Here is a 1,122,522-nt window from a genome sequence, read left to right on the forward strand (position 1 = left end):
TTTTGTTGTTTGTATTGTCTGTAATAGTTTGCCGGGTTTCTCCGATTTTTGTCCTTTTTTGTACATATAATTTTTTGAGATTTTTAAAGTCATTTAGTTCCATGTTGTACACTGTATATTTACTGGAACTCTGTCGTATCAATTGTTGCCAGTCCCAAGGAGTTGATATAGTAAATAGCTTGCTTTGTTTCCTTTTCCTTTCAATAACGCCGTGGACAGCATCAGCTTCCATGTGTGTGTGTGTGTGTGTGTGTCCCTTTAATAGAAATTTTTGATTGATTACTTTCACCTGTTGGTATTTGTGTAAAATCCAGAAAAAACTAACAATAACACTAATATTTTTATTTTGTCCGTAGCACTCCACAAAATTATTTCATTAATAGTCCTATTAGGAATTACTTCATCAGCCCACTTCATTATACAGGAGGCTATTTCACATCCTCCATGTCATGCTTTAGTTTCATCCCACATAACACAACTTGCTGAACCATCAGAAGAATCATGAATTGTATAGTTGAAGGTCCATAACTTTTGTTTATAAAAACTTAGAGTACTGGTGCAAAAGGGTGTCGGGAGACACTTTTGAAGATCACCAGTAAGAACTTTAAAGTATTTGTTACTTTTTGAAGCTACTGTGTCAATGTTTTTCACAGAATATCGATTTTCTACTTCTATGAGATGATTTTCGTGATTCACTTTCTATTTTGTCTCTGTCTTCTTGAGAAGTAACACTTTTCAACTGAGCTGTAAATAATCGCAAGTGTCAGTTTCAGGAGGTTTAAATGATAGGTTAAATTTTTTATTGAAAACATCTGCATACAACCAATACTCAGCATTTGTTCTATATTATTTTCTTTGCAGTATTCCAAATACAATCTGGGCATTTGAGCAATAGAAAGTCCTGGTTCTAGAAACCTTTTTCTCGTTCGTTCTCTATAATAATTGCTTTCGTATGCTTGCATACCAAGTCAATAACTTCTTGCAGAGTCTTATTTCCTGGACTGTTTTTCCCTCGAAAGTCAGGTTCCACAATACCCCCTTCTTTTCTTTTATTATGTGCGTTTATTACAAATCTATTTGAAATACAAAGTGTATTCAAAAACATTACTTTACAAACTTTAATTTTTTCATCATTTATCACAAAATTGTAAATGAAAGTATTAGTTTTTGGTTTACTGCCATCTCTCTCCCGTGATCTTGCTATAAGTTTTCTTTCTAGAAGCTACAAACTGTCATTTAGCACTGACATCTTTACTCTCATCCCAGTATTAATTAAATATAACCATCCTCATATTTTCAGTTATTTTCTCATAGCACTTAAATTTACAAGCATATGGTGGTTTCAGAGTTCTTGCTGAGATTTTCCTGCCTTTCTTGTTAACATATGCTTTACTAGCTGCGTGCGGATTCTTTCGCTTATTATCCAACCATTCCTGTGTGTTCCTTTGGCGTTTCCTTCCTATCGTTGAATTTTTGTCTTGTTTAAAACATTCCTTCTAGTGACGCTGATTATGACTTCATCATCACCTTCTGAATCTTCTTCCTGTAGCTCATGTGTTTTGTCTTGGTCTGTGTCATCTGCTTTCCTGCTGCTCAAGTACAAGTCATTGTTTAGTAGGGTTGCCTCAGAAATTTGCTGACAAGGTGCTAAAATATCATTGTCTGTAGAACAGCAGGCTTGATTGTAGCTGACATTATTACTTAAGTCAGGCAGAAATGAATTATGTTTGTCTGGAATAGAGGTCTCCAGTACACAGCAATCACTATTTTCTGCCCCTTCAACTGTAATTGAAAAAACCTCAAACTGTAACTGCATTGTATACTACTAAATAAAATAATGTTATTGTACAAAAATAAATAGTTAAGGGTGAGAACAAAAAATTTTGGAAAAAAGTTCAGGATTTTACTTAACAATATTTTGTTTACATTTCACTAGAGAAATACAAATAAATACAGTACAAAAATTAAATCAACACGTAGCAATAATTGCAATCAAAAACGTGTAAATTGTATAAGGCTTTCAATGAAATAAAAACACGTGCACACCTCACACACGGAGATAAAACACATGGATCCTAATTTGTGTTCATTCAAGTAAAAACAATCTTTATTTTTTCTAATATGCTGCTACCCTATTTCGTATAAGCAAGATTTTAAAACCTTAGGTAAAAAAACAATTTTGATAATTACAAATAAAAGTATATTAATTAATTATACAAATAATTTACATTGTATAATTTCATCTTGGTTACTGTGGAACTTGCAGAAAAACAAAATTTTAAACCATAATAAAAATAATAAAATTACTGGTTAGAAAATTAAAAAAAAAAAAATGTTAACTGTAAATTAATGTTATAAAAATCAATAAATTATTTGATCATAGGTCCATTTAAAGAGAAATATTAGTTGCCCAACTTTTTTGCTATCTGACCCTCAAAGAGTCTCTATATTTTAATTTATTAAGTGGTTTCTAATACAATGATTTTTTTTTATACTCGCTCATTTAAAAATTTGCACTTACCTTGGTTTATTTTATTGTTTTGCGTCAATACAAGATTCAGCATAATTTTTCCGCTTGATGTTTTAACGATTTCTTCATTAGAACTCATTTTTGATTATAATAATATTATAATAACCATAAATTAAAAACAAAATGATTATAAACTGTCAATCCACTTACTTATTACGTTAAAAAATATTAAATACACATCACAAAACCTTTTAAAATATTAATTTTTATAAAGCCAAAAGAATCACTAGAATAAACCCGATAACTACACAATAACATTACACTGATTACTACTCGATACTGGAATAAAAATGAAACAAGACAAGAGTTTTGATGGTCATGTTACAACAGGTCTGCATGCAATAGTGAGTCAGAGATTTTATTATGCACAGCGGAAAAAGGCATTATCTGGATATGGTGTTTATAAAAATAATTGAAGTTTAGAAGAGAAGAGCACATCTTAACATGGTGCTTGTATACACGTAAAAGTACAGAAAGAAACAGTTACATGTCCACATAGTGCCTTTGTCTTCTGTGTTATGATGTGACTTAGTGCTTTTAAAAATGGCTAAATTGCTTATTGTTAAACTTGGGAAATAGTGCTTTATTCCATTAAAAAGAGCGGAAATTTTTAAGTAAGATGGTGTCAAAACCTCAATTTTAAAAAATTTGGACATAGTGCCCTTTACTTCCGGGCTACATATATATATATATATATATATATATATATATAATGCATGAATACATCAATGTTAACATCTCTAGTATAGGTATCAGAAGTACTTTTGTAAATTACATTTTATTTATCTTCATCTCCTTCTTGAGATTCTCTAACTTTCCACTCTGTAATACACTCTTGACATTCCAGGTTTCTATGCACAATCAGCCTTAAGTTCTTTTGTTATTCTTCCTCAAAATCAAATGAGAACTATTTTAACTCCGGAACACTTAATAGAAGAAGCAAGCATATTGCAAGGAATTATCACTACGATTTTTAATACAATAGTCTTCCACTGCCTTCTGTATTCTAATATCATTGACTTTCTTAATAAAGTCTTTTGCTTTTGGGGGCAGTTTCCTACCCCTAGGGCAATAGAGTAGTCTTTACCCACCATTGCTAATCTGCTCTCTGAGGAGGTCATTGGCAATTATAATGGGTAGGAACTTCATATACTGGGAGTAATTCAGTGTCTTCATTTGTTAACTGCTATGTATTCTAGCTGTTGTAAGTATATACAATCATTGCTTCCTCTCTACCACAGGGAGGTGAATATCAGGATTTTCTCATCATTGAATCTTGATCTTAAAAGCATTTCCTAGATTGTCTAGTACTTTTAGGTAGGAGTTAATAAATACTTAATTATCCATAATTAATATTATTTTAATTGATGATAACTTGACCTAATTTTAATTTCAAAAGTAGAGCTTATCATGTTATTGCCAGTCATTTGCTTATCGAACAAAAATTCTTGAACTGAAAGGACTGGCTTTACATACACAAAAATATATTTTTAAAGAAAAAATTATTCTGTAATAAATGAAATATTAAAATTCCTTTGCTCTTTCCCCATGTTCATTGTAAAGTCACTTCAAAATTCCTGGTCACCCATTCTCATTGAATCTGTAAGCAATTCAAAAACGAACCCAAACAATTAATAAGAAATAACATGAAAATCTGAGACATAAAAAGAAAATCTGCAATCAGATATTTACATGACAGTAAACACTTACTGTTAGGAAATTCTACAGATTCATAGTTAGAAAAAGTGAACAATAATATTAACTTGGTAAGGTAGTCATGAGTTTGTGCAAATTTTTAGTAGTCAGTGTTAGAAATAAAATAAATGGAAAGAAAGTCTTTAAGAAGATAAAGTAGAAAACTTTATCTTCTTAAAGATAAAGTAAATGTAAAGATTTTAAACGTCTGATCAACAAATTTTGTAGATATCTTAATTAAAGATCCTCTCAAAGCAAAAATAATATAGTTTGCTTCTTTAGTGCATCAAATTTCTACCTTTTTCAATATAATTTGTTTATGCCTGTGAAGAAATTACTTAACATGAATGAAATTAATATTTTGACTCTGCCTGTTTTTCATTATTCAAGTTAACTTTATTCGATTAGTGAGACAAGTAGCTATGGTAATCTCTTAACATAGCTATTTGGTTTCATTACATCAGTAATACACAACTGGTGAAACACATTATTTTGAAAAATCTGGTCGTAACTCTGACCGTAGACCCAGATAATACAATTCTCCAATGACCAAGTTAGTTGGAATTCAAGAAACTTTGTTCCGGCATCGATTCCCGGCGTGGACAGGTACTTTTTCACCTACTTCGTCCATCTCATTTTCCACGTTATAATAAGCGTAAAGCATGCCTTTGGTCACAATAATAAAATTCAAACTTCTTATTTTTGATAACTGTAATTTTTGCAAAATATACGCTTTCCATAACCAAAATCTAATCTAGTTCGAACAAAACGCGGTGAGAACGTGAAAACTGATCAGTATTGAGTAAGCCAACAGATCGCGTTGAAAGTTGTTTTATTTTTTGGTCAAATGTAGATCCATATTTTATAGAATATGGTTATTCCAGTTCGTCTATTATGAATGAAGCAATTCTATTTTCTGTTGTAACAGCTAGAACTTATTTTATTTTTTATTGACATGTAAGTTTTTTTTAGAACTATTTAAATGTGGGCATCAGAGAGGTCTTCCGAGTTCATGAGTTTCGTATAGTAAGCGAAGGAAAATGGCGACTGAGAAAGAAGCTTCTTGTCAGTCTTGTGCAGCTGACCCAAATTTTGCTGTTATCTGTTCGTTTTTGGAAAGATTTGCTGTACAGTGTGGTATACCTCATCCAACGTTTGCAGAACTACAAGAAATGATAGAAGATACGGAAGAAGGTAAGTTTTAAAAAATAATTAAAAATAGTTTTGTTTGACACTGGTCGACATTATTTTGGATTATGGCGCAGAAGTTATAATATTATGTATATTATTGTTTATGGTCCATTTTTGGGCAGTTAAGCTACACTTCTATGGAACTTATTATCTGAAATTACCTGTACCTTAAATTTTCTTTCTGAAATGGTGATTCAGTTCTTAAATCTCGTTGGATTGTACTGAGCTCCCCTCCGCTACTGTAATTAATTTCTTATTACAAAGGTTATCATTTTTTAACACTTAGTGTTAAATTTTCTTCTTTCAGCGATTCTACTGGTTTATTGGATCCCTATGTTTATTTATTTGAATGCCTCTTAGTATAAACCTAAACTTATTTATTTTTCATGTTAATATATTAAAACAGAATTAATGGTTTTAATTGTGTACATAGCATATTTGTTCTAACCTCGATTTTTATAATCTTTATTATTGTTTTTTATGACAGAGTTTTATGTAAACAAATCAACATTCTTCTGTAATTTTTATAATAGTTTATTAATCTGTTGTTAAAAAAACCTTCTGTCCTTTGTTTGAAGTGATGCTTTAATATAAATCATTTAATCTTTTATTATTAAATGAGTTTTATTTCAATATCAAAGTTTTAATTTTTTCCTTCATATGTTTCATTTTTCACTATCATTTGAGAACAGTGTTGTTGATCTACATCTATTGTAATGTTTTACCAATATTACTTCATAATTATTATATTATTGGCAATTTCTGTCCGAACTTATTTGTGTAGGAAATTTATTATTTTTTTTTAGCTCTATTGCATTCTGCTTCCTGTATAATTTTATAAATGTTTATATTTTTTCACTCATTCCTGATATTTGTGGGTATAGTCACACTTACATTGGTTATTCCAATGTTAAATCAAAAGAGAAACATTTTATCAAAATAAAACTAGATTCTACATACCTGGCCAATAATTTACCCAAAGAAATGAAAGACATACCTTTAGTTATATGTTCTTGCAAAAGCTATTCGATATAAACTGCTTAGATTCAGAGAAGAATCATTAAAAAGGACCTGATCAAATGAGGTGGATTTATATATTTTTTGTAGTTTGTCACATGACTAGTGTGATAAATTTCAACATTCATTTTTGTTGTGCACTGATACTTAATTATACTTATAATTTCAAACATTTTTTTATTTCCTAAATCTTTAGTTATCTGCTTTACATATTTTAAGTAGAGTACATCTTTTACACTTTTCATTATTAAAACTGGGTGTGTTAATATATATTCTACATACTTCTATTGAACCTTGTTAGTCGCTTTATTTTTAAAATTTTCTATATCACCACTTTTCAAAAGGCTTTGTTCTTTGCCTTTCTTAATTTATGTTATCTAGACATTTCTGCTGTACAGTGTTACTCTCCATACAAATATATTTTAACATTTCTTTCTATAGCTAAACTGTATGAACAGTGGTATATTTATTTCCTCCATTAAGGCTATTCTTCCTTGAGCTAACATGCTTTTAGTATTGCTTAGAATGTTTCATTGTAATTTTACTGTTTGAATTACAAAGGAAGTTAGAAATAGCAGTGTAATAATAAAATTCCTTTCACATATTAAGATTTATTTCAACTCGTGCTCCCTCTAGGGATCATTTGTCCCTGGAATTGAGGACGCATCCTCTCTTTGGGATCTTTATAATTGGTGAGAGAAAGCTTGTAATTATCTGAGAATCAGATAACCATACCATAGGTTTCAATTTCTTTACCATTAACATTACCACCTTGAGTGGTTGTCTTTGGAGAGACTAGATAAAGGAACAGTTCTTGAAAACCCTTTCAGTAATAGTTGAGATTGCCAACTGAATTGATTGATATGACCTCAACACAGAAACAAAAATTTACAGTGGTAGGGTTTGAATAATATGCAGTGAAAGTAATGAAAATTATAGCTATAATCTTGTAGGAATTTCTTGTTTAATCCCTGTCTTATTGAAAAATATGATTGCAATAATTGTAATATCCTTCGTAAGACGGTCAGCTTTCTCCATTATAAGTAGATTCTAAATATGAAATATATTTGATAACTTATGGTTCTACATGCAGACACTTTTTAAATGTAATTTAACCATTGTAATTGTTTATTGAAGAAACTACCAGGAATTTTTTTTTTATTACTTCTGTTGGCCATTAAGAAAAACATTCTTTAATTTTTATTAAATTTTACCATATTTTGTTTAACAAAAGCATGCAGCAAACCAAAACATAATAGTATGATTATTCTAATTTAATTTAGCAAGTCCATCGGAGAAAAAACAGTTCTCTTTACTTTTTGCTTAAAAAGTGAAGTAAAAATAGCTTGTAATAAAAAAAATGAGAAAGTTGTGATAAAATGATATATTTCTCTTAAAAATAAAAATTTAAAGAAAGTATGTTACCGCTGTATTAAAATTTCTTCAGTACCAATAAACTACTTTCTGTTGAACTATTGTCATCATTTCCCAAATTTCTGCAATAATATTTTTACACAAACTGCCTGCTTGTTTCCCCCATGCTTTTTTTCTTCATTAATTACATGTTGAATGCAATTTTTTCAGGCATTTGCATGTACTTCTTTACACCTAATATCATTTATTCTTTTTCCTGTTTAGTCTGAAGTCCTGTTTAGTTCTTTTTCTGTTTCCTCTGAAGTATTATCTAAACGGTAACTACCGTTTAGATAATACTTCAGAGGATGAATGAGAATGATATTATGAGTGTAGTCTTGTACATTCTCAGTTCCACCATACCTGAGATGTGTGGTTAATTGAAACCCAACCACCAAAGAACACCGGTATCCACGATCTAGTATTCAAGTCCGTGTAAAAATAGCTGGCTTTACTAGGACTTGAACGCTGGAACTCTCGACTTCCAAATCAGGTGATTTGGGAAGATGCGTTCACCACTAGACCAACCCGGTGGGTTACACCTAATATCAATAATTTTTTTACATCACTTAACATAATGTTGTGTTATTATTCCCAATGTAGCCTTTGACTTGTGCCCATATCAGTTCTATCAGGTTAAAATTGCAGTGATATGGAGGAAGATGCAACACAACAAATTTTTTTGATTTTACGATTTCATCTATGTGATAATGAATATATTTTATATAGATTTTACTATTTTTAAAAGTTCTACTTTTGACATGTCTTGGTGTATGCAATTTTAATCATTCAGTAATTTTTGGGTTGTAGCATTTCAAATCTTTTCATTTCTCAGGCAATGATGCAGCGCATTATCTGTTACTGTGATGGATCCTTCGGTTACAGTTTCAACAATTTTTTTAAATCACTGCATATAATTGTTACCATTCATTTCATGTGATAACTAACTTGGTAAGCTCATGTGATAACTCTTGGTAAGATCTGGAATACCCATAAACCATCATTCAAAAACCCATTTCCACTTTCAAAATGTACTACTATTAATCATTTACCTTTTCCAGCCAGGGTTTTCACCTCGGTTTGCAAACCATTCGTAAAAGCGTCTTTTGTGCTTCTTATTTCTTTATCCACCCATACATTTATTTACCTGTACATGCCCCTATGATAAGTTTCATCTAGATAATAAATTGTCTTGCTCTTCTCATGAAATCATGTAATTTCTCTTAAATATATTCCCTACATCATGAAATGATATTTTCGCATTCAATCAATAAAGAATTATTTTTTCTGAACATAAAACGAAGATGCATTGATTTTAAAATACAATATAATGTACTTCTAGAAAAATTTGGTAGTTCAGAATTGGTATTTACGGCATTTAATATTTTGTTCAAGTTAGGACACTTGTTATTGAAGTAAAATGAATTAACTTTTTTTTCTTAGCATTTTTAGTAAAATTGTCCAACTTTTCATAATTTTCACATGCTTTTGAGTCTTTTTAGAGCTAACATGTTTACCATCAATTTTGTGTTTCTTCATTTTATTAAAAATTGTTCTTTCACTAACAATTGGTGGATTACTTGCTTTCCAAGCATTGACTCTAACTCCAGTTTCAGGGTTATCTTGTTTTAAGGTTATATATACATTGCTGATTATTAATTTTTTTTTTAAGCTACTTTAAGAGTTTTCCCGGTTTATGTTTTATAACAGAATCACTCGCTGTTTGGCACTAAAACACAGTATAAATTGAAATAACACTAAATAAAACTTTTATAAAAATGAAGTATAAAACTGTATCATGCCATACAGAAACACAGTATTTTATAATTGAAATACTTTCTTTCGCTGAACTGAATATTTTTGTGAAGGATTACAAAAATGATGTTATCCCTACTAAACATCAAACAAAGACTCAACAAAATTTTTTATTGCTTATCATCAGCATGTCATGGAGCCAGACAAGTGATAGCTTACAGTTTATTATTATATGCGTAAAGCAATAATTGCACTTACATGTGGGAGTGACAGAATGACTTGGCCTAAACTACTAAGATATTACTTATATGTGCTGAATCCACATTTATTTCTGCTGCACCATATTCTAGGACAGACCTTAGTTATTTTTTATCATAAAACATCATTGATTCAAACAATATAGTTATGCTTACAGCATTTTCTTTGTAAATTTTCAATTAATTAGCCATTTTTTTTTACATCACGTTGTTCAAAAATTTCATCAAATTCTGACCACCAAAGAGAACTTTGTAAGATGTTCTTTTTGATAATGAAATTTTAAGAAATTCAAGTGTGAACATGAAAATTATGAATTTTCAAACTTTTTAGTCAATTGCCTACAAAGTTATTTAAAATGTTTGTTTAGTTAAAGTTTCATTTTGTTCATTTTCTTGTTTTTATTAATCATTTAGTCCCACCTCCTAAAAATACTATCAGAAAAACTATCGATTTACAGAAATTTTAATTTTTTAACCACATCCTGTAAATACTATACAAAATAAAAATTACAGACCTGGTACTATCAGTCTACTTAGTAACAGCCATAAACATAAACAAACTTGGCATTATGGCATTTTGGCTTGCCAATGAATAAAAGAAGAATTTTTATGTAAGTTGGTAACTGCTGAGGTGTGCAAAGTATATACTCGCACAAAACTATTTTCCAGATAAGGGTCAATCCATTTGAAGTGTCCCAAAAAAATTGCTGGTTGCTTGACCAATTCAAAAAAAAAAAGAAACTTACCCACTTGTTTCCTACATGTTTCAGGACCTTAAAACTATTTTTTTTAATTTTTAGTAGTTTACCTGTGATGGCCATTTTTGTTACGATGCGCACACCTATTTTGTGATTGTTATGGTTTACGGAAAAAGTCGTAACTAAAAAACTATTGGCCCTGGAAGGTTGAAACAAAAACAATTACTCATTTTTTTTCAAGCTAAAAAATTGGTCCAGGGATTTATTTACCTATCTCTCTTCTTTCTGTGAGAAAATTATCAATAAAGTTGAATGTGAAAAACAGTGAAATTTCACTATTGGTATTTTTTTTCAAGAGGCAGGGATGTCATACACAGTTTGAATTATTTTTTTATATGTAGGTATATGTTAGTACTTTTACCATAAATAATGTTTATGTTGATATATCCTAAATTTTTATGAATTTTTGAAAATAATTTTTTTTTTAAATTCAAATTTTGACATAACTCTGATGGGGCTGGTGATAAAAATCTCAAATTTACACAACTTGCAGTGTTTTTGTAGATGTTTATGGTAAATATAAAAATTCCTTGTATATTGTACTAATAAAAAAGGGTACTTAACGTATTAACGCCACCGCAGCTACAGCTTTATTTAAAAATGAAGTAGCAAACTTAACCTACGCTCGCTTCGTCCGCTAACCTTGACTAATTAACAGGAATGTTTTGGTTATTTAAATAATAAATAATTGCAAAAATTACTGAATTTATTAAATAAATACTCAAAAAATTACGGTGTTAATTAGTCAAGGTTAGCGATAGCGAGCGTAGATTAAGTTTGTTTAAATTATATTTATAAAATTAATAAATATAAATAACCATTTACTAAATAAATAGACTAATAAAGAGACTGTTCATTTTCCACTGAAATCCAATTGACTACTTTGTTTTTAAATAAAGCTGTAGCTGCGGTGGTGTTAATACGTAAGTACCTGAAAAGTTATACCTCTCAAAAATCATGAAAAACCTGTTAAAGGCGATACCATTTTGACTTGCTAAATAAATGCTCCAAGTGGTCTCTTTTCTTTGTGCGTTACATATTTTATATAATTTTTATATTTAGTTCCTGTGTTGAAGTTAAGTTTTCAATATTTGTTAAGTATTTTTTTAAAAATTATTAATGATAGGTTGTAATTTAATGATAACTTAACCAATACCAGTAACCTAATACAATTTTGTTTCAAGAATGTTTGAAAAACTTACCCAAACAGATATTTCAATGAATAGCCTACATCTTTTTTCAAGAATTCAATTTTATTTTTATATTGGCTTGTTTTTGTAAACACTATCAAAGAAAAAATAAATTTTAATTATTCTTCATTGAAATAGCCTGTTTTTGTAGCAGTGAAAGTTTATTATTTTTCAGATACCTTATTTATTTTAAATTTTAATGCTGATAGCCTTTGATCCGTGCTTAATTTTTTTCAATTTTGATGGAGGTGATACACCCAAAATGCTACAAGCAGCATCATCCAATTGTTCAATATTGTGATGTGAGGCAATGTATTCCTCTTGGTCTTCGCATTCATATGTTCTTTGTTCTGTTGAGAAAAAATACTTCTGAAACATTTAACACAAAGAGACTTTCCAGGAACTAAATTTAAATTTGGAAAAATGTGTTCTTAAGAGCTTGCTAAAATGTTAGTTGTCTTAAGTTTTTCTTAACCGTTTTTTATGAAAAGGGTCACAACAGAACTGTCCATATAGGTAACTGAATTTTGACAAAAACCTTTTTTCATGATATTTACAAACACTAGCAACACCTGAATTAACGCTTAAAAAAAATAAGTTGTTGGTTTTCATCACTAAATTCACAAATTTTTTATGAGTTCTTTGGCACTATACCATACACTGTTTTATGACACTCTTCATTCACATAAATTCCTATGGAACATTGTGCTTCCATTGTTTTATGTGAAATTACTTGAAAATTATGTAAAAATTTAACTGATTTAAAATTTGCAAATGTAATATTAAGTAAAACTTATTTATTTTTAAACGCTTTCAAAAACAGGATGAAATTTGAGACACTCAGTAAAGATGTAAACAGGTCACTGACTAATATCAGACTGACCAATCTGCAACTGCAAAGCTAAATGATGCAATATGCATAAAAGAGCATGTTGCAACATGAATTTTCCTGATAATTGGAAGTGACTTGTAAAAAGCACCTGTAAAATAACATGAACATGCGGTTGAATGGTTCAAACAAGTTTATTTCAACTATAGTAATAAGTATAAAAATATTAAAGTGCCAAGAAGACAAGAAACCCTCTTGGAGTACTTATTTAATGAGCCAAAATGGTATCGCTTTTAACAGGTTTTTCATGATTTTTGAGATGTTATAACTTTTTTATTAGTTCTATTTGACATAAACATCTTAAAAAAAAAAACTGGCACAACACTAAGTTGAGCCAGTTTGAAATTTTTATCACTAGCCCCTTTTATCAGAGTTGTTTGAAGCCAAAATTTGAATTTTTTTTTTAAGTTTTTAAAAATTCATAAAATTTTAGGGGTAAGTGTATCACTATTAATATTATTTGGTAAGAGTACTAACATATACCTACATATAAAACAATAATTCAAACTATGTATGACATCCCTGCCTCTGAAAAAAATTACCAAAAATGAAATATCACCGTTTTTCATGTTCAACTTTATTGGTAATTTTCTCATAGAAAGAAGAGAGGTAGGTAAATAAACTACGGACCAATTTTTTAGCTTGAAAAAATATGATTTAATCACTCTTTGTTTCAATCTTCCAGGATCAATAGCTTTTTAGTTATGATTTTTTCCTTGAAGTCTTACAGTCAAAAAAATAGGTGTGAACACTGTAACAAAAATGGCCGCCACAGGCAAACTGCTTAAATAAAAAGTAAAAAAAAAAAAAAAAAAATAGTTTTAAGGTCCTGAGACACGTAGGGACAGTGGGTAAGTTTCAATTTTTTTTTTTAATTTGTATAGCAACCACCCTTGGGTCACTTCAAATGGATCAACCCATAACTATTGTATTAGCATGGTTATAAATCAAATATTTGTCACAAGATGTTCATAAACTTTGTCTAGGATGTCTGTCAATAAGAAGAATATATGAATACAACTGTGGGATTCAATATTTAAAAATCCTTTAAAATTCATTTATTTTATGAGGTGGCCACCATCAACTTCCTGAAGAGCATTCAGTCTTTTAGATTGTAAAACATATTCATAAAGTTTTGCGTATCTCATTTCATATTTATATTATTAAGAACAGTTGTGAGATGCATAAAGATGTCTTGAGAATGGCAATGGCCAGTTATAACCATCAGAAACTCAACAGCTGCAAAGAGCTTAGTTGCATGCAGATCAGAACATCTATTTGGCCATTCAGAATTTCAAGTAGAGTTAATTCCACAGTTCCACAATACACTTTTGTTTTGCATTTGGTTTATAGATGTGAAGAAACATCTGTCAATCAGTTAGTGATACAAAAGAAGGTAATATTATATTCCTAATGAGAATATTTCAGGTATGATGATTCTTTCCTCCAAACCCTTGGAAAACTCTATAGTGTTTAGCAATAAAACTTAGTTTGTAGTAAAAATGGGGATTAACATATCACTAAAATATATGATTATAAAATGAATTAAAATATCATTTAAATATTAATAGTCATGACACTTGTTTAGGTACATAATTTTTCCTGTAGAAAGTGGTTCTGTGCTACAGTTGTCCAAGTTTACTTAAAATAATTTAAAGACCAGTACCTAAATAATTCTTTGAAAATAAATCAAATTAATTATTGTGAAAAAAATTCCTTGACTTCCAAGTAATTCAGCCTCTTGATTAATACAAAAGGGTTAAATTAAATTGAACTAGTTAATCACAGAACAGAAATAAGAATGAAAGAAATAAATAAAGAATTTAATGTACCAGCCAAATAAAATATGAGAAAAAAATATTTTTCTGACATTATAAAGTCAGTTTTTGAAAATCCTTAAGCACATAAAAGAAATTATTTCTGTTTTATGAGAAGAAATTATTTCAGTGTTATGAGAAAAGATAAGAATTATTTTGCAGTGTTCTGTTGGAATTAAGATACTATGGAATTAATCACTTATATAAGATAAAATTGGATTTTACATGATTTTGAGGTTTGTACAATTATCACATTCATGAGTGGTAAATATATTATAAAAATTATAGTATTAGATAATTCCATGTATGTGTCAGTTACAGTAATGACATAGCTACGTCAGAATGTTTGACTTAATTCCTTTCATTTTTATTTGTAAAAAATGACTAATAGAGTATTGGATGTAGTGGCGATTATAATTAACTGTGTGGAAGTATTCATGTTCTATAAACACATGAATTGATGCATTCTTAATATTTTTCAAACTTAAGAGAATTATTTCTGTATGTAAACTAACCATCATCAAAATTATTTGTTCAGAAAAAAGTAATCTTTGGTTATCTTCCCTTCTCAGATTAATTTGATTAAAATAATAATTTATAAAATGTGTGTTTTCTTAATAAAGAGTGTTGTTTTGTAATCTTGACAGTAGTTTATGATTACCCAGTTACACTATTTTTCTATGTCAAATTTTCCAAAATTCTGTATGCTTTTTTCAAAATAAAAACGTTAATTAAAACTTTAAATTTTATTAATTTGGTAGTTAATTAACCAGGCTTGCATTTTCAGTATATTTCTCACATTATTATTTTTTTTTTTAATTGAATATTGTGACTTATGAATTATGTATAAACTGTTCATGTTATTTGTATGAAAACCAATATTTAAAGGATGTGTTAAGAATTAAGATATAAGTACCATTAATTTATAAAAAGCATGTTTAAAGAGAAAATGAAAAATTATTGGTTAATTGATTGTTGCAAATTTAATAAAGAGGTTTCATCTTTTATTTGTTTCTCATTGGTTGTGTTTCTCCCTCCAAAAGGCTAACTTGTGAAATTATTAGCTCAGAATGTATTGTACATCTAATATTTATACAGTCTTAAGGAAAAATGTATACTGCAATGCAATGATTGGTTTTCAACTAATATGATTATTTGATTCTCTTGCCATAATTTTTTTTCTTCAAAATCAATCATTAGAAGAATGAAAATTAGCAAATATTTATCAGTACACTAGTGATTTAAACTATTTCACTGCTGCCTTTTTTATTTTTTTTTAGCAAAAAACAAAATCACTTTTTCTCCGTAACTGATTAAATTTTAGTAATACAACTTTTTTGTAGTAGTTATTCTTTTATATTGCTCTGAAATAAGTGAAAATTAAAAACTTATTCAATCCAGATTTGAATATGAATCAATCTTAATCTGCTCATCCCAAGAGTATGTTGGATGGAAAACAACGCAACAGAAAAAGCATTGCTGTCAATTGTAATGTGATTCTCCTAGATTTTTGTTCATGATATTTTGAGATCTCTGAGTCACTGCTTAAGTCTTAACTAAAAAATTCTGTACATATGTATAAACTTCTTTGTACATATTGAAATCTATTTGGTTTCGTAACCTAGGACCAAATTTATCTGCGAACATAAAATTTGGGTAGTGTCTTATCTGTTAAAGTGATTCATTCTTTTTTTTAAGTTTTGGAAAAAAAATTTTATTTATACATGTTTACTTTTTTTTATTCAGAAAATATTACAAAATAATGTTCTCTTGAAACATCATGCCTAAAAAAATTTAAGTTTTGATAAATTTTTTAACTTTTGATAGTTTGATTTGAATTTTCTTGAAGTTACTTTTTTATATAAATGAAACACTAATATTGTGGTAACAATATGCACCTCTTGTAGAAACCCAAATTTAAAAAAAAATTTTTTTCTTGTTGAAATACCTAAAATGTTTTCATTTGTGATGTTTATAACTGTGTTGTGTAATACCATATGACAGAGTACCTTAGTTCTTGATGGAATTTATGCTATTTTTTCTTGCTTATTACTGCTTTAATGAATCATTGTAGAGGTATGGTTCATGTATACCACTGAGTTTAAGAATGCTAGATGCAGTTAATTTTATTGGATGTTGTTGAAACTTGTGGTGCTGTCAGAGAAACAACTATATATAAAATCATTTTCATTTTCATTTTTCAGTATTTATAATATTTTACAGTTTTATTTTAAATTAAAATATGCTTCTGTGATTTAATTATTTTTCTTTACTGTGAGACAATTATATCACTTTTAAAATGCAGCTGCTTTTGCATGCTTTTTGAAATTAATATTGTTTGTAAGCAAAAATGTGTTCTTATTTTTGTAATACAGTAAAGTTAGGCAGCATAAAATAACTATTTTTGTTAGGTTTTTATGATTGCTAAGTGTGTTCAAGCACATTCTTTTGAATTAATTTTTCTTTCTTATAATTGCTACGTTTAACAAATTTTGATAACGTATGTTCACATTAAATTAATTGATTTTATATGAGTTTTATTCTTAATCTCTGCTTAAAAACCATCCCATAATGTAAAATAGTTTATTTATCATCGATAATTTTATTCTTTCTATGTGATTGGATGCTAAATATTGAAATGAATCTCACATAAGTAGATAAATGAACTAGTAGAAAGGGATAGCTTTAATTATTCTTGAAAAATAAAATAAAAAATTATGCAAGTTCCTAAGCAAAAGTTTAGTTATGTGGGGTGGTTGAAATATAATGCACACTGGAACGTAATGGGAGAACAAAATGTTGCACATAGCAACAGGTACTGCTATTATGTAGTTTCATTCCTCTACCATTAAGATTTCAAAAAGTTTTTTCGCTGTATTTTCCATCAATTACCATTGTAATTGACCAACATGCTGTGATTGTATTAACAGCAGAGAAAAAGTGACCGTTAATAACATTCATCGTTGTCTAAAAGCCGTTTATGCAAATGTTGTTTGAAGTACTGAAGGCAGTAAAATTTTGTGCATCAGAAGCTGATAACATGAATATTGAAGATTAACCTCGCAGTGGTAGATATGTCTCTGTGATTGATTATAAGCACCAAAAGGAGGTCTTTCTACAAATTTTGGTGCCTCTTAAACACATGCTAAAATATCATAGGTGATATCATATGTGAGCTGTGTTTGACAATCCATAGAGCCGGTAATTCTGCAGCAGAATGCCTGGCCACCCAGATCACATGCAACTGCTGAGGCTCTTGTAAAGTTGAAATTTGAACCTATATCACAGCTTCCATATTCACTAGATTTAGTGCCCAATGATTTTCTGAAAAAAAAGAAAAGTTTATTAAAGATATTCATTTCACCTTGGATGATGAAGTGAAGGATACAATGAGGTCATAGATCAAAGGAAATATCGTTAGCATTCTCCATTGGCAGAATAATAAAACTGGTTCGCTGTTAGAAGAAATGTATAGCTGTATGTAGTGATTACATAGAAAAATTAATGAACGTTTGTAAGTAAAGTATAAATATAAGTTATTTAAATAAGTTTTGTAAATAAAACACTTTTATGCCGTATTTGTTTCATTTGAATATTTTTTATTTGCGAGTTATAAACAATTATTCATTACATTTCAGCCTCCCTTTATAGTATCAAAACTATAGATTTGAATATCAAAATTCAGTGGAAATACTTGTTTATTATGAGAGGCATTCAGCTCAATCCAGGACTATTAATGTTTAATAAATGTAGAACACAATTTATGACAGTGAAACATACTTCTATTTCTTAATCCCCTACTACATTTATACATTAATCCCAGTGTTTCACTCGTGCCTGGATACCCGCTGTGTAGAAAGATTTGTGGTCACATTGAAATCAAGATAGGACTGGTTGCTTCACCTCATTGTTGTTGTTGTTGAAATGCTGGCATTCCAGGAACAATTTCAAGGGCCTGAGCAGGTGAAGATCGCTGGGATCAAGGTCCGGACTACCAAGATCTTGTAGTGTGCATGTTGTACTATGAGCTGTATGCAGTCATGCATTGGCCTGCAGAAACAGAATGCTTTTAGTGATTGCACCAGGCTGTTTTTTGCACTGAGCATTGTGTACATCTTGAAGAACTTTGCAGTAGTACTTACTGTTAATATTGACTCCACAAGGTAGAAAATATACATGAATGATGCCATTTTTATCCTAAAAAAAACTGAGGACAACTTTGGTGGCTCTGAACCACCTTGACTAGGATTGTCGCTCATTGAGTGCAGTCTTCTTTAAAACATTTGCTCCACTCAGTTGTTTTACTACGACTCGACTAAGAGTCTCATCACTGTACTGTGTGAGGAATCACAAGTAAATCTCATCAGATTTTACACCTTCCTTCACGTGAAGTTTCATTACAATGAGCTGTTCTACATATCCATTCACTACATTGGACGGCATGTTCTGTATGACTGACTGTTGTTGTTGTTTAATGTTGCTTCATGCCAGTGTGCCATGTGGTAATAGCTGACATTTGTACCTTATGTGTATAACCAACAGAATGCTTGGATTGACATGAACGTCCCTCGTGTTTATATTGTTTAGTAAAGAAATAAATTATGTTTTTATTCTTCCAAATTTAATTCATTGAAAATATGTTCTTTACTGAGCATTCAAACAGTGTGACTGACTTGAGTGTGTGTGGGGGCACACAAACACACACTGTGTTGAATGTTTACAAATCTCTGTAATTTAATTTTCAGTGAAAACTTTATAAGCAATATTTAATCTTGTAGCATTATTCATTTGGAAAATTTTGAATAATTTTTTTAATTTTACTATCTTTGTAAAATTTTCAACAGGATTATTATAAAATTAAGTTATTTCTTTAAATATTGTATTATATACAATATGTGACATTAGTGTCTCGCACAAAATGGCTGAAGAAAGCAACTAAAACTTCTCTCATATATCCAAACCATAGATTGCCGCCATTGTTGTATTGTAACTATTAACATAAAGTAAAGTTATCTTACGTATGCATGCACAGCATTACTAAATTAAATACAGTAAATGATTTCCAAAGCAGCCATACATATTTATTTTACAAATAAAACAATCCTTTAATTTTTATTCTTCATTGAAATAAGAAAGATATTCTCAAAAAATCTACTTGTTTATATTAAACATGTCATCATTATTATTTTGGTAAAAAACTTTTCTTTTTTCCAAAGGTAATAAAAAGGATTAATTTTGAGAGAATGAGAAATTTAAAAATTTTTACTTGAACCAGAAGCTTTCATACAAGACTTTATCAACAGTAAATTTCTAATTATTGCTGTAATTTATACTTTTTTCAAAATTAATTTATAATCACTAAAATAAGATTATTTAAGGTATATTGTGTGTGAAAGCATTTTGTTAAACAACATAGTTTTGCAAATTAAATATTTCTATCAATGTTAATTGTTTATTGCCAATTTTGTTCATTAAAAATTAAGTAAATTCTTAATAGATAAATAAAATATTATTGAATTTATGTTAATAATTTTGTTTTATTTGTCTAAATCTGTGATTTCTACAGAAATAATTATTTTTGTTCATTTCTTTAACTGCAATATTATCTGAGTTTCAGAACAATTTAATTCCTTCTTGTACTGACACAACCCGTCTGCCAATTATTTGTCAGATACTTGGTAAATAATTTTGGCAGTAAGTCAGTCAGTCATCTTTTCAGCTAATAATTCTCTCTTAAATTATTGCACTCATTTATAAGTTTTCCTTTGATATTTTTCTCAGAGTAGTTCAATAGAATTTAAATCAGGCTGGTAAGGAGACAATGGACTGAGTAAAGTGTGAGCCTTTGCATGAATTATTTCATCAATAGAAAGTATTTTAACATTACAACAACTGGGGCTTTGTCAGTTTCACATCTACCTTTTATCATGCTTCACAAACCAGACAGTTACCTTTTTTCAGGCGACATGTTATAGATGTTTATTCAACAATCAACAAACTGAGATTTTTTAGAGGCTGACAATCGCTTAAATATTAATATGTCATTACAAAAACAGCATCTTCTCTGTAGTGAGAATAATGAGTTTATTTTCTTTTCCTTCTGTCTCTGTTGCCAGTCTCTTGATATATAGCCATAAAATCTCTTCTGAGAATTGTCGGCATGTACAAATGAGATGTGATGACACATAAGTTTTGTCAAGGTATAGATAGGTAACCTTTTTTTTTTTGCTTGATGAATCAATTTACCACAGAAGCTTTGAAAAGCTTGGACATAGGAATATGGAAAAGGAATTTTGTAGCATATGAAAAATGCCATGTCTGATCAGTATTCAAACCCAGGACCCTTGGGTGAAAGACTGAGATGCTACCACTCTGCCATGGATATTGGCAAATTTAGCTCATCAGTAGTAATGAAAGAGTAATTAAATGATTTAGTAACTATTAAATTATGTAGATTTATTTGATCTGTAATCAATTCCAACAAGTTATTTAGTTTTACCAACATATCCGTGTTGCAGATATTTGTAGGTGATATATTAAAATTAAGTAGTTCAGAACTCATTTGATAATAAAAGTTTTCCTGGTTTATTATTAATACATAAACCATGAACAATTACTGTGAAACATTCTCAGAAAAAGTAGATGTATAAAGTAGACATCTCATCTTTTTTTATTAAATTTCTCACTCCTTCATTAGCTTAACAGTTTTATTGATAACCAAATCAGAGAAAAGATAACTGATTTGTAGTTATTAGACTTAAAGCTGCATTAGTGCAGTGTAGAGCCTTAAAAGCATCGGATAAGTGTCTTAGTTTATAGATGTTTTTTTTTATATTCCTGGCCTTATTATTGCTTCTCAAAATGAGAAAGACCCAGTCCAATTTCAAATGCTTTATGTTTCTCTATTTAGAATTAGCTTGACAGATAATCTGTCTGATATCTGAGCTAAGATGTGCTATGCTATTCATCCCAAAATAATTTAGTGCATGAATCTCAGAATCTGAGCCCTGACTATTGGAGAGAAGTATTTTAATACTAATAAGTTTTCCAAAGGTATCAAGTTTTCTCCTAACATCAACTACTGCCTGCATCGTTGCTATGTTATTGATTACTGACAATGCTTTTCATATAACATGGAAAATTTGGTGTTGATGTTGGAAACAATTTACTGGTTTAAAACTGCAAATTTTTACATTACAATTTACTTCAGTATTAACATGATTATGATTTGAAAAACAGTTTACAAAAGTTTTTTAATAAAATCTTAACCTAGATTGTCATTTCAGTGGTTAAATGTTCATTATCATTAGATACTGTAGAAAAAGTTTAAATAAAAAAAATAGTAAATAAATAAATAAATAAAAATTAACTATAAAAAATATTAATTGACAAATAAATAGTACTAAAAGACGCTATTAAACAACTGCTCTTGATAGGGACAATCCCAATATAAAGTATAAATTTAGGTTAAAAACATCTAAACCATATAAACTCTAAATTCAGACTCTGGAACATATTCAATTAAACATCAATTGAAGCCTTAGATATTGAGTGTTTTATTTGATTTATTTTTTCCTTAAGTAGCTTAAAACCTGCCTCAAGTTCATCTACCTTTCTCAAATATTGTTATTTGTTTCATTCAACATCCTAACAATGATCTATGTACACATGGACTAAGATTTTTATTCTTTGATAATATATGGTTCATTTACCAGTAAAACTAGAAATCAGTAAGAGCATCCATAGAAACATAATTATTTATTCAATCTAAATCTAAATATGCTTGATAACCTAAATGAATGGACCTGACAATCTTCTTATCTGGAAAATCTGTTAATGTTGTCAATTTATGTTCAGTAGTAGCTTATTAGTAGGTTTTTTAAAGGAAAAGATGAGAAAGACTCCAGATTTATATAATCATCATTGCCTTTCTTACAATGCAAAGCTGAAAATTTATATTTAGATCAAAGTCAGCATTTGACCCCAAGATCTGTTTGGAAATGTCCTCTCTATACACAGACAAGAGTTAATGAGTGGACAAGAATTAAGAGTAAAGAGATTGAGCAGGGAAAGAGAAAGGTATGACCCACTGCACCATAACTTGAAATTTTGGGTATGTGTTTGTGTTAATAAGCATGTGATTTACTTAGATTATTACTAATAATTAAATTAGACAAGTCTTCAAAGCAGTTTAGTTTTACACTTTCTTTTTAAATAAAATCATGATATGTCCTTGAATACCTGGGGATTACAGTGATAATGATTTTAAAATTCATAATTAAAAAGTATTTACTATCCAATAACAAAAAATAATCCTGCTTTAAGGAATACACAATTTTAAAATGCGTGTGTGTGTGTGTGTGTATGAATCTGTGAATAAGAAAAAATAATTACACAAAGTATTATTATTAAAATTAATTTAGATATCGGTTAAGATAATAAAAAATGCAAGCTATTAAACAAAATAAAAATTATTATATTTATATATATATATATATATACATATAAATACACAATATAATTATTAAATACTTTTAGTGCAACTCCTAAAAATGTTTATGAATTTATACAATGCAGCATAAATTTGCAAATAGGAATTGTATTGTCAATATTTATTTTTATCTAACAGATTCATTTGTCTTGAATAAATTGCCTTGTAGGGATGATTATTTGAAAACTTGTAAGTGATAATAAATGTAATCAGTTTTAAAATAAGAAGCTAGAAAATTAAATTTCATAGCAAGAAATTAATTATCTTAATAAAAAAAGAAGTATTAATTAAGTAAGTATAATCCTTCAATAATAATGCTACTTGCGTATTCTTAAGCTATAATAAAAAGTAATGTTATTAAAAATTAATAACAACTTGTTTAATTTTTAAGATGCAGTATGGAATCACATCAAGTTTAAATCAGTGAAATAACAAATACTTCTGGGCAGCTGTAAAGTGAAAATGCCCTACAATTAATCATGAATAATTGATTAAATAAACTTAGAAAAACTTTAGTATACTTAATTTTAAGTAAGACGTACTTTCTTTAAGCATGCCACTGAACAATGCACACAGTATAAAATACTACAAAAAGACATTTAGTGATATGAAATATTTGACAGTTACAATCCATTTAGTCATGTGACCCCCTCAAGAATCATTGTCAAGTTTAAAAATTGTTTTAAATTTCAGAATTTAGGATAATGCTTTTTATTATATTTGTTACATTACTTGTTTATTTTAATTTTTTAATTAACTTCTTTTTTTATTGTACTCCTTATATAAGATATTTGTTTGGATTTTTTATAGTGCCCCAAGCCCTTATAGACTTGCATGTGAAATTATTAAGGAAAGCTCGTAAGTCATTTTCGACAGAAAAATGGGAGAGGACTCTGATAAGATTCAGCCATTCTTATTCGCCACAGGATGCTTGGGAATTAGAGAGATTTGGATATAAAAAGGCTCGTGTTGAAGTTAAACTTCGTCTGCTTAAGGTAAGATGATAATTTGTCTTTTTTCCAGAATGATCATAATTAATGCTATTTTGGTATTTTTGTTACAAAAAATTAGTTTAAATTTAAAAAAAAACCATTTGAAGCTTAATCATGATTTTTACTTTACATTGTTTGAACAGTAATTCTCAGAAACAAAGAAAAGATTTCTTGCCTCTGTTTTTCCTGAAAATGTAGAGCCTAAAAATAATGAGAGGGTAAAATACCTGTAGAAGGACAGTGAAACAAAATGAACATTCCCATCTAAAGGAATTGCTCAAAGGCTCATACAAGATAGTGGGCACCACTCTCATCCACACTTCCTGGGTAGTTTGTGGTAGTTTTATAGAGATATTTACATTTTCCTGATCTCTCATTTGATTGAGATCCCATAAATAAATTTATTGTGTAACTAACTGGTAATTACTGATTTTTCAAATTCAAAATTCTATAAAGTTGGGTAAGGTTGTTCCAGTTTACAAAAAATGGAGAAAGGAAAGAATTCAGTTGCTTGATCCATCACCCTTTTCTTATTTTCTCGTCAATTGTTTTAATAAAAGATTTACTTATGTAATTTCACAGCCTTACAGCATACAAAATATATTTCAGTAACAGAAAACAATTGCAGAATTAATGTGCTTTAATAGAATTTGTTTTGATCCAGTGCTAGTTGAGTATACAGTTTCATACCTGCTCTGGGCCATTTCTTTTTGACCATTATTTATTTATGACTTTCTGTGAAAACTTACTATTTACTCTTCAACTGAAGTTGGTATTAATATGGATGATACTAACTTATTCAGTATTCACTCCTGTTTATTGAACTTAAAAAAAATACAAACTGGAGGGTTTTTGGACTAAATCAGGTTTTTATAATTTTATTTGTATCCAGTTTTTAAGTTAGTAAAATTTTCAAAATGTATGTAGTAAATCATATATAATTATTTTTGTACTTTAGAACTATATTCATACTTATCTTTTATAAAATTTTGTAGCTCTAATTTTAGTTTTTGTAGAATTGTATAATGTATTTTGTTTTGATTTTCATTTCATGTTAAAAAAATGTAGCTTTTAAAACAGTCATCTGAATTGTTTTTAGAGAATGTCAAAGAGACTATTGCAAGGTGTTATTTATTTTATTTCAAATAATGATCATCTTCATGATTTGTATATTTATACATTACTCAACATTAAAGGCAATTTAGAAAAATAAAAAGATGAGATGATGGGTACAGTATTAGATATAGAGTGTGCTATTGAACACCCACCACAAGAAGGATTAATGTTGATAAGAGAGTTTAGTTTAATAACAGATTAATTAATTAATTAATAGAAAATTTTACAAAACCTTTGCAGCTGAAAGAAGTCGCATAATGGTATGTTATATTGAGGCTATAGGTTGATCTTTAATCTATTTTATTCATGTCCTTAGATGTTATAATAGATGTTGTCATTTTAAATATGAGTTTTTAAAATTATATTTTGAGTTATATTCATTAATATGTAATAATTTTATAATTATTCTCCTAATGTGGTGAAGTACTGTTTCAGGTATAAAAACAATACTTGAAATAAACAATACTAATCTTTAATAAAGACTATCTTCTAATAAGAAGATTGCCTTATTTCTTTGTTGAGATTTTTGTATGACTGATAGTAATACGTATATTAATATAATATTTATACTAGCTAAAGATCTGATACTTGCTTTATGTATACAATTACTTCTAATGATTTGTGCAGTAAAACATCAATTTTAATTATTACGTACCTTTTAGTATCTATGTGCATTTTTGGAATTCTTTAGCAGATTTTATGTATGGTTGTTGCTAATTTAGAGTTATACTGATTACAGATGCTTCTAGATGCCCAGTTTGATCTTAATGTAAAATTCAAGACTGACATTAATAAGCTGAGTGCTGAAGAACTTCGTGGAGAACCTTTAGGTCGAGACAAAATGGGTCATAACTATTGGTGCCAGTTTGACCCAACAGCAAACATTCGTGTTTATAAAGAGGATCAGGATGAAGAAACGTGGGAGTTGGTAGCTAAGTACGTTTTTGTATTAAGTAAGATATTGATTTTGTCATTGTTTTATGAATTTGATTTGTCAGTTTTGAAAATATAAAAAATAAAACCATTGCAATTTAGTATTAGTAGGAGGAAGAATGAAATATATGGTTCCAAAATTATGAGAGAATTTATTAAAAATATATGCCTAAAAGTTAGTAACATATTTATTATACAGCAGTCACCCTGTTAACCAACTTAGTTGGGACTAACAGGCACTTAAGCAAAAAGTCAGTTAATCTAAAGCATATTTTTCTGAATAAGAGATAACTGTAGGTGATATTTTTTGTACAGTACTAATCAATATTTGTTCTAATATTGTAACAATACATTTTTAATGAAGGCCCTATATCAGATATACTTTTGTATATAATTAACCCTATTAAAACTAAAATAATTGCATGGGTAAAGTATGATGTAGGATGTACAGCACTAATTTTCAAATCTGTACTGTACTCCATTATATATATATACACACTACATTAAATAAAAAAACAAGAACTATAGATCGATACTTTACTGTAACGTAATACATTTAAACAATTTAATCAATTACTTTTGTTTTAAATAATTTGTTATTTTTGTTTGCTTGACCGCTGCAACACTTTGCTTTGATGCATAGTCTCTCCATTTTTTCATTTGTAGAAAGTTGTAATGCATGTCATTAGTGTGTTCAATGTAGTGCATCGCCATGTCAAAAACCTTTTTGCTTCAGTATGCTGTAATTTTGTATCGTCATCAGCTACATCAATCTTCTTCATTTTGCTCATTAGTTTGATTCTCTCTTGCTATAAGTACAGTAATTGATAATAATATGATTATCATTCGTAATTTAATTTTCTAATAGCTCATCACTACATATCCATTCGTATCTAATCTGTGCTTTCTGTGTCTAGCTCCCTCAAATCATTTAAAAATTCCACATTTCCAATATTTAAAGGATCTGGATTTTGAATCTCATCTGTATTGCCGCTGCTATATGCACCAAAAGGTTTTGGTAGATGTTTCCAATACTTGCTTATTGTCGTGGATGGTACATTGTAAATTACATCTCTAATTGTAATTTTTTAAATTAAATTAGGCAAAGTTACATTAGCTTTTTCTTTTTCTTCTAGAATTGTAGATAAAATTTCTTCTGGTACAGCCTCTTTAATAATTGCATAACCCCTTGTTGATCCATAGGTTGGATCAAGGGTATTACATTAGGTGGTAGAAACTGAGCCGTAATGTTTTCTTCTAAAAGCTCGTCAGAAGGTGGATGCAAAGCATTGTCTAGGAATAGCTCAGCTTTTTAAGGTAAATTTAATTTTCTTAGTTGTCATTTTACTTTAGGAACGAATTCGTGATGAAAACATTCACTCATCTGTGCATTTTCTTTGCTGTGTAATACACTGGTAATGTCTTTTTATTTATGTTTTTCAGCATTCTTGGATTTTTAGACTTCTTACTAGAAAAAGTGGAAGTTTATGAGTCTTACAGCAGAAGCATGAGTCTTACGGAAGTTTACTGTAGACAGCTATCTGATCTTTTAATTTTTTTATCCGGAACAGTGTGTTCATCCCAAATTGCCAGTGTTTTATTTGGCAGCGACTTATATACGAGTCCCATCTCATTGATATTATACAGTTGTTCCAAACTAAGTTTTCTTCATCGATGATTTTTTTTATGAAGCTGATAAATTTTTCTGCTGTGGCGTGGTCTGCAGATAATTTTTTACCAGATATACATAAGGTATGGATGGACTCCTTGGTGCTTTTCCAATGATGTAACCATCCTTCACTTGCTGTAAAGGAGTTGTTAGTAGTGCTGCTGCCAGAACCATTTACTGAAGCAATTTTCAGAATAATGACATTTTTAACAGAGGTCTGCTTGTAGTTGCTCCTCGTTATCTTTCTTGAAGAAATCGCATCCACAGTGCCTCATCTAGTAAATGTAATGCTGGATTTTTTTTTAAGGTACACCTTGACTGAAGAGCCACCTGGCTGCCTTGCTTCATACAATATGCTTTGATCTGTGAACGTTTTTTTTTTTCAATCTTTAACTGTTGTTTCACCAACATCTAAATGTAATGTTACTGATTTTACAAATTGACCTTTATCTAATTGTTTTGATGCTTTTAGTTTAGTTTCAATTGAAACTGCCACAAGTTTTCTTTTGCAACTCATAACTGTAAGTACAGGTAAAAAGTTAACTTTATGTAATTTTAAAGGTTACTTAAAACTAAGAAATTTGCAGCTATTGGTACGTAAGAAACTCTTACGCTATACTGAATAGACAAAAATAAAACGGAATCTTTATTACAGTACTGTACTGAATTTAAACTACAATTTAATGTACGCGAACAAAATATTCTATGCAAAATATGTCCATTACTTGAAAGGCAGTTATTTTTCACAATGCTACAATATGTACGTACTGAAAATAAAATAATATTTCATTCTGTAGACACCACTTTATATCACACTATTCAAAATGCAACCGATGTGATGATTTTAGAAGTCATCACTTCAAGATTATAACGCAGTTGTGACATCATCATACTGTTTAATGTATTGATGTTGTGAAATTAATGTGAGAGATAACAGAGTAAATTATTTGTTTATATTTAGGCTAGCAGAGGAAATGTATGTCAGACACAGTGTCATACAGTATTGTACAAAGTCTACGTGTGTACCATATTTTACATTTCATAAATAGGTTTCCTTTACATGCAGGCCTAATTATTATTGCCCATGACTAATACAGTACTATACTGTATAGGGCCTAATTACATTAAATTATATAAAATAAGTTGAAAAATTGATTTTATAAAAAATTTGAGATCGTTTAATCTAATCATTAATTTAAGAGTTGGTTAATTGGTAATTTTAGGGGGTTTGGCAACTAACCCCAAGAGTTGGTTAAATAGGGGACAGATAATAGGGAAATTATTGTATTAAGTTATTTATTCAAATAAATCTAAAATTTGTTACTTTGGACCACAAAACTGTTTTGCAAATATTTTGCTAGCATTTCCCTCCAATGTAGTCATACTCATATATACTTCCAATATCATACTCATTTTGAACCATACACTTGATTGTGGATGATTAAACAACTTATTGAAATTAGAAGTGTTTGATATTTGTAATTTTTATTTGTTAAGAGTTCTATTGTCAGACTATGTGTTTATTACATTAATTTCTAATTTTGTTTATGAGAAACTGTTAAAGAAGGACAAAATTTACACTTTCTCTGTCTTGATATTAGTTTGGTAAATTAGTTAGTAAATATTTTTAAACTAGTGTTAAAAGAAAAAGAAAAGATTTATGGAATTTTGAATTGTTTTTAATAATAGACTTTTATTTTCGGAATAGTGGATATCATTGTGCCTGGTGTTCTAAAATAATTTTAGTATCTTTCTGTTACTTTTAAATTGAGGGACAAAACTTTTTATTTATAATCTCTAAAAATCCATAAATATTTGTGCATAAACAATTTTCAGTTCAAGTTCTTTAACTTGAACTGGATGATGGTCTCATTTGATTGAAAATCTGATAGAAAATATGCAGTGGTAAAGTACTTGCATGTATGAAGTCTTACTCTGTGGTAGTATAACATTATCACAGAATAAAAGTGTGATTGTTGTTTAACTACTTGGCTTCAACTTAAGAGATAGCGGAGTTCATTAGAATTTCATCAGTAAGAGGTGACGAAGTCAATGAACTATGTTTATAGTTCTAAACATGATCTAACGTAACAGTGAAATGAAAATGGGGGGGGGGGGAAATAGGCATGAAAACATTATATTTCAGTTCAGTTAGATTAGTAATAAAGAATGCTTTCAAAAAATACATCAACTTTTGTTAGACAACATTTTCTTTTCCATTTGATGAATTGTGGGTCTCGATTATATCATTTTCATTTTTTTAATGTACCTTTATGAACCATGCTGCTAGATGCAGTGCTTGATAGAACTAAGTAACATACAAAAACTTGATAATGTACTTGAAATAAAATTTAAAAGAAACTGTACTATTGCTTATTTTAATACTAAATGCTGCTATATATAAATGAAAGTACTGAAGAGGAAACATTTTTTTTAATTCCCATCATTTCTTTAAAAAAGAATAAAAGTATTAATGTACAAGAAATTATACTAGTTTATTAAAAAAGGAATAAATAAAACAGAAATAAATTCAATTGGTGAAATCGAATTTAACAATAAAAATCGAGGGTTACAGTTACAAAGTAATAAGTGCAATATTACATCACGGATCTTTGATTTGTAAAGGTCATTATACTAGTTTTATTAAAAAAGGGAAAATATAGTATGAAGTGAATGATATGACTATCAACAAAAAAAATTGGTTGTGAAATTCAATTTGTTTATTCTAAGGCAATAAATTTTAATAATAAATCCATAAGATAACAATCAGTAATTCATAAAAAATGAAAGAATAATCTAAAAAGCTCAATGATATCCAAAAAAATTACAATGAAATTGTAAACTGTATGGTAAGAGTCGCAGATATCATTTCTTCCGCTCAAAAAACAAAAATTGTGTAATATAAATAAAACTGATTTTAACAAAAAGATACTCTTTTCAGAAAAGGCACGACACTACATTTCTATTATCAAAATCTGTTATTAATTTAGAATTTTCTTTAAAAAAAAATACATGTTAAATATACGTAATATACAATAAATAATTAACAATTTTTAAGCGTTCCATATAATAAGCAAAAAAAATGAATAATTCGTATCACGTTTATAGAAATAATACAATTCTTATGATTTTTTATTGTTTAATAAATGAAATTGGGCCGGTTTTGTTAAAAACAGTTTTATTTATATTGCAAAAATGTTTGTTTTTTGAGCGGAAGAAATGATATCTGCGAGACTCTTACCATACAGTATACCATTTCATTGTAATTATTTTGGATAAATAATTAATCTCATTGTATGGCAACTGGAATTTGAAATATATAACTTTGTTTTTAGTCCATATGAATTTTGCTTGTTCACTTTGGTTTTTATGAATTCTGTTGTTTTCTTTGAAGGTTGTCTGTTTTCTTGAAATTCTTCAAAAAGTGAAAGTGAATTTGAAAGATTTCTTCCATTCATTTCATTCCACCCATTCTGACAAAATATTTCTGAAGATGTATTGACTTACAAGTTTTTGAAAAATATTTTTAAGCTATTGTATGAGAACAGAAAAGGAACTTTTTATTTTTATCTGTTGTTTATCTGTTACTACTGACTGTATTTTTTTTATAGTTATAAGATTATTACATCAAATAAGAGACAGCTGATCATACAGAATTGCCTCTGTATGTTCCTTAAGTTCTCTTTACATTTTTTCGTAAATATTAGTAGACTGTCAGATTTGCTAATTACTTAAAAATAAACTATCTTGTAAATTGATGATCAATAAAAAGTATTTTCTGTTATTTAAAAACATTTAATTTAAATTAATCTCATGGTTTGGAGTTTATTACAATACATTTGATTATAAAATTAGTATAATTTTTTGTTTGGTAAATAAAATCTAATCACAAGGAAGTATTAATGACTAAATCATTAGTAAAAAAAAACTTCAGTTCTTGGAAGAGACTGTGGTTTTTTCTTCATTTGAAAAATTTAAATGCTCAACATTATAAAATTGAGTATTTAACAATCATTTATCTGTAAGAGATAAATAAATTAATTAAACTATTGTTATTTTGTTGAGGATTTTTTTTTTTAATATTCTGTTTGACCATAAGATTTGGTGTGTATTTTATACACAGGATATTTGGCAAGTACAGACTAAGAGGCCAGAAAATATTTTAAAAAGCACTATACATTAAAATTGAGTTATGATACTTTTATTGTATGTTTTATTTGTACTTTAATAACCATCACAGACTTGAATACATTTGGTGGGGCTGGGAACAAGTTTCTTAATTTTGATGTAAAGACTCTTACTACACATTAAATTTAGTCAGTCATCAGTACACCTTAAATCTCATCATCGTGAAAAATTTTTCAATGAATTTCTTTGAACAAGGATGATTTCTTGATTTATTTTGTATAAATCAAAGGGTAGGGTGAAACTTCTCTGAAGGTCTGTTATAATTTCTCAGATGTGAGGTGTATTTAGGTAGATACTATAGTACAATAGGCAAATTATTCATGACAATATACTATTACTATACTAATTTATGGTATACAATTTTTTTTTTTTATCTCCGATGCAGTAGGTTTTTTCATGTTTCACCTTTTTGTAGCATATATATCGTGAAAAAACAAGTTGAATTTTTGCTGCAGTTTTTTCTTGTGTATAGGAATCAATCGACTGAATGAACTTCAGTCATAGGGTTTAGAATTGATGCAGCCACTTTAAACACATATTATAACAACAACAACATTGGCCTGGTAAAATCGCATGCCATGCATATTTTGTTAGACATGGCATTGTTGCCAAATTAGAAAAAATTTCCCTTTTGTAACTAAATTCCCAGTTATGTTATACAACTTAAAGTACCTTCTGACTTCCAGATAGGTTCATTACATGCTTAATTGCTAATAGGTTTATTAATGGGTTCAGTCTCGTCATATATTCTAGCATTTTATCATTATTACCATTACATAAATTTTCTGTTTTTAGATAGTCTTGATATTTTCATTTTGTATAATTGCTGTTATTATTATGTTTTAGGGATAGAGAACAATTGGTTGGTCTTATAACACAACTCTCTTCTGGTGAAAATATAGACGGGTTGGAGGATTTATTAAATGAAGATAGTAATAGCCAAGATGTTGAAAAACCTGTTTTAGACACCGGTCAGCAGGATGAAGATAAAGAGCAGGAAAATAAATGTGATGTTACTAGTAAGCCACCTGAAGAAAGTGTGAGTGTACAAAAAACTGATTTAATGAATGGTGAAAGTGCTATAATGAATGGTCATAGTTGTGAAGCAGATCAAGGTATTAAAGATGAATCTGTTAAAGAAAAAGCCGATAATGAAACTCATGTTGAAAATGTAAATGATACTGATGAAATACAAAATTCTATTTCTGATTCATCAGTAGATTTAAAGAATACATCTAAAAATGAAAATATATGTTCAGAAACTGAAGTCAAAGATGAATCTGCAGCCAGTAAAGATAAGGACATAAAACAAATCTCAAATATTGAAAGTGTAAATCGAAGTGGTTTATCAGATCAGAGCTTACCAAAACTTGAAAGTGGAATAAGTGATTTAAAAGCTTTAAATACATCTCAAGAGGAAAGTTTACGTAAGATAAATGTTAAAAATACTAGTACAATTAAACTAACAAAATCAAATCCAAACACTTGTACAGATGAAGAATTCATCTGTGCCAAGTCCTTAAAAATAGAAGAAAAAGTTGAAATCTCCATAAAACCTGGTAATAAAACTGCATCTAAGGAAAGTAAGCATCCCACAGAATTAAAGGATACAGCTAGTGTACTGCTAAAGGATACATGTCAGATACTTCCGTCTAGTAAAAATGGAACTGCGTTCCAGAGTGATACGATTAGTTCCTTTCCAAAAAGTGATTCTAATAAAAGTAAGTTAGATGCCAAGCTTGTTTTAAAAGATAGTCTGAAAGAAAAATCGATTTTAAAAGAATCTTCAGATATAAAATTTGCTTTAAAAGATAGTGTTAAAGAAAAATTAGCGTCACAAGAACATGCAAATTTATCAATTCCAAAAGATAATGTTAAAGAAAAATCAGGTTTAAAAGAAAATTTAAGTGTAAAGCTTACAATAAGAGATAATGTTAAAGAAAAATCACTTCTAAAAGATTGTTTAGACTCGAAGGCTCTTTTAAAAGAACGTGTAGAAGATGTAAAACCTGTGAAAGATCATTTGAATTCAAAAGCTATCCCAAAAGATTATGCTAGCATAAGATCAGTTCCAGGTGATTCTTCCTCAGATGTAAAGACTCTTTCAAAAGACCATTTAGATTTGAAGCCTGCACTTAATTTATCAATAAATAACAGTGAGTTATTAGTTGGTAGCATAAAAGATTATGCACAGAGTCGGATGAAAACTATTTTGCAAAGACCTATTAATCAGATGAATGCAAAATGTGTTGATCTTAGTAGCAAAAGAGCTGAAAGAAATGTAATAGATGTGACAGAGGAAATCAAACAGAGAGGAGCTCTGTTAAAATCAAATACTGGCGTTTACAGAGGAAAAGGAGATGGAAAAAGTGTTCCTGGTTCAAAACTGGATGAAATATTTAAACTAAAAAGAAACCTCAATCCTATTATTAATCATCCTGAATCACAGCCACTTCCTGCTCATTTTGTTGGTACAAGCAAGAGTCAGTTACTAGAAAAAATGAGAATTTCAATGAGTGAATCTCTCACATTGGCAGGGTTTTCTGAATCAGGTAAATTTACTCAACCTAAATCTCAGGGTTGTAAGCCTGCTTCTAAAGATGCTGAAGACCTATCATTAAATAAACTAAAAAGAGGAGTGCCTGAAGATCTTTCATTTCATGCTTCAAAGAAACAACATCTGGAAAAGGAATTAAAAGAACCTGTAGTTAGTGAAGCTATAGAAGAACCAGTTATGCTTGTGAAAGGAGAAGGATCTGGTAAGGAGTGTGATACGGGAAATCCAGGGAAAGATAATGATAACTTAGAAAGCAATGTTAAGAAAGATGATTCTCTAACTACTGTTGGTCATTCAAAATCTGATACTGCCAATGAATCTACTGACCAAGTAAATAAAACAATAAAAGATAATAATCATAGCAGTGATGACCTAAATGTAAATTCTGATAGGAGTTCACAAGACTCTGTGTCAGGAAATATATCTGATAAACAAAAAGAGACAAAGATTGATCTAAAAGAAAATAAAACGTGTTCTATCATTTCATTAGATAATAGTGAAAGTTTTTCAAGTTCAACACAAACCAGTAAACTTGAAAATGAACCAGCAGAATTATCAAAAACTACTGAAAAGAAAATACCAAAATTATGGAGCATAGATACGATTTGTTCATCTGGTAAAAATGCTTCTACACTTCCGGATGTTGAAGCTCATCAGGCAGATAATAATGCTGTTCAAGAATTTGCTGGTAAATCTCTTGATTCAAACAAAAGTATAAAGTCAGATGATTGTGACTTAATAGTTGCTGTCTCAGAATTTGTTGATAAAGAGAACACTATACTAGTGTCTGAAAAAAGTAATGATATTTTGAAAGATGACTTTCCAAAATCAGATGATAATTCATCAGTACCTAATACAGCTTCAAGAACAGATTCCAATGTTAATGTGGATAAAGAAAATCAATCTCAAAATAAAGAGAAGAAAGAAAGGGTAAGGGAAGATAAGGAAAAAATTAGTGATAAAGGTGAAAAAACAATAGCTTTGAAAAATTATGCTGAAGGTGATGTTTCTTCTATCTCACATGCATCCTGTACTTCAAAAGATAATATTAAAGAACCTCAATTGAAAGGATTTTTTTTTGGACCAGGATGTGTGCAAATGAGCAACTTAGTTGATTTAAATAAAACCACATCAGAAGGTGATAGTGGTATAAATAAGGATTCTAAAAAAACTATTGGTAAAAATGAGGATTCCAAAAAATGTAGTGGCAAAAATGAGGATTCCAAAAAATATAGTAGTAAAAATGAGGATTTCAAAAAATGTCCACAGGACTTAAACATTCTTTCTAAGAGTACTAGTGATAGCATAGAAGATAAACATAGGAAAAAAATATTAGTTCATGGTGATTTAGGCACTAAACCTGAGCTCAAAAAAACTAAAGTTTTCACAGATTCTATTGTTAAAACTAATTTTGAAGCATCAAAACTTATTGGCACTAATAATAAGTGTGACAAAGAAATTGAGAAAAAGAATTTAGATAGTTCTGATAAAAAAACTGATGCCAAATCTGAAAATACAGCTCTCTTATCACAACTACATTATAATAATGTTTCCAGAAGCCTTAATAAAGGAGAAGTAGACAAGATCAGCAGTAAGTTGTCCAGCAACAGTAATAAAAAAACTGAGACATTACATCACAGTGCAAATAATGCAAGTTCTAGTTCTACTTTACTTTCTAAACCAGTTCCAAAAGAAAGTGAGTTAACAACATTAAATTGTATGTCTAGTGATCCTGTGAGCCAACCATCTAACTTAGTTATTAAAACTGAAATATCAGCTACTACAGATTCTAAAATGTCTGTAGTGCAAAATATTTCAAAAATTGTTTCCCCAAGTAAAAATGAAAGTTCCTATTCTTCATGTAATATAAAACCTGAAGAACCAAAGCAAGTGAAAAAGAATACATTGAGTGGAGAAAAACAAGAGAATGTGACTAAAACTGCAGAGGAGATTCAATCGGAAGTTTCAGATTTTGATTCAAAACCAAATGAAGCATCACGTAGTGACAAAGATTCTTCTAAGGAAAAAATAGATCGTAACGGGAAAAATGAAAAAAATAAAAGCAAGCGCCACGGTGAATTAGATTCTGATTCTGTTAAAGAGATTGGAACTGATCTAAACCAGTCTTTGGAAAAGAAAAATGAAAATTCACTTGATTTAGTAAAAGAAATTAGTAACGTATCAGTTTCAGAGAATTCAGAAAAAAATATAAATATGTCTACCTGTGCAGAATCAGTTGTCAGTGGTCTTACAGGCAAACATGTAAATAAAGCAGATGGTAAAAATTCTTGTTCATTACAGCCAAAATGTAAGGTAGGAAGTTCAGAAAATCTTCCAAAATCCAATAAGCAGGATGAAACTTCTAAACCATCAAAAGTAGTCAAACCTGACAGTGTAGTTTCTGATGTTAAGAAATCAGTCGTAGAGACTTTAAAAAAGACAATAACAGAGCTTAAATCACCTGTTGTAAATAGTGAAGAAAAAAATCAACAGAAAGATAATGAAAAGAAACCTCTGAAAATTAAAAGTGATTATGTTAAAGAATCTGAGAAGGTTATTGAAGATTCATCTTCACAAGAACACAAAGATGCAGAACAAAGCATCTCTAACAAAGAAAAATCTGAAAATTGTGGAACAAAGATAGCAGGTAAAAAAGATTTACCTGAACATGTTTCTTCATTAGAAAGTAAGAACCCAAATTCAGATAATTCAGTCAGCCAAAGTAAAGAAATTTTAAATTCTGGCAGTAAGGTATGTGAATTAGATGATAAATCAAGTAATGAAAGTAAAAGTGATATCTCTCATAAAACAGCTACACAAAATTGTCCTACTACTACAGAAAAAAAGCTAGGAAGTAGTAAATTACGTTCTCGATTGGAGACTAGTGAGAAGGATTCTCAAGGGAAAACAAAATCTTCAGGTATAAAAAGTACAACACAAGGATCCACCAGCAGTGATACTGAAAAAAACACACTGATTGGAAAAGTCATAATAAAAGATATCTCAGAAATATTAAAACCTAATCTCCCTGATAATGTAAAAAAAGATGAAAAGATCTGTGTTAAAACAGATGCTGTAGATAAAGAAGTAAACATTAAAGCAGTTGACAATAATGTTAAACCAGTTTCTAAAATATCTCTGAAACCTCTTTCACAAATTCTTAAACCAGAATTAATAGCAGCACAAGCAAGTATGATGGGGTCACAGAAAATTGGAAAAAAGGCTGTTAAAGTCATTTCTGATGTTAAGACTGCAAATTTGTGCAGTACACCAGCAAATAATTCTAATGATTTGAATAAAAGTAGTAGTGTTGGTGGTGAAATTATTCCAAATAAATTACGGAAAACTGATCAATTACAGTCAGAAAAAGAACCAATAATTGAATTAGTTTCCAGTGAGTCTGCTAATAAGAGGGTTAGAAAACCTACTCAGAAGAAATTGGTGAAAGAGAAACCTGATAATAAAAATTCTGTTAAACAAGACAGTAGTAAAGTAGAGGCTGAAAAATTGAAATTAGAAACCATAAAGGAAGCAAACGTTGATACTAATAACCTGACTCAAAAGAAAGATTCTAGGGAAGAATTAGTAAAAGTAGGTCGTAATAAACAAATCTTGGGCAAAGTAGAAACTGAGCAGTTTAAATTAGAAACAGAATTAAACATTTTGGCTGTGAGACAAGAGTTGAAAAAACGTAACTCCACTAACATTGAAGTAGTGGATGAAATAGTTTGTGATGTAGAAAAACCGACTTTAAGAAATACTAGATCGAGGCAAAGAAGTACAGCTAATACAGTAAAAGTGAACGAAAAAGGGAAAAAAAAGGACACAAAGTTGAAAGAAGATTTATTAGATGATGATGTTCAAATTATTCCTGAGAAGGATCCTTTAGCCCTTACAGATGATGAAATTACAGAGTCGCTAAACACAGGAAATGATCCATCAAAAAAAGATGAACAAAAAAATCTTTCATCATTTTCTCTTGAAACAGTATCTACTGAAGAACGGGTAAATTTATTAAATAAAGAGACAAAAGGAAAAAATGCCCAAAAAGGAGATGTCATGATTGGAAGCCGTAAACGCCGAAGTAGTAGACGTCTTGCTAGTAAAGAAACTGATGATGATTTGGGCCCTGATAAGGTTAAGGAAGAAGATCTTGAAGAAGTAGAAGAAGAAGAAGCTGGTGGAAAAAGAAGGAAAGTAAAAGGTAGGAGTTCAGCAGTAATTTTAATTTTAATTTATAACTTTATTTTTTTACTGAATTAAAAATAAACTGCATTGTCACAGCAGTATTACTAATTACTTAACCAATAGCCAATAGTTTTAGAATTTTATGTTCTATTACTATGATTTATATTGTATGAAGCTGGCTTTAAATGATTTTATCTAATAATCTTTTACTGGGGTTCTGGTCAAAGTATTTACTGTTCAGTTGATTACTTCCACTCACCCAGATTAAATAATAGTTACCATTGAAAAGACAGCCATAGTAAAACATTAATAATACAAATATCATCCTAACTTTGATATTAATACACTTCATTTCTCCCAACTAGTTACAGCTTGGATTGACCAGTATACAAAAAAAAAAGATAAGTGATGCTTGGAAAGTAATTGTTACACATAATTACAAACAACTAAAACTTTACATGTTTAAATTCATATTTATAAAAATCTGAAAACAGTAGAATAAAATACTTGAATATATTGGGTTTGTAAATTTCAAAGTAATAACTATGTAGTAGCAGTGGTTACTGGAGTTATTTTTTGAGATGAGTGAAAATGTGTGCATTTAAAGGTATTATATCATAGAAAAGTATGTAGTTGTTATAAATTTTACATGGTAATCGCTAGTAAATAAGCAGATATTATATGAATCATAATATAAATGAAGGCCTAAATTTTATGTTCAAATATGATGGAGGTTACTGCTTAAACTGTTTGTATACAGTATTACACAAACCTTTGTTCTCTACTTGTCAGTAATATAATAGACTTTCAGTAATGCCATTGAGTGACAATAAAGTTTGAGATAAGAATGAGGATTGTGTTAGATCTATGTACAGTTTTTTCTAAGTTATTAGTTATCTATACTGTAAAAAATTTAGTGAATTTTGAAAAATCTAAATTACCTAATACGAGGGTTATTTTTTTTTCAAGGTCTGATCGGTCACAAAATTAAAACCTCAGTGAAAATAAAAAATTTTTTATTTGTAACAAGTACTTACATAGTTATGCTATTTCTCTACATAGTGCCACTCCCATTTAGACATTTATCGTAGCGTGGTACCAACTTTCCAATACTCTCGTCATAGAATGGAGCCACTTGTGTTTTCAGCCATGTTTCTACACTCGATGTCTGTGCCAAAATGTTGTCCTCCTAGCCAGCATTTCATGTGAGCAAAGAGGTGAAAATCAAATGGAGCCAAGTCCGGGCTATATGATGGGTGATCAAACACTTCCCAACGAAAACGCTGCAGGAGCTTCTTTGTTTCACTGCAGTGTGTGGCCAAGCATTGTCATGGAGAAAGACAGTGCCTGTTGACATTCCTCTCTCAGAGTCATGCAGTATGAGGCTGCAGTGATGGTCGTGCCACGTTCCATGGATTCCACCAAGAGAACTCCATTCCGGTCCCAGAACACAGTAGCCATACACTTTCTGTTGGACAAGGTTCGCTTGAACTTCTTTAGTTTACTGGGAGAATTAAAATGCAACCTCTGTTTGGATTGTTCTTTTGTTTTTTCAGTTTTGAAATGGACCCATGTCTCATCCCCTGTGACAGTTTTGTTCAAAAAATCTTCTCCTTCATTGTGGTAGTGCTGGAGAAATGTTAGGGAGCCATCCATTCTCATTGTTTTGTGATGGTCAGACAGCTTCTTGGGACCCCATCTTGCACATACTGAAGTGTCGCACTCACAATGGTGTAGAGAACTGACTTTGAAATTTCAGGAAACTAAGCACTCGAAACAGAAATTGTGAACCGACGATTTTCTCGAATTGCCTCATCCACTCGTTCAACGAGATCATCGGTTGACACTTGCTTCTTTCCCTGACCACCTGCATCATGAACATCTGTACATCCTGCTTTAAAGTTCCTGCACCATTGTCGCACTTTGCTGTCACTCATTGAAGTTTCACTGTACACATTACTTATTCATCTAATGAATTTCAGCTGCATTACACCCCTCAGACTGAAAAAATCTAATTACCGCACGCACTTCACACTTGGCGGGAGATGCTATTGTTGTAGACATGTTTACGTGCTAGCTGCGTGTTCAGAACTAAACGAAATGATGCGGCGTGATTGAAGGCCATACTAGAGACGCTGTGTAACACATATGCGCAAAGGTTCATCCGATTTTTGCGCGGGTTTTTATTTCGCAATCGATCAGACCTTGAAAAAAAAATAACCCTCATATAATAATGATAAAAGAAAAAGCATGTTGCAATATGAGATACAGTAATTATAATAGTCAAAAATGAGCAATTATCTGTGGACCAGCTGAAAAAAATATACATTGTGTTAAAAAAAGGTTATGTGAAAGCCATGGGGAACGAGCAAATAAAACCTACAAGATTATGAAAAGGATTTTCTTGAAATAAGTCTTCAAGGATATCTGAAGGATTGTTTTCAAGAGGATATGAGCTCAAAAAATTTATGGAAACTTCTTTTCAGAAAAATACCCCACAGAATCCAAATGCTGATGCCCAAAAAATTGGGAGAATTTCTGTCACAACATGTAGGTCTAATTAAAAATGTTATTTTATTAGGATTTTTTTGATTTTACTTTTCCTTAATAAAAAATAAAATTTACGTACTACTTATGCTTAACATATTATGTTAAGCGTTGAGAATCAATCTCACTTGGTAAATATATAGTTGCTGACCAGTAAGTTCTCTATAAACTGAAATTAGACATGTGGTTTTTATTTTGCTATTGACCATCCATGTTTACATTATGCTTTTATATTTCAAAATCTATTCATTTTTCAGTATGATGTTCATTACATTTTGAATGTTTCAACAACAATTCATATCCTTTTGTATTTATTGCACAAATACTTAGATGCTTTATGCTTTTGCACATGTGCTTTATTGCACTGATTCATATGCTTTTGTATTTCAAAATTTTTTGCTTTTCAGGTAAGATGTTCATTACATTTGGAGTGTTCTCTATATACAACACCAATTCATATCCCTGCTGATATTTTCAAGCCCTTTTCATATTTTTTTTTAACACAGTAGTGGCTGGTATTCATTTTCAAAACCATAGTTGCTATCATTGTTATTTGGATGATTTCTTTTTCTTTTACGTTAATTGAATAGCGTGCTTAGTCGCATCTTCATTGGTCATCATAGCTATTTTACTTTGCAGTTCAATCGCTTTTTTGCTAATTATGTGGCCGTCACCATCCATGTAACATTTGTGTTCTTTACTCACACTCGTCACTTTTTATTAAAGAATTCTTGATTATTTTTTTGTCATTTTGTTAAAATATGAATTTGTTTTAAAAGAGCATTAGTTAAAGTGATTTTGGTTTTTGGATATGGTAGGCTCATATCATATCACAATGATTGAATAACTTCCAAATAAAATTTTTTCATGAACGTTTTTGCATCAGCTCCTTTTGAATACAATATTTTATATATAGGGTAATTCATGTAGTATTACTGGCTCTTTTTGACATCATTGTACCAATGAAAATAATGAAAAATGTTCATATAAGCATGGGTCTGGAAACTCTCTGTTAGTGAGTTATGGCTAGCTAAGATTTCGCCCTGATTCCTGAGCAAAGAGTGAAATAAAACCATACTGAAATTGTAGGAGTCGAAGTTAAGGGTGATCTTTTCTTATGGGCTTCAACTTTACAAATTGAATACAACACTTCCAAAACCCATCCTCTAGTATTCATAATATCTGACATACAACAGAAAAATCTGTTTCTAAAAACATATTTTTTACATTTGTGGTACAAAAAATTTGTTAAATGATTAATAAATGGGTAAAATTTATTATCAAAACTTGTATAGAATTTAATTTTGAGAAAATTGATGTAAAATATCCCAATAAAACGCAGACATAGGTTTGAGAAATTTGATTTTATTACTAACATTATCATATGAAAACAAAAGGATTACATGTACAAAGCATGTTTGCTTTCCTGCAAAGTGCAAAGATACAAAAAATAGTGTTGAATTAAAGGTAGAAATAAAATTAAAAAACCAGTACTAATGTTATTTGGCCAAAGTTTATATATCTTTCTTGAATTCACTCAAATTGAGCATTTGAAAAATTATGATTTCATAATTTGCTAACAGAGAAATAAGCTGACTAAAAACAGTGCATTTTTATGTTGTCATCAGTGCGTTGCATCTTCTATTTTTCTGCTGTGAATTGTTGCCAGTGCAGTTTAGTTTAATTTTGTGTGTGTGTGTTTTTTGTTTTAATTAATGTCATACTGCAGCTATACCTTTGTTATTTACAACTGAGGAATAAAATGACTTTGTATTTATCTTGGGAGGGGTGATGAAATGCAACTGTTGCTACAGATATTAACAAAGACATTTTCCTTACCGCAAAGTTCCAAATCCTAAAGCAAATAACAATTAGTGGAACATTCCATATACTATGAGAAACAGGTGACTTCCCAGCATTAGTACTCACCGTGACTGTTCTGCTCATGATGCCAATATTGATGAAACCATTATGAAAAGGCTACTCAACACAGTCTGGTTGTTTAGTCATAATATTTTCCCTAGTAGCGATTCGGAGTTTCTCAGCCTGTGTTGTGGAGGACATTTTGTAACAAGGTGTTGTATCCTTATCATAAACAAGTAAAAATCTTCAACTGAGTGATCCTCCTCTTAATTTGCAGTGTTGCAAACAGTTTGAATATGAATCGCCGATTGTATACGTTCATTTTATTTACTGTTAAGGGTCAGGTTACTCAGGATGGCATCAATAACCTTTACAATAGACACAGTTGGGCAGAAGTCAATCTACACATGACAGTAGAACAATACCAATTTAGCATCAATGTGTGGTGTGGTTTAGTTTATGATCAGCTAATTGGACCATTCATTTTCCCATGAAAATTACAAGGAATAATAATCAAGTTTACAAGGAATAACTTAAGGAACAATTGTCATTATTATTAGATGTTCCTCTAGCATCAAAATACTGCAAGTACTTTCAGCATGAAAGTACTTTCACACGGGGAGGCACGGGTATTCCTCCTCGTGTCTCACGCACTGTATCAGCATACTTGAATGAGCAATTTCCAGGATGATGGATTGGCTGTGGTAGCTGTTTTACGGATTTGAATACTAGATCGTGGATACCAGTGTTCTCTGGTGGTTGGGTTTCAATTAACCACACATCTCAGAAATGGTCAACCTGGCACTGTACAAGACTATACTTCAGTTACACTCATACATATCACCCTCTGAAGTACCTGATGGTGATTCCTGGAGGCTAAACAAGAAAAAGTAAGATTCCACCACACAAATTAAGGAAAGAATTGCAGAGAGCAACACTAATAATCTGAAAGCATGCAGACAGATTATTGAAAATTTACTGTAAATTTTATTAAATGTATCAATTACATTTTTATCTTGTTAACATTGAAACAATTGTTTGTTAACTGCATTTCCTGTTGTTGATAACATTTAAAAGTTTTCATATGGTAGTTAGTAAAATCAAATTTCTTGTATTTGTTTTTTATTGGGCTATTTTTCACAGATTTTCTCAATTAAAATTCTCTACAAGTTTGACACAAACTTTATTAAACTTTAAAAATTATTTATTTTAACATAATACAAGTGTGAGCTTGTGCTGGATTCCCAACCATAATGGAATATCATCAGGCAATGAATGAGCTTAAGTGGATGAAGTTTATTATTGATGGCACCATTCCAATCACTTAGCCACTCATCACGAAATACACTCTTCAGAAAACATACAAGTTCATTCGATCAGTACAGTACTTATTTATTTTGTTTCATTATATTACAGTACTGTACTGTAGATATTTTATTTTAAACACCTGCTTTTTATTATACTCTAATTTTCAATTTTGTACTATACCACTACCAAAAAAAAAAACCCCAATTACTACAGACTAATACTGTACTGTAACATAATAAATTTAAACAATTCAATCAATTACTTTTATTTTAAATGATTTGTGTTTTGTTTTTGTTTTTGTTTCTTTGGCTGCTACAACACTTTGCTTTGATGTGTAGTCTTTTTCATTTATAGAATGTTGTAATGAATGCTGTTAGGTTGTTTAATGTAACGCATAGTCGTGTCAAAAACCTTTTTTGCTTCCATGCACTGTGTTTTTGCATTGTGTTTGGTTACATCACATTCTTATTCTTCATGTGCCTCATTAGCTTGATTTTCTCTTGTTATAACTTCAGTATTATCATCATCTTTCATAATTTCTTTTTCTAATAGCTCGTCACTGCATATCCATTCATACATGTCATTTGTATTTAATAACGCTGTGCTTTTTATTTTTAGCTCCCTCAAATCATTAAAAATTCTGAGTTTCATTATCTTCATTATTTGGATTTTGCATCCCATTCGCATCGCTACTGGTAGCAGTAGCGATGCGAATTTGTGACACATGTAGATGTGTCACAAATTTCTGGTAGATTCCAGCCTTATTTATTGTCATGGATGATATTTCACTCCGTGCCACAACTACTTTGTAAATTATATCTCTAAGTGTAATTTTTGTAATTAAATTAGGCAAATTTACATAAACATCTTTTTCTTCAAATTGAAGATAAAAGAAATGCCTCTTCAATAATTCTATAACTAGCTGAGGAAACGTACATGGTGCTACCATACAGTAGTGAATAAAATTTACATATGTACTGTATTTTAAATTTGATAAAAATTTTTCCTTTTCATGTGGGCCTAATTATTATTGTATGAAACTAATACAGTACTGTACTGTATAGGTCCTAATTACATTAAATCATACAAAATTAAATTATAAAAAATAAGTTGGAAAATTGTTTTATAAAATTTAGAGGGTCATTTAACCCAAAGAGTTGGTTAAATAATAATTTTAGGGGGTTCAGCAGTTAATCCAGGAAGTTGGTTAAACAGGGAACGGATAACGGAGGGACTACTGCATTACTTTAGTATATTTTTTAGGTTAATTTTTTATTATATGAATATCATGTTCAGGTGCTAAGGATGGAGTCAAGTTGTATGTTTCATGGTGGTTACATGTGCTGTGTTTCACTCTACATTTGTTATGTTTTTTGGTTGGTTTTTTGGCTGTATTTGTTTTATTTGTGGATAAGGATCTGTTGGTGGAAGATTTTTCGATATGCTTGTGAAGTTCAGTGAATTTTGGTTGATGGACTGCTGTGTTATTTTGATTTTTGTATTTTTGCTATTAAAATCATACAAGTTGGACGGATTTAACCTCAAAGACTTCAAGAGAAATTCTAAGTCTTTTGTGTGTTCAGACAGGTGACGGACGTCACTGTCAATACTGTAAACAAGAACTATGAATATTTTTCATCTGCCGTAGTGGAAATATTCTAAGACCTCAGCTGCTTTCTAAGGAGGAAACCTCAGATTTTTCTGTCCATACCCTGATTTCCCTTTTCCTGTCAATCCTGCCCATATATTTCCAAACCCTTCTGGATCTGCACCGATCCGAACCTACTCCATCTTCTAACCCCATAACACCCAACCTCCCCAAAATCCAATTCCGGATTTGGGTTCATACATTTCACCTATCCTCTTGACACCCCCTGCCACCCCCTATTGTGCTTGTGGGGGCTTAAATTAAGTGTTTTTTTGGCATAGAATCCAAATTTGCATAGTTTGATGTATATTTAATTGGTGAATAAGTGAGAAAAATGGAGGAATAGGGTTTTAGGCCCAGGAAAAGCCTTTCTAGGTTGCCGGTTGGAGGGAGACGAAACCTCCACTGAAAAAGGAGGAAGGAGGACCATTTGTAGTGCAGAAACTAGGAGCTGCACGAGTGCTGATGAAGTCGCTGAAGCGGATAGGGTTGTTAAACCAGATACTGAAGCGGCATCGGGAGGAGAAAGTTGAGTTGAAGCAGGCAATGGCAGCAGGGATGTATGCGTATGAGTAGTTGATTGACGAGGTGAGGCTGCAGATCATGGGGTTGGTAAACTTGTTGAAAGCTAGCATGAATACTAAGATTAAAATTAAGAGTGCTCACTGTGACTCTGAAGTGATGAAACTCATGGAGGAGCTCAAGAAAGGTGGTTATTATTCGTGTGGATCAGCAGGACCGATTTGGGAAGTAAAGGAGGTGGTTTTGCAAACCGTGGAAAGTTGGCTGAAAGAGGAAAGGGGAAAGAGGTGTGAATGAGAAGAGCATTCCGGAGTTAGTATTAAAGAGGTGGCTGGCAGATGTGTTTGCTAAATGTGATGAACTGAGAGGATCAGTATTTGGAAAGCCCAAGGAGGAGATTGTGGTGATCTTCGATGTGGCTAGTGATGGAAAGATGAGCTATGGGAAGAAGGTGTTGGAGAAGGCAGTGACTGTTAAGAAATTGCTAAGGCAAGGAAAGGTGCAAAGAGGTCAGCTGGTGGTGGACAAGGGTCAGTTAAAGGTATTATTAGGTGATGTGAAAAAGAAGTTGGGGCATGTTACACTGTGGTGTTGAGTCGTTGGAGGGAGTCAAGCCTATGGTGGAGGATATGTATAAAGGCCTGAAGCAGTTGCAGGAACTGCAGGTCACATCTATATATGGGGCGTTAGTGAATCGGGTAGGCTGGTCCCTTAGGAAGTTATTAGAGTATATGAACTGGAGGAGAGATAGCAGCACTGTTTATTTGGATGAGGGGCAGCCGAGGCGTACTGATCTGAGCGGGCAGCAGCATTGTGGTGAAGGGTTGGGGACAATTGTTCTAAAGTTATAGGGGACTTCGTATGCAGAGCTGTTGAGGAAGGTCAAGACAGAGGTGCAGCACCTCTGCATTGGTTTCTCCTGAGGAGATTAGGGTCTTTAAGGAAGAAAAAGACAAGAGTCCTGGCTATCAGGTGGTCAGCTGTGAACGACATAGTTGAGCGCGGTGCAGATCATCTGATACGTTAGAGGTGATGGCAGAAAGGATCCAGTCCCAGCTGTTGGGTGGTCAGTCACGAAAGGCATAGCTGGGTGCAGTGCGGACTATCTGATATTTGAGGCGAGCGGCACCCTCCCAAAGGCTGAGGAGTGCAACAATGCAGGGCTGGTCTTGGGAGGTAAGTGCTAATGATGACCCTTTCCTTTTGCACCCAGGAATAAAACAAACTTTAAAAAATAAGGAATATCTACTATGCTCAACATTTATTCTTACTTTTATATACTTTCTTTAATCTATTATTTTAACTTTTATATTTTATCAACTTTGTCTGTGGTATTGGTTTTGAGTTTTATTTTGCCTTCTTGGCTTGTTTTAGTAAATTTTTATAATATGATTAATATTATGTTTACACCTTGTATAGTTTATTATTTCAGAGTTATTTTACCCTTTTACTAATAACGCCCAGGCATTTTTCGCCCACAAACAAAAAAAAATTTATTCTTACTTTTTAAGCAAGTGTAATAGTCTGCTTGTAACTGTAGTTACAAACAAAAGCTAAAGCACTTTGATAGTTAGCTATTTTCTAAATTTTTATTTAGACAAATTAGTATCGATTACAAATTTGGCTAGTATGAGCAATTGCTATTCTTTATTCACAAACACTGGTAGATGGAGGAATTCTGTACAAGATATTTGCAAAGATATCACTGTGAGCCTGTTTGGTTAGAAACAAAAAGAATGATGATCAATATTTTAATTTGATAAAATCATATGAGGTACATTGAACTACCATGATGGTTGTCATAGTTATTATGTACCATCCTTGTCAAACCATGCTGAAGGGTTAATGAGAAATATTTTCCCAAATGGTAGGTACTCCCTTGGCTTTTCTTTTGTACTAAATATTTAATTGTCAGAAGTTATATTTTTGATTTTCTGTTTCTACAGATGATATTCCATAAGTAGATTACAGCAAGCAATTAATTTGGTTATTGTTTTTAACTTTTTTCTTAATTTGAGTAAATTCTGCAATATTTTATTGCAGAATTCAGAATTCTATATTAAAATTTTTGCCATTAAAAATATCCAATACTTAAAACTAAAATACAATATGAACAAGCAATTTTCTCTATATTATTATTCTTTATTTAATATTATTGTGAATTGGTACATTTTTACTTTTAATTTTTTTGTAGGTAAACGAGTACCAGATATAAATTTACGACGTAGTGTTGAAGCTAAACGTGGACGTAAGTCTTCAACCAGTGAAGATGAAGGACCAGTACCTGATACTTTCGAAGGAGCATTTGCAAATTTTGTGTCCAAGAAAAGTCGAACAGCTCCTGTAGCAACATCAGCACTAACTTCCACAGCAACTCGTGCTGCAAAAAGAGTTCGACCTAATAGAGGAAATCAGAAACATAAGAATGAAGTAGAAAATGAAAAAAAAAATGATACCGAGATGGAAGCACTGACAGAAGATAAAGAAGTAAAGAAAGAGGCAGAAGAAAAAGATGAAGGAAAAGAAGAACCAAAGGCAAAAAAGAAGACTGTCAGAGCAAGTAAGTGCTCTGCAATAAAAACCAGTAAGTAATCATCTAAATGATAATTGCCATGTGGGATAGGAATGCGCCACATTCGCATACCAGTGTATGTTTGTTTTTATAGTAGCAATTCTTTTATTTGTTATTAAATTGTATGGGTTACAGATCAGATTTCTTTTTTCTTCTATGATGTGGTTTTTTTGTATGTTTCTCTAATTTGTAGTATGAAATTGCATTGTCAGTTTTTTTCAGTTTATATTATTCTGCTAATATTGGTAGTATTGAAGAATTCGCTAAATCCTAGTGACATGTATTTTTTCATCCAATGATACTCCAGTTATATTAAAAGAAAAAACCTCTTAAGATTTTTCTTATAGATTCCACAAATGCATCACACTAGTACCATGTGATAAAAAATATGTTACTGATTATGTTCTGGTGATTGATTGGTATCTCTGCCTTTTCCAAATGCTGTGAACAGTTCAAACTATCAAAAATAAATACGCTGAATACATAAGTAAACATATTCTTTATCAGTTACAGTTATAGTTTGAAGAAGAAAGTACAGACATGTTTTTCTGAAACTAACATTTACATTAAGTAGAAAGAAAGCATAATTCTTTAAATTGCTATGTTTATGTATTGAAAAGAGATTCATTTAACTTAAAAAGAGAGTTCATGTAAGAGTTGTTCATATGTAGGTTAAAATGTAGTTAATAAAATTTTGTTTTAAACTGTTTGTTCCTCCATAAATAAGAAAAAAAAAATAGGAAATAACTAATTCTTTACTTGATCACTTATTTGCTTTTATAAATAAAGTAACATTAAAATATTAATCTTATTGTATGTTAAATGGAATAATTATTAAGGAAAAACAATTTTTTAAAAATTCAAGTAAAATGAATCATTTACATTCTCAACATCATTATTTTTTTTTTTTAATTTCTGTAATGACGGTTAGTTCACACCATTATTGACTACAGAGTAGCTACTTTTAGATAGATTACATAAGAAAGCTATTCTAATGGGTATCATGATTCAACTTTGGGAAAATTTTGACATACCTTTGCGTTACACATCCCCCAAACCTCAAAAACACTATCAGTTCAAAAGTTTACAAATAATATATTTAACTTTCTTGTGGACACGATAACTGCCATAATTTTGCACCAATCACTTTCAAATTGTTACGTAAACTATAATTACCCAAAGTCTCGGTTGAGTTTGTTAATGGGCAAAATCAGACCATGGGATTGGAATGGGAGGCTTTTTCAAAAAACATAATATCGCTGTAACTTTTTTATTAAGTAAATATCAAATTTGTTTAAAGTTCCTACTATTCTTTGGATAAGGGCCTAAAGCTTATCTAAGTAAAGTTTTTTGATATCACCGACCATTGGCCAAAGGGGTGGAAAAAATGGGGTTTCAGAGACAAAAAAACTCATCCTTCCCTTAATAGGCACAGTATCAAATTGGTTTAAAGTGGTCGTTAGTCCTCTAAACATTACCTAAAACTTTTGTCTTAAACAATTTTTGATATGACCAATCCTTACGGCAAGGGATGACTAAAATGTTGCTGGAATTATAAGAAGATCACCTTGTCGTATGCCAAATATGTGAAACTTTTTTTCACATGCAACCGTTGTCGTATTGAGTAAATTTGAAGTTTTTCTTAACTTTAAAGTAGAAATATTTTTTATCTCCTGCTTAGCACTGGTGAAATCTACCTCTGCCTTCCAGCCTGCTGAAAGCGACTTTTTTACATTCAAAATTATTTTAAGATTACTTAAGGTAATTTAAATCTATTGCAATTGGTTTTATTTTCAAATTATATTCACTCGCCAATAAAGTTTTGGTCTTGCTAATAAGCACATAAGTCTGAGATACAGATTTCAGTTCGTGTCATTGGGGACCTTACAACTGCTGATGATACCAACACTTATTGCTAGTGTATCTGGTAGTAACTTATTTGAAAACTGTTGCTATTTTAAAAATTCTGACTACATAAACTATACCTACATGTTTTGTTTCACGGGTAATAATCTATGATGAATGAAGGACCTCTATTCATCTAATGTTATCTTTTGTAATTTCACAAACATGGAAATAGTATAATCACCACCTGCATTAGTAGTGTTATTTGTAGTTGAATTTTCTTTATTGAATGCCATAATATAACTTCTTAACATCTTCATTTCTAGAAACTTCAGACACATACTTTCCGTATTCAATTTACTAGATGTTATGTACTATTTGAAACTTTGTAAAAGTATTTTAGCTTTGGTATGATGATAGATGCGTTTTTATATATGGATATTAAATACACTTTTCTTCTACTTCTAGGTGATATCTGATTAAATAGATAGTAGAAGATAATACAACCATTAAAATACTTCACTTATCGTAAGTGTTTTACTACACGAATATGGTCTTTATAATGATCAATTTGCTCCAGCAGGTAATTGATAGGCAGCTGATGTGATTTTTATTCCTCTTGACATAAAAAGAATTTTACACATTATGAAGATAATGTGTAAATCATTAGACTAAACAGGTGCCTTCTGTTGCTAATAAAAGCTATGATTGCCTTAGTTACCAGATTATCTCTGTTACTATTCTCTTTAGTAAATGCTTTTCTACATGTATGAGGTGTGGCTATTAAATAACAAGACTAATGCTGTAAAATATTTTATTTTAAATTTATACATATTTAGTTATTATTATCCCCTTCAATATATACCCCTCCTTTATCCCTACAATGCTCCATGTGAATTTTCCATTGTTCGAAACACTGCTGGAAGTCTTCTTCTATGAACTCTTTCATGACACATGCCGCATTTTCTTTCACAGCTTCAGTGGTCTGAAATCTTGTTCCTTTTAATGCAAATTTGACCTTGGGGGACAGATAAAAATTACGTTGTGCCAGGTCAGGCGAATAGAGTGGATGGTCTAACACTAGGATGTTATACTTGGTTAGAAATGTCTTGACAGACAATGCAGTATGAGCCAGTGCAGTGTCCTGATGAAGAACCATTATTTGTTCTTTCACAATTTGGATTGTTTTTTTCTTATTTTTTGTTTGTTTTTTTTTTGAGTTGAGCAAGGACCTCAAGATAGTAATGTTGATTATTAGTTTGACCTTCAGGAACACATTGAAGCTACACAATTCCATGAATATAAAAAAAAAACAATCGCCATCGCTTTGAATTTTGATTTGCTCATTCAAGCTTTTCTCAGCCATCTTGGAAACACTTAAACTACCCAAAAACCTGTGCAGGTGATAAAACATTCATTGCCATATACGTTTTTTAATAAAAGATAAGTTTCAGTAGCGGTTTTTTCAAGTTTCTTATGAAATTTCACAACAATTCTTTGCTCTAATAAAACACTTATAATTTTTTCGGCAAAACAAAAAAACAGATGTTATCCAAACGAAGACCATGGCCAGACTGATACTTCTACTGAAACTGGAGTGACAGCAATCGAAAAAGAAGGCTTCATACTACACAGCTGTCGGTCATATGAATTAGGCGCATGCACAGTTCTATAGTAGCATTAATCTTATTAGCCACACCTCGTATGATTATTTCAAAAAACTGTATCTTGTGTAAAACATGGCCTGAGCTCCAAAGTTGTGGTGATAACAGTTTAAGTAATATTTTGCTTCAAACAGTAATGATATTTAAATTATTTGGATGACAGTATTCTATTATGAATAGTGGTGGTGTAAGTTGTACGAATCTGTTGGCACAGATTTACTTGTACAATAATATACAGTTTGAAATAAAGTATTTAATTCTTCCCACCCTTATCTATCATCATCTTTTCCACCTAAAGTTGACATTGAATATAAATTAATGAGAATTATTCATTTATTTATATAAGAAATAAAATAATCTTATGGTTCATTATTGTCATTCATTTCATCAGACAATTACTCATAGCAAGAGTTAAAGTAAATATTTGCATGAATAAGGTGAAATTATCTATGATGCTGAGGCTAGCAAAGAGGTTGTGAGTGTCCTTGCAAGGTGAGAAGTAAAGAGCAGAGTACATCAAAACCACATCTTCATGTGCTAGTTAAGTTTGTATGTGGTATAGAAATAGTCATTAATGTTTGTGATGGTATGGGAATGCTCTCCACAGCACAGCCATTGAAGTTTCATTTAGTGTCTTGCTAAACCACATAGTTCATTAAATTTATTACATGGGGCTAATGATGTGGAATTACTACATATTCCTAATCTGGTGTAATTGAAGGAAGAAAAGAAGATATTCTGCAAGTTTATATTCACTTAGAATAGTGATGTTTAGGCAGTCATACTTCAAATATTCTTCAAAATCTTTCTTCAGGCAAATAATTCTGTAAAAGGTTTTAAACTGATTAGACTAATTCCCTTACAACTTCTCAAGAAAGATACTGCCAATCTTAAATTGTCATTTCAACTCAAATGTCTGTGTGCTTTAATTCTGTTGAAATAGTGTTCTGTGAATCCCATCTTAAACCTGACTGAATCAAATTGATAGCAATTATCATAGCTGTGATAATGAGGACAAGCAAAAATGGAGGAAAAATTAAACATTATATCCTCCCCATCCCCCTTATTCTAGAAAAATATTTAAAATCTCATCAGTTCATCTTAAAAGCTTTTTTTTTATGTCTGAGGTAGGGAAATATTTAACAGACACCATCCGCAGAGATGGTAGTGTCAGGCTCTCACCAACTAAAACCCCTTTCAACAACACATGAAGACCAGACCTGCTATAAGCATCACACAGTCTCTGAGGATATTCCATTTTATTCAACAATTGATCAGTGCATCACTATTTGTGATTTTGATGATATTTGGTATATGATAACTACCCACTTGTAGTGGCCAAAAAATATTTTTTTCTTGAGTAATAGACTACTTTCTAACTCACCAACAGGTAAAAATAGCAATTTTCTTCACTTTTTCCATTAGCTGCAGCATTCTTATTTTACATTGTACAGAAGATCAAAAAGGGCTTTTTAGGAAACTGTAAAGAATAACAAAATTCATTTTGTTACATGACTAAATCTTGTAATGTTTACTGAAGTTACATTTACAAATTGTTTTTTTTTCCAAATTTTGAGCCAAAAATAATTAATGAAGGGTAACAGACCTGTTTTTTACCTTTTGTACTTATAAAAAAAATAGACTATTACTGAGCATCCTTCATTAAAAAAATGACCCCCATTACAGCAGTAAGTACTTTTTATATACTTTAAAACCACATACAATTTATTTTGTTACTCAAAGGGGTTGACGAGTAATGCAGCCAACAAAACGGCTAAAAACACGCTCCTTCTAACCCTAAACAACATGTTCAAAAATACTGATTTTATGTATTTTTTTAGATTATAAAAATTACAACTAAACCCATTAGAATGATTAAATTGTTAATTAATAAATAGTCAATTACAAAATGATAAACAATTCAAATACATAACCAAGTTGTTCAATACACTTTTACAGTATTTTACTCCTGCTAATGGAAGTTATGAATAAATCTTGCATTTTTGATAACAAATTTAACTAACATAACTTAGTGCTGCTGCCTTTATTTTATTGAGTAGAAGTGACAAGTCCTCATTCATTTCTGGTGCAATGTTGTACCCTCTTCCAGTATATAGAAAAAGCTAGGAAGGCATGAGATTCTTAAAAATATTTTCAAGTTGAACCCATGTTTGATTATCATCCCTTAATGATTTCTTGAATCTACCAGGACCGTGCAGATGGAAAAAGTGTATTCGTCGATATTCCTCTTCATTTTCGTGATTTCAATGTCTTCGCCTAACCACCACTTCGCAGCAGACATAATTCGGACATTTTGGCTTTGGAAAACCTATAAAACAATTAGAAACACTAATGTCCTTATGTACCAATACTAATGTAAATGTTTCTGATTCAGAGGTCGCCCGGACTTTCAGAATATATTTCTGACTTGTTGGAACATAACTGTGTAAAGTTCTTGTTTCTGGGAATGTTGTGATTACCTGATAACTAGAACTGAGGTATTCTTCAGTCTCTTGAACATCTTTATTAGAGCAGAAAATAAATGTTATATTTTTAATAATTGTACATTTCAGAAGGTGTAACAATTTGACTGTCCTTTGAAGGTCTGCTTTAGTCACAGTCCTTTTTACAGTTCCACCAATACCATTACACAGTCCCTTTCCGTGGAATTAGACAAAAAATTACATTCAGCTGAGATTTCTAAATCTTCTTGATGGTTGCACAAATTTATGAAATTTTTTTTAGTTTTTATACTGAGGGCTGAGGAGCCATCAGAAAAATAAAAAAATTGTTAACATGCTTTTGGAAGCAAAAGAACAATTAGTATTGTGCTTCAAGTACTCACTAATCACACAGTAGCTTTGACTTTGTAATTTTCCTTCTTTTTTAAAATATATGAGAAATCGATGTACTGTGGCATAAGTTTTTGACCAGTGATATGACTGGACTTTTGAGAGAGTATCCAATTACATTCACTCTCCAATAAGTTTTCTTTTTAATGTTGAGGAATTAGCTTGTTTCTTTGCAACAATTTGATGCCTTTTTAGATTATTTAAATTTTCAGTAAGTTTATCCAAGTACTCTTAAAATGGAAGAATTTGAGTAGTACACAACGGTCAACAGAAACCTACTGTTTGAAGATAATTTCAGAATCAAAATCATCCCAGCTCTTTTGCAGTAATTTGAGCACTTCATTAGTGCTTGGACATTTTTCACAGTGTGACAGCATATACAGCATGCATGTTTCATTTTCTATATCACATACCATTGAAAAGAGAATTTTATAATCAAATTTCATTTTTAGGGCAGATAACATGAGTTTTACATTTTGGTGGATGACACACACACCACACAGAGGGAGTACCTGACCCAACAATCAGAACACAAAATTTAGGTCTTAAATCAGCAAATTTTGAAAAACTAATTTTTAAATTATGTTTTTCTTTGAAGGCTGTGTATAATTCTTTTAAGTTATATTTCTTTTAAGATAAGCATGTTTTGAATATTAATTTTCTTCCCGTCAGTTTGTCTTACAGAGGATGCACAATCCTTCTTGCCTGGCATCATTCGGCTGTGTTCATCATTTTGGTAAAAATCTTGGACACATTTATTAACATTTCCATCAGTTACATGACGTGAGTTTCTTTTTGCCGATTTGTAGCAAAATTTCACTTGTTTTAACTAATTGTTTGGATTGACGGGCTAAATATACTGACCAACACTAAATTACTGACCAACTAAATTCATTTTAAATTTTTTGAATGCTCCAGCTACTTGGTAATAAACTTAAAATATTAATTTCCTGGGTTGATGTAACTGTTTTCATTTTATCCTTTATTTTAGTGATTAATTCTTCGTATTCCCTACCTAAATCAGTATAATTTTGTGGTACTAAACTGGTTTCCTGTAGAAATATTTAAATCAAAGGAATCATTTAATGTACTGGTAACTGACTCGACTATTTTTGTAACTGTATTTTTTTAAAATTGGTTCCTTTGCACTCCTCGATAATTTTAACAGGGGAAATGCCAAGTGCTGAACAAGCTTTGTTCATTGACTTGACTATAACACATTAAGGCTCAACTATATCTTAACATTCCGGTTTGCTTTCTGTATCATCTTGTGGTTTTTTTTTGTATTTTGTTTAAGCATTTTATATACAGTGCTCTGCCTGGAATTAATTTTAAATTTGGATTGCTTGTTGAAAGTATCAAAGATATTTCTTAAAGAAATTTCTTAACCAGTTTAGTGTGACAGCTAAATGGGTCAAAGCAACTTTTCCCATTAATATGAAAATATTTATCCAAATATTTGGTTTTGTGAAAAGTACAGATATTTTTTTTATTTTAGTACATCCACTTCTGAAAGATATCAATGTTATTTGCTGCTCAGTAAACTCTAAAATATCGTGCAATACTGAAGATTTATTGTAAGTCAATTGTGATATACTGCTTCAGTCTAAATGCCAATTGAACACTCCTTAATCCATTTTTATAAAATGCAAGGATTCTTACAATAACAATACAGTTAGTATAAATTGTAAAACTACCAATTCCATCTCATTTTATCTTATCCCAGTTTCTCTACAGCTAAAAAAGAAGATTCTCCAATTAATAAAATTAAAAATAAAAGATATCACATAAAAAATAAGTTCACTGCTAATAAATTTTCTTTATAAACAAGTGTGCATTACCTCTACTACTAACACTAGCAACAAAACAACATACAACATTAAAATCAAAACAGTAACTGAGCCTTCTACAATGCTTATATTCAGGATTATGCAAACATTCATGTCCAAGGAACGGAGTTTTTAGCGGTTTTGATGGCCTCATTACTCATCAACCCTTTGAGTAACAGAATAAATTTTTTGCGGTTTAAAGTACATTTTTTGTCTTTAGTCATTTGACTGGTTTGATGCAGCTCTCCAAGATTCCCTATTTAGTGCCAGCTGTTTCATTTTGGTATACCCCCTACATCCTACATCCCTAACAATTTGTTTTACATATTCCAAATGTTGCCTGCCTGCACAAGTTTTCGTTTCTACTTGCCCCTCCAATATTAAAACGACTATTCCAGGATTAATATGTAGCGTATAAGTCTGTCTCTTCTTCTATATTTTCCCAAATGCTTTTTTCTTCATCAATTTGCCACACACCTCATTTGTCACTTTACCCACCCATCTGATTTTTAACATTCTCTTATAGCACCACATTTCAAAAGCTTCTAATCTTTTCTTAGGTACTCCAATTGTTCAAGGTTTACTTCCATATGAAGCCACACTCCAAACATATACTTTCAAAAATATTTTCCTGACGTTTAAATTTTTTTTTGATGTAAACAAATTATATTTCTGACTGAAGGCTCATTTCGCCTGTGCTGTTATTTCGGCATTTTATATCACTCTTGCTTCATTCATCTTTAGTAATTCTTCCCAAATAACAAAATTCTTCTAATAATCTTTTCACCTCCTATTTTCACAATCAGTGGTCCATCTTTGTTATTTCTACTACATTTCATTACTTTTTGTTTTGTTCATGTTTATTTTCATGCGGTAGTTATTGCGTAGGACTTCATCCATGCCATTCATTGTTTCTTCTAAATCCTTTTTACTCTCAGCTAGAATTAGTATATCATCAGCAAATCGTAACATCTTTATCTTTTCACCTTGTACTGTTACTCCAATTTAAGTTGTTCTTTAACATCATTAACTGCTAGTTCCATGTAAAGATTAAAAAGTAACGGGGATAGGGAACATCCTTGTCAGATTCCCTTTCTTATTACGGCATTTTTTCTTTGTTCTTCAATTATTACTCAACAGTAATAATGTTAGTTACTCAACAGTAGTAATGCTGTTTGGTTCCTGTAAATGTTAGCAATTGTTCTTCTATCTCTATACTTGAACCCTAATTTTTTTTTTAAATGCATTTTAATCCAGTCTACGTTATTGAATGTCTTTTCTAGGTCTATATATGCCAAGTATGTTGGTTTATTTTCTCTAATCTTCCTTCTACTTAATGTACATAAAAAGTACTTACAGCTATAAAACTTAAGATTTTTGCTACCTGTCCAACATGTGGTTTTGGGCCCCAAAAATTGGACATTTTCAAAATCTTACGATTTGGCGGCCATTTTTTTTAATGAAGGACACTCAGTAACAGTCCATTTTTTTTTATAAGTACTATAGTTAAAAGGTAAAACAAAGGCCTGTTGCTCTTCATTATTTATTTTGGGCCCAAAGTTTGTTTTGTAAACTTAACTTCAGTAAACATTACAAAATTTGGTTATGTAACAAAATGAATTTTGAGTACACTAAGATGAAGTTCCATCTTTACTATTTCCAAAAATCCCATTTTGACCCTCTGTATGATGTAAAATAAAAATGCTACAGCTCATGGAAAAAGTGATGAAAATGGCTGTTTTTACCTGTTAAGGTAGAAAAGTCTATTACTCAAGAAAAAATTTTTTTTAAATATAAAAAAAATATTAGCTATGACAGAGAATGTTGCCAATAATGAAAATGTATGTTGTATTTTTATACTATCAAAATTGTTTGAAACATTTTTATACTTGAGCAGTTGTTTCTATAATATTCTTATGTGATCTGCCTAAAGAATATTAGTATCTGGTAAAGTTAGTTCCTTTTAGACCTAAAGTAACAGAAATATATTGCTTCAGTTTTCAATCTAAAATAATTTTAATTTATTCCATAACTCCCATAGAAAACTTTAGCAAATTCTTATTGGTTTGGTATCTATCTATTGTTTTTCTGTATTGATGTGACAGGTAATTTTAAAAGTAAGTTTCCAGTACCGTGAATAACTGTATGATTTGTAATCCAGTGAAGGTTGCAATTATGAGGGAAGTATAACTATAAGGAAATTTCAATCTCCGACATGCTGCCCTTAAGTTTTGTAAATTGAACTCTTTTCACAGTAATTAATATTTGGTGTTTTAAGTCCTTGATCCCAAGTTTAATATTTTCTTTTATGACATTAGCACAAGACTCTTCAGGTTACAGTTTAGTGTTTATGAAAAAATTTGTAAAGTATAATACTTATTTTTATGAACCTAGATAACTATTGTAAAAAATATTGAAAAAAAAAATCTGTTGTGTAAATTAACACTACTTTTTAAGTTTTCAAATCCCTCCTATTTATTAAAAAACTAAAGGTATTTTTATCTTTTAGTTCTATATTATTTATCTATAAAAAGTTGATGCTCTCAAATTTTCCATTTTCACATAAAATAGCCTAAAAGTATAATTCAATTTTTTCTTAATGCATTCCGTGAAATATAGGCATTTCTAACTCAGAAAAAAAGTAAAACAGTTAGAGAATATTCGTCTTGTTTTGAAGTAGAGCAAGTGCTGCATCTACTTGCAGCATAGTTTTTTATTTTTTTCTGCAATACATTATGGAAGGGATTGCATAGTGAATTAAACATTTTTGTGTACTTAAATTATTTTGTCGTTTGAACTGTAATGAAACACTTCATTACAAAGTGTTTAACATCTGCTTATATTTAATTGCATTTACATTTGGTAGAAATAAATTTTTTTTAAAAATAGCAGTTTACTGGAATCTGCCACACTGTATTCAGATATACATGCAGCTGTTTTAATGTTCAATGAACTACGTGCAATATTATACCAACATTTAGAATCTAAATTGTGAATAATATATATAAAATTTGATTTTAGTAATAACTACCCTCTTCAAAACTATTTAAAATTCTATTTGGAATTTAATAAGTATGTAAAATTTAAGTGCAGCAGGGAAGGCTCAGTTTTATCACATAGGCACCACATATAATTTGGGTTTTTGTACAACCTCTGGGTACAAAACAACCTACGGATACCCAAGATTGAGTTGACATTCCACTAAACCTCAGTGTAGAAGTAGCTGCCACAAATGGAACCAGAGCGAAATGACTGGCAACTCCTATTGTAGTTCCCATTCAAGAATTATTAATGTAGGAAAAAGAAAGCTGTAGGGAGAAGAGGAGGAAGATCAACAGAGGGATTTTACATGATATGCTTTATTTTAAAAAAAGAAAAGAAAATATATTGGGTTTATCACAAAGTTCTACTAGGACTTTCATAACATATTCTACTTGTGAAAATAATGGAAAAAGTTCATATAAACATATATCTTGAAACGCTTAGTTTGTGAGTTACAGCTAGTGAAAGATTTTGCTCTGATTTCAGCTCTCCTGGTGAAAAAAGTCATACTGAAATTTTTAGGATGTTAATTAAGGGGTATAATTAGTGATTTCTTATGGCTTTTCACCAGAAAAACTGAATAAAATAGGTCCCAGAATCATATCTGCAGTAGTTATTGAGAAATCTGGGATGGAAACCAAAAAATTATGGTATAATTTTAAACATAAAAATCCCAGTTTATAAACATAAAAAAATAGGGTTTTTATCCCACTTTATTGGTTCTCACCCTAGATTTCTGAAAGACTACTAAAGATACGATTCTGGGATCTAATTTACTTGATTTGAATATTATTGAGAACTACATTCTGCATTTTTTTTTGACAACAGATAGTTCAATTATAATTTTCACTACCTTCAGTATTATAATTTTTTTGTAAGTTGTCACATCAACTGAATGTTAAGTGTTGATTGATTGATCCAGACATCATGTTGTGGTTATACTGTTTTGTTTCCATTTATTTTATTGAAACACTTTATTTTTTATATTAACTTTATTTTATTTACAAACATTTATTATAAATCAATGTATTTGAATAAATATTGCAGAAAAAGATATTTTAAAAACAAGATTTTAGTTTTATTGCAAAAAGAATTTTGTAAGGGCAGTAATATTTTTACTTTAACTAGCTGCATTGCTGCTGCATAGCATACCTATAAAGAGAGAGTACAGTAATCAGTTAAAAGTTTGGTGGATATTAGGGTTTTTGTAAATATCGATATTTCAAGACTCCCTTAGTCGTAAAAATATCAAAAAAATTTATAGTAATTTCTGGAAGATGTTTACATATTTTTGGCTGTACTTTGACTAATATCTCTGGATTTGCTTAACGTAAATTCTTTGAAGATTGTTTAGAAAATGTTAATGGTATGGGATGGCATTAAATTTTGGAGATAAAATTAAAAAAAGGGGAGGAATCGTTTTCACTATTTTGAATTTTTTGTTGTTTTTTTTTTTTTATAGTGGTTATAGAAAATTGAGCTTTAGTATGATGAAAGTACTTAAGTAATTTAAATTTCCAGTTTTAAGTCGATCATATGATGGATTACAGGGATATTCAACATTATTTCTAAACAATTTTTGCCTCATATTTCAAAAACACATTGACCAAATTTGGCACAAATATTTGGCTACATGATCCCAGCTTTGGCCTTTACCCTGATTTTTTACCACATGATGTACCCATTTTTATTTTATTATAATTATTTTAGACTGATTAATATCATTGCACCAATCGGGCCAACTTTGACTAAGTAAATAATTACTCAAATAAATAAACTTTAAGCACCAAAAAAATAAGGTGACTGAATGGGACCCATAATTAAAATATACATTTTTAAATTTTAATTTTCAAGATTGAAAAAGCCAACTGGTTTTAAATCTTATCCAATGGTAAAAAATCTTCTCTGTATTAATTTAGATGACATAGAACATTTTTTAACAGTTAAACCATAGAAGGTAAAAGAAATGCATGGGCCTGATATCCTGGGGCTTTTTAAAGTATTTTTAAAAGATTGTCATGCATTTCTTATTTAATAAATGTTGACATTCTATACATCGTTTTAAAGAAAATAAAATTTAGTTTACTGTCTTCTTTTTTTTACTCGTTCATGGTTTAGGCTTGATTAGTATGGGCCGGCACCCATTGATGTCTCAGTCTGCTTACATCTCTTCTTCCATCTGGCTTATAATACCATGAACATAGTGGCAACGTATGTTGAGACATTCATAAAAAAGAGGAGGAATAGTTATCACCATTTTGAATTTTTGATTTTTGTATAGTGTTTGTAGAAAATTGAGTTTTAGTATGACAAAAGTAAAATAAATTTCCAACATACGATCCATTTAAAACCATTAACAAATATGATTCTTCCTTGTACAACCCTTCACACTTTACAGGAACCTCATCTCCGCTGCTTGTATATGGGAATCATCCGATTTGCTTTTGGCCCACACTTCACTGTCATACATAAGTAAAGGAATGGCCATTGTTTTATAAAATCTAATTTGGGTATCCTTCCTGGCTTGACTTTCAGAGTGACATATCGATCCACAAATTGTTAATTATTATAATAAGTATAAATATAAAATAAATATTAAATATTGTAAAACATATCTACTTTAGTAAAAAATTACAAAGTCCGAAAAGTGAAGAAATATTTCCAGAAAAAAATAATGTAATAATTTATATTGTTCTAAACATTACTGGATTTTGAGTTTAAAAAAATTAAATTTATGATATTTTATTTACAAGATAATGCATAAAATACAGTTTATTTTGATATATATTATGATATACTTATTGAACTTGCCAAAAATTTCAGAAAGTTTTGAAAGTGAATAAAACTTTACACAAAAAATAAGGCTACACTTTACAAGTCCAATCATAACTTTATTTTTGATAGTTTGAAATATTTACATTATTTACACAAGTCACATTATTTGAATATTTTTACAGGTCAGTATTTATTTCATAGTAATACACTTATAAAAAATGTTATACTTCAGTTGCATCTAACTATAATTCTCTTTGACAACTATTGACTCTGTTAGTAAGTCGTGAATTAATTTCACTGTTTTCGGATTGTAAATGTCATTATTGTTAAATATAACAATTACTAACTTACTAATGCAATAAAAAAACTGCTAATCTAGTTTCACTCACAACAAAAATAACAGTAATTCAATAACACAGGGAGAAAACAGTGACAGACAAAACCACGTGCAGAACATAATTAATCTCTTACCCCAAGAAGAGATTCCTGACATGCATTTGTTCTATTTAATGTTTTCAAAAATATTCAATAGATATCAGTGTAAAACAAATGTATTCTTCAGAAATAACTAAGGAATGATTCCAGGAGCAGTCATAATGAGCAAATTTGGATTGATAATTTTTAATGGGATTAAATATGATAGCCTGTGCTAACCATAGGCTCATACACAAGTAAAGAAACTCTAGTTCGTGCTGTACACAGGCTGAGGGTTCAAAGTGATAAAAAAAACCTGTCTCCTGGGACCTGACTTAAAAAATGTTCACAATTTTTTTATAATTTTTGATTTTTTATTTATTTTTCTAGCTGTGGCTGATTGTTTGTCTGAATGTTATGAATTAACTTCAGGAAAGGGAGTCAAATGGGATCTAAATTGTTTTACTGATCATTTTGGCTTTTTTTTTCAAATAATACGCTAATAAATATTTCATAATTAACCCACAGTGTTGGTCTATTGGTGAACTCGTCATCACAAATCAGCTGATTTTGAACTCATGAGTTCTAAGGTTCATCATCCTAGTAAAGGCAGTTACTTTTATATGGATTTGAATCCTCTGTCATGGATAGCAGTGTACTTTGGTGGCTGGGTCTCAATTAACCATCCATCTCAGGGGTGGTCGACCTGAGACTGTGCAAGACTACACTTTGTTTACATTCATATATATCATCCTCATTCATCCTCTGAAGTAATACCTTGCAGTGGTTTGGAAGACTAAACAGGAAAAAAGAAAAAGAAATATTTCATAATTAGGTTATTAATATTTAAAAATTCTATAGCATATTTGAAATAGAAGTTTATCAAGGGCAAAGTCAAGAAAGTTGTATAATCGTTAGCCAGCCTTTTTTTTGTATTGTTATTTTCTACACACCTTTCTAAACAAAATGATAACTAAGAGGCTCGGTTGATAAATTTTGCACATATATTCGTAGCATGGAAATGAAAAGAGATATTGGAATGAAATAAAAAATGAATAAAACTACAATATCTTAGCTACAAAATTCAGTATTTATTTTTCAGTTAGTCCCCATTTACACTGATGCGCTTTCTCCAATGTATGACAAGTTTTTTCATTCCATCATTGAAAATTTCTGGAAGTCTTTCTCTGATCCAAGTGGCCACAGCTTCCTTCACCTCATCGTTGGTGGTGTAATGATTACTTTTGAGATCCCTCTTGAGATGAGGGAAGAAGTGGAAGTCGCACAGAGCCCCATCAGAGAGTTTGTGCTATATCCATCATGCACAAATTTTACGATAACCTAACTGCTCGATAATATGGCCTACTCATTCTTTAGATATGTCTATTTGAGAATAGCGATGCATTGCTGAGTGATTCGCCGGTCACATTGAAGCAAATCGACCACCTCCTTTTGATGTTTCTTGTCAATCACAGAAACTGATCGTCTGCTGCGAGGTGTGTCCTCAATTGTTGCTTTACCAGCTTCACATTCACAAAATTTCAGCACCCACCTATTCACAGTACATTTGTCAACAATTTCACTACCATAAACCACTTCTAAATGAGGAAAAATATTTGTAGGATTCACATTTTCTGTTATTAAAAATTTGATCAGTGCACACTGTTTTAACTGTGTTGACATATTGGCCGTACTAGATTCCATTTTAACTGCTTCTGAAAACAAACCGGTAAATGAATTTCAGTGCATTATCACAGGCTTGTAGAGGTGGATTTTAGCTATCATGTGCTGTAACAGCCAACTCGATAGTTCCTTTTGTCTCCATGTAGCATGCTGGTGTGCCAAATTTATCACCAAGTCTCATAATATGATGCAGCTATTTTAAAATGTAAGTAATGCATACAAAGTGAATTTAAAAAGTCTGCCACAACAGAAAAAATGATTACCAGTTCTAGGGTTAAGACTGATGTGCTCACATAGAGAGTATCATATAGTACCTTTGATACCAGAATAGATGAAAAATTTTTGGCTACAACTAAAACAAAAAATGTCCAACCTGAAATACAAATTGAAATACAAATATTTCAGTATTTCTACAGAAAATTAAGACAACTTTCTGAGGACTTCCATGAAAATTAAAATCACTTTACACCAGTGACTGTTAGTGCTGCTTTTAGAACCAGTAATCCTCTATAGTACCAGTCCAGCAGTTGAGAATAAAGAGGGGTGAGGTTACAATGAACCTGTAGAAAGTGTCAGAAGTCTGGTAGTTGATAAATTTTACAAAGAACATCATCTGTAGTGATGCTTACTGTATTTCCATCTGGTGTTGATAGTCACGTAGAATGTTTACTTCTAACTAGACTACATTTGTTGTGTAAATTGAATGTTATGCATGCTATATCTAATTTATGAAATTATGATATCCTACTTTGGTAGTGGTAACAAAAGCCTCGCTCAATACACTGCTTATACATTTTAGTGTAAATTTACACAACAGAAATTATTTTATTTTTTTTAGCAAGATAATGGACTCTTTTGACCCACCAATCATTCTCTTTTTTGTATAAATATAACATTTGTTGGGGTTTCTGAGTTTTTTTTACAATTAGCTGGCATTTAAGATAAAAATGATATAAAACTTATGTGTAACAAATAAATATTTACATAATTATAACCGAAAAGAAGAAAAGTGATATAAATAAATGAAAAGAAAATTTTAGATGGTCAGTTTTTGAAAAATTCTTAATAAAGACTTCATCTGATGAAATTCATTTGTTTGCCTCACCCAAAAGATCCTATCTTACCCTTTGATTTTTTGTTTTGAATTTATAAAAAAAAAATAAGTAAAAATAAGCTAATAAATTGAGTATTTAAATAAAAAATTTTTTTAATTACTTAATTTACTTTCTATTAGGTATGTATATTTTGGTACTAAACAAGACAATGATACTACTGTATATAGTTGTAAGTAAAAAATATTAAAATTACATTAATTTTTTTTTTAAAGAAATTATTAACTTAAATATACAAAACCCTGTAAAAAGTTTTTATAAAAAATATATATATATATATTATTATTATTATTATTATTATTAAAACCTGCACGTGTATATAAATGCAAAGTGATGATATATTGCACCTAAGTGAGACCAGAAACCTATTGACTTATGATAAAAGGCATAAATCAAAAAAATTAGGACGGATGCCTTGACAAGTTATTAAGATAAAGATATTAATAACTAAACTTTATCATTAGAGATTATGACAATTTGTAAATTTGTCACTATTGTTCCAGATATATATATGATATTTAACGATATATATATATATATATATTTATATATATTAGATGGGGCTTATAGTTTGACTATTTCATGGTACAAAGAAAAAATATATGTTTAAATGTAAAATTATAATTAACTTTTGATATTATTAGGACATCACAGAATTACTCCACCATTGTATAGCTTAGTGAAGGAATTTAGGCAGTAAAAGGTAATCTTGTAAGAGCCGATTTTGCATACTAAAACTTAATAATTTATCTGATGTTTGAAGTAAAAGTTATGATTTGTTTGTATAACGAAATATGTTTTGGCTAAGAATAAAAAAGAATATAATGCAAATAATTACAAGAAAAATTAGCCTTTTAAAAAAATAAAAATGTTTTATTTAGCTGGCCGATTTTGAAAGAAATGCTTAGAAGACTCAGGACATTCATGCTTAGGCCTGAAATCTCATAATCAGAGTAAAGTATAGGTATTGTTTCTCCAAGAAATGCTCTTTAAGGTAAAATAATAAAAAATAATTTCATCAAAAATTAAAAATAAAGAATAGAATTTAAATAAGCTAATAAATTGAATAAATATTTTATGATAAAGGCATATTATATTATATTTTTATTTTCTTTATGATGTTAATCATTATGAAAATCCTACAGATTCATGCAGGAAATCTGCTTCTTTACTGTCAGCTGTACAGAAGCTACCAACAAATCAGTATTGTTTCAATGTGCAATAATATAAGAAAAAAATGTATATATTAAAATTATATAATATCATGTAACAGTCTATTTTAAATTTTAGCATGAATGTCCTGTAAACATTTCTGTAATTAAACCATTTAAGTAAAAAATGTAAGCCGTACATGTACAGTTGAAAAGCAACAAATACAATTATGATAATTATGAAAAATAGTCTTAGTGTTTTTTTTTGTTTTTTTAACTTTTGTTAAAAAAGGCTTCCAAAATGACCACTGATAATGCTGGTAAGCAAGCAAATTTAATAATATAATTACAAAAACATTAAAAAAAATCGAGTTATGAAGTTATCCAATTCTAAAATATCATTTTTAAGGTTAAATATAATGATGTTAATTAAATGAATAGTTATACTTTTTTAAATTAGAAGCATATAACCATTGCTAATTTTATAATAAAATATAATCTTCATATTTGTGTGCAAGTTATGACGTGTATAAAAGCTAAAATGTTCAAAACTTTTGTATTCAATGTCAGTCAAAACATCTAAAGAGTTACAGTTGTAATTTTTTATTAAAAATTGTCCAAACAAAATAATGGTTTCAAATATTTGAAAATGAAATATATCAAAACAATTTTTTTATTAATATACATAGTTTTATTTTTTGGGCATCGTGTATAATATTTTGCCGTTTTAGAACAGTAAATTTTTGAAAGAACTTTTATTGACATGTATTTCACAATTTGTTATTGCACAGCTTATAATTCACCATTTCAGAAAGTAATTTTTTAAAAGAACTTTTATTGACATATCAGATTGCACAGCTTATATACAGGAATCAGCATTACATGATAAGGCTGATATGGAAGGGTTAACTTTAAATCTCTGAATATGATAATGTTCCTTAAAGTTGTATTACTTTAAAATTAATATTTTTGTATTATAATTTGTTTTTGAACTTTAAATCATTTTTTTCTGTTTGTTTTTAATTGAACAACTAATACTCTGATAATTTCATTTAATTCTCATCATTAATAATATGCAGTTAGTAATTTCTTTCAAAAATCGTTTAGTTAATTCTTGAATTGTTACTGTCTTTCTGTTAAAATGTTTATTCTTCATGTAAGGTATAAGTTATTATTTTCTGACCATTTTTAAATTTAGCTTTCTTAGTCTTAGTTGCTATCTTTTTACAATTCCTATCTAATATAATGGGTTTTATGATTGGGTAATGTTGATGTGATTTTGTAATTAATTCAGTATTGTGACTCTTTTCTTCACTTTGCTCTATCGTCTGAATGTATTGTTAGTAGTGTATGTTTGGTTTTTGTCATGATTTTCACAATTAATTTAATGTAATTCTTTATGAATTTTTATTATGTATTTACATTAACCCAGTAAGAATATTCTAGAAAAACATCGTTAAAAACTAAACTAATAAGCTACGGCATCAACAAAAGTAGTTGACTGCAGTAAGATGTTGAGGCTTATTTAAATTGAAGGATTGTAAAGCAAAAAGAAGTAGTTAATGAGTCATGCAAATCACTGCTCATCATTTTGTGATAAAAATGTATTTTAAATGTAACAATTAATAAAATAAATGTTTGCTCTTACCGGTTTAGTAAGTCAGAGGAAGTGTTCAAAATTTCATCATTCTGCAGTTGTTGTTTTTGTCAATGTTTGATGAGTTATAGATTTTTCCTATAAATTTTTTTTTCTGCTTTATAAGATGAGCTGAGTTTGCAGTAGACTGCTTGAGGTGGTTCATACCATTTTAATTTGATAAACATGATGACCATACAACTGTTAGAATTTAATCCATTGAGAAATTTGATTCAGGTTATTTCTAACTTAAAAATCATAATGAGGATTAGCGTTATATTGTTGTTAAACATGGGTTGTTTTATAGCTTGGGAAGAATATCATATAATATCTCAAGTTATGATTCGCTGTTACACTTCTACTGAAGAAATAGTATCATCTTTTTTTTTAGTGTTGAACATGATTTTCGGGTAAATATTAAATTCTTTCTCTATAATTACTAGAAGGTAGAATTTTACTGGAATTGAACTGAACAATTAATAATTATATCATCTTATTACTACTGACTACAAAACCAAATTTTCCTACCTGTTATAGAATGTTACAGAATTTAAATCTCCAGATAAAATTGACTTTTACTCATTTCATCATTTTTATTTCAAATATTTTCTCATTTTCATCAAATATTTTATTTTATAATATTGAAATAGAATGTTTTTATTTTAATATAAAATATTATAATTTTTTTTTCTTTTATAGTTATAAACATACATATCCATAAACAAACTCGCATAATTGTACTGTGAAGTGATGAAAATGCTGAGAGCAGTTTTTTTGAGTAGGATTTTTTATAAAATTTTGGACTTTAAAAAAAGCCCTACTTGAAATTGACAAAGCATAAGAAATGTAATTCTTGTACACTTTTCTGTTAAATTAAGCGGTCGACTTTATTGAGAAAATTGTTAAATATGTTTTTACTGATCTTGTTCTTTTTCTAACATTATGGCTAACTTTTCCATTTGGTGATTGCTCAAAAGTTTGTGCATTTATCAGTTAAGACTGAATTTTAAGATTATCTAAGTCAGGTTGTTATATGATCTTTTTCTTAGTTTAAAAAAAAAATTTAATATTTTTAAAGATGTTTTCAAGAATGTATAAAATAATTGAATGAGTATGGAGCATAGCCATGGTATGATCTGGACCCATTCAAGATTATTTCATTATATTAGGTCAAATTTCTACTGTAATTGTTAGAATAAATGAATTATAATTGTCAAGACATAAATTGAGTTTATTACATGAAAAATAACTTTTTATTACTGCTAAGCTTTTTATCATTGAATTGTTTCTAGTAATTAAAACATAAGCAATCAGTAGTAATTAAAACGTCACATTATTTTAGTTATTCAAACAAACAAAATTAAAATTATCACGGTTTTTTATTTATTATATCACAGTTTCCACTATTACAGTATACTTTATGAAACGACACTTGACAAAATTCTTGAAATGAAAAGCACATTATTAATCAAAATATCTAAAGTTTTAATCTTAAAAGTTATGCTCTTTACATCAACATCTGGCTGCACTATATTCATATTTAAGAAAATAATACATTTTTAAGAGTTCTTGATTTTGATTTTATTTTTTTTATTTATAATTTTACATTTAACCCTAAAACTGGTGGTCATTTATTTCTTAAATGGCAGGTTGCTTTTCTGTTGCTTGTTTTAAATTTTTTTTACTTTAACTTTTTAAAAACTTGATGAAATTACATACATGTGTTATTTTGGAAGGGCTGTAAAATTTCCAAAACTGAAAAATATTGCTCCACACAACAAGTTTTAACTTTTCCTCAATGTGTTGATGTATAGTTGTAAAATGTTGCAAAAATGAAAATGTATAAAAGCAGAATTTTTTATGTTGCATTTTTATGTACTTGGGGTTTAGAATAAATGAAAATAAACAATTACATATTAACTCTAATTTGAGGAAAGAGACTCAACAATCTGCTGAATTTTAGCTCCTATGATGATTCATGTAAATATAACATTGAAAATTGTCAACTCATGAAAGAAAGAACAGAATGTAACTTCTCAATCGAAGTGGGAATTTATTATTAAAATATTTGTTATTGTAAGCGACTATTTAGCTGTCTTTTTTTTTTTAGATTGCCAAATAAGAGACAAAATTAGTTTTCTGAAAACCATGTGCCAGTTATTTGTAAGGTTAAAAAGTTACTACTTGAGTTTTCAAAATTAGTCACAAACATATGTTTATATGAATATAAAAATCTAATATTTATTATACTGGCCCAAATTTTTTTTTATATCCTACCCTACTAAAGGGCATTTGTGAGTATGTGTGTGTCCCTGTCCCTTGGCTTACCACTGGAATGTACCTATCACTACCGGAAAAGCCCAATACATTAGTATCAATTTCTAGAGTTAAATTTCTAATTTAACTTTGTTATATCAATTTTCATCTTTCAAAAAAAAAAAAAAAATTTTACATAAAATGTAAAAAATTTTTACATAAAATGTAAAAAAATTTTACATCTTATGTAAAAAATTTTTACATAAGAAGTAATCAATTTTGGGTACCTAATAATCCCATCCCGAGACGCCGCCCATCAGGACTACCCACCCAGAGGGCGTGCCTGTGGTACGCCTCTGCAGCTAGTTATCTTATAAAGAAGCCTTTAATATTAGTTACATACAGAAATAAGAAGGTGTAAATGACCTAAAAATGTTATTATTTTTTTTTACATTTTTTTTTTGTAAATGAACAAAAACAAAGAACACATACAGGCGGCACTACACACAACAAATCAACCTTTGTAAGCCTATTAAAAAGAGGACACATGTAAATACTAACTTTAATTAGAATATCCAGATTTTATAACTAGCACATGAAAGTGAAAATCCCAGTAAGCTTAAACATATCAAATTTTTAGACTGAATTTGATAACAACATATTAAACAAATCAAACTGTTCAATAATTTTTCAGCTACTTTTAATGGGATTTCCTAAGTATTTTGAGATGGGTACCATTAGTAACAAGGCCACCAGTAATTCCACTGAAGAAGTTGTACATAATTTTCTTTTAAAAGATTGTTCAGAAAATATTTTCACTTAAGAAAATATTTCTTGTGAGTCATTTTTTAATATTTTTAAAACCATTAAAAATTTACATACAATAGCTTCTATGGTGAATTAGTTCATCAAGCAAAAAAAAAATTGTATATTATTGTTAAATTAATTACATTCTAATAAGTAGGACAGTTTTTAAGTTATGCTTTAAAATTGAAACACTTTATACATATACACACACACACAGATATTAATAAACAGTTCAGTCAGCCAACTTTTGAATTTAAATTTTCATAACTAATCCACTTGACTTGTCTAACTCCATAATTTTACTTTCATTCTCAAGTGAAATGGAAGGAAAAGATCTTTTCCTTTGTAAAGGCTCAGGGCAGTAAACAAGAAGTAAACACCCACCCTGTCCATAGTTATTCTTGTATTTGGAGATCTTTCCTGGGATCAGAACTGAACTTTACCAGTAAACAATTTTTGGAGCTTATTAACTAGGTGTACAGTGAAACAAATTGCTATTCCTCAGTCACTAAAGCTCTACCAGGGATCAGCATCAGGATACCCTAAGGGAAACCTAAGAGTTTAATTGTTTTCCAACCGGAAGGTTAAATACTTTCATATAACTAAGGGATGTGATTTTTTTTATATTAGTTCATTTAAAATTTTTGATTACAATATAGTAATCTATTAACCTGTAAATAAATTACACTTAAATGTGTAATAATAATTAATAGATTTAAAGTAGAACGTAAGTTTAAAATATTCCATGTAAAATAACATAAAACTGGCTGTGTGTTGTTCTCCAATAGATTATCATTAGGTTATGGGATAGTTCTGTTTCATTGCACATATTCAGAGCTTAATAACATATTTGTGCTTTATCAGTTGAAATAGTTGTAAAACTTTTATTTTTGACCATGATGGATTTTCTTATTTTGTTTTATTCTTAATATATATTAACAATAATCTTATTAATTAAATTAGTTTATCTAGATTATTGTCTTTGGTGTTTTAATCTAGTAACCCATGTCAATATGTTTTTTTTTATTTGCATACAGCAGTTTTTTTTAAATATAGCATACAGAATCAGATTTTTTTAATATAGCTTACTGATTCAAAAATGTATCAGTTGAGTTACAGAAATCATTATAAATTTTATCAGTTATATAAACAGTGAATTTACTTTATTTTTTAAATTTGTAAATTACTTTATATAATAATAATTTTCAGGTCGTTTGGAAATTGAACTGGGTATAGACCCAAAAACCTTAGTAAATAATGATGATGATACTGCTGCGACTGAAGGTCGATCGGTTAGAGCTTCACGAAGGATTGCTCAGATTAAAATCAGAGAACAAGCTGAACGAAGACAAATTGAGGATGCTCTCAGGGATGATGGAAAGAAAAAAAAAGACAAAAGCAAAGATAAAAAATCTTCAAATTTTTCTTCTCCCGTATGTTTAACTAATTATTCAGTTATATTATTTTATATATGTTATTGTAAATTTTGTCTTACTGTAAGTTATTTGACACTTAAGTGTATTGTTAGTCAGTGTTTTTGTTCGTATTTTAACATTAAGTAATTTAGTTTTCTAATTCTTTTTAATGTATGATTAATATCAATTTATAAAGAATTATTTTACATTTAACTCTTAGACCTTGAATTTTTCCATGTTCTGTTTTCCTATTTACATTTAAAATTATTTTTCATAACCCACAATTTATTGTTAAGATATTTGTATTGTTGTAACTTCTAACCTTATCATTTTCTTCTTGATGAAAATCTCATTTTTAGCAGTATATATTTTATGGTATTGAATATATTGCCCATAATATTGAGGCAACTATCCTCAATGGTATCCCTGAATACCATTCTGACCCCTCTAGGAGAAGACGTCCACCTTGTTTTGATCTGTTGCTAGCCCTGATGGGCTTTACTAGAGGCCATCTTTTTCACCTGTTAATCTGATTAAATATCACGGCCTACAGATTGGCCTCTAGCAGACATTAAGCAACTTAACTTGAGCTACTGTTGTCTTCATATTAGGCTTCTTCCAATCTTGCTTACTTTAATTTGTAGCCCTCTCAACAACTGACTGACCATTTTGTAGAAGCGCGCCTTTCTCTTAACACCAAAGGACACAAAAACATTTAATTTATTCATTTGAGTTTACCAGCAAAATCCAAATACTATTCTCATACCCCTTAAACAAGTGTTGATCATGACAACAATTTTGTTGTGTAAATGCCCAAACCCATCTCTTAATTTGTCAGAGACAATCAAGAAATCATTGTCTTTTTGAGACAATCAATGAAATTCCAACAAAAAGCATACACTAACTCTTTCTGATCTGGTCTATTTTGGGAAAGAGATCAGTGCCTTCACCTTCCCACACTGCAGTTCCATCACAGGAGTTATTAACACACCCTACCTCTATCCCAAAAAACAAATAGCTCAACTAACTGGGACTTGATGCCAAAATACCTATGTTGGTGAAGTAAGCACCTAAGCGAGCTCCTAGCTTTCTGTATTGCTTCTCTTATTTGAGCATCAAACCACTTCAGCCACCCTCTGCAAGGAGAATTCAGCAACTATATTCCACTCCCTTACCAATTAACCAATTACCAGTTTACCAATTAACTTACAAATAGAAATTAAAATTAATTCTTGCAAGTTCTCTTGACTATTTTCATACGTTCAGCCTCATACTTTATACATACATACAGGACATGGTGTTTATTGTCAACAACTCTACATCCCAGACATAGACCTGAGACAATCAATCTAAACCTAGCCAATTTATCCCTAAAAGCACCATGTCCAGAAAGAAACCGAGAAATGTGCTGATTGGGGGAAAACCCACCTAACAACTTGTAAGCCTTTTATGGCTGAGAAAATACTACGCTTGTGACTGCTGTTAGACAATGCTTCCTACCTGACCTGCAGTGAATGGAAATTTAATTTTATCCTCTATTTCCTGCATGCACCAGAAGGTGAGTTGACCTATATTTTGACATCATAGTATAATTGGTGCAAGGATATCAATAGGCTTAACTAACACTTGCAATAACAAGGACTGCCTTGCAAGAGACAGTTCTATAGCCACCAATCACTGTCAGTAACAGGAGACACTGGGCTCTCAATAGAATATTCCTATAAAATTTATTTCCCAGTCGGTGAGTCCAGATAAGTGCAGCCTACAGCATTATAAACTCACAAACATCTTTGTAAAGATCATGCATGTTTCTAAAATTTAATTCCCAATCAGGATGGACTACTCTATGAATACCAAAGAAAGCATCACACATCTTCGCAAATGACTGAACGTAATACAACTGTGAGCTTCTGCTGGATCCCCAGCCATATTGGAATTTCAGGCAATGAGTGTGCTGATGAGCGTCAAAAGAAGCTTTTTTTCCAACCTCCTTTCACCAATCACATTGTTTTGAATAATCTTGTCTGTTTTCTGAAGAAGGTGGTTCATGATGAGTGGCAAAGTGAATGGAATGCTAATAAACTTTGTCCAGTTAAGAATATTGTGTCATCATGGAGCTCCTCATGCAGAAATAACTGTTGAGAGGAGGTTATTATATGCTGTTTGTGAATAGGTGAAGTGTCAGTTTTTAATATTTATTTACATATAATATAAATATTGTGTACAGGTGCTAATAATGACACTTTGTTGTGGACTCAGAAAAAAAGAGAATCGCACATCTACTCGCTGACATATTGAAAGTGCTTCTTGAACCAAAGATTCTCATCAAGGAAAACACCTAGATACTTCTGAAGCGGAACATGTCTAATTGGGTTATCTGCCATCGATACACAAGTTCGTCATGTATCATCCACTCAACCCTTGAATAACATCATAGTAGTTTTTCTCAGCTAAACACAATCTTATGGTGTTGACTTTATAACTGGATTATTATCATTGGTTTAGCTGGACTGCTCTAAACTCAGTCTTGTTCCTCAAATCTTCTTTAACCAGAAAAGCCCATCATCTGTATAAGCAATGACGCGACATCCACTGGGTAATCTCAGCTGCATTAAAAATTCAAATTCAATAATCCAGAGCAAAAGTCTAGCACACTGCTGTGTGAACAATCTTTGGATAGTGTCTTTTTTATCTCTAAGCCGCCATCATGAAGAATGGCATCTTGATTGCTAAAATAGCTAAATAGTACATTTAGCTCATTTTTGTGTGCAGTCATTCTTCTGAAGCTAAACAGGGCAGAAGGCCACCACAAATTAATAAATGCCCCAGATATATCCAAAAAGGCACCTGGAACATATTGAGACTCGCTAGAGGAAACAGTGTCCGTAACCTTAGAACAGTGTCCTCTGAGCTCCTGCCTGGGCAAAAACGATATTGATCATCCATTAATAATTTCCTTGAATTAAGCCTCCATTAGTATAAAGATATAGAACCTTTTTGAAAACCTTTCCGATAATTGGTAGGAGCGTTTGAGATCTCTAAGAAGAGCTCACATTGGTGTCCTTGCCTCTACCTTTAAATAGGAGTTAAAGAACATCTTTTTTCCAACAAGCAGGCAAGTAACCAGCAAACAGCATCCTATTAAAGTTCCTAGTCAAAGTACCAACACAAATTCTGACAGAACAGATAAGGAACTCCACTGTGATTCTATCAAAACTCTGGGATTTATTTCTACCAAAATACAGATCACTTGATGTACCTCAGCCACTGTAATCTCCAAAGACAAAAGATCAGAGTGGAAATTAGCAACCACTTCTTGAACTTACACATGATATAAGGTTTCATTGATGTTGACATCATTCAACAATCCATCATTAATAGAATCTTTAAGATTTGAGCTTTATCAGAAACTACACCTTTGTAGGTTAAGAGAGCCAAACAGAAGAATATCTTTCTTATGCTTATGTCCTAGCACTCTATGCACAATACCCCATGACTGCGTACCACATTCTCATAGACTACATATGTTATGGCGTCGTAAATTTAATCTACCCAGAAACATCCATGGTATCTTGTACAATGATAATGAAATTTTGAACCGAATGTTTCTGTTCTTGCATAGTACTAGGTTACTGCAAAAAATTTAATACTGTCATATATATTTTTTATGCTAGAAGAGTTTTTGATAATTTTTTTCCCCCTTATTTTCAATTTTGATTTTTTTGGTTCTATGTCTTTAATTTTATTATCCAAGTAGGGAGTTTTTTGCACTCCCTATCAGAATTAGTTAAGTTTTATATAGTTTCCATTTTTTATTATTTTAGCTTTTGTATTTTAAAGACTCTGTCTGCGATATTAGTTTTGAGTTTTATTTCACTTTTTTAACTTTTGTTTTAAATTTTGTAATATATAATTTATATTAGTTTTATTATTTTAGTGTTATTTTACCTTTTTATTAAAGAAAATTCCGGGCGATGATAACAGGCATTTTTCGCCCCCAAACAAAAAAAAAAAAAAATACCCCATGTGTCTTCCTTGCTCCCTAACAAAAGAACACCAAGAATTTCTTTTAGATGTTCTGACTTAATGAAAATATTCAGACCTCTACCCATGGTAGTCAGCTACTAATATCACTTGCCGATCAGGATCACTCTCACTTGAGTAGCTTGTCTGAGATGGTTCACGGATTGCTTCAACACAGACAACTCCCTAGTCCACTAAGCAGCAATTTTCTCTCGACCTGGACTGCAGGGAATTGAATTCTCAGTGGCATCAATAAAAGCTAGAGAAAACTTCTCTGCTAGGTTCTCCAGTTGAATGTCATCCAGACCTCGGTCTAAGACAAGGAGTTTAGCAGAAAGAATGTTAACAAACTTATTAGACCAGTCCACCTTTCTGTGCAGGAAGCAACTCTGCTGAACAGGAACATTACACCTGCAAATATCACACAACTCAGTCAATCTAAAAAAACAATTTGTCGATGATCGCTAGAGCAATCATCAACCATAGACAAAGTATGAATCTTGCAGTAACATTCCTTCCAATAGTAATATTTTTATATTCATTCCACCAAACAACCTACCATTCCAGCATATGAAATTAATTAAAGAACCAGAACATTAAAAAGTTACAGAACATGTTTAGATGATTTGATAGTGTATGACTCCTACGCTATAAAATAAAGTATGATGTACTTAAATCTAGTTTAGATAAAGAAAACTAGAACAACTTATGCAGTAATAGCACTGACACTATAGATACATTAGTGACAAATTTTATTAATAAACTTACTGACTACTTAAATAAACAAAACAGATTATTAAAATATCACATAAAAATAATCCACCAAAACAATGGTTCACTCCGAGCATGGTAGCTGCTATGTAAAAACGAGATAAAATGTGCCGTAAATTATTAAAACAACCTTTTAATACAAAACTAAAAAATTACTATAAGAAATATAGGAACACATTAAACAATATAATAAAGAAAGCAAAAATTGATTATTTTAATAAGTTCCAACTGAATAAAAAGAATATTAAGACATCATGGGAATATATTAATGAAATATTAGATATGGAAAAAGAAATTACACTACTGAAAATTGAACCTAATAAATTAAATAACCACTGTACAAATGTAGAAGAAAATTATGCAAATGCGACACTAAAAAATACAAATAACTTAAATCTGCCTCTTTCATTAACCCCATATTCTGGTAATAGCCTGTTTCTTAATCCAAAAAATATTACTGAAATATTAAATGTAATAAAAAATTTCAAAAATAATTTATCACCTGGAATCTACAGCTTTAATGCTTCTTGCTTAAAAGAAATAACTACATAGTAAAACCACTTGAACACATAATAAATATACATTTTATTGAAAGATATTTCCCTACTAAATTTAAAATAGCCCAAATAATTGCAATACATAAATCAGGAGATAACAACCCAGCAAATTAACAGATCTATAAGTCTGTTAAGTAACTTCTCCAAAATAATTGAAAAAATATTAAAAAACCGAATAATAATGTTTCTTGATAAAAACAATTTTATTCATAAAAATCAGTGCAGTTTTCAGTCTGGAAAATCAACAAAAGATGCAGTTTTACACTTAATTAGAATAATTAACAACAATTTTAATAAAAGCAATAAGACAATAGCAATATTCCTCGATTTAGCTAAGGCATTTGACACAATTCCTCACAAAATTTTAATACATAAACCAAATAACTGTGGTACGATGAGGACCAGTAAAAGAACTATTTGAAAACTACCTTAAGGGTAGAAGTCATATTCTGTCTTTAAGTATAATGTCAATATAAAATCCACAAACTTTGGACTACCACAAAGTACTGTCGCCAATACTTTTTCTAATATATGTCAACGATCTTTTAAAACTAAACCTTCCTTACGGTACCATAGTATCTTTCGCTAATGACACTGCTTTGGTTTTTTCAGGCGACACCCCATTTGATTTCTGGCACCCCGTCATGAATTTCAACTAAAACTACATACATGTTCAGTTAATAATAGCGAATCGATAAACAGTAACTGCCGTTGTCGGTCAATAGATGAAGTCAAATCAATAAAATATCTCTGAATAATATTGGACGATCATATGAAGTGGAATGTCCATGTATAGTATTTAACATCAAGACTAAATAAAATACCTTATTCATACTTTATACATAATAAACTAAATTAAAGATTTTGAAATAATAAGTATATATTTTGCATATGCTCATTCACTTTTTCAAAATGTAATCAAGATACGCAGAGGAACATATGATACCCATCTTAATAAAATATTTATGCTCCAGAATTATTTAATTAGAGCAACTCTTGGTAGACCAAGATTATATCACAGTACATGCTTATTTGAAGAATTTAAAGTACCTACTTTGAAGCAAATATATGTCAAGAAAGTAATTCTACATACAAAAAAAATATATAAATGATTTTGAATTTAAAAATTCATCGTACAATACTCGTTCAGCAGGAACAACAAATATTCTTTTCAAAATTAACTGTTTGCAAACATCAATTTTCATATTATTCCAGTAAAATTCGTAACAGAGTTCCCAATCATTTTAACATCCAAATAATAAATTGTAATCTAATCAAAGAAATAGTTGAATGGGTGAAACACAATATATATTTTAAATTAACAAATTGAAATACAAAAATAATCCATACTAATAACAATAAATTTAAGATTATAATAAATACAACAAAATAAATTAATATATAATTTTTCAATTTCAGTTTTTTATTTTTATGTATCATGTTACAAAAATCATATATTTTTGTTTAGTTAAATATTGTATTTTTAATTAGTTCTTTTATTAATCATCCTGTTATGATACTCGCAGCTAGTGCTCAAGGTTTCTTTTCCTATGTTCATCAAGGATAAATGTTTTGAATAAAATTGTATATGTAATTTTCAAGTGACAATAAATAAATGTTGCACAATGAAAACTTCCAATAATCCACCACCACCGTCCATGATCCCACTGGGCTAAAAGAAGCAGTTTGGCATTCACATCAGCATCTAACACTACAGGACAGTTACCAACAAGACCAAGAATTCTACCTCATCTTTCCAAGTGATTCTTGATAGGGTCGCTGTATTGAAAATATGAACTGATAAAGAAATTAAGACCACTGACAATGAACTTGAGAACAATATGGTGAATATCAAAACCTGCTATAAGACACAGTCTATCAACTTCCTACAAAGAACCGTGATCTTACTGTAAGATCTAGTATAAAACTTTTGTCAAACACTAAAACCTGGCACCCGTAACCACGTATGGATGTTGCAGAAGAACAATTTCAAGTCTCCTATCAACTTCACCTAATTCAACCTGGGCAATTATGAAATCAATTGAAATACATCTCAATGGCCCTTAAATAACAATCACAGTCCTTACTATCAATAGAGCACCTACAATCCTTTTGCAATCTTCTGTAATTTGGGATATTCCTCATGCTTGTCTCCTCATCATCATAGTGTACTTAGAGTGAAGCATGTTGATAAAATTGTGCCCTACATCCAATTCTAAACACTTATAGTGTTTAGACCCCTAAACATCAATGTACTCCTTGACTCTACAAGAAGAAAACAACAAGCAACCTGCTCTGTAACAAATTTGCTGAAGACACCAGGCCCAACCTCAAAAACTGTGATATTTTTGAGCATCATTTCTTCCAGTCTTAAACAAAAACCTACATTCAGACTTGAATCTTGCCTCATCCATGTTGGTGTTTTGCTTTCTGATGACAAACATAATCTCCTTCTTGAACAATCTATGATATAAACAATGACATGAAGCCTTCTTTTTCATTTCTGATCTACCTTGACTTCCCTCTTTTACTAGCCAGAGACTGAAATTACTCTCTGTGATCTCTTTAATGTTGCTGGTTTTCAAGTTAGAGCTTTTGCCTGAAAGGGTAACCTGAAAGTCTTCTCTAATCTCTTTGTTTGTCTTTGTAGAGCCCTTCTCCCTATTCAAAAATATAACCTCAGGCTGTTTACAGGCCAAGCTGGCTTTCCGTTTATCTTTTAACACCTCTGCATAGCATTTCTTCTCTACCTGCACAGAGACAGAAACAGTTTCCTTAATCACGACTTCCTTAATTTCAGCAGGCCTTGAGGCAAGAGTCTCAAACCCATTGTCTAAAGCAGAAAGTGCCACCTTAAACTCAATGAGTCATTGGAATCACTCTCTTATGCACCCCTGCAGAGGTGTGTAAGGGATTCTCAAGACCCCCTATCAACTGTTCATACTTCTCAAATAATACCACTCATGGGACAGAGCTACCAGTCCTGGCTCCTGCCTTCAAGAAATCACTTTTTAAATTGTCTTTAGGTCCCCAAGTGGACGTCTTGACTAGTTAGGCTTTCCTCAATGGAGGAAGCAGAAAGATCATCCATCCTCCTCTTAATAACCTCTTCAGTTCAATCTCACTTGGGTTTTCTCCTAATCTCTATATTCTATGAATGACATCTTTGCCTAGCTATTTCTAGATTGGCTATCAGAGAAATTGTTTTATCTACCTTCTCGCTCATTGAATACCACTAAAATTTGCAATTTAAAAATTTATTTATATTTTGTAATATCTTGTTTTGCATGACTTTCTTTACAAGAAGTTGTAGCTAATTATAATATATGTGTCTCAGGCAAACCTAATCAAACATGTTTATTTATTAGGCTATCCGTAATATTTAAATTAAATAAATATTTGTACAGAGTTCATTATGTGATAAAATGTGTTGATTTTTTTATTTATAAATAAGTACCAATGAACTTAACAAAATATAAATGTACAAGTAAATTACATTTTATATAAACTTAACTCAAATTAGTTATTCATAAAATTACAGTTCAAACAACTACTTTTGTATACAGGTGTTTCAAAAGAAGCATGTATAAAAAACAATGTAACTTCCTCCCCTAATTTTATTAAAAGAAAAAATTCTCTTCATTATGTATATATAAAGGATGAGCCTTTCAAAATATGAATAGAAACTTAAGAGCTTCAATTTTACTGATTCCTACAATATTATAGCTTAAGTATATTCAAAGTTATTTAACAAAGATGTAATGTATGTTAAAGAATGTTCTGATTAATGTAATGAATTAAGTAAAACAAATATTGTTAGAAAGCCTGGATGATAGAAGCACAGTCATATAATTTCAGTTTTTTAAGGTCAGCAACAAAAAATCATTTTTCTGTACATACATATGGTAAATTACTAATATTTGTTTTCAACTCGATTGTATTTAACAGCAAATGGTCAATAGTTAATTAGTTGTGCAGGTTATATAAAACCAATCCTCAATTCACAATTTAAAATGCTATGCTTATCTTTGAAATATGCACAACTCTTGAGTAAATAACAATAACAAATGATTGTTATTGTTGAGAGTTACAACTACCTCTAAGACCCTAACCTAGATGATTTTTTTAAAGAATTCATTTGGATTTTATTGTATTTTATGAAATGAATTTCGATTAGGTAAAAAATTTTTTATTTTTTAATTTTGTTTTTCTTTAGAATTAAAAGTATAATTGGATGTTGTTTCAGGCAAAATCAAAGGATACCAGTAAAAGTAAGGATACAAAAAGCAAAAGTAAAAAACAAAAGGTAAGAAATTTGATTATTTTAGTTTTGATATTCAATCTTTTTTTACTGATGAATGTCAGAGGTTAAAAGTACTCATTTACAATTCAGCTAATTCTGGATCTGTTTCTGTTACACTTTTGCTTGTTGTGATTCCGTGAGTGTTAATAAAGCATTGCTTGCATTTGCCCAACTTTTATTGGTTAATGTTATCCATTCAAATTATGTTTAATTTCTTGCCATCAATAGAGAGCTTGGTAAAATGAGTGACAATGAACAATATTAACAGTGATTTGATTTTCTAGTACGTATTAAATCCATGGTTCATATATTCGTTTTATATTGTGTTCCCAAATACTATCTTTTGTAGCATTATGTAGTTATATTACTAGGAGTAATCGTGAGCGGAATTGATAACCCAGGTGTGTTAAGTAAAGAAATTCTTTAATATATAGTTGTTTTGATAATTACAGAAGTTCTACTTTATACTGCATTTTCAAACTTCTCTCAGTAATAAATCAGTGAACATGATAATTCAATAGTAGAAATGTCAACTGACAGAGATAGTTTCAGATTAATTGCTTAAGGCTTGTAATTGATACATCCTTTTGATATTCAATTGTGTTATTTTAGTTGTTATAAATGCTTGAGAACTGTATTAATTAAAATGCTATCATTTATGATTGGTATTAATTAAATATATCACCATTACAAATGATGTTAATGATGTTAATTGAGTTATGTTTTATTTATTATTTTGTATGTCTGTTTTAATTTTGTCTATTTTTTATATTTAATGAAAATTGTTATTCATTATAAATCATTTTTTATATATAAATTGTAGTATTGCAATTCTTTATTTTATTAATAATTTTTTTATGTTTAGGATATTGTTACCTGTAATGTAATAGTGATATTGTTAATGTAATGTAGTATTGTATTGTCAATTATACAGTTTCTATTACATTAACAATAATGTGCACACATTAACATAATCAATATAAACAACAACATTGTTTACTGTCATAAACAATGTTGTTGTCTAAATATAATAAAATAAACCTTTCAGAAACATTTACCATAAGAAATCATGAAGTATAATAAACAATAAAAAAATATAACAAATGAAAAAATTTTGACTAAATTCCTTTTTTTTACAGTATTTGTATTGCATAGAAAAGTTGAAAATGAAATAATGATTAAATATACTAATGTTATTAAAAATGTCTTTATTGACACAGAGTAAAACACCAGAGGTAGTGCGGCCAATAGAAGTTCCTGTGGTAGAAGAAAAAACCTCAAAGAAAAAAAAGAAGAAACGAAAGAAAGCACCGTCAAGAGCATTTGATGGAAGAAATCCTTGGGCTTCAACATCTGAATCCAGGTAAGTTTTTTTTGTTTTTCTTAATTATACATTTCAACTTATTAATAGATACTTACCAAGTGACCTTTAACTTTTTAGTACAAAATTATGGTACCTTAAATTAAGTAATAGAAATAAATGTAGTTTCTAAAATGTAACTTCTATTTTGAGTCCTGTGTAAAGCAGCTGATTGTTTAAAATTTAAATCCTTTTTATAATTTTTTTTTTTTTCATTAAAAATGTTTTTATAAACATGACAAATTCAAAATATCAGTTTAACTATTGTTACATGAGAACTTATTTACTGACTCATAAGATAACTAAAATATTTTTAGGTATGATTTACTATCTTTAAAATACTATCATATCAGGAGCATTCTCTGAGAATGGTCCTTCAGAGAATGCTCCCTCCTGACGGGAGGGGATCATGAGGGATTTTTTATAAATATGTAATAAAACTATTGATTTTGTAAAAAAAGAAAAAAGTTTACTGATGTTTCCAGCTTACAAAATTACCAATTACCTGTAATTTTTTTGTTTGTTTTTTTTTTCTCTTGCTCTCCTCGTCTGAAAAAGTCCTATTCTCACAATTTGCTTTTAATAAATAATCCTCTTAAGGAGAAAAAAAATCACTTCAATTTTTTTGCAGTTTGTCTTTTTCTGTTTTATTGTATTTTAAAAATTGATTGAGTTAGAATCAAATTTGCTAGAAATCAATCATTTGTTTTGATGTAAAAAATTTTTATATTTACAATAAAGTCTATAAAATTAAGGCTGAGAGCAAAAGTGTGAAAAGTTCTTCACAGGAATTACAAACTTTAACATCACTTTCAGTAATATTTATTGGCATTTAAATATTATAAACAAAGATCTAATTATGTTAGGGGAAAATAATCAAATTTTCACATTTTGAAAACTTGTCAGTGTTACAAATCAAAAATAATGAATATAAATTCTTTTCTGAAAGAAATGCCCAATAACTGTGGAAATATGAAAAAGAATGAATAAATTTTGAATACAATGTATCTCAGAGAAATATTAAACAATATGTTTAATTTTAATTATTAAAAGACTACATTATATTCATATATGTTTCCAAAATAATAATTTCATTATCTACCTACAGATTTTTAATAACAGCAGAACAGTTCATTTTTAGTATATATATATATATAAAAGTTATGTGGATTTGTCCCAAAAGTAAGTGTATTGATTTTTTATTTAATTATTTACTGGGTTTACCTGAACTTCGAAGTATGACCCTTAGGAAGTTAAACAGCAGTTCCAGTGTTTCTTCCAGTGTTCATACCAATACTGGAAGTCATTTTCCTTAAGTGTGTGTATATCATTGGTTACAGTTTTTTTTATGTTTTCCATCGTCCCGAAATGATGACCCTTCAACTAAGAGAAGAAGTAGAAATTGCACGGAGCTAGATCTGGGCTGTAGGGAGGCTGTGGAAGTCGGGGAATGTTTTTCTTCATCAGAAATTCTCAAATCAAAAGTGAAGTGTAAGCTGGCGCATTATCGTGGTACAGCACTCAATCATGTGCAATGTCCAATCGGACTTGTTGGAACCGTTTTCAAAGTCTTTCCAAGACATCTTTGTAAAAAGTGCGCTATTAATTGTCTGTCCTGGAGGTACAAAATCTTTGTGCACAATGCCACAGCTGTCAAAAAAAACAATCATTGTTTTCACTTTTGACCTGTTCATGCGTGCTTTCTTTGGACAAGAACTTTTTGTGTGCTATTCTGAACTTTCCATTTAGTCTCGGATTGTGTGCCATTTTGAACTTTGACGTTTAGTCTCAGGATCATATTTGATCACTCATGATTCATCACCTGTTATTACTTTATCCAAAAAATTTTGCTCAATTTCAAGTCTTTCCAGTAAATCCTGAAAAATTTCCACACTGTTCACATTTTGCTCCACAGACAAGTTTTTCGATATGAGTTTTGAACAATTTTTTTGCATCTGCAAATGATTTTTTAAAATTCTATGAACTGTGCTTTTATCCAATCTTGTTTTTTTTTGCATTCATCCTGACTCTCAATCGGTGGTCTTTCACCATCACAGCTCGCACCACTTCCACATTTTCATTGTTTTTTGACAAAGTTGGTCTTTTAGAACATATCTTCAACATTTTCTTGGCCCTCTTTGAAAGCTTTGTGCCACGTAAAAACCATAGTATTCGATAGAGTTGTATCTCCATAAGCTTTGATTAATAAATCAAATGTTTCTGTGGCAGACTTGTTGAGTTTCACACAAAATTTGATAGTGTAACATTGTTCAATATTTTCCTCCATTGCAAACATAACAAGGTTATAAAACACGACTGTACACAAACAGCAGTAGCGCACTACTGACTCAACTAATCCAGTTGAAACAAATATGCACATGCAACCAAGGTCACTGCAACAATTTTCTTAATCTTTGATATTGAAGTCTACCTACATGCTGTTATATATCAAAGATGTTTTACATTACCTGTTCATCCATAGGAAAATCAGTACACTTACTTTTGGAACAAATCTCGTATATATCTATATATTTATTTATAAATCCTTTACGAAGAATCAGATCTCTCTGTAAAAGTAATTAACAAGCTAGTAACTAATCGAGCAGCTAGTGATAAAAATTAGTTTTAATAAAGTAATTATATTCTGCTACGATGGAATTGCTAACCTATTTGTCTACACTAGATCACTAAAACATAACAATATGTAATAATTTTTTTACAAAACCACTTTTGACTTGTAATTTAGACAATTATAACATCCTTAGTGTGAATATATATAAAGAAATTGCTGCAAATGCACTTTGCATTAATTTGCAAAGGTAAGCTACACACATTTTTTCTACATTAAGCATATTTTTTTTGTAATTGTGTGAGTTTTTCATTTGAGGCAGGTATTCAAGTTTTTAAGATTTAACAAAATTCTGCTGATCTTAATAGTGAAGTGGTAATCTCTTGGCCTTTCAAGCAGAAGGGTCCCAGGTGTGAATCATGGTCAGGCTTGACAATTTTTCATACACTCCAAAACCATTTCATATTCCCACACTTGAACCTCTTGCTTATAAATATAATTGGAAGGTAATCATGCAACTAGAATGTACTAATATTATTGCATTTTAAAATTGACATTATGTAATCTGAATTAGTACATTCAGTACATTATTACAGAGATTATTTATTGTTGAAATAATAAAATAAAATATATACTGAATAAAATTTCTTATATTTTCAGTTGTGAAATTTTTATAAAAATAAAAATTTGTTAGTTTGAAATTCAAAATTTTGTTGTAATTCGATCTAATAATATACATGCTCATTATATAGAAATAAAACCAAATCTAAATAAAAGAAATTATATAAGTTTTAATTCTACGGATAAATAATTATTGACTAAAATGAGTACGTTTAAAGATATTCTTCAAAAAAAGTAGCTTTATTTCAGAAAAAAGCAAAATTTGTGTATTTTCTAAACTTACACCTAATAATCCCTTCTGTGTCTGTTCATGTTTTTATGAAAAAGACATTAATTTTTTCTTTTGTGCTAAAAATTATAATTATCAATATGAACAATGTTCAAATAAATTTACACTGGGGCATTGCATTACCAGATTTTGACTGATAGTTTATATACACACCATAGTTGTTCCAAACACAACTTATCTTGAAGCATCTTCTGTGTTATTTTATAAAGTACAGTACAGTTTTTCTCCTTTATTATGGAAACTTTCAGATACCAAATAATCATACCAATCTGTTAACTGTTGTTGTAATCTGTTGTTTTTCTTCAAAAACATTGTCATTCATTTTTTAATTCTTCCAGGATTCTTACAAAGTGCAACCATAACCCAAGGCGAGAACTATTGTGCCGAAGAGTGAATGGCTCTACATACTGAGTGGGCATCTGGGTGAACCCAGTTGTATTTAGCTCTAGCTCCAGTATGTGTGCACTCTGCTAGAATGGTCCATTATATTGCCTGTACTCATGGGATCAAAATTTCAAGTCCACAAATTAATTATATGATGGTTGGTGGGCCATCTGAAAAAAACCACCAGTATTTGTTTAGTCAAAAGGCCTCGGTCAGCTTTGTTTGACAAGGATAAAAGTCCTGCAGAAGAGAATTGTAAAGTATTAGACATAAAATATAAAAATATATTTTTTTTTGTTCTTCGGAATAATCAGGAAGGTGCTCTCTTCATAAGGTTTCGCCATTCCTGGCCAGTAAAGTAGTAGTAACTGGTTCAAGCAGTTCCCCCAAGAACATAAGAAAGCTGGGAGATAAAGCACAAATAGAGACTTTCAGTGATGAGCAGTGGGTCGCTCTTATATCTTAACAAATATGGGCAGTATAAGTATAAGTGCGGTATGTTATAAAACTTTGAATACTAGCCGAGGAGTAATTTTTGCCAGGATCTTCTTGAGATGAACGTTAATGAAATTACTGAAGAGCTTCATCCCCAAGGTGAGGTGAAAAGAATAATTAAGTGTCAGAGTGGATGGAAGGACCTACTCCTTCTCTTGTTTTAACCTTCAACCTTCCCACATCACCACAGAGAAAATTAAATTAAGATACGTAGGTTAGAGTACGAGTGTTCATCCCTAACCCACGGCAGTATTCCAATGTGAAAGGTAAGGCCATACCACAACTTTTTGCCCGAACATTATAATATGTGCTAGATGTGCAAAAGAAGCCCACAAGGACACTGACTATCAGGAGGAAGAAAAATGTGCAAACTGTGGGGGATCACATTCAGTTCAATCTCAAGATTGCCAAAGTTTTAAAGAAGAGAAAGCAATCCTAAAAATCTGTATTGAGCAAAAGCTTTCTTTCCCAGCTGCTCAAAGAGAATATAAAAAAACGCTTAGTAATAAAACAAGTAAAGCTCTTATAAATGCCGACAACAAATAGTGTGGACCTGCAGTTAGCTGAAGAAGCTTGTTCAGGTGTTGTCTGATCAGGTTGCTTCACTTACTGCAACTATTTCTGAGTTAACGAAAACAAATAAGAAGTTTGTAATTACAGCTAGTGAAACTAACACTAGTGGGATCCCCCTGAAAGTTCCTGTCCCTAAAGTTTTACCTTTGTGAACAGGGCTAAATACAGCTGGTGGTAAGCCATCAAATAAGTCCCTGTTAAAGGAACCCACACAATCACCTCCTCTGGGATGCTGTCTGCAATTTCTCATTTTTCAAAATCTCTGTCAAATCTTCTCCCCCAAATCCCATCGCCGTCATTAATAGTAGGAGACTTCAATTCTCATCATATTTCCTGAGGCTCATCTTTCTGCTCTTCTTGGGGAAATGGTAAACAGAGTGAGACAAGACTTGGGCTTTTGTCTGTTGAATGATGGGTCATACACATTCATGTCCTTATCGTCTGGTACATTGTCAAACATCAACCTCTCCTTATGTTCACTGAATTTACTCCCTCGTCTTAATTGGTGTACTTGTGACAGACAACCTTCACGGCAGTGACCACAGGCCAATTATTATAACCATTGGTGTTAACTGCAAGGTGAATAAAAGGCTGCAGAGATGGATTGTGTTGAAAAGGCGCAGATTGGAACATTACCTGTTCCTTCCCATCGCAATATGATGATAGTGCAGATGCCCTTGACAAACTTACCTCTTTTACATCTCTGATACTTGACAATGCTAATAGATATATCCCACAAACATTGGGAAACCCAGGATGTCTTTCCATTCCTTAATGATGATTGCCAAAATGCTATTAGTAATCGATAACAGGCGCTGCACAAATTTAACCGCAGGTCTACAAATGAACATTTAGATTAATACCGTAAGGCTAGAAGTATGTCATCAAGTATTCTTGAACGTTAGGAGGAAGTCATGGAGGAAATATGTGGACACCATCTCACACACTACTTCCATGTCTGCTGTGTGGAAAAAGATCTATACAATCTGCAAATCACCAAAACAATCCATTCTTGTACTTATTCATGAAGGAGAAGTCCTTACATCACCTTCTGCAGTGGCAAGTAACTTGGCAGATTGTTTCTGTTTGATGTCCCTCACCTCATCTTACAAATTACAGATGAAAGTACTATCATTAAACGTTAGTGAGTCGGTTGGTAAATTAAATGCTCAATTTTCATTCAGCGGATTGTCACACATACTTAAAAAAACTCACGTGATACCTCCCCTGGACCTGACAACATTTGCCTCAGTATGCTCTTGCACTTTCCAGATTCAGCACTACAACACCTATCATGTATTTATAATGGTCTATTCTCCTCATAATTTTTCTTTTTGGTCTGGTCAGAACCCATTGTCATACCAGTGCTGAAGCCTGGCAAAGACAAAGCAAGCTATCACCTTATCTCTTTGACAAGTGTTTTGTGCAAAGTAATGGAGAGAAGGATGAACCACAGGCTTACATGGTACTTAGAAGATATGATCTTTTATCTTCAGAGCAGTCTGGTTTCCAACAAGGATGATCTTCCATTGACCATTTAGTGACGTTGGAAACAGCTATTCAAAACGCTTTCTTACTAGGCCAGCACCTCGTCGCTATCCTCTTTGATATCAGAAAGGCATTCAACTCGATCTGGTGATGTGGTATTCTAAACACCCTCAAAGAATGAGGACTCAAGGGCAACACGCTTGCTTTTATCAGAGGTTTCTTGAATGACCAAAATTTCCGTGATTCTCTATCGAGTAGTGTCATCTTAGAGAAGAGTATCTCAAGGAAGTGTTTTAAGTGCCACCTTATTTTCTGTAGCTGTCGCCAGTATTATTAAATGTGCGCAGCCACCTGTTTCATGTTCGTTACTTGTTGATGATTTTACTGTATATATTACATCCCATTCAACAGCCACAGCAGAGACTACTACAAAACACTATACCTCACCTTGAAGCTTGGTCCAGGATTACTGGCTTTACCGTTTCACCTGAGAAAACAAAATGTGTATTCTTTTTTCAGCTGCAGTACCGTTCCATTCCGCAAGTTTTTTCTCAATGGAGAACTTATTCCTATCTTTTCTGATGTCAAGTTTTTAGGTTTATTTTTTTATAGCCACCTTACTTGAGTCAAACATGTCAGAGAATTAAAGACAAAATGTTCCACACTTTCAGATATGCTGCGAGTCCTTAGCAACACCAATTGGGGAGCCAAATGGTCTTATATGATATGCTTTTATTATTCCTTAGTTTGTTCCTGTTTAGATTGTGGTTGTGTCACCTACTCTTCAGCTTGTCATATCGTACTTAAAATGCTGGATGCTGTACATAATGCTTTCCTTCAACTTGCCTACAGGTGCATTTAGCTCAAGCTCTGCCGTAAGCTTAATTGGTGACTGCAGTAGCCATTATTTTGGGGTAGACAGAACCAGCTTTTAGCATCTTCTTTTGCCCATCTCAAAGGACAGCCAAATCCTCTTTTGACTCAGTTCTTGGGAATCCTAATTTAGGAAGATATGAGGACCATCCCCATTGTATTGCACCTGTAGGTGTTCATACCTGACATCTGCTGCACCTTATAAATGTTGACACACTTTCTATTTTTCCAACGTATCCGTGCTCATATCCTGAATCAATCTTATAAATTTATGTGGGGAATCAACCTTATAAATTTTATGTTTAACCTTACAATATACAATAAAGAATCAACACCAGATGCATTAGTATAGACTGATGGATCGAAACAGAACAATACCATTGGTTGCGCTTTTGTTGTCGATGATAGAACTTATATGTTTGGTCTACCTGGTATCATGAGTACGTTTACTGCTGAACTTTACGCTATAAATAAGGCTGTGAATATCATTAACCCTAAATACTGAAATATCCTTATTTGTAGTGACTCATTTAGTGCACTCTAAGCTTTATAAGATTTTTACTCTAGCCATCCTTTGGTCACTAAAATATATAACGCAATCACTCAGTTGAACCATCGCAACATACAAGTGAGTTTCTGTTGGATTCCTAGCCACATGGGAATTACAGGTAATGAATGTGCAGATTCTGCTGCTAAAGATGCATATAATCAACCTCCTTTCACCAGTTGTGTAGCTGCTTCTGACTTTATTGATTGTATAAAACAGTCTCTTTGAGCAAAGGGCAAGGTGACTGGATGGCTACCACACATTATCTGACATATTAGTCCCCCCCCATACACATTATCTGTTTCCTCACTTATACATTATCTGTCTCCTTACTTCCTCTTGTTATATTTAAATTGTGTTGTACATGGCAAATTTATAACTGTTTATCTCCCTTCTATTCTCTTGTTATCCTAAAAATATAGTTAAAGCATATCTAAACATTTATAAAACAAGCTTTTCAAATATATGACATACAGAAATAAATTCAAAACATTCAGTTACATCTTGGTGAAACATAGACACAATAATCAGACCAATTTACTCAGCACATTTAATATCTCTTCATCCCTTTATATTTCCTGTATTTTCCTCCAAAAGTTACAGATAACATACTATGTTTTACGATGTACAAGCCATAGCATTCTGAAAAGTGAAATATTCATTGGTTTAACTAATAGTAGAAGTAGAAGAAACAAAACCAGGGTAGATTGTACTTTTTTACTTAAATAAATGCTTACTAATTTGCTGAGATATTCTATTACTGATACTTAATTTTATTTGATACTATTTTATTCTTCAGATTACCAAAGGATTAATAAGTACACGCCTATTAATATGTAATTCTAGTTTGAAACAAATTTCTTTCTTTGCTTTTTCACAGTTCTTTTTTTTTTTTGATTCTATGAGTAGTTAATAGAAAAAACAAATAGCTTAATAATTTGCTTTGCTTAATAGGCATTCATTCTTGCAACATAATTGCTAATTAATGCATGGAGTATGCGGTTTTATTTTATTTTTTACAATCAGTGGTACAGAAACAAAAATTCCAGTGCTCTTATGAACATTTTCAGTTCTGTTGAAAACAAATAGTTATTTGGAAAACTTAAAATACTTGTAAAAATTTCAGAACTAGTTAAGTAAAATTTCTTGTTACAGTATTTTTTTAGGTTAAAATTGTTTCAATATTATTAGTATACAATATATCTGATATTTTGTGAATGTAAATTTGAATTAGGATAAACTGAACATTTTATATACACACTTTTAAACAGCATTACAAGCTACAAAAATTAAAGTACAGTTTTGAATTATAAAAGAGATCTCAATCCTTTTCAAAAAGGTTATAAATTTATGTATTTATTTTTTTAGTTCAAATGGATGATTACTGATTGGGAGGTGATGGAAACTATATAATGTTTATTACTGAATTAGCCCATTGATGACATAACTTCAGCTAATCTATTTTTTTTTTAGCTTACTTAAGCTGTCTGTATTTAAAAAGTAGCATGATAATCTTTATTATCATGAGCAGGGTTTTTTGCTATATCTGCTACATGAAGAAGTTTCAGAAGCAGTAAGAAATGGGTTCTTTGAAACATATGAAACTGAGAGGTTAACTCTGACAATTATTCCAATAAGCCTGTATCATAATTTTTTTTTATCAGACCCATATTTTAATTATCACATGAAGAGCTTTGTTTGCTGATTTGTTTGCCATATTCCATTTCTTTGTTTAAAGCCTATTTTGTGACTTTATTTTTTTATATAATTGTGCACGTAATGATGAATTTAGTTAGTTATTCTTAGTTAGAAAGAGCAAATTAAAAATAATCCACAGATATATGCCCTTGGAGGCAGTGCTTAGGTGCCGAATTTAAAAGAAAATTAAATGACAGCAGTATCCTCTGGGTGGCTAACTAAACTACATTCACATGTTTTATTACCACATTCTTAAATCATACATATCACTCATTTTCAAAGTGTGAATTTGCAGATTCACTTACGCCATTTCAAATGAAAAGAAAGCAAATGCTTATGTAAACTAGCTCATACAGTACAGATTAAATCATGAACTACAGTTGGAGAGGCTTTCTAAATCTTTGTTTCTGTAATTGAATAGTAGTTGTAATGGTAAAAAAATAGTTATACTTAGAAGCTAGAAAGTTTATTAATGCTTACTTGAAGTAAAGTTTGAGTAATACAAAAAATTTTGCAATTAAAGTGAAGAGTCCAACTCCTTAGACAGGATCTTGTGCATTGGCTCAATCACCTTCGTCCCAGTAAAAGGATTTAATCTTGACTATTTTACAAAGAGCTTCTCTAGAAACAAACTTCCCAAATTTGTGATGGTGACTCACTGGTTTTTTTTTATATCAACCTTTTGCAAATAATTTGTGTAATATAATAGAATATCTGGATCGCTCTTCAGTATTGATGTTTTTTCAACTAATCTGAACCATTTCCTACATTTTTTTCATTCATTACATTAACATCACACAGTAACCAATTCTCTCTGAATTTTAGCCAGTCACATTTTTAAAATTCAAACAAAAAAGCCAGTAATATCACGAGTATCGCATTGAATATTTTATTTATTTAAAAACTTTACAACTCGCATATAAATGTCCAGAGAGAGATACAGATACAGCAAGCACTGGCAGCAAAAAATTGTGCAACTGTGAATTACACAGATGTTCAACTGAAGACGAGACTGAATAGTTGTTACTTTGAAGATAGCTTTCATAGTTTTTATATTGCATTGTGAACAACTCAGAAGCAATTTATAAGTTAATAAAATCAAAAACTTATACAATTTTTTTTTTGTTAGGTGAAGAAAAAAAAATGTTGATATTAGTTAGCTACCAGCTGAAATTTATCATCAGTCTTTATTTTAACTGTAAAATTTGAAGTGTCTAACACTAGGTTTCTATTGTTGTTACAGTTCTTCTAATGAAGAGGAAGAGGAAGAAGAGCACTATGATATTGAAGAAGAAGAAGAAGAACTAATTCTAAAATCAGATCATGAATTTTCTCCTGAGTCTGATTTAGAAAAGGATGGAGAGGAAATACTACCCCTTCGACGAGCACGTACTGCCCAGAAAGGTAAAGAGTCCATCATATGTTATTGCTAATTCATTCAATTTTTCTTTGATGGATGATCAATTTTCAACTTCACCATCTAATGTGATGGAAGAATAACATGAAGTTATTGAAGTAATAGATCAATACTTCTGGTGAATCAGTCATATTTGTAAGCTCATGAATTTGTGCAGTTTATCAGCACAAATATTATTGTTTTATTATATTTTGTGTTGGGCCACAGGTTTCAAACTGTTAGTTCTTCCTCTCCTATAGCCAGTATTCTCTTCACACCAGTCACTAGATTTTAAAAAAAATGTATTTTGCTGTCAGTATCCTATGCTCAATAACGATCTCACAGTGTTAGGCTGTAATTGATACAGTTATACTGTATTTTACAATAAGTAATCTATAATTATTTCTCTTTGCCCAAATTCTAAATTAAAATGAATACTGGAAGTAAACAAAGTCTTTGAGGGGAAATAAAAGCTCTAAGTAGGTTATGTGTAGGCATCTCCACTAGACCAAAAAAAAACCACCAGGCTAAAAGGGAATTTGAAGTAAGTAATCATCGTACAAGATTTTTTTTTTTTTTTTTAATAAATTTACTTTTTCATTCAACTGAGCTCTTGGTGAATGTTAACAATTTAGATTTTATGTCATGTCAGTGACTCCCAATTATAGTTTTTATTTATTTTTTTATAAGAATATTGATTATTCTTTTAAGTAAATTGTTCAGTTTATTTGATCTCCTATTTAGCCACCCTTTGGTAGATCTTACTCTTGTACTTAGCCATTAGGATTCTTAAAAAGTATGTATATATAATCTTTTTCCCCCATTTTAACTATCATTTAAACCCATCTATATATTTTAGGTCTACATATCTAATAAACATAATATATCATAATAACATCATAATCACATAACATCATATCATCATAACACATATCAAATAATATAACATAAATAACATATCTAATAAATAATCCGATCAATACTAATTTTGCTTCTGGGTAATGTCCTTGAAGTTTTTCTATAAGATCTTAAGCATCCTTCAATGTATCTGTATTTCTTACATTATTTGCCCCACAGGAATTCATACCTGTGGCAATTCCTGTTTAATTCTGGCAACTCACAGATAGGCAATTGTGGTATTATAATTCCTAGACAGTAACCCACCAGGTTGGTCTAGTGGTGAATGCATCTTTGCAAATCAGCTGATTTCAAAGTCAAGAGTTCCAATGTTCAAATCCTAGTAAAGGCAGTTACTTTTGTACAGATTTGAATACTAGATCATGGATACCATTGTTCTTTGGTGATTAGGTTTCAATTAACAGTACAGAAATTATCGACCTGAGACTGTACAAAACTACACTTCATTTACACTCATACATATCATCCTCTGAAGTAATCCCTGACACTGATTCCCAGAGGCTAAAGCAGAGGGAAAAAATTCCCAGACAGCATTTTTTATGTTTGTTGTTGTTTCATCTCTTACATACATAGCACACTAAGCATTCTCCCAACTCTTTACATAAGCTTTATTATCTACTCTATTTTCATGAGCTCCTCCTTACAGCCCTATCTCCATTTGTTCCATCATCTTTATGCCTGTAATATTCTTAATTCATCGAAAATGAATTTACTACATCAACTCCATTAGATGTGTCATCCCTTGATTCATGATAATTGTTGAGGCTTGTAGAGATAACTACGCATTCATCATCTTTTTTTTTTACTTCTTTGTGTAGTGCATGCTTTAATGTTATTTTCTCTTTTACCTCTATCTAATTCTGCATTAACTGTTTCAACCTTTCCAAAACCATTTAATCACTATCAATCACCTTATTCTTCTCCTGTAATTTAATGCTCATTTGTGTAATTAATTCAGTTTCCTTTGTTAACTGTTTATTTTTCTCCATCAGAGACTAATGCATTATCCTCCTCTTTTTTCTCTTTTTACCTACAATAGAACATACATCTCTGTTTTTTAAAACTTCAGATCTCTGTTTGCATACTGCTTTTTTACAATAAACTTTATAATTCATAATTAAGAGTGTGCTCTTACCCTTACTAATTATTTTATTTTTTATTGTGTTTATAATTTTTTTTTTGAATGTTTAATAACCTGTAAGTTGCTAGTATCCTAAATTCTCAATTTTCTCGGAATTATAGTAATTACAGTAGTCTAAGAACTAACTATTTACAGTTTTATAAATGATTAAAACATATGCATTATTAAAAATCTGTTATTACAATCTCTCTTGATTGTTACAAATACACAATCAACACCAATAGTCATCAAAGTACTTGGTATTTTTAAATTGGATGTACAAAAGTATCTATGATGGCAACTTTTTCTGTTATCTGGTGCTGCAGCTCTCGTCTACTTTTCCTGAAAGCAAATTACTTTTTTTTTTTAAGGTAGAATGCATATTAAAAAGAATAAATATCATTATATTTTTAATTTTGTTTATTTAGGGTTAAGGAGGAAGAAGGTGTAAACTCTATTATATTTTTAATTCTTTATTTTGAAGGTAAAATTAATAATTTTGAAAAGTTTGAATATTACAATTCTTTAGTTTTCTTGTAACTGGGGTCTGAAATGGTACAGTCTTGTGAGAGGTAAGTGGGCTTGACCCTGACCTTCTATGTTATATTGTGATTTGTAAATTTCTTCTCTGAATCTAGAATGCATCTTGAAATAGAGAATATTGAACAATGAAGCATTTAAATTTTTTAGGGGGGTAAATCAAAGAAGTCTGTAGGAATTACAAAATTTTCAAATCTTTTCAACCCTGAGATGGCATGCTTCTCGTCCCACAGAATCCAATTCCAAAATTTCATAGATGTGTGATGAACATTTTCCTTACATCCAAATTAAATTTTTTATCTCTGTTTTATTAATCTATGAGGCATATTCATAAAGTAAGGGCTGTTGGCTTATATTTAAATATTAGTGGATCTGAACCCAGTTTCACGCATGCAGGGCCATCTATTGGTTATTTACAAAGCACTGCAGTTGTTTTGATTCACTAGTCATTTGCCTGCAGTGAATGCACATCGCAATGTCCGCAACAATCGTTTCTCCCACTAGTTGTGAAGTGTGTGCTGTGATTTGATTTTTATGTGCAAAAGGATCTTCAACTGCTGAAATTAATTGTACCTAGTGTATGGACCTACAGTAATGAGTGAAGGAAAGGTTAGACAATAGTGTCGAGACTTTAAAAATGGCTGCACAAATGTGCATGACAAGAGTGGAGTGGCAGGCCCAGTATTCAGACCAACAGAATTGTTGAACAAGTGAATCGAAAACTGTGATGTGATTGGTGATTGACGATTAGCGCTCTGACTGATGAATTTTTGCATGTTAGATGCACCTCTATCTACACGATTGTCACAGAAAATCTCGGATATCAGAAATTGTGTGCAAGGTAGGTAATGAAAATGACAAAAAGAGCAAAGAATGTGCAGTGGCGAGCCGTTTTGGACCGCCGTCAACACGATTGAGATGATTTGTTTTCCCACATTGTTATGGACGATGAGACGTGGATATCCTACACCAAAACATAATTTAAACAACAGTCAATGCAGTGGCCTCATTCAAGTTCCCCAAAAAAGTTTAAGCAATCTCCTTACTTGAGTCGAAAAAATGTTGGCTACCGTCTTTTGGGATGAAAAGGGTATCATTTTGGTTTATTTCATGGAACGTGGATCAATAATTACAGCTGATGTGTACTGCGAAATGATCATCAAACTGAACATACGATCCAAAATAATGACACGGGAAACTGTTGACCAGTGTAATTCTCCTTCATGACAACACGCGTCCTCACACCGCTGCCTTAACCAAGAAGATTCAAGATTTTTGTTGGGAACTTTTTGACCACCCTCCATATAGTCCCGACCTTGCACCTAGTGAGTACTTCTTTTTGCATTTGAAAAATTGTCTTGATGGACAATGGTTTGAAAACGACAAGGAACTCAAGACTGCTATTTTCAACCGGTTCAATTCCCAGGTGGTGAAATTCTATGCTGAAGTGTTAAAGAAACTGGTGCAGCATTACAAAAGGTGCTTAGAACTGAATTGCGATTATGTGGAAAAGTGAAGGAGATATGTAGTAAACTAAAACTAAGTAAAAAATATTTTCTCATGAGTTAATTACCTTGAAGGGTTGCCAAAGGAGTAAAATTGTAGCAGTATATGATGGTGATAAAATTAATACATAGCCTGTGATACTCAAGGAGGAAGCTTTAAAGCAGTATTAGAATATGTCATATCAGTTCAGTATGCTTCACTTAATCTTGGACAAACAACAAATTCTCTGTTATTAATAATAAATATAATTAACATCCATATTTTGCTTATCCATTCCATTCCTTTGTGGAATTCAATGCCTAGAAGAAAAGGCATTTTTCAGAACACACAAAATTATACTCATAATTATTTAAATAATTCAGGACCATTGAAAAAAAAAACTTTTCCAATAGCCATTACCTACATTCTATCTTTTTTTCCTTTTTTTAAAATTAGGATGTAAACGTACTGAATTGAAATTAGGCTATCAAAATCATATGAAAAACACATTTAAAAAAAGTCACTGAATAAAGTGGAACTTCATTAATTTAAACTCCAGAAGTTTGAATTTTCTGTTACTTTGTAGTTACTGTTCTCTTGTGCTGAAATACGTAAAGAGAAAGTACTGTTAATTCAAACTTTTTCTTCTTTTTTTAAGTGAAATTTTTATAAAGGATTCTCCTGAGATATTGTATCTTTTTATCATACACAATTCTTTTTATTTGAATCTGTCTTTCAATAGGTTTTAACTGAATGTTGAACATCATCCCAGTTTTTTTCAGTCCTGAGCATCTTTCTATTAAAATCCTTTTTTCATCTGTATCTAATTACCTTTTGTAATTTTGTATGTTTGTCACTGTTATCTTGTTTTACATTTTAACTAGATGCATAACATTCAATTCGTTGTAATATTTTTTATTCAGGTTGCAAATAATAAATACAAGGAATTTCAATCAATGAGGTTTAAAAAACCGAAAAGTAGTTATTATATATGGAAAGCAAACACAAAACACATTGTTCAAGAAGTAAAATATTTATTAACTGTATAAAAATTGTTTTAAAAAGAGATTATCATATTTTAAAAGCCTTTACATTTTTCAATATCCTTAGATACTCTAGGCAATTTATTATAACAACATTTAATCCCTGCATAATAAGCACCCTTTCCAGAAAGCATCTGATGGCATTTGAGACATCAAATTGAACTGATGCAACAGGGAACAAAGTCACTGCATCTACAGCCCTTGGGGGTGTAGGGAAAGGGCTACAGGGAAAAACATTTTACTTTTTCCTTTGTTTTTTTTGGTGCTTGTAATGAACACTTATATAGTTGTACCTTGGTCACTCATGAACATTCATAATTTTTATATTATATTTTAATTCATATTCCATGAACCAAACGTTCTGTTAAACTATTTTTAATCTTACTTTTATTTTGTCCTTTTCATCTTAGATTACAGTTATAACAAATGATATAACTTTTTTATGATCAGCCTTTTACTTTCTTTTTTATGATGAGCCTTTGGCAAATTTCTTATCAGGCTTGTTTCTAATTTGGATCAAAATTCTTGATACCCACCTCACACATACTTTGCAGAACCCAAGGTACTTTGTGACAATGGAATGGCCACTTCCATGATCAATATTCACTTCCCAAACAATTTCAGCAACCATAAGGTGCCAGTTGTCTTCAATGAGGTCACTCGATTGAATGTTGTCACCTGCCACACTTGTCCTTGAATGCTTAATGTGATTCATTTTCTACAGCTTCACACCATTCTTAAAATTTTCTCTGATATGAGCAGGAGGTATGACCATATTCAGGTATTCAGGAGGTATGAATTGCAAATGCCTAGGTAACTGGAGCTTCCATCCCCTTCCCACATCATCACTGTCAATATCCCTCTATGCCAATCGACTGATGTTCAAGCCATGAAAGCAAACGTCCATTTTGTATTTGACTGACCCTCTCTTTTCACATGACTACTACACACAGTATAGTCATGACTTGCTTTGAATTATTGTTTTTTTTTTTTTATTTTCAGATGAGAAAGATGAAGGTCTTGAGGAAGAAGGTCCAGATTATCCTTGCCAAAAGTGTAGCAAGTCAGATCATCCTGAATGGATTCTGTTGTGCGATAAGTGCGATAATGGGTGGCATGCATCATGTCTTCGTCCTAGCCTAATGTTAATTCCTGAGGGAGACTGGTTTTGTCCTCCTTGCCAGCATGTAAGTTCAGATATTTAATAAAATATTATAAAGTACATTCTATATAGAATTGAAGTAATAGGACTTTAGTAACAGAATGTTAATACTATGATCAGTTATGATCAATAATTGAGACCAAATCACCTACTGATCAGATTATTGCTCACAACAAAACACCTGCCTGGCTAAATTTTGTTTTCAGAGCCTTCCATTGTTTGAAATGATTTTATGGATTTTTGTTCAAGATGTGCTGAACTTTCATCCTCTGTTATCCACTTTTATACTCTTAACATTGTCTTGCCTTAATCTACATCAGTTTTACGTTGTACAATTCACTTGGTTTGTGCATCCAAACAACAAATTACTGGAAATGAACTGAAAAACTAAATGTGGACAGTTCATTATTAATGTGCTTCATTCATTAGCCAAGTATTGATTATGATCAGTTATTTATTTGTTATATAAGTTGGATAAATTAAAAGAAATTTGTGATAATTATGAATTAATGTATAAGAATAATAGAAATTTTCTTGTAGTAGTCCTTCTTTTAGTTTTACACAAAAACTGAACTGTTTGTGTATTATTTTTTTGCCAGAATTGTATTATTATATTTCTATTTAATCTACATTACTTAGGTGTTGCTGGTACAGAAACTTCAAGAATCATTAAAGCATTATGACAAAGAAACAAAACGACGTACAAATGAAGAACTTAGACGCAAAAGGCTTGCATATGTTGGCATAAGCTTAGATAATGTTCTTCCAATTGGCTCACAAGAAAAGCACCAAAAAAAGATTGGCTCATCTTCTGAAGAGTCATCTTCTGATGAAGGAAGTTCAGATGTAGATAGCGATCAGTCAGAAGAGCCAGTTTACCAGTTACGTCAACGAAGACAGACTCTTTTCAGTTACCGATTCAATGAATATGATGATCTTATTAATTCTGCTATTCAGGTAAAAACAAAACAGTATTTTCCTATCTGTAGTTAAGAATTCTATCCTGGTTTTTTTTTATAATTTACTTATCTAATTTTATTTCACGTATTTATACTAGTTAGGGATGTGAGCCACTTTTTTTTATTTGCTTTCTGAACGCTGTGCTGATAACTATGTGTTGCTGCTGTAGTCACCAGTATCTGATTGTCAGTGACAATAGTGATAGTCAGTTGGCACAATTATCGAGTCATTGATGCAAGAAAGCTTCTGAGAGAAGCTTCAGATTTGAAATGTTCAAATTTGTGGCCAGTGCAGCTTTAAAGAGTACTTTCTTTTTTCCTGTTTAGCCTCCGGTAACTACCGTTTAGATAATTCTTCAGAGGATGAATGAGGATGATATGTATGAGTGTAAATGAAGTGTAGTCTTATACATTCCCAGTTTGACCATTCCTGAGATGTGTGGTTAATTGAAACCCAACCACCAAAGAACACCGGTATCCACGATCTAGTATTCAAATCCGTGTAAAAATAACTGGCTTTACTAGGACTTGAACGCTGGAACTCTCAACTTCCAAATCAACCGATTTGGGAAGACGCGTTCACCACTAGACCAACCCGGTGGTCCTTTAAAGAGTACTGAGGAATGTGTTCTTGATAAGATGGAACTCACAGCCTGACAGTACATTATCACATTCTTTTTTATTCGTGTTAATACAGTTCCTTTTTAATGTTGTAAATCAGTCAGTCTTGAGTATTTTTAAAGGTTTCTGCTGCCTCCAAGTCTTTTGAGGTCCTGTTGTCTAATCACTGCTATTTTAAAACATTATAAAAACACTCAAAAAAGTTCATGTAGTTCTGTCTTGTGCAATTATAAGTATGTTTTTTTAAGGAGTCCAAGCACTTCTTATGTGGCATGGTCATTCTAACCCAGAGTTAAAAAATGTTAGTGTTTTTAGTCATAACTGATTCTAAACATAGAAGCAGCCACAATTATCTACTTAGTTCATGAATACATTGATTTTCAGATTAGATTTTTCTCACTCTGGTGCATTAAGAGAAGTAAATTATGCACATTTTACAGATTATGCAATCACAGTAACACAAGGATTAAGAGATTAAAATATCAACAATGGGGCTTGTCTGCAAGCAGAAAAACTTTTTTGTAAGGGAGATTTTTTTAGATTAGTTTCTTTGCCACTGGCATTTAGGTGCATCAGTTGGACTTTTATCAGGCAAAAGCTTACTATAAACTACATTATTGGTAATCCCTGTACTAGTCTATTTCATTGGGTTTATAACCTTCTTTTAAAAAGAGGTTCCAACCCCCTTAGAATACATGCACTACAGAGTGTATAGAATAGTTTGTGTAAGGAAACTGCCTTTACACAAAGATATTTTTTTAAAAAATCTTTGTGAATTTGTATCTAGTTTTTCGTTTAAGTATATGACTGATTAACTCTCAATAGTGGTTGCCTGGGATTTTTTAAAGTGTAACAACTTAAAGAGCTTCTTACAAATGAATCTTCTTAATGGTTGGATAATTTTATTAAACTGGCATTTGATGTTTGCTTGCTCTAGATGTAGAAACTTATGACCACAACGTGTTGTATCTGTTGGCTTAAAGGAATACTTGCTTCACATTAGCAAAAAGAAAGTTCTCTGGAAGAATGCTTTAGCATTGAATGTTTTGGTTTTCTTGGTAAGATTCCTGTGTAATGACTTGCTGATATCCAAACATGAGTCACTTGCAAGTCACCTTCCTGATTTACAGGGGTAATTTCAAGGTGGAGTCTTATCATCCTGTTTGGGTAATTGTCTGCTGTTACCTTCTTTGAGGATAATGACCAAATGACCATTGTAAGATATGTAATGATGAAAGTTTAAACAATATCTTACATTTAAGTCCAACTGTTAGTTCAGTTGGTTAACATATTACGGTAAAAATATAATAAAAAGTCATCAACCATGTGAACCCTTTTAAAGTCAAGAAATTGATAAGAGTCTTTGTCTCATCCAGAAGGTTCTGAGTTCAAATCTCAGTCAGGCTTGTCATTTTTCACATGCCATAAAATTTTTTCATCTATTATTAAGTGCCTGATAAATGTGATTTATTTATAATAGTTAAAATGTTAGTAATTAGGCATGAGCCTGTTCTGACTAGAACAATAAATAAGTTAACAGTACATGGATCCAAAATGCCAAAATTAGTTTCTTCTAGATAACCCAAGATGTTGCAGTAAAACATGAATCAAATGATATGATAGTATGTTTGGTAAATGAGGTAATGGTCTGAATAAATGATGCTTAATACAAATGAGGTAAATGGGATGTTATTGAATTTAAATTTTTGCATAGAAGTAGAATATATTATAAAATTAACACAACACAAGATTAAAAATAATTCTTTTGGAATGAGACTAATGTAGTAGCATATTGTTGCACATACTGTCAATCAGTCTAGCATGGATGTTCATATAATCCAATTTAGAGCTTGGACAGATAACATCCATTTACATTACACAGCATCTACAGTTTGCAATTATACAAAATATTCATTGGTCGGTCCATGATCATATATTTAAAATATAACAGCAGACAAGCATCCCAATGAGCAAGATTATATTGTCTGCAATAGAGAAAAAATTTATATCATTGCCTAAATCCAACAGCCAACTTTAATTTTAATTTCAATGAAGATTTAAATTTTTTCTGAAGGTCATATAATCAGTTCTATCACAATGGATAACCGAGAGAGGTTATGGATGAGAGATGCTGGTTAACAATTCACATAGATAAAATCTGTTGTTTGACCAATCCCAATTCAGAGTTTTACAAAATATTTAAGAATAGCTATATTATTAACTTTGTGGGCTTTAGATTATTTCGTATAAGACATTTTTTCATAGTATATCCTGAATCAGAAAGAAAAAAAATTAGGTAAGAAGAAAAGGTTTCTAAAGAAGAAATTAAGATAAGGTGAGACCTTTTGCTACAATAAAAATATTTTCTAGGGATAGGTTTTTTATTGTTTTTATTTTTATTAGTTTATGGGAAAGCTCATTTACATCCACATATCTGCTGCAGGAAATGTTTTGGTATTTTAAAGTTAAATTACATGATTTTTGTTGGATTTAATGGGTCTGAAGTATAGAAATCTAATTTTTTTTTCTTTGTTGCCTTTGTTAATATTGAATTGGCCTGTTACATATTTATTTTGTTAGGATGAACTGGATGCCAAAGGCATGACAAAAAAGATCATTGTTCCTGCTGAAACTATAAGTGAAAAACCTATTTCTGATCCTTCGGTGAATGCTCCAGATAATGCTATTGGTGAAACAACAGTAAGTCAATAATTTTTTTTTTTCAGGAGGAAAGGGGAGATAATTTGGGAATTGATTCTAGAGCATTAAATAATATATACAAACATATATCCAAAAAACTCTTTGTTATCAAGTAACAGCTAGTGAAAAGTTTTATCCACATTGCAGTTCCCCTGGTGAAATGTCATATTGAAAATTTTAAGACGTTATATAAGAGTTGAATCACATGTGTTTACTTTTTGCTAGTATACCTTGCATTTCATCCATCCCTTAAACAGTAATCTAAGGAAGAAAGGTCTGGTGATCAAGGTGGTCAGTTTACCAGCCCTTTACATGTAATCCATTTACCAGTAAATTTTTCATCCAAGAATTATCTTACTTAATTTATGAAATGTGTTGGTGCTCCATAAGTTGATAGTACATTTCAATTTATTTTGCCAATGGGGAATTTTTCAAGCGCTGTAAGAAATTAATTGTTTAAAAATTCCAGATAATTTCTACCTTATGACACGTTCTATTATGAGAGTTCCTATTAATTGGTTGTCAATCATGCTAGATCAAACGTTCACTAAAAATATTTGCTGGAAATTTGATTACAAAATACAGGATTATTTGATTATAGAATGTGGGTTTTCTTCAGATTACCAATGTGATTTCCATATGTTTATGTCAGTATGGGTCAAAGAAGTAGCTTGATTTGAAAATACTATCAACGGAATTAACTGGTAATTATTATTAACGTATGGCAAAACTGCAATCGTCTGGCATGGTCACTAAGCTGGAGGCTGTTGAACTTTCTGAGCATGATTAGGACACAGTCCATGAGCATGTAATGTTCTCCATACTGTACTTTGTGGAATATTAAGTCGTATAGAAATTCTTCAGGGGCTCATTGTAAGATAAGCTTTACCACCTGAAGAATATTTTTTCTTTCACCACCATACACTGTTCATATTCAGGTAAAACATGACTGCTGGGAATTGTGTACCATTCTGCAAAGGTTATTAAAATTTCTACAGAATAATTTACATTTCGAACTACACATCCAGGACACCTACATCGGTATTCTTTCACTGCAGCTAGAACTCTTCCATTGCAAAAGCTGTACATAAAAATCATATCAGCATATTCTGCCCTAGACATTTATATTATCTGAAAATTCTTTCAAGTTAAATAATTTCAAAAAGGAATGTCACTTTTTTAAATTCAGATTGAATTGGAAAAATGTAGGTACAGTTTAGAGTTCAGCAAATACAAAAACATTGCATACCTTGATTTCCAAAAATAATTAAACACATTCAAAATGATGTAAGGCAACTAGACTGCCAGACATGACGTTAATTATTAATACATAACCACAATTTTATGACAAGAATGAGTAATCAAATTAAATTTGTAGCATTCCAAATTAATTTTGAAGCTTACAGTTATTGTTGCTAACCTAATTTTTCAAACATCTAAATATATTATACTAAAAACATCTGTCTAATTTTTACAAATTCATAACATTTTTCTTTTGGTTTTGTTCTGCTTTGTGTTAATAATAAAAATGATTTTTTTATGTTTTTCATAGACTTTACTACATTAATTTTCTCAGAATTAAATTTTCTACAAGTTTAGATAATAAAATTTACACATTTATTATTCATTTAACAAAGTTATTTTACTTCAAACCTAAAAAAGGTTTTTCTTCACAAAATATTTCCATTTTATGTTGGAGATCGTGAAACTATGGAGATACAGTTCTGGGACCTATTGTATTTGATTTTTCAGATCAAAAAACTTAAGAAACCATCAAGTTTACCCCTTGTATAATGTCTTAAAAATTTCAGTATGACCTCATTCCACCAGGGGAATTGAAATGCGGGCAAAATATTTCACTAGCTGTACCTCAATTACGAAGCATATTTAGATGTATGTTTGTTTGAATATTTTTCCTGAATCACCTATGTGTGTTTATATAATGTATATATACATATATATAAACACACTGAAACTAAATTATGGAATTTTCATACATGATAATTTACATAGCCAGAATTGAGATGTGCATTTGATTAAGAAACAGATCTCAAAAGTTATATACTCTATTATACAGGTGAGCAACATAAAACTGAACCCAAACGTAACTGCTGCAGAATTGGTAGGTTATATTGGAATGAAATTTTATGAATGATTACGGATAAATTAAATAAGAAATGCATAAAACGTAATGTTACCTTTATTTACCTTATTTTTACAAAATATGTTCAAAATGACCACCCTGAGCATTGATGCACTTTTGTACTTGAGTGTTCATCTTTAGATCATCATCATCAACATTGTGATGATTAGATGCATAAACTCTCTCCTTTAAGTAGTCCCAAAGGAAAAAATCACAAGTAGACAACTCTGGGGAACATGGAGGCACCGTCCTCTGCTGACGGCTTGTTCATTTGTGAAAGCTGCATGAAAGTGATTTTGTGAAACATTATATATGTGACATGTTCCTCCATCCTGTTGGAAGAAGCTGTACTGTTTTTCATTAACAATTAATTGTGCATAATATTTTCAAAAATTGTGAGGTAGACTTGTGTATTGACAGTCCAGTCAAAAAGTATTGATCGCACTATACAATTACCAGAAACAGCACACCAAACAGCAATTTTCTCGTTGTGAAGTAGACACTTGAATATCTCGTGAGGATTCCTCGCCATCCAATACCTGACATTCTGTGAATTAACATCACCAGATAAATGAAATGAATGTCGTCTGACATGAAATACGACATCGGGCCTCTCTGTCCACCAACAATGTTTTCAAGAAGCCAGTTGCAATAATCAAATTGTTTCTGTTTGTCTGTCTCCTTCAGTAGCACAATTGTAATGCAGTATGGTTTCAATTTTAATTCATGAAGAATTTTATGACAAGATGTGTATTTAACACCAGATTGTTGGGATAACTTGCATATTGATTTTTTGGACTGGCAGTAATTCTTCCAGTATTGCCAATGGCCTATGAAGTACTAATGGAAGGATGCCTATTTTGGTTTGCATTTGAAACCGAACCTGTTGTATGCCATTTTTTTTTAACTAAATTGTGTGTGCTACTCTTTGTTGGGATACAAATTTTTCTATGCATCTTGATGTGAGTTCAAATGATCCAGAACAAATATAGGCCTCAACTATAGCTATCCTCTCCTGGAATGAATAAGGCCTTTTTTTTCTTACCCCTGTATTGGAAGCATCGCTTGATGCAGGATGTGTCCTTTTACTGAAACGACCCTTCTCACCTACCAGGATGGCAGGTCGGGTCACCGGTTGGCTTTTTTTATTCTCCTTCTCCACTCTAATGGGGGTATACCATTTCTGGCTTCCGCCACTGGTTTCAAGTCTTTCTCATCACTCTCCATCAGTCACTGGGGGGTCCTCACAGCTTAGGGGATTCAGAGTCCCCTTACTTCCTCACCGCTGCCCATCCAAGCAAGTCTGAATGAACAGCTACTCCATAAGGGGCTGTCTTTCACCCCCTTGCCTCTTTATCTTTATATTTGAGTACCCCAGTGACGTACTTGGAAATAGCCTCAAATTTCTGCTTTCCAGAAAGCATGCTTGCAATCAGATTATCCACAGTAACAGTGCTCGTTATGCTTTCACACCTCTCCCCTGTCCATCTTGGGCAGGAAAAATTCACATGCTCCGGGATATCAAGCTGTTCGCAATTTGGGCAGCTTTCATCATCAGCACATCTTCTCCCAAATGATCTAACCAAATGCCTAGGTATTTGATTTTAGCCTCCGATCACACAGGATGACCTTCCACATGAATTGGTATCTCTCTGATTATCTGTCTTCCAGTCATAAGAATAAACCATGTTTTTTTCATGAGATAACGTCAACCCATTATCCATCATTCAGTTTTCAATCATGTCAATGGCCATGTTCGCTCATGTAGCCACATCCTCTTCGCGCTTCACTGACACCATGAGGGCAAGGTCATCGGTGAAGGCAATGAGAGCAATCCCACCAAGATAGTCTAGCCTTAATACCCCATCATAGACCAGATACCAAAGAAGGGGACCCAGGACAGAGCCCTGGGGCACCCCAGTACATGGTTCTATATCTAGTCTGTCTCCCATCCACACAATATATTAGCTCCCTATCCTCAAGATACTTTTGCACCATTCTTCTTAAATAATTTGCAACCCCTGTTTCTCAGAGCACTCGAAAAACTGCCTCTCACCAGAGAGAACTAAACGTGTTTTTGACATCCAGCAAAATAACCACAGCCACTTCCCTGGTAAACCAAGTGCCTGTTACTGCTTCATCTATTATTCTCATCACCTCGCCTGCTGCCTCAGTGGTGGATCTGCCTTTTCAAAAGCCATATTGGTGCATGCTCAACCTCCTTCTCTATGTCCAGTCTAAGCCTGGCCTTCAGCATCCGCTCAAGAAGCTTGCAAATATTATTTATGAGACTGATCAGTCTACATCTATCTGGGGAAACCTCAGCTTCAGGTTTTTTTTAATAAATACCACCCTCATTTCTTTCCAAGATGTGGGTACATATTCATCAAGCAGCAGCCCATTTATGACTCTAAGTATCCCCTTTGGTACTTTTTCAACTAGTATTCACACAATCTCAGCTGGTATACCATCTGGTCCTGGGCTTTTTCTTATCTTCATCTTTCTGCCTGCCTTCATAAGGTCACACATGAACAATTCCATGTCATCCGCCGCTATCTCCTCTCAAGGGGATCATCACATTATAGGAAATGCAAGGCCATAGCCTCCCTCTCCTGACACTCCATCAGTGCCAGAAGTCTCCTTCTGAGTCCTCTGGTGACCAGTCGAAATCCTCTTCCCCATGGTTCATGGTCGATACTCTCACATAAACTCTTCCAACACATCTTTTTAGCGCTTTCAGTGGCTGCTTTATATATCCTAGCTGTGATATAATTGAGCTGAGCATTATCTCTATCAGGGGCATTTCTCTTTGCCAAGCATTGATATGTCCTTGTTATTCATGCTTGCTTTTGAAGCAAGCATCCAATCCTAGCACATTCACCCTGTCACTAAGGTGTTACCCTCGTCAGCTGCTTACCTCCCCAGAGAATTCAGGACTTTTATCATTGAAGTCCCCTGCAATTAATATGTTCTTCTACTAGCATTTTTCTCAGAGTCACCTCTTCCCCTTCTGTAGTTGAGTAAACAACGGTTTAAGTTCTTCTGTTAATAGAGGGATTATCTATTCCCATCACCATTGTATCTTCTTTCATTACCATATCTGGTTAGATGATGTTTCTTATCATGGAATCTGCCTAGTACCCCTCCTCTCTTGGGTATCAGCAAGATCACGAAGGTATCCAATATCTCCTTGTGTCTCGGTTAGATCATCCACTATCTGAATACCTTCTGTTAACTGAGCTGGCCATTTCCACATCAACAACTCAATTTAACACCTTCCTCATCAGTTAGTTGTTCATTCAACAATTTCCTGATCTCAAACTTATTTCCTTCAGTTTTGGTTGCCTGCGTTATCGTTGAGAGAGGCCGCGAGACTTCTACTAATTCCTTAAATCCATTATAGATTTTAAGGTCTTTCTCATGCTGACCTATATAATTAAGTAGACCCGAACCCATATTCTGCTTCAATCAACTTAATCAACAAAGTCCTAGCTGATTTGTTCACTCTTCCATACCCCCCAGTAATGGTTCTTCTACTTCTGGGAACTTGGGCCTAGGCTGTTTTTTCCTGTGCTTAGAATCCATTTTCTTAGATTTAGTCATCGGGATCATCTCCAAAGTAAATGACATCATTATCTCCATGCTGGGAAGCAATTTTTGTCTCTCCTCTTCTCAGGTTGATCCAATCTTGCTCAGACTGTCAGTACCTTGTAAGGGGACAAAATTCAATTGATTTGACACCTCGCACACTAATTTTTTGTTTAAATTAACCAGAATTTAAAATTAAACAATTTTTTGTTTAATTAACCAGAAGGAATTGATTGGGGAAGGAAAGGATGAGTAAAAAAAAATGTACAGGAAGTTTTAAAGAAAGTTTCCCTTTATATTCTACACAGAACTTAGAAAAAATTTACCCACCTGTGAAATGAGAAATTTTTCTGTCATGTCTGTTATGATGCACTATCTTGTATTTTCTTGTCTAATGACTTAATAAATTTTCACTTAGAATTATAACTGTACAACTGTCTGTACAATAACTTACAGCAAAAACTCAACAAAAAAAAACTGCACAATCCGTTATCCAAAAAGTCTAAAAATTCACATGCATGTTCAGAAATCACCACCCAACAAATCCTTTGCATGTAAATGAAAAAATAGCCAAGAAAACCAATCAAAAAACCGCAGAGCACAAAAACAATAGGTGTGCACCAATTGAGTTCTCCAACTCGACTGAATAAGGCATTTTACAGAAACACATGTGCACTCACAATACTGCACTGCAACAAAACATATACTGTCCTGACATGTAACTACCTGACAAATGACAGCAACAATCAGTGGTAACATATATATCCACTAGTTGCGTTAGTTGTGCGAGAGTCTTTCATAAATAGTGCTGAATAGCAGCTTCATTATGGGTTCGGTTTTATGTTGCTCACCCTGCATGTTATATATAACTGTTATTATATTTAATTGGTATTCTCATTAGTAAATTAAATACATTGTAAGAGCATGCATGATTTTTGTGGCATCTATGTTAGATGCCATCAAAAATATGTCAAGTACAACACTTGTTGTACTTGACATAAATAAAACTCTCTTCTGAAATTAGCACAGCCATTTCATGTCAGACTTACAAAGGGAAGTGTTAAGTATAAGAGGTTCTTACTTCTTCTCTGTGTCAGATATACTGTTGTACATTTGCATGTCAAGCCTACAAAAATCCAGATGTGAATGCTCTGCAACCACTCTGCTCACTGTAAGAATTGGCTGTATGAAGAATATTATAACCATTAAAGAAAGTAACTATAAGACTAATGCCTCTTGTACCTCATATGATGTACATGCATCACAGTCTAATCATAAGAAAGACTAAGACAGATAGTGTTAAGCAACAAATTAATTATTCTCTTTCTGTCAAGAAATCCATTACATTGTTAACTTAGTAGAGAAAATTGTAACTACATGTTATTAATTAGTAGACATGATAGATAATCACAAGTTTAATGGGACCTTATTAACTTCTGCTTTCATTTTATGTAATATATATACTTTAAATAATAAAAATTAATAAATAAATAAGCTGATTTTGCTTCTTTGTTTAACATATAGGCACATAATGGTTTCATTATTGTCAGTACTATTTTTGTGCATTTATTTTATACATAGATATGAATTTTAATAATTTCTTCTTTTTTTTAACTCGTTAAACAATTTATCTTGTAATTCTTTATTCTGTGGTGCTGCTTGCTTGGATCAGATTTTACCATGGCAGTTACTGCAGCAGTTGCTTTTTCTGTCTGGAGTTGCATACCTATCAATTCTTGATGTGATGTACATAATTTATTATTAATCAGAATAAAAAAAATGTATTTCTTTTATTTTGCTCCTTTTCTAGATTTTTTTGTTATATTTTTAATGTTGATTATTTAATTATATATATATATATATATAAAGTTGTAGCAGGGGATGGAATGACATGGTAAAAGGATAGGAAGGAAGGCAAAATAGTTGGAAAGTATAGATCAGAAAAATGAAGAAGGAATTAGACTTTCAGAAATTTGTAAAAGTGTAAACTAGTAATTTCCAGCAATACACTTTTAAAAATCAAGAAAATAGATATGAGATGAGGTCAGGAACTAGGAGAGATACCTTTCCTGAACTACCCTAATGCTCAGATTTTCCTTTTTCACTATCAACCTCTTCTCCATGGCCTTAATCCTTCTTCCCCATTATTGTTCTGAGGGTCCTGAAAAGCCTCTAGATTGACTTGGCCTTTTCTTATCTGATGACTTGACAAGTCTAATGGCAAAAATGCCTTTTGAACAAAGTTGGACCTCCTATCCCTCCTCTGGAGAGAAAGGAATTCTCTTCAAGAGTAAAAAAATGTTTCAGTTAAAAAATTGCTGTTATGTTTTTATAAAATATTTCTTTTCATCAAATACAAATGGCATATGCTAATTTATCCATTAACTTTGACCCTACAGAGTATGGCTTATATTCAAATGGGTTCTATAACTTCTACAAATGTACTTGTTCCATCTATTTTTAATAAAATAAAACAAAAATCATTACCAGGATTGAAATTGAATATGGTTGCAATTTAACTATGGTGAAGTGTAGGTTAAAGTTTAAAAAACTAAAGGAAAGCTAGGACAAAATGATCAGATACAATCAAACTAAACGGAAATGTTGAGAACATGACATTTGAACAATCAGGTTCACACCCAGAAGTTACCACGAATATAGTCAAAAACAAAAGATAAAATTTTACAACAAATAATTATGTGGTAAATAATAAATATAAGGAAAATTAAGGTAGAGGAAGAAACTTGTTTGAAAAATAACAATTGGGTTGTATAGCTTGAATAACGAGAAAAATATTAGAACTGTTGAGAAAAAATATTAGAACAAAGCATGATAAAGGCAGTTAAAATGTATCAAAATATAAGAATTAATTATTAAACAGAGCAAAATGGTAAAGGAAAACTGGTTGAAGGAATGATATATTAATTCAGAAAATAAAATGCTACTGCTATAGAAAACAAATGCAGCTTTTAGAAAAATGAAGAGAAAATTTTGGGGAACCTAAACCAGAATGTATTATCAAAGTTCCATATAAAAGACCAGTGTTCAAGAGAGAAGAAGGATCTGATAAATAGCATGTACACAAGAAAAAATTATTTATACATGAAGAAAATTAGCCCTGTTTAAGTGCTAAAGAAGGTTAAAGAGATTTATAATTTCAGAGAAGACTATTCTTTGATCAGAATTAATGGTATATCACTTGAATTACTGTGCTCTCTGGGATTAGTAGGGCTCTACACATTACCATTGAAAATGTATGAGACTTATGAACTACCTTAGATCTCACTGCAAAAACAAATAAATGAAAACTATTGCATTATAAGATCTCATGCTTCCAGATCACAAAATAGAATAACAGATACAGAGGTTGAAGGTGTGCTAGATGAATACCAGTTTGATTTCAGAAAAAGCATGTGAATGTGATAAGAAGCAATTTTAGTCCTAAAATTAATTTTAGAAATCAGGTTGGTAATGAATGAATCACACAAAGGGTATTTATTTTATCTTTAAAAAGGACTTGATAATGTAGAAATAAGGAAAATGGTTTTTAGAAAAACATAATTGAAAGATAGAAAAAGGGAAAGTTATTTGTTTTTTATGTAAGATCATGTCTAAAATAAGTTAAGAGTAAAAAGAATATAGATTTAGTGTTAGGGTTGAGACTAAAATAAAGATACTGAAATGTAACATAAGAATAATAAGAAGTAAAATATAACTACATAATTATTTATATTAATTATTATGTAGAAAACAAAAACCTCATCTTACAGAATCTTAAAATACTAAAGATGGACGCAGTAAAGAAGATATTGAAAGCTGAGTTGTACAAATTAAAAGTCCAATAAAGAGATACAATACAATAAAGAAATATGGTAAAAATTCCGGAATAAAAAAAAAGTTGTATGGAGTAAAGTGCTTTATGGAAGTTAACATGGATCTATTGGGAGGCCAAAAAAGTAAGAGTCTTTAAAATATTAAATACAAAATTGTTGAAAATTAAACTAAGAAGTCAGAGACTGGTATAGATTGAAAAGATACAGAAGTGCTTTGTAACAACCCAAACAACTAAAAAAAACCCTAATCTTTCCTATGGGGTACCATTAAAATTGTTCTCACAAAACCAGTTAAACATTACCCATTTTCTGCAGAACAAGAAAATCTAATTTAGTTTTAATTCGTTAAATCTCCTCCATGATCCTTGCTACATTATTTGTGTAACTATTATCATCCAAGAGATTTTGAAGAAATGTATTGGAACTTGTTTTTCAGTTTTTTTTTTTAGCGAGAGCAAATTATTTTATACATTAGTTCCTCATTTCTTAAAACAGATTTTTTGTTAGGCGTGGATGAGTGATAATTTTTACTTTCTTTCATATTTTCATGATATTCCTATATTGTTGTATTCAAATAATTCTTCATTTTTTCTATTCTTAAAAAAGGATAAGGCAAAGATGTTTGACAACCATCTGTTGCTTAAATATTTGTTTCTTATCTCAATATGAAACATTTGGTTTGGTATTCTTAATCCTAAATTATAGTACATTTTTTTCTTTCAAACATTCTGGCAGCCAAACTGCCTAAATCTAGATGATGTTTTTATCATCTACCTTATCTTGTATTTTTGACTAAATCTTGTTATTTTCCCCATGTAATCCTGAAATCCTTCAATCACTTTTTTCAAACATGAAAAAAATATCTGTTAGGGTGTATCGATAAAAGAACAGGAAATGTATAGCAGCACACTCACATAAAAATAAACCAAGTAATACATTACATTAATATTCATAAACAAAAACAGAAAGTAGCCATTGTAGCCATAACAAAAACAAACATATTAATACACAAAAACTTTATCACCAAACAAACTCAATACCTCTCTTGCTTAAATAAGATAAACTGATTACCCAATGATCTACTTGATCAAACTGGATCCAGTTTTAAACAAAAATAAATCAACACGTAATAGCCCTTCATAGCAACATACTAAAACGTTCCCTAACCTCACAGACACAAATAACAAATCCACCAACATTGACAACTATATGATACTCTATGCATACGTGTAAAAGTATAACATCTTAACACACTCGAACATTGTAAAATAGAAACAAAACTTTGAGCTCCTTAATTTGCATCTACTTAAATAAAAATAAAAAAGAGTTACCAACAGTAACATCTGACACCAGTGTGAAAGTAGCAATATCAGACACAAAGATGACTAAGAGCATTTTATTTTATTATACAAAAGTTGAAATTTATATTACAGAAATGTAAATAAATTAATTTAGGATAGAAATTATGAGTAAGAAATTCAGTAGCATAAAAATTCTACAGTTTGGTTTTCCATCATTAAATACCCATAAAGCTATCTAAAATAGTCATAAAATAATCTTAGATTTAGATTTTTTTTTCTTAATGTTTTCTCCTACTTTAATGTTGTGTATGTTTACCACAGTTCAGGAAAATTATTGATTTATTAATGGCTAAATAAAAATAATATAATAATGACTAATAATATATAATAAGATTTCCCAGTTCTTATGTTTTGTGAGATGTGGATGTGAATAGGAACAGTTCAATCAAAGAAAATATGTTGTTTTGTAAATCAATACCAGGTCATACAATAGGACAGTGTCTTTTTGATGTTTTTTATGAAACTATTAAAAACTGTAACATAGATTGGACAAAATATATTGTAGTATGTATTGATTGTGAAGATGCAATAACAGGAAAGAACAATGGATTTCTGAAAAAAAATTAAAAGATCGTTTTATACCAAAGGCGGAATGGACATACTGCTTCCTTCACAGACATGCTTTTGTCAAAAATAATATGCCAGAAAATCTCAAACAAATTTTTTGTAAAGCTGTAAAAATTATTAATTTTATTAAAAGTCTACCATTACAGAATAGGCTCTTCACTAAATTATGCTATGAAATGGGTGAAAAATCTCTTCTTTTTCATATTGAAGTCAGATGGTTATCGCAGAGAAAAGTGTTACCAGGTTATTGGACTTGTGAGATGAAGTAATAATATTTTTCCAGGATAAACCACACCATTCTGAATGTTTTTACAAAATAATGAGTGTATGTTGCTGTTGGCTTACTTAGCTGATGTATTTATGTATTTTTGTATTTAAAAGACTTGAATGTGAATTTACAAGGATGTGATAAAAACATTTTATTAATTGTAGACAAAATTCATGCTTTCATTAAGAAGTTTGATATCTGGATTATTTGCCTTCAAAGCAAACATTTTTATGTTTCCACTCACTTTCCGATTATAATCAGAAAATTTGGATGAAGAATACACTATTATTCACCACAGGTGGGATAGTACAAAGATACATTTGCATGAGCTAAAAATTCAGTTGGCAGAGGGTTTCCCAGAAAATTAAAATGATTTCTAGAAAAGATAGGTACTGAATCCATTTAGTGAAATGTTATTGCAGCTGCTAAGTTACCATTGAGATTCATGACTAGCTCATCGAAATATCTACTAATAAAACATTACAACTATAATTCACATCTGAAGATTTAGATACTTTTTAGCTTCCTTGTCAAAGTGAGTATAGAAATTTAGTTACAGAGCATTAAAAATATTAATCCCTTTCGCCACATCATACGTCTGCGAAAAGGATTTTTGTATTTTTTTTTTGTCTTCCGTCATTGACTGGTTTTGTTGCAGCTCTCCAAGATTCCCTATCTAGTGCTAGTCGTTTCATTTCGGTATACCACCTACATCCCTAACAATTTGTTTTACATATTCCAAATGTTGCCTTCCTACACAATTTTTTCCTTCTACCCGACCCTCCAATATTAAAGCGTCTATTCCAGGATGCCTTAATATGTGGCCTATAACTCTGTCTCTTCTTTTAGTTACATTTTTCCAAATGCTTCTTTCTTCATCTAATTGCTGCAACACCTCTTCATTTGTCACTTTATCCACCCATTTGATTTTCAACATTCTCCTATAGCACCACATTTCAAAAGCTTCTAATCTTTTTTTCTCAGATACTCCAATCATCCAAGTTTCACTTACATATAAAGCGACACTCCAAACATATACTTTCAAAAATCTTTTCCTTACATTTAAATTAATTTTTGATGTAAACAAATTATATTTCTGACTGAAGGCTCATTTCGCTTGTGCTATTCAGCATTTTATGTCGCTCCTGCTTCGTCCATCTTTAGTAATTCTACTTCCCAAATAACAAAATTCTTCTACCTCCATAATCTTTTCTCCTCCTATTTTCACATTCGGTGGTCCATCTTTGTTATTTCTACTACATTTCATTACCTTCGTTTTGTTCTTGTTTATTTTCATGCAGTAGTTCTTGCGTAGAACTTCATCCATGCCATTCATTATTTCTTCTAAATCCTTTTTACTCTCAGCCAGAATTACTATATCATCAGTAAAAATCGTAGCTTCTTTATCTTTTCACCTTGTACTGTTACTCCGAACCTAAATTGTTCTTTAACATCATTAACTGCTAGTTCTTTGTAAAGGATAAAAAGTAACAGTGATAGGGAACATCCTTGTCAGACTCCCTTTCTTATTACAGCTTCTTTCTTATGTTCTTCAGTTATTACTGTTGCTGTTTGGTTCCCTATAAAATTGCTTCCCTTGTCCCTATACTTTTCCTGAAACCAAATTGGTCCTCTCCTAACACTTCTTCCACTCTCTTCTCAATTCTTCTGTACAGAATTCTTTTAAGATTTTTGAGGCATGACTAGTAATAAACTAATTGTTCTGTATTCTTCACATTTATCTGCTCCTGCTTTCTTTGGTATCATGACTATAACACTTTTTTTTAAGTTTGACTGAACTTCCCCTTTTTCATAAATATTACACACCAGTGTGTATATAATCTAGCAATCGCTTCCTCACCTGCACTGCGCAGTAATTCTACAGGTATTCCGTCTATTCCAGGAGCCTTTCTGCCATTCAAATCTTTTAATGCTCTCTTAATTCAGATCTCAGTATTTTTTCACCGATTTCCTACTCTTTAACTTCCTCTTCTTCCTCTATAACACCATTTTATAATTCATTTCCTCCGTATAACTCTTCAATATATTCCACCTACCTATCAACTTTACCTTTCGTATTATAAATCAGTGTACCATCTTTATTTAACACATTATTGGATTTTAATTTATGTACCCCAAAATTTTCCTTAACTTTCCTGTATGTTCCGTCTATTTTACCAATGTTCATTTCTCTTTCCACTTCTGAACACTTTTCTTTAATCCACTCTTCTTTCACTAGTTTGCACTTCCTGTTTATAGTATTTCTTAATTGTCAATAGTTCCTTTTACTTTCTTCACCACTAGCACTCTTATATTTTCTATGTTCATCCATTAGCTGCAATATATCGTCTGAAACCCAAGGTTTTCTACCAGTTCTCTTTGTTCCACCTAAGTTTGCTTCTGCTGATTTAAGAATTTCCTTTTTAACATTTTCCCATTATTCTTCTACATTTTCTACCGTCTTTTTTACTCAGATCTCTTGCGATGCCCTTCTCAAAAATCTTCTTTACCTTCTTCTTCCTCAAGCTTCTCTAAATTCCACCAATTCATCTGACACCTTTTCTTCAGACTTTTTATTGCAGCTGCTAAGTTACCATCGAGATTCATGACGAGCACATCGAAATATCTACCAATAAAACATTACAGCTATAATTCACATCTGAAGATGTAGATACATTTTGGCTTGCTTGTCAAAGTGAATATGGAAATTTAGTGACAGAGCATTGAAAATATTAATCCCTTTTGCCACATCATACGTCTGTGAAAAGAATTTTTTGTCTATGTTGTGCTAAAAACAGAATATAGGAACTATCACTTGAAAGCAATTTGCTTTTGGTGTTTTTACATAGATCCACATAAGGAGAAACTCTTAAATGAAAAACAAATGCAACCATCACATTAATTTTTTTTTTTTTTTACATATGTACTTATAAATGTAATATTTGTAATAAATGAATTTTTTCTCATAAAATGATTTCATTATGTTACGTGTAAAGTAGTTATTGTTTACATTAGAGTTGTAGGCTAATTTCACGACCTCCAGGTTGAGAAACGCTGTTCTACACGAACTAATGAACCATGCTTATAACCTAATGACAACCTAATGATTTTACAACTCATAGAATATCTAAGGGAATAGCACCCTTGGTAGGTGGAGGTAAGGTAGCTTAAAATTCCAGTGACCAAAATCACATTTAATTTACCTTTTGTAAATATAAAGTTAGCAACATTTGGGTATACATAATGTTTATAGAAGTCAATTTCACTGAAAAAAATGAAAAATAATTAAAAAAAATTTTTTTTTTAGGATATTAAACCAAATGGTGATGTGACAAAAAATGAAAGAGATGAAAAGGAGACTGCTATAAAAGATGATAAAGCTAAACTTGAAAATGGTGAAAAAGAGGTAGAAGTTAGAGAAGATGTAGAGGATGATGATTACGATGAAGAAGAGGAAGTTCCACGAGTTGTACCTAAAGGTCACAATACATTATCTGGTGGTCGCAAGAAACAACGGCGCCTCAATAGCCTTGATGTCAGTAGTGAAGATGATGATGGTTCAGATGAAGATTTTAAAGGCTCCAGGTATTAAATGCCAAAACTTGGATGACAAAAAACTTAATTTAAGATATATTTCAAATTTAATTATAAATATGTAGTGGTTAGTTTTAAGAAATGTATTATTTTTAGCTTCTAAGGCAAAAGTTTAACACAGTCACTTATTGCTGTTAATTCTCAGTTTATTAGTTTACTCAACTTGAATTATTCAGTTTTACTTTTTGGCTTATTTTTAAAATATACATTAACATTTCAATTTTTTTTTATTTCATTTACTTTAACAATCAGATCATTAACATTATTTTTCTTGCATAATTTTACGCCACAACTTTTTTTTCAGAACACTTATATTCCACATTTTATAAGATAAGATAAATTAATCTTTTTATAGTCCATCTGATCTTTTTTTCGTTATTGTAATTGGTCTTCAGCATTATTGCTTTTTAAGTCCAATTTTCTGAATATTTGGTTACAAAAATGCTGGATTAAGATTATTCACATCATATTCAGCTTAAGTGTAACTTTTATTTTATTTTGATGTATTACCTACCAACACATACCTCAATTTAGGCTTTATGTTTCAGTCTCAAATTAACAATTCCTGAGATCTTGTCATTTATTGAACTCCAATAACCAAAGTACACTGGTAATACAGGAAATTAAATTCAGTTATAAAGTACATTTATAATTCACAAAATATTACAAATAAATAATAAAAATAAATTAATGCAGCTTATCTGTGTAGTCCTTTCAGGGCTATTTCAACTTTCTTTAATCTGTCATCACTGGGGAAACAATTATAATAGTTTTTTATTTTGTATTTATTTTAAGAGTCCCTCATTGCAGCTTGTAGTCTTCATAATACAGGTTTTGCTTAGTCTAACTGCAAGCATAACCTCAGAATAGTTTCATGCCAGTGATTTGATTAAAATGAGAGTCAATAAATTAACTAGTGTAGACTGAAATAAAAAAAATCATATTTTATTAATTCGACTTCACTTGTGTGTAAGAGTAATTTCGGTTCACTATGCTGTAGGTTTTCAAAAGCAGTTGAATAAATAAATGAATACAATTCTACAAAGGGTCTCCTTCTGCAGTTTTAATCCTAATAATGTATTAATAAATTTTTAATAATAGTGTTTGCAAAAATTTGGAGTCAACAGCTGACATTTAAAACTGAATGTGTTAAGTGGTTCAATTCTTTTTTCATATAATATGCACATGACATATTTTTTAAAAGGTAAACATTTCCTTTTTTTTATTTATTTTTAAGTTTTATTTGCACATTTATATAAAACCCCATTACTGTAGCAAAGAAATATAACATGTCAGTGAATAATTTTGATATTTTGAAAGTATGAATAATGTTAGCGGAATATTAAGAAATTCAATTTAATTAAAGATACCTGTTTGAATATAATTATTTAAAATTACTGTTTATTAGTAATGTGGTTATTTTCAGAAGGTAAAAGCAAAACACTGTTAAAGGAATTCAAACTAATTCTAAATTCATTTTATGTTTTCACTTTCAAGAGGTGGAGGAATCCCATTTACAGGCATCAAGGCAGTGTTGGGCTCGCTAACTGGTTCCGCAAAATGTTATTAAGTGCATATGTGTTCCTGTGTACAACCAACTAAACCTCCACTCCTGGCTAACCACCCCTCCTGGAAACCAGTTATATAGCATTACTTCAGGAAGGGGAAATACCCACACACACAATCAGTCTCCACAAGCACAACAGGAAACACTCAAACAAGCACGCACTCACCACAATACGAAACACAAAAGTCACACACAGACAACAAATTAACTCAAAAAATCAACAATCATGCACACAAACACCAAACATGCCAACATATCAAGGAACAACCAAAACACACACACACATCATACAGACAAAACTCACAGAATGCAATAAAGCTATAAGAAACGCCCAACAATACTGTCAAAACACAGTACTTACCAAACAAATACTATCTTTCTCCAATGTAACAGTGAGAGACACCATCAGGCACCATAAACAGAGTGTCTACAGCTTCGTCGCACCAAGGCAACCTCCAGATGCTCAGGAGATCCCCAAGGTGCTCAGCTATGAGCCGTCTGACCCGGCACCCTTCGACTTCAACTTCCCTTACAAGACTTCTCTGCAGCATATAGTTTCGCCATCACCTTCCTAGTAAAATCTTCCACAGCTCTCCAGCTCTCTTCACCTTTTAACAATATTATTCCGTGTGAACATATGGTCATGACCCAGTGTGTCTTAACATTTCCAAACGATCCTGTTTAAAACGCGAGTACCAAAAATATAAATGCTGTGGAGTTTTTTCTTTCCTCGCAAATGTCCAAGTGGTCCAAGTTAAACCTTAGAGATATGATCTATAGCCACCATGACCCACCAGGAACTGTGTAAAACTGTATCCCAGTGAGCCATGCACCCTCTTACACCACCCCTTCAAATCACCAATGAGGCGATGTGTCCACCGAACACTCACACTTTAGTCCTATCTCTCTTGCCACAATTCCATGAGCTCACCTGTTATTGTCTTAATTGCCAATTTCCTGTCTATAGGCTGCAAATCCCACAACTCGCTTATTCTCTTCCGTTGCAGCAATACAAAGTATATCGGCATATGTAAGGCCAGCACTTCTGCCGCCACTAACAATACCATTCTATACACTGATATAGCCTGTAAATAGCACCTCCTGTGGAGGGACTCCAGTTTCCTTCTGTATTTACAGTATCTAGCTACTCCTGATCACAACTCGTCTCCATACAGGAGAGAGGAAAACAATTCCAACCAGCAATCTCCTTCTCTATTGCTGAGGTCCATCTCTATTTGGCAGAAGGCCTGCAATCAGTCGCAGCACCCTATCAGCCTTACAACTTGCCTCAATGGCATGAATTCCAAAACAGAGTTGAATCTATACAAACTCCAAGATACTTAACTGCAGGTCTCGTAGCAATCTTCTTACCCTCTAGCATAAGTGTCAAAGTAGGCCTTGTTTTAGCAGCGGTGATTACCACTGCCTCAGTTTTATCCAGTGCTAAGTCCAGCCCGGCATTCTCCATCCATGCCTTAATCGCCAAATAAGAGTCATGTATTTTAGTGACAGTCTCCCTCCAGGTGAGGGCATCAATCACCATTACCAGGTCATCAGCATATCCCCTCCGCCATCTTGCTCACTCCAGCCACAGCATCCAGAGTGGACCTGTCCCTGCGAAAGCCAGATTGGCCCGCAGAGAGCCCACCCGCCCCTTCTACCACCACCAAAATCCACTGCTGGATCATTCATTCCAAAACCTTGGCTAACGAACTGATCATGACAAGCAGCTGGTAAGAAAAGGAAAGTACCAGGTTCCTCCCAAGCTTGCGGACCAGTACCAGCTGCTGCTTATTCCATCCTGTTTGAAAAATGCCATCAGAAAGGCACATAATAAAAATTTCCAAAAATATATCCCAGTCTACCCAAGCTGCCACCTTAACTACTAAATTTGGCAGCCAGTCTGAACCCGACGCCTTGTCCACTGGCTTTCGGGTAGTCGCCGCAATAAGCTCATTAGCAATGAAGGGGGGGAGGTTCCATTTCTTCCATAAAATCAGCCCCTAATTCTTCTCTGTGAGGTAAAACCTATCTATTATATACCACACTCCTTGTTACAGGGACTTTGGGTCTCAGTGTTCTCCTAACAAGCACCCTGTATGGTCTCCCATGGATCTGAGTCTACCTCTGATATCAACTGTTTCCATGCTTTAGCTTTTGACTCATGAATAAGTCCTGCGAGCCCTTTCCTGCACTTCCTGTATTGCGTCACATATGACTTGAAGGGTATGGATGTACTCCCTGGTCATCCGCCACCTCGCTCTGTGACATTCCTGCCTTTTCTTGGCGATTTCCTGGATCCACCAGTAAGTGGGTGGGTGTCCTGATCTACTATACTTCCACAGCAAACCCGCACAAGCCTCTTTTAAACATCCTGCCAGGCGAGTAGCCTTTACCTAAGCCGTCACAGTCCCACGCACACCACTTAGATCAAGGACCTCTGCAAAAGCCTGCTGGTCTAGGTCCCTAACACTCCAACTCTAGAACACTGGCAGCGCACCTCCATTATAGCCAGTGCAAGATATTGTCATCAATACAGCCTGGTGATTACTTCCCATGAATTCTTCAGAAATTTGCGCAGCCAACCTTGGCATAGTGAAATACTGGCCGCACTATGCAGCCAGTATTGCCCCTCCTGAAGGTGTAGGCCGTTTCCTGATTGAGGCAAACCATATCATGTGCCACAACAATGTCCACCAGAATTCTGCCAAGCATGTCTGTCCTTGATGACTCCCAGGTTGTCAATCACCAACAAAAAGTGCTGGCCGATGAATGTGTAGATCTCTGGAAATATTAACCAGTAAATCCTTGTAGCTCTCAATATTCATGTTGGGTGAGAGGTAGCACGAAAGAGGTACACTTCGCCCACTCTCACCTCACGTAACCAGTGCCCCTATGAACATCTTGTATATGAAAAAATTCTCCTGGTCATAGTGCCGCTCCACCATCTTCAGACACAATCCAGTCTGCTCCAAGGCGAGGGATGTTCGGCTCAGAGACAATTGCTATATCCACACCCACCCCCAAGACATGGATGGTCACTAAGTTCCATGCCAATCCAGAATGAATCACTTTAAAGTTGTATAACTCTCATTATTGGGTTAGGGACTGCTTGACCATCCTCCGGCTCATCTTATTGTTCTCCTTAACATGCACAGTGCTGATATCTTTTTTTGTTACTTTAGGGCACCACCAGTTCGGTGTCCCTCTACACCATAGTAACTGCACAATGTCCTTCTCTGCCACAATTGAAGCAAGTGCCCACTCAATTCTCACCCCTGCAATTTTTTGGCGAGGTGCTCCATTTTCAGACAACAAAAGCATTATTACACCATACCAAACCGTATCCTGCCCTTTTGTACTATGGAAGCAGTACATGTTGTTGGAAGGCAACATATTGCCACTCCTGTATCTCCGTAGCCCGATCTATTCATGACCCTCAGGTTGTTCGACAACACCTGACTAGAGGCCGCAGACAGTCCCTGTATAATCTCTTCAGGGAGTATATCATGTTCCAAGTCTCTTATATAGAGAGCAACAGTCCTAGTTTTCATGAGGACACTACCTTCGTTAATTGCCATGGAAATAGCCTGTCTGAAGGCTCCAGAGGTATCTTTTTCCTCCTTCATTCTGATCTCCATTTTATCCCCAGCCTTCTTAATGGATAAGATTTCAGTAGTTGCAGGGAACACCATCTCCAACCGATCATCTTAAGCACGGTAGTCTCCGTCTTATGCATCTACGGTGCTGGCTCATCACCACTCCATGCAGGAGGGAGCTTACCCTTTGTTGCAATGAGGTGGTACCTGTGCCCAGTCCCCTCCCCTTGCACTCCAAAATTTTGCGCAAATAAATAGTCGTGTCTTAACCATATAATTACGTCTGCAGTGTTCCTATGTTACTACCACTGTTAACTCGTACTTTCTCAATGTGTCAATCAACACCTGAGCCAACTCAACACCGTCATCAGAGTCCAACGTATACCATGTGGAATCTGTTGGCAATCAGTCGATCATCATTTCCACCATTGCCAATCAGTCCAGCCTCAACTGTGGCCAGTATAACAGTCCCTGCTTTTTTGCCAAGCCTATTCAGGTGCCAGGCCACTTGTGGGTACCTGGCAGCTAGTGTCTGCAGCACCTTACCCTCCTTCATGGCATGCATATCAAAGACTGCCATCGTATTAATGGCCCTCACACTGCTGTCTGGTATTCCAACTTGTGTATTATAGAATACCTTCTTTGGCCAGTTCTTTTTTATCAGTTTCACTACCTGAGAAGTAGGCACCCCATTGTCCAAGGCATTCGCAATCAGGCAACCAGTAGCAACCACTGTCTGAATGGCAGCCTCAGATGTCTGCCTCTTAACAAGAACAAAGAGCAGCATTCTTAGCCAAATTACCCAACTTTTTCACTGCAATGTAAAGATCTGCCTCAGTGTCCCTTATCATCCTCTTGACGTAACAGGGTTAGGGGAAAGATTAAACCTTGACCAAAGCTTCTGCAGTAGCTGCACCGGTGGTAACCTGCATGGCCAGAGCCCATTGTCCTCCTGCCGTGATGTAGATGGCTCGATAGTAGTTTCCAGCGCTTTCTCTAGAGTTTTCTTCTTTATGGTTGGCTGGACTGGGATTATTTCACTTGATCTGTGATGTAAACCTCATCCTGCGTCCAACGATACCCCACAAGCTAACTTTAAGGTGGGTGAGGGTCAGGAAAATGTATGACCCCAAATCCAACCCCAGATTTGGAGGGATAAAAAAATTCAGGAAGGTCTGGATCAGTGGGAATCCAGAAGGGGATAGGATAAGTAAGGAATGGTGTAGAAATACAGAGGAAGAAATTTTCCCCTTATAAACCAGCGTGGTATTTAGAATAAAATAAATGCTCACTCACTGGTAGAATATTTTCAATATTCTAAGTCGTTTACGACCTAGAATATGACGTAATGATCTAGTTCAAACTTGTCTAATGACAGAAAAATCTGAACTACACTTGTAGCTTATAAATGCCTACACTACAGTGTCTATTATAGAGAGAAACACACACTAGAAAAAACAAAATTATAGTTGAATCTGTAGTCAAAAACTCTTCTTTTTTTAAGTTGTAGTTAAAGGTGTTTTATTTAATTATGTCTTATACTTTTTTCCTTTACTAATTATGAAAAGTATTAAGAAAGAACAATAACAATATTAATGAATATGTAGTTTAATAGTATAAACAGTTTGTAAGTTTTTTTACTGATGTTTCCACTTTGAAACTATTTTATGAATTTTAGAGAATTATTATTATTATTACTTTATTCATTATAAATCTATCATTGATTAGTGATGAAGAAGAAGAGGAAGAAGAAAATTATGATTATACTGATGATTCAGAAGGAGGAAGACATTTCAGGCCTGTACGTCGATCTTCTCGTGCAAGAATTGCTAGATTTGACAGTGAATTCAGTGAGTATCATCTTTGTTATTTATCTAGTTTACTAATATATTTATGCATAAAACTTGCATGTTTAAAATTTAAATAGTTTTCTTAAAATTTTCCTTATAGCATTCCCTATAATTTGAAGTTTATGCAGTTAATATGTTCACTGCAGCGGATAAAATAGGAAATTTAACCATCTTGCCGTACAGGCAACTTTGATGCTATATAGTAATTACCTACTATGCGTTACAGCACATATTGACCCATCCTGAGGTTTTGTAACTGTGCTTGTAGTTTTTATTCGTGCACAAATTTACGGATTTACTCTATATGCTGAACTGTTTTTTCTTTGGATTTTTGGTCAGTATACATTTGTGCCTGAGCGCATATCACATTGTTTTTTAATCTTTCATTTTCTTTATTTCCTTTTCATGTATTTTTATCACAAGTTGTTCAATAAATTATTCAATAAAACATTCATAATATTACTTAATCTTATAAATACTGGTTTTTATTTATGAATTAGATTTAATCACTTAATCCATTACACATTGATTTGATTTGTCGTCATCTTATTATTCCTAAATGAAATATATGTTGAAATAGTTTTCTTTAAAAAGACATCCATTCAAATGTATATTTTAATGTAAACACTGGACGAAACATAAAATTTATTTCCAGATAATTGGTTATAAATCGCTTCACATAAAATGTTTATACGCTTGCTTATAAATATCATTCAAATTATTAAATAATTAATAAATTGTTTTATTTTTTACTTGATTAATTACTTTTCAACATAATGTTATTTGTGATGATGTAAAGCTTTTTTTAAAATTCATAAATATCAAATGCTATTTTATCATTTATATAGTCTGAAATTATTAATTTTATTTTTCATCTTTATTAAATTATTACTATAAATTAATTATATACCATTATAAATTACAATAAAAAAAATTTTATAGAAAATTTATCATATTTTAATAAAAGAAATGCTACTGGTACGGAACAATCCAGCAAAATTACCTCTAAGAATATTACGAATAGACTCTAAATAAGAATATGTATAAAAGAACTGTTTCAACTAGAGTTGGTTCACATTTTTATAGACTATAAAATTTATAGTCTATAAAAATGATTTTATAGACTATAAAATCATTTAAAAAGATATATTTAGTTAATAAATTATTCATCACATATGGCACATTAAGTGCCGTAACGCATAGCTGTCTAGTATAGAATGGCAACAATGAAACCCATACAGCACAAGAGTTAAGTTAAATAACTTACCGTTCAGTACTGTACTGGAATTACTCAAATGACTAGCACACAGAAACTTCCTATTATGGTACATATGTACCATACCACAGCGAATATGGTAACTAAATATTTTCCATCATAGAAAAACCATGAAGAGCTGCTGACCATTCTCTTGTACATGTACTGTAGAATGTTGAAAAGTAGAATATACTTAAATTATGGTTTAACTAAACTAAGTTTATGAGTAAAATGCTTAATTTTTTTATTTATATATTATTAATCATATTAATATAAATGAGGACAAATTTGGGGGAGGGTGATTGAACAGAGAATTACATCATTACTATGCAGCCAGTAACACGTAGGAAAAGTAAGCTTTGCTACAGTGTTTTTTACATCAATTTAGTAGTTCGTGAGATTGCAAAAAACAAACTTCATGTCTACATAATGGTAGACAAAGGTTTGAACACCAACCGTAATCAATTTCTTTCTTATTCTTCTAAACAATCACAATTTCTTAACCATATAATCACTTGTTTAGTTATTGGTGAGAACTAATCTTACTCTCTAATTTATACTCTCCTTTCAGTCACATGATATCTTATTATATTGTCAACTGCTGTTATACATCCATTTCTTTTGCTGCTTTTCATTGTTTGTTACAGATATCAGCATCATTTGTAATGCAGTACTTTTTAGCATTGTCTTTTGATTTAAAGGAAACTTTTACAATCAGTCTTATAGAACATACTGGTTTACTTTTGTTTACAGTTTTAGGGTTCAGTTTCATTAATAGATATACTACTTTAAATTTTCATCCGATTTTCTTTTTTCTCTGAGTAAACATGTAAACAAAAATATGTAAAATTGTTTTATAACACTAAAGTGCTGATACGCATTGTAAGCGGAATAAAAGAAGCTAATGTTGTAATCAAATTCAGTATTCCTGCTAATAGTGCCTTACCCAAAATATTAATAAAAAAAGTAAGAAAATTAAGTTAATCAGAAAAGTGTGTGAATGCTGAAAAATCTTGAATTGACCATTGCATGTTAATTTCCACTTACTGTATTACTTTAAATTTTAGATGTTATAGTTTCAGAAACCAATTTTGAAAAAAGAAATCGGGAAAATCCAATTTTGATGAAAACAATCAATATTGATTTATTTAAAAATATAGTATTTCAATAAATTGCTTATAATGACATGATTAGGAACACAAACAGATCTAAGTAAAAACAATTAAATTAACAGATTAGTTTTTTTATGAACAGCACATAAAAAATTTAAAGTATAAATTTTATAGAAAACAATTAACTTTATTTACATTGTGGCGCAACAGCTGGTTTTGTTAAAAAATGTTTATTACACCTGGAGATTATGTTCTGCTTATCACATGTTCAATCTGACCACAATCACATCTAGCAACTTCAACACGAACATCTGTGTTGTTAATAACTCAGTGACACATATCCTCGGTTATCTCATTGCACGCCTCAATGATCAGCACTCACAGTTCCATCACTGTATGAGGATGTTCAGAAATCCTTCCTTTAGAAATTTTCAAAGAAAATAATCACACAGATTCAAATTAGGACTGTTCAGGGGCCAGTTCTGACCATTCACAAAACAATTAGGAAATCAGTTTCAAATGGCATTGTATAAAAAGTTTCATGCAGAAAGTCTAAACAACATTAGTTGTGTGTGATCTGGCTCCATCCTGCATGAACCACTCGTTTTCTAATTGAAACCCTTTTGCAAGAAGCTGAGGAAGAAAATTACTACGCAGCATGTTCAGATAACGTTCACTGTTCAAAAAAGAATGACCCTATTACCCCATGACTTGAGATAGCGACCCATAAAATAATTCTTGGAGCATGATGCACCTTTTCATGAAATACATGTCGATTTTTGGCAGCCCAAAAACACACATTTTGTTTATTTACAACTCTGTCTAGGTGAAAATGTGCCTCATCTGAAAACCAAATATTGTTCAACAATATGTTTTGGTTCACAGCCCATTCAGCAAATGCCATTCTTTGATGTTTATTGTCAACCATTAATTTAGGTAACATTGTTATTTTATATAGATACAAATGCAAATCGATTTTCAAAATCCACTGCACAAATCGCCTACAAATCCCAAGTTGTGCTGCTGCTTTTCTTGTTGATTTGCTCAAGCTCCTCAGCAACTCTGCTCTGACAGCTTCTACATTCTGGAGAACAAACATTTGCAGACTGTGCTTACTCTCAAATACTGAACCATCAGTATTAAATTTTTCATAGTCTATGTATTTTTTTAAATGAGGGCGACCACCAAGTTTGAAAATGTGCACGAAACCATCTTTGTGTTAGTGCCACACTTTTTGTTTCATTAAAAAACAACAGTCTTTATGCTCTGTTCAACAGTGAGTTTTTCTTTATCAGCCATCTTGGAATGATATACAAACAGCGCACTTGGAAAGACAAGAACCTAATATTCATGAACTGCTGCCACTTCTGCCAACATATAACACATTAATGATTAATTTGTTTTGACAATTATTGTCAAAACAAATGTTGAATCATTTCATGGACCGGCCTGTATAAAAAAATTGTTTAAATTTACTTTTTATAAATTTTTTTAATTTTAATTGGATTCATCTTAAAGTATAATCAGATCTACTCTTGTTTCTAGAAGATCATCTATGTTATTATCTTCTGAAAATAATTCACCAATTACATTTGTATCATTTTACAGATGTCATGACAAGAAGGTTAACTTCTTCAATACAGGATCAATTTTTTTTTAAATATGATTTTTTGTTTAGTATTGTAGAATTTTCAGTTTTATGCCAGTTGTAGCCAATTTTATTTTTATTTTGTTGTTAAGTGTCAGTGCAAAATTGATTTACTGTACTGTTTTTGTGTACATCTTTAAATATATATATATATATATATATATATATATATATATATATATATACAGAATGATCATAATTATTCTGCCACTACTGCTTGTACTATTACTGTATGATGATTATTCCTTTCATAATGTAATTTCTATTGCAAATTTACAAACCTACCAGACTGTTGTTGCTTGGTACACTGAACATTCATTAATTCTACTATAAGCAGTTCATTTCCTTAATAACTGAATTATTACCCCAAAACAGAATTTTTCTTTTAATCACTTATTACCATTATGCTTATTTATTCATAATCAGTAGTTTTGATGTGTACTTAGCTTTCACATTTAATATTTACTGTGTTATTTATTTACTCATAAAAAATGCATCAATTTCAAATGTATTACCACTCCAGTATGGTAGAGTATGTTTTGGTATAAGTTAGTAACAAACTTTCTGTGCTCATTATATGTTTTTAAAGTGGGGGGATGACTCATATCCGTCCCAAAGATTGCCAAGAAATGCTACAAATTTACATTTTGAAGTATGTTAGCATCATGGAAGAATAATACTTAGATAACAACTACTTATGGTTTTTCAACAACTTTTAATATAATTTAAATCTTCATACAAGGTTTTAGAATAATAAAACCTCTACAACAAATTATATTAATATTCATTATTTCATAATGGTTTAAACTGCTTCAGTATTATTACTTTCTTTTAAATTTAGTTGATTTTTTGTATATGTATATGTGTATAAATTAAAAACTTTCACCAATATAAGAAATGATTATAATAATAATTATTAATAATAGTAATTGTGATTTTTCTACCTGGACAGTTACGAAGACTTATCTCACAAGTTAGTATGATGTCTGTCTTCATTACCACAGCCACAGTACAGACCTTCTCATAAAAGAACTTGAACATTTATATTCGATATTGGATTGTTTTTATTCTTTTTCTTTTAATATTTTTAAATATATATCACTGACATATTTTAATTAGTTAATTTTTATTATAAATATTGTATTAAAATGTTATTAATAAACTTTTTTAATTGATTATAATTAAATTTCTGTAGAATTTTGTCAGTAGTTAAAATCTCAAGTAATTGAAAAAATCTATGATCAAAATTTTCTGGTTTCTAAAAATACTTATCTCTTTATAATACCCTATTAATGGTGGGAAATATACCCAGCTCACTTCTAGAATATCCACTTAACAAACTGTGACCATTCATTGTTCCTTCACATCTACCGTCATTACTTAGAGCACAATTAAACATTAACATATATTTTTAAATGTATGGTCATCCCACCTACAAAAGTTTAAAAAGTTATTTTAATTATTGTTATTTAATTTCAGGAAGCATTTTTTGGTTAAAAAAAATGTCAACATTAATGCATTGGTCAGTTTTAACACTATCATCAGCTAAAAAGTTCAATAATCTCTCTAGAATACATTCTTCCCCCTCATATCAGTAGTTACTACTATTTGAAACACTCTATGTGTTTTGTAGTAACAAAATTTATAGTTCCGCTGTAAATTAATGTCAGTGCTCACTTTGCTTGCTCTTCCCATCTACCGAGGACCATTGCTGGACCACCACAGTGTTTGTTATTTTCATGATTGTGAGAATAATAGTGATAAATAACAAAAGCTCTCTTTCCTCTGTTTCCCTTGTTCTTGATACAGTAGCTCCTGCTTTAGATGAACATATCCCTTTTGGTTTTCCTTGCCATTACCTTAGAATACCCTATATCTTAGGAAGGGGTCAATGTAAAGAGTTGAAAATCTCTTTGATAACACAAATATATCCTGAAAGATTGAAAAAAAAAATCGGTCAGTTGGCTCTCGTGTGATGCTATTGCAAATGGACAGAATCACTTCAAATTTTCACATTTATATATCAGATTTTAAACTGTTTTAATTGACAACATCTATGACATATACTCCATCAGCAGTAAATTAAATAATCCAGCTATTTTTTTCTCTACATTTTGGTACTGTGTCACAGAAATAAATCAATCTTTTGTTCTGATTGTTACATTACATAGTAATATGTTACTACATGGTTTATATCAAGAATAGGTTGATATGTTATTTAGAAAATATTTTTTAAACTTATATTAAATAATGTAATGTAAGTTTTGTACTAATAACAACAGATGATATGTATTTTCAGATACATTTTTTGTAAAATTTCATTTTTTTTAAGAAATGTGTTATATATATTTTTTTTTCCTTTTTTAATAAATATTTCAACATTGGCTTCGGTGCTAAACATGTAAGTGACACCTAATGAAAGATCTTTTTTTAGTGATAGACTATATCGCATTAATTTAGAACTTAGTATCAAAGTTTTTCTCATACTAAGCACATAAAATTATTCACTTTTCAACATTATAAATTATATTTTTATTTACATTTGTTTTTCTGATGTAATTAAGACATTGCAAACTCCCTTACCTTCATGTATACTACTCATGTATTAAAAAGGATATTTTTGTGTTACTTTCCAATTGTCAGCTAAGTACTGTCTGTCTAGGTACAGCCATTTGTTTTCAATGTAAAATGCTTCTTTGTTGCAGTAATACTCTCTGCTTATAACAGAATTTTACTCAAATTAATCATTATTTTTCTTGTTAATAACAAATGGCTACTTTAAATAATAAACTAGAAAAAAGTGGGCCTATAGCCTACCGCGAAAATGGTACATGTTTTATGTTTGATTACATGTGATTTTGTTAAATGTTTTTGCCAACTGTAACTGAACAACATTTATGAATTTAGCATAACAACAATAAAAACTTTTACAACAAAAAGCTTCAAAATCCTAAACATTTTTAGCTATTTCTTGAGTTGTGATCTTTTAACACAGCTCTAAACCCAGTGTTTTCCTTTTTTATCCCCAAAACATAAATATTTATTTAAATAAATCATTCGTATAAAGAAGTATAAATCGTTTGAACAAATGAATTATTCGAGAAGTATAAATCATTCATGCACTGCGTGCAGCTGCCTGGTGCACCACGTGGTTCGCTCTGTGCCAGTAGCAGCTAAAATAAAAATGTGAGCACATACATCAAACAAATAACCCACACACCATCCTTTTTTATGGGAAAGATGTGTGTTTATTTATTGTTAATATATACAAATATCATTTAGAAGCAATAATTTTCATTATACTGAGACATTATTTGCTCTGGTCACCTGCCAGAATGGTAAAAAAAAATTAAATGAAATAATAATTAAATTCATATAAAATTCACTCATATATAACTGTGACTACCCATTCCATAACCTCCATTTAGCCATTTATTAATTAAAATTCATCCAATAAAATTTTTTTAAGACGGTTATCTCATTTTTCTCAGAATAGAGGCTTTTTATACAATATGAATAATGTCCTCTTATTAGACATCACACAAGGACCACATGTACAACACTCGTATATAAGATGTCTTAAATATACAAATACTTCCTTGTCTGGGACCTACTATTGATAGCAAAGGTAGAACTACATTCAAACATCAATAAAATCCCTACAGGAGACTTGTAGACACCCAGTTAATAGTTACTCATCAGGCTAGTGTAAGGTAACAGTTTGACACAATCCCTATGGTACCTATTTAAGGAATAAAGAATAAATAAAGGAAGAGGATAGAGGAAATGTTCAACTTATTGAAAACTAAATAAAAAGCTATATATTGCTGGTCTGTACAAAAGGTCATATACTTCAACAAGAAAAGTAAGTGTTTAGAAAGTCACACTTTCTGAACACAATAAGTCACATACTTAATGTACTTACATTTATTAATTTATAAATTAATAAATGTTTATAGATTATTAATTAACAGAACTTATAATATATATTATAAATAGAATACATTAAAAAAAAAAATACATCATGACATTCTTTTCTTATATGGTATTTATTAGTTAGCAAACATATTACACACTTTGGGTTGTCTTATTATTGTCATCCTTTATTATTATCTTTTATGACCTCATAGGATCACTTTAATCAGTCCATTATCCAAGCCTCTTCGATGGAACTGTTTCGGCCTTACGGTCCTCCTAGTACTTTTTCATATTGTCCCATCTTTGTGCCCTTTCTAATGTTAAAAATGTTTGTGTTGTGAGCTTTTTTTTTATGAGTGTGAAGTAAGTGTTTTTGTTCTTGATTTTCTTGTTTAATCTCATCTTATCTGTATTGTCTTCTGGTGTAAGGCCAATTTCCTTCAGATCCTCTCTTATTTTTCTGATCTATCTGCATCCTTTGTGTTTTTCAAGTTGAGATTATACAGCACCAGCTGTTTCAAAAGTTTTGAATCTTGCATCCTCATATGTCCAAAGAATCCTAGACTCCTCTTATGCATGGTATTAGTGATGGGTTTTAACTCTTTTGTACAGAACTTTGTTGGACACAATCTACCATTGCTCGTCTTTCTGGTACTTTTTATTGATACAGGTTCTTCCAGTTCTTGTTTTGATTTTCTGGAGACTGTCTGTCTTTGATCGTTTGTTCAGGTGGAAGAGTGTTTCTGCTGCATAAGTGACTTCTGGTTTTATAAATATGTTGTAGTGTCTTATTTTTGCGTTTATTCATAGGAATTTTTTATTGTAAGTGTGCCAGGTTAATTTTAGAGCTTTAGCTAGTTTGTTTCTTCTTATTTGGATCAAGGATTTTCTGTTTGGCTTGTTTGTTATTATTTTTCCGAGGTATTTAAATTGGGTTACTATTTTGATTTTATTGCCGTTTATGTTTACTTCTTTTAATCTCATTGGTTTTTGGGGCATAATTTCTGTCTTTTCGAAAGATATTCTTAGGCCAATTTTATTTGCAATGTTTTGAAGTTCTAATATCTGTGATTTAGCTTTGTTGAGGTTGTTTGCTAGCAGTGCCAAGTTGTCGACAAAACCAAGACAATTTGTTTTTATTTTTCAGGTTATTTTTACCTTTAGGGGCATTTTTTGAGCCATTCTCCCATTACCATTTCTAGAGCGCAGTTGAATAATAGCGGTGAGAACCCATCGCCTTGACGCAGTCTTGTTTAATCTCAAATGGTTCTGAGAGCTCGCCTCTGAATTTTACTTTCAACTTAGCGTTTGTGAGGGTCAGTTTTATCACGTTTATTAATTTGGTATGTAATCCAAGATGCCTTAGAATTTTTAGTAGGGATTCTCTATGGGTACGGTCATAAGCTTTCTTGAAATCTATAGATGTTATCACCATTTCTCTGTTTCTTTTCCTGTTGTAATTCATTATTAGCTTGAGACTCATGAGCTGGTCTGGACAGCTCCTCCAGGGTCTGAAGCCTTCCTGGTATTCTCGTTCTTTCTCAAGTTGTGAACTAATCCTGTTGAGGATGGTTCTTAAAAGAATTTGTATATTATTGACTTCCTTTATAAATAAATAAACATTTTATCGTTTTATTGTACTCAATGTATAATGCATTATTTAGATCACATCAGGAATGTCTAGATTTGCACAGAAAAATAGGGACTACCAGAATTTGCCTGGAAGCATCACAAAATACACATTTGTGAAATAAAAGATAATTGTAATTTAGTCAATATTAAATGTTTAAAATATAAGCAGTGAAATAATAAAATAAATATGTAAAGGTAAAAAGTATAAATAATAACTACAAGATAAATCGCAGTTTAGAAGGCATTAATAAAAATTATTTGATCAAATTTTTATATTACAATGAATTGAGATTAAGAAAATGCAGGCTTCATTTAACTGTTTTACTTTGTATCATTCTGAAATCCATTGACAATGTAAAGTTTTTTCTAGTAAAGAAAACTTTTTTAGTTGTATTTTAAATGAACTGGTAAGAAGATTTTTTTTAATGGTTCAGCATTTTATTAAAAATTAAAATAGAAATGTAATAAGTCCCTTTCTAATAACCCGAAATACTGTGTTGGGTTATAAGAATTGTTCTCTTGTCTGGTTAGATAGAAATAGTTTTATTGACATTTTTTGAAGAATAAGTGTATGCTTCTTTTCATAAAGATTGCACATTCATAAATAAGTTAACATTTTTAATTATTGGCTACATGGTTTATACGTATATCTGCCAATGAATGGTCTGTCTAGCTATTCATTTTTTGACCTGAAAACTTGTTCCAACTTTTTGAGGAAGCCCAAAAGACTGACATGCTTCATATGGTAATATACGAGGGTTATTTTTTTTCAAGGTCCGATTGGTCACGAAATTAAAACCACAGTGAAAATAACAATTTTTTTTTTAACAAGTAGTTACATAGTTACGCTATTTCTCTACATAGTCGCCACTCTGATTTAGACATTTGTCATAGCGTGATACTAACTTTCCAATAACCTCATCATAGGACAGAGCTGCCTGTGTTTTCAGCCATGTTTCTACGCTGGTCTGCAGCTCGATGTCTGTGCCAAAATGTTGTCCTCCTAGCCAATGTTTCATGTGAACGAAGAGGTGAAAATCGAATGGAGCCAAGTCCGGGCTGTATGGTGGGTGATCAAACACTTCCCAACGAAAACGCTGCAGGAGCTTCTTCTTTACAGCTGCAGTATGCGGCCGAGCATTGTCATGGAGAAAGACAATGCCTGATGACAACATTCCTCTCCGCTTATTCTGAATTGCCCTTCGTAGACGTTGAAGAGTAACGCAGTATGAGGCTGCAGTGATGGTCGTGTCACGTTCCATGAATTCCACCAAGAGAACTCCATTCTGGTCCCAGAACACACTAGCCATACACTTTCTGTAGCCTTTGAGAAGGTTCGCTTGTTGGTTTACTGGGAGAATGAGAATGCATCCACTGTTTGGATTGTTCTTTTGTTTCTTCAGTTTCGAAATGGACCTATGTCTCGTCCCTGTGACAATTTTGTTCAAAAAATCCTCTCCTTCATTGTTGTAGCGCCGGAGAAACGTTAGGGAGGTGTCCATTCTCATTGTTTTGTGATGCTCAGACAGCATCTTGGGAACCCATCTCGCACACAGTTTGCGGTACTGAAATGTCTCACTCACAATGGTGTAGAGAGCTGACCTTGAAATTTCAGGAAACAAATCACTCAGTACAGAAATTATGAACCGACGATTTTCTCAAATTGCCTCATCCATTCGCTAAATGAGATCATCGGTTGACACTTGCTTCTTTCCCTGCACCATTGTCGCACTTTTCTGTCACTCATTGAAGTTTCACCGTACACATTACTTATTCATCGATGAATTTCAGCTACATTACACCCCTCAACCTGAAGAAATCCAATTACCACATGCACTTCACACTTGGCGGGAGATGCTATTGTTGTAGACATGTTTACATGCAAGCTGCATGTTCAGAACTAAACAAAGTGACGCAGCGTGATTGGAGGCCATACTAGAGACGCTGCGCAACACATATGCGCAAAGGTTCATCCGATTTTATTTCGCGACCGATTGAACCTTCAAAAAAAATAACCCTCATATGTAATAAGTATAATAAATATTTAATGTTGCCAAGTTTAGTATTTTATTAAGATGCTAAAAAACCAAACAGCCTGTTGTTGATAATGTTAAATATTGTTTTGTAGATGAACTTAGTTCGATTATCTCAAGAAAATTTTATCATCAAATAAAACACCCAGAAATTTTCACTTAATGGTCAACAGGAAATACTATCATACTATGATCATTAATAGGAATTCTATCCAATTGATCAGCACTGTTACATCTTTTCAGAAACACATTGGAATGTTTTATCCTTATTTAAAAGTTAAATGATTACAAAGCATCCAGTGAATAATTATTTTTTTAATGTTAATGTTGAATGTTCAAGTTATTTTAATAACTGTAGAGATACAGTTGTGTCATCTGTACAAAGAGTAACTGTGAATTATTCAAGATTTTGACATAATTCATTAGTAAATAATAAGAAAAGCAGAAGACGAAGGACACATCCTATGATACTATGCATTCTACTTATCAAAGTAAGGACCTACATCTTAATCGTATATTAATAAAAGGTGAAATTTTAACAGTCATTTGCAGTTGGTAAGATTTGAGTTGAACCATTTCTGAGCAGCTGCTATAATACCATAGCTGTAAGTATTTTCATCTGTAAAAAATGTGAAATTAAATTGAATGCTTTATTGAACCATCAAAAATTGAATCTATGCTATTTAAAATATTTTCCAAGAAGTGGGAAATTACTGTCAGTAGGCAATTTTTTACTGAAAGTTTGTCTTCGTCAAATTTATGCAGGATAAACACTTTCAGATAATGCAATGAGGAATGCATTAATTAGGCTTACCATATTTTTTTGGATCCAACCCAGAAGATATTTTAGAAATTACTTAAAAGTTTACTGAAACTTTATTTATTCTGTTGTATTTTTCACTAGACATTACTTTTTTCAGAAATGGTTTGTTTGTTTTAATTACATCATAAAATTCATAACAAGAAGGTTCTGGATTAATTTTAACATTTAGTAGGTGTTTAACAGTAGATACTGAGAGTATATCCCTTTCTGCAGACCAAATATTTCCCATAATTGAAAAAACTCTCTCAACTAGAGCAGATGTCCCTGGCAAAGACATCTCAAACTCAACCATTTTAGAAATATTGCAACATGAAATAACAGTCTTTTGAAACGCCTTAAAAATTGCTTTCCGGTTCTCTTCAGTAGTATCTGATACTTTTCTCAGAACGTGAACCACAACCTACCCTTTGGTTTTGAATTACTTGGTTCAACAATGTACATTTATCAAATAGGTATCAGTGTTTATGGAATCTTTTATAATTTCATTAACAACTTGTACATTCTCTTCTAAATCAGATCAGGCATTTTCAGTTTGTAAATTTATCCATTGAAACTTATAACTTTATCAAAACTGGTTCTCCACAACTCTTCAGTATTGGATACTAGAATTATAAAAATTGTCTATGCTTGAGAAGAATTTTTTTCCTGAATATCATTATTTTCTTTTATTGTATAGCAATTCTTTGGCAGAAAATTGCATAAATTTTTGGGTTTTTCTTTCCTGAAGTGAAAATATATATAAATTTTTATAACAATAACTTCTATATCCAGGTGTAGAGAATCACATACTGTTTGTACTGAATTATGTACAGTATGGGCTGAACAACTAATTCCTAAAATAGGTGTATCTAATCACTTTGAACTTTTCTGAACACATTTTCATTCCCCTTTATCTTCACATCTATAAAATTATTGTTATCAGCAGTATAATAAACCAACTTTCCTTAAAGTTAGTCTTTTTTCACACACTGCAAAAGATACTGAGTCAAAATTTAAAACTTGAATTACCTCCTCCAGACTGAAATATCTTACAATAATCGGAACAAGTTTTATTTCACTTCTGTTTGAGCTATCCATTGTTACTGTTACATAATTAATGTTTTCCAAAGAACGCAACACATTATCAAATATAAATGGCGAAATAGCGTTAACAATAATTGCCTCGGTTTTGGTTCTAGCAGATAAAAATTTTGGGCCATATAACTTTTTAACCAGTTTAGATGTGCTGTCTGATGTTTTGAAACAGTTTGTGTCTAGCAGTGTGGTATGAAATTGTAGCTTCTTTAGCAGCACACTAGATCACTGTTATTGTTACTCCCATCTTTGGCTTTAAAAAAACTTTTATGTTTGCTGAAACAGTAGCATTAATAAATAGCACTCTTATATAGCACTCATATCGCCCTTTCCTTTATGTGCAACAGAAAATTCTCCAGTCCATAGTGTACAATAAACACATTCATTGATACTGTTGTTGCACAATTTCAAAAATTTGTATTCCTGTTGCAGGTTAACATTAAACACACATTTTCTCTTGACCATTGCTAAACGATGAGACAAAAAACGAATATAGATAAAATGATAAAAACATGTAGATGAGTTACTTCACACATGAAAACAACATAATCACATTGCCCCTGTGCCTCTATTATGTTGCCAAATGACTAAGTAAAAAGTTGTGATGAGACTAATAGCCATACCTCTGTCAAAATTGACGTCAGTGCTTGCTCCAAGGTCAGCTGAGAGATGTACAGCTGTAAGGGAATATTTAAAAATTGCTTTGCTAACCAAATTTAAAAGCAACTCATCATGTGTGTGCATATGGCTTGTGAGAGCCAGATTTGAATCGAAAGGAACAATTTAACATCATATCAATAAGCTCTTATTATAACCATTCACTGCCCTTTGGGATGGCATCAAACACTTAAAGTCTCAAACCTCTGAAGGATATCAGTCTTAAGACACTTGTATGGTTCAACCTACCAATCTTCATTGCAACACAGAGGAGCTGTGCTGACAGTTTATTGATCCATTTGTACCACCGATGATGATAACATGGTCCTCCAGATTAAAATCGATAGATAGTGTTGAGCCTCATTAAATATAAAAATCAGAGGATTCTCTAGTTTTATGTTACTCACATGGTAGCCCATTCCCAAATAATGTTGCATAAGGCTGGTCTAATCCCAAGGAAGAGTTGTATGGTGCAGTAGCTCTTTGTCATTTTTGTTTCCTTGTTTTAATGAGAGTAAAGCCATTGGCTGTCATGTTTCCTCCCTTAATTTAGAATCAACCAATAGAAGATTTACTCACAGTCAAATAGCTGAAATTTCCATCAATTTGTCAACAATTAAAAAAACTCCCACAAGATGGTTGAACTGAACATTCTCAAGCAACCTATGGAGATTTCTATTGTCCAGGTATAACATGTTAACAAATATCTTGAGAAAATTTATCTTCTCTCTCAGTCTCACATTTGCAGTTTATCATGTGACCAAAGCCTTCGTCCTTCTTTTCTTAATGTCAGGAAACAGAGATCAGAACATTTCTCTCTTAGCCCAGAAACCTTAAAGTTAATTTGCAAATACACCGAGTGTATTTTGCACTAAATTTAAGTATCAAACACTTCGTATTAGTCATCTCAAAAATAAGTTTTTTCTTTCTCTTTTCTTTTTTTTTAATAAAATTGCAAAGATGTGATTGATGTCACATTATTTTAGTTGAAATCGATTCATTTGATGAATCTAATTGTTTGCAGAATACACAACTGTGAACTTCTGAAATCCCTTACACAAATGGAGATAAGGTTTTTTTTTTATATATACGTATATATTATGCATCTACGTCTATATACGTATATATTTAAATATCTTAGAAAAATCAGTTAATTTTGTTTTCCTGTAAAATTAGGTTAAAGTGAAAGTACAGTCAATAGATTCAGTAGGAAGTAACCAGAAATGAAAGAAATATTTTCCATAAATAATTCTTATAATACAGTTCTCTTTTCGTAAATATTTTTTATAGTATGATACTCATCCATAAATCTGCTAATTCAGAAACATTGAAAGGGTTAATATGTGTTATGTTTACAAAAAAAAGCTCTTTTATTCATAAATGCGAAGAATAAGGCTAAGAGTTCATTTACATAACATCAGGTAAATGTAAGGTCACATGGGCCATAATTAGAAATGAGATTAAAACTTCTCCACAAACTCTGAATTAATCAGTTTCTGAAACTGAATTCAGTAAACTATTTTGTTAAATATGAAGCAAAACTGAAACATTTAGTTTCAAAATAGCAGAAAATTTTGTTCATATGAAAATTAAATTCTCATGGACTTATTGTAAAGAAATTAATACTGATCTGACTAAAGAATAGTTCTTAGAGTGAAGTTATTTTGCAGTTGTAATTACTACAATATGAGTAATAATTTTTGAAAAATATTATTGATATAATTGCTATCTTGTTGATTAATTTGGTCACATTTCTGTTCCTAGTGTTGTTTTCCACCCACCTTATATAATAAAATAACTACAGTATTTAAATAAAAAAATAAATCTGCAGTTGAAGTTACCATTCCTTATCTGTTGTTTCTGTTCTATATAAGGTTTTTGAAACCGTTGTAAAGATCAGGTTTACTCTTACTTTCAAATAATTGCCCTAGTCTATGAATAACAGTTTGGGTTCCTAAAGGACAGAAGTACAGTTAAAGGCATGCAAACCTTAATGCATCAAATTATGGATGCATTTGAAAATTTAAAATATGTTTGTATCAGTCAGTGTGATCTGAGTTAAGCATTTGACATGGTCTCACAGTGGATTGATTTTAAATAAACTGAAACATTAACATGTTTTTAGTAATGACAACAGTTTTAGTAATCTATTATCATGACTAATTATGTGGAGTGTTTCAATGGCCAAGATCAGGTTTAAAGAGGTACAATGTGATGTTTTCTCCCCATGGAGGAAATCCTTGGATTTTTTTTTATTTCCAACATTAATTAATGATCTGAAATTTAATTTATCATCTAAAGCAGTAATATAAGCTGCTGAAACAATTTCAATTGATATTTCATCACTACTACCAACTGGCTTTCTTTCCAAACAACTAGTGTTAATAAAACAAAAGTTATTCACATTTAGATATTTGTAACCATTTACACATTATTCATCTGAAAATCAAAAGCTTCTAAGAAATAAACTAAAAATTTAAGTTTCTTTCCCAATATGTTTGGAATATAGGGGAAACAGGCCAAACTGGAGTTAAAAATCTGTGGGAGTCTAAAATACACTCTTATGTAGATATGCAGTGCAAATTTAAATATGTTTATGTAAAAATTTGTTGCTATATAACTAAAAGTGAACAAAGGTGACGCTAACAACATTTACCAATAACAACTGGCACTTGAGAGCGAACAATATTTACCACTCTTGTTGTCACAGCATGAATTTTTTCATGATACAGAACCTTAAAATGTATTCCACTGTGAATTAGAATTATGTATTCCTGAGTGAATTAGAATAGTCTATTTAGGCATATAAAAATTAAAGCTTTGGAAGGATTCTTCATCAGTAAGGATTATATTTTTATTACCAAAGAAAACTGTAAGTTGTTTATCAGTATTATCTGCTTTAAGATCTTTACTTCAGTTTCCTAGAATTATGCCTGTTATTCTCAAAATTTGTTTATATGAAATCTGTTCAGAACATAACTGAACTTTATTTTTTCAAAGGTTCTTGTTCTCCAAGGGGGAATTAAGAAAATAATCTCCCTATCTTAATAATTAAGGAATTAAGGTGAGATAATCTTCCTTCCCCTTGGGGAAGGGAGATTATTGTTTTCATCCCCTATCCACACACTTTTCCCAACTGTGTTTCTTTATGAAGCAGTTCTAGATACCTTTATTTAAAATGGCCTTTAAAGTCAGTGACAAATTTAGAGTCTGAGACAAATAGTCTCAAAATGGTGTCTTTCATCATTGATTTTAATTGCAGAAATAAGAAAAATCGCAAAGAGGACAGGCGAGTAGTAGACAGAGGGAGGAAGTCATCTGATTTTTAGCTCAAAACTGACGAATTGACAAAGCTGAGTGTGTGGGCACATTATCATGGTGAATGAACCAGAGTTGCCTCAACACAACTCTGGTCTCTTTTCCTAGATTTTTTTCACGTAATCGTTGTATAATGCCTTGATAGTATGCAGGGTTCACTTTCACAATGAAGCAAGAATTCAAAGTGTACAATTCTATTAAAATCAAAAACAAAAAACAGAGACAATCATTTTGACATTGGTTCAAGGCTGGCTTGCTTTCTTGGGAGGAGAGATCCTTTGCCAATCCATTGTGATGATTGAACTTTTGTTTCAGTGTTTCTAGCCATAAATCCAGCTATCATCTCCTGTTATGATCTTTTGCATGAATGTTTCATCATCATTGGCTTGTTCAAGAAGTTGCTGAAAAACTTCCACTCGATGTTCTTTCTCCTGTTCGGTCATCAAAGAGGAACGAACTTTGCTGCAACTTGATACATGTTCAATTTTTCAGTCAAAATGTTTCAGTCATGGCATGATCCAATTGAGATGCTAACCCCTTCTACAAGTTTTCTAACAGTCAATCTGCAATTTGCGTCCACCAAATCGTTGATTTTCTAAACTTGGGTGTCATCAGTTGATGCCTAATGCCTTTCTGGTTGAGGGTCAACTTCAATTGACTGACAACCACTTTTAAATTGTGAAAATCAATTGTAACATTGTATACCATCCAGAGCATCATTTCTGTATGCTTGTCTCTAAAGTTAAAACATTTCTGTGGAAGTTTTACCCAGTTTCACGCAGAATTTTACGTTTTATTGTTGCTCCCAAAAATTACTACTAACACTTAAACATGTTGCACTCAAATAACAGTAACATGAAAACTAAACGAGATATCAACAATACAAGAACATGTGGTTACAGATGAGGTTATGTGGACCAGTCCTGCCAACCGCACATCACTAAATATCTCCGTTGGCATGTAATTAAAAATGCTCAATTATTTTCTAAACAGACCTTGTATATGATAATGTAATTGATAACTAATACTAACGTGTTTGGAATTTCAGATAAATTCCAATGTTCCCTCAAAACACTAGAAATAAACTCAATCCTAGATCAATAAAAAATAATGAAAATAACTACATATTGGAGTTCAAATCTTATAATAAACTATCCAGAAGGATCCAGAGTTTAAAATTGCCCTCTTTTAGAAGAATGATATAGACTGCGTAATATCTAAAACCTTATATGTTTCTTACTTGTTCTTCCTGTATCTGAGCTTCCACGAATAAAATTATTTTTTTTTTTTTTTTTACAATTTTAAAAATAATGGATACTGATGATAATTGATAGAAACTTAATAAATTAACAATTTTTGCTAATAGACAGTTGTTCACAACTACTAAATATCCAGTCAGTTCACCCTGACTGGTCCAGAAATTATTTTATTTGCAGAATATTTTGTAGTAATGTTGATTTACAAATTCTAGTTAATACAAATGTATTACCTTCTGTTTGCCTTATTAATGTATGTTGAATAGTTGTAGGTGTAAAAAATAAAATTATATCTGCCGTTATTGGATTTCTTTTCTTTACAGTTAATGATGACAGTGAGGAAAGTGATGGACCTCGCAGAAAGAAGACACGTAGAGTTTGGCAAGAATCTGACAGTGAAGAAATCGATAAGACATGGGGAAGACGTAAGAAAAAGTACGAGATTATTTTTATGAAACATTTTATGGTGTTTTTAGTATGTAGTAAGTTTAGTTTCTTAAAAATTTTATCTATACATCTAGGTAATTCAAGTATGCAGATGTAGAATATTAATGTTACTTATGTTCTGATTCGAGCTACTTACTCCAAAAATATTGTTTTATGAAAGTGGTTTATTCCATAAACTAAATATTTGTTAATTTGATTTCTGTGAGTTTTTTTGTTTACTCTTTATCTTTAAACTTAATTAATATTTTACATTGCTTATTATTTCTTTGTAATAAAAGTAATTGTATTTGCTAAAGAAGGTTAGATACAGAAATAAGTAATCTTTATTTTGTCGAGCATTTTCAATTCCTTTAATAATTTTTTGTCATAAATTTTTTCTATATTGTTTTTTTTTTCACTTATTTATTTTTGTTGGTTATTCTAATATTTGTCTTCCTCTTTCAATATTTACTTCCACTAAACTCCCTTCTAGTACCAAAATAACTAACCCTTCATCACTTAGGATATGGCAAAGAATATAGTTCTACAATCTTTTTATAAGATTCTGCATTAACTTCTATTCATACTTCATAAATTGTTTTGTGTTTTAAATTTTATCAGTTCATCTCCAGTAATACAGGCTTTATAGTTATAGTTGATATCCATGGGGGACCATCCCAACCCCATAGGGGAAGACCCTCCCATCTTGTGACACTTCCGGTCACCACACCACCACCCACCCATAGCCATGATGGGCTTTAACGGGAGTTATCTTTCGCCCTCCAACGTTTTGCATCTCATAGTAATAAGCCAGGCCTTGTTGGGATGCCATTGATGTAAATGCCTCGGTAGACATTTACATCTGTGATTTTTAAACTCAGCTTTCGCCTTCGCTGTAGGCCTCGTCCAGACATCTTGAATGTCCTACATCGTTACTCTGAACTAGCTAACCAAGCTCGCAGAAGCACAAACCCCACGCCTAGTTCTACTTTTATTGATCCAATTTCTAGTAAGTGTCTCAAAATTCGTGGAAAATTAACAACATACCACCAAAAATGTTGTTCCCAACAACGAAATTTTAGTCCTGGTTCCCTTAGTGAACTCTACTTCAGTTCATACCCCCTGACTTTAGGTTAATTTACGGACTCTGGTCTGGTCTACAAAGGAGAGGCAGACAGACCTCCTATTCCCACTTAGCTCCATCACAGAATCCCGTGTGACATTTACTTTTCTTCAACCATCGTCGAGATGCCACTACACCTCACGGCTGCATGGCATCCATGCCCATGACAGTGCAGTCGCTGTTCTGCCGATTGCTAACGTTCAAATAATCACCATAATTTTTATCTAACCATGGCTCGATGCCAATATCCCTACCTCCGCCCAATCAACTGCCCAGGCGGTCCCCAGCCACTCAAGGTACTACTCTACTATACCCCTTCAGCTATCCTGCTCAGGACGAGGAATCGAAGAAAGCCAGCCACAGTAGACCATTCTCTGCAAATCTTCCAGTTGACACGCAGATCAAAGAAGGAGTCCAATCTCTCAAGTTCCCTAACTACTCCGATACGTTCAGCCTTGTACTGGGGACAAACATAAAGGACATGGTCCACAGTGTCATCGACCCTACAGTCCGGACACAAGCTGGAGTCAACCAAACTAAACCTAACCAAACTATTCCTAAAGGCACCATGTTCCGAAAGGAATTGCGTTGTTTACTGATTGAGGGAAACCCAACTAATTGCTCACAGCTCCTTAACATTTGGAAAGATACCATGCATGTATCGACCAGTAGTAGAATCGTTCCACCTAGCTTGCCAAGAGTCAAAACCTTGGTTTTCTCTTCAATTTCTTGCATATGCCCAGAAGTAAGAAGGCCTTCCTTCTTAGAAATGTACCGCTTGCTACGTTCCGTAGCTAGAATGTCAATGGATTTAATGCCAGTGATCACAGAGGCTGCCTCTTTCGAGACAGTTCTGTACTCACCAACAACAGCTAACAGTAGAAGACACTGGGCTTGCAAAAGAATGTTCATATAACATTGGAATTCCAAATGATGAGGCCAGACAGGCGCAGCGTACAACATTATGGCCTCACAGACACCTTTGTAAAGAATATGCATGATCGATAATTCAACTCCTAATCGGGATGGATGACTCTATGGACACCAAAGAAGGCATCAATGGCCTTCTTTGCAACAAACTGGAGGTACTCCTTGAATTGAAGCCTCTCATCAAGGATAACACCCAGATACTTCTGAACAGTAACATACCTAATCGGAAGGCCGTCCATCACAACCCGCGGGTGACAGGTCATGGCTAGACGACCTTTCAGAAGAATCATAGTTGTTTTCTCCGCACAGAAAACCATCTTATGCTGAAGACTTACAACCTGAGAACCTTACATGTCTGTGTCGCTTTGAGTTCTATTTCGGTATGCGAGTCGCCCTCAACCAGCAGCAACCCATTGTCGGCATAAGCCAAGATGCGGGCCACTGGGCATCTACAACCACATGAGAGTCAAACTCAACGACCCAGATGAGTGGACCTAAAACACCACCTTGCGGGCAACCTTTTGACAGGGTCTTTCCTGCTTCCGAGCTGCTGTCATGAGGAACGTTGGTTCTGTCATTGAAGTAGCTCGAGAGAGTTCTAATCTCATTTAGCATGCACTCATGCTGCTGAAGTTGAAACAATGCAGAGAGCCACCACAAGCTATTGAAGGCCCCAGATATGTCCAAAAAGATGCCAAACATATTTGTCCCCTCTGGACAAAGCCAGATCCATTACCCTAAGAATTGCATCCTCTTTGCCCTTGCCGGGATGAAAACCATACTGGTCGTCCATCAGCATATGGTTAGAAGTCAACCTACAATTAATGCAGAATTACAAGACCTTGTCGAAAACCTTACCTACTACAGGCAAGAGTGTCAGAGGACAGTAAGAAGAACTTTAGAGTGGGATCCTCGTCACCGAAACGACAACATTTGAAACATCGCTGCACATCAAGGTATTCATTCCTTGACACAACAGGATGTAAAATCCAGGAAATTTACCCTCCGATAAGAATTTTTGGAAAAGACCAGCACCTAATTCAAAAACCCTGTGATATCTAGCGGCATCATGCTTTCCTGTTTTAAGACTAGCCTACACTCCTTTTTGAACGTAGCCTTGTCCAAATCAATGTTCTGCTCCCTCATTACAGTCAGAACCTCCTCATCGGAGAGACCACAGTCAGTGTCATAGACTATTACACGGGGCCTACGACCTCGCTTGGGATCTACCTTGACCCCAAGGTAGAGCTTCTGCATTGCAGGAGAGTCCTTGATGACCTGGACCGTCTCCTTGTTGTCGGCAACCACAACTAGATCCTTGCTGGTCTGTTTTAATATCCCTTATATGCAGGCTCTTCCAGCTGTCATGAAGGGCAGCCTGGTAATCCTTTTTCAAGTCAGAACTTGGGTTAGTCAATCTCTCTGCCTTGTTGACAAACAAGACCTCCGGTTTTTTGGCCTGGCTGGCCTCTCTTTGGCTGCGAACGACCTCAGCATAGCGCCTGGGCTTTGCTGGAGCAGGAGCTGGTCTCTGAACCACTTTGACCTCCTTGGTCTTGGAGGCCAAAGTCTCATAGCCATCTGCCACAGCGGAGAAGGCCTCTTGAATTTTTAGCAAACGAGGAAGAATTGTCTTCCTCGCACCTGAGCTGACACTGCTGGGTAAGACCAGGAAATCAATGAGGTAGTCCAGATCGCCCTGAACTTCCTTGGCCAGTGCAGAACTACCAGGTCTACCCACCACTTTCTTAAATGTCTCTACTACAGGGTTTGACTTACCTCGGGCAGGTGTCCCTGTATCCATCTCCGAAGCCTCATCCTCCGACAAGGTCATAGGAACGGGCTCCGGCTTTCTCTTCTGCCTGGACTTCCTGACTTCTACAAATTTTAGCCGGAGATTACGTAGCCTGTCTGGAAAAAATGGGACGCTCGCTGTCTTCTTCCTACTTGAAAAGCTGGGCAAGCCCACTGGCATGACTACTACCCACAGCGAGCTTCGGGCAGCTGAGGACCTTCTGTATTCCCCTGTCACTCTTTGTACCTCTTGGCCGCTACTGGATCGATTCGAAAACCACAGATTATGGCTCTCGTTCTGAAAAGAACGCAAGCAGGACTAGGGAGTATTCCCTTGCTCGTTACAGGGACTTACGACCAGGGGTCGTTGCCACCTTTCAGCCGCAATGAGGCAGGTACACATCTATAAATCAGTACTTTGATACCTTCGCAAAAAGTGGAAATTATGAGTCATAAAATCAGTGCTAACTGTGATAACAGCATAGATCTAAAAAAGCCCGACACTGCTGGAGGGTACACACACAACCAGACAGCCCGAAAATAAATGAAACTAGACAACAGCTCACAGACCTCTGGACGCACAAAATGGAGAACAGAGGTATCCGTGGGGGATGAGTATCAATTGATATATTTCACTGTACCATGAACAAAACATAATCATTTGTTTCCCATTTTGAAGTTACAGTAAATAAACCTGTAGTTGCCTAGTCCCTTAGCTGTAGTTGCCTTTTGAGTATTTAGAAACACCTATCAGGAAATGATTGATTATCACAGTACTTTCAATAACCATTATTTAAATTAAATATCTTTGCATACTTCAATTGTAAAATAGTAAAGCATTATTATTCTACTGCAACCGATTATTTTCTTTCATTTTTAAATATACAAATAACTATAAAAATCTCAGATGCATGGTTTTAAGAAAAGTTTTATTCATGTTTATTTAATTTTATACTGAATGTTAACATAGTAAAACTGAAAGTAGTAAAATAATGTAATCACCTACTAAAGTAATAAATTAGATGTTCTTTTGTTTAAATATTCATTGTGGAATTGAATATAAAATACTTACCTTGTAGCATCCTTAGCAGTTAAACAGAGAATTGTTAAATGTAGAGTAAGATCAAGTACTATTATCATTTAACTTGTTTTACTGAAGGTGTTCAATATTAATTTCATTAAAAATACAATATAATTTTTTTTTATGATTTTATAAAATTATGTCAAAAATCACTGCTTTTTCAGATCAAAATATCTTTATACACTAATAGACACAAAAAATAGATTTTGAATTTGTCAAGTAAATTTACTAATTAATAAAATTAAATTTGAAATATTTATTTCACAATTTACATTATTTATAAAATGGATTACAGGTTGTTGCAACTTCTCTCTAAACTGAAGAAGAACATTTTTAAGAAATTCATTCTATCCACAGTCCATCTTTCTTAATATTAGTTTTCCTATTTTATACCTTATAACTAATTATTATGCTCTGAAAAACTCAACAGAAACTGCTACTGAAAATGATAGTATTCACACATTCATGCTATCCCTCCTTTCAGACTCTGTATTAAAACATTTGCAGATGCTTGAAGCAACCTTTCTGAACTTTCCAAAACTCTGGACTACAAGTCGAAGTCTTTGTATTAAAGTCCATAAATACAAATTCGTTGCATATAGTTACTGCCCTGTATCTCATATCTCTTATGAGTGTTTTATGTTAGCTAATAGAACGATGAACCACAGACTGGTGTGTTATGTTGAGAATTCTTTTACTGTACCAGAGCTTTGTGGATTCCAACAAAATAATTCTTCCAGTTACTACCTACTTTCAAAATAGCTATACAGAATATTTTTATATTTAATGTCACTACACTTTTCTGTCATGTTTTCTTCTGTTTTATATTACCAGTGCTCTTTCAAGAGAGCACTGAGTCTGTTCAAGACTACATATTTACCAGTTAATTTACATTAACATTGCAAGACATCTGCCGCTATGTCAGACCTGGCAAGCCAGTAGCAGTAATTGTATTTCCATATACACATACACCCAGACCCGGCAGTAGGTAGAAAACTGGTTGGAGAAAAAAAACAATAGTCAAAATTCCGCAAACTTTTTTCAGTTGATTTTATTTATATCAATATTTTATAAATATGTTAAAATTGTGTTGTTTGTTTATTGCCAGTTAATAAAAAGATAAATTAATACCAAATGTAAAGTGTGGTATTCAGCTATAATTTTTCAGACTGTATGGCAGTTTTCTCAGAAACTACTAGAGTTATAGTTGCAGAGCTAATTTTCTTTTTTTGTTAGAAAATAAACGCAGTTATCTCCCATAATTTGATGGCTCAATATTATTTCCATAGAGCTTTATTTACCATTTGAATATAAATAAGGGGAAAGATTTTCATTAGCCATAACTAAAACAAGCATTTCAGGACTGTGTTAAGAAATTTCTTTTTTTATTTCACCAATAAAACATATCCTGAAATTATTATTATTTCTTCATGAGAATGCTGTGTACGTGTACTGGGTGCATAAAAAAGATATTCTAATATGGATTGATTTTTTTTTTTTTTTTGTTTTTTTTTTAGTATAAAAATTTATTTCTTCAGTACGGATTGAGATATTTTGATAAAATTTGGCATAATTTTTTAAACTAATATTATTTATATGATAATTAATATAGAAATTATTGTGGATTTGTAAATTTCAGAACAGCTCATATAATTTTTCCCTTTACATTATTAGCTTAAAAACTACTAGCATTAGGATGTAGCTTAATTGCTAAAATGTTAAGTGTTTCACTGTGAACAAAATGACCCTTGATTTTACAAATTCAAGCCAAGTTATAATGAAAAAAATGTTAATGTGAATCTCTTCTAATAATTATAAAATAAATTTTGTCAATTTTTATCTTCATTACATATTAAAATTAGTCAATACCACAAAAAATAATTGATTTTGCTCAAATATCTTGTAACCAGAAATATTTTAGAAAAGCACAAAATAAATTTAACTATTTAAAAACAAAATTACTGGTTAATTATGTAAAAATGCATGTATTTTAAGTGCCATAATTGTGAACAGTTGTAGGCAACTTGATAAAACTTACAATCATTCCCAGAAATAATGGTGAGTTGTCTACTGCAAATCTCTTGGATTTTCTCTACATCAAACGCAAGGCAAGTTTTTTCAAAAGTACTCACAATATTTGCAAAAACGTGTTATATTCTGTTTATTGTTTCCATATTTATTTATTTTGTAGACATACCACTTTTTAAAAAATATACCAGATTCAATTAAAATATCTCAATCCATTCTGGATACATAAATTTCTTTAAAAAAATTTGAAATATCAGATATTCTTATAAAAAAGTATTTACAATGTTTATGAAAACTTCTCTTATACTGGTCTTTAGAAACACACTACCAAAATATTTGATAACATTTTCTTCTACACCAGGTATAATAAATTACATTCTTATTGGCTAGGATTTTTCAAACTGACTATATATTTCTGGGTTGTTTTTTTTTCCTAGAAAATCATGGGTGTCATCTTCATCAAGGTCTCGATCTAGAAGAAGTAAAAAGAAGAAAAAGAAGCATGGAAAAGCTCGTTCTAGAATTCTTGATTCTGATGAAGAGACTATCAAAATCCCTAGAAGGAAGAAACCTAAGGTAAATCAAACATGTAAATAAATATATCAGTGAAAAACATTTTTTGCAGAATTTGGTCAAGCATTGTTTTGCAGAAACAAAATCCCACTCAACGGCTTCCTACATCTTTTTAACTAAAAAAAAGCTTATCAAAGTGAAAGTTGTAAGAGTTTCACTATATGTATCGGCATTTATAGTACTTCCATATTCAAGGAACTCAATAAGCATTATTCCTCTGTTGTCCCAAAGAAAACATCAGTCTTAAGCTTCCTGCCTGAAAGTTCTCTTGCTTAAACTTCTTGAACCTCTGAAATGATAAATATTCTGACGCATCGATTGCTGCTTTGTTTCAGTATTAGTGTACAATATCCAAGTTTCATCTCCGGTCACAATTGGTGTAAGCAGTTCATCCCCTTAATTTTGTTAGCAATATTTGAGCTGTGGCAAAATTTTTTCCTTATCTCTACCAGACATTTGTGGCACCCACTTGCCACAAAATTTTCTGTGAGCAGTTTTCTCATTAAAATTTCATAAATCACTGAACATAAAACATTAGGAAATTTATTTTGTAGTTGTGAAACTATAAATCGTATGTTTTTATAAATATTTAATTTACTTCTAACAAATCATTTGTGATCACAGATGAGCAACCTCTCATTCTTTGTCATGAACATTTGTCTTGCCTTCTTGAAATAAATGACATCCTTTTTGAACTTTACCTTCACAGATAACATTTGATTCATGAATATTACGAATTTCTTCATGTATCCCAAAAACAGATTTTTTTAACTAATTACATCTTGAACCTCACACTTTATGGGACAATATATTTTATCATTCAGAGCGAGTAATATATTTTAGTGTATAGAAAAGGAAAGGAAACAAAGTGGTAGAATGACAATGTAAGGATAGCAGTTGAAAAAAAGGAGATAGCATGGAAGATATGGAGACAAAGCCAAGGGATAAATTTAGAGAAGCTAAAAGGAATGTAAGAAAGTTATAAGCAGAAAGAAGAGGAAATGTTGAAAGAGTTCACAAAAGAGCTAGAACTCACAAGTGAGTAAGAAAATGCTTTTTGGTGTCATTAAAAGTAAAAAAAAAAGGGAGAGAAGATATAAAGTTTACACAAAAATCTAGAACTGTGATAGTAAAGGAATATGAAATACTTTGTATAGATGGAGAGAATATTTTAGTGAACTCATTAAACTAAATTGATTGGGAGGAAAAGGACAGGACAGTGATAAGGAAAGTGGGAGCAGAAGAGGAGTGTTACATAACAATGAAGGAGGTAGAGGATGCTTTAAAGAATGAAAGGAGGTAAACCACCAAGAATTAATGACATATGTACTGAGATGAGGAATGCTGCAGGAGTTAGTAGTTTACAGGTGCTGTACAGACTGTTCAAAAATATGTAGAAATTGAAGGTAATTCCAGAAGACTGGCTGGGAATAATAATACGCATTTTTAAAAAAGGGGGCAAGATGTTTTGTAGTAATTACAGATGTATTACACTACTTCCAGATGTGGCAAAACTGTTTGAAAGGGTATTGAAAATCTGCATCAGAAAGAAGATGGAGAGGCTGTAGGAAGAGAAACAGATGGGATTATAATAAGAAATTAGTAATAGTGTTTCTAGACATAGTAAAGGCATATGATAGCATGGATAGGGAAGTTGTGTGGCAAGTGCTAGAAGAAAGAAATGTGAATAAAGCAGACATCCAAATGGTTAAAGTTGTGTGTGAGAGGAGGAGTCAGAGTTGTATCAGGACAAGGCTGGAGAGGTCAGATTGGTTTGAGATAGAGAATGGGTTGAGACAAGGAAGTGTGATGTCTCTAATTTTGTTTTTAATAACTATGGATGGAATCTTCAAGAAAGTTCATAAGGAAGTAGCAGAAGGAACGGCCAACTTTTTATTTGTTTATAATGTTATTATGTAGAGGGTGCAATAAATGAATAGAGTGAAGAAATGCGAAATGCAGTTTAGTGTTGAGAAGAGTGAAGTGATTGTGCAAAACAGAAAAAAGGAAAATCCATTGGACATAACTATGAATGATAGAGAAATAGAAAGAGTATAAAAGTTTACTTATCCAGGAACAGTTTTTTTCTGAGGATAGGAGAATGGTTAAAGAAATAAATACAAGAGTACAGAAGGCAAGTGGATTTTATCAAAGTGTAAGAAGTCTGGTTGGGAACAAGGAGGTACCTTTGCAGTGTAAGAGAATTACATAGCCTACTTTGTGCCAGTTACGTTACCTATGTGACAGAAACCTAGACAGGTGGCAAAAAGATCCTCCATCTTTTGGAAGATTAAAACTCATGTGGTTTGGGCATATTAAAGGATGGATGAAGAAAGATTACCAAACAGGATGCTGCATGCAGAGGAAACAAGTAGAAGGCCAATAGGTAGACCAAGAATGAAATGGATAAAAGTAGTGATAGAGATGCGCAAGAGAGGGGATGTGGTGACTGTAATGGAAGAGAGGTGGTTCATGGCTCAAGGCAAGTGGAGAAATTTTGTAGCAGGCCTAACCAGAGGAAACTTGGATTAACAGGAACTGAAAATGTTGATGATATTTTAGCATTCATTTCAGTTAGATTATGCACGGCAATTAAGACCAATATGATTAAACCGATTGTTTCTAACAGATGGTATAAATAAATTGCTGTGTAACGATATCTATTTCTAAATTATAGATTGGTGGAAAAGTTAAAACACCCCTTACTTTAAAAGCACGCTTTATATTTATACACTCCTAAGAGAAGATGAAGATATCATGAGAGTTCTGAAAATGTAATATTTAATAACTTGGATCAGTCTTTCATTAAAAAATGAATAATATTTATATATTAAAGTTAATTTGTTTTGTTCAACCATAGCAATTTTCCTTCACTACCTGTAATTCAGGTTTTTGTCTGTAAGCCATTACCAGCAAAATTGTATTTTGTACTCTTACGGCTCTTCATCATTTTTAAGTTATGGTAGTTGAAGTATTGTTTTTATTTCTTGCAGTTATTATGTGATAACATCGAGGTTACATATTTGAAATAAAAAGAAATTATAAATTTTGTTACTTGTTCTTCAGGATCATCTGTGATAATACATTAAAAAAAAAAATTGTAACTAATGTTTTGGTTATTAATAATTGTTATAAACACTATTACTGTCTGTTTTATTAAAGATTGATGTATTTGTGTATATTTATTTCAGATTAAGTATGGCCTTGATGAGCCAGCCGATGATTTACCTTCTAGAAGGACACGAGGCAGAAAGATTAACTATCAGGAAGTGATGGGCTCAGACACAGAGGAGGTAACTTCTCTTTTATCTCAGAAGGTATATATTTATACATATTGTTTCACGAAAATCAAAAATGGTTTATCCAGTTAAAGCCCAAACTTTCAATAAATTTTTTTTTGCCATCTTAAAGAAATCTTGTTTTCTTTGTAGAGCTTTTATCAATAACAATCAGTGGAGATTTTATCTAACTGGTTCCTCTTTTCTGTCATTAACAGCTCTTCAATATGTTTTCTGTCATCATATGTGTGATATAGAATCATACATATGATGTATTCTGTATATTGATGGATCGCTTTTGAGTACACATGACTTTTTATATTGTGACATATAAATTATCTATTTATAATTTATGACATATACATATTGACATATATTATATATTGTCTATATTGTGTATATTACATATTGTCTTTCTAATTTAATTGTTTTCACCATTCAGTTATATAAAAATAGTAAATTCAGATTGTGTGAATTATAAGAGCAATTCATAAGTATATTAAACTATATAAATACTGGTTCTTAGTATGAATTTTTATTAATTTTTCCAGGAAATTTTAAATACAACGACCAGGAGAATTATCAGTGATGATGAGGATGAATTTAAAGTGGAAGAGGAAATTAAAGAAAAAGAAAAGAATTCTGATAGTGAATCTGGTAATTTCTTTACATTTTCATTCATAGTTTTATATAACTAATTAATTGTCTTCGTGTTTAATTTTTCTTTAGAGCATGTCAAAAAATATTCAGGCTTCCTTTCTCTGTAACTTAAGCTTCTTAATAAATGCCAAGTTGTATACATTGTTTTTCTTTCTGGGTATGTCCTACATCTACATTTTGGTTATGGCACCTAACATACATACAAATATTTTCCTTTATCTCTTCTGTTGAAAAACTTTCTTTTTTGCTTTTACTTTGGATTTTACTTTTTTCCAGAAGCCAAAGTTCTGTTTCCATATCAGATAAGAGTACAGTAAGGAGGTATGAAGGAGCACAATGTATTATCAAGGAATCCAAAATTTGATGACTCACTTGGCTGATGGTTGTTAAGCAAAAGTTAATTCAAAGTAATGTGAGCGTTATTTTCTTCACTTTTCCTCATTTGTTTAGTATCTATGCATTATTCATATTAATCTATGAAGCCAAAACTGTGCTTTAACAAAAAAAAAGTTAAAACATTAAGTTTAGTATGATATTTTATATATCTTTATTGTAGGCTCTTTTAAATGATAGCTTTGAAAAATGGCACATACAAAAATGGCTTTGAAAAACAGCACATTGAAAAGTGGAAAGTTTAAGTTTTGTTTCTAGATCCTAACTGTATCCTCTTGTTTTATTTTTATTATGTCTCTTTTAAATTTAAGATTATTAAGTTTTTTTTTTGCAATTGTTTGATTAATTTATGTACTTCTGATTCTATTGTGCTATGTATTTGTTCTTCATTCAATTGTGCAGACTTCATTAATAACTGATGATTTTTCTATTATTTAACCTCAAAAGATAGTTCAAATTCTTAAAGTGGATTTCTGATTCATCATTTGTTTTCCAGACTGTCAAACTATGTGAAGTCATTACACATATTTATTCATCATAGGCATTCTCAGTTGTAATTCAAATGTTTTCTGAACATGAGTTCAGAAAATGAGTCAACTTCTAAGAATAAGTGAAAGATTCTTCATACTGTATTTTCTGAAGCACTTAACAGCTTTTGCAAGACAGTCCTCTGTATAATATTCAGAAATTTAATTTAAGTCAGTTTGTATCGGGTTACTATGGATCATGTGAACAAATTAACATATTTAATGCCATTAAATGGAATTAAGGAAATTTAGTAGAAACAAAATGTGTAAAAATTACAAACTGTATACTTTGATGAGCTATCTTTGTTATTCTATTAAATAACAGACATCATATTAATCGGTAGTGGGTTTTATATACCGGCTGGTCCATTTAAATTGAACATTTATATCTCAAAAACTACACATTTTAGGAAAAAATATTTCATATTGAAGTTTTTCCATTTCAAGGGGGAAATACATTCACAACCTATGTTGTCCTTGATAAGGTTAAACTAAGGTAATTTCAAGATCAACTTAATTTATTTTTAAATAGGAACCTGTATTTTTTATTGCAAAATCTAATTCTTTGCAACAAAAATAAAATTTAATTTCAGACATTTTTCTAAAATTGATAGTTTTTTAGCTATTCATCTTCTAAAATGCTGATTTGTGTTGATTGTGGTGAGTCATCACTTTGGGATAGGCAGGACCTGCTTCAAACATCTTACTCTGCCCATCGAGTCCGTAGAGACTCAACCCAAAAATTTTAATTATGACCTCACCATATATAATAAAACATTTACAGCACCTCTTGTCTTTCAGGAAACATTTTACCATTTTCTATCTGAGAAAAACCCAGACGCAGTTTAGTTTTTACAGTAGTATACACAGATTGGTCTAAACAGAATGATACCTTTGGATGTGTTTTTTTTTTGTAAATGACAGAACTTATGTATTCTGTCATAGGTCTACCGGGAATTACAAATGTCTACAGTGGTGAACTGTATGCCATCAATATGGCTTTGAATATAATTAAATCAAAACATTGTCACATTCTTATCTGTAGTGATTCGTGTAGTGCTCTCTATGCTTTAAAGGATTTGTATTCTGGACTTCTTATCATCACCAAAATTCATAATACAATTGCTAAATTGAATTGTCACAACATACGAGTAAATTTCTGCTGGATCCATAGTCATGTGAGAATCGTAGAAAATGAATGTTGAGATTCCGCTGCTAAAGACGTGTGTTACCAACCATTTCACCACTCTAGTTACAACCACTGATTTTATTAATTGCATTAAGTATACATTTCAAGGAAGGTCGAAAGTTGACTGGGCTGCTACAGAGGATAATGAACTCTGACACATCAAAAATACAGTGTTACCATGGGACTCATACCGGAAAATTTTCCAAGAGGAAGTGGTCCTGTGTCAACTGCAATTAGGACATATCAGAGCTACTCACAGATACCTGATGTCACCAGAAAACACAGGTATGATGCACACAATGCGTCTGCTGCTTGACAGTGCACCATATCCTTGTGGACTGCGTACATTATGCGGCTTTACATCGCAAATTTAAATTACCGCAAGACAGTGCATCCTAGAAAATGATAAGAATGTAATAGACCAGTTATTATTGTTATTTCAAAGAAGAATCAATATACTTAACATTTAATGATCATCAATCATAAATTTTATTTTGTTATTCATGTTACTTATTTTATCCTAATGGTTATGTTTCTTTTATTATTTTAGTTTAATCGTATTGCTATCTTAGTATTAATCTTATTTTATTAATATTTTAATATCTGAGAAGGGGCTGTTTGTTTGTTCTTTTTTGTTACCCGGGCAATGATAACACAAAAGCATTTATCACCCCCCTCCCCAAAAAACCTACTTTCTTAGGAATTTCAGATCTGGCTAACAGCTATTTTAAAGAATTGTTTATTGCCTCCAGCTCTCCATCAAAATGAGTTTGATGTCCTATAGATAAATAAAAACTGAAAAGAGAACCATAGGCACCAACTCCAACACATCCTTCATCCTACATCAAAGAGCCATCAGTATAAATATGCACCATTATTGCTCAGAATAATGACCTTGTATAAACTTTTGCGTGATGACCTTCAGTAGTACCACCATCAGTATCAGATTTCCTAATCGCTCACGTAGTCTAACCTAGTTTCAATGTTGAATGTACATATTGGGTATTCTGGAAGTTTGAGATTTTTTATCCTGCAAGGGGAAACAAACTCCTGACGGCAGCAGCTCACATTCTTGCAGCAAAAGAAGTTTAATATAAATTTTTTTTGTTATGTTTAGCATTGATAAAGAGCATCCTCCATTGCTTCCCAGCCAATGTTTTAAATATGTTTATATTACTTTCCTATATCTATTATATGAAAAGATGTCTAAAGAAGTTAGGACTTTCTTAGACGTCTTTTCAACATGTTTCTTCCCCACAATCTTTGTATCCAGAAACAGACCAAGGTACTTGGGATCGCTGCACTTCTGCAATTGCTCACCCTCATACATCAAATTAATCTCTGTAAGAGAGTGCTTAAGAGCATACATTGTAAAACGTCTGCTCTGTCATGCTATTTTCATAGGACCAGTTTGCTAGAGTGGCAACGGCTGTATTAATTTTGGTAGATAGTTTATGTTTTTGCTTTTTAGTAATGAAATCAACATAACAAGGTCATCTGCATAAAGTGCTGTCCTGATCCCCTCTATTTTCTGTTGGGCCTTTGGCAAGTCATTGATCATGATTTTGAAAATGACCATGCTCAGTACATCTCTGAGGAACACGAACATTTTGTTTACTAAAACCTGATAATATACCATTGACCCTCATAGCACAGAACCATTGGTTGATGAACAAGTAAAGCCACCATAACATATTCCCCCCAATAATACAGTTGCACAGCTTTTTGTACAACTTCATTCTCTAGATAGAGTCATATTTATTTATTCATTATTACTCCTCTCCATGTTTTTCACGTAATTTCATAGTTACATTATATTTTCATACAAAAAAATTCTTATATCAACCTAATTTTGTTAATTGTACTTAAAAACTAGTAACATTAAACGATCTAATATACCTAGTTCTGACACAGTTTGTTGTTACAGTTTTTTTTTAAAGGTGTAGAGAAATTAGGTACTCACAAAAAAACCTGTATGGGAGTAACCATACAGGTATTTAATTGTATTAAATGAATAAAAAAAGATATATATATATATATATATATATATATATATATATATAAAGGCACTGTGTCTGCCTATGACAAAAGCAAATGAAATAAATAATACTCATACTTATTACTTACTATAAGAATTAACATCCAACCTATGCCAATAAACCTTGACTATCAGAATTGCATTAAAATAGAAGTTTCTAGTATTTTATCACTCCAAAATACCAAACAAAATTACTTATAACAATTTTTCTAAAATTTTCTTACATTTTGAAAAAATCTTAATTAATGATATTTCAAACAAGCATCAAATATTGTTGTGGATTAAGTATGTGGACGATATATTGGTCTTACACAATTCATCTAACTACAAGCGACAAACATATGATTTATTTTAAATGTAGTTAATAACTATAAAAATGACTTAAAATTCACATTTGAAATGAAAATTAACAGGAAAATACACTTTTTGGACATTGAAGTTGAAATAAATGGATACAGCATTATAGAGACAGCCATTTATAGGAAACCAACCATAAATCACACCACTATACACAAAGAATCTAATCATCTGTGGTCACAAAAAATTGGCACTTATAAGAATTTAATATTTATATTGTTGCAATACAAAACAATAACCAGATAAACCCAAAAACAAGATAAATACGATAATACAAACAGCAGTTTCCAATGGCTTTGATAATTGAATTGTCAAAAGAATTTATAAAAAACAAACAACCAAACATCAAAATAGTTTTACAACTTTATAGCAGAATAATAATAAAGAACTTACTAATAATTATTTCATACTATTCACATATATGAATAAAATTATAGAATTAAATTATTGATGTTTGTGGTAAAGATAAATGTAAGAAAACATAAACCTAATAACCACATTTTAAAATATGGAAGGGATGATAATAATACTACTGGAGAAAATTTAAGTGAATATATACGATTAAATGTAATGATTGTAATGGTATGTGTATTGGTAAAACCAATAAATCTTTCAAAAAAAGGTTTGCAGGGCATTATAATGCATATAAGAACAAGAAGAGACATTTCTAATATAGTTAACCATTCTGCTACAACTATACTAGAAAAATACTACATTTATAAATTCAAACAAATACATAGAATGATCAACATTTTCCAATATGAAAATATTTATATTTTCATTTGTTCATTTAATCATAACATCAGCAATGGCAAGTAATATTAGTGCTAATTGAATGTAATGTAAAATAACTTGAGCACTAATATAAGATTTACTAATGAGGAAAAATATCAAAAGTTTATGTATACACGTTAAACATAGTAATAACAGTACGGTTTTAAACATAAGCAGAGATGACTTTTTTCTTCATAAACAATCGTTATCAGCACAGCACTGGCTTAACGGAACATAACAGTATTCAACATTGAAGGCACTGACATTTCACAAACCATTTCACTTGATTGATGATAAAAGGTAAAAGCATTTGCAATAAAAAATGCCAATCGAGTGGAATTTGACACTGTTGTTAAACAAAATACATATTAATTATTAAAACAGTTATAAAGAATAACTGATAATACAGTAAAATTGCTGCCTTGCGCACAATTTTCTATAAATACCATAGCAAGTTGAATAAAAACAAAGATAAGCAACGAGTTGGACCACAACATATCCATACACTTTGAGTTCCGACTTGATACATATGGTCCTTTGAAATCCACAGAAACTACAGAGAGTTCTTAATTTCCTGGCTAAATTGTAAAAGGTGTTTCATGGTTGATCAATATTTCTGACCATTAATGACGGACAGCTTACATGATTCTCAACTTCCATCCAAGAAAGGTATAAATTTGGAAACTTCAGCTGGACTTGTCCCTATAGTTTAGAATCCCCAGAACTTGGAAAAGCTATTCTTTCTTTATGTAATCACCTTTTGACTCATTACTGCTGCCTTATGCACCCACACAATCACAACCCGCATCAGTTTGGTTCTTTCTGCCTTTTTCATTCCTTCCTCTCTTTCAATCCTGAGTCGACAAAGACTACATCCAGAAGGGCTTGTAATTATAGACCTTACCCTTGGGTACATGCTGTGCAGCCACCTTCAGTATAAGGTAGCATAGTCTCTGGTCTTTATTATCAACAGATGTGATGAAATCTAAGTTGTATGTTGCTAGCTTTTCTTCCAGGTCTGTCTTATATTTTTAACAGTGCTTTCTTGAAATTCCAGCTACACTTCTATCTCTGAGAGGTCCCTTTCTCCCATCAAACTACTCATGTAACCAGCCACCTTCAGTATAAGGTAGCATAGTCTCTGGTCTTTATTATCAACAGATGTGATGAAATCTAAGTTGTATGTTGCTAGCTTTTCTTCCAGGTCTGTCTTATATTTTTAACAGTGCTTTCTTGAAATTCCAGCTACACTTCTATCTCTGAGAGGTCCCTTTCTCCCATCAAACTACTCATGTAACTAACATGCGATGGCCACAATCCACTCCTCCAATGATTTTTCTTTCTGCTCTGCAATGGACATCAACAGAGACAGAGTTAAATCCAGATTTGTTGTTGATCCATTGTATTGTAAGTACATAGGTGTATAAGAGGCATATAGGAGCCATATGCAGTTTGTTGACAAGTCTTGGAATTGCCTTGCCAACTCTAGTGCCTTATTGTCTTTGTATCCAATGTCAGGAAAATGTGCATTGAAATCACTTACAATTAAAGTTTTATCATCTTATCTACATTTATGAAATTGGTATTTGGCATATTGTTTGGTGAATAATACTATCCATACATTCAAAAATATGTTTCTTTAACCACAAGTCCAGTAATCATTTCACAAAAATCAATAACATCTGTACTTTTATAATTTTAAATTCATTCACCAATCCTCGTCATACTCCAACTAGGATACCACTGGCAACCTGACAAAATTTTGGGAAGATCTTCATCTGGTAATTATGAAGATAAAATATTTTAATAATCTTCTGTAATGTTAACTTCTAGGTTTATAAATACAAAACGTCTTCCGCCTGTAATTCTTCCTTCTTAAAATGGGACATTCCACCTGCATTTCACTGAAATACCTTAAACATATCAAATCCTATGCTATTCAGTCTTATTGTAGCCTCCTCTCAGATAACTGAATGGGGACTGCTTACGTCCTGATTGATTACCATAAAGATCTATCATCATTACCTAAGTAAGCCATTTAGCATTATCCAGGGTTCACCACAAGGAGGCGCTTACACTACACCTTGTCCATACATATACATATACACACACACAGAGAGTTTGATGTACTTGTGATTTAGGAACCAAGGATACTATTTCAGGAGGTGATTCCAAAGCAACGAATAATTTAATTTAATATAATTTCATGTAGACATTTGTACAGAAAAATGCTTTGTTCTTCAGTTACTGATAAAATATTTTGATGTAATTTCTGCTCCAAGGAAACGATGAGGCTTTACTGAAATTTGTAGGATGTAAATTATTGCAAATTTTTATAATTTTTCTATTTTTAATCACTAAAATTTATAGGAATTTTTTTTTTTATTCTAAGAAAATTAACAAAGTTAACATGAAACAAATATAAGTTAGAGAAATTTGACTTATTAAACAAAACAGTGTCTTGGTTAAAAACAAAACTTGTGTAAAAATTTACATTTCTAAATCAAATAACCAATCAGTTGAAGCTGAGGAAGCAAATAATTTTTCAAGCACGTTAAAATATGAAGTACTAATATGTAGAGTATTCTCTTTCAAAAAGTATGGTCCTGTCGGATGCATTTCAAATAATCTATATGTTATATCATAGACAAAGACTTTGTAGTTAACTTTGCCCTGTATTACAATGATCTAACTTGAAAGGACCAATACCTAGTTTTCTGTCAATACACCACACACTGACTAAAACTGTGCTGAAAATTTCTATCCAAGGTAGCATGTGGACTCCCAACCCTGTAGGAGGAAGACACCCACCTTGTGACGTTACTGGTCTCCACACCACCCCCTCCATTCCAAGCCCTGAGGGGCTTTACCGGAGGTCGTCGTTAGACCCTCAAATTGATTACATTTCAGTCATCAGCCAGGCCTCGGTCGGGATACTAGTGATGTAAATGCCTTGGCAGACATTTTCATCAGTAAAATACATATGAAATTTCACCTTCACATAGGCCTCAAATGAACTTCTTCACATCCAACCTAACATGATTCCCTCAAACTAACTGACTGAAACCGTGGAAGCGCGAACCCTGCTCCTAGTAAAGATTTCACAACACCGTTTGTGACTGTAAATGCCTCAGGAAACGAACGAGTTTAAAGTTAAATCAGTACTACACTCATACCAATCAAAATTATGTTTTACGCAACATAGAAATTCAGACCTACACCCAATTAAGTCGACTAATTTAGGTCACCTAATGAGCGGAACGCAACCTCATTCCGGTCTCCGCAGGAGCCAGGGACAAATCCTGCACCCCCACCTGGTTCCATCATGGTGTCTTGCATGGCATTACTAAGTCATGATCAGGACCACCACTAGCGGAGGGAAGCCACACCCCCGGCCCGGCAGGTTAACATACCCTGGTGGAGTGGCCACCTCTACCAGCGGGAGCCCCAAAGTGAATTACATACAATACTACCAGTATGACCATGGCACAATGCCAACACACCTACCTCAACCAATCCAATGTCTAAGCCGGAACCTTAGCCACCCGAAATCCTGCCACAGTCTATTGTCTTCTTACCAGTGATGAGAATTTTGAATGTTGTTGATACGTTCATCACAGGTATCCATAAACAGTAGTTGTGAAGTTATGTAGCAGTTCCCAAAACTACAGTTGTGGCATTATCTTTTGGCCGAAGTGCTGCTTTTTTGTACATGTATTGGATAATATCCATGAAAATAAAATTTGTATGCTAGTTTGTGGAATCTTATTTAGAAATTTCTCACAAAATTGTTCTGGGACTGTGTTCAACTGTTTAAAGAATGTTTTCAATTTTATCTCCACATTTAGTTAGAGATATAGTGCTAGGAAGAGTTCTGCTCATGAAAATTCTTAAAAATCCTAATCGATACCTTAATCAGGAGCTGTGTGTTTAATTTAAAAACTACTAAAAAAGAATCGTAGTCCTTATAAGTTCAGACTAATTTTAAATATAATTAACTTCTTAAAGACAGATGAAATTAAAGTTTTAAACGTAATTCAAACAACCTTATGTTGACAAACACATAGCATTATTATTTATGGACAATGAATCACTTTCAAATTAGATTTCTATTCATTTATTCAGCGATGCCAAAATTTTGGTCAAAGTAGTAAAATTTAAATGAGACTGTCGCAGTATCAACTGTTTTGTAAATAAATATACAGCTGAGTTTTTTCTATATTAACTTTATTTACATTTTGTTTTTAATAGCCAAATTTTGTAACTTGTGTTTATTTTCTAATTGCTGTATTCCTTTTTATTTACTTACAAGTAATTTAAAATAGTCCATTTTGAACAGACTTATAAATGTAAGCAAATAAGATATTGAAGCAAATTGTAACAGAAGGAAATCTTCAAAAACCATATAAAATTGGTTATCAAAAATCTAAGATTAGTTGGCTAGTTTGATTATTAAACATTTATCATCAATAAACAATGAAGAAATACATCCCATGGTATAGGAAAGTAAGTAAACAAATTAAATAAATAAATAAAGATAGGAGAAATAATATTAATTGATAAATAAATAGTATTTTTAGAATGAGAATAAAAAATACAAACTTATAATATTATGAAATCCCTATAAAAAAGCTTAAATTTGGCTTAAAAATGTCTAAACTATTCAAATTTTTAACTGAGATTCCGTAAAATAACAACAGTTGCAGTTGTTTGTACTTTTTTTAGTATTTTTGAAAAAACTGTTCAAAGTATTTGTGGTGTAATGTTTTATAGTACTGTCCTTTTTTTATTTATTAGTTGTTCATTTAATTTATTGACTTATTTTCGTACGTATAATATTTTATATTTTTAAAATGGCCATGTAGTTTTAGATTTTTGGTAAAAAATATTGATACAGTTTTTGAGCATTTTTTTGTTTTCCAATTGATTTTATTTTCCACTTCAATTTTCATAAAAGGGTTACTAGAAATACAGTACTGGGACACATTTAATTAATTTTACAGGATACAAAACCACAAAGAAACCGTCACATTTACCTCATAGTTTAAGTTCAAGAACTTAAACTTCTTTATCCTTTGAGCTGAGATCTTTTTTTGTTTTTTTTTACCTTTGCAGTAGAACATGTTCTACTGTATTTCATTGTTACTTACCAGTGTATTCTTACTATATCAGATTAATTTTTCTATATGGTTTTATCTGTCTTGGCATAAAAATACATATATTAAAGAGTTTATGATTCTTGTCCTCCCCATTCTTCTTTTCAGCACAAACTACTGCCCTTTATTCCATATCGATCTTGTGAATAAGAAAATTCTAACCTTACCTATTTTATTGTGATAGATGTATTTTAAGTTAAGATCATTACATTTTACAGATGATCTTGTTTCATTTTTAAAATAGGTTGATTTTTGCCAGTAGAAAGTTAAGCTTCATTTTATTAATTATTTATAATTAAACAGCCAATCAGCAAATATTTTGTTAAATTTATTTTTATTTATGCCGTGAACTGAAGATTCTGCTCATTAGTAGAAGCCAAATAGTTCTTAACTGTTGGATTTTTCCTGAAATTTTTGAATTAGCATTTGTATTTGTAAAACTTAAAATCCTAATAATAATTATTAAATAAATAAGAAAGAAAGCAAGTAACTGGATAGTGAAATATTGACAAAAATAAGCCTCTAAGTGATGTGTTATTACTATTTATTAATTTATAAATTTTTAAGAAAAATGTAAATGTTTCATATAAAATTAAGATATACATACATCCTTTTTTTTACATTTTGTGAGTGTATTTATAATTATTAAACATTAAACCATTCAGCGTATTGTATATTCAAAGTTTTTCTGTTAATGTCCAGTGGGGAATGTGTATTTTAACCCATTACACAATCATCTTTTGGAATCAAACTAATATTGAAAATATTGAATGGTTAAGTATCCATGTTACTTGTAATATGGAGAGCTGTTAGCTTTTTAGAGGGAGTAAATAGTCTGAATTTTTTACTTCACATAACTCCATACTATGTTGGTGGTGGCATTTGTTTACGTAGTGAAATTTATTTCTTTGTAATTAATGATAAGAATTGTATTTTGATAAGTTCTTAGTATTGATACATGCTTTTGATTGCAGGTCCTGAAGTTGAGATTGCTCAGAATGAAAGTGGTGTTGATGATGTTGGTAATGATACAGAAAAGCAGGCTGCTGATGGCATTGGACAAGAGGAAGTAGATGAAGACGTTGAGGAGGAAGAAGAGGATGATGATGATGATGATGATAATGATGATGAGGAAAAGGAGGATGATGAAGATGATGATGAAGAGGAAGAGGAGGAAGATAGGGATGAAAACTGTGAAAGTAAATTGGGTGATGAAAACGAAGAGAGTGGTGCTGAAGAAAATTCTAATATTTCAAACAAAGTAAGCTCCTCACTTGCAGCTGATAAAATTGAAAAAAATGATCTGAAGTACAAAGTTAATAATGATGTAATTGTTCCTACTAATGTAAATAAAATACTAGAAACCAAAATTTCTAAAAATGAAAATGAGGCTCAGAGTTTATCAGATGGACAAGAGCAGATGGAAAGTATTATCACTACTATACTTGATAAAAAAGAAAGTGAAGTCGCACCTAGAGAACTACCTTCTCTTAAAATGAGGATTAGTAATCAGTCTGTTGTTCCAATAAATTCAAATAACGATTCAAACAATGTAAAACCTCCCCCAAAGCCTCTTTTGTCTACAGAAAGTAATACGTCTTCAACTGTTTCTGTAGATCTACGTCAGAAATTACAGTTGGCTCTTTCAAAAAAACTGAAAAGAACACAAGATTCTGAATCAAAATCTCAAGCATCTGAAGGTGTCAGTGATGATGAATTAGAAGATTCCAGTGAAGAGTTACTAGATGAAGAAGAACTGGATGAATTAGAAGAGGAAGAAGAAGCAGAGGAGGAAGATGATGAGGTATTAGAAGAGGGAGAAGTCCCTAAAAAGGTTGTTAATCGGTTACAAAGCATTCAAGCCATGCAGAAAAAAATAGAAGAGGATATGTGTCTTATTCAGAAAGAGGTGAATGAAGCAAAGGAAAAGGTTGATAACGTGAGACCGACTGTCACTTCAGAACCTGAAAAGACTATGGGGATTAGAGTTGTTTCTCCATTGAAACTTATGGCAAATCCTCCTACTTCTATAAATCAACCACCATATGCACGAATGCCAGTAGGTGTCCCTCAACAGCAGACATCTCAGCCTGTTGACATTACCACAGAATCTACTCAACCAACGCCACCACCTAAAAGGCGAGGTAGAGGTCGGGGCAAGAAACAACTTGCACAGGAGAAAGCTGCTCAAGAAAAGTTGGCTGCAGAAAGGTTAGCTCAAGAACAGCAACAATTGGTCTCTGGTGGTAGTGTAATTAGAGGCATGCTTCAATCAGGACAACCTCCTCATTCATTCACTTCTGTTCCTAGGCATTATTCTAATCAGCTTCAACCTCGAAGTGATGCTGGAAGAGGAGTGCAATTTCCGTCAATCCCCAGAGGACGACTGCCTTTTCCTGTCCAGCATTTTAATCCTAATCCATCCCATCGCTTAGGTAGACCACCTCAGCAATTGTTTCATTCATCTCATCATCCTTTAGATCCCTCCCCTTCAGGGGGTGGTCCAATAAATATACAGACACCTTCTTCAAAAACAGACTCTTCATTACCCTCACCGTCTGTCAGCAGCCCTCAAGGTAAATCTACTCCTCCTCATCCCGCTTACCATAGACCTCAGGGTCCTCCATCTGGCATACGATTTCCTCCTCCAGATTCAAATTCTACTAGACATTCCCTCCCATTTATGTCTTCCTCTCAGACATCCAATAGACCGACAAGCTATCCTTCTTACCATCATCCTTCTGGTTATCCGTATTCAGTAGCTGGCTATCCAGCTATTTTGGGTGAAGATGCTCTACCTCCTGCCGCTTACCAAGGATCACCTTCACAATATTCAGAACATTTTAGTGAAACAAATGCTGTAACATCTGATACAAGTAACAGCAAATCATATGACGAAGAAGTTAGCGGGGGAGAGTTTGGTGGTCTTGTTTCTTATTTCTCGAGTCAAAGAGAGGATGATCTTGAAACATAGCCTGATAACCAGATAATTATTAGACGTAAAATAGAATAAACCATATTATTTTATATAGTCCTTAATAATTTTAAAGTATTATTTATATTTAAGTTTTTTTTTTTTATTTTAATGCAGAATTTTTTATAATTTTTAATAAAGAGATGTTAGGTATATTTATATTAAAAAAATTTTAATTTTTTATAAAAATAATACTTAAATGTTATGTATTTATTATTTTAAAATAATTTTGTTACTGTTTGTTTTCGTACTTTATACGTTTATATTTATCTGTAATGTACAGTTCTAGCAGCTATTTATAGGTAACAAAATAATTATCTTTCTTGTGAATTTATGTTCTTTGAATTAATTTGTATATATTTGTAAATAATACAGTTTCTCCAGTTTATAAGAAATGTTTCTAGATTAAGGTATATAATGAAAAATTACATTTTTTACATTGTATTATTATTTATATGTAGTTAATTTATCTGTATCAGTGGTCAAGTAAACAAAATTTCCCCTTTTTATTTTTGAAAATGGAACAATATATATTTACTGTGATACTGAAAGTAAAAATTAGGCAGCTAAATAACATACATAAAAGATTCAGAAACTCCTTAATAATACAATTTGGGTCGATCACAAATTATTACAGGCAACACATTATACTTAAAGTTTTTAATTCATTTTTATAATGTGTAGCATTGATTTCTTTTTAATCACAGAAATAAATTAAAAATTTATTTACATAATCATTATATTATTAAAATGTTTTATTATAGTAATTAGTACTTATGTGCAATCAAATAGTTTTTGCTAAATCGGTTGGGTTTTTTTTTGTGTTTATTTAAGATAATATAATAGGATCTGATTGGAGTAAACTCAAAAAAAAAAAAAAAGAAAAGACAACTGATTCATTATTCACATATATTCAATTAATTTTTTATACTGTAATTCTAGCATTTTAGAAAAAAAAATGTTTATCCATCATGTGGGTATAATTTAATAGTCATTGGATATGTTGATTGCCTAGATCACATAGATAGTTCATTAACAGTGCAAGTACCAAATTTACAGTTGTGAGTTACACTTTCAAACTTATTGTGGATTCATTGTAATAACCAACCCATCTAGTGCAGTATGTAATGTAGATGACAATAGATTATACTGCTTACAATTTTTCACATTGCAGCTGCAATGCAATTGCACCATGTAATTTTATTTGTTATATTTTGTAGGGTGTATTTTTACATCAATATTTAGAGCAAAGTTTTTTGAAAATTTCACTAGTAGTTCCAGCCCTGTTGGTTGCATAAATATTTGCATTTTAACAGTAAAAATATAATGGCAGATAAAATAAATTATAAATAAATATATTTAATAATCACATTTACAGTGTAAAATTTAAACTGCATTAGTTACAATACTTTTTTGTCACTATACTTAACTTTCATCTTTGTTATGTGTTTGTAACAAAGCATAGAAATCATTTGGTCAGTTACAATTTGCATATATTGTGATGTTGAATACTAACGGTAACTAAAAACAAATATGAATAGTTCAGTGAAAGTATCTTTTTTTATCTGTAAACTACATTTAACATTGGTTTAAACTGTTAACTATTTTTAAATCTGTATGTTTTTTAATGGTGTTAAAAAAGAAATATATAGTATAAATCACTTGCAGTGATTTTTAAGAAGCCTATCAATCTTTTATTGTATTTTCTTATGTAATAGCTTTAAACTTTTAAATGTTTACTAGTATTTACAAAAATGTTCTTTTTCAGAATTTTTTTAAACAATGAATAATCTATTTTGTTTAGAAATTTTCATTTAAAAGAACATAACAAATTATTTTATAGTTAGTTTCTTCGTGCGTTTCAAACATTTCCTTTCCTGTACGTGTTCATGAAAGAACTCTTGAACTTTTACTGTTTTGTGTAAGATAAATTGAAACAATGCAACCTGAAACTATGATACATCATCATGAAACCTCACATATATATGTTTTTTGTAGCATTTAGTAGTAGACTTTCACATGTCTACAGTTTGCTTTCCAGCACACATCCCCTCTATAATCCTACCTTTTACTTCATAGTATTTGTACATTAATTTAATTAGGGTTGATGCATTTGCAGCAATTGAAGAATAATCTTAAGAGTATAGGTTTTCTCAAATTAAAATAAAGTTTCCTTAATTATTTCTTAATCTGAAATAGTTTCATACATACCTTTTCAGAATTGTTCCTTAAAGAACATGAGTTTCTTATCCCTCTCAGGTTTTAATTAGAATAATATCTATTGTAGAATAGTAAAATAACTAACTTTCTCATATCTCATGATAGAGCAAATTGAGCAAAATTACAAAGAGAAAGATAAATTACATTGACACTATAGTAAATGCAGTATTGTTATATTGAACATGAACAGTAAGAGAGATGTTGATGACTAGACTCAAATCTGGAAGATCTATGTTTGAATCCTAGTCAGGGGCTTGGCGTTTTTCATACATTAAAATATTTCCATTTCACATTCCCAATCACAAGAATCAAGCTTAAATGAAAAATTAATCTTTAATGTGGTTAAAGTGGTATGAAGATAAGTCACTGTAGGAGCAGCCATTTCTCTGCAGGGAAATGGGAGATCCAGTTTCTGAAAAATATGTATGCAAGAAGGGTAGAGGAACATAATTATCTGAATAGTCAAATTCTGAGAAATGTAATAGAGATAATTAATTTGGGTCAAAAAAATATCAGTTTAAAGTATCATTTTTGGTAAAATTCTTGATTTCTATTGTGAACTCCCTATTCTGTTAAATTAGATTTTAGAAATAAAGAATGCTGCTGACATTCTTCAATTAAACTGTAAAAAAAAATCATCAACATGCCGTTTCATATGAACTACTGTGGTAGCAGAAAAAGGTGCACTATTACCGTATTTTTTTGTGGAAATAGATCCTTTTTCTTTCAGAAGGTACCATATTGTTAAATGATACAGACAAATTTACAAGTAGAGCAGGAATTAGATAAAATTATGTGACATCGTGGTACCCAGATCTAAAAGAGCCCATAATATTACTAGCGTTTAATTATACAGAATAATACGCAACTAATTTTCTTGACATCACATTAGTTAAGTATGTATGAAACTAGTTTTGTTATTGTTGTTAATCATAAGTTATTGATAAAATGTTTTATGTGTTATGAATTTGTGTAATATATAAAATATTAAAAATTACATTTTAATTGCTAATAATGTTAAATTTTATGACAGTGTGTTAATCTTGACTTTTTTATTGTACGTAATCATTAAATTAACAATGAGGGCAATTGACGTACATACAATAAAGGTTATAGTTTTCTCCTAAAAATAATCATGTACAGTCAATAAGATATTTTAAAGTTGTGAAATGATTTCCAACAACAGTTATGTTTTGTATGTTATTTGATTTTCTGTCTCTCTTTATGTGTATCATTTCATCTCAGAATTTCTGTTATCATTAAGAATTTTTACATCAGGAGAGCAATTGGGTTAGTTACCTTTCTAATAACTATCACATTGTATCCTGTTCTTACAGATCGCAACTTCTTTAACAAGAGGTTCACTGTCATGAAATTGAATAATAATTAAATTTTTATACAGATTTTGTCATTCACCAATTTTTTTAAAACATAAATTTTAGAATTACTAAATCAAATTTTTGACTAGATTTGAAGCTTAATTTTTTCAGAGCCAGATGGAGTACAATCTCACATTTTAGATGTAGTTATTTTGTGAACACCATGTTCTATTAAATAAGATATTAAAAATTTTAGAAGTAAAAGACCCTGCTGACATTTTTTAACTAAGCTGTAAAAAAATATTCCCGTCATGCCTTTTTATACAAATTATTTGATTTTTGTCACACACATGCAGTTGGCAATATGAAACAAGCATGCTTTTGCAGTACTTTATAATTCAAAAGAAAATGAAATTATGATTTGTAATCTATGAAAAATGAATATAGCTTATTCATTTTATAGTAGTAATAATAGTATATATGCTAATATATATATATATATATATATGCTTTAAGCAAAGCAATAAATTTAATAATTGAGTGATCTTAAATATAATCATAATTTATATAAATTTGTTCCAGTAACATAAATCCATACTTAAAAGTGGTAATTACTGTTTTATTTTATTTTTTTCTTGTTTCTTATTGTAATATTTTGTTTTATTCTTTTTCAATATTATGATCTTAAGAAACAAACTGGTTTAGTTCATTCAGATTGCCCACATTAAAAGAGTTAATATAACTCATTTCTTTATAGTACCAAAAACTTTAAGAGAACATTATTTTATTCCTTTATCATTTTGATCTTAAAAGTTCAAATATTTAAGGGAAACAAATTCTTTTGTGAATTTTTTATGAAGTATAAATTGGTTTTCAAATTATTGGCGGTTGTTGCTACTACTTCAATAATGAATGATTAGTTTAAAAATTAAACAAAAAATGGTTTTACCTTCATGAACAGAATAAGAACAATTGGAGAAAGTGATATTTCTAATGAAGAATTATTTTAAAATAGCTACCTACACTTCTGGTACTGATAGTAGTAGTGAAAAATGAAAGATCCTTTGCTAGCCATGTTAAGCTCACTACCACCAATAAAAATACTAAGCCTCTTCCTACTTAATCTTGTATTATTTTTTTATCAATAAACTATTTTCAATCAAACAGTTAAGATAATATTTAACATTTAGAAATATTATACATGTTTACTGAATCAGTAAGGGACTCCTGTCAGCTGCCATAACCGTGTTAGTATACAGATACCCATAGGATTACAGAATTAAAAATATTAATTTTTCTATGATGTTGACAAACTGCGGTTAGATATTATTATTAGGTATTATTTACTGTGCAGGCATAGGTATTTATTCCTGAACCAAAGACATGTCGCCAATTATATTAAATTTTTTCACTTATGTTCTACCACTGCTATGGCTTCTGCTTTCTGCTAACACTCTAGGTGGTACAATCATATTAAGTCTATTGTATTTATATTTAAATCATGTGAAGCTGGCATTAGGAAACTGGACATGTGGTTATAGAAATCCAAACAATTTCACCATATAAATTTCAAGAAACCTTAAAAAAGTTATTCAGATAATGTATATTTATATTTAAAATAGCAATATGTGAAATAAGTAAATCATTGGGAGTCTTGTAGTATTTCCCCCTCATTAAAATACATTCATAACATACCTGAGGTCTCAGTAATAAAATAAAAGCATAGAACCAATAGTCCTCAAACTATTAACACCTGAAATAACAAACAGAATCTTCTTATTGTTAAAATATCATTAAAATAAATATCAGCTGTATTCATTATATTATCATATTATTTAATATGGGATACTGTCATCAAATGAGATATGATAAAATAGTTACACAAAAACATTCTAGTTTTAACATTTTTAGATTAAGTGCTATCTCCAGTATATGGATGAATATAAGTTTAAAAAATGTATGCTATTTAATGAATGAAAGTTCAAAGAATGGAGAAAGGCTTTATTTTTCTATACATTGCATAAAGGAATAAAATAAAATAAATGTACACATGTGAATGCATTTGTATTTTGTTAATTAAAATCAAATTAATTCAGTAATAGGTATAATAAACATTAAAATTGTCACATATTTCAAGAACTTACTGTGAATATGCCCATTAATAATAATTTATCAATATAAAGTAAAGTGTTTGTGCTTCACAATTACTTTTAACAGAAGTATTAAATTTACTTGTCAGAGTTTAATAGAAATGTCATATTACTTAACATTTTATTGGTTGATTTGGTGGTATAGATAAATTAAAAGAAAATTTATTGATAAAACTTTTGCTTTTTATTACTGCTAGTGATTGTTTTTTTTTTTTAATATTTATTCAATACCAGTGATATCCTGCAGTTTTATCTTGCTAATGTAGTAGTAATTGCATGATAATGTACACTTCTTAACTGGAAAGGTATTTACCACCTCTAAATTGTGAATAACTTGTGATATTAACATATATGTTAACCCAATAACAATACTACAATAGAATGCATTTATGTTTATAAATATATGTGTATGTGCTCACTTGTAAACTGTTGTAAATCAATATTTATGTTTTTTAATTATTTAAAATGTTACTTAATATAGCTTTATAAATGAGCTTTCAGGAAAACTTAGTAAGATGATCACTTAAATCTTTATGATTGTTAATTTCTTTAAAACATAATTATAGTAAACTCTCTGAAACAAATTTGATGGGTTTTCTGTTAATTTTTCTTTTATGGAGAATCATATGTTACAATTTTAAAATATTTTTTTTTTTTTTTTTTTAAATTAAGTAGTAACGTTTACTCTTGTAAAACTGTTCTAGTATGTAAAAAATGTCTGAGTGCAAACTTAGCAGGATATTTCCAAGAATCATATTTCAAACAGATACTGCAAACACTAGACACACATATTTTAAAACACTTTAATTCCTTGACACAAGATGATAAAAAATAGATTCGCTGGTAGAGTAATTTTAGTTTTTGATTGTCTTTGAAGTTGTTAAATTAAAATGTTAAAAGAATTTATTAATGTTAACTGCAGTATAGTATGATACGCTGATGAATTGCTGATCAGTCCTTGTTAGATAACTGTTAAAAAGTTATTTATAAAATTTGTAGAAAAGAATAAACCAGCAGTTTCAATCTAGTATGACTCCTTTCTGTATAAAGTTCAAATACTGTGGTCAATAACCACGAAAAATGCCATGCTCATTGATTCAATGAAGAGTTGTGCATACATATTTTTCGGCCAGTAAGGTTCATTAATCAGCATTTAAATGTTGATAAACACGGTTCAGAAATCCAAGAAAATATGTGGCAGTATTGGGGATAAATTATTTCAAACTTTATTTTTCAGTATTAAATTTACCTTCTCAATTTTCAACCTCGCTGTTTTTTTTCAATATGACTTCCTTAGCCTTAAATCACTAGTTACATTCTCATCTATTTACATTTATTGAGAATTGATGCTTGATAAAATGTTACACAATAGATTCAGTTTTATTCTATGTTCAATTTATGTTTTAAATTTGAAGAGAATTTGCATGTATCTGAAACAATTTTGGAATTGCAAATTTTAATTGATTCCATGCTGTTTGTAACATGTTATAAGCAACCAAAAAATTAACGCTAATGTCTTTTTTTTACATGAAAACAATTAGCTTTACTGAATAGGTGAATGACTATATAGTAGTGACTAACCACATACATGGTAATGAGTTTGTGAACAGACTTAAAAGAGTATCCAGATAAAGCATACAGAGTAGATGTATCATATTGTACTCTCTCTTTAGGACAAAGAAACACCTAAAAATTCCTTATAATATGAATTCAAGGTTTTATCTATACAATTAAATTCTGTTATATAGAAAATATAAAAAATTAAAAATTATATTACATTTTTTTGTCTTATAACACACCAAAAAAAAAAAAAAATGCATTGCGCACTTTGTATGAAATTTATTTCTTTTGGAACATTTTATTTATTTAAAAAGTTTTGAATTCCTCGAAAAATAATATCATGGCATCTTTAAAAACCGTTTTTAACTTGAAAATATCAATTTCTTCATTAGAAGTGGTCTTTAATTGCCCTAGTTAGTTCCATATTGTTCGGTAAACTAGTCATTTCTTTGGATTCTTTTTTTTCTTCAGAGATATGGCAACAATTGTTCAAAACACTCTACTTGTTTTACTAGCTTCTATCTGCTTACATTTATCAGTTTGGTGACTGATATTAAATTTGTTTTACAATGTACTTATGTGAAGCAATGTGATACCAATGTTGTATAAGATCAACACTAAAATAAATTTAAATTTGTATTAAACAACTGAAATATGAAATAGGTCACAGCCAAAGTACAGATAGTTTTCTACTGGAAAACTCTAAAACAAACTATGATCAAATAAGTGAGACTTGATGAAATACTGAAACCATAATTTGAGTTTATCAGAGAATAAAGTATATTGTGACAGAGATATGGGTTACATTACAATTTTTTTTTTTTTTTTTTACTGCCTGAGGGGAAAGCTCTGAGGGCAATGTCGGGCTCACACTGACTAGAACCCTTTCCCTTAGTACAACATGCTCAAATATCTGCTTTTTGGCATTACTGAGGGGCATGCAGAACTTCAATGAATGGTTTAGAGAGACTTAGAGATCTCAACAGTAGTGGTAACCCCTAAGGATTCCAGGCTTCTCATTTCCACCCAATCCAGTAGCAACCATCATTCATAATAGCTCTCTTCTGACACTTTTGCTTGAAGAATCACGGTAGATATTGCCTTCCAAGAGATTTCATTGTCAAGCAGTTTATCCAGGATATTTGCAGTACAAAGCTTTCCAGTGATTTCAGTGCATTGTAGTCTTTCTTCAGCTCTCCTAAGCACTAAGAGAAGGTTTGACCAACTATGTCATTTAGTTCACAGTAGTCACACCCTGCATCCTTTCTTTTGCTCCTGCTCTTTAGGTAGCCATTGAATGCACCGTGACCTGTCAGAAGCTGAATTAGCCAAAGATTAGCTTCCCATGCCCCCTGATAGACCCACCTTTCCACGCTCAGAATGACCTTATGCATCCATTAGCTAGTTACAACATCCCACTTCTCTGGTAGCGAGCTCCAGGTAGCATACACTCTGATATTAAACAGATGAGTTACATTACTGTATGCCAAGTATTACCATGTGCGTGCCTGAGCCAAGAACAAAATGGGGTCTGCTAACCCCCTCCTGTGTACTGGTTTGGTACATTGTTTATTTAGGTTACTATCCTATGGTATATGATATTAAGGTACAGAAATGAACTAGTTTCGCTTGAAGTGAAACCAAACTTTGGTACTTATGTTGTATAATAATCTACTACCTATTTCAAATTTTATTTTTAAAGAGGGGTTTTTTATTATAATGAGGTTAATTTTAAGATCTAATTTTTTGGTTGCATTACTAATAGATCATAGAAAAACACAAATAGAAAGAAAAAACATTTAAGGATGCATGTTCTATTAAACACTTATACTGAATACCTGGATTCTCTTGCATTTAGGATTAAGTCTGCCTGCAAATTTGTTAGTTTCATTAAATAAAAACAATCTTTCCCCTTAGATTGAAGATTAGTTAGGTATAGCTGTATTACATATATTATAAAGTAGCATCTGCAACTCTTATCTGAAAATTCTAGGTGTAAATTACAGTCAGGAATGAAATTTTTTACATTTTACAGATTTCCATTACAAGCAGGTTGAGATCAAGAAAGTAGTTCGATTGTAAAAATCCTGCCATATCCCATTTACCTTGCTCTAGAAAATAGAAAAGTTAAAAAGAAAAATTTATTTTACATTGAGGATTTTGTGTGACTAAATAAAACCGCTCATCCATTGGTATTCAAGTAACAAATGTGAGCCTGAGACATATTCAAACCTTCCATCATGTATCCAGCAGGGTGCCACTATAAGAGTAATGAATTACTATTAGGGTAGATCTGCTTCAATTTCCATTATTTTACAGGGCCAATCCCATCACAAATTAGTTACAAGCCCCATCCAACTCGCCTGTTGGTCATTCTATTGAGAGTAACTGACAGGACTTGACTCGACCTGAACTGATTCACATTCTACAATGAAACGTATGACAGCACAAGGTTTAATCTCCACTCTTAGGATAAAACATGTAACAAATCTGATTGGACATATAACCTGCCCTCATTAGTATAAACTAGTTAATTGATGTTTCGACATAACCTTCCCACAGTTAGAGGAAGGTCGCTCAACCCTTTCTACCAAAACCAACAGTTTGGACACCAAGCCACAATCTAAATTAATGTAGTACAAACCTGATGAAATATACTGTTTTTTTTTTGTTTCCACCACAGGCTATAAAGCAATTACAGTTACGTGATCTCATCGTAGCTCTGGTCAACAGATTTTTTAGCAGTATTTTATCACAAAGCATTAGTAACAGATGTCAGTTTTGTAACTTAACCTTTTATTGGGTTTGTACAGGAATCCTGCTACATCACAGAAAAAGTGGATGCTTTATCAAACTTTCATTCACTTTTCTTTTTGTTGTAATGAAAAATCCCAAACTCTTGTGTAGAATAAACTCGGGTTTAGTTATTTATGTTTGCATAGTTTATAATATATGTATGAACTAGCAACAGTGCAGGTTGAAATGCCATGTAAAGTAAATTTCCTAAATGTTTTTGATCAAAATTTAATGATCAGGGACAGTTTGTTTAAAAAAACTTCAAATGAACCATCATAAAAATGCTTTAACTATGTAGAAAGTTACCGTGTAAAAGACTAATTGTGTAGCACTTATATATGGGTGATTCTGTAAAAATGAATATTAAGAAATAAGTCAAATATGAATACATTCAAATATTTATAGTTTTCTTTTTGTGCTAAAAAATATGAGTTTTTTAAATACATAAAAAAGAAGCATTTGAACAAATTAAGATGGCAAGGTTATAAACTGCACCCTTAGAACTCAGTTTCACATATCTATTTTATTAAAAATAAAATACAAGGTAATATTCATTTATTAGAAATCTGTCGGATTAAAACAATCATTATTCTTCAAAAAACATGTTGTGTAATTAGGAAAGTGCAAAATACATGTCACATGTCTTGTTTATTATTTCTGTATCATAAAAGTTAAATGATTTTAAATCCTACATAATGTGTGTTTTCTATATTTATTTAATAAGTTCAGTGTAACATCACATTCTTTTCCTATTAGTAAGATGAATTACTTGCAGAATGATGCATACTCAAAGAAATATATTCCCAGAAATCTTAGTTTTCAAACAGAGTAGTTTAAAAAAGTACATTTGAAGGTGTGTACTATAATTTAGGAATAAACTTAAATAATTGATTGATTTTTATTTGCCAAAAAGGTTACACAATTTGCAGAAAAAATACAGAGCAATGTTTTATAATACAACTTTTTCTGTAAAACGTTTTTAGAAATTTCTTGTCATTGCAAAATGCATAAATTCATAAATCTGAAATAGTATTTTTCATTTGTAAATATACCAGTTTTACCTTACCATAATTCACTTCACCTATAAATTGTATGAAATATTTTCTACTCTGCATATGTGTGTGTTTATATAAATATTATAATAAAAATATTTTATTCCAACAAAACATTTAATAAGAAAATAGAAAAAGTCCTTCATTTGTTAACATTATTTAATCAGTTTGATGTTGGTAGTTTACTAATATTCTTATAAAATATATGTAACGATAATAACATATTTATCTTTCACTGAGAAGGTAATGACCATTTTTCATAAAAAATTAAAATGTATATAATGTTTCTAAATAAAATAACAAGAAAATGTTCAAAATTTTATACCATCAGAATCCTTAATATCCTAATTGAAATTAATGAAAGCTGTGCACTTTTAAAAAGAGACGTTACTTTGGGTCGCTACACACATACGTTTGGTCTTAATGATTGAGAAACCTTTACTTGAAAGTGCATCATAACAAAAAGAAAATGAAAACAAAATATGTTTTTTTCTGATTAAACATATTAAAAAAATCACAGCTGTTTCATACGCAGTACCTATCTCAGATATTACAGATGTCATTTTTAAAAAATCAAAAAACATGTTTTGTTTTCATTTTCTTTTTGTTATTTGACCTTAAATGGAGAAAAGTCACAGCCATAGCATATTATTCATTTGATGCAAGTATTTCATTGGATTTTTTTTCACTGTCTCATCACATATAAGAAATTTAATTTTACTGTATTCAAAATATACTGAATGAACAAAAAACTTAAGTTTTAAAAAATCTTTAGATAGTGTTTGTAAGAAAATATGCTATTTAACAAAGAAGTTAAATAACAAATCCTGTTAATCCTTTTATTTCACATTTGTGAAATATTTGCCATTCCAAGAGATATGTGTTTAAAGTCAGTCGTAATTATCACAGAAACTAATTTGTATTTGGAAGTGAAACTATTGTTAGAATTGAAGAAATATTAAACCTGTTAGAAGATTAATACATCAGAATAAATAAATGTTGTTCCCAATTATGTATATATATTTTGATGAAAATTTCTTGAAAATTTGCTGATTGTAAATATATGAAAGATTTATTTTCAGATATACTATTTGATCTTTTTTTACCGAGTAATCTAAGTTTGGTTTTAGTGTAAGTATTTTAGAGTATATTCTTGTGCTATTTTAATAAAAGATAATCCTGTACTAAGCATTTTAAATTGTTTTATTTAGGAAAAAATTGCAACTTGCTTTTGAAAGTGAAATAGGAAAACTTTATAGTTTAAATGTGTATGTATTTTGTTTAAATTATTGCAGATTATTATGTTATTTGTTATAAAGCATTTAGTAAATTTAAACAATATATTTATAACTACCTACTTCATTAAGTATTGGTTAGTACATTTCAAATGAACAATTTTTTTTATTGTTGTAAATACAGCTACATTGGTGTTAATTGTGAATTATTTTATAATCCAGTTTAATAAGTACATTTATTTAATTATTTGTTATATATATTTTTTTTACAGTTATTAGTAGAAAATATTAGCAAGCGTATTTCTGTGCTAATAATAGATTTTATCATATTGTTTGTGTATAAAAAAAATATTATAAAATTGATATAACGTGGATGGAATAAATATTTATAGAGAAATTATTGTAAAATACATCATGTTGAAAATTATTGTTTCCTTGTTTTTTGTTTTTTTTTTTTCATTTTTAGCTAACCATTTTTTTTTTTTTTTTTTTATAAATAAGAAGATTCCTAGCTTTAAAACTACTCATTTATCAGTCTTCAGTTATTCTTCTGTGATGCCTGGCAAATAAACTAGAAGTAATTAGCTAATTTTCTTTGAAAGGCCGAGACATAAAGAATGATCTTACTTCCATATATGAGTAGAACATCTTCCACTCCGTAACATCTTTGCTTAGGATTTTGTCAGTAAAGAAGACACCATGTGAATATAGCTGCTATGATTAGCTTAATAACCTTTGTATAAATATTATATTTACTTTAATAAAAGATGTGTCCATTACTAACTTCCCAAACAACATTATAGTATTTAACTAGGACCCTGTCCCATATAGATGTATCTAGAATATCAGTCAACTCAAATAATCATCGAACTCAAGATCTTTGAGAATCGTACAAGATTTTCAGCTGCATTTAGATTAGAAGATTTACCTGCTCTTTCACAATTTAAAAACATCATTTATTATCTGAATATTTTGTGAATTTTTTTTTTGAAACATGGGCTTTATCATTGAGATAACAAGCCTTACTTCCCCTGGATTGATAGTGTTAGAAAAAGTAATTTACATCTACAACATTAATTATATTTCTTGCAAATATTTGTGAATATTCACCTTTCCAAATGATAATTAATATTGGTTTCGTGAATTTGGGGGTAAGAGGCCTACTTGATCACAGTTTGATGACTTTACATACACATTTTGTCCTTTTCTGTTAAATTTCATACAGAACAACCCCCCCCCCCCCACAACCATCCCATCTATAAGGTGGTGTTTTGTTTTGCAACAAGATATCGCGGATGTCTTTCTGAATTTTACAGAAATAAGAATTGTACTGCAAAAATTTAATGCATTACTAAGAAGTAAAATAATTCCCTCTAGTCTTTTATCATTATTATGAAGCGACTTATTCACTTAAGTTTCAATTTATTTGTCATTATAGATGCAAGAATTGAATAAATGCATTTTTCAGTATTCCATTTCTCAAAATATATTGTAATCTGATAAAAGAACTAAAGGGATATGTTTTGTAGAAATGGAACCATTCTTCCTACACACCATTTCTTTTCAAACAAAACAAACTAATCTACCTATATTAAAAGTACTAAAAAATTGTTTAATGTTATTTCATTAAAATGTTTGGTAAGTTTTTTATTTTGACTTTTACTATTCAGTTTGTAGTGTGATTTATTTAGCAACAATTGTGGATTTTAATTTTCGAGTTTTTTTTTTTTATAACCAAAAGGAACTTATTGTATCCATGATCATTAAGCCAGTAAAGTATTACATTTTTTGCACCTTTTATCAAACTACAATATATGCAAAACTATTTCATTGATGAAATAAGATTAAATAGATGGTTACATTCATTCATTTTCTTGTTTAGCATTAAAAAATAATAGACTTCCCCTTGATAATTAATTTGTGTTTAAATATATCCAAATGAAGGATTACTATTTATGTAATTAATTATATAATTTCATTTATTTGTTTTTAAGAAACACATAGCCTAACCAACACCATTACAGAATGTTTGTATGTAAGATGGTTTAAAGTAATATAAGTATTTAATCATCAGATTAAAATAACACTTAATTTTTGCTCTATTTCTTCATCGTCTTTACCTTTACATCCTTTCTCATTTCTATCACCTTTCTTTATCCCAGTTACCCTCCTTATTTTTTCAACTCGCCTATTTTTTTCTAAGTTTTCCGATATGCTATTTCTTCATATACATATACTAGGTCTACTTTTTAAATGAGTTCCATTTACTTTTACATCCAAGAATTGCTTTACCTTTACTTCCACTGATCTTACCACATTTTCATTCCATCCCAGCTGTCCTTTGCAAAGCTTTACTTCAACACCTTCACTCGAGTTTCCTTTTTGATCTGCGTACTTGGTCTAATCTTGTTTTGCATGTTGGTCTTCTGTGGCATTTTATCATTACTATTCTTACTTGATTAATGAATCTGGGTTAGAGGACAAGCCTTTCAATAATAAAAAACGTAAGGCCAGTTACCATTTGATAAATATTTTTTGATCCTTTTCAGTTTTCTTTTTTTAATCATATATCATTAGGTTTCACCTTGTTCATCTTCCTGTTGACTATTTTTATTGCTTTAAAACTGTTGAAAATTCTACTAATTTGGTCTGAGCCCCATACCCTAAAATTATGGCAATTCAAAACTCATGAACATGAAATGTTACTTCATCAGAAAATAAAATCTGCAGAAATGAAGTATAACATGGTTGTTACAAATTGAACCCTTTGTGGTTTATTATTAGGTTAATTTCAAGGGTAGTTGCAATTTATAAGTGCAAGTTGCTTGCAAAAAACAAAATGGGCAATCTGCTTTTAGGAATGCTTATTTCTATGAACTGAATGTTTTGAACTTTATTGAAAAGATAGTCGAATGCATTGATTTCCAAAAACTGTTCGTACCACTTTGTATGTACTTGTCTCTTGGAGAATATTTTTGATGGACTCAATTTTTTTCTCCACAATGGTACATGTAGTGTGCTTTCTCTTGTAGCAACACCATGGTTCTGAAACCCAGGGTCGTAACAGCTTGGTATGTGCAACAATCTAATGCAGCTGCTATCTGATAGAGAATGTAAACTAGAACTTAATTGTTTTACTTCAAGGCATAAAACAGTATTGATTGCTACAAGGTAAAAACTACATTTATTCTTGAAACCATGGCACTCCTTTTTTGGCTATATTAATCTAAAATTTAAACTGTTGAGTTCTTGCATTAGTACTCATATTTATAATCCCAGTTGTTACTTGATCATTTTAAAATACATTATTTTAATTTCTTAGAAAAACTCATTAAAAAAATTGAGTTATTTGTTTGTTGTAATCATTTCTGTTAATTTGTTTTTAATTTTGATCATTATCATTAATGCTTTTTAAATATAGTTGTATGTGTTTACTAAGCAAAATCAATAAATATTTTTAATAATAATTACAAATATATAAAACAACTTTATTTACCAGATAGTTCAAACAATTTCTTAGCTAATAGCTTCTTCCTGTATTGCTAAAATTTGAAAAGCTTTATTTTAAAGAAAAACTTATTTTAAAATAAATTTATATTATTTATTTTCCTAATGTGTATTTTGCAATCTGTTCAACTAGTGAACAATAAGCAGTCCCTCCACATCAATGAAATGAGCATAAGTATAACATAAAAGAACTGTAGTTTTGTACAGTTTTGGACCAACTATTCCTTAGATATGTGATTAATGAACTCCAACCCCCAAAGAACATCACTATCCATCTAGTACCATTAGACCAGCCCAGTGCGCTAAAAGTAAATGAAGAAAAATTTTTATTGAATTTAAATGAAAAAATTAAATGAATGATTGATAAAACAAAATAACTATAACAATAGAATTACATGCCATAAAAACTTTAAATTCTCCAAAAAAATTGTAATCTTCAAAGTATTCTTCCACAACTTGATAACATATTTATTTTTTTTTAAGCAGTCATTGTTAAATTTTTGAAAATGAGGGCTTTTTTTCTTTATTAATTGGAATGGTAGCTGTAAAACACTTCTGTGGTTCATTTTTCAGAAGAATTTCTTTGATTAAGTTCCAGTCGCCTAAAAGAAATTTGTTTATCTTCATCTAGTGAAATTCATCTTATTTCAGTCAACTTAAACTTGTTGCCATCACTGTTTTTTTTGTGTTAAGAAGACCAACAAAATTCAAGAAATCTGTATAATTAAGCACAGTGACAACTTTTTTGTTTTTTACCTATACATCTGACTAGCTGTAACCAATCATGTGGATAAGAAATCTGCAATTTAGTTATTTTTTTACATGCTCCACATCGTATTCAAGGTAGCTGTGCCCATAGATATCTTTGACAGTGTGTTCCATGATTTTAAATAATTATTTTTCATAATTAAAAAAACAGTAGTTACATGGGAATTGTGGTTTGCTCCTGAACATGATTTTGAAAATAACGTAACATTTTTCACATTTCCAAAGATGAAAGTTCAGTAAATAAACATGTTGTAATTTGATTGAGAAACCCTTCCTCACTGGACTTCATGGCACATAATACAGTTTACTCTACCAGTACTTGTTTTGTGTAATGTTAAATTGTATGAATAGGGGGTGGGTTTAGCCTACCAGGCTGGTGTAGTGGTTAACTTGTCATCGCAAATCAGCCGATTTCAAAGTCAAGAGCTCTAAAGTTGAAATCTTAGTAATGGCAGTTATTTTTATATGGATTTGAATACTAGATCATGGGTACTGGTGTCCATGATCCATGGTTTGGGTTTCAATTAACCACACAACTCAGGAATGGTCAACCGGTGACTGTACAAGACTACACTTCATTTACATTCATATATATCATCATCCTCTGAAGTAATACCTTACAGTGGTTCCAGAGGTAAATAAATGTAACAGGTTTGAGAAATGGTTAGCATTGTTGCAGATCAAATGTATTATAACATACCCTTTTGATATCGTTCTGAGCAGTTTTCTTATTCACATCCTTCACAACATATGACCTGTCAGCTATTTTGTGGTGACATTTTACTTCTTGTTCAAACATGGGTTTGAGATACTTTTAATTTCACCTATGGCAAGTATCTATCTGCATTGGCTGTTTTAAAGGGTAAATCATTAAATTAAATTCCCACTCGTGTATTATTCTGCTTACAGGATAACAAAAAAGTTATTTATATAAAGAATACATAACTCTCAAACTTAGATACAGTGGCAAGATTTTTCTTATATAATGAAATTCATAGGCTGGGAAACTTCGTATGTTTACATACTTCAGACAATTTATCTTTGCTGATTATGTGGGGAGTCTGTGTTTTACCTCTCTGATCACTGTAACCAATACCTCTAGTGGAAGACTTCAGTTTAGTTTGTTAATGGCAATGTAATAAACATTTGGGCCTTATCAAGAACTTGAATAAAAATTCTCAGCAGTCTTTCACTCGGGTACCACAAATCATAAAACATAAATTATAAGTACTTTCTTACTGATCCTGAAAAGGAGTACTTCCACTTCGGATCATGTGTTTGTTTATGTACTTTTTTGTATCTGTACTTACTAATGACAAGTATTCGGCACATAATTTTAGTCATTTTATCTGCATCATCTGACTTGGACAGTTTTCTCTTCCCTTTAACCATCACTCCCTTCCATGGTACAGGACACCTGTCCATTTCTTAGTCATGGATGTACCCTTTTAGAGAATGGGTTACCTCTCATGTCAAGTTCAAGGTGCCTACCGGTGCACAAATTTTACAACACAGATAGAAAGACTAAAAAATTAACTTAAAATGTAACAACTTACAAGGGATATAAATAAAATTATTAAAAATACTGAGTAATATTAGTTGTGTACTCTTAATACCAAGCAAATAAGTACACTAGTAGAAAGCTGTAATGCAGTTATTTCATTTCAAATTTTCTGAACTTGCACTCTTAAGTCCAAAATGATAGATTAGGTCTACTTTCAGCTTCAAATACCTTACCACATTTTTCTAATTGAGTAACTAGCTGAGTGGAGATACAAAATAAATTATTTGGAAAGCATCAGCACTAAAAATCATCAATTGTCTTGTAGAAAAGGTAAAAAAAAGTTAACTGCAGCCAAAATGCCATAAAGGACTAAAATTATTAGAAAATTCTCTTTTTACAAAAATTTGAGATAAAAGATTCCAGCCAATCAGAAGCTGGGATATACCAATACTATGTAAAGATTTCTTTTAAAATCACGTGATAAAAAAAATAGCAATTTATAATTTGAAATAAATGTTAAAGTTGCAGGGACTCAAAAATCTGTCACTCTTGGTTTGTGAAAAATTTATTAAGATTGATATGAAATAAGTTAATTTATGGAATAAATTTTACCCTTCTCTATGCCCTGCCTAGTTTTATCTATAGGTATTTACCACTAGCAAGTATTTAAAACTGATTAAATTGATATTTAAATACTAAAAATTATTTTATAATGACTGACATTGATTCCAATCAATCATCAGTGGAGATCATGAGGCTATCTTTCTGGGTGAGTATATTTTGCTCTTAATCCTGAAATGACAACCTGTGAGATTACAGAATCTTTTAGCATAATCACATGAATGTAATATAAAGCATGCACTGTTGAATCTGACTGTATGGAGAATATGATAAAATATTTCAGAATGTTTTTCTCTCGCAAGCTTATTTCCTTGAGTTAGGAATGTTTTTGCAGCAGGGTAACATCAGTTCTTCTTGCAATCGATTTAACTTAAAATATTATAAATTGGTGACAAAATCTTCACAAAAATGCAAGGCTGATAACCAGTAAGGTCAATATTTTTACAGTGATAAATGGGTCCGTCCATTCATCTGTACAGTACAGTCAATAAGCTACTTCTCCATTACTCTATTATCTACTTCTCCATTATCTCTAGAAAAGTAGAGTGAAGTTATTATTAAACAGAATGTAAGGAAAAATTTCCTCAGATTTAGATTATATATTTTAAAATTAACTTCTTTTTCATATATTTCTCTTTTTTGAAATAAACCTTCATCTATCTAAACTGAAATAATTTTTCAATTAAGGTCTGACAGTAGATAAGAGAAATTCTCATTTCTTATCTCAGTTTAATAATTAATAACCTCTGATTTAGTTAAAAATAGGATAAAATCTAGAAAAATACAGAGATAATAAAATCCAGTCAGTCTATAATATAATCAAATTTTATAATATTTTTAGAGTTATGTTATAGGAACAGTCTGATTCCTCTAATCCCTTCCTCATTCTTAATTTCAACAAATACTAGTCTTTAATATTATTAATGTGGTTCAGTCCATATAACACAATGAATATTTCAAGAAGGACGTGTTTAACATTGTTCTTCACATTGTTTCATTAATAACATATTTTTTGACTTGGATACTTAAAAAAGAAAAATTAATAATGCTTGACAATTAATGAATCCATCGCATCACTCCCTTCCATGGTACAGGACACCTGTCCATTTCTTAGTCATGGATGTACCCTTTTAGAGAATGTGTTACCTCTCATGTCAAGTTCAAGGTGCCTACCGGTGCACAAATTTTACAACACAGATAGAAAGACTAAAAAATTAATAAATTAACTTTACAATCATCTAATTGACATAAATATACAGCACAAAATGAACTTTCATTAAAGTTACTACATTTAATTTAATACTTTTGAGTTATATGAAAAAATTTTTATTTACATTTTATTTTCATATTACAGAATCATTAGATTATAACAACTCATTGCTTGCTTTTTATTACACATTTTTCACAAATTGTAGGAGACTTGTACATATTTTTTTTACGAAGGACTTTTTTTTTTAGAAAAAAATATAAAAAGATTCATTTCAACATCTTTTCAGTCAATGCATTTACAGTATATATGTAATGGTGGTAATTCTTGAGTGTAACAGAATAAATACTCATTTTTAAAAACTGAGATTCTTTAAAATTAATATTCTTATGTGTAACATTTTTTCATTTGGTTAAAAATTACGTGCAAATGGAATGTTACTGTACAGTTAGATTTTAATTTTGTTTCAGTACTTCAAAAAAAGCATCTTTATGACATTACAAATTGTGCTTATGTTTTCGTTTTAAACTATTATATTTATTGACATATGAAGGTCTTGAAATAATAAAACCCCTTTTGAGTGAATCCCCGCTATTGGTAAATTCTCGTAATTCTAGATTAGAGTTAATCCCAGACGAGTTACAACCTTTTTGAACAAATGAACAAAGTTTGTTTAATGACCTTCTTACTTTTTTATCTGACGACTCAAACTTCTTGTTTGATATTTGCCTTAATTTATGTATAATACTTTTTCTGTTAGTCACATTATTGTTTTTTAAAATTCCAATTTTAGAGCGTATCTTATTAATTGCATCAGAATTAGTCAATGAATCTTGTGTACTGTCTCTAATGTTTGAATCGTCAGTAGTTAGTGAGTCGGTCGATGGAATGGAATTTGTTTTAAATACATCCTTTTCAACATTTTTGTTTCCATTCTTAAATTTAAAATTTTTGGGAACTTTTACAACCGATGACCTATTTCCGATTTTTTTATTTTTCCACCATACGTCTGAATGAATATTATTTTCGTTTACTTTAAACAGTTGGGATTCACGACATCTGAACTTCGATAAGCTTTTTTGTAAAGTTTTGAATCCAGTCCTGTCTGAAAATATTTTATCTGAATCGACCAATCTAAGCGATGTGCTACGTGACTGGGTTTTTGAATTTATTACGCTATTTGAATCTACTTCTCGGATATTAATTTTTTTCTTTTTCAAAGACAAGTTTCTTGTTTTGAATAATTTGATAGAATGGGGTGAATTCAAGCCGGTTACAGACGAGTCTTTTTTTACAAATAGATCGCCGTTCGGAATAAACCTATGCTTTGAATGTCGAACGTGGAGCTTGTTTATGCGGGGTATATTTTTTTCCGGGTAAAGATCATCTAATAAGTTTGCTAATGACTTCTTAATGCTGTCGTCTACTCTTGACTCTTGTTTCGGTTTCTTTTTAGTTTGAAAATCAGTTGTTTTATAAGATCGTTTTAATGAATTGCAATGTGAATTATAATTTGAACCGCTTAAAACGAGATGAGTATTGTTTTGTGGGCTCGGGCTAACTTCAGACGTTTCAGTTTTCCAGATGTTTTTATGCGGCTCTTTCTTCAGAACGCTACGATCTGTTTGCCTACTTTCACCCGCACTGAGTACATCGTTTACATTTTCCGTCTCGTTCTTTACATTCTGACTGAGGGAATTAATATCCGAGAGAGTAGAACATGATTTGTATTCGCTATCCTGTATTAATTTTTTTATAGCTGTTATGGGTAAACTTAAGCTCGGCTCCTGTTTTATCTCGAGTGACAAGTCTACTTCACAGTTATTTTCTATTTCTTGACCTTCAGCACGATTTTTTATTAAATCAGAAATATTTTTATCTATTTCTGCCGCATTAAATTTATTTCTACATTCAGTTTTCATCTTCTGAAAATTGTCAAACTTCTCATCGGCCATCCTATTAGATAATACGGTTAGATAACCTTCTTTTAATTTAATTTCATTAGGTTTAAAATTATCGCATGATCTCTTTGAAGAATATTTATTATTGTTAACGGAATAATTTGTATCTTTTTTTATTTGTGGTTTACATGATATTACATTTCGTCTATTATCTGACGATTTCAATTTTTGATCGTACGTTTTTCCCTCGCGTTCAGCATCTTCCAACGCCGAACTATTATTCTTGTTTTCTGTTTTGTTCTTTTCACTGGAACTCAGATGTAACGTTCTGTAATTTGTTTCGGTTTCATTCGGAAAGAAATTTTCCTTCATCATGTATGATGTTTGCTTTTTCTGCATTTCATAACCTGAAGGAACGGTTGCGATTATCCCAGTAGAATTCTGTTTCGTAATAATTTTATTCTCTGAATAATTTTTTCCTGCTTCCAATTTACTGCCGTTGTCGATCTCTGCTATATTCATTTTAATTTTTAAAAAATCAGTTTTTGAGTTTTTTTTTAATGTAGTCTTATTTGTGTTTATTTTTTTGGGAGCACTATCTTTAACATTATTCTTTTCCCTGAATGTTTCTTTAGAATCTAACGAAGTAATTAATTTATCAAGGCATTCATTTTTAGGGTTATGTCTATTATTGAAATAATTTTTTAAATCTAAATCAAAGGCGAATTCAAACTCGTTATTTTCTTTCTCTTTATCGCCGACATCTAGACTGTACTTCCTATCGTTTAATATCAAATTTGTGTGCTTTTTTCCATTTTTATGTTGTTTATAACTGCGTTTCGGATCATTTTGATTTTTGTTGTAGTTAGTTACGTTCTTTTCAAATTCTAATTCGTAATTTTTTCTTAACTTATAACCTGCAGTACCGTTTAAAGTAGCTTTTGGAACGGTTTCCATTATTGGATCGATGACATTTTTTATTTCATTTATTTTTTTTGATTTTTTTGCTTGGTTTAAGTGACCTTTTCGTGTATGAATACGATGGTGTTTAAGATCTACTTTAGAATTTTTCTTTTTATAAATTGAATTCTTTTTTTTGTCAACCTTACTAATATTTTTTATCGAACTGTTACTTCCTTTAGTCATGGTATATTTGTTGTTCTTTCTTTCAGTAAAAATTTTGTTATCGCCAATTATTTGATTACATATTTTTGTAATATTTTCATCGGCAGAATATTGTCCTAATCTTTCTGTTCCACTTACTTTCCGATTAGGATTCATTGGCGAATTCTCAAAGGCTTCTTTGGATGTTTTAATCAATTCTAAAATCGAAATAGGCGATGTCTTTTGCTCTTCTTTTTCTACCTTCTCCTTCAGGAGAAAATTTAATCTTAAATTATCTGAATTAAAAAATTCTTTCGGATTATTAAGAAACGTTTTTTTATTAAATTCACTCTTAATATCAGAATATATTGATTTGCCGTTTGCTTTTTCTTCAGAAATTTTTGAACGCAATTCCAGTGATGTCGATGTTCCACATGTTGAAGACATTCTTTTTTTTTTATTACGGTTAATGACGGAATTTATTCTGTCACACATTTTTTTATTATCTTTTCGATTATGAAACGTGTTCTTGTTCACTCTAGGAGTTACACACTTTCTGTTTTTTATTACTGAACTTTCCGATTCCTTTACTTCTTTTTTTGATGCGAGCTCAAAAAAAAATTTCATATTGTCGTGGTTAAATAGCCGCTTAATAATGTTTTCATCTGAATTTACCGATGGGAAAATTTTTTGCTCTTCTTTATCGGTTTTTTTGTACTGTACACTACAATTTTCAGAAACGGGATTTTTTTCTTTCACGAAGTTAATTTTTGATTCTGGTTCAGCTGCAGATGTGTTATTTTTACTGCTTTTCGTGTCATGAATTAATCTATTTGTACTTTTAATCTTATACTTGTTTCCATATTTATAAGTTACGTCCGATGAATTAATAGTACGGTAAATATGGTCGAAGGAATCGTCAACTTTAAATACTATATTACTATCATTGTCTATCGTTTTTTTTAATTTTTCCCTGATCGTTTTAACGTTTGCATTGTCGCGTATTTTTAAACAAATATTCTTTCTAGTCTCTAATTCTTCGATTTGTGTATCATCATCACATTCTTTTGAAATCTCGATTTTACAATAAATATTATCTTTGTCGTTTTGATTGATTGAATTTTCGTTTGCCGAATATGAAGTTTCGATAACAGAATTAATTTTGCCGTTACTGGAATCACACGAATCGTAATTTACTCGGTCCTTATATTTACCGATTGTTTCTATGTTTGAAGGGATTCCTGAACCTACATCATCTCTAATTTCTTCCGGCTTCAGTTCGATCTCTAATGATATAGAAGGATCGCTTACACTAACCGAATTAATCGTATGAAATTTTTTAGCTAGTATATCTCTATTGAAGTTCGAATTTCGAGCATATTTTGAACTACCATGTAGTAATATCGGTCTCTGCTGTTGTTCCTCTTTGATGGTATTATTTATTAGACAACCAGCGGCTTTGAATATTTCTTTATTTTTTCGAAAACAAATTGGCTTCTCAAACATTACACCCAAAAGGATATCATTTAATTGTCGTTTTGTAATGCCTTTATACATTTGAAGTGGAAATATATCTTTGACAGCGTTCATATTTACGTTTTTTTGTTTTTTTTTATTTTTTGTTTTTTTTGTATGATACTATACAGTTTTTTTTTAAGTTAGCGTTTGTTTGAGTGGGGCTTCAAGTTTATCGTTTTCTTTTTAGAAGTTCTGTTTTAAAAAATATTTTTTGAGAGGATAGTAGTAACCATGACCTGTAAAATCAAAACACAGTTTTAATTATTACTATTACTTAAATAAAATTACTTATTTTTCTATTCTGTAATACCGATATAATACACCTTGTATTCTACAACACCGATCGGTCTATGTAGAAAACATTAACCAAAAGTTTGAACACAGATACGTACACGTACATTTTTATCACCACACATTTCAAACGAGTGCGCATAATATGTTAACTTTTGGGCGCATAGTACAACCCTGCCAAAACTAAACTACAATTTCCATAAGCCGTTAGAAAGACCAAAAGGTGGGGGTAGAGGTATGAAGTTAGGATGCAAATCTCAGAATTAGGCATCTAGCAGATTTCATAAATATTTGCCGTTATTTTTTTATTCTAATTTATAGGTTATATCAATCGGGTTAGAAAATTGCCTGATAAGGAGTGTAAGGTGTAATGTTGGCAACTAAGTCAACATTACACCAAGTCATGTGTTCTGGTAAACGTTTATAATCAGTCGTAGATCTAACTACAGATAAATTGATTTTAAACAAAAGCAGGATTTTTTTTAGGTTTCAAAACGAATATCAAAGAAGTTAATATTCTTAGAAGCGAGTTTTTTGCAGAAGGGAAGATTGATATAATTAATTGCCCTTCACCGAGGCACCTAACTGCAATTAAAAAATTTTGATTGCATTTAGGTTAATTTATCTCTCTTAAAATTACTTCCTATCAGTGAAATTAAAAATTTTAATTTTTATATTAAAAAGTAAGCCTAATATTAAAACATCAAATGTTAGTGTTTAAAACATCAAATGTTTTTGTTAAACTGGTGTACTAAATTAAATTATTGTAATATTATTAAATCGCAGAATATTCTGGTAGATTTTAATGATATTAGTCGCATAGTAAAAATGCAATATAAAAAATTTATCGGCAAAAATAATTATTACAGTTAATAATTTCTTTTTCTAATAGACAAATATAAATTATAAAAGTAAAACTTACTTATTTAGGATATGCAATTAACACAAATAATTTTGAGTCCTTACGTGAGAGAGGCCATCTTAAATTTTGTTGCCTAGCAACTCAAACTTTTGAAGATAATATTTTTTCAGCATTTATTAGCGATAAATTATTAAAAAGTTAATAAATATAATTAATTACCCTATTATAAGGTTAATTAAAATAATTTCCTCTTTTTAGTTTTGAGAAAAATGGTATCGTTTTAGTAATATACTGGCTGATGAAAGATATTAGGGCTAATATCTTTGTAATTTAACGTATAAAAATTACAAATGTATATGAATTGTTGGATTTCATCACACTCAGATACAAAATAAAGTTATCACGCACATTTTAGATTGGAAGAAGTGAAATTATTGTAAATGATGACGTAATCCTTATTAGTGAATGGAACGTAGATGCTCTTGGCGCGGTATAACTCAAGGAAACTAACGTAAAGGAAATCTATGAAAAATGAAAGATTGAAGTTAAAGAACACTCAAACAAGAACTTCTACGAGGAGGCACTCTCTTTCAAAACAGAAATAGCTGTATATCTAAATTTTCAATAATAAAATTAATAATTTTATTTTCCAACCTTTAATTAAATATAACGAAGTACATCGCTAATAGTAAAAAAATACTACCTCTCGAAATTTGTCTTGATTTCAGCTATCATAAATTTTATGCCGAAGATTATACAGAATTTCCTTTCTGTATAATCCCAGTAACCCTCATAAATTTTATCCAAAACGATACATCGTATACTCTACTTAAACGAGTTCGAATTAATTATTTTAATTATATTGTAAATAAATAGTTTTTTTATAAAAATCACTCGTAGGAAGATAGAAAGCTCTTAAATTTTGGTGAAAATTGATTTTTTGTCTAAGAATGACGCCTCTCAAGCGAGTTATAGGTTTTATAATCTCTTAAACTCACTACCGATAATTTGTCGTGACTAGATTAGTACTATTAAACTCTTATAGAAGAACAAAGTCCATCGCTCTCAAAAAGTTACGGTCAAACGGATTTCTTCTCTAACTTTAACATCTACCAAAGTTTTAACAGTCTATACTCAAAGTATAGACTCCTCTGAGCAGTATCTGGCCCAGTAGTAAGGATTTTTACCCCCCTATACAATTATGTATAACCTTTTTTCCTGTAGAAAATCGGAGTTTAGCTAAGCCCGACAAGCATTCCTCCATTTATAGTTATATTCTGTTGGCCTTTGGTACGTATTCGGTCCTCAGTATGAATGAGACGAATGACCAAGGTAAAAGAAAGGCAATGCAGTTGAAAGACCAGTAAGCCTTGAATGAAGGTCACTGGCGCGGTCGAAAAACTTCGTAAACCACACGGTAATATTTGAAGGAGAGGGAGTAAACACGCCGGTGATGATACAGAGACTAAAAGAGCTGAGCACCATTTTGTTAACATCGGCTGCTGATTCTAAACCCGGATAAAAGTGTGAAGGCAGGCGAAATTACTTTAAGATAGTGAATAGACGAAGTAGTGTACACGTTACAAAAACACCCACGACAACAGATTAAAATAAAAGGCGAGCAAATATTAGATACTTTAAAAATTGTATAAAATTATAGTGTTAGCATCCTTTTCGATAAAATATCTTTCAAATTATACATTCTAAACGTACCTTACGTACAACCAGTCCCTTAGAATTTCCTTACACTACTTTATTAAGAATTTCTTTGAATTTCTATTTCTTACTGTTTAAGAATGTTATATATCTTGTTAATGTAATTTATTATTTTTCAGTATTATCTAATTTCGGTCAATTATACTCATAATAATAATCAACCCCCACTTTAAACGAATTTTCCCCACCTGTACTCCTTTTTCAAATAACAATGAGGTTGGATGTATCATCTAAACCAGTAATATTTTTTCATATATTATATACTCAAGAAATCTTCAAATGACACTTCCCACCAGTGAATAAATCTCTATTGCTCTCTATTTCTTTTTAAATGTACATACATACCAGAAAGTAAGCTACTACCTAGCGAAGTCACGCTCGTCACAGTTTAATGCCACTGCAAGGTTTATCACAACAATGCTACCGATCTAGGGCCTGGATTAAGTCTGGTCTCTTGTTGCAACTAGAAATAACCTTCTAGATACTATATTATCAAACCGTGAAAAGTGAGCCGAAAACCCGGTTCGAATCCCAGTCAGGCATGGCATTTTTCATACACTACGAAAATTCCATTTCCATATTTCAAGTACAAGCTTTAAGCTTATACGGCGATAAAAAAAAAATATGTAAGTAAATCGGACTTTTACTATTAATTCGCTACGTTGACGATTTCAATTTTATTGTTTTTCTTTTGTTTTTTTTTTATTTACAGCAGACTTTTGTTTAAATTTTTCTTTTATTCTAATTCTTACTATAAATCCGATTATTTTACAAGTAATTTTTTTAGAAAAGTTTAATTGCCAGCAAAATAAGAAAAACATATACTTTAAAAAACATTAAACCGCATTTGTTTAATTTTAAATATCTTTAATCGCTTAAAAAGGCGAAATAAACTACTTGTATTTCTGTATAGCATAATTTATAGCTATGAACGAGTTTATATTTTCGTATCGTTCTTTGTAAAAGGTGAGGGACTTGTTGAAGGTCAGTTGGCCGGTCTGAACCGAGATAAGATCGGAACAGCAATCCGCGGAAGGAAGTACCGCCATTTTAAGAACTTTGGGAGGGTACTGTAGCGTAAGAATAATTACTGTTTTATCCAAAAAAAAAAGATGAGTGAAGAACTACTTGTTTTTTTTTTTTATTAGTCACTGTACAGCCGTACGTAAACCGTCAGTATTTATTCCCTGTATAAGGGATCAATCTGTAAGCCACGAGACAATTTAACAACCGATCAGTAGTGATGATTGGTTTTAGTCTCTTCATTACAGGCTAATTCGCAAAATAAAAGGACATTGAGAAATTGTTTTTCTTTCTTTTATTCATTAATAATGTAAAAAACCATTATTTTTTATACTATCCGTGGACATTTTTCATATGTATTATGTCAGATCGGTATTCGAATAATATTATTAATAACATTAAAATACCGATTGAATATCGATATTCATAATATTAATATTATTGAAATTTTATGTTAATTTATATCGGATACAATATACAAAGCGCATAAAAAAATTAAGTGTAAAATTTGTAAAATTAATATTTTCTTTTTCGCATTTCTATTCTGCATGTTTTTTTAGTTAATTTATTTTTAATATGAATACTGTAATGACCGTTAAGGTTACAATAATTGATAAAAGAAATATTGTGTGATCGTTAAATATTAGTATTTGTTCTATACTTGGTCTTGCTCTATTTATTCTACTTATTTTTATCAGCATACCTTTCTTAAAAATAAAAATAATATTTCTCTTATATTTTATATAACACGATCGTTTGTTCAAATTGGAATAATCAACTGATGATCCATCAAACCAATTTATTCTTACGGCCATTAAGTACTAATTACTACCGATTCAGTTCGTTGAACAGTGTATTGATCAGAGATTACAGACGTTGAGCTTCCTAACCTCTTCCAGACACGTTCCGCATTCCCGCGATTCAGCGTTCATACAAAGTTCGTACGTGTTTCTCCCGTTTACTCCTGGAAGAAAAACATTTGCTAACTGTACCTACCCTCCTCTCACTCTAAATCCTTTTCACTCTATTACACTCAAATGAATTGCACCTTGTGATATCGGTCAAAAAATGTCCACCTTATTCTTATAACATTAGTAACCTATTTTACCCTCTACCGTTTAGATTTCAGTAATAAGCACGATTAGAGTATGTATTAATTTTTAACCGTGCTATCGTACTACAGCCTCTAGAAACAGCCTTCTTTTTCTATGTAAACCAATCTAGTTAACACGTAAAAACAAACATTACAGGAAAACTATATGTTATAATTTTTTTTCTTGAATTTTTACGGGCATCGACTACTAAGGTCATTAGCCCTCGTCAGGTTCTTAGAAAGAAGTTAGTATCACCATCAGGATCGTCATATGTAAGGGTGTAAAGGGCCCTTTCCTTTTATTTAAAAGCACAAACTACACAAAAACATTAAGACACAAACAACAGAGACAAACACAACACTTACGGGGTGTAAAGGGCCCCGATATTAAAATTTGAGATAAGGTTCTCAAAAGACCATGAAATTAAAAATATAACTTATCAATACCATTTCCTTCTACCTGTCTCGTTTATAGTTTGTTTAAGCACCCTCGGGGCGACCAGAACCGCCGTTGAGCAGTATATCAGTCGTGCCAGGGCGCCGTGGCAGTTGACTCCTCCTTATAAATAGGCTACAGGCATGCACCACGCCCACCCATAGCCTCGCGCCCTCAGTTTACCCTTGAGGGTCCCCCATGCCATCATTGGACACACCCCGACTCACTGCTCTTGAATGCAGACGAGCCAGGATGGCCTAGGCAACAGTGCTACCTCCCGTCACTACACGTGCCATGCTTCGAGACTCCCATATACATAATGAATTCCACTTAGAGATTCTTTAACACAGCTTTAAAACTTTTTCAACTTTTACAGGCTTCTAAGAAGTCCACTGGCGTGTAAAAATGCAACTATCTTTTCTTCATTTCCATTATCCAGATCAGCAGTAATGTCACTTCTTAGACGGAACCTCTTTCTGAGGCCCTCATATATTGTACACTCTTCTATTAGATACTTAATTGTAAGTGTTTTATTACAAACACCGCACATTGGTCTCTCTTCGCCGGTTAACAAATATGAATTTGTCAATCGCGTGTGACCGATTCTAAGTCTGATCACAGCTACTTGTTCACGGCGAGTCAACTTAAAGTCACTTTTCCATTTATATGGAGAAGTTTTCACTGAGTTTATTTTTGTATTTAAACTCCTCCAATCAGTATTCCATTTGTTTCTTACTATGTTCGTTACACAGTTTTTAACATCTGCCACTCTTACAGGAAATACATCCAAATCATCGCAGACTGTTGCCTTTCTGGCAGCTTCGTCTGCGCTTTCATTACCTGTAATACCAGCATGTCCTGGAGTCCATACAAATACGCATCGCTGTCCTCGTTGGTTTAGAACATACAAAATGGACAGGATGTTTGCAATTAGGACATCCTTAATGTTCTTGTTCCTTCTTCTTCTTTTTCCTGTTTAGCCTCCGGTAACTACCGTTTAGATAATACTTCAGAGGATGAATGAGGAGATGAAATGTATGAGTGTAAATGAAGTGTAGTCTTGTACATTCTCAGTTCGACCAATCCTGAGATGTGTGGTTAACTGAAACCCAACCACGAAAGAACACCGGTATCCACGATCTAGCATTCAAATCCATGTAAAAATAACTGGCTTTACTAGGACTTGAACGCTGGAACTCTCGGCTTCCAAATCAGCTGATTTGGGAAGACGCGTTCACCACTAGACCAACCCGGTGGGTTTAATGTTCTTGTTCCGAATTGCAACAAGTGCACTTAGAGAATCAGAACATATTAGCACTCTCTCTTCGCAATAATGTTCTATGTAGTGAAGAGCTTCCTGAATGGCAGTAAGTTCTGCCGTGTAGACACTGGCCATATCTGGCAGTTTCCAACAATGGGCTTCTCCATTTATATATATGGAGCATCTAACACCATGTTCGGTTTTAGAACCGTCAGTATAAATTCTAATATGTTCTTCGTAACTACTGACGGTTGCCAAAAATTCCTGTTGGATGATAACTGCTGGCTTCTTTTTCATTTCTCCCTTAGAGAGATCCAACCTTGTATTTACCGCTGGCAAAAGCCATGGCGGTATTTCTCTAGTAGAAATTGCTAGTGTCTCTGGAATAGCAATTTCGTATTTCCTTTTTAATTCGTGGTACCTAATTCCGGCTGGTCTGGAAGAGGTAGCACGACGTTTGTATAATGCAGCCATAGGATGTTTGTTGAAAAGTTTGTTCTTTATATGGGCAGGAAAAGCCCATATATTTGCTGCGTATCTTAGCAAAAGGATCTTTCTTCTATAATGTAGTGGCAGTATTCCGGGCTTCAGACATTAGACTAGTCGCCGGACTTGTGCGGAAAGCGCCTGTCGCATATCTTATTCCGCTATTATGAATTACGTCTAACTTTCTAAATGCGACTTCCTAGCGGATGAATATACAATACATCCGTAGTCGAGTTTCGATTGAACCAATGCCTTATACAATCGCAATAATATATCTTTATCTGAGCCCCAATTAATGTTCGATAAACATTTTATAATGTTTATTTGCATCTAACACTTAAGTCCTGTATGTGTAATCCCCAGTAAGGGATTTATCCAATACTAGTCCTAAAAATCTAATATTGTCTTTATATTGTATTGGATCATTGCCAATTCTCAACGTAGGACTTTGGTGAGGAATTCTCTTTCTGCAGAAGTGTACACTGCACGTTTTTTCTGGTGAAAATTAAAATCCATTATTCCTCGCAACTTAGTTTAAGGCGTCGATCGCCCGTTGCAATTTGTATTTCACCATAGCAGTCTTGTTGCTGGCCTACACAATTGCCAAATCATCAACATAGACGCTTTTGCTGATTTCTACTCGAATGGCTAATATATGTTATATTTAACTAGAAGACACCTGAGTTTGAGCTTTTATAATTTCTGTATATTACTAATAAAAGAAATGCAATTTTCAAAAATTAAAGCACCGTCTATTTTATTAGTATAATAGTACTGCTACATTTTTTACTAGCTATTCGTTTAAACAGCGAGAAACTGCGTTATTTACGTTTACAGAAAACATTGTATTTTCCGTGAGGAAAACAAAGTTTACTGGTACGGTTTATCATGTAATCTCCGAGCTGTATACTGTTGTCAAAACAGTTATGTAATGTGTTAAAATCCGAAATATTATCTTCAGAATCTTCAAACTTTCTCTTTGACCGGCCTCGCTTGGTTTGTCTTCGTGTGCAAATCCGCGTTGTAAAGGTAAGCAACTATTGTACCTTCTTTAAAGTTTTCCAAATCAGCAGCGATATTATTTTTCAATCCACTTCTCTGAGGTTTTCATACATTGTACACTCTTCAAGTATATGGTTAACTGTAAGCGGGTTGTTACAGATTATACGTTAGCCTTTCTTCACCAATAAGCATGTATGAATTTGTCAATCGTGTGTGACCGATTCTTAGTCTTATCAACTCCACTTTTTCATGGCGAGTCAGTATCACATCTCTGTCCCATTTATGTGGAATAATTTCAATCGTATTTTATTTGCTGTTTAATTTTCTCCATTCTTCGCATCCAGTACTTCTAATAATGTGGGAATATTTAAGCTCTAACTCTTCACAGAAATAGTGATGAGCATTTTTAACAATCATCAAGTTATTAGGGTTGATATTCAGAGCTTACATCTATACCTTGTAAGTTGTTATTTCCAGTCTTCAGTTTTCAGAGCATAGTTCTATTGTTATTGGTGCCGATGTTAATACTAAATCTCCTATGCGGTACAATGATTATACCGATGAAGATGATGAAGCGGTTAAAGGTTTTGTCGTCCAACATGACTTAGAGGATTTTAATGGTATGGTGGACGGTACGAGGCGATTTTCCGGCACCAATATTGATATCACGGTTGGAAGGTACATTCCCGCATGTGTCTGTGGTTGAAAGGTTGTCGATGATTGCTCTAGCGACCAGCGACTTTGGATCCCAAATCCCCCATCGATCACTGGATGATTTCCGTGGATGCATCACTGAATGGTCACTGGATGGCCTGACTCCGTGTTTTGGACAGGGGTTTGGACGGTCTTGATCTTGGGAACCTGGCAGGTCGATTATTGGCGGCTTTCATTATTGCCGCCGAGCGTTCCATTCCCCGCAATTCGGGTCGGGAGAGGGTAGCCCCTTGGTGGACGCGGGAACTTGAGCCGAAGTCATCTGTTCTACGTTTACGGAGGTCCTCTCAAACAGAGAGTGGTCCCGACCGGTGAGCAGATTTGGCTTCGAGGTATAGGGATCGCAGATATTATTATAATCACAAGGTATGGTAAGATGGTAGGCCAAATGTGATTCTTGGCGTTCCTTTATTCTGGAACAAAGCAAAGACCCGGAGTTGAGTAAGAGTTGCCGAATAGAGAAGACGTACTGTCGATCGCTCCGTAGTTTTTTACTATTTTGGACGGTTTTATCTTGTTTTTTTTTTTTGGACGGTTGAAAAGTTTCGGGTAAATATTAGTGGATGTGTTTTTAGAATTTTGAAGATTTTGGACGACAGAAAAATGTTTTATTCAAGTTTTTTGTGTATCGACTTTATAAGGTTCAATATTGACTAAGAGATAGCCTTGCAAGTTTCAGCAGGAAGACAGTGTAGTAAACGACTTAGAATAATTTCATGTAGTTTTTTATACAAAGTGAGCTAAGTAAAGTGTTCAGACAATTTTACTAGGGAATTCCATTTTTCCGTCTTAAGTCCTTTCCCGTAACTCCTATCTCAAAACCACCCGGGATCCTTGTGTCCCGGGTCATTTCTGACCTCTCTACCCCCACCCCTTTCCCCCAAATCCGACCCCTGATTTGGGTGGATACATTCAGACCCCTCCTAAAAAAGCCCCCCACGATTTTGGCGAGTGGGTACTCTAGAAAAGCGGAATTTGACGCTGAAGACGTTCTGCGCCCTCTTTTTGCGATTGGACTTTTGGTTTGGCTACGAAACGCAGAACATCGCTTCCATTGACGAATCTAGCGGAACCGGATAGCTCGAAGCCTCCGACAGCTCTTAACCCGAAGAGGGAGTACGGCAAGGGAAAGAAACGGTGTAGATAGATGTCATCAGAAGAGGAAGAATCAGTAATGGGAACTATAGACGAACTCATGAGTCAACTGGGTCTACTGATGTTTAATTTAAAATAAAACTCTGGTGCAGGACTGGCAAAGTACATTACAAGCCACGAGAAGGAACTATGCCAAATATATAAGGGTTTTAAGGGCCTGAAGGAGTTGTCACCGCCACCGCCCTTTACAACTGTCACACAGGCTGAAGGCTTCCGAGAACATGGAATAAGAGACCAGCTAGGTACGGATCTATCTGACGAGGACTTGGTTGCACTAGCTGCCAGAAGATGGCCGGTAGAAGTAATTTCAAAGGTTTCCCAAGTCGAGAATCTATCACATGAAGGGGACATAGTCAGTTTTTGTGACATAAATGGCCAATCAGAAAGACGAGATCGCACTGTCCGCAGGATGGTTGGGGTGGTCCCTGGTGATATAGCAAAGAACGATTCGGTTATTATAGGCAGGGAGCAATCGATGAGCCATGCGAGCAGGTTCACCATCTTCTACAAAATAGCCAGAGGGGAAGAAAACGCGGTAATGGTAATCTTGAAAGCCATGAAAAAAACACGAATCAGTCAAAACTGTAACTTTTATGCTACCTGGAGGTAGGCTGGTGAATCAAGTCAGGAAGACACTAGTTTATCTAACGAAAGACAAAGAAGATCAAATACGTGTCTTAATTCCAAAATCGGAAGCTACATCCCAAGAGACCAAGAATCCGGGGATTAAACGTGCCACCCCACCCGTGGAAGACAGTCGTACCATAGTAGTTAAAGCTGAGGATATATCCTATGCGGATCATTTAAGAACAATGAAACAGAGTGTAACCGGGGAGAAGCTGGAGAAGTGTTGTCGTTCAGAAAAGGGAACAAGGATGAACTGTGCATTCATGTAAAGGGGAAAGGATAAGGCTGAAACCTTTACTACAATGTTGCGCAATAAGGCGGCATAGTAGACATGAGGACAAGAGGTGGGCGAAGAACTATTGTTCACCTGAAAGACATTGATTATGATACCACAAAACAAGACATTACAGATGCAATACCTCAAATTATAGGAGGGATAGAAGAATTTAAGCAATTAGAAGAATTTAAGAATTAGATGAGCGAATGGGGAAACGAAAAATGCGACGGTAATTATGACATACCGGGTGGCGCTGAAACTCACGGAAGCCTGCATACGAATAGGTTAGGTACACTGCCGTACCTATTTCCGAATGCCCGAGAATGCTTCAGGTGTTGGAGTTCAGGCCTTGTCACTGCAACTTGTAAAGATGAGGATAGAACCCACCTATGCTTTAACTGTGGACAGCCAGGCCACAAAAGTGCACAGTGCACGGACCCAATATGTGCGATATATGGTTCGGAGGACCATTGGACTGGAAAATGTGTGCCCTCTAAATGAGAGTTCTGCAGATAAACAAAACGTCGTAGCAGATGGTCATACGATGCATGCGGGGAGATAGCGCTGCAGACAAGAGTTGATATCGTTGCAGTGGCCGAGCCCAATATTTTTTTTATAGTAAGCAGACCTGAACGGATTAAAACTGAGACGATGGCAGCGGCAGTCGGTTTTCCCTCTGTGGGGACTCCAGTTGGTACGTGTGGTAGTGGTGTTGGCTTTGTGTGAACGAATCTAGGCGACTCGGTTATATATTTGCAAGCTATCATTTTCCCAATACAGGTGTGGAGAGCTTTGCGAACTTTCTGGAAGAAGAGATTTTGAAATTCAGAGGAAAAAAGGCAATCTTATAGAAGACTTTAACGCCAAGTCGCCCGACTTTGTGGGCACAGTCTGCAATATAAAAGGACAATACCTGCCGAAAAAAATTAATGCATGGAGATTAATATGCATAAATAATAATGAGACGACCTTTTAGCGCAGGGATTCGAGCTCGGCGATAGATTTGACTTTTGTTTCCGAAGAACACGCGTCGACACTCGGCAATTGGAGGGTGTTAGAAGATGAAAGTTTATCGGACCACTTTATGATATCTTTTGAGATGACAACGGAACCAAACTTGGTCAAACCTGGAAGGGTCATTACTTCAAGAACGGGATGTATCGGGTTCGCAAAAAGTTATTGGTGGACGGCTTATCATCATCACTGACCCAGAGGAATTGACAGAAATCATTATTTAAGAATGTGAGAAGGCTAGTCACAGTACAAGCACCTGAACGAAGGCACGCATATTGGTGATGACCAGACTTACAGGTGCTATGTAAAAGAGTGGGCTCCAGAGAGCCTCTCAAAGAGCGAATAGGCGTGATTGTCAGAGTAGAAGAGAGAATTCTATAAAAGATTATGGCGAGGCAAGATCCACATACACGGTAGCGATTAAAAAAGCTAAGTCGACGAGCCGGACTCAATTATGTTAAAATATTGATAGAGACTCATGGGGAAGGAGATATCAATTAGTAACAGGGAGACTTGGCCGTAGACTACCGTGATAGTTGAGGAGAAAGTAAGAGAATACGTAGAGGTGCTTTTCCCGAAACAGCCAGGGACTTAGTTAATAGCGGAATACATGCTATGGACGAATTGAAAACGGCAGGAAAGAAAATGAAGCTGCACAAGAGCCGAATAGAGAAGACGTGATGTCGATCGTAGTATTGGGTCCGGTTCTATGGAACCTCGTCTTGGATGAAATTTTACTTCTGGAGTATCCGGAGGGCGTTCATCGCATAGCTTTCGCTGACGACCTTGCACTTGTAGTTACGGCGAAAGGTGAAGAAGGCTGCAGCGGCAAATGAGGCGTTAACGATGGTCGGTGACTGGTTGAGGGCTAGATGTTTACAGCTCTCATACCGAAAAACTACGATGATTCTAACGGCTGGAAGAAGGAAAATAGACCCAATCCAGATCAGAACAGCAGAAGGACCAGTTCAGTCAGTAAAAAATGTAAAATACCTCGGGATTTTGCTTGATCACAGACGATCTTTCACATCCACGTGCAAGAAACTCGTTCCAAGGCTGAGGAAAAGGTTAAGAATTTAAACAGACTGATGAGTCTGTTTAAATTCTTCTGTTTCTGTCGGCAACTGACTGCGGGCCTCTATTCGTAGATTATACACACATGTATTCATTCTGTGCTGCTATGTGGAGTCACGGTATGGTATAGAGCATTGAGAAGAGACCGAAATAGACGACATCTGAAAGGAGTGTCTAGAGAAAAGTGGCGCTGAGAATAACATGCGCTTATTCATCGATGTCTACGGAGGCCTTATTTGTGGTCACAGGTGTGTCTCCGATACAGCAAATAGCAAGAGAAACAATTAAGATAGTCGAAGGGATGAGAAAGAAGGACGCCCGTAGAGAACTAATAACAGACTGGCAGAACAGAAGGATATCAACAAGGAAAAGTGAACGGACTCGAAGGTTAATTAAAGAGATAGGACCGTGGTTCGGGAGTGGGTTTGGTTAGCTGAATTTTTTACTCACTCAATTCCTGACCGGCCACGGTTCCTTCAGGGCGTACCTCTTCGCGAGACATAGGGCCGAGAGCCCAGAATGTCAATATTGTGATGATAGAGATACGGCGGAACACATATTTTTCTCATGTATCCGCAGGGAGAAAGAAAGACAAGAATGTACCACTATAACTGAGAGGATGGACCCTGACAACTTGATGAATTTTCGGCAGTGTCCGGTTTTGTTTACAAGGTGCCGCGGAAGGAAAGAGTTGCGTCGAGGAACTTAAGGAGCTAGTGGAGTAACGTAAGACCGAGTCCCGGCTGCCAGGTGGAGATGATCTGAGGAGTCTAAAATAAACTGAGTATATAACTCGGTTTTTTCGGGCCATGGAGTTTTTAGGAATAGGCTGATTGAATTCAAGTTTTCAGCCTGATTGATTCAAGTCTGTGTCATGGTCTCTGTCCAGATGATGGTTTTCATGTTTTATCTGGATAAAACATGATTATCTAGATAAAACGTAGATTAACTGCAAAGATCACCAAAACTGCCAATCAAGAAACTGCTCGGTGTACAAATTGGAAGCGGCCATTCAGGAAGTTAAAAACGCTGCAAAAGCTAAGTTACTTTGAAGCAAGGAAAACAGTAGAACAACTCGACCGACAACGAAATATGCAAAAGCAGCATCTATTCCTTCGTCATCTAAGGTTAACGTGAAGCAGTTGCTTACTACGCTTGCACCCAGTCTTGCGAACATGATAGAGAAAATAATTGGCACCAAGATTAGATCAATGCAGCGAAAGGAAGTAATTAAATCCGAGGAGACTCATCCACTGATGGACTCTAGGATTGAATTCTTTTAGAGAAATGAAGAAGCAAAACCCGCGACACCACGATGTTGTACGTAAAGATAAGGAGGCATCGGACAATGCCAAAAATATCACTCCTTCGACTATTCATAAGAAGAAGGAGGGTGTGGCAAAAGTACAGAAAAAGCCGAACATTACTGCAATGGAGGTGCAAGTAATAATTGAGAAAGCACCGGATGTAGATACTGTAGAATCCGCACCTGTGGAACCTCCAAAAGCCCAGAGGACACTTAAGGAGAAGACGAGTACTTCAGGCGCCGAAAGGAGACCATTGGAGATCGAATCAAGTTTAGATTCATTAACAACCACGTTAACCGCTCCGTTTAACTCGTCATCACCTGACGTCAGTCACAGAACATCTCTGGTATCTGAAAGGGAGGAAGATGCCACGTCCGAGATCTCAGACACTTTGTCATCAGAAGTAGAGGCCGTAAGAGGATGAAAAAAAGACTCAAGAAAGGAAAGCCTAATAGGTAAAAAAAAGATAAGTGATATGTTTAAGAATCGATATTATTAGTGATTCTGTTTCTGTATCTAAGATTAAAATCAAAATTGGATTAACAGTTTTCAGTTTGACTGTAAAATAATTTATTGAAGTGTAAATAATTTTCCTTTATTTTTGAAGTGGAAGAGGCTAATGATAAAAATCGTCGATGCCCCTAAAACCTCAAGAAAAAAATAATGACAATACTAATAATAATAAAAAACCCGTGATTACATAAAAAACAGAATTTAAAGTAATCGTCAGGATTTATTTACAGGTAGTTAAATATTGAAAACCAGAATTCAGTCCCATTGACAAAAAATATTAGCATGACCGCAAAAGTATTTAGAATCTCCTCGACAGAATCACCAGCACAATTCGTAATCTCTCTGGCAAATAATAATGGGCTGACCTTCTGTAGTTTTCATTCTTCCTCGTAATGACTAAATGTCTTGGTTTGGGCGCATTATTGCAAAATAAAGCTTTCCTTAAATCTCTATTGATTCTTTCAATATATTTTCTGATTTTCTTTGTCCCCTAACTACATTTCCCCTTCGTTTTTGGCGAATCGGCTGTTTCTAAACGAGGTTGTTTACGTGCACCCTCTGCCACGTTTTATTGTCCAAATTGTTGCATTGTGTCTGATCCCTTCTGTAGCAAGGCTACCCGCCGGGTACACTACCACTCCAGTACTCCGGTACTACAGATCTATCCACCTCAGGGTATCTATCTACCCTCAGGTAGATAGGGATAGATGAGGTATTAGTACCTCCGGTACTAATCTTGGAGGTCCGATCCGGTACTCCGGTGAAACCACATATGTCCTGGCAGAGAGCGGATGCGTAATCTCTGCACTGCCTCCAGGCCCCTACTCACCGAAGCTTTCAGGACTCCCATGCACCGACATACATTGGCACCTTCGCTACATGCTTGTCATCGCAGAGGGCACGTGGGCAACGGAAGGGTTTCCTTTACACTTATTATAACATCGACCCTGGCCGCCACATCGCCAGCTCAAAATGTAGTATAAGTCCATTTCCGGATCATTTTGAATGTACATGATCTGCAAGTAGCCGAAAACCCCAATCAAACTTCCACCTAAAGGTGGAAGACAGGTCAAAAAAGTGCATTACCGAGGAAAATACTTGGAGCCCCGTTAGCCAGCTGCATGTATTGTACGTATGTACAGCTGTTACCGCACTGGACAGACAACGTAGTTGGTGTGTTCCGAACGTAAGGATTATCTACCTCAGGGCATTATTACTATTTTCTTCTTTTTTTTTGGGCGGGGGGTGTTATACGGGCATTTCTAAGGTCATTAGCGGTCGTTACATTCTTTAAAAGGGAGTTTAAATCACAATCAAGTTTGTCATATGTAAGGATGTAAAGGGCCCTTACATTTTATTTAAAAACACCAAAAAAACAGCACAAAACAATTAGGAACTCACATATATTAAAGACACTGAGAACACTTACAACGCGTAAAAGGCCCCGATTAAAAAATAAATAAACCACAAAACAAAAATGGAAAAGAATATTTTCAGAATACCAAAATATTTTTACGCACCCCTGGGGCAACAGGAACCTCCATTAAGTATTATACCAGTTATCCCAGGATTCCATGGCAGTTGACTAGCTCCCTGTAAATTGTCCTGTAGAACTTAACCCATTGGGGTCCCACCCGCAATAGGAGCAATTCGCCCACTTGTTCAGGAAAGCCAAACACAGCTTCAGATAACACAGCTTGAATTTGCTTATAGACTTATCATTAGTCCACTGGCGTGCAGATACGCAACTATTTTTTCTTCATTTTCGAATGGCCTTCCTCAGTGCCATTCGAGAAACCACTCAGTGTATATCTGCGGGATCCACACGCCAGGGAATGGTGTATCACCCGCCCTGACGTCGATCTCCACTTTACTCTGCGGACAGAGTATCCAGGAACGCCTGGTAAGTCGCCACAGATGTTAAAGTGTGGTCCTGACCACCAAACCCGCACCGAACACTGGACAGCCTGTGCAACGGTTTTGTCCTGTAACATGGCTTTACGAGCTGCCAGGTTACGCTGCAACTTCCGTATGGAGTCTTGCCAAAACTTGGGTTTGGCTTCCTTGACAGCATGAAGATACTCGTTACGAGCGCGCCGATAGATCCGCAGACGCTCAGCAGCATGTCATCAACGATAATCCCCGTTAAGGGGCGATGCTGATGTCTATTTCTAGCGGACCTAACTCTTTCGCGTAGCACGCTAAGGTCAGAGGACCACCACTTATTCCCGGGCTTCCGACTGCGTCTAACAGACGACCCTCGGAAGAAGCGGTCATGACGGCTCCAGGCAGGCTCAAATCAGCGAAATGACTTCCTGTTACGGGTCCGTCTATTGGCCGAGGCCGCCGTAGGACCCTATCACAGCCAATCTTGATGGCCTGACCGAATTGTTCAGCCATCAATTCCACCTCCTCTCTGTGCTCCATGCGCCATTCCAACCAATGCAAGGCAGTTTTGCACTCACGCCTCTACCTGTACTGATCCAGGCCCGTTAGGTTATCGCGACCAGAATCTGGGGAACTCTTAGACGCCTCCGTAAAAGATCTCATAGATTATAAGCTTATGATCGCTCACACTGGCCTCGGGCCAGACAGTCCAACTACTTGTACCTCGAACCAAGTCGCCCATCGCCAAAGTAACGTCTATGTAACTTACTCCCAGTTTGGAAGAGTAAGTTGGCGGCTGCTCCGCATCATTAATCAAGTAGAGGTTTCTGGCTTCCACGAACTGTTCGAGACCAGCGCCTCTGGGGTCAGTGAGTAGTGAACCCCAGGCGGTAGACTTCGCGTTCGCGTCCAGAGCACCTAGCACTCTGGTGCTCAGTAGCGTCCAGAATCCTACCCAACTTCGCCAACAAGTCGTCGATACTCCATCCAAGCTGGAAGTATCTCGACACCAGTACGACATCGAGCGTACCCCCCGTGATTTGCATGACGGTGAATTGCTCATCGGACTCCATCCAAGCTGGAAGTATCTCGACACCAGTACGACATCGAGCGTACCCCCCGTGATTTGCATGACGGTGAATTGCTCATCGGACCATTGGGGCATCCAGAAAACACCCAACGAGTGAGCTAACCACAATCGCGGAGAGCGGCCGTCCTCCACGAGAATGAATAACATTCACCCCGTGGAAGCCGACCACCCTATTCGTAACCGCATACGGCTCCTGGACCAAGAGGACCTCGAGATTGTAGTCCTCAAGGAGCCTCATGGCTTCGTTAGTGGCCGCCCGAGAGTGATGTAGGTTTAACTGCGCAGGCGCAAGCGTTCAATATGGTGGAGACTGTCCTCAAAGGTTTCCCACAATTCAGGCGTCGCCAAAAGCTGTATTTCTTACAGCCCTCACCCGAGCGATCTCATACGCCTTACACTGTCTGCCCCCGACTCAGGTCCAGCATCACTGTCTTTCACCAGAGTACAGGTTGCGCACTTGGCAGGCACAGACCTGGCAGGGCAATTGGTTGCCCTGTGCCCCGAAGAAGCACAGTGGCCATACATCTCCGACTGCGCTCTACAGCTGAGAGAGGTGTGCCCAAAGCCCTGGCATTTATAGCATCGAGCTACCTCTACATGGTCGACCACCCTACATGCGGTCCGCCCGAAAAACAGTCTACCACCGGCCACCAATACCTGCCGGATCTTAGGCGAGGTCTCCAATACCTAGTGACTCTTCAGGGAATCCTTCCTCCCCAGTTGCCGAACCACCTTGGTTTCCCGAAGGAAATCTTCAACGGCCATATCCAATACTGGATTTTGGCCGTGCACCGCTTTGAGGATTTCGGGCTTCTCTACCCTAGTTGCCCTTGGCATGTCATACACCAATATCTGCGGCCTCCGCTCGGCTAGCAGCTGAGCCTTCAGCCCGCTCTTAATAAGAACATTAGCCTCCAGCAACTGCTTTGCGTGCCGCTCACTTACGACCTCCATTATAACGTCATGGTCCCTTGTTTTGGTGACCCGGGAGACTTGGATCCTTCCCCTCTTCGGATCCAGGACCTTTTTGAGGGTTAGTTCCATCGCTGCCGAAGAAGCCCCCGGACCAGGGACCACCTTTACAGTGGGCCGCTTAATTTTACTTTCCGGCGCCTGGGCTGGCAGCGGCGGACCTACCCGCTTAAGCGCAGGTGCGGCGAAGGAGACAGGCTTTTTCGCCTTCTCCTTACCTCGTTTAATGGATTTTTGGAGTTCGCCCAGAGCCTCACCCATCACCGGTTTGAAGTCCCTGACTCCCTCTACAACCTGGTCCACCTTGCCGGACAGTCGTGACACAAGTGTCCAAGGCAAGGTTGACGCCCTGGAGGCCTTCACATTTAAGTGCCAGTCCCGACAACAACAATGCACACTCGTTCAAATAGGAGTCGACTAGCTGTCGAAGCTCCAGAGTGACTCTTGACTCTTTCTTTGAGGAGATCTTGGACCGCTCGGCCCTCGTCTCCTCGATCCGTCCCAAGCCTTCAGCTCCAGAGTTCACCTGCCTTACAGCAGCCTTCCCACCAGCCACCTCCCGCTCAGAACCGATCACCGCGCTCCCGCTTTGTGCCTTGCCAGACATCAAGGGAAGCCGCCCTTCGGACTTGGCTTTTCCCCCATTGCCGTGTTTTCCTTGCGCGGATCCGACCGCAGTCTTTCCCACACAATTCGCACCAGAGGTTTCAGTCAGGGTTTTTTGCAAATCCGCTGCACCCGAGCGCTCCACTATCCGAGGGGCCTCCGAGACTTTCTTTGTGGAGGACCGGGGCCTCGGCGGAGACCTGCCGATGGACCTTCTCGTCAAGAAGGGGTCACCAGCAACCACGTTCTTGGCGAAACCGACCAAGTCCTCTAAGCAATCTCCCCCGGGTTGCTCCATTGCAATTCCAAATATACACTGACTTTGTTGCCAGGTTATGGCTATCAGTCATGTAAAGCACCCAAATTACAAGCAGCACTAGTTAATGTTGCTGTATCTGAAAATAATGATGTTCATTATAGGACTGAATATTTCCCGCATTTCAATCTGCTTAGCGTGCAGATATGTAAATGTGTACTTAGCTTAATGAAGTAGACAACGGAAAACCAGTTCACTCCTCACTTTTCCTACTAAGCCTGGCATGGGATTTTGTTATTCTTTAGGATAATTATGTCATTTTTGGGACTATCTTATTTACATGTCAAATCACCTACAACCGTTACGTTTATTACACTCAACATATATGCAACTACATGTATTAATTTTTCAACATTATTGTGTAGCTGTAGATGATAATTATTTGATGAGTATAAGAATAAATTAGACCAGGGTTAGTTATGAGATTTTTAATTACTAAATTTTTATCACACACTTATTGAGTTTTATTTATACGTACAGTACAGGATAGTTCTTTTTACATCTTTTCGTGATATTTCTCTTTAAATAAACTCTTTAATTTTTAATTAAACATTTGTTATTCACAGTTGTGAAGTATGTGCACACTCCTACAAACTGGAGCAAGTTGTAATTTGTATGTGGCATTTTGTGACACTTATACGAAAATATAAATTGATTCATGAATAGGAAACACTCAAAAACAGTTTATAAACAGAAATTAAAAGTTAAATGCTTATCCCTACTGTTCAGTAAGCGTGCATACACACATAAGAATATAGTTTTGTTTATATAGAATATTGTCGTGTGTTCGCGGTTTGTCAGGGGTACTGAGAGATAGCACACAAAAGGGTCTTACGAATACAGATTATCACTCTTAAATAATTTATAAAGTAAAAAAATAGCAATTCAAATTAAATAAAAAATTAGTTTTATAACAATTAAATTATAAATAACAAAATACAATTCCAATTTACTAAAAACTTCATAATGACTAATAGAAACTGATGTTAAATTAATACAGTATGACAGAAATCGAAAAAAATCACACAGTGCAAGAAATATTCACTTTTACTGTTTACAAAAGAACTACCCTATACTTTATAAATGAATAGAATAATGTCATTTTCACTCCAGTTCACAAATAACTCACCGAACAGCTTCTTGTTTTCAAATACTGTCCAAAATGGAATACTCGTGTCGAACTCTTCATTTGCTTGTTCGGACTTATTCCGAATGCTCCCGCACACAGTGGTCGCTTTTATTGCCCAAGGACCCAAAAAAAAAAATTTAATTGTCACTCCGTGATCCCCGGCAGTATTTATATTTCCTGACCTGCAGTACAATACCCGACCCGTCTTTATGATTACTCAAGTGTAATAATTTCCATCGCCCGCACCTTCTATGCTTTTCTATAAGTCCTTTTCTAGAAAGAATCCCTTCATTTTCTTCTATATTCTTCTTTCTTCAATTAGTATCTCTTTCTTCTGTCTGGAAGCTGCTCTAACCGTTAAAGTATGAATAAAATCCATGAAAAGAGTTTGTAAATATATCAAATGAAAATAAATATGTCTGTCTGTAGTCTTATATTTCGTGCCGAATCATTATCAACAAAATATCTAGAATAGAATGGCAAAGATAAAAATACAGATAACTTCGTATTTTTAGCGTTTGAGGGGAACTTTTTTTAATGATTAATAGTTTGTTTCTTGCTTTTCCCCCTTCTTAGTTTATACATCTGCTTCCGAAAATAAAGATCTAGTTTTCGAAACCTTTATATGCCGTTTTTTAATGATTTGTACTTTTTCGTTTCTTTTGCCTACAATTACCCTCTGGCGTTATCTTTTTATGATTCTTGTTCTATTTCGTTTATTTGATCGAGTCAGACGATGTCTTTTACTGATATGCTAATGAAAATAGTAAATTTCAGGCGAAAAAATGGTTAATTTAATTACGATCACAACATATGTTAATACAAGATCCACTTCAAGTCAGAGGTCGCATATCAACAGAATTTACAATTAAATCATACTTTAGTGTGCTAATAAAATTATAAACTAAGGAAACGTTTTCTGGTTCAGCGGTCTCACCGGTTTTTCATTCTTTTAACTGAAACAGAAGTTCCTGGTTGATTTTAAGCGGCCTTATTCATTAAATTTTGTTATTTAAGGTAGAAGTGCTCGGTAATTTATCTTACACAACTACTTTTTCCGATGTGATATCTCCGTATGCACTATGTACATTATCATTTAGGTGAGTGAAAATAACTTTTCTTTCCCTACTCTTCTGGGCCGGTCATCCAGTCAAGTATAGCACAGCCCAGGAGCGCGTTCTCGCCGCGAAATGGAATTGAATAAATATTAAATTTAAATAATACTTGTATGCTTGCGCTTGCGACTGCAGCAATGTGAGCGACATTCACACACATAGACTGACGTCAGAAGACCATCTGAAAAAGAATGACAAGAGTTGAGCAATAAGAGTTCTCCCCCTACCAGCCTGGGATTGGATTTGTTCTAACCAGCAACCGGTGGTATTTTCCTGATCGAACTGTTGAAACCAGTTTTTTCCTGACTATACAACCAAGTGATTGTGCGCGGTTTCATCATTTAGTATGAATACTACTCTCAATTACTAGTACTACTCAATGGCTTGGCGTGTCCTCTGAGCTCTTCGGCGATTCTAGTTGTATTTGGCTTTAGCCTCTGTGCGCGTGTGCTCTGCAGAGGTTATCGTGTGTTTCTCCGGTGCTTGTGGGACCAAGGTTGTGTCTTCCGTTGGTGACCAACGGAAAGATCCTATGATGGTTGGTGGTTCATCTGAGGGGCCACCAGTGTTGGTATAGTGAAAATACCTCGCTCAGCGTTATCTGATGAGAATGACGTTATAGAAGAGAATAATAATTTAAATGGTAAGTCCCGCCTGCAATATCCAAATGTTAGCTTTGTAGTTCTTTGAAGTGGTCAGGTGGTTGGCTCTCCGTAGATTCTCACCTTTCCTGATGAATAGGGTGGTGACGGATTAAAGTGGTTCCCCCAGGAACGTCAGAGAATTGAGAGACGGATCGATGCTGATGGAGACTTTTAATGATGATCGGAGTCGATCACTCTTGTGTCTGACCAATTTGGGCGATATGAGTGAGGTTGTGGTGTGCCATAACCCTTTAATACTGGCCGAGGAGTAGCTTTTTGCTGGAATCTTCTAGAGATGGACGTTGGTGAGGTTGCCGAGGAGCTTCATCCACAAGGTTTTATAGTGGTGAGGCGTCGGAGTGATAAAGGAACTTACTCCTCCCTTATTTTATCGTTCAACCTTCCCATACCGCTGGAATTCTCCGTGACATCCTCTCACACTAATCCTCATTAGGTAATATATTTGGTAATCTCACCCTAATGAGGATTAGGGTGAGATACCAAATATAAAGCCTCGTTAGTAATCGTTTTGAATTATACGAGAAAAGAACGATCTGTTTCAAGTATATTTACCTTCTAATTATGTAATTATGGTTTAGCGATGAAGATTTAAGATCCAAAATTTTATTCGATGGACTGGTTTATTACGGAAAAAATGTGATGGAAAGTTCCATCACATTTCACAATATTCAGTTGTACAATATTTGCACAATATTCAGTTGAAACTGTATTTATTGGTAAAGTGATAAAAAATAATACAAATAAATAAACAATGTTGAGTATTTTATAGGAAGGGTACTGCTGACAGATTTAACTCATTAATAAAAAATTCTCAACGCGCCATGGTTGCTATATAAAATTTTATTTATTTTGTGGTGGAGAACGCAACCGAATAATAGTGGTGGAGAATGAAGAGACCTGTGGTTAGTGAAAAGATAAAATGTAAGAATCTATGAAAAATAATCGATGTAGGGCTTTCAAGATGGTGGAGGAATGGGGCTAGTGTCACGTGACCAGATACTGCAATCCTATTGGTTTTTGACGCGTAAGCCCCATTTCATTACTACTTATAGGATATACTGTCACTTCTTTTGAATGGTTTGCCTTTCATCTGAACCAATGAAGGAAGCACTTTTAAAAGTATTTTTATTAAGATTTGTCATTTGTCAAAAAACATTGAGACTTGTCAAAAAAAGATTTCCTAAATAATTCTGAGTTCGACCTAAATTTAATTCTGAATTGTCGTCAAAACGATACCTTGCCAAAATTATAACATTAACATACCTAAGATCTCACAAGTATTAATAATCGAGAACTGGAGAAATAAACTTCAAATCAACCGGCTTGCCTTTTAAGATCATTGCAAATCATTCGACTGTTAACATTTAAACATTTATCGATTTTTTTTATCCCTTTGGATGACTTATTTACCCGCGAATTAGTAATTATTCAAATTATTTTGATAATAAATCTGATTCAACTAAGGTTAGGGTTCTAAACTGATTTTTAACGGAGTATTTTCTTGTCACTCGATCTCCAACGTTTGTGATCTGTTGTTAAACAACTTTTATTACTTCTATTATCCTTGTAAAATTATTTAGATAAATTAAAAAATAATTTCTACTCACAACCCACAATTTTCTAACAACCAGTCATTATTTTAAAAAATTAATAAATTTCTTAACTTCAAAAGAATATTCGTATTCCACACAAAACTTCGGCTGCTTTCAGAAGATGCTATATATAAAATGTTCCTTCAAGAATACATTCATATATATAAATACATAAAACTCAAATATCTATTTTCATTCTTTATGATATAATTAATGAATTCGGATTGTCGGTTTCAAGGTTTTTTCGCTGCTTAACGGTGTTTCTACTTGTTTTAGAATAGAGAATACATCACAGAAAAATAACATACAAAACACGCATTCTTTATTAAATGTGAATAATGGAACCAAAAAAATTCAGATGAATTAACCGAAACACAGATTTACATTACTTTTTTGATTTTGTAAAATGTACGCACTAAAAGTATACGACTTGATACAAATTCATTTACTCGTATTTACTAAATTTGTTCTCTATGTTACTAGGATTTAATTCGAATAGTAAATATATCAAAAATGTGTCATTTAGACGGGGCTAATGTAGTCTAGCCAGGGGGCTGCGCCCCCTGATATCCCTGGGTCAGGTAGGCCCAAGCGAGTCCAGGAGCCGACCTTGGGGCCTGTAGAGGTCAAAGGACCGAACCCAAGGCCTCAGAGCCCACTTCGCTCGCCATTCCCATCTAGCCAGAGGGCTTTGTCCTCTGGACCCCCGCAATGTTCGTTTCCCCCATGGTTGCCAGAATAATACAGATAAATAACAATTAATCAGGCTTTATAGAAACCTGAAAAAGAAACTAAATTACAAAATATAGAATACTAGTAACTATGGTAACTAACGTTACATAGAGCTTTGACGAGGAAAGCTCCACAACATATTTCTGTTACCATGGTGACTGAAATATAACAATGAAGCAAAAGGATTAATTTTTTTTCTTTAACGCTTTACTTCACAACTTCGTTCCCAAAGGGCTAGGGCCTTGATCTATGGCTTAAAACCGTCTCTGGAATAAAACGAATGTATCCTACAAATTTGAAAGGGATCGGTCGACTGGTTCTCGCGGTGATGCTGTTTAAAACAAACAAGCTGACAAATTTTCGGAGTTATTTATAAGATTCCGTTTTTTCATTACTCCTAAATTTTTATTCACAAGTGTTTTCCTTTTAAAATCTATTAATATACCGGGTGATATTTAAATAAGTAAGCAGCTTTATTCTACATATCTGAGAGGTATTTGGAAGCAGAAAGAAACGGGGTTCTACATATTTTTAAAAAATCTGCATCATGGTGGGGTTTTAATTTTTGTCCTCCATCTCGGATCCGTCATATTGAATCAAATTTAATTTTTTTATATAGGCAGGTAAATGACACACGATTTCGATTTAAAATTTTACAAGAAAAACAATGGTGAAATTCGTTTTTTTGTTAATGCCTTCGTTATCGAGATTTAAGCACTCAAATTTGCAGTGACGGAAAAATCCTGTTTACAATAAAACGAGTCAATACGCGGGTTGTATGAGCATTTAATAATTGTTCTTTAATGCATTTTACATTCATAATGCATGCAATAACGAACATTAAACTGTCCTATAATATCGATGATAATAATAAACAATAACTAATCATTAATAACACAACAACAAAATAAACGGCTATATCAACTGATGTTATTTTCTTTAAATATTACAATATTTATTTTTAAATTTTAAATAAATGTTTTCGATCGTAAATTACTAATGAAATAAATTTTGAAAGCATACCATTCAACAATAAATCTTCAAAATGCTACCCCTCTATAGCTTAGCAGTGTGCTAACCTCAAGTAATATCCGTTTATTACTTGTTGTATCATGTCTGGTGGTACACGAGCAGATACCTCGATTATTCTTCTTTTCAGTTCTTCAATGTCTACAGGTTTTGTTTAGTAAACATTATGTTTTAGATACCCCCAAAAAAATGTAATTGACGGGTGTATCCTCTCGACTACTTTTCGAGACAGGTCCTGTCTGGTCTGGGGACCTGGTAGACCATTCTATAGCTCCTCTACAAGTTATCCAACGATTTGGAAATTGGTCGTTTAAAATTAGCGGTACCCTTAAATAATAATGAGGAGGTGCTGAAATCATCTTACTGACACGATATGTTATTATCTAATTCATTCAATTCTCAACTTTGAGAATTCAATTCTCAACTCGGCGATCAAAATCATCTTCCGAAAGTTCTCTCACCAGGTGTAGTTTATAAGGGTGAAATTTTAAGAATTTTTTGAACTGAAAAATAACCGATATCATGTTGGACAACAGCATTCCAAATCGACAAATTTGGGTCTTTGATAAAGGTTTGCGATACATCTAATGACTTTGGATCAGTTGTGACAGTCAGTTCTGTGTCTTCCGGTGCGAGGAAGATTCTTTACAACCGGTTCTTGAAATCGCTATACTGTCTTGATCAGAGTCGATTTAATTATTGGTTCTTTGTTTGGAAATCTATCATTAAAAAAATTACACACCTCTTGTAAAGGCCGAACTCTGTCAACATACCCTACATCATCAACAAAATTATTCTTTTGGCTTGACTTAAAGGGGGCATTGTTATTTGAAGATTTAATATTTAATAAAACTAAATAAATGAACGAGGAAACGAATAATAAAACTTATACCAAAATACAAATTTGAATCACTAGGTCTACAACTTAATTTATACTACCACTATCAAAGTATTTTTTACTATCATAAGTATTTTTGAAGTAAAAATGTGAAATGAGAAGTTAATAAGTTGCATTGTTTCAACGTAATACAAACTGCATGTTGTAAATTAACAGCTGATTTACTCAACTAAATTTGTAATACATTTTTTAAGTAACTATTTCCAGTTGATTTTTTCATTTACGGTAAGTAACAAATATCAGCCGATATTAACAATGGAGGTTAATTTTTATTTAGAAAATAATATAGTTGTTATAGCCGTTTAATCTGTTGTTATGTTGTTAATTATTAGCTATTGATTATTAGTATCATTATTATAGCACTGTTTAAAGTTCGTTATTGTATGCATTTTTAATCTAAAATGCAATAAAATTGTTCATGCAAAATTTTACCTCGTTTTATTGTTAACATGATTTTTTTCTTCGTTGGAATTTTCAATGCTTATAACTCGATAACGAAGGTATTTACAAAAAAACAAGATTCACCATTTTTTTTTTGCAAAATTTTAAATCGAAATCATGTGTCATATGTCCACCCTTCCTATATAGATATATAGAAAGATTAATTTTGATTCAATATGACGGATTCATATGACGGAATATAGCGGACTAAAAATTAAAAACCACATGATGCAGATTTTTTTAAAGTTCGTAGAACCACATCTCTTTCTGCCTTCAATTATCTCTCATGTATGCAATATAAAGCTGTTTCCATTCTTAATATCCTGCATGTTAATTAACAAAATACTTCATACCCAGAAAGTTTTAAAAAATCACTAAAATAATTAATAATAACTAATATAATAATAATAAACTACGATTTCAAACAATGCGAGAAGAAACTTTATTTCATCTGTAAAAATTCTTATTCCCGTAAAATTATACCTACCAAGATATAATTTGTCATGTTATCTAAAATAATTTTAATATCGCCTCAGAACTAAATAAAATATCCTTTGCAGATACAAAGTGTCATACTCGTACATATAAGGTGTAAGAAACACGTAGACTAACATTGCCGGTCGGTGGGAGAATAGATGCCTTGGCCTACTTTCCCTGGCCTCTAAAAGCTGTAGATCCATCCACCGCTTGTTTATAAACAAAAACTGGAATAACGAACCAGTGAACCAAATTTTACCGAGAGACAAAACAGGTACATTGAATTTAATGTTACAAATTTGTTTTTATTTCATTTATAAATGATATACACATACTTTCCCAAATACCGTACATAATAAACTTTATTCAAAATTCATTTTATAGTTGTGATCTAGGCAAAGTTACACTTTCCCAAAATTTTGAAGAATAGGGGCAAATTTAAAACCTACAAATTAATTGTGTTGTCAATTGATAAAATAATACATTTGTCTCCTATCTTGCTGTTGTTACGTAAAAAAGGAAGTTTACTGGTGTTCTTTTCTTAAATTTTTTCTTACTGACCTGTGATTTTTAATGAAACTCTATGGTCGATTAAGTCTCCATTCTGATTCAGTTTTTCCTGTAACGTACTTCAATAAAATATTGACGATGTTTCGCTCTCCCCTTTCGATCAGAAACGGATTTTTACAATTTTCTTCGTAAATATCATTTTATTATTAAACTAGATATCTGATATGGACACCACATGACTTCATGTACGCCTATTAAAATACATGTGCATATTTTTTTTTAGTGAAAAGCACATAAAATGTTATTTCATTAATAATTTCTGATATTTTTTCATATATTTTTTTTTATTGTATGATTACTAATCGTAATGTTTTTTTACAATCAGAGGTTAATAATTATTAATAAATCAATATACTTAAATGATAAAAAAGAAAGTTAAAAAAGAGATGAAGCCTGATTCGAGCCGATGTGCCTTTCCCTTGTAAGATCGGAATATTTCATTAATAAAAGTTTTATTTGGCTACATCTTTGGAAGCGATAAAAATAAATACCATTTATCATATATCGTTGAAAAGCTCTCAATGAGAGCTTATTACTGCAGTTAAGAAAAAGTCCAAAATCAAAATATTTTGGATTTTGGGCTTTTTTGAACAGTTTCGGTCCAGTCCATTGCAATCAAAACGGAAGGTGCACACCTAGATAGATATTACAACAGTCGTAAATCCATAATTTCAACATCCTACAGCTAATCATTTTTGAGTTATGCGAGATACACACGCATATACGTACGTACAAACGTCACGCCGAAACAAGTCAAAATGGATTCAGGGATGGTAAAAATAAATATTTCCGTTGAAATGTGGAAATTGAAATTTTTTGCGATCACAATACTTCCTTTACTTCATACAAGGAAGTAATAACAACTCAGTTTAGAATTAATAAATAAAGTTTTAAACAATTTCTGTCTAAAAAATTGTTTGATATTTCCATATTTACTCTTTGATAGAGAGAAAGCGGTATAAAAAGCAATTTAAACACTATTTGAGGAAACTCATTTAAAATCAACTCTTTACTTCTGTCATTCATAATTTAACCATATGAATACCGTTTATCGGCAGTTATAGATATATGTGAATGGGAAGAAACTTAATCGGTATAAAGATATTGTCGCGTGTTCGCGGCTCGGTCAGGATATTGAGAGATTGACAATTGAAAATGTTTATATAATTACAGTTTTTTAGTTATAGAAGATAAGTAAAACAAGACAAATCAGTAATAGTAAAAATGACAATAATAATGGCCAATAAAAATAATGATAGTAGTGATCACAACCACAACAATAATAATAACAAAAAATAATTATATACAAAATAGAATTTAAAGTAAGGACAGGATTTATTTACAGGTAGTTAATCATAAAAATCAGAATTCACTCCCATTGAAAAAAGACGTTAAAATGACCCCTATCATTTACACCTTTAACAATTAGTATACCAGATAGTACAAATCTAAAGTTCAATCAATACCGTTCTCTGCACATACCTTTGGTGTTTACAAATAAAATTACCCCAATAATTTATGAATGAGTTTAATTCATTTTCCCTTTCACCGATTGTTTGTAGTAACTGTCCACATCAGAATTACTTATATTGTCACCTTAATTTCGTCGAACTTGTACGCACTCGATATTCGCTTCTTCACTGACTCTCATAATAACTCCTCTCTTAAAACTCTTCGCGTGATACTCGCTTCATCAAAACTGATCAAGGCGGATACATGGAGGGAGGCTGCCTAGAGGATCAGCGACTCCTATTACTCTGTTGCAGCTTGGATGATGGAAGCGGGACTCCAGACGGCGCCAGAGAAAACCGAAATGGTTGTAATTTCCTCTGCTAAACGCAGGCCAACAATGACAATTGAATTGGAGGGTAGAAGAATTGGATCCAAGGCCGCGATAAAATATTTTGAGCATTTGGATCGAAGCTAGACTGAAATGTGGTAGGCAAGCTCTTGAGGCCTCTGAAAATGCGGATCAAATATAATGTATACCAAAAGGAAAGAGGGTAATCTGTTTCATGGTATGGGATTTCGCTCACTTTTTTTATTTCTCTTTTAAGAACTCAGTATATTTTTCTGTTGATTCTTATCAAACCAACAAGAAACAAGTCGTTTTAATCATCAGAATTAATAGAAGATTAAATCACAATTAATCTATAAAAAAACACGTACTGTATTACACTGTAGGCCAACTGTAATTTTCTCTTCTATTACGTAAAAGTTTCTTAAGTCGGTGAGAGTACCCCTCTAGGAATTCCCCGACACGCTGCAGGTTCTATCGTATTTGGTTCAAACACCAGAACGATAAGCAGCCCGTATTTTTCTTAAAGGGTTTTGCCTGGTCATACATCACCCGAAATTGTCAAAACTTTCGATTAGAAGGCTGTGATATTATCGCAATCACCAGCATGTGGATAAATGTCGTTACTCGTTATCCTGGACGATTGGTTTGCTTGGAAATTCTCCCGCCTGCACCCCATTCTGTCGCCTTAAAGCTTAAGACCTAAACTCTGTGCCACAAATGGCTACTGAACCTCGAAACAATTTAGCGACCAGTGTCCTAATAGCTCCTAGAGCTTTCCTAACAGCATGAGCGATCTAAGGGCGATGCCATACACCACCGGAATACGTGTCCCAACCGCTCATTTGTCATATATAACTAAAATGGGTAGGCACACCCCGTCAACTACTAAAAATATATATGACTTCAATAAATAAATTTATATAATTAAGACAGCAATTCGCTGCCACAGCTAGGACGCTGAATGCCAGCAAGTACCTGTACACCATTTTAAAGCGCTTGGAGCTTTAGTTGGCTGGTGGCTAGCCGTAATTCTCGGGTAGCTTCCCACAGCAGCGAGGTAGGATTTTTCCTTTAGATAAACTATTGATGCCGTTTGAACAAAGCAACGACATCAAGGAACATCCACACGGTCCGACAGAACGGCTCTCGCCACACTGACTCGCCGCTTATGAGTGGCCAATTTTCCCCTTGACCTCTAAGTTCCAGGGTGGCCTGAGTTCTGGCCCCCCAAGAGCTGGACAGTCGAATATCATGTGTTTGTTCGACTAGAAGCACAGCTTCCCGCAGAAGCACAGCTCATCAGCTGCCAGGCGGAACCGAAACAAATATTGGTTCAAGTTCGTGTGGTTGGAGAGCACCTGGACACCCGCTGCTATTAAAAATGGAGAGGCATACCATCCTCCAAGTCCTGTATATACCTATACAAGAACCTACCCTTAGTTGTGGCGTGCCATTCTTGCTGCCATACATCCATCATGAGGCTGTAAAGCATCCTCAGCAGGCGGGAGAAGGGCAATTGTTCGAAATTTAGAACCGGTGCAATGCAATCACCGTTCCGCTCCGGTACTAGCCCGGCCAGAAACGGCATCCCAAATGCCTCGGCTTCACTCACTCTTCACAACTTCCAGATGGCTGTCCGAACTTTCACCACTAAATCGATTGGGAGAGCCTTTCCCAATACGGTGGTAGTCTCGTAGGAGGTTGTTTTAAAAACACCAGTGAATACAATTAAGGCTCTGCGCTGGGCACTCCTTAAATTTTCAACAAGTGCTCAATTTCTGTCCAAACTATGCGCCCAAACGGACGCAGCATAAGAGATCATTCTTTCGATAACACCTCGGTACACCATGTACAAATGACGGCCCGACAGCCCGTAATCCTTCCAAGCAATCCTCCTAAGCTTATGCATCACAGAGACGGCGTTCGCCACTACTTGCCTAATGCGGTTGCTAAAGAGCAACTTCTCTTCAAACAAAAAACCTAGGTACTTATGAACTCTACCTCGACTGATTACACAGCCTTTATACTTAATATGGGGGTTACGACTGTACGATAATATGTCTGCCCTCTTGAGAACCATACACTTCGTCTTGGGCACAGATATCTTTAAATTTTACATTTCCATCCAGCCCTCTGCAGTCGACAAAGCCGCTTGCGCTCAGTCTTCTAGCTGTGGTCGTGAATTACCACGAACTAACAGGAGACAGTCATCGGCAAAAGCCTGGGCCGTGACCCCTTCTGGGAATGTCGATCCCAGAAATCGGTCGAATACCAGGTTCCACAGCAAGGGACCGAGAACGGAATTCCCTTGCGGGGTTCCCCTGATGACTGATTTTTACACATCTAGTTGCGCATCCTTAAACAGAGCTGGACTGTTAGACAAATAGTCACGAATCACGGCCTGCAGGGCTACGGGAACGTTGCGGCGTTTAAACTCATAGAGAACAGAACTCCAACACAAGGAAGGAAATACTGCCTCTATATCTATAAAAATTGCCAAAACATATTTACAGTCGGCGCTTTCCACCTCGGCAAGAGTATTTAAGATGCTCGATTTAGAAGTGAGTTTATATCGAGGTTTTCCCAGAGCCGTTCCACAACCAGCCTTTCAAGCAACTTGCCGATTACCGGCAAGAGGCTGATGGGTCGATAACTGCTGACCTCACTCGGATCCTTTCCTGATTTTAAGAGCACCCTCACCAAAGTTACCTTCCAACGAGTCGGAAAGCAACCCCAGCTAAGACACCCCGAGAACAGCCTGCGAAGTTGCTCTCTTATGAGAGGCAGCAGATGATAGAATATATCCGGGTCAAGCTGGTCAATCCCCGGTGCCTTTCTCTGTGCCATTCGAGAAATCACTCGTTCTATATCTAAGGGATAGACAGCCCGAACGCCAAGGAATGGTGTCTCACCCGCCCTGACGCCGATTTCTGCTTCACCCTCCGGAGCATTAGGAAACAGAGTATCCAGGTACGCCTGGTAAGTCGCCACAGATGTTAACGTGTGATCCCGACCACCAAACCCGCATCAAAAACTGGACGGCACGTGCAGTGGCTTTGACTGGTAACATTACAGCGAGCTGCCAGGGTCTGCGTTGCAACTCGCGCATTGAGTCTTGCCGAAATTTTAGTTTGGCTTCCTTGGTAGCATGAACGTATTCATTACGTGCGCCCCGGTAGATCCGCAGACCCTCAGTGTGCACGTCGTCAACGATAATCCTCGTTAGGGAGCGACGTTGGTATCTTCTCCTGGCGACCTAACTCATTCGCGCAGCACGCTCAGATCAGAGGACTACTACTTTTTCCAGGATTTCCACCTGCGTTTAACAGATGGCTCCCCGGAAGCGGAGGTCATGACGGCTCCAAGCACTTGCAGATCAGCGGACTGGCTACTACCCAAGGGTCCGTTCATTGGCCTAGGTCGCCGTAGGACCCTATAACAGCCAGTCTTGATGGCCCAGCCGAGTTGTTCAGCCATAAATTACACCTCCTCTCTGTGTTCCATGCGTCATTTCAGCCCTGTAAGGCATCCATCTCGGGCCACAGCCTGTCCTTATCCAGGCTTATTTGGCTGTGTATGGCCCTGAGGATTTCGGGCTCCTCTACCTTCGTTGGCTTATCTTAGGCCAATATTTGCGGCCTCCGCTCAGCCAACAACTGCGCTTTTAGCTCTCTCTTTTTAAGAACGTCGGCCTCCAGCAGCCGCTTTGCCTGCTGCTCATTTACCACTTCCAGCACAACGCCATTGTCCCTTGTTTTCATGACCCGAGAAATTTAGAAATTTTCTTTCCTCGGGTACAGGACTTTTTCAGGGTTAGCTCCGTCATTGCTGACGAAGCCCGCGGACCAGGTGTGATCGGGACCACTTTGACAGTAGCCCTCTTAATTTTTGCCTGAGCTGGCAGCGGTGGACTAAGCCGCTTAGGCCCAGGGGCGGCAGTTTCCGCGGCAAAGGAGATAGCCTTCTTAACCTTCTCCTTCACCCGTTTAATAGTTTTGTGGAGTTCGCCAAGAGCTTCACCCGTCACCGGCTTGAAACCCCTGACTTCCTCCACCACCTGGTGAACCTAGCCCGAGAGCCTTGACAAAACTGTATCAAGGGCCCGGTTGTTGGCGCCCTGGAAGCTTTCACACTTTAAAGCCAGCCCAGCAACCATCAAACTACACTCACACAGGTAAGAGTCGACTAACTGTCGAACCTACTCTAAAATCCGAGACTTCTTCTTTGAGGAGAATTTAGTCCATGCGGACCACATCTCCTCGATCCTCCCCAAACCATCAGCCCCAAATCCAAACCTCTCTATAGAAGACTTCGCCCCAGAGACCTCCGGCTCAGGGCGACCACCACATCACTGTTCTCCACCACCCTCGACTTCGTTAGGAGGCGCCCTTCGGACTGGTTTCGCACTTCACAGCCTCGCTTTCCCTGCACGGTTCCAACTATTGTTATTACCGCACAGCTCGACGCAGAGGTTTCGGCAGGAATTTTAGTGCAATCCGCCGGTGCACAACGACGGTCCACTACCCTCGTAGGACCTCAGAGTCCTTCTTTGCAGAGTACCGGGATCTCGCCGGAGACCTTCCGATTGACTTTCTCGGCTAGAAGGGGTCACCGGCTACCAGGTCCTTGGCCAAACCGACCATGTCGCCTAAGCAACCTCCTCCATATTGCTCCATAGCAGCTTTATATGAAATAACACCGACTGAAACGCCAGGCACTACGTTTTCAGCCTGAATGAAGCTATCACTCATTTCAAGACCTGGTGAGCGTTCACAATTTCTTTCTCGAGCAAGGCCGTCGGTTCTCACACAAACCGCTCGAGAAGTCAAAAGCTAAAAGCTCCTAAGTCAGAACACCGGCGAGATCGGAGGAATTGCTTCCCGAACCTGCCAGAGGATCTAGAAAAATTTTTTGGCTTCACGAACCTATGAAATGGGGACACGATTTAACAAAGAAAACGTCCTTACTTAGCCGACAGTGGCACTACTGCAACACACTACGCGGCTGTGTAGCCCAAACTCCACAGCAGTGCAGGTTGACTAACAGCCACTGATCGTTATCAGCCCCGACGACGTGAACGTAGGCACTCTGTACTTGTAGAAAGCAAATTATCGCTACCGGTAGCAGTAAATACTAGTTTTACAACACAGGGCCAGAGGCTGAAAGCGATCCTGGACGATAACAAATATGTCATACGCAGCAGCAGATGATGCTTGCAGTCACGACCTTTAAACTGCTATTTGCATGAGATTGACACTGACATCCGCAGAAGAAAATTAAATGCTATATGTTCCGATATCAGATCAGACTTTATAGAATAATTACAAATGCGGTTAATGAAGCCAGTGTAGCGGAGGGGACGGCAACATATGGCACGGGTACCACACTTAGCACGCCAAGCAATTTCTAATGACACGCAGAAGCTCCAAGTTTCACATATTAATAATTTGGTTTTGATTAACACAAAAGTCATAACTATAAAAGAGCCGCATAACGAGTCAGTTCCCAAAGTTTAACAAAGTGTCGTTTCTTTGATTCTTTCTACTTGGTATCAATCGAGCTAAGTTGTTATTGTGAAGAATATATTCGGGATTATGGCGACTCAAAACTTTACCCAAATTCCATAACACATATCACAATTAAAGATCGCCCATCACTCTGTGGACAAAAATAGGTTTCACAAAAATGTTACATTTTGATAGGTTTTTTTCATAAGAATATTAATTGGTGAGTTTTAAAATAAATATATTGGATTTCTAAAACCAATAAGTCGTACTTAAATAATGATTAGTTAGACAAATTTAAATCTTTTTTTTATTATTATTTTAATTCAGTTAAATTTTATATATAGATATCAGCATTGATGTCTGTTGATTTATTTATATTTTCAGAATACCGTTTTTGTTAAATAAGGTTGAAAAGAAAAGGAAACTTGATCATCGTCCATTTCAAGAAAATTGGACAAAAAAAATAAGGATTTGTAGAACAAAGAGATCATGCTGCTTGTGTTTTCTGTAGCGCAAGTGTTGTGTGCCGCACATCTAGGGCACAAAGACACTTTCAAACAAAACACCAACCTAAGTTTAAAAGCTTAGAAGAGAAAAGTAAAACCATCAAAAGAACTATTTCTGGTTTCAAAAAACAAACTGTGGTGTTATGAGCCAAGCAAATGGAACGAAGAACAAAGCTACTGAATGTAGTTATAAAATTAATTCCATGTGTGACTTTAAAAGGTAAACACTTTTATAGATGGTGAACACATCAAAGAAATGTTTTTGAACAGTGCTGAAATTTTGTTTGGTGATTTAGCAGATAAGGAGATTATACTCTCTCGAATTAGAGAAATACCAGTTTCAACTGAGAGGCGCATAACTGACTTGGCTGAAAATGTAATAATTAAACAAACAATTGGATTAAAACATTCCCAAGTATTTAGTGTCGCTCTTGATGAAAGCACTGATTTAAATGATTTGTCACGCCTAACTATAGTTGCAAGGTATTACGAGAATAATCACATTTATGAAGATTTGTGTTGCTTATTGTCCCTTCGTGATACAACCAAAGCAGAAGACAAATTGACTGCATTTATTAGTTATTTTGCTAAACATGACATCGATTTGAGCAAATTATTTTGTGTGACAATTGATGGTGCTGCTGTAATGGTTGGCAAGAAGAAAAGATTTGTAAAGCTTCTTAAAAATCATATTAACCAAAAACTGTTACATTTTCATTGTATTACACACCAGGAGAGCTTATGTGCAAAGACCTCATCTCTGAATTTGGACTCTGTGATGACAACTGTTGTTAAGATAGTCAACTTTCTTGTTTCTCATTCTCACTTGTTGACATTCAAGTCTCTTCTACAAGAAATTGAGTGTGAATATGGAAATCTTCTGTTATACAGAAATGTTCGATGGCTTAGTCAAGGTAAAGTTTTAACTAAATTTATCGGTTGTCTTGAAGCTATTAAGGTGTTTCTTAACAAAAACACAATATTTTCCTGAATTGAAAGATGAAACCGGTTGTTAAAGTTGATATTTTTGACTGACATAAACACACATTTAAATGAGCTGAATTTTAACTTAGAAGGACAGGGTCAAACAGTGCTTTCTGATCTTTCTGCTACTGGAAAACATTTATAATGAAATGACATTTTTTCACGTGGCATCAGCATCAAAGCATTCAAGTACTTCACAGATGTTAAGAATCTTTCAAATCAATTTGAAGTGAACATAAATGAGCTTCAGGAGTACATCGAAGCACTCAAAACAGAATTTGATAAACGAAATCAAGACTTCCACATTCATGGACCGTTATTTTCATACCTCATTAAGCCTGACATACTTGATTTGAAAACTACCCGATTGGAACTTTTTAGTTAGGACGGATATTGATGATTTTGAAATACAACAGGTTGAATTTAGGTTTTCAGAATTATGGATGTTAAAATTTGTTGAACTAAGGAGGTCTCTGGAAGACGAAAACTTAAAAAAGTCTGCTGCTATTCTCAACTGTTGGACAATCTCCCGAAATCTTTCATCTGTTTGAAGAAAATTGCTTTTGCTCTTCTTTCGGCTTTTGATTCAACATATTCCTGTGAGCAAATTTTCTCTCACAAGAAAGCAGTGTTAAGCCCACAACGAAGTTGTCTAACACCTGAACATTTAGAAAATTGTGAAAAACTCAATGTAACAAATAATGTTGCCGATATTGAGCAGCTGACAAAGACCACGCAAGGGCAAGGCTCCCATTAATAATATAAACTTAAAAAACTATTAAAACAGTTTAGTTTTTTTAATGTGTTTTAAATATGATTGTATTATATTAATGTATACAATATATTGTAGAACAGGTATATTGACCTTGACTTGTATATAAATTCGAATGTAATTGGCACACCGAATGATTTTAAATCCTAGTCGGCACACTGTTAGCAAAAGGTTGCCGACCTCTGGTGTAGTGTAACGAACAATCTTTTTTATAACATAATTTTGAGATCGCAAAAATTTCTCGAAATATTTTTACAAAGCAAAAAAAAGTTAATAATTTCTAAAGATGTAACTAATTAAAAATATCATCAGAAACAGTAAATGAAATCCGATAACAAACGGATTTAAGATATCGTTATTTTAAACTAACAAAGAACAACGTGCAAAATAAATATATATAATCAAGCAGGACATTTAAATCAACGGCTAAAGTTTTTGAATGACATCATGACGAAGCGATAAATATTGAAGCATAGAACCGAAGATGACCGCCTACCAACAAAGTATGAAAGTAGCGTAGTTTACTGTTACAATACAATCATTTAACTTTGTTACGCAACGATTTAAATTTGTGATAATCACATTTGTTCTTACAGACATTAGACACACCTAATTCGTTCAAGTAGCATCTGTGCAATCTCTTGTAAAGCCCCATAATAGGTTTACGCTTCATATATACGAATTGTCCTAATAAGTGCGTATTTATCAAAGATGTAAATAAACTTGTCTTTTTATTATGCCTCTTATGTACTGTTTCATTTCACAGTTGTTTTTAAAGACGAGAATGCTTTTAAAGACCAAGATCATTTTCATGTGATTAATGAAGACTTTAATCAAAGTAAAATCAAATCCCGCCTTTCAAAGATACTTACACTTGAGAAGTGTCAAAAACGAAATTGCTAACTACATATAAATCCAGAGAAGTGTGGGCTACAGGGTTGTGATAGGTAGGATTTGATAGATAGCAACACATTACCTGTGAAATACTTATTTTAAAAGTCTCTTTCTACAAACTGGCATTAAAACCCTGATGATTATTGTTTATTGATTTATAATACAAATTTTCTGAGAATTTTTCCCAACAAAAACAAGTAAGTAGTCTTCGATTTCCTGTAAACCACTCTCGAATGAGGGACTTGGATTCAGGATTTATATCTATTAATTACAATTATGGCAGCAGTGCCGGGAAGAAAAGAACAAATGAAGTAAAATTAGGGAGAAAGAGAGATAATGGATTGGCTTCTAATTGTTGAAATTGGTGTCAAGTAATCGATTATTTTCTCTAACGAGTAATTTTTCATTTTCGTTGGCTGCATTTATCAATATTCCTTTAAAATAGTTAAAACCTTTACATATTCCATTTTTATTACTTATTTTTAACAAGTGGTTTCAAGAATACTCCTTTTGTATAAATGCATTATTGTATATTAATGAAATGTACATATAACGATCATGATCTAGAAAAACTCGTGTGATCTAGAAAAATATGAAATAGATAAGCCGCAAGAGGTATCAGATGGTGGATAATATAAAAGAGGAGGGAAAGAACTGAAGGATGAAATGAATAGGAAGGAGAGAGAAGTATGGAAAAAGCCGTATAAAATCTATTTAATGATAACACTACATGATTATTACGGTTCAACCCCTCAATATTTACACGAAGAAGTTTACTACACACCATCCAAAAAAATCGCAAAAATTATACAATAAAGTTAAATAATTATTAAAAAATAATCAGTTTATTTATTGGTTAAAAAAAAGTCGAAAAAAGTGATACTTTTAATTTTCACAATCCACGGTTATAAAAAAGCATAATATTCACAATAATCAAGGGAAGTTCCAAGGTATATAAACGGCACTATGTTCGAAATTTTCTCAAAATTCTCAGAATTATTTAGGTTTTTTTTTTGGTAGTTTGTATTTGATTTTTTATTTATTTTTTTTTTTGCAATTCTTTTGCAATTTTTTTTTTATTATTTATTATATATAATATAAGAAAAATATTTATTCCATAAGAAATGCCGATCCAAAAAATGCCTCCAGATGAAGTTGTCCACCCAAAATATGAAAAGTGGTCTAATAATCAAAAAAGAAGAGAAAATAGACTGTAAACGTGCGTGGATGGACAAAAATGGATAAATATATTAGGAAAATATAACATTAGGAAAATATTTTATACAGTAGGGGAATTCCAATTCCCCGACTGTTTTTCGTTCTATGACATTATATCCAGCTATGAAACGACCTAATCATTTACTTAAAGAACTTAAACAATTACGTCGTGAGTCGGATTTCCGACTTCCGTGCCCAGTAAGTTAAAGCAAAGAAATATCCTTAGTCTGGAGCTTAAAAGGTTGAACATTTGAGCTAAAAGTTTTTTGAGACAAGAAATACCACATCAGAATATTCACTACGTTTTACCAAAGACCTTGACAAAAACTCTTACAAATTAATCCTGTTTATTATTTGTCTAAATTAAATGAAAATATTTTTTCATTTAAAATCAGTATAAAATTATTATCCTTAAACACTTTACTATGTCGCGCACAGAAGCTCATGAAGACACTGTTAGTGCATTTACAAACAGTAGTTACTAAAGTATACTAAGGTATTACACATAAGTAATAAAAAACTACAATTTCGGGAAAGTAGAGTTGAAATTTCGTGCGGTTAAATAGCGTTTTTTAGTTAGTTTGAGATCCTGGTATTTTTATATGATATCTCAATTTTACTTTACAAAATAAGCTGTAAACTTTGAGAAAGTTCATTCGTAAATCAAATTGAACAATCCAAGCAGTAAGAAACACAGATTTATCAGAATGGTGTTTATTTGTTTACTACTGATGTTAAAGTGTAAAAAGTAAAACACGTCGCAGTAAAATTTCCCTTTTAAGTAAATAAACAACAATACAACTGAAAATAACTTGTGGAAAACAAAAACAAAACCTTTTCAGAAGTGCCTGAAAGCTTTTACAATATAACAGACCTGCTTAAAAAACATTTTTAGTATTTAGACTTACTATGTAGTGTAAATTAAAACTATATTAATGCTATTATTATTGCATTAATATATATATATATATGTAAAACAAAATGTTAGGGATGTAGGATGTAGAGGGTATACTGAAATGAAACGACTAGCACTAGATAGGGAATCTTGGAGAGCTGCATCAAACCAGTCAAATGACTGAAGACAAAATATATATATATATACACGAGTATATGCAAAAATATATACACACCGCGTACCATTTGAAAAGTTACCATATTTATTTTGCAACAGCTATCAGTTCCATCGTATTTCGGTTTGCAGACATGCATTTCATTCTCGGGGTTAACTATTTTAAAATTATTTTCGAAGGGATAGAATCACCCTCTCCTCTACACCTACACCAACTCAAAAACTTTAAATGGCAACGACAACATTTAATTACATTAACTGACAACCCAAAAAAAAATAATGAATTTTGGTAACAAGAAAATTAAAATCCGCCCACCCCTTCGCTCGCTAGCTGCCAAAAACCGTTTGGGGTAGTACGTTTTTTAAATTTCAGTCCAACAAAAATAATTATAGAATTACGCGATATAACTTCTTAAACCATTTGAAATAATCATCATCTGTGGATTAAAACTATGAAAATTATTTTTTAAATTATTTAAGAATTAAAATGGCATTGGAGAGGCCATTTAGCAAGAAGAATTGACGGCAGATGAACTAAATTAGCAGTTGAACGGATACCATGAGATGTTAAACGCCCACGAAAAAACCAAAGGCTGGTTGGATTGATGATATTATCAAGTATATTGGACCGAAATAGTAGAAGACCGCAAGACCGTATTAGTTGGAAACATGCTGAAGAGGCCTTCATCCTGCAGTGGATCGATAACGGCTGAAATAGTGATATAAAATGTTATAGTATCAATTTAATATGAGTAAATTAATAACTTTTCAAAAAGATAATATAAGTATAATATTGCGTAACGGTAAAACAATCTATTATTAACGGTTACTCCCACATACCTCAATCTTAATGTTTTGTAGATAAAAAGATTTCTTACATGTAATAGAGTATTACTAATTTAATACTCTTTCAAAATTTGTTTAACGATAGCAAATTAATTTAGTTTACGAAATATCTTATTCTTAGCACGCTTAACTTAGCTGAATAATGTGTTAAGTGTTATCAACAAAACATATATATATATTAAAGTAGATTTGTTTTAAATTATCAGTACTAAAATGAAATAGTTGGTACGCTTCTACACCAAAAAAGTATAAATTAGATTTTATTTATCGTTGTTTATTCACAGTAAGTAGCTTTTTACGCAGGTATTTTAGCAATCGGAAACAAAATTACACGAAAACTATTTAAGGGGTTTAAGGATTAGTCTACATTAATGCGATGCGACCACCATTCGTCCCGTGCATTGTATAAATACATACTTATGCATTAAATCGACGCACAGAGAGTCGTAGAAAGAATACCCGATACTTTCGTGAAAAGTAAACTCCCCTCCCGTTAGCGAACTCGAGCAAAGATAAGACGCTACTGATATCTAGCGGTAAATTCGTTAACTGTGTACTGCACCGACAGGCGGTGACCCAGTTGACAAGCGCATTCCGATAACTAGATTCTAGGATGACGTTGCTGTCTGCGGCCACGAAGTGGAAGATTGAACTAACCGCTTTCAAACTGACGGAGTAAAGTTAGCCGCCGATTCTTTTATTTCTTTAAACAAAATTAATATTATCAATAATTTTTTTAGCTTTAGTTTTTCAATATATATTATTTTTTAAGTCTGTCGTTTTACAACTTGTATCGTTTTATTTCAAATTAAACATCTTTAATACCTGTTTAATTTCTGTACAAAAATTTTAACTATTACTTTTACTTATTTACTCAGGAACGCATAAATATTAAAAATAATATTTGCGTAAAATTTTTTTATGTGCATTTGAACTGTAACTTCGCTACAGTGTGATGACGACTAGAACAAGAAGAAGGTACAGATAGATACAGATTTGTAAAAAATTCTTCAGACTAGTTTTAAAGTGCATTTTATTCTTTAAACGTGCACAATAATAATGAAATTATTGTATTTGATAGTCGTCAAAATAAATTAAGTAATTTTAGTATAATTGTAGAAATAAATAAATAAATTACAACAAAGTTTTTCATCAACAAAATATATTTCTGCGTACGGTTCTGGTATTTCAGCAAATTTTCAGCGTTATGTATAAATGTACTTTTTTCGACTATTATGTATTCAATATTTAAAAAAAAACACCGGTTTTTCCCACATAACACAGCAAAATATTTCTAAAATTTTCACCATTTCATTAATTACAGAGTAAAGAATATCTGGAACCAATTACATAAAACATACGAATTTTAAATTGAAATAATCGGAAAAGTAAAGAGTAAATTTAAAATCTTCAGGCCGCGTCGGTTCGGGAATATTTCTTTTTTATTTTCGGGAATATTACTGTTTCAATAATAAGTATTAAGTGCGCGAATTTACAATATCGACAGACAGTAGTAAATTTTTTTAAAATAAGAAGCGTTATAATGAGTGATGTACAACTTTTTTATCCTAATTCGTTCCAATGAGGTCCCCCTATATGATTCACGTCAAGCTTCATTTTTCTATCAACTCTGTACGACAATATTTATTTTTTTACAAAGATAATAAAATAAAATAACCGAGCAATGAATGAATAATATTTTTGTCTCTTTTAGTGACTTTAAACGACTGAAATGTTTTCTTGATAAATTTCTGAATCAAGGTATTATTACTACATTCAAGTTTAGATTTGAATTAGTGTTAATTTTTTAAGATGGACCGTTTATGCAAGATAATTCTAACGATTAAGCAACGCTCTTTAGAAACATAAGCGGGCGTCCATTACTAGCGAGGATTTTTTTATTGATCGGAGTATTTTGAACTATCTGTCACAGGTGGCTTAGCGGAACTATAAATCTCGCTACAGTGTAACTACAGCTTTGAATCATCGTGGATAACATTTTTTAATATATGCGAATTACTGATTTAATCTTTGAGAGGGTAACTGATTTTGGTCAATTTAATTCGGCCGTAACATATTTTTCGTTCTAGATCCACCTGTTCTTTCTGTCCAAATTTATCGATGTGTTGTACCTTTTAACTTGAGATAAGGGTTTACCAAATACTAAACAGAAATATGTGGAAATTGCTTTTGTAAAGTGAAAGTTACCCCATATGTTTTATCGGTCATTTTATCAGGACTTTAAACTGAAATTTTTTATTGGATTTTATACGATAAATTGTTTCAAGATGTGAGTATTACAGTATCATCAGAAAAACAATTAAATTAAAACCGTTTTGTAAACAAAAGACCTGAGTGTTTTGTCTTATTTCGTAATCTTTTACAGGTAAATGTTTTTTTCACCATCCATCTCTTTCCCCTGTTCTTGATTCTTTTCTCCTGTTGGGTTTTTGCTGATTTCCTATAAATTTTTAAAGATTATGGGGTCCCTTTGAGTTACTGAACTCTTGGTAAGTGTGTGGTTTGATGGGGCGGTTCTCCTTGTAGAAACCCAGGTAAAGATCCTCAGCTACATCTACAAGGAGAACTATTTTAAAGCAGATCATCACAATATCATCCTGACAATACCTGAATCAGAGCTTGGAATGTCAAGAAATTAAACGAGAACATCACGCATAATCAGGAGTAATTAATAACCTCGGATTTACTTTGTAAATATTTCAGCCCCAGGTTTTTCAGCCATTCAGGCAGCTCAATGGAATCGGATTCTCCGGATAAGTTCATAGACTCAAACATGTTTCATATTCACGAAAAACAAGGAGACACAATAGCTTTAGAGTGCCTTATGTTTTTTCCACGGATTCAAAAAGCGTTTAGTAAAAATATCAGAAAGGAAGGAATTATGAAAACGTATACACAACGGAACAGAGCGATCTACCACGAAGGGTACCGCGAAACAAAAAAAAAACAACCCTATCCAAGGGGGGTAGTCTATGAAATTTTTTACAGATTTCAATGTAATATTCGAAGATGTAATTAAATTTCAAGTTTTGACGACGTTAATCTTAATATATCTGGAAAACATTTTACTCATTCTTAATTTGATTTTAAATTTCAGAATTTTAAGAACAAGTAGTTTAAAATTAACGGTTCAAAATAAAAAAGTTTCTTTGGGGCTGCATAGATGTACTTTTTTATATCTTATATTAGATGTAATTTATTTTACAGTTACTAAAAATCAAGGTTTAACCTTACATTAGATATTTCCAAAGAAATTATCAAAACTTAAATTAAATAAATAAGGTTATTTATTTAATGCTGTATCTTAAAAATTAAATACATCCAATTACATTATATGTAAATTTAATACTTACTCAACGAGAAAGTGAAAGCAAGTATGAAACGTTTGTTACCTCTGTTTTAAACCTGTTTAGCCGTTGTAAATGCTAGAAAATGAAGAGGAACAGCAAAATCCTGTAGCTGGTTTACCGAAATTTTTTAACAAAATCGAAGGAATTTAAAGTCAACACTTTACAAAAGAAATAAAAATAATACATGTTTTTAATTTATTGACGTAAAAATAATTATTAGAAATGAACAAGCAAATATTACTGTTTAACCTAAGTGTGATAATAAAAGTTAAAATAAATATTTTCAAAATTGCTTTAAAAAAATAAAAAGGCCCAAATTTAGCATCGGTTATTTGTTCAGAATACAAATAACAAGAGAGTTGTAAGAGACACACTATTAGCTTCTAGAACCTCTAAATGCTATTTTTAAGTTTTCCCTATTGTTAAGTAGATATATTTGCTTGTTTTTGTTTGTATTTAAAAGTTTATAATATTGTCACATCTGTATTAAGAAAACAAAATTGTAGTTTTTTTTTAAAGTAATGTAATAGAATTAAATATACTCGTACCTGCATTATCCATGCATTATAGAAATTCTTGTGCGTATGCTCAGATTGGTAAAGATGTTTCACCCCTCAGGCCGCTTGTAAAGTGGAAGAGACTACAAGCGACTACAAGATCACGCGAATACGTTCGTAATAGCACGCCGATCCCAAAAAAAAGAGCGCACCGGAATCTACGTCCGTTGCAAGCGACCTTGAGTGGCTGACTAAGTGCGACATCTGGCTACAATAGGCAACAAGTTACATATCCCCTCGGATCTCCCAAGGTCATCCCAAGTAATGATTTTCAAATTGCTCTGTAAGGTTCGAAACGCAATTCATAATTCCGTTCACAAACAAAACCAATATATAACCGACATTAATCAAACAAATACCCGCCCGATAATAAGAGACCCAGCATCGAAGGGCTGTTGTCCAGATTCTGCGATGAATAGGGGGATATGTATCCCTCGCTATCCTTGCGTTCCATTTCGTCCCTTCGGACTGAGACTTTCCTGCCGTATTCGGTAGTACATTACGGATTATTGAACCTGTTTTTGAATTAGATTAAAAGTGTTTTTCTATGTTAAACTCCTTTTTAATTTAATTTTTTTTTTGTTCATTCATGTTGTAAATAATAATTAATATATTCAAATTTGTACTTCATACTTTTTATGAATAATATATCTTTATAAAATAATAGATATTTCTAATCTTAGAGTTACAGATAAGCGTTCTGCAGATGTAAAACGCTGAAATCAGAAATTTTTGTTATTGATGGTTCTATATCATTCAAAATGCGAAACGTCTTTGGCTGCATCCTATAATAATAATAATCAAAGAACTTCTGGGGTATTTCTCCAAATCGTTGTGCAGATGATGGAATTCGCTCAACGAGTCAGTTCCTTTTAGCTAGGATTGGTTTTACCCAACAATGATGTCTTCTTTTACCAGTTTGACTCCATCCCTCGTCAAGTAGGGACATTAAAATGTAATATTCGCAGTATCCATTTCACAGAATCTTATAAGTTTATCAATAACTTTTTAACGACTTAAAAACTACAACCTAAAAAAAATTATAGACACCCATACTATAGAAGCTTGTACAAACGCTAACTGACAGTCGCGCGAACTAGTCTAAAAGGGACGACCCCAGCCTTTCATAGTCGTACGAATCAAAATCGTCTGTAGTCGCACGTAATCTCTTCCAGTGGACTAGCAGCCTCAGAATTGTGAAACTTCAAGTAGTGGACGGAGTTACTCTCTAACTGTAAAAATACAGTTAGAATAACTGTATCCGATTATTAACTGTATCCGATTATTGTGACTTACGTTCCAGAAATTAATTTTTCTTTAAAAAATCAGTCTGTAATAATAAAAATTCCACTTGGTTCTGTATGACCTTAATCGAGACCTGTGTTTTAAAACAAATAATACTCGAGTAGTGAGCATTTGAAAGTAAAAAAGCAAAAATGTATAAATCGCTTAATTACTTTTTTATCCTTAGAAAAATTTGTCATCAATTTTTACAAACATGTCTTTGAAATTCATGCTTGTTTTTATTTATTCTCTCTTTCATGGTCTTCTACTTGATAGCCGTTTAATTTTTTTTTTTTTTAATTTAATGTATAAAGATAATTTTCTATCTATACCAAAAAAATAATATTATTGATCATGTTATTAGTTATATAACAACTATTATATTTTTGTATATCACATATCTAATTTTTATAAACACAAGAATAAACTAAGAATAAACGTGTTGAAATCATACTCTATTTTAACGTCATCACAGGCATGATATTAAGTCCTTCTCGTAGCCAAATATACTATGACAATGAATAATCTGAATCACATTGACTGAAGTAATCCTTAAGCATACTTAAAACTTTTTCGCGGCATTTAACAAAAATTAATAAATACCAAAGCGCCCCAAATTCTGTAACACAAAATTCAACTTATTAAAAACATGATGTAATGGTTTTGTTTAGGATAGTTTATAAACATTATAAAGTAATATTTGTAAAATCAAATCTGTAATAACATGGTAATGAATATTTAAATAACTGACAATTAATTGTTTCGTGGGTTGAGCCTAAGGTGCGGCGTATTATATGATAAACTAACTGTAATTTTTTAAAACCAAATTTGTCATCCGTTTTATTTGCAAATAATAAAAGATAAATAAATTTAATCTAATTTTAATTATCTTTCTTTATAAATAATGTTTAAATTTATCTTGTTATTGTTATATTATTCCTTAGATTGTTGTCTATTTGATATAATAGATATTGTTAAATGTTTATATATAATTCTAATATACGTCAAGTTGTAAATACGCCTGACTACTTTTTAAATAGTACAGTGTACTGTATTTTTTTTTTTTTTTTTTTTTGTTATGATGTATATCTATAACCAGGATAAATTTTGGTTAAAGAGTTTATTGTCACAATATACATAGAATTAATGTCGCAGATACTTTCTGAAAAAATTAAAATAAAGTACAAAACCGAATTGTCAAGTGTAATTGATTATGGAAGGTGTCATTGCCAATAATAATCTTACTGTTCGTAAGCGTTGATTTCAGGAATACTAAACATCACTCACAGATGACCGTAGGGGAAGAACTTCTTGAATTTTGTTTTATTTTTCGTATTTTTTATTTCTTTTTGTAGGTAATATATTCCCGGAAAAAGATACGTTTAATGAAAAGAGAATAAAAATTAAGTATTTAATAATGCACTGCTTAAAGAATTAAAGATCAAGTAAAAAGTAGAATAAATTATCTAACGAGTAGTTCCTTAAAGACTGTAAGTAGTACTGGTCATCAGGTGTAGGTCGAGTCAAGAATGAAAGGATACCATGTGCCTGGCAGTGGTGGCTTACAGACGATCTCACTCATCCCCTCCCATGGTTCACGAACATTCCTGTCTATTCAAAACAGCAGCCGCCATATTGAAACGAACATTTTATGAAATGCACTACCTTTTACAGCCAGATAGTCCGAGATATTAAGACAAAGAAAACTGATAATGAAACATATCTCACCTAAGAATTTATTTAGGTTTTGCTTCCTTATCAAATTATGATAAGAAGCTAATGATTCGAGAGCGTAATACATAATTATAATTTTTTATAGAAACAGAAACAGATTTTCCACAACACGTGAGAAAGGTTTTAAAGGCTTGGAGAATTTGATGGTTTTGCTGCCTATTTACACATAAACGGTTCTTTCTCCATCTTTCTCTCTACACGCACGCATACGCACAAACACACACAATCACATATACAAACATATTATTATATCACTGCAATTGTGCACCCGCTTGTATTCATATTTTTATTACGTTTGGAATGGATACTCTTACATAGTGTGGAAAGCAAAACGTTGCTTTCCTGCTTCTAACTTTCGATAGCTAAAAACTGGCTAATGCACATTTTAAATTACAACTCGAAATGATCACTGGTCTGTAATGACACTTAGAAATTATTTTCTTCTTCAAAATTAAATTATTCGGTTAATTAAAAGATTAAACTCATCACCTTAACCACCGACAACAAATATTAAATTACAAGAGTGCTAAGCATTTTTATAGAGCCTATTATAATGATAATATTATCGTAAAATAATAAAATTCAATGTAAAATTATACTATCATTAACGTAAATAAATAACATCAACGGTACTAAAAATAACATCGGAGAAAGTTGGCTTTAAATATAAAATTATGTAACTGAATACAAGGAGGCTGCTTGCTACATTAAAATAAATGCCGAGCAGAGCTGTTAACGACCTTGGAGTGTGCAGTACGACCGTTTTCACAATAGAAATGTCCACGCTCTGTTGAAAGACAATAGACCGGCACGCCGCCTTGTAAACAGCAAATTAAATTGGATCACAGCCAGACTGCTATAGCTGAGTTTTGCTGTGTACGTTGTTAAACTGAATCTGTATTCTTATTAAATAAACCACACGCGTCGATTCCTCTATGCAGGTATCTGTAGGCAAACAGCACGAAGTCCAGCCTGTAATACAGGTCGTAATAGTTTCTCTCATAACTGTTTACAGGACCCGTAAATATGGATGAATGAACGGAGAAATCAATTTCATTTATTATTCTATTTGTTTCCGTACATATAGATAAACCTTACGTGATTAGTGATCACCGATGGCGAAATACAGGTAAATCTGCAAATATTTTACGGTAAATACTCTATTAGATTTGTTCAATGCCCGAAACTCGTAAAGGAAGAGTGTTACTTAAAAATGCAGCCTTTTTCCCCCTGTTTAGCCTCCGGTAATTACGTTTCTGATAATACTTCAGAGGATAAATGAGGATGATATGTATGAGGGTAAATGAAGTGTAGTCTTGTACAGTCCCAGTTCGACCATTCCTGAGAAGTGTGGTTAATTGAAACCCAACCACCAAAGAAAACCGGTATCCATGATCTAGTATTCAAATCCGTGTAAAAATAACTACTTTACTAGGACTTGAACGCTGGAACTCTCGACTTTCAAATCAGCTGATTTTTGAAAACGCGTTCACCACTAGACCAACCCGGTGGGCCTGTATAAATACAATTTAACCCTACATATTTCAAAGCACGAAAATAAACTTCAGGTTCGCGCTATCTAAATCTTTTTTAAAATAAATTTAGCCATTACACCTGAATTTATTTTATCTTATTTTATTTTAATAGGAAAATGAGGTCGTTTAATAAAAACCACCTCGCAATAAAATATGTCACCATAACTCTCTGTTAATTTTATAGCAAACTGTAGTTATTAAATTTGTTGAAAAATCGAGAAACTGAATCTCACAACTTCAACTACTCTCGGTATCAATACACGTATGTCTTGACCTAAATTTTTCTCATAAATATATCCACCTCGGAGTGAAATTTACTTTAAGTATTTCCTGTATTTAAGAAGTAATTTTAAAAAATCACAAAGAAAATAAAAAATTATAAAGTTTGCCAAACCTGTCGTCTAAAAATACTAGAGAATCTAGAAAATACTTTTAAGATCCAAGATTCGGTGAAGAGAAAATCTTGATATTACCTCTCTGTGGTGGCCCTCCTCAGCGGGCGGAGGAGTGGTGGTAGGTAAAGGGCACTCTAATGCCCTAGGGGTGGGAAATTGCCCCCAAAAGCAGAGTAACTGAGAAATCAACAGTATTAGAATACAGAAGGCACTGTATTAAAGATCCTAGTGGTAATTCTTTGTATTACACTATGATGATAGCTTCTTCTGTTAAATGTTACAGTGTTAAAATAACCTCTCATTCAGATCTCCAGGAGAAGCAACAAAATAAGTTAAAGGACAGATTGCATACAGAAACTTAGAAGACTTTGCTACAGAGTGGAAATTTAGAAAATCTCAAAAGGAAAATGAAGATAAATAAAATGGATATATTAGGATTGAGTGAAGTAAAGTGGGAAGGGCAGGGGAAATTAAGAGAGGAGAAGTTACTATATTCTAGTCTGGAAGAAAGAAACAGAAGATTGAATAGCAATAATTATGATAAATTGAGTAGCAAAACAGGTGTAGAAGTATATTATGTAAATAATGGATTAATATCATTAAGGAAATGGATGTTACTAAAAGATTTAGTTATAGTACAATATATCTGCTGACATTGAATTATGAAGAAGAAGAAGACATTGAAGAGATGGATTGAAGGTGTAATAAATTAGAAAAAGACTGCTGTAAGATACTGATGGGAGACTGGAACCCTGTGGTCAAAGAAGATGAAGAAGGAAGTGTGGTAGGAAAATTTGTCTTAGTGGAAAAGAACGGAAGGGGGAACAGATTAGTAGAATTTTGCCAACAGAAAAGATTATTTCAACCAAACCTTGGTTCGAAAACCATGAAAGGAGAAGATACATGTGGTTATACCCCGAGGATAAAGCACACAGTTAGACAGACTATATCTTAGTAGATGAAAGGTATAGGAATGCTATTAAGAAAGCAGGAATTACCAGGTGCAGATATCAACAGAGATCTTGTGCTATATCTTGTGCTATCATAAGATAGAAATGAAAATAGATTTAAAGAAAGTAGGGAAACCAAAGGTAGTGAAGAAATGGAACTCAAAAAAGTTGAATTAATTAGATGAAGTAACAATGCGTGAAAACTATCCAAGACAACTAAAGAAAGAAAAATGTGAAAATGTGAATGTGAAAAACAGTAAGGAGACCTGGATGAAAATAAAAATGTCATATTAAAAACAGCAGAGAAAGAAGTAGGCTATTATAAAGGAAATAGAACCAAGAAACCATGGGTAACAATAGGAATGCTACAGAAAATGGAATAAAGAAGGCGGTATAAAATTAAGTTAGGAAAAAATGAAAGAGCGATATATCACAAATTAAAAACTAAGATAAGGGGAACATACAAAAAGCTAAGGAAAGGTGGTTGAAGGAAGACTGCAATGATTTGATGATCTATAAAAGAAAAGGTAGTATGATATGATGTATAGGAAGGTGAAGAGCATTGCACGGGTTAAATGTAAAGGTAAGGTGTTACACAGGAATGTAAAGGGAGCAGTACATGGGTAAAATGAGAAAAATTGAGTAAAGGATTCTAAAATGCTACATGAGGAGAAAGAAATAAGAGAAAAATAAAAGAAAGTCTTGGAGAACTTGTATATGACAAAAGAGAAACCTAAAAACTAAACATAAAAAAGGAATGGAAAATAAATGGAGAGAAAAAACGACTATCGATATCAAAATGTAAAATCAGAAAGTAATTAAACAATCCACTAGAACTTCCTGTATATGAACTTCCCATAGCATTTTATAAATGCTTAAAGGAAGATTGGAAGAAATACTTCAATGTGTGGTAAGATATACAGTCTAGACAAGTGATGGAAGAATAAAAAAAGTAAAAATGACAGATATTTGGGTACTGTGGTGACAGAGGACTGGAAGAGTGCAATGGAAATAAAAGGAAGGGTAGCAATGGCAGGAAGTTTACAGTAAGAACAGGAAATCAACATGTAGTAAAAGTCTGTTCTTAGATTTGAGGAAGAGGTTGGCCAAATGCTATTTATGGAGTATCTTGTACGGTAATGAATTTTTCACTCTCATACAAGTGATCCACTTAGAAAGTGCGTCATAAAAAACATTTTACATACTTCCGAAAGGATTTCTTTAGAAGCATGGTCTATGTGAAATACAATTTTTCCCCAAATATGCTCCTTAATCTTCAAATAAAACCTTACAAGTTCACCCGTATGTAAGAAAAACACTGCGGTGTTTCTTGGTGCGGAGAAGTCGAGTCCTTGACGACCGATTCCTTGGATGTATGTGGATGTTTTACATCATGATGATGATTTGGTAATGTATTTAATACACGTCATCATACACCGAACGATGACATAAATATAACAAATTGCAGATAAACTCACTTCATGAGTAACGAACTGACTGTCTACGGAATGTTCCAATGTCCTAATTTTAATCACTGTAAATTAATTAAGAAATTTACGATGCTTATTATTTGATTACAAGAATAAAGTTGATAAAAATAGATACAATTTTACATAATTTATGTTTTATTTTTGAATTAAATTGCCTAACGTATGTTTCAAATTAGCAAAAACAAATTTCACGTCCATAGCATTTTTCAATTTATAAAAATAAATTTTCAGAATCATGGTTGAAAAATAGGCTACGTTATATAATTTTTAAATTAATTTCTATCACATAAATCGTGTTTTAATAATACACGGTTTATTTCCGTATTCAGCTCATTAAACACATTTTTTTATGGATTATGAAACACAATGTATCCGAGAAGAAATGACATTTCAATGTACTTCTTATATGTATATAGCAACTTATTTGGTGAGATTTATTAATGGGTATTTACTTTTACATATTTGGCAGTAAATTTAATGAAAAATTATTTTTTTAGGTTATCTAATACCGAGATTCCAGATGAAAAAAGTAAAATCATGTTACATAACATCATTTATTTTCATTTCTAAAACCTAAATAATTAATAACTGTTTTAAAAAAATATAATTTTATATACACCTATACTATCACTAACAATTAACTCAATTCTGTTGGTTAATAAAGGTTTCTGATAATTCGTAAGAAATTTAAATTTCTATAAACAATCACTATTGTAATTTTATAAATTCAGGGTTATTTCCAGAATCATTTAGAGCTCTGCTACTCTACGCAGATGGAACTTTTTTCATACAAGTGTATCGGTGCATTTTTCCGAATCGTTTTATGTATTATTTTTTGAAATGCTAGTGTATAATTTGTCTTCCAAGCATTTCAACTATCCAGTCCCTAATCATTGCATATGTTGTTCGCTTAACCTCGCGCCGCGTACAAGTATGTACTTTCACATTTTAGCACTTCAGCGGTGTAGAAAAACACCAGAGTGGTTACAGAAAAACTTATTTTCAATTAATTAAACGGTTAAACGTATGTTTCAATGATGAAAACTAACCTCAATTAACTAACTTTTTTTTCACGTTAGTAGCCTTAAAATGAAATAAATCTTACCACTAAAGAAAGAAATAATTTATTCTCAAAAATACAAATAAATTCAATGTACTTTATTAATAACTGAAATTACCAGGTCGCCTGTTCAAGAATTTTTCATAGAAACATTCAGCTAAAATAATGCCAATGAAGACACGAAAATCGCTACACCATAACACTTACTACCTGACTATTATAACGGTTCAGGTTTCTATACTAAAGATGATCAGTTTGAATATCAATTTTTTTAAGTAAAAAAGATCAAAAAAATGAAAAAAGTATTTTAAGGTTTATTTAAAAGCATAAATAATATTTAATCTATTCTAAAATACAATTTCTTTGTTTGCCTTATAAATTTTTTATTATATAACCAAAAAAGAAATATGACTGACTACAAATGGAATGAAGAGAGAAAGCGAAACATGGAAAAAGAATGAAGAAATGTTGGGAAGAAAGGAAACCGAAAGAAAAAAATGATAAATTTATTTCTGTCCTAAGGAGGCCAATTCAAGAATAAGTAATTTAACGAGCTAGAGTAGAGAACTGGAGTATCAAAATAGGTTTATTATCGATTAGGTACATCAATGTTAATATAAACTGTTTAATAACAATAATTTTAAATGTCCAGTACTTGAAATTGTCTACTTATCGGTTAATTCACTACTTATTTTTACAAATAAAACCGACCGAAGGAAAACTATTCACACATTTAATTTATTCTATTTGACAAGTGGAAGTAACTGAAAAGCAACCATTAATGATTAGAGAAATGACAACCTCGTATTTAGTTGTAGAGTGATTTGTAATCCCGTTGATTGTCAACACAGATCTTTATAAGCAAGCCGTTGTAGCAGTATTCCAAATACAAATTATGTAGTGATGGCACGGTTTAAATGAAGTGAAGAACAGGAAAACGTTTTTGGATTTAACGGTTATCAGCTCTTTTGTGAAAAGAGTACACTGCTTCACCAGTTAGTGTTATTTTAAAGTTACTTTTGGATGTTACCTATTTGTTTGTAACGGAAAGAAATTAGATGAGTTAGATATTGATGAAATTAGATGAGTTCAATTAATTAAACTGGATAAAAAATAAACATTGGATTGTTCAAAATACTCTCAACTTTTTGGTAAAATTAAGAAAAATTGCGCTCGGGAAGAAATAAAGAAATATATTATCACTTTTTCGCGACTCGATCAGTATATTGAGAGATTAAAAATTGAAAATGTTTATATAATTACAATTTATTACTTTAGTAATATAGAATATAATAAAATAAGACAAATCAATAATAATAATAATAATAATAATAAACAATGATTACGTACAAAATAGAATTTAAATTAAGGTCAGGATTTATTTATACAAAGTTAGGCCGTAAAAACCGTTGGTAATTTATGAATGTATTGAATACATTATCCCTTTCACTAGTTGTCTATCAGTGACTCACCGAACCACTTCCTGCAGTCACCCAAAGTCCACACTGGAACGCTTGTGACGTCACAACTAACATACCGTTTAGCACTACACGTTGCCAGATAACGCCATCTTACAATCGCGTCGAACACAACCAGCAACACACTTATACTCGCTTCTTACTGATTTTAACTCGCCTTTCCTGGAGTATTTGTACTCCTATCCTCTTGATCTGCAGAATCAGATCCAAGTGAGATAATCCGTGAAAATGATCGTTCGAATCCTTACATTTTCCCATAAATTCCTACCTGTCAGGTAATGCTTCACATTGAACAACATCTGTTGATATGTGTCAGCGGACAGTATTACAAAGAACGATTGTTAAACGGACCTGTTAGCCTTAGAAAAAGGATTCCTTACGGTCCCATTCTGGATTCCATCCATTATTATTTTATACTACTTTCTTCTTAACTGGCAGGAATCCGTTACTCAGGTCCGTTATACTGGTCTTGTTATGTATATTCATATTAACCCAGAAGAGTGTTAAAGAATGATAACAACTTAAAATATTAGTATTTTAGTAAATTAGGGCGTAAATAGAACCTTTACTTTCTGAAAAGGGTTAATCTTTAACCGGTTAGATCTTTAAAGTAACTGAGAAGTAGCTATTATTTGATAACCAAAAAACTGTTCGACCAAAGCACTTAAATTGGGCAAGGAAAATGAGAAAAGATTAGATATTAAGGAGTTATTAAGAAATAATTAATTTTTTTGCATGTTTCGCAAGAACAAAATCGACTTAGTGAAAAAATATCGAAAATTATAATTTTTTTCATTTTTTAAGTCAAAGTTCACTAAGGAAACGAAGTTTCACTAAGGAAACGAAGTTTCACTAAGGAAACGAAGCAAAACAGGTAATAAAATAAGATCACCTCGACTTTTGCCGCAGTTGTGAATCCATTTTTATGTTTTAAACTTTTCAAGAGAGGTATAACTTGACTAGAAAAGGCAAATTTTCGCATAAGTACTTCTGCGGTGGCATTATTGTTTATTCCTACTTTTCTTAATTGTATATAATTCTTTCATTTGTAATTTAAAGCGAATCCCAGTTAGCCGGATGCCTTTAATGTGAAGTTACTCGGATAATTTGAAAACTTACACAATAGTAGCTATTTGATTTTTTTTTTGGTATTCCATTTTGATATTTTTGTTCCTTCCTTATCGATTCTTAACCTAATAAAACTAAAGGTTCTACGCACTCATTTACAATACTTGAGCAACGTGCAATTATGCGTTACAATTTGACATTTCTAATTCTATTTTTTGATGTGAAGTAGTAATTAATACTTCTTGCAATGATTTTTATACAAATAAAAGATACGTAAAACAGTCAAAACAGCAGATAGCCTGTGAAAAAGTAATAATAAATTTATATAACATCAGAAAATTATATATTTTAAATTCAGTACAAGGAAAATTATAACTATTTAAGGAATATGTAACATTATCGAAGAACAATATCAGGTACATCATCGGTAGTGAAACTGCAGAGTTCGGGTATAACATCGTTAAAGTTTGGATTTATAAGCCAGGTAAAGCCGGTTGATATATTTAAATTATGGGTGAAACTCGCAGTTGTGCAGGTCATGTTGCTTACTGTAGGCCACCCGCGTTCATTTCTTTAAACACTTTCGATGGATAACACAGTATAGAAATCGGTCGCTATACACTATATTCTCAACCCGTAACTCAGTAATGACAATGACAAATGATTCTGTTATTCAATACAAAAATAAAAAATGTTATAACTTTCAATGTTTTATATATATATACATAATTTATTGAGTATTGTATGGTTTGGTTTTATCATACTTTTTTATGTGGTAGACAAATATTTGTTTTATGTTACTGGCGATACCAGGAGGTTATTTCTTTTTTTTATTGATAGAATGAGATAATAATTTTCTTTCTATACTGTAACAAAAGATTCGTAAAAATAAATATAATTAGCAATTATTAAATATCAGAAATTTACATTTTATTTTTAAGAGATAAGTAATTAATACAAGAAAAAATCTGATGGAATTTTCCTTTAAATACTCTATCCTTCGATTGTCGCTGTTGTAAATTAATATTTATCAATAGATCTAAATTCAGATATTACTAAATAAGAAGAGTGAAACATTTAAAATCGTTTTTATAAAGAGGAGGAAATTGTATAGGTGGTATATATTTACTTATGAAGGTTTCGCTAATTTTCAACAGGAGAATATTGCACTAATTTCTATATCACATATATATAAAACATAAATATGTGTAATCATAATTAGATATTTTGTAATTATATTGGGAAATTTTTACGGAAACTATTATTTCTTAGAAATAATCATGAAAATGTGAACAGAAGTAATTAAAATAGATAATTGTATAACGTATTTAAACATTATAAGATTTATACCATTTAAGATTTATCAAAAAATCTTCATTTTATACATATATAATAAAAGTAAAAATCTAATTTAAATTACAAATTTCAGCTGAATCTCTAAAAGATTTCTCAGAAAAACTTTTAAAAATTGGTATGTTAAAATGAAGGCTCATCTTTATTAAATTAATAAATTTGCTTTGAATATTTAATAATAATAATAATAATTTTTGGGGGGGGGAGAAGGTTGAAATGCATTTACGCACAGATGGTCGGGCTCCCACTGATGGTATTAATCCAATCACCATCAGTAGACTACCAACTAAAACCACCCTCCCTTTCTACCAGGACTCAAGCCGGAACCGTTTAACACATTACTTCAGGCCGAGTCTTTCTACACTAGCATGAGAAAGCCGCTACCTAATTTTCACGACTATCCAGGTCACCCTTCTTGGTCCTGAGAATGCTGCCAACAAATCGGCTCACGCTCTACCAGCTGCTCAGGTTACGGAGCATCATCGTAACCACGTTGTGAGGCCTTAATGCTCCGAGATCCGCCTCTAGTATGTTTCCTCAATCTGCCGCTCACCGAGCACATTTAAAAAAGTTTTGCTCGGTGTCGTCCTGTACACCGGGGCAATAGAGGCAGTCGGGGAACGGCGCTTTCCCTATAACATAAAAATAAGCGCCGAAATGCTCGTGAACTGTAAAAACTGGGTAACGTAGTACCTCCACCTCTCCATGCCACGGCTCCGTCCACGGTCTGAACAGAGGTCTAATCTCGTGGTCCCAGGTCTCTTGCCTTTCGAGAAACGTGAGAGTCCGTTTCTCCTTGGCGATGGTCTCCCGGTCTTTGCCTACCCGCCGCCTCTTGTAGGTCGCCTGACGATCCCTTGCCGAAAGAGCAATGAGTATGACGTCGGCGACCATCAGTACTGCAGGCTCGGAAACCGTCTGATACGCGGAAACAACTAGCAAGGCCGCGGTGCAGTGCATCTGCGCGAACCGCTATCAGTTTCTTTCGAATGTTAATGCCTAAGCCTACATTTCCATCCCGTATAAAAGAACGGAATGCACCATGGATATCAGCAGTTACCATCTGCTGGCCTTCGGTCCGCGACATTCACCATGAGCTGGCTTAGAGCAGTTATGGCTCTCGCAGTTGTGTCTCCGAAGCTGCTCAACAAAGCTGAGTTTCCAGTCTATTATCATACCGAGGTACTGTAGGGCTGGCTTGGTCTGAAACAACTCGTTCCGGACCCGCATGGTGAGAAGGGTGTCGATGCGCTTCGTCGTCAGAACCACGAGCTCCGTTTTTTTGAGGGCTAGAGAGTTCTCTGGTCCCTTGGATGCGTTATCAGAGAACGCTGTAGTCTTTTTGGTGTGCTTTTGGTATTTTTAATGGCGATAGCGTATGTACCTACGTCAGTAGGTGTTTCCAGTAGCATATTGCGGTTGCTGTTTCGTATCGTTATAAGTAGACTCATCACCTCATTGTGGTGTGCAAGGCTAGATTTCTACGGATGTGACCCTCCTCATCGCAGCGAAGTGGTGGCAACGACTTCTGGTCGTAAGTACCCCGTTACGAGTAAGGGAATAATCCCTTAAGTCCTACTCGCGTTCTTTTCAGAATGGTGGCCGTGATAAATAGTTATTTTATAACTAATCCAGAAGCGGCTAAGTGTCACGAAGAGTGACAGGGGAATACAGAAGGTCCCCAGCTGTCCGTAGTTCGCTGCGGGTAGTCGTCAAACCTGTTGGCTTGCCCAATTTTTCCAGTAGGAGGCGCGAGCGTTTAGTTAGTTAGATGTCAGGACAGGCTAGGGAATATGAGTGAGTGCCATGTCTGAGTTCGTTGAGGTGAAAAAGTCCAGGCGGAAGAGGAAGCCGGAGCCTCCAACCTCGTCCCTCGACCTTCCTTCGACCTGGTCAGAAGAGGAGGCCTCGGATATGGATACAGGGTTACCCGCCCGAGTTGAACCCTAATCTTTTGTTGGAGGATTTCAAAAGGAGACGAGCAGACCAGGCAGTTCTGCCCCGCTGGTTAAAGCAGCCAAGGGCGACTTGAGTGAAGTTAAACAAGAGGGCAGTTGAGATTTACTTCAACAATCTCAATGGTTAGATTCGGTCAACCCTGGGTAATGCCCAGGGTGCCTATGCAGTTCAGTTTGAACTAGGTGAAGTTGTCAAAAAACGGAGCCTCGATTTTGTCCTTCTGTAACACCCGTATGTGGTAAAAGGAGATCTGCCAAATTTCCCCAATTGGAGAAAATATTTCTTTGGTGACAGCAAATCCGCCGTACTGTACAGGAAGTCTTTAGATAGTGTCTTCATACGGCAAGCCTCTGATATGCATCATGTCGTTGTTAAGCTTACCGTGGATGGTCTGGAACTGGTTTTTGTTAGTTCGTACTTTCAGTTCAGGGATCCCATTGAACAGCATTTGGAAAGATAGGATAGAATTGTTAGGCTGGTAGCTGATCGTCCGATTCGTATAGGTGCAGACACGGATGCCAAATCGCTCCTTTGGCACAATGGGATCATGGACGCTGGTGCTGAGTTAATCGTAGGTTTCATCGCGCAGCATCATTTCGATGTATTTAATATGGCAAAATGACCACTTTCGCTGGTGCAGTTGAGTTGCGAAAGGCTTTCCGTGGTACCAACATCGATGTTACTATTGGTAAGGATATCCCAGGTAGGATTCTGAAGTGGTCTGTAGTCGATGATTGCATGAGTGATCATTGACTGATAGTTTTTGAGTTAGTAGGCGGGCTACGATATGTCTATAAAGGGAACATCCCTGTTCAGCAGGGGCGCTTCCTGGACAGGCGGGCGGATTGGCCTAGGTTTTCAAATATGCTTGCGGCCAGGCTCCGAGTCTTTACTCGAAGTCTGAACAAGTCCCCGTTAGACGACCTGGCAGAAAACCTTTCTTCTGCGGTAGTTCAAGCTGCTGAGCAGTCGATTCCCAGAAGCACGGATCGAGAGAGAATAGCTGGAAGGTGAACTCGGGACTTGACCACGATAAAGCGAACTATAGGCCGGCTCAGGAGAGCTGCACAGCGTGAGGGTGACCCTGAACGGCGTGCAGTTTTGCTTGCGGACTATCGTCAGCAAAGGAACGAGTATTTTCATAAGATTAGATCTTATAAGCGTGATTCCTGGCCCTCTTTTGTAAAAGAGCAGGGAAATAAAGACCCGTGGGGTGTCGTTTATAGAGTTCTTGGTCATAAGATGAAGAAAGACATTCTTCTGACGGCTGTCTCAATCCAGGATGCAGTTGTTATACACAAAGATCGTGTCCTCACTCTTCTGATGAACGATCTGCTTCCAGATGATACTGAGGTTGGTGAAATCTCGTATCATCGACGTGTTTGCAGGAAAGTCGTAGGTTTTCACTCTAAGATTACTGAAATTCTGAGTCTTCTGAGATTACTGAGGCGGAAGTCCGGCAAGTAATTTGTAGCATGGCTAGGAATAAAGACCCTGGAGATGATGGTATCATAATGGAACTCCTTGTTCGTACGTTGCCGGTGATTCTTGGTCCTTTGACAAGGACTTTTAATAGGATGCTTGCTGCAGAATATTTTTCAGCGTGTTAGAAACGTGATGGGTTGAAATTGCTCTTCAAAGGTGGCGACAAGGATGCACTATAAGTTCTTCTTATCGTTCTCTGACGCTCTTGCCTGTAGTAGGTAAGGTTTTTGAGAAGGTCTTGTACATCCTCTTTAATTCTAGGGTGACTTCTAACCACATGCTGATGGACGATCAGTACGGTTTTCGCCCTGGCAAGGGCACAGAAAACGAAATTCTTAGGATAATAAATCGGCTTCGTCCAGCAACTGCAAATATGTACTTGGCGTCTTTTTGGACATATCCAAGACCATCAATAACTTGTGGTGACCCTCTGTTTTGTTTCAACTTTAGAAGCGTGGGTGCACACTAAATGAGATTAGAACGCTCTCGAATTACTTCAGCGTAGAACCGTCGTCCTTCGTGACGGCGGCTCGGAAGTAGGAAAGAACCTGTCAAAAGGTTGTCCAAAGGGTAGTGTTCTAGGTCCACTCGTCTAGATCGTTGAGTTTGACTCTGTCATGGGATTGCAGCCAGTTGCTACCGCATCGTGGCTTATGCCGATAATGCGTTGCTGCTGGTTAAGGGCACTCGCGTGTCGATATAGAGCTCAGAGCGATACAGGCGTGTAAGATTCTCAGGTTGTGGAATCTTCAGCTTAAGATGGTTTTCAGTGCGGAGAAAACTACTATGATGTTACTTAAAGGTGGTCTAGCCGCGATACGTCATCCACGGGTCGTGATAGGCATCCTTCCGATTAGGTATGTCACCGTTCAGAAATATCTGGATATCATCCTTGATTTGAGGATTCAATTCAAGGAGCACCTTCAGTTTGTTGCAAAGAAGGCCATTGATGCCTTCTTTGGTGTCCGTAGAGTCATTCATCCCGATTGGGGGTTGAATTATCGTACCATGCGTATTCTTTAGAAAGGTGTCTGTGAGGCCATAATGTTTTATGCTGCGCCCATCTGGGCTCATCGTCTACAATTTCACTGTTATAGTGATATTCTTTTGCGAGCCCAGCGTCTTCTATTGTTAGCTGTACAGAACTGTCTCGAGAGAGGCAGTTTCTGGAATCGCCGGCATTAAACTCCTTGATATTCTAGCTACGCAACGTATCAAGCGGTACATCAACAAGAAGAAAGGCCTTCTTACTTCAGGGCGTATGCGAGAAATCGAAGACCAAGGATTTGACTCTTGGCAAGCTAGGTTGGACGATTCTTCTACAGGTCGATATATGCATGGTATCTTTCCAAATGTTAGGGAACTGCGAGCAACTAGTTGGGTTTCCTCCAATCGGTACACAACTCAATTCCTTTCAGGACATGGTGCCTTTAGGGATAATTTGGCTAGGCTTGGTTTGGTTGATTCAGGCTTGTGCCTGGACTGTAGAATCGATGACACGATAGACCATGTCCTTTACGTCTGTCCCCGGTACGAGACTGAGTGTACCAGTTATTAGGAAACTCGAGAGAGTGAACTCCTTTCTTGATCTGTGGGTCAACTGGAAGACTCGCAGAGAATGGACTATTGTGGCTGGCTTCCTCCGTTTCCTCGCCCTGAGCAAAACGGCTGAAGAGATATAAGTAGAGTAGCACCCCGGGTGACTGCCCGGACTGTTGATTGGCTGGAGGTAGGCGTGTTGGTATCAAGCCACGGTCAGATAGAAATTGTGGTGATTATTATTAAAATGTTAGCTGTCAGCGGAACGGCGACTGCACTGCCGAGGGTATGGGTTACTATGCAGAAGTGAGGTGTAGCGCCCTTTTGACGGGGGCAGTTTTGAATCAGCACGCATCTCTGTCGGCGAAATGGCAACTGCACTGCCGAGGACATGGATTTCCATGCAGCCGTGAAGTGTAGCGGCATCCCGACTGTGGTTGTAAGTGTAGTAAATATCACGCGGGGCTCTGAGTTGAAGCTGTGTGGGAGTAGGAGGTCTGCCCACCTCTCCCTTGTAGACCTGATTGGAGTCCGTAATTAACCAAGTCAGGGGTATGAAATGAAAGTCGAGTTCAGTAAAGGAACTAGAACTAAACTTCGCTGTTGCAAACAACAATTTTTTACTGTTTTCATTTTGCCTCGAATCTTATGAGACATTTACACTAAATCGGCTAAGTAAATGTATAACTAGACGCGGGGTTCATGCTTCCGCGAATTCGGTTAGCTGGTTCAGAAAGCAACAATGTAGGACATACAATTTGGTTTGTCTGGTATTTCTCCCACCACTACCCCATTCGGTCGCCGTAAAACATAAGACCGAATGTCCGTACCACAAACGGATACTGTTCCTCAAAATGGTTTACCGACCAATATCCTAATTAGCTCCTGCAGCTTACCTAACTGCATGAGCGGAATAAGCGTGGTGTCGCCACTCGCTTGCGTGTCCCAGCGCTCACTTATCATATACTACTAAAATGGGTAGGCACACCCCGTCTACATACTAAAATATATGACTTGTCAATAAATTAAAATTTATTCTGTCAAGGACAGCAATTTCCTGACACGCCTAGGTCGCTGAATGCCAGCAAGTACCTGTTTATTATATTATAGTGCTTGGAGCTATATTTGACCGATGGCAAGCCATTTCTCGAGGATAGCTTCCTACGGCTAGCGGTAGGAGTCTTATATTCCTTGAACTAGTAATGCCGGTTGAATAAAGCAACGGCATCAACGAACTCCCACACGGACCGACAATGCGGCTCATGCCACATTGACTCGCCGCTTATGAGTGGCCAATTTTCCCCTTCATCTCTAAGTTCCAGGGTGGCCTGAGGTCTGGCCCCCCAAGTGATTGGCGTCCAACATCATGTGTTCGTTTGACTGGACCTCCCCGCAGGCGCAGAGCTCATCAGCTGCCAGGTAGAACCGAAACACATATTGGTTCAAATTCGCTTAAATGGAGAGCACTTGGCCTCCCGTTGCTCTTAAAAACGAACTAGAGGCGTATCATCCCCCCAAGACCTGTGTAAACCTATAAAAGGACCTACCCCTATTTGTGGCGTGCCATTCTTGCTGCCGTGCTTCCATCGCGAGGCTCTAAAGCTTCCTCCGCAGGCGGGAGATAGGTAACAGCATCCTAAATGCCTCGGCCTCCCTACCTCTTCACAATTTCTACATGGGCGCTCGAACTTTCACCACTAAATCGATTGGGAGAACCTTTCCCTATACGGTGGTAGTTTCGTAGGAGAAAATTATTACTTAATTTGATACTAATTTACAGTACTAGAATTAACAATAAATAAAAACGATTAATATTTAACCGAATTGAACGTAAAGTGGCGGACATGAAAACAGACACAAAATTACAACATCGATTTTCTGTCATAATTCGGCTATTTGTTAACCGATTTAAAAAAATAAAATGTCATTTTGTTCAAAATAAATGGTTTTAATATTTTAGCAATAACATACATTCTGATAAAACTTATATTTATGGAGATAAACGGATTGAAAAATAAACATGGCCGCTGTTTTGTTATTTGTGATGGTATTTAAGTCCTGATTTTTTCCAGTTTTTAAAACTTTATTACAAAGACATTTACTAAATATTAATGCGATTCCTTATCCGAACTTGAGATATAAATTTTTATATAAAAATAACAAAATGGCGGACAGTGGGAGACCAAAGGAGAAATTGCCATTTTTCCTCAGGATATATATTTTTTTTAATTTTACAAGTAGAATCAGAAAATGTATAATCAGCCTACCATTTTAGACATCTCTGTATATTTCAAATTCTACTCTTTTATAAATCACATTTATATGACATTTAATTCACTTCATAACGTTATGTGGTGAATGACTCATAAATTAACGTTCAAAATGAAATGTAATAATTTTAGTATAAATCTTACGTTGAATTTAAATATTATATTTGTATATACACTCGCTACATTTATGCCCTACGAGAAGTAATGTTAACAAAAATACGTCGAGCCATATAAACGTACCAGAAGTTTTACGGATCAAAGCTAAACCGGGCATGCTAATGGAACAGCCGACGAACGTTTCCAGGATGAAGTGTAGGGGATCGGTTAGGAGGCTAGATAGCGGGACAGCAGAAACGGCAACACTGCGCACTAGTATTCGGTGTAGTTCAGTGTTGCAATCCTGCACATTGACTTCGTTAAGGCAAGGTCGGTGTCGGCTTTGGGCTCACCGTCCCCCAAAACCCAAACTTAAAATTAATGTTTCAGTATTCTGATATATGTTCTCGGAACTCTTCAAACACCAATCGTTAATATCCTTCCTTCGAGTAAATACATTACGTTAATTCTAATTAGTAAATGTAAAAAAGTTAATAATGTAATTTACTTACTTTATCAATTTTACAATCTTGTCTTTTGCTTTTTTTATTATTATTAAATCCCTTTATTTTAGAAGTGTTTTATATTCTTTATTTCCTCCACTACTTTCTTTAAACGTGACTAATATTTGTCATTCACTGTTTTGTTTTTATTCACAGTAAAGTTTAATTTTATTTTTTAGCGACAAAAACGATGCAGTGTAAAATCCATTTGAATTTTGCGTGCATTGTTGAAAATACGAACAGGGTTTGTGTTTAAAAACGAACAAATAAATTTTTTTAAAAATGAATCGATTTCTATAAAATTTAATAATGATCTACCTAATTAATAACTTACGTGTTTCATAATTACTGTGCATTCGTTACATTAATTAAAAATATTTAATAAATACGTAAACGTAAACCAATATATTTAAATACCTCTACTTACAGCCATTCATAAAATATGTTCCTAACCAAAGGGAAATACAGTTTCAATTTATGACAAAAGTAGACCGATACAAAAAAAATCGAAGGGGAAGGATATTAAATTTACTAAAAGTTGCTTTCTTTCTCTATTTTTAACGCGTTTTTATTTCTGAAAAAATCTGTTTGTGTTAAAGCTCAGACAACCACAGATGTGAATGAGAATCTGCAAGGTAGTTCACCAATAGTGGCAAAACTTCCTACTTTGCATTACAACCATACAAACGCTCAAAACAAAAAAAAAATGTTTAAAGATTAACCGGTATAAATTATCATTCGTAATGAAAATTACTTTACCGTACAAAGTAGCTCAAATGGAGTAAAATATACGGTTAAATGTATCACCGGGGAAAGGTGGCCACCGCGTACAAATCGCTTCTTTTTACTTCCGTATAGAATACGATTCTGGGTTTCAAGGTGGCTTGAAAGCTCAAGGATGGCCAATTAAACATTCAGAAAAAATACATGTCCCAACAAAAAGTTTCATACATCATACACTTGAACTTCATGTATATGAAGTTTCACACGAAACGTACGTAGCATGAAACGTACGTAGTATGAAACGTACGTTCGTGTATACACGAACGTACGTACGTAGCTGATTGTACGAACTACATACTCGTAGTTTTATACAAAATTAAGACTATATAGTTTCGTACAAAGGTCATATCTATACTTGGAGATAAAAATCGGATATCATCCGATTCAGGGCGAACATTCCACAATTAGTAAATGTATTACTAAATATATAATGTAATATAAATATATGTATTACATGTATTTAATACATTTTTAATGTATTAGTAAATACTACTATTAGTCAATGTATTGTCGAATGTTAGTAAATGAATTCGGAGGAATTCATTTACTAGTATTTGCAAATAATAAAACCTGAAGAAACCGTTCATCAAATATCCATCAAACTTTGGGATCTTCATCACTAGATCTGATTACTAAGTATGCAAACATCTTAACTTGCTTGCATACTTGATAGAGAAATTAGGTATAGAGTTATTTAAAATACTCGTTTTCGAGTCGTGTTTTATCTAATAAAATAAAGAAAAACTGGATGTTGTCCAGTAGGTTCAGGGTCTCTTGCTTCCACGCCTACGAGTGCTGTCAAATTAACGAAAATTTAATTACTGAACTCATAGTTTTCAAAGTATATTTCTTTTGGGTCAGTAAAAGATTTGATAGTAACGATAAGATTCGAACCCTTGATCATCGCATAATATTCCAGTCCAGTTGTTATTTCAGCTAACAAAAAATCAATATTATTGTTCTATTTAAAACTTTTTTTTCTAAATGAGGTTCAACTTTCATGTACAAGTAAAAATGTGAAAATATTGGTGTCGAATATATTTGGGTACACCAGCCTTCTTTTGTTAAAGGACATAGAACTTAAGGTACTTTTGAAAGAAAATCTTTATTCTCGAGTAACGGATCTCCTTCTGCGAGAAATAAGAAATATTTAATTTTTTTTTAGCAACCTGTGACCGGTTTCCAGTTCCAGTTTTAACTGAAAAAACACGAGTCAACCAATTAGAAGTACTAGTTCACTAATAAGTGCAGTGCTAAAGTTCTGCAGTACACTTCTACGTTTTCTGCCTTAAAGAAGAATAAAGAAGTTTTTTTAGAGAAATATCTAAAATTTATGAAGAAATAAATATGACTTATTAATCTTTAGTAAAGTTTTAAAGTAACTTTTAAAAAAGTAACCTCAGCGATAAAACAGAAATATTTCTAACCAAATGCAACCTGTGCCCTTAACAAATTTTTAAAATGCTTTTGAAAATAAATATGCATCAGGAAAAATACTAGATCAATATTTAAATTTCATTAAAAACTGTTAAAATTAAAAACCATTTAAGAGTGACCTCCGAATAGATTTTTTAATATCTACGTAGTATAATTTTTAAAGTTATCTGAGATCAAATCCTCACTGAAATTCCCTATTAGTAGTAATAATACGAGTAATAACAATAATAGGTCGTAGACGTGTTAAATGAGTAGAAAAATAAATGACAATAATAATATAATAAATAGCTCTTCTAAAATGTTATGCTGCATTTGTAAGAAAAATTTAAGCTAATATTAATACGGTTTAAAAATATTAGAGTTTACAATCGTTAAGAGTGGTTAAGTATATTTAATTAAGATGTAATTAAATCACCAAGTTATTTGAACAGCTATATTATTGAAAGACTGGAGAAATTGAAATGAGCATTTACATGTAACTATGATTATGTTATGCATCATAATACGAGCATATTGGCGCGTGTTCGGGGTTTGACAAGGATAAATCAAAAGTAAAAATATCATACAAATACATTTTATTACCGTAAAGACATATAAACAAAATAAATAATAAAAATAGTAGTAATAATAACAATAATGACAATACGTATATTTATGAACGAATGTAATGCTTTCACTTTCATTACTATATACCATTAATTTACCGAACAACTTTCTGCAGTCACCCACTGACCACCCTGGAATACTTATGACGTACTTTTCACTCGTTACGTGTCGTAACGAGTTACGGTGTTGTAACAACGAGCGATATCTGTAAGCGTCTGCTTACAGATATCGCCATCAGCGCAACCGCGTCAAACTCGAATTTGCCAAGCTAATCACTGTTATCGCTTGTTATTACGACTGTGCCTAACACGGTCTCGCTGATTTACGCTGGTCCCTGGCAGTATTTATATCCCTTGGCCTATAGAACCAGTACCCGCCACATCCCCTTAATTGTTAAAGCGTAATAATATTCATCGTCCGCGCCGTTACGTTTTTCTATAAATTCTTATTCCTGTCCGATAACCCTTCTGATCGAACAACAGCGTTTGGAGATGCCATTATCTGTATTACAAAGAACAAATTGTTAAATAGACCTGTTATTCTAGGAAAATAATTTCTGTTAGTTGCTTCTTTTCATTACTATTTTCTCTTTCTTTCTTCTTAATTGGAAGAAATCCGTCATACTGATCTTATTTCAATATGCATAAGTTCGCGTCCCTCTCTCATTCACAACACATACTCAAACAACTGTGTATCTCACATTTGACTCTCATAATGTGTTACAAGATCTAAGTACATAATTTTACGACCTCAAAATGGGTCAAATATTTGTACTAGATTGGTGTCTATCTCTAACCATGTAACAAAAAAAATGTATACATATATATAAGGAAAACTACTGCGTTATAATAAAATGCATAAATCACAGCGATGTTTGAGAACTTCTCCTTATGCACGCAAATATTTAGTCATTTAGCTTCATCATTTACCCAGTAGAGTTCATTATATTATTTATTTTTTTTTTAAATATCTTTGACGGAAGACTTGCATGTTTCTTATTCAACAGTATTATGAAAATACAAATTAGTTATAGGAATTCAATGTTTTACTGGTTTTTGAAAGTTATCCGAAGCACTACACATTTTTTCCCTTCATGCACAAACTGGCACACAAAAAATTAAAATTAATTTATGGTATTTTCATCGTATTTTATTTTAATTTTACTGTCGTAAATTTATAAGAATTATGCAACTTATAGTTTCCTTTTTTGTGGGACACAGAAATTCGTTTTATTATAAAATCGTCAAGCAAATATAAAAAAATTAATTATATTTTTTTAACGTTCAACGAATTTTATAAAATAAAATAAAGCTAAGTATTAATTAATCTAACAAACCATTTATGCGTATAGATTTTCTTACTGACAAACTTTACTTATAACAGATTTTTATGTATTAGGTGACGCAGGAGCTAACCATTGGCTCAACAGAACCCTTTCAGTAACTTTTTTTGTTATGTTTTTTTTTGTGATCATGTCCCCTCACTTTTATTTCCTTATACCATAAAGTCCGATTAATCTGCATCTCTATATATCTGTTTTTAGACTTGGAGTTTCTAGACGTAGTCGGTGAAGATCATTCAGCCGACCTCCATGCCGGAGTAGTAGCGTTATAGTCTTTTAAACGGAAGGTTTCGGATTCTAATTTCTGACAATCATAGCAATTTTCATGCGCTACGAAACTGTCATTCCAAATTCCCTCGTTCAAGCTTTGAGCTTACGAGGTGAATTAATCATAAAAAAATGTAAACATAATTTTTTTTTCTTTCTTACATTAAGTTTAAAGCAATCATGAACTTTATTAAGAAAAAAAAATATATTTAAATTTAATTTAGACTACAGCCCGGGTAAGATTTTTCTGCAATTAATTTCGAATTAAAAAAGAGAAAACATAGAAGATTTTAGCATTTGAATAGAAGAATTTTATAGAATATAAAATGACCGAATATAAAACCGGCGAGGTGCATTAGGTTTATGTTTATAGTTTTGGGGTTATGAAACCCAGTTCGTTCTTAACGAAAAAGCACACACTGCCGAATTATAACTTGATAGAAGTGTATAAATAAAACGTATACCAGTTCTGCAACGCACTGACTAAAGATTTTACAATAGACAATAATAGGTAATAACCAGAAAAATGCTGGAGTATATAATAAGGAATTAGACAAAATAAAATAAGAAATGAAAATCACTAAAAACACCCCTTTGGACTGGAATCTAACTTTAAAAGAAGTAAAAATATTTAGTTTATAAAGCAAAACCACAAAAAAATATATCACTATAACTTCTAAAATGATTTATTGGTTACAAGTTTTATCAATAATTCCTTTGATACTTGTTCGTTTCAACCTGTTATGTTAAAACAATGGCCGCACGATTTGAAAGCCTCAGTTTGCTTGCATGATGAAGTAAACTCGAAAATGAAGGTCACTCGGTTATGGAAAAATTACTACATAAATCAGTATTAATCTAAAAAAAAAACTGTTGATGATTTTTAAAATTTTAGATACTAAATAAATTTGATTTTTCTGCTTCTCATTTATCTTTTAATAAATATATTTCAAATATTTTTCTAGAAACACCTTCAAAATTGTAATTTTATTGTTTTTCGGTTTTATTAACCGTGTTATCTTCACTCATGTTAGGATGCAAATTTCTGTATACCAAATATATTTTGAAGAACTGAGTCTGAAGATAATTTTCGAAATTGATTATCTATTACGTAATGAAAATTTTCTTTTTTCTCTTTTTTTAATAAAATCAGAAGAGATTATCTTGATAGTTTATCTTTATGTTAAAATTTATTTTTTATTTGATACTTTGATCCTTTGTTGTGTTTTAATTAATATTGTTTTATTCATTCTCTTGAATTATTTTTCCATTATTATTTAAGGAGCAGATTACTTATCAAGAGGTAACATTGTTTATCTGATTATTTATATCAAAATTCTTAATACGTACATCAAGCCGTTAACTTTCAACCAAAAGTCGAATGATTTTTGACTCTTTGCTAATCATAAGGTTTCAACATCACAACTCGATAAGAGAGATAATAAGTTGGAGCTTGATGCATTTTTTATGTATGAAAATAATTTCCACGTTACTTTTCGTTAATTTATTTTAGTAATTTTTTCAACTTAAAATTTTCTTATCCTTTCTTCTGTTTAGATTAATAGAGATTACTGGGACGTTTAAATTTTCCATTTGTAAACAGAAAACAGCCTCCCTACATGATTTAAAAACATTTTATTTAGGACTTGTGAATACACACGAACTATTAAACTTTCCGTACCTGCGAATTATATTGGTTTAAAAAAAATTAATTAACTGCTTAACGAATAAGCAGTTTTTTCGATCCTTTACCAAAATATTTTGTTTACAAAAATAAAAAAAATAATTATTTATCGACTCCAAATGTTTACACGAAAGATTCTTTTAAAAGAATGTAACAATTCATAGCGCTTTGGGTAAACATTTTACTTGGTAGTAAATGATTTTTAAATACCCTTTACATATTTATTCCAAAATTGGATTAAAAAACATGTTTAACTGGAACTTTAAACGGAAAAGTATTCTCCCTCAGCAAAAATACTTAATCTCCAACGAAATGAATTTTCTGCTACTTATGAATTTTCACGTTATATTTACCATGTTACTACGTTTTAAATATAATTTAACTAATTAGTTATCAGATTTCTTTAATGGAAATTAATTACTGCAAACAGGCAAATGAATTTTTTATAGATAGCTGTAATAATTTAAAATCATTATCACCTATATTTTATTACACGAATAATTTTGTTGGTAAGAGAATTTGGCGAAGGTAAGAGGACACATTTTGTCTATCAAAAGAGGATGTTACGTGATATAATGGCAAGTACATCAATCAACCGTTCCGAGATAGGATAGAATGTAACTACAGCTAGTAGTGCGGGAGAGAGCTACAATTCGTCAGCGGGGAGTGGTATGGATCGAATCGGGAAATACCGCTTTGCAACATTCAGTTATTCAGGATTGTTTATGCGCCGCACATATAAACCATTAATACACATTCTCTTCAAAAATAATTCTTTGGAGTATGAATTACACGCTCTCATTTACACCGCTTTTAAATTTTTCTATCTTTTATTGCTTATGAATTCGATCCGCGGATGTATATAGTATTTGTGCTGTGTAATTGAGTGTGTGTGTATGCCATCAGCGTTTTGAAAGAAGTTTTAGAATGGAAAACACACACATAAACATACATGTGTATATATTTTTTTTCTCTTTTCAGCCTTTGGATCGGTGTTATGATGTTATAGATTATTTTTTCAGGATAGATTCGAAGGATAAAGTCAACTGTTTACTATCAACTGGAATAGAACCCCGCGATTTAGAGGATTACTTTTATAGGGTGATTAACTGTATAGTAGAATTTTAAAACTCTGAATGATCTAATTCAAAAGAACCAAGACTGTCAACTACTTCTAATTTGGCAAATACCTTAAACAGGAGTACAAATTCGGAATAAAATAAATATTTTAGGTTTTCGTTTTACATTCTGACCTTATAAGTTTTTACACATTCTAAAAGGCCGTATTCCAACCTCTACAATTTTTTCGTACAGTTTGAAAGTATTCCATTTCTTATGTCTATTATACACAACCTAGTAATGTAGTAGTCGTTTGAAATACATGCAGACGTTATTTTCTTTATATACTTAAATCATTTGCTTGTGAGGAAATACTGCAAGAGCAAAATATCATATAACATGTTTAGAATATAGTAGGAATCTCGTATATGCAGAGGGAGATATCCGTTGTTGATTGAGATTAAAGTAATATCATTTGTTAGATGTATAAAAAAAAACTGTTTAAGAATGTTTCTAATTACTGGAAATGCGTCAATTTTCTTTTCAATGTACAATATATGAGAGAATTATTTATTTTGAAATGTATGTAAAGTTCAGCAATTTCTTTGAACTAGTTCTTTATTCAATATTTCTTTGTTAATTACTCGTCAAAATTTACAAACCTCAGTTGACGTTTAAGTGGGAATGTATATATGGATCACGATTGACTTCTTGTGAGGAAATACTGCAAGAGCAAAATACCATACAACATGTTTAGAATATAGTAGGAATCTCGTATATGCAGAGGGAGAAATCCGTTGTTGATTGAGATTAAAGTAATATCATTTGTTAGATGTATAAAAAAAAACTGTTTAAGAATGTTTCTAATTACTGGAAATGCGTCAATTTTCTTTTCAATGTACAATATATGAGAGAATTATTTATTTTGAAATGTATGTAAAGTTCAGCAATTTCTTTGAAGTAGTTCTTTATTCAATATTTCTTTGTTAATTACTCGTCAAAATTTACAAACCTCAGTTGACGTTTAAGTGGGAATGTATATATGGATCACGATTGACATCTTCATACCTTATACATCCTGTCGCGGTACACTATCCCCTCCACTCACCTATTAGTAGCGCCAACCAACACTACTTCAGACACTTGAGGTAGAACTATTGCTCATCTATGTCTTCGCGTTATCCAAATTTCGACGAATAATAAAATAATGTAAGTTTACTATTAGATTTATTTAAAAATCAAATTCTTAAGAGGTCGAAATGACAACGACATATTTTAATGAATTTGAAAAGTATTGTGTTAAAATGTATTTCCATCGGATAAAATTATAGTCTTATATTGAGAAGTACAGAAATTACAGTACAGTAATTTTATTCACTGATATACAGATAACGTAAATGGTTTTATGATCATTAGCACTGTAAATAAGCAAAATAAAATACGTATAACACTACTTTTGAACTCAACGATATTAAGGATGTAGCTACATATTACAAAATTTATCTCGCCTACTACATCGGATAAATTACTTTTTACTAACTCTTGGGATAGTAGATTCGGTTTTTAATAGGATTTATTACTTCGAAATATTTTCAGAAAATTTTAAATAACTTAAATGGACAGCTTTAATTTACATAAAACATAATGTTGATCTTAATTTCAGATTAGAAGTTAAACTTAAGTAGATTTAGTAGCATCATAAATCTACTTTTGTTTTATGTTGTTACATTTTTATTTTATCATTTTAGAAAACAGAAACAGAAATAAAGAATAGCTATTTTAATTTCCGCTTTTATTTTTCTTTTAGGAAATAATCATTTCTGTCTTTCATAAAAAATAAATTGTTAATCTATCTATTGTCCACGAATAAATTGTATATATAATGCAGCATTATTGTATTCCAGTATTATTTATATTGCAGTATTTTCTACCTCCCTCCTCTATGAATCATGAGACCTTGCCGTTGGTGAGGGGGCTTGAGTGCTCAGGGATACAGAGTAGCTGGACCGAAGGTGCAACCATATCGGAGAGGTATCTGTTGAGAGCCAGACTAAGGAATGATTCCTGAAAGAGGGCAGCAGCTCTTTCAGTAGTTGTTAGGGGCGTGAGTCACAATGACTTAAACGGCCGTATCAACATCACTCAGTCCTCTGAGTACTGCGCAGCTGAAAGCAATGGAAAACTACAGCTGCTTTTTTTCCAAGAAAATGTGGCTCTCTGCATTGGAGAGCTGCATCAAACCAGTCAAATGACTGAAGACAAAAAAAAAAAAAAAAAAAATTTTCTACCTCAATGAATCATGAGACCTTGCCGATGGTTAGGGAGCTTGAGTGCTCAGTGATACAGAGCAGCTGGAACGAAGGTGCAACTATATCGGAGAGATATCTGTTGAGAGTCAGACGAAGGAATGATTTCTGAAAGAGGGCATCCCAACCCCGTAATAAACAAGGATGTTCCCTACCCCCGTTACTTTTTAATCTTTACATAGAAGTAGCAGTTAATGATGTTAAAGAACAATTTAGATCCGGAGTAACAGTACAAGGTGAAAAGATGAAGATGGTGCGATTTGCTGATGACATAGTAATTCTAGCTTACAGTAAAAAAGATTTAGAAGAAACAATGAACGGCATCGATGAAGTTCTACGCAAGAACTACCGCATGAAAATAAACAAGAACAAACCTGAAAGTAATGAAATGTAGTATAAATAATGAAGATGGACCATTGAATGAAAAATTAGGAAGAGAAAAGATTACGGAGGTAAAAGAATTTTGATATTTGGGAAGTAAAATTACTAAAGATGGACGAAGGAGGAGCGATATAAAATGCCGAATAGCAAAGGGGAAACGAGCCTTCAGTCAGAAATATAATTTTTTACATCAACAATTAATTTAAATGTCAGGAAAAGATTTTTTAAGCATATGTTTGGAGCGTAGCTTTATATGGAAGTGAAACTTGGGCGATCGGTGTACCTGAGAAGAAAAGATTAGAAGCTTTTGAAATGCGGTGCTGTAGGATAATGTTAAAAATCAGATGGGTAAATAAAGTGACAAATGAAGAGGTGTTGCGGCAAATCGATAAAGAAAGAAGAATTTGGAAAAATATAGTTAAAAGAAGAGACAGACTTATAGGCCACGTATTAAGGCATCCTGGAATAGTCACTTTAATACTGGAGGGACAGGTAGAAGGGAACAATTCTGCAGGCAGGCAACTTTGGAATATGTAAAACGAATTGTTAGGGATGTAGGATGTATGGGGTATATCGAAACGAAATGACTGGCACTAGGTAGGGAATCTTGGGTAGCTGCATTAAACCAGTCAAATGACTGAAGACAAAGAAAAAATGCAGTATTTAAAATATTCATTCATAATGAATGAAATGAAATTATAACGAGCATGTTCTAAATTATCAAAAACCTCGATTATAGAAAAATCGTCAACCATAACTAAAAATACACTAAATTATGTCAATATTACTGAAGGAGGAAAAAAGATATACAGGAAGTTTGCCTGTCTAACACAAAGCGAGTTGATCTTCTCAAAGAAAATCAGTATGAAGTGATAGAAGATGAAGTAGAAAAAGTAATATTAAAACGAAAGAATTAATAAAAAATGAAAAATATGTGTAAAGCATATGCTACCGACAGAAGTAATTATAGAAGTCGAAATGAAGAAGGATCACGAGAGTTAGTGAAAGTGTGTAATACAATAGCATAATGTGGCGGAAAGAGTTTCTGAAGCAACCGTGTTCCAATTTAAAAAAAAAAACATTATTCAGTAAAGTGTAAAATTTACAAGTTAAATACTTAAACTACGCATTCAAAGAAGATTTTTCTGAGAATTATGAGGAGAAGACTGAGTAAAGAATGGAGCAAGCGGTTACAGAACAATGTGGATTCAACATGTCTTGTGAAATGCTATGTTTGGAGTGTTCTTACGAGTATCTTTGGCTGTGAAAATGTGAAATACGGATACTAGGAAAAAGGGAGGAAAAGACTGCAAGCATTTTAAACGTAGGAATGAAGGAGATTGGACAGAATTAAATAACAGACAAAAACTGAAAAATGAAGAAAGAATGCGAAGAGTTAACGAGAATCAAACCAATCTGAATAATCAAAGATAAATCAGAACAATTCTTATTCAGCGAATACGATAGCCGACTGGCTTTCATTTTGCGACATATCATTGGAGGAGAAGGATTGATTAAAACAGTGGCTAGGCTCAGAAAAGAGAGACTGGAAAAGATTAAAGAATACAGTCGATCTAGAAGGAAGTGGGAACTATCAGCAACTCAAATGGTTAGCTGCAAATAGAAAAAATGGAGAATGATATGGTGCGAGGAACCTGTCTCAGGGCGAATAAACACATCAAGAAGATGATGAATGTGTCAAAACTTATGTTATAATAGATAAATTATGTGTAATAAACCAATAAAAAGAAAGAAACAACAAAATGACGGTTTATTACAATTTTTTTAAGAATTTGATTCTTCGATTAGGAAGAAAAACTGATTTTACAGTCCATCATTTTTTTCCAAAGCCTGTGGTAACTTGTGTTACCCGCAAGAATAAGTAAGAGTTTGATATTTTATCCACGAGATCGATGCTGTTATTTTGGATTTAATATCCCAAGAATACACACTTTACACACATAAAAATCCCACATTTTATTTTACCTCAGCGTTGAATAAAGTCATTATTCAAAATGTTATTAATTTTCTTTTTTTAATTTTTCTTTGTACAAGATAATTTGTAATAGATGAGTTATGGGATGAACAACGGTTTTTATTAATCCTTCTGCAGGGCTGTTGAATTACAGCTAATGAATAAAAGGAAGTAAAGTAAAAGCAATCTTATACTAAAATATTCTTCTTGGAAATGAATAAATAGATCAGGGAATCAGTACAACTCGGTGATGTCAGTTCCTTTGAGCGAGAAGATTAGGGTGAAGAGCAGTTGAGCGATTTGTCATTCGTGTCATATTTCCCATTTCGAATTTGAATACTAGCTTACTATCTATTGCTTATTATCTCTGCCACTTTACTGATCACCGACCTTTTTAAGAACCGTATAGATATAACTCATCACTCTCCAAAGGAAAAGTTGATAAAGTTTATTCCAGGTTTTATTCTTTTTTTGTTTCCTTATTTCATCCGGTTTTATAATAAAACTAGTTTGTTTATCGTACAGTAGACTCTAAAAATTATTTAAAAGTTTTCTTTCCTTTTTATCATTATAAAAACGAAGGAAAGAATAGATTCTTTCTTATAAAAATGGTTTTTAAATTATTATAATCCTAGTTATAAGTATTTACTGAGTTGCAAACACATATTTACCCTTAAGAAAATTGTTAATACATGCTGAATAGATATAGTTGGTTCTTTCTAGCACAAACAAACTACACGTTAAAGAACAGCCAATCAGAAAACAGCACGTGATTTAGAGGTGATTCTAGAGTAAAGTCACATATTTTGCAGCCTTTTACAGACAAATTCACGTATTTCGCACTCTTTTGCGAGCATCATTTTTCAAGTTAATGATTCTTTATTCTGCAGGTTTGCGATACTAAAATAATTTCACATAAAGCCGCAAAATACATTAAAATTTATCGATCTAACTGCTTATACATCACAAATCATAGTTTGTTATTAAGGGTATTTTTTTATAACTATTGTAGACTATCCATGACGACAGGGGATTCCCCGTAGCAGCTGTTAATCATTCATTAAATGAAGTAATAATTAGTTGTTTTTTTTAATATATATATATATATATTACAATGGCATTGATCTTCGATTTCTATACAGTCTTTTTACGCATGCACAGTAGCACATTAATCGATGTATATTACGAACAAATAAAAGATAACTATTCGTATGGTATTTTTACCGATTTATCAATACAAATACGGTTTTTTAACACTAAAAAAATTATGTCAAAATGGTGGGAAACAATTTATAGAATGGAATCGTAATAACGAATCTAAAGAATTAATTGGATTTTACAATAATAAAGCCGACCCTCAGATTCGAGGATCGACTTTTTATGAAAGATAACAAAGATGAAACAATTAAAATTATTACCGGTACGTATGTTTATAAGAAACTACTTGATATCGCTTCGTGGTTATCAAAAGAGTTTTACGATAAATGGTATGATTTAATAGAAGAGTATTTCATCAAATATTTTAAGGTATATCAATAGTATAAATAGTTTACATTCAAGAATCATTTTTATTGTTGGTTATTGGTTTTTTTGGTATTGAACCTAATCATATGTACTCTCGGGTTTTTCATTCCATTTAATAAAACTTCAGTCTAAGTTTCGCACACATAAAAATGCAAAACAAGCAACTAGCTGGTGAGATTCGAACCGCTTCCCTACTACACGCAGTCGGCTGTCGCCTTACACCGTTCGGCTACACCAGTGGCATACTGAGTGAAAATTGTTTTGCATAAGTTGCATGTTATCTTTTACGTGTAGTGAATTTTAACAGCACCCCATATGATCATTACAATTGTTCACCTTGTTATATTAGATGAGTTTTCACGTCGGTTCTAAGTACTCGGACCAAATAAGAAAAACAAAGAGTGCCTATTTTTGTTTCTACCGATAAAAACTTTTTAAAAAAGACATTGTGGAAAAAATAAAACTTTTTATTATTTCAACTAGATCTTATTTTATTATTTTCAGTCACAATGCAATTATGTGATAATGTTATTAATCTACACTTAATACATTATCTAAATATGTACAATTTAATATGGAACATCAGTACACTTATATACGAATATAAAGATCTTTAGATCGATTAATTTCATTCAAATCTGAATAATCTTTTCAGTCTTTTCATTACATTTTTTACAATAAACAGTAGTTTTTAACAACATTTTCAGAGATAATGATTTTTTAATGCATCCAAATTAGTCGGTCGGAATTCGGGTCAACAAAATATTCCATATAAAGTATTTTTTTTTACAATAGACAGAAATCTTTAAAGACAATATTTTCAGAGTTAATGATTCTTTCATGTATCTAAATTTAGGTGGTGGGAATTCCTACTCACAAAATATTTCATAAAACCAAAAAAAATATAATAAATTCATCCAAAAAACAGATTATTTCGTTATTAATAATACTAAACCGATTGAACTATAAAATACACTATGTTTTTTTATAAAGTACTTTTAATTTTGTCATTTCGTTTTCGCGAATCATTTCTTCAACAATAGATTTAATCTCATTTTCTACATATGTCGTGATGGCAGCTTTCAAGAGATCTTCTGTAACGCGATGTAATAAAGGAATTAATTGAATATTTATAATAATAAAGCCGACGCGCACATTCACGCATCGGCTTTATCGGTTAAAGGTGATAACAATGACTAAACATTAATATATCTAAATTTAGTCGGGTGGAATTCCACACAACAAAATATTTCATATAAAACAATAAACAACAATTTTTAACAACATTTTCAGTGTTAATGATTCATTAATGTACGTCAGTTTAGGCCACGTAGATTTGCAGGACCAAAATATTTCATATAAAGTAATTTTTTAATAATATGCAGCAATCTTTAACGATAATATTTTCAAGGTTAATGTTTCTTAAATGTATATAAATTAAGTGTTGAAGATCTTCACATATGCTATCCACACTCAATATAAATCTTGAAAACAAATGATATAGATTAAGAAAAAGATATCCCATTAATGAATTCATCTACAAAAAAAAGATTAAAATAGTATAAAGTTTTTCAATCTTATTTGTCAAAATCTTAAATTTAAAAGAAAATCTAGCCATTTTGATACAAGTGTGGATATTGATCTAATTTTTCATTAATATCTTTATAGGATCTATTATTGGTTTAAAGCATTCAGCAAATAAAGCATTTTCTTCAGCCAAATCTAGCATCAATGCTGCACGTCTACGTTTAAAAGCCTTATTACGCTTATTAATTTCAACCAATTGTTTCTCCCTCTAATGCATGTTTCTATAGAAAAAAAATTAAAATTTCAAACGATTAGTTTATTCGCGTTAGACGTTGCGTTCCATCAGCGTTCAATGTAGCGTTCGATTAGCGTTCAAACAACGATAAAATTTATCGATACCGTTTCTATAGCGACCTTTATTTTATCGGAATCTTTATCAATAACCATAAAACATAAAAGGTTCGCGTTTCAAATGTGCCCTCATAATGATTTAAAATCGTCAAACGACATGTCAACGTTTAGGTGTTCGTTGTAAATGTGTTTAAATTTAGATCGTCTTGTCTGAATAATATTAAAAGATCTTCGAACGCCCATTATTGAACATATGGAAAAATTGTCCAAGTTAACTATACGTAATTTGCAATATAAAAACACTTTGTTGTTTACAAATTCTAATTGGCATTAATTAGACTACTTAAACATTTTAGCATCGATCCATTGTAACCTATAATGTATTTGAATAAAAATAAAACTTTTTTTATATATAGATTTAATCCCTTCGAAACCCCTTCCTTTTTGAAACACCATCCACTTGAAACTTAAAAGTTCGATACTTAAATTGCGCATAGGATTTTTAAGATGTTATTTACTTCTATGTTTGTATTTGCAGGATCACCACATAATTTCAATCACGCCTCTTTTACCGAAACTGGTGCACATTTTTGTTTTGTGTAACTTAGCTTAAAAGCAAAGTCCTTGTTTTAGAAAATAAGATGGAAATTCTGAAGAAAAAAATAGCCCAATTACCGTACACTGATTTAGTAATTGTTAGATACTTTTTTTCTGCATAATGTTGCTACTACCTCCTTGTACTTCAATGCAATATGCGTTGAATAATTTAGTAAGAACTTAAATTTTGTCATCTTATTGTTTTTAGTATTGTGTAATCTGCGATTACTTATCAGACTGAACCTGCTAACAATTTATCTGAGTTTGTATCTAATGGGGATAAAATGTATAATTACAGTTCTTCACTCTTTGAAATTTGAAAACAAAAATATGTACCTAAGATAAATGATGTTCAGATTAAAACACTATTTTTTCCCTGTTACCGCTACAATTAACCGACAATACCCTTGAAAAACTACTCTTATGAATAATCTTGTTATTAAAGGAGAAAGTTTTTTCTTTATTTTCCTCGAATGTTTTACCTGAACTCTGATTCGGGTACCGTATTTGCACGTAAATTATCAATTGAAACGCTAAGCCAGTCGTTTTCAAATCAATATTGTATGAAGAATATAGTAGAATATTCTTCAATTGTGTGTGGAATTTATTCTATCTAAAATACCGCCGCGGTGGTTTATATAGAACAAGCAGAATGAAAAGAATCAAGAAAGTGTTGATGGATTGTAGTAGTAGGATTTTTAGTACTTGGCTTACGTAGTAGGAAGTATACATCTCCCACATACGAAATCTCCTGATGCTAACCTTCGAGCTTTGACTTCCTAAAACGACTTACTTATCCCGCTACAGTTTACAGAGGAAATATATTGAAAATTCAGTTTTCATCATAAGCCATCGTTAACTCGGAACTCAGTACGTTTAAAGAAGCATTAAATACGTCGTCCATTTTTTACGGCCTGAAATATGCTACAAATGCATTTAACGAGAAATATGAGTGTAATTAAATTACAGGGGGAAATGGAATCTAAGATAAGCTAATTTAGAAACGAGCTGGCTAGCTAATCACTAGATCTACAGGCCAGCCGGCTCAACTTAGTGGAAAAGTGATATGTGATAGTGGAAAAGTGATTATGTACTGAACCGGTAGCAAAAGGTTAGAGGCGGAGAGCCTGAGAGCCTATCAGTAGTAGTTGATTGGTCACGAGCCAATCAAAAAGCAGGAGTTTGGTCACGTGACTTAGGTCCCACCCTCCGCCATATTGTGACGTCATAGCCGCCATTTTATGCTTCACCATCTTGTGACGTCATCAAAAAGTCTTAAGAAATTTATATTAAGGAAAATGTCTTACGGAAAACGTGTTAAGATGAATGTAAAAACTAAAGTATAGACGTACCGCAAGGATGATACTTGCGTTACCTGTGCGCGTGTGCATCAGTGGAGCGGCGTGATGATTACGGTGCGAGGTTTGTGCGCGACTGCATAATAGCTAATGAACAAGGCCTAAGGTTGATCGTCATTTTTGAACCGCGTTACAGCTCGATATGTGCCTCGCCTTGGCGAACAGTCGCAGCGCTCGTATTCGAAGCGGCGCATGTGCACTAGCTAGTCCGTTTCGGCTATGCCAGCGCGCGCGAGCATGCGACCTCGAATATCAGTTAACTGTAATCGACTTTCACACATCAGATAATAATTATTATCTGAAGTCTGTGTTTATATGTGTAAATCATTACAAAACCTACGCACACCAGCCAGTCAGTCAGTAACAGCTATACGCGCGCAAAGTGTCACATCCAAGTTAATAATAAAACTTTAACAAAAGAAAAATATATCTACGTCCAACCTTTACACATCCCACACCTTCTTTGTTGCAATATATTAATAAATTAATTTCTTAAGAATAAAGCTTTAAGAAAAAGATATTTACGCATTAAATAAGCTCCTCACCATTTTTAACATAATTTGACAATGGACGAATCCAATATAAGATTATATCGCAGGCCTTGGCATCTTTTTATCCACCAATGCTAATAACTATTATTTTAAATAAATTAAAACAATAGTCGTACATTGCTTTATGGAGGTTTAAAGTGTTTTTGTTTTGTATACTTATATGTAAGTTTGTGTTGTATGTGTTGTATTCCTGAAAAGGACTATTTTGTTATAGTTTCTTCAGAATGATTTTTAGTTCATTCAAAGACTATATTGAAGTTTTCCCTACAATCCCCTTAAAGACTATTTTTTTCTTCATTGCCACCAGCTGCCTTATCTCGTCTTCTTCTAAGCGTTCGGCGAATCGCTTTGGTAGAAAGGCTTTACGTTGTTCCTCCTCATCATCACACTGAAGGGTGCATATAACAGAAGTCCGTATTTAGTACTTATTCTTTTCATCGATATAATGTATTTATTTTCAATGTGTAATTCACCAACACTTGTGGCCTGAGCGAGGCTAGATGAAGTCTTTGCATTTATTTTTTCAATCAACGTTTGTTCCATATTGATGTGTATGCGTTACTGTTGAGACGGAGACAAAATGAAGAAGAAAACGAACTAAGAGATTCCTTTCCCTCCTACAATGCCTTGTATCCCCTCCGACAATGCCTACGAATCCGGTCGACTTTGAATATGTTTGAACAAAAAACACCCACACACATTTACGGTTATTGTTAAAAAACTTGACGTCACCTCGACCAATAGAAACGCAATCCTGACGGCAGTCATCATTTATTTGTACGCGCGCGCGTAAATTACCACACCCAAACTGTTGAGCCTCGTAGAACGTCTATATGCATCCGGTAACGTACACAACAGACGACCAACCGTCCATATAGTACGTTATCAAATAGGCAACCCACATTAATTGTTAACATAGAAGACACATGCTTTCATTCCCGCTACCAAGCATTTGTTTAACTACGAAGAATTTGAACTCGAACAAATTGATTAGCGTCAAACCAGAAACGCCAAGAAGAAGAATACCATCAAGGAAGAAAATAAAAAAATATGAAAAAGTGTATATTCATATCCACATATGAGGACTTATCCACATATGAGAGGACTTTGTACTTATAAGGTAATATCCACATATTACCTTATAAGTACAAAGTCCTCTCAGTTAAGGGGTATGCCACATCGTGAGAGGTTGAGAGAAGTTTAATGCTTGCCTTAAGAACTCTTATCAACTAAAAAATATTTTATTTTTTATGGTTGCGTTTCTACACCGCCACCCCATCGCTCTAGAGGTAGCAACCTCAGTGCGTTGAAATTAATAATACCTTAAGAAAAAAATAAACTAATGTATTAAACACGCTCCTTACCGTTTGCAAGATAATTTTACAGTGGACGGATCCAGTATCAGATTATATCACAGGCCTTAGAACCGTTTCATCCAGTAATGCTAATAACTATTATTCTAAATAAATTAAAATAATAGTAGTACATTACTGTATGGGGGTTTAAAGTGTTTTTGTTTTGTGTGTTTATGTGTAAGTTTGTGTTGTATATGTTAAAGTGTTGTAGTCCTGAAAAGGACTGCTTATGATTATAGATTATTAATGATATATTCTGTTCGATGAAACTGAACATACTTCATCTTTTAAATAGTTCTTGAACATTACGAGATAAACTGATGCTAACGGACGACCCCTTTCATATTAATCCCTTACACGATAATTTATTCAGAATCTTCTTCCATATCATATGCAACAAGCGGTGGTTCCTTTTGTTATGTATTACTATCGGAAAGGTAATCTGTTTCATCACAAGCTCTCCATCCATCGGTTGCAACAGAGAGGCGGTGAAGCTCCTTTCCTTTGCACTATATACGTTAACAGCGAGAACATATTTTTTTAGACAAGTGGTAGTTATTCTGTTTAACGTAATCGTATCTAACTGCATGTTCTATGAATCGTTTAATTTAAACGCCTTTACCCGTTTATCTTTCACACCTAGGAAACATGAAAATATTACTTCTGTATTGCTGATAAGACCAATCGAACTGTTCCCGCATTGAAAATCACAATAAAAGTTTTCATTATTCATCGGATCGAAAATCATCTTTATAATTACATTATCACCGTCTTTGTCAAATACATGACCGCTAAAAACAACAATTTATACATAACTGTACTTTAACTCATTGGTAACAAATATCTTTTACCAACCGCAAAATTTACTTACCTACTTAGCTCCATAATAAGCACATTATTACCGCAATCTAACTCTTCAAAGTCCTCACTCGTAATGAGATAATCTCTAACGTCTTTAATGCATCTTAACTAACTATTATCAGTTATGGACGACCTTAAACATGTCCGAACAAGTTTATCAAGTAATTCTAAGAGACGCCCGCACACATCTTTTTAATGGCCTAAAGTAACTCTTATTAACCGGAATCAACATATCCTGTTGCAAAGTGCATAAAAAACGGTATCTACATACTTAATTTTAAAACTTCACTGATACCATCGTCTTTCAACCCGTAATAAGTTAGCTTAATCGGATGATGTCTTGATGTCTTACAACGTTCATTCGGTCTTCGGTAAATCTGTTTGTATATCTTTTTGGTAAATATAGCTGAAAGCAATACGATTTTCTTATACGTCCGTAGAATCAGTCGTATAAGAAAACACAAATGCAAAACTCACCGTATTTTGTAAATACCTTTCGTATATACAACAATACGTAGTCTATACCGATATGAAGATCGACCAAGTTATTGTACGGTAGATTCTTGAGAAAACAATCTTCATCGTTGAAAACGGTAATAAATGATACGGCGTCCATCATCACACTCGCAGAGCTCACACTGGAATGACTAACGAACTGTTCGTTGTAAATATTTATGTCATCTACTTTTCCCCTCACTCCCTTGGAAATTCTACAGAATAACTGATAAAGTTCGTATTCACCGATAACTTTATAGTCGATCCTATAGTATAGATAGGAGGACTATCCTATAGTAACTCAAATTTGCTCTCGCGCAACAGCGCTTTGTCTCTTCACGTTTCCAATAATCAATTCGCACAAACACAAGTATTCGGGTAACCCACGACCGTAATAGTGGAATTTCTTACAACCATTTACATGACATTCGTCATCATCATTACAGTGCCCACTAGCTTCATAAAAAATGTTTACATATGTATGGTGCAACTAATCTCAATTCGTTCATCAAATCGGTAAAAGTCTTTTTGATACCATTATTACGACTCTGATACAATTTTGCACAAAAACAATACGTCTTTGTCTTTGTTCAACGCATGACTCGTCTTATGATTTTATCGTTTCATTTTTTTTAAATCTCCAAAAATATACGGATATCACACTCGCTTACCACAACCCCGGTAACTCGTATTCAATTTCTTCTGTGTTCATCTTATACGGTATATCTAACAGTAGAGTATTCGCTTAAGTTTCGGTCTCTTTGATTATTGAAGTCGAGAACAGTACCGTTAGAATATGCTTTATATGGGTTAAGTTTGTGATCGGACCGCCCGGTAAGAAAGACACCAACTATGTGGACACATCCACCGCCCTCACCTTGATTGACCGTCTGCTGCATAACGGTTTTTTAACATACCTTACCCCCAACATTACTAAAATTAACACTAATACGACGTCTACACATACCATCAACAGTATCGATCTTCAAACTACCAAGATATTCCTGCAACCGACTCTGAATTTCATCCATTTTGTAAAGTGCATCATTTTCTACTCGCATTAAGGTTGTTGTGATACGGACAATCTACTTTATTTTTTACATATATCTTAAGAGGTTTTCCTTAAGACAATTTTCTTAAGACGTTTTTCTCCTGACGTCACAATATGGCGGCTGTGGCGTCACAACATAGCAGAGGGAGCGGAGCCTGTCACATGACCAAAATCTGGCTCTCTGATTGGCTCATTACGCGACGGACCTATTTCTCCACTACTTCTATCATTAGCCTTTTCTAGTGATATCGAATCGTAAGACGACTGTCAGGTTCTATTTTTAGCAGATATATTCGGTAAATCAGCAATGAATTTCAGTGTTGACAGTAAAGCGAAAATTATAAGCGTAATTTTGTTAATGAATTATTCTGTGTAAGTAGTAAGTGTAGTTGTTTACGGAAAAGTAGTAAATTGTATGCTTCATTAGTAAAGTTGAGAAAATACTTTGTTAATGCAATGCATAGTGAATTAACCGTCGAATTAATATTAGTGGATATTATACATTATATTATACATTTGGATATTATACTACCCAGTAGATACAGTGGATATTATACTATACATTTCGGATAGAAATAGCTGTTAGTATAAAGTTGTATTATAGCTAGGAATTTCAGTGATAGCAGTAATGAATAGTAAAATAAAAATCGTTACATGGTATCTGTAATAATTAAAAAAAATAGTTTTATTTAAGTAATTTCAAATATACATTTTATTTCTAAATTATTTTCTCTGAAATGAAATTCTTTTTATAAAAAAAATCGAGCGTTGAGGGTAACGAAATAAGCAATTGTGATAAGTAAAATTATTTATTTATAAAAATAAATATTTTTTTAAAAATAATCTCTTCTAGAATTACGAATTAAAAAAACCAATAAAGAAAGTCCTAAAACACCATCGGGTTTTCTATGTTTAAAGAGAGCAAAACTGGTTTTTCAAAAATTAAGGAAATTTAATAAATACGAAATCGTCTATTTGATTTTAATTGAGAATTACTGTTAGATTTATTCTGCGATCTCCTCTGTTATATTATAACTTGCATGATTATCTCAATATGTTTTTTTTTTTTTTAACTAGGACTGTAAAGCCATACTTAACTTTAATTAAGTTTATCACCTAAAAATCTTAAATCAAGCATATTTAAATTAGCTGAAGTTATCGCTCCCCTACAAAAAAATATTATTTGATAACTGTTTACATGCGTGTATTATTTCACAATTAAGTATAATCAGATGTTTGTATATATTCAATGGATTAAAAAGAATTTCAAGATCATTATTTCTCTCCGTAAGACTTAGTAGACAGTCTCGACTTTATTCAGTCGATTGAAATTTAAGTTCAAGTTAAAAACAGATAACGGAATATGTTTAGAGGCGTATATCTTACATATATAAGATTAAAAATATAAGTCTTACGAATTTTCCCTAAAAACCTTTTTTCGTTTACACAAAACTTTTTTTCTAACGTGTATAAATCGCAAATAGTTAACAAAAACAATCAAATTAAAACGGTATGTTTTCTGAACACACGCAATATGTGATATTCATGGTTTGTATTACTACTGAAACTAGAAAAGTTTCTGAAAAAACACAAAGTCTCAATTGTCGTACAGAATTTTTTTAGACGTGCACTTGAATACGTGTTGTGTGCTTGCGTGTGTCCATGCGTGTGTATAGGTGTACAAGGGGAAGCATCGAATGGATCGATAACCTAGCTGCATTACACTTTCCGTCCTCTGCTAGCCTTAGGCTGGAACTGGAAAATATTACACTATAATATCTTCTTTTTCGGCAAAGTTATATTTTAATAATTCAGTGATTTAGTCATAATACATTTCAAAGAGCTGACTGAAAATTACTTTTGAAATAATAAAATGTATGGATAATTTACTCTCTGTTGAATTTAAGGCGGTGATCGCCTCGGTGATCGGTGTAGTTGAGCGGTGATCGACATAAAATGTAGCGGTATTCGACCGACGCTACATTTTATATTTGGTGGATTACAGTACCTTTAAATTATATTGAATGTTTTAAATTCTTTTTTTAAACAATAATTCAGTACATCAACATTTCAAACGATAAACGAGGAACAAACTTATACGGAATAAAAATCCATTGAGTTTAACATCCAGCGTGTAGATTTATCACTGGCATCGGGTTATTAATTTTTATACAAATTTGTTTGTCGGTAAAAAAATAATTTTGAGCATTTTGATGACTCCTCAATTTTTATCACTTCTGTTTTTATATTTAATTTTAAACTACTATATACAGTATTACATTTTGAAACGTCTGATTCATGGTTTTTTATATTTGTCAGCAGTTTTTCTAATTCGTGGGCCTTTGATCTTACCAGACTCTTTACTGTATCAATACTCTTCTTGTAACTTTGGAAAAATATGAATGATGTAATTATTTTTATTTAGGTCTTTAAAGGAAAAATTCTATCGCATAAATATGTAGTACAATTACATATTATGTATTTACATTAAATCACAACAAACGTATTTCATTACATGCATCACACACATTACAGCGATCAAGTGATACACTATGCGAGTAAATATCAAAATTTGATATTTTCATTGAATATTAAATATAATGAGCTCTCATCGGGGATCTGACTAAACGGTTGATTTACTTGGATGCTTTCTTATGCCTCTCAGTTGTGTGAATAAACGAGTACATTCTTTAAGAAATTCTAAGGTTCGTTAATTTGACTCTTTAATATCAGCAGAAAATTTATTTATTAAAGCATACATTTAAGATGGACTGCGGAAAGATGGTAGTCAGTAAGAGGGGTGCTGCTTCCATTCCGGGGAAAAGATCCCCGCATTCCCCGATCGATTGCGAGCATCATGAATGCCCATCGCCTAGAGAGGCCCCAAGGTATTCATTTAATTAGAGTGGTTAGTGCTTTTGCGGTCCCTCTGCGGGTAAATCGTTCTTTTTCCATTCGTATGCTTGAACTTTTTCACCGGTAGTTTTCTGTGTGGTTTTGTATTACACCCTTGGACTAGTGTTAAGTTTCTCCGTCCTCGGTAGTCGTGTCGTTTGATGGGACGGCTCTGACTGAAAAAGCTGTGCGCAGATTATGTTTCCTATTCGGTGGGTGTATAAAAAGATCAACCGGCTGCCAAGTTCCTTATTGGGTAAATCCGAGTCACCTAATTATCAAGTAAATTAGCTTTCCTCATTGTTTATTTGAGGTTAAGCGCCCAAAAAATTAAATAAATAAAACTAAAAATTTTGAAATATGAACCACACATCAATATTTTCTCATACATTTACATTTTTATGTGTTTTTTTATGTTTATTTAAAGATTACTTTTATCATCAGGTATCCTTGCCTACACAATTTTGATTTTGATTAATTGATTTCATTCTTCAAATTTATCCAATTTACTCAAATTAACGTAGCGAGTAAAAAATTTAAACAAAAAAATCTGTATAAATTGATTGATTTATTAAATCCTTACCTGATTAATTCAAGTAACGCCTAATCCCTTATGAGTGAAACTATACTGATGCATATTCACTCTATCTACGGGTAAAACATTACTAAACCGTAAAAGTGCCTCTTAAGGATATTTCGTATAGTAGAGGGATTTTAACTGACATCACCTTCACTTATATCTTTGAACTGACCGGTAAAGAGTCAAGCTTTGCGGTCAAGCTATAATCGGTTTGATTAGAAAGGACTTAACGGATATCTTAAGACAATCTGCTCAGTAATTAGAATAAATTAATTATGTTCATTACGTTCGTAAATTGTTTGTAAGCTGTAAGTAAATTTATTTAACTACAGCTTACTGCGCATCTATTCGTTTACTCACCTTTCATCCGCGCAAGTGGAAGGAAATGGTATAACGTAATCAAGAGTTGTAATCCATTCAATTATTAACAGAATGAACTGTCTACTAAAATTTTACCTGTAGAAAATGTTATGTAGAGGCTATAAAAATTACATCAATCTTCGGGGTTTGTTAGGTGCGATTAGGATCCTGCGAGATAGGAAAGAGACAAACAGTATTATTTAACCGGTAGGGATTAACTGGATTTTTACTACCCTAAAGCAAATCTTTCTGTATAAAATTTCCCCCGACTATCATTTCATTCAGTTATTTAAACAAAGCACTCCGGTACCTTTACATTTATAACTACATCCATCAAGAAAAGCGGAGGAAAAATCAGAATGAACGCTTATTTTTCATTAAGGTGACTTAATACTATCAATTTTCTTTTTTTATAACAAAAAAGCAATTTTTAACATCGTTTATAGATCCGCAAAAGTTTCAGAATAATTGAACCGTAAAAAACGGTAATTATTTTTTATTCAATATCTAATTACCTTTCATATTAAATTAGTTATCTGATAAACTATAAAAAATCATTACGAGAATCGTTTTCTTTCTCGGTAACTGCTTAAAATAGTATGACATCTGATAGTGTAATACTCACTCTAATAACTTATAACGCTAGAGTGAATTTTCGTAAGTAATAAGTACGAGTATAATATATAACAGCACATTTTTGTTTGTTTAGCCTTGACTTACTTAGCGTTAGCCTTCACTTACTCTTTATCCTTGAACCTTCTCCAATTTCAAGTAGGTCCTATGAGCTCGCGTCACATAATGAGATGGAAAGTTTCATTTGTAATATATATTATTATAAAATGAATTCTTTATTAAACATAAGTAGACTGTAATAAACAAATTGAATATTAGTTACATCTGTAACTTAAGAAATGCGTATTGTATTAATAACAGTATTTTTTAAACCCCATATACGCTGGAAATAAAAATATATTTAACGCTGCTAATATACCACCAGTGTTTTCCGATATATTGATTCACAAAAAAAAGAAACTAAAAAGGAGGGGAAGTTATATTAGTAGAGCTACAAAATAAATTATATATGCTATAACAATATCGGGGTTTTTGATTAAGTTTTCTATCAATTTTAATTATCCCATTTTAAAGTGTATTTGTTCTTAAGTTTAAATGTTACCGTATTAGGTAATATAGAAGGCATTATGTGTTTAAGAATGAGTGAAATCGGCTTTATCCGATGGACACTTCAGCCTAACGGACAGTTTTACTGGGCAGCCATCGGACAGAAAATCGGGGCCCTAGTATCGGTTAACAGCTAGCCTCCCACCAAATCATTCCGAGAACGTGTGGATTTTGCGTTTATCTGTTTAAATATTAATGTGCAAAAAGTTTGATTTTTCTCAAAATTTGAACGATCTTTGAAAGGTTCATGTTTCCTTAAGAAACAACTTCGCTCTTCCTCGAATTGTGTGAGATACTCCGTCCGAGGTATAACCGTTTAGTCGGACTCCCTCTGTCATATCTCCTAAAAATTGCAAGTAAACAATGGCAATTCCTAAATAATTTTTTTGTTTTTCTTTAAGAACAATAATTTCAAAATCCAGGAATATAAGCACAGAAATAGGTTTTGCAGGGTGTCCAGCTTTCTTCTTTGAATGCAATATATTGTCACAAATCAACATGCCGAGATCACCAAAACGCAGATGATATTCAGTCTAAATAAAAGTTCCGCTTTATTCATCGTAGAGAGTGGCATGAAAAGAAATACCGCTTCTGGCAACCGGGAATGCAATGCTGAACAGCAGCACTAAATCTTGTTTCTTGGCCGGCGGCGACATGCGAAGAGACTAGCGTGCAGTCTATCAAGGGTAGAATGACTATTCGTCAGGTTTTGTATTACTGAAGTATGCGAAGTCGCAATCAACTTCAGGCAAGTGCTTGTGGAGATTCAGTTACACAAAAGGTTACACAAAGGTGGCTAGATATGCCCCTACATGCATAAGTGCAGGTTCATTTGTCATTTATTTACCAGAATAATATTTTCAAGAAGAAACCCGCAAATACGCGCTTGACATCGTACGAATAACAATTTGGGATGCAAAATTTTTTTTTTTCATTTTACAATATTCGTAGTGCATAAAGTGCGTAATTTTCTTTTTCTTTTAAGACACATAGATTATGCATAAAGAAATAAATAAATAAAATTAGAGGTTTGATATAAAATGTTAAACAAAACATTAATTCGTATTACAAGAATTACCTTTAAGAAAACGACCTCTCACTTTATAATTTTATGCACGAAATTAAAACTTAACAAAAAATTAAAACACTATTTGAAAATAAGAAAATTGTGATTTTAATACTCTCCCTCAGGTTCTCATGTCTCATTCAGTATAATAAGTGGTTTCTCAACAGAAATTTAAAATTAAATTTTTTTTTTTAGTCGATATTTAGTTTTGCTAATACAGCTTCGTTAAGAGCTCATTCAACACAAGATTAGAACTGTCTAGTCTTGAAATTAATATTAAAATCACCACGTAATACGTGTAGAATTTCTTAGAAATTGTGAACTGGTTTCCGACAGTGTATTCAGAAATGTTTCATAAGAACCAGAAGTAGATTTAAATTACTATCAAAATCAATATTAGACAAGGAAATTAAATTGCATAGCGTTCAGAATTAATTATTTCTTCCGATAATTCACGGTAACTTTCAACTTAATAAAACCTAGTATAATAAAATTGAGATTCCACTGTTTCATGTAAAGTTCTACAACACCCTTCAGCAAGTTTGAAATTACTTAGCTTTTAACTGTATTTTTTATTGATTAGTTGATGTCTTTTAAAAAATGAAAACTTTTGTCGTAATTTTACGTTAATGTAGATGTTATTTTTCGTGTTTGAGGAATCAAAGTGTAATATTTTAAGAAGACAGAATAATTCTGATTGGAAACACAATGTAGTAAAACTAATATTATTGAAATTAATTTTATTTTTCAGAACAGAGTTGTTAAAATGATTTATCATATTAGAAATAGTCGGGGTCTAAACAAAATCATACTGACCTGCATCGGTTTTATAACCGATTGTAGTTTCAGCAACTGCAAAAAAATAAACAAAAGTGAAAAAAAATATATTTATGGTTAGGAAGAGTAAAATAAAAAGCTATTACGACTTTAAAAAAATTTCTGAAGGATGGAAATTCTAAAATAAATAAATTTAAAAAATAATAAAAAAAATTAAAAACCCAATAAGAAAAGATATCCTTGAATGAGTATTAGATTTAAAATTTTATCCTCCATATCTGCTTGTATTTTATCAAAACCCAGATCTCCCCAATTGCAGATTTAAGAACAAAGTTGTAAGTTACTGATATTTAAACAAAATAAATTGATAAACATTTTTTTGTAATCGATATGTTATACAGATCAAGTAAGGCATTTAAAATTAATTATAAGATAAAAATAGAACGGATTAAAGTCCGTATTAAATGTTTAAAATATAAACACGTAAAATAATTATAATATTGAGTAAAATACATGTATAATCGCTTCAAGAGCTCCTCTCTTATTAAGTACGCATCCTCGTAGACCTGAAAAATTCAACAATAAAAATAATTTCAACTATTTATCTACAAGTAATGTTCGTCCTCTCAATATTTGATCTACCAGATCGAGCCAATTTTTAGATCGACTAACTATTGAACATGGTTTGGTTCCACGCGTTCTCTCGTAATTTTCCCCAAGAATCTCACGTCTTATTGGAAAACCGAAATAGGACAGAGATATCATCTTCGTGATTCTCAAAATAACTTATATGAAATATAATTTAATGATAATATATAATGTAATATATGTATATATAAATAGATAATGTAACGACATTTATCTTTACTAATCAATAATTGAATGTTCTAAAGGCTACCAAAATTTGTATATTCCAACGAATATATTCCACTGCCGCTTCAGATAATCTCATGAATTGGATGGAATAAGGCGAACTGTAAAACTATCAGGAATGATACCCCACCTTTGCTGTCATAATTTTATTTTTTCTTGTTTCATAACCCTAACAAAATTTCTATTGTACTTTGCCTATCTGCTACTTTTTCTTCATAAACACACTTATCTCCGCTTTGCTATCATCCCGACAAATTCCATAGGGTATTGCCAAATACTGAACAGTTCAACTTTCATATTAATTTATAATAATCCTGAGAAGGATGTTAACCGTGCACCCTTTGGTTCTTTCTTCAGTAATCTTTTTTCCTGGAAATCTTTTTTTTTTGCTATGTGGAGTCATGTAAGCCGATTATAGATAGAACCCACGGACCGTAACTTGAAACATTTATTAAAATTCATTAAAAATTCATTAAAGAAATATCAGAAGTATCAGAACTAAGGGCCTGTAGGATTTCCAATCTGCACCTGCAACTGTCGAATCAAGATAGCAAATCTCTCCCATAATTATATTAAGATTATTGTTTTTAAAAAACTATTATTGTTTTGAAGAATTATGCAACGGACAACAATTAAACTGTATTGTTTGATATTAGCCGGTCAAATTACGAATGTTTCCCTAGAGTCTAACCGCTTGCGTTCTGTCGTAGGCACATTAAAACTCAATTTTCTCCTCAATTATATCTGAGGACAAATGGGAATATCATATGAGAGACATTGTTCTCAACACCCCTATGTTACATGTATTAATTACACGTAACAATTACATGTATTAATTAAAGTAGAAAAATGTTACTATTCACTACATCTGCAAACTTAGTCCTAATTATTTAAAGGGTTGAAAATAATGAATTATTTCGTAAAATATTCTAAAATCAATGTTAAAAAGGATTTGAAGTAATCATCAAATTATGTTGAAACCGATTTTCATAATCGGTTTTTTATTATTATTTTTTTAAAATTTATAGCTTACATTGTACATTGCCAAAATAATTTTTTTTTTTTCAAAAAATTGAATTAGAATAAAAAACATAATTAGGCTGCAAGAATTATGTGTGTTCACGCGTAAATAAATTATTTCATATGTTTAAGCTTACGCGTATACACATAAGTAGTTGCAATGTACCCTAGTCGTAATGAGCGAAAAATATGTTTCCCTTGTTCACTATTTTTTATTTACTCGTATGATGAATGTATTTGCAGGGCTCTTATTATCATTATTTTTGTTCTTTTTTAATTGTTGCTATCATATTTAATGGGTAGAGTGAATCAATGCTGACCGTCCTTCCTTCAGTCCTACTAAAGGAAAACAAACTCCTTTTGTTTTTTGCTCGGGTTCCCGTCTCATTTTTTCATAACGGTTGATTGGAGTTTTTTTCTCATAATGTCCTGTCTACCCTTATTTTCTTTTCTCTTTCGTATCCCTTATTTAATCTTTTATAGTATTTTGCCGTAATTCGTTTTCCTTTGCCGATATCTCTCCCTTTTCAAGTGGTCTATCTTTTTTACCCTTTGTTCCATTAATCCTTTATATACGGTCCTTTCGTAAATAATAATAGTTCTCCGGTTGTTTTGTATTTAACCGGTCGTTAGCAGATCGCTCGCAGTCAGTCGAGTGTTCTGTAACTATTCTACCGATTTCAAGTGCATAAACAAGAAGTAGGGCACGTGTATGCTTTTAATTTGCTATACTTCATAACCTGTCAACTCATTCCAATTTACTGATGTAATTGTTTGTATTAACATTCAAAATTTAACACATTCATGTAGTCCTTTCATAAAAGTGTTTAAAAATTATAAAAATATTTTATTGAAAGAAATAAGCTACTTAGCTTTATTTATTACATTATTCTTATTATTCAAAGAAATTCATGGCGAAAATGTTTAGAAAAGAATGTTAATAATGAACGTTGCTATTCGTTTATTCGTTGTTCATTTTAACGATCGTTGTCGATTTTAATAAATACGATGAGTCGATTAAGCATTTATTTCCCTCGACATTTAAAAATACGTCTTATTAATCACAGTAGCGGAAGTATAGCTTTTGTAGATTTAAAAAAGACGATAAACAGACGAAGGATAAATTTAAAATGCCAGGTGCGTGTAGTGTATTTATATATGTATGATGAAATCTGTGGTATTTTTATCGCACTCTTTATATCGTTTGGACGACATTAACTGCGGCTCGTTGGTTCATCACGTTTCACTAATGAGTCTGCAGCTCAATAGTTAATTTTTTCTTTATTTATTCCGACAGGAAAGATTTTATCTTCACGCTAACGTAACGAATCGATGTTATGTTTACGTAATTTTATTTACTTATTTTATTTTTTTATTTACGTATGCTCAATTTCATTTATCCTAGGAATAATGGTTGTTTTTGTATATAGTTTACAATCCTTTAAAATTTCTTAACGTTCAACTTGTTAACGAAAAAAAAACTTTTTCTTTAGTGATAGTAATTAATTGTTGGTCTATATTGATAGGCTTTTTTAAAATATAATCACTACTTTACGTTTATCAGGTTCATGTGTTCATCCATCCTATGTTAATATTCGTTTAGCCTAATGGCATTTAAAAAAATAATTTAACTTCGAAATTGTAGGAAAAAAAATATATATATACATCTTTTAATATAAAAGCTAATTCGATCACTATATTAGAAAAAAGGGGTTTAAACCTTACTAATAAATAACTTTCCACAAAAAAAAAATAAAATTTGTTCAATTTTTTCTATTGAATATTTTAGTGTAAATAATGCTAGGAAATCAGAGCTATTAAATTATTGTACTACTGTTTTCATTTAATACGGTTTACTTAGTACGATTTCATCGCAGAAATAATAGTGCAATAGCATTTTATAATTATCTTAATAATAATAGCATTTTTTTTTTAAATAAGGGAATAATCAGGCGTCTATCAAAATTTTTGACTTAACATAAAGGAATTTTTGTTTGTTATAGAACAATACATTTGTGTAGTATCAGCTACCTGAACAATCATCGATGATGAAATGGATGCGTCATCGATAAGTGCATATAAGAATGACCTTTTCAATGTGATTTAACGATATGACAACTGTCACTTGACAATGAGCGTAAGTGTAATCGTTTTCTTTTTCCTTTATTGAAATCTACAGTAGATAGATTGTACTGTGCTACATGTTAGTACATTTCGGACATGTTAGTATGTACAACAACACTGATAACTTAATTTTTTTTTTTTAATCCCAGGATAATAAAATATTGTTTGAGTTAGTCTGTAAATTAAAACAATATCAGTCACAGTAGGTAAAAGAGATTTATTATTTCTAAATTCATTTCTTTAAGAATGACCTTAAATTATTTCTTGATTTCCGTGTAATTAAAAATTATCCTACTGATTCGTCGGTATATATAATGAATTATTCACCACACAATAAAGTACGTGAATTTTTTGCTTTAAATCATTTTTTTCAGAGTTTCTTGTTGGTGTGACGCATATAAATCAGATGGAGTATAAGAAGGTTCAGTCAGAGCACCTTTCTCTATGCTTATCAGATAACCAGCCTCTATGAACGAAGTAAAGGTGTTTTGTAAGGGTGAATATTACATGTATTTTATTGGACGTATATGTTGATACATAAGTCAGTTGACGATTTTAAGCGAGCGTAATATAAAAAAGAATCGTGAAAAGTACCCCCCTCATGAAATAATCTCTACTCTATTCTGCTGTCTCCCACACACAGAGGAGGTGTAAATATGCTTAAATTTAAGAATTACGGGAAGAACTTTTATTAACGTAGTACAATAAAGTATGCGTTAATTAAAATATTTTATTACCTAATTACTAAACGCAAAATTACTTATATTTATATTAAGAATACTAAAACAAACAAAGATAAAACACATCTGTAGTTTATTTAATTTTGAAGGTTACTATACATCGTACATTTTACTTGTTATATGTCGGCGTAGAATGACATTTACACAGAGACTAGATAAGATTAAAAGGAGTGGAGCTCAATACAAATACCTCAGCCTAAAAGGTTTTTTGTGTATTTGCTTCTTACACTGAACCTACAAAACTCAGTCAATGCCTTGAAAACAGATACGTGGTCTGACACTTAAGAGCTTCAGATCCTAGAGGCCTAGAATATTTTCCTCGGACTCTAGAATGTCCTCCTACAACCGGAAGAATGAAATTCGAACCGTAAAATTTCTTCTTTATTGAAGAATTCCCTCACATACTAGGAAAAGATGTAGAACCGTCTCATTGGACAATCGACATTATCTCTATATACTGGGTCTTCTCTACAGTATCTCATAATTGTTAAAATAGAAATGATCTGAACACACCGTTACCAGGTAGGAAACTGTTAACTTCCATAAATATTAGTCGTTTTAGTCTTCGTAAGAAAATATAGAGGTCTTTGAAAGGTTCTTGACTAAAAAACCTGAAAATTAATATTACAGATTGAATTTTCAAACGTTGACTTATTTTATCCGAAACGTTAACCTTAGCCAAGGTTACTCCACATACCGGTTCATCACCAATAAATTGAGTATTTGCCTCTTTCTTGGCTAAAAGTCAGGGTTTTCTTTATCCTTAATTTCCGAATTTCCAAAACATCAGCGTAATTTTTCTACGTCATTAAAAGCTAAACGGTCTAAAATTACTTTTAATTCCATACTGGCAAAGAATCAAGTCTGTATACATTTACAGACTGGACCGTTCTCTTGCAATTCGAAAATATTGTTAAGCGTTTATTAATGTATCCCATCTCTTGACGAGACGATGTAAAAATATGGAATGACACATTAGACGGCACAAAAAATAAATCCTTGAACAGGATGTCTTTGTTACTATCGTGCTCGTGTGCTTCTCGAATTTATAGACGTCAATAATTGGCAGTCTGAGTATACAACAGTATGTTCGGCTTTTGCGGGAAGGCAAAGGAAACTGCTTTACTCCTGACATTCTTTAATAACCTCGACATGGAATCTTGTCCTTGAATGGCTCCGTCATTTCCGGGAATGACTGGTGCCTCGCGTCGAGTCGCCCACAACCATTTATATAATAATACCTACCATAATTACTGACATTATGATAATAATTTAATAATTATTTAAATATTGCATTTTAAACATTTTAGTACAACTACTAAACATTTTTGTTGTTATTAAAAAACTACAGGCCTCTAAATATATCTAACGAAAAAAGTAATATACTTTATTATCATTAATAAATATCAAACATTCCAATAATTTAAGCGAGAGTCGTTTAATATTTAATAATTTTAAAGTGTTATTATGTTTCATCATGCTGTTAAACGAATATTGTACGTTAGCCACTATATTACAATTTACATACTTTTATTAATTATGATTCTTTTAAATAGATAATTATTTAACTTTATGTTTACGTTATGTTGTCTTGTGTTTGTTTGAGATTGAAAAACTCAAAATCGTTTCTGTTTGCACAATTTTTAAATAATATTCTTACTTATCGAATTATTAAATTTTATTATCTTATCGAAATGAACTAGAAAATATGATCTCATAAATAGTTGAAGCCTACTGCAGATTCTATGAATATAATGCATATAAAAAACTGTATGACCACAGAGTTCGTTTAAAAATAAATGAAAAATATTTTCTCCCGGTTTCTAGGAAAAATTTTGAAAAATTCTATCATTGTTAATCGGCTTATTTTAAGAGAAATGCTGAAAACGTTTTTGGTTGTACCCAATTGATACAATTCTAGTTGATAACAACTCTTTTAAGATGTATTTCTCCTATACACGACTTAACATTGTAACGAATTTTTATCGGAATTGTCTGTCAAATACCCGTACTTGTCTACATTACACTTGCATCTTGATGCGGATTTAGTTACACTATTGTGCGATATAAGTATATATTTGTATCACAAGTATATCTTTCGGTGGTATATCCCACCGATAAAAGAATTTGAGTGAACAATAGATAAAGATATCTGAATGACAGTTTCGTAAAACATGATGGCTTTCACTTTCATTTAAAGGGACTAAATTTCGCCGATACGGTCGAGTTCTAAGTCAGTCAGGTATAAGTCTGAGTCATGAATCTTTTTTTTTATTTCAGTGGCTATTCAATATAGATGCCATTAGATATCGCGAGTACTTTATAAATTTCAAAATGTTGTTAACTCTCTAATCATCGTTTTTATTTAAATTACAGACCCTAATTTACTCTAGTTGTTCTACGGTACGCCCTTTGAACGTAATCTAATAGGTATAATTTGGTAAAATAGGTGTAAAAATAATGTAATTAAATTAATCAAGGTAACTAATATTTTCTCATTTTCCTATCGAAATATGGGGTTTTCAGTTATCAACCCCTATTCAAATAATAGCGATCTTAGTCAGGAAGGATTATTTAAAAAAATTAAAAACCCGTTATGTTTGTTTGATAAGCTATGTAAGAGATCATTATTATAAAGATTAAAATGACAATACTAATGGATATGAGATGGTATTTAAAAAAAGTCAAATTATTTTGAGAGATTTAACAGGTTAGAGACTTTACTGTGATGGCTAAGTCTCATATTTTGATTAATCCCAAACAACTTTTGGTTTTAACCAAATTTTTAACTTTTGGTTAAAATTTTTGGTTAAATATTCACTTTGAAAACCTCCTTTTTTTAAAGAGATGGAGGAACCCCATTTACGGACGTTTGGGCAATGTCGAGTTCGCTAACAGGTTCCGCAAGATGTTGTTAAATGCGTTTGTGTTCCTGCGCAGTACCGAATAAAACCTCCACCCCTGGTTACCCACCTTTCCAGGTACAGCTGGTGTGTATTATTTCAGGAAGGAAGGAATACATCCTCAGACACCATAGTCAACAAACACAGACCTCACCCCCACAAGATACCAAACATCAGACTAAATCTCACCACACAATCCACAACATCAAATCATCACTCAGAAAATATACCTCAAGTCGCAGACATCACATCAAAGCCAGTCACATAAATAAACACCTCACAGACAATCGAACACTATAGTATACTTACTTCACGGGTCACGGTCGGACGCGGGAACGGAGTGCCCATGACCTCGTCGCACCCAGGCGAACCCCACACGTACGGGAAACCCCCTAGGCTCTCAGCCGCGTCCTGTCCGCCCCCGCACCCTCCGACGACTTCTTCTTCTACCCCTCCGAGACTCCTTCTAGACGTACAGCTCTTCCATGATCTTCCTAGCAAACCTTTCTACCGCCGTCAAGTTTTCCGCGATTTCCAACATGATCTGCTGCAATTCCCGCCAACATTTCAACTGCCTCTCGAGAAACCGTGCGATATGCAGCTGAATACGGAGGCAGCTCCTTCTGTGTATTGATTCGAGAGCACCCCTGTATATGCCGTATCTAATGACCTCTCCCCATATCTCGGCACCGTAAAGTAACGTGGAGTATATCACTCCAGACAGCAGCCTCCTCCTCTGTAGACAGCAGCAGCTTCTCTGCTGCGGTCCCCCACAGTTCGGCAGTAATCTAGCAACCAGACGCATGACCTTTTCAGCCATTGAGCAGCCCTCCAAGACTTGGGTGCCGAACGCATCCTGGTGTCCACCCATATTCCAAGATATTTTATCGCAGTCCTTAAAACTATCCTTTGGCTCTCAAGCACCATCTTCAATGTTGGCCTTCGCTTGGTTGTTGTAATCACAACAATCTCCGTCTTATCTGGAGCCATAGTTAACCCGACTCCGGCCAACCAGGTTTTGATTGTTGTGTATGAGCCTTGTATCTGAGCGATGGACTCTCTCAGGGCACTCGACTCCACCACGAGAGCCAAGTCGTCTGCGTAACCCTCGAGAGTGACGCCCGACGGGAGAGGAGTGCGAATACGCCGTAATACACTATACTCCAAAGGGCCGGCCCAAGGATCGACCCTTGTGGAACTCCTCTATCTATGCACCGTTCGACTGCTCCGTCCTTCACTTCGCATATCAATTTGCGCTCACTGAGATAGGAAAGAATTATCCTTCTCAGATATATGGGGACTCTCATATTCTCCAACGCAGTTCTAATGGCGTCGCGAACGTCAAGTTAAATGCGTTGCCAACGTCAAGCGCCACAAGCACGCAGACCTTCCTCTCTCCAATGATTCTCCTTGCCAACAGCTTCCGATACCGCGTCCAAAGCAGATCTTCTTCTGCGCAAACCGAATTGTTTATCCTCTAGTCCCACTGCGTCCTCAATAACTCTGGTCAGCCACTGCAGCAGCATGCGCTCGAGTATCTTTGGCATGTTGTCGATCATCGCCAGCGGTCTATAAGAGAACGGAAGGACCGGATCCCTCCCCAGCTTGGGAACCAAGACCAGGCGTTGCCGTCTCCACCTCTGAGGGAACACTCTCTCATCTAAACAATTATTGTATACCTTCAAAAAGGCATCAGGGTCCGTCCCAACCCCCACCTTAACTGCCAAATTTGGCAAAAGGTCTGGTCCCGGCGCCTTGGTCCAGAGGCATCCATTTCACTGCTGCCGTAATCTCCTCTTTGGTGAAAAGTGGAAGGGAATTCACATCGTGTTCAACTCCCGCAACACCCCATACCCATGAGGGAACAGTCCCTCAATTATGTTCTGAATCTCTCTGGTGTTCAATGATAACGGGACTCTAGCTCTTAGTGCCCTTTTAACGACAATTTTAAGTGGAATCCCCCATGGGTCTGTATCAATTTATAAGATTAATTGCTACCGAGATGCCTTTTAGAGTCTCTAATAAGCTTATTGAGTCGCTGCTGCACTTCCTATATCGGATTATGTATAACTGTCCGAGTAGAGACGTGTACGCTGCGCAGGCCTTCAGCCCCAAGGCACTCCCTGCGTTTCCGAGCGATGTCTTCTGTCCACCAATTCTGGGGAACGATTCTTCCAACAATATCTGCGAGGGAGAAGAGTAGCACATGCTGCTTCCAAGCAATTGACCAGATATGCGGCCCCGTCCTCTGCCGCAGTAACCTCGCCTACCGCACTGAGATCCAGTGTCTACGCAAATTCTTTCGGGTCCATACCTCTCGTACACCAGCCACGGGAAACCGCCCTGTCAGCCCCCGGAGAACCTCCATCTGTAACACTCATGAGGATGGCCTGGTGATCACTCGCTAGGTATTCTTCACTCAACCGCCAGTCCCGAATCCGCGCCTCCAAAGCCGGCGTAGCAAAAGTAAGATTAATAATGGACCCAGTGTTTCCCCTCCTGAACGTTAGTGCGCCTCCAAGGTTGAGGCATTCTAGATCCAGTAATGCGACGGCCTCAGTCAGCTATCTGCCCCTCACGACGGTCCTGGATGACCCCCAGGTAACTGACCAGACATTAAAACCCCCAGCCAATAATGCCGGCCGGTGAGCTTCGAGGTCTCTAATAAGCGAGACTAGGACTTCCCTGTATCGTTCCACAGACATGTTAGGCGAAAGATAACAGCTGTAATAATAAACGCCTCCAATCCTCGCCCTGACGAAACCTTGCTATCTCAGAACATCCCGCACATCTAGATGCGCAATCGGCCAGATGACCGCAATACCCAGAGATAACCCACTCCAGCCGCGAGCGAGGAACGTAGGGCTCAGAAATGAGCGCAATATCAGTGCCCATCTCCGAGACATAACTTGTCAGCAGGTCAAGCGCCAGTGTCGCATGATTCATATTAAACTGAATAATTTTCATTTCCATCAACAGGTTCAGGTACGCCCGGTCTTCCCCCGGTGGTTCTCCTTGTTATTCTCAATATTGGCTCCCTTGGGACATGTGGCCTGTGCAATGCGGAGGGGCACCGCACAGACCACATGCCCCAAGGGAGCCAATATTGAGAATAACAAGGAGAATCGACCTAGGTTCTGTCAATGCGTGCATATCAACAACTGCAACCTTACTGAACGTCCTCTCAATTTTTGCCGGTATCCCAACGTGGGTGCTTCTGATGGCTTTCTTTGGCCAGCCTTTTTTGATAAATTCGATCATCCGGGGCGCCGACAACCCGTTATCCAGAGTATCCTCAATGGAACACCCGTATCAACCCGTGTCTGCGTCGCTATCTCTGCAGGCAGTTTCTTTCCTATAGTAAAAGTAGTACTAGTAACCATCCTCCTCAGATCTGTCACCGCTATGCTAAGTTCCATTTCTAGCTCCTTTATACTCTTCTTTACGTTTTTATCAATATGTTTTCTCAGTCCTTTCGTCAATCGTTCGAATCTGCTTACAAGAACCTCTAATCCAAGGGGCACTTCCGCCTTTTCCGTAGAGGATTGCCTCGCTTTCAGCCTTTTCGTCCTAGGGGAAACGCCTTCCGGCTGATGAGCCGCCAATGTCACACTGGCAGTAGCCTGACCGGACTCAGGCTCCATTGTACTCTCGAACTCTTTCTCTGGGGATTCCTCCATAGTAGTAGGCCAGACGCACCCGACCTATTGATGCACTCTGTATATACTTAAATTATACACAGAAAGTATTTGATAAACTACAAATGTAAATTAGACAATAGCGTAAAGAGTCAAGCTACAGCAACCTATCTTATCAAACCCGATATGATAAGAGATCGAATTAAAATGAATTAATAACTAAAGTTTGTTATCAAGCATCAGTATCATAGCCACTATCAGTAAACAATATATTACTAATAAAGTACCAACGTAATCACTTACAGACAATTAAGGATCCTATTACCTATAGCAAGAAGGTCGATATGTAACAATTTAAATAAAAAATCAGTCCAGCGTCCAAAACTCGAAAGAAACGTAATATCACTGCCAAAATAATCCAACCGTCTGATTCCAGTCCCACAGTCCGTAAAAATACCAAAAAACAGAAAGAAAACCAGAGTGCAGAATAACATTGTTATTCTACCACTACCACTCACTTCAAATACTCGAACTCCACTCAAACCTCCTTTACTGGCTAGTACGTACAATTTAAGTTCTGCTATTAAACACAAGAACACCAACGGCTTTTTCAGACCATTAAATCCTGATAGATTATGCACTGGTAACTGATGAGTAGTATCTCATTCACAAACTGAAATAATTTTCATCGAATTCATAAAATAAATTTAGTTCCTTATTATTTTTAGGTTAATTACCATTTACCAACCTCTTCGCAAACATTTAATCAGACTTATTAATACTAATCTTTAAATAATTAACATTTAAATGTTAGGTGCAGCATATAAATGTTGCACCTGAAAAGCAAAAGACCGCATTGTAAGTTAAGGTTTAAACGATCAAGGCGTTTCTATCTTAATTACTTAAGATACTAGTTGCTATTGAAATATTAATACGTAGTTTACTGATTAAGATTAAAAAAAAGTTACAGAATAAAAAAGAAAAGAAATACTATAACGGAATATTACTACAATGGTTATCACTGCGTCTCTTAATGCTCTGTGGGAGGTTAAATATAGCCGAATGACGATTATTGTCCGCTACGAGTAGGATAAAATTTTAAGTGTATGTTAGAAACACCGTCGAACCTACCGGCACGATAACCTCGGATGGGTGCCAATGACCTTGAAAAGCAACAGGGCCAGGCATCGCTTTTGTATTTCTAATATTCTGCATTCATTTAAAAATAAAGGACGTCAGGTGCAATTGTGTAGCGATCTGTAGATACGAATATGTGAATGTATATATTACTATAAAATGGCAACATTAAGGATTATACACAAACTTTTATAGTATTCTATTAAATAAATTGTTCAAAAATATAAATTCCGATATCGTATTTTAATTTCACTGTCAAATATTCTTTCTTTTTTTTCATTTATAGAAAGTTGAAACAGTTTCATTCAACTTAGTTTCAGTTTCAATTAAGTGAGTAAAAACTTGATGTATTTTTGTACACATTTAGCAAGTCCTTTTGGAATCACTTGGTATACATCCCCGAAAACATATCATGTAAAAAATGTTTTTTTTTTTAAGTAAAGGGCGACATAGCCCATTGTTGAACAGGGCCAAAAGCTCATTCGTTAGTTATAGAATTTCTAGATATTAGATTACGGTAGAGTAATTCAGTAAAATAAAAAACAGTATAATAAAAAAAAATTAAGTTTACCAGAATGTACTTCACATACATTCGCCAATTACAGTACTCTAACGAACGTAGCAGTAATCTTGTATACCATATCTTATTAGTAAAATTATTGATAATTAGTATTATAATATTTTTAAATATCATCAAATGTTTTACGTTCTTTTTCTGACAGCTTACATCATTATTATTGAAAATGCTCTTGCGAATTGTGGGTACTAGATGAAGCGACGACAAATCATTCTCCTACTTACAGTTCTCTTTTAGTGTACTCGAGATATTTTAGTAACCATTGAAACAGGTCATCTATTGTTGCGATTATACGTTATAGAATTCTTACAGACAGATTGTAATACCCCTTGTTCAGTGATGTAAACCATTTTTTTTTCTTCTTTTATAGAGGTTATTTTTAATTTTTGTTTTAATTATATTTACAAAAACAGATTTTTTTTTAATTTCTTATACAAGTATAACAATAATTTTTTTTCAGAAACTAATTAATCTTTATTTATAAACAAATGTTAATTTTGATTTCTCCATCGATTACTAAACTTTATAAGATTCCTTACCTAAAAATTATCTATTTCAACCGTATCTGTGCAAAAATGCTCGTTTGATTTCTTATGATAACAAAATTATAATAATACTGATAGACAAACAAAAGTTTTTTTAATGTTTCTCTAAGTGTGATACGATTTCTTGAATTGCTTTTTTTGCGTGCATTACAGACCTGTAAATACAAATTTATATATCACCCGTAGTTTTAAATAAATTACGCTTCAAAAAATATAAGGGAAAATATAGTTCAAATCTGTAAAATTTATAATTTTACACGGCCATCAGAAAGATTTCGCTGATGCTTTTCTTTTATAAATAGTCTCAGGAACATCCCGAATTAATGTCCAGCAGTAATCGACTAGCATGTTAGTATTCCATTTCCCTTCATAGCGGCTTTTTCCATCACCTGTCTTGGTGGAAACGTTCACCGTGTTCATCACTTACGTCTCCGAGGTTGTCCGGGAAAAAATTCCAGGTGTGATTGGAGGAAATGTATTTTGAAAGACATATTACATTCCATAGCTCTGTATGAAGTAAGAAGTTGATTAAAAATATTGCGGTAACTGTCGGATTTTTTTTTTGCCGCGAAAAAGTTTTAAAATCTTTAAATGAGCCCCCCAAGTTGCACTTTCTACATTATTTAACATCGAGTTAAATACATCATCTTTGACCAACTCTCTTACTTGAGAACCAACAAATATTCCTTCTTTAATTTTTCCTTCGCTTAAAATTCGGTAATTTTTGCCTGATGTACAAAAGTCTGGGACTATCCTTCTTCATTGCTTTTACAAAATTTTTCATTAGTCCTAGCTTGATATGGTGAGGGGTAAAAATAATTTTTTGGGTTCAACAAGGGCTCATGAATAATATTTTTCCCATTTGCAGATACTATGTCTCGTTTCTTCCACTCTTTGGTGACATAATTTTTATCCCTAGCTCGGCTGTTCCATTCGTAAAGAAAACAAATGTAATTGGTATAGCCTAACTGCATAATTAACAAAATAGCTATAATTTTCAAAACACCACATAAGTATGTCCCAACTATGTTTTTATAATTTGGTTTTTCAAGAACGTCTTTCATCATAGTATGTCAAATTAATACCATAAGTGATTGTATCGAAGTATATTTGTTACCGTTGTGTAGTAGAACCACTATTAAACTATTCTTGGCCAAAACTATGAAAAGATGCCAGCCTCAGGTTTATGAACTTGTTCTAAGTGCTACATAAGCGCATCAATATTTGTGCAATAAACCAAATTATTTTCATCAATAAAGTACAGAGAAAGTTCTTTTCGTCGGCTTTGAAGGCGCAAAATTTTTGTATTTTTTTAAAGTAAATTCCAACCTTGCAGTCTAGATCCTAACTGTTCAGATTGATTTTTTGATAAATTTAAATGTCTAACTAAGTCATCTTATATCACAAGGTAATATAAGATGACTTAGTTAGACATTTAAATTTATCATCTTATATCACCTTGTATCACTTTAAATAGTCATCTTATATCACCTTGTGATATAAGATGTGGCTTATTGGAAGATAATTCAAAATCAAATGTTATCTTCTTCAGTACTACCTGATTCTTCATCGCTACTTTCGAAACACATTCACAGGTGGCTCAGGAACTGAAATAATTTCACTGTGATGTACAGGTCAGATTACAGATTGTAATGAAAGATATTTTCCAATATGTTTAGATTTTTTTAGAAATTCCAGACACACTTGTTAAACAAAAGTAACAATCGGTTACATTATCCTTTGGTTCGCGCCAAACCATAGGCAAATGGCTTTGCCATTTGGTACACCAAATGGCAAAGCCTTCCGCGTACCTTTCAGCCATCCTGTTAAATATACACAACAATTAATGCATACTATATGAGGAGCCCACGTCTTATCCTGATCACTAATTTTACACTGAAAGTACAAATGATATGCCTTTTTAATTAAAGGTGTAGTATTTTTTCTATTTGATTTTATGGTAAACTCACCACGTACATAACAAAAGGCATCCACATTTACACAATTTCGAGGAATTATGACATTGCACTGTTAACAAACGTAAGACAGTAACAAGACTGAACAAAATTAATTCATTCCTAAATCTAGTGCTTAATACAAACAACACAGCTGTGTTTTCAGCTACACGTTTTGACCTGCACGGACATAATATTTGACTATGATATAATTTAATTCTTTGTCTAGTATTGTTTATCTATAGCTTAAAAATTACGTTAACAAAGTTAAACGATAAAAAATGAGGTAATAAAATTCAATATAGGAGCTTAAAATGTTAACTGTACGTTCAAAAATGAAAAAAATCCTTTAATTAAAATTTAAATTTTTTTAAAAAATGGTGGGTGATAGAAAGATTCTGAGTTCATATTCGTTTTCAGTATCAAAACATAGATTAAAATCATGTATAGCACATTAGAAAACAAAAATGATGTTTATCAGTATAATTTATCAATTTCTTTATTTATATTTGTTTACAACACGCAATTTATTATTACTTTATAAATAATAATGAAGGACTTTTAAATTATGATTGTGGGGTCTTTAAGAGACATACCTGAAGAATGGAGTGTATAATACCTAAAACATTCCCCAAGATAAAAACGAGTTTTTTAACCCGTTTACTCGATCTTTCACTCCTAATATTTATAATTATTATCTATAACATTATTTCAGCTCGACAAAAGCCGTCAAAAGCCCTCATTGAGAGTAACTAATTGATGAACTGAGCTCATTGAGAGCTACCGTAAGGTAGAAATTAACATTTTTAACCGATACACAGGAGTTCACTAAACGGAACAGTTCAATTATTATTAACTTTTATTTATATGACACACCAGAAATGTGAAAATTTTGTTAATTAGCAAATCACGAAGATACGTATAATCCTGAACTAGTAATACGAGTAATAAAGGGACTTTTACTCCATCCTAATATTTCATGTAAGATTGTTGAATTAATAATTGTATAAATATTTGATGCTAATAAAAACTAATATTTCAGCAATTGTGTAATTGTCTACTTTATTAAAGAATTGGAGGATCGTATCTTACTTTCAAATGAAATAAGTTTAAATGAAGTGCAGCAAAAATGTGTATAATTAATAGGCGTACAAGGAAGTTATGTGGTGTCCACACCAGATTTTTTTAAATTGTGTTGTTTGTTTTATAATGGAAACATTTTAGATACTACGTTACTTACTGATAACAGAATATTACACAGATCATATCTGTTGTGAATGTGCTTAAATAAAAAAATAATAAATTCGTAACTTGTATATTTGAGCAAATGTAGTTGTTATTGTTACTGTTGTGTAAAGAGAAGTCTGTTAAGGTGACGTCATTAAAGAGCTCTCCACACACCTAATCCCGACCTGTCCTACCGCATTAGTTGTTGAGAAAAAGCTCACGCGCGTATATACATACACTCATCGACGCGGTCGTGTTCCCGCGAGCCGCATTCAGTATTCATACTCGTCTTTTTATCTCATTAGGAATCCATCACAGACCTTACGTATGCGTAGTCTTCTTAAAGGTAATTTAAATACCCGATTTAGGTTGTAGTATCAATATTTTTCTTACAGTATTTATTATTTATAAATCCAGTTCCTTATTAATTATTTTAAAAATTAGCGTAATAAATCTTCAAAATAACAATATTATTGTATTTCCAAGTCTAAATTTCTCTCTCTTATGAATTTTTAAAAGAAGAATCCTCAAAACAGTTAAAAATTTATTTAACTAGGCTTCTGTCCGTCCGGCAGAAGAGGCACTACTTGATATCCAAAATTGTTTATTCAGTAAAGCTATTTACAGTGCGTAAAACAAACATTTGTAGTTTGAAAATACATGTATTTAAAAAAAATGTATATAGTGTATAATAATCGAATATTTTTTCATTTATTTTTTTTTAAGCGAAACATTTCAGTCGGTGTGCTACGAATTTACTTTAAATCTTTATCAATAATAGTTCCGAGTAAACCAGAATTAAAAAACAGAAATTGTAGAAACCGTTTAATTTGGAAATTTTTATTTTTGGCTTACCAAGAAAGTAACTCTGTGCGTGATATTTCTAACGTAATTATTACATCTGTTCAGTTTGTATCGGTTCGTTGTGAACAAGTGGTTTGTTCACTATAACGGTTAAGGATCAATGCCGTGCAGAAGTAGTACGCTCTAGCTTTCCGATCAATTAATCCTTAAAAGACGATGTATCGATAATACTATCCCGATACTGAAAAACTAGCGGAAATTAAATCATTTTAATTTTTTTTTACTTCATAAGGCCTACTACTAATTCAGTAGCAACAAAATGTTAATTTACCTGTCACTCGCTATTCTGTGTCGGATTGAAACACCTCGTCGTAGTTGCTACCCGCAAACTCCATTTATAATGTAAGTTTATTTTTGATTTAAGAAAAATAAATAATGAACGGTGATGGACAATTTAAAAAATGAATCGTTCATTTCAAAATTCTTAATTGAACTAACTTGTTAGCCCTATATCTTAACCTATTGTTAACACTATATCTTAATTTTTACCGGTCAAAAACTAGGTTGATATAACTAAAACTTGAAATTAAAACTAAATATAATTAAAATTTTAAGATCCATAGAAGATACTAAAAATAAAAAAAAAGCAAGTCGATGAGTGATTGACTTTGGCCCTTTGATGCGGACAAAGAAACGTTGCGGTTGAGGCTTCTTTCTGTGTTGTGATCTGTAGTCGAGTGTGTACCTTCTGCAGTTTTGAGCATTTGCGAATCGAGTGCTTTAGCAACGGTAGCGTCATTTCCAACTGAGACTTATCAATCAATCTAACCTATTCACGCGGTGCAAGGCGCAGTTTTGTTCGGGCACCCGCCTCAGCGCGGCGATAAGGTGGCAACGACTTCTGATGTAAGTCCCCGTAACGACTAAAGGGATCTCCCTTAGTCCTACTCACGTTCTAATAAGAACGAGGGCCATAATCAATGATTTTGTGCCGTACGTAGTCTGCGTGCTGCACTCTATCGATCCAGCACCAGCGAAGAGGTGCATAGGGTGACAGGAGATGTCCCAAATGTCCAGCAGGAGTAAGACAGCGAGATCTCGATAATATCCACGCAGGTTAGAAAATCTTCTGCTATAGAAGGTTTCCAGGTAGTTGCTAGCAAGCCCAGGCAAAAGAGGAAGCCGGAGCCTGTGCCTTCGACTTCCTCCGAGGACGAGGTATCTGAGATGGAGACAGGGACACCCACCCGGATTAAACTGATCCCTGTGATGAGGCTTTCAGGAAGGCGAATGGCAGACCTGTCAGTTCTGCCCCGCTGGCTAAAGTAGTTCAGGACGACCTGGACTACTTTTTTGAATTCTTAGTCCTTCCCGGCTCAGCTCAGACGCGAGGAGGACTATTCTTCCCCGACCGACTAAGGTGAGAGCAGCCTTTGCTGCTGTGACAGGAGTCTTTGATACCTTAGACTTCCAGTCCAAGGAGGTTAAGGCCCTTCCGAAGGTGGTTCAGGCCCCAGCGCAGCCCAAGCGCTATGCTGATATCTTTAAAAACAAGCGGGAAGCCAGCAAGACGGCTAAGAAGCCGGAGGTGATCTTTGTAAACAAGGCGGAGGGATCGAAGATCACAAGTAAGGAATTTTTTCATGTCCATCCAGCCCTCCGCGGTCGACAATCGACAAAGTTGCTTGTGCCCGATCTTCTAGCTGCGGTTGCGAATTACCAAGAACTAACTGGAGGCAGTCATCGGCAAAAGCCTGGGGCGTGACCCCTTCTGGGAATGTCAGTCCCACAAATCCGTCAAATACCAGGTTCCACAGCAGGGGACCGAGAACGGAACCCTGCGGGCTTCCCCCGGTAACGTACGTTTCCACAGACAGGTGCTCATCTCTAAACAGAGCCGTACGGTTAGACAAATAGTCACGCACTACGGCCTTCAAGGCAACGGGAACATTGTGACGTTCCAACCCCCCGCCTAGTTCTACTTTTATTGAGCCAATTTCTAGTAAATGTCTCGAATTTGAGGCAATTTACCTACAACATACCACCAAAAAGTGTTGTTCGCAACAACGAAATTTAGTCCTAATTCCCTTAATGAACTCAGCTTCAGTTCATACCCCAGACTTAGGTTAATTACGGAATCCGGTCTGGTCTATCAGAAAGAGGCGGACAGACTTCCTACTACCACTCACCTCCATCACATAGTTCAGCGTGACATTTACTTGCTTTCAGCCATCGTCGAGATGCCGCTACACCTCACGGCTGCATGGTAACCCATGCAATCGGCAGTGCAGTCACCGTTCCGCCGACAGCTATACAATTAAATAATTACCACAAACTTAACTAACCGTGGCTCGATGCCAAACGCCTACCTTCGGCCAATCAACTGCCCAGGCGATTTCTAGCCACCGGGGATGCTACTCTACAACACCCCTTCAGCCGTCCTGATCAGGGCGTGGAAACGGGGGAAGCCAGCTACAATAGTCCATTCTCCGCGAGTTTTCCAGTTTACTCGCAGATCAAAGTAGGAATCCACTCTCTCGAGTACCCTAACAACTCTGGTACGTTCAGCCTCGTACCGGGGACAAACACAAAGGATGTGATCCACATTATCATCGACCCTACAATCCGGGCACAAGCCGGAGTCAACCAAACCAAACTTAGCCAAACTATTCATAAAGGCACCATGTCCTGAAAAGAATTGAGTTGTATATCGATTCAGGGAGACCCACCTAATTGCTCGCAGCTCCCTAATATTTGGAAAAATATTATACGTGTATCGACCAGTAGAAGAATCGTTCCACCTAATTTGCCAAGAGTCAAAACCTTGGTCTTCGATTTCTCTCATACACCTAGAAGAAAGAAGGCCTCCCTGCTTAGAAACATACCGCTTGCTAAGTTCCGTAGCTAGAATATCAATGGGTTTAATGCCTACGATCATAGAGACTGCCTCTCTCTAGTTCTGTAGCCACCGACAACAGCTAACAGTAGAAGACGCTGGGCTCTCAATAGAATGTCCCTATAACGTCGAAATTGTAAACGATGAAACCAGACGGGCGCAGCGTACAACATTATGGCCTCACAGACACCTTGGTAAAAAATACGCATGGTACAATAATTAATCCCCAATCGGGATGAATGACTCTACGGTCACCAAAGAAGTGACCATCCTTGCTACAAATTGAAGGTGTTTCTTGAATTGAAGCCTCTCATCAAGAATGACACCCAGATATTTGTGAACGGTGACATGCCTAATCTGAAGGACTTCCATCATGACTCGCGTGTGACGTGTCGCGCTAGACGACCTTTAAGAAATATAATAATGGTTTTTTCCGCACTGAAAACCATCTTATGCTGAAGACTCTCCTTGCATGCCTGTGTCGTTCTGAGCTCTACTCTGAACTCGGTTAGCTAGTTCAGAGGGCAACAATGTAGGACATTCAAGATGTCCGAAAGATGCCTACAGCGAAGGCAAAGGCCGAGTCAAAAAATTCACTAATGTAAATATCTACCAAGGCATGTACATCGGTGGCATCCGAACTGAGGACTGGTTGATGACTGTAAGATGTAATCAGTTAGAAGGTGATAAAGACGACCTCCGTTAAAGCCCATCAGGGCTTGGAACGGGTGGGTGGGACGGAGACGGGAATCGTCACAAGTTGACGACGAAATTTGTCTTCCACTACGGGTTGGGATGATCAGTAACTTGGAGTTGATAAAATTTCATCTCGAATATTTAATATTCTACACAATCTTTTGAATCAAAAACGATAGAATTCAGCAAAAATACTTTAACATAAAATATTTGAAAAGTAAAGACTGCTTTTAATTTCTCGAAGACTTTTGATCGTGATCGATTATCTCTTATTAACTTTATTATATTACCGATCACTTTTATTTTGACCGATGCACTTTTATTAAGACATATATTCGATGGATGGATATCAGTTTCTGTACGGTTAAGACAGTTAAGACGTTAAGATTAATTTGAAATAACCTGCACGATGCCTAAAGAATCTGTACTCTGTTAGTTTAATTTCGATGTTTTGATGAATGACATTCCCAATGTGTGCCTGGAGACACCCAGTCTTAACGGTCATAGACACCTTTGTGCAACAAAGTATAAAGAAGAGGATTAAATTACAAAGGGAAAAGAACGATCTATTTCAGATAGGTTTAGTTTAAATAATAATTAGATGCTAATCTCCGATTAATAAATTATAATAAATCAAAGCAGACGTCTTATCATGAGACCGACAGTAAACTTACAAAATTAATTTATAAAGTCACGTGGATTACACAAACATAAATTATACTTTGTACAAATTAATAACTACACAAATACAAATCCGATAGCTATCTTAAGAATTTTCTTTTCAATATTATTTTTTATATTTTATTATTATTATAAATCTTTTTTATTATTTTGTATAAATCTAATAAAATTTGGTACTTTAAAATTAAAATTTTTAATTTGTATAATATATTTATTATTTTAATCTTCCTGCAGTATTTAAAGAACTCACGACCAAACCTTTTTGTACTAATTGCAAGCTAATGAAGATTTTTTTTATTAACTTATCGCATGTTCCACGCGGTTGTCTTACTGTTTCGATCATATTTCTCTCCTTGTTTTGACATTTTGTCTCTCGATACATCTCTCAACTCATAATTGGTACGCTATAATGAAATGAGATTTTCATGCAACATTTTTTATTTTATTTTCCTTGTTTATTTTCCTCCATTTGTTCAACAGAGATATGACACGTGCAACACAATGTTGAATTTTGAATAGATTTTTATGTAACATATACTATCACTTACCATCCCCTAGTTACACTAATCATAAAAATTTGTTAAATTGCAAATCTTGTACTAAAATCATCTTCATCCTTCTTTTTCTTCGAGATAGAAGTAAAATAGATTTACTACTTGTATTAAGAAGTACAGTTCATATTTTTACGGCGGTGGCAAGTTCTTTCTTTTCACTTTAACTCTGGTACTGATATAATGGGAAATCCACTTCATAGTTTGTTAATTACCCATTCACGATCTTAAATGTTTCTGCTGCAATAAGGTTTTACTCGATGCTCACGATGGTTTTTTTTTATACTGCCTCGTAATATGTTCAAATCTCATCTGAAATAGCGGTATATTTTCTAAGATCTGCTTTTTCTAAGTCTTTGCATCCGACACAATAAGTTAAGGTTGTAGGGTCACTCCGTCGGTTACTCGATGATAAGATTGCCCATATTGTCTCGATAATTACAGAGATCTGGCCCACTTAATTAATGGAAAATCCAGCTAGAATGGTTTTCCAGCGTATGCTCCAACGGAAGAAGCAGATTGATCAAGCACTTTCACTCCTCACTCGGAAAACAAGAACTGCAGTATTTAATAGAAGCATACAAATACTTTAATAGGCAGAGGCCTGCCGGTAAATATAAGTAAGGCGTGTTATTGAAGAAACCGGCAGAGATATCTTCTCTTTGTTTAATAAGATACTTGTTAACATTAACCCAAATTGTAGTTTGGCAGTTTATCTTATTCAGACTCAAGTCTTGCAACAAAGCGGTCTATTAAATCCCAAATATCTAATTACTTCAATAATATAAATATTCAAAGATAAGGAATTCAGTTTATCTTTAGCCATGTCCTACAGTTTAATTAACACTATAGTATGCTCGATAATGCATGTTATCGAGCCATTATCTAACCATTAACTGTAATGGTAGATTTGGTATTTCAAACATTTTTTTAAAGTATTTTAATTTCAGCAAAGCCAGAAATCTTAAAACTTGATACATTTAAATGTTAACAGATCAATAAAAACAGAAAGCTATGAATTTTACATAAAGCTGATGTTTGTAAGCTGTTATGCCAGTCATTTTGAAGTAATTTTAAGAACTATTTCATTGAAAAAGTGCTGTATTAATTTGTGATTTAACTATATTTTTTATTTTAGTTATAGCCCATTGCTCTTGCGATACCCTCCTTGACACTAACGCTACCTACCATCGTAATGATGAACTACATTTATCGAATTAATTTCAAACAGTCTGCTAGAAATGATAGAAGGAATCTGATATAAATGAAATAAATAGGTTGACTTCTTCATTATCGATCAGTTTTGTTAAAGCTATTGTTATTAGTGGCCACATAAAGAGTAGGGAACCGTTTCAAAAAGTAAAGCAAATTTACCACATTACATCTGGTGTAAAAATTAGAGGAATAAATAAATAAAATCTACATTTTGTATCACAATAAAACTAATATATACTGGCAGAAGAATAAGTTTATTCAGTGCGACAAAGTTAACATTGCATGCAAAAAAATCTGAAATAAAAAGTTCGAATCTTTCATTTGTTGCGTATCAATGTTGAGATAGATTACCCAGTGCCTTGATTATCCTTTAAAAATAAATTGTGGGGTGTGGAGCGAGATAAGCTGTAGTTTCCTCTTGCTGTATCCAGACGTTTTCCTGATATCTTCTCTTGAAGCCGACAAATTAACCATTATTTATCTTCTATAAATACGAGTAGAAGTTCACATACTCTTTCAAAATTGATTAATTTAAAAAAAGATCCAATCACGAAAAAATTTTAAAAAAATTTCGAAGCCCAGAAAATCACATTACCGGCCTCCGAAATACGATAAATTGCACATTTATCAGAAAACAATACTGGTGCTAATAAAACAAGGGATGCTGAACAACGCTAGTCCATTTCTCAATCTGATAATCTATTCATTCAAACATGGTCGATAAGTTTAGAACTATAGAGAGTCATCGGAAATCAGCTAAATTCGAAGTCGAGAGTTCTATGGTTTAAATCCTAGTAAAGGTATTTTCTAGGTACTACGTACTGACTAGGATACTTTTATACGGATTTGAATACTAGATTGTGGATACCGGTGTTCTTTGGTGGTTGGGTTTCAATTAACCACACATCTCAGGAATGGTCGACCTGAGACTGTACAAGACTACATTTCATTCATATTCATAGATATTATCCTCATTCAACCTCAATTTGGGTATCAAATTTTTTTAAAAATATACACGACTATACACGGATTAAAAAACATAGTGACAAACGCACAGAACCAGGAGTAAAGAAACTGAACTGCATTCTCTGCACTAAATACTTCCTCGAACAGGCTGAAAGTACGTTCACCCAATGAAAAAAAAAAGGAACCATAAGTGTGTCGCTTATAAAAAAGAGAATCAAACTTTACAAATCATCTCACACAAATAATCAGATCACACTTAGAAAAATATTAAACCGCAATATGAAGATTTTACTCAAAAATTTTACGGAAAAAAGTCATGATCTCAACACACTTGAATAATATAAAATTTATAAACTAATTTGACAAAACACATCTTACAAAAATAATACCCAGAGAATAGATCAAATATACTGTTCGACTTATTAAAGTTTTCTAATAAACTTCATCTTCTCTTTACTAAAATACTACTTATTAATGATTTCCTAACCGATTAAAAAAGGCCATTAACCACAGTACCATCCATATAACACTGAAGCAGGAGCTCCATAAATTCGAAAAGATCTAGAAGATAGGGTTTCAAGTTACTGAAAAAAGACTCGTTAATAATTTTTAAAAGGTTTATCGCTTTTTGTCATGGTGATCAGTAAAAGTTATATTTTATTTACTTAAATGCTTCGGCAAAGTTTTTTTTTATAAATGCATATTAATTAATGTTGAATAAAAATTTTACTAAAAATAAAAAATCAGGAAAGTTGTATAAAAGAAAAACAACATTAGCGGATCGTTCCGTTTTTTTACAATGTGTTCTCAGACGATGCTCTCTCATTTCGTAATAAGGAGAGTGATTCGTGGATGTAAATGATTGCATTCTAAGAAACATCTTGTGTCCTTATAATGCAGATAGAAGAGTTGCTCCATTTTATTTCTGAATTTTTGTGAAATGTAAGTTAATTTTCAGATTTTTTCTTTTGTTTTTTAATAATGATTGTTCTGGTGTTAAATGCAGATTACTCAGATCATTCAACTGTAAAATCTGCTGCACTACGACCAACCTCAGAAATTTTTTAAAAACTTTAATATTTTTAGGATTTTTTTCTTAATACAGTACAGCTATACGTTTTATTATTAATATGCTTAATATATTATTAATACAGTAGAGCTGTATGCAACTGAATATGTGATGAATGTACCATATAGGTTATAAGTTAAAAAAAAACCGGAAACGTTCTTATATAATATGTTTGAGTAAATATCGAATTTTTTTCATATTTAGTTTCTTCAATGAATTATCCAAACTGGTCAACAGATTGCTGCTTCCTAACGTTGTTCGATGCAAGTTTGGAAGTTTGATTGAAAGGCTTACAGATTCGGACGTTTTCGGTTTTGTAATTTCCATGATCCGAAACGAATCTTCAACAAATATTTGCTATTTGGGTTTAAATTGAAGTTGCCGTGTGAGATTTTCTGAATAAGCTGGATCTTTTAAATATTGATGCGCTTTCTAGCTACTAGTTGAAAGTCCATGCAAAATGTACTGTGCACTGTTTTGATGGAGAATTCAGTTCTCTTTTTTGAAAAAATCGACCTTTCTTATTACTCGCCACTATTCGCAGTGCTCTGCTAGAACCTCGAGATAATATCGCCGACTAATGGTTTGTTCTTCAGAATTTCCGTCATGTCTTAAAATTTTATTTATTCATTTGCTGTTTTTCATCTTCGGTACTATGAACTCATCTATCCCATCTATTGCTGCTTGAGGTTTGGATCGTCTTGTCTAGTACCATGTGACAATTTTTTCAAAAAAAGTCTGGTTTCTTTCCATTCCTTTTAAAATGTAAGGACAAATACTCTTCCTCCTTTTCTTTTGTTTTATCGAGAATACTTTTGGCACCATCTTCATGGACACTTTTGTGGTATTCATATTACTTCGTAAAATTTGTCAGATCATCTTTTTTATACATCATATTCATAATCGTTATAGATTCAGTCGATCAATTCGGACAACGTTCATTAAAAATAATTTTTTTTTGTTTTCAATTTTCAACATTTGAAAACATCCGTTCGAGACTAGGGTTAATTTTTGTGTAGCATGAAAAAAACTCAAAAACCACGATTAAATACTTAATTACTGTGCTGAAACATGTCTAAGGAAACTACGCAAGTCCTACATTAAGAATACATCCCCACCAATATTTTAAGTAAGATATATATGTAAACACATAATATAAGATATATATATATATATATATATATATATATATATATATATATATATAAACAGCGCATCTCATCCTCCTGGAGCTTAATAACCAGACCTCGAAAAAAGAAAATACAGAGGATCGTTAGCAGAAAACTGGAGCTCAATAAATAATCTTTTGTAAGATGATAATTTATTAGCCCCAAAAGTACTCTAATTTCTCTCATTAAATGAACAAATAGTCCGTTAAATTAGTTTTGATATTTACGTTAAGGTAGGGAATCCAGTTACTAACAAACTGTATTGCCTCACCACTTAGTTAAGTGATCAATTTTTATTTAAGCTTTTAATAAAATCATATATTATTTTTTGTATTTAACAGAATGAAAACGTTTTATAAAGAAATAACTATTTTAAATAAATCGGTATATATCAAATTTAGGAACGCTTTCAACTCGCGCAAAGAGAAAAAGTTTCTAATTTAGCCAAACGTTTATTTATGTTGTAGGGTCATAGCTGGGACCTTAGATATATTTATGACGTTAGATATATAATCTTAAATGTCATTTTATCTTGCCGGTGACATTTTTAGTGAACGTTTTTTGACGCAGTTGTATCCATTTTCACTTTTTCCCGAATTTCGAAATAAAAAGAAACTATCCTAATCGTAAATTTTGTAACACGGGCTACTAGTTTACGGAAAGACTAGGGTAGATTCCCGCTCATAGTCGGCTTATTTCATAGATTATAAAGGGACAAACCTTTTAGCCCTCAAACGTTAATTAATCATTAAAAATAAATACAACTGTCATTTAAAGGTGAGCGTACGCATATTTTAACTTAATTTATATCTACGATTTTTGTTTTTTAATTTATATGTTGTAGTTACTTAACCCTGAGTACAAATTACCATTTATTTACTTGTGTGTCTGTTCTACATAAGGTAATCTATAAATATGAATGGTGATGATATTTATAAGTTAAGAATGGTTGATTTCGATTTGCGATGGTAAAATAAAAACTCTCAAACTGCATTCTTGTGATTCATTTATTTCACGTCGTTAGAAATCAAATCAAACAGCGTGAGATATTAGAGAGTAAATCAACTACTAGTTACATTTCTATTAAATTACTGAACAAAGAAGTTTCCTAGTATGTTTTAAAGTGCCTTGCCCGTGTAAGTAAACCTAATTGTTAGACAGCGTTTAATATGTAGCAGGGGAGCTGACATAATTCGGACTGTATTGTGATTACAATTATTTCTATTTATAATATCAAAAATAGATAAACAGTTGTAAACGCTATGCTTTAAGACTAGAGTTTCGTCTTTTTTGACCGATTAAAGAACAGGTTCAGAGTAAAAGCTAAAAGTGGAGGGGTTTCTGAACCGTCTGACTTGAAAAACGGTCGCCTTCGTCGAGCAAAAAGAAAAAAAGTCAGGAAATGACCACCGTGGCTGTCTAGATGACCTACGGAGCAGGACCCACTAACCGCCTCTGTAAGCTCATCGCCGCTACTACCATAGTGACTACGCTACAGTTCGCCGCCCGCCGTACAAGATTAATTAGGTGCGCAGTGCAGGGCTGACTGTAATAAAAACTCTCCCTTCTCCCATAGAACTTCGTCCTTTTCCCTCCGAACAATACACAGCCCATCCATCCATTTTATTCCCCTAGCGATCTTATACATTTCTTTAGGGTGGAGTCTTACGAAAAGCTTTTCATTATCTTCTAAAAAAAAAGGGAAACAGGTGTCAGAAACCTCTACGTATATCTTACAAAGAATTCGCCATATTCGAAAATCACTCTGAACTAGACTTTGCTAGGTTTAAGTTGTCGTAATGCGATGATGAAAAATATTACAGTACATAAATTCATCACGAAAGCCTGCAAATGACATACCATTCTGTTTTCTTTTTATTACGTATATGTTCAGTCTTATTTATATACAGATTAACGATTAAATGGTTCCTGAATAGTACTTGTTGAAAAAGTAAAGAAAAAACTTTTGTTTTATCACATAGTTACTTTTTTAAACCACAATACATCATTAAGACGGGAATCGGTTACAACATTTATTATGATGACATAGGAGTACTCATATCTAAATGACAATACAATATTACATGATAATGGTAGTTATTTGCATTACATAAAAATTATCGTTATTGAATATTCTTTTTGTATATTACATTTCAAAAGGATATTTTCGACAATACCGGAGGGGAGAAATGATAATATTAGTGGACGTAGGTCGGTAATTCATACGCATACTTACAGAGAGAAGGGTAGGAATTCTTTCTTGCTTGCTGTCTTTAGCTAAGTAAGATTTAGGTAGAGTTTACATCTAAATCAAAGATTTAGGTAGTCTTTAGATTAGTTTACATTAAATATTTCACGAACGCAATCTTTTCTTTGCAAAAATACGACAACGCGTTGAACGAAGAAACGAGAGACCACTTCATTCCTCGTTATTCTTAGGAATTCTAGCACCGGATATTCCTTTTTTTTTTAAATACTACGCCAGTGAAGCAAACAAACAAACTTACAATCTCTACTGAGCCGCCAACAACGTTTTCCATTATTATACCTAACATGCACCCCATCAATATCTGTTTATGTAGTCAGATACTCTGAGACCGGTAAAGAGAATACTCATGTTTCATTAGAATAAAATTATTACATAAGATTTTAATTAATGTTAGTCAGTAAATATAGAAATAAGCTAAGAAAAGTATAATTCAAAATTTAAGCTTAATATTGCAGTTAACTGTGGTGAATTTTATTCTAAAATTTAGTAAACCATCGAAAATATCAAAGTAAATTCCAGATTATTTGATAACAGTATACTACAACATTTTTAACTTATTTTTAATATAAGATACAAATTTTTAACAGAATAATAAACGTTATCTAATAATTAGCTATATTATTACCGTTTAATGTCACCCTTTAATCTTAAATATCTTTCAAATCTGCATTAGTTATTCTCATAAAAACAAATATTGCAAATGACCTTGGAAATACATGGTTTTCTTTTACATATTCCGGGGAAAAATTATGTAGTTAAATAATTGTTTTTTACATCTTTTCAGGAAAATAACGCCAACACAGAAATTCTCGAAGTTCTGGGGATATTGAATTACTTGTTTTTTTTGTTTTCTTTACCATAGGGTAAAACCCCTAATTTTAAATTGATTTGCCATTATAATGCAAAACTAAATCGCTCCATATACACAAAAAAAAATCTATAAAATATAAGTATTTTTAATAGCGCATAATAATAGTATGCAAAAGTTCTTAAATAGTACCCAAAAAATCTCTAAATACTGCCCTTCAACAAAGGATTAGAATAATAATGTATACCAACACAAGTAAAGGACTGCCGAGGAAGAACATAATTAGGTAACGAATGAAAAATCCTGTAATGATTTTTTTACGTGTACTGTAAATAATTCCAATTAGTATTTGGTGAAGCAATTGCAGAAGGAACACTTCTTGCAGCCAATAGAAAGACCTGTTTGATCACTTGTTAGAACGACTAGACAGGCAACCTTTTCTAAAGACCGTTAATTTGGTAAATGAATCCTGAGCATTTATGAGCACGAGTAAAAAAAACAAGCTTCTAATAACGAGAAGAATTAATTAGATATGAAAATTCTTATCATCTAGCGTTTCAAATTTCCCATGACCCGTTTCCTTTTTCGAAGCGGTTCCCAATAGATGTGTCGCGACACACTGATGTACCACGAATTTTTATAATTAAAAAAAAATATCATGCCATTCGGTAAGACTCTGTACTACGTAATTTATACTTACCGTGAAACCTTTACCGTGGTTAAATTTATTATGAGACGGACTATACCAATCGCTCCTGCAACAATGCTGAGTAATTTATTTTGCTTGCCGATAATTTTGAGTAATGTGAACACTTGGGACAATGTTAAGTATACTCTTCCAACTTAGTAATTTGTAAAATACTTGAAAATCGAGTGTTCAGTGTTGCCACTTTTTTAAAAATGAGGAATTTTATGCTGAAAAATCTCGCAAAACTGTGAGTGTTTAGACTGTTTATTATTCATCAGAACATATTGGCCAGTTTCAGTTTCTATGTGGCATAAGTAGTCTAACTATTTTGAGAAATTTTATTTTTATCTCAGTTTTTATCACGGATAGATTCTCATTCGAAAAGGACAAGCTAAATCAAGTTCTGGGACCTGTGACAGTAATCACGGCAGTACTAGTTCAAGCGAAAGTTACAGTTCCCTTCACGAATCTCAACTTGAAAAGAATCCTGAAGTGATTACAATTCTCATCACCCGGGAACGATACAATTATTGTCTATCAGAGTAGAAGCGAATATTACTGATCGTTACATCAATTATTAAACTACTATACATTTCATAAAATATTTTCCCTAAATAATGTACTGTTTTCCTCGGAAGGATGTCTGCGTTATCTTTGCCCAATAAACTACTTTTATACTCAGAAATTTTGAAACCAATATGGACGTACGGCGGAAAACTTTGGGACTCGGCCAGCAAGAGAAATGCGATGTCATGCAGCGGTTTCAGAACGAACAAGCGAGGCTGAGAGGCGCCGTGGTAATGCTGAGGCGCCGTGTTTACTAAAACCAGTGAAATCCACGAATATTTGGATCTATGTCATCAAACAAGAAATAGAACGTTTCAGTTTGAAATATGAACTTCAGCTAAACAACCACTCGGTTATTAGCCATGTTAACCACTTGGCCGTTAACTTCCTAGACAATCGTGAGGATGTTAGAAGATTTAAGCGGCTACACATTTTGGACGGGGCTTTAGTAACTCTATAGTCTAATTACATCCGCTGTTGTGCATTAATCAATTCTTCATTTCCTTCCCTCTGTTTCTGTTTTCACTTCCATTTTTTTTTCTTTGTTGGTTATTTTTTCTTTTCTAAGAGTTTCATCAATTTGTTATTTTGATGTTTCTTGTTATTGTTTTCTACTGCACAACTAATAGTAGCGTTCTTAAAAAGTACCTTGTGTACAAATACCCTCATAAATTCTAAGTAGTCCTTAGTATGTAATATTTGAGTAATTTCAATGTGGATTCTTTTTAATGTGAATAAGGTTTCTGCATAAATATAATTGATTATAATTAAGGATTTGAAAAAAGGATTTATTTATGTATATATATATATATATATATATATATATATATATATATATATACACACACACACATATATATACGTAAGTTTTTAAATTCAACGCTGAAAAGTCTAAAAACTTGAATAGAATAGTGTCATTTATACTAATGAAAACGACAGTAGCATTTATTTATTAGATAAACGAATACGAACACTAACAAAATTATTCGATCGTTTTATTTAATGTTATGCTTATTAAAGAGAGAAATTTAGATTTTATATTTTGTATAATGCCCCAGTTACACACTACACACTCCAGCAGCGATAGTGCCGGCTATTTCTGTTACTTATCCCCAGAGGCGGGAGGCAACCCGACCGTATGTTTCATGTACGATGTCTTACAATGTCTGCAGGGCAAACAGAAACCACTTTATTATATTGCGCAACGACTAAGTCTCTTCCTCCCTGGTGAACATACACACACGCGGGCGCGAACTTGTGCGCACATCTCGCTACAGAATTTACTTTTCATTCGCTCTACCTATTTTTCAACATGTTCACGCGCGCTTGCGTCTGCACATTTCAGTTTTGAGGAGAATAGAATTTTTAAAACACGACCACGAAGTGAATTACAATAAGCTTTTATGTAATTGAATTTTAATCCAGGGACTATTTCTAGATAAATAAATCCAAGAGTGAATATAGGTTAAAAAATGCAAACTTAATATTATCAGAAGATTAAAATTTAAAAATAGAAGACTAGAAGAACATCCTAAATGTACTTTTTCGTCAAAGAATACCTATCTGCCGACCTCGGTAGCGGAGCGTAACTTTCCTACCTTTCGTCCAGAAGGTCCCGGGTTCGAACCCAGATCAACATGGCGTTTTTCATATCCTACAAAATTTAAAATTCCCACACACAAGCTTCACGCTTAGATTTTAATCAAGCATTTGGTAGTGTCGATTGAAGGAGCTATGGAAAATATTAGCCTATGTCTTCCTACAGAAGCTTGTTATTGCATGAGAATGACAGAGGGAGAACAGCAGCAAGGATAAAGATAGGAAGCAGCAAAATTAACTTCTTTAGTTTTAATTCGAGTGTAAAATCGAGTAATGGTCTGCCTACACTTTTATTTAACATGGAATAACATTCTATTTCAAAAAATAAAAATTTATGGAATAAAAAAGTAGTGTTAACAAAAATATATATATGCAGATGTACGGACGTTGTTACTAGAAACTGGTCCGCTATTAAGGAAGTATATAATATTTAATGGAGGGGGATGAGTAAGAACGGCAGTAAATGAAAGAAAAGGAAAGTATATGAACACGCTCAGGCAATGAGAATTGCGCAAGACCCTTTTAGTTGGTTAAACGTTTTTCAAAGGATAAAACGTGTTACCTACCTTGGTGATGAAGTAAACTGTGAAAATGAAATGAGAAACGTCATCAAGTACAAACGAGAAATACAGCAACGTTAAACTTTTTAAAAACAGATATGTAACTAAAGCAGCAGAAATGAAATTGTATAAAAGTTATCCGAGAACCATTTGTAACATACGGTTCAATCCCATGGATACTATCTAGGCAGATAAATAACCTGAGAAGATTTGAGAGGTAGATGCTTCCGAGAATTTTTGAGCAAGTGAAGGATAATGGAGACTATCACTACGGAAAATGCCCCCAAAATTGAACCCTAATTAGTGGGAGGGAAGTAGTGAAAATTGTAAGATCTCAAAGGATTAGATGGATGGGGCATACATATACACGACAATACAGGAATGCGAAATGTAATATTAAAACAAAGACTTAATGAAAGGAAAGAAAGAGGCAGAGCAAGATGGAAGAATGAGGGATATGATGTAATAGGGCGCAAAGGATAAAGACTATTACAGAACAGAGGAACCTTGGGGGGCTGTTGTGTAGAAGGCCAAAGCTCACAATAGCATATAGCGCCATCAAAAATGTAGAACAATAAGGGTATATTAGAAAATTATTAGAATTAGTTTTTTTTAAATGTACCGTTTAGATTATTCCGTTTCATTTAATGGACATTTTTTCTCAAAAGATTTCAACATGTAATTAAAACTACATTAATATTTATCATTACGTTATATCAAATATTATAATTTAAATACAGTTAATATTCATATTTTATGAAAATCGGTTTTAATTTTAAAGAAAAGTTATTTACAGCGTGTACAAAAATCGAGTAGCTATGTGATAGGAGATGCAAAAAGGACTCTTAGTACAAAAAAGAGTAGTCGTAATGTAGTCTATACCCCTTTGCGTTTTAACTTGTTTATTGAAAGAGTAGTAGAACTGAAAGAAATTTTTAGAAAGATATAACTAACTGCACAACGAGAGAAAGTAAACATTTAAATTCGCAGATGACATTCTTAACTTAGCAGAAGGTAAAAAAGAGATGGAAGAAGCAATGAACGGAATTCAATGAATAATGTATATGAAAAATTTATATTGAAAATAAATAAAATGAATGAAAGGAAATCTGAAAAGAGAGAATAATCGCAACTGATATATTAAAATATGATAAACCAGTAAACCAGAAATTGAATATTAAAGCTATGTGGTAGAGGAATTAAAGTATCAGAAGTAAATTGTTTGTATTTAATAAACAAAATGGTAATTTTTATAAGCTTTAACTACCATTTAAATAAATTAAAATTAAATTAAAAAAATATATAGTAGATGAAATCTTATATTCGATATACGTAAGCGACTAAATATTTAATAATGATAAACTAAGAAATTTATTAACATGCTTCAAAGCAAAAGAGTATGGTTTGATTTTGTTGGAAACGAAATAAATTTTATCATACCGAAAGAATTACTTTATTATATTATTTGGAATTCAACCCATGCGATTAGCAATGTTACGTCTTTCCGAGAAATCAAAAGCAAACGATTTTATTATATTTAAAGTTTGATGGTTAAACTACGTTCCATCCAGTGAATAATATTTTTTTAACTACGAACATAGAATTTTCTAGTCCTTTAAAATAATTAACTACGGATATATATATATATATATATATATATATATATATATATACACATATGCAAACAGAATAGCAGTAAAGGGTTCAAGATGTAGAGGTAAATCATTAAAAACAATAACAAAAGCAACGGACCGAGGACCACCTCCTACGTTCCTTTGTTGAAAGATTGATTATTAAATTTGTAGAAGGAATAATAATGGCATCTAAGATTTCTTTCAGATTACTAGCTGGAATTTCATCAATATCCAGTAAATGTTACCTTTTTATATTTAAAATACTTGTTTTAACTTTCTCTTTGAAATGGGATCAATATTATTTTTATTTGAAGTATTGTAAAACAGTTTATTAAATTAATTTTGTACTTGAATAGAGATGATACACCGGAAATTGAGTCCTTTTTCATCTGTGAAGTTATCTGGCCCGTTTTATTATTTATTTTTATTTCCAAATCCACTTTCACTTTTGATAACTGCTTACCTAGTTTTAGTTTTATTGCTTGAATTAAATGTTAAATTATAATAATATGATCTTTAGGTAATTTGAATAATGTTAGCCTAATTCCACTGTAATTTTTCAAACAATTTTGGAAGTTATCAAAAAATTATATTTTAACATTTCACGGAGGTTACTTAGCGTTGAACTAGATTTAACAATTTCTTTAATAATCCACATATTTTGCTTTTTATATTTAAACTGTTTTTCATTAAAGTACAAATTAGAAAGATGGTCTTTTAAAAAAAAATAGAAAAATTATTAAATTTCATAGCTAATTTTGCTTTTATTTTTACAATCTTTTCTGAAATTGAAGTTCTAAAATTTCTGATTGAATCTTTATCGATCAACCTTTTAAAATAATAAAATTAATTATCGTCTAGTCGTATATCTTCTTTAATAATGTTATTGAAATTTAACAGTTCTAATCTGATTCTGAAAAACTATAATTTTTACCAAAGGCTCGAAAATATCTAAGTAAATTTGTTAAAACATAGTTGGTAAAGACAACAATAAGATTACAGTTGGTAATTCTAGTTGACCGGGGTATAGAAATATTTAGTTTTGTTAACTTAAACCGGGTTAATAATTCATTCGTCCTCAGACTAGAATCGTCAAAAAATTAACATTAAAATTGTCACACGCAGTGAATTTATTAGGAATTTAAAATAAAAGTTTCTGATAGTTTAGATAGAAAAATTTTAAAAGAACCAGAAGGAAATCTATAAATTACCCCATTTACATCAAATTTAGACTAGGCTTTAAATTATGAAGCATTTAAAATTAATTTCTTCTCCTAATACACGGTAATTTTTATCTTTAATAAAAAGGTAGTCCTTAACAAAACTTAGGAGACCTATCACGGGTAGTTCTATAGAAACCTTTAAAAATCTTGAGATTACCTTGTTCAAAAATGACTTCTGTGTTGGTCAGTTATTGTTCTTTAAAATACGCAAAATCCGGTGACTGATGCAAAATAAATATTTCGACTTGTTCGGTTTTATTTTTTAGGTGTTAGATTATGTAGGAAATCTGAGTCAGTGTAACAATGTTTTCTGTAATTAGAGTTTGATATTTTAAGAATATTAAGATATACTAGACTACTGGAATTGTTGACATTATTAGAATTTAATGTATTTTTAGGGGCAAAGTTGTGAATGTAGTTTATTATGTTAGGGGTAGTGAGAACAGCGTCACGGGAGGTACGTGAAGAAATTAAGAGGTAGTCGTTTCAACAAAAAAAGATCCCAGTCGTTTATAAAAATATCGTTCCACAGAATTTCCAAGGACAAAGCTTCAACAAGAACTGTTTTGCCACCAGAAAATAAATCATTTCACGACACGTGTTCACTTTATTCGTAGAAATTATTTTACCAGTTAATTATTCTATTTGTTTAAAATCGACTTCCAAGCCGCTACTAAAACAAATTCAATACGCAAACATGTCTGTGAAACTTAGAAATGAAACCAACCAGGATTATCAAAAATCGTTCATTAAATTGTTGTAAAAGTCAACTTCTTTTACTTTGTTGGCGGATATAAGAAACATTCGTTAAAAAGATTGTATTATAAGTAAATAATGAATGTTTCTACAAAAATAAAATTTTATAAATATTTATTCGTTGATAAGCATGAAAAACGGCGCCTTAAGTTTTTTTTTTTTAATTAAAAGAAAAACTTACTTTGTACTGCCTGAAACTGTGGGTTTTAGAAATTATTTATTTTCGAAGTTTCTTCAGAAGATATTTCCTGAAATAATATGGTACACTACTTAATTACCCTGCAGCGATATTTTATGCTCTTGTTAACTAAACATTTTATATATATATATATATATATATATATATATATATATATGTCTTTTTAATTATGATTTTATTCAAATCTAAGTAAAAATTGAGATAAGTACTACGTGAATAATAATAAAAAAGAATTCGTTAAGATTGTTGACAATACTGTTAAAAGAAAACTGAACGAGTGAGAAAATGAAACTTCACTATTTCCGTAAACCAAGTTCAATGATCTCATCAGGCGCGCGTGTGCGCGCGCTTAATGTTTCAGAGCAGTCAACCGAACGACATAGTAGACTCATGGCAGGGCCAGGGGTAGAAATGTTTGGAATAGGTTCTAGATGCTCTATTTGCAGGTTTTTAATTTTGCATAAAGCATCTTGTTTAACCTCTCTTAAAAAAATCTTTCTTTGTTAAGGAATGATCTTATTTTTCGCTTCATGCAAGTAGTTACTACATTATTATTATTTTATTTTTTATTTTTTTAAGTTTTAGGGGCACGACTATTGTAGCCCCTTCACTCATTATTATTTAATTATTATTATTATTATTATTATTATTATTATTATTATTTAATGAGTAGACTCATTAGCCCCTTCCACAACAAAAAAGAAAAACACACTATTCCTTCCCGGTAATAAAACATTAGCGACATAGTCAATAGACTTGTCTTGTCAATAAAAATCATCTAAAAAACTAACTCTTCAGAGGACTAAAACCCAATAGAATACAAAATGGCAAGGGTGTAAATTGTCCTTGCCACTTAAAAACAAGAAATCATTTCTTTTGAAACGTTGTCAATCAATTCAAATTTTACATCTAGTAAAAATTTCCTTAAAATCATCATTCAAAAGTGTGTTTAAACATCGATGTATAATTACATATAAGTTATTACAAGAGTGTAAAGGGCTCTTGTTAATTATCATCTCACATCATAATAGGCATATCTAAAAATTATTTAAAAAATACATATCTATGAATTATCCATAGAGATAAAAAATAAATTTTCCTTTAATTTTATCGTCTCGGTTTTCCTTTCGGCCATCCTTTTTTAGTCCTTTTCTCCATCCGGCGAAGGGCCTCGATGTTAACATCCATTGTGTCCGAGTCCTCCGAGATGGAGTCTTTAGTTCCCCCGCCTGAAGTCTCGGAGGATCTCCAACCTCCGGATCGGATGATATCGGCTCTGCTGGCGCAATAATAACAATAATAATAATAATAGTAATATTATTATTATGAAAAATGTATACCCTGAGTTTCTACAATCCTTGACTTTTCTATAAAATTCTCATCTTATTTTATGCATTCCGGTTTTCGTCATGGATTCGTTATCTCTTTACAGGTAAACTAATTCTTACTTGTGTTAAAAAAGGAACGCATTTTTCATCGGCGTTCCAAACGTAGAAAAAACACTGGCTTATAAAGAGTAAATATATGCTGTTTATACGTCTATTTAATGTTTTTTCCACGACTAGTACTCGTAGAATTAAACAAACTATTGTTGTGAAAGAAAGAAATAACGGGAAATTAGAAATAAGGATGTTGACGTTGGGAAGAAGTTAGAATGTAGCAATCTGAAAGTAAGTCGATAAATACAAATAAAAAAATATTTGAAAATAAAATGAAACCTTTCCTTATATTTGGATATTTTAGGAGTCATTAAGTAATTTGAAATCTTCAGTATGTTGTTTTTATCTGTTTAAAGTAACAAAAATTTATTTTATAATTAAAACAGATTCCAATTACGAAGTAAAAAATAAGGCACCGGCGAGATTCGAACTCACGATCTCCTGTTTACTAGACAGGCGCTTTAACCAACTAAGCCACGGCGCCGTTGTTGGCTGTCGACTATGTTATATTCTTCTTATACTCAAACCACAGTTTCTCGTAATGATATATAAATCTATTATACGTACAGATGACCAGATGATAGTAAATAAACTTATTTTATTTACTTGATAATATGTTTATCGATAAATATAAACAATGCATTAAATTTATTTTTCCCCGAATACTTAGAAAATATATTTAGAACGGAGATTCGGCGTTAAACAGCGGCTGAAATACGAAGAAAGGACATAAAAGAAATAAAATGTTATATACTATCTTTTTCATACAATTCACAAAAATGTACCAAACTTGCATTAATTTTACAAATTTGGTGTTTTTTTTTAACAAAGTACATAGCGCTATTTATATGAACATTGTGTATAATTTATAGTTTTATTTTACTTTAATTTAACCGAGTAAAGTCATAAGAGTGCTTAAACGTAATAAAATTAACTTGAAATAGAGCAATTAAAATTCCCAGTTCTTTAATTAACTGTAGTTTGTATTCGCTATTTGTGTAGTATTATAATTATATACCTATGAATCGATCTTAATCAAACCTTTCTGTAAATTATCTTTTAATTCTTCTTCTCCCTTAGCCCGATGTAGAGTTCCTTATCTTTCTTTCAGATCCTTTTTTATATTCTTTTAGTTTAGCTACCTTTATTTTTTCCCATTTATCGGTTTTGATGCTATATATTCGTTATAAAAAGCCTTGATACAAAAATTAAGGGTTCTAAACAATAACCAACCCAAGATACATTATTACAGATGCCATTAAATTTATTTATTTGTTCTTTAATAGTTATTCTTCATATAGCTTTATATATTATAATTGCGTACAAATCATGATACCTGTCTATTATATCTTTTTTAAAAAAATGCTACCAAATAAATTATAGTGTCGTCGGGACTGCAGTTATTTCTGCCCTAAAAGAATATAAATAATATTAACCGTATTTTTCGTTCTCTATTTAATTATTAATGACACTGGAAAAATAAAGACACTGTGTTTTAGCAATTTAATTTTGGAAATATCAATTTTAAACTTTAATAGTAAATTAAAATAAAAAAAGTGAAAGTTAACATATGTTATTTCATGTACTGTAAAATATTAAATTTTAACTCAATAGAATGGTTTTTAAATCAGCCGGCTTGTTTTTAAATGCATTCTCGAGAAGAGGTTACGCATATTAAAGCAGATTTTTCACGAAAAGAGTAACGTTGTTTAAATCCTCTGAAACTCATGAATTCGTTTAAGGCATTTTAAAAATGAATAAAAATCCAGATCCTGTAATAGTTGATTGGCAAACTCCAGTACATCTATTCAAAAGATAGACTTGTATTAAAATTGTTCATCCTGATTTATTAAACATTTTAAAAATTTTTCTTTAGTAGTTTGAATTTTATTAACCGTTTAATAAATAAGATTGCTCATAGCGTGTATTTCTCTGAAATCAATATTTCCTCAGTTTTTTTAACGTTACATTTTTCCGCTAGATATTAAGTTCCTTTAGGGTCGTTCGGTAGACTTTTAGTAGTAATTAAAGTTTTGATATTGGAAAAAATTAATTAAAAGAATATTAACTGCATTTTTACTGATATGTACCGTTAGTGGAATATTATTATACTGGGGAAATATCATTAAGCTTAAGATCTAGCTCGCCAACAACCGACTAGACGGTTTGTAACGCAAGCGGAAAAAAGTTTACCGTTACTTACGACAATGAATAGCAGTTTTTTTATGTTTTGCAAAGCGTTCAATAAACAGGGATATTGTTTTCAACGCTATTGAATAATGTTATTGTTTTCAATCAGCTGGATTAAAGAAAAATCAATAATCCTAAACAAATAAATCGTATAAATATAAAGCAATGGTTTTATTCTAATCGCATTATATTTCTGCCGAAGAATTTGAAGATTAATAATAGTTTTCCAAATAAGAGCAACAAATAGGTTGGTTGGCAGCAAATATGAGGGTGGTCATATTTTATTCCCCAACTTTTTTGCCTTGAACTTGGAAATTTCATTTCATTACAAAAGTTTATGTTGGAAAATTAAAAAAGTACCCTTTTTGACAACCTATTGTTATGCATACACTATTTTACGTCCATGTGATAAAGGTAAAGTCAACTGAAATAGGTATTTACCAATAACGGGTCTAACTTCCGCCAGACCAAGTTAAAAATCTGAATTCAATAGCTGAATTATTTAAAACACAGCTCATAGCACCGTCGTAATAAAATTATCTTAATAAAATCAATTCCGGGGAAATAGTTATTTATAATGCTGGAATATGAAAAATTACTTTAAAAGTATTGATTTTTAGGTTTTTCTTTGGCGTCTGATACATCTTAGCATCCGATAATAAGGCTTAAGATTAGTCGGATTCTTTTTACGACAGTTTATTTCAGCTCTTAACCACTTAACTTCTTCGTCCATTAAACAGTTATTCTCCTAGATTTTTCTTTCCAAATACCTAACGTGTTTCACAGTTGATTTCAATTGTCAGTCGTTATCTTTTCGTAAGTTTAGATCGTTAATTTTGAATTTTGTTTTACAATCTTTTTCAACGACATTTTTCACTGAACTTGACCTACACTACCGATCAGATAAATAATTTTCACGGAGTAATTAATATTAATGTGTATAATATATAAAGTATCAACACTATTAATTTCATTCCAATTGCTAGCCTGACCTTATGCTAAAACAGTTGGATATATCAGTTTCAAACGTAAGTGAAATTTATTTAGACATTACTTACTGAAAAATGTAAAAAAAAAAATATATATATAAAATGATTTTATTTACTTATTACTACAATATAATTCATATTAATTACTATTATAATTTGTTATATATTTCCAAAATAGTTTGATATTTATTTATTTTCAACTACTGTAAATATTTGTTCCTACCGGATGCCGAATAATAAAAATAGTTATGCAAAAATAATTAGACCGATATCAGTAAGATAAAAGAAATTATAGATTACGTATTTTTTCCAAATGAGAACTTCGAAGAATAATTCAGTGATCCGATTAATATTACCACAGATTATTCGGAGCAGCCGTTTAATTGCGGCAGTTTTATAAGAACTGAAACATACTGATAAAAATATTACGCAGGTTTAACGGCCCAAAATGTTACTAATAAGGCCCACTAGTTTATATATTACTTTATTTTACTCTTAAAATAAACAATTTTATTATTGACGCAAGTCGTTTAACCGTTGTTTAAACACTATAAGGAGGGAGTTAACTTCTCCTTTACTACTGGGAGAAAGTTTTTGTGGCACTGATCTGCACTACGTAATTCTTTCAAGTAGGGTGGAAGCAGTGTGGGTTGAACCAGACAGCGCATGCGCTGCCAGACAGATTTGTGGCTTTAAATGACATCTTGCAACCAAGACGAAGTAAACGGTGAGTTTTAATTTTTTTTCATTGCGAATCGGTTGTTCATTGTGTGTGTTGTTTTGATCAGTCAGTTTATTTCTCTTAATCTCTTTTGTTTATCTCTTTACTTTTCGAGTTTTAATTTAGTTAATTATCAGTGTTGATAAGTTATCAATTCGTCGCCATGCCGCAGAAAAATATTACTTTGACAGAGAAACTTTGAAAGTATGACTTCAACGCAATAGTTTGCCGGACAAAAAAATTTAGCCACCAAACCCTAGTCATCATAAACTTGCAGAACTACTCGGAGCATCAAAAACCACAATAGCTAAAATTTTACAGCAGGAAGAAAATCTTAACGGCGAATGATCTAGCAAACGTGAAGGCGAAGGAACTTTTCTAAAAACAAAGTAGGGCAAGAAGGACCCGCTTGTTCAGAAAATTTTAAATGAACGGTTGCCGCCGCTACTAGTTGAAGTGTAAGTATCGGTGGTCCTTTGATAAAACTAAAAACAGAAGAGTTAAAAATTAGGAAATTTAAAGCTACAGGCAGCTGGATATCTTGATAGAATTACAAGAGTGAAATAAAATTTTTAAAAAGTTTCCGGTGAAAAGCTGATGTTGATAGTACTAAATCATAGAAGAATTCAAACTTCCTGAAATAATTCAAAAATATTTATCCGACGACGTCTACTTCGCAGACGAAACAGACCCGTGTTGTCGTGCTAGTCTTATATTTCTCTGTTACAAACACATCGCGTTATCTGGCTCAAAAATCCAATGGATCTGACCGCTGTGCTTTGTTGCACGAATATGTCTGATAATGATAAATTTACTTCTTGTTATTGGCAAAACTGGCGAGTTTCAAATAGATTAGAATGAAAAGTTTACTATTCTTTTAATAAAAATAATAGTACACAAATACAAGTAAATAGTAAACTGCGTGGATGACAAGTCTAATTTTCCGTGATTGGCTTAGCTGGGACAACGAATTTTAGCAAGCATTAAGAATTGTTTTTCTGTTTATCGACAACTGTGCTGCCCATTGCAGATTTACAAAACATTCAAATTGGGTTTTTGCCACCGAGTACAATGAATTTAATTTAACCACTCGACATGAGAATAATAAAAACAATTTAAATCTATTTACCGAAGTAAACTAGTAACCTACATTTTACATCAAATTGAAGGAAACATGTTGACTTTCTTCAGGTACAGCTAAAGATGTCAGTGCAAATGTAAATTTGATAATTTAGTTCACAGCCGATAGTTGGAAAGAAGTAAAAAGTAGCAAAATCTTAAATTTCTTTACCAAATTTGAGTTAAAAATCGATGTCGAAGATTATACTAACATTTTTTTTTAGAGCAGCAAGTTCAAATTTTTTGAAGAGTTCTCCAAAATCGACAAAAACATAGAATGCTGCGATGAAAATGAAACCGGCTGGGAATTTCAGGATGACACAGCTTTCACTATTGGAGCATCAGGACTAGATTAGCCATTTGTGATATGCAGTCTGATAACCCCGCCTCAGCCCTCTTGTTCAGTTATAATAATTAGTTCTTAATTATAAAAAGATTCAGCTTATTTCAATTGTAGCTTAGCGGGAACATTTAATTTTGTTGGCCCCACACGTTATAATAAAGTGAATTGCAGGTACTGTAGTTCTATTGATGCCTTTGACTGTACTGTATTCATAACTCTAACAGTACGTTTCTCTTTTCGTCAGTCTAACAATGCGTGTCTCAACCGTCGGGTCGCGGAGATTTAAAAGTAGGGTAGCGAAATTTACCTACAACTTTACACGTAAAGAATAATGAAATCATTTTAGGAGAAAAAAATTCATTTATTATGAACATTTTACTTATATTTATAAGTACAAATGTAAAGAAAATAGATTAATGAGATGGTTGCGTTAGTAGAGGTTTCGCTAACACCTAATCCCTTGTAAACCCTTCCACAGAAGTAAGACCTGGCGAAAGGGATTAGTATTTTCAATGCTTCTGTGACTAAATTTCCATATTTATTTCGACGAACAAGCCAAAATGTATCTAAATTTTCAGATATTAATTGTACATGTAACGGTTTATCGGCAGACATTTCGATGTGCTGGTCGTGAATCCCAACTGGTAACTTACCAGCTGCAACAACATTTCACTAAATGGACTCGGTACCCGTCTTATTCAAAAATAATTTTTATTTGATGGGAAATCCTCCACCAACTGAATTTTTAGTTCACGCAAATGCATCTTCATGCTACCCAAACTGCGATGAATAATAGTGTCTTCATCCAATTTTTTTTCATTACAATCGGAAGTGAATGAAAACATATCAAAAGTTTTGTTTTGAAGGCGAATAATCCAGATATCAAGCGGTTTTATCACATCCTTGTAAATTTACATTCAAGTCGTTTAAATGCGAAAGTACATCAGCTAAGTAAGCCAACAACATATATTCATTATTCTGTAAAAACATTGAAAATGGCGTTTGTGTTGTTTCCTGGAAAATATTATTAATTCATCTGTAAGTCCCATAACTGGGTTAAAACTTTTCCCAGCGATAACCATCTCACTTCTGTGTGGAAAAGAAAAGATTTTTCTTTTCGCCCATTTCACCGCATAGTTTAGCAAACAGTCTATTCTTTAATGGTCGACTTTTAATAAAATTGACAATTTTTACTGCTTTACAAAGCATTTTTTTGAGATTTTCCAGCATATTTTTTATAGAAAGAGCATGTCTGCGAAGGAAGCAGCGCGTCCATTCCCGCCCTTGGTATAAGACGATCTGAAATTTTTTTTCAGAAATCTACTGTTCTTTCCTATTACCGCCTTTGCATCATCGCTACATAATGCAATGCATTCTGTCCAATGTATGTTATAATTTTTTGTAGTTTCATAAAAATCATCAAAAAGGCATTATCCTGTTTACATGACCAGATATTAATTAGCAAAACAGCTTATTTTCTTTGATTGATTTGTCCCTATCGCATTCATATCTCACAAAACATAAAAACTGAGAAATGTTTGCCGCGTATTGACTCATTAAATTGGATACGGAGAAGAAATTCACTTGAACTCACGTACTAAATTATCTGATCGCGAACATCGGCAGCCATATCATCGATTCGCCTTGATACTGTGCCGTTAGAAAGTTTTTCAATATTTTTTCTTCTTCCATGCCTATTAAAACGCTGGCAATATCAACTGCAGCAGGCAATATGAGGTTTTCTGCGATTGTATGGGCTTTAAATATCTTAGCTACTTTTAATGCTACGAGATAAGATTCTTCAAATTTACTTTTATCAGTATGACTTGATTTACAAATAAAAGCTTGTTGTTTTCTTAAAGTATCTAATTTTCTTAAAAAAATATATATATTAAAAAAAAATAAAATAAAAAAATTGAAAATACATTTTCTTAAAAATTCTAAGGGTTTGCTTTTATGACCCAAATTTTTAGTTTCCAAGTGTCAAACTAATTTGATTCCTTCATGCTTTCATTGGAGAGGACTTGAAAGCAATGTGGCTTTCCATCCAGTGACTAAAACAATAATTTAAGAAACTTTTATTGTACAATCTTGTCTTTTTACCAATCGATTCACTGGATGAAAATGGCTCACTTCCATTTTTTACAAATTTATCCATTTTGCATAAGAATCTAATTAAAAAACACACAATTACACAGTTTGACCGCACACTAAAAAACTGAAATCTTATTTTCAATGATCGCTTTTAAAAACTTCAATAAAGACAACAGACACGCTTAACGTTCGAAAGTAAACTGACGTGCCGGAATCCCTTACGCCTCTTTTATTCTGCGAGAAGAATTTGTTCAAATGTATCATAAGCATATTCAAACATGAAGCTTTCACAGCAAATATTATGCAAGCAGACCAAATTACAAGCACGTTCACATCAAGTTGGAAGCTGTAAATTGCTTACGTTTGTTTAAATTTTATACATGCATGTTCATACCAGTCGCTACCAACGCACCTAAATAGTTTTAACTAGCTTTCATTGGGTTAGGGTTGGGAGGTCGCAAAATATTCATTATATTTATATATATATATATATATTTACTTTTTGTGAGTCGTAGCTAAAAAGTTGAAAATCACTAATCTAACAAATTAAATATTCAATAGTTCTGCTCAAGGACAATCTTTTCTGTTCAGTCCATATTCAGGATTAGAATAAATTTTCATTTACTGTGGCGTAGATTTAAAATATTTGGGCATTGACTGTACACCATTGTACAACAGTATTCAATTGTTTTTATTAATTTTCTATGTACTAAAACTAAGCCAATTCTTTTAGATGTAATCACACAAATATTTACATCAGATTTTGTTAATCAGTCGTATATCTTATTCAAGATAGCAAGCAGAATAAACGATTGCTCTATTTAGGGAATCGGGAATGCTACCATTAAGATCTTTGTATACTTAATATTCTTAATCCAGCAGCTCTACAGGGTAAGTGATAACAAGGAATAAATAAACATTGTTTTTAACTTTGTTAAATATAACATCAGAAACTTTAACCTGCTTAAACATGAGAAATATATTGCCTAAATCAAACTTATTATTCTTCAGAATTTTTTTTCCGTGTTTTTCATCATCTTTTAGTTTATCAACTAAGATTTAATCTTTTTTATTACTTTAGATAAAGATTAAAATGGCACCTTAGATTTCATACTCTATATCTGGATGAGAAGTTGTGTAAAGTAACAAATTCAACGGATCACCTTGGTTTTTAAGTCTTCTTAAGTTTTTATATTTACTTCCTTGTACGAAGAAAAGGAAGTATTGTAATCATGAAAAATTTCGGTTTTCAGATTTGAACGGAAATATCCATTTTGACCATCCCTGAATCCATTTTGACTATTTTCGGCACGTACATATGTATCTCGCATATCTCAAAATTGATTACGCGTAGAATGTTGAAATTTTGGATTTAGGACACTTGCAACATCTAGTTGTGCACCTCCCCTGTTGATTGCAATCGACTTCACAAAAAATGTCCAAAAAGTGCAAAATCAAAAACATTTGGATTTTGGACTTTTTCTTAACTGCAGTAATAAGCCCTCATTGAGAGCTTTTTAACTATATTTCTTAACTGATACTTATTTTCATTGGTTCCAGAGTTATAAACAAATAAAATTTTAATTAATGAAGTATTTGGATCATACAATTGGAAGGCACATCGGTTCGAATCCGACTTCATTTTTTTTTTAACTTTTTTTTAAAATTTAAATATAATGATTTACTAATAATTATTAACCTTTATTTGTAAAAACGTTTTTACAATAAATAATAATTCAATGATAACGATAAAAATACATATATATATTAAAAAAATCAAAATTATTAGTGAAATTTATGTACTTTTCATTTAAAAAAATGTGTATATGTAATTTAATAGGCGTACAAGGAAGTCATCGCAGATCAGCTGATTTCGAAGTTGAGAGTTCTAAGGTTCAAATCCTAGTAAAGACAATTACTTTTATACGGATTTGAATACTAGATCGTGGATACCGGTGAATGGATTTCAATTAATCACACATCTCAAGAAGGGTCGACCTGAGACTGTACAAGATTACACTTCATTCATATTCATACATATCTTGCGGTGATTCCGGAGGCTAAATAGAAAAAAGAGAAGCGTACAAGGAAGTTATGTGGTGTCCACATCAGTTTCTTTTTTTTTACAATTTCAGTTCTATTTTAAAAATCAAAGAATTTTATATATATATATTATATACTCGTACATACAGAAAGGTTGAGAGAAATATAATATTTGTATTGATGAACGTAAGAATTTTATGAATGAAAATATATAATAATTCGGTTGGAACAATTTGAAAAAAAATTTATCATCTCTTTTTCTAGTGAGACTTAAATTTTAATGACATTGAATCAGCTACTTCGAAAATTATTAATAAAAAAAAAAATTCAATTACATTTCAAGACGTTGATTTCATCATTATCGTATGAATTACGAATTTTAATAGTGCAGCAACAGATCTTATCTGATTTACGTTTTTAATATTTATTTTAGCATTGCTTTGATAAAATCCTAACAGAATTTGTTATCTACTGTCATTGACAATTATATATTTCCTTGTGAATAATTTTATTAAAGTATTTATTATCTCAATACAAATATTCACTTAAAAAATCTTTTTTTGGTATATATTTTTACTCGCTTTTTGCTGAAAACTGGTAATATTTCTTTTTTTAAGAATAAATTTTTTTTTAATGTTAATGTTTAATTTTAAGCACAAATCATTATTAAGATAAAAATTATTTGTTTTGGAATCCTTACGGCATAATCTTCATTGACTTTCTGGAAGATGATAAAACGATAATTTGCAATATTACCCATTTTTACTGGATCGCCCAAATAGGGAAAAAGAAAAATTTGCCACATTTGACAAAAAGAATTTTTTTTTCATCAAGACATTGCACTAGCTCATTCATCTGCAATTGCGAAAACAAAATTGTTTGAATCACGTTACAGAATTCTTCTACTCCCTAGTTACCTGTCTTAGCTTCTGTTGTCTTAGCATCTTATCCGATTTCAATCTTCTATTACAGACCATCCGGAATATTCAACGTAATTTGTGCTCGTATGACCATTTGTAAACTAATTTTTGTTTATTTGTGTTCAAATAATTAAACCGACATACCAATACAGAAGAGTACACAATCATCTCCAATATTTATTCCATGAACCATATAATAAAGATAACTCATATGACAAGAATTTTAAAGCAAGTACATTAGAATTTCGCGTTGTAAAATCAGCTTTTTACGTTAAGTTCTAAGTTTTACATCACTACAATTATTGCTTCTAAAAAGCCTTCAAGAATGACAATTACTTCAATGTGAAATTCTAAAGTCATAAAAATAAAGCATTATTTATTAGTAAATAAAATATCTATATATTAAAGTCAGGTGTTATTTAATGGTGTTTGTATAAAACCTATAGCATAATTTTAAAAAATGATTCCATGAAATTATATGTTATAAAAATATTAGGTAGCTATTCTCATTCTCTCTCTGGATCGTATAACCCTAAGATCAATAATGTAATTAATATTTTGCCAGTCAAAGCTGGAAGTGACGACAAAAAATGAATCAGCTCTCCTTGTATCATAAAACAAGCGGTCTTTGTAAAATTTAAACTTTTGCATCATTTACATTATGAAGTATAAAATATCTGGTTCTTAAAAATGAATGTCTGAAGGCGGATCGTCATTTAATAGAATAGGAGTAGATACTCGAGCGAATGTCAAAAAACGGGAGCCGAACTTATCAGACGAATTCACGCTTTGATAAATGTAAAGCATGTCTGGAGAAATATTTATGATACCTGAAATTAAAAAAAATGAGAATTTGAGCCTTACGGTGTATGACAAAAAGAAGTGAGTAATATTGTATTTCAATTTAATTTTGCGATTCAAGAGAGCGATACTATACGATGTCGAAAAAACACAGAAAGTTATAGATTGTGGTTTCAGTTTGTCAAATTTGAAGCGTAAATTTAAGACATCCGTAGTCAAAAAGAAAACGTTAATCCTGATAGCCGACACACCAAACAGGTGATAAAACCTTTATGAAAGATGGAAAGCGAAAGCTTGGTTTAAATTGATACGTTATTATTTACAGTGTAATTTCAACTGAATACGTATTGAAAACAACTATACAAACAGGAGACATTTAAATAAAAATAGGGTTAAATAACAAAAGAGAATTAAATAATAAAAAGTACACATCAGTTCTTTCGATGTGTTGAACTGAATTTCTGGTCATTGTTTTTTTTTTTGCCTTCAGTCATTTGACTGGTTTGATGTAGCTCTCCAAGATTCCCTATCTAGTGCTACTCGTTTCATTTCACTATAACCCCTACATCCTACATCCCTAATAATTTGTTTTACACATTCCAAACGTTGCCTGCCTGCACAATTGTTTCCTTATACCTGTCCCTCCAACATTAAAGTGACTATTACACGATGCCTTAATACGTGGCCTATAAGTCTGTCTCTTCTTGTAACTATATTTTTCCAAATGCTTCTTTCTTCATCAATTTGCCGCAACACCACTTCATTTGTAACTTTATCCACCCATCTGATTTTAACATTCTCCTATAGCACCATATTTCAAAAGCTTCTAATATTTTCTTCTCAGGTACTCCGATCGTCCAAGTTTCACTTCCATATAAAGCGACACTCGAAATATATACTTTCAAAAATCTTTTCCTGACATTTAGATTAATTTTTGATGTAAATAAATCATATTTTTGACTGAAGGCTCGTTTCGCCTGTGCTATTCGGCATTTTATATCGCTCCTCCTTCATCCATCTTTAGTAATTTTACTTCCCAAATAACAAAATTCTTCTACCTCCGTAATCTTTTCTCTTCCTAATTTTACATTCAGTGGTCCATCTTCATTATTTATACTACATCTCATTACTTTCAGGTTTGTTCTTGTTTATTTTCATGCGGTAGTTCTTGCGTAGAACTTCATCCATGCCGTTCATTGTTTCTTCTAAATCTCTTTTACTGTCAGCTAGAATTACTATATCATCAGCAAATCGTAGCATCTTTATCTTTTCACCTTGTACTGTTACTCCGGATCTAAATTCTTCTTTAACATCATTAACTGCTAGTTCTATGTAAAGATTAAAAAGTAACGGGGGTAGGGAACATCCTTGTCGGACTCCTTTTTTTATTACGGCTTTTTTCTAGTGTTCTTCTATTATTACTGTTGCTGTTTGGTTTCTGTAAATGTTAGCCATTGTTCTTCTATCTCTGTATTTGAACCCTAATTTTTTTAAATGCTGAACATTTTATTCCAGTCTACGTTATCGAATGCCTTTTCTAGGTTTACAAATGCAAAGTGTGTTGGTTTGTTTTTCTTTAATCTTCCTTCTACTGTTAATCTGAGCGATAAAACTGCTTCCGTTGTCCCTATAATTTTCCTGAAACCAAATTGGTCTTCTCCTAACACTTCTTCCACTTTCCTCTCAATTCTTCTGTACAGAATTCTAGTTAAGATTTTTGATGCATGAATAGTTAAGCTAATTGTTCTGTATTCTTCACATTTATCTGCCCCTGCTTTCTTTGGTATCATGACAATAACACCTTTTTTGAAGTCATACGGAACTTCCCCTTTTTTGTAAATATTACACATGAGTTTGTATAATCTATCAATCGCTTCCTCACCTGCACTGCGCAGTAATTCTGCAGGTATCCAATTTATCCCAAGAGGCTTTCTGCCAATCAAATCTTTTAATGCTCTCTTAAATTCAGATCTCAGTATTGTTTCTCCCTTTTCATCCTTTTTGACTTCTTCTTCTTCCTCTATAACACCATTTTCTAATTCATTTCCTCCGTATAACTCTTCAATATATTCCACCCACTTATTGACCTTTATATGGCCGTTAAAGTCATCCTGACCAACTACAACTACTGAATGACAACAAATGAAAGAGCTGCTGCCCTTTTTCAGGAATCATTCCTTAGTATGGCTCTCAACAGATATCTCTCCAATATGGTTGCACCTTCGGTCCAGCTACTCTGTATCACTGAGCACTCAAGCTCCCTCACCATCGGCAAGGTCTCATGATTCATAGAGGGAGCTGATCATTGTAGAATTATGAAATTATCTTGTCACTCGTCAGGTCTGGAATTAAAAAAAAAATTTACAGAATTATCTGTTCTATAACCAGTAAAAAAGGAACAGTTTCCAGGAACGCTCTCAAAAGATATTAGAAAGGACGTTTACATGGAGAATAATAGAAATAAATTTGATAAATCATTCAGCTCTTTCAGTTTGTACTTTGCCAATTCAATTCCTTCTAAAACAGAAATAATTTCATTAAATGGGTGACGATCATTAGAGTTTTCTGCAAAAAAAGCAGCTGTCGGTAAAAGTACAATAAATTTACCTACCATTTTTCTGAAATTTTTTCAAAAATAAAAAAAATATTACTAAAAAAAGAAGTGATTCGTCACCAAAAGATATTTAAGATAATTGTGTAGTTAATTCAAAGAATAAAAATAAATCATTTTGTTCTAGTTGATGAGAAATCCACTAGCATCAACTAAATGAAAGAGTGCAATTATAATCATGTACACGAGATAAAAGAAATAGTCCCTTAAAGTTTATTCATAATTTATATCAATCGTCAATTACCAGATTAACTTGATCTGACAATTGGCGATCAAACCAAAATATTATTAAATTTACTAAAATTTCTTGTACCTTCAAGTGAAAAGAAAACTTTGATTTTAAGATCAACCAGATGAAGAGAAATTGATAATACTGTCGCGTGTTCGTGGTTCGACCAAGATATTGAGAGACTAACAAACTAAAAGTTTCTTATAAATACAATTTATCACTGTAAAAAAAGCTGACAACACAGTTGTAGGAAAAATAAGACCTTAATTAGATGAAATGTCGAGATACCTAGGGTGACTTTGTTGCACAGCCTCGTCCCCTTCACCTTTTAAGTTGAAAATTTAATGGCATCAATGCCCCACATATAGAAGTAATCTGACAAATTTGGTCAAAATCAATCCAGTAGTTCTGGAGGTATAAGGAGTGAAAGATCGAACACACACACGTACATAAGAACGTCTGGAAAATTTCCATCCGGTTTTTTGGGTTCCTTACGTGTCAAACCGTCAAGATCCGGTGAAAACCGCATATGCCCAAATTGGACCGATTACAATAATCGGTCCAATTTTCCCTTCTAAAGTTATAGCTCTGTTATACCGGAAACGGGAAAGTAATATACAAAATAAAATAAATAATAATGATGTACAGAGATGTAACATATAGAGTAATAATTCAAATAAAAAGACAATATTTTTTTTAATGACAGTTAAATTATAAAAACCAGAATTCAGTCCAATTTATTAAAAACGTTATAACGACCGTTAGAAACTAATATTACATTAACAACAAGATAACAATAAAAAGTCTAAAGTTCATTCAATTCAATTTTTGCAAGTATTATTTCTTTACTGTTTATAAAAGAGCTACTTACATTATATGAATGAATATAACACTATCACTTTCACTACTGTTTACCAAAAACTCACCGATAAACCAACTTCCTGCATTCACCTACTGTCCACGCTGGAATACTCGTGACGTATTTTTCATTCGTTGTTACCAAACGCTTACTGTTATCGATGTCACCGCAACCGCGTAGAACTCGAACTTACAAAACTACTCATTGGTTATCGCTTGTTATCTAGACTGCGTCAAACACGGCATCGCCGAATTACTGACTCTCTGGCAGTAGTTATATCCCCTGGCTTGCAAAATCAGTATCCGACTCGTCTCTTTAATAATTGTTGAAGTGTAATAATTTTTACTGTCCGGAGTCCTTACGTTTTTCTATAAATTTTTTGTTACAACCAGTGATTTCAATTGAATGGATTGTGCTTATGAGCTTTCGGAGTTCATTTTGAGATCAAAATAAAATTCAATCATCCCCATTCGGAAATTATCTCGTTGAGCTCAACAAAATGATTTATCTGTCCCCTTGTCCATTCAGATCCGGTACAGGCTAGTTATGCCAGTAATATTAAGTTCTGTTTATTTTACATTTTCTGAGTAATCTGAAACCGAAATAAAAATTAGGGAAGGGTTTACTCTAAGATACTGTTCCAGCGTTGATACTTTGAATTTTAAAAACCAAAAAATGTTCGTCACATAAAAGTATAAAATATATGAATCTCGTAGATAGAGTTAAAACCTTTATTAATTAACGAAGGCAAATTTATAATCAAAGTTTATTCAACAAATACTTTTGTTTGTTTGTCTTTTTTCTTTTATCCAGTTATGCAAGCAAATTTTTATTTAAAAGCACATGTCACGGGTATGACACAATGCATGCTGCTGATCCGAAATATACTCCCTTCCCATTTCAATAGGCACATCCAACTTTTAGAATGTGTGGCAGTCTATGCAGATGCTCACTGCATGGTGATTCACCAGATCATATATTCTTACACAATGAAATTGAATTTTAATATTAACTAAAGAAATTTTCGATCGTTAAAGCCTAATGTATAATCGATTAAGTGTTAAATAATTGATAATCTATAACTATAAAGCAACTTGTCCTGACTGACTGACTGATTCATCACTGATCAACAAAAACTACTGAGATATATTGATTAAAATTTGTATACATGTTCTTCTTACTGTGTAAGTGCACACTAAGAAAGGATTTTTTTTTTAAATCCCGAGTTTAAAGGGTTAAAATGGATTTTGAATTTTATTTTAAACCCGGGTATATTTTTTTAATTTTCGGTTACAAATGAAGATATCAAATTGATTTTTGGTGAGTGTAATTTCCATGTACATATCTAAAAACCAATGATGTTTTTCCGGCATAAAGGGTATAAAAAAAAATTCTGCTGTTGTCATATTACTGTTTATATTATTGTTTTATTTATTATTATCATATGTAAATTTGGAAATTAATTATATATTGATTTGTTAATATGAAGTTTAGTGATACTGTTGCACTTTTACCGGAAAATCACAAAAATCTACCTTATATGCTCTCTGTACAACAGTTATTTTATACATTATAATTAATAATAACAGACATAGAAAGAACATTTTATTCAACAAAACAGTATACTACCTTTCAAAATGGAACAAAATCATTTGCCTTAATACTAAATCGAACTATATTAATGGTAAATAATCACGGGTATCTATATAGTAGTAATTAATTAAACAAGTAATGATGTTTTTAGCTTTCAGACCTTTATCAGATAAATGTATAATGTACGTTATTGATAGTTATAAAACATTATGCTGTATATTTTACATGTAAATGTCATAACCGTAATGGTTTTGGGCGTCCTGACGTGAATCATAAATTACTTCCAAAAATGACACGACTATTCTTAAGAATAAAAAGCATCTCATGCCTGACTTTCAGAGAAATTGAAGAGTGAAGCCCGAAACCTTCTTCACCGAGATGATTAAAAATCTATCGAAATTCAACTGTGTATAGCCCTATAAGAGATTCTCATTCTGCGGAACTGTCTGTCTGGAGAACCATTATTCTCAGAGACAACAACTCTGATCGCAGACAAAGAAATACTGGAATAGGTAGAGTAAAAAAGCCTTCTTCTGTTGTGAAAAAATGATGGACACTGCTTTTACCATCAGCGGATTACTGTACTTGTTTACTTATATTTTACTTACAATAATAATTTTTTTGATACCCAGATAAGACTAAAATCCAATCTTATGAGAAGAATGTACCCTTATCAATATAAATCTTACCGCTGATAGTCCAACCTGTTCCCTACGGCTCTGTATAAATGTATGACATTTGATTTGTGAGCTTTAGTGGGATGGACTGCAGAAGACGAAGCAGACACTGACTAGACCGAGACCCCTTCATCTAGCGATCTTCAACTGAGAAAAAGGTTTTTGTGCTTGTTGCACGCCCGCGCGCGCGCGTACACACGCACTAAAGGAAAAAAATTTGGTTGCCTGCCGGTCGGCGGTCGGGTTATTATTCGGTCCCCGTTCTCTGGAGCCGCTGATAGATCGTTCAAGGAGGAAGGGGCAAGGCTCATTTCTATCTCTAGCGCTTTGGCTCGTCGAACGAGCCTCAATTCTCTCTTTCTCCCCGCAGTACACCATACAACACATTCAAAAACACGCCCACCCTACAGGCAAACGCGCAAGCACATACACACGTTTAGAAAAGACCCGGGCTATCGCTTCCCTCCAGTTAAATATCAGCACCTTGCTTGGCATGAGACTACCTTTATACCGGTTATACCGCATCTTCTGTTAAATATACCCTTACTAAAGTAGAATCTATATTCGATACTGTTTCAGACATGAATAAATTTTTTTTTCGGCTAGTTAATGAATCACATTCAGTTTGAGATTAAAGGTTTATACTTTAATTAAACCGGAAGTTATTTTTTATTTTCATACGACATTTAACAGGTAGTTATTTAATAGAAATCAGGTTATGGTCTGTATACTGTAATTTTCAGATCAATTTTCCATGCTTCCAAAAAAAAAATTCGTTTATAATCGTTTATAATCAATAAAATATTATTTATTAACAAATATCTATTATTTAATAAATAATATTATTATTAACCTAATTTTGAGGAAAATTTGTTTTCCAGACAATTATTTTGTTTTACTGAACAAGTAAGTGCCTGAAGAGGGAACCTTGGGATCAGCTGTTCCACTGAATATTGTAATTCATTTAAAAATTAATGGTCGGCTAGTAAAAATTATTCGACATCTAACTTCCGATACGCAACTCTTTTACCTCAACGCTAGAGTCGCCGTTAACTTTGATCACGTTACACCTACAAATATTTTGCCGATTCAGTGAATGCCAGTTACTGAACCTATTATAATGCGTTCAATTAAAATCCCTCGACATAAATTTAACAGATGCTCCTAAGATCCACGCTGGTGCTGAGTACCTGTTCCAAAACTATAGTTTAGAATGTGAAACAAAAACTGAGAGAAATGATTCTCCTTTGAAAATAGCGGAAAGCTCTCATAAACCGGTTCAGTATCATATCCAATCTAGTACATCTAATGACATAAAAATTTTGAAGCTATCCAAAAGAAAGATTAATGATATATATGTAGATCGATAGTTTTGATGAAACCAATGTCTCTCACAATCGGCAACTGATGAACTAACCTGATGAAAACATTAATACTGGGACGGTTAGTCACATAACATGAGTATCGGAACTCTCCTTTAAGGATAAACTCTGAACTCCTTTGAGGATAGAACTCTATTCTGAACACAAAATTGTTGGCTTATTGCATACATTAAAAAATGCAGTCCATGTATTCTAATTTACCCAACTCCCGAAAAAATATTTTTTTTGTTAAAAATTTATAACATTTGTAAGAATTCCAAATTAAGCTGTACTGAATATCTTCAGAAACATTGAGAGTTGGTTCAGAACATAGTATTTTCTCTTGAAAATACTGCGAATATTATTATGATGTACAAGGCCTTACCTCGAAAGATGAAGTTATCGAATTCAATTTTCACGTCGATAATTTACGGCAATAAACAAATATTTTATACCTAAAAGGCATTGAATTAATGAAAATAATGTTTCTTTTGAATATCAGTGAGTCAAAATACAATCTCATAACTTACCTTTGTTGTACCGAAAACTGATGGGATGGGTTTGAAAACGTTTGATGATACTACTACTGCTATTGAAAGACTAGACATCTGAGTTTTCAAAAATCACCATTTTTTTAATACTATACAATAGAGATTTATTAGATCCATTCCAGTAATTAGTGTTTAAAAGTTTTCTTCTCACAATCTCTCAAAAATGTCAATCCAATCAATCTTTTGAATGTATCTTAGTTGAAGCACATAATCCTAGTACAAATATAATGGAACCAACCAAAGTGGCTGATATAACCTATAATATTATTTCAATTCTCTGCCTAAAGTTTCGCTATTCGAGGATTAGCTGCCATGTACTCGTATTTGAGTATTATGCCTTAATGGTTATTTTTAATGTAAAACATTCTATTATGCAGAAAAAAAATTTAAAATTGGAAAATTAATCAATAATAATAGTAATAATAATAAAATAAAAAATTATTCTTACCTGAAAATAATTTTAAATCTTTCTGGAGACGAGAGTTCTGTTGATGTGAACGACTCTAGTGCCAAACATTTGATTTAAAATAGAAACGTTTCTACACATTTCGTATTTAAGAATAATCTTGATATCGAATTTCCTAAAAGTAGTTTCCAGCAAATGAATGTTCCTATTACATTGTGTTAAATGAATTAATAAAGGCCTAAAAAAATCCAGCTTCAAAAGATTAGAGGTCTTTGAACAAACCAGACACGCGATGTGTATTATTTTCTAATTTATAAGGTGTGTAAAAAAATAGATTAACGAAAAAGATATTTAATAATAATTATATTACTATTCAAGAAATGAAATTGTAATTGTCTGCAATCATTTATAGAATATCACAAAAATACTATTACATAAATTAAATATAACACAACTTATGCACTTTCCTCAAAAAATATATGTATGTTTTAATTATTGTATTCTAAATCGTAATATTAATAAAGAAGCTATAAGAAACCAACAGCAAAGCAACTTTAAACGGAACGAAATTGACAACACCATTAATCAGACAGGAAAACGTCTTACGCTTCGAGGTCATGCATCTGAATGGGATTTCAATTTTTGTTTCAAGATTATTAGTAGCTAAATTCCATAATTAAAATTATTGACAAAATAAATAAATAACTCGAATAATTTTCGAACCTCCTATTACAGATTGCGGGAAATTGTCCTAGAGACTGTTGGGTGGCAGGAGAAGTATTGCGGTAAAGTATTTCTTTGTCGAGGGTTCCAAGAGCGAACAAATGTTTTTATTTATAAAAAAAAATTAACATTTATAAATAATTGAAATAGTTATATAAGCAATAGTTTCATTAACCACAGATCTGTCTACAGACAGATCGCATTACATGAACAGATTGACGGGGATAGTGTCACCTTTTTACTCTTAGAGGGATCTATTATAAATGAATAAGACATAGTGTAAAGTTTCATAAAATACGTAACTCTTTTATACATGACTTTCTTTCTTCCTCTTCCTCTTCATGAGCACGCTCTTACACACTTACACGCGTACATATACAAGTTTTATGTACGTTACAAAAGATTCTACTTTATGTCCTATTAGTAGCGAAAAAGGTTATTGATATATTATTTTCTAAGATTAAAATGTATAAAGAATTTCAAATTGAACTAATTACTTAACTTCTTATTACTGTTTTCTTTTCAACTTTCTCCTTTACCGGTAACGAAGTGTTTCTCTTCCTTTCATAAAACGATACACATAAATAACGAGAAAAAAGTGATTAAAAAGGTAAGGTAATGGAGCAAGTTGAGAACTGTTACGATTAAAAAATGAAAGTAGAATTGAAAATCAAAATAATAAAATGCTACTTTAAGTTTATCATTTACTCTATAACGATTAAGTATAAAATATAATATCTTGTTTGATCATGTTATAGAACGAACAAAAATGCTTATTTTACATTCACTGTATTTCTGGCTTATCCTTAATAGTTAAGGATTTTGCGGTAATACCATATTTAGATTTTTTTTTAGTCATTCCAACAAAATAAGTAATGATTCTCGTTGCCTTGATCCGGCAGTCAGTCATACGCGCATGTGCGATAGTCTTGTTTGATACGATCTTGTTTGTAAATTTGATAAAACTTTGTTTGTATTTTGATACTTAGCTGTATATTTGATCTTTTGTTGTGTATTTGGGATGGCATAACTTCAGATAACTGTACTGGTTCTATACAAAAGGAATATGTCAATCATAATTTCAATTCGGTAAGTGACACCGAATATAAGGCAACTAGAAAAAATGGTGAACAGTAACACCATTTTCTTGAAAATCAGAATTCTTTCATCTTTCAAGTCTGAAGAGTTGTAATTTCTATGTTTGCCTATGGTTGTCATGTTGATCACCTTTTATTTTTTCTTTGCATTAAACTTGTATTTTTGTAAGTTTTAATTTTTTGTGAAGTTGCGTGTTTATTTATTACTTCTGTTCATTTTCTACTTGTAATTTATTGTCCTGTTTTATATCACCGAATGAAATATTTTATTAAAATTTATATTATTAAATTTCTACAATTACCTGTATAATTCTTTTAATCAATAAATTAAGTTATATCCTTGATTTTTATAGATACGAACGAACAAATAATTTATTTTTTACATTCTTTTACGAACTTCTGTTTTTATCCACTTTGGCTCACAGTTTCTGATTTCAAATAGTATTTATAAGGCGTTAATCGATACAAATTTTATTAAAGTTTATTTCTAATTCCTACGTTTGACACCAGATCGTGAAAAATTGTCAGATTTTGCATGTTTCCCAACACTGGCTGAACAACTTAAGGGATTTCTGAATTAGATCATTTGAAGCTTGCTGAAGCATTAGATAGAATTTCACATAAAAACTCGGGGAGTAGTAATTTTTGTTAAAGATCTCCTTTTTAATAAAGTTGAAAATTAGCGCGAATTAAGGAAAGAAATTAATTTTAAATCCCGTGTAATAGGATGCTTAGTCTAAAATTGATGTAGAAGGTAATTCTCAACTTCTTTCTGACAGTAAGGTTTTCAAATATCAGTTTGAATCCTCATTGATCAAGTGGTTAAAAATGTAAAAATAATCATTGACTCGTTGCCTGTTTTGAGGATATATTTGCCGCAATTGAGAATATAGATCTCCTGGTGTTTTTGAAACCTTTCTACATAATATAACTCTTCTAAAAATTCTTAAAAAACCTCCATTTAATAGTGAGCAACGATTTTAACGTTAACTATCTAGACAATTACTAGTGTTCTAACGAATAAATTATTAACTCGGTTGAATTAACATATTACTAAATATGCCTTTCAGCCAAATAGAACTAAAAGTACCTCTGCTATCAGCATTGTCAACATATTTTTAACAAATTAACCTAAATATAATTATCTTTTTGAACACACTACGGCCTTTCAGATCGCAATTGTCAAATTCCGATAGCATCTTTCATTAATGAAAACATTCAACGATTCAATGATTATTTTTACATTTTTAGCCGCTTGATCAATGAGGATTCAAACTGATATTTGAAAACCTTACTGTCAGAAAAAAGTTGAGAAAATAATAAAAAAAGATTTAATGAAAAAAATCAGTATTAACAAACAGACAAACGCATGGATTACTGAAGATTGTAAAATCTAATTTTACGCTAAGAAATCTGTGTCTAATTAGAATTTTTCTGATAATTTCCAGAATTCTTAACAAATGTATGCTTATGGATTATTCACTACTTCGTTTTTTGTACGTATTACGATAATTTAATGTCTGATTTAAACAATAAATATAAAACTATTTCGGATTATTAAAACTGAAAGCGAATATAAAAATAAAAAGAGCCAAATAACTAACCAAAAATACAAAATGAATGAATATCTGTTACCGCTTTGCCTCTTCTGAAAGGAATTGAATTACTTCATTTCCGGTGTTTCTATTAACATTGATGATGTTGATCCCACTTCGATATTGATGAATCAATATTTTTTATTTTTCCTTCTTACCCAGGAATTTATAACTGGTATTTTAAATATTAAAAATGAAAACATTCACTGGATGTTGATTAAAATTCTACCAGTATTTCAAAAGAAGTTAAAAATACTATTTTTCGACCTCTAAAGAATTTAATTAATGAATATTTCAACAAATGGTATTCCCCAACTGCCTTAGGACTTCCATTGTTATTTACCTCCTTAGGAAAGGTTCGGCACTTCATTTACAAAATTTTAACCAAACTTACAGTATATTCGTAAAAATTTTCCGTATTTTCTTAAAAAATTGTAATTAATGTGTATTATAAGCACATCTATTTTTTTTTTTTTGTTTCATAGTTGTGTATTTTGTGATTCTGCTCCGAACAAGTTTTACCATAGTTTCTCTTTACTAATCCCGGCAAATCCACTCCATTTTTTATTAAAGATGTAGCATATTACCCATTCCTAACGTGATCTATGTAATGAATTCCTACATACTGATCATTATTATGTACTAATTATCTATTATGTAATTACATTACTTATGTACGCGTAATACATTATTATAAACTAGTTATATGTACTGTGTAGTATTATTATGTACTAAATATAAAATTTATTTACTAGGATCATTCTTTCCTACAGAAGACACCATTTATTGCTTTGGTTCATTTTTCCAGATATTGTAAATTACGAGATTTGATCTTCTCGAAAGTACACTTACCAGTTAATTTTGATTTTAATAATTTTTTCTTCAAATTTAATACTGAGATTTTGTTTATTTGATATTTTGAGAATAAATTTTTCACCTTTTATGTTATTTTTCAGAACCATGAACACTACCAAAGTTTCCCATAAATTGTCCAAAATTTTCGTTCTAACAAAAATAAAGGTGGTCTTATATTATTCCCAACCATTTTTCTATCAAACTACGCCTATGCAATTTTCATTACTGAAAATCTTTTGATTCTCTTCAAAAAGTAAATAAATAAACCAAAAAGAAGTACCATTGCGCCTACGTTTTAATTTAATACGGCCGTGAAAGGAAAAAAATTTCTAGAAATATATCCTAATAAGTGCATAATAATTACCCTCTTTCATTGCTATCGCCTAATTTAGGAGTTTTCTAGCAACTTACCGGCAATTTTTGAAAAGATAACTATTTTAGTCAGCGATAGTTGTTTTTAGAAATTAAGTAGTACATTCGTTTGAACTGAATTTTAACTAAAAGAATGTAATCACGGAGACAAAATGGTATCTGAAAGTATCTTTGAAAAACTGTTATAGTAAGTATCGTGAAGAAAATAAAATACTCAAACGATTTTATAGATCTAATAATAACATAGACTACATGATGGTGATTGTGGGCAGCTAGTCACAAGAAATACCTCGGCTAATCATTATCTTGCAGATTTCTGTACACCACCCGCGGTGAGATTTTTAATCTAGATTAAAAAGAAGATCTATTAGATCTGATCTTCTCTGTTCTAACCATCATGCCATTCTCATAGAACCAGTTTGCTAGAGTGTTAAGAGCAGTATGGTGGGTAGTTTTCAAGTACGTATTTTGTTTTTCGGTAATGAAACGTACATAACAAGGTCGTCTGGATAGAGAGCTGTCCTGATCCTCTCTATTTTCTGTAGGGTAGTTGGTGTTGTTGATTATGATGTTAAAGATGGCCGGGCTCAGTACGGCTTACTGAGAAACAACTACATGCTTTGCAGCCGTCTTCAGTATATGGCAGTATAGTTTTTGAGCGTTGTTATCAGCGGATGTTGCGATGAAATCAGATTGTCTACGGCTAGCTTTTCTTTCAGGTCTTCTTAAATTTTTGTTAGTTTTCCTTCTTGAAATTCCAGCTGCACTTAGTTTTTCTGAGAGGTCCTATTCCTTCCTCACTTCCAACAAGCTGTACTCGTTGTTTGTCATGCGATGACCACAATCCGTTCCCCCAGTGATTTTTCTTTCTGTTGGGCAATTGCTGTCAGTGGAAACCAGAGTTAAATCCGGATTCATTGTTGATCCGTAGAATCAACAACATTGTAGGATCGTACAAGTACGTAGATGTATCATTGTAATTATTTAGGAACTGTACGCAATTTTTTGGCATAAAGTATCTAATTGCTTTGCAAGCATCGTTAGTGTATTATATTCAGTGCGGGGAGATGTGCATTGAAATCACCTACAATTAAAGTTTTATCATCTACATTTATAAAATTGGTATTTGATACGTTGTTCGGCGGTTTGCACAATACTTATATTCGAAAATGCTGTTTCTTTACCTACAAATCCAATTTAAACACCTCTCAAAGATTGATACCATCCATACTTTTAATAAACTTAAGCTCATTCACCAATCCTCTTCGTACACCAACTACGGTACCTCTGGTAACATGACGAGATTTTGTGAGAAGGTACTTCTGGTAGTTACTGAAGATAAAATATTTTAATGTGTCATCTGTAATGTTAGCTTGTAGAATTATAAATATTGAAATGTCTTCCTCCTGTATGTTTTCTGTATTTCTGTCTTTTAAAGCGGAACATTCCATCTGCTTTCACTTTAGTATCTTAAACATATCAAATCCTATGCTATTCGATCTTAATGTAGCCCTCTCTCAGACAATAGAGACTGCTTTACGTCCGAATCGATTACCATCACGATCTGCCATTATGAGCTAAGTAAGCCATTTAGCGTTACCCAGGGTGCACTACAAGGAGGCGGCTTACGCTACACCCACGTAATGATATTGTTTATAGTAAAATTAGTGGATCGTCAGAAAATAATAAAAGAATATTTTATACAATAGAATGTTGCTAATTTAGAATATAATTAGTCCTACTTGACTTTTGAGGACAACTGTTCAGAAGAATTTCTGGAGAAATTTTCAAATATCACAATACCCCCCACTAGTAAAAGTTCCTGTTTTAAATTACTACACACATTTTCTTATTACGCTTATGGAAAAGAAAAATAACTGTTTTTTTAAACTAATTTTCCGATGTAATAGCTAAGAAAAGAGTTGAAACCACTAATACAATATTGATTCTAATTGAACAATGATATCGAAAAGTTATTAATTATTAGACGGCTAATATGATATTTGAAAAAATTTTCAACGTTTTTCTTCTAAGTGTATGTATAACATTTATTACTTTGGGGTGCTGATAATAGAAATAGAACAGCTCTACAAAGACCCTTTAAAAAAACAAATACTAAAAATGGAGGAATTGTATAGGTTCCCCCACATCCTTATCACGGATCCCATGAACGTCAAACTAAAACCCACGGAAAACCACCGGGTGGAGGGTTCAGTGTTATGGAATAAGGGTAGTGAAAAAGGGCCGCTAAACGAAACCGCCAAACAACCCCGTTCAAACTTTTGCTTGCTCCAAGTCCCCTTTCAGGCAGTGGATATTCAATCCACCCTTAATCCCTCGGGAAATCGGAACATTTTTACCTAGGAGGGAGCGACTCATTAGTGAATTTTGCATTGATCAGCTCAAATGCAAAATCCACTCAGTGCTTTTACATCCAAGAGTTACATTTTGCTGCAAGTATAAGTTTTTATCTTCAGATACCTGAGAAGAAGCTTAGGCTTCTTTAAGAAAGCTGCTCGTCTACCTTCAGATTTCTGAGGCGTCCGAAGTTGAGTTTTGCTTAAAAAATAGACTAAAAAGGAAACTTTTTTTATTTAAAGTTTTTTTGGAGAAAACATTTTAAACAACAGCAAAAAAGCAATCGGAGAATAAAATAAGTCTAATCTCCACTTTCTATTTTTATTGTAAAGCTGTAAAATTTAACGACTAATAAAAGCACGACTAGAATAGAAAATCAAGCATGAACAATTTCATAAAATATCTTCCCTGGTCAAGTGAAAACCGCTATTTGCATAAAGTTATGTTTCCCACAAGAACGGGGTAAAATAATTTTTTTGATTCTCGCAACATGTTCTAGTCTTGATTATGGCCTTTGGTGCATACAAAAGGCCATGGTGATATAGAGTCGCGTTTTCTGAAAGTAATGATGTTCATATAACAGCCAGTTCTTGTGCAACACAGACGAAGGTATGTCAGTTTGTAGGACAGTATATCTCCTCCATTTTAATGAGCTTGGCGCGCCGATCTGAAGCAGTATACTCCAATCTGCGAAGAAGGAAACCTTCAATTCCTTCTTCGATTTTCTAAGTGTCATAGGACCTTATAGTTCTTGGGAATAGTTATTGCCATTTGTCTTATGCCAAGTCGCTACAACCGTTATAATACGTAAAGTACCCGCATAAACATTTAACATTTTATATTTAAGATCTAATATCTAGGTCTGGATACCTCCCCTATTTTTTCATGCCTTTCGGCTGCCAGAATAAAATATTGAATCCAGATTCCGCCGAAATTGTGGCGATAGCACGGCAGACGAGTGGGAAGGATAAACCTGCACAAATTTCATCATAACTATAGAATTTGTTAAGCCTTCTTAAAAACTCCTAAAAATAAATTTAATGTATGTAAATTTTTACAGTAAATAAATTACAATAAATTTAACTAATGTAAAAAAAACGGAAAATTTATCTTTCTAAAATCAAAGAAGAAATGTGTATAGAGTGACTAACTGTAAACTTCTTACTTTTATTTGCACTTAAAATTTATGATGAGTAATTTCTTTAAAGTAAAAAATTATAAATAGTGTTTAAAACAGAGAATGAGAAAGAGAGAGAGAGAGAGAGAGAGAGAGAGAGAACGTGAGAAATAAGTAGTAATAAAATTTTAACGTTGCAGCCGACAGTCAACGCAAATTAGAGAGTAATTGGCATTAAACCATGAAATAGATAAAAAATTATGAATTAGTTTTTAATTAATATTAGTGATACAAAAACAATAGTTAAGTAGAAACTAAAACCTATGTATTAGCTATTTTTTATTTTCTTGTTTCTAAGAGCGTTCTAAGATCACTATATCACTAATTTTGTTGGTATATAAGAAGCTAAATTATTAATCATGCTTAAAACAAATTACCATCTTTTTTGTTATTGCTGTTTAAAGACGAGTTAAAATTATTTTTTTAAATACGATAATAAAAATAAAACACTTATGAAAAATATGACATTTTTATGGAGGAAGGTTTAAATACTGAAAAAAGTTATTACCATGGCCAGGGAAGAGACATGTTAGTAGCAGTCTGTACCAATCTGTTTTGGTGCGAACAGAGACTGTACCCGTAATAGGCGGCACATATTAGGGGAAGGGTAACTTACTTATTGCTTATATGGAAAATAACGGGCAGCTTTCCCCGCTTATGAAAATATACGTAAAGTAAAAAAAAGTGGAACAAGACGACGTGCATAGAAATGAGAGACGAACAGGATGTGTTATGTTCTTTATTAGCATTGTAACGAGGAATAAACGCTTATTTTACATTTTGTTGATGATGACCCACAACAGTAAAGAAGTTCTTGGATAGGGATGGATTTTCATATTTAATAAAAGGCAATTTTTAGTAGATTTGTTTATAAGTGTAATCTAAAAATGCAACGATCTTCAAATCAGTAAGCCTGCACGATTGGAGATGATGTGTACGAACAAATATCAAATTCTACGGATATTGAAAGCAAAATTGTATTTTAACATAGCTTAAAATTGGTTGGCACTGAATAATAAATAACTAAACGAAACCACTGAATAATGTAAAACTGAAATTGTCACGCACTTTATGCTTTTAAGTTCAGTTTGATGTTTAAGACCTGAAATCGTTGACGTCATTAAGAAATTAAGTTTAAACAGAAACATTTGATGATTTCTATGGTAGAAACTGAAAGGTTATTATAATAACAATCATGCATGTATGAAAAAATTGTTTTAATTAAAGTCTTCTTTGCCCCAAATCTTTCTTCTTAAATTACGTATTATGTATTCATCATTTAATTCGAAATTTCTTTTTTAAGAAAACTTTATTAGGCTGTAAAACTGTCATTGTCATTCAGTGTTCCGAATGAAATCGATGACCGTAATGATGAAATTAAAGATTGTAATATATGTAAAATATTAAAAACAGAATCATAAGGTTAAACTTAATTTTGAAAAATCTGGGTTTAGATTGATGTTTTTACTTGACTAGTGAATCATTTATAGATAGAACTTTAAAATGCAAGGTTTTCAAACGAAGTCGATCGGTCGATTGAGATGACATTCTGAAAATTTCGAGATATCCAATAGGGCTTTCTTAAGCCGGGTCCCGCAACCAGCTGTGGTACTGGAAACTAATTACATCTCTGGATCACCAAGCAGGGTATGGTGTTAACTAGAACCCGACAACAGGATGGTGGTGAGAAATACTATCGAGAAACGGTTAGAATTATAATATGTCGATCTGGCTAGGCTTCAAATTGTTTATCTCTTGTGCGGGAAGATATGCGTGTTAGTCGGGAAAAGATTCATTCCGGAGTTTGACAGCGAGAAAGTTAATTTTTGCTGTAAAAAAACAGGATGACCAAAAGTTTTAGACAAGTGGTTACTTTGATAAATAAATCTTTATTCTGATCGGAACATTAAAATACGTTTTACAGATCACTTTAACCTAAGACAAATTATAAGATAAAAAAATACATGTGATTTTTAAACCCATTTTAATTATTTAAATACAAACACGTGAAATAAGATTAACGTAAATACATTAATTATAAAAAATTACTACAAAATAGTTCACAAATCAGAATTCGCTGTTGAAAATTATTTGTGCATATTGAAATACGCGTAAAACGGGATACAAATCGATATTTTTGGAGGGTTTTTAATTTTTTATGTTATTTAAAAATTGATCAACAGGGTAATTTTATTTCCATAAAATAAAATCTTTTAATTGTATTCTAAATAAATTGGGGAGAATATTTTACGAACGGTTGGACAGTTTATTAAAAATGGCAATGGAACCATAATAAGGCCTTTCTCGTAAGCCAAGGTATTGTGTACAGTTATACAAAAACCTTCATACCATGGTGTTTGGTAAAGATGGATATTGTTATTTTTTTTTTAGAATTCAGTTTTTGCATATTCATAAACACAAGTATAAATTATCATATTTAATTTAATTTGATTGTACTTTTGACAGAGCTCACCCCATTAACGCGCCAAGAAATACACCTGACATCATTGGCAGCGGAGGTTTAGAGAATTTAGATTGAGTAGAACTGTAATTTATTTATGATGATTCAAAAATATCACTTTATGAATAATTTTAACAAAAGAAATTATCATTTAATGTGGATAAATTAATTTTCATACATGGAGTCTCATACAACCATCTGCTAAAGTCTGTAGAAAAAACCAATGAATTTATTTGGTCGACAGGTGAAATTTAATAACCGTGTGTATTAGTCTCTTGGCATTGAAGAATACACATTTCAAGATGAAATTCAATTTTTCTTATATTTCTTGTTACTATTCATTAGATTCGATGTCAGCAGTCGAGGAGCTAACTCGCAATCATTTTGATTATCGGTCACAACTATAAAAATGAAAAAACTTACTTTGGCAATAAATCCATAGTTTTTTTCCTGTGTCGCCTCCGGGAATCACAGTCAGGAATTACTTCAGAGGATGAATGAAGTTAATATATATGAGTGTAAGTGAAGTGTAGTCTTGTACAGTCTCAGGTCGATAATTTCTGAGATGTGTGGTTAATTGAAACCCAATTACCAAAGAACACCGGTATCCACAATCTGGTTTTCAAATCCGTATGAAATTAACTGCTTTTACTATGATTTGAACGTTGGAACTCTCGACTACGAAATCAGGTGATTTGCGAAGACGCGTTCGCCACTAGACTAAGCCGGTGGGTAAATCCATAGAATTATCTTCGTTTAAGTTTACATTCTTCATACGTTTTGCATAAATGCGAATTATTGGCGCGGTGTTGATTACTGACAATGGCCAGCCAATTAATCCTGATGGTTTCATCTCTAAGGGTCATCAAAGAATTTCCTTTAAGATAGTTTTCGTTTTCACTTTCCACTGCTGGACGCGATAACTTATGTACTCTTTTTCTGCAGACAGTTGTATGGTCTTCTTTCTCCAGGTTAGAGCAAATGTCAGGTACCCATTGTTTATCTCTTTTTCTGCAAATTTATAATTACCCATTTTCTATTGATGAATATAGGGATATTCTTTATCTATTTACTACACTATTAACATTATTATATGGCAATTGGCAAAGTTTAGAAAATACACAGATTTTAGAGAGGGTTGACTGATTTATTATTGAAATATGTACAGTAAGATATTAATACAAGTATATTTAAATAATAATTAGGAAAAAAAGATTTCCAAAACAGAAAATGAAAAAAAATTCTGTCAGCCTGCTAAAGAACGCTAGAAGATACCTATTAGACAATTAAGCTGCGCTGAATCTCCGCAGTGCGTAAATGACACATTAGGTTATGCACATATGAGACGTTTGAGGTTAACTTACCTACTATCGTCCACTTCTTTCATTAGGATTAGCCTGAAGTATAACCCATAAATTGGAGGCCTGAAATACAGTACAAATTAAAATTAGTTTCAAATATTGAAAAACAATTTTTTTTTAGCTTTTCACACCTACATGCTCTATAGACCTAACAAATAGCTATGTGGGAATCGGTAAATTAATTCTATATTAATGTTTGAAATACGTAAATCTAGATATAAAGCCTCTAGGAGTACTGATTACCTTGGTAATATTTATTTTTCTTACTTTATTTCTTTGTCATTAGTTTTGTTATATTTATACGTTTTCGTAATAAGTTTTTTTACAGGTAGTTTAAAGTAATTCTTTTTAAGTTGTTTTCGTGGCCATTGCTTAAACTACAGATCTAAACATGAAATCTTATTTGCACTTCAACAACTGCCGGTATCCGTAGCGGAATGGTAGCGTCTCACCGTTTCATCCGAAGTCTCCGGTTCGAACCCTGGTCAGGCGTGGGATTTTTTGTACTCTACAAAATTCCATTTCTATATTCCCACGGACAAGCTTTTTCAAGCTCATATGTGATATTAATTCATCAGGAAAAAAGAATTCAAGGTTTTGTTTTACCTTACAGGTATTTTAGATCTGTCCATTTATTTATTTACTATGGACTATGGGTATTGACTAATATAATCGAACATAATATTTTAGCAGGTTCTTAGCTTGAAGGAAAATGTAATACTCGAAAACCGGATTATCTCGGTGAGGGCACATTAAAAAACTATATAAATGAATAGTAGTTGAAAATTGATAAGATCCACCAGGCGAAAAATATGTTTAAATAGTTGTAACTTCTGTTTAATACATGATGTTATAATTTATATTTTTAATTTCTTAGCTAGTGTTACGAAGATGACGAAAGAAATGAATGCGGTACCTAATAGTTCAAAGAGAGAAACTGAGAATAATTTTAAAAGGGCAATTGCTTTTATATCAGAATCACATAAGTGTATCTTATCAAACTGTAAGCCCCCTCCTCCTAGTAACTATAATCATTCAGAAGATGATCACTGGACAGCTGGGAAATTTCCTTCGAAAAGTTTATGCTTAAATAAATCCTTAATTAAGTAATCAAAAACTCTAAGCAAAAGAAGAAGAAGAAGAAGATTTAATAAATTTCCTTTTTTTCCAAGTTGTTAGAACTATCGGCACGTAAGTTGGCACAAAAAAACTACTAGCACTCGGCAAACATTTGGCACGGTACATGGTCAAATGAAAACATTGTCAGTTTGATAAAGATGATATTTATAACCAAAATTACATACGATGCTATTTAATTAAAACTAGCTTAGTATCCCAATTGATATAATTATTTTAAAATACTTTAAATAATTATGTTTTCTACTCACTTTATTGCTGTAGTTCCGTATAGCTGTGGCAACCGTAGAACTGTGTACCCATAACTTTCGAAAATGTCATCTAATAGAAATTGTTTGATTTTCTTTGTATAATTTTACAATATCATATAATCCAGTATCCAGTCTTCGTCATAGCAGGAGAACAGTTAATTCGTTGTTCGGCTAACCATTTTATTATATCGCATTTTAAAGAGTTAGAATTTGGCTGCTTTTGTAGCAGAACGTTGTGATATGATGCGACAATGACCGACCGAGGTGGGAAGTTGGGAATACACTTCTCCCGTAACCATTTCGTGTACTTTTCGGAACCCATCGATTTGTGATAATCTCCTTTCTTATTTGACTCATACAAAAGTAAAGCATTATTAATAAATCCTTTATTAAAGCCGGTATGAACAATTATTAATAGTGAGCCCTTGGATACTGGTGTTTTCATGCCCTCATGAAGGTTCGTCTACCCACAATTTTGGTTTCGCATGACTACTGTGAATGTAGGTTTCATCTGTGTATACAATCGGTCTTTCTTCTTCGCGAAATAGGGAAATTTATCGTAGAAATTTCATTCTTTACACTTTAATATCATGCCGTTCTATCAGTATTTTCCTATTGTCTTCTGTTTTTTTCCATCTAAATCCCATTTTACGTAATATTCTCCTTAAAGATCTTTCACTCCCCCTGAAATTAATTTCAATTTCGCGGGTTTTTTGTATAATTCTCTTCACAGTAGGAACGCATTTTTCGTTGCATAAACTTTGTTTGTATATTATTTGTTTATGACACGGACGCAGAAAGCATCCGTGTCAATCGAATCTTAATTGCACACAGTACTGGGGCGATTTACACTTTTTCTCGAGGAAACGAACACGGTTGGCTTTTCAGTTTCATTTGATTTCCCTTCTGCTATAATTCTTTAGACCGTTCGGTTTGATACTTTTGTCGCTTGAACAACCGTAATCAGCACTTCAGTTTTCCTCACGATTCCGGTTACGGCATTTTTTTTTGTAAAAAGAATCTGTAAACACTGAATACAATTTCTCTCGTCTGATTATGAACTACTGTACCTCTTCCCCCTAACTTGGGTATTTTAAACGATAATAACTGCATTGAGATATTAAAAGATTGAATTTATGACAAGCCTTAAAATGAAAACGACACAACAAGTAGTACAAATAAATCACTACCATTCACTTTATCATATTCACTTTATTAAGTAACATATACACCGCAATAAATGTTTCTATAATAAACACTTCTAGAACATAATTACAAGCGATGTGTGACATGATTCTTCACAGCGCAATGATTGGAGTAGATTAAAAATAAATAAATGACATTCTTAGAAGTGGGCCTAGATCACATAATTGTATAATTTAGAATAAAATTGAACAATTACATTCGCTACAGCACGTTTATTAAATCTGTTTTTTATATATTACCATACCACAAGAGACGTATAGAAAATGACAATGTTTTTAGTTTGCTTGTAATAGAGGCCAGTGCATGTAGAATGCTAGTACATAAGCTTTCAATCCTTGCGCCAACATATGTGCCGATACATTTACTGTTTTACTGTAAGACACAATAACGGTTTCCTTGAATTTTTAAACAATGACTTTTTTACAAGTTAATTATTCATCATTAAACTGCATTTAACATTACGTTACTTTTTTTACACTGGCTTGATAATGAGACTACATTTTCATCAGTAGCCCACAAAAGGATCAACGACAAGTTTGTTTGATAACCTGTATACTATTCCCAAATGGAGTAGGTCATTCTTGAACTGTACTCAAGGTTGCTCCATTTTTATTTTTATTTATTTGTTTACATTATTTTCAATAATGTTTCATATAACTTACATAAACATTCTCCTTTAATATTTATTCGTAAAATAAACGAAATGTAACAAAGTAGTTTTTTCTATTTTTAATAACTATTACAAAATAATAAAAATAAATATTCATACATTTTTGAGATTTGATAAGACAATTTAAAACGTTTAGTGACGAAATGGAGAGCGCGCGCGCGCACAAGCAAACACACACAACTGTTCAATTTTAGATTGCAATGCTGTCTTCTGCTTAACAGTGTTTTGCCGCTCACTGCCACTTGCATCAAAATACAGTAATTGTTTAAGGGAAATCTTTAACTGAAGTTTTACAGTAAAAGAACAAGAGCATCGGTATAAAGAATTTGTCTTGTTCTCTCATATAAGAAGTAAAACTCATTTTCTTCTAGATAATAATACGTAAGTGCAGTTTGCGTATGCAGAATGTTTTATCAAGATTCATATAAAATTTTTCTTCAGCTGTCTTGGAGTTTCGATTCTATTTTAATCCAATAGTTACTTGGAAATTTTTTATGTATTTTTAACGTAAAAATTTTATTTTAAATAATAATAATAATCACTAACCTAAAAGGGATAAAAATAACGAAAAATAAATTATTCAGTGCAATTTCTTTATAAAATTTCGTCGAGGAGCCTCCTCTTAAACTCGCTGAGTCTTAAATTAAATGTTTCCATGTTATTGTTTTTACATATGTTATTAAAATCTCGGAAACATTTCTCAAGTATCAGCCCTGCAGTATCTTAATAAATTAAGAAGTCCGTTCTTCTTACAATTATGTTTGGGACACTAATTCTAATCTTCGAAATAACAACATCGACATAACCGTTAAAAGTTTTATACATAAACATTATGTTATATGCAACCCTTTTCTTTTGTAAAGTGAAGATGCCCAGAATTTGACAATCTTCTTCGTATAACCTTCATAAAAACATCAATAGTGCACTGCCGATAGCAATCGTCTCTGGACTGGTTTCTATCACGATTGTAATTGCACACTGTGGAGAAATACTCCAGCGTGAGTCTAACAATGGTTTTATATAAACTCATAGAGTATCTGGCGTGCAAAATCGCCACCCAAAGAAGTAGTCCTAAATTTCAACTGGCCTTAGAGACAATATTATCACCGTGGCCAGGGAATAACAATTTGATCAGAGTTTTTTTTTTTTTTTTTGGATGGTCTCCACACTAACTAATACTTCCACTGTGATAATAATAATTTTATTATTATTTAATTAATTTATTTGACAAAAACAGTATAAAGCCCCATGGCTTTATGTTTAGTACTGTGCCATCACAGTACTAAACATGGCCAAGAAAAATAAAAATAATTATTGCAACGTTGTGTTACATAATCACATTTTCCATATAGTAATAAACAGATACAAGCAGAAGTCCCTACTAGTAACATGATTTCAAGACATCAACAATATTAAAAAACAAAAAAGAAGTAGAAAACCAGAAAACATATAAAATATTAGTTATAACAGATTTGTTTTATATTTTTTGTAAATTGTAGAAAAGGTAGAAAAAAATCAATTCGATTCCACAAACGAGATGTTGGATTGACACATACATCATAAGGTGTGATTGAATGATTATGCAAGATGCAGAAACATGCTTTGCGAAAATTCGAATAAGGATCAAGAAAGAAGCAGTAGCAGGTGAAGAAAGATGTCCATGACGAGGTTTATAAAAGAAAAGGAAATCAAAGTAGTCACTTGAAGCTGTTAACGTAAGAAGACCGAAAAAATGATGAAGAGGAACCGCAGCCAGGAGAGAAAATTATTCTGAACCCCTTTTATTTTTCCAGATGTTTACCTTTGTTTTCTGTTACAAATACACGTGTAGTATTCAAGAAGACTTCGTACCAAAGCCTCTTACAAAACTTAACCTGCTCGAGGAAAATGAAAAGGTCTCGCCAACTATTTCATAAGGCCAAGATTACGGCTTGCTAATCTTAATACTTGAAGTAATTACTCGAAGTAATTCGATCAACATGATCTGATAAATAAAACATGGAATTTAACAAGGCACCCAAATCTGTTACAGCGCATTCTTTCTTTATGTGTTCATCCAGAGAGTATTCAAAAAACAAAATATTTGTCTTTCTTGAAAAAGAAACGAACTTAATTTTATGAAAATTCAAGGGCATAAAATTTTGTTGTGACTACTGGAAAACAGCGTCTATATTCCTCTGTAGCAGGTGATGATCAACAGGAGAAGATATAGTCCGTAAAATCTTTAAATCGTCCGCATACATCTTCATTGACTGGTGGTGGTGGATCCTTGCTTCCGTGAGGTCTAGCATCGCCTGCGTTTGAAAAGGTGCCTTGAGTTAACCCCAGAGGTTTTTGGATCGAGATTCCTAGGAACGGTAGGGAAAGCTTAAGGTTCGGAAACCACTGCTTTTTTTCGTTTTGTTTGTTTCCTATCTTGGAAGGTTAGCCTAATTTTCTAAAGGAGGTGATTTATCTTTTGCACTGTTTGGGGGTACAAATCCTCCTCAAAATTCTGATTCACCGACTGAAACTGAACACCGAAGCGATGACAGAGTCAATCGGATCAGTAAAACAATTGACATCAAGCAAAGGAGCAATGGTTCTCTAACTGTCAGTCCTATGCTTGGAAACAAGCATAGATGGATTACTTGAAAGATCGTACTCGCAACCCTGAGCATACCTTAATATATATCGTCTCAGAGTACTCTTGACCTGGCGTCTAAATCGTGCAAAGACCTCATAATCAGTAGGCAATCCTTAAAAATTTTATAATAATATTTTTTTATGTTAAAAAATTTAGGTTATTATTAAATTTTTAGTATTTTTTATGTCAAAATTTTAATATATTATCGTGTCATGAGGTGTGTATAATTTTGATAAAAAAGACGTGAAGATATTTTATACAAGTGCAAAGAAGTTGCAAATTGTACTCGCCTTTAGGCATACAATATACAGAGATAAATTAAAAAATAAATTATCAAATTAAATAAGTATATTTCATCTTAAGATATTATTGAATCTTTGTGAGAGAAGGTAAAATAGCAATTACTATGAAAAGTAACTATTAATCGGTTCTTTAAAAACGAAAAGAAAACTAAATTGAGTTGTTAAAAGAGCACTATGACATAATTACACAAAACTATAATTACTGGTAACACATAGTCTATTAAAAAAAAATAGACAAAAGTACCAGCCAACCGGAGTTTGCTTAGTAGGATTTGTTTCCATAATGTACGTACAAAAAATTAAATTTCATCCATCATTCGCTTGGCTTGATTTACGCTTCATTATTTTCTGTTTGTTAAGCCTGTTAACCTTAACGTGTTTCTTGCATCCAACATTCTCACTTAATAATCTGTTTTATTTCTTTAATACTGTTCTTCGTTTAGAGGTTTTATCCTGTTAGATTCCTTCTGAAATTAAATCAACATCTTTAACTGAACGAGCGCAACTAAACAACAACTATTGTATAATTTAAACTACTGAACCTTTCTAAAAAAAATTATTTCAAAAAAAGATGTATAATATCAGCATAATTTTTTCATCAGAAAACAGACCTAAAATGTTTTATTTATCTTCCTTATTTTTCTTAATCATTACTAGCGAACAAAAGGAAATGTCGCGAATCTTTTAAAAGTTTCTTTTGAAACGTCAAATTCAAATGTCAAATGTCAAATTCAATACCGATAAAATCGAAAAGGAAAGAGGTAGAAATTAAAAATATTTATATCTTTGTTACTAAAAGAATACTTACTTTATAACCTGGCATCGATTAAACCTTGGCAATTTATACATTTTTAAGTCCATTTTTTTTTACAAAACACCCCATTTTCATTGTGTATATTTCACAGAGATATTACGTTTGAATTCATGAAACAATAATAATTTTATAATATTTTTTTAATATAAATTAAATTTCTACTCTTGGTAATGGAGTAGAAAATAATGCAGCAGTTGCATTTAAAAAGAGATCGGATCAGGGTCCTATTGTAATGTATCGATTAGATTATTGAAGTTTAGCACAAGATTCTCCTCAAAATGTGCCTTTGTTCCTTAAACTAAAGATTATTCCCTGTTATTTTCAATATTTAAATTTATTATTAATAATATTAAAGAAATTTTGTATGAAATGGAAATATTTCACTTTTGGTACTTAGGTAAAGATTATAAAAAGATACAGAACTACTTGTAATATATTTTTGTGTAATTGTGAATATTATGAATACGTTGTTAGTAATAAAAACACTTTAGGGTACGAAATGTACTTTATAATACATAGTGCGACTACATATTGTACTACTAGGGCGATTGTAAATTGGAGTAATAGGTAGGAATATTGTAAAGTATTTTTTTGTTATGATCGCTAATATATTTTTATATTTTTTTGTTATTATAATACCAATTCAACTTTCTCTGAATGCTTCGTATAAGAATTGAAATCTTTTCAACCGAAGTTTATAAGTAAATAAATTGTCACTTTTATAATAAAAGTAAAACCTCCGGCATTTAAAAAAAAAAAAACAGAGAGATACATTAAGAGATAAATCTCTGCACACACAAAAATGCAATTGACCATCTTTCATAAAAAAATATTTGCTATAATCATAAAACACATTAATTATGTAAACATATCAGTTTTTTGTGTCGTACAGTTTCAATATTATTTGGCAACTCAGTCTGAATTTTAGTGTAAAATTGGTAAAAAACTATTAAAATGATAATGCAGCTAGCATATAATTTTGTTCAATGCAGTTTACAAGGTAAATTATATCTTTTCAGCCCGGTTTACTAGTATCCAGTGCAGTGCAGTTTATCACCCTTTCTATCGTTCTGCAATATTTTTGTTAATTTATTAAAATACTACTATATGAAAATGATCAAAGTTATTAAATTTTCGTTTTTACTTTAATATTGTTTATAAATTTTTGGATAGTAAATTAGTTAATTTTATTTTGCAAGCTGTTCTCATTCATAATAGAAAAAATATTGCTCTCGGTCAAAAGACAAGCCCCCGGGAATTTTTCTCGTACAAAAAAGCTGGCTGTATCCACATTCATGTGTGTGCGTGGACTTACCTGTGTTTGTTTGACTTTATTTTTCCGAAAGGGCTAAAACCGTGAAATATTTTATGGCAGGTGTGTGTGTATTAATGGGAGATCAACAACTTTATTAAATTTTTGAAACATTTTGATTGAGGAGTGTTAAATTTTGAAGGAGGTTGAATTTCATACGATTTTACTTCTATTTTTAAACTCATCAAAAAATATTTAATCGGAATTTCCTTTGGGAGTATGAACATAACAATTTTTGAAAAAAATGTACCATAATAAACTTCCCTACTCCTAAAAATTGGATTATTAGGAATATTTAATACTTTTACTGTTTTAACGTATGAAACAGACTTTTTTTTATAATTTTCCTCTAAATGATAAATTGTCAAAGCGGAGACAATCTATTATCTCTATCTCGATTAAGGGGTTTAGGGAATAGGAAAGGATTCTTTCCCCCTGTAATATAATCCTCGAAAAAATCAACTAACTTATCTAAAATTCTATCATTATAAAAAGTGCAAAGCGAATCAACGGCTACGTGACGGTTTTATCTATTAATAAAAAATCATAAAAAAACTACAGATGGATTGCGCTACATTACGTCGTATCTAATCATATTTCAAATTTATTGTCAACTACCAGATATTCACAACATTTATAGACCCTTAAATTATGTATAAACACCTTTTAATTGGAAGTTTTTTATTCTTTTCTGTTTTAATCTAACGATATAATTTTTTAATGAAGCAGTATAAAGAAAATTTGTCTATCATTATCAGGAGATTAGTAATATAAAAAGATTTCCATTACTTTTAATTGCTTCAACCTACCGAAAACTACTTTCATTAAATTAACCGTTTTTGGGGCGGTAAATGTTTAATAACTCATCAGAATTCTAGGGGTAGCCAACTTTCCCTTCAAAAATATGAGTATAAATATTTTTATATTTACTACTACTTTTAATATTTTTTATTTACTACTTGTTTAATAAATAATTATTAAATTTTTTTTTTTTATTCGATTCTCTTTCTTTTGAGAGAAAAGAATAATTAAATAAGCAAGGTCATTAGGGCAATGTAATTATCAACTTACTGCTGCAAAGAGTTAAATTTTTAACTTTATGTGATTGCCAGAAAATTTCAGCAGCATCAATGACAGTTATTTATAACTTAAGCTTCATGAATCCATTTTTTCATAAATAACTTTTTATCAAAATTAATTATTTAATAGCCTTTTTGAGATATCTTTTGGTTCTCTTTGATAATTTAATAGTACAAATTTATTATTTGTTTTTTATAGATAGTCGGCTTCAGCTACAAATGATCGTTTTTTGTTATTTTCACACTTCATCAGTTCATAGACGATGTATACTACGTGCTGAAATTATTACAGCTTTCGAAGAATGGTTATTCCCATAATTTTAACTAGTAGTTTAGATCGTATTCCGTGTACAAAGGCTCGCAGAATCAACAGCAGGAAACGGACGCTATTTGCATTAGTCAGTGAGTCTGCTTAGGCAAGTCAGAGTTATTATAATTTAATTTTTAAAACCGGTTCAAGAAATAAAAAAATTGGTAATTTATTTTCTGTGTAATACATAAATTGCATTACGGTGGATTTTTAATGTTACAGTTCCTAATCTTCAGGAACATCTTCCACAAATAGCTATTTAAAAATTAGCTGTAATCACGGCGAGAAAATAGTTTTAAGTAGTCATGATAATCGAGGAAAACACGAGAAAAATAATCGTAGAGTACGGTCAGCTGACAAAGAAAGGGAATTTCTGTTCTACACAGGGAAATTTTTCTCCAATCGGGTCGTCAACTGGTAAATCCTGTTAGCCATCTCTGTGTTCATTCCGAGACGAGACTGCAATTCTTGTGTCCAGTGCGGATACTCTTTTGCAGCGTGCAGTGCTGAATTTTTAAATTTTATTGCGAATATAACTCATATTGCGGTGTGAAAACAATTTTATTGTACGTTTTAAATTTCTCATTTAAAATCGGACGACTGTTGTATTTTATGAAGATTGCGGGTAGTAAAGTGTTCGAAGGTAAAGGAAGTGGAACAACGTCGCGGCGCGAAGGAATGGAGTCTGTGTGTTCGTTGTTGTGTGTTAAGTGTTTAGTGTTTGGTGTAAAATGTGTTAGTGCTTTCATTCGATGTGAACATATTTCACTTTTGGTCTTGCCCCGGGAGTGATATTCTGTGTCGACCTGCCGCTTGCATCAGTCGGCTGGTAGGCGTGAAAGCTATTTTTGATACTGTTTAATAATATGTCATCCCGTTAAAAAAACTTATTGTGTAAAATATTTTTGTTTTAAATTTACAATTATTGAATTTATTAAAAAAGTTTTTCTAGGTACAAGTTTACAAAATATTTACTTTACAGTGTTAATCTCCTAAAAAAAATTCAAGAAATAAATGTTTTTAGAGTATGTAATATAACTCTCTAGTTCAAGTTTGGATACTGCGTTTAATTAAAATAAGGATTAATAGTATTTCAGTTTCTATTTGGTAAGTATAGAATTTTTAATGTTTTGATTTTTTTAATCGCATTATAATTAATTTACAACTTTTTAGGAACTTTATTAATAATTAATAACTAATTTTGATCGTAAAAGAGTTTAATTTTTGAAATTGCGTTTTATTTTAATGTCGATTGTTATTAAAGAATGATGTTTGAGCTAACACAATGATGTAATAGCGATAAAGATAAGCCGCCCATCTAGTGTAATTAAAATTAGAACGCGGGAATCCGAGAAAGTCATTAAAATTTTATAGATAACACTTAACAGATTACAATTGTTCAAAAGTGTAAAATAGTTTATTTTTACTTTTTTTAATTCTTGTCAAAAGAAATTAAAACGTAGCATTTCGTCATGTAGTTTCACAGGTAGATTCGTGAGTGATGTATGTAGTACAGTAAAATATTTTTTTCTGTATTTCTTTAATACTTTTAAAAGTAGCAATGCCATTTTTAATGGGCCAGTTATTTACCGTTTCTTATCATTTGATAGTTAAAAAAATAAATAAATAAAAAATAAGATTAACAGTATGTAATGTAAAAGTAATATTAACCGTCAATTTTATTTCACCTTATGTGATTAAAATTTCAGTTTTTATTTTTATGGGTCTTCATGGTTTTAAAAACCTTTAGAAAAGATAACTCAAACGTTAAAAATTTTTATTAACATTTAATAAGTACAATTTTTTTTGCATTTACATTGTTTTTTTTTTTGTTTAAAAATATACTAATTTCAATGTATAGAATGTGTTTAATATTTTATTTTTAAAATAAACAATTTGTGAACTATTAAGAAAAATTAAAAGAACTGAAATATATATTTTTTTAATTTAATTGAAATTATAGTATTCTATATCTTAGGAACTAATTTTTTAAGAACAAGAATTATTTAATTGGCTATTTCATTAAATTAAATTTACCAAATTTTGATATCTCGCAATTAAAACAAAATTATTTTTTTGTTTGCATTCTTATAAGTTTAGATTTTATAACTCAAAAGCGATGAAAGAAAAATTATTGTTTTATTATCTAGATTATTCATAACAAATATCGCCATTGAGTTAGTAATAATTTCTGTATTTTTTTAACTCCTTAAGGAGTTCAGTTTTCCTAAATTTTATTTGGAAAATATTAATTATATAATAGTTATATTTTAAATTAAATCGTTTATTAAAAAATAAATATGAATGTTATAAGAAATTAGAAAATTTATTTAGTTTTACATTTTACAATTGTTATTCCGCTTTGGTTTCAGTAGGCGTAAGTTTTTAAATTCGATATTATGAAGGAAAATGAATTCTCTTGTATATTCGGGGTTTTTTTATAGTTTATACGTTAAAAGTTTGAGTAGTTCGTGTTCGTTTTACGGCTGAAGGATACAGTAGCATGAATTAACTTGTCGATAAATAATGATAAATCTTATTTAGCTTGTCGTTAACTATCTGAATTATATTTTTAATTATTTCATTAATATAAATTGTATAAAATTATAATTACTTTAAATTAATTATTTACTTGTAGATTATAAATACTTGAAAAACTTATTTGTCAAAAATATTTTAGCCAAATTTCACGTTTTATTTTTCGTTAAAATCGTATTTCATATTTTCCTTACTCAATCGGGGTTTTTTATTTTATGTGTTAATATTCTGATAAATCTTTTTGATTTTTGGAGATAAAAAATTAATTCTTATTTATAATTTAATAGTATCGATAGAACATTAATTCTTGGGTAAATGAAGATATATTAAATTTATTTAAGCCTGTGACGGCTAACGTTTAATTGTAAATGATTATTTTTCACGGTAAACTTTCCGACTATAGAATAATATCAAAAAATTAATAAATAAATAAGTATGTGATTTGTTTGATCAAATGTGTAAATTTTTGTTAGATGGAATTTTTTTAAAACTAAAACCGATAAAATAAATTTGTATAATATTCAGTTTAGTTAAAAAAAACAGTCTGATTAATGGAGTATTATTTTTAAATTTTGCTCGTCATACGTAGAAGTCAGCTTTTTATTTTTGCCGCTTTAAGAACTCTTTCCAAAAAATAATTCACCCTTAATTATTAGTGTACAGTATTAATTTTTGACCCGTGGAAGTGAATGTTACGAATGAGTTAGTGATCCTGTTACTGATTCGGGATTCATATTTAGGTTTAAATAACATTATTAACGTCTTCTGTTAATATTATTAGGCATAATAATTTGTTGAATAATTTTTTTTTAAAGTTGTTTTCCTAACTTTCTCTTCGTCGTATAAATTAAATTGATGGCATTTAAGTATTATTACTGGTCGTTCTTTATTTAACAAAGAACGACAGCTAATCTTTTATAGTTACGAAAGTTAATTTTTTTGAAGTTTCGCGTTTTTATACTTTTCGTACGAATAATCTTTATTATTAAACTCAGGGGAAGGAATTGTGGCAAACGTTTTCAATAAATATCATGATTTGATCTGTAGAACAACTGTAACGCCTGGAAAAATTCGTAAATTGATTTTTTTAAGGAATATGTGAAAACAAATTAATTGTTCTTTGAAAAATATTTCAGCCGTAAATACGGTTTCAGTATAAATTTAAATGAAATTCTTGCTTAAAAGACAAATCTTGAAAAATATTAATTATTATAAATGTCTAGAAGCGATGACGTTATTTATATAGTTATTAATTTTTTTTACGCTACGAAATTCGTTAAGAAACCGTTCGGGTGTCAGTCCATTTCTGGAGAAAATAAATAAAGTAAAATAAACGGCAAGTAAAATTCTCTTAAGAAAACATTTCTTGTGAATTAGTCAGATATTTTTTGTCGAGTCAATTTCGTAACTTATACTTACTTCGGTTTTATATATCAGATATTTTATTTTCCACATTTATTTTTTTTTTAACCCGTATATTTTGGCTACTGAAATTTTTCTGATTTGTTTTGATTAGCCACGATTATTTTAGTACAAAATAGTGTTACCAGAAAACCTGTCATTGATGTTTTTATTTTTAAAAAAATTAGCGTGTTTTATACACCTGTATATACGTTTTATTTTTTCCATGTAACAGTATTGAAATTTATTTTATTTTAATAAAATAAGTAGATTAGTGTAAATACACTAATCTACAGAAATATTAGTACACTAATCGGTAACAGAAAGTGTATTAGAAATTAAAAATATTTATCTCATGAAAGTAAAATTATGCAGTAATAAATCTCGATGTGTGAAGAGAATTAATTTGTTGTTATAATGTATATTATTAATAATTAATATTTTATCTCCTGAATAATGTGCCATATAAGAGAAATTGTAAAATTGCATCGCTGTTATTAAAAAAAAATAAAAAAAAGTTATTAGATAATATTATAAATGTATATAGCGTAAAAAGATTATTACGGGTTTTTTTAATTTATTTTTTATGTAAATGCGAAACTTTTTTTTTTTTTGCGAACAAATGTAAACGACTGCTCATCTCAAGGATTCAAATTAGAGTGACGTTACAAAAAAAAAGAGATAATTAAATTAAACGTAATAATCCTTTTTCAATTTTACACGTTGATAATGACTAATGATTTAACTTCAATATTGAAGTTATTGTTATTAGAAATAGGAAAATAAATCTTTCCTGAAGTGTCAACCCGAATACGAGGTGTGTTAACACCTCAGGATAAGTCATGCTTATCTCATTATTGTAGAATTCATTTCAGATATCCGTGGTCGTAGATTTACTTTCTATTTATTTATAATATTTATTATTTTAGAATCCCATAAAAGTAATTTGCCGTAACATAGTTTACCGAAAGGTTAAGTTTAATTTTATGGTACGAGACTATCCCTGTCGTATGTTATCTTGTCTTACGGTTAAATATTTCTGCTCCCGTAATTCGATAGAATGATTCAAAGTAATATGAAAAAATAGTTTTTTACCCGTAGACATGTAATATTAAATTATTGTCGCGCGCATAGCGTAATTGATAAACATGGTGATTTTGTTTATGTTTAATGTTTATGGAAATTCTGAGTATGTTTTACTTTTCTGATTCTTGTATCCCTCCAAAAAAAACTTTTTGTGTGGTTTTAAATTACAGTGGTGTAAATTTGTTTTGAAATTACGTTCTGCGAGACGTTAGTTAAATACGGATTATTTATCTGTTTTTTAATAAGGTATCTTAAAGTCAAATTAAATCCTGGACGACAATGTTTATTTAATTGTTTATATTTGTTATTAAAGCACGGTTATTTTATGTTTACCATTTTTAAATTGAGGTTCAAACGCCGTGATTTTTTTTTCGTTCGTAGTTGAATGATTGTTGTAGTTCATTAGCTTACTTGATTTTTTTTTTTATACATTATACACTTCTCTGCTTTCACTTCGCGCGTGTTATGTTTATCTTGCAATATCTAATGGTTCTGATTATTTTTTTAATCTTTTGTAATTTATTATCTAAAACATTTTTAATTGTATTTTATGATCGATTTTATGCATCCTTTTAAATATTATATCAACTTATTTATATTCTGTGTTTGGTCTACGTATAATTATTATTATTATTATTACTCGAGTTTCAACTGAAAATGATAACGTTATATTTCTTTACGCAAGTTTTATTTTTTGTAATACATTTAAATAAAGACATTCCTGGTATTATTTGTCATTAGTTTTCAAATTCCAAAATATTTAATGCAATAAATATATATATATTTCTTTTTTTTAATTGCTTAAAATAAATTAAGGCTATTCCGAATTCAACCGTTTATTTTTTAAATGTCAAGGCGCTTTCGCGACCTATGCATCGATTTCAGTAATTAATCTTTTAAATTTTTTTTGAGAAAATTCTTTTCTCTAATCGCTCTACCGTATGTTTTTTTCAGATAACATCGTTCAGAGGACGTTTTAGACAACAAATACAGGGTCGCGTAAATGGTTACAATAGGCTTTTGTGTGCCGTCTTTTTTGGTTATATAGTTTTGTGTTATTTTAATCCTACGCATTCTAAAATTTAAAACATTAAGAAAATTATTTGAAAAGCTAAATGAAAAGAATACTTCTTACTGCTTTTCTGGACAATCTTAGTTCGTGCTCGGTTGTATGTATTATCATCGTTCCTTATTTTCTCATCTTTCGCTTTTACTTTGGTCTGGAAAATTTATTAGGCTTACCCATATTTTAAGTGAAACTAAAAAGATAAAAATTACTTAAAAATCGAACTTAAAAAGTAAAAATCGGTCTTCGTATACCCCTTTTTTTAAAATTTCGACTTCGAATTAGCGCAAGATGAAGGGTTTGTAAGTGGATAATTATTTTTAATTTGGCGCAACCTAAATGTGTATTACGTAGTGCTAAATATAACTTTTCGGTTTTTATTAATTCATTCCTTTAAAAAAAAAAACTTTTAATACGTTATGAAGTACAATTTTTTTTAAATTTATTTGGTATTGTAAAAGTGAAAAAAATATTTCTATATAGTTAATGGAAAAATATTTCTATATAAAACATGTTTTATATTTCTATATAAAACATGTTACTGATGTGACTACGTTGCAGTACAAGTAATTATAAATTACATAAATATTTGTGTTAAATAGTTAAAATAAGTGAAGGTTGTATATTACAAAATAGAATGTTAATTAAATTTCAATTTCCTGTCATTGCTTTATATTTAATTTATACGATTAATTATAGATTGTATAATAATTGTATAGATAGTTTTTGTTTTTTTTTTACTCTTATTTCGCTTCATTATGTTAAACCACCTGAAGCAGCCAAAGAAGTGCTAAAAAACATTTACTTTTTTCTACTCACGCGTTCATTTTTTCTAAGTATTCTGGCCGTAGGTGTAAGGGATTTATTATTATTTTACGTGTATTCTGTTTATTGGTTTTATTTTCTAGGATAAATTTGGATGTTTTTATGTATTTTTAAATATTAAGAGTTTCCGCGTTGCAAAAATTCCCTTCTAACAAATTAATTTTGATATGTATTATCTTTTCAATAAATATTGTTAATTTACATTTTCGTTGCGCTTTACGTTTCAGTTTATCAGATTAGTGGCGTAATTGTTATCTCGTTAATTTTTATTCCGGGTTATTTTATTTATTATTTTTTAATGAAAACAGTATATTTGGCTGCAGTCATTATAAACATTCATCAAATAGTATTTACATGTACATGGTTATTACATTAAAAATAGCACGAATATGTAAAACCATTCATAAAGAATGTTTATTATGAGTGAATGAACGCTGTTGGCTACTAATGACTGGATTTTTTAGCTGTGAGGAAGGTTCTGTGTTTCATTAAACCTGAAGTAAAAATAATAATTATAACACGTCTAACAACTACATACATATTACCTTTTTCTTTTCTTTTTTGTAAAAACCTGATTCATATGTAATAATGAATTACGTTAAAATTCATGAATAAATTTTTAGGTTTTTGATTAATTTTGATATACTGTTGAAACTTATTTATTTAACGACATGATTGGGTGGCTTTTAAAGTTCTACCCAATATATTTGTTTTTGTTATTTGTTATCTTCATCTAGTTTGCCGTGTGATTACGTAACGTTGTAAGAAATAAAGTAATCATGCAAACGTTTTAAATTCTGCTGATAATAAATACATCTGCCGATGAATGTAATTTTGATTCATCGTATGTTACGTTATGTAAAAATCCATGTCGCATAAATTTAAATGGTTTCTTATAAATCATCACACCTAAGAATTTTGTTCTAGAATTGTATTATTTTATACAGTTCACGACATACATAAGTTTTCTTTAATTACTGATTATCTAGTAAACGAAGTAATGTTAAAACTTAAAATATCATTTAAGTGGTATTTTTACTTTTGTTTGAAATTAATTAGTCGTTCAACAAACGAAAAAAAATCTGATATGAATATTACATGACTTCCTTGTACGCGTATTAAATTACATATACACATTTATTTCTGCACTTCATTTAAACTTATACCCGTTAAACTTTATTTAACCAGCGTATAGGCGTTCACTAAACGGAATAGTTTAATTTTATTAACTTTTATTTATACGACTTCAGTAATCTGAAACTTTTGTTAATCAGCAACTCACGAAGATACGAATAATAGTGATCTATAATAGTATATTATAAATATACAAGCGTTGTAAGAAGCGTTGTAGCGTTCTTACAAGCGTTGTAAGAAGCATATTACGCACAAGTTAAACGTATTTTCACGAGTACATAATATGTGTTACAAGACGAGTTATGTACTATACTTTTTCTACGAACGCAATCATTTCCCCATAACAAAAAGATGTCATTTGAAACACGTTTTTATTAAATATAAATTTGAAGGATAGAGTAAGTATTTTGAAATTAATCATTCCTATTATAAATGAAAATAATTTACCTAGTAAAGTAGTTCAAATATTTACAAAAAATTTATTATTTGAATTCAAATGTCAACGATAATTAATAAAATAACCCTCAACAATCATTTTAAATTGAATACAATTCAAAAATGTACAGTTACTACTAACATAACATGGTATTTTTTGTTGTGTCAAATAATTAAATAAAATTATTTTCTTTTTTTTAAATAAATCTACAATTTTAGAAGATTTTGCTAAGAAAATCCGAAAATAATACGATTTTAAAATTATAATTTTCAATTAATTTAAATAGATATACGGTTATTACCAACATAACATTCAATTGTTCTAAATGTCGATTGCAATCAAAGAGGGAGGTGCACATCTAGATGTTACAGCAATTCTAAATACAAAATTTCAGCATATTACTGGTAATCGTTTTTGAGAATGTATAAAAGGTAAAACAATATAGGCTTTGGAAATAAAATTATTCTAATATACTAAGATCCATGGTTAATGTTAAAAAAAAAATGTTTTTCGTAAGCAAATTATTTCTAATTCTGAAAGAAAATAACTATAGTGACCTTTTTCTATAAAATGTTAAATGAGTAAAAGGCATCTAAAATCCATATTACTGTAGCTAACAAGCGGAAGGCACAGGCTTCGGGACACTGATTTGAACCATATTGCGTGTGTGAATATTAGTACACTGTTTACGTGTCTTCATCACAAAATACTAACACGCATATTCAATTATACTCAAGAAAAATGGCCGTAAAAATTTCCTTGGGATTTTATAATAGTTAATATATTAATTTTGATTCACTTCCTTCAAGTAGATACGTGGTGTAAATGAAATCGTGTCAAATCCGTAACCATGCATACATCGGTTTGAATCTGACTTCATATACATATATTATTTAAATTTTTTTTTAAATTTAATATATTAAAAAAATATATATATGAAATCGGGATTTGAACCGATGTGCCATTCTCTAGCAAGATCCAAATATTTCAATAATTAAAGTTTTTGGGTGTAACTCTGGAACCAATGAAATTAAATATCATTTATGATATATCGTTGATAAGAGGGGTTATAACTGCAGTTACAAAATGTCCAAAATCAAAATATTTTGGATTTTGGGCTTTTTTGGCCCAGTCGATTGATGTTACAACAGTCCTTAATACAAAATTTCAACATTCTACGGCTAATCGTTTTTTATTTTTACGAGATACATACGTACGTACAGACATCACGCCGAATACTAGATCTTGGATACCGTTGTTGTTTGGTGGTTGGGTTTCAGTTAACGACAAATCTCAGAAACGGTCGACCTGAGACTGTACAAAACTACACTTCATTTACACTCATACATATCATCCTCATTCATCTTCTGAAGTAATACCTAACGGTGATTCCCAGAGGCTTAACAGGAAAAAACGTCTTCTCGCCGAAACTAGTCAAAATGGATATTTCCGTTGAAATCTGAAAACCGAAATTTTTCGCGATTACAATACTTCCTTTACTTCGTACAGGGAAGTAATTAGAAACGCTATTTTAACCACGGTTATTAATCTTTGTATGTAAATCTGAACTGCTGCCATTTGATCGTGCCGATGTTCGCTTAAGATTAAGAACTGCTAAGCCGGTCTGAATGGTTTTCTACTTCGTTATTTATTAAGTTTGTGGTTAAGGATCTAGATCTTAGATTTTTATTTATCTATATCACTATTACAGGGTGAATAATCCGCTAGCGTACCGTATTTTAGTCTTTTTCGTGTTGTAATATTAATTTTTATTTAGTTTCTGGCTAAATCAAGTTCTGTAAGATATTATTTCATTACGGTTCACTACGAATTAAATTTTGTAAATAAAGACTGATTTTTTAAAATTATTATTATTATGTTGTTTAGCAAATTGAGTGGGCTATTCTCGAATTATTAGTGATATAGAAGAAAATTTTACAATTCCCTATTTTTGAAGGTGGGCGTGTGATGTATTTTTTCGTAGCTAGCAATGTACTGTGCATATGATGAGTATGTTTAAAGTTTTATGTGTAAATTGATAACAATGAGCATTTAAAATTGAAGCAAAAGCCACGTTATGTGTGATTTATGGTTTTTTTACGAGATTACCTTTCAACGGCAAAAAGATAACCAAACTTGCTATTGAATTTTTTTAAATTAACTTTATTTTTGTATAGTCTTTCAGAATGCATTTACTTAAAAAAGATTACCGAAATACATTTTAAACTATTTCTATGAAAAATGTTTTGTAATAGGGAGTTCCTTCCCCATCGTATGGGAAAGTTTATTTTATGTTCTCGTCTTATGATATTTTATAAGTAGTTTTTAAATTTTTCTAATAAAATATATGAGAACTGGTACCCGGAGGGTGTAATTCAGCTTGTAAATAAGCTCGACTTCTATCTTGTGATTTTCTTTTTTAACGTAGGATTTTAACATGTGTATTTTATTAATTAACGTGATATATTTTTATAATACTTTATCTTACAGCACGTCACTATTTCTATATCGTTATTTTTAATTTACGGTACCTTTATCTTTGTCTTAGATTTTACTCTCGTAGTGTAGTTTATTAAACTTAAAAACCTTGACATTATCATCGTGTAGTAGGTGAAAGTTTCGTGTTTTACTTCAAGTATCGGTTATTACTACGACTAAATGCTGTTTTTTTATAACCGAACGTTCTATTATGTGATCGCTATACGTTTTCTTAGTGCTGACAACGAGTATACATAACCGCGAAACTTCCACGCAGTTCACTTTCAGAAGAGTTTAATTCTGGTCTGGTAATCGTATTCGAGCCAGTATTCTTAGAATGCCCTACCGATCACGATCTTTTCTGTACACCGACTTGAAAGATCTATCGACCTTTTAGATAAACATGAAAACCAGGGAAAAACTTTTCTCTAAATTCCGCTTGTTAATAATTGTTCCATTTTTGTTTAGAAACCCATTTTATGTAAATAAGACGTATTTAAAAAAAAATAGTTTATATTTTTTATTATTAACTGATTTTTTGTGATATTTTTTTATATATTTTTTTTAAAAAGAATACTAAAGATAAGACGAGGTTGATACTCTTTAATTGAAACAATTTAGGAGAAACCTTTCACTTATAAAAGTCGTCAACGGGTAGTTGGTCTTTTATTTTTAATTTATGTTATGAAATTAACTTAATCGTTCCGTTTACAACTTCCAGGAAATTAAGTATCCGGTATATGGAACAGTTTCTTGGACAGGACGAGATAATTGTATTTAGCTATTATTATATAAATAAATGTATAACATCATCGATAGTTACGTCAGTCGTGCATAAACTACATTTCAGTGTACCCGAATGGCGGGTTTGCCTGTCAGAATAGAAATTTTCTTATTTAATCTAAAACACTGGTAATAACTGTTTTTTATATTTCTTGTCAATGAATGTTAAGATAAATTTGAGATCACGTGTACTTCTTATAGTAAAGGGAAGGGAGTGAAGCTTGTACATTTTTTTAGGTGAAAAATACGATCGTATTTTTATCGTAGTATTAAAGAACTTTTTTCTTTCATAATTGTTATTTCGTTAATTTTAAATAACTAATTTTTCAGGGTATTTTTTGTGTTTTTTCTTCTCTTATTTTTTTGATGAAAAAAGTATATTTATCTGCGGTCGTTATATAAATGTATCGAATAGTTTTTAAATAAACATGAGTAAAACAGTAAAAATAGCACGGATGTGTATAAAACTATTCTTTATAGATGGTTTTACACACTTTATTAATACGAGTGAATGAACGCTGTTGGCTACTAACGACTGATTTTTTTTAGCTATAGAGATGGTTCTGTGTTTCATTAATCTGAAAGAGCAGAATAATAATTCTAACATTATTTATTACAAAACTACTATTGAAGATGTAAGCAAATGGAAAAATCGCGCATTTAAATTTTACTTTTTTTTATTGTCTCCCATTACGATTTAAGACAAAGATTTAATTGCTGGGTGTTTTGTTGATAAATTCTGCCGTTAATAACTGTGAACACGACACAAGTTATTGAAATTCGGTAACATTATCCTTGGTTTTAAATAAATAAAAGTAGGCTAAATGTTTTTTTTTATTGTACGTTATCATAGTACTTTTTCTTAATTTTAAACTGTTTAATTATTTTTATTATTTTCTTAATGTTCAGATTCTGAAAACTTGTAAAAGTTCCTTATTTCTTATTGAAATTTTTAATTTTATTTTTGAAACTATTTACATCAGTTAGATAGATCAACAGTATATTTCAAGAATTTAAGTGAGTAGAAAAAATTCCGTAAATAAAAACTAACCGCTTTTCACTACCATCTTTCGAGATTTGAATTATTAGGTAAACTGCTTTTAATAACACACATTTTTAAAGAACTGGTATGCTTTTAATTTTATGTAAAGTATAATAACTGTGAACTGTTATTATACTCATATGGTACGCGCACATAAACATATATATATATATATATATATATATAGAGAGAGAGAGAGAGAGAGAGTATGTATGTGTGTGTATTTTTGTTATTTGTTTTTGTATTCGAAAGTTGATGTTGAAAATTATTCGTAATGCATTTTCAAGTAAACGTTTTTCTTGTTGGATAACTATAGGTTATTGATGATGTATTACCAGATGTAGTAAGGAAAAAAAAAGATCGTTGAAGTGTAGTTTTAATTTTGGTGGGGAGAACGAGCTTGATGAGAAGGGAAGGGGATATTATGCTTGTGAGAAGTTTTCTTTATGCATTAGCCATTAGCGAGAGAGAGTCAGCCGTAATATTAAACTGAGAAAGAGAATACAGTTTGCGACAGCATGTATCATCTTTCTAACTGCGGCTTCCTGGCAGCGATTATACTATACATCACTTTTAGATGAAATAATTCTTAATAATTTTGCATGTAATTTACATACTGTATTGATGTTCCGTTTTACTTCTGAGTTTCAGATTTTATTATTGTGTGCACAAATGACGAAAAACCGTTATTTCCTTAAAGTATTATTTCACATTTTGGTTTACATTAGAGATTAGCAAATTGTTTTTATATTGATTGCTTAAATTAATATTGTACTCGTGAACGGCAACAAATGCTGTTTCATCGGTTGGTTGAAATTGCTTTGCTGCGGATTCGGTTTTTGTCATGTTTATTTTATTCATTTTTAAATTAATTTAATAACTGTTAAATTTAATTATATATATATTCTAATTACATTATTTTAATTTTCAATCGATCATTGTTCCGTTTTAATCTTTTTAACTAACTACTGCTCGTTGTTCGAATAAAAAAAAAATCATCATTTGCTCGTGAGGTAGATACAGAGGAAGCGTAGTTTGCATTCAAATGTATTTAAGAATTAAAATTATATACAGTAATTCCTTTTAATTTTCTTTGTATTTGTGTAGCTTATTAATGTATGTGTGTATATGGACAAGGTTTCCAGGAACTCCGGAATCACAATGTATTTTTCATCATATTATTTTAAAGTGAATCATATCGGATCGTAATCCTGATTTGTATCGTGTTCACGAATCAATCACGAACGGCAGAACCGGTTTTTAATCATACCTGCAGAGTATCGTAACCTTTTTTTTTTTTGTTTTGCCTTACAATATGTACAGGGAACTGCGTCTTCTTATAATGAATAAGTAATTCTTTTACGTGCTTCTCAAGGATTTTAATTTTAATAAAAATTAAAAGTGAAAGAATTACAACTCATGAAATTGCCTTCAACTTTTATATGAATGATTTTTGAAGTTTCAAACTGTACTTTCTAGCGATGTTTTAACATACTAGCTCACCTGACGTATATTTTTTTGACTGTATTTAAACCGTTTACATACGGTTTTTTAAAACCACGTTTTGTAAAAACCTTTGTTCGAAAATAAATTCGACCTAGTAAATGTCAAGTAAGGCATTTTACTTAAAAGTGCAGTATTATGTACTTCATTAGTTAGCATAATTTTTACCATTATGAACTCATCTCACTCTGTCATAATTTTATAGAGTGAAGTTATGCGGTCGGATGTAAATCGCTCTGCATTATGTATATTTAGATGAATAAATTTATCAATTTATTGTTACTCGCAGTTAATAGTGTTTATTTTGGTAACTCGAGTTGCGTCAAAGTTTCTAGATAAGCAGTGTTTTATTACATACAGTTATTAATCTTATATTATATTTTTACCGAGTCGTGTCGACGAATAGCAAAACAAATATATTATCCTCACTAACAACATTGAATATTTGTTCTATTTTCAAAAAAGAAAGGTAGTAATTTTTTTAATTAGCTTAATATATATCTTAATATACACGTTTACTGAATAGCCGTAACGTTTTATTATACTTCTTTAATCAACTAGTGATTATTAACAGAATAATAGATCTAATCGATTACGTGCAATGGGTGCGCGCGTAGATGAAGCGGATCGTAAAATGAAGCCGTAACCAAGTTAATATGAAGGTTAATTATGTTTTACGGAAAAAGTCTATACTCTCATGAAAAAATGTTTCTAAACTGTTTAAAATTATTCTGCAGCCTTCAAATATTGTAAATTTACCAAAATTTATTAAAAAAATAAAAAACATCCAAAGCATACCTGTGGACAAATAATATTTTTAGTGTGATATTCAATCGGATCTCGAAATTCAGCAATAATTCCCGCAAAGTTACAGTTCGTTATCCAAAAAAAATTAAAATAGTAAAAAACTTTTTTAAAATTAACGGAAATGCGTACGCGATATTATATTTAAATTGACTAAACGCAAAGAAACCAACTAGTTGCTTGTTTGCCTTTCTGGCGGAGCAGTTATATTTGCAGCTTGATTGTTTTACTTTAATGATAAATACATCGCATAAATACATGCGATAAATTAATGATGAATACATGACATCGCATAAGTGAATACAGTTGTAAAATTGCTGCTCTGATCGTAAAATGTACAATATAAAGCGAAAGAACAACCATGGCTTTATTGAAATATTTTATAACGATGAAGTATAAAGGTTTATAATGTATATTTTATATAATTACTTAAAAATAAATCGGATATAGGTTTTATAATGCAAAGATATAATAATAATAAAACTTAAATCGTTTAAAGCAGATAACTAATAGCGCTTGACGTACATAAGGTATCGATTTAAAAATCGATATAATTTTATTTATTTTCTTATTTTAATATAGCGTTTCAGTGGCGTCATCTAAAAACAAATTAACTAACAGAAGCGTTATGGGCATGTAACGGATTTTGATCTTTTTGCTTAATTCATTAATATATGTAACTTTTCGCTCATTCACGTCTATACTATAATGTGTAGTACACTGTTTAGTGGATTGTCGTTGTTCTTTATGCATTTGCAGCACTTTGAAAGATGATGAAATCGTATAACTATTTCTTAAGACGCTTGTGACGTGTGCACTGTGAAATAGTATCTGGATTGCGTACCTTTTATTTGCGTGCGATCCATCGTTATATTATTCACGCTGCTTGATGTCATCGTTCCATTTTTCACGTTTAAACTATTTTTGCGTTAATTTTACCGATACAATTCTTTTTAATGATTAGTAGTTCAGTGATTTTTTATCGTTAACCTGTGATTGTGATTACACGGCGGCTGGATTATCTGGTAGATAGACTAAAGATAAGTTATCTCTCTTCGCGGTCATACATTTAAACCAACCCGCGTTGGTGAACGCGTCTTGCCAAATCAGCTGATTTGGAAGTCAAGAGTTCCAGCGTTCAAATCCTAGTAAAGGCTAGTTACTTTTATATAGATTTGAATACTAGATCGTGAATACCGGTGTTCTTTGGCGGTTGAGTTTCAAGTAACCACACATCTCAGGAATGGCCGAACTGAGACTATACAAGACTACCCTTCATTTACACTCATATATATCATCCTGTGAAGTAATACGAGAACGGTAATTCCTGGAGGCTAAACAGGAAATAAAAAATGTACGCCATACTTTTAAAACCCAAGAATGTAATTTTGAAGGTAACGCTCATGCGACTTTTACAGTTGTATTGACGATATTCCGATCTGGATTGTACATTAATACTTTTACGTTTTCTGGGATTTTTTACTGAATCTACCTTAGTTTAATAAAGCTTTTATAAGTGCCTAACATTAAAAAATATTCAGTACTTTCCATTACATTAAGAATAAGTAATTCAATTCAACTGGACTCTGTGATTCTATTTTGAACCCGTAGCCAATAAGATAATCACGTTTGTAGTTATTGGGTTTCCAGTAGTGAATACTTTCGTCACATTCCATATCAGGATTGTGTATTTTATATATTTTTACAAGCTAGGCAAAAAATTATTATTGTTCGGATACTATCCACCGACTACATTATGCTAGTAAAAAATTAAGTTCTGTTTATAAAAAAATAAGATCGTATATCTCCTGTCATAGTACAATATATTATTTATATTATGCCTGATTAAGTAATTTAGATCCGTTATGGTTCTTTCAGATAAAATTTAATTTATTACAGTTACTAGAGGCACCAATGATGAAAGTTAAAGTAATATTTTTACTTTAACGATTATTTTGAGACCGCTTGTCGTTCGTTTATAGCTGATTTAATCTCTCCCGGTATTTGTGGTATTTATCTATTTATCGCATATATTCACTTATGATTTGTGTTCTGGATTACCTTCTTCGGCATTAATTTCAAATCTTGTCTGAATCTGTTGTTGTAAGATCTGTTGTCGTCGGAAGATTTATGTTTTAACTTTTTTCTTCGTCCGATTGAAATTTTTGTTTTATTTTCATTTCTTCCTTTTGTTTTTAAAATTTTCCTTTTTAAATGCGTATGATTTTTCTTTAGTTCGCGTTCATATAGGGTCGGTTCTATATTTTAACAAAAGTAACAAGATACAGAATTTTAAACACTAAGTATAAAAAATTATTTTATAGAAACAAATTATGTTGACTCTTTACTAGTAAATTTATTTTTACAGAAATCTTGTCGTAGGAATCGGCCGCTCAGAAAGCGGTGTGTTTCTAGAAAATATTTAAACTCGGATATTTGCACTATCGTCCGAACAGGGTTAAACGGAAAAACGTTTTCCATCAATTTTATTTAACTGATATCCCTTGGACGATATTTGAAAACTTAATAAACAAAATAAAGACTAATTACTGTAATAATTAATACAAATTTTGTAGATTTAAATTTCAGCCGTCTGGATTTTAAACCCGCTTTTGAAATTTAAATAAAGGTTTTTTGTTTCTGTAATTTGCCAATCAAAAGTCCGCTTATTGCGACTGTACATTCTCGAGTTTACTTTGAAATTTTAATTGAAAACAACTTACTTTGCTCTGATGACCGTAAGCGGCAGAGTGTCTACTATTCATAGGTATTAACTTTTAGTGACTGTAGATTCAACAGAGTTGAATCTACAGTTGAATGGTACAGTAACTCTGTACCATCTTGTGGAAGATGGGTGCCAAAAATCTAAGGCGGCAGATTTCTACAGAGGAATTGAAAGGTTTTGTATCGTTATAAGTGCCGCAATTTAAATGGCAAATATGTAGAAAAAAGTTTAAGATTGTCCCTTTTAAATGTATATAATAAAATTACTTTTTTGTACTTGTTGGTTTTTTTTATTTCAAAACGTAAGTTTCTGTCTGGACAGTCCTCGTATAATGTAGTACTATTATTATTGAAGATATGTTGATTTTCTATTTATATTATATTATAAATTTTAAAACTGTTATTGTTGTATGTTTATAGTTATTTAATTGCAAAAACCTTTAATATCACCGATTTTGGGAAAAATAATTTTTGTTAAAATAAGACTTGAAAATATAAGAAAAAAATTAAAAGCAGAAATTTTGATTGCTTCTATGAAAATTAATTTTGCAATTTTTGTAAAGATGGTAGTGTTTTTTTAAAAAAAAGAATGAACTTTTCCCTGAAGAATGTTTTAGGTAATTTTTTTTCGTTGCGCATCATATGCGCTGTGTAACTTATTTTAATTTAGATTCGTAAAAAGAAATTGATTATTTATGTAGTTCTCAATTTTGTTGCGCATAAAATTATGTAATAAACTAAAAATTTTAATTGGAACCGGAATTTTCAACCTTAATTAAATATAAAATAACATTCATCATATTTTAGTTTTCTTGAAAATGTACAACGCGTAAGCATATATATATATATATATATATATATATATATACGCGTAAGCATATATATATATATATATATTTTTTTTTTTGAGGACGATTAGCTAATTTCAAATTCAAGTTATTCTGTGGTGGCATAAACTCAGCTTAGAGTATTATCTAAGATCTAATGGAGGTCATATTTGTGGAATGACGTCACAATAATTTAAATAACGCTATTTAAAATAAAACCACACAAATTGGTAAAAAAGTTTAGTTTAAACTGCGCTTAATAAATAAAAAATAAAAATATAATTGGTTTACTAAAATCAACCGCGAAGGCTCTTTTTCAGAAATAGTGTCATATTTAAACTATGCCGCATTGTTCTAATTCAATTTTACGAAATCATCGAAGGTGGTGCAATAAAAAGTCGAAAATTTGAAGAATAATTGTTATTTGTTCTGTAAAGTAGTTTTTACTCCCTTACTGAGAAGTATGGTCGATGATTAGATAAGACTTTTCAGAGAATCAGGTTAATTTGATTTCGTGGGAAAAATGAAATATCCTACTTTTTACCTAATTTACTTTGATAATCGATGTCTAATTAGAATTCATTGTATAAAAAATTTTTCCTAAAAAATGTATTAATTTTCGCCAAAAACAGTTACATTAGAATGAGAAAACTTAAGTAGGTTAAAAAGTTAATGTTTATCTGAACAACGGAATTGTTATTGCTTAATTCATAACAAGGTTAATTCCACTGATCTAATCATTATTTTAAAATAATAAACAAAAAATCGGTTTTGTATTTACATATATTTATTTATGTGTCTAAATAATATTTATAAAATGTATGCGCGTATGTAAATATACATATTTCCCTGTACATTTCCCCCTGTCTAGATATATTGATTCGAATAAAATTCAACTTGCTTTTCCTTTTTATTTATTTATAGATAACCTTTTTTATCTTATATAACATATATGTAATTCAAAGACGTTAATGGAATTTATTAAAACTACCGTAAAACAAATTTATTTTTTAGTAAATAATTAATTGTCTGTACAAAAATTGTATTATAAAAATTTATGTACATATTTTTGTGTGTAATATAATGTTGCTTGCACTTTTATTATAGTATCTTAATAGCTAATTTTTTATCTCCAGTTTTATGCTCTGTGTGATTAGATACGAATACAGGTTATCCAAGACGCCTTTGACTTTGCTTGGAATGAAATTTGTGGGCGAAAATGTACATATTAAAACTAGGGAAATTATGACGGCGTCCTGGGCACTTTCCAGGATAACCCCTTGCAATACAATCACAAATTGCCATTTCGACGGTAAAAAACTTACGTTGGTCATGGAATTATGAATGATATTTTATTCGTAAATATTTCATTTTGTTTAGCTTGGTACGTCATTATGCGACTACCATTTGAAAATATGCATTCCAGTTAAGAGCGACACGTCGACGCAACTTGCTTCGTAGCCTCAGTCTTACTGATATCCGGATTTTATGTATTTGCAGGTATTTTGGTGTATTTTTTATTCTGCCTATCATAATGTGCTGTTCAGTTGTTATTAATTTGTAAATTTATTTCTGTAGGTTTAGATATTCTTTGTAGTAGGTTTAAATTTTTGAAGACTTATTTTGTTTGATTATATTTTCTTCGGGTAGTTAAATTATTGTACGTTGATTAGTTACGTTCTTCGTCGTGTCCTCTTACGTTTCTCTCCGGCTTGATATGTTTCTTATTTCCTGAGTTCCCTTTTTAAGTAAAGAAAATTTTTTAGCGTAAACTATGAATTGTTTAATTCTTCCCTTCTGTTATTGTAATCAATTTACAATAATTAGTTTTATCTTTCTGAAATCAGTTCATATATTTCAGAGATTAATTTCGTAATATAAAAAAAGTTATTTTCTTTCTATACTATAGAAAATAAATTTGGCCGTTAATAATTACTAGGAATAGTTTGTATTTTCATAATGAGAGCAGTTTGCGCCCACTTATGCCTTTGGTTCCGGAAATGTTTAATTTGATGCACGTAAAGCGTTATAAAAACAAACTAAATTTATAATTAATAACAATAAAATTAATTGTATTAAAACAAATAAAATATCTAGCCTCTTATTTATGTCTCGTACTTTTAAGAAAAATTAAATAAGAACAAACCTTATACAAATAAGGTAAAGGTTTTATTGGTTTTTTTTTTTTTTTTTTTTAATGTATTTTCACTTTTGTTAATATATATTTTGAGATTTTTATTCGATCGATTTTATATAAAAATATGTATTGACCATAAACTATATGAATGTAAGGAATAAAAATCTGTTTTCATTTTCTTAAATCAATAACCGCGTTTATCTTAAAACCTGTATTACTCCCTTGTAGAAAATTTTATTCGGTAAATCGATATAGTGGTGTAAGATTTTAGTTTATTATACAGTTAGCTGGTTTGGATGTATTTTTTTTAATCGTTACACAGTAGATAATACGAAGATTAACCGATGGCAGAATGCTTAACGATATATAGTTTGAAATAATTTTCCTTAAATTAGGAAGAGGGATTTAAAAAAATAAATAAAAGGTGGTACTCAACATTTCCTTAATAAAAAAATAACTCGTATTTCACGGCTCGCTACATTATATTAATCGAAGTTTTATATTTACTGTAAATTATTATCAATCTTTTAATATTTTCTTGGAATAGAATATTTGACCTTGAATTTTATTTTTCAGTTTAAATTTAGCGTTTAATAAGATTACGTTAACGATTTCATTAATTAATAACAAAATGATTTTAATTTTCAGAAATCATTATGTTTTCTGTTTCCATTTTTACACCTTTGTGATAAAATTTATCTTGACGGGAATTGCAACATTAAGTTAAATACTGTATATAATTATACCTCAAAAACCATTGGATGTTGAATTTCCCGACGATATATTTTTGCACTGCCCAGATGGATATTCCCGATCGTTAATCGGGTCTTCAAATTTAATTAGGTAAAACACTGTATGATAAATAGTTAACTGATTTGGTTATAATTTTTTTTTTTATCATTATACCGTTAATTTTTTATTGATAGAAACTTTAGTAATTATTTAGAGTTGTAATGTTATCAACGTTGTCTTTATACGTTTTCTTGTTTTTAAAAGGAGTTAGTGAATGAACACGATGTTAATTTTTATTTCTCATAAATAAAAAACCTCCTGACTGAAACATGTAATGACCGATAACCAGAAAACTATATTCTGTTAACGCCCAAGTTCGGCGAGCCGATAATAACATTTTTTTCTTGCATTTTAATTGAGAAAAAATTATAAAAATATTTCCTAATTATTTTAAAATAACTAGCTTTTTCTTGTCCTCGTCCGACGCTTGTCGAAGGATGTTTGCGGGAGGGAGGTTCAGTTCCGAGCCACTCAGACTTGCAGAATACTGTTGTGGGGTCATCAACATAAGATGACTTTCAGCCCGGAGAAGACCTATATGATGCTCCTCAAAGGCCGTTTGGCAATGAGGCGGCAGGTTCGTTTTTCTATGGCAGGCGAGCGCATATATATGTTCAGGCTGAAAAGGGTGTTTCTCGATGGGAAAGTGCAATTTAAGAAGCGCCTTCAATACGTCGCGGAGAAGGCCTGTAGTGCTTTCCTTGGTATCGGCGTGTGATCAATTGGAGGTCTTAATTTTAAGACCATGAGTATCCTATATAAGGGTGTCTGCAAGGCAATTAAGTTATATGCGGCGCCTGTTTGGGCGGATAGGCTAAAGTTTAAAAGCTGTCGGGACGTATTGTTGATGGTTCAACGCTTTTATAGTTTTAACGGTAGCGGTGGCTACCGTACGAATTCACGGAAGGCGATTTTTGGTGATTGCGGGCATGAAACCGATAGACTTGCGTCAAAACGGCAACAGAGTTATGTCGCCAAGAAGTTAGGTGAATTAATTTCTGACAGATTTCGGGAAATTGAACATGGTAATGCTTTGTGACAGGCCAGATGGGATGAGGCAGAGGGAGGACGTTATACGCATGATCTCTTTCCTGATTTTGTTAGTTTACAGGGTGCCTTTTGGGTACACCTGAATAAGTACATGACGCAATATCTTTCTGGGCATGGCGCTTTCCAGGACAGGCTGCAGAGATTCGGCCTGATGGACTCAGGAATGTGTCCGCAATGCGGACAGTTGGTACATCATGTTCTGTACGTTTGTTCAAAGTATGAGTTGATGTGCACGGAGACTATCTCTCGGGTCGGCGTTGGATCTCCTTGTCAGTTGGTGAAACCAGGCCGAATGGATAATAGTTGAGAATTTCATACACTATTTGGCAGAAGAAAGGATTGCCGAGGGGATCTAGGATGCCGCCTGGGCTTTCCCGCGTTCTTCTTTTGTTTGTTTTGTAGATGCTAAGTTTTTGTTGTTGGTTTGTTTTATTGTAATAGCGAGTTGAACTCGCTTCTTTTACCTTCGGGTAGGTAGTGTCCCTTTCTTTATTTTTTTTACTCGGTCTTGTTTGAGGCTATCATCAGAGTTTGGTTTTGTTGTGTTTTAGGGATAGTAGTACATCGATGGGAATGTCACATGTGACATTCGCATCGGTGGCATCCTAACTGAGACAAGAACAAGGCTGAGAGATGCCTTTTGCTGAGGTTTTGAAGATGACCTCCGGTAAAGTCTTAAGGGCTAGGTACGGAGGGGGTGGCGTGTGACGACCGCAATTGTCACATGATGGGTATCTTACCCTACCGGGTTAGGATGTCCTCGTTAGATTTGTACGTAGTAAAGATTTATCACTTATCAGCCATTTCAAAGCTAAAAAAAGCGATTAGTAATGAAAAAACAAGCTTTTTACATCAAGAAAGAATATATGTTTAAATATGTGATTGTTTCCCACCGATGCATACGATTTGCTATAATTTTCTCAAGATAATATTAGCGGGCAGATCGTCTTTATAATATGTCGTTTTATGACTGTCGCGGACTACTTCTCCATAGTGTTGTCTGTGTTATTAACGTGACAGTTGCAGTATTTCGTACGTTCAGTTGCAGTCGTCATAAAAGTGTTTTCACATACCCATCGTCGGTTGTATTTATTAATTGAATGAGTTTTCTTACTCGCTGAAAGAACACAACGGTATTTTTAAAACTGGAATAGTTATTACTTGGAAAATTGAGACACTGTTATAAAAATATGTCGTGAGTAATGCCATAGTGATTATTTAAATTAGTAATTTTTTTTCACATTATATGTATATTAATAAAATTTGATATAATTTAAAATATTTTAATTGGATCTGTTTTTTCTTAATCGCTGAACGCATTTCTGATATTTATATTTTTATCGAATGTTAATGTCGCTTTTGTTTTTATATAAGATATAGTGTGTTGTCCTTGAACGGTAGTTTGGATTATTATGTGCTTATGATTAGCATAAAATATATGATAATTTTATAATACATCGCCGTATCTTTCTCGTGTAGTTTATTTAACGATATGGTAGTAATAATAGACATTTCTCAAAAATGATGTGTCTAGAGCTGCTTTATTTATATTTTTAAGCTGTATTAAATAATGACAAGGTTACGGGTCAGTTTACATATAAACAAGAGATAAGGAGAATCGGCTTGCCGGTAGAATCAGGATCGGTGGTGAAGTGGGGAGATATGCGGTTAAAACAACTACGCGTTCTGGACTGGGGGCCCCGTAGGTTAGCAATACTTTTGTACGGAAGATCGGACTTGTGTTGTGTATGACCGCGTCGCAAACGCGCCGTGCTGCATTGTTGAGACTACAGGCTCGTGGCTCGTGGCTTTCACGCCTTTGCGTGCCTCACACAGCAGTTGGTCTTTTCTTTGTTTTCAGGCAAGTCGTTCTTTATGTCGAGTGTTAAATAATTCCTTCTAGTTTAATAGAACGTAAATACTCCATTGAAAATAAAATAATAATTATTTGTTTTAATAGGTAAGCGTTGTTTGTTTTTTAACCTTAAACATAGGCGTATTTTTTTAAAAATCGGAATTGAAATAATTTTTCCTAATATTTATTTATGATATGTAGGCGAATACTGTAGACTGACTCACATAATTATTTTAAAGATCTTTTTATTCTGACACGCAATTCTAAAATCTGACTTTGCGCTTGTTATTATAACGATTGCCGATTACTGGTATAAAATCACAAAATTATTATTATTATTATTTATGTTTGTTCGAACGAAGTAAAACAGAAGAAACGACCTGATTTGGCTCTTATATTTTAACAGTGAAGTATAGTTTTTCCAATAATTTATATTACAACTACTCTTTTCCATTTTTAATAATGATGTAAAATGTTACATAAGAATAATTTGGAAAGCTATATTTGTCCATTATAATTAATTATGTTTTTAATTCACAACGGTAATGTATGATATTTCCACTAACCTCGAATAAAGACGTCCTTTATTATAACCTAAATATTTAAAAAAGTTTTTTCAAACGATTTTGTTAATGAGAATAAAACTAAAATGATTTTACAAACTAAATCGCGTCGAATTTGTTTGTCGGTGTCGCATTTAATTAATTCGATGAGTACATTATTCTACATTTAAAAAAAACGTTCTTTCCGAATTAAAAAGCTCTCCCTTTTGTAACGTAACGTCTAGTTTTTCTTAATCGATACTTATTTTGAAAAAAGTAAAATAATTTTTACTATTTACGATCTGATGTAATACGTTTTGTAAAAAAATTTATTACATAGTATTCCGTCAATAAAAATTTGTATTATAAATTGTATTTTTTAATTTAAAATGGCGTGTATTGAAAAATCTTTTTTTACAATAACAACGTGAGCGTTGAAATTCGTTTTATGTCGCTGAATACCAGACGAAATAATAAAGACGAGTCGTTTTATCAGGTGTGTCGAAGGTAACGTTAAATAATCAGGAACTGAAAATTATCTTTGTTTTGGCAGTCATCGGTATTGTCACGCACGCCCAGTTCAATGCGCAGTGATTATTGCGCATTTCGTGAAGCGTTTCCGGTACTGCCTGGTAGTTACGAGTCGCACCGTTGGTTCTATCTAACTGCTGCAGAGAACGTGTCCGAAAGAAACGTCGTAGAGGGGAAACAGATAACGGTACTCGTTACAGTAACTCATCGACTAGGTTTGAGATAGCTAACTTTCTCATTCTTACATCGGATACAGTTTGAATTAACCAAAGCATTATTAATTTATTCCACCGATTTATTGCATTGTACGTTAACAATAATTATATGTAAATTTTAAATTAATCTTTTTACCTTAATTACTGTTATCTGTACTCTTATTCAGTTTTTTTAATTCGTATGATAATTTGTTTTTCACCTTTTTTTCTTTTTAAATTATTCAACGTTTGTTTTTGTAAATTGTATGTGGAACGTGTCAATTTTATAGAACTTACCGTTCTATTTTTTTAAAAAAAGGTAGTTAGTTAATAAGAAGAACTAAATTTAGTAGAGTTAATCAACTTATAACAAAAACCCATTTGTACCGGATGGTTTTGGATATGACATATGTTATCCGAAATATTTAAGAAAATATTTTCTTTCTAAAATTAGTACAAACCAGCATCATTAGAAGATGTTCCGCGAAAAAGTTGATACTTTTATTTATTTTGTTTTACGTAGGTTATAAATAATGAGTTTAAAGTAAACATGACCATTTTTAAACGAAATTTCATTCTGGACGAGAATTACAATATCTCAAAACTACATTGAATTTATGCACTTTAATAATTATATTAAACTTTTTTTACGGTATAATTAATACGGTGCAAAATGTAAATGTATAACGTTCATTTACAAACCTATCGTCTACATTCTGAACTTTGATATAAGGTGTGAGAATTTGAAGATTGAGTCCGATTAAATGTTTTAGTCCGAAAAAGTGTGACATACTGACTAAATCTTGTAGCATTTTTAACTGTTACGTGAATTTTACTGTTTTTTGCACAAGGTAAGTCGAATACTTTTATTCTATTTAATTTGAAGTTAAAATAACGTCCGATATAGCAACTTCTGTAATTGTCCGACAGTATATAATGTTATTTAATAATCCTTGCAGATACTTATTACTGTAATTTAAGTTTTCGTGTATTTGGTTAGATTAACGATGAAATTCTTACTGTAGTGTGTTCAGTGACGAGGAGGTCTGGATCGAGTCGAAATCGTATGATTCATAAATATCGAATCGTTGTTACTGGTAAATTTTACATTAATGTAAAAAAGGTTTGTATTACCGCAGAAAAGGAAGGTTTTATTTGGATAATCATGGATGGAGGTCAATTAGGATTAGCGGTTGGTTCAGGCAATTTACCGAGATATAAATTTTGTACAAAGAGTTACTCTAAACGGTTATTGAAATTATAAATATTTTTAATAAATTATTGAAATATTATTAAATAAGAAAATCTTGAAAAACCGTTTACAAATAAATTTCCTTAAAACCTGAAACTAAACAATCATTGTGAAAAATAAATAAAAAGTTAATGAAAAAATCAGTAAATAATATAATAAAAACGAAAAATCCAAACAAATATCGTTTTAGGCAATCCCGTTCGAAAACCAATTACTTTCTGAGAAAGATCACTCGGCCGATTGCCTATCGCTACGTAGCACATGACTTTGTATAGCATTGAATAAGATAAAAATGGATTACAAGAAAAATATAAATAATTCGAATCTTAAGTCTTATGGACGGTTTTATCTTTAAAATTCTAAAAACCGACCAGAAAGTTTTGCCAGAGTTTAAAAAAATGTGGTAATAAACAGGAATTAGATGGTAGATGGTGAGGTGAGAATACTTTATCAGTAATCGTGCAGTAAATCTATTGTTGGCTAACTATAAGGCACGTATGTGTAACAGCCGTTACAATTTTAAATCTACCAAAAATTCCTCATAACAACAACGAACCCTCCGTTAATTTTTTTTATGGCAGAGGATATCAGTTTGATCTGTTTCGAACTGTCTTTATATGATGGGCAATCCGTGTTAGAAATTTCAGTGGTTTATGTGGTTTTAAGATAATCTTTAGGTTTCGATTGGAATCGCCTAAAACCGTAACGATTGTTAGTGTCTTTTCACTTTTAGAAACTGTATTAGAAATACTCGTTGTACGTTGTTTCGTAATTATCTTTATTTAATATGCATTTCTTCTTCAATTTTAAAAAATATTTACATGTTACTCCCTCGTTTTTTATTGATAATAATTATTGTTTTAACAATGGAAATTGCCACATAGTTTTAAAGATTTTATATTTTTGTAAACAGTTTTTGAACATTTTCGTATTTCATTATACAATTTCAACTTAAATTTTAAAGAGAATATACCGATTTTATTTTTTCTTCTTTGCACTATGGAAAAAGAAATTTACATCTTCAATTTTGTTATTTGTACGATGAAAAATTTTGTTTAATGTAAACTGGACTAGATAAAAATTATAAATTTTTATTTACATTGACGTAAACGTGTCAAAGGATCGGTATTTTTGAAATCTGTAAAATTCACTTGTCATAAAAGAATAACTGATTAAGTTTATAGTTAATTTGGTGGGGCCATAAATAATCGCTGTTGTAAGATAATCTTTATTTATATATTGAGGAAAAAATAAAACCGTTTCCAGAATTAATCTTTCGATGTTTTCTTTATAATTTTCTTAGGTTTTTCTTTTAATATCCGGTTAAGTTAGAAAAAATTGCAACTCTTAAAACTGGGAGTTAAATAAATTGGTTTAATTCTGATCAGTATATCATTACTTATCAATCTGTTATACTATGTAGTTATTTGTTAAGTAATGTTAAGTGCGTTATATTGGAATACTAAACAGAAAAGACAGTGTTGTTTTTGCTAGTTTTATTTTTTATATCTATTTTATTCCAACTGTTCATCCGCCTCCAACGCTCTTTTTTTATATTTGGATAATCCTCTTCCCCTTTCTTTTTGTGAATCTAAGATAATAACGTATACTTTGTTTGCAGATTGGAAACATTTATAATACATACAAATAACATTATACGCTAATAAAAATAAGAAACGTGTCGCGTTTCATGCGAATACCGTTTAATATTTAGGTTTACATTTCATTTTTTAGCTGCAGAAATACTGTAAATAGATTACAGGCTGTTGAAAAAATTTCGTTCTGAAATGATTTTTTAACATCTGTTGTATTTTGTAAAAGTAGTTTCTATCTTTTGCCGTGTAAGTATCGCTGTATAAAAGAGGTGGAAAAAAAAGAGCAAAGTGAAACTCGCGTTTCATCGTCAGAGTGAAAGTGTTAACGGTCTTTGAAAGGAGAAACGATTTATTCTTTATTATTCTGCATCTTACAATATTAACTGTTGAAATAATAAAAGGAAAAGGGATTCGATACTCTTAAAGATTTGTATTTTATTTTTAATATACAGCAGTAGAAAAATGTTTTATAGGGTAAACATTTTTTTTAGCGTTCTAATTTTTTTTAAACTGTATTTTTAAATATAATCTTAACGCCCTAATTTCTACGTAGTTATTTATTTACTGTTTGCAATATATTTTTAATCCTTTTTAAAGTTGATAAATAATTTCCAATTGTTAGTTTATTGTTTGGTTTAGTTCAACCCGTAAGGAAACTTGATAGAAAATAATTTGGTATGGTATTAATCGATTGAACGCGTTGAATTTACGGATTATTTTTATTCGTCGATTATGTTTGGTGTTCTTAGTCTAAACCTTGACTAGGCAACGGTGACTGTGCACTTTTGTGCAGCAGTTGGCCATAAATTAAATAAAAAGATACCGTTTTGCATTGTGCAGCAATGTCACAAAACAATTTTTGATGCAACCGTTAATTTACTGTTTGTATAATTTTGTGATTCTGTAATTTTTAATTCTGTTTTGAAATTTAATTTGAAATTTTACCCGTGTTTTCTTTGTAACAAGGTACTCAAGATTGCAATTGATAATCATTATTAGTAGCTTGTTGTAAACCAACTTAAAAAACGTATATTTATGCAATCACGATGTCTGAAGTGTGGTTCTATTCGATTGTAACATACGCTTATACATATATATATATATATATATATATATATATGTAACGCACTATAACAGTTGTATATAGCTACAATTAATATACCTCTAGTGGTAATAACCAAAAATAATTAATATATCCATTAGTATGGCTTAAATTAAACACCATGTCTGTGCAAACATTAGTTTTGTATACATATTATATATATATATCCGTAGTTAAGATGTTTCTATGTTTATTGTTATTCACTTACCGGTAATAAATTATTTCGTTCCGTTTTCTATTCACATAGAAGATTCAGATTTTATGTATCAGTTCAATTTTTAAGAATATATCTTTTGTGATGTACTTAAAATAAAATGTTTATGTATTTTTCCCCTGATATCGACTGCTAAATTCTGTCTTTCACAACTCTTCTTTTACGTATTACTGATAATTACTGACAAAATAAAATTTTAACTTCGCCGAGAAATGAAATAGTAATTTTTAAAAAGTATCTGCCGTATTGAAATCTATCAACCGGCAAATTAAAAACTTGCATAAACGGTAGCTAAAACACTTTCTTTTTTTAAATATACACAAACACTTTTTTAATTTTATTTATTAACAAAGTTATGGGACGTTGAAATTCTTTTAAGTCTCGAGAAAAATAACGCGTAAAAATATAATATGATATAAAACTACAGTTTTTTAGTAGTGTGGTTCTTAAAATATAACTTCAAAATGTGACATCTCTTCTCTTTTTTTTTTTAAAAAATCTGTTTTGTCAAATAGCTAAAAAACAATATTCGCATCCAGTTGACATCCAGAAGTAGTAGGAAAAAACAATAGAAACTTTTTATTGATTTCTTAAAGGAAAATTCGGAATATAAATTATACACCGTGAAATCTCCCCGTAATTGTTTACCCCTGAGAGGTTAATATACTTAATTACTCCACATAATTATTTTTTAAGTTATTAATAGTTAAGTAAAAATTAATTTTTTAACGTAATCATCGAATATTTTTATTTTCTTTAACTTATTATATAAGGTTTAAATAATAAACGATGTTGTAAGGCTTTAAAATTATTTGTTGTTAAATATAGTCGAGTAATAAATGTAAACTGTTCTCAGTCAGTTGTTTCATCTTATCACTGTCGGAATGTCATGCGAGTTCATATCCAATGGCAGACAACATGATACGATTTACGTAATATCGTAGTGTTAGTTTGTACCCTATTTATAACCTATATGTGTTTTGTTTTGTATAAAAATAATACGGCTGATATTCTGAAGTTTCATTTATAAATAATAATGTACTTGTTATCGATTTTGTAGCCGAATTGTTATTTAACCGTCGTAAAGAAAAGTTAACGTTATTTAGGTTTAATTTTATTTTACTTTCTTCTGCCTGTGATTGACAATTATGTTTCTACATCTTATTTATTTTCCATCGCTTTATATTTTAATTATTCATTCTCTCTTAAATTATAATTTAAAATGTAATTGTAATAACAATTACGATAAGTAATTAATTATATATTTTGTTACTCGTTGTTATGTTAACGTTTCATACAAATCGGTGAACGTGTATAGCAATTCACGGATTTATTTGTGGGAGATAATGACGTGCCAGCTCGGCCTATGCGTCAAGCAAAGTAGATAAAAAGTTTATTATTTTTCCTACACGTAAACTAACTAGCATATAAGAAATCCAATCTATCGCACCTACTGTTGTTAGCTATATGTTAAGTGCATTATTATTATTTTTTCTTTTAGATTAGATGTGATACATAAGGCAATAAATGAAACTAAAATAAATATATATTTGGTAAGCGTTTAAAACCGTTCATTTGAATATAATAGCAACTACAGTAATGACAGATGACATGATACGATTTATATCATTCGTGTGTTTGTTTATAAAATTATGTGCTACTATAATTATGTATTTTTTAATTATAAGATTTTTAGTTTACATAATTTAGCTGTTATTGTGAGAAACTTCGCAACTGCGTTTACGTGTTTTGAGGTATCAAAGGATAACTCAAAAATATACTAATATCTTTTATACAGTATTTACGCTGATAGGTTTATAACTTATTAACTTTCTTCATTTTTTTAACCGACTTTTTTCCTTTCATTATTAAAATTTGTCGACTTTAGTGAATCGCGTAAAAAATTGTTATTATATCTATTACCAAATTAAATAATGTCTGTGCTGTCTGCCATTTACCTAATTTTGGTGTTTTTCCCACCGGTTTTCCGTTTATAGGTCTATTTTCAGGTAGCCCTTTCAGTGAGTAATGTCCTTTAAGAAAATTTAAAATTATTTTCTGATTTAAGATTTTGTTTACAGTAATATAAACCAGCAGTTACTACAACGAACGAAAAAAGTGGTGTTTATGATTTAAAAAAAATTGTATTATTATTATTACTATTTAATTAATTTCATTCAAGACGAATGTACATGGCAGTGTTCTTGTAACAACTAGATAAAAAGTTTATTATTTTTCCTACACGTAAACTAACTAGCATATAAGAAGTTCAATCTATCGCACCTACTGTTGTTACCTATATGTTAAGTGCATTATTATTTTTTTTTCTTTTAGATTAGATGTGATACATAACGCTGATAAACATTTCCGAAGTATTTAAGTTAAGGAAAACTCACAAGAGTAGTGTTGCGTTAATATCGGACATAATGGGTTACGGTTACTCGAGTTTCAGTGACGGGTTAGTTGTGCCCGACCGAAATATTTCAGTAACGTTTTTTCATGTTTGCTAAGGATTAAGAAGTTTTATTTTTCCATCTCATACATTTTTATTTATATATATTTTATAGATTATACTTTATTTTAAAATAACAGAATAAAATTCCAAAATGTGTTCAAGTTTAAACCTGTTGTATGTATCACGTTTCTTCTATGCAATTGCGAGCAGTTAAAAAAAAATGCAGATAAAAGAGTTTTATCTATTAATCTCTCTAGTGATAATGATAAGATAACATTTACATGTTCGATAGTAGTAGGATTTACAGTCTAGACCTAAGAAAACTTGTTTCTGGTACGGTAAATTGCGTGGGTTTTCTTTCTTATCGGGTAGAACTTGTTCTTAGTTTTCCTTATAAATTTCACTGCGACCATTCATTTATTTGTTAGCCAAGAAAAATATTTTTTATAACTATATATATACATACACACATACACAGTAGTTGTTTTTAGATATTTTTAAGGTTTTTGCTGCTACTATAATTATTTGAAAATTATTATTTAAACTACTTGGAACTGTATTATAGTTTAGTTAACTAAACTTGCATTTCAATATGTTATAAAATAGTGTGAAAATATGATCGTAATTATCGTCCTATTAATATAATTTAGGTATTTTTTAAAATAGTTATTGTTTATTTCATTAATCGTTTAAATACAAAGAAAATTGGATAAGTTTTAAATTGAAATATGTATCATTCAATTTCCGTTTATTAACCGGTACAAATACAGTCGACGATGTAAAATATATAATATGTTTTAATATATTAATATATATATCCAAAACATAAATATAACACAATTTTCCATATGTATAAAATATTCCATATTTTATTTTTGACTACATATTTTTATTTTATGTTGACAATTTTATATTTTGAGTTTGATATGTAATTTAAAAAAAAAAAAACTATTATTAACTGATGAAGAGGGAAACCCTCGAAAGCGCTATTAAATGAAAAATGAAAAAAAACAATAAGCATAAGGAAAGAGGCATTGTTGAATTCTGTGTTGGTGGAAAATTGTTATACTTTTGTCTTGGACATAATTAGTATAAGGTGAATATGGACAGATACAATAATAAAAATAGTATTGATATTGCTTTATGAATATTTTTATGTACACACACACACACACACACACACACACACACACACACACACACACACACACAAATATATATATATATATAGTGATAATGCTTACATATTTATACAAGTATTTATCAGCTCGTAAACCACACTTTATTTATTTTGTAACAAACAATTGTAATAGCATTGATAACAATAGACCAGGTATAACATAACATAAACTTACACCAACATTGTAACATCTTACATAAATTTTAATATTATGATTCTGAGTTTCAAGTATATTAAGTGAAAAAAAAAAAAAACAATTGTAATAACACTTATAAATTAACATAATCGTTAATTAACCGGAGCTATATTTTACGAAATATTGTGATTTTGTGTTTAGTTAGATGGAATGTTTTACATCAACTTATTTGACTTGGTAGATCCCCGTTTATGTACATTTTTTGATTGTCTAGCAAGTATAAATGCTAGTAGCGTCACAATAATTATGTAGGAGTTATACAGTTCAGTTAAAACATTGCACTTGGAAATTCGGATGTAATTTACTTATCGGGTAAATCTTTACTTTTTGACGTTGTTGAAGGTAACCACTAATAGTGTTGAATTTAAATAATCTGTTTACGATTAAACGGTTTATTTATATTTTAAAACGTACATGCTTCATATTACGGTAAGAAATTTCGGTTAAATTAACATTTTTATTTTTTTTGAATGTGATAACTCCAGATCCTGGACAAAGTCCCTTGTTGCTGGATCATTCGGGCGGACGCTCGTTTATTTGACGGTTATACATTACTTCGTTTGGTTATGGACGGAATTATGGAATGCGTTCCGGTCTTTTAGAACAGGCTGAATGCTTTACTCGGGCTGACCTTGGGAGACTACTCCCGTTAAAGCCCATCAGGGCTAGGAACGTAGGGAGGGGTGGGGGGTGACGACCGAAATCGTCACAAGGTGGGTGTCTTCCCCTACGCCGTTAAAGCCACTACTGGCTAGGAACGGAGGGGGTGGTGTAGCGACCGGACACGCTACGAGTCGGGATGTTCTCCCCTCGGGTAGGGGGGGGGGTGGATCGAGATGTCTTCCCCTACGGGGGTTGGGATGACCTTGGAAGACTAGCCGCGTATTTGCATCTTTCTCCCAGCGCGATTCCCCTTCAGTCCGTCCGCTGAAGGACTGTCGGTGCTAGCACCTTTCGGCCTAGCAGGAATGTGCCTCTTGGGGGCCCTAATTGTTAGATGATGCAATGCACTCCTCTCGTTGGAGGGAATCGCATGTGTTGACAGTGACCTAAATCGTAAGAGTTAGGGAAGGAGAGTGGATGGTTAGTGAAACAAAGGTTAGGAAACTCTTCTTCACTCTTGCTGTTTTTATCATTTCGCCTCGGCCGAATTCAGGCTGGGCCTGGTTCAATCCTTAGCCGTGGATACTTCTTTCTTTTTGTACGACCGTTTGATAATTTGACCGTTATCAAAGACCATTTGTAAGTGAACTTACACTTTTATATTACTTGTTATAAAGTTTACTGCGTAAGGGGAGCGCATTACGTAATTGTGTTTCATTTAACTACGGACTGTTAATTTATAGCTATCGGACTGAATTGGCAGTTCATTAATGTAATATTTTCATTAACCTGTTGATCTAGTCGTTATCCTTGGAAAACTGAACTCGACTCCTATTGGATCTACGCCGGTTTCTGTCTATTAATTGTTGTTATTACTGTGTAAAGCTCTATATGCGGCATGGAAAATTAGTTAAAAAAAAAACTAACCTAATTTTAATTGCTTAACGGTTGTTACTTTAGGGAGAAAGTTAGTCAGACTAATGATTTGTTATTCGGTAGAAATTTAGAACCGAAGTGAAACTTTTTTAAATGCAGTAAAACATTTTTAGTTCTAACAGTTTTGTACATCTTTTTGTAATGTAATGGTAACTATGCAGTATTATAATACTCGTATTTTAATCGGTATTTGCACGAAAAAATGTATTCTTTGCATCAATTTATTATGTTAACACTCAACGTTATTAATCTATCGTGTATATAAATATATATATATATAGTGGCAGCTCGCGTACAGGTATTGCGGAACTGCAGCCCCCTATTTCCATTCCACTTGGTATTATCGATTACATTTAATATAATGAATCCTTTTTTCTTTAACTCTTTCTTTATACTTGTACAATCTATAACTGTTAAGTTTAATGTCAGTAGCCATCCTCCATTTTATGAAAAAAATACAAAAATATTTCTATGGAACTGCGCGATTCACAGTTCCAGCGGCCTGGTGTTTGGATTTTTTGCGCATGCGCACATAGGAAGCTGCATACTAGGCTGCAAGGGAGAGAGAGCACTGTCGCTCCAGCAGTGCCGACCCTGGCGTGCTGGTGGAAGGTAGTTTTTTTTTTTTACTCCGCGTTTGTATGTTCCTCCGCGAACGTTCGTTGTTCGTTCCCTTTTCTAGCTTAGTCGGTGGAAGGAATATGAAAGCGGTTTAGTTTTTTTTTCAGTAGTGATCAGAAGATGGCGGAAAGCAAGAGCTTCTTGATTGCCAAATCTGTCCAAAAACACGCTGGAAGGGCAAAAGAGAAGATAATTAGTAAAAACTAATCGTGTATTTGTTTCTGTGTACATAGAAATTTAAATTAAGCACCATTGGACTAAAGTGTTTTTAAGCGGACATTTTATTACGTTATTATCTATCTAATAATACTAAAAAAATTTATCTGTATTGACATTTTATTATTTATTCGGTTAAACCGAATACGGTTTTTAAAGCACAATGTGTTTAAAATCCGTGTACCGTATTCTTGAATGTGATAAAGTGTGATATTAATATCCTCCAGCTGTTCTATTTGATTTATTTTTTCGGTTCTTTTATTTTACAGAAAACTTTAACCGTGGCCTTGAAAAGGCCTAGAAAAAAATTTTCTGCAGCAACACCCCCACTAATTTTATCTACAAGCCACGACTGTATACATATATTACGTCATATGGTATGCTAATTACCTCCAGTAATATTACAATACAGTAATAATATTATTATAGTTACCGGGATGTCTATTTTTATTTTATGATATTAATTTATTTTATGTAATAAGTCTATTTTTTCATTTATTTAATTATAATTATGTTTAATAATTATATTTTGTTAAAATTATTATTATAATGAAGTTTTATATTACGTCCAATATTATGATAATGATATTTTTTCAAACATTTTATTTATTCCGATGACTAATTGTTAAAATAATTAATAGCATAAAACAATAAATTAAAGTTGTGTACCCTATATGTTTTACGCATAACTTGCTGAAAATATGTATTACATATATAAATATATATATATATATTTTTTTTTTTATTGCTTTTTACCTTGTACAAATAATTTTTTATTTTATTGTTATAAATATACAAGAATAATAACTGAAATAAGTTTATTAAATGATGGACAACCAGTCACGACAATTCCCGGTAAACCGGAAATTTTTCTTAGTTTGCCTTTACGTTGGAATGGGTCGCTCTATAAAAGAACCTTCTGAATGAATACCTTCCCTGTCTTACAAATAAATAAATAATAAATTAAGTATGATTTTGACGTTTATTGATTTTAATCTCTGTTCTCTTCTCACCGCTTTTTGATTGTTATGTGGGTGTTCCACTGTTTGTCTCGTTATAAAAATTCGCAATAGAATGAATTTTTAATGGTTATGTATTGTAAGTTTAAATTTCTACCCACCAGGTTGGTGTAGTGGTGAACGCGTCTTCCCAAATCACCTGATTGGAAGTCGAAAGTTCCAGCGTTCAAGTCCTAGTTTGGGCCCTGGTTGGGTTTCAGTAAACCGTACATCTTAGGAATGGTTGAAATGAGACTGTACAAGACTACACTTCATTTACACTCATAGATATCATCCTCATTCATCCTCTGAAGTATTATCTGAACTGTAATTACCGGACACTAAACAGGAAAAAGAAAGTTTAAATTTCTAAATTCCTTTAAATTTTTCTAAGACTGAACTCATTTAGGGAACGTATACGAGTAAATAAGGTCGATACTGTTAATAATGTTACATTACTTGAATATGAATAATTAATCGATATGTAACAAAACAAGTACGTATATTTTTATTCACGCCTACTGTTGTTACAGTAAGGTTTTTATTCGAAGCATAAACATCGGTTCGTACTCGGGTCAAATTATGTTGGAAGAATTTAAAATGTTTTTTTAGTACTCTGCTCAAATACTAATTAGTATTTAATACTAATTAGTATTAAATGTATCAAACAGTATTTGTTACAAATTGAAAAATTCTTATCTGTCAATTTAAACTGTATTTAAATTCTGCGACGAGCTATCCGTGTAGTCAAGCGGTGCGTTATTTAAATCGCATTCATTGTTTTTATTTTATTGTGTAGTCACTCTTAGGAGGTACCTACGTTATTATACACAATAGGGAGTAGTAGTTTGTGGCACTCCTTTTTTAAATTGTTCATCCCATATTATTTATAAAGCGTGTAAGCGTTTTATGGAAGTACAATAACCTTGTTACAATTTAGCCCAAATTTACCGTTTTGTATTTAGTATTCTTTATTTACATGCATGACCTTCGAAAGAGGTTTTTAATGCGGTTAGGACTCTTAAGTGAAATGTACTTTATTTAGGGAAAATGAATACTTCTTCGTTCAATGGAATTATTATTCTTTAAATGTTTTTCTTACTTTTGAAGTGTTAAACGATATTACTCTAGAATAATATACATATTAAAAAATGTTAAGATAAATTTCAACTGGAATCCACAAATCATACGAACGTAATGTTTGGCACTGCTGTATCGTCTCATTGTCTCCAACAATATTGTTTTGATATCGGTTATTAATCTACATACGATTTTCTATGTAATCTGTTTATATATCCCGTATGCTTATTTTCAACGCCGTCCACTGCTTGTTCTATTCAAAATTACGGTATAACATCGATGTAAAAAAATTTGGTCGTACTTTTGCAGCTAGTGAGCAGTAGGTTAGTTTTCCCGCACTCTAAAATAATTTTGGCTTTAATTTATATATTTAGTTTTTTTATCATCCCGTTCATCAGATACGCGTTAAGTTTTTATCTTTTTAACTAAAATCATATTACTTATGTTTTCGTTCAGTTTTGATCTTTTTGTCGAACGTTTAAGGCTTAATTACGTTTGTGTGATTAAAGGCTATATTTTTTTTTTCCATATGCTATGGATAAAAGCGGTGGTAAAGCGGCAGCGTATTTTCCGATGCGACACGATCACGAGTTACGATGATTATTTTCTCATGTAGCCGGGTTAGGTTTGTAATGTCAGAGTTCATTGTTCATGTCTGGCACTTCGCCCATTATGTGAAGCGAGCCTCAAGCGAGGGGACATTTGCTACGCAAGTCTACAGGTGTTTTTTTTTCTTATTTATTCTTGTTATTATTTTCTTTATTAACGATGAAATAATGTTTTTTACGACCTTCAATCTAGTCTGCTTATCTATAAAAACTTACACGTTTCTTTACAAATACACCATTATTATTCTTGTTTTATTGATTTATAAATTTTTAAACGTTTAATTGTTTTTTAATGAAATCAGGGTTTTTATTTATGTCGATTTAACTGTTTCGGTATTAATTTTGTTTTTAATTAAAATCTTGTTGACGGTTCGTGTTTTTGTTTCGGTGTCGAGTTGTTAGCACTCGATTACGTGTAACGCTTCGATCGAGTAATTAACTTAATACGCGAGTTATTATTTTATGAAAGATGTATTATAAATTTCTTGAAGGCGAATTAATACAGAAAAAATATGGATCGTATTTCTTTGATTTATCTTTTTTAAAATATTTTTGTGTGCGTTCTAATATCTTTTACATATAGTTTAATCATTTATTTACTCGTTGTAATCCGAACATAGTGTTGAACACATTACGTTTATGTTATTTTTAAGGGATTAAGAGTCCTGATTCTACAATACAGGCGTTCGAGCTATTAGTCTTATTGTTTAGTTACTGGACGGGAAAGAAATTTCCGGTTCGTCCCAAACGCAGCCCCCTTATTACATCCAAGAATGGGCCCAACAGGTTCTGGTGTCTAGTCTGGATCTAGCAGGGATCAGACCTACACAACAAAACCAGAAATGGGGCAGTAGGAATCTCAGGTAAGTAAAAGGGTGGATAAGTAAGAAAGAAATCTTAATTAGTAACTGTCAAGAAATTATTAATTTAGAATTCCTAATATATATTTATTGAGATGTAGTCATTATTTTATTCCTGAGTTTTTATACGGTGGGAGTTACTTTTTCTTAATAACAAAAGCGATCAATTAAAAATATGTTTATTGCAAGCATTGTATAGTTTAAATTATATTAAACGGTTCCCTTATTTAAAACTGGTAATTTTTCTACTAAAAATTAATCGGTTATGATGATAACTAGTATATGTAGTTTTATAAATAAAGAACAATTTAGAGGTTTTGTAATAATTACACTATAGATATCTGGAATAGACTTTCCATAATTAAATTAATTCATTAATACCGGTCGTATGACCCGATAAGGAAATTCCTCGTTGTAAGCGGGCACGAAACGATGAGAAAACTGACCTTTCTCAATATAAAAATTATTACTTACGTAATTCATATAATTCATCGATACGTATTTTATACGTATCAACGGTTTAATCTTAGAATTGACGGTCAGGTTAACACTACTTTGTTCACTAAATCCAAACAGCAACTATTGTTATTTAATTCACCGTTTTTTAACAGTGTAATTAAATACCCGAAACAAAATTATGTATAATTTCACTAGTTCTTCGCGATTTTTACGATGTTCATAAAAACGGTGAAATCATTTTATTGTAGGTTAGAAATTAAGTAAGGAATTCGTTCGTTAGTTAGAACTTGAATTATATTTCGGATCTTAACCTTACTTTGTGCTAAGATTTCATTATATTAAAATGATAACGTATATGTGTAAATGTAGAAAATAACACAAAAACTAATGTTTATAATACAGGGTTTAATGAACTGTGATACGGTCGGTTTTTAACATTAAAAGATACTTTGTCTACCTACTGATATATTTATAGAATGCCATATCGTGTTATTTTAATGACGTTATAGGCCGTATATAGTGCATGCCGTGTGATATAAGGTGTTAACAAGGCTTGTGTTAATGATACGTTGTCGTATCACTTCATCGGCAGTCTTGATGCCGCGATCTCGGTCATATTACCCGGATCTTGGTCCGTTTCAGTTAACAACCGGTTCTTCGTTTTTCTCCTCGCCTATTCGAAAGAATAACTGTTCTTGGAATTCCTCACCGTCGACCACGGATCCTCTTCTTTTCTGTCATCTCTATTTCTTAATACGTCCAAAGTCGTATTAAACCGGTCACTCGTGAAAGTCTATTCAGTTCCTATAAATGTTCGTTTCGATTATTCATTTCATTTTAAAAATATAAAAAAATTCTTCGTCTTCTTTTAGTGAACAAATAGAATATAAATAAAACAACAACGAACGTGAGAATTTTACTTATAGAAATAATTTTTTTATTACATATTTGGCGTAGTTCTGGAATCCTTATGATTAATTCTGTTCGGTATGGCGTTATAATATATTTTTCTCAGGCGGTTTGTTTTGACGATCTATGGGTAGATAGAAATAAACTAGCTATAAAATCTCAAATAGAATGCTTGATCTGTATTTCGATTGTGGGTTATGTTAACTGAATCGTAACCATAAACTTTCGGGTCAGTAGATCCTTTAAAAAAATTATTCGACGTTTTATTTGAGCGGTTTTATTCATCAAGATTCTTTGGTGTCGTAAGTGTTATTAATTTTATCTCGGATTTAGAATTTACGATTTAGAATTTACGTACCGGGTGTAATATGTGTAGACATCGATCTGTTTGTGTAGTTATTATTTTATAGTTGTTAATGCACGTTGACGTATGTTAGTCGAGTCTGGATTTGAATCCGGTCAGAATTGGAATTTTAATTTTAATTGTGTAAAAATAAACATTTTAAACGAATTTAAAAAATCCAATTTTTTATTTTTTCGAGCAGTTCCGGACGTTCGTGGTAAATCATTTTTTCGAGGTAACAAATCATGCTTAACAAGAGTAAACAAATAAACTAGAATACACTATTCGTGAAAATTGTTTGCTTTGTTTTGTCTTGCAGTTTAATCTATGTTGGGCGCCTACGATCGGTTAGTTGTTTTTATAATACTGTGTTTACTGTTACGTTTTTTCATGCTGGAAAATCCTATAACCCATATTTTTAACAAGAACGAACTATTTCAGACCCAATGCTTTGGGTCAGTAACACTGTATCCCAATATAACTTTTAAAAAAACACATATTTAATCGTAACTTCAACACCAGTGACCCAGTTCTTATTTTATTTGTACGAAATTAGTTGTCATTCAAAGAGCCTTACAATGAGGTGTCACAAGCTACGTCATCCCATTTAAAAAACAAATTTTCAATCGTTGGAAATTTGTAAAACATTTAAGGGCGAAATTTTGTGTTTGTAATTTAAAAAATAAATTTCACACATTATGATTTTTTCAAACGGTGTAAGAAGTAACATCACGTAATTTTGTGATTTATAGTTATTTTTGTTGGACTGAAATTTAAAAGAAGTACTACCACAAATGGTTTATCGCACCTACCGAGCGAAGGGGTAGGCGGATTTTAATTCTCTTTTCACCAAATTCATTATTTTTTCGGGTTGTCAATTAATGTAATTAAATGTTACCATAGCCATTTAATATTTTTGTGTTGGGGTAGGTGCTATACCTACCCTCTCCGCTATGGAGAGGGTGGGTTCCACCCCTTTTAAAATAATTTTAAAAAGGTTACCCTACGAGAGTGGTGTATATGCCTGCAAAGAAAAATCCGATGGGACTGATAGCTCTTGAATAATAAATGTGGTAACTTTTTAAATGATCACCCGGTATATATAAACAGTCCATTAATCTTATTATTAAATAGCGTGTCACATTATTTTCTTTACTTTGATTTGCTATTGATTCACTGCGCGGATTTATATGTATATATTTTTTATAATAAGAATATTAATACAGTTTACATACTGTATATACATGTATACAGTTAGAAACATTATATTTATTTCCAAATCTCGACCCCGGTCTTTCATCCTTTAACTGATCTTATCTACTCTTTCATGTATCTTGTTTTCTTTAAGATTTTTAATGACTTCCTCCTTTACCAGAAAATTCTTTCTTTTAATTCCTTTTTTGTATGCGATTTATTATATATTTATTGAGACTAAGACAGATTGGATCACATTATTATAAAAATTATTCGCAGTTTTGATTGGATAGGTCGGTTTTGAAGTAATTTTTTATATGATAGATTTATTTTTTTGTGAATTAATTAAACCTTTTTTGTACTAAATAAATTCAGATTCAGATGTGTAGTGTATGTTAAACGTTCACGTGTTCTTCTAAACAATTACGCCTTATCTAACCGTTGTTCACGTGCATTAATAAAACGTAATTTCTAAGTTTAAAATTACTTCATCATATTTTAAATATAAATAAGTTTACAAATTGGATAAATATTGTAATCCTTCATATTGCATTATTTGCCCACGAAATTAAAATAAAATAATAGATCTAAAATACCGGAAACAAATGGTGTACTTCATGCTAAAATTTGTAAGTAATTGATTTTATATAAACGCAATCCTCGTGACTTTTTATTGATGTAATAATTATAGTAAACCTATTTTTATTGGTATAAAAAAAATCTAATGTTAAACATCATTCTCAGGTAAACATTAGCAAACACCCGTGCAATAGTATTAAAAGTTGCGGTTGGATGGATACAGTCGATCAAACAAAAAAATAGAAATAATATTGTAGATAATTTTGCCCTTCGCTGTGCTCAAACCCTATTAATTGTGCGATTCATGGGAAAGTAAGTATTCGTATACAACGGGTTACTTGTAGATTATATTTCACATGTAGTTCTTTATTTAAAAATCCAAATTTTTCTGACCTCAGCCTTTTTTTTATCTAATTTGATTTCTTCCCGATGAACGGTGTCACATGAAATCCTCAGATCCACACCTTTTAAAGACGATACACTCGAGTTCGATAAAAGTAATTGTGTATTTGATCGAAGAATGTCGGCATAAAGAAATAAACTGTAATTTATGTTTAGTTACGGAACAGTAACGAAATTCGGGATTTTGTTTAGTCGTACTATCTAGCCGAGTCCTTAATCACGTTCATTTATATTTAGCAGTTTATGTCTTCCAATAGGTTTTTTGTTGTTTTTATCTACGATTTAAAAATTTTTAGCGGTGATTGAATCGAAAACATTTTCCAAAAAGCAGAGTTGCTTACAACCTTTAATAAGAAGAATACATCTGATGTTAAAAAATGTGCATAACATAATTGTTAAATTAGTGTCAAGTTTATTTTTTATTTTAAATAAATGAATTAAATTTTTTATGATTTTTTAAAAACAATCCATGAGAAATGAAGAAATGAAATGAGAAGTTATTACTTTCTGACGATTCCTTGTAGCCAGCCATTACCAATAAAAATTTCATGATGTGTACGAGCAATAACGATGCCAATTAACTATTTTTTATAAATTCATGTTAAATGATTTTATGTTAAAGAAAATAAGGTAAGATATGGTAATAAAATAAGATAACGAAAGTTTTAAAACATGTAACACTAACACTTATTTCCTATACGTGTAAGTGTTAGGACAGTATTATTTCCTGTTCTGATATTTCCTTTTCTGTACAAACATAAGTAAAACGTATTTTTAAACTCGCAATTAACAAAATCAACTTAAAATATTAAATGCTACTAATTTCAATGGAAAATACTGGAAATTCGTATCAGCATACTCGTTTCATAAAAATAATTCTTAGAATAATTTATGGTGTCATTTCTCGGTAATCTCCAGGATATGTAAACCGTAAACTCGGGAGGTATAGGAGATTATATTACGACTTTACTTCCATTCGAACAAAAATATTGGTCACGGGAAGAGCGATCGGCAGCACTTTTGCAGTTTTCTGTATCACACTAGATATTCGAACACTTCTTATTTAAGTAGTTTACATTATTAATTGTAAGAGAGAAATTTAAGGTCTATCTGCTTTAGATTAAAATTCTGAGCATTGTTAAAATTCTTTAAAATGATCGAAAAAATACAATAACAGATTTGTTTTAAAAAAAAATTTATTTCATCTTTCGAATTATATTAGAAATTAAAAAAAAAAATTCTGTTACTTTTAGGTACAAATTAATTATTTTTATTTATTATTTCCTGTTATATATATTGTTTTTCTTTGACATAAACCAGTAATTCACTCCCTAATATCTATTTTTATTACGTAAATATATTTTCATTTGTTTATTACTTATCATTGTTTTTTATCGCTAAGATTAATCTTTTTATTTGATTTTTTATAAATTATGTGATGTAAAATTATAAGAATGATTATACTTATATTATTTCGTGATGTCTGTAATACGTTTCCTAAATTTCATTTTGATACTTATATTGACATATATTTTAATGTTTACTTTTTTGTTTTCAAAAAATTAAAAGAGAATAAAAAAATCATTGAAAAAATATTATTTCTATGAAAAAGATTGTTAGTGCAGCAAAATTGTATTAACTTCATTCCTATCTCATAAAGAACTTAATTTTCATTAATTTTATTTTTGGATTTCTTTTACCTTGTCAGTAAAAATTCTTTACCGTTGTATATATCTTTAATTGACGCTCTTTGAGTTACTTAAAAAAAATCTGATGTGGACACTACATGATTTTCTTTCCTTATTCGCTTATTAAATTACATTTATTTTTTATATATTTATATTTTTTATTACATATTCTTTTTTGTAATTATTGAATTATAATGTATCATATTAATAATTATTAATAAATCAATATATTTAAATTAAAAATAAAGAGTTAAAAAAAAGGAGATGTAGTCTGATTCGAACCGACATGCCTTCCCCTTGTGAGATCGAAATATTTCATTAATTGAAATTTTATTTGGCTATAACTCTGGAACCGATGAAAATAAGTAGCGCTTATGATATATAATTTAAAAGCTTCCAATGAGGGCTTATTACTGAAGTTAAGAAAAGGTAAAAAATTCAAATGTTTTGGATTTTGGGCTTTTTTGGACACTTTTGGTTCAGTCGATTGCAATCAAAAGGGGAGGTGCACAACTAGATGTTACAACATTCCTAAATCCAAAATTTCAACATCCTACGGCTAACCGTTTTTGAGTTATGCGAAATACATACGTACGTACAGACGTCACGCTGTCAAAATGTATTCAAGGATGGTCAAAATAGATATTTCTGTTGAAATCTGAAAACCGAAATTTTTCTCGATTACAATTCTTCCTTATACTCATCCTAACAGTTTATATAGTTTTTAGAATGATCTTAAAATGATATTACAATTCATAGATATTTTTTTGTTCTTATGAAAACACTAAACTTTCTTCCTTCTTTTTTTGAAACATGAAGAATGTCAAACGTTTTTCAACCCGGAGTAAGTTATGATTTCTGCCGGATCGAACTCTTATTACGGCTGAATTATAATAACTCATATGTCAATTTATTTAAAGGAAACTATTTTTAATTCAGAAAACAGAGAAATTCATGATTTTCTGGGACCACATTATGTTCGGAAAGGAATCCAAAGATTCAGTTCTAAATACAGAATTAAACAATCGTGCAAACAACTCGTCGACAATAGCCGTCTGAAACGCATTCATTTCTTGTACTTGGGAGAGTCTACGTGATTGTTGGTTCGGATCGGTGAGCGAAGAGGGTCACCTCGATTTCTTCATGGGGAGCCTAGTTTCATTATTTTCTCTTTTATATGTTAATGTAGTATTGTTTGGTTTTTTTATTTTCTTTTGATTGTGATATAATTTTGTTTTCTTGGTGTGTTGTGCATGTTATTGGGCCTAATTTTTTATACGTTTTTTTTTATGTGCTTTTCTTTTATGTAAATTATTTATACTTTTTATTCTTAAAGGGTCTTGCTGGAGACTTGTCTTCATGCGAATATTGTTATTAAATTTATTTACGGTCCCTTATGAGCGGGACCGGTTGTAAATAAAAACAGAGAAAAAAAATTATGATAAATATGTAGGCTGGCTTTTTACTACAAAATAAAGTAAGCAAGATTTATATTTGTTATTTAATTATAATGTAGATATTAGATATTTGTTTATAAATAAATATAACTCGGATGTCTGTTTACCGTAATCATCGTACGGTTATAATTACTTTTAAAGGACGAATTACATTTGTATTTTTATAGAATTTGAAACTACGCACGGTGATCTTTAGTTTTTAAAATTCATTTAACAGTAGTGTTGCAAAAATATAAACGATCAGCTTCAAGATCGACTGCCAATCGCGTTTGGATTACAACCTCCTGCGGGGTAGCATAATCTTTAACCTAAAAAATTATACAAAATTTTGTCTTCAAAAGACGCTTTTGAGCCGGCCGCATAATACATTTTAGTTCTAAAAATGAAAGAATCAACTGATAATTAAGAGTTCGTTCGTAGTAACTTTTTATCTTTAAGCGATTGTTTTGAAAGAAGTGCTATAATTTTGCACTCACCTGAAGATGGGTGGAGTTAATCGGTTTTGTTTTAAAATATAAATAATTATACACCAATTATTTCGTGTGATATGCAGTAAGGCATGTTATTTTATGAATTGTAGTGAACTACAAATTTATTGTTTGCAGAGCTCGCAGTGAAAGCGTTATTGCATTCATGCGATGGAGGCCAGTGACCTGGTTTACTAACTTTCTTTTGCGGTGGAAATTTCCTTTCCAATTTTTTCGTGTGCTCTTTTTTAATGTAGTTTTGATCGAATCGTGTTCCAAGACTTTTTCGTTTTTTGAAGAATATAGTATAATATTTTTAAAATTAGTTAAAAGATATTAATTAATTTTTATGTGAATTTTGTGTTCGAAGAAACAAAATAAATCCGAATAAATTTTCCTTTTAAATTAAAAATTCTTCCTTGCTTTGTTCTGTGTAAATAAATAGAATTTACAATAATGCGGTCCAATTCGTTACTAAGAACATTTAATTAGTGTTTCTTAATTTTTTTTTTTTAAAGTTAATTAATATATCGCATATCGCGATTTATAAATAGATCTTTGTAATTTATGCCTGTTTAGTCTCGGAAGCAGAGGTAAAATGTAATCGAAGAGATCGATAGTTGTTGAAGAATGAATGTAGTACGTGACGAAAATGACGATGAAACCGGTTAAAGAAGCAAAAAAAGTATATAAAAAGTGTCGACATGATTCGCAGCCGGTTAATCATTGCTAAGTCGATGTGTATGGTTTTTTATTGCGTTTATTTATTCTTTTTGTAAACCACATTAGAAATAGCCTTGAAGGTGTTAAGCAATATAAGAAATGAAATAGATCTTTAAAAACAAATAAACGAAAATAATCGTGTTTAAGAGACATTTAAATGTCAGGATTCTTTTTAAATTACAGTTCACAATCATTAGTAGGTTAGTTTATGTATATATATATATATATATATATTTTTTTTTTTTTTACTTATTTAACAAAAATTATTTTACGGTTTTTACTTAGTCTTATCAACAATTAAAGTCTTATCCTAAGTTTTGACACTCGGTATATTATTTAAAGGAGTAGTCTCTGAACAGGTGGAAATTTATTACGACCACTTTAATTCTAGAAAACTATAGCGTTTTTTTAAAAAAGCATTTTTGCGGAAACCGTTTGATTGCATATAGGTGACATTTTCTTTTTAATTTAAATCATTACTTGTTTTATGTTGGTTTTTAATTTTTTTTGTAGTATGAAAGGTGATCGCTCCTAGTTATATATTTTTACCGGAACGATGGACTGAATAATTTTTTATGAGGTTAATTTATGTATATTTAAATATCATTTTTTCGTCGTGATTTATTTGTTATAAAAAATAAACAATTGCAATTTCATAAATTTAAATGATTGAATGTCGTATATAAGACTCACTGTATAAGCTCACGTTTAAAAATTTCAAAATATTATATACCAAAATAATTCAAATCTATTTAAGAATAGTTTTATTAGATAAAATTTTCTGTTTTTTCTTGTTTCAATTGATTATATCGTAACTTTGAAGCAACTTGATTTGAATGGCTGACTAATTCATCAAAGCCCAGCAAAAACTACTGAAGCTAAATTGATGAAAATTCGTATACACGTTCTTTTTACGGTGTAAGTGCACACTAAGAAAGGATATTTTGAAATTCCCAATTGAACAGGTTAAAATGGAGTAACAATGAAGTTTACTATTTTTTATTTTTCAGTAAAAAATGACGATTTCAACTTGAGTTTGATTTTTGTGTAATTTTCATGCAAATATCTTTTTCTTTTCTTTTTTCTTTTTCCTGTTTAGCCTCTGGTAACTACCGTTTAGATAATTCTTCAGAGGATGATTGAGGATGATATGTATGAGTGTGAATGAAGTGGAGTCTTGTACATTCTCAGTTCGACCATTCCTGAGATGTGTGGTTAATTGAAACCCAACCACCAAAGAACACCGGTATTCACGATCTAGTATTCAAATCCGTGTAAAAATAACTGGCTTTACTAGGACTTGAACGCTGTAACTCTCGACTTCCAAATCAGCTGATTTGTGAAGACGCGTTAACCACTAGACCAACCCGGTGAGTTTCCATGCAGATATCTAAAATTTAACTGTTCCACCCGTCCTATCATTCTATTTCTCTCACACGCAATGTGCACAGCTATACGCCGCCCGCTATACACCGAAATATATGTGATTGTTACTGTTGCAATTGACATTTTCACACTGCTCTCCACAGGGACCGGCTGCATAATGAAACTTTTTTATTTCAGATACAGAAATTCTGGCCGATGCCTTTTATACTTCAGATGTTTTACCTGTGCTATACCCAAAAGAAATACACGCAAAGATTGTGTACAGCGACAAATTAATATATCTTTTCTCTTGTGAATCTGTCCTCTCCGTGTCTGCTTCACTTTAACAGAGGCGTAAAAGAAATAAATGTTTTATTAAAAGTAGTTTTTGTTCAATGGAATAAATATATATTAATCCATATTTTTCTGCTTGCGCTGTTTTTGTATTTTTGAATGGTAAGCGTAAATTAATTTATTATAGAAATTATTCTTGGCGCAGCTTCGATACTGTAATGTGAAATGCAAAACATGTACGTTTTCTTGACCTGCTTGGCTCTAATTTACCTGACAGGTTTTCTGGGCTTAATACTACTAGTATAACTTTACAGATAATATATTCTTTTATTTTTATTTATTTTTATTCTCCTCACGATTATGAGTCGTAGATTGTAAAATATATTAAGGATGTAATATACGGTACAGTTTATTTCTATTAGTTTAATTTTTATTTTTTAATTTCTTAAACGATTAAATTGTTAGTTTTCTTATTGAATTGATGATTTTTTTCTTTCCTTAAGTAACTGTAACGTCTATTATTCATTATATAACGAATTTACCGATTGAAAAGTATCTGGACGACAACAGTAAAAATTACGTTCATAATACGGGTATAATGCTTATGTTTTTAATACTGGCTGACCTGATTTTATTTATGTTACTTATCCTACAGTGAATTTTTATGATCAACAGTATTATTTTAATTCTTTTATGTAAGTACTTAAAAATCGCGCAACAAAAGAAGGTTTTATGTTAAAAATTATTAATTACTACAGTTTAAATAAATTATATTGCAGTAGTATTTTATAAATTTGCTTGCAAGTGGTTTTACAGTCATAGCATTTAAAATAAATAAATATATATATATATATATGTATACTAGCCGGTCAGGGGTATCTGCCATCCGGAACCCCTGTGCATTAAACTCATCTTAAAAATAAAATAAAATTTAAAACCTGTTTAATTTATGCAAGCTGTCCATGTATTGTAATTTCTCAGAGCAACAGTTTGGTCAATACAGGACCCCAAACCGTTAGAAAGTGTATAAAATACTTTCCGTTTTAATAAGTTTTTTATGTAAACCATTATAATCAGGATTATGTGAAGTATATCAGTAAATTTTATAGAAAATTGTCCAATTGTGACAGTTTCACTGTCATTTTTATTACAAATCCAGTCGACTTATTTTTACTTTGATTTGAAAACTTTTGTAACTTAGTCATGTCTATCGATTTCAAAAATTTTAAAAGGGTGTGAAATTCCTACATCCTAAAATTAATTTAAAATAAAAAAACTCATTTTTTGAAGATCAAGATTTTCTGAAATTTTGTTAAGTGTTTTTTTAAATAAACAAGATTTCTTACTTTTGTAAGAAATTTATGTATATATATAACTTTCAAATATAACTATTTTTAAGTTTCCTTTAATAAAAACAAAATTCAAATTCAGTCAAAATTTGAGGGAACCAAAATTTCTCCTCTGCTCCGTAACAAAACAAGTAACAATTTCCTTAGTGAACTGAAAACTTTCGAATTTTCAATATATTAGAAACTAAATGATACAAACTCGAAAACTGCAAAATGAGATCATATATTACATAAATGCTATAGAAAAATTGTCGCCTCATAAAGCGGGTGAGGACACGAGTATCTGTTACCTCAGTTAAGTAGTACAAATTTTTCAGCGCCTAGTTTACAACGTTATCATCTATCTTGTGGTTCGCCAGTTTTCAGCTGTTCTTTTACAGAATATAGATTTTTTTTTACCAATTTTTTATAAACAGCATGTATATTATTAATTTGTAAATAAATAAGCCTATAACATATTTGTTGATTACAAGTATGATATGACACGTGCTTAAGAAATGAATAAATTGAATTTATTGTTGCTCATTAATGATACTACAATAAACTAACATGATAATTTAATGCAATGTTACGTTATAACTTTATGTTTGTAATATAATTTATGTAATTGATTATAATTTTAATTATTAAAATATTTCTTTCCTCTCCTCCCAAAAAATAACTGTCACACAACTCTAATTTTATGAGAATTCTCAGCGGTAGATTCAATAAAAACTAATTTCACCGGAAGTAATTTCTTTGTAATATAACGTTTTTATGTGTTTTATTTATAAATAAAAATTTTAAATCCATAGTTATTACTTTTGTGCAATATCAGAAAAAAAAATCGTTTGATGACTGTTTCATAATTCTGTGTGTTGAAAAAATAACATTATGAAAAACAGTGTGATTAAAATGAAAAAATATCAGCATTTATTTTTAACAAAATAAACTTTCTAACATTGAAAATAATTATAGCATTCGTATTGACATATTATTTCATTTTAATAAATTAAAAACAGTAGATACTACTGACCTGATTTTTCTCATCTCCTTGTTGAAATAGTTTCTTGTTTAGATTAGTACTATTCTGTATCTTTTATCGTTAAAGAAGATAACTGTTACAAAATTTCAATGCAGGTAAGTTTTTAAGTAGAAATATAAGTAGTTTTTTTTTAAGCGGAGGAAAACAATTATTGAATCAAAATCGTTGACAATGACTATTTGTACGTTTGTTAATAGTATATTTTATTTATTGAAACCAAATCAATTGACACAGATGTAAGTCGGATCAGCCGATCTTTATTTGCTGATAAAGATTCGTTTACAATTCAATTGACATCCTTGTCCACATTTTATCGCCGTCTGAAAGTATTAAGTAAAGGGTTCCTGATGTAAGCGGTACATAAGAACAATATAAGTACAATTCAAGCGGAAATTTTGTTGTATAATCATCAATCATCTCGTATTAGTCGGCGATTCGCTTTAAGGTCAATTCATACTATGTTTGTGGAAAGTTTATTTTTTATTATGGTTACGATTATGATTATTTCTCTCCATAATAAAAAATAAACTTTCCACAAGTAATCATATTCGTGATTATTTTAACACATGCTTCTCATCTTATCAAGGGCATTTTAAACGCGAATTTGGAAAATTTTACAACCTTTATTCTTACGACCAGGGTCTTGAAAAAAGGGGCTGCGCTGTACATTTGAGGAACGTTGCGCTGCTGCAAACATCAACATATGTGGCTTGGTGATTACGAAATAATTAAGTAAAATTTATGATTTATACAACCGAGGCAATATTACGGTAAGAAAGCTTTTATCGTACCCCGAGTATCGTGATGAAATTTGTTGCCAGCATCATTTAATTCAAAAATATTTTATCGGGATAAAAAAGATCATTCAAATTTTGTGAGCGTAGATGATTTATTTATATTTTTAGAAATTAACAAAATTGTTTTTTTTTTTCGGTGAATGATTATTTCCAGTTAAAAATATTTTGTTTCATTTTAGCATAACGTATATTAAAGTCAGCAGGCCTTGCAAAATTTCTTGCAGCATTTTTTTTTGCAGTGTCAAATTTTTCTGGTTTTTATTGAACTTCGACATTTTGTGAGTTTATAGGGAGTGTATTTTATTATTAATATTAATAATGTGCCTAACTGTAAGTAATAAATTTTATTTTAAGTTAGTATATATTTGAAAGACGACTTGTTGGAAGTAGCTTGATGGTGTACAATTTTTCGCGTATTCACGACAACACGAAAAAATTACACGTAACACGTATTACGTAACTACTACATATTACACGTTAGTAATATTTAATTACGATAAAACTTAATTATTTTTTCATCGGTTCTTTTGTTTATTCAAAAACAAGTTCCTTTTGTTTCTACGTTGTGCGAGAAGTAAAATTAAATAATGTGCAATAAAGAAACCGGATTAAGTTTTATTTATTTATGTTGCTTTTTAATAGTGTCCTTATTATACTTTATTTATATTCAAGGAATTTGCATTTTATAATTATCGTGCATAAAAATAAAAGAATATGCTCGGATATATTGTGCTAGGTACTGTCGAGTGAATTACTATTTTCAATTATGCATATGATAATGTAATTTATTTATTAACCGCAAATGTTTTCGTTATCTTGTTTCCGTTATTATAAATATATTCCGTTGTAAATTTATTCCGTTCTAAGTATATTTAAGCGGCATTAAAACTAGGGCGAGTGGTAAATTTAACTTAATGATAATTAATTAAATTTAGACTCCTGCTTTTTTTGGTTTATTTAAAATTTATAAACGATGAAGTACCATTACTGCCGAATAAATTGAATGTAATTATTAATTTTTGTATTTTTTCTAAATTCCGTATAAAAGCCAAACTTTAAGTTCTCTTTTTACAAGACTCTTTAATTATAACGCAACATTCCTATCATATATTAATACAAATTGTCTCCTGACTGTACAGATAAGATAAATTGCTTTTTGATGGCGAAACGTTACTTATATAGCGGGCGGCATATAACTGTGCGCATTGCGTGCGGGACATAGTTTGATAGGACGGGTGGAACAGTTAGACAGTCATTCCTTTACGAAAACATCTCGTATAGCTCTGTATATTTACATAGTATGCAGTACAGTGTCAGAGATGTTGGATAGTTAATAGCGCGGTAGGCCAGCCGTCAGCCTATATGCACAGCGATACGCCGCCCGCTATACAAGTCGTTTCCACAGCGAATGCATTCGTTTACCCGGCCGTCTCGTGGGAAATTATATTACTAATATCGTTTAATTAATCGCTGTAAAGTTATGAAAATAAATTTGGGTGTTTATTGTTTTTAATGTGTTTTATTACTTTGTGTGTCTTTTTCTAACTCGTTTGTATTTAAAATATTTTAACAAACTGAACTGCGATTAAAATAAAACAAAAAGTAATAGCGTAATGGTCACTTAAATTTCCTTCTTTGTAATGATAATTAAATAAATGATAAGTCGTAATATTTATTAATACTTTTTTCCGTTTTATTGTAGTTTTTGTTGTTATCCGATTCTTAATGACGGTAATCCTAAACGACTTAGGATATCACGGAGACGGTAAAACCCATTGAGCTCCTGTTAAACGAAACTACGATTGTCATAATCGAACTTGTGTGATTAACTCTTAATAATAATTATTAAAGCGTAACACGTAAAGAGTTATAAATTCCGGTGTAAACATCTCTCTGTCACCTGCGCAGAAAGCACTACTCCTTTATTGTAGCTTTTGACCCGACATGAACTCTCGGATGTAGAGTTAGTTCGGCATTTTACATTACATTTCGGTGGGAGTCTCACTCAACGGTTTCCCGGTTAGCCAAAACGGGCTTCTTTTTTCCTACGGTTAGGAAACGGTGTCAACAAGGGACTTAGTTTTACGGAGAGTTGGGGGTATTCCTTAGGTGTGCTTTTTGTTGGGTGTTAATATCAGAGAAAAGGGATTATATTTGAACCGGTCTGGACTAAATTGTTGTGTCCGCAATGCGGATTATTGGACGATGCTTATCAAGTGATATATGAATGTGCTAGGTATTAATTAATGCGCATGGATACCATTTGTCGGCTTGATATTATCGGGTCGACACTTGATTTCCGTATTAATTGGAAAATTTTATTAAGTTTTATATTTGGCGAAAGAAAGAATCGCTGAAGGGGTGTGATGATCTACTTGGACTTTCCTTCTTTGTGTTTATGTTTGGTTTTATTGTTATTTTGTTTTACAGTTTGCTAAACTGTTGCTGTTTTTGTTTCTGTTTGGTTAATCTATTTTTTTGTTTTACGTTATTGTTGTGTTTTGTTAGTGTTTTTGTGTTGCGTTGTATGATCGGTTGTGTGTCGAACTCATTTTTACCTTTCGGGTAGGTAGAGTTCAGTTTCTTCGTTCTTAGAAAGTCATGTTTGAGACTTGGCTAGATGTTTATGTTTGGAGTTTATGTAGTTAGTAGTACACAGATGGGAATGTCGCTTGTGACAATCGCATCGCTGGCATCCTGGAGGCGTGACTGAAAGAAGTCATTGCCGAGGTACTGAAGATGACCTCCGATAAAGCCCGTAAGGGCTAGGTACGGAAGGGGTGGGGCGGCGACCGAAACCGTCACATGAAGGATGTCTTCCCCTAAGAGGTCAGGATGATCTGTAACGTGCTCCCACTCCCTGATAAAATATCCCCGATTTTTTGAGGAATTTCGGGCGAAATAGGCGTCCACTACTAGGCAGCCCTTAAAATACTCCTTTGGGGTGGAATTATGTGTCTTCACTCCTTTATCCTTTGAGTAAAAAGAGTGAGTTTTGAGTTTAAGTTTTAATCTGTTTCGTTTATGTTATAATTTATCACCACAAGGTCGGTTAGTGAAACGATTCCTAATGTGACCGACAAACTTAGGTGATTATCCGCTGTACCCCGTCGGCCATATTCCAGTAGCGATAAGAAAAATACTGATAACCGCTCTGTTCATTTTCAACGAGCTGGAAGACAGTTTTCCAATAATCCAGAAGAGCGCGTGTTTATTTCAATTCCAATGGGATTAGACTAACGAAACTAGATACGCGATGATTGTGGATACATGTATTACTGCATTTTTGATATGGTTTAATGGAGGGGCTCTAGCTATGGAAATCTTAACCCACCGGGTTGGTCTAGTGGTGAACGCGTCTTCCTAAATCAGCGGATTTGGAAGTCGAGAGTTCCAGCGTTCAAGTTCTAGTAAAGCCAGCTATTTTTGCACGGACTTGAATACTAGATCGTGGATACCGGTGTTCTTTGGTGGTTGGGTTTCAATTAACCACACATCTCAGGTATGGTCGAACTGAGAATGTACAAGACTACACTTCATTCACACTCATACATATCATCCTCTGAAGAATTATCCAAACGGTAGTTACCGGAGGCTAAACAGGAAAAAGAAACGGCTTTTCTAGGTAAATCTTGGTAGAGTCCGTGCTCTATTTTCCTATCCGGTGATTGTTCAAAACTGTATGCTGTGTAGAAATACTTTCTAGCCGACGAAAGTTTGAAATCGTATTTCACCTGTAGATAATCTTTTTCTAAAATGGCTTATTTTTCATTGAAATTATTCGATTGTTTATTTTATTGACAAAAAATAATTTTTATTTGATAAAATCTGAGAAACTGTTGAAGGTTTTATTTTTTTAATTATTTTGTTATTAATAGGTTAAGTTATAAGTTAAAATACTTTTGCACAAGCTTGAATTTATACGAATTTGTGTGCCTTTTTATTGGCGTAGTGGTTAATCGAGCTAGAATTTTTTGTTCATTCAATAATATTAAGGGTAAGAATATTTATAATTGATAAGATGGAACAACTTTTTACATAATACGAGTTCTATTGAAAATTAAATAATAACATTATTTCCATCTGTCCAAGTGTTTTGAATAAAAAGTTATTTATATAGACCGCAGCAGGATTATCGCCGGTAATGACATTTTTTTTAATAATAATTATTCCACTGATTTGTTGGTTTATCTCTTCCGGCACATTTGTCAGTATCAAAGTAATTAAGGAAGGAAGAATCTACATTTGTTTAATACTATCATTCCTCTGGCTTGTCGGCCTATAAATACCGGTTCCGATTTTATTATCTTGGTGCTTTACATCATCGATTACGGTCGCATCGCTCCTCATCGTTTAAATATTAATTTTTATTCATCTTGAATGCTTAATTCTGTAGATAACTTAGAGAAGCAAGGAGAGACAAAACAAAAGTTAGAAAGTAGGTCACTGCGTTGTGATAAATACTCGTACATAAATATTACCGTGGGGTTAAATAACGGTATAGCAAACAAGATAATAGATTCATTTCCAAAACCGGAATGCTTGTCTATATCGTGGGTTTGCGGCTTTTAGAAATCTTTTATATTTTATTTTATTTTTTTTACAAATAACATGATTCGTTTATTTTCTGATTATATCATATTTGCTCACTTTTGATTGGAGTAGGTCGGTAAGAATGACGGTTTACCGACTGAAGTCTGGATGTACTAAAAATATTTTATCTTCGCCGAAGTATTTGCCGCAGAATTTCTCGGATGAGAGCTTTAGTAAAATTACAGCAGAAAAATTACATTTGTTTTTTAGAATTCGCTTTTAGTAATTTTTTATAATTATAAGAAATTTGGCGATTAAAGGTCCTCCGAACAAAGGCAGTTGATGCGTGGTTGTTTTAAAGCTTTTCTATGCTTTCAAGCACAAATGTTTATGGAAGTTATTTAGGAACTTTACAGTTGCGAGATTAAAAGTAACAAATTTTCAAGTATAAAAATACATACATAAAAATAAAATAATAGTACATAAAAATAATACATAAAAATAATACATAAAAATAATACATAAAAATAATACATAAAATAATAAATACATAAAAATACTGCTTCAAATAAAACGTTTCAGCTTCTCGTTTGATTATATCTATAAAATTTCAGGTTTTTAATAGGATTGCTTCAGGACTTTTAACGGTTTAAAAGAAAATCGTCACTTCTGTTTGCAAGACGCTTCCAAAGTTGTTCAGATCTTCCATCCGTAAATTTAAAGTCTAGTGAAATTTGCAAGAAAAATAAAACTAAGAAGATTTAACGCAATAGAATACTGAATATTGAATGAAATGATACAGATTCCGTATTAATTTTTAGGAGAGTTGACTTGTTTCAAACGTGCATGGCGGCCGTGAGCGCGGCGCCGTTTACACGATATGCCATGTAAACGCGCTGTTCCACACGTGGACGGTTCGTACTCGGGTTAGTCATATTATGTATATGGAGCGCGAACGTCTTATAGTGACAATGTTTTTATATATCAACAGTTAAAAAAACCAAGGTGGAATAGATTTCAATAGGTTGACCCAATTATGAAGATTTTTTTCAGAATTGCTCTCTCTGGAACTAAATAAAAAAATAAACACATTCAATTTCCTGAAGAAAGGTGTCTTTCATGGACAAGTCCTCAGGTACATTATTTTTTGATTGGAGATGGAGCATTTGGTGTTCATAAACACCTAACTCGATCGTATGGAGCCCATAGCTTAACAATTAAACAAAGAATTTTCATTTAACTTTTATATAGATTTCGCGGATATATCGAATGCACGTTCGATTTACTCAGCAATAAATGGAAAGTTTTTCATCGGTCTATAAATTTGGAATCCGATTTTGCTGAAGGCATTGTCAACGCTTGCGTGGTCTTGCATAATTTTGTCCGGAAAAGATACGGTTACGAGGTAGATACACTTACTATAACTGGATTTAAAGAAAATAATAAACAAAATGCACCGCGAGGGGGAACTGCAACTAATGTAAGAAACATCGTATGCAATTACTTCTAAACACATCGAGTCTATAGTTGGAGTTGAAAATATATATATTTTTTTTTTACAATATATAAACATTTATGATTGTGTCTATTCTTCTGTGCACAAAAGTATTAATCGTAATGTATCATTCATTTCTACATATTTAAAAGTAAAAAAATTACCAAAATTATTCTTTTCATCATTTTCCAGTTTCTCTAATTCACTGTGGAGCAGTAAAACGACTTCTTTCCAAACCAATAAAAAGACGGTTTCAGTCCTATTTTTATATAATGATAATGTCTTATCCCATATAAGCTAATGAGAGAACCTTGTGGGAAACTGCTAATGTTTCTCACATTAGTTATAGTTCCCCTCGCAGTGCATTTTGTTACTATTATCTTTAAGTCCAGTTACGTTAAATGTATCCATTACCTCACAACCATCTCTTTCCCGGACAAAATTATGCCTCCATACGATCGAATTAGGTATTTATTAAGAGCAATACCCCATCTCCAATCAAAAAATAAAGTATCTTAGGACTTGGCGATCCTGAAAGACACCTTTCGTCAGGATTTTTATGTGTTTATTTTTACATAAACAATTTTTTTTTTTCACAGGGAGCAGTTCTCAAAAATGTTTTCATATTTATTGGATCAACCCATTGAAGTCTATTATTCCTCCTTCGTTTTTAATCACCGAAATAAAAACATCATCGCTATAATGGGTTCGCACTCCATGTTCATAATGTTACTAACATGTGCATAATAATTTGTGACTAACCGGAGTACGAATCATCCATGTGTGAAAGAGCGCGTTTACACGGCATATCGTGTAAACGGCGCCACGTTCACGGCCGCCGTGAGTGTGTCAAACGGATTACTGAACTTACTAAATACAGTAGGCTGATGTACATATGTTGTAGTACAAATTATTCACTCGACTAACAATTTCAAATAACTTCAAACAATCTATTGTTAGTATATATATATATTTTTTTTTCATAAATATTGTTTGTTTTAGTATATTTTCACGTAGTGTTAATATTTTATAGAAAGTCAGTACAGTTGTTTTTAATTAATCAAAAATGTGAATGAACAAAAAAAAAAATCATTATTCTTTAACTGATAACTTTATGTCGGGGTCATATATCAGTCGTTCGAACTAACTCGACTGTAGCATGTGATATTCTGAACTAAAAAACTTAAAATATACTCCTATGTTTAATTTTTTTTTTTGTAAATCTAAGTTAATTACGAACTACGCTACCTGTTTTATACCTAAATTTCTTCCAGATTAACTTTAAGCCTTTTATCGATATAAAAATAAAAATGATAGCCTTTCAACTATTTCGTGTTTCGGTAAGCGTCTCGGAAACGGAAATCACGATTATTTTTAAACTGTTGTAACCTCGTACAAGAAAAGACTTTCTTGGCATATATTACAATAGTTCAGAATAACTGGTTTGAAAGGACAATTTTATGTTGGAAATTAAACATCATACTTAATTTCAAAAACGACGTACTTGAAAAATAGATTGAATGTCACGTACTTCCTTTATTGGCGTAAATTATCATTAAGAAAAGAAGGTTGTATCAAAATTATATGTTTTTTCACCGATCCGCTAGGTGGTTTTAAAACGAACTGTTATCTTTCGTTTTACGCAGTGAAGTTGTATTAATTGTGGTGGTAAGGGTGGGTGCTCTTTAATCTGACCTACATTCACAACCGGAGTTCTATGTAATGAAGACGATCTTGTAACACTGCTTATACAGATTATCAGCCGTCTATTCTCTTGCTTCATTAACATTATTTATTTATTGACTAAATATTATTTATAATGAGTACTGTTGTTAATTTCCTCGTTAATTATTATTTGATATTCCTTTACGATCTAGTACTTTAGAATTTATATAACTGTAAAACAGTTTCATTTACGTTTATTATTGATACTAGATATTAGGTATTATCTTTTGTGATAAGACGGTGTTAATTTGAGTTATCGATTCGGTTACTTTCGAAAAAAAAGTTAAACATTTTGTTTATATTTGCTGACAAGTGTTGTTTTATTGTTAAATACTCTAATTTTATTTTTATGACAGGTGGATTAATCCTTTTAAAATTCTACTCAAAAGTTTTAAAAATAACTTTTTTCCACCCTTCATTTAACTGATAATCAGTATTTAAAATTTTTAATTATAGAGTATAGATGTAAATACTAAAAGTGGTTACAGTAATATATTTTCAGAATATTCTGGTACACAGACTCCATAAGAATTATTGTAAATCGATGTATGGTAATTAATTGATACCTTTTTTTTATTAGGCATACAGTAATTGTTGTAGTTGTGTATTGGAAAAAAATAAAACAAAAAAAATATATATATATAATTTAATTTATTCAAAAATTAATATAAATATTCTACTCGAATGCATATTATAATTTTCCTTTGTGTTATTAAAAGTAAACAAATTTTCAAATGGACAGTTTTTTGTTGCCATCCATGTTGGGGGCTACATCATAATTTAAAAGGTAGGCGAAACATAGATGATAATAAAAAAGGTGAATCACATTAATCAAAGGATTGATGAGGAAACAAAAAAAGGCAAAAATAAATTTAGTGAGTAATAGTTTAAGAGTTAGTTAAGCGTTTGGTGGCGGGAAAAGTATGTGTTGAAGGGCAGTAAATGTAAAGAAAATTAGTTCTCTAGTTTTCGGTCGGGTAAATAGTTACCACCCACCGTCAATCATTGAAGTAATTTATAATTGACCGTGAGGCGAACATTTAGGGTTAAAAGATTACGGTAGAACAGAAAATATTTAACGTACTTAAAAACAATTAAATGATGGGCGACAAAAGTTTCTTTTGTAAAAAACAGTTTTTTGTGTGTATTGCATTAAAATGAATTCAAATTGTTAACCTTTTAAATCAGAATTTTATCATTTGAAACTTCTGAATTAAAAACACTACACTGTTACCAGTTTTTTTTCTATATTCTTAAAAGTTGGAATACCATCATTATATTTAATTAAAACAGGGCCGAAGTTACTTTTTTTAATATACGAATAGATTGATTTTGTTCAGTAGATTTTTTGTTTTACACCGTTGAAAATAATCTATTGTGTACTACAAAATGCATAGGATGTTTCAGTCTAGATGAAATTGTTTCGATTAGAAAATCCGTATATGTACAATATAGTGTATACTTAGCACCCTTATTTTTAGTGTTTATCTTATTGTGATATATTAACATAGTTTTTCATATTTTATTATGTATCTGAGTTTTGAAGGTTGCCTTTTTTTAAAAATTAATTCTCTCCTTCCATTTAAATATAACCTTTTGTGATCGACTGAAAAATGTACGTCATAACTATATTATTAAATATATATATTAAAACTGACTCATCTAGTTTATGAAAATGTGTTTTCAGAAGATCAATTTGTAGTTGTTGTGCTCATAATAAGACCTTATGATATTGATTAGCAATATTCTGTCTTGGTGACCGTCGAAAAATTCGTTCGTTAAAAAAAAATTTCTGCTAAGATTATTTGTTTTATTCAAAAAATTTCCTTTGAATTACTGTTAGTATGACAGAAATTCGCCTTCACTCTTTCGGTAATCAAGGCATCGTTTTTATTGTTGTTTATCGATAATGTGAGATTAGCTCTCCGCCTTTCCTGACCTACTTTCTACATCTCATGTAATTCTCTTATTTTATCTATTAAAGATGTTCATCTCGCAGTTTTGCTAGTAAAATTTGAACGATTAAATGACAAAAAGATTAAATAGGTTAGGTAATAGTCATAGTTATTAAGGTACCTTCTTTATATATTAATTTCCTGTATTTATTACGTAAACCTACGTTAAGAATTATTGTATAAATTGTTAAATGTCGTTTTGATGTTGGTGATTTTTATAAGAACGAATGATTCAGTTAATCACAGTAATCCACTAGTTACCGAGGTCATTGTCCCTAGATTTATTACCGGATGGTTTGTGGGTAGAGTTGTATTACGGTAGGCCTGTACCGATTACCTGATACTATATTATACTTCTCAACACACAAAATTTATAAATGTTTAAAACTCATTTGCTAATAACTTATAAAACGGAGTACGACGAGTTTCTATCATCCGTAGAATTACAATTATCTTCGTAATCACTTAACCACAAATAATTTTCCTCCCGTCGAGAGCGTTCGAAATACATTTTTTCAATGATTTTTTAATCAACTCATCCGGTATTTCTGACCAAGCCGCAATAATCCACTCGCAAATCTCACAAAGACGTTTTCTTGATTTTACCAGATGTTATGGACTCGTGTGTCGTGTTGGCCATCCAGTTTGTGTAGTGTTTTCGGGAGTTTGGTTTTAAACCAAACTGACTTACGGTCAGTTTATACAGATATCTAGGAGTTGAAGAATAGGTGTTACTTTACCAGAAATAACCTGATCACACTTCCCAGCCATCGTCTTCGCTTTACATCATCGATCGTACGGCTCCTAAAACTGTTACAAGCGTTGAAGGTTTTCGTAATGAAGCGCCTGGTGGACGCTCCCGCTCGACGCATTTAATCCAGTCCAAAACATTAGTATTGGGTAGTAACTCATTATTCATCCATCCCTTTTCTTGTACTCGTACGACAATATCGGATGGAAATTTTTCACCTTTCGATAGATGTTTAAAAAATATTGGGGTAATTTTTCCCTTGCGAAAGTATTGTTTGTATCGCCGAACTACGTTATTTTTCGTAACCGACAGTTCGTATCTAAAGACTCTTTGCAGCTACACTTTCAATTGTTGATCATTTCGAAAGTCACGGTGTCTGATCCACATTCCCGATTTGATCTAGGTAATAGTTGTTCCTTTTTTGTAAATTTATGACATATCTATGAAACTTTCAATTTATCTTTGTATGCTTCTGTATTCGCTGTGCTATCTCCCGTCATCGGACAGAAAACTTTGTTGCCAAAGAAATCGGCGTACCCAGTTAAGACCTTTAAATTTATCCTTACCGATATGTAATCCATCGGTCATTTTCCGGGTATTCATCAGACTCATTTCTGTAGAAATCTCGTATCTAAACTGATAAATATTCCATACGTGCGTTGCAAGTTGTTCTGTTTCTAGATTATTCGCTTATTTCCGCCGAAATGCATTCTTGTTGTTTTAATGGCTACGAGAAATTTGTTTTCTTTCTTTCGCCCCTTCACGAATCAAGTGCTTTGGTATAAAGATTTTCTGCCTGTAGCACAATTTCCATGTTCCTTTGAGTAACCAATGACACTGAATGATCAATTACAGTTTAGTAATAACAACGATCAATAACAATTAATAACCAATAGAACAGTCGATGAAGTAGTTTCTTTTATTTCGCTCGTCCTGTAGTTCTATTGAACTCGAAACTTTTACGTGCTGAATAGTCGTTACAATGATCATAAAACTACAGAATGATCGATACAAATGTTTTCTTATGAGATAAGAATAGCCTATGCGGGACAAAAAAACAAAAGACAACTTTCGATAAACCCCGCACCACGTTATTGAAAGGATTTCATTTTGTAATATCGATAATTCCTCTTAGCTAATTTTTTTGTTAGCTAAATCTTTTTATCTCATCTAAATCTTTTTATTTCATCTTATACAGGTGCGTGCTCGAAACAAAGCAGTTTGTATTACAGTTTTGTATTAAATGATTAATATAAGTTTAATGATTACATCATTTTCTCAACTATGTAAATCCTTAAAATCCATGTACGACGAAGCAATTTTTGCAACCGTTTTTCTGGATTAAATGATGCGCGTTATATTTGGAAGTATACGATATTCATCTTTCTATTTTTTCGAATTTTATATATTAAAATTTTCAAAAGGATCTAATTATTATCATCGGGGGTAATTATTACCCCCCTATTAAGAGATAGCAACTAATACATATTCATAGAATGCAATTATTATTATTATTTATTCCATTTTATTGTTTTAATTAATTTCACACTTCATCTAAGTAATTAAATAGAAATAGAGTTATTAGAATTGCTAATTAATTCTAGATTATTTGTTAAATCACGTAATCAGTAAAATATCTGTAGTCTGTAATTTTATATTATACAGTACATTTCAAGCACGGTGTTGCAGAAACTTTGTCCTAAACATAACCCCAGAGGAAAACGTCTAAGGCAGTTATGTCTGGTGATCGGGTGGCCAGGAAGTGGGACGGTCGTGCCCAATCCATCTGCCATGAAATGATTCATTCAGAAAATCTCGAACTAGTAATCCCCAGTGTGGTGGTGCGCCATCCTGATGGTAAACCACCCTAGGCTGCAAGTCATTTAGTTGAGGTATAACAAAGTGTTGCAGGATATCCAGGTAAATGTTAGCTGTTATTGATTACTCAATAACAAAGAAGGGACCAATGATTCTGTTGCGCATCAAACCGCACCACACATTCGTTTTAGAGAAATCTCTGATTTTTTCCATGGTACGGATTTTCTTAGCTCCATATTCGCACATTATGCCTGTTTACTTTCCCTGAGGTGTGAATAGTAGCGTCGTTTGAAAACAAGCACGCTGCAGGTATTCATTGTCGTTATCAATCCGCTGCAAAATCACGGTCGTAAAGGCGGTACGATGAGAGCCGTCATCAGGCTGTAGATTTTGCAATATCTGAACTTTATACGCATGCAACCTTAGTTTGTTGTGTAGAACTTTGTGCACTGTTGAACGGGGAATCCCTAATTCAAGAAATGCACGACGGGTAAATTTTGGAAGGGTTATGTAGAAATGCTTGCTGCACCACCTCAACCTTCTTTTCACTAACGGATAGCCGCCCTGTTCGCGGAAGATTGAATACATTTTCACTCGCCGTAAACTTTGCATACCACGCAGCGATACTCTTGGTATCAGTTGCTGATCGTCCGTATTCCTTTCCAGAATTTCGCTGAACAGTAATTGGTGATTTCGACTCGTGATATCACAACACACATTGCGCTTTTTCCTGGATTGGCTCCTTTTTATAAAAAAAAAAAAAACTAGCTGATCCGGCAGTACTTTCACGTAACTAATATATATTCTGAATGTGAGCCAAATCGGACCATAAATACAATTTTCCGAAATATCTCGACCCCAACGCCACCTAGCGGGTCCTTTTTTGCAAAAATATTTATTTTCAGTAACTAATATATATTCTGAGTATGAGCCAAATCGAACCGTAAATACAATTTTTCGAAATATCTCGACCCCCGTTTCTAGGTAAAAGACCGGTTTCTAGGTATAATCTTTTTTGTAGTTATACCTTTTTTTTATTTCACTTTCGTCACAATCTGTTTACTCGGTATTGGTTAGGCTATTAATATCCATTATTGGTTAGGTTATTAATATCCAGCATTTTGCTTAATCCTTTTATAAAAAATGTAAAAAAAAAACAACCATGAAATGAATAATATCATTTAAATAATTATAATAATAGCAGGGAATAAATCCGTGCAGTTAATGTAGTTAAAATAATATTGTCATTTTATCTGTTTCCTATCCTAATACACATTTTTCAATATGGAAAATGAGTTTTTTTAAATTAATTTGTAAAAGCAGAGCCAGTGTGCCGTGCTTAACGTGCTCTTAATTCGTCGTCGATATTTTACAGATTAACCTTTTGTTCTATATTGAACATCCGCAGTTCGTAAGCGGATTATTTCTACGGTGACATGGATTCGTACTCGGCAATTAATATCTGTTTACTGAATAACGGTCTAATTTCTCTTGATTTTTGTCGAATTTAGTTTTGCATTTCATTTCATTCTCTCACAAATTTCGAAATACAGTTTATACTCATTCATTTATTTTTATCTACAGGACTAGTCATAATGTAAACAGTGAATTGTTAATAATTCGGTTTAGTTTGCTGATAAATTACGATTATTGTTATTAGAACTACAAGACGTATTCAAAAATTACCTTTTTTCCTGTTTAGCCTCCGGGAATCACCGTCAGGCATTACTTCAGATGATCAATGAGGATGATATGTATGAGTATAAGTGAAGTGTAGTCTTGCACAATCTGAGCTCGACCATTTCTGAGATTTGTGATTAATTGAAACCCAACCATGAAAGAATACTGGTATCCACGATCTATCAAATGCGTATAAAAAGTAACTGTCTTTACTACGATTTGAATGTTGGAACTCTCGACATCAAAATCAGCTTATTTGTGAAGACGCGTTCACAACTAGAGCAAACCGTTTGGTCTTTAAAAAATTACCTGTTAAAAGTCAAATGATTCATAATTGTCAACTTGATTAAACAGTGAATATTACTGACGACGAAGTGGTAATTTACTTGAAATTTGAAGGATTATACATATTTTTTTCCTTAAAAATTTCTCATAGTTTGTTAAATGATCTTGTAGGATCCTTGTCCATTCGGTGCCCAGAAAAAAAATTAAAAAAGCATAATTCAATAAAGTGCAAAAACCATTAATGTTAAACAATTTTCCACGTTTCTACCTGCTGAGATTATGTTTTTATGAAATCGCTTGCAGATATTGTATTTTAAAATATTATTTTTACTTCCTTGTACGAAGTACCAGAAAGTATTGTAATGGCGAAATATTCGGTTTTCAGATTTCACAGAATTATCCATTTTGACTAGTTTCCACGCGATGTCTGTACGTACGTACGTCTGTCTATATATACGTGTATCTCTCATAATTCGAAAACGATTAGCCGTAGAATGTTGAAATATTGGATTTAGAACTGTTGTAACATTTAGTTGTGTATTTCTCCTTTTGATTGCAATCGACTGGACCAAAAGTGTCCAAAGCCAAAAATCAAAAAAAATTTGGATTTTGGATTTTTTTTAACTGCAGTAATAAGCCCTCATTGGAAGCTTTTCAATGATATATCATAAATGGTACTTATTTTCATTGGTTCTAGAGTTATTGCCGAATAAAATTTTAATTAATGAATTATTTCGATCTTACATGAGGAAGGCACATCGGTTCGAATCCGATTTCATTTCCTTTTTTAACTTTTTTTCTTTATTTTAATTAAATTGATTTATTAATAATTATTATTTTGATTTATTAATAATTATTATTATTATTTATTATTAATTATTATTATATATTTATTGTAAAAAGATTTTTACAATAAATAGCAATTCAATAATGATAAAAATAAAAAAAAAATTTGAAAAAATCAGAAGTTATTAGTGAAATAAAATTTTATGTACTTTTAAAAATGTGAATATGTAATATAATAGGCGTACAAGGAAGTCATGTGGTGTCCACATTAAGATTTTTTTTTTTTAATTATTAATTGGCCACAGTTTTAAAAATAAATATTAATACTGGAGAAGGTAAAAAAAAATTGTTAAGGAAACATCATAGGCGATCACAACATCTTATCTATCACATAATGAGCGATAACCGGTTAGGAAGTCGCAGGACTGGATAAGAAATATTGTATCCTGGTGTCATCTAAATGGGAATCTCTGCGACTAATTAAACAAATTATTCGGGTATGGAGTGTACACATAAAGTCTTTAAGATTTAGTTCAATTAACTAGAAAATTATGATATATCACGTTATAGTTTTTAGTGCTGTTGAGATGTCTGATTCACTGATTTACTATAAAGGTTTTTTCGCGTCTTAAAAAAACGCAAAGTTGAGAAAAAGGCATTAGTGAAACATTTTTAATGCGTTTTTGTCAACGAAACAATTGGGTCAAAATTAAAAAAAAAAAATGTTTCTAAATTTCAGATCGGATTGTATTCGCCCACAAGCAAAATCATATTCGTTGATCGATCTCATTCATTGTTGGGTCCTGGAATGAGTGTTATATTCTGAAAATTCAATGAAGTCGATCTTGTTAGCGTATTGTACCGTGCTCCGCTGCGTATTTAATATTTCTGCAAATTCATTATTATATTTACGCACGTTTTGAACGTTTACGTGAAAGTGACAACATTTTATTCGTAAGAAGTAATAAATAATTATAGAAAACAAATAAAAAATTTAATTTTGATAAATGGATAATTTTTTAAAATTATTATCTGATAAGTTTGAAATATTGACATTAAAATTGAACTAATTATGCTATATTATTGTATGATGTATAGAAACTTTATAAGAGATTTAAATGAGAAAGTGTGATTTATTTCCTTTATGCTCTAACGGTCTAATGCGTGTAGTTAAATATGAAGGATACTTGTGCTGTTATGGGATAAGAATACGTATTTCATAAATTTGGCAGCTGTCTGATATTAGCTGTTAAAAGTAAGGCTCGCATTTTCTGTTTCATTGTGCATTACTATTTGCAGAGTTCTGTGAAATTAGTTTTTTTACTTTTTAGCTCTATTTAAAATAACACTGCGTAGATGTTTCTATACCAACTCGTGAATATTGTTTTCTTACTGGCATCTTTAGATTATTATTAAAGTGTTTCTATCATCTTTCGAACAAAGAATATTTGTTCTTAAGGGGTATATTAAATAGAAATTTACAAAATAATTCAAGTCATTCCTTACAACTTTATTGCAGAATTAATTTTTCAGGATGACCTAGTTATCTAGATTATTTTTTTAAATAATTTCTCTTTTCTTTTCAGAGGAAGCAGAAATATAGCTGGTAGAAATCGATTTTAAAAGAAACTTGACTGAATTATTTATATCTGTGTACATGCTGTGTTGTAATTAAGATTAATAAATTTTTTCATTCTATTTCACTGAAATATTTAAATATATTGGTTTTAAGAATCGATGAATTCGTAGCTTACTTATTAATAAGCGTGCGCGTACACAGACACACACACAAAGTATTCTTATGTTTTATTTATCTCGGAATTTTCTGGAACAAAAGAAATACTTTATTCTATAATATTTCAAGATAGGATTTTATAACAAATTAAATTAACACATTTTTTGTTAACCTTCAGAAATAGAAGAAATTATTAATTTACTTCGTTTAAACTTTCTAGAGAAAATTCTTGTTCGGTTTCCTTTATAGACAAGTTTGTTGTTTTTACCATTGTCCGGTGTGTAGGTCAAAATAAAAAATTGTTATAACTAGAAAAAATTTATAAGATTAACAAATTTTATTAAAAAAGTAATATTCCTAAAAAGAAAAAAAATATTGAGATGGAATAAAAACCGTATGTACAATTTAAAAAAAGGGATGTATTGTTATTTTTAAGTCGCATGAAATGCTGAGGTCGTTAGTGAACACGTTGGTGTTAACTCGTTATACATTTTCCAAATTTTAATCAGAAAACGAATCGAGGACCTTTGGTATAAGAACGAAGCAAGCTACTGCTTGTGCCACCCAGACGATCTTATTCGTATGAAAGTACGGAGAAGTACTTTTCAGGGGGAAAACCAGTTACAACAAGCCAGGTTTAGTTAACTAATTTATAATTAAAAACCAGAATTATTCATTCTTATGAGTACGTGTATTCAAATCCAATAAATTCGTAAATAATCGAATCGAATAACCTATAATAAAAGTACGGTTAAGGGTATTTTTTTAATCAATATTCCTGCTATGGAATTAGCTATTTTTTTGCAAGGTTTTAAGTAAGTTTGGTAATTTTAAAAAACCAGAAATTGAATGATAATATGTATAGATCTGTGTCCTTTTTGTTATCTAAGTTCAGTTTAACTACGCATCTGGATTTATGAAAATAATCGTGCATAGTACTGCATTTATTGCCATATAAATTTTCTGTAAAAATTTTTGCTTTCTGATTTAATAATTTAGTCATTCTTCTGATGAAAATTCCTAATTTGCATTAATTTTACTTTGATAAAATTGTGAAAATTGAGAATTTTTTCGTTTGTGGACTAACAGTAGTAACTTTGCCTTTAGTAAGACCTAAAAAATTCACGCTAAGCACTCTGTCTAGGTATACTAAGTTTATACGGTATATGTTTACAAATGCTGATTTTTGTTTATAATTTTTTCTTATATTTATTTAGTGATAACATATAACATTATTAATAAGCTTCAGATTTTAAAATTATTTTTATCGGTTGTAACACGTTTTATTTTTCACAAGTTGATCGGTTATGGATCTTTTTTAAAAAAAAACGTTGTAAGAGAAACGTTTTTCAATGCCGTTGCTGTGGAAGATATTTCATGCGACTTAAATTACAATCCCTCCTACTAAGCTAAGCTGATAAATCCTTGAATGTCTCCACCGGAAACTACAAAAATAGCCTGCCACGAATAGTACTACGGTGTAATTATTTATGAAGTTATAAATCCAATTTTTTTTGTACTTTTTCTTTTTTTTATAAAATCTATGTCTCAATACTGAAATATTCAATTTATTCGGATTTATATATTATATTCAGGTGTTTTTTATTTGTAAGTTTTTTTATATTTAACGTACTTAGAATTTGAAGATAAAAAAACAAATTTAATATTTTGGTTTTAGGAGTTAAAATATATTTTGTTTTACGTTTAATTAAATACGAGGATTTTTTCTTAATGTAATTTTTATCGTCTCAGCACTTGCATGTGAAAAAAGTATTCAAAGTAATCTACACAGGAAATATCACTAATTCATATATTTTTTTTTTATTTTAAAAATGGAAGCCATTAAAGTTTTACGATTTTCAATTACATCTGTTATTAATAACTAAGGATTATTAATCTAAGCTGTGTTTGATATAATACGATGTTTATTAAATGTAAAAATTAAATTTATTTAAAATAACAATGAGATTTTTATTACACTTAATTACAAATTATAATTACTCGTATTTATGTTAAAGCTAATGACCGATTTTGTTTCTTTGTTACAGGTAAGTTTGGCAATACTTTATGATGCATCTGACGTATTGTAAGTATTAAGACCTAATACAGAGTAAAGTCTTTCATTGCTGTTAATTAAGACTGTTACGGTTAGGATTCTTTTGCTCTCTACAAGTCATTTAAATAATTAGGTGTTTACTGTGCTATTTGTTAAGCTGTATTTTCGAGTAATATAATTAATTTCTTGTAAACATTTCAGTTGATTTTTAATTTTAAAAAACTGAAGTTCTATTAATAGCCGTCTTTAGTCATGGTATAAGGCTCTCCGTTGTAGTATGAGGTGTCAACTGTTGGTGTACGGTAGAGTGGAATTACATTCATGATGTGTATTTTTCTCATTTGTTAATTTTATTTAGTTTTTTCTCCGTTATTATTATAACGGTAATATGAATCAGACACCAGTACTTCAAAAAAACATGTGTAATGCAGTGAAAACGTTGCTGAACAGGCTTTCGCATATGTGTAGCAACGGTTCCGAAATTTTTAAGACGGTTTTCATGTGATAATAATTGTACCGATCCTGTAAGTTGTGTTATTTTTTACGTCAACCCTTTAAATAAATATTCTATTTCAAAATATTTATGATCTTAAAATCGAATGGAACCTTAAATTTTAACTAGCTAAGCATTGCTGATTTTGGTTAATAATTTTTGATTTGAAGAAGAACTTTAATTAAATTCAAAAACGTGTCCCACAAATCTTTTCCAAGTTTATTTAAATTGTATTTCTTGTATGTATTTATATTTTTTAAAATATAACAAGAGAAAAGAATTGTACGTGTATGTGTGTATGCTCTATTTTCAAGGATACAATTTTTGAAAACCTTAAAAATTGTCGACGGAAATATCATTGAAGCTCAATCAGATTGATGTTATTCGTAGTATTTTTCGCGGATACATCGATCTTACTATTTCCTTTTGTCGTTGTAGAAAGCACACGTCGCTGTCTTATTAGAAATAATATCAGTACATACGACATAATCGTTGGCAAGCTCAAGAAAATAGGTTAAAAAAACTGTGATGAGTTCGTATAGTCATACATATTTTAGGACAGGGTTTTTATTGTAACTTTTACGATAGCGTGGGACTTTTTTTGAGAAGCATATCTTAATTTGGATTTTTTAAATCTGAATTTGAATCATTGAAGGTTTTGCGACTGATGTGTAGGAAGAGTGTACATTTAATAAATTTAATTGTTACATTTTATTATTAAATCTAACCGAAGAAAAAGCAAGTTTACCTGATGAGATTTTTTTGTCAAAGCTTGTCAAGATTTTAACAGTGTGTTTATTAATGTCATTAAGAGCGAATAAATTTAATAAATGTAACAGTTAAGTTTTTATTAATAAATCTATCGTAAAACAAACAGGTTAACATGATGAGATATTTCTCTCGGATCTTCTCAAGATCTTTAACATGTATTTAAAATTGAACAAAAACTTTGTCCGTTTAACGAATGTAAAGAATATTATAATTAGTAAGCTATAGAAACGTATGTAATAATTATAATTGTCGTTAGAAACATCTGATGTGTAATTTAAGGTAATATATTAAACATGTTATTGACTGTTTGAGAAATACACAACCTAACGGTTAACATCGTAAGTGTTGGAATAAAATGAGCAATTGATCCGACCCGAAAGATTCCTGGATTGAATCTCGGCAGGCTCGGTATTTTCCAAAATTACTTGCCGCATTCTCTACAGTAGCGTAGTCTCAGCAAAGGGAGGCATCCGGCTGTAAAGATCGTGCCGAATCCCTTTTAACAACGAATAACGTTATGGGGGAGGGATAAGCTTAAAGGATAAAGAGATAAAGAAATTTAAGAACAAGGTTTTAATTTATTATTATATTTAGTATTTCATAAAATAGAACACGTTTACTTAAAGCTGTACTACTTTAATTTACTTATATCTATTTTCTTAAACCGTTTTATATAATTATAACAATAACGAAGTAGGCTTCAGAATTGTTCGATCTACGCATATCAACATTTGTTTTTATTCGGAACACAGCTCTTTCATTTATTTTAATCTCTGACCCTTAAACTTACGCATATTTCTTCGTTTAATTTAGATTATTGTTTAAACATAAATACACACAAAATTTATTTTCTACGATAAGTTGGGATTTTTCACGTAAAATATTTACCGATTTATTTTTTAACATCTTTAAAGATATTGTTGCTTGCACGCGCATAAGATTTGGTTTGACTTGTTGATGCGATTTATTATGATTTATTCAAACAGCGTTGTACACTTTCATACCCAAAATCGAAAAATCCGATTTTATTCAGTACCATTTTGTTTCAATAAATTTATTTTATACATATTGAATATAATTAATTCTAACCGTATAATTAAATCAAAAAATTTTTACAAGTTTTCTAATAGTATTTTCTAAATAGTTCTACTATTTAGTAGTTTTCGTTTTCTAATAAATAACTTGAAAGTCTGTAGGATCATATATATATATATATATATATATAATATCGAAAAATGTGTTTAAAATTATAATAAACATAGTTTTTTAAATTTTCATTATATCTCGCCCGGGTCGGTTAAGTAGTATGCGTGCAGTAGACAGTATTATCCTTTTTTTTAAAAATGTAAGTGACATGGTACTCCTGCATGTTTTTTTATTAGCACGCAGTTTTCGTTGACAAAGTGCGATTATCATTTAATTTTGTTACATTATTTCAACTTCTAAAATACTTTCTACCGATTGAATGTTATTACAACATTCGTAGATTTTTGCATCTCCCTATTGTACCGTGTTGTATCCGCAATTTAGTTCTTTTATTGTCTACTTTAAGGAATTTTTGAACTGTGATATCGTGGCGTGTGGGTATCTACTTTCGATTAACGTTTTATTAATGTATTTTGTTAATATTTTATTATTGCATGAAATGTAAGGCGTTATACAGTAAACTAGTCTGTGTATAACACGTTTATTTTACTATAATACAATTATAGGCTGCAGTACAATTATAGATGCAATACTAGAGAGGATGCATCATAGTGTCACACGTCATTAGACTGACGCCGAGACACATCAAGGATAATAATGCTACAGATCGGTTGCCGAATGGAGATTGTTGGTCTACTAGGCAAACTTTTTTTTAACCTCCGGGACCATCGTTAGGTATTGCATTAGAGATGAGATGGATTATTTGTAGCGTGTGAAATGCCATGCCTGACCGGGGGATTCGAACCCGGGACCTCCGGATGAAAGGCGGAGATGCTACCACTCGCGCCACGGAGGCCAGAAAACCTGACAGGTATATAGTTAACGTAGAGATGCTAAGTTTACAATACTTTGTAGAAATGAATTTCATATATATTTTAGAAGTAAATTCCAGACGTATCGCTTACATGTGAGAACTACGAGAACTTACATTGGATTCATCATTATGCAATTTATAACCGTTAATTTATTGTAAACGTTTTTATCAATATGAACAACTTTTACGGGTTTCTGTACGTATTACAATGTAAATAATGTCCTGTATAATAATAGCCGTTATTGCCAAATATTAAATCGTCTTTTATTTTCTCTTTTTATGCAAGATGTTCAATTTGTTTTCCAGGTAGTTTTTTAAAATTATTCCCATTCTCTGGGCTAAGGATTAGTCCGTTCTCTTGGGTTAGGATTATTAACAATCATTTAATCACAAGGCCCTTACTGGAAATCTGGAAATAAGTAACACATCTGAAAGTGAGCAAAATACTCCGCAGATAAAAAAAAAGAGTAAAATCACATTGTGATTTTTCTACACGTAATATTAATCAAATTACAGTTAGATTTAACCGCATTGATTTTGTTTAATTAAGTTTTTTTACAGTCATTACTGATGTAAAAGTATAAAGAAAAAACGGGATATGTATGTAAATTTTTAGTTAAAATTTTTAATATTTATTTAAACCAAGTACAGCATCGGTGAAAATGGTCAGAAAATATACCTATTTAATTGTTGTATTAAGCTTGGGACCGATGAACGAAATCTTTTTCTAAACTTTTACTGTTGAAAACTTGTACGTCGTATTGGAAAGGTCCACGTTTCTTTTTTCTTAATATGGAACTAAACAAACCGATTTGTTTTCTTAATAATTTTTCTTTTTTAATGAAATTAACTGTGACCGGCCGAGTCAAGAGTTAAGTGCCTCTATTTTATGAGTTGTATGTTAAACGTTTGGTATTGTAATCGATTTGATTTAAATATCACCGCGTTAATTATATAACATTAGTTTTGATTTATCGGTCGACATAAAATCTTAAAAAATTTAAATATTATTATTATGAACCACGAAAATAACTGATTTAAAAAAAAAAATACTATCGCTATAAAATATAGCGCCGTTTCTTTTAATTTGTTGCGAATGACGTTCGTTAAAATTATTACCGTCATTGACTTAAGGCTAATGTTCTTACATCGTAATTGTTTTACCTCCACAATAAATTGCATTTCTCATTTATTTTGAGGAAGTTAATTTAAAAAAAAAATTAAAATTTTTCCTTGGGATCAGCGTTGTTGTAAGGTGAGAAGAACGAATTTATTATTATTGTTTAAACTTAAAAGACATGACCTTGATTTTTTTTTGGTTTTATAAATAACTTTGTGAATTATTATTATTATTATTAGTTTATAACTACGACTGATGTTACTATTTTTGTTGAGCACATTTTTAAAATTAATTTAATATTATTAATTTAACGTTGATATCAGTTATTATTGTATGTGCCAGTTAATATGACGACTATCTTTGAGCAATTTTTTTCGTTGAAAAAAAAATTATACATTTAAAATGAAAAGATCGTTGGAATCTGCAATTATTTCTGCGCAAAGCACTTGAAATTACATGTTTTTTTATCGCATTCTGTTTTATCACTGGTGTGGAAATAAAGGCGCGGTTTTTTTATGTCAACATTAAATACATACCGCACAAAGAAAGATAAAAAAGTAATTTTTAAGTTCATTAAACGACAATTCTCCTGTAATTTTATTTAAGTTTTATTGAGATATTAATTTTTTTGAAGAGTACAGGCGTTTTACACGATACCATCAAATTTTGGTTGTAATCTAAGTATTCTAGAATTTATACATTCTAGAAATCTATTCTAATTTTTCAATTTTAATTTTGATGGCATCATGTAAATTATGCTAAAATCATTATGAAATCCGCTGAATTATTGGTATGGGTCAGTATTCTAGCCCAACCTCCAACATATTCATATTCGTAACAGTAACCCACATCTGATTATGTACTTTATTTTAATAGATCCTCTGTCAATCTCACTCATCGGTAACATCCTTTTTTCTATTTTTTTATTAGGAAATAGTCATAATTTATATAATTCATGGATATCGATTGTTTTTACCGATTCAACTTCAATATAATTATTTAAAAAATTCATTTGTTGGTTAACAGTTAGTCGCGAAAAAATAACCTACACAGGATCTAATAAAAATATGCTAAAGTAATAAAATCACCAGTTTATATTTTTTAGTTTTTAAGTTCTAGTAAACACGTTGTATAATTATTACTCATGAGAATTAACACCAGTGCCTTTAAATACTGTACTGAGTCGGTGCAGTAAATATATGTGAAAATATCTGATGTGAACACCATCTAACTTCCTTATACGCCTATTAAATTACATATACACATCTAAAAGTACAGAAAATTTTATTTCACGAAAAACTTATGATTTTTTTTAATTTTCATTATTGAATTATTTATTGTAATTTTTTTACAATAATTATTAATTATTGTTAATAATATATTATCTATTATAATTATTATTAGTTAATAAATATTAATAAATCAATATATTTAAACTAAAAAAAAAAGTTTAAATGAAGTCGGATTCGTACCGATGTGAATATTTCATTAATTAAAATTTTATTCGGCTGTAACTCTGGAACCAATGAAAATAAGTTCCTTTTATGATGTATCGCTGAAAAGCAATGATGGCTTATTACTGCAGTTAAGAAAAAGTCCAAAATCCAAATTTTTTTATTTTGGGTTTTTTGTACATTTTTTGGTTAAGTCGATTGCAGTCAAAAGGGAGGTACACAACTAGATGTTACAACAGTATTAAATTCAAAATTTCAACATCCTACGGCTAATCGTTTTTGAGTTATGCGAGATACATATGTATGTACATAGGTACGTACAGGTCCCGCCGAAACTAGTCAAAATGTATTCAGGGATGATCAAAGTGGATATTTCCGTTGAAATCTGAAAACCGAAATTTTTCGGGATTACAGTACTTACTTGTACGGGGAAGTACAAGGAAGTAATAAAAAATGACAGTCATTAGGTTGATTGTTTTTAAATTTGTGTTTATAATTTTTTCCCGATTAGCTTAATAATTCGCTTCATAGTAACGGTAAAAAAATTCTACTTGGTTTTATCTATTTCACGATCAGATTTATTTTCACCTATAAAATTTCATTATTATACTGAAAGTATTTTTCAAAAACTTAATGATTACAAATTACCCTTATCGTATGAAAAATTATAGAAAATGTTCAACGTTTGTTCTTATTCTAGTTGAAACTCGTGTGACGTGCGAAAGAGATTCTAAAAATAATAAGTATCCTTCCCGAGTTTGGGTTTTATCCTAACTCGTTCAGATGAACGTTTTTCCATTTTAGCAGTTTTCTCAGCAATAACTACTGTTTCACGAATGAAATTTGTGTAAAAAAAATAAAATTGGTTATTAGAACGCTTCTATTTCAGTTGTATAGGGAATATAGGGGTTTCACCCATTAAATTCTAAAAGTCGTTCCACATTACAAAGTTGACGAACGAATATAAGAAAAATATAAAATATACAGAGAACTTTTATGTTTTTCATGAAAATGATATTAAATGGAGCATCAACCAATTTAAAAAAAAAAGTTCGTAGAATGTGGAGCATCCTTAATAGGCTTTTTTTGGGAGCGGACCGATCACCTTTTCATTTGTAATACTTGTTACCTTTGCAAAACTCAATTCCACGCTTTCATCGTTTTTTATCTTAATTAATAAATTAACAATACTCAAATTCACGCCGTTCTAAGGATTCAAATGATGTTTCTTGCGTGTTACAAAAACCCACTGAAAATATAAAAATCCTCTTCTAGTGAAAACATCGCCAACTCATAAACAATGCTTTAATAAACAAATATTACATTTTTAATATTTTCTTGTACCTTTTTTGTATACTTTAAAATTAGCGTTTACATAAAAAAGCAAAGTTTCTTTTCAAAGTTAAAAATAAAAGCAAATTTACTAATTTTTCGCTGAAATAATTGTAAATTTCAATTTTTTTATTTTTTCAAATAGGTCTTTACCTTTAAAAGTAAAACCGTGTAAAAGCAATTCATATCGTTTTCGTCTAATAGAATTTTATCGGAAGGTGCTATCGGGCCAAATATTGTTGTTGGTTTTTTAACCAGTCTATTAATATATAGGAGTGCATAAAAGCAATACATCAGCCTAAAAATAGTCAGTTCTGTTAAAAGTAGTTTTATTTCGCGTAACTGTTGTTATTCAAGATTGTGTTCACTTGTTAACTAGTGAAAGTGTATCGTTTACGTAGTCTGAATGAGTAGCAGTCTGTTGCAGGAACGTCTTTAGTAGTCTGTTGTTGAAGGAACGTTATCTGTTGTAATCTTATACAGATTAGTACTGTAACTTTCACTGACTCTGCATACGATCAGGATACATATTTATCGTTATTGTACATCGTAGAACGTCAAAATGACAGTTTCAGCGATTTTTTTAATAAAATATTAAAGTTGTTAGCCTTAAAAAAGGGTTTATTAATGAATAGTACTATTATTGTTTTTAGTAGTATAGATTAATTTTAATTACTTTAAACCATCGTATTAACTGAACGTGGTAAATTCTGTCAACTAAATTATCTTTTGAAAGCTGGTAAGGAGTAAAAGATTAAAAGAGTATGAAATATATCTCCCTCCTTAAATTTATATTAGATACAGTGTTATAATTATATCCTGAACTGAACTTCCTTTTAAAACAAACGAACTTGAAACCGATTTCCCGAATCGGCAGTTACTTCTTAACGTCTTAATACCTCTGTGTAAGTATTATAATTATTCCTGAATGCTTTCAGACTATCGTGGAAATATAGAGATTCAAACGGAAGTCAATTTAGATTTCAGGTTTTTTTAAGATCCAATTTTAATTCAGCGCGACATACTATAATGAATATCTTGTCTTAATTTATTTTGAATTGCCGGGTACTCGACTGATTTTCTTTGTATGTTTGTTAAAGTTAAAAAATTAAAACCTTTTTAGTGTATTAATAATGGAACATCGTGTCATTGACCTTATCGTCTGTCAATTATAAGCTTCCCCTTCCTCGTAGTTAGGCGACGGCAAGTGGTAACGCAAAGCATCATTATATACTTCCTTCTGTTCACAGTTTCAGTCGTTCGTCCCGCTAACAAAACTATACGGCCTTTTTTTAAACTGACGAAATAGTGTTTAAAATAGCTTATCTTAGACAACGGATTCCAAGTTTCCGATTTTTTCTTTGTTCTGACTATTAATCTTTATTTCTGTTTTATCTTTCTTTTACAGAAAGCTTAACGGCTTTAGGCTTACTAGAAATTATCGCATGAAAAACGGGGCAATGATGTCAGTTTAAAAAGCAGCAGTTTACTTTAACAGATCTTTCTTTATGCTAACTTAAGTTCAAGTGCCAACTAATTATACATATTTCAGTTTGCACGCCGCAGAGCAACAGTATCGCATCGTGTATTATACTCCGTAGTTTTTTCTTTTTAATTATTCTTCCGTAATTGTTTAAGCCGTGAAAACTAAAAGAGCTTGTGACTGCCAAAATAAATGCGATTAATCCTTAAAAGCGTAGTAATAGTCGGCATTTACGTATTAGCTCAACCGATTGTAAGTATATTATAGTTAATGTAGAATTATATACCCCAAAATGCAAACAGTAATTAATATACTAAGTAGGAAGCCCTGGTTCAGAGCTAATGCAAATTTAATTATATTAATGCGAGTATTTCCCGGGGAGCGGGGGCGGAACATTTCAATGGAACTAAAGTTCAACATGTAAGCGTCATTGTCATTGATGAAGACCGACTACAGTAATCAAAAACTATTTAACATACCAAAGTACAAAAAAAAATTGTAAAGATAAATTTGGTTAGGTAAGGTCTTAAAAATAATTTTTTTCAGAATCGGATTGATTGCATTCGGTATAAATGTTTTATAAAATAAATGCTGGTTTTCAGATTAACCGGTAACGGGTTCGTATCATTTCATCCATCTCTTTTTTTTTCATTTACACACAGTATATGAAAAAAATGATATGCAGAAGTATAACTAAGGTCGTAATAAAAAAAAAGTTAACGACTTATATGTAGAAGTTGAACAAAATTTGTCTGGATTGGGATCCTGGAATACGCCATAATATAAATAAAATTAGTGAAAAATTGAAATTACTTACTACTATTATAGTTACTAATTTCAGTATTATTCGCCTGTACAGTGAAATCAGCAGCCAGTAAAATACAATAAAATCAGTTTTTTTTTGTATTTGTTTTAGATTTTTGTTTGTTTCCTGAAAAATATAATTCGTACCACGTAATTAATCTAATGATTTATTACATGACTTTACATCTTTGTTTCTTACTATACATATAAATTTTCTTGTGTTTAATTTTTTAATTTTGGGAGGCCAGCCCTTCACGCCAGTGGTTTTGAGATTGGATTTAAAAATATGTAAATGCATCCTGTAAGATTTTATTTTATTAAAATTAACAACTTACCTCTGGGAAAGTTTTTTTTTTTGTAGGTTATGCGTGAATGACCTACAAAAAATATGGTCTTTTATAAACTCATTTTTGAAAAAGACTTGTTTTATTGAAGGTTTACACATTTTTATAAATATTTGATGGAATAAATGTTTTAAAAAATTTAGAATTTCTGAATGGGGACTAGTTTAGACGCCTATTGTACTCCGCATATAAAATTTGAATTTTTTAACCTTTTGTATGTATTTTAACGATAGCTACAGTGAAGGAAACAGTGTTGTTGTACTGATAAACAATAATTTACGATAACAAGTAATTATTTCTATTTAAATAATTTCCTGTTAGCCGTACTAAACAGGAGGATAGAGTAAATGTAATTAAACGATGAAAAGATTTTCATTGATCGTATATAATTTTTTTTTTTTTACGCACATACACACGGTAGCGTGCGTTTCGGTGCTGGTCTTTCCTAATGGAAGGTCGACAGACCGAAGCCACGTTTACAGTATAATATTTAAAGGTATCGTTTCCTTTATTATAGTGCCCGGTCACCGATTATATTCTAGTGAACCTAGGATGTCGCGCATCGTGACCTCGATACAAGCCCGCTTCTTTGCAGATCTCTTTCAAATAATTTCACGATTCAATTTAGATAGAGACGCGAGGGCGGTCTGAACAGCGTGCAATGAGAATGTCATTTTGGTACGTTCGGCGCGGTAACTTTTTTACGAGTGACGGGAAGACTACGACGATCTGCAACAGGTAAATCTTACGCACATTTCTTGTTCTGGCAACATTTCTTGATACGAACATGTTGCCAGATGTATATGTCACGTCCTGTTACTTCGGGTGAAACTCGACTTCACCGTTCAACATTTTAGCGTCGTTAGGTAATTAAATTTCAAAATTCTACCTCAGAGACAAGCACCTTTGAGTTTCTACAGATCGATGCAAATTTTTTTTATTCTAAAAGGGATTTGTTAGTCGATTAACTGTGAAGACTTATATACAGTTTTCATATCTTGCTTAGCCACATCGCATACGAATATATTTTCTTATTTCCAAAACTCGAAGAAATCTTTTTTCTTAAAATATTTCGTTGAAATTTACATATATGTATATGCATTTTACTTATAATACAGCTAGCTTATAATAATAATAATCTTAATTTAATAGTAAATTCTGTTCAACCTAATAATGTATTTAATACCGATATAAAAATGTAAGCTTATGTGTTTTGTAATAGTAACATGCATTAACAATAATGACCTTTGGTGTTGCTTATAGAGATTACTGAACTATTTATTAATGTTAAATTGTATATAGGTTTTTCCTTGTTCGTTACTTCGTTTGTTTGTGTAATGCAAATCGAAGTTTATTTAAATGTTCTATATAATATAATTTTTGGTCTTCTTTTGAAAAAGAAAATATATTATTTTATTCGTCAATTTATTTATTTACTTTACTTTGGGTAAACCGATAATTTCATTTTTCTGCAATATTATTTTATCTTGGTGTGGTAGGTGTTAATTCCCCGATTGAAATTCTACCGGCGGGAGTTTTGTTACATGCTTTTTAAGAATTGTATTATACGCTTAAGTAAAATTATCTCACATAATTACTCGAAATAAACTATTTTTATCTGTAACCTTCTTATCATTTAATTAGAATTCCACAATTGACGGATCATTACGATATTTTATAAAATATATTAAATTCTGTATAAAGAAATGTTCCCAATTTTTTTTTTAGTGCCCATTTTTTTTTGTAGATAATGAAGATAAAATTAATTATGATTATTACATCTGAGTTGTGTAGATATAATTCGGTTATACTTAAAGTAGATTTGTTTCTTCCGATTGTATAAGTTACATGTTCGGGTTATACCTATTATCAAAGTTAATTAATGTTTCGGTTTGTATATGTTACGTAATTCTTTTACTAATCTCCCTGATCTGCTTTAAAAATAATGAATCGTATTACCAGTTACTAAATATTCTATTATTTTTAACAGACGATCCCTTATTTCTTTTGTATTTTAAATTGACAGCAGTTGCATTTTTATATAATTGTAGTAGTAGTGGTGATTCTTTTTTTTTTGTTTATTAAAATAATAATTCATTATTTGCATTATGATATTAAATAGAATTTTTATGTTACGTGTAATAATTTTTTCTTTTGTAATTTTAATTTTATTTTATTTTTTTTAATTGTAAAATTCATTAATTAGTAAAGTCATATCGTTTGAATTTATTTTTGTAGAAACAATCGGTAAATTTCTTTTTTAATGATAGATGAAGTTTTTGTCAATGAAATACGTAGCATTAAGGTTGAGTTGTTACTTAAATATTTCACTTACGCTGTTAAGGTTTTATTTGAAACGTATTGATTTATTTAAATAATGCTATATTGACGATTGCAATTGATTGTGGTATTTATTTAAAAGAACTGCCCTAGTGCATAAATTAAAATATAAAATAAGAGACTATTAATAATAATGACGTTCTTTTGTAGGTCTGAAATACTTGATGTATATTTTACTATTTTTAGGAGTTCAGTAATTAACGGCTTGTCATCATCTCTGCCTTCTATATAATTTTCTTGGTACAGTGGAACAATGCGTAGATCTTGATTTCGGTATCGATTCTAATCGAAAAAACAGATTATGTCTTTTATTCAGACTCCTCCAGTAGTGATAGAATTCTATGTTTTATAAATCACTTCAATAAGCGTCACAATTTATGAGATAGACTTGGATTTTATAAAAAAACGTGTTTTAATGTTGTGTCATCTAAATCTGTATGTGAATTAATCATAGAAATTAATTTATGTCAGCAAAGTAGATTTAATATAAAAGTTACCACAAAATTTTCGCTTTTTATTTTATAGACGTTTATTTTTTCATTTTATTACCAAAATAAAACTGACTTGTTTTACTGTGAAGATTTGTTAAAACATGAACGACTGCATTATCGTTTTGTTGTAATAATTTGTAAGTGTTGTGACCTGTATGTCACGGTCGGATATGAATCGATGTAAGTTATTTTTAAACTTTGTATTAGTACTGTATTATGTAAAATAATTTATTCGTAAGGAAAATATATAAACAGATAGATAAGATCGTTAACGGCTACCGAGATTAAAATTAAATAAAGTACGTACAGCTGATTGTTATATAAGTAAATGGAGCGCGACATACGAAGTAGTGGCACTACTGAACCGGCGCTCTGGAAATGTATTGTTACGTCAGCTGATATTTGCGTTATCTGATAATCCACCGTGACGTCCGACTATTCGACCTTTCACAAGTTTCTACGTTCTAAGTATGTATGAAGTCACGTCATCTAGATGTATTCTGCCCTTACGAGCGGGTGTAAAAGGAAGTATTCGTCTTATAATAGTACAGAATTTGAACATTTATTTTTTTAAAATTTGATTGTCTTTATGTCGGAATTCTGTGATAACATTCCGCATATTTGATTGTCGATTCGGCAATATATATTATTTCTTTTCTATTTCTTAAGCTGCGGAAAATATAATTTTTAAAGGAGCTAAAAAATGAATTTAAAAAATTTATATAATTGGCAGCATAATTGTATAATTTAATATAATAACCATTAAAGTTGTTTTAGATCGACTTGCCTTGATTTTTTTCATTCGATTATATAAATGTCGATCGGGAATGTTTATCTAGAGAAAAAAGCGGATGTAATCAAATATTAGTTGGCCTTGTATATTTTTATTATTTTAGCTAGTAAAGCAAAGATTCAGTTCTCTGGCGATATTCAGAGAAATAAATATAATAAATTTGATCAGACCTCATTGTCATCGATTAATATTGTAATTAAATTAATTTTTAGAATTCTTTTAGAATCCTCCCTATATTGTAAAACGGTAAGAAAAATGTTGAAAACACGAAAATTGCAATAACTCGAGACCTAATTGAACTACTGGGACGGGTAATGGCTTAAAACACTCGGAGAATCAAGTCACACCTAAAAAGGCTGCAAAGCAGCCAACGGTCTCAGTTCCCTAGCTATTTATAAAATCAAAATTTTCGGTTGTTAATAAAAATTAATATCATTCGTCATATATGATAATAAGAGTGGTGATGCTAGGCCGAGACGTAAATGAATATGCTCTTGCGTTGTTGTTACTTTTATAAAAGAAACTGACGTTCAGTGCTTTAGAAAAAATTTGTTGATTCTGTAATTATTGATTAAAGAAACATCGATAAGGAAATAAAATATCAACCGGGTATTTGGTACGGATTTGAATAATTTTTAAGCGCATCGGTTAAATATTTGAAATGAATTTTTTTCTGACAGTCAGATACTGCGGGAATATATAATACGTAAGTTAAGATTCTCTTAAAAATCAAATTAACATTTTCCCCGAAAATCTGGTCTGAAAAGATATTTTTCTGTTTAACTCCTTTTATTGAAAATATTTTAGTGAAACTACCAATAATCATATAAACAGAAAGCCAATTCTGTCTAAAATCCGTACAAGTTCAACGCAAAGAAATCGAAACTTGTAAAATAAGAATTTTAATTTCTCTCGTTTATTACAATTATTTATAAACTTAAAAATATGACTTGAAATAACTGGTATTTGGATAGCTCCTGCAGTTTTTGTAATGCGAATTATAAATAAGCTTTAAATGTAGATAATGACATATTAAAAAGATTTTTTTATTTAAACTCATGTTAGAAACTGTTTTTACAGTAATGCACACGTTTTCAACATTAATTGTAAAGTAAGATTGATCGCAGTTTGCTGCAGGTAAACTATTGCGTATTTTTTCGTAACATACGGGTACGTTTCGGTGATATTTTTATTTTTGCGTTATATGATGCGATCAGAGTTTTACTTTAATGAATGTTTGTTAATAGGGCGGCGGGTTTTTAATGCTGAATGTAAATTTTATCGGGGGAGTTTACGTCGGGAGGGGGGAATGAACAGCTGAGTTAGCTGTTGTGCGATTCGAGGGAGTTAAGCCAGTTTCGGAATAAATGTTGTTTAAGAGAGTGGGGAGATGTTCATTCGCTCTACCTGCTCTTTCAGGTAATGTCGCATTCCTACACGATGAAGTGAAACTAGACCTTTCGTTCTTCCGAAGCTCTGTTAAAAGGGAATTTACGTAGTCGCCAAGCTTCTATTTACTGAAAAAGTGCGTTTTAAATTGCATTTTACTTTCAGGTAAAGTTAAACTGTGTAATGCTATTGTATTACTATTTACTGTGCATTATTTAATTTTTTTTAATTCCGTAGCGATGGATTGTTCTTAAAGAGAAGACTTTTTGTGTCTTAATTGATTGCGCATATTATTTGATCGATTTAACATGTTGCCCGATATAAAATATACTTCATATTGTTGCAGTTTCAAAGGAGAGTCTTAATTATAAGTTAATCTGTGTTAACGCGTTTCTGTAGTCATAATTTAAAATAAATAAATAATAAAGCGAGATCGATTTTATTTTAATACCGATTCCCTCTAGAGCGACTGTAGAATCTTTTAATTTACATAAGACATTTCTGGTTTGATATTTTAATAATTTTATTTATTTTCTTTAGTTTTTAAGAAATCGAATATCTATTTAAATAATCGTCTACTTGTAATTTTTTGTTTTCTGTACACTTGTTGAATTCGGATAATCGGTAGTGAACTATTAATTAATTAGCCAAGAGGAACCATCCGACGCTTGTTTGAAAGTTTGATTTCTGTAGTTAATCGTTTTTAGAGAGGTACACTTTAATGTATTCTAGAATAGTGAAATTTTTAATAAGACGTTTTTCCAAAATTTGAATAATTACAAAGGTACCTTTAAGTGATAAAGTGTATGCCATTTTTTAGATAATGATGAACTCTTTTTATATGCGTCCACACCTGAATCTGTATAACTTTATTTTTATCTTCTCGGTTAAAACGGTCGATCGTTTTTATCAGTCCTTATCGTTCTTGTTCATCTTTTAATCGGTTGTTAATTTATTAATTTACGATCGAGTTGTTTGTGGTCGTGTTGCGACTGATGACAGGGGTCAACGATAAGACCGGTATAATTTACAGCTAAAAGAATAGGAATACTACTACAGGTTAATGAAACGGCCCGTATCATCGTTTGCGATAAGAAAAAATTAAAAACAACGCGATAAAACCGATAGGATTCGATTAGTGTGCGTGTAATAAACCGTAGTGTTTATCCGGTCGACAGCGCTACTGCTGTCTTATCTGTTTATACCATGCTAAAGACATAGTATTATAAAATCAGCACACTCGTTTTTATTCTATTGAGTGATTAGATCGTATTATTGTTATTAACGTCATAGGCTACCAAAATAATCGCACGATTAACATGATTGATAATCGATTTATCTTGTTGCCTGATATAAAACTTATATTTCATATCGTTATAGTTTCAAATGAAAATCTTAATAATAATAGCTTAATCTGTGTTAACGCATTTCTGTAGTTGATGAAATTTAACATAAAAAAGCGAAATATTATTTTAACAGCGATTCTCTCTATAGCGACTGTTCATAATATTTTATTTACATAAGACATTATTAATTATTTGAATACTTTTATTTATTTTCACGTATAGTAAATTACGGAATAGTATTAAACGTAATCACTTACTAAAAAAAAAAGAGGGTTCAGTGATATATTTATTACGAGAAGATACTATATTACTATCATCAGATTCATGTAATCGAGCCGAGATTTATTTACAAGGCTAATTCACTAAACCGCCAGTTTGTTAATATAATTGCTTTGCCGACTAGGATGATTATTCAAATGGTCTCGAACAAATCATATATAATATTGCAGCTAGCCGATAATTTTTTCTGTACGGTGTCTTCTATTTATAGTCGATATTTAAACGGCGATGTATTCTTTACGTGTTGTAAGCATGCCGTAATAACAGTACGCTGATACAGGTTATCGGTTTCTCTCGTGCTATTTTCGATAAGATAATAACGTCGTTGTTTTGTAACGGTGTTGTTGAAAAAGTTTATTGCTTATTTATAAATAATTTTAAAATACGAAAATAAAAAACAATGACTTTAAAATCTCAGTTAAATTTCCTTTTAATGCTAACCTCAATAAACTTGGGCTTCCTTTGAAGAAAATTTATTGCACCGTCTGAATAATTTTTTTTGGTCATTTCTATAAACAATCTACTGTGGTGAAAGAAATTAATTTATTTTATTAATACGGCACAATCTCTATATAGATCATAATAATATAGTATATTTAAAATATATTGTAATATTTATATTACAATATATTTATATACTTAAGATAATGTGTCTCCCACTTAATCATTCAATTACTCAAACATATACATAGGCTCGTTAATTGTTAATTGATCGCCTTGTCACGAATCTGAACGTCATATTACATTCAAATACGTAGTTGCGCTCAGTTGATTGAAAATAGAATTTATTATATTTAACTAACGCATTATTTATGTTGTCTACTGTACGGCCAATAACGTAGAATGTTATGGTTTTAAATCAAGGTTTTGAGTTCTGCGTTTATAGTTCTGATATTACTGTTGAATTGTAAACTGTCTTTAATACATGCATCGTAGATAAATAAAAAAAGTTCATTTCTAAATATATTTATTGCTTTGTTGAAATATTTGTCTGCGTTTCATCACTAATGACATTTGTTACGGATGTTTGCATACTTGGTATAGTGTTACTTTTCAATTGTGTGTAGGAGTATGGCACAGCAGTTAAATGCTTGTTCTTCCGCTTTGCAGGTGGACATGTAGAATTTTGCCTTAGCAGTGAAATTTTATCGCGATCACTTCCTCATATGTTTTTTTTTTGTGATCGATAACACATGCGCCAGGCGTGTTTATTATTTAGAATATAACAAACTTAGGATCAAGTGACACAGCTATTTATGGTTCCTGATTAAATAAATGTGCGTACGTTGTCCATTGATCCGATTTCGTATCGGTTATATAGATTGAAATTCGAATATGAAATGAAATGCGCTTAGTGTTTGTAGTTGAGCGTCGAGTCAGGTAATTTTTCCTTCTATCGTTCTTGCGGTTTATAAACTTTATTATTATAACTGTACATGATATAGTCTGATAAGTTACATTGCAGTGAAACTACTCCGTGCCGCTCGAGTTCCACCACTCCGCCTTACCCGCAGCCGTTCATTCACCTTGTATCCGTGAACTGTCATTTTTACGATCTACCCATGACACTACTAATTTCACGCTATATCGGTTATTGTGCGTGGTGTTGCTTTTTCTCACATGTGACGTATATTTTGTTGAAACGGTGCTTAATTATTAATAAGTTCGTATTACTTTTTATATTTTTATTTTATTTATTTTTTTAACAAATTGGTTCCCCGGTTTATATATATTTGACCGTTCTTTATATGTACTATTTACAAGAGATTGGAACTGAACTTAATTTTAAGGATTTTACATTACTGCACACTCTTGTTACGGATGCCTGAACTTCCAGAAGTTCATGTATTCAGTGTGGTCCCATGAGAGCCTGCCTGCGAGCTTGTCATTATTTCTTTGCCGATGAATTTTAAACTTATTTAATCACTCATTTCATACTGAAATTTATGTTTAAAAAGAAAAAAAGAAGAAATTAGGCTTCCTGATTACTTTTTAAGCAGCCCATAAGAAACTCAGAGAAAATGATAAAAATATTCCTGTTTGTTAGCTGCTTAAAATAATTTTCGTTGTTCTCATCCAGGTCGGACGTTTTAGGATTAACAGTTTGTAAATCTGACACTTTTTAGGTGATAGGTATTTTATTCAGCAATGGTTTTGTAAAAAAGATAAATAAATGAAATTAAAGGTACATTCTTTTTGTAACCGGAGTAAGATAATTTATATAGCAGTAAATAAATGTAAACACTATCGTACAGTAGGAAGGAAATAGTAGTTGAAAAAAATTTACTGCTGCTGAGGAAAGCATCTGTACTTGTAAGGCAACTTGTCCTGATTTACTGCGTGACTGATTCATCAACGACCAGGAAAAGCTGAAAATAAATTGATGAAAATTTGTATGTATGTTTTTCTCACTGTTAAAGTGCACACTAAAAAAGGGCTGTTTAAAATTCTGATTGAAAATTGATTTTCAATTGTTTTGTTTTGAAACCAGGCTATTTTTTTAATTCAAATGAAGATATCAACTTGATTTTTGGTTTTGTGTGTGTGCGTGTGTGTAAAGTTTGCCAGTTTGTTACTGCATCACGCGAGAACCAACACCGACCTATTAATTTCAATCTTGCAGGTTACATTCGTGTTATCCCAGGGAAGGGTGTAAGCCATCGACCGAGGCCCTAGCTCCCCTGAAGGTTAATATATAAAAATATTCATTATTTCTTTGTCCCCAAGGAGGGTGAAGTTGTGGATTAAAGATATTCATTAAGGAAAAAAATAGATTAATCCTTTTACTTCATTGTTATATTTCTGCCACCATGGCAAGTTATAGATATTTCGTCCTCAAAGGGGTGTCTACATTAGTTACTATAGTTACTATTATCCTATCTTTTGTAATTTAGTTTATTTTTCAGGTTTCTATAAAGCTTGAAAACTGTAATTATTATTTGTCAGTATTATTCTCACAACCATGAATATAACGTACTGTGCGGGGTCCAGGGAGTGCAGCCCTCTGGGCAGACGGGAATGGCGAACGAAACAAGCTCTGCGGGTGTCCAGGGCGCCGGTTCACCTGCCAAATTGGGAATGGCGAGGAAAGCGAGCTATGCAGCCATGGGATAGGCCGCTTGGCCTCGAGGAGCCCTTGAGTTGGCTCTGGGGTTTGCCTGGGCCGACCTGAGAGCTCCGAGAGACCAGGTTCTGGCTAGTCGGGCCGTCTGTTTTTTTTAGTTGGAGGAACCCCATTTACGGGCGCCGAAGCAGTGTCGGACTCGCTAACCGGTTCTGCAAGCTGTTACAGAAAATGCGTATGTATTATTCATTCGCACTACCGACTAAACCTTCACCCCTGGCGGCCCAACCTCCTGGGGAACCGCTAATAAAAAATTACTTCAGGAGGGGGTTAAGCGCTCACACACATACACACATTCGGTCTCCACAGGCAAACATCATCCATACCAGACCACACACGCACACACTGCACACCACAAATACCTAAAGGAAGAAAACATCCAGAAAAATATCACACCTAATAGGTACTAAGTCGTACCACACACATTTATAGATTCATACAATCAAGCCAACACAAGACAAGCGCACAACAATCATGAAGACATAGCCACAAGACATAACTTACCCACCAAAGCATACTCAACAATTAATTAAATTTTCACAATCTTACCCAGAGTACACAAACACACACCCACCATCTAATACACACAAAACTCAACTACTTACCATCTTATTACTTAGCCACACGACCGTCAGCCATAATTACTAAAAATGTGAGCAACGCCCTCAGGCACCGGGAGCGGAGTGTCCACGGCTTCATCGCACCACAGCGATCCCCCTCATGCTCGAGAGGACCCCCAAGGCACTCAGCCGCAGACCTGTCCAACCCGGCACCCTCCGACGCTTTATTCCCTTGCAGGCCGCGCCAATGTTCGCCGTCTCCTACGATTTTTTTCTGTGTTTCTAAGTTCTTCTAAAACGTTTTTATTATAATTTGCAATAATAGTCCACTGCTTCACACCCTGAAGCATTATCTGCTGAAAATCCTCAAGTCTGAACATGTCCACCCAACCCAGGGCATCCAGCATGCACATCTGCGCATCCTGGAACCTCGTACAACAGAAGAAGATATGGTACGGAGTTTCCTCCAACCGGACAGCGGTCTGAATGGTCAAGAGCGAACCTAAAAAGATACGACCTGTAACCACCATGCCCGGCCAGGAATTACGTAAGACTATAATCAATTGATCCGTGAGTCCTACCGCACCAACTCCTTACATTCCTAATCAGACGGTAAGTCCACCGACCTTTTTCTCCCGCATCCCATCTTCCTGCCAAGTATTAATTAACTCTTGTTATCATCTCCTCCATCGCATCCAGCACAGACCTTCCAGCTTGAAAACCACATTGTCTCCCCGAGAAGCCGCCTGCATCCTGCACTGCACGAACCAGCCTTTGCTGGAGAATACGCTCTATGATTTTCCCCAATGTATTAATCATCGTCAGTGGATGATAAGCCGATGGAAGCAAAAGATCACGTTCAGTTTTCGGCATCAATACAAGACGCTGTGCCTTCCACGCTTCTGGGAATACCCCCTCTCACACGGACCGTCTAGTGACATATCATTTATTTATATTACAGGATCCACATCGTATTAACTCTTTCCTTCTTTTAACACTGTCCTAACTCGGAATGTTCGGCCTATATTTAAAAAAATAAATTAGGTATTTTTGCATTTTTTGAGGTGATAATTGGATTTCTATTTTATTTATTATTAGATCTGTTAAATTTCGCGTTTGTCGTTTTCATAAATAATAAAGATTTGTAGAATTTTTAAGTTGATGGAAGATTTACGTCAAGTATGTTCATATAAATTTTACCTTAATTTATATGGTACTAAGTAAGAAAGGTTAGAGAAAAATATGTTTAAAAATGATTAAGTTTCATACTGCGTAATGGTTCTTTATTTATTATTTTTTTTAAGTGTAATTTTTAACTAGAGGGATTTACTTTTCATGTGGCAGATATTTTATTAAATTTTGACGCTGTAGCAATGATTTTGCTTTAAATATACGAGTTTTTAAATTTTATATGTACGAGTACAATGTTTGTAAATACTACTCGAGGAATTATTTCTTAGTGGTTTGAATGTTGAGGTGAACACTGTAATAGGTATCATGTATATTTTGATTGAGCCGCTGTATCATTTTTTGTACTATTTATTTCTTTCCTAACGTAATGAGCAGATTAGAAATTAAAGGTGATTAAAAAAATGTGGTACATGAATAATGTCATTGTCGGTATCTAATTTAAATATCTTGTTAAATAGACATGTACGAATATTAAAATCATTGACTTGGTTATCGTTTTAGTTTACTGTTTGTTATGTATTGAAAATAATTTTTTTCGGCTAATAGCTTAAATTACGATTTACTATAAATCATTTATTTCTGAGACAACCGAGGCATTCTCTCTCTCACTCCCTCATTCTCTCTCTATGTGTGCCCGTGCGCGCACACACAAACTCGACACTGAATCTATAAATTACTTCATCCATTGTTAATGATAGAAAGCTATATTATAACAACGCTATTACAACCACCAACCAATTTCTCGTCGTTCGAATTTTTGAAAGCGGTTTGACGTGTTCTTTGTTTTAACCGGCTAACAAATGAAACGGTTGCGAACTAGTAACCGTTTATTCTGTACGATTTTTCCATTTTTATTTACTACGTAATCATTAATTAAACTTGTTTTACGATTTAAATTTTTATATTTATTTATCACCTTAATTGTTATTGCGTCCCACGTCTTTTAATTATTTGAAATAATGTTTGAGAGTGACAGTTAACTTTGTATTAAATGTAAACTAGGTTTACCGTAAAGAGTTTATTTCTACTCTAGAGAAGTTTTTTTTTTAAGGTAAGAAGGTTTTGTTGTAATGTACATTATCTGTTTAACTTGCAAGGAACTAGCTATTAAAAGGTAATCGTGAAGTTGTCCTTAATAATTCTATTAAATGGATTTCAAGGAGCATTCATGTTTGTCTTCTGTCGATCGCGTATTCAGTCATATTTCATTCCGTTTTGCACCTATGTATATTCGGAAGGAATAAATTCTGAAAGATTATATTTCGGGACGACCGTACGAAAGAAGAATTAAAAAAGTGTCCGTACGAAACTGAAATTTTACGCAAGTCATATAACAACAATAAGTATTTTATGCCCCTTATACACTATTTAAAGTAAGATACGTAGTTTTATTTTATCTTTCGTAAGTGAAGATCTATGCCAGTGTGTTCGTATTAGTTGTATAAATATAAAATTGTAATAAACTCGTTTATCATTTTTGTTATTATTAGGTCTACTACAACGTATCGTGTAAGATAGTGGGGCAAGGTTCATTTACTTACTATGGCTGTGTGGAATTAATAACCCTACACGTTATGATTATTATTTCATTATAGAGAAAATATAACATATTACCACCTTTAAATCATTTTCCTGTCGTGAAAAAGTATGACTTTGATGCTGCTGTAATACAACAGTCACCCACACGACATGTTGCGATTGCTAACAAATATTTATTTTAATCTCGACCTTCCTTTACTTTATCCAATTAAATATTGTTTCTTAGTTTTTTTATTTAATCAATTAAATATTATGTTTCTTAGTTTTTTGTATTTATCCTACTGTTGAATTTAAATAGTACGATCTATTAAGTTTAAGATTGTGGTAAACTTTAAGTTTCAAGTAGTTTTGTGCAACTTAGAACCGGTATTTGGTAAAGTTTTTTTTCTCTTATAACTGTTATGTAACAGTACAAATTGTAGAGAATATATAGCTCGCCAATTTAAATTATATCGACAGCTCCTATTACGTAGGACTACGGATGTATGATGCGCTAGATTTAAATATTAAATCTTAGAGTATATTAATAATTTTAAAACACAACCAAGAGGAAGCCTATAGAAATTACCATTATTACTAAAAACTTTGTTTATTTCACATTAGAATTTTAGCGCCTGTTATAAATATTTTATGTTTGTCTTTATTTAATGTAAAAATGTAGATGATAATACTTCTGTTTAATTTATTAATTATTTTGTGCTTTATAAGGTTTTTTTTTGTAAAAATACGAACAAAGGAGAGTTTTTACTGGGTTTGGATGCGAACAATCATTATCTGTATCGTCGGATATACCGTTTCACGCTACCGCTTTGTATTAAAACAGAGATTCCTGTTGAAGAGAGTTTTGCTGCTTTTATCTACCTCAAAAGAATAGTTATTCTGAAAGTTGACGTTAATCGCGACTGTGATTGTTTTTTTTTAAAATTAGATAAATGTAATGTACAACAGTAAACGATTATAGTACAACCTGAAGAACAAATATGTAACAATCGTCTGCTAAAGAAGTCCGTCGTAGTAATCGGATAATCTATACTTTCTCGTTTCAATATATTCTCCCTTCCGTTAAAGTTTTCTTCATTATGAGATGATTCTCTTATCTATGTGCTTCGTACCGGTTGAAATATCTGGTCAAAGATGGATGCATATTATCTCTACAGTGTAGATTCTAAACGATCGGTGTACCCGTGCGAAGCGCAGCCGTTATTCTTCTGAATTTGTAAGGTTATATGATATGATGAGCTTCTTTTTTTTATCTGTTCGTTTTCATTATTGCAGTTGTCAGCTTTTGATCGTTCTTTCAATCGACTATTCTAGCATTTTAATTGTTCACTTTTGTAGCCTTATCTATTGTATATGAAGGTTTGTTAAATGTCTTTTGCCCTTTTAATATATACCGATAATTTTTAAGTAATTTATTGTTTTTTGAAGCCGATAAAGAAGTACATGTGTACTTGCAAAATTAATAACTTCTAACAATATTAAACATATTAATTGATTCGACGTTTTGTGTAATATGTGCCGTGTTTAATATTGTTTATTTTCGTTTACTTGTCCGGTACGAGTAATCGATTACATTTTAATTTAAAATAACAAAAAGTACGCTTAAGAACCCTTTTTGAGAAAATAAGATAAAACGTGCGCTGTTTGATCGTTAGTCATAATAAGTAGTAATAAAGAAATAAGTGATCGTAACTATTAAATACAAAAAGACACGTAAAAACAAACCGCCGAAACTCAATAAAAAGAGATTTACTTACACGTATAATATAAAATTTCATCTACAGTTTTCAGTACTTACGTTTATACCCTGTTACCCATCCTTTCTATACACTTAGGATTTCTGTCTCCTTGAAAATCATTCACCGCTCGAGACTCGATTACTGGTTGTTCGCTCTTAGATTTTGAATTACTTCCCTTAGGGTGGATCTTTTTACGTTCTCAGAAACTTATTTCCCGATTGAATGAATGAAGTATTTCCTTTTTCTTGTATCCAGTTCTTAGAGCTGTAGAAAAGCTAAGTAATACGCAATATTTATTTGTTTCCTGTGTAACTTCTATATTGAGGATGCGATGAATATTACAGAAAGTGTGGTTAGATTTACTCTAATAATGAACATTACATTTATTCCGATCGTAACTATCACATCATAATTACTGAACAAAATCTAGTAGGTGTAGGAGTTATTGTTATTAAATATCTATTTTTGACTGCATAATGTCCTCACAAACACATCGATTTTGACTTTTAGTGTTATTCTCTCTTTTTTATCAAGAAATTTCCAGTTTGTAGCATTAGTTAAACATTTAAATCGAGTCCTTTTGTTCCTTTGATTGTTGTTGTCTACGAGGATATTTGACCCTTTATGATATTATGTCACCTTCTGTGGGACAACCAAGAAATAACATGGTGGTTCAAATCAAGGGGACTATTTTAGTTAAATAATACCAATTGTATTTGATTTCAGTATAATTCAAGTTTATATTTTTCATTAGTTTAGCTTCCTAAAAAACTTTTATTTACTGTTTTTATAAACTATAATTGAAAACATTACGATTGAGATTGAATCGTTTAGTCGCAGTTTTATGGATTTACTACTTATTATCAAAAGGAAAACAAATCTCAACCTTATCGATATTATTATACGAGTAGATAGGCTAAGTACCGAAACGTACACCGGATCAGTAGTTGTGCAGTGTGGCTCGAATCCTTCTCCTTGGAAGCTCATAGAATCAGATAATTTTATCGTTTCATTACTCGAAGTAATGTGTTCTACAGCAAATGCAATGAATTCTTAAATTTCATATAACTGAGCTTTTAAGAGTCCGATGCACAAAGAATATACGACTTGTAAATATGCTATAATGCTAACGAACTATGATAGCAAATGTATAAGGGTGCATTCACGGGATGACAGAGTTCATGTTCGAAAATTAAATCTCTAAGGCAGCGTTATTAATCTAGTAGATAGTGCTGATCAATCCTAAGTAGGGAATTTAGAAATAAGTAATTTATTTTTCAGATTGTTGACCGTAAAACGTAACCCTAGTCGTTCTCAATAATCATTTATATATGTACACAGATACAACGTTTATGCTTATTTTTGTTTTTTCAATTTGTACTGTGTAGATTGATAAGTTATATGAATTGATGTTCCAAAATAACTGGACTATCGGCCCTTGGAAAAAGACTAGATCTTGCAGAGTAAAGACGATACACCATCAATAAGAGGTGACTAAAAATAATCTGTGCAAAGCCTTTGATAAGTAGATGTTGCGATTTGTTTTTTGCTGCTTTAGAAATTTTATTTTTAGCATGTCCATATAAGATTTTTTTTTTTTTTGAGGACATCCAGCTAACATTTTAGTTGAAAATTCTCCTTAAATTTCTTAGTTTTCAAATACAATCGTTTTCTTTTTCAGGTTAAACTAAAATTCTGTACATCGTATCGACAAGCGGCAGGTGATTTTATTTAGCCTGAAAAACTCATATTTCCGTACTAAAGCGTCAGTCGATGTTGAACTTTCATTTCGATATTTACACTAATGCGAGAGTACGAGCATTGTTTAGACTTATGTTATTTCACATTTTCTCGTTCTTATCGTTCTCTCGCACCCTCATACACACAACGCCGCGGTGATGATGTAACAAAACAATTCCTTTGTAGACGTATTATTATATGTTATCCTATTACAAAAGTTATAAAATGTCACATAAATATTTATTTTTATACTACCATTCACTTACATACCAAATTGCTCGGCTCTCGTTTTGGCCGATCATGTGTTTGGCAACATTCCTCTCTTACGGGATTCTTCCCTGATTGATTGTTTTATAAAACTGTCGTATATTTTCCTTAAAAAACAGGATTATACCTTACACGTTTGTAAGGGTTATTATGGTAACCCATCTCTATGCGGAGCATGTCAGTTATTGATTTTGCGTTCTGCTTGAGGATACGGTAAACTGGTATAGGAAACCAAACGCACAAGTTTACTTGTGTTACAAGGCTACATGTTTTAAGTTGTTTAAACATGTCATATGTACGATATAAGACGAAAAATATTCGGGAGACAAGAACAACGATGGGCAATTTTCCGCGATTTTCAACTGTCGTATACGTTACTTGAAATTTTATCTTTATTCTAAATTCTTCGGTTCCTATATTTAGTTGTACGTGTAATCTGTTTATGCTTATTGAATTTGCTTTTTGGAACTGTTACGGTAATTAACATTCCATTTATTTTATTCTTTATGCTTGTCAGATTGTATGCTTTTTTCTTATGCTTTTGTTTGAGTGTCATTTATGCTTGTGAATTATATGTGCATATTTATGTGGTTTTGTTCGCTGTACTAAAGCTAATTTTAGTATAATATTTCTTTATTGAACTTTGTATCCATACACAATTAATACATATTAGTAGTAGTGTGCATTTAAAACTACTAAAAAACTAATAAAATCATTAGTTGTCTAATTTTGCCTTATCTGTTGATGTAGCATCCGGTTTATTATCGTTTGCACCATTCTTTACACTTTTTAATAAATTTATTTAACAGTATTAATTTTTTTATAGTCATTTGTTTATTTTCTATATTTCAATCAAAGGAATTGAGAGTTGTGAATTGGCGCCGTGAATTAATGCGGTTTTGCTTGTTTTTTTTCTTTTTTTATCAAACTAACATCTCCATTCTCTATTTGTAAATTCGAATGTTTCAGATTATTTTGTACGTTTTAAAGTTAACTACGGAAGAGGCTTTAAGCTGCTGTTGTATTTTTTTTTTATTTTTCAAATTATGTTTAAGAACAAGAAACATATATTCGTGTTGTATTTAAATTACAAGATACCGTTCATATATATTTTTATAAGTAGATAATTAACTAAACTACCGTAAGTTTGGTCTTTCATCCGTAGGTCCTGGGTTCGAATCTCGATCAGGCATGGCATTTTCACTCGGCTACAAAATTGTCATTTCATCTCATCCTCTAAACAATACCTAACGGTGGTCCCGGAAGCTAAGAAAAAAGATTTTTTACCCGTTAAGGAAATATTGTGCGGTGTTCGGTGTATGTAGAGTATGATAATCTGTTGTTTCGAGTTTTATCTATACACGGGGGCCTTTTTTATCACATTTATCCGATATTAACAAAAAAAAACGGTTTACCGATGTTTAGTTTATTTCGTATATAATAGTAAGGCGTTAAAACCGATTTCGATCTTGGCTTTTAAAGACAATTACAATTGAATAAATGTTTTGCCGATTGCTTTTTAAAACATCGTTTTTTTTTCATTTACAGAAACGACTCTTCTGTAATTGTGTAAATAATTGTATTGATTTAATAAATTAAAAAAAAAAAAACAGGAATGTCGATACCGATATCAAGATGTAAAACTTTGATGAGCTTCTACATTTAAGTTCGCCCTGTATTTTTTATAAACTCATTTTACACGAAACTGTAAATAAATCAGGTTTTCTTTCTTTTTCCTGTTTAACCTCCGGTTATTACGTTCAGATAATACTTCAGAGGATGAATAAGGATGATATCTATGAGTGTAAATGAAGTGTAGTCTTGTACAGTTTCAGTTCGACCATTCCTGAGCTGTGTGGTTAATTGAAACCCAACCACCAAAGAACATCGGTATCCACGATCTAGTATTCAAATCCGTGTTAAAATAACTGACTTCACTAGGACTTGAACGCTGGAACTCTCGACTTTCAAATCAGCTGATTTAGGAAGACGCGTTTACCACTAGACCAACCCGGTGGGTTATATAAATCAATTTACAAAATGTAAATTGTATCAATTGATTCTTCTTTTTTAAGGTTGTTTTTGTTCCAGAAATCATTTTCTGTTTGGTAAAGTCGAATTCATGGATCAAAATTGAACACTGATAATTTATCAGTTTATCGCTTTGCAGAAGGCTTTTCATTTAAAATATGGCGATTTTAAATTGCGTAAATTAATATTGAATCGATAACTTCATCCTTAAAAATTTAATTTCGGTTTTCAATATTTTTTGTTTGAATATTCTGTCTTTATTCGTGGGCCAGTTCGATAATTTAAAAAAACTCCTGTACTAGTTATTGGTGCTTCAAACCTTCAATATTCTGTCAACTCCAAGATTATATTATTAAGGTGGTACTTGTTGTACGATAATATTTTTAAAATTTTCCTGCCTTTTAAGGAAATTAGAAAGTGTAACTTTATATGCAAATAGTAATTTTAAATAAATTTTGTTCGATACACAACTTATTTTTAGATTAGGATAGAATGAATAGTTTCACTGAAAAACAAAACACTGAAACATTATTGTAAAATTATTTTATGTAATTGATATGAAATGAGAAAACAGCCGTGAAACAATGCGAGACAGTTCTATTTAGGCGTTACCCTAACAAAGTAAAGGGGAATTGTAGAAATTATTTATTCTTAATCTGTAACGTGATATTCCTGCTCGCCGAATTTTTTAAAAAAGTTTTACTTAAAATGGGCTTTTAAAATTATTTTTAATATCGATAATTAAAAAAATTTCATTTTAGTTAATACATTTGTTTTAAATAATCACTGAAAATCATTGTTGTGTTATATCTACCCATTGCGTTCAGCTTAAGAGCTAAGATAATCAACCTAAATCTATTAAATGTACCGAAAAATACTACTGTTTCGCATTTGTGTAATAGTTTCAACGATCTAACTAACGTTTTAGGTATTATATATTTTGATTACAGTATTGTGTTTTGACTACACGTAGGTAGTCTACATGTAACACCAGCAGCTTTAACAAGAGAATGAAAGAATGGTTTATGTTGTACACACTAAGTGAAAAGTGATATGTCCATTAAAATTTCACTTACGTGGAAAGAATTTCAAATATATTATTTCATGTTTATTGTAAAGTAATTCACTGGCAATTTCGATTAAATTCAGATCATTAAAAATTTACTTTATTGTAAAAAATCACAAGTTTTTTGTACGTGAAGGTATATTAATAACTGAAGTTTTAAAGGTCGAATGTTGCGCAGTCACAATTCCAATGCAAAACTGAGTTCTTGAAGTGCATTCATTATGGGTGTAGTTCGCAATATTTTCTCATTTGAATTCAGCTCTAAGAACTTTTTGGAATTGTTCCCAGGTCTTCCATAATATGTAAGTGTATATTCCATTTATTCTAATGTGAATCTGGTTTGAACAAACTGTTGAACTTAATTGCCCTTTAACACAACCGATAAACTGCTACGCTGTTGTAATACAGTGGCCGCATAAAATAATTTAAAAGATTCTTTCTGATTGCTACTCCGTATAAATATTTCGTTCTTTCGTTGCGGTTATTAAACTTTAGTAGCCTTTCGCCATTGTGCAAGTCGTGTACTTACAGCGGTCCGTTCAAAATTATGTTGTTTGTATCGGGATCCAACTTGCACAACTTCAACTTGTAAATGGGATTCAACTTGTAAATGAAGTAAAGTGTGATTTCATTTGGACGCGATAATACGGGTTATAACCCTCTCCCCCGGATCTTCTGCTAGCAGATATTAAATCAATTATATCTATTAATGACGTCTACGGATATGATTCAGATGATGGTGTGGACGCTTCTTAATATTTGTTAATATGGGGTGAAAATTAATGTTTTACTTTTAACAGCTACTTAATTATGTATTATTCGTCATCGACACCCTTGGTTAAATGTAAGTGGTACCCGGCATAAACCACCTACCTACCCTTGCTTTATGCTGGATTCTACATCATGTTTATTTATTTTAAATATAATTTTTTTCGTTGTTTTTAAAACTCTTTTTTTTAATGTAGGCTTAAGACTACACTTATTTATTTATATAGTAGTTGAACAGATCATACAAAAACAATTGCGGCAAAAAGTCTAACTTCTAAAATAAAAATAACAAATCTAAGAAAATGTTTTCTGTTTTGTTTTAATGTTTGTTACTCTGTAATTCATATTAATATCTCTTTTTAAAACGGAGAAGGCTTTCATTTTGTTCATTTTATATGTAGGTAATTTCTTCTCCCTCATCCATTTGAAAAAAATCAATTAGGCTTAAAAAAAAAAATCCTGTATGTTTTGTTATTCATTGTCTTTTATGGTTCAGGATAAACGGACACAGAAGATAATTTTAAGTTTTATTTAAATTATACGCGTAACTTGTTCCGATTGTAAAGTTACATTTTACCATCTATTAGCAGAGCAAAGCTTGAAACTTAGTTCTGCATTGCTTGAATCTATGAAATTTTGTTCTTAGGTTACCAAGAGTACCGTCATTTTGCACAGACATAACTTCACTACATACAAGATTTCAAAAGTTGAATTTCGATAAAAATATTTAAAAAAAATATATTAATAATATTAAAAATATTTTTATAAAATATAATATTCTTCATTTTTGAACTATTATTTTTGAAATTTTTTTGGGAAGTGCAAGCAATTTTCACCCGTAAATTGAAGAATTTTGTTTATTTTTTTTTTACAGACTTCAAAGAAAAGTACGGTATTAATTTCGGTCGTACGGTGGGAATGTAGAGGGGATGAGAATGAATTTTTTTTACGATTTGAGTCATGAGGAATACGAAAATAGCATTCGCTTAAATTGAGGTTTCCATTTATATTTATCTACAGGCCTATGTATATAATCTTGTGGCTCGAAATTTCTAAAACTATTTGATCAATTTCATTGAAATTTATATATGCTGTTGTAGTGTTTCTGAAGTTTTGCATATGAAAATTTGATGAAGATTGGTCGAGTCGTTCTTGAATTACCCACAATTTAAGGTCGAAAACATTTGAGCGGGGCAAGTTAGAACCGTGGTTCGTTATGATGCTGCAAGTTGGAAAGTTGACGTTTTTTATTTGCGGTATATATTGTTAGTGATATTGCCGACGTATTGAGGTAGCGTTATATTCTTTGAGGGTCATGATAATGGGGTATGCGGTTTTTATCTTAGGGTTATGTTGACTGTAGTGGTGTATTTTTCATACGTTGGTATGCAGTAGCAGTCGCGAGTGAATTAAAACTGGATGGTTGTGTATAGGGTCAACTGGTTAATCGTACGTATCTAGTGCGTTTCTGACTGAAATAATGATGGGGGTTGGAATTATTAACTTATTACTGATTTTCTTGTTACTATATAAAAAATTTATGTTTGTGTAGATTTATTTTATTATAATTTGTTGTTTTCCGATTGTTTACTTGTTTATGCTTTCTTATCTATTTCTTAATTCGTTTTCTTTGTAAAATTTTAGATTAGAATGCATCGGTAGTTTTGTAAAAGGAAACAAAATAAAACAACGAAAATAATCTACTAGCGCAGAACTGCGCAATATTTTTTTTTTTAATGTTAATTTTCATCTTTTAATCTTTAAAAACCCTTCACGTGATTTTGCTGAAAGATTAATTTGTTTATTACTTGCACTTATGTAACACCTGACGTAATGTTAACAAAGTTATTGAAAAAAAAATTCAGTTTAAAACGCTTAACATCTTCAGCTAACACCTTATAATTATTAGACTAATGTACGTTATTAAAACAATACAAAATATTTAATAAATCGTACATTAAAATTATGTCCTCTAAAAATACTTCATTGGCGGATACATTTTTCTAACATACGTGTTCTTTCCGCGTATCACCAAATATAAATTACTGATCGCAAACAAGTCAATCTATATGTATGAATTGACCATTGTTTTCGAGAAATTTCCAGTTTTGGTAACTCAAGTTAATATCGTACACCCGTTACTGACAGATTGTGGTCCTTCCTAAAAAGGATATTTTGAGCGATTTTAAGACAACGTTTAAATTTTATCCGAGAGGATAGAATAGAAATTCGGATATGTCAATTAATGGGTAAAATAATGTGAAAGTTCTGTGGGCTATCTGTAAAATGAATTCTTTATTTATTCAGGAGGCATTAAATTATAAAACAAGTAATTATTTATTCCCTTTTATATAATATTTATTTCATTGTTTTAATTAGTTAATGAATAATAATTTCACGCAATTAAATGATCGGTAGCGTGTAATGAATGCGGGTAAGATTCACAGTTTATTAATAATTCAGGAGCTATTAAAATTATTAAAAATAGTTTCAGTTTTTTAATTATTTTTTTCTTCTGGCGTAGGTGTCCACTGTTGCGTAGTTCGGTTGATCGGTGAATTAAATGTCTCGTGTTCGATTACTCTGTGATTTGTGTTACTGTTGCGTGATTTATATTTATATTGCTGATTAGGATTTCTGGATCGTACAGAAAAGAATTTTAAATTTAGTCTTCTCCTAATGCTTTAGAATCGTGTCTGTGTAGGGATTTCTTGTCGGCCGCTCTTTTTAATTTTTAATGTGTATCTATCTAGTTAACTTAAATATATTCTCGGTAATATTTAGATTAACTTTTTTCCGCTTGGCGGGAAATGAAACAATACCGTGTTATTTATGCGTATTCGTGATATTGCATAATTTATTTATTCTTTCTGCCGTAACTAAAATATACTATTTACTATTTTTAGATAAACGTAAACACAATTTAGTATTCTTTTTTTGGAGTTATCGATCAGTTAGTTTACAGATTTGATGCCATTCTTCATTCCTTTCTGTTCTGTGTTAATGTTATAACCTTAACGTAATTACTACAGCCTTCATTCTCAGCTGTCTGATTTATAAATTCCTATCTTTGTCTTCCTCTACAGATTTTATCTTCTCGTCCCTCCGACACCTAATTAATAAAATCTTGCTGTTATTTAATAACAAACATATGACTCACCTACCAATTCGTCTCTTCAAGATTCTGTCTATAATTTCTCTCCCGTTCTATTCATAATTAAGACATCTTCATTTCGAATTTTATTAAGTCACCTAATTTTCGACATCCTCCTATAACTGTACATTAAAATGTATATTCTTTTCCTTTACGTTTTTTTTTTTAATGATTGGCGATCTGCTTTTGATGTTTGCATTTATTTGTATATCCTTTACAATTTTATTTCTTAAATAACAATATTCTGTCTCTTCTGATATATTTCGTTCTCTTATTTCAGTAATTAAGCCTCATCACCTTTTCTTAATTTCGTTACGTTTTCTTTTTTACTTTTTATTTATTTTTAAACTGAATTAATCTCCTAGCAATAAATCCATGTCGTTCTGTATTTTTCCTAACTAATCTTGGGTTTCTTCCAAAATAATGTCATCCTCGAATCTTAACATATTTATTTTTACTTTTTCGATTGTTTACTTGTCTCTTAAATATTTCTTTCAATTCCTGTATTGCTTGTCTTATGGACAAAGTAAAACGTATCTGGGACACACTACTGCATCTTTATCTCAACGTACTTTTTTATATGGTTTATTAAACGTATGCTTGTAATTCAACTCGAAACTATTCTTTTTAATTTCAAAAAATTAAACGTAGTTTATTGTAGTGATTAAACTATGCGAATAAGTGAATAATTGAATTTTGAATGCGGAAGAAAAACTTTCAAATACGTTGGCTTGAGTTATTATTCAGATCTCGCTTTGAAAATTTAAAAAAAATTATGCCTTTTTTCCGGACTTATCTGCATGTACAAGGGAGGAATTCAGCTGAAATTACTTGATGGCGCTTTTGCTTGTTAATATAACGAATATTCTTTATTTCAAAGGAGGTCAGCACCTTGTGATGTAACGTTAATGGTAATCTTACATTATCTAAACATTTTCCTGTTTTACTTAATTTGTGTGTTCGTATAGATACTCGTTTGTAAACAGGTTACCGTCGCTGTAAAAATTATAAATTTGAATGAACTTGTTATAATATCAAGTTTCTATACCACATGCCTATGAAAAACCTTTAGCTTTTGTAATGAATGGAAAATACGTTGGTTGATGAATAGTTGTGTTCATTTTTATTCATTCACCGGACTATTTATTTGAAATACCAATTATTTATATTATTTGTTACGTACTACTTTACCGTACTGTTATTCTATTCTTTCACATATTTTTGCTTAGTCTTGTAAGTAAAAGAAGTTAGTGAACTACAAAAATGATTTATTTGGTATCCCACGCATCTCTCAATTGTCAGTGGCACAATGAATTACTCGCAAATTCTACACTTAAATCAAAACAGGTTTCCTGATGGAAAAATACTAATTGTTTTCAATATTTTATCAAATTTACCAAAAACGGCCTTCATTCGGTTTTCAAACAGCCAGTACCATTTTAATAACATTCAATCTCTATTTATCTATTTTTACTATGTAGGTAGCAGCACTGAACCTTTTTTATTTATTACATTTGTTAACCTCCGGGACCACCGTAAGGTATTTACTTAGATGAATGATAATTTTTGTAGCGTGTGAAAATGCCATGCCTGACCGGGATTCGAACCCGGGACCTCCGGATGAAAGACCGAGACGCTAACACTCGCGCCACGGAGGCCGGCAGCATCACTGAACTGTCCGATTTCACTCTTAACTCCAGATTTATGTTGTTTAATGAAATATATTATTATAATTACCTCTGTATACGAACGAATACGATAAACTAACTATAGAGAAAGATTTTTTAAAATTTTAATTATACTTTTTTTAAATATTAATAAAAATAGCAATTACTGTGCGTGTGAAAATTTCAAAATGATAATGAAAAATTTACCTATGCCTGTCTGTGCTTTTCTTTGGATAACTGCAAAACAAGTTTGATATTCGTATTTAGTCATGGGACTGGTACACTACTAACATTACTTGCCGATTGAGAAATATCAGCCCTTGAAATATAGGGATATAAAAGCATCCTTCATATTTTACAATTTCAAAAATAACCATAAAACTCCATGTGGTGTGTTAGATAAAAGTGATTTTTTTAATTGAAGTAAAAAAAAAACACTTATGTATCAGTGTAGTCCTTGTTGTGGACAGGCTTAATACCTAGGATGAATATATGTGTGTGTTGCCAAGATTTTTATGAAAACTATTTGTAATAAAAGAATTAAACCACGATGAATAAAAATCAATATATTAATAAAATTATATGCGTAAGAATTAGTTGGAATTTACTTTTTCATTGCATATTTTTGGTCGCTTTACGAAAATATAGATTTATGAAAAAAGAGAACAAATACCGTTAAATGAGTTCTGCTATTCTTTCAAATCACGGCATCCAAACTGGGTTGAAATGTGAAGTTTTGTTGTGCACACGGGTTGAAAATAAATATCAGCCTGCTACTCGTCGGTTCACACGGCTTCAAGTAGAGTCAAGAACGACTCATAAATTTGCCGCATGGCAGTTAACAGTCGACACGTTAAGTTTTTTTTTTATAAAAGTAAATATTTAGAATTTGTGGTTTTTGTTTAAGAAATGATTTCCGCTTGGATGTGCTTAACACAACTGTGTTCAAGGATGTGCACCTTCACTGGAATTACCTGTATATAATATATAATAGCAGGTATCTGTAGACCTGGCAACAATGGAAGGACGGTCAGGTCAGCTGTTAGGGGTTTCAGGTTTGATCGTTCTTTTTTGCGTCGAGTCCATTCTTGGAATTACTTTCAGTTTGATACGTAGGGTCTACTGTCTTTTTTCCCTGAACAATGTGACTTCATTTGTTAAAATTCGGTTGTCTTTTGTAACGACATAAAAAATAAGAATTTTTATGTCGGTTTTTTCAGTCGATGTTATTTAATAGATTACTTATCTATTTAGTAATGATTTAAGAAATCCAGTGGATATAAATAACTACTTGTCACTGAAAAACACATGATCGCCCTGACCGTATATTAGAAGAGTTTATTGGGTCGTTAATGAATCTTTTAAAATAAACGAATGCGCACAATTTTCAGATGCGAGTCATTTTATATTTAGTACATAAAAAAACATTAAAATATTTTCATTATGTAGTTGTAGAACTTATGAAATCATATTTCGAATAATAAAAATACGACATTAATAAATGAATTATCAGTTTTCATCGTGTTGTAGCGAGTAGATATCCTTGAAAGAACTCCTTTCGCTGTTAGTTTTTTTATATCTTTTAATTTTTCTAAGCTCTTTTATTTTATTTGAATTTTGTTTAGAGGCGTACATGTAGTAACGGTATTTGTTTTGAAATTTCGCGTGCACCTATTTTTAAAAATGTGTTGTTGGGATTTTTATTTGTTTATATTTTATTTAAGTTATAATTGAATTACCTGTTAAATATCAGCTTTTTAAGTATCACAGGTTTATTTTCTAGAATAGGTTTATAAACAGATCTGTGAGGAAATAGAACCTCTTTGTAAAAATGTTTAATTCTAACGGTTAGTTTGATGTGGTTTTAACATTGTGATAGTTTACGTGCTATATCTTTATTCAAATTACTATCTAAAGTTTATTCACTAGCAAGTTTCACGTAATGTTATTCTTGTCTATATTTAGGCCTACCATTGTTTATTATCGGCCAACGACCCAACTCTTTCTTTTTTCTTTTTTTTTTTTTTAATTATCATATTTTAATTGGACGATATTTTAAGCAATTAACGATTAAATATTCAGTTAGTATAATTACCGCGTTCTGTTTAAAATTAATTTGCTCATTAAGACTCTTGACTTAAACTTTAGCTTGGCGTTTTTACCTTCAGTTAAAATTATTCATTTTTTATGTATTAATACACTATTCTCTCTCTCACTCTCTCTCTCTCTCTCTCTCTATATATATATATATATATATATATATATATATGTATAAATCACGATGTGTGTATATGTATATATATATATATATACACACGCACATAATCACAATATATATATATATATATATATATATATATATATATTGTGATTATAGGTATACTATTTTGTTGACGAAAAGGTTTTTGAGGTTTAGAATTTCCAGAAAATGTGGTTGTATATTATTATTGCGTTATCTGTTTTAAAATATCCTTTACGAATATTTGTTAGGAGTTATTTTGATGATCGATCGGTATAATTTAGACGAAATATGTGAGGTAGCTTTCAATAATTTTACGTTCAGGTATATCTCTTTATATTCAAGGTAACCGTACTTCTAGGAAGGAAAATACAAACATTACTACTTTTTGTCTATTTCTGAGGATAGTTAATCGTTTCTTTACTCGTTTGATGGATCTGACGAAATCTAGTCGTACTTATTTTTTTGTGAAAGATGAATAATTATTTTAATATTTAAACGTTTAAAAAATGTTTTTAAAATGTTCTTTTCTATGCGCTTCCCGACCGGGCAGTCGTTATATATTTATGAGTGTTAATTTTAATGAACCGAAAAATAGTATAACATATAAAATATATAAGAATGAGTGCGATAAAAGAATGTCCAAAAGAAGAATTGTGCTTTATAACTCGTATAAAGCAAAAAAATTGAATATCCAACGACCGGATTCATCTTTAAATTTTAACGAATCGGTTTAATAAGGTTAAAAAATTTCATCTTGTTATCCTATTGCATTACAAATGAAGGGATATTTAAAATGAAGCTGGGGAAAAAACTTGAGAGAAATTCTTATCAGAAATTGGCGGTATGTTATTTATTTATGGATCCAAGATTAATTAATTAATTATGCCACCGAAGGAAGTGTTCAAGGTGACAGTATATACTGAAAAAATTAAATGATTTAAAAAAATAATTTAAGTACTTAAAACCAGTCAGCCGAGTCATATTTGTACCTTACTGTACAATGTATTCGTTTGATACAATTATATAAATTACTAGAACGTTAGTTAAATTTATATTTATGCGGCATGTTGAAGTCGTTGTTTAGCTGGGAACGCCGAATGATGACTACTACATAGATTTCATTTGTAACAAAAACTTAATTAAGATGAATGCAAAACAACGCAGGTAGATAGATTATATTAAATTATGTAACCTGTGTTACGTTATACTCTGACTGAACTCCTAAGAGGTATTTCAAAACTGTCTTCTGTAGCCGATGAAAAAATATTATATCTTGAAATATTTTAATACATTTTTTTTTTACACTGGTTATCATTTTTTTTTATTCTGTTACGGTTTATGATTTCTTATACCCTTTGTACAGCATCTACATGTTACTGTAAATGGGTAAATTGCACTGAGCCTCATTTACAATTTTTTCCGTAACTGTCAGTCGTTTTCTATAACCGTAACTTTCTATAATCTTGTAACTTAATAAACGTATTTTCTTAAAACATGCTGTAAACGAAAAATATTGTAATAATATAACGGTTAGAATTGGAATTTATTCCTGTTAATTTAAATTATGTAAGTATTCATTTATTAATATGCACTCAAAATAATAATATGGATATTATTATCTATCGTTAAGTAATTTTATTATTTATTCATTTAATAACCAAAATCTAAATTTCAGCTGTTCTCGATTCCGTGTGCGGTTGTCAGGTTGACGATGAAGGTCAGTGGCCTTCTGAAAGAGAAATCGGCGGCCTTCGGAAGTGACCCATCATGCCTTGTATCCTACTTCAATACGGTGTTTACACTCGTATAACGTCACCTCCTATCGCCCCTGCTATCGCTATTATATTCGCCGCTTGTTAGAAATCAATACTTCTTTTAACAATTTGACGTTTTCGTATGCGGGAAATAAATTAATATTCACAGGTGCACAAGGTGTTTTATTTGCGTAATATTTTTTTGAATATATTGTAATGTATTTAACTGTTGTAATTTATATCCGATTATTAGCTAATTTGTAAGAGGAACTTTACAGTGGATTCTATAGTTTCTTGGAATGTTATTTAATTTCTTTCTTTTATAAATTATAGCTTCAGGAAAAATAAAACTAGATTATTTTAAGTTATGTGTTATTTTATCAGCAAAAAATGGAATATTTTAAATATGAAATCGGCTAATATTCCCGCAGAAAATTATTCAATAAAGAATTGATCTCCATTACAGCTACTTACACTTATGTATGTGTCTGTATGTCTCCACTTATGTATGTGGAGACAAAATAAGATAATCCTGGAACTACTAGACATTTTCGAGAAGATTCTGTAGTATATCTTCAATAGAGATCTGCTGTCGGCGGATTTCATTCTCGTACAAAACAATTTCCGTGTTTGAATCGGACCTGTTTTCTAATTTGGGTAATTATTATACTATGAAAAAATTAAGTGTTCCTAATTATTGGGAAAATCTACACTAGGGAAATGAGATAAAAATTTAATCGTATTACATATAAATTGCCTGTAATAGAATAAATTGGCTATTATGCGCGGATTGGGCGCACTTTAAGTAGTTATGCGCGTCCTCTGTTTGTTGATTACGGTGTTGTTACAAGCTGACAGCTTACAGTATTGTAACATATCACTCTCAGACTTAAAATATTTCAGGTCTGCGAAAATAACTAAACTAAATAAAAAGCCATTTGCGCTTATCGGTGGGTAGGTTGTGGTAAGGATTATGATAAGATGTTATCGTATAATAAAGTAAACGGCCTTAAACCGTTTTATTATTATTCTTTATAATCAATGTAAATCGCAGGTTTTCGTTTATTTTTTTTATTTGAATGAAATTTTCCTACCGAAAAGAAGAAATTGACCCTTTCTATTCTTATTAACTTAATGCGGGCTGTTATCGATCCGATGTTCGTTATGGCGCTCATACATGGATTTGTTGCCCTGCGGGAGGAAGTTTTCTTTATGTTAACTAAGTTATTCGACAAGAATTAGGTGAGCATTTTTTTTCTTCATTTATCATTTTTCGATACTATAAACACGAAGAATAATCTTTTAATTAAACAAGGATTTGTTTGTACTGGTATGTGAAATTTTGGTGTTATATTTTTTGATCGATTATCATTTAATTATAGATGAATTCAATTATTAAGGCACGTCAAATTTTGCAGCAATACGAGTATATTTTTGTTTGTAATATCGCTGCTTTTAACAATGAACAGTTAGTTTCAGTTAATATTACTTGTGCACAAACCGTGCAACAGCAGCACAAATAATGCATTCTAACGGGCATGTCCCGAGTGAATTACTGTATGGCGTTTAGCGTTCACTGTTGAGGGCGCCCGACCGTTTCTATGGCAACCATCCTTTACCTCCCCATCACAGTACTGTATCATACGCCTCTTCCTGTAATCGTATGATTTGGTGATGCAATTCTAGCTAGCCTAGCAGTAAGCTGCAGAACTTTCACAGAATTATCGTTTGACAGTTGTCTTTATATACTTGCGTATAAATATATATACATTTAAAAACAATCTGATACTGATTTTTTATACGTGATTCGATCTTTTAATCTTGTTTTATCGTTTTACACACGAAGTAGAATATGAAAAATCAATCGCTTAAAAACCAGAACCGTCTATGAAAAAGCTCCCTCTAAGCGCTGACATAAATATTATTGTGCAGTTTTTTTTCTCCAGAACGAGTTTGCAGTATTTAATTCTCCAGTCTTAAGGTTAATAGGTCAGTTATTCTTGTTAAAACCTCTTGAGTGTTTAATGTGGAAAATACTACATTATAATGTTTAGGTGGTTAAATATATTCTAAACCGATTCGTCACTTAAAAGTGTCGAACAGAGATCAGGAACCATTGATTTGCACTATGATATTAGTAAAACATCCCCCACAAATTTGCATAAACTTCTGAAGACATTTTTCCGTTTCATCTGATACTACGTTGTAGTTATACGTTAGCATTTTAATCCCGTAAATTTGTCGTTATGTAGCTTTGCTGTTTATGTCGTATCTGCAGAAAACTAAATTTCTACCTCTAACTTTATATTCTATAACTTTAATGAACTATTCAGTTGTATGACCAAGCCTTTTTTTAGCTCAAGCTTTTTAAATTATGATCTCGTCATTAGTAGACTGAACAAAACGTATCTATTTTAATTAAGCTTTGTTGATACTCGTGTCCTCTAAAAGTCATAATGCGATGGAGATTTAATTTATAACAAGTGATAAAATTAAAAATTTTAAAAACCCACGAAGCCGTTTTGAAGAAACATATCTACTCCAGCGCCCTCTGGCGGCTTATAACCGTAAAACTAATCTAAGAACCTGCTCTGAACTGATGCCTATGTAATTACAAAAAAACAGCATTGAAATCGGTTCAGTAGTTTTGAGAAAAATGGTAACACACACAACCTCTTACCCCAAACGCATACACCGTCTCCGTTCCATTGTCGGTAAAATTATTATTTTATGAAAATATTATTAAACAATATTAGTTATTTTATTTACGATTTTTTTTTTATTTTTAATTTATAAAACAGAAATTCAGTATGATTTTATTGTACCCTTTTGTATTTCAATTTTTAATATTTAACAGTTTTTTCCTTCTTTCCGAGTTATTCACGTAATGAGCATTCCGTGACGTTTCCTTCCTTGATGATTCTTTTTTACAGCCATAATCAGATGTCTGCACGCTAGTCTTTCGTAGATGCTATGTGATACTTTGTGACCTACGAGGTAAAACGTTGAATATAATGTTTCTAACTTGATTTATTGCAAATTTTAATAAATACCTCTTTTATAATAATATATTGTTAAGCTTAAATGCAACCATTTCGTAACTTTAAGTTTTAATTTATATAACTTAAATTAAACCTTGTCGTTGACGCTTCTCGTGGCTTTATTTACTTAATTACATTATTCTGGAAACATTTTTATTTTTGCTAGGAAAAATTGCAGGAAGCAGCCCGTTTAATTATTTAATTTATTTATTCGCAGATTTTACGTCTCTTGCTCAGTTTGGTTAGTTTCGTTCTAATTAGTGAAAAAATATATCTACTTAATGGAACTTTTCGGTTATACAACTTCTCACCTATCTCAGCGCATTAGTCGGTTTCTTTTCTTGTCCCTTTGTATAGCGGGTTATTGGTTTTACAAGAATATGTTTTATTTTTGTCAAATTAAAATTAAATAAAGCTGCTTGAAAATGATATATTTTGGCATTCCAGAAATCCTTAAATCACACTTGATACTTATTCTTTTGGAAACAGAAGAACGAACTAACAATAGGTATCTAAATTATTTTTATAGACCTATCCATATCACGTAAAAATAGAACTAAAGAAGCAAAAAAAAAACTTTATACACAAAAAAAAAGTAAAAATAAAACCGATTTAATTAAAATATATATTTTTATGTAAGTAAAAAATTACAATATTATTTATTTATTTAATTTCGACTTTTTGAAGAGGGTGTCAATTGTTTGACTACAGAGTTTAAATGTAAACCTGAGACCTAATTAAATAGCGTTGTGTGCCAACCAAGAAATTTATTTTATTTTACAGTTATATAATGTAATTTAAATGAATAATTTTACAATGAGAAGATATAGTTTGTTATTTACGCGTATTTCTGTTTAACATTTGCTGGATTTATTTGACCAACCTGATGTAGGTTATTATAAATTATTTTTTTAAAAGTTTTTTGTTTATATCATTTTCTTTTCTCGGTTTATATAATATTTCGGTAATTTTGTTGACCTTTCTTTACAAAATTTCGAAACAACTTCTTAATGTATTCTATGATGGTACCTTCTTCGACTGTCATATCGGTATGGTAGTGAATCAGGGCTTATCATCGTGCCATCACTTCAAAACGTTTCTCTACAATTAAATATCTTACTTCTTTTTTACTTCCTTGCATGAAGTACAAAGAAGTATTGTAATCGCGAAAAATTTCGGTTTTCATATTTCCAGGTAAATATACATTTTGATAATTCCTGAATCCATTTTGACTAGCTTCGGCATGACGTCTGTACGCACTTATGTACATACGTATGTACTCGCATAATTAAAAAACGATTAGCCGTAGGATGTTGAAATTTTGAATTTAGGACTGTTGTAACATCTAGTTGTGCACCTCCCGTTTGATTACAATCGACTGGACCAAAAGTATCCAAAAAAAGCTCAAAATCAAAAATATTTTAATTTTGGACTTTTTTTAACTTCAATAATAAGCCTTCATTGAGAGAGTTCAACGACATGTCATAAGTGGTACTTATTTTCATTGGTTCCAGAGTTATAGCCAAAAAAATTTTAATTAATGAAATATTTGGATTTTATAAGGGAGAAGGCACATCAGCGAGAATCCGACTTAATTTCCTTTTTTTTAAATTGAAATATATTAATTTATTAATAATTATTAGCCTGTGGTTGTAAAAAACCTTTTACAATAAATAATAATTCAATAATAAAAATAAAAAAAAAAATAGAAGATATAAATATATAAAAAATATATGTAATTTAATAGGTGTACAAGGAAGTGTAGGTGTTCACAACAGATTTTTTTAAATAAATTAATGATAAGTAAATGTTATTATTCTACATTCCTTTTATATATATATATATAGCTACGATATCATGTTTTTAAATATTCTTTTTTTTTGGTGTAGATGAAAATATTTAATTGATAAGGTTATCGAAATGTAAAATAAAAAATATTAATTACTTTCAATAAATAAATTATTATACTCTTAAAAGTCGAAAATTTCTTTAATTCATTTTATTTCGAAATATTTTAGAATACAACTCTCAGTCTCGTCGACCGTGTTGAATATTTTGACGAACACATAGGCTAAGGGTACTTTAATATAATATAGGCTTTTCTTGTAATTTCAGTATTAAGCTGCTCGATTAATTTCTGTTTAAATTTTATTATATTTTACGTACGTTTGAGACCGATTCGTTTAATAATCTGCGTTTTCTTTATCGGTAATTTTTTTATGCATCATCATTGTATAATCAGTTCCAGAGAGAATTAATGTATATTTTCACTTTTTAATGAAAATAATACGTTGCTTTTCTAATGTTTTTAATTCAGATAAATGATTTTCTATTTTGATTTATTAAACCCTGATTTAACTTAACGTAGAAAATATTGATATTCTTAATTTACATCGTAAGTATTCAATCTAACTGTAATTTGTTATTCTCGTCTTATATTTAATTGTTTAGTTCATTAAATTTTATGTTACTGGTATCGAATGTATCGTCTTTGAAATAGGCTTTAATAATTTTATCACGTATCCTGTAAGATTTATGTTTTAACAATTTTTGTACGGGTTCGGAGTTGTTAATTTTGGCGAAAGTTTCAAAATATTTCAACAGCAAAAAATTCATTAAATTAATGTACGTTGTGTATGTTCATCCAGAACAGTGTGTCGTTTTACTACTGTATTGCTGTAATTATTGACCTTAATATGTTTATTATCAGTGTTCTCTTTTTATGCTGATCTAGCTGTTATACAGCTCACGAAATAAGCTTTCAAAGCTTTTAATGATAACTTTAATGGGAAAAAAAATAAAATGATAAATATTTTTGTAATTTTTACGTCTTTTAACAATTGCGTTTTAAGAAAAATGATCTTAAGTTCGTGTAATCTTTTTTCCGCTCTCTGATTAAACAAACTATATTAAAAAAAAGAAGAATAATGAGTTGATAAACTGAAAAATTGTGTTCTTCTAATAAGCAGTGATTTATTTATTATATCGAATGCTCTGCCAATTCTATAGTTGTTATAGCAACCTTTTAAGATTATACGTTGCTAGGTTCATTATATACTGAGAGCTCGTACGATCAATAAAAGGGAAATATTTTTATTTGGGCTCCAATTATCTTTTCGACTATTTTTATCTTATTGTACATAACTATTTGTGTTAGCTGCTCTCTTTTGATTAATTACTTGAATTATTTGCTTTTTTATTCGATATAGTTAAATTTTGTTCATTTTTTACTTGTATTAAAATTCATGAATTTGAAAATTATAAATGCAGTTTAAAAAATGTATTTTTTCCTAATTAATATCTTTAATATTTTAAACTCCTATTTAAAAATTATTCGGTTTTATCGATATGAGTTAAATATTCTTTATAGCTTTCCGTTTCGTCACCGAACCTAAATCATCGTTTGAATTACAGTAAATTCATTTATCAATTTTTATGTTGACAATTCATTATACTTTTGTCAGTAGATCGCAAATTTAAATAATGTTCACTTTTCTCAACACAAATTAGAATAAAAATAATGTTTTCTGTGATGTAAAGTTTATCACCGAACAGTAACTGTGACCTCGTTTGTTTGGTAATGAATATGAAAATTAAAAATTGATCTAGTCCAAAACCGATCATTTTATACGAGCACCCAACGCTATAAAATAAAGAGAACTGATAAATTAAAAATGTACGTATACGTAATATTTTATTATGATCTTTTTACTCAAAACGGTAAGAGCCAGCTTATCGACCCGTATTACAGTTCGCGAGAGACGTTCATAAACAGCATACGGTTAGAACAACATCGTTTTATCATTCAAAACTGGACGAGATTAAACGTGTACAACATTAATTGAACGTTAAACTTTAGATGGTTTTATAATAAAAATTAGCCGATCAGGGTGCTTCGTCTCTGGACCCCATCTATATTCGTTATCCTCATGATTGTGCGAATAATACTCATAAATAACAGTTAAAGTATGCAGATTACAAATATATGAAAAAGTAACTAGATTACAAAAGACAGAATTATAGCGACTAAAGTACACAGAATTTTTACAAGAAAATATTCACAACTTCATCCCCACGGCCTTCACCGCTAAGGCCTTGATCTGTGGCTTAAAACCTTCCCTGGGATAACGCGAATGTATCCTGAAAATTTCAAAGCATCGGTCGGTTGGTTCTCGTGTGATGCTGTTCCAATCGGACAAACAGAACCCGCCTCCAACTTTCGTATTTATATATTTGAAAAATTAAGGTCAAAATATTTATGTAAAATAAAAAATATACTAGAAGGTGAAATATCTGAACTCTTCACTCTTCTATGTGTGTCTATAGCGCATGCGTTTCATCTTCTCATGACCTAGACCTGTTTACATCTATAGCAGTCTCTAAACCGTTTGTTTATGCTGTGGACGTAGAAAACCGGTTGATATAATAAACCATTTTAAAGTAACATGAAGAAACAAAAACTTTAACAGTAGTTGTAAATTACCTGAAACTATTTTTACTTTAAAAACTTTTAATAACATGAGTGCAGCGTTTTTTGAAAACACGAGTACGTTTTTCAGATTCTGCGCTTTATTTTTAGAATAAACTGTTTTTAAACGAATGAAATTTACCAGCGTAAGTCCACCGCAATTCCCCGAAGGGAGAACGTAACACTATAACAGTCGCGCGCTACCCGCACTGATTTTTGCTTAAAGCGCTATGTCAGCGATCATTACGTTTTTATCTCGCTCTCTTCTACTCTTACATATTGTAGTCCGCAAAGATAAAGCTGCGGTGACCTCGACCGATTTAGGCCTGAGGTTTCTTAATTCCTTCCATCCAAAAATCCTCCTCCTGTAAAAGACCGGTATCATCTCTAGAGCATCGGCTTTGCTCTTAAGATGATCGTCACATTCCATTTTTTAATAAAAATTAGATATTATTTGTAATAATTCTTTTCTACTATCTAAATAAGGTGCACTTTCATTCGCTTACAACACAATTATAACGGCGTACCTAATTTTCACATACTTTAGCTCTGCGGTAGTATACTTTTTACTTTTCCATCTTGGTCATTATTAACTCGTCGCTTTTCACTTTGTTATTTAATTTCTTCGATCTTCTCTATGCCAGCACTGAAACCCTTCAACCTTCCTTTTTTCCTTTTTCCTTACGGTCCATGTTTCACATCTACGCAGTGACAGACTCGATACGTAACGCTTCGGAACACGCTTTTGCGAACCTAATTACATTTTACTACAAAATAATCTCTCTTTATCTTTGGCAGCCTTCCGTTAGGGCTCCACAGGCCATTGCTGGTATTAAAAGGAGAATTATTACCGATACAAAAAAAAATCACTACTCAAGTTACAATCTGGTGTTAACTACACATTTTGTCGTAAAATTCTTCATGAATTAAAATTGAAACAATACCAACTGGAGACAGACAAACCGAAACGACTTGATTACTGCAATTAGCTTCTCGAAAACATCATTGGTGGACAGATAGATTTGATGTCGTATTTCATGTCAGACGAGGTACGGTTTCATTTATCCGGCCATGTTAATTCGCAGAACATCAGGTACTGGAAGGCGAGGAATCCTCACGATATATTCGAGCATCCACTTCACGATTAGAAAATTGGTGTTTGGTATGCCGTTTCCGGTAATCGTATAGAGGAACCAATATTTTTTGACCGGACTATCAATATACAAGTTAACCTCACAATTTCCCAAGAATGCAGCTTCTTCCAACAAAACGGAGCAAAATGTCACACATCAAACGTTTCACTGAATTCACTAATGAACGAGCTGTCAGCAGAGGACAGTTTCCTCCACGTACCCCAAAGTTGTCTACTTGCGATTTTTTCCTTTGGGCTACTTAAAGGAGAGAGTTTATGCACCTAATCCCCACAATATTGATGAACTGAAGGTGGACATTTAACGAGAAAGCAACGCAATTGGAAACGTTTTGCGTCAGACGACTCTCACTTAATATGATCTAGTCGAGCACAAAAGTAAATCGATACCCAGGATGGTCATTTTGAACTTCTTTTGTAACAATAAGGTAAATAAATGCAACATTTAAATTACGTTTCATGTTTTTCTTATTTAATTTATCGTATGATTCATAAAATTGCATTCCAACATAACTTACCGGTTCTGTAGCGGTTATGTTATGGGTTTGGTTTTATGTTGCTCACCCTGCAGTTGGAAAACGTCTGATAGATAACTGGAAAGTAGTTGTCGTTTGTAAAAAAAATATCCAAATTTAGCGGAGAAAATATATTTATCATTAAAGTCATAGGAGTATAAAAAAATATCACCCTTGAATTTTTTACTCTTATTATGAAAAAAAGTTATTTATTAAGCTTTAAACTAAGCGGCAAAGATAACAAAACTTGTATAAGCACTTAGCTTTTATATATTACACTACTATTGCCATATAATATTTTGTTGCTTCTAAATCCATTATGGAATCTTGAATGATTTCGAAAGCGTAATGTCAAAAGTAAAGACTTATCTGTTATTCTAACTGTACGCGATTCATTGTGAATTTTAACTTTATCTATGTATAACGACTTAATATTTAATTATCTAACTTATGTATGTTAACTTAGTGTTATTTGAAAACAAATAAAATAATAACTATCATTATCTGTTAATCTTTTAATATAATGTAATAAATAATTTTTATATTATCGAATTAAACATTTCAGCTATGTGAAAAATTTAATACGTAAAAAATAAATATTATAATATTGGTATACCATTGACTGTAGTTATCGAAAGAATAATTATGGTTCCTGCCAACTATTAAGTGCTTAGACTTACAGCATTCTTTAAAAATTGTACCTAAAAGATTACTACCTTAACTGTTAAGAAATTTTATTGGTTTATTAAAACCGTGTCTCACTTTTCTTAATAAGTTGACTAATATTAACTTATTAAGAAAAGATATACTGTCAACTACGGTAAAAATTAGTTGACTGCCTCGTGCGTTGTATAAATGAATAGGAAAGTGCAGGCCAAAGAAGAATGAAGAGGTCATCGGAAGAATAAGAGGAAGAAGAAGGAAGACCCTCTACTCGTCCCAACATCACGGACAGGAGTCCGGAACAGAGCCCAGCAGAGATGCGTCCTGAAAGGCAGCCATAACAGAAGTGGATGAAGAGCTTCTACACAACCCTTCCTTTAAAACTTACATATAAATTAACATAAATCAGTAATTGCGACTCCTCCGGAAAAGGGGGCGCAATGCTCCCTCCATATAGTTAGTGCCCCGTTGTGGCGTATTCCTGCTAGCCTATGAAGCGTTAGCACCGAAAGGACTTCAGTGGACGGTCTGAAGGGGAATTACGTCGGGAGGACAGGTTTCATAAGCCTAGCCTTCCGCGGTCGGCCCATAAAATGGGTTCGATAACGCTTGTTTAACAACGGATTGGAATGCAATTAAATCCGTCCTTAAAACACTAAATACTAAAGACAAAACTTGAAAAATTAGACCCGTCACTTAAAATAAACCTTTTAAAAACACGCCCGATTGAATCATCCAGCAGCAAGGGACTCTGTCCAGGTTCTTCGATCCGAAGGGAGAATCTATACTCCCGCTAACTTTGCATTCCATTCCATTCCATAAATGAATATTTACCTCTGTAATCTGTATTTATGTAGAATTGAGACTGTTTCTGAAATAAACCTATTGATGATAACGCGGTTGTTATTATTACGCTGTTTATAAAAATTTAAGAAGTAGAATTCCGGTAAGCACCAAATATAGAGCTGAACAATAGTAAATTTGGGACTTTGTCAATATTAAAGTATATAAATATAAAAATCAATATTAAACTAACTTATAAATTAAAGTTTATTTTTTTGAAACATTTTATTAAGTTGAAGCTAAGTGTACTACTGGGGTTGTGGTCTGGCTAACGAACGAAGATGCTTGCGTTACAGCTATTTTAATTTTTTACCTATAAAACTGTGAAAAAATTGCTAAAATAATTGCGATAACGAAGTCGGCTTTTTCCGATTGAACGAAAGTTAAGGCGAATAAATGAAAATATCATTATATCAAAATCTTTAATGGCTAAGGCGGTACTAGTGAAGAGAAGAAAAGCGCAAAAAAATAATATGTATTGCTGCAGTCAGATAGAAAATTCAAGATAAAGGTCAGATGAACAGTTCTTAGAATAAGAAGAGAGAAACGGATAGCAGGTCAATGCAGCATCGTAATAGACATGCCATTCTAAGAACATAACGACTCATTTCTCAAACTTAACGTTGACTTTTTAACAGCATGTCAACATTTATAATTCGGAAACTGTTAAAAGAAAGCATAACGCTCGCCAAATTAAATCCTGTCCTGTTTTTATATTATTTTATTAAGAAATTATTTAAACCGCAAACGTTGTGTCTTACGTTTGCAGAAAACCGTAGCAAGTTTCACCCTTTCTTGGTATTTTTAATTTCCGAGTCTTGCTTCGAAAATTTTTTTTTGCAATACGTCTAATAACGTTAAATATACGTCTAAACATGTTTATGTGAACATTTATCCTTACACCTTTAAAATTTAATGCCGTTCATTTATTATTTGGGCGATAGAGGGCTGTAAAGAAAAAAATTATCTCTATCCCCAATAATTATATCCTTTTAGTTGTTTTGAAAAACTGGAATCGTTTTTATTAAGAAATTCGAAAACACACTTTCGTAATTCGATTCCAAGGGAGAGGTCGAGTACGCTTCGCGATTGATTAAACTGAATCTATAATATCTATGTTATCTATAATTTATATTTGTGATTTAAAAATTTACCATTTTAAGGCAACAATCTGCTGTCATTTGAAACAATTTATATATTATTTTCAAAGGAAGTCAGTAGTTTAATAATATTTTTTGTTCAGTATTTTATTTACTATATTTAGAACACATTTTACTTATGGCAATTGCAGTTATACATGATTTGTAATACTGAGAAAGAAAACAGTTAACATAACTATATTTTTACTATTAATAAAAGTTACATTTATTACATCGACTATTATGATTTTACTATACGACTATCTACTATAATAAATTCTGTAATAATGATTAATTTTACGCTGTTTAGAAATATGTTTTTTAAAATTAATTCTCTTTTTTACTCATATGAGTCATCGATAAATAAGCAAAATAGTACGTATTTAAAAAAAATTTGACGTAGTTAATATGTCTAACATAACCCTTAATATAAAATAAATATTTGTGATCGGTTAATGTATATTATAAAACTATATTCAGTTTTCGCTGTTTTAAACTAATACTATAGTATATATTTTAACATATCTGATATTTAACGAGAGTGAACGTAAGAAGCCCGAGAATTAATCGTATATTTTACAGAATTATTTTGCTCAAGTTACAGAACGCGGAAATCGCATATAAGAAAAAATCTGTTTTCCAACTTTTTCCTTTTAATCGCAATAAACCTATATTCTTGTATTTTAACGAGTTCTTAATAAAATAGTGAAAGAGAACACTCCTTAAGTTGTATACATTGTTTTCCCCCAATTGCTAGTTCTGTAATAATAACTTAAACTCTCTCTCTTTTCCTGTTTAGCCTCCGGTAACTACCGTTTAGATAATTCTTCAGAGGATGAATGAGGATGATATGTATGAGTGTAAATGAAGTGTAGTCTTGTACATTCTCAGTTCGACCGTTCCTGAGATGTGTGGTTAATTGAAACCCAACCACCAAAGAACACCGGTATTCACGATCTAGTATTCAAATCCGTGTAAAAATAACTGGCTTTACTAAGACTTGAACGCTGTAACTCTCGACTTTCCAAATCAGCTGATTTGGGAAGACGCGTTAACCACTAGACCAACCCGATGGGTTAACAACTTAAACTCGGCTGAAACTGCTCGAACTCAGGTGTATTCTTTCTTTAACAGTACTATAGTAATAATGCTATAATTAAAAAGAGATAGTCATCTTAAAAATAATACAGGTGTAGAAACAAAAAAGGTGAGATTATTTGTTTCTAATTACTTTTGCATCCGGTTTGTTCTCAGATTATTATTAGTAATTTTACAAAAATATATTATACGATTTTTTTTCTTTTTCTGTTTTCTAGTAAATTATTTTGAAAATTCATTACTTTTATAAACTCGCAATAATACGACTAGATGTTGATTGATAAGCGTTATTAGCGAATTATTGCGTTTTTTAAATTATTCATCTGGGAAATAATTTTTTCTGGACGTTTCGATGAATTTATTTCCCTCTAATTAAATATATTTCGTGGAAAGAAGTTTTATAATGAGTAATAAAAACTTAAGGAAAGAATCGAGAGGTATCTTTCATGAATTTGACGTTGATCGGTGATAGCTTCTTCAAAATCTCATTTCTAGACTGATTGTACTAGCCTTGTGTTTTTAACCGCTCTCTTCTCGTGGACATATGCTACGATGTGCAGTTATAATGGAATATTTGAACTCTTATTACAATTTTACATCTGATAACTTTATATTTAATTTTTTCACGAAATTGGTGGTACGCATGAACTAGTGCTTTTATTATTTAAATGTCTAAATGTTAAGTGACTGTTGACATGTATAAAATTCTTAGTAGCTGTATATTATCGATATCAAACTTGATGTTCCATTTTCTGTTTATAGATATCGAAAATAATTTCAAACACTATTTATATATATATATATATATATATATATATATATATATATATATATATATATATATATAATATCCAAGAAGTATGTAAAAATTAATATTTTATTTTATTTATTTTACATATTATACAAAACATTTATGTTTCCTTTTGTAATTTATAAGCTAATCTTTTCATTTAAGTTTACTGGCTAATGTTATCTTCCTGATAAATTGATTGATTGTTTCGAGTATTACTTTGAATCTATCCATAATTAATTCGAATCACAGCTGTGTCTCTGTTCGTGTAGTGGGTGTGCCTGTAGCTTGTTTCATTAATGGATCGCGACGCAAGTTTAAACTATATGTTAATGGTAAGTACAGCCGGTCCGGCAAAACCTCAGATCATTTTCTTCTCTTGAGGAAGGTGAGCCGTAACCTTATTCGCCAGTCCGGTACAATAACATTTAACGAATAATAATTTTATATTCATGCTCTCGGGAAAGCTCTTAGAAGTACGTTTCGAGATTAAAAATACTACTTTGTTCGGGGACGATTATTGTTCGTAATTTTTATGTATTATTCTTGATTTACTCAGACTTGAGACCAGACGTAAATATTCCCAGAGCGCAACGATACGCTACGTACCAGTTTCGTGCCGCAGATTAGTGTTAACGGTTACATATTGAACTATGTAAAGAAGATTCCCATTCGTTTCATAATGTTTACTGTTTCTCAGTCGCATCAGAAACATTATAAGGAACACGAGAAAAGAGTACGTAATGTAGTGGAGATGCTGGTGCAGGCTTGTTTTAAAAATAGCAGAATGCATTTCCATTTAGATATTATTCCATGAATTAATTTCAATAAACACTTCAGAACTGTTTTTAGGTAACAAGTAGGCGTTTGGAAACCAAAGTCATACGGTAATGTAATGGATTCTTGGAGAATAGAAAATGTAAATTCAATCCTTATGAACTATCAATTTTATTCGCCTTTTAAACGTGATGGATTTTTGGTGTCCAGTTTCAAGCATCTAGGCCCTAAATTTATATACTTTTCATTTTAGGTAATTTTATTAATAGTATTATTTTCTGTTGTCAATTAAATATATACCTTCTCTATCGTGGTGAAACCCTTAACAGAATTCTATTCCTAGAGTATCCTTGAAAATTTTTACGGTATTTTATAATTGTTACATCTATCGTATTTATATTTCATAAATATGATAACGATTCGGTTTTACTAATTTAGGTCGGTGACCTAAATTGGCCGACTTATTTGGGTGTAGGTCTGAATTTCTATGTTGCGTGAGACATAATTTTGATTGATATGAGTGTAGCACTGATTTTCCTTCAAACTCGTTCGTTTTCTGAGGCATTCATTGTCACAAACGGTGCTGTCAAATCTGAACTAGGTGCGGGGTTCACGCTTCCGCGGTTTTGTTCAGTTAGTTTGAGGGAATCATGTTAGGTTGGATCTAAAGATGTCCGCTTGAGGCCTATGTGAAGGCAAAATTTGATTTGTATTTTACTGATGCAAATGTCTGCCGAGGCATTTACATCGGTGGCATCCCGACCGAGGCCTGGCTGATGACTGTGAGATGTAATCAGTTAGAGGGTCTAAAGACGACCTCCGGTAAAGCCTCTCAGCGGTCGAACGGAGGGAGTGGTGTGGCGACCGGTAACGTCACAGGGTGGGTGTCTTCCCTTTACGGGGTTGGGATGCCACGCTATAGTGGGGACCCAACTGCCGCTGAGCGGAAGTTCGGTCGGACTTCAATGGACGAGCCGCAACTCCCCCTTCGCCGGAGGCTAGCTTCCGAACCCAACAGCTCTTCTCAGAGCTAACGTAAAAAATGGCCCTTTTTAGGGCCACCACAACGTTATGAATTACGATCCGTCGAAGCCATTCGACGACAACAGCCCTTCTCAGGGCTACCATAAGGTTATTAATTATAACGAGCTGTCAAAGCCAATGACAAAAACGGCCCTTTTCAGAGCTACCATAAGGTTATTAAGTATCACGTGCCGTTGAAGCCATTCGCTGACAATATAAATATAACAACTGAGACACTCTTACGTTACAGACGTAATTACTTTTCTACAATGACGACTAGTTGTTGTGATTTTCTAATGTACGTTTTTAATTTTAATGGTTTAAAGTGGAAAAATTTCTCTCCTGAGGATGGTCGAATGACACTAGACAAATATAAATTGTTGGTAAGGTTGATTTTTATATTATAACTAAAAAATATATTCCATCTATTTATTTATTTATGGAGAAAAAAGATAGTTGTAGAGTAATTACCGTAATGTAATTTTTTAAACTGATTAGTAATTTATAAATTGTAAAATGATGAAATATTTCGAAACGGTGGAACGAATGCCTATGAAGACAAGCTTTCCGGGACGACCCTCGATCATTACTAAAAACCTGCAGTACATTAATGGTGAAATACAAAAAATTCTTCGATCCATCACTTCGGATTTTTGTGTAAGTTTTTTGGATGTTCGCGCATTTTTCGGTAAAATGATCTACCAAGATATGTCAAGAAGTTGTCACGTCACGATTAAGTTGACTGGCAGTAAAGGAGTATGACGAAGGTATTTTGAAACTCGTGGATCGTTGCTATAAGTGCCTCGGTGTTTGTGCCGTGAAAAATTATGATAAGGAATGTATTTTTAGTAAGACAATGTAATTGTAATGTTTTTATATTAAAATTAATTACACTCGATCGGTTTATTTTCAAGGTTTATCTCGTATATTTAAATGTTATATTAATATTCCATCATTAAACTGACACTACTAAAAAAAAGTACGCACTTCTGTGCCTGACTATATCTGGAGTAGTTTTAATGTTCTGAGCTTTGTGATTGCAGGTGAATAAACGTTAACCGTGGAACTAATTTGTGGGAAGAATTTATGAGTAGTAAGGTTTACAAAAAAAAGACGATATATGTCAAAATATACTCGTATGTCGATATCGCTGATAACTTTCTGTGGTGCGCGAGCCGTTATCCCGGTCGAGTGTGAAATCTGATCTCTCATTTCTTTCCTTTTCTGTAAATTTCTTTTATCCTCTGTTGTATCTGCGTTTTTTATTATTTTTTAACTTATTTTTTTGGTGTTTCGGGCATCGACTGCTCGTCATATAGCCCGATGGAATTTTTTTAGCGTATAAATAATGCCACGCCCGACCGGGATTCGTACCCGGGACCTCCGGATGAAAGGCTGAGACGCTTCCCTACCACTCTGCCACGGTGATCGGCATTTTGATTTTATTTGTACCCATTTATTTTACAGGTTTAAGTACCACCAGATGCTTTAATTTTATTCTGATTTTTTTTTTTTTGTGTATCTTAAGTTTGAAATAGAAGTAGGGGTGCTTTATAACGTTATTTTTTTCTTCGCTCTGATATTATGTAACCATTTTGTGTCGTTGATGAGGGTTTTTAAAATAAAGTTGACCGTAAGATTGTAGCGTCTTCAGTATAATATGTTGTAAGCTGTAAACTATTCGCAAGACTGTAAAACATCTGTTAATTTTTAGGTAAAATTACTTATTCATTTCTGGGTTGAGGTCATCAAAATTTATATCGCTTTATCACTTCTTATTCTTTCCGTTTCGAGTATATTAATGGTAAATGCGTTCTTCGATTTGCAAGAAACTATTGTGTAAAGTGAAAAATAATAAATCGCAATTTATTGTTGATATCTGTAAAGTTATTATCGATATTGGTTTAACTGATTCATTGCTTTCATTATCAACAGTAATTTCATTACAATGAATATTACTTGCGATCACATGACTGAAAAATTCTTTCATCTCTTGCAATATTTGTTTTATTTGTTTGTATCGGATTAACGGTTTGTCAAGTAAATCATATCTTGAGATTAGTATGAATATATAATTATTTATAATTAAACTCTATTCGTGATTAATACTAGAAATAAATATTTACTGTACGATGATAATGACTGAAGACAAAAAAAAAAAAAGATAATTTCATAGCCCGCATTACAGATTTATTCTCCGCCAAGAATTTTTTATGCTGTGCCGTTACGATCTGTATGGTGATCGAAATAATGAATTTATTTTGAAAATTTTATCCTTAAGATTATTCGGTTATTAGCTTTTTAGATAGTCGGTGACGAGTGCGAATTAATATCTTTGCCAATGAGACACAGTAAACATGACACGTGTTTATTCTTTATCTCACGAATACGATTTCCCACACGTGTTTAAAACAGTCTGTTTTTTCTTTTTGCATTATTCTATCATATGTTTTACCGACGTATTTTTAAAAATACTTTTAAGTTGTATTTATTTTGTATTGTGTTAAACGTATATTAGTTATTCAATTGCATACATTGCCGTTTTAAGTAATAGTTATTGTTGCTTTAAACAATACTTGCTGCATTAGAATAATAGCTTTTCCTTTTTTTCAGGATTATGTTACGTGCAGTAGATGGTTAAAATTCTATCTTCGATACAGGTAATTTTATTAACTCATCAGTTCAATTATACGTCAATAATATGTTCAATAAATATCTTGTTTTATTTCAGGGAAACTATTTCGTTGTTAAACGGTTATTATGATGGGTAAGATTTATGAAAAACTCAGAATCGGAGGCAATATTCTTTGACCGCGGCCTTGTGTTTGTGTTCTAATTATTCTGTAAGACGATAAAGATTTAGGATTAAATTGACTCGACGTGTGCGCGTGTTACCAAATTTTTTAAATATTACTTTATGTATTCTTAGAAAATTGAATTGTTATCAAAGAATAATTCGGTAAAGATTCTGTAATTTTATTTAGGAATCGTTCGAAATTTATTTTAATTTAATTATAACCCTGCTGTTTAATTTTCTTTGAAATCGACGTATACGTGACACGCCTGCTTTAAAGAATCGGAAACTAGATTAGCGGCAGGTTGATCTGAATCGTCTCGATGCTTTACAATGTTAGTTTGTTAGCTTTAGTACACCGTGCTGCAGATGCAACATCCTCGAGTTGCGCGTGTGAGTGAGGAGGCCTCCTGGGGTGGTTGTACGACCGGACCGGCATGTTAAACGGAAATACTGCGCTGCCCTGTTATATTTGGACTGGGCAAGCTTTTCCAGCTCGATAAAAATAGATACTTAATTGTAATCCTAATAGTAACCTATTTAAAAGTCGCTGTCATACCGCTCTGTTTCTGTAGTTTAAGAGAATTTACTTTCTTTTTTTTTATTTAAAAAGAAAAAGTGATAAACTTTTTTATCCGAATGTAAAATAAATAATAGTGGTTGTTAATTAGGTCTTCGCGTTTTTACGCGGTTATTTAATCTGTCTCTGCATGTTTCAAGAACAGCTGCTGAATCAGTCTGACGTAAAACAGACAATTTGACAAGTCAGGATATTAAAACAAATTCAACATTATCGGGATCGATCGAGATATCACGCTAATCATTAAAAGCCTATATTTATTGCATAAATACTCTTTTACCTGTTCATTTTGCTAGCAGGTTTGTCTGTTCCTATCTGATTATGTTATTAAATGTTAAGTGATAAAAAAAAGAAGATTAATTATTAAGCCATTTAAGATTTTATAAGCCATTTTTTATTCTTCTTTATGCGTTTCACTCGGGTAAAAAAACAAGTTGCGTTTTAAATTAATTATGAAGGTCTTAAATTTTTCAGAATTTTGAAGTCGTTTCATTTCAGTAGTGAAACGAGAATAGCGTAGATTAATAGAAAATTAAATTAGAGCGCCATTTATATTTTCTCTGTAGAAGAAACAGAGTTATTAAGTATTTAACTCATTGATATACGCGACTTAAGTATAATACACAGTTAAAACTTGTACTTTTATACTTTGTTTAGAGCTACAGTTCATTTAAGTACTTATTAGGGTTATTGGAATGTTCGCGTAAAAAAAGAACCTCTCTTTTGTTTGTTTTCCCTGTAGTGCGATTTCAATGTTCCATAAAGTTTTTGAGAGATTATATTCAAAACAATTTTTAGAATATTTAAGATCAGATTTTGATCTGATTCTGACTTTTTTCCCGTTGGTCGGTTCCAATATTGCGGCCATCTAAAAATACTTGTTTTGGCTTCGTATTTAAGTTGATTTCCTATGAACTGTGTTTAACAACGGTATTGAGGCGCGTTCTTAGTGTCATTTGTTAATGGAATGGTAAAAGAGTTTTGAAGGAAAGCGTAGGAAGATTTTGAAGAATATTCTTAAAAGGTTTGTCTCGGTCGTCTGTTAGAACAGGATACAGAAGCTTCAACTTAGCGTTGAGTACGAAACGCATTGTTTTCTTCCGTACATGTGTTCGTCTGTAGAGCAATGCGAGGCGTCGGTTTTGTTCTGTTTTGTTCAATGCACCTTTTCTATCTTCTTGTAAAATAAAATCTGAAATCTATAAGTCCCATTATGACCGTATTTCAACCGCCTATCTGAAAAATAAGAAAAACATTCTTAAATTTTTTCTTATGTAACTCAACAGAGTTATGCAACATAGAAATTAAACTGTCGAAAGGCAGACGAAAAATGTATACGTCTTATACAATTTCCTAATTCATCTCTCACTCTCTCTCTTTCTGTTCAGCCTCCGGAGCAACCGTAAGGTATCACTTCAGAGGATGATAGTATGAATGTCAATGAATTGTAGTCTTGTACAGTCTCAGGTCGACCCCTCCTGAGAAGTGTGGTTAATTGAAACCTAACCACCAAAGAACACCGGTATCCACGATCTAGTATTCAAATCCGTATAAAATTTACTTTTATAAAAATTCAAAACCTTTACTTTATTTCATAATTCCTGCTTTTATTCAATCGAACGGAAATTTTAGCAGTTACGCAGGAAATATTATGGTAGTCGGATATATCTCTAACATCACAGGTATATTATGTTGTGATAAATATTGTTATTTGGCCCGTAAATGAACCCAAATAATTACTTGAAATATTTAAATATTTTTATGGATTTTATTTAAATTATAGAACGGTAATATTTTAATGATACTGATATTTTATTTATGCTATGTATGGAAATTTTATTTTTAAATTGTTAAAAAACGATATTTTGCGATCATTGCTAGCTTTCATTAAAAATGCAAACAAAGCTGAATTCTTTGTGTAAATGTTACAATACAAACAATATTTCGTTTGTACAAAGTACAAAAATAGAAACAGACATATAATTTAGGAGTAATGATCATGTTGGCCTATTGTGGATTTATGTTTAAACGTAAATTTTTCTGAGTTACATGGCTTGCTTGGGATATCACTTCTTTCCTTCCAAAATATAATACTGATGTTATTGAGAGTTTGGTTCGGGCGGTTAATGTATTGTAGCCACATGCGGCTCTCGGAAGGAAACCGAGGTGTTGCATGTTGCCAAACGTATCTGACCTTCTCTTTCTCATTTCCCTTCTCATCTCTTTCACTCGCATATTGCCGTAGACGTAGCAACTGTTTTCTCTGAAAATTAAGTCTCAGCCTTATCCCGAAATACCATTTTCAATATAATTTTTTTTGGTATGTTTTTTTATTGTTGGTCTGTTACATTTTTTTAAATTTATTTACATTAGGCTACAATGTATTTATTTTATTTTTACAAAAGTTATTTATAATAATCACTATAATATATTATTTAAATTAGGGTAAACTGTAGAATAATTATTATAAATAAATACTGTGGTGTTATTCATCAGAAAGAATTCCGCCCATTTCCCGCATCTTCAGAGCCACTATCGGAACTGGAAGATGAACCAGATGATTCTAATAAATTTAAATTAAATTGTCTACATCCAACTGAATTTCTCGTTCTGTGGCTTCATATATAACTCCTCTAACATATTGCATAGCTTTTCTCCAGTTTTTAGAGGTTACACTATTTATTCCTTGCGGTGTAATTTCTACTATTTCCGTCATTGTAAACTTTTTATTATTATTTTTTACATATCTTTTCACTTGTTCCACAAAATTTCAATAGCACTGTGACAAAGTGACAGTGATAGGGAGATAGAATCGGGTAACTTGTGAGCCTGTTTCTTTCGTAGGTAGGTCTTGAAGGTTTTTTCTCCGAATAATTTCCAAAAGTTGTCCTTTGGTCGTTGAATGGCAGACCATTCAACCCGTTATATGCGGACATTGACTCCACATGAAACTAGCCAATCAATCAAATAATGTTTCCGATTAGCATTAGTTGGTGCTTTTTCCAATTGCACAAAGTGATATGAAGCAATCCATTATCATGACACTACTGGATTTAACTTCTTTCAAAAGCGTTTCTTTAAACCATTTTGTGAATGTTTCATTACTCATCTCCTCCTGGTTATTGTTCGTTTTCTCTGATTTGTACATTAATAGCGAGCGCTTCATTCACAAACCCGTCAACTGTTCCGGCATGACAGACAATTAATCTTCCACCTCGACCAACATGCACAGGCATAGTACCGCCAAGAGGTTCATCAATCCGTGCTTTTGGGTTGAGTGGTTAGCATTAACCCAGGTTTCGTCTAACCAAATGATTTCATTAAAATTAAGTCTTCATTTGCTTCAGAAAAATACTACGATGAACGACAATATGTTCTCTTTCAAGTAAAATTTTCCTGCTATTAATTCTTTAGTAATCGAAGCCGATATTAAGTAATACGCTTAGTTGAGACGAGTATTTTTCATGAAATAACTCACCCTCCCGAAGAGAAACTAATAACTTTTTAGTTGTTGGATTTTCTTCTAGTAGTAGTTGTAAATGTGTCGGCGAGTGGCATCAGCTGCAGACGTATTTAAATCAGCTGCTGGAGAATCTCTTGGTCATGCCTGGTGTTAATAATTTGGATGAACCTCTCTGCACAGTTAAAAACTTTCTCTTAAGTAGTAATGGAAACTGTATTCTTATTGATTTTAGGAGCAGCAACAGAATGTTCTCTACCTTTTTGAAAAGGAAGTAAAAGTTTATTCTTTTCTGAAATACTTTTTGATTCATTCTCAAAAAATTCTTTCACATTGTAATCCATTTTTCGCGCCTGGCTATGAACCGTTACACCCCGACCAAAAACCGACACTCACCTCCGAACAGGTGAGTGTCTGGCTTATTTCTTTTTGAAGATATTGCACGAAAAAAATCGCCCAAACAGTAATAGTTAACTAATAATTCTTGAAAAATATATATGTTCTACCATATATAAAAATTACTGTGTAGAAAACATACGGTTGTATGTACAGACTAGTGTAATTTCTGGCAGTAATAGTACTGTTTTATATTATTGATGAAAAATCTCTTCCTGCGTTTGTACACCAAACGCAGGAAGAGTTAAACACAGTTCTATTTGTCAACAAAGGAATGACGTATTTATGTGGTGCTACGACCAGAGCCAATACCCTTCCACCATTTCATTAAGTGAGTGAGAGAGTGAAAGAGAGCAATACTTTAATGGCCAGAACCAAACTTTAGATAATATTAGTATAGAGTAAGCATTTCAAATTTTAAAAAGTAATGTTAACTTTTAAAAAACTTTTTATCCGGATTTCCCATTAAAGCTTATTTACTGGTTTCAACCGTTTACCTAATATTTTTCTAGAACAATAAATGTTTAGAATAAGAACAAAGCGATGTTTAATCTATGCCAGCTATTACCGGAGAGAAAATAAAATTATAATAAATATAATTCATTGAGAAATATGAGATACCATCAAAACATTCAAAAAAATTCCTTTGAAAAATGTACAGAGCATGGGAAGGAATTTCTCGCGCAGCAGCGGCGAGCAGTGACTTTCACGAGTCAGCATGCTGAACTCGATCTTTCCTTGTATATCGGGGGTCTATGCACAAGCGTTTTTATTACCACATGCACGGGCGGATCTGCGATTTCGCTGCAGATCGTAAGGAATAGCAGAAACTATCCATTGATTGTGCGTAAAACTTGGGTGCGTAAACAATTTAATGTTTACATTTTACACATATCTGTCCTCCTAGCGTAGTCGCGTAATAAATGCGCAAAATCAAAACTGAGTTTTCGATTCTTTGTTATGAATTTATTCTTCCGGAAATTAATAGATTTAAGTCTGTTATTTTTAATAACCGAAATAATAAGTTATGTTACTGAAGTTCGGTAATATTAATTCCCGCCTTATACTTGTAATCAATAGTAATAGTCTTCAAGAAATTTGTTATTGTTTAGAGATATATTTTGGTTGAATCATGCATAACGCTTTCGTAATTTTAATCAAACGGTAAACCTGTTTTTTAGTTTTATTGATTTTACTAGTGTTAAAATTTTAAAAAAGGGTAAACTTTCCTTTCTTTCCCAACTAGTTTTTGATGTTATTTTCAGTCGAAATACATCTAATTTTCATTGGAGAACAATATGTATTTAACATCAGCGAATATAGAGGATAATTTTATTAATTATAACTTCTGTAAAATGAAATCATACGATTATTTAGTACTTTCCAGTTTATTCTCCGATAATGCTTGATGGAATAACAAAGAATTGAATAATTATAGTATGACCAGGTACTGATAAGTTATCAGTTTTAAACTTTTATCTATTGCAGTTATCCTATTGCGAAATCCACTTAGATCGATTTTCCCAAAAACGACTTTATTGTATATGATATAAATTATTATGCTCTTTGGTCTTTTTTAGTTATAGCGGAATTAATTAATTTTTCATAAAATTCTGTCTCTTATGTAACTACTAGTATAATTCTCTTCTTTAATTGTAAAGTTAAAATTGTGTCTGCATTCTGTTCTGAATTTTATTGTGAAACGAGGTGAAAGAAATTGTTTTGTTAATATGCAAAGGTAATCAATCATACGGTTCTTTGCACGTCCATGCCGTGTTACTTAATATAAAAGATAAAATATTTAGTAAATGAAATATGAATGGTGTAGAAGTAGCTAATGATTTATCTATTAAAGAATACACTTATGAGGTGCGATAATTTTTTAAATAATAAATAAAAAATACTCTTTGTAAAATACATCTTATTATTACCATACAGATTGCTTCACGTAGTGTTATAGTTGCTTTTTTTTGAGATCATTTAGTAACGTAAGTAATGAAAAAAAAAAATTAGTATCAACGCTTCGTTAGCGAGTTAACGAAAGATTTCGCCCTAATCCTGGACAAAGAGTGAAATAAAACGATACTGAAATTCTATGAACCCAAATTTAGGGATAAACTTTATGATTTCTTATGATTTTTGTCCTTAAAAATTGAGTAAAACAGGTTCCGGAACCATATCTCTTGTAATTTATTAATATCCGATGTAAAACAGAAAAATGTGTTGTTTAAAAACACGATTTTTACGTTTGCAATACAAAAACTTAGTTAAATGACTAATAAATGCGCAAAGTTTATTATAAAAACTTGTAGAGAATTTAATTCTGAGAAAATTGATGTAAAATATCTCAATAAAAAACAAATACTAGTTTAAGAAATTTTATTTTATTACTTACGCCGTATGAAAACGAAGGGATTACACGTACAAAACATGTTTGCTTTCGTGCAAGTGCAATGATTCACAAAATAGCGTTGTATTAAAGATAAATTAAAATTAATAAAATAAAGAACTAGTACTAAACATTATTAAGATAATAGTCTGTTTTTCGAATTCACTGTCAGATTGAAAATTCGAGAAATTATGATTTCGTAGGTTGGTAACACAGAAATAAACTAGCCAACAATGCATTTTATGTCGTTTCATCAGTGCATTGTGTTTCATCAGTGGTATCATACTGTAGCAATGCCTTTTTTTATTTACGACTGAGGAATACGCCGACATGGTGAATTTATCCTCCCATTTATCTTGGGATTGTGTGATGGAAATGCAACTGCCGCTGCTGCAAAATATCGAAGACATTTTCCTAATCTAAGAGTTCCACATCCTAAAACAATTAGTGGAATATTCCAGACGCTACGAGGAAGTGGTGGTTTACCCCTTCTCAGCATTAGTGCTCACCGCGACTGTTCTGCCCATTATGATACCGATTTATTGATGAAAGCCTTATCGAAGTTACTCAATGAGCTTCATGTTAACACGACGCCTTTCCGAAGAAGGCCTTTCGTTCAAAGTTACCCAGTCTATGGTGTGGTGGACTCTTCCTAACGACAAGCTGTATTCTTACCACAATCATCGAGTACAAACCTTCAACCAAGAGATCTACCTCTTCGTTTGCAGTACTGGTTGAATATGAACCTCCGATTGCACAGGTTCGTTTTATTCACTGATGAGGCTCAGAACTCGGGGCGGCATCAATAACTTTCGCAAAGAACACACTTGGACAGAAGTCAATCCACAAAAGATAGTAGAACGTAGTTTCAACACCGATTTAGCGACAATGTGTGAATGCGGTCTAGTTTACCAACAACTAATTGGATCATTAATTCTCCCAGGACGTACGAATTCCGACATTTACGTGGAATTACTTAAGAACAATCGCCGCTGCTATTAGAAGATGTTCCATTAGCATTAAGTTAACGCATTTACTTTCAGCTCGAGAGTGCGCCTCCCCACTTCTCACGTGCCGTACCGGCATACTTAAATGAGCAATCTCCAAAGTGATGGATTGGCCGCGACGGGGTGCACTCCTGGCCACAAAGTTCACCTGTTCTAACACAGTCACATTTTTGCGTGTGGGGTTGGATGAAAAGTATTGTGTACAAGAAGGGAAAAATTTATACGCGTGAATAGTTGGTTGGTAGTATTACAGATGCCGCCGCACAATTAAGAAAGTCGTGCAGAATTGCGGAGAGCAACGCTATGAATCCGAAAGCGTGCAACCAAATATATTGAAGTAGGACAGATTTATGAAAATTTACTGTAAACTTTATTAATTTATTTTTTTAACATCGTATTAATTGTATGTTAACTTCATTTTCAGCAGCTGATAACATTTAAAAGTTTTCATACGGTAGGTGTTAGTAGTAAAATTAAATTTCTTGTACTTGTATTTTACATCAATTTTCTGAGAATTAAATTCTCTTCTAGTTTTGAAGATAAATTTTACGTATCTATTAGTCATTCAACAATGTTTTTTTGTTACAAATGTAAAAAAAACGTGTTTTTAGACAACACATTTTTCTGTTTTACATCGGATATTATTAAAACTACTGGTTTGGAGAAGTATGGTTCTCGAATCTGTTTTATTCAGTTTTAGGTAATCAAGAAGTCATCAAGTTTACCCCTTAATTTGGCTTCCTAGAATTTCAGTAAGGGCTTTATTTCACTCTTTGCCCAGGAATCAGAGCGAAATCATTCGGAGCCGTAACTCGTTAACGGAGCGTTGATATGAAGTTTTTTCATTGTTTTCGCTAGTAGAATGATCTCAGAATGCGGCGGTGGGTGAATCATTCTGCATAAAGACGTTCTAACTGAATTTTGGAACATGATGAATAATTGTAAAAAAAAAGAAAAGAAAAGTCGCTTATTAATTAAAATCGCAGCGAAATAAATATATTTGTTGAGAGGATATTCGCACATCGAGCACTTATTTTATCGATATTTAATAAAATAAATATATATAATATTACATGTATTTTCCGGTCGTGTGTAATATTGTGCTGAATATTGAATCTGTGTAATTCAGTTTAATTTTCTAACGTCCCATTTGTATAAGCCTTCATTGTAAGCCAAACGTGTGCTTACTAGGATGTTAGTGTAGCTGTGTGCAACATTTATCTCTTACTCTGCGTCATCTATTCTCAGATCGGTGCCTGTATAACTATTAAAACCGGTTCAGTGATGTAAAATATCGTAAAAGATCGAGGTTGTAAAATTATCTCGAGTTAAAATTCGCTCTTAACAACGCGACCATGTTTAGCATCGAAACCTTGATACGATGTTTTTCTTCGGTATATAAAATAATCCGTACAGAAAAATCATATTCTGTGAGTAAAGTTAATTTTGTAGTAACAATTACAGAATCGGTAGGTAATTAATTCTCGACATTTTCAAACCGTCTGAGAATTAGTAATTGATAGTTCGATGTAGAATTCTTCCTATAGAGTATTATTTGTTGTTGCGTAATAAACATGTTTACAATAAGCGGTGATATATTGATGAATTTTTTGTTTGTGGAGCTATTTTAAACTTAAAAGCGTGTTCTTTACGTACTTTTACACTTGAGTCGAACAGATACTATTTTTCCATACAAAAATAATATTTTTATTATTGAAATAGTTTTTATTTAATATGGAAATTAAAGTTATAATTATGAGCTGTTAAAAACATTCGTTAGAGTAGCGAATAATATTTTGCAACCGATGCAAAATATAATTTATTTGCGTGTTTGTTAATACGATAGTGCTGTACGAGAATCGGTTAATGCTGATTTAAGGAGGCAATGAACTTAGAAATGGATGTTGTAATCGTTCGTTGTTAAATGCACGTAATGTAAATTGCATCGGCTATAAACTAGAAATAAAACTAGCTCAGTCGGTCTTAATCGTATTTCACTTATTTTGTTTACCGTAATGTAATATATATTAATTTATTTTTGGTGTAGTAGGTTATATTTTTTTTAATAAAAAATTTTAATAAAGTTACGTTCGCTTTATTGGAAAGAGATGTGAATAGGAGTATTTTTAATAATTTCTGTTAATTTGTCCGGCATTCTTCAAATAAATTGAAACTCACAGAAAATAACGTAATTTTATTTCTGGTTTAATCTCTTATGTTTGATCGGGAAAGTTGTTTCTCAGTATGAAAAGATTTTTTACTCTTTATTATCATATCGGAGTTCGTTTAACTCTGCTTTTCTGAGACAGTTTCTCTTCTTTAAACTCAACAAACTGTCCATTACTAAAAACCTTGGTTCTTTTTTTTTGTTGATGTACTGATGCACTTGAGGGATCAACCAAAACTTTTCATGATTAATTTTGTTGGTCATATCATTATTTTCGATATATTTTACTCGTGCTGCATTGTGAATTACTGTTTAATTATTAAATAATTCACATATTACGTTTATTTGTCCTACCTATTGGTAACTTCTTAATATTTGGATAGTGATATATCTTAATTAATGCTCTTGATAATCTCGACTATGTGGAAGAATATATAGATAAGCACCGACATGGTTATACCGTGAGACAAACAAGTATTATTTGAAAGTGATTTTTTTTTCTATAATATCTTAATGAAGTTATGAACCATTGAAATTCTGTAACTTAATAATAAGATTAAATATAGGTAATGTACGAGTAGAATGTAGTACTTGTTTATACAACTTGTTGCTGTTTATCACTGTAAAAGGATTGTACTCTTCTAATATATACGATCAACGTACCCAGACGTTTTTATGGAAATTCCTTTTTCCATTACGTTTTTAAATAAAATTTGTTCATACCTTTGCTGTCGTTAAAACATACCTACCTCCGAAGCAAAGATAAAATTTCCATCTTTTCGACATGCCAATTTTTTCCTTACGTTACACAATAACGTAATAGAAAGAAAAACCGTAAAGTTTATTGAAAATATTGTTATTTAAAAAGTATCTTATCTGTAATCTGTTCTTATAATTAATAAATATGTCTCAGCTTTTTTTTTAAAATAGCTGAGCTGCAACGCACAATAGGAAACGATTTGCTTAAACAGTAAATAAAACTCTGTTCTTAAATATAACATTGTTTTTTAATTAACGTTTTTTTTTTTTAATAAAGTTACGCTCGCTTTATTGGAAAGAGATGTAAGTGGGGATATTTCTAATAATTTCTGTTAATTTGTCCGGCATTCTTCAAATAAATTGAAACTCACAGAAAATAACAAACAAGTTTTATACGATATAAAATGTTGTCGCGTGTTCGCGGCTTGATCAGGATATTGTGAGTTTGACAATTGAAAATGTTTATATAATTACAATTAATTAGTTTAAAAACATAAGTAAAAAAAGACATCAATAATAATAACAACAACAGTAATAATATACGACAATAATCAACTCACCACAATAATAATAATAATAAACGGTGATTACATACAAAACAGAATTTAAAGTATCGTCAGGATTTATTTACAGGTAGTTAAATATTGAAAACCACAATTGTCAGCCCCACTGACAAAAGACATTAGCATGATTCCTAATTTTATAACCACTAGTCTTGTATTAACAACAACAGTACAAAAGATAAGAAAAGTATAAAGTTCTTTCGCGGCAAATACCTTTGGTGTTCACAAATAAAGAAAATACCGTAACAATTTACGAATGAAATGTAGTATATTATCTCTTTCACTTATAGTCTAACAGTAACTCACCGAACCATTTCTTGTTTTCATGTACTGTCCACACTGGAATTACTTGTTGTCACCTTATTCGCGTCGTACGTACTAGAAATTCACTCTTCACTGACTCGCATGATAACTCCTCGCAGCATACTCTCGCCTCAAACTCACATAATCACTCCTCGCTTAGAATTCTCTCGCAGACTGATCGTCAACTGGTCTTCCCCGGAGTATTTATACTCCTGTTCTCTTTACCTACTGGACCGGACCGAACTCGAAGCGTGAGAATGATCGTCCGCTCTCACATTTTCCCATGAGATTCCTACCCTGGTCCGGTAACCCTTCTTACGGAACAAAATCTGTTTAAATTTTGTTATGAATGATGTTGCTAAAAATATTTATATGTTTACTAGATGGGTTTCTTAAAATCCAATTCGTACAGTGTACTGTATTTGTGATATCGAATATTATAAATAAATGTAAAATAAGGCCGAATCATCTAGTCTGTAAGTAGAAGGATAAGACAGTTATCAGCTGCATAACAGTTACTGCATAACGATCACTATTGAAATCGTCACTGAAGCGACGTCTTCAGTTTAGGAACGTATCGTGACAGTAACGATTCCCCGCACAGTATATTACCCACAGGTCAAATCACCTTTTGCATGCTTTCAGGGTATTGACAAGTATCTTATTTTAATCATGTTCATGGTCCAATGTCTCTCTTATGCTTGGCTTGATGTGTCACAATAGTCGTTCACGAATAATTATTATTGTATTACATTTTCCTTAACCATTGGATAATGAATTTTTTGTGTAGTTTGAACCTTTTGGTATATTTATTTCCTCAAGGTGCTTATGTTGAGGTGTTATTATTAGTGTTCAACGTTGTTAAAAATAAAAGATGAGCTGTTTAAATTAATGATAAACGTGCTCTTTTTGTCCTTGTTGAATTTTTGGTTAAAAATTCAATATTTAGTTTTGCTGTTCAGTTTTTCTTACACAAAGAAAAGTAATTTATTTTCAAATCGTGATCGTATTGAACTCTTTACTTGTAATTTACGAGTTTTTCGACTGTTTATTTGTTAATTAAAAAAATTAACAATTATTATTTTTTATTTAAAAAAATAATAATTTAAGGAATAAAAGCTGAAAGAAAATGTTATTACATGTGTGATAAACTATCGTACTTGATGTTGCTTGTGTATAATAATCCAAATAATCCTTAAAACGTTTTTAAGAATTGTAATGCTAAAATTTAAAGTAAGTAAAATTGTCAACTTGTAAAATTTATTATTTATTGTTTTAAAAACAACTAAATATAACACATAGTTCAAATGAAATTAATTTTATATAATAATTTCATAGAAAATACGTATAATTTTTATTGTTTTGTGTTAGAATACATAAATACTACTGTCAGAAGGCGGAGGTAGATTTCATCGGTGCTAAGTAGGAAATAAAAAATATTTCCACCTTAAAATGAAGAAAAACTTCAATTTACTCAATACGACAACGGTTGCACGTGAAAAAAGTTTCACATGTTTACCATACGACAAGCCCCCTCTTCTTACAATTCCAGAAAAATTTGGTCATCCCTTGCCTTAACAGCTGGCCATATCAAAAATTGTTTTAGACAAACGTTTTGGTAATGTTTAGAGGATTAACGACCAATTTAAACCGGTTCGATAGTATGCATATTAAGGGAGGTATGATTTTTTTTTGTGTTCGGAATCTCATTTTTTCCACCCCCTTGGCCAATGGTTGTGATATGAAAAAAATTTACTTAGATAAGTTTTAGGCCCTTATCCAAAGAATGGTAGGAACTTTAAACGAATTCAATATTTTACTTAATAAGAATATTATAGCGATATATTTTTTTCGAAAAAGCCTTCCCTATTTCCACCCCCGTTATCTAATTTAGCCCATTAACGAATTCGACCGAGATTTTGGGTCGTTATATTTTATTTATCGATTTGGCAGTGATTGGCGCAAAATTACGTCATTTATCGTCTCCACAGTAAAGTGAAATATACAAGTAAATATATAAATGTATATATAAACTTTTGGACTGATAATAGTTTTGGGGTCTGGGGATGTGAAACGCGAAGATATGTCGAAAACTTCGGAAAGTCGAATCATGGTACCCGTTACAACAGGTAGCTTTCTTATGAAATCTACCTAAAAGTAAATATTTGGTATACATTTTATTTCCAGAGAAGTGTTTTTTCATCTAGTAATAAAATTGCTTTTTTATGGTTTTTATTTAGCAATTTCATTGTGATATTTGTAAAGATGTATAGAATTGTGTAATGCATGCGCGCAAGTGACAGTAACGGAATGATAATAACAAGTTCATTGATGGAAAAAGAGTCGGATTAAGAGGGTTTGCTACGTATTAAGTTACTTTTAGGAAAGCATGATGGTGTTAAGTAACGGGGCGAGTTACCTAGTGGTAGTTGGCTAATCTAATACACTATCGTTTTCCCTTCCTTCTTTTGAGTCGTATTTCTTCGGTGAGTCATGGACCTATACTAATAATCATACTATTCGCAATGTGACTACAGATAATACCATTTTTTGTTTCGATTTTGGACTACGTATAAATCGTAGTTTGTTGAATACTTTCCAGTCGTTGTTAACCGTTATACTGCTTAGGTTGATGTTTCGTTGCAATCTTTTTGGTTGCCGATATACTGAAAACGTAAATGAACGGACATATCATTAAACAAACTTTTAAATGTATAGAAAAACGAAAAAAGCTTTAATTGATCAGGGTTTCCTTTATTTGAAATCACTGTAAGACCATAACAGTCGTCATCCTAACTGATCATTAAGAGTATGTTTTTATATAGGAAGGATGTAACGAACAGAAAAATGTTGCGAATTTCGTAGTAGTTTAAATGAAAAGATTAGGTTTTAGGTTAAAGATAGGCCTACCTTAATTTATTTTAATGATATAGTTCCTTTAAAATATTACTTTCATTTAAGGTGTAAAGTAGGATTATGATTGACATTCCTAATTTTTTGACACTGCAAAGTCAACGAACAATCTTCTTTAGAAAGTTAAAATTAAATTTTAGTATTTTACCTTCCACAAGTGTGATTTTCGCCTTTATTATTACTTTCTGATTTTTTGCTGAAGGTTATATTATTTAGACTAATTCGTATCGAATTGAGTTGGGGGATGAATTGGTTTCCAGTTACAGTGTGAACATTTTTTTGTAATATATTAAAGAGAAGTCCCTAGAAAATAAATTTCTGTTTTAATACTAAAGGAAAAGCTCATATTTCATTTTATTAGGAAAAAGAAGGTTTTCCAATTTTGATTATTCTTTAACAGGATTTTTTTTTATATAAAAAACTTTTATATATTATTTACATCGCAGAATTATCTGGTGCAGACTACGTAATCTAAATTTAAATTATTCGTAACTGATATAAATGCAAAATTTAATATTTTAATAAAATCATCTAGCGATTATTTTCTACTTCTTGGTTTTCTAACATCCGATTGACTAATTTTAGGCGCTTCAAACGGTTGTCGGGTTGAGTTCTGGAGTCATTTGAGCGTTGTAAGCATTTAATTACAAATATTTTTGAGAATTTGTTGGATGGTGCTGCTTCTCGGATAGGTCTGTTGTGAACGACAGCGAATCGATTTCCCTGGACTCATCGGCAGCTATATTTTTTTTAAAAAAGAGAGTAACTAACACGAAAATGCCAGAGCGATTTAATTTCCGTAATCTTGCCTGGAATTCAGCCAATCAGTGGAATAATTCTCTGAACTGTAGATTGATTAGACGCGTTTTGTCGACCCGAAAATTCCATGAATTCACTAACTGTTTCCACTGAATATTGTCCGTACTTGTAATACGTTTTCACCATAACAAGCGTTATTATTTCGTGTAGTGCTCCATGACAACTAATTGCGACACAAACAGATGGCAGGTGAGAAAGTTGCAATGCCGCCAACCTAACAGCGACAATACAATGCAGTTCTCATCTTGCATTTTATGTGGCTTCATACTATATTACGGGGTTTTATATCTGTTGGTATAGGATTTTTTAAAAATTTCATCTTGATTGCAAACAAATCAATTAAAAGATTTTCGTTCGAGAGGTTGGTGTCCTTATAGAAATATTGAAGAATTAAACATTTAACATGTCGGTAGTTTTTAGATTAATGTAAAAATAAAGCATAAATTCTGGTAGAATATACCTGGTTAAAAAATCGAAATAATTTACCGAATAAATTTTTAATTTTTTCAATTTGTCAAACCAATCCTATAATGATGCAAATTCATTTTTATCGCGGGACGTGGATTGATTTTAAAAAAAAAGTAATTATGTAGACTTTCCGGTATTTGAATTAAGCGGTTAACCGTGATGGAGAGTTTTGTACTGCTGGGTTGTACATCTTCCGTTTTAAACCTTGTGCGTATTGTAAATAGGCCGAAGCAGTTTGCACATTCCACTTAGTTGTGTTATTGGCAGCAAACATTTTTAGAAAATTTATTTATTTATTTGTGTTGCGACTGATATATTTTGTCCCTCGTAATAAATTTTGGCCTAAATATTTGATTATTGATTAACAATATCATTAGGTTCTGGGTTCGAATTCCAATTAATTCCACAAAATTTATTTTTCATAAATATTTGTAATCGGGTAGTCAGACACATAAATTGTTGCTTACATACGAGTTCGTATATTTTTTTGATGCGGTTTATGAGAATGTTAGAACACCTTGTAAAAATATCCGTGTTACTTCATTTCGTGAAATGTATTAAGATAGCGGATAGAAATCTTGACCTACATATTCTATCTAGTGTGCCATGATAAATGTACTTTCTTAAGACATCAGTGTGCTATTTTTAACTTATTATTGTGTTGATTGTAGATTAATTTGCGAAAATTTAATCATTGTGAACATTTACTTTTCAAAAATTAGTTTTAATTTTGTGTAAAGATATTTGATGCGCTTCTTGTTATGGTTGAGATACTCATGTCTGAATTAAATTTATTTGTTGTTTTGATCTAACCCGATATATATATATATATATATATATATATATATATATATTTATTATATTATAATTTATTAATTTTAAATGCTCATATATATATATATATAAACACATATATATACACATATAAACTAAATAAGTTGGAAAGTTATCCAAATTAATAGAAAATTTTTCTAATGCAATTCATTAGGCCAACAATCCAACAAACCAAAAAACCTAAAACAAAAGCAGAAAACCTCGACGTTTCGTCCAAGATGTAGGACTTTATCAAGACAAAGCACAAATGACATAAAACAACACCAGCAAACACCTATAAACCCCTCATCACCCAATCTAATAAAAACCAAAACCTCCGCACTAAAAATGTTATCATGGATAACATAATATCCATAATGTTATGGATTAGTATTTTTTGTTTGGGTTGTTACTTAATGTTATCATTGGAATGGCGGTGGGAGTATCTATGAAAATGATAACATTTTTAGTGTGGGGGTTTTGGTTTTTATTAGATTAGGTGGTGGAGGGGTTTATGAGGGGTTTATAGGTGTTTGCTGGACTTGTTTTTTGTCATTTGTGGTTTGTCTTGATAAAGTCCTACATCTTGGACGAAACGTCGAGATTTTCTGCTTTTGTTTTTGGTTTTTTGTTTGTTTGGTTTTTGACCTAATGAATTGCATTAGAAAAATTTTCTATTAATTTTGGATAAGTTTCTAACTTATTTAGTTTTTTATATTTGTCTAACCAAAGAATAGAGTTTAGTTATTATTTTATATATATATATATATATATATATATATATATGTATAAAATACTACCAGGCTGATTTTTTTTAATCATTTACTAACACTTCGCGAGATTTTTCGTAGCCTTTTTCGTTCATAGTGGGGGGGGGGGGTGTTATTTTGGTGTGGTGAGGGCCGGTTGGAGGCGAGATTTTTTAAAAAATTATTTAAGGTTTTTTGTGTAACTTATTACTTTACTTGGACTATATTTTCAATATACTCTCCTTTTAGTTTTACCTGTACTCTAACATTTTTAAAAGGTCTTGCACGTAAGAAAGCCACGTAAAGTTGCCCGCGACTGAAGACTGGTTCTGGCAAGTAGACTACAATCTTATCCAATGTGTGTCCTTGTGCCTTATTTATGGTAGTCAGGTGTTAAAGTTGATTAAATTTTTTTAATAATTTTTTACTTTAGTTTTTGAGTTATATCTCGAAAATGGGTAGTGACCACTGATGAGGTATATGAGGGTCATAAGCTTCTATTTAAAAAATAAAGTTGGCGAAATCGATCCAGGTTGAGGCTGGGGGAATTGCCAAGGTACAGAACCTTGGCAAGGTTCAGTATTTTGGCAACTAACTAGGTTATGGGCTAGATACGGAGGGGGTGGCGTGGCGACCGAAACCGCCACCACATGGACTGTGTCTTCCTCTATGGGGTCAGATTGTGTCAAGGATTTTTCCAACCATTTGAATATACAGATTACAGTACTCGTATACTTCTACATAGCAAATTAATAATATTAACATTTAAAATTAAACATTTTCTTACCTAAAAATTAAGATTTTTTTTTTAATCGGTAACATTTTGTCATCAGAATGGCTTTTTGTTAAAATATTTTATCATTTTCATTTATTCTTGGTCATTTATTTTATTTACATTCTTAAAAATTCTTATCTGTACTGAGGATTTTTTTACGCTGCATTGTATATTAAATAAGCAGTACAAATATCCGTAATTCAAAATTAAGAAGTTATTAATATAGGAGTTACATAGCCACTGGTGTAAAAATAAAGAATTACTCTGCGACAGCTTACAAAATAGCCTACAAATCTGCTACTACGGATGCTGCTCAAAACTAAACGCTAAACTTTAGTTATAAATTAGTTTAGATGAAGCCTATTGTGCGGCAATGGTTAATTTTAATTAATTCACTCATTTCTTAATTATTTTTATAAAAAAATTCGATGTTTTCACCACTTGACTTCCCTGTACGCCCTTTAAATTACATAAACACATTTTTTTTAAAATGAAAAGTATATAAAATTTTATTTCATTAATAACTTCTGATATTTTTTTATTGTTATTATTGTATTATTATTTATTGTAAAAACCTTTTTTACAATCAGATGTTAATTGTTTATAAATAAATATATTTAAATTTAAAAAAATGTTAAAAAAAGAAGGAGATGAAGTCAGATTCGAACCGATGTGCCATCTCCTTGTAAGATCCAGATATTTCATTAATTAACATTTTATTTGATCAGAATCCACATTTTTAAATTTTGGGCTTTTTTGACACTTTTAGTCCAGTCAATTGCAATCAAAAGGGGAGGTGCACAACTAGATGTTACAACAGTAGTAAATCCAAAATTTCAACATCCTAAGGCTAATCGTTTTTGAGATACATGTACATACGTACAGACGTCATTCCGAATCTAGCCAAAATGGATTCGGAGATGGTCAAAATGGATATTTCTGTTGAAATCTGAAAACTGAAATTTTTCGCGATCACAATACTTTCTTTACTTCCTGCAAGGAAGTAAAAAAAAAAATACCAGTATTTTTAAATATTAAAATGAAGGATACCTGACTGAAGTAGATCTTACTGTTATTTAAAACTACCGAACTAAAATCGACAAAGCAAACAGTACGTGGACCTTGCTTTGTTCTCATAACTTAGAAATTAAAAAATACAGTTATTTATGCGTTTCATACTGCCATAAAGTTGAGTTAGGCTGAAAAGTACCCAAAAGTACTCCTTTATTAAGTTTTGAAAAATATTTACAAAAATTAAATACCAGTGGTTAAGAGTGATAGCAAAATAAATAACAAAACTAAACTTTTTACATTAATGAAACGAAATATTAACCATTACACCTACTACCAAATATATTGATCGTCTATTAAAATGTTATGTGTTAGTGTATTAATTAAACATTAAGGAATATCTTTGATTTTATAAATTATTCTATTAATTTTTTTTTGTTTTTTTTTTATGCTGTACATATTCGTGTTGACATTCGCTGATTTTCAAGTAAGATGTGATGTTTTAGTTTATTACTTAATATTATTTCAAAATAATTCATTATATTCAAATGCTAATTGAAGTTATTCTAGAAATTCCTTTATAGATTGTTTTAATAGTATTAATTCCTTCGTTGCATGTGCATTTTTTTAATTTTAAGTAAAATTGTGTAGCTTTATTCGATGCCAAATTCAATAATAGATGCATGTTTCGATTGTTTTGCGATCAACGAATTTTTGTAAGGTTTCTTCTCGGTTGATAGCTTTACATTTGTTTAAAAAAAAGTTGAAACAATTATTGAAAGACGGTAAAGTGTACTATTATTTATTATTTTGTTTAGTTTTCGTGGCACGGTTTTACGGGAGTTCTTTTAGCGAGGTGTGACTAAAGTCTCCAAGGACAGTCGCATTCCACTGTGTTGGCGAATTAACGTTTTATTTATACCTTCTTTTATTCCGTGAAGTTATTCATTCTCTTCTTTTTTTTAAATTTAATTACGTATTAAATTTTATATGAAATATTATAATGTTGTTACCGTAAAATTATTGGTAAGTGAAGCCAACAGCAATGTTTCCTCTTATATTTTAACCGCGTAAAAGAATATTCAATAAATTAATGAATAAAACATCCCGTAATTTACTTTTGTTTCTTTTTATCGTGCGTAGTTTAACGGAATTATCTGTTTACAAACGAGTTGTAGTTTTCTGCAGCGTTGGTAATCAACGCTACGATCAAATAATACAATTTTCAAAAGAAAGCCTTTAAGAAATAAAACAGTTCAATGACGTAATTTAGAGCACCGATACACTCGCTGCTTGTTAATATTGTGCGATCCACATCAAGAAGAAAAACGGCAGTTTATGAATGTAGACCGGTTTCTTACAGTATTAATATTTTTAAGGTTATATTAAAAGGAAAATTTAACTTTACCTATATTAAATATATACAATTTCAGATTAGAGTTTTACTTTCTTTTCGGGTGGAATAATAACTTTCTAATGTATTTTTATTTATGAAAGATGTTTATAAAATGACATTAATCCTAAATCATAAAATCACAGAAAACGAACTGTTATTTGTTTCGCATTACGTTCATCCAATGTTTGCCATTTCAGCTTTTTTTTTTTAACAATAATCATCTTTCAACAAATTTGATAGCAATAGTTTAATTACAAAGAATTTTTTTTTTTTTTAACGGACTGAAGAATATAGGAGATAACAACCCGTATATATATTTAGCCTTATTACTGGATATTTCCATTACCATTGATATTTTTATGATTAATTTACGGGATAAGCTGGAACCTTGTGCATGAGAAATTGGAACAAAAATTGGAAAAGAAATTTGAAATTGGAACAGAAATTTTGTAGCATATAAAATATGGTGTACCAAATTAGGATTGGAACCCGGGTTCATCCGGAAGAGAGGATCCGGATTTGTAGATGATGTTCCTTTGATAGTCTGCTAGTTAGTTGTTTTCAGTTGAAATCGGTGGAAGTTTTTAAATTAATAATTACATAACGTTAAATGGACGATTTGAAGATGTTTAAGATGCTTTTCGTTCGTAATTGTTACCAGGTTTTATATGTGTACCGTAATGTACACGTGCTTCAAGTGATTTTCATTTGAAAGACAAATAATAGAAAACTTATCGTCGAAAAGTAGCACATATTCTCACATTTAAGATGGCCTTAGCTTACACACGTTAGCACTTAGACTACTGTTGCATCTCAAAACTTTTTAAAAATTTATTTTAAGATGCAGGTTTTTCGCCTTTAAAGGTTCCAAATTAAAGATTAGTTTTATAGTCAAGGTTGTTTATTTTTAGTTGAAATTCTATAAAGTCAAAATTTAAAGAATAACTTGTATTAATTATTTGTTAAGTAAGTTTTATTTTTTATTAACAGTTTTTCTTAAAGATCATAAAGAAAACGCTCTTTATCCGTTAAAAAAAATTCTTTAAATTAAAACTAAATTATGATATCGGTTATTTAATAAATTATCATCAGTAGATACTAAAAGGAATATATTTTTTTACTTAAACTATTTCCTTTCCTCAGTTATCTACTGAGCGATCAATGGTGATGCTCTTAGCGATCGAAATGTCCATTAAATTTTTTTTTTTTCATTTTAAATAACATTTTGCTAGATATTATATGAACTTTTTCTCGTACTTAACTTATTAATGTTTATTTTAATGAAATAAAACTGAAATCAGAGTTGACCTTGTGAGTAAATACTGCCGTTTTCTTCTCGTTAAAAAAAAAAAAAACAGTTTTGTTTGAAAACATTTTTCTAAGAGACATTGTTTATTCTTTTTGTTCTGAAAATGAGGAAGTTTTAAAAAAATATTTTATGAGAAATAATACTTTATGTATTATTTTATCAGTAGTTATTGTACAATTTGTAACATAAGGGTAAGATAATCGTGCAAGAAATCTTTTCATATTTCCGATTTTTGTACTCAGGGGTTCATGATACATCAAGAAATGGCGAAAAAATTGGTAATTTTTCATTCTTCTTGGTGTGCTGTTATGAATTTGGGGGTAACTAGGGATTGGTGAACCAAAAATCCTCAAATTTTACAGGGTGACTACTATACACTTCTATAATTTGGTGACTTCTATAATTGGACCATTATTAATGTTTGCAGACGGGATCTTAAGTTGATAGGGCGGAAGAAGAGAATCAGAGACTTATCCCGTCGGGTTTCACTTGAAAATTTTATTCACACAATCTGTAGCTTTTTAAGATGTACATTTTTTATAATAAATTTGAAAATTTGAATTTAGTCTTAAAAGATTAAACAGTTTTTTTTTTGAGGGAAAATTATGTTTTGGTTTTGTTCCATCCATTATATTAGCGTAAAACGTAGAAAAACACTCCTCTCATCGTTGGTGGTAGTCTAATTCAGTATTCTGCCTGAACATCGTATGTGTGGGATGTTTCTTAAAGAGAAGAATTAATTTACTTTCATAAACGAATAACTGTAATTTATGCGATAACCGCAACATAAATAAAAACTGTAAGTTTGCTTTCGTGAATTTTTTTCTGCGGTATATTTATAACAAATGGACGTATAATATTTCAGTTAATGAAATACGGTTCCGCTCGTAACGTACAGTTGTTGATTCTGTTGTTATTGCTGCTTCTTTTGATGAATTTAATTGTTCGTTTCGCGCTTATTTTAATAGAAAGTTGAAATATTTTAAACTAAATCTTAGAATTTTTTTTTATACTAAGGTTTTTTCTTATTGAACATTTGAATTACTAAGAGATCATATTAAAACCATTTGATTACTTAGTGTATTATTTTATACTTACATAAAATTACACAACTGCTGATCAAATTTAGTTAGAAAATATTTTAATTTTAGATATTCAAGATTATTTGCCATTAATTTTTTAATGGAATTGAAGTTCCATTAGTAATTGAATATTTTTAATTGATGTTAGTAGTAAATTTTTTCATTAACTAGATTATTCTTTTATTTTTAAAAATTTGCTTTTTAAATCTTTACAGTGGTTTGCCGTGATTTGTCTTGCTTTAAAGAAAAAAAAACAGTTTTATTTATTATAATACATCATAAAACTTTAGCTCAATCAGTACCTGTCTTCAGTGAGCTATGAAGAAATTGTTCAACGTCTTTAGAGCCGTTTCTAGATTTTACGATTTGTTATCATTAATTTTCATTTACATATTGAAAGAAATTTCAAGCTTAATTGTTTTGTTATGTTAGATAGTTTTGACCGATTTTACTTGTTTTCTTTACATAGGTGTAATTTACTATATTCCCTATAATTCATTATTATAATCGTTGGCTGAAATTAGTAATAATAGTGGTCGTCGTAAAATTAGTAATTTACGGTATTATGTATTTAGTGACATCAAAAGAAAGTTCACCGGGCGTTATCTACTAGTTGCTGTGTCCTAGCCGACGTAATCAACAAAATTATTACTTCGTAATTATCGACTGTGAATGAAATTTTAAATTTCATAAAGCAACGAATAGTTGGCGAAACTAAACGGCGTATTAAAAAGTTTGTTATAATAATTTTCAATTTTTGTTACTCGAATTTACGGCTGTATATCGGTTGTTGAATGTTGGCTTGTTTTTTATTTTTATATGTTGTAATTTAAAAAATTTTTTTTTTAATGTTTTAATATAAATTAAAAGTACGTTGGTAATTCGTAAGCGATGTATCTTCTGATGGTAACTGTCAGTATATTACGTTAAACAATTGAGCGGTTATATAATTCATTTTTTAGCACTTCTTGATTTCTTGACACTTATTTCCGACAAAATACTAACAAAGCGCTTTACTAAAGAAAGGTGCATTATCATCTCGTTACAAAATTAATATTAATTTTTTTAACTTCTGACCGTGATAATGTATGTTAAAAGGTTATTTCAACAGAATTGGTACGAAAGGGATCGATTCGGTTAGCATTACACGCAATAAAGTTTTTTACTTGCTTAGTACCCATTATACCCGAATAAGCTTGTGAATTACATGTAGTTACGAATCACTTAATACCGTATATCGGGATTGAGCCCGCCCGGACACCAACCCACCGGTCTAGTGGTCTACTGGTTAGTAGCGGTTACTACTGGTAGTAGTGGTTAGTATCTGTCTACTTGTCTAGTGATTAAACTCGTCATCGCAAATCAGATGATTCCGAAATCGAGAGTTCTAAGGTTCAAATCCTAGTAAAGGATTATCCTTTACTATCCTTTATCCAGGTTCAAATCCTGTGCAAGACTACACTTCATTGATATTCATATATCCTCCTCACTCACCCTTCGTATCATCCTCACTCACCCTCTGAAATAATACTTTACGGTGGTTTCGAAGGCTAAACAGAAAAAAAAGAGAGCCGGGAAACCGTTCATAAAAATTTTATCAATAATTTCTGTCAGGAATTGTCCCGATCAGTAATCTCAATCCATAATCTGTTAACCGTTGTTATTTATTTAAATGATTTTTTGTTTAGTATTTGAGCAATTTATTCTTTTAGTTACAATTATTTGCAGTTAAGTCTACAAGTAACTTATCGGTAGTTGTTTGGTAATCAAACTAATTCTGTAATTTTAAAAAAGGATTGTTTTTTAGAAGTACCATTCTTTTTTCTTATTTTCTTTTATCCCATTAAGATTTTTACTTAAACGAAATATAAATTAAATATTCAGTGGCGATTGACTAGAAAATCTTCTGGGTAAAATCTTTAATGAAAATTTGTTCAATTTTTAAAAGCGAAGCCGGATTTTTGTTGCCTCTTATTTAAGTAGGAAGGACAATAAAAATGTTATATAAATGTGCGTTAAATTACCTGTTAAATGTAAATAAATCCACTTTCAAATACAGTTAATTAAAAATTTATTCGTATTTTAGCGGCTTAGATACTATTGTTATTATTTTTATGAAATTTATTTCTAATTAACATGACAATTTTCACATTTTAAGATGAATTATAAAATTATAATAATTTAAACATAAAATGGTTTTTATTTAAAAATCATTCAAGAATATTTCCCGTTCGATCATTTACTAATGTTATATATTTAATTATTTTGTTCAAAAGGAATTTCAAAGAATCGCATTATTTTAATGATAAATTATAAAAACAATAGAAAGCTAGTTATTAAAAATAAGATAACAAAGAGTTACACTCATATTGTTCTCATTTTTACTTTACAATGCTCAAAATAAAATATTTCCTTTCTTAAATTGAAATTATTATTGATCGCTTCATTATTCATGTATTTATATTAGCCGAAGGCCAACTTAACAGGTTTATAGATGCAGTCGAATGTTAAATCGCTGATGCAGTCCATATTGTATAATTTCTATTCTTCTCGTGTACGATATTGTAAAATCTTATTTGCTGGCTCTTCTACGAAGGTTTGAATTAAATTATTCGAGTAGAATCTATTTATTGCTTTCATTGCATGATAAATTTATTTTTATCGGCTCGATACAGCTACTGTTATAAATGTTGGAGTTTTCGTTTGATATTAATGCGTATTAATTTTACTATCTGTTATTAAAGCATTAATTTTAATTCATAAAAATCTGATATCGTTGGTGGATTTAAAGCTTGCGTTGTACTTTATAGGGTATAATTGTTATTTCGGCACTTAACAGTTGTTAATTTAGAAAAATAATCTTACGTTGATGTTTTGATCACCTTTGGAACTGCATAATCTGTATAATTTTCAAAATTTCTCCTGTTTTCTTTTGAAGAGATATATTTTAGTCCTTCGATTAAATTTCAAATACTGGTGCAGGGCATAGGAGTTTTATCATGTAAAAATTCCTATTATTTACATTCCTGAGGCGGCGTAGTTCAGATATTTTCATGTTTATATTAAAAGGGATTACTAAAAATCTGTAAAAAAATATCTAAAAAATTTGAATTTTACGGATTGTTCCAAACAAAATATATTTTTCTCTATTAAGTTTTTGACAGGACTAATGAGGTGTATGAATTCTAAACGCAATCGTTTTCTTTTATGGTACGCAGTGTAGGAGATTCCTGTAACCCCAGTATGGTCTGCATTACCTGTTAGAGTCGAACCGGTAATCCTGTCGGTAGTGAAACGACACCTCCTACTCATTAAACTCTTTTCCGTAAAAGAAAACCGCTAAAAAAATAACTGTGTATTTATAGACAATGAAATCAGAGTTAAATTTTTATATTCAAGTATTTGAGGAGGGTGTTGCCGACCTCGCGCGTTGCCCGTTGGAACATTTACATCGAGTTATCGATTGGAGTCCATTTCTCTACAGCTCCCTTACTACTAAGCCATTACTTGTACTTACTACTAAGCCATTATCTCGGCGATCACTGATAAATAACTTTCTTTTCTTCCATTTTCACTGATGGTTGTTTTGCAAGAATCTAAGCCGCTGTTGGGAATTTATATTTATGTTATTTCAATAGAAATGGACTATTAGAATCACCATTGTTTCCGTCTGTATAAGAAGCCATTTAAATTTCTACTTTCGCTTGTTATTAATGTATTAAATTACATTATATTGGATGAGCTTACTTCTTTAAACGTTGATTAATTATGGATTGTTAAAATCTATGTAGTGGTTGCTGCGGAGACTTCTAAAACAGGTGATTTAAGGTTTGAAGAGATCCAGACAAAAGCTGGATTAACCTGCAAAGTTTTATTTCTTGCTTTTGTAAATTATAAAAAAATTAGCTATTTCCGATTGTGTGTGTGTGTGTGTGTGTATTTCTGCGCGCGCGCTCGTTTGCGTGATTAAGCTTCACAACCGTTAAATGTTTTACAGATGTTAATTCCAATTAAAGTTTTAAACTTAAGTACTTCTCCTTACAAAAGAATTTCATAATCAATGGAATAAATTTGACTATTTTATTAGGTTTTCTTTCTGTGCCTAATTATCTCGATAATCCTCATAAACGATAAATTAATTAACTTCAGTAAAAATGAAGTAATCGATAGGAGTAGCGAATCTGATAGACATCTTTCACTTGCAAGCTTGCTATTTATATAGCTGATGAACTGCAGTGCAGGGGGAGACGTAGATCGTCCGTCGGATCAGCGACTTTATTGGTCAGAATAACGGCTATTCTGACAGGTTGCCGTATTTTGATCCAAAAATAATGAGTCTCCCAGTTGGCTGCTTCGTATTAGTCTGTTAGCACAGTAAAATATTATTGGAAACAGGGTAGATATTATATACATGTTTACGAATGCAATAAGTATTTATAGTATATGTTCAATTCTGTAGTATACTCTATTTAGTTTAGGAATTCAGTTGACTAAATGTGTAATATTTACCGATAATAATTACATTGTTTCAGTGGGTGGAACTACTTCACAAATTTCTTTTGTGGCAAAATTCTTTTTTTCTATCATCTAAGATAAGGACTTTACCTCATATCTGTATGTACTCGTAGATGTTGTCATAGGGTTATAAATGTCAACGAAATGTAAAATGACGTTCACCACCACCACCTCCAGCGCATGGAAACCTTAACAAGAAATTTTATGTCTTGAAAATTTTGGTCTTTATTATTATTATTGTTATTATTATTATTTTGTTTAATTATTTTTTTATTTTTGATTTGTGGCGGGCTTGCAGATAAGTAAAGTGTACTTTTGCTTATTTGCAAGTCCGATTGAATTTACAAATTACGCAAAAACTTGTAAATTCAATCTCTCGTACTGTTCAAGTAAATTAACTTTTTTGAACAACGTTAATGATTTGAATCGAATTGATTTTCAGAATAAATGTAAATCGCTTTACGAGATAGTTTAAAGGTGCGTTGAAGGATTTTCTTTGTGGCTGATAATCGCATAGTGGATGCATCTCATCGTTGTAGCGTAGTGTAACCCCTTCAGGGGCAGTCAGTCCTGTAGTAAGTGATTGGCAACACTGGAGCACTGGGTCGATGACACTGCATTTGTAACGTTACGCACAACAAACTGCACCTACTGTACCAAAACTTTCTGCGTCTTCTTTCTCTTTCTATTCTTTCTCTTTTTTAATTACGCGCTTTTATCTTCATAGTTGAGTCTATGTACTCGCTTACATGCACCGTTATTTCCATATTTTATTTAATCAATGTATGTAACTGATTTAATTTATTTACGTAACTTTTTTTTATTGGTTCTCCACAATACAATCTTACTGTAATCAGAAATATCGCTAAAATTATTGAAATTCATCTCTTGTTAATTGCTTATTTTGCAGATGTTGCGTCCTTTATCGTATCGTTATTCAGTTTGTGCAGTATCTTCCATTACTGTCGAAATTATTAATTTTTATTTAATTGAATTTTATAGTTTTCAAATCATTTTCGAATTCGCTGAAATGTTTGAAGTTTTGAATAGAATAATTATAACACAAATTATCAATTTAAGTGAAGTTTATTTAAATTAATGTAATGAAAGTGAAATAATGTTTACTCAAATATTTCTTATTTAACGTTTTGCCATTGATTTTCACCTGCGCCTAAAGATCGATGACTAATAACGTTACAACTTGTGTAAATTGAAGTATCCTTTCAGGAAGTTATTCTTGAAGCAGATTTTGTAGTAAATTAATCGTAATGCGGTTTTTCTTGTTAAATTTCTATCGTATAAGTTATACGCGCGTAAGGTTTTACACAAATAGACAATTTTTTTTACTACCTTCATCTGATGATATTTTATTGAATTATTTTTGATTTCATCCTGTAATGTGAATGAGATGAAAACATTTTTTTCATTTTCTACATCGTTTTATTTAATTTGTTGTAAAGACAAATTATTTTTTTTTTTTTTGTTATCAGTTATTGGACAATATTGATTTTTGACTTAAAGGCACAAAAGTAGCACATAATGCTATACGAGGTTCTTGTTAGTGAACGGAATGTTTTGGAAATACAGAACTTACAAGTCAAATCTTCACAGGAGTTTAAAGTTTTCTTCTTATCGCTCACCAAATCTATTGTTTTTGTTTTGCTAATGACAGAATATTTTTCATTGAAATCTGCCTTCCGCCTTGGTTACCAAAGTTTTCCGAACTTGTTACAATTTAAAATTTTTAATTGCGAGCTCATTTTGTTGAATACTTCAGGTTTACATTTCATTTAATAGATTATAATTCTATAAGATTTTAGCAGTTAAGGTAATCTAATTTTGAATGCTGTTACATAATCTTTTTTGCCAACATAATGGTATGTAGGCTTATTTTCCTGTGTCCCATCTTATAGCTCAAAGAGCTTGAAGTCGATTTTATCGAAATATTATCGTCTCACATAAGATAATCTTAGCTCTCGTAATCTGACTGTTCATTTCTATAACTGTAATTCTATAATCTAGTTATATTAATTAATTAATGAGTAATTCTATAATATAATTATAGTGTGTACGACAGAAGAAAAAGGCTCGCTTTAAAACCAGATGTCTCATCAGTAAAATTTTAAAAACCTTAATTTTGTGGTTTATTTTTAAATTGTTTCTTTTCCGAATCACTTGTAAACAATATCTGTTGTATATATTATTTACAACTAGATTTTAATGAATAAAAATTTTATTCCTTTATACAGGAATAAAAGATCAATGTATACTAGGTTTGTTTTGAATGTAAGTATTTTTTAAGACCGATTTAGCTCATGTAATTTACAATAAAAGCATTTAATTTCATCTGGAAGATATATTCTCATCTTTATTTCATCTATTTCATCAGAGTTTCACCCTTGTAATGCAATGGATTCGAAACCTCAGCGATTTAAAAGAAGAAAAGAAAAAAGAACAAAATCACCATTTCGTGTCCGTGGTACAAAGTGAAATAGTTCAATCACATCATCATAACTTTAATTGGAAAAATTAGCCGAGAAGTGGTATTGGTTAATAGTCATCATTAACTTAATTCTTCTATATTAACATCAACAAACATGTCAAAATATATTTTAATTTCACTTTTCAGTGGTATTTTTACGCTATTTAAACAGCGGATAGCTAAATTTTATATGGATTATTTGGTACTTATAAATAGTTTAATAAATAAAGAGAAAGTTTGCAGAAGTAATTTTCACTGACAAAAATGACATAAATTAATGTTTACGCCATTATATGATTATTTGTTACTTAACTGTAATTTCAGTTTTACTTTTTTTTTGGTATAATTTTTTAAAAGGAAAAATTGAAAATTTTTTATTAACGTTTATAGTTTTTATTTTTAATTCTCTTTGCATTAGCGTGATCGATAATTATTTACTCGACGTTTGTGAACAGTGAAGGAAAATTTTATTCTTTGTATAGAATATTCTATAAAATAGAACAATCCGATTGACGCTACCATTATCCCAATTTTCAATCGTTATGTGATAGTCTGTTCTTTTTTTTTACAAAAAGTAAGACAAAATTTACTGTCGTGAAGATTTTTCCGTTAGATTGAGAGAAAAAAGACGGCAGAGATGATGTATTTGTTTAGTTGTTGTAGTAGTAGTAGTAGAGCGGCTACTTTATCCCAACGGATCGAAGGACGGTTTCCAGTTTTGTAAATAAGGCTTTCTTCCAGCGAATGTATTTTTTAATTCTGTTGTATTTTATTCAGAAGACTGAGAGAAGACAACTAAACGTTGTTAATCCTCTTCATTTACCCGATTTATTTTGTCGGTTTAAAATTTTTTTTGTAATAATTATTTATTTTCACAGTATTGTGAAAATTAATTTTTTACTAATTAAAATAGTTTGAAACGAAAACATTGTCTTGTTAATGACGTTTAACTGTGAGGGAGTAGGCTACTTTCAAAATTATTTTATATCTGTTAATTGCTTAAATTTTTTATGTACCTAAAAAAATGCTGGCAACACAATTGTAGGACTTTCCCGCCACACAGCTTTTTTCTGATCCACAGCTTGCACACGCATCTTAATTAAAAATATTTACCATTTTATTTAAATGTAATATTGTTTATTTATTTAATTCAATGATTCTAACTAAAGTGCGCGCATGCCGTATTTCATTCGCTCGGGTGTGGCAGTACTATCGGCCACTTTAAGTATTTTTTTATACTTGAATATTATTCATTTATTTAATTCTACCGCTTACCTGTAACGTCACAAAATAGATGACTACAACAGCTGTACGTCAGTGGTACACTAGCGTTCCTTGTGGTGAGAGGGGGTATTATTGACGCAGTATACCCACTTAGCCACTAGTTTATTTAATCATTTTTTGCGATCTAAAAGGATTTAAAAAACTTTTTCTTTTTGGAAATATTATTTTCTAATTGTTAAAAAATGCGCCTAAGAAAAATAAGACTTTGTTAAGCGAAATCTCGATGATCTTGCTCTACAGGTGAACTTGCTGTACAACCTCGACCTTTTAGTTGAAAATTTAATGGCATCAATAATCTGACCGACTTTAGTCAAAATTGGCCCAGTAGTTCTGGAGATATGAGGTGATTTAGAGTGCGACACCGAACACACACACACACACGTACATAAGAACATTCGGAAAATTTCCAACCGGATTTTTGGGTTCCTTATGTGTCAAGACGTCAAGTCAAGATCCGGTGAAAACCGCATGAGCCCAAATTGGAGTGATTACAATACTTTCCCTTCTACAGATAGTGCTTTGCTACAGCGCTAGACGAGAAAGTAAAATATTTAGATTGTACTTACTTTATTATGTTTCTGGTTCTGTTTAACGTATGAATAACGCCATAATAGCCCTCGGTAATTTTTTCGCGACTGTTTTCTTATTTTCAGTCTAGGGAACTAACGGTTACTCATCTGTTTAATAATAATTCTTGCTGTTAATTTGGTATGTTTAGATTTTCGCTAACTTGCTAAGGACGCTGACTAGCCTGAATGAAGTATATCAAACGCTGGTATTTTAAAAGTTAATTAATGTTGTCATTGTATATAGAAAAGTTTAATAAATGAAACCGCAGAATTATCATCCATTACTTTCGTAATTAGAAAACCTCCGCGCATGAATGTGTTATTAATAACATAAGTGTATCAATATACTATTCCCAGAGGGGAGCAGAGCATTACCGATCAACAATTGTGCGTTGTTAAGTCTTATGAAAAAACGGGCGATGATAAAATCAAAAATCTACCGGAAAAAAGTCACAATTCTTAAAAGAATAACCTAATCCGTTCCCGAAATTGTGTGACGAGTGGAAATATCTAACCGTATGACAGAAGTCCTGCTAGATCTCAACCGCTAGAGGTGAATATTTATGATAGAAGTTAATTAATTTATTGAATAAAACTTAGTATCTTCTTGAAAGCAGAGATATATATTGAATTGCCGAAGCCGCTATATAATTATGATTCAGGTCAAACTAGTTTAGATAAAATAAACACAATAGTTAGTATTTTATTATATTATTATAGCCGGCGGCTAAACTTCTGAAACAAGATGTTTGTGACATTTATAGTTTTTTCTTCTCTGCAAATATCGTAAAAGTTATTTGTAGATTTCTTAGATACATATGTAATTTTAAATTCGGCATAAAATTTTATTCTTGTTTAAAATTACGCTCATTATGTTCAATAACTGAGAATTTACGCCCGAGAATTCCTTATAAATAACTAAAAATCCTAAAGCAGTGCAGAATTATAAATACACGTTCTATAAATAATATTTTCATGTTAGTGATGTAATACGTATCCTTTCATTGTAGAATATATGTTACGTTAAATTCAATTTTGAAAAAACTAAATTTATCGTTGAATCTTCATATGAGGTAAGGCTGTTTTTACTGGTTAATATTTTTAAATGTTATTTTAAATATATAGATAATGGTGTATAAAAAACGAGTCGGATTGATATGAAGACGCCCGTAACTATCTCTTGACGGTGTATTGTAAATTATAACGATTAATGTTTTGATTAGGTGCGAATTATGTATTGTTTATTTAAATTATAACTTTTTGTTTTAATTCAGTAAAGTTGTCTGTTATTGCACATGTGAAAGAAGCGTTTTCAACCTTTTAAATAAATCCTTAGAAAAAGGGGTTTATGTAAATAAGTAAGAATCACCTTTGTGCGTTGAAGTCATAGTATCTATCGTAGACCTACTTAGGTTTGCGGAAAAAGCTTCAGATATTGAATGGAATTCGATATATGAATAGGATGTGTATCTATTAGTGGTTTTACTCGCGTAATTATTTTTTTACAAATTTAATTATTATAAAAATGTTACATTATTTGGCAGTTACCGATGTTAATTTTGCGTGATTTAGTTGTTGTTTTGTTGATTCTTTCACGTTTTCAACGTGTAGTTGAGTATTTTACAGCAAATGCTATTTTAATGGATTTTTAAAATGCTACAAGGATTCCTCCTATAACTAATAATTTAAAAAAAATGCTAACCTAATTTGAGAGAAAGGTTTTCATTTCAAATTAGTTTTGTAGAGGTTTATCCAATATAGTACAATATAAGTTAAATAACTGCAGTGCTTCTGTAATAGGCGTGATTCCACTGGGGGTTTCTCGTTCATGCGTGCACTCGTTCATGTATTTCACAAATTGTTAAGTAGTATGCTTTTGCGGAAAGTAAAATTTGTCGTCATACCCGATAGCGGCCTAACATTTGTGTGTAACAACACATGATAACGCCGGTCGTGATTCAGCCGAATTGCGAACTGATATCTTATGCATAATTTACTAATGAAGTGATCTGCTTTTTATTTTTCAGATGTTTATGCATTTAACTGGGAGAAGATAATTATATTTCATCATTTTTTCGTTAATGTACGCGACGAGTCGATCTGTGTTTAAATCTGTGCACTAAAGGGCGGGTCTTAATTATGTGCTGTAGACGTTTGCCAAGTGCTGTTCTTATTTTTACATTCGCTTAACAAATGGCGAATCGCTTGTTTTGTAACATTTGTCGTGTTTGTGACGGTAGCAAGGTCACTGTAGTAAATAAGATTTTATTATTAGTAACCTTGATTTTACGTTTTCTGACTCGTCAGTACGATTCTAATTGTAAGGTATCGGGCGAATATTACATTAATAGTTCTTGTTGATTCTTTTTAATTTCACTTTCCTAATTGTTTTTTATTATCTGTTGTAACGATTAACGTCTTACTAGTTTATTTGAAAGTTTCTGATTCTGAGTTCAGTTCGTTCATAATTTCACGTATTGCAAGTGATACGCGTGTGTTTATATCGGACATGACTGCAATATTTCTTTAAGAAGTAATCACTTTTGCTGTTTATAAACTTCTAAGAAGACTACTTGCAGTTCCAGGGATTACTGATTAGAGTTTTCGGTAATCGGACTATTCCTGAAATAAAGGAATATTTATAAAATAACAGTTTTTTAAATTTGTGACATGGATTCAGTGCTAATCAAATTATAAGGTAATTAAATTACGTAACTCCTGTTAATTATCGTTTACTTAATTTTAATCAGCGAGTGCGTAAATCTATATTACGAGTTTCAATAAAATGTACCCTGTTATTTTTTTTTCTTTTTTAGCCTCCGGGAGTTACCGTTCAGGTATTACTTCAGAGGATGGTATGTATGAGTGTAGATGAAGTGTAGTCTTGTACAGTCTCAGTTTGACCATTCCTGGAGATGTGTGGTTAATTGAAACTCAACTACCAAAGAACACCGGTATCCACGATCTAGTATTCAAATCCGTATAAAATTAACTGCCTTTACTAGAATGTGAGTGTTGGAATTCTCGACTTCGAAATCAGCTGATTTGCGAAGACGTGTTCACCACTAGACCAACCCGGTGGATTAGACTACATCCTTGTCTCGCTCGTTTCTGAATCAAAATGTGCCTTCTTCATTTTTTGTTCTTACCACTTTTATATGATGATTGTACAGATTATATATAATCTTATATCCCTACGTTTCAGTTAATTTTTAAAATTACCACTATTTATTCATTTCTAGTTTACCTCTTCGTTGGATCTACAAATGTTAGTATGTTATTAATTATTTACCTTTAATGTTTAAAAAGCAGATATATGCAGCAGGCTGCTATCTAAGTGGTGTGTACCTCGTTCTTTAATTTTTTGTGTTTTGTTAGTCGATAACGTGTGTCCAACATTTTCAGTGCACATTTTGACATTAAATCGACCACTCATATATAACTCAAGAAATATTATTCTTAAGTATTATATAACTGGAGAGTCATTTTATTTAACCCGTACAAAAATGAGTTAAATTACTAGTACTTTTGTAAAATAATATGGAAGAGATGTGAATTTTATCTCGTAGAAATAAGGTATTATCAAAAATGCTGATTCTTATAATTTTTACGTGAAACATAATTATTCTGTTTGTGTGGACGTGTGTCGGAAGTTAATGTACGTGATACGTAAGGGAAATGATTGTTTTTTATAGGTTATGCGGTTTACACTACGTAATTTACTTAAGCTACGTTACAAGCTCGGAAGGATTGGTTCACGGGTGAATGTCCTCTGATGGATCTTGGAACGCGAAGAAGCATGATGGAAGGTGCTTATTATGTAAAAAAAGCGACGTAAACTTTACCGAGATATATGATGTTTAGTATAAATAATTACCGGTAGGTGGATGAGTTACAAGACTCGATACCGCGATGTAGAAAGAACATGCAGTAGCTGTGAGCAGCTGGAAAATTTAAGATGCAGCTACGAAAGGACAGCAGCTGATATTACTTCGTATGAAACGTGACCGGATCGCTTGTCTGTTGTCTGGCCCGTAACAACTGTTTTCTCATTCCTTGCGCGTTTAGAATCGCTTAGGTTGTTTATTACCTTTCTGCAATTAAATCTTATCTAAAGAGTTTTCTGAAGTACGATTTCCTGCTTTTAGTTTTATATTTTACTGGATGGATTCAGTAAAGTTATGCAAACGATTTAGTGTGTGTACCTTATTTATAATCGTCCATCAGCGACATTATAGTTTAGACAATCTGAAAACTTTTCGTATGTATTTCTTCCTATGAGTTTTGAGGGCTATTAGCGTATTAAATTATTGCTGATATTAAACAAATATAAAAATGTTTAGTAAACGTTGATACATTTATTTTATTTTTTTGTACCGGATGGGTGGGTGTTTGTTGCATCCTGTTACGTTGTAATACAGTCCGATCAGAGACTGTCAGATTTCTTGTGATAAGTCTGTCGTGGTAGCGATTGCCAACAAATATAATAGTGTTTTTTTCCTATTCTGGCGCTTGTAGCTTGTATCAGTTGATTATAAAATACTGATTTTACAATTAATAGCATTAATAGGGGTTACATAGAACAATGTCTGTGGCTAACTTTCATCCGTTTCCAACTATTTTAGTTGATTGATGAATCGTTGTAACTGACAGCTGACTTAGTTTATATTTAGAGCCGTTTCAAAGTATTGTTATATGGTAATTCAAGGTACTGAAAGTTGTAGTCATTATTCATACGTTAAATCGACCCGTAAGGTTAACAAGTGATTTCATGTGAAATCAGTTATTAACTTTAATAACCGATTAATTTTTTGCATTTTTTCATTTAATCTTCTTGTTCTTATTCCAGTTGAAATAAAAGTTAGGATATTTTATCTGTGCTAGTCTACTTTTTATAAGAGAACAAATTTCCATTTCGTAAACGACAAAACTATTTTTTTTCTTTATCAAAAGAGATATGGGACTCCGGAATTGATGCAATACGACTAAGTAATATTTTAAGGTATATTTAAATACATTACCTCAAGGAGGTGTTATTTCTATACGTTTGGGAAGTTACTAAAAAAATGGATTGAACCGTTTTCGAGCCAAAAATGCAAATTTTTTAAAACTTTTAATTGAGATAACAAATTCTACTCTAGTACGTAAAATTACCACGGAGAAGATCGATCACCTTATTGCATATACGTTATTTGAACAAATACGGTAGAGTTAGCTTGTTAGCTTTCCGAAATGAAGGCAGATAGACTGACATTTTGGATGTCTCAAATCTATTTGAAACTGAAAATTTAATAATTATGATCTCTTTTTAGCAGTTAGATTGTGTTCTCTGGATTATATTATTTTTAATAATATAATAATAACACTATGTTATTATTATTATTAATAGTAATATAATTAAAGTGTTAAAATTATTATTATTTATCTTTAACACCGTAATTTAAACAAATTTCCAAACTATCTTAAATGCCTAATGTTAAAAGAAAAATCGTATTCCAGTTCGCTTAAATATGCGTAAAGCAGAACAATTACTAGAAAGAAGCAACAGGAGAAAACCAGAAAACCATAATGTGACTCGCACTTTGTGACCACCTTTGATGTGTCGAGGCAAGCTTAGGACGATTTTTAGATTGGTGTTTTTTAACATATTATTCTCAAATTCAATGTCAGTCTTTTAAAGTTGGGAGTGCAAAATATTTCGTTGGTCTGAGTATGAATTATTTCGGATATTTATTTGGGCATTCAAAAAGGAAGGAAAACGTAACACATGAAGGTTTGAGTCTGGGTCTCGGATTCTATATGGAAAACCTGAATTTTGTGGGCCTCATCACTTTTTCGAGACAAAGAAATTAATAAAGTACTTAAAAATCTCAAGAAACGTTTTATCGACTTCTAAGTGTAATAATGCCTCTTTTCAAATGTAAGGAGCGAATTCCATATACCCATTGTACTCTAAGAAATACTTACTAATATTTAAGGTAAGAGTGAAAATTAAAATAATTGTAATATATTTATTATTCAGATATTTTTCAGGTAGCTATTTAAGCTCTCCAAAAGGATAAGAAACTTCCTATGCTTAGCCTTTCTTGTGCCTCTTTCCTCCTTTTCTGGTTCCTGACGGCAAGGTATGCGTCTCCAGAGGTCTCAAATGTCTTTTTTGTCGGCATTATATATGTTTTTCTTTAAAGGAAATTATCTACGCGCCGTAATTTCCCTAGTAATAAAATATTATTCTATTTTGACTTGGATAAGATTAAATAATAAATGTCCAACATATATATTTCACTAATTTAGCTATGTAAAAAAATTCACACCTTATATCTAATAGATCAGGCATTATCTAGTAGCCGTTAAAAAAATGGTATTCGGTAAAATATTATTCACAAATTCTATTAATACGTTTTTTTAAATGATGTAAACGGGATTTTATTTTTACACTTTATTCTCTAAGTTACACTCTATTTTAATGTTACCCTGATATTAAAAATGTAACTTTGGTGTGCTTGCACTTACTGAAAATGATCATTCAATTATTTTCAGTTTGATTTTAATATATTAGTAATTCGAAATTCAGTTTGCTGGAACAGACAAGTAGCATTCCGTATAAATTCGGTTTTGTAGTGGACCGACTGAATACACTGAATATCAACAAACTTTATTGGCATGTTAGCGGTTTATTATAATTTAATATAAATGCATTTAGCCCTAGAATTCTAGCGTAATCATTAGTGAATTACTATATCGTACAGTTCAGAAAAGTGACAAAAACATTGTGGTATCTACTAAAGCCAGTATCAGTTAATATCTGGCTTGACGTAAAAGAGTGGGGGAAACTCCATACAACCCCGGACGGTGTTTACAGTACTTGGCTAGTGGTCCATTTATATATATCGATGATCCCGAGATACGATATCTGACAATTATGTTTCCAAATATTTAGTCGTTCTACACAATTTTCAAGTATAGTTCTAAAACACTTAATGACATATCAGAAAATACCTAATACATTTGTTACAACGGTTTTTAGGACTTATGTCAATTCTTTAACTCGGTGCAAAGGGCTAAACAGATTTAATAATCACGAGTATTTTTCGTAGCTGGGATAAAACCGGGTTAAGGCCGATCCTTAACCAATAAACGACCGTGAACAAAAAGAACCTTGATAATGTTCATCAAGGTTCTTAAAAATGCTATTAATTGAAGCATCGACTTAATATAAACAAGCATTTGTTTATAATTATTTCGATTTGTATGGACAGGACCTCTATCTAAATGTTCCTTACGCAGTGTTTCGTTCTTTCTTAATGATTTCTTTTTTCAGTTTTCTGTTGTAGATTTTACTTTACATCCAATGCATTGAAAAAATAATGTGTCATTTAAACTTCAAGGACTGTATTAAAATTCAGAATACTATAGTTATATTTTCTTTCCTTTGTAAGCAGGAAGGTGAAAATTTTTTGAAAGTGGGATAGGTCTTAGAAAATTCTTCCCTGTGACACACGTATTTGTTCGGTTAATTGTTATTGAATTTATGTGGAATATATTTCTGTTTCTTTGTTATGTAAGAAAAACCGATTCAGTAATGGAATAGAAATGTGAAACCAAGTCTTACGGTAGGCATCTGTTAAGTATCTCTTTCTTTCTAAATTTGAAACTACTCGTTCGAAAAATCTGTAACGTTCTGTTGTTGCTTTGTTTGATGATATTGTGTTTAAAATGCTTGCATGAGTGCGCGCGCTCGACTGGAGGCCATGAGTCGGTGAGTGTATTGGCCGGCAAGGCACAGCCCACCGGTTCACCTTGCCTCAACCCCTTCTGCCCCACTAGCGATGACCTCAATAATAATCCGACACCAGTCCGGTCTCCGAGACACTCGGTGTGTGCTTGCTCGGCTTGTCTTGATCTGCTACACGTACCATATTCAGCCATTCCGAATGAAATGGCTGGTTTGATTCGACGTTTTTATATATTTTTTTCATTATTGGAAAGGAAAAATTATTATAAATTTAATCTATTTCTGTTAACCACAAAATTTAAGAATTATTTTTCTACGTGGAAGAATTTCCATTTATTATAGTAAAGATTTGTTAGAGCCTATTTTTACATTAAATAACAAATTTTTACGTGAGTCTGTAATGAGAAAAAATCAGGGGATAATGTTCTAATTTAATTTCCTTTCGTTTAATTTCCACTGATTTTGTTATACTTTATGTGTAAGATAAGATATTTCACTTTATTTTAGACTGAATAACGGAGTCTATTTTTAGCTTGATTCCTCATTTCTGTTTCTGTTATGAATTCCGAATACCGATGTCAGTTGTATTTTTTATCATTAAAGGAAATGAGATAATCATTTTTTATTAACAGAACTTTGCTTATCTATCATCTGAAGGTAACTTTTATTCGAAATCATTTTGTCATTTAAGATATACAACAGACCTTTAAGATATAAGAGTTTATGTCTCTAAATTTGTTTGCCGCATTTAATTAAAAATAATAATAAACATGTATAATTAGTGTTTTATGTTCCGGTTTAAAATCCGATTCGACTAAATCTTTCGTTACAATTTTTTTTTTTCATATTCTACCTAATGCGAATGTATGGTATTACTTTATGGAACTGTGACGGAAGAGATGACCGGTTGACCCTTACAGCTTCGCTCGTTTTAAAAGTAGGCGTAATTTATTCACTCCGTTCTACCTACGCTCTTTCACGTTCATAACTTATCCGTATGTCCTTACTCTTCCACTCTTTATTACCTTTACTATTTTCCTGTTTTCACCATTCCCCGGCAGTTTTTTACATTTTTTATTGATGAGAACAAGTTTAATGAACGATATACTTCTCAAATTTTAATGTGTTACAATTAATTGGACCGTAGTTTAAAAAATATCTATTACATATTTTAGTAAGTTTTTAAAAGCGTTATCGAACCACGAATGTTTATATTCGCAATGCGTTTTAATATTTTAATTTTCGTCAACGTATTCCGCGGCAATTAAAAGTTAAATGTAGGAGTTGCCCGTTATATAAAGTGTTAATGGTTCTGGCCATTTACCTCTTTAATTACTTGCGGGTGTAACCTTATAGCTACTGTTTAGCCTTTGTCAACACACAGTTGCCACAACGCTATTAAAAGTATTACTCTATACGTTTACATCATACGTCCGAGTATGTTATTAATAGGCTTTTTTATAAAAATTGTTAATCACGTTGTAAAATTTCGTCACGTCGTAATGATTTACGTGCGCTTCCCGATTTAATTATTTTAAAAATCTTTTCTTACTGAAGGTGAATGTTAATTTTTGTTCTTAAACTATCCGTTCCGTTCCCTTGACACGTGAATCTTCTATAGTACGCGTACAAGTGGCTGGCCGCCTAGGTTAATTTCTCTGAGAGCAGTGGTGTTATTGAGCCGTTACTAAGCCAACGGTAGACGGAATGAAGATGTTACTTGTAGGATTCATTATCTTAATTTCAGGGCGGGATTTTTCATGATAGTATATCGATTCAGTGATTATGATTAAGCCACCGGGACACCATTTTAATTCGGCATTTTATGGGTTATCCGTGCACTGTGTGCTCGGTATTGCTGCTAACTGCTTTGCCGTTTTCAGGAATCGTCGTCTGTCGTTTCAGTTCGTCTATTACTGTTTTCATTATGGTAGCTAACGTTTATTTAAACGAAATATATCACCGCAATTTTACTTTCGACTCATGAATGATTTTAATTGATGATTTTAATTCAATCGTAATGAAGTTTACTAATAATCTTGTACCGTACAGTTTTATTTACCCATCGTATCCGTAATTTGGTGAAAGCGTATTCTCCTGAGAAGAAAAGGAACTAGCCTATTACCCTGGATTTTTTTTTAATAAGCTTTCATAATGAGAATTGCGCAACGTTAATATGTACTAAGGTTTTTGAAGTTTGTTAAATTGTTTTTATTTTTTATTTTTATTTTCTTGTTTTTTAATAACTAATGTAAACAACATAAATGTTGGAGAATAATCATTTTCAGTAATTGTTTGTGGGTTACAAAATAAGTTTTTTTTTGCACCTAAATCCATTTCAGGTAATTATGTTAGTGTGTTTTTCAATTTAACGTACGTTTGGTTTTGAGCCAAAAGATTCGTTCGTACAAATTTTAGTAATTTTTATCCGAAACTAGATTTTTTTATTAATGAATTTTTGGGCTCGATTATCAAAACATTGTTCTATAAAACTATTATGTAAAGTAATCTCGTACTTAAGCTGAGAAATTCTTTGCTAATTAACTTTTATTAACGTTGGTCAGGATTTCCTGTTTATTAAGTTAATTTCAAATAAATAAAAGAGACAATAATCTACATAAATACTGTATTATTTTGCAAGAGGAGGAACAATGATCGAGTGAGATAATACATCGATAAATTAATATTGTTTTGTTCGTAAATAACTTACTGGCATACATCGTAAAGTTATTTTTTTTAAATTTGATTTACTTTATAGGCTACTACTACTTACTAAATAATTACTTTACGTTGATTTATTCTTTTGAACGTCTTTTAAATATTTTATGTTACAGAATTTTATATATAGAGATTAACTTTTAACGAATTAATGTTTAAAATAAATTGAAATTAAAGAACGTATTAATAGATCTTTTGGTGGTTGTAGTCATTCGGTCTTATCTTGTTCCGGTTGAAATAAATTCAACAATTCATTTTAAGAAATTTACCGTTTTTTGTATTTATTGAGCCAGGAGCATTAGCAACTCGCTCTGAAAAGCTCCACCTCTTATCGTAATCAAAATCATCGTGTTGATCTTAACCGGATCTGTTAGCTAATAGAACTGCGGTGGAAGTACGTTTCCTTAGTTTTTCTGTTAAATAATCGCTTTGGTATCAGCTAACGCGTAATAAATACTGCATTTATTATTCCATTCTATTGTTAATATTAAATCTGCCTTTCAACAACAAATTATCGTAAACGATTGAATTTTTTTCATTCTTTCCCAGCGGTACAGGAAATGCCGGTCGTATCAAATTTTCACCGAATATTGCAGACAATGACGGTTTAATCCTAGAGTTTCATTTTCAAAAACTGATTTTTGGTAATTCTTTTTCTTTCATCAGCTTTTCTTTATTGTAAAAATGTATTATCCTTTTTCGGAAAGAAGCGTTCACGACGAATTTATGAGATAATTTGCTCAGCCAGTGTGAAAAAATTATTTTCTTTTACTGTCGGTTGTTCTTTCCTCAAAACCTGGATAGAAAATTTTAAACGTTTCAATTATCAGCCCGTGTTATATATTTCTTTCAAACGCCGGATAGGAATGTGCTTTTAAACGTAGTTCTGTGGTGTTATTTCCAAAAATTTCCGTAAGACCGGAAATTTTGTGCCATTTTTGTAAGAGCTCAACATCCATTACTATTTTTGTAGGTGAATTTTATCGTTTTTAAAATAATACGGTAGACTATTTCTATAATATCAACAAAAAAATTGAGTTATATTTTATAATTTATAGACTCGAGAAAAAAGAAATAACCTTAACTATTTATGGTCGCCTAGGTCGTTCTGATTTCCTTGAATATATTTATTTTTATTATAAAAGAAAACCTTGGTTATTTGAATTTAAATAGATTATTTTTTTGTTTGTTCCAGGTGAGATAAATTACACAACAGTGATGTACACAAATTAGTCTGAGGGATCATGTAAGTAATTGATCGCTCGAATGTTTTTGTTTTTATTGTTTAATTAGTTATTCGTTGGAATTAACGTTACTTATAATTAGATGTGATCGTTCAGTTTCTCTATCGGGCTTGTCTTAAGCGATACTCCACTTACCCGGTGTTATTGTTGATTTGAGTTTATGCATCTGTCCTGACAAAATAATTAATTCTATTACTCGTTATCCCGTATGATTTTCTTTTATAATAATTCGTGTGTTTCTTACCTTATACTCTATGTAGTTTATGTAATTTCAACTTAGGTTTTATTATAAATTATCCTCACTACTACACTTCTCTAAAGAATACGGCCAAACGTTTTTCTCACCGCTTTCATACACGTAGTTCTCAAATATTAACGTATTTTAAGCTTTATGTGCTCAAACATTAATTTCATTTATTTCCCTTAACGGCTGTTAAAACAGTTTCCGCCTTTCGCTTTTAGGAATAATTTCTGCTGTTTCGTTTTTCTATAGGTACTTTACTTGCTTAGGCGACATGAAATTATGCTTATCTTACAGAAGAAGAATTATAATTAAACGTTTATTCTCAGTAAGATATATTGTAGTTTTGCAGATTATTTTTTTGCTTTTGTCTATTCGTAATTTTTGTTTTAATATCGGTTGAATTTTTATTAGTTTTTCTTTGCTGTAATGGTAATTAAAAAAAAAATATTAGAAACGTTAAATATTTTATCAGTTTTAAAGGTTTTGTAACTTAAGGATTGTAATAAATAACTTGAAAGCGTTTACAAAACTATTTGAGGAAGTAAATTCTTCGGATCTAAATTTTGTCCAGGTATTCGAATGTAAATACTAATTATATATATTATATAATTTCCTTCCCAATTTCTTTTTAATACCGATTATAGTTTATTAATTCATTATTATCTCTGTTAAGTTAGATCATCGCAAGTAAAGCTGTTCGTTAAGAAATATTCACTTACATAAGATTGTGATGGTGATATTGATCGATACGATTGTACTGAACTTTTGACTTAAGAGTTAGCTTTTTCTCCAATGTACATTGGATCGGGCTATTATAAGATGGAAAATTAAGGGCTGTTGAAATATTAGGCTACTTAAGCATTATCTGATGCGAAGGGGCTCCTGAAAATCCTGTTTTTATAATTGAAAGTAGGAAAGTCGCATCGATTCTTATTAGATATTGGAATGAGTCGGCTTATTATTCTAATTTTTACAGAATTTCCTCAAGATAATTGTTTTGTTATGTTTCTTAAACTTTGTTTGGAGAAGCTATTATAATAACACGTGAAGTGACGAAAATGGTTTTAAAAATATGTTCCGAAATTACAACAATTTTATTATTCATTCCTTAAAAATGTATTGCTATTTATTAATTTACTTTTTTATTTGTTATTTTGTCACTTTTTAAATTATAGTTTAGCATATTAGGATCGTAAAGATATACTACGCATCAAGAAAGCAAAAACTTGTCTTTGTAGTTATATTTTTATTTCTATATCCACTTGGTGAAAAAAATGGAGTTTTATATCGATTAAATCGTTACATTTTCTCCATTATTGGATTTTAATGAGAAACATTGAAATTTATTCCACGAACGCTTATAGGAATTATGAAAAATTACTTATACATATAATACTTATAAGTATTTTTTCTCTCCAAATTTCCCATTAGTACAATTTCAGTTTCCTTGACTTATCGTTAATGATTAAGTACACTTAAGACAGAAATTTATTTTTCGTTTAAGAATTTAAAAAATATTTTGTCATTTGGCGATATGGCAAAAATTCGCCATTTCGGCTCTCAGTAAGGATTTTCTTTTTGTACTGAACTGTGTGTTTTACTATCACTATTGTAAGTAAGCATAACTTTAATTGACAGCTTAAATTAACAGTGAACAAAGAGATGAAAAAGGGTAGTGAAGGAAGATGAATTTCCATTAGAGTTGGCAATCTCGCCCCTCGCCAGCCTGTTAGGAAAGGGATCATCGCTTTAAACAACCGTACAACACACATCACAGACTTTGTATTCTACACAATGCTGATTGTTGTGGAACATTGTGCAGTTATTTTAATCGTGAGGTTCATATCATGCAACTCCGAAGAATAAAACAAACTTTAAAAGTCATCGATTCGTAAATGGTACCTGGTTTATTTCGGCATTTCTATTTTTTTTTGTCATTTTTTCGTCTCGTTATCTACACGTAGCGAAAATTTATGCGTGATTTATAGTAATATATAATATTTTATTAATCGAATAATGCTGCTGCTGCTGTTAACGATAAGTGTAGCCGTATCAGATAAAGAATTAAGGAGAATAGACTGGTAATAAAAGGTCTTACGTAATGTTTGATCGAATATGAAATACTTATTGTTTTAATCGATTCAGTAATTTAATCTGTGAACAAAAGATGTGCTTCAATGGGATTCTGAAATCAACGCTATCGTTGCATTTTCCATTTGACAGACTTGCAAAAAAAAAGAGCCGAAGGAAAACAAATACTGTAGAACGACTATGTAGTGACTGATGAAAGTAATAGAAAGTCTCGCTTTAAACGGATGGTCACTGTACAGAAAGTACTCGATGTACAGTTGTAAAGGCAGTTGTCTTTTATGTGCTGTTACTTGTTCTGTTCTTTCACGATTGGATTAGAGATAACGCTCGTTAATAAAACAAATCTCAACAAAAATATCACAAAAAAAGTAAGTAAAATAAAACCATTTATTCTGCAAACAATGGTAAACATAGCATTTTATTTCTTTTGGCCGGAACCACAAGCGTAGACACTTTAGACAGATGGTCAGATTATACAGACGGTTATAATAAAAAGTTTACATGCGTATTCAATTAAAAAATATTCTTCAAAATTTAGTTGGTAAAAAAACTCCCAGTTAAAATTGGTTATCGCTATTAAAGTTACATTATTAAGTACACGTATTATCGTGATTAAGAGGAAATAAGTAGGTTTTTTTATTTTTAAAGGGAAAAGTGTAATATTAATATTATTTTTTAAATAATGGATGAACGTGCTAGGTTTGAAGCCGGATAAAACTGTATAATCACCCACCGGTTGAGCCTTCCGTGCCATATTGCGTTTAGATGAAGGGATGACTTCGATTAGAGACATTTAAATCCTTTTATGTATAAAATTGATTTTACTTCTAACGTTCGTATTTGAAAATACCTTTTATTTATTTTTTATTAAGTATTATATTACACCTTTTTAATAGATTGAGACTGATGTAACACCCATCTATGGTTTGATATTAAAAGCCGTTGTAGCGTGGTTTTTTATTGAAACGTACGTGTACTAGGTTGTGCTTAACATTGGGTGTTTTAAAGGAAGCAAACATATAATACTTAGTTTCAGCAAGTCGAATGTTAAGGAGGTCATCGATTACCGGCGACACCATTACATTTATTTTCAGTCGGATTTACAGGATGCATTGCATGCAGTATAAATATAGTACCTTGTATATTTTATATGTATATATATATATATATATATATATACTATCTTTATTTCCTTTACGTAAATAACACAATAAAACTAAACTAAGTTTATTCTTGATTTTTTTTTTTACTTATGTTACAGCCATTTAATTTCTTTCAAAGTAGTTTTTATATTGTTTATCTTTAATAAGAATGAATTTTATTTTTTTCTTTGACCTTTTGCTTCAATAGAATAATGAATAAATAAGATAAAAAAACTTATTTTTTATGATTTTCTCCTTAGCGGACAGGTAAACGGAAACTTAACTGTTTGTAAAACAGTTTTTTTTTTTTATTAAATGTGGGAATATATTACGTTTAAATTAGTTTTTTATTTTCATTATTTTATTCTGCGTTGATTTTATAAAGCTTAGTTACCTTGACTAATGTTCAGTGGCATTGCATTATACGGTTTTAATTATCACACAATCCTTGCGACATTACTAATAAAGGGAAGTTTATTGTGTTCTCGTTGTAGGCTATTTTATTGTTGTTTCTCTTAATTTATCTTTCCTATCCTTTTACTTCATCCTTTAGATGATCAATTTTTAAAACTATTCATACAACTTAATCGATTATTTTTATTGGACTCGGATTCTAAGGAAAACTAATAAGTATAGAGAATACGTCAAACCAACATATCCTTTGATAACTATCGACTCATTGTGATCGACCGTCGGATTTTTCTACCTCTGCTTTTCATCCGCAACGATTTGGGTTTGAATCCCAGTTAGACTAGCGTTAAAAAAATTAGCATATATTATATATAACCATAGTTTCTGATTAAAAAAAAACTTTTTTTAAATAATATGTATTGTAATACATTTTTTGCGCATTTCATACCGACGTAGTTTACTATGCGGAAATAATAAAAAGGAGTACTTTTCTTTGAATTTTTTAAGACAATTTTCGGTAATGAAATCAAAACGCAAAGGTTTTAGAAGGTAAATGGGCGTTATTAAAAATGAACACCGATCTCGATTTTTTTGTTGTCAACAAGAGTTGCTAAGCTTCAAAATCATAAAGGAATGGCGCAAATCTTACATGTAGCTATATCTAATGAATCCTAGTGTCCAAATTAAATCGGTAACACAGATGCTAAAATCCAGATAAAATGAAAAATGTAACTATTTTAAACTACATTCTTTTTAAACAATTTGTAGGACGTTTATAACATTTGACTAAAGTCAATGGTGTTTGCTTAACTTAGTAGGCGAGGTAAGCATGTTAACGACGGCTTAAGACCATTAATAATAATTTTATATTATTAATTATATTCATTTAAAAATAATAATATTTTATTGAAAGTAGTTTATTTTTCTTGATTTATTCATAGGTATACTTTTATAAAGTAGTTCTGTCCGTTTCTTTATTTAATAGTCATTAATTTTCTTACTACCCTAAAAATAAGTAGAATCTGTGTCCCGTATCTACGCTGATTTCTTCAGAATTGCAGGCATGAAATCTATGGATTTTTTTACGTAAGTAAACGTTAAAAATATTGTCAGTTATGAAAGTTGTAATTATTTACGTAAATTTGAAGAATATTCGTGTTTTATGCATCTTTGGGCTACGGAGTAATACATCAATGGTGGCTGTTACAATAGTAGGAAAGCTAATACTCCAATTAATATTACCTCTTTTTTCTTTTTCCTGTTTAGCCTCCGGTTACTACCGTTTAGATAATTCTTCAGAGGATGAATGAGGATGATATGTATGAGTGTAAATGGAGTGTAGTCTTGTACATTCGTTGTAGTTCGACCATTCCTGAGATGTGTGGTTAATTGAAACCCAACCACCAAAGAACGATCTAGTATTAAAATCCGTGTAAAAATAACTGGCTTTACTAGGACTTGAACGCTGTAAATCTCGACTTCAAAATCAGCTGATTTGGGAATATTATCTAAATTACACATTAATTGTTTTCCTCAGATTTTGATTAAAAAGAGAAGAAAGGTGCCTTTTTTAATTACTAAGTTAAAAAATTACATTACAGCATTTTCTTATTTTCAAAATATAAATGTTCATCCTCTAATGTTTTTTTTTTCTATTTGTATATACAAGGAAGTTTTGTGCGGGCTATTTAATTTATTTTTTAAGCTAAATATTTATGCATTTTGAGTACAAGTTGAGTTCACATCATTGTTTACATATTACTTGTTTTTGAGAGGTATAAGAGGATGTATGTTAACGTTAACAATTAGTGAACTGAAAGTAAACATTCTGAAAATATCGTTTTTCCTCACAGATGAATATCCAAGGGTGACGGTGAATATCAGTTTTTTTGTAGTTAAATTGGATGTAATTTTTTTTTCGTAATTATAATCTTTGAAGACGTAACTATTTGGTCGATTCTAACGGTTTTATTTAAAACCGACCGACCGTTGGTGTTTTAATGAATGTAACTGACTTAACAGTGAAGCCTTTAACTTGTTAAAAATATTTTATTAAAACACATTTTCTAATTTTAACTCAGGATTAATTATAAGTAGCTTTAATAAAAACGATTTGTGTGGATGCCTACAAGTTTCGATACAAATTAAATTTTATTCTTTACGTGCTTTTGCAGTAATAATTTTATCATTAACGATATCGTTACTTTATGACGTATTCACGTTGTAGTGTTTCTATGAAAACTGTAGGAAACTAAATATTAAAGATTGCTGTTATATAAAATTCTGCAAAAGGATCAGAATTGTGTTTCATCCCTTAATTCCGTTGGTGCGGTGATGCTAGCATTTAAAACGCAACCACCCTCGAATCGGTGTAACTATTCTACGCATTAGTTTGTCCTTCTTTACAGTTAAACCGATATAAGTGATACCGATCGGTGAAATCTACGTATTCATATAGTGCATTATATCCTTCAACAGGAAAAAGCATTCAGATGCGGATGTAAACGTTCCTTTGAATGTATTAAAGTCGCTACTAATTTCCGTAAGCTAGTAAATTTTGTGTTAATTTACTGCAATTTTGTCGTCTAATGTTTAGTTACAAATTGATGGTGAAATAGTTGTCTTGTGATTCATGAATCCGAGAATAATAGTCATATCTCATACAAAGCATTCATTCGATGACCGTTACATCTTAGTCTTTGTTTATTAAAAGAGATCTTTTTAAAGTATTTTTCGATATTATTATACGATTACATTATTGTTTTTGTTACTAAGGAATCTAATTCAAATTCCTTTGACTTAAGGTCGATGTATAACGTTATTCAGTTTAATTTTCTAAGGCACAACCGCGTAGTGTTTTTCTCTGTATTGACTATTATCGTTTCTAGTAACTCACGGTTACATTAAAACAGTATTGTATTATTGTAAGTATAAAACCGGATTATTCGTAAGATTTTTATTCGGCCTTTAATTGAAAATAATGATTAGGATGTGTATAAAAGTGTTACGAGGGAGAGAATAAATTTCTCAGTTTTGATTGATCTCGATAGCAGTTGAAGGGCGGTTTAGTTAGTTCTCTATACGAATTAATTTTTGATTTCCTTACAGCGAGTAATTGAGGATTATTTAACTGTTATTTATACGGTTTAAAAACATCGTTTATGTAAATTCTTATAATTCACAGAGTTACGTCAGATATACTAATAAATGTTATGAAATAATTTCTATCGATGAATTCGTGGATATTATGGAGGGGATGAAATAGTAGACTGAAAGGAGGTCGGCTTGATTGTTTTAACAGGTTCGTAACCTTGCTTGTACTCCGCGGCATGAGTTATACTCAGACATTAATATTAATGACCGACTATCGAGCCGGTTCGCCTCTCATCCGTCCTGACGACCATCCGCCGCTTACCATTAAAAACATTCGGTAATAACTTATACTTTATTACACCATAACCATTTTTATGAATTTCAAATTCCATTTATTAAATTATTATTGACCAAGAAAAGCGTCAATTTTGATTATTATTCTGTTGCCGATTCCTATGACATAAATACAAAACCTGTTTATTTAATACTATAAAATTAAACGATACATTGTGTGCTTTTTCAGTTTTTACTCATTATTGTGTGCGATTCATTTAATCGGAAAAGTTATTAACATAAAATATATCTTTTAATGTAAAACTAGTGCATAAGATAAAAAATAAGCTTAAAAAATGTAAAATTTAAGCTTGTAATTATTATTAACGCTAAAATACTTATCTAATACGGAAATATTAACAGTTGTAAAGTATATTATAAACAGAAATATCGATCGTTTGATTATAAATATCAGGGAAAGGGCGAGAATATTTCCTTTAAAAATACAGACATAAATTTAAGTTAATGAAATCTCTCATGTTTTTTATTGGTTATCGTTTTTTTTTTGCAACTACAAACTGGAGAAATATTATGAGAATGAATTTTCAAAGTGCCGTTCCTTAACTTTACGACAATGGAGTTACTCTTAAGGAACTACTTTTTACTTGTATTTTTAAAAGTAACATTAATATGTTTTATCTTCAATAAAAAGAGTACTTTTGTGAAAGAATAGCATTATGCTTTCACAAATTTTATTACGGTTAAGAGTACTTTTGTAAAAGCATAATACTCTTCTATTAAAATATACATTAACTATTAAATTTTTCTATCGAAAACTTACTTAAAAGTTCCTGTTCATTTTTACATATTTTTTTCAGTAGGAAAAAACTTGTTAGGGAATTTTTCTAATGTTTTTTAATTCTGGAATTGTAGGCCATAACGGCCAGTTTTCATTTTAATTATTAAAAAAAAAAAAATTAAATGACATTAACTAATTTTTATCACACATTTTTTTTCATAAAAGTCAGGGACTATATATAAAACAAGAAAATTTGGTATCTGTGTACGAAATAATCAGAATAATACGACATTTTAAACCCCCTTATCTTGGCTAATTTTTATTGAACAGACGAAAAATATTAAACTTGTGTGTGATATTTCCAAAAAAATTTCTTGGGTTGGTCTGTCGCATTGTTTTACGATAAAACAATTGAATTGAAAAAAAAATGACCTGCTTCTTTTTCGTTTAGCATGAAGCAGTCGACTTTCCTGTGAAAACACAGGCATCATTTCTTAAATAATAAATCTAGCCGGATACTCGTTTTTCCGTTCTAATTTATATTTTTACTGCGCTAAGAGAAAATTCCTCAGTTGCATATTTGTAAATACATGTCGTGTAACATCTTGGATCAATATTCCGTAATTTCTTACACCGATTTAATTTTTATTATTTTTACTGTAAAAGCATTTTTATAGAATTTACCGCTTTCCACAATAAATATACATAATCGTTTAAAATCCGTTGCTCAGCTTCACTTCATATTAAATAAATAACTATTCCAGAAAAAAGCATTATAGTAATCAATAACAATTTATTTCTATCTCCGGTAACCAAATTATTAAAATATAAATTGTCATTTCCTTAGAGATTCCTTTTTTACGAGGCTAGTATTGAATAATAAACAATAATGAAGGATATGAAAGACTACACGCGTGGAGCCAGCCTTGTCATTTGGTGCTAACATCCGAAAAGTTTTTATTTTTTGTTAAATTTTCAAAAGCTTTCTTTCCTAATTTTAATGAAATATTGATATTATTGAATGGGATTATTCAATACTGATTTGTTGATGTGTTACCAAATAAAAATAAAGAAGTTAAAATTAAATCCATTACCGGAATTTTATTTAGAAAATAGTTATAATATTAAATGGAGTCGTTTTGAAAGAATTTACCTATAAATTGTAAATAAATGAACATTTATTTTTATCTTAAAAATCTAAAATCAAAACATGATACGTACTTTCTGTTTGAGGGTGAAGCGTACGTGATGGAACGGACAGTTGCACGAATCGGTTTCGATGTGCATCGTTCTTTGGGTAAATGATTTGATTTTATCTATTCATCGGTCCAGTTATTAAAAAGAAACACTTAAACACAGGCGCGTACATATCGTTCGCCTAATGTCTGTACACCTTTCGATTTCAGAGGACGTAAAACAAGACACAATATTCGGTACAAACTACCGATTGTATATGTTAAAACTTAAGTGGCTAGCCTTCGTTTTCAGGATATCTGTTACTACCGAGTTCTGGGTTTATAAAAAAAAAAGTTTGTCGTGATGCTTTATTTGCTGATTTATTACTTGTACATGACGATTATGAAGATTGTATGTCGAGTTATCCCCTGTAGGATTGTGATAATTAAACAGCCGTAGTCTATGAGATTAAGGAATTGACTGTAAAATGAGGCCTAAAACTAATAGTTATCCAATGCAATGTTTTGTATTGACGAACTAATAGCAATAATTAATAAAGTCGAAGGGTGTGAGATTATTTTTAAGTGACGTTGAAAAATGAACAATTATAGAAACAAACGAAGCGCTTTATGTATTATACAGTGATTATTAAGTTGTTGCAAGTATATTGGACGACAACTTTCATCAAGCAGAAGAGGAGAATGTTTTTGAAGACCAGATCGATGAAACACCCTGGCAATGTAGAAGGGATAGAGAAACTTAGGAAGGAATTGACCTACTTGGAACGAGGAATTGATATTTCTTTCGCAGATTTAGTTTATATAATGAAGAATTGGCGTGAACACTCTTAATCACAATCAAAATTAAGTTAAAAAATATTGTAGGTGTTTTTTAATTAAGATATTATGAACTTATTTTTGTTTTTAGTTGGCTCAAGCTCTATAAAGTCAAAATTACAAAAATGTTTTTTTCTTCAGATTGTAGTGAGCGTTTTTTGGTCTTCAGATTGATTTATAGTTTTTAAAGTTATTTTAAGAGGTTATCTCTAATGTAAAGACCGTTTCATTGTAAAAAAAATGTATTCTGAAAACTTTATAAATATTTTATATTTCTCTTAAATCACATACCTTATACTACTTCTCTATACAATCGTCACGTGAATTAAGACATTTATCTTAGCGATACACCAGCTTCAATATACCATCGTCGTATTCTTCTGCCGTCAGTCTATTTAGCCACTGATTAATAAAATTTTTAAGTTCATCGTCACCTGCGAATTGCTTACTGCTCAAAAATTTTTTCGATTTCCCAAACAAATGGTAATCAGAAGGAGCTAAGTCCGGAACATGTGGTGGGTGATCGTAATTTTTCCATTCAAATGTTCTAAATCATGTTTTCCATTCAATTGTTCGATTGGCCAATCAGTTTTTCCATTCAAATGTTCTAAATCTCTTGTCGGATCCGCAACATGTGGTCGTGCATTATCTGCCTGATACCAGACCGACGGCGTCGGTCAGCCGCCCACTTCGCCGATTTTAAATGACGCGCCGTAACTTACGTAGAGTTTCGCAGTAGGATTCTGCATTTGTAGTCCACGTAGAAACGTGGGATGAAATTAATCAGCAGCTTGCCAAACCGATCCCAAAAGGCTGTGGCCATCGGTTTGCGACGAAATGGCTGTGACCTTTGTCGGTTTGGTTGGTGATTGAGGATTACACCGTTTTCGGTCATTTCTTTCATTCATTACATCATTACCGTACACAGCAATCAACTGCCTATGAATTTCAGCCGGTTTAACGTTTTGACGGTTTAAAAAACGTGACTCACGTATTTCACAGTCGGCGGCAACATCGCGATTTTCCTATTCATTTTGTAACGTAATAACTCACACGTAATCGAAGGTACTACAACGCGACAACTTACAATCGACAATGCAATGTGTACATTACTAGTGTGGCCATGAATGATACAGGTTCGCCAACCTTAAGGTGAGAAATTTCCCAGCGGTTTTTACTTTAGAGATATCCCTCGTATTTTCTGTCTATTAATTTTATTTTTGTTTGAATTTACGATAGGCCGATGTATAGTACTCCGTGTAAATCATAAATATACACGTGAAAATGTTTTGAATATCAGAAATAAACTTTATAGTTACGGTTTAAAGATCGTATATAATAGTCGATAACGAAAAAGAAGGAAAAATATTTTGGAATCTTGTTTATACGTGACATAATTTTCGTTTAAAACAGCTACCCTTGTTACCCGAAAAAACGTATAACAAGACCCTGAGAGAAACTTTCTCTTCAAAATAAAAAAAATATAATCTTCAAAATCCTTACTGAAGGGAGTTAAAAAGAAAAACTTAGTCGTTTGTTATTTGTTAAATCATCCATTTATTCTGAGTGTTGTGTTGGCCTACATGGTTTTATAAGAGTTTATTGTGGTACCATTCAACGTCTATTATCGAGCCGACTACTTCATTTCGGTTAAGAAAATATCTAAAATTTTAATTTTTTTTGTAAAAATTCAATTTTTTTACGCTTCAATTTTTCTTTTATGCTGTAAATTAAAATATGTATTTTTTAAAAAAAAAGAAAAAAATATATATAACCAACAGTAATAATAATTAAAATTACGAAATCGACATTTCAATAGTAAATTATTGATTTATAAATGCAAAATAGCACTTGAATTTATTACGTGATATATAAATGCGTGTATCACGTAATAACAAATTAACAAATGCAATAAAGTAGAAGGAAGTATCGTAAGGCTGTAATTGCTCCTTGCTGAGTGTGTCAAATTTAAAAGAGTGTATGCTACTTTCGGTCCTTATCTGTTGTCAATAAATATGGTGATTTTATTAATGTTATTACTTTTTTTAACGTACCATTCAATTTTATAATTTTAATACTAAAGGAACTTGTGGTAATTATCTGATTACTTAATCTAATAATCTGAGTATTTAGGCTATTATTTAAATATAAATTTGTTACTTCAGGCATTAAATCGGGATGTTTTAAGTTAACGATGAAACACGTATATTTTAATGCATTTATTTATTCGGTTTGATATCCTTGGTTTGGCTGTCCTAGATACAAATAATATTCTGCGTCACTTAATAAATATTCTTAATAAATATTCTGCGTCGCCTGTATTAACGAATTAATTTTGAAATTCGATTTAAACGTATTAAATCTTTCTTGTTAAAAATAAATATATATAATCGTAATTCTTAAGTTCAATTATTATTTGTTATGTAACATTGACTGTTACAACGATCACATTCTCATTCTGAATAGAACGTATTAAGGAGAAAGTTGTTTATCCCTATAATGTGTTCGAACTGAAATGAAACTTTCTATGAGCATTCGAGAAAGTCTCCAAATAATTGTAAAATTCCCTGTTGTTTTGTGTCTTAAATTTATTTATCCATTATATTTATTTGTGCAATATATTTTACGTTCGGTAAATGGAGTTCGTATTATTTATTAACAGTGTCATGAAAACCTTGAAAATAAAATTAATTACGGGTGGTCGAGATGGCGTGATGGATTGTAATAACATTACTAGACTTGGCTTTTCTTCCAAAAGAGTTTAAATATCGTATATAGCACCGTTTGTCAACCTGGGGGTCGCGGTGATATGAAAGAGAGGTCGCAAAATTAACCTACAACTTTATACATAAACAATAATGAAATCATTTTACGAGAAAAAAATCATTTGTTTTAAACATTTTATTTACATTTATTTATAACATGTAAAGAAAATAAACTAATGAGATGGTTGTGTTTGTTTTTCATTTAAAAGCTTCTCCATACTTGGATCTCTGTTAGAATCACAGAAAAGCAAATTTTAAGTTTTAGAAGACGATTCCTATATTTACGATAGTTTTTAGCGCAACCATAGGCGATAAACCCTTTCCACAGTGGTAAGGCGTGGCGAAAGGAATTAATATTTTCAGTGCTTCTTTGACTAAACTTTTCATATTCATTTCGAGGAGCAAGCCAAAAATTATCTAAATTTTCAGATTTGAAGTGTAGTTGTAATATTTTAACGACAAATATTTCGATGAGCTGTCGTAAATCTCAATTGGTAACTTAGCGGTTGCAACACGTTTTCACTAAATGGATTCAGTACCCGTTTTTTCGAGAAATCATTTTTATCTTCTGGGAAATACTACGCCACCTGAATTTTTATCTCACGTAAATGCATCTTCATGCTCTCAAAACTGTGGTGAATAATAGTTTCTTTCCAATCAAATTTTTCTCATTATATTCGGAAATGAGCAAAATCATATCAACTTTTTTGTTTTGAAGGCGAATAATTCAGATATAAAGCTTCTTAATGAAAGCATGAACTTTGTCAATTATGAATAGCATGTTTTTATCACGTCTTTATAAATTAACATTCAAGTCGTTTAAATGCGAAAGTACATCAGCTAAATAAGCCAACAGCAACATATACTCAAAAAATGTTGAAATGTTAATTGTTTATTCATTATAGTTACTTATTTGTTTATGGGGGTCGAGGATCTATAACAGTTGAGAATCACAGGCATACAGTATGTAATAAAATGTAACGTGTACTTTACTTCGACATTTATTTATAAAGAATCGTACAATTTTTTTTTATTTATGTCAAAGATTTTTAAAAATTGAAATATAAGCTATTAATTTATTTAAGTTGCGATGACTTTTTCTTTATTTAAATACTTCAATGAGAAATTTGATTTGTTAAAATCGTACTTTTCAAAGTGTCCGGCAATTTTTTTTTTAAGATGTGTAAGAAATAATTTGTTAATTACGAATTAATTCTGTAGTACTTCAAAAGTTGTACCGAAATTTATGGTGTAAAAATAATTATTAGTGTAAGGGTAAAATATGAATACGACCGTAAAGTTATCTACTAAGAACCGGGAAAGTAGGCCTATCCGCTGCCAAATAAGTTTTTCTTTGCTTTAACTTTGTGATACGATACAGCATTACATATCGGAATGTTTTCCTTATTTAACTGTATTTATATCATGTTACTGCGGATTTTGGTTTTGGAATATTTACGTCTGAGTCGCACTAAATTATAAACAGAGCTCTTGTTTTTTTAAGTATTATGGAACTACGCGTGTTAATCTTTTTACGAGTGAATCTTATCTTTGTATTAATGAATATAAAATACTTAAAACATATTATCAGTAATTTAGTGTGTATGTTTATTTACTATGTATGTTGTCATTTAAATAATTACCATAATTTTTCTTTAATCGTTCTTCGTTTATCGATAGTGAGTGTACATCGGATTGCTTAGCTGCATTTCGGTGAAGTTTTATATAATAATATTCTATAAATTGAGTACTGTTAAACATACGGAAGATCCGGAAGATCTTAATACGTTTTTAAATTGACCTTTTGCTTAAGGTCGTGTCTTGAAACAGTATAGCATTAAGATTAGTAAACTAAAATTGGCCATTCTGAAGAGAATCTATCTCTTCTATGCTAAAGATAACTCGCGTATCTACGCGAGTTGTCTTTGTGAGGGTAGGCGCGAGATCATCGCGCCTACCCGCATTTATATATAATCTTTCACTTACGTAGGTGAGTATAATCGTAGAAAAGAATCCGTGCCGTCCGTCGGGTTGCTTGTCTATTTTATTCGGCTTGAATGGAATTATAATAACAGATAATTACGGTTAACGCGATCCCTCATTCTTCTAATATTTTGCGTAATTAATGATCGTATTTTAAAACGCTCGGTCTGTATACCGCTACGGATAAAGAATCTTTTTTAAAATAATATTCTTCGTCAATTGATTCTTCAGCCATTCTGAAGAGAATCTATCTCTTCTATGCTAAAGATAACTCGCGTATCTACGCGAGTTGTCTTTGTGAGGGTAGGCGCGAGATCATCGCGCCTACCCGCATTTATATATAATCTTTCACTTACGTAGGTGAGTATAATCGTAGAAAAGAATCCGTGCCGTCCGTCGGGTTGCTTGTCTATTTTATTCGGCTTGAATGGAATTATAATAACAGATAATTACGGTTAACGCGATCCCTCATTCTTCTAATATTTTGCGTAATTAATGATCGTATTTTAAAACGCTCGGTCTGTATACCGCTACGGATAAAGAATCTTTTTTAAAATAATATTCTTCGTCAATTGCTTAATAAATTGTCAAAACTTGCGGCCTGTGGATGTTAATGATTTATGTACTCGTATGATGAGTACTTAATACGGTGAGTAAATTCTACTGCTGCTATGTTGTATCTGCTAATTCATTGTGACAATATGTAATCTTATGAAGTTCACGACCTTGACTCTATTATTCTAATAAGTATTATTATTATTATTATTATACTCCAAGTTTATTCTCTTATCGATTTTTTTCATCTAATTTTATACTCCCTTTGTGTTTGCATATTTATTACCATACATTACGTTGTATTTCCGTCTGTCCTCTATTTGAAAGTAATAAATTCATTTACTTTTTCGTATTAAAAAAAAGAACTTTTATTTAACTCTTCTGCTGCGAAAAAGAGATAATATTAATTTTAAACTTTTTAACAACAATAAAAAAATATTTTGCGAGTATATTTGAAATACGTGATTAGCACACTTGGAATTTTATTTTTTAAGCGCTTTAGTTTTAATGATTTCATCAATTTATTTCTTGTATGGACTACAGGACATCGGTAATTATTTGTTCCATTATTATTTGTATAAATTTAGGTTGTTTGTTAATTATCCGATGATAAATTTACTAGAAAAAGTTAAATATTAACACACAATGTTTAAAGATCATTGGAAATGTTAGAATAATACAAATTACTCTATATACTGTAAAAAGTGTGGTAAAAAAGAAAATGTGTTAAATAAAGGAAAAAATATTTCATATAAATATGAAATTCCAAAAATATTTGAATAATAAATACTAGAAAATTTACGTTAATTACAATTAACGTAAAAAATCAATATATTTATTTAGAAAAGTTGAATATTCGTATCTAAATGCTACAGTTTAAAGAAGTAATCGTTAATCTGACGATTTTCTTTTTTTTTCAGTTACAGAAAAATAATAGCGCTTAAAAATTCAATTCAATTGTTAATGAAGTAGCTTACTGCGGAGGTTCGGCATTAGGTTTTAATAGTATTATATAACTATTTAAACGATACACAATTTTATGTAGATATTAATTTTATTTATTTTTCAGAAAAGGAGTGGCACTCATCGTTTCACAATGCCTGAATGGATGATGAGTGTTTCGAAACATTTTTTAATGCAAAGGGGTTTGAAATATCCTGGCTTGAAAACTCTTTTCGTTATTTGAGAAATGCCCTTGATGCTGTGTTCTTGATGCCCGCAAGTTAATAAACTACATTTCGTTATCAGTATACAAACGTGTAACACTTTTTTTAACGAAACTGATACCGATGTTGATGAAAATAATAGAAAAACTGGCATAATTTCCTTAAAATATTAAAAATTGCGACCGGTTGCTGTAGTTCTTGTTGAGAGACTTTTTAATAAAATGTTATTTAACTACTATCGTAGACTGTATTTATTTGTATTAACTTCTTCTTTGGTAATGCAAAGAAAATAGATAAAAAGGATATGTTTGCATCCGTGTGAATCCATAAGTATTTACTTTCATGTGTGTTGATAGAGAGTGTATCTCTGCGAGTAGATATCTCATCATTATACATCGTTTATTATTTTTTTTCTCCTGAAAGGTGTATCCGCTGAATTTATCTCTGGCCTAAATAACTAATCGATAATCTTTAAAATTGAACCTAATGCATATTAAATAGCCAGGTAAAGGGAAAAAGTTCTGTCTAATATATACAAAAAAAGGTGCTTGCCTTCTTTTTGTTGCCGATTACAAGCAGAATTAATTTATTCTTCTTTATTTTTTATCGAAGTTGGCCAAGTTTTTAAAATGAATTACGATTTATCGCATGTATTTTGTAGTTTAGTTTCTGACATGCTTGTAGTGTATTGATAAATTGTTTTTAATTATTATATTTTATTTACCTGTACAGCAGACGTGTGTTTTATTATCGATCATTGAATACGATTACAAAATAATTTTCTTTATGCGTAATAAATCATAATAAAGAAATAATTACAAAAAACTGTCGTCCAACATTATTTATTTGTACAGAAATTAATATATTGCCGAAATTACAATACACTGATAGTATTGCCGAATGAATGTATTGCCGAATTCAATTCCGAGTGACTGTCGATTCAAAATTTAAGATTCTGTAACAGCGAATTATTAGGCAAATAATTTTTTTTTTAAATTCAATTTTAAAATTCTACACGATTCCAAATGTATGCACTACTATCTTCTATTAAGTACATCTTTAAAACTTTTTTGAATTGTTATTCAATTACTTGTTCTATTGATAGGCTGTTTTTATCTTTTCTTCTAAACTGTTTAATATTAGTTATTGTTTTTATGTTCCTACTGTTTGGACCGTTAGCCGTAGCCAAACTTGTTATAGACCACAACGTTTGCGACTCACACTCACTATTACCTATCATCCGATTATTCTCTTGTTAAAATTTCTAAACGCAACAATAATCATAATCAACAGAATAAAAAGTCATAAATAAAAGTCAGTAAAAACTTTGAATACGACCGTCTGAGGTATAAAAGCCAGTACGTGTATACTGCAATATAAACAAAATTAAAAATGAAACAGAATCTCGCTAAATACGATAAAAATTTGCATTTAATTTTAAAAACACAAAAACCGTAAACAACATTCTTAGTTTAATATAATTTACGAGTATATTGGTTAATTATCTATTGTTTTTTATAACGATATATATAAAATAATTCAAAAAAGTTGTTAATATAAATAAAAAGTAATAATAAGTTTTCATTTTAATTAATTTTCTTTCGGGAACATTTTTCTTTACATTTTCTTTTTTTATTATTCTCCATTTAATATTGTTGGTGATGAAAGAAAATTAATTTTTTATTACTATTTTCTAATACCAAAAAGATCTCAGATTATTTTTTATAAAAGCCAGGACAATTACATAAACTCTCTGCCGTTAAACCCTCGCGTGTTAAAATTTATTCTTATGAATTCTGTGAGAATTAGATATTTTTATCTTATCCGTTATCTATAAATAACGTTTGTGTGTATGGTTAGATTATATAGTATGGTTAGATTTCTCGGTTAGAAATTAATATTAATAAATATAGAAGTAAAGAGTTACGTTTTCAATATTTTTAGATGCTTTCCATGATTTTAACTCTTTCGGTGATTTATACAGAGCGTATAAACTACAAATACAACACGCATTCTAATAACAAAGACCAACCTTATACGACGCTTCGCCTAAAATCCTAGACCTTTTCAAGTTTAAGAAAAAAACACTCTCATTTGCAAAACCCTACTTCGTCTTTCCCGTCTACCCAGGGGGTTCTGCTCCCTGGACTACTCTGTGTTCATTCTTCTGAGAAGAATAATAATAGTAAATAAAAATGAAAGCCTGTTCAATTTATAAAAACTATCAGTGTATTGTAATTTCTTCACAGCAACAGTTTGGTTAGTACAGCCCTTAACTTTGAATGATCTAAGAATGTGGGTTTCAAAACAGTCGGCCTCCATCTTAAAAATATTAGTTATAACTGCAGGTAAAAATATTTTTTGCCCGGTTCTTACCGTTACCCGACAAACAGCAGCACTAGGAAATGACCATACTTCGTTTCTAATTTCTTTTTAGGTACTTTTATTTGATGTTTTTTAATCAAGTAACCGGAAGCAGTTGCAGCCAGCCGCGTTGTACCTACCGTAAGTAACAGTGGCTGTGTTGGTTGGCGCGGTACTTCGTTGCACGCCTTAAAAAATCGAAATTCAAGAAACCCGAAAAAGGTTTTGATATATATCTAAAGGGTATTTTCAAGCCCCGTTCTATGAATACGTAGTTTAATGTAGTCGGAAATGAGGAAAATTTCTGATCATTGTTCAAATTTATTTTATCTTTCTTCACTCCTTTGGAACGTTGAATTTCGAAATATCTAGAAATTGGTTTTTAGATATTTATATGAAAATTATACACTCAGAAGTGAAGTTTTTATTTTAATTTTTATCGGGAAATTAAAAAAAATTAAAAAAATTTCATCGTTATTCCATTTTAACCCTTGAAACTCGAAATTTAAAAAAAATCCTTTCATAGTTAGATTTATACATAAGAAGATGTACATAAATTTTCATCATTTTATCTTCAGTAGAATTTGCTGGGCGTTGATGAACTGTCCGTCAGGACAGGTTACTTTATAGGTACAGATGATATGCAATTTTGTATGATTGGTTAATCCCTATAGAAATGAAAGAGATTACTCAAAACGTATATTCCATCTTTTGATTAAGAAGATATCTTAATCATTATCTCTTAGATTTATCTGTAAGATATCTTAATTATTATCTCTTAAGTTTATCGATGAGTTTTAATTGTGTAGTTCTTAAAATAAATCAGTAATTTGGTTTTTCAGACTTCCATGTTTCATTTTTATCAAAATTTACAGTTTTTAAAAAATGTTCTGTGCTACTTGCATCTGTTGTTTTCTATTTGCAGTACCTTATGTTAATTCATTTTTTAACCGAAGTTTGTTTACATGTAATTTTTTTTATTAAATGCATATGTTTATTGACAGAAATCTTCAATTTTTAAGTACATTTCATGTGTAAATCCGGAAAATGTCAAATACAAGATGACTTGGTAAAATCAGTCGGTGTATGTCAAGTAATCGTGTGCTTGAACGGTTTGCCAGCGTCCGTTGTTGTCGGCGTTGTCAATTGAACTATAAATAGGCCAAGGAAACCTTGAGGTCTAGTCTGTTTGTCTACCCACACGGCTCAGTAAAGATCCTCTATTTATTAATAAGATGGCAGAAAACAATTTTATTCTTCTTTTAATATATTATTATTATTATTATTATTATTATTATTATTATTATTATACTCTGATCAAATTATTTGGCCCGAAACCCGGAATACTATCTGAAAATCAAAAATTTTATCTCGAGTAGATTTTTTGTACAAAAAAATATATGTCGTCTATTAGGCGGGTAAATGTGAGGTAAAACGTAAGATAAAAAAGAGATTAAACATTATTGTGAATAATTAAAAATTGCGTATAAAAAGTTGATTTTTTTTTTTTAAACTTATTGTAAACGTGAGGCTTGTGGGGTGGAATTTTGTAGCGTATGAAAAATGCCGTGCCTTATGAAAGGTATGCACTTAGCTTAATCTTTTAGCTTCTGTTCATAATTAGACGTATGAGTGAGACAGGTTTCGATTTCGTTGGTCAATCTAAGAATATGTTTACATGCACCATTCAAAAATTACCTTTTGTAAGTTCGCTTATTGTACTTAAATGTTTTGTTTGTAACCGTATGCGTAGAAAGTACACTGTTTATTAATTTATTACCACAACTTATTCTTTTGCATTCATCTACCCCATTCTCAAAATAGAAAATCTTGTTCAATTTATTAAAAATCAGCATCCTGCAAATAATTTCCCAGGATATTGGGGCAGATGTTTTTAAAAAAATGAAATGATTTTTGGATTTTCAGAATATTTAAGTCACTAATTATTACACGTTTTTTAATCGTTTTAATTATTATTTTTTAAATATATGTAAATTTGGCTGTAGCGTCGTGTATGTTCTGGAATGATAATAGTAAAGTGAGTTTCCTAATGCGGTTAACGTTCTTATCCAGAATCATTTTGAGATAATAATTAAAATTTTAACGTACTTTCTTTCCTGTTTTTAATATGAATATTTTTCTTCTTTTTAAATCGTTTGCTTTTAAAATATATCAAATTTAATATCAATGTAGAAGTTGTTAGTCGCTTTACGATTTATTAATGATTTATAACAATATAGTTGATTAATTGGTGTATTGCTAGTCGTCAATATTATTTAGGTCGAAAGATTTGTAGCGAAACCTCTGCAAAATAGCTATGTTCCAATTTTCATGGCATATGTAGTAGATCTTTTATTTTTCATATACGAATATGTAAATTTACTCTTAAGATATCTAGTCATATTTAGAACATTATTCCTGAATTTGTGTTTGCTGAGTTTATACAAAATATATATCAATGTATTTACATCAAAATAAAAAAGGAAATATCCATTATCCATTACTTTTTTTAATGTTTTTATTTTTTTTTTGTTGGAAACGTGTTATTACGGTACTTTATAATATCATGCAAAGATGATGATTTTAGTTGAGACAGTACAATAGTGTTCTCATTAATACAATGTAGATAGACCTTGACCCTTTCAAATACGGGAACTCGATCTTATTGTATAATTTTTTCAGTTTAAGTTTGTTTTTTTTCTGATTTTTTTTAAATTTTCATTTTAAATGTAGTTTAAATGTATTTATCTCACTTATAATTAACTATAATCTTATTTTATACGTCTTCCATTCTGTTCTTTTAATCTACTTTTTTTAACTTTACCCTAGACAGTTTAATATTTAGATTTATTTAGGTGGGTTTATTTAAAACCACATTTTGTAACCGGTTCCGAACATTTTCATGGAAATGTGTTTACATGAAAAATAACTACCTAGGAATTTAATTAAAATACTATTTAATATATTTCATATTTACATTTTTTTGCCACATTGGACTATTTAGTCCAATATATATATATATAGCTGTTAGACACTAGAGAATTGTTAAACCTTTAGTATTTTCATTTCTGTACTTTTTTACGTTTAATTTAATTAAGATGGTTAACTTGAAAGTTATTACAAAGGTTCACCGGTACGGGAAGGCTCCGCGCTTTCCCTAATAATATTCCCTTTTTTTCATTTTCTGTAAAGATCCACCGGCTCCGTTTAATCGTTACTGCGTTCATGTTTTGTCTCTGATATACAGATAACTTTCTGTGTAGTTAATGAGTCATTTCTTGTTTTTCTCTCACTCTCATTCTTTTTTTCTTTGTGTGTGTTTTATCTTTTTTTTATATCGTACTGTCGACTGCTGTTGAATATCTCTGTTCTATAATTACGGTTTAGAAAAGTAAGTTTTAAAATTTGAAGATAAAATTAACCGTTTTGAATATCTTCAGATATTGTGTGATATTAATAATCCACAGTCAAAATTTTAAGTTAACTTCGGTTATTTGAAAATTTTCCTTATCGTATTTTTTATTACGGTAATATTTTACAATAATTATTCTGTTCTGTTGTTACTCAGATGATGTAAATTAGTAAAACATTAGAAATAGATTAGGAAACATCACATAATAGTTTCAATGATTCGGTTCAGATTATATCGGGTGTTATTTTCATCTTTTATACTATATTTTAAGTACTGTCCGATCCTTTCGTTTTATTTTTGTGTTTTAATTATGTTACCGAAAATATATTCTTAATTAATCTTGTTTAATAATTTGTTGCCGTTTACAATACGTTGTTTTATAAATGTATGTTTTATCTCGTTTGTCGTCAGTGTTATTTAATGAAATGACACGATGTTGTATCGCGGTCGAAAACATTACTTTTTAATGATACACATAAAGTTCTCGTATATTATTCGCATTCACAGCCGGATAAAATTTTAAATTCTAGATGACCTGTTCCATTCAAAATTACTTATCGATGTGTCTGTTGCTAATAACATTAAGACGTTAACTTTTTGCTTGATGATCGATTAAAAAGGTAGGTACGGTTGTTTAACTGTACTTCACCGATCAGTGCGAAAAAACCATTATCTCCTGTTAAACTCCTGTATTTTTATTTTATACATATTATTTGTACTGATTTTAGAGACCGAAAAATTTATTTTTAATTATTTTTTGATAATTTAAATAATAAACCTATTATTTTCAAAGAAAAGTTTTCGAAATATGTTATTTTATAAAAGTTGGTGAATAAAATTTCCAATAGTTTTTTATTATTTAGGGCTATAAAACCAATGATTACTGTAATTAGGGAAAGTAATGTAACGAATCAAAATATTCGGTCGTCTGTTTCTTTTGGGTCTATCGATGCTTGGAGGTTACCTGATTTTAAAAATGATAAAATACTTATCGTGTAATTTTGGATGATGAATGTAACTATATAAATACATGCTAACAAAATAACCTCCAGATTAAATAGAGACTACTAATTCGAGATGGTTCAAGAAATTTTTGAAAATTATTGGTAAAATAAAAAAATACTTATATCTCTCCCTTCTTAATCACCATTGATGAAAATAAAAAGCGTCAATCTGAAAATCGAGAAAAAAGTGGATGACCCTTTGCATCTTGATACAATATAGGGAGAAATTTACTGGGACATTTTTAAAGAATGTTGTATACTAGTTAATTTTTATTTTTAATTTCCCTCGCCCATCTACAAAATAAAAATCCCTTTCCTTCTCCAAAATAGAAAAAAATGTACATCTTCAGGAGGTTTTTCATTGTGGAGATATTTTAAATTTTAAGTAATTTTTTTTAAAAATTAATTCCCATAACTACAAAATCCGTGCAGTGCTCTCTGTTCCGCTCTTCGTATCCTACACACCTTTTTTAAATATATTTAATTGATAAACAATTTATTCTAGAATTGAAAAACCCTATTTTCAAACATTACCTAAATTAATAAACAAGAATATAATTAATATTAAAAGATTAGTAATAACGAATTTAAAATTATTCCCTGAGAACCCGATTAAATTTTAATACCTATTCAGTGGTGGAAAATGTTATCAAAATAGTTGCCAGGTGTTCTAGGGTTGTTAAAAGTTATTAAAATGAGTTTATAGTGAATTATAATTAGTAATAATCGGTATAAAGTATTAAAAGCGATTTTCGGTCATCTCTTTTTTTCAAATATAGAAAAAATAATAAATTTGGGCATTTCTTATAAGGAGAATAACACAAAAATTACTTTTTATGTTGGTAATAATGAGTCTGAAAAAATAATACTCTGCAGCTTTATGGAATAAGCTTATTATATCTATTCAGGTGTCGTAATTTCAATCTTCTTCAAACGCGAAATCGTAATTTTTTGTGGCTAATTAATTCACCGCATATGCTTCTTCAAGCTTGCCCATGGGAGTATGGAATTGACATTTTGTTTTGTACGAAAATCGTATATCTGACCGGAATCCGAATCCAGGATTTTCCGGATGAAAGGCTGAGATGTTACTATTCCGCCACGAAATCGGCAACTTACTTAAATGATAAGCGGTGAGAACTTTTTTTATGACAGGAAAAATTTCAATTATGTACTTCGTAGCTAAGACTGTGTGTTGTGTAAATAAATGTGCAACTGTTGTAATTCCGAGCAGCAGCTTCCTAAGCATTTTTCCAGAATAAAGTATGGAATAGATAATTACTGTACTTGCAAAAATTTTTACTTAGACGATAGTTAAAAAACATTTTATTATTAAAGTATACATAATAAAAGATCAATAAATTTGCAAATGAATTGAGATGCTAGGCTTAAGGCTTAAAAAACGCCGTTTCGTACTAATAAATTGAATTTAGGAAACAAGCTCGGTATTGGTGTACACCGGCAACTTTGTTTGCAACGTTATGACATAACGTTGTAGTATAGACAGAAGTATTAATATTAATTTACGAACAACAATGATAATTATTGATGAGATGTTATTAAACGCCGACATATTGAATACGTGTATTTCTACTTTCAATCTTAAAAACGCTGGTTTCTGATTAGTGTTGGTAGATTTGAGGATATGCAATTCGAGTTCGTTTATGTAGTATATTTTGAGTGTATTATTTATAAATTATATTTTGATCGTGATTTTTTTAAATCAATTTACGTATCGGGCAAATATTTTTTGTTATTGGATAAACAATTACCTGTGGTGCGCAAGATGTAATGTCGAAAGCAAAAAAAAAAAGAGTATACCTAATTAATAACTTATTTTTAATCAGTTACTACACTAACAGACATTGCAATCTTAATTTTTTATTTATTGGAAGCTTTTAAGCACTTCTAATCAATATCGTAACGTTGTTATAATCGTTGTAGTTTGTAGTCCGTATACTGTTATTAAAAATTTAATCAGCTGAGTAAGAAATCTTTTTCTACATCGATCGAACTTGTAATAATTGCATCGGACAGAAGTCGCTGTATTTTATTTTTACTCTGCGTGATTCCCTTATATTCGCGTTGTTGAACAACTTAAAGATTTGTGGTAATTACAAGTATTGTACGTCCTTCGCAAAGTAAAATTTTGCACTTGGTAATAAATAAATTACTTATTCGTTTATATTAAGTTAAAACCTTATTTTGACATTATACTTAAATCGGAATTTTGTCGTTCGTATTTTGTATTATAATCTCTAATAAACAAAAGTTTTTTTTTCTTAAATACAAACTCCCCCCTAAACACAATTTTGTGATTGTGGGGTTAAATTTAAACGGTCTTGTTATTAGTTTTCATCCTGTTTCTTTGCAAAGTTACAATAAATACAATTAGGTTCGATGTTTTTTTCCCAAATCGGATGATTTGGAAGTCGAGAGTTCCAGCGTTCAAGTCTTAGTAAAGCCAGTTATTTTTACACGGATTTGTATACTAAATCGTGGATATCGGTGTTCTTTGGTGGTTGGGTTTTCAATTAACCACATATCTCAGGAATGGTCGAACTGAGTCTGTACACGACAACACTTCATTTACACTCATACGTATCATCTCATTCATCCTCTAAAGTATTATCTGAAAGCTAACTACCGGAGGCCAAACAGGAAAAAGAAAAGTCGATGTTTTAATTTAACAAAATTTCAAACGTATAAGTTCCTTTCCTGAAATAATTAAATAAATAAAATCGCAGTTTGTCTAGTAAATTTCATCGGATTGATGGAGATCGGAGATAAACTGAAACGGTATCTCGGTTTATTAAACTTTATTATTTCTGCTTATTAAACATCTCATACGGATATGATTATGAATTAATTTGTGAGAACCGCAGCTTAGACCGTACAGAGAATCGAGTGAAGGTAGCCTTCAAATCCGGATCCCTTCACGTATACTCTAATTAAGTTTCATATTATACTCATTCAAACTAGATATCTCCTCGGTTTTTAATGATAGTTTGAATGTATTGCGGTAAGATTTTATAAATCAGAAATACATTTTTGCCGCTGCATTAAGAAATTTTTTTGAATGCTATTATTGCTTATAATTGTTCGTAAAATAAGTAGTTCTATTACTTTTTAATTTTGCAAGTTTTATATTTAAATATCTGTGTAAGCTAAGATTATATTTTGTTTGCTAAATCGTATTTTTTTTCTTCTAACCTAAAAATTTTTCCCGATTTAGCACCGGTGTAAATATTACATTTTATAAAGAATGTGTTTATCTTACGGCTTATAAGTTTATCTTATGTTTACTACCCGTGTAAAGCACCTGAGGAACATGACACACTCTTCAGAGTGATTTTCTCTGTGAGCAGTGGTGTTCATGATACTGTCGTTTTCCCGTAATTAATTGAATGAAAGTGTTTATTTATAGGGTAGAATATCATCTGAATTTTATTTCTGTGCGCTTTGTCTGATGATGTAATCAGTTTATTCAACTCGGTGAAGCAGAAAAAGGAAAACCATTTTATTTCTTATCTCCTTAGCTTCGAATGAGATTTTCGTTGGGAACGGCCGTGTGTGCGACTCGTATCTCGTGTTAGATCTCTTACAACCGTTACGGCATGCCATCTGACGTGCGTAAATACATGTAAACCAAAATATATTTTGTTTTAGTAAATTTAATGGTAAATCCTTGCTGATTTTTTCCCCGATTTTAATAATAGGATCCTTATGTAACATGATAATTGGACCGATTCCTTATTTTTCATTATTTCAGAAATGCGTTCATAATACAGATCAATTCATGTTACAGTTTGTTCGGCTACTTCGGATTACATATTACCGGAATCCAGTTAAACAGAAAGCAAACGTAAATAATGGAAGCTTATTAGCTTAGCGTTTAAAAATCATTCTGATTTTGTAATTTGATCCTAACGAACAAATATTTGTTCTATAATTTTACGTCCTTAAATCAGGTCCTATTTATAATACCGTAATATATTTTCATATGACTCGTTAAATTATCTGTTTAAAAATATTAATTTGTACTTTTAAGAATAGATTGTTTATGGAATAGTCACACAGTGTGGAGTAGAAACGATCTACCAATAAGCTTTGTGACTCAACGGAGCCGAATGATATGCGTTGGCCGAGTTGCTGTTATTCACCGAATGATACCGTCTGAGCAACACTTAATATGTTGTAAACAAAAATATTATTACTTTTATTTTAAATGAGCAGTATTTTTTGCAAATTTTATCTCTTTAAGTTAAAGGGAGCAGCTTATCTTAAGTGGAGAATTATGTTGCAGTATCCCTTATCACTTGAAAGTCCCTTATTTCTCGGTCAAATTGTACGGTGAATTTTGTTTTAATACGTTTTAATTTACTTTCAGATGATTTACTGATCTGAAATAGAATTTATTTAACGAATTACCTGTTTTTTAATTTGTAAAAAACACATTAAATTAGTTTTCATATGGCTAATGGGATCGAATTTTATTTATTGCATCATTTAGTTTAATTAATTCGAGCGCGATTCCCCGTAGAAAGGATCGTGATTGCACGCATACATTGTTGACTTGAGATACCGTCGTGAAGCAACGATTGTGTGGTCATCGTGAAATCAGTCACGCGTGTTATTAGGTAGCAGTAGCGATGCGGCATGTCATACGAATTCCTGTGTGTAGTATATATTCGACTACGGTTTAATGTTACTATTTGTTAACTACGCGTATATTGTTTAGTTAATCGCTTTGGAAATAATTAATCTCCTAATAACTAATACAACCCTTTTTTTTAAGTGACTCATTGTTTGATTTGTTTAAAGAATGAACTGTTATTTAATTTGTTAAAATTACATTAAATTCGTAATGGCAATATTTTTAAAGTTTGTTTTCGTTTGCAAATTCCTGCTTTGCTGATTTCGGGAATGTTATTATTTAAGTATTTTCTTACATCGCTGTTAAGTTTTCTATCAATTTTTATTATTCTTGGTGCGTTCTCTTCTTGATAATTTTGGATTGTTTCCACGTTATGAGTATTTTCATACGAATAAAAAAACTATTTCTCTTCAATCCCGGCGGCTTGCAGGGGAAGTGGATGTCCGCTGTTTTCATGGGTATGTCTCGTTTAACACTTCGGGTGCAATGTCCAGGTCCTTCAGGTGTAGCTCGTTCCTTTATCACGCTCCACTCCTTATTGTCATCCTTTATTTTTTTTGGGGGGGAGTTTTCCTGAATGTTCATCAGAACAAATGAAGGATATATGTCCGTTTTGAATTACTGTATCCTCGTTATTTGTTTGATATGATAGGGGCAACTCGTCCTAGACCTTTCCGGCAATTGTATTGCTTACCTGGAGGCGGTACAATAAAACGTAAATTAGACCCGAGGTGAGCGGCGCCTTCTAATCCTCTCTGATGTAAAATAATAAAAATCGTACCAAATGTATTGTCTAGTAGGCTTCCGTATAATTATCTTCGGGATTTATTTTTTTTGTTGCAAAATCAGTTCTCAGTTTATTTATTAAAAAAGCAGCTATATCTTCTCTTTCGTTATTACGTTAACTTCTGTAATTTTTACGATAAAATACATAATATATTGTTAGCCTTGTTATCAGCTGACAATGCGTTTTTCCCTATGTGAGATTTTAAACTGGTTTATTGTATACGTTCTCCGACTTGCCAGAATTATCGTTTTAGGAATTCCCTTATCTTGTTCTGAGAATTTATTCTTTGATTTCTTTAAACGTAAAGTTGGTTAGAATTTACATAGGCAATACATAAACTAATTACACTGTTTGCTAGGGTTTTTTGAATTAGTAGTTAATTACTTTCGCCGAAGTATTGTATTTTGTTACCGATAATTAGGTGATAATATAACTCCTAAACTCGTTGTATGTTTGATTTTAATATAATACTGTAATTGATTTTATTGTTTTCCAATAAATGAGGTATCTATTATTTTTGGTTTAAATAAATTGAGGTCGCACGTGACAGGCAAACTGTTGAACCGGCCACCATATCGTGCGATCGAATCTGTACTTGAGCCATTCTGTTAAAGATCAATGGTGAGTCGAGCCTTATTTTTTAAAGGATAAGTTTTTATAAGTTCTTAGCTAATTGATGTTTTCAGAGGAGTATATCTTTCTGCGTATTCTACTGTTAACTGAACCCATTATAAACTGGGTCCTATAAGTTAAATACGGTTCTTCTCATGATTTAACATTACAATAAAATATACGTTTAGGCTCGACTCTAAGCCAGGCAAGGCAAGGATTGAAATAACGGTTTCTGTGGACCTGCAGTTGGTGGACGATTAGAAATTCATTTTTTCTGTTATAGTATTTTCAGTTTAAAATTACAAGGTATTTAAAAAATACCGATATAAATTGTATGTCATAAAACATTTTGTCCCACGAGATTTTGATATTTAACAATTAGAGCAGAAACATTGGTATATCATTCTAACAGAAAAAGATTACTGATCGTATATCTAGCGTTATTAATGCAGTTTCATCGTTGCAGAATGAATATCGTTTAATAAAAATTTCATTATATTACAATTTGGATATTCCAGTACTTTTTTCAAATCAGGTTATCTTACTTTTTATCATGTTTCGTGTCATAGAGGTTTCTGAATTAGTTGAATATGAATCTGATAGAATTTTCGTATGAAATTTTAATACTAGGTTTCCTTCATACACATTTTTATACTAAACTACTGCGCCGAGCAGTAATAATTTGCATTTTACAATTTCTTTTGAATGCGAGTAAGAAGTAAACAAGACACGACGATTGTAGATTGCGGATTGTAATGTGTTTCATTATAGGATACTCGCCCTTCCCCTTCTTCAATTCCACTACTACGGCTCATGTGGGAGACCCTCATTCTCTCTTTCCACGATATCGATCAGCAAACCACCCGGTCCGTATTATCCCTCACCACTCTCTGCCCTTTATCCTTTCCACTATTACACTGTGATGAATGGTCTGATCTGATCAAAGGCCTCTCTCCAATACCGTAGACTAAAATAATTTCCGACCGGTTACTGTTAAATAATGCACATCTCAGCCCGTCCGATGTTAATCGCTCATTTGTCTTCATGAATAAAAAAGAACGTTTTACAGATTAAACTCATCCTTTGCCGTACTAAATATCTCCATATCTTTCCTTCCCCCTCGTCGATTCTTCTCTCTCTTCTTTCAAGCAAGATTAGTTTCTAACATGCAGGCAAACTGTATATTATGATAAAAGATTTTTTTTTGTAATGTTAGACCCTTAAAAATAATAAAGACGGATAATAAATTACTTATTTGATCTTTAAAGTTAGACTAAAACACGAATCGATGTAATAATACCGATAACTGTGATAATATATTGTAAATAATTATAAATTAACTTTGTTATTGCGATTTCCAGTTTATAAACAAATAAAAATTATCGTTTTAATTCCAAGATTTCCTCTGAAATAACAGTAATTGTTATTTTAATGAATTGGATATCCTCTGAAAGTTAAGTAGACCTGTTATTTATTTTTTGGCTGTAGTAAAAACATTTACGTAACAATTCTGTTATATATTGACAACTTAAACGGCAGTTATTTAATAAGCAACTACGCAGCATGCAGTGCCACAAAATAAATTATTCCTCTTTTTTTATTGTGTTCAATTTAGATTATTTAAAATACTTTTTGTACTGAAGGAAAATACTCGCTGTAATCTAATATTATTTGGTTAATTAGTCCTTTTGTTTTCCCCTAGCTGCATGCAAACTTACGAGCTTGTTTATATAACCATATATTCATCCGGTGGTGTGAGAATTAACTGTCTTACTTAGCATGTGTGTTTCCTAGTCCTCAACTCTTTTTGTGAATATTATTTTCTTACTGACCTCTACTACTTACTTTTTTCACATCGAACTATTCTGCTTGTCTGATGACGTTCAACATTTTTCGGGTTTACGTTTTCTATTGTTATTTTTTAATAACTATTATTTATTTATTGTGGTTTCTTTTTATCTAATTAGTTACGAAGCCATTTTTTTAAAAATGGAAATTTTTCCTTTTCTAACAGCTTTTGGTTTTGTTATTTTACAAGTATTATTTGTCTAGTGTGTAGTAAATTTAAATGCTATCAGTTTATTCAATTTGTGTTTATCAAGAATTTTACCTAAAACTACGACCTATCTCTTCGTAACGCGTTTTAATTTTTTTCTCAATCCTTTTTCACTCTTTCTATCTCAGTACGCATGATGTGTGCTTGAGCGCATGTGAGTGTATGTGTTTTGAAATGATTAGACTTTATTCTGTGTTTTTATTCACGTAGATTTACTACAATCACTTGGAGTGAACAGATATCTCATTCTTTTTTTTTTTTTATATTTCTAGGGTCTATAATTAATATTAGCTGCGGCTCTCATGTACGTCAGCAAACCGACTGACTATGTTATGAACTTAAATTTCCTTTTATATTTGAGTTGGCAATAACCCATTAGGTACATCTCTGTAAGGAGCTTACAGTTATAAACCCCTCTCTAGTAAAACTGCTATCCATCTCGGGTTTCTCATCACCAACAGTGCATATGGACTCAAAATTTATAACGGTGAGTGGCTGGTGTATTTACTGTATAGCGTAATCGATTTTTCTTTTGAAGTTACCTACCCGGTTTACAACAAGGATTTGTCATGTATTTTACCTATTCATACTTCGATTAATGTAAAAAACTTTTTAATGTAATAATTAGATTACGATAAAAAAATTGAATGTTTTTAGAAAGCAATTATAATAGGTATTGAACGTAATTAGACTGCTTATTCAAGAACTCGGTGAATTTAGTATAAAACTACGTATGTTGAGATATTTTTCTTCTTCTTTGTTTTCAGTCGTTTTACCGTAACATAATAATTCCGCACACCGTAATTACTGTATACTCATTTAAGTTTAATATTCTTGCAGGTAATGAGGTAAAATTGAGAGCGTGTGAATTTTATTAATTTAAAATAACAAATGAAATTCTTTTTATGATAAATTTTAAATGATTAATTAACGTACGGAACCAAATGGAAATTCGTAGGATTCGGTCTTTTTTATCTTGATTAATAAACAATCCTGGGAGATGTTTATATATTTATTTTATTTTAGCCACTGTCAAATCGGTTATGTTATTATGTCGGTTTCCAGGTAATATCAGTGGTATGTAAGCGACTTTTACAGTTGATTAATAACATGCCGTTTACATTTTCTTTCAGATTTCCATTGAAACTAAGGATACCTGTTCTTAAAAATGTAATGAAAGGTACAATTAGCGAGTGATTTCAATAAAAATGTATTATTAAAACATTTGATTAAATTTAAACCGCGTATTCATATACATTTCCTTTATTCATTAGTAATGATTTATCGTGAACTATGTGTATGTAATACGCGTTTAAAAATAATACCAGCTACTGTAGTATTGTGTTATAAGATCAAAACGGCTAAGATTTGCCCTTGGTCTTATAGCTTGTTTTAGTTATATGACTTAACTGCCTCGAAGGTCTTTGAAAAGAGGTCAACATTCAACGTAACGTTTGAGATAAACTTTCTTGTAATTACATTATTAAATACATCAAGATAGTTTATTTCTTGTAGAAGTTCGTCATCTTTTTATTCATTTAAAAAAAAATTATCTTAGCGTTATGAAATAGTAACCGAATTTAGATACATCAAAAACATGTTTATAAAAAGGTATGATGAGAAGATTATACAGGGCAGAGGTGTTAAAGGGATTTAAATATATAAAAGTCAGTAATTGATATGTTACGGAAACGCTTGCCCAAATTAAAAGTGTAAATTTACTCTCCCGAAAAGAAATAAAGATTCCATTAATCGTCTTTGTCAGCTCACCGTCACGGCTATTGCACTAATGATTAAGACCTTCAGTCCTGACTTATTTTGTCTGAAATTTAAATCGTAGGGTGTATGCTTCTGTGTAAATAACAGTCCGATCGGCTATGACATGAGTACAGAAGTATACTCGATTCATCTTAAGTGTTATTCTGTAGTAAACAAACCACGTGGCGTTGTAATGAGACTGTTTCGAAAGTTACGTGTACTAATTATAAATAATGTAAACTTGATTCATTTATATTTTGATCTTTTCATTCGACGCCGACTAAATCGAGATATTTACTAATTAATTGCATAGCAGCTATATTTAAAGTGATATTACCGTTGAAAAAACCCGATAGACGGTAAATACCATTAGTATAAATACAGTAATTATTACTACTGATGAGGACTAACAAACTGAGAAACCGGTACATTACTGCATTAATCACAATCGCATATGCTGCAGTAAAATGTCACTACTACAATCAACAGCTAGGATTGCGTTTACGCTGAACACAATATATTCACATTTATCCCGTATCAGTATTACGAAATATTCTTTGAAACAAACGGGTCATTCTTTCATTATTATTTTGCAGCGTTTTATTTCAATGCCGAAAAGAACCAAGTCACTTTTCTTACTGTTGGTAAGTAACTTTCGTTCTAATAAGAATATCAGTCTAAGAAAAATACAATACTATCAGAACTGCACAGTTTTAATTATGTAGTAGACGTGGCAATTCTTTAGGAGACTTAATGAGTGTTTACACGATTTGTTTTTTAATTTACGTTATATTTACATAGTTTATAATACACAGTAATTTACATTAGATAGTAAATGAATGATAGTACAGAGTGAAACCTTCCTCTATTACCTTTTACGTTGAATCCTGTTCTGTGCAGAATTTCTTGGTTAGCTTACAGTGTATTAACAACTATACTTGTAATCTGTTTTCATACAGTTATTTTATTTTTTTTAATCTTATCTTATTTGAATTGTTACATTTGCTTTTATATATATATATATATATATACATAATATATTTATTATTTAAACGACTTAATTAAGTTTTTGAAAACAAAATAGCTTCCAGAAATGTTCTTGTGCACGATCAAAACGTGATTTTTGCGTAATTCTAACAAATTAAACTTTGACACCGTATAACTGGTGTAACGATTGTGTGCAACTCGCATTCCTATTTGACACAATCGCATGGTAGTTTATATACTTTTTCTGTTTAGTCTCCGGAACCACCGTAAGGTATTACTTCAGACGATGAACGGCGATGATATGTATGAATGTAAATGAGGTGTAGTCTTGTATAAACTCAGGTCGATCATTCCTGAGATGTGTGGTTAATTTGAAACCCAACTACCAAAGGACACGGTATCCACGATCTAGTATTCAAATCCGTATAAAATAACTGGGTTTACTAGGATTTGAACCTTAGAACTCTCGACTTCGAAATCAGCTGATATGCGATGACAAGTTTAACCACTAGACCAACCCGGTGGGTCAGTCGCATGATAGTAACACTATTTGGTAGCTAACGTGAGAAAACCGATAACAAGAACACCGACCGATAACAAGTTTGGCTGAGAAAGAAATCATCTGAAATTGGGCTGTTATAATTTTGTGAAAAATCGTAGAAGACCCACTTATTCGCGGAATTTAAAGATTTTTTAAATGCCAAAAACTTATTTAACATTAAGAAAGGGTCCTTTTATGTACTCAAAAATACGGATTTCACTTACTTTTTAATGCTTTATGTTCCAAGCTCCATGAAAAATTTCCAAAATGTATGTACGAGAGGTAGATCAGAAAATAAGTTACACCCTTGCCTTGTTGTTGAACTGAAAGAGATATATTAATGTCTTGCGGTGGCAGCATTGGTTGTGTTGTTGTCTTCACGCTTCCCCAGAAGCAGTTCTGTACGACATTCAGTACGTGTGTAGTGTTGTTGTCAATATGGCATGTCCTCTAGAGGTTTATACTTATTTGTATACGCACCTCTAGCATAGAAGTGCGTTCAGTTGTCCGATTTTTGTGTAAAAATTACAGTTGTGAAATTCAACGCCAAACTGTTGGGGGTGTACAGTGAGAATGCAATGTTACGCCTCATGATCACAAAATGGTGCCAAATGTTCAGAAACGTAAGAACAAATGTGAGTGACGAACTGGGTGCTGGGTGTCCTTCTACTGCAAACACGACGGGTAACGCGGAACGCGTGAATGAAATCATCTCGAGTAACCGGCACAATAAATTTAAAGAGATTGCTAGTGAACTTAACATCAGTTATGGTAGTGTGTTTGTGATTATTCACAATCAGTTTGGTTACCGTAAGATGTGTGCACGATGGTGCCACATCTGTTGACCGACAACCACAGGCATCAACGTTTTGCGTCTGTTTTTTCTTTTCTTCAACGTTTCTCCAGGACTAGTTCACAGTTTTTGAAACAAATCATCAAAGGAGATGAGAGCTGGGTGCTAATTACACTCCTGAGATTAAACGAGCTTCACATGAATGAAGACACAAATATTCGCCCCAGCCAATAAAAGTGAAAACATCCCCACATGTTCGAAAGATTATTCTGAGCGTCTTTTTCGATTCTGAGGGAGTTGTTTACAGTGAATTTATGCCCCGAGGAACAACAATAAACGCCGAATCTTACTGTGAGACTTTAAGAAGATTGCGTAAAGCCATTAAAGATCGAAGACTCGGAAGATTGAGCGATGGGATCGGTTTTCATCACAACGTAGCGTTGTGATCAACGTAGCTCCTCATTCATCTCATGTGACAAAGGAGTTACTGCAAAAATTCAAGTGGGATGTGTGGTCTCATCGCCGTACAGCCTGACCTAGCACCCTACGACTCCCACCTGTTTGGTTCTCTCAAGTGAGATCTTGGAGGGGAGCGACTCGCTAATGATGATGAACTGAAAGAAGCGGTCCTTAAATGACTGAAAGAAATTGGACGAAAATTTTATGAGAGTGGAATTGTGAAAAACTTGTCACAAGGTACGAAAAGTGTTTAGAAAAAATCGGCGATTATGTTGAAAAATAGATAAAAATGTGTAGTATTTTGTTCAATAAAAAAAAATTGTCTTATAAATATGTGTTTGTTTCATAGAGAGGGTGTAACTTACTTTTTGATCGTCCCTCGAATTTCGCGTATGTTAATATTGACTTTCATATTTACCCTCATCAAAATTCAAAACATCATTCATCAAAGACTCCTGTAGCAGATATTTTGACTTTTACGAGGGCTATTCAGAAAGTAAGGAACGTTTCCACCTGACGCCGCCAGGCGCACGCCAATCGCGTATATATTGGTGTGCTCGTGTTCGGCACCTCAGTCAGCGTCCAGCCGTGACAGCGGGAACATCTCCGCACTGACCGTTTTTTTTATATACAAATTTGAAATGTGTGCTGAAATCGAAAATCCCGCCAGTTCTGAGGTGCGGTCTGTGATTCGTTTTTTGTCGGCAAAAAACTTAAAACCAATAGAAATTCATCGGGAACTGTGTGAAGTGTACGGGAACAACGTAATGAGTGAAAGTTCTGTCAGGAAGTGGTGCATTCAGTTTAAAAATGGCCGAACAAACGTTCACGATAAAGAGAAGAGTGGACGTCCGAGCATTGTGACTGACGATCTGGTCTCCAAAGTTGACGAAAAGATTCGTGAAAACCGCCGTTTCACAATAACTGAGCTTTCTCTATGTTTCCCACAAGTTTCACAGACTTTATTGTTTGAAATTGTTTCACAGAAGCTAGGCTATCACAAATTTTGTGCAAGATGGGTGCGTCACTGAGTGGTTGAGATCACAGGCGGCAGAATTCTATGACACAGGAATTTCAAAGCTTGTCCACCGCTATGATAAGTGCCTGAATTTGTATGGTGATTATGTTGAAAAGTAGTATTTTAGTCCCTCTTTCACATGTATATAATAAAAAGTTTTTCTTGTACTTGGTTTTTAAAATTCCAAAACATTCCTTACTTTCTGAATAGCCCTCATATATCCGGTCACCTTTCTAATCCGTGCGCCAGATCCAACTTCATAAAATTTATTTTTGTATAAGTTTCTTTTCTTTAACGTTTCTTCAGACTTTTGAAGATAAATTTCAGTAATGAAATGAAATCGCACAGGTTTACAAAAATGTAATTCCGTAGTAAATAAGTTTTCCCATCGTTATTTTACCGTTATTATGAAGCGGAGTTATTAAATCTCAAACTAATCGAAAACCATGTACGCAACTATAGTCCTTATAACGGAAGACGATACCCGAGTTTGAGTTGCTTGATTTTATAACTTAGTTTTCTAAAGAAATAAAGCACACAGTATATTCCAAATTAAAGCCTGCTTTGTTTTAAATAGTTTATTAAGAATTCGTTTAATAAATAACAAGAAATAATTTATTTTCATTTAAAACAATTTGCTAGAAAATAACATTTTTATGCCTTTTTGTGCATACACGATTTCTGAGTTTCATCACTTAGAAAAACAATTACGTAATAAATGTAACCAATATGTGTTTATTCTTTTATATGTTCCCTGGTAGGATGTTTTGGCAAGAGTGGGCATTAAAACAAAATAATAATACTTTCAGATATGGGATCAAAATATTTTTTTTTTTAAATTTAAAATTTGGGCGGGTCATTATAAAAAAAGGATAGAAATGAATGAAGTCAGAAATTCAATGAATACTATCAACTGTTCTAACTGCAGCTGATTACGCTGGCGTAATCTACTCGTGATAATATAAGTGCTTTCACTTGGTTGTAAAAATATTAAATAATTTATTTGCTTTCTAGTCTTTTTTTATCGAAAAATATAATTTTTTAATTAAAATTAATTTAATTCCTTTGTAATAAATCCTGTTTAGTCTATTTTTTGTATATCATCCTAATAGCGTGCGCCCGCGAGCGTTTTGTACGTAAAGAAAAAAAAATTGTATTTAAAAATAGCGTTATGTTTAAAATAAATTACATTTGTAGAATGATACACATTTATTAATAATAAAATCAGTAATTTTCAAGTTGAAATAAAAACCGTCTACTGAGAATAAAAACTAGTTACTACTAATATATATATATATATATATACATACATACATACATGTATTTATATATATGTACATTATACGTAGATATTTGACTAACTCGTTTTTTTTTTTTGTGAACATACTTTTATTTATTTTACATTATTTTGTTACAGAAGCTAATATTTGGATGAAATTATAAGACAATTGTTCCCTATTGAGAATAGTTTTGTTTTACATTTATACGTTAAGTAATTTATAGATCTGAACAAGTTGAAAATTAAAACTTTCTTTGTCAATGTTGAAGGATATACAAGCTTTTCTTTCATAGGAAGGATTATTGTAGATACCATTGTCGTAATTAACACGCAATGTTCTACTTGTGATATGTTTTACAGTCAAAACAAAAGTGAATTTAAATTTAAAGAAACAAAATTCTAATCAAGTTAAAGAATTAAGTAGTTATTATCGTTTAAAACAAACATAGTTTAGCTACTTAAATTAATTAACTATATTTAAAACCCTACAGTAAACTATATTATTCACTATAGTGTATGTGGCTGTATTACGCTAAAACAATTTTTCATTATAAATATATAGTAATTTTCAGTAAAAATATTAGGCTATTAACGAAGTATATTATTATTTCATTGGACAATTAATTATCTAGATTGTCAGTATTCAGAGTAATCCACGGCGTCTAAAAAAAAAAAAAAAAATTAATGTGTTAATAAGTACGAATCTACTTTTGCAGGAAAGCACATTTTTGAATTTCTGTGCTCGAGTGTTCATATTGAGGGTCACCTGACGTAAAATCTTTTCAATGCCGTCGATTTCTTGTTGAATGTTCGCCTTCAGTTCATTAGTAGTGTAAGGAATCGATTCGCAAACTATTTTTCAAATAGCCCCGAAGAAAAAAAAATCGGAACTGGACAAATTTGGAGAACGCGGAAGCCACCGCCCTCTGCTGACAGATCGTACTTCTGTAAGAACCATGATAATCGTTTTATGTGAGACACATCATCCTGTTAGAAGAAGCAGTACTCTTTTTTACGATCTGTTAACCCAGCGTAGAATTCTTTGAAAATTGTACGTTTCTTTAATGATAGTCCAGTCAAAAATGTTGGCCCCGCTGTACGAATACCAGAAAAAGCACACTATACACCGAATTTGTTATCGAGAAGCAGAAGCTCAAACAGCCGGTGAGGATTGTCAGTCGTCCGACACCTGATGTGCGAATTAACATCGTATATAAATGAAACCGTCCCCGGTCTAACATGAAATACAGCATCGGGTCTATCTGTTCATCGAGAATGTTTTTGAGAAGCTAGTCAAATAATTAAGAATTTTCGGTTTGTCTGTTCTCTTAAAACAGACGTTACTTGATATTGTATCAAATTTAAATCGTGAAGAATTTTACAGCTAGATGTGCATTTTACACCTCTTTGTTGTGATAACTTCGTATAAATTTTTTCGGACCGGAAGAAATTCTTCGAATATCGGCTATGGCCTCTGAAGTCTTAACAGAAGGTCGTTATTCCGTTTTGCGTTTGAAATCGACCCCAGTTATACGCCTTTTTTTAACCTAACGATTTAGGTTTTTAACTTAATGTTTTGCTGGAATACTGGCATTCGCTAATTTTTCGGGAATATTTGATACGTTTCTTAAAAAAGATCGAAAATCACATAAGCATGTCCTTGGCCGAATAAGTCTTCTTTGAAAAACTCAACTGCAAAGAACCGCAAAAATATGCTGCACTGACGCATGAACAGTTTACAAACGACAACAGTAGACGCGAGTAGTAACATATTGTCGCGTGTTCGCGATTCGACTGGATATTGAGAGACTAAACAAACTGAACATTTCTTATAAATACAATTTATTCTAGAGATATATAAACAAAATAAATAAATAATAATAATGACAATATGACAAGATTTGTTCAATGACAGTTAAATTATTAAAAAAAAACAAAAAAAAAAAAACAGAATACATTCCAGTTTACTAAAAACGTTAAATGACTGATAGAAACTAATATTGCATTAATAACACGATAACGGTAGAAAAGTCTAAAGTTCATACAGTTTACTTTTAACAAATATTATTAGTTTCCTGTTTATAACAGAACTACCCTACACTTTATGAATGAGTAGAATACTGTCACTTTCAATGCTGCTTACCAAAACTCCCCGAACAACTTTCTACATTTACCTACTGACCGCAATGAAATGCTCATGGCGTACTCTTCACTCGTTGTTACCATACGCTTACTGATATCGCCATCACCGCAACCGCGTCAAACTCTAGATCGTGAAACTACTCTGTTATCGCTTGTTATCACGACTGCGCCGAACATGGCCTCGCAGAACTACTGACTCTCTCCGCTGTTCCCGGCTATATTTATACCTCCTGGCTGCCCCCATTCCTCATTCTCCGCACCCTTTTGTTTTTCTTTAAATTCTTATTCCGGTCCGATAATTTTCCTGGTAAAAAAAAAAAAACGTTTGGAGGTGCTGTAGTCTGTATAACAAAGAACAGATTTTTAAACGGATCCGTTACTCTAGAAAAAGAATAGTTCTTTCTGGATTCTTTTCGTCATTATTTTATCGTTCTTCTTAATTGGAAGAAATCCATTACCCTGGTCCGTTATAGTAAAACAATAATGGCAGCGACAGTAATAGTGTTACCGTCGCTGCCATTACTGTTAAAGGTTACACTAAAATAACTGCAGTTCGAGCCGGCTCAGTTCGTTTTAAGTGGCTTACCAAGTACTATTTAACAATAGATGAAACAAACATTTTTCTTAGTAACAAATTGGTTCTCAGTAAACTTAAATCAGATAAAACTTGATTTACGAAATAATTTCAAGTTAATTTTATAAAATGGAATTATTTTATAAAATTATTAGCCTCCTAAAAAATTTTACTGCATGTTTTCAAGCAACTAATTTCGTGAGAGGAATTTATCATTGGACGGTAACTGCCTTCAACTCGAGGAAGTCGGACTTACAGCAAACAGGCGTTTTAAAGGTTTGTAAGTGAACTTGATTTTTATTTTTTAATTCACTTAACTCTTTTTAACATGCAGTCCAAATTTATGATCATTCGTTTGAATTTCTGTCGTAAAAATTTTATCAAAATGTGAAAAAAGTCTTTTCGATATCGGAACAAAATATGGAGATATCGGTTTTTTTTTAAGACCGTTGCCAGAGTACGGCAGATGCGACCGCCGGAAATTTGAAGAGGATCCAGATAGGGATCCGTGATACTTTTTCGCATTCTATAAAAATTACTTGTCGAAGTTCTAGAAGAAAGAGCGTAAAAAAAACCATAAAAATTTTGTCCCGTAATATCATCTACAATGTAATAGACGTAATGTTTATCGTTTTTTTTTTAAGAAGTTCTTTATAAATTATTGTAGAAAGGAACCGGTTTTGATCGGGTATATATTGTATTTTTTAGGATGGTTTGTTAGAAATTGTACACTTAAAGTTCAGTTGCATTCTTTCATTTGCCAGACTGTAGTCGTCTAGACGCATTGATTCAACAATTATTTTTCGTTAGTTGTTTAGTAAATATTTTGTCTAACTATTCTTTTTTCTTCATCACCGTAGTTTTTATTTTATGAATTAATTATCGTTTAGTTTTATTAGTTATTATATTTTTTATTGCTATTATTTCGGTCTTCGGCGTAAGTCAGTTTTTTAATTTATTACTTTTCAATAAATATTTTATTGTGTAAGAAAAACCAATTTTTTGTGCTTAAAAAATGTACAAAAGATATTCCTTAAAAAAAATAATAATAATTGACGAATAATAAGATATTTTTCAGTAAAGTTTTCTTAGTTAGAAGTCTTTTATTGGTATTGTTTCTATCACGGTGAATTTATTATTTTACGTATAAAGTTACGGTAGATTTACGATGAAAATTAAAATATGTTATGTTGTAGCGTAATGGCAAAACAAACGGTCTTCTTTTTGTACATTTTACATTTCATTTCTAACACGATGAGTATATATTTTACATGTTGTTCAAAACAAAATACACGCTATGTTTTTACGCCCTTGAGCTGTAGGTTAGTACTGTAAATGCATGAAATGCAAGTTAAATATTCAGTCTTATACGAGATTGAAAGTGAATATAAATTATGATTTTAATTATTTCATCAATCACCTTGATTCGATATTCCTAGTTTCCTTTAATATCTCGCACACACGAGCGCGTGTATATTTATATGTATATCATTTTTTTGAAATTTATATTATTATTTTTTTTTTATGGAAAATATCGTCATTTTTCTTTTCTGATTAGACTTTCCAGTTTTGTAATTGCTTCTAGCTTGAGGAAGGTATAGCGCAATTTCTTCTTTTTTTCAGATTTTTAAGGATTATGAAATAGAGAACGAATAGAGACTGTAATCTGTTGTTGTATATTGAATAATAACATTTAACTTATCATTTTCGAAAATGACTTTTTTTATCATCTATATCTACACCTATAACTTCTGCTTCAGCTTCCAGTTTAAATAATAAATTTAAATTATTTTAACTGAAAAGAAATTTAATCTTAGCTTTATAAATGAGTCATACGACGTAATTTAATGATTTAGAAATATATAGCAGTTCACAACGGGTGCTTTAACATCGGGAAGAAGATGACCGTATGGTCGTCGTCATTCTACAACTGTTCTTACTAAACGTAGCTTGCGATAGAAACGAAGCGCATATGTTTATGCTTCTGTAAATGATCAATTTAAAATATGCTTTATAGAATATATAATTCTTTGCTTCAGCAGTGTAGTGGAAGGTACGTTAAATAACAAACCGTACATTTATTGTAACATAAAAAGTCTTTCATGTTACAAGTAAAAATAAGGGAAAACGTAAAAATGTGTAAAAGATAAAGTAAAATAATTAATGAATCATATACGAATTGTAAGCAGTAGACCGTGTAACATATGGTATTTTCAAGCGATCAGATGAAATAAATTTTGCATGAGTATAACTTGTGCGGGGATAAGAGTTTTTTGCATGTCAAATTAGAATCCGTACAAGTAGTTATGGTACTGGTATTGTCGACGTATATATAAATGTGAAAGCCGTTGTCGGTAGTTAGTGTAAGCATATACTAGGTTCCTACTCGTAAACCCACCGGGTTGGTCTAGCGGATATTTAAAATATGCTTTATAGAATATATAATTCTTTGCTTCAGCAGTGTAGTGGAAGGTACGTTAAATAACAAACCGTACATTTATTGTAACATAAAAAGTCTTTCATGTTACAAGTAAAAATAAGGGAAAACGTAAAAATGTGTAAAAGATAAAGTAAAATAATTAATGAATCATATACGAATTGTAAGCAGTAGACCGTGTAACATATGGTATTTTCAAGCGATCAGATGAAATAAATTTTGCATGAGTATAACTTGTGCGGGGATAAGAGTTTTTTGCATGTCAAATTAGAATCCGTACAAGTAGTTATGGTACTGGTATTGTCGACGTATATATAAATGTGAAAGCCGTTGTCGGTAGTTAGTGTAAGCATATACTAGGTTCCTACTCGTAAACCCACCGGGTTGGTCTAGCGGTGAAGGTGTCATCGCACATCAGCTGTTTCGAAGTCGAGCGTTCAGACGTTCAAGTCCTAGTAAAGGCAGTTACTTTTATACGGATTTGAATACTAGATCGTCAATACCGGTGTTCTTTGGTGGTTGGGTTTCAATTAACCATGCATTTCAGGGATGGTCGACTGTACAAGACTACACATCACTTGTACATACATATCATCCTCATTCATCCTCCGCAGTAATACCTGACTGTGATTCCCGGAGACTAAACAGGAAAAAAAGGTTCCTAATCGTAACGTAATCTTACGATCTAAGATTACAAGAATGCCGTGATATCAAGTTATCTAGAACGTCTGTCTGCACCACACCTTATGTGAAAAAAGGTTAGAGCTATTATAGTCTTATTTGACTGATGGATGTTCTCACAAAACTATATCTTTGATTATCTTATATGAATAAATTAGTAATGTAGAATAAATTCTGTAATATGATTCCGATAACTGATGTTTGAAGTGAATGTGAAGTATAGCCGAGCAGTTAAACAAGGCGTTAGCGGAGGGAAGTAGATATACGGTTGTAAGTAGAGGAAAAAGCACCTTTCTAGAACGGCTCTGCTATACTTGATAGTCATTTATCGCTTTAGCTCATTTTAGGGGCCACGCAGGTTTGCACTTGAATGTAACAAAATATTTGAACGGACAGAGAATTCGTTTAAGAAATATCAGCTGTTTTATTTAACGTTGACTAAGGTAACTTGGGGTTATTCTTTATCGTGTTCGTGTTATACCTGTGTTTAGTTAATTAAAAAAAAAATTGTTTATGTCGCTCTACTGTGACATGGCTCAAGATTATTAAATTATTAACATTATTTTGAAAGGTATCTTTTTGTCTGCCTGATTGATCCAAAATTTTGCCTCTTTAATTTTCGAGTTGTCCTCTCTTTTTCTTGTAGTTACCACTGCAAAAGAAGCAACATACTCTCCCTTGTACGTTTGTCCCATTACTGATCACTATTCCCGAAGTATATTCCCTTACCAAATTTCGAAACTTTTCCACGTACACATAATTGTGCTTCTGTTTTAGGTAGCTCTCCTTTACCCGACAGACACTTTAAACGTTAGAATTATCGACACAAGAAGGGATAATGAAAACGGCTGGATGGTGGTAAAGACGGTCTACTCTCAGAGGAACCCTCCAAGCAGAATGCTTTAGCCCCCTCTTCGAACAGCGGGCACCCATCCCGATCACAATCTCTAGAGAGATGGAGTTATTTTACCCGGGTGGAAACAGCATATTTAGTAACGAACGATTTTGCCTTGGTCGGTTTCAATGTATAGAACAAACATCTATTTTCTTTCAGATATTATAAAGAGCCGACCAAAAGCAGATCCAGGATTCCTAAATCAACGTCACCCGTTACCAAACGTTTAGAAGTATAAGACAAAATTACAAGCCGTTGGAGAGTTGATATTCACTGGAAATTTAAATGCGTGTAAGTGATAGCCGCTAAGTATTGTCTGTTTTATACTTTATGTTACTATTCTTCTTTAGGAAGACTTTCTATTTGTACCGCGTCTGCAAAGTGATAATGTAACCCAGCCACTCTATTTAACTCTCGGACGGTCTCAAAATGTACAATCTAGGCTTGTGCTATCTTCATTGACATTCCGTTTGAGTTCGTAGACCATTTCACAAAAATTGATTCTCATAATCATGCCCGTCTCTGTAATTGTCTACTCTTTCATCTGTTTAGAACGCGCTCAAATCTCTGTTGCCAATAAAATTATAGTATTTATCGTTTACTCTCATGATATGATAATTATTGTGAAAAGTCGAATACCACTTTTCTACATAAAATAAAATTGCATATTTACAAAATTTTATTACCGGCAACCAAAATTTTTACTTATGAATTCTGTATGTAGACTGTTGATTAACAAATAACTATCCTGAAACTTTTCCGAAAATCTCTTGTTCGATCACCAAAAAAAAAAGTTAAGCAGTGTGATCTTTAGTGAATTATAGAAACTCTGCCATCACATGCTAAAAATGCCTCTGGTTTATTTTTTGAATTAATCGGTAAAAGGTTTCTTAATATAATAGTAGACTTGTCAGACATTTGCAGCGTCGAGGGTCATATCATTCCCTATATTGAGGTAAGGTTACAACTGCTAATATAAAAGCTTCGTTTTTCGAAGAAGTATTTTTGATCGCTCTATGGCTATTCTGTTTTTTATCGCAAAGTTTACGTTTTGATTGTTGGAAATGATGTTTTCCGTTAAAGCCCAACAAGGCAAGGAACGGGGGGGGGGGGTTGGTGACCGGAACGTCACTAGTTGGGTGTCTTCCCCTACGGGGTTGGAATGTTGGAAATGATGAATTAAATCATATTTAATATTGCATTATGTTATTCAATTCGTGAAATTTCTATTATTGTTGGTTACTTCCCTCACGAAAACACAGATAAGATTTCTTTAGAACAATATACATCCCTGTCATATGATTTATTTTCAAAAGAACGTTAGCGATTGAAAAATATTTTTAATTACTTAAATACTTATTGTTGTAACTGAACTTTCACTATCATTAATAAGATAAAAATGGTGCTTTTAGAAAAATTAAAATTACAACACCGTGATTTTGTAGTTATTACACATTGTTTTGAATTACTAATAATTATTGCTTTTAATTTGTTACAATATTGTTTAATTTTATATTTTTGTCTGTTTCCTACATTTCAGGTATGTGTTTGGATCGCAAGCTTAAATCCCGTTGATAGTCTGTTTTTGTAAGGTAACCCACGTACGAATATATAATATTATTTTGTTTTTTGTTTATTACAAATGAATAGTCGATAACTAAAATAAGTTATCGAATACTCGATAATTTATTTTTAATCACAACTCGAGATCAAATAAATAACTGCTGTAATTAATACTTACTTTTAATTTTCTCTCTCTGTGTGTGTGTGTGTGCGCGCGTGTATGTGTATGCATGTATGCATATATTGATTCTCATTGTTGATGTATAAGTTATACATCTGTATTCCTGAATTTTTATAAATCCAATAATATTTTGCGTAATTACTAAGCAAGTCCTTTCTCGACTTTATTTAACTGTTGACTGGCTTAAATTATTTCGATCAACCTCATCTTACCGTCACATGTGTTAGTAGAGGTTAGAAACACTTGTGAGGATGTAAATACTGTATAAGAGAGTAAGTGGCTAATGCTTTTCCTTAGTGTTTGTAATGGGATAAGGATAGATGTGTAACTTTTCACTATTTCCACTATCTACGGAACTATTATTAAACTAGTGGCATAAATTCGAAAAAATTGAGAAATATGATGATGGGTAATCATTCGGAGAAATTTTTTTATAATAAAACATTTAAAATTTACTATTTTTTTCTTATTTACAGTTATTTGAATCGATGTCATCTGTGTAGAAACTCAGAAATATTATCATTACAATGATTATTAAAAGCAAGGTTCTATTTTAGTTGTATTTACTGTTTAGATTCTTCGATCAAAGTGAATGTTAAATTTTAAAGATAATCCGCTAAATATATAAACCTAGTTTTGTGGAACGTTTTTTTTCAGTGTGCAGCTTTTTTTTACTTTCCCGTCTAGAGCTATAACATCAGAAGGGAAAGTATATAGTAATCGGTCCAATTTGGATCTACGCGGTTTTCACTGGATCTTGACATTTTGACACCTAAGGAACCCAAATAGTCAGAAATGGAAATTTTCCGGATGTTTGAATCTACGTGTGTGTGTTCGGTGTCGCACTCCTTATATCTCTAGAACTAATGTACCGATTTTGACCAAACTTGGTCAGATTACTTCTATATATGGAGCAGTAATGCCATTAAATTTTCAACTTAAAAGGTCAATGACCAATGATGAGATGATGTCATCATCTCGAGATTGGTCCTAATTTAGGTCTTATTTTTCTTAGGTACATTTGTGAACAATTAAAAATTTGCAAAATAGCATCCCCACCCAACAAAATGCTCTAAATAAACTAGTGGCTAAGTAGGTATACTTCGTCAATAGTATTCCCTCTCACCACAAGAAGCGCTAGCGTAGCGCTGACTTACAGCTGTTGTAGTTGCCTGCTATGTTGTAACGTCACACATGAGTGGTAGAGTATATTAAATGAATAATATTTAATGTGTAAAAAAATATTTAAAGTAGCCGCTAATACTGCGAATAAAATACGGTATGCGTGCGCGCCTTAGTTACAATCATTGAATTAAACAAATATAAAGTATCATATTTAAATAAAAAAGTTTTACAACTGTGTTGTCAGCTTTTTTTATTAAACATTCAGATGCCTGTTTTTATTCATTTACGCTAGTTTAATTTAGGTCGATCGAATCTTAGGACTTAAGAATCTTTTTTATATTTTTGAACATTTTCTTGTTTTATTTATTATGACTTCAATTTTATTTTATGTCTGATTTATTTTATTACACGATCTGACACCGAATTTTATTTTGAATTGAAAATTAAATTATTTTAAGAGGTTACCCAAAAGGTTTTTAGCATAAGGTTTATCTTGCACTTCCGAGATCCTAACTTAATCTGTCCGATTCTGAATCTAACGCATACTAAAATTTTCTGGTTTTGTCAGAATGTCTACACTTCCTAAATTAGTCCTAAAATTTTGGAAACGTTTTCTAGCAACGGCACACATTCAAGGATAATGTGTTTACCGATCTCTGGAGAACAAAATCTACGTTGAACATAGACCATCAATCACCCTACATAACCAAAATATAACCTCATCTAAGAGTAGTTGACATATGTCAGATTGTTCTGTTTGTTAATTAAAACATAACACCTTGCTCGAGGTATTCGTACACAGCCAGATAAGGAACTTAGTCTTAGTAGGTTTATAATTTAGCTTCATATGTCGACGTCAAGGTCCCCGAAATGTTTGTTTCAACTAGTAATTAGGGTGTTATTGATTGTTTTCCCATTTTAAATCACAGGTGTTGCTGAAGTTGAATTAATTTGTTGAAGTTTAATTTACAAACTTTTTATTTTATGAAGTAGAGGAACCCCATTTACGGGTGCCGAAGCAGTGTCGGACTCGCTAACAGGTTCCGCAAGATGTTATTAATTGCGTGTGTATTCTTGCGCACTACCGACTAAACCTCCACTCCTGGTAACCCACCCCTTTTGGAAAGCGCTAAAAGAGCATTATTTCAGGAGGGGGTAAACGCCCACACACACAATCGGTCACCACAAGCAAACATCAAAATCCAACCATCACACAACACAGTAAAACGCCTCAGAATATATCAACACGATACCATTAAGCACAGACATACCGGACAGGCGCTTAGATGCCTCGTATACACATACCACACGGATTTACGCACTCAAGAACAAACTATGCCAACACACTGACCAAGCCCAAAAGGCACTCTCAGGCGCGTTTAATAACCACACACACGCATTTGCCAGTAGACATGCACACAACTCGCATACTTACCCAAAGCGGCCATCCGTCGTTGTTTCGAAGTAGAAAGCACACCCTCAGGCACAGGAACAGTGAACGGTGGAAAATGTTTATTTTCTCTTAAGATCACTTTCGTTACTTTCTTTACCTACTCATTAGAAAACATATTTGATATAGATGGTGAAAGGCTGACGTGAACTTTTTTTTTACGGCGTTGTTGTTAAATATACATCAACGGTTAAGAAGCTTTAGAAAATAACTCGAGAATGTTTTTCTTCATGAAACTATTTATTAAACTTTATTGGTTTGGCGTTTACATAGAACCGTATGAAAACAATACAGTTTACATTATTACACTGCTATCATATGCATTTCGTTTATTAAAATATAAATCGGTAACCGAATATAATTTTCCAGCCAGTTCATATATATTTATAAATTGTCTGGGAACCATAGATATATATATATTTTTTTGTTAAAAATTTTTATAAGAAATAAATTTACAAAAAATTAAAAAAATACAAAAATAAAAGATAATTATTTAAAAAAGACTAGTTCGTTTTTGTAAATTCGTTTTATTTATTGTTCATATTGTTCTGTTTGTAAAGTGTATTAGTAATTTTAGAACTGTTAATATTTTTCTATATCATCGGCCAGATGAAAACTATAGAACTTGATTACCGTTATATTTTTATTAGGATTAATGGATTTTACACGTAAACCATAAGAATTTTTATGACCTCTAAAAAATGTTTTCAAAAAGACTTGTTTTCAAAAGCCTTGAACTGTCGTTTGTCTGCCGGAAACCGCGATGTGACATTCTACCTTGTCTTGGGCATTCGCCTCCATCGGTTTATAGATTTTAAAGTGATCGTGCATGATGCTGGATCCTCTTGCGTACCGTTAGATAAGAAACGTCTTAAGCACTTCTACTAACCTGATTTCTCTCCGTTACTTCTTTATACGGCCGAGCAATTGTAGAAGTTTACTTATGACATACAATATTTTTTTCTGTTCGCTTACAATCTGTGAATATTTATTTAAGATATATTTTTTTAATAACTTTTTCACGGTATAATAAGTTAATTTTTGTTTTTTCTTCAAAATATTCATCGATTAATGTTTTTGAAATTAAACGCATTTTTTTCATAGTTAATTTTATTTAGCGCCGGAAATCGTAAATCTTTGTTTTGAATTTTATTTGGAGTACATAATACTCGGAGAGTTTGAACGTAACAGTCTTAAGTAAAAATTTTAATAGATATTTATATGTCTATCTATATATCATTATCTGTAGGATGTAATGTCTACTTGTAATTTAATTGTTATACGTAGTAGGATTTTGCTAATTTAATTTAAGTGTTATTCGAGGTCTAATGCAAGTTCGAGCTTACTACTGTTTAATGTTTAATAAAGTGTAACATTTATATTGTTATATTTTATTTAATCGACAGCGGTGTGTTATTTAAAAGCGAATATAGATTTTGCATTTTATGTGTGTCACTAGGGTGTCCCAGTTTCGTAACGCAACTTTCTTTTATAAAAGGAAGAGAGAACAATGTTTGTCGTTTGCCTAGGGGTCGCATCATGTTCAGAGATGTCAGAATCCGTTGTATAAATGTTACGTACAACTTTCACTTTCATTGTGTTAATAAAGTAGCACCAACATTTTATGCTTTGAAAATCTTCGTGTGCGGTTATTCTTTATTTTATTAATTATATTTTGTGTTACACATACACATTTGATAATTTCTGTTTAACTTACGGAAATTATGTGTTTTTTAACATTGATTTGCGTCTGTAACTGGTTAAGTACGTTGATTTTATTACGCTTAAAATAAAATATTTAATTGATGTGACGTGAAACAATAGTTAAGATATGAATATCGCTACAATATGTAAGAGATAAGAAATAAAACTAGAAAATTTGATAAGAATTGTTACGAACTCTCTCTCTCTCTCTCTGTGTGTGTATGTGTGTGCGTGCGCGCGCGCGTGTTATATTTTGTTGTGTTCGACTGCGTAACGTTAAGTTATCTATTGTTCATTATTACTTCATGAAAAAACTCCTCGACACAATTTCACGAATCGATCGACCAAATGATCGTGTGTCTGTTTCCAAATTTTTTCATTTGTATTTTTTTTAATTTTTATTCTGGTGCTATTATTTTGCAATAAGATTAAAAAATTGTCATAGATGAATGAGAAGAATGATGTTAAATGAAAATGAATATTTACGTTGAAAGTTCAGCTTTAATTAACCTACATTCTTTATTTAATAATTTAATTGTTCTTGTTTGAAAAAGTGCATTTTACCCTAGGGGAAAATCTGGTTATAAAATGACGGAGGCTTTTAATGCAACAGATGGATTAACGTGTAATTAAAGTATTTCGTCTGCTAAGTACTATGTCATTTTAAAAAAAAAACATTAAAAATGAAATATGTGAAGAGGTATTTGTGCAGATTTTGTTCACTTTTCTTGAAAGATATAATTTAATAACCTTTTTATTGATAAAAAGTTAAAACATTTTAATTTAAATTATTTATTGTTATTATCTCTTTTATTCATATTACTTATTGTGTCGTATCAACTTGTAATGTTAATGTAAGTTCATAATTATAAACGTGAAATCAAAGAAAATAAATTCATTCTTAAAAATAAATTAATATCCACGTCTATCGAACAAATTCAGAACTGTTTCGTCTAACATAAAAAGAGTCCTGCTGTGTTTTCATTGTCGTGTTTCTTTCTTTTTGTTTTAATAAATTATCGATCCGTTGAAGATCTTTCCGCCAATTTATTTAAAATTATTATTTTTTTTTAGAAACTATTTTAAATTCTTGTCCGAGTTGTTTTTTTAAATAAAACTAATTTTTAAAATCAGAATTTTCTACATTTTCGATCAAAGTGTGCATAAATAAGGCTCAAATATTTTTTATTAAAATTTTTTGGATTGTTAGTTTTTAATTTTGTATATTCAAACGTTTTACTCACTATTAATGTAAGTATTTTTATTTTAGATTAATAATATGGATTTTAACGACTATTATTTTTTACTTTATTATCAATTGCGTATTTCGTTTGTGATGTACCGATCAAGGTTTTTCCACGGTTTCCTTTGATCCATTCCATTAAATGCTGGAAGAGTTCCATTTTTTATCCGTGAATTAGCGTACTTCCAAATCCCTCGTGTGATCTACGTATAATGTATCTATCGGAATAAAATATATATTTATTAAATCAGGAATCATTTTTAATAGAAATATTTAACGTCACCTCGTCGTTACTTACGAGTAGTATGATGATGATTATCACCTTGCGCGTATGATTTTCCTGATTATTTCATTAATAAAACTTTCGTGATTCCTCTAAATTTTTTTAGAGCAGTGTGAGACATGTGAAATGATACGCTAAAAAGTAACTCTATGTAGGAGTCTTAAACGAAGATATAACACATGATTACCCTTTCAAATGGTTTCAATTAAAGTTTTTATTTGTAAAGAAAATAACTACTTTATTTAAGACATTTATTAGAAGAAAATGTAAACATGTTTTTACGTTTATTAATTTTATTATTGAGACTTCATAAACTTATTGTTCTTAGTTGTACGTTGTACTGCTGGAATGAACGATTAAAGTGGTGGGTAGGCTAGAAAAATTATTAATTAATTGAATGTATAACGGCTTGTTTCTTGTGGAACTTGTACGGGAAAGTAAGTTAAAGCGGAGAAGGAATGCATTATCCCTTAATTTGGCTGTTGGATTTTATGTCTTGAATATAACATTACTGTGTATGTATTAACATGCTCAAAGTACGTGTAATATATTCCCATTAAATTAAATCTCGTCAATGAATTTTTTTTTCTTTTTGTAGCTGGTAGTAATGATCTCTAATATAAAATATTTTTCATCATTGCATTCAGAATTATAAAACGTATTTTCAAATCGCGTACAGAGTCTAGTGACTTAATCTGCGATTGATTTAATTTTAGTTCATTTTTTCATACTCTAAGTATTTACATCAGAGTTTCTTTTATATTGTTTATTATAATAAATTTCATCTTTGCTTAGTGGAGATTGTTTGCTTATTAGTTTGTTTAAATAATATCTATTGTGAACGCCTCATTTAGCTCGCTTGCATCTTTATTGTTATTTGACCACAGTCACATCTTTCCTATTTAACTCTGGAGATCTATGATGTTTTTGAGGTTGAACAAAATCTACACCCAAAACATTGTACAAATTGTAGTAAACCTATATTAATTTATTAAATATAGCATAATTTTTTATATTTCGTAAAATGAATATCCTTTAAAACTTTTATACGACAGTAAAACCGTTAAATGTCATGTCATTTTGATTTAGTTGCTGTACCTATAACGGTTACAGGTGGCCTGATATTTAACAAATCACTCCTGAAAACAGTTTATAGCGTATTCTTAAATAAAAAAGTTGGATTAATTTTATAAATTAATTTTCGAAATTTTGTTATCGGATTCCCATGCGTGCCGTATTAACTAGAAAAAGCGAAAGACGAGTGGTTTCACGTTTGCTATTTTTCCGAGCCGAGTATATTACAGCACTACAGTAAGTTGTTGCATCCCTACAAATATGCGTGTGTGTGATAACAGACTTACAAGTGACAGCTTTCTTCTTTGATTAGGTTCTGGCCGTGCAGTGATCATTATTGCTCTAAGAGAAGGAACTCATTGTCACTTGCACGACTGAGACGTCATGAAAATAGATGCTACTATTCTGGAGCTAAAGAGAGACAGAAATAAAGATATTACCCTTGTTCGGGCATATTCATGTAAAAGTACATTATTTTGATAAAATAAATCTGCGTAATTAAATTTTTGTTTTAAATGGTGAAGAATTCGTTACACTGTAACCTGTAATATTAAAATAAGTTAAGGTCTCGTAGTATATTGTAACACTCATTTAGTGTATGTTTTTATGAATTTAAATAATATTACTTAATATTTTTAAGTCAAATGTATTTACTATATAGCACTATTCTTGCGGACGATAATAAAAGTATTATTCAATAAAATTTATCTGCTTAATAAATTTTATAATAATGTATTTAGTGTGTATGTATTCCACCGTAGCAGCTCAACGGCTGAACCTATATATATATGTTTATATATAAATATATTTTATTTAACTTATATTTATATATATATTTCTTGTGTGCGTGTGTATGTCACTGAACTCCTCCTAAACGGCTGGACCGATTTTGATGAAATTTTGTGTGTGTGTTCAAGGGGATTCGAGAATGATTTAGATTCACAAATTGGTTCACTGAAAAATGTTTTTTTAATTAAGTTTTTATTTATAAGTAGTTGTTGATTCTGGAATGTTTTACATTGGATCCGGCAGACTGCGCTACCATCGCAGTATCGAATATTCAATAATATTCTATTTTAATTTTAGTTTGTCCCGACAGTTGGTGCTGCGATCAAATTGAAAAAATATTTCGTAAGTTTGTGTTATTATTGTGTTACAAAAAATCGCGAGAAAACAGTTTTTTAATAAATAAGAGGCTAATAAATCAGATGGAAATGTAAACAAAGGAAAACCAATCAGATCAATGCAAGATGGCCGCTGCCAAACACAACGACCAATCACAAAGAGCCCGTATGGCCGTTGCCAATGTAAACAAAATTAGAACTGATTAAGTAACAAGTAAGCAGCACTGCAATCGCGTTTATAATTGTGCGCGTATTGAGAAATATTATATTATATTATTATTTATTGAAATAACGTTTAAAGTGTATTTAAAAAATATACATTGTGCAAATTTGTAAGGTACAGTATTGAAGTGAAAATGTTTTTTAAATTTATTTATGTGTTGTTGATCTTGGGATGGTTAAGGTTCACAATTGGGTCCGGTAGGCAGCGTGTGGGTCTGGTAGGCAGAGCTGCGATCGCGTTTTAGAAGTTTATTTTTAATTTTTGGTTTATCAGTCAAACCCGGTAGTGTGGCTGCGATCGGATTCTAGAAATTTTTTTTTATTTTGTTGCTTTTTCGCATATCAGTTACTTGCGTATGAAACATCAAAATTATTAAATAAAAAAAAAATATGTAGGAGGTACTTTTTAGAATGATGTTAAGTGAAAATTAGTATTAATGTGGATAAAAATTTATTAATTATACTAATTATTAATTTTACGGCGTTTCGATTTTTTAATTAAATTTTCATTGGACATCTCAATATTTAGTGAAAATAAATATTTACCATACTACACATAATTAATCAATAAACCCATTACAATTATACAACAATCACAAACTGATAATATCATACTAATAGTCATTTTAATGAAATTTAGAACACATTCCTGCTAATTTTAACTTAATTAAGTTACTTATATTTATGTGTGTGCATTTATTACAGAATAATGTCGCGTCAGGACAACGTCTGTTGGGTCCGCTAGTATATATATATATATATATATATATATATATATGTATGTATGTATGTACCACCGGTATGTTTAAAAAATCTGATGTGGACACCACATAACTTCCTTGTAAGCCTATTAAATTACATACACGCATTTTTTTTTTAAATGAAAAGTGCATAAAATATTACTTCATTAATAACTTCTGATATTTTTTCTATTTTTTTTTTATTGTTATTATTTATCGTAAAACTTTTTTTACAGAGGTTAATAATAATTTTGATTATTCCGTAAGCTTTTTTATAACACAGTTCTTATATTTATTATTATTAAAACCTGCCTTCTCTATAAAAAAATTGCGTAATTTACCTCTTGACTTGAAAAGATAACTGAAAAAGTCCATATTTCTTTTTACAACTTTGTTTTATTTTTATTGTTATTATTATTATCATTATTTGAGAATGAAAGAAGAGGCCGGAATATTTGCTAGCCGATATAATAATCGCCCGGTTATTAGAAACCAGAATATTTCAATTTAAAATACTATGTAAAGGACATTTTTTTAAAGCAATAATATAAGAATCTAATATAATTCATGAATTTTTTTCTCATAGTCTTAGTTTTAGGAAAATAATTTTTTTTGAAATAAACTTAAAAAAAGTTATAAACAATAGTTTTAATTATTTATATTATGTTGACAGTAATAGGTATTTTCTCCAGTGTGTAGATGATAAATTACAATTGTATAATATTTTTATATATTAAAAATATAATATTATATTATATTTATACAAATTTGTATTATAATATGATATTTTTATACAAATATTATATTTGTAATATTTTATATTACAATTGTGTTTATTTTCACAACAAAAAAAAAAAAAACAATCGAGCTACAAGAAACACCGGTCAGTTTTTCTTTCTCGAAAGAGAGATGATGTTTTTATATTCCATTTTGAATATTCAGCTGATTGTAGTCTGTATTTCAGTAGACTTGCCGTTCTGATCTGCGTTAGTATGTTCGGCCCGATGGCTTATTGAAGAAGACAATGGTAAATTGTGTCGTTCTTCGCTTTCCCTCTAATCCTCTCAGCCACAAAATGTTTTACTACTGCAACTAGTATTTGTGATCACGGCTGTGTTATTTTCCGAATGTTGTCGGGTTAGATCTCTTATTGCTGTTGTTTTGTTTTAAACTGACAGAATTTTGTTTCTATAAATTTTGAAAGTTGTTAGTTTATTAAATTTTAAGCTTGTAAGAAACAAATTTTTAATATTCTTCACATGTGCTTTTGTATTATTGATATTTTACTTCGCTACAATTTTTTATTTTTTTTCTGTCCAGACCGTAATAAAATTATTCACGTTAAACTTTTTCGTTTATAATTTGATAACTTTTTTTATTTTATATAGTTATTTGAAAAAAGTCGTATTTCAAATCCTTTGCGATATGATACACTTAGTTACACATTTAGTTTTTCCTAGTTATCTCTTCATTAACGTGATTCACTATCTTTTTTTGACGTTTTTTATGGGTTTCAAGAATGTTTATCATTCTTACCTTTAATAGTTTGTTAGTAACCTTAGGATAAGAAGAAACAGTTATTTTTCTGTTAAATCTAGTGTATTGATGTATGAAAAGTTGTATTAAGAAGTTTTACTATTTTTTCGATTTAGCGATTTAAAATAAGATTAATGGTAATGTTTTTTTAAAGAGTAGAATTCAAAATGAACATTAGGTGATTAATATAATAGACATTTGGAAGTTAAAAAAATTTTATCGCATTTTAGTTTTTTTTTACAAGTATTTTCTCATTTCAAGTACTAAAGAGGATTATACTTCTTTTCAAAAATTAATAAAGCGGATTATTATTATTATTATCATTATCATCAAAAATATTAGAAAATTTATCCGCAGGATATAAATGCTTTCTCTGTTCCGTTTATATACGCATGTACCGCGCGCAAATAGTTGGGCGGATTAACCTAGTTCTAATAATAGCACGAGTGTTGTCTATAATGCCTCGTCTTGACTTTCTGCCAGTTCGTTCGTCTGTTCTTTTTCTTTGTGTTCAGTTACGAAAATTTATTTTATTTACGTTTATTTTTAATTTAATATTACTATTTTTATTTTCTCGGATGAATAAATTTTTTAGTAAGAAAATTGAATATTTTTATTTGTTTAATACATTATAGTTTCATTCTTTGAAGTTTGCGTTTTAGTAATTTTTATTCATTTTTTTCCTTACACATGTAGGGCGATACATGCTTTTGATTTTTTCTTTTGTTCTTATTTGATTATTTATAGAAAAAAAAAAAATATATATATATATAAGACATAATAAGTAAGCAATAAATTCCTATAAAAAATAAATAATTAGCCCAAAAATAAAACAAAGATTTATTAACATATTGATAACAGGTGATAATAAACACACACACACACACACACACACACACACACACACACACACACACACACACACACACACACACACACACACACACACAAACAATCTATTTTATATATATATCTTTTAACGATTTCATTGCTTACTTAGTCTTATTTGCAATAATATTAACTTAAACTAATTTTAGGTAGTATATTGGTGGAATAATCGATAACTTTTTGTCTTCAGTCATTTGACTGGTTTGATGCAGCTCTCCAAGATTCCCTATCTAGTGCTAGTCGTTTCATTTGGGTATACATCCTACATCCCTAACAATTTGTTTTACATATTCCAAACGTTACCTGCCTGCACAATTTTTTCCTTCTACCCGACCCTCTAATATTAAAGCGACTATTCCAGGATGCCTTAATACGTGGCCTATAAGTCTGTCTCTTCTTTTAACTATTTTTTCAAATGCTTCTTTCTTCATCAATATGCCGCAACACGGTTTCATTTGTAACTTATCCATCCATCTGATGTTAACATTCTCCTATAGCAACATATTTCAAAAGCTTCTAATAATTTCTTCTCAGGTACTCCGATCGTCCAAGTTTCACTTCCATATATAGCGACGCTCCAAATATACTTTCAAAAATCTTTTCCTGACATTTAAATTAATATTTGATGTAAAAAAATTATATTTCTGACTGAAAACATCCTTGTCGGACTCCTTTTCTTATTACGGCTTCTTTCTTATGTTCTTCTATTATTACTGTTGCTGTTTGGTTCCTGTAAATGTTAGCAATCGTTCTTCTATCTCTGTATTTGACCCTATTTTTTTTTAAAATGCTGAAATTTTATTCCAGTCTACGATATAGAATGCCTTTTCTAGGTCTATAAATGTCGGACTCCTTTTCTTATTACGGCTTCTTTCTTATGTTCTTCTATTATTACTGTTGCTGTTTGGTTCCTGTAAATGTTAGCAATCGTTCTTCTATCTCTGTATTTGAGCCCTATTTTTTTTTTAAATGCTGAAATTTTATTCCAGTCTACGATATAGAATGCCTTTTCTAGGTCTATAAATGCCAAGTATGTTGGTTTGTTTTTCTTTAATCTTCCTTCTAATATTAATCTGAGGCCTAAAATTGCTTCCCTTGTCCCTATACTTTTTCTGAAACCAAATTGGTCTTCTAATTGTTGACTATTAGTTAATACGTAGATAATCATTTTTAGATGGTTTCATACACGTATATATATATATACATACATACATATATATATATATATATATATATATATATATATATATATATATATCGTATTCAGTAATGCTTGTAGCATTTTCGCGTACAGTATTGTAATAATACGCCATCTGGGAGAGACTTATACAATTAAAAGCGTATCTCGTGTGTGGAAAATAATAGTCACGTGTATCATTACACTATTATTGTATAACAGCTGTTGTCGACATAAACTTGAAGGTATTTAATGTCAGTTTTCAATTAACTTTTTTAATTTCGTATCCGTATGTGTACAGTTGTTTTATACTGTAACATTTTTTTTCTTCTAATGGTATGTTTTTTTTTATTAAAAAATTCAGTAGAATTATATAAAACGTATATATCCTACATATGGGCTTTTATGTACCGACAGATAAAATCAAATTGATCATCCAGCCATGAATAAATAAATTTTTTCACATTCAGTTATACGATAGTGTTAAATTATATATATCTTACTGCTTTTGAAATATATTTACGTATTTTTAATTGGTTGAATAATTATAGTAACTACCAGCAGTGTAATTTATTATTCTTGGACATTATTAACCTATATATAAAACCCGTAAATAATACAATTAATAACGTAGGACAGTGGTTTGAGCAACCTTTCACTAAACGCTGTAGGAGTGTTAACAATAGCGGTTTCTCGGAACTTATTTGAATTTATGACAATAACTGGAAACCGCGTACATACATATCACGTGGTGTATTCATAAAACGTAACCGTAGAAATACATTTGCGAAGATAGGTCTGCCTGTACTTTATGTTATTAATTAATTGTATCGCATTTTTTACAAATTTAAATTATGTATAATTGTTTACATCTTCTAACGCGCGTTAAACAATAGAAATGCATTTTATGCTCTGCAGTAAAAATAAATACATAAATAATAATTTTACTGCATCGAAAGTATATGCTCAATGACCTTGCAAACTCTATGGCTGTACAGCAATTCAAATCGATATTTGAAACATTTTTAGAGATCTACAACGTAGTAATTCGTTATTTTGTGTTTAGTTTATTTTCTTTAAAAATATCACATTACAGAGCATCTTTTTTCAGAATTATAAATAATATATTTAAAAAACTGTGTTTTTCCCTAATGAAACTTAAGTTTCTATCATAACTTAAGTTTGTAATCGTCGATATTTTTTTTTCTTTAATTATTACCTTAAAAAAATATTTGGTAATCATTGATATTTCAATGAATGTCAGCGAGCACAAATATATTTTAAATCTTATGTATAAGTATATTTATCTTAAGTAAGGTACATCTTCCTTAATACCTTTTTAATAATTATCTTCTTTTTAATATCATCTCCAATAATGTTTAATTGACATAAAAACCGTGGAGAAGTTATCATCTGATTTTATAATTTTTATATTAATGTAAAATCATTATATTCCAAAAATTATTCAAGTTTGCCTTGCCTTTTCCCTCCAGCGCGAAAATGTGTGTGTGTTTCCAGGGTACATTATTTTAATACTTCACAAGATCTATCCCTGTCTTTATTATTGTTGTGACGCTCCTGAGACAATAAGAGTCGTTTGCTCTGATCTACTGCATACGACATTTATTATTTATTTTGTCTCTGAGGTGAATAAAGACGAATATTACTAGTAGAGCTGAGTATCACCAGAATTTCCGAGAACAAACATACTGATGTATAGCAGTGCGCAGTTTATTTAACAGGCTGCAGGACCAATATATCCCGCGTAAGCCTTACAGATGCTTGCGGCACAGCCCTTCCCCAAGTCAGGTCGCCTACAGTCATTTCGATTACGGCGTTTATTATAACATATGAGTGCAGACATAATATAAGAATTCTAATATTAACGTAAGATTCAACAACACAAAAATATCTATAAAACATTAAGTTATTTTTAACGATCTTCAAAAAATATATAATGGATGTCATTATTAAAATTTACTTAGAGTAATAAGTTACTCGTACACCTTACTTAGAATGTTTTATTTATACTATGTTTTATTACTTATATTTATTTATTTTAGTATCATTCGTTTTATGCACATAATAGATAGGTTTGTTTTAAAATTAAAATAATTCCGAAAAATGTATCAATAAAAATTATGTCATTAGTTTACACAGCGAATAAATTTTTTATATAATTTTTCAAATTAATGACATTATAAAGTTATGTTTAATTTTTCTGTGTTATCGACTCAAAGGAGTCCGTATTATTTACTTAGAAACATAAAATGTTCATGTTGATTGCATAAAAGTTACTGTATGTTACTGAAACGGGAGATATGAAGAAAAGGAATAGTGGAAATAATAAGAGTGAATTTTTTGAAACCGTTTCAATCACAGCAAAGCAAAATTTTTATGTGACGTAATTCATTAATATTACACTATACCAATCCTGTGGAAAAAGAAACTCTTTTCTACGTAACTTAGAGAGAGAATTTTGTCTTGTAATTGTTCATCGGTTTTATCTTTTCAAAATAAAACGTATATCATCATGCGACTTTCGGCTTGTAAATCTTTGTATAGATATCAGTTTTATTGTCATTAATTTATTAAAATATTCATGGTAATCAATCGACGTTTGAACGGCTCTGATAATCGAAAGTTCACAATTTCGCGCAGTAGCTTAGTTTAATTCAGACCCGTAGTTCCTTTGTTCAGTTTATTACTTGATCTCTAGCTTATTATTACATCTTTCTCAAACCGAAACGTGTGCTATTTATTAAAATCCGTCAACAGAACGGTGACCGCAAGACAGAATCCAGGAGCCATTAGCATTAAAATATCCGCCCTGCCTAAGAAACGTCTATCTGCCATATCGAAAGGCGGGGAATAATACAAGGCGTCAATCCGATACATATAGATATTTGATCAGCAAGTTTTTCGAAGTTTCTCGCTTATTAAATTACGATTGTAATGTAGATTTCTTTCGTCCTGCGACTTTAAGGTTGTACATAGAAGTTTTTCAGAAATTCATACGGTTCTGAATTTTCTAAATGTTTTGTGAGAAAAGAGTTTAGCGGTTCGGTATTATCGAGTAACCAAGATTTTTAAGTATTTCAGTGCCGTTTCTGACCGTACGATAAATTTTGTTCTTTATTCCTTAAGAAGGTTTAAAAACTTCAATTGTTTTCACTCATTAAGACGTGTACAAAGGCTGATGAAGGAACTTAAGATTTCTTCATCTTTATTAAACGTTGCGAATCGACTATAAGTTAAATATTGTAACTAATAATTCATATGCTGATAATAATATTTGTGTAATCGTTATTGACTACGTATGTAACATATAATTAATATTTAAAATGTTAAACATTTATTCATTACTTTGTGTTACATAACTCATGGTGTTTGTGAACGATATCAAGAGCTTAACGGCATAATAATTAATCGCAGTTCTTATTAAAAATAGTGTTAAAATTATGACAAAAGAAAAAGTCAAGAGTTGTGTCCATTAGGTGGTTGTTAAAGACAAATACCTTTTAATAACTATCTAATATACCATTTATTTTCTTTCGTTTGATAATAATTAGCATTTTCAAACGTAAAAAAGTCGCGTTAATTATTAAATTTAACACTAATATAAATGTTTACTCATATTATTTGCAATAAACTTTCCTGTAATTTGAAAACTGGTTTCATAATAACAGTGATAAATCATGGATGGATTTATTTTATTTCCGGATCAGATTTACATTAATCTTTTCAATCTAATTACGTTTTTTACAAAGACTTAGTAGAAAAACTTGAGAAAATACCCTTTTTTAATTAGTTTATCTACTTAACTCGGTTTTATTACTCTGTGAAAAGGAAAAAGAATGATAAAACTTTCTGTACTAAACTCCGTAATAGGTAATTTTTTTTATTATTTTCCGCCGATTTGGATGCTTTTTGGTCAGATATTTTTCAGAAGTTGTCGGTTGTCCGAGTAACAACAGCTTTTCAGTTGGAAATGGGTATCAAAAAAATTGATATATTCGTTTTCATAAACTCAGTAAAGTCTCACCTTCAAGTTTAGTGATAAATTAGAAAACGTTTGTTATTAGGTACTTCTATATTTATATATTTCATTATTAAAAATAAATAAATTCTTGAAGATCGCCGTAATTCTTTGAAATAACGACTGAAGTATTAAAAATGTTCAAGGTGTATAAGAATTATAAACGTAAGTGGACTAGTACTTACCCAAGTAGTCATAATCTCACGTTATTTCTATACATTTGTTTAAGGTAATAACATTATTATTTTAGTTACCGATCTTGGGTTTAATAAAAAAATTACCGTTACATACTTTTATTTATTGTTACTTTGGGGTTAAGTAGGCCTGCCGTTACAAAACTTCTCTTTATCATAAGATATACTTTTACTGGTAATGTAACTATTTATATGTACATAATAATTGTGTTAGATTGTTACTGCGCCTTTCTAACGCAGTGAATACTGTGTTTGGTTTTTATTTTTACGTAAAATTTCACGCATGCTATTAATTATAAAGAAAATACAACTGACCACACGAGCTGCAGTAAAATAACTTAAGTATGTTGTATCACAACGTGTTATTGAAGTTCGCGCATCTTATTGAAGGTCGCACACTCAATTAGTAGTATGTTTCTATTTTTACTTTAACTTCACAGCCTTCAGCTAATTTATTGTTATCATCACGTTTGAAATTATCTAACATTTTTTCGTTCCCTTTCTTTTTTCCTTCGATTATGCTTAGTAATATCCTATGTGTTGTTATTTCGTTTTTAATTTAAGAAAACTGAAATATATTAAATCATCATTGTTGTGTTCACATTGGTAATTCTAATTTAGTAAAACGTCAGCGATTTCCGATCATCTTAATCATTTGCAAGAACAAAATACAATACAGTTACGTAATAAATGTCTCGATTAGTTATTATAAGAAATTGATATTGTTCCTTAAAAATTAAATTGTAAGATGTATTTTAAGGATTTGTTATTATTATTTATTGGTCATTATAAGTTATCGATGATTTGTTGTTTAATTTAGTTCTAGGTACTATGTTTTCGGTGAATTACGGCTTCCCAGGGTCGGTAGTATATACGTGTATGAGATATTGTAAGGTTTCACCTTTTACTTGCTGCAGCATAATTCAAAGTTAATCCTTGTATCGTATTTTTTTCTGTGTTCCTTGTAAAATTCTTAGAATTGATTTTCTCTCGAGAAAACTTCCAATTAAATCTTCGAGTATTTAACGATTTCGTCGAAGGCCTTGATCTTTTTCTATAATTTGTTTAATTATTGTTTTTACTCGATATCATTTTTAGAATGTTACTAAGAAAGATGGCAGAGATTTGAAGGTCGCCGCTTATTCTATCGCGTGCATTCCTCCGTGACCTCATTTGTTGCGGTAAGGTGTTCGGTGTGAATAAAACATGTTGAACAACTTGTCAATTTCTTTCTGGCTTAAAATTATTCAGATATTTCGATCAGACGCGAATAGCTACAAAACTTTACGCGAATAGTTACGAAATTTTGGAGAGGGTCTCGACAGTATTTGTTAATGTCAATTTTCCCTTAATTAACTAATTTCTATTTTCAAGAGCTCCTATAATTTTGTAATCATAGTGGAAGTGGAAGTATACAGAATTATTAACTTATTGACGATTTTTGTTTGTAATCGTTTATATAATATATAAAAATTCATCCATTTAATTAAGATTTCTTGATTTATTTTAAAATTAATTTGAATATGCTCTGAATTTGGACTATCGACGATGTATTATATTTTAACATTTCCATTGAATAAACGTAAAGAAAATATTATAAGCGCATTCTATATACAAAATTTTACGAGTTGTTACATTACTCGTCTCTGAAACGCGTGACCCGCTAGAATTTAATTATTTTTCAAATTATTTGTAGAATAATTTTAGGGTAGAAAGAAACAGCTTAACGTAAATTGTTTATGTAATTGAAACCCATATTTTTGTTTCTCATAACTTATGAGAAAAAATTCGGCTTACCTTGTATCTTTTCGCTTACTGATTTAAGAGAAGTGTAAAAAAAAATGTTTAAGCTTGTAGAATATCGTGTGTTTTAACTTGCAGAAAAACGTTCATTTTTTATGCGTTCTATTGGATGTTTGTTTCCGTTTTTGATCTTATTGTGTGAAATTTGAGTTAAAACTTGACTGAACATCCTATCTTCCTTTCCCCCTTCTCCTAAAATTAAATGTAAAGTTGTTTGGGATATGTAGAAACAACAATATTTTAAATCTGTTTTGTAGTCTTCTTTGCACACAATATGCTAAAATATATTTTACGTAGTGCTCTCGATAAGTTGCATATCATTATTATTTATTTATTTCTTCCTTGAACATCAACTTGTTTTTGCCCGATTACGTAATCCATTGTACTGATGTGTGGCTGTACTATTTCTGCAGATTTGAGTTTTTTCTTGAATTGAGTGAAACCTATGATTACGTTGACTATAATTAGTAAATAAGAGATTCATTTTAAATGAAATTATTTGCTAAGATGTTCTTAACTTTATTAGTCTACAGTTTTATTTATTATTTATTTACCTTTACGTTATTTGTATGTTACTTTTTATCAATAGATATGGAAAAAAATGAAGATTATTTTATTTTGTTAAATTTAATTAAAAACTTCAATGGTGTTGCATTTTATTCACGATCATGAACGTTATTTTTGTCTGTTATCAGCTACTTTTTTCGATTTATCTTTTACAGTTGCAAAGTGAATTCAAATAATCAAGGTAAATATTTACCTTTAAAAAACATTTGTTTATAAAAAAAACTCGCATCAATTTAAAGATTTTCTTCTCTGAAAAAAAAGTCCTTATAATTTATACATCAAAATAAGTTTAAGAAGAACCGATTTTCTCATATCGTGATTGTTAATTTACGTTATGAGAAAATATTCAATCGATCGTTGTTTGAACATCCTACGGTCGATTGACCGGATATCACCTCTACAAGAGAACGGGTGTAAAGAAAATTAGCTATTGGTTTAGGAATGTATTGATATTTTCATATTTTTGGAATAGTGCGACTTTATTTTAAGCGTTATATAAACGTCATGATAATCGAAATGTGTTCATCGACTGTGACTACCAGTTAGGTAATAACTGCTAGTAAAAATCTTAGAACGAGTTAAACTCAAAGGTCTTCTCTCAGCTCGTATTGTAACAGGAAATAATAGTTATGTAGTTACGGAAATATCGTAGTAGTATAAACTATTTATTGTTAAATGGAACCGTGAAAACTGACTGAAATTTATTTGTATCAGATTTACCCTGATTCAAACAAACATCGTGCACTTTTGTAAGAATTACGTAAATCCAAGCATTCAAAAATTATAAACTGCTGCGGTCCATGATGAAAGGGGAAACATACAGACAGCAACTGCATCGCTCCACTCGAATACATTTTATTGGTGTAACTTGTTACGCGTATAATAAAGGTAAGAACTGGTATTTAAGTAAATAAAAAAACCTCATGAAACTTGAAAAATATATATTTAAACTAGGAAAAGATTGTTAAATATATATTTGTAAAAGTTTCATTTACAGTAGTAATTTCTTGGTTTAATGCGATTTGATTTACGCGATTTTGAATTTGACGGTTGATTTTATAACACTGTCCCTTGACTTAATGCAGGTGTGGTCTCCAATTAAGCCGTCAGAATTACTCTATATAAGGTTTAAAATAATATTCGCGAAAGGGTTTTCGGTAAACAATACACGGACTTATATACACGTGCAATGAAATAAACAGTGAAACAGGTTTTCCCTTTCAATTACAGCATACTGAAGCGTGTTAGGTTGGTAATACTGAAGTGTTTGGTTTATAAACATTTTAATGATCACAATCGACCAGCCATTAGCTGTTCAGAGAATATATTTTTTGTGTTATTCTTTCTTACGTTATATTACTGTGCAGTATATAATTCTGATCGGTTTGTGTTCAAGGCGCGATACAAAGGCGTACGTACAATATTTTTAATTTATTATGAGAGATATTTTAGGATTTTATTTTGAATTAATTACGTTTAACTTTTTCTTTTATATTTTTCTTGTTTTTAACTATGTTTGATCTTAAACGCACGGGAAAGAAAAGGAAAGCTATCCACTCTTGAGACAAAGTTGGAGGTGATAAAAAGACATGATGATGGTCTATGTAACATTGATATCGAAAATCATCTTAGCCTTGTCGAATCAGCAGTTAGTTCAATAATTAAAAATAAGGATACAATTATGATTGTTGGAAAAATTGCTGTTCCTTTTTAGGCATCATGAATATCTTATTTACGATCTCCTTCAATGGTTGAATTGAAAAAAACTATTGAACATTTTCATAGAAGATTGTACTCAACGTCGTGTATTCCCGTGAAAAGTATTATTATTCGTGAAAAAGCGTTAAGTTTGCATGAAATATTAAGCCTTAAATACAATGCTGAAGATATCAACCTAATCAAGGCAAGCAAAGGATGGTTTGAAATTTTTAAAAAACTTTCAAACCGGCGTTATATTTTGATTCAAGGTGAAGTAGCCAGTGCAAATGAAGAAGCGAAAAATTTAAAAAAGATCGACAAATTATCATTAGAGAAGGAGGATACATGTCACAGCAACTAATTAATGTTGAAGAAACGGCAATTTTTTGGAAAACAGATGCCTAAACGTACTTTTATCGCAAAAGAAGAACGCCGTATGCCCGGTTTTAAAGTATCTAAAGATCGATTCACACTTTTACTTGGAGAAAACGCGAAGGGAACTGTAAACTGAAACCGTTGCTCGTATACCACTCAGAAAATTTCCATGCTTTTAAAGGAATTAACAAACAATCTCTTCCTGTGTATTGGACGTCCAACCAAAAAGCACGGGTAACGAGTTGCACTTTATCTGACCGGTTAAAGAATTGTTTTAGCCTGCAACTAAAAGGTTTTTGCCCAAGAAACAGTATCGCACACAAAGCCGTTTTACTGCTCGATAACGCTCCTGGACATCCAAGCTCCGAAGAATTGGAAGCAATTAATTCACATGTAAAAGTCGTTTATATGCCTGCCAATACGACATCACTGATACAAACATGTGATCAAGGATTGATAGCCACATTCAAGGCTTACTGTCTTGAAAAACATTTTCTCAGATGGTTTTTGCGACTAACTGCAAAGATATCTGTGATTTGCGAACGTTCTGGATAAAATATAACATCCTTCATGCTGTACGCAGTGTTTACGAAGCTTGAAAAGAAATCAAAGAGTGTACGCTTTGTGGAGTATGGCACAAGCTGCATCAAGATGATGATTGAGATCAACCTGCATTCGATGATATCGAACAAATTACAGGTACTATTAAAAATGAAGTTGTACAATTTGCCAGCAGTATAGGGCTCGAGGTTGATGCTGATGATATAAATGAACTTGTGGAAGTAGATAAACAACTTTTATTAAAATGAAGACTTGCTAGCATTAGTCGAGTCGCCAAATGAGCAGCTAGATGATAATTCGAGTAGCAGTGATACATCATTTAAATCAGGGTCATCAAAAATCGATAGTGGTGAACCTTAAACCTCATTCTCCATTCTCAGCCACAATTAATAGTTAAAGGTTTACAGGAGCCATTAGGATACATCGATAAATTTTGTGATTATGAAACTAAAAATGATTCTGCTCGAGAACGAAGTACAAAAGTTGTAAATGGACTGTTAGGTGAACGAAATGCTACAAGATGGTGCTAAATCAGTTGTAACTATCAGTAAAGCAGAGTAAACTGGAGTTATTTTAAGAAACGAAAGCTGAACTAAATCACAAGATTTTTTTAACATTTCTTATAATATTAAGGCCTATGTATGTTTATATTAAGGTAACTAATAATACTGTATTATTATGATGTTTCTTTTGTACTTTATTGTTCTTATATTTTGTTTCTACAATATTGAAGTTTATGTAATCATATTTACTGTACTGCATTCGATTTGTATTTTATTAATTAAAAAAGTATGTTTAGCCAAACTTTCTAAAAATTCCTTGTCTTCTACCTGCGAAAAGAATTACGAATTTAGCTTATTAAATATGTACACGTACAGATACTACACTGCACTGTAGTACAGTAATTTACTGGTACACCTTTTTTGAGAAAACAGTTTTGATTTACGCGGTTTTAATTTACGCCACAATTTTCAGGGATGAATTAACCGCGTAAATCAAGGTATCCCTGTATTTGTGAATTATATGTATTTACGAGAACTGTTGTTTGTGCCAAGTAACACACTTTTTTGTCTTTGTAAGTTATGGAAGTACTTCCATAAGTTTAGTTTAAGTTAGTCAACTTTCTCATCGGAAGAGGACTGTGAACATAAACTGATTACGTAGATCGCGTTGCTTGTATTCATTCTTAATATTTATTTATATTGTAAATAAAATGAGGAAAACCGTTTACATTGGGTTTGACTTTGTTTTGTGACTTTACCATGCGAATTTAATTAAAGCAACACCACAGAAATGAAAGAGTTCTTTCGCTTTAATAAAAATGCAGCGATTGTTTTTATGTTTCTATTGAGCGGAAATGTTTTATTTTGTAGAAATTTTGTATTCTTTTTAAAAGAAACCGCTATTTTTCGTATTCAGTTAGAATTTCTTGTTTTATAATATGCACGATCAATGTTATAGCCGTAAACCAGTCGTTTAAAGCAAAGCATTTTTGCGTTATTTTGAATGATATGTATTACTTCTGTGTAATATTCTCCCCTTATTCCTATTATGACTTGCCGTTATAAATCTGCACGCAAAGGAAGCGATGTATATGGATTGCACACACGTGATGTGCGTGAAGCTGTTGGTTTTTTCATGTTATGTGTAGTAGAAAGTTCAACTACTACATGTGTGTGGTAAAAACGCTGATGTGAATTTTAAATATAAATCCAATACTACACATTCTTCGTTTTAATTTTTCAATAATGATTTCTGATGCTTTTTGACGTATTTTATGTATGTAAAACCTACTACACTACATTTATTTTAATAGAATAACACCGTTGATCAAAGAGTAGTTTCACTGCTGAATTTGCGATAGTTACATGCTTTTTCTTGTGACATATAAATCTTAAATCAAATGTGTTCAGCGGTGTTCTTTTATAAGTTATAAAAAAACCTAATCCACTCATAAAACACTAATGCTACACTAGCCAGCTCGTTATAAAATAAAGGGTGATGTTAAGAAACATTGTTTCTGCTGTAGAGCTGAATTACTTATTATATTCGGAGGTAGACCGTAATATGATGTAGTACGTTTATTGACGTGTCTCTTGATATCCGCAGCTATTAAAGAAATTAAACAAGCTGCACATTTTGGAAATTTAAATTTATCTGATATTTTGTAATTTTATCTAATGTTTTTAATCATATAGCCTACCGATGGTGTATGTAGAGTACAGTTAACGATTCTACAAAGTAGAATAGATTATAGATCTGTAACAAAATTATTATTATTTGTATCGTGTTGTAATCAGATACCTGTACCATTCGATTCCACTGGGGATGATAAAGGTCGAAATCGAAGGCCACGGGCATCAGGTGAAGTACTTAAATGCACGCCACAAGGTAACTAAGGAGCCCACTTCGACTTTTTTTCGTGAACCTGGAGCCACAGGAGAACAAAAAGACCATCCTTGAATTGGAGTTCATTGCCAATTGCAGTGTCGTTCGAGACGCCACGGAAGCCTACAGGCCTCGTGCAGTGCATGAGGTGTCAGCAATACGGACACGCTAAGAACCATTATATGAGGCCTTTCCGCTGCGAGAAATGTGAAGAGGGTCATCGGACAGCTGACTGTCCCAGGAAGGACAGGAGCTTTCCTGCGACCTGCGCCTTGTGTTAGTTCGACTATCTGGCAAACTACCGAGGCTGCAGGGTATGTTAAGAGATATAGTAGAGGAAGCAACGATTCCAGAACAAAGTAGCGAAGATGATTGCCGAAGCGCTATGGTTCACGCAGAATGATGAGATTCACGATTGTCTGGAGCTCCCGTCGGTTCGTGAGATTGCACAGCAGCGCAGTGTCAAATGCTTGCGGAGACTTGAGAATCATGTAAACCACTTTGCACTTAATCTACTCGATAACAGCAGGGTTGTCCGACGGTTGAGGCGTGTCTATGAACTCGACCTAGGGTCTGCGTAACAGTTTGGAATCTAACATCGTCAAGTTTAGTGGTGTCGTATCTAATTTCTTTGTTACTACTCTTTCTTTTTATTCTTTGTTATTAATGTTTGTTTTTGTGGACTACGTGGTGCTGAAATTAATGTTTTGTGATTTATGACTGAGCTTGAAATTTCATATTGGAGTTTAAGTTTGCTTGCAACTATTTATTGTGTGACTTATTTTTGGGGTTTCTTAAGGACCCTCTTATCATGTGCTTTTGTCTGGAAACTTACTTACGGCTCCACAGGAGAGCGGATTGTAATTATAATTGTTATTGAGCAAAAAAAAAAAAAATGTATCGTTTGAGTATCGTTTAATTTTAATTAAGTCTTAACTTATATTTTAATAGAATTTTGTGAAAATTTTATTAAAATAATTAAAATACATGGAGGTATTCCTATTACTTCTGTTAGTTGATTCTATGTACTTTTATAGCTTTATTAAATGTATTGTTGTAAGGTTTAATATTATTATTTTTTGGTATAATATTTGACTGCCAAACCTTTCGACTATCGAAAAGTTCTCGTAAGTAATCGTTTTCTGTTTAGTGTATGTACGAGGTGAAACTTTTGTTTATAATTTACACATTTATTTGTATATAGAAATTACCAAATTAAAACTAATAATACGTAATATTACGTTCCGATTAATTGCCGGAATTATTTAACGAATGTGACAATACATCTCGGCATACTGGAATAAGCCGATGTACAGATTCATTTGTAAACTTCATTTTATTTACTTATTTTGTGAAATTTATTGTATTTTATTTTCTAGGCAAAAATAAAAATTAATTAAAAAAAAATTTCAATTTAAAAAAAACTAAATTAATAAAATAAAAATATTTTATTCTTCGTTAAATTATACGTTTCGTATACGTTTTAATTTTATACACAAACTTGTGTAGAATAACTTTGTAAAAGATTCAGTAGGCTGTGCTCTCTATAATTAAAAATTAAAAAAGTTTGTATAAAGTTGAAATTAAAATTATTATTTTTTTTAAATACACTGTTACTTTTTCTAAAACCTTTCTATGAAGAACAGAAGAATAAAATAAATAACTTTTTAGAATATCTTTTCTTCCCTTTCTTGACTGAATTGTTATTTATTTCTTTTTGTATTATTTGCTATTCATTCACAAATATTTAATCCAAATCTTTTATAGACTTTCGCTAACTTTCTTTTCCACTCTTCAGTTCTCTAATTAGCTCAGTTTCAACAATTTATTTTGCAGATTGCGTACTCGGTTCACGCAGCTAAAAAATTATCTTTCGTCAAAGTAGAATATAATTTTTTTTAAAAATTACACTCGAGTAATATGTCATTTTTAATCTTGTGCAGTGAATGTTGCATTTTTAAAATTTAATTACAGATTTTTAACGTTGTGTTGGTCAGTTAACTAGGAAATTATCTTAGTTTTCATCTGATAAACAATACAAATTACGTGTTTATTGCCTTTTGGTGTATAAGTAATCAGTCGTATTTTAAAAATTATGAGATAATAATTTTATGTAAATTATTGTTTTTTTTTTTTTTACGTAAAGAAAAAAATTAATATAGTAAAATACTCGTATATAAATTTATATCCAGGTTGGGCAGTGAAAAAGGATGGTTTTGAAACGGCTAGTATTCGGCCGGTAGGAGTGATAAAGGAGTGCGCGTAAGGCATTGTGTTCCTTTGTTCATAGCATTTTACTTTCAGTCGGCGTCATGGAGCCGTGGAGGTTAGAATACTGCATTTTTGCTTACGACTGGTTTGTGAACAATGGTGAAACGTAAGCTACGATGCGGATTTAACATCCATCTAAATAATTCTGTTCCCACTTGTGACACAATATTACATCGGGTTCATATTGTTGGTTCAGGACACTCATTGGAGAAAAAGGAACCAGCAAGTGCCCCACGTACAGTATGTACTCCGGAAAATGTAGAAAAGGTTAGAACGGCATTGTTACGAAGTAGTCCAAACCGTTCTGCTCGGAGACATGCCACTGAACTTCCAGACACCAATCGCTCCGTACGGCGTATTTTACATGAAGAACTACATTTTCATCCGTACAAGTTAGTGGTTGAGCAGGAGATGAAAGAAACAGATTTCCTTGCGATTGAATTTTGGACGCAATATGTTGTCACTTATGAGGAAAACGAAAACATTGTCTTGTTGAGTTGTGAAACTCGTTTTCATCTCAGTGGTGCAGTTTACAAAAGAATTGTCGGTACTGGACTCTTGAGAATCCCCGAGAAATTCAACAAAAACCACTGCACATCTCTAAAGTTACAGTTACTGCGCGTTGGATAAGAATTGTGTCATTGGTCCTTAGTTTTTTGAACAAGATGTTACTGCTGTAACTGTAAATACTGAACATTATATAGAGATGAACACCTTTTTTTGTGCTTGAGTTAAAGTGAAGACGGATTGCTATTCGGCTTGTCTGGTTTCAGCAGAATGGTACAACGCCTCACACGGCCCGAGCGCCCACTGTTTCCCAACCGCACCGTGCCCAGATTTGGTGATGTTGCGTGTTCTCGTTGGGCCCCGGATTTATCAATGTGTGGGTTTTTATGAGGATACCTCAAGTCACGCATCTGTGAAAAAAGCTCCCTGTTTGATGAATTGAAGGACAGTATTTGTCAACAAATTAACCAAATTTCCGAACACGCTTACAACAATCCGTAAACAAAAATGTTCACCATTTGAAAGATGTGATATTCCATACGTTAGTATCATTAAATGCTATGTAATAACAAATGTGTACATGCCAGTAAACTTTTTTCCAAGTAAAAACTAACGATTTTGATAAATTAAAAACCATCATATTCCCCCCCCCATCCACTAATATATATGTGTATATATAAAAAGTTTAAAAAACATTTTTCAGAACTTTTTAAGAAATCATTTAGGAAATTAATTTATTTGTTCTAAGTTTCGGACAAGAAATAGATTGAATTAAAAATCTATATACCTGTTTTCGACTGATCCGTTTAACGGTTTTAGAAATCTAACGGTGATCGCAAAGTCGCGATACCCAAATGACAAAAAATTGTTTTTTAGAAAGCCTTTGTATTAATTTACAAAATAATATTAACATTTACGAAACTATTACTATTATGTGCAACTAATAAGTAAACTATTATTAAGTAAACTAGTATAATAAGTAAACTATTATTATAATAACTGCTGGAAATATCCACCATGATTTTCAATGCATGCATTAACGCGTTTTCTTACATTGTATGCGACCTTTCTCAGTGTAGCAGCAGTGATATTTGATATACAGTTCTCAATATATTTAGTTCACCAAGCATATGCGGGTTGTTTATGTACACGTTATGTTTCTAAAAGCCTTACAAATAAAAATCGGGAGGACTTAGGTCCGGTGAACGAGCAGGCCGTAGGCCACGAGAAAATTATCCGGTCATCGAAGAAATTTCATACTACTGGTCGCCGTGTGTGCAGTTACTCCGTCTTGTTGTAGCCAGCAGTCACGTTCAGCAGCGTGTAGCAAAGCTATAAACTGCATGATTATTTCTCGATACCGTTCATCTCTTATCGTCTCCGAAAAAAAGATAGGCTCGACAATTCTCCGACGAGATACATCATACCACACCCCAATTTATTGTGAACGTAATGGCTGTTCGTAGAACACATGTGGGTTCTCTGAAGACCATATTCTCTAATTTTGACTGTTAACGTATCCGCTAAGATGAATCCAAGCTACATCGTTAAAAAAACCTTGTCTAGAACAGATATATCATTTCGAACGAAACTTCATAACCACCGACAGTGGTTCGTTTCTCCTTATCTGGTTCTTGGAGCTGATGACTTACGTTAATCCGGTACTGATGTAATTTTAGAATTTGGTAGCTTTATGAACACTTACCCGATAGCCCGATCTGGTTAGAAAGTTTTCGAAAAGACATTTTTGGGGAACGAAGTGTTTCATTTATCGTCTGCAGACTGTCGTCAGTTAAAACAGTTGGACGGCCGGTACGCTTACGGTCATGAAGACTAGCTGTATCCCGAAAACGATTAAATAAACGACAGTGGATTTATTTGGCACATCAGCGCCTGGAAAAGCATTTTAAACATTTTCTTGACACTTCGCGTACGATTTCGATTCGCGGTAACTCACAACAATAAAGACGCGTTATTCTTGCGTAAAAGACATTGCTGCTCGGCTAAACAGACTGCTTGATGCAACGCCCACTGTCGCTCGGAAGCCTGATCTAGCAGTGCTGCATACACTATTCTGTTACACAAAAAATTACCCTAATAAAAACATCTTTTACAAATTTAACTGTCATTCCTACAAAGCAGAAGGATTTGGGTTACCTGACTTTACGATTACCTGTATAAATCTATCAGCAATAGGGTACTTTTAGTGCCTTATTGCTTATAGATCGAATAACTGTCTTTAAATATTATTTCGTTTATAATATTTGATTCTATTTTTGACAGCGGAAAATTAAATTCAGTACTCGCACTGCAGACAGATATGTTTGTTATACAATAATTATTTTAATTATTGTATTAACGTACAATATTACTTACGTTATTCGAGCGGTAACATTTTTATGCAGCATCTTTACTCTATAATTTGCATGCGACGGAGCCTAATTTTTTCAAATTTTCAAAGTGAGTAATAGATCTTACTTTGTCGTTATTATTTTTACTTTATGGTGTTAAATTATGAATGCAGTAAAAATATTCTATCAGAATTTTTTTTGCCACTATTAATAACGGTAGATTGTACCAATTATATTACAATACGTGTTTATAAGTGGTCCACTTATCTTTATGGTTTCATCATTTATGGCAGTAATAATAACCTACATAGAAATAAGATTATAAACAATTGACCCCGATTGTTGTTTGGTTAATATCAAATAAGTAAAGTTATCGATAACACATTGTTAATTACGATCGATTATGTTTTCCCATTTAAGTTTGATAGTCGTAATACAAATTGTTGTAATTTATGCCCTTTTGTATTTTTAAATTTATTCTGCTCCAGTTACTCTCTTCCGCTTTTACCGTTGCTTTACTTGCCGTGGTTTTTTTCGTTCGATCTATTCTAATCTTTCCTGTATGCATTTTTACGGAATAAAAATACGTTTTCTTAGATGATCAATTAGAGTTATTTAATGTAAGATCTAAACGCACTTAACCAAAAATGTCAGGAGAAATTATTTGCTTAATTTTTATAATTTCTACAATTAATGTAAAATTTCCCATATGGAGTATCATCTAAAATTCGTCGTCACAGACTAAGATTGTCAGTATTGTTTGGTGCATTAGAATCGAATATTTATCCTTTTATTACTGTTGTTTTTTCTGTAGTATTTTAATGAAACTTAAATCCATATTTTACATTTTTTTAAACTTGAAGTATGCGTTATGTTGTGAGAAATCAAACAAAACTCTTAAACGCATTTAAAAATTGATATTTTTATTTAATAAAATATTGAAATTTTGCGCGTGAATATTTTGCAAAGAAGTTTCTTCAGTTAATCCTGCAGAGAACGTAAGAAACCCGTAAATATTAGACATATTATTTTGTAATAGGTTTTATTACGTATCGAGCTATATTGAAATTTAATATCTTTCATTATTTTCAAAAATTCCTAATGTGTGGTTTTTAGATTATTTTTTTTAACCTCCGGGGTCACTGTTAGGTAGTTTCAGAGGATGAGATGAAGGACAAGTAGCGTGTATAAATTCCATGCCTGATCGGGATTCGAATCCGTGACCTCCGGATAAAAGGCCGAGACGCTACCACTCGCGCCAGGCTTTTAGAAGATTAAATCCAATAAAAGTATCGTATACGTTAATAAACGACTTATCGAACAAGAATAAGGTTAGGTAAGTAATTCGTATGAACGGTAATATATTGCACGGATGGTAAATTAATAATTGTAAGAGCGATGAGTTTAGATCAAGATATTTGAATAGTTTCAGTGTGTTGAGGAGGACACCTTAAAATTATTTTTCTTATTATTCAATGTTGAGTATAGCAATAATATTGATCTTCAAGAGGCATTTTGTAAATTTACATACTTCATTGAAAAATGTTTACTTTTTTTATTGAAGAAAGTTTCAGATGTCATCGTATGAATGAATATATTTCGATTTTTTCTTTTTTTTTATCTTAACTTTCGTTAAGATCGGATATCATTTTTTTTCGTAAAATTTTAACCGCCATCAACAAATACTGACATGTCTGAAGAATTGGAAAGAGACTTTATAAAAATAAATATTTAACGATAAAAAAATGTATTCATAATTTTGGTAATCTGACAATCTTTGTAGTCTGTTCTGTTTCTTTTCGTATAGATCGACATCCAAACGGGTAAACTGTCTAAATGGATTTAATTCCGAACATTCACCCTCACTAGACTGGCCGTACTATGATTATTAATTAATTAGACCTTATGAACAAAGCTCTTCCACGTAATATTATTGCTGTACAATATTAATCATTTAAGCCCTTTACATGACTGGAAATCATCTTAGTTGTCATTAAGCCAATTTTGGAAAGCATTTCTTTATTTGTAGATTTAATAATATCTTGGAAACAAAGAACTCTAATTTCTATTCTTCGGCAATTATATCGGTAACGAATTGATATAATAAACATTTAGGTGAAAGGATTATAAAGATTCTTCTAGTACTACAGTGAAAAAAAATTAGTGCACTTTTTTACGGGAAAAGAATTCGATTATAATATTACGGTTTGCGATTTGGATAGAATCCAGTTAATGGCTTGATCTTATGTTCCACACTGTTGTTTCTTTTTAGTACTTAAGTACACTAATATACGATATCTTTTTCAGTTCAGCACTGAATTTACTGACATTTTTCATTACACCGCTGGCGAACTGAATAAAGCCAGATTTCTTTTCCTTTTTTTTTAAATTTGAATTTCATCATTTGATGACTTATTCTTAAATTTTACATTAATTTTTTTTTGTTTACTCTATAATTTATATTTGTTTTAATTAATTTTCTCCTATATTTTATGTTACGTGCAAGGAACATTTGACTCATCACTTTTTTAGCCATTTAATCTATCAAAAAAGGGATTTATCAGAAAAGGGCATCTTTTCAGTTTTCAAATCGTAGTAATTTCATAATTTTAATGAAGTTGAAATACAAAAATTTTCCTTCTAACGCTATATAATTTTTATGATGTACAAGCATAGTTACATCGTTAATGTATAAATTTATATATACTAGCCAGTTAGGGGGCTCTGCCCCCTGGATCTATCTGTGTTCAATAATAATAAATAAAAATTAAAGTCTATTCAATCAATAAAAATTATTAGTGTTTTGTAATTTCTTCAGAGCAACAGTTTGGTCAGTACGGGACCCGAAACATTCAGTGATCTGAAGAATGCGGGTTTCAAAATAGTCAGCCTCCATTTTAAAAATACTAGTTATAGCTAATAGTAGTTAAAGCGTATTTCGCCCGGTTCTTAGTGTTACCCGACAAACACTACTGGGAGGAGACCGTACTTTGTTTCTAACTTTTTTTAAAGTTTGTTTTTTAGTCAAGTAACCGGTGGCAGTTGCAGCCGGTCGCGTCGCACATACAATAACAATGGTAGAGGCTATATTGTTTGAGCCGCCGCGTAGTACACCGTCGCACCCCTTAAAATATCGAAATTCAAAAAATCTGATAATGGTTTTTAGATATTTATCTGAAGAGTATTTGCAAACCCATATCGAATGAATATCTCGTTTAGTACAGTCAGAAATAGGGAAAATTCCAATCATTCTTCAGAATTTTATACCTTTCTGTGCCTTTTTTGAGGTTGAATTCTCGATAAATTTAAAACTTTTAATATACACAACAGATTACACACCAAAAATCGAGTTGATATCTTCATTTATTACCCAGAAATTAAAAAACAAAATAGTAAAATTTAATGTTACCCCATTTTTACCCTTTAAACTTGGAATTTCAAAAAATATTTCCTTAGTATGCACTTGCACGGTAAGAAGAACGTGAATACAAATATTCATCAATATATCTTCGGTAGTTTTTACTGGGTGTTGGTTATCAGTCAGTCACATTTTTATTAACCCACCGGGTTGGTCTAGTGGTGAACTCGTCTTCACAAATCAGTTGATTTCGAAATCGAGAGTTGTAAAGTTGAAATCCTAGTGAAGCCAGTTACTTTTAATACGGATTTGAATACTAGATTGTGGATACCGTACGATGGTTGGGTTTCAATTAACCACACATCTCAGGAATGGTCGATCTTGAGACTGTACAAGAAGACTACACTTCACTAACACTCATACATATCATCCTTTTAAGTAATAACTTTTGAAGGTTCCGGAGGCTAAACAGAAAATAAGAGGACATCTTGTATTGCAGGTACAGATACAATAATCCATCAGCTCATGTAAACAAAAAATAAGTAATCAAACAAGCATATAATTAGACTTAACGTGACAAATATAGATTTTATTCATTGTAATAATTTTATTAGTCTGTGTTGTATCGCTGTCTGTGTTGTATATTATTAGTCTGTGTCAATTGAATCGCGACTGTTGCCTTATAATTGAATGATATAAAAATCATTCAATAAAAAAAAAAGGCGACTGTACTACTTTTTGGCTTTCTCTCTCAGCACACTGTAAACAGATTTACAGCAGCGTTGAATTCTGAATAAACTCTTACGGTTTGTCAGATTTTAAAATTTTACAGTAAATAACTTATAATGATATATTCAAGTAGGCAATTTTTCATTTGCACTTAATTTTAAAAATATTAGGAAAAATTAATAACTTACTCGTTTTAGGTTTTTTTGTTTATTTTGTATAACAGGAACTACTGTATTAATAATACGATCCATTTCTTTTATTATGACAGCATTTTTTTATGGTATTTGTATAAAATATTTGTCAGTTATGCTTTGTAAAACGTTTGTTGAACATTTTCTGTTGCAAAATGTAAGGAATGATGCCATTTGTATATAATCAAAATTTTAAACTACTGTAGACAAATTAGTATATATATTATATAATTTTAATTATTAAATTGAGTTCCGCTAATGAGTTTTCTAATTTTAGTTAACTTCTAATTGTTTTTAAACAACAGTTGACAGTCCTGTACTAAATTTCTATTAACTCACTCTATTGCTAGTACGTTATTACGTAAGATCTTTCTCATCTATTGGTCACGTCAAATCCTATAAACTGTACCTGCTGAAACTCTGTATTTACATGTATTTGTCAGAATCCGTAACCAAAGTGGTTGACTGCTCTTTGACGAATTCAAATCGTCCTCGAATATTCATTTTCGTGATAATAATTATCTCATGCCAGGCTTTTTAACGAAAGTGAGGAGTGTAGCGGTTTCCCGTTGCCGACTTGCAGAACCAAACATGCTGATAGCCCACTGCAGGAGGTGATCTATAAAATTAACACTTTTATTGATTTTGTATTAAACCTCATTACTCTAGGAAAAAGCAACCTCTTGTCCTTCAGATATTTAACTGCATCACAACAACAACAAAAAGTGGGATAGATAGTATATATCAACAAATTAATGTACCAGGTCTGTTGAAAAATAGCAGATTACATGCAGTGGATTTACTTAGTAGGAGATTAAATTTTGTCAGTAAATTTAATTTATTTTTACGAAAATTGGGAAAAAATTGCATTTACATTCCATTGTGACGTACTCTTGGATATTACCGTTCTCTGCAGTTTTTCTGTTATTTGTAGTCGTTTTCTTAAAAATGTTTGAGGATAATGAAGTAATTAGTACAAAGTTGATTCCTTTGTGCATTTAGATAATGCTTAACCTACTCTAGTTGTATTACAAAATAAACTGTTGGAAAAGATTTTAATAGTGGCTGAGTGGGTAGCACATTCATATATTCAAAGAGAACTATCTATTATATACTTTTTAGGGAAAAGCTGATGAAAAGTAAAAATAATGCTGTAGGCGATCGGAATGTCAAATTTTCTTCTTGGCTTCGGTTAAATATTATTTGTTAATGGTTGTTGTCCGAGTACTATATTAATTTTTTTTTACTTTCGGTCTGTATTGTTTATAAAAACTTACCTCGGCGTTTTCTTGCCTCTGTATTTCCTTTAACCTATCACTATTTGCGATCGTTTTCACTCGGCGTTATTATGTAAACGATAGAAAAGAATAATGGTGAAGATTAAATTAAAATGACTATAGATTAAAACAGTGAAATTTAAATTATCGTCGCACGAAAAAATGTTATTCTTATAACTTTGAAAACATCATCAGTCGCTTTTGCTATAACTTCTTCCTGGTCGAACTTCTTTCTATGGTGATGAATATTACCCGTACATCGACTTTGCAGAGCGTTTAGGCGCATTCATAACTATATCTTACTGTATATTCTATTTTTAATTAAATATAATAAATGGTTAGATGTTTCTAATTTCCTAATTATCGTGACTTTATTGGAATCCAATTCTCGCTCTCTGATTTTAGTAGCAGTGAGAAGTATATCGTATAGAGTAGAGCGATAGAAAGTCATTAAGGCAAATTATTTTTTTTTCGGAAACCCATCAGATTTAATGTTTTTTTTTCTAATCGGTGAATATTGTTTATATATTTTTTTAAATATAAATAATATATCGTATTATTCATAAATAATACCGCATTAAACATAAATAATATTTTTGTTAATATTATTTCGTAACATAATTCTGATAAATTTTTCCGCATGACTGTATTTTAATCAAAGTATTGATTGCATCCTGTTTGTAATAGGTATCATTTGATTAAATCTTGTTGAGAACGAGATTTAGTATCGGTTTTATTAATATAATGATGAGTAGTATACTTCAAGGTGACGGATAAATAAACTTAATGATTTAACAATTTTCTTTTAATAAAGGCTTGTTTCTTATTCCTTTCCTTCTTAAAAGTTATTGATAAAAATAATATTTTTTTGGTCTCCAGATGACTTTAGCATATTTAAAGAACATTACTACCATATGCATTTGAAATTTTAAAAATTTTCGTTTTTCTAAATAAGTAATCTTAATAGATTAATGTGAGATTTTATTGGAAACGTTACAGGAATTACAATCCGGGTTGTAGACTAAATTTGTTTCAGTGTAATTCTGTTCGGTGTGACTGGTATTTTACGTTAAATTAACTCTAAGTACAGAATTAAAGTATACGCAGTAAAGACAAAGTAAAACAACTATTTTTGAAACTATTTTTATTGTAAATTGATTTTTACATAAGTTTCGATTTTGGCTGATCGATTGTGTTAAGATTTGAATAATTTATTATTCAAATCTGTTATCGCAATTATAGTTACGGTATTATTTTAAAAATATTTTCGATTTTTGTAAATAAGATACGTTATTCAATATTGTCATGTTACAATATTAAAATATTGTAACATGACAATATTGAGTGGTATGTTACAATATTAAAATTTAGGGTACACTTAATTAGATGATTTTTATTGAAATTATTTTCCTCCTTAATCTTTTGTCGTAAAAAAATTTACTCAATTACGTTCTGGTTATATTAAATTGGGGTCTAAAATGGTGCTAGTTCTGGACTCTATTTTCTTTTTTAGTTAACTATTTGTAATGGAAGTTCTTCCTTTCTTTAGACTGATTAAAAAGTATCTGAAAATAAAAAAAAAATCGATTCGATGTCTTAATAGTATAGAAAAAGAATAACATACGAAGTAATGGTTTGTTTCTTTTTAAAAAAATAATAGTTTAGAAAATAAAACTTTTAAATCAAAGTTGAAAGAGTTTTTCAGTTGAATAAGTTTTATCCATTTATTTATCGGTCGGAGATGTTGATTCAGTAAGGAAATCAATTTTTGAAGAGTTTTGCGGAATTTACTTTTTGTTAAGAGAGTAATTCATTTTAATTTAATAAACAAGTTTTGATTGCTTTTTAATTTATTCTTTATCAGTGAATTATTATAAAGTATCAGGGATTTTTTGTTGTCAGTCAATTTAACTCTTCCCAGAAAAATTTAAAATTTATCGTATTCAGCTATTTTCTTTCAGAAATCGTGTGTAACTTATAAACTGGGTGTAGTCGATTGCGTGGAATCAGAAATATTTCAATGGGATTGAGGTAATAAAAATTGCGGACTAGTCGTTTAACGGTTCTTAATAAGCTACCGAATAAAAATGATGGTTTTGTATAGGCTGCTGGTGCATTAATTAATGAGTAATATATATATGTACCGATTTTTTTGTGTAAGTGAAAAATTATGTAATAGTGTAGACAAATTTCTTAAAACGTCGAAACCGTATTATAGTTTTAGTTCAGTTCTCTTGATGAATGCTAAAATATAAATAAAGTGTAATCATGAAATTAATATTTAAATTCCGGTCTTGGGCAGATTACTGAAAGAATATTAATAAGTACATTCTTTAAGTGTTTCGAATTATAAAATAAATTTTAATAACTGTAGTATTTTAAAATGTTATTCTTATAATAAGTTATTTGTAAGCCTTTAGCCTAATACCGGTTGTTCTTTTGTACGCATGCCTTCTCATAGAAGGCTTTGCTGAAGGTCACTTACATTCTGATTCTGTAATATAATAAATAAGGAACGATTGAGGTCCTTCAGTGTTCTCATTGTTGTATCCAACTCGCTTATTTGCAGGCAGATAAAGAATAACTTAAAATTATCTCACGAGTAGTTCAGCGAAAAGTATACCTTTCTCGTTTTGAACTGAACCTAAAACAAAATTAAATCGGTAAAAAGTGAAAATTTAAATAAAATATAAAACGAAATCGTCGATCATAAATCATAAGTTTAGCATCGGGTTTATTAAAGAATATCGTGTAACATTATTCTGTTTAAGATTGATGGATAATTGAGCTTAATACTTAAGCAGTATTTCATTTAACATCAAGTTACCGTCAAGACCGACTGATGACCATCGAGGTACTTCCGTTATGTTGTAAATAAGATTTCTGTAGAGAAAAGGATTAGCAGTAACTCTATCGAAAACAAAAGTAAAGTACAAAATAATGTACTGTGAAAGGCACAATTCTGTACAGTAATAGAAAAATGGTCTCAGAGACAAACGTTAGGCTCATATATGAAGTAAAACATTAAGAGTTTAGTAACTAACGGTAGCCGTTGAGAAAAAACTGGGAATTGTAGGATGACGTCAGGAGTGGTTGAAAAACCAGTCGTTGGTAGCTTAGGGATGGAGACTTTCTCCTCACCGTCTAAGAAAAATGCAGCTGTAGTTTGAAAACGGAAAATTTTATTAAAAATCTTTATTAATATGTTGTTTCTCCTAGTAGGAAGGAACATACGATAGAATTTTATAAATTTCGGTAAAATCATAGGTCATAAACTAATTGTGATAGGGTAAAATATCGATTTTTAAATCGACCGGACCTCGTTTCGCTCGTTCAACGCGAAACCTTTACTGAAATTTACGGCAATTTAACCTTTATTCGAAAATAATCGAGGCTCTGCGATTCAATTAAGTTCGAATTTAGCGGCTTATAAGTAAATAAAAGATAGCTTTGGAAACATACGAATAGGAAAAATGATCCTCAGTTCGGCTGAAAGTGTTTACATATACGTCCAGCAAGCGGTAATCTTTCAGAATATTTTATTGAAATTCTAAAGCGGACTGGAACTAGTTGCTTTGCGTTACCTTTAGGGTCGTGAATATTACCTCCTTGGTGTGCTAGATTTGGGAGGTCCGATGTTACCGAGTGTCAAATGCGCAGAGTAGCACAGTTTCATGGATACATATAATAGGTTTTCTTTACACGTAAGGTACTATTTATTTCGAACAGTTGCCCATCTCCCGCCTTCCGAGGAGGCTTTACAGCCTCGCGTTGGAAGCATGGCAGCAAGAATGGCACGCCACGACTAAGGAAGGTCCTTGTATAGATTTATACAGGATCTGGGGGGGATGCCCTTAAAAACGCCTCTCCTTCGTTTTTAAGGGCAACGGGAGCCTGAGTGCTCTCCAATCGTGTAAATTTAAACCGATATTTGCTTCGGTTCCACCTGGCAGCTGATGAGCTGTGCGTCTGCGGGGAGGTCCAATCGAACGAACACATGATGTTCGATTGCCCAGTTATTGGGGGGAGGGCCATGACTCAGGCCAACCTGGAACTTAAAGGTCAAGGGGAAAATTGGCCACTCACAAGCGGCGAGTCAATTTGGCGAGAGCCGTATTGTCGGACCGTGTGGGAGTTGCTTGATGCGGTTGCTTTGTTCAACCGACATCAGTAGTTTACCTAAGGGAGAAGACTCCTACCCCGCTGCTGTGGCAAGCTAACTGAGAGATATGGCTGGCCACCAGTCAGATTAAGGCTTCAAGCGCTTTAATGGTGGACAGATACTTGCTGGCATTCAGCGGCCTAGGCGTGGCAGCAAATTGCTGTCTTTGACGAAATAAATTTAATTATTGATAGTCATATATGTTTTAGTAGTTGACGGGGTGCGCCTACCCATTTTAGTGATATATGACAAGCTAGTGGTGTATGGTACCACGCTTTTAGGTTAGCTCTAGGAGCTAGTTAGGACACTGGTCACTAAACTGTTTCGTGGTTCATTCTTTAGGGCGACCGAATGGGATGGTGGCGGGAGAAATTCCAAGCAAACCAAAGTAAGGTACTAGATTTGGCTCCGAGGATTCGAGTAATATCTTCATTGTGAATCAGAGGTAATCCTGTACTTTTATATTTTAAGGTCGTCCTTCTCTCCTAGGTATATCACGACCGATGGACTATTAGAGTAGCTTCTTAGGGATCCGTCCGTTATTAACCAGTGTTCGGCAAGTTCTCTGCGTTTTTTTTCAACGGAGAAAAAGAAGCTGAAGTTCGGACATGGGATTTCACGCATTAATGTTGAAGTATTTTAGGTAAAATGGTATCTTAATTTTCATCTGTTTTTTCTAGTTGTTTTGAAGATTGTCTGTAAAAAAGATGTAACAATTTTATTTCCTTTTTTTTATTACTAGTTTTGAAATAATATATTAGTAAATACTATCTGGGCTCGTGTTCGTATGTCAGTGAATGTGTGATGGTTCCTTGTAATACATTACTGAAGTATTTATTGCTTTTAAAAATATAGCGATAACAAGTAAATATATTTACTAAACACGGTTTCTCAAATTGTCATCCGCACGAACATTTGAAGCCGTGGAAAGATGTTCTGCAACATTTTACGAAGACTCGACGATATTTTATAAACACGTATAACAGACACATAAAGCGAACTATGAAATTTAATATATGATCCGTGTTAGAATGATAAAGTGATTCTTTCGACATACAGAATCAAGTATTTTATGTCGTACTTATATTCCTAAAAGATAATATCTTGTTTCAGAAATGCGGTATGTTTAAAATTAAAATTGTGTCGGAGTTTTATTTTATCGCTTTTTTACCATGAAATCGTCTAACGTATATAATATTTAAATTACTTTCGTGCTGATGTATGTGAACAGTGCACGTCTGTTTGTTTATATGTACGTCTGTTTTATTATTTATATAATTTGTTTTCTTATGGTTCTATTTAAATCGTGAATTTTATTTGCGCTGTTGTTTTTTTTTTGTGTTTCTAAATGTAGCGAGGCAGGATTCAGTTATTTCCCTTTTAAGTTCGTAGTGAACGTCGATTCGATGTGCGTTTTAGACACGGAAGAAATTTAGAAACTATTTCTTTTAACTGTTGTGAGGTGCGACCTGCGCTTCCTTTATGGCGTTTAATTATCAATGAAGTTTATTCCTGTTGATAAATATACGTTCGTGTTTGGACAAAACACTGATGTAACATAGGACGGAAACCAATAATACGAAAAGGGAATTAACAACAATCTGCATTTAACATGATTACGAATGATTAATGGTAGGGGATCTGTTCGACTATAAATTCTATCTTTAAAGTAGATTTACCTAAATCAGCTACACTTCAAATATTACTTCATTTTTTCCTCCAATCACATGTAAAACTTTACTCTGACTGAACTGACGTAATGCGTTTATGGCGTTTAATTAGATTTTCTTCACGTAGGTTTTTATCTTTTTCTCATTATACAACATTAACCCTAAATATTATTATCCGAGACGTAAAATTATCTTAATTGTAATTCATTTTTTTCTCGTTGTTTGTTACAGTTAATTAAGTTTTATACGATTCTTTTCTTCTTTTTGAATAATTTCGTAGTAACATATGTCAATCAAAGTATAAGAAGCAATTAATTCTGATGTAGTTATTCTGTAGTTGTTCATTTAGTAACTTTTAACCATAAAAATTCTCTCATGAAATTCGCGAAAAAATGTAAACAGAATTAAAATTTTTATTAAAAATTAATAAAAAGTATGATATTGGTTCTCAATTTCAATGTTTTTGATTTAAATACGTTTTTATAGAAGTTCATTTAAAATAAAAAAATGTATCATCAAATTTCATACTATTTTTAATTTCTTAAACATCTATCTACGTAAGGTAGGCGATTCCCGTAAATGCTTAAAACATCTTAAAATATCAAGGTCGTGTATTGCTTGCTGCTTACTGTGTTTTAATTTAAAAAAAGGAAAAAATTGCATTGTGAGATTCTTTGAATCATTTGTACTTTTGTCTTGTTTATGTAGGAATATCTGCTTTTTAGTGAAATAGTTTACTTATGCTTCACAGATTGCGATGTTTGTCATTTTTACATTATTCAACATCAGTAATAAAAAACTACAATAAAAAAAAAATTTTTAATGTTGAAACTGCGTCTGTTTTACTTCGATAGAATTTTCTGTGAGACGTTTTCATGTCAGTTTATTACATTTTTCTTTGTTCTAATTTTTGTCCGTACAGAAAAAAAGTGTTTTGTGGAGCTGCAGTAGAAGTTGACACGTTATATGTCAAAAGTTTTGATAATACGGGTATAAATAGTACAGTAAGTCCCATGTATGAGGTAATATTTATGACAAGCATATCTCTGATAATATGGAAGGTCATCTGAAATTATTCGACCGAACGACTTTTATACTTAACCACGATTGTAAAGTATAAATAATTATTAATTTAATTTATTACTTATTAAATGTTATTTAATTATAATTGTAAATACCTGTGTGAGTATATTAATGTGTACTTTTGTTATGAATTTTATATTTCGTTTCAATTTTAAAAATAATTATTTCGTTAGTAAAATATATTTTACTTTTTAATTAAATTTTTTTATTCTATTCTGTTGGCGCCTTAGGCCACATCATTTTGAGTAGAATTTTTTTATTTACTTCCGTTTACAAGATTTCATCATTTTTTGAATTTCTCTTTCCCTTTGACACAACTGGTCTCATTTTGGACCCACACTCTGTGTTAATGTTTGTTGTATAGGTCATTTATTCCAATGCGTCTACGTCAGAAAAAAGTAATTATTATGGTGTATAATACCATAAAAGAAAATCATCGAAATACAAAGGATCAATATACGTACGTTAGTTTTATATTTTGTTTAACATCACATACAGGGTATGAGTTATTTAAACACAATATTTACATATATTTCTTCGTTTTAGTTTTACCTCGTTCATCGGCACATCTCATCTGTATTAGTTATTCAGAAATATTCTCACTTAGGTAATATTATTATTTCATTTCCAGTGCTATCAATGCATTTTCATTAATGAATGAAATTACATCCAATAATCTACATTTTTCGACTACACATTAGCTCTTGTAATCGGTCGGGTTAATTTTTTTAACCTCGGGTTTAATCTGTGAAATCTACTTTTTTTTAGGTATGTATTCAAAATATGCATATTTAATTCGATTGATGTGTGATAAAATTCTCATTCCTCTCGGATTATCTACCATAGCTTACTTTAAGTCGAAATTTTTAGTATAGCTTTTTATTTTTTGTTAATTTAATATAGTTTTACTTTTTGTTTAGCGTATAAATTACTGTAGAATAAACAGAAAACGGGAATAAAGTAGATTTCAACCTTATTTTTTTACCCTGGGGGGCTTTCGTTACATTTTTAAATTTCTTTCGGTTGTGGATAGCAAGAGTAGGCATTTCTTTTGCCGCAGTAATTAAATAACTGTTTCATAATTATCGGTGATGAATGTAACGCATTGGTTCTAAATAAGTGTAAATATTAATAAAACGTCGAATCTAACTTGTTTCATAGCTGTAATAAAAATTAAAAAAAAATTACAATGAAATTGTAAACCGTACGGTAAGAGTCTCGCAGATAAAATTATACTGACATCAAAAAAGGTGAGACTACATTTCTATTATCAAAATCTGTTATTTAGAATTTAAAAAAAAAAAAAAATTAAATTTATAGACAATAGTTATGTTTAAGCGTTTTATATAATAAGCCAAAAACAGAAAAATTTATCAGAAACCTCTTACCAGCCCGATTTCATTTATTAAACAAACTCATATAATTAGCAGGGATAGTATAAAGTCTACCACAATTTTGGTTAAATTTGACCATTATAAATTTGCGACAACAAATTTATCATCTATTAGCGTTTATATTGCATGTTTACTTTTAGTAATTCTACATCTTTTCTACAATTACAATTTGTTTTGAAAGTAATTTTCACCTTATGTTTCACTACGACTCGTATTGTCTTTATTTTAAGTATTCAACATTATTTCAAGTTTTTAACTTTTCAACGTGATGAAAATTCGGTCTTTTCATTGAATGTATATTTTAACGTAATATTTTTACTAAAAGGTATAAAGAGAAAAACCAAGAAATTCGTTTTGCATTAATTTGTTTCATATTCTGGTATTTTTTTAGCAACAGATATATTGATTATTTATTTACCTAGTCTTACTTCGTTAATTACCGTAATTTTTATATATAAGAATACATACAATTTATCGTAGTTTCTTGACGTTACATATCACATTTTTTATCATAAAAAATGTGATATGTATACATATCACTTTTACAAAAATAAATACAATTCTTATGATTATTCATTGTTTAATAAATTAAATCGGGCCGGTAAGAGTTTTGTAACAAAATTTTTGCTTATTATATGGAATGCTTAAACACTTTTTATTATCTAATTTTGTATATCTATTGTCTATATATTTAACATGTATTTTTTTTAAACAAAATTCTAAATTAATAGAAGATTTTGGTAATAGCAATGTAGTCTCTCACCTTTTTTTGATATCAGTATCATTTTATCTGAGAGACTTACCGTACGGTTTACAATTTCATTGTAATTTTTTTGGATATCACTGCGTTTCGTTAGATTATTCTTTTTTTATGAATTACTGATTGTTATCTTATGAATTTATTATTAAAATTTATTGCCTTAGAATAAACAAATTGAATTTCCCGCCCTTTTTTTTAAGTCATACATTCACTTCATACCATATTTTTCCGTCTTTAATAAAACTAGTATAATGAGCTTCACAAATCGAAGATCCGTAATATAACATCGCACTTATTACTTTGTAAGTGTAACCCTCGATTTTTAACGTATCTGTGGAAATACTTTTTATATTTTATTAAATGAACTATTTTTTTATTTCTCCATCAAATAGTTCGATTGTTAATAGCTCAATTGTTAAGACTCAGTTTCGTCGCATCTTGTTAAACATTTATTTAAGAAGGACATTAAAATTTAAAGGTCTTTCGATCAGTTCACAAACTCCTTTCGGATGTACTTGGCTCCTGTCGGCTACACAGCTACGGACGCTCACACAGCTCCTGACGGTACTCTACATAAGCCGGCCCCGTACTACATTCATTTAGTCTTTTTCTAATAGCCTTCATGAACTCAACGTAAAATTACATGTACGGTTCAATCATATTACATATAAACTTACAAAAAATAATATTAATTGTAGAACAAAAATTTTACCAGTCGAATATATTTCTGTTGTATGTAACAAATCTTTGTTGCTACATTTGCAACATTTTCTTACTGTTCGTGTTTTTTGTGTTTTATTAGCAGCCATAATCTCTTGTGTAATAAACTAATACTTTTATTTTTTTTAATGAAGTGATGAGAATTAAAAAAATTGTTTCATTTTCAGTACTTTCATTTACTATTAAAACAAGCTGTAGTGTATTATTTTCTTTTAAATTTTATTATTTCAAATACATTATCAAGTTTTTGTACGCTACCTAGTACTATCAAGTACTGCGACTTAACAGCGCAATTCGTACCACATTTGCAACATTTTCTTACTGTTCGTGTTTCCTGTGTTTTATTACCAGCTATAATCTCTTGTAAACTAATATTTTATTATTTTTTTAATGAAGTGGTGGGAATTAAAAATATTGCTTCATCTTCATTACTTTCATTTACGTAAGAGTATTTACTATTAAAACAAGCTTTATTATATTTTCTTTTAAATTTTATTATTTCAAGTACATTATCAAATTTTTGTACGCTATGTAGTACTATCTATCAAGTACCGCTACATATCGGCGCGATTCATAAATCCACCTTTTTGAGGAAAATGACATATTCGAGTCCCGCGGTTCATCAAATGGAAGAAAAAAAACGTTGCCTAACAATATTCGAGGTATTTTTTGAAAGTATTCTTTATTAAAAATCTAATTGAATTGAAATATGTTTTCATGCTTATTTTTTTAATTTTTTCTCCTCGTTTTCATTTCACTTTTAGGTTAGGTCATGTTTAAAACTGTAAACGTAGTTCGTTGACTTCGCCGTGCCGTTCAGTTCTGCGGACTCTACTGGCGAAGTTTGAACGAACTTCTTGATAACTTAACGATTATTCTACTAAAAATGAAATGTTAATTTTTTTTGCTCTATTGTTACGAGGGGTTTATTGATATAAGTGTATTGGATTTAAAAAATAATAATTATGAATTATTTTAGTTTAAATTTGGCCCCGTCATTCCCATAGTAAATGTGTTAACCTTATTTTGTAAAGTATTATTAGGAAAGAAAAATTAGATTAATTTCTTGTATTACTCTAACTTTCTTTACTTTTATTATGATTGTATTGAGTGTACTGCATCTGAGGTGCAATAGTGCATCTGCTCTCTTTTTGTGAAAGAAATGATTTTCTCTATAGTTAAGTCTTTGTTGAACAGAGTAATAATTATGGTATTAATTTGTTGTGCTGAAAATCATCTGATTTTCGGTTTATCATTGTGATTTGCGATGTCATAGCGATGAATGGAAAAGACAAAGAAACTTATTCCTTCATTTCTCTTAGTATCGAATGGGATGCTGGTCGTTCATAAGCAAGTTTATGTCGTTTCCGTCAGCGGTATTTGTTTCATGTCGTCACCAAATACCGTTTCGTTTATGGTACCTAACATTGGCTCCAAAGGAATTTTTCGGTCTCACTATTCGCTTTTTTATGTTTTTTTATTGTCATCAAATCTTTTGCTTTTTAGATATGTTAAATAAATGTTTAATTTACCGAGTTTTAACATTTAAACAATTTATTCATTATTAATATTAGGCTCTGAAATGAAATAAAACTTTAATTGAGTTCATTTAAAAAAGAAATCTGATGGGGATACCGTATGACTTCCTTGTACGCCTAAAAAAAATTACATATACACATTTTTTGTTACACTTCATTTAAACTTATTTCATTTGAAAGTGAGATAGATCCTCCTCCAATTCTTTAATATATATATATATATTTTTTTTTAAATATTATTTGAATTCAAATGTCAACGGTAATTAATAAAATAATTTTCATCAATCACTTTAAATTGAATACAATTCAAAAATGTACAGTTAGTATCAACATAACATTGTATTTTATTATTCTGTCAAATAATTAAATAAAATGTTTTTTTAAAAATAAATATATAATTTTAGAAAATTTCTGCTAAGAAAATCCAAAATTAATACGATTCTAAATTATAATTTTCTATTAATATTAAATAATCAGATATAATATACTCGGTTATTACCAACTACATTAAATTATTCTAAATATCTATTGCCCAGTCGATTGCAATAAAAAAGGGAGGCGCACAATTGGATGTTACAACAGTTCTAAATACAAAATTTCAACATTCTACTGCTTGAGTTATGCGATATACATACGTACGTACAGGCGTCACGCAGAAAAACTAGTCAAAATGGATTCAGGGATGGTCAAAATCGATATTCTGTAAAAATCTAAAAACCGAAATTTTTTGCGAGTACAGTACTTCCTTTACTTCGTACAAAAAAGTAAAAAAAATGTTGAAGTTTTACAAATTTAATAATAATTATTGTTATGTGTAATAAATAATTTTTTTTATTGAAAAATTCTTTATGTTTGTAAATTTTTTTCTCATGAAGACACACACACACACATACACACATTTGTTTATAAGCTGCCTTAGAATTCAAAACGATTTAAACGTCTGAATTTAACATCATAAAAAATCTTTTATAAAAAAAAAGTTGATTTGTTAGAAGTCTTCTTACTTTCTTTTCTTATTTACATGTTTATCAAATATGTCTTCTCATTTTAAAATGATACGTGGCTATTTTAGATTCGGACAATCGAATAAGTCGATTTTGGAGTAGCTAATTCAATCAAAATTTAAATTGATGCAATTAAAAAGTAAATTCCGTAGAATTACTGCGATAAAAAATTTATTTTCCATTTTTTAAGCTGTTTCTTTTTAAATAAATTCACAACTCTCTCTTTTCCTGTTTAGCCACCGGAACTACCGTAAAGTATTTCTTCCGAGGATGAATGAAGATGATATGTATAACATGCAAATGAAGTGTGTAGTCTTGTACAGTCTCAGGTCGACCATTCCTGAGATGTGTAGTTAACTGATTCCCAACCACCAAAAAACACGGTATCTACCATTTAGTATTCAAATCCGTATAAAAGTACCTTTACTAGTATTTGAACCTTAAAACTCTCGACTTCGAAAACAGCTGATTTGCAATGACGAGTTTACCACTAGACCAACTCGGTGGGTTTACAACTACAATTTTTTTTCTTTTTTATAAATAAACATGTCGGTTATAAGTCACAATATTGTTATGAACACGTATATGACTTATGGACAATGTCATAAAACCATTCACGGGTGGACTCTGGCGTATTTAGCTTATTATGAAATATAATACAGTTTATAAGAAGAATAAAATTTTAGCTACTATTATGAAGGTAACAGGTAACAAAGGATACTATTATTAATATTAAATTTTAAGCTTAGCAAATCACAATTCCACCTTCGGTTTACCTGTCCTGTTGTAGTGACAGGGTTTGCCCGTTTTTAAAGACGGACAAATGATAAATAAATTTTCTAAGCCATTAGTGTAATATTTGGAGTAAATGTCATTGACTTTGCATTTGAAGGCCGTCGTGAATGTTTATATTTGAGACGTATGTTAATGTATCTACAAATAATCTTATTGTTTTAGTTTAAAAGCATATTTTCCTCTTTTTTTGTGTAAATTAACTGTATATTTATTTATTTATTTTTATTATCGGTATTCGAGAGATTTTTTCATGGTTGAAATTTTAACAGTATATTAATTTTAATTTTTTGAAGTACACGTTTTCTGTGAAGTTTAAAGTTTACAAAAGTTTAAAATTTTAAGGAAAACTAACAAAATTAAAGGTGTACAAGCGCCATTTCCTTGCCTAGTTCTCTAAACGAGAGCGACTAGAGATAACTCTACCGGTGTTAGTGGTATAGTAGTATAGTTGAGTTAGTACCGTTATAAAGTACCGCAATTCGTTGTCCTGATAATCTTTGCGTTAAAGAATTGTTGTCTGTTTACTTAAAATAGATTACAACCTATTCTTAGTAGCAGTAAAACCTTTCGTGTTTTCTGGTCTTTGTTGTGCACATTTCTTTTACTAACGTAGTATTATATTATTAAGCTGATTAAAATCTCTATAAAAATGTTAATCTAATTCTGCGGAAGTTAATCTGTTTATTTCTGTTTTGACTGCCTTAACTGAAAATTCAATTGAAATTAGATTTCTAATCAATTTTTTTTAAAGGTTCTGTGGTTGACAGGATGAAGTAAAATTCAAATTTAAGTTGTTTTTGGATTAAATAAATCATTTTCTAAAAGAAAAAAAAATTTCTGGAAATTTAAATATTGGATTTATTTTTTTACTGATTACATATATTAAAAGAAAGAAAAGTTAAAATGTTGACGGAATTCGATAATTTCTTAGTAACTTCTTAAAAAGTTTTTTAATTCGTTTCAGTTTAATATAGTAACATATTAAACATTTTTCGTTAATATTGATGTGCATATTAGTGAAATATATTTAAGTAAATGATGACTAATTATAGAACATTTGAATGCTGGAGCATTAAAAAAAATATCTTACGTGGATCGCACATGACTTCTTGTATCCCTATTAAATTACATGTACTCATTTTATTTTTTTAATTTTTTAATTTTTTATTTTAATGAAAACTACATAAAATTTTATTTCATTAACTTCTAATATTTTTTATTTTTTTTTCATAGTTATCATTGAATTATTTATCGTAAAACATTTTTTACAATCAGAGGTTAATAATTATTAATAAATCAATACATTTAAATTTTGAAAAAAGTTAGAAAAAGAAAAAAGGAGGTGAAGTCTGATTCGAACCGATGTCCTTCCCCTTGTAAGATCCAAATATTTAAATAATTAAAATTTTATTTGGATATAACTCTGGAACCAATGAAAATAAGTACCACAAAGTATATCAAGTAGTAGTATATCGTTGAAAAGCTCTCAGTGAGGGCTTATTTCTTCAGTTAAGAATAATTCCCAATTCCAAAAATGTTTTAGAATTTTGGGCTTTTTTGGACACTTTTGGTTCAGTTGATTGCAATCAAAAGGGGAGGTGTACAACTAGATGTTACAACACTCCCAAATCCAAAATTTCAACATCCTACAGCTAATAGTTTTTGAGTTATGCGAGATACATACATACGTACAGACGTCGCGACGAAACTAGTCAAAATGGATTCAGGGATGGTCATAATGGGTATTTCCGTTGAAACCTGAAAACCGAAATTTTTCGCGATCGTAATACTTTACTTCGTACAAGGAAGTAAAAAACAGTAGTTATTTATTAAATTGTGTAATAATTACACTCTTATAATGAAATTTAGGGAAATTATTTATAATTAAGTAATTAATTTAAATTTACAGAAAATTGCTTTAAGTTATTTTTTATTACACATATTCCAAGAGTTCTTTAACGTTGGTGTTATTATATCTGAACACAACAAATTTAAGACCGACGAATTTTAGAGCAAATACGGTTATTCTATTATCATCTATCATAATTTTTTTTGTCATTCATTATTTACACTTTTTTCTTAATTTGGATATTCAGTTTTTGTAAATGTTGTAGATGCGCAGCCTTGGAAGGAGAACCCGTTTCTTATATTATTTGCAGAGAAGTTAATTATTCTTTCTAGAATTCGTAATTAGTGAAATTTATTAAAATTCTGTACAGTATTATCAAAATAGTAACTATTTGTTGGTTGCTTTTTAATATAAGTATATTAATAAAATAAGTAATTATGTCTGATTCGTCCTAAAAAAATTTAGAATTTTTTGAGCGTGTATAAAGATTGCCCACGAGATATGTTAACTTACTTTTAGGGTATAACAACATTATTTTTTGAAATTTTTAGGAATTATTTAAATTCATCCGATTATGATTTATATAAATTAATATTTATTTTTTAACGCCTACTCGGTAAAGGCACTTTTATAATTAGTTGTTCACCAAAGAAAATGGATAGTTGTTTTAACAATTTGCCTCGCTCTTTATTTTGTTGAAAATACATAAACATCTAAGGGAGAAGCGGAATTAATCAAAGTTGCTTTCTCTGAGAGAAGTGATGTTTTATATGTAATGAATAAAGGAGGGTGTCATTTCTACCATTTATTGTCAACTGAATTCCGATGGGTGATTTGCAACACTATGTCCACCTTAGTGTAAGAAAACAGGTGAAACCTCTTCAGTCGTCACTTTTCCAAATACGCTTGCATTGTATGCTTGTTACTTTTGTAACAATTTAAGTGTCACTTAACTGTCAATTTAAGGAATGAATATTGTTTCATGTCAATTTTCTTACTTCCGTATGGTTATGGCATTTAACGGACACAAATACTATTTTACTAGAAAAAATGTTAGAATTTTTCCGGAATTGAAGCAGAACAGTAGTATATTACATTGTTCATTTGTCTAGTTTTTAAATAGTGTTATTGTCGGTAATAAATAGAAGGCCATGGGAACAAATTTAATTAACGTATAAAAAACATGATTAAATTTTTTCTAAACGTTGAAAATATTTTCTCTCTTTCCTACCCCGTAAATGGCATTTAACGGACACAAATACTGTTTTACTAGAAAAAATGTTAGAATTTTCCCGGAATTGAAGCAAAACAGTAGTAGTATGTTGTTCATTTGTCTAGTTTTTAAATAGTGCTGTTGGTAATAAAAAGAAGGCCATGTGAACAAATTTAATTGACGTATTAAAACATGATTAGATTTTTTCTAAACATTGAAAATAGTCCGTTCTCTCGCTATCCTTCTCCGTATACATTTTAAATTTCTTATACTATTATCTTGTTCCTAAAGTAAATTTTAATATCGATCGGCAAATTACCTACGCACATTCAGTTTGTGTGAATATTTTTTCTTTATATATCTATTTTTTATTACTTCTGTTTTTATTGAAATTCTCGTTACATTAACGTTCGTAACGCACTAGACAATCGGTTACTAGCGACCGAGTCGACCAAAATGAGGGAGGGAATAGAGCAAAGACCAAATTGGTCTCTCAGAATTTGTTAGCATTGCATAAAACGGTCAGTAGAATGGACGTCGAGGAAGTAGGTGAAGTTATTAATAAATATTTAAAAACGAAAATAAAAGAAAATAACGATTGCATCCTTTATTGGAAGAACGTCGAAAAAAATAAATGTTTTCCTATAAGAAGATAAATGTTTTAATTCTGTAAGAATGTCTATAAAATCGTTTGATGATTTGTTAAATATATTGAGATCATCAATAAGTGGCAGAGATACGAATTTGAAATCTTGCATTTCTCCTGAAGTAAGATAAGCGATGCGACCAGCCGGCGGATCATCTATCGTAATTTTGCCGCTCATCTATCTTGGTCGGCGGAAAGTTGTCGGTTGCAGGGACCAAGTGCGCATACACTCTATTAAACTTTGAGTTTAATGGTTGTTGTCAATTTGTTCGCCGCGCCGGCAATGAGTGCCTGCTGCGTAACGAGTCTAAGAATTAAATGATGTTCTCTTCTTGTTTACAATATTAACCTTCTTTCGAATAGACGCAATTACTAAATAGTTTTAAACAGCTTAAAATGCTTGGAATTATTATTATTTAATAATTTAAACATTTAACTTCGGTAAATTAAATGTTCTATGTACGTATTTATAATTATTTTTCTCTAACGTTTATAAAAGTGAATCACAGCTTTTGATAAAAAAATTAATTTAAATTTCTAATAAATAGTTTTTGCTATATTCTTTTACCCATACGTAAAATATATGTCTTTTGTTTGCCATTTCACATTTTGCATTTTTTAAAAATTTAATTAAGGCGATAACTTGTAGCCACGTATCAGTAATTTTTTCATCTGTGTGTGTGTCTGTGTGTGTATATATATAATGTTGTGGTTTGTATAGCTCATAATAAACCTACTATTGTAGGATTTAATAACCACAAAAAGAAATATATTGGTCGCCGCTGGTTTCTTTCCTAAGCTTTTTCATTCAAAGATGATATGCCATGTTACATATCCCATAAGCTTAGCTTTTTATCTTCATCATCTAGATTAGTCTATTTTCATTTATTTCTGTTGGCAAAAACGTTAATTTTCGTGTCAATCCAAATGTTTTTTGTTATCCTCTATCCAAATCAAGTAATTTATCTGGTTCTAGCTTTCCGATTTGCTCCCGTTTTTCAGCACAATCCACCTGAATATCTAAACAAATTTTTCTGCGTTACAGTACTCAGGTGTCGATTAATTAGTTGATTCATTTTCTTTTGGAATGCTCGTCTAGTTTATTACATTCTTAACATCGCGGAGGTATTCTTATCACGTATTTTTTCTCCAAGCAAGCAAAATTCTTTGACCCCGTCAACTTTTTGATCAGCTATTCGTTCTCTGTATTTCGCTTCATTTATCACCATAGTTTATTTCTATTTTTTTTTTTTTATATTCACCTCAAATTCTACAACTATATTTTGTAAGTTCCTGGTTCATCTATTACTTTTACTCTATCCGTAAAGTGGATAAAAACATTTTACATTAATTTTGATTCATTTATATCGATTAATTTCTCTTTCTTTTAGATCGACTCTTTTCTATTAGTGATGGTAATTTTTGTTTCTAACTTGACGTAAGATATTTTATTCGTTATGAATCATCTTTCGCAACAATGGCAAAACGATTTCGTAGACCCCGCGTGCAAATTTCGCGTCTTCGGTTGTAAAAAAAAACGCGACATCAGCGCACGCAAAGTAGGTAAGGAGATGAAATTTCCGTTAAATTAAGTTCCTCATTTTAATATATAAAAAATGTAATATCGCGTAGATATCGCCCTCTCGACTAAGCATCATTTTTCATGTTTTAATTTAACTTCAGTTGCCGAAGATTAGTTTTAAATTTTGGGCAATCTAGAAGAAGATGGTTTACAGTCCATTGCATATTACAATTCTCACAGTTAGATCAAGGAGACCCAAGCAGATGGATATGGGTTAATTTTGTGTCCTACCTTACCTTTTTAAAAATAAATTGTATGTAATTTTTTAAACATTATGTGTATCGTAATTTTCCTTTAATTTCTAGAAAATGAAACTTTTTAGACTAAATTTAAATAAAATACTTAATATTTTTATTTGTTATTTAGTTTCTAATTGTACTAACTTTTTTAAATGAAGTAATGTAAAATTTACTTTCAAAACTGCGTTTTTCATCTGTCTTCATGTGTTTAATATTAAAATAAAATTTAACCCTTTTTTTCTAATTTTCGATAATTTATATTTTTGTTACATTGAAATTTGTAGACAGTTTTCATGAATTACATCAAGAAAAATCATTAAAAAAAAATATTTTTTAACATTAAAAAAGTATAATATATTTTAAACGTAAGAGATTCCGTTTTTTTTTTTTTTATTCAAAATTGATAATTTATGTCAACCTGTTATTTCTGTACTTTTTAAAAAGAAACCTTTGTAAGATGACATTTTTAGCAACATATGTAGTGGAAGTAAATATTTTTTCTTGTTTGTTCCGTTTCATGAATAACTGATCATGAACGTTCCGAACTGTAAAAAATTGGCTTTCCACCAACTACATGAAATACGTAATGTTCATCACTAAACATGAGGGTAGAATGTGGAAATGTATTTGTTTGAGTAGACTACATGTTCAATTTACATTTTTCACAAGTTAATACCTAGTTTTGACTTGCGATTGTATCTGTGCACTAATATTTATTGGTTTTACAGCTTGTTTACTTTTCACTTGTATTAATTAATCATGTAATTCGAATGTAAAATTGAATTTATCTCAGTTTCATCTCCGAATCAGAATTATTCTTAATGTTAACAATTTGTTCTTTTTTAGTAGATTTCTACAAACAATTGAAAGTTTGATGATTTTAAATCCGTGTTTCTAGATTTTTCCATACTTCTGTTTTTTCCCTTTATGTACTGGAAAAAGGCTAGTAATAATAAAAATGTCTGTCCTTACCTTTAATGTTTTGAAAAATTTGATGGATCTTTTTTTTTATTATATTCTTATCGCTTAAATATGGTTCCATAATTTTTCAGAAAAAAAAAATTACAGCACCCGTCGGGCTGTACGTGATCGTTACGATGTAATAGAAGAATCGCCGATCCAGTTTTTAGGAATCCTTTATCGTTGGAAAGGAAAATATCGCTGAGTTTAATATTTTATCTCTGAGTTAGAAAATGTAAATATTTCCGAAAATTACCTCGCGGATGAATTAAGATATTTAAATAAAAATGTGATTAATTATTTTTGGTCAGTGCGGCGGCCATATACATTTATCTCAGAAGAAAATGGTTAGCCGACCCGTTGTGTTGGGCGTTGCGATTCTCATTTTGTTACGTGATAGTTTTTCCTGTGGAGAAAAAAATATCTTTTACCTTAAAAGATATTTTTTCCATGTACCACTTCTTATTCTACGTATTAAAAGTTAGTTATAATTATTATATACATTTTCTTATTCAGGTTTTGAAAACGGAAGATACTATTTATATAATCGTTCATAAGAAAAATAGCTGTTTTTTTTTGTAAATGGAAAACTGTGAAAAAACACACAAATTTGGGGAGGATAATGAGAAAAGGTTAATAAAATTCCGCCGTTAATATGGCATATTTTTAGATATTCTGGGTGTTTCACGCGTCATAAATTCAAATTACGACGAAAAGTATTGAATATAATATTTTTTTTTAGTTTTTCTGTAATTTTTTGGAAACAAATTCAATAATGAATTAATATTTCACTGTTGCACAGAAAAGTGATTAGGGAATAAATTAATACTGACGTATTTTTTTTTGCCTTTGTTAATAAAGCGACTAATTACTTTTCAAATACATTACAAAAGGTAAAGCGACTGTAGAATGTAATTATTAGAAAAGACGGTATATTTTAAATTAGTTGAACCTTGCTTGTAAAAAAAACTTATCGATATGTATTTCATTAGAAAGGTTGGTTGGGTATAAAAAATCTCAAAAACGTGCGGAGAGGCAGCGCCACCCTCTCTGTTATTTGAAAACCACTTCAGTCGTTCTTCTTTTCTTATTTAGTACTCCTTTATAAATTGTATAGGATCATATTAATAAAGTAAAGCGTTGGAAATTTTCTGCAGAATCTGAAAAGGCATAATTTTTGCCATTTTATAGCCCGTTTGATTTATATAAAAAAGGTTTTATTATGTGAACAAAAATTAAAACCCACTGAGTTTGTTATAAATTTTGTAATTATTGTATATATAAAATCTCTGTCCTTTTATCTATAAAAAATTTTTTCGTGCGGTTTTCTTGTTCTAATGAAAACATTATATAATTGTAATTGGAATTAGTACAGTTCTCAACAACATTTGTGTAAATTGTTTTTAAAATTTCTGACCGTGGATGCTCACTTTTATTACCACCCTTGATAATCCTTCGGATTTATTTGTGGTCCCGACAATATAAAGCACAATTTTGTTCCTGCTGTAATTTAATGATTACTTTTGTGATTAGGTATTATATTTTAGTGATAATGTTGGTATTTAAATTAAAAAAACGTTTACGATGTAGATGTATGATCAAATTGTTATTGTTGAGCTTAATTACATATATTTATTAAATGTATTTATCAATCTATACGTAATTTATTACTCTCATTGTTTAATAAATATCTGGTAATACTGTTTGCCGTTAAAATTGACCTTTTAGAGAATTCTTTAAGCGGGTAACTTCTTCCCGCAACCTTCTTATCTGTTCTGTATTATCATTGTCATTAATGTAGTAGCCATGTACTTCTTTTTACGAAAAAACAAAAAGGTTTCTTTTGAAAACGTCGTAAGCTTATGAAGTTCCGAGTCGTTTCGTGCGGTTTATTTTGAATTAATAGAATGTTGGCATTAGCAATTAACCACCTATTAAAAATAAAATCGTTGTGGATTGATCAACAGAAAAATGATAATCCTTGAGTTTGTTATTGCTTAAAATAGGAGTATTATCTTAACTAAAATTACAGAATTTTGTTGGACATTAATAGAGAAAAAGTTTTATTAAAATACACATAACTTGCGTTTAAACTCTGAAACCTTTCTCTGTACAAGAGACATGTTTAACCTTACGTAATTAATTAAACAATGGAATATTCTTACTTACTTCAGTTAAAACTATTTTATTTACACGCAGTAATAGCGAAATCGGATAAGCGTGCAACCATTTTTCTTTCCTTGTAACTTTTTTTTTTTTTTTTTTTTTTTTTTAACAAAACTAAAAAAGAAATGTTATCATGCTTTTTTATATTATCATATAACAGCTACCTTCTCCCACATTAATTTACTTACTACTTGTAGGTACAACCTACATTTCTCATTGTTAATAATAAAAAAGTAATAACTTGCTTGATATCTCTAATATATGACCTGTAACAGGTCATTGCCCTGACAATAATTTCAAAACTGTGTTGTCTACTTATATTCTGTAATACGTAGATGCTTTTTGTTAATTATATTATGTATTTACTCCTTTCATTGGTGTAAAGCAACACCTGCTGTACTGGAGAAAAGTACCTGAATTTTACCTATTTCACATTACAACCGTAAGCGAATGTTGTACGGATTTAGAACCGAATAGCTTTAAAAGTACGACTCGATTGGTAAATTAGTTAAAAATTTACATCCAAATTTTCAGTGGTTTATTCGATATGTGAGATGTTCAACTTGTTTTTATTGATATGAACGCAAAGATATTTTAATTTTAGTATTTATATTTGGAAGATGCTGCATAGTCATAACAGTTGTCCGTTCAGAAAATAACGTAAACGGGACGTTAACTATATGATTATTATTAATTGGCGTACGTATTTCATTCTTGTGACTTTTATTAAGTATTTTCAACTTTTCTCGTATTTCTGTATTTGTAAGCTTTGTATTTATGCCGATACGTGTAGAATGCCGTCAAACTTTAAACACATCGTAGGGGTTGTTTTGAAGTTAGTGTTTAAATTTAGAAGTTTCGTAAAACTACGTTGGCATGTAATTTAATTTGATGATTTTTAAATCGGTTCTTACACAGGGTAAAACAGAGTGGAAAAAAGTTGAGAGTTGATTTCAAACTTTACTGGGCCAACTTTACACCTACTTGTGTAGGTGTACCTTCTTAAAATAAGAAACTGCATTTTACTATCTGTATTACTCTTTTTGGCATTAGAAATTTAGCGGAACTAGTTTCTTGTAATAACTTGTTATAAAAGTATTTTAATCATTAATTTATTATATTATACTTTGCGGTAATTTGATTCTGTTGTAATTTCTGCTCTTCTTTTTTGTATTTCTCTGTTTTATTCTATCTGTTTATTTTTTGCAGGTATTGTTTATACGCTTTAATGTGCTGATCGTTATTTCTAGGCCGATGTCAGTGTTTATAATTGTTTAATAACTACGTAAATTAAGAAAAAATATTTAAGGAGGTTAATTCGGTTTATTCCCTATATTGAACGTCCTTAATCGTTAACCTGAATCATGCAAATACTATGTTAAATGCTATTTTTTACAACTATTTTTATCAAAATTATAAACTGTCCTTTCACATGCTAATGTTGCATTTAATGCTTCAAAATCTTTGATATATGTCTCAATCGTTCTTCTGGATGATTTGAGCGACTGACGTTCGTTTATCGGAAGGTGGTAGAAGTACATGATTGTTGTTGTTTTAAATATTGCTTGACTAATCCAGCAATCATTTATTAGAAATGTACGCTTATGTGAAGAGAAGGAATTGGCACTGCCTATTAATTTTTTGGTATCATCTTGGATTGTAATACTTAAAAGACTGCATATGAATGACTTAAACCCTAAATGTAACAGTCTGATGATAGCGCTGGAAAAGTCAATCAAGCCTTCAGCCGTTAAGTCATACACGTGGTTCTCCTGTAAGAACTTCCTTTCTGTTTTTTCTGCCCATAATTTACTATAACTTTTCAATATGTAGTTTTAATCTTTTCAAATTAACTGCTAGGATTTAATTAAAATTGACCCCGCTAAAGTCATCTTAATTCCAAATAGATCGTAAGAACATTTATAAAAAAAAATCGACTGCCTATTCTTGGTGAGTTAATTATCGATATTAATGTAATAATTGTTAACTTCTTTATTTAACTTTAATAATGCCAGGATAGCCCGTGGATCAACATACATGGAAGCATCTTGTTAATGAAGTCAGACGACTATTGGCATCCACAGCAGCGTACGGGCTAGGAGTCGATCCAATCGAAACGCCAGCTAGAGATCAAAAGAAGAAGATTTAACAGATAGTTCAGATTTTACAAAACGATTAATTTGTTATCACTTTGTTTACCTTGTATATTTTTCATTGCTGTTACTTATTTGGAAAGGAAACTTTAAAGTAAATTTGAGTTTGTTTCCCATTAAAAATTAATAGTTTTCTAAAATCTTAGCCGTCGATCATTGTGAATATAAATGTAATAAAATTGATATTCTGATATATCCAAATTGGAATTCAGATTTTCTATCGACTTCATGTTTTAAAAAAATGTATGAATTACCCTGTCAATAAATTAGAGCATCCAGACTTGATCAGTGGGCATCGGACATTCTGAATGTTGTAACCCTTACTTTGCTAAATAACCGAGAAGGCGGTATATTAACATTAAATTTATAATAAGGAGGTAGAAGGCAGTACGGTGCTCTTAAAAACACAAATATTCCCCGTAGAAAATAGCTTGTGAATTAAAAAACGGGTAATCTTCAGAGTAACCTCATCCAGAAGCATGTTGCTGTCTCACTCTATTTCTGTGGCGGCCTGAACGGTTTTATTTTAAACTAATTCGCTATAAAACTTAATCGAATAGCTTGCCCGTGGTCGGATACTTTTCCTAGGAAATTACTGAAGCTCTTTTATGGAATAAATACTTATGATCGTCATTTTATATGAGAACCGATTTATAAATTAAGCAAGAAGAAATTCTTGGCCGTATTTTTTCCAGACTTGTTTACATTATTATTTTAATCAATATTCGCAGATTTTCTTTGAGAATTTTTTGTCAGAAAAACTATAGTTTAGCAGATACGTAATAGGTTTTATTTTGTGCGCTGAGAGAGAAATAACTGCTCCGCATATGGTATATTCAGCATTTAAAACTTTAAGTGATAATGAAATTTATTGTTCCTATTTGTTATTTAAAGGTTTTTTAATTAAATTACATTGTACAGTGCAAATGCATTGAAATCGAAAGTATAGTGCTGGTATATCTCTCTCAAGTATGTAAAAAGAAGTAGATTGATCTCAAACTCATTTGAAAATAACTAATAAATTTACGAATTCACTAAATGTTTTAACCGATCTCGTCGATGTTTTTTTTTTTTTTTTTTTTGTTCATATAAACAAGAAAATTGTTGTTCCATCAGTTATAATTGTTCATAAAAGTAGAAATTTTCCCTTTCCGGATAAGTAGTGGCCTTAATATTGATATTTGGTTCTAATCTACCTAACGGAACATCCTTATAATAAATCCTAATGTCAGAGCTGCGCTGATATATTTGGCGCGCTTTGTCAGTATTTACTTTCAATACGTATTTTAAATTAAAATAAGACGTATCTTAAAAATACGTATTTTTACTATTTATTTAAATATGGTATTTTATTAAATTGTAAACTCGATTACTCTCAGAAACCGTTTAGGTTTCAAGTAGAAAGTTTTTAAACGGTTTTTAAGCGTAAGCTGGTTTTCAAATTTATTAAAATAACCGTTTTTTTAGTGTGACGCTTTATTTTTGTACATTGTTTAATCCTAATAATAATAATTTTTAATATAGAATTAATTAATAACTTCCATTATATCGAGTTCTTTTTAAAATATTTATTATACTGCTTTTTTTCTAATAAAATATTTCCTTCATGTTGTTATTGTTGCCTTTTCAGAAAACATTTTAGTTGTAAATGTTTGCGTGAGGACGCGTGGACACGTGTAAATTTGTTTTAGCAATGATTTTAAACATGATAATTTCATTTCTACTAAATTTTAACGATTCATTTTAACCGACCGATTTAAGAAAGTATTTGTTATCGCATATACAGAATATAGTTCTGATTATTAACTTTAACACGTGCTACTATTAGCGGCTACCGACAACTTAACATTACTCTATTAAATTTTATTTCATAGAGGATCCTAAATCACGACATTCGTGAAATAATCGCTAGTTTATAAAATTCTGGCTTGCTTTTTTTGAAGTTATACTTCTTTTGGCAGGTTAGGAGAAACTGATCAGAATGTATTTTCAGCAAGTTACGGAAGTTGCACGCGCCGATGTAACACACCGTGAAGATTTGTGCAGATCCAAATTGGATTAGAATGCAGGTATATGCGTGTAGTGTCTAATTCAGTCAGTCGTTCAGTGAAATTAAGTGATTAGCACGTATTGTAAACATAAGAGATATTGAGTCGTAATAAATATATATTTGTGTTCACTGAGTTCTGAAGTCGGATATTTTAAACTGTGAATATTGTTGTTCATATTCATAAAACTTTATTTATATTGCAGCTTATATTTATTTATTTTATTTTTTTGTGAAAATTCTGTATCAAGATTTTAGGTATTGCAGTGTATATATATATTTTTTTTGTGAAAATTGTGATCAATATTTGAGTTTAAATGTAAGCATTATTTTATATGAATAAAATTATATTTTTTAATGACACAGAAAATAGCACACATCAGATAAATTCTTGATTTTGCATAAATAATTTTAAATTTACCAAATACAAAATTTTTGATAAAATACACTATTATAAAATAAAGCTATTTGTATCATATTTTTCATATCATAAGCCGCTGATAACCCTCGTGCCTATTCAATCATTATCCGAAGAATTAATGGAACTAAACTAATCGAAATATATTCCATGAACTTTGTTTTATATGACAACGAATCTTCATAATTTTTAAATTGTATAAAATAAATATTATTTAATTTAATTTAAATGCTATTTATTCAAACTTTTATTCATTGTATTTAATGCTGTCTATCGATCGTTTGACTCGGTTCAAATGCGTAAAAAAATTATTTTTTTTATTCACGCCAAAGAAATAAAACGTCTTACGTGCGTACATAAAAACACAAGAGCTTTTTTTTATTATTAATATTTAATTGTCGAACTATCTCCTGTCTCTGCCGTTTAGAAATGGAATTTATTTTATTCATATTTGCTTATTATCCCTCTAAATATGCCGGTAAATAACATTACAGTAATCAGTTTATCTTGTTTAAAAATCTCCTAAAGCAAAAACATAACTTCTAAAAAAAAATCATATCTTGTAAACAGCTGACTTATTATTTAACGTTAATAATACTGTCGGCTTGATTTAAACATTAAAATCAAAGTTGTAATTAAGTTATAGAAAAAAGAAAATTTAAACGTAACTTTACAGTTTCTGACATTCCTGCTAATACTCGTAAGGCTCACCGTCTTCTGCGTACTCTGCGTTTACACAAACCCTAGGAAGTACTGGAGAAATATGTTAGGCTGAGCTCTTGTGTATTCGTTTTTCCTTAATCAACGTTTATTACCGTATTATGATTGTTACACTACCGAATGAAAAAACTGTGTCATGAAATTAGTTTAACTTATCCTTTCCGCACTTAATAATAATTGGTCAGCCGGCCAGAAGCATGGCCGGAGAAAAGATTTTAATTGGATGTACTATTTTTGTTTTAAAGATTTTTAAATGAGATGTAAACCGATTAGTGAAACGTTATTTGTATATTTATTACTTCAATCGTTTTCTCTATTTATTTATTTATTGAATGAATGACATGAATTAATTTACCTTGTGCTTGTTATTTACCATCGGCTAAAACGTTTGTATTACGCATATCTGTACACAATGCTACCACTGCTACTACTAAGTAACTATTTATCGCTGCGAACGCTGTTATTTCATTCCATTAATCTATGAGTATTTATTAATAGATTTTGGCGTCGACCCAATTTTCTCTTCCCTCTGTTTTTATTTAAAATGTAGATATGGTTATTATTCGTATTTAAAATTATTATTATTATTGTAAAGAATTTAAAATTGCTGTAATAAAAAAGTTAAAAATGTTTTTCTCATTTATTAATCATTTTGTTAATTTATTTTCATAATTCGATTGAATTAAATTATTTGCAGTTAAAAAGATAATTTCCGTTTAGAATTTGAATTATATTTTAATATATTTTAATGAAAAACATTTTTATAGTCTTGATGAACTGCTAAGTTTGTTTGTTGGTTTTTTTATAGTCGCATCAACAATTAAAGTCATTAGCGACTTATCAGTGTAATATAACTGTACCGGCAAATTTTTAGTCTTGGACTACTCCTGAGACGTGTAGTTAATTGAACTGCTGTTATAGTTTTTAATCTTGTTACTTAGAAGTGTATTTTCATTAATCAGTTCGTTTTACCCTTGTGTTAACAACTCGTATGTAAAATGATTACAAAAAGATTATTTTTCTTTGGTAAATATTATAAAAATAATTCTTTCAATTTTGCAGTTGGGGAATTTGATGTAATTTTAAACTTATTAATAGATTTTCTGGTAGTAGTCAGTCGACATCGATTTAAAATTATACGTCGACTTATACATCGACTTTGCTAAAATTATACATTCATAAGTTTTTTATTCTGTTTAATCCTTGCTGATACCTGAATTTGTTGTTCAAATCGTGGTAAAAAGAAGTTTTCATTTGAATCAAGAAATTATTCTTATTGAATGTCCTTTAAGTCCAAATCAGTCCATACAGTCCCATCAGATAATGGTCGAAAGGAGTACTGGAATTTTGTAATAAAAAAAGTTATAAGTATTAATATATTTTTAATTTGAATTAATGTTTTCGGTTTTTATTTTTTTAAGCTTTTTATTCTGTTTAATTTTTTACTCCTTGTACGAAGTAAAGGAAGTATTGTGATCGCGAAAAATTTCGGTTTTCAGATTTCAACGGAAATATCCATTTTCACTAGCTTCGGCGTGACGTACGTACGTACGTATCTCGCATAACTCAAAAACGATTAACCGTAAGGTGTTGAAATTATGGATTTAGGACTGTTGTAACATCTAGTTGTGCACCTCCCCTTTTGATTGCAATCGACTGGACCAAAGTGTCCAAAAATGCCCAAAATATTTGGATTTTAACTGCAGTAATAAGCCATCATTGAGAGTTTTTCAACTATATATCATAAGTGGTACTTATTTTCATTGATCCAGAGTTATAGCCAAAGAAAAGTTTAATTAATGAAATATTTGGATCTTACAAGGGGAATGACATCGGTTGGAATCCGACTTCATTTCCTTTTTTTAAACTTTTTGTTTTATTTAAATATATTGATTTATTAATAATTATTAACTTCTAATTGTAAAAAAAATAGTTACGGTAAATAATAATTCAAAAATAATAATAATTATAATTAAAAAAAAATTAAAAAATATCAGAAGCAATTAATGAAGTTAAATTTTATGCACTTTTCATTTAAAAAATTTTTTATATGTAATTTAATAGGCGTTCAAAAGGAAGTCATGTGTCGTCCAAATCAGATTTTTTTTATTAAAAAAAAATTTGTTTTACGATAACATTTTCTCCTTTTATTACGTATTTAAATGTTAAATTGTACGCTATTTTTTCTTTTTCGTAGCTGCTACATACGACACCAAACATGAGTTCTTTTGAGATGCAATAACTAAGAAGTATACATTTTTAAAAATACTCGTCGTTTCTTTTGTTTGTATGCTAATATAATAATAATAATAATAATAATATATTCCGGTATAATTTTGTTATTAATTTGAATATGCTTAATTAGGAGTTTATAAATATTGATTAGATTAATTATTTAATAACAATGATTAGTAGCACTTTATAGCGATAATTAAAATTTAAATAGAAATATTTTAACGAATTTACTTGAAGGATTAAATTGCACAGTTTAATTTTGTATGAAAGTTCGTAATTAATTTACAATCTAAGGAAAAAGTCCAAATGTTGTAATTGTTTTATCGCCTTCTTATTTTTATAAGATACTTCTGTCGAAGTCTAGCTAAACGTATACTGTTCAGTTGAATATTTTCTTATGTAATTCTTATTCTGAAGACGAGCGACGGTACCCGATTAGAAAGCCTGAGAATTTTATTAGTCGGTTGATACCAATGTCTGAGGAAACTTATTTGTTATCGGCTGCATAAGCAAGTCGAAAAAATTTATCATAGGTAATCTTGTTGTTCCCATTCACGTGTAAAATGTTCCTATCGTAGGGTTATGAACAGGATGGAACCGCTGTCTGAAAAGGTCTTAAAAGTACTCATGTGAATGAAGCGCTTGTCTCATTCTACGCTTACTCCATCGTAATTCTCATTTCCTTACTAGCCACCTCTTTTCTTTGTAATTCATCCCTTCTTACCCGTTTGTGTTCCTGCAATTTTAGTTCAGACTCCGGAATTACGTTCGGATATGTCATCCGATTAGACCTTTATGAGATCTGGCTCAGGACGCTGTCCGAACCCGGAATTGTTTTTGTTGTACAATGACTACATAAAAGAAGTTGTCGAAGTGTCTATCTGACCCTTCTAATTTAACTTGGTCTTCTTACCTCTCCTAAAATAGATTAAAAGTTTCTTATCAACCGATGGTTTTTCTGAACTTCACGGATGTAATGGAGAACTGTTACAAAAAAAAATCTTTAAGGCAAAAGTGTACCGGCTATGGTGTTTTGAGCAAATAAAAGATCGGCTCCTTTCCTATCGTAAGCATCTGGCCAGCGATTGATTTAAAGGAAATTGTGTTTTACCGTAAAACACAGTGTGAAATTATTATAGCTTTCTGACCATAAAGTTGTTTACCAATATTAACAATTTTGTACAGTGTATTTGAATATATTATTTTTCTAAAATATTGGGTTTTATGGAGGTAACTAGTGACTTAGATGTCGTTTAAGTTTTTTCCTTGTTAGAATTCCCCCCCCCCCTAGATTCTGTATAAAAAAGGTGAGCTAAAAAGAAAATTACTGAACGATTTTGACGAATTGGGAACCCTTTTTGATTGGAACTCTCCTGACTTTAAACAAAGTTGAATGATGTGCATTATTTTCTGTGGGTTTTCCGTAAACCGTATGAATTTTTTTTTGTAATAATTGTTCATTTTAGGTTAGTCTATCATAATTGCTATTATAATAATTAAAAAAAAAACCTCATTAATTTTTCACTAAATTTTTGTATTAAACATATGTGTAATTCTGTCCTTTATTCTTCATTAGTAAGGTTAATAAATAATTAATCTGAACGGGTTAGTTCTTTATTTACGTTTACATCAAATGTATGTAAAATTTAATAGAATAGCTATTAATATAGTTCCCTGGAGTTGTGAAGAAGAGGATGAAGAAAAGAGGGATTTTAACACTCGCTTATTTTCCTTGTGCAGTGATCTAATGAGAGATGAGCTGTAATAGAATAATCTTTATGTGTTACTTATATCCGTTATTTTTTCCCACGTGTGAAAGAATTTTTAATATAATTTTCTATATTAAAAAAGCTCTTTGATTTATTCACATTGAAGATGTATAAAAAAAACCGAGAGTTAAAACTTTCAAGCGTGATCAATTCGAATAGTAGTGAACCGATTCGTCCTGGTTTTTCATTCGGGTTTACAGGTGTTGATATAAAAATAACTTGTTCATTAAAAGCGCTGTTTAATGACGGCGGTATAAAAGAAACGGTTCTGCTATTCTACGTAGTAAAAAATAAGTATTTGTGTATGGTGTTGCATACGTTCTATAGCTTATTACTATTTATATCTTATTAATGCCATTCTCTTTGTTAGTTAAGACTTTTCAAGTGCTTAAAACGATTTAATTGATGTACTGTTTTATAGTTTGTGTAATTATCCAATATTATGCAGCTTCTGTTACCGGTTGCTTTATGCATTTTTTGTAATTTCACTCAATATTTTTGCGGGAAATCATGAAATGTGAAATATAATTAGGAAAATTACATTAAATCAATATATTTAAACCTTTTGAATTTTTAATCCGATCAGAAGCTTAATCTTGAAGGTTGAAGCGGAGAGAAATTACTTCATTGAAGGAATGTTTAAAATAAATCTTTTTTTCTCTTTAGTTTAATTAGGATTTCTTTTGATTCGGTCATCTGTACTAAATACTGAGAATTACCCGCGTTGGTTTTATGTTTTTAATTAGATGAATGCCGGTGAGATTCTATTTGCGTGGAGGATCGTAATCGTTCAATACTTTCCAGAGGCCTAATATTAAATTAATCTTTCGCTAGATTTTTGATTTACAGTAAATGAAAATATCATTTAATTTAGGTCCTGAGATTTTCAGTCAGTATGTAACTGATTGATTTACCTGTTCAGAAATTACTTTTAAATATTTATTTAAAAATTATATCTTATTCCATTCCCTTTTTAAATGAAATTGTGCGGTTTATTAAAGCAATTAAAATATCAGTATTAACTTAATCATTAGCGAGTAACGAACACTATTTTTAAAATATAATAGTTTTAAAATCGATTTCGTTGGACGGTTATAATAATTAAATATTTTACGTTAATTAAACAACTACTTTATAGCGTTAGTTTAAAATTTAATGTTATTTATGATCTGAAGTAATTTTCGATTAGATTGCAGTATATTATATACCGGTTTCGGCTGATATTAACTCTCTACCGTCTTGTAGTCTTTCCGTCTAGTTTAGTGTTTTAATTTTTCATTGTGGAACTAAATTTTAAATGTCAGATTCATGTTTGCTTAATTTATCGTACTTGATATTTATTTAACTATCTATTGTTACTGAATTTTCGAATTCTGTAATCTGTGTAATTTGTGGTACACTATCACACAAATTTCTCATTACTGATTTTATGTTATTTTCTCCTTTTCTTCTAAAATTCCCCAGAGTTTAAACTTATATTTTCATCGGAGTTTTTTTCGGCTTGAAAGGGGTACCTAAAATATAGGGGAAAGTCAATTATTTTAAGAATTTTATTTAAGCTAGCGATGGTTTCTTTTTTTTTGTAAAAGTTACATCGACCTACATCAGTTAATCTTTGTTAGCTAACATTCCATTCGCGTTGTCTTTAAAGTAGTTTTCATCAGCGACTTCGATTATGGAGACTTTACGATTAAAATTCTTAAATTTTCATTCGGATAAGTAGTTAAAAAAATCGCTTAATTAATAAAAGTAATTCTTATAAAGTAGTTACTCTTATTAATTTTAACTAGATAATCAAACGTGGCTGTGAACTTACAATAGAAATTTTTATTCTCAATTTAATATTTTTAAGAACACGACAGTGTGTAGACTATGCAATGATTATTTATTGATAAATTAAAGTAATTTCCCAATACATATTCCTGATGTCCGAAAAAGTACTCCGGGATTTCAAGAACGTATATTGTTTTTATTTTGTAGCAATCCATAGTGTTTTACGCATAATCTTAAAGCGACTACTACTAAGTTTTAGTTTAACAATTTTCTTCAGATAGCAGTTGCGTTATTCAGTTGCACAGACCAAGGTGTTATGAGCCTGAGCTTTAGTACCATGGCTTTGCCATGAGAAAATACAGTGTTAAAATCAAAGTTCATAAACCCCGAAGATGGTTTTTAGATATTTAACTGAAGGATATTTGCAAGTCCCAGTCTAATGAATATATCGTTTAATGTAGTCGGAAATAGGAAAAATTTGCAATCATTTTTCAAATTTTTTTTACTTTTCTTCGCCCTTTCGAAGATTTGAGAAATTTTTTATTAGACATTTACACACACCAAAAATCGTTGATATCGTCATTTGTTACGGAGAAATTAAAAAGTAGCAAAAAAAAATTCAAAATGCATAACCCTTTATATTCGGAATTTCAAAAATTCCTTTCTTAATTTGCACGTACACGAGAAGAACTTGTGTACAAATTTTAATCAACTTTTCTTCAGTAGTTTTTGCTGAGTGTTGATAAATCAATTAGAACAAGTTCCTTTATAAGTATATACATTATTTATTTATATAATGTTGTGATCGTAAAGTTTGTAATATGCGTTAAATGTGACATTTTAAGTGATTCAGTGAAATTACGTCTTTATTTTCAGAGATTGATCGATCGATTGATTATACGAATTTTGCGTTATCTAAAGCACATCTTTAAGTAGCTGATGTCTCTGTAAAAGAGGAGAGCACTTGAGTCGATGGTGGTGAAAACTCGCTATTGTCATGTAAAAAATTTCCTTCTGATGTGAATATCTTTTCTTACTCGTCGTCGGTTTTTGTTACGAATATTTTATTTTACGTATATTGTCACGTGACAGTTTGCTATTAATTTACACTGTCACATTCATTTTTCCTCTATCGCTTCTCTTTTACAGTTATTTCAGAAAAGATGTCTTGTTTGTGTATTAATTCCGGGTTTTTTTTTATATAGTTGAGTACTATTTTGTTTTGCTAGGGACTTTTTACTAGTGAAAAATCTGAAGTTTTCGATGGGTAAACTATAGCACTAAAGAAACAAAAATTTGAAAATAAATTTTCCTAAAATATTTTTGAAAATTTAATATTAATAATATTTTTGAAATGTTGGTCGAATCTATTTTGGATGTAATTTGGAGCAAACGGGATAAAATTTTATGTACATCTAATAAAAAAGATTTATGATATTAACTTATGTCAGTTGGTATTTATTTAAAATATTTTACAATATAAAATTTATATTTTATATAGAACTATGTTTTATATAATAACTTATGTATTAAAACCAATTAAATATAATTCAAGTAGTTCATAAAAAGTAGTGGTTTTTCATTAGGTATAAATAAAACGTACTTTAAGTGGTGTAAAATTCTTATTTTAAGATTGATGTTATGTTACTGAAAAAATGCCGATTCAGAATTCCTTTTTTATTTTATTTATTATTATATAAATTCGGCCATGATTAATTATGACTGAATAATCTATAAATAGGTGATTTTTAGTCGTAAAATAAGTCCGTAACAAATATTTTATTTGTTATTTAGTAAAGGAAATCATAAATTGACGATTTATGTAATTACTATGTATTCTGAAACAGAGTAATCCATTTAAAAGTATTAGTATTAAAAATTCCAACTGTATCTTGGCCAAACGAATTTGGAATTCATTTATCGATCAGTAGGTTAAAGTTTTGACCTAGTTTAAGTCATATCGTTGCATTTTTGCCGTCGAGTTAACTCTATTATGCAATAAACGTTTTAGTTGTTATTTATTGTAATGAAAATAATTTTTTTCTGACATCATTTTTGTTTCATAATTCGGAGATTTGGTCGCTTTTAAAGCGTTACGAAACCTTTCTGTAAATCGCGTACACGTTATAATCATGTGTTTTACAAAACATTAACAACTAGAAAATCTTTTTAATTTTTTATTATTTTTTTTAATTTGTTTACCATAATAGGTATTCACCGCAACCTATGAAGCTGAACTGATGTTAGTGTAATCTTGAAATCATCACAAACGATATAACAATATGTCATTTAAATTGTGTAGTCGAATGCATTTAAATAATTTCTTTTTGTGAACAGTTTAGCTTCTTAAGCATTCTCCGTGTATAATTATGCATTCAAAGATCTTATCACAAAAATATTTATTTATTTAATTTTCACAACATTTATCTAATTTTTCCTTTTCTGTATTTCTATTAGTACAATTTTATAGTTGACTGGGCTCATTATTGCTGACAAGTTAATAGTTTTTATTTTTTGATCTTTTTTTGGTTAATTTGTCTTTTATCAGTGAAATGAAACAAAGTTAAGTTTCACTCACTCTTAGTTTTAAACATGCATTTTTGAAGATATCAATTCGTAACGAAATTTTTATGAAAATGATGTAGCCGTGGTAAAAGGTGTTTACGATATGATAGAATCGTCAAACGTTCGCACCTTTTTAATGTGCGCTGTTTTTATAAAAATCATATTTTAAGGTGTGAAGAATATACATTATCATTATACATTTAGAAAATTAATATATTTCTCAGTTTTCAATATCGGCAGAAATAAAAATGCGAAATGAAGTTATTTCGTTTGATGAATCTATTTTTTTATATTAGCGCCACTTTGAAACTATTTCTGATTAAAATTAATGATGTATTATTTTTGTTATATCTACGTAACAAATAATACGCTCTTACGCGTAATTTAACAAGAATCTTAAATTTACAACATATATTAGTAACACAACCTTACCTATGAAAAATAGCAAATAATTGGCGATTTTTCCTTTTAAATAAAGTTATTTATGAATTCATTATTGCATTTCTATGTGCTCAGATGTCATTATAGAACATATTTAGCAATATGCTATGTGATGTAACAAAAAGGACACTGAACTTTTCAGCGTAGTACTAATTATATTCTGAAATAGTATAATCATAGTCGTATTATTATATTGGGTAAGGACTTTTTTCCATAGATTAGTTTATCAAATAAGATGTCATTCCGCCATGAATTGGCATTACTCAACATTTGAAAAAAAAAAATATTTCGTTTATTTAAAAATCGTTAAAGTAATACATTAATTATTTAAGTGTTGAAGAATGGAAATAGTGTGAAAATGACGGGTTAATTTTCTTACTCGTGTTCATCCACGTTGAAATTATTATAATTGTTATTATATAAGATCACACGTTGTGTGCTGATACATTTTTTTTAATAACTTTAAATTTAGACTTTAAACCTTACACTGTAGTCACCTCTTCTTCTGGCAGGAATTAATATTTAGGATTAAACACAATTTCCTAAGATAAATGAAATCCCTTATAAAATTATTTTTAAACTGCTTTTATTCATTTTAAACTTTTATTTTTAAAAGTGTATAAATGGTAAAGACACGAGTCTACTAATTTCTTTGAAATAGTACGTTACAGTAAAAATAACATTAAATATCGATAATAACCGTTTAAAAAACATATATCTATACAAAAGTGAAGGCGGGGAAATTCACGAAATTCTTCTGCCTTCTTAAAATCTCATTAGAAAAACGAAAGTTGAAAAAAAGAAGAAAAAATTATTTATTTTAAATGTTAAAAGATTATCTCCTTTGCTCGAATAAGTTAATTTCATACGTTAATAATGGCACAGTTTCCTTTTAAAAGAGCTGTGCTTGGAATTATGTGAAATTAAAGATAGTATTTCCTTCTTCAGATTGTTTTTCAAAAAAATTATTAAAGTTAAAATTCAATAGTGATGAAAATTAAACAATCTACATATAATTTTTTTCCGTTAGCAATATACAAAATATATTTCAATTTGAGTAGTGAGGATTAAAATTTAGTCGATTTAAAACACGAACAAATATTACTTCTACTTCGAGCAGTATTCAAACTTCGAAATAAAGTGATCTGCTTTAAAGATTAGACTCAGCTCAGACTGCTGCAAAATAAATTCGGGCGCAAGTTGTTGCCATAGCAACGCCCGGGTACACGTCGAGCTTTGTTCAGCATGTTTATAAAGGTTTCTGTGTTTCTTCACGCTTTCATATTGAGCTATAATTTTCAACCCTGTAAGAAAATTGTGTTATGTTTTTTTTTTTTACTTCTTTTTTATGATGTAATTTCCATTTACTTTAGTTTTATTATGTAGTTAAAATTACATGTAAAGAAATTTTTATTTACTTTAACAGCTCGAGCCAAATGTCTCTTTTTATATGTTGATTTTAAATTAAGTCTTTTTTTATTTTTGTAACGGTGTATTCAAAATTGTAGCGTTTAAAAAGTATATTTATGCACTTAACTTTTTTTACATACCTATTTTAAATTACAATTAAATTTCGTTTTTCTAACTCTAAAAAGTACTAATAGGAATTTATCGATGATAAATTTTTCTTAACCGTGTTCGTTAGGTTTTAATTGTAACAATTTTGGATTGAAATTGATATGACTTGAATGCTTTTTTATTACGTAGACAGTGTCTGATGTTCAGATCCCAAAGTTGCATATTTTTACAAATGTTGTTTATCTACCAGCAGATCGCAGTTTGTGTAATAATCCGAAAGCCTCTGAAATGTGATAAAATATTGTTTGTTTTTTTTTTTGTAAGAAAATAAGAGCGTAATAACGGTTAATTTAAATTCTTCTTTTATTGTAGGTTTTAATTTCTTTAAATTATGTGTTTAAATTATGATTCTGTTTTTTAAAAAAAAGGTTTGTCAAACTAAATTCAGACATTAGTATTTAATGTGCAGTTTTATTATAAATTTCCTTCGCTAGTTTATGATGTTCTTTTTCGTCGCGTATGATTTTCATTCTAATTTTTATACTTATCGAATTCCTTTTTGTTTCGAACTTCGTGTATTCTTTATTAAACATTATTTCATTTTCCTGAAAATATTTATGAATTATTGTAACAAAAATATATGTTATTGCGCGGTTGGTAGCACTGCGTGGATTTAGTTAGAAGGTGATTTTGTTTATCTGTGTTTTGTTGTTTTTAAGTGTTTTTTTTTTTCACTTTTTTGGTAAAATTCTGGTTTAAAATGATTCTGTCAAAATTGTGTATTGGTTGATGTTATTTTCTATTTAATTATCTCATCTTATTGTTAATTATAGTTAAATTAAGCGTGCGGAACCCACCGGGTTGGTCTAATGGTGAACGCGTCTTCGCAAATCAGCTGATTTCGAAGTCGAGAGTTCCAACATTCAGACCCTAGTAAGGGCAGTTACTTTTATACAGATTTTAATACTAGATCGTGGATACCGGTGTTCTTTGGTTGTTGGGTTTCAATTAACCACACATCTCAGAAATGGTCGACCTGAGACTGTACAAGACTACACTTTACTTACACTCATACGTCATCCTCAAAAAAAAAAAAAATAAGCGTGCCGAGTCTTCATAATCTAAAAACAGGTCTGTAAAGAAGTATATCTGCTCTTGTTATTTAATTGTAGTTGGGTTCTTAGAATAGCACGTACGCTTTTTCCTTTGGAGTGTGACACTTTGCTTACCGTTTAAAACTCGGGTTTGTTGAGAATTAATGATATAAGTTTGTAATATGTTTTTATTTCTATATATTTTTTTACGTTGCTAAGAATTCAATTTATGCTCTTTCTTTCATAAAATTCAGTGTGCTTTTTTTATTGATACGTGGTACTTTTAAAATTTTTTTAAATTTGGTTAGTCATTATCATATTTTTATTTTTGATTATTTTAATATTTCCCCGTCTTCTTGATTCCATTATTGTAATCTATATAATATATTCATGCTCTTCCTACTCTCCAATTCTCTGATAGTCCTCTTGGCGACTCCTCATTTTTCCTGTGCATTATATATTGACTATTGGAATAATAGTTAAATTTTTAGGTAACAGTGTCTTTTGAAGTTATCGGTTAGTAAACTGGGATAATAACATAAACTGTGTATTTAATACTGTATTTATAACGTTTCATTTCGTCAATGTATATGGAATTCTTGTTAGCCCATTTGGAGAAATTAAAAACTGAAATTAAGTCTGATATGGAGGAAGTAGTTAAAAGAGAAATATATAACTTAAATATAGCAGCTTTTATGGAAGATCAGAATAAAAAGATAGAAAGGTTATCTAAGGAAAAGTTAAAGCAGACGGTTGTCAAACAGCAGAAAGTCTTACTTAGATTGTATACAGCGACAAAATAATTTGGTCTTTTGTGGTATCATTGAGACGGAAGGTGAAAATCTGGACAGTTTGAAAGGCGGAATTGTTGAATTGTATAGAAATGTTATGGGCGTACAGTTAAATGAAACAGAACTTAAATATGTCACAAGGATAGGATTCAAATCAAACTTGGCTCGGCCTATTATAGTCCTTTGGGTCTAATATAAAGAAAGGACTGATTTTACGTAATGGAGTGAAACTAAAGGGTAAAAAGGTTGTTGTTTCTCAGGACTGTGATGCAGAGACGCAGGAAAGCGTAAGGCATTGATGGGTATTAGAAGTAAACTGTACGAATCAGGACAGTCTTCTATATTGCGTCGAAATGGACTTCTTATGGATGGGAAATTTAATACGTATGAAGATCTTGTGGAAATATATAATAATGATGCTAACATGGAAGTGGATACAAATTCTACGAAAGAAAAGGTTAAAAAGAGGAAAGGGGCGTCTATAAAAAACAGTGACAAAAAGAAAAAAGGGTCAAATGTAGCCGATTTTTTCGTCGCAGAACCGATCTCGCAACTCCTCGTGAGTCAACTGAAACCTAAGGACAACCCTAATGTGCCATTTCAATCTGATTATTTAAGTATTACAGCCTTATAATGTATCTGGTATGAAGTATAAATTAAATAATCTAGAATTTCGAGCTTTTTAGAGCAGCACGATGTGTTCTTTCTGTTTGAAACTTTTTATATTCGCAGAACATTATTTTAAGTTTAAGAATTTTTTTCTAATTTTTATGTAAATGGATACCTGCTGTAAAAACGTCTCACTTTGGAAGGGCAAGTGGAGGTTCCTTTTTTGGTATAAAGAAGGGAGGGAAACAAAGTTCTGTGTTAAAATTTTGTAATATATCAAATATTGAAGATATAGAGATGAAGTGTGATTTTGAATTAGTGTGTATTTTGGCGGTATATTTAAATTGTAATCTTTGGAATCTAGACTTTAATTAACTTTACAATTTTCTTATCGAACATAGTAACTTGAATATGATACTAATTGGAGATTTCAATAGGCGTAAGCAATGAGCAATTTATTGAAAAAAACTTCATCGCAACTACTCATTATTTATCTTAAGTTTTCAATAAACTCTAAGGATTTGGTACTAAATGCAACGATTGTTATCGCTTTTTGAAAAATTTAACTTAGTTGTACTGAATGATCGGATAACTGGTGACATTGATGGTGAATTTACTTTTATTGCGGTTCAGGGTTCGTCGGTTATCGACTTGTGCGCTGTGTAAATCCATTTGTTGACTTATATAAATTTTTTTTGAAGTTGGTATTGCAAATTTTTCGGATCATTTGCCGATAAATATTAGGTACAAAATTGCTGTTCCCGCTAATTAGGGTAACGATGTTACGCCAATTCTTCCTAAGTTGAAATGGGATGCTGAGAATAAGAGATGTTATCAGAATAAAATAAAAGCGGTGATACGAGAAAAGCAATGGACAAATAACCCTCTTGAGGATGTAAGATGTATAAGTGATATCATTTTAAACTCTATTACTAAACAACATTTTGGCTTGAGTAATTTAGTGTTTAAGCAGAACTGGTGTAATTTTAAATGTTACAATAGCAGAAAGAAGTTTTCCGCTTGTTATGTCTGTATAGAAGAACTAAAACAGCTGCAGTAAAAAGTAAATATTTGGAAAGTAATGTTCGCTACAAGAAAGTGTATGAGGAGCGCAAAAAAGTACTGGGAAGTCTGTACAAATCGCTTTAAGGAAGTTAAGAGTTTCAGGTGATTTTTAGAAGCTGGTTTGCAGTTTTAAAAAGATCTTTTTTCCTGATAATAGTATTGCATCAGATGATCGGGTATGTTTAAAAACTTACTGAATCCAAAAGTTACGCATGTAAAATATGTTACAAAAAATGGAACAAAAAAATACTAGACGAGGTTTTAGATGCCCCTTTTCGATTTTCTGAGCCGGTTAGTATTCTTAAAGGAATGAAAGATAAAGCTCCTGGAGATGACAGAATACTTTATGAATTTTTTTATGACGCGCCTGATGTCTTTCTACATAAATTAATAATAACATTATATAATAAAATTTATGAAACCGACATTGTGCCCGAATGCTTCAAACGGTCAATTATATTTTCCCTACACAAAAATATCTAATTACAGAGGAATATCTTTTAATAATACCATAGAGAAACTATTTGCCGGCTATGTAATTAAATAACCTTAGCTTTAGGATAACCGAAATATATGCTGAAAGAATTTCACGCTGGTTTCAGGAAATCTTACTTCCTAAGATCGATAATATTCATACCTTAATAAGTTTTATTAAAATTAAATTAAAAAAGACAAAAGGTGTGTGCTTTTTTGACGATTTACCTGCAGAATTCGATCGCATAGAGCGAATAGCTTTATTTTACAAACTATCAAAGCTAGGTATCTCCTCCAAAATGATCTCTATTCTTAGAAATATGTGTGCCGTTACCCGCGGAACGGTTTGGACTTCGAAGGGACTAACTGAAGATTTTGAAACATGTACCGGAGTAAAGGAAGGTTGCATATTAATTCCTCTGCTGTTCCCTCTATTTTTGAATGATATCGATGAAAATATGGAAGGTGGAATAAAAATTGGAAATATAAGGATGAAATTGTTGAGTTATGATGACGATATTGTGTTGGCTTCTGAGCGACTTTCTTTGCAGAAAACGGATAAATGTGCTGGAAGAAGTATTATCTGATGTGGAATTTAAAGTGATCCTTAATAAATTAAAAATTGTCGTTTTTCGTAGCAGAGGAAAATCAGAAAAACATGAGAAGTGGTGTTTTCAAAAACGTCAAATTGAAATCGTTATAAATATCTTGAATACATATAGTATAATATAATATATTATTTGATATTAATTAATATATAATTGAATACATATAAATATCTGGCTGTAACGTTATTTTCCACATTACCATTGGAAAGATTTTCAACTGCAAAATTTGCGTTAAATTCCTTTAATAATATAATTTTACATCAGGCGCGTTTTTAAAAAATTCATAAGGTATTCTATCATTCTGGTTTGTTTTGGGTGTAAAAAAATATTGAAGTATTTAACACTGTTTATAGGTCTGTTATCTGTTGTACGGCTAAAGTCTTGGGTTATAAAATGCATAATACATTAGCAAAAGTGCAACGGTTTTTCATTAGGAGAATATTTGGTCTATCTAATTACATCCCTGAATGTAGTTTTCATCTTGAAACTAAATTACAGCCTATATTTTTGTATACATTAAAAGTACACTTGAAGTTTATTAAAAGATATATTCACTTACCATCAACGAGATATCCTCAAATGTTACAGATTCATTTAATGTAAACATTCATTTCCATGATTGGGAAATTTTGCGTAAAAGTTATGATTCTGATACTTTTTTTACGATTGAAGATTTGAAAGTGGACATTTTGAATGCAGTTAAAAGTAAGATTTAATATAGGTATTCGGAAATGTTAATCCGTCAGTCAAAGATTTGTACTATACAAGGAACTGAGCTTCAATAATCTATTACATATTTAGCGATCAAAAGTCAACTTTAATTAACTGGTTTTTCAAAGTGAGATCTGGATTAATTTATCTGAATAAATATTCGTTCACCAGCAATTCTAAATTGTGTTCATTATGCAATAAGGGAGAAGAGGAAGATGTCTTCCATTTTATTGCAGCGTGTCCAATATTAAAAGAATTTAGGTTGATGTATTTCAAGAAATGTACTTTTAAGTATTTGTGAATTAAAGGACTATTTAAATGGTAATAATTGGACACTTTTGAGTAAATTCTGGAAAGATGCTTGGGCCTATTGTTTCCGTTTGATTCAGGAATTTAATTTCTAATATTTCTTTTCCTTTTAGTGTTTTTCTTATTACATTTATTGTAACCGATTGATTTTTATATATATATTTACTTTTAATTCTGTTATGTATTTATTTTTATTATAATATTGTGTAGTGATTTTATTTTTAATGTTTGCTGTAAACCCCTCAGACGGTTCAAGGACCATGAGCATTGTTTAATTGTAAGTGTAACGTTATTCTGTTTACTATAATGTATTTTTCTTGTAAGATCAATGAAGTCATAATTATTTATTTTACATTAGATAAGTTATTACGATTACACAGTATTTGTTATATTACGATTGTGTGTAATAATTTCCGGTGTTAAGAATAGATTGTAGAAAATTATTATACATAGGTATAGAAGAACATTTTGTCCAACCGTTTACCGAAAAGCATCTTCTGAAGTTACTTCATTACTGAATTTATTCCTAAAAGACAAAAAAAATCATTAAAAAGAGAAGTAAATTTTCTTCTTCTCCACTTCACGTGAGCGGGTGTGCGCTCGCTTATTCCTGAATTAGTTGATTCATAAAGACGGTTTGTTGGTTTTTAAACTTGATTCTTGATTTTGAATACGCATTAAAATAAATTTATTTTAATTAACATTTTTTGTTCGATTCCCTCTCTCATAAAGTTAGTTTATCATTTCTTAAGGTTTGGTTTAGTAGCTTTTTTTATATTACTCGTTTCAACCGTCACAAACTGGTCGTTAATTGATGGCCAACGTGTGGCAAACCTAATGCCCTACAAAGCTCTCGTCAGGTCCCGTTAGTTATTAAAATACACCGCTCGGCTGACTATTGCTGCAGGGTTTTTCAGATCTGGAATAGTGTTATGTAAAGTTTTGTAATTTATGTACAGTATTTATTAAGTAATTTCTTTTGACTTTCATTTAAACATTTTTAAAGATCGATTTATAATGAATGCAAAGTAGTTTTTAATAACAGCTTGTTATACTTTTATAGTTTTAAGTTTCACTTAAGAATTATTTTACGGTTATAAGTTTTATAGTTTCCAATGCAGTTACATTTTAACAGATTCTTTTTACATATGTCGTGTTCAGAACTGTTATCAAATATTTTTTCTAGTTTAAAAGTGCTGGTAATTTGATATTGGATTTTCTGATAATTTGTTTGTTTAAGCCTACACATCCTTAAGTTTTTAATTAAAATAAATATACTCGATATCTTCCTTTTTATCTATCTCCTTTAAAACATTTCCATTTTGTGTACAGCTTACGTTTATAACTATTATGTTATCCATTAATACATTTTGTACGTTAATTTGGTCATTGTAAATTCTACATAATAAAGCATTAATAAAGTAGGCTACATGAGTAGAAGGTCCTTAAATTAATAATTACAGAACACACAGCTTGATTATAATTAAGATTTAACTTTTTTTTAAATATTATGTCTAAATATTTAAGTCGTGTCATAATAAGCTAAACAAATGTAAGATAAACTATCTATTATTAAAATTTAGAATAATTTTTTTTCGGTAAAGTCGGGACTTACAACTACATCACAGTTACCCACTGTTAAGCTACCGAAGTGTAGTTAGATTTTTGACATATTCTATACACTCGCATATTTAATAATTTGATACTTTTTATTTTGTTTTGTCAGTAAAATGTTTTTTTAAGTTCTCATCCCGTATAGGCCTCCGTAGAAATATTTTAAATAATTCGACCTACAAAAACGTGGAGATAGATGTCTACGTACCTTTTCGATGTATTCATTGTTAGAAATTCGAGGATTATAACGATAATAATTTTGATCTAATTGTTCTCTAATATATTCAGATAATCTAATTGTTCTTTAATATATTCAGATAATTAATATGTATTCAGATTGAGTTCTTATATTTTGAGTATACGTTCTTAAATTTTATTTGCATTATATATGGTAGGAGTAAAATAAAAGAATTTAACTTTCTAAAATTAAAGAATGATGTCAAAATATTGAATTTCTTGCCGCTTAACACTAAACGCGATGGTTTTTTTATATGCATTTTTTTTTCTTTGCTGTGCACGGAATCTGTATTTAACAGTCGGCTATTTACTGAACATACAGTATCTCTTGAATAATAAGCGATGCAGGACGAATAACAAATGTTTCGCAATTTTCTGCTTGTCAAGGTGACCGGCAATGTGATGTTAAGTATCAAGGTCAGGGTTCGAGAAAGCCTTTTTGCACCCGGCCGGTGTATTGTGCCGATCTTAATAAAGGAGTAATAATAATAACTACTGGGGAAAAACAAATGATATTTCCGAAATAATTACTGTTTATTAATTTCTTATAATATGAAAGAATAAATCATTTTTAATTGTATCGATATTAAATTAATTAATTAAATTTGTACGATATAACCTAAAGGAAATTTAATCGTAGAAGTGAGATGAGAAGTGAGAAGATTTTTGACATAATTATTTCACTGTTATTTACAATTTCCAATAAATGATCAAAAAAGATTTTCAGATTTAGTAATTTAATTCATTTTACAAATCATGTCAGAAACGAATCGATATGCTACTTCACGGATGAAAAAGGAATTACCGCTGCATTTGCTAGGATTGATCAAGGAAAACCGTGGTAAAACCTTGATAGAACATCATCACAAAATACACAATTATAATTATGAAATAAGAACTATTTATAATTAAAGTCGATATTATTTATTTAAAACGTAAATACAAAAATAATTACAAAATGCTTTACAATTCAGAGGACGTTAATGGAAATTATTTGAGCAAATATTTATGTTTAAATTAGTGTAATTTAAAAATTCATCGACAGATTAATATTGTTTCGGTAAAAGAAAATCTTTTAATTTTATTTTAAATAAATCGGCGGAAATATATTTTAAATGATTCGGTAACTTATTAAAATTGCACTGAAAGCATAATAAGGATTTTGTCGTAAGGCAAAGTATTGTGTTGGTTACGGTAAATGCGAAGAATTGTGTTGGACAAATAATTCGATAGATAGAGATGTGGATATTGTATGTATTTATATATTTATCTCGCATAACTCAAAAACGATTAGCCGTAGAATGTTGAAATTTTTGATTTTGGACTTTTTCTTAACTGCAGTAATAAGCCCTCAACTATATATCATAAGTGGTACTTATTTTCATTGGTTCCAGAGTTACAGCCAAATAAAATTTTAATTAATGAAATACTTGACTCTTACCAGGGGAAGGAACATCGGTTCGAATCCGACTTCATTTACTTTTTTTTTAAATGAAATATATTGTTTTATTAATAATAATTATTAACCTGTGATTGTAAAAAAAAAATGTTTACAATAAATAATAATTCAATAACAAAAAAAAAGTATGAAAAAAAATACAAAAAGACTGTTTATTAAAGAATTGGAGGATCGTATCTCACTTTAAAATGAAATAAGTTTAAACGAAGTGCAGCAAAAAATGTGTATCTGTAATTTAATAAGCATTCAAGGAAGTCATGTAGGGTGTCCACATCAAGCTTTTTAAGGATAAATGTGTTTTGTTACAAAAGGATAAGTAACCTTTTTTTAATTTTCTAAATATCGATTTCTACTTATTCATACTTATGGGTGCCAAACAATAACCTGATAGCCCTTTTTTTGTATTTTGAAAACGCGTTCTGACTTTTTGAAGGAGCCCCAAACTATATATTATACTTCAGATGGGAATATAAGTAAGCATAATGAATATTGAACGACTGTAAGCTTATGGTTTTATTAAAACGTTTTAAACTAAAACAGTGCGGTTTCATGTTGTTGCAAATTAAATCAGTTTGATTATCCTTAGAGAATTTGTCATCTATCAAAATACCTAGAAATTTCGCTTTGTGAGTAACCTAAATTTTATTATTATTATTAATGGCAATACTATCCGAATAGCAACGCATTTTACGTCCAACTGAGAATTCCGATGCAACGTTTTTATCCATTTCTTACGTTATATGGTTACGATCAATTCAAAGAAGAATTTTTTAAAGAGGGATCTTCGGATATAAGAATAGTTGTGTGTTAAGACTTTGAGGTGGATCATTAATAAACAAAAAGAAGAGGAAGAAACCGAGGACATTTTCCGTGGCATTCCGCTTTCTACATGTTTAAGTGACGATTTATATTTTACATATGTATTCTTATTAAAAGTTGTAATTTCAACTGGCTGGTTACGATTAACAACAACGTGTAACTTAACCGGTTGTAAGCACTTTCTCTGATATAATACACGCTAAGTCAATCAGATATTGAATGTTTTATTGAGATCGCAAAAAAAACTGGGAAACGACTATCCATCGATAACTTTTTGATTCTGACGATAGTAACCTCGGAAATTCTAATATTCCTGCGAAATAAATGGCGTTCACTCTCATTAATTAAAATAGTTTTATTTGTTCTAACATTTAAAAATAATTAGTTCCCGTTGTAATTTCCGATTACAAAATTTAGTGTATTTAATCGTTAGCTTACATTAACTTCTCAATATCTGTTTGAAAATAAAATGGAACACCAGCACTTGATGAAGGTAATAAATACATTATGATTTGCATATATACCACTTTATTTTTACTTCTATTATTGTACAATTCCCAGCTTCACATAAACGCTTCCATAGTACTTATAATATCATTATTTTTAATGAAATGTGTTATCTCAATATTCGAGTGAATGTATTTTTTTTTAAAGATAGATTAAGTACATTAGGATTACTTAATTAAAGTAATTAACTTAGATTTAAGTTAATTGAGTTTAAAAAAATAATTTAAAAAATAAATTTGTTAGTATTTTAGTAAATATTCCAGCTTTTATTTATTTTTTTTTTAAATGTGTAATATATTCATATTATTTCTTATTTGTTCATTTCCACGTGTTGCGGGTACCATATTTTTATAGTTATATTATATTCTGATTAGTGAATAAGTTTCAAATTCAGCGATAGATTTCTTGCATCCTCCTTTTAATATTTTGAAGCATCATTAATTTTTTTTTATCAACGGACCTAGTCCTAGATTTTAATTCTGTCTCTGTGCTCACTGAGATGAATAGTTTATAATTTAATTTCAGTCAATAATTTATTTCGTTATAATTTAATCTTTAATTGTTAGTAATTTTTCCTTTTTGTTTTTTAATGAAATGTTTAGTTGGACACAGCATTGTTACAAAGAATGAAGATTATACGTAACCTATCGTACTTGTACAAAGGGCAGTGAAAACAGTGATGTATTGAATTTGTTTGTGTTCAATAAAACGGTGATTTGATCCTTCAGTCCCTTTTTGGTGGTTGATAGTTGGCTTTGGTCAAAGCAAAATTCTAAATTACTAAACCGTTCGTTTTATCTCCCCTCTCCAGAAAATTCTTTTCAGCTTGTAATTTTCTAGCGTCACAAAAGTTACGAAAGTTTTGTTTTTAACTAGCTCTTATTTTCATATTTCACTCTCCCGATTGCCATCTGAAACAATCCGTTTCGGTTTTTTTTAATTTTTTACAGATTATTCAAATAAAATTATTTTGTAAAACAAACAGTTTTTTTCGTTTTTGAAATTGCGTTTATTTAAAAGCTATTTCTACTGGCGGTGCAACGAATCTTGATGCTTGGTGCCACGGCAACGACAGCCGTACTTTGAATCATCTACTCTTCTTTTAGCGTAACATTTGCTTCATTTCCTAACAGCGAATGGGCGGCTTTCGTAAGATGTATTGTGGTGTTAGTATTTGGATCGCAGAACACAATGTTTTGAAAATTTATTCATCTGAAGGTATAGTTAATATTTCAAACATTATTATATTTTTAAATTTAATTATATATATTTATGTATATAAAATTGTGTAAATACAGTTTTTTATGCATTTTTTATTTGTATTATTTTATACCATTTTCTGCGAAAAAATATGTTATACATTTTTCAAAAAGATAAACGTGACAAAAATTACAGAAGCGCTTATGTAAAGCTGGGAATTTTATAATAGTAGAGCTAAAAATAAAATGGTGCGACATGCAAATCAGAACCTTCATTGAGTTGTTCCATTTTATTTTCGAATAGATATTCAAAAGTTAATGAAAGCTAACGATTAAATACACTAAATAATGGAATCGAAAATTACAGCAGAAACTAATTATTTTTAAATGTTAGAACAAGTAAAATTATTTTAATTAAAGAGAGTGAACTCCATCCACTTCGCAAGAAATATTAGAATTTCCGAGGTTACTGTCATCAGAATCGTCATCGTAATCATCACTGTCACTTTCACTATCTTCTTGTAAAGAAATAATAAATGATTCCATATAGTCAATAATGTGTTCTTGTAGCATATATTCAGCTTCTATTTATTTAACTTTATCAGAATACACCTTCCAATTTTTTTCATTCATGTCCATCGCTTATTTTCCTCTATAGCCTAGCAAACAATATTGTTTCTTAATATGATTCTGATTTATTTCCTCAGTTATAATACTTGGCTTGTCCGCGTTTATTTTTATGATAAATAAAACCACGGTAGAATATAAACTATGTTTATATTTGTCAGACAGTTATTATACAGACAGTAATTATAACACTTGTCGAGAATAAACCTACATTTTTATAACATATAAAATATATAAAATAAAACTTCTTTTTCTGGCAAAATACTTAATTATTTATAAAGTATAAAAAGCAGGATTAAAACATTTTTAAAATAATCCACAATACCATCCAGTATCATAAAACAATAAGTTGTATTTACATGAAAACAATTCGCTTGAAAACTGAACTGAATGTTCTCAGTTTGGATAACAGGCACCGTAGTAGCTATCGTAGTCCAAGGTTTAAGATTAATTTTTGCGGCGCCTGTACTTTATATACTAGAATTCAATTTTTTTGTGATCCTGTTATAATTAGATATCTATATTGAAATCCACGTCGGCCTTTTTGTCAGTGACTGAAGTCGTTAAGAAAATCGCTCATCCCCGATAATAAAAATACAATGCTGTTTTAATATAGGCCGCACTGTTTACATTTAATAAGAGTAAAGTGTAATGAATGTTGAAAATCACATTAACTAAAAAAAAAAAAAAAAAACGTGAAATTGTGCTTTTTTACAACTATTATAGATTAATTCTTATTTAAATATTTTTTTCAGAAATAAGGATATTCAGAAACGAAGAAGCTTTAATGAGGTATGTAGCATTTTTAAAAAAATAAATGTTACGAAATTATATCAGCTCAGATTGAAGTGCTTTCTTTACTTTAGCCGAAATACAAACTGAAAATACATTAACATACTGCTTATGTTATCAAGGTTCTTTCTGCTGATTTTTAATTGTCAAATTATTACACTAATTTTTTTGAATTAAAATTTAATTTTATGACCGGTATTATGCTCATCTTAAAAAAATAAATAAAAAAAAATCACGATGTATTTATTCGTCTATTTTAGGGTATTAGGCTTTTTGCTAATTGAGGTCTTCATATTAAGAGTTAATCATCACGGTTGACTAAGTTCTTAGTCCACTGCACAAAAAAACAGTTTATTTTATCAGCAGCTGTCCATATGTTACGTATTGCCGAGTATTATGATTTATTATTATTATTACTTCGTAATTTGATTTATGTATTACTTACTGATGCAAAAATTAGACCGATGTTTTATAGTTTTCGATAACTGTCCGTTGTGAAAAGTTTTATTTTTAAAACAAGATAAGATTTTACTTAAGAGATTCTTTTTTTTTAATGAAAAATAAATTACATTACATATTAATAGTAAATTGTAGTATTATAAATTAATAGCAGTGTTACTATTTTATAATAAATACGTATGTTTAATCGATTGTGAAATACTATTTACTTCTGTAGAAATCATTCCTTGCCAGTTCGGATAGCCTAATATTCTAATGCTTAGATTATGTAAGAGAAATATTTTAACACGTTGATTTATTCATTTAGCCTATTGTTACATGAAACTATTTGTCGATAGACAAATAGATTCGAATTACGATGCTTCTTTCATTCATTATTTGTGCTAGTCAGCGTGTCCGATACGTTGAAATACGCTTAGAAAATCTCTACATAATGTATTAACCTTTAATTATTTTATTTCTTTTTCGTTCATGAATTTAATTCATTAAATTTCGCTCCAGTGTTAAATTAATTTTTATTTTTAAGCTGTTAGTAGCCTACATATATCAATATTAATGTGTACACTAAAGCGGTGTTAATTTAAAGGCGGTGATATTTGTATCATGTTAGGAAGAATAATGTTATTTACTAAATGTTAAGATATAAATAAAAGACTCAGACATATAGTTTACTTAAACAAATAAATTATATTGCTATTTATTTTTTACTGTAATATTATCACAAAAAAAAAATATTTGTGGTAGTATGTATAAATTACTGAACAAATTACATCGATTGTGTTATTGATTTAGTCAGATTTTTAATGTTATATACTATAAACGTGATAATAAAGAAAAAAAAGATATCGTTAAGAATATCGATTAATTACATAATATGTTTATACGATTGTGTAGGTGCTAGTATGTAGTCCTAACAAGTAGATTTGTCGGTTTTAGGTTTAATGTATTATTAAACTGGTATGTTAAAAAAGTAACTAATAATCTTTCGGTTAGAAATTGAAATTTATTCCTTGAAATTTCATTTGTAACATTGCCTGTAGGCATAACTTATTCTTTTAATTTAATCCTTTGAACTTCTTTAAATATCAGCTTATTTTAAAAGACTACGCTCATGTTTTTGTAAAATTATCTTCGCCGTGTACTTTCATTATATATTTATGCTTTGGAATAGGTCGACAAACCTTTAAAACACCATTTAATAAAGAATACTTTTAGGATGAATAAATTAGGTAAAACTTAAAAAATGTTTTGCCATTCTTGTTGAAAGATAATTAGTTTTGAGCCGGGTACGATTCGCATCTCCACACGGATACGCTTAAAGTTAGTGAAAGATGTGGTTACCTTCGCCGGATAGGAGCTAGTATCGTTGAAGGCGGGAAAGAGAAAAACCGTTAACTGAAATGGTGTACTGTATTTCCTGATGAGGCGACATGTATATACCGGGTACCTAAATAAAAATGTACGGATACCAATATTATTCTGACGGAACTGACTTTAACAAGATTTATGCTCCACCAGGTTTCATGCAGTAAAAATTGAATATTAGTTTAGTGAAGTTTAAATTCAAATAAATGCAAGTCAGGATGGCGCAGAGTTAATTCGCCTTTCCGTCCGGGAGATGGGTTACTGGAGAACTGGTGAGACCAAAACCGACAGCCTACCTCCCCTAGTCGGGTTTTAAAGCCTGCTTATTTCAAAATTGTTTCTTGGCCATTCATTTAGTTGTCGCGTTTTAATTATCAATTCTAGTTATCCTGGACTGGATGTGAGAATCTACAGGTACACTAAGGGAGCATCTGTCAACCAGGATCCCGTGCAAAAATGCTGTCCAACGTATTCTTAATTCTGGAATATCATTTAAAATAATTATGTACACGTGAATTACTCCATAATATCTGCTCGTCGTAGATTATTGATAACCTGACTTATCTATTGTGACAATAGCTGGTGGATATTCGTGAAATGCGAGTTTAAGAAAGTGTAGTTTTAATTTACAATTGTTTTTTGGATTTTTTAAGCCAATTTTAATCGACGGGGTTTTGTCTTTAACACAATTGAGTTGCGGGCTATAGTTCTCTATGGGCCATAGTCTCCATATATTTTTTCCCCCGATAATAGAGGATTTTTCAGAATTTATAGTACGTATTAAATTAAGTACTACATGAAGCAACATTTTAACAAAACGTTTCTTGTCGGCTTTGAGCGAGGACTCCTTCGATATTTTAGGGAAAAGAATTTAAAAATTTTTAGTTTGGAAAGTACTCGTACTTTATTGAAAACAATACAGAAATAAAAATAAAATCTATTAAATTGCGACTGACGTTGGCTAAACTATTTCGTCTGATTTAAGAAAGGTTATTGCCTTCTCTTAATGAATTTTTCCAGATTTCTACGAAAAATTCCAAAAAAATTGTACGATTAAACTAAAACGTAACGTTTATAACGTTGTTAATTTGTTTTGTGATTAATCGGTGATAACATATAGTGTTTCACTTTCTCATTTTTAACGGGTTACATCATGAAATTATGTTTGTCATTAACTTTGGATTTGTTTTTAAATTTTGATATTCGTTTATCTAAATTTCCTACAGAAATAATAAAACTTTCAGCCCCTCAAATAATTTGCTCATTATTTGAATTAAAATAATAGTTATTCCCAATAATATGAAAAAGAATTAAATTACGAGGTAAAATTCTTTTCTGTAATTTATTGTTACAATTAAGTTATTTATGTAGTTTCTTGCTGTAATTTATTATATTGCATTCATTAGGTATGACTTTTTAGGTCATTATCGATTGATGTATACAAAATAAAGCAACTGTTTAAAAGGAACCGGGTTGTTTGTGAGAAATGTACACTTCCTGTTTTTAGACTGAAAAATGATCTTTAGTGTTAACTAATAAAGAAACCTTTCCCGAACGCTTCTGTCAATTATCTGTGATCTTTCATTTATATTGATTTCTCTCCAGCACTGCCTAGACAGTTAATAAAGTACTGTGAAAAATTAATCCGTTTGGAATATTATTATCCTCAAAATAATAATGGTTTTAAGATTGCTGTTTTATTATTTATTTAAATTGATAATGCAGTATTATTTTTGATGTTTATAAAAGTAATGCGACTTTTATTTCCTAACTCTTGTTTCTTAAAACGAAATTAATTCATTAGTTAAAAAAAAATTAAAAATCATATTAGGTTATATTATTAATATCAGAGCTTTAATCGCTTAAAGTGAAAGGAAGCTTTAGAAATTGTATACATAGTGTAATCTGTAATATTTAAGTGATAAATTAAGAATATTGTAATTATATCTACTTAGGTAACCTATTATGCGTATAATGTTGATTAATAAAAGAAGATTGTAGAGAATTAAAACAGAAAAATAAATAAATTGATAAAATCCGGAAAAAATAACAATTGGTGAAAAGATAATAGAGGAGAAGTTAGGAAGAAGCATTGAAGGGGAGAAACAGAGGCAGCAATATAAATGTATCGGGTGAATATAAAGGGTCCCATAAAATAGCAGTAAAACATACAATCGGCTTCAGTAAGAGAAAAAGAAAAAAACCACGGATTATCAGTGAGATGACTGAAAAAATGGAAAACTGACATGCACTTCAGATTATTGAATAATGAATTAAGAATGAAACGCAAAAGTCAAAAAGAAATGGCGGGCAAGGGAATGCTTAAAAGAAGATTTGAAAATAAAAGAACGCTATGAATTTCTGCATAAAATTGTATAAAAATAATATGGGATAAGTGAAGAAAAATACAAATACAAAAATACTGCCAATAGAGAAGAAAGGGTTAAAAAAACAAATGTACTGAAAAGGTGATTGGAGTACATAGAGCAATCATACTAATAAAAATATTTTATTCGTGTAATTAGATTATACAAATAAAATAATAATTAACTAGATTTTTATTATTATTTTCATAGAAGTCTTAAAAATGCTTACAAGCGGTTTGATATTGTGTAATGTGATTTACTATATAAATGAGGTGTATCCAGATGTGTTTTTTTTAAACCATTCCAATCTCTAAAAAAGATCTGTACAATAAAAATCTCGATTGTAGAACAACATTTAGTTCAGTTTCTCATTCAGCAATGATTATTCTACAAATTCCAATAAAACATTAAAACGATGGACGGAATATTTAAAAAAAAACTCGGATTCAGAAAGAAAGAAAGTGATGAGACGTAAGAGATGCGATAGGGCTAACAATAACTATCATTGTAAATATAAAAAGAAAAATCTGAAGGAATAAGTTTAATTTTATAGATGTGTAAAAACATTCTCCTGCCATTTCCAGACCCCTAAAGGTAAAGAATATCCCACTTGCATTACAACCAAAAGGTATTGCTTATGGAAGCATTAAAAATACTTGACCCTAAGTAGTTTTAATAATATTTAACTTATATTACAGTATTTTGATTTGAAACAATTTTTAAGAAAATATATTTCATTAGCGTGTTAGAAACGATGTTTATAATTAATAATAATGTTTATTACATGAGCCAGTACAGTATTTTTGAAACGGTTATGAAAAACTTCAGTTAAACGTGAACATTGCATACTGTTACTAGTCTGGTGACGTGCGTCAGATTCTTGTACAGTCGTGCACTGCGCTCCTCAGTCAAGGCCACGTGTGAGGGTAATGACCTTCTGTGCACGCCGCCGTATCCCGGCCTAGGCGTCTTTAATACGTAGCTTTAAAATTGACCGAACAAGTCGGCCAGGAGGCTGACTGCCAACGTGTTTAAATCTGACTTGTGTTTTTTTTCGTCAGATCCATAAAGTAGATCCTACTTATTCAAGGAGAAAGTACCATTCATTCTACTATCATTTTTTATTCTTTTAAGTAGACCTGTATTTTTGTCAAATTAAAACTTATGAATGAACGTAGTAAATTATGTACAAAAAAAATATTAATGAATAAATATTATGAATCTGACCTATTTTGTTGTGTAATTTTAAACATAAATAATTTTATACCATTAAATTTATTATACGTTGCTTGTTTATTTATTTTATTCATTTTTATTTTTTTGAGTGGATAAATGTTTTTAAAACTTGATCATAAAGCTTGCATTGGAACAGGTAATTCTGCCAATTTTTTTTTTGACAAAAAATTAAACAAAAATGTCACCGTTTCAGCAGCAGACCTATTGGTATATTTTTGAAATGCATTCATTCTATGCTGTAAATAACGTTGCCGGTTAATGAAGAATAACAGTTGATAATTATGAAATAAATAGTTAAAATTTCTATAATGTTGTAAAAAAATCGTATACCAAATTGAAGAGCGGTTTTTTCTAGATTTGTTTATTAAGAACTCATTTAAAGAAGAAACATGTCGTCAGTTTTATTATAATTTTAATACAATAAGTTTGTATTATAATAAAACAAACTAAGCTACATGACTTCCAGAAAAAAAAGAATTTATATATTATTTTTTGTTATAAATATTTATTCAATATAAATTAAACAAATATTTGTTACGTTGTAATAATAGTACTAAGAAAACCGAAAATATCATTTTAATAATTTTTATATTCTGAGCTTTTTCAAGTACGGGAGAGAGTCTGTATGCATTGTGATGACGTAAACATGGCGATGAAATCCTCTTATAAAAAGTAAGTGCATGTTTAGAAGTAATCTGTAATATTTTTATTGGACAACTATTGCGGGATTGTGCTGTGGTATTACAGCGCTGTAGGTTGTTGACAGAAAGTTCTTAAATGAGTTTTTTTTCCTCGTTGTATAATATTTATTACAACAAGAATGCGGAGTGCGGTTACCGTGCCAAAAATCACTTTTCCACGTTTTTGATTTTTTTGGGCCATGAAACATGGAAGAAGGAAAAAAGAAGGGTAAATTCTGTTCACGCGTGCGTGTTTAAAGAACAAAGGTATCATTTTATAGTCCAGCTTTTACCAAAGTAATGAATAAATGATATGAAATTTTATAGGAGTAAAAGCAGTCTGTATTTTAAGTTATGTTTCTTTAACGAACGTTACAATGCTTGAAACGCTATTTACAAAAACGGCGGTCATTATTTCGGGTATATAAATTTAAAAACTCATGTCTTGCTCTATAAATGAATTCCTTATCAAAATGATATTGAAAAAACAGAGTAAAGTGAAATTTTTACAGCTCAAACACAATTGTCTTCTTTATTAGCCAAACTATATTATTTGAACAAAAAGAAAAGAGAAAAAAATATTAGCGTTGAAACAGTTCGCCCTCGGATCTGATAACGGAAATTTTTAGTTGAAGAATAAAATTATACTCGTAATTACGTATTAAACGTATTTAAATGCAAAATAAAATCCTTCTTTGTTTTCATAACGTGAAATCATTTATTAGGTTGTAGTGTGAATAACGATTATTTATTAAACGTAGATCGATAATTATGAGGTAAGTCTTCTTTGAAGATTTCGGTCAATCGTATTTATTGCTGTTAATTTTTTTTTTTATGACTTCATATGATTGCTTGTCATCGTGTTATGAATAAACAGTTAGTGAGTTAACGTTAGTGTAATCCTCACACTTCTAAGACAGACTGCTAAACTGCAGTCGGTTTTCTTAGTATACGGGTATGCTGCCAGCCAGTTATCTGGACTAGAATTTTTTTCTTCACCTGCAGTATTCATAGGAATTGCTGAAACTATTTATGATGTGAAAGATTTTTTTAGTATTAGAAATCTTATTTCTTCGCGAATGGTAGCGTTTTATAGGAGTAACGTCTTCCTACTTATCTCCCTCCTAATTTGTTCCTTTTTTTTGGCGCCGATCATAATAATAGGAATAATATATAAAGTGTTTGACAAAGGTCATCCAAACGTTAGGAAAATACGATTATTTTACTCAACATAATGAAGAAAAAATGTCTTGTCCCAAGACTGTCTTTATACATCTAAAATTGGTTCGTTTATTGTAAGTCTTTTTTGTTTATGAAAAATTAATTACTTTCATTTAGATAGTGTATTCAATTCAAACATAAATAGCTGAAATATTAATGGAAATAACAATTCTTCAGCGAATATATACCTTTTTTCGTTGCTGTTCGCTTATACTAATGACAGCAGGTTGAATTTTGTTAAAAAATGATAATTTTTCAGTAATTATTCTTTAAATCTGAAAAGAATAAACAATGTATATATTTTTTATTTACGCAAAATACAAAAAATCTGAATTTTTTTGTTAGTTTTAAAAATGCTGTTTGGAAAAGTGATATCTATGTTTAGGTTTTAATTTTATTAAATTTTTACTTTTTTTTAGGGAATTAAAAAATTCCCAAACATCACGAAGCAAATTATTATTTAGTCAGACTAATTGATTTATTTACTATCTATTTACAGTTTATCTAAAGTGTTTTATGTAGGCTAACTAACTATCTAAATAAACTTTGTTAATGAACGGTAAATTCATGTATTAATAAGACAACCAAAAGTTGTTCCTCGCAAAAGTAATTATTTGTTTAATAAAATTTAGATTTATTTTAAGACTTTTGTCATTATTTTCTATTTTATATATTATTTATTTGTAATTGTAGCGTTATAAATTTAAAAAAATTAATGTCGATGTAAAAGAAAGTAACATACGAAATTAATTGGAACAGTGTGGTAATTTTCAGCTGTTGACTTACAGTGCAACGTAAACAAACGAGTAGGCATATTCCTCTATGTAGCTATTCTCGATCCGTTTTCGAGATTTGCATAAACATGAGGATAAATGTGATCGATTTATTCTGACTATTACACGTTTTGTTTTTTTTTTCTCTTTATAAAATTAAATGGATACGGGTTCTAGACAATATTTTTTTTTTTTAAACATGCAATTTTGTAAAAGTATTAAATTATAATTTATGAGTTATTATGTTGTAACGATGCGTTTTGATTATCTAACCGCATTAGTGAAAGTTAATTAAACTTTTTTTGTACGATTCTGTTTAAATACTCAGCTTATCCTTTTGTTGAATTAAATTTTTCTGGATTTATATAATAAAAAAATCATTAGGACACTTTAGTCACTAATACGGAAAAAAGTACCCGATTTACTGACTATTCTCCTTATAGACCATAAAACGCATGCCATTGTATATACAAAAAATAATTTTTAACAGTGTATCTGCTTTGGAGTAGACACTGACTTTGTTAGATTGCGGTTTATTTTTATTAAATTTTTCAACAAAGTTTCTACAATTTATTGTCTACGACTACATTTTTCTTTTAATTTTCTGTCTCTTTCCCTCCACCACCGACCGCAGGTAGCTTTTAATATTGTACGATATATAACATTTATAGATTTTCAGTGCAGACATTTTTTACTATTTTTTCGTGTCGAGATATTTTCTGTTAATGTATTTTAGTTTTATAAAATAATTTTTAATTTGTCCTTTGCATGCTTTCTTGATTCTATTTTTGTGTCCAAATTTAGAATGAACTCTGACATACAACTATTCATAGAGTTACTTAACGTATTCTTAAGGTCGTTTACTAAATATTGTCTCTATTTCTAATCGGATATAGCACCCTGCGTTAGATTTAATTTTTTAAATCGCGTCATTTAAATTTTTTCATGAAATATCAGTAATATTGATAAATGTAATAAAGTGGACAGCGGTAGACTGTATGATTAAAAGAGAGGAAAACCTCTTTCTGTAACTTTTACGACCGGGAAGGAATTGCATGTCTGTAAAACATTCGATCACAAAACAAAGCCTGAAGGAAGAGGTATCGGACCGTACTGTAGTATAATAATTGTATAAAAGAAAATAATAATAATACGTTATAACTTATCTGCTTAAGGAAATACTTTTATTTTAATATAGTAAAAATAGTTCTGTTTGAAATAATATGTGTATTATATTTTCAGTTTGTACGATTCTTTTTAAACCCGTTTACAAGGTTACATTTACTGATCGTATACTGTTGCAGTATCGGTCGCTTAATAAGTACTGATTATACCCTTGGTGCTTTTTCATTGTTATACATTTTTGTACTATTGAGCGTGGCGTTATTTTTACTTCGCGACAGCTGTTTAATGTACTCAGTTGATGTTTAATTTACAATCATCTTAGTCGGTTACTTTTATTTTTGACTTATAATTAAAGTTACTTTAAATAATCTAAATAATGAATTACTGAAGTTGGAAAATTAAGTTTTTAAATGAATATAAAGGTCGCTTAATGTAGAAATTAAACTGAATAATCAAGTTATCCTGTGTTTTAATGCAAACTATAGAAATTCGTGAGAATAATAAATCCGATTTCGGAGGTTTCATCACCGTATTTAATCCTAACAGAAATTATTCTTTATCTTCTAATGTAAACTTATACCGTTTGACAAAAAATTAATGAACTACAGTAGTTTAGATTTTTGTGCGATTCATGTCTAAATAATGGCATTCTTATTCCAGATTGTCTGTCTGATTGACAGACATTCTTATTTAGGATATATTTATCCTAATGGTGGTTATCGGGCATAACTATCACCTCATTACGTCAACATTTGCAATTTGGTCATGTAATTTACCAACATAATCTAAAATTAATGTCATTATTTACTTCCAGGATGAAAACAGTAATATCCTTTATTTTTTCTTTTGGCATTTTAAGTCCTCGTTTGAAAATAACATTTATTTATCTGAAATCATTGTAATGAAATTAATAATAATATGAATAATTCATTTTTCGCGTCTAATGTTCAATGTTTTAATGTTCAAACTTTCTGTGGTATTCGCCTTAGTAATACTCGGCAGTTAAAGAAATTCTACTAACAGTGTGGATTTACTTAATCGAGTAAATTCTTATTCGACAAGTACCAATATTCTTATTCGTGTAGTCTGTATTAGAAATAATTTTAAAAGCGTTTTCGCGATTGCCGGTATTCTTTTCATGTACGGTGATCGGACTTCATTTCTACAATAGATTGATGCGGTACTCCTTCGATCGTGATTGAAAGTCACGGTTTCATTCGGTGTAGGTTACTGTGCGATTACAGAAGTCGAGCATCTTGGTTGTTAGACGATTTTAAATTATGTGCAACTTAATATTTTTTCTGTGACATATTTTAACCATTTGCTGAAGCTAACGATCAACGAAATTCTATACAAAGCAATTTTGATGTAACGTGTTTACAAAATGCGAAAGCTGTTTTTCCCCGTAAAACAAAATGATAATTTTTATGATTAGCAGGAAGACTTCAAACAAGACTTAAAAAGTCTACATGTATCTCCCGCATACGAAATCTCATATCGTATAATTAATTAGGATTGAAATTACTAGGGAAACCGTGATTGACGATTCAGATTCGATCAAAGACATCTCTCTTAATACCGGTAATACTTCTCTGTCCTATTGTGTTAAAACTTTCTTTTGACGACAACTCTCATGCGAACAAGAATGCACTAGGAATTTCTCGTGAGAGGAAAAGAGTACTACGTCGTAGTTAAGAATAATACTAAAAATTAGATTAATTATTTTTAACGTAAAATATGTATGAATTAATTTTTTTTTGTTGCTACTAAAAAATTCCAGCTATCAAAATATTCCAGTCGTCATTAAAACGCCGCGCTGCATGTAATGCTATAATAATTTAACTTTCTTATTTAATTTATACGATGAGAAATGAGTTGAAATAAGTTAAATGAGTTGAATTTAAACATGAAATAAGTTTTCACTTATTTATCTGAGCCGTTTTTTGCTTGATTTTCATGTGCGTCCGATTTGGAAGTTTAATAACAGAAGCTTGTCCACGATTTGTGTCTGATTTAGGATATATTTATAAAATGGATTACAGCGAGCGACATTTTACGCAGAACTAAACACCGTGGTACCGCTGCACACCACGCGGAGAGCTATTTTGCGGAGTTCATGTAGCGTATAACGTAATTTCGGAAGTAGTGAAATTCTACCCTTCTGCTATTTATAGTTACTTACGAATCATATACCCATTTATTTATTTTCGTTAAAGGTCAGTAAAAAAAAAAATTACAACTGGCGGTGGTTTAATATATATATGTGTGTGTAACATTTTAGATTATTAATTGCGGTTTTTAATTTGTTTACAAAATATTTGTAATAAATTCATCATAAACGATTACATGATATTATATTCGATTATTTGTGATCTTATTCGAGTGAATTTTTTTTAATTATACTATTACGACTAATTTTCGGTTATGGAGGGTACAATTATTTTATAATTTTCAAAGGTCATTGAACGGTTTCCTATGTTGTGAATTAGTAATTAAATTATGAGTAATTAATATTTAATTTTTTCAGAAAAATTTTTAATAATTAATTTGCATCTTTTATTTAACTTATAAAATAAATTTACCTAGTAAAGTTTACATAAGTAATAATAATAATGCATGCTTTTAAAATTAAATTTAAATATACATGTTGTAATTTGTTCACGGGGACTCATACGTAAGTGAAATGTTTGGAACCAAATTCACTTTGAAAGTTTTTTTAGGTATTTAAAAAATTCATAATTAAAAAAATATCAACCAATTAATTAGTTTCATTTGATGGTTTAAATTTATTATTAAAATTCAGATGAATTTGGCGAATATGGACATCGAAAGTGAATACATGAAATTTTGATTAATAATTAAATATAAAAAAATTGAAAATCTAATTTTATGGAGTCTATTAAATTACTTGCTTGTAGGTAAACGATACTAATTTTAAATTTGAAGATAAATTCTACGAACATCTGAGAACAGTATTATAGGTTTTCCAGTTTCCACATATAAAACATTTAGCTACGGAATTTATAGATAACGTAATGGAAAAATTAAACATAAATATATCTTGTAAATCTTTATAAAATTTTACGTAGCGTAAAATTAATTACATTCTATATAAGTTTAATAAACAATGATGCGATCAGATTTATAAAATTATTTATACTAAACAGACAACTGGAAGGAATTTCAATTATCCGTCAATTCAAGTAATTGTTCATAAAAATATCTATGTTTTTTATCCCCCTCCCCCGGGCCGGACCCACAGTTAAGTATAACTCAGCCCAGGGGAGTGTCCTTTGAGTCTAACGGGCCTTCCCGCTCACCAGCTGTACGTCTGGCAAGGTAGGTCGGCCCGCCCGTTGAATCTTTTATACTGTGCCAGCCTCTAACCCTCAGCGAGGAGACTCCGGATCCAGCAATGCTGCAACCTTTATCGCCCCCGCTACAGGCCGGGTTTCGGTCTTGTCTGCGTCTTATGCCTCAAACAAGGAGCCCCTAGAGGATCCCATACCGGGAATCTGGTCTTAACTCTCCTTATTGGATGTTCGGTTCTGAAGATTGTCATCACGACAGGGAACTGTCATAGCAGTACACGTCATGTTCGGAGTCCGCAACTGATTATCAGGGCTGTCACACCAAGGCATACCAGTCCTCATAGCTGAGGCTGTCCAACGCCTCCCGCTAGAAGCCCCTTCTCCGCTCCTCATCATCTTTAGCTCGAAGCACCGTCCGAAAAGATCTACCTCATCTATTTTCAACTTAGAGCTTTAAACTTTACTAATCCGAGAGATAGGTACACATAATTGATGAAAGAGAAAACAAATTTGGTCCGATGTTATTCAATTCTTAAAAATATAACTCTAATTACACCAATAACAAAAAAAATTACTTACGTATAAAAAATGAATTATTCCATGAAGATGTTAAATACGAGTAGTATCGATGAAAAATGGTTTCATAAAGAACGTAATAATTCTGGAAACAATTACCTCGAGGATAAACTTAACGTGAAAGAACTTCAATCTGATATTGGATATTTCAAACCCATTGAAAAGTTCAATCAGTTCTGGCAATACTGTGTGTGTGTATATATATATATATATATGTCGGAGAATAAAGTACAGTGGAGTATCTTCCGACAAAACGATGAGAATATTCTTTAGAATATCTGTATTTTTAGTAGTTTTAAGAAATGTACTATTACTTGTAATATTTTGTAAAATAAGGTTTAAATTGTTTTATTGCGGTAGGCTTAGGCCTAGGTAGGCACATGGTTGTCAACGTAGTCGGGATCCCAGGACGATAGGGGTATCATAAAATTAATAAGGAAAAGGAAATATGCAGTAGGTATATTATTTGAGAATATTGAGAAAAGGCAGTCTTGCTTTGGAACCCAGATCGAACAGACGTCCTGGTGATCGCGAATTCGTTATTTCCCTGAGCCTCGGTCTATCGCAAGTTGTTTTAATATTATTTGAATCCTAAATTAAATTAATCTTATATTATAATTCGTGTACTACTGAGTTATTGATAAGTGATAATTATCATTTGTAATTATTTCATTGTACGAGTTATCTACTCATTTTTATTAATTGAACTTTATTATAATCTTATATATTCTCCACTTGTAATAATAAAAATGAGTGAAACACAAAACGCTGAATCCCTGACAAATCTCCTCGCCTCTCCGACATATATATATAATATTAAGCAAACATATGTATTCATGTCATATATATTTACGAAAAAAAGTTACTATTAAAGCACTCACAAGAAACCAAACATAAAATTGATTTCCAAATATTAAATTTCTTATAAATAGATTATTAAACCTTTACTAATTATAAGTACATCTGAAAATTAGAACCATTAAAGGACGTAAAAATCTAAAGAAACAGAACTCAATGTTTTTTTAAATTCCTTTTTTATTAGGTTTAGTTAATTAAATCGTTATTTTTAGTACATAATATTGTATCTCGGATGACGAGAAACAAAGGAACTAGTGAGGGGAACCAGCTGGGTTATTATTTTACCAAAACTTAATACAAATTGTAATCATATAGCTCATATGATAATATTATATAGTTCAGTCCGGGTAGTATCTATATAATCTATTGTCCAGTACAAAAATTGATAGGTAGATCGATTTTTAGATTTGATGCGCTTGAAAAATTTTAAATTATAAATAAACATCATGTGCGTTATAAACGGACACTGATGTAGTAATACATACTTGTACGTTTGTAAACAGTATTCATCGGAATTAATTTTTGTTAGAGATAAATTAGCCGAATATTAATGAAAATCCAAGTGTACCTGTTTCGCTGTTAACTATCCTGCAAGTGTGTGTGTGTGTAAAGTGTAATAATTACTGGAGTTAAAAACCGTGGTCAGCGGAACTAATGTTTATTGCTTTTCGGTCTCCTTCCTGTGTAGTATTCGTGCAAGTATTTTTGCAAGTTATTGGTGTTGAAGAAACTTACTATAACTAGTGTATGTGTATTGCAGCACGGGTACCACATGAAACTTGATTACATCTGCATTGTTTGCTATTATCGTAGTTATTTTGTTAATAAAATTTAAATTTGAAAATAATTTCATACTATTTAATATTATTAAAATATTTCTAATAATATTATGTTGTTACTTATTAATTTAATATTGTTTTATTTTTTATATAATATTAAAATTTAACAATAACAAATACAAAAAATCGAAAAAAAAATAAAATAAAAAATAAACTCACCAAATAAATGAATCAATTATTGTTAATGTTTTAATTTTAAATATTTAATTTTAATAATTTTGGTCTTTGTAGATACCCAAAAGTCTTTTGATTTTTATACAAGATTTACTTTGTTTCAAATTATAAATATTATTAATGGTGTATTATTGTCATCGAAATTTAAACGCGTTGAAAACAAATTATTTTAAGAAGTATAACTTTGATAATATGCTAAGGCTTACCTTAAAAAAAACTAAATAAAATTAAAAAAAAAAACCTTATTGAATGCTATTTTATAGTGATTACAAAGAAAGAATAAATACATATTTTACGTCAGCGTAGTAGTCCTCAAAACAGGTTATGTACATAATTGTGGTGGAATTGGTTTGTCAATTCCTAGACGACATTCCTGTGACATTTGAGTTAATTGAGTCGCATTGACAATAGTAAACATATTACTTTTATTTGGACTAATCCAATAGACGTAACCTTTATTACCGGTGAACCATTATTACGATAATAATGCTAACCATTACATGTGACGTATACGTTGAAAAACGTTTCTGAAAAAATGCCTTTTTTCTTCGGAAGGTTACGGATTCCTTGTTGAATTTTTTTTAACCGAGTACAGTGATTCTTGAAATCTTCTGATCATCAGGGCTTCTCGTAGCGGGGACTAAGAGATACGAATGTACTACTTGCCGTTACAATTTTTTTTCGGATAATAATAAACTTGTTTTTCCCTTCTTTTGCACCACCGTCTGACTGCTGGTTAGTTGAAAAAGTGAGACTGTGATTCAATCGACCTTCTTCTATGAGTCTTGGAAATCAGGTCTTTATGGTAATCGTTCTGCGATAGCCCCGAGCTACTAATGTAGCAGTTGCTGCCTTATGTTGTGACCTTATGTGTTCGGTTATACAGGGTCCGGCATATAAACCTGACGATTATTGAGGGATAATAATTAAACTGTGTTTCGTACTATTAAAACATTTAATATATCAAATTAAAGATCAATTTTTGCAATTTATAGTGAATTACTTACACAGATTTTTTTTTAATTTGAATATTTTGTCGTCCAAATGTTTTCCATTACTCTTCACACACTCGCTTAACCTCATTCTAAAATTTGGCATTGCTCGTTCAATCATCACTTGTGGAACTGCTTCAATTTTTCGTTGAATGGCCTCCTTGAGTTCTGTAATTGACTTTGTTCGACTACGGAAGTGTACTTATGTTTGAGATACCCCCACAGAAAAAAATCACAAACAGCCAGATTAGGTGAACGCGTTGGCCAAGGAATATCGCCAAATCGGGAAATCAAGCGTCCAGGAAAGGCCCTTTCCTGGACGCTTGTCCAGGAAAGGTTTCTCGCAGAACATCCATTGCGATTCTCGCCGTATGGGCGGTGGCACCATCCTGTTGAAACCAAATTTCATGTCCTTGAAAGTCATTCAGTTTCGGTCGCAGAAATTCATTCAACGTGTTTACGTATCGATGAGATGTTACTGTTACTCTGCGATTTAACTCCTCAAAAAAATATGGGCCAATTATGCCGAACTTTGAAACCGCACACCACACTGTAACATATTGACTATGAAGTGGTTTTTCAAGAATTTTCCGTGGATTATGCGAAGCCCAATAACGGTAATTTTGTTTATTCACAAATCCTGATAGATGAAAATGCGCCTCGTCACTTAAAAGAATAATGGCATCCTGGTGGATATTTTCGAGGATGACCTCGCAAGCTGCTTTGCGAGACGCCTAATCATTTGCATTAAGTTGCTGCACTAACATCATCTTTTACGGGTGGAATTTCAGGTCGGCATGAAGAATTCGTCGTACTCTTCGATCAGAAATGGCTAGCGTAGCAGCATGTCTCGCTGCTGAACGTCGTGGAGACCGCGTAACAGCTAACCTTACAGCCTTAATGTTTTCAGGCGTTCTCACAGTTCGTTTTTGTTCTGTTGGTTTCATCTTTAAAGCAGACGATGTGTTCCTAGAATTCTTCACCCACAACAATATCGTATTCGTACTAGGAACAGACGCGTGTCGATTTAAATTGAAATGTCTGCGAAATAAACGCTGTTTTACAATAACCGAGTCATTATTTTTAAAATAGGCTTCAATCACAAACGCTCGTTGTTCACCCGACCACGACATACTGGCTACTGAAATAGCATGAATAGACCTGTCGATGTAAAACACTCCCGTCTTCTCATTGGCAGTGGTGCCAACATAACAATTACTACAAAATCGTCCAGATTTATATGCCGGACCGGTCGGTAATCTCACACGCAACACGAATATGTGAATGGACGAGGAATTTTTACCTTTAAATACATCGGTAAATGTAAGTACCAGAAGATTTTATCTGTTACATTCAAATGAAGAAAATAACCTTGATCTACCGATGAGAATATCCAATTTTTTTCGACGGACTGTTAACAGAAATCTGTATAGAGATATTAATTATAATGAACAGTCGTTGAATAACCGATATGTGGTAACTGATTTTTTCTTATCGCTTATTTTCGCTTCTCAGGGCTGACAAAATTTTTTAGGGATACATTATTTACACATGTAAACTTTTTTCACGAGTAATACACACACACACAAATATTCACTACAGTTATTTAATGTTACAAATTATTTTGCAAGATTTTATAGCATTTTGTTTCATCGTAATTAGATTAAACCTCGGACATGGCTGTATAGACAGGTGCTACCCTAGAAAATTCTTGGCAGCTATCTGCTTGGTATGTGTTACTATTATTAGCATACCTTACTGTATTAATGTATGGTGAGAATTCATTACGGTTTGATAATTCAATAGTTCACAAATTTTAAGTAATCTAGCTGGAATTCGTACATGGAGCATCGGGATTAGAAAACCACTTGACCCGTTGAATCCTGAATCCATTATGTTATCCAGACTTCGATTACTGTAAAATATGAGTTTATCTTACATTACGGAATTTGAAAATAGCATTTAGTAAGTTCATATTCACAGAATCTGTAACCGAGAACACGATACTTACGCCTATTCCTTTCAAATGAATCTTTTACGTACCTTTGATTTACGAATTGCATTTCATTGTTTTTATTGTAATCTTTTATGTAACAGCTTGGAAAAAAAGTACTAGTATCAAGAACGATGAAATTAATTGACCGTACAGTAAATACTCATGTATACCGTCATACGTTGGTGGAACGGAAAACACCTATTCTGTTCATAAAAAAAAAATTGTTTTACTCTTTTATGTTCTTGATATATTCTTCAGTAGTATTTTATGAAAATATTATTTGGTGGTATTCCGGGTAATTACTGTTTTATTATCTTCTCTGATTCATTAGTAATTAAAAGAAACTTGTTATTATTACATTGATTAGTGTGTCTTTACCCTATTAAAAGTATTAACATTGTTGTAATAAGGTTTTTTTTTTTGTAGAAGATGGTGTTTTCGGGATGGGTACCATCTTAACAGCAGTAAGTATTACAACAATCAAAAATGTTTATCTTTAGTTATTTTTTCTGAGTAGTAATTTTTTTCTTTTAATATAATAAATACTTTTTTCTGCAAAGGTTTATTATCATTTGTTTTATGTAAACTTATAAACGATAATAATAAAATAACTGTTAAGTTTATAACATTTCAAAAAATAAAAAATTTTACAATTTAATATAACAACGATAGATCACGGATTTTTAAGCCGGGTGAATTAAGTTTGTGGTTGTTATACGATTCAGTTGGTTGTATTTATTATTATTATTATTACTACACAAATATTTTAAAAACATTCTATTGGTTTGGTCCTTTTTCCAGTAAAATTACATTAACGAAAATTATTTGGCTTGAGTTTTACGGTCGGACACCTATCTTTTACAGAATGTCTGCATCAGCAGATGATGTAAATGAACAGTTCCTTATCCTTTAGTTAATATGTTCAGATCTCACTTATTTTCCTTTTTTTGTAACGGGGTCGGTCTTTTAAACGGCTTAGCCTGTTGCCTTATGACAGTTAAATATGAATATTTTTGTTTTCAAATTTATTGTTCTAAATATTTTAAGCTCGGTAACTCAGTAAGTATTTCGTTCAATGACGTCTTAATGGGGGAGAATTATCTACGGATGCAGATTCATTTTGAAATCCATACTTTAATACTTAAGGCCACCGTGAATATGCACATAAATATTTTATTTTTATTACTATTTGATGTGATAAAACGACTTGCGAATAAAATGTAATGAAATCTTTTTTGTTTACTACTGTGGTCGTTACAAGTTATTACAATACTATCTTATTACACTTTTACATATTCAAAAAACTTGTATTATTTATAGTTTTCGTATGTTAAATATGTGTACTCACGTTTAGTCATTTAAATATTTATTTTGTCTCGCTAGTTTCAACAGTATCAAAATTATTTAATCTTAGGTGGAATACAACTAAAGTGCTTTTTAAGCGTACAAAAGAAACCTACTGATAAATGTATGCTTAAGAAAATAAAAACTGGTATCTCTAAACAAAGATTTAATCATATACTATGTGAATTTTTTTTTAAATGCATGTTACATTGGATTAGATTACAATTTATTTGCTTAATAATTTTATATACATATATACTGTTTATATACAGTTTATAAAAAAAATTAATTTAATTTTACGTACGTAATTCACTGATTAAAATTTTGAGGTGCGCACTTGCAGAAAAAAATTTAACGACGTAGCTTGTTTGCTATTATTTAGATACTGTAAAGAAAACTTATTTAAATAAAAATAGATATTCTTACCGAAGTTTTTACGTTAGATAAGGTCATCTTTTGTTGTTCAAGGCTGTTCCTGTCATTAAGTTCTTTTATTTGTTTTCATTTCTGAAACAAACGAGAAATCTACTTACTGTACAGTGTAGAAAGCTTGCAATTCATACTGTACATACCTTAAGATTTATTTTTAGCGGTTTAGAATTGCTAAATCCCCGTTTGTTTTTAACACCTGTTTAATGACGTATATTGTATCTAGCGGCCAGATTTCTTAATATTAATAAAAAAAATATTCTTCAAAATTATTGCCTTTATCTGTTGCATTGTGGTGTATATAGCCCAGTAAATAAATTCATGAGAATTGACATTGTTGTTTTTTAAAATAACGAATCATTTTTGTTTGGGATACGATTTAAATATATCAAAATAAAGTCAAAATTGCACTTTTATATGTAAGAGAAAGGGTACTCATTATTTACGAACGGTTAATAATTATTTATAAACTTATCTCTTATGTTAAATTTTCTATTTCTGGTCGTGAAAAACAGGCTCTGTTTATTATATACGAAAAGCTCTAACAATCTATTTTAGAAAATCAGTTACATTAAAAATCTAAATATAACTCGACAGAAGGGATACATTATTTTGCTTGGTTTACACTAAACTGATTGTCCCAATAATTTTTTTGGCTGTGACACGTTTACCTAAAATGCGATAGATACTGTTCATAGGTAATGTTGATAGGTACTTTCTCTTAGAGCGAAAACGTTCAGTATGCAGCCAATCCTGGTGTGAAAATAGTGAAGGTTCGCTTATGAATCTGTATAATATTGGGCTTGGCATGCTGATGCGCTGTAGCATGCGATTCAGTGAAGAAGGGTACAGGAAGCTGTTTTACTCCCTATTTTCCTTAATAAAGAGTGCGAATAATTTTCGTAATCGTAAATGCGGTGTAAATAGTACAACCGATTAAATCGAAAATATCTCGATAGAGAAAATAATTTGGCATCACAGAAAATGTTTAGTTTTATAGAAGTGCTTACGTCCAGAATTGTTATACTTGATGCCCTTCTGATCTTAGGAATACGGAATTCTTTGAGATCAATTAAGGAATGTTAATTGATTACACTATTGGTCGCTATTGTAATTGCCGTTGTTAAAACTGTGATCGATTTGAAAATGTCCCTGCAAAAGCTAAGCGAAACGGTCATTTTGTAGATGGCCTGTATACGTATATTTTTTAAGCGGATTTTTAAGTAGGTGAGATGTGACATTCATATTTAGTCTCGTATAAAATTATCTTATTTGACTCTTTGTTATTGTAAATAAGTATAGTAATGATAACGGCGGATTTGAAATCGTTTAGATGTAGACTATCGATCACCTGTTGAGAAACATGTGGCGTATTGCCAGAGTTGCGAAGCCACCTTGTCCTTGTATTTTGCAATACTTACCTATATTTTTTCCTCTCTCTCTCTCGCACACTCTCTCTCTCTTAATCGGCTCTTTCATTTCTCTCTTAATCGTGTGTACAAGTATTTAGTGCCTACAAGTATTTGTTAATACTTATGTATTCAACCTGTCTTCATTTTCTATTATTAAGATAGGTCAGCCGTTCTCGTTACTGTTTACATTATATGTATTTATTGGAACAACGTTTATCTTCAATTTACTGTGGAATATATTATTTATTTAATCTGATAGTGTCCATTTTTGTTTCTTTAATGTACTGTTTATTACTTTTTTATTAAAATTCGAATTTTTATTTATAAACTTTATTTTTGATAAGACATGCGTTTTGTTTTGTATTACTTAAAGGTTCGTTTTAAACTACTGGTTATTAGAAATAACATTTACGTAAGACTGAGGTGTAACTGTTTATATATTTTTAAATCTTCGCGAAATTTCATTTTATATTATTTTTTTTACAATTTTATTTAGAGTGGTAGTTCATAATTATTTACAGCTATATAGTAAAAAGAATAAAACAGAAATTAAGAAAATAGTTAAAATCACCTTTATATTTATTTAAATAACCTACATTAAAAACAAAATTTCGAAAAATATTGTTATACAAATGAGCACTACATTTCGTATTTATATCTTTATAATCTACAAAATATTTCCTAAATGTTATTATAAAATCTGGTGAGACCTATTTCATTTCGTTATTAATGTTAATAACTATGTCAGAGAAACGTTTGTGCGTGCACCTAATTAACTTGTAATCTCATTGAATGCAGGAAGCTGTATAGTAAACCTATACTATAGTTTGCAGTTCTTTGAAGTTTAAATTAACCTGTTTTAACTTTCCAATTGATATTAAATTATATATATAAACAAAAAGGGTGAACATACATGTTGAGGCAGAATATATTGTTTCTTGTCTTCAGAATTTATTAAATACCCAACTTTAGCACGGGTATTTGACGTATTATATATAATATTTAGTTTATTAGATTTTTTATCGTTGTAACTATAGCATGAGCTTCACTGTCTTTTGCAAACCAATGATTCAAATAAATGTTAAAGTAAAAATAATAAAAAATATAGATTACTTTTCAGTACGTGATTTAAAACAATAATCACGTACTGAAAATGAGAAAAATATCATTCTATAAATTCGTCTCCAAATCTGGCGCCACATAAACAGCTCTTAACAGCAAATCAACTAGTAAGCATATACTAAACTAGAGTAGAATTATTAACTGTAAATATGTCGCTAAACTTAGAAAGTCCAAATTTAATGGAAACTTATTTGGACTGATTTAATTTAAATTGTTTCAGTTTATTCTACTTCTTTTTAGTTTGGTTTTGCTTAAAATATGAGTAGGAGTATACAAAAAAATCCGACTTTGGAAAAAGGTGCTCGAGAGAAAGGCAAAATGAAGAAACTTACGTATTATTAAAATACGTATATTAAAAGAGAAGGAATGCGGGAAAAAATAACCGGTCGAGTCGAGAATCTTTTCATTTTTTCCTAATTCTGTTTTGAAATGAAAGTGTAAAAATTGCTATTATATGTTCTTATGGCTTCAATTTGTATCTGTATATTTACTATTTTTATTAACAGCATTCATTTTTTATTTCGGTTTTATTTGGTATGGTAAAACCGTGTAACAAAAAGATAGGTCGTGTAAAAAAATATTTTGTACAAGGGAGTCTTCAAATGTTGATAAATGAGAAAAAAAAATGTTCGTTTGTGGGTTCGTGTATGTCAGTACTTAAGCTAAAAAAAAAAAAGAGGTATCGACTGGACAAAAAGTGTTAAAATTTGGCACGGTGACATCTTATGTATAAGATTCACTGTGTATAAGGGACATTGATGCTACTAAAGTTCTGAGTCGGTGCTTCAAAGGATCAAGTTAGGCGGGTGTCATATTCTGAGGACGTTTAGAAATACCGTTGCGATTTTTTGTTACAATAGTGAATCGATGTCATTTCATGTGATGCTATTTATTTGTTATTGCTTTCCATTTTTGACTTTCAACAATATTTGTTATTTTATTCAATTGATGATTAAACTAATAAATTAATAGTCAAGGAAACTTGCTTTCTGAAATCGCTTAGATTTTGTAATCGTATTTTATTATTAATTAATTTATTTTAATTAAGCTCCTTTTACATGTAATTAATTTATTGATTATTAACTTTTATTATTATTATTTGCTACGGTTAAGTACTTCATATTATATTTAAATTCAGTTACCACCCTACTAAATTTCGTAGAGAAAACCACATCGGTCGAAAAGAGCCAAAAAAGCTAGTCAGGTTTCAGTTTGTGTTGGTTTAAATGCCCTTATTAATCGAGAAGTCGAAGAAAGGGTGGTATTTTTTTAATAAACCGGTAATACAGTTTTTATTCAAAGTTTTAAAGTTTTAATGTTTTAAACCGAGAATGCACGGGGAAAAATTATAATGAGAAATTACTTAAAAGAACGATATTCTGATTTTATGCTAAATGACTACATTTACTTATATTTGATAAAAAGATTTATACGAATTGTGAAACGTTTTCGAAGGTTAGGTTTTTAGATTATTTATATCTGGTGATTACTTATACATTACAAATAACATTTAAAATTATGAACTAACTCAGAATAAGAAAGAACATATTATTCTTCTTGAGCTCTCTCCACTACGAAAATCTTATTACAGTTGCAAAAATTTAATTATGTGTGTCTATAAATTCTGTCTTAAAAAGCATAAGTCAGATTGGCTGAGTCAGCCAACAATTATTGTTACCTTTCTGACGTTTTACGAATGTATCTATCTAATCATTTATTAAGCGAGTTAATGTATATAACCATTATATATATATATATATATATATATATATCAAAGCTGAAAAAAGTGGGAGAGATATTACAAGAAACATTTTTCGTTAAATCAAATTCAGATTTAAATATATACTTCTCATATCCTATTAATGGTATTTATTTGAAAAACGTTTCTAAACTTAAAAACGAGAATATGGGCAAAGCAGTTTGAATAGAAATGTATGACTACTGTATATTTTTTATTGGATTGTAGCTTTTTGGTTTATCGTACTGATAGTGGTGGCGACTACGAAGACTATGGCGGCGCGCGAAAATCAATTATGCCAGATTCGATATGTAAATTGTTAAAGTTTTTCAGTTTTATTTTTTTTTACATTAGTAATTAATTAATTTTACTGTTAAACAGTTAGAAGTTAGGAAACAGATTCAGTTGTTTTTGCCGTGTTCCGTTCCTAAAATGTTGAACTGACTGAAATTTGAGCAGATAGTGAAATTTTGCGTTTAGTACGTGATCACAGAACCTCGATTACTTTCGGGTAATTTAAAAGTTTCTCGTTTGGATTTAAAAGGTTGTCGTTCTGTTAGAATATGATAAGAGATTTGAATAATAGAATCATATTGGTGAAATAATCTAGTTCACAGTATTAGCCCATACTGTGTTGCAGTTGATTTATTTTTATTTCTCGTGTTCTAATTCTCTGCAATCGGAATCATATTCTATTTACATTTGTAGATATTAATTGTACGGATTTATTTAAAAAAATTCTATTTGATTTCTAAAACCATAAATTAGTTATTCACTTCTTAATATTTGTTAAAACACTACATTTACTCTTACTTTACTGCCGATTTACCTGTCACTGTTTACTATTTTCTACTTAATTACCATCGGTCGTTCATATGAACGGTCGATGATAATCCGATAGTGGTCGCAGTGTATGAATTTGTTGTTGATAACGTTCAGGTTTTTCATGTAGTTTTACAGAAATCGAATCTGTTGCAGTAGAAAACTTGTTCATAGCACGGCTATTAATTATCGAAATAACGTAACCGAGCAAAACGCAGCGATAGATTTCTTTGTCATACAGGTTAATTAGTTTATTCTGGGTCAAGGAGTACCTCCTTTAAACTTTTATATTTTTTCACTAAGACATTTTGAAACTATTACTACCTTGTACGAAGTAAAGGAAGTATTGTGATCACAAAAAATCTCGGTTTTCAGATTTCAACGGAAATATCCATTTTGACCATCTCCGAGTCCATTTTGACTGGTTTCGGCGAGACGTCTGTACGTACATATGTATCTCGCATAACTGAAAAGCGATTACCTGTAGGATGAAACATCCTACCTGCAGGATGTTGAAATTTTGTATTTAGGACTGTTGTAACATATAGTTGTGCATCTCCCCTTTTGATTGCAATCTACTTAACCAAAAATGTACAAAAAACCCAAAATAAAAAAAAATTGGATTTTTGATTTTTTCTTAACTGCAGTAATAAGCCATCATTGCTTTTCAACGATATTTCATAAAAGGTACTTATTTTCATTGGTTCCAGACTTATAGCCAAATAAAATTTTAATTAATGAAATATTTGTATCTTACAAGGAAAAGTACATCGATTCGAATCAGATTTCATCTCCTTTTATTTAATTTTTTTTTTTAATTTAAATATATTGATGTATTAATATATTTATTTATATATATTTATTAACCTGTGATAGTGTTAAAAAAAAATTTCAGATGATTAATAATTCAGTAATAGAAAAAAAAATTTATGAAATAAAATTTTATGTACTTTTCATTAAAAAAAAAAGTATGTGTAATTTAATAGGCAAACAAGCAGTCATGTGGTGTCCACATAAGATGTTTTGTGACCACATTTTTAAAAACTACATAGAGAAGTAAATGCGGAAATTTGAACGAAATCTTTAGCTTGATTTAAACCGAAGATATACGAGATAAATAAACATATTTATATTTTTATACATTTATTTTAACTTAGCAAATGATATGTTCAGTGAATAAGTACGCGTAAAGATCTGTTGCAGGAGTGTAATCATAAAATGCGTAATGTCTTATAATACAATATACCAGTTTATTTTAATTTGAAGACTACTAAAGTAATTTAATTTGTATTATATGATATTAATATAAATAAATATTATTTATATTATTATTTAATATTCTTCTTGTTCTGCCTTTCACGGTTTAGGACTTAGGCCTGTTCCGACATTGCTAATTCTGCTCCCATCTTTTCACTAATCGACCCAACTTTCGTCTCTCTAATGACTTATAATCATGACCTGTTTTGGAATTCTGTCACTTCCCATCCTTTGAAAATGATTTTTTATCTCTAGGTATCTTGATATTCTGTCATGGATTCTAGTTACTTTCAATTCATGTGGAATATCCAAATTTGTAAGGTGATGAGTCGGGAACATCCTTTAACTACTCTTAAAAATTTCATTTCTACAGATCCTATGTTCTGTTAGTTTTTTATTGAGTATCCATATCTCTCTACCGTGTAGCTATGTTGGGACTGCCATAACAGTGTACTAATTCAACTGTGTATCCCTTTATTTCGTAGAATTCTTCTTATTGTTCCTCAAATATTCCGATATCTACCCAGCTTCTTTGTAATATCTGCCTTTGAATACACGATGATTTCACCCCCTAAATAATTAATAAACTTAACTTGTTCTACAACACACCTATTCACTATCATCTTCGAGTATAGCATCCTTTTCCCAAAATGCTTTCTGTGTTAATATACGAGTATTACGATTGCATTTCTTACATAGGAGTTGAAGCTGATAAATTGATCTTTGCGGATCTTCCTCAGATTCTCCAGTCAGGAGGTGATTATCTGCGAACAAGATTGTACTAATAATAAAATGTTCATTTACTGAAATACCAGTTGGTTTCTTTACGTTCCATTCTCTTAAAACATCATCAGTATAGTACAAATTAAAAAGAAATGGCGACGTACTGCAACCTTACCTAAATCCTTGGTTTATTTCAGCGTCTTCCAGCAACTACTTAACGGTTTCTATGACAATTTTTGTCTGTGAGAGTAATTTTATTCAAGATGGTCGGTACTAGTAAAATTTTCAAAGCTTAGTTGACGCGCAAGAGGGAAGAACAATTGATGAACCGGAGACTGGCTTCTAGCAACTTACGACATCATGTCGCGGTACATTATCCTTTCCGCTGTACTATTAGCAATATTTCAGACAACCCGGCTAGAACTTCTGCGCATTTTTCCAAAATATTATGATAACTTATCACGTACAAGTTAAATAACAAGACTTATTGTAAGCGCTAAAACTTAGAATGATACTATTAATTAATTTTTTAGATGCCGTACGTTGAAACAGGCCAGTCATCTGCCATCGATTGTAAATGTTCATTTAGTTAAATTTGATATTATTAAATCGTGCAAATTGTTAGATTAAGTTTTTTGTTAGAAATTATTTAGTACATCTTTCTTTTTAATTTTCTCGTTTGGTCTTTTTGTTGTTTTGCTTTATCAGGCTTTTACGTAATTTTAATCCGAATTTTTTTCAGCGGGAAGTTACTAAGTTAATTTTGTTACGGAAAGTTAATTATATTTATAAATTTTAAATAGGTACTTGGGTCCTCGACTAGACATCTGCTTTAACTGCGGTGGTAATAATAATAATATAACACCATATCCTTACTTCGATAACATTAACCTTCTTATCTTCCATTTATCCGATATATAACGTTTAATTACATAGGCTTAATGTATTTGAATAACTTCAACGATTTTTGCGGAACTATTTTTAAAAGTAAACATCAGTTTGCAAATTCAAACCGTTGGATATTCTACGTGTATATCGGTTAATTTTAAACCGCGTGACAAAATAACATTTATAAAAATATATTCGTGACCCGGTGGATATAAATTAATTTTTTCCTCTTTTTCCAAGATTCGGAATTTTTAAGTAAAATTTGGCTTAGAATGTCCTTCTTTTGATCGATGTTTAAGACCAAATCGCTTTTACGATTAATTTTGTAAATACTGTATTAAAATGGTAAATTTATTTATTCGCGTTGTTGAAAAAATGCTTTAATGGATAAAATTCCGTTAGTTTAATTCATTAAAATATTGCTGTCTGTTGTTATACGTTTTCATTTGGTCTTCGTACAAGAATCTTATAGCTCTTAATATTTTAATCCAATAGCTCGGTTTACAAAGGTGTTATATTTTAATAATATTACATGAATTCAAGTAAAATAATGGAAAGCAAATAAACGAAGAAGTAGAAGTTTATAGTGCGAATTACTTGCATAAAGGAGATATACTTACGTCCCAATATTTTTTTTTTAACCATATTGTGTGCATATTTAATGAGATAGGCGTATGATATGTGTTTTAATTTTTAGTGTACAAGTTAAATATAATTTCCGAAATAGAAACGTTTTCTATTCTATTTTCGGAAGTTGAAATATATTCCTAGTTTGTATTACTGCGTTCATCACTTTTGGGAAATTACTTTCGACAAATTAAGCGAATGTACAGCTGAAACAATACGAAATCTTTTATTTAGAATTTTCAAACGTTAATATGTATATACATATTCTTTGTTGTACGCTTATGTAAAGCCATTCCACGCTCATCAGTGGCAATAAGCTGTCATCATTAACAATAAGCAATAAAATTATATCGCTTAGAAGTTCTTCTCATGTTGAATATAAAATGAAAAATGTGGATTTTCTAAAATTGTTTCTCGTAAATCCTTTATTGTTAAATAAATAAATTATTACTGAAGATTTATTATCTAAATTATTAATGTAAGCGAACGTTTATTAAAGCTAAAAATAAAATCGTTACAAAATTAATTACGTATTGATTAATTATTCAATAATTTGTTGTTTTTATACAAATCTGCACTAGTCATTCTTATTGCTTTTACCCATTTTAAGTATCTGAGGGTACAAGCGGCACCAGTCTTTTTCACGGAGAATTATCATAATTGTCACTATTCATCCAGGTAGTGTGTGGTGGATGTGGGCTCGGCGTTCCGATGTGTAACGGGATATTCGACTCCGTAAGGAAGGCAACAAGGAACCGCTTCACCCATTCGTTGCCCTTCTAAGCCTGGCCTGAAAATTTCGTTATCTTTAATAATGGCTACGTCTTTCTGCTGCTGTAAAAGAAAACCTAGTATGAATAAGTTAAATATATCTGGATTAGAATAAATAAAAATGTATGTTAACTGTGATTATATCTGTTAAAGGGAGTTGATTATGAGTAAGTAGCGAAAAACTGTACCCTGTATTTTATATGTGTATTATACGTGTATTCGTATTTTATATTTTCCGATTTGTTTGAAGTTTAATTATAGGAAAATTTTTAGGTAGTCTTATCTCTCGGTCATTATTCTACTAATCAGTAATTTTATTTCATTGCAGAAAATTAATTTTTGATAAACTAAAAAAATCAATAAGTTACATTTTATGACTTTTTTTATACAGTATACAGGCTGTATCATGAAGTCCTCCCGGAACTTTCGTAACTTGTTCCCTTCTGAAAATAATGGAAAAACTTCATATAAAAATATGTCCTAAAATGCTTCGTTTGCGAGTTACGGGTAGTGAAAGATTTCGGCTCGGATTTCAGTTACCCCGGTGAAATGAGGTCGTAGTAAAATTTTTAAGACGTTAATTAAGGGGCAGAATTACTGATTTATTATGGTTTTGGACCTAAAAAGTCGAATAAAATAAGTCTCAGAACTTTATTTGCAGTAGTTTTTGAGAAATATGGGGTAATAAACGCATAAAACTTTTAAACACAAAGTATAGGGAATTCAATTCTGAACAAAATGGTGTAAGATAAGTTGATTAAAACGAAGAAAAGTTAAAAAAATTGAATTTTATTTAGAAACATTACATTACTAAATTTGTCAGAAAACTACTTATTTAATGAAAATGAAAACCAAATTCTTTTCTAATGTTAAAAATTTGTAAAAATAAAATATGGAAACCACACCCAGGCGCGGGTGTTACCTGTTCACAGATATTCTATACGTATTTATACTAATGAGATAATACAGGTTAGTTAAGAATATTGATAGTTGTGAATTAGATCAGGTCTTAATTATTATTATTATCTAATTACAATTTTTTTTCGTTGCTTTTGTCTATTTTGACTATTCTGGTTCAAAGTTTAAAATAATTTTCCTTTCTTAACAGGTTTTCCTATGGAAACTAGTGATACGATCATCAAATTATTTTGTTCGGTACGAAATTTTCGCTACAGTAAGTTTTTGTGTATTAGCAATACACAAATTAATATGATCTACATTATTCAATGACCCCCGTGTTAAAAAGTACATCAGCTTAATTTATCTCTCTGCTTTTTAGCTGTACTTTAATTTCACTGCACTTTTGTTGCGTCATTCGATACCTCTGTTTAGTGCGTATTCATATTTACTAGAGGTTGAACTTTCCACATTTCATTTTTCGTTTGTAGATAATATCGTATTAAATTTATTTAAGGTTTATAAACTCGTATTTTGTATATTTCTGATAATTTCACGAATAAATTCAAGTTTTATACTAGGAGAATTTTACAAATTATTTTAATTATTAAACGAAAAGAACTTTATATAAATTCTTTTCTTTTAATATCGGATTAAATAAATTTATCTCGTACGTCGCTTTTATTTTGAATGCGAAATATCGGTAACTGTAGTGACGATGCTTCCATTGAATAAAGTAATTTACATATTGTTATGCAAATGCGTGTCTAATTTCACCTTTGTAGCATTAGGCTAATCGTTTGACGTCGGTCCTAATTTTGAATGAAACATCAGTTAATGCGACTTGTGTTATAATAACAAAATGAAACTGTACTAAGCTAATAGTAGTAAATTAAAGAAAGATGTTTATTTAATAAATTTAAGGAAGTAAAATGAAAATGTGATTGTTAAAAAACATATGCAATGAATTCGGAGTGTTTCTTTGTTAATTGTAAAATTATTACTGTGTAAGTAATTATCAGAAATGCAATTAGACATTCAAATTTTTAATTTTCTTAACTAAAAAATTATGTAATAATCCGATTAATAATTTTTTTACGAGTAAGTTCTGTAGAGAGATGCGATTAATACTCCTTAAGTAAAAGACGAAGGCGGGGTTTAGAAATATGTTAACTAAGCAAATTCTTAAAATTTTACATATAACTTGTTTTAAAGATTTTCTTTTCTGAATTTGTTCAATAAAATACGCTGTTTATTTTTTAAATTTTTTAATAGTGGAAAAAATTACATTACGTTTAGTTTTATTTTTTCAAGTAGTTAAGGAGTTCATGTCAGTGTAGTGCGATCAATTTCCAACATAAAAACTTAACAATGTCGGACCCTACCGGAATAGCGATTATAAGAAAGTGTTATTTCGTTCTCGCGGCACTTAGCGAATATTTAAACGCTGTCACCCTTTTATTAATAAGTCGAATAAAAACGTGGATACAGCCAATCTAAAACCAACTCGCCTTTTCTCGAATTCGCAGTGTTTCTTTGTTTATTGTTAAATTCTTTGTGTACTATTCGTTGGTTCATGACACGGAACCAACGACTTGTGGCTAATAAGTTTTACTGGTGTTAAATAAGACTTATAAGTTCAGGTTGCTAATTTATTTGATTTATGTAATTTTCTGCGCTTTTTCGACCTTCTGATTTTCTTATTATTTTATTTTAGGCACATTGTTAATTTCTTTTAAATTATTCATCTGAATTTAGAAAGAATACTAATTTTATGAATAAATTTTATTCAATTCGTTTTAATTCATTCATAATGCTGAAACGAAATTTAATACGCGATTTAATTTTTTTTTTAAACGCAATTTCCATTTTTTTTTACTTGAACAGTACTCAAGTAAGGTAAATAAAAATACGAAATTTTGTTTTTACTTTAAATTTAACTTCATTTCCACCCAATTTCGATGTGTAACCTTTAACAAAAATGTTATCGGTAAAGGATATTGGGCGTTTGTAAATTTCCACCTCTAGTTAATATATATACATAAAAAGAAGTCGATTGCATATTGCATCGAAGTATAAGAAGGTATTTGCAAATAGGTAATATAATCTGTGTTCGATAACGGTAATATTAAAGAAGCTATAAAACATGCATTTGTTTTCTTGTGAGTTAATTTTATCACCGCGTTTATGCCTTCACAGGATGTGAAGACGGTTCTTTCCTGCAGTTAAACGACTCAGTGTCTATCTATACAGGCATGTTTAAATTATATTTCCTTGATTAACATGATTTTAATTTATGGTAAATATATTTGTTTAATTTGAATCGTAAAATTTATTTACTACTGTGAAAAAATAATGATGTAAAATTAATTTCTGACATTATAAATTACTCTTTATCTATCGACAACAAAACTTTTTTTTTAATTTTCCTGTTGTGTAAGTTGAAATATATTCAACTAGTGAACAGTGAGCAACCCCACGACCCAATGAGATGAGACTGACATGTATGATATGTAAATGAGGAGTAGTCTTGTACGGATTCAGGCCGACCATTCCTGAGACGTGTGATTAATTGAATTCCAATCACCAAAATTATAGTACAGCGGTATCCACTGCCTAATATTCAATTCCTTATAATAGCAGCTAACTTTACTAAAATTTGAACTTCAGAATCTTCAACTTAGAAAATCAGCTGTTAAACAACTGATTTATGACAACGATTAACGACTAGACCAGCCCGGTGGGCTAAACCAAAACTTGGACGAATAATATTTCTGCTTCTTATTGCTGCATTGTAATAAACATAACAATTGAGACCTTCATACTGACGTGACGAATAACGTTGACATTATTTGACCGTTTGACGATCAAATATTATTTTTATATTTAAAAAAAATTCTATTTAGTATAATTGATGATATGTGAGTAAATAATTATATTGTATCATTGTTTCTGAGGATGGATTAACAATCGGAAAGCACTCGAATATTGCTATTAAAGATTGTTGGTAAGTGGAAACTATTATATAAATAATGAATAATATTTATCAACTATACACCTTTTGGAATGTTTTAGCAACTATTAAGAAACTTGGAAATCGATAATACAGACCAAAGACACAAAAATAGGCGTCTGTGTTTTAAAGAATGTCATCAATAACTTTTCAGCGTATTTGCAATTTCATTCAAATAATACAAAAATGTACAGGCCTTAATTGGGTAAATATTTTTTGTTAACAGGTTTTTTACATTTAAAATTGTAATGGTCTGATTCTATTTTTTCGTCAACTGAACTAAAATATTCATTAAAATAAACTCTAAATGTATATTATATTATTCGTGTATTAATTGTTAATACAATATTTGCTAATTGTACAACAGTTTTTAATTTTAATCAAATTATAATATTAATGCATTTTTTCCTTAAACAATAACACGTTTTCAAACGTACTTCTACTGGTTTGTTTTACCAGTAATGCTGGATTTTAAAAGTTAAATATTAAAAATATAACTCTGATAGATAAATCCGTAAATTTAAAAATGCTAGAGGGGTTAGACAAAATTATCAAGATTTTTACTCGTCAACTTTTACTTCGTAAATGCTTATCATGTAATTTTTAAAATTCGTATTATTTAAAAAAAAAAGAAGAATTAATGGCGGAATTTTTTGCCGAAAACCCTTGTTAAATTGTTTAACGACTTAAACAACCCGTTATTTTAATACAATCAATTTAAAATAAACAATATGTCAACTTCCTCTTTTATCTGCTTGCGCGATTGTTACTGTACACAAATATTCTATACGTGTTTCTATTGTATCGTGTTTATACTAATAAGGAATGCAGGGTAGTTGAGAATAGTGATCGTTATAAATTAGTACCAAAACCCATAATGAAAGTTAATAAAAAGTCACTACCCAGCTTATATCACTATTACGTAATAATTGGTTTCTTACGGTTCTGTTTTATAAGTGTTTTTTTTTAAGGTGAATAATGTTTTGCAAAATTAGGAATAATTGTGATTATTGAAATATTAAATGTGATTATTAAAACATTTGATTTAATGTTATCAGGCTCGTTAGAGGGGCCATATAGAGAGCGTACTGTACAAGGATGTAGAGGGGAATAGCGATCTCAAAAAAATATTCATTTTAGGAAAATAAATTTAAATCCGTTCACGGACCGTGGACGGATATTTAAAAAATACCACTTGCCAACATATCAAATGAAACTGTTTAAACCGTCATCCAGACGTCCACGACGGACGTTGTGGGGTTCTTTTCCGGATCATTTCTTTGTGCGCGTCCACGAGGGTGTTTTAGTTTATACATACGCTGCTATTACGTGAGCAGCTCATCGTCCTAGTTCGCTTATGTTTGTACCCATCATGAAACAACTTGTAAAAGAAGCGAGAGTACTCCCTGTGATATGGAACACTCGTTTACCTGTGTACCGTTGAGGGAGAAGGTCTCGGATAACATTCCAGCCGCTCTTGAATAACTTAATTTATAAAGTAATTTTCTTCGTCAGTACTCGAACTTTTATCATCACCCCAGTCGCCCTCGGATGAAACATAGGTTTAAAAAAATCTAAACGAATGAGTGTACTGTAAGTGATTATTGTAATAGTTTTTTTATGAGTGAGATGGAAAAGTTTGATTGATGTCGGTTCAATATAATTAAATATTTTGAATTACTCAGATTAGAAAATTTTAAGCAAAGCAAGAAAAAAATTAAAAATATAGTTTTGTTCCGTTTCTGATGGTTGAATGATTCTTGAAGGTTCCTCTGCTGCTGCCAAAGATAGGCTAACGACTGCTTCCAGTTTGCCTGAAGAGTTTCGTTTAACTCATTTAACTTTTTATATTTATACAAAAGAGAGCTACAATACTGGTAATTCAACAATTGTAACATATCTAATTTGATTTCTTTTATATTTAAAATCGACGATAATGAGTTTATTTTTTATACGCTAACCCTGTTACAGAGGAGGAAATAATGTGTTAGGGATGTTGTAATTATTCCGTTTAATCTTGTATTAACCTGATATTCATACGTTGCAAAGAGATTGTGATATTTGTAAGCAAAACACGCGGTGTTTCTTTGTTCTCTGATGAACAAATGATATATTTACGACCGACTATTTCGCTAGTTCTCGTATGTTGAAAGGTATGCAAATGAGGGATTCTGTTGACACGGGGTTTGACATAAACAGATGCATATAGCATACGCACGCATTCATTCGTGTCGGTGCGCACCCATGCTGCGGCATGATACATCATATGAAGGGTGACCGGCTAGTTCTCAGTATTGGTTTCTGATACAAATTACCGCTTCAACTCCACCGTGTAGGGTGGTTCAAACAACGCTCTATTGATTTTCCCTGTCGTTATGGGCAACTGTGTTGCCGTACCACCGTTTCTGTCTCTCTTCGTCCTCGTCACTACTCCCTCGAGGAGGAAGTGCGAGGAGTATATTCAGTCGCTTTACCGACGAGCGCCTCAGTTTCCTAGTATATTATCTGCTGTAATATCTATCTTCGGTAACAGATTAAATGTAATCGAAATATTTATGTATTTTGCTGTTCATTTACCTACGGATTTTCTTTTTGAAAAAGAGGATTAATGTTATCTTTTTATGCAAGATAAAAATTAGAAAGATCCTATGCAGAAGGGTCAAGCAATTAATTGCGCACATAGAACGCTAGAGCTTAACAGAACAACCTTGTACTGTCATTTAAATAAGTAAAATTAAGTGCCATTCCATAAAAAAATATTAAGTAAATATAAATTCTAAAAATTATATGTTTAACTAAAAAAAAAAAAAAAATCTGTAGTAAGTAAACTTCCTAGAAAAGGTCTAAGCGGGCTGGGCCTACTAGACAGTAATGTTGTGCCAAGGTGTTACCATACGTGGCCCCGGAGGTTAAAAAAAAAATTACTGAAAGCGTCTGAGTCCGTCTTGTAAATTTTTTCGAGAAAATAAAGAATCTGGTGTTGAAGTCACTTCAGTCTGCTCTTAGTATACTTTTATATTTGTTTACTTTTATCACATTTGGTGTCTTGCTTGTCTTATACGTTCGTTGCTGGTAGTGAAACTTTTTTTTAGCTATTCTCTATTAGTAAAATAAACCTAAAATAATCTACCCTGTGCAGGGAAATTTGATGTTCTTTTTGTAGAAAACGGTTTTTAATTAATTGAAAACCGTTACGTATTATTCTAAGATTGTGTCTAATGCCTAAAAAAGCAAACACATGTCGAATGTAAAATAATTGACCTAAATGAAATCTAATTACGTAATTAACATTACGTTAATCGGGTATATTAATATTATTTAAACTATGCAGAATTAAGTCAGTGCATTTCAAAATGCTGATTAATTACTAAGAATAACTCAAACATCATGAAAAATTTTCAATAGCTGTGAAAAAAGTAGTTCATTTAGACATGATGTGGTAACTAACACCTAACTAACTCTTCAGCAACAGAAACTCCTTATTTCAGTGACTTAACTAAATACATTACTGTTGCTGATAAAGTTTATTTCTGCTTTCAAACATGGCTTATTTCATGCATTACACGAATTAATAATGACGTTTATATTAATAGTCATCTTTTACATACTGTTCTATAAAACATGTAACGTTATTGCGAAAGAACAGAAAATTAATTTGCTTTTAATTGTAAGTTTTTATAAAATACAAGTAAATTAGCCACGCTAAACGGTTATTTAAATAAAATGAAAAAAATTACGTTCGGAAACCGTTTATAAAAATTTTATTTAAAATCTAAACGCAGACGGCCATTCCAGTAGTTATACATTCAATAGTAGATACCGTGAAATTATTACCACGCGCGCGCATATGTGTATATATATATTTTTTTTATTAATGTTTCTAATAAACTAGTTTTTTTATTACCAGTTTACAGGCATTAGTAGGCTACAGCCGATTTCTCTGGTCTCTGTATTTCCAATTAGTCAAATGGTCCTTAATCTATTTTTATTTATTTCGTTAGTATATAGGTTGAAATATCCATGCCTGTCATGCTCATTTAGGTTGTAATGAGCTAAAATTTTTACGTCGATAAATGAAAATGTGAAACTTAAAAAATAGCCTTTCGAAGCTTATCATATAATTCGTACTCAAGTTATCGTTTGTTTTATTGTTACCTATCACATTCGCTTACATCGATTCATTTCCTGTGTTAATTATACATTGATTTATTATTAGTAATTAAAATTTTTCAATATAAATAAATTGATTGACGTAAGTTAAGTTATATAAATGCGTTAAATGTAACAAAAATTTGAATTTAGAATAATTTACAAAAAAAAAAAATAATAATAATAATAATAATATAATAGTTTTCTTTATAGTACAAATCTATATTTTTTTATTTCAGTTTATTTATTATAATTTTAGTACTGTAATTAAATCATATTGTACAGTAATAATAGTAATTATTATTAAATAAAGTATATGGTATATTGCTTTGTTCTTTATCTTTATAGCAGGTTATATAAGCAAGTTATTTGAATATTCATATTTGTTCCCACTCGTTAGCGTAATTACATTTTTATGTAAAACGATATATCTATAACAGCGTTTCTCAACCTGGGGTCGCTAGATTAGTCTACAACCTTACACGTAAACAATAATGAAATCATTTTGTAAGAAAATTTAATTGTTATAAACATTTTTTATAATTATAAGTGCACATGTAAAGAGAATAAATTAAAGAGATGGTTGCGTATGATTTTCATTTAAGAGTTTTTCCATACGTGGATTTATGTTAGAAACACATAAAAGCAAATTGTTTTCAAGTAATAAAAGACGATTCCTAAATTTTGATTTTAGCGCAACCGTAGATGAAAAAGCATTTCACAGAAGTAAGACGTGGAGAAAGGCATTAATATTTTCAATGTTTCTGTGACTAAATTTCCATATTCACTTCGACGAGCAAGCCAAAACGTATCTAAATCTTCAGATGTATAATGTTCTATCGACATACATATCAATGAGCTGGCCGTGAATCTCAGTTGGTAAATTAGCAGCTACATACAACAATGTTTTCATTAAATGGATTCAGCAACCATCTCTTCGGAAAATTATTTTTATCTTCTGGGAGATACCCCTCCAACAGAAATTTTTACTTCCGTGTACGAAGTAAAGGAAGTATTGTGATCGCGAAAAATTTCGGTTTTCAGATTTCAACGGACGGGTCCATTTTGACCAACCCTGAATCTATTTTGACTAGTTTCTGCGTGACATCTGTACGAACGTATGTATCTCGCATAACAATGTAAAGTTTTTTGCTCTTTTCACTGGTAAGGTCAAAAATAGGTCATTCCATGTGAAAAAAACTTTGTTAACCGTGGAATAACGGTCAAGGTCAAACCCAAGGTCACCATGACGTTTCCCCCTCCAATCTAAGTAACTTTTTTAAGATAATTTTTTTATATTGTGCGTAGTTTACGAGAAAATCGCCTAGGGCAATTAAAATGAACTGCCTATATAAAAATGATAATAAACAACCTATAAAATAATTCAGTTAGAATTGTTATTTCCGTTTTTCTAGAAGAATTATTCTTGGAAATACACATTAACAGTCGATCGTAAAAATAATACTGCAAAACGTATTTTTATGTTTGTATTTCTTCTGACTTTATGTTTGTTTACTAATGGTTATTAAAATGAAGTATTTCATTGGTTCTTCTAATGCTAGTATTATTGTCATTGCAATTAAAAATGTTATTTAATCAGACTGTTTACTTTTTTTTGTAATTGTCTTTATATCATGCAAAAGAACAGTCAACGGTATAGTTAATAATATGAAAACTCAAATTATCAATCCTACAATTTTGTAAGCTGTTAAGCTAATCATACGAATTCCCTATTCATTGAATGTAATAAAAGTTTATGCTTTTATCTTCAACACTTCATATTAAAATACGCCCTAAGAAGTTTTAGAAGTTGCCAAATTTAACATTTTCTTAATACCTAAATCTTGTTCAGTCATTTGACTGATTTGATGTAGTTCTCCAAGATTCCCTATCTAGTGCTAATCGTTTCATTTCAGTTGAAACGCTACATCCTCCATTCCTAAAAATTTGTTTTAAATATTCCAAACGTTGCCTACCTGCACAACTTTTCCCTTCTACCTGTCTCTCTCCAATATTAAAGCGATTTTTCCAGGATGCCTTAATATGTGGCCTATAAGTTTGTCTCTTCTTTTAACTATATTTTTCCAAATGCATCTTTCTTCATCAATTTGCCGCGACACCTCTTCATTTGTCACTTTATCCATCCATCTGATTTGTAACATTCTCCAGTAGCACCACATTTCAAAAGCTGATTTCGAAGACGAGAGTTCTAAGGTTCAAATTCTAGTAAAGGCGATTACTTTTATACGGATTTGAATACTAGATCGTGGAGACCGGTGTTCCTTCGTGGTTGGGTTTCAATTAACCACACATCTCAGGAATGGTCGACCTGAGACTGTACAAGACTACACTTCATTTAGATTTATACGTATCATCCTCATTCACCCTCTGAAGTAATGCCTTACGGTTGTTCCGGAGGCTAAGCAGAAAAAGAGAGAATTCATGTAGCGAGGAATACAGGCATGACAAATATTTATCAAAATAAATAAAAAATAATTTAGTTTTTTTCGACAGTAAAATTTATTGGGAATGCCTGCCATATGTAATTAAGAAAGAAGTATTTAGTAATATTTTATTGCTAAAAAGAAATCGATTATAATAAATTTTTGTCTTTTTTTAAAAATAAATACATAAATTTACTTGATGAGTGCTACAAGTATGGGCAGATTCTAATCCATGCTCTGATATATATATATATATATATTACATCAATAAAGATACTATTTCTGTATATTTTTGCTTAATAAAGCGAGTAATAATAAATATATCACATATATATTATTTATTAATTTTATACAGTAAGAAAAACTATTTACTACTATTATATATATGCGGGAGTTTCTGGCGGTTGTCAAACCGATGCAAGTTCATACAAAACTTAATACCAACAGCTTCACTGTTGTCAGATCAGAGAAATTAAAGCGGCAGGGGACTGTTATATCATATATGTACCGGTATATCGTTTTGCTTGGCGATAGCCGTGGCCGGCCTTATGCAGTACCGTTTAGGTCGGATTATCGTATAATTTTGGTAAGATCGGGGATTCTCTGCCTTTTGTACTTCATGAGGCAAGACTATCTCATTTTACTTCGAGGAACCACGGTATCATCATTTGAAGTATGAATACTATCGATAGGCTGCCGGCACAACACCGCCCGTTACTGCAAAAATCGGGAGGTTGGACCATACAAAGGTGTCAGATACTTCGCTGTTTGACGCGTCAGTATTTGAAGCAATCCGAAGAAAAATGGTGAACCGTCGCATGAGGAGATTTATTGGTCATTACCATATAAATAAGGAACAATGAGGTATTCCTCATTGATCCGTTATGGACTCAAATATGGCTTTCAAGCTTCGTTTGTACACACTTCACGAATTGTTTTTAAATTCGGATTGAAATGCCTAAATACAATTTGTTTGATAACTTCCAAGATTATTTCAAAAATTACAAATTTATGCTAAGTTATTCGTAACGCTAATGGATATTAGCGTTACGAATAACTCTAATATCCATTAATTTTAAATTTTGATAATTCAATATCTAATTTAAACAATTAAGCTAAAACTTCCTAAAGTAGTTATAAAAATAGAAAGGGTATTTGACCAAACAACTTTACCAAAAATACAAAAGGCGTTAAGTTCCATTATCTTGCCTTGCCCCTATTCTTGTAGTAGAGTGATCTCAATAAATTCTTTTCCGGTATACAAGTAACAATAATATTGCACCATTTCACACAAAACGGTTACTTTGAATAATAATTTTCAGCTGCCTTAAGACTTCCTTTTGTGCACTCTTGCTAAAAATGAAATTACATAAAGTTAATACATTAAAGTACACAAAGTTACTTACTACATTATAAATTTTACCATTTTCAAAAGTATGTGCTAAAATAATTTTTATTATTAATAATTGTTAATTAATCTTTAGTTATTTTATGTATTTAGTAAGTTCGTTAAATACTTTAATATTATCTCATGTGTTTATATTTTAAGTAATTAGTACGGACCTTATCCAGAAATATGTATTTATATTAATAGTTAATTGTACATTTTCTGAAGCGGCTCTGATCAAGGTTTTCCTACCATTTTCTTTGATCCATTCCGGCAAATATTGGGGCATTTAATTTTTTTATCTGAGGAGTAGCGCAACTATGAAGTTTTTACGCGATTTGTTAAGTACACTTTTATATAACGATAAAAATAAAATATTTATTTATATGCAACTATAAATATATTTTGTTGAATGCAATTCATGTTTTATTAATTTCTTAAGCACACTGAAATTTCACCTCATTACATGTGACGATGTTTTTCTTTTTAGCTGTAGTTTCAATTTATATTTTAAAGAGATTACAGTTAAATCAAATCTATGTAGGTCATCTAAGCTAAATACTCATTGTACTGGAAAAATGTTAACTCTGTTAACCTTTCATTGGTATATAAAATATAGTTTTATATTTTTTTTAATTTTATTATTTCGTTGATCGTCAGTTAAAATCTTACTTTCTTTGATCAAGCAGTACTTTAATTGGCCGTGCAGAAGTTTAAGATAAATTATAAATTTTTCTGATTTTTGTGGGACTGTTTGACATTTTTAATATGTATCCCTTGTTTATAAATAGTAACATTACATTCGAAATTGCCAAAAACAATCACAGATAACATCTGTTAGCTGTCTGGTTTTTTTTGTTAGCTTTTAGTATATGAAATTAATTCAAATAAGGATTTTTTCCTTTTTATTAGTGTATGTAGTAATAAACTACAGGTTTTTTATTTCATCTAGTATTCTTTATTTTATTATTTTTTTTTTATTTTCGTTATTCATATTACTCTCTTTTACACTTCCTACAAATATTTAAATGTTTCGATAATTACCTGAAAAAACTTTCGTGTGAAACGTTGATTTAAAGAATAGTTATTCTATTGTATCTATTATTCCATTGGAGCAGGAAACGTATTATGTTGTTTACAATCGCATAATACTTAATTTTTATCTTATTACCGTTATTATTTTATAAATATTATTAACAGATTTATGTAAGTGATTATTTATCTACAACAGATTTAAAAGTATAAATTTATTTAACGTATTATATTAAAAAAAAAAAAAACGTTCCATTTGCACCTGTGTAAATATGTAAATAACCGTATTGTATGAATCTGCTGCTTGAAATATATGAAAGTGCTAAATTTTACAAATTGTTCCTTATTATTTATTCTTTTATTAGATATATTTTCCTACTGATTCATTATTTATTTCATATCATTACCGTATAACTGTTTGTTCGTAGCTGACACAGGTGTTAGCTACAAACAAATATTTTATTGATATAAATAAATATTTTAATCAGTAATATTTTGCTATAATGTTTTATTTTACATAATAATTTACAGGTGTTGAAAATGATGTCCATTCACTTTTCTCAATATGTTTGACTGTGTTCCTGGCTACTCTTGTTAGTTGTACCTGTCTGTTTCCTGGATGGCATTGGTAATGTTTGTCTTCAATTTCTGCAGAGTGTGTGAATTGCTCCTATAAACAATTTCTTATAAGTAACCCGCAAAAGAAGTCTGGACTTGTCAGATCAGGAAATCTTAGTGGCCATAATTCTTTAGAAATGATGCTTTCTCCGAAAAAATCCTTTAGTACCACCATAGTAGAGAGCTACGGCAAGTGGCGCTGTCCTGTTGCAATCAGCAGCCACTCTCATCCTCCTGTAATAAGGATATGAACTGTTCGATAATTTCTTGGTAGATGGCAGCATTCATTTTTTTTTCAAAAAATAAGGGTCCTACTATTCGTCGCCTTGAAATCGCACACGATACGCCTAAATTTTGTGGGTGTAGGGTAGATTCAAAGAAATGTGCTGATTTTCAGTACTTCAGTTTACTATTATTAACATATCCATAAGATCAAATCACGCTTGATCTAAAATTCCAGTGTTACCTTTAATGAAATTGTTGTACCATTGTTAGTTGTGAACCCTTTTAGCATTGTTATCAATTATTAGTTCATGGAAAATCTTCTTTCGATACGTTTAAGATTTCAGCATTCTCCTTTACCGCAGCGCGTGCTGAACCTAGTGAAATATTCTTTCCCCGGCTTAGATTTATGAGGAGATCTTGTAACTGTCATTTTAATGTCTCGAATCACCTGCGTCGTTAAAACTGACCTGTATCGGACACGTTTCTGGTCTTGCACCGAACTTGTTTCACGAAATTTTTTAACTAACTTTTGAATAACACTTTTCATTGGTGCTTCCATTTCAAATTTTTCCCCGATACACAACATGAGATTTCGTCTCTAAATAAATTTTCATCATGAATACTCGTTCTTCAACTCTTAACTGAATTTTAACGAACATACGATTACACAAGCTTAAAAAAGCCAGTGCTCGACACAGACTGAAAATACTCAAATGTGCAGTCAGTAAACAGTCCTCCCCACTTCTTCTCCAGTCGTACCAACATCTTACACATTATTCAACCATCTCATACAAAATGTGTGCATTTAGTATAAACTAATGAGTGATAGTGCCTCTTTTAAGTTGAACACCTTGTACTAAAAATTTTTTTAAATCGAAAATATTTTTGCTAAGTTGTTTAATTTATATATATTTATAAATTACTGATTATTTTACCGTAGCATAATTAACTAATGATAAATTCGATTTATAGGGTATAAATAATTAAGTAAATTTTGCGATTATCAAGGCAACAGTGCAGTGTGGGCCAGATTTCTTGGATGACAATACTGTTTTATAGTATTAACAATATTTTATAATGTTTGTGATTCTTAAAATGCCAACTTCTTTTAATCAAAATATTGTAAATTTAACACTAGTAAAAAATATCATAGAAAGTTAAAGATCATATTGATATCGTTGAGATAATAATTTTTAGTTTATTGTAAAAGAATTAGATTGCAATAAAACGATTTTTATGATACAAAACACTTTTATGAAAGTTGAAAGAAGATAAAAAATTAAACAATTTTGTATTTTGGTGTGGTAGGTGATTTTTCCTGTCTATAAACTCTAATTTTTTTTTCTTTTTACTCTATTAATTAAATTAATGACGATGAAAATAAAATAACTTTATACTTTTTACGACGAGTTATCACAAATTCTAATGATGTCTTCATTTTTATCACATCATTTTTATCAGAAACCTGCAGTGGTTCAAACACAATCCATCTTTAGTGGCGAATAATGTAATTTGAGATTTTGATATAATAATAATGTTTCATTTAACAATAAAATTTGATTTATACCATCATCCTACTGTACACAAACTTGTAAAATAATAAAAAGTAAAATGTATAAAAATAATTTAATATGCTAACGAGTGTAAATCACAAAGGCCGCAATTATATAATCTTGGAAAGTCTCTTAAGTCAATGATTAAACTAATCAGTTAAAATTAATATTTATTTTCAGATTCATCTGAAATACATGACACCCACACCGTGATACCTTCCATTCCTTTGCGATATGATGAGACAGCACGCATGAAACGACACTTGCTCCCATTAAAATAAAGAAATTTCCTCCTTTTTCAAAATTATTTTGTAAGATACTCTAATCTGTATTCTCTCAAAAACGGGACGCTTTACAACAAAATGATACACATTTGATTCGTCTTCCAACTCCTGTTGAAGAATTAAAATTTTGTATATCCAGTAACTTACAAGTAGTTTAATTGAAGGAACATGTTTAATCTATTATTTTTTTTGTTACTTTTTAATATTATCGTAAATTGCATGAGAAAATCGATTAAATGTAAATAAATTAAATTTAAAAAAAATAAATAAAAATTAATAAACTTTCACAGAATTTTCTGTGTCGAACGGGATATTATATATAAAAAAACCGGTCAAGTAGTAAAAAGAAAAACTAAAATTCTGCTCTGGGCCGAAGTCACAGTAAATTCAGAAACATTGTTTTCAACAAAAATTAATTAGATGCGAGTTTAATTTATATAATGAGAACGGCAATAACAGTTTTTTAGCTTTATAATAATTATTTTCGTCGATATTCTGAGATTTATGACTGCGTTTAGAAGTTACGACTAACGACGAAATTTCAACTCATCTACTATGACTTTGTTTACTTTTATGTACTGTAAAAGTTTTGTATGAAATTAAATAGCATTATTTCTTATCTTTCGTAGTGAATCTTTATTACAAACTTTTACTTTTTAATTGGTTATTGAAATTTTCGACTTTAATTTTTTTTTAATCTACAATTAAGGTTATTATAAAAATAAATATTTACTATTCAACGGATAAGTTAGCTTTAATAACAGCTGTTAATAATCGAACACTAACTTAACGGTTGTTATGTAAAGTAAACCTTTTTTTAAATGTATTAAGTTTTTCTTTGATAAATTTCTAGTGCATGCAAGTATTAGAAAGAGAAGAAAGAAAAGGAAGATGTTATAGTAGTGCTTGTTAAAAGCGAGAAACCTGCGGCTAATGTAGAGGGTGAGTGAAGTGTGGTGATAAAAAGAATGAGAGGGTTGGCTCCTTTGCTGTATAAAACACAAGAGAACGGATTTAATAAATTTATTATTAATCTAGATTATTATAATTGTCAACTGACTTTCGCCTTTTCTCTTAAAAGATTAAAACTTTATAAAAACTCTATAACATCTTCAAAGTATTTTTAGCCTATAAATGTTTTTAAATAACATTTCTTGTGCTTATATTTATGTTTAGTTGTAGTTCAATTAATTGTGGCTTTTATAATGTGTCTGAATTTATTTTACGTTTCAGAACGGTGTTACATCATCAACATCTTCATCATCATCATCATCATCACCATGCGGCTACATTTTAATGAACTCCAAGCGCTTCCTGGCATTAGTTGAGGTAAGTTTTAATAATTGCGCTGTAGATTAATTATTTTAACGATAATTTAATCTTTAATTAATGAGTGGTTATATTTGGTTAATCGGACTTAGGTAAGATTATTTTATTTTTAACTGATGCTGACATCAGTTACCGAAACTGAGGCCTCGGTTTCCCCTATTGCAGCGTTTATCAACCTGGGGGTCGCGATATGAAAAATGGGTTGGAAATTAGCTTACAACTTTACACGTAAGTAGACGAAATCATTCTACAAGAAAAAAAATTATTATAAACATTTTACTTACCATAATTAAAATGTAAAACAAAATACTATAAATTATTCAATAGCAAGGACATTTTTTATTTGCTTAGCATTATACGATTAATTTCTAGAAAATTAGGTGGAGTAATAACATCAATCTTAATTATCAAATCATTATCTTTTTCAATAAAAAGCAGATTCATTCTACCCAATAAATAAAATAAATTATTATTATTATACTCCTTTTTTAAATAATAAGGAATATTTATTATAAATAATAATAAATAATTACCCAATAAATAAAATAATATTTGAATTACAGTAAATACATTCATTTTACTAACATGAATTGGAATAACTCATGAGGCGAAGCTCGTATAAAAAAAAAAATCAGAAAACAAATCTTATAATAATTATTATTATTGGATATTTCTTATTATGAAGAAATATTTTTTTTTTTTTTTTGGTTTATATTTTAACTGGGTTAATATATTTATGTTGAGTTATTTTCCTGTTGTTTTGAATTATATTATATTGTAAGATTTTTTTATTGGTTTTTGATTGACTGGTTTTCAATGTTTTGTATATATATATATATATATATAAGTGCACTAGTAATAAAATTAGATTAATGAGATGGTTGCGTTTATTTTTCATTTAAAAATTTCTCCCTACGTGGATCTACGTTAGAAACACATAAAAACAAATTGTTTTTAAGTGATAAAAGACGATTCCTATATTTACTTTTTAGCGCAACAATAGACAAAAACCCTTTTCACAGAGGGAAGATGTGGCTAAAGGTATTAATATTTTCTATGCTTCAGTAACTAAATTTCCTTATTCACTTCCACGAGAAAGCCAACTAAATCTTCAGGTATAAAGTGTAGTAGTTATAAACGTATTATCGGCAGACATTTCGATGAGTTGGTGCGAATCTCAAGTGGTAACTTAGCAGCTGCAACATTTTCACTAATGATTTCAATACCCATCTCTTCGGAGATAATTTTTATCTTCCGGGAAATACTCTTGTCAACTGAATTTTTATCTCACGCAAATGCATCTTTATGCTATCCAAACTGTGATGAATGATAGTATCTTGTTTATCCAAATTTTTCTCAATATAATCGGAAGTGATTGGAAACAATATCAATTTTTTTTTTTTAAGCCAATAATCCAGATATCAAGCTTCTTAATGAAAGCATGAACTTTGTCATTTATAAAATGTTTTTATTACCTCCTTGTAAATTCACATTCAAATCGTTTAAATGAGAAAATACATCAGGTAACAGCAATGTACGTATACTCATTACTCTGTCAAAACATTGAGAGTGGGCGTTTATCTATCCTGGAAAAATATTATTAATTCATCTCGCAATTCCAATAACCGGGGTACCACTTTCCTCGTGATAACCATCTGCCTTCTGTATAGAAAAGAAGAGATTTTTTTTCTTTTCATTCTTTTCATCGCAGAATTTAGCAAACAGCTTATTATTATTCTGTAATGGTCGACTTAAAATAAAATTAACCATTTTTATACCTTTACAAAGGGTTTGTTTGAGATTTTCCGACATATTTTTTCTGGCAGAGTATGTCTGCGAAGGAAGCAGTGAGTCCATCCCGGCCTTGATTATAAGACGATCTTTTAATTTTTTCAGAAATCCACTGTTCTTTCTCGTTATCGTCTTTGCACCATCACTACATACTGCAATGCATTTTTCCAGTCTTACAGTTTTCCTGTTCCATTATCAGGTACTGATTTGCAAAACAACATATTTTCTTTGAATAATCTGTCCCTATCGCATTCATTCCTCACAAAACATAAGAACTGAGAAATTTTTCCCGTATCTGTTGATTCATCAAACTGAAAACTAGAAAATTCACTTGAACTCACTTGCTAAATAATCTGATCGCGAACATTGGCAGCCATGTAATCGATTCACCTTGATACTGTGTTGTTTGAAAGCGGAATTTATTTTAGTCTTTCTGCTTCTTCCACGCCTATTAAACCTCTGACTTTATCAATTACAACAGGCTGTGTGAGGTTTTCTGCGATTGCATGGGGTTTGGACTTCTTAGCTGCTTTTAATTCTACGAGAGAAGATACTTCAAGTGTACTTGTATCAGTAGGACTTGATTTACATAAATTATAATGTACATATCCGCAGTTGCTTTCTGCGTGTGTAATGATGATCGGTATAGCTATTCATTGAGGTGATGAGAGTGAAGGTGTCGTTTGTAGAGGTGAATATAAACTTTCCTTTCAGTGGACTTGACGTGGTAATGGATAGCAGTTATTTTATCTAACATTCTTAGTAATACAGGTAACGAAACTGTCCTTGAAATTGGCTATGTCTTTTACAGTATAAACTTGCGATTCTTGTCCCTCGCATGGAACCGTTACGTTATAGTACCTAACAGAGAAGGTACTAACAGACATAATGAAGCTGAAATATACAGCTACCAATTACTAACAAAAATAATTTCTGGGCTTTCATATAAACCTACTTGCGCTTACTGTAAGCCAGTAATTTTAACGGTATAAAAAACGAAACTCTCAAATCGCGGACAGTTTCTTACCTACATTCAGGTAAGAAGATTCGTTCAATGTTTGACGATACCATCCTTTTCTAAAGGCTCTTAAACGTTTTACAATTATCTTTAACATAACTTTTACTTTCAGGAACTTAAAACACAATTGTAATACCCTATTAATTGTTTATTCATCATTATGATTTATCGAAGGTACGATTTCTTTAGGTGTAGCTTACGTAGACGTATTTAATTAATATCTTGGCAGATAGATACAAAGTATTAAATTAAATAATAATTTATGTTTTAAAAATATTCCTAAATATTTTAAAGTAGTTGGTATTTTTAATTCTATTTATTAATAAAATTTGACCGTTAAATACAATCTATTATTCAATCGTACCTTGAAGTCATTACCAATCGTGGTTTCTCTAGTATGTTTATAACTGGGTCTTTTATTTAGTTTTTTCAATCGTCTTCAGTGAGGTTCAAAAAATCGTGATATGAAGCGATGATCGGAAATCTTTTACTTTTTTTTTTTATAAGAAACCGTATTGTCTGAGTTCCAATACACTTCTGAAATAACATAATCCTTAAATTACATCCGAAACAAGAAGTACGGATTGAAAATTTTTGTTGATTCCTAAGGATTTCTCACCTCAGGTTTCCGTTGTATGTTTTATTATATCTGTTTGGATTCCATGGAAAACGGATTAACCGAAATTGACGATTAAAGTAGTTATTGTTTCTCCATTTTTTGCGATTTAATTTCTGAAAGCATTTTTATTACATCTTATTAATGAAAAATAAATAAAACTCATTAAAATTTTTTTTCAGTTCTTTTTTCAGGAATAGAAAAATTATATACATTATTGCAAAATTCAGAAATTGTTTTAAAAGATAAACTAGAGATTTAAAAAAAAAGTTGTTAATAAACAGGTTAAATGCAGTATATTCATATACTTTAGTCCTGTTAATTATGTTATTTGTACAGTATAAGCAGGTATTACCGATAAATTATTCTAATGCCTCATAATTATGAATTAAAATAATTTACAGCTTAAGTATGAGAATTTGATTTCTGATGGAGTATGATTATTTATTTATTTTTGAGGTTATGCAAAATAATGTTGTTTAGTCCTGGTTTTTGTGTTTACTTAGGGCTGTCAGATTACGAGTGATAACAATTTTATTATTTCTATTTAATATTTTATTTTAAAAGTTGAATTTTTTATTTTCTATAAAATTAATAAAATATATTACCGTGTTTTTTGCGATCCATCTTGCAACTTCTTTGAATATTTGATCGTGCGATTTGAGGTTATAATCGTAAGTTTAAATTATGTACAATATAAAAACACATGATTGTACTTCACAACTCCACACACACACATTCGCCGTGATAGCAAATTAACTGTGCCATGCCACTGTACAGTTGTCTGTTCATTTTAATGTATGTTTCATAATTTAATCTGATAGTGGGGTTATAACCTTGAACGCGTATTCATGTGAAGACGGATGACGCATCCAGAAAACAAGATTTATTTATCTATTAATATTTTTTTTTAGACATGCATATTATTTTTACTGTTCATCACATAAATTTAATTTATTTTATTTTTGTGGATTTCAGTAGTTCTGTTTTTGTTTTCTTTTTTTTAATTTGTAAAGGAATTTTTGTTTCTTTCGATATATATTTTTTATTTCTGATTCGTAACAGATTTTGTCATATTTGCTAAACCTATTATCCTGATAAATTAAACTGTCAAGAGCTTAAATTCGGCATGAATTTAGATTATTTGAAGAAGAAAAGAGTAATTTTCAAGTATTTTACCCTGAAAAGTGACCTTCCTTTAAACGTATGCTGTTTTATAATATTTGAAAAAAATATAATTAAAATATCTGTGACTAGAATACAGCATATAATGTTGTTAATTTATTGTAGTAATATTACAATATGTTGACTTGATCAAAAAATCTGCCAAAATATTCTCATTTTTTGCAAAATTTTTTTTTAAACATTAACTTTGATAGATTATTAGATCCACTGGAGGTTCGGAGCTTCTAATTGTTGTATGAAAAAATTTGGCGTTCTATAATTTTTAGTAGCAAAGAAGTCATTTCATAATTCATTTCTGTTTTATAACTGAATTCAGTTTTTAATCAGTTTAACATGTTTGATGCTTGTAAACTGGCGCAAGGTCAGGTCGTAAAATCAAGGTGCCCAATACCTTTTGTTTTGTATTCCCTGTCCCTCAATACAATTAGGCATCAGAAGCAACAAGAGAAATAAATAACACTTATAAATATAGGTTTTAGCATTTTTCTTTACGTCAATATTTTTAGGATGTGCCGCGCTAAGCATTTTCAGTATGGGTAAGACACAGTCCGCCAATAACCGGGTATAACTTTTTATTATATCAATTCAAAACAGAGCGGATTGCACTTAAAACTTAATTAAATAACTTATGATATAATTTATAGCTTGAAAATCTGGATTCTCAGAATCTTTTCTATTTTCTCATTTCAAACGTGTACATAATAAAAATGATTTTCCAACCTATTAATTTTTATTTTCATTATTACGTACGATCATTATTTGGATGAATCAGTTTTTATAACTACGATTGAAACTAATGTATTGTTTAATAGAACCTTTTTCGCAATAGTTTTATCTCGTTACTCGACTTATTTTGTGCGATTTCATCGTCCTCGTCGTTTAAATGCGATGTAGGTTGTAGAATGCATAAATTGTGAATTTCATTTGATTTTCATCGAAATCCGTTATTCACATTCTTTTTACTTCTAACAAAATTTCGTTATAAAACTAATCTTTGATTGCTTCTTGAGAATATCAATTCTATTACCCGCTCATCGTTTCTCTGACGATTACGGCAAAATACATACGATTATTAAATCGGTTATACCAAACGAAGTTTTGTTGTTTGTTTATTAGTCAAATGAAATTCGAATAATTTATTTTGTTGAACAGCCCTGATTAGTTTATTTATATCTACTTAATCTAGTTATTAATTTCTTTTTCGTTTCGCTATAATTAATTAATCCTGTTTAAAAACAGGATTAAAATGAAACGACGAGTTCAGTAAACCGAACTCGGTTCAAAAATACTTTGTAACTGTATTTAAATTTACATTATTGATTTATAACACAGTACCGATGTTTTATATGATTTAATTTATAAGGAAAACGAGTTTGATATGTATTGTAAGTCATACAAAAATTTTAAATGATCTCGGCACTGTTATTGGCATATCACGCAGTAAGAAAATAGAACTTGTTCTAACGTAACTCTTTCTCAATATTTGCATAGCAAATAGGATTATTCCACACTTTGTATTTAAACTTTCCCTATTTATATGTGCGCTTACGCTGTAGAATAGTAATTATTCGTTTTATGAGTTGCCGATATTCGTAAATGCCCTCCAAATCAGTATTTTTTATGTAATAAATAGTTAAGTTATTTTTACGGTGGTTGTACTCATTGTAGCAGTGATAACTGATGCGGTTTTATTTTGCTAAAAACCTTGTACTTCGAATTATAGCGTATTTCAATATTTGTCACTCTCTTCGCAAACAGATTATCGAAAATCATGAGTAGTCTTACTTCAACTCTGTATCAGTGCATTAGTAAATGATAATTACCTTCTGTTATTATATAAGTTTGTAATCATTTGATATTTTTTATGTCTACAGTGTCTTGAAAAAAAATACCAGCGGAAGAATATTTTCAAGGTTAAATACGTATTCTTTTTTACAGTAACAACAACAGTAATAATAGTTTTCCTTTTTTTGGTGATTTAGTTATTATTAAAGTTTTGTACTTCATTTACAGATCTTCGATCTATGCAGAACGGACAAACTATCCGCTCTCGTTACATCATAATTCAATGCAGTTTAGTTTGTAACTGTACTTTGTAACATAATGTAGATTCTGCTATAGTGTAAAAATACTTTAAATTACGTGCTGCTTAATATAAAAAAAAAATACGTCACAAAATCAAAAGAATAATTTTCAATAAATTTTAGCTAGGAATCATTAATTACAATCAGTACAACGAACTATTTAAAACAACACTACTGATGATTTTCGATATATTTTTTTTTGGTCTGGGGGAAATAAGAAAGACTCGCCTCGAAATGAAAAGCTTCTTTTTTTTTTATGATTTATTTTACTACAGCCGTTTTCGTTGTCTACTAGACAACGAGATAAAGTTAAGAGATAAAGTTTTTTTACAATACACTGCGAAATTACTAGCACTTTTAATGGAAAATGTTCTTTCTTTCCTTTTCCATCCAGTTGTTAATTAAAATTATGAAACTATGTACGTACCGTAATAAATTTATTAATGTTCTTCTTTTATTGACAGTCAAAATCACAATTTTTTAATGGACGATATATTAGTTGGAAAAAGTTTTAATTTTATTTTAAATCACCCTTGATAAAACCTTTCTGTTAATTACACATTCAACACTAATTTTTTTACGTTATGGTATCGAAGTTTGAAAAATCGAAATCGTACTAGCGGGAAAATAGGGGGAAAAGAAGTACTTTTCCGTGGTTTCTATGGATTTTATTGAGATTGTAAACAAAAAAAACTTCCGTAAATTGCGAGTAATACTGAAAAGAACAACTTTTAATGGATGCATTACTAAATTTCTTTATCTAATATTTTGGAAGAAATATTGAAATGTTCATGTCAATAAAGGGTGAAATAAATCTGTTTATAATCTGCAAACATTGCTTATTTGTAATGTAACCCTTTCTTCAAATAATTTTGTTTTGATATAAATTTCTATTAACAATTAATTTGACTTTCCAGTAGCGTTAATGTTTCTTATTGGAAGTCCTTATTGTATAGTTATGCGTTCGTAAACATTGTATGGATGCACAGACTTTCGCATGTAATAAAATTGATTTTTTTTATAGGTAGCGTAATCTGTTTAATTTAGTAACAGTCGCCAAGAACAAAGAGAATTATTGTAAATGTGAAATTTTCACGTAATTACAAAATATTATTTTTATTTAAAATTCCACTGTAAAATGTAAAATAAATAAAAATTAAATTTCAATATTAACAATTAAAAATAACTAATTTAATTAATTATTTTTTAGGTAAATTTGAATTTAAATATTTTATAATTAGTTTCACTTGACGTTACTGTGGGATAGGAATGTTGAGTAAATATTATTGCAGCGGAGTATTATTATTATCTTCATCGGTTGTAGAATTACAAACATCGTGTGAGTTGTAATTTACTGGGGAATGTTGTGAGTGTAGTACGTAGCTCCGACTGATCCGTCCGGGTGCTACTCTGTCGTCTAATAAATCACATCACACGTTTCAGAGGAACTCTCCGGCAGACACGACATTAAATTGATTTACTTGAAATTCATTTATGTTAAACGGCAAATATTAAATTTAATCTTTTAGTTTTATTCCGAAAGTTTATATGTAGTTTATCGCATTGATTTTCTCATAATGGATTTATTGGTTTTAAATTTTAAAAAAAATCCTTAATTCACGTACATCAGTTGCGTTAATCAGTTTTAATATTAAATATTTAAGATAAGGTGACCATGTTTCTCGTTATTATTATTAGATAACTTCATTTTAAAATTAATTTTAATTTGTAAACTACCTGTTTTGAATGGGACGTTTAGTTTAAAGATAAAAGTATTTTCTCAGTTATTCTTTTTGAATTCAGTTTCGTTTTTTCATGCTTTTTTATGGGGTCCTTGAATTTAAGAACCACTCCGTTTCGTCGTTTATAGTTTAGGCAACAGATAGAAGTGGTGAAGGAGATTACTTGATTAAAAATTAAACGTTACGGAAAAATAAACATATTTGTTTCATACAAAATTACTCAAGTAAATGTAGCGTAACGTTGATATTTTTTTACAGGTGTAATAACCAAGAGTTACTTTTAAATGTACGTAAAAATCTAAACTGTATTACAGATTCAGGATTAGGGTTCTCCGAAACACGACTAGCGATTTACGAAAACACTAAAAAATTGAATGTCATTTATTCTCAGTCGCGTGTTTTGTTTTCTAATCTCGTAAAAAAGTGTTGTTTTTTTTCAGAGCAACCTAATAAGTGTACGTACATATTTTATGATACAGTTACATTAAGATGAAATTCTTTTCGTTAAATCTCACTTTTACTATTTTAATTTATTATTTTGTAATTCATCGATATTTGATTATAACATTTATTTTCATTAATATTATAACGCTCCCGCCAATGCGAAGTACTGTGATATCTTTTATTATCATTTTTATTTTACGGAGTGGACCCTCGCACTGCTTCGGGGTCTTAAGTTTCCCATTCCTTTTTCGTGTTTATTTACAGATGATGTACGTTAATATATATATATTTTTTTTTTTCATGGGGGATTTTGATGTCGCCTTCATATAAGTTATACATACATATCTTCTTTAATATTGGTATAAAAAAATCATACATCGCTTGTTATGTCTTCATTTTGAACTTAGTTCATTCTAATGTTTCTTTCAAACTCCTGAGATCAAACATTTTGCATGTTGGAAAAAATTTATTTTTAACAACCGACTAAGGAATTCTAGCTGACTTTCTTTTGTTTTTCTTATTCCTGAAGCTCTTTCGAACTCCTCGTTCTATTCAGATATTTGTATTATTTTACTTGTGTTATCTAATTTATAGGATGTATATATATATATATATATATATATATATATATAGAATAAATACCTTAGTAACCATAGCTGTTCTAAAAGTAAACTATTTATTATTTTTATGGACGGTATTAGTTCATTGCCTACAAATATCATAGAATTAGTTCTAGAAGCCCGTATCTTTTAAAATATTGTACAGAGTCTGGGATTAGTATGAAATTCACTCTTGGTTACGGTCATGTGATGAGCATGTTTTTGTAAATAGACCGTTAACCTGACAGGAATATTTTACACTATTTCATGCGGTACTCTGTTTTACCTCTGTGACTGCTATTTATAAGAATTAGTAAACTCAATTAATATATTAATTAAATATAGAATTTCTATATAATTATTAATATTTTTATATTAATTATATAGAATTAATATATTATTTCAATAATATATTTATCCACGAATTTAATAATTAAATGTCTAGTTCCGTTTAAGCAACCTAACGGCTGAACCATTGTACGACTCTAATGAAAAGAAACGTTTACCGGTTACGACTTAGAATACTCCATAATAATTTCTTGTCGACTTCATCAAACGCATTTTCTAAGTCAGTGAATCGCTGTAAGTGATTTTGATAGGTAGAATTTATTTTTAGAGTTTAAAGCTATACTCCGTAGGTTTCACTGCTTATAGTAAGTACTTGAAGGACTCTAGAAGTTATTATTTTATAAAAATCGGGTAAGAGCGTTTTTTTTTTTAATTTAAATTGCCAGAATTGTTTTATATCAGGTTTCTTGAAGATTTTTATGTAAAGGAGATTCGCCTTTCCAGTATTTTTTCTTAATACCTAGCATATGTTTGTAAAATTAAAAATCTGTAGTGAAAGTGAACAGAATCATTCAGCATTTATTAATTTACTTTCTGTGGTTTCGTGATTCTCGTAAATGAACGCTAGGTCCACCTAATTTTTATAGATTAAGTCTGGTTCCTAATTTCTGGGCCCGAGTTCTCCTCCTTCCTCTGATCAAATCAGAATCCACAAAAAATTGTTGTTTTCATATGCAAAGTGAATAATTATTCGGGTTATAATTATCATTTATGAAGTATTTTTGTTATTTTCTATTAACTCTACATCTAATTACTTTTACTCAGTGTCAGCATGGAACCGATTGAAGAGTTTTTTAATAGTAGTAGTATATAAAAAAGGAGCCAGAAATTATATCGCATGGATTGAACCTAATATAACATGGCAAAGCCAAGCAGCAGTCCGACTATTTAGTGGATTAAAAACTTGTACACGAATCTAATGTCACTATCAAAGCATATTCCCGTGATCTATAGATCGTTACAGTATTTTCTTACATAACCCATCGGATTGCTCTAGTGGTGAACTCGTCATCGCAAATCAGCTGTTTTCGAAGTGGAAAGTTCCAAGGTTCAAATCCTTATAAAGACAGTTACTTTTATACGGATTTGAATACTGGATCGTAGATACCTATGTTCTTTGGTGGTTGGGTTTCAGTTAGCCACACATCTCGTAAATGGTCGACCTGAGACTGTACAAGACTTACACTTCATTTATATTCATACATATCATCCTCATTCATCCTCTGAAGTAATACCTTACGGTGATTCCGGAGGCTAAACAGAAAAAGATAGTATTTTCTTACGTGATGTCTTTCAATAAATACTGTTGGGCTTTTTTAATTAAATTATTTGACGTGGAATATTTATTTTTGTTTGGAGAAACCCATATTATTTCGTTAAATATAAATGGGGTTCTTTCTTTGTTGTAGATACTTAATTGCCGTATTGTTTTATATATTCGTATGCTGTTATTAATAACTAATAATGTTTTAATCATCGATCCAACTTATTAAAAAAAAATTTGCCGGATCGTGCTATTTTATGCACGCAGTAAAACCAAATGTACCACTCTATAAGGCTATCTCTTTCTAGTCCAACGTAAACAGAACTAAGCGCTGTTGCCTCGTCTGGATAAACGGTACCGCTTCGTCGCGTTATATCTCCATGTAGGTACATTAATATCTCAACTAAATTTGATGTTACGATTTGTGTCATTTTATGAAGGATCTGAATATTCAATAACAGTGAATTTCCACCGTTAACACGTATTGAATTAATTGCGTGTTATTTTCGGATTATCATTGGACATTTTAAACGTTAATGTAAATTGAAGAAAACGTTTCTGTAAATACTCGACGTAGATAGAAATTGCTGCAGGCTAAAGGAGGTGGAAATTGGCGACGATTGACAATGTAACTGTGAATAGTAATTTTGTAGTTGTTAGGTACGTATAGCACGTGCCATCCCCAGAGAATGACAGAGCAGCGAGGGAATCGAGAGAGGTTGGGGGAGAGAGTGAGCAGCCTGCATCGATCCGGTGCACTTCCCCTCGCTAGCAACCTCCCTCGTTTTACTCTGTTTCTGTTCTTTCCCCGTCCCTCTTCTGTTCCACAGCTATCACACTTCCTAAATTTCATTTCGTCTTTTATCCGTCGCGAAATAAACGTTTCAAAAGTAGAACGGTTAGCGGTGTTTTTTCATATCCTTATATATGTATATATATATGTTTAATGATCATTACTTTATACTATAATAAGGTAATAAAACTTGAGTATTCATTTAACCACGAAATAAGATTTCTTTAAATTATGTAATCCTTAATATTTTTTTTTTTAAAAATAGCATGCTTCATTACTTCATAAAAATAAATCATTAATTGTATTAAGTAAAGTAAAAAATTTCTTGTGCTTTTCTTCTCTAATTTCGCTGGCAATTTTGTTTATTTGAATGTTAATATAAATGGTAAGGAGATGTATCTATGAGATACGATGATCTAAGAGATCAAGTGTACTGCACCAAATCCGATCCGTTTACAAAAGATGAGGTGGCAATTCGTTGAAGAAATTATGAATAAGACGAAAATGAGCCGGTGTAAAAGTAATAAACGTTCAGTTCCTTTGACCTTTTCTCTGGATATATAACGCAACAGTTGCAAACAGAATGGTTTCATAATCAAGCTTGACTTAACATCATTCCAAATATTTGTTCAAAGAATATCCAGCTCTCAAATGAGCCGAACGGTTTTCTTTTCTGTATATCATTAATTATAATAGATAAAACAGTGTCTTATTTAGTTGTTTCCATCTTACTGGAATCCGTATTTGTAAAACTAAAAATATAAAAGTAAAATTAAAATACGGTAAATTAATCTGGATAGTAGCGAAACGTTTTTAATTTTTTCTCTAAGTTTATTAGCGTTTGAAGATTTTAAAAGTAAAAGCAACAAAACGAATATAACAAACATTGTCTGTTTCAAAATGGCATTGATAATGAAGATGATTTATGTTATGTACCAGTCGACCGAGTCTCCTAGTTCGCTTAAGATATTTAAGTCGGTCCATGGGACCTTTTGGGAAACTTCTTAACTCATGTAATTTGAACCACTAATGTAAACACTTTGGTACCAATATTTTAAATATAAGTATCAATTCTAACCCTGGTTTTTTTTTAAAGAGGCTTATATAAACTACAATCTTCGCGTCTCATAAGCAGCATGTTTGGTTGTAGTAGAATCTTAATTTGTGCCGTTTAAAAATCATAATGAATTTTATTTTAATTTATTGACTTACGAAATAATTTGTGTTTACGAACACAACTGCCGTTCTACACATGAACATTTACTACCGATTCCCCTGCTTCGAAACTGTTAACGATGTTCGTGACATTTTCTCTAAAAGAACAGAATGTACGGTAATTTTTTATTTTTTCTGTCTTTGTATAAAAATAAATACGTTTTTATTCTAGTTGATGCTCATTTGACAGTCTTTGAAAACTGTTTTGGTTGAATAATAGAAATCAGTTACACAAATTTATTAAATATAAACTCGTTTTAAGAATATTGATTATGAATAATTACATCAATTTAATAACATCTCTACCTTTCAGTGATTACATTTTTCATTAGCATTTTGACTGATGCGAAGGATTGTATCTTTTCATAATGTTAATTGCTAATCTTGTAATAGCAACTTATTTAAACGTTCTATTTCCCCATTTGCATTTGCCTTTAATTACAGTTTCTGAGTCTTACTTCTTTACTTTTATTATTATTTTTAACATTTATTTGTATTAAAATAGGTATTCAACTGATGCAAACACGAGAATATCACATATAGATACTTACGTGTTATAAAAAAAAGAATAGAGATGAATCTCAAGATCACATTGATAAAATAATAAATATAAAACTACCCAATAAAACATGTCTATCTGTTTTGCGTTTTGATAAAAAAATTTGCGAACAACGAACAATAATAAAAAAACCAAGACTTAAGTTACTTAAAAGGCATAATGCGTAATGCATATACGACAAAGGCGTAATGCATGTACGTAAAGGATCGTGGCCTCATCCAGTACTCATAATGGATTATTTATTCGATCGATTACAAAACTTATTTAAACATTTTAAGTAAGATGTGTTTCAATAATTTCAAATTGTTGTATTTTTTTAAGTTGGTGTTTTATTTAAATTTGTTCACGTGATTACGCTAATCTTTTATATAAAACTATGAAAATTTTGAACGCTTTAGCAAACCAGAATCTATTATAGATTTATGTATATTTAATGTTTATAATTTATATTTATTTATAAACTAAAATTTGTTATTACACCAATTTTATCATATATTCGGTATATGTCGGTTACATTCTGCTTTAGCTTTGTTAGGAATTGTTGTACTTGGATAATTCTAGGACAGCAGATAAGAACAATAAAATCACAGAATATTTATTCATTTTATTTCGCAGCGTATTATGTAAGTCACAGATTCACGAATTGTTCCCAGCTGCTTGGAGGTGGCCAAGGTTTATTCTATTATGTTGCTTAATTAATCTCGGTAATACAGTTTTCTTTAAAATGGCATTGTTAATAAATTCATTTAACAAATATTGATTTCTTAAGCCCATTTTATAAGATCGGTTGAAGTAGGCGAGTCATTACGACACGCCTACGTTGACTTTTTTGACTCGATGATGATGATGACGGCGATGCTGTGGGGGAACTCCCTTCAACTCGCTAGATTCTTTATTCATTTGATTTTTATTCTCTCTTCTCCCTATTTCATTAAATGAACTTTTGCATTGCTCCGTACATTCCTTTTATCTATTTACTGAATGCAAAAGTGGTAATTTTAATTCGGAGAATGGAACATTTTTTGCACCATTCCTTCATAATTTATACATCTTAGCTATTTTTGACTTCATTTGCGTTTAGGTGAACACGTAAATAATTAGAGGTAAAATTTCTTGTATTATTCTTTAAATTCGTTTATGTTTACGAGGTATAAGCTGTTCCGTGAATTGAATTTTATTTCGTTTTATTTTTCATAAATAAGTACACAAAGATGAAAAAATGTTTTTATTCGGCAGTAAATTCAATTTTGTAATATATTTTAAAGAAACATAAAGTAATTTTAAAGTTATTTTTTCTTAATAGATAAGAAGAAGGATTCTTATTGGTATGAACTATGTGTTAATTATTTTATTCTGCTGAAATATTCTTTTTGTTTTTAATCTTTATTCTCAATCTAGCATAACAGTGCACATCAACCATATGATATAACATTTATTACAATCAAATATGAATATAAATTCAACATTCACTAATTTTTTGATACATTTTGAAGTGTCGTATAAAATTTTAAAAAGGAATAGGAAAAAGTACATATTAAAAAATTGTTACTCTGAAAACTTATTTAAGAAAATGTGGATCTGCCCTAGTCTGTGATCTTTCTTTATCTTTTTTCCTTGTATTTTGGCTATAACCAAAGTATACATTAGACTAAGTTTGGACAAATCTCTTGCTAAGAGTGCAGGAAAGGATTTTGAACCGTGTTGTTTTTCAATAGCATTTTCAATTTCGGATGAAGTTTTTAACGGAAGGTGAATGGTTTTTTTTTTTCAATGAAGAACTATGTTATTACAGTAATTTTTCTGTTAGTTAAAGAAATTCCATTATTGAATCGCCGTTGGACGTATACTTCCTTGAGAGAAGAACACAGGAGTAGGAATTACGTATCTGATGATACGTAAGTGAAAACATTGAATGAATTTTTAATGTCCGTACTTTGAATCATAAAGCACAAGTAGAAGTGGACTTTTTTGGACTAAAAGTTTTACAGGCACATACAAACGAACAGAATCTACTTCCATTTTTCAGTGATCCCTGAATCCTAAAAACCAACATTCTGGTACGGTGATTTTTTTGCACGATTAGCACACTTTTATCTTGTTTTAATATATATTGCCAGGAAAGTAAAAATTTCAGTATAGTATAAAAAAATATTTATTGTTCGATTTTTAGTTGTAATAAATATAGAATGATTAACGATCTCGTTTAAAATTCTATTTATACAATTTATTTTGTGGAATAGTATGCTTTCGATGTCATTTAATATTTTAAATATATGTAAATGAATAAAAGTAAAGAGATATGGTGGGATTTTGTATGATGTCTGTGCATCGTAAAACTCGTGGTTTGATATCTAGCTGTTGACCGGCGTATGTCGAGTTTACTTCAGACCGGCTCGTACACATTCGTTGGCCGCTCGTTGCTGTCTGATAATAAACCCATTGTGAGCCCCATAGACTGTCTGTTCCTGTGTCGGCTTTGTGCTCCAACGCGCTATGTATTACTACACCGCTGTTATTTACCTCTATTTTTCCCATGAACTTAGGTCGCCTTGATATGCACGGCTGTTCTAGCTAGTGAAGTACGCTGCGTTCTATTTAGTAATAATACTTAAAGAAGATTCTGTTTTAACAACTCTACATTATGGAAACGTAATCCTCTATCGTTGTAAAGTACGACACACTACAATATTAAATATTGTGATTAATGAATAAATAAATAATGGCATTTATTCATTTCTATTGTCGTTAGATAATATGTAACACATTCATGAATTAAACTTTGTATTGTAGGTAATAAAAACTGCGATCTATGAAGGCAATGTATTAATTCAGCGACAACAAATTTTGTTTATTGTAGGATTTAGGAGATCGAAAATTTTTAAGTAACCCTCTTTTTTTTTAAGTAACCCTCAGCATGACACATATATATTTTCTTACGTGGTGGCTTGGTGTTTGAAATTCTATCATTATACCTTTCTGTTACGGTGTGATTTTTATAGAATGTCAATATTCTGTACTTGTGCGCGCGCATATATCCATGCTCGTGTACTTTTTTAATGTGTGGAAACAGTTTATCGGTTGGAAATTGTTAATTTAAAGAAAATTTAACTAAATATAACATTAAAGTTATTCTTTCTTACCCTTTCATTAAATAAAAATAAGACTAACTTAAAATAACCTACCAAAAAAAAACAAAAACTACTTTTTCAGTTTTTAAAAGTTGGCTTGTATAAGAAGGCGCAGATTTGAGGAAGAGGAAATTTACATAATTAAAGGTGTGGGTGTTTTATTTGCAGTTTTTCTTCAAATAGTTCAGTTTTTAAACGATCGGTTTTACTAGTTTCTATTTGTATGTGTGTGTGTATATATATATATATATATATATATATATATATATATATATATATATATGTCGGAGAATAAAGTACAGTGGAGTATCTTCCGACAAAACGATGAGAATATTCTTTAGAATATCTGTATTTTTAGTAGTTTTAAGAAATGTACTATTACTTGTAATATTTTGTAAAATAAGGTTTAAATTGTTTTATTGCGGTAGGCTTAGGCCTAGGTAGGCACATGGTTGTCAACGTAGTCGGGATCCCAGGACGATAGGGGTATCATAAAATTAATAAGGAAAAGGAAATATGCAGTAGGCATATTATTTGAGAATATTGAGAAAAGGCAGTCTTGCTTTGGAACCCAGATCGAACAGACGTCCTGGTGATCGCGAATTCGTTATTTCCCTGAGCCTCGGTCTATCGCAAGTTGTTTTAATATTATTTGAATTCTAAATTAAATTAATCTTATATTATAATTCGTGTACTACTGAGTTATTGATAAGTGATAATTATCATTTGTAATTATTTCATTGTACGAGTTATCTACTCATTTTTATTAATTGAACTTTATTATAATCTTATATATTCTCCACTTGTAATAATAAAAATGAGTGAAACACAAAACGTTGAATCCCTGACAAATCTCCTCGCCTCTCCGACATATATATATATATACACACGTGCGCACACACACACATATATATACATGAGCGCTTATATTTATTTTATATTTCGCTTTATATTTCATTAGATGAATTACATATTTAATTTTTTTTTTAATTTCATAAAATAATAATTTTAAAATAAAGAAAATAGAATCCTATTTCAGTCGTCTTGATAAACGCTATTAGTATTTTATTTTACAAAATACCATGACCATTTTTATTTTTAAATATATATATAAATTCAATTTAAATTATGAATCTGCTATAAAAAAATCATGCTCGTGAAATAAAAAGCCTAGGAATTTTTCGCCTTGATAAAAATAAGAAAAGGAACTCTTAAAAACAAATATAAAGTTTGCTATCGAACGTGAACTAAGGCTCTTTGGATTGCAGGAATATTATGTATTAATTTTTACGTTAAGTTTTCCGATTAAATTTCATGAATTTTCGCGCGAAAATATATTGAATTTTAGAGTGATTGTTTTGCTGTGTATCATTAAAACAATTACTAATATTAATTTCAAAAATGTGATTAAACATTTCAACTTTCTCGTAACGTTTCAACTGGCGCGTTGTCTTCTATGTTACAGAACTTCATCTACAGTTGTGTTTACTGAAAGCTATTTCCCTCTTTCTAGCATTTATTTTAGAGGAATTAATTTTTTCCATTCACCAGTTGTTTTCGTAGTTATAATTCGAGTTTTTATCTTCTGTCATCCCTCTTTAAATTCTTCCCGAAATTATTTCTGGTAATGATCTGCAAGTTTATTGAACTTTTATACATTCCCAAAATTCTTAATAGTGCAGAGTTTTTCGTACGATAAAATTTTGCATCTAATAAAAAGGAAGAAGGTTTCTGTAACGTACAGTCCAAGTTGCCTATATCAATAAAAACAACGGTTCATATTTTTCGGGTTATATATAAACCGATTTTCCTTTCTATGTAAATCGGAGTTTTTCATAATATTCAAACCCAATTTTCTTAGTTAGCTTTTTTATGTAATTATGTTTTAGGTTATTAATTACGATTATTTAATGTAATTTGAATTACTGTAATCATTGTTTTTCTTATGATAAAGACCAACAAAAAAATATCAGTGTATTGTAATGTGAGCGAATCAGATACCATAAATATACGAAAAATAGTCTTTCTAAATAGTCGCTTTTCTAAAAATAAAACATATAAAATAATACTGGAAAATTAAAAAAAATTGTTAAATTATTGTCAAATATGCGAAATAGAATACAATAACAAAACCTACGCTTTGTGAACACTACGCTCATAAATCATTTATACATCAATTCTGTCGGTGGTCGAAATAAGAAATCGGTTCTACACGAACAGAGATTTACAAAGAAACTATATATTTATAACCTTCGAAATAATTTTTAAAAATTGGCCAAAATTCAAGAACGTGATATTGCTTCACTTTGTCAATATACTCGTACATAACAACATAGTATTACTGTAAGTCAGGAGCCTGAACGTGATTAAGGACAAGTTATCATTTAGTTGCGAATTAAATAAATATGTAATTTCTATAGTGAAATACTGTAACTATTTCACTGCTTATTTGATGGGGAGGGGGGATTGGAAAATTGTAAATTACAAAAGAAGTTAGATGTTAGATTAATTACGCTTGCATTCTCAATAAAAGCTAAAACTTTTGCTTATGATCCCATTAACAGCACTTAGAACGCTTTAAAAATCTTCCGAGGATGTTTGTTAAACACCATGTTCTCATACGGTTATCTGAAATCACACTGTAAAAGTGTTAAGTTGTTTTAGTTAAAGAAAAATAACTCAAATAGAAATAAGTCGAGGAAAATCTTTAAAATTTTTTCATTAGAAACGGATCATAAGGGAAAACCACTTATTCCGTGGGAATGATGTAAACGAGACTTCTGGTTAAATGAATGTTTACTCTACTACAAAACATACAAGTACGGTCTTGCCTAACGATGATGGATCGATAGAATATTGAGAAAGAAGAATACGGTTTATTTTAAGGATTTGGTTTAATATTCGACAGTTTTTTGGAGTAATTTATTTAACGAGTAAATAAATACACTAATGTATACGGTATACAACTGTATGCAGGCAGGCAATAACATAGGTAATTATAATTTTATCTCTACCGTAGTTAAGAACAGACATTAATTCAGATCGCTACTGATTAAAGTTGGAATACTGCCAACAGTTTCGCTGCCTCTCTTTATTAATTGTTTTTAATTTTCATAACAACTTTTCTTTTTAAGCGACTAATTACAGTAAAACAGAAAATAGGTAATAAATGACGTAAAATACCATTCATAAAATAAATCGTAATTGAAATTTGTACTTGCGAAATATACATTGAGGCCGATATAACCGTTTCCTTAATCAGAAATTTAAAAAAATTATTTATTTAATTATTTGATTTTATACTTAAACGACTGAACATTTTTACAGAAATTAGTATTAAACAGATTTTTTTAAATTATTTTTGAATGATGCATAGTGATGAAAGAACACACTAAACACAAGCGTGGTAGGGTCTCGGGCTTTCATCCGGAAGTCCCTGGTCCGAATCCCGGTCAGGCATGGCAATTTCACACGCTACTTGTATTTTATTTCATCCTCTGAAGCAATACTTAACGGTGGTCGCGGAGGTTAAAATAAAAAACAAGCGTACATAACACGGTGCATAGTTATTTTTAAGAAGAGGATGTGTATTTATTTTTTAGTAAAAAAATCTTGGTTGCGATTTAGAAAAATCTAATTCGCGCAGATTTATAATTAAATTTCTTAAATCTGGTAACGGTATAAGCTGGATTTTACCGATATTCGTTTGGAGCTTAAAATTTGTTTCTTCCCGAGTTATAAAATTGAAAACTCGATACTTCACAACTTCATTTTTTTAGATCAATTCATTTACTTATTTTCTTATCAGATGAAGAAATATAAATTCTAAAATGATTTAATTTTACGAATAGAGTTACAAAAACATATGTAATCCTAATTTAAGATCATTTAAATTAAAAAAAAAAAAAACGAAGTACCTCAAAAATGCCTATATTTTGAACTTGTTTTACAGAAATAGAAACAAAATTTGGAGAAAAATATATTTGAAAACTGTATAGAACCTCAGTAACTTTTCATTTAGAAAAACCATGATAAACATATATTTGAAGGAAATTGGTTGAAACAGTAATTAATCACAAACGTTTTTGTAACATTTTTTTAAGATTAGTGCCATCTTTGAACCTTTGGGCTATGGAACTTTACATTCGTACATTATTTCCGATGATATTATTTTCGGATATCACCACACACCAGCAAAATTTATATGCATTCCTCCGGCTCCCTTTGACATTTAATGAAATAAATTCTTCGTTCATGAGATATCTCATTAGACCCACGCGCAGTAATTTGTTACCATTATGTGTTTTTGGATAAAAAGATATGAAATCGTTGAGAAAGGACTTCTAAAAAGACGAATAAAAAAAATTAAATAATCTTTTGAAATCTAATTTTCACTGTGTTGTTCACTGTTATTTTTCTAGCTGTTGTATTTACAACCAAAAAATTTATCACACGAACTTCACTGGTTTACTGTATAACTCGAACTTAGTGTGTTATAATCTAAAAAGTAACGCCAATATAAACAACTCTGAATATCGTCGCATGATCTAAGTATTTAAAAAAATATGTAATTACCGTAATTTTTTTTGCGATATTCCAATAAAATATCATCATGGTGAATTGAAATTTCTAAAAAAAAGAATTTTCTGATGTTTTAATTTTTGGTTGTTTTACTTATTTTGGTTGGTTTACAATATTTTGGTTGTTTTACCTTAACAGACAGTCTTACTTATTGAATTTATACAAACATTAGTCTCAAGGTTAGTTAAAAGAAATGATAAAGCGGTAAGAAACCATTCACAAATAACGTAAAATATTGAGGGCTACGTTCCTTTACGAAAATTTCACAAAAATAACGTAAATTAATGAAATACTTCATCAGAAAAAAAATCATCATAAATTTTGAATTTACACAACTGTAACGATAGATGACCTTAAGTCTAAGCGTCATAAAAAGTATATGAGGTCCAAAATGGCTGAAAAATAGTTACAAGTGAAGACTCTTAAGTATTAATTAATTAAAAAAGAATCAAAGATTATATTACAAATATTAATTCACATTTCCATAAATCCATTAACAGCTACCCTGCCCTGTTTTACCATCTGCAAAGAAGTGAGAAATGTAGAACTGCTCGAAATATCCATTGTGGCAAACCACCAACCGCTCTACAATAAGGAGTTGTCACCGTCGGCAGGGTACAGGAAACCTCTTCATACCGCAGACATTATCACGTTTGCACTTTAAAGAATAGTACGTTTGCCCGCGTCTGACTCTCGATCACCTGGGTTTACCATTAACATCAATTTATTTCAAAGCCGTTATTCTAATTTTAAGATTAGTTTTTTTTAATGACATTTTAACATTTAATTTTTCTCCCGTTCCAGCATTATATTCGCTAAATTAAAATCGTAATAAAAATGAAAATCCGTACTAACATTTTATTTGCTACTACTTTCTCGTGTTCTTCATAGATAGTCAGTTTTATTTGTTGTTTAAAAAACCCTTATAAACAATTGCTTCCTATAATTTTGTATTATTCAGAACACACAGCAACAGTGTATCATTTTCAGATCTTAACTAAACAAGCTGTTATTTAAAACTAGTCAACAATACTCAACATATTAATATAAGTTATAAATCTTAAACGTTAGGAGCCTGTTTATTCTAGCGACAGCAGATAACTAATATAAACTAATAGTGAAAAAGTTAAGCATCATAATCTAACAGACGGATTAACCGTAAATTTACTGTTATAATCCTGTACCGATGAGATGTATTAAATATCAGAAAAATATTTTTTTAAATAAAATTCTAAATTTTACGAAATTATTTAAAATCGTAAAATTATAATTATTCTCCTAGTTGTTAATTACCAATTTTTGCCACACTCTTCCAGAAAGAGAGTGCCTAGAAGAATATATGTTTATGGTTCTTGTAATGTAAGAACTACGGCACTGGTTTTCGTTATATAGATATCAAACTATTCGAATCAACAACGTGAGTGACAGTGGGTGTACGGCGATTTTAAGAAAACGCGATAGCAAATTTCTCCAATTCGGAAAATCAGATTTTTTTAAAACTCGTCTGGTTGAAATATTAAGGAAAACAAATATAAAATTTTAATAAACTATCGAGTCTCCTTATTATATTGCGCATAAAAAATAGCTCTTATGTGATACAACTGCGTAGTGAAGTTGTATCATATAACATTGTTCGAATGTTGTAAATTAATTCGAGCACAAAAATTGCGAAACTAACTAAAAATAAAATGTAATAAAAATATTTTTAATTATTCTTTCAGAAAATAATTATATAATAATTTTTATGTACAAAAACTAATACTTTTATGACTTACTTTCACTAAATGGTCTGATTTCGATTTTTTCTTGTGTCGTACAGAAAGTTCTTTTGGAGGTTCCTTTGCTTAATTGCTGCTCGTGAGATAAGGAGCTGTTAAACATCTTACGAGTTAATGTACGTCGCCTGCTCTAGCGCGAAGTGTTTATTCTCATTTTTATTTACAAATGTCATTTCATCCATGTAACTTGAAAATTTCGTTAAAAACTGGATAATTAGTCCATTAGTGACGAACGATCGGAGAAACTTTCGTTTATTTTTATTTTATAAGCATAACTTAAACCTTACCGTATAATTGATTTACTTAACTTCTTGTTAACTATTTCAGAGATAATTTTAATTTGTAGCAGATGTAAGGAATTACATTAAGGATAAACATAATTTTTGTTTCCTAACATGTGATAGATAATTTTAATCTGGTTTTTGATATTGTATTTTGTTAGCTCATTTTTTATTGTTTAACGTTGTTAACATAATTTTTAAGCCATAAATAAACAGTACTAGACAAATAATTAAATCATATCATAGTCACATATTATTACATCATATTTAATGCTGAAGAGTGCGCCTTCAAGGACAAGATTAAATGTCTGTGCAGGTCAAAACATGCAGCTGAAAACTCAGCTGTGTTGTTTGTATTAAATACTACATTTAGGAATGAATTAATTTTTTTCAGTCGTATTGCTTTTTAAAGTATGTTAACAGTGCAGTGTCGTAATGCTCGAAATTGTGTAAATGATGTGGATGCCGTATCACTTGTACTTTCAGTGCAAAATTGGTGATCAGCTTAAGACGTGGGCTCCTGATATAGTATGCACTAATTGTTCTGTGTATTTAAGAGGATGGCTGAAAGGAACACGTAAGGCCTTGCCATTTGGTGTACCTATGATTTGGCGTGAACCTAAAGACCAAATAACCGATTGTTACTTTTGTTTAACAAGTGTGTCTTGAATTTCTAAAAAATCTTAACATACTGTAAAAGGTCCTTCATTGCAATCTACAATCAGGCCTGTATCTCACAGTGAAATTATTCCACTTCCTGAGCCACCTGTGAATGTATGTTTTGAAAGCAGCGATGAAGAATCAGGCAGTACTGCAGAACACAACAATGATTTTGATTTTGACTTATCTTCCAATAAGCCAAACCTTATATCACAAGGTGAATTAAATGATATTGTTAGGGATTTAAATTAATCAAAAAATCGAGCTGAACTGTTAGGATCAAGGCTACAAGGATGGAATTTACTTCAAAAAAATACAAAGATTTCCGACTTTCGAAGCCGACAAAAAGAAATTTCTCAGTACTTTGTTGATGAAAATAATTTCGTTTATTGCACAAATATTGATAGGCTTATGTTGCACTTGGGAAAAGTTTATAAACCAGAGGACTGGCGCCTTTCCATAGATTCGTCCAAGTATAGTTTAAAAGTGGTTCTACTACGCAATGATAACAAATAACCTTCGATACCAATCGCTTATGGTATTAATTTGAAAGAAACATACGATGTGATGAAAGACGTTATTGAAAAAATAAATTATAAAAAACATAGCTGGAATATATGTGGTGATTTGAAAGTTACAGCTATTTTGGTAGGCATGCAGTTAGGCTATACTAAGTACATGTATTTTCTTTGCGAATGAGACAGCCGGGCTAGGGATAAACATTATGACGAAAGAGTGGAAGAAACGTGACCGCTTAACTCCAAATGGGAAAAATATTATTCATGAGCCCTTAGTTGAACCCAAAAAAATATTTTTACCCCCTGCCATATCAAGCTTAGACTAATGAAAAATTTTGTAAAAGCAATTAAGAAGGATAATCTCGGATTTTTTTACATCAAGCAGAAATTTCCGAATGTAACCGAAGGAAAAATTTAACAAGGAAATTTGTGGTCCTCAAATAAGAGAGTTGGTCAGAGATGATGTATTTAACTCAATGTTAAATACATAATGTAGAAAGTGCAGCTTGGGCTTTATTTGAAAATACATTTCCTTAACTCACATTTGAATTTTTTCCCGGAAAACCTCGGAAAAGTGACGAACACGGTGAACGTTTCCACCATACCATTTCGGTGATGGAAAGCTGCAATAAAGGGAAATGGAATAATAACATGCTAGCCGATTACTGTTGGACATTAATTCGGGATGTGCCTGAGGCTAATTATAAAAGAAAAGCATCAGCGAAATCATTCTAACACAGGTATGGCCATGAAAAATTATAACTTTTAATAATTTTAACTATATATTTCCTTAATTTTCTTTATGAAGCGTAATATATTTAAAATTAAGGATGATGAAAAATTGTATTTACAGATCTGAAACGTACGCAAAAAAACAATTCACAGAAATGGTATCACACTTAGAGAAACATTAAAATTCTTTTTTTGTCTATCAGTGTAATCAATTGCCAGGTTGCACGTCATTCGCCCCTGTGCAATGTTTACATCAATAACTCGATAATTAACTCGTCAATAAGTCGATACTTACTTAACTTCGTCACTCTCTGGTCTTTTCCCGCATTTAACACCAATTAAATGATTTGGAAATTAATCGGACATACACACAATTATGCATACCGATCCTCTGCACGTCACAGTGAGGTAAATTAGTTGGTCTTTGTTCCTTTCATTGTTAGCTGCAATATCATTTTAATGGAAGATTTCTCACATTTTGAAACGCCAATGAACTAACTCCTTTAACTACTTCACTATTAAATGCATAATCTAAAAAATGAGATGTAAATAATCATGAGAATAAATAGGTATCAAAAATATAACACCGAGAATTCGAATTTTTACAATCACCAATACCTATAAAAAAAATGTAATAGCTTTCTCCTAATTCACTTACTTTTTGAATTCGTGCGGTATTTACATATTCTGAGATCTTTTTCCTGATACTGATCTTACGCTAACCAGATTTACAACATAAATACTATATTAATTTTCGTCAATTTTTTTTAGTCATCTCGTTGATCCTGTTCGCTCTCAACACTTTACTGAGGAACATGTAAAACATCTGTCATTTGATCGCTGATAAAATAAACTGAACGAAGTTAGAATAATATATGAACAGCTTGCGATTCTTAGAGATTAATCCGAAAATTTAGCGGTAGCAATAAATATGTTTCCGTAAGTGAGCCGTATAAAAAACGACAAACGATATTCTAATAAAAATATATTTATCACAAAATTGTTGTTAATGAAAGACTCCCTTCAGAAAAATGATCCTCTCCATTTTTCTAATTCTAAATAGAAACTTTCTGGGTAAGTTACCCGAGGTGAATTTGGAAAACCTGGGGTTTAGGCTGCAAGATACAACCTAAAGAGTTTATATGTAAAAATAAAAAAAAAACTTCAGTATGATCAACGTAAGTACGAAAAAGTGCAACATCAACGAATATTTAGACGTAGCACAATTTAATAAAACACAAGCATCAACCTCTCATTATTGAGAGGGATGCAAATTATAAACGGCAATAATCTCAACGACAGAGTTTTTTTAAAAACGACTAATTAATTAAATTAGAAGCGTAATAATTTGAGTTTTTCAAAAACGACTTTCTTAATAAATAGTAAAAATAATTATATTTGAAAATATCTTATATAATAATTATAATAATGGTGATTTTATCATTACATCGAGTTCAGTAGATCTCGCAGGTAGTCGACAAGAATTTCTGAAAAAAAAAATGATAACAACCGTACAACTCGTACGCATTTATTAATTTTAAGTACACCAAATTCATAATTTCTTGAAAAAAAATTCATCGTTAGAAAATTAGTTTTGCTCTTAACAATGCAATCCATTACTGTAGAACCCATTTCGCGTACGTAATAATAATATTCAAATAAGTTTATTACTTTTACGCCAGTAGAATTCAATTAAAACAGTTAATTTATCAGTTCTTTACAAAAATAATTAAGATAACTGTACAGCAAAATGTTTGACGAACAGCTAACTACATTGAAAAAGAAAAAAAAGGAAACAAAATCACAATCAAACAAGAATGACACTGCCTCTTGACATCCGTCACTACTGAACGAGTAAAATATTTTTAGAAAAATACGGATAAAAGTCGAGGAACTTAAGTAAATGCTCTCTGTTACATGGTGATATAATATGCTCCATTAACCCCATAACTTTCTTTCCTAATGCGCATCAACAATCCGAGTGCAGTGTTTGCTAGTCGTGTAAAACTACCGAGCCGAATGACCGCCACAAACAAGGGTGAAAAAACGAGAGAGTACGTGTGTAATCCGTGCATTTCTGAACACACATGTTCGGCAGCAGCCTGTGTATATCAAGTTACCCTCCTACCACAAACTGAAGTACACTCATCAGCCCGCTATTAGAACACGTACATATTTTTTGTAATATCAAGTAAACGTGTCTCCGCTGTGGTTAGGAAGATTCTTGTGGTATCTTTTTTTGCTGTATTTGCCTTTTAGTTAATCGGCAAACTATTTTTTCGACGAGTTTAGTTTTTTAAAAAGACATCGTTACACAAACAAGATGTACAATACATAGTCGGTGAGTTGATGATGAAAGCTGGATTAGCGGGATCAATTAAAAATTGAGTAGCTCAGAATAAAGCTCCTTATAAAAATATTGACGTGATTAACTGAACAGAATGAATACGGTGTCAGACGAAGTCGGGGAATAGGTAAATTGTTGTGACCGTGAAAGAAAATAAGTATTGGAATAATGAAGTGAAATAAATATGATTGTTGATCAGTTGATGGATAATAAACATATTAAAGTTTAAAGATTTCGAAAACTTCTTTAGTTAGTTTAACGCCTATTTTATAATTACCCTACTTCACAAATTGCAAATTACGTTATGTCTAAAAAAAATTTTTAATAAACGTTAAACCTAGTATAAAATAGATGCCGCACATAGTACTTGTATATTTTCTAATTTACATCCCTGCTTTAAAAAAATAAAATACGAATCGCGTATCTGGATGTGGATGAATACCCTCGCGGTGCATGTTGTACAACATCTTGTTCATTTTCAATGAAAAAAAAACCTAAGACTTTGGAGCGTAGTATGATCCACTGGTGGAAGGAGGTTAAAATATTTTTGTTTACTGGAGATCAGTAACAGTGGAACGTTGCATATCTCGGTGTTTTATGGGTACACCTATACCATAATTTCAGTATTACAGTGTACAACAGTATTACAGTAACAGTACGAATCTTTAACGGTTTGAATTTGAACTCAATAATTTATTAATGAATTCTGACTATCCTGGTTTTTAGGTAAATTTCATTAGAAAGCTACCTATGTAATGGGTACCATGATTCGACATCCGGACAATTTCAACATATCTACGCGTTTCACATCCCCCAGACACCAAAATCACCGTCAGCTCAAAAGTTTATTATACATTTATATATATTTAACATTCTTCTGGACTCGATAACTGCTGTAATTTTGCGCCAATCACTTTCAAACTATTTTTTAAAAATAACTCGTCCCAAAATCTTGGTCGAATTTGGCAACGACCAAAATCGGACCAATGGGGTGGAAATGGGGAGGGCTTTTTCGAAAAAAAACAAAATATCGCTATAACTTTCTTATTAATTAAAATATCAAAATCGTTTAAAGTTCCTACTATTTTTTTGGATACGGGCCTAAAACAAATTTAAGTAAAGTTTTTTGATATCCCCTACCATTGGCCCAGGGGTAGAAAAGATCGGGTTTCAAAGACAGAAAAATCATACCTGCCTTAATAGGCACAGTATCGAATCGGTTCAAAGTGGTCGTTATCTAAACATTATCCAAAACTATCTTCTGAAACAATTTTTGATATGACCAACCCTTACGGCAAGGGATGACCAAAATGTTGCTGAAATTGTAAGAAGATGGGGCTTGTCATATGCTAAACACGTGAAAATTTTTTTCACATGCAACCATTGTCGTATTGAGTATATTTGAAGTTTTTCTTAACTTTAAGGTGGACTCTTTTTAATCCCTTACTTAGTACCAGTGAAATCTACCTCCGCCTTCCGGCGTGCCAAAAGGGATTTTTTTAATCCTGTAGCTTTTCGAGTTATCAGTCAGCTGTCGAATTATCTTAATCAGCTTATCAAAATTGGTCCGACAATGTTTTTTTAAATTAAAAAAACTAATTATTCTTCACTGTTACTTAGAAAATAGCCGAAAATCCAAAGCCACTGATCAAAAAGCACAAACTGGATCAAGGAAAATGATAAAAGATAATCGAGCAGTAAAATATTTTTACAATTTTTTTCATGTTTTACAAGGGCGCCAATTTCAGGTTACGCTAATAAAAACGGTTCTTTCTTTAGCCTATCTTCAGTTTTTCTGAAGAAAAACTTTGCAGTGAAATGAGAGTATGTAGATAAATAGAAACGTTTACAAAAAATAAACCGCTAACCTCGATTTTTATTTAATGTTATTTTGAAGGAAGTTTTAAGCTTCAGATTCATCGGCAAAGACATAATACGACTAGATAAGTGTCGTTATGGCAAGTATGAATAAGAATTATGGTAAAGTGCAATTTATGTAGCACACATAAAACTAGCATTATTCCCCGCTTTACCAGTAATTCAAGTTTCACAACATGCGACAGCTGACAGCGATTACCTCAAACTTAGCTTTTGAAACGGTTGCATTGTTAACCATGAGAATCCTATTCACCAATGTTATCGACCCACTGGACGTTCTCTAATTTCTTGTAACGTCAGTACTGCTATTTCAATCAACTTTCCGTCAGAAATAATTAGATATGAAACGTTTCAATAAAAACACTGATAAACAAAAAAAATTATTTTTAATGTTTCTCTAAGTGTGATACCATTTTTTTAATTGCTTTTTGCATACGTTACAGATATGTAAATACAATCTTTCTATAAACCTTAGTTTTAAATAAATAACGCTTCAAAAAAATTAAGGGAAAATAAACTTAAAATCTGTAAAATTCATAATTTTTGGATGGCCATACCAGTGTTAGAATGATTTCGCTGATGCTTTTCTTTTATAAATAGCCTCAAGCACATCCCGAATTAATGTCCAACAGTAATCGGCTAGCACGTTAGTATTCAACTTTATAGCGGCTTTCCATCACCGAAATGTCTTGGTGGAAACGTTCACCGTGTTCGTCACTTCTCTGAGGTTGTCCGGGAAAACATCCAGATGCGAGTGGAGGAAATGTATTTTGAAAGACATATTACAACCCATAGCTCTGTATAAAGTACAGTAGTTGATTAACAATATCGTGGTAATTGTCGGATTTTTGTTTGCCGATAAAACTTTTGCAAACGTTACTACATTACGTTTCTAAAATTGAGTTAAATACATCATCTCTGACCAACTTTCTTATTTGAGGACCAACAAATATTCCTTGTTAAATTTTTCCTTCGATTATATTCGGAAATTTCTGCTTGATGTAAAAAAAATCCGAGACTATCCTTCTTAATAGCTTTTACAAAATTTTTCATAAGCTTGATATGGACAGGGGGTAAAAATATTTTTTTTGGGTTCAACTAAGGGCTCATGAATAATATTTTTCCCATTTGGAGTTAAGCGGTCACGTTTCTTCCACTCTTTCGTAACATAATGTTTATCCCTAGCTCGGCTGTCCCATTCGCAAAGAAAATACATGTACTTAGTATAGCCTAACTGCATGCCTACCAAAATAGCTGTAACTTTCAAATCACCACATATATTCCAGCTATGTTTTTTATAATTTATTTTTTCAATAACGTCTTTCATCACATCGTATGTTTCTTTCAAATTAATACCATAAGCGATTGGTATCGAAGGATATTTGTTATCGTTGCGTAGTAGAACCACTTTTGAATTACACTTAAACGAATCTATGAAAAGGCGCCAGTCCTCTGGTTTATAAACTTTTCCCAAGTGCAACATAAGCCCATCAATATTTGTGCAATAAACGAAATTATTTTCATCAACAAAGTACTGAGAAATTTCTTTTTGTCGGCTTCGAAAGTCGGAAATCTTTGTATTTTTTTAAAGTAAATTCCAACCTTGCAGTGTTGTTCGTAACATTTACGCTTAATTTTTTGTATAAATTTAAATCCCTAACAATATCATTTAATTCACCTTGTGATATAAGGTTTGGCTTATTGGAAGATAAGTCAAAATCAAAATTATTGTTGTCTTCAGTACTGCCTGATTTTTCATCGCTGCTTTCAAAACATACATTCACAGGTGGCTCGGGTACTAAAATAAATTCACTGTGAGGTATAGGTCTGATTGCAGATTGCAATGAAAGTTATTTTACAGTATGTTTAGATTTTTTAGAAATTGCAGATACACTTGTTAAAAAAAAGTAACAATCGGCTACATGGTTCTTTGGTTCACGCATAACCACAGGTACACCAAATGGCAAAGCCTTCCTTCTACCTTTCAGCCATCTTCTTAAATATACAGAACAATTAGTGCATATTATATGAGCAGCTCACCACGTCTTATTCTGATCACCAATTTTGCACTGAAAAGATAAATGATACTCTTTTTTAATTAAAGGTATAATGTTTTTTCTTTTTGATGTTACGGTAAACTCACCACATATATGACACTGCACAGTTAACAATCTTATGACAGCAATAAGACAGAACAAAATTAATTCATTCGTAAATCCAGAACTTATACCAACAATACAATACAGCTGTGTTTTCAGCTACATGTTTTGACCTGCACAGACATTATTAATCTTGTCCATGACGGCTCACCCTTCGGTATTTGATATGTCATAATATGTGACTATGGTATGATTTAATTCTTTGTCTAGTATTGTTCATTTATAGCTTACAAATTATGTTACAAAGTTAAACAAAAGTGAGCTAACAAAATACAATGTAGGAGCTTAAAATGCTAACTATATGTTGAATAATGAAAAAATCCTGTAATTAAAATTTAATTTTTTTTCAAATATGGTGGGTGATTGAAAGATTCTGAGTTCATTTTCTTGTTCGGTATTAAAAAGCAGACTATAATCATGTATCGCACGTTAGAAAGCAAAAATTATATTTATCAGTGTTATTACTTTCTAGCGGTTGTTGTTTTATTTCCGTTTGTATGGCGATAAAATTTGGTGAAAATTGACCTAGTATTAGCTGTTTTAGTAGCTTTTTTTTTTTAAATTTCTTATCACATTTACTAAAAATATAGTTTTACTTTAAGTCATTTTAAAAAGGATTTTGTCATCCGGGTTTATTACTTGTTATATAATTGATTTGCAAATGTTAATATTTATGAGAAAAAATCATACATTTATTTAAAATTTTTCCTTTAATCTTTTTTTACAGTTTATAGAATCTATCATTTTTATTTATAGCATTTTCATTACTAAGAAAAAACAGACTGTGATTAATCGGACAACAGTATGAGAGAAACTCGGAAAAAAATTAAAGTTTTAGAACCCGAATCACAGTTTACTAACGAAATGAAGATTTGCGCATAGGCCCACTTCAGAAAGTCTGTTTGTGATCGACTTGCTTTAGTTGTTTATTGCTAACTCTTATCTGGAACGTTTGAGACTCCAAGAAGCAGTTCCATCAGTTATTCTTCGACTACCTTTGACCTAAGTTCGCGGTTTACCTTATTCGTGTGTTTCTAAGTTCTTTTCCGTATCACGGACGCCTTGCTTCTCTTATTTTCTGGAAATTCCACTCTAAAACTTTCTCGAAAGATTTCTTTTGATTAGTGATCGATTTATCTCCGGTTTCGGGGTATAATTTGTGTTCAGTTCTTTCCTTTTTTGACATTTCGAGAACTACCTTATTTGTTGATTTTCAGTCATGCCGTTGTTTTCTTTTTAAAAAACATTGTTGTAAATTCTTGGAGATTTCTGGTCTTGCTTTTTATGTTCCTTAATCGACACAAACTGTAGAATAGTTGACCTCGGAAAAAACCCTCAAATTTGGTCTTCTTACAGCACGGCTTTGTTTTTTTTAATTCTACACTGCGTATGTTCAATTTCTCTATCATTTCAAATCGCGATAATTGCCATGTTTACCGCTCAGCATCGTCCACGTCCTAGTCGTTATCCTGAAATCGTTATTCAGTGTTACATTTACTAACATCATTTTAGTTACTTTAATTACTTTTAGCTCGTTCACTTGGATTCCTTTTTCCAAATCCTTTAATTTCTCGTCATATCGGGAAAATAATGTGAGCAAACATACGTCATCGACAAAGCTCAGGTCCAAGTTTCGAATCAATCCCACTATACGGTTCCATTTAATCTCTAATTGTTCGTCTCAGCACATTATCGATCACCATCAGAAATATACAAGGAGGCAGGACACAGCCCTGTTCGTGACACTAAATTTATAGTTTTGTTGCTGTTCCTTAGTCAACTTTCTTGTTTGTACAACTTGGCTCGAATATCAAATATATTCTTTTTCATTTTTTTTTACGAAATTATGATTTTATTCAACACGTTACATTTCCCTTTGCTTTAATTCACTGAATTTAATCCTACTTTTGATTAATAGATGGAATTTCGTTTTATTGCAGGGTATTTTGTAGCTTTTTCCAATTATTTGAAGCTATTTTTAGCGAGTAAATGATGGATTAGAACTTACTTCTTCTCTAACGGTCTGGAGTACCGTAAATTCTGAAATAATAGTCGTAATTATTCAGATTCTACTGTGCAATTTTAACCATTAATATTATATTATACAGCAATATTGTTTTCTTTAAAAATTAATGCATCATGAACGAATTTGAAGATTTTAATCCTAAAAAAAATAAAAATAATACTAATGACACTGGCAGTGTATCATATATTCTAGTTATCTTTAAAGCTGCATAGATTAGATATGAATAATAGTGATAACATTTTTTTATAAATGTAGGTTAATAAATAATTTCCGGCTGACAATAAGTCTTCTGTTAAAGTAGTTTTCATTAATTGAAAATAAATAAATAATGATTATTATATTAGACTGAAAATTTTATGATAGTATCGTATAAAGTGTTTTCCAATGACAATTGTTATTGTGTATTTTACTTCAATTTTGTAACATGGCATTTCAACTTATTCGTACAGTGAAACCAAAGAAACGGTAAAAACCATCGCTAATAATGAAATAAAAACACGTTATGCATTATATAAAATATATTTCGTTTTGTTTTTACCAGTTTAATTAATAGCTAAAATTGAAGCGAGTTACGCGCGTAACAAAAGGGGGGTTGTACGGATAAGAAGGGCATTATGCATTCACCCCTAGAAACCGAACACACTCTGAAGGGGTGGCACGATAAAGAAAGGATGAATAATAGTAAGAGTGGGAGTTAGAACGAGCTATAGAGAAGTAAGCTCTGGTGGCGCCATCTATCATTATTACTAACCGAACCGCAAGTAGGCAGGTAGGTAAAGCAGCGGGCAGACCAGTAACGTACTGCCCGTAGGCCGGTTGGTGATGTATATCATCTCGTTTGTTTGTTCATTTGCTCTCTCTATTTGCTATTTTTTTTTCATATAAAGCACGATTTACAGATTTACGCTACTTTTTTTAAGTTGACTACTTTTATAAGTAGGTGTAACTGTTTAATTAACTGTAAATCATCTCTATAAATATTTATTTAAAATTTTTTATTGCTTATGAAGCGTAAACTTTTAAAACATATTCTACGTGAATATGTCCGAATGTGATTTTAGGGTTATAATCTTAGGGTTAATACGGGTAAGTTCGACTCTATGCCTAGTTTAATTTGCGTAATCGATAGAAATCCCAAGTACAATGCAGTACGATAACAAAGAAGTAGAACATTTTGTAGAATTCCATTCTTAATTTATGTTAAATTTGAGGAATTTTTACAAATGGTCTTTTGTTCCGTACTAATTATTTTAAATGCAGGATGGGTGAAATAGAAAGTAAAATCGCCCGCTGTGAAGGTATAAATTTCACAGAGACATCAACAAATTGTAAATTTTTTAACCCTACGAAGAAAGTTACCTTTAACGTACTGAATGCTACGTAACTAATATAGCGCATGTTTTGATTTTACGGGCGTTCTCTGAGGTCGACGAAATTTATGAAAAATATTTTCCTTTGCAATTATTTAAAATTAAAGGCGATCAGAATGTTGGGTTACTCTGTGTTCAACTTCAACAGAAATTATTAGCTCTGTGGATTTAGTACTATGGGTTTATTTAATATTATATGGATTTAATTTACCTGCTTATATATATATATATATATATATATATATATGTGTGTGTGGCTTTCTTTTACGTGATCTCCGCTAGATTCGTAACCAAATCTCTTTCGTGGGATTATCGCTTATACATTTATTATTAATCCTGATTGTTTCATATTGTACTGTATTGTAATAAATATAAGATTATTAGTATACCTGTATTCATTATTAGAATATATGGAATAGTTTAAATGCGTTTTTTGTTTTCAGAAATGAAAGTTCTGATCCATTCCTTCCATGACCAAAAATTAAGTTTTCGTCGTAAAACAAATTTTTTGTATATCCAGTTGTTGTGGGTGTATGAAGATGACTCAGTCATGAGATAGTTTTTGCTCATGATTTACAAACAACCGACTTATACCGTAATTCAAACTTTTCCGAGGTGTAACGAGTTTGATCATTTTAAAATACAATTAATTTCTTTTATCGGTTTATTCTAGATAAATTCGTAATGATTATCCGTGCCAAGCATGGTTATACCAGTTATTTATGTGAAAAATGAATATGAGTAGGGCTAATTTACATTGTAAGATACCAATGATCATTCTCTGTTCAGTATTCGATTAGCTTATTCTGTGGAAAAAACACCTGAACTTTAATCAGTAGCATACATTCTTATACTAAAAGACCATTTTCCATATCTAAATATAAAATTTGGTAATAGTTAACAAGAATGTAACCTCCTTTTTTTTAGTAATATTCAATCTATTTTTAGTCGGTAGCTAGTAGCACTGAAGTGTCTAATAGCAGTACTATCTTTCCGATGTATGATTTGGATATCTGAAGACCTTAAATTTTTTTAATAAAAAAAAAAAAAAAATTCTACGTAGAATGTTAAATAGAAGTGATTGAAATGAACTAAAATGACGTCAAAAACCAAGGGTTCAAGGGTCCTTAAATTAGAGATAAAAAAGTCATTGTTTCTAATTTTTAATTTAATAAGTATAGCTGTTCCCTGTCGTTGAGCTAATATATACGCTGTATACAAAAATTAAAGTCTGAATGTCTTTTTTTGGAGATAATTCCTCAACGGTTTATCCGTTTTTTATGAAGCTTACAGATCGATTATTCTTTACCTCGATACGTACTAGCGAGCGCCCCTCTTCATAAGGAGAGGGGTGTAATATTTAAATTTTTAAATAATTATTGTCTGAAACATTTTAAAATAAATTATGACTTTTTTCAACAATGGTATTCAGCTTATAGTCTGCCATCACAGTAATGTCAACACATCCATCGAAAGCGGAAATAAACAGAAATATGATGAAGTGGAAAACCGTATGCTTTCTGGTGGCGGTAAGATTGGCTAGTCTAGACTTAATCACTACAGGGGCTTCACCTCCGCTAAGTAATATTACGAAGGTTTTTCTGTTTTTAAGCATAAGGATATACACCTGCTGTCTACATTAAGTTTTTATAATTTTTTTTTACTGTTTTCAGTTATTTGACCTTAGGTTTGGTGATATAGAAAACGCACCTAAGTCCAACATTCCTCGTAAATCGTAGCAGGTATACGAACCATATTACACTACATCGACCACCTGCTCCGTTCCACCAGAAGGAAAGTTTCATTTATAAAGAAAGGTAGTTTATTTTTAAAATGAAAAGAGTATTGTAAATCGTTTTTCAGAATTTCAAAAGAATACTTCAATTTATCGCGTCTCCCTTCCCTCCATAAACCTTATGATATAAAAAAAGGAAATTATTTACGAGTTTAGTCTCTTGTTTGGATGTTTTACCTGATTAAGTCAGTTTTTTTTTTAGTTTGTAATTTAATGTAAAACTACTGAAAATAATATTTAAAACTATGTGTATGTTGAATTGTTACTAAGATATTGACTTCGCATTATGATTCACCAAATACCATTACGTCCCGCATTAATGATTCGCTAAATACCATTACGTCCCCGTCATAATAATGATTATTTTTATTTCTCCACACACTTTTTTTATTCAGCTTATTAAAACAAACCTGATGGTGTTTAATGTTTAAAAATAACTGCTGGTGGCTTCATAGTTATTACGCAAGAACAGGGAATTTTTCAAATTATTTTATTAATCTTCCTCGATATAATGTGTTTATAAATCCGAAGTCGTTAATGCTTACTATTTTTGATTATTAATGAACTTTACAATGTTATGTTTTCCCTAAATTAGCCTACGTATCGAACTGATTATCTGTTATAATTATAAATAAAACTTAAGTGGTACATTTTTTATCGTTACTCGGAAGACTGAATAATATTAATGTTAAAATGCTTTCTATCTTTACAAGTAGTGATATTAACGTACTATTTTTCAGCTCATCGGCAGATTTTGGATTTGTCCCGCATCCTAAAAGTTAATACAGACCTTTTTATCTTTATCCCTTTCTCAGTATTCTAAACATTATTATGGAAAAACGTTTTTGTGCTCTTGAAATTCTTCCATATTACAGCTTTATTAATACAAGGATGAGAGAATTAAAATCATTCCTCCAAACGCCTCGGTAACAGATATAATGATTTTTTTAAACACCGTATGAACTGATTGTTCTTAAAGGCTGGAACATAACCGACGTACTCGAAAAATATTCGAGAGTATCTTTTTTTTTGGGGGGGGGGGGTTCATTTTTTATGTCGGTTTATGCGTGTTCCTTTCACAGTCTCAAGTATGACTTAAATGAAAAATGGACATAAAATGATGTAATTTTTTACTCGTGAGCAACCCAATTTTTCTCCTGTAACTGACTTTTTTTTTTACAAAAAACTTATCTTTTTTTTAAATGAAACCTATTGTTTATTATTAATATAAGTAAATAATAAACTTTAAACCTGGCAGATATAATATTTTTATTAATTTTCCCCGATTAAAGACGTATTCTAAACAGAAGTTCATCTTAGTGTGTACAGAATCCTGAGTGTAGCGTAACGGTTACGCTGAATTTCATCTTTTTATATCCTACGGATGTTGCCACTAAAGATTAGTTTTATTTCTTGGGAAAAATTTGCGACGTGGTAGTATTGGTTGGTATCTGGCTTCGTGTGTAGTTTGCACACGCTTACTGTCAAAAGCACTCTTATTTCATACATACACTTATGCATATAAGTTTAAATTTAAATGTATCTTGTTTAATTGTGAAGGTGTATGAAAGATCGTTGAGCTATTATAACTGTTAATGGCTGTCATGCTGATAGTAAGAACAGTAATAGTAACGGAACTGATCAACTCTTTTTCTAGTAATTACTTTTATTCTTGTGGTTTTTATAGCGCAGTATACGTGTTTATTTCTGTTCTGTATTAGTGCAAAACGTTCTAACAAGAATCTTTTAATTCACAGATTTCGATTAAATTTCGGTATTTTACTGCGGTGGGGCGTAGCAGCTGTGTGATTTTTTTTAGCCGGTAGTTTCTCTTCGCATGTCGTTCTGCTTTCTGTGTTCCTCCCCTGTAAGCCATTCTCTCTTTTTTGTCACCCTCACAATTTTCAACAGTACTGTAATATCGATTCCCCACAATCTCCCTTCCTCAGCGCTACACTTGTTCAACTTTCTCCTCTACCCTTGCACCCACCACCCGTTTTCTCTTTCCCTTTTTTTTTTATACATTCTCCCCTCTCGCTATTGGAAAGCATTAAATCAATTAAATTATCGTACCGTAATCTAATGAAATGATTCTTGCTGCTGCAATGTTATTTCTGTTTTATGACAACAGAGTATATTTCTATTTTTATCAACATCACATCACTGTCACTGTCGTCACTATTGAACAAGCGGCCATGACACTCCCATAAATCACGTTTTTTTAAATTTTATTGTTATTACTTTATTCTGTAATATGAATTGTGTTAAATAAATTTTTACATCGCCTTGAAAAATATCTTCATGGACCGATAGTGTTCACGTTAGTTATTACTTTTTAAAGGGACTTTTTGCTTAGATTTTTCTAGCACGATATTTTGAATTATTAAATGAATATTTTTTGATATATTATTTATAAATACCCTGTAATGTGAATTACCACGGCGCTTATAAAATATGTGCAAGTACACGCTATATCTGTGGTATAAAGTTACTCAATGGATAAATTTTAGTTATGATTAAATTATTTTAGTAATGAGTAAAAAATGGAAAAAGTGTTAGTAAATGAAAAATAATATTAGTTCGTATAAATTTCAGAAATAACTCTTATATTGCATTTAAAATTATTACGTTAATCATTAAAACAACTTTCTGTTGTATAATGTTATGTTTGTTATAATTCTTCAATTTTTATAAATACAGTTCAATTCATTTTCTTCTCTTTTTCTATTTATTTAATAGGTTAGACTTTCTGGTCTTCTTGATTACTTTCCCCCTAAGCAATCAGATCACCGAAAATCGTAAGCAGTAAGTTGTTTTAATTCCGATAACTTATAATTTATTATATTTACTCGTATCTTCTGCATTTATTGAAAATATTATGCTTATAAAACTTGCATTTTGTGCAATATCTTTACATCAGATAATTTACCGCACTAAATTTTAATTCGATACGGTTATGTATATTATACTCTATTTGGCATGTTATGTCTTCGCCAATGAGTCTGAAGGCTAATAATTCGCATCATATAATAACAGTAAAAATTCGAGGATGATCTCATATTTACTCACCTTCTCCTATTTTTTTCTGTTAACTATACGATTTTTTTCCTTACCTAATTTTCTTCAAATATCTGAAGCAAAACTAAAGAAACGTATCCTTCCTTTAAAAAATTTTCAATCGACTGATTTTACGTCGGTGTACAACGTGGAGAATTATACAATTACGCCTGTTAATTGTCTAACGTTTTCTTGTTGTTCTCAACCAGTTTGGGTTGTGTTCGTTTTGACAAGCAGAATAAGAAAATGTGTGTAGTAGTTAAAGTAATTAAAAGTAATGTGAAATGGCATTCCAAAACAGATTATTTAAAATTAATTACTACAACTACTAGAAGGAAAAAAGTATCTAACAATCACGTTAATATAAACAGTAGTTTATATATATAAAACAAGTAATCCTTCAATATTTGGTATGAAATTAACAGAAACAATATTGGTGTTCTATCTCAGTTGTTACTGAAATAATTAATTGCCTTGTTAGGTAGCATCTGTTTATTTTATGCTGTGTTCTCTTTATATAATTGTTAATATTGGAGTAAATTCTTTTTTGTAAATTCTAACCCTCTTCTACTATTTTGTCTGTGTGTGTTTTTTCAAGCTTAATATTTGGTTATGAATTTTAATTCAACCAAAACGTTTCGTAAAGTAATTAATCTTAGCTTTTATATCTATGTTATCGAAGTTTATACTTAACTAAACTTTAAACAGCTTTTGGGAACATTTAATTATTATTTTTACTTACTATTTATTCTATGTGTTGTAATTTAAACTTAAAATTTTACTCTAAGTAAATAACTGTGATCTATTTATTACATTATTTTTTATGTTACAAGTAACTTTATTCTAATTTATTATTTTAGAACAAATGACCTCTCGTTATTTTAATATACTATTTATACATTAATATTCCTTATTAAAATCTTAATATAAATATAACGTAATCATTATTAAGCTCACTTTTATTATTATTATTATTATTATTATTCCCCTATTGTTTTAAAAAGTAGTTTATCCTTTTTTTACCGTCGCAGAATTTTTACATCAGTATTTTAATAATAACTGCAGAAAAAAATTCCGATAATTTGTTTTTCTGTTATCAGTATATAAATGAAATTTAAGGGTTAAATTTCATTTAACCTCCCCCTCCATCCCGAGAGTAATATTTTTATGCCAGTGATGTGTTTCAAGTCGTAATATTGATACCACACCGTTATATTATCGAAAATGTTAGTAAAATAGTTAGAATAATTATTATTTATTTTTATTAATCTAGAAAAAGATATAATTTTGTATAATATATTTATTAATTTTTTTTCTAATGTAAATTTAGTATTAAATTATTAATGTACGGGTAATATTTTTATGTCGCGTAACAGTAAACAGGAAGTGTATATTTTTTCCTGTTTATCACCTTCAGGTATTACTTCATGATGTACCACGGCGCAGTAAATGTTGATAATGTCGTAAGTGTGATGTTGGGTGACAGAGATGCTTGGACGAGAGTAACGACTGCGGTGTCAGCCATAATTCGAAACAAGGCAGCACAAGAGAGCGGCAGGCAGGCTGGAAGACTGCAGTTGACCTAAGGCGGAGCGACCGAAGCCGGACGGCTGTGGACAGCCAGCTTATGGGGGAGGGTGGCGGGGGCTCCACGGAGTCGTCGTTTCATCGATGATCCCCTGGGGACGTCGCTCTGACTATTCTAATTCAGTGACAAGAGCGCCCAGGTGATTTTGCAGGAGCTGTGTACATACTATCTGGATTAGGTCTGTCCCCTGCGTGACTAGACGGGGAGGTTTTTTAGCGGGTGAGAGCCCCGCATTTGCCGTCTGAGCGCGCCTGGCGGCGGCTAGCAGAGCTTTCTCCTCTCCTTGCGGGGGAATAAAAAAAGTATTATTTCAGAGGATGAATGAGGATGATGGTATGGATGATGTATGGTATGAGTGTAAGTGAAGTGTAGTCTTGTACAGTCTCAGGTCGACCATTACTGAGAGGTGTGGTTAACTGAAAACCCAACCACCAAAGAACACCGGTATCCACGATCTAGTACTCATATCCGTATAAAAGTAACTGCCTTTATTAGGATTAGAACCTTGGAACTCTCGACTTCGAAACCAGCTGATTTGCGAAGACGCGTTCACCGCTAGACCAACACGTAGGGTAGGAAGTGTGTATTGTAAGTGATTAAATTTTTTAAAAATTTACTCTAACTAAATAACTGTGATCTATTTCATTGTCGCATTATATAATGTAGTCCTACGTCTGCCTCATGTATTGCAATCTAATCGTTCCAGTCAGAGTACTAATGGAACATTTTTGAGAATTCAATCATAAAAGGAAGGAACAATATAAGGCGACTGTAAAATCTCACCCGAAACTCCAGTTTATTTGTTATCTCTTCTCCTAAACCGTATTTATTATTTTCGCTGCTATACAAGTCGGTTGACCGACAAAAATTTATCGTAATTGTGTAACGATCAGTTACATTCGTTAATAAGAAAATGATTTTTCACTATAAAATTTGTGATGAAATTTATGTTGAGAAAAAATAAATTTGGAAATAGTAAATTACGGAGTAATTTTAGGTCGTTATAATTTTGAAATCTATATAAGTTGTATCATTTTTAATTGCTGCGTAGAATTTTGTACTTTTAATTATTTGGGAATAGTTATGAAGGTTTTTTTCTCATGATTTGTTTTTACGGTACGTTCGTACTTTACCGGAATTCAAATTTCAACCTTCCTATGCTTTCTCTTTACCTTAAATTGTTTATGTTACGTGATTTAAAAAAAAAAAAATTGAACTGAAAAATGTTAGATTCGGTGATTTTATTATCATAATTTTGTTATTGCTCTATCAATTTCATCATTATCGTTATAATTACTTTTGTTTTAAATTGTGTTTAAAATAACGGACACGAGCTCCTATTTATCAGAGCCGTCCGCCATTCCTCCCTCGTACGTCGGATGCGTAGATGATGATATTTTTGTTCTCGTCCCCAGAGCCTGAATGCAAAGTACCCTCTATAAGAGGAAAAACGTTTTGATTGGACGTTTCAGTCCCCTTGCACGAGAGATTTAAAAAGCGGGACCTCTTGTAGGATCATTAATGAAGCTGGAATAACTCGAGTACTGAGCGTACTTTGTGCTGTATCTAATAAATATTTTTTTATTATTATATTTGGTTATTGCTTTTATTATCGTTTTTTTTTTATAATGAAAATAAAACTGTGCTTCATTTCACATTACATATAAGAGTTGGTTTTTAATTTTTAACTTGATATGTATTTTTTTCAATACATAAAGTTTGTTTTTTGTTACATCATTATTATCGTCTCGTATCTGTTCGTTTGTAGTTGGAATAAGTAATTTCTTTATTTAACGACGCTTAGACAAATTGATTGTTGATGGTTAAAATCGATGGTTGAAATTGATGTTGATAGTTACTTTTACCTCCTGGGTAAACTCATCATTTCAGTGATAATAGGATTATATTATATCATTTCAGCTGTCTTTTCAGTCTTTTTGTGTTTGTTAGATTATTATTTAAAAAAAAGAAGATTTTAAGAAAAGGTTAATTTAATTGTTAGTTTCAAACTTCCGAAAGAAGTTTGAAATTGTATTTATTTACATTTTCATTCTTTATAATTATTTCTGTAATGAAATGTGCGGTCATTGACTGCTGTGGTCATTTAGCTCGAATGGAAATTTGCAGTTTATGAAAAATGCCATGCCTGACCGGGATTTAAACTCAGGACCTCCGGTTGAAAGGCGGAGACGCTACCACTAGCGCCGCGGAGGCCGGCATTCTTTGTAATATAATCTCAAATAATAGGTCGTCATTAATTTTGTATTACCCAAGCTTTTGCTGTTTAATGAAAGTTTTTCACGTTATGTTTCCTTATTAATGATTACCACGGCGTTATTATTTATTTGATGTCGGATCATCATGAATGGTCTTAGTGAGGAATTTAGATGTAACGGACTTAGTTTACATAATTAACATAACGATCTATCATTTCATATATTTTAAGCTATCAAGATTACAGAGGTTTTTTTTATAGTAGCGAGATTCAGATTTTGGGGTTGTAGGCCGGTGCCTTTGCATATTATAATTATTGAATTAGTATTAATAAGCTATTCATTTTTATTTTCGTTCCTTCATTTTATTGTTATTTTTTGGTTGTTTTATTGTACATTTGATATAACTCATCTTTGAATAATAATTTAAAACTGGAAAATATTGAAAGTGTAGTGATCTGTTAAATCATAAAAATAAACTTAGAAAAACAATCTTTTCTACTAGTTTATTTAAATGGCGATAATTTTTTTCCCGAATTCATTTAAAGTCTCATAAAAATTTTTATGAGAAAATTTTTATTTATCCATTGTTTATTTTGGTTCTTGAAACGGTCAGCTGCTGAATAATAATGAAATATCTTCGTTGAAATAAGAGGATTATTCCTTCGTCTGAAAGTTACCGTTTTGTTCCTCTTAAAAGTTCTTATGGTTGAAAACAATTTCGTTTTTAAGTGTTAAGTTTGCCTTCATGAAGTTAAGTTTTCTCACTTTTGGTCTTTCTAGTTAAGTTTCATTTTGTGATGTTACTCCTACGTATCGCTTTAAAACTTAGGTTTAACTGTTGTTTTGTGTTAAAAAAAGATTTCTTTACGTGTATTTCATTACCTTTTGTAGATAATTACTTAAATGTGAATCGAGGTATTACTTTTCTGATATACAACTGAAACCTAGTTAAATGATCATTTATAATACCGTCATTTAATAGCAGTAATAATTTATTATACGTTCTGAAGTTATATGTTTAATTTTGAAGAATTTAAATTGCAAGCGTGTTGTAAATCTCTTAGTTGTTACGTGGCATTACGTGTCGTGTCATAATATTCATTAGATTTTGACGAATATATTTTGTAATTAAAATATAAAATTATTTTTGATAATATCATCATTCTAATTAATAATCTTATAAATAATAACGATGGATGTGGTTAACTATTTTTCTCTAATCATTTTCTATTTTCCCAAAATAGTGTATTTGGAGTTTTATGAAAACTAAGCCATATTTAAAATGTGTATTTGGAGTTTTATGAAAACTAAGCCATATTTAAAACCCATCTTGTATTCGTTATTTTTTTGTATAAAGTTATGTAGATAAAGTTCCCGCATTCTCGGGAGTCGTATAGCGCATTTTTGATAGCAATTTCATTACTTGACCTCTGTGTAATCCCTTTTTTAATTTTTTTGTTATTTTATTAAGAATTAGATTTATTGCATTTGGGTTTCAAGCAGCATCTTTTTTTAGATGTATCATGTTTAAGTAAAAATTAAAACTTTGTACGAAATAGCCGTAATAGTGTAATAACAAAATACCGACTCTAACAGCCGCTTAAAGTTTTCTAAAAAAAAACTTTTTTAATTCTATAAAGTTTAGTTCTGAAGTGAACTAAATTACGGACAAAAATCAGTTTGTTGGGTTGTTTTAAATTTATTGCCGCCTTCATAAAGTCTAAGTTATAGTTGAATCAAAAAAGATGTTTCTTTTTAATTTTTCAAGCGTTTCTTGAAGTCAATTGTTATTATTTTTAAATATTTATTTTATGTTAAATTAACTTGCATGTGAGTTTTATTTCAATTATTCTCCTTCAGTAACGTACCCTTGTTCTCAACCAGGTAAATTCATTACGCTTCCTATGGGATTCTTGTTGATTACTTCCACCTAGTCTTGATATATTCGAGCTGTTCGACGTAAACTCGTTGTTAATCAATAACCCGTTGTTACGTGTACGTAAGTACGTTCGTGCGCGCGCTTCAGTTCTAGGTAAAGACCTCTCGAGGAATTTTGGTTAGGATGGCATCCACGTCATGGGGTGACCTTGAAGCACTATTTTATGTGGATTTATCTGACTCGTTTTGCGGTTCCTCGTGTACCGATCGTCTTTTTATCTTATCGCCCTTTTTATTATGATCTGTTCCTTTATCCGTGAAGTTTACGGTGAATCGCCGGTGGTACGAACTGGATCAGTGCTAAGAATGCGGGAACCTATACAGTTTTCTTGGTATTTCTGGAGTTTGTAGGGCTGTTTGTATGGAATTATCCAGGGGTCCTGTTTTACAATCTGGCGTCCAAAGTTCCCAAATTGAAACTGATGTGCTTAATTTGCAAAGCGGGGTTCTGAAACCCTACTAAATACGATCTAAATAACAGTTTACAAAATAGACGACGAGAGTAATGGTGAATTTTTTAGTAAGAAGTATATTGTTCTGAATAAATACTAAGAGTTGAGTTCACTACTTGGTTATAACGAATATTTGATAAAATTAAGTTTTTATTATTGAAATTTATAAATTATTAAATCGATTAAAATAAAATAAAATGGTCAAGATAATGGGAAATGCAAGATTACTAAATCTTTATACACATAAATGTGTATAAAATGTAAGATTTTTCTTATAAGAAATGGATAATATATGTATTTTAAACAATTCTTTCCACTAATTAGTTGTATTTTAATCTCAGTGATGAGAAGAGAAATATTTGAATTAAGAAAAAAGAAACAGGACAGTAATAGAAACCGTAATAAATAGTCAAGAGGTCGACTGAACATCTGTTATGAGTATGTTACTGTGAGTAATATACCAGATGGTGGTCCTTTTTTTCATTATCTCTTGAAAGAATTCAGAAATCGTTGGTGCAGTGTTTAACAAAAGATAAAATATAATAATACCCGTGTAAGAACAATTAATAAAAATTAGTCAAAGTAGTGTAATTGTTTAGTCGTAATGTAATTCAATACCAGTTGCAGTTAGTATGAAAAAAGGCAAAACTTACAGAACTATTACATTTTTTAATACTTAACTGTTAAATTTAGTCCACCCTAATAAAATACCTTTGAAAAGTAAATGGATAAAGAAGTAATTCCGTTATTATTATTATTGTTTGTCATGACTTTTTCGGTTTATATAATCCTTACTCGGTTATCCATTTTTAACTGTTTTTGTCTGTTGACAGTCGTGGCGCGAGAAAATTTTATTTTCTCATCACGGCAGCAGATCCTTTTACACGTATAGTAGTCACTCATGCAAGCTCTCCCCTCTCATAGCGTATACATATTATCTTACACTCCTTGGAAAAGGATGAAAAAGCGAGTCGGCTGAAGGTCCCCCGCATACTCTGCCTCGTTTGAATAATATTCTACGACATAGCAAAGCATCCTCGCCTCCGAGAACAATATATCGCTCGGTGAAGAAGCACAGCTTCGATCCTCTTTTAGTATCGGCTTTGTATGAGACATCGTTGCAATTTATTACTTCCCGTGAAAATATTTTACGAGAATATTTATAAGGTTTGTAAAAACAGAATGCGACAGCGCAAATTCGTTCGCTTTGTAGTGCGAGTAATTTGCGAGCATTAGAAAATATGTTTGTAGTGCGTTATTTTTTTACAATCTCCATAATGTACCTATAATCTTAATTTATAGAAATACATTATTTTTCTCTTCGTTAACGGACGATCGAATTTAAAAAATTAACCTCTGTATGAACTGAAGCTTGAGTTAGACATAAATTTAATTTACTATACATTTAAAACAACTACTAACGTTCCTCCAGTGATCGATGGAACGACCTTCAATATTTTAAATTGATAAATAATACAAAATTTAAAACATAACAAATTGAATTGATATTCTAGAAGTCTCGAGATATGTTGTTCAGCTTTGTTAAATCGAATTCGATAGGAACCATTGATTTCTATTCTAAGCTTTTGATATAATCTGTACGTTTATGAGGAAAAAGCTTAAAATAATTTTTCACTAAATTTCAGGTAAATGTTTATAAAATTTTATAACCTTTCATTTTTTTAGTTTATTATTGACCAAATAAATGTGTGTGTGTGTCACACACACACACTTTTTTTCATACTTTGTAGAAGGGGTTTTAATTGCACTTTAATGTATATATTTTTCTTTTTTTGCTAGTGTGTACGTTGTACTTTATTAACAAAAAGATGTAAATTTATTCCATTTACCTCAGTTTTCTAATAAAAAAAATATAAGAAATAATTTTGTTGCTCAAAATTTTGCTGTACAAAATGTTTGTACATTTATTTTAATTTTCAAATCGGTCGGATGTCTCCTATTTAAAATCTGTAGCGAATTAAATTCAATTATTTGTCGTAATTATAATGTGGGAATTAGGTAAACCGTTCATTATAATGTATCACTACAGGTTCACGTACGTTCATTTAGTATATAAAGGTTTTAAATCAGAAAACTAATATGTGATAATTATCAGACCCCTGTAATTTTTATGAGAAGAGTAAATGAAAATTAAATTATCGAGTATTATTGCGGGGCTATATGTTGTGTTTACCGTTGTATAAGATGAGATGAGATGACATGGCAGATTTAGGTCATTGGAATTAACTGCCAAAACTCGTTTGTGTTCCATCCATTGCTGTATTTCTTTCCTTTTCTTGTTCTCTCTCCTACTGATCTTAATATTCTACGATTTCAGTTCATTAAGTGTTGTTCGCTTACTAGTCATTAGTATTATTAATTAAATTGTATTGTAATTGGAAACTAATAGTAATGGGGTGATATTAGTACTCTTAAATAATGTTAATTTATAACTCAGTTTTATTGTGAAATTCTATATGGCTTTTTTATACGGTGTGTGCTACTGCAAATAGTAATTATTAATTGCAGCTCGTTTATTATCCGATGAGCTTCGAAATTTAATACTTCAAATTAAATTAAGGAATACAATTTTCTGTTTAATTTTCTAATAATTTGTAACATACACGAATCACTTTAATATATAAGTTTTGATCCAGATTATAGTCCTGTGGTTTTATTTCAGAAATTAATGTACGTTTCTTATTTTAGCTGATTTGTTTTCTTTCGAATTCAGTTCTCATTTATTACGTGTAGTCTACATACTCAGAGTCCGACTTATCCACTACATACCTATAACAATTATTTTGTTACACATTAAAACTACTATTATTTCCCTACTTTTTTAGTTTTTAAAATTCTATTCATTTCGTCAGTTTTGGTAAATTCACCGTAAAATTCTCATAATATGATTTTTTTAAAGACAATTTTCCTCCATTAGCCTTGGAGGGACTAATAACTTCAGAACTAACTATTAACTTCTCTATTTGTAAACTTTTATTTACTTGCATTTTATTATTATCCTATAACAGGGGAAAAAGATTAAATGAACGTATTTAATCCCCGATTATTTATTTTTATTACTAGCTATATTTTATTCTTAATAATTATTTTAATGTTTCGATATTTTAACCTGTCCATTCTGTTTTATGGTAATAATTATATAATAACTTTTTAAGTTAGAAAACTTACACGATTGGTTTTTTATTTTTGTTTCAGGTAAGCGATAAGTAATGAAAATCTTTTAATTACCCGCCTTTGTTGCGTAAGTAGGTTTTTGCACGGTAATGTACCACAATAAATTATATTGTTGATTAATCTTGACAATTGCTGTTAATTGTAATCATAGACCTCTATGGAAGTGTTAAATTTTAGTTAAATTTTGGGAGAAATGTTTATGATTATTTCGCGTTTGAATCATTATAATAGACTTACTAATTATTTAATTAAGATATTATTGTATAAAATAATTACAAATAAAATCAAATATAGAACTTGAATGATATACGATTAGCTTTACTTGTAAAATAAAAATTATTGTACCGTTTTAAATTTTTTTATTTAAATACATTTATACAGATGGGTGTGTCTTCCTTCGAAAATAAATACATTTGATTATGTGATATTATTTTACTCCCTTTCTTTTCTCTGATTTAATTTCCTCGGTCTTGTATAACACATCAATAAATGTCCTAACCCTTTTTGTAACGTTCTGGATGTTCAATCTTTTATTTCTTTTTTAATGTTTCCTAATCGCTTCATGTTTATTAGTGTTTTCTCGACTAATGCAGAAATATCTCAAATCGGATTAGGTAACGGTATTCCGAGTGGTGCCGGCAAGTGTGCCAATACAAAAGGAGCAACTAATAAACTGTAAAGAACAAAGTTTTGTTGAAATTGCGGTAGGTTATTGTACTAACCTACTATCCTCGTTAAAAGTTTACTATCTTTTGTTTGTATTCTTTCTCGTCTGGTTTTTCAAATTCGTATATGTATTTATAAGGTTGAGATGTAAAAGAAAAACCAGGATGAAAAATATAATTTTTGATTAGGTTTTGTAACATTTATGGTATGTAACATTTTTCATTTGTATTTTTAAAATGATTATTAGGAAGAATCGGGAATTCAAAAGATCTTGTTAAAGATTTTAATTTAAATAATGTAAGAATATTCAACCGTTCAGATCTAGAAGTATAAAATCGTAATCGGTACGACGAAAATGATATAGTCACTTACAAAGAGGTACAGCAATTAAGTTTTGTAAGTGTAATTAGTTGATGCGCAGTAGTGCTTCTCTCTGCCTTTCTTTTCACTTGCTCGTCTTACTAAATTTATTTGTCGGTGTTAGTGAGTGGGTTCTGGGAATATGCAGATTGCGGAGGGGAGTAAGGTTGACTTCTGTTGACTGCAAGATGCACATATACACACACCCAGGCAAGCTTATGTGTGTGTTTCGCTCATTCTGGCGCTGCAGAAGTATAGTTTCCTCATCCGCATTTCAAGTACACTGTTCAATCTGTGGGAAAACTACTCTTACGGAACTAGGACTTATTGTACCTCATGGGAGTAAAGTAACAACAAATAGACACATGACTTGGTTTTTTAATTTACTCACAAGCAGTACTTTATAAAGGATTATTTGGAAACATTACAACTGTTAAAGCAAAAAAGTACCCGATTTTTAAACAATTTTTCAAATAGACCGTATTTTGAGATAGGCAACTTAAATAATTTTCGACGAAAAGCTATTATCCTGCGGAGATAAGCTCGAGATTGTTTTCAGCATCAACAGTTTTAAAGGATTTTAAATATCTCGCTAAGCAATTCGGGATTGGGTGTATGAATTTCTTAATCGTTGCAACTCTTTTAACAGCTTCATTAACTTTTCAGACTGCCCAAATAATGTTTACAGTTCTTAATTGGTAATGAGAAGATTCAGAACGAGCAGGTTTAGAAAAAAACCATGTGTACGATTTTTTTCACCTTTGATTTTTACACAGCTTATGTCGGTTATATATATATTTTATATATTAAGCCCGGCGTATTTTTCGCTGTGCGGAGTATGAAATAATTTTATAAACTAATTTTCTAAAGGTTTTGACATTATAAATTTTTTTATGAGCGGTAATCGTAAATTCATCGAAACAAGATATATAAATCTACTATTGCCGGTACGTGGGAGACGACAGTATAAATTTAAATTCGTCGTATCATATTAGAACAGCGCCGTTGGGTGGAGTTTTTTCTGTTTGGGTTATTCTGAAAGGGGAATTCCGATATGCAAATCTAGAGTATCATAGAAATAATTCGTTGTAAAAATTTCTAAGAATTTTCGCTTTACTCTCGCTTATACTTTTCGTGAAATTGGCCGAGTCGGCTAAGTTTATTCTGAACCCCGTTATAAATTTAAATCTTTTCAATATTTCGGGATGGGTCTCTTTCAGGTTCCGGTTATGTCCCTATAGAGAACATTCGGTATTGATTTTTACTTATAACAAGGAATAAATAAAAGTTCAATAGCGTTTAATTTACGGCAGTCATTATTATTAAAACGTCAATCATTATTATTGCTTTTCTTTCGGTTATTAAAATTGTTATTTTCTTTGTTTTTATTCTGTTTATATTTATTTATAATATTTTTGTTTTTAATTGAGAGTATAAGTTTTGCTTAATGGGGATAAATTAAGTATTTATTCAGGGCTGTGAATAAAGAGCGTTGAAAGCTGAAGGAACTACTTATAAATTAAAAAGGGTGAAATTGAGAAAAAAAGAGGATGAAGAGGTGGTTGCTGTAGAATAGAATGAAGGAATTCTTTGCTACAGTTTATATTCGTTGTACCCTCCAGGGGATAAATGAGAAAAGAGTCGCCATTATTATTGTTTATTGTCTACTACTTCATCTCTGTAAAATACAGTTTTTATAATAACGGTGAATGCAAATGTTATTATACCTTATGGAACATATCTGTTCTTTTTCCCCGTTTTTTATTTATTTTTAAAACCGATCGTTATTGATGTTTCTGTTAAACGATGGGTTACGTTATTATAATGTGATATTGTCGAATAATCTTTTATTAATTTCCGTATACTTTGAAAAATACTTCACCCGAATTAATTATTCGATATAATTTTACCTCAACCGACTAAAGACTCATTATTTAATTTCGTATTATGTAGTAAACAGCCTGTTGTAATTAAAAAGTTGTTTCGTTAGTTAATTATAAATGACGTAAGAAATTGAATCTCCCTAATATTTTCTTTTACACTAATGCTATCTATTTGTTCTTCATCTAATTACTGGCGAATAAACTGTAAGTATTACTAATTAATGTAATAATTTATTTAAACGAATTATATATTAATATATAATAGTAATGCACCGTTCCAGTACAACTTAAAGCATGGTTTATTTCTTGGTTGAATTTATCTGTATAGTTTTAAAATAACTTTGTATTCTCTTCAACTGTTTTTACATTTTGGACAACTTTATATTAGTAATTATAATTTTTGTTTTTATTCAGCCACCTCTATTTATTCAGGTTCTGGTACTTAGAATCTGGTAGTTATAACTATCAATAAATCGGCTCAGTATCTAAGTTTATTGAATGCACACATAGTCAAACATTGCGAAGTCCCTTAAAAGTTATTCTTTCCTTATCTTTTATATTACATAAAATGAGCGTAACACATTTTATATATGAGAAAAGATTACGTATAGCCGAGCAGTTATAGCAAGACGCTTGCGGAGGGGAGTAGATGTAAATAGAGGAAAAGAGCCTAGAACGTAGTACTAGCCTAGAGCCTAGTACTTAGTACTCATAAAAGTAATTTTCCGTAATTTTTTTTAATGTTATTATGAAGATGTTTTAAATTAGGCTTCAAAGCTATAGATTAAGCTTCTTAAAGATGCGCGCCAAGTAAAATTGTAGCACATTCATATCTCCTAAATTTATATCATGTTTGCTGCTTCAATTCAAATTTACCACTCGTATAAAGGTCTTCTAATTTTAACTGTGAATGGTATTACATAATATATTCTTAAACTCATTTTTTATTTTAAAAAATACATTTTATTTTACTTTTTTAAATACTGTGCGTTCGGAAAGTTGCTGTGCACTGGAATTATGAAACTTTAATGACGAAACTTTATTAATTATTACTTTGTATCTTTATTTAATTATTTTATAGAAATGGGTATTACAGTAACTGGAATAGTTTATAAAAGGTATTGAAAATGACTCTCCTCCAACATCAATACAACACTACACATGTTTCAATTTGTTTTCATATATTTTAACGAACTCGTGTACTGGAACGTCTCGTACGTATGCCGTTATTAGTCATTAGTTGCCGCTATTAAACGGATTTTAGTTCATCAATCGTGCGTGGTCTTTTGCGACATGCGATACTTTGCTTGTTTAGCTGCCCCTCCCCCTCCCGATAGAAAGCAATCTTGGGGAGTGCTAACTTGGGATGGACTTTCGGCCATATCATCCGAAATATCCAGCAGCTTCTGATCGTTTAGTTTAGGTGGTCTTCCACTTGATCAACGTCTTCAACATAATGTTGCCCAAAATTTTTCGATAAGATTTCGAATTGCATTGCGGGTAGGAACAGGAATATTTGGAATCTTTATAGAAAACTTGTACTTCACTAAATCAGTATACTTGTCAACTTCACGAAAGATGGGTTCAACGACAAAAATGCATTCCTCTAACTAAAGAATCCTTACGTTTCTCGCAACTATTGAATTTGATGCGAAACAGTACGAAACGAAACGAAACACGTTCAATCACAACTCAACAACTGACGTCTTGGTTTATTACTGAGCAACGCCCAACGAACCCACAGGGCAACCAACCTACGCTGAAAGAACAGAATTCACCACGTAATTCTAAATCATATTGCATAGCGACTTTCTGAACGCTCTGTATTATATTTGTATAAAGATTTATTATTTTACTTAAAATTTCCTAAGGTTTTTCATATAGACAAAAAGCTTGCAGCACTCTTATTTACATCTCATACAAATAACTAGGATGCTCTCAAAATATAAATAACTAGTATTTATGCATAATTTGTATTGTAAATTTTTTAACTTCTGTCGTATAAAAATTGCAATTCATTGTTATTTAGCCTTAGGATTTCGGTGAATTAATTATAGAAAATGTGTCTTGCTGCAAGAGTTCTATTGTGGGTGACATTTTAGTTGCTATCTATATAGATTATCAGTGGCAAAGCTGGTTTGATCCTTATCGATGTTAGTATAAGGCGACACAAAAACTTTCGTAATGTAGAGTTTAATGTTGTGTTAATCATACGATATTGGCTGGTTTGATGCAGCTCTCCAAGATTCCCTATCTAGTGCTAGTCGTTTCTTTTCGGTATACCTCCTACATCCTACATCACTAACAATTTGTTTTACATATTCCAAACGTTGCTTGCCTGCCCAATTTTTTCCTTCTATCTCTCCCTCCAATATTAAAGCGACTATTCCAAGATGCCTTAATATGTGGCCTGTAAGTCTATCTCTTCTTTTAACTACATTTTTCCAAATGTTACTTTCTTCATCGATTTGCCGCAACACCTCTTCATTTGTCACTTTATCCACTCATCTGATTTTTAACATTCTCCTCCTATAGCACCACATTTCAAAAGCTTCTAATCTTTTCTTCTCACTTAATCTACTCCGATCGTCCACGTTTCACTTCCATATAAAGCGACGCTCCAAACTTATACTTTCAAAAATCGTTTTCTGACGTTTAAATTAATTTTTGAGGTAAACAGATTATATTTCTGACTGAAGGCTCGTTTCGTCTGGGCATTTTATATCGCTCCTGCTTCGTCCATCTTTAATAATTCTACTTCCCAAATAAAATTCTTCTACCTCCGTAATAGTTTCTCTTCCTATTTTTACATTCAGTGGTCTGATTTTGTTATTTCTACTACATTTCATTACTTTCATTTTGTTCTTGTTTAATTTCATGCGGTATTTCTTGCGTAGGACTTCATCCATGCCGTTCATTGTTTCTTCTTAGTCCTTTTTACTCTCAGCTATAATTACTGTATCATCAGCAAATCGTAGCATCTTTATCTTTTCACCTTGTACTGTTACTCCGGATCTAAATTGTTCTTTAACATCATTAACTGCTAGTTGTAAAGATTAAAAATTAACAGGAGTAGAAAATATCCTTGTCGGACTCCTTTTTTTATTACGGCTTCTTTCTTATGTCCTTCTATTATTACTGTTTAGTTCCTGAAAATGTTAGCAATCGTTCTTCTATCTCTGTACTTGAACCCTAATTTTTTTAAAATGCTGAACATTTTATTTCAGTTTACGTTATCGAATGCCTTTTCTAGGTCTATAAATGCCAAGTATGTTGGTTTGTTTTTCTTTAATCTTCCTTCTACTATTAATCTGAGCCCTAAAATTGCTTCTCTTGACCCTATACTTTTCCTGAAACCAAATTGGTCTTCTCCTAACACTTCTTCCACTCTCCTCTCAGTTCTTCTGTAAAGAATTCTAGTCAAGATTTTTGATGCATGACTAGTTAAGGTAATTGTTCTGTATTCTTCACATTTATCTGCTTCTGCTTTCTTTGGTGTCATGGCTATAACACTCTTTGAAGTCTGACGAATGCTTCCCGTTTTTCGTAAATATTACACACCAGTTTGTATAATCTATCAATCGCTTCCTCACCTGCACTGCGCAGTAATTCTACTGGTATTCCGTCTATTCCAGGAGCCTTTCTGCCATTCAAATCGTTTAATGCTCTCTTAAACTCAGATCTAAGTATTGTTTCGCTCCTTTCATCCTCTTTGACTTCCTCTTCTTCCTCTATAACCATTTTCTAATTCATTTCCGTGTAACTCTTCAATATATTCCACCCACCTATCAACTTTGCCTTTCGTATTATAAATCGGTGTACCATCTTTGTTTAACACATTATTAGATTTTAATTTATATACCCCAAAATTTTCCTTGTATGCTCCGTCTATTTTACCAATGTTCATTTCTCTTTCCACTTCTGAACACTTTTCTTTAATCCACTCTTCATTCGCTAGTTTGCACTTCTTGTTTGTAGTATTTCTTAATTGTCGATAGTTCCTTTTATTTTCTTCATCATTAGCATTCTTTTATTTTCTACGTTCATCCATCAGCTGCAATATATCCTCTGATAGCCAAGGTTTTCTACCAGTTCTCTTTGTTCCGCCTAAGTTTGCTTCTGCTGATTTAAAAATTTCCTTTTTAACATTCTCCCATTCTTCTAATTTTTTACCTTATCTTTTTTACTCAGACCTGTTGCAATGTTCCCTCAAAAATCTTCTTTACCACCTCTTCCTCAAGCTTCTCTAAATTCCACTTCCATTCATCGGATACCTTTTCTTCAGGTTTTTAAACTCCAATCTACATTTCATTATCACTAAATTGTGGTCTCTATTAATGTCTGCTCCAGGGGAAGCTTTGCAGCCTACGAGTTGATTTCTAAATCTTTGTTTAACCATGATATAATCTATCTGATCACCTGGCTTTTTCCATGTGTATATTCTTATATTATGATTTTTAAACTGGGTGTTGGCAATTACTAAATTATACTTAGTGCAAAACTCTATAAGTCGGTCCCCTCTTTCATTCCTTTTTCCCAGCCCGTATTCACCCACTATATTTCCTTCCTTGTCTTTTCCAATGCTTGCATTCCATTCTCCAGCTATTATTAAATTTTCATCTCCTTTTATGTGCTTAATTACTTCATCAATTTCTTCGTATACATACTCTACCTCATCATCATGGGCGCTTGTAGGCATATAGACGTTAACAATCGTTGTCGAATTAGGTTTTGATTTTATACTTATTACAATGATTCTATTGCTATGCATTTTGAAATACTCTACTCCCTTTCCTATCTTGTTTATTATGAAACCTACTCCTGCCCACTCATTATTTGAAGCTGAGTTAATTATTCTAAAATCACCTGACCAAACGTCATTTTCCTCTTCCCACAGAACCTCGCTAATTCCTACTACATCTGCATTTATCCTACCCTTTTCTGTCATTAAATTTTCTAACTTTCCAACCTTTTTTAGACTTCTTACATTCCCCGCTCCGACTGATAGAATGTTACTTTTTAATTTTCTGGTGACCTCTTCTTTAGTAGTCTCCACTCGGAGATCCGAACGGGGGACTAGTTTACCTCCGGAATATTATTTTACCAAGGAAAGCGTCTCCATTAAATATGCAAATGCAAAGAGCTATATTTTCTTGGAAAAAAAACAGCTGTAGTTTTCCATTGCTTTCAGCTGCGCAGTACTCAGAGGATTAAGTGATGATATGGCCGTTCAAGTCATCCTGACCAACTACAACTACTCAACGACAACAACTGAAAGAGCTGCTGCCCTCTTTCAGGAATCATTCCTTAGTCTGGTTCTCAACAGATACCTCTCCGATATGGTTACACCTTCGGTCCAGCTACTCTGTATCACAGAGACTCAAGCCCCCTCACCATCGGCAAAGTCTCATGATTCACAGAGGGAGGACTTCTACTCATTAACTCAATAAAAATTAGTTGTGCGTGTTTGTACCTGTTGATGAATTGTACATTTAATGGATCTGTGAATTCGTTTCTGTTTATGATATTTCATAATTCGATAACCGTCTGTGATGGTGTTTTCATGTAGCTAATTTTATGCAAATCCATGATTATATAGAATTATATAATCTTATGTTAAAATAATAGTTTTATGTACTTGCCTTTTTAATTGTTTTTGTAGGTAGTAACAGTATCCTACTTAGCGTGATAGGTGTAATTATTTTAATTGTTAATTATAATTAATTTATCCGTATTGATTTCGAATCGAATAATTCTGCGATTAACATACTAATGATATAATTAAATGGCAGTTGTATATTTCCTTTTATCTTTACGTTATTAATTTTATTTTACAGACGTTTGACAAGAACCTTTTTTTGATCAAAATCGATATTTATAACCGTAAATGTATGTAATTATAATTATTTTAAAAAATCTACAACATCATAAAATTAACAGTTCTAATTAAGTGATTTTTTTTTTTTAATTTGGAATAACTCCGGTTAATGAGTTTAATTAGTTCACAGCATAATTAGGTAATGTAATATTAATCAGGTAATATTAAACTAGATTTAATGTTTAGATAAGTAAATCCTCTTTGACAGTTTGTTGTTGTGGCGATTTTAAATACGGTAAAAGTAAATCTATTAAACAAATTTTAACGAGGAACATAAAAATATCGTTTGGCATCTGTAATGTCTCTGCGTAAAATTAATGTGACGTACTTGTCGTCCTTAGTTCGGTTATTATAAATAATTATACATAAGTTTTTTTTATAAAAAAAATTATGCTGTGTTAATTTAGTATAATTTCTTTGCTAAATTTAGTTTTTTACTCGAGTCCCTTGAGATAAATATAAATTATCAAAGATTTTTAAAAAGTGGTAAAAATCAGATTTAAAAACGTTTTTAACTAATAAAAATGGATACGTAAAAAAATGATTATTGCAAATAAAATTTTTTTATTTGCAATTAAAATGTACATAATGAATTTTCAAACATTTTTGCACGTTATGTAGAACTGGAGAATAAGTTATTGTTTTTATGTGATTATTGTATATATATATATATGTGTGTGTGTGTATGTATATTTGTATGTGTGTTTCTAATACGTATTATAGGGTGGGGGTTTTATGTGATATTTAACCTATAAAATTAAAAACAATTGACAAAGTGCATCTTCAGTAATTTCCGGGAAAAATTTAAGTGTTATTGTCATTATTTAAATTATGTAAATAATTTATATAAATAAATTAATTAATTAATAAATAAATTTAAATTATTTAAACAATGAAAATAGTGCTAATTTAACCAAAAACCTTTCTGAAGAATTTTATTATAGCGTTAATTTTCTTAGGATAGAGTGAAATCTTTCTTCTCCCGCAACAAAGTGTTTCTGGATACATATCACATATATTTTCTTCCTTCCGATTACTCCTAGGAATGCGTTTAGGGAAGGAAGTGATAAAAAGTACGTTCAAAATTTGTTTAAAAAAATCCGTGCATTGTATATTTCTCAGCTGCAATATGACGTAAATTATACATTCTATTTTGTGTTTATTAGGTTTTATAATAGATGTGTCGCTATAAGTTATGATTATTTAGAAGAATTTTATTATTGTTAAGGCTCAATTGGTTGAGCTATGTTTAAAAAACGGTAATGAAACAGTAGTACCCATAAATCTTGATTTGCTAGTCCGTCTTACACTATTCTGTTGTTTTGTTTCCTTACGGGGTTACGCGCCGCAACTTGCAGCGCGTTCAGATTCAGAAACAAACAGTGCTTATTTTAAATTTTAAATGGGAGGTATGTATGCTTTGTGTGTGTGTGCGCGCGTGCGCGTCCGCGTGAATGTGTATATCGCCGCGCAAGGTCGTATACCTCCCTCCAACCACCACCTTCATGGTGGCAATGACAGCCACGCTCCCCACCGCTTGAATACATCTCGGAATAGTCCATTCGCTAACAGGGCGTTCAGTCTCGCTGTGAATTTGTTATGAGTACGTGAAGTTTCACTCGCTTAACTGGCAAAGCTTATAAAATACCATTGATTTTTAAATTTAATGTTAGCCAGTTAATTGTAAAAAATGTTTTTTCTTTTGAGATTAATTATATCTGTAGGCTTTTTTTATTAACTTATTTGTGTCATGTTTCTTTTACCGATTACACACATTTCCTTTTGTTGTTTCTGTTATATTAATTTTTTTAGATGTTAAATTTGTTTTAGTTAAAATACGCTACTATTTAGTGTAAACGCTACTATTACGCTACTATTTAAATACATATATTTATTTTACATTTACGTTTTTCTTTTAACGAAGGTAACGCTTGTGTGGAACCACAGCGTTAATAAATCTCTTTCAATCAATTTCTTGAAAATGTAGGCGCGTGGCCACTAAATTTGTACCGACTGTATCTAAAGAATCCATTATTCGATTTGACCCACACATATTCTGTGACACACACACATTCATATTTTTTTTAAAAATAAACATTTGGTTACATCTTAGTCCAGTACGTCGGGAAAAAAAAATAAAATTAAAAGTTTAGGTAACGCATATGTACATAAAATTTCTATCCCGTTGAGAAAAACGATTTTATTTAGTATAAATGTAATTTCTGCAATTTTTTTCGTGGAAAGTGTTTTTTTTTTTTTTTTTTTTTTTTAATTGGTTGAACTAGTGCGCCGTTTTAATAAGAAAAATCTGAAGTAATTAAATATCTTAAAAGTATATTTAAGGGAAAAAAGGATGTAAATTTTTATTTAAAAGAGTATTAACTAATAAAATACTTTTTAATCTAATTGCATTTAAGCCGAAAAACTAATGCAACTCAAGTATAGAATTTTTTAGGGGAAAAAAGAAAGAGAAGGTCTATAATTTTATCGAGTGCCACACGTAACGCCTGGGTTATACCAAATAATATTTAACACCTGGGTTATTCCAAATACCAATTACGTTTTCTGTTGCGTACCACGTGCGCATCTTTGCTTCAGTGAAATGAAAGATGTGCTGTGAAATTATAAGTAAATTTTCTGGAGTAGAGTCGTTGAAACTTTTTCTGCCAACTTATACAAAATATTGTCATACACCTTTTTTTGAATGAACCAACTTTCACTTTTCATACAATTGCTAACCTTATTTTAGTGATATTAAAAAAAAGTGTGTATATGTGTGCGCGCTCGCGTGTGTGTAGTTTGAAAATATTTAAAAGATTGTCGTTTAGTTATATCGACTGATATTACATTTAAAAATATATTTATACTTTTTTATAATAGTTTTATCGACTGATAAAACTAAACAACTTTTTTAAAAAATATTTCCAACTATTTATTCATCCATTCCCAAGTAACTACTGCATTGGTTTGAATAAGATACACGAATCGTGTTGCTCTTTTCGTTTTATCTTTCTATGTTAGAAGAAACTAAACTTACCTTTTCTTCAGATCACATTTCTTATTGATTCATTAAATCTTCGTAATAAAAGAAAGTGCAATAATATTAGTTCCCAAGTGGAAAAATTTTTCGTTATAATTTTCCCTGAGTATCTTTTAATAAATTTCTTAAAAAGTGAATAAAAACTGGGTATTCTTTTTTTATATTAATCGGAAGTAGCCGATTGTTTTTACTACAGACATTAAATAAGAAGAGTTTGAGGTAGATTCTTAAGTCCAATTTTTTTGTGAATGCCACTGATAACAAATGAGGCAACAATCCCGGCAAATCTATTTTTTTAAGTACTATTTAAATAAATATAATAGCTTTGTTTTTTTTTGAGGTACCTACAGGAAGAAAAAATTAAATTTTATAATATATTTTTTAACATTTTTTTATTAGAATTTTTCAGTTTTTAAAAAATATTTTTACATTAAATATTCATAATTTGTATTTACGAAGAGTAATAAGAATTACATTCTTATTTATTTTTACAACATTCATTTACTGGCTTAGAAGAAGTGTTACTGCTGTGAAAATAGAAACAGTGACATCAGGACATTAAATTTTATGTTTTTATTTTATTTTACATCATAATCATTATTATTAATTTTTTTAAATCTGTTGACCACAGTTTGTTTACGACCCAGTTACGGTACAGTATTAGGTCTTATCTTATTCTAATAAGTCCTAAGCATAATTACCTATAAGCGAAGTTCTATTTACGAAGTAATATTTTTAACACTGGTAAATACCAGTGTAAATATTAAATAAAAGTAAGCAACAGTAATTTAAATTCGGCGATGTTGCTAATCGCTGCTGATATTCAGTTAGATATTAGGATAATTAAACAAAATTTTATAAATGGTGTAAACAAGAAATGAAACTATATGTGATTTCAGTGTTTTTCAGTAAGGTATTTTATTTAAAATTGTGTGATATCGGACAATTGTTTAGGTAGTAAAATGCTATGTTGTGCGCCTTCGTAGGTTTTTATTTCATTAAGCTGGTAATATATATTCTGGAAATTTTTAGCGATGTGTAGGTATATCTATTTATACTGTAAAAGGTTGCGTGGATAACTTTAATTGCTTTAGCTTGAGAAAAAAAGCATTCTTAATACTTTTCACAAATGAAATGGCTTATCCATTTTATGTTAACTGAAAAAGATATGAAAATATTAGTTACTTAATTTAATTTTCACTCGTTTTTTAGAATATTTTTTTTTAATGTACTAAGTACAAAAAATCCTTAGTATGCAGTGAATTAGATTATTTTGGGTCGTCATAATCGTATTTACTTTTTAATATTTTTGAAATAATTACTGTCTAATTGTACTATTGTACACGTGAACGATTAAACAGCTAAGTAGCATTTAGGAGTTACTCGTAGTTATTCTTCTTAGCCGTGATGTGGAATTTGATTCACGACGTTACTCTCTCGACCTGTAATCTGATTTTTTCGTATGAATTGATTTCGAAACCTGAGATTCATTTGGCATTAACATTACTCTACTGTAGCAAGTCTTTTACAGAGAATTACTTCCCGTTTTAACGGTAAGATTAAGAGATGCGTTTTCTTTGTTAATAACTTAGTAAAAATTGTTCGCAAAATAAATTATAATTTTGATTATTATTATTATTATTTGCAGCAGTTTATTAAAGTGTAAGAGGTAACAACAGTTTTGTCTTCATTATTTTTTTAAAATGTTTAATTTCTTGGCACGATTTTCTAAAAAATAATGCTAAAAAACAGTGTTATTAAAAACAACTATTTCTTTTAACGTTCAGAATAAAATTATAATTACGTTAAACCGTATAAATTAACTATATTTCATGTAAACTAAAATTTTTATCAGTTATAATAATAATTAAACATAATTAAAATGATAAGATTGATCATCAGTGTACGTTATTAAGAAAAGGAGGAAATTAGAAGAAATTAAGTCTACAAAAAATACTTCTTATTTTTTTTAATACTCTTTTTTCTCTCCTGATCATTGCATGAAATCCAGTTGTAAAACGCTTCATATCCGAAGTTTTACAACTTTTTTTATGTATTATGACAATGTGAAACGTAATAAGTAATTATTTGAAGGTAATATGATATTATTCGATGATTTTTAAAATTCAGTATAAATATTTAAATTCACAAATTGTTTTTTATTGTTTGTAAATTGAATCTATTTTTTATTTATTTTTAGTTAGCGACGCTGCCGGAAAACGGTGTCTGCGCCGAACGGAGAATTGTATTCCATGACCAGCAGCGACTATACTGCTGTGAGAGAGCGTACCTCTATCGATTTGACCTATTTATCCAATTCCAGGGCAGAAGTCGGGCGGCAAAATGTATTCAACATCGAAAATTTATTCGAATAATGCTTGTAATTGAAAAATCTGGAATGAAATCTGTCCATTCTTTGCTTGTGTAATTGAAGTTTATATTTATTGTCTGCATTTGATAATAGATTACTTAGTCTGTTACAATAAATTAACCGTGAATTCCTAAACAAAGAAAAGTTTTCTTTTAAAGGATGATTTCGAATTTCCTTTGAAGAAAAACCGCACGATCTTGATCGTTCTTTTTTTTGTTCTTCTGCCAATTCAACTACTTTATCTGTCCGATTTATTAAGTTCTATAAAATTAAAATTTGGTAATTATATTACTTCTTCTATTTGTTTTAATTTCTTGAGATATTCATTGCGTACTTGACTTACTAAGTAAACGTATGTAAATATTTAGTTTATTAGAGACTATGTTGTAATATTAATATTGATTTCATTTTTGTTTGTATTATTATCTTTACGTATTACATCAGAATTTATTATTTTTTTAAGGTCTATATGCTGCAATGATTCTCTACAGCGATTGTCTGTTCAGGCTCTGAAGTTAGCGAGGTTTGTTTTAATCTGTAACATTGAGCCCCAAACTGGAGCAGCATATAGAATGATCCATCATTCTATACTGTTACATCCTTGTAACGGTAGACATAATGACACTCAGTTTCAACGCTCAAGGTGCCATCTGGCTCGAGAGGAGTCGTTTTAGGGCAGCAAGTGTGTTTTCTGCCCGCTTGCAGACCGCGATGATGTGGTCGCTGAATCTACACGACCGGTCAATAGTCACCACGAGATATCGGACAGCGGCTTTGGACGGGATCAGATGTTTTCCGATGTGTAGGTCCATCTTCTTCCGACCGACTAGAGCGATGCATTCTCTCTTTCGTGACGATAAACTTAGCCCGTGATCCGTCAACCATCTCTCCATACTAGTAAGGGCCTCGTTGCCCTGGTCTTGGAAGTCCCGCTCGGTTTTACCACCAACGAGGATAGCTAAGTCATCAGTATCCGACTGTTCCGGAAGGTGAAGATTGAGAACTCCATCGAACATTACGTTCCAGAGGAGGGGGCCAAGCACAGAGCACTGCGGGATCCCCCTGAAATCCGAAAGCGTAGGTCCCCTTGCTGTGTCTCAAGAGAGACCCATTTCTCTCGAAAATAATCCCAGATCTGCTGTAATAGATAGGAACTGACTCCTTTCTGTGGCAGAGCGTCAAGAATGGCGTCCCATGGGACCGAGCCAAAAGCATTGCAGACGTCCAATAAAATTAGCATTGGCAATCGTCTCGTTTGCTAAGAGCCCCTCGTCATGCCGTCCGCCCAAGATATGACCTTTAGGAGGGCTTGAATGGTCGACTGCTTCTTCCAAAAACCGAACCGATTCCTATGTAGTCCGGGGCCGGCGTTAATTTCATCAGCAAGCCGCATGGCTAGCATGCGCTCAAGTGCCTTATCCATGTTGTTTAAAAGGCATAGTGGCCGGTTGGTGTTAATCCGGCCACAAACGCTTGGCTTCAGAAGGAAGACCAGTCTGGCCTCTTTCCAGCAAGCCGGAAAAATTCCTGCTTGTAGCCCTTATCGTTTAGTTAAAGAAATATAAAAAACTGTTGATCGTTCGACTCTGACGATTAAACTTCGATTTTTTTTTGTTATATTTCATTTTATGAAAAACTATTATTGTATTCAAAAGGATATTTTCAGTTTAAAAAATACTTGTTTATTCGAACAGAAAAATATTCAATAAGGGACATCGAATTACATTCTTCGGATTTTAATGTATTTATTCCTTTAGCAGTATTCTAGATTCTTTTACACAATGAAAAACAGATGTCTGTTTAGAACCTGTACTTTTTCGGGGCTGCTTAGATGCCTGGGTACATTTGTATTTTGGGTATCTGAACTATTAAGTCTGCAACCTTCGGATCGGGAACAGAGACCCTGGGTTTGTCAACATTTAGACGACGTTCAACTATCTCACGAAGATTACATGTTCTACCTACCTCAGCGTGGACCTTCCACGATATGACTCACAGACCCCAAAATGCATGATCTTTTAAAAAAAATAAAATAGTGAGAACGGCCTATCTATTCTCGGAGGAATTTTAGTGCTAGCTAGACAAGAGTAGCTCTATTACAGAACAGCTTCAAACCTCCTCCTTGTGAGGAAGTGGACAGCCACTTCCTCACAAGAGGTCGGAATTTAACACGCAGGAAAGGGATGATCTATTATCGATTCAGCAACTTTTTCGCCGGGAATTAAAATATCTATAAATTCATTAGTAAATACTATAATTGCAGTTAATTATAGCAGGCCAATCTACAAAAAAAAATATTAGAAATAAAGCCAAGGAGAATCCATCTCATCGGTAACAGGAAGAAAACAGGGATAACTTGACCCAACAATATTAGAAAACTCGTTATAAGATAAACATATAATAAACCAGAGTTTTAAAAAAAATGTGTGTACTTGTCGACACAGCTTCTAGATAGTCGGGCATAATGAGCATAATACTAGATAGTTTGCGATAGTCGTGCGTGCATGTTTCGCATATGCATTTTTAATATTATTTATGAAGTTTGCGATGGGCATTCCTTATTTTACAAGGATACTAAATAGCATTTGTATGGTAATTTCATCTTTTGCGAGCTTGTGATCATTGTCGTGTGGTTAATGTTTCTATTGATATAGACCTTGTTAGGTACCTCACTACTTATTCAGTCACCTTATTACCAAAAGTTAATATTAATTGTTTACTTATTTTAATTGGACTCGGGGAAAATGTAACAATAAAACGCTAGCAGCTAACGAGGTAGTTTAAACATTACGGTACTCTGTAAGTAAACATCCTACCAGACGGTAGAGAGAACGTCTTACTTACGCAGTAGTACTGTGTAAATTATGCATCTAATTTTTTTCGCAACTTGTTATTTGACCGGTCTGATACTATTTTCATTTTGTTTCTTTTCTTATATCGGATTGAACGCATTTAGTTTCAGCCTAATTATTATACATGTGATCATTTCAGCTAATATGTCTTCGTGTTGTAATGTTTTCCTACACTGTATCTGCTATTAAATCGGTATTTGGAGCTAATATTCATTCTTATATTTTTTTACAAATATTGTCTCGGATTTTATTCACTATGTCTTAAAATAATAATTTCGGATATTTGATTCCATCCGATTTTCTATCAGATTCTAATATTTTGTTTTTAGAGATCTTTTGTTGTCGTAGTTTATACTCTGAAATGTTCTGGTTTGAAATAATAGGTCAATTTAAAAAAAAAAATTATTTCGCCTTTGTTCGGTATTTATAGGCTACATAATTCTTTCCTTTAACAAGGCTTTTACAATCTTTTGTTGATTTGCGTAAATGTTTTTTTATTTCTTTCTTTTCTACCCCATTCTTTACAACAAAAAATCATAAATAAATAATTATTAACCTATGTGTACATGCCTTATGATTCCCCCTTCTTGACTCTGTGTGATGATTCCTCTTACGATCGACTAGAAAATACAAAATCCAGTTTATAATGATTTATTTTTAAGTAGAATATTAGCCGGTAGAGTCATTATACAAAATAAGTATTACGGAATCAGTTTCAGGAAGGAATTATTTGACGTTAAACATTTTGTTAGGCTAAGTGTTGGAAGTTTGATGTAATATATTAGTTATTGGCAATAGTAAGAAACGTCTTGGAGCAGTAGTAGAGTTAGTCGATCTTAGTATTTACTGCTATGTTTCTATGATTCTGATTTATTTTCTCTCTAAAGAAAAATATTTATTTCTTTTCTTAATAAAACTGGCATTCGATTACTTAGATTTTTGGATAGATGTTGGGCTTTTAATTTAAAAGGTCCCGGATTCGAATACCGGTCAGGCATGGCATTTTCACACACGCTACAAATCATTCATTTCATCCTCTGAAGCAGTACTTAACGATGGACACGGAGGTTAAACTATTTTTCTATTGTACTGGTTGTGTTATATCTTTGTCGATGATTTAAAGCCTAATAACCTGCTTCGTGATTACGATAGCTCAATTGTGCTCCTATTCATTCCTCATTCTTTTTCTATTAAACTTTATTTCGATATTACTATTCGTCTTAAAAGAAAAAACTGTTGAAAAACTTTCATTTTTTTCTTTTTACGCCTGTGTAAAACGGGTAAAAAGTATAAAACTGTGTGCTATTGTCCTTCTGATAATAATTAATTTTCCCTCATTGTCGTCGTGCAATTTAGACGCTTCTCGGCAACTATCGACTAATTCTTTTTAAATGAATAGCTATTTCAGCTAGGAATGATTATTTTTAAAAATAAAAAAATCTGTTAAGTTCGTTTTGATAGCGTGTAAGATTACCAAATCGCATTAGCAGCGATTCAGATATTGTTGCGGTTCAAATATTTATTGAACAACAAATATTGTTGTTCTGTGTTTTGACAATTATTTTAATAATACTTTTTTCGAATAGTATTATTTCTTTCCAGCATTACTGTGCACATTTTCTTCAGTCTATTAAAACAGATATGTAATTTTTTTTATTTTTAAAAATATCCATTCGTGGTGTACTCTCGGTCGAAAAAACGTCCAATTGGATAAGGTTTTGAAAAAAATAGTTATTAAATGATTAAGATAACATAATTTTAGAGTTTTTATTGTGTTTTTATAGGCGTATTTCGTCTCGTTTTGAACTATACCTATCAAAAAGTTATAGTTCCTTATTTTTTAAAGAAAGATTTCTGTAATGAAATGAAATCGGGTTGGTTAACAGAAAATTTATCGGAAAATTAACTAGTCTGAAGATATGCAAAAAATATAAAGCCGTAATTAAATAAGTAAAAGGTGTTGATCAGAGTTGAAGTTTAGCGAACGAGAAAACGATTTGTTACGAGAAATTATTCTGTCGATCGATTGTGTGGTCGGTCGGCGTTCTGAAAAGGAAAGAAAAGACTTTTTTCCTGTTTAGCTTCTGGAAATCACTGTCAGGTATTACTTCAAAGGATGAATGAGGATGATATGTATGAGTGTAAGTGAACTGTGTGTACAGTCTACGGTCGACCATTCCTGAGATGTGTAGTTAATTGAAAGCCAACCACCAAGAACACCGGTATCCACGATCTATTATTCATATCCTAGATAAAAGTAACTCCTTTACTAGGATTTGAACGTTGGAATTCTAGACTTCGAAATCAGCTGATATGCGAAGACTAGATTAACCCGGTGTGATTGGTCGGTCGGCGTACTGAAAAAGAAAGAAAAGACGTTACCGTACGATAACATACGGTGTACGATGTATCTCATTCGGATGGTGCTTTGTTAAGAAAGTTCATTATAAAAATTAATCGGATCTGTATTTTTTTAATGTTTTTGTAATTTATGAAGTACTGTACAAAGAGCATATAATGTGTCAAGTTCCATTATTAGCTTTCGGTTATTTATTAGTTCGTAATTTAATGTTTTAAGTTTCATACAAGTTTATCTAGTTAAACGAATGCGATGCATTCATTTGAGTTCAGTGTATGGTGTTTTTTTATTTATTTATTATATTGTGTTCCTTTCATTACATTCAATTTTTCTTTGTTTAATTTATAGAATAAAATTGTGAAATAAGTACCGTTAGAGTTAAAGCGTCGTGTTTTATATTGCTCACAGCTGTATTGAAATCTGTTTTTCTAACTACGTTCGATCGTTCCTGTGTTGCATGCAAATTGGATTATCGCCTCCAGACAGCTGGTTTGCGGTAATCTGTACATGAATAGAATAAATACGTTTAAATTTACTCTATTTCCTCTGTTTACATAATTTATTAATGTAGTAAATATCTTAATGTAGTTTATTACCTTAATCGTAATTTCACGCAATTTTAAGACGGTAAATTTACGTAAGAACGCGTAACCTTTGTGCTTTATAAGGAGATTTTAAAATTTAAAACTTTCTTTCATAACTTCTCGTTCGATATTAAACTACATTTTGTCACGTAATAGAAGTATTACAGTTATTAACAAATTCTGAGATTATCATTTTACGGGGAAAGAAAAACGTTTATATTTCAAGTGGTTAGGCTATGAAGTAATTTACCGATTCAAACGGGCGTATTGACACCCCCCCCCCCTCTGGATGGCCCCCTGGTATTTCAATCGAAATTTCCCGTAAGATGTCTCCCCCTAAACTTTGATGGAAAACCAGGATAGCGAATAGTCTGGATTCACCCGAACTAAATTGGTAGATTACTTAGCTTCAAATGGCAATATAGTTGTACTTTAAAATATTTGAATTTTGTTGTCCGACCTACTTTAATCTCTCGTGGGATTATAGTTATTATCTTTATTACTACATATTATCTTTATTATTACATACATATTTCATTATCATCACATCACTCCTCTGCTCTCTTGACTTTTAAAATTCAACAACGGCCTTTTCTAAGTAGGAAAAATGAACTTTCTAGAGAATTTCGATTCGTTTGTATACAACGAATGAAATCCGACAAGTTATGCGATAACTTCTGTCTTAAAAAAAAGCACCTGTCATAATTTGATTACCTCTGAAATTTTTGAAGGAAATGCCGACTGAAGCGTTTAATATTTCACAAAATTTTTATTCTACGAACATTTTTATACCCGATCCAGCGGAAACATTTTCTGTAATTCTCTTAAAAAAAACGTTCGCATTTTGTTACAGACCTAGTAACGGTTATATAGCTTTTCCTAGTAATCAAAAAAGACTTAACACGCTTGATGCCGATCCTTCATACAATCGAAATAATACCTGATCATCAGCTTGGTTTTCGAACGGAAAATTATAAGTCCATCGATTATATCGAGTCGTCGATTTACCACCGCCCGGCTTGTAATAAAGAGGACACATCTGCTGTGTTCTTCTATGTGACATCAGTTTACGGCAAAGCCTGGAGTTAATGGTTTACTGTTTCTTTTAAAAACAATTTCTTCCAAACTTGTTAAACGATTTTAAACTCTTTTCTAGAAAATTAAAGAAAACGTAATTTAAAATCCTTTCATCAACCCTTCCGGCCAAAATTTATCACCGATTCTCACATTACATATCTAATCGTACATTTTTTCTTCATTTTTTCGAAAATATTCCATTTAACTATATTAATGAACATCAATTGTATTTTCATGTCTATTCATATTTGTCTTTATTATTATTATATTTTTTTAAATAAATTTTTTTTATATCATTTGGTTGTTCTGTGTAGTACAACTATGATGAGGGGAAGAAAAGATTAACTATGCGTTATGTTGTTATGAAGTTCAAATTCCATGTTTACAAAACTGGGATTCTTCCTTTCCTGAGCTCATTCTCTTAACACAGTGATGTTCCGAAATTTTATCCTATTATCGTTATGTAAGCCTATTCAACTTGGCCTTACCGACATTTTCTCATTTATTTCCCTTTAGCTAACTTAATACTGTATCATAATTTATGAGGTCTCATTAATTTAGTGATGTAATGCGACATATGTGTAATGCATTGCATTTTAAACAGCTCTTGCAAAATTACTTATTTAATAATGTATTCGATGAAGATAATATTATATAATTTCTACTACGAATTGTGGTAATAAAATGTTTAAATATATAATCAACTATAGACACCAATAACGCTTTTGTTTAAACTGTAATATCTTTAAAAAAAAAAAAACGCGTATATAAATAGAAACAAATTGGTGCAATTTTCAATTGTTTCTACGTGAAATCGATAAACTAGCTTTGTTTATTCTTAATTCTTGATAATAAGAGGAAAAAGTCACAGTCTAATTATTTTTTTTTGCAAATGTCATCTTAAATCATGTACAAAAAAATTATTAGTTCATTAATCTCCACTGTTTTCGAGTTGTATTATATTTTTATCCAAGAATTACGATCTATAAAGAGTACTGAGCGTTTTACATGTAACCATAGAATGTTGTTTTCAGTTGAGATCGAATAAAATTATTGTTATAATTTAATCTTGAAGTGTTTCGAGTAAAGTAGTTTGGATAGTTTAATACAGACGTCAAGAATCATATTTCGTGATGGACACTATTATCAATATATTTCTACATGTTCGTATGTTAGATCGAGTGAGAAGGGGATGGGGAAAATATTCTTAAGTATTCGAACTTTAGTCAGCTAGTGGATTCTAAAGCCTTCCGATTTCTATTGAAGTAATAAAGTTAATACTCAAATTCGTTTCAAAGCAGTAACTTTATCTCTGCTGTCCGAAGTGAAAGTCGACATGCGAATGCGCACATTCACGTATCATCATTGAAGTTATTTAGATCCTAAAAAAAATTTAAATGAAAATTTTAACGGTATGGTTCGGTCTGTAACATAGTTAAAAGAGTGTTTTTGAAGTTCATTTCTTGTGAAAGTATTTGACAGGCGTATTTTTTTAACATATAATTTTTTCTAGTGTTAAAAAAATTTGTCTTTGTTAGCTTATTGTAGTATAGGAATTTTTAAATGGAATTTGATTTTGTTGTAGTAATACATTTTCTTTTTTTCTTTTATATGGGCATATTTCGATTGACTAGATTGTATGCAAAATGAAAACGATTATAACGGAGTCAAGGTTTTTATTGATAATTTTTTTAACCGAATGTAATTTTAATATTACTATAGATTTTGTATTTTTATTAAAATAATCCCTTTAACAAAAACCGTAGTGTCTGCTAATTTAATTAAAGAGTAAAGAATAATAATAACTGTTATTATCGGTAAAGTAAATAATTTTAATTGTGTTGTAATATACTAGTAGATGAGACGGTATCTTTATACGATGTATTTCATTAGTTAAATGTTCTCCTTTCAATTAAGAGACGATTACATCAACTCTACGTGGAATTGTCGTTTGTAATGATTTACTGTTGCGTGCTAAAGTACGAGACTCGATTTAAATTCAACTCATCCAATTTTACCTTTGAGTTCATTCTATTCAAAATTAGTACAGTTTTCTACGAACTAGTGTTTGTTTTGTTATGCTGGTACTGTTCTCTGATTTTCTCGTTTACGCTATGCTTTTTTTGTTTTAGTAGCGTATTGTCTACTTTTAAATCATATCTGCCGATATAATTCCGTGCTTACATTTTACACAGAATATAATAAAAACGTTTTTAAAAACTTATAATTTTATAAAAAAGTATTATAAAAAAAGTTTTGTATGTTTGTTCCTATTTCTTATGACTTTGAAACGTATAAAGCACTTACGATCACGAGCAACTTGTCAGAAATGCTTCCTCAAAGAGTACTGATGATTTTGTAAATCTTGTCCCTGTAACGGACAGAGTGATAGTGCCGTTTGAAGGATTAAATATCATCTCTATATTTCAATGGGCTTGGGATGCTAATGTGGAACGATATAGCGAATCTTTACAGGTGGTTGTACTTATAACCACAAAGTTTTATTTAATTAGCTTGGCATATTTCTCTTAAACTATTATTGGTAGAGTATTCAACATTATACTCGATAGTAACAGTAATAACAACTTTATTATCAGTTTAAATAAAAGTACTTTTATAAAATGAATAGGAATTTTATGTAATGAATGTAATTTTTTATGTAATGAATGTTTGAAAATTTTAAACAATCGAATTATCGGGAAACGGAGTTCAAGGCTGTTTTATGTTCTGTCGCTGGATAAGGATCCTTATCATACAAGTATTTTCAGGTTTGTTGGTTTCTCTGTGCATGTATTTCTTTTATTAATGTACACTTATATTTTTTATATAAAGATCTGTACAATTTGTATTGTCTGCTCGCAACAGAAACTACATACTGTGGTCTCGCGGATTCTTCTCTTGTGAAGAGGAAAAACGTGCTTGTCGTTAAGTAATTAGTCTCTTCTTTGTGAACCGATTTAGGAATCTCGAATTATAGGTACTACTGAGAAAAAATCTAGAAATTTAATTAAATGAATTCTTTTTTTTAATGTTACTACCAAACAATTGTTACGTGCTTTGAATGACGCCCCCTCCTTATTGATTTATCGGATGAAGCGTCACTCGCACCCTCTTTGTCGCGTCTCTACTGAGAAATACTATAAAAATACGATTTAAGGACGTGGTATGTTCGACAGTTTGTAGAAATAATAAAAATTTTGGAATGAAGTTCAGTGTAATTCAGTGGCAATTGTAATTGACTAATAAATTAGTTGTAATACATTAAAAATGTTATTATATTATTATGAAAGGGATTTGGTTGTGGAAATCATACCAAATTAATCTGAGTTTATATTAATTAATTCATTACTCAGAATAAATGGCTAAAAACTTAAGATCGTTAAAGAAGGAGATTTTAACATACTTATTATTTTGCCGACGTATTTAGTAGATTGTTCTTGTTCTCCGTTATCTTAACCCTTATACCGTTCTTATTCGATTACCCCTGGTTCTAGCACATCCTGTAAACCTTCACACGCTCCGGCTACGTTTATTCTTTTAATTCTTGCATCCTTCTCTACCAACCTTCTTTCTCTCACGATCTACTATAATGTATCTTAGGTATATTATTTTTTGCTACACTTAGTTGTGTTTCTGATCTTCTTTAATTTGTTTTTAAACCTTTTTTAACGCTTCGTATTACCTATATTATATTTACCTTTGATACTTTAATTGAACTTAGTTATTTTTACAATGCTTCTTGAAAAATTTATTTCTGGTTTTTTAATTTTTCTTTTCTAATTTAACTGTGCTTGCACTGTGAATGTTAATTTTGTACAGACTAATGAACTGTAAAGCTTCCAGTGTCACAACCATTTTATTAATCGTCGGACTTGTAGATTAAAATGTTTTTAAATCTTAGGAAAGTGTAAAATAAAAGGTTTGTTTAATCAACGCGTCAATATCTCATTATGAAACAAGATTTTTAAGTTTGGAAAACTATTTCCAGGACAGTAAAACTATTTTTTCGTTTATAGGCTCATTCTGCTTCGCTGTAGTGTGTCACTGGGCGTTACTTTGTAATCTGTTGGACATTTCCTGAGATATTATCAATTAATAATTGTTCACAGTACGTCAGAAATCAAGAAAATCTTTTTTTAATGCGTTATATATTACATTACCTTTAACTAAAACACAGCCCATATTTAATATTTCTATACATCGAACTACCAAAACAGTTTAAATAAATTTATTCTTCTTCGACATGGAAATAATGACCCAGATTACTGCAGAACTACCGGATGAAAAACTGGTAAACCTAAAGATGATTTAATAAGTAGTTCGCCTCGATTGGAGGAAATCTTTCAACAGAATAACCTGTTACAATTGAAGCTCACAATTTAGGAGAAAATCAACAGTTAAAAATGAATTGGTAGAATTCAAGGACAAATCTCGAAGAATAATTTAATATTTAATGGTTTGTGAGTTTGTGATACATCAACCATATTGGGGTGAAAGAAGTGTTTCGATCATTCTGTGTGAAGATTCTTTTGAAAGAAACGGGTGCATCATCAATTACCTCCATTGAGGATAAAAAAAAAACAAGCATTCATTTTTTCCGAAGCATTCATTTTTATTTATTTATGGATGAGAAAAGAGTTAACTAAAATGGACCAGAATAGCAAAATTCAAATCAAATCAGCGTATGTTTGTTCTAAATGATCAGAGGGGCTTAATGTACGACTCTGACGATGGAATGGTTAAAATATCGGAAGTGATGGGGGAGATATACTAATTTAATGCTTGGTGCGATTAAAGTTAATTTAGATATTTAAGTAGAAAATCTGTGTCTATCAGATGTTGGGCTTACTGAATCGGGCGGCAGTGTAGAAGGCTTCGAAGATTTTTAGCAATATTAATTATGATGATACAATTAGATTGTTAAAATATAATTCATAATTTGATTAGTTAAAGATTTTAGCCAGGGTTTCGGCAGTTTATAGATTAAGTATATCGTCTTACTCTCAGAAACACACCCTTCATATTTCAGATTAAGGTAAGTGGGGTAGTTATCCCACTTACCTTAATCTGAAATTAACCTTAATCTGAGGCAAAATTAAACGAAAAAATAATTTTAAACTATTCGAACGGAAATCTTTGTTCCAATATATGTTAGAGGGAGTAGCGATTTAGCTACCCCCACTGAGTGTATAACGACTTCTGTATGCCGTAGAACCTCGTGGAAGACGTTTCGGAGAATAATAAGTGTTGTCTTAACGGAGGATTTATTGTACGGGTGTCTGAAGATAATAACGGATGAAATCCTGTTAGAAGTAGATGTACAATAGAAAAAAGGAGCTCTAAGAATCAGTATGTTTAGAATAACGGTTTAACGAGTTTCAAACAAGGTTCCGCTGAGACTATTAGGTATATAATACTTCTAACTTGTATGTATATTATTCAGTTAAAAGTTGGTAAGGGAGTCGAAGGTTTATGCCTTTTTCATTGATTTTAAAGCGGCCTTTGATAGGTTTGATAGAACTCTGTAACCAAGTTGTGTAATATGGAATTGAGTTTGAAGTTTCTGTTCTGAATGTAGTTTAGAGTCTGTGTAATATTACGCTATCTTCTGTTAGAGGGAAAGAATGTTCAACAGATCGATTTCCGAAATCATTGCGGGTGAGATAAGGTTGTTGTCCCTTTCATTATTGACTTTTTTTTTATAAATGTTCTGCGGGAGGTGGTTGACGGTGGGTAAGTGATTTAAAAATAGTTACTGTTCTATTCTGATGACTTGGTTCTATTGGCCAGATTTTTCAAAAAAATGATCCGACAGATTTAAGGTGTACACCAAAAGATGGACATTAACATGAATGAAAAACGTCGAAGTTTTAGGTAAGTTGGCGGGGGTTGTTCTACTCTCAAATGAAAATGATTTTTTCTAGCGATCTTATAATAGTTAACAAATTAAAATATCTAGGAATATTATTTTATTTTATTATTTTTATTTATTTATTTATTTTTTTTGTTTTACCTCCGGGACCACCGTTAGGTATTGCTTCAGAGGATGAGATAAATGTTTTGTAGCGTGTGAAAATGCCATGCCTGACTGGAATTTGAACCCGGGACCTCCGGATGAAAGGCCGAGGCGCTACCACTCGCTCCACGGAGGCCAGCACTATTCTTTAGTCGGATAGTGATTAGTCAACTCGTTAGATTAAATAGCTGCAGTAAAATTTGCTGCTACAGTATATAAAAGTCCTTTTTTTTTAAGAAGACAGTGGAAAAAAAGAAGTTACAGAAGCATCGTGTAAAAAGTGTATGTTTGTCATTTAGCGGTGTACAAATTTGGAGGTATTAAAGTTTTAAAGATCTAGAAAATTTAAATAATTTTTTTTTTAATGGATTGTTGGGGGGTATCCCTCTCTACACCTAATTATTATTTTTTTGCATTTAGTCATCTTTAGAACACTGTTTGATTAGTAATTGGAAATGCAATTAAATACGTCATACAGTTTAATAGAAGGTGAAATGTTACAGTTTAACCATATTCAAGTCGTTCTGGTTATTCTTGTGGATGGTATTCACTGCTACATATGACCTGATCATATTTCAAACGTGATTTAATTACACATTTGTGACGTGTAGAAACTAGTGTGCTAATAATATTGCACGCCTTATTACAGGGTCTGACTTCCGCGATTGTTGATCTTACACAACTATGAATCGCTATACTTTATTATCGTTGTTCTTAATCCGGCTCTTAACTATAAGCTTAGTTGTACTTTTTTCGTATTTTGATTTGTCGTGAATGATCTCACAAATATAAGCTTATCTTAATTGTCAATGAATATACATTTTTATTTTATCTGATAAATAATAGTTCTTGTGTGATAATAGTTAAACTTATGGGAACGCGATTCACGATTCAAAGCTACATTTGTGTTACTACATGTGTGTAATTAATAGAATGGTACTGTTTGGTCCATTCGTTAAAATGGAGAAATTTATTGCTTTTCTTATTAATTAACTTTCTCTTATATGAAAATTGTAATAATTTGATTTTATCGTTTTCTTTATTTTATTTTAACTTGAATGGACTAGGGAACACGACATGCATTGCTGCATTAATTGTTACAATAAGTCTGTTAGATTAAGTCGTTTAATTAACTACTGTGACATTGATTATTTTAATATTGTATGAAAACTTATTTATTAATTTTTATTATATCGATTTAATATCACGCAGTAGACTTTAAACCCGTTAATTATAATTTTGCAGTTGGCCCATATCAATTTTAGTCACTATGCCTAAGACAGTATCTTTAATTGAATTCTAACGGCCGGAGTTTCCTAGGAAATCGGCTAGTTAATAATAACTATATATTGCCGTGTTTGAATCTAGATTTTATGACGTCTTAGAAATGTGATCGGCGATGAAACTAACCATGGCCCAACCTATGGATGTTACTGATTGAGTGGTATTAGATCGATGTTGAAAAAAAAAGAAAAAAGAAACAGTTTTGTAGTTCAATTTTTATTCGTTAAATTGTGATAGTTTTCTGTTATTAACATCAATGATATGATTATCCTATATAATGTGATGTACGAACTGCAAACTTCATTATGGAAGGTGTAATAATATTTATCGTATTAAATTTACGATTTAATTTTTGGAAAGATGTGGCGTTTGTTTATGTAGTATTTCAGTGTAATTTCTTATTAATAAATAAGGATCGGTCTACTAAAAAATCATCATTACTTGCTAGCTAATGTTTTCAGCAATTAATACATAAAATTACATCACTTTTGTAATCTTCAATTTATTAGCTACTTATATTTCAAGTAACGAAATATATTCGAATTTTCTAAACTCTCATCTGAAGTGCACGTTGAAGTTGTTTAGCTGTTTCATTTAAAAAAAAAAAAAAAATTATGTCGGCTCAGTACTAAATATGAGCCGTTTTAAGATAATGGATAATGTTTAAATCTATATAAAGCGTTACTAGGATTTTGGCAAATACTTGTGCGATTTCTCTTTATAATTATCTAATAATATTTCTTGGACGGTAAGAAATCTATATCTGTATTATTATATTTAGAGGTAAAATTTGTTTGAGTATATTTCAAGTAATTATTAAAGAGCTTCTTAACTGCATGCGTTCCGTCTCTACAGCCTCCTAGCGTCTCTCAATAAACAAAAATTGAAGTATGAAATTGGTACTATTATTTTTTTAAATATCTACTATCTTCAAGTAAGTAAAACATTCGATGGAATAAAAAGAGGTTCCGAAAACCTTTGCATCGTTGGTCTTTAATCTCTTTTAATTTTAAAATCGAAATTTCGTGATATTCGATTAAAAACCGTCGTGTTTCTAAGGTAAAATAACTATCGTACGGTATCAAACGTTGTCCGTCTAGGTACCCAAGATCTCTTAGCTTCGTTTGTTAACAAAAACTGAAATTCTCTGGTATTCAGTAGTAATTTTTTAAAACACTCCTTGAACGACATGTTAAAAAAGTTGGATGTCGTCGAAGAGGTTTAGAACTCCTTGTCGACCCTAATTAAGGTAACTAGTAGAAAACAAAACGGCCTCAAAAAGGTCATGATGCTTTTTCGGGCCCTAAGCCTCGGTCAAATTGCAAAAAATCTAAAGGCCTCGCGATTAACGTAAAATTGTTATTGAAATTTATTCATACAGAATTAAACGTATTGCGTAATAAACGAACTAAATCAATTACGTAAAAACAGTGGTTTAATGAAACCAACACGGAGTAGAATTTGCATTAATGTTTAGAAGAATAATCTTTTTAGGTTTTAAAAAATAAAAATAAATCTTATTTTGAAAAAAAATTTTCATTATTTCCTCACGCAGAATTTATTTTATAAAATATTAAGTTAAAACAAAGGATAGGATTTTAAACAACCTTCTTTGAAGATTAAAAAATGATCCGATAATCCTTTCTGCGACTAATAAAAAGTGAAGACTAAACAACTACAAAATGCAAGTACATTTTGTAATTGTTTGGTCTTAATTTTTTATGAGCAAAACATTTACTGCTTTAATGTATGGATGAGTTAATAGGGATCACTAACCCCCGTTCGGGTTCTTTCGTTAGTTTATTGTAAATGTAGGATAAAAATTTTATTAAATGTGGTTGGCAGGCCCCGCTTCGGTCGGGAATAGATACAAAGTCGGTATTTTTGTTGTAAATGTGATTTTATGTAAGCATGCTTAATTATTTGTACAAGTAATGAAAATAAAATATTTTACCCTGTTCTTCTATTTATTTTTTATTTTTTACTTCTCTCTAAATGCATTGCAGTAAAATATTGTCTGTGCTACACAGTATCTATTTATACATTTGAATAAACATACTAATTAAGTCCATTGATAGCTGTGTTTTCGTACAATAATGAAATTATGCACTTCGTTCTTTTCTGTTCTCTCCTACTCTTTTAAATTCATTGTATTTGGTACATCTTACATTATCAAGTAATTACGTTTTGCATTTTGTTCTTTATCTTCCCTGACATTTTTTTACCTAGTATATGTCTTTCTATTACTAAATTAACTAAACTAAGGTGGCATAATATATCGACCCAACAAACCTAATTGTTTTTCCCGTAGTTGTTTCCTTCTGTTCATTGTAATAGTGATTAATTCACTTAATTATTGCTCCCAATTAGTTAATTAATTCAGTTAATTAGTTAATTAATCCAAATTAAGTTAATTAATCCAGATTAATTATATTACTCTAACGTTTAATTATTACTTATAATTATCAATATTTTTTCTGTAATGACATTTAAAAAAAAAAAACACCATTTCCACACAGATATTTTAAACAGCTCTTGCTAATTTCTAGATTGATATTAAATACTGATACTTTTTTTGATTGTAAGTTTACTTCCTATATATATATATAAGAAAATAGCATAACTTCAAATCGGCTGTATTATATTCTCATAACTTACTGTTATTATACTCGTCTTCATCTTTCTGTAAAATTTCATTATCTTTGTCTTACTGGGATTTATTTTAAAATTAAATTTTTTTCCTAGCAAAGAGTCTGTGGGCCTACCGTTTAATATTATTATATTTTTTTAAATCATAACGCTTTTGATTAGAGTATAGAATGGAATCTTCAACGTATTTTCTTTTTGTTCTTAGTCTGTATATCGCCCTCAATATTTAAAATCACTTTTTATCCTTTTGTTCTTCTACAAGATTATTCGAATCTATTAAAAATAGAACTTTAATCAAAGAACGCGGCCCCGTTGCGAGCCGGGATAAGTATGCGGGCTGTATCATTCCTTTTCACTTCTATTCGTGTATAAATATTAGAGAGAAAAAACTTCAAATTATGCAACACCCATTTGATAGAAAAAGGACATATTCCCAGTGAAATGATAAAATTAATGAAAATGTTATAGTATGCACGAAAAGGAAAAGGTTTAAATATTATAGAAAACATTGAAATATTCAAGATAAATTTAAAAGGAAGGACGTAATTAATGAACAAATAAACACTCGGTCCGATGTAATGTTTAAAAACCTAAAATTGTTAAAGTAAAGCCTCAGAAGGATTACAGATGCCTGATTACTGGTGGCAATCAGTGACAGGATTACAAAGTTACATGATCACCAGAATGAAATATTTGTAATAATTAGGATTTAATATCTCAGAATTGACAGTAGACACTCTGCAGCATGAAAACTGAATTATTTTCTAACAATTTTATAGATAAAAATTATTAAGAAAAGCAAATGTAAAAGTAAATTAAATATAGATAAAAAATTCAATGTAAATGTAAAATAAAAACTAGAATCAAAGCAGTTTTCCCCTTTGCATGGTACACATGATCTATAATAAATCTGATTTTTCTGACCATCAAGGATTAGTCGTAACGCATTTTTTTAATTCAATTTTTTTATGTATTGTGCTCTAACCTTTCTTCCTGCTTGCATATGTTTATTAATAACCGTTTATTTATTTCTCCACTTGTACACAATCATGAATGAAAATGCAATAACACATTTTTAGTGCACTACACATGAGTGCGCGCGCACATACACACCCACAAAAAACCCCACCCCCACACACACACATAATTTTATGTGAAAAATAAAATATAAATATTAAATATAAAATATATCCCTACTATTTTGGGATCCCACTCATATTTGATGCAACTGAAGATATCCTCTCTCTCATCTTGGGAGTCACCCTGGAAATAGAAGATAATTCCTCTCATCACAGTAATAATGAAAGTTTGCAATCCTCTCCTCTTTGGATGGGGAGATTGAAGACATTGTAATGAAGGTACTCTGCAGTAAAATTTTTGGTGCCTTCAAACTCAAGTTAGAAATAGAAGTTGCAAGAAAACTTTTTTAAACTTATTAACAAAATAGAGAAGTAATGAAAAATTTCATAAGTTACACACACATAGATAAATTTATTTAAAAAATATTTTTACGCGAATTTCCGTCTTGCTTTATTTATTCAAAATTATCAATTATTTTGGTAGTGTCAATGCGGTTTAAAATTTCCTGCTCTTTATACAAAATGGGCCAAGTTATTTAGTCTTTCTTCTCCCATTGTATTGTTTAAATAATTTTTTACACTGTTTAAAATAGAAAATGATCTTTCTCCGGACGCATTAGATAAGAGAATTGATAAAAAATCAATAATATTTCAATATTTGAAAATGTGCAGACATTTCTTTGGCGGTTCGGTAGATGTGATAACTACTCCCAACACCGCTATACATGGGAAATCTTGGATGTCCGGATTGTCTGGTGTGGTTTATATGCAGTCCTTGCTTTCTTTTAGAAATAATAAGGAGTAGTCCAATTCATCTTCCAAAGTACAGACATCAGTGTTATTTTTGTACATATCCATAAAAAATTTTACGACTTTGTTTCTTCTGTTGACAATTTCCAATCAAAAATTATATGAAAAGGCTCTAGAACAACTTCATACGTCTGAGCTTTTCGAAATAGTTGTGCCTTAGTGTTTATCACATATGACATAAAATTAATTGACTTTAAAATCTTCTCTAATTGTGAATTCATGTCTGACTTCTTTGTTTTCATCAATCAACACATTTTTTTTTGTCGTCTGCGAGTTTGTTCAACTTCCACACTAAATGATAGCCCTGATAATAAATCAGTTGCCTCTTTTTCAAATTTTTCATATTCTCGGAAATTATTGATAAAATGTTCTAATAACTTCAGTTGGATAGATCCTTTGAATAGTTCGAATTCTACTGATTGCAGTGATTTACCAGTAACATTTATTCTTTTCAAAATAGAATTCCAAATCACTGTCATTAAAGTGGTTTCATATTTGTCAGTTTTCTTCAGAATTAAAGTCACCTCCCCGAACGTAACTTATTTTCTTGTTTTTATTTTCTTCATTACAAATTTCATTTAAAGCCTTTTTTATATGGGTAAATCCAAGTTATATAGATAATACAGCGTCTGCTCTTGCTGACCATCTTGTATCAGAAACTTTTCAGTGAGATGGATTGTATATCTTTACACATTTCTAGTTTACTCGTTAAACTTTTCCAGCGATGAGTTAATTGATGCAGAAAAATGCGAATAACTTCTGCACAAATATAAAATATTGAACTGCAGCTCTACAACTTTCGGCATAGAAATTTCCAATTAAATTTAAAGAATGGTTAGCAGGCGAATAAAAACCGCATTTGGACTACACAGTAGATCTGAAAAGTTCCCGAACTAAATTTCTGTAGCTGATACAAGCAGCGCCATCTCTCGGACAACCAAGGGACTATGAAGTACAATGTCTACGAGTGTGTACAAATTACATCACATTTCGTCACTCCAGTCTCGAGTTATATTCGGCCGCGTACGTTGTGTTCATAAGTTTCGTTATGTATAAGTTTCGTTGAAACTTATTCTATGATACTGCAAGCATTCGGTGATGAAGTCGCATCTCGTACTACAACATATACATGGTGGAAGCGATTTGAAGACGGTAGACAGTTGTTAAATGACGACGAACGAAGCGGGAGGCTGTGAACAGCTGTTCATGACGAAAAGTTGCGAAAGTGTGCCCGCTTCTGTTCGAACAACTTCATCTTACTCTTCGGGCCGTAGCAGAAGAGCTAGACATCGGAAAGACGCGGTACGTACTGCGTCCAACAGAAAAAAAGAAAAAAATGAATGTTGTGCTCTCGTTTCGTTCCACACTTCTTGACCGAAGAACAAAAACAGTGCGTCTTTATTGCGCTCAAGACTTCGTTGAAACTGTCGATAGCGACCCGAATTTTTTGCAAACATTTGTAACTGGGAATGAAAGCTGGTGCTTCATGTATGATCCGCAAACGAAGCGTCTGTCTAGTATTCAAATCCATATAAAGCTCACACCAGCTTTTGCTAGAATTTCAACCTCAGTTCCATGAACTTCGAATCTCAGCTGTTAAACAAGTGATTTACGATGAGTTTACCACTAGTCCAGCCCTGTGAGCTGATAATTTCCTAACAGACACATTAGAAATAAAAAAAAAAATATATATATATATTCTTCTGAATAAATTATAAGTATTTTAATTGGTTATCAGCTAAGGCTGTTTTCCCATTGGCTTCTATTCTCCCAGAATTCTTATCTTCAGATATGATTTTCTTCATCATCTTCCGTAATATATACAACATTATCGTATATACACATTATCATCATCATCATATTCTTATATTCATTATCATTTATTTACAACATTATTATGAACATTCAACAGTTTTCCTTTATATTTCTCTGATTATGTGTCACATCAAACGGTTGTTTTTTTTTAACCAATTATTTTTGTTTACCAACGAAGTTTTATTGCTTTACTGAAATTTTTTTCCAAAAACCCTAAAAAACTCTGAAGAAGATACTTTTGGCCTGTTTTTTTAATCTAACTCAATTTTACACTCATATAAATACATAATAAAATGTAAAAAATACCAACGCCTAATAATTAATCTTTCCATCGAATGGTGTAATATTGTTATCGAATAGTTTGAGCGTTTTTTAGGAAGAACAACTTATTGATTACCGAAAAGAAATAGCTATTTCAAAGTTGATTTTACATAACAAATATATGGATCTGGTATTATGGAACTAATTCGAAAAAATTGTCTATTTTTTAAAAAAAAATTAGAATTTTTTTATTGAAGTAATCAAAGTAAAACTGATTTAACTAATGATTATTTCCAAAGACTTCCCTAAAATTCTTAGAAAACGATAACCTGTGAATAAATTTCAGTAACCTATTAAAAATCTAATAAAATATTGTTGAAAATTTGCTCATAGTATTACGCGTTTCGGTTATCCTAAGATCGCAGTGAAGACACAGTGTACCTGGTTTAAAATTTCCTGTCATTACTTTGTAATGTAAATATGCAAGATGATTACTTTGATATGCGGAATGATTGAATGGTACGAATTATAAAATATTTTCTTTTTTACCGACTTTTTGAAGAAAAGTATTCAATTACTTTCGGTCGCATGGAAGGAATGAGTGGGTGGGTGAAAATGAATTTTTTTATGTTTTGAGGTATGAGGAGTATGAAAATACCATTCACATAAACTGTGGTTTTCTTATATAGATATATTTACAGGCCTATGTATAAAATTTTGTGGCTTGAAAATCTTCAAAACTACTAAATCAATTTCATTAAAATTTAGATATGCTGTAGTAGTATATCTGAAGTTGTGCATGTGAAAATATAATGAAGGTTAATTGAGCCATTCTTGAGTTAAACTTAATTTCAGGTTGAAAAAGTTTGAACGGGGCAAGTTAAAAGCGTGGTTCGTTATGAAGCTGTATTTTGGAACGTTGACGTTTCTTTATATTTGCGGTATCTATTGTTAGCAGTAATGTGTGAATTCAGGTATCGTTACCTACTTTGAGAGTTATGATGACTGGGTATTTATTTGATTGCGGCAAAAAGAAACAATATAAAATGATGAAAAGTTAGTCGTGTTGCGGAGAACTGCCCAAGAATTTTTTTTTTCTTATAAAAGGTAACAAAAGTATCGAATTTAGTAAATATTTTCTTGAAAAACTTTGTCGTATACTCGTATATATAATACATAACAGGTTTGTGAATCATTCACTGTCATCATATATACTTTTAAGTGTAAACTACATAATCTAATTTTACATACTCTTTTGCATACCCATAAATCATTTCGCTTATACAATTAATTGTTGGAAGTAAACCGTTCCAATACAAATTGTGGGAGTAAAAACATTCTTATTGTTTCTTACAGGTATGTATCGTCTGTATTGCCATACAGCCAGATACATACCATTACCCCCAATGTAATATGGTCTAGTAAAATAAATAATCAGTTAAATAAAACAATTGTTAACTGAAAATTATTAAATTTTAAATTAACAATCACTTGACTGATTTGAGGCTATTCTTCAATCCTTTTCTGTATTTTATTTTTAAACCTTCTATATCCTCAGTTATCTGTTTGTACGTTCCAATGTTTTCTTCCTTTAGAGTTTATTTTACCATTTACATGTCCCATAATTAAGAAATTATTTAAATCTGGATATCTTAATACATAGCTCACTAACCGAGTCTAAAAGATTCTGGCAGAAATTTCTGTTTTTTTATTTCGAATTTTATCGACTCTCATAGTAATTCAGTTTTTCATATTTTACTGTACTGCACACAAATATGACTTAACCCTACATAAAGAAATCAGTTGTAGTATAACGTAAACAACTAAAATTCATAAAATTGACTATGTTATTTATTTTTACTTTATAACTCTTTAAAAATCATTATATAATCTGCTTTAAAACAAATATTTAGTTACTCCAGCGAATCTACGAGCTTGTGACGTCACGTGCTGACATCTCATATTATTGTTTTCCAAAACATTATTTTTATTTCATATTTCGACTTACAAACAATACGGGCTCTCAAACAAAAAAATTTATACATACAGTTAGAAATGATGTCGTTGTCACGATTATATTTAGTTCCGTCATTCGTAAAACTTAATGTGTGTATAAAGAAATAAACTTTAGTCAAGTTTATATCGTGTTCAGTGAAGGAATTCTAATAGCGTTTTTGTGCGGTCATATTATTTTATAATTAGTCATTGTTTTTCGCAAATTTTCTGTAGTAGTATTTTTTGTTCGTGTATTATTAGTGGGGTTTGTTATGGAAGAATTTAAATCCGTAGTTAAAAAAAAACTTAGGAGTCAAGCACGTGAAATTATCAATAATGTTTATGATTTTATGAAAAAAAGAAGCTCTAAAAGTAGGTAAATTAACTGACGACAAACACATAATTGGCATTCAAAAATGCGAAGAAAGAACTGCTGCTGCATGTGGGATATCAAAAACACAGGTTCAAAAACTCAGAAGAAAAAAAGACATGATTCTTCAATCAACATCCCAATCGTGTTCTTTCAGCACACCGAAAAATTATAAACGACGTTTGAAACCTGACAGTGGACTGGACAGTTTTGATTTAGATGTAATTAAACGAACAGTTAATGAATTTCATTCAAAGAAGAATGAATTACCTACTTTAAAAGAAATAAGGCAAGAACTTCAGCCCATCTATTGTTTTTAAAGGCAGTGAATCAACTTTAGCTGTTATTTTGAAAGAGTTAGGTTTCAAATAGCGTAAAACTGAAAATAGCAGAAAAAATTAATTGAGAAATCCGATATCAGGGAGAATTGAATATTTGCAGGCAATGGCTAAGTACAGACAAAGCAATGCTATAATTGTTTATTTGGATGAAACGTACGTTTTAAGTTCGCATTGTTCGACAAAGTCGTGATCTGATGGTATTGTTGAGGAACTTCATGTGCCGATTAATAAAGGTGACCGTTTAATTGTAATTCATGCTTTAGGAGAAATCAGTTTTATTCCGAACGCATTACTTAACTTGGAAAGCCAGTTCGAAAAGTGGCGACTACAATGACAACATGAATACACACAATTTCGTGAAATGGGCGCGTGAAAAATTTATTCCAAATCTTCCACAAATGTCAGTAGTAGTTTGTAAGTGATAAGGAGTATTATCACAATACAGGTATTGATAAAGTGCCAAATTCTAACTCCAGAAGAAAATACATGACCGATTGGCTGGAGAAAACCCATATTCCGTATAGTTAAAAAATGCTAAAACCACAGTTATATGGATTAGTAAAGTTACATAAAACTGAAGTACAAAAATATCACATGGATGAACGTTTGAAAAAACAAGGGCATTGTGTTCTTAGACTCCCGCCGTACCATCCTGATTTGAATCCGATCGAGATGGTATGGTCAGCCATAAAAAGACATGTGGCGAGTCATAACATAACATTTTCATTCACAAATGTTGAAAAATTAATTACGGAGAAAATTAATTCCGTGAATGAAGATGGCTGAAAACCGTATTGTGAAAAAGTAAAAAAAAATATGAAAAACTGAAACCACTGATAGGTGAAATGACAGAACGTTATATTATACCTGTAGACTCTTGATAGCCAATGTGAAAATGAAAGTGACAGTGGTCACTTTAGCGAGGATGGTGAACGTGCTAGAAGTTTGAATTAAATGCATGAAGAAAATTCAAGTAAGTTTTTGTTCATTATTAAAAATGAATAATTTAAAACAAATAAAGGTTATAAAAGAATTACGCATTTTTTACAATTAGTACATAAATATGATAGTTATTACCGCGTATGATAAGTAATACTTCAATTCGATTCGCGGAGTTGTTTTCAGACCGAGTAGTAATACGCAGTTTGCTCGTGACGTCACAAACTCGTACATTGGCTGGGCCTAGTTTAGTTTTATGAGATTATGTAACCGTTAGAACAGAAGGGGCAAACAGAAGAGGCTATGATAGTATGGATAGGGAGTTGGAGGAGTTTAATATCGTTATTTATTCGACGATCCCAACTCAAGACTTGTGTAAAACGTAGTTTTGAGAGTGGAGGTACTCCGAAACGCGTCGGCTGCGAATGTTAGAATGACATTGCTAGGAAGGGTAGAAAATAATACCCAAATCAAATATGATAATCCTAGAGGAAATGCAAAATATTGTGGAAATTCCATTACACATTACTGTAAGTCTTTTCAAGGTTTACGAATTCCTTGTTGATTGTTATATATAAAACCACATACTACTAAATGTGAAGTAGGGAGTATATTTTTGCGAAGAACGTTACCATGGATTTACCTAATATTTGTACATCTTTAATTCATTAAAATAAATAATAATTTACTTTGTGTTGGATAAATTTAATGAAGCTGTATTTTTGGTGTAGAATTTACAAATTGCTCATTCATTTTCCTCATCTTCCTTTTTTTATTTGTTTATTGATGACTGCTTATTGTTTATTATTGACTATTTCAAAAAAAAAAATTCTGTATTTTGTGAGTTTTTCTGCAGTAGGACTTGTTGAAAGAATTTAGGTGCACTAATATAATATTTTTAATTCCTATACTGGGTTCTTTACCATGACCGCTTAAGTGTAATAATAATAATAAACGATTTTAGTATAAGTTTTACATGTACTAGGGATTTAGTTGTTTATGTTCATACGTTTGAGGTTGGATATTTAAAAGTTTATTTTGTTTAACAAAGTTCAGAGAGATTAAACTTTTCAATTGTTTGCTGGGGGTTCTCCAAAATAAAATTAGAATTTTTGTTGCCTACCCTGCTTAGAAAAATTACATTTTCTTATTATGAGCCCTTGAGTGTTGCGCTTGCTTGTAAAAAAAGAAAACATGTTATAAAATAAATTATGCGTAATGCAAACTAAATATACTTTATTGCACAGAACGTGGCCGTTAAAAATAATGGTTTTTTTTTCTTAAGTTTTCGTTAAATCACAATTTTTAATGCATAAATCTGTCATAAAAACATGGCAACCGGTTCCTTAGTTTATATGAAAAGAATATTGGGTTCATCTTCTTTTAACAAAAACAGACGACTTTTCTCTTGAGGTGAGTCCGTGTCATCCATAACATATTTTATTCTGTTGTTTGTTTGCTAATTTTATTTTGCCGGTGCATCGCTAACTTCTCATTTATCAGTTATTAATCTGTTGGTGATTTGTGAGAACATAACATTGGAATGCAATTTTTGTGTTTTTTTTTCAGATTTAAAACTTTTATTTTTTTGGATTGCAGGTTTTAAAATATAGTTTCTGATTGCGTTTTTCATTTCATTTCCGAGGATGATTGCTTATGTTTATTCGGTTTTGATATCATAACCTCATTCATTTTTTGATTTTTCCCTTTCTTGATAATGAATTCTGTTGTGTAATTCTAATGAAACGTATACTACAAACTTTTCCGAACTCGGAAATTTTTTGTTTTGTTATTGTTTAAAGGGAGTGATGCAGTATCTCATTTTTATCCTATACACCATTGTTTTTACTCGCAGTTGTACTTTATCTCTATCTACGATAAACACGTGGTTTTGTAGCCGTTGCTAAAATCTTGTTTAGATTTCATTTAGACATTTATGTAAATAAATCTTGTTTCTAATCTTTCTGCAGAGTCAATTGAAGTCGATTTATTGTTTATTATACATACGGTTTAAAGAAAGTTTATTTTACAGTGTTTAACTCATTCTCCCAAGTCTTCTGTAAAAAATGCTGTTACTGCTTAAAATAAAATTAGGGGCTTGTGAGTTTGTACGCGCGTTACTGTGTAGGAAGATAAGTAGAAAAATATGGAAAGGATAATAATAAAATTATTTTATTGATAGTAAAATTTTCAAAATTATTAACGGGTTAATAAAACATTGAGCTGTGATTCTGGGTAACCAGATGCAAATATTCTGAAACTGAGAAAAACAAGTATAAAACGTGAAGTAATAAACTTACGTGAATTATGGGGAGTGTAATTGCACATTTTGCGGTAGGTTTTTTTTTTGTTATCGGTATCTAAAATTTTCCGCGCTTATGAGCTATGAAGGCAGAATTTATAGTCAGCCGATTTACTGCATCAAATTATTTACTTGCAATTAAATCAAACCTATTCCCCCATCGGTTCCATGGCTTTATGTATGTATTATAAAATAATTATCGATTAAGATTGTATTTACTGGAAATCAGTAAATAATATTTGGTTTCACTTCATTTAATAGCAAATTAAAAGAATTTAAAACAAGATTAGCTGATTTTACAATTAAAAAACAAATATATTTAAAATAAAAGTAGTAGAGATTCTTATTGGCCAATCCTCGAAGACCATTGACTATGCAGTAAACAATAATTTTAACGTATATCTTTGTTCTGCACTAGTTTTTTAACCTCAAAATACTTGTTTACTATACTTCCTGATTATTTATCTCAAGTTCAGAATTTATAACTTTATCTCTGATAGTTCTTACCGGTGAGGACGGACACCTACTAGAGGGCTCCTGTCATAACCCGACTATCCAGCCAGTAAGTTTAAGGGGTTTTTGTTTTTGACTGTAACTAAAGTGTTTGAAAGAAATATCCGGGATCTTTTCACGGCCCGTAGTTATGTTTTAAAATGTTGGTGTAATCGTTGTTATTTAGTGATTTTGGTGCATATCTCATACATCACCCGTGTGTATTAATTCCTGTATAGTTTTTAATATTCGTATTAATGTTTGCAGTCACTAGTCTACTGATCACATTCCGAGAGCCTATTTTCTCACTTATTTCTTTGACTACATCCTCCATTTATTTTTTTCCCACTTTTTCTACTAAATTTTCATTTTATTTTTGATCGGACTAATTTTTTTTTGTTTTTTGCTGAAGAGATTGATTCACAAATCTGATTTTATTTTTGTTGGTTATAGATTTTGTATGCACGTATACCGATTAAATAACTCTCTCTTACTCGTTATAAATATTTAAACTGCATTCTAGCAAGAGATATAATTATTTATAAAATCAGAATTTTTGTTTTTACAGCGTTTTTATTTTCTTTGATGTTAAATAATTTGCAGAGATCTCTGTTAATCGGAAATTTTTTACGTTTCATCATTTAATTAAAAACATACTTTAAAAAGTAAAATTAAATTAAATCGTAATTAAACTTTTGGAGAGGTATGTTTAACATTTCAGCTAGCGGCATAAAATGAACTATTGTGGTGGTATTACAGTCTACTGGTAGATAATGAAACTATTATTTCATTTAATCAATCTTCATATTAAATTTGACTAGTTCATTATTAATTATATTTTTGTTACCTTTTTTGTAGTGTATTTTATAATATAAGATATTTCCACTTATTGCTGTTCATTTTTGATATTTGCATGATGTCTGTAGTTGAAAATATGTGTTTATTTTCGCCGATGATGATCACTGTAATTCGATTTTGGTTTACCCTATTTCTATCTTTTAAGTCTTCGTGAAAGTGTTTTCAGAACACATCTAAGGTATTCTGATTGGTTCCTCACAGTTTGTAAGAAACATTTTGAGAATTATTTTATACCTGAGAGTAAAATAGTTGGGGAGTATGACAAGCGGTCAGAAAAATGAACGAGGAATTATACTCATAATTTTCCTCTTAGTTTAGTAAATAAATTTTAAATAACTTAAAGTAAAAAAACAAAAATAGTATTGGATCATGCCTGTAGATATATTAAGCCTTGTAGATGTATATATGTAATATTTAATAATGTTTTGAGATTTTGAAACCAAATTATGGGCAATAAAACCTGTACAAAAGCTTGTAGCTCTTGTAAGCTCTCTCTTGTAAGCTCTTGTAGCGAGTGAACACAAATTAGTCATGATGCGACGTAAATTGGGTTTAAAATACTAAGAAAAAAAAAATGTTAAAGAAATGGAGTGAAGCTTAAGTAAAAAAATAAAAAATGACAATTGTCTAGAAATGACTGCAAAAGAAAATAATGTAGAAAATAAATAGATAATTTGTAGAGCAGAAATTTTAGACGGATAAGTGAACATAAAAATATAAAAATGCAAAATATGACGACGGTAGGAAACTGTGTAGGCTTTTAAGTTAATGAAAAGCAGGAAGCAGCAAAGACTAGTTGAAGGAAACATGCGGTGAGGTAAGAAGAATGTAACTGTTTTTAGAGGATAATGCCACCAGGATTCTAATTCAGAACAAAACTCAATCGACTATACTGGTTAGTATCTAGTATTTTATTTATTAGATAGGAGAAATACCCTCACATAAAAAAAAAAATCAAAAAAAAAATCTATAAACTGAAGAAAGCAGCAGCAGTTAAATATAAGCAGGGGAGTAGAATATGTCCGAACGCGCGAACGTGTTTCGGGGGAAATTTGGGCTGTCCGTGGAAATTTTTACCGGTCATGAAAAATAGAAAAAAAGACGTAATTCTAGATTGATGTATTCACATCATTTTTTACAGTTATTAACTAGAATGATTGTTCTTTTAACAAGTTTTGAAAAGAAATATTCATTCTACTGACTTAGGCATAATGGGAACAAATGTAGCCACGACATTCCTGGTGAGCGATGACTCACTGACTCAAATCGCGACAGGCTAGGGACGCATTACTGATAACACGCATTGTGGTCACCAGTGTGTGCGTGCGTGAGTACGTCTCATCTCCTCTCTACTGCACTATCCGTTTAGTTGTTTTTGGGTGAGCAGTAGTTTTTCTATGTTTTTATTAGTTTGCCGGCTGCAAACGTGTTGTTTTCTTTTAATAGTGAAGTAGTTAAGTGACTTTTAATAGTGTTAAGTGATATACACAATATACAGTATAGTGAGTATAAAAATGTACGTTAATTATGTCGACATTTAAAAGTAAGCAAGATGTAAACTGTGCGTTTTGTGACTGGCGCGGCAGACGCGATAAACTTGGAAATTATTTTGTAAATAAACACCCAAATGAAAAACCAAGAACTAAAGATCAAGCTAGTATTTCGGTATTTTTTAAAAACAAAAACTCGTGACGTTGATGAAATAAGTAGCAGTGAACCTTTAAACAAACAAATGAAACTTGATGAATCATAATCACTTTGTACAGAGAATCGGACTTATCTTGCGGGCAAAACAATGCCGATGTTGGCGATAACGTGCCTATCTCTAACAGGCCGACTATTTATCCTGATATTTTTGAACAGTTATCAACTATAATTCAGGCGATATCCGGCCTTAATAAAAAAGTTGATGAACTATTAAAATCGAATCAGATTAAAACTATTGAAATAGGCCCATCTAGTTCACTTGTCCAAGCCAACATTCCAGTTGAGATAAATGAAAAATTTGATGATTAGGATAATTATCATGTTATCATGTTAATTAGGATAACCAGATTGCTTCCAGATATTTGTCAGCTAATGCCATGCTTAGCAGAACATATGGCCGCAGTACATTGCTCCCCATGTGTAGAGCATTATAAAACCATTCCAAAGGAGGTAGTGGTTCTTAAATCTGGCACCTTTGGTATTTTATCTCTACCAAGTGAACACTAGTTAATTCAACCAGTTCTGAGTGTATAGTTTTGAAATTTCAAAATCCATTTAATTGGCTACTTCCAATCACGTGCTCATAAATGGTGTATTGACTTTTCTGAAGCAACTGAGAAAAGAAATATAATTTGCAAAAAGAACACGAAAATATGGGTCTGAGGTCGCTACAGCAGCTTATAGTGCCATTAAAGGTAAGGGTAGGAAATATTTTGAAAGATTATTAAGTCTAATTGTATTAAATGATGCTGATTTTGGTGAGCTTAATCATTCCAAGGAAGTTTATAGAGAATTCAGAAAAAAACAAATTTTTTACCATGAAAGCAAATATTTTGGATATTTTTGATACTAAAAATCCTGTAACAAACCGTTTGCCTTTAATATCTTTCACTGCTGATAAAATAACCAAACTTCAATAACCAAAGTAGATGGTGTTCAGATTTGTATTATATCATGTGGCACTTCACACAAGAGTGATATTCTTGTTCAGAAACTCGAACGTGCTATCAAGAATTTTAACTTTAAAATAAAACAACAGTTAAATGGCATGGCTTTTGATGGAAATGTTTTGATCTAGGTTTAGATAAAAAAACTGGTCCTGCTTTGTGAAGGGGTTGGCCATGACTTTTTCCTCCTTACATCGGACTTAGCACATAGATTAGAATGTGTTTTAAATGACGTTCGCAAAGACAACACTTTTTCTTGGTTTAACAGTCAAGCTCAAACAGTAGGAAACGTAATGAAAAATTACTACTGGGGAATTGTCTATGAGGAATTAATTACATTACCAGATGAACTACAAGTGAGTTTTTTAAACCCTAAATCATTTCAAAAAAACCCGTTTTGTTCAGAGTGAATTGAGAGTTTACACAAAAGTTCAAATTATTTTTCTGCTTTGCAAAAAAGCAAACTAAATACATCAAAAAGGGCAAAAACACTGAAGCTAAAAAGTATTTACGAGCTAATAAAATTTTCTAAACCTGAATTCATTTACCAACTTGGGACAATTGATAGTTTAGAATTAGTGATGAAATTTAGTTTTACTACACAAAATGTAAACATATGTATCTGGACAGTTTTTGATTATTACACTTCAATGAAAAACACTGAAGAAAGTGGAAATTGAAATGAAACATGCAAAATTAAGTGAGCAGAATTTTTCATCTCTTTTTAAAACGCTTAAAAGCTTAAATAAAATGTTTACCAAGAATGTTTACTACCTAATGAAGATCTAGAGAGATAAAGCCTTTCAAAAACTCAGAAACAATTTCAAGATGGAGAAGAATTTATTCAAATAAAAAATCCTTCATAAGTTCTAGAAAAAAACTAGAAAACCTTTGTGTAGCATTGTCAAATCGACTTGAAGTGAAAATTAGTGAGTCCTATTGTAGAAAATATGAGACTATGTTTTAGTAGCGGGTTCCTAAGAATAGCAGAAGAAACAGATGCAAGTACACTTGAATCTTTAGCAATTTTAACAAATTGGATCAATAGAAATCAAGGGTGCAACTTTGATCTTAAAGTTCTCTTTTTACAGTTAAAAATGATGAAAAGCAATCTTCTAAACTTAATTTTAATTAATAATTTTTTTTAAAATGAGGCCATAAAACCTTTTTTAATTGAGCAAGACAACAGAGTGATCAAAGAACTATCTAGGAACATTGAAGTTAATGCTGAAATCTCAGAAACAGTTTTCCTCCTTGAAAACTGCTTAAAAATCTGTACTGAGGCTGAATATGAATCTGTTAGATCTGTCACACACTATGTGACACACTATTTCAAGAAGTATTAATTTCATGGAATAGTCCTCCCATTCATTATGCATCTTTGGACAGACACTTTAATGGTGGAAAATACCATTTTTTTAAATTTTCCTCAACCAATCATAAAAAAATCTTTATCTCCACAGAGATAAAGGAAGGCTGCCTTTTCTTAATGACTTGAACTGATAATCATCACTGTACTCATTACAGGTTGTCTTTATGAAGTATTATTAATTTTATCATAATATTAAAACAATTTTTCATTACCTTACCTTTAACAAAGTAGTTAAACAATTCTACAAACATTGAACATCGACAGATTTTTTATTAGCCCTACAATATTTAAATATTTTCTAAAAAAAAAAATAACAGGATAAATTTCAGCCCCTAAGAGTTAAATGATGGTAACTCCATTGGATTTATGATTGTTTACCTCTCAGATGCTGATTTGTATTCTAATAATTAGCTTAATAAGTAATCTTTTTTTAACATGTCTCTTGGAGTAAGGCTAACACATTTATTTTATTTCAGTGTCCTCTTCAGTGGCCATCTTCCTTTGAAGCCATCACAATACAGCCAATATTAGACTATTGTGTTTGTTGAGTTGTGATTATTAATGTATTTCTTGTTCATAAGATAATTTTTTGAATAAATTAAATGTCTGCAACCCATGTATTTTTATTACTTCCCTTTTTATAGCTCATCGTACAATAAATTGGTTGGTAAAATATAATAAACCCTCGCCTTAGTTTTGGGGAAATTTCTGACCGAAAAAATTGGGTTTGCGGGAAATTTTAGGGGTCTGAACATTTCTGCTCCCCTGAATATAAGTACCAGCAAAATTTACACTGTCAATATAATATCATAGAAAATGCACACTATAATTTGTCCCATGAAATCGTACAGCAAACCAAATCATTCTAATTTAATTTAGCACAATCAATCCGAGAAAAACACTTCTCGTGTAACATAAAAATGAAGTAAAAATAAATTATGATACAAAAATTAGAAATTGTGATAAAATTATATATTTATCTTAAAAATAAACATTTTAAGAAAATATGTTATCGCTATATTAAAATTTCACCGAATAAAACAGAAAAAAGTATTTGTTACAATATGAAAAAAATAAAATCATATTTAATTTTATATGATGGGAGTATTTTTGTTCATGGCTTGTATGATATACTGTATACAGTTGTGTTCTTTGCTTCTTTTTGTACTGTTTTGCTTAATTAATTAACTAATCCTCGATACTTACAATAGATTTAGGATATTGTTGTAGTGGCGTTTCATTTTCACTCGGCAACAAATATGTAATACAAAAATTAGCTTTTCATTAAATAATTTAGTTTATTTTGCTGTTTAATGTGTTCATTTGTTTTGATTTTAAAATGTTATTTTTTTATTTCAGTTTTGGGTAGGATATTTTTAGTATTAAATTCTATCTATAAACAGAGATTGAAAAGTGATTAAAAGTGTAGCAGTGATTAAAACTGTAGCGTTATAATGCTACAGTTTATGTCTAATTTTGTACTTTTTGATCTCTGTTGATAATTAGAATTGAATTCTTAAATTATAACTTGCTGATTTTAAAGCAAAAGTTGACCTTAAAATTTCTCCTTATAAGTAAAAGTAGCTGATCAATAAAAATAGTTTAATCAGATTTTTTCAGTTAAAGTGATCCACTCTAATTCATTTTTCTTATAATATCTGACATTTGTATGAGCTAAAGTATTTCTCTTTCTCATATTATGTGAATTTTATCATCACTAGTGTTTATTTTTTATTAGTGCAAGTGTTACTTACCCTAAGTGTTAATTATAAATACTGCAAGATGCTTTGGTTGAGTTTATTCAGAGTACTGTAGTTCGTTTTTTTTTCCCTTTGCTTAATGATATCACAACATAAGCTTAAAGCTTGTGCGTGGTTATGCTTAAATTATAAGTAGAATTACGTTATATGATGTGAGGGTTATATAATAAGGTTATATATTGTTATCACATTAAAAAGTTAATCAAAATCCTTTTTGATTAAAATTATTTTTTATCGTATGCATTTATTGGAAATAAATATATTAATACTTGTATGTAACTACCTGTAATATGCATACCATTGCAACATTACTAATTAGAGTGTTTATTTTGTTTCAGAGGTGATAACTTGCAATGGATATCAGTTTCAACAATGTAGTTGAGAGCACACGACAGTACTTCCAAGGACTTCCAACAAACAGTCCTACCAGTGGTGGGAATTCAAGTGGTCCTTCCCCTGCACTTTCTGGAGCTGCAGCCCAATTGCAGCCAACACAGCAAAATGGGAACAACAACATTCCTTCATCTTCTCCCTCGGTGTTGTCATACTGGCCGGCTACAGGCTCCTTACGCAATAAAGAGGCCGACAGTGAACCCACGCCATCTAGTTCCCAACCTCAAGCTCATTATACCACTGGTCATGCGAAACCCGTCCAACAGATGTACAATGGTTCCATAACAACCAGTAGTGTAGCTACTTCTCATCAATCGGGCCATCAACAAAGGCATCAACATAATTTACCTCCAATAGCTGCTTTGTCTTCCTCTATCAATTACCATTCAAGCAGAGCTTCAAGAGATAATCTTTCCTCTCAGTCTTCATTAAGTCATCGATCGCAATCTCAAAATCAACAGCTTCCATTACCTTCTATTAATCAAATAACCCCTCACTCTTCTTTGAAATCATCAACCTCTTTAACTCCTAGAACGTTAACACAGTTTCGGGCTGTAGAATATGGTCAGACAGGACAGCCTAATATGTACAATATTAATTCAATTTCAAGTCACAGCAGAAGTCCCTCAAGTAGTTTACAGTATTCTCAACAAAGCCAAATAACCAAATATTCTCAACAGACTTCAGTACCAAATTCATCTACGAGTACATTTAGTTATTCTATAAGTAATTCACCTTCAGTTCCTAATTCAACAAGTGCATCATCTGTTACACCTTCAACATCATATCATTCTTCCTCATCCTCTTCTTCAGCCTCTATAACATCCTCCACTGGATATATGACTGCTCAAAGGCACCATTTACTCCAACAGCAACAGAACCAGCATTTGCAATTACAAATTCAACAGCAGCAGCACCAGCAGAAGCAATTACAGCATCAGCAGTCCCATCATCAACTTCAACAACTTCATCAACAACAACAACATCACCACAAACAACAAACACAGCAACTACAACAACAACATCAAAATCAGCAGCAGCAACAGCATCAACATCAACACCAACAGCACCATCAGCATCAACATCAACATCCACAGCAGCAGCATCAGCAACAACATCAGCAGCAACAGCAACAACAACAACAACAGCAACTACAACAGCAGCAACATCAGCAACAGCAGCATCAGCAGTTACAGCAGCAGATGCAACAAGCTATGTATCATCAAAGTCGACAGCAGATAAATTCTAACAGAAATGCTGATGTTTTAAAATCATCCTATGAGCAAATGCGCCAACAGTCTGTTTTAAAGAATTCCCAGTATTCTGTACAGCCACAACAACAGGTAAATGGATTTTGACTGTTAATTTTATTAAAAAATATGTACATATAATTGTGTGTGTATCCGCATACACATACACACTATTTCACTTCTAAAAGTCTTCAGACATTCAAACAACTAATTCCAGTGGTTATTACTGATTTTGTAAATCTATTGAGAAGTTTTCTTACATTGAAAAAAATCAAGTAGTTAAGTGGGATGAAAATAAATGTTTATTATTTATTTTCATGGAGTTAACCATGATTGACCTTGAAAATGGTGTTTATCGAATCGTTCTTTTCTTTCATAATTTGTATTTTTCTACACTTTTTTCTTTGTTAGCTGATACAAACACACAAAGTTTTCATATTAACATATTTTACAAAGTAGAATTAAATGTATAGTTCTACTATTTAAAAGTTTCTGATAACTCCAACCTTTTCATTCAGTATGCTGTGGTGATGACAGTTTTACAATTTTTCTGAAGAAAATACAGAATTATACAGAAAATCATTTCCTTAAACTTTTCTTGTTGATACACAAATTGTAAAAAAAGATACTAGGAAACTCCAAAAATTGAAATTTAAAGAGAATAAAGTAACTGAATTTGCACTGATGTTGCATGGTGCAATGAAAGTAAAGGATTTTTCAATTTGTAGAAGAATTTCTGACATTGATTGTAATGCACAAATATTGAAGCTTAATATATTAAGAATATTTTTATATTTGAAAAACTTTACTATCTGTTAAAAGTGTGTTTAGCAATGAAAAAATTGTTCTGTAGGAAACTTTGTTCTATTACTAGATATGAACCACCTATGAACTCAAGACTGTGATTTGTAATATGTTCAAATGCCTATTACTAATATTACTTGTATATTAAATTTAGTTTTTGAAAATGTTATACACATATTCAGTGATTTGATTTTTTCTCCACTCCCATCATGCTTTATAAAAAGTAGTGAAAATTACAGAGATGTATGTAGTCTGACAAAAGTTACTAAGTAGGTAGGCAATATGCTCCCTTTCATAAGTACATTCTTTCATCTCATCTAATGGTGGATACTACCAATGTGTAGGTACAAAATTGCACCTTTTGAAGATCTGAGGTTAAAATGAAATTACAAAATAAAAAAACGACTCACAAAATATCTGAAAAATCGGTTACTTTTAAAAATAAAGATAGTTATAATAAAATAAATAATTTGTATTGCAAACAAAAGGTTTAATATAACTAAGTAGTTTTACCTATGAAGATATTCTCTTTAAGTTTTCCTATTTTTAAATGGAAATTTAATTATCTAATTACTAATATTAATACTTATTAATAATATTCAGAAAAATATTGAGTCAGTTTTAATTATAATTATTAAAATAAATATTATCATCTTTATTGTTCCGTGTGTGTGTGCGCGCGCGCGTTCGCTGTGCATGTGTGTTAATATAAAAATATTAAAAAAATATATTTGTGTAAAAATGTATAAATATGTTAAAAATATACATATATATTGTGTAAAATAATAGTGAAGTGCCAGACAGTCATAGTTTTGGAAAACATCGAGATAGGGACATTAAATATACAGTACATCAAAATGAAGAGAAACTCTCCAAGAATTTTATTTGTTCAATAGATTTCAATATGCACTCCTTTAGTGACATCAAGACTCCTTTAAACTGACATCAAGACAGTATTCAACTTCTTGGCTTATACACAGAGTGTTCAACTTAAATGAGGCCTCATCACTTAGTTTAAACAATAGTTTATTGGTAAATTCTTGCATAATAATTTACAGAAGGGTGTTGAAAATAATGCCCATCCACTTCTACGCACTTGTCAACATGTTTGACCATGTTCCTGATTACTCTTATTAACTGTACCCTGTCTATTTCTTGGATGGCACTGATAATTTTGATCTCCAATTTCTGCAGGATGTGTGGATTGCTCCTATAAACAATTCCTTTTAACTAACCCCACAGAAAGAAATCTGGACTCATCATATCAGGGGATCTTGGTGGCCACAATACTTTAGAAATGATTTTTTCGACAAAAAAATCCTATAGCATCTCCATAGTACAGCAAGCTGTAAGGCGTGGCATTGTCCTGTTGCAGCCAGCAGTCACACTCATCCTCTTGCAGTAAGACTCTGAACTTTTGGATAATTTCTTGGTAGACGGCAGCATCCACAGTTTTTTTCTAAAAACAAGAGCCCTATTATTTGTCACCTTGAAATTGCACACCATATAACTATTTTTTATGGGTGTAGGGTAGATAGAAAGAAAATGTGTGGGTTTTCAGTACCCCCCAGGTCCGGTCGTTCTGACTATTCACATACCCACTAAGGTGAAATCACACTTCATCTGTAAGAAACACTTTATCTAAAATGCCAATGTTACCTGTTATGAAGTTCTTGAACAATTGACAGTAGTGAATCCTTTTAGCATAACCAACATTAGTTAGCTCATGGAAAACTTCATTTGATACAGATAACATTTCAGCATTCTCCTCACTGCAGTGTGGCCTGAACTTAGTGAAATGTTCTTTTCTCGGCTTAGTCTCTGCAAAAATTTATGAGATCTTGTAACTGCCACTTTAATGTCTTGTACTACCTGCATTGTTGAAATGTGTATTAGCCATGTTTCTTGTGCTTGTTTCACAAAATTTTTTAACTAACTTTTGAATAACACTTTTCACTGGAGCTTCCTTTTGAAATTTTTCCCTGAACTTTCATCAACCAACGCACAACATGAGATTTTATCTTTAAATAAGTTTCTGTCAGGGATAACAATTGTCAGTTCTTCAACAGAACTGCATTTTAGCAAACAACACATAAATACACAACCTTTTTCAAAAGCCAATGCTCGACACAGACTGACAGTGCTCCAATTCAATAAACAACAGTCCTCCCCACTCCAGTTCCAGTCGTGCCGACATCTTCCACATTATTTTATCTATCTCACACCATTATATGCATTTAAACAAAAACTATGCATTTAGTGTAAACTACTAAGTGATGGGCCTTTTTTTAGTTTAACACTGTACAACAGAGAACATCTGATAGATGAGATGGTAGGTGTAAATGTCTGATAGGTTTGAAAGATGAAATAGCTTTAGTGGTTCTCTTTCTTTTAAATGATCAAATTTCTTATTTGAACAAGTAACACTTGTATCTACATAACCCCATAAATAAAAAATCAGTTGGTGTATGATCTACAGACTGTGAAGATCAGCCTTCTCATCCAACACTTAGCTGGGGTAATCTTTAGAATATTTTGTTTAGGTAATCCTGTGTAAATGTGGCAAAATCTGGAGGAGCTCCATTTAACTGGAAAATTAAATTCTATGGTATTTGGGGCAGTGCATACCCTTCTATGATATCCAAAGAATTGTTTCCTGTTATAGATTTTTCAGCAAAAGGGACCAATAACTCTGTTTTGTGCAATTGTTCACCACACATTAACTTTGGGGCTGTCATGAAGATCTTTTCATAAGTCATGTGAATTGTCAGTACCCCCATACATAAACATTATCCCAAAACATGAAATAGTTTCATCATTGAAAATAAAGTAGTTGAATTTTTTAACCAGTAAAGCAAATCATTTTTTAAAATTCTAAACAGTTGTTTTTTGAATGCCTAATTCTACAGAAAACTTCCAACCTGAATTTTTTTGGCTAATGCAAAGCTTCAGTGGTATCATCAGATATTATGATCATCCTGAATCTTACTGCTTAAGTAGGCTGTCTGTTTCTGTGAGTTATTTGTCCCATTGGCAAATGTTATTTTTATGTAGTTATCTTCATTGAACACAACAGTATTCATGTCTAATAAGAGTAACTTACTTAAAGTTAGCAAATCATAAAACACATTGAAACTAACTCTGCACTGCAGTCATGGTGATTAACAAGTTTCTTGCCAATATTGAACTTGTAGCACAGCAGACGTGTGCTGTTACTATAACTAGTTTATGTATTGAAAACTTAAAACAATTTCTCTTCATTTTGATATCTACTTCATGTCTTCTTCATGCTTTGTTCTAAATCTATGGCCATTTGAAACCCACCATTATTTTATGAATACTAAAATATAAATATATTGGTTCGGGGCTCGATCAGGATATTGAGAGATTGAGAATTTAGAATGTTTATATAATTACAGTTTATTGGTTTAAAATGTTCATAATTACAACAAGAAAAATTAATAATAATAACAATGGTGATTTATGATAATAATAATAAGTGGCAATAATAAAACAGTTAATGAACAAAAATATTAATATAGTAATTAAAATCACAATAATAATCAGGATAATAGTAGTAAAAAATAATATTACATGTCAATAACAACAAATCAAATAATTAATACATTACATAATCAAACAATAAACATGATGTAAGAACAGTGCATAATACATAATGTAATCAACAAAGAATAACAATCATAATATTACACATCAAATAGTGATAAATGTCAATAGTAAATAATAAATACAGGTTACACACAAGACAGAGTTTAAAATAAATAATCGTTCAGAATTTATTCCAGGTAGATAAATAGAAAGAAAAGAATTCAAATCCATTAACAAAAGAAACCACTAATCTTAACTCTTTTTTAACCATTAGTCATATTAACAAAATCATATAAAATTCACTTGCAAATACCTTTGCTGTCTACCCTAACAGTTAATGAATGAAGTTTATTGCATTATTTCTTTCACTTATATACTTTCTTTTTTTTTTAATCTTATTAAGCACCCACGGGGCAACTGGTCCTCGCCGTTAGGCTTTAACACAGTCTATCACTTGCATACTTAGTTTTACTGGAACTCACCGACAGTATTTCTTGTATACTTGGATTTACTTGTGGCATCACCTTAGTTGTATCAAAGTTGATTCAAGACCTTCTCGCTGGACTGACATCTTGCAGACTCACACCTGTGACTCTCCTCGCTGGGCTGACATCATAACGTCTCAGTGGACTGCTTCACAGAACACTGCCGAACCCACACAACTCTCCTCGCGGAATTGCCCTTGTGGGACTGACATCGTAACATCTTGCAGACTGGTTCTAATAGAACTAATTTTTAGCTGGTCTTACTGGGCTATTTATATTGCTGGCCTCTTTACCTGCTGGACCGGACCCAACTCATAGCGTGAGAATGAGGGCTTTTGTTTCCAAGAATTCCATAACCAGGTCCAGTAACTTTTCTCACAGTACAGCAGGTGTTTATTTTGTGTCAGCAGACAGTATAACAAAGGATGATTGTAAAATGGACCTATTATTTACAAAAAGGGTGTCCCTTTCTGGATTTCTCCAATTATATTTTCTATTACTTTCATAATAATTGGTAGAAATCCATCACTCAGATCCACTATACTGGTCTTGTTACAATATATTATTCAGAAAATATGTTTTTATTCTTTTAGTAAATTAAAAAAAATAATTATTTTGAACTAAAATCTTATAAAATAATTCCTATTTAGTCTATTTATAATAAAAATCAGAAAACAAAATATATATATATATATACATATATAAAGTTATTAATTTTATATCAGTTCATTTTATTAATATCCTGTAGCAAAAATTATTTGACTTTATTTATAAAAAATATATATATGCTTTATAATATATACATTTAAATTAACAGGTAATGTTCTGTTACCATAGGTTTTAGTTCTGTTATGCAACATTTAGTCTTGTTCAAATCAGCTGTTTTATGATTGGAAACCTTTTAATATGAAAAAAAAAAAGTATTTAATAGCAAAGTTATTTCATCTTCAGCCAAACCAAGTTGATTGAAATATTTAATGATAAAACTGATGGAGTCTTTTCAAAGGTTGATATCACTAATTGATAGCTGAAAGGAGCGTTTAAATTGTAAAAGTGATCTTATTTCGTAGAGAAGTGGACAAAAGGTGTGGCATCAGAGAGTTTTTTGATAAGGATCTTCTAGTTGATTGTTTTATGTAATGTACTCGTATGTGTGTGTACAAACTGCAATTGATAGTTCTCATACCATTGACAATATTCTTGGATTGAAGGATATAAAAAAAGGGTTGATGCCTAACTATTGCATCAACTGGTAATATGTTACATCAACTTTGTTTAAGATATTGCTTATATTACCAGTACAAACAAATCATTAAAAGATTTGGTAGATTTATGTTGAACATATTTTTGAAAACATATTTAACATAACAACTAATATAAATATGTAACAAAAACATATAGATGTATCAGATAAAACTTGTAGATTAACTATCAACTCACTGAGTGAGAATGAAAATAAAGATGTCAAAAAATTGAAGATGAAGACATAATAAAAATTGACACTCAATAGCTTTTGGAGTCATGGGATAAATACCAGAACATGAGGCCTCGAAAGAGAGAGCTGATAGATTTTTGTATGATAAAGATATCTTACCCAGAGATTTGTTTTACAAACAAACAAATGATAATATATTTCAAAGGACTAGTATAATTGTACACAATTCAGTATAACACTTTTCTTTTTAAAAAAGGGAAATTCATTTTCCTTGATTAAGCGTTTTTTTGTTATTAAAACCTTGGACATGTTACGTATGTATATAAACAGTAAGAAAATTTTATTCAAATGATCAAAATGTTATTCATTACCTATTCAAATGACCTATGTTGGGAATTAAGGGCCAGTTTGAGTTTAGCATTTTTCACCAGCTTTGTTCTAGAAAGGGCAGTATACCAGTTGGTTGACCAATCTAGATAACTAGGGTTAGATATTAAAAAAAGATGATTGAATATGCATTTATCCTTCTTCATCATAGAAAAAAAAAATAGTATCAACAATTTAGGGAACATCATCATTACATTGGGTTAATATGTTAAGGCTTTAATAAAAACAATATGTCCTTTTGCATGGAAATTATATAAATTGGAGCATTCAACTTTGGTGTACCAGAAGTCTAGTATTTTAAGTCTTAGTAATAGTTTGTTTTAACTTGACTGCTAACTGCATTATATGCCAGTCTTATTTATTATTTTCTTAATTTAGGTTCTTTTGAATTTTGTTTTTAAAAAACTTACTTATGGAATGGAGGGAAGAAAATATTTTTTTGGTGGATTGAAATTTATGTATTGAGAACATAATTGATCTTTTATTATATTTAGTGTTTTTATTTTATGCTTTCAGGGATTTTATAACATGTCTATGCCTACCAGCATCAGATCTCCTTCCAGCAATGCACAGCAATCACTAATTACAACTGTTGCCAACAGCCAGCAGCGTAGTGGGGTTTGTCAAACTACTGCAAGATCTTCAGGAGTTATGAAAAGAGAATCTCCACTGGATCTTTCTGTTAAAACTGTTCGCCAGTCTGCTGATTCCACTGCCAAAGATGATTCAGAAAGTATATACAATAGCATGTCTAGTTTTCATCATCATGATATTTTGCAAAGCTCTAATAAGACACCTCCAAAATCATCTAGCAATCGTGGTTCAGCACCTTTACCACCATTGCAGTTACCTTCCAGTGTTGCTTATCCTTCATTTGATAATCATGGAAATGCCAACACTCCTAATACATTGAATGTTCCTACAGCTGCTGCTGGAGCACCAAAAGTAGACTTCCTTCCAGATTTCAATGCTCCACATCAAAATCATAATCCTTCATTGGCTGGTACTGCTAGTGCTTTAAATTATGCAGAACTAAAGAAACGTCACAGAAAAAGCTCTTTGTCTCATCAGCAGCAGCAACAGCAGCAGCAACAACAGCAACAGCAACAGCAACAGCATCAGCATCAGCATCAGCATCATCATCAGCAGCAGCAGCAGCAACACCAACATGTGCAGCAACTTCAACAGCAACAACAACGTACCCAACAGTCACAGCAACAACATTCACACCACCCTCAGTCAGTTCCAACTAATCAGTATCTTTCTGCTTACCAAGGATCTCTGCCACACATGGCAAGTTTTAAGAAGACTGGTTTGTCGATGTATGATCATTCTTCTAAACAGAGTTCTTTTTACTCACAGACGCAACAGAGATCTAGCACTTCAAGCCATAACATGTTGCCTGTATTTACAGTCAGTGGTAGTGATCCTAATTATGTATTAGAGGTTCCTCATTATGATCCTTCAAAACGAGGGACTGATGGTAGGTATGATTATCCAGAGCGTCATGGATTAAGTAGTTCAAACACTTCATCTTCATCTATGGAGGGAACATTGCTGCCTGGAAAGAGAATATCTACTACTGATCTCAGACATCTATCACAAGCAAAAATTCCAAAAGTTGATAACTGGAGAGAGACTATTGACCAACAAATAGAACAGAAATTAAATTCGTATACAACTTCAAGAGGTCAGCAACAGGTGAATGGCTTATCAATTAAAGAGTCTAATAATAACTCAACACCAGTTAATCAGTCTCAAAATATGTCATCAGTTTATCAACAATCGTCTCAACAAAACCATGTTCCTCATTCCTCTAGTAATTCATTGATGAGTAGTCAGAAACAATCCTATTATAATCATCGACAGTCTGCTACAACTGGTTCTTATCAACAGCCAACAAATGCTCCATACCCAGACCAGAATTCTGCTGCAAGAATGAATGAAGCATTTCAACAAAAGGTTTCTAGTAAATTAGCTGTCATTCCAAATGTTGGAGTACCAGATAAACGTGGAGCAGCTGATAAGCGAGTATTGAGCATTCTGCGAAATAGTCTTGAAATAAGAGAAGCAAGAAATCTACAAATACAGCAGTTACAGCAACAGATACAACAGGATAGAGGAAAATCATATTATTCGTTGGAAACGAGAATGCCACAGCCTTCACCTGCGTCAACTCCATCATCTCAAGTTGGACGACAAAACCTACCTCCGTTCGGTGAAATTGCTGCTGGTACCTCTCCTTCATATCCTAGCCATAAATTGCACATTCCTAAAGCAGTAGATTCAGTAAGACTGGAAGAAAAATCTTCAGTAGAAAATTCACAAACGACTGAGAAATCTTCACTACAATTAATGCAACCTATAGAAGAGATTCAGGAAATACCAGCTGTCAGTGAAGCCAGTGAAACAACTGGTGAATTGGATGGTTTGGCAGCATTTTTGGCTGCTCGTATTAGAACTAAAGCCGAACTTAAACAGGTATTTCTAAAATTTCATAAATATTATAAATTTTGCATGCTTTTTACTGTTAAAATATTTTTAAAAAATGAACTTTAATTGTCATAGGATTACTTTACTTTTTATTTAATTTTTTTGGTGTTCATTTATCTTAAACATTAGAACCCATGTAATTCTAAAGAGAAACTGCAGTTTTTGTTGTTGAACTACTTGGTATTATAAGATTCATTTTATGTCATATCCTCAGTTAGAATTTTATTTTTATTTATTTTTAAATTGCTACTCTCTGAGATGTTTGTGATGTAATATGGCTTGGATAACTGAAGTACTGGAAAGGTATACTGTTAATTGTCTTCCTGGGGCTAGTTTTTATTACCTACTTAGAACAAATAAAAAGTTATACTAAATGGTTGTTAAAATAAATTAGAAAACAACATTACACTCAAAAACAGTTACAAAAATGTTTACTTAAACTGTAAACCTAGATCATCATCTAGGTTTTAAGTAAAATGTAAATATAAACCTAAATGGCAAGATTCCTGGTATCTAAACCTAGATTTTAAGGAAATAGTTTTGTAAATGGTTTTTAAGCTTGTTTTCCACTCTAGTTAGCAGTGAATAATACAATTTTGTACAACTGATAAATGTTCAGTGTATTTATTATTAATTAAATACTTCTGTTTTTTATAATAATAATTATATTGATACTTTATTGTAAAAGTATACTTCAATTTTTTTTAATGTTTTATTTTCATGATAATTATAGTACAACAGTTATAAAATACTAGCTGATGGTGGGTCAGCCAAACCCTGGAGCTTACCCTGAGGCCACAAGACGTAACTAAGGGTTGCAAAGTCTACTTTACTCACCATTCCCATCTTGCCAAAGTTATCCTCCTGGACAACCGCACAGCTCACTTCGCTCACCATACCCCCAGGGCTCACTTACTTGCCATTTCCATCTAGTCAGAGAGCTCCATCATTGGACTCCTGCAGTGTTTGTTACCCTCATGGTTGAGAATAATATTGAAAAATAACAATTAAACTCTTCAGGCTGCATAGATACTTGAAAGAGAAACTAAATTAAAAAAGAAAGGATAGTAGCAGTTATGGTAACTAACATACACACACCTTTGACGGTGAAAAATTGATAGCTTATTTATGTTGCCCTGATGACAGAAATATAATAAGTTAAAGGGTTAATCTTTTTTTTCTTTAATGAATATCTTTAATTCATAACTTCACCACCAGGAGGCTAGGGCCTTGATGTATGACTTAAAACCTTCCCTGTGATAAAACGAATGTATTCTGAAAATTTGAAAACAATCAGTCGGTTGGTTATTGCATGATGCGAGATCAAAGAAACAAACTTTCAGCTTTATACGAATTATATCTATACTACTATATAAAGAGGAAGTAGTCTTGTTTGGTCAGATAAACAAAAAAACTTCCTGATCAATTGCAACCAAATTTTTACCAAGGTTTTTTACCATAACTGAAAAGGTTTATAAATATATTTTGTCTCAAAAAATCTCAAAAGAACATTAAAAAAAACAAAAAAACATGTTAAAAAGTAAAATGTAAAAGATGAATCGCTGCTTCCATACATACTATGTTGACTCTCCACTAGGCAGCGGATATGTTGCGCTCAGGCAACAACGTTTTAGTAGTATATTGATATCTACCATCGTTTGGTATAATCAGTAAGTAAACTATGACTTGACGAAATTGATCTTGTCATATCTGCTGCTCCTTGATAAAAAATGTTGACCTTGTAACATGTGTGAAATGACATTTGTAAACATGTGTGTCACAGACCATGTGGTAATATAAATAGGTTATCACTATGCATGATAAATGGAAACTGTTCTAAAAAGTATCTTCGAATGTGCATTTGCAACACTCAAACTACAGATGATGGTTACCTGACTTATCGCATGAGAAGTCCAGAGGACGGAGATCGTACCACAACTTTAAACATGCATGGTAACATAATTGATATTGATAATAAATGGATCGTCTCGCATTGTCCACTTTTGTCACATTGGTTTAATGTCCACATAAATATTGAATTTTGCAACTCTGTGCAAGCAATATGACATATCTGCAAATATGTTACTGAAGGTTAAGATCAAGCAACTTTTTCAGTTGAAAATCAAAGAGATGAATTCAATCAGTAATTAGTGGTAGATTTATATGTACATCTTAGACCGATTGGCGATTTTTTTACTTTCCAATACGTTATCCCACTATTATTCACTTAGTAAACTATCAATGCATTTATTTCACTGAACAAAATCTCCAAGTCCTTGAAAGTCCACAGAAGACCACTCTTATTGTTTTTTTGAGATTTGTCAGTCTGATGACTTCACTAAGAAACTGTTATATCCTGAAGTTTCTAGATACTATACCTAAAATACTCGTAATAACAAGTTTAGCAGAAGAAATTGCAGAACTGATATCGAAGGATTTCCTGGAACAAAAAGGATGTTGCTCTGAGTAGACTATATACAATTCATCTAAACCAAAGTGAATGCTTTCATATGTGAATGTTATTGCATAATGTTAAAGGACCTACATCTTTTGATTACTTGAAAACTATTGATGGTGTGCTACACCGAACATATAAAGGTGCTTGCACTGCACTAGGCTTATTGGTGTGTGTAGTCTTAATATGAATATCTAAATACTGATCTCTACATTTTTTGAAATTCAGAGATTAAAAGTGTTAAAATGGATTTTTGATTTTTTTTAAACCCTGTTATTCTTTTAATTTCTTGCTAGCAAATTAAGAAATCAGCCTTTTTTTTTTGGTGAGTGTAATTTTCATGTCAATAAACCAATTTCTAGATTTTTGAAATTCGACTTTCAAAGGCGATGAAGAAAGTAGAAAAAATTTGAACAATGTAAATTTTCCCAAACCCAGCTACAGTAAACTAGATATTCAGTAGATTTGGGTTTGCAAATATTCATCAGATAAATATTTAAGGGTTTTTTAAACCAAAAAATCAGAAAAATTTTTTACATACATGCTTATTGAATTGATTTATTTATATATTTATTACAATAATACTATAGTGCATCAATAATTAAAATTTACTGGGGCCTAGGTTAGCCAATATTTTCAGTTTGTGCTGATTACTGAACATAAACTATTAATCATATCATGTTAATTTATATTAATTGTGGTTAAGCACTAAATACATGAGTTGTACTTATGTCAGATGAAAATAAACAACATATAGACCATAACTTAACAATTTATAAAATACAAAGTAGTTTGAGATAATTATATACATTATGGTATCAGAAAAAAATGTTGGAAAGGCTTAAAACATATTTCTAAACATGCTATCAGATTTTTTTTGGACAAATAAGAAGTTGTTTCAAATAACTGATAGAATTTTCTGCACCTATCATCTGGATGTTTTTTTACTGGGACAAGATGTTCATTTCTCTTTTTTAACAAAACTAATGGTTTGAATATAATTTTGGTTGATGCTCATATTTAGATAGTGATATCTGTAATGAAAAGAAGTTTAATGAGTAGACAGACCCTATGTTGATGCTATCTACACCAAGTTTCTTTTTACAATTTCATCCCCATTTAAAAGTGGGAATCCTGCCTTGCTAGTATAATTTTTCAATCATTCTTCTGCTTCGTATCACAATCTTTAAATCAGGGAATTGTGTGAAAAATATTTGTCATTTCTTTTATAATTTATCATATCATCACTTTTCAGTTTTGAATTTGATCATTATGTTACATCTGCAGAAGACTACAGTTTTTCCCATCAATTTTGTAAATTAAATATGGTAAATAATTAATATTGACTCACTGAAATTCAATCTGAATGGCACTTTTTCATGCTATTTTGTAAATTAATATATATATTTTTTAAATTAAATTAAGAAATAAATTGGTATGTAGGAAGGCTGAACTGGCCATTTGGAATTTTGATTTTAAATTATGGATGCTTTAAACTGTGTGTATTTTATTAATTTATACTCTTTATACAGTTGTGTAAGATTTTTTCTCTAATAAAGTAGGAATTTAAACATATCTTTTGTTCTGAACATATTCATTGTTTATATTGCTTTTCAGTTGTTTGTATTTTGAGTAATTTTTAATATTTTCATTTTACAGGTCGGTCCAAGTATACAGTGTCCTACACCTGCATCAAGCAGTGCGGTTTCAGGGTCAAATAGTTCTGTCCATTCACCCCGTACAACTCCTGGTTTGTTTTCACCACCACCTGTATCTAACAGCACTCCTGCTCCTGATATTGGTGTGTATTAATAACAATAATTTTTTTTTTATTCTATAGCAGTCTTATGAGGTAGTTTTCACTAATATCTTTAAAACAGATACAACTCAATTTTTTAATATTTGTCAGTATTCTATGCATGTATTTTTTATTTTAATTAAGGATAGAGAAAATTCTTCTTTTTTTTTACAAAAGGATTATAAGATTATTAATTTTATTTGTTCATTTTTCACTTAATTTTATTTTCTAATTACTCTTACGTCAAAGTAGCTGGTATTTTATTATGAGTTTTTTTTAATGTGCATATTGTCTCAAATTAGGCTGCAACCTCATTTACAGTTTAGTAGTTTATCTTTTAAAATTTAATGCTGACAATTCCTGAGACATGATATTGAAGCGTAGTGATGCTGTACACTGGGAAAACGAATTATTCAAATTTGATTTAAAATTGCTCTATCTTTAACTGATATTATGAAGTATTACAGAAGATTTGAACAGTGATAAGTGATACTAGAAACCAATCATTTATCTTCAGGATTATATCAATAATTATAAATAAAAACAGTGCAAATTGTTATACAGAGATCCCTAGGAAGTTATGTATCTTTAACTGATATTATGAAGTATTACAGAAGATTTGAACAGTGATAAGTGATACTAGAGACCAATCATTTATCTTCAGGATTATATCAATAATTATAAATAAAAACAGTGCAAATTGTTATACAGAGGTCCCTAGGAAGTTATGTACAAACTTTAGGCATTGATTCAAAATATGAAAATAAAGTGAAGATGAACAAATGTCTATTACTTTGATATTTACTTATCTTTTTTTATGTTTTAAATATATATCTGTATTCTTAGCTTTCCCCATTGTAACTAAACCACTTCCATCTTAAGGAATATTACAAAATATATGAATTAATTTGAGAGTAACATAAGATTTTTAATTTTACTACTTAGTAAAGAGAAATGGTTTGCTGTTAACTTTTCAGAAAATAAATACTTTTTACCTCCTTGTACGAAGTAAAGGAAGTATTGTGATTGTGAAAAATGTCAGTCTTCAGATTTCATCTCCTTTTTTCTTTTTTAACCTTTTTTTTTTACTTCCTTTTATGAAGTAAAGGAAGTATTGTGATTGCAAACATTTTGGTTTTCATATTTCAACAGAAATATCCATTTTGATTATTCCTGAATCCATTTTGACTAGTTTCGGCATGACATCTGTACGTATGTATGTATGTATCTTGCATAACTCAAAAACGATTAGTCGTAGGATGTTGAAATTTTTGATCTAGCACTGTTGTAACATCTAGTTGTGCACCTCCCTTTTTGATTTTAATCAAAGTTAAAGTTAAAATTTTAATTAATGAAATATTTGGATCTTAAAGGGAAGGCACATCATTTCAAATTAGACTTTATCGCCTTTTGTTTCTTTTTAATTTTTTATTTTATTTATTTTTTTAACTTTTCTTTTTTTTAATTTAAGTATATTGATCTAATAATTATTAACCTGTGGTTATAAAAAACAAATTACAATAAATAATAATTCAATGATAATAAAAAAAAAGATTATTAGTGAAATAAAATTTTATGTACTTTAAAAAATGTGTAAATGTAATTTAATAGGCATCACATATGTGTATATGTAATAGATTTGCTGAAACAACTGATTATTTAATATTAATTGAAAATTATAATTTAGAATCATAATATTTTTGGTTTTTCTAGTTTAATTTTATTTAATTATTATGGAATTTCTATTTAATTTTATCTACATTAAAGTTAACTACAGAGTGACTGAAAAATAGACCCTCACAAGAACAACATATGCACTGAGGCATACACGCCCAATCTTTAGTAAATTCCAAACAATTTTTATCTTTTAGTTCATTACCCCTCTAATAGTGTCAGACAATATTCTCCCTAAGTCGAGTTGATCATTATTTTGTGTATTTGTTTTTTGTGCCAATCATTTAATCGCTCTTTGTTTTAATGTAATTCTTCTGATCTTAATTTGTGTTCACATTCTTTAGTTTACAAATTTTCTCTCTTTACATTCATCATCCTCTTAATCTTTTTATTCTTTCCTTGATCTTAATGTTTTCTTCCTCTTTATCATTTTCTCTTAATCTTTTTATTCTTTCTTTGGTTTTAACATATTCTTCCTCTGTATAAAAATTAAGAAAAGATGATTCTTTTCTTAATTTTTTTATTTTTCTCTTGTTCTTAACATTTTCTTCCCCTTCATATTCATCTTCTTGTCATTTTTCAGATATATTTCTTCATGTTATCTTTCTTTTTCCTGTATGATTGTTTCTTTTTCATTTTTGATTATTCATCAAATAATCCAATAATAAAAACTGAATATTTTACACTGTTAGGTCGAAATTAACATTTGTAACCAGTATACAGGAGTTCACTAAACAGTTAGTTTAATTATTGTTAACTTTTGTTTATATGACACACCAGAAATCTAAAACTTTTGTTAATCAGTAACTCACGAAGATATGAATACTGATCTAGTAGTAGAGTAATAAAGGGACTTTTACTCTGTCCTAATATTTCATATGAATGTTGAATTAATAATTGTACAAGTATTTGATGTTAATAAAAACTAATGTTTCATCAGTTGTGTAACTGTCCACTTTAATAAAGAATTGGAGGATTGTGTCTCACTTTCAAATGAAATAAGTTTAAATGAAATGCAGAAAAAAATGTGTATATGTAATTTAATAGGCGTACAAGGAAGTCATGTGGTGTCCACTTCAGATTTTAATATTATGTTAACAGACACTTGTTCTCCACTGTTATGCATTCACCATCTTTTGTCAGAAGTAAACTTACCTCCCTTCTTGACTTACATTCCAGAACCTAAATTTCATTTATCCAAAAATGAAATAAACCATACTAAGTGCTTATTAACATGATTTAAACTTTACAAGATTTGATCTCAAGGCAGTAACAGAACACTATTAATTATATAATTTCATTTTCATGAAAAAATTAACAATTTTGTTGGTACTCAAAAATTAGAAATCATGATTTGAAAACAAACCAATTGAGTTACAACACCTAATAAGCATAAAAAATTAGTCCATAGAAGAATTAAAGAAAAAACTAACTAAAATGTGTAATAATAATATTTTTTGTTTGTTTGTTAATTAAGATTTTGTTACAGCCAAAGGAACTCCTTTACATGAAGGAGAGAGTGTTGCTGGAGCCAGTGGAGCCTGCTCAACTAGTGGTAGTCCACCTAAATTGACAAGAGAGCGTGCTGGCAGCATAAATTCTCCTCGAAGAAAGTATGTGTTATTCTTGTTGTTATTTTATTTCATCTACTGTTTTAACTGAATAATGAGACTGTTTTCAGTCGCAGAATTTTAATTTTATTTGAATAATGATTGTCATTGATTTTGGGTAATTTGATAAAAACAGAGATATTTCAAGCAATAGTGAATACCATGGTGGAGTGCTAGTGTTTCTGTCTTTCATCTGGTAGGTTCTGGGTTTGAATCTCTTCAAGCTTACTATTTTTTTAAAATTTAATACTTTTATTTTTATTACAAAGAAAATAAGAAAAGTAGGAAAAGAATTTCTAAGTGGTATCAACGTGTAGCTGCCAAAGTTAATAAATAACTAATACCATAATAGTATTGGTATAATATTTGTTGTATTTTTTAATATTTTCTTGTATAATGGTTCTTGTATAATGGTTACAAACAAACAAACAGACAAAGATTCGCATTTATATATTAGATTACTGTTTAATATGTTAATGTACTCTTGCAGTCATTTAGCAAATAAATAGTTACCTAGTAATAAATAGTTAACACAGTATCCACAATTATATCAAAACATATAATGAAAAAATCCTTAGCAACTGACCGATTGCTTTCAAATTTTCAATATACATTCATGTTATCCCAGGGAAGGTTATAAGCCATAGATTGAGGCCCTAGCCCTCCCTTGTGGGTTAAGATAATAAAGATATTCATTATAGAAATAATTAATCCTTTTACTCCATATTTCTGTTACCATGGCAACAGAAATATAATGAAGTATGACTAATTTTTTCTTTATTGAATATCTGTAAAATATTTAATATTCTCCCAACCATGAGGATAATGATCATGTCGAGAGTCTAGGGGGCAGAGCTCCTAGCTAGATGATCAGGCGAGTGAAGCAAGCCCAGAACTGGTAGTACAATCAATATAAATACCAGCAATTTTTTCTAAATATTTATTGATTATTTATAATTTTGATATTGGTTTAAAGATATTGTGTTTATATTAATATTAGACATTCATAAATAAATTTCCAATCTTTATCTCAGTGATAATTCAAAGACTTCGCATTAATAACCTAAAAACTTCACACATTTACACATTATACCTATAGCTAACTGTATATGTATTATCGCACTGCTTAATATGCATATATTATGTACATATACATTATGATATTATGCTGAAATGCCTTGGAGGTTTGTTCTTGCTTCCTTTTACAATAAATGTGAAAACCTAGTTATTAACCAAAGAACTGATCTATTGAAAATATACCAATCAGAACAATATAGTGAATAAACCCACTCAGTTGTATTGGATAATAATTATGTATTGGATAGACTATTGCTGCTGTGTGTAAAATGTAAATTTTTGTTTTAAAAGATTTATTAGATTACATTTGGAAGTACAGTGACAAATAGGCAAGGAAAACCATCGAAACAATGTTAGTTATTATTTATAATGAAATTACATTCAGATTGTGGAATGATTTCTTTTTTGTTTATGAAACAGAATTTTTTGTGTTTTCCAAAAGGAAATTGACCCTTTCTCATTAAAACTAAAAAAACTACATTAGAAATTCTTTGAAAATTTGATGTGTACAACCTAACAATGAATAAACTAAATTAGATGACCAACCAGTAATCATAATAAAATCAACTCGTGCTACTCTTACATGCAGAGCACTAATTGGTAACTGTTATCATTTAATTCATATCTCCATTTGCAGTCCATGTTCATTCACACTTTGAAATAGGGAAGGGTATATGAACTTCTTTAGAAGTCACAGAAGCAACAATCACATGTGTTACTATGTTAGCCACACTGTGTGTGTGTGTGTGTGTGTGTGTGTGTGTGTGTGTGTGTGTGTGTGTGTGTGTGTGTGTGTGTGTGTGTGTGTGTGTGTGTGTGTGTGTGTGTGTGTGTGTGTGTGTGTGTGTGTGTGTGTGTGTGTGTGTGTGTGTGTGTATGCACACATGTGCATTTTTTATTGAAGTGAAAACTTCTTTAGGTGTGTTGTGCGGAGATTTTGGAGACTTTTGCATGGGAAAAAAGAGCTGACTCATAATCAAAATCGTCACGAGACGCTAGAGCTATATATATTATAAATGGGTTAGTTCTCACAAAATACTACAGATGGCACTGATGTGTGACCACGTATTTTAAAATAGTTTAATATAGGTTTTTTTAAAAATTGTTGGTTTTAGCTAATTTAGAGATGAAATAATTTTTAACAATTAAAAATTAGTTTGAATTGATAAAATATTTATTTTTAGCAGTAATCATTTATTTTAATTAAATAAATATATACTTTATTTTTAACTCTATTCAATTAATCTCACATCAATCAAGACCAACACTATGTATATTGTACATTCTAAAATTCTAAATACATGCAATGCAGTACATTAGTACATTCTAAAAAGAATGCAATAAATTATACTTCTATAAATATATATATAGGCATAGTACACGCGACGCAGTAGATAAAGCATATATTTTATATGCCATTCGGGATATTCAAAAGAATAAAAATTATTTTTTTACATTTACAATTACTAATAATTTACTTATCGTTAATTAACTAAATTTTATTATATATTTTTATTAGAATAATTCAGTTATGGAGAATAAAGAAGATAGTAGTCAGAATTCAATTAACAGTCAGAAAAGAAATACAGATGAAGAAAGCAATAATGATACTTATAAAATGAATAAAAAATATGAACATTCAAAAGAATTATGAAGATTATGTAATCAGTGATATAGGAAAAGTCAAGAGAGAAAATTTTCAGAAACAGACATGTCCAATGAAAAAACCTGTCAAAAAGAATTATTGAAATTCCATTCCAAAAGATATAGAGATAACAAAAAAAAACTCAAGATCAAAAACAAAATATTGACAGAAAAGAATCATTAAAAAAAAATTCTCAACAATTTCAAGATAAAACCAGAAATAAGAAATTACAAACAATTCATACTTCACAGTTTGCTGGTCCATCAAACATTGATGTTCCTGTTATTTAAAAAAATACAAAATTGCAGACAATTCATACATCTCAGAAAGCAGGTCCATTACACACACATTAATGTTCCATTTATTTCAGAAAATACAAAAAAATTTAAGCATTCACGCATTCCAGAATCTTCAACATTCAATTCAGATAGTGATTCCGACTTGTTTATGCAAAATATTAACAATTTTGTTACAAAAAATAATCAAAATTCCTATTCTAATCATATCAGTGCACATCTTGAGTTCCATAAGCAATTTCTTCAAAACAATTTTGGTCATTTTTGTGATAGATTATGGTTTAAAAATGATTTAAAAATATTCAAAACTGAAGTTACATCAAATAATAATATTCAATTTATAAGAATGCTACTCACTAATGATAAGATACCACAAATTAAGATATGCTCAATTTGTCTGCAATTAATAAACAATGAATACCACCTTTATCTGTTTACAATGTATTCAAATACCCTCCTATTCCAGAAATTTTTAAAAAATTACCATTAAATTTAGTGTAAGAAAGCCTTATTTCACCAAGAATACCATTCATGCAGATTAAATACTATGATATCATGGTATTTAATATCATGAATATAAATATTATAATATAATATAAATTAATATTTAATATCATGGTATTAATACTACCTATTAATTACAAATGCAGATGTTTCAGATGGCTTGGCCAATTTCTGTAATATAATGTGCATGGCAAATGAATACGACATGATAAATACTACAAATGTAGATATTTGGGATTGCTTGGATAATTTCTGTAATTTAATGGAAATGGCAAATGAAAAGCAAAACGAACTTCTTTTGCACACCATACACCATTTGTTATCTGATCCTGAAAATCCATTGCAAATGTTTTTCACAGGACCTGCTGGCTGTGGAAACACGTCTGTGTTTAAACTTATAATGGAAATATATAATAGATTTATAAACACTAATGGATATTGTAATGCGTATATAGCTTGTGCATCTACTGGTAAAGCTGCTGTGGCTATAGATGGTACGACAGTACATACAATAAAAATATCAATATCATACATTTAAAATATGAAGTTTTTAAGTAAATTAAAAATATCAAAGTCAAAGCTACTTCCATTGAGTATTGAAGTCGCTTATCAGTACAGAGCATTATTCAAATTTGATAAACTTCTCATAATTGATGTGGTAAGCATGATTGGAGGTAAATTGTTAGAACAAATTGATCAGCATTTAAAACAAATTACTGGCTATTTCAAATCAAATTTTGGCGGTTTAAATATTATATTAATAGGAGAATTACAGCAATTACCTCTGGTTATGGGAACTCCTATATACAAACAAATTAAAACAAATATGACTAGACCTACACTATTGTATGGATTAAAATTTTTTGAATTATCACAATTAATGAGACTTTTCTTATCTAATGCGGCAGTACAGAAATATAACAATCGTATTTTAAGTGCTGTAGAAAATAAAGACATTTCAATAGCTAAAGATGTATATATTGGCTGTCAAAATTCAGAACAATAAAATTTTGTTAGGCAAAAATTACATAAAATTACTACTATCGATACTGGAGGATTACCAAATGAAATAATCTTTGTTATTGATAAATATTACATATTAACTAAAAAAGTAGATGTTTCAAATGGCTTGGCTAATGGAACGGTTGGTAAATTATGTCAAGTGGACAGAAATGAAGATGGTGATATTACAATAATTTGGATGCTATTTCCAAAAAAAAAAAATGGAAGAAAAATTAGAAATCAATGGAAAAGTTATATGAAAAAATATAACATAAATCTGAATGCAGTACCAATTTTTCCAAGGATATCTACAATAACACTAAGTAATAATAAAACAATAAATGCAAGAAGAAAGCATTTTCCACCTGTATCTGCATATGCAATTACAATACATAAATCCCAAGGAGGCACTTTCAATGAAATTGTTTATGAATATGACAAAAGCCATTCTTTAGAATTAATATATGTGGCTTTGTCAAGAGTTACATCTATAGAACGGTTATATATTTTAACGAAAGATAATAACCCAGTATTTTATCATGGAAGAAGAAATTCAACATCAGTAAAATCATTGCAAGAGGAATTCAAAAGGCTTGTATTGAATCCACTAATAACAATCAGTAAAACACTGAATAATTTCATTATGCAAAGAAGAGGTTTATCTATATTGTCAATTAACTGTCAAAGTTTATGAGCACGCACACAAGATCTTAATGAATCTATTGTACAACAATCAAATGTACAACAATCAAATGATGCAGTATTTACAAGATATTTAGATAGATTTCATTCAAGAGTATGTATTTTATATTTTAGTTATAATAAACCAGTTGTTTCATTTTTAGAAGAATCAGATAATACAAATAATGTAAATATTACAGAAATTTCTCCAGATAATGATAATATAAATAATACAGAAATAGAATAGAAAGTAATAATGTTAAAGAATATATTGTAAAATAATAATATAATGTAATAACATATTGTAAAAAATAATATAATTCATTATTAAATATTATCAGAAACTCCTATGAGCAACGAACAACCTATAGATATTCCTAATTTTAATTACATTGTCAAGTTCAAAAGATCACAAGTTTCAGCTGTCGGAGTGGCTATTTATCATAATGCAAACATATTACACATATAATGAGTTCTCATATGGACATTCATCTAAGACAAACATCAAATTTTGGCTTCAATGTATTTGAAATTGGAGAAATATACGCAGCGCATTGCAAAGATTCCAATGAATAAATAATTTTGATAATAGCCATATATATTTCACCAAGAAATACTGTTCAACAACTTATGCAATTTTTACCTACAAATTTGCTTATATATACTGAAGAAGGATCAAAATTACTAAACAAAAATTTTCATGAAATACCTATAATTTTGAGTGGAAATTTCTGCATAAATTTTACTGAAGAATCATCTAAGCCATTCATAGACTTTTTAAAAGAAAAATTAAACTTAATAATGTCTAATGATAAAAATTTAAGTACAACATCGTATGGAACAACAATAGATGCAGTATTTACAAGATATTTAGATAGATTTCATTCAAGAGTATGTATTTTATATTTTAGTTATAATAAACCAGTTGTTTCATTTTTAGAAGAATCAGATAATACAAATAATGTAAATATTACAGAAATTTCTCCAGATAATGATAATATAAATAATACAGAAATAGAATAGAAAGTAATAATGTTAAAGAATATATTGTAAAATAATAATATAATGTAATAACATATTGTAAAAAATAATATAATTCATTATTAAAATTAAAATGTTTTCTAAGACTTATTTAATAAAGAAAATAAATTAAATTTTTATTGTAAAATTATTTAATTAACCATTACTTAATATTATAAATACATTTAATAAGTAGTCTATGTCATTTAAAATAAATAATACTTATTTAATAAGACTTATTTATTAGACTTATTTATAAGACTTATTATAAGACTTTATTATAAGACTTATTTATAAGACTTACTTATTTAATAAGACTTATTTAATAAAGAAAATAAATTAAATTTTTATTGTAAAATTATTTAATTAACCATTACTTAATATTATAAATACATTTAATAAGTAGTCTATGTCATTTAAAATAAATAATCAAATACATTGAAATCAGTAATAGAATAAAATATCATTATTAACCAATGATCAGTAATGATTGAAGTTTTCACTTCTGTCGGCCAGTCCCGCAACTGCCACATTTTTTATTTTTATTAATATATTATAATGTATTCTGTGTAACTGTAGATTAATTGTAATACTCTCAGATGTAGAGCTTAGATTGTTAAGTGTTATCATTTAATTTATGTGGTCACTTGCATTCCATCTTCGTTCAGGTATATTTAGAACTTAACCATTTCACATGAAGTTTCAGAAAAAAGTAGGGGTTTTTGCTCAGCACACCAAATATGTATATATGTACTCACACACAATCTCTCTCTCTCTCACACACTATATACTATACGCACTATACTATACTCACACACTATATATATATATATATATGATTATTATTTATTTAATGAACCACTTAAGTTGAGTTGTAATATAGAACTAACTCTAATATAATTGGAGATATCTTTGAGTCCTTGGAACATCTTCAGTCACATTTTTCATTATAACTTACATTAAAAAATAGAAAATAATTTTAATTATTAATATAGCAAAATTATGGCTTATATAATAAATAAAAACGGAAAAAAAAATTTTGCATCTCATCATGGATCTAAGTGTGTAAAATTTTATTTCTTCATTTACTTATTTAAATTAATAATGATTAAATGAATTATTATCCTTATAAGTTTTAAATGATTCATTTGCTTAAATTTTACTATTCATAAATGATGTTTTATCAGTTAAATAATGTATTATTTTCTGTAATTATTTTAAGTTATTATATTTACATCATGTTTGTTTACCGTTAATAAATTATTTTTTGTTTGTTATTTTTTAGTTTTTTGAATATGGCACCGTTTAGTATGATAACTATTATATATAATTTTAAAACAGCTTACTAAATTCCAATTTGATTTTCTCGAGTGCTTTCCGCTATTCTGCCATCTTCAAGAGAATAATTATGATTAACATATATAAAACTACAATCTTACATAATTAAATTATATATATATATGTATATATAAACAATTGATTGTCATTTTTTTAAATAAAAATTGCCATCTAATAGATAACAATTGAGAAACTATTACAATACAGACATAGTCACATAAACTCAAAACTATAACTTTTGATGAATTTTAACAAAATGACGATCAGTTGACAATTATATTACTCAAATTATATATATATATTTGAATTATATAAGATTGTAGTTTTATATATGTTAGTCATAATTATCCTCTTGAAGATGGCAGAATGGCCAAAAGCGCTTGAGGAAATAAAATTGGAATTTGATAAGCTGTTTTAAAATTATATATAATTATTTTTTGCTTGTGGAAAATAGAGTTATACAGTTTATTTTTTGTTGGTTTTATATTTTTAATTGTTGATTGTAAGTTTCTATTAAAAGAATAGATGGTCTTGGGTTTGTTTCATGGCACATGTATGGTATTTTTCCACCTATCATTCCATCAATCTTGTAATAATATTTGGAAAAAGCTTGGTAAAATTAAAATAAATAATAACATTGTGATTTGGTATTTTTTTTTTTTTTTAATTATTACACTTTATCTTTTTTCTGATCTAATTGATAGATAGATATTATATTCTACTGATATTAATTCTTGAGATTTTCATACCTAGATTTCAATTTTTCTCTTTCTGTTACATCTAAATAAAACATGTTTAAAATTTTACCAATATTCTACATTTATTCTGCCCTTGCCTTTTTCCTATCTTCTTTTTATTTATAGATTTTCATAGTCAGAATCAACATTGTTTCTGATTAGATGAATTTCTCTACAGGAATTCTGGAAGAAAAGAGGAAAATGAGCTTGATCTTTTTTCTTTTTGTTGTGTGCTTGAATGTTTTGCAAAGTTGGTTAATAATTTCTTAAAAAGTATAGCCATTAAGCCTAGTCGTAAAAAATTACTTTACTTTTTTTGTTTTAGCTAATAGTTAATTTGTTTATCAAATGTTTATTTTTGAAATATATATTTTGTAATCCTCATGTGATAGCTTTCTTTATTCTGCTCAACAAAACATAAATAGTTAATTGATTAAACTACTTGAATAACAAGTTTTATTTAAAAGTGATTCCTTTTTTTCTAGCTCTTCTGTTGTGAAAGAAAATGAATATGTATCATGCAGGCTATTTAGGCGGCCAGATGATGAGCTACCATTGAGGAGTTCTTCAGAAACATCTGTGTTTGATTTTCGAGAAAGTGATTCAGAAGGTGAGATGCCTGTTCTGGAGAGGCAGACACTTGATGAAATGAGGAGGGACCGTCGAGGACTAAATAAGCAGAGTGGCCAGCATCCATCACAGGTAAAAATAGCTAGATTAGTAATTGGTATTTTGTGATTGTGAATGTGTTGCTATAATGTATAATGTTGTATAATGTTATTATAAAACAATGTTATAATGTTGTATAATGTATAATGTTAATGCTAATTGTATAATGTTGAGGTTTTAGATAAGAAAATACGGCTAGACATACTTCTATGAAATTATAAGTGATTCTTCAAACATTAAATTCTGTTATTATGTTACTAAAACAAGTGTCATTATATCAGAGCTTTACAGTGGAACTCTTTTTGCACCTATAAGGATTTCTGTTTTGTTTTGTAAGGATTTTAGAAAACATAAATAAAGTTATAAAAAAAAATCATAGAAACATAGAGTCAAAGTTTGGCAACCACGTTATGAGTGCAAATTACAAATCCACTTGCAATAACAGTCTTAATCTCTATACACAAAGAAGAATCTCATTTTAATTCACTTAAACATTGTGAAATATACAAATTACAACAACAGTGTATTAGATCAACATACACACAGATCAAATCTAACAGACTTTTCAACTATATTCTAAATATCTCATCATCATCAATAAATATATCAATATTTTAAATATCGTCATCAATAACATTAACTAATGTGAGTGAGAAACAGGTGCACTAGTCACTGAAGGTTGCTCTAAAGATGACTGAAAATGTTAATGACTGAGTTTTTGAAATGTTATATTTAATAAATTTGATTTGATTTGTCACTTAAAAAAAATTAATTGTCCTGATACAACAAAAAACTCATTGATAAAAAGTGTGATAACAGCTATCATTTATGAGAATAATTTATTTCAGATTAAGGAAGTAACTTTTTTCAAGGCCTAAAAGCTATTATGCATGTAAACATAACTTTGAAATTATATGTACACGAATCTGTTTCTTTGTATTAAACTTGAAAAATTAGGCCGACAAACAAAAATTCATCATATGAAGCTTTTTTTATGTTTAAAAGTTAAACATTTTATTTCATAAATTATTTTGTTTTTTCTTGTGGATTGTAATGTGTAATCCTTTGCTTCTAAAATATCTGTTTCAGAAATTTATTTAAAATTAAACATTTTCTTTTATAGAAAAAACCATTAATCTTTTGATGAGTTTTAATTAATGGTAATTAGATTAAGCTAATTTTGTGTGTACACATTAACAATGAAAAGTTTATTCAGATTTTTTCACTTTATGCCTTCAAAACTGTTGTTTATTCTGTACCAATTTTAATATATGAAATTTTGTATTTACATCACTATTATTTTATACAACAATTATTTTGTGCTACATTCACATCTCTTTTTTTTATTAATTTTCTAATATTTTATTGTAACACTACTCTCTGGTCATGATTTTACTTATTTTCCCACGTGGATGGTGAAGTGATTCCATTTTGTTACCCATGGAATAGTAGTTTACCATTTCTATTATAAAAATCAAATGTATAATCACTGACTCTCTTGTCCTTACTGTACTGTAGTTATAAAAAATTTTAAAAAATTGTATTTCCTTATTAAATGTTAATAAACAGTTTAATAAATTGGATCCTAGCAGCAAGTTATGTAAATTAATTAAAAAGTTAATTTTTTTTATAAATTTGACCCCTCATGGATATATTTTAGTTTTGTAATGATAATTAAATTTGTATTATATCACAAGCTGCTTTACATTAGGTGTAAAATTACATATCTCATTATGAATTCAATTTTTGTTTTAGAATGAAAGTGGAGAAGAGGCATCTGATCCATTCTGGAATGCAACATGTGATGATTTCTTGCAGCAGCTCCAGACTGGTGCATCAGCAGTTAGAAGAAGAGGAAGAAGAAAGAAGCATCAAGAAATGGCGTCTAGTGAATCTGAACTGGTTACTGAATCACTTCCAGATGAATCTTATAATATTAATGAAGAGATTAGTGATAATGCTCCTGTCTGTGATAATGATGAAAATGTGGAGAAAGAGTTGGAAAGAGAAGTGGTAAAAGAGTTGGAAGAAGAGGCTGTGATTATGAATGAGTTTAAAAAAGAAGAAGAATCCTCTGATGAAGATGTTCCACTTTCACAGAGAAGAAGTGAACTGAAAAAAGAGTTTTTGAAAGAAGAAATTGTAGTTGATGAAACCAAGATAAAAGAAGAACCTAAAATAAAAGAAGAAACTGTGGTAAAGGAAGAACTAAAAGTAAAAGAAGAAAGTAAAATCAAAGAAGAAGATGACAGTCTATTGCAAAAAGAAGACAGTGAAAGTGATGAACAATTAAGTGAAGTGGAAGGAACATTAGTTGTTTCTAGAAGACTTAGAGAAAGAAAGGTTTGTGAGAGAAGTGTTTCAGAAGAAAAGTGTAAACGTAAAATTCGCACTCGATCACCTCAGTCTTGTTCTCCTCAAAAAAGAGATAAATTTAAGAAGTTTGGTGATGGATCAGATTTTGAACCTGGTTGGGAAGAGGAAGTTTACAAATTCAAGAGGTCACTGAGGATGCCTGCAAGACTGATAAATATTTCACGTCCTCCAAACTGGCCTAGAATTTCAGCTTCACTACCTGATTTAGATCCATGTCCAGACTCTTTGACATCTGATTTGATAGACTTCTTCCCTTCTAACAAGAAAACTGAAAGTGACATTGAATGCATGTCTAGTTCAAAAAAAATATCTGTTGAAGAACCAGTAAAATCAAAAGCTCAGAGCAAAGAGACAGATTTGCTTTTAAATCATTCTCTACAAAGATATGGTGGCAAGGGAAAGAAGTCTATTAGGAAAGGTGGTTTTGAAGTTGTAGATAGTAAAGAACAAAAGAAAGTTCCTAAGGTTGCTAATAGAACTTCGACTAGGCTAGAATTACAAATGCTGATTCCTGAAGATTTAAAACTGGGACAAAAGAAGGTTGATGTTAAATCATCAGGGAAAAGTACTAGAGGGAGAAAACCACTGAAAAAACTTGCAAAAAAATCAACGGTCTGTGATAATGAAAATTCCATTTACCATTATTTCAATACGAAAAGTGAAATTCAGGAATTGTATGAGCGTCATAATGGTGGTTATTTTGGGGAAAAGCAATATGATTCTGCACTTTACAAATCAAAAACTAGAACTCAGACTAGAATATTAAAACAGCGTGCAAGAATGAGGGACATATTTGGTGATGATAGACCAGCTTCTGCACCTCCTGGTAGCTGTCAAGAGTTTGATAAACCTGTACCTGAAGAAAAGAAAACTGAAAAAAGAAAAGTAATGAGAAAAAGGGGTAACAGTAATAATAACAATAACAATATGAGTGGTAATAGACCTGGCCTGCGCAGTGCTGCTGTTTTAAGAAGTAATAAGGCTGTACTAAATTCGAAACGACAGTTGTTGCATGGAGGTGAAAGGAGAAAAAGAAATTCAGATTTGTTAAAAGCTTATGCTACAGGAAAGAAACAGCAGCATCAACAGCAGCAGCTTGAGAACTCTGCCGTAGAACCAAAAGATCCATCGAAAGCCATTGTAAAACTGAATTCCCTAGAAACCTCATTAGAATTAGGAAGTGTTACTCAATATGAAATTCAACCATTAATAGAAACAAAGAGATTAAAGCTCAGAACAATTAGAAGAAAGTTGAAATCATCAGGTTTTGATTATATTCGTAAGAAAAAGAAACAACAGCAGAAAAAAGATGGTGAAATTGAACCATCAAGAGATAAAAGAAAGGTAAGGATACTGGATTATTGAATTTTGCTTACTAAATTTTTTTTTACAAATCTTTTGCTTTTACCAGTGGTTCCAAAACTTTCCCGAGTCAAAGTGCCCTTTTTCAATTAAAAGTTTTACATGGCACCCTACCCTAAATAAAAGTACTCTTTAAAAGAGTACTTTTATTTAGTAAGAGTACTTTTATTTTATTTATTTTTATCTCTTACTTTTAAGTAAGAGATAAAAATAAATAAAACTTGTGTGTCTTCATTATTTAACTTTTTTTTACTTTATTAACATTAAATTAATAATTAATGTGATGGATGAGCCTGCAAATCACTGCACATTTTCTCAAATCGTGGAATTAAACTGGACACAGCCACCCTCATTTCACTTTCCACGTTGATTCTTGCTCTATACTTGCTTTTTATTACAGCGACTGCTGAAAACCCAGCTTCGCATAAATACAATGTCAAAAATTGAATTAAAATCCACTGACCCTTATCACTTAGAAGGGGATATTCATCTTTTATTGAAATCCAAAATTCTGTCAATTCCATGCTGCCAAATTTTGCTTTCAAAATGTTGCAAGATAATTCAATAAGATTCTCTTCTTCTGCAGAAGTAAATTCAGATGGAGCACTTGTGTTAAGTGGATCTTGAATCCATGCAAACCTATCAAAATTTTCATTTTGAAAGTATTTCTCAAACCAGATAATTAACTGGTATAAGTGCCCTTCAAACATGCTTTTTATATCTTGAGAAAGATCAAGTTCATTTGACATCAAAAATTGTTGCAATATTAAAAAACAATCTTTTCCTGCATCTTCATTCAATTTTCTTCTCCATAGTTGAGTTTTTTATAAAAGCTGATATTTTTCCCATTGACCTCAAAAGGTGCATGTTTTTCTCTGCAGAGGGAGATTAAGGGAATTCAGCTTTTCAGATATGTCACATAAATATGCCAGTTTTATTAAAAAATCAGCATCAGCAAAATCTTCTGTATCTTTGTGTCCTTCTTCTGTAAGGAAAATAAAAATTTCTTGCCGCAATTCAAAGTTACGTGATAAAACATTACACGAGAGAGCCATCGTGCACTGCTGTAGTACAATAAAGATGAGTGTTCGGCTCCCATATCCTCACACAGTTTTTTAAAAAAACCTTGCTTTCAATGGATGAGATTTTATAAAATTTACCACATTCACCACACATTCTAACATCTGATTCAGTGCAGGACTCAAATGCTTTGATGCAAGCGCTTCTCTATGATTAATGCAATGGGTCCATAGTGCATTTGGGGATTTAGTTCGAATAAGTGCCTGTAATCCTCCATAGCAGCCAGACAAGGAGCAAGCTCCATCAGTACAGACACCAATGCACTTAGTGAATTTAAATTATTTTCAGAAAAAATTTAATGTATCAAGATTCTCGAACAGGTCCTGAGCCTTCACTCCTGCAATGATATTTTTACAAAACAGAAGATCTTCTTTAATATTATTATGATCTCTAAATTGTACATAGCATATAAAATGAGCATCCTTATTATTATTATCTGTGGCCTCATTTAACTGCAATCCAAATTTCATCCTTTATTTTTTTAATTTAATTAATTGTTGTTTTCCTCCACCATATGTTGTATTCTCTGATTAATTGTGTTATTGGACAAAGGCACTTTTAAAAGCAGCTTTCCAGCAGACTCACCAACATGATGTTCACCATATCTACAGCAGCTGGTAGAATAAGTTTTTCTGCGATGGTATGAGGCTTCTTGCATTTCAGGATTCTGTAAGATACCAAAGAATTTTGGTATTGATGCAGTCAATACAAAAAAAAAAATACAATAAAAAATGTATTTTTTTCTTGTTTTGGTTAATTAACTTCCTAACAAAAAAAATCATGAGATTTGCCAACCATGCTGTGATGATTAGCTTCTAAATGGCACTTCAATTTACTTGGAAGTATACATTCTGCTGCCAAAACCCTCATACACAATACACATTGTGGTCCCTTTTCACCATTAATTTCTGTTGACATAAAACCAGACTCTAAATAACCATCATCATATCTGTTTTTTCTGTTTTTTTTCTTCTGTATTTTTCAGTGCAGTGCTTTCTAATGTAGGAGTTTTACAGTAAGCTTATGATTTTATTGTTGCATGAAATCAATTAGTAAGACTTTCTTGTTGAAGAAAACATTTGCCAGCACTCTGTGTGGGTTCAGAGTTTAACTTTCTTTAATTTTAAAGGAGTTACAGATAATGTCACTCTACTGATTGTTGTTAATTTCATTGATTTTATGGCAGATCCATTATCAACTTTAACATTCATGGCAAGAAATTCGTCACCTTCTCATATGATTGAAGAGTGTTAAGGTTACCACCACTTATTTTTTCTGTCTGCTTAAGAGGACAGAATGTTAAAGATAACCTGAAGAAGATGAGAAACTGATTCCAACTGGCTGGGAACTAATTCTCAACTGATTGGGAACAGGTTGGATCTATCTGCTCCAAATTTTTTCTTACCCAAAGTGTTCATTGATAATTTTGTGTATGAGAAAAGTTGAAATCTGAGCAAGTTGGCTGTGGAAACTGCCAGTAGTGAATTATGTATCCCTGTGAATTTCATTAACAACTTTTTTCAACTCCTTATTCACAAATGTTCTTTGACAATGAACAGTTGATGATCTTCCTTCATTGAACATGCACACTATTTTCAATGCTTGAGTCAGTCTTAACAACATACATTTTATTTATTTGCCTAAAATTTCTATAGTGTGAATCTTTTTGTTCTTAAAAACCAGATCAGATTTTGAATTCACATTTGATGGAATTTCCTTTGAATTTACTGATTTCAGTTCTCTAGAAAACAGATTTTTTTTATTTTCAATCATGAAGCTTGTCTTAGACTGAGCTAATAAAAAATTATTTATCTGACATTGCGTCATGAGGAAAGTTCTATGTAAGCAAAATGTGCAAACATTTACAAGAAAAGATTCCATAGAACAGATATTTTCAAAGTTGGGTCATGTGATTTTATTTAATTTCATTGCTTCAATAATTATTTCAGGTATTCTGAATACTTCCCTTAAATGCATATTAAGTGATGAATCAGTAAAAATTTTCAAAGCTTGAACCCTTCTTAATGAAAATCTTTTTCGTGTTTTAAATATACATTCGAAAAGAATTTTATAAAACAATTTTAAATTATAATTATTCACATTTTGTTTTTAATATGTATAAAGTTTTCATGAGTCTTGTTTTTATTACAAGAGTTTCCGTGGAGGAAAATTGTGTTAAGCTATTAAAAGGAAAAATTTATACGTTATAAAATTTTATAAACTTTAAACTACTTTTCTTCTTCGATTCCACTGTTATTGTGTCACTTATTGAAGTACAGAAAAAGCTTTTTTCAAACCATCATCACAGAAGTCAGGAACAAGATTAGCCATTTTGTAACTTAATCTTGCATTTCATTTTTTTTGTTAGCGAGATGGTGTGCTTTCAGGCTGTGGGTTGTATACGCTATATTTTCAATTAACGTATAATAAGTTACACCCAATTCTCATCTGCCATATTATACTAAACATTTCATTTTTTACGTCTAATGATATGTAAGGAATGTTAATTGTTTTCTCTAACATCAAATAACAAAACAAATTTATATGTCAGGAATGTTAATTGTTTTCTCTAACATCAAATAACAAAACAAATTTAAATCACCAAGTATGGCTAACAATGATTGGGCTTCATCAGGCAGATTATCTTGTACTTCATATTAATAAATTGGCTGCTGTACAAGCTCTCAGGCACAGAATGGATATGGATACTTTCATGGTATCTCGATCTGAATTTTCTTGTGGCACACTGCATGTAATTTCAGTATGTGGATTTATTATACACTCTTAAGTACACTTGTATAATTTAAAGTTTAATTATCTTGTTGGATGTGTAAATCATGTCCATATTCCTAGCACCTTATACCATCAAGGGACAGGACCCTGGGGATAGTACTGCACTTCTCAGTTTTGTTATATATCAGCATAATAAATTACAGCTGGTAAATGCATTTGTCTTTGAAAGTAAGAAAACACATTATAAAGGAATATTACAATTTATTATCTGATTTTAATTTATAGGGAATTGCTGTAAATAAAGCTAGTCCAGAATCTGAGCAGGATATTCAGACTGAAATTAAAGGTTGGGTCATAAATAAAGGCCTTGGTGAGACAGTTCTCCATCGTGCAGCTCGTCTTGGATACACTGTGAGTCTTTTTTATTTTATTTCATGTTTAATATGATAGCTTTAAAAAAGGTAATTGAGTGCATGAGGTGCAATGAAATAATTACAGGGCTAGCCTCGTAAAAAAAATAACAAAATATAGCTGATAATAAAAAGTAGTTTTTTATTGTATGGACAGGAGTTTTGGCTGATGGTAATCCAGTTTTCCTTATACCACAGTTCAGTTGTCATACCAAAGTTCCACAGTATACCACAGTTCCAAATGTCACGATAATACCAGAACTTTCCCTATAGTGATCCTTCTTGCATGATGTTTTTGAACAACCTGCCTGATCTTGTTCTTATCTTTGGGTGTTGTGATTGTGAATGATCACTCTGATTTATCTTCATCCTTCAGTGATATTATATCAATCTTGAAGTGTGAGTACTGGCAAAAATACTTTACCAACTCATTGCTTCATTGCTGTAGGCTTTCTGGATCATTATAAAGGTCGCTATTGCTAGTTTCTTTTGTTCAATACAGAATTCTATGTTCCACCTCTGATAACATTGGAAAATAACAAATATACATGGGCAAATGATAAGGAAAATGCATGTAATACAGGTCCCAATATATATGCAACAATGTTACTCAGTTCAGTAACTAATGAAGATTACTGTTAACCATCGCTATGCATGCATAGCATATTACGCTGTGGTCAATGTTATTTGTAAGGTTAATTTTGAAATTTTAAATCACACCTTGTACCCACCGGGTTGGTGTAGTGGTGAACGCATTTTCGCAAAAAATTCAAATCCTAGTAAAGATAGTTGCTTTTATATGGATTTGAATACTAGATCATGGATACCAGTGTTCTTTGATAGTTGGGTTTCAATTAACCACACATCTCAGAACCACACATTCGACCTGAGACTGTACAAGACTACATTTCACTTAAACTCATACATATCATCCTCTGAAGTAATACCTGATGGTGATTCCCAGAGGCTAAACAGAAAAAGAGATCACACCTTGTGTTAATGAAATAATCATTCAAAATGCTACTTTAAAAGAGTTCTTCAAAAATTTGGAATACAACTGTTAAATAATTAAATTTAATCAAATGTATAAAGAATGAGAATATTTTGTGTCAATAATAGTAAAGTAATATAAATTGTAAGTCAGTGGATTAAAAATGATGTACATAACAATTTTAGCGAATAATAAGGAGCTAAAAGTAACAATTGAATGAACATTTCATCTATTTAAAAGGCATTGTTTTCAGTGGATGTAGAAGTGATTGAAATTAAGATTCTACAACTGGTGAACATTGATTACTCGATTGCCTAAAATTGAAAAATATTAACCTTTATTCTAATAAATATTGATCTGCAGGTTTCGTTCATATTATCTTAAAATGATATACAGTGGAATCTTGGTTTATGAACTTAATTTGTTCTGTAGAATTATTTTTAAATCCAAACAGCTATTTCCGTAATTTTAAAATGGTCCTTCATTATCTTTATTTTCTACTTCCTGCTTGAAAACCTGTACTTATATAATACAATGAAAATTCATCATTTTTACAGAAAAGGAATTGGAAGTAATAAAAAAAAAAGAATAAACTTTATTTCAAATTATTTTACAAATAGTAAAGTTTTATTGTTTGGAAGGATTATTATTTTTCCTCTTCTATGAAAATAATGGCTTGAAGTCCATCAGGTTTCTGTCTCACTAAAATCTACCCAGTGAGATTTATTTCTTGTTTTTTATAATGTTGCAGAAAGGAGACATGGCATTATCGTTTGATTATAACACAATTTATAGATTTATAACACAATTTGATAAAGTTTTATCAAGGTGATCTTCCAATAAAACTGCACCTCACATTTCACACACAAAAAAAAAAAAAATGTTGTGGATTGAGGACTTAGGAACATCTTCCATTTGTTGATCAGTCTGAAAGTAATATGTTCTCTGTTACCAACTTTTGCTGCTCATTAAGAAACTGTTCCAATTCTTCCAGCTTCAGTTCATTCCTATGGTGTCCAACACATTGATTTGTCAACTTGTAATCCAATCCTATTGCCTACAGATATGAGGTATGAAGTCATTGACAATATCAACAGACTCACTCCCATAGCCCTTGATGCTAAATATACAGTCTGGCCACAGTTTCTACCATGCTGATATTTTTATTTTATATTTTTTTATTATAGTACTGAGTCACTAGCTCCCAGGCTTTGTCAATAAAACTTAAACAATGGAGAATCTTGAAATGTTTTTTCCAGAATTTTCTGAGTGTTAATTCTGTATCAGAGGTTAGTTTGAAACTTCTTTGAAGTAATTACTTGATGTGTAGTTTCTTAGAATTTGAAATGATCTGATGGTCCATAGACTGGATTAGGGGGCAGGATCTTCAGTATGATAAAATCAAACTTCTTGATCGAATCTTTGAAAGAGGATGAGCATGAGCATTGTCCGTCACAAGAAGGCATTTTAGTGGCAATTTGTTTTCTGTAGGTATTTTCTCATGCTTACGACAAAGATTTTATGGATCTACTCAGTGAAGTTTGCATGGTTACCCAAATCTTACTACTAGCCTTCCTTGTAACAGATAGTTTACTTTTCATTATATTATTTTTCTTAAACGCCCTCAGGTATTCAGAGTGCTAGACAAGCATTGATTTTACCATGAAGTTCCCATTTTTATTTCCACATAGTAAGAGTCAGCTGGTCTTCATTACCTTTTGTCCTGGCAAAGTCCTTTAACCTTGAATAATGTAGGTCCTGTTTGGTAATTGTTTTCTAAATGGGTTAGTTTCATCACAGTTGAATACTTGCTGGGGAAGAAAACTCAGCTTTACATAGTAATTAAATTCTTGTACATGTTTTTCAGCAGCTTTTCGGTCTGAACTTGGAGCTGGCTTGGGTTCTCCATTCCTAACTATGTTATGAATTCAGTTCTCTCCTTAAACGTCTCAAACTATCCTTGGCTAGCTTTGAGAAGTTCAGTATAAGTGCTCATACTAGGTCATCATGTAATCGTTTTGCTTTTGCACAAATTAGAGATTTAAATCAGTTAGCGTGGTATCATCAGCTAATTGTTTTTCATTTATCTGAATAAACAGCAATTTCCCCTCTTCATCTCTCAGTTGTGGCCTTTTTTAACTAATAACATTTACTCTTTTTGTGACATCAACTTTCTTGATCATTTTTTTTTTTTTTTTTGGTGTAGTGTAGTTAGTGTAGGTTGATGATTTTTCTGTACCAAGTGGTGTAGCAAGATCTGAAACATGAACACCATTTCCATATTTAGGGATAATTTATTTTTTCATTTCTATCATTTTCTTATTTCTTTACAATTTATTTTTATCAATTTTTGGCGTCTTGATCTAAAAAGAAAATTTTATTAAACGTAAATTAAACTTTGAAATACTATACTAGCAATACATACACAAGCCAAAAATTACAGGGAGCTGTGTCTGGTGAGTAAGGAGCCCTGTGATTTTTTACTCTTTCCTAAGCTAGAAATTCTACTTAAAGGAAAGAGATTTGAAGATAGAGAAGAGATCAAAAGTAATGCGACAAGAGGTCTTTTGGTACTCACTAAAAATGATTTTGAAAAATACTGGATAAGTATGTTACGTCAGAAGGGATTTTTTTTTATGTGTATAAGCCATTGAACTAAACAGGTTAAATATTGTTGTTTTTATGAACCAAGGTCAGATACTGTTTGACCACATCTTTCCATATTGTCGTGTATTCACAGTTCGACCAAGATATTGACTAACAAACTAAAAACTTCTTATAAATACAGTTTCCTACCCTAAAGATACGTAAACAAAATAAATAACAAAAATAATAATAATGAAATGTGTTTTTTATAACAAAATAGTAATTCAAATAAAAAAGGACAGGATTTGTTTAATGAGCTAAATTATAAAAACCAGAATCCTGTTCCATTTAATAAAAACATTAAAACAACTGATAGAAATTAATATTGCATTAACAGCAAGATAACAATAGAACAAACAGTCTAAAGTTCATACAATTCACTGTCTGCAAATGTTATTAATTTTACTGTTGTAAGTGTTATTTATTTACTATTGTGTTAATTATTTACTATTAAGTGTTATTTTATTTACTGTTGTAAATGTTATTAAGTTTACTTTCTATTGTTATTGAACAATAGAACTACCCTATGACAATAGAATACCCTTTATGAACGAATAGAATACTGTCATTTTCACTAGTGTTTATCAATAATTCACCAAACAACTTCCTCCAATCACCCACTGTCCACAGTGGAATACTCGTGATGTACTGCTCTTCACTTGTTACCCCACATGCCATCATCACATCTATGTTGAACTTGGGCTTATGAAACTACTCTGTTATCGCTTGTTTTCATGACTGCACTGAACACCCTCGCCAAACTACTGACTCTCTGCTGGTCCCTGGCAGTATTTGTATCCCGTGGCCTGGAGAACCAGTCCCCGCCTCATTCCTTTAATTGTTGAAAAATAATAATTTTCTAATTGGACAACAGCTTTGGAGGTGTCATTTTCTGTATTACAAAGATCAGATTGTTAAATGGACATGTTAGTCTGAGAAAAGAATTCCATTTAGTTACTTGTGGATTCTTCTTTTCATTATCGTTTTCTCTTTCTTTCTTCTTAATTGAAAGAAATCCATCAAATCCATTACCATGGTCCATTATACTGGTCCTGTTACACTAAAAATATTTATATATATAACTTTTATTTTTTTATAATTATTGAAATTTAAAAGCTTTGATATAAACTAATATAACTAGTTTTAAACTAGTTAGCATTGTTCTTGAATTTTCAAGATTAATTCTTCCATCATCCAGCTAAAACAAATTAATTTTAAATACTATCAACTAATATTTGATAATGTAATATTTAATTAATGAGTTAGCTATACTGAAAGATTAAATTGTTTATTGTTAGGAGTTGACAAATTTTTTTTGTTGTACTTTGAGTTATATTAAAATTATTTTGTTAAGGAATTACTTTCACAGAAATCATATTACTTCCTGGAAGCTATTAATATTAATATTGTTACCAGAAAATTTGTCCAAGAAGTATAGTAGTGATGTAATATACCATTTTCACATATAGTGAAGCAAATCAACTACCATTGTTTTTTAAAGAAATTTTAACAACAGTTTAAAAAAAGTAGTAGTATATTTTTCCATCATTATCTCTTAAACTTTAAGATCAGTCACTAAAGTTTAAACAAAAGTTTCTCACAAGTTTTGTTATATTATCAAATTACACATACTGATGATTATTAAATTATAATTGTTTATATATCAGTACATTAAGTTATAATATAGATAATAGATTAAAAAATGAACAGAATACTGATAGACTAGGAGTGGTAAATTGTATGATTATTATTAAAAAAAAATCTCTAATTTAAATAATACTTATTTATTAACTGAACTATCTTATTTTATCACCATTTATTAGTAGTATTGAAATATATTGTTATTAGTGTTGTTTGTCCTTAAAAATGAAAATGTATTATGCTAAAAAATTATGGTTTATGGTATGTTTTGTATTTAATGGATATGTATTGTGGGTTAGTTAAACAAGAGTAGTAAAAAACAAGAATTGAGTGAGTAATTTAAAATAATCAGTTTTGCAGATTATTTTTTATTTATCATATTAACTAATTTAATTCTATTAAATATGTGAACTGTTTATTTCTTTTTTGTAATTTAAAAATATGATTAACTTTATATTTTTGGTATGTTATAAGAGAAAATATAAACTTGGTAGATGGTCTTTTATCATACCATATTTGCTTATTTATATGTTTGTAATTAGTATATAATTTCTATAAATAAATATTAGTATTATTTATTTATAGTTGTAATTTGTGAAACTGTTCATATGAAAGTTTACCTGTAGCTTTCCTTAGTTCTTCCAGGCAAATGGTGAAGCAGTTCAAGTTATTCCAGTAGAAACTTTGTTAATGAGAGGAATAGGTGTTACTCATAGTTATGTCTGACGTGATTCATATAATTTTAATTATATGAATCATCTGAGTAAAATTATATGCTGATCTGAGTAAAATTTGTATTGCATATATTTGTTAAACTTTTATTTTTCAGTAAGAATTAATCAATATATTTTCTTATTTCTTGTAGGATGTTGTAGCCTATTGCTTGGAAAAACTGGATAATAGTCCTTGTCCCAGAGATAATGCTGGATACACACCATTACATGAAGCTTGTTCGAGAGGTCATTTGGAAATTGCAAGATTACTTCTTCTTTATGGAGCAAATGTTAGTGATAGTGCTCAAGGAGGAATTAGGTGAGTATTTTTATGTATTTCTTGCATTAAAGATCTGTGTTTGTGTAATTTTAGATAAAATTTGATTCCTTTGGCATAACGTGTGATTCTGTACTGTATGTAAGAATTATGTTTTAATCAAATAGATCTGTGTTGTTTTCTTCTTGAATTCTGTAACTCTAAATTATGTGTAATTCACAGTTAAATTGAGGTTATTTGATTGATATTGCCTGTAATCTTATATGACAGTTCAGATGATATACATCACCTGAACATGTAGATGTGACAGGTTTGGATGCTTACTTATAACTTTTACAAAGAACAACATATTAACTATCCTAAAAACAGCTTCCTCAGTTTTCACAAAACAAAATCCACTTTACTTTTTACACTCCTTTACAGAAATTATTGTTATAAGTAGATGTTAAATGTAATTCTAATTACAGTGTTAGTATTATTGTCATTACAGTTGTGCTAAGCTATTATCCTTGTACCAGTAATTTTAATTTGTTGGAAAATATATTCGTTACATTAATAGTTGTGAAAATTTATTACCCAGTATTTAAAAATAATAAATGCTGCAAATCTAGACAAAATCTATTATTTTAAAGAATAACAATCTAACAGAGACAAGTAATGAGATGATTAATATATGAACATATCAAATGAAACAATTAGTTTTAAACAAATGAATCGCCATCTCTCTTCAAATGACCTGCAGAGGCATACATTGATAGCAAGCATCATATAAAAAATAAATAACAATTATCTTAAATTAAATATAAGTTTTCAGCTAGAAAATTATAACTTTCAGTTTTTGCTTATGTGTTTTCACTGGTATCACTTTTTGCTTTCCTCAGTTTGTGTTAATATTACATGTATAGGATAATTTACTGTTAAGATTTTATTTTTTTGTATTCTTTTTATTTTAGTTTTGTGTAAAGTGAATGAGCTTAAATCCACAGTGAAAAGTAAAAAATTAGATTGCAAGCTAGTGAGATAACTAATAATGTGTATGATTTCATAAAAAAAGAAAAAAAATAGATTTGGAAAATCAGGAAAAGATGATTAACATATTTTTATTTCTATTCAAAAGTGTGAAAGAAAGGATAGCAGTTGTGTATAAAGAATTCTGATTGCAAATTTAGAATAAGATGCCAGATAGTTAAGTTTGGTCTCTAACAATAAATGTTACTAATAACTGTTTTATATATTCATCAATTTCCAAGTAAATTAAAATTGCATTCAAAGTAAAATTCTGCCATTCTAAACTGCTGTTTTGGTTTCATCTGACATTAAATTCAGAACAGCGAGTTGAAAATCTTTTGATGCTAAATTGCATCAGAATTGGAGAATATTTTCCACATGTTACTGTATTTGCATAAGGAAATAATATATTTCTTAACATTTCTCCAATTCTAAATTCTGAAGTACAAAACAAGTTTTGTTGTTAAATGCCAAGTCTTAAATTGCACTAGAACCCATTAAATACTGTAAATAGGTAACTTAATAATTGCCATAATTTTTTAATTTTCTCTGCCCAGGAGGTATATTTTCTAGTTCTATGTATTCACTCAATCAGTATTATATATGGGCAGATTGAATGGAGCATTAAAGTAATAAAAATAATTTTTAAGTAGTTTACGTTAACAAATTTTTGTTTTCTTTCTACAGACCACTACATGAAGCAGCCGAGAATGGATTTGTTGAGTTGATTAGGCTGTTACTGTCATATGGAGCAGATCCATTGTTGGCAACTTATTCTGGTTACACTCCAGTTTCATTAGCTAATGATGAAATAGCCAAAACTCTATTACATCAACATCTTGCAGATGTTCAAGGCCAACCTGCTCCACCTTGGAACTTTACTGGGCCTTCTTCTATATTTGGTTTGTAATTGTCTCAAAAATTATTTATAGTGTATAAAATATTAGTGGAATTCTTAGAGTAGTTAGGTCAAGCATGCTTTTATGACTTTTCATGATTCCCAACTATTCTGGTAAGTATGATTGAAGTTTGCTCTTGCATATGCTCTTGTTCAAATTCTTACACAACTTGATAAAAATTGTTGCCTCGTACTGTAGTAGTGTATTGAATATGATCGAACTGGTATTAAATATTTATGTCATGTACGTGGATTTTTTTTGTATTGTTTTAAGATTGTCACATTTGTAAAAATTTTTTGTTGACATCAAAATATTTAGATTGTATAGTAGTTATGGCTGTACATGATTGTATCAACTGCTGCAGTAATTAGCTTCAGATGAATGTTAGGTATCTATAATTTTGATGATGGGAACTGGTGTATTTTGTACATAATATTGAGTGTTTGCATTTTATCCTTGCTTCGTATATTTCAATTTCTGTGGTGATACTCCCTAATGTATTCAAGGTGTTGTAGAACCATTGATTGTTGACCTCTTTTTGTTTGATGATATCCCAACATAAGCTTGAAGCTTGTGTATGAGATATGGAAATGAAATTTTGTAACGTATGAAAAATGCCATGCCTGACTGGGATTCAAACCAGGACCTCCAGATGAAAGGCTGAGATGTTACCACTCTGCTGTGATGATTAGATTGGATATTATGAAGAATAAGAGGATTCCTAGGATTTACTATGTAAAGAATAACTAGGTTTTACCTAGGTAAAACATTAACATTTTAACATTTTATTTAATCCAATGATAGCAAACAGAATCCTTGAGTCATTTTCATAGACACAAAAAAGAGGGTTGCTATTCCATTGATTCCTGGAAAGGAAGTAACTGCCTGCTGGCTGCAGATAGTACCAGTATAATACTGTAGTAGGAAACAAAACAGGTCATGGCTGACCCATTTCTCATTCAAGGAAAAAGGAATAAAGAATAAGGAAAGGAGAGTGTACAGAAAGAAGATTATCAACCCACAGAAAAATTACCTAAGATCAGGGTAATCTATTGTCTTGACCGATAATACTGATTCTGGTCTCTTTCAATCCATCTGGCCGTAACAATGTTATTTACTATATTAGCTTCCTGGGTTCTTAAATATATTGTAAGGGATTGCTTACTATCTTACGTTTGACCTAAATTATTAATTAAATAATTAATTAAATGTTGTCTGATTGGTTTTGATTTGATTTTTTTGTGGTTTTTCTGTATGCTTCTTACATATCATTTTATTTCTATGTAATTCATTATTAAAAATCTTTGTTATGTTAAAAAAAAATGTACTTAAATTTTCCATGTGTTGATGCCGAATGGGACATGGGTGATAAAGTAGATTCATAATAACAAACTAATTATTTTTAAACACTGATTTACTTAATAGTTATACATGAAGTTTTGAAATTTAAATTTGAAAGAGCCTTGTCCTCAGGCTAACCTATTCCTGAGACAGTGGTCTCAAATTGAACTCCAATGATCAAAGTACAGTCATAACCAAGGGTATTTAAATAAAATTAAAGTGGTTTAAGATTTCTTCTATTTGAAACAGATTTTTGCAGGATTAGGGAATGGATGTTACAGCATCTTTGACAAATCTAATCACTTACTATGAATTTTGTCGGTACTGAATAATTAGCTGTCATACTTATATAAAAGAGAATCTGGTACTGCTAAAAGAAAGGTAATGAGATTTAACTGATTTAAAAGTTATACCTGTAGTAGAAGGAATTTCTTGAAAATAGGTTGCTATATAATAGAAGTAAAGGTGGATAATTCTTTACTGCAGTTTAATTTTATTATCTTTATATTCACAAAATTTCACTGTATGCAACCTTTAAATATTCATTTCATTTAATTTAATTTTCGTTGGTAATAATAGTATCCTATACAACAGCATATTCTCTTAGATGAAATTGGAAAATCAGATCATAAAATTAATATCAAGATTTCTTGCCATTTGTAGGAAAGAAAAAAATAAGAACAATATGCATTCTACCTAATTTGTAGAATGGTGTACCACAGAAACATTACTGACCAATAATTAAATGCTTGATTCAGTCTTGCATAAAACAGGACGAAAACTATGAATTTAATTCTAGGACAATAAATAGAGGTGTGTAGTGAAAATCCACTATAAAAAAAATATTGATATACTTTGACATGCTTTTCATCTGACTATTTTTAAAATGAACTCTTAAGTTAGCTGAATTTTTGTCATAAAGTGTGCATCCTACAATGATATAATAAGTTCTGGTCATGCATTTTACTATTTTAATATAATGATTATAATAACACAAAGATTTGTAAGTTTTTTCTGTGTTCTTTTCAGTACCCTTTAATTTTAATTGTTTGCAATGGGGCAAATTTAGTTTTAAAGCTAAAGTTAAAACTTACAGCTGTTGAACTGAAAAACTGAAATTGGAATTTAATTTAATTTATGAGGGATGAGTCTACTTCTGCTTCCTAAAAGACTTGCATACTTCTAAACCTTATTCTTCTGCCCAATTGTCTGTCTACTTGTATTTTTTTTTCATTGTGGCAATTATCATTAAATAAAATTAAAATAAAGTTAGTTTGTTAAAAAAAAAAAATCATTAGCAGACACCACACAAGAAAAATAATTGATAATACATCCAGATTAAAAAAAGCAATATTCCATTTATAATTTCTTGAAATATAATCCTAATATAATCAGAATCAAATTTCCAATAGCAAACAACAAATCAGTTTTGTTTCTATCAATTTTGTTTATTAACATTTACATTAGATAAGAAGCATTCAGGCATCCACCCAAACTTTTCTCTAAACTTATTGAATTTACATTATGATGTATAATAATAAAAAAAATAATAATAATAATAAAACACAATGAAATAAAGAAAAATATAGATCTGTATAAATATGTAATAAAATGCACCATTCATATGAAAACACCATGTATGTAAAAAATGAGACAGGAAATAAAAAATAATGTAAATTTAAAAAGTAATAACCAACTTTAAAAACCCTAAAAAGTAAAAAGGATTTAATCCATCTCTAAGTCTGACTTTTAAAATCTGCCCCAAATAAAAACATTTATTAACTGTTTATTAACTCTGAATTAAAATTCAAAACAAATATAAATTCATACTTGAATTCAGAATATTTTGAAGTTGAAAGTTCAAAAATTTGAAATTTAAATTAGAATGAAACTAGTATTATTTCTAAAATAAACAAATGTAACTTATACATTTTCTTGTTTTTAATTTAAATTACTGTAGCAATAATTTTTTGCTGGAAAAAATGTTTCTATACTTTTACATTTCTTGATAAAACTTAGAAGGGTGTGCAGGTAAATGATGTAAACAGATTAATATTGTGTGAATACTTAATTCTTTGGAATGTAGGACTAGCAACTATTTATTTTTTTCTAATTAACCTAAATTTACCTATTTATTTTGTTTTTTTAATTATTGTGTTAAAAATATTTTGTATAAGCCTGTCTGTATGACGTAAGAGTATTTATCATTACACTATAATAATCTAACACTAAAAAAATCAAAAAATCAAAAATATCTTCTGATGTTCTATGTAGATTTTTTAAAAAATAATTTTCTTTTAAGTTTCCTTGAAAAAATGTTACAAGACTGCCAGAGGAACTTCCTCAACAAAATAAAAAATAATCATCAAAATTACTCGTTTTAGTGAAGAATAAGGCTTGACATAGAAAGATATTTGTAATTATATAAAATAATTCTAAATAAGAGTTTAAACAATAAAATTTAATTACATGGTGGGCAGGAAGCCCCTCGATGCTAGTTAAGAAATTATTAGGATAGGTATAGACTTCTATGGATCTAAAGTATCTGTGTGGGTTCCACCATGTTCAAAGCACAGCTAAATACACCTCCATGTCCGATTGTTCATCTACAACAGCGTTTGAGGGGTGATCATTTCAAATGCTGACCACACAATGTCTTGGAGCTGCTGCTGCTGATATATATTTACGTTTTCAGATCTCTTCTTTTACAGAACTCCAGGGTGCATTGTCAGGTGTGATGAGGTCTGGGCTTCTTGCTAGCCAAGGCAATGGAGCCAACAATTCTTCTGACCCATATTTGATCCAGTGATTCAGAAAAATTTCATTGAGGTGTCTGCAAACATTCAAAGCAAAATGTGCTGGAGCACTGTCTAGCTGAAACATAATGATGTCAGTGATCCCGTTTGCTATTAATTCTGGAAGCAACCTCTTGTTAATCATTCTCAGATAACTGTGTTCATTAACTGCACCATCAAAAAATTAAGAACCTAGATGTTCAGCTGTCATCCTAGCCCAAATCATAACATGAGGTGAATGGTGTTTGATTTCCTGAAAAAAGGATTGTCTTTCACCCAAAAGAAGAACATTTCGGTTACAAGAGCTTCAATAAATCATACACTTGTCTGAGAACATGTCATTCTTTTTATCTTTTGTTCTTGGAAAGTGTTCAAGCAGCAACTGACATACATAAACATGTCGATCAAGGTCATTGTCACTTGACTCATTAACTGTGGCTGGATGAAAACATTTAACTTTCAAGTCCTTCCATATGTGGTCTCGCTTTATCAGTCTGGAATGCCTAACTCTGCAGAGAGTTTGTGCATTGATTTCATTAATGATTATTGAATCGATCCTCCACAGCAGCACACATCTCAGCTCAGGTGAGCACCTGAGCTGAGCAGCTTCCTACTGCACGGCGCATCAAGAAAACTTCCTTCAAGAAAACAACTTCAAGAAAACTTCTGTTGCAAATACCTTCTTCTCCGATGTCAGTAACATTTGTCGTGATGGTGATGATTTTAAAAACACTCAAAGAAGTCATTCATAATATTCTCCAAAGTTTTACCAAGTATGTGGATGTTTGTGAATCTATACACAAGCTAACATCCTCTTCAACATTGAATGCACTTGTATGGCTTATCCTTCCCCCCCTTTCCAACAGTAGTGAGCAATATCACTAGTGAAAACTGGCAGCAGTAGAGCCCGATTAAGCTTGATTTATTACCGTGTAAAAGGACTTGCCTCCAGCCCTGAACCATAAAACAAGTAAATAAAGAAACACACTGAACCATCTTTGCAGTAGATAGATATTTATTTTTACATTTTATAAAAAGAAAATATCAAAATCATTTCAGTGTTACATAACCTTGAATCGTGTTTTACGGTGAAAAGAAGTACCTTTTAGTGTGTATGTATATATATATATATATATATATGTATATGCTGTCATCAAATAACTGCCACCTTGGGTGAAGTACCTCAGTTAGGTTGAATTATTCATGTAGTTGATTATGTGCTGGTTCAATTATTTAAATAAAAAGCCTTGAATTAATTATGAATGGAAGTTGTATTTATTATAGTTTTTTTTAATGTAATTCACAAAATTATCAATGATGAATGATGAATTATAACAAGATAATGTGAATCTTCAAGCGATGTACTGCTGATTCTAATGCATAGGCAGCTTATATAGTATAGATGGAGCTGAGTGAACTGTCGGGAACTGTGTCTCAACATATATTCTCACACACGTGCGCACACGCACACACACACACATGTGCATACAGACACATATACACACACACACACACAGAGAGAGAGAGAGAGCCATTTGTTTGGTAATTACTCTTGGTAAACACTAATTTTCAAACAAAATTTTATAATCTATTATCAAGTTAATAAAATATTAGTTTAATAAAGCATAACTTTTTCTTGTATTGGCTAAATCAGCAAGTTAAATTACTAATTAGAATAATGAAGCATTAAATAATTTAGTTCTTACATTTATGTACATGTTTATAAATTCCTCATAAAATACTTTTTCTAATAAAGTAAACTAATGTACATTTACACACTTTAGTTTAAGTGTACATATTTGAAGTTCATAGTATTTGAAAATCATAGTAGTATGGTAATAGACTTTTTCCCATACCTAAATACTACTGGAGGAAAGGAAATGAAGATAGTAACAAAACAAAGTTTTTGGATAAATTAAGGGTTATATATACCCTTCCAGAGAATGTAGTTGAAGCTTCAAGAGCATTATTACTAGATTGTTATATAGGCTACAATATTACTAATATTTTAAAAGATATTAATCTTTTCCATCAGGTGACCCAGCCTGCAAGCTGAGTCGCTTGATATGTTAGGAAGGGATTGATGCCATTCTTATTCTGTTGTCTAGTCTGAATAATGCTTTCTGTGTGTTAATAATGTTTAAGAAAATTGAGAAACCCACTGGGGGTGAAATTTGGTTTGTGATCCATTTTTTGAATACGAGGAACATTAAAAATTCTCCATCAGATTTGTAAAGTTTATGGAAAAAGCCTGATAAATGATTCCATGGTATGGAGATAGATGAAATTGTTGAATTAAGGATGTGACAATATGCACAATAATGAATGGCGCAGGTGATCATCTCTGATATCAACGATTTGGTACAAGCAATTGATGACAAGATTATAGAGACAGACAATTCATGTTCACCCCTCTTTCATGCATTTTCCATAAATTTCACATTCACTTCTACATGAAATTGTGTCTGAGAAATTTAATTATCAGATATTGTGCATAAACTGGGTGCCTAAGGTGCTTATGGAAATCACAAAATGAAATGGTTGAGCAGCACATTGGAATTATTGACTCACCTTTTTAAGCATACAGTCACTGGAGATGAAACATTGGTGTCACATGTAACTCCTGAAGTGACACAACAGTCTGAAATGGTGATACACTTTATCGCCCAGAAAGACAAAATGTTTGATGAAGTTTTCCAATCAGAAAATCTTATGCATTGTGTTTTAGGACAAGAAGAGAATTTTGTTGTAGACTTCTTGTCTTGAGGTTTCACAAACAGTAGTTTTGTCTATTATGAAACACTGAAAAAATTGCATCAAGTGATGTAGAACAAGTGGTCTTGAACTAGTGAATCTAGAACCTGGCTTGCTTATCTGGGATATTGTGTTGATTCATGAAAATGCTTCCCACATGCTGCCACCACAATGCAATGTCTCCTTATGATATTCAACTGAAAAGAATTTCCCCATACAGCCAAGATCTTGCACCAAATTTCTTCTACGTCTAAAAACATTTCTTTTTAGCTGGTAGTTCCATGTCGACAAAGGGGTCAAATAAATTAATATGTGGCTTTTGTCACAGGCATTACCTATGATGAAGGGATATAACTTCTGGTGTTCCAATATAAAGTGCTCTATAATGACAGTAACTCTATTTAAAAAAGTAGAGTAATATTTGTAATAAAAGTTTATTTTATCAACTTTTAATAAAAGTTTATTGCTCAAAGAGCTATAAAAGTTTTACAAGAGTATGTTTTTGATCTTTTTTAATAGCCCTTCAGAACTTACTTTCTGGATAACTTCTTGTAATAATAGTCAGACTAAAGCAAACTATTTGGAGATTAACTTATAAAAAAATAAATTTTAGACTAAAAGAAAAATTTTTGTATGGATATAGGTAAAAACATTATTGAAATAAAGATTCTAAAAAGTTTAGGATTTAATAAAAAATTTTTAAAATGAATTATTTTAAGTGTACACTGTCCCATTCAGCCTGTAAATAAATAAAATCAAAATAAACAAAATTATCATTGTAGCAAATATGACACATACTTATATACATATTGTATATATGATTACAGACTGCGTACCTGATAACTAAGTTACATCAAAATAGATTGTACAGAACCAAAACCTACCTAAATATTTTAATTGAATAGGAAATTAAAAACGTCATTAGCTGTTTCATCCATCTGTATTTTTTGTGAACTTCTTGGTGAGATTCCCGTATGTAGAATGATATGGAACATAATTGATTAATTTTTCTAAGATGTACTTGAATTGTCTTCTACATAGATTTAAGTCAGTACAACTGTTTAAAAAAGTATTAGATAATGGTTATAGACTATAATTTGGATCATGATGTACTATGTATACTGTTGCTAGGGTATTTCCTTCGTTGCTGTTCTTGATGGCTGATTTTTCTTTGTAGAATCTATAGTTCCCAGTATTCATGGGTAGTTCATCTCTGAATCTTGTTTCTTGCAGTGCGAGAAACATCTTGATGTTAATGTTACGTTCTTTAGTATATCTGTTAGTTGTTTAAGCTTTCCTGTTTGTATGAATGTATTTACTTAATGTATTAAGTATTTCAAATAGTTGTTTTTTTGGGTCAGTTTTTTGTAGTTGAAGATGTTAAAGTTCCAGGAAGCTCTGATACCTCTGTACATGTGGTTCCATGTTCTTCAGATTCTGAAGGCCCAGTTGCACTGCTCATTTTGGGTGATGTAGTGAGGAATTCTCATTGCCAATTACCCCCTGAAGTACTTATCAGATTTCGTTTGTCCATCATGCATAAGTTAAAGTTAGGTTGTGGAGGTTAGGTCTTACTGTACTTCATGATTAGAACTGATGTTGTAAGCCCCAGAATTCTGCTTTAGTTCAATGAGGTTCTATGTCCGTTGCCTATCCAGCAGCACCATGTGGAGGTTCGAATGCTGGGTTGCAACTCTTTCCGGAAACTTTTTCCAGAACAGAATTGCGCCTTTTTCTGTTCTGGAAGATTACCTACCTGTATATATACACATTTTTTTTTTTTTTACTGATATTAATCTTTTTAAGACTCATATTATTCCTCTGTACTGTCAAATTATATTAAATAAACCAACTAGATAAATAAACCAACCTTACAACCAATACATAATATGACACAAAAGAGTGAAAAAATATACATAAAGTATTTATACACTAATATAACATTGAAAACATTACTAAATCCTACATTAAAGAAATATTTAAATCAGCATAACCACATAATAAATACCTAATAACCGCATAATGAAATATATAAAAAACAAAAATAATAATAATAAAATAAACAATCGGTGTGGAATTCATAAAATTAAATGTAATGATTTTGATGATATTGGTTTGGTTTGCTTGGCATCTCTCCTGCCACCACTCCATTCGGTCGCCCTAAACCATAAGATCGAATGTCTGTGCCACAAACGGCTACTGAGCCTCGAAACAGTTTAGCGACCAGTATCCTAACTAGCTCCTAAAGCTAACCTAAATGCGTGAGCAGAATAAGCGTGGTACCATACACCACTCGCTTGTGTGTCCCACCATCTACTTGTCATATATCACTAAAATGGTAGTCACACCCTGTCAACTACTAAAACATATATGACTATTTATTAATAATTAAATCTATCTCGTCAAAGACAGCAATTTCCTGCTGTGCCTAGGCCACTGAATGCCAGCAAGTACCTGTCCACCGTTAAAAGTGCTTGGAGCCTTAATTGGGCTGGTAGGCAGCCATATCTCTCGGTTAGCTTCCTACAGCAGTACAGTAGGAGTCTTTTCCCGTAAGTAAATTACTGATGTCAGTTGAACGAAGCAACTGCATCAAGGACTCCCACATGGTCTGACAATGCGGCTCTTGCTGCTTGTGAGTGGTCAATTCTCCCCTGGACCTGTAAGTTCGAGGGTGGCCTGAGTTTTGGCCCCCCAAGAGCTGGGCAGTCGAACATCATGTGTTCGTTCAACTGGACCTCCCTGCAGATGCACAGCTCAACAGCTGCCAGGTGGAACCGAAACAAAAATTGGTTTAAATTTACATGATTGGAGAGCACTCATTGCCTTTAAAAACGAAGGAGAGGCATACCATCCCCCAGATCCTGTATAAATCTGTACAAGGATCTTCCCTTAGTTGTGGCCTGCCATTCTTGCTGCCATGCATAGCCTCATGATGGATCATGAGGTTATAAAGCCTCCTTCGCAGACAGAAGACAGGCAACTTTCAAAATTTAGAACCGGTGCATTGAGATCACTGTTCTGCTCCAGTACAGGCCCAGCTCGAAACTGCATTCCAAATACCTCGGCCTCCGTGTCTCTTCGCAATTTCCACATGGTCGCCTGAACTTTCACCACTAAATTGATTGGGTGCGCATTTCCCAATACAGTGGTAGCCTCTAAAAGGTTGTTTTAAAAATATCAGTGCATACAATTAAGGCTCTGTGCTGGACACTCCTTAAATTTTGAATAAATGCTCGATTTCTTTCCTACCTATGCCCCCAAATGAACGCCGTGTAAGAGGTCATACTTTCGAAGACACTTCAGTACACCATGTACAAATGACGCCCTGACAGCCCATAATCCTTTTGAGCAATCCTCCTAAGTTTGTGCATCACAGAAATGGTGTCCACCACTACTTACTTAATGTGGTTGCTAAACAGCAACTTCTCATCAAACAAAACACCTAGGTACTTACGAACTCTCACTCAGCTGATCACAGCTGAGTGATCAGCTTATAAAGGCTCGCACAGCCTTTATACTTAATATGGGGGTTATGACTGTATGATAATTTGTCTGCACCCTCGAGAAGCATAAACTTCAACTTAGGCACAGAAATGTTTAAATTTTGAATGTCCATCCAGCCCTCTGCAGTTGGCAAAGCCGCCTGCGCTCGGTCTTCTAGTTGCGGTCATGAGTTACCACGAACTAACAGGAGACAGTTATCACTGAAAGACTGGGCCGTGACTCCTTCCAGGAATGTCAATCCTAAAAATCTGTCGAATACCAGGTTCCACAGTAATGGACTGAGAACGGAGCCCTGCGGGCTTTCCCTAGTGATGGACTTTTTTACAACTAGATGCGCATCCTTAAACAGAGCCGTGCGATCAGACAAGTAGTAATGTACTATGGCCTGCAGGGCTATGAGGACATTGCAGCGTTCCAACTCACAGAGGACAGAACTCCAACACAAGGAAGGAAATGCTACCTCTATGTCAATAAAAATTGCAAAAACATATTTACAGTCGGCGCTTTCCACCTCTGCAAGACCATTTAAGATGCAATCCTCAGTGCCGACCCCTTTCATGAAGCCATATTACGCCTCAATTTAGAAGTGAGTTCATATCGATGTTTTCCCAGAGTCATTTCACAATCAGCCTTTCAAGCAACTTGCCGATTACCAGCAAGAGGCTGATAGATCGATAACTGCTGACCTCACTCGAATCCTTTCCTGATTTTAAGAGCACCCTCATCAAACCCACCTTCCAACAAGTCAGAAAGCAACCCCAGTTTAGGCACCCCAAGAATAGTCTGCCAAGAGGTTCTCTTACGACAGGCAACAGATGATAGAAAATATCTGGGTCAAGTTGGTCAATCCCCAGTGCCTTTCTCAGTGCCATTCGAGAAACCACTCGGTTTATATCTATGGGTTTCACAGCCCGTAAGCCAGGGAATAGTGTCTCACCTGCCCTAACACCGACTTCTGCTTCACCTGCTGGAGCATCTGGAAAAAGAGTATACAGGAACGCCTGGTAAGTCACAACAGATGTTAAAATGTGGTCACAACCACCAAACTCGCATCGAATGATATTTGTATAGGAAAAACAAATATAGATCCTTTAAAATTAAATTTCTTAAACATTATAGAAATTACAAAAATAATAAATTACGTTTATCTAATATGGCAAACCATCTAATAAATAAACATTCTAATTTTGATATTAATACAAATTTAGAAATATTTAAAATGAATAAAGGTGATATAAATATATTAGAAAAATGTTACATATATAAACACAAACAAAATTTCAATCTGTTAAACCATCAAACAGTGTTTGACGGAGAGGTTGTTATAAAAACTGCTACAGATACAGGACTCATGTAAATTAATGTGTAATTTTTATTACACTGGTATTTTTATTTTTAAATTTATATTATACAATAACAGAATTATTTCAATCATGATGAGACGAGAACTTGTCAATACTTCCATGAAAAATTAAGGTAAAATATGTCACCTCAATTTTCTGTACTAGGTAGTTTATTTAATAGAATTTAAATATATTTTTTTTTTCTCTTTAATTTTTTTCTGAGACACCTCTGTCTCCTTTTTTCATGAAAAATTTTGTCTGCAAGTGAAATGTTCAATCAACTAGTTTTGTTCTGTAACAACTTCTTTATTCTGTAACCTTAATAAAATCAATGAACTTACATTAACTTGATCATAAGAGTAGGCTGTTTGTACAGTTTTTAAATATATTCCTTATTTCTGAAGACTGATGCTTTTTGGAGTTACATCACATATCAGATCCTTTTTTAATTTAACTGAGTTTAGAAAATTATACCATAAGAAATCAAAGTGGCTGAATAAAAAGGTTTTATAACTGTCCAAGCCTTCTGTGTTATTCCTTGTCCATCTTCCATCTAATGTATTACATTAAAGGCATTGACAAAGTTATATAACTTAATATAGATAGTCTTTTATTTTTTAATCTTTATTACTCATTTGTAATTTTCTAAATTCTATGTTATTTAATAAAGGAACTGATGATGAAGATACCTTCAAAAACACATTAAACTTGAAGAATAAAGTTGTATTAAAAAAAGGTATAACAGCTTAAGCTTGAATAATTGATTTGATTTAAGTATATTTATTTACATTATTAATGTTTTTCTTACAGATATGGAGGAATCTGGTAACAATCCATTGAGTGATGCTCCTGAGTTAGAAGAAGATGAAGATGCAGAACTGGAAGTTGAAATGAGTGATAATGTTTTACCACATTTGTATATTTTACGTGGTGAAGCTCCAAGTGATAGATGGGTGTTGTTTCAAGAACTGTGTTCTGCTCTTCGGATTAAGACACGTGATGCACTTCTTAAACAGCTCGGACAGAACCATCGAAATGACTTTCGAGATCTTAAGACTTCTGAATTTTTTGATCAGGCTAGGTGTTGTACAATTCTCAGTACGGGAGATAGTCTTGTTAATCCACGTTCTCATAAGGTTATATTAGTAAAATACACTGATAAATTACGAGTGTTATTGAACATAGAAAAGGTTGTGATTCCAATCAGGTGACAAAGGTTTGACTTCAGTACCTAGGATATACCAATTCTTTAGGATCATAATTAATACTGTTAGTTTTTCATTAAATTTTAGTAATTTTGTAACAAATTGTATACTTTTTATTCTTTTCCAGAATTATTATAATTTTTTTAACCTAAGGAAGTAGGCCCTCTCTGAAACTATTAGTAAATGCGGGTGTTATAAGTACTTATTGAATTTATAGGCTAGTTTTTTAATTAGGTGACTGTTATCGTAAATAGATTTAGATTTAGTCTTTTTTATATTTGTGAAAATAAAGTAGTTAAAGAATTTTGTGATAACAAACTTTATTTATTACTAATATCAGCTTTACCTTTACAATACAGTGTTGTAGCTTTCTCACTTGTCAGTTGTGTTTATTACTATTAAATATGTGTATTAAAAAATTTGATTTCTTGTAATTATGAAGCAAAAATGGTGCACTAAGTAATTTTATCTGTCAGTAGTTGTTTTAGTGATTAAATTATTTATATTATAAATTATATATTATCTGTGATTATGTTTTGAGGTAAAATTTTATTGAGAATTTAGTAAAAGGAACTTCTACAAAAAAAAGTATAATGTAATAAAAAAATTATCTTTTTAATGTTGTGAGAGTGCCATATTTTCAAACTCATTATTTTATTAGTTGCTTTAAATATAGAAAATATGAAGTAAAAATTAAGTGGCCGAATATTTTTATACAATTAAATTATTTTAATTTATGTTAAATGTCATTATCAACTGTTAGGTAGGAGTTGTTCTTTGATTTCTCCATAATTGTGAAATTCTAACTATATTTAACACTAGGAATGACAATTGAGGTGATGAATGATGATTATCTTTTAAGTATTTATATTAAAAGGAAAATGAACAAAACAGTTAAGCAGTTTTGAAGATTTAGATTTATAGTCTCTTATTAGTAGTTTCTTAAAAGTACATATGTTTTTTTTTATTACTAAACATAACAATGAATTTCAAGTTTTATACAGTTTCTTAAACTATTTCAGTTTGTTTTAGATAAATTTTAATTTCTAGTATGTGTTAAAGCGCATGACACATTAACTTAGATGTAATCAAAGATTTTAAGTTTAATTTTACAGACAAAATGACCACTGCTTATAGTACAAAATTAAAATTTGTGGTGAGCTAAGTTTCTTAAGGAGATGAGAATGTCCTTAACTGAATGGAATGTCATATTAACTGCATTACAGTGTGTTTTAAAATTGATGCATTGTAAAATTATATTGCTGTTGACTGCATTTAATACCTTGATTTCTAAAGTAATTGGTAAACAAAAACCTATCATTTACCAGCAGTGTGATATGTTAATAAGTTTTCCTTATTGTTAGTGCTCTTCTGAATTTATATTTTTTATTAGCTTGTTCATAAATATATTGCCAGTATAGTTTAAGAAATTGGAATAAAAATTAATCTTCAATTAATGTAGTCTATGAAAACCATAATTGAATATTCTCTTTTTCCATAAAGAAGTATTCTTAAAGAAATTAAAAAACGAAATGTTTTTATCAAAATTGTTATTTCAAGTTGATGGCAGTTATTAATCTTATTATATTTTTGTAACGTACAATTAAATTTTTTCACCAAAAATGTTTTAGTTTATCTAAATCTACTTACAGCATGTACATTGGTGATTGCATGGTATATAGGTAAGCATGTGTGTGTGCACGCATGCACATGCGCATGTGTACATTGTTTTTAATCTGGTTTTTTCAGTGAGTAAGAGTGAATTAATTTAATATGCTATAGATATCCACTATAAATTATACAGTCAGTCGTACCACATACATGCATTCAGTGGATAGTTTGAAAAATGGCTGACTTTCCTAAACATATGGTTTGAGAAATTCTAATTTGGGTTTGCTTATTAGCAATTGGCTCAGAGACCACTAATCAGTTGGTACAAACCAATCAATTATAGTGTAGATGATTGGTTTTTAATTTTAAATATTTTCTTTTTGTAATAAGATTAAAATAAAAATATTTATATAAATCTTAGTTTAAAAAGTTTGTATTGGGAATGAGAACATGTTACCTAGTTAATTATTACATAATCCACTACGTATTTATATTTTGTTTAATGTTTTATGGGAAAGTATGTAACATGAAAGTCGTAAGCAAATACAAATTTTTATTATTATTTAATTTATTTTTGTCGTAATAAATAAATAAAAATGAATTTATTAAATTATTTCTGTTTTGCTTTATGCATAGGCTTATTGTTTAGTCGCAAATTATTGAGTGGGAAAAAACTGAATCACTGTTTTTATAATTAAGTTTTTTTTAAAACATTTTAAATATCTTGTTTTTTTTTGTTGACATTATTTATATTGTTAAATTAATGTAACTGTTATGTTGTTGTAATTTGTTGAAATTGATTTGTTGTAGTTTTCTCTTTAATTTCTGTTATTTAGTTTTATATTTGCTTATTTTGTTTTGAATGTTTATTTTTCAAGAATTAAAAATTTCTGTTGTGTTTCATTTATGAAATTAGCTTTTAGTTAAACCTCTATCTCATTCAAATCTAGTATTTTAAAATTAAAAATTAATCTCTAATGTTTGTGAAAGTAATAGAAATATTTTTGGGTAATTCCACTGAAGACAAAGCTTTTGTTTTATATTAATGAAAATTTTACTATTAATGAAAATTTCTCTTGCATGAAATAATGTCTTTCAGATTTTGGTTTTTTAATATTTTTTAATGCATTGATTTCAGTAATAAATAAAAATTGTACACGTTATCATTGCAAGAAACTCTATGCAATTTTTAATGGCTGAATGATGGATAAAATATTTTTCAACATTGTTGTGTTCTTATCATTTGATGTCTGTAAGGGAAGTTTAATTTGAAATCTGATGTAATTGATGTTAATGTTATTGACTTACTATTCTTTTATCATATAGAACATTTTGGTTACAGCCACTGAAGTAGTTTAATATTTCTAAATATTCTGGATTCAGAGACACCAACTTCAAAGACATTTTATTTTTATAATTTTTGATCACAATGTTGGCTTTAAATGTATTTTGGTACTCCCAGGAATTTATTTATATAACATTTACTTAAACATACATCTGATATTTGTATTAAACAAAGTATTTTTCTTCAACAAAGTTGAAGAAATTGTATTTCATTATATTGATGTTTTACATTTTTTGAGAGTTTTTTAAATTATTAATTCGATTTATCAGTCAGAGATTTTTGTTTTTCTATCCAAAATTTTACGTTTTATAATGGTTTTGAACCTTTTACATTTCAGCAGTTGGTCTTGCCATCTGCAATTACAAGCTTATTATTAATATTAGCTGAATTGAATTTTCTATTCTCATAAAACATGTTCTTAAAAAAAGCAGTTATGTTTTTAATCACTTTCATATTTACTTTTTTTGTATGTGGCAAATATTTTTGACCTGTTCAAAGTAATAATACAGGAAACAGTATGTAAAGTATATTTTTGCTTATCTATACATGAATTCTCGAGATGCTTGCCATGTTGCAACACTTTTTATTTGTGACAACATTAAAAAATAACATTGGAGGTTCAAAAAGATGGTCAAATATTTGTAGAGTGGTACATGGTATTAAACCTACCTACCATTAATCATACCGATTCAAAGTAAAAACTGTACCTCAAAAGTTGTAACATGTTTAACACAAATTAGACAGGACTTGCTTTATTTAGTCTAAATATCTGAACAGTTTTCAAGATTTATTTTTCTATTACATAAATTAAAAATTTTGGTTACTGCCATTGAAATTAGCTTAATATTTTATTTTTTTGGATTATGAGATTCTAACTTCATAGATTTGTTTTATTTTTATAATTTTTTGATGAGTTTGTTAATTTTCTGAGAGTTGATTTTAAATGCATTTTGGTATTCCCTGGAGTTTATTCATATAGCACTTACTTAAATATACATCTGATATTTGGATTGAACTTCATATTCCATTGAATTGGCATTGGTTTAGGATGTTTAAAAAACTGTGTACTTATTTTACTCATTTGAAAGTAAATAAACTTGTGTAATCAAGAAATTTTATTTGAATAAATACTAATCCTTGAATGCTTATTTTGTAGTAAGCTGATTTTTTAATATTCAAGAAATACTTATATAGAGTATGTATGAAAAAGTTGATTTTTCAAATTTTCTGTATTTTTAATTTCTTTTGCTGTTAGTATCTTAACTGGATACTGATTTCCAGGCAAAAAGCATTTTTCGCCCAGAAAAAAAATGAATACAGGTTATTGATGTTCTTAAAAGGAAGATTACTTACTGATTTAGTATGAAGTCTTTGCATGTATAATTTTAACAAGCAGTTGGTTTTTAATGGAGAGTAAAGGACTTTCATAGCATTTGAGGGTAAATTTCATGTGTTTAAATTACGAGGGTCGTTCAATAATTCCTTATAAAAAGATAGAAAAACAGATTATTTTGTGTAGATTTTTTTATATTTTTCAACATAATCTCCTTTTAACTCTATACACTTTTCCAAGCATTTTTCAAGCTTTTATAAACCATCCAAAAAGTAGGATTTTGGAAGGTTCTCAAAATAAGCATCTGTTTGGGCGATGATCTACTCATTCGACATGAACCGTTGCCCGCCAAGCCATTTTTTCAAGTTTGGAAATTAAAAAAAATCACTGGGGGCCAAATATGATGGATGTTGTAATAATTAAAATTTTAATTTCATAATTTTGGCCATTGAAACTGCACAGATGTGCCCCATGCATTGTCTTGATGGAAGAGAATCTTTTTCAAATGCGGACATTTTTTTTTATTTCTTCAGTCAATCGGTGCAATAACAATGCATAATACTCTTCAGTTATTTTTTACCCTTTTTCCAAGTAATCAGTGAATATGATACTGAGTGCATCCCAAAAACCTTACCGGTTCCATGATTTGCCTTCTTTGGAGCCTGTTTGACTTCAAAAACTCAGTGTTTTGACTGTTCCTTTGTCTCTGGAGGGTTGTAGTGTATCCATGTTTCATCCACAGTTATGTATAGATGCAGAATTGAGACAGAAAAAGTGCCAAAATAGTCTCATAGTTGACCACATGATTACGTTTATTCTTCACTGAGAGCAAACGCGGCACCCATCTTGCCAAAAATTTTTTCACATCCAATTTTTCATGCAAAATTGAAAATACTACCTTGCGATGTGCTTGTGGCCTGAACAATTTCACGCACTTAGATTCGTTGATCACTCAAAACCATATCGTGAATTTTGTCACTCATTTTGGGGGTAGTCACTTCCACTGGATGTCCTGAACGATGTTAATCTTTTGTAGATGTATGGCCACATTTAAACTTACACGTTTACAATTGGGTAAATACCCAATTGTAAACAGTTGCAAACACAGGAGCAGATGTGCCATGAACTTCATCCTACTCGGCTTTAATCTCTTTTGGTGTTAAGCCTTTTAAATATAAGTGTTTAATCCACTCAAAACTCACTTTTTTCCATTTTTCTAAATAAACAATAGCTTGTTGTTTCAATTGATTATGGCAATGAAACCACACGATAGATACAGCTGAAACTTTAACTGCAGTCCAGCAACAAATGACGCTTACTAAAAGTAAACCTGTTTTGATACTTCGAGCGCCACCTCTTGGATTTTCTAAGAACTTCTTCAACAACCCTTGTAAGAAAAGATGCAACATTTTGAAATATTTTTACTTGCTAGCTCAGTTGAAGTGAGTGTTCTGGATGGTTACAGAACAGCTTTTTTTGACATAGATAATGAAAAAATTTCATCCATAGTGTCTAAACAGACACAGACACACACACACACACACACACACACACACACACACACACACACACATATATATATATATATATATGAATTCCTGTTTACATACAAATTATACAGTATCCCTCTTTATCATCTTATTGATTCCTCAAAAGTGCAAGTAATTGGGAACCAAAGAACACCAGTATCCACAGTCATTATTGTATAAATCAAAATAGTTTATGAAACTATGTATCAGCTGTTTTCTTTAATTAAATTATTTACAGTAAAACAAAATTATATGGGCTAGGTAACTTAACTCATCTCTGTAGAAGGGCTAGTCATAGCTACTATAGACTTAATAATTTTTTAAATTCCTTTGACTTAACTAAATTCCTTTTTTAATTATCTTTTCATAGACTTTTTGAAATATTTTGTTTCATTATTTCTAAAGTAAAAATGAAAAAAATGTATATATATATTTATTTTTTTTCAAAGACAAAGGTATAAAAACAGTTTGCCACCAAGAATATAGAATTCAATAATGCTTCTTACCTTATGCTTATTGTTTTTTCATAATAGCTCTGTCAAGGGTTTCCTTCATCAGTTAAACTTTTTCTTTAAAAAAAAAATCACATATTAAATTCAAAACATTTATAAAAAATATGTAGTCATAAATATTAAAAAAGAAAAGAACATTTTTGTTATGTGGTTCGCCACACATACAGTACTGTACTTCATAGTATTTCTGTACTTCTAGATATATATATTTGTGTAAAATCAAATTGAGGTGTGTGACACTAGCATACGTTTAAAAAAGTATTTAGCGGATTCTAATATAAAAACGCTTCTATCTGCACAGGCACTGTTTTTGTAGGAGAATCTGATTCCTCATTTACAGTGTGTAGTTTGCACAGATAATGCCATCTACTAAATGCCTGATGAGAATGGTAGGTAGGGATCATTTTACTGCAACACTGTTTAGACCATTTGGATAACAACAATTTTACATTAAACAAATATAGGACATACTGATGAATATTAATGTTTGTTTTTTTAATCAGCTGCTATTTTAATAGGTTTGTTTATCAATTGATAAAATTTATGTATGAAGAGCAATTTTTAAAGAATTGTTTCAGAATTTCAAGAGCTATTAAGTTTTTTAAATTATAATGTCCTGAACATGGGAAACATAAATTTTTAATAGTAGTCATTCACTATTATAATGTAATCAATTTGTCTTTGAGAATAAACAAAAAGGCTATGTATTGTTTGATTTTAATTTTGTTCTATTGTTGTAGATCATATACATAATGTCAAATTTTGTGATTTGCTGTAAAATAGATTTAAAGACACTTTTAAAGGTTTGCTGATTTTAAATGCTATGTTATAGTTGAAATTGTGGCTAGTCCTAAATCAATTTTTTAAGGTGTGTCCATCCTTGTATTTGTTTTATATTCTTTATCATGTTGTTTATTATTTTCATGTTCGATTGATAATACAATCCATATCATTTATGGCTCTACAAATAGGAATGATTTAGGTTGATAAAAAAGTTAATTGCATATAGCAGAAACATCATTAGTAATGCTTTACAGATAAAAGTCTGAATGCACTTTTTGATTACATGTGACTCTTGATTTTATTAAATCAGATGGTAGTGTGTAGATTTTAACAATGAATAATTTCATTCAAAAGCAGTATTTTTGTGTATATGTGTTGGTATATGTGGGTGTGGAAGGAAGCAATTAGCCTCTTTGGAAGAATGTGGTGATTAAACAGAAGCATAGAATGTCTTACAATCTACTTTAGCAGATGTTTATAAAATCTCTGACTGTAAAGAGTTTTATGTGTAAAGTAACAAATAAGTAAAGTGTAGGTTAACAAAATAAAATTTTAATGCACGATGAGAAACTTTTCAAAATTCACTTACCTTTTTAGTGATATGTCTACATATCACTAAAAAGATATGTTACACCAATCAGATTGCAAGATGGTTTGAAATTGCACTTAGCAAAAAAAGTGAGGAATGAAAACTTAAAACTATAAACAAAATTAGAAATCACTGACGTTGGTATATTACTTTGCGGACTAGGAAAATATCTGGAAGTCATAAAGTGTACAGTGACCAATGTGTTTCTCAAAATTTATTTTTTTATCTGAGCAATTAATTGTCTGAGTACAAATTAATGAGAATTTACTGTTTTTCATATATTTATTATCAGTAAGAATTAATTACTCAGTTACTTCATTTGGAGTTTAATAAAGATTATTAGATGCTGCTATTTACAATAAGTAAATAGTTATGTTGAAAAGTAGTAGCCCAAAATAACTTATGGTTTTAAATAATTTTAAAGTATACCATACAAAAAAATTTTATTTGTTAAGCAACCACAACTGTCCAATCATGACTGAATTTTATAGTGTACAAAAAAATGTATTTTTAGGAAATCAAATTGTCCTATTTAAATGAAAAAAGTAAGTGAAAAAAATATCTACATAGTTAAAAATAATGGCCTTTTTTTTAAAAACACTGTTTTTTTTATCGCACCAAAAATGCCTGTGTGAAAAAAGAAACAAAAAATAAAATTTGAATATTATTTGCATAACATATACTACTATGCTTTATATTAGAAGGTATGTATTTGTGTATAACATTATGTACATTCTTTATTAGGGTTTCTTTTAGTAAAGAACATTATATTATCTCAGGGAATGTGTAAATACAAGATTTATTTTAATATGTATATAATCAATAAAAGCTCATACTCAACATATATATGTATCTTTGCAGATGTGCAACTGTTTATATTTATGTATATATACATCATATATATATTTAGTTTATAAATCATATGATGATAATGATAATATAATGAAAGTTTAATTAAAGAATGGTTTATGGTTTATTAATGTTGAGGACATATCTTTTTTAAGATAATATGAAATAGTAACTGTTATTTTTAGCTATTATATTTAGAATGTTTTAATTATTTTAATTAATAATTATGACAATATTTTATATGATTAAAATTGATTTTATTGTTAATGTTGTAATGTAAGTTGTATAAAGTATGCAATCTATTTGTTTTGTATATGTATTGTTTATTTTGTAATGCCAGTTTTAATAATCATTATTACTAATAATAGCAAAAATAGTAATAATAGGTGTAAATATGTTATATAAGTGTATTAATACTTCATTGTATTAGATTTATAATCTATGTGTATAAAAAAGAAGGCATTTTATGATTTAAAATAATTTAAATGCTTTGTAGTTAATTACCAAATTGTAATTTTTTAAATTTGATATGAACAAAGATGTTGTATTATTTTATATTTGTAAATTTGATGTATTTATGGTATATTACATATTAAATAAAATTAAATTTATTCTAGTTTTGTACATTTAAATTTAATTTGTGTTACTTCTGATAATCTGTGATGAATATAATAAATAATATTATATAAATGGTAATAAAAATTATTATAAATTATTGGTGTTAAGACAGTGTGAAGTTTTTATTGTTTTTAAAAGAATGTATTATAATGAATTCGTAAAATAGCTGTTGGAAAGTTTGTCAAATGATATTGTAATGTTTAAAAAGAATAATTGTAAATATAGAAGCACAGATTTTGAAGAAAAACTGGATTAATTACTTTGGTATTCCTATCTGTTCTAATAGTTATGTGTTTTGTTGACTCCTGAATTAACAGTGCACCCATTAAAAACAACCCAATATATTTTTTAGGGCCTGGTTGTTCTTTTTAGCTTATATTGCAACTATTATTGTTCTACAGACATTATTTATTCTTATACTATAATCGGTTTGTTTATTGAGTGATGACAAGTGTTAAATAATACATTATGGTAGCAGAAAATAGATGTATTAATTTTGCTTTACACAGTCTGCCACATTGTTTATGATTAATGAATGTAAAGCATTTAAGGGACAAAGACCATTAGTCTAAGTTTCTTTCTCTGAGAGTAATGATTTTGATTATACAGTTAATTCTTGTGATGAAAAGAGTGAAAATGTTGTTTTGGGACTGATCATCTCTTGCATTTCGTAGGACTTGGTGTGCTCATATGAAATAGTATATTTAGCACAGTGAATAGTAAATTGTGATGTCAGAGTTAGTCTTGTCTAGTCTCAGACAGAAATTCCAGACACAGTTCTGTTAAAACTTATAGTAAGTTTTAACACTGGGCATTCAAATACAATTAAAAGTAACTGTTCATGTAAACTGATTTGAACCAGGGTCTGAATACAGTTTCACTGTAAAATAAACAAGCACTATCATATACATTTGAATAAATTTAAAATTATTTATTCTACAATTTTTTCACTAATGACTATTATCAAAGTCAAAAAGGAATAGGATTGCTGATGTCTACATTGAATTGACTGACCCATTGATGATTTTTTTTTTCTGTTTAAGTTACTTCTTTGTAGGGTTCAGAGAAGAACCTAACCACTTCACTGAAATATATTATGAATGTAGAACACTGAGATAACAAATATTCAAGCAGTTGTGGAGTCTTGGTTCTTCTTAATCTCATTTCCTATTTAGTTTTAAATTGGTATATTATCATTTGCTTCTGTCATTATACTTCTCTTTTATAATTCCTCAATTTCAATATAACCATACTGCCTAATGCCTTTGAAGAATTTATTTATTTATTTTTGAAGAAAAATATTCTGTCAAGGAAATGTGTATTAAGAATTCATTTTTATACCATTTAATTAAATCAGAAGAGCACAAATTATGAAGTAAAAAAATGTTTTAAATAAACATTTTGAGACTTTCCCCAAACCATCCTGAGCACATATGAGGTGTGTTTTTAAAGTAAGGTACATTTTAAATTTGCCTCATATATACTTTATGTAAACAGGTGGTGCTTGTGTAGCTCATTTATTTTGTGTAGCAACAATACTTTAATCATTTTGTTCTAGTTATTTGTATTTATCTATTTATAATGAGTGATACAACTGATGATCCCACCAAGTTTGAAATGAGAGGAATAATCGAATCTTAAATGGTAAAAAACAATTCTGCGACTGAAACTGACAATTAAATTTTTCACATTTACAAGATGAATATTATGAGTAATGCTAAAGTAAGACAGCAGTGACATTGATTTAGAGAAAGACAAATGAATATTCATGATGAAGAACATTGTGGTTGGCTGTCAGTAGAAATGTATGATTTGACTGAAAAGATTGAGAAAACTGGCATTTCTTCTTGTCTTGATTGTTTTTGATATTTCCTGATATTTTCCAATCTTTGATTTATGAAGTTTTGACTGAAAAATTGATTTATAAAAAATTATGAAGCCAAATGGATGCTGAAGATATTAATTGACACTCACAAGCAAAAGCAGTGCATGCTATAATGCATGAATTTTTGCAGTGTTACAAAAATGAAGATGATGAATTGTTTGATGACATTGTTGTTACTGGAGATGAAGCCTGAATTTCTTATTAGAATGCTGAGGCAAAGTAGCAGTCAATTCAAACAAGAATGTTCAGTAATGAAGCTGATGGCTGTTGTTTTTTGGGGCAAAAAATCTGTTTTGCTTGCCTAATTTAATGATCATGGAACTACTGTGAATGCTGATGCATATTGGGAAATGTTAAAAAATCTTAGAAGGACCCCACCTTATACCATTACTTAGTTCCCAGAAATTATGTTTTTTCTTCATCTTAAGTGGCTTGCATCACAAAGGTTTGACAATGATGATGAATTAAAAAATGTATCACTGCATGGTTTAAGTCACTGGCAGCAGATTCTCTTGAAAACAGAATAGTGAAACGCTATGAAAAATGTGTTGAAGTTTTTTTTTTGGTTGATATTGCTTGAAGCTTACGTGTGGATATGGAAATGGAATATTTTTAGCTATGCAAAATGCAATACCTGACCAGGATTCGAACCCAGGACCACCAGATGAAAGGCCGAGATGCTACCATTCTGTAATGGAGATCAGCAAATGTGATGAAATTGAAGGCACCTTAGTAGAAAAGCAGTAAATAAATGTAGTTTTTTTATGTATAATAATAAAGTTTGTTGATATCTTTTAGTTTGTTTTTATTTTAAAATGGACCGTACTTTAAAAATACACCTCATACTTTCAGTTCTTTGTAACAGCTCCTCTTACAGCTTAGACCTCACACTTAAAGACTACAATATATTTCTGTACCTAGTTACTGGATTACTAGGATACTGACAAATTGAAAACAATAATATTGAACTGGCTGAAATTTCACCCAGTGATAATACTTGATTACTATATCTTTTTTTATCAGTTTATCTATTTAAAATACACCAATTAACAAATGTTAATTGGTTATTGTTATTTATTTCAAGCTTGAAATAGTAATTTTTCTTCTATTTATTTTTTATAATTCTTGTATTAGCACTACTCATTATAATTTCCTACTTTGTGTTTGATGTTAGATCTTAGTTAATAATAATAAAAAAAACATGAATAAGTAAATTTATGTATCATTAAAGAAATTATGAAAACTCAACATCCCTTTTACTACAAATATGCACAAGACAACAAAATCATCTACTCACAAAATAAAAAAAATTTCTTAAGTTAAGTTTTTCTTTGCATTTTGCTTATTTTTATTCTTTATTCATTTATTGTAAAAGTATGTTTTGCTGTTTCGTTATAGAAAGGGGAATTTTAATTTGTTGTTTTGTATTACCTGTAACTGACTGACTGACTCTTTCTTATGATTATGCCATTAATAATATACCTTGTGTTTAAGAACACTGGTCAGAATTACTTTCTTTGAGACTAATGATTTAATCCTGGGTGTGCAATCAGTCCCTGTGTTGAATGGAATGGAGATGTCACTTTTAGGGTTAAAAAATGTCACCTATATTTCGTTTGGCTTGGTAAACTGATATATAACCATCTATCTCACTAGGGAGACATTATTATAGATATGATCATGGATAATTTTACTTCATTTTAGGTGGATATAATGGCATCATATTGCTTCCCTCCAATAGTAAATTTAATTACTTAGCAATTTAAAAATATAATTTTTTTGCATTAATAAATTGAAAAATATAATGAGGGACCTAAATAAATTTTCAAAACATTTTTTTAAGTTTTATTTGATTAATCCAAACATGTTATTTTAAATATGTAATTTGTTCTTATAATTTATATAATGTCACCAATGAAAATATTCATAGGTTATTAAATAACATTTTTTCCAATACTCAAATTAATCTTAAAACATTCTTTAACATGATAAACTTTTAATTAGCTTTTTTTTTTACATTAAATTTTATGGATGATATAAAAAAAAAATCTGATGTGGACATCACATGACTGCCTTGCATTCCTCTATTAAATTACATATACATATTTTTTGCATCAGTTCATTTAAACTTATTTCATTTGAAAGTGAGATATGTTCTCCAATTCTTTAATAAAGTGGACAGGTACACAACTGATGAAATATTAGTTTTTATGAACATCATTAATATACACTATTAATTATGTTAGGAAGGCCAGATTTCTAATTTTCAGTTACTAAAACTGCCAGTGTCTGCTGATTGATTCATTTCATCATTTACCAAAAAATTATAATCCAGAATTACTTTTGAGCCAATAAGAAATCTGAGCATTACCACTCATAAAAGTTTTTGATCTTTACTTTGATAAAATCATAAAATGGATTATAATATGGATTATCATGAGAACTCAAAATTAAGTGTTTTTAAATTTATGTGTTGAGTAGCACCAGTCAGGGTGTGGATTAAACATGAATACTTAACCTTTATTGGGGCTTAATGAGATTCTAGATAAATTGTGGTTGCACTCTTTATTCTTCCACCAGATAAACAGCTCTTAGGATGTTGGAATCTGTCCACAAGTAACATTATCACAGGTGCTTTACATTCTTGAGGTAGCAGGCATCTTAGCAAAGGGCAATTTCTTTCTGGCAATGGTGGAACCAACTTATAAAAACCTACATGCATCAAATATCAGTCAGCAACTTCTCTGACATTGTTGATTAGAGAATTTTTTGAGTTTTGTGAGATGTACTCACTGCATAGCTCCTATGAATATTTGATGTGATTGCAGTTTAGGTAGTACTTGATTTACCAAATATATATGTTGCTTATCCAAGTAATTTTTATCCTTGGTATTCATACACACCTTTATTTTGAGTTAGTTAGCTTACTTCAAGAAAACAGATATCTATAACCTAAATTCCAGTAGGAGTTTTCAAACTTTCTACTCCAGGTGAATCCACGTCCATTTTTTTATACTGATAGCTTTATGTGTAGATGTTTTGTTGGGTATACTTTTGTGATTAATGAAAGAATTTACATGTTTAGTCTGTCTCCAGAAACCAGTAATAAATTTATGTTTATTGCTGAAATTACTGCCAGGGTACTAGCCATGGATGACTGTGGTTGCCACAGCAGAAATTGACGTATTTCAATTAACTGATAAAGAAATTGGTTAATATCTGAAATTATTGAATACATAGTATTCTTATCTGTAAGTATTTAAAGTGAACTTAAATCAGAACATATGTGCTGTTTTACTAAGTTCAGTTTGAGCACTTAAAGATACACACAATACACACTTAATAATTTTAGATATTCATCAATTTCTTATCAGTTAACTTTTATAAAAAATTTGTGCACTTGTTGAAAACATAAAACAGAACATAGGTGGTTACATATATAGAAAGACTGCCAAACAAATTTTTTTTCTTTTACTTCACTTTAGTTGGGTAATGATACATCAGTAAATCTGTTAAGATTTTTACCAGAAGGGCAACATCCAACTGTTGAATTTCCAAGCTACTGAGAAGAGTATCCAGTTTATGAGAAAATGATTATGTACAATCTATTAGATCAATTTATCAGACAGACCATTGTTTTGGTGGCAGAGTACTTATTCTTAAAATGAATCGGTTATTAAAATAATGTTAACAGTAATCAAACAAAATTTACTAATTATCCATTCTATTGCAAATTATGTAAGTAAATTCTCCATTGTTATTATAATGTAGATTATAATAACAAGTTTTTAGTTGAATAGAAACATGTTTATAATTTCTATTAAAAGAAAAGTTTACAAAATTAGTCAACTTTTTTTCTAGTGTAGTCTTTGAGACTTTAAGGGGTAATTTTCCTGGATTTTCCACTGATAATGTATAAACTAAAAATTATTTCTGATAGATTTTTAAAATTATTATTTTTTATTTACTATGTTTATGTACATATTTCTAAAATTAATTTTTGCTTATTTTTCATAATTAACATAGTAAATGTTTGAATATTACATTAAGTAATAAACAGATATTAAATTAATATGATTTGGTTTTACTAAACTTTTGGTAAAAATGAAACAAACAAAAAAAATTAAAAGAACCTGTACTTTTAATTTTTCATAGTACAATGGTAGTATTTTTCCTTTTATTTTAAATTTATTTAGATGACTGACTAACAATTTTATTTAAGAAAAACTTGGCAAAGTATTGAGTTTTGGAATTGGTTTGGCAAAAGATCAAATGTTCATTAAAAATAGCATAATGAGGGCACTGCTAATATAAAATGTCAAAACATTAGAAATTGTTTATGTTGGGCTACACAAAATATATTATTTTAAGATTTTTGTAATTTAACTATCATTCAACATATTAAAGAATGTCGTTTTAGTAATAATTTAAGGAAAGACTTAATTTCAGGATTACTGCTGAAATTAATTCACAAAAATATGGACAGTTACAAAAAAAAAACTGTCAAAGTTGGACATTAAATAACTTTTATATTCTTTCACCCACAAGTTAAAAATTATTTATCCAAGTGCAAGATGCAGAATAATATAAAGTATCAGTACGTTTATGTCAACCAAAAAACTAATGTTACAAAACGTGATTGTAATTAGAGATGTCAGACATGTTAAAGAAAAGGAAAAATAGATTTAATCAGTCTATTGTACAATGGTTGTTGGACATCAATAACAATACTATTTCAGAAATTATTGGGCCAGATTGATCAACAGTTCTTAACTGAATTGAGGTCTTGAATTGGTAAAATCTGAACATCTAGTTCAGATTACATTACATGTAATGTTCAGATGTACTTACTGACAGTAAGTATACAGAAGAGTACTTACTGTCAGTATTATCTGAAGAAGAATCTGTTATGTTGATAAATGTGTTTAATATTAATATATTATATGTCTTATATTTATTGTATGTCTATTTTTAATATGTCTAATATTTTGATAGATTCTTCAGCAAATTTTTTAATAAAATGAAAGACATTCTATTAATAAATAGTATTTTTATCCCAACATGTGCATTATGAACAGTAGTGGTTTACCAGCCTCAGTTTAAAAATGTTAAAACAATCTGATACTTGCTCTTTGAACTACTGACTGCTAGCAGAAGCATTCCAATAGTTACTTGTCATCTGTTTATTTGTATGAGCAACTCATGATGTTTGAAGTTCATTAATTATTATAGTAATTCAAAAAATGAAAATCTATCTGAAAGGATACTCTTAAGATACATCAAAGGCTGGTAAACTCCAGTCTCCAGCCTCTCTATTGTAAGTTTAACCAGAGTGTGGCAAACACATTGTCCCTTGGGCAAAAGCTTAGCAAAGAATTAAGTTTATATCAAGTTAATCTATAAACAATGTCTTTGGAATTGTATTGTATGCTAAATGTCTTTCAGTATTGAAGACATTTTAAAAACCCTTTTTGCATTGGCAGCAGAATTAAAACAATTTAGTGACTATTTTTTCTTAAAAAAAAAATGTTTTCTTTCAGTAGTCTGGTTTTAATTAGGAAGGATATAAACTGTTTTAACTTTTTAATATTCTTTCGTTTCAACTTTTTTTACTGAGGATATAATGAAAATGCAATAAACATACTGCATTCTAATCACTGACAGAGCAACTGTCATTACATTTAGTCAATCCCCATGTTATAGTAATAGAATCTTTCATTATCATTCTGTGTTTGAGTCCTGGTTAGGCATGCCATTTTTCAAATATTACAAATACATCATCACTATCAACAGCTGTTTATTGGGTTTTGAGCTGTTGTATAAAAAAGTAAATTGTTACTATAAACATGATCAAGTGGCAAAGAATTTTGGTGTTACTATGTCATTCTGCTAGCAAAAACAAATCATGCCATGCCCCTCATGGTTAGCAGGAGAAACAAAAACAGATTTCATGTTTCATTGGCTGCTGCATCAAGAAGAATAGATAACAGATTAATGTCTAATGAGATTAAAATTACTGGTAGCTATGCATGTGTAATGTTGTTATGGCAACCGATTTCTTTTCTTTATTTTTTTAACAGGTAATTTAGAAATGAATTGCAGGATAATCCTTGTGCAATATACCACAGCCATCTTGTTTCCACTCTTGTAAATTTAATTGTCAAATTTACAGTATTCCTCACAAAATCTTAAAAAAAAAATTATTTGGTAAATACTATACTGTAATTAAACTAGTTTTGTTTAGTAGGAAACATTTTAATGTTTGTATTTACTATTTTTGCTTTGCAATGAGAAGAAATACCAATGTTTCTAAGAGAGATTGCATATTCATTGGTGTATAAAGTCCTTCTGTTTCTTGTTTAATATAAATTACAATCTTATAATAATAAAAGATTATATAATTATGATCTTAGAACCTTATTATAACCTACAAGAACTACTTTTTTTTGCCCCATTCTTTTATGCAGGTCTGAATAAGACCAAACACCATCAAAAATTTTCGTTGATACTAAAAGGGCATTAAAAAAAATTAAAATGTGGAAAAATTGTTCCTACTGTTTGAATAAAATTTTGAGTTCTCTAAGGTATATCTCTCTGTCCCCTTGAGCAATTTTGACCAAAACTGAATGGCTTCAGTGTCTCGTACATGGAAATCATGGTGCCAAATTTCATCCAAACTGGTCCATTCAGTCTGGCATTTAATCTGATTTATTGGCTGGAAACGTTGAGCGAGATCCAAAGATCCCTCTTCCACTTAACTGATATTTACAATCTACCTAAAAATTTAATTTAGTGTCATCAGTTTGTAAAATTCTTAACAACAAAAAAAATTGAAGGCCTTGTCTTATACAAACCAAATAAAAAAAAATTAAAACAATTAAAAATGTTTTAATTGTATTTAAAGAAAAGAAGTAAAAGTATAAAAAAAAAACTTATGTATGAGTGAACGTATTATCTATAATATATATATATATATATACATACACACAAACTAGCTCCCTGTTACAGATTCGCCTATGCTATATGGTTACTACCATTTCCCATAGTTATCCTACTTTTTTTAAAATTCTTTTTATTTTATGTTCTTTAGTCAAGTAACCAGAGATAGGTAGAGCCAGCCACACATAGAGTTATGGTGGCAGTGGCTGTTGAGCCACTGTTGAGTTGTGGTTAGTTGAGCCACAGTGCTATACCTTTGCACCCCTTAAAAAATCAGAATTCAAAAAACCTAAAATAGTTTTTAAATATTTATCTGAAGAGTATTTGCAAGCCCAAATCTACTAAACTAGACCAACTTTTCCCAATTTAAATTTTCCCAATCCCAACTGTAGTAAACTAGTTACTACAGTTGGGATTGGGAAAATTTACAATCATTCTTCAAAGTTGTTTTTACCTTACTGCATCCCCTTTCAAAAATCTAGAAATTGATTTATTGATATGAAGATTACACTCACCAAAAATCAGGTTGATTTCTTCATTTGTTACCAATAAATTAAAAAAATAACAGGGTTTAAAAAAATAAAAAATTCATTTTAACACTTTTAATCTAAGAAATTTCAATAAAATGTAGAAATCAATATTTAGATATTCATATTAAGATTGCACACACCAAAAATGAAGTTGATATCTACATTTGTTACAAAGAAATCAAAAAAAAAAATAAATAATTTCTCTTTACTCTATTTTAATCCATTAAACTCGGAATTTCACTTCGATTTTCTTATTATGCACTTACACTGTAAGTGTATACAAATTTTCATCAATTTATCTTCAGTAGTCTTTGCTGGACATTGATTACTCACATGTTATTATATGTATGTGTATATATATATTTATGTAAATAGCATCCCCCATCTCAGCTTTGCCCAAGATTATAACATAGCCAACCCATTTTCTAACAATATTAAATTGAAAGAACTTCTGGCTATATATTTTTTGTGGCGTTTTGATTTTCTGGTAACAGAACGTATTGACTTTCCAGATTATCAGTTCTGTAAAGTCCAGAATATAACTGTCCATGAGAAAAAAGTCTCATCGTAGATCAACACCAATGTGTTTGAATGTCTGGCCCTGTGCTTTATTGATTGTTATGACAAACAAAAGTTTTATAGGGAATTGCAGCCTCTTGAATTGAAATGGCAAGTCTGTTAGGATCATTGGGAAGCAGGGTATAAGAGCAAGCTCTCCTGCAGCTGTATCTGTCAAAATAGTAGCCTCAATGATGTGGTTTCACATAGTTTAGATTTGTAACCTCGTGTCATTACATAACCTTGGACGGTTAAGGTTTTGTAGTAAAATAACTGGAACTCCCATTTTAAGACTGAGACTATGAGCTGATAAACCTGCAGGATTAAAAGGGCTCAAAAATTCTGGAGGTAGGGATTGCATCTTCTGTACTGATTACAGAAGCTGCAGATCGATATTCCTTGCTTTGCCCTTCAACTTTTTCTAGTCATATTCTTAATTTTAAATGCCAAAAATATTTTGAGGAATCATGATAGATCTTTTGCAAACCCACTTGTACAGTTTTTGTAAAAGTTTACTAACTTCTGGATAAATATTGGAAATGAGATCGTACGCACAACAGTACCAATGTTTTCACTGGGAGAAATGTAACCATCACACCAATTAAAATGGTTATAGTTGAGCAAACTTGAGCAAGAAGCAGATTGATTAAGAAAGTTTTCCCAGTGCCTCCGGGAGCATCTAAGAAAAAATCTTTGGGTTGTTGCTAGCAACACTATCATTAAATCATCAAAACCAGACGTTGATCTGGTACTGTTTTAGGAAGATTAATACTTACAAATTCTTTCTGTTCATCGATGTCAAAAGAGTCTTAACATTGTTTCATAAGCATTAATAGCTTCTTGATTATCACGTGTTGGTGTTGATAAACCAAAATTGCATAAGCATTTCTCACTTAACATAATAACAATATCTTTAATCTAAATGAGACTTCATTCAATTTTTCATCTGAAAATTGTAATCTTAATATTATTGGTTTGATGCAGGATTTGATATAAAATTCTTTACAAAATTGGAACATTTCCCACAATACGTTTGGTTGGGTAGGATGACAAAAAACTAATATAATTGCAAATAATTCTCAATTTAGGCAAAGACTGAGAGATAGAAGCATCAGCAAGCATGTCTTTCCAGTGATTATCATTTTCCAGTACGCCAAGTGCAATGCAAGCAGCGCTATATGTTTGGTGTAGCACACCATCAGTAGTTTTCAAGTCATCAAAAGATATAGGTCCTTTACCTCCAGGACTAGCATTAGGTATTGCTTCAGAGGATGAGATGAATGACAATTTTTATAGCATGTGAAGATGCCATGCTTGGGGATTACCATACCATACAAGGGGATTCGAACCCGGAACCTCCAATGCACTGGTTTGGATGAATTGTATATAATTTACCCAGAGCAGCATCCTTTTTGATTCCAGGAATTCATCGATGTCAGTTCCACGCTTTCTTCTTCTAAACTTGTTATTACGAGTATTATAGGTATAGTATCTAGGAACTTCAGAATATAACAGTGTCTTAGCGAAGTTGTCAGACCGACAAAGCTGAAAAAAAGCAATAAGAGTGTTCTTCTGTGGCCCGTTCAAGTACTCATTGGAGATTTTGTTCAATGAAATAAGTATGTTGATAGTTTTCTAAGTGAACAATAGTGAGATAGCGTAGATGTTGGGGAAAATTACACATAGCTCGTTTTTGCCAAAAGAAAATAGGACTTTATTTTTAACAGAATGAAAAACAGAATTATATAAACATATTCATAAAAATAAAAAAATGCGTAAATACATTATTACATAATTGTTTTGTTAAAAACAAATGTTTTGCACAAAATCTCCTTATGCGATATTTATATACAACAATTGTTAAGTAAAGTATAGGTAAACTTGTTATCTTAAATATTTCTTTTACTTACAGACAGAATATAATAACAATACAGAGTATAATAATAATATCTTATTATTTAACAGAGGATTACCTTATTATTTAGTAGACGATTACTGTTTTTGTTAATGAAAAACAATATCTTGATACTTACTGGCACAGAATGTAATCTGGACTATCATAATAGAAAGTTTAACGGACGATTACTGTAGAATGAAAAACATTGACATCTTGATATTCACTTGCACATAATATAATCTTACAATCGTGGATTTTATATATGTCTACATAAATTCCTTTGAGTTTAATATTTTATCATACAATTATAGAGAAGAAGAATCACAAACATAATGTTTAAAGGATTTGACATACAACGTAGATTCATAAGTATTAAACATAAAGAATGTTCGCCGAGTTCACACAACAAAGATTCATAGGTATTATAACATAACAAAAGATACTTTCAGAGTTAATTGAAACATACACTTTTTAACAAGAAAACTTCTAAAATCTTTAAACGTACGAAACAAAAAATGAAATGTACCTTACCAACAAAATGTTGACAAAGACAGCTTAACAAATTGTTGAAAAATATATATAATTTAATGTATGTACTTGTATACTGTATGATGTGTAAATCTTGACTGAACAATATAAGTCTTCAAATGATAGATTGAGAATAGACTAGGCGAGACGAGAGTGACTGTGATCAGAGGCTGAGAGAGACTGATGGTCAGAGACAGACTGACTGAATCGAGTGGGGAGCCGGCTTATATAGTGTAGATCAGGGCTTCTTAAAATTTTTTATATAGCGACCCCCTTCAAGCTTAGGAAATTTTAAACGACCCCCTCCTCCATATAATGAAATATATATTAACCGTAGATGTAGATGTAATATCGCACTATTTTACAATGTAAATAAAATAAGGATTAAAGAATACGTACCCATTCATTTCACATATATATAATTGGAAACGTTGACGGGATATCGGTCGTAATAAAACACAGTAAATAGAATGACATAAAACTATATATATATTTATTCAATAGAAAAAATAAACTTTTGTAACAATTTTTTTATAAGAAAACATAAAACTATATCTATATATTCAATAGAAAAAATAAACTTTTGTAACAATTTTTTTAATAAAAACATATTATTAACATCAAACAATATTAATGTGACGGATGTGATTGTTTATTTTTACACAAATAATTAAATCTAGGCTCAATTTGAGTTAGTGCAGATCGTAATAAATGTTCAACGTTTATTAAAGTTGAACGGTATTTTGATTTTATGTAAGTTAATGTGGAAAAGGCTGATTCACATAAATATGTTGTACAAAATGGCAGTAATTTGTTCATTGCCATTTCCGATAGTAGGGGATATTCTGATTTGATTTCTATCCAAAATTCATGCACAGGCACTTAAGAAAATCTAAGTCGCAAGGTAGTATCACTTGTTAATTCGGCAAATTCTTCTTGTGCTTTTAAGTTTAAAAAATTAATTTCTTCCATTTCAATTGAAAATGGATTGCAAATCCATTGTTGTGTATCGATATCATTGGGAAAATACCTATGCATGTAAACTTCCATATCCTTCAAATGATTAACTATAATTTTTGTTATAGGAGTATCTTTTTTTGAAATATTGTTACTAATTATATTCTCGTTAGTAAATGGAAACATTTCGAGCGGTCCACTTTCCACTCTGTTCTTCCATATAAGAATTTTTTTAACAAAGGCCTCAAGTTTATTTTTTAACATAAACATATTAACGCAGACTCCCTGCATTGATAAATTCATATCATTGATTTTATCAAAAATATCTGCCAAATAGCATAGCTTGAGAAGCCATAAATTATCTTGAAAATAATCGGCCAAATTAGAATTTTGCTCTGTTAGAAATATAAGAACTTCATCTTTTAAAGTTAATAATCGTTTCAAACTTCGACCTTTTGATAGCCACCTAACTTCAGCATGTAACAATAAACTTGTATAATCCGAATCCATATCAATGCACAAATTTTTAAACAATCGACTATTAAGTGCTCGACTTTTAATAAAGTTAATGATTTTGACTGCATCAAAAAACACAGTGTTTAATTCTGGTGCAATTTTTTTAACAACAAGTGCCTCTCGGTGAATCATACAATGTGTAAATGTAATATGATCATTTCCAGCTTTAACAAATGCTGTAAAACCAAGATCTTGTCCGGTCATTGCTGCAGCACCGTCCGTGCACACACCAACACAATTTTTCCAATTTAATCCTTCTTTTTCAAAAAACTCATTTACTTTTTTATATATATCTTTTCCACGAGTATGACCTTCCAGAGGACGACAAAACAGTATATCTTCATGAATGCTTCCCTCATAAATATATCTTACAAAAAGTAACAACTGTGCCATTTTTGAAATGTCTGTCGACTCGTCCAGTTGTATTGCAAACTTTGAGCTGTCTTTAAGCCTCATAAGAAGCTGTTGAAATTGATCATTGCTAATGTCTGAAATTCTTTTGGACACAGTGTCATTTGATAATGGAATTTTACTAATTTCAGCAGCATACTGTTTTCCATGAACAATTTCAGACATTCTTATAGCTGCAGGTAGTAAAAGTTGCTCTCCAATAGTAAAAGGCTTTTTCGTTTTTGCTATCAAATACGAAACTTCATACGATGCCAATAGATATTTATCATTCAAAGTAACATACTTCTCCAAAGTGTTCTTTTCTTTATTTGATGTTTGCAAAAGACGCTCAAAATATTCTATTGGCTTTTTTGATAACGTTGCATGTTTAGTATTCAAATGTCGTTGCAGTTTTGACGGTTTCATGCTTTCTGCAGCCAAAACTTCTTTGCAAATTAAGCACACTGGTTGTTCTTCATTGTTGTGAGAAGAGCATGTGAAGCCATACTGCAAATATGATTCGTCATATTTTCTTTTTTTTGTTTTGCTAGAAGTCGGATTTGAAGCACTGCAACTTGGTTGTGACGGCGTGGCAGACTTATTAGTTGGAATTTTAATTAGCCATTTATCCATGATGGTTAAATAATAATAAATAATTAAACAAAATGTAGTTGAACTTTAACGTAATAATTAAAAACACCAACTGAAAATTACACAGTAAATACACACATGTCACTACGAAGACAAAGCTGAGTCCAAACTGAAGTACAAACAGAAAAATAACTACACTCGAATCTTTACCAGTGCAATGACAACAAATTACGGTCAGATCAACCCCGACGCATGGCGTGTTCAAAGTGTGCAGCGCACAAAGGCACCGTATCACAAAGACGCCGAAAAAGAAGCTTTCATTTAATTTTTTTTATTATTCTTTTATAAAAATAATATGCCGATTCGCCTAGCCTAGCTTGATTATGCTTCCGTATTGTATGTGTAAGCTGTAAGGCGACGCGGCGTCTGGGTACTTATAATCACTAAGTTATCTTGCAAACACTGACGCCGGCGGCCAGACATCAATGTCGAACGTTCAGCTGAAAATCGAGGAGCGCGTTGTATTTATTATTTTAAATGCTACTTCCATATTTTCATTTATAGGCCCTACATAACAGTTTTGCATTGCCACTTTTTTCAAAAAATAGTTATAATAAAACTACAATAGTATTTTGTATGATTTTTATTTGTATTTATATTTGTACGTAGTGTGTATACTAATTTTAAAATTTTATTTATAATGATTGAAAAGTATCAGATCTTTGCGACCCCCTTTCAGTAGTCTCGCGACCCCCCTGGGGGTCGCCACCCACAGTTTAAGAAGCCCTGGTGTAGATGAAGCCGAGTGAACCACCAGGAGCTGTGGCATCATCAGGATCCCAGTTCACGCAAAATGTTCACGTATTTTTATTTATTATTATTTTTTTTTAAACATTATAAACATGAAATAATACAGAGTTAAATCTTAATAAATAATCAATACAAAAGGCATAAATAAAAAACAGTTGAGCATATATTTATATGTATGTTGAATGGAATGCATAAATTTCAGTGTATGAAAAATTTTTTATTTATAATTGAAATATTTATTACACTGAAATACTGTTAAATTTTAGATGAAAATAAGTTAAATACCAAGTTGAATTAAAACTGCTTTACGCATTGGCGTAAACAGTAGATGTATTGGAAAGTCAAAAAATAGCCAATCGGTCTCCGATAAACATATATATCTACCATTACCTGTACTGAATCAATTCATCTCTCTGATTTTCAACCGAAAAAGTTGCTAGATTTGAACCTTTGGTAATATATTTGCAGATATATCGAATCGCTTGTTACTTTGCGTGTTTAAAGTTGTGGTATGACCTCCGTCCTCTCGACTTCTGCGATAAGTCGGGTAACCGTCATCTGCAGTTTGAGTGTTGCAAATGTACATTCGAGGACACTTTTCCATTTATCATGCTTAGTGATGAACTATTTATATCACCACATGATTCTTTATATAGCGTGAGAGAGCCGTGTGCAACGGCTCTTTCCCGCTAGAAGCAGTAAATTTAGCGCATGTCCGCAACCTAGCGGAGAGCCAATATACTACGTAAAAATTGTTGCCCGAGCGCAACATATCCGTCGCTTAGTGGAGGAGAGTCAACAAACTATGTATGGTGACAGTGAAACATCTTTTTAATGTTTATTCGAGAAGATATATAACAAAGAAAAAAATTTAATAAAAAAAAGGCATTTCCTCTTTATATAATAGTATAGATACACAATTTTACATAAATGAACATATTCATAATCACAATTTTCAATTGGGAGACTCGGTGCACAATCATCATTTTTTTTTTTAACTATTATGAAATTCATTTAACTATTATGTATAGATTGTTTGTACAATTAGAAATACTTTAGAAACAATATTTCTAATTGTATCAAAAGTACTATACATAAAATTACACTTTTTAAATAAATCAAATAAATATGTATCATCAAATAAATAATTATTTATCAAACTCTTTCTAGGATTATACTTTACAATTTTACAAGAATGTGATTATTCAAAATCACAGTAATTATATGCAATTATATGTATTTTATATATAAATACTTGTATTTGAAGTTTGGAAAAACTCAAAAAATTAATTGGCAGATCTAAACAATTTGTAATTGAAATTAAGTTCTACTTAATCAGCCACTTTAAAAGCTACATTTAATAAATTAGCTGGTAGTTACTACAATTAAAAATGTATATAGTTATAACTAATCTTACTTATACGCTCTGATAGGAGTTTCTCATTTTACAAGTAACTATCGACTACCTAAATTTTGAAAAATGATAGTATACCTTCAACTGAGAGAAAAGAATAAACAAAATAAAAACAATTTCAAACCTCTTCTTAATACTGACCTCCAGGTTGCATGATACACTACCTTAATAAATGCAACTCCTAAATCTTGTTGCATGAATGGCTTGTATTTTCCACAATAACCTCTCTTTATTAACCAACCAAAGATTCTTTTTATAATGCAGTTACTCTTTCTTCAAAAGATTGCCACCAATCATGACTGGCGGTCACAGTGCAGTTTAATCAAATTAATTTTCTGTGTCCTATAATTTCACATTTACAGCTAACCTCTAAAAAATAGTCAGAGCACTCTTGTTATAAATACCATTAAGATTCTTATTCATTAGCTTTATTGTTTCATTAAATCCATCATTGTAGATAATAAAAATTATCAGCAAGCAAAATGTAATTAGTCTTAATTCTTGATCTTTCAACTAAATACATAAACAATGAAAACAGAGTGTCTACTTAAGACACTACTATTCTACTTATCCATGTGATGCAAATCATATGTGTTGTTAACTGCCACTAAAAATGACTCAATTAATTTAACATTTTGAAAGCTAAACAAAAGATTTAGTACCTAAATGTTTTTAGTAATTAAGATAATGAGCATGACTGCGTTGAAAGGTCTTCTAATATCAATTGTAACAATGGCTAATATTTCCATTTAATCAATTACTATCCTAATATCATAATTCACCTTCGGTAAAACAGTTTGAGCTTCTATAACTGTTTTTGTAAACATACTAATACCTCAAAAACAGTTTTATATTAAAATTATTTATTCATTATTATAAACAAATGAGTATATGGTTTATATTTGTATATTAGTACAGAGGAATATGGGTCTTGAAAAGATTGACTTTATAAAATAAAATACTTGGATTCTTTATTAAAGATTAAGAAAATGTCAGAATTGCAACAAAATACTCACTCTCTCAACTTTTCAAATTTCAAACAGTTCATTCATTAAGTTATAATTTGGTGTTACTTATTAATCAAACAATAAATGAACCAAATGTATCATTCTTTTTACATGTGTTGGTAATGGTTCCAATGTCAAACTCTTATCATATGAGCTTCAAATTCTTCATCTCCTGTACTCATTCCAAAGGTGTGTCACTCATTAAAATAGGATTAATCTTATCTTTATTTATTATATTTTAACAATCTACTATAATCTAGAATCATGGATCTACATTTGTCAAATTCAAATCCAAACAATGAAAATACCATTTAAATACTCTGTCAACTTCTTAATTTAAAATTCATAGGCTATCATTTAATCGAGAATAGCTTAAATTTGGAAGTCATCAGGAAATAACACAGGCTTGGCAAATAATTATCCCTCAATAGGGTTAATAAATAAATAAAACAGAGCTGAAAGAGTGCAATCTCTTTCTTTTTCCTTCTCTCTTTCACTTTGAAAAAGAGAAAGAAGAAGGCATTTTTTAGTTTATGATGTCTGTAAATTTTGTTGATGTTGGTCAGAAAAACTTGCTACAATAAGATCCCTGACATGTAGTGTTGAGGAAAAGAACATAGAAAGACAGAACATGATAGAGAGTTCTGACGAGTAGAGTATTTGTGCAAAGTTAAAACAACTGATGAGAATAGGCCGATAAATTGTGAACTTTTAAGTGTTGACAGAAAAAGGAAGAAGGAAGGAAAAAGATAAAATGAGAATCTCTGGGGTGAGAAAATAATTTTTCATAAAGTTTGGGCAACTTAAAAATAATTTTAAGTTTGGGCAAGTTCACTGATGACCACTTTGGGTAGGTAATTCACATTAACTGCCACTATCTTAATTAAACACTGAGAAATTTATAGGAATGTAATAAGAGATATCACTTCTTAGTCAAAATTTTGAGATGAAAGGTTGCCTCTGTGGAATAAGGATAGAAAAACACATATTGAACTTTGATTATACGCATTTAACTGGGATCACTTTTTTTTAACATAATGAGTCACCAAAAAGTGGTAACATGAGAAAGTGGCTCAAATATGTAATTTTTTTAAATATACGAAATAAGCTGATGAAGTATCATCATGTTATTATAATTTATCTTATATAATAATAATAATAATAATAAAAATAAATTAAAATAATTTACAATATGATACTAATAAATAAAATTTCCATTGATTTTGTGAATCCCTCTGTAAAGAATTAATATGAAGTTGTAGTGGGTATAAAATGTAATTTTTCAAAACATTCTTGTTGACAACAGCATTTCATTGTTTCATGTATTAGGGAAAAAGACAAACTATAACTCAAATCTTGTTTGACATCCATTTGAATAGAATCTGTATATACACCAAAATATTGTGTCCATCTAAAATTACAGCTTACTGAAACTGACTGCAAAACCCATAATCCATAAGACAATTTGATGTCAATCTCTGTTAGCCAAAATCTTGAAAATTACAAAACAGTTTTTGTCTTTTAAAATCACTTCTGTCTTAATATAAAAAAAAAATGGTTTATTTAAAAATACTTAAATTAAAAAAAAAAAAATGTTCAGCTTACAATAGTTTTCTGCTAATTATTCATTCAACCTTTTTGTAAACTGTGTTTTTGAGTATTCTGTTTGATGATAATTCTAATTAACCAATTTGTTTATATAGCAATATAAATTGTTTCTGTGTTCATAAGTGTAATTGATTTAGTATATGTTCATTACATGACTTGATTTCTGGACATTTTTTATTTTGAAATAACAATTATCAATCTATTGCAAAGAATGCCTTTAAAACCTTTGAATTTTTTGTGATACAAGGTCTTACCAAAATTTTCTTTACGTAAAGAACTCAAATTTCTTATTACTTCTTAAGCCTATTAAAAAATGCAAAAAGTATTTTAAAATGTTTAAAAACATGCACTGGTTTTTGAAACAATGGGCCAACTATATTAGTTTTTATTTGAATTCAAATTCTAATTTAATCATTTTTTGCAGACTTTAAATAACATGTGATGATTATCATTTTTTAAACTATGCACGAAACAATTTTATTACTTTTTCGAGACAAATTAAATAGATCTTTAAGATCTCCTTTGAACATAAAGGTTGAAGGGAGATCACTATTTTTTTTAAATTCAAATGAATTAAATTTGTAGATCATTGTAAAAGTATTATAAAATTGTTGGTTACATTAAAAATAGAGACAATGAATATTTAAAAAGACAAGAATTGATAGTAAACTTTTATTTTAAAAAAATTTACAATGTATAAGATTTTATTTGAAACACATATAATTATTAGTCTAATAAAAAAATATTTAAATTAATGTAAATTCTAACTAAACACATTACTAAACTAAATTCTAACTTAAAATTACAAGAAAAAATTACAATTTATTGTAAGATTGTAATGTTAGTTATTTTTGTACTTTCATAAAATAAAAATCACATTAAAAGAATCAACAATAGCAATTCATCGGAGGCAAACTAAACAGTTAGTTCTCTGATTGTTAATGTTAATACCTAATAAAAATGCATTTAAAAATAAAGATTTTTGCTTGGTAATTTTCATCATTAAAAAATTATAGTTACAACTGTTGTAAATTTGAAATTCTCTATTAAGAGTATTAATACTTTAAGGAATATGGCTTATGTGAATTATAATTCAGTAGTTTATTTATTTATTTTTTTAAATAATTAGTTTTAGTCAATTTTAATCATTAATCACTACTGCAGCATAAAATGATTTCTTAATAAAATAAAATGTACATCTGGGATCAAACTTTTGAAACCAGTAGTAATGGTCAAATAAACAGTCTCGAATTTGGGACTTCATTAACTTCTTTATAAACTAGTAAAATCTAAAATTTTACCAATTACTTCTGTGACTGTTGAAAGAATTGTTAATTTTATTTTTGAAATTATACTCCCTTACTGGGCTTTATGCCAAAATAGAGTTGGATAGTTGATAGCATACTGTCTATTCTCGATGTGATTATTTATTGACAATTAGTAAAATGAATCTACTAGCTGGTAAATATTTTGGGACTGTTAATTACCTGAATCAAAATTTAATGATTAATTACAAATTGTTTAATATTTTTCTAATAAATATATATAAAAAAATCTGTTTTAATAAAGCAATGACTTAAACTATAATTTATTTATTTAAATATTTCCAAAACAGTCTGATAGTCCTTGTGATCTTCTCCATGATGCTACTCGCTGGGTGTACCATGCCTGAAAAAAATTTCATAATATAGCTTGTATATCAGAGTATAGAAATATACCAGGGTCATTCAGAAAGTTCACAGCCTGACACAGAATGATGCAGGTTTGATTAAATGACTGTTATATTTGTCAAATATGATCCTTTAGATGGTAGGCTGTGAAGTTTCAGACGCGTGCGTTTAGGTGCTTGCTTATGGTGATCGAGTAAAGAAAACAAGGTTTAATTCCAACTGACATACAAAAAGAGTTTGATTCCACCACAAAGGATTCTTCCCCTTTGTCGTCAACAGTAAAAAAGCAGACTGCTGGACTTAAACGTGGTCGTTCATTCAAGATGATGAACGCTTGGGGGCTTCCAAAAACCTCTTCCATCGACAAAATCACTGACTACCTGAAAAAACTAGTACTATTCTCAGAGAGTATTACACTTGTATTAATACTTTTAAGTATTAATACTTTTTGAGTATTAATACTTTTAAATGTACAATGTAAATGTACTTGTAAATACATTCTAAACGTCCACATCTAGCCTAAAATAAAGAGCTCTTTTACCAAGATAATGTGTCGCCTCACACATCTGATTGGTGCTGCAAAAATGAATGAACTTTGCTTCAAAGTGTTAACATATTCACTGGATTTGGCTCCCAACAATTACTTCCTCTTTTTAAACCTGAAGAAATGGCTCATTGAATGAAGATCAAATGATGAATCAAAGCTGAGACAATGCCTGTTTTGCAGAGTTGGACAAATTGTATTATACTGAGGGTATTAAATGTGTGAAGTTACAAGGTGACTACGTTGAAAATTAAAAATAAAATGTCTGAAAAATCTTATATTTTCTCTGTCAGACTGAGAACTTTTCAAACGACCCTTGTTACATAATTTGCTTTCGATGAACATTAAAATCAGATTAACATGCTTCATTAAACAATATTTCTTAATTAGTCAGTTTAATAGAAAACAATAAAGCTACTCATTTGATAAAAGTAAGTAATTAACTAGAGATGTCTTTTAAATAGACTAATATTTTATTAAATATGCTAATGTAAACATAACAGCTTATTTTCATACACCAAATAATTTATTGTGTTAGACAAAAATAGTTCTGTTGTTTGGTTTGAGACAGTTGGATATTGTTATTTTTTTAGAAATAAATGACTATGTTTATTTAGCAGAGGATTACACATTTTTAAATATAATTAATTGCCTGGGTAAATTGAAATATTTAATTTACTAAATATCAGTATATGCAGTTCATATTTAGGGCCATCACACAGAGATCTGACAGCCCATTTTTGTATCTTGCAAACTTTTTCTTACTTCCTGGAGGTTTAAGAGATGTTAATTACATTTCAGATGGAAATATACATAGACGTAGTACTTATTTAATAATGATAATAAGCAAAATGTTTTATTAAAAAAATTTAATCTGAAAAAAGTTTGATTTTTTGCAGGTAAAATCAGTTTTACTGTCACACAAGAGTTATTTTACATTTACACAAGAATTTATCATATTGTTTGCTAAATATCTACAAATATTTCTTAATGGGAAACAGAAATATTACTACTTTCATTAACTGAAATACTATCCACTTAATTAGCAATGTTATGTCTATTTGACAAGCATAATGCAACAGTTTTGTCAGTAGTTAATCCAGTAAATGATTTTTGAATGGTGCACTTAAATGCTTTTTTAGTTTTAAATAATTATCTTTGAATGATTCTTTAGAACCTGCAAAGAGGTTATTGGTTATTAGGAGACATGGCTTTACCCCCAATAAGGACAAAAGCCTGTGGTACAACCACAAATTGTTGAGCAGTCACAAAATAGTAAATAGTGTCTGTCCCCTTGTTCATCCACACCCATAGTACTGATAATGGAGAAAAAGTGATCCAGGACAAAATTGAGTTGGAAAAGGCTATACCATCAAGATAGATTATGGTAACTGGTTAACTGTCTTGGCTAAGCCCATGCAAAGAGGGCAATAACAGTAAATGCTCTTATTATTTATTAATAATATTTTTCAAAATATCAACAAGAGAAAGTAATTATGAACACTTCCTTGAATCAACCAGTTTCTACATTTTGGAGAGAGTATCTAAAATCTATGCAGGATTTCTTATCAAAAAATGAAATTTCATCTGTCTGTGGTTGGTAAAGTAAGACTTCCACCAGCTATAAGCAGCTCCTCTAATCTATATTAACTAAGCTTTTCTCAACAGTAACTTGCATAGAAATAAATCTAAATTGAAAGCTTTAATGAAATTGCAAAAAATTAATTTAAAAGATTTTTTTATAATATCGATTTAAACTAATATGTTAATAACAAACATTATGAGACTAAAATGAAATTTACTTAAATAGAATTATGCAAAATAATGAGCTTTTCATCAGATAATTCTTAGAAACTTAGAAATTAAGATAATAAATTATTTTTAAATTGTATATAACTTAGATTTTAATATCTTTTCTCATTGTTCTCCAAAGTAATAATAATAATTATAATAACATTCTTGATTTTAAACTGTACAAATAAATCCTCAAATATGTAATGACTATTTCATTACAACGTCATATATATATTTTGTTATATCGATAAGAACTATAGAAGATTGTGCATCCTCTATGGTTTTTTGAGATGTCAATTCAATCAAAATAAATAAATAATAAACAGTTTAAGGGAATATCATATTTCATTTTTAAAACATAACAACATATCTACTAAATAGTAGAAGTTGGTTCTACTAACATTGTTAAACTATAATGTTGAAGATAACTTTTTTTGTTACAAATTCTGGCTTGCAGAGTTTTTTAATTTGTATTGATTCTCTGGTCCTGATGTGTGATTAATGAACACTTTTTCACTAAAATAATTATTTTCATCAACCAATAAATGAATGAAGAATGTAGTTGAATCTTTCCATTTGAAAATGTAATTTTCACAAAGGTGAAACTCCTCCATGTGATAACATAATCAGACAAAACAGTTGTTGAGAGGCTTATTAACAACGGTTATGTACCTTAAATGTGCTTGAGGATAAGTTTATGATATCCAGTGATAGAATTTTAAGGATTAAATTAAGTTTATTTAATTAATTATTTAATTAATTTAATTAATATTATTTAATTAATTTTTAAATAAAGTTTATAAAAACATAATAAAATTACAAAAGAATGTAAACTGATACATTTCTGTAAAGTTGTTATTTTTTGTAAAACTTAATGGTTTACCAGATTATTTTCTGATTTAGATTTCTAGCCACTCCTTTCCCTAGTTTTTCAAATTATCAAATAATATTTCTTTTTTTTAAATATTCAGTTAAAAAGTACAAAGAAAAATTATAAAACAGGGCAAATTAGGAATGTTTTTTACAGTAAACAAAAAATTACAATCCTGATGGGATTTGAACCCAGAATCTTCCAAATGAAAAGTACTTCTACCCCAGAATTTGAGAACTATTAATAATTAATTTACGTTGTAAAAAAAACCCATTAAAACAGTAACCAAAAAAAAATATGAAATTTAATTTTTTTAAGAAATTTAGTAATTTATAAAGAGTTATGTTAATAACTTCCTTTCACTGCAGTTTACAAATACAGTTTAGTTAAAATGAATTTTAGCTTTAATTTTAAGAAATATAAAGTGGTGACAGTCTTAAAATTTAATAGTTAACTAATACTGATGTTCCTATTCTAAATTTACAGTTTACGAATAGTTTCCTTTACATTGTAATAGTTGCTGAATCTATGCATAATCACCATTGAGTTGGTCTAAGAAGAGTTTCATGATACAAAATTTGTTATTGTCTCTGTAAAATGAGCCGTTAAAGTAAACACTTTAAAATCAACAGTTATTTTATTGTACAACAAGATAGGTTAAGCTAAAGGCCTATTGTAGTACACTGGACCAAAATTGCTAATTTAAAACAGTACTTTTAATGGCTTACTTTAACATCTTGTTCACTGACAGCCATTTCTGCGGCAAGAAGAGCTAGATCAGTCTCATGAAGTGTCTTCATCTTGTTAAATTCTGCTTCTAATGTTGCTTCTTGTTCTGGATTTAGTCTTGAGTAATTTGGGCTGCTAGATGATGAAGGCACACGACGTTGAGGATTCTCTGATCTCAGCATCTGCAATAAAATGAAACATGCTGGTAATTATGTCATATATATAACACATCATATATTTATTGGCCAGGTATGAAGGAGGTAGATGTCAAAAGAAAGATTATATAAAGAATCATAAAGTTTAGTCACTCTAACTCAGTTAATTCAGACTTGTTTTAGTGTTTGAAAAGAAGTGAACTTAATGTAAGCTTAAGTATTTTTAAATAGAAACACTCTTAGAGATGATCATTAGTGTTATGACAACTGAAATTTACAACAATCATGGAATATGCTAAATCAAAATTCAATTATTTAAAAGGTTATAAATAATTTGGTTACTTTTACCTCATGTGATTAACAAAACATACCTTCTAAAACTAAAAATACACTTTTTTAGATGATGGGCATCAACTGCTTTGGTCATTTTTCCCATGAGAATGGAAATTTATAGCATATGAAAAATGTCATGCCTGACCGGGATTCAAACCCAAGACCTTCAGATGAAAGGCTGAGACACTACCACCCACCACAGAAATTGGCAAAAATACACTTACTTAACCTAAATAAAATTAATTTATAATTTATTTATTTCAGTTATTTTAGTCTGTTTTAATATCCTCTTATAATTTTGTACAAAAGATAAAAGCTTGTATTTTACTACTAGCAGAAGTTATTTGTGTTAAACATCTGAACTAAAATACTTTGCTTTAAGTAAAGCAAAGTATTTTACATTATTTTTATTTCATTTTTCGACTTACAAATAATACGGGCGCCCAAACAAATATTTATGTTGTTGTGTGTTCAATTCTTTCCACTTGAGTTGAGTGCATGTATAAAAATGCTTAATGACTCAATCTTGTAAACAATAACAATTCCTTAACCAATGACATGCTCTGATTGGTATTACGTAAAGGGCTATAAAAATTTATACATGCAGTTAGAAATGATGTCTTTCATCACAATTATATTTAGATTCGTCACTCGTAGTATACAGTGTGTGTATAAAGAAATAAACTTTAGTCCAGTTTATATGGTGTTCAGTGAAGGTCGGTCAACCAAAAACAAATGACAAAAACCGAAAAACAATGACTAATTATAAAATAATTAGTCATTGTTTTTCGCAAATTTTTTGTAATATATTATTTTTTTGTTTTAATTTTATTCGTGTGCTGTTTGTGCGATTTATTATATCAGAATTTAAATCCGTAGTAAAAAAAAACTCAGGAGTCAAGCACGTGAAACCATCAATAATGTTTCAGATTTTATGAAAAAAAAAGCTCTAAAAGTAGATAAATTAACGACAAACATAAAATTGGCATTCAAAAATGCGAGGAAAGAACTGCTGCTGCTTGTGGGATGATACCAAGAACATAGGTTCAAAAGCTCAGAAGAGAAAAAAGACATGATTCTTCAATCAACATCCCAATCGTGTTCTTTCAGCACGCCGGAAAAATATAAACGACGTTGGAAACCTGTCAGTGGATTGGAAAGTTTGATTTAGGTTTAGTTAAAAGAACAGTTAATGAATTTCATTCAAAGAAGAATGAATTACCTACTTTAAACAAATAAGGCCAGAACTTCAGTCATCTATGACTATTGTATCGTACTGATTTTAAAGGCAGAGAATCAACTTTGGCTGTTATTTTGAAAGAGTAGGTTTCAAATGGCGTAAAACTGAAAATAACAGAAAACGTTTAACGGCAATGGCTAAGTACTGACAAAGCAATACTACAACTGTTTATTTGGATGAAATGTACGTTTTAAGTTCTCATTGATCGACAAAGACATGGTCTGATGGTATTGTTGAGGGGCTTCATGTGCCGATTAATAAAGGTGACCGTTTAATAGTAATTCATGCTGGAGGAGAAATACGTTTTATTCCGAACGCATTGCTAACTTGGGAAGCCAGTTCAAGAAGTGGCAACTCCAATGACAACATAAATACAATTTCGTGAATTGGGCGCGTGAAAAATTAATTCCATATCTTCCACGGATGTCAGTAGTGTTATTGATAACGCCCCTTATCACCATACAAGTATTGATAAAGCGCCAAATTCTCCAGAAGAAAAGATATGACCGATTGGCTGGAGAAACCCCATTTTCCGTATAGATCAAAAATGCTGAAACCACATATATGAATTAGTAAAATTAGATAAAACTAAAGTACAAAAATATCACTTGGATGAACTTTTGAAAAATGGGGACATCGTGTTCTTAGACTCCCACCGTACCATCCTGATTTGAATCCGATCGAGATGTTATGGTCAGCCGTAAAAAAACATGAGGCGAGTTGTAACACAACATTTTCTTTCACAACTGTTGAAAAATTAACTACGGAGATAATTAATTCTTCGAATAAAGATAACTGGAAACCCTATTGTAAGAAAATAAAAAAAAATATTGAAAAAGAGTATGAAAAACTGGAATCACTGATAGATGAAATGACAGAATGTTATATTATACACCTAGACTAGTGAAAAAAAGTTTTTTCACCTAGAAAGTGAAAAAAAGTTTTTTCACCTAGAAAGTGAAAAAAAAGTTTCAGTGATAGTAATTCGTTTAGTGAGGATGGTGAACTTGCTAGAAGTTTGAATTAGATGCATGAAGAAAATTCAAGCTTTTGTTTATTGTTAAAAATTAATAACTTAGTACAAATAAAGGTTATAAAAGAATTATTTGCGTATTGTTTATAATAATTTTAGTAAATGTATATATGATGGTTGTTACCGTGTACAATATGATAATAAGTAATACTTTGATTTGATACGCGGAGTTGATGTTTTCAGGCACAGTATTAATTCGCAATCTGCTCGTGATGTCACAAGCTCGTACATTGGCTGGGCCAAGTATAATGATGTACATGAGGAAAAATGAGAGGGAGTGAGAGCGAAACTTAAGAGTGTCATGTGTTTATAATATTTGAGAAAATGAGGCGGTTGATGCAACATAATAGGCTGCAAGTTTATTAAACACCGTAAATCACTTTGCTACTATTCAAAACCAGTTAATATCCGGTTACAACTTTCATTTAGCCTATAATTAATAAATTATTTAATCATGAACTGCTAAACCGCTCAACGTGCAATGTCACACAGCAATAAAAATTCTATTTAATCACGATAGAAAAAAATAAATAGTACATTTACAATTTTTTTATAAACGAATAAACAGCGAAATGGAGTATTAATAAACAACGTTCCTTAAATATATAACCTCAAAACATTTCGTATTTCTTCTGGCTGTCTTTTTGTGTTTTTTACTTCCTTGTACGAGTACAAGGAAGTATTTCGCGATTATTCTTTATTGTAATTATACGCGTAATTATGTATTATTCGTGTTTATTGAAATCGCGAAAAATTTCGGTTTTCAGATTTCAACGGAAATATCAATTTTGACTATCCCTGAACCAGTGGGCGGCTCGTAGCTAATTGGCGTAGCTAATTGGTGGGGATGCTGCTCCAGAAAACTTTTAGCCTTTATTTAAAACTGTGTAAAAGGAAATGAACATATATAAAAGGTTAAAGTTTTCTGTAAAATAAAAGAACCAAAAAATGGATCAAATAGAACAGCTAGAAGCAGGATAATAATCTAATTCTACACTTTATCACATTCAGAGTAAAAAAAAACTAACTTCCACCAGCACACCAGGATCGGTTCTGTGGGAGCGGCAATGCTCTCTCTCCTCGCAGCCTTGCGTGCAGCTTCTTATGTGCGCAAGCGCACTACAGCCAAACACACCACGCCGCTGGAACTGTGAAGCGCACAGTTCCATACAAAGATTTTTTTAGTTTTTTCATAAACTAGGAATGGCTACTGATATTAAGCTTAAGGATTGATATTATACGTGTATAAAGAAAGAATTAATGAAAAAAGGACTCATTATGTAAAACATTATCCATAATATAAAGTGAAAATAGGGGGTGCTGCAGTTCCACAGTGCCTACACGCAAACCGCCACCGCCTGAATCCATTTTGACCAGTTTCGGTGTGATGACTGTATGTACATAAGTATGTATCTCGCAAAACTCAAAAATGATTAGCCGTAGGAAGTTGAAATTTTGGATTTAGGACTGTTGTAACATCTATTTGTGTAATTCCTCTTTTGATTGCAATCGACTGGACTAGAAGTGTCCAAAAAAACCCGAAAATCCAAAAGAATTTGGATTTTGGACTTATTCTTACCTGCAGTAATAAGTCCTCATTCAGAGATTTTCAACGAATAAGTATATAAGTGGTACTTATTTTTGTTGATTCCAGAGTTATAGCCAAATAAAAGTTTATTTAATGAAATATTTGGATCTTACAAGGGGAAGACACATCGGTTCGAATCAGACTTCATCTTCTTTTTTAATTTAAGTATATTGAATTATTAATAATTATTAACCTCCGATTGTAAAAAACTGTTTTACAATACAAAATAATTCAATAATTACAATAAAAAAAAAAAAAACAGAAGTTATTTGTGAGATAAAACTTTATGTACTTTCCCATTTTAGAAAATGTGTATATGTAAATTATTAATAGGCGTATAAGGAAGTCATGTGGTGTCCACATCAGATTTTTTTTTTTTTTTTTTTTTTTATAAATAGAAATACCTTAAAAACAATTTCTAGAAAATGTTTAATTTCCAAGAAATTTAAATTTCTTTTTAATGTTCTAGAAAAGCAAATAATAAATTAAATTATCTGCCATTGACGGTATAATGTAATTTATATTCAGTCCGATAATAAAAATGGATTTTCCCAACAGGTATGTGCTTAAGAGTCAATTAAACCATTTTTTAAAATATTTTACTAAGTAAAATATAATTTTACTGAACTAATAATTATAGAGATGATGATTAAAAATTCTGATGTGGACACCACATGACTTCCTTGAACGCCTATTAAATTTCATACACAAATTTTTTTTAAATGAAAAGTAAGCTACATACTAAATCAATTAGTCTAGAAACAAATGTATATTGATATCGTTATTAGGAAAGTTTTATCGTGTCAAGTTGCGTATAAAGGTATAATTATTATCTTATACTTCTAAATTCGTATCATAAATAATAAACTAATAGATAAATGATGCAAATTTACTAGAACAAGTAAAACGCAAAAAAAAAAATGGATTTTAGTAGAGGTCTCGTATAACCGATAAGTACCAATATTTTAATCTGTTCTTGAGGTATACATTTCTATTTAAAATACATAAAAAGGGGCATATAAGGAAAATAAAATGTTTTCTTTCAAAAAAACATTTTACTTATTTTAATTGCATGTATCATCTCCCAAAATCGTGCAATTAATTACTCGTATTGTACTCTGTACTTTATCGTACGAAGATAGATTTTACAAAATTTTATTTTAAGGTTGAAAAACTTCATTTATATTTATTTGTGTAAGCGCGACACAGTTAATCAGTTTGTGTGTTGATTGCGTAAAAGAAGACAAATAAAAAAATAGTACAAGTTTTTATACTATTTTTGTTAGTAATTTTTTTTTTTAGTAATGGAACTAAAAAAAAATTGTTTCCTAAGTTAAATTTAACTGTTTAATTGTAAAAAAATCTTAAGGTGTAATTAACTGTTTAGAGTAATTAACTAAAGAAAGCTTTAATTTTAATGCGAAACTTTTTTTGTTTCATATTATTTTACATCGTTTGGTCATATCTGGAATATTTTCTGCATGCTTTAATAAATGTTAAATATACACGAAATTACGCAACATTAAACTTTCCTTAAAATAATTTTCTTCGGATTACAATTTATTAAAATGCAGTTTTTATTTTCAAAATTCGTGTCTGTACCATAGATAAGTGATAAAATTCTAACTGCTTCAACCAGTTGTAGTATTAATTTGTGTTTATTTATTGTAAAAATAATGTTATTCCAGAGCTGGCTTTGATTCAAGGTTGTATTAATGTTAATTAAGTGAACTCCCTGATGATTAATTAAACAGTCCTGCACCGATTACTAGTACAAGTATTATATAGGCAATCAGTTATTATGTTACCGTATTCCTCATGAATATTTATCGAGTTCAAAGTACAGATATATTTATTCCACAAGCGAATATACAAAATATGATAGTAGTGTTCTATGTAGCACTATTAACTTCCAGAATGTTAGTTATACCGATGCGATATTTATTATAATATTATATTCTTTTAATTAAGCATAGGCTTAACCTCAATTAATTACGTTTGAGTCCGGTTAGAATGTTAAACTAAGCGTAACTATGTGCATAAGAATTAATTGTTTGGTAGCATCTACCTTCCATTCGGAAACTTCTAGTTCTACTCTCGGATAAAGTTGTCATTTTTCAAGACCTATACAGTTTATCTATCATTAAGAAATCTATCGGGCGTCAGGCTGTTATTCTGGAGAAAATAAATAAATAGATTTTAAAAATTGTTTTAAAAGACTAAAAAACGATTTTTAAAACTTAGTTTTAACATAATAATGGTCGTGTTATTTTTTGAGATAATGTATGACGTTTAATTTTTTACATACAGCATTTGATGTTATTTGGACTCAGAATATAAATAATCTCCGGTAAGAAGCTAATGCGAAACAATCAGATTAAAGACCTCGGAAAATCGGCTGTGGCAAATTCAGACTATGAAAGAGAAGAGGAGCTTTGACGAAATACGAGTATAGTATATTTGTAAAGAGGATATTTAAAAATACTAATAAACAGACTAATAGCAGAGAATTAATTAAATTTTATTATTTATCATGTGTTTAAAATTATCTGTATTTTATAGTCTTATTTCTATTATTTTCCCATTTATTATGTTGAAGATTTCTTTATCACAAAACGTAGTATTCGAGAATTATTTGGGCTTCAGCTTCCAAAGCCTCCTTCCTTCTCCGGTATGTCAATAGGAATCGGAAGTATTGTTCAAGTATTATTGTCAACCATAATCTGATCGTGAGGCATGTCATAAACTCTCTACATAAACTTCTATATGATTTGAAAAGAATAAAATATTTTATTACACCGATTACCATACCAAAACCGAAATTATGTAAAATTATGCGTGAGAAGTAAATGAGAACTTTTATTTTAATTACGTGCTACCGATATTCTTTATAAGATACGCCCTCACGATGAGTATTCGGCTGACATATCCCCCCTCGCCTAATTGGAGAAAAGATACAAAATAAAGTTATTGAGATTATTCCAATATTCGTAGAAATAAAAGGAGAAACAACTTACTGCAGTTCTAATGTTTTATAAATAATTAATTTACCATAAGAAGCCTTTGTCCATTGCAATAATAATATACTCGTATCTGTAAATAGTGAAAAATGCTAAACCTGTCATGGATTTCAATTTATAAACTTCTAGATGAAAGGCAAACAAAGTATCACTCCGCGGTGAAAATTCAAGTTGATATAAAAAAATTAAAGGAAATGAATATTAATCTGTATTTTTTTGTTGCAACAAAATTGATCGAATAATTTTTAGATTTTAGATAAGAACAGATTTTATTAGACGCTTTAAATCTTTATGTAACATTTCCACTAATATTATTGGCATTATAAGTAAATTAATGCGTAAGACGAGTTTTATTTAGTAAAAAATAAAAACAAATATGAATTAAACGACTACAAACTTAATACAACTAATAATATTAGAAGTTTTTTAAGAAGAAAAAATTTATTATAACATTGAAAAAATGTGCAGAAGTAATTTATGTATTGAATAAAGTTTTATAGTAATGATTTTTAGATGAAATTTGAATGCTAAACTTTGAATTTAATGCATTTTTTGAATTGCAAATTTCCCAACGCGGTTTTAGTTGTACTTCTATCGACATGATCTATTATCAGGAAGGATTACATTCGAAAATAAGCCCTGGGTGGTTGAAAGCGACATACAAAATTAACCACAACTAATATAAATTTGTTATATTCTTAGGAAAAAAGGGTTATTTTGATACTTTCAAAAAATCATAATCGAATTTCAGTCATTTATTCAAACTAACAAAACAAGCACTGAAAAACACAACAATCCAATGTGAAGAAACTGAACTGCCGTGTGTTCAAATATTACGTTGAGTGGACTGGACACCGACAGAAAATACACACACCCTAAACATAGCCGAATTACCTTTACAAATCACCTTAAAAGCAGGATATATATATATATATATCAATAACAACGTGGAAATTCAAAAGCCGCGATTTGAACGGGTACATGAAATTTACAGACATACAAAATTTCACAGTAGTAATATACTAAAAGAACAAACACAATCCGAATCACGGTAATGACCTCGAGATACTGAAGGATTTTCTTGACCGGTTCAAGCCGGACGCCATGTTCAACAGTGCTATTTATAAAATCACCGACAAAGGATTGTCATTTCAAAATTTCTTCTGGAAGTACAATTTTCCGTATTAAGAAATGAGCTTTTTTTGTAATTTTCTTTTTCTTTAAAAATTACAGTGAAAGGAAAATGAAATATGATGAAAACAATTTTTTTTTCGTGGTTTTAAAAATTCTAAAAATCAGAACTTGTTTTCGTTAAATATGTTCCTGATTTCATTCATATATCTATTTTGTTGTTTCTCAAACCATTATGAATATAGATTTAATGTCGCCCAAACATAGAAACAAAAAATAAGATATTTCTTTATTTATTTTTTTTACGAAATATTAGTTTTGTTAAAGAAAGTTAAAAAAATTCACAGCTGATAGATAAATCAGATGATTCGTTAGGATGCGGACGTGTTTGCTGAAGCTTCTGTATCAAGGCCGCGATTTGTTGTTTTTTGTTAAAAATATCTTTTGTTGTTGTTTGTGTTGTTATGTTAGTGTTTCTGCGTTTCGTTTTGTTCGTTTTTGTTAGTTTAGTTTACTTTTTTCGTTTTTTCAATCCTTATGTTTGTTTTGGTAACCAAGTACACCTACATTTGTTTACGTTTTGGTTTTGAGGGATTTCTGCTATTTCTGAGGCCAATGAGGGTAGCGGAGAGTACGAGAGAGATTTCCCGTTGCTTACGAAGGGATCTGGTGATGAAATGAGTTCCGGGTGGTGATCGAAAAAATTTTCGGGGAAGCGGAGGTTGAGACTTTCTTTCCCGGTTGTGGAAGATGTCACTGGGTTAGAGGAACTGAGTTTGCCTGGGTCACTAATTTGGCGACTGAGGTTGAACACACCCACACCGTACACCGATGTTCAGGAAGGTACCTTGGATTTGCAGTCTGGTTCTGCGATAAACTGCTGGCGGGTCAGGTCTTTGTCAAGAAGTCATCTGCTTGTGATCTGTCTGTGGATGATGTTGGCTGTAATCTTCGACGAACTGATTATGATCTTGTGTTTAATTCGGCGGCTGGAGATCATGAGATGACCTCCGTCCTTTGTAGCTCTGTAAGCATAAGGCGGTTTGTTTTTGTGGACCACCTGGGCGAATTGGTCAAACCTTGCGGCGTTCCGTCGAATATGCAGGTCAACTGATCGGGAGAAAACTTTTCAAGCATCTACTTCGTGTATCGTTAGCGTCGATGATGAAGGATGCCAGTAAGAAACGGCAGTAGGCCCACCGATAACCATGGTGGTGGTCAAAGCGGAGGAGAGGACTTATGCTGACCACCTCCGCTCTGTTAAAGGGACGGTGTCGCCAGGTGAAGCCGGGATCTTCTGGACGAGAGGACCCGGGGAAGACCTCCACATCCGGGTGCGGGCTGATTGAGGCGCTGCAGAACAGCTCAACAGGGAGATCTCTGCATGGTAGAGGGCGCCACTACAGCTCTGGCGGTGAGGGGGGGGGGGGGGGGGGGGGGTTGGAGGGTCCACATTTTTGTTAAGGATGTGGATGTGCTCACCACGCAAGAAGAGTTCCTAACGGAATTTCGTCGTGTCATTGGGGAGGCGGTGACGATCGACATTCTGTCCATGGCCTGCCTATGGTGCGGCACAGGTGGTTACCGTGGCAGTGCTGCCCATCATGACGGACAAATTATTGACTGATTGGCGTATTCGTGTAAGATGGGTGGCCTGTCGAGTGATGAGGCGTTCCTTCGAAAATCTTTGGTTCTGTTGTTGTTAGAGTCCGGGCCATAGGACCAAGTCTTGTAGCAGCCCGGATCGGAGTGACCATTGTTTCACCTGAGGTGAGGCCGGTCATCTGCGGAAGGACTGTCTGCGGGAGGCTCGGTGTCCTTTCTGCAGGACGCACGGGCATGCACCCGGGGTCGGGGATGAAAGGCTTCACCTGAACCATGAATGTGTGGTGTCTGCGCAGTAGACGTAGTATCTGTGAGGGACAGCCTCAACTGGGAGGGGTGGGAGGCTCCGACGGAGACTCCTTTGCAGCGATACTTGGAGGATTGTAAGACCGTAGTACCGATGGCGGATCTCTTTGGGGGTTCCCCATTAGAGGCGAGACGTAAAGACCGGAGTCCCGGTTGGGGATCCCTTTGGGGTCTCCATTTGAGGCATGGCATATAAATGAAAGACCGAATCCTACCTGGGTGGCACCTGACTTCCTGCCGAGGTAGTTTGAGGCAATGGCACTCCTCCTAGCTGAGTTTATGATTAAATGCGGGTCCGGCTCCGGGGGGCGGGGTAAATAGATGATATAAAAAAAAACATTCACGCTAAATCTCTCAAAAAGTTAATATAGAACATTTTAGAGGTTACAATAGTTTTAACATTTACTTAAAGAAAAACTGAAATTTTAGTTCTAACTGAAAATAAATTTGCATGTCGATTGTGTGTCCAATCAACAATCTACTTATTTTGGATTACATAAAGTATGCCACAATAATTATTAATATTCGATTAAAATTAGTTGATAAAAATAGGCAACTCAGTCGATTACTAAGAACGCGTACTCAATGGTCTAAATCAGTTTTTCAATCTAGGGGTCGCAGTGATATAAGGGGATCACGGAAATTAGCCTACAACTTACATAAACAATAATGAAATCATTTTATGAGAAAAATAATTTATTGTATAATACATTTATTTACAAAATTATTTATTTTATTTTCATTTTATAAGTACACATGTAAAGAAAATAAATTAATGAGATGGTTGCGTTAGTTTTTAAACGTTTCTCCGCATGTGGATCTACGTTAGAAACACACAAAATCAAATTGTTTCCAAGTGATAAAAGACGTATCCTGTATTTAATTTTTTAGCGCAACCGCAGACGAGAACCCCTTTTCACAGAGCTAAGACGTGGGAAAAGGGATTAATATTTTCAACGCTTATACGACTAAATTTCTATATTCACTTCAACGAGCAACCCAAAACCTATCTAAATCTTCAGAGGTGAATTGTAGTGGTAACGTTTTATCGGCAGACATTTCAATGATCTGGTCGTGAATCTCTACTGATAACTTAGCGGCTGCAACGTTTTCACCAAATGGATTCAGTAGCCATCTATTCGAGAAATCATTTTTGTCTTCCGGGAAATACTCGGTCGACTGAATTTTTAGCTCATGCAAACGCATCTTCATGCTACCCAAACTGTGGTGAATAATACTGTCTTCTTCATCCGAATTTTTCTCAGTGTAATCTGAAGTGAGTGGAAACATAACAAAATATTTGCTTTGAAGGCGAATAATCCAGATATCAAGCTTGTTAATGAAAGCAAGAAATTTGTCTGTCATTTAATAAAATGTTTTTATCATGTCCTTGTATATTCAGATTGAAGTCGTTTAAATGGGAAAATACACAACTAAGTAAGCCAACAACAACATATACTTTCTGTAAAAACATTGAGAATGGTGTTTGTTTATCCTGAAAAAATATTATTAATTCATTTCGCAATTCCAATAACCGGGTTAACACTTTCCCTTCTTTCTGTATGGAAAAGAAGAGATTTTTTCTTTTCTTCCATTTCATTTAACAGTTAAGTAAAACAGCCTCTTCTGTAATGGACGACTTTTAATAAAATTAACAACCATTTTATAACTTTACAAAGAATTTGTTAGAGATTTTTAAGAAATGTTTTTGTGGCAAGAGTATTTCTGTGGAGGAAGCAGTCCGTCCATTCCGCCTTTTGTATAAGACGATCTTTTTATTTTTGCAGAAATCCACTGTTCTTTCCTGTTAGCGCCTTTGCACTATCAATACGTAGTGCAATATATTTTGTCCAATCCATGATATACTTTTTAGTAGCTTCATAAAAAAAAATCAAAAAGACATTGTCCTGTTGCATGACCAGATACTGGTTTGCAAAACATATTTTCTTTAATCGATCTGTCCTATCGCATTCATATCTCATAAAACATAAGAACTGAGAAATGTTTGCCGAATCTGTTGACTCGTCAAACTGAATACTAAAAAATTCACTTGAACTCATTTGCTGAATTATCTGACAGCGAACATCGGCAGCCATGTCATCGATTTGCCTTGATACTGTGTCGTTACAAAGCGGAATTTTTTCAAATTTTTTCTTCTTCTTTCACGCCTATTAAAGCACTGACTATATCAATTGCAGCAGGCAATAAGTGGTTTTCTGCGATATTATGGGGTTTGGACATCTAGCTACTCTTAATGCTAGGAGGTGCTTCGAGTGTACTTTTATCGGTATGGCTTGATTTACAATTAGAAGCTTTTGTTGATTTCTCCAAGTATGTAATTTTCTTTCAAAGAATTCCGAGGGTTTTCTTTTATGATCCGGATGCTTATTTTCCAAGTGTCAAATTAATTTTGATGGATTCATGCTTTCATCGGAGAAGACTTGAAAAGCAAACAACGCAGTGTGGCTTTCTTAAATATTTATCGTTGTACAATCTTGTCTTTTTACCAATCGATTCACTGGATGTAGATGGCTCACTTCATCTTTTCATAAATTTAACCAGTTTGCATAAGAATCTAATTGAAACATAAAATAGTTACATCGTTTGACCGCACACTAAAAAACCGAAACCTCAATAATTCTCAATGAAACTAGGCATTTATACATTTAAATAAAGGCACCAGAAGCACGCTTCGCATTCAAAACTAACTTGACGTTCTACAATCCCCCTTCATACTGCTGAGAGGATGACGTGTTCAAACGTAACATATACATGTTCTAACATGACGCTCTCACAGCGAATATTATGCAAGCAGACCAAATTACAAGAAGCACGTACACATTAAGTTGGAACCTGTAAGTAAATTGCTCATGTTTGTCCACTTTGTACATGCATGTTCATACCCGTTGCTATCAACGCAGTTAAATAATTTTAACTAGGTTTCATTGGATTGTGGAGGGGGGTCGCGAAATATTCATTATATATTTTTTTTACTTTTTGGAGGTCGTGGAGTTAAAAAGGGTGAGAATCACTGGTCTAGATAATTAAGTTATTTATCTACGTACTTTTCAATAGACTATTTGTATGATTGTTAATATTTAATTATCACTTAAGTTCAAATAAAAATGTATAATGAAAGCCGTTCACATCATTTTATATCATGATAAAATACTAGTAGTAGTAATTAAACGATTAATTAATTATTTTTATCTGATATTATTCAAACACACTATTTTCTATAGTATTAACTACGAATAATGTACGTATAACATTAGTTACAGAGGAGACCTTTTTGCTTCACTAAGTCGCGGCAAACAAGTTTACGTACGTTAATATATTCTAGCATTTATTTCAATGAATCATTCATTCGCGTGATGAATCACGGTTACAGTTCATTGGATGCTCATACCATTAGGTCATTGAGGGAGTACAAGAACATTTCTTAACGTTAAGTTAAAAATTGTAATTTTCAAACGTTATTTCTATATATATAATTATAATGTGAATAATTATAATTACACGCAATGCTTTCCTTATATTAAAAATTAACAAATTACCTGAGCAAAATTTAATAAACTAAATTTTATTTAATCGTGATGTTACATTGTTACACACTGGGTAAAATATAACTACTAGTTATAATAAGTTTATAATTATGTCGTTTTAGAATCCAGTTACCGTGCCTCCGACAGTGATATAAAAAGACTAACCGTAGAATGTAAAATTAGCGCTATTTCTTACATGTACCATGTCATTATAACAATAAAATAGGAGCAGTACTGTAAGTATCCAGTCGGTAAAGAAAGTAGGCCAAATGTACAGATTTACAAGCTGGTTTCTTCGAGTCATTGTACGCCGGCATGGTACTTTAATATCGCAACTTCTCTTTATCTGGTACTCTGTTGTTTTTACCTTCTCGTAAAAAAAACGTGTAGCGAACGATCACTGAAGCGCATAACGAGGCTGCATTTATGTCATGTGTATGTATTCATATGCAGAAATATTAAAATGTAAAAATTCATAACTCACGGTGATTATTTTCGTATGCATATGCACGAACACATGAAACAGCAGAAATGCAAACCATCTTATACATTATCTAACCGACATTCGGTTTGAAACAATTTCTCAAACGAAGTAATTAAGAATAATTCATTAAATTAATTTTTTTCTCAGAACTGATATAAAAAAATTAAAACTATTAACATTTTTCAGTACTTGACATGCTTTTTTCCCGTTTGCGTATGCTTATATTATTTAAATTTCTTAAGCATCTATAAATTCGTCAATGATTTTAAAGAAAAACCTCTATAGCGGATCTCGAAGTTTCGTTATTTGTAAAGTGCTTTCTTACTGCTGTCTGTATTCGTCCTTAAAACATTCAGATCGTGATGTTTTAGAAATATACTAACACGGAAGGAAAACATAAAATAAGATAATTGGAAGTAACCGATAAGTTAATTGCAGGCATTCTTTTTCTCATTGGACGCAAGGCAAACTATTATAAAAGTAAGCTACATACATTAAAAATACAAATTTATCGAACTCTTCTGTGTTGGGATTTTTCTCCGTTTGTGCTACGTGAATCCACGCTGTTTAAATTGTTTACTTTATGTTTACTGTGTAATCGTAATTTATTATTTCTTTTTAGATTATGGAAACCCAGCTTTATCCGGTAGTGTACTTCGATCGCTCAGCTAGTTGTACGATAGTAAACAGAACCTCCAAGTCTACAGCAATTCCCTTTGTCAGATAAAACTAAAGATTAACCGGCATTCTCAGCTTGAGGTTGTAACAGTTCAGATCTAAACCCGTAGAACCGATATCAGAGAAGAACAGTTCAAAGGGTAAGGAAAAAGATCTATTCAGACTCGCCCAGGGTTCAAAACCATTATTATGTGTGTGATTTCCCACTCGGCTCGTATTTGTCGGTTAATGAACCTGTTCTAGTCAATACTTAGAACCGATACACTACATATGTATCAAGGCAACTGTGGTATAATGATGATTTCTTTTGGTTCCAGAAAAATACATTACATTGTTTTAATTAATGTAGAATACACGATAACACACATATAAAATATGTATAATTAATATAATTTGCATTCATGCGGTAATATTCAATAAAAAAATCCTTAAAATTAATAAATACTTGGCCACACACACACATATATATATTATCTGCCAAATTAAATACAGATATAACTCCAAGGCTTTGTGAGACCGGTTTAGGTTTGGAATTTGTTTTGACTATTCTCAAAAATCTTTTCATTGCCTGTGCTAAAGCTCCAGCACAAAAACACTTATTAAGAAAATGGAATATATTCTTATTTTATTATTTAGATTACTTTCATGGAAATAATTTTTCAAGCTCTGAAGAACTTAGGCGAGAACTGAACATAAACCAACCCCAGAGAAATAAACGAAATGAAGGATAAAAATGCCAAGGTTGTATCTAGAGATATAATTAGTATCCAATATCCGTGTCAACTAAGTTACAAAGGTTGACTAATATATAGTAAATCTTTTAATAATAAATTTCGTCTTTTACATATTGCGATATATATATATATAATTTAAATTTAAACTACTTCACGTTCTATTTATCTGTATAAATAAAAATGTAAATGTTCTTTTGTTCAAAATCTTAAATCTCCGAAAGTTCTTCACCGATTGCTTTGAAATTTCGAAGCAACTTTGCATTCGAATACGCACGTGTTTTTATATACCTAAGATGTCACACCTTTGGCAGGTAAAAACATGCTTTTTTTAAAAACAGCGCTATCTGTTGGACGTAAAAGCAACACACACTTTACTAAACATTTTACGATTCCACTTCAATGTTTCCGATATGTATGTCCGCTATAGACTAAAAAACTACTGGACCGTTTACGTGCGGGGAGAAAGGGAAAATCGGAAAAGGGAAGAGATAAAAATCGAAAAAGGAAAAAGGTAAAAGGGAAGGTAAAAAGGGAAGAGGGGGAAAATTAAAAAAAGAAAAAAAACGTGAAAAGGAAATTGAAAGGGGAAAGGAGAAGAAAGAAAAGGGGAAAGGGAGAAAGAGGAAGGGGAAATGGAAATAAGGAAAAGATAAATAGGGAAGGAAAGGGAAAGGAAAACGGAATTTGGCAGGGGGAAATGGGGAAAGGGAATATGGTAAAAATGAAAATGGGGAAAATGAGAAAAAGGAAAAGGGGAAAGGGTAAAAGGGAAAGGTTAAATTTTGTGAAGTTTCGTAATGTTCATTTTGTTAATGTTTCATCAAACTTTCAATTGTGTTCATTTAATCTATACATACATACTCAAATCTAGGAATAGCGAAGTATTGCCGGGTCTGCTAGTATATATATATATATATATAAAATAAAATAATAAATACATTAACTAGGAACGTTAGAAGATCTAATTTAAAAATAACACTTTAAAAGGTTTTCATGGTAGTGGTTGACAAAGAATGTTATAGGTATTTTCTTGGTTTAGTAGTATTACGGTATTTCAAAATATCATAAGAAATTTCAAAGTAGTAATTTGGTTGAAATTAAAATGACCGCAGATAAAACACTTCATACAATATTCGTGAATGTTTCAGTTTTTTAAATGTTTGAAAATTATTTAAAGAGAATATCACAAAATAAATAATTCTAGCCGTTCTTTTTGGTTAACAAATAAAACTTTTTTTTAGGACCCTTGATCGCTGTAAAAACATTTGAAATAGCACTAAGTATTATTTTTGTTTAGTGTACAAGTTTTATTTCTTACCTAGTCAAAAGATTTATCGAAAATTTTTCCCCTAAAAAATGTTTATCTAGCCGACAAATTTAGTCAAATTAAAATTCTTATTCTGAACATATAACAACGGAGGGAGACTCTCCAAAAATCGGTTCCAAATCGTGTTTGTAATAGCGGCATTTATTATTAATCATTCCAGCGTCCGCAGACTGACGTCCGATTACATCTATTCTCCTCCTATGGGATTATATAATTTTTACAAGAAGTGATGAATAGTGTAGAGTGAAAAAATTCCAAGCTTGACTGGGATTTGAACCTAGAACCTACCGGATAACATAAGAGATAATACTCCGCCATAAAGGTCGGCGCAGTGTTAACAGCCGACAACTTTCTTGTAGTATTTTTATTTTCATTAATTGGGTTGTATGCAGTATCTGTTTCGAAAACAACAATTTTTAATAATGTAAAACGCTTATATTAATAAGTGAATTGTATATTGTTGGCTGTAAACCTGGAATAAAATTCAAGTAGGGTTCCGTTTGATCGATGCGCGTAATTAAAACAGTTTTTTCTATACATAATATAAATATTTTATAAATATATTTATAATTATTAGAAATAAAATTATAATAGGTTAAAAACTTTAGACTTCATAACTCCCCACTTTCAACGGATCTAAAAAATCGTTGTTGACAATTTCTTTCATTAAAATACAAAATGCGGAAGTGTTTCTCTATTTCCGTGTTTCCACATATTTTTTGTAATTTCATTTGTTTTATGATTTTTACTTTTTTGTTGTTAAAGGTTTTAAATAATTTATTTTTTTTTAACTTAGCAAATTAATATTCTATTTACATATTAGTCATACGTTACAAATTTTCTATCCGCGTTATTTTTCGTAAAGACTCCGTAAGGATTACTGTAGCGGAACTAAATTAACGAAATAGCTCGGCTGACTAACAACTAAGTTTGTAGGGACTGATTAATGTAAGAAGGAGTGGATGAATCAAATTTAAGGGCGTTTAATTTTACAAGTAGGAATAGAAAAGCGGAAATCTGGACAAATTTAGTGATTTCACATTTCCTCAAATAATCTCTAGTCTTCAAGTCGGAGAACCCGTAAAAAACTACGATTCCATAGTTTTAACAGCTACAAATTAAATAGATTTTCTCGGTTTTTCCGAGGAAAATTAAAATTTAAAAGTTTCTGAAAAATATCCTTAAGAAACGGTTTCTAAAACGTAAAAATCGTTAAAAATGGTAGAACACTAAAAATAAACATACTTAAAAAAAAAAAATTAACTTTATGTGAAGCAAAATTTTTGTATAATTTTTATAAATATGCTTATATCTCTGATCGATAAGCGATTGAAGATTTTAACCAATGCCACCCTTACAATTAACAATATTTGCAAAAAATAATCTAAAACTTCTAATTGATGTTATGTGGGATTCTGTATCTCTTATAAAAAAATGTTTTCTAAAATTCTCTGTGCTTACGTAGAACTTAAGTACGCGATTTCCATTTACTAGCTTTTCGTGGAATGCAAAATAATAATTGATGTTTACAGTTCGTACGTTCGTTACCTGTTTTTAATACAAAACAAAAACTCATCCATGTTTTTATCAGAGTTTATAACCTCGCATTTAATATAAAAATATAAATTTTATACTAATAAAAGTCAGATTTATATTTAATGACGCTCTTACTAAAAGTACTCAAACAGTAGTATAACTAGCAAATAAAGAATTGTTTGAGCGAAAATCAAGGCTCTCCCGAACTATTAAATTCGAAAATAACCTACAGATAAAAATAATAAACAACCAAAAACTACAAAATAAAAAACATACTTATGATTTTGATGCAAAAACTGCATTTTGTTTTAAATTTCTTCAGGATCTCGGAGGAGGAACGCGATTCGTTACATTGCATAAATGTTGCTGGAATAAAATTAAATGCAATTTTATTTAATATTCTACTCTTCTGATTATTTAACATTTCAACTTTTTTTTTTAACATAAATACAGTATAGTTTTAAATAAATTTTAAGCGGAGTAACTTTAATAAAATATTATATTGAAGTAATATATAATAAATCGTTATTTAAATAACGTTAATATTCTATTAGTTAAATATTTTAAATCATTGTAGTTCTAAAATCTATACGTTTTCATGATCTGCTTTTCAAGAATTCAAAGCGACTAAAGTATTTTATTTTATTTTCTTCTACGTACATGGAAAGTATGTATATTGTGTTCTACAAATATTTACTGACGTTCATATCTGATTTTTGTATTATAACGCCGTTGTTGTAGAGGTAAATTGGCATAAGTTACTGCCAAGTCACACGTGTTAAGCGATCATTATAATGTACAATTAAAATACCTTTTATTTATTGTTATTTAATAAAATTGAAAGGCTAATGAAATAATTCTACAATTGACGTCACCCGCTGTGAAAAACGCAAGTAATTTATATACGTACATATACAAATGTTGGCACAAGCGTACATTCGATGAAACAAGAAAACGTTTAGAATTATAAATTGCGTTTCATTTTTCATATTATTCAGCGTAATCTGTCTGTATAAAAAGGTAGGCGTTACAGTATATTAGAAGAATACAACTCAAATTCCTTTTATTAATAAAATTTGATCGGTTTTGTGAGACGATACAAATGTCAAATTGCATTTCCTTTACTTTATGCAAGGATAGTATCGATATATGACAGCCAGGTAAATATTGTGAATTAAAATTTTATGAAGGAATTTTTTTATTCGTACACATTTATAGTTTTACCTATGTATTCACTATTACAGTAAAATCGCCTGTAACGGGTATCTAATAATACAGCCTACGTATTTAAACATAGAAGTAATTTATCAGTACCTTGACTTTCGCATTACATATTCTCCATCATTCGGAGTGTAATTCTTTAACCTTCTTAATATTACAGAACAAATATAAAATATTTTGTATTTTCTACTTTCTTAGGAATACATTTAAAAGCAATTTATAATTTATACAAAAAAACCAGAGCAGAATAACGGTAAACAGATTTACTTTATACACTGTAAATGTCAAATGTGATTACGGGTAAAACTGAGATATTCCTCTGTGTAAATTACCTTTTGCCACATCTTATAATTTTTTTCTATTTTGTATGAAATAACAACAAATTCTACAGTACAACCGAATATAAACATTAATAAGGCCTACGGTTTCAGAATTTCTCAAATAACATGAGGTATTACTGATTACATAAAAAATCTCATAGGATATAAGCAGATTTGGTATTAAATTAAAATGATAAAATGAAGCTTTTATTTCGACTCGTACCCGTCCTTGTTTAATTTAAATATCGGATTTATAATTCAATTTTTAATTAATTTAAATTTAAATATCCAATTTAAAATACTTTTATCACAGGACAGTACTTACCTTTTAAAATAAATTTATTTTTTTGTTGTTAAAACAAGTTAATATCACAATCATATTAACTACGCGTATCACAATCATACGCGGCTATGATTTTTTGGCTTGGTTTTTATAAAAATTGTTGTTTTTAATGTTAAGCGCACAGAAAAGTGTGGCAAGCGGAATACTGATATAATAAACACCTGCGATTTTATAGATGACGAACAAATTTTTTAGAATAATTGTTTATGTGGTTATTGGGGGGGTATCGTAGAATTCATTTAATTGTAAAATTGATACAACCGGTTCACTCTGATATCGTGTTATGCGCATAACATGGAACTTCTCTCGTTCAGTTCATTTGTTTGTTACTTACAACAGGCATTCGGCCAATTACAATAACTTTTTTTGCGATCAGATAATGAAAGATGCCAAACTTTTGCCTACAGTCGATCCAAGATCGGTTAGTTAAATAAAAAGCAAAGCACCGATCTCTAGATTACCTGGCCGTAGAAAGCGTACTTATCTGTTCTATATGTTATCGAATTCTTTATTATCTGTTAAATTCTAACTGAAACACCAGTTGAATTGAGTTTGTCAAGGCAGGTATGAAGCTGATGAAAGGTGACAGAACAATCGATCATTTTCTTTCGAGGCAAAAAAAAAAACAGTGTAGTAATGTTTCAAAGGGTTATGATGTAAATAAACATCAACTACCGGATAATATTTTAAATAAAGAGGGAAAAATATAGAAGGAAAAAAGGGAAAACATATATGAAATAAAAATTTCGTAATCTGTGATAACTAGTTAGTTAAAAGAGAATTAAATTAAAATTTATAAAATGTTTTATAAATAATAAATACATAATCAATAGTGAAATATTAACATACATAATATTTTAAGAGTTCAATCGATTCGCAAATATTGTAGATAGCCTAGTTAAAATTAGTACACTGATTAGTTCATAGAAAAATATTTATTCATTTTTTATGCTTATTGGGATATATGGAGTGATATTTATTTACAACAGCCTCAGTTCGTCAAAATAAAAATTAATCATAACAAGTATGTAAAGTAAAAATGAAAACAAAAACGATTTCGTAATACTTAATTGATGTGTATTACTGGTTGTTTTTATTTTTAGCAATATGATTAGTTAGACGTGACAGTCAGAACTAGATTTAAAACAGTAATACATTTTGCATTAATTATTCATTTTCTTATTTAGCTCATGTAACGGACGTACATATTTTTGCTTCAAAAAGGTAATTCCGAACTGAAATAGTTGTTCCTTACGAAATAATTAATTCTAGAAAAAACCATTGTCCAGAGTAAACAAAATAAGAAACTAATTTAATAATTTAGACAGTAATTAGGATGCCTTTTTTGATATTTTTCCCATGTGCGTAAATTCAAGTCAAAAATACTCATAAAGGGGGAATATTTTCACTTTTTTTGAGATAAAGTTTAGAAATGAGAAGAGATACAGTTATTTGGAAAAAATCAGAGAGAAATAATATAAGAGCGATGTTATTCATGATTATTATCTTAAAACTCTTCGTTTAAGATAAAAGGCCAATTTTATACGCCTACAATGGACGTGAAAATATTTTTATTTTTCTATAGTTTTATTTATATATATTTTTTTAATAACGTCAGTCACTAGTCTATAAATTTAAACTTATTGTAAGTAATATCGATGAAAAGTTTGACGTAAATTCGAAAGTGATATGCGAAATACTGCAACTCGTAAAGTTTTGTTGTTGCAGGGGTTGGGTTTTTTTTCTCATGTGTTCAGTGAAATATTCTCTTTAAAAACCAGCAGTAGTCGCCCACCATAAATGGGTCCAGCATCTCTGGTATTGTGTTCCCATTGTCCTGATGGAAACACTCTTTCTTTGTTCGTCACTTAATGCACCCATTATTTTCAGGAAAAATCCAAATGAGAGTGAAACGATTATCAGTCTATTTTTAAGGACATGCGACATTCTGGTAATTCATATTTAAGAGTTAACCTCTGAGGGTTTGATAGTTCTCATCTTCTTATTAATCAGAAATCCCTTCACTACACTTACAAAACAATTCCAAGTTGCCAATTCTTTAACATTTAATTTTTCTTTAATCCTTTCAAGACCAGACTTTTTTTTTGAGATGGTTAAAAAAATCGCATATTTATATTATTATTGGTAAAAAAAACAAAAAAACAGTAAAGTATTTTATGGTGACTATTTGTAAGCTGGTGGTAAAAACTTTATAGAATTTTTTATTACCAATATTTTTCAGCAGTTTTTTCAATTGTAGGAAAGCAATGCACTATCAACTATAAATGTTTTTGTGGTCATATATACCTTATTCGAAAATTTTTCTAAAGATTAAAGAACCCAAAAAAAGTAAGTTTGAAGTCACTTAACTCAAAATCAAGAAACAATTTTACTACGGGAATCATGATTTTTAGAATTGTTGCCCACTTTTGTGCTAACATGAAAATTTCATGATTTTCGGCAAGAAATTAATGAATTTTAGTCAAATTTGTAAAATTAATTTTTTTAGTAGTCTGTAACAAATTACTATCAGATTGACCATTCTTAATTTCACTCGGTGTTCGAAATACGCCGCTCATTTTGCACATTGTAGTAACTCGCTAATAAATATTGCCGGAAAAAGAAAACAAAAAAATAAGATGAAATAAGTATAATATTATACGATCCGAATGTCACAAACAACTAAAAACAATGATAAACGCACAATGTTCTCGGATCATCTACGTAATATGCAATACACCAATAAATAAAGTATTGTAAAAAAAAACTAAATAAATAAAATAAAGCGTTTCTTTTCACTCGGAACGAACTATGATTTCACGGTCAACTCAAAACAATAACAAACGAACAACATTTACGTATTACGTAAAATAAAAAAAAAACAGTCGTTAAGATCAAAATAATAATTATTTTTGTTTACCATCCGAATATTAATTACGATGTTACGTGCGACTTTAAACAGTAAGAAACGTAACCTCTATCAAGCAGACTGCCATGACAACCAAACACGTGATCAGTACAAACGTCATTTTGACACTGTCGAAACTTCGCCAAATCGTCTTTCTCGCATAAAATGAGGTAGACGAAAAATCACCAGTTGGTCTTTTAGCATAAAACTGAACCTGAAGAAAAATCGTCAAGTGGTCTTCAAAGGATTAAAATGGGGATTATTTAAAAGTTTCCTTATTTGAGGTCCAATTAAAATGGCTTCTTTTAGTTTTGCATCACTTGCAAGAATAGAAACCGTTACCTTCTTTATCCATAGCTTTAAGAAAGTTTTTCATTAATCCAAGCTTAATATGGAGAGGCGGGAAAACACATTTTTTTTGGCTTAACGAGGGGAGTATATCTGAAGTACCTGTTCGAAAAGAAGTTCTACGAGGCCGTGATTTTAATGAAGTGTTCTTGTGTTGCTCCACTGTCCCATAGGCATAAAAGAACAATAAATACTTTGAAAAACTTCCTTGAAACCCTAGGCTTCAAATATCACTTTATATCTCCACAAATATCCCACTGATCCTGTATATTTAACTTCATTCAGTATGGTAGCCAAGATATCATAGTTTTTTTTTTATTGTTACTGAATAAGCTAAAAGACTAGATCATTTTCCGTTTTCATTATAAAGAAAGACTGCTTTTAGGTTTTATTTAGATGAATCTATGGAAATACGCCACTCGGAAGTGGCGTATTAATATGTAATACGCCAATAGTAATATGTTTCATATTAAGTTCATTAATTAAACTATCAATATCAAAAAGACGTATAGTGATCCTTCCATTTTATAACAACTTGAAAATGTTATATTCCGTTTTCGGAAAGTGAAACACTTGCGTTTTTATCTAACAGGTTACACTATTAAAGTCTGAAACCAAGAAGTTCGTTTTTTAGTTTTGACAACCCCAGGAATCATTTAATTTGTTTTGAGTTATTAAATGGTGGTTGGTAAAAACGAAGGGTCACTACTAGTGGTGTCAGGATGTTGTGAATCAGATGAAGAATAACGGGTAACGTCCAAGTTTAAGGGAGCAATCGGCACCGGTAATTCCTGGTTGTGAGGAATGGGCCGTAGTGCTGAGAGCAAATTTGGATACTCAATTTTGCCCTTTTGTTTTTTGAATACCCCTCTCTTTTATTAATGCAAAAATATGAATCACTTACATGGTCGGAAGGTTCTCTCTACATCATAGGAACACAAACGGCATAGAATTTTTCTTGCCATGCGTCCACTGCACTAGATTTAGTAACAATCACACAGCAAATTTGAGGAGCACAACGTTTATCTTGATCTCCAATCGGGTACTTAAAATATAAAAAGTAGGTTTTTTGTCTTCCTGAGAAATTGGTCTAGTCTGTGACTTTAAAGTAAGTCTTCCACACATTTATAACAAAACTTATCCGCTGGATTTTTACAACATCGACGACCAGAACTTGCCATTTTATATAAAACTAACGGACCCGACAGACGTTGTCCTGACGCGGCATTATTCTGTAATAAATGCACACACATAAATATAAGCAACTTAATTAAGTTAAAATTAGCAAGAATGTGTTCTAAATTTCATTAAAATGACTATTAGTATGATATTATCAGTTTGTGATTGTTGTATTATTGTAATGGGTTTATTGATTAATTATGTGTAGTATGGTTAATATTTATTTTCACTAAATATTGAGATGTCCGATGAAAATTGAATTAAAAAATCGAAACGTCGTAAAATTAATAATTAGCGTAATTAATACATTTTCATCCACATTACTACTGATTTTCACTTAACATGATTCTAAAAAAGTACCTCCTACATATTATTTTTAAAATTTAATAATTTTTATGTTTCATAATCATATAACAGCTTAATTAATCAATTAATAAAAAAAGTAAAGCGCTGTAAAAAAGCAACGTAGTTAAAATTTTAGTAGAAATTTTTAATATTTTTCTCATTCTTTATTTTAACATCTATTTTACCAAATGTTTGATATATGTAAATTAAAAATAATTTTAGAAAACTTTTTATAAAATTAATCAACTAAAACATTATAAATTCAATTTTTTAAATATACTTTAAACTATATTATAAGTAACTTATATTTTAATTTTATAAATGTTATAATTTATTTTACAAACTTACATTTTTATTTTCAAAGAGCCGTTCAATACTTCATAAGTTGCATAGAATCAAATGAGAACTGACAATTTAAATTTGTAGGTTAAGCTGATTGTTATTGAATGCACGTGTATAAATCACTAAAATTCATGAAAAATCATGTAAAATACTCACTTCAATAATGCACCTTACAAATTTGCACAACGTTTTCTAATTAAACTTTAAAACGTTATTTCAATAAATAATAATATAATATAATATTCTCAATAAGCGCGCAATTCTAGCAGACTCGGCAATGCTTCGCTATTGCTAGATCTGAGTATACATACAGATTAAATGACAACAATTGAAAGTTTCATAAAACCTTAAAAAACTGAACATTAGCAATTTAACAAAATTTAACCTTTCACTTTATAAAAGTCAGAATGTAAATAAATCCAAATGCCAAAACAACAGCACTACCTGTCGGATTTAATTCACACCACTCTCTAATCACAGTATTCGGTGGGAAATAATTTTATAACGAAAAGTGTTGTGGCTGCAAAATCATTACAATTAATACTGAACATTAAGAAACTTACAAAACATTACGGAACCTTATAAAATTTCACCTTTAACTTTATAAAATTCAGAATGTAAATAAATCCAATTGTCGGAACAGCACTACCTATCGGATTTAATCCAAACTATTCTCTAAACACAGTAGTCCGTTAAAAATACGAATTTTAATGTAAGAACAACACTAAGCTACGACGCAAGTAGCTGATATGCGAAAAAGCAACAAAATAAACAAAATTCGTAGAATCCGATCGCAGCACCAACTACCGGGTTTGACTGATAAACCAAAAATTTAAAAAAAACTTCTAAAACGTGATCGCAGCTCTGCCTACCGGACCCAATTGTGAACCTTAATCATCCCAAGATCAACAACACATAAATAAATTAAAAAAACATTTTCACTTCAATACTGTACCTTACAAATTTGCCCAATGTATATTTTTTAATTACACTTTAAAACGTTATTTCAATAAATAATAATATAATATAATATTTCTCAATACGCGCACAATTATAAACGCGATCGCAGTGCTGCCTACTTGTTACTTAATCAGCTGTGATTTTGATTACATTGGCAACGGCCATACGGGCTCTTTGTAATTGGTCGTTGTGTTTGACAGCGGCCATCTTGCATTGATCTGATTGGTTTTCCTTTGTTTACATTTCCATCTGATTTATTAGCCTCTTATTTATTAAAAAACTGTTTTCTCGCGATTTTTTTAACACAATAATAACACAAAATTACGAAATATTTTTCTCAATTTGATCGCAGCACCAACTGTCGGGACAAACTAAAATTAAAATAGAATATTATTGAATATTCGATACTGTGATGGTAGCGCAGTCTGCCGGATCCAATGTAAAACATTCCAAGATCAACAACTACTTATAAATAAAAATTTAATTAAAAAACATTTTCCAGTGGACCAAATTGTGAATCTAAACCATTCTCGAATCCCCTTGAACACACACAAAAAATTTCATCAAAATCAGTCCAGCCGTTTAGGAGGAATTCAGTGACAAACACACGCACACAAGAAATATATATATAAAGATATAACGAAATCACTAAAAGACTCTTGACTATATGCAAGAAAGAATCGAAGTAAACTTTAAATAAACATAAGTCTTTAAAGGCTCGTAGAATGCGGCGGAAATACCCAGTAAAACCAGGTGTAAATAATTCCAGGTGATTCAAAACAGGTTAACAGGTACTCGGAAATGGAAAATTTCAGTGAATAGACATTTTAATTATAAAATGAAACACTTAAGAGCGTTTTCATCAATGTCACAAAAATTATATCAACCAGTGTATTTTTCAAAGTATTAAATGCTAAAAGTAAAAAAAAAAAATTGCATGTAACTGAATAAAAATATTTGTTCATAGTTAAGCGTAATTTGAGAAACTGGAATATCATTACTCTAAATAAAACATTTTTTTATCGATCAGGGTGTATCGTGGTAACCTATGAGCGAAATGTGACATCTATTGGTATCAGTACTTAGGTTTCTCACTCTACAATATATGCATGCTTTGTTTGTTACAGTTAAGCTAACAATAGCATTACATTTATTTATAGATTAACCTTCAGGATGAAGACAACGCTTCAGTGAAAATGGAGAAGACCGGCTAACCAGTGTTACACCCGATCCGACAGTGTTACTTTCCAACCCGATACCGCTACACGACGTCCCGTCGTCGCTCACTCCTACAGACCTACGGTGCATTTTCCGGTCATTGAAAGTACTTTTCAGTACGCTTCTTTATTAAGCTCGAAACCGTTCAGTATTTGGAACGTGTTAATAAAAAATACCCTATAAGAAATATTTTTTACAAATTTTATCCCTATGCCTAAAAATGAGGGTTTAGCTGACTAAACAAATATTGTTAATTTTCCCGTTATCCTAAACTGTCAGAAAATGGAAGCCGTTAAAAATTAAATGCCGGACCGAAGTGTTGTAGGCGATCTGGCGTGTGACGCAAGTCATTTCGAAAACGATACATTCTTAAGAAAAACAAAAATTTCATTCTAAGCCTGGAGCAGATGAGGAGTGAAGTGGTTTCATGTTGCTTTCTTCAGTGAATCAAATATGTACTGCCAAATACTCATCAATACGAGAAGTTAGCTGAAATTTAGGTAACATTCAATCGCATTCTTCTCTCTGTTCAATACTGCACTGTACCGGCTTGATTGATGTACTTATACTTCAACTCCTTTTTTTTCCTGTTTAGCCCCCGGGAATCACCGTCAGGAATTACTTCAGAGGATGAATGAATTCTACAACACCTACGTACGGTTTACAGCACCCTATATAATCTATGAAATCCCATCGTCATGGTTGGTATCTTTCCTAAACACCTGTTCCTTTGAAATTTCTGTTTATGATAAGACGATAATAGATACTAAATAAATAAATAGACGATAATAGATACTAAAATTCCTTTTTAGTTTATTTTCTAAATAATCCTTTGTTATAAAATTCAAACGATAGAACAGAAATTCGTTTATTAATCTTAAGAAGTCCGTTTATTAATCTGACATAAAAACACATTTTTTACTTGTCTAAAAAGATTTATTTTATTACTTATACATTCTATAACATCAATTCGGTTATAATAGCGAAACAATTTTGTAATCTATTTTTGATTAATTTCAGCAGAATTAAGAAACAGTTGATTAGAAAGCATTTATTCAGGAGATTTTTCTGAACTTACAGCTATAACTTCGTAGTTTTCTTAATAAGAGTTACTTGTAAGGGTTCACTTATTTTTATTCAGATATACTTCCTAACATTTCATTTAATTTTAATACTATTAAGTCACACCGCATATCGGATAAATTATTTAAATAGTTTCCAAAAAAATTTAAATTGACACTTCAGGAAAAAGGGCATTCATTATTCTTAAAGTGTAGAAGATGAATGTTATTGAATAATGTTAAATAGTTATATAAAGCTTTCTGAGTGTCGACAATAGCTTTTGTTGAAGGTTTATAAATCTCTATTAGGAAAAGCAGTGCTGTGCCAAGATTGTTCAACTTATGGGGAACCAGCCTACGAGTACCTGACCGGTTAGGGGTGTATTGCAGGCGTCTAGTGCACTTGCATTAAAATTATACACGTATTAAATTTAACTGGATATAGATATAAATAACTTTACAAGTAGGATTTAGCTTTGTAGAGTATCGAAAATGTTCTCGATTTACTTTCCTTATAGCGAAGGAAAACAAGTAATAACCCCCCCCCCCCCCACCAATAACCATCGATGATAAATATTTGTAGAGTCCATATGGTTATTTATCCTAATATTACAATACAAGAAGTTGAATTTGGCTACGCTACGCTACGCGCAGTCCAAGCATTCTTCACCTTTTCCCAGTTAATTAAATTTGATTCAACGGAAAATTGCAAGAACAGATCTAAACACTCGGGTGCAAGAAATGATAGTGTTGTTCGAAAGAAAAGGAAAGTGGGTTTTTCTTAAGCTTGCTTTGTGGTCAATCCGTGTTCTTTAAATACGGACAGCGATAAGACCTTTCTGTATGAGGTGCAGTAGAATATTATTACAATATCCGGTTTGACCCTTCTGCAGGACTTTTTATTTAGTCGGATCTTTCTACCTATGTTGTATATAAACATTAACCCTCACAACATCGTATGAAAGATTGCTTTTTATTTAAATAAATTTCAAAATTTCAAAAATTTAATTTATTTCATCAAAATTAAACAAAAAAGTTTAATTTCTGGTAGAATTATTTTTTGATAACATTATTAGCTATAATAGTATAACTGAAATCTAGACTCTTGAAATTTAAAACAGTACAGGAAATATAATTTTCAGTATTATAGCCTAAAATTGGCATCTTTTTTGGCGTTTTTACTCAAATTCTTCAAAACCCGTCTTATACATAAAACGGGAACATCATGAACAAAAAATGTATTTTAGAAACATTTTGAAACGTAACGCACGTCTAAAGAATTCAATTTATATGATTTTAAGAGAACAATTTTAAACCCTAGGTATCAGGTAACAATTAGAAGTAGTCTTTAATTTTCTTCTGTGAGTCGACGTCCGATTATGTAGCAGTAGAATACATTAACACTCGGGTGCAAGAAATGATAGTGTTGTTCGAAAGAAAAGGAAAGTGGGCTTTTCTTAAGCTTGCTTTGTGGTCGATCCGTGTTCATTTAAATACGGACAGCGATTGATCCACTCCGTGTGTTGCGTTTTGAAAACGGCATAGCTTAGAATCTCTTAAAATTACGAAAGGTTTTTAGCAAAACAATGATGAATAATAATTATCAGTATTTCGACTATTACTAATAATATAAAGCTGAACTCTACTTTGACTGCGTTTTCTTTTCAAACATAAATAATGATGGCTTTATTTATTTACATAATTACGAATAAAACATTTTTCCTCTATTATCGTATAATTAAACAACTGTAACGGGATGAGAGATCAGCTGTATTAATAAACTTGTATTCATTCGTATTCCGGCCCATGCACTCAACTGTTACACAATGAAAGGCATCCATGTAAACGACAAATACAAGGAAGTGCAGTTTGGATTTTGCTAACCAGTACATTATTAGCCCCTAAAAAAAAAAAAAAAAAATAGATAGCGTTATAATTGAACCTAAGCATAATTTTTCATAAAAACATATACTTTTTAAAATTACATAAGAATTTCAAAATGCTTAAAATGTTAGGACCTCAGTCCCTACAAATTAAAATTTCAAAAATATATTCTATAGGAAAGTCCGTCGTTTTAACGAGTCACGCCTCTCTTTTTCTCTTAAATTAAAAAAATCTCTTTGATGAATTTTCTTCGTTAAAATCCTTCCTTAGGATTAATTCCTCAATTAATTAGTAAAAATTGAAATAAAAAAAATAAACATTAAATTAAAAATAGGAAAACAACTGTTGCAAATTCGGAATGAAACTGTTTTAATAATGATGCATTCTTTAATTTTAGTTTACTTTTTTATCCACGTCTAACAAAAAAAAAATTACGAAAATGATTGCAATTACTAAAATCAACCTGCGGCACTTGTGCCACGCAGGGTCACGGTGAATGGCACGCGGAGGATATAGAAATAAAAAACTTTTTGGGAATGTCAACTTTGGACAAAAAAATAAATCTGCCATAATTTGATAACATAACCGAAACAATTATTACTCTATGTCTATTCTACAATAATTACCTTATTTTCAACAGAAAACAGGATTATTCAAACTACATTTAATATAAATATTCTTTAGTTGCGACTGATTGTAAAGTTAACACTTTCGAGACGCCGGTATCTACAATTTTTATTTCCTTTGAATTGTTAATTTGCGTTGCTTTACAGTGGTGCCAGATATGTCTGGTAGTCAGCGCCAGTAATACAGGTATCCGATAGCTTTAACAACTCGCACTTGTCTTGGATAAGGCCCAGTTCACACGTTACAGTTTCGGTTCAGTTTTTTGCAGTATCTTTTTTTTATCGTTTATCATTCTCATTCATCCTGTGAAGTAATGCCTTACGGTGGTTCCGGAGGCTAAACAGAAAAGTAAAAAAAAGGATACGATTATGAGAAGGAGCATATCTGCAGAAGAAAGATTGCCAATATGCTTAAGGTAAGATTATTTTGTTAATGTATTCATCAATACACATTTTATTTCTCTTTAACAATTTTTTTTTGTGTTTAACAATTGAAATGTAACAACTCTATGATAAGAAAAAATAAAATTAATTTAAATCATAAAAATCAAGAAAAATATAATCATTTAGATAAATTGGTAAATGTAATTCTGACAACTGGATGAAAACAATTACAATGAAAATAAATCAACATAGGTATAATTAATTAGTATCCTGACTTGTGCTAGACACGGTGATGTCACTGACGGCGATTTACAACTATCGGCCACTGCAGTATTTGGCTGAGTAAAATAACCTTATTTTTCCTGTTTAGCCTCCGGTAATCACCGTCAGGTATTACTTCAGAGAATGAATGAGGATGATATGTATGAGTGTAACTGAAGTGTAGTCTTGTACAGTCTCAGATCGACCATTTCTGAGGTGTGTGGTAATTGAAACCCAACCACCAAAAAATATCGGCAACCACGATCTGAATTGATCTGTTTATATCTGTATTGTATAAAAGTAAATTGCCTTTACTACGACTTGAACGCTGGAACTCTCGACTTCGAAATCAGTTGATTTGGGAAAATTCATTCACCACTAGACCAACCCGGTGGGTCAAGTGCAATGATTAACTACCGCAAGATTAAAAAACCATAGTGGCTCAATGTATTTTAATTACGAAAAATATTTTTCAGCTATATTGTTAGCGGTTGTAGATTCGGAATACCGTTTCATATATACAAATGTCGGAGCGTACGGTACATTCTGTGATTCTTCAATCTTTAAAACGACTACTTTTTGGCAATTGCTAACCAAAAATAATTTACATACTTACGACACCTAGACCTTTTAGCGAACATTCAAAAAGTGATGTTTCTTATGTGCTTGGAGATGAGGGTTTTGTATTACACACATATTTAATGAAACCATCTAGGAACACATTTAGACGAGAGAAAAAAAGGGTGTTCAATTACTGCCTTACAAGAGCTAAAAGGTATGTAGGATACCGCCTTCGGAATCTTAGCCAATAAATGGAGAATATTTCATAGGCCTTTAAATGTGGATGTTGAGACAGCTGTTTGGATCGTTAAAGCTTGCACAGTATCGCATAACTTTGTTCGAGAAAAAAAGGTTTCAATTCGAATAGTTCCTGTCCAGAACTAGAGAAAAATAATCTTCGTAATTTACCAACCGCACAAACTAGACGGAGAGGCAAATAGGCTAATTGATTAAGGGCAGTATTTTCTGACTTTTGTTTCTGAAGCTGAGTCACTTTCATGGCAATTTGAAACTGTCGGTCACTAAAATTATTTGTAATCACACTAGTTTGCGATAATTATATTTACATTTCTAAAAACAAAAAATAAAATGGGAGAAAAACAAATGGAAAAAAAAAATGGGATATGAAAAAAATTGCAAAAATAACAACGCTTAATTTTTATTTTTTTACATATCACGCTATAGTTAAGTACTTTACGTGTAAGGTTATTTAATGTAATGTGTAAAGTTACTTGTAAAATTATTTAATTTCTAAAAATAATTTTCGGCGTATGTCCACCACAACTAGCTTTGATGAACCGGATTTGATCGGTTCAATTTTGAACCATAATTTTTCAAGCAATTGGGAACGTATTTCATTAATAACACGAGTTATCTTTGCTTCCAAAGCGTCAATCGTTGCTGGCTTATCAGAATAAACCAGAGACTTCACATATCCCCACAGAAAATAGTCCACTGACGTTAGTCTACATGATCTTGGAGGCCGATTCGCTGGATCACTTCGTGAAATAATTTTGTCGCTACTTTGTTGTTTCAATAAATCGATTGAATTATCAATCGATAATTCAATTTGCATGTCTTGCAAATTTTGAAACAGGTAATCACTGATCATTGATCTGTAACGATCACCATTGACAGTTACATGCGCTCCGGCCTCAATTTTAAGGAAATAAGAACTGACGATGCCTCCAGGATGTAACCCACACCATACAGTTCATTTTTCAGGATGCAATGGAGACTCGTAAATTTCGGTAGGATTGGTCTTACTTCAAATACGATAATTGTGCTTGTTGACATAACCATTTAACCAGAGATGAACTTCGTCAGTAAACAAAATTTTTCGATAAAAATGTGATCGGTTTCCAATTGATTTAGGCACCATTCACCAAACAAACGACGCTTATTATGGTCTTGCGGCTTCATTTCTTGCACCAATTGCATCTTGTGCGGGTGTAGACCAAGATCTTTACGTAAAATGTTTCATGTAGTGGATGGACAAAGTCCAAGTTGTTGAGAACGGCGACAAATAGACACATTCGGATCTTCTTGAACACTATCACTGATAGAACCGATATTTTTGTCTGTACGTACAGATCTTTGTCTTGTTGTTGGTTTTTCATTGAATAATGTTTTTCGAAATTTATCAATAGTTCGAAGAATAAGTTGCTCTGATGGACGATTTTGTGCACCACAAATATTACTAAGCGCTCTATACGTTTGACGAACAGAACATTGATTTTGAAAATACATTTCCACAATTTTTCAACCTTGTTGCGGCGTCAGTTTTTCGATGATCATTTGCCAATGCACATTGATCTTAAATGACAAAACAAAACAAATTATAGCTATATCAAAAGTTTTATCACTAAAAAAAAACACCCTTTACATACGCCACTGCTTGAGACTATGAAAAATCCGATAGGTTAAAACTACGTAAACCGTATAATGTGGACTGACCCCAACCTGCACAGCAATCGAATGAAGTCGATCTCGGATCACATTTAAGTAAATTTTACTTTTATTTTTGTGCGTGTCGTTTAAACTTTTTTTCGTATTACGTCTTTAAGCCATCTACTTCAAAATTAAGCCATCTGCTTAGCCATCCACTAAGTAATAAGCCATCTACTTCAAAACGAAAACATGAAGAAGATATTGTTCTTCCTGAATTCAATAATGCGTGGGAAGAGCTTTTTAGTTACTAAGCAAAATACATTGAAACCAGTTTGTTTGATTTGTAGTGCTAGTACAGGAGCGCCCAGAAAATTTAATATGGAGCAACATTTCAAGCAAAACCATGGCAATTTTAATTAAACGTATCCTCCTGGTTCATCTTTGAGAACGCAAAAAAAAAAGAAGGAATTCTTAATAAGCCAACAAATGGTTTTAAAAAAATGAAGAATTAACGTCAATGATCAAACCTTTTTACGAAATTTCTTTACTTCTAGCTCGAAAAAAGAAAACTTACTTTGATGAGGAAGAATTTATCAAAACTAGTCTGCAAATCTGTGCTAATTATGCTTCCGACCCGAAAATTAAAAAAAATGGTGGAACAGATTGCCTTTTTGCGAAATACGGTGATGCGTCGCGTAGATGGCATGGCTGTGAACGTTAATACGAAAATTAACGAATAATATAGTATTTTTGTTCGTTGTTTCAATGAAATATTGACGTTATTGAAGAAACTGGCGGCAATTAATAAAAACGAGAGGCTTTAATGAAATAAAATCAGTCATTGAGAACAATAACTTACAATGGGATAAATTAGATAGCATGTGCAGGGATGGAGCCCCAGTTATGATTGGTAAAAATAAAGGTTGTTTATCACTACTCGAAAATTGCTTGAAAAGAAAATTTTTAAGTATCATTGCATACTGCATAGGAGGCACTTTGCGCTAAAGGTATGAATTTATTTAACGTTCTTGATCCATTAGTTCGGTATATAAACAGGATTTGATCACGCACGCTTAACCGCCGAGAATTTCGTTGCTTGTTTCCCGAAGAAGAGGAAGAAGGCAGTGAATTAATCCTGTATTGTAATGTATGCGGCTTTCAACAGTAGTCAATTTCAAAATAACACACACACACACACACACACACACACAGAGAGAGAGGAGTGTGAGGAATTATCATTTTTCAAAAATTCCCCTCTTTTTCCTTTAAAGAGAATTAGTATTTCCCCTCTTTTATACAACCTCGGGAAAAGTAGAAGAGTTAAAAAGAACTGTGTAATAATGTTGGAAAGCGGCATGATTAGTCCATCAGTTTGCTGAAGGGAAAGCTCTACAATCTGGAGTCACTTTGAAAGTAAAAATTGGTTTACTTTTAACTGTTTTTTTGTATTCACAATGAAAATATGTTTTAAACTATATTTTAACATATTCTCCTGTGACATCCAAGCTTTTTAAGATCGGATGACGAGCTTGAGATCCCCTTGTTTTCACTTAAATTATTCTGTAATAGTTTACTAGCGTCATCATCCGTCTGAATGCGTTTCTGCCCAAAAATGTATTTTATTTCTGGAAAGATGTAAGTCAGATAGTATCAGGTCAGGACTGACTGGAGGAGGACTATACCTTTCTTGAAACTTTCTGCAGTATTTTGAGCAACATAAGAACGCCTGTTATCGTAGGGGATACACCTTAATGAGTAGGTCAGTCCGATGATTCTTAATTCCCGCCTTAACATTTTTAAGTTTCTTCTGGAGTCAGGCGATCAATCAGGATCCCTTTCCAAATCCAAAGAACCGTCGCTATAACTTTCATGATTGAAAGTGTCTGAACTCTAATGGTTTGTTTGGAAATATGAGTGTCACTAACCAAGAGACTGTCGTTTATTTTCAGATGTGTAGTCAGATACCGATGTCTCGTCTCCCGTCTTTATCCGATCCAAGAATTCGCCTTTTACGTGGAAGCTCTTAAGAAATGCTCGAGCAGCCATTTTCTTCTATTTTGTGTCCTGGTATCAGCATTCTTGAAACCATCTGGAACAAATCTTCTTGTAATAAATATATTCACTGACTATTTCGTAAGCAGTACAACGAAAAACACTACGGAAAGTCACACGTAGCTCATCAGTTATGAATCTCCTGTTTTGTCGCATGCACACAGCAGTTAACCAGTGATGACAGATGGAGAGCCAGATTTTGCTTCATCAGGTACGTTCCTCGGTTCTTCCTTCGTTGAATGGCCGACACTACCCGCACATTTGTCTCATTCTCACATTCTCTTAAAACTCTTATCCGTACATTTTGATTAGCAGACGACTAGTTTCAGGTAGGCGAATCCTTTTTGCATTTAGAAAACGAATCGCCGAACGTACCTCTCACTCGGCGTTGTCGATATAGTTAATGAAAATTAACGTCTAATTTATTCAAGAACTTGGAGCTCTTGAAGGTTTTTCACGTTAAAACACATTCTCTACTAGATTGCAGTCTAGTGTCGTAATAAAAGCAAACGAATCTTTAAAAACCTATTCTAGAACGCGATTAGTTGCTACGTGTCGTATAGACGTAGTTCGGAATATCGGTATTTAGGCTTATAATCCTTTTACAGATACTGTAAAACAAGTTGATGGTAGATGAAAATTATCTTTAAGGATAATGAATCCCTTAAAAAACTAGAGAAAATGCGATTTAACTTTTCCTCTGTTTTCTTTTCCTTTATTTTTATATCTTTAAAGTTTAAATGAATAAACCTACTGCCTATTCGACAGGAACGATTTTAATACACAGCGAATTTTGTTCATCTTAACTCCTGGTAAAATCGTTTATAGTTTTGAAATAAGTTTGTTCCCGTATTGGATAAAGGTTTTTTGTCCAAAAATTGAGTCTTAAAGGTATCTCGGTTCTCTGGATTATGAATTACTTCGATAAATATTTTGGAAGAAAATATTATCTACATAGATTTCTAATATCCCAGAGAATTTAATCAAGGTATATTTAATCAAGGAATAGTTTTTAATTTAACTGTATTTTGTTGACGTGTTTCCAGGTTTGTATTCTGTACCCCACATCCATAATCGCTAGTAGCAGACATAAAATTTCAAAAACTCAAGAGTGCTGTTCTTCTGCCCTTATACTTTCGCGGCAACGTTTAATCACTGAACTGCACATTTTGTCCAATAGAATTTCATCTCAATTGATAAGGTTAACTGAGTTCTGAATTGACAGTTTGAGGCGGTTCAAGTGATTTGGATTTGAAGAAAACAATACGCCTTTGACGGTTTCCCAGAACAAAAAATCACAAGACGTTAAATTACATGGGGGGATGGACATTAAACTGTTTTTCAGTATCGTACACATTCAGGAAAATTTTTAATTGAAGAATATAGTAACTTGCTGCCAAATATAGGGACGGCCAATGTCAAACAAATTTAATTGCTCGGTAGTAACGATACCTCGCAATATCTCAAAACGTGAATCGCTTATTACACTTCCTTCAAAGAAAAACAATCCTTTTTTGTATTCCCACACCAAACATGAACTCCGGGTACGTTAGGTTTCTTCTCTATAATTAAGTGAGGATTCTCATCAGACCAATAGGCACAATTTGGCTGTTTACAGGGCCATTCGATTTAAAGCATACTTCATCAGACTTTATCACTGAGTTAGAAAAACGAAGATCTGCTTCAAAACGAATAATAAATTCCAATCGTTTTTCAGTCATCTTTACAAACAGCATGAAGTAATTTTATCCGATAACTTAAACGTCAATTTCTTTAGAATGTTTCGTAGACTTGTTGTGGGTATTTCTAGTTCAACGAAAGCCTTTCTAGTTTATATGTTTATATGTTATCATTATGCTGTTATTGCATTTAATAATGTATGCACAGAACGATAAGGAATTGTACTCGCAATATTATTTTATTTCCAAAGTTACACCCAACTTTAAATTTCCAGTTACACTGTAATTGTACAACATAATTAAACAATACTTTGACCACGTCATTTTACTTTTTTTACACAAACTACCAATTTTAACAGGCCTTACTTATATTATCTTTGATACGTGATATAATTACAAAAACAAAATTTTACTGTAAAGATGACAAAGAAAATCCTATTGACCACTTTCCAATGGATCTGTGCAGGACTGTTCATGAGGAACCAATCATTGTAAAATATAACTGGTTGCTTGCTAATTAACAAATAATAATAATGTGCTTACCATTGAAGATTTTCCCCAAATCCTTAAAGGTTTTTGTATGTTGAAGATCAACACAATTAATTTTATACTGGCATAATTTTTTCCTATTGAGTTGAAACAGTGTGTACGACTGAATCACCCAAAATTTGTTGTTTTACAGTATCTATCGCAATTTTTTAAGGTTGTGACACATGTAAAGTTCCTAAAGGGTTATTAGCACTAATAAGGGTTTCTTTCTCTGAGAGTAATGATGTTCACTATACAGCCAGCTCCTGCAATGAAGGTAGCGAAGATGCTAGTTGTAAGATTGAATTTAACCTGCATTTCGATGGTTTCTTGATATGCTGTGGTATATTTGGCACAGTGAAGACGCCCAACGTAAAACTATTTCACTCCTCTTGTTTCCCTAGTAAGCCTGGCGTGGGTTAACCGGTATTTTCGAAAAGTTTAATATTATAACTTAATATACTTGTCGACTTAGTTAATGTACTAATACCAATAATTTCGATCGACAGGATTTTAATTTTATTTCACACATAACGGGTAGGTTTAACAATAAGTATATTTGACTACCGTTTAAGATAAGGGTTCAAGAAACACTGTGTATCTGGAAACTGTTAAAAAAAAATCAGAAAGTCATAGATAAAACGGGTGTTTTGAAAGAAATGGAAATCTATGAATAGAATCGTTCAGTCATAACATTTTTATTACACTAGTCAGTTTTACTGTGCATTCGCTGCATTTTTTTATCTATCGACAAACGATGAATTTTTCTGTACTGTTGTTTTCTAAACTTTTACATAATGTAACACCGTTGCATTACGAAGCTTTGTGTAAACTACTAACAAACTTCGAAAAAAATTTCGCGTAGCATACATCAAAATACGTATGCAATATATGCAAACATCAAAATTAGGGTAGCATTGAAATAAGATAAAATTACTCCTATGTATCCCGAAACGTTACATAATCGAAATGGCCTAAATGTTATCACATGTCCATTGTTACGAAATCACTTTCCTTGTACCCACGGTCTATATCACTCTATTGTATCGTTTAATTACTTTTTTCGTTAGCTGTTACTTTAAATACTTTTTTGCATTTCTATTTTAAAATAATTCTCCTTTTATTGTATTTTAATGTCAATCAACCTTTATTATCAACAAAAATTTCTTAGTATTTTTATAAGTGCGATCTAAATCTAATTTAGCAATAATTCGTTCTTGTTTGATAAGAAGAAATAAAAATTATCCGAATTATTTAAAAGATAACGTTTTTTACGTAATCGTAATTATTTTTAAAATAGATATTTTCATTCATCGCGAGGTACGAATGTGCTAGTTTCTTCTTTTTACAATGTTACTTAATGCTACACAATGCTACTAGGGTAATATGTACTCTTTCGATAAATATCTGCCGTAACGTTAGTTTTCTGGATTTTTGTTAATTTTTACTATCCTAATTTTTTTTAGCAGTAAAGTTTTTCGCTCTGCTGAAACCGATATTATCATTTAAAGAAAATATTGGAAATCATTTTAAGTAAGATTTGCAAACTGTTTTCTAATAATCGCTTGTCAAAAATCGTTTATATATCTGTAACGAGTTTATTTAAAATTTCAACGTTCAGTTTGTTTTAAAAGCATATACTGCTTCCCGAAATCATTACAACTTTTTGGGAAAGTTTTATCATTTTATCGCTCACACTCTGTCTTCAGTTTATGTTTCTAACATTTGTGTAACAGTTGGATGCTGTAATTCGTTACATAAGGCACTAACCTGCCTATTACGTCATGTCCTGTATCATCTTTTAAGTTCCAAAATGAAAGTAAATTATAGTTATATCTGCAGCTCCAATAAAATGAAAATTTTGTTGCTTAAAGAAATCTTTACTTGTACGTGTACATTATACTTTGAAAGAAAGCTCTATTTAGGGTAAATTTTCACTATAACGTATTTTTGCAATAGGGAAAATTTGAAATTAATTTATAACATGCTGCAAACAAATAAGATCAGTGCCGCAAAAGCTTTGGAAATTTGAGGATCCTCCCTTTTCAAATAAATCCTTCCTATATTGGACGTTAAGTTGTGTTTAGGCTACAAGGCTATTGAATTTTAATATAAATCAGCAAAAAAATCTGTGATCATTTAATTGCGTTTTTCTAATATCACATACACATACATACCAAAAGATATACATCAATAGTGTGACACGAAACGTCTTATATACAAATTAGAGACAAGAAAATTAATTTCACTGAAGAGGTATCTTAAAATAATATTAATAATATAAAAGAAATGTCATTCAGTCCCGTAAAACTAAACAACATTTACATTATTATTTTTCTGTGTGTTTAATTTTTTAATTCCATTATATAAAATAGCAAGTGACTGACTAAATCACAGACGGTTATGGTATGAGCAACACGCGACGGGTAGCAACTGCATTGGGCGTGACGAATATACTCGAATATCATTAAAAATGATTAACTACCGCAAGAGTGATTTTACATAATACCCATTTACAAGAGAATGCCTAGTTACAATTTATAAACCGACTATGGCTCATCTAACAACTCATAAATGTATAACAAATGAATTTGCTGATTTACAAATGAGTTTATCTTGCTGGGTTTTGTTAATACTTTTTGAAAATTTGAATTACTCCAGTTCTAAACAAAAAAAAGCCTGTAATTTTTCAAAAACTGAAAATTAAATGTTTTATTTAGTCATTAGTCGTTAGAAAATTGGGTTAATTTATTCAGCGTAAAAAATCGTAGATGCTTACTAAATGATTGTAATCATCGCATGAAGGCTTGATAAAACAGTTTCATTAAAAGTAATCAAGCGTTTATCGACATATATTCTAAGACTACGTCGCGCTCTAGATAAGCCTCGCGTTCTATATTTTCAAGGGTATTGTATAGCGGTAGACTGTTAATCTATCATTAATTCATAATCGTTTTTCCTTACACACCCAATTACGGCCACGGAGTCGTCTCGGTCCATCACAATTGAGGCAAGTACGAGTATTTCGTCTCTGAATCATTTAATACTGTTCGAAGACGACTGTCTTGACGACAGGGATGTTAAGGGCTGGCTTTTCAAGATTCTTAATTAAAATCAATTTTACAAAAAAAATACGCTTATTACGGTGCAATATACGCATAATACATATATTACAGTATTAATAAAAAAGAAAATAGTTAAGTGCTATTTAATCATTAAGTAATATTTTATGAAATTTTGTGTTTTTAGTTGAACATTTTTGTGTTAAGTTTTATATAATGATGTGTCGTTTGGGTGCGGTATGAAGGAAGTGTATACTTAAAAGAAATCAGCTTGAACCCTTTGTCGTCAATACCCTCAACCCCAAATGAGACCTTTGTCGCTTAATATTGTTATGTAAATACGAAAAAGTTCATCGCTAATAACAACAGCAATATTTAGGAACATTTGCTCCTAATCGAATTACCTAGGTAATTTTTTTTCTAAAAAAAATAAATCCTATTTAGAATTCGTATTTGAGGAATAGAGTACAAATAAAATAATTATAACAAGTCATTCCTTCTTTCAATATTAAAGAAACCGTTAATTAAACTTTTAATTCTTGTAAAATCTGCTCGGATTCATTGATTTTATAAATCTATGGACGTTAACCATAATGTTCATTGCAGACAAACATAGCATTGTCTGCTACCGGGTGATGCTACAGGAAAACAGGAAAAGTTCATATTTAATTTTTTTATAACTAAAAGAAAATGACGACAAGAAATTCCCACTGTATTGGGCGATTCTCCATTGCCGTAAAAGTGGAATTTGCCCATAATATTAATGAAAACCACCCCCTATTATTTATTAATATACGTGTTATACTCGCTATAACATTTATATAAGCCGTGCGTAATACTGTTCTGAATACGAAAGAAAATAACTTCGTTTAACAAATTATTTTAAATATATAAGCTATTTATTTACTCTAGCGTAAATATATAGCGATTAATAATAAATACTCGTACTAGAATTGTAAATACAAAGATGACTAATTAGTCTTAACAGCTCCAGTAATTTAGTTTAGGTTGTCTTTGGCAATTGAACGAGTGTATTAACTTACAAATGACTGAATATAGTTATGTTTATAAATGTGTGGGTCTTTATATCACAAAACTTTAAAAACTTTGATTTTGATGACCGTTATTTTCGGTCTAGATCTATCCGTGGCTAACCTTTTTCAATAAGGTGCCATCTTTTGATCGTTAAATCTTAAGAATCCCACTTTCATGACCAAGTTCTTTCCACTCTCTACCTTTCCTTTATCTTTAAGCTTATGACTTCACTTACATCTTACGTGATAGTTTTTTAACAGACTTAGTTTTTAAATATTAGTCTAAATATCAGATCAGAAAAATGAAAAAAATTAAACGAAAACTTTTCCGTTCAAAATAACTTTTATTCAGATGGTTACAGATGCACATGTAGCATATTTCTTATTACATATTTTTATATCTAAGGAGAGTTCTAATCTACAATCGGGATTTGGAATCATACGGGGTGTGTGAGAAAAGTAATGAGACTGAATTTTTACTTAGTTTTTATTTAAAAAAAAGTTTTAAAGTTTTTATTTTTTTCAAAATAACAATATTATCCCCTTCAAAGTAGTTCCCTTGGGCAGCTATACACTGGCGGAGTCGTTGTTCCCACTCTTGGTAGTAGCGCTGGAAGGCTTTAACTGGTAGGGCTTTTAACTGGTCGGTCACAGCCTTTTGAATGTTCTCCAGAGTTCCAAAATGACGTCCTTTTAAGACATATTTCAATTTCGGCAAAAGGAAAAAGTCACAAGGTCTCAAATCAGGTGAATAGGGGGGTTGAGGGACCGTAGGAATGCGTTTTGAGGTAAAAAATTGCTGATGGAAATGGCCGTGTGACACGGGGCATTGTCATGATGAAGCATCCACTTGTCTGCAATCTCTGGTTTCACGCGAATCACTCTTTTCCTGAGCCTTTCAAGAACACCTTTGTAAAACACTTGGTTGACAGTTTGTCCTGCAGGAACAAATTCTTTATGCACGATACCCCTTCTGTCAAAAAAGCAAATCAGCATGGTTTTGAACTTTGATTTGCTCATTCGACATTTTTTTGGTCGAGGAGATGACGGAGTGTGCCACTCTTCGCTTTGTTTCAGGATCGTACTCAAATATCCAGGATTCATCACTTGTGATCACACGATTGAAGAATTCTTGGTCATTGTCAATTCTCTCAAGATCAACGCACACATTTCTTCGATTGTTCTTCTGTTCCGTTGTGAGGTTTTTCCGCACCAATTTCGGACAAACCTTTCACATTGGTTAACTGGCATTTCTCCCGCCACCACCCCATTCGGTCGCCCTACAGCATAGACCAAATGTCAGTGCCAAGATACGGCTACTGTGCCTCTAAAACAGTTTAGCGACCTCGTTACCTAAAAGCTCCTAGTGAGCTACCTATCAGCGTGAGCGGATTAAGCAGGGTGCTATTCACCACCCGCTTATGTGTCCCAACCGTTCACTTGTCAAACTAAATCTAGATCGGGGAGGCGCACCCCTTGTTACTAATTACTAAAAGTCATTAAAATTAATAAAATAAAAGATAGCAATTTAGGCTGTCACGCCTCGGTCGCTATATGCCAGCTAGTGCCTGTCCACCATTTAAAGCGCTTGGAGCTTGTATCTGGCTGGTGGCCAGCCATTATCTCAGGAAAAACTTACCACAGCGGCACTATAGGAATCAGTATAACCCAGATTAATTAAAAAACTCTAGCGATGACGGTTGAACTTCGCAACCTCATCGAGGAATTCCTACATGGTCCGACAATGAGGCTCTCGCCACACTGACTCGCCGTTTATGAGCGGCCAGTTTTCCCCTTGACTAAGTTCCAGGGTGGCCCGGTCTTTGGCCCCCCCCTCAAGAGCAGGGCAGTCGAACATCATATGCTCGTTCGACTGGACCTCCCCGCAGACACACAACTCACCGCAGACACACACATCAGCCGCTAGGCAAAACCGAAACAGATATTGCTTTAAATCCACATGGTTGGTGAGCACTTGGGCACTCGCTGCCCTTAAAAATGAATTCGAGGCATATGATCCCTCCAGATCCTGTATAAACATATACAAGGATCTTCCCTTAGTCGGGTGTGCCATTCAAGCTGCCATGCCTCCATCGCGAGACTCCATAGCCTCTTTCGCAGGCGGGAAACGGGCAACTGAACGAAATTTAGATCCGGTGCATTGTGATCACCGTTCCGCTCCGATTCTAGCCCGGAGCCTCGAAACCGCATCCCAAATGTTTCGGCTTCCCGACCTCTTCGCAACTTCCACATGGCTGCCCGAACTTTCACCACTAAATCGATTGGGAGAGCCTTTCCCAACACGGTGGTAGCCTTGTAGGAGGTTGTTTTAAAAACACCAGTGCATACTATCAAGGCTCTGCGCTGGGCACTCCTTAAATTTTGAAGCAGTGCTCTATTTCTATCCAACCTATGCGCCCAAATTGGCGCCGCGTATGCGATCATACAATCGAAGACACCTCGGTACACCAAGTACATTTGACGACCCGACAGCCCGTAATCCTTCTAAGTTTGTGCATCACAGAGATGGCGTTCGCCGCAACTTGCTTAATGTGGTTACTAAAAAGCAACTTGTCATCAAACAAAACACCTAGGTACTTATGAAGCCTTACTCGGCTGATTACACAGCCTTTATACTTAATGTGGGGGTTACGACTGCTTGATAATTTGTCTGTACCCTTCAGAAGCATAAACTTCGTCTTGAGCATCTTTAAATTTTGCATGTCCATCCAGCCCTCGGCGGTTGACAAAGCCACCTGCGCCCTATTATCTAGCTGCGGTCGTGAATTATCACGAACTAACAGGAGACAGTCATCGGCGAAAACCTGGGCCGAGACCCCTTCTGGGAATGTCAACCCCAGAAATCCATCAAACGCCAGGTTCCACAGCAGGGGACCGAGAACGGAAACCTGCGGGCTTCCCCTGGTGATGGATTTTTCCACAACTAGGTGCGCAGCCTTAAACAGAGCCGTGCGGTTAGACAAATAGTCTAACAGGGCTTCGGGAACATTGTGGCGTTCCAATTCATAGAGGACAGAACTCCAACACAAGGAAGGAAATGCTGCTTCTATGTCAATAAAAATTGCCAAAACGTATTTGCAGTCGGCGCTTTTCACCTCGGCAAGAGCATTTAAGATGCAATCCTCGGTGCCAACCCCTTTAATGAAGCCATATTGGTCTCGATTTAGAAAAAAGTTCATATCGATGTTTTTCCAGAGCCGTTACACAATCAGCCTTTCCAGCAACTTGCCGAGGACCGGCAAGAAGCTGATGGGCCGTTAACTGTTGACCTCACCAGGATCCTTTCCAGGTTTTAAGAGCACCCTCACCAAAGCCACCTTCCAGGCCGGAAAGCAGCCGCAACTTAGGCACTCCGAGAACAGTCTGCCAAGCGGCAGACTGCTGAAAACCTTTCACATGTCAAAATTTGATGTACGGTGAAAGTGTTTAAATTTAACTGTTCACTCATCATCCTTATTGTTAAACGACGGTCTGATCTCACACGCTCAACGTTTTCGTCAGATTTTGAAGTTGAAGGTCTCTCTGAGCGAGGTTGATCTTCAACGTGTTCTCGGCCTTCCAAAAATGATTTGTGCCAGCGGAAAAGTTGTGCCCTTGATAAGCAATGTTCCCCATAGGCCTGTTTCAACTTTTCAAAGGTCACACTCTCGGATTCCCCAAGTTTAACACAAAACTTGATTGCACAACGTTGCTCTAAATTCCGATGCTCCATTTTCGTAACACACAACAAAATCACAACTTCACTGATGGCGCTGTCAAAAATAATGTGTTGACTGAACGGAGTTGAAACTTGTACAGAGCATGTGATAAATACACCGGTCTAGCACAGACCGGTAGACACAGCGCTGCCACATCGCTTGCAGTGTTACCAATCTCATTACTTTTCTCACACACCTCGTATCTCAGGTATTTGTGATTTCAATTGGATGAAGGAATGTTATACATCGAAGAGATAAGACTTTATAAAAAGTTACTGGTGTATTATTTTTAACCTTTAAAAAATTAAAGTAATCAGAAAGATAACAAGAAACAATAAAATTAAAAAAAAGCTGACAACACAGTTGTAGAACTTTCCCGTTACGCGACTTTTTCTGATGTACGGCTTATACACACATACAAAGTATTGAGACGCAGTATAGCCTGTAAGTAAAATTTGTAAAGCACAAATCTCGAAAAATATAATCTTAATAAGTTTTTAAAAGTTATGAGTTTTTCAATTTTTCTTATTGAAGTTGTTTTTCTCTAAATAAGAATTTGTCATGGTGGTAACTTTCTCAATCCTTGTCACAGGGAAGTTAAATGTAACACATCCCTAACATTAAAAGTAGAATATCTTTAAATAATTTTTCAAATTTACTGACATGAGATTTTTTCTCTTTTTTTTCTTAATGAGCCAATTATCAGGATGGAAACAGTTATGAACTTTCTCAGAAAGTTAGGGTGTTTTCTAAATACCTATCCCTTTGCTATCATATACAGGTGATTCAAAGAAACGGGAAATTTTGAAAGTTGTGTTGGTAGCCGTGGGTGATTGGTACCACTTGATAAGTGGCGCCAGCCTCTCTAACCTAGCCTGCCATTTAGTTGTCACGGATCCTTGGAGTGGTGGGCAACGTGCATTTGCTATCAAAGCGTTTTACAAAAACAATGACAGCGTGGAGGGAGCGCGTAGAGAATTTCGCCGTCATTTTAATCTGGGACGGCACAACCGTGTTCCATCAGCACATGCAATTAAACCATGGATATCTAATTTTGAGGAAACTGGTTCGGCAATGAAAAAGAAACCTCCAGGCCGTGAGCGAACCGTCCGTACACCACAGAATGTCCAAGCTTTACAGATGCTGTCACACGAAGTCCACATCGGTCAATCCGTCGTCTCTCAGCATATTTACAATTACATAGTTCAAGTGTTCGAAGAATGTTAGTGAAGGACTTGCAATTCCATCCATACAAGTAGCAGATACGTCCAGGAACTGAAACCGAACGATGCAGTTGTGCGAGCACAATTCTGTAATGTAATGCTTCAGAAGATAAATGATAACGAAAAGTTTGTTCACAAACTGTGGATGTCAGACGAAGCGCATTTCCACCTCAGTGGATTTGTTAACAAGCAAAATTTCAGATACTGGGCACAAGAAAATCCTACGCAGCTACACCAGCGTCCGTTGCACAGCCAGAAAGTGACCGTGTGGTGTGCTATGTCATCTTACGGTGTTATAGGCCCTTATTTTTTTGAGGATGATAACGGTCTTGCGATTACAGTGACGTCGGCTTGTTACGTAGCCATGCTTGAAACCTTTATTGTGGAACAACAAAAGAGATTTCCACTGATTCTTAACACAGCCTGGTTTCAACAAGAAGGAGCAACGTCACATACTGCACGAATATCGATGGCAGCTGTACGCCGATTGTTTGGACAACGTGTCATTTCACGAAACGGTGACATTAGATGGCCTCCCAGATCGCCTGATCTCTTAGCTTGCGATTACTTTTTGTGGGGTCACCTTAAAAGCAAAATGTTCCACAGTAGACCTGCTACAACGGAAGAACTGAAGGCCTCGCAATTGCATCCGAGAATCAATTGCGGAAATTCCAGTTGAGATGTTACGTCAAACCATAAACTATTTAACGAAGAGACTTCGTGAGTGTTTACGTAGAAGAGGAGGTCACCCGCAAGATGTCATCTTTAAAAAATAAACTAAAATGTATGTATCCTAAAATGGCAACATTTGTACAATTACATGAAATAAAATTCATTTTATAAAAAAAAATTTCATTAACGTTATTTAATTTTTCAAATTTCCCGTTTCTTTGAATCACCTGTATATATGTATATGATCTGACTACAACCTAATACTAGTAAAAGAAAAAAGTTGACAAGAATTTAACAAAACTTTTCCGACATTCGTTTAGAATTTGCCTCCCCCTCAATAATAATTTATTCATTATTATTCTTACGATCTATTTTGTTATTAAAAAAAATGATTATAAAAATAACACAAGTTCAGTGTTTGTAACAATATCGAGTTTACCGGGTGTTTTCTATCTTCCCTTTCCTCTCGAAATGGTGTATTTTATAAACTCATTTTCAGGGGATTTTAAGGAGGTGTATAAAATTCTTTATAAGTTTTATTACTGCTTTAACATGGACTGTAAACTTTTATTTTTGTAAATGAGGCGTAATTAGGGTGGAATAGTGTTTAGTCTTTATTTAAAAGTAGAGAGTCTTTTAAAACGTTTTTAAAATTAATTTTTGTATGCTTTTAAGTACTTTTTATGGTGCATTAAACTTTGCATTGTTTTAACACAACACTGAACTTGTGTAATTTTTATAATTTTTTTTTAATAATAAAATAAATAAGATCTTAAAAAGAATAATAATCTATAAATTATTATTGCAGAGTGGTGGGGGGGGGGGGGAGACAAATTCTAAACGAATCTCGGAAAAGTTCTGTTAAGTCCTTGTCAACTATTTTCTTTTACTGGTATATTATTTTTCTTTTACTGGTTGTATAGTCAGATCATATAAATATTGTATAAATTTTTTTATTAGATTACGAGCTGCTTTGGTCATTTAGCCCAATGGAATTTTGTAGCTTATGAAAATGCAACCATGTCTGACCGGGATTCGAACCCGGGACTTCCGGATGAAGGACTGAATGCTACCATTCTGCCACGGAGATCGGCTATAAATATTTCATCATTTTATAAGTTTTTTTATTATACAAATATTATGTTAATTATTTCTGTATAAGAAATATCTCATATAATTTTAATAATCTATATACCTGTAGTGTTTGAAACTTTATTTATTATATTTTAAATTAATAAAGGATATTTTTATAAATATTTCTTATTATGCTTCCTTATTTGTAGAAATCCTTGACCAATTTAACTCGATTCCACTCAATGAAATCGGGCAAATTTATTTATTAGTAATAACAACAGTCGACGGTTGCAGATACCATATTTTTTTATGATAAGAAATATATTCCGTAACTTATGAAAAATGCGAACCATGACTGGGATCTGAACCCAGACCTACCAGATAAAATGCAGATATAACTCCTAATATAACATAAATTACATCATGTGGCCATTAAAATTCTATAAACGTTTGGAACAAATGTATCAGTAACCTAGGTATTCTGAGGATGGTTGGGGAAAATCATTAAATTTTATAAATTACATAAAACATTATTAAAGTGTGGGGTTAGAGATGTAACGGAAGGTTTAAGGAATGCAACTACAGAAAGGGGATTATTAACGGCAACAGAAAAAGCGTTATATAATGCTAGAAGACCCCTAAATACGGGGTCTTACTACATTCAATTGTAGTAATACAAGAAGTATATATTGTAGGTAATCACATATTAGGTAAACGTGGAATTCACCTTAAGTACTGATCGAGAATTTCGAATAAGCTTGTCATGGAAAAACCATCTACTGTAGCTTTGTATGATTTAAATTATAAATAAAAACAACAAATTAAAATTATAAATCTGTTCTTGAAAGCTGAAAGACTCGTACCTCGGTTCCGATATGAGTTCATCGGACTGAACAACAGTTTACAGAGTAGGTTGACTTCTACGAATCTATAAACTGTTAAATCTTTTTAAGATCGTTATATTTTATTTACGATCATTAAACCTTCATGTCTTCCCATAGTTTTCTTACTGAAGACATAAATTTTATTTACGGTAGCTCAGTTTTTTGCAGACTACGTTCGAATCGTAGTAACATACTAAAGGAGTGCACATACAAGGAGGAATGTGCGTGTGCGGTCTGAATCCCTTATTTCTGTTTATGAATTTAAATTGGAAGATAAATATAATCCTCTGTTTATTTTATCTGCATCTCAACTGTCAAATTTAATCTATATGTTACGAACTATTTAAAAAATAAAAATAAAACATTTATTATAAATGCAATTTTAAAACATTTTTTCATTTCAGAATATCTAATCGTTAATAATTTATAAATATTTAATATTCAGTATAGATTTGATTTCAATTCATACTGATTTCAATATACAAACCGAACAGCAATATTAACCAGATCGTAAATCGATTGGCAGAAGCACTGCTAATTTCCATGATCGCGGTTCTTATCAAGCATTCCTTCAAGGGAAATATATTCTCAAATATTTTTTATCTGGCTATTATTTAAAAGATTCTGGAAAGAGTGGCTTCTGATGACGGGCAAACTGTTCGGAATAAAGTTCTTTAATTTACCTAATTCCGGAAAGAAAACTTATATTTTTATTCTACATTCTTGTAGTGTGTGTGTGTGTGTGTGTGTGCAGCTTGCGCTCCCCCGTTATGTTCATTCTAACCGAAATATAAGTAAGTCGAATATTATTAATTTTATTTTTGTATTTTATGTAAATATATTTACACAGAAATATTTTTAAATAAGCTACGTGTAAACCTCCATCAGAATTAGAATTGCCCTCAATGTCAATAAAATTAGGTATACTATAAACAAAGAGTTGGAATCCTTCCAGAGTTACACATTTTTTCTTAAGTCAGACAATCTTAAAGATTATGCAATACTAGTTTAAATCGTGTAAATTGCAAAGTATGAGAAAAATTAATCGTTAAAAAAATTTGCATATTTGTAAAATATGAGAAAGTATTGTTTAAAAAAAAAAATCTGATATGGACAACACATGACTTCCTTGTGCGACTATTAAATTACATTTACACATTTTTTTAAAGTGAAAAGTACATAAAATTTTATTTCATTAAAAACTTCTGATATTTTTAATTTTTTTTAATTTTTATTATTGAATTATTATTCACAGTAAAACATTTTTTACAATGAAAGGTTAATGATTATTAATAAAGCAATATAATTAAAAGAAAAAGCTATAGAAAGAAAAGGAAATGAAGTCTGATTCGAACCGATGTACTTCCCCTCAGATCCCAAATATTTTATTAATTAAAATTTTATTTGGCTATAACTCTGGAACCAATGAAAATAAATACCGCTTATGATATATCATTTAAAAGCTCTCAATGAGGTTTATTACTGCAGTTAAGAAAAAGTCCAAAATCCAAAAAAATTGGATTTAGGGCTTTTTTGGACACTTTCGGTTCAATCGATTGCAAACAAAAGGAGAGGTGCACAACTAGATGTTACAACAATCCTACATTCAAAATGTCAACATTCTACGGCTAATCGTTTTTGAGTTATGCGAGATATGTATGTACAAACATCACGCCGAAATTAATCAATAGTGGATTCAATGATGGTCAAAATGGATATTTCCGTTGAAATTTGAAAGCCGAAATTTTTCGCGATCACAATACGTCTTTCACTTCGTACAAGGAAGTAAAAACTATTTTCTTTTTATGTAGCTCCCTAGTTAAATAATGTTTTTTTTACTTTTTTTTATCATACCCTTATGATCTTTTATGTTATTGTTGGTTACTATGTTAGTTTATTGAGATACTAATATAAGTTGAGAATTAAGGCACTTTGTTCTTATTAATGAATTCCTTACCGAGTTAAGACTGATTTACAAAAAAATTGATTTGTTATAATTTTTACTTTCTTGTACGAAGTAAAGGAAGTATTGTGATAGCGAAAAATTTCGGTTTTCAAATTTCAACAGAAATATCCGTTTTGACCATCCCTGAATCCATTTTGACTAGTTTCGGCGTGACGTCTGTACGTACGTATGTATCTCGCATAACTCAAATGATTAGCCGTAGGAAGTTGAAATTTTGGATTTAGGACTGTTGTAACATCTATTTGTGCAATTCCCCTTTTGATTGCAATCGACTGGATTAGAAGTGTCCAAAAAAGCCGAAAATCCAAAAGAATTTGGATTTTGGACTTTTTCTTAACTGCCGTAATAAGTCCTCATTGAGAGATTTTCAACGAATAAGTATATACTTATTTTCGTTGGTTCCAGAGTTATAGCCAAATAAAAGTTTAATAAATTAAATATTTGGATCTTACAAGGGGAAGACACATCGATTCAAATCTGACTTCATCTACTTTTAAAAAATTTTTTGATTTAAATATATTGATTAATTAATAATAATTAACCTCTGATTGTAAAAAAAATTATGATAAATAATAATTCAATAACAATGAAAAAAAAAAATTAAAAATATCAGAAGTTATTAATGAAATGAAAGTTTATGTACTTTTCATTTAAAAAAAAAATGTGTATATGTAATTTAATAAGCGTACAAGGAAATTATGTGGTGTCCAATCAAATTTTTTATTATATCAGTTGGAAACGTAAAACTTTCTTTGCGTAGAGTATGAGGAAATGTTTGTAGATTTAATGATTTCTATAACTAAGCTTATAATTTTTATTTAATAATAAGATCTTATTTCGTAAAAGGCAAATACCGACGGTTATTGTCTCATAAAAGTTTAAATATATTTTTCTTTTGTCTACATGATGCAAACGTTGAAATTGATAAATTATTAAATTTATATTATTATATCAATAAATTATTATTAAATATATTGGTTATATTATGATTATTTTATTGATAGATATTATATTTCTATAAGTGACATATTACATATGACACGTGGTGTCTACATCAGATTTTTTCTCTTAATGCACACTAGAGAACTTACTGGCAGAAAATTAAGTATGTTTATTTACCGCCGCTTTCAGGCTGTAGATTTCAATCGATGATCAGTTGATCATCTGGAAATTCAATACGTTTCACGAGAGCAGACTCAAGCGGCAATTTCTTATCAGGGTGTTAATATATCTAAAATTTAATAATTTTAACGCATGATAGTAATGGCATCACGCAGAAAATCAAAACGTTCTAAATTTATTACTGAAAATAATTAAGATGATCGTAAAAATTCGACTCCTTCAGTACTTACTAAATTTGGGTTTAAATCTTCAAATAACATTTTATTCATATATTATACTTTCAAATTATAAATCCTAAATGTTACTGCTAAATAACGGTAATCTGGTTCTTTTGACGTTTAATTACTTTAATTCTTCGTTAATTTTAATTTTTATATTTCTTGAATACTAAAATCTTTGGCGGTAATAGCATGTATAACATGAGTTATATCCTTCTCATCGTTTCTAACATGGTAATAATCTGAGCTTATTTATTTCGAATGCGGCGTGTTGGTACGGCTGGATATACTTCATTCTTAACTTATTGTGCTATAGGTGTCGTTATTAGCTTCTCTAATACCATAATTAACCTGCTATTCCAAATTTTCTTAATTTAAATGCGTAATTCGTTAAATAATCAATTCTTTTCTACATTTTCTATTTTTTTATTTTTTTTATTGTGGGGATAATTAACTGTAGAGTCCTGATAACGATATTTATTTGGTAATACGTTTTCTTAAGGGAAACGAAAGTAGACAACATTCCACAAATCTAGTCTTCTTACATACTTATCTTCAATTTTTTTCAATTATGATTAACAATGACGGTAATATTTTGACGTTCAAAACTGTTTTTGCACGTGGATTTTAACTACAGCCCGTTCATAAATTAGTGTTAATATTATTTATAAGTATTCGCGAAAAAAAAACACATTTTTTTCTTTAAAAAATGAACGTTAAATAAGATTTAACTAAAACATAACAAATTAAAAAAAAAAAAAAATTATATTAAAAATTAAATATGTGTTTAATTTTTGAATCGTTAAATTCATTTAAAAAATTATGAGCCAAGGGTAGAGTTCTGGTATAACTTAATACTACTTTTGTAACAATAATTTTAGTTGACTGCACACTTATACTCGTAGCTATTATCTATCCGACTTGAGTGAAATGTCAATAGTTCAAGAGCTACAAATAAGATTCAAATAAGATCTGGTCTACATGAGATAGGTTGATCGTAAAAATTCGAATAAATTACTCCTTAAGTACTTATTAAATTTGGGTTTAAATCTTCAAATAGCATTTTATTCATACTATTATACTTTCAATGGAATAATAAGTATTGCCTTAATACAATGAACAATTACGTAATTTTCAATACGAATATAATATAGACGACTTACATGCAAAGCCGGATTTAGAGAAATTTATCTTCTGAACAGATCGAATATTTTTGTTCCCTTTTCCCCTCGGCACAAGAGTATTATCAGTAACATTTGTTTCTTAGATGATAGGTAGTACTTTGAATTAAAACTTTATTGTAATTTATTTGTGAACTTGTGAACAAGTCCTAAATCGGTCATATGTTGGCGGGAATTTCAATGTGTAACTGTAAGAGTAAATTCTGTTTCCCGTCAAGGTTTTGGCTGGTTCAAAGCTGTCAGTTGTGTTGTAACTGATGTAAAAGCGTTTTCTTTCTTTTCTTTATTTGGTTCCAAGAAGATGTAGACTCAATATTTTTTCTATAAAGTAGTGACAAAAGTAATGTTAGATAAATAAAATATTATTGATATTTATGCGGTAGACGCAAAAAAATAAAAATAAGTTTAACAGAGAAACTTTTTTTATAATTTTTTTCTTCCACTTCACTACAAACCTACAAACTCGGGTTCATTTTGTTCATCCTAATGAAACTACCTTTTTCTTATAAAAACATGAAGAATTTTAAACCTATACAAAACACCTAACGTACTTTTTTTTACTGTATCTCAACAAGTATTTTAAACATTGCAATATCAAATATTGAAAAATACCTAAAATTCTAAAACGTTTTCAAAACAACATTTCAAAATATTATTTACAAGAAATCTTTAAAAATGATGTTGGCAAAGTGGTCGTTGATCTATTAAAAATATATGATCTGCCTGTTTCTAATAAAACATTCAACTAAAAAAAAATTAAATGCTGTTTTATCTCTAATTTTTGTCTGTTTTTTTTTTAATTTCCCCAAAAGTAAATTTTTTGACATATGAATTTATTTTTCCGTTTTACATCCTTTCTTAACAATTAAATAATTCTTATTTAACTTATTCTACGACTTGGAACGAGAATAATTTTCAAATTTTTTCTGCACGATTTTTTTAATGGTACGCTTCACGGCGAATACTAAAATAAAATCTGGATAAAGTCATTTCTGATGTCCGCTGTACGGGATCATACGTGAGTTTACAAAAATATTCGATTTATTTTCATTAAAAACAAAACAAAAATTATAATATTGGTTAGTATCTAAAACCGGTTAATCTAATTTCTATTGAAATGAATATACAAAATTGTTAACAGCTTTCTTAAAATTCTTAGCGATATCTTTACTGCCCATCTAGTGGTAAATCATTTGTTTAACTGTTGGTTTTCAAAGTCAAAGATTCTGAGGTTCAAATCCTAATAAACGTTAGTTGTTTTTATACGGATCTGAATACTAGACAGTGGATACTGGTGTACTTTGATGGATGGAGTTCAATTAACCACACGTCTCAGGAACGGTCGGCCTGAGTCTGTACAAGACTACATCTTAGTTACATGTCATTCATATCATCCACACCTCATTGTGCCTTGGGGAGATTGCTTATTGTTCACTAACTGAACAGATTGCAACACATTAGGAATAATAATACTGTAAATAATATCATTGAATAATATCAACGTTATTCGCTTATCAACGGATAAGATGTTTAAAAGTATGTAAAACAAAGTACATCGTAATAAGAACTTAGTTGTTATGCGACACATATAACTTCATTATTTGCAAAATAATTTAAATTATTAACAAAAACTAATAAATTGTAATAAAATAAAATCTTCGGCAAAAATTATTCTAAAATAATTACGAATTCAAAATTGAATACCTAAAAAGTACGGTCCTAACATTTTTACTTCCTTGTATGAAGGAAATAAAGAAAGTATTATAATCGCGAAAAATGTCGGTTTTCAGATTTCAATGGAAATATCCGTTTTTACCATTCCTGAATTCATTTTGACTAGTCTCGGCGTGACGTATGTACGTATCTAGCATAACTCAAAAACGATTACCGGCAGAATTTTCTTAACTGCAGTAATAAGCTCTCACTGAGAGCTTTTCAACGATATATCATACGCGGTATTAATCTTCATTGGTTCCAGAGTTATAGCCAAATAGAATGTTTTTTTAATAAATTATTTGGATCTTACAAGCGGAAGGCACATCGATTCAAATCCAACTTCATCTCTTTTTTAATTTATATTTATTGATTTATTAATAATTATTAACCTCTGACTGTAAAAATAATTTTACAATAAATAATAATTCAATAATAAAAAAATAAAATAATATCAGTTATTAATGAAATAAAAATTCTATGTACTTTTCATTTAAAAAAATGTGTATATGTAATTTAATAGGTGTACAAGGAAGTCGTGTGGTGTCCACGTCAAATTTTTTTGTTAGTCAATTTATTTTGTTATTTATAGGAATGATGTTTTTTATTAACTTTTACGCCTGATATGTCCATTATAAAAAACTTACCGTTACAAACCGAAATCTAAAGAACGAAAGAGAATTTGTATGTTAACTAATTAATACATTTGCGAACACGATATAATAATGTTCTTATACAACACGATTTTACCTTAAAAATTTAATCACAAAGCGCCATTGAAAATTTTAAAGTACCTGAAAGTGTTCAAAATATTTATCTATATATTCTAATGGAACAAGAAACGTAATTATTCTTAACAAGATTGTTGGCGAAGTTAATTGTATCGATTTATTGAGTCGTGACCCAATACGTGTTCGTACTTGCAGTGCTCTAACGGTCGTAGTAAACTAAAGAAGGTCGGTTCCAAAATCCATTTATGATGCTTTTTAATAATATTTTTATTTTATTTCACGATTGTTTGTAATACTTCTTAAAATAAAATCTTTTTTTATTTCTTTTTTTTATATTTGCTTTAATTATAGTGCTAAGTCATTTAAGACATCGTAAATATAATTTTAAATAAAGACTTTTTCTTTTACTTAATAATTAAACCATAATACTGGTTTCTACTCCTAACTGACAACCCTGCAAACTTTAACTTTCAATTAAATATGTCCGCCAGATCGTCAAAAAAAAAACAGACTACATATATGAACGCGGGTGTCAAAAAATAATCCACTGGTAAATATCTTGACTTTTAAAGTATTAAATATGTATCGGAATAATTGGATATTGTCACACCTATTTGAGATAATTAAACTATAATAACGAAAAATACAAAAATTGAAAAATGATTATATAATTTTGTACCTCCATAAAAATCGATTAATTATAATTCTATAATAAACTCTCTCACTTAATTTACTAAGTATCTTATTCGTGATAAAATAACTAAACTAAGTATCTTTATTTGATTTTATATTTTATGGATATAATTCTTTATTATTAATAAGTAAAAGCATATTTAATAATTCTAAGTACATTAATTTCTATTTTATTAAATGTAATATTACTTCGATTTTAAAGGAACGTCACGTTAAAAAAAATACAAAATTGTTCACACATTGGGTTTCTTAATCATTAATTTGCAACAGGCAGCTTAGACAAGTAATAAAATATTAAAGCTAATTAATTTAATTCTCTTTTATTTATTCTGTTACGTACGAGTACTTATCACACTGAGAACAACTTATTACGTACACCACATAAAATTTCAAATTTTGAAATTCACGGAGCGGAGCGCTTAACAAACAAATTTATATGAAAAAGAATCTATATGAAAAAGAATTTATCCTGCAATATCTGCAAGTTGCAAAAAATAATTATTGAAACCAAACAAAATTTTTCAATCGCAAATTAATATTTTTGGGAGTATTTTTGTCGGCTAGTTTTATTGCCGGTCAAGTTTATTTTCTGTCGAGAACATTTATAAAGCATCTTTGAAAATAGATTTAAAATAATAATATCGGTACTGTACTCGTGTGGCTTAAGTACGAACGAAAATAAAATTTTTTGATTTACCTTTAGAAGGTATCAATTTTTTATTTGACTTTCTGCGTCATTGTAATTTTAATTTCCTAAAGTAGTATTAAGCAGTCGTGTAAGAATTCATAAAAATTAATGTAGCGATAAATAAATTTACGTTATTAAAACGTTATCACTTACCTTGCGGCTCTGGAGCAGCGGGTTAAATATAAAAATAAGTAGGACCAGACGATAACTAGTACAACCGACACGAAGAGGACTGATACTGTGTGCTTTACTCCCCTCCAGCTTGTACAAAACCTATCCCACTTTCATTTTTAGTGCAATCTGTACATGCGCAGTATAAATACTACTTTCTCAAAAGTGCGCTCACTTTTAAAATCTTTTACCGCTATTGTAATCCAGCGTCATCCTCCAGTAGAAATTTTTTATTTTGTCAGATGAATATTTTTCACCTTATTACTTATCTACAGCGCAAGAGAATATCTTGAGAACGCATAGAAAAAATTCTGCGAAATGTTTTACAACCGTTTTTCAAAACGATAAAATCGAATTTAATTATAAATTCAATAAGACAACTCGAATAGCTTTGTAATATACTAATCGTCGTAAACGGCTCACTTTACTCAAATATATATATATATATATTGTCGCCGAATGGCTTCGACGGCATGTGGCACTTACTAACCTTATGGTAGCCCTGAAAAGGGCTGATTTTATCGTTGACTGGCTCCTAACCTTATGGTAGCCTTGAGAAGGGTTATTGTCGTCGAATGGCTTCGACGGCTCGTAATTCATAACCTTGTGGTGGCCCTGAAAAGGACCGTTTTTTGCGTTAGCTCTGAGAAGAGCTGTCGGGTCCGGAAGCTGGTCTCCAGCAAAGTCGGGGAGTTGCGGCTCGTCCATTGAAGTCAGACCGGGCTTTCCCTCAGCGGCGGTTGGGTTCCCACTACAACGTGGCAGTGGTGACCCTCAGAGCCCCGCAGTATCGGGTCGGCGTCGATCGTCCTTCGCCTGCGCGGCCGAGGCAGTTCTCCTGGAGCGATCCCACGCTGGGCCGGCTACTGCTGTTAAGTCCGCCGGCCAGGGCGATTGTAGCTCGGCAAGCTGGAGCGGAAAGGTAGCCTCCGCGTCCAGCGGCTCCCTCGGCGGGCCGGCCAGGCATGTTGCTTCGGCGGGGATGTTGGAATTCGTCGGGAGGTCCCACGTTGTGGCGGCCAGGGAACTTCTCCTTGGTCTTCTCCAGGTGTTGATCGACGATGAATTGAAGATTCACTCTCGTGCACGCTCTTTTATTGGAGCCTGAGAGTGGTGGGGCTGCAGCGCCGCTATGGTGAGAGAACTGCGCGATGGGAGTGATACTTGTATCAGCGCGTACGTATACTGTGCGTCAGCTCACATCGTTGCTACCGCGTTCGCTCACCGATATTAAATTAGGCATGTATATGGTAACAATATATATATATTTTATTTTTTTCAATAAAGCTTGTGTTTGTTGCTAAACCATCCAGTTGAGGAGTTTGGCTGAATGGTCTGTAGTTTTCAGTAGGATATTTCGCATGCCGTATAATTCTAATGAAAATTTTGTTTCTTAAGGAACTCTGTTTTTTTTTTTTTTTGGTATAAATGTTTTTAGAGAAAAAAAAATTTTTCTTTAAGTATTATTTAACTCAAATTCGTTGATCAGTAATATGCTGTTGCTCTTATCTACAGTAAAAATATCTTGTTCAGTTAAGAAATTGGGGACTTGATGAACGCCTGCTGCTTGGGAAACCTTAAGCTTGAGCTGTCCTCGGTGCGGGGTCGTTTTCTTGTTCTGGAGTTCCTCTACGAGTGAATTGTACTTTTACATAATCTAATCCTTTACGTTATTCACGATTTCTTCTTTTTCAATTTAGGTTTTGCAAGTGTAGGTCCATGTTGAAGATGGCTGGATCCTTGGTGTTTTCTGGTGGGTTAGAAGGCTGGATGTACACTGATCTGGGGATTATATTTTCTCCAACGGTTGTACAATAAATCTGATGGCTAAAGTACTTGTCGAGTAAAACCTGCTTGTGAACATTCTTTGCTGCAATTAAAATATAAATATTACATTCAGTCAATGTTTAAAATTATCTTTAACATTTATTGAATTCAAACTTTTGTCATGATAAAACCCATTAATTCTTACAAACAAATAAACAATCATAAATGGTCCTTTATAAACCCTTTGCAGTATTTCTCTCAGCAAATATTCTCAGAAAAATCCATCTTTTTTCATTAGTAATTTTCTTTAATTAGTTCTATAAACAATTTTTTCATATTTTTAACATTTTTTTAAATAAAGCTACAATTTTATAACAAATATGTCAAATTTATTCAAATTTTTTTGTAAATCTTTCTTAATTTTGGATACTAACATTTAAAAAAATATCAGTATATTTCATGATTTCCGAAGTATTTATAGAATTAAAAAAAATTATACATTGCTGTATTCTTTTTTATTCAGCAGTAAATTTTGTTTTTTTTAAATTTTTCTTTGTGAAAATGAAATACGAAAATTGAAGTATGAAAGCAGAAATGAATAAATATAGTAAACTACTGCTTTTGAGAATGACTTAACAATAGAATAAGCTCTTTATTGCAAAGGTCACTGTGAAAATTTGGATTTTTTAATTTGCATTGCCTATGTAATAGAAAGTTTAATACACCAATAAGAAAGTTTAATTCCAGTTAAAGTGTAATAGAAAGTTCATTTCCAATGAGGCAGGTTTGGAAACCATCAGAATTGGAATGACATTGCCCAACTTAAAACTTATCAGTGGTATTGTGTAAGTTCTCGTTCTCATTGGATTAGAGACTGTCTGAAAAACTGAAACTAAAAAATCAAACTGAAGGAAGAAATAAATGAACATTCTTAGCAAATTGGAGAAACTGAAAAACATAATTTTTACTTCTGAAATAAAAGAGATATTATTGTACCAATATTAATTAATAAGTAATATCATTGTAATGTATACTAAATAATATCTTCAAATTCCAGCAACTTTTCTTGGATGATATTTTTATATTCTTACTGTATTGATATTTTTATATCTTCTGTAGACATTTCCTCAATTTGGATCATCAATCTCTATTCAATTTTAGTTTTTCTTACTTCAACATTAAAAGATGTACTTTAATGTAATTTTGATTTTTTTGTTCTCCCCTTTTTTTTGACACTATGTATTTTTAAATACTCTTTAATCCAAGGATATGGGAAATACATAATTATGCAACAATTTTATTTCCTAAATTCATGATCTCAGCTGATGTCAACAAAAAACTAACCATATTTCTACAATTATACCTTAGTCCATTTTTGAATTCAAAAAGATATTCATTAAGGTATTAAATAAATGCACCTCTATTCTTTAAAGAATTTCAAAATCACCAGTTTTAAAAAAGAAAGTTTAAGAATTAAGAAGTGTTGAAACATGTAAAATTTTAATCCTTGTGCATCTTAAAAAGTATTACATTAAAAAAAGCAATAAATTATTAAATTTAACATTTATGAATATATTTATCATTGAATTAATTATTTAAAAATTAAATTGAGATGTTATAACTGATGCCTAGATTCTAGAGATATGCTGCATAATTTATGTTAAATTCCAATTTCCTAATGACAAAATCAAATTAAATTAAATATAGGATAATTAGCTGCCGGGGGTGTCACGTCACATCTCCACATATAGGTCCTCCGGGCGGGCGGCGTCTGGGAATGGGACTATTAGGTGTCCAAAATTGATTACCTCTTGTGTAAAAATGGGGTTTTTTTTTTGAAAATTGATCAAGGAAAAGCGAAAAAAAACATCAGCAAATCATCCCAACTAAATTTGGCTTGGATCGAGTCAGGCATCTTTTAAAGATTGCACACTAACAAAATCCATAAGCAAATTCACTCAATACGAGAACTGAAATCTTAAATAAAAATTAAATTAATTGATTGTTTATTTATTATATTCAGTTTACGAAACAAATTATTCGAAATACGAAACTAACCTTCCTTGACACAATAACATAAGAGTAGTTGGCTTTAAAAACAGTAAATCGCTAAGGATACAAAATTCAGTATTTTTTCAAGAAGATGCTCGCAGCCGATCTGTAGTTAGTTGTTAGATGGCGCCACTGAAGGGAGAAAATATATAAATATCTTTTCTTTTTAAATACACACATTGCACTATAACATCATTAAAATAATTCAATGATACTGTAATAATAAAATATTAAAATAAAGAACAGTAATTTACTGTATAACTTAGCAAGAACCTAACCTGTATTTCTGCATTAAATGCGAGTCTCCATTTAAGCGATTTCATTACACGCGGAAATATCCGCAACGTAACACCCGCGTAAATTGAAGGTGCACTGTATAATAAATTTATATAAATATATATATGTACCTGCGTATCTGAGATAAAAGGCACTATGTCTCAAATGTTAAAATTTTCAGAACCAGTTGAATGATTCTTTTACGTATTTTCTTAAATTTTGCACTTTTATCGACACTCTTTGTAAACTGTTTTTATGGCATAATACATACAATTTACACATATCTAACATATATATTTTAGATTTTGGTAATCTTCAAAAATATTATTTAATTACTGGACTTAGTGCGTTTTATCTGTGTGAAAACAACTGTATAGAACATTATTATGAAAGCATTATGTCCTATTAAGAAATTAAAATTCAGTTTATAACATAAAATAGTTTTATTTGTGTTCCCATTGTTTTATTACACTACAAAATTGTTGAAGAAACAAGTAAAAAAATGTAACGTAATATCAGGTTTTAAAAATGTTATAATACAAAGTAGTAAAACTAAAATTTCAGACTTCTTCATCTCCTGGACAGTCTGCAGCACTCTTCGTGTATCTCAAATTTTTATAGAAGACATATCATTCGATGGGTAAAAACTTCAGCAGGGATAAAATGCCATCGTATTTTCCTGAAGAAATAGGTATAGATTCATCAGCATTTACTTTTAGAGTTTGTGGAAATTCAAAGGCTTTTCGAGTATTTCACTTTAAATCACTTCCTTAAATCATTTCCTGAGAAATTTTGTAATAAAGATGGCCAATATTTTCTTGTGTCACTTGAAGATGAATACATTGTGAGAGTTGAAGTTTTTCCTTACACATCCGTTTTTCTGTACACCATAGGAGAATTTCCTTCACTGTACAAAAACTTAAAGTTTTTGAAGTCTGGTAATTCCATATTGTGTACAGTGAAATTTTTTGGACGTTTCGCTAATAACATTTTGCCAATTGCGAAGTGTTAATACGATTAATTGTGGAAGTTTTTTGTTTTGCGTTCAACCAGAGCATAGACTGTGTCTGTTTCAGTGTGTGTATGTCCTCGCAATAGAAATTTATGATTAATTACTCTAACCTGACTGTATTTATTTAGAATCCAAAAATAACACATGATAACCAATATAATTTTATTCTGTCCGAAACAGTTGTTCGTCATTGAATTTGGTGTAACACTATCTGTCCATTTAAGTATAGCAGAGGCAAACTCATTTCCCCCACATCCTGCATTCAACTCATCCCACATAATGCAATGTGCTAAGCCATCAGATGAATCGTACAAAGTAAAATTGAACATCCACAACTTTCTTCGGTAGAAACTTTCACTGTTTGATAACATTGCTATTGCAAGACACTTCTAAAGATCAGCAGTTATTACTTTATGGCTAGAGTTTTTCTTTGAATCAGCAGTATCACTAGATTTTTCTTTGTATTGTTTTTGCTTCTTGCAAATGAGCATTATAATTTGATGTGATTTTCTCTTTTTGTTCTTCAAATAAATTACATTTCAACTGAGCAATATATGAATCACATACATCATACGCATCACTTTCAACAGCTTTAAAAGACAAATTGGATTTTTTATTACAAATATCAGAGTATAGTCTTTTTTTTGCAATACAAAAAAAATGCTTTTGGTCTTATGTTATGTTCAGTACAGAATTGCAAATATAATTTGTACATTCTTGAAATTCTGAGACCTGGCTCTAAAATGTTTTTCCCCGACTTCTCTCTTGAGTAGTGATGGTGATATGAAGAAAATGCTACTGTATGATTGAAAACATTATCAATAACTTCCTGTTGACTTTTGTTTGTTGGAGTGTTAGTTCCCCGTCTATCTAGTTCAACTATTCCTCCTTCTCATCTTTTCTTGATTGGATTAATAACTTTATTTGATACACAGGGTGTTTAGAAACATTTGGCAGATCCTAACTTTTTGTTTATTCACTACAAAACTGTACATAAGGTTTGGTTTTTTTTTTTTTGGTTTCCACTTTCTCTTGGCTGTGATCAGTATATTTCCTTCACCTTAATACAAGAACTAATATATTGTCTTTTAATATTAACATATCCCTTCATGCCAATATTCCTTAAATATCTCATTTTTTTTTTCTGGAATTTTTTCCCTACACTTAAATTTACAGGTACATGGAGGCTTTATTTTTTTTGCAGCAATGTTCTTCCCTCTTTTGTTAATATACTGCTGCCCTAATGCTTGTCTTGACTTCCGTTTGTTACACATTCATTATAGTGGCTGACACTGATGTTTTCTACCTACTTTAACAATCATTGAGTTACTTACAACCGTTCTTATTTGAAAAGTATTTGTTGAAGTTTCATCAGCTGAATCTATACTTTCTTCATCTGGGCAGTAGTTGCATCTTTATCTGTGTCATCGATTTCACTTTCACTCAAATATAAATTCTCATTCAAGATATGGTATTTTGTCATGGATAATGAATGGGTCATCAATATCTAAAGTCAATCTTTTGAACAGGAAGGTTTATCCCCAAAATTGACATTTTCATTTGGTTTAAAGGGGGGACCATCCATAAAATTAGCATCCATTTCATCTGACATGATTAAAATAATAATTTTATATTATGTTATAATTTAAAACAATCTTTACAAGTTTGTAAAGCTTAACAAAGATTGTATACAAGATTGACAAGTTTGTAAAACTACAGTAGTTATAGATTGCTGATTAACTGCCAAAATTATCATCATGTTAATCTTTTAATATGCTGAGTGACACAGCTGCCAATTGGCAGTTATATCAGGGGCCATCAGCACCTTATGCTTAAGTCATATGGAATGCATTTTACTTATGCTGGCCTTTCAGTTCAGGTGTTAACTTTTGTGGTGAGTAAGTTGAATACTTGTGTTGTAAAGTTATTTGTGGTCCCAAGGTTTTTCAGTTATTTTGGCTCAGTTGTATGGCTGATGGTGAAATCCTGGGTCCGTCTCAGTCAAAGAGACAGCGATAATGTTAAAAAGGAATTATCCATGGAAGAACTAAAACATATTTTGAAAAATGAGAGTAGGAATAGTGAATCTAGTGGTGAAAATGACTCCAAGTATGAATATTTAGATGACACTGATGTCAAATGTGGTAGGGAAAGTGATCGGAGTGAATATGAAATTCTTATTGACCCTCAGCTGTGTAAACTATACACAGAGAAACTGAAACCAATGACAATGATATTTAGATAACTGAAAATGACATTGATACAAATATACCTGTACTAAAAACCACTCAACATACAACAAATATGAAAGTGGCAAGCAATATTGTGTGGGCGACTGGTTCACTAGAATTAAAAAAAAATTAATTTTGTTGAAAATCCTGAACTTTGTACACCCATTCCAATTAATGGTAAGCCAATTAACTATTTTCAACTTGACTGTAATGAAACGAATAATTATGCACAAGTCTTAGAACAAAAATTAATTACCCTAAATCTTGTTTTTCACGGAAACCTGTAACAAAAGACAAATCTTGCTTGTTTCTGGAACGTGTTTTACACATGGGGAACATTAAATTAAACAGAATAAAAGGTTATTGGTGTACCAATTGTTTAAGATGCTAGTTTTCTGTAATTATATTGGCTGGAATAGATTTATGGTAATTATGAGAGCTATTCATTTTTGTAGTAATGAACTAGCAGCAAGTAATCGTATTCATAAGATACAACTTTTAATTGATTTTTTTAATTAAAAAAATGGCTTAATTTGTACTATCCTAAAAAGGAATTATGTACAGAGTAGGGGTTTGTGGCATGGGCGCTTAATTTTTTGACAGTATATTAAGAATAAAAAACATAAATACGGGATTAAAAATGTATTACATAAGTAATATTTTAAAACTAATAATAATTTTCATAGTAATTATACTAATTAAACTAATATTAATTGCTATGAGAACCATTAAATCTAGTTGGCGCCAAATGGTGTATGTGGCTCTACAGAACATCCATTCATTTAGGAGGCCAATAGCACCAAATACATATAAGATTTTAGTGATATTAGAGTAAAAATGTTAGTAACCCCCCTCCCCGTTTTATCCTATTATTAATACTACTAGAAAAAATGAAAAGTTGGGTTTTCAGAAAAACTGTCAGATCGAGTGGCACTCAACATGTTAAATGATGATAATGAGCAGCAGCAGGTACGTGAAATAATTATCCCTTCTACAAAAAAAAAAAAAACACAACAGAAAGATAGATGTGATTTTTACACACAGGAGGGCAAACACAACAATGTTACCAGATGTGAAGTGGCATGACTTTATCAGGAGTAATTTCCTAGAACAATCTGCAAAATCATTTAATTTTCTTAAAACACAACTCTTAAGTTATCATTGGTGATCAGGCATGTGAACACCTGGTGTAGAGGAGAATATCCTACAATGAGTAGGACAAGAGTACACAAAAATTCAAAACTACAAGTTGTACGACTACGGGAAGATATTTCATGAACAGGTCCCTACCCTTACCATTTACACACAAGCTGGATCTTGCATCTTCTCACTTCTCAGTAAAAGTTATGTTTTTTCATTTGTTCCTCCACCAGCAAATTACATATAATGTTCAGTGATGAGATCATGACTTGCTATTCAAACTAGATACCAGCAAAGTATATGTAGAGTAAATGTTTAGATTATATAGGCTTCATGATCTACCCACTAGACTTAATGGTAATATCTATATTGATTTCCTGTCGGAAATTCTTTCACATTTCTTGGAAACTGTGTCTCTGCAAGGCAGATAACTGCTATGGTTCATGTGTAATGGAGCTTCTCAACACTTTAGCTTACACATAAAGTTGAACAGTAATGATGAAAGACGATTAGGAAGGAAAGGTCCAGTAGCATGGCCAGCTTATTCACTTCATCTAAAGCCCATTTTTTCTATTTAAGGTTACATTTCTTATATTACATACAGCAGTTATATTTTAATTATGAAACACATCACTTATAAGTAAACAAATTAATTTTCTAGGAATAATTAAAAGTAACTAAAATAATATTCAAAAGTTTTATTAAATATATATAGTTAAAAATTGTTATTTCAAATACAAATTCACAAACACAAACAAATATAGTATATATGTTATAATATTAAAGCACCATATAACTTATTAATTAAAAATAAGCAAAATAAAATTTGCAGATTTTCAACATACAAAAATCTTTTCTTTTCTAAAATATAAAATTTAGAATATCTTAAGGCTTTGAATCAGTAACAATATTAATACTGCAGGTTCTAGTCTGGGATTTTAATAAAAACTAATAAATTCTATTCAAGATATAAAAGAAATGAGCTGCCTTAGAATACCTACCAATGCAATACAATACCTACCATAGTTTTTGACCAAATGGAACGCTTTGTAATTTATAAATGAAATAATAAATAGGGCCTACTAACATTAAAAATAATAGAAATCTTCTCTTTTTGTAGCTTTAAATGTAGGAATAAAATCCTTTCACTTACGTTCTTCAAGCTTCTGATAATATATGCCATTAATCTAATGGTACATTAATAATTTGATATTTGTTAGATAAGAGTCCTTTCTGGGATATATACATAAGATTAGCTTAACAAGTAGTCAGTATGTCAATCATTAAATTGATTCCAGTGCCACTCATTCATGTACTTTATGAATGTACAGCGTAAATTGTGCAATTTTCAAAAGGTGAGCATTAGCAAACTGATTTAGATCCATGGACTAGTATCTTAGATAATGTCATGCACACACTGTTAGATTCTCTAACATCATATCTGTGAGAACTAAAAACAAGCAAAAAACCAGGTTTTGAGAATAACGTGGTTGGTTTTGTGTATCTCTATTCTTTGGCATTGGTTACTAATATATTTTTACATCCCACATACAATGTATAAAAATAAAAAATCTAACTTCTAAAGTTATGTTTATCAATAAATACAAAAGTCTAGCTTGTTATCCGTCTTCCTATCAGACAATATTATCATGAATAAATAAAATATTATTACAAAATGTAAATATGACTAACAATATTCATAATTTACATAATATTCATAGTAACAAAAGAAGAAAATTACTTCTAATGATCATATGAATTCTAATAAGATATTTATTTCCGAGAGTGACAAATATTCTGATATTTGTATATATATCAGAATGTAACTACACAGTTTAGAGCAATGAAATGAAATCTAACTCCAAGCAATCTTTAAGAACAACCTGCATATTTAAGAATACTTAATTTAACAATTCTATCTGTTGTAAACACTGTAAAAGCAATGAAAGAGATTTAAGAAAATATACATAAATAAAGCTACTTTTATTTTATAAAAATCACTTAAACTAATTAATATCTATAAAAAAAATACTATTACAAAATTTTTATAGCAAGGTAAACCTTATCAAGTAAGCTTTTATTTCTTCTACAGCGATATAAAAATATCATGATGAATAAACATAAATGGTAATCAGAAAGAATACACTATGATAAGGTAAATCAACAAAAGATACTAGTTTAATCCAGGCCACAGATTTATTCAGGTCCAACAAATTGTAAAACTAAGATTTAGTTTAAGAGATTTAAAGAAATGATTTCATAGACAAATATCCAGTAGGCTTTAATTGTGTATCAGGAAAGAGTATCAAGGACATTAAAATGATTTATTACAATCAGATGGAAGTGTAAAATAATAAGAGTAATCAAAAGTGAGTAAAGTGTAAATAATGAGATGTTTTATTTAACATAAATGTCACAATAGTTTCATAAAATCAGAATGGCATATGATTGTTTATCTCCCACAAAAATAGTTTTATTCAGATTTAAAGAATTGTGTAGTGATGATGGGATGCATCAAGCCAAAGGAATCACACCCCAGTGCTTTCTTCTCATCAAATTGTGAAGAAACCAGCAATTAATCATAGTTATGGGCCAAATAATGTGTGTGTGTGTGTGTGTGTGTGTGTGTATATATATAAACAGAATTTCAAGCAGAATATTTTTACAGAAATTATTAAAAAATACTTGTTCAGTAACAAGTGATAAACAATTCTTAATAAAAAAGATTCTATCAAAAATAATTTTTTTTTTTATGTATGCTTTTTGGTGAGACATCATGAAAGATACTCTTATCTCACCATAAAAAAACCAGACCTGCTTGGAATTGATCCCAGGAAATCAGTTTAGCACACTGAAATGATATTGAATGAATAAAAAAAATGATAAAAATAAAGCAGTGGCAAGAGAATTTATTAATAGAAAAACGATTTAAAAATTTGTAAAAGTGCACTACCTTATTTGGACAAAAGCATCTTACTTGAAATATAATTGAAAAGCAGAAGATAATAAATAAACGGGTAAAAGAGGTTTGGACGAAGCAGGTTTAACTTTAAAAGTGATGCTTCATAAATAGTAATATACAAACACATTTGATAATAAATTAATTGAAAGTACAATAATAACATTTACAACAACTACTTATTAATAGTAATATTTGATAAAAATATTGGATAGCTAAAAGCCAATTGAAGCTTACTAGCGAGTCAACATAGACTTAGTAAGGCCTTAACTTCGAAAAAATTCACTACAGCAAATAAATCATTGGAATAGACTTGGAAAAGAATGTAGAATAGAAGTGTATCCTTATGTCCATGAGTGAATAACTATTTAATTTGTTTATTAGCAAATTAAGGAAATATTTTTAGTTTTTCGCCGACACCAGCATTATTTTTTTTTTGGGGGGGTGAAAAACGCCTGTGCGTTATCATCGCCCGGAATTTCCTTCAATAAAAAGGTAAAATAACTCTAAAATAATAAAACCTATAAGGTTTAAAATTAATATAAATCATATAATAAACATTTATTAAAACAAAAGCCAAAAATTGAGATAAAACTCAAAACTAATATGATGGAGTCTTTAAAATATAAAAGTTAAAATAAGAAAAAAGAAACTATATAAAACTTACCTAATTCCGATAGGTTGTGCAAAAGCCTTCCCTTCTCGGATAATAAAATTAAAGACATAGAACCAAAAAAATCAAAATTGAAAGTAAAGGAAAAAATGATCAAAAACTCTTCTAGCATAAAAATATATATGATAATATTAAATTTTTTGCAGTAACCTGGTACTACGCAAAAACAGAAACATCCGGTTCATAACTTCGTTATTATTGTACAAGATACCACGGATGTTTCTGGGTAGATTAAATTTACGACGCAACGCCACATAACATATGCAGTCTATGGGAATGTGGTGCAGTCGTGCGGCAGTTGCATCGTGTGCATAGGGGTGTGTGTCCTCCTGACATTAGGTACATTAGCTTTATCTTTAATTGCATGTAAAAATAAAATAGAACCAATACATAGGCGAGGAAATTTCACATAAAATACCTCCTGGGTACTTTTTTCTACAAGCAAAACTAAGGACACTAGCAAATTTTTACAATAAGCACCAAAATTGTGCATGAAGTAGAGTAGCTTGGAAACTGGGTACCTTCTTGTATACAGTAACACTAAATGCATAAATTATTAATTTATCCATACTTTCTTAATTTTGCTTGTAGAAGTGTTCGGGAACTTTTTTATGAAAAATTATCTTAGTTTTCTACTGGTGGAATTTATTTTTTATTAGATTAAAAATAAACAAAACAATGATGAAAAACTAAATATTTTTTCAAATAAAGTTTTTTCCTCAAACAGCAAAAAATTTGCAAAATTAATCAAATCTAACTAAGGTTAAATATTAATAAATTACATATTTTTACATAAATATATTAAACTGTATAAAAATATCTGTTTTCGTTAATTTTTTATAACCATTTGTTTATAGTGTCATTTTCATGTGTTTACAAAGTATATTAACATTTACTTCCTAAAAGTTGTTGAAAAATTTAACTCCCAGTTTAAGAGTGAAGAATGTTAGCCAAGGTACCAAAGTAGGCATTTTCTAAAAAATGCAATTTTTAAATGTTGATAAATAAACAATTAAATAAGATATGGAGATATACCTTATGGATTGAGTAGGTAATAACCTGAAGAACAGAATGCTATATTAATTTTTCATTTTTTGCAATTTGTTTATTGTTAGAGATGTTTTATCAACAACTTGTAAATTTTCATAATAGATGAGGATTAACAGGCAACCAGAAATGAAAAATTCATTGAAATTTTGACTGATTTATAGCCTTGTCTTATGAATCCCTACCTTTTTGAAATTTTTAATTATCTCTAATAGAAACAGAGTTATGGAAGTTTATTTATAGTGTACCCTTGAGTTATACTACCTATGTATGATAGCTGTAGCATGATTTTGGTGCTTATTGTAAAATTCGCTAATGCCCTTAGTTTTGCTCATAGGAAAAGTATCCAGGAAGTTATTTATGTGAAATTTCCTTAAATATCTATTGGTGCTTCTTATCTTTACATGCAATTAAAAATAAAACCGCTACTGGCGAGAAACTAAATATTTCTCCTTAATTTGTTAATTAACAAATTAAATAGTTAATTGCTCATGTTTGCTAGGCATACTTTTATTTTACATATTTTTCTGAACTCGTTCCAATAATTTATTTTGTAAATTTTTCTGAGGTTAAAACCTCTATGATTCAGCTATACTGTCTGATTATATTGACTAAAGAATCTTTCACATCAAACAATACCAGAAATGATTTCATGTAAATTTACTTGTGAACTTTTTAATATCTGATGTACATCAAAATGTATATTATATGATACCATTATAATCGTACAGTTAAAATTAACTTAGAAATTGACTGTTACTATAGTTGGCTAGTCATAACAAAAATTGCATTATTTTCAGAAATAATATACTTAAATTTTGAGCTAGATGAAAATATGTTATGCTCTGTGTATACATTTCTCTCTTTATAGTAAATATTGTGTGTATCTAACACACAATAATTTCGTAGAGAAGTCTACGAAAATCTCAGTTGAGTATTTGAATGCATTTTAAAGAAAATCTACCTTAAAAATTTTTTTCTGATGCAATCAAATTTCAAGAGTAATCAAGACAAAACTACAATAAAAGAAAAATTAAATCAAAATACTGAAAGGGAATTTGAAGCACTGAATATTCAACTCAATTTTTAGTAATCTTTAGTACTCAGTATAGGGAATTCAATATTTAGTATAACCAAATGGAACGTACAAGCATGCTATATAAGATTACATAGTTTTTATAATAATATTCACCAAAACTATTTAAGTATGCAAGTCATTTATTCCATATGACTATACTGATCTTATAAAATCAGTAAACAAATTTAAACCCACAATTGTAGAAAATATTCTATTCTTTGGAAAAAAATTAAATATCATTCTCAACTGTAGTGTACTTATATAATCAGCACATAAATAAGATTAATTTAGTAAAATCTTTAAAAAAAAATACAATTCATTCCTAAAACCAAATTTCAATTTTAAAACTGCTTTATAAAACCAAATACTTTAACCAGCCGCTTTATTTATAACAGCATACAACAGTGTGAGTAAATAGACATCATAGACGTTTATTACAAAAGTGATAAAATAAAACTGAAGCAATTTACTGAATAATTGAGTATATTTATTTGCATTTACTGTGGTGAAACAAATTCCTTAATTCTATCAGTAATCCTTCCCAGTTTTTCAGCAGAAAGGAAAAGAACACGACGATAAGGTACCATAGTTATATCATCTTCAAGCCAATTGCCGCTCAAACCGGAATCAGTTTCTCCTTTAACACTGAATTCAAAGCGACAATCTGCTTCCTGTAAAAAAATCATGAAATAACATTTTCATTCCAGAAAGAGATTAATACACCTAGTATATATTTTCTTCAAGTTTTCATAAAAGAGACACTATAAAATTCTAATTCAGCATAACAGAATATTAACATTTATAACTATTCCTATATTAATCTTTTCTTTGTTAATTGTTGGTGGCATTAAGTATTATGGTCACATAAATGCTAACATATGAGTGTGTTATTAACACAACCAATGCTATTTTAGGGATTTATGGAAACCAATTTATTAACTAGATCAGGAAATAATGACAAAATTTATTTTAAAAAGTGAATTCTGGGAAGAAACAGAATTTTAGAAACTCATCCTTTCAGAAAAAAATACTTCATTTCAGAAAACGTGAAAAGCATTAAAAAAAGGCTGACAACAAAGATGTAATACTTTCCTGGCTCTGGTTATTTTATATAGTGAAAAAATAATGATACATGAAAAAGTTACCTAAGACTTATTTTTTGGGATGTAATAGAGTTAGTTATTTTGGGTATAATAGTAATTTATGATGAAGTTTTATTATAAAATTATGATTATGTTTAAATAAAACAAAAATTCAGTTATTTTTTCTGCTCCTCTAGCTTGAAAATCAGCTTCCAAATTTTTTTTTTTTGATTTTTCTATGTTTACTGGAAAAAAAAACCTTCCACTAAAAAATGAATAACCAATAAAAAAAATTAGTTAAGATCTCCTTTTTGTGGGTGAGGGGGTGAACTATAATGAAATTTTATTGTAATAGTATTATTAAAAGCCTATTTTAACTTCTAATATTAAAAATTTAAATAAACAAAAAAAGTTTTTTTAAATTCAAAATATACTACTATGTCTAAGGAGACAAAAAAATCAGTTAAAAATATGCAATAAATAAAAAGATGGCTTTTTTATTTTTATGGAAGGGGGAAATTCTGGGGAAAATCTTTTTAAAAAGGTTGAGATAAGTATGCACGTATGTACTAAATTTACTATAAAGTGGGGTTATGTTTGTAAAATTTTTAAAAAGTTAGCTCCAAAAAAAATCTACCCTACTCCTTGGAAATATTGACACCAAAGATTCATCAAGTTGCTCCATAAACATGAGTCTTTATACAAAATTTCATCAAAAATGGTGTATCCAGTCAAAAGTTATAAAGCTTCAAACATGCCATACTTGTACTTACATACAAACATAATCCCCCCCCCCACTTCTTTAGGGTCCCAGGGTCATGAAATGTCAAGAAACAAAAAAAACCCATACCCCATTTTTTGACTGATTACCATATTTTTCTTCTTACCATGATGCCAGGAAAGTAATGTCATTACAGACACTTCATTACGACTGGCAAAAACTTTCACCCAGATTTTATCTCCTCCAATGAAATGAAGCCATACAGAAAAATCACATTGAAATTTTTACATAAAGTTACAAATATCTTTTTGTGTTATTTTTTTCAAGTTTTTAAAAGTGTAAATCTGATTTTTCTTGCCTACTTATTCTATTAGTACAATAAATGAATTTAGAAATCCTTTAAAATAATAAAAAAGTAATTCTGCACTTAACTGACACTTTAAAAATAGGATTCAAAATACAAGTACAGTCAATTCCTGATTATCTGCAATAATAACAAGGAAGAAATTTGTGGATAACCCAAAATCATGTTTGATCCAAAAATAATATTTAATTAAGTAATATATGTTAAAATGACCTAATGGTGTACTGCAGTTCAGTACTTATATACTCTATTATGTTAAGGTATAATAGTAATTAATAAAATAAAATAAAATAGAGTACACTATACTATTAGGTACCTGGTAAAAGTAAAGTTCAGAAATTTATACAAAATATGTACTATGTATAACAAATTTTCACTATCACTAAATGTATTACATAATACATTAACAAACTTTATTAAAACTACAGTTGGTAATGAGAAAAAAATAGACATTAAAAAAAATAATAAATTATGCAGTTTACTCTTTCAGATATTTTTTTTAAATACAACCAACTGATAGTTGTTTTTGTGACTGATAACACTTTCAATTGAACTTCATATTTTACGTAGCATAATAATCACACAATGACAAATCGTCCTATTGTATCCTCAATAAACTACAGTACAGCATTATCATATTCAAAACAAGCACAAATTCAAGTAGAAAATGAATGAAGGAGTAAAATCTATTATAAAACAACGAAAAAGCTTAAATTTTTAGCTTCATTGTAAGTTTTTAAAAATTTATTTCTTCCAAGAAGCATTGTGATTAAGCTGCTTGCAGATAATCGGAAGCTGTCACTATATTATTTATTATTCCTTTAAATAGCTAGTTCAGTATTTAACATATATTAATTATAAATGTAATTATAGAGTCTTGATAACACTATAACAATAGAATTTGTTAACAATAATTAAAGGACATCAATAAATAAAGTTTTAGTTCTTGGATAATATAGAGTGAGTTACCACATTATGCAAATACTTTGGCAGCTCATTCTAACATGTAAAAATAAAGAAAAAGTTTACATATAAACTTAGGTATGGAAATGTTTTGTTAACGAGTTACAACTGGTGAAGAATTTCACCCAGATTTCATCTCCTCCAGTGTAATGAAGCCATACATAAATTCTTGAGATGCAAAAATATAAGCTAAATTGATGGTTTTATATTAAGTCTGACAAATTGAAAACGAAGAGTCTGTAGTTTTACTATTCTGTAAAACTACTACTACTTCTGTAGTTTTTTTTAGAAAACTGCTGTAAAAGCAAAAACCAGGAGTCAAAAAATGAACTTTTTTACATTTGACTTGTAATAACTTTGCTAAATTTCCAATAAACAGATAAAACTCATTAATAAAACTACTAGGAAATTTAATTCTAAATAGACTAGTATAAATAAAGTAAACAGAAAGTGAATAACAGTTAAATAGAATGGACTTCTATTTAGATCAATACAAAGCTAAATTTAACTAGAAAATGATTTTATCAATAACCATTTTTTTTTTCAAAACTGGGGAATGATAAAAAAACAAATTTCTGGTATTCAAAATTAATAATTTTGTATGGTATAGTACTGAATCAATGATTGTAAGTGTATTTAAGTTTTGTTAAAAAAAATTATGAATTTTGTTCAAATTAAAATAAGGAATAATTTTTATTTCATAAGTTACAATACAATAACAACTGTCCAACAATTAAGTTTTTTTGAATTGTAATAGTGTTGTTTTGTAAGCTTACAGTCGAGTTTCAGTTCATTAGTACAATTTTCCTGCAGTATAAGCAGACAGCTGTACTGCACAACCATTTTGAATCTGGCTGGTTATTGAAGTAATAATGGAATACTTATTTTTGATTGAAGAATATGTTGAGATATGGTGTTTATTTATGGTGTGCGTGAAGAAAGAGCTATGGCTGCTGTTGAAGAATATCAACATTATCCTAATCGCAGGATTCCAAATCGAAGAACTATTAGTTTTTGTATGTTATGGGAAACAGGATCTCTTCCTAACAGTAATCGTATCCCTCATGACCATTTTCTACAGCATTATGTTAATGTCAATGAATGCAATATTGTTGCTGGTCAGCGTAGTCCTTGTATCAGTATAATATGTCTTTCTAACTGGTTGAGAGTTTCACAAACTACAGTATGGAGGGCACTTAAGAATAATAATCCTTATCTGTATCATTAACAAAATGTACATCTACATGCAGGAGACCATGGCCTTCGCTTGGTATTCTGCAATTGGTTAAATACTCATTGACAACTCTTCAAGTACATTTATTTACTGATGAGTCACAGTTCATTCATGACAACATAAACAACATGAGAACCAACACTCATGGGCAGAAGTGAACCTTCGTGCAATGGTGGAATGTAATTTTCAACAGCGATTTGTCATTAATCTATGGTGTGGGATTATTTATAATCAGTTCATTGGACCGTTTATTTTGCAAGGGTACTTAACAGGTGAGGCATACTTAAGTTTCTTCAAGAAAAATTACAGCCATTACTTGAAGACGTTCCTCTTGCAACATGATGCCAGATGTACATCCAGCAAAATGGCACATTTCCACATTTCTCTGGTACTGTTTTCACCTACTTAAATCAGCAATTCTCAGATAAATGGGTTGGTTGAGGCAGTTCACATTCTGGCCATCCAGATTACCAGATCTTACACAGATAGATTTTTTGTGTATGGGGTTGGATGAAGTGTAATGTTTATAAGTTTAAAGTAAATACCAGAGAGGAGTTACTTGTCCATATTACCAATGCTTTTGTGCTATTAAACAACACCTGTTTTGGACTAAATATATTAATACATGCAATCTACAAACATGCAGCAAAGTGCATTGAAGTAAATTAAAACATTTTCGAAAATTTATTGTAAATTTTATTAATTTTTTATGTTAAAAATCATTTTCCAGTTAGATTTAGCTTTGTTTTGTTCTAAATAAAAGTCTATTTTATTTAACTGTTATTTGCTTTCAGTATATTTATACTATTCTGTTTAGAATTAGATTTCCTAGAAGTTTTATTAAAGAGTTTTATCTGTTTATTGGCAATTTAACAAAGATATTACAAGTCAAATATAAAAAAAAATGCATTTTTTGCCGGTTTTCTAAAAAAACTTACAGAAGTTACACTTTTTCAGATTCATTTTTTTTTTAATTTGTCAGATTGAATTTCATATGAAACCATCAAAGTAGCTTACATTTTTGTATCGCAAGAATTTCTATACGACTTCATTTCACTGGTGGAGATGAAATCTGAGCGAAATTTTTCACCAGCTGTAACTCATTAATGAAGCATTTCTGGACCTATGCTTATTTGTACTTTTTTCTTTATTTTTACATGTAGAATAAGCTGCCAAAGAATCTGCATAACGTGGTAAACCACCCTGTATAGTTAACTTTATCCTTCACAGTCTAATGATGGTTCAGCAGTGCTAAGGTTGTCTGTGACTAGCATTTTGGAGATAAAATGATGTAATATAAAGGAAAACTGCCAAAATTGATATCATATTTAATAAATCAGTTTCTGAAGATCACCAGAATTAAATAATGCTGGATTCAGTTTCTATTTAGATGAGTAAATTGTATATTGTTGGGATTTTTTGTCTAATGACTTTACCCATTGATGTGCTAAAAAAATACTTTAAACCATTATCATTTTTCAAACTACTAATAGTAAATTCAATAACAAAAAAAATATTTAAACAACTGTTTACAAAAAAGTAATGTAACAGAATAAGTTTCATTTCAAGTGGTGGTTTAATAATATATGACAATACAACTGCATATGCTATATTATTTTTGTAAACTGTTAATTATATTTTAATTAATTTAATAACTTTTATCTAAACACTCTTCCTTTGATCTAAGTTTAAATATAATTTTCTTGGAAATGGTCTTGCTGATTAAATCAATTACCTCAAACAGTCGCTTATAGTTTATTAATTTAGTTTTTAATATCTGGGTAGGATAATTATATAAACTTTGGAAGAATTGCATAGGACATTATGTGATCTAAACATAAACTTAAGGTAAAAATATAAATTTAAAAGTAAATGAATGGTAACTTACAATGGTTATTGAGACTTTTTTATTAAAAATTAAGCTCCTCCACGTAAACTTTTTGTAATGCAGTGTTTTTACGTCCATGATCACATATCAATAACTACTATTTTGGATGATTGGTAGATTTTCTGTGTAGGATCATACACACTGGAGAATTTAGGGAGTGTTAAAAGTAAATGCTTTTTACCTTAAGAAAAAAAAAATTCCTTTTCGGCATGCTGGAAGGCGGAGGTAGATTTCACCAGTACTAAGTAGGGGATAAAAAAGATTTCCACCTAAAAGTTAAGAGAAACTTAAAATTTACTCAATACAATGATTGCATGTGAAAAAAGTTTCACATGTTTAGCATATGACAAGCCCCACCTTACAATTCCAGCAACATTTTGGTCATCGCTTGTTGTAAGGGTAGGTCATATAAAAGATTTTTCAGACAAAGTTTTAGGTATTGTTTACAGGCCTAACAAACACTTTAAAACGATTTGATACTGTGCCTATTAAGGGATGTATGATTTTTTTTTGGTCTTTGAAACCTCATTTTTTTCCACCCCATGGGCCAATGGTTGGTGATATCAAAAAACATTACTTAGATAAGTTTTAGGCCTTTATCCAAAGAATAGTAGGAACTTTAAAGAAATTCAATATTTTACTAAATATGAAAGTTATAGCGATAGTTTTTTTCTTCAGAAAAGCTCTCCCATTTCCATTACATTTTTCATGGTCCGATTTTTCCCGTTAACAAACTCTACTGAGATTTTGGGTCGTTATATTTTATGTATCAATTTGAAAGTGATTGGTGAAAAATTATGTCAGTTATCATGTCTACAAGGAAATGAAATATATATATATACTGATGGTGAACTTTTGAACTGACGGTGGTTTTGGGGTCTGGGGATGTGAAATGTGAAGGTATGTAAAAATTTTCTAGAAGTCGAATCAAGGTACCTATTACAATAGGTAGCTTTCTCATGTAATCTAGCTAAAACTGGTCTGGTTTTTAATATTAATTTTACTGAAACGCTAATTAAAGACAACAATTTTTATTTGTAGGGGTTGTTATACAATTATTGATGCCGATAGTCAGCATTATTTGATAGAATTAATATGTTTCACATGCTTTTATTTTTACTTATTTATCAAGTATAGATGCAAGGGTCACTAGATTAATCCACTGATATAGTGCTAACAGGGGTAAATATTCAGTTACAGATAAAAAAAAGTGTATAATGAAGATATATACATTATCTAATTGATTTTAAAATCATGACCAGTACATACAATTTTTACCAAAGTGCATAATTAATCATATTAGGAATTACACACAATATTAAACATTAAAAGTAAAACACAACTAATGGCTGATCAGAATATCATGATATTTCTGGCCAAGAATTATCTGATGAAATATTAAAATGGAAAAGAAATTAAAATGATTTCTACATATTAAGAAGTTTCTATAACTTCTCCAAACCATGAAATCATAAAAAATGTAAATAAGAATACGTTAAGGGACAGGTAATATACAGATCATAATTCTACGTAAATCATAAATATATTACTCTTATTATTCGAGGGTGAATCAAATATAAACTGTAATTTTTTTAATAAATTTTCTAATTAGTATTATACACAACACATACTTCATCATTTCTCTATATAGTCTCCTGCCCTATCTACAACTTTTGCCAATGATTTGGAAGCTCGAATATTCCTTGTTGATAAAAAGATTGAAGATGAGTTGTCAACCAATTGTGCACACACTCCTCAATGTCTTCAATGTTTTTGAATCGTTCCACTCCAAGTAATTCTTTCAAGAGCACAAACAGAAAATAGTCACAGGGGGACAAATCTGGACTGTAGAGAGGATGGTAGAGGGTATTCCAGTGTATTTTTTCCAATTTATCCCTTGTCAAAATCATGGTGTGCAGCCTGGCATTGTCATGGAAAGGATGGCATTTCTGATGGGCATACACTGTCTTTTGTTTTGGTAGGCAGCTTTTGTTGACTGTAGGAGCTGACAATAGTAAGCTGCATTCACAATTTGTTGATTGTTGAGAAAATCAATGAGCAAAACTCTCCTTGAATCAAAAAAATTGTTGCAAGAACTTCTCCAACTGAGATACAGGTTTTGGCCTTCACTGGGCAGCCATCATTCTTCCTTCCTTCGCCATTTTTGATTCCATATTGTAATAATGGACTCATGTCTCATCACATGTGATGATGTGCCTCAAAAAATTGTTCCCTTCTTGTTGAAATTGATTCAGACGTCTCTCACAGATCTCCAACCTGACTCATTTTTGATTTTCGGTCTACAACCTTGGAAGAACCCATTGAGCACTAATTTTTCTAAAGCCAAGATGATCACTAATAATGGATTGAGCACTCGCATAGCTTATACCCACTTCTAATGCGATTTTTTCAATAGTGAACTGGCGATCACCTTCGATAAGCTCTTGAATGGCATGGATGTTCAAATCCTAAATATGCTTTATTTCCTATGTAAAAATAATAAAAAAAATAAAAAAACATACATGTCATTCTGAAGTAAAACTAACTATACAACTTTTGAACATACATACACACAATTTTGGTTTTTGAAGTAACAAATCCACTGATTAAATATGGAACAAAAATTCTAATTAAAAATAAAGAAACCTTTTTTCTACCTGGTCAAAGAGCTCTTCTTCGGGGTTGGACCATATAATCTCTGTTTCATCAGTTTTTACAGCACTTTTATTTTTTCCACCTTTCTTTTTCTTTAATGAAGAACTATCAACCTTATATAACTTGCATATCATAATGAAATATGAAAAATCAAATGCCAATTTTTTATCTTTTGCTCTCTGAATCTCTTTGCTGTAACAACAAAAGGCAAAATATGATTAATAAAGAAAATTAAAGTTGTCAGCTTCATAAGACTACAGACTAATTAGAAAGATACTTGAAATTATATTAATTAAACAAAAACTGGTAGAAACAATGTAAAAATATAGTAAAAACTGTTCCAAAATGTAAATAAAATCTAAGAATAAATATGAAAGTTCTTTTTTTCAGCATTGATCAGTATGCTAATAGAAACATTTCACATGTCTCAATAAAATCTTTCTACTTTAGAAGAAATGTATGCTTTCAAAGTGTTATAAATGAAAGTTAAGATACAACAAAAAAAAAAAAAATGATGTGTTATTGCAACTTTAGTAGTAAGTGAACAGGAATTCAATAAACCTAAGACAAAGTGACATTTATAACACACCAATTGTACAGACTCAAACAATATTTGGTTTGACGTAACATTAATAACAATGCTGTGGTTATGAACCCAAAAGCTTAGCATAATAATTTACTAAAGAAATTAAACATAACTCATCAAATTAAAATGAATTTGAGAAACAAATACTAATCACATCACCTTAATAACAAAAAATTGTTATTTACAGTTATAATTTATTACATGAAGGGAGAGGTGCTACTTTCCTAATGCAGTGTGTTGATTAGAACAATTAAATAACACAGTTAATTAGATCACCAAAAAGTTAATATTGAGTACAGATATTACTTTGATTTTGTCATCAGTGAATTTCAAATATGGTTAGAAATGTTTGTCATGTTGGAAAAGCAAAATCAACTGTTTTCTGAAATTGTTGAGTAAAACAATTTCTGAAAACATGACTGCTAATGAATGATTACAGAAAAATTTAAATAAAAATATTGGAAAATAGAGTTTAATGGTCCACATTTTACACGTGATGAAAAAGTCATGCCTAAATTGAAACAATAAACACAGCAAATAAAGTCTGTTTTTGATCATTCAACTGTAGTAATGATTTTAAGAAACATTATTGTGGGAATTAACATTTTGATCGGTATTCATATCCCCCTCTATTTAGAGAAGCACTTTTTATGCTAAGAATTCATTCTAGCTAAATTAAATAAAAGAATTAGGACAATATTTGAAAAAAAAATTATAAAAAATACATTTTCTTAATCTTTGACAAAGTTTTTCTTGTATGTGGTGAAATTTATTCAAAATTGTATTTTGAATCAATGAGTATCTTATAACTTTTAAAGTTAATAATATTTACTACTTCCATGAGCTGGTATCCATAGCAAAGAAGTGGTCAACACATTTTTGGATACCAGTGGAAGTGCAAAGAGAACAAATAATTTGTTGAATAAAAGTTATGAACAAATTTTAATGCACAAGTAACTGAATAAGGATTATCGATCAATCTATAATTATGAAAATGTTGAATTATCCATAAAACATTACATACATTAGACTTTCTAACAATGGAACAGAAATCTGGGCTGGAATATTGATGAATCTTTCATTAATTAGCAATCCAACAGTATGAGTATCTGATAAAAGAGAACGTACAAAAGCATTGCTCTGATCAGTACCATGTTCCTGACACAACTCTTTCAACAAGTTTCTTAACTGTTGAACACATTCAGTATTCTGTAACAAAAAAAAAAAATAACAAACACTATGGTGTTTTCTACACAAAATAAATAAAAATAATGAAATCAATAAAAAACCTTCTAATATTGATAAATATGTGAACATAATTCATGAAAATAAAACAAGATTTATCTTTTTGCCAATTATTTTGTGCTGCTTCCCATTTAATTAGCAGGATACCACTTTTTACATAGTAACATTAAATATGACAACTTTAACCATTTATCAGTAAGTAACATCATTAAGTATTTATTTTTGGTTCATCATTGTAACCAAATAATATCCTAAACTCAAGTAATACTTTTGCCATTGTGAAAATTTATAATTTGAATGTCTTGCTAAAATATGTTAACTTAGAGACAACTAAAATATGTTCAGGGATTTAAAAAGTAAATTTACTATCTAATTAATTCAATCACTAAAAGGAGAAAAAAGTAATGTGTATAAGAAAATATGAACCACGATAACATGTGCTGGGAAGAAACTCATCCCTCACCATGAGAAAAATGGGACAGGAGAAATGGTTCCTTACTGCCCTTCCTTTCTTGTATAAGAGAAATTGAAATAAATGAAATAAAAAGTAGTATCATTTATTTTAATTTAAACAGCATTTTACAAGATGTTTTATAATTTGAAACGTTAACAGTTCTGTAAATTTTTTATTAAAATATAGGAAGAAAAGATTTACTTCTCTTAAAAATGTTTAAAAATAATCCTTTATTTTATGAATACTTTGCTACTCACAGTCAGTAAGCTAACTTTTAATCCAAGTCATACAGACTATTTCAACTTATATCCTTATACCTATTTTTACTTTTGATAATGAGACTCAATTATTAGGGCTGCAATTCAGATGCAAACAGTTATGTAAATTGTCACAAAATGCCAACTAGCAGTATACATGAAAAAAAGCTGATAACGCAGTTGTAGGACTTTCCTGTCACGCGGCTTTTTTCTGATGCAAGGCTTACACACACATAACTTAATCTAAAACATTTATCATTTGATTTAAATATAATATTTTTTTATAACAACTGTACATCAGAGCTACACTAGCACTCCTTGTGGCGACAGGGGGTACTACTGATGCTGTATACCCACTTAGCCACTAATTTAAAGCATTTTTTGGGGTGGTGGTGTGATTTTGAAAAAAATATTTTTTTGCAAATATTATTAATTTTTAATTGTTAACAAATATTCATAAGAAAAGTAAGACTTTAATTAGGTGAAATCTTGAGATACTCAAGGCGACCTTATTTTACAGCCTCATTCCCTTGATGTTTAAGTTGAAACTTTAATGGCATAAATGCCCCATGTACAAAAGTAATCTGACCAAGTTTGGTCACAATCAGTCCAGTAGTTCTTGAGATATAAGGCTTGAGTCACCGAACACACACACACACACACACACACACATACACATATGAACATCCAGAAAATTTCCATCCAGTTTTTTTGGTTCCTTAGGTGTCAAAACATCAAGATCCAGTGAAAATTGCATATGCCCAAATTTGATCAATTACAATACTTTCCCTTCTACAGCTATAGCTTTGCTATAGTGCTAGACAGGAAAGTAAAAATGATTCAAGAAATGAATTATGAAAATATTGTTGAAAACTAACCAGGCTGAGGTTTCAAAATTTATTTTCTGAAATGTCACTTTTATCAGAGTTTCTGTCATGAAAGTCATTTATCCTGGTGTCATATGACGAGAGCTCATAATTAGTCTACTTTTCATGAGTGCTCTTAAACAAACACTTCTTAAACGATTTCAGCAATTTAAAAGTTGATTAACCTTTGAGGATAAGATTAACAATTTAATCAATTCCCTGGATGAAAGTGAGATGATCGAAGTGCATTATGAGTGTAACTGGAGACAAGCATGCACTCATTTGAGCATTTAGAAGTAAGTAGCTTTTCTAACATTCATCACTTACTTGTCTCATAACTTCTATTATTTTAGAGTTAAGTCAGCATGTAACACGGTCTGTCAAGAGAGTATGCCCAATCAATGTTTTTAATGTTTGAGAAAATATTAACTTAATTGGACAGCTTATCAACCATTGTACTTATTTTCACAGTCACATGAATAAATACATATTGAGACATTAAGTAAAATCAAAGTACTAGGCCATTAACAAAGTAACAAATTAACTTAATGAGCATAATAATCAAGAAAATTAATGTTCTAAAATTGTAAAAAAATAAAAATTATAGAATGAAATGGTGGGATAAGCAGAAAGCTACTTGCTTATCTGTTGTTCATAAAATGGACTACATGTAACCACAAAAATAAGAAAAGTTAAACTGGCCGGCTACAAAAGAATATACAACACTTCAATTTGGTGTAGAATATGCTAATCAGATATTGAATTTATACAATCTTAAAAGAAATATCAAAAGTTCTGCTAAAAAATCTATTGCAGGCTATTTTGAAGGCAGGCATTTTTAATCATCATGAGGGGAAAGATAAAGTATCAGTACTATTGGTCTTTATTAGAAAATTTATTTACTATAAACACTACACATCAAATTATCAATTAATACAAAAAACTACATAACCAAAACAGTGAAAGTACTAACCATTAGTTCTCTGTTAACAAAATGTTACTTTATTATATGGATTGCCCAGAAATCAGGTAAATCATTACTTTTTGTTATTTCATTCTGCAGTTCATCATCAAAATACTGTCTAATGGAGATTAAGGTGTACAGAGATAAAATTCAGAGTTAGAGGGAGCTATAGTAAGATAAATAAGAGCTGTAGGAGATTTTAATCTAATTTCTCTAAAAGGGAAAATTATTATTTGAAAGTTGATTTTTACTTTCCTGGCTTCATAGTTCTTATGTGGCGAGAAGGGAAATATGGTAATCAATTAAAAAAAATTGGTATGAGTTTTTTACATCTTGTAACCCAGAGACCCTCTCCCAAAAAAAAAGTGGGTGTAATTTTTACACTATGTTGGCATGTTTGAAGCCTAATAAATTTTGACTACATAAATCAATTTTGTACAGACTAGTGTACATGGGGAATTTGTTGAAAAATTTTGGTGTCAATATCTCCAGGGGTTGGGGGTAGATATTTTTTGGAATCAATTTCTCCAAATTTTACAAACATAATCCCACTTTATATTAAGCTCAATACATGCATGCAATCTTATCTTAGTACTTATTTTTTAAAAATTGTTCCAAAATTCCCCCTCCCCAAAAATAAAAAAGCTATTTCTTTTATTTATTATATATTTTTTTAACCAAAAACTTTTCTTATGTCTTTCTAGGCATGGTAGAAGTGAAATTAATTCAAAAAATAATTTGGGGTAATATTGTGGGTGGGAGAAATAATAAAAACTTATAAATATTGATTTTTGAATTTTTTTAAAACTTTTTTTGAGTTTACTTTCATGTATCATTATTTTTTCATTATATAAAGTTAATATTGGTTAGTTGATTACTTCATTTGTTTTACTGATTGACTAATGCTTTGTCCTATATTTGTTTGTGACTTTTATAAAACGTATCCATAAAGAATCTTTTACCTTAAAAATTAATTGAATATTTTTATATCAGTTATATCAGTACATCATTTTTTTAAATTAAGTAGAAAGAATTATTTTCTTAATTTTAAAATATAAATTGAAGCTAAAAAGTATTAAGTGAATCTTTAAAAGGAAATTTCTTTGAAAAAATATTCCAAAAATTTTAAAAATTATTTTCTTATGTAATATTAATAAAGATATAAAATGATTTATTTATTTTAAATTAATAGTTTATAAAAGTAAGTTATTAAGAGTCATTGAAAGTGAAAGCAGCCTTTTGAAATGAGAACAAATGATTATAAAATTAAAGAAAATTTAATAAATTTAAATGAATTATGGTCCTTATTATTTGTTTTATACCATAATTTCATTATAAATAAAGTTAAATACCTGTTTTTCTGTAAGATTAACTACTGTGGTTACACCAAATACATCATTTGCACTACTTTCGTCATCTTCATCTCCACTATCACTGTCAATTTCACTTTGCTGAAAAATAAGACAAAAATAGACAGTTAAACAATTACATAAATAAATATGCAAATTTTTATATAATCCTTCATTTGAAATACAATTTTTAATATTACATATATCAAATGAAGGAGGCCAAGAAGTGCTAGTGTTTTTTTAGCTCATCCTCAAATTTTTCATAAGAAAGCCATGTTTTTGAATGGAAAACTAGTTTTAACAAAGCAAGAGGGATACAAATGAATGAACAAAATCAGCAATTGTAAGTTAACAGAATTTCATTAAACAAAGTCAGGGATTGGTAGACCTAAAATCTGGATATGCACTCTTTTCTTTAAACAATGGCCTTAACTGGAAACTCTGGAAGTTACACAGTTAATACTAGTTCATTGAAAACATGTTGATCTATGAAGAAAATACAAAATGAATGTGTTCATACATATGATTCTGTTATTTCACATTTAAATTAATAAATGAAATAATGTTTAAAAAAATCCTTAAAATATTTGAAATAAAATGTCAAAAATAAAACTTTTTTTTTCACCTACTTCGCTGGGCATACAATTAAGTACAGCTCGGCCCAGGAGTGTCCTTTTACTCTAAGGGGACTTCCCCACCTATAGGCTGAAAATCCGGCATGGCAGGTCAGACCCCTCGGTTGGCTCTTTTATCTTCTGCCTGCCTCTAATCCCTGAGAGAGAGTAATCTGGTCGACTATGTCATTCCCTCTCCCTGGAGGCCGGGTCTCGGTCTCCACAACTTCGTGCCATTTGCCTCTAACCACTGAAGCAGGAGGAGCCAGGCTTGACTACGTCTCCCCCAGACCCCTACCCAGTGGCCGGAACTCGGTCTTTTTTTGTTTACCTTTTGTACTTCTTAACTACCTAACATTCCCCCGGAGTCCCCATCTGCTCATCGAAACCGGCACACCTAAGCATGCTGGCTCTCACAGATGGGGCTGTCCGCCCAACCCCTACAATAAATCTCAGTACCCACATCGCTTCTTTGGCTTTTTTTTCGCACAGGACTTGCCTGACAAAGCCCTCCACAGTACCCAAGTTGCTTTCATTAGTCAGCATGAAACTGATCAGATGATCTGGTCCCACTCTGCTAAGGCCAGAGGCTTCTCTGTCTTCCTGCCATTCCCAACATCTAATATGGTGTGCTCCACTGAGTCAGAACTAACACAGTACATACATACTGGGGTGTCACGCTTTCCAATCCAGTGAAGAAACTCATTGAAGGTGCCATGTCCAGTTAACACTTGAGCTAAATAAAAGCCCACCTCACCATATTTTCTGTTTAACCATGCTTTTAGGTCAACTGTAAGTCTTTTGGCCCATGCAGCCTTATCACCCATGCTCCATTTCTCCTGCCATTCTATGTTAAATCTATCTTTGACCACCTCCTTAGGAACTCCTTCGTACCTCCAGCAACGCTCTTTAATCAGAATCTGGCGGGGGGGGGGCACCCCTGCCAGAACACAAGCTGCCTCATATGAGATTGTCTGAAATGCCGCCACCACACCTAGCAGTGATCTACGGTGCACTCTCACCAATCTTGATAAATTGTGTTTAACTCTCACAGTACCTCCCCATACTGGTGCCACGTAAAGCATTATAGATATTATTGTCGTCATTATCATCCTTTTCTTGGAGGATCTAGGTGCCACATGCAATGTCATCAGCCTACTCAGCGCAGTTAAAAAGTTTTTTCAGCAATAATACATACAATCAGCACATGTTCACTGAATCGGGAGCTTGTCTAGCGTGACCCCCAGATATTTGGCTTTATTAACTTCCTTTATTTGGCAATCTCCAATTTTGAGTCTAATAGCTTCGATCCTACATCTGCCAGTCAATGTGATATATTGAAACTTATCAGATGACAATTCTAACCCGTGCACTCTCATCCACTCCGAAATATGTGATAGGGCATCATTTTCCTTTTCTATGATTACATCCTCTGTCTTGCCGCTAATCATTACCGCTAAATTATCATGTTGACCTGCTGAGGAAGTTGTAGTCTCAGCACTCCATTGAACGCTACAATCCATAACAGGAGCCCCAAAACAGACTCCTGCGGTAATCCTCCAAACATCTGATGGTTTAATTTACCTTCTAACGTCTCCACTACCGCCCAGCGATCCTTCAAATACTGACTTATCTGCCTCAACAAATAATTGCTTATGCCTTTGTCATGAGCGCAGTCATGACAATGTTCTAAGGAACCGAACCAAAGACATTCTGGACATCCAGTAACACTAGAGCTGGAATGCCCCTCATCCTCCAGGTGTCCCTTTTGACCTCAGCGGCCAATTCCACCACTCTATTCACCACTTGTATGGCAGACTGACCTTTAACGAATCCATACTGATTGTTATGAATGCCCTGTTTTGTGCAGAGTTCTTCCATAATCCTGTTGGCAATTGTCCTTTTGACCATTTTAGCTATATTATTTAACAAGCACAGAGGTTTGTAGACCTTCTCCAGATCTTCAGTTCTGCTTTTAGGTAAGAAAACCATTCGCGCTTCTTTCCAACATGTTGGGAAAACACCTCTCTCAATTTGTCTGTTAATCATTTCCAACATCTCACCACGCAAACACCTCATCAATTCTTTTATCACTGGAGTCAGGATACCATCTGGTCCCGAACTTCTATTATTCTATTACTTCAAACGCATTCACAGCTGTCACAATTTCTTCTAGAGTGAGTCTTCTCCTCTCAAATTCCACTGGACACTCAACCACAACCTCCCCGCATGGAAGTAGTCTCACCAGTTCTCTTTTCGCTAAAATTTCAGAAAGCACCAACAGATGCCTACAAATCGTTTCATCATAATTCGATAGGCTTGCACCCATGGATCACTAACTAATTCTTCACATAGTGCTTTCCATTTTAACTTTTTCGCATTCTTAATCTCAAAGTTAAGGAGATTTCTAGCAGCCTTATATTCACACGACACTTCCTCAAATCCAGGCCTCATATTTCTGGCCAGCCGTTGAGCAATCCTTCTTCAGCACTGCATTTCACTTCTAAGTTGTCAGATTCTAGGGGACCACCAAGAGAAAGATTTGTGGTCCATACTACCTTTTGTTATTTCCTCCCTGATGACGTCTCTGAATATCTCTGGTGTTATTGGCACTCCATATTTGATCCTGTTGGTGACTCTCCGCATGACAGTTTCCACTCTTGGTGCTCGGTAAGCCACCTAGGAATTTCTCTTATTCTGGTTCTGATGAGTAAATCTGTAACCTCCAATAACACCGCAAGATGGTCACTAGCTGTTTCATTCTCAAGCACCCTCCACTTACAATTATATGTCTCCATCTTCCATCCATTATGTCAAGATCTAATATAGAACAACAATGTCCCCTCACTCAGTATGTTGGAGATTGATCATTCAGACAGTAATAACCTGTCATCTGCAGAAATTCTGTTAGGATCTCTCCTCTTTTAATGGTGACATTACTTCCAATAGCCACAGCCCTACAGTTAAAGTCACCAACTATTATGCCTCTCTTGATCGATTTATTAACCAGCAGATGCAATCTGTCAATAAACTCTACATACCTTGAGATTTCACAATTAGGCATAATATATGCACCAACAATTATAGTTTCAGCAAGTTCAATTGCAACCAGGCCATTATCCCTATAGAATAGACTCCATCCCTAACTACCACTAATGTCCTTGACAGCCACATCACCTGCTGCATCAGCACACCACACATTACTGGCCACAGTATACTTGTTAGGTTCAGAGGTTACTATAAAGTCCATCTTATTCTCTCTCGCAATGATGTCAACAAGATCATGTGAGAGATCACTTCTATTAGCATTAGTCAGCAGTATCTTTAGTATTTTGTGTTTTAGAGTACACCATGCCTCCAGTGCTATCAGTTATCTTTCTAGACTTTTCAGGGCAGTCGATCTTAAAATGTCCCTCCTTATCACAAGCAAAACAAGATCTTCCCCTGACTGGACCATCACATCTAGACGCCCTATGCCCCATAGTCCAGCATCAGAAGCATCTCTAAACTTCTGTACCCATCATCACTCTACATGACACCCATCCAATTTTGATGCGTTCCTTCTTACACATGATTTCAGCGGGTACCAACAAGTAGCAGATTTTGTCTTGCCATATGTCTCTTAAGAGTGTCATGCCCTTAAACTGCTCAGCCTCCAGTCCTGTAGCTGTGACCAGGGATTCAATTCTTTCATCAGAAATAACTAACACATCAATGTCTTTTACTACAATCCTCTTGTATCAATCCTGTTTTGTCTTCCTCGGTCCAAACGGGAAACTTTAACCCCCACCACCTCATCAGTGACTCTCTTTTGAACGTCCTCAACCTTCTTTCCTTCGTCCTTTATCCTGACTAGGACTTCGCCTGCCTGCCCACTTCTTACAGACATGATCTCCGGCAGTTCACCTGCTACACCCTCTTTGACATGTTTCAGCGTAGCTCCTACCTTGCGCTTTGATTGTAATAGTCTTTGAGGGAGGACCACTACGCCTCTCCACAGACCACCTCACTCTAGGATTAATCTCAAGATATACTCTGTAGGCAGTTTTCTTTTTCTTGCCTACATATTCCATAATTTTCTTTAATAATCCTCCTGTCTTATCACCAGTCGATCCAAATACAAACTTATCTACCATTTGAAAGATCCTACCAATACACATCTTAATGTCAACTATACCTCTAATGCAGAGTCCACAACTATTACGTATATCGTTTTCTCAGCTTCCATCAAATCCTCACCAATGAGCACCTTAGTGGCAGGTGTGAAAGCCACCAACTGCCCTGCCTTTTTTATTGCCAGTGTGTAATCTCAAATTAGGTATCTTCCTATACGCAATGTTTACAAACGGCATCTACAGTGACGCAAGATCAATAACTACCACTGGATCTATAGCCTCAATTTCCAAACATGGATCTTTACAATCTACCATATACTTTTAGGTCTCAGCCAACTACCTCCTGAGCAACAATTCAGTCAACTCTTCCTCACCAAGATCTCAACCTTACATTTGTTACATACCTTCATGGTCTTCCTGAAAATCAGTCTGAGTAGCTATATCAATAGTGTTTTTCAATTTTTTAAAAAATTGGTAATACCCGGGATTGATGGAGATCTGGGGGGGGAACTATCCCTCTTATAAAGCTTGTTGGACTTATAATATATTCGTTCAAGAGTAAGTAAACTATGAAAATATTATAAGTCCTTGTTTACGTTATTGACAATGATGTCACTTACCTGTGTGAGCAAGCTAATTTACTTGAAATATTCTTCATGTATTTAAGGTTAAATATGTTCAATTCACTATAGTTTTATATAGGAAAACACAAAAATTAAAATAGCACAATAACCCGTTATCCAATAATCACCGAATTTTATATACGTATCCAACAAACTTCCACCGACAGTGCCTTAACACCAAATCAAAAAATAAAAACCAAAAACCCTCAAAAATCGCAGAGTGAAAAGCACACGTGTAGCACACTATGAGATCTCCCACAAGTCCAAAAATAAAACCTAATCCCTTTAAAAACCACCAGAAATAAAATATTCTAATAAACCAGAATCAACAAAACTGAAATTCAAATGACTATAATTAAAAAATAAAAACATCAAAAGAAAATTTTAAAACTACATAAAACCAAAAAATAAAATAAAATTTAAATAAAAATATAAACTCCTTAAAAGTCAAGAAAATAAACAAGTCAATAGAATTAAAAGCAGTAATTTTAAAATCAAAAGGCAAAATAAAATTAATAATCATCTTCAAACTATACAACTCCCCGAAAATACAAAAAAAGAGAAAAATTCATCTAATTATAATAAAAAACTAATATATGAAAAAAATAAATTAATTGAAAACTATAAATAAAACTTGTCCAACACAAAAATAAAAGTCATATAAAAATAACATCTTTCTATGAAAGATTGGAACTGATCCACATTATCCAATAAATTGAAAGTAAAAATTTTCATTTTTTCATATTCTATGTTTTAACATTGGATTATACAATTTTCTTTCATGTTACTCACTGAAATAACAATTAACTTCTAAGAAAAAAGCTTTAAAACAGGGTAAGAATTTTTCATATCAGATCAGTAATTCCTGAGATTAACCATCACACAAACTAATTCTAGGTCATTATGTAAACGTGCAGAACTTTAATCTAGAAATAATGAATTTTACTACTCATGAAGTTGTCATTGCAGAATCATAAGGAGGTATAATATTCAGAAATTATATTGTTTTTTTATAGAATCCTTTATTTAAGTGTCATTCTTTATTTAAATAAAATTAAATGAATTACATATAGACTTATGACAGGCTTTTATTTTTAAATATTACTTTTTGCAATAAGTCTTCCTTCCCACTAACCCTCAGTCCCCCTTCCTTTTTTTTATCTTCTGGGACCACCATTAAGTACTTCAGAGGATGAGATGAATGATTTGTAGAGTGTGTGAAAATTCCATGCCTGACCAGGATTTGAACCTGGGAAAAGCTCCATTCACATCATGAAGGCTAGCCTAATTTTATTAGTAGACCGCCCCAGTCTAATAACTCAAATTGGTTATTCAAACTTGTTTTTTTTTTTATTTGTTAAATGTAGTATTGTATTTAAATTATATTTTCTTCAGAAAAAACATACAGATATCCAACATGTGTTCTTTGCCACTAACAGGATCCAGCATCTAGCCACCTCAATTAACAGAACTGCAATAATAGAAGTTATTTTTTTAATGGAAGAAAGGGTTAAAATATAATAAAATCAAGATTTTCATGAAAATCTTCCAAGTACCATGGTTTTCATGGTATTTCTTCTACTAGTTATGTGGGTGTCGCAACTCCATCAAGAGTCAATCACAAGTTTTGAATCCTTATATATCCACCTGAAAACATCATTCTCTATATGTATATAAAACTTCATTGGATTTTGTTAGCAACTCACACTTTTTATTTTATTATACACTGGACAGTTAAAAAAATGTAATGGCACCTGGAACGAACTGGTTTATTTAAATTCGGTTGTGTGAAAAACTCTAGATAGAAAGTTATTTTAAAAGATCTATTAGGTTTTATTTTTTCATTTTTATTATTAATTTCAATTTATTTTTTTTTATTTGGTATGTTGGAAGATTTAAGAAATTAATATAACTCATCATCATCTGATTATATGTTTACTAATACCAAAAATAGGTTTAAGAAACTACAATATACCCCTAATTTGGACTTATATAATTTCCAATATTCTATACTGAAAATGTTTTGGAATAAACGTATGGAATTGTAAGGTCACCCAACATGACCTTACATTTAGACATACTGATTCAACATTTTATAAGAGATATCCTTTATTTTTTGGTCAATGATTAATTCACCACACAAGCTTGAAACTTATGGAACAGATATTTTTAGAAAGTATATGAATTTGTAGAATTTAGACTTGGACCTTCTAGATGAAAGGCTAAAAAGTTACCATTCCACCACAAAGGCTTTTGTAACTTTAATTCCAATTTTATTTTTCATTCCCTGTAGAAATAATTTATAAACAATGCTGTCATATCAAAGGTTGTTGTCAATCTTGGTTAGAATATTATCTCAAACATATACAGCCATTCATGTTGACAATCAATAATTATGCAGTTATTTGCGAACACATAGTTTGTGGCAAGATGATGCACTGTTATCCATTTAGTCAAAAATTCTTCAATCAGCTGTTTTATAAATTTCTTTGAAAATTTGTAAAATTATAACTAAAGTTGATGTTAGTGCTTTGAACAGAGTTAACAACACTTGGTATTAATGTAGTAGGTGATCTAATGCTGTAGTTAGTTCTTAGATGGTGCAACTGAAACGCTATATTGAAATAAGAAAATAAATAAAATAATAAATATAAATTAACCAAACTTAATCTGTGCTCGCTAACCTTAGCTAATGAGCGAAGGTTAAGTTTAGTTAGATTATATTTATAATTTGGTACTTCTCAAGAAGATGCCTGCAGCTGATCTGTAGTAAGTCAGTTGGTGTTGTAGTTAGTTGTTGGATGGTGCCACTGAAAGGAGAAAATAGATAAATAGTACATATTTTTTCTTTTTAAATATAAACATTGTACTGTAATATGATTAAAATAATACATCAAATAATATAATGATATTGTAATAATAAAACAAAGTACAGTACTTTTTTATTACAATAGTTTACGTATATCATTTACTATATAACTAAACAAGAACCTAACCTGTATTTCTGCATTAAATGTGAGTCTCAATTTACATGATTTCATTATATGCAGGGATTTTCCAGAATGTAACACCTTTATAAATTGAAGGTGTACAGTATAATAAATTTATATATACCTACATAAATTAATAAATATATATATATGTATATAAATCTAAAAGTTTAAATATAATCAAACCAAATTTAACCTACGTTCACTTTGCTCATAGGTTAATTTTGGTTAGATTATATTTATTTATTATATAAAGTTAGATTATAATTTTAATTTATTTTTCTTTTTTTCAGTGGCGCCATCTAACAACTAACTACACATTGGCTGTGGGCATCCTCTTGAAAAATACCTGAAATTTTATTTATTTATTTTCTTATTTCAATATAGCATTTCAGTGGCGCCATCTAAGAACTAATTAACCAACAACAGCGGTAGATCACCTACTACATTAATACTGAACACTTTGTTGTGATGTGCTTGTTGTTTTTGAAATTGTTGTTTTTCTACATGTAAAAGTTATATAAAAAATCATAAAATGGTTGACATGCATTTTAAATACAGAAAAGCAAGTCAGTTTACTGCAGAAGGGGGCTAGCCTTTATAACAAAGCTTATCTAGATCATATTGGATAGTTAATTGCTTTTCAGTAAAATGTTCATAAAAATCCACCAGTATGTGATACTGGTACATTTGAGATGATGACAAATGACAATGTTGGTAGAAGTCTGTCTCAATATCTGATAAGAGGAATGAATTTTCAAGAAAAGTGAAAAGATCAGTATTGTCATGCAGAAGAATCACTTGATTATAAAGTATTCAGAGCCACTGCACCATACAGAATATTCTTTATAATTTATTGTTGTGTCCGTATCGCTTTCAATGGCTAATGAACCCGACTTAAACAGTCTTTAACCCAGGCCTTTTGGTCATTATGACCCAAGGTTCAACTAAAACCATAAATGTATGTATGTATGTATGTATGAGACAGAAATGCTGTACACCATAAAACAACTACATGAAAAAAATCATATTAAAATCACAGTCACATAAATTTTATAGGATTTTTACAACAAACATAGGCAAGTTATTGAATTAAAAGTTAAAAACAAATAATCATGAAACACATTCAATTAAAATAAAGTGGTTTGACATAAAACCATTGCAATGTAAATATGGCTAATTAAATATATTAGAGTAACAAAGGTAAGATATTAAAAAAAATTAAATAATGAAGTTATGGTTAAATCAAAATAATCAATATTAAAACAAACTGCAATGGAATGATTACCTTAACAACACTCCCCACATAATTCTGGCTGATAATAAGATTTGTTAAATCAGACAAATCTATATGTGCTTTTAAAAATAACTGTTGTAGTAATTGTTTTATACCATGGAAATCAGAATCTATAGGATTACGTCCTTCAAACTCCACTTGTATTTCCTGAAAAAGAAAAGTTAAATAAAACAGACGCAAAAATTTTTTCCGCATTAATTCTGAATAAATGAATGTATGTATTTATATATGTTTCATATGAGGGAAAGCCCACAATGACTTGCTTGCTCATCACTAATTTTCTCATTTTCTGAACAGCTGGTAACTTGAAAGTTTGGATAAATACTCCGAAAGATTTACTAATTTAGCTTTCTAATTTACATAAATTTCCAGAATATTATAGAACTGGTATTTATTTCAATTTCAATATAATAATCTTTATTCCACAAAATAAACAGATTACAAGAGAAAATAAAATTATTTACAGAAATTCTTAATACATAAGCTTAGTATAATACAACCAAACAAAATAAAAGTAAACAATTATTACATAATCTTATCGAACTAGGTATCCCCTATAGTAATAACTGTATTGGAGATTAACATCCAATTATTTTCAGTGAGTAAAATAATAAACTAATGATTTATTGAATAATGGTCTAGTGTGGATTTCAAAATTAATTACACAATACAAATTTAAGAAAACATTCCAATTTTTTCTTCTATTTGCATTTATTTGACTTATGTTTTTCACTTAAATTCATGATGTTCACATTCATATTTGAATTACAAATTAAAAAATATTAGTTAATAAAAACATTTAAAATTTGTAATACCAACTTTTTCTAAAATGAATTCTCAAAGTTTATTTTTTATTTTCTTTGGTATCATAGTGTTACCACATTTACCCAAATGTTATCTCTGTGTTATGATAGGGCTAATCATAAAAAATGCAAATAATACACAATTCATATATAGTAATGAATATCATCTTATGTGTTCAATAGACATTATGTAATATGAATTTGTTAATACACAATGCCTCCTCTATGAATCATGAGACCTTGCCGTTGGTGAGGGGGCTTGAGTGCTCAGGGATACAGAGTAGCTGGACCGAAGGTGCAACCATATCGGAGAGGTATCTGTTGAGAGCCAGACTAAGGAATGATTCCTGAAAGAGGGCAGCAGCTCTTTCAGTAGTTGTTAAGGGCGTGAGTCAGGACGACTTAAAACGGCCGTATCAACATCACTCAGTCCTCTGAGTACTGCGCAGCTGAAAGCAATGGAAAACTACAGCTGTTTTTTTTTTTCCAAGAAAATGTGGCTCTGCATTTTCAAAAGCAATAATGGAGGCGCCTTCCTTGGTAAAATATTCCGGAGGTAAAATAGTCCCCCGTTCGGATCTCCGGGTGGGGACTACTAAGGAAGGGGTCACCAGAAAAGTAAAAAATAACATTCTACGAGTCGGAGCGTGGAATGTTAGAAGCTTAAAAAAGGTTGGCAGGCTAGAGAATTTAAAAAGGGAAATGGATAGGGTAAACGTGGATATAGTAGGAATTAGTGAGGTTCGGTGGGAAGAGGAAGGCGACTTTTGGTCGGGTGACTTTAGAGTAATTAACTCAGCGTCAAATAATGGGCAGGCAGGAGTAGGTTTTGTGATGAACAAGAAAATAGGGAGGAGAGTGGAGTATTTCAAGACGCATAGCGATAGAGTCATTGTAATAAGGATAAATTCAAAACCTAAACCGACAACGATTGTTAATGTCTATATGCCTACAAGCGCCCATGATGATGATGAGGTAGAATGTGTATACGAAGAGATTGATGAAGCAATTAAACACGTAAAAGGAGATGAAAATTTAATAATAGTTGGAGATTGGAATGCAAGCATTGGAAAAGGCAAGGAAGGAAATATAGTGGGTGAATACGGGCTGGGCAAAAGGAATGAAAGAGGGAACCGACTTATAGAGTTTTGCACGAAGTATAATTTAGTAATTGCCAACACCCAATTTAAAAATCATAATAGAAGAATATACACTTGGAAAAAGCCAGGCGATACTGCAAGGTATCAGATAGATTATATCATGGTTAAGCAAAGATTTAGAAATCAACTCGTGGACTGCAAAACTTACCCTGGAGCAGACATTGATAGCGACCATAATTTGGTGATAATGAAATGTAGATTGGGGTTTAAAAACCTGAAGAAAAGGTGTCAGATGAATCGGTGGAATTTAGAGAAGCTTGAGGAAGAGGAGGTAAAGAAGATTTTTGAGGAGGACATCGCTAGAGGTCTGAGTAAAAAAGATAAGATAGAAAATGTAGAAGAAGAATGGGAGAATGTTAAAAAGGAAATTCTTAAATCAGCAGAAGCGAACTTAGGCGGAATAAAGAGAACTGGTAGAAAACCTTGGGTTTCAGACGATATATTGCAGCTGATGGATGAACGTAGAAAATATAAGAATGCTAGTGATGAAGAAAGTAAAAGGAACTATCGGCAATTAAGAAATGCTATAAACAGGAAGTGCAAACTGGCGAAAGAAGAGTGGATTAAAGAAAGGTGTTCAGAAGTGGAAAGAGAAATGAACATTGGTAAAATAGACGGAGCATACAGGAAAGTTAAGGAAAATTTTGGGGTACATAAATTAAAATCTAATAATGTGTTAAACAAAGATGGTACACCTATATATAATACGAAAGGTAAAGTCGATAGATGGGTGGAATATATTGAAGAGTTATAGATTGAAGATTTAAGTTATTGAAGAGAGGCGATTGATAGATTATACAAACTGGTGTGTAATATTTATGAAAAAGGGGAATTTCCGTCAGACTTCAAAAAAAGTGTTATAGTAATGATACCAAAGAAATCAGGGGCAGATAAATGTGAAGAATACAGAACAATTAGTTTAACTAGTCATGCATCAAAAATCTTAACTAGAATTCTATACAGAAGAATTGAGAGGAGAGTGGAGGAAGTGTTAGGAGAAGACCAATTTGGTTTCAGGAAAAGTATAGGGACAAGGGAAGCAATTTTAGGCCTCAGATTAATAGTAGAAGGAAGATTAAAGAAAAACAAACCAACATACTTGGCGTTTATAGACCTAGAAAAGGCATTCGATAACGTAGACTGGAATAAAATGTTCAGCATTTTAAAAAAATTAGGGTTCAAATACAGAGATAGAAGAACAATTGCTAACATGTACAGGAACCAAACAGCAACAGTAGCAATTGAAGAACATAAGAAAGAAGCCATAATAAGAAAGGGAGTCCGACAAGGATGTTCTCTATCTCCGTTACTTTTTAATCTTTACATGGAACTAGCAGTTAATGATGTTAAAGAACAATTTAGATTCGGAGTAACAGTACAAGGTGAAAAGATAAAGATGCTACGATTTGCTGATGATATAGTAATTCTAGCCGAGAATAAAAAGGACTTAGAAGAAACAATGAACGGCATAGATGAAGTCCTACGCAAGAACTATCGCATGAAAATAAACAAGAACAAAACAAAAGTAATGAAATGTAGTAGAAATAACAAAGATGGACCGCTGAATGTGAAAATAGGAGGAGAAAAGATTATGGAGGTAGAAGAATTTTGTTATTTGGGAAGTAAAATTACTAAAGATGGACGAAGCAGGAGCGATATAAAATGCCGCATAGCACAAGCTAAACGAGCCTTCAGTAAGAAATATAAGTTGTTTACATCAAAAATTAATTTAATTGTCAGGAAAAGATTTTTGAAAGTGTATGTTTGGAGTGTCGCTTTATATGGAAGTGAAACTTGGACAATCGGAGTATCTGAGAAGAAAAGGTTAGAAGCTTTTGAAATGTGGTGCTATAGGAGAATGTTAAAAATCAGATGGGTGGATAAAGTGACAAATGAGGAGGTATTGCGGCAAATAGATGAAGAAAGAAGCATTTGGAAAAATATAGTTAAAAGAAGAGACAGACTTATAGGCCACATACTAAGGCATCCTGGAATAGTCGCTTTAATTTTGGAAGGACAGGTAGAAAGGAAAAATTGTGTAGGCAGGCCACGTTTGGAATATGTAAAACAAATTGTTAGGGATGTAGGATGTAGAGGGTATACTGAAATGAAACGACTAGCACTAGATAAGGAATCTTGGAGAGCTGCATCAAACCAGTCAAATGACTGAAGACAAAAAAAAAAAAAAAAAAATACACAATGTACGGTATTTCCTTTTAAACAAGTTAATTAAATGTTTGTTTCTCCAACCAGTTAGGGACTGCAACCATTGCTACTGGCTTGCAAGGCCTGATATAGCTGCAGATGTATGGTAACAAAATAAGCAGGCTCTATGAAAAGCTACTTCAAAATGTTTAGCAGTTGCTGGTTAACATCTCCAGGAAAGTTAAGGAAACTAATTAATGTACTCATAAGACAAAGGTTTTAAGTCTATCAAATTATAAACTGAAATGCACATCAAACAGAACTGAAAGATAGAATTCATTATCAGAAGGATTACACAAAACCTGAAAATTCTGAATATAATACAATTATGATTGAAAAAAATTTAAAAAAAACCTGGTTGAGTGGTACGAGGTTAATAATAATACTCCTATTAATAAAAAAGTATTATCAGTAAAGATATAACAGAAAATTACTTTGATAATTGCCCAAAATTAATAAGGAGGGTAGATAGCACTTATTTAATTCAGAAAATATTACGCAAATTGATCAAAACTGCATGAACAGACTTACTAAGGTATAGCACTTATATTTATTCTCATCTGTTTATCTAGTAATCCTGTAGTTAAGTTTTATGTATAAGTTTTTAACTTGTGAAAAAATTTACTGTCATTAATCATAGAAATAGCAAATCAAATAATTTGGTTAGTACATGTTATCAAAAAACTTGGTAACACTAAAAACTTGGAATTGAAATGTTAAAACTACTTTATGGTTTAGGGTTACAGATGAACAATTAAAATACTTAAATCAAAATATAGGATTACCTCCTGCAATTTAAAACATCGTTTGACTACAGTATTAAATGGTTTAATAACGAAAAATTTACACTCCTAAGTATCCTGAAAAATAAATTACATCACAGTAAAAATGTATTAAATTTTTCTGCCGAATTATCTTCAGAGGCTTCATAATCAATCACTACGGCACATTACCGGTGATTTTGACAATTCGTAATTATTGTATGAACGAAAGAAAATTATAATAAAGTATAAAATAGTAATAAATAATAAACCATTTAGTACCTCTTGTTCGACAGTTTCCATTTTTTCATCTTCGGAAAATCCATCACTACTGGTTTCTTCTCTACAACTTGTAATGTCAACGGCACGTTTTTTCTGGTGGCTGGACATTACGTTAAAATGGCAAATATAACTAATGTAAGGAAAACAAACACGTAAGCTCTAACTGAATACGATATCACTAGTTTTAACAATGGAACGTTAAGACAAATGACTTTTCGTCATGGATAATACAAATAATATATTAGTCACAACAGAGACACGTTCCACCGTTTCAGCAAATCGTACACCTCTAGAAGAAACTAATTCAGGTTATGTTCTCTCGATCACAAGAGAGTCGTTGAAGTGATATACAAATTGTCGATATGAGCTCACCTACAGTTTATGATTAGATATTTATTTCTTCATGTGCGACAGTAGTTAAATTAAAATTCCTTTCTTAATATATGCCTCTTTCCTGGAGCACTTGGTTAGTCTTATTTAAATTTTAATATATCACCACTCCAAAAATTACTGTTGTTCATACTTAGCTGTTATTAGTTTACAAATAACTATATGGTCATGCAAAAAGATACCATTAATTTAATATATATATAACAAAAGATAATGGATATTGAATTACACAACTTGTATATTGTACGAGAGTTTATTATTGTAATGGGCTTATTATTTAATAAATACAACAAATTAACAGTTCTTTTCTTTTAAATGGATATGATAATTTTTAAGTAACTTCTTTTTTTTTTTAAATTAAAAAATATCGACTTTCCCTTTAAATAGAAAATTACCGTATAAATATTTGCTGAAATCCTAGTGGTTTTTTAATTTTAATGTCATTTAAGTCAAACATACCTAGCTGTTATTAATTGTAACTTTGTACTTAGTTGGTTATCATTGTTTTTTTAATACTACAGGTAATCTGCAAATATTTTCCATACGTAATAAATAAGGCGTTGATTGTATTTGTTCAACTTGCTGAAACTGGAAGTAAGTGAGTATAGAAGGCAACGAAATACATGTGTCTTTTGTAGGCATTGGATTGTCACGGCTAATTGTGGTATATCTACTGAAATATAATCACGTGTTTTTCTAACTATTGGTTATGTTTACCTATTAAACTTATTTAATTTCTTTTATTTTAAAAGGAGGATCTTGTGTACAGAATGGCAAAGTCAAAGTTCAGAAAAAAGAATCTATCTGAAACCTTAATTAAAAAAACTGGGAAAACAAAAAATGTCAATCCATTCGAAATTCGTGTAAATAAACAGAAATTTGATGTTCTTGGCCGAAAATCTAAGAATGATCGTGGTCTTCCCGGTATTGCTCGTGCTAAGTCAATCAAAAAGGTTAGTTTGATGTAAATAACTTTATTGTAGTTTCTACTAGTTGAAATATATATATTTTTTCCTGTTTAGCCTCCGGTAATTACAGTTCAGATAATACTTCATCCTTATGTGATGATAATATGTATGAGTGTAAATGAAGTGTATAGTCTTGTAGTCTCAGTTCGACCATTCCTGAGATGTGTGGTTAATTGAAACCCAACCACCACCACCAAAGAACACTGGTATCCACGATCTAGTATTAAAATCCGTGTAAAAATATCCGACTTTACTAGGACTTGAACGCTGGAACTCTCGACTTCCAAATCAGATGATTTGGAAAATGATTAAATGAAAGTTTGAGCTTGATAGAATGTGTTTTGATTTCATTTTTGGCATAAAGTTAAAGATGGAATTGTCCATGGAGTTCCTTGTAGATAAAGCCATACTTGCTACTAAACAAAAGAATGATTACTAATTTTGAAAATATGGTGACAAATTTCTGTTTTGAAAAAGCATGGTTGTGTGCATGAACAGTGTTAAACATAAATATTAAATAAATCATGAAAACTACTTGACAGGATTATATATACATATATATATATATATATATATATATATATATATATATATATATATAATTTGCTATATATTAATAATTTTAGTAATATATACACAATATTGTTATTAAATTTAGCGTATTTATGTATGTGAAGTGTCTTTATTGTGGGTATTTTCTTATATTGAATTTTTCTTGTCTAATTTCAGAGGAAAGAAACTCTTCTACAGGAATATAAAGTGAAAGATAAGGTTAACAAGTTTCTTGATCGACGTATTGGTGAGAATAATGCTGCAATGACGCAAGAAGATCGTGTTATGGCAAGATTCACTGCTGAAAGAATTAAGGCACACAATAAGGTGATAAATATTAAATTTGCATGCTCATATTATGTTATTTTATTGTGTTTAAAATAGTGGCCCATAATGGTTCAGTTGGTATTCCAGATTAGACTGCAGTAGTGTTATAGAATCAGTAGTTATATTATTACAGCTCGTGGATATCCCAGTTGTACTTAAAATGTTTACTCATGTGACTATTTATTATATTGCAGTATGAGATTAGATAAACACGAGGTATGGCTATTAAATAATGATAGTAATGCTGTAAAATATTTTACTTTAAATTTATATGTATTTAGTAATTATCCCCTTCAATATACATCCCACCTGTAACCCTATTATGCTCCATGTGAATTTTGCATTGTTCGAAACTATGCTGAAAGTCTTCTTCTGTCAGCTCTTTCATGATGCGTGCCACTTTTTCTTTCGCAGTCTCAACACTCTGAAATCTTGTTCCTTTTAATGCAGATTTGACCTTGGGGAACAGATAAAAGTCACATGGTGCCAGGTCAGGTGAATAAGATCTGCTAATTGCTCACAGAAATAAGCGTAAAGAATTAAGGATGCTTCCTTCTTCCAAGAAGAAAAGATTGATTGTGGCCAATTTACAACAGTTGATGAATACTTGGCAGGAACGGTGGGATGCGGGAGAGAAAGGTCGGTGGACTCACCGTCTGATTGGGAATGTAAGGAGTTGGTGCAGTAGGACTCGCGGATCAATTGATTATAGTTTTACGTAATTCCTCGCCAGGCATGGTGGTTACAGATCGTATCTGTTTAGGTTTGCTCTTGACCATTCAGACCACTGACTGGCCTGCGATGTGGAGGAAACTCCGTACCATGTCTTTTTCTGTTGTACGAGGTTTCAAGATGCACGGAGGTGCATGCTGGATGTCCAGAGTCAGGTGAACATGTTGAGACCTGAGGATTTTTAGAAGATAATGCTTCAGGGTGTGAAGCTGTGGACTATTATTGCAAATTATAATAGAAAAGTTTTAGAACTCAGTAAAACAGAAAAATCTTGTAGGCGATTATTGGCGCGGTCTGTAAGGGAATGAGGCGTCGGAGGATGCTGGGTTGGACAGGTCTGCAGCTGAGTATGTTGGGGGGCCCTCTTGAACATGAGGGGGTTGCTTTGGTGCGGTGGGGCCGTGGACACCCCACTCCCGGTGTCTGAGGGCCTTGCTCACTCCACCTCAAAAAAAAAAGAGGCGAATAAGGTGGATGGTCTAATACTGGGATTTATATTTGGCTAGAAACTGCTTGATAGACAATGCAGTGTGAGCCGGTGCGTTGTCCTGATGAAGAACCCATGATTTGTTCTTCCACAGTTCAGGTAATTTTTTTCTTATTTTTTCATGGACTCGAGTAAGGACCTTGAATAAAGACAAGAATAGTTAACAGACAGTCAGATCGGATTTTATCAATTTTTTCAATATTTTATCTGTTTTTGATGTGGAAGGGCAACCCAAGCGAACATCATCTTTTAATGTCATGGCCATCTTGGAACCACTTAAACCACTCAAAAACCCACGCACATGATAAACGTTCATTGCCATATGCTTTTTTTAATAAGAGATAAGTTTCAGTAGCGGTTTTTCAAAGTTTCACATGAAATTTCATGACAATTCTTTGCTCTAATAAAACACTTATAATTTTTTCAGCAAAATAAAAAACAGATGTTATCCAAATGAAGGGTATGGCTAAACTAATATGTCTACAGGAACTGGAGTAGCAACAATCGAAAGAGATGGCTTCATGCTGCACAACTGTCGGTTGTACTAATTTAGCGCATGTGCAGTTCTTCTGTAGCAGCATTAGTCTTCTTATTTAATAGCCACATCTTAATGCATCCAGTTAAAAATTGTGGTTGAGCTGTGTATTGAGTTAATGTGTGTACTTTATCAAAAATTTTACATTTTTGAACCAAAATAAAAAAATAATTGAATGTTTATTACATTATAAAAGAGAAACAAGTGGGTAGGAATTTATGAAAAGAGTTTTTTTTTGAAAAAGTTCATGAAAAAAACCACTTTGAGAAAAAAACTCTACTTGAAGCAACATCTTTTTAACTTCTACTCATTGTTGAGAAAATATCCATAAAAATGGGATGAAATCTTATTTCCATCAAGTATATTTATGGTACTTATAACTGCATTCACAGAGTATCAAAAATTTTTGTTGATATGTATGCTAATTTACATAATTATTTGTATCATTCAATATTTTGAAGGAAATGTAAGTCATTTGATGAAATTCTCTAGTTATAATTTAACTCAGCTCCTAACTTTTATTAAGTGCAATCGACTGTAACTAGAGTGACATTTGCAGAATTTATCAAGTTGTATTTGTGGTACCATAATGAATGTGAAAGTATTTGTTGGAATAACTTTGATTTCCTTTTATAACTGAAAGTTTTGTATCACTTTTTATACCATGAAATATAGAGGATCGTTAAGGCTTTTTTAGATTAACAGTTTACTATGAATAGAGGTTCATTTTTATTTTTGAATTTCCTATGAAGAATTTGGAAGAAATTTTTATAGATCAGTATTTATTAAAATAGTTATACGATATGTAAGGTATTGATTAAAATAGTTATAAGATATGTAAGTTAATGAATGATAGAAGTAAGTAATTAGGTTACTTATGGCTATTTATAAATTTCTTACTGAGATATTTACCTGAAAAATACTTTTATTTTTCAACAGGATTTCCACCATCATTGGGGTACACTTTCCCTGTTGCTTTATTAGTATCTCTAAAACCTGCTGCACAAAAGTCTTTGAACCACTGTGTGTGTCATATTTGTATTTGTTATGTTCAATTTCTTGTCATCCACAAAGTGATTGTCTGGATGGATTTTTAGTGGACTAAACAGGTGAAAATTGCTTGGGGCTAAGTTGTGGCTGTAAGGAAGAGGTTAAAAAAGACGTCTTCTAAGGTTTTTGAGATGGATATCATGTAGGATGTATAATCAGGTAGTGGACTGGTAGGATGTACAACCTCTCTTGTTTATCTATATGAAGGCTTTTCCAGCTTGCATTTCTGTATAAATAGTATAGCGTGTAAAATATCAAATAAGTGAAATTGAGGCTTGTAGAGAAAAACTGTGTAATAACTGTTAAGAAAAGTGAAAAAATGCACTAATATAGTTAATGGAACTATGATTATTCATTCACACTGGATATCAGCATAGTTTCTGAACTTCATTTGCAGTGAACATTAAGGAAATAGGTATAAGAACAACTGGTGCATGATATATTGTGAGGGAAAAATTACTTGCCTCAAGCAATGCAGCATGAAGTTAATGTTTTTTACTGGTGTGTTGCTGCATAACGTATGTTTTAATTTAGGGTCTATTTTATACTAAACGCAGCTGAATGTTTTTTTTCAGAAGACTATGTTTAACCTTGCTGATGAAGAAGTTTTAACTCATAGAGGTAAAACTTTGTCTGAAATAGAAAAATATGATGATCCAGGAACTGATGAGGAGGAAGAGTTTGGTGGCAGGAGTGGTGGACTAGATGGTAATGTTTATAAATGATGCTTTACCGAAATGAAATGAACTGTTTGAAACGAAATGTTGAGTGGTGATATTTATATATCACCTGTTGCAATATTACTATTTGAATTCAAGTTAGAGTAATTTTTCATTAAAATTTTGGTAGTGGGATGCTTTCATCATTTATGATTCATTTACATGGGTGAAATTTGAAGTTCATTAAAGAAGAAGTAGTTTTTTAGCTTGCCATTTAGTTTTTGTATGAAGCCCTGTGTGAATTAAATTTGTTAGATAAATAATAAATTTAATAATGTGGACAGTAGTAGGATGTTTGTTTGTTTTGCCAAACATTTATTTGTTTGATAAATGAATGTAATGAATTAAGTAGTACTCAATTATAAAAATATTTTATTTGCGTTGAGACTACTTTGGCCATATAAAAAATTATCTCAAAGAAAAATAGAAAAGTAATGTACTTTAGCATGTTTGTGCTGAATCATATAGATTCATATGTTGGCTTCTTGCCAGTTCTTATAGATCTGCATATAGGGAGGTTTTGTTTTTTGTTTGAATAGTGGGATTATGCATGTTGTTGGGCTCTGTTTTGTTTAATTTCTTATTAAGACTGAATTATACACAATACAATGCCCCATTTTTAATTTCTTTTGTTAGTATTCTTTTTTTTGGAATTTTGTGTTTTTGAACAATTTTATTAATTTTTTACATTTTAATTGAAAGTATTTTTGTTAATTTATTTAATTTTAATACTTAATCGTTAAATTCTCCTCTATCTACTATTTTTATTATATTAATAATTAAAAATATTAATCAGTTTATTCATTTTATTTATTTTTTTGAAATATATTAAAATTAGTTTTAAATAATTTTAACTTGACAGAAGTGCTTTATTTTATCTCTTTTGCTTGCATCTTTGCTGTGATCAGATTTTAATGTGTTTAGTTTTGAATTATTTTAGGATTGATTTATTCAATACAACAACATTTAGAATAATTACTTTTTCCATATCATTAAAGATTTAATTCTTCAAATTGATATATATTTAATCTTTTTACTGTAATTTATTACAGTATTTGTACTGTAATTTATTGTAATTACGAAAAAGTTCGGTTTTCAGACTTCAACGTTAATATCCATTTTGACCATCCCTGAATCTATTTTGACTTGTTTTAGCGTGATGTCTGCATGTACATACATTAGTGCGTGTATATGTATGTATCTCGCATAACTCAAAAACATTTTGTCATAGAATGTTGAAATTTTGGATTTAGAACTGTTGTAACATCTAGTTGTGCACCTTTCCTTTTGATTGCAATTGAATGGGCCAAAAGTGTCTTAAAAAAGCCCAAATTCCAATACATTTGGCTATTCTTTTTAGCTGCAGTAATAAGCTCTCATTGAGAACTTTTCAACAATATATCATAAGTGGTACTTATTTTCATTGGCTCCAGAGGTATAGCCCAATAAAAGTTTAATTAACAAAATATTTGGCTCTTACAAGGGGGAAGGCACATCAGTGAGAATCCAACTTAATTTACTTCTTTTTTTTTAAATTTAAATATATGATTTATTAATAATTATTTACCTTAGATTGTAAAAAAAAAATACAATAAATAATTCAATAGCAAAAAATATATATATATTGGCAAAAATATATAATAAAAAATATATGTAATTTAGGTGTACAAGGAAGTCATGTAGTGTCCACATCAGATTGTTTTTTTTATAGTTAGTATTTTTAAAAATAATTTTTATCTTTGATTATATTTTTATTCCTCTTGTCTATATTTTCCTGTTTTGTTATGATTTAGGAACTTAGTTTTATGAGAAAAGTTTTTTATAAAAAAATAGTCTTTAAAAAAGAAAAATGTAAATACTATTTTTTCCAACTTAGTAAAATACATGAAACTCAGTGATCACATAAATCCAGGTTGAACCAGGTCTGTAAGAAGGAAACGTCTTTAGGAGCTCTGATGAAGAGATGTGCAGATTTGTATGATCTTTTTTTAGGATTTCTGGTCAGTGAATAATATATTTCCATTTATTTCAGCCATTATTCAGATTCATGAAAAAATGAATTTAGGTTGGTGAATTGAATACATGAATAATAAAATCACTGTAGCCGTTGTATTTAATGAATGTAAATCTGTGTTATTGTTATTGTCATCTTACTAACCTGTTTTTTGCCACTAAGAATCATTCTAGGGCAGTGATTCTCAATCTTTTTTGCTCCATGGTCCCCAAAAAATAAAAAAATATGTAATGAATGTTTTGCAACAGAGATTTCTGAAAAAATTAAAAAATTGACTTATACAAATGGCAGAATAGATGCACTGCTTCCTTCATACATTTTGTTATAAGTCCACCATTACAGATAGGCTGTTTACTAAACTATGTGATGAAATGGTCAAAAAGAAAAAATCTCTTCTCTTCCGTACAGAAGTCAGATGGTTATTGTGGGGATAGTGTTAACCAGTGTTGGAATTGTGAGATGAATTAATAATATTTTTCCAGGATAAACAAATGCCATACTCACTGTTTTTACACAATAATGAATGTATGTTGATGTTGGCTTACTTAGCTGGTGTATTTTCGCATTTAAACGATTTAAATATGAATTTACAAGGATGTGATAAAAACATTTTATTAATGACGGCAATGTTCATGCTTTCATTAAAAAGCTTGATATCTGGGTTATGCACATTTAAAGTCAAATTTTGTTATGTTTCCACACAGTTCTGATTATATTGTGAAAAATTTGGTTGAATAATACATTATCATTCACCACAGTTTGGATAACATGAAGATGCATTTGCATGAGCTAAATTTAGTTGGCAGGGTATTTCCTGGGAGATAAAAATGATTTCTTGAAGAGATTGGTACTGAATCCATTTGAAATCAAAGTGAAAACTTTGTAGCAACTGTTAAGTTACCAGTTAAGATTCACTACCAGCTTATTGAAACATCTGCCAATAAAACAATTCACATCTTGAAGTTAGTACAGAAATTTAGTCACAGAAGCATTGAAAATATTAATCCCTTTTGCCACTTCTTTTCTCTGTGAAAACGTTTTTTGTCTATGGTTGTGCTAAAAACTAAATATAGAAATCATCCTTTATTTTTTGTCTTCAGTCATTTGACTGGTTTGATGCAGCTCTCCAAGATTCCCTATTTATTGCTAGTCGTTTCATTTCAGTATACCCCCTACATCCTTAACAATTTGTTTTACATATTCCAAACATTGTGTAGGCCTGATTGTGTAGGCCTGCCTACACAATCTTTTCCTTCTACCTGTCCTTTCATAATTAAAGCGACTATTCCAGGATGCCTTAATATGTGGCCTATAAGTCTGTCTCTTCGTTTAGCAATATTTTTCCAAATGCTTCTTTCTTCATCTAATTACCGCAACATCTCTTCATTTGTCACTTTATCCACCCATCTGATTTTTAACATTTTCCTATAGCACCACATTTCAAAAGCTTCTAATCTTTTCTTCTCAGATACTCCGATCGTCCAAGTTACACTTCCATATAAAGTGACACTCCAAACATATACTTTCAAAAATCTTTTCCTGACATTTAAATTAATTTTTGATGTAAACAAATTATATTTCTGACTGAAGGCTCCTTTCGCCTGCGCTATTCTTTATTTTATATCGCTCCTGCTTCGTCCATCTTTTCAGTTCTGTTTGTTCCACCTAAGTTCGCTTCTGCTGATTTAAGAATTTCCTTTTTAACATTCTCCCATTCTTCTTCTACATTTTCTACCTTATCTTTTTTACTCAGACCTCTTGCGATGTCCTCCTCAAGAATCTTCTTTACCACCTCTTCCTCAAGCTTCTCTAAATTCCACTGATTCATCTGACACCTTTTCTTCAGATTTTTAAATCCCAATCTACATTTCATTATTACCAAATTGTGGTCGTTATCAATGTCTGCTCCAGGGTAAATTTTGCAGTCAACGAGTTGATTTCTAAATCTTTGCTTAACCATGATATAGTCTACCTGATACCTTCCAGTATCACCTGGCTTTTTCCAAGTGTATATTCTTTTATTATGATTTTTAAATTGGGTGGTGGCAATTACTAAATTATACTTCGTGCAAAACTCCATAAGTCGGCTTGTCAAAATCATCCTTATCACTTAAAAACAATTTGCCTTTGTGTGTTCTTAATGTATATGCATATATGATGAAACTTAAATGAAAAAAAAACGCAGCCATTTCATTTTCTTTACATTGTACTTATAAGTGTAAGTAAAATGTTTATAATAAATCAATTTTTTCTCATAAAATGATTTCATTATTGCTTACATATAAGTTGTAGGCTAATTTCATGATCTCTCCTTTCACATCCCCGCAACCCCCAGGTTGAGAAATGGTGTTCTAGGGTGTTTATATAGAATCTGTTTCCCATTGTAGTTGCCATTCATCTGATGAGATGTGGTAAAAAATCTTTTGATTTTTTATCAAAAGATACATTTTAATTTTTAGTCATTATACTTGCCAGATTAAGAAAAATCCTTATTTTAAATTTTAAAATGTACAGCATGGATGTATTCTCTTGTTTAAAAAAGTAAAATAAAAGTTTTAATAACTATATTACAATCATTGTTCTTTTCCTGTTTTACTTTAACTGGAAAGTTGTATTTATTTATTTTTCAAGTCTTTAAAACTTACCCTCATTTGTTTTATCTGGTTCTTCTATTTTCTTTGGCTTTGGCTTATCTTGAGTTTACATATTACTATTTTATATTTTTATTTGCAATGTATATTAATTAATTTGATTTATTATTTGATGTATTATTGTTTTATTGTTTAGCTGATATTGTAGATGCTCATTTTGGTGGTGAAATTTTTCGAGAGAAAGGTGATGGTGCAAAAACTCATGCATCACTCATTGATGAATTGATAGCAGAATCAAAGAAAAGAAAAGCTGAGCGACAGCGTGCTAAGGAACAGACATTGGAATTAACTGATAAGTTAGATGCTGATTGGCAAGAACTGCTTCCTCTAGTTGGTTCTGGAAAGGGTCCTGAAGATGTGGAGCAGCGACCTGAAAAGGGTTCTTACGATCAACTTATGAGAGAATTGAAATTTGAATCACGTGGAATGGTTAGTAATTTTGTTACACAAGCCCTGGAGACTTGAAAAAGCTCAGAAAGAGTAGAAAGTTAAGTAATGTAGTTAAGTGGGTAGTTTGGGAGAATTGAAGGTAGTTATGAATAGATTTAAATAAAATTAAAGAGTATTGTTTAAAAAGTTTATAAATTTATACTTAATCCATTGGCTTGATCTAATGGTAAAATTGCCATTGTGAATCAATTTTCGAAGTCAAAGGTTTTGAGGTTCAAACAAAAGAAGTAACTTTAAAAGTAAAGGTAAGTTATTTATACAGATTTAAATTCTAGATAAATGGGTACTGGTATACTTTGGTGGTTGGGACTCAATTAAGCATCCATCAGGAATGGTTGGTCTGAGTCTGTACAAGTCTACACCTCATTTACGTGGGATACATACAAAACTTCTTATTATTCGGTCATGAGGCTGCTTGATGTTCCTCAGGTTGTACAGATTGCAACGTACATATTAGGAATAGAAAATCAAAATGAAAAAAGTTAAATTTTATTGTAAATTGGTTTACAAGGAAAGGAATTCATCTCTGGATGTGCATCTCTTTGGATCTTACACATCTATTGGATCTCTTTGGTTTGTTGAGTAAAAATTTCATTAATTAATCTTTGAAATGAGTTTTGATTTTTACGCCGTTTTGAGGATTTTTTGTTTAATATAAATTAGCTCTTGTGTAACAGTATCTAAAAATAATCTGATTTCATAAGAACCTAATTTTAAATTGTTTAATATGAATATTGTCCTTGTTTAATATATATATGCATCTTCCATGAATAGATCAAAAATGCTTTCAGGAATAATGTTTGTTTTTTTATGATGTAATTTTTTTATAACTTAATAACTTATTTATCATTATAGAATGCAACTTATTCTGTAATTATACTAACACTGCTGGTGTCCACAGTCTAGTATTCAAATCCATATAAAAGCAACTGCCTTTACAGGGACTTGAACCTCAGAATTCTTGACTTCGAAAATCAGCTGATTTTGTGATGTTCTCCATTCTGGTCTCAGAACACAGCAGCCATACACTTTCTGTTGGAGAAGGTTCGCTTGAACTTCTTTGGTTTACTTAGAGAATGAGAATGCATCCACTGTTTGGATTGTTCTTTTGTTTCTTCAGTTTCGAAATGGACCCATGTCTCGTCCCCTGTGACAATTATGTTCAAAAAATCTTCTCCTTCATTGTGGTAGCGCTGGCCTCTGTCAATGGTTGAACATTTACCAGACTGTGTTCACTTATGGAGATAGTCTTAGAATATATCTTTTTGGCATAATGTACAAGTCTGTGTGATTTTAAAAATTTTCTCTATTAACGCAAGTCTTCCTTTCTTTCAATGGATATTAAATTTCCTGTGGAGTTTCAAAAATCTACAACCTGGTCAGTATTTTCCTCTGCAATAAAATACAGACCAGGAAATTCTGACCAGGTTGTAGATTTTTTAGTTTTGGTATTTGTTTGATATAGCTTTTTACCAGAACATGTGACTGTCTAGTACCAGACTGCAGATATATAGAACACAACTTTGTTGATTATTCTTAAATGACTGATATCTGTTGAGATTGATCGATAACCTAAACAAGGATTTAATTACTCCTGACTACTTTTATCCTATTTAAAATACTTATAACAGTGAGCATTGAATTGGATACCTTACCGAGTAAGTTGTATCGCATCATTTGTAAGCATTTTAGTTTCTCTTAATTTGATAGAAAATTTAATGTTAATTTGCTGTTTGCTGAATTCACAAGTTACAAGGAATGAGACACCAGATTTGACTGATCTTACAGTTTAATTGGAAATTAGTCAGGAAATTTGATAAGGTTTGTTGTAGAGAAAGAAATAAGGAGAAATCTTTTCTTTAAGAAGTAAATAAGCATTGTTTGTTAATGAAATAAATCTGGTATTGATTAATATAAGATGTAATGTGTAAACTAAAGGAGAATTACAAATTTCCATCATCTTCATTAAAGTTCTATTAAAAAAAGTGACTTTACTGAAAGCAATCCAAAAATAGGCTGTTGAATGAATTGCTTTTAAACAAAACTCTAGAAATAACTCTGACCAACCTCTTAATTTAATACTGTTGTAATTGTCTTTACATGGTCCATATAGATTTTTTAATACAGTAACTAATTTTCTTAATATCTGTATTGTTTAATATACCTGTGTTAGATTCATCTGCTAATGCTTTGCCTGATGATTTTTCTAATTTTTGCACAATTTTTATTTTATCTTTGATTAACAGAACAATTTGTTTCCATTTTGTAAGTTTTTCCAAGTTGTAAGTGTTCTGATGCCAATATAATTTTTAAACTTAAGTAGTTTAAGCTAATAATTGGTCTGTAAAGTTCAATATTTATCATTAAGACAAAAAATAATTTAGTTCAGTTGCTGTTGTTGAGTTAATTGTTCATGATAATTGTTATCAGTGTGGTGTTACTCAGTTCTAGTAACAAGTAACAGCTTGTCTTTGAAGAGTTATAAACTTATAAACCACTTTATGGAAAAATTTCTTGAATGCAGTCAAATACAGGGAAAAGAAATGGATATTCCAAAATGTATAGAAAATAATTTGTGTCAACACAAATAACACTTATTGCTATTGTAGAAGAAATTTCTTGTTAATAAATACAAGAAGAAGTTAAAACATTTAACAAAAAAGTTTGAAAATAAGAATGATATGTCAGCCGTGTTGTCACAGCTGTTGTTATTTTAAATCTGCATCTTATTTAAGCTGGAAGATTCCTGCATACACATGATAGAACATGTACTTCATAAAACTGCCAACATTTTTGTAAAACTGTAATCTATGAAAAATGCTGATTCTCTCATTGAGTGATTCTGTCATTGTATTTGATACATATCTGTAAGTGTTGTTAATTTTATGGTTCGTATTTGTCGATTAAGTATCATTTTCACTAAAAAAGAAAATACGAGGGTTTTTTTTTTCAAGGTTGATCGGTTACGAAATTAAAACCACAGTGAAAATAAAAAATTTTTTATTTGTAACAAATACTTACATAGTTACGCTATTTCTCTACATATTCGCCACACCGATTTAGACAATTGTCATAGCATGGTACCAACTTTCCAATACCTTCGTCATAGAATGGAGCCGCCTGTGTTTTCAGCCATGTTTCTACGCCGGTCTGCAGCTTGATGTCTGTGCCAAAATGTTGTCCTCCTAGCCAGCGTTCCATGTGAGCAAAGAGGTGAAAATCAGATGGAGCCAAGTCCGGGCTGTATGGTGAGTGATCAAACACTTCCCAACGAAAATGCTGCAGGAGCTTCTTTGCTACAACTGCAGTGTGTGGTCGAGCATTGTCATGGAGAAAGACAATGCCTGATGACAACATTCCTCTCCGCTTATTCTGAATTGCCCTTCATAGACGTTGAAGAGTCACGCAGTATGAGGCTGCAGTGATGGTCATGCCACGTTTCATGAATTCCACCAAGAGAACTCCGTTCTAGTTCCAGAACACAGTAGTCATACACTTTCTGTTGGTGAAGGTTCGCTTGAACTTCTTTGGTTTACTGGGAGAATGAGAATGCATCCACTGTTTAGATTGTTCTTTTGTTTCTTCAGTTTCGAAATGGACCCATGTCTCGTCCCCTGTGATAATTTTGTTCAAAAAATCTTCTTCATTGTGGTAGCGCTGGAGAAACGTTAGAGAGGTGTCCATTCTCATTGTTTTGTGATGGTCGGACAGCTTCTTGGGAGCCCATCTCGCACACAGTTTGCGGTACCGAAGCCTCTCACTCACAATGGTGTAGAGAGCTGACTTTGATATTTCAGGAAACTAATCACTCAATACAGAAATTGTGAACCGACAATTTTGTCGAATTGTCTCATCCACTCGCTGAACGAGATCATCGGTTGACATTCGCTTCCTTTCTTGACCGCCTGCATCATCAACATCTGTACGTCCTGCTTTAAAGTTCCTGCACCATTGTCGCACTTTACTTTTACTCATTGAAGTTTCACCGTACATATTACTTATTCGTCGATAAATTTCACCTGCATTACACCCCTTAGCCTGAAGAAATAGAATTACTGCACGCACTTCACACTTGGCGGGAGATGATATTGTTGTAGTCATGTTTCCGTGCTAGCTGCGTGTTCAGAACTAAATGAAGTGATGCGGTGTGATTGAAGGCCGTACTAGAGACTTTGCGCAACACATATGCGCAAAGGTTCATCCAATTTTTGCACAGGTTTTTATTTCGCGACCGATCGGACCTTGAAAAAAATAACCCTCGTACTATCTACACAATATGGTGATGTAAACTGTTTGAAAAATTAGTGTTGTTGATCTTTTTACATATGTTTTTATGTTTAGAATCCTGATCTAATGAACAATTATATATTTTTTTATGTAATCTGCAGCCATCTGATAGGTTAAAGGGTGAGAATGAAATAGCAAGAGAAGAGAAAGATAGATTAGAAAAGTTAGAAGCAGAAAGGTTAAGGAGGATGAAAGGTTTGGAAAGTGATTCGATTCCTGCTCCCAAACACAGAAGTGCTGATGATTTGGATGATGGGTATGCATTCTAGTGTTTATTTTTAAAAATATTCATTATTAAAAGATGGAATTTCTGTAACTGAAATTGTTTGTGAAAAGTATTTATATCATATGATCAGTTGCTTTTAATGTGTTGTCTACAAGGAAAGTTGAGAGCATGTATTTACTTAACACTTCCAAATTTCAGTAATTTGAGTTTGTGATTTGCACACTTAATACGAATATTTTAGTATACATCATTGCGGACCTTAGAAACATAGTCAGTTAGTGCCTTATTTTGTTGAATTTTCAAAATTGAGAAATAAATTAAAAAGTAATAAAATATTTTCTGTAAGTAGTGGCTAACAAGTTTAAAGTATGGTTAATGAAGAGTAAGGCAGAAGCTCATTGTTGACTGTTCAATTCCTATGCATGACCTAACATTTTTTCATCCTGATTTGTTTGTTTCTTAGAGGGTTTTACTATAAATAATTAGCATCAATCAGAAGTGTTTATTGTGAACAAAATGTATGAGATGATTAAATGTATGACCAGGAGTAAAATTATCATTTTTCATCAGTTTCATTTATTATTTTATTTATGTACATATTTCTCATTGTTCTTAAAGTCTTACAACATCCTTGCTGTAGAATTCCATTCCAGCTTCCCAAAGAATTTTACTGACAGCTTGGTGGATTACTTATATATTTTGGAGGACTGCTACAATGGATAATAAACTCTGGCACATCAAAGATACTGTGTTGCCTTGGAACTTCTTGTGTAGAAAAATGTGTCGAGAGGAAGTAGTCCTCTGTCCATTGTGGTTAGGACATACCAAAGTTACTCATGGGTACTTTGTGTCAGCAGAAAATGGGTCATTATGTGTAAAATGCAACTGCTGCTTAACTGTGCGCCACATCCTCGTGGATTGCATATATTATGTGGCCTTACATTGTAAATTTAAATTGCTCAGAAACATCTGTTGATTCCTGGGCAATGATGTTTGTCTTTTTGCATTGTGTTGGTTTTTTTTTACATAAAATTTCATGTTATTGCGTATATGTTTTATAATGGAAAGCGTTCTTAATGTGATTGTTTTTCTTTTAATTTTTATGGTTTTTTTATTCTGTTATCTGAGAAGGGTTCCCTTTACACCTCTCTTGGACTTTGTTAAATTCTATTTATGTTTGTGAATTTTATATAGTTTTTTTAAAAATAAATTTATTGTATTGTTAAGACGCCGACTGTGATATTAGTTGAAAGTTTTTAGTGATACTAGTTTTAAGTTTGTTAGTGATATTTTATCTGTGTTATTAGTTTTAAGTTTTATTTCCTTTTTAATATTTTAATTTTAATTGAAGTTTAGTTGTAGGTTATTAGTTTTAGTTATATGCTTGAAAAAAAGAAGTGGATGATGTAGCATGGGAGCACAGGTGTAGCTTAATGACAAGGGTAAGGCTAGATTCTACAAATGAATCTGGTTGAAACATGAGATATGGGCAAAATGGAGGGCACTTGATTTGAAACTGCAGCCAGCCTTCCTGCCTGCCCTAAGTTGTAAGGTCCACTGTTACTGCAAGTTTAAGCCTGATTCATCTGATGTGGTAAATGCTATGTTGCTATTTTTGTTCAACATGAGTTAACAGCTGGATATTATACTGGGCACCTGGCCAGATTTCACACATGGTATCTAATTGGGTTCAGAAGTCATCTTGTACAATGCACAGTAAAACCTCATCAAACTAATGGATTAAAAATGGATAACACTTATATATTTCAGGAATGAACACAATTGAATTTTTAATTTACAATGTTTTTGGAGGTAAGTTTTCAGTCATTGCTACCAATTACATTTGGTACTCTTCATGTTTCCAAACATTCATTACAATAGGTTTTTATAATTTTTTTAATATTATTTATAATTTTTAATGTAACTTAATCTGAAAGAATTCTTAAGATAAAAAGCTTTAGTAATTCAGTTCACAAAATATTTTGTTTAATAGATTTGAAATTGAAAGTGAAATTGATGAAACTGAAACTACTGGAAGTAATGAACTTAATGAAATCAAAAGTGAAGGTAAGATTACAGTTTTACCATCTGTGTCAAATTCAGATTACCTGTATATTTTACATTTATAAAATTATTAACCTTAGTGTATAGTACCTTAGATAAATAGTATTGATTGAGACTGTTTATACTTTCAGTAATTCTACATAAATTTTAAATATATTTTTATTCTTTATGTTATATATTTTCTATTTTTACATATTATTTCTTTTCTTCTTTCTATTCCTTTGCCTTTTCTTATTAAGCATTGGGTCTTTCAGCCATAACTTGAACTGTTTGCAATCCAGCACTAATCTTTGTGCCACCTGCCTGTTCTTTCCTTTCCTCTGAACTATTAAAGTCAAATATTCATTTCATGCCACTTTCTCTACTTGGTTCTGCTCTTACCTCTTCTTTTTTTCTGTTTAGCCTCCAGAACCACTGTAAGGTATTACTTCAGAGGATGAGTGAGGATAACATATGAATGTAAATGAAGTGTAGTCTTGTGCAGTTTCAGGTTGACCATTCTTGAGATGTATGGTTAATTGAAACCCAACCACAAAAAAACACCAGTATCCACGATCTAGTATTCAAATCTGTACAAAAGAAACTTTGCTAGGATTTGGACCTTAGAACTCTCAACTTTGAAAGTTGATTTACGATGACGAGTTCGTCATTAGACCAACCTAGTGGGTTTGCTCTTACCTAATATACCTTTAAGTTTCCTATCCTCCCCTATATTTAGGAGATGATTGTAGCATCCTTGTGTTCTTTTCTCTATCTTCAAACTGCGGCTCTTTTTTTTAATTGCTCCCCCAATATCTTATTCAGAACCTTATTTTGTTTTGTCTTCCTAACAACTTTCCTTAGAAACCTCAGTTCTGCAGCTGTTATTCGGCTAAAATGTATAAATAAAACTGACAAGCTCTCAGTTCACTGTAGTAGGGCCAGTAGAAAGATTGCATTTCACACTTTGCTTCTTCTGAGATTTCTCTCTTCTCAGTGATTGTTTTATAAAGTTTTTAGATTACGAGAATTGTCTTGCACGTGTTCTGTTAACTTCTCCATCCACTCAGATATAGTCAGTGTTCTGAAATATTAAAAGTTTCATCCTCTTTTACATCTACACCTTTCCATATAACTTACACCTTCTAATTCAGTTGACTTGACATGATGCATGTAACTACTTTTATGGAAATTTGCAAACATTCTGTAATCTGTATCGTGAATTGCAATATTCCATCCTATGGCAGTTTTCTACAGCTCCTCTTACTGGGTTTCAGACATTAAAATAATATTTTCAACTTATAGAAATGTTTGCATGTGCATGTTCACACCCCCCATAACCCCCCTACACACACACACACACACATATGCACATGCACACACACATATGCACATGCACACACAGATATATCATTCTCATTGCTATATACACTTTGCACCGTTTTAACTGTACTTGCTAAAACCCCAACATTTTGGAGTCTCTATCATAGCTTATTTCTTGTGGCAATGTCAGATGCTGCTTTTGCGATCTAAAAATGACTTTTATTTATCTCAGTTCTAAATGCTGTCTCCTCTTCCTTGAGGTTTTCTTTCATTTCTCATAGTAGTTTTTTCTCCAGGATCCCGGTATGTATTTTCCAGGCAACCAAAGATAAATAAATCATGGCCTTCCTTTAAACTGGTACAACTATATAAATTTTCCAATCCTTTGGAATTTACTCTTTTTTTCATGCTTTCATGCATACCTTCCATAATTGGTTGTGAATTTTGGGAACTGCTTCTACTCCAAACATTATAAATTCCGGATACAAACCATCTTCACCATCTTTCCCAATTTTTAGTCTTTCAATTGCTCCAGTTCTTTTACCTTTGTAATTATTCTTTCTTATTCCAAATTTTTAGATATAGTTTCCCTTGTTCTAACCATTTCCTCATAATACTGTCTAGACAATGCAAGCTACTTTTATATAGCTTTGAAGTTTCCCATTATTATTTACTATAATTCTAATATTTTTATCGTATTTTCCTTTTAAAGCTTTTATGATGTGACATAAGTTCTTTTGTTCTGGAATACTGCTTCTGTACCTCACAATGAAAACTTTCCCAATTCTCTGTTTTAGCTTTTTGAATTCTTATTTTACTTAATTTCTCAGCTTCACATATGGTTTTTGATTCTCCTCAGACTTCCTCTTAATATATATCTTTCAGGGCTCCTTCTTTACCTTCTTCCTAACATCCTCATTCCATCATTTTGTTCTTTTATATTTCTGTTTATACTCTACCATTGTCAGTCCACATACTTCGTCTGCCTTCCTCAGTAATAGATGTTTTAGTAATATAGTTTTCTTTCCATCTCCTGTTAGCTTTTCTATTCACTGTCTCTTTTCACCAGCTCTTCCCTAACCAGTCTTATATTCTTGTTTTTTGTCTTCCTTTCTCAGCTATTAACTTTTAATTTCTCTGTAGGTTTTATCCATTTGCTGTTGAGGAGCAGAAAATCTACTATTCATCACCAGCAACTTATGCTGTATTATAAGTTCTGCATTCTTGAACACTTTTAACATGTTTGCTGCAGATGACGTACCTTTGTGTTGGTGGTGATAATTGCATTGTGTGGGTGACTCACTTATGAGTCATTGGACTTAGATTGTGTACTTTTTTCCAGACAGATTACGTCATTTCACATCAGTCATCGTGAACATCTAAATTTATACCGCAGGGCTAGAGCGGTGTGCCGTCGAGTATTCTTGGACGCTAAGAGGAATTCATGGACGAAATACGTGAGCACTATCTCACGCACTACTCCCACGTCTACTGTATGGAAGAAACTTCGTGCAATTTTCAGATCACCGAAACAATCTATTCTTGGTCTTATCGATGAAGGAGAACTCCTTTCATCATCCTTGGAAGTGGCAAATAGTCTAGCAAAATCTTTCCGCTCGGTGTCTCTCACCTCATCATATAATAACGATTTTCAACATTACAAGATACAAATAGAAGTATTATCGTTAAACATTGGTGACTCGGTTGGTAAATTAAACACTCCATTCGTATTTAAAGAATTGTTACATGCACTTAAAAACTCACGGGACACTTCCCCCGGAACCGGACAACATTCACCTTTCCATGCTTCCACACCTTCCTAATTCGGCACTACAACAACTTTTGAATATTTTCAATGGTTTATTCTCCGAACAAGTCTTCCCACCCGGCTGGTCAGAAGCATTTATTATACCAGTACTAAAACCTGGTAAAGACCAAACGAACCCCTCAAGCTACTTCCCTATTTCATTGACAAGCGTTTTGTGTAAAATAATGGAGAGAATGGTAAACCGCAGACTTACATGGTACTTGGAGAAACATGGCTTTCTATCTCCAGAACAGTGTGGTTTTCGACAAGGACGATCTTCTATTGACCATTTAGTGTCACTAGAAACAGCCATACAAAACGCTTTCCTAAATCGGCAGCACCTCGTCGCTATCTTCTTCGATATAAAAAAAGGCGTATGACACAGCCTGGCGATGTGGTATTCTTAACACTCTCAAAGAATGGGGAATCAAGGGCAATATGCTTGCTTTTATCCGGGGATTCTTAAATCACCGAACGGCTCGTGTTCGTGTGGATGATTCGCTCTCAGATAGTGTCATCTTGGAGAATGGAGTGCCCCAAGGTAGTGTATTAAGTGCCACCTTATTTTCTGTAGCCATAAACGATATTACCAAATGTGTTCAGGCTCCTGTCTCATGCTCTCTATTTGCTGACGACTTTGCTATCTACATTGCAAGCCGTTCAGCACCTACAGCAGAGAGACTACTGCAGAACACTATATCTCACCTTGAAGCTTGATCCAGGATTACTGGTTTCACATTTTCATCCGAAAAAACAAAATGTGTAGTTTTTTCTCGGCTACGAAACCCTTCTATTCCGCAAATTTTTCTGAACGGTGAGACTATTACTATCTCTACTTACGTCAAGTTTTTAGGTTTATTTTTTGATAACCTTCTTACTTGGGTCAAACATTTAAAAGAATTGAAAACAAAATGTTCCAAAATTCTAGATATGATGCGAGTCCTTACTAACACCAACTGGGGAGCCGATAGATCATGTATGATACGTTTTTACTATCCCTTTGTTCGCTCCCGTTTGGATTATGGTTGTGTGGCCTACTCTTCAGCTCGTCAAACCGTGCTTAAAATGCTGGATAGTGTACATCATGCTTTCCTTCGGCTTGCCACAGGCGCGTTTAGATCTAGTCGTGTCGCAAGCTTACTTGTAGACTGTGGTGAACCATCACTTTGGGATAGACGAGACCAGCTTTTATTATCGTATTTTGCTCGTCTCAGAGGACAACCAAATCACCCGGCTCTTGAGTCAGTCTTTAGAAATCCTAATCTAGGAAATCCATATGAGGACCATCCACGTCGTACTGCACCGGTAGGTATCCGTACCTGGCGTCTGCTGCAGCATATAAATGTTGACACACCGTCATTCTTTCCTATGTATCCTTGCTCATATCCTCCGTGGAGAATAAACCTTATAAATTTTAATTTTGACCTGACTACATACAATAAACAATCAACACCATCTATTGTCTTTCAGCAAATGTTTCAGTGTGTTCTCTCCAAGATGAAACCAGACGCGGTTGTATACACTGATGGATCGAAACAAAACGATACAGTTGGATGTGCATTTGTTTTCAATGAGAGAACTTATATGTTTGGTCTACCCGGTATTACGAGTGTGTTTACCGCTGAACTATACACTATAAATAAGGCTCTAAACATCATTAACCCTAAATATAGAAAAATTCTTATTTGCAGTGACTCGTGTAGTGCTCTCCAAGCCTTAAAAAACTTTTATTCCAAACATCCTATCTTCATTGTAATTTACAACGCAATCGCTGAGTTGAATAATCGCAACACAGAATTAAGTTTTTGCTGGGTCCCTAGCCACGTAGGGATTCCAGGTAATGAACATGCAGATTCCTCTGCCAAAGAAGCATGTAACCAGCCTCCTTTCACCACCCGAGTTGCTACTTCTGATTTCATTAACTATGTAAAACAATTATTAAGAACAAGGTGGCAAGGTGATTGGATAGCTACCGTTGATAATAAACTCCGTCAGATTAAAGATTCTGTATTACCATGGAACTCCTCATACAGAAAACCCCGGCGTGAGGAAGTAGTTCTCTGTCGATTGCGGATAGGACACATGAGGGTCACGGACGAGTACCTGTTTACAAGAGGACAACCACCTCTATGCGCAAGATGCAACTGCCACGTGACTGTGCGCCACATACTCGTGGACTGCATATGTTATGCCGCATTGCGTCGTAAATTTAAACTACCCAGAAACATCCGTGGTATCTTGTGTAATGATAAAGAGGTTTTAGACCGGATGTTTCTGTTTTTGCGTAGTATAGGGTTAATACAAAAAATGTAATACTGTTGCTTATATTTTTAATACTTTTAGTTTTTAAATAAGTTTATTTTTTTTATTTTATTTTTATTTTTTTTCTCTGAATGTTTGATTTTTTTTAATCCGATTAGGAGCCTTTTACACTCCTTATCAGAATTTGTTAAATTTTATAAGTTATTTTTTTTTAATATTTTAAAGACTGACTGTGATATTAGTTGTAAGATTTTTGTGATATTAGTTTTAAGTTTTATCCCTTTTTTTTAGTGTTAAGTTTTATTTAGTTTTAATATGATAGTTTTTAACGTAGTTTTAAGTTACATGTTAGTGTTTTTGTTATCCGAGAATGGGCCTTTTACACCCATTCCGGATTTTGCTTACTGTGATAGTAGTTTTAAGTTTTAATTACTTTTTCTTTTACTTTTATTTATTTATTTTCCGGGCGATGATAACGTTCAACCGTTTTTCGCCCTAAAAAAAAAAAGAAAAAAAAAAAAAAAAAACATCAGTCATCGTAATGAATTCATAGCATATGCTTCTCTTTTTTAAGTTTAATTATCACTAAAGTGTGTTTCATTTCTAGTTTTGCCATTTTTCTTGTTTTTATTTAACGTATTAGTGATAAGGATTATCTACCTAATTGCAGATAAGAGTACTTAGATGATTATTGTCATTTGTTGTTAAGTGAAATAGACAAATTAATTAATTCTGATTTGTCTTCTGAAGCTTACACTAGTGATAATGAATATCTTCCCACCAGAAGTACTTAAGTAGTAGTGAGTCTGAAGGAGATGCTACAGGGCTTTGTTCTGTAGGATCAAATTCCCAATCATGTGTTGTAGTGATACTTTAAAAACTTTCCTATTTTCTTATCCTACCGAAATACAAGTTTCAATACCAGGCAATAAAACCCATCGATTATTTCAATTTACTGGTGAATTAAGTGATTTTAGAATCTGTTGTCAAGAAAACCAACCGCTATGCCATAAAAGTTTTTTGTCTGAGGACATCACCGAAAACTCAGTGGGTAGGTCTTAGTATTTCTGAACTGAAAACATTTATGGGTTTACTTTTTCATATGGGTAGTGTAAGAATATCAAAGATGCAAGATTATTGGCATAAAAACAAATTATTCAAAACTTATTTTGGAGAGTGACTCATATTCTGTTATTTCTTTAATTTCTGTTAATTGTTTGTTGTCTTCATTTTGTAAAAAAAATGATCTGACAATCGATTGAAAATAAGACCTCTCAGTGACTATTTTAATTACAAACTGTTACGTGTATACAACCCAAGTAAAGAACGTTCACTTGATGAAGCTTTGGTGCTTTGGAGAGGATGGCTTGTTTTTGGATAATATACTAAAAACAAGTTCCATGAGTATGATATAAAACTTTTTGTTATATGAAACAAATGGCCTAATATCGAAATTTGCAGTGTATGCTAGGGCACTTGATCCACTAGCAGGCGAAGGGATACAGAAAAGGTAGTCTGCACCTTTTGGAAGAAGTCACGCTGTTTACTTGTGAATATCTGTTGAGCATTGACAGACAAGATCAACTACCGAGTTTTTTTTTTTTTGTGAAAGAAAAACATTAAGGTGATATAAAAAAATTTCATACATATCCTTCAAATGTGTGTCCTGAATTTGTTTCTCCTTTACAACAAATGTCAAGTTGATGGGAAAATGACTTTTGACTTCAGTCTCTCAATTATAAAAAGTCTTTCGGTAGCACTGGATCAAAGGAGAGCATCATTATCAAAATGTCCATAATGTGACTACTGGCTGACAAAGTTACAAACTGGTTGTAACATTAAAATGCTTAGGAAACTATGCATGATTTGTTATCAAAATGGAAAGCGCAGAGTCACTATTTATCAATGTGAGGCTTGTCCAGATAGACCAGCATTTTGTCTTAGAGTAAAACTATATCATTAATGATAAAAAAAACAAAACAAAGTCAGTGTAAATAAGAGATTTTATGTAAACATAAAAAATTATGTACTGTTATAAAAGTTCCGTGATTTGTAGAATAAAGAAGAAACATTTGCTGTAAAATATAGGTAATTATCAACAATATCAATATATTGTTGATAATATAATTAAATCAGCACTGGAGTAATAACCAGGTATGATCCTCAGCAGTGAACGTGTTAACATTCATCTCTTTATACAAGATATGCTCAGAAAGTAACGAGAATTTTTGGAAAGAGTTTTATTTATTCATCTACATTAATGTTATTCCCTCCAAATAGTCCCCATTAGGTATTATATACTTATGCCAGAGCTTTTCCCAATCCCTGAAAGACTTCTGGAACTCAATCTTTGGAATAGTGTTTAGGAATTTCAGCTATTCGCTTTTAGTCTCATCTATGCTTGTAAAACAACCTGTTAAGGTTCTCTTTATTTTTGGGAATAGAAAAAAGTCACGTGGGGCCATGTCTGCTGAATATGGTGGCTGGAGTATCATTACAGTATTTTTTTTGGACAAAAATTGACAAACAAGCAACAAAGTGTCAGCAAGCGCATTATTGTGGTGCAAAAGCCATGAATTATTTTGCCACAAATCTGGATGTTTTTTTCAGATTGCTTCATGCAAATGGCATTAAACTTGTAGGTAATGCTTCTTATTGATCATTTGACCTTGTAGCAAGAATTCATGATGCGCTATGCCATTAAAATCGAAGAACACCGTGAACATGACCTTCACATTCGATTGTACTTGTAGAGTTTTTTCGATCTTCATGATCCAGAATGCCTCCACTGGGACGATTGAGCCTTAAGTTTCAACATCATATCCGTAAACCCATGTTTCATCACCTGTTATGACATGTTTCAGTAGTTCTGCATCGTTGTTGACTTCATTTAGTGATTACTGAGCAAATTCCATTTTCTGCTGTTTTTGTTCAAAATTCAACAATTTTGGACCAAATTTTTCTGTTACACGTTTCATACCCAAAAAATCCGAAAAACATCTCATGGAATGAGCCAGTTGATATCTCAACATCATCAGTGACTACTCTGATTGTGATTCAGTGATCATTCATAATCATTTCTTTCACTTTTTCCATGTTTTCATTGGTTGTTGATGTGCTAGGGTGTCTGGGGCGTTCGTCATCTTCATTGTTTTCACAACCTTCTTGGAAATGCTTATACCACTCGTAAACCCTTGCTTTACTCATAGCAGACTCACCAAAAGCAATATTTAACATTTATAAAACATTGGTACACTTTATTCCATTCTTATAGCAAAATATAATACAAATTCTCTGATCCATTATTTATACAAGTAAAAAATTGCAGATTGTACCAAAACACGTGTTATCCTTTTGACAGCTGACAACAGACTAAACATCCAATATGACTAAAAATGTACTGATACTTTTCAGACGTGTTTACCAATACAACAGCAAAAAAATTCCCGAGAATCAGACTAATACAACCCATGAAATTTCAAAATTGTCGTTACTTTTTGAACACGCCTTGTATCTTGCTGGTTTTTTTTTGTAAAATAATGTGTAAGAGCATATATTCATTTGACTGACTTTCTCTGCCAATTTTAAATCACTCTAATAATCTGAGTTGCCACTTTACTACTCTTCTGTACACCACTTCTGATATGAACTCACTAATTTCTTTCTATGCTTACCTCATTGATTGCCCAAAGTATATAAAAGTATATCCTTTATCCAGTCTCATTTCTAAAATCCCTTCTTTTTTGTTTCACTGTTTCCCAAAACTTTTGTTCTAACCATTTCTAACATAATTTCACACTCTATTCCAATTTATAGTATTTTCCTACCCAAAAGTTATTATGCCTTTATTCTTACCATTTCTGTTTTGAAAATTCTGTTTGGCAATGTTCCTTTTATTTCTCTGGCTATTTCACTACACATGTTCCTGCAGCAGCATATCCAAGTGGAGTCTGATCGCTTAGCAATCTGAATGATTACTAGTGGTTACTGCTTCCTGATAATCCACTGCTGTTCTATGGTCATCAGTTGTGATGGAAAACTAAGGATTTAATCCATAGTCTTCATTCCAAATTGTTCCCTGATCCTGTTTCCCATTGGGGTTGGTTATCCAAATCTTCTGCTGGATTACTCTGATTAGTAGAGCCACTTCTTGCAGGTTAACAACTAAAGTTTGAGTAAGAGAGGCTAAGGGAGTTCTCTTGCTCTTGTATGAATTCTTCTATAATGTAGATGTTAATCTTTGTAGTCTCACATTCACCAGAGTTGTTGCTCTCTTCCAGACAAACTCCCAGAGTCTTACATTTAATTTAAGAAGTAATTTTAAGTATGGCTTTGCTATTAAAACTCCTTGAGTTTGAATGATTTAAAATAAATTGGAAATATCATAGGTCCTTAAGTATTTTTCTGCTCTGATCTTAAAACCTTTTTCTTCATAAATGCAATTTTTTTAAAACTTCCTAGTCATATTTTATTAAGGTAAATTTTAAGTATGACTGTAAAGTATATAAAGTAAATTATGACTGGAAAGTTTATAGTAATAATTATGGTATAAATAATTTTAATTCATTTTATCTTGTCTAATTTGTGTCATGTGTTTGGGAGGAACTATTATTTTAACATAAAAATTAATATTTATTTAGTTTATTCATCCAAAGAAGTAAAAAAGATCAAACAAAAAAAGTTTTACTGAATAAGAAAACATTCAATTTTATATTGTAATATAGAAAGGTTTGGAAAAATATGTCAGTCAAGTTACCAGTGATGGAAAAAACTTAATGGAGTTGATTGTTTTGTGATTATGTTTGCAGGTTACTACAAGTAGAAGCAAAGTATGTTGATGGGAGTATATATGATGGATTATTTGTATCAGGTAGCTGAAAAGTAAAATTACTCTCCCCTCCAACTTTTTGTATGATTGAGATAACTGGATGCGGTTTATGGTATTCTTCCTTGTACTGAGGGGCTACCTCAATAAATGTATATTTCACTCTTTGATTTTTGGGCGGTGGATGGGGTGGAGGGCAATTCAATAATCTCAAAAGGGACCAATGGTCATTTGATATATCATTTTAAAGAGCTTAATGAGACAAGAAAAATAATAACAATTAAAACTAAATTCTTTTTGCCAATCCAGAATGGTGGCCAACAGTGTGTTGGTCAATTCTCTCTTTGGAAGTCTCCAGTAAGGGACGCTAACTCAGTAAGCCCCAATTTAGAGTATTCAACCTTCAGGGGGATAGAGGCAGCTCAAAATTGTTAAATGGGACATACAGTGATGTGATACCTGTTTTAAAGGTCTTTAAAACAGACCTTTTGAATATTTAAATCAAAATGGCGACTAAAAATGTTATTGTGTTAATTAAAAGTTGAAAAAATTAATTATAAAAATGTTTCAAATACTTCTTTTAATTTATCTTGAAAATTTTGAATCAATTGAATAATTGAATCTTGAAAAATTTAATTTAATTTAAGCAAATAATAGGTTGCAATTTAATTAATTTTTCTTGTGTAATTAATTATATCATTTATTTAAAAAAGTCCTATAATCTCATGAATGAAAAATACAACCTGTATTATTACCTATTAATATTATTATTATTACTTAATATTATTTCAGTTAAATGTTATTGCTTCTCACCTCATATTAAATGTTCAAACTGTCTTCCCTGTTCCTTCATGCAGTCATACAGATGCTGCTTGAAAGATTCTCTCAGATTGTGAAAAATTTCTGGTGAAATCTTCCTACGTTCTATCTAATGAGTTTCCATAATTCTTCAGGAGAAATTGGCTGTGAGCTATTAACAATTGATTTTAAATGACCCCACTGAAAGAAATTGTGAATTCAGGTCAGGTGACCTGGCTGGCCATTTAATACTACCATGTCAACCAATCCAATGATTTGAAAACTGCTGGTATGACTCACAATACCAGTAGGGGTTTTCTTTGGACCAGTACCTACTGTTATGTCTGTTAACAACCCCATGTAAAGTAAATAAGGCTTTGTCAGTGGAAAATTTGCTGAATCAAGAAATAGTTCTTGCTATTAATCTCTGTCAAAATTTCACTGAATTCAACTCTTCTACCAAAATCATCTACAATAATTTCTTGTACTAACTGAATCTTTTAATGATGGTATTTATGTTTTTTTAATACGTTTTGCACTGACCACCTAGATAAATTATTATTTTGTGCAATCAGTGTTGGCAATTGTTGGTTATTAACAGAAATTTCTGCTAATATTCCTTCCTCAATAATTTCATCTTTACTGGGTCAGCTAGGCTTTGTATAATCTACAATGCTACCAATTGCTGAAATTTTTATTTTAAATTTGTGACTGAAATCCTGGAAAATGCATGACTAGGATACCACATGTTAAAAGAATTAGCTGTTACTTTGTATATTTTTATTTCTTCAAATAAAAAAATACTACTTCTACTTTTTCTTGAATAGAAAAAATGTTTTTTTACCCAAGAGTTTTTTCATACATTATGATTTTTTAACTAAGTTAAAAAACAAAGCCAATTTTCAAATTCAGGAGTGAAATGTATGTTTATTGAAGTAGCCCTTCAGTACAAAGAAGCATTACACTAACCGCATTCGGTTCTCATTTATAAAAAAAAAAAAAAAACATTAGAAGAGGGTTGTAAGTTACTTTTCAGCAATCTCTGAACCTTCTGTTCTACTGTAATCATATAAATAAATAAATAAACCCTGTAAACACAGTAACAGAAAAACATAAAAAAAAACTAGTACCAATAGTCAATTTTCCCAGTATCCCGTATCATCAGTTGGTACACAATTCTATAATTACATCAAACAGAAGAAGTAAAAACTTAAAAATTTAAATAACATAAATACAAAATTTATAATATCACAACTCCACTGCCATTACTGGAAACAACTGGAGTAGTAAGTAGTATTTATAAACTTAATTTAATAGTATTTAATTTAAAATATAATAGTGTTTAATTTATAGTATTTGAGAAACAACAATTGCAGTTACTGGACTATTGATATTAGTTTTTTTTAAATGTTTTTCTGTTTCTGTGTTTTGGTGGCTAAGTTGTTATTTTTTGAATTAATTAACATAGTTGTCAATATGTTGATCAGTTTTATATATATAGTCTGTACATATAAGATATATATTTATTTATTAAGATCACTGTTTTATGAGAGAAAAGGACACATTAATTTGTTGCTTTACACAATTTTTTTTATTCCAATGTTTTTTATGGATGTGATACTTGTGATGCACCTCAATCTAAGATCAGTTAGGGTTGCTTCTTTGAAGTAGTAATATTGACTGATTTTAAGGCGTTATAGTTGGTTGAGTGGAAATGAGTCATTTGTATCATCTAAATTTTGATGGTCTTATTTATTGTATTGAGTGCAACAGTAAATCTGGATTATTGAAGAAGGCAACCACCTTGTTTGTACATCATTATCAAGATTGACTAATATCTCATGTTAGGTTGCCTAAAACTATTTATTTATGAAAAGTGATGGACAAATTTATTATATGATAATAGTTTAGATGAATTGTAAGCTTTAATTGCTTAGTTAATTAAATAAGCTCCAAATTAAAAATTTTGTTTTTTAATTTCTAGTTTTGAAGTTTTAATTTTTTATGAAATACTGTATTATAAAATGATGTTTTTTGTTTAAGATGCAACTGTTGGAGACAGTGAAGGTGAGGAGGAAGATAATAGTGATGATGATGATGACGATGATGATAATAATAGTAGTAATAATTATAGTGGTAAAGCAGTAGAGAAAGAGAAGAAAGTAAATGAATCAGATAATAGCAAGAGAATTTGTGATAGCAAAAGAGATGATGATAAAGATACTGATAGAAATTCTGAAGATGAAGATGAAGATGAAGATAATGATGATTTATCTGATTTAAAACACTGTTCGGATGATTATGGTGATGTTGATAATGATTTAAATAATGATGTTAAAGGTGAATTCGTGGAATTAAAAAGTAAAGAACACAGAGAAACAGTAATAATTCATTCTGATAAATTAAATTCTGATAAATTTATGGATGCTTTAATGAAAAAGAAACAATTAATGGAAGAAGCCAGGCAGAAACTTCCATATACATTCAAACGTAAGAATTAACTTATCTACTATTATTAATTTTTATTATTTTGTGACAAAGTAATTATATTACTCAAGTAACAGTTGGTGAGAGCATGAGAATATATTTAACATCAGTAAATGTATCATTTACAATTTTTATTATGTAAGTTTACATGTGGGAAATAGACAAAGCAAGATCAGATAAGGAAGATGGATGGTCTGTACACTCAAAATTTTCAAATCATGCACCAGCTTGCTAGCCTCGAGTGGATGTCCTGCAGTATCCTGCAAAAAAAGAACAACTTTTCACAGCTTTTGCCACTTTTTTTCATTTCCTATGATAATTGACACAGCAACTATTGTGGTTAAGTGTATGCTTCTCTGAAGGTAGAAAACAAAATAACTCTCTTATCCTAAAAATCTGATTGTGACTTTTCTTTTTGATTTTTATGTCTTGAACTCTTTATTAGTGGACAATTGAGGGGTGACCAAATTCAATAGCTTGTGGAAAGTAATGAAATTCTCTTTTAACTTTAATTTTTAGGTTACCTTGCATAGCTTAGCTAGGAATCCAGAGAAGAGATTTCCCCCTTGCTGTATCTTCTATTTATTTTTAAAAATTCCTGTTAATTTGAAAATCATAATTCTTTTAATCCTATTTTTTTTATCCATTCATAACTTCTTAATTGCATACACTCATGTTATGAACTCTTTTTTAAACAGGCATCCTACGAGCATCAATAGATTGGGTGATTAAACTATTCTGTATTCTTGATGAGAATATTAAAATAAAGTGCAGCAACATAAAAAACATTATAATTTCACCAGTGTCTAAAACTTCATTTTTTAATAATTAAATAGATCAAGAGTTATTCATAATGGAAAGAGATGATGGTAGCTGTAATTACTAATTCCATTACCAGTCATTTTCCTTCATATTGCAGTTTGGTTTAGGATACTAATTAATTTTACCTCGCTTTAGGTTTGATAAACCTTTTAATTTAGTCTCTTTTCATCAGAGTGTTTAATACCAGTTTCATCATTCACCTGAGTGTTTCTTGATAATTTGAAATATTATTTCTTTATAACTATTACCCAAATACAGTGGAATGGTGATTATCCAGATTGACCTTTGCAAGTCTGAATCTGGATTATTGGAAAATTAAAAAAGGTTAATTATATGTACTGGACATATAATTCTAATGATTAATGGGTTCACACTCAATAAAAAGATGGAAATAGAAAAAAAATAAATATATTTCAGTAAAATTAAAACTGTACTTGAGAAATCAAAGGGTATATGAATTGCAAGAGTCAATTAAAACAAAGATTGATAGATATTCATTTCCTGTTGTAAGAAAGCTTTATTTGAATAGTGTTTTAGATTTTTAAATAGTGTATACATTTTTTTTTAAATTGTCAAGTATGTATGTAAGCAATCCAAATGTTTAGACATTCAGATAATCGTGTTCCACTGTAGTGAGATTCTTTATTTTCTTGTTCATTTGTACCCCTGGTACATATTAATTTAATATTTTCTTCCTCATTATCTTACCTTGTCACATTTCATGTTTTACTCTGATTTATTTTCAAACTGAATTTTTCTCCTAGTAAAATCCGTGCTATTCATTACTATTAATTCTTATTGTTTTGTTTCTGATAAAAGAACGTGTGTCATCAATGAACCGTAACATCTTTATTTTCTCTCCTTGAGTTACTGCTTCTTAGTACGTGAATGATTAATCGGTATGTGCAAAAATAAAGGACACAATTTTTTGTTAAATATCTTTTATTTCTCAACATATTCTCTTTCAAATCTGTACACTTAGTCCAACGATGCTCAAGTTTATCGATCCTATTCTTCCAGTATGATTTACCAAAGTTTTCAAAATAGGTAAGTATTTCAGCAATAATTTCATCATTTTGCTTAAATCTCTTTTCATTAATCCACTTTTTCATATGTATAAAAAGATATCATTCTGAAGGTTCTAAGTCTATCGAATAGAATAGGTGGAGAGAATTTTGTAACCTAATTCAATTTTGCTGTCACAACCACAGAAGGAGTGAGCTGGTGCATTGTTGAGGTGCAAAAAACTTTATTTTTCCTCTTTTAGATGGTTCAGCAAAGATGCATAATATTACGAAGTTCTCATTTTCTTTTCTCCAGAAGTCAATAAAATTTTTACGGTGAGCATCCCAAACACAGTGGCCATCACCTTTCCTGCTGATGGAATGGTGTTTAATTTCTTTGGAGCAAGTTCCTTGACAGCAAGAAACTATCTTGACTGTTCCTTTGTTTGAGGTTGGTAGTGTGGTGTATCAAAATTTCTAATTTCATTAATTGAAATAATGCAAAAATTCCTTTTGCTTGCATTGAACCAGCTTCAAACTGTGCTTAGAAATTTTAACTCTTTCATACTTTGGGTCAATTATGAACATGACATCCATCTTGTAGACAGTTTTTGCGTTTGCAAATATTTATGTAAAATATGATGCATCCGATCATTTGAGATGCCTATTGTTTTAGTAGTCTCATGTACTTTCTGTCTTCTACCCTCCATCATCATATTATGGATTTTTTTCAATATTCTCTACAGTTGTAACTTTAAAAGGCTGTCTAGAATGTTTAATGAAATTTGTGATTATAATGAAAATAACCAAATCTCTTCTAATCGATAGAGCTTATTTACCACAACATTTATCCAGCATGGATTGAGTTTCCTATATGGTTTTGTCTTTAAAAAAATAACTTTGATGGCCTCACAAAATTTCCTTTTATCTATTTTTTACAAGTTACTATACTTGATCGACTTAAATGTCTGTCAACAACAAAATTACGAATGTGTCTTACTGAAACTAGATGTATGATCATAGCATTCATAAAGAAAACTAAGAATGACTTCAAAATGTGCTACGAGTGCCATCTCTTGACTTTGCACAGACTTAGCAAACATTTTTTGACAATTAGAAAAGCAACAGGGACAGGCAATCTTCTATTGTTTCTTTCTGAATAAGAGCTCACTTTTCTTCATTTTTTGTTTTTATAACTATCACCTGATTCTTGTACAGATTGTAAATAACTTTTTCTACATTTAAGTTTGATTTTTCTTAAAATCTTAAATATGTTATTGCATTTTACATTGTAAAATTCTTTCTACAGATCTACAAATAGCATAGTAATTTAGATAATATAGCATCAATTTATTTTCTTATTTTTAAAAATATTTTAAATATTCAGCGTGTTCAACTTAAAAGAAGCCTTTTGGTAGACTAACTAGTGTAGACTAGACTAGACTAACTAAAGAAGTATTTAGACTAACTACTAAGTGCATCCAATAGTTGGTCAGCGTGCTTTTGTTAAAAAAGCATATATTGGTGTGAGATGGGTAAAATAATGTGGAAGACTAGTATGTTTGGAGCTAGAATTAGGGAGGACTGGTTTATTGCCTGCACATTTGAGTATTGCTAGTCTGTGTTGAGTACTGGGTTTTGAACAACTTTGCATAAGTATGTGTTGTAATTATGTCAACTTTGTGTAATTAAGTGCAGTTAATTGTTGAAGATCATGTATTCATGATGGAAACTTATTTAAAGATGAATCTCATGTTGCATGTCAACGAAAGTTCAAGCACAAGGTGTGTGGTGAAAGGAAGCACCAGTAAAAAGTGTTATTCAGAAGTTAGTTAAAAATTTTCGTGAAACAGGTTTGGTGTTAGACCAGAAACTTGCCCAACACAGGTCAATTTTAATGATGCAGGTCGTACAAGATATTAAAGAAATTACAAGATCTCATAAATCTTTGTGGAGACTAAGCCGGGAAAAGAACATTTCACAAGGTTGAGCCCGCATTGCAGTGAGGAAAATTCTACAATGTTAGCCATATCAAATGCAGGATTTCCATGAGTTAACTAATGCTGATTATACTAAAAGGTTCACTATTGTTAACGGTTCATTAGAGACAACATTGGCATTTTAAGTCAAGTGTTTTTCACTGATGAAGTGTGGTTTGACATTGGTGTGTATGCTTAAAACCTGCACATTCCCCCCCCCAAAAAAAAATATGTGTATGGTGTGTGGTTTCAAGGCGACAGATAATAGGACTTTGTTTTTGAAAAGAAGTGTGGATGCTGCTGTCTATCAAGCAGTTATCCAACAGTTAATAATCTTAAGAGGATGAGCATGACTGTTGGCTGCAACAGGACAGCCCCATTTGACAAGAGCATAGAAGTGGATGAACATCATTTTCAACCTGTGAATTATTATGTAAGTGTTTGCCAATAAACTATTATTTATAGACTAAACTAAATGATGGGGGGGCCTCTTTTAAGTTGAACACATTATGATCAAGTGACCATAATGAAGTATGGTTCATTTTTTTGTTGATTATCAAAATAAATAAATAAATAAAGTACAATAATTAAACAGATTAGTGTTATTAATTCAGAGAGATCTTTCTATCCTTAGATCAATCATCTTAAGCTTAATTATTACAGTTTGCAAGGATTATTAATACATTAATATTATTTTTTTATTAAAACAAAAAAAAGCTTGTAACTTATAATTGTAATATCCAGTCATGGCAGTCAAATAAGTCAATGAAATTTATATTGCAAGGACATGTATCTGATTCCTTGTTAAAATTGTGATGTTCTCATTGTTCTCTTAAGTATTGAATCCTCCCAACAGATCATAAATTTGTTTTTATTCTTTACAAAGTCTGGTAGAAAAATAACTGAGTTTTTTTAATTATGTACCAATGGAGATATGTAGTGATGTGTGGTTTGCAGCATTGTGTTCCACATCCTCTGTAACCATGTGTTCACATGTTCTTGGATTGTGAATTTCTTTTTTAGTTTTTATGTTGTTATTTGAGTGCAATGTGTTTGTGTTTTCTAGTGATTTTTGGCATGTGTGTTTTTCGAGAGCAATGATACAACATAAAATTTTGCATGAAACTGGGCTAAACTTTCACAAAAACTTTTCAAGTTTTAAAACAAGCTTACAGAGATGATGTTATGGGTTGTACGCAATACTGCAAATGGTTTTCACAATTTAAAAGTGGTCATCAATCAATTGATGATGATCCTCAACCAAGAAAGCCTTTGACTTCAACTGATATACACACATTCAGAAAATCCACGTTCTGGTGCATGCAAATTGCCGATTGAATGTCAGAGAATTTGAATAAAGGGTTAGCGTTTCAATTGGATCATGCCGTGACATTTTGACTGAAAAATTGAAAATGCATCGAGTTGCAGCAGTTTGTTCCTCGTTTGATGACTGAACAGCAGAAAGAACATCGACTGGACAATTGCCAGCAACTCCTTGAACAACTTTGCATGAAACATTCATGCAAAGGTTCATTATGGGAAACAAAAGCTGTGTTTAAGGCTATGACATTGAGACAAAAGTTCAGTCATCAAACAATTGCACATTACAAAAATCACTACTAACACTTAAACATGTTGTACTCAAACAACAATAACAAAACCTAAATGAGATATTAACAATCCAAGAATGTGTGGTTACAGAGGAGGTTATGTGGAACACAATGCTGCCAACCACATATTGCTAAATATCTTTGTTGATGCGTAATTAAAAAGGTTTGGTTATTTTTTGAACAGACCTTGTAAGTAGTTGATTTGGTTTCTTAATTGTGAAAATGAAAATAATTAAAAATAAATTTGATATAAATGTAAAATATTCCGATAATTTTTGTTGTGGGAAAAACAAATTGTATGTAGTTGATAGAGAATTAGTTATACTTTCAGTGGAATGAATTTTATATTTTCTTTTATTGTATTAGCGTGCTGTCTGAAATATTTACTAGAAATATGCATTTATTTTACTGAATATGTTGTATTAGGCTTTATTAAAACATATGTCAATACATTAAAATATGTTAATTTATTAATTTCAAAAGCTGTTATTATTATAAAAGTATACATAAAGACATAGTAAATGTTTTGTTACAAATTATTTGTCACTGTATGATCAGTTAAAATATTACTAACATGGAAGAACACTTGACTCTTGAGTTTTACATTTATTAATGAAATTATAGTAATTTGTTGAGTACATTGGGATGTATATGATACTAGATAATGTTAGTTGAAATCTTTAAATAGTAAAAATGAGGACTCATTTAAGAAATTTGATCATTAGAAAATTTTGGTTTAGGATAAATTCAGTAATTACTTAAAATAAACGAATAAATTTATTGTTCAATTTATTTAATTGATTTTAAAAAAAATTATATTTTCTTTATTTGTAAAATGTTTTTTGCTTTTGTAGTGCCTGAAAGTTATGAAGAGTTGGAATCTGTAATGGAAGGATATGGTGTTGATCACCAAGGAGTGATAGTTGAAAGAATGATTAAATGCAATCATCCAAGTCTGGGTGAAAATAATAAGAAAAAACTTGAAGAATTATTTGCTTTCTTATTGCAGCTATTGAATGATGCTGATGATAAAGTAAGAACTTCTAATATTATTCATATAAAATATGAATATTATTTTCATTTCTTAGTTACTAGAAAGTGATTTTATTTGAAATTCTATACTTTTTATATACAGAGAATACTATTAAGTTGATTTTTAATATAAGTTGTAGATCTAATGGTTTAAATTCTTAAAAAATGAATAAAAGCAATTTATTTTATGTCCAAGCTCTGTAAACTTTTTTTTTTTTTTTTTATAATTTCACTTCATTGTGTATTAAACTGATACAACAAAGTTAATACATTTGTAATTCACTTTGTTGTTTATTAAGTTTCACAAGCACATGGAAGATTTTTACACTTATCTTCTGTAGTTCAATATCCACTTTTTTTAAATTAAAAGTTACTTGGTTGTATGTCTTAATTGATTAATTGTATTTATTTCAATGGAACTATGAATTAAAAATGGATTTAAGGATCTTGGAATATATTGTTATATGTTGTGGTTTTAAAATTGTCGGTCAATGGAATTAATTTGCCTTTTCTCACATTTAATCTTGAAATCCTGTCAACCATTTTTATGCAGTTTCTATTATGCAGATTTTTTACATCTGTTTGCACATTCCTTTAATTATCCAGTGTCAATGTAGTTTAGTAAATTAAGTAATGGTCTTAATATTTCCTATTCTGCAGATTCCCAATTGCCACCTACTCTAATGCTAATCTGCAGTTAAAAAGGAGCAAGATAATTACAAATTCATTACAGAAGCAATGTCTGTAAGAATTTTGTTTTAATCATTAACCTTTATTATATGATTACTTGTTTCACTCAGAGATGTGCTCAGGTTGTTATGATATGTGTTCCGAATTATTCCTTAATATACAGGGTCCGGCATATAAACCTGGTGATGTTTAAGCGATAATAATTAAACTGTGTTTCGTACTATTAAAACATTTAATATATCAAATTAATGAACAATTTTTGCAATTTATAGTGAATTATTTACATAGATTTTTTTTTTATTTGAATATTATGTCGTCCAAATGTTTTCCATTACTCCTCACACACTCGCTTAACCTAATTCTAAAATTTGACATTGCTCGCTCAATCATCACTTGTGAAACTGCTTCAATTTCTTGTTGAATGGCCTCCTTGAGTTCTGCAATTGACTGTAGTCGACTACTGAAAACTTTATGTTTGAGATACCCCCACAGAAAAATTCACAAACAGCCAGATCAGGTGAACGCGCTGGCCAAGGAATGTTGCCAAATCGGGAAATCAAATGACCAGGAAAGGTTTCTAGCAGAACATCCATCGCGAATCTCGCCGTATGCGCGGTGGGATCATCCTGTTGAAACCAAATTTCATGTCCTTGAAAGTCATTCAGTTTCGGTCGCATAAATTCATTCAACATGTTTATGTATTGATGAGATGTTACTGTTACTCTGCGATTTAACTCCTCAAAAAAATATGGGCCAATTATGCCGAACTTTGAAACGGCACACCACACTGTAACATATTGACTGTGAAGTGGTTTTTCAAGAATTTGCCGTGGATTATGCGAAGCCCAATAACGGTAATTTTGTTTATTCACAAATCCTGACAGATGAAAATGTGCCTCTTCACTTAAAACAATAATGCCATTCTGGTGGACATTTTCGAGGATGACCTCGCAAGCTGCTTTGTGAGACGCCCAATCATTTGCATTAAGTTGCTGCACTAACATCATCTTATACGAATGGAATTTTAGGTCGGCATGAAGAATTTGTTGTACACTTCGATCAGAAATGGCTAGTGCAGCAGCATGTCTCGCTGCTGAATGTCATGGAGACCACGTAACAGCTAACCTCACAGCGTTAATGTTTTCAGGCGTTCTCACAGTTTGTTTTCGTCCTGTTGGTTTCATTTTTAAAAGTAGACGATGTGAAATTCTTCACCATAATAATATCATATTCCTACTATGAACAGACGCGTGTCGATTTAAATTGAAATGTCTATGAAATAAACGCTGTGTTACAATAATAGAGTCATTATTTTTAAAATGGGCTTCAATCACAAACACTCATTGTTCACCCGACCACGACATACTAGCTACTGAAATAGCACGAATAGACCTGTCGATGTACAACACTCCCGCCTTCTCATTGACAGTGGTGCCAAAATAACAATTCCCCGACGGGTAGTCTTATTCTTTAAGACTTTGGGGGTTGGCGTCCCCACGGGCCTAGCCTCCGCAGCTTTCCTTCCCACTATACAATGAGCTGCAGAACACTTTACATTATACACATATACTACACCAAGAACACTACATAAATTACAACATACACAATTACACAACAACAACCTACACTGATATTTCTTACATTTACACTCGGTGTTGTTGCGACATCTTACGAAACGCAACCGTAACCCAAGGTGGGAACAAATCGTGCCCACATTACTGCCATCGTAGCTGGCAGTAAGCCACCTAATAAGCTCCCCGTAAAGGGATCCCACATAACTATCTCCTCTGGGATGTCAACTGCAGCGTCCCATTCAAATAAATCTCCTCCACCATCACCTCATATACTGGAGGATATGGTTGAGGAACCACCTGACCCTAGGGCATCGGAGTTCTTTAAAATAAAAAATACAAAAAAGAAAAACCGAATCACGTACAACTAATTTTTATATAATTTTCGAAATTTAATTATTTAATTTTTTTTTTTTTTACACTTATGAACATTATTCAGTGGAATGTTAGAGGTATTCGGTCCCGCATTGAAGATATTAGAGTACTAGCGCACACACATGATCCACTAATCATGTGTTTCCAAGAGACTCACCTTCTACAACATGACCCAATTACACTCAGAGGATACTTCTATGAGAGATGCGACTACCTAGTAGATAGTAGGGAGAGTGGTGGACTAGCGATTTTCATGAAGAATGGGGTGTCAGCTACAAGAATTCAACTAACCACTCTCATTCCTGCTATTGCAGTAAAGGTCTCTATTCCCTTCAAATTGCATATCTGCAATCTGTATCTCTCACCGAACACTGAGTTCAGTGCTTTAGATGTCTCAAATCTCCTCACGCAAATACCATCTCCATCGTTAATAGTAGGAGACTTCAATGCCCATCATATTTCCTGGGGCTCAACCTTCTGCTCCACTCGAGGAAATAGGATAAACATATTGAGACAAGACTTTGACCTTTGCCTACTGAATGATGGATCATACACATTTATGTCCTTATCAACTGGTACTGTATCTAACCTTGATCTCTCCATATGCTCACCGAATGTGCTCCCTCATTTTAATTGGTCTGTTTGTGACTTTCACGGCAGTGATCATAGACCAATTATTATTGGTTTCGGTGTAGACTGCGAGATTAAAAGAAGGCCACGGAGATGGATTGTTGAAAAGGCAGATTGGAACAGATACCATAAAGCATTCCAATCAGTATGACGATGGAGCGAACATCCTCGACCAATATTCTTCTTTTACGTCCATGATACTTGAGAATGCCAACAGATATATCCCACAAACATAGGGTAATCCTAGACGTCCTTTCGTTCCATGGTGGAACGATGATTGCAAATATGCTATTAGGAATCCACGGCAGGCACTACGCAAATTTAATCGTAGGCCTACAACAGAACATCTAAATTTATACCGCAGGGCTAGAGCGGTGTGCCGTCGAGTATTCGTGGACGCTAAGAGGAATTCATGGAAGAAATACGTGAGCACTATCTCACGCACTACTCCCACGTCTACTGTATGGAAGAAAATTCGTGCAATTTTCGGTTCACTGAAACAATCTATTCTCAGTCTTATTGATGAATGAGAACTCCTTTCATCATCCTCAGAAGTGGCAAATAGTCTAGCAAAATCTTTCCGCTCGGTGTCTCTCACCTCATCATATAATAACGATTTTCAACGTTACAAGATACAAATAGAAGTATTATCGTTAAACATTGGTGATTCGGTTGGTGAATTAAACACTCCATTCGTATTTAAAGAATTGTTACATGCACTTAAAAACTCACGGGACACTTCCCCTGGACCAGACAACATTCGCCTTTCCATGCTTTCACACCTTCCTAATTCGGTACTACAACAACTTTTGAATATTTTCAACGGTTTATTCTCCGAACAAGTCTTCCCACCCGGCTGGTCAGAAGCATTTATTATACCAGTACTAAAACCTGGTAAAGACCAAACGAACCCCTCAAGCTACTGCCCTATTTCATTGACAAGCGTTTTGTGTAAAATAATGGAGTGAATGGTAAACCGCAGACTTACATGATACTTGGAGAAACATGGCTTTCTATCTCCAGAACAGTGTGGTTTTCGACAAGGACGATCTTCTATTGACCATTTAGTGTCACTAGAAACAGCCATACAAAACGCTTTCCTAAATCGGCAGCACCTCGTCGCTATCTTCTTCGATATAAAAAAGGCGTATGACACAGCCTGACGATGTGGTATTCTTAACACTCTCAAAGAATGGGGAATCAAGGGCAATATGCTTGCTTTTATCCGGGGATTCTTAAATCACCGAACGGCTCGTGTTCGTGTGGATGATTCGCTCTCAGGTAGTGTCATCTTGGAGAATGGAGTGCCCCAAGGTAGTGTATTAAGTGCCACCTTATTTTCTGTAGCCATAAACGATATTACCAAATATGTGCAGGCTCCTGTCTCATGCTCTCTATTTGCTGACGACTTTGCTATCTACATTGCAAGCCGTTCAGCACCTACAGCAGAGAGACTACTGCAGAACACTATATCTCGCCTTGAAGCTTGGTCCAGGATTACTGGTTTCACATTTTCATCCGAAAAAAATAAATGTGTAGTTTTTTCTCGGCTACGAAACCATTCCATTCCGCAAATAATTCTGAACGGTGAGACTATTACTATCTCTACTTTTTTTTAGTCAAGTTTTTAGGTTTATTTTTTGATAGCCGTCTTACTTGGGTCAAACATTTAAAAAAATTGAAAACAAAATTTTCCAAACTTCTAGATATGATGCGAGTCCTTAATAACACCAACTGGGGAGCCGATAGATCATGTATGATACGTTTTTACTATTCCTTTGTTCGCTCCCGTTTAGATTATGGTTGTGTCGCCTACTCTTCAGCTCGTCAAACCGTGCTTAAAATGCTGGATAGCGTACATCATGCTTTCCTTCGGCTTGCCACAGGCGCGTTTAGATCAAGTCGTGTCGCAAGCTTACTTGTAGACTGTGGTGAACCATCACTTTGGGATAGACGAGACCAGCTCTTATTATCTTATTTTGCTCGTCTCAGAGGACAGCCAAATCACCCGGTTCTTGACTCGGTCTTTAGAAATCCTAATCTAGGAAAGTATGAGGACCATCCACGTCGTACTGCACCTGTAGGTGTCCGTACCTGGCGTCTGCTGCAGCATATAAATGTTGACACACCGTCATTCTTTCCTATGTACCCTTGCTCATATCCTCCATGGAGAATAAACCTCATAAATTTTAATTTTGACCTGACTACATACAATAAACAATCAGCACCATCTATTGTCTTTCAACAAATGTTTCAGTGTGTTCTCTCCAGGATGAAACCAGGCGCGGTTGTATACACTGATGGATCGAAACAAAATGACACAGTTGGGTGTGCATTTGTTGTCAATGAGAGAACTTATATGTTTGGTCTACCCGGTATTACGAGTGTGTTTACCGCTGAACTATATGCTATAAATAAGGCTCTGAACATCATTAACCCTAAATATAGAAAAATTCTTATTTGCAGTGACTCGTGTAGTGCTCTCCAAGCCTTAAAAAACTTTTATTCCAAACATCCTATCGTCATTGTAATTTACAACGCAATCGCTGAGTTGAATAATCGCAACACAGAATTAAGTTTTTGCTGGGTCCCTAGCCACGTAGGGATTCCAGGTAATGAACATGCAGATTCCTCTGCCAAAGAAGCATGTAAAACCAGCCTCCTTTCACCACCCTAGTTGCTACTTCTGATTTCATTAACTATGTAAAACAATTATTAAGAACAAGGTGGCAAGGTGATTGGACAGCTACCGTTGATAATAAACTCCGTCAGATTAAAGATTCTGTATTACCATGGAACTCCTCATACAGAAAACCCCGGCGTGAGGAAGTAGTTCTCTGTCGATTGCGGATAGGACACATGAGGGTCACACACGAGTACCTGTTTACAAGAAGACAACCACCTTTATGCGCACGATGCAACTGCTGCGTGACTGTGCACCACATACTCGTGGACTGCGAATGTTATGCGGCATTACGTCGTAAATTTAAACTACCCAGTAACATCCGTGGTATCTTGTGTAATGATAAAGAGGTTTTAAACCGGATGTTTCTGTTTTTACGTAGTATAGGGTTAATACAAAAAATTTAATTAGTATGTATTGTTTTGTAATTGTATGCATTGTTTTTGTTATCCGCGTAGCGAACCTTTTACACTCCCTATCGGAATTTTTTTTTTTTTTTATATATATATATTCATATTTTTTTGTTTGTTTTTTTAATTCGTCTGTGATATTAGTTGTAAGATTTTTGTGATATTAGTAAGACTTTAAACATAATAGTTTTAAGTTTTATTTCTTTTTAGTTTTAAGTTTTATTTATTTTTAATATGATAGTTTTTAACGTAGTTTTAAGTTACATGTTAGTGTTTTTGTTATCCGAGAATGGGCCTTTTACACCCATTCCGGATTTTGTTTCCTGTGATAGTAGTTTTAAGTTTAAATTTTATGTAACAATTTTAATTACTTTTATGTATTTATTTATTTTCCGGGCGATGATAACGTCCAACCGTTTTTCGCCCTAAAAAAAAAAAAAAATAACAATTACTACAAAATCATCAGATTTATATACCGGACCCTATATTATATGATCAATTTTCTTGTGTCAGAGAATTACCAATAGTTAAAACCTTGCTTTTACTCTATGTCCTGCTTCATAGTATTGCTGATTAAGTACAAATACCTAAAACAAGTTTTTGCTTGTAGGTAATTGTCCTCATTAGAAACCAATTAGTATTTAAAAAGGTTTTTAGGAATAATAGACATTAGATCCTATTATTTATTCCTGTCAATGTATTCTTTTAAAATCATATTAAATTTTATGTATCATTTTTCTTGATGATTCCTTTTCTGAAAAATAGAATATTATTCCCCTTTAGAATTTTTTTCATTATTTTCACCAGCCTTCATGATGGAGTTTCAATCTCAGTTGTGCAACATATTTTTCAGATGTTAAATATTTCCTTACCTCATTCTTTCACCTAGATTGGCATCAGGAAGGCTCTTAATCTATGAAACTATTAACTAATTTCAGAACAGAAAGGGAAGAATGGTTTTAAATAGATTTTCATTCATTTAATGGACAGTATTATATTAGTTAAATTCTTGGTAGTTTTCTATCATACTTGTAATTAATTAAATTATTCATTAAATAAGTAAGAACTAATCATTTACTGCTAAAGAATTTTAAGAAAAGTTTCATTATATAATCTTTTAAAATAATTTTTGATTATGAATTTATGCTTTTATTTAAAGGTAGTATGGAAACTTCTTGATAGGTTAGCACCACACTTTTTTGATCTCACACAATTTTCTCCAGAAAATTCTGCTCGATGTCTTTTGGAAGTATTACGAGAAAAACATGAGGACTTCAAAAACTATCCTCATAGATTTCCTGAAGTTGATACTGTAAGGATTATAATTGTTTCATTCATGTAATTAGAATAGAATTTAGTTTAGAATAATGATAAAAAAGTAGATTGTATTTTAAGCTATTAAATCATTGTTTCTTTTATCTCTTTTGATGATCAGTAAAATTTCCTACAAAGGTTTAATTAATAATTATCTATATCACATGCACTATTGAGTAGTAGTTTTGTATAATTTATGAACCTGTTTTTGCATTTTTTATAGTAGCTGTTCTGTGGCCAAAGATTGAGAAAAAAATTGCTAGTTACTGTCAGGGCTCAGTACAAAAAAACATAATTTGCAGTTACATTTAGAGCTTATTCTTTTCTTAAACATTTTTATCAGAAACATCTTTTATCTTTGGCTAAGACAAAGCAAAAATCAAAGTTAAAAACTGTTAATTATGTTATATGTAACTTATTTTATCAAAGTAATTAATTTCATCAATTTTGTTTTGCAATTTTTATTTAAATCAAAGCATTTACTATGGTTTTCCTTAAAGTTATGAAAATTTTAAATGCCTATTATGAAAATAGTTATTTTTCTTTAAAATTTGTTGTAAATTAGAAAAATTTGAGGACAGTTTCAGTATTTCAGAAAATAGCTTTTTTGTGATATTTTCAAACTTTTTTTTGCAGTGTTATCTTTTAATAGCGCTTTTGAACTCTGATGGTTTATCTGCAGTTAATATAAATATTTGGTTATAGGTAATCTGTTGTTGTTGTAGTCTGAATATGGTATATTTATATTAATTAATGATTGATTAATTAATTAATTAATCAATTAGGTTTTAAAGTACTTTTAAGCAATCTTTTAAATAAGGTTATCTCATATAATATATTTGTTTAATAGAAATTGATAAAATTATTAGTCATCACATAAGGCAGTATTTTGGAAAACAAAGTAATTAATATTTAGCTAACTTTTATAAAATTGTTACGCTTAGTTTACTCTAAATGGTATCATATTCATTATATTAATACTTCTTACATCTTTCTTTTGTGTTAATCAAGGTTTTCTTAATTATTTTAATGAAAAAGTCAAAACTCTCAATAGAGTTCTGACATTTTCAATTTAATTTCAATAAATGAATTTGCCTCTTAATTGTAAATTTGGTTAAGTTAAGAACCACTAAATTTGTTATTGATTATGTATAAGTAGAACATGCAAAAAATAACTAATTGTTTCTGTTATTTGAAGGTGTTTAAAAAAATACCATTTTTTTAAATAAATGGATATTTTCTTCAATAAATAAATGATTAATTTTGAAAAATGATATATATATATTTTTCTTTAATTTTATATTTTGTCTTTTTGCAGCTTGTATTCTTGAAGTTAGTGTCATTATTGTTTCCAACTAGTGATGCCAGACACCAAGTCACGACACCAGCTTTTGTGTTTCTTGTTCAGATTTTAAATCAGTGTAGAGTAAATGGCAGGAAAGCTATTTCTATGGGATTGTTTGTTGTTACATTAATATTAGAGGTCTGTATCTGAACAAACATGTTTAAATTTTGTTAATTTAAATTTAATTTCAAAAGTAATAGCGCTTATGGGTTTCATTTAACAGAATGTAAATAGCTGTTTTAATAATTTAATAAAATTATTCAGTTCAATGAATCTGCCTAAACACTGCCCTGTGCAGGATGGCTATAGGGATTCTGTATTTTAAATCCAAAATGGCAGTGTCCAACTGGTTCTGATTTCTGAATAATCTTCATTTAGAATGGTTCAAGCAGCTACAATTGTGTTTTGTAGATACAAAGTTCTTTTGTATATATAAAAGATTACAAATATCTTTATAAAAACAGCTGTGACTAGATACATTTTTTATGTATTTATAGTCACAGCTGCTGTAGCAGCTGAGTAGTGAATGTTCAGGACTTGGTTCGAGACTGTTTTTTAACTTTTATTTTCTTCTTACATTCTAATGCAGGTAATTTTTTTATTTTATTATATTTATAAGCATATGGAAAATAAAATCCACGAATTTCATGTTTACTAATTATTATTTTTATTAATAATATGTAATAAACTTTTTTTGATTGATTATACAAATAAGCTACTTGAACTACTTGAAAATCTTTACATGGAGTTTTCTCAAAAATTGGATCAAGTTGGAAGCTGCCGTTTTGGATTTGAAGTAAGGACCCTTCCTTCTACCATCCAACATCAATAAACTCCATTGTAAATTGACTAGGTGCCCATGTAAACAGTAAAATATTACTAATTTTTGGATGTAATTCCATCACTCTTTCTTTTATAAATAACTACATAGAATTATTGTTTGTAGAACTGAATTTTTCAATTCAATAATTCATTAAAATAGTAAAGAATTAATTTAGGGTAAAGTACCTTTTTGAATTTTATGGTGGAGGCAGATTCATTGAATAATATTTCTAAATAAAAATTAGTGTAAAAATTTTAACAAAATCATACTTAATATCAATCATAGTCTTCACTGATTACCTGATTGTATTCAAAGCAGTTGTGTAAAATATTTTTTTTTCATTTATACTTTGTTGTTTGACGGGGAGAAAGTATATGGCTTGATAATTAGGCCTACAAGTGGTATATATTTGGTTTTGTAATGAAATTTTTACTTTTGAGTTGGAACATGAATTTTCCAGGTCATTACATTAGAAAATAGTATACTTCAAGGCAGTGTTTTAAATGTTGCATTGTTTGCTATGGCAGCAAATAGATTTGCAAAATATGTAAACAAACCCATCAAGTGTTCACTGAATTGAGTTTTGTTTCTTGTCATCAAGTTCCATGTTGTCTACCAAATTTTTACAACAAAATTTGATTGAAAGTTTGCTACTTATTCGTAAATTAAACTGATTTTCCTTTTTTAATAATAGTTACATTATCATCATTAATATATGCATTATGCATTTATTTTTGATTTATAATATTTTATTTTAGATTTTGATCTATTTTTGGTTTTATATTATAGTCATAATTTTATATTATAGGTTATAGTCAGATAAACACAATAGTATTTTTTATATTGATTATCTACAGTAAATATGTCTCAACATTTCAATTTTTAAAAATTTAATTGTAATCATAATTTACATATGTACGTAATTTCATAGATTCTGACTAAGTTGAGATGACTGCAGAAGTGCGCAACATGAAGAAAGAATATAAGATTTTAATATTGAGAAATTAATAATTTATAATTAATTTTTCTAATTAGAGTTGTGATCTGTTACCTCATTGTTACTCAGTGCTAAGTGTACTGAGTATTTCTGCAACCTTTAGAACCACCTGCTTCTGTTAGAAAAAGAAAAAAATTATTGAAAGAGATGAATTGAATTATTAAAAATGATATGTTTTGGTAGTTCTAATGAAACAATAATTGTATGGTATTTTACTACGTAATGTCTGTAGGTAGTATAAGCATCAATACAATATTCATACAACATGATCTGCTAGTTCACCCTTTAAAACCTGGAGAATGATTACATTAATGTAATTATATTTTGTATTAAAAAACTGAATGTCTTCAATAATCTACGGGTGGAAGCAGCTATGTTGTGTTATTTAGTATAAGAATCTTTCTCTTTAATACTATTTTTGAGAGAAAGAATGAAGAAACAAATAAACGTTTAATAAATCCAAATGAAGACTACTTGCTTAATAGAAATAATGGAAAATTTTTCAGAATAACTACAAGTGAAATTGAAAACACAAATGCAACATACATGCTATCAATTGGGCAATTAACTGGCGACCACTGTAACAGTACCTATTTCATTTTAGTATAATCTTCTTGGTATAGCATCTGTTAGCATAAGATGAACAGTGTTTTCAGCGTAAGTTTTTTATTGGGTGTCATAAAGTGGAGCATTTATATTGTTATTCGCGAGTTCAATTGCTGTTACCAGTCTAATTTTAATACTGCAGTTAGTGAGATGAAACAATCATGTAGGCTGAAAAGATCTCATACCATTTGTTTATATATTCGTAATGTTTAGACAACTTTTATATTTAGTTGGCTGCATAAATGTGTGATAACACAAAATAGTTTATTACAATGTGTATTTAACATTAGTATTAGGTAATTTGTTCCCAATGTGCGAAAAGTGTGGCACTAATACCTAACCTAGGGTGAAACATCTTTTATCTTCTTATTCTATGATACAAGGCAAGGAGAGGTGAGAAATAGCGTGTTGTAAAAAATAAGTGTAATGTTAAAGAAAGTGTTGAAGAAGTGTTAAAGAAATGATATTTTAAGAAGCCACTAAAAAAAAGTGTTTTCCTTTTATTAGCAATGTTAGTAATATAAGTAGTGTATGATTTTAGAGTATGTGTTTTGTTTATTAATCCTTTTAAATTGACTTCTTGAATGTGATTGCCTCTTAACGTGTATCGCCTAAATTCCTGCATACTTGATATGTATCAATGCATTTTTCTTGTAATTACTGTTGTAATACTTGTCTTTATGACAGATACACTTTATTTTAAACATATATTTTTCTTGTAGCAGAAAAAAAATCTTTTAAACACATTTACAACCTTTTTTTATCATTGTGATATTTGTTTTGTGTATAGTTGTTTATTATTACTTGAGCACTGACAGTTTTTGCTTTTCTTGATGCTTGATGGTTATGAATATTTTATTGTGAATTTATGTTAGAAAAACAATAATGTACTTTAGAGAATTTGGGTGCTCTGTAGGTATAAATAAAATTTTCTTATAATGTTTACTCATATTTTAATAATTATAATGGCTAGCAGACTACTATAATTATTGACAAATATGCTATAATGGTAAGTGAATACAGTCTTAAGCAATAATATTAGTGAGCTACTTTTTTAAATTCAATTTCTTATAACTGGTTAATATTCATCAGGATTATATATATATCAGTCGTATAAAGTTATTCACTGTAGTATTCTGTTTATACTTCCTTATAAATCTTTAAAAAATAATCGTAAGAAATTGTTTACATCATAAGATATGTAACTAGTATCTAGTATGTATTACTAAATTTATTCTAATATTTTTGTTAATGCTTTGGTTGCAAAAATTCTATTACGTCTTTATAAATGCACTATAAAATTTGTAGATTGAATCTTCAGAAGAGCTGCATGATTAAAACTAATTGCTTCTGGGAATGTTCTGTTTATGTTGAGACATTTCCTATTATACAAGCCATTTTAGAAGGGTTTTAGGGCCATTTTAAAAGAAAAAACTTTTTGCGACAAAGACTTTGTAAAGGTTAAATTCTTTTCGAAATCTTTATTATTACATAAACTGAAAAAATCTTTGAAAAATTTAGGCAAAGCTTGGTAATCTTTGTCATTTATAATCTGACTAATACAGTTCTTTTTTATGTCTAGTTAGCAAGCATGGACTGTACTCTATCCTAGTAACAATAAACTTCAATAATTTATAAAAGTGAAAATAATGTGTACCAAATTTTATTTAAAAAATTATTTTTCCAGTACTCATCATTGTCAAAGAGGTATTCCCCTGAAGTTTTTAATTTTCTTCAGGGAATTTTAGAAATGGCAGTACCTGATGAAAAAGTATCTTTGCCTTACTGTAAAGCTGGTTATCATCCACTTATATTGAAGTCATCATATGTGTAAGTTTTACGTCACTAAAATTCTAGAATATTTCTGGTTTGGTTATAACTGCCTCTATTTTGTAAAGGTTCAAAACTTTTTAGAATGGCCACCCTGAAAAGTCACGCTTTTCAGGGTGGCCATTATCTTTTTAATTGTAGTGCATCTCTCTGATGCTGCCTAGGCTTTGTATTGTGCACTGGTGAGGTCGAATGATTTCTTATGATAATGCTCAGCGCACATATACAAAACTATTACTAACTTCCCCTATTATATAGGATGTGGCAGAACCGATTAAGCGGTTTGTGGGGGGGGGGGGGTCAATGTTTGGGTGTAGGTGGGGGTAGGCAATGCACATGGTTTCCCTCTGTTCTGTTAGTGACCCCATTTCAATAGCCAACATGATTTGGATCGGAGCACAACATGGCTTTGCCATGCATGCAAAGTAAAATTTCTGCTACTGAGCTGAAAATAACCCCCAAATTATTCATGTTCATTCCCCTAAACTTTTCTGCAACTTTGATTGAAAGAGACAGTTGAAAAAGAGGGAATGGGGACTTGTGGTTCCAACTGGATGGGGCATCAGCTTACATAGCCTGAAATTCACTCAGTGTTTTGAGAGAAATTTTTCCTGGACGTTTGGTCTCTCTGAGGGGAGATGTGGATGACCTGTGCTGTTACTCAATTTGAGCATTTGTGATTTCTTTCTTTGGGGATGTCTAAAGGAAAAGGTATTTATAAACGTTGCCCTCATAACCTACCAGAGCTAAGGGAATGGATTACTGAAGAAGTTAACACCATATCCCGCGATATGTGTGAATGAGCTGTACAAAGCTTTAGAAATTTCCAGAAATATGTTGCTGCTAACAGCCAGCATCTTGAGGACATTATTTTCAAAACTTAATGAATGTTAAATGGTATGTACTGCTAATTTAGAAAATAAAAACATTTTTTCTCCATTTACCCCCTTATTTTTTTACAACTTCTCATAACTGCTTAATTGTTTCTGCTGCACCCTCTATAAATGCATTTTATTTCACAAGAAAAAATGATACATTAATTTGGTGTTTTCTCTGACTGTAATGATGATATGAAAATAGAGTTAATTTCCTCTTGTAGGGTAGAACTTTCATTTTGTTGGGCATAGGACTTGCTAATTTTAAATATTTTAATCATTTACATTACAGTTAAATCTACGAGAGAAACTTTACATTGTGCTTGATGTGACATTTCTGTTCTATACAATAAAATAATGTAATTTAACTTACCAATGCCAAAAAATCATGATAAAAATCTGTGTAAAAGTATAGCACCACCACTTTAGAATTAGATTTACAACGTAAATTGTGGTGCTGAAGAATTCTTATCGTAATTGCTATACATGAAAAATTAAAGTATTGTTTGTCATTTTTCATAGGTATTTTAAAAATGGATTGTGATCAACTGAAAATTATAAAATTGTGGCTGATGGTGTCATTGTACTTTAAAAGCACTATACTAGTGCTTTATTCTAGTGTATTCTAGTGTTGTCTTAAGTTTTCCCCTAGTCATGAAGTCATTATATTTTTTTATTTTAATTAGTAAAGGAAAAAATAAAATTAGTATTAAGAGACTAATTTGGTAAAAAATTACCAAATTTGTTGAATTGATGAATTTAATGATTAATGAGTGTACAGTACTTTTTATGCTATAAAAACTATAAAGTTAACTAGAAGTTGGTGTTATGTAGAATGTTTTTTGATATGTGCCACGATTTACTTGAGCGCACTCATAAACCCACTATATATAAACATCACTCATTTAAACACTCTGTACGTGCAAGTAGTGTTTATAATGGAAGAGGATCTAGGAAAACAGAAAATTCTCTGTAGAAAATGTAAGAACAGAATACTCATGGAATACAGAATAATTATTTGAATGTTTAGAGTATTGAATTTTATTGTATTTAAAAAAAATAAATTAAAATGCTGGAAGTTTATAATGAAGTTCATTTGTACTGAAGTACAGTTGGAGTATTCTGTTTGCTTGTGTTAAGTATCTTAACTACTCAAAATCTAGTCTTGAGTGAAAATTCTTGAGTGTTGTTGCACAATTTAATTTTGTTAGACAAAGATCATTTCCATTTAAGAAATGTTAACAAACAAAACAGTAGATTTTTTATCGCAAATAATGTTATCTTGTACATGAATACCTATTGAATTGTGAAAAATTAACTAATTTTGTACGAAGTACCTGTGTTTGGAGACATTGGTTTTTAAAATTTTTTAAGTAAACTTTGAAACAGTAACAGTTTCAGTTCATTGATTTGCAGGTATCCTTAAACATTTTTTTGATATTTAATTATGGATGTCTTAAATAAAAGAATGATGAACTAAGAAGATATGTCCAAAAAAAAGAGGTGGTGCATTTTATTTTACAAGAATATCTACGGAGTATTTTACGAACATCCCAACCTTCTAGGGGAAGACAGGCCCACCCGCCTTGTGATGCTTCCGGTCGCCCCCCTCCCACTGTTCCTAGCCCTGATAGGCTTTAACAGGAAAGTATTTTACAAACAGATGAAACAGATGAAACCAGAGTTTTTTACGAACAGATATTGTTTATTGTATCCTATTGTTTCTTGGAATGGGAATATTAATTTGCCATCAAGATCTCCAGATTTAATTGAATGTATTATTTATTTTTGTGGGGTTATTTACAAGCACATGTTTACAAAGAAAAATAAGAGTAATTGAAGAATTGAAAAACATTACTGAGAAAAATAACATGTTGCTGGAATATATAGTCAAAGAATCAAATTGAAGGATGTATTCTCATCAACTAAACGCCTGATATTATTTTTAAAAAGTAAGGCAAAATAAAACAGTCTACATGAATTATATATGTATTTTTAATACTGTACTTCCAGTGCTATGAATTGGTTGCGCCTAAAAAAAAATTATATATATATAATATGACAAGAAAGTGCAACTTTCTGCAGTTACTATGACTGTTTGGTCACAGGCAATACAGTGTACTTAAAATAGTTGTGATTTAATTAAATATTTAAAAAAGAAATAAATGTAATTGATAGAGAATGTATAAAAAGGTATTATATAATTGTTGTCAGTGTCCTAGCAGCTGCATAGGCACACTATCTTTTTTAACAGATGCAGCATTTGTATACCTTTTCAATGATTTGTATGATGTGTATACTTTTATTTATCAAATCTTAGGAAATGTTAATTTCCATAACATTTAGGATTGTATCAATAAAAAAAATTATGTTGATGTTAACAACGTAATGTTTTTCAAGACATTATAAATTATGTCTTGAAAAACATTCTGTTGTCTATTAAAAGTTATAATATTTGAATGTAACTGCAGAAGGAGTATAGATAATTGAACCTAAAAAGTTAATGTTTTTGTTTTTATCTGTGCTTGTTTTGTTGAATGATATTTGAAATGGTCATTGTTAAAAAAAAATCAACCACAAATTTCCATTTTCCATACTATTTATAGTAAAACAGATAATAAAAATAGTAGCTTAGTGTGTTAATGCAGAAATAATTATAAACTCTAACAATGTATACTTTTAAAAGGTAGAATAGTTTAAACACAGGTATCATCTTTAATGGGTATATTATAATATTAAATAATTATTTTGGATCCCATCAATAAATTGGTTAATAAACTTGAGGCACTATTAATATTCTTCTTTCATTTTACTTATTTAAGAATTAGTATAAAAGAAAAAGGTGTTAGCTGTTACCTTTTTGTATTACAGTAGATAATCAAGAAAGAGGACAATACTACTTTTTTACAGTGGAATGCTCATGGTTTAGTGGTTGAGCATCACTAGTTGCTATGCAAAGAGAGAATTGATTACCATCCCTCTTAATGATAAACATCTGAAAATATTTTATTTGTACATTTTTTAATTGTAATTTAAATTAATTCTAAAAAAATGGTTTTTTAGGAATAGGAGTGATGAAAATGGAAGGTTATCTTTGTGTACTTTGTCAGAAGAGGATGTATCAGTTGATGATAGTTTTAGAATAAATGCATTATTCACTGTTATTCGACTTCTTGCAATTGCATGTAATCAGTTTGAACACATACCATCATTTAAGATTATTTTTGGTCCTATAAATAAATTGCTTAATAAACTAGAGGTAATATTCTTTACTCATTTATTTAAGGATTACTATAAAAGAAGATAATGTTAATTTAGTTGTTACATTAATTTTTTTTTTTTAATTATTGCAGAAACTCATTGTGCTACTAAACCATAATAATTGATCATCTTCAGTAGCTCACCTTTTGTTTAAAAAGAAAGAGGATTAATATATAACATTTCTAAAGCCTGATAAATAATATTCTAGTTTCTATTATGGATTTAATTTGTATATTTATCTAACATTTACTTTTTTTATTTACTATACTAAAATATAAAAATAAAATGGTACAGAATTTTTTGAGATGTTTATAGGGATATTTGTGTGGTCTTTTGACCTGAAATTGACATCAAACTTTTACATGTAACATTTTATTATTTGGTTTTTGCTAAGGGGAGTATTGTCCTGTTATTATGAAAGTCTCATAGATGATGGACAAATTTGGGATCAAGTCCCATAGACAGTGTGATATATCTCTCCTACATTAAAGTAATTAACCTTGTAGTTAAAATAACAATTTCATCCAAGAAACAATATATATTTTTCAAAACATTAATGACTTGCATATATTCAGAACTGTAGAATTGCTTAAGGCTGTTTTTGCTGGTTGTGCAATACCAAATAAATCTAATATTTTCATTTAAAATATTTCAAAAAAAAAAAATTAATTAAATTCTTATTTCCTTATTTATAAATTACTATAGAGTAAGATAACATATATATTTTTTTTTTTTACTCAAGGAGAGTTTTACTCTTTGATCTTCTCCACAATCACCAAATGTTAAATGCAGCTTACTATTACCTGCTGCTACAGTCAACAAAAGCTGCCTACCAAAATAAAAGATGGGGTATGCTCATCAGAAATGTCATCCTTCTCCTTGATAATGCCAGATCACACACTGCAATTTTGACAAGGGATAAATTGGAAAAAATGCACTTGGAAACCCTCAAACACCCTCCCTACAGTCCACATTTGTCCTCCTGTGACTATATTTGTTTGTGCCCTTGAAAGAATCACTTGGAAGGGAATAATTTGAAAACAATGAAGACGTTGAGGAGCGCATGTGCAATTGGTTGAAGACTTGTCCTCAAATGTTTTATGAACAAGAAATATTCAAGCTTCCAAATTGTTGGCAAAAGTGTGTAGATTGTGCAGGAGACAATATAGAGAAATTAAATTTAAAGCAACTGATGACCATTATGTTTACAATTAGCTTCAAACTTGATTCATTATATATATTAAATAAAGATATATGCTAAGAATTTAGCATATATAATTTTCTTTATATATCAATTATCTAAATATATATAATTTTTTTTTCTTATATATTATATATATTTAGATATAAGATATATAAAGAAAATTATAATGCTAAATTCTTAGCAAATATCTTTATTTAATATATAAATAATGAATCAAGTTTGAAGCTAATTTTAATCATAGTGGTCTAAATTAAATGGAGAAAAAAATTATGATACTCTGCATTACAATCATCACTTGCATTCTCCATAAAAGTTGGCTGGAAAAATTTTTTAACTAAGTGGAGTTTCGTTTTTTAAGATTGTTGACTAAGCTAAAAAGAAAATCAACGTCTACCATAAAGTTATGCATTGGCTCATGGAACCTGTTGTAAAAGAACATGGCATTAAACATTTTATTTGAGATTTGGACATTCTTGAATATTTTCTTTTCTTCTGAAACATGGCATCTTACAGATGCATTTATAGCAAAAAATCGTATTCTATGGATTCTGTGAAGACTTAGATTTATCATGAAAATCCTATGCAATTTGCAAAATGTTTAAATATAATATCAAATTATATCTCATAATAGTTATGATACTATTTAATGTTTTATGACATTGCTTTCTTTTTGTAGTGTTATTATTTTGTAGAAATAAAGTATAGTAACAGTTATTTTTAATAACATGTAGTATTATAGGTTTCTGTTTGTTATTGACAGAATAGATTGCCTAAGCTGTTAAGATCAGTTTCTGTTTGTTGTTTATGTATTATAAGTACCTTTCTTGGTCACTGTCTTTTGCGTCTTCAGTAACCTTGTGGTATCTAAAATATCAAAATAAATGTGTTGTAAACAAATCAGTTCAATTAAAATTATTATTAGTTTTGTTAGATGTGAACTAACAAAATGTTGCAGATTTAATGTGTGAAAAGCCAGTAAAAAATTATGATTTGAAATTTCAAAAGAAAGCTTGCTTGATGATTGTGTTAGATTTAATAAAAAATGGGCAATTTGGTAGCATTGGCAACTGGTGGGGGATGCTCATGAAAGATTTCAGTTTTCTAGTTAAGTACCGATCAGTTGAATTGCTAGTAATGCTGGGTCAAAGTATGTGTACTTTCTGCTGAAAGCCTTTGTGCCCGTGCGGACTCAAAATCTTCAATACATTCCATGTAATGTTAACTCATTTAGCATGGTGCTGTAAGTCATGTATGTGCTGCTGTGACAGCTCTCCTTTTATGAATAAATGGTTTGCTCAACCATCATGGGTATACTGTTTACTTATTTTTTGAATGAAATAACTAAATATACTGTGCTTTATACATTTTTACTAAATTCTTAAAAGTTTTAAAAATATATTAATTAATAATGAATATAGTTTCTTTGTTCTTTCAGTTTTAATTTAATATAATTGGAATCCTTAAATATTATAAATAAAATAAAACAAAGAAAATTTTGTAATAAATTTGTTACTTTTAAATTTATCTACCAATACAATCTTTCCATAATACCTGTCAAGTAGTTGGAATCAGTTATTTAACACAGTTTTTCTTATTCTCCAAGTGTTATTTACCTCATTTATAATTATGTCTACGTTAGTGTCAAGTAATGTCATTTACTGTAAGTACATACTTTTTTTCATTGTTGTATTATACTTTGTCTAATATTCCAATTAAGCCTTCTGCATCTTTGTTTCAACTAATTTCCAATATCAACCAAATGTGAAACTTCAACCCAGTGGTGGAATTTTGAAGATTCCATATATCTTGGTTCAGTTACCAACATTTGGCATCATTTCATCATCTTTGATGACGCACCATATCACATTCTCTAATACAAACCATGTTGTCTAAGTTCTCTTCTCAAATGATAACTACATTAAAATTGAGAGCTGGTTTTTGGGTTAATTTCTCACCTTTTTGGTGATGAATTAGGAAATTTTTACTTTAATTTGCTTTTACAAATGTTATAATATTTGTGTTTAAATATTCTTCATTGTATTAATTGAATGTATTAAAATCAAATACACTACTCACACAAAAGCTTTCTGTTAGTATTTAAATTGCTGGAAATACGAGGTGTGTTAAAAAAGTAATGAAAATTTTGCGGGTTGTATTAGTCCAATTTTCAGGATTTTTCTGTTGTATTGGTAAACATGTCTGAAAAGTATCTTTATATTTTTAGCAATATTGGATGTTTTGTCAACTGTCAAAAGGATAACATGTTAAAAGGATAATATGTTATGCGTCTATAATATTGTGTGAGAACTTCTCTTTACTTGTGGATGCTTCTACCACCATTTGGTTTTTACCACTTTCTTACTTCTGCAGTTCATTGTTCTACATTTTTGTATTCTTATGCCTCTTTCTCTTCCTATAATTACATCCTATCCTCATGGCTCAATAAAAGAAAATAAAGTAACTTCTAAATTCAACTTGCCATAAACTAGTATTGAAAAGCTTTTTTGTTACCGTACCCTTCCCTTAATTTTTTCTTCTTTTTTTAGGAGACTAAGTATTGTAACCATAAACAATTTTTTGATCTTGCTAGTTTAAAAAAAATATGAAACTTAATTATTTTTAAATAAATATTTTATTTAATATTGATACTTTTTTATTTATCATGCAAGAATGTACTATGAAATAAAATGCTTCTTAGCAGTTTCATAATTTAAATTATTGCAAGCAGTTGTTATAGTTTGCTATGCTGGAGAGATGAGTTCAATATGTGGTTTAAGTCAGAAATTATTTGTAGTATTTATCTCTCATAACTAGATTAATTTCAAAGTTCTCTTTAACTTTTATTATATGCTACCTAAGCAAAAAAATATCATTTGTTTTTTTCAGCACTCAAAGTATCCAACAACGCTGAGGGATGAAATTAATAATTTACAAACAGCTCTGAGCAAAGTATTTAGTCAAAAAGTAGACTATGTTGTTCTTGAAAAGAAAAAACCTAAAGCATTAAGGCTTTATGAACCGTTAATAGAAAAAGTGTGAGTACTTACGTATAATTACTTTAATCTTTTTAATTTTTGGAAAACTTTTATATAAGTTAATTCTTGTTTAGTTTCAATGTTTCCTTTTTTGTTTTTTCAATGTCCTTAGCCCTAAATTAGTTTTAACTGGATTGTGCTTAATCTTTAAATATTCTTCATAAAAGATTTAAACTTTTTTTTCCACCCATGTGAAGAATACAAAACTTATTTGTGATTTACAAACTTATAAATCATTTGCTCTTTTCAATTGAAATTTTAAAAAAATGTTAATGCAGTTTTAATCTGTGCTTTTTGCATTTATTATCGCTTATAACCATAGCAAACAGTTGATACTACTATAAAAAATTGGAAATTGAATTTTATACAGATTATTAACTTAGAATTGAATTTCACCTTAGTTGTCTGAGCAATTATGGCTATCTACTGCTATTTTGAACAAGGTCTTTTTGATTTGGAGAACTGTTCTTTCAAGTTTTTCAATTGAAATATTCTCCTCTTTGGAGGAAAATCATCTTCCCTGTTGTATGAAACTTGTGGTATTTTGGAGGTTTTACGAATTGTGCAAAATATTCATTTTTTTCCATCTAATTATTTTAACACTCTGAATCTTCTCATTCTGAACCATGTGCTTTTGCTTTCACTTCATCTGCATAATATCTTGTACGGCAAGTAATTATATTATAATAAATTATAAGTATTTTACTTCAGCTCTTTAGTCTTTAAAATGCTTCATTTCTTCTCTTATTAATTGTATAATATTCAGCTGAATTGGATTTGAAAACTATCAAAAAAGATGTAAAATATAAACATTTATTACAGTTATGATAACTTGAAGTTCATCCCAATTTTTAGTTTAATTATTACTAATCTGTTTATTTTTAATTATCATATAGTTTAAGTGTGTACCCTTAGATATCTATTTAAACTTTTACTATTGTTTACTTCCATATTAGTTACAGATGATTATTAAACAATGTGTAATTTGTATAATCATTATACGTTTGGTTGTTTCTGTGTAAATAATTCAATCCTATTTTAAATGCACAATTGTTAATTATTTAAAGAAAAAAATTGTGAAAATTGGACTGTAAAACAAAGATGCATGCAATTTTGTGAAATTCTGGCTAAATCTAGTTGAATTTAAAAACTGAACCTTTTTTGAGAAAATATTTATTGTAATTTAAGTATATTTATTTAAATCTGTGAACTATGTATTACATTGGTAAATATGTTATATATTAGATACAGTTAATTTGAAAATTAGATAACTTAAAATTACTATTTACAATTTTCAATATGTTTTACAGCGTTGAAGGTAAGAAGAAAAGGGACATTCCAGAAGAAAAAGCTGAGCAGCAGAAACTCCTTACAAAATATAAAAGGGAAATGAAAGGAGCTTTAAGAGAGATTCGCAGAGACAATGCTTTTCTCAGTAAAGTTAAATTAAAAAATCAGGCCAGGAGGTTTGTAAATTATATACCAGTATAGCATGTAATAATTAATTTATTGCCATTTTGTGGTGTAGCTAGTACATAAACTTGGTTAGACTTATGACATGACAAGAAGTCTGTTATTTTTAGGGATACCATCAATTTCTGTCATTTTTTTAATGAAAAATTAATGCACCTACCTACCAGTGTAAAGACTTAAGACTTTTATTGATCAAACAAATTGCAAGAAGTTTTAATAACATGGCTTTCATCATTCAGATGTAACTACAGCTGATGATTAGCTTTTTATATAATGTTTAAACTTTGTGATATCACCCTTAAAAAACATGCACCATTATTTCCCATTTCAGTGTCAGATCTAAAATATTTGTGATGCTCTTACACTTGAGTGATGTGTATAACGAGTGACTGTAGTAGAAAATCATATCATCTGGTATTAGATAATTCACTTAGTAGTACCTAAATTGTTATTGAAGTGTAATAATGGATATTTTTAATATCTGTGAAGTATTTTATTTTATTTTTTTGCTTTGTGTATGCAGAAGATAATAATTTAAGACATTAAATATCCAATAATGTTAAAGATTTCTCTCCACTATTATGTTATATGTTTATGAATGTGGCTGTATATTTGAATTTTTATATGCATAAGTATAAAAAGCCTTCATAAAAAATAGCTAGTTAAAGAATTGATAAAATATGAAGCATACAGTGTACCATGTATACAATAATACATTATTATAATTTTTATTGTATAATTATACATCCTGACCATGTGTGGAAGATACCCAACTTGTGATGATCCCAGTTACCCTGATGGGCTTTACTGGAGGTCATCTTTTAGACCCTCTAAATCTGATAACACATCACAGTCAGCAAATATCCCAGTTAACTAGGGGCTTGATGTTAAAACACTTATCTTGGTGAAGTAAGCACCCAGGTGCTCCCCTAGCCTCCCGGGTTGTTATTCTATCTAATCATTTATAACGGCTTCAGACCTTCTCAGCCATCCTTGTTAGTGTTAAGAATCTAAGTAAGCCAACAATTATGCTCCATTCCCTTTTGGTTTTCCAATTAACTTGCAGATCAAAATCAGAATTGATCCTTGTGAGCTCTCTTAACTACTTTGGTACCTGGGCAGACATATAAGACATGGTGCACATCATCAGTGACCTTACACAAGCCTGAATTAATCACACCAAATTTGGCCGACCTATCTCAAGTTCGCCAACCTCTCTCAAGTTCAAAAAGAAACTGTGTAATATGCTGATTGGGTAAATCCACCTAACAACCTACATACTTCTAACATCAGGAAAAATATTGTGCATGTAATGGCCATTGGACGGTTCAGTCCACTTGATCTGCCATAAATGGAAACCTTAGTTATCTATTAATTTTATGCGCCCAGAGGTAAGCCTACCTTCTTGGCATCTTAACATAATTACTGGCGGTCAGTTACAAGGATATTAGTGGGCTAATTCCAAAAATAACAAGGACCGCCTTTTAAGAAACAGTCTTATAGGCACCACCCACAGATAACAATAATAGGAGTCACTGCTCTCATAACATTACATTTGATGAGCTCTGACAGGTGAAGCATACAGTATTACATATTCACATACACTCTTACATAGAACACACATGTGGTTCGAAATTAAGCCCCCAATTGGGGTGAAATGCTCTGCAAATACTAAAAAAGCAGAACAAGCCTTTTTGACAGTGTATTGAAAGTTCTCTTTGAATCGAAAATTCTCATCAAGGATAATACTTAGCTACTTCTGCAGCAGGATGTACTGATTTTAATTATACATCCTACCCCTATAGGAGAAGACACCTGTTTTGTGACAATCCTGGTCGCCACACCACTCCTTTGTTCCTAGCCTTGATGGGCGTTACCAGAGATCGTTGTTTAGACACTCTAAAATTGGTAACCCAGCACAGACATTAGTTTGGTCTCTTTTAGGATGCCACTGACGCAAATGCCTTGGCAGACATGTCCATCAGTGTATTTAAAATCTACTATCGGTTGGAAGAGGCCATACGAAGGCCTCTTCATGATTATCAAATTAACTGATTTGTGGAAGTACAAGATTTCCTTCCTCTAACACCGAAGTTTTCACACAAAAACCCTTTCTACATCTAACTTCAATTAGACTGTTCACTCGGATCATTACTTGATTGAATCTTTAAAACCAAAAATATATAGACTGTATTATATTTGTATATAATTATAATTTTCAGCAGCAAATAACAGTAACCTAATTTTGTCACTGCTCGTCTAGTGCTTTTAAATTGTGGAAATTTATTTGGCAGCTTAAAAATTTACACTTTGTGCATGACATTTAAAAATTCACTTACATGTGAACTCCCATGGAGTTTGTTGTTTCTAACAACTTTACCAAATTTCTTTACAAAAAGAATTCTCTGAAGGTTTATAATCTAATATTATATTAATTTTTCTTTTTTAGTGATGAAGAAAGAAAAACAAAAGTGAAACAAATCTACAGTTGGGGTGCTGCTCAAGAAGGAGAATTTAACAAATTAAAAAGAAGGAAAAAACACTGAGTATTGCTATATTCCATACATATAAAAATATCTTTGTATAAATGTAATTATTTAACAATTAAATTATATAATTTGTAATGTAAGTGTTTTACTTTTTTAATCAACTTTGAAAGAAGGAAGGTTTTAAGATTGACCATTTTACATTATTCCTATGAATTACTGAAACCCCACCATTCTTTTATGATAACCCTGTGTAAGGAATTATACAGGGTTAATTAATAACCCTGTATTCCTTATACAATTCATAGGAAGATTGTAGGGAAATTTCTGGTATAGAAATTTATATTGGTATCTCTGAAAGCCTCCAACCCAAAAGTTTGTTTATCAGCTGTTGTAACCACAACGTCAGTTCTTGTATTGTTGTTGCGGTGAGTTTAGTGAGTTACTATTTTCTCGGATAAAGACAAAGCAAAGTATGTTTTATTGATGGCTGAATTAAAAAACGTAACTTTAGTTCAACGTGAATTCGGAAGAGATCCACCACACAAAAATAACATAACACGTTGGTTCAAACAATTTGAAGAAACCGGATCAGTTAAGAAACAGAAATCAACCGGCAGACCAAGTGTACCAGATGAAACGGTTGAACTAATTAGACAATCAGCAATGAGAAGTCCTGGGAAGTCCATCCCCTGTCGAAGCGTCGAATTAGGTATTCCAAAATCAACAGTTCACAAAGTTTTACATAAAAAAACTGAAATTACATGGTTATAAAATCCAGATACTGCAGGAATTGAAACTCGATGATGGTGTAAAACGTTACAATTTCGCTGTTGAAATGTTGGACAGAATAAGTGAAAACGAATCATTTTTAGATGATATAATTTTTACAGACGAAGCTACATTCCATGTGAATGGCTGTGTTAACAGACACAATTCACGAATATGGGGCTCTGAAAACCCACACCCAATTATTGAGAAACAACGCGATTCGCCTAAAGTTAATGTTTGGTGTGGTGTGATGAAAAATTGTGTAATAGGGCCTTTCTTCTTTGCTGAAAAAAACAATTAATGGAGTTGTGTATCTTGACATGTTAACCAATTATTGCTTTCCTCAGCTGGATGAACTCTGAAAACATTCATCAATTTCATTTCCAACAAGATGGTGCTCCCTTGCACTTCAATGTATTGGTCATGGACGCTTTGAACGAAAAATTTGGAGATCGATGGATAGGCTGGCAAGGACCCATACTTTGGCCTCCAAGGAGTCCAGACCTGACACCTTGCGATTTTTTCTTGTGGGGGTACATCAAAAGCGTTGTTTATACACAAAAATTCGCGACCTAACCACTTAAAAAACAGGATTAATGAAGCAATAACAACCATTAACGAAGAAATGTTAAGTAATGTTTGGATAGAAGTTGAGTATCGTTTGGAAATTTGTCGAGCGACTAAGGGCGCACATATTGAAATTTATTAAATATGTAAAAAAATGTTTGAGATGACAAATTTGAAAAATAAAAAACAAACTGTAAGTAATTCTGTTTTAATTTAAACCATGTTCAAAACCGCACCATTCTTTTATGATAACCCTGTATTAAAGTAATCAATATGTTGTAACTAGTTGGAAGTGATAGTTATTCCTGTGGAGAGCTTTTTGTATGATTAAAGTAGCCAGAACTAATTGTTACTACTGTGCAATCATGTTTCATAACAAAACAAATGATCTCCATCTATGACTGGAAAACACGGTGTGTAAAAAGAACAGTTTTGTAAGATCTCTTATGTCTCAGTTTTAAGATCTCTTAAAAAGTCATTGACAGTGTCTCATTTGTAATTATGAGAGATTGATCAAAAAGTAACTTAGACCCATGCCGTGTTTTTGAACTGAAAGGGATATATTAATGTCTTGTAGTGGCAGCACTTGGTTGTGTTGTCTTCACGCTCCCCCAGCAGAAATTCTTATGACATTCAGTACGTATGTAGTATCATTGTCAATAAGGCGTGTCCTCTACAGGTCTCATCAAGCATAGAAGTGTGTGGCAAAAAATTATATGTGAAATTTATCGCCAAATTGTTGAGGTATATGGTGTGAATGCAATGTCACGCCTGATGATCACAAAATAGTGCCAAACGTTCAGAAACAGAAGAACCAATGTGAATGACAACTGCGTGCTGGACATCCTTCAACTGCAAACATGACGGATAACATGGAACATGTGAATGAAATGATCTTGAGTAACCGGCTCATTAAAATTAGAGAGATTGCAAGTGAACATCAGTTATGGTAGTGCGCTTGCAATTATTCATGATCAGCTTGATTACCGTAAGATGTGTGCACGATGAGTACCACATCTGTTGACTGACAACCACATTAACGTTTTGTGTCTGCCCTTTCTTTTCTTCAACATTATTCCAGGACTGGTCTACGGTTTTTTAAACAAATCATCACAGGGGATGACAGCTGGGTGCTTCATTACACTCTTGAGACTAAACGAGCATCACATGAATGGAGACATAAAAATTCAGGAGCAACAATCAATGCCAAATCTCACTGTGAGACTTTAAAAAAATTGCGTAAAACCGTTAAGATCAAAGACCCATAAGATTGAGTGATGGGGCTGTTTTTCTTCACAACGCTACTCCTTGTGTGACAAAGAAGTTACTGCAAAAATTAAAGTGGTAAGAGTGGTCTCATCCACCTTAAAGCCCTGACCTAGCACCTGTTTGGTCCTCTCAAGTGAGACCTGGGAGGGTAGTGTTTCACTAATGATGATGAAGAACTTAAGGAAGCAGTTCTTAAATAGTTGAAGGAAATAAGATGTAATTTTTATGAGCGGAATTGATAAACTGGTCACAAGGTATGAAAAGTGTTTAGAAAAATCTTGTGATTATGTTGAAAAATAGGTAAGAATATGTAGTTTTTGTTCAATAAAAAAAAAATTGTCATGAATATGTGTTTCTTTCATAGAGGGAGTGTACTTACTTTCTGATTGTCCCTCAAATATACATATACATTGGGTTGGGGAAAATTTATTATTTTAATGCAAAATTAAACCAAACTTTTTATATTTTAAATGAAGTGTATTAAACCAAATATATGCAGTTTAGATTGACTACCTTTTGCCATTGTTAAAGTAAAAATCATAATTCTGTCACTGTAGAACTTTTGTTTTCTGGGCAAAAACCAGTGATGTGATTTTTACATGTCTTTTTTTGAAGAACATTTACACAGTAATGAGAGTTCTGTAGAAACTGAAACAAATGGTAGTCTGAGGGCACAATTTCAGGACTATATGGAAGATGCATTTAAACCTCCCAATCAACTTTCTCAATTTTCGATGGGTCACCAAAGATGTGTTATCATGATAGAAGGTGACACCTTTCTTGCTGATCAATTTTGGTAGCTTTATCTTAATTGCTTGATATAATAATTTTTCTAGTTGTTGACAGTAGTGTTTAAAATTAATCATTTCATCAGGCAGCTGCAGCTTGTTATGAACAATACCTTTCCAAACCCACTACACACACACACACAGTTATCACTTTTCTGGGATATGGCAGTACAAATTATGTGTTGTTTACTATTTTCATATTTAAAAATTAACAGTTCTATAGTTGTTGACAAATACTTTGTTAATCATTGTAAGACCTATATTTTAACTTATATGTTTCAAAATTACACTGCAATCTCTTGGGAACTGATTGTATAGCTAAAAATAGGAAAAATATAAACATAGGCCTGAAAACACTTTGTTAGCAGTTGAAATTCTGGGAAGACGCAAATTTAGTTATTTATTATGGTTTTTGACCTGAAAATATTTAAAAAAGGGTCCCAGAACAACTCTGACTTCATAAAACTCTGTTAGTTTTAATGGTGTTGTAAAACACAAAAACTGGTGGTAAAAAATTAACATTTTAGGATTTAACGTAAGAAAACTTTGCTAAATGATTTTGTATTTTTTTCAATTAGAAGTGTAGAAAATATGTTGAAAGCTGTTTCTAACCTATGGACAAATTAGTTATTTCATGCTGTTAAATTTTTTTTCACAATTCAGTCAGTTTTGTTTTTTTAATAAAGTTAAATTTTAATATCCTGTAGTCAGTCTTATATTAAGTAAATTTACATGAATATTTTCAAAATTAAATTTTCTACACTTCTAATTGAAAAAAAATACAAAATCATTTAGCAAAGTTTTCTTACGTTAAATCCTAAAATGTTAATTTTTTACCACCAGTTTTTGTGTTTTACAACACCATTAAAACTAACAGAGTAATAATTGTGAAAATATTCATGTAAATTTACTTAATATAAGACTGACTACAGGATATTAAAATTTAACTTTATTAAACAAACAAAACTGACTGAATTGTGAAAAAAAATTTAACAGCATGAAATAACTAATTTGTCCATAGGTTAGAAACAGCTTTCAACATAAAGTGTAATTTAGCTTTGAAAACAATGGGAAGACATTAAAAATTAGTGAAGATGTTATCAATTACCTTCAAAATTGCTCGAAGTGACTCCCGCTTTGTTCAATACATGATGTTGCTTGATGAATCCATTCTTTTCTTGTGTCTCATAACATTGAGTATTCTTAATAATTTCTACAGCTTCTATTTTGCAATTCTTTAGTTACTCTTGTGTGTTAATTCATTTTGAATTGCTGACTTCATCCAACCCTAACAAAAAAAATTGATGGCCTGAGGTTGGGAGATCGTGGTGGCCATGACTGATCCATTGTCTACCATATGTATTATTTAAATGATCATTTACATTATTAGAAAAATAAGGAGATGCCCAATCATGCATGAACCACATCTCTAACCCAAGGAAATTGCGATTTTCTAGTTAACTGTCAGCAGAATATATTTCGTTATGATTTTGCAGTAATAAGTCTTGTACCCATGTTGAGTTTGAATATTAATATATTTAGTTGCGTAGGTAGCCTAACTGGCTATCTAGGCTAGCTTGGTAGCGGTTTTATTTATTTATACCACTTTCAAAGTGGTGGACTGCTATTTCTTTATTAAGAGTATTTTTGCTGTTATTCTATTATTCTGCAGTTGTTCAGTCTCTGGCATTTATTATTTACATTTTTATTATATTCTGAGTTTACTTTAGATGGTGTTGCCATCGGCAACCATCTTGTTTAAACGGGTGGCTTGCTATTGGCCAATCTCTTTGTCAGCGGTGTTGCTATTGGTTGGTTTTTGTTTCCCTAAGTCGGTAAACAAAGTATTATCTTATTTTTATTTTCATTTAGTTAAGTTTTTCCTTTATATGAAAAATAATGCCACACTGAAGGGAAGAAGAGTTTGTGCAGGTCCAGGCGAGGTAAGACTCCACAGGCAATTACTAAAGCTAGACTTGATGACTCCTCTGCCTGCTCAGGGAAGGAGGTCACACTGGCCAGGGACTTCTGGGGTGTCGCAATGCCCAGTGTTTAAACAATTATTGAGTTTAATAAAATGGTTGGCCATGGCTGTATAATTTCTTTAATGAGAGCGTTTGAGGAAAAGTTTGATTCTCTGATAGAATTTCTTGTAAACCCAAAGAGTAGTGGTTTGAATATTCGGGGTAAGGTTACTCCTAAGATAAAGAAGTTAAGATCATTTTTTGATGCTCTGGTTGCAAGTTATGAGAGGTTGGCTGCTAAGCCACCTGAGGTTAGAGAGGTGGAGGCACGGGAGACCGTTCCCGCCCCTCTTCCAGTTCTACAGTTGGCAGTGCCTCAGTGTAAATGGTACGCTAAGGTATTAAAAGAAAAGCAGGAGGCTAGTTTGTCCCGGAAACAGCCTGAAATTTTGTTCATTAACCTAAAAGAGGGGACAGCTACTAAGACTACAAAAGAGATGGACGCGTTTCAGATCATCCTTAAACAAAAGAGGTCAAGCCTGAAAATTCAAAATATAAAAGAAACAAATTAGGGGTTAGTCATCATTGCTGATGACAGATACTGCCCAGGTCACATCTCAGACGCAGTCAAGGTTGGTAGTCCCTATATGAAAATTGACCCTAAACACAAGAGGCACCCAAGGATTATTGTGTATGACATAGATCAACGATTATCTGAGGAAGAGTGAGCAAAACACTCAGATTACTGATGACAACTTCAAGTCCGAGTGTTGACTATTATTCAAATTGGGTTAGCACAAGGCTGAGTGCTACCACAGAATTTTTGAAGTTAGTTCGACTCTTTTCCAAAGCTTTGTCGACAAGGGCAGATTGTTTGTAGAATTTTTTTGTGTAAAGTCAAAGAGTTTTTAGATGTCAGTGGCGCTTCAAGTGCTGCAGGTATGGTCATAAGACCATACATCACAAGTTCTGTAATCATCCTGCAGTCTGTGTTCATTGTGGTTATGAGGGTCACAAGCGTGATGCATGTGCAAAGAAGTCGAAGGGTCCGACTTGTGCTAATTGCAAGCGTGTTCGGAAGGAGTCCAAGCACTATGTGAATTGCAAGAAATGTGGTTTTTATTTGAGGGCTGTCACTATGTACTTGAATTCTTTAGCGTTAAATGATTAAATTTGAGCAGTTAAATTCACAGGGTGCTTATTGTTCAGATTGAGCTCAGTGAAGTCACTCTTTGTAGAGGGTTGGATGTTTGTTGTTTTATTGCAGCATCCATACATTGTGACCGGAGAACTACCAGGTTTTTCTTCTAGGAAGTGATTGTGGTTCTAATAGCATGTCTGCTGTTGTGTGTAGAAGGGAAATAGATTGCGTCTTCATTCGACAGCTCTCTAATAATCATGTTGTCTTGTGGATGTTCAGAACTTGCATCTATATGTTGCAAGGTCGTGCTTTCAGTATAGAGACCCTGCTGATCGTCATCTTGAGGTCTGGGATAAAATCCTACAATTCTCTGGTATCAGTCCAATCCTAATTGGTGTGGATGTGAACACTAAGTCACTACTGGGGCAGTGACTTCACCGATGATGGCAGTGGATTAATAGAGGGCTACCCCAATATGGTCTACTCAAGAAGTAATGTAATATAAAATTTTTCAGTTTCCCATTAGAAACGTGGTAAAAAAGATAAAAACACACAGTTAGCCAAAATGTTTTACTTAAAAGAAAAAGAAAATCTCTATAAACAGATATAAAAATTAAAATGATACATGTCTGGTACAGCAGGTAACAAATTTTAGAACTTTTTTAAAAAGCAAAAATTATAAATCTGATGTAAGAATTCACAATATCCATTCCCATATCAGTTGGGTCTTACATTGCATATTTAAGTTTATATCTATCCTTTATACTTTCATCACTGCAATATTTACTAACATTAGTATTTACAATAAAAATAATTTAACATAAATAAATAATTTATTAAATAGAATTGTTTAAGAAAAATTTATATTCTTTAATTACTATGTCTCTCATAACATCAACTGTAAATCATTTAAACTAACTGTTTCTGATGATTTTGCAAAACGCTTGCAGAACTGAGCTAATGTTAAAACTTCTCCATACCCTTCATCTGCAGACATTGAAATAAAACTCTCCAAATTATGTTTACATTCTGCAACAAAACAAAAAATAAATTATTTTATCTAATAAAAATGTTTGTTTTATCAATAAATATATAATTAAAAATACAGAATTTAGTGCCATACGGTTAAAATTTGCCACATAGTAATGATTATTATTATACAATTACTAGTTATAGAACCTGTACATGTCAAAATATATAATGATAATCCTACCTATTTACAAAAAATGATAAGTATAATAAATTTAAATTTATTTAAACTATTGTTATCATTAACATTACTTGTGTGATGTAAACAATAGTTTTTCATTAAGTAGGAGGATTAAGAAAAATAAAAATTAAATGTAATAATTATTAAAAAAAAAAATTAATTGGACTCTACCAGTATTTTATCGTTACTACCATTTTAAGTTAACCTATAATTACGTAGAATTGTAGTCTGTTTTTCTTTCCCAACTGAAAAGTAGTCATAATTTTTAGACAAAATAAAACATGACAAAGAACCTATGATGAAATATTTTTTTTTTATTTGACAGATGAAATATAAATATACATAAAATATATCATAGTATATGAATTTCCATAATAAAATGATAAACAAAAACAGGGTATCCATAATATATTTTAAATAAATGTATATGTGATATATCAATTTCATAATGAAAACTATAATTTTTTAATTTTAAAAACTTTAATAAAAATTATTATAATAATGATTATTACTACTGGAAATTATTTTGGAATCAACCTTTTTTTGCAATTCTATTTCCAATAATAGTTACTGTCATACGTAATAATATCTGTTTGATCTGCCGCCATATAAGAGAAAAAGATTAACTGCCGAGTATGCTATTATAAAAACTAATCTTCACTGTACCCAGTTGGTAAACTTTGTAGAAACCAGGAAGCAAAATGTTCCACACTCCTTCATGGAAATATTCTGAAAACACTAGAATCTCATCCAGCATTTCCTTACTACGATCAATATAAGTATAACAGAACTTAAAACGCATAGCAAAATTGCTATGAGTTTTGATAATTAAATTACTTTTGAAAGTCTGGCATAAAACTTTGCTAATGTACAAAAATAATATGTGAGAATATCTATTCCAAAGAAAGTTTCCTTTCGTACAAAAATAATATGCGAGAATATCTATTCCAAAGGAAGTTTCCTTTTGTAGTAATTACATGGAAAAGTTTTGAAAATTAACTTAAATCAAAAAACAAATGCTTTACATTTTTATTAATAGCTAGAAAACAGGTTAATCATTTTGATTATTATGGGTGTTGCACATTATTTAATTAAAAAAATAAAGTAAAATGAACTATGAATTAATTTTTTGTTTCGTTTCACTGATGAGATATATGGTATCAGTTAGGCCTTGTCTTTCACTTTATGAACAAATATGATGAACAGAAGCTTTCTATGTCAAATGATCATCTTTATTAATTTAATAAATTAATTTACCAAAGTAAAATACTATTCATCTGTTCAACAGTTGTAAAATTAGACCTGAACCACTGGTATGCTGTGACAATCTGTCTCTCAGATTGTAGAATGATTTGAGATATAAGAACCTTTCAAAATCATAGTGTACAATCTTACAAAAAAGAAAGTGTGATAAACTACATGAAAGCATATAAATGAAATGCTATAAATTATAAGCTATGCATGAAAAATTAGAATTACAAACCAGGAGTAGATATAGGTAGATAACTAGGAGGTTCTTTGAGCCACATTCCATCTGTTATCATGTGCCGACGATCAGAAGCAAATTTGTTCAAGTAGGTTGGGCCATCTATAACCCTAAATTTCCTGATAAAAAAGTAAGCAGTAAATAAAAAAGATAAACAACATGTACAATTATCATATTAAAGACAAATTATGAAATAAAAAGTTTATTTCCATCAGTCATTCAAATAATATTATGAAACAATAATAATCACCAGAACCTTGTATATTATACAAAATATTATTTTTAAAAATGTGTGTTAACTTTCCTTATAAAAAGTGCGTTATGCTGAATGGCTTTAAAAATAAAGTCCCAAAGAGATATTCTAGAACTATATAAAAAAAATTAGAAAATCTAAAATTAATGTACACTAGATGGCTGAAGGCAATCATTAATATATAGAAGAATTAGTAAAATTAAATATAACTAAAAATGAAACTAAAATAAATAAAACAATAATGCAGTTCTTATAGACAACAAAAAATTTTTTTTTTTCAGTCATCTGATTGGTTAAATGTACAGCATGTTTGGAAAGTACTGTGCAGTATGCTTTAGAATTATATGGCATTAAGTTGGTTGCCCTGTGGGTTGTTGAGCATTGCTCAGTAATAAACCAAGACGTCAGTTGTTGAGTTAAGATTGAACATGCTTTGTTTTGTTTAGTATTATTTTGTTTATCAGAATCAATAGTTACGAGAAACATAATGGTTCTTTCAGTAGAGGAGTGCATTTTTCTTGTTGAACACGTCTTTCATTAAGGTGAAAAATATACTGATTTAGTAAAGCACAAGTTTTCTGAAAAGTTTTCAAATACTCCTGCTTCTCACCGCAATGCAGTTTGAAGTCTTATCGAAAAATTTCAGGCAATAGGCTCTGTTGAAGATGATGAAGAAGTGGAAGACCACCTAAACTAAACGAACAGAAGCTGCTTGATATTTTGAATGCTATGGCCGAAAGTTCATCAAAGTCAATGTAAGTTAGCACAGCAGCAAAATATCGGACTTGCTACTGCACATAAAGCTGTAACAAAAGAACTCAAACTTTTCCTCTATAAAGTAATGTGTGTTCAAGAACTGAAATCTACAGATCATTACAAAAGACTAAATTATTGTCAATGGTTTAAACATTTTATTGACCAAAATTCTGTACGTATCCTTGACATTACATTTTCTACATATGAAGCGTAGTTTCATCTGGGAAGGTACATTATTCACAAAATGTACGATTATGATAAACAACTAACCCAATGAATTACACGAACAATCTTTACATGAAGCAAAAACTGGAGTCTAGGTTGATGTGAGCAGAACATGCACTGTGGTTACAATCTTTTTTGAAAATATAATAGTGGTCATTATTGTGCTGTTTTAACAAACTTCATTAGTCGGTTAACAGAAGTGGAAATTTCTCACAATGGTTCTAACAAGATGACATCACAGCGCATGCAGCTAACAAACAGGTCAATGACTTTTTAAAAAAATGTCTTTGGTGAATGAATCATTTTGAGGAGTTTGTGGCCTGCAAGATTGCTCAATTTGACTCTCCTGATTACTTTCTATGGGAGGGCAGCGAAATAAGCAGTGCAACAGACCACGCATGATTGATGAACTAAAAACTGCAATAACGACATTCCAGCACATCAGCTGGTTAAAGAATTTGAAAACAAATTGAAACATGTGCAGTGTATTGATGTTGGAGGAGGTCATTTTTAACACCTTTTATAAACTATTCAAGTTATTGTATTACCATTTCTATAAAATAAGGAAATAAAATACAAAGTAATAATTAAGAAAGTTTTGTCATTACACTTCCATTATTTCAGTGTAAATAATGGAAATATTTTTTAGAATTTTTTAGTCCACACAAATTACACATTGATTTTCTTCATGATGAAACCTATGGTGACATATTCTTCTTTCATTTTTGTTGAGTGAACAATCAGTATTGATTGATATTTGTTGCCATTGTGTAGAACATATTTCAAACTTTGCTTAGAGCTGTCAATAAACAGGTGCCAATCATCTGGAAAATATTTAGGAAGACCCATTATTTGTAAGAATCCTCTAACATCTTACCAGAATATAAGATTGTATTCTTCGAGTGAAGAATGGTAGCAAATCTTTTTCCCTTGTACAGTAGAAAGTGATTTTGGTTCTATGTTTCAGTAAATTCTTATTGTTCAACCTGGAAGCAAATAATTCAGAAGTTTCTTATGAAAAATTGAGATCTTTGACAAGGTCGTTTAATTCAGCTCAGTTGAAACATTGACAAAGCTCCCTCATAATCACTGCTGCTTCCTTGATTTGTGTCAAAAGAGGGGTCAGAAATATGAAGTTCATCCTCACAGAATTCTGGTAGCTGGTGAAATGTTGGAATAGGTACTTCAACTAAGTGAGGAACTGGGCATCTTGCAAAGGCTAAATCAGGATATGTCCACTTGCTGTGGTTGTTTCAATCGATTCGCATAAAATGTACTATGCAGAAATAACAGTCTTCAATGTGGTTTCTGGGTTCTCTCCAAACCATATGTACAATGAATTTAAGATTTTTCCCTTTTCCAGTTGTCCATTGTTTCAAGTATTCTGTATAAGTTTTATGTACAATATGAGATGCCAAAGTCATCTCATATTGTATATAAAACTTATACATAAGTACACAAGTTATCTGTTACAAAGATTTGTAGAAATATATATACATAAAATCTACTTTTTTTCCTGTTCAGCTTCCGGGAATTACCATCAGACATTACTTCAGAGGATGAATTTCTCTAAAATTAATTGGAGTTTACTGAACAAATTATCGACACTGGTTAGAAGAGTGGTGTTTCCCTGTACGTGTAGCCCTGTGGAGCAGAGGGTTGAAAAAGTAGTTACATATAAGTAACCCCGTGCTCATGGTTAATATTTAGGGTTATTTTATAAATATGATTTAATAACAAGTAAAATAAAGTTAGCTTATAGTTTGTTGTAAAAAGGAGGTTGACAATAGGGGAAATATACAGGAACCAGTACTAATATAAATTTTACGTTAGCCGTATTTTAATGTATCGAATAATACAACCATTCACCGACAGGTATGCTGTATCTAAAAAAAGTGTAGCTGATAGAGAAAAACAGATTTCATATTTAGATCCAGCACAACAAATACACTTAAAATCAGTACTAAAATTCAAGGCACCAAAAAACTTCTTTTTTTTACGTCTGAATAATTGTGAATATGAAGTGTTGTTGAGTTTTCTAATATAAATATACATTGCCTAAAGCCAACTGAGTAAACATGACTTATGTAAAATTAAACATTATGCTTGATCATATATTTCATAATATTTTAGGAGACATGAACATTACAGCGTTTATAGCAAGTTAGTGAATGCAACAGAGAACTGGGAAGCTGGGAACTGGGAAGCATTGAAAGACGAGTGTAAAGTAATCACATAGGTAAGCCGCCTACTATTCTAATCTTTTCAATACTGGAAAGTTAACTTTTTATTTTTGAGTTCACAAACTTAACATTAAAAATTTGGAGAAAACTATTAAACATTTAAATTAAATCTAAAAAAAATTAATAACCAGATATAAATTAGGTCTTATATAACTAAATGTTAAAATCATCATAGCAACAAGTGTTGCTTTACAATATATTATTCGTATAAGTCTGAATAGAAAAGAATTATGAATTTTAAAATTTGAAATTAATTATTATAAAAGTATATACATCAGTAAATAAATAAAATATGAATTCAAAGATTAGTGAATATAATTGAGTTATTAATATCAGTTGCAAAAATAAGAACAGGTCAAAGACCCAAGGTTTATGCTTATCACATGTCAGTTAATAAAAATTATTACAAATATCATTTCTATAACATGTAAATGTAATAGAATTCTATCCATGTATAAAATAGCAATTAGCAATCCCTATCCATGTATATCATTACATTACATGTATTACTATTAAGTAATATAATATAAATTTATTTATTATGTTCTGAAAATAGGTATGGAGTCGGTATAAATTATCTTGCTTTTGCTTTCTACAATCTAATAACATAATTATCACAGTTACATAGAATGTCTGTTAACTTTACCTGTAGAAATCTGGTTTTAAATTCTTGTCGGATCTAAATGTTTTAGAAAGATAATGATAAAATGGTGTTGGAAATGGCAGCATAGTATCAAAATCATACACAAGACAATTATTTGATTGTTGATACACCAGAAAAACATGATAATCCTGTAAACAAGCAAATAATTTAATTAATTACATAAATTAATCAAAACTATGAGCCAATCATTTCGAATACAGCAACTAAAGGGAAAATGAAAGAAACATAGAAATCACAAAATAAAGAATAAAAAATAAAGTCAGTCAAATTTTTTAACAAGTTATTATAAACTTAAAAAAAGGTAAATTCTTTCAATATTAAGTCAGAGATTATGAATTCATGCAGATTCTGGTTTTTTTTTTATTAAATAAACCTAAAAAAATATAGGTCATTTTTGAAAATTATATGGTTAAAAGTAACATAGAATGTTCCTAAATTCGGCAACATGAGACCTTTTTCTTTTCTTCTTTGAAGATCAATTTACCAAATAAGCTGAAAGCTTGTGCCATGGGAAAATGAAACAGAAATTTTGTAACATACATAAGATATCATACTGAACTAGGATTCAAACCCAGGACCTCTGGATGAAAAGCCAAGATGCTACCACTCTACTGGTGGTTGGCAGAGTGACCACCGAGGCTTGATTGCAAGTGACTGGGGGTCATCCTGATGAGCACTTCTGTGTGAAGTTATCTGCTACAAAGATTTGTAGAAATATATATACATAAAATCTTCTTTTTTTTTCCTGTTTAGCTTCCGGGAATTACCATCAGACATTACTTCAGAGGATGAAATGTATGAGTGTGTATATGATGTAGACTTGCGTACTCGACCATTTCTGAGATGTGTGGTTAATTGAAACCCAACCACCAAAGAACACCGGTATCTGCAATCTAGTATTCAAATATGTACAAAAGTAACTGTCTTTACTAGGATTTGAATTTTGGAAATCTCGACTTCAAAATCAGCTGATTTGTGAAGATATGTTCGTTTACCACTCAACTAACCCAGTGGGTATACGAGGTGCGACAATAAAGTAATGAGACTGATGTGAAAAAAAATGTTGCTTACCGTTTTAGTCATGTTTAGTGTTGTCTCCTTCAAAGTAGTTCCCCTCTGATTGTACACACTTATTCCAGCGCTTCTGCCATTGATGGTAACATTTCTGGAACTCATCTTCTGTAGTATCCTCCAAGACCCTCGTCACAGCTTTTTGGACATCTTGTGTTGTTTGAAAATGGTGTCCTTTGACTGCCATTTTGACTCTAGAAAATAGAAAAAAGTCGTACGGAGCGATATCTGGTGAATAAGGTGGCTGTGGTAGTACTGAAATTTGTTTTGAGGTTAAAAATTGCTGTACTGACAGAGCAGTATGGGATGGCGCATTATTGTGATGCAGAATCCAATTATCAGCAATGTTGGCACGGACACGAAGAACTTGTTTACGAAGTCTTTCAAAAATTTATTTGTAGAAATATTGGTTAACTGTTTCTCCAGGAAGCCACCCACTCTTTATGAACAATTCCCTTGGAATCGAAGAAGCACACAAGCATGCATTTCACTTTTGATTTTGACATGCAAGCTTTTTTTGGTCTGGGTGATCCCTTTGAGCACCATTGCGAACTTTGGCGTTTTGTCTCTGGATCGTATTGAAAAAACCAACCTTCATCACCAGTGATAACACGGCTCAACAAATCTAGATTGATTTCTGTTTGCTCTAACAGATCGGCTGCCACATTTTTCCGTATTTCTCGCTGTTGTTTTGTGAGATTTTGGGGACCATTTTTAAACAAATCTTTTTCATACCAAGATCTTCAGTTAATATTAGACGAACCGTTTCTCGATTGATGTTTAGTTCTTCTGCAATCATTTTCTCGGATAATCTTCGATCAGATCGTACGATTCCATGCACCCTGGTCAAGTTGACATCTGTCCGTGAAGTTGATAGTCGTCCACTGCGGTCTTCATCTTCAACATTCATTCTGCCTTCACTAAAAATTTTATGCCTCCGAAAAACTTGAGCTCCTGACATAACCTCCTCACCAAAAGCCTTCTGAAGCTTACCATAAGTTGTCGTCATGTTTTCACCCAATTTAACGCAAAAAGAAATGGCATACCGTTGCGCAATATTTTGCGGTTTCATTTCTGCGACGAGAGACACAAACATGTGTTCACTTATTACAGCACAACTCACGACCGAGCAGTTGCATCAATGTGCCGCTTGGACTAGAAGTAGCTTATAGACCAAGGTCAAAGATGGTGTGCCTACGCAAGCTGCAGGGTTGCCACATCTTGCAAAGAAAAATCAGTCTTATTACTTTATTGTCGCACCTCGTATACATAAAATCCAATGGAAAGCTATGCCATTAAAAGACTAGGCATGTAAAGTAATCATACAGCAGGTAAGGCTACTGTTTTAATTTTTTCAATATGGGAAAGTTAGCTTTTTATTTTTGAGTTTAAAAATTTAGTATTATATGTCTGGAGATAACTATAAGCATTTACTGGTTTTAATGGATTTGTACGATTAAGTTTTATCTTTATGTAAACAACCAGTTCAACATTTACACCCAGGAGATGGTCTGAAGTAAACCCAGGGCAGAAGTAAATCTTCATTGAAATGGTGGAAGGCAATTTTCAATACAGATTTAGCATCAATGTATGGTGTGGCCTACCATGCATTGACGCGGCCTTCTTCACAATTAGCTTTTTGGACCATTCATATTACCTGACAGCTTAAATGCTGAGTTCTACTTGGACTTTCTTCAAGAAGAATTGCCACAGCTTCATGAAGTGGTTCCTCTAATGTCAAGACGCAAAATATACTTCCAGCACAATAGCACACCTCTTCTTTTGTGCTGTTTCCACTCACTTAAATCATCAAATGCCTCTTGCAAAATTTTATCTAAATGACTTAGTGTATGATGCTTCTGTGAGGATTTTTTACATTTATGATTGCTTAGGCAATCTTTCACAACATGTTGTTTACTTGTTTGGCTTGTTGTCAGCTGATTGTTTGGCTTATTCCTTGGTCCCAGGCATGTAGTGGTGTACCCATGTCTTGTTTACAGTGATGAAATCACACTTAAAATCCTCTGAATTTTGCTGAAAAGTAACAAACTCATGGAATATGTCACACGATTTCATGTTTGGTCATCTGTGAGCAATTGTGACACCAACCTTGCAGATAGCTTTTTTATGTTCAAGTGTTGATCCAAAATATTATGCACCCTTTAAGTCAAGATGCCCACATTACTAACAATTTCATGCATCTTCACTCTTCCAACACCATATCATGATTTTTATCAATAATTTTTGGAGTAGTGATCTCAACAGAATATCCAGAATGTTCAGCATCACTTTTGTTCATGTGACCATTTAGAAAATTTTGAAACCACTTATAAACTATTCTAGTTGAAGGTGCAGATTCACCCTAATATGAAGGTAAATCAAATATAAACAGGATTTTTGTTCCTTAGTCTATGGTTGGTAGGACTGGGTCCATGCTTCTAATGTGCTTGGGTGGGGGTCATTAGGAGTGGGGAGAGCTGGCCATTCCACACTCCCAACCAAGTTGTCAGTAACGCTCACAATGTCGGAGCAACAGGTGCACCCCTCCATTGGACAACCCATAATAATAAAATTTCTTGCTTATAAAGGAGTTCAAGTGATGGAAATTTTTTGGAGATTGACTGCACAGTTCGGGGAATAAACATTGTCAAGAATCCGTGTGTTTGCCTGGCATAAGAAGTTCAAGGAAGGACGAGAACGAGTGGAAAATCAGGAACACGATCACCATCCTCAGACCAGCATTATAGATGAAAACATTCGTGCAGTTTGAGATTTTGGATGCCATAATTTTAATGATAATATTGGCTACATGTACATGTAGGATGAGATCTTAGGATTCAGAGGTTCCCAAGAGCTAGCTTCATTTGTTGTAAAGTACTTAAACGCAACATGCATCTAATCACAAAGTTATAAAAATGTTTTCAGATTGTTGTTCAGAGCAGAACCGTAATATAAAAATGTCTTTAACCTTATGAAAATTAGTTCAAGATCCTGAGATATCAGCCAATCATATTGATCAGAAATTCCTTGTATCAGGGCATAGCTACCTGCCCAATGATGCAGACTTTGTGGTAATTGAGTCAAAAGCTAAGAAAGAGCAGAACATTTATAGCCCTGGAGACTGCATTAATATAGTAAAACATAAAAAAAAGAAAACTTTTATTGTCACAGAAATGAAAAGGTCAGATTTTCTTTAAAGAAAGTCATTAGAAGAAGCTATTACTAATAGAAAAATTACAAAAAATGGAAATAAAGTGGTTACAGATGAAATGGATAAGATATATAAAAGGGCGTCCTGATGTGATTCTGTTCAAAGAAACTCTTGAACATGAAGTTCCATTTGAAGAAATTTCTTTAAAGAAAGTTGGTAAATTAGGAAGACCATTAGATTTAAAAATCAGTTCAACAAGATCAGCATTATGAGATGCTCAGACCTGTTACAGAAAAAAATAAAAAAGATATTATTCGTCCACTATACCACAGATATTATAAAACTCTTCCCAGCCAAAGTGAAAATAATGTAAACACTCGTGGATCACCTGCATCTTTATTATCTTTACAGCTACAAAGTAGTGATAATAGTTGAAATAGTGACATGTCTGATGGTTAAATGAGCTGATTTACTCCTACATGTTGAACCTGTTTACATTTTCTGATTAAATATATATTTTTTTGTAACGTTCTGAATTTTAATAAAAATACTTGAATATGTTTTGTTTTTAATTTTTGTGTTAATCATTCTATTTTTTTAATTCACTGAGTATCTTTCAAACAATAACTTTCTTAATACTAATCTTCAAACTTTTTAGATAGAAGATTAGATTAGATTTACATTATATTTATATTTTTATTTCATTGAAATGTAGAGTATAATATTTTTATTACAAGTGTATTAGGCTTATCAACAACTATTATCATCATAAGCTTTTATAATGATCATTCTACTTGATGCAGATCAATATCTGTTAATTTAATTGTCAGTGGACAGAACAAGTAAGTCACATCTTTTTAATGTATTCTGTAAATCTATGTCTATGATAATTTTTTATAACAATTATTTTATAAATAAACTAAATATATCTCTGTGGTAAAATAAAATGCTTTTATATCTTATTTAGTAAATTTTCTGTAGCACTTTTTGTAAAACCTTAAATATCTCAAAACTGAAGATCAGTGACTTACACTGATTGACTTCTGAACAGTCCATATCACAAGCCATATTATTTATGTTTTGCATTAATTTCATAAGCATTATAAATGACAGATTGACAGAAACAAACAAAATCTGAAACAGTAAATTATTTCATAGAATTATTTCCCTTAATAATAAAATGTTTATTATGGAACTAGCCATGCAACTTAAAATTTATTAAAAAAGGTAAATAATAAAATACAATTTATTACCCAGACAACTAAGCCGACTGAATTATGACCAGCTTTTTGGTGCCAAAGTGGTACTTTCTTTAATTCATTGGAAACAAACACAACATAACTGTTTTGAACAGCATAACTAGATCTCTCTTGTAATTTTTCACAGAGTTTATAAATGTTCTCTTCACTGCAATGTACAAATATAACATATTATTCAAGTGCGTAAAAATTATTTTATTAATAAATAAAATTTTGGTCAGTTACTGTGGCTGATCAGATCACAAACTTTCAAATCAAATCAAAAACTTTTATACTAAAAATAAACAAACAGAAAACAAAATATACTGATAAATTTCTCAAGAATAAGAAAGCAGAATCATTTACAATAATAGGTGTACAAAAAAGAATAACAAGGTTTTAAAGTTATTTAATATCTCTTAACTCCGACTTACAGTAATGAATCGCAAATAAAATGAAAGAACACTTACAGTTTTCACTACAGGTGTTTAATTTGAGCACCTTTTGTCATACAGTACATATCCAAGTGATAAGAGAGATCACCCCATACTTTAACCAGCTATCTGGTATAATGGAAATGACAACTGCTTCAATCCATTTTCTCAAATTGGGTAGAATAGCAAGAAGCTGAGGCACATACTTAAGATCTTTCATAAAAACCGCAGGAAAAAATCACATGGGGTCAGACTGGATGACCTTGTAGGTCAACAAAAAGCTGTCATCGGGTCCATGCTAACCAAAATATGGCCGGAGTAAACATCATTTAACCAGTCCTGTACACAGTCATGCCACTGAGGAGTTGGACCACCTTGCTGCCAAATAAATTTATCTGGTCAATGTTGCACTTGAGGAAAGAGTATTTCCTTTTCTTTCTTGAATTTGAATATGTAGATTCAAATAAGCAACGCCTGTTATCCTTTCTTCAGCAAAAAGAAGAAAAGCTCATAAACTTGTTGTCAGTATAACAGATAGAAAACATTTAATTTTGGGAAGTCCCTCATTCAATTGTAATTTTTCATGGAGATTTTTGACCCTCGCACATGATATTATTTGTGTTAAATTTTCACAAAGATAGAATCTTATTCATCACTAAACACAATACAATCAAAAATGTAACTCTTCATGTTATTTAAATGAAAACTTCTAAATTTTGATTGTGAAGTTTGCATGCACAGCATAGTCTGTAAGGAATGCTTTCTTAAAACATTCCACAGTTATTACTGACAGTGTCAGTTCACAGCCAGTCTTTCAAACAAATTTTTTAGGACTATTCAAGAAAGACTCCTAAACATGTTCAACCATTTCTTTAGACACCTTCATACTCTTCCCTTTATACAGACATTTGGTAATTTCAAACTGATTATGATATCGAAAAATGTTATTGTCACTTGGAGGATCACAATTAAACTTTCTATAGAATGTTGAACTGCAACTACAGATTCAGATTTAGGAACCTGCAAAACAAATAAGGTTTTCTTCTGTTCAGGAGTAATCATCTTTGCTAATGGTGGTATCAAGGAAGAATAGGGCATCAATTTACGGCTATTTACACAACTAAAACTGTCCTTTTTGGTCTTTCATAGCCTTAAATCAAAACTGTGTACCTCATCCAAGAGATATTATAACAAATTAATACCTCTATATTCTTTTTTGTATACAAAATAAATTCAAAAAATTATAACAAAAACAATTCTCTGAAATACAAAATAAAATATAAGTCATCAAGCTAAGTTTAATTAATTTTACCAATTGTAAATTTAGAAATAACAAAAAAATAAAAATAAAGACGTTTGATGTAAACTGGTTGAATTTTTTTATTTTACTGAAGATAAAAGTTATTGTAATAATCTCTGTTACACTTGTAGTACAAACCTATTCATCTGAACTTGATGGAACCTGAGGAAATTTGAATGAATAAAAGTTCAAATAGTTAGGAAATATCATACAGGCTATTGAGTTCACAATAATAATAAATAAAATCTTTACTTACGATAAAATAAATCTTAAATGAAATTTAAACTTACTACCAAAACAGAGTAAATAGATAAGTTAAACCTAACAAATTAATTCCAAGAATTGATTTTCCAAGGATCCCACATCTTCAGGTGGTATTTAATTCTATAATTACATTAAAATACATAGTTTTTATAATTTGTGAATTTTGAATTTGTTGTAAATGTTAGTTTTATAATTTTTAAAATATTATGGACAAATACACAAATTCTGCTGTTCAGTACTGGAATGCTATAATGTTTAAAATGTCATATTTTCTTTTGTTTTAATGTCATTACCGCCAACCGTTAAGATTGCATTTTATTATGCTTTTAATTAAACATCATCTTCAAATGTGATTAGGTGGTTCATAATTTTGTTTATAATCATAAATGTAATATTTCTCAAGCATTTTCATTTTGTATCATTATTACAAACTTCTAAAATCTCTTAATTATTTTTGCAATCAGTAATACTACGTCTGCATTCTAACAAACAATCAGCTAGACTTTATACATATATAATGAAAAAATCAAGTTTAGATAAATATTATTTCTTTCTCCTTTTTATTAAAATACAATTACTTAAAAGTATAATTTCTTGCTTACATCTATTGTAATTGTAGCTACACAATTTGACAAGTATGAACAACACATCTTCTTGATAATACATCGCAAATGAGAAATAAAATAAAATGAATGAATTAGTTTTCCAATAAACGTTTATGAATAAATACTATTAACTTATGTAATGATTTTTTTTTATTCAAATAATTTTTTACATTTTAACATTATCAAACAAAAATCCTGTACTGCTTTTCATGATGATACCACACACTTTTTATTAAAAAAAATGTTGATGAGGTTTTTGCTTATTTAATGGCTGTCAAACATGTTGAATAAAATCTGATTGAAGATAAACTAAATTCTGCTAATTAAGGAAAGCAAATATCAATAATGAATTAAAGGTTAACAATTCACTGAATTAGCAGAATTCAGGATAATGTCTATTAAGTCAGCAAGGAGCTACAGCTGTGAAGAGTTTATTGCTTTGCAAAGAATTTACTTCAACAGAAGTCATCTATTGTATTAAGTATATCAGGAAGATAGTTTACTGATGAATGGTATAACTAATCAATGTGAATCATCTTAATCTGGAAACAACAAACTTATGACAACACTTCACCTGCATCATTAATATAATCATAGAAGATAAAGAACTAGATTTTATTGCTACATTATTTTATGCAACTAATGCAAAACTAATGCATTATTAATTGTATAGTAACTGGTTTACATTAATATAGTTTTACTATATTAATGGGTCGGGAGGCTTCATATGGTAGTTTTTAGAGTGGAGTAAGTTTCTGCAACATATCTTTTTTGGATATAATAAATTTGCAATCTATTTTATGTGAAAACAATATATAGTTTTAGGTTCCTAAATAAGTTGCAATGTGTATGATAAATATAAATATGATGACAGTTGAATATTTCTATTGGGAAATTTAATGTTTTAATTGACAGCTGAATATGAAATGTGTATTAACTAACTGTGGTTCTACTTAATAGCTAAAGCAGTGAGAACAGATTGTGAGTTCTTTGACAGAGGTCTTGGATATGTCTGAACCTGCATGACAAACATCAACACGCTTGACTGTTCATTTGATTAAAAATCATCATTTAATGTCTTTATGTATTTTTTGCATGGTGTAATAATGCTAAGTTTAAGATGAGCATGTCAATTTGAAATTTTTAGTAAAATTGAACAAAATACCAACATAATATTTTTAAATAGTTACAGAGGCTTACATGGAAGACTGCATTTCTGTACATTTGTGTTTGGGCACTATAAAAGATTTAGTGAAGGATGTTGCAACAAATAGCTAATAATGAAGGTTCGGGGTGACCTTCCACTTTCAGAACTGAAGAAAATTTAGAAAAAATTAAAGATTATTCAAGACTATTGGCTCAATGTCTGGATGATAAAGAAAATCAACAAACAATGTATGGAGAATTTTGCATCAGGATCACAGTATGAAAGTTTGTCCCAAGATGGACCCTGGGATTCTCACACCAGAGCAAAAAGAATGCTGCAAGAAAATTTGCACTAACAAATTGCTCTAACTTGGAGCTGACTCCCCCAACCTTTTTAAAAAAATATCATGTTTATTGAACATGGATCTTTAATATAACTGTTAAGATGAAACAACAGTCTATGCACTGGAAAACACAAACACCCCCAAGATTGAAAAAAGGCCAACTTATATCAAATAACCAAATTCAAAGTCATGATAATTTTTTAATTTGAAAAGAAAGCTGTTTACAATTATTATGATAAGTATAAAAAACAAAATTAATTGAAATTATTTAGTAAAGATTGACTGCATTGTTGACTTTCGGGGAATTATTGGGAATTACTGACTGCATTATTGGGAATTTCAATAATGTTAATACTCATGTGAAATATAATAGTTATAACATTGTATATTATTATTATTATTATTTAAATATTATATATTTATAATATAGCTATTTTTATAATTATGATGTCCTTTGAAAGTTTTTGTTAAAATCGATATTTTTTTTTTTTTCATTTAAATTCAATTTTTCTAAGATGCAAACTAAGCTACTTTATTTTAATGAAGTACGGGTACACAGAGGATTTGTTATTCTGTTTACTTAAATTTTTATCCTTTGATGTTTTTTGCTAAAATGTTCCTGAGCTAATCACAAAAAAAAATTTGTAGGAAGGATGTCTTAAGTTTCAAAAATGTTTCATACAGAAATATTTTTTAACATTTTGTGCTTCTAATTTATATTTTATTAATTTTTTTAATGAAATGCATCCTGTTAGAATAAATGAAAAAAAAAAATTCAGTCAAGATAACATTCAATGACCTGAAAATGGTCAATTAATGAACTCTCCACAAAAAGATTCTGGATCATTAGGAAATATATGCAGTTTACTTCACATAGAATTCTTTGGTGAAGCATCCACCAAAATGTGCACATATTCTATATTTTTTTATTTTATGTAACAGTGAAAATTGATAAAAATTTGCATAGTTGGATGAAATATTTCAATAGAATGTCTGTTTTTATTAAGCAAACAAAAAAATAAGTACAATAAAATTTCTGGCATGAAAAAACCATTAATCTGATATTTGCATATAGCATAAAGGTGTAGCATAATTTGAAAAAAAATATTGAATAAACACTCAGACAGGCATGAGAATTTGAATTCAGAATAACAAAATCAAATTATTGTTAAACATAAGCCATTTCCAAGGATTCCAACAATATACTGGGCTCCAACTGTACAAGAATTAATGTATTAAAATACTCTTTTCAATCTTACCAGTAGCAAGCTGTGTAAATGCAATCTTCCTTTGCTGGAAAAGGAGAGTTTACAGTCTCCCCAACATCATAACTGTGCAACTGGAATCCTTGCATTCTGTAGATATCTTCAAGTTCTGTAGTCATTTTTCAAACTTTATAATCTTTGTTTCTATATTTTTTTTAGGCATGACAGTTATTCCTAGAAAAAAGAAACGCAGCTTCTATTATTAGTAAGGAAGAAAAACAGTTATAAGTATTCTTACAGCATATATAAATAACCTTTATAATGAAGAATTACAAATTTTTTCAGGTAATGCAAAAATCTCTACATTTTTCATTATTTAATATTAAATATTTTGGGCTTAGGAAAGAAATCAAAACTGTATAAATCAAATAACTGGTAAAAAGGGGTCTTTGCAATAAGAGAGTTTTAATTTAAATTGAAATGGATTGTTAACAATACTTTATATAAAGTAATAGTAGTAGTAGGACAAAGTTAGCACAAGTATCAAACAGGAGGAACACAAAAGCGAATAATGCAAATAAACTTTAGGTGATTATGAGAATTCCATAAAAACAGCAACAGAATAAACAACTGATTTTATTATGATAAAGAAAATTAACAAAACAGATCAGACAGTTGATTGAAAAAATCTGAACCACACAAACACACGAAAAGACAAAGAAGGTTGTAAATAAGGTTTGTCATAGTAACTTGATTTGTTGTGTATGCAGCAGTTACTGGATCAACAAAATTTTTCAATATGGTTCATGCTTAAAGGCACAAAATCTGGGTTTTGTAATTGTGCTATTTCATTATATGTGAAACATAAAATCAGAAAGAGAATTGAAGACAGCTGGTCAAAAAATGTCCAAGCTAGAAGTGATGGGGACAATTCCGGAAATAATGTTTCTTAAAATGTACAATTTAACAAGGTACTATTACAACAAAAACAATATAAGCTAATGTGAAGGGAAATGAAGATAAGAGAATTTGCCCTCAAAAAATGTGTGGTGGTTTTAAAACAAATAAGATAATTATCTGATGATGTACACGTATCACTAAACCTATATAAGAACTGTATATTTAGGTTCTTAGTACAGCATGATCACAGGTAAATATATACGTAAATGGATGGCATTAACAACAGCACCACTGGCAAAAACTCTGACAAAGAGCTGAATAATACGTTAGAAAACATATGCAAGCACATTTCTACATACAAGTTAATAATAATTTTTTTAAGAAATGTTTGAAGAATAAATGTATTCAGCCATTTATTTACTCGGCATGTAAAGCAGTTTTTCTATCAGTAATTAAGCAAATAAAAAATGTAATAATACGGTTAAAAAAAGAGAATCTGAAAATTTCTACAACTATTGTTTAAACATACATAAACATAATTATTTCTGTTGCTACTGAATCCTAAATAATCATATAAATTTCATTTAAAATTAAACTTAATACAGACAGATTTAATTTTTAATTTAGAACTTTCAATACAATGGCTTTATTCTTGATTAACTGATGAGTGCTTTTCATAAACATCCCCCTGACATAGAATTATTTATATTCAATCACATTTCTTATCTTCCGATAAAAGACAACAAGGTAGAGAACAAATTGAATTTCAATGGTTTCATAATAAACAAATAATATAAAAAGATTTTATTGTATGTTTTTAAATAGAAAGCAATCTCCAGAATACTTAAAATGAATAACATCTGTTATCCAGAATAACATCTGTTTTATGGAGGGAAGACTTCCTACAAGCTTATTTAATTGCACAAAAAAATTATTTACAGATTTTCAAGCAAAATTCTGTCTTCTTATTCATAAAAATAGGGAACTAGGAAAAGAAAAAAATAGGAAGAGAAAAAAAATTCAATGCTGCACTTTAAAAAACTACCTACACTACTCAGTACAGCAACTTGTAGATACAACAAGCTAAAAGTGGGGCACTGCAAAAGAAAACTTAATATTGACACTTAAGAGCAATTCTTCTTTCTATTTCTCAAGTAACCATCAAATATTTTGTAACATAAAGGGATAAATAAATATATTTTGATTAGTAAATTAATATATGTTACGCAGATCAGGAATGAAAGATATAATATTTCATAATTAATAAATGGAACTGCTCTAGAACTCTTCTGAAAGGATCAAGAGAAATTGTGGAAAATCTTGATCTGAGCCACATTACTTAAAAGATTAACGAATAAGAAACAGCACTGGTCTATAATAATATTAAAATTATTGCTATGATCAGTCATTACCTACAAATAATATAAATATTGCTATTAGCTTTTATTTTAATGTCATCCTATCAGTGATGGCAGTATTAAAAAAAAATATATATATATACATTATCAGCAATTTTCAAGTAATTATTATTTAAATAAATAAACTGATGGGGGATAAAATTATTTTTGTAATGCTTTAATATAAACTGGTCTATATTTTGGTATTTAAGCACACATCATATGGGTAAGTGGAAAATTCATGAGTATCTAATTAGTATTAGGGCTTTTTTAAAAACCCATCAACAGAGTAATACTGTTTATAAAAAATACACTTTTAATGAGAATATTGTAATTTTTTTAGTTTTTTTTGTGGTACATTAAGTCATAACATAAATGTTAGAACTTTTGCTAAAAATTAGTTGCATGGATCACATTTACAAGCATCAACAAATATCTGGTAGTCCAGTTTCATGTACTATAGACCCCAAGTCGCAGCACTCTTCAATTAAAATTTTTCCATGGTGCCCTACCCTAAGTAAAAGTATGAGTACTCGTAACTAGAAATAAATAAAACTATTTATTTTATTAACATTAAATTAATAATTATAAATGTCTTGGTTCAATTAATTATGAAGCTTTTATAATATTTTGCAGCACCCCTGTGAAGAGGCCACAGCTCCATGTGAGCTGTGCCACACAGTTTGGGAATCACAGTTTTGAAGTAGTTCAAAGGTGTAGTAATATATTAAATTTTGGATGAGAATACAGGCAAGCGAAATAAATGTTTAATAATGATGTCATGGTTAGTAAATAATTAAGTTGTTCAATCAATGCGGTTTCATCTTATTACAAATGAAGGAAGTTTGATTATCTGAAGAAAATTTATAATCTAAGGTTTCCAACATATACATTACCTCTTTTTTCCTGTTTAGCCTCCGGTAACTATCGTTTAGATAATTCTTCAGAGGATGAATGAGGATGATATGTATGAGTGTAAATGAAGTGTAGTCTTGTACATTCTCAGTTCGACCATTCCTGAGATGTGTTGTTAATTGAAACCCAACCACCAAAGAACACCGGTATCCACGATCTAGTATTCAAATCCGTGTAAAAATAAATGGCTTTACTATGACTTGACTGCTGTAACTCTCGACTTTCCAAATCAGCTGATTTGGGAAGACGCGTTAACCACTAGACCATCCCGATGGGTGAACATATACATTACCGGCAATAAATTTACTACTAAAATCATTAGTGGGAACCAAGCAATTAGCAATGGTTTATTTACCTGAAGACCAGACTGAAACATCTTCAACCATGTTAAAAGTTAGTTTAAAATCACTTGGTAACAACGGATATAACAGATGATTTTTTTCAACTGCTAGAGCAACATTTCTTTAATCCTATAAGAAATTACATCTTATGCAACCTAAAATATGTATTAAGCAGTCAATCTGCAATACCTTAAAAACCTTTACATTAAATCTAAATCTTCTTTACCACTGTTATATCAGTAAGAATATATTTTCATAAAGAAGATTGTCATTCAGGAACATGTTAAGTTCTTTGAAAGGTACATTAATACTAATTTTCTATATTATTGAAAAGAAAGGAATATTCAAGTTTACAACACGTACACTAGAAATAATCTGCAGTTCGGTTGTGTTGATAATTTATAGTAACAACAATGCTCCACTACCTTTCAATTGTAACATACTCCTCTTTCAAACGTTAAGTTAGAAGAAACGTTTAATAATACAGAGCTATTAGATATTATAAAAGAAGCAATTATGTAGAATTTTTTAATTCTCAGTTATCTAGGAAAATAAATTTCTTCAATCAAGACGAGGCACATTGTGTAAACAAACTAACGACACATGTAAACAAAATATAGGTAATTTCTAGCATTAATACTAAACGTACGGCATATACAAAACGTAAATATTATCAGGTTACTCACACTATTTAAAACTGAAAACACATAACATAATCTAACATTAACAGTAGCTGAATAACGATCATATATTTACAGAACCGCAAGTATATTTACATACCGAGTCCTGAGGGTAGCGTTTTGCCATCTGCCAGTGGAACGCATCGGAAGCAATGTTCTCGAACGTCAAAGAAAATCGATTTTTTAGCATGCATTTCGTATCGATAGTAAATTTTTGCGAGGTATCCTGTTGTGAGGCTAACAGAATTAATTTATGAACTGTTAGTATCTTTTTCAGACTAAAAATGGGTAAATAATATAAAGAAGGTTGAAATATACTCTGTTTCATATTATTTTCTTAAGAAATCGTTTAAACAGTATGAAACTTGTCATTTACATAGACAGAAAACTGGGCTAAAACACAATTTTTTCATCTTTTTTGGTATATGAAATTTTCTTGATCTATAACTTCCACAGTTTAGTTACATACAATTAAGAAATGTTAATATGAACGACGTTAATCTCTCAAATTGAGATTGTTTTGTTAATAATAAAGGTGACAGTGAGAGCTTAGAAATAGTTATTGTACCGTAATACTTTTTTCTATAGTACCTATATAATTTTATAACAGTAATTACATTTTACCAATTTATTGATTTGAAAGGATTTTTGGGTAAAAAGAATCAATGAATTCTGAAATTCATTTGAAGGTTTTCAGTTGACTTTGTGATAGCGTAGTCTGCTCATTAAGAAAGCAGCCATTTTCCAATTATAAAAAAATGAATGATTCAAGCCTACAAGTCATTTTTTTATTATTTATATTTATTTTATTGTATAAAATAGTTTTACTCCCTTTGTAAATTAATCTCTTCTATTTATTTTGTTTTTTGGCTATAACATTTTATAAAATTTAAAAAATATAAAAGAAATATATTAGAAATAGGTTACAAATTGAACTCTGCAAATTTTGCAAAGCCTGCCTTCGTCTTGCCGCCCCACACCATCAATTGTATTCTGCATAAGCGCGGAGTGCGCACGCCTAGTACATCACCATATTAATTACACAACAGAAATATAATATATCCACCGCACAGTACTTTCAGTAAATAACTAAATTAAAAAAAATTGAAATCAAATTTTTCAGTAACTTCGCTTAAGGTTATTTTACGTACACAATAATATTAGCTGATTCTAACAAATTATGTTTTCTCATGTATTTCGCGATCGAACTACTTCATTTCTTTTTGTATAATTGCACTTATAGAAAAAAATTGAATGTTTCTCTAAGTGTGATACCATTTATTGAATTGCTTTTTTGTGTACATTACTGATCTGTAAATACAATTTTTCTATTACCCGTAGTTTTAAATTAATTACGCTTAAAAAAATTAAGGAAAAATATAGTTTAAATCTGTAAAATTTATAATTTTGCATGGCCATATCTGTGTTAGAATGATTTAGTTGATGCTCTTCTTTTATAAGTAGCCTCAGGCACATCCCGAATTAATGTCCAACAGTAATCTGCTAGCATGTTAGTATTCCATTTCCCTTTATAGCGGCTTTCCATCACCGAAATGTCTTGGTGGGAATGTTCACAGTGTTTGTCATTTATATCTCCGAGGTTGTCCAGGGAAAAATTCAGATGTGAGTGGAGGAAATGTGTTTTCAAAGATATATTACATCCCATAGCTCTGTATGAAGTAAGAAGTTGATTAACAATATCATGGTAATTGCCATACTTTTGTTTGGCAAACGTCTTTAAATGAAGCCCGAGTTGTACTTTCTACATTATTTAACATTAAATTAAATACATCATCTTCGACCAGCTCTCTTATTTGAGGACCAACAAATAAGATAAATTCCTTCTTTAATTTTTCCTTCACTTACATTCGGAAATTTCTGCCTGATGTACAAAAATCCGGAACTATTCTTCTTCATTGCTTTTACAAAATTTTTCATTAGTAGTAGCTTCAAATGGAGAGAGGGTAAAAATATTTTTTTGGGTTCAACTAAGAGCTCATGAATAATATTTTTCCCATTTGGAATTAAGTTGTCTCGTTTCTTTCACTCTTTGGTAACATAATGTTTATCCCTAGTTCGGTTGTCCCATTCGCAAAGAAAACACATGTACTTACTATAGCGTAACAAAATAGCTATAACTTTCAAATCACTACATATGTTCCAGCTATGTTTTTTATAATTTATTTTTTCAAGAACGTCTTTCATTACATCGTATGTCTCTTTCAAATTAATCGCTTTCATAAGCGATTGGTATCGAAGGATATTAGTTACCGTTGTGTAGTAGACCCACTTTTAAATTATACTTGGACGAATCTATGAAAAGTCGCCAGCCCTCAGTTTTATGAACTTGTCCTAAGTACAATTTAAGCTCATCAATATTTCTGCAATAAACCAAATTATTTTCATTAATAAGGTACTGAGAAAGTTCTTTTTGTCGGCTTCGAAAGCTCGATATTTTTATACTTTTTGAAGTAAATTCCAACCATGCTCTTGATGCTAACAGTTCAGCTTGATTTTTTGATAAATTTAAATTCCTAACCAATTCATTTAATTCACCTTGTGATATAAGATGTGGCTCACTAGAAGATAATTCAAAATCAAAATCATTGTCTTCTTCAGTACTGCCTGACTCTTCATTGCTGCTTTCGAAATGTACATTCACAGGTGGCTCAGGAACTGGAATAATTTCAATGTGAGGTACAGGCCTGATTGCAGGTTGGAATGAAGGATATTTTACAGTACGGTTAGATTTCTTAGAAATTCCACAGACACTTGTTAAACAAAAGTAACAATTTACATCAAAATCGGTTGTTACATGACTCTTTGGTTCACGCCAAACCATAGGTACACAAATGGCAAAGCCTTCCGTGTATGTTTCAGCCATCCTCTTAAATATACAGAACAATTAGTGTATACTATTTGAGGAGGCTACGTCTTATCCTGATCACCAATTTTACACTGAAAGTACAAATAATATGCTTTTTTAATTATAGGTGTAATGTTTTTTCTATTTGATTTTACGGTAAACTCACCACATACATAACAAAAGGCATCCACATAATTTCGAGGCATTATGACGCTGCACTGTAAACAAATTTAAGACAGCAATAAGACTGAACAAAATTAATTCATTCCTAAATCCAGTGCTTAATACTAACAACACAGCTGTGTTTTCAGGTACATGTTTTGGTCTGCACAGACGTGATTAATCTTGTCCATGAAGGCTTACTCTTCAGTATTAGAAATGATGTCATAATATTTGACTATGATATGATTTTATTGTTTGTCTAGTATTGTTTATTTATAGCTTACACAAATTATTTTAACAAAGTCAAACAATAAAAAATGGGCTAACAAAATTCAATATAGGAGTTTAAATGCTAACTATACGTTGAAAAATGAAAAAAAAATCCTTTGACTGAAATTTAAAAATGTTTGACTGAAATTTAAAAATAGTGGGTGATAGAAAGACTCTGAGTCATATTCTTTTTCAGTATCAAAAAACAGATTAAAATCATGTATCGCATGTTAGGAAACAAAAATTATGTTTATCAGTTTTATTGCCCAACAGTCATGTACAAATCTTTGTTATATTAAAAAATTAGCAAATTATCATTTATATTACTCAGTTTAACTGTTATTTTAAACAGTCTATGTTTACTATTTCAAGACGTTATTACATCACGTTTGTCACCGTATACGCAACTTTTGTAATACAATTTCGACCAGTTCATATTACGGTTTTATATAAATCAGACGTGCAGTTTCATTGGCTGATCTTTAATTGTAAAAGTTACGTTATTTCAATTCTGTAAGTTTAAATGGCAGCAAACAGTCTTCATCTTCGAAAAAATCTAAGAAAATGATTTGTAGGGTGTATAATTATTAAAAAGAACTTATGCATACAAACCTAATGCTACTAATAAGGAGGTTTTAAATGCAACCCAGAAAGTGACCGCAATCAAGGTGCTGTATCAGTACGTACTGTACAAAATATTTGTCGTGAAGTTAATGAAAATACAGAAGCCCAAGGCGAATTATGCGAACATTCTTTTGAATCGCCTCGGAAATAAATAAACCTGCGGATGAAGGTTCATTCCACTTTAACTATAATGTGTTATTGGACTTGTAGATGCAAATCTGCAATTCATTATGACTGACTTAGGCTGCAATGGGAGGATTTCAGATGGAGGAGAAATCGAAGGAACACTGTTTCACAGAAAAATGAACTAAATGTTCCAAAAAATAATGAAACAGTAGGAAATATGAATTTCGTGTTCATTGCAGATGAAGCTTTTGCATTAACTAAAACATTTTGAAACTGTTTTCGTGCAAAGAGCTTACTTACGAAAAAAGAATTTTTAATTATAGGTTATCTGGCGCTAGACGATGTGTAAAAAGTGCATTTGGAGTGCTCGCGCCGCATTTTAGAATTTTCCACACTACTATTAACCTCAAGCCTTCGAAAGTTGATGCCATTGTTATGGCTTGTGCTGTTCTGCATAATTTTTTAAGAAGGATGAATAGAAGGGTGTATACACCGATCTCAATGTTAGACAGAGAAAATGTGGAAGATGGAAGCATTCAGGAAGGAGATTGGCAAAAAGTGCAGCCACACAGGCATTACGATGCACTCCACAGTGTTCGTAGGTTAAACCACCGACTGAAGCTTCTAAAAATCGAGATATTACGTAACTTACTTCAATGGACCCGGAAAGTTACTTTTGCAAGACAAAATAATACATAAGAATTAGGCTTTTGATAGAAAATTAATAATACGTATCTGTAGTTGTAAACCATTATTAAATTTATTTTCGTAAGCCAACGTAATGTATTTTTATTTGACCCGTACGCAGCGCTTTCATACCATTATTGCACCATATTGTAATAGCAAGGCTTAGTTATATTCATTATGTGCATAAAACCATAATAACAATAAAGTATGTAGTAGTTCTTAAGATAATCAGTTTCGAAGTGCTTTTAAAATTTTTGGTTTAGTTTTATTTTTGTTATATGTAATGACAATAATTGTATTTAGCATGACAATAATAAAAGTTAAGAAAATTATAATTAACCTACCTCATTAGATACTGCAGGAACTGTTGTTTGTCTCGTTCATCTTCAATAACATTATCAGAATCGTCATAGAGTTGCCTAAACTGCTTTTGCTTTCCCGGGGTTGTTCTTGGTAAGCCGTGAACAGAAGTAGGTTGTAATACCACAAAGTAGGGTTGTAAATATTTTCAGTTGCCACTTCTCTTGCAGTTCTGAACCCGGCGTAACTCCTTTCGAAAAGATGACCTAATACTCTCCACTTTTTCTTTACGAAAGGTAACTCAGCATCTGGGATTAATTCTTTTGTAAATTTGAGAAGCAAATCCCATGCATCGTCCCTTTTTATTCTATTTGAATAATTTCTGGAACGAATTTGCAGAAAGCTCACGTATTTTTCTATAAATTTGGATAGGAATTCTGGGCTCATAAAATTTTGTTCATAATGTTGATTTCGTTGGAAAATTCTTTATTGCTCATCGTCAATAGAAAAAAACACACACAAGTCAATAGAAAAATTTAGCACTCACTCAAATGACAGTCTTTACCGGAGGTTCTAGTCGAACTGGATTAAAAATGATTTATTTGGTCCGAGTCTATGCTTGTAATCCCCACTCACTCACAAGCCAATGGCGAGTCTGCGGCAAGCTGAGGCTTGCCGAGCCCCGCTGACGGGTCTGAACGAACGAGCCGGAACTGGTCCGAGCCCGGCTGTGGCTTGTGCGAGCCAACCCATTCACACACGAGTTTGCCATTGTACCACGTGCCGAGCCAAACTGGGCTCGGACTGCACGTGAGTGGCGGCCTTAGAAGCATTCCTTCACCCTTTCTTCACATACAATTCCTGAATTACTCTCTATTATTAATGAATACATAGAAAAATACAGACGGTATGAGCTTGACAATATTGTAACAGAAATGGGGCATGTAGTTGTTTGACTGCCACTGTATGAATGGCGGTATAACCCAATCGAGCCAATTTGGGGGCAGATAAAAGATGAGATGGCACCCAAAAACAGTACATTTCAAATAAATGATGTAAAATCGTTATTGGAAGTTGCATAAACCGCCTAACAATAACCGTCTGGAGAAAATGTGTTACACATGCAGAAAACCTTGAAGTAGAACATTTTCATAAAGAAGAATTGTGGGACAACCACATACAATGCAACATTGAGTTTGAATTTTTAATTATCTTTCTTTTATAAAACAAATTGTTCGATTATCACAATATTTCGGTTTTCTTTATTGAAGGAGGCCAAGGTTTTAAAAAGTAAGGGAATACAAATTGTAGATATAAAAATTAAGTTTTTACAGGGTTATGAAAGTAGAAAGATCTTTTGTAAAAGAATGACTCAAATGTTGCAACATTCCAATTTTTGTTAATTTTAGAGGGCTTGTACAAGAACAAGGTTTGTTAGAGTGCCTGAAATGTATGACACCATTGAATTTTTAACTGCTTCAATAGGAGAACATTTTTTTATAAAGAATGATTTGAATATCACAATATTATAATTAATTTTTGTTATATTATCATGTTGGCTAGAGAGCCAAAGGCCTTGGAATGGAAGAAGAGCTTGAATCTCTTCAATACCATTACATTTTTTCCTTTTTTTTGAAAGTAGAACAGTTTTTACAAAGAACACTTGCTATATTAGATTTCTTCAGTTAGGGGTCCAATTTATTTACTGTATTTGGGGGCAAGAGGAGAGTAAACTGTATGACTTCATTAAGTTTTTTACTACCATGAAAGATATACCTTTTTTGTTTAAACAGTTTACATATCTTTTAATATTTTAACTGATTGTTAACTAAGGGGCTAAGGGATCTGATTAACCATAGGAACTTAAACCTCTTGCACAATTAGTTTTTAGTTGTCCCAGAAGGTACAGTGAATTTTTAAAAAAGTAGTGCGAGTACAAATTTATTAATGTTTATTTTTGGTGGTTGCAAAAGTTTTCAGTAATGGTGTTGGAGATCAGGCCTCCTTGAACCCATATGCACTCTATTTTATTTAAATTAGCAAAAATTGGGGTACCCCAATATTCAAGTCGCACTTTTAAAAATTATGTTCTGGCTCTGGGAGCCATTAAATAACTTAATTGTATCATGTTGTTAGTTTTCTGAACATTTTAAAAGTGTGTTTTCTGTTGAATTTTTTGTGATTGTGAGTTCATAAAGATTTGTTTACTGTGTTGGTATTCAGCTGTAAACTTTTACTTGTGTTGAATTTTGTTTATATATGTTAACAGTTGTCCACAGAGCTCGATTACATGTTTTGCACCCATGGGCCCAAGCAAAATTGCTGCTTTCATGTCCCCCTACCTATTCCATCCCTCCGTCTCAGCTATCCTCCTCCTGGAACCAATTTTTAACCAATGCTATTCCAACTATCTTACTACATCACTTTCATAAATCATTAAAGTTTGTGATCATTTTCTTTCAAAATTCTAAAACAACATAGACAAGTTATACACAGATACTCTTACTTGTACTTTCAAATACTGTATTTACACTTACTGTATACTACTACTTTACTACCCCTACTTACTTGTACTTACTGTGTTAACTTTTTATACTTTACTATTGTAATTACAAAGGTGAAAATTGAACTTTAAAAACAAGGTGTAAAAGATATTAACAGATAACAACAATTTTCAAGTACAATATAGAGGTTATATTATCCAAAAAGCTAACTTATGAATGTGAAATTTCTAAAACAAGTGAAACTGAAATACATCAAAACTGTTTATATCTTGCTTTGATATGAGTGAAATCATTAATAACACCATGAAAATAAGTTTCATAGTCACTAAACTTAAGACAAGTTTCAAATTTTATAGTCACTCTAGCTAAAACAGTTAGATGAACAAATTTCTTCTGAAAAAGAGTAGATCTCAAAATTTTTGATTCTTGGTAGTGTAGAAAATGATCTTTTAGCTACACAGTTTGTTGCTGGTGTACATAAATACACTTAAGGCAAGTACTAATGTTAAAATATAAATCCTGAAGATGTTTCAATATTAGAAATCTGTTAAGTTGTGACAGTGACATTTCTTCAGCATTAGTATTGTCTAATTTGTCTTGAATTAAGAGTCCTTTTAAATGAAGACATTCAACAACAAATGAAGATTCTTCAATATCAGTTATATAAATTTTCTGCAAAGAATACGCTGCTGAGGTGATTTTCTTGGCATTCAGTTTGCATAGATTTGTTAAGAAGGAGAATTTGCTGAGGAACTCAATGTAGAGTGATTCTTTTAAGTCCAAAAGAAGCTTATTAAGGACCATATCAAAGCTTTCTTGAAAACTACGGTCAGCGTTTTTCTTCTTCCTCCTACTCTACTGGATCAGATGAGTCAGATTAACCAAAGAACTTCAACATTTTCCTTGATATTTTGGGCCTATCTTCTACACATTTACCATCAAATTCAGTTTCAAGAACAGTTTGGACAATCTTTCGTTTTTTCACCAGCCATCTTATAGACGTTAAACAGAACTTTCAGTTCATCCAGAAAAACAATCACAGATTTATACAGCATTACAACTATAGCAACATTCATATGGTGTAATTGTATCTTTTCACTAACAAGAGTTAAATTTGTTGAGAATGTCATTAATGCCCATAAGGCTGCCATAAACAAAGTTTCAGTGTAAACAAATTTTCTTAAAGCCCTTTGGCTTTGTTCTTGGTTTTTCATTTTCATCTTGGCTGTTAGTCATACTTTTGAGAGCCTTTTCAATTGCTTCAAAATCTCTGTTGAGGCTTTTGTATGCCTTTTCTTTGACTGACTATCTTGTTATGCTCAGTGATTTTATGGAGAGGTTCTTATCACTAGGCTTCAAAAATGATTCTAGCACGTTTCATCAATAGGTTGATGAAGAAAAAAATTATAGAGACCTTGTAACAAATCAAAGAATGATCTAGAAAGGTTACAGCATTTTGCCCTACTAGATCCCACAGAATTATGGAAATGGGCAGAGCTTGGCACATAAAATATCAATCGATTAGTTTCTTTTAAGCTAGTTTGTAATCCAGAATAGACTCCAGACATATTTGAAGCAATATCGAATGATTGTCCACAGCAATTCTGAATGTACAAATTATGTGCTTTAAGAAACTCAAAAACTGTATCCAGTTCTTCTCCAGTATGGCCTTGGTTTTAAAGAATCTAAAAGCATTCTTCAGGATATCCAAACACATTCACATACCTTAGGATAAAAGTTGTCATTATGTAGAGAGATGTTAAGATGTCATATGGTCATTATGGGTAACATCAGGAGTTGAATCAAGAATTATTGAAAAGCAATTTGAGGTTTTCACTTCTTTTAAAATACTATCTTTAACACTTCTACCCATTATCTCAAATTATCACAGATTGTAGATGAAAGGTTTACATTATACGAGGGTTATTTTTTTTTCAAGGTCCGTTCGGTCACAAAATTAAAAACACAGTGAAAATAAAAAATTTTTTATTTGTAACAAGTACTTACATAGTTACGCTATTTCTCTACATAGTTGCCACTCCGATTTAGACATTTGTCGTAGCGTGGTACCAACTTTCCAATACCCTCATCATAGAACGGAGCCGCCTGTGTTTTCAGCCATATTACTGCATAACATTCACTAAATACCTATTCACTAGATTTCTATTAGCAAGTTTTCAGTCAAATAATGCTTTGTTCAAGAATTTGTTTTTATCAGGACATACTCTTTTGGATTGTTCAGTCACCATCTTTATTTTGATTATTGAAAATAATACCAAAATAGTCTCTTGTAGTGTCTTTAATTTTCCGCAATACTGGATCATTACTTTGCTTCAAATTACTGGTAATACAAAGAGTAGGAGTATCAGGTTTTAAAAGGACATCTTCGTTTTCTTTAGCGTCAGATACAACTTTATTTGGACCTTCATTTGGCTTGGTTGACAATGATTCAAGACTAGGTTGATCATTAACTAGGGCCTCTTATTGTTACAGGATCAACAACAGTCGTTTCAACTCCATACATTTCTTCATCAATACCTAATCTTTGTGGAGTTGTAGAATCAAATCAGGAAGAAGTTTCCCCTGTATAGGAATTAATTTTTTTTTAAATTATCTAATTTTACAGTTATACTTATTTTTTCATTCACTTTAATTTTCTTCTCAATCGCTACTTTTCAGTATTTTGCACTGCTAAGCCTGTTGTATCCATCTATTTGTTTTTTTTTGTTAAAATAAGCTAACTAAACCTAACTTTAAACCAAAAGTATACTAAATGAATTGAGTACTTACAAAATAAATGCAGCAAAATGTACTAGGAATACAATTTGAAATAAAGCAAGTTACATTTCAAAAAAAAAAATATTATAAATGTTTTACACACAACAAAAACTTTCATTGAAACCGCAGAGTGGTAGAAAAATCATAATAGTCCAGCAACAAGACTCCCAGCAGCTGACTCTCAGAATCAACAAACAGACTTGAGTGTTTGTGACAGCTAGCAGTAAACATTCTGGTTGGTCAAGATACTTGCTTGTCGATTGTAATCGATGAGGTTCGAAGTAGTGGTCCGCGCAGGCACAAGCACACTCGCACGTGAGTCAGTAGCACTCTTCCTCTGCATTCAGCGTTGTACTGCCCACAATGTGCATCACTTGTTGCCTTCCTCCCCAACAGATGTACGAATAGCCAATTGTACACCTACTGATTTCACATGCTTGTTGGCAAAAGATAACATTGTGCTACAACTGATCTACTGTAATTATCGTGCTTTAGACTGGGAAAAGGAGATGTTTTCCATACTTTATTTTGCCAGTAGTAAATATTATAAAATTTACTTTAAAAAATTCCCATTTTTACCCAAATTTGCTGTCCTGGGCCTGAGTTCATGAAGCCCAGACCTAAATCCGGCCCTGGTTGTCCACATTACCTTGGGATATCAATAAGATGATGTCATAATGTATCTGAGTTAGTACATTATTTTGTTAGCATGTTTGTTGTTGGTAAGTATGATTGTTTGTTTTGTGTGTTGAAGAAAGATTTCAGCTGGGATGACATGGCTTCCATCATAATGATAATACAAATATAAAATATTCAAATATTATCAAATATTATGAATGTTTGTTTATTTGTTTATGCATGCATTGTATGTAATAGTAAGTTTATGATCTCTAAATAAAGTAAGTCAATCAGAACATTGCATGTGATGGTTATACTCTTTTACAAATAGGGTGATGGCTGTTGAACGTTTTTAATACATTGAGGTGTATAATATGTTTGTGAAGTAACCTAACTTATTTACTTTTTAGTCCAGTCAGTAATGTCATAACTGAATGTTTATGAAACAAAAATATAATATTTAGGATGTTAGTCATTAACAGAAAAAATTGTGATTAAGAAATATAACATTTAAAAAATCCATTAAAAAAAGAGGAAAAGTATTGATAAACAACTTCTGATAATTTCATATTTGTATATTTGTTATAGGTTTTGACAAATTTGTTGAAAATTACATGGTAAAGATAAGCATGCTAGATAGTTATGCCCTATCCTCTTGAAAGAATGCTAGCTATATTTTTTGACTCAATTCTGGGATTTACTGATTGAATTATCTAACAATGCTGAATTTTTACTCACATGTGCGATACCCATTCGCTTAGCTTATAATTGTTTTGTGGCAATGTGTAAAAAAGCATAGAACTGTTATCTATCAAATAAGTTTTTATAAGAGAAGAATCTAAAAAAAAATTCTTTTATCTCTAATGCTGAAACACTGCAATAAAGGAGGCATATTCTTGAACTGTTTCTGTAGTATTTATGTAGATTGTTTTCATAATTGTTTTAAAAATAATGTCAAGCTTTAATATTTGCCATACTGATTCTGAGTGTTTTTATCATTGTGGCTAAATCTCCTCCAGATTAGATAGTTCAGTTGGATAATTCTACATGCCACACAATATGGGAATGGGCCAGAGGTTTCCCTAATAAAGCCTGGGCTTATTCTTAAACGGTTCCTTGAACCTGAAAATAAATAAAACAGCTTATAGCAGCATGTAAAACAGAGTTGGTTAAAGCAAATTGTTGATTAGTAATGTTCTGTTTTCATTCTAGTTGAAGACATCAACTATCTGAGGAATGCCACATTAGGTAGGATCCCTTTACCTTATAATTCTTTATCTAAAATTTTGGTGGGGTGATGTATACCTACTAGATCTGTGCTAGTTTGTAAGGACTTGTTACTGTCTCAGGGTTTGGTGGTTTAGTGCAAATGGCTTGCTATGGACCTATCTGGGGATTTTACTTCCTACCCCATGACTTATTGGGTAAAGTGAACTGCTAATCCTCCTTAATACATACACATATGCAGTGGATAAATGTCACTGTTATTTTTACATTATTAGAATTCTATTCACATTCTAATATTTCAACAAAAAAACAAACTTTTATTACATTTGCTACAATTAATTGATTTATTACATTTTGCCTTGACGGTTGATGAATGATTTTCATTCATCATCATCATCACCATAACAACGTTTTAAATGATAAACTGAATCAAATTTAATAAATATAAAAATTTCAAAATTCATATCAAAATGGTTTCCACTCTCCCCTTAGTGACTCAAGAGGGTCATTGAAGAGTGGCATCAGTTACTCATTGAAAGTGACAATGAGAAGAAATGAATACGCTGTCTTGGGCTTTGAAAAGTTATACTTATTAATCTGGTAACATCTGGTTCAACTGATGCTTAAAAAGTTAGTAGTTTTAATAACATTTAGTAAAATAATTTTAAAATAAATTAAACGTTTGTTTATAATTTTTTGAATAGTTCAAAAAGTTATTATGTCACAACTTAATTCTCCCTTTCAGTCTTTGGGCATTGATTTGTGACAATCTGTTTGGTATTTAATAAGATTATGAGTTTTGTAGAAATAATATTGTGATTTACCTGAAAGTACTGTAAAGATGTACTATATTCAACATACTCTGTTCAATTTAAATTTTCTGCTAATAGAAGTAATAATTTCACATTTAGCCTTATAAATTTGGCTTAGAATATTTTCTACAACATGTGATGGTGGAATTTACTGAGTTAAGAGAGGCTGATTGATCTATAAATAAATTAATTTGACATTTTTAAAACTGATGGAATAGAACTTGAATATCAAACCTTAAAAAAAAGAAAAGAATATGAAATAAATTATTTTTATCTTCGTTTAATGTGAGTCAAAAAAATTTAAATAAACTAATAATTATTAAGAAATAACTACAAACATATTAGGGCAATTTATTTTTTAGCTCTAAAAAAATTAATGTGATTAAATAAAAATAAATAAACTGAAAAAATGTTTGCTAAATTGATTGTGTTAAGTAATTTCCAACCTACAAATAATTATACTTCAATTTTTCTTAGTATTAGTCAAGTTTTTTCAAGAAACTGAACTCAAGGAGGTACAACCTAGTCATATTGAAAATGACTCATTGCTATTAGCACTCAGTAAACAGTTGCCTATGTATAGGCAGAGCAACCAATCTTGATGCTTGGTGCTAAGACAGCAACAGCCGCAGTTCGAATCATTCTACTATCCTTTTAGCATAATATTTGGTTCATTAGCTGACAGTGAGCCTTTGTAAGATGTATTGTAGTATTAAGCGGGGATTTTGTGGGATGCCTTCCCACAAAGGCGATGCTGCAACTGCTTCATATTGCGAAAGTGTGACTAGTGACAAATTATCTATGCCACCAACTGAAGTAGCGAATGTTTCTAACAGAAGTGATTAGTCATTTTTATTCAGATCTTTATAATAATGGTTTTACTATAATAAAGTGCAGTTTTTTTATTAAATATTCTATACTAAAGTACAGACTTTTTAAATAATATATGTATACAACTTTTTTGAATAACATTTGAAATGGAGATTTCGAAGATGATGTTATTTCATTACATTGGTTGAATTTATAAAAAAAGGAGACATCTATACTGGATACATCCATTCTGGAAGAAGATGTCAGTGACCATGGTGCTTACAAAGTTTTCAAAGAGCTTTCCAGAAATAATGAGCATTTCAGTTCTTTTACAGAATGTCAAAAGTACATTCCACAAACTACTTTCAATTTTAGAAACAAATTTAAGAAAGAAAGTCAATCTGCCCAGCAAAGCATCTGCTGATAACATTAAGGTAAGTTAATTAAATAATGCGTTTTATTATCAAAAAAACATATTTATTTCAGAATGTTAACATTATTTAATCATTAATATCATAATCATGTTTTTTCAACTTTACAACTTTTTTTTTTTTTTTAATAGCAAAAATAAAATATTACAGAAATGCAAAATTACAAAACATACATATTTAGAAAAGACAGAATACGAATTAATTTGGGTAAAAATTGTTAAAATATTCTGACCAAGTTTGAGGTCTGGAATTAGAGGTATCGGATTACTACTCGCACCTAGTTGGAAATACTAAGTAGTTGGTGTTTCATTCAAATAAACAGAAGATAGAGATGGTGCTGGAGTCTGGGTTTCTGCATTCAATATATCCAATTAATAACAGCACGCCAATTTTGATGTATCTTTCTGGTTGAAATTCATAGTTCTTACTTCTGGAAAAAGACTTAGAAAAAAATTAATATCTGGGTCTTCCTTCGCAGTACCTTTGATTTATAATAATTTAAAAAAGCCTTATTAACTTATTAATGTATTGAAACTTCTGTTTACTTACTTTATTCTAACTCACAATGTTTTTCAATTTTTTTTTCATGTTTGTCCTCAAATCTTGCATCCTTAATTTAACATATTTCCTGACATTGCCTGTTGATGAAATTTTGCACAATTACTAACATCAGGTGACAATACAATATTCCACCATTACTTTTGCAAACATCCCCCTGCATGAGGGTAAATTAAGGGTGCGGGTGTAAAAAATGGCAAAATCTGCAAAACGGCTATGTGGGGTTTTAAATCCAAATTAACTTACTAATTAAACTTACGCAATGTATGATAATAATTTGATTAATGTGTGACTAAAAACTATAAAGCAAGTTTTAAAAAATTTTTTAAATTTTTGGAATATTTTTCTCTTGTTTATTGGAGACTTATTAGATTTTCCTTGTGGTGTTACTTCCTCCTCTTCTGTTTCATCCAAAGCTTTATCTTCTGGTACGATGTCTTCTGTTTGGTTAATAGTGGAACAACTTGATTCGGAAAAAGATCCTATATTTTCTGAATTTTTGTCAAACTTGTTACTTGTAGATTTTTTGATTTGGTGAATGGAATAAGGAATTGCAGTTGATCGACTAGGTAATAAAATTTTTTTGACCTTTTGGCTTCTGACCCACTTAGTGGAATCATATTTTTTAAATGACGAGTAATGTGTTTCCACCTCTCCTTACAATCAGCAACTGAAAGTAATTATTATGTTATTACAATCATTCTTGAAATTTTCTGTGTATGGTAGAGTAATTATACACTATATATTCAATAAATTAATTTTATTTAAGAACCTTTACTTTTTTATTACATTGCCTATCGCTTTTAACATTTCATATTTTAGGAATTTTTTTTTCTAATAAATGTTTAAAGTTCAGATTAGAGGTCCAACTTAAATGCAAGTTACCATAAATTCCAAATTTATAAAAATCATTAAACGGTTTTTAATACTTAAGTTTTTAGCTAGATAAACCAAATTGGTTTGTTTTACATGATAAATTTGGATTTATTTTTGAGATATTTTAGTTACAGTGGTTCATTCAGATCGTTAAGTTATTACTTTCTAAGAGAAGAAATGAATGTAAGAAGTTATATAATTAACACCTCCAAAGTAATCTGGCGTTTATTGCAGCCTATCTACTTATCACTACTTTGCACTGAAAAATGGCTGGAAATTTCAAATAGGTATTTTGAGTTATGGAATTTACCAAATTGTGTAGGTAGTGTGGATGATAAACATATCAGAATACAAAAATCTCATAACTCCAGATCAGCTTATTATAGCTACAAAAGTTATTTTTCTATAACATTATTTACAACAGGAAGTGAAGTGGATGGAAAATTTATTACTATTGATGTAGAAGAATATGGAAGGAACAGTGATGGTAAAGCATTCAAAGAGAGTGCTTTTGGTAAAGCTTTAACATCAGGTAAATTAGGCCTACTACCACCTCAAGAACAGGCAGGAATGGAAAATGACCAAGAGTGTTCCTTTTACTTTGTACGTGTTGTATGATTTCCTCTAGTGGAAAACTTGATGAGATCATACGAAGATGACAATTAAACGATGATAAGAGAGTTTTCAATTACAGAGTGTCAAGAGGAAGAAAATCAGTAGTGTGCATTTGAATTGTTAACATCTAAATTCACTTTACTCGAAAATACTGTTAATTCACCACCAAATAATGTTGAATTATTCGTTAAAGCAATGTGTGTTTTACATAATCTTATAAAGGAAAAAGATGGAAAATTTTCCACACCCTCTGTAATGAGCACACAGCCTTGTTTATATTCAATGTCACGATCATCAAACAATTCTATTGGTAACAGAAGCAGACTCTGCCATTATTTCATAAACAATCCTTTGCCTTGGCAGAATAATTACAGACTGAATATGGAAAATAATTAACATCTTATTAACCGAGTTATAATTACTGATTAGAGTGTTTTAATACTGTAATTACATAATATGTAATTTTATTTATAATTTTTGACTAAGTTTTTCTGCTAAAACTAGGACTACACATAATATATAATTAAAAATTAATAGAGTATTACTTTATACCTGAAACATCCATTTTTTTTGCTATATTCTGCCATACTTTCTCAACCTTGTTCCTATTTGAATATTCTTTTGTCGATTAATCATAAATACAGCTGTATTTTTCAATAATACTAAAAAATTTAATATTAAAATTCATTTCACTCATGATGTGAAAAACAAAATACTTTGCAACAACTTCAAAATCTCTTCAGCTTATAAAACTATGAAAAGTCTAGTCGATTACAAAATAATACAGGTCGCATCTATAACAAAAAATAGAACACGTACTATTTTGATGAAGTAACATTTGCTACTAGTCGCATGCATCTAGCGTGTATCTCACAGTCACTCCAGTGGAATGCAATTGTATTAGTTCCTTTATAAACATAGGAGTTGCATGGTAGGTATCGCAAAATTTGTCACTTTGCTTGCTACTTTGCTGCATTTACTATTTCAGTAGAATGCATGCCTTAGTATTGGATCAAAGGACAGAATTTTTTGAAATTTTATTAACTTCAATGTATAGCTAATATTTTTAACATTATTACACTTTTAAATTAATTTAATTTAATTTTATATATATATATATATATATATAGAGAGAGAGAGAGAGAGAGAGAAAGAGTGAGAAGGAGCACACAATATAGCTATATTGTTTCTTGAATTCTAATAAAGGTGATTTCTTGGTTATAATATTTGGCTTGTCCGTGCTTATTTTTACAGTAAATAAAATCACGGTAGATTATAAACTATGTTTCTATATGTCAAACAATTATAATTTTAGTTATTATATCATTTAGAGTTTGTCTGTTGATGTAATTATAATACTTGTTGAGAATAGGCCTACATATTTAACATTATACAACAACATTTACAATGTTGTACCATTGTAAATGTTACATTCTTACTATCCTGAGATCCAAGTTGTACCATCCCCTTATCATTTCAATATCCCTAGCGGTTGGAGCATGTGTGCTTGTATGTAAATGAATAGTGAACTCTGATATTTATTTATTTTTCATAATAAATATGCAGTTATTTAGTGTCATTATTCAACTATACTACTAGTCATGAATGATATAATTAATGATAATTTATTTATTCAAGTAATACTAATTTTTTTCTGTTTAGCCTCTGGAGTCACCATTAGGTATTACTTCAGAGGATGATTGAGGATGATATGTAAATGTATTGTAGTCTTGTACAGTCTCAGTTCAACTATTCCTTAGATGTGTGGTTAATTGAAACCCATCCACCAAAGAAGACGAATATCCAGATCTAGTATTCAAATCTGTATAAAAGTAACTGCCTTTATTAGGATTTGAACCGTAGAACTCTCAACTTCGAAATAGGCTGATTTGCAATGATGAGTTCACCACTAGTCCAACCCAGTGGGTTAAGTAATACTAATAGTGTTAATGTATTGTGAATCGAGCTATCATTGCAAGTAACCATTGTTGTCTGACAAACACTACATTTAATTATTTGAACTATTCTTTTAATTAATTATTTTAATTTTTCAGCTGATTTTATTTTATTTTTTCTTCAATATGTTTTTATAGAAAATCCATAAATAACTTACAACTTTGATGCAAAGAATTCTCTTGAAGTTGAATATAAATAGCCAAGGAATACAAGTATCCTGCTCTCCAGATATTCAATGAAGACTTGTTAAATTTCATGGA

General features: G+C 31.2%; 8 protein-coding genes, 1 long non-coding RNA gene and 1 other non-coding gene across 16 annotated transcripts; 4 read left to right on the forward strand and 6 right to left on the reverse strand.

The window, feature by feature from the left end:
- The first annotated feature begins 5,092 nt into the window (after positions 1 to 5,092).
- Positions 5,093 to 172,608, forward strand: LOC142328468 (uncharacterized). Of its 3 annotated transcripts, none has more exons than XM_075372274.1 (19): positions 5,093 to 5,419; positions 23,814 to 23,998; positions 25,851 to 26,047; positions 32,748 to 38,662; positions 48,729 to 49,118; positions 73,382 to 73,605; positions 83,185 to 83,244; positions 84,462 to 84,604; positions 95,382 to 95,542; positions 101,643 to 101,827; positions 102,442 to 102,759; positions 105,963 to 106,082; positions 121,150 to 121,427; positions 128,331 to 128,452; positions 147,502 to 147,613; positions 154,998 to 155,136; positions 158,325 to 158,450; positions 158,963 to 159,068; positions 170,480 to 172,608. In XM_075372274.1, exons 1-19 carry the CDS (start codon positions 5,266 to 5,268, stop codon positions 172,477 to 172,479), a joined length of 10,935 nt encoding a protein of 3,644 aa, XP_075228389.1. In that variant the 5' UTR covers positions 5,093 to 5,265; the 3' UTR covers positions 172,480 to 172,608. The 3 variants fall into 3 exon arrangements, with proteins under 3 accessions (XP_075228389.1, XP_075228406.1, XP_075228397.1); XM_075372291.1 differs by having other exon boundaries at positions 158,325 to 158,426; XM_075372282.1 differs by having other exon boundaries at positions 5,094 to 5,419; positions 48,729 to 49,094; positions 170,480 to 172,607.
- Positions 172,609 to 191,347: 18,739 nt separating this feature from the next.
- LOC142317756 (uncharacterized) lies at positions 191,348 to 652,918 on the reverse strand. Its single transcript, XM_075354305.1, has 4 exons — positions 652,868 to 652,918; positions 361,440 to 361,499; positions 195,583 to 197,177; positions 191,348 to 191,395 (listed from the first exon to the last, which is right to left on the reverse strand). Exons 3-4 carry the CDS (start codon positions 197,011 to 197,013, stop codon positions 191,348 to 191,350), a joined length of 1,479 nt encoding a protein of 492 aa, XP_075210420.1. The 5' UTR covers positions 197,014 to 197,177; positions 361,440 to 361,499; positions 652,868 to 652,918.
- LOC142317757 (protein FAM200C-like) lies at positions 233,382 to 234,116 on the forward strand. The gene has a single exon (XM_075354306.1). It carries the CDS (start codon positions 233,382 to 233,384, stop codon positions 234,114 to 234,116), a length of 735 nt encoding a protein of 244 aa, XP_075210421.1.
- On the reverse strand, positions 330,341 to 330,414 carry TRNAT-AGU (transfer RNA threonine (anticodon AGU)). Its single transcript has one exon. It is a non-coding gene; the product is annotated as a tRNA-Thr (tRNA).
- Positions 371,609 to 877,920, forward strand: LOC142328480 (uncharacterized). The gene is made up of 14 exons (XM_075372302.1): positions 371,609 to 372,250; positions 500,098 to 500,144; positions 694,126 to 694,163; positions 721,668 to 721,763; positions 819,526 to 820,923; positions 828,067 to 830,031; positions 834,158 to 834,299; positions 837,460 to 837,583; positions 846,366 to 846,582; positions 848,305 to 850,269; positions 854,386 to 854,511; positions 860,654 to 860,820; positions 862,474 to 862,688; positions 875,236 to 877,920. Exons 5-14 carry the CDS (start codon positions 819,541 to 819,543, stop codon positions 875,634 to 875,636), a joined length of 6,705 nt encoding a protein of 2,234 aa, XP_075228417.1. The 5' UTR covers positions 371,609 to 372,250; positions 500,098 to 500,144; positions 694,126 to 694,163; positions 721,668 to 721,763; positions 819,526 to 819,540; the 3' UTR covers positions 875,637 to 877,920.
- On the reverse strand, positions 704,526 to 725,938 carry LOC142328488 (uncharacterized). 2 transcript variants are annotated; one of them, XR_012757288.1, is made up of 3 exons: positions 725,797 to 725,938; positions 716,509 to 716,688; positions 704,526 to 704,892 (listed from the first exon to the last, which is right to left on the reverse strand). It is a non-coding gene; the product is annotated as an uncharacterized LOC142328488 (long non-coding RNA). The 2 variants fall into 2 exon arrangements; XR_012757286.1 differs by having other exon boundaries at positions 704,526 to 704,895.
- Positions 877,921 to 905,071: 27,151 nt separating the features above from the next.
- On the reverse strand, positions 905,072 to 969,133 carry LOC142328498 (homeodomain-only protein-like). 2 transcript variants are annotated; one of them, XM_075372317.1, is made up of 3 exons: positions 968,996 to 969,133; positions 910,037 to 910,219; positions 905,072 to 906,097 (listed from the first exon to the last, which is right to left on the reverse strand). In XM_075372317.1, exons 2-3 carry the CDS (start codon positions 910,217 to 910,219, stop codon positions 906,026 to 906,028), a joined length of 255 nt encoding a protein of 84 aa, XP_075228432.1. In that variant the 5' UTR covers positions 968,996 to 969,133; the 3' UTR covers positions 905,072 to 906,025. The 2 variants fall into 2 exon arrangements, with proteins under 2 accessions (XP_075228432.1, XP_075228433.1); XM_075372318.1 differs by lacking the exon at positions 968,996 to 969,133 and adding an exon at positions 934,797 to 935,025.
- Positions 969,134 to 983,713: 14,580 nt separating this feature from the next.
- Positions 983,714 to 1,013,209, reverse strand: LOC142328524 (protein BCCIP homolog). Its single transcript, XM_075372319.1, has 6 exons — positions 1,012,727 to 1,013,209; positions 1,007,507 to 1,007,662; positions 997,880 to 997,978; positions 993,766 to 993,950; positions 992,158 to 992,347; positions 983,714 to 983,919 (listed from the first exon to the last, which is right to left on the reverse strand). Exons 1-6 carry the CDS (start codon positions 1,012,832 to 1,012,834, stop codon positions 983,746 to 983,748), a joined length of 912 nt encoding a protein of 303 aa, XP_075228434.1. The 5' UTR covers positions 1,012,835 to 1,013,209; the 3' UTR covers positions 983,714 to 983,745.
- A 489-nt stretch (positions 1,013,210 to 1,013,698) lies between these two features.
- On the forward strand, positions 1,013,699 to 1,075,852 carry l(3)07882 (Nucleolar protein 14 homolog l(3)07882). The gene is made up of 15 exons (XM_075372320.1): positions 1,013,699 to 1,014,069; positions 1,014,814 to 1,014,963; positions 1,018,343 to 1,018,475; positions 1,023,288 to 1,023,580; positions 1,027,990 to 1,028,144; positions 1,030,108 to 1,030,181; positions 1,043,216 to 1,043,662; positions 1,049,929 to 1,050,107; positions 1,057,625 to 1,057,777; positions 1,059,098 to 1,059,262; positions 1,063,238 to 1,063,380; positions 1,067,319 to 1,067,514; positions 1,071,607 to 1,071,755; positions 1,073,066 to 1,073,221; positions 1,075,678 to 1,075,852. Exons 1-15 carry the CDS (start codon positions 1,013,887 to 1,013,889, stop codon positions 1,075,772 to 1,075,774), a joined length of 2,673 nt encoding a protein of 890 aa, XP_075228435.1. The 5' UTR covers positions 1,013,699 to 1,013,886; the 3' UTR covers positions 1,075,775 to 1,075,852.
- Positions 1,075,853 to 1,082,769: 6,917 nt separating this feature from the next.
- Positions 1,082,770 to 1,104,293, reverse strand: tun (N-terminal glutamine amidase tungus). 3 transcript variants are annotated; one of them, XM_075372321.1, is made up of 6 exons: positions 1,104,143 to 1,104,293; positions 1,099,864 to 1,100,043; positions 1,094,527 to 1,094,680; positions 1,089,034 to 1,089,179; positions 1,084,908 to 1,085,029; positions 1,082,770 to 1,083,243 (listed from the first exon to the last, which is right to left on the reverse strand). In XM_075372321.1, the coding sequence occupies exons 2-6, from the start codon at positions 1,099,986 to 1,099,988 to the stop codon at positions 1,083,101 to 1,083,103; spliced, it is 690 nt and encodes a 229-aa protein (XP_075228436.1). In that variant the 5' UTR covers positions 1,099,989 to 1,100,043; positions 1,104,143 to 1,104,293; the 3' UTR covers positions 1,082,770 to 1,083,100. The 3 variants fall into 3 exon arrangements, with proteins under 3 accessions (XP_075228436.1, XP_075228437.1, XP_075228447.1); XM_075372322.1 differs by having other exon boundaries at positions 1,104,049 to 1,104,188; XM_075372332.1 differs by lacking the exon at positions 1,104,143 to 1,104,293 and adding an exon at positions 1,103,726 to 1,103,746.
- Positions 1,104,294 to 1,122,522: the final 18,229 nt, after the last annotated feature.

Source organism: Lycorma delicatula, chromosome 1, assembly GCF_047948215.1.
Source record: "Lycorma delicatula isolate Av1 chromosome 1, ASM4794821v1, whole genome shotgun sequence".
In the NCBI taxonomy this organism is placed as follows: domain Eukaryota; kingdom Metazoa; phylum Arthropoda; class Insecta; order Hemiptera; family Fulgoridae; genus Lycorma; species Lycorma delicatula.

Excerpts from the sequence above, each read along its gene's own strand:
- LOC142328468 (XM_075372274.1), top strand. The coding sequence starts at position 5,266 with ATGGCGACTGAGAAAGAAGCTTCTTGTCAGTCTTGTGCAGCTGACCCA. Across the intron at positions 26,048-32,747 it reads ACGTGGGAGTTGGTAGCTAA|GGATAGAGAACAATTGGTTG; the intron begins GTACGTTTTTGT and ends ATTATGTTTTAG. Across the intron at positions 128,453-147,501 it reads TAGATTTGACAGTGAATTCA|TTAATGATGACAGTGAGGAA; the intron begins GTGAGTATCATC and ends TTTTCTTTACAG.
- LOC142317756 (XM_075354305.1), bottom strand. The coding sequence starts at position 197,013 with ATGAACGCTGTCAAAGATATATTTCCACTTCAAATGTATAAAGGCATT. Across the intron at positions 191,396-195,582 it reads CAATGAATCCTAATCGGAAA|GTTGTCATTTCAGGATTAAG; the intron begins GTAAGTGGAACA and ends GTAATCTCACAG.
- LOC142317757 (XM_075354306.1), top strand. The coding sequence starts at position 233,382 with ATGTTTTTGAACAGTGCTGAAATTTTGTTTGGTGATTTAGCAGATAAG.
- LOC142328480 (XM_075372302.1), top strand. The coding sequence starts at position 819,541 with ATGGATATCAGTTTCAACAATGTAGTTGAGAGCACACGACAGTACTTC. Across the intron at positions 834,300-837,459 it reads CACTCCTGCTCCTGATATTG|CCAAAGGAACTCCTTTACAT; the intron begins GTGTGTATTAAT and ends ATTTTGTTACAG. Across the intron at positions 837,584-846,365 it reads ATAAATTCTCCTCGAAGAAA|CTCTTCTGTTGTGAAAGAAA; the intron begins GTATGTGTTATT and ends CTTTTTTTCTAG.
- LOC142328498 (XM_075372317.1), bottom strand. The coding sequence starts at position 910,219 with ATGCTGAGATCAGAGAATCCTCAACGTCGTGTGCCTTCATCATCTAGC. Across the intron at positions 906,098-910,036 it reads TCAGTGAACAAGATGTTAAA|GCATGGTACACCCAGCGAGT; the intron begins GTAAGCCATTAA and ends AATTTTTTTCAG.
- LOC142328524 (XM_075372319.1), bottom strand. The coding sequence starts at position 1,012,834 with ATGTCCAGCCACCAGAAAAAACGTGCCGTTGACATTACAAGTTGTAGA. Across the intron at positions 997,979-1,007,506 it reads ATGTGGGGAGTGTTGTTAAG|CAAAGTGAAATTGACAGTGA; the intron begins GTAATCATTCCA and ends CTTATTTTTCAG. Across the intron at positions 993,951-997,879 it reads TTAATCTTACAGAAAAACAG|AATACTGAATGTGTTCAACA; the intron begins GTATTTAACTTT and ends TTTTTGTTACAG.
- tun (XM_075372321.1), bottom strand. The coding sequence starts at position 1,099,988 with ATGACTACAGAACTTGAAGATATCTACAGAATGCAAGGATTCCAGTTG. Across the intron at positions 1,089,180-1,094,526 it reads CAGTCGGCTTAGTTGTCTGG|GATTATCATGTTTTTCTGGT; the intron begins GTAATAAATTGT and ends GCTTGTTTACAG. Across the intron at positions 1,085,030-1,089,033 it reads TTAAAACCAGATTTCTACAG|GAAATTTAGGGTTATAGATG; the intron begins GTAAAGTTAACA and ends CTTTTTTATCAG.